This window comes from Aquarana catesbeiana, linkage group LG06 (genome assembly GCF_042186555.1).
Source record: "Aquarana catesbeiana isolate 2022-GZ linkage group LG06, ASM4218655v1, whole genome shotgun sequence".
Lineage (NCBI taxonomy): Eukaryota > Metazoa > Chordata > Amphibia > Anura > Ranidae > Aquarana > Aquarana catesbeiana.
In genome coordinates this window covers 72,139,628-73,250,700 of record NC_133329.1, presented here as the reverse complement: position 1 = coordinate 73,250,700, position 1,111,073 = coordinate 72,139,628, and the positions used below count along the sequence as shown (strand labels likewise).

The following is a 1,111,073-nucleotide window of genomic DNA, read 5'->3' as shown; positions in this document are numbered from 1 at the left end:
TCATTCTGGTTCTCATTGATCTAGAGGTCCGTCCGATGTACAGAAGGCCACATGGACAAAGGAGACCATAAACCACATATGCGGTGCCGCAGTTGATAAATTGTTTGATCTTGTGGATCTTGCTATCAACTCCTACTACATCTTTCTTTCTGTGACACATGTGGATGCAATTTCCGCAATTTCCCACATCTATAACTGCCTTTTTGGTCAAAAATTGTTCTCCAAGGGCTATTAAGTCCTCTATTTTTGATCTTTTTCACCCTGCTTGGGGCAATTAGGCTCCTCAGATCTTTGGGCCTCCTGAAAACCAGATTAGGGTGTGAAGGAAGGCTTGTCTTTAGAATTGGATCCGATTCTAGAATCCTCCAATTCTTTTTTTAAAGGGGATCTCCCCCAAAATGCGTCAGTCCATTGCCTCATCCACCTGATGTCCGGTCCCGGTTTGATGTTTGCTACTGCTCACCTGCAGCTATTGTTCATGCCTGACTTTTAAGCTTGTTTGTGAGTATCCATTTGCTGTTTTAACTTTCTTAAATAAATGCTATCAGTGGTAATGCACTAGGTCGGTGCGCCCTCCTTTCTTTCCTTTTTTTATAGTCCATGAATACCCATTATTCTGAGGAAGGCGGCAATACCACTGAAGCATTTGGTCCTACCACACATTAAAGAACTAGCTACCTGAGCGCAGGAGAGATTTTCTAGTTTTGTTATGGGTATTGTCAGTTTTTCCATATCATGTTGATACTGTTTAAATATATATGAATTGTCTTAGTTTTTAATAGGAGCTGTGTTATTTTTCAGGTTCTCAGTAAAATAAGTGCACTGTCAGTAATTGTTTCATGGTTTCTCAGTAAAAAATGCTGTGGAGGTTGGTAACACTTTGTTGTGACTGTCTATCTGATGGGTATCTCTTACCACAACTTCCTGGATTCCCTGCATGCTTTGCAGCTTCTCCTCCATTTTTAATGTCTACATGTCCCATGGTACCTTGCTGTCTGCAAGCAGTGATCCCTGCACTGACTCCGCCTCCTAAATCTCCTCCCCCCAGTACCTCTGTAGATCAGAAGGTGGGCTCTGTGAAATGTGTGACACAGCATTGCCTACTCACAGGTCATATTGAATATGTTTAAATAAATAAGTGTTTCACCAGACCTGCAGAAACACCACTCAGCGCCAGGCAACCAAACAGACCCAAAGTGAAGACACATAAAGCATTGGAATATTTAAAATACTAATAAACATTCAAAAATGCATAAACATATGCATAAACATAAATAAACATTAATAAATAAATAAACTAAAAAATTAGTCATTAGTCATGAACAAAATGAGATTCCACTCCACTTTGTCTGTTTAAGCGGAGAAAACAATCTAGTGAAAGCAGCTGTCTCAAACCAACTAAAACAATATTAGACCTGTGTTATAAAGTGATCCTATTAGGACTAAATTATCACACTAGACAGCGCTAAGGTTGAGCAATTGAAACATGTGGCCAACAGCACATAGAAAAGAAACTCATATAACACAAAAGTTCCTTAAAAAAGAGTCCCTTATAGAGGGTAGTGATGTAAAGTTCAGGGTGTAGTTTAGATAATTGACAGGTGATCATGAAAACAGCCCTCCACATGCACCTTCCACCGATCACTGCGAACTCCACCCGGTGACAAAGACACTCTCCCCCTAGGGGGTTAAACTCACCAGAAATGGGGAGCAATCAAGCATTCAGAGTCAGCGCTCTTTAACAGCAATTTGTTGTCAGCATCACTATATGCAGGGTCACAGATTTTCAGGGCTCATAATGAATCAAAAAAACAGAGAGAAAATGCACATAGCGTAATCCTGTTTATTGACTCAGAATCCCTTCCACAGAAGGCAGACAGAAAACCCCCCCTTCAATAAAATACGTACATCAAATAAAATCAAGTGAGCAATCAATCGAACAGGCAGAAATTGTGTGTCAACTTCACCAAAGGATGTCAGCGCCGCTTACACAGGAGAAGGTGGATACTTCCTGGTTGTGCGGATGACTCAGGTGGAGCGCACACGTCACTTCCTACGTCGCGTAAGCCACGCCCTGACGCGTTTCGTCATATCCTTGACTTCGACAGAGGGCGTGGCTACACGACGAGATGGCCAGCTTAAATATCCCTCTGCAGCCCGCCCAGCCAATCACTGCAAAACTCGGGTGCCGGCGGGTGCACGTCGCCGGCCCCAGCCTCACTGACGGCTTATCAAAGACAGTGCGGAGGGACATAAGGGCGCTACACATATCTACATATCAAACAAACACATACAGTAAATCTGATCATAGACTACATATAAGACGACTTGTACTAAATACATTTGTCATCAGCATATGCATCCTATCATTTATGAAAAGACATTCACCAACAGCGAGTGTTAGTCTAAAAACGCAAAATAAAATGTCAGTGATGCATTTTACAGTCATCTTTGGTAAATCTAATAAATGTACAACATATAAGTGCAAGTAGAGACCCTACAAGGGTTATATTCTAAAAAAACGTTCCTGCACTAATAAGCACATGTACATAATAGAAACAATGTCTTATTATATATATATATATATATATATATATATATATATATATATATGCAAAGGGAACATCACATTAGAGTTCTCTCAGGGTGATTAACAGGCTATATAGCTATTACTAGTTTTTATAAATAAACTAAAAGCAGAAAATGATCAAAGAAAAAACAAAAATGATCAAAGAAAAAAGAAAAAAAAAGAAAAAACAATTGAATATGTGTCACAGAATTCAAGAATGTCAATGTGTGGCTGATCTTTAGAAAGTTGAAAACGTCCATATACACAATCCTATACCCACAGTTCATCCAGAGAAAGGCAAAAAACCCCAATAAAGCATGATCCAATTAGCTCCAGTGGGGGAAAAAATCATTCCTGATCCCCCAACAGGCAATCAGATATTCTCTTCAGGGGGATTCAGACTAATAGGTGTAGGCTAGAAATAATTTAAATAAAATGTGGAAATGATTATATGATTTCACATTTTGAGTATAGATATGATTTATAACAGTTGCAGGCTGCTGTTGTCAATGTGCCTCTCTGCATGGTGACAGTTGAGCTGGCAGGCTTGTATTGTAAACAAACTCATGTGATCTGTGTGATTGGCTATCATGATGATCACATTAGGAACCAATCAGAGTGGCTTCTGATTGTTTGTGTAAAATTAGCAGTGACAGTGCAGTCTCTAAACTAGTGCAAGCTCCAAGTTACAAAATGAAAGGTAGATGAAAGTTCCCTCATTGGAGATTGTAGGGGGGATTAGGTAAAGTGAGTCTAGCTTTAAAGCTCTTGCCAACCAGCCGCCGTCACCATAATGTCGCAGTCACGATAAAAATTGCAGATCGCCACCATTACTAGTAAAAAAAATAATAATAATAAAAATGCCATAAATCTATCCCCTATTTTGTAGATGCTATAACTTTTCTGCAAACCAATATAAATCAATATACCAATCGATTGCTTTTTGCAATTTTTATTACCAAAATTATGTAGAAGAATACATATCGGCTTAAACTGAGGAAAAAATTAGCTTTTTTTAAAAAAAATTGGGGCTATTACAGCAAAAAAGGACAAAATATTGTGTTTTTTCAAAATTGTTGCTCTTTTTTTGTTTATAGCGCAAAAAATAAAAACCACAGAGATGATCAAATACCACAAAAAGAAAGCTCTATTTGTGGGGAAAAAAAGGGCGTCAATTTTGCTTGGGTACAGCGTGGCACGACTGCACAATTGTCAGTTAAAGTGACGCAGTGCTGTATCGCAAAAAATGGCCTGGTCATTGAGCAGCCAATTCTTCCGGGGCTGAAGTGGTTAAAGTGTTGCTAAACCCACAACAGTAAAATCAGTCTGTATATGCAGCAAATCATGCTTGTTATACTCACTGTGGAACATAAGCAGTTAAGCCTCCGCATTGTGTAAAAAGGCTGTTTGATCCTGTCTTCTCTGACCCTCCCCTTTTTCCACTGTCCCCTGATAATTTCCTGATAACACAGAGCCTATGGAGTCAGACTGCACATGCTCAGTTTGGTGTGTATTGCTAGAGAGGCTTTTTTTTTTTTCTTGGGAGAGTGCATGTGATCAGCACAGGGCCAATCAGCACTGTCCAGACAGAAAGTCAGGGGTCCTGCAGCCTCATAGGACAGCTCAGTACAGTATGAAAACTCCTCCTACAAGCTTTACCAGACACTGATAGAAGTCACAAGACTGCTATATACTGCTGATGAGAAAAGGTATTTAGCAGTTTATATTTACTAAAATCATTGCATTTCCATGTTCTGTGTACTGTAGGAGACCAGATATAGTGACTGCAGGCTCCTTGGTTTAGTAACACTTTAAGTGAAGTGAAACAAAAATAGAAAAACACATTACTTACAGACAGTAGGATTGGCCCTTGTTCTTCTGGCTCCTACATTACCTGAGATCCTTATCCTCCGGCCCCTCTTCCCCTGCCCCATAATCTTCTGACGCAGAGGGGTTATTAGATCTGCCAGACCTGTAAGACACACTCAGCAAAAATGCCAACTATGTCCACTCTTTTCTACCTACCTCCACCACCATGGAAGCTGTACTATAGCTTCCTTTCACTGAACTGTCCCATTGCCTGCAATGGCAAAGAACAGCAGTTCCCGAATACTAAATGTACACTAACTGATATGTCAGATATCCCTAATGATTTTGCCATAGCAAGGTCAATGACTGAATAATCCTAAAGTTTCTCATATGATTGCATAATTATTCACTAACACAATCCCGGTTCATTTCTATTTAGTAAATTCTGGATCTGATCATTCTTGGTACCTTTATCCAGCACAGACATCTCTCTGCTCTCCCAGTCCTCCATGGAGTCGTGTTTCCAGGACACCCTCACCACAGAGTCTGGAAGACTGAAGAAGCTCCCAGGAAGTTTATATTCACTGTTAATTGTGTATGTTCTGTCATCGTTTTGAGATATTTTGCCAGGATCTGAAGTCTCCTTGTCATTCCATTTGATCTGGATATTTCTAGGGTAAAATTTTTCTATATCCAGGGAGCACAAAACCTCTTCAGAATCAGTCAAAGACAGTTTTATAGGACCGGACACTGTGGGCTTTGCTGAAAGAAAAAGAGCAAGAAATGATCACAATCACAGTGCAGTATAACCACTTTTCTAATTGTCTTCCTAAAACTTGATACATATGGGCAGTGTGACAGCAGGCAGGTAAAATCACCTGGTTGCATCCAGGATGGAAAATATGTATGCCCTAGATTCAGGCTTTATGCCGACTTATACCACTAGGGGGAGTGCTGGGAGTCCTGCAGGAGAAGAGTTAATGAGCCCAGCTGAAGTAAGTGGGCTCATTAAGACCTATACAAAAAACCCCAGAATGCTTCGGGAGATGCTCCATCCTGGAACCAGTTCTGTGTGTTTAGACTGGGGAGTGTGGCATCTGTCCTGTGTGGTGAGTTAACGCCTGTGTGGCAAACTTCTAAAAGAGAGATAGGGACTGGGGCAGCACAAGGCTGCACCCAATTGTTAGATAGGGAATCTACGTGTGTAGTAAGCGGTCAAGCTGACCAGGATTTCTTTTCATGTTTCTTTTTGTTTTGCTGTTATTTTTCAATGCATATAGTCTAAATAAACCGCAGCCTTGTTTTTGTTTCACCTACAACGCTGTCTGCTGTGCCTGATTTTGTGTGGTGAACCCATCCAGGGGGTCACACACACCCGCTGCCGAGCTAACCCCCTCACAGTTGGTGGAGAAGCATGGGCAATTTTTTTTTAAGGCCAGCATGGAGGAGATACTGAGACAGCTGGCTCTAGCAAATGCAAATCAGCAGCAGACAAATGAGGGTTTGCAGAAGAGTCTTGCAGCTCAACAACAGAGCTCAGCAGCAAGCTCACCAGCAGAGTCTGGAAGCTCAGCAGAAAGCTCACCTGCAGAGTCTGGAAGCTCAGCAACAAGTCCAGCAGCAATCTGAGGCCCGCTTCATAGACCTGTTACAAAAGCAAGAGCAGAGACTCCAACAACAAATGGAGACATTAATGCAGCAACGTCCGCAGACCAGTGAGGCAAGTGGTTCCACTAATACTGCATCCTTTGGTGTGAGCCGTTTACTGACAAAAATGACTGGAGAGGATGATCCGTAGGTGTTTTTGACCACATTTGAAAGGACTGCTGAAAGGGAAAAGTGGCCTAAGGAGCAGTGGGCTGGACTTGTGGCCCCTCTGTTAACGGGGGGAATCGCAGAAAGCCTATTATGACCTAGAGCCGGACCAAGCAAAAGACTATGTGGTGCTAAAAACGGAAATATTGGCACGGCTGGGTGTCACCCTGGCCATCCGGGCTCAGCGTGTACATAACTGGACTTTCCGGCTTGGAAATCCCCCCAGGTCTCAAATGTATGATCTCATTCACCTGAGCAGGAAGTGGCTGCAGCCAGAGACTTTGACCGCACCAAACATTGTGGAACGTGTTGTTATGGATCGTTTCCTGAGAGCTCTTCCCACTGCCATCCAAAAGTGGGTAAGCCATGGAGACCCAGAAACTGCAGATATGCTTGTGGATCTGGTTGAGAGGTACTTGGCTATAGAGAACCTGACTACCTCTTCCAGGGACTCACGGACTTTCAACCCTAAGACCAGACCATCCCCAGTGGCGGGTAAGCTGACTCCAAGGGGTGAGGGTGGAGAGAGTGAGAGGGTGGAGGTTCAACCTAATGTCTGGCGGGAACAGCCCCGGAAGCCCAGGCCGCAAAAGGCAGCGAAAAAGATTATTTGCTACCGCTGCCGGCAAGAGGGACATATTGCAGCCAATTGCCCAGTTGTGGATGAACCTATGCATTGTGACTTTATAAGGGACAGACGTCAGTCACTGTTTGCGACAGTTGCATGCACTGCCATTCGGGGACCCGAGAAACATTTATGTAAAATGTGTATTAATGGTAAAAATGTTGATGTGTTGCTGTATTCAGGTAGCCTGGTGACATTGATAAAAGCTGAATTAGTTACTACAGAGGTCTCTGGGAATAACAAGGTGGCTGTTATTTGTTTGCATGGGGACACCCGAGAGTATCCTTTAACTTCAGAGGTTTTTGAGACCCACAAAGGTAACCTCTCTCATCAGGTGGGGTTAGTGTCTCACTTACCACATGATGCCATTGTGGGAAGGGATTTTCCAAAGTTCTGGGAACTCTGGGATCGTCCTGAGCCCCCCACTGGTGCCCCTATAGACCAGGAAGATGATGACCAGAGTTCCTCTGAGAGTCGTGAGGACTCTCCAGAATTTCCCTTGTCGGTATTGGCGGGGGAAACTCGAGAAACTGGGGAGGAGCCAACATCCTCAGATGAAAACATGCCGTCTGTGGAGTTTTCGGATCTCGAGGTTCACAGGGAAAATTTTGCCACAGAACAGTTAAAAGACCCCACCCTAATAAAGGCACGGGAAAATGTGGTGATAGATGGCGAGTTAGTGAACCCAGAAAAGACTTGCACTTACCCGTACTTCACTGTGGAAAGGGACCTGCTGTATCGAGTGGCTCAAAGGGCAGAAGAAACCAATGAGCAACTTGTGGTGCCCAAATCTTACAGGAAGTTGGTGTTAGAATTGGCCCATGGGCACATTCTTGGAGGTCATCTGGGGACGGAGAAAACCAGAGAGAGAGTATTGCATAGATTGTATTGGCCTGGGGTCATGAAGGAAACAGAAAAGTATTGTTCCTCCTGCCCTGTGTGTCAGAAGTCGGCACCTATGCCACATTTCCGTAACCCGCTGGTACCTCTTCCTATCATTGAGGTCCCCTTTGAGAGGATCGCAACGGATTTGGTAGGTCCGATAATGAAGTCTGCTAGGGGGCATCAGTACATTTTGGTTATATTGGACTATGCCACCCGTTATCCGGAAGCGATTCCTCTTTGAAATACCTCGGCCAAAACCATAGCCAAAGAGCTATCTCTTGTTTTTAGCCGCGTGGGTATTTGTAAGGAACTGCTTACAGACCAGGGTACACCTTTTATGTCCCGGGTTATGAAAGAACTATGCAAGTTGTTCAAAGTGACAAAATTACGTACGTCTATGTATCACCCCCAAACAGATGGGTTGGTTGAAAGATTCAACAAAACCCTAAAACAAATGTTAAAGAAGGTGGTATATAGAGATGGAAAGAATTGGGACTGTCTAATACCCTATTTGATGTATGCCATTAGGGAGGTACCCCAATCCTCTACAGGTTTCTCACCCTTCGAGAAACTCTATGGGAGACACCCAAGAGGACTGCTGGATATCGCCAAGGAAACTTGGGAAAATGAGAGTTCTCCCCACAGGAGTGTGATTGAGCATGTCACCCTGATGCAAGATAGACTTGCACAGGTAATGCCAATCGTAAAGAAACATTTGGCCGGTCATCCGGTCCCCGCTGCACCGGCGGAGATTTGAACCGCCTATGGCCGGCTTTACTCAACCTGCTTCAAGCTGTTTTTGCATTACCATTGACTTGTATGGGGGAGAAGCAGGTCTGATACCAACAAAAGCCAAGCGACACAAGCCCTTAGCTACCCATAGTCCACCTTCATATACAGAACAGTTACACATTTCTGGCTGTTTTGAGGCACCTTCTATAGTAAGAGGTCCTGTGCTCTTCTCCACTGGTTCCTTCAAATATGGATGCTCCACCCTGCAGATAAACTCTTCTCCCTCATCTGTGATGGATGGCTTAAATTTTATACATGCTTTGTATGTGAATGTGTTATCCTTCTGCTTCTCTGGTGTGAGTTCTGAGATATTGTACCCATCATTCTGGGACAGAGGGAATTTTTGTTCACTGTTCTTCTTCTTCTTTAGCCATTTCACACTCAGGACTTTGGGAAATACATTGGACACCTCACACTTCAGTGTTGCTGTATTTCCATAGAAAAGATTGGGAACTGGAATATCACATACCTCTGGCTTCCAGGGAAACTCTGTGTGCAACAGAAAAAAATATATATGTGATTATCAATATCATTACCAGACAAACAAATTGTGGAACCAGCAGGTAAAATTGATCAGTGAATTGCTAGCACTGTAATATTGCTTCTCTCATTTCTAACTCTGTGTATATTTTAGTGGCAATCATGTGACCTTGGTTTTTAAACCTATGATAAGCATTACAAGGAACCTGGAGACAGCGTGTTTTGTTTTTTTATTATTAAAAGTTTTCAAATGTAGAAAAAGATTTACATTGTAAAAGCTCATCATATATTTAAAAAAGAAAATGTAATTATTTTGTAACAGTTTGTACATCACTTTAAAGGAGTTTGATGGTTACGGCATACACCTTAATTTTATAACATCAGCATTGGAATAATACAGACATATTAGATTACTTGAAAAATCTCCTCCTTTCATTTTGTGACAGGGTTGCCAATCCTCATTAAATTTATGGACAGTTTGTAAAAAATGTTTACAACTGTCTGTAAATATCAAGGGCTGATAATCTGTCATACTGGGTTGACTTTTTAAATATAAACCAGGCAAATGACTTGTTATGGGTATTGTCAGTTTTTCCATACCATGTTGATACTGTTTACATATATATGAATTGTCTTAGTTTTTAATAGGAGCTGTGTTATTTTTCAGGTTGTCAGTAAAATAAGTGCACTGTCAGAAATTGTTTCATGTTTTCTCAGTAAAAGATGCCGTTGAGGTTGGTAACACTTTGTTGTGACTGTCTATCTGATGGGTATCTCTTACCACAACTTCCTGGATTTCCTGCATGCTTTGCAGCTTCTCCATTTTTAATGTCTACATGTCCCATGGTACCTTGCTGTCGGCAAGCAGTGATCCCTGTACTGACTCCGCCTCCTGAAACTCCTCCCCCCAGTACCTCTGTAGATCAGAAGGCGGGCTCTGTGAAATGTGTGACACAGTATTGCCTACTCACAGGTATTGAATATGTGTCACAGAATTCAAGAAAGTCAATGTGTGGCTGATCTCTACAAAGTTGAAAACGTCCATATACACAATCCTATACCCACAGTTCATCCAGAGAAAGGCAAAAAACCCCAATAAAGCATGGTCCAATTTGCTCCAGTGGGGAAAAAAATCATTCCTGATCCCCCAACAGGCAATCAGATATTCTCTTCAGACTAATAGGTGTAGGCTAGAAATAATTAAAATAAAATGTGGAAATGATTATATGATTTCGCATTTTGAGTATAGATACGATTTATAACAGTTGCAGGCTGCTGCTGTCAATGTGCCTCTCTGCATGGTGACAGTTGAGCTGGCAGGTTTGTATTGTAAACAAACTCATGTGATCTGTGTGACTGGCTATCATGATGATCACATTAGGAACCAATCAGAGTCTTTCCTGATTGTTTGTGTAAAATTAGCAGTAACAGTGACAGTGCAGTCTCTAAACTAGTGCAGGCTCCAAGTTACAAAATGAAAGGTAGATGAAAGTTCCCTCAGTATTGGGGATTGTAGGGGGGGATTAGGTAAATGAGTCTAGCTTTAAAGCACTTGCCAACCAGCCGCCGTCATTATACTGCGGCCGATGTGTCCGCCATAATGTCCCAGTCACGATAAAAATCGCAGATCGCCCCCATTACTAGTAAAAAAATAATAATTTTTTGCACAAACCAATAAATATACCAATCAATTGCTTTTTGCAATTTTTATTACCAAAATTATGTAGAAGAATACATATCGGCCTAAACTGAGGAAAAAATTTGCTTTTTTAAAAAAAATTGGGGCTATTTAATACAGCAAAAAGTACAAAATATTGTGTTTTTTCAAAATTGTTGCTCTTTTTTTGTTTATAGCGCAAAAAATAAAAACCACAGAGATGATCAAATACCACGAAAAGAAAGCTCTATTTGTGGGAAAAAAGGACCTCAATTTTGCTTGGGTACAGCGTGGCACGGCTGCACAATTCTCAGTTAAAGCGACGCAGTGCTGTATCGCAAAAAATGGCCTGGTCATTGAGCAGCCAATTCTTGCGGGGCTGAAGTGGTTAAAGTGTTACTAAACCCACAACAGTAAAATCAGTCTGTTTATGCAGCAAATCATGTTTGTTATATTCACTTTGGAACATAAGCAGTTAAGCCTCTGCATTGTGTAAAAAGGCTGTTTGATCCTGTCTTCTCTGATCCTCCCCTTTTTCCACTGTCCCCTGATAATTTCCTGATAACACAGAGCCTATGGAGTCAGACTGCACATGCTCAGTTTGGTGTGTATTGCTAGAGAGGCTTTTTTTTTCTTGGGAGAGTGCATGTGATCAGCACAGGGCCAATCAGCACTGTCCAGACAGAAGGTCAGGGGTCCTGCAGCCTCATAGGATAGCTCAGTACAGTATGAAAACTCCTCCCTCAAGCTTTACCAGACACTGATAGAAGTCACAAGACTGCTATATACTGATGATGAGAAAAGGTCTTTAGCAGTTTATATTTACTAAAATAATTGCATTTCCATATTCTGTGTACTGTAGGTTACCAGATATAGTGAATGCAGGGTCCGGGGTTTAGTAACACTTTAAGTGTAGTGAAACAAAAATAGAAAAACACATTACTTACAGACAGTAGGATTGGCCCTTGTTCTTCTGGCTCCTACATTACCTGAGATCCTTATCCTCCGGCCCCTCTACCCCTGCCCCATAATCTTCTGACACAGAGGGGTTAATAGAGCTGACAGACCTGTAAGACACACTCAGCAAAAGTGCCAACTATGTCCACTCTTTTCTACCTACCTCCACCACCATGGAAGCTGTACTATAGCTTCCTTTCACTGAACTGTCCCATTGCCTGCAATGGCAAAGAACAGCAGTTCCCGAATACTTAACGTACACTAACCAATATTCCAGATATCCCTAAAGGTTTTGCCATAGCAAGGTCAATGACTGAATAATCCTAAAGCTTCTCATATGATTGCATAATTATTCACTAACACAATCCCGGTTCATTTCTATTTAGTAAATTCTGGATCTGATCATTCTTGGTACCTTTATCCAGCACAGACATCTCTCTGCTCTCCCAGTCCTCCATGGAGTCGTGTTTCCAGGACACCCTCACCACAGGGTCTGGAAGACTGAAGAAGCTCCCAGGAAGTTTATGTTCACTGTTAATTGTGTGTGTTCTGTCATCATTTTGAGATATTTTGCCAGGATCTGAAGTCTCCTTGTCATTCCATTTGATCTGGATATTACTAGGGTAAAATTTTTCTATATCCAGGGAGCACAAAACATCTTCAGAATCCGTCAAAGACAGTTTTATAGGACCGGACACTGTGGGCTTTGCTGAAAGAAAAAGAGCAAGAAATGATTCCAATCACAGTGCAATATAATCACTTTTCCAATTGTCTTCCTAAAACTTGATACATACGGGCAGATACCACTATACTTTGTTTTTTGATGTAGGGTCATCAAGCTTCAGTACTGTGTGGACTAAAAAAAAACAGACCTCCCTTGACTTTACAGTATACTAATTGTTAGAAATAGTTATGTGCTCTGTTTGGGTCGTCCCCTTTAAAATCTGTCATTGACCTACGTCCATACAATAAAAGTGCTCTTAAATTATATAAAAATCCATTTTATGTAGCTAAATGAAAACAGGCTTGAAAAAAATAAAAGCTTTACAATGTATGTCTTGCTCCCGCTACCTAAGATTTTAGGACAAAAAAACTTTTTTATATTGAGTAATGATAGAGTACAAAATCTGTGTGCCATTGGGGAGAATTCCCATCACTTCTGATCACATAGCTAAAACAGGAAGTAAGAGGAAAGCCCTCTAAACAAAATAAATCCCTGGATGTCACCAGAACTAGTGTCTCCAATGGAATTTTTTTTTTTTTTATTCCTATTCTGATGGCAACCCAACACTTGGGGCAACCCAACACTTATGATTTTCCTTCACATTCACTCTTGGTCATATGCTAAACAGGACAAATAAAAAGACTGAATCTCAATAACGGGGACACAGACCACAATTTAAAACTAATAGGGGTTCTAACTTCTCTCCAATCTATCCAAAACAAAAAAAAGTTTTGCCTTTAGCTTTATGATTACTTTAACTCAGAAAACTCCCTTCTATTGCTCTCAACCTCCTCCATATCTAACAACTCCGTTTTTTGGGCTCCTGTGATCTGACTTCCTGTTAGATGGTGGCTATGTTCATTCTCCATGATCCCACTGTATTTAGGAATGTAGCCACACTCTCTTGCTCACTCCCAAGATGGACTGTGGACTATGTCTTAACAAAATGTTTTACTTTGGAGGAACCATTGAAATAACTTTCTAGTCACAGGGAACCCTTGCTAATAATTACTTTATCCAGGGCCACTGCAATAACTTTTGTCTAGACAGGCAAAGGTGCATTTTTCTACCCCCAACCGTATGCCTGCCAAACACGTAATGTGATGGGGCATAGCGTGAAGGACGCCACAGCAGCATTGAAAATTTAAATTGGGCTGAGCTGCCACTAAATGGCAGTGTGTAATGAAGCGGTGGGGTTATACATTTGCCAGAGAACCCATGTGAGTCCTTATTTATTTATTTATTTATTTATTATTTTTTACAATTGTTTTTTACAATTTTGTAATTATTTTTTATTGTTTTTCACAATGCTGTTGGGGGGGGGGGCTTTGGTGAAATATCAGGGGTCTAAATATACCCCTGATGGCTCACTTTTGAGACCGAGAAAGGGACTGAGGACACAGATTCCACTATCCCTTTCTTTCAAGCCTCAGCTGCACTGGGCAGTGAATGATCAGAAAGCTCTGTACAGAGGCTCTTGTTCGTTCACAAACTGAAGAGTAAACAGTTTATTAAGCTTCATTAATGAATGAACGCAATAAAAGCTGCAGCTGGTCAGTGAGAAGAATGCTCCTTACATTGGTGGTCAGTGGTAGGAACTAGGGGTGCAACGGATCAAAAAACTCACGGATCGGATCGATCCTCGGATCAGAGTCACGGATCGGATCAGCAAAAAAAACAAAAAAAAAAGACAAATCTTGTTACACCCACAGGAGTTTTAGATTTAAAAGCTATTTTCCACACAAAACGGAGCTTATATGCATAAATACAGTATTTGTAGATCGGACAGACTGTTTAGATGTTAAATTTTAAAAGCAGCAGCAAACCTGCTGACCTTACATGGTTGCTAATGTGACAGAACACCTCTGATTTTCACATTTAACATTAAATGTGAAAATCAGAGGTGTTCTGTCACATTAGCAAATACTGTATATATGCATCTAAGCTCCATTTTGTGTGGAAAATAGCTTTAAACTCTAAAACTCTGGTGGGTGTAACAAGATGTCCGCTTGCCCCCTTCTAACTCTATAATTACAGTACTGTGCAAGGGAGTGTGGGGTGTAGCAAGATGGCGGCGATGAAACGTCACTTCCTGACGATACAGCGGCCGCCCCTGGGTGTACCAAGATGGCCGCCGCTCCGGAGCTAGGCCGAAGCCGCGGCCTTTCCTATGGCCGAGGCCGCCGAGCGCTTCACGGATCGCGGGGGTGGCGATCCGCGGAGGTTGGCCCGAACGGATCATGGATCAGTGACGATCCGTTGCACCCCTAGTAGGAACGGTCCTTACGTTGGTCAGTGGGAAGAATTCCCACTAAGGGTTCTTTCACATGGACGTGTCCGTGTACGGAGCCCGTTCTGCTCAGCGGGGGGTCACTCCGTCGATCCTCACTGAGCAGGCAGATGACAGGTCGGTCTCTGCACTCTGTGTATGGGGCATTAGCCCAACACATAGTTTGCTCATGCATGTGGCCGTATGTGTGGGACATGGGATTGGGGCCTGCCTGGTGATGTGATGTGTCACATTGTTTGTGAATCTGTTGGTGCATGATATCGTTGTTGTTGCTGTGCCTGTGGACTGGTTTGGCTGCAGGGGCTTTTTTGGATTGGCTCCTTTGGGTGCATGCGTGTACTTGTGTGCTGTGCACGGGTGCCCCCTACGCATCCCTATATGTGGGTGTGTGTGTATATGTGTACACAGGTGGTTTCCATGGTGCTGTGCCAAGGTCCCCCTTTGGACTGCCCGCCTACATGGGAGGGGCACCAGAGTCTGTCTGATTTGTGCCTCCTTGATGAGCACATATATTTAAGTAGCTGTAAGAGATGAACACTGTTAGGCTCTGAAGAAGAAGGTGTAACCTTCGAAATGTGTCAGACAGCAGCGGTTTGTATATCCTCTTCGTAGGATCTGGAGACTGCTACCAGTGGACAGATTGTCACAAGTCAAAGACTATCTTAAGCGTGATTTTCATCTATCTTTGTGAGTAGTTTTATTACCTGTTCTTTTAAATAAACTTGTTAAAAGATAATGCACAAGGCCGGTGCGCCCTCTCTTTTCTGTTTTAGTGTTTCACAATAAACCTAGACAATTGGTCAGCTATAACAGATTGATTGATGACCTGTATATGATATGGAAGGGAGACATGTCTAGCCTCCAGATTTTCATGAACAGGTTAGGTCAGAATAACAAAAATATTGTGTTGACTTGGAAGTACGATCCACTCAGCATGGTATTTTTTGATTTAGAAATATATGTACAAGGGGGAAGACTATGCACTAAAAATGATTGTAAACCCACAGATAGAAATGGGTACATAGCCCTCAATGCTGCCCTCTGACACAGTAACACACTATGGCAATACCGCCCTCTGACACAGTGACATGCTATGACATTGCTGCCCTCTGACACAGTGACACACTATGACAATACTGCCCTCTGACACAGTGAAATGCTATGACAATACCGCTCTTTGACACAGTGACACGCTATGACAATACCACCCTTTGACACAGTAACACGCTGTGACAATACCGCCCTCTGACACAGTGACATGCTATGACAATACCGCTCTTTGACACAGTGACGCGCTATGACAATACCGCCCTCTGACACAGTGACACGCTATGACAATACCGCCCTCTGACACAGTGACACGCTATGACAATACCGACCTCGGACACAGTGACACAGTATGATAAAAACCAGCTCCCCTTACATGTAAGGTGACATACCACATAAAGTGCACACGACAGGAGCGGGGGTGGGAATCTCTTCTTTACCAGACCTTCAGCCTGTCAGCAAAACTCCTGGGACAGTGGGCCCTTTATATAATGAACCCACTGTTTCCAGAGCGTTCCATCCACTCTCACTGGCCCATTCCTACCTGCCCCAGGTGAGCAAGAAGGGCCAACCGTCCCCTGATTACCTGAATAATCTGACCATCCTAATCAGCTAACACCTGGATTACCTGAATAATCTGACCATCCTAATCAGCTAACACCTGGGGGGAGGGCAGAGGCAACCCCATTCAGGTACGCCCAAATAATTGTGCCCTCCTATTACATGGGATTGCACTCTGCACCCTTTCCCCCCCATCTCCAAACACACTTACCAAATAATGGACACGACACTCAAATATTGGCATAAATTGGCCGCAGCACCTTTATTGGTTTACAAATAAATTCATCACTTTTCATAACCATATCACAATTCTAACTCAAATCAAATTATCATTCTCAAAATTGATTAGCTTTGATGACAAATTATATTTGCTCAACTTTATAATAACCAGTCCCCACAAAGTTTGCCCATTAATGGAGAAAGCACCGACCTACCCCAAACCCGTGGCCATTTCAATCATGCCCTGCAAACCCCAGTTAAAAATGTCCAAGCCCACCTCGGAGAGGTGCACCAAATCCTCCCGATACAGGCCCAAAAAACCACCCTTCAAATCGCTATGTCGGAACGATAACCCCTATAAGAGGCATAAATTTCTACACAGAGTGATTCACCCTCTTCCTAATTTTCTTGAAATTCTTTAACTATGGATGTGATAACCATAATAATCTGGGAATGATGTCAGAAAAAACATTAGTCGTGTTTGGAGATGACATACTCAAATGGTGCAGTTAATGCTTGATCCTGTCTATCAAATCTAAAGTCTTCGTGTGACCCACATCATTCCCGCCCAGGTGAATAATCATCACCGAAGGCCACAGTAAATACAATTCAGAAATATAATAAATTAAATTTGACCAACGCAAACCTCTTACTCCTTTCCACAGAATGGTGCAAGTTTCGGGGTTGATATTTAAACTAGCAGTATAGCAACGATGAGACGCCCCTTTATGCGCCCATAAAATATAAGAATGTCCGATTATCCAAACACATTTTTTCTGACCTAAAATTCAAAGCAAAAGTTTAGGGCGACATAAATACTATAATGCTTAGACTCCCATCTTACCAATCTCCTAATCAAGGCCTCATCGAGCCCAAGCCTGACCGCTTCCGTTGCTGCCCCAATACGAAAGGAATGGGGCGTGAAACTGAATTCCTGCAAACCTAAACTCTGAATACATTTCCTGAATACTGCAACAAATTAAAATCTGGTCACTGGGGAACCATCGGCATGAATGAAGTATTGACCTGATCTATCAAGCTTACAGGCGAAGAATTGATGAATTATCCTAACTGGACAAATAGCTGGATCCGAACACGAAAAAAGCGTAATCCAAACACCCTTGCCCAACTGGTCAGTTTTGGATTTGGCAATAAGTATTTTTACCAATGAATCCCCAACCACCATTTGATGTGAAAACAAGCCTGAACATCCTTTCTCTTTACTGGGTACCATCTCCGATAGCTGTAAAGCCCCAAAAAATGCTATTACATACAAAGCTCTAAACAGCAGAGCTTCATAGGTTGAATACCAGACTAATGACACCTCTGAGGTCAGGTTTTTTAACATCTCAAAAGTAATGTGCCTACGGTCATCAGGAACCATGTGCAAATGTCTATACCCCTTAATGGCCTGCCATACCAGAAAAAAACTACTGCATGCTGGAAATTGCATTATTTTAAAGAAAAAATAAATATCCGCCAATATTTTAGATATCTGGCTGTGTGATATAGCTTCCTCAAACAAACTACATACAAACACTAAAATAGTTCTCTCTAAAGGTACCGTATAACAAAAACCCACTGTATCGTTGAAAAATTTCCATCTCCTCCCCGGAGATATGTGAACCGGCTCCATAGGGAGACAGTCACATTCTCCTACTATGCAAATTAGATGTGGGGAAACGCACATCTAATTCGCATAGGTGTGAACCCGGCTAAATCTTCTGACTGACATAATGCGACACACAAAAGCCAGGACCCCCAACAACGACTGAAGCTCTTTTAGTAGGACTTTACGTTTCCTAACTAATGGCCTGCCGTACCAGAAAAAAACGACTGCATGCTGGAAATTGCATTATTTTAAAGAAAAAATAAATATCCGCCAATATTTTAGATATCTGGCTGTGTGATCTAGCTTCCTCAAACAAACTACATACAAACACTAAAATAGTTCTCTCTAAAGGTACCGTATAACAAAAACTCACTGTATCGTTGAAAAATTTCCATCTCCTCCATGCAGCCAAATATTCAGCCCATGTCTTTGGGGTGACAGAATTCCGAACAGCGATACTAAGGGGGCTCAAATCAAAGGCCACAGATGGTTCGGACAAGGAAAGCCAGCTGGATCTGCCCCTGGAAGTAAGGTTCGGAAACAGACCATCTGGAACCGAGACAGAGCTTCTGCAATAACATTATGGGACCCAGGTACATAACTCGCTTTAACCCAAATGTTTAAACGCAAACATAAAGACACAAAATAACGCAGGAGTTTTATAACCGGCAAGGGTTTTGAGGATAGGCAGTTAACTGCAAAAACTACCCCTTTATTGTCAGATTGAATGACAATGCGTTTATTAATGAAAAACTCCACCCAGATTTCTATTGCCACAATGACTGGAAAGAGTTCCAGAAGCACAGCTTTATTGAGTATCCAGGAGGGCGGCCACCTGCCACAGCACCAATGGCTGCGCCAAACTGATTCAAATCCTCTGGAACCCACCGCATCCGTAAACAATTTGAAATCAGCTGCATTTATAAATTCCTCCTGAAAGAAAGACCTCCCATTATATGTATTCAAAAACCGTGACCAAATCAGCAAATCCGTTTTAAGGTCATTATTCAACCATATATGAGAAAAAGGGGACTTTAAACACTAAGCCCGGGTTCACACTATACCGGGCTGTGGATCGCACAGGAGCGCTGTGCGTCCCTGTTCCCCGTTTCAGGGACGAATCAGGGCCGATTCTATGCCTGAATTCGGCCCTGAAATGGAGCCAAAGACGCACAGCGTTTTTGTCCAGTGCGCTCCGTAGCCGCCCCGGAGATATGTGAACTGGCTCCATAGGGAGACAGTCACATTCTCCTACTATGCAAATTAGATGTGGGGAAACGCACATCTAATTCGCATAGGTGTGAACCCGGCTAAATCTTCTGACTGACATAATGCGACACACAAAAGCCAGGACCCCCAACAACGACTGAAGCTCTTTTAGTAGGACTTTACGTTTCCTAACTAGAAAATATATCAAGTTTTTTGCCTTCTCTATCTTTTCTGCGGGCAAACTAAAAAATGACAACTTTGTGTCTATACGAATTCCTAAAAATTGCAATGAAGTGGAAGGAAAAATAGTCTTTTCCTCCGCCATGGGAACTCCAAAATGGCTCATAAGGAGCGAAAAAAGTTTCAAGGAGTAAAAACAAACTTCTAAATCTCCCTATTATCAAGCAATCATCTAAATAGTGGACGATATTGTCAAAAACTGACTCAAAACTGACCACCCAGTGCAAGAATTTCGAGAAGTTTTTGAAATAAGAGCATGATAGGGAACACCCCATTGGCAAACACATATCATAAAATATTTTTTGAAAAAAAAAGCCAAAGGAACTATACGAACTGGGGGAAACTGGAAGCAATCTAAATGCAGACTTAATATCAGCCTTTGCCATTAGGGCATGAACAAAAGGAACACTCGTGCCTATATTTACACGATGGCCAAAGGACCTGATTTTGACTATCGCCTCCTCAAACGAGGAATAAGAAACCGAAGCAAAAGAATTATCAATCTCATCGTTAAGGGAGGACCCTTTCGGGTATGACAGATGATGGATGATTCTAAACAAATTCGGTTCCTTTTTAGGGACAACCCCTAAAGGCGAGATACGCATGTTTTTGAAAGGGGGAAAAAGGTCCCGCTATGCGACCCTCTGCGATTTCTTTCTGCACTTTTTCCCTAACTACTTCTGGGAATTCAGCAGCTGACTTCAAGTTGTCCACCAACGTGCAACCTATTCCTGAAAACGTAGGCAGTAAAAACCCGTATGTAAACCCCTCAATTAAGAACTGCGCCATCCCACGATATGGGTAACGTTCCAACCATGGGACCATGTTTGCTAGCCTCACTGGTGTGAACGCTTTTGGCTTGAAAATAATCCCGCTGTTACCCTGACTGACTGGTCCTTTTGAAGCATTTCAAAACTGAGTGAGGGCCCGAAAAAAAGGAACACTCGTGCCTATATTTACACGATGCACCCCACTTGCACTGGTTTTCATTAAATGCATAGCATACACCTTTCCCGTATGGGGAAACATTACTAACGGAATGCTGCTGTTTAGAAAAGGGGGGCTTCTGGGGCACAATCAAGTTCAGCCAGAGGCCTACGTCTTTCATGCCCCATTTTAGATTGGGATAAATGGACATTTTTTGCCTAAAAGACTCATCATATTGATACCAACTATTCCCCCCAAAACTCCTGTAAGCGTCCAACACATTCTCCAAATGCTGGAACAACCCACTACATTTCTTCTGATGTTTTTCCCCTAAGATGCTAGAAAAAATACAGTATGCCTGTAACCATTAATTAAATGACCTTGTAATGGGCCTGCGCCTATCCTCATCCCCTTCCTCTTCGGCTTTTCTATCCGTTTTTGTTAGAAATTCCTTAGACCCCTTTCATACTGGGGCGGTTTGCAGGCGCTATTGCGCTAAAAATAGTGCCTGCAAACCCACCCGAAACAGCCGCTGCTGTGTCTCCAGTGTGAAAGCCCGGAGGCTTTCACACTGGAGCGGTGCGCTAGCAGGACGGGGAAAAAGTCCTGCTAGCAGCATCTTCGGAGCGATTTATACACCGCTCCTTCACTGTTCCTGCTCATTGAAATCAATGGGGCAGCGCGGCTATAATGCCAGCAAAGCGCCTCTGCAGAGGCGCTTTGCGGAGGTTTTTAACCCTTTCTCGGCTGCTAGCGGCTGAATACCGCAGCTAAAAAAACGACAGTAAAGCACCGCTAATAATAGCAGCGCTTTACTGCCGTCGCACCTCCCGCCCCCGTGTGAAAGGGGCCTTAGAGGAAGGTAAAAGGGACAGCAAATCCAAAAATTCACCTTTCCATATTTTCCCTTTCATAGATGCGGAAAGATGGAAGCCCAGGGGGGATAACTCACAGGGCAACGCCTCCTTAAAACAGTTTTCCGGCACCGCAGGGTTAACCACTACATGTGAAAGAGATTCAGCAACATGACCAGAATTCTGTACATTCAAAAAAGAATTAACTAGAGAAGGTATATTCAGTGAACCAGTTGACATTACTGAGGGACCCCCAGATGTCAGAGGGTTAACTGCCACAGCTGCGGGAGACCATACTGAAGTAGGAGCAGCAACATTCCCATTAGTTGACACATAAATTTTAGCTATATTAGACAATGATGATAACAATGTGTTACGCATATGATACTCACCAGGAACTCCAGCAGGTCCATCACAATCTTCGAGCGCCTGGCGCCTCCCCGTTCGGCTCCTCGGAAGGGCCAGATCACCTTCGGCTGCTGGGGGCAGGACCTGGTGTACTGAAAGAGAGTCACTCACCCCGGCCCTGCCTCTGTCACTACCGATGGGAGATGGAGAAAATGCCCACCTCCTTCTCTTGTCCCCGCGGCCTTATCTTCACCCAGCGCCACTTGCTCCTTGTCCCACAGTGGCAACCGCGCCATGTACTACGGCGCTGACTGCGCCAATCTCTCCCGCACCGACCACTCCATGCTCCACGGCTCCGATCCTTCCATGCTCCTGGACCCACAGTGATCCCCCTGCTGAAGCCACTGCCGCTCTCCTCTGTTGCCTGGCCAGCCATGGTATAGACACAGACATGCCGACCTCCTCTGTGAGAGCAACCTGCTGTACTTCTCCTGTTGTTTCTTCCAGACAAAGCCTCAGCCATTCATCTCCACCGCTGGCTGCCGCCTTCTCCAAAAGCTGCCTGACAAGTGTCTCCATGTCCTGAGGTAGGTGATGAATCTCTTCTTTACCAGACCTTCAGCATTTCAGCAAAACTCCTGGGACAGTGGTCCCTTTATATGAGCCCCACTGCTTCCAGAGAGTTCCATCCACTCTCATTGGCCCATTCCTACCTTCCCCAGGTGAGCTGGAAGGGCCAAATGTCCCCTGATTACCTGAAAAATCTGACCATCCTAATCAGCTAACACCTGGAGGGAAGGCAGAGGCAACCCCATGCAGGTGCACCCAAATAATTGTGCCCTCCTATTACATTAGCTTGGTTTGTGATTCTCCTGAGCTCCATCTGATCCTTATGTCCGGAGGGTATAATCTCTTCACAGTCAGCAAACATTTCACCTCTCCTGAATCACTGAGGGAGAATCTCACTGGCTCTATCTCCTGCAGAGCCACTAGACATAAATACAAGAAAGATTACCAGTTTCCAGTATCACACAGACAACTGCAGTGTGTAATACAATTGGGCTGATTTGCGAGGCGCAATGCATATTTCCATATTTACTAAATGTTTGCGCTGGTAATAGAGCGCAAATCCCCCATTTACTATAGCGATCTCGGCGCACGGGAGAATAAAATCTGTGTGCCACTATGGACATGGCGCGCGGCATCTTTAATTCAATATTAACAGAAGATGGAGGTGCCAATATTATGGGTGTAGTGGTTTAATATATCGGGTAGATAGTATTACCGTGGGTATGATAATGAATTAGTAAGTACTCTTCCGCAGCAACCCAATTCTTCCAGAGAGATGCACTTTATTGACTTCCAACACAGAACAAAGTCCAAAGTCCACAGATGACAAAAAATCCGACAGAGGAAATATAATTCAGAACCCCATGTTCCTAGGTCTGTGTGTTCACACACAGACAAGCCTCACTTAGAACTAGAAACCAGCTTGAATGTCCTCTATGAAATACTAGTCCACTAGGAGGGAGTTTCTGCTAGGTCAACCCAAAATACTCTTTGATCTTATTGTTACCCCCTCAAGTCTAATTACCATCAATAAATACTTCTTCTATGGTCCTTTAAACAATGTACCCTTAGATATGTGTAATTAGATTAGATTAACAGATACCACCTGAACACCCTTTGAAATGTTCAAATAGACTTGCATAAGATTAACACATCAAAGGGTCTTCAGCTGTCCCATTGCTATGTTAAAATTCAGTTGGACAAATCAACCAGTCAATTGAATTCTGGCCTGGTGAATATTGACTGTATGTGTATATACATATAATAATGTCCCACATAAATCGGTGAACATATTACAACAATGGGGTGATGTGAGGAAGTATAGTAACAACTGCCCAAGTCTCAAACATGCCCAAAATAGAATGAGAAAGTAACTTTTTCAAAGAAAGCCTGCTGTGCCTGCAAATACGTTTAGAACTGCGCAAGAACAATGTAAGCACTGCGCATGCACAATCGGCTCTTGCGCTCGGTCAAATGAGTTTGTTCGCTGTGCAGCCAAAATCTTAGTAAATGTCAAGCAACGTAAATGCAATTGCATGGGTTGAACAGGCGCACCTCTAAACTTGTGCACCTCTAAACTTGACAATTTTTTTTCAATGCTGGCTCACTTTTATGTATTTTTTTAAGTATATTTGCAAACAGGTCATGTTAGCATGTTACGTTGCCAACATGTGACATGCACCTTTGTTAATATTAGGTAAAAAGACTCTCGCTCCTCTAGCTCCTCCTAAAAGGGAATTTAACCTTCCCCCTCTAATGCATATGATTTCCTTGGGCTAGCTTTTGCTTTTAAAGGGGAACTCCACACTCCATTCTCCAATGCTCTTGGGTTCCCCCCTCTAATCTCTTGGATTTCCATGGGCTAACTTTTGCTTTTAAAGGGGAACTCCACACTCCATTCTCCAATGCTCTTGTCTCCCCCCTCTAACCCCTTGGATTTCCATGGGCTAACTTTTGTTTTTATAGGGGAACTCCACAATCCATTCCATTCTCCAAAGGCTGGGAGCTGCCTTCACCAATACAAACCACATCCTTTTTCAGAGCATATAACAGGGCCAGCTAGGAAAGGGGCAAGAAGAGCGATCGCCCAACCCCCTCTCGAACCATACAAGGCCACATCCACTCAACATAGCTGGCTGCCTTTGGGGCATGTTGGGCTCAGCCCAATACCAACCACAAAGCACCTTGTACCCACTAGTTTAAAGGGGCTTTCCACATTCTGTAAAGCCCCCTGTCTGCAGCCCCCCACAGACCCAGCCTAGGGTTGTGTGTAAGAGGCTCTTGTCCCCCTGAATATGGGAACAAGGTGGTTGACTTTTGGTGTTCCCGAGGCCCTCCTGCCACCAAGCATACACCCCCTTTCATGGGCTGGCTTGTTGTGTGTTTTGCTAGGGGTGTGTTAGTGTTTGGGAGGGGCATATTATTTTTTTTATTTTGGGGTGGGATTTTTCACGTGGAGGTTCTCTTTTTAAGCTTTAACAGACCCAAATGACCTTGTATGTATGGGGGGGCTGATTTTTGTCCCTTAGGGTGGGACCTGGGCTCCCATACCCATTTTAAGGCTAATAACTAGAAGATAAGCCAGCCAAGTGGGGACTAGAAAATTTAACAAGTCAGTTCCCATAGACTGCAATGGTATTTGTTGTCTAACTTTTACCCATATTAGGCTGTTTGTTTGCCCCCCTGGACTGGGGGATGTTTGTCCCATCCATAATTTTGTAGCATGCGGGATGATGTGCTTAATTTTGGATAGGGGGGTGGCTTATTTTGTGCTAGCTGCATTTGGGTTGGTCTGGGCATGCTCAGGGACTTTGCTTTTTTTTCTTCTTTTTTGTGTGAACAGCACTTGGATGTTTCTGGGCATGCTCAGAGAGTGTGTTTTTTTGTTTAATAATTTAAGGACGTCCTTAACAGGTGTACCCACTTTGAAGTTCTGTCTCTACACATTTTGTGTGAAGAAGAGGCAAGATTGGTGTGTGTCAAGAGAGTACATTTGGGTGTCCTTATAGAATTTGTAACGCATGTATTTTCTATTTGTATTTTGTTTATTATGTCTTTGCAAAACAGATGTGTTTTAGAGCAAGTTTTTTTACTTTGTTTTAATGTATTTTTTTTGGGGGGGGGGGATATTTTACCCAGAAATATTTTTGATGTTGTCAATGTGTCGGTTGTAGGTTGTTTCACTTTGATTTAATTGTCTGTGCTGCATTCTTTCAAAATCTTCCTCAAGATGTGTCAAATTAATGTTAAAATCCTTAATAGATGTCCGTTTGTGGGCGCACTCCTGTTAATTTCCTTTGCAAAATGTTCAGACCAGATCTCAAATTAACATACATGTGTTTTTTGCTTTCCTTGCTCTTTTCAAAGTCCTGTTTTGTTGACCAATAACTTTGTTTTATGTGTTTTGTTAATTTTCATGCAACAGATTTCCCAGCTGCAGCTTAACTAGGCTGATTGGCATGGCAAAACAAATAAAGGTGTGATTTGTCTAAAAGTTACTTTCCTGGTGCCTTCATGGTAGCATATGCATGGATTGTGCGTATGCTGCCATGGATAAGGAAAATTACAGAGAGGTAAGTATTCAATTTTCCATTTTAGCACAGTGGTTCTCAGCCTCAGTCCTCAAGTACCCCCAACAGGACATGTTTTGGGAATTTATCTTAGCTAAAATAGGTGTCCAAAATACAAAGCCATTGACTGTGATTTAAAGCACCTGGGCAAGATGAAGGAAAACCTGCAAACATGGCCTAACAAAATAAGTGCAGCGCAAAAAGAAAACTAAAAGAGAGAAATAAAGAGTCCAATCATTATATAGATCCAATCAAAAGTTCATAAATTCCAATGGGAAATAAGCCTCTTCTGGGTACACCCACATTAATCCCTATCCAAGCGATATGGTACATCAATGAATAAGATTGTGCTTACCAGATCCAGTTGACCCCTTAATTACAGGGGGTCATAGGAGGCATGAATGAACCAGTGGCACACTGCTGGGCTAGCGGTCATCTGCAGATCAAGTGGATTCCTTAATTACTGGAGGTCCCATCAGGTCTAGATGTAACACTGACACACTGCTGGGCTAGCTGTCATCTGCTAGATGCACTCATCCGATGCACAGAGGGATCCGTGAGACCCAGGGAGATCCGTATTGAAGTGGCAAGATAATCGGCAATGATCCCCAGATAAAAATATAAATACCGTATTTATCGGCGTATAACACGCACTTTTTTCCCCTTAAAATTAGGGGAAAATCGTGGGTGCATGTTATACGCTGATCCCCGCTAATTGTGAGCTATCGGCGGCGATCGCCACCGACATTCACATAGCGAGTATTTTTAAATATGGCGCCGCGGAGTTCGGAGGGACTCGGCGGAGCTGAACGAGTGCCGCCGAAATCACAGAGCCGAGATACACATAGTCGAGTGTATTCTCTCTTTCCGCGCCGCTCACAGTCACGCCCAGTCCCGCCATTGGACCTGTGTTATGTCCATCATAGGGCGGGACTGTGAGCGGCGCCGGAAAGAGCCGAATACACTCGACTATGTGTATCTTGGCGGCGTTCGTTCAGTTCCGGCGCCGACTCCCTCCGAATTCCGCGGCGCCATATTTAAAACATGTGTATGTGTATGTCGGCGGCGGCGGTAGCCATGGACACTGGGGGCAAGGCTGCACTGGGGCAAAGTTGCACTGACAAGGCTGCACTGGGGCAAAGCTGCACTAACAAGGCTGCACACTGACAAGGCTGCACTGACAAGGCTGCACTGGGGCAAAGCTGCACTGACAAGGCTGCACTGGGGCAAAGCTGCACTGACAAGGCTGCACTGGGGAAAAGCTGCACTGACAAGGCTGCACTGGGGCAAAGCTGCACTGACAAGGCTGCACTGACAAGGCTGCACTGGGGCAAAGCTGCACTGACAAGGCTGCAATGGAAACTGGGTCAAGGCTGCACTGACACTGAAAAGGCTGCAATGACACTAACAAGGCTGCAGATGAACACTGATGAGGCTGCATTGATGGGCATTTTAATGTAAGTTTCTTTTCCTTAAACTTCCCTCCTAAAAGTATTTTTCCCTAAAATTCTCTCCTAAACTTGGGGTGCATGTTATACGCCGGCGCGTGTTATACGCCGATAAATACGGTATATAAAAAAAAATCTAAGAGCGATCCATATGTAAAATGGTTTCCAACTTTAATTCAAAGTGAGTAATATAAGGAAAGGACGCTCAAATAGCGCCAAAACATGTAAAAGATGAAGCGGCTGTAATAACAGTAAGACAGACTGTTCGCGTCAGAACAGCTGTCATCCAAAGGTGTCTACGGGTGACGTCGGTCATGTAGCTCCGCCCCCGTACGCGCCCCGTTACGTCACTGAGGACTTCGTCAGCGAGGGTGGAGTACACCCGTCACCCGTGGACCTAAATATACCCGCTGTCTATCAAATTGGGAGTGTCAAGTGCATCGGAACCGGAAGTCCCCGCCTGGAAATCCTCTCCTGAGCTCAATGGGGACATCATCCCAATCCAAAGCTGAAGGTTTAAAAATAAATAAATAAATAAAAGCATAGTAACTAATCCACACAACAAATCAATCATGAGATATAAATGCCAAAAATTGATCATTGATTGCAAAAGGATTTATAGAGATATCATGTAGCTAAAAAAATATATATTCAAATATATTAAAATATGTTATGATACATTAAACACCCGCGGCCATCTCTAGCTGTTAGTAAAGCATTTAAAAGTACTTCAATTGTTTGAGAAACACTCGCATAAAAATATAAACTTATCAACTCATAGAATAGGTATCTTAAAAAACAAAAAAGCAGAGGTAAAAAAGGAGCAACAGTAAAAGATACAATAATATATATTAAACACAGAGTGCATTAGATCATTTGTTAGAAATAAAACAATTAAGATCGAACTCAACATTTAGTCCTCACGCTTGGGTCAGTATATTGACTACTTCCTGAAACCTCTGGTCACTACTACCACTGCTTTCTTGAAAGATACGAAGCACATTATTAATATTGTGGAAAATTTACCTTTTAATGAAAACAGTATATTGGTAACAGCCGATGTTGGCTCACTTTATACTATTATTGGACACTCCGATGCCATTTGCTCTGTCCAATGGGCTCTTGATAAATCTAATTTACCCCCTCAACTCAGTGCATTTATTGTGAAAGCATTGGAGTTTTGCTTAGCCAGGAATTACTTCTGGTATGGAGGTAAATTCTTCTTGCAAATTCTCTGTGTAGCCATGGGCGCTTGGTTTGCGCCGAGCATCGCCAACTTATTCATGACACACTGGGAAGAGGATTTTGTCTTTGGTAGCAGACCACCTCAGTTGGTCTGCTACCAAAGATATATAGATGATCTGTTCGTGATCTGGGAGGGAGACCTAATTAGTCTCCAGTTATTTATGTCCAGACTTAATGGCAACACCAAAAATATCCGCTTGTCTTGGAATTCTGATGCTATGAGCATAGCTTTCCTAGGCTTGGAGATTTTTAAGCATGAAGGCGCATTCGAACACGCAATTATTGCAAGCCCACTGATAGGAATGGCTATATTCCTCTGGATAGTTGCCATCATAACACATGGCTGATGAACATTCCCAGGGGGCAGTTTATACGCCTACGTCGTTTCTTGGATAGTGACTAAACACACAAGCTAACATTATGGCAGAGAAATTTGTACAAAAGGGCTATATGAAAACTCATATTATGGACGAACTATTGAAAGTGGGTTCTCTGGATAGATCCACTCTAGTGGCAGAATCTAATAGGATAAAAAATGTGACCCAGGATGGTTCCCAATTCAGGATAATTCTGGATTACAATATTCAATATAAAAAAATAGAAAAGATTATTTTAAAACATTGGGATATTTTAAAAAAAGACAATGTTTTAGGACCCACGCTCCCAGTGCGTCCGAGATTTATCTATAGACTCCCACGTACCTTGCGTGACTTATTAGCTCCGGGTGTAGTTGATCCCCCTGTTATTAAAGAAAACCGTATTTTTAATTTCATGTCGGGCTTTTACGCATGCGGAAAATGCCCAGCATGCAGGCAATGTAAATCCAATAATAAGAGGAAGAAAGTTTTCACTGCTAGTGCTACTGGCAAAAATTATCAAATAAAAAACCTAATCACATGTGACACTGTAGGCGTGGTTTACATGCTACAGTGCATATGTGGTCTCCAGTACGTGGGACGGACCTCAAGACCACTGGGGGTCCGTATCTCAGAGCATGTAAATAACATTAAACGAGGTCTTAAGTCTCACTCGGTGTCCAAACACTTCAGAACATATCATAATAAAGACCCAAAACAACTGCTATTCTGGGGTATAGAAAAGGTCACAAAACATTGGAGGGGGGGTAATTTTATAAGACAACTTAGCCAGAGAGAATCTTTCTGGATACATGAAACCAGAGTGTCAGTCCCGAGATATATATACTACCCAAGCGTGAGGACTAAATGTTGAGTTCGATCTTAATTGTTTTATTTCTAACAAATGATCTAATGCACTCTGTATTTAATATATATTTATATATTATTGTATCTTTTACTGTTGCTCCTTTTTTACCTCTGCTTTTTTGTTTTTTAAGATACCTATTCTATGAGTTGATAAGTTTATATTTTTATGCAAGTGTTTCTCAAACAATTGAAGTACTTTTAAATGCTTTACTAACAGCTAGAGATGGCCGCGGGTGTTTAATGTATCATAACATATTTTAATATATTTGAATATATATTTTTTTAGCTACATGATATCTCTTTAAATCCTTTTGCAATCAATGGCATTTTTTGGCATTTATATCTCATGATTGATTTGTTGTGTGGATTAGTTACTATGCTTTTATTTATTTATTTATTTTTTAAACCTTCAGCTTTGGATTGGGATGATGTCCCCATTGAGCTCAGGAGAGGATTTCCTATCGGGGACTTCCGGTTCTGACGCTCTTGACACTCCCAATTTGATAGACAGCGGGTATATTTAGGTCCATGGGTGACGGGCGTACTCCACCCTCGCTGACAAAGTCCTCAGTGACGTAATGCCGTGTACGGGGGCGGAGCTACATGACCGACGTCACCCGCAGTCATCTCTTGCTGACAGCTGTTCGGACACAAACAGTCTGTCTTACTATTATTACAGCCGCTTCATCTTTTACATGTTTTGGCGCTATTTGAGCGTCCTTTCCTTATATTACTCACTTTGAATTAAAGTTGGAAACCATTTTACATATGGATCGCTCTTAGATGTTTTTTTTATATATTTATATTTTTATCTGGGGATCATTGCCGATTATCTTGCCACTTCAATACGGATCTCCCTGGGTCTCACGGATCCCTCTGTGCATCGGATGAGTGCATCTAGCAGATGACAGCTAGCCCAGCAGTGTGTCAGTGTTACATATAGACCTGATGGGACCTCCGGTACAGTGGCGTAACTAGAATCTTCAGGGCCCCGGTGCAAGAAACCATGAAGGGCCCCCACCAGTGGCGTTGCTAGGTCTACAAAAGATCTCGGGCTAGAGCCCATAGCAGCTAAGTAAGGAAAGTCATACCCTTTGGCGGGCATACACATATATATAATATATATGTGTATGTATGTGTATGTGTATATATACATACACATACATAATATATATCTCGTTACATATCTGAATGCAGATCCCCCACTTACATCAGGGTCCCCAGGGATCCACCACCTACATCAGGGTCCCCAGAGAGCCCCCCCTTACATCAGGGTCCTTAGAGAGCCTCCCCCTATATTAGGGTCCCCAGAGAGTCTCCCTCCTTACATAAGGGTCCCCAGGGATCCCCCCCTTACATCAGGGTCCCCAGGGATCCCCCCCTTACATCAGGGTACCCAGAGAGCCCCACTTACATCAGAGTTCCCAGGGAGCCCCTCCTTACATCAGGGTCCCCAGAGAGCCCCCCCTTACATCAGGGTCCCCAGAGAGCCTCCCCTTACATCAGGGTCCCCAGAGAGCCTCCCCCTATATTATGGTCCCCATAGATTCTCCCCTTACATCAGGGTTCCCAGAGAACCCTCCTTACATCAGGGTCCCCAGGGAGCCCTCCTTACATCAGGGTCCCCAGAGAGCCCCCCCCCCCCTACATTAGGGTCCCTAGAGAGCCTCCCCTTACATCAGGATCCCAAGAGAGCCTCCCTACTTATATTAGGGTCCTCAGAGCCCCTTCATTACATCAGGGTCCCCAGAGAGCTCCCCTTAACATCAAGGTCCCCAGAGAGCCCCTCCTTTCATCAGGGTCCCCAGAGAGCCCCTCCTTACATCAGGGTCCCCAGAGAGCCCCTCCTTACATCAGGGTCCCCTGAGAGCTCCCCTTAACATCAAGGTCCCCAGAGAGCCCCTCCTTACATCAGGGTCCCCAGAGAGCCTCCCCCTACATAAGGGTCCCTAGAAAGCTTACCCTTGCATAAGGGTCCCCAGAGAGCCTCCCCCTACATTAGGGTCCCCAGAGATCCTCACCTTACATCAGCGTCCCCAGAGAGCCTCCCCTTACATCAGGGTCCCCAGAGAACCCCCCTTACATCAGTGTCCCCCGGGAGCCCTCCTTACATCACGGTTGCCAGAGAGCCCCCCCTACATTAGGGTCCCTAGGGAGCCTCCCCTTACATCAGGATCCCCAGAGAGTCTCCCCTTACATCAGGGTCCTTAGAGAGCCTCCCCCTATATTAGGGTCCCCAGAGAGCCTCCCTCCTTACATCAGGGTCCCCAGGGATCCCCCCTTACATCAGGGTTCCCAGAGAGCCCCACTTACATCAGGGTTCCCAGAGAGCCCCACTTACATCAGGGTTCCCAGAGAGCCCCACTTACATCAGGGTTCCCAGAGAGCCCCCCTACATCAAGGTCCCCAGAGAGTCCCCTCCTTACGTCAGGGTCCCCAGAGACCCCTTTCCTTACATCAGGGTCCCCAGAGACGTAAGCTAGCAAGTGGGTGTGGTGCTGCGCTAATCCTGGTAACTAAACAAATGCATGAGTGCAACCATGCTACAATGTTGACGAGTCAGAGGCTAGTCGCCTAACGTGAATGTGGGGTGTGAATAATCATCAAACACCATTGTAAGAGAATAAAATATAAATATACTCCGCCCAGTGTAAAACGTGAATAAATTGGGACTATGAAAATTGCAATAATAGCATCAACATAAGCAGTTAAAAGGCATGCAGTGTCGGACTAAACATATAGTGCATATGTAGGCAAGTGGGCGACTAAAACATTAATAGCACAATATACAACTTCCAGAAAAATAAAAATAAAACAAAAAAGTGCAATGTTACACTGTACGTCCGGAGAGATTACAATGCCTGTGGAAATGCAAAAAAGTGTCCAGTGCAAACAATATGTACTCAAAAATTGTCTAAAGCCATAAATACAGTCCAAAGAAAGGTGGCTTGTGTAACAGCAAAATCTGCAATGATTCATCAATCCTCAAAGTGCCAAACAGTGAGATGCAAGCAGCAAACTTGATTCTAAAATCAGTCACTTTGAAAAGGTGAAAAGTGTGAAGTGTAAAGACCAGTCCTCTTCATGCAGCAATCCTACACTGGTGGATAATGGCCCCTTACCTCATTGTACTGAGGTTACAGCATAATTCAGTCACCGCTTATGGCAGCTCCTAGATTGTACACGCTGCCCCGCCCAGACACGCCCATAAGACTCCCCTAGTCATTGTTGTATTGGTTGTTGTATAAATTTATTTTTCCTTTGTTGACATTCACATCATGTGTTGTCAAAACTACTTTAATACAAACCATCTGTGTCTTGAGTCAGTTAAACAATCTACACGACCCATACATAGGTAATAATCCTAATTCATACTGACAAATCATACACAACATACAGTTACCGTATTTATTGGCGTATAACACGCACTTTTTTCCCCTTAAAATCAGGGGAAAATCGTGGATGCGTGTTACGATCCCCACTAATTGTGATCTATCAGAGCGATCGCCGCCGACATTCACATAGCATGTAGTTTTAAATATGGCGCCGCGGAGTTCGGAGGGACTCGGCGGAGCTGAACGAGCGCCGCCGAGATCACAGTGACTGGGCGCAGCCGAGTTGTTTTCTTCCCTCTTCTCTTCTTCCGACATGACGCTCTCTCCAGCTGGAATGCTCTCTGAGCATTCCAGCTGGAGAGGCCCCTTATGAGGTCCCAGTCCCAGCATGCCCCGGGACGGTGACCTCATAAGGGGGTGGGGTCACCGCCTATATAAGTAATTACGGAGCGCTCACACAGCATTCCAGCGGGAGAGAGTGTTGTGTCAACATGAAGAAAAGAGGGAAGAAGACAACGTACAAGACCGGGCCACTGCTAGCAAAAGAGCGGCAGAAGATAGCGGAGGAGGTGGCAGAAGATCCAGACACCGGGAGAAAAGGCCAGAGAGAGCTGAGAAGAACCGGATACCGGAAGAAGACCCCCAAAGTCGGAAGAAGACCCCGGAGCTGCCTAATAAATTACTTTAAAAACCTGTGTATTGAAACTTTTTTTCCCTAGATGAATGGGTAGGGGTACCCCATACTCATTCACATAGCGTGGGGGGCCGGGATCTGGGGGTCCCCTTATTAAAGGGGTCTCTCGATTTCCGATAAGCCCCTCGCCCGCAGACCCCGACAACCAACGGCCAGGTTTGTCGGGAAGAGGTCCTTGTCCTCATCAACATGGGGATAAGGTACTTTGGGGGGGGCGCAGGGCCCCCCTCCCCCAAAGCACCCACCCCCCATGTTGAGGGCATGCGGCCTGGTACGGTTTAGGGGGGGGGGCGCTCGCTCGTCCCCACCCCCTTTCCTGACCGGCCGGGCTGCGTGCTCGGTTAAGGGTCTGGTATGGATTTTGGGGGACCCCCACGCCGTTTTTTTGGAGTAGGGGTTCCCCTTAAAATCCATACCAGATCTAAGGGCCTGGTATGTCCCTGGAGGGGAACCCATGCCGGTTTTTTATTTAAAATTTGGCATGGAGTTCCCCCTCAAGATTCATACCAAACACAGTGCCTGGCATTGGCGGGGATCCATATTGGATCCCCGTACCAGTGTGAACCCAGCTTGCAAGGTGTCAATCTCGCCGATAAAAGCGGCGAGATTGACACAATATCAGACAACAATACAGAAGTTGACCAAAGGGTGGTGGTAAAGAGCTGAAAAACCATGTGATTTGGTGAAAGTTGGCTGGAAAAGTCCTGCCGTCTGTATGCAATACAAACTTATGGCCAACGCCCTTTGTACAAAAATCCAAGGGAAAGTTTGTACAAAGTCCTATCGTGTGTATAGGGCTTTAGGGTCGCCATAGATGTTAGAAGCTGGCCATACAATCAACTTTAGATTTTCCAAAATGATATTATAAGAGAACCTACCTAATCTAGACAATTATTTGTATCCAGTCAGACAGGCCATTGCACTACATAGTTGTGGGTAGATCTAAATCAGATGTGTGTGGGGAGCTTCAAGGGGTTATAAACCCTCAGGATTTTTCACCTTGATGAATTAAGGTGAAAAACCTTTGTGCTGCAGCACCCTCCCAGAGCCCCCCTTTTTCTTGCCTGAGCCGATCATTCCAGCGACGGGGACGGGCACAGCAGCTCCAACCGCTGACTCAGATCCTCATTGGATAGATTGATAGCAGCAGGAGCCATTGGCTCCTGCTGCTGTCAATCAAATACAATGACACAGGAGCCGGGGGCGGGGCCGAGTCCTGCTGTCTGTGTCAATGGACGCAGCAGCAGGACTTGGGAGAGCACCTGCACAAGTGTCCAGTTGGAAAGTGGCTCTCCGTAGGGGCACTCGAGAAGAGGAGGAGGCAGGAGCGCCACAGGGGGACCCCAGAAAAGGAGGATCAGTGCCACTCTGTGCAAAACCCTTGCACAGAGGAGGCAAGTATGTTTGTTATTTTAAAAAAACAAACCTTGACAATCACTTTAAGAGGGGATTTGCCTTCACTTTGGAGGGATTTCCTGTCACTTCCAGTTGAATCTCTGGAAGAGTAAGTCAAGGAAAATCTTCCTAATGGAACAGCAAAAAAACCTTTCCCCACCCAGAACTAAAAAGGAAAAGGTTTGGTTTTAAATATTCTTAGAATTAGAATTCCAGGTGTGGCAATTTGGAGCAATGTTGGTATGTTTGTGCCAGACCTGAGGGATCCCCGTGGAAGCTGGAAATCATTGTGGTAGACACTGTTACTACTACAGCTGCATTTTGCACATAGGAGGTCGCTTGCTCAGCACTGACATCATTCAAGAATAATTTTCTAAAAGAAAGTAAAGCGTTTCCCTGATTGGACAAGGTGGAGAGGTGGGGAGGTGATGTCACAAACTCCACCTTTTCCAATCGGAGAACACTTTACATCCATTGAGAAAATGCAAAGTGTTTTCTGAATGGCTCACATGCCAAGCTAATGACTTCCTGTGTTCAGTAAGCAGAAGCGCAGCCGCCATGAGACCCGAAAACTAATGGAGATCAGTGTGGAAGCAGAGCCTACTACAGAGATTTCCAGCTTTCATGGGGACCCCACAGCTATGGTATAGTATACTGTACATACTTACCTTGGTCCAAGCTGAACCAATGGATCTATGGAAAAATTGCCATATATCAATTTCAGCTTTAAGTCCAAATGTATTGTATGTGTAATCAAACATATATTGTGACAGTTCTGGACAATTCCCAGGATTCAGGTAGCCAATTCACTTAAAAGATTACAGCTGCAGGCTAAGAGTCAATTCTGTTGTCACTGGAAATGCTTTCCGAATTCTGTGTGAATTTTTCTCTTCCACCATTATAATATTCTAAGAGCTGTTGGTTGTCAGTGTAGAGAACTTACCTATAATTTGTAGGGGTCCTATTCTTCTCTGTATGTCCTTCACAAGACTTGGATGCTGCACTCTGCAGATGAACTCTGACCTCTGATCTTCTGGCAGTGTTGGGGTGAAGAGCAGACTGGCTGTACAGCTGTATGTGTTATCTGACTGTCTCTGGTGTTCACTGATTTCACTCTGGTATTTATTGTTATCAACAGCAAGATATCTGTCTGTCCCCATCTCCTTCTTATACCATTCCGCAGTCAGATCCTCAGGGAAATATCCAGAGATTTTCACTTGTATTTTGGACTCAGTGTTGAGTTTGAGGTCAGATGAATTTATCTCTTCAATGTGTGGATGACAAGGAAGATCTAAGGAGTAATCCAAAATAATCAATCCAAACAAGGAAGATATTATAATTTATACAAGCACATGTTATAATGTATTTTACAAAGGATGTATTATGAAAATGTATATTGTTCTTTAAGGATTCTGAACTTTTTCACACTCAGCAGAGTACTTAGAAAGATTATTTAGATATCAGTTGGTCCTTCTGGTAATCGCTCAGAATGGTGGAAGTAGTAATGCTGGTGATACCACTATAAACTCAAAATCCTTAAAGCGGAACTTCACCCATAACAAATTGATAAAAAATAATTCTCTTTAGCAAGGAACATACATTCCAGAACAAAAACCACTTCCGCCGTCTTCCGCGGCTTTCTCGGGCTCTCCCGTCTCCCCGGATCGGCATTGATCGTCTCTTGGCTATGGTAACCCAGTAGCGATGACCTGACATCCCTTCTGGTTTACCTTGATGTCAATGACGCAATTTAAATATTTTATTATTTGAAAACACTGATCCTGGTGTTCTGAATGCTTTTAAGGGCAGAGGAGGGATTTGGTGTCTTATAGACACCAGATCTCTCCATAAAGAGTACCTGTCATTGTCTATTACTGTCACAAGGATGTTTAGAATCCCTTGTGACAGCAATAAAAGTGATCAAGAAAAAAAATAAAAGCAACAGTGTAAAAATAAAAAATAAATTGTAATTTAAATAAAATGTAAACTCCCCCCGTCCCCCCATGCTCATGCACAAAGGTCCTGCATACACGCAAACATCAACTGCCCCACACATGTGAGATATCACAGCGAAGGTCAGATGATGAGCAGTAATTCTAGCACCAGACCTCCTCTGTAAATCTAAAGTGGTAACCTGTAAAGGCTTTTAAAGCGTCACCTATGGATATTAAAATTTGCGGTGTTAGTTATCATTGCAATGACATGCGCAATTTTAAAGCATGACATGTGTGTTACCTATTTACTCAGGGTAACATTGTCTTTTATAGTTTAGAAAAAAATTGGGTTATGTGCTTTTTTGCATGAAAATTCAAAATTTTTTATTTTTTCAAAAAATATTGCATTTGACAAACCACTGCGCAAATACCGGGCGATATATAAAATTGCAAAACCCACCAATGTATTCTCTAGGGTCTGTGCTTTAAAAAAATACATATAATGTTTCAGGGTTCTAAATCATATTCTAGCAAAAAATACTGATTGTTACATGTAAACAAAAAGAGTCAGAAAAGAACTGGTGTGGAAGTGGATAATTATGCCACCACAATGAGTGTGCGCTGTAAATTGTCTCCAGCATTGTTCCTGTTTCTTGTTGCTGGAGGTTGGCATGTTGCTGAAGCCCAGAGCCCCTGAGCAGCAGTAAATTTTTAGGCTGTCAGCAGATCGGCCTCTACATTTTTGACAGTGCCAAAAAATAGAGAGCATCTGAGCATGTCTAGAGAAGGGTAAGACAGTGTATTACTGAATTTTAAGAAAGTATAGGCACTTATTTTTAATGTTTTTTGTAGCTATAGAAGGGGCCAGCCTGAAGTGATCTAACAGGACTTAATTTTCTAAAGTAAAGTTCCACTTTAGTTTTGCTGGATCCTTAGTCCTCCAAATACACACAAATACACTAAGTACTTGTAACTAAACACCCCCACTTGTAATGTGTGTTGGATTAGCCCAGTCTGTTACACACATTGGACAGAGCCAGAATCACTGACGAGCCCCCACAACCTTGTGATTTGGGGACTTTGATGGACATCTTGATAGGGTGTGTAGGAGAGATCATGTCCTAACATACTGTATTCAGAGATACAAACAGATGATGTGTGTTGACATATTGAAGTCTTCCGAAATTGATAAAGATGACATCTCCCATGTTTAACCTCTAGACATCCGCGCTATAGCCGAATGACGGCCACAGCGCGGACCTACATTCCCGGGAGGCCGTCATATGACGGCCTCCCCTGTGCACGCTCCCTGCGCGCGCCCTACAGGGCGCGCGCCGGGCGCGTTGTGATCACCAAGTCACTGAGACTCGGCTGATCACCGATCTGTGTAAGGGGCCGGTCCCGGCCCCTTACCATGTGATCAGCTGTCAGCCAATGACAGCTGATCACATGATGTAAACAAAAGATCGGTAATCGTTTTTTTTTTTTTTTTTACTCACGCTGACAGCGTGAGTAGAAAAAAAAGCCGATCACCGGATCGGATGTGAGGAACATCGGTCCCCAAGTGGAAGAGGCACATCTGCCCCATCAGTGCCCACTAAAACCTAACAGTGCCCACAGTGCCACCTATCAATGCTCACAAGTACCACCTATCAATGCCCACCTGTAGTGCCAATCAGTGCCACCTGCCAGTGCTGCCCATCACTGCCGCCTATCAGTGCCCATCACTGCCGCCTATCAGTGCCCATCACTGCCGCCTCATCAGCGTACATCAATGAAGGAGAAAAATTACCCGTTAAAAATTTTTTATAACAAAATATAAAAAAATAAAAATTTTTTTTTAAAAAAATTCAGTTTTTTACATTTTTTGTAATAAAAAGTAAAAACCGCAGAGGTGATCAAATACCACCAAAAGAAAGCTCTATTTGTGGGGAAAAAAATGATAAAAATTTCATTTGGGTACAGTGTTGTATGACCGCGCAATTGTCATTCAAAGTGCGTCAGCGCTGAAAGCTGAAAATTGGTCTGGATAGGAGGGGGGTTTAAGTGCCCAGTAAGCAAGTGGTTAACATCTTTTATACCATTCTGCTAATGGGAAATTTTTTACCAGTCAAAAAAGTGAGAAAAAGACTCAGGACTCTGCTTTACCAAGCATATCCCAGCTACCGCCTGTCTCATCTATGGAAGGAACTTGTGTTGCTAAAATAGGAATAAAGATGGACAGCAGTGCAGAGAATACACGATCGGTGCACTTTTTCATCTTTTTATTATCTAAAACAGTGGCTGATGTAAAGAGTGTTATACCACATATATCATTTTTCCTGTATACAACCCCTGGAGGGTGCTAATGAGAGGCCACTGAAGGCTGTGAGGGCCAATGAGAGCCTAAATCCTATACTCCATTCCCAGTAGGACACTGGGAGTTATTTACAAAAGGCAAATCCACTTTGCACTACAAGTGTACTTGGAAGTGCAGTCGCTGTAGATCTGAGGGGGACATGCAAGGAAAATAAAGAACAGCATTTTTGCTTGTACATGATTGGATGATAAAATCAGCAGAGCTTCCCCTCATTTCAGATCTTCCCCTCAGATCTACAGCGACTGCACCTCCAAGTGCACTTGTAGTACAAAGTGGATTTGCCTTTTGTAAATAACCCCCTATCTCCTTGGAGTATGTACAGCGGGTAAATAAGTATTGAACACGTCACAATTTTTCTAGGTAAATATATTGGCAAAGGTGATATTGACATGAAATTGTCCCCACATGTCGGTAACAACCCATGCGATCCATACATACAAAAAAAACAAAACAAATAAGTTCAGAAATGAAGTTATGTGTAATAAAATGGAATGACAGGGAAAAGTATTGAACACACTGACTGAAATTTATTTAATACTTGGTACAAAATCCTTTGTTGGTAATGACAGCTTCAAGATGCCTCCTGTATGGAGAAACTAGTCCCATGCGTTGCTCAGGTGTGATTTTGGTCCATTCTTCCACACAAACCGTCTTCAGATCTTGAAGGTTCTGTGGGCCTCTTCTATGAACTCTGATCTTTAGTTCTTTCCATAGATTTTCTATTGGATTCAGTGGCGGAATTATAGGGGTCGCAACAGTCGCAAGTGCGACTGGGCCCTGTAGTTCTTCCGCCATTTTAGGGGGCCCAGCGGCCGCCCGCCGCATGAGGAGCCCACCTGACTGTCCGGACGTGTGTGTCTCACTGTCGGGTTCATGCCATGGGGAGGGGGGCTTTCACCCGCTATGAATGAGGAGAGAGAGAGAAGCGCTAAGAGACTGTGTGGGCTCTGCCCCTGCCTATCCAGAAACAGAGGGACTGTAAGGGAGGCGGGGCGGACACTGAAGCAGACCAATTCAGTGAAGGCGGGGGAGGAGCTCTCCCCTATGCGACTGCGCAGTGTGGAGTACCTACGGTGATGGTGTACGGCGTGTGACCTGAGGCAAGCAAGGCACGCCGTGAAGGATCATTTCTGAGGAGGGGGAATCGATCGATTGATTGGCGGTAGGTCACTATTTTGCACTGCAATCGATCGATCCCAACCTCCACCACCTCTGCGGCTCTGCCTCTTACTGATCCCATCCCCCCCCACCACTGATCTCATCCCTATCCCCCCATCACCTCTACAACAGAGGTGATGGGGGGTGAGGGGATAGGGATGAGATCAGTGGTGGTGGTGGGGGGATGGGATCAGTAAGAGGTCCCCCTCCAGTACCACCCCCCTCCAGGCTGCACTGGTGGACACGGGCAGGCTGCATTGGTGACACCGGGGACACTGGCTGCACTGGGGACACCAGATGTTTTACTTTGTTGTACAGTGGAAAAAAATATAGTATCAAAATCATGCTTTTCGTGGGGGGGGGGGGGGGGCCTTCATGATTTCTTGCACCGGGGCCCTGAGGTTTGTAGTTACGCCTCTGATTGGAGTCAAGTCAGGTGATTGGCTGGCCCGCTCTAGCAGCTTTATTTTCTTTCTTTAAAACCAATTGAGATTTTCCTTGGCTTTGTGTTTGGGATCATTGTCTTGCTGAAATGTCCACCCTCGTTTCATCTTCATCATCCTGGTAGATGACAGCAGATTTTTCTTACATTTTTCCATTCATCCTTCCTTCAATGATATGAAGTTTTCCAGTACTGTATGCTGAAAAACAGCCCCACACCTTGATGTTCCCTCCTCCAAACCTCACTGTTGGTATGGGGGGTGTTTTTGGGGTGATGTGCCATTTGACCTCCAACCATGGTGTGTATTATGGCGTCCAAACAGTTCAATTTTGGTCTCATCTGACCAGACTATATTCTCCCCGTATTTCACAGGATTGTCTAAATGTTGTGCAGCAAACTTTAAATGAGCTTCAACATGCTTTCTCTTCAGCAATGGAGTCTTGTGTGGTGAGTGTGCATACAGGACATGGTGGTTGAGTGCATTACTTATTGTTTTGTTTCCCTTTTTGCACCTCCCTTTCTTCATGTGTTCAATTCCTTTTCCCTGTATCATTCCATTTTATTACACATAACTTCATTTCTGAATGTATATGTTATGGTGTCTTTGTATGTATGGATTGCATGGGTTGTTACCGACATGTGGGGACAATTTCATGTCAATAGCACCTTTGGAATAATATTTACCTAGAAAAATGGTGATGTGTTCAATACTTATTTTACCCGCTGTATGCATTCACCAAGTTTGTGTGGATTTCTCAGGGAAATTCCTTTTTTTTCCCCACAGCCTTAAAAAATAAAAAGATTTACTGGCTTCTATCCAAAATGACCTGACTGTGTGGCTCTGACAGGGATATTAGAATATAAACGCCATTATTAAAAGGATTGTTGTGAACGCTTTTTATACTCTACAACTTGTCCATATTATATAAAGATGGAGAGTTAATAAATCTTTACATAACAATCAAGTAAACGATTGAAAATAGACACAGTTGCTGAGAAATAGTTTTCTTCCTCAGTACCTGTAAAACTGGAGCTTGAAAAAGTGCTCACACGTCTTTTATTACAGTCAGGGCCGTACCTGCAGGGGTCACAATTGCAACCCAGCCCCATGCTGCAGGGGGCCGCCCCCCCTCCCCCGTACACCTAGATAGGAGAAGCGGCGGCATATAGCAGAATCGATCTCTTCATTTTCCTCCTGCAGCCACTAAATGCCTGAGGGAGGGAGAGAAGGAGAAGCGGGCATTCATCGGCTGTAGGAGGAAAATGGAGAGTGATTTCTTCATATGCAGCCACCCCTGCCGCTTCTCCTATCCAGCTTCCTTCTGCTGCTCCCCTTGTGCTCTTTCCCGGCCCCCCGCAGCTAAGTCAGAATGGAGAGCAGGGAAGGGGCTGGTATATGTCTCATTTACCGGCCCCTTCATTTCCTGAACGGAGAGTCAGTGATCTTTACCGATCACAAACTCTGTCCATTCATAAACTGTGTTACTATGCTTCAGTTTGTGAATGAACAGGAGGCTCTGTACAGATGTATTCCTGTTCATCCATTCGGTGCAGCTGAAGCTGCAGAGAAGGAAATTAAGGGCCGTGTCCTCAGTCTCCTTTCTCTGTCTCAAAGGTAGAACATCAGAGTTCTATTTAGACCCATGACACCTCACCAAAGCCCCCCAATGGGGCTCCTAAAAAAATGATAAAAAAAAGAAAAAAATAATATTGTAAAAAAATAAAAATGGTAAAAAAAAAAACTACTGACACCTAGCATTCTGTCACCGGGCCCCGACTCGGGGTCAGGTGGGGGCCTTCATGGTTTCTTACACCGGGGCCCTGAAGGTTATAGTTACGCCACTGATTACAGTCAACCATTACATACATTTATTTCCTTATTGCTGTATACTTTAAAGTGGTTGTAAACCCTTACAGACCACTTTTTGCTACAGGAAAGCCTATCATAAGACTTACCTGTAGCTACTAGGGTTGCCACCTTTTCTTCAAGTCAAACCCGAACACTTCAGCATTGCACAGCAATTCTTTTTCATAGTGTGTATAGATGATCTATGCATAGATGTTGCTATTAAATAACATTTCTAATCATATGAAGTTAATCACAAGAGTCCCCCTTTACATCAGAGTCCACAGAGTTCCCCCTTTACATCAGAGTCCACAGAGTTTCCCTTTACATCATAGTCCACAGAGTTTCCCTTTACATCATAGTGCACAGAGTTTCCCTTTACATCATAGTGCACAGAGTTTCCCTTTACATCATAGTGCACAGAGTTTCCCTTTACATCATAGTCCACAGAGTTCCCTCTTTACATCATAGTCCACAGAGTTTCCCTTTACATCATAGTCCACAGAGTTTCCCTTTACATCATAGTCCACAGAGTTCTACCTTTACATCATAGTCCACAGAGTTCTACCTTTACATCATAGTCCACAGAGTTTCCCTCTTTACATCATAGTCCACAGAGTTTCCCTTTACATCATAGTCCACAGAGTTTCCCTTTACATCATAGTCCACAGAGTTCCCTCTTTACATCATAGTCTACAGAGTTCTCTCTTTACATCATAGTCCACAGAGTTCCCCCTTTACCTCATAGTCCGCAGAGTTCCCCCTTTACCTCATAGTCCACAGAGTTCTCTCTTTACATCATAGTCCACAGAGTTCCCCCTTTACATCATAGTCCACAGAGTTCCCCCTTTACATCATAGTCCACAGAGTTCCCCCTTTACATCATAGTCCACAGAGTTCCCCCTTTACATCATAGTCCACAGAGTTCCCCCTTTACATCATAGTCCACAGAGTTCCCCCTTTACATCATAGTCCACAGAGTTCCCCCTTTACATCATAGTCCACAGAGTTCCCCCTTTACATCATAGTCCACAGAGTTCCCCCTTTACATCATAGTCCACAGAGTTCCCCCTTTACATCATAGTCCACAGAGTTCCCCCTTTACATCATAGTCCACAGAGTTCCCCCTTTACATCTAAGCTTGCAGAGTTCCCTTTCACTGTAAGGGGGGACTCTGCAGATTCTGATGTAAGGGAGAACTCTGGAGACTCTAACATAAGGGATGCTCTGGTGTACAAAGATGACTCTGGTGTAAGGGGGAGCTCTGATGTAATGAGTGCTCTGAGAACCCTGATCTACCTTAGCGTACTCACTTAGAGGCAGGGGAGACTTAGTCCAGTATGAATAAAGTGTCCGGGTCTCAGACTGTCTGAAACCCGGACGCATGATTCCAAACCCGAACTGTCCGGGTGAATCCCGAACAGGTGGCAACCCTAGTAGCTACCTAGGATATCTCCTAAACCTGCGCGGTTTAGGAGATATCCTCTGTATTTGCATGTGCTGACGTCACTGCACTGAAGGAAACTGAAGCAATGGCACGTACGTGCCGTTTGCTTCAGTAAGTGTGCCGTCACCGGCAGCTCCCGCGCGCATGTGCGGAAGTGACGCCAATCACAGTGCCGGAGCACGAAACCCGGAAGTAACTCCCGGGAGTGATGTCGCCAGCCAGGGTTGTGTATGGGCAACGCAGCGAGGGGTTCAATTTCAGGTGAGTATTACATAATGAGCTAGTATGCATAGCATACTAGCTCATTATGCCTTTGTCTTGCAGGTATTATTTTTTTGGGGTTTTTTTTCAAAGTGGGTTTACAACCACTTTAAATACCAGTACATTTTGGATCTAAGTTGAACATGTTTAATATATTTAGCCTGTTAGACCCCTTTCCCACCGAGCCGCCCATAGCGTCGGCGGTAAAACGCTGCTATTTTTAGCAGCGTTTTACCGTCGGATTTACCCCCGTTAGCGGCTGAGAAAGGGTTAAAACCGCCCGCAATGTGCCACAATAGCGGTGTTTTGCCGGCGGTATCCCAGGGCTGCCCCAATGATTTCAATGGGGAGCAGCGGTGGAGGAGCGGTAAACACACCGCTCCTTCACCGCTCCAAAGAAGCTACTGGCAGGACTTCTGGACACTGGAGACAATGGAGCAGTTGTTTGAGGGCGGATTGCAGGCGCTATTTTTAATGCTATAGCGCCTGCAAAACACCCTCGGTGTGAAAGGAGTCTTAAGTTCAGTGATCAATATGTTGATCTGGTAGAAGACATCCCTTCTCTTTCTTTTTAATAGTCTTTGTGTGGACACTTGTGCTGAGAGGTGTATCCATCACTCAGCTACACTATATTGTCAAAAGTATTGGGACACCTGCCTTTACACTCACATGAACTTTAATGGCATCCCAGTCTTAGTCCGTAGGGTTCAATATTGAGTTGGCCCACCCTTTGCAGCTATAACAGCCTTAACTCTTCTGGGAAGGCTGTCCACAAGGTTTAGGAGTGTGTCTATGGGAATGTTTGACTATTCTTCCAGAAGTGCATTTGTAAGGTCAGGCAGTGATGTTGGACGAGAAAGCCTGGCTCGCAGTCTCCACTCTAATTCATCCCAAAGGTGTTCTATCAGGTTGAGGTCAGGACTCTGTGCAGGCCAGTCAAGTTCCTCCACCCTAAACTCGCTCATCCATGTCTTTATGGACCTTGCTTTGTGCACTGGTGCACAGTCATGTTGGAACAGGAAGGGGCCATCCCCAAACTGTTCCCATGTTGGGAGCATGAAATTGTACAAAATGTCTTGGTATGCTGACGCCTTAAGAGTTCCCATCACTGGAACTAAGAGGCCAAACCCAACCCCTGAAAAACAATCCCGCACCATCATCCCCCCCTCCACCAAATGGTTTGGATCACTGCACAAAGCAAGGTCTACAAAGACATGGATGAGCGAGTTTGGGGTCCACACCGCATCTCCGATCCTGGTAAAGAGCCTCTGACATAGGCTCTTTACCATGTGATCAGCTGTGTCCAATCACAGCTGATCACAGTGTAAACAGGGAGATCGCAATATGCATCAGGAGCTTACCGATCCCTGCTGGCTACGGTGCTCAGAGCGCACGCCCAGCTCGGAAAGTAGTTTATACAGGGCCGTATATATGAGGCCGCTCAGCATTAAGGCCCACCTGCCGAGAGGTCACATATATGCGTACTGTCAGCGCCAAGGGGATAACATTTTTATTTCATCTGATAATAATGTTTTCCTAAAAATATGCCAATTTTGCAAACTTGGGTACATTCAGGTGTAATATTGTTTGTTTTTGTTTAACTTCTGAAGCCTTTACCTATTTTATCCAAATAATAGCTATTTTATCCAAAGAATAATTATTATGATCTTTTAGTTATAAATGTAAACAATATATTAAAAACAATCATTTAATCAATCTGAATTATAATTATTTTTCCAGCGCACATGCAGATATTTGTTCCATCACAGCCGATCATCTTGGCAGAGTTAAAATCGATTGAGAGCTTACTAAATCACTTGAATGTGGAGGATCTTTGCTTTGCAATGTTTATTTAATTCAATCACCTTACTTGCATGAATAACTGATAATTATTTGTATGATTATATTGATACATATGGGGCCACCTTTTGATACTGGGATTAAAAAAAAAAAACACAATTTAATCCCTAGACCAGGAAGGGGAACTGTCCTTTCTGATGCATACAAGTGTTTGGGTGGGTTTACAACCTTCTGAATTAGACCCCTTTTACATGGACAGAGCCCGTTATGCTCCTTGGGAGGCTGGGAGTAAACAGACTCCGCTGTCCGTTTACACCTGTCTGCAGTGGTGTATTTAGGTTTTGTGCTGCCCTAGGCCTGACTAAACGCATGCACCCCCCCTAAATTAAATAAGACCCACCCCATCCTGCCGAGGCCACACCCCTTCCTGTTTAAGACCCACCCTATCATCTGTAAACAACACCCCTTCCTCTTTAGGCTTATTTGGCACCTTTCAGGGGGGAACGGGTACCTGTTTCTGACAGGTACCCTTCCCCACTTCTGGGAGACTGCGCTGTCCCCTCTGAAGTTTGCCCCCCCTCCTCCTTCCTGCACTGGGCCATTCAGAAAGTGCAACGCGCTTCGCACATGTGCAGTAGGGAACCAGTCGGTTTCCCTTACCATGAATGATAGTGGCAAAACCCGAGAGCCAATCCGAAAATCGGCTGAGGTGTCAACATCGCTGGATCCCTGGACAGGTAAGTGTCCTAATATTAAAAGTCAGCAGCTACAGTATTTTTAACTGCTGAGTTTTAATGCTATCATGGGGGGGGTCTCACTGTGCCCATCAATTGCAGCCTCACTGTGCCCTATCAAACGCAGTCACTGTGCCCATCAAATGCAGCCACTGTGCCCTCAAACGCAGCCACTGTGCTCATCAAATGCTGCCACTGTGCCCTCAAATGCAGCCACTGTGCCCATCAAACGCTGCCACTGTGCTATCAAACGCAGTCACTGTGCCCATCAAATGCAGCCACTGTGCCCATCAAACGCAGCCACTGTGCCCTCAAACGCAGCCACTGTGCCCATCAAATGCTGCCACTGTGCTATCAAACGCAGCCACTGTGCCCATCAATTGCAGCCACTGTGCTCATCAAATGCAGCCACTGTGCCATCAAACGCAGCCATTGTGCCATCAAACGTAGCCATTGTGCCCATCTTTTGCAGCCACTGTGCCCCATCAAACGCTGCCACTGTGCCCATCAAACGCTGCCACTGTGCCATCAAACGCAGCCACTGTGCCCCATCAAACGCTGCCACTGTGCCCATCAAATGCAGCCACTGTGCCCATCAAATGCAGCCACTGTGCCCATCAAATGCAGCCACTGTGCCATCAAATGCAGCCACTGTGCCATCAAATGCAGCCACTGTGCTATCAAACGCAGCCACTGTGCCATCAAATGCAGCCACTGTGCCCTTTAAATGCTGCCAGTGCCCATAACACTGATATACTTTATTCAATCATTGTACCTGCTGTCCTGGGGGTTTCCCTCGTGCTCCTCTCTCTCCTCCTGACGTCACAGCTAGATCCTGCCCCAGGGCCGAGGAGAAGATTCACTGCAGGAAAGCAGTGCAGGGGAGGGTAGGCGGAGCTTAAGACTCCACCTGTCACCTGCTGCTTATGGGGGCGCGAGTGACACATCCGCCCCCCCGCATGAGAGAAACCCCCCCCACCCGTCTTGTCGATTCCCGGCTCCCGCTGCCGCCTCCCGCACACTTGCAGCCCACGGCGGCCAGCTTTCTGTAGCGGCGCCGTGGTGTATGGGCGTGCTTGTCAGAGAGTAGGGGGGCATGAGGTACACACCTCCACCCTCTGACAAGCACGCCCATACACAGTGGCGCCGCTACAGAAAGCCGGCCGCCGTGGGCTGCAAGTGTGCGGGAGGCGGCAGCGGGAGCCGGGAATCGGCAAGACAGGTGGGGGGCTTTCTTTCATGCGGGGGGCGGCCCTTTTTGCCGCCCCCCGCAAAGTGCCACCCCTAGGCCTAGGCCTTGTCAGGCTAGGCCAAAACAAAGCCCTGCCTGTCTGTCCTCACATCCAATCCGCCTAGACAGAGGAGTACAGATCACCTTCCATTTCTTTTTAGCGGACCAGAAGGTAGGCAGGTGTAAACGCTGATCCAAAAGGGTGAATGGGCAGTCTCATACGGTCCCCCTGAAAAACTGACAGGCGGTCCTGATTGGACTCTTTGTGTTAAACTGACCTACTTTATCTCAATATTGAAAAGCAGATACATTTTAAAACATGTACATGACTGCTACCGTGTTTCCCCGAAAGTAAGACAGTGTCTTACTTTCTTTTTATCCCTAAAAGCCCCACTATGTCTTACTTTCGGGGTATGTCTTATATTGGGAAAAACATTTTTTTTTATTCTTTATTGCAATATGTGTTTTTTTTGTTTTTTTTTTAATCAGCCCTGTTGGGGGGCTTTGGTGAGATATCAGGGGTCTTAACAGACCTCTGATATCTCCCCCTTGAGACAGAGAAAGAGACAGAGGATAGAGATTCCCCAGTCCCTTTCTCTGCAGCGTCAGCTGCACTGAGAATGAAAGGAGAGAAGACAGCGGCTTCTCTCCATTCATAAACTGACACATTGTAATCACAGAAGATTACAATGTTTCAGTTATGTGAATGGACAGAGTCAGCTGACTCTGTCTATTCACAAAGGAAGGAGGGGGAGGAAAGCGGAACGGAGGGGGAGAACGGAGGGGGACAGAGAAGGAGGGGGGAACGGAGGGGACAGCGGGGAGGCACAGAGGAGGAAAGCGGAACGGAGGGGGAGAACGGAGGGGGACAGAGACCCGCACCCCCAGCGGCCCGCACCCCCAGCCCCACTCTTTGTACCGCACGTCACTGGAGGCAAATCCCCCCGTGTTTCCCCGAAAGTAAGACATATGTCTTACTTTCGGGGTACGGCTTATATTAGCTGACCCCTCTGAAACTCCCGATACGTCTTACAATCGGGGGTGTCTTACTATCGGGGAAACACGGTATTAGCACCCTGTTGTCTATACACAGCTTTGTAAATGTTCTCCTTTTCTATGTTGAGCTTATCTGGTTATATGAAATGTCCATTTTATAAATCTCAAGTGTCAGTCTATAGTTTTATGTAGGAAATTTATAAAAATACATGTGATGTTTTCTTGTTGGAAAAGCTACCAGGCTGAGTGTTTCATTTTACAGGGCGAAAGTTGTTTTTACTGTGATTTTCCAGCAAGTTTTACCGTGTTTTTTTGCCACGATTTTGTACAGGTCAAATGGTCACCAATGTAAAAAAAAAAAGAAAAACGCCTCTAATCTGCCTAAAAAGAAGCTCCAGAACTTGTTTGAGCTTCAGGCGTTTTGGAGTGGAGATGTGAACCATCTCCATAGATAATACTGGTAATTGATTTTTTTCCCCTCCAGCGTTTGATAGCTTCAGGCTTCAAGCTACAAGACGCTCTGGTGTGAATGGAGCCCCAGTGAGTGGATCCCTATTCATTTTTTCCTATAGAGCAGTGATGGCGAACCTTGGCACCCCAGATGTTTTGGAACTACATTTCCCAGAAGCATGAGCATCATAGGAAATGTAGGAAATGTAGTTCCAAAACATCTGGGATGCCAAGGTTCGCCATCATGGCTATAGAGCATGGACAAATCGAATGTATTGTGAGTGCATCAGTGTCCTTGCTGGGTACATATTATAGTCCTGACACTTGGTGATGTGCTTGGAAGGGTAGATATCTTTCTGCATATTGGGTACATGTCTGCCTATGGTCAATGTAAGAACTGATGTTAAAACCTCTCAATCATCAATCAGATTAAATACACCGAATATGGTTGGCAATTATGGGGAAATACAGTGGGGACAGAAAGTATTCAGAACCCCTTAAATTTTTCACTCATTGTTATAATGCAGCCATTTGCTAAAATCATTTAAGTTCATTTTTTTCCTCATTAATGTACACACAGCGCCCCATATTGACAGAAAAACACAGAATTGTTGACATTTTTGCAGATTTATTAAAAAAGAAAAACTGAAATATCACATGGTCCTAAGTATTCAGACCCTTTGCTCAGTATTTAGTAGAGGCACCCTTTTGATCTAATACACCCATGAGTCCTTTTGGGGAAGATGCAACAAGTTTTTCACACCTGGATTTGTGGATCCTCTGCCATTCCTCCTTGCAGATCCTCTCCAGTTCTGTCAGGTTGGATGGTAAACGTTGGTGGACAGCCATTTTTATGTCTCTCCAGAGATGGTCAATTGGGTTTAAGTCAGGGCTCTGGCTGGGCCAGTCAAGAACAGTCACGGAGTTGTTGTGAAGCCACTCCATTATTTTAGCTGTGTGCTTAGGGTCATTGCCTTGTTGGAAGGTAAACCTTCGGCCCAGTCTGAGGTCCTGAGCACTCTGGAGAAGGTTTTCGTCCAGGATATCCCTGCACTTGGCCGCATTCATCTTTCCCTCGATTGCAACCAGTCTTCCTGTCCCTGCAGCTGAAAAGCACACCCACAGCATGATGCTGCCACCACCATGCTTCACTGTTGGGACTGTATTGGACAGGTGATGAGCAGTGCCTGGTTTTCTCCACACATACCGCTTAGAATTAAGCCAAAAAGTTCTATCTTGGTCTCATCAGACCAGAGAATCTTATTTCTCACCATTTTGGAGTCCTTCAGGTGTTTTTTAGCAAACTCCATGCAGGCTTTCATGTGTCTTGCACTAAGGAGAGGTTTCCGTCGGGCCACTCTGCCATAAAGCCCCAACTGGTGGAGGGCTGCAGTGATGGTTGACTTTCTATAATTTTCTCCCATCTCCCGACTGCATCTCTGGAGCTCAGCCACAGTGATCTTTGGGTTCTTCTTTACCTCTCTCACCAAGGTTCTTCTCCCCCGATAGCTCAGTTTGGTCGGACGGCCAGCTCTAGGAAGGGTTCTGGTCGTCCCAAACGTCTTCCATTTAGGGATTATGGCGGCCACTGTGCTCTTAGGAACCTTAAGTGCAGCAGAAATTTTTTTGTAACCTTGGCCAGATCTTTGCCTTGCCACAATTCTGTCTCTGAGCTCTTCAGGCAGTTCCTTTGACCTCATGATTCTCATTTGCTCTGACATGCACTGTGAGCTGTAAAGTCTTATATAGACAGGTGTGTGGCTTTCCTAATCAAGTCCAATCAGTATAATCAAACATAGCTGGACTCAAATGAAGGTGTAGAACCATCTCAAGGATGATCAGAAGAAATGGACAGCACCTGAGTTAAATATATGAGTGTCACAGCAAAGGGTCTGAATACTTAGGACCATGTGATATTTCAGTTTTTCTTTCTTAATAAATCTGCAAAAATGTCAACAATTCTGTGTTTTTCTGTCAATATGGGGTGCTGTGTGTACATTAATGAGGAAAAAAAATTAACTTAAAGCGGGATTCCGGACAGCTAAAAAATTTTTTAAAGTCAGCAGCTACAAACACTGTAGCTGCTGACTTTAAATAAGTACACTTACCTGTCCTGGATGCCCGCGATGTCAGCCGCCCGAGGCCGAACCGTCCCTCGGCTCTTGGGTCCCGGCACCGCCATCCTAGGTAAGGGAAACAGGCAGTGGAGCCTTACGGCTTCACTGCCAGTTTCCTACTGCGCACACGTGAGCGGCGCAACGATCTGTGAATGGCCCCGTGGTGTTCTGGGAACACACACAGTTCCCAGAAGACAACGGGGCCGCTCACCGAGGAGAAGAACACGCCGCGGAATAGGAAGAGGCAGATTAGGAAGACTGCCTAGCAACAAGGGTTTAGGTAAGTATAAAAAAAAATTTTTTCCAAATGTTTCTTTTTAATTTTTTTAGGAATTTTGGTGGCATTTTTTTTCCAGGGTGGCCCTCCGCTTTAAATGATTTTAGCAAATGGCTGCAATACAACAAAGAGTGAAAAATTTAAGGGGGTCTGAATACTTTCCGTCCCCACTGTAATTCCTGTTTTTACAGTGTATTTATAACCAAAATATTTTATCAATGCATTTCTTTATTTTCTGATAATGTAGGGAAGGGTTAACATCTCTGCCAGTTTATTTTTTGCAAACTGTATCCCATTGGGGAGATTCCCCTTCACTTTATCTTTTGGAAATGCAACAAAAAGTGAGAGGTAAACTCTCCAAAGAGTCATCACTGGAACTGGTATTCCTGTGCAAAATGTCCCCTCACTTCTTTTTCCAGTGACAACTAAAAAATATTTATTTTGCATCACTTTCTATCTCAGTAATAATGTTCACCAGGACAAAGAGAAGATGAGTCTCCCCAATAGGGCCCAGACTGCAGTACAATTGTGACACAGGTGGGTTCTAATCCTTCCTTACGCTATCTAAAAAAAAAAAGGGCTAAACTAATTGTAATAACAATTGTATATATCAAGTCCTACTATAAGTGTGTATCTTCTCAAAACAAAATGCTGTATTGGTTTTGGAAATACAGAAAAGCTGCTCAAGTATAAATATGAATGATTGTGTTTTGTTGTGTATATCCTGCATTGTCATAGCTGTATAGATTGTAGTACCTGTTATACGCAGATCTCGGTGCTCCTTTAATGAGTTGTGTGTCCAGGTCACCCTCACCGAGGACTTCAGAGACTTCCAAGGAATGACACACTCACTTATAGCATCAAATAGTTTCTCATCATCGGTCTGAATAATTTTCTTGGTTGAAGATAAAATTGGATTGTTGAGTTCTACATTACTCCATATTATACTAATGTTTTGAGGATAAAACTTCCTTAAAATGAGAGAACACAGCACTCGGTCTGATTCAGAAGGAGTCACTTTTATATCTGTCTCCTGGGGGGGCACTGGGAGGGAAAAAGTAAAATAGGTAAATAATTCTGTTGCCAACACATGTTCTGTCAGATAGAAATTTCCTGTACAGTATGTGAGATATCACCGGACTCAAAATATGTGCCATAAACATGAGCAGTACTGTACTGAGACTCTGCTAGTAGTGTCATTTTCAGCATTTAACCCCTGGGACACCCATATATACTGTATATGTTTCCCCATGTTGAGCTGTGCAAGTTTATTACAGATTTGAATGGGGATCATTCTTTCCTTGTCACACTCCCACTGCAATTGCCAATCATCTGACTAAGTGGTTAGCACTTCTGCCTAGCAGAACTAGAGCTGTCAGTTCAAATCCCAACCACAGCACTGCCTGCCTGGAGTTTGCATGTTCTCCCTGTGCCTGCGTGGATTTCCTTCCACACTCCAAAGACATGCTGGTAGGTTAATAGGCTCCAGTCTCTAGTATGTGTATTTATGAATGTGAGTTAGGGGTGTTAGATTGTAAGCTCCTTGGGGGCAGGGACTGATGTGAATGTAATGTACAATATGTATGTAAATTGACAGGGCTATATAAGTACCTGTAATTAATAATACATTTACATATTTTTTAGCTCAGCAAGAAGAGACACTCAGCACATTTCTATGTTGCTTCATTTCTACGATATCACCCTAAGGGCTAAATAAATTCATCTGGGTGGCACAGTGGTGTAGTGGGTAGCACTTTTGCCTAGCAGTAAGAAGGATCGCTGGTTCAAGTCCCAACCACGACACTACCTGCCTGGAGTTTGCATGTTCTCCCTGTGTCTGTGTGGGTTTCCTCCCACACTCCAAAGACATGCTGGTAGGTTAATTGGATCCTGTCTTGTCCCTAGTATGTGTGAATGTGTGTTAGGGTCCTTAGATTGTAAGCTCCTTGAGGGTAGGGACTGATGTGAATGTACAATGTATATGTAAAGCGCTGCGTAAATTGATGGCGCTATATAAGTACCTGAAATAAAATTTAAAAAATATATAGTTTTTGGAATCCAAGTAGGTATCTTACAATTCCTAACTGGGTGACATTTAGTTTGTACAGCACAACATATATACAATTGTCTTTTATTCTGAATGTTTGTGATCACTTTGTTTCATAATTTTGAAAGTGCTCCCTCCTAACAGAATGACAACTAAGGATGAGCTCAGGCGTGTTCGCAATCTGCACGTGCAGAGCCCACCAGGAAGTCGGCAATGCCCAGCGCTAATCACAGGCAGTGAGACATTTCACAATCTCTGCAGCCGCAGATCGGGAAAATGTCTCACTGCCTGTGATTAGCGCTGTGCAGTGCCGACTTCCTGGTGGGCTCCGCACGTGCGGGTTGCGAACACGCCTGAGCTCATCCTTAGTGACATCTAGACATGTGCAATTCTTTTAGTTCCGAATCAGTTTTTTAACGAATTTAGACTAATTCGTTAATTCGGAATTATCCAAATTTCCGATTTTCCAAAATTTTCTGAATGTTTGGAAATTCGAAAACATGGAAATTCTGAAATTCGAAAATTCGAAATTCGAAATACGGAAATTCGAAAATTCGAAATTTCAGAAATCTGGAAATTCGAAGATTCAAAAATTCTAAATTTTGGAAATTTGGAAATCCAAAAATAAGAATGAAAATCCGAAAATTCAAAAGAACAGAAATCGGAAAATAGGAACGAAAATCCAAAAACCCAAAAAATCGAAAATCTGAAATAATAACTACCGTATTTATCGGCGTATAACACGCACTTTTTTCCTCTGAAAATCAAACACCTATAATTTAACAGCTAGTTATTATTAGTTAGTTATTTAGAATTTTTGGATTTTTGGATTTTCGTTCTTTCGGATTTTCGTATTTTCAAATTTTAGAATTTCCGAAAAAAACAAAAAACGAATGAAACGAATACAAAAACAAACAAATTTTTCGGTAGTTCACATGTCTAGTAACAACACAGGAAAACAATTGGCCAACAGGGCTTTGTCAACCTGTAACTGGATGTATCAATAAGGGTAGGATCAATGGAAAAAGCTGCAGCATAAAGTGAATTTAAACTCTGATTTAAAAATAAAATGCAGACAAGTAGAGTTTATATGACAGAAGAGAGCCTAGTGGTCCTTTGTGTCATAAATGCTTCTCAGCCTGTCAGCGGTAATGTACTCTGAGTTGCAAACAACACAGTTTTGTGCCCTGATGAAGTGATTGCAGTGTACATACATAGAAGTGATGTTATCGAGGCCTGGATATTCAAGCAATCGAACAGATCGAACCTGAAAGGAAGACTGGGTGAAGATGGAAGTTTGACAGGTAAGTTTGGGCTTTGTTTGATGGGTTGGTTTGCCATAATGTGCTAATATGTGACGCATACTAGCACATTAATGGCATAAACCTCCTGGGGGCTCTTTTTAAAATATATATATTTATATAGCAGAGGTTCTTTCTGCTTTTGAAAAAATGAAATTGTTTTTGAAATTCCTGAGTGATTGGGTTTACATTTACTTTTATCAGCGAGGCCTTGTAAGAAGCCAACAAAGTTTGAGCCCCCGTTCACACCTATGCAAATGAGATGCGGCTTACACAGCATCCAATTCGCAGGTCATTTTAAAATACATTCATTTGAATGCATCTGGTTCACATATGTGCGTTGCATTTGCACTGCGCATTGCACAAAAAACGTGTGCGTTTTCTGGGCATTGCGGTGCAAATTACAAGCCCATTATCTTCTATGGGAACGCATCTGATTCGCAGATGCATTCCGTTCTGAACATGAATTCTCTCCTTCTCCTCACTATACCTCCCCCCCTCTCCCTGCTCACTGATCCGCAGCTAAAATGCAGAGGAACCTCTGAACAATTGATTTTTACCTTCCCAGTGAAACCCGAGCTTCAATTCGCAACACACATGTGTGAACCCGGGCTTAATGAATGTATGGACAGCAATAAGAATTCTTGTCAGGTATCTGATCAGTGATCAGCAACATAAAGAAATGCTGCTTGTTGCTTTACTTCAGCCTGCTCTTGTCTCTCCAATGGAAGACATTGGTATTGCTCTCAGTGAGAACTAGATGTCCTGTGTATTACTTTACTTTTGAACAAATGCTGTGCATTTGCACAACTTAGAAACAAGTTTTTTAGGTAGGAGATTTCAGTGCTTAAAAAAATGTATGGAGTCCAGTTCTCTAGTGTATTTGCCTCTCGGGAATATGCATTTAGAAAATCATACATTTTTTCATCATACATTTTTATCACACTCTCTTCTATAAATGCATTGTGTTTTTTACATATCAGAACTTTGCTGTAATTTTGTGTTCTTTTGAATATTAATATCTATAAGAAACTCACCGTTTACCCTGGCAGGTCCTGTGCTTCGTTCTATTGGGTGTTCCAGGCTGGAATGTTCCACTCTGCAGATAAATTCCAGATCCTCCTTGTCTGATATCGGTGTGAAGGATAAGGAAGGAGAGCACTGATAGGAGTTATCAGCCATCCTCTCATGTCTTATATCAGTTATATGGTAATTGTGTCTCTTCTGTGTACAGTCAGTCACAGCATCTCCCTTCTTCTCTAACCAAGTCACTCTTAGATTTTTTGAGAAATAACCAGAGATTGTACATCTAACTGTGACCTCCTGGTGTAACTGCAGAATGAATGGAGTTATTCCTTGAATTTTTGGCCGCCATGGGAAATCTATAGAATATTGAGTTGAACTTGTCAGTATCAAGAATATAAACAGAGTTTACTTTATACAAAATACAACATTGTGTTTGGACACTTTCAAAATGAAAATACAGTATATATATATATATATATATAAAGAGAGAGAGAGAATACAGTTACAATACAATTCAATACAAGAGGGGCAAGGGTCCCAGATTGTGATTATATCATTAGCAGTAATCAGCATGGATTCATGAAGAATCGTTCTTGCCAAACCAATCTACTAACCTTCTATGAGGAGGTGAGCTGCCATCTAGATAAAGGAAGGCCCGTAGACGTAGTGTATCTGGATTTTGCAAAAACATTTGCTACAGTTCCCCATAAAGGTTTACTGTACAAAATAAGGTCCGTTGGCATGGACCATAGGGTGAGTACATGGATTGAAAACTGGCTACAAGGGCGAGTTCAGAGGGTGGTGATAAATGGGGAGTACTCGGAATGGTCTGGGGTGGAATGTGGGGTCCCCCAGGGTTCTGTCCTGGGACCAATTCTATTTAATTTATTTATAAACGACTTGGAGGATGGGATAAACAGCTCAATCTCTGTATTTGCAGACGATACTAAGCTAATCAGGGCAATAGCTTCTCCGCAGGATGTGGAAACTTTGGAAGAAGATCTGAACAAATGAATGGGGTGGGCGACTACATGGCAAATGAGGTTTAATGTAGAATAATGTAAAATAATGCATTTGGGTGGCAAAAATATGAACGCAATCTACTCACTAGGGGGAGATCCTCTGGGGAATCTAGGATGGAAAAGGACCTGGGGGTCCTAGTAGATGATAGGCTCAGCAATGGCATGCGATGCCAAGCTGCTGCAAGCAAAGCAAACAGAATATTGGCATGCAATAAAAAGGGGATCAACTCCAGAGATAAAACAATAATTCTCCCACTCTACAAGAATCCGGTCCGGCCGCACTTGGTGTAAGCTGTCCAGTTTTGGAAACCAGTCCTCAGGAAGCATGTACTGGAAATGGAGAGAGTCCAAATAAGGGTAACAAAACTGATAAACGGACTGGCGGACTTTAGTTATGAGGAAAGGTTGCGAGCACTGAACTTATTCTCTCTGGAGAAGAGACGCTTGAGAGGGGATATGATTTCAATGGACAAATACTGTACTGGTGACCCCACAGTAGGGATAAAACTTTTCCGTGAAAGGGAATTTAATAAGACACGCGGTCATTCACTAAAATTAAAAGAAAAGAGGTTTAACCTTAAACTGCGTAGAGGGTTTTTTTACTGTAAGAGCTGTTAGGATGTAGAAATCTCTTCCACAGGCAGTGGTTTCAGCGGGGACCATTGATAATTTCAAAAAACTATTAGATAAGCACCTGAATGACCACAACATACAGGGATATACAATGTAATACTGACATAAAATCACACACATAGGTTGGACTTGATGGACTTGTGTCTTTTTTCAACCTCGCCAACTATGTAACTATGTAATCCCATATGTGTTGGAATTACAATGGGAAACAAAACTAGCAACTGCTCCAAGGGGGCCATCCCAAATAATGAGCACGCCATCAATATAGCGCCCATAATATACTAGATGCCTAGCAAAGGGGTTCTTGGACCAGATGTTTTGTTTCTCCCAGAACCCTATAAAACAGATTGGCATAGCACGGTGCAAAGTGAGCACCCATAGCTGTGCCAGATATTTGTATAAAGAATGATCCATTGAACTGAAAATAGTTCTTCTCCAGGGCAAAACGGGTGCAAGAACAAATACGCTTTTTGGGGATGTCTCTACCAGCTTTGCACATCTAGAGAGTGACATTTTTTGCCCATTCTTCTTTGTAAAATAGCTCAAAGTCTGTCAGATTGGATGGAGAGCAACTGTGAACAGCAATTTTCAAGTCTGGCCACAGATTTAGGTCTGGACTTTGACTGGGTCATTCTAACACATGAATATGCTTTGATCTAAACCATTCCATTGTAGCTCTCGCTGTATGTTTAGGATCATCGTCCCGCTGGAAGGTGAACCTCCGCCCTAGTCTTAAGTATTTTGCAGACTCCAACAGGTTTTCTTCTAAGATTGCCCTGTATTTGGCTCCATCCATCTTCCCATCAACTCTGACCAGCTTTCCTGTCCCTGCTGAAGGAAAGTATCCCCACAACATGATGCTGCCACCACCATGTTTCACGGTGGGGATGGTGTGTTCAGGGTGATGTGCAGTGTTAGTTTTTTGGCCACACATAGCGTTTTGCTTTTAGGTCAAAAAGTAAAATTTTGGTCTCATCTGACCAGAACACCTTCTTCCACGTTTGTTGTGTCACCCACATGGCTTCTCGCAAACAGCAAACAGGACTTCTTATGGCTTTCTCTCAACAATGGTTTTCTTCTTGCCACTCTTCCATAAAGGCCAGATTTGTGGAGTGCAGGACTAATAGTTGTCCTGTCGAATGATTCTTTGATTCTTCCACCTGAGCTGTGGATCTCTGCGGCTCCTCCAGAGTTACCATGGACCTCTTTGCTGCTTCTCTGATTAGAGCTCTCCTTGCCCGGCCTGTCATTTTAGGTGGACGGCCATGTCTTGGTAGGTTTGCAGTTGTGCCATACTCTTTCCATTTTCGGATGATGGATTGAACAGTGCTCCATGAGATGTTCAAAGCTTGGGATATTTATTTATAACCTAACCCTGCTTTAAACTTCTCCACAACTTTATCCCTGGCCTGTCTGGTGTGTTCCTTGGCCTTCATGATGCTGTTTATTCATTAAGGTTCTCTAACAAACCTCTGAGGGCTTCACAGAACAGCTGTATTTATACTGAGATTAAATTACACACAGGTGGACTCTATTTACTAATTAGGTGACTTCTAAAGGCAATTGGTTCCACTAGATTTTAGAAAAAGCTTGTGAGTAAATCCGCGCAATGGATATAAGTACAAAAAATTAGAAATAATTTGAAGAATGAACTGCTGCCCCTACAGAAATACTATCACCTAAGTGAAGTATACTGAAGTTGGTGAAAAGAGGATGTAGGTGTGGCGCTGTTCTAATTAAGCAATATACAATTTCCCCTATTTGTGGTGTTCTGCTATCTTTGTACCCTTTTCAGTGTGCCAGAGCATATATTACAGGTATAAGAAAAAAACCATACCAAGGGGATATTTAAAAAAGCATTTCTTATAGTGAAATTCAATATTAAGACTAATGGCAATTATAATGTAGAGGTAATAAAAATCCTAGGGGTTATAGGGCTGGTTTAGTTTTCCTTAGTGACATATGTAAAAGAGTGATGAAATGGTGAAATATGTTGAAGTGCTATATCCTCTGCATGGAGCCAGCACATCCATGTTACACAAAAAGGAGATAGGGTGTGCTGATAATGTGTCACAAATAGGTGTATAAGGAGTGAAGTGAATGATTGGTAAATATATATATATATATATATATATATATATATATATATATAAAAATGTGTGTTACATCAAAATGTGTAATCAAAAATGTCACTCTAGTGGTAAAGAGTGAATTGAATTCATTTAGAAAAAATAAAAAAAATGGAAAAAAATGGAAAAAAGTGCCCAAAAATAGGCTATTAAATAAGTGTGTGTTGCACTCTCTGCCAATATGTAAAATATTTGCCCTCCTAAGCTTCATATAGTGATGATGAACAGAAAAATTACCAGAGTATTATTCAATTCTTATTTTGCAATATTTTATAACATAAATACAGTGACTTGTGCTTAAAAAGTGTCCAGTGCTTGCTGAAAATTGATTGCTAAAAAATGAAATCTTAAAGAATTCTTCATTAGGTGACAGCCAGTGATTTGTGCTCCTTTTCCGTGCTCCTATGGTGAATGCACTCACCGAATGGCCTCACTCCCCCAGGGGTACTGCGCGTTCACAGTATCTGCCACTGTGTAGCAATTCCTGGAGCCCCTGGACCGTGTTTATGGTGTTTGGCGATGTTATTATTTGTTTTCCATGTATAAAAGAGAAGGGATGCCCATAATGTGAATCTGTATTAAAATATATTTATTTTTTAAGAATAAGAAAAGTACTCACATTTGGTATAGGAAAAATAAGCATGTAAACAATGAAAAGAAAATGGATACAGTCAAAGTCCTATTCTCGGCAGACCGGAAGTGGCGCAAAGACGTTCGTAACCCCGCCCTATGCGTTTTGTCATACAGACGTCAACTGGAGCATCCATCTTGCTACACTTCCTGTCTTAATATAGTATGCAGTGTGTGCAATGCGCTTGCGCTAAATTAATAGCGCCGCCAGTTTTGGTAGGATAATGGGGACTGTAGCCTGCATTGTTTCCAATTGGCCAAAGTATATGATGTTTTTCAAAAATTTTATTTGTGCATAAACAATAGTGTTTATATGAGACACCAACCGGATTGGGAGAAGGGATTCTTTTGTTGCTAGAACTCCTATAATTCTAGTTTTGTGTGTGGTCCAAGAACCTGTAATTAATCATAGGCTTGTATATCTTAGTCCCGATCCATGTTACTGTAATTTATTAGATAGAGGTCACCACATACTATACACGCTGTATTGTTGGCATAGTTACAAAAATTAATCTAACAGAAAATACTCTCTAATATGATAAACACACCTATAAATTAATATTAAAATAGACATAGGAATAAGTATGTGGAATAAAATAAGCAATTTGAATGCAAAATATTAAAATAAAAATTGGAATTAAAACTTTAAAATAAATAAAATAAAATAAATTGAATAAATTATGAATGAAAATAAAATGAATTGCAACATAAAATGTATCAAATAAGACTAGTAGATGAAATATGTTGGTGGGACTATTATGAAATGGGCGTATTTTATGGGGATGTACTGAAAAGGAAAATAGAAACAAATATAAAATAAAAAGAAAAAGGAATTAATCTGTAGGTCCTATTTGGCCTGTAAATCCAAGAAAATATTTGGATTACTTTTAAGATCTGGTTAGGCATATATCAGATCTTATGTATGTGAGGGTCGAATGTAATATATTCTAAAACCCCTTTGTCTAAGTTAGAGGTTAAAAATAGAACGTCGGTCTGTGCCAACGCAAAGAGAAAAGAAAAAGGAGAAATGGTCTAACCTCATATCTTAGTCCATATACATAAGTTAGAGATGTTACTAATTTTACTCATTTTAAAGTGCCTCAAGATTTGTAGACAAATTATTTTCATTTAGAAAAAACCATGACGGGATTATTATGGGAAATAAAAGGAAAAAATGCAGCGCTGGAAAAATATCACAAACAATGTGTGTGATATAACAGTGAAACAACACCGTGCAGAAAGTGACTGATAACTACTAAAATGAATTAATAAAAATCTAATAAAATTCAATTAACCGTGCAAATGAAAAATAATATTTAAATAACAAATTTGGTGAAAACAGTTTATAAAGTCCAAAAAAAAGAGGAAATCCAAAGCAAGACCCTGGGTCCGTATTTCACCACTGGTGCTGCCCGTCACCTGATAGTAAGGTAATGGAGGCTTACCGGAAAGCCTGCGACCGCCCTTATTCAGCGGGGTCAAAACAGGCTTAGTAGAGCGAATGAAGCCACAGGAAACGCTGCTGGAGTCACACTAACATCCTTGATGAGTAGCCGATCAGCAGAAACAGGAGACACCTTAGATGATGTATTCCCAGGAGGGATTATTATGGGGATTTCTTTGTTTTGACCTATGTGTGGAATATGGTCTCAATGCATATATTAGATCCACTGGATTTCAGTTAGGGGTATCAGAGTAAAGGGGGCTGAATACAAATGCACGCCACACTTTTCAGATATTTATTTGTAAAAAAATGTGAAAACCATTTATCATTTTTCTTCCACTTCACAATTATGTGCCACTTTATGTTGGTCTATCACATAAAATCCCACTAAAATACATTTACGTTTTTGGTTTTATCATGACAAAATGTAGAAAATGTCAAGGGGTGTGAATACTTTTTCAAGGCACTGTATATATACAGTATACTGTATATATGTGTATGTATTTCTTTCCTCACCTGGATCTTGTAGAGACATCTCTCTGTATTCTGGACTCCCCATGGATGGATGGTTCCATGTCACTCTGACTCTGAATTGTGGGTTCTCACAAAGATTTCCAGTGATTGTACACTGACTGGTGACAGTAAATGTGCCATCTGGATTCTCACTGATTGCCTCCATTGATTGCTTCTTCTCTTGGGTTGGTCCATAGATCCAAGTGACATTTATACCTTTCGGGTAAAAGCTGGAAAGGCTAAAAGATGCCACTATATCGCCTGAGTCATTAATGGGTAGTTGTATGGACTGCTGGATTTCAGGCTTAGCTGTAAAGAGAACATTTTAATTATACATAAACAACCACACCCCCTGTGAAAACAATAATATGAAAAAAGTGTATAGCTGCCAAAGCGTCAGAAATTGAACAAATACAGCAAATCAAAACTAGCACTCGCACTTCATTAAAAAAATGTAAATGACAGCCAATAAAAGTGCTAAAAAACATAGTGTGTTCTTAAATAGCCATGTACTTTAGTAACATAAATATGTGCTACACTCCACTGTGTCCAAAGCAAACTCTCTGCACTCACCAGATTGATTTGACCTCTTGTGAAAACAAGAAAGTCAAATTGTGCCTGCTGATGTAATAATACACCACTAGACCAGGGATGGAATCCAGGAACATCGCACCACCAAAGGGATTACCCAGGAATATTGTTTCCAATGTTGCTCCAACCGATCCCTCTTTCCCACTGTTTGATCTTCTCAGAGTAAAAATAGAAGAATAAAGTCGGCGCTCTTTCAATTAAATTTAAAAAGCCGCGTGCAATAAGTGTAGATATATGGCACACCAATAACCAAATTATAACAAAAACGCAGTGCTAAAAAAATAATAGTATCCACAAAAATGTGGCCATAAACTGATGTTTGTTTGGCAAAACAAAAATAAACAGTTCATATTGTTATGGGTGTAAAACATATAAAAGTGCTCCACTTCAGCCTTCACCCAATGCTTGGAAACACCCGTAGTGCCAATCCTTCACCTATGGTAAAAATACACACTCACCAGAGGGATATGCTGTCTATTAATATAACAGAAATAAGCGCTTTGTGTAAATGGCATCCGGCATCACCACTCTTGCTCCACAGATGGCAGGACGAGACTGCTCTATTCCATTCCACCGGGCATAGTACCAGAGTTATCAGTATGAAGTCACCAACCAAAAACAATATTTTTGCTCACAGTGTAGTATTTTAATATACATTAAAGACATCCAGTATAAAACAACCAGTATAAAAACAAATGTCGCTTTCAAACTTACATAAGGGGCCACCAAACCTACAGAGAATGGTGGCACTACCTCTAGCCCTTTACAGTTTAGCTCTACGTACATTTCATGCAAATGCATTTCATCAGGAGCTGTCTGTTTTTTTGTCTATAGCAGCCATTATTACTATGATTATTACTATGTTTTTGGTTGGTGACTCCATACTGATATCTCTGGTACTATCCCCAGTGGAATAGAATAGAGCAGTCTGGTCCTGTCATCTGTAGAGCGAGAGAGGTGATGCTGGTTGCTGTAATGGAACGTCCCACACTCCACTTGAGTGCTTCTGTCATATACCGCTTTCTCCAGTCTGAACATAAATATCAGATATTACAGCCATATATTGCAACCAAGAACCAGGCGAGACTAGCTCAGTTACAAACCTGGAACACACTTTATTTGAAACTCATACACATACTTTTATATCCCATAGGAGGACACCCCTCCTGATCATATAACCAGTAACCAGAAACATAATTACAACAACCGACATATACTATAAGCATTATAGTATATGTCGGTTGTTGTAATTGTTGTTGCATTATTAATTAGCCACCTGGATGACTCATAGGTCTCCACCTGGATGACTCAGAGGTCTCATTACAGTCAGACTTGCCGACTTCAAGCTCAGAAGGTACAATAAACATTATAATAAATATAAACACAGAACAGCTTCATACAATAGCAGGAGATCCCAGAAGCAGACTGTCCGGCTCCTGCATTGAACAGAGGCCAATGTGACCAGCTCTTTCAATTAACATGTATAGTTCAGAATGAGGAATAGTCTTTATATATTTCCTGGGAGATATTGTGGATAAATGTTACTGTCCCATCTGAAGTAGTCCAAACCACATTCTCAGTGTTCATTAAGTGGTGGTCCATCATTAGAGAATTATCTGCTTTCTCCCTGGGCCATAGTCAATGAGTAAGAGGTTTGCTCCTAGTCCTCTCCAGAAGCCCCTATCTTGGTTAGGTCTGTCACAGATGTCATTTACACAAAGCGCTTATTAATGTTCTAGTAATAGACAGCATATCCCTCTGGTGAGTGTGTATTTTTACCATAGATGAAGGATTGACACTACAGGTTTTTCCAAGCGTTGGGTGAAGGCTGAAGTGGAGTACTTTTATGTTTTACACCCATAACAATATGAACTGTTTATTTTTGTTGTTTTGAAACTTCATTCTATGTTCACATTTTTGTGGACACTATTGTTATTTTAGCGCTGCATTTTTGTTATAATTTAATCCTCTCAGAGCCACTGAACTCTCATAGCAGGAAAATTACAAGGAGAACCTGCCCATAGTGTAAAAAAGTTGTATTTGAATAAAAAGTCACTAAAATTGCACGTACACCATAAACATGAGGTCCAACATTGGCTGTGTAACAACGGGAAGTGCCACTGGTTCCACAGTGTGCGTTTCCAACAAAAGCAGAATTGACAGTCCCACCCTGTGTGTTTACACGTTTATTCATAGATGTGCCACATCCTCAGTAGCAGGAAGTCACATCCATCACCTTCCAACAGCCAACAACTAAACAATGGAACCACCCACTGTACCCAAATCATTGTTGGCCATCTTAACACCAATGGAGCATTATTAATATGCCAATAACCATATATAAAAACCACTATATTTCCAAAAACTCATTAATATTTGTCAGCTAAAAAATGGAATGGTGCTTAAGCATATATAAGTCAAAGTATATACATACTGTACTTTAATATCGCAGTGATAAGATATATGTATCTTGTAGAATAATAGAAATATAGCAAAAAATATATAAAATAAATCACCAATGCTCCATTGTTGTCTAAAAACTATAATACATAATCTATATAATTGTGATTTATTTTATATCCCCCTAAAAAAACATACCACATAAAACCAGTAGAACACAAATTAATAATTAGATAAAAAGCAACTCAAATCAATATTAATGTTTATCCGCTTGCCGACCAGCTGCAGTTATTACACTGCGGCAAGGTGGCACCATCCTGCAAATCGCCGTAGGTGTATATCGGCTCAGGAACTCGCTTCTGTGGGCCAGCGGGGGAAGCCAATCAGCGGGTCCGCTGAACTCGATGTCTGCCGGCCACACTCAATCCTTCCCCGCAGTGACAGAACGAGGATCTGCCTGTGTAAACAAGGTAGATCTCCGTTCTGACAGGGGAGATCACACAGATCCTGTCTTTCTGCTAAGCAGGAAGATGGATCTGTGTTTCCCCAGTCACACAGTCCCCCTGACAGTTAGAAAACACCTGCAGGGAACACATTTAACCTTTTGATTTCCCCTGATGTTAACCCCTTCCCTGCCAGTGTCATTAGTACAATAACAATGCATATTTTTAGCACTGATCACTGTAATAATGTCACTGGTTCCCAAAAGTGTCAAAAATGTCAGGTGTCCGATCTGTCTGCCGCAATGCTGCAGTCCTGCTAAAAATCACTGATCGCCGCCAATACTAGTAAAAAAAATAAAATAAAATAAATAATAATAACATAAATCTATCCCCTATATTGTAGATGTGATAACTTTTGCACAAACCAATCAATATACGCTTATTGCGATTTTTTTTTTTACCACAAATATGTAGCAAAATAAATATCGGCCTAAACTGAAGAATAAATTTAGTTTTTTTTACCTTTTTTTTTTTAGAAATGTTTTATAGCAGAAAGTAAAAAATTGTGTTTTTCTTTGAAATTTGTCAATCTTTTTTGTTCATAGCGCAAAAAACAAAAACCACAGAGGTGATCAAATACACCAAAAGAAAGCTCTAATTGTGGGTAAAAGGGACGTCAATTTTTGTTTAAGTACAGCATCGCATGGCACACAATTGTCAGTTAAAGCAACGCAGTGCCATATTGCAAAAAAATGACCTGGTCAGGAAGTGGGTAAATCCTTCCGAGGCTGAAGTGGGTAAACCATCAGGATTTAAAGTGCATGGCTCATATATCCATCAGGTTTTGTTTTCAGGCACAGTCTTTATCATATCAGTCCCTCTCCAGTGCCTTTCTCATATCAGTAGGACTATAAAAAATATCAGCATCAGCTTTCGCTGGCAAAATGGATGGCAAATGGATGTGGACTTGAAAAATAACATGTTTCTCTCAGACATTTTGTTGCTTCAACATTTCAGCCAGACATGGTCCTGTGGTCCACAACAACCAAGCTGGAATAAGTTGTGGACCTGATATTACCATGGAAAGATGGTGTTGAAGAGCTTACAAGGAAAAAAAGGCCAAGCTGCTCAGAATGTCAGGAAGTACAAGATTTTCCCTGTATAAGTGGGATGCAGCATCTACAATCAATATTCATTTGAAGAAAAAAAGGCAGCAATTGAATTTGGATTAAAAAGTAGAGAACTGAGTGTGTTGTACCTGGGACACCAGTTATCATGTTTGAGCCCTCTGGAGGTGTAGTGAGTTCATCACTGAAACAACAAAGAGGAGGGCCCACTTGATGTCTCCAATGATGAACCTACCCTCCCCCTTTTTTTACCACTCCAATCCCAACATTAAGAGTACCAACTTACAGTAGGGATCGAAACATCAAACCCTATTAGTTCTATCAATGTGGCATCAGCTTCTCCTAAGGAAAGAGCTGGAACTGCAAAATGTGTGGAGAAGCTCTCCACCAGCCACACTGCCTTATTTTTGTTTTGTCAGGGCTGGGCTCTCAGCCCTTCCTTCTCTGTGTTCAGGTTGCTCAGCTGTTGGTTAATTGCCAGTACTCATTGTTCCACAGTGGCTCACCTGTTGATCATCTTCTGCTTGTAGGCCAAGCCCACAGCCATCCCCATCTGGCTATTCAACCACTTGCCAACCGTGGGACATCCTAGGACATCCTGGGTTTGTGGGGGTATATCTGAATGATGCCTGCAGCTAGAGGCATCATTCAGATATTGCCGTTTTCAGCCGGCGATTACCTACACCATAAGAACGATCATAGTGGTGGGTCAGCCCCCCCTCCCGCCGCCCTCCGGTGCTTCTACGGACTCACTGCTGAGATCGGTGAGTCTGAGAATGGATTCGCCGGCCCGGATGTCCACCATAGAGATTTCCGGCAGACCAGATGGTCACCGGAGTCTCTATGATCGTCGGAGGCCTCTGCATTAACCACTTGACCACTGGGCACTTAAACCTCCCTAATAACCAGACCAATTTTCAGCTTTTGGTGCTCTCACATTTGAATGACAATTACTCAGTCATGCAACACTGTATCTATATGAAATATTTGTCCTTTTTTTCACACAAATAGAGCTTTCTTTTGGTGGTATTTAATCACCGCTGGGTTCTTTTATTTTTTGCGATATAAAAGAAAAAAAACGAATAATCTGTAAAAAAATGCATTTTTCTTCGTTTCTGTTATAAAATTTAGCAAATTAGTAATTTTTCTTCATATATTTTGCCAAAATTTATACTGCTACATATCTTTGGTAAAAATAACCCAAATCAGTGTATATTATTTGGTCTTTGTGAAAGTTATAGAGTCCAAAAGCTATGGTGCCAATATCTGAAAATTGATCACACCTGAAGTACTGACGGCCTATCTCATTTCTTGAGACCCTAACATGCCAGAAAAGTACAAATACCCCCCAAATGACCCCTTTTTGGAAAGAAGACATTCCAAGGTATTTAGAAATATGCATGGTGAGCTTTTTGAAGTTGTCATTTTTTCCCACAATTCTTTGCAAAATCAAGTATTTTTTTTTACTTTTTTTTTCCACAAAATTGTCATATTAGCAGGTTATTTCTCACACACTGCATATGCATACCACAAATTACACCCCAAAACACATTCTGCTATTACTCCCGAGTACGGTGATACCACATGTGTGAGACTTTTACACAGCGTGGCCACATACAGAGGTCCAACATGCAGGGGAGCACCTTCAGGCGTTCTGGAGCACCCAGGCCAATTCTGACATTTCTCTCCTACATGTAAAAATCATTTATTAGCTATAAAATTAAATAGAACCCCAAAACATTATATATGTTTTTTAGCAAAGACCCTAGAGAATACAATGACGGTCATTGCAACTTTTTATCTCGCACGGTATTTGCGCAGCAATTTTTTGATTTTGTGCTTTAAAAAAAAAAAAAACAGTAAAGTTAGCCCAATGTTTTTGCATAACATGAAAGATGAAGTTATGCCGAGTAAATAGATACCCAACATGTCACCTTTCAAAATTGCACGCGCTTGTGGAATGGCGTCAAACTTTGCTACTCAAAAATCCCCATAGGTGACGCTTTAAAATTTTTTACTGGTTACATGTTTTGAGTTACAGAGGAGGTCTAGGGCCAAAATTATTGCTCTCGCTCTACCGATCACACCGATACCTCACATGTGTAGTTTGAACACCATTTTCATATGTGGGCGGGACTTACGTATGCGCTCGCTTCTGCATGCGAGCACACAGGGACAGGGGCCCTTTAAAAACTTTTTTTTTTATTGTTCATTTTACTTTATTTATTTTAGTTTGATGCTTTTTTCAAAAAAAAATTTTTTTTTACCTCTTTTATTCCTATTACAAGGAATGTAAACATCCCTTGTAATAGGAATATGGCATGACAGGTCCTCTTTACAGTGAGATATGGGGTAAATAAGACCCCACATCTCACCTCTAGGCTGGGAAGCCTGAAATAAAAAAAAATTTAAAAAAAGATCCTGGCTTCAATCGTAGCGGTGAGTCGGTAAAAGCACCGGAGGGCGGCGGGAGGGGGGGATGTCCCCTCTCGCCTCCCGTAAGAATGATCAAGCAGTGGAACAGCCGCTATGATTGTTCTTTATGGTGTAGGGAATCGCCGGCTAAAAAAGCTGATATCTGAATGATGCCTGTAGCTTCACCCATCATTCAGATATCCCCGCACAAAGTCAAGAGCATCGTATGACAGCTGGCGGGCGGGAAGTGGTTAAAACGCATTTTTTTTTTTAACACAAAGTTGTCCATTTATACAATATTTCTAACACATAGCATGTACATACCAAAAATGACACCACAAAATAGATTCTCCTACTCCTCCTGAGTACGGCGATACTACATGTGTAAGACTTCCACAGCCTGGCCACATACAGAGGCCGAGTACGCCCGAGTATGGTTGAGCATGGCAGAGTATGGCTGAGCATGACAGAGTATGGCTGAGCATGGCAGAGTATGGCTGGGTATCACCGAGTATTGCAGAGTATGGCTGGGTATGGCAGGGCATGGCTGGGTATGGCAGAGTATTGCGGGGTATTTCAGAGTATGGCGGGGTATCGCAGAGTATAGCTGAGCATGGCAGGGTATCGCCGAGTATGACTGGGTATGGCTGGGTATCACAGAGTATGACTGGGTATGGCTGGGTATTGCGGGGTATTGCGGGGTACTGCAGGGTATTGCGGGGTATTGCAGAGTATTGCAGAGTATTGCAGAGTATTGTGGGGTATTGCAGAGTATTGCGAGTTATTGCAGAGTATTGTGGAGTATTGCAGAGTATTGCGGGTTATTGCAGAGTATTGTGGGGTATTGCGGGGTATTGCAGGGGCATTGCGGGGTATTGCGGGGTATTGCAGAGTATTGCGGGGCATTGCAGAGTATTGCAGGGCATTGCAGAGCATTAGGGATGGCTGAGCATGGATGGATGGCTGGATGTCACTGGTTAGCGCTGTGGGCACTACAGATGCAGCCCACAGCGCTACTGCCATCCATCCATCCCCCTCTCCTCTCACAGTGTACCGATCGGTACACAGGAGAGGAGGAGAGGAACCGGCGTCATCAGATGACGCCAGTTTGTTTACATGTGATCGCTCCGTCATTTGACGGAGCGATCACATGGTAAACAGCCGCGATCAGCGGCCATTTACCAGGATCCGTGATGCGCCGGCTCCTCTGGACCCGGCGGTCACGGATGTGTTCGGGTGCGCGCCCCAGGGGGCGTGCGAGAGGGGAACTCTGGGAAGACGTCATATGATGACGTGATCCCAGAGTTAAGCAACCGCCCTGCTGCCGTCATTCGGCTATGGGCCAGTTGTAAAGTGGTTAAAAAAACGGTGCCGCCTCGGCTGGGGAGCCGTAATCGTTTTTTTGTTTTTTTTATTTTAGGCTTCCCAGCCTAGAGGTGAGATGTGGGGTCTTATTGACCCCATATCTCACTGTAAAGAGGTCCGATCATGCCATATTCCTATTATAAGGGATGTTTACTTTCCTTGTAATAGGAATAAAAGTGATCAATTTTTTTTTTTTTAAAGTGTCAAAAAAATTTTTTTAAGTAAAATTAACAATAAAAAAAAAAAATGTTTTAAACTGCCCCTGTCCCCGTGTGCTCACACGCAGAAGCGAACGCATACATAAGTCCCCCCCACATATGAAAACGGTGTTGAAACTACACATGTAAGGTGGTGCCGCCAACGTTTGAGCGAGAGCAATAATTCTAGCCCTAGACCTCATCTCAACTCAAAACATGTAACCAGTAAAAAATTTTAAAGCATCGCCTATGGGGATTTTTAAGTACTGAAGTTTGGTGCCATTCCACGAGCATGTGCAATTTTGAAGCATGACATGTTAGGTTTCTATTTACTCGGCATAACTTCATCTTTCACATTATGCAAAAAAATTGGGCTAACTTTACTGGTTTTTTTTTTTTTTTTAAAGCATTAAACAGTTTTTTTCCAAAAAATACACGTTTGAAAAATTGCTGCGCAAATACTGTGCGAGATAAAAATGTGCAATGACCGCCATTGTATTCTCTAGGGTCTCTGCTAAAAAAACATATATAATGTTTGGGGGTTCTGTGGAATTTTCTAGCAAAAAAATTATGATTTTTACATGTAGGAGAGAAATGTCAGAATCGGCCGGGTTGGTAAGTGGTTAAACTGCCTGGTTCATTTCTTCAATGCCTTCACCTTGCCAGGAGAAAAAGAAACAAAAGAATGTAAAAAAAAGCTAGTTCAAGACTTGATCTAGGTCTAAGAGCCGGTTCACACTAGAAGCGGCACGACTTGCAGGTCGCCTCACCGAGGCGACCTGCACACGACTGCCAGGGCGACTTGCAAGACGACTTCTGTATAGAAGTCTATGCAAGTCGCCCCCAAAGTAGTACAGGAACCTTTCTTCTAAGTCGAAGCGACTTGCGCCGCTCCGATTAGAACGGTTCCATTGTACAGAACGGGAGGCGACTTGTCAGGCGGCTAGGTCGCCTGACAAGTCGCCCCCTGTGTGAACCGGCTCTTAAGGTGAGTATATTTTGGAAAGGGTTTTTTAAATTAGTATCAGTCAGTTAGTGTCAGTGTGTTTTAGGTAGGATAAAAAAAAAGCAAAATGCACACCCTTGCATTTTGGTTACCATTTACCACCAAAGAAAAGCTTAATTTGCCCTGAAAAAAACAAGGTATTATCTGCCTGGATACACAAAGTAGTTGCATTTGGCATTGTGCATACCACAAGCAGCTGGGTTTTAGAGGTTCACGCTTTAATTACTTCATGTTTTTTTTTATGGGAATTAATTTTTTTCAGTTATACAAGTGTTTATTTACATTGGAGATATCAAATTAACCAGCTCCAAAAGGTTTCACCCCCTTCATGACCAGGCCATTTTTTGCTATTTAGCACTTTGCAACTTTAACTGGCAATTGCGTGGGTATGCAACACTGTACACAAACAAAATTTATATATTTTTTTTCACACAAATAGAGCTTTCCTTTTGGTGGTATTTGATCACCTCTGTATTTTTCATTTTTGTGATATGAACAAAAAAAAGACCAAAAATTTTGGGGAAAAAAATATATTTTATACTTTCTGCTATAAAACATATACAATAAAAAAAAAAAATCTAATTTCTTTATAAATTATTGTCAAAATGTATTCTGCTGCATGTCTTTGTCATTTTTACACTACTAATGGTGATGATCAGTGACTTATAATGGGACTGCAATAGTGCGGTGGACAATCTGACGCTAACTGATGCTGGGGGAGGAACTGACTAACTGCCACTGACATCACCAGTGACACTAATACAGTAATCAGTGCAATAATACACTGCCACTGTACTAATGACACTGGCTGGGAAGGGGTTAACATCCAGTGCGATCAAAGGGTTAAATGTTTGCCTAACAATGAGTAATGTGAGTAATATGTGCTGCTTTTTCTAAATATCTCTTCATTTCTTATTCCTGCTTTGCAGGGATAAAGCCCCATACACACTATCAGATTTTCTGCTGATTTTTGTCTTCAGATTTACCAAAACCATATAGTGTAAGGGCCTGCCTGATTGCATACAAATTGAAACTCTTAAGGTTTGACCTCATATTATATGGTTTTGGTAAGGAAAAAATCAGCAGAAAATCTGATAGTGTGTATGGGGCTTAAGAAACAGAGATTGTTACCTCTGTACAGAGCCGTGTGTTAATTGTGAGTCAATCAGCGGGTCCAGGCCTTGAATCATCGGCTGGAATCTGCTGACAGTGTCTTTGGGGGCAGGGCCGGTACAAGGCAGGGGCAGGGCCGGTACAAGGCAGGGGCGGGCGGGGCCACTGCCCTAGGCGGAGTGTGGGAGGGGGCACCAAAACACTGGAGCATCATGCTTTGTCTCAGCCTCTGTGAAGCTAATTCTGTTTAAAAGCAAAGCCGAGAATGTGCCCATACCCGCTGCAGGCTTCCCCAGAAAGGCCAGAGACACTCTCCTGGGCACAGATCCCTGACAGGCTGGATCGGACAGTGGGAGCTCCAGTACAGGTGGGCGGAGCAGGCAGACAGCACTACACTGAAGCCCTGATCAATGCTTTCAGCAGACATCAGAGCTTTCCTCTCTCCTCCAGCCAACTGAAGATAAGAAGTGACAGACTGATTTTCTCCTCCTGTAAATACAGACCTGTTCTGCTATCCACACTGTGCAATGCTGTAGTGTAAACCTTTACTGACCCTTGCAGTGCAGGTTTACTAAAGTGAAAGTAAGATGTTTATAAATAGGTTAGAAATATATTGGGACTTTTCAGGCTTTACATAGATGTATTGCACACACACACTGTATCTTTATGAAAACCATGCATTTTAATAAAACCTAGTGTGTATGTGGAATACATCTGTGTAGCACCTGATAAGTCCCAGTATATTTCTAACATATGGAAAGAGTTTACCACAAACAGCAGGTGATGTAATGCAGCCCAAAGTAAAAAAGTCCACCCTTGCAGTGCTGGGAGAAAACTTGTACTTGCTCCAGCCAGCTGCAGTGCTCTCCTCCCCCCACCCAGACCTCAGCATTATTATATATCACCCAGGAACATTAACCCTGTATGGTATGATGAGGCTGGAGTGTGATCACAGCCACTCACAATTCACCCAGGAGCTCCACATTATGTGTACTAAGCATTAATGAGCATTTAACCCATGCACAACCTCCGAGCCCGATGGCGGAACACCAGGGCCGGGTAGCAAGTGGGTGGCTGCATATAAAGGAACTGATTTCTCCATTTCCCCCCCCCCGCTTCTCCTCCTCTCCCTCCCACAGGTATTCAGTGGCTGCAGGAGGAAAATGGAGAGATAGGGTCCTCTATGTCGGTGTTTCGCAATCTTTTTGCAGTCAGGGCACCCTTGAAGTATAGGTGAATGGGGCTACACTGCAACCACCCCACAACTGTGTGCATTGCATGCAGTTGCAGCATAGTGATGATGCATTTAAGGGGTTAAAACAGGCAGTCAGGAGGCAACATATTGCCTATTTACCGGCTTTCAAATGCCTCTGAAAAGCGATCTGAGCATGGATCGCTTTTCAGAGGAACAGCATTTTTTGCTGGTACTATGAACAAGCAAGGAAAAAAAAATCAGTTCTGATTGCACACATATAGGGGGTCAGGATTAAACGTGCATACATACATGTAAACACACATATATAAATGCACACACATATACACATACATACAGATAGCCTTTTAAAAATCGGCAGTACTTTACCTTACCTCTTCCTGCCGGGTACTGCACTGTAGGGGGAGACAAAGAGCACAGCACACACTGTGCTTTCACTTTTATAATCAGTGTGATGAGCTCCCTGCACAGTGCCGATTACAGTTCGGCTGAGGATCGGTGAGCTCAGTCTCAGCTGCCCTTGCCGCTCCTCCTATCGAGGTATACAGGGGGCCCTCAAGGGCCCTCTGCAGCATAGGGCCCAGTCGCCATGGTTTCCTCAGCGACCCCTATACTTCCGCCACTGACATTTAATGCTTCCTAATCATATCTTACCACAGGGTCACCACGCCACCCCCTCCCTAATGGTAGTTAAAGCACTCTGCTTAGTCTGTAATTGTGGAGCTGTATATACAGTATCTCACAAAAGTGAGTACACCCCTCACATTTATGTAAACATTTTATTATATCTTTTCATGTGACAACACTGAAGAAATGATACTTTGCTACAATGTAAAGTAGTGAGTGTACAGCTTGTATAACAGTGTAAATTTGCTGTCCTCTCAAAATAACTCAACACACAGCCATTAATGTTTAAACTGCTGGCAATAAAAGTGAGTACACCCCTAAGTGAAAATGTCATGCGATTTGTTAGCGTTACAAGGTCTCAGGTGTGAATGGGAAGCAGGTGTTTTAAATTTGGTGTTATCGCTCTCACTCTCTTATACTGGTCACTGGAAGTTCAACATGGCACCTCATGGCAAAGAACTCTCTGAGGATCTGAAAATAAAGAATTGTTGCTCTACATAAAGATGGCCTAGGCTATAAGAAGATTGCTAAGACCCTGAAACTGAGCTGCAGCACAGTAGCCAAGATTATACAGCGGTTTAACAGGACAGGTTCCACTCTTAACAGGCCTCGCCATGATCGACCAAAGAAGTTGAGTGCACGTGCTCAGCGTCATATCCAGAGGTCGCCTTTGGGAAATAGACGTATGATTGCTGCCAGCATTGCTGCAGAGGTTGAAGGGGTGGGGGGCAGGCTGTCAGTGCTCAGACCATACGCTGCACACTGCATCAAATTGGTCTGCATGGCTGTCGTCCCAGAAGGAAGCCTCTTCTAAAGATGATGCACAGGAAAGCAGTTTGCAGAAGACAAGCAGACTAAGGACATGGATTACTAGAACCTTGTCCTGTGGTCTGATGAGACCAAGATAAACTTATTTGGTTCAGATGGTGTCAAGCGTGTGTGGCGGCAACCAGGTGAGAAGTACGAAGACAAGTGTGTCTTGCCTACAGTCAGGCATGGTGGTGGGAGTGTGATGGTCTGGGGCTGCATGAGTGCTGTCGGCACTGGGAAGCTACAGTTCATTGAGGGAACCATGAATGCCAACATGTACTGTGACATACTGAAGCAGAGCATGATCCCCTCCCTTCAGAGCCTGGGCCACAGGGCAGTATTCCAACATGATAACAACCCCAAACACACCTCCAAGACAAGGGTAAAGGTGAAGGACTGGCCGAGCATGTCTCCAGACCTGAACCCTTTTGAGCATCTGTGACAGACCTAGCCAGGACAGAGGCTTTTAGCATCTGTGGGGCATCCTCAAATGGAAGGTGGAGGAGCACAAGGTCTCTAACATCCACCAGCTCCGTGATGTCATCGTGGAGGAGTGGAAGAGGACTCCAGTGGCAACCTGTAAAGCTCTGGCTAACTCCGTACCCAAGAGGGTTAAGGCAGTGCTGGAAATAATGGTGGCTTCACAAAATATTGACACTTTGGGCCCAATTTGGACATTTTCACTTAAGGGTGTACTCACTTTTGTTGCCAGTGTTTTAGACATTAATGGCTGTGTGTTGAGTTATTTTGAGGGGACAGCAAGTTTACACTGTTATACAAGCTGTACACTCACTACTTTACATTCTAGCAAAGAGTTGTTTTTTTCAGTGTTGTCACATGAAAGGATATAACACAATATTTACAAAAATGTGAGGGGTGTACTCACTTTTGTGAGATACTGTATGGTATTAAGTGTATTTTTTGCTTTGATTGCTTTTTGTTTTTTCTCTCTGGCAGTGGTTTCCTCCACAGTTTTTTTTATGTAATTTGAATATTCAATAAAAATAGAATTTATTAAAAAAAAATAAAATAAAAAATAAAATAAAAGAAATACCCTGGTGTGGTTTTGGTGAAGATATTTTGAGAATGGTGGGTTGTCAATAGGGCTGTATTAGTAGTTTTAGAGTGTGAAAATGAAATAGTTATATTTTCAAAATTGATGGTCACCATATTTTTCACCAACCCCATGTACCTGAACCCAGCAGACTAAAATGTTACTTTAACCACTTCAATACAGGGCACTTATATCCCCTTCCGACCCAGACTAATTTTCAGCTTTTAGCGCTCTCACACTTTGACAATAACTCAGTCATGCAACACTCTACCAATATGAAATCCTTTTTTTCACACAAATAGAGCTTTCTTTTGGTGGTATTTAATCACTAGAAGGTTTTTTATTTTTTGTGCTATAAATAAAAAAAGACCGAAAATTTGGTGAAAATGCCCTTTCCTTTGTTTCTGTCATAAAATTTTGCACATTAGTAATTTTTTCTTCATACATTTTGGCCAAAATGTATACTGCTTCATATCTTTGGTAAAAATAACCCAAATTAGTATATATTTGGTATTTGTGAAAGTTATAGAGTCTACAAGCTGTGGTGCCAATCACTAAAAATTGATCACACCTGATCACACTTGATGTACTGAATCTCATTTCTTGAGACCCTAACAAGCCAGGAAAGTACAAATACCCCCCAAATGACCCCTTTTTGGAAAGTAGACATTCCAAAGTATTTAGTAAGAGGCATGGTGAGTTTTTTGAAGTTGTAATTTTTTCCCACAATTCTTTTCAAAATGAAGGGTTTTTTATTTTACAAAATTTTCATATTAACAGGTTATTTCTCTCACAAAGCATATGCATACAACAAATTACACCCCAACATACATTCTGCTACTCCTCCTGACTATGGCGATACTAATTGTGTGAGACTTTTTCACAGCCAGGCCAAATACAGAGGCCCAACATGCAGGGAGCACCATCAGGTGTTCTAGGGATATAATTTACACATCTAATGTCATGACGACCTATCACATTTTTGAAGGCCCTGGAGCACCAGGACAATGGAATTGCCACACAAAATGGGGTCATTTTGCAATTCCATTGGCGGCAGCGCTGGTACTGGGAATTGGATCCTGGTTGCTGGAAGCTGCCTGGTTTCCAGAGCGCCATGCCCTTTTAGGTGGGACCCATTCTTCATCCGAATTGGCATTGGAATCTGATGAGAACTCCCCACTGCTCTCATCACTCATGGAGAGGATCTGGAATGCCTCCTCACTGTTATATACTCTTTTGGACATGACGCTGATGGCTGTGTGATGGGTGGCAGGTGACAGTCACTGATGGGCTGTGCGATGGGTGGTAGGTGACTGCGGTGTGACGGGCGATGGTCATTGATGGGTGATGGGTGATAGTCACGGATGGGTGACAGGCCACGGTCAGTGACGGGTGATGGTCACTGACGGGTGATAGTTACTGACAGGTGACGAGTGATGGTAACTAACGGTTAATAGTCACTGACAGGTGATGGGTGATGGTCACCGATAGGTGACGGTCACTGTTGGATGACGGGTGACAGGCCACGGTCACTGATGGGTGACGGACGACAGGCCACAGTCACTGATGGGTGACGGGTGCATTGCTGACGGTCACTGATTGCAGTCTCTTATGTGACAGGTGCACTTTATGGGGTGACTTTGGTGACTGTTGGGTGGCCATTGGCTGTTTACCAGTGTCGGTGATGAGCTGTGTTCCCAGGAACATGCCGCTACCGACATGCACGCACTGCATGGGCATGATCGTTCACATGCGCCATGTGTGATGGGGCAGTACCATCAGTTATCGCCCGTGACCTGATTGTGCACAATCCCTATTTGAATGAGACAACGTCATATGACATCGTCCCAGAACGAGAGCTGCACAGCCGTCTGTCATTTGACGGTGGGCGGGCGGGCGGCAACTGGTTAAATGTTAGTTATTACAATCCCTATATCTTTTACCTCGCCATTTAAAAACATCATAAATAGCTACATATCTCTTTGGCGTTTTTTCTGTCTCCGAATTCAGGTAAGGCCCCTTTCACACTACAGCGACTTCAAAGTCGTTAGTATTGCCGCGATTTTACCGCAATTTTGCGGCTGCCATTTCTGGGAATGCTTGTGTAAACTTGAGGTCTATGGACCTCAACTCGCATCAAAGTCAGACCAAAGTAGTGCAGGGACTACTTTGAAGTCAGACCGACTTGAAGTCGCACAGATATGAATGGCACTCATTGGAAATCATGGGGTATGACTTGTCATGCGACTTTGCAGTCCCAATTCACAGGACAAGTTGCACAAGTGTGAAAGGGGCCTAAGATACAAAGATCTGTTCCTGTTATTAGGTGAAACACTTGTTCTCTTTTAATAAGTTCCATATTTTATATTCTTATTATTACCCATTAGTAGCTTTCTTAGATGCCACATTTTATTTCACATTTCCTATGTGTTTTACCAGTAAACATGACTTTATTATTGTGGAAAATGTATTAAAGGGCTTCTTGTGATGAGTGGAAAACATATAACAATGATACATTTTTAGAATTAACAGTGTTTAGATGTGGAATACATTTATTATTTATACTCACCCAGCACATGTAAAGGTCCAGTTGTCTTCTCTATCGGTTCCTCCAGACTGGGATGGCTCACTTTACAGATGACCTCTGACCCCTGATCCTCTGGTGATGGGATGACCTCTAGAAGTTCTGTACATGTGAATGTTTTATCTGGATGCTGAGATTTGTTGTTGGTAATTTTGTATTTCTCACTGTTAACTATATGAACGAGTTCTTCCTCTCCTTTTTCTTTCTTAAACCAATTCACAGTCAGCTTATCGGGGTAAAAGTGTGAGATTGTACATTGCAGTTGTGTCTGTTTGTTGACAAACAGTTCTGATATTGTCTTCATCTCCACTTCTGGCCTTGATAGAAAATCTGGAAAAGATGATATCAAAGATTTTTTTGTGTGCAGTTAAAGTGTATGCAGAAATGTATGTAGAACTAGCACGACTCTAGCCCAATCATTTTTTTGTTTTTAATACATCAGGAAATAATTAGATACTTTGTCAGGTTTTATTACTGGCTGCAACTTCATTCAGGGGCTCTGTCCTCACATTTTAACCCTGTGACTCCAAGGCAAGAAATGAGATGAAAGGATGTCACTATGACATCACAGACAGCAATAAAAACCTCACAGAAATTCTACAAGGATTTGCTGCTGCCTGTTTCCACACCAGAGAGATTTCACTATTAATCGCTGTCCCTAAATAATCCTCTGGACAAGAAGTGAAAAGAAATCCCTCTAATTCAGACACTTCATCAATACAGGTAGTATCTGTCTTGGTAAAGAGTTGAAATATTATTGTAACTTCGGCCATTTGATCACGTTTCTCAGGGATCCTCTCTCCTGAACGATGGTGCGCTTTTAATATTTCTTTTACTGTTCTCCTTATAGTTGTATCACATATGCTTATACATACTATAGGTTGTAGGGGTGCAATGGATCGTCATTGATTCGTGACTTGAACGGGTCAACCTGTACGGATCGGCACACCACGCGATCCGCGGAGCGCTCCACTGCCTCGGCCATAGGAAAGGCCGCGGCTTCGGCCTAGCTCCGGAGCGGCGGCCATCTTGGTACACCCGGCGGCGGCCGCTGTCTCATCAGGAAGTGACATTTCGTCACCGCCATCTTGCTACACCCCACACTCCAGCACAGTAATGATAGAGTGAGAAGGGGGCAAGCGGACATCTTGGTACAGCCACCGGAGTTTTAGATTTCGCAGTTATTTTCAACACAAAATGTTTCACATCTAAACAGTCCGTCGGATTTACAAATACTGTATTTAAGCATATAAGCTCCGTTTTGTGTTGAAAATAACTATGAAATCTAAAACTCCGGTGGGTGTAACAAGATTTGTCTTTTTTTTTTTTTTTTTGCTGATCTGAAAAATTATCCGATCCATGACTCTGATCCGAGGAACAATCCGATCTGTGAGTTTTTTGATCCGTTGCACCCCTAATAGGTTGTATATGTTGCTGTATGATTAGACGGTTAGGTGAAGTGAGTTTAGTCTGCTGGCTTCCATCATCCAATCCTGTGCAAGCAAAAATACTGTTTTTTTTAAATTTTCCTTGCACATGATTGGGTATTCTTTCCAAATGAAGCTTTACCTCATTTACTAAGCTCTGGAGCAACTGCACTTGCAGAATGCAACTGCCTTTTGCAAAGTGCACAGTCTATTTTCCTTTAGTAAATCAACCCCATACAGTTTGGTGAAGGATAGTGAAATGAAGTGGTACTAGGGCACATTTACTAAAATGTAAATTGTGAAGTTAGTGTTACTAAACCCACAGCAGTAAAATCAGTCGGTATATGCAGTAAAGCATGTTTGTTATACTCACTGTGGTTACCTAGGGGGTTAATCCTCTCTACATTGTGTTAAAAAGGCTGTTTAATCCTGTCTTCTCTGATCCTCCCCTTCTTCCACTGTCCCCAAATCATCTCCTGATAGAACAGAGCCTTGGGGGCAACCTGCACATGCTCAGTTTGGTGTGTATTGTTAGAGAGTTTTGTTATATCTTGAAAGAGTGCATGTGATCAGCACAGGGCCAATCAGAACTGTCCAGACAGAGGGTCAGGGGTCAATCAGTCTCACAGGACAGTCAGAGGAGAATGAAAACTCCTCCTACAAGCTTTAACCAGACACTGATAGAAATCACAAGACTGCTCTAACTGCCGATGAGAAAATGTATTTAGCAGTTTATATTTACTAAAATAATTGCATTACCATGTTCTGTGTACTGTGGGAGACAGGCTACACCTACACCTCACTAAGATAAAAACTGTGTCATCTCCAAGCTCTCAGGCAGTGCCTATCCACAAGTTTGCATCCACCTATCCCTCCCTCTGGTAGCCCCATCGCACCGCTCTCTCCTCTCCTTCCAAATTTAGCAACAATAAAATCACAGCTGCCATCTATCAATTCACAAACATTTCCCAGCTATCCTCCTCTCCCTCCTGATCTAACCAGAATCATATCTCTGCTTCCCACCTTTGTCCTGCTGATCTTCCATTATTGTTATAACATCTGCATTTCTTTTCTTCTCTCTCTGTTCCTCTGCCTAAGAACAACGGCCCTAAACAGTTTGCACTACCTATTCTTGTTCCTCCAAGTACTGTGCAGAAACATGAAATTATGTTTTGTCAAGTTTACTAAAGGGGGAAGAGAGCTGAAGCAAATCTGTACATACTACAATCACTGAATCAAGAATTAAAAAAAAAAAAAAAAAGACCTTTTCCACAAGTTATTTGAAATGACCACACATAAATTAAAGTGTTACTAAACCTAGGACCCTGCATTCACTATATCTGGTCTCCAGGGCCGGACTTACTATTGGGCTTGACTGGGCTCAAGCCCAATAGGGGGCCCCGCCGGCCCTGCCCATTTCGAAAGCCGCCGAGGGCGGCCGAAAGCCGCCGAGATACACTGGACATCCGGCTCTGTATCTCGGCGGCAATGACACTGGAGCAAGGCTACACTGACAAGTCTGCAAATGACACTGACAAGGCTGTATATGGACACTGATAAGGCTGCATTGATGGGCATTTAAGTGTAAGTTTTTTTCCTTAAAATTCCCTCCTAAACTTGGGGTGCGTGTTATACGCCGATAAATACGGTAATTATCATTTTATCCATTTTTATTGCTTTTATTGTGGACCTAGGACAAATACCAGTACAGTATCCCCCACTTATACGCTTATATTTTATCTACTTTTGTGAGTAGCCATTTGGCTGTTTTGTCTTGTCCAATTAAACAGAAGTTCTTTAATACTGCACTGAGTCTGGCGCACCTTGTCCTTTTCTATTTCTGTTTTATAGAGCTGTGCATATGTATAGAAGGTAGGGCCCGAAAGTGACTCAAGCCCAGAGGCCCCCCCCACCCTAAGTCCTGCCCTGGGTGTAGAGGATAATTGTTAGGTAGAAGGCATGAGCTGGTCTCATATGTAAGTGTCCAAAATTATAGTTTAAATTAACAACTGGATCAAAGTGACTGACTCACCAAATGTGTCTGCTTTGTGAATGCAATAAAACATTTCCCAGGAACCTATTTTCCACACTGCTCCTCTCTGCTTAATATTCTGTACTCTATACCAGTTCATGCTACACATGGTGTACTACAATCAAATTTCTACACCGCTCCAATCTGCTGTACAGCTTTTGCTTCACACCACTCTGGTCTCCGCATAGTGGTGTACATTCTATATACCACAGAACTCCCCACTTTGGAGCTCGGCGAAGCTGGCCCCCCTACAATCAGCACAAATAAAAACTCAAGTGTGTTTCTTTAGTGCTATGTTTGTGCTGTTTTGTGCCGTAAAAAAATTACATTTGTGCTGCTTTTATTTTTAAGATATTAGCAATTGTTTTTTTCAGACTATGACATCACCTAGCCCACCTACAAAAGCCACATGACACAAAACCAGGCTGGTTGGTTAGTGCCGTGTTTGTGCTGTTTACATTTCCATTCTATCTTTTATTGTTTTTGCATTATTCATGATTTATTAAAGGTCACCAAAAGTCACTCAGCACCCTACAACAGCCAAAAGACACAAAACTGGACTTGTTGGTTAGTGCTACGTTTGTGCTGGTTTGTGCTGCTAAATTTTTTATTTGTGCTGTTATAGTTTTTATGTTATATATTTTTTATATTTTTTATTAATCCACACCCACTCTGTTTCTTTAGTGCTACGTTTGTGCTGTTTTGTGCCATAAACATTTACATTTTTGCTGCTTTTTTTTTTTAGGATATTAGCAATTGTTTTTTCCAGACTATGACATCACCTAGCCCCCCTACAAGAGCCAAAAGATATGAAACTGGTCTCATTGGTTAGTGCTACATTTGTGCTGTTTACATTTCTGTTCTATCTTTTATTGTTTTTGCATTATTATTATTAAAGGTCACCAAAGGTCATTCAGCCCCCCTACAACATCCAAAAGACACTAAATTGGTCTCGTTGGTTAGTGCTACGTTTGTGCTGCTAAAATTTTCATTTTGCTGTTATGGTTTTTAAGTTATAACAGTTTTTTTTTTATCAATCCCCACCCACTTTGCCCCCTACAATCAGCACAAATAAAAACTCAAGTGTGTTTCTTTAGTGCTACGTTTCTGCTGTTTTGTGCCGTAAAAATTTAAATTTGTGCTGCTTTTATTTTTACAATATTAGCAATTGTTTTTTTCCAGACTATAACATTATCCAGCCCCCCTACAACAGCCAAAGGACACGAAACTGAGCTGGTTGGTTAGTGCCGCTTTTGTGCTGGTTTGTGCCATTTAAATCTCCATTCTATCTTTTATCGTTTTAGTTTCGTGTAAGGGTGCAACGGATCGTCCATGATCCGTGATCCGTACGGATCAACCTCCGCGGATCGGGACACCCTTGATCCGCGGAGCGCTCTGTGGCCTCGGCCATAGGAAAGGCTGCGGCTTCGGCCTAGCTCCGGACCGGCGGCCAAGTTGGTACACCCGGCGGCCAGAGCGATCACTTGTAACAAACCGGCGTCATGTCATGACGCCGGTTTCTCTCTTCCCCCTGCCAAAACTCTGCAATGCCCTGCCAATACTCTGCAGTGCCCTGCCAATACTCTGCAATGCCCTGCCAAAACTCTGCAATGCCCTGACAATACTCTGCAATGCCCTGACAATACTCTGCAATGCCCTGCCAATACTCTGCAATGCCCTGCCAAAACTCTGCAATGCCCTGCCAATACTCTGCAATGCCCTGACAATACTCTGCAATACTCTGCAATGCCCTCACAATACTCTGCAATGCCCTGCCAATACTCTGCAATGCCCTGCCAATACCCTGCAATGCCCTGACAATACTCTGCAATGCCCTGCCAATACTCTGCAATGCCCTGCCAATACTCTGCAATGCCCTGCCAAAACTCTGCAATGCCCTGCCAAAACTCTGCAATGCTCTGCCAAAACTCTGCAATGCCCTGACAATACTCTGCAATACTCTGCAATGCCCTCACAATACTCTGCAATGCCCTGCCAATACTCTGCAATGCCCTGCCAATACCCTGCAATGCCCTGACAATACTCTGCAATGCTCTGACAATACTCTGCAATGCCCTGACAATACTCTGCAATGCCCTGCCAAAACTCTGCAATGCCCTGACAATACTATGCAATGCCCTGACAATACTCTGCAATGCCCTGACAATACTCTGCAATGCCCTGACAATACTCTGCAATGCCCTCACAATACTCTGCAATGCCCTCACAATACTGTGCAATGCCCTCACAATACTCTGCAATGCCCTGACATTACTCTGCAATGCCCTGACAATACTCTGCAATACTCTGCCATACCCTGCCAATACCCTGCCAATACTCTGCCAATACCCTGCCAATATACCCGCCAATACCCTGCAATACCCTGCTAATATATTATTACAATGGGGGAGATTGTGGATATTTCAGTGGGGGAGATTTTTTTTTTGTTGATCCGAAAATGATCCGAACCGTGACTCCTGATCCGAGGAACGATCCGAACCGTGAGTTTTTTGATCCGTTGCACCCCTAGTTTCGTGTCCTTTGGCTGTTGTAGGGGGGCTGGGTAATGTCATAGTCTGGATAAAACAACTGCTAATATCGTAAAAATAAAAGCAACCCAAATGTAAATTTTTACGGCACAAAACAGCACAAAATAGCACAAATGTAGCACTAAAGAAACACACTTGAGTTTTTATTTGTGCTGATTGTAGGGAGCAAAGTGGGTGGGGTTTGATAATAAAAAAAAACTGTTATAACTTAAAAACCATAACAGAACAAATAAAAATTTTAGCAGCACAAACGTAGCACTAACCAATAAGACCAGTTTTGTGTCTTTTGGCTATTGTAGGGGGGCTGGGTGATGTCATAGTCTGGAAAAAACTATTGCTAATATCAGCTCAGCATAGCTGGCCCCCTACAATCAGCATAAATAAAAACTCTAAATGTGATTCTTTAGTGCTACGTTTGTGCTGCTTTGTGCCGTAAAAATATACATTCTTGCTGCTTTTATTTTTAAGATATTAGCAATTGTTTTTTCCAGACTATGACATCACCTAGTCCCCCTACAACAGCCAAATGACACAAAACCAGGCTGGTTGGTTAGTGCCGCGTTTGTGCTGGTTTGTGTCGTTTAAATTTCTGTTCTATCTTTTATCGTTTTTGCATTATTAATGATTTATTAAATGTCACCAAAGGTCACTAAGCCCCCCTACAACAGCCAAAGGACAAGACATGAAAATGATAAAAGATAGTACAGAGATCTAAACGGCACAAACCAGCACAAACATGGCACTAACCAACCAGCTCAGTTTCGCGTCCTTTGGCTGTTGTAGGAGGGCTGGGCGATGTCATAGTCTGGAAAAAACAATTGCTAATATACGTAGCACTAAAGAAGCACACTTTAGTTTTTATTTGTGCTGATTGTAGGGGGGCAAAGTGGGTGGTAATTGATAAAAAAAAAACTATTATAACTCAAAAACCATAACAGCACAAATACAAATTTTAGCAGCACAAACGTAGCACTAACCAATAAGTCCAGTTTCGTGTTTTTTGGCTGTTGTAGGGGGGCTGAGTGACCTTTGGTGACCTTTAATAAATCATGAATAACGCAAAAACGATAAAAAGATAGAACAGAAATTTAAACAGCACAAACGTAGCACTAACCAACAAGTAAGGTTTTGTGTCTTTTGGGTGTTGTATAGAGGCTGAGTAACTTCATTAATAAAGCAAAAACGATAACAGATAGAACGGAACAGCACAAACACGGCACTAACCAACCAGCCCAGTTTCGTTTCCTTTGGCTGTTGTAGGGGGGCTAGGTGATGTCATAGTCTGGAAAAAACAATTGCTAATATCTTAAAAAAAAGCAGCACAAATGTAAATTTTTACGGCACAAAACGGCACAAACGTAGCACTAAAGAAACACACTTGAGTTTTTATTTGTGCTGATTGTAAGGGGGCCAGCTTCGCTAAGCTACACTTTGGTATATTCTGTGTTCCACACCACACTGCTCTTCACACCGTGATATACATTTTATACTCTACACCAACCTACACTGTTCTGTGTGGTAAGATCTATAACTTGCACTGTTGTATTTTTACTTTTTTGTTCTGTACATTTTGTATTTTACACTGTCCAGGGGACATGTATCAATGCAAAAAAAAGGTTTAAAAATGGCTGTTTTTTCAGGAGCAGTGATTTTAATAATGCTTAAAGTGAAACAATAAAAATGGGGGTCCTCTTAGTCTGCCTGTAAATTAGCGCATCTTTCCCATGTTCATAACAGTCCCGCAGCTAAATAAAATTTCTAAAGGAAAAAATTTAATGTAAAATTGCTTGCGGCTGTAATGTACATAAAATACATACATAAAAAATCATTGAAAAATCATTTTAAAAAAATTGGCGTGGTGGTCCCCCTAAAATCAATACCAGGTCCTTCAGGTCTGGTATGGATATTAAGAGGAACCCTGTGCTAAAAAAAAAAGGTGTGGAGGTCCCCCCAAAAATCCATACCAGGCCCTTATCTGAGCACGCAACTTGGCAGGCTGCAGGAAAAAGGGGGGGCGAGAGAGTGCCCCCCTTAACAATACCAGGTCACATGTGCTCAACATGGGGAGGGTGCTTTTGGGTCCCCCCAAGCACCTTTTCCCCATGTTGATGGGGACAAGGGCCTCATCCCCAGAACCCTTGCCCGGTGGTTGTGGGGGTCTGCGGGCGGGGGGCTTATTGGAATCTGGAAGCCCCCTTTAACAAGGATGCCCCCAGATCCCGGCCCTACCATGTGAATGGGTATGGGGTACATTGCACCCCTATCATTCACCAAAAAAGTGTCAAAAAAATAAAAATGACAGGACATAGTTTTGGACAGCTTTGGACAATCAAGGGCCCTGCCCTTGACTACATAACAGCTGTCAAAGCAAAAAGACGGCAGTCGCGGAGACGCCTCCCATAGAGGCGAAGTTTTTCCGTTATTTGTTTTTTTTTTTTCAGGACCGTCGGCGCCATGATTAAAGTTGGATGGACATCGCGGGACACTTTTTTTTTTTTTTATAAAGGACTTGTCCAAAAGTGTCTCCTGTCATTTTTACTTTTTTTGACACTTTTTTGGTGAATGAGTAGGGGTACATTCACATAGAGGAAGGGGTCGTAATCTGGGGGCCCCCTTGTTAAAGGAGGCTTGCAGATTCCGATAAGCCCCCTGCCCACAGACCCCCACAACCACCGGGCAAGGGTTGTAGGGATGAGGCCCTTCTCCCCATCAACATGGGGACAAGGTGCTTTGGGGAGGACCCCAAAGCACCCCCTTCCCATGTTGAGGGCATGTGACCTGATAGGGTTTCTGTGGCCTGCCAGGTTGCGTGCTCGGATAAGGGTCTGGTATGGATTTTGGGGGGCCCCACGTGATTTTTTTCTAATCTTGGCACGGGGTTCCCCTTAAAATCCATACCAGACCTAAAGGGCCTGGTATGGATTTTGGGGGGACCCCCACACCATTTTTTTTAACATTTTGGCACAGGGTTCCCCTTAACCTTAAATCTCTATCTCTATCTCTTACACTGCCTGAACGCCACTTACTAAGCTGCCTAATCTATCTTCATTCATTACACTATATACGGCCGCCATGTAAGCAGCAGCCTTTTATAGTGTGGGGCGTGGACTTAGCCCCATTGGGGCTAATTATGGCTCTCTCAGCAGAGCATGCTATGATTGGCCAAAGCATGCAGGTCAGGTGCATGCTTTGGCCAATCCTAAGATACCAATGCACTGCAATCTCACAGTGCATTATGGGGCGTTCCGTGGCACTCAAATTTGCTGCGAACGCCCCATAATGTTCTAAATTCGGCGAACACCTGATGTTCGAGTGAAATTATGTTCAATTCGAACATCGAGCTCATCCCTAATCAGTAGTATATAGCATTCTTATGACTTCTATCAGTGTTTGGTTAAAGCTTGTAGGATGAGTTTTCATTCTCCTATGATTGTTCTATGAGGCTGCATGACCCCTGACCCTCTGTCTGGACAGTGCTGATAGGCCCTGTGCTGATAACTTGCACTCTCCAAAAAAAACAAAAAAAAACTCTCTAGCAATACACACCAAACTGAGCATGTGCAGAATGCCTCCTGGGGCTCTGTACTATCAGCAGATGGATTGGGGACAACAAGAATCCCCAGAAGAGGTAGTGAGTCAGTCAACCATACAGGAAGTGCGTGTCTTGGGATAACAAAAATGATTTAAAAAATGGGCAGACTTGATGTATTTATCATTCTTCTATTTTCTATGTTAAAGTAGCTTCACCTAGAAACTGCGTGAAGTGAAGTGCCGACTGTTATGATCATTTTTCTCATCTTTTAAATTGTAAGCTCTAATGAGCAGAGCCCTCTTGTATTAAACTGTACTGTAACTGTACCATCTCCCTTCATTTTTTTAAGTGCTGTGAAAACTGTTGGCACTATATAAATCCTGTATAATAATAATCTGAGGTTTGTCTGGCAGTTGTTGGGTTACCTGAAATTATTTGAATTAAGGTCTGAGTAATTGTATCTGTAACTGCTATCATTACATTCTGTTGCTGGACATACAGCACACTTCATACAACTTCATAAAAGAGACTTAATGAAGCTTTACATGCTAGACCACTTGTTTTTTATGCATAAATTAAAAAACAACATTGTTTTTCCTGTAAATTAAAAAAATTACAAATTCCATGCCTTAGTGAATGTTGTTACCTCTATTATCTTTATCACCACTTTTCCATTCTCTATGTGACGGGTGTTTCAGTTTTTTGTGTATCACTGAAGCTCGCACAATATAAGGCTCATCCTCCCGGATCTCCCCTCTGAGGCTTTCAGAAGTGCTGGTGGCATTGAAGGTTCCATCTTGGTTCCGATGCATTAGAATGGTAGAGGCTATGGGACGGGGCTCTGTGCTTGATGGTGGTTGGATCACCTCCCAGGATACATTAATAGCTTCTGGGTAAAAATGATGAACATCTAAGCTGAAAATACCGCCTGGGGAGCGAGTGATATCCCTCACCTTTGGAAAGCCTGTAAGACCAAACAGAACATTCTAAATATATTTCACAGACACAGAGAAAGTGTTCATTTACAGTTATGTGATAGAAACACCAATATTTTAAGAAACTAAACTTTTAGTAAAGCACATTTGGTAATAAAGAATCAGTAACACATGCTAAAATCAAGATGTCCATATACATGATAGTAATCTGTCAGAATAGGTTTAGATGTAGTTGGATGAAATAAATGTCTCCCAAATTTGGATATCAGGAAGGAATGATAATATGATGTCCAAAAATGTTTGTGCAACTCACTCAGTTATTCAGTCAGATTTGGTTGAAAATAAAACCATTGTGGATTTTGATCAAATATATTTCAACCCCTTCCGGACCACTGCACATATACTGCGGCAGGGTGGCCTAGTTGCACGAAACGTTTCATGCATGAGATACTGTGGGCGCGCACCGGGAGAGCGTGCGTGCGGGTCCTTCGGACTCAATGTCACTCCACAGAGAGGCAGAACGGGGATCTGCCTATGTAAACAAGGCGGATCCCCATTCTGACAGGGGAAAAAATTGAGATTGGCTGTTCCTAGTAATCAGGAACAGCAATCTCTGTGTTGTCCCAGTGAGCCCATCCCCCACACAGTTAGAACACACACTGAGGGAACACAGTTACCCCCTTTGCTCGCCCCCTAGTGTTAACCCCTTCCCTGCCCATGTCATTTATACAGTAATCAGTGCATTTTTTTAGAACTGATCACTGTATTGGTGTCACTGGCTCAATGTCGCAATCCCGCTAAAAAAACGCAGATTGCCGCCTATACCTGTAAAAACAATAAAAAAAAAAAAAAGTCCCTAAATCTATCCCCTATTTTGTAGACACGATAACTTTTGCACAAACCAATCAATATACGGTTATTGGAATACATATTGGCCTAAACTGATGAATACATTTGTTTTTTTTATAATTTTTTTTGGGGGGGATATGTATTACAACAAAAAGTAAAACATTTTGTTTGTTTTTTAAAAATTGTCGCTTTTTTTGCTTATTGCGCAAAAAATAAAAACCGCATGGGGTGATCAAATACCACAAAAGAAAGCTCTATTTGTGGGGAAAAAAAGGACATCAGTTTTGTTTGTGTACAACATCGCACGACCGCGCAATTGTCAGTAAAAATGACACAGTGCCATATCACAAAAAAATGGCCTGGTCATTAAGGGGGTAAATCCTTCCAGGGCTGAAGGGGTTAATATTTTTTGAAAGTGTATACATTTATAAACTAGTTTTGTCGGGTATTATTGTATATACTGTATGTAGCTACCTTGTCCTAAGCAGGGGTCACTTTTTAACCACTTCAGCCCCGGAAGATTTGCCTGCTTAATTACCGGGCCATTTTTTGCGTTACGGCACTGCGCCGATTTACCTGACAATTGTGCGGTTGTGCAACGCTGTACTGAAGCAAAATTGATGTTGCCTTTTTTACCCACAAATAGAGCTTTCTTTTGGTGGTATTTGATCACCTCTGCATTTTTATTTTTTGCGCTGTAAACAAAAAAAGCGACAATTTTGAAAAAAATAACAATATTTTGTACTTTTTGCTATACTAAATATCCCCAAGGCGCGCATCAGCTATCCCCGCTTAAAGGGCCGATGTACAGCTACAACGGCTCATGGGAACATGATGACCTGCCGCAGTATAATGACGGCGGCTGGTCGGCAAACGGCTAAAGTGATTGAAAAGGTTCCTTTATTTTTTTTTTAAATAACAAACAATGGTTTTGCACAGAGCAGCCCTGGTCCCCTTTCTTCTCAGTTCTCCTGCTGGCACTCCAGGCCCCCCCCCCCTGCTGAGTGCCCCCAGAACAAGCTGCTTGCTCTGAGGGAACTCATGCATGCTCGCTCCCAAGCCACCTCTCTATCTATGCGAGACACAGAACGTGGCTCAACCCTGCTCCCTCCTTACTGACTGTGATTGACAGCAGCGAGAGCCATTCGCTGGTGTGTCTCAGCCAATGAGGAGCTAGAGACCTGGAAGAGCTTCTGCTCTCAAGCACAACGTGGATCAAGATCGGATTTTAAGTGAGTATAAGGGGGGAACTGCACACTGAAGGTTTTTACCTTCATGCATAAAATTGCATGAAGGTAAAAAACCTTCAGGCTATAAAACCACTTTAAGTTCCACTGGGCTGTAATCAGTCTGATCTGGGTTATATGTTCTGCTTTCTGCTGATATACTTCTAAGGTTTGGTAATTGTTTGCTCCTATCTACTGCTGGTGAGTGTCTCTGGCAGTAGTCTGAGGATGTCCAATAACCAGACACATGAATATTTTATCTCCCTGGAAAATCACTGAGAGGTAGAAATATTTGGGGGAACCTTTTGAAAGCTCTCTTTCCTCCCAGGTTCTGCCTGAGGGGTTGTGTGCCACTTTGTTTCTTACCCCCCTGAGGGGTTGTGTGCCACTTTGTTTCTTACCCTCCAGGCCTTCTGCCTGAGGAGGATGTGTTGGGCTAAGGAGAGGCCTGGAGCCTAAAGTGCCTCAGTGGAGATTGCATCCAGGTGAAGTGGAGCAGAAATATGGCTGCCTGCTAGGAGCATCAAACATATGTGTTTAGGTTGAGCAGTCCTGCTGATGTGTGATTTTACAGCCCCCCTAGGATGATATATGCTCTGACAGGGCGAGGCTATGCTGATCAGAAAACCACATACAGATAAATCACAACATCTTCCTGCTGCCTTTTCATTCCACATTTTATGATGTAATTTTTTATAATTTTTGTTTACAATTTCATTTTTTAAAAATATTTTTGCCATTTTTTTTGGTTTTCCCAAGTTTAATGGAAATGATGATACAAACAATTAAACACCCCCACCCCCCATGGCGTTTTGAAGTTCATCCCCACAGTGGGCTGGGTCACCTACAGGTTGGACAGGCCGCCAAAGTCCAGCAACTTCAGCATTTCCTTGGTGTCAGGATCAACCTCAATGATCTCTCGATCCAGGGCAGATACCTCAGGAATATAGTTATCCCTTCTCCTGCAGTTTGATGGAGATGCTTCTGACAGGGCCTCTCTGGATGCGCTTCATGAGATGTGTGACACACCCAGCAATCTTGTTGCGCAGCTTTTTGCTGGGGATGATGGCGTTCTCTTCGCACACATGCTTGTTGGTGTGGAAGTCATTGCCCAGCCGGGTGTAGTATTTTTCAATGATGACCAGAGCAGCCTTTTTCACGGTCTTAATCTGACGCATTCCTGTTTTACTACTTTTACTTTCCATGATTACACCAAGGGCGCAGTTTTACTGAACCAATACATTCTGCACAATGCGCTTATCAGTGTGTGAAAGCCTCAGGTGTTTGAAAGCTACAAATAAACCCTAAACACGGGAAATGCTTTTGCATGCTACTATTCCTGCAGTATCAATGACTGGGACACAAACAGTACCACAATCACTTTCGATGCAGGTTACATTTTTTTTTCAATCAACCATGTTGGGGGGGGGGGGGCTTTGGTGAGATATCTCGGGTCTAAACAGACCCCTGACATCTCCCCTTTGAGACAGAGAAAGAGGCTGAGGACATTGATTCCCCAGTCCATTTCTCAGCATTGAAGATGAATGGAGAGGAGACAGCGGCTCCTCTCCATTCATAAACTGAGAAGAGTAAACACACAGGTTATTCTGCTCAGGTTTCACAGGACACAGGAGCGATCTCGCTCACTGTGTCCAGTTCAGAAAAGGCAGGGGCCGGTAAATGACTGGTCCCTTCCTCCGCTCGCCATCCTGACAGATCCCCAAGGCTGGCGGGAGGGAAGCCGGCTGTGGGGGATGAGGGGGGGCAGAGGAGGAGGACAGGGAGCCAGAAAGGAAGGGTGGGTTGAAGGACACGGAGGGGAGCCGTAGAAGAACGGGGGAGAAGGACACGGAGGGGGTCTGGAGGAGGAGGATACAGGAAACAGTCGGGGGTGATCAGTGCAGCAGGAGGGACAGCTGTGATCACCGATCTCCCTGTATAGCTTTTTAGCCAACAGCCGCTGGAGGGAGAGAAGGAAAAGCAGATGTCAGCTATACAGGGAGATCGGTGTTCAGAGCTGTCCCTCCTGCTGCTCCGATCATCCCCAGCTGTGAACCAGGGGACAATCCAGGATCAGCCCCACAGCCGGGATATAGGGCAGCACTTGCGGTGTCTGGGAGCCGCCCCCAAAATGTGGGAGGCTCCCGCACCTCACAGGAGACTTGGGATGTCTGCACATATTTTCCAAAGCATAGTCATAGATAGAACAGCTTATTTGACATTGCTAAGGTGCCAGATAAGGCTGGGAGTGGCCATCTTAGGTCTCTTGTTCCTGGGACGCGTGGCCTGCCAGCAGAACTCTGTGGGTGTGTGTGTCCCACAGGGTTGCAGCCTACCTTGTGAAGGAGCGGAGCAGCAGCAAGGATCCTGCTATTGATCACAGTGTGCTGAATCAGCAGAAGTGATCGTTCCGGAGACCCGTGTAGGAGATAACCGAGGACTCCTGGTCGTTAGTAAACGGAGCGGCGTGACAGTGTGGTTGTGGCTCCATATGGACTGAGAACTGCTGAAACGGAGACATCCATCTGTCCGGGCCTGGTGTGGTGAGAGGGTTAACGCCCAAAAGTTCATTCAACACTACACACATTTATAGCTGTTACGGAGTGTTGCTGGGACTAAATTGTTCCCACGGAACAATTTAGTTGGGAAGCATTACATTTATACAGACTTCAATATCCAGGGACTGATACTAGATGTCTGTCTTCTTCAAATAAGAACACTCAATCAATTTGCTTGATTATAATTACCTTTGTGTATCACCTTGCACTGTGCAACACTCCAGAAGAACTCTCTGTGGATTACAAATACTGATTTATAGCTAGCGAAGATTGAAGACGTCAGGACTATCTCTCCTACTGCAGGGCCCTGAATCTATTCATAAGGGGATAGTGACTTTACTGTTTAAAGCAGGGGGAGCTCCCTGATATCTATATTGTGATATATTCGCATTCCCGTGCCTTTGCGCTTGCTACAGTGTGCTGGAGGTGGAAAGGTGTCCAGAGCTAATATGATTTCCGTTTGAACACTGGTCCCACCTGGAGACGCACCAATCAGGGGATTTTTCAGGAAGGTTCTGTGTGTGTGGATAAATCTATGTATATCTGTGTTGTGTACAAAGACTGTTGTAAATATTTACTGCCCTGTCACACTACGTTGGTGTGATAGTGTAGTCACTGTAATAACTTTTATATGTACACTTCATTTAAGTAAACAAAGAAATTATTTTGGTTATTACAGAAGTTTGTGTGCAGTGTTGTTTTTCTCCTGCAGGTGGAGTCACAATCACCCAGGTAGAGGTATAGATATATAAGTGTCAGATATATGTATATATTGTGAACTATAATTGGTATTAGTGTTATTACAACACTGCACTACAGTTGTGTGGGGATTGAACAAGTTAAGAGGGGTGAAGAGATTAGAGAACAGGCCGATAATAAATCAGCAGCTCCACCGTGAGTTATTACTACATACACATTAGAGGAATTGCCTTTAAATTAGTGATGAGAGAGGCGGGTGGGGTTTTCTTTTGTGGCTTTGTACCACATAGTTACAGCCGTACCTGGATTAATGCAGATATTTTAGTGCTCAGGCTGAATGGCTTTATGTGGCCAATGATCTATGCCCAATGGTCCATGTGTATATCTTGACCTCCATCTTCTGAGTGCTGATCCTAAAGCTGGTCATACACTGTTAGAATTTTGGTCCATTCAGGGGAATTGGTCAAAAATTCCAACAGTGGGTGGCCCTGTCAATTACTTAATCAACTTTTGTTTAAGAAGCCAGGCCAAAATTTGTCAGCCAATTAGCTGCTCTGTTTGGGTATTCTAACAGCTGGTGCTAGTGACTGTCAGAGTACAATAGCCTGGAAGAGGGATTCATCTGCCCATGCTGTTTATGTGGATGGAGCTATCTGATATCTTTTATTTTGCCAACAGGCCGAAGGAAAAAAATGTATTAGTGTTTGGTCAGGTTTAGCTAACTGTTATGCCCCATACACACGGTCGGACTTTGTTCGGACATTCCGACAACAAAATCCTAGGATTTTTTCCGACGGATGTTGGCTCAAACTTGTCTTGCATACACACGGTCACGCAAAGTTGTCGGAAAATCCGATCGTTCTGAACGTGATGATGTAAAACACGTACGTCGGGACTATAAACGGGGAAGTGGCCAATAGCTTTCATCTCTTTATTTATTCTGAGCATGCGTGGCACTTTGTCCGTCGGATTTGTGTACACACGATCGGAATTTCCGACAACGGATTTTGTTGTCGGAAAATTTTATATCCTGCTCTCAAACTTTGTGTGCCGGAAAATCCGATGGAAAATGTGTGATGGAGCCCATACACGGTCGGAATTTCCGACAACAAGGTCCTATCACACATTTTCTGTCGGAAAATCCGACCGTGTGTACGGGGCATTAATGTGTATTGGGTAGGATAAAAAAATGTGCAATACTGTTTCTCGGCCCTACTACGGGTACAAATAACATACAAATATATGGTATCTCTGCAATCGCCAGGAGCAGGAGAATTTATTTTGGGTTTTCTTTGGTGGTAAGTTATGGTAATAGCAAGAAATATACAGCTATTTTTTTTTTTTTTAAAGTTGAGTTGTTTTTTAAAACTATTTTTGGCCCTTACCATTTACCAACAAATGAAAGCCCAATTTGTCCTGAAAAAAACAACAAGGTACAGTAAAACCTCGGACTGCGAGTAACGCGGTTTACGAGCATTTCGCAATGCAAGCTATTTTTTTTTTTTTTTTAAATCCTGACTCGAATTGCGATCGTTGTCTCGCAAGACGAGCAGGATTCAAGCCTCTGGGGTGTGCAGTACTGCATATGGCCAGAGGTGCGGGGGGATCGGTGATCCTTGGAGACTCTCAGAGACCACTCAGAAACACTCCATTCCCGAGCGTCTCAGAGTGGTCTCCGAGTGTCTCCAGCGCCCCCCCCTTCCGCGGTGACACTGGAACAAATATATGAGTTTCCATTGATTCCTATAAGGAAACTCGCTTTGATATAGGAGTGCTTTGGATTACAAACATGCTTCTGGAACAAATAATTCCTGTGATCCAAGATACCACTGTATAATTTACCTGGACTGTATAATTTTCCAGGAATTAGAATCTGTTTTACCCTCCATCATGAAGGGGTTAACCGCTTGCCGACCAGCCACCGCAGTTCTACTGTGGCAGAATAGCACGGCTGGGTGAAACTACGTTACCTTACGTCACTTCGCCTTTTGGCCACTAGGGGCGCCCGCAGCATGTGCCTGGAGCCGATGCGAGTGCCCGGCCGGTGCGATGACCACCGGGCTCCCGCGATCGCTCGTGACAGAGCGAGAACTGGGACACACAGATCCCGGTTCTTTCAGGAGAGTAGAGTCAGATTACTGATTTCTCTCTTCTCCTAGACAGTCCCATCCCCCTACAGTTAGAACACACCTAGGGAACACAGTTAACCACTTGATCGCCCCCTAGTGTTAACCCCTTCCCTGCCAGTGACATTTTTACAGTAATCAGTGCATTTTTATAGCACTGATCGCTGTACAATTGTCAATGGTCCCAAAAATGTGTCAAAGGTGTCCGATTTGTCTGCCGCAATATCGCAGTCCCGATAAAAAAACCCAGATCGCCGCCATTACTAGTAAAAAAAAAATAATAATAAAAATGCCATAAATCTATCCTCTATTTTGTAGACACTATAAATTTTGCGCAAACCAATCAATATACACTTATTGTGATTTTTTTTTACCAAAAATATGCAGAAGAATACATATCGGCCTAAACTGAGGAAAAAAATGTTTTTTTTATCAAAAATGTGGGATATTTGTTATAGCAAGTAAAAAATATTGGGGGTTATTTACGAAAGGAAAATCCATTGTGCACTACAAGTGCAAACTACAAGTGCAAAGTGCACTTGAAATTGCACTGAAAGTGCACTTGGAAGTGCATCCGCTGTAGATCCGAGGGGGACATGCAAGGAAAATAAAAAACAGCATTTTAGCTTGCACATGATTGGATGATAAAATCAGCAGAGCTTCCACTCATATCAGATCTACCCCTCAGATCTACAGTAACTGCACTTCCACGTGCACTTTGCACTAGTAGTTTGCACTTGTAGTGCAAAGTGGATTTGCCTTTAGTAAATAACCCCCCTCGTGTTTTCTTCAAATTTGTCGCTCTTCTTTTGTTTATAGTGCAAAAAATAAAAAACGCAGAGGCGATCAAATACCACCAAAAGAAAGTTCCATTTGTGGGAAAAAAAGGATGTCAATTTTGTTTGGATACCATGTTGCACGACCGCGCAATTGTCAATTAAAGTGTCGCAGTGCCGTATCTCAAAAAATGGCCTGGTCATTGAGCAGCCAAGTCTTCCGGGGCTGAAGTGGTTAAAGTATTGAAATATTGCCAGATACTTACTCTTTTTCTTTTTTTTCATGCATAACACATAGAAGGTGACAGTTCCTAGTATTGAGATCAGCACTGCAGCGACAATTGGAACAAAGGTTTTATATTTTGCTGTCAGATCTAAAAAGTAGAAGAAAACATAAACACAACTGTTTATATCTAACATAGTTGGGCGTCCATCACTCTATGCTTAAAGTTATACTAAATGATTTCCCTATGCTTTAAAAATATTCCATGCACATCCAATACTTAATGGCCCTGTCATCTATTTTTCATGAATTTATAACATCCTTTATGCGCTCATTAACTGTCACACGGTGGAGCAGGCAGATGGCGGGAAGCTTTGGCGCGAGTGGAGCCTTTTTTTTTCTTTTTTTCGGCTTGGTGGCGGGTGTTGTGATTGAGGATGGATCTACACTAGGGGCCATTGTTTTTTATTTTTAAAAGAGGAATTGTCAAAAACTGTGTCTTTTTTGTGTGTTTTTTATTGTGTGTTTTTTTATTCCTAGATATTAGTGTAGTTCTATTCCCTGTGTTGTTTGTTTTTCTTACCGGACACGCACTGCGCATGCGCAAGCCGTGCACTGTGAATGGCTGGGCAATCTTCTGGGACCTGTGACGTGTCCCAGAAAATTGCAGGGGGGGGGGGGGGGAGAGGTGAACTTCCTTCCGCAGCTGGATGCCTCTAAAAAGAGGGTATCCGCCCCCCCCAAAAATGACATGCCAAATGTGGCATGTCAGGGTTCACCTACACTTAAAGAGGAAGTTCCATTTTTGGGTGGAACTCCGCTTTAAGGCCCGTACACACGATACGAAAATTGGAAGTAAAACGAACAATCTGCTGTTTTTCGGAATGTTAGTACAGAGCTTTCGACAGCTGATTCTGATTTTTTCGTACAACAAAAGCTGAATGTGCAGACTATAACATTTTTGTTGGATGTGAACACATCTGATTTTCGTTTCATTAGTACGGTTTTCAACCGAAAAAGATCGTAAGAGCAAGACTGCACATGCTCAGTAACGAAAGAATACATACAAAACTATTCATACAAAACACATTGGGGGTTATTTACTAAAGGCAAATCCACTTTGCACTTGGAAGTAAGGTCGCTGTAGATCCGAGGGGGACATGCAAGGGAAATAAAAAACTGCATTTTAGCTTGCACATGATTGGAAGATAAAATCAGCAGAGCTTCCCCTCATTTCATAGCTTCCCCTCACATCTACAGCAATCTACAGCGACTGCACTTACAAGTGCACTTTCAGTGCACTTGTAGTGCAAAGTGGATTTGCCTTTAGTAAATCAACCCGATTACGTCACTTCTGAAGTTGTATTCTGTCGTACAAGAATTTTCGTATGGTGAGTAACCTCTTCACTTTCGACATGAGACCAGCATGCCACAAAAAACGGACGTTCGGTCATCCGAAAATCTGATCGCGTGTACGACGCTTAAGAGTTGCCAATATAACCAGTCAGCTTCCATCTATTGCTAGTCTAATACAGGGAAGGACATGAAAGCTGAGGGCTATAAGGCAGTTATATTTTACATTTACTTTAGGTTTTACTAATCAGCCCCTCTGCGGACAGTCATGCCTCCCATCTCAAAGAAACTGATTTCTTTTTATCTGATCCTCTGCTCTTGTAGGCCCCTCCATTGTGCTAGACTGATCCTTGTAGCCTCTTCACCCCCATGCTCCAGTAGTTGGATGGCTCTGAAACCATCAAGACTGATGCAGAGACCATAGCCTTGGATGGCAAGGAACAATTCTCTTCTAGACATAGGGGAGAGCCGTTTACAGGGTGAGCGGAGGATCAGGTAAGTAAAACTACTTTTACCTTCCCCTAAACTAGCTAAACCACCATTTAACCTTTGCAATGCAGGGGCAGCCCCACTGCACAGAAATCATTTTTCTTTTCCTGGCGTTGGGCTTTAAAGGGGGAGGGCATAAAGGAAATTATAAATAATCCATCATCATATTGCGTGTTTATCAGTTACCAGCCTGTTACAGATCTAGCTGGGACAGAGGCTTTTGGAGGGGACTGAATGCCAGCCTCTTGCCAACCGATTATGGGCCCTGGCATTTGGGGGAATGGTGCTCTTTGTGAGCTGTATGACTGGGGACCCTTGAGGTGGCATTACTTTAGATTCAGGTCCATGTCCCCCAAGACACACAGACTCTGGGGACCCTGGATAAGCCATTGTGATTGGAGTCACTAATAGGGGCACAAGGTGAATGGGAACCCCACTATGATCTGTGCTAGTCAGACTCAATGCTGTATATATGTATATATAATGTGTGCTGTCTCATTATGTTGTGTACTATTAGCTGTGCTAGTCTGGGGTGGGGCTGTATTCCAATGTTCTATTGTGTCTGATATTCTGGAATGTTTATCTCTATAGAGGGAGGGGGGATTCCTCCAGCAGCCCCCTGCTGATAAGACTGTGTACTGATAAGAAGTTTGAACACACCTGACCTGTGTGTCTATTGTCATTGGACAGTTTAACCCGCCCTCTTTTCCAAGGGTGGGGGGAAAAAGTTATCTGTTGTGTCCATATGTGAAAATAAAGGAATTAATTCCTGTTTGATCTCAAGACAGAGCTTTGTCTCGTATTTGGGGGGAGAGTTATTCGTATGGGTTTCTTGTTCGGCTGATCGGAGTGTTCGGTAGCTGCCTTGGTGTTCGGGAAGGGAATGTCCTTAACTACTTTAACCCCTTTCGTACTCGGGGTGTAGTTACAACTGGTGGCAAGCAGCGGCATGATTCCCACAGCCCAGAAGGACAGCTACAAGAAGACGTCCAAACCTCCACCTGGATCCAAGATCGGCATAGCAGACTTCAGTCACCCCAGTGGAGATATGGATCTGGCATCAGGGTTCTGTCCTCAGTCCTTTCAGCAATCCCCAGGACTGTGTCTGCGGATGAATACCTGGAGTTCAGGCAGAAGATTCGGGTAAGAAACTGGATTAGAACCCTCCGGGTTGCTGGAATGCAACAGGGAAAGTGCTTTCCAACCCCAGAGCAGCAGGCCAGTGAACAACGGGAGTTACGAATGCAATTCCTGGGAAAATGGCCCCAGGAGCAATGGGTGACTGAGTTGCACAGGCTGGTCCAGCAGGAAATAGAGCTGGACAATTGGTATTGGGCTCTGCAATGGCACGCAGAGCAGGGATATTTAGGGAAGAGAACAGAATGCTCTCCGGAGGGATATGACTTTGGTGGCCCTGGATTGCTGTGGGAGAGCATTTCAGATTGTTTTGTGTTTGGCGATGAAGGGGAACCTACCCTTGAAGACCTGCGAGAATACAGAGAGGCTATGCTCGGTCTTACAGGGGTCTCAGAGCTTAAAACCTGACCTAGACTATTTGCTAAGGAAGGAACAGCATCTGGAAAGGGCATACAGAAAACTGCTAGAATGCGTTCAGCAGCATGCCAGAGAATCGGCAGTGGAAACTCCGTAGATTGCCGTCTCCAAAGCTGAAGCGCTGACAAATGGACAGAGGGTCCAAGACCTCTGTCCCACACCTGCGGCAGTTCCGGAGGCCCAGGGGGAGAAGGAGATGGTCACTCCCCAACAAGGATTCATGCACCTGGAAGACAGTGACAGAGAAATGTCATCCCAGCAGCCAGATGAGGGAACGGAAAAGGAAGCAGCTGGCTCACCTCCCCAATGGCAGCTACACTATTTGGGAGTGGAGGAAGCCAGCCTCCTGCCACAACAGTTAACCAGAGTGGAGGATGTGGAGTCCCCAGCAGAAGTGCTGGCAACAGGGCAGAGTGCTACCAACCTCTGCTCAGCACTGGCAACTGTGGAGTTACAATAGAGTCCTCCAGCTGAAGTGCTGGCCACCGGACAGAGGGTCCAAGACCTCTGCCCCCCACCTGCAGTAGTTCTAGGGGCCCATGGTGAGAAGGTGACGGTCACTCCCCAACAGTTAGCCGGAGTGGATGATGTAGGGTCCTCAGCTGAAGTGCTAACAGGGCAGAATGCTACTGGCCCCTACACACAACTGCAGCTTGAGCTGATATCGGGGGATGGAACTGCGGTCTCCACTCACAGCAAACCAGCAGAAGGGCTGGTAACAGGGCAGAGTGCTGCTGGCCTCTGCCCTCAACTAACAGAGGATGAATGTCCTGTAAAGGTGGATGGGACTTCAGTCCCCATCTGTATACTACAGGGATGCTGGGCAGTCGGCCCAGATCCCCAACAGCATGACGGGGTGAGCCCAGTCACCCTGTCTTCTCTCCAGCGGCTGAAAAGACTCCAGGGAGAAGGGCCAGTCCAGGCCTCTCCCCAGCGGCGGGCGTGTTCTCTGAGAGAGGCAGAGGTTGGCTGGGTAAGTAATGCTATGTTTGGGACAATTTATTTGGGGTACTGTGTGGATACCAGCATTGGGGGAATGGAACTATGGACTAACTTCGGAGTCAACCCGTCTGGGGTCTCCTCCTGTGTTAGTCTCCTGCCGAAAGGGGAGAAATGTGACAGACCTAGCCGGGACAGAGGCTTTTGGAGGGAACTGAATGCCAGCCTCTTGCCAACCAATTATGGGCCCTGGCATTTGGGGGAATGATGCTTTTTGTGAGCTGTATGCCTGGGGACCCTTGAGGTGGCATTACTTTAGATTAGGGTCCATGTCCCCCAAGACACACAGACTCTGGGGACCCTGGATGTGCCATTGTGATGGGAGTCACTAATAGGGGCACAAGGTGAATGAGAACCCCACTATGATCTGTGCTAGTCAGACTCAATGCTGTATATATGTATATATAATGTGTGCTGTCTCATTATGTTGTGTACTATTTGCTGTGCTAGTTTGGGGTGGGGCTGTATTCCAATGTTCTATTGTGTCTGATATTCTGAGATGTTTATCTCTATGGAAGGAGGGGGATTCCTCCAGCAGCCCCCTACTGATAAGACTGTGTACTGATGAGAAATTTGAACACACCTGACCTGTGTGTCTATTGTCATTGGACAGTTTACCCGCCCTCTTATCCAAGGGTGGGGGGAAAGAGTCTCTGAGTTATTTTATCTGTTATGTCCATGTGTGAAAAAAAAAAAAGAGTTGATTCCTGGTTGACCCTCAAGACACAGCTTTGTCTCGTATTTGGGGGGAGAGTTATTCGTATGGGTTTCTTGTTCGGCTGATCGGAGTGTTCGGTAGCTGCCTTGGTGTTCGGGAAGGGAATGTCCTAAACCACTTTAACCCCTTTCGTACTTGAGGTGTCGTTACAGAGCCCTTTGGAATTTAAAGTAATGTTCACCTATATTGCTGGCCAAGTCACTTGCTAAGGTTTAAAAACAGCACATGCAGCTACATAACACCAGATGTAGTGCTATTGCCTGTTCCCAAACATGGTACCACAACAATAATGTTTACAACACGTAATTTGACAGTTTTTTTTACCTCTGCATTTCACATATAAATATGCTCACAATCATTACACAGTTTCTTTATTTTTATTTATCTATTTATGTATAGTATGTATTGTAGCTTCTTTTGCAGTATTCTCTTTAGAAAGTGAGTCACTCACCTGTGACTTGTACCTGCAGCCTCTCCACATGTGGGATGGTGAGGGTTGCATGTTCCACCACACATCTCAGCTCCATGTCCCTGTTCTGTTGTGTCGGGATAAAGTGATAGTCAGATTCCACAGCAGAGCTACTGATTCTTCGGGTCTTGGTATTCTTCACCAGGGTGTCATTCAAGAACCAATTCACAACAATGGATTCAGGGTAAAACCCAGAAACACTGCACACCAACATCTGCTCCACATTTAAAAAAAATGCTTGGGAAGTAATGTGAATGGATGGGATAGCTGTGAGAAAAGTGACATACAGTATATGCTATTACAATGTTTGTTTTGTATAGGTTAATTCTGAGGTTTAAACGTTTTTAGTAGGAGTGAGCATAGAGATAAGATACAGAATCTGAACAGTTAAATGCACTATCACTGTACTTAAAGCGGAGTTCCACCCAAAAATGGAACTTACGCTTTTCAAGTTCCTCACCCCCTCCGGTGTCACATTTGGCACCTTTCAGGGGCAGGGGGGAGCAGATATCTGTCTAATACAGGTATTTGCTCCCACTTCCGACAATGGATCGCAGCAGATTCCATGGCGATCTACGCCATGTCTGGCCCCACCTCCGCACCCCCCGCTGTCTTCTGGGAGACACACAGGTCCCAGAAGACAGCAGGAACCAGTAAGGACCAGGGCCATCTTTAATATTGATTGGACCCTTGGCAAAAAATGTCTTGCCCCCCCCCCTCCATGCAGTTTCGCTGTCCACCTGCTCTGAGACATACAATAAATAGCAGCTAGACTCAAAATTAGTTTACAGAATCAGATCAGGCAGCGATTGTGATTGGTTGCCAGAGGTTAGAGAGTATCATTGCCTCTCACTGGCTGGTTGCTAGAGGTTACAGCACACATTATGGCTCACTGATTAGTTACTAGAGGTTACAGCACATGATTTCTGCTTGTTGATTGGTTGCTAGAGATTACTGGACATCAATACTGCTCACGGATTGGTTGCTAGAGGTTATAGCACATCATCTCCTCACTGCCTGCACACCATGGACTGGGGAGGTGAGGGGACCCATCAATAGACAGAAAACTCCTAGGGGTCCTAGGACTCCTGGGATCAGTGGCAGTACTGGGGGGAGGGGAGGGTGTGATCAATGGCAATGCTGATTTTTTTTACGACTACCAATATAAAGAGGGATTTCAACACTGGCCACCAATGTAATAGGGGTTTACACTGACCACTAATGTAATAGGGGTTTACACTGACCACTAATGTAATAGGGTTTACACTGACCACTAATGTAATAAAAGCATTCACAGTAACCACCAATGTAAGGAGGGATTTACACTGACCACCAATGTAAGGGGAACATTTACACTGGCCGCTAGTGTGAATAAAAGGATTCTACACCAAGCACCAATGTAATGAGAACATTTACACTGACCACCAATGTAACTGAGGCATTTAGCCTGCGTTCACATTTGTGTATGTCAGGAATGCATGCAAAATCGCTTTCCTGACACCACAGACACATGCTGCCCTTTAGCATATACACAGCAGTGCCATTAATTGTTAATGACACCCTTGTGCATCTGCTGACATGTGCCTTGGCACCGGGTGATTTTGAAAAAGGGTTTGGGACTTTCTTCCGCATTTGTAGCGCATAGAGCAGCCCATTGAAAGTAATGGGCTGCCCTACACTTGACCTACATCTTTATTCACCCTGTCAGTACACCTTTGCATCCTAAAACCCTTGCTAACCTCTGCCCCCCAAACCTCCCCTATCCTCTCCACTAGGGATGAGCCGAACACCCCCCTGTTCGGTTCGCACCAGAACATGCGAACAGGAAAAAAGTTCGCTCGAACACGCGAACACCGTTAAAGTCTATGGGACACGAACATGAATAATCAAAAGTGCTAATTTTAAAGGCTTATATGCAAGTTATTGTCATAAAAAGTGTTTGGGGACCTGGGTCCTGCCCCAGGGGACATGGATCAATGCAAAAAAAAGTTTTAAAAACGGCCGTTTTTTCAGGAGCAGTGATTTTAATAATGCTTAAAGTCAAACAATAAAAGTGTAATATCCCTTTAAATTTCGTACCTGGGGGGTGTCTATAGTATGCCTGTAAAGGGGCGCATGTTTCCGGTGTTTAGAACAGTCTGACAGCAAAATGATATTTCGAAGGAAAAAAAGCCATTTAAAACTACCCGCGGCTATTGCATTGCCGACAATACACATAGAAGTTCATTGATAAAAACGGCATGGGAATTCCCCACAGGGAAACCCCGAACCAAAATTAAAAAAAAAAAAAATGACGTGGGGGGGTCCCCCTAAATTCCATACAAGGCCCTTCAGGTCTGGTATGGATATTAAGGGGAACCCCGGCCAAAATTTAAAAAAAAATGACGTGGGGTTCCCCCTAAATTCCATACCAGACCCTTCAGGTCTGGTATGGATTTTAAGGGGAACCCCGCGCCAAAAAAAAAAAAAAAAACGGCGTGGGGTTCCCCCAAAAATCCATACCAGACCCTTATCCAAGCACGCAACCTGGCAGGCCGCAGGAAAAGAGGGGGGGACGAGAGTGCGGCCCCCCCCCCCCCTCCTGAACCGTACCAAGCCGCATGCCCTCAACATTGGGAGGGTGCTTTGGGGTAGCCCCCCAAAACACCTTGTCCCCATGTTGATGAGGACAAGGGCCTCATCCCCACAACCGTGGCCGGTGGTTGTGGGGGTCTGCGGGCGGGAGGCTTATCGGAATCTGGAAGCCCCCTTTAACAAGGGGACCCCCAGATCCCGCCCCCCCCCCTGTGTGAAATGGTAAGGGGGTACTTACCCCTACCATTTCACTAAAAAAGTGTCAAAATAGTTAAAAATGACAAGAGACAGTTTTTGACAATTCCTTTATTTAAATGCTTCTTCTATCTTCCTTCATCTTCTTCTTCTTCTGGTTCTTCTGGCTCTTCTGGTTCTTCCTCCGGCGTTCTCGTCCAGCATCTCCTCCGCGGCGTCTTCTATCTTCTTCTCCTCGGGCCGCTCCGCACCCATGGCATGAGGGGAGGCTCCCGCTCTTCTCTTCATCTTCTTCTTCATCCTCTTCTCTTCTTCATCTTCTTCATCTTCTTCTTCTTCCTTCTTCATTTCTTCTCCGGGCCGCTCCGCAGCCATGCTGGCATGGAGGGAGGCTCCCGCTGTGTGACGGCGTCTCCTCGTCTGACGGTTCTTAAATAACGGGGGGCGGGGCCACCCGGTGACCCCGCCCCCCTCTGATGCACGGTGACTTGACGTGACTTCCCTGTGACGTCACGGGGAATGCCACAGGGAAGTCCCGTCAAGTCACCGTGCGTCAGAGGGGGGCGGGGTCACCGGGTTGCCCCGCCCCCCGTTATTTAAGAACCGTCAGACGCGGAGCGTCGTCACACAGCAGGAGCCTCCCTCCATGCCAGCATGGCTGCGGAGCGGCCCGGAGAAGAAATGAAGAAGGAAGAAGAGATGAAGAAGAAGAAGATGAAGAAGAGAAGAGGATGAAGAAGAAGATGAAGAGAAGAGCGGGAGCCTCCCCTCATGCCATGGGTGCGGAGCGGCCCGAGGAGAAGAAGATAGAAGACGCCGCGGAGGAGATGCTGGACGAGAACGCCGGAGGAAGAACCAGAAGAGCCAGAAGAACCAGAAGAAGAAGAAGATGAAGGAAGATAGAAGAAGCATTTAAATAAAGGAATTGTCAAAAGCTGTCTCTTGTCATTTTTAACTATTTTGACACTTTTTTAGTGAAATGGTAGGGGTAAGTACCCCCTTACCATTTCACACAGGGGGGGGGCCGGGATCTGGGGGTCCCCTTGTTAAAGGGGGCTTCCAGATTCCGATAAGCCCCCCGCCCGCAGACCCCCACAACCACCGGCCACGGTTGTGGGGATGAGGCCCTTGTCCTCATCAACATGGGGACAAGGTGTTTTGGGGGGCTACCCCAAAGCACCCTCCCAATGTTGAGGGCATGTGGCCTGGTACGGTTCAGGAGGGGGGGGGCCGCACTCTCGTCCCCCCCTCTTTTCCTGCGGCCTGCCAGGTTGCGTGCTCGGATAAGGGTCTGGTATGGATTTTTGGGGGAACCCCACGCCGTTTTTTTTTTTTTTTTTGGCGTGGGGTTCCCCTTAAAATCCATACCAGACCTGAAGGGTCTGGTATGGAATTTATGGGGAACCCCACGTCATTTTTTTTTTACATTTTGGCCGGGGTTCCCCTTAATATCCATACCAGACCTGAAGGGCCTGGTATGGAATTTAGGGGGACCCCCCCACGTCATTTTTTTTTTTTTAATTTTGGTTCAGGGTTTCCCTGTGGGGAATTCCCATGTCGTTTTTATCAATGAACTTTTATGTGTATTGTCGGACCGGCAATTCATTAATAGCCGCGGGTAGTTTTAAATGAGTTTTTTCCTTCAAAATGTCATTTTGCTGTCAGACTGTTCTAAACACGGGAAACATGCGCCCCTTTACAGGCATACTATAGACACCCCCCAGGTACGAAATTTAAAGGGATATTACACTTTTATTGTTTGACTTTAAGCATTATTAAAATCACTGCTCCTGAAAAAACGTCCGTTTTTAAAACTTTTTTTTGCATTGATACATGTCCCCTGGGGCAGGACCCGGGTCCCCAAACACTTTTTATGACAATAACTTGCATATAAGCCTTTAAAATTAGCACTTTTGATTTCTCCCATAGACTTTTAAAGGGTGTTCCGCGGCATTCGAATTTGCCGCGAACACCCCAAATTGTTCGGTGTTCGGCGAACTTGCGGACAGCCAATGTTCGAGTCGAACATGAGTTCGACTCGAACTCGAAGCTCATCCCTACTCTCCACTCTAATCCTCCTCCCCTTTAACTCTACCTGCCCCCTCTGCTCATTTTTGCACCCACCTTTCTTACCTCCATACATCCCCTCCTTGCTCACTTGTGCACCCCAAACTAATTCCTTCTCTGCCTACCTCTGCACACTCCCCACTTTTTTTCGGGGGTGGGTTGGGGGTGGTGTTAGTTTTTTTTTTTTTCAATATCTTTTATTATTATTAAGTACAAAAAAGTTCCAATACAGTTTAATAACATACATTTCATCCCCCGAAAAACTTTCTTCTCTACAACTAGATACAAATTTCCTCAAAGCTTTTAAAACGCCTCCCCCCATCCCGGTACTATCCTCTCCCTTCCCCTCTCCTGCTCTGGAGCCAACATTTAATGTCACTTACATCTATCTTGGTACCAGCTCCTAAACCAATCAGGCTCCTACCATCTCTGCAAACTTCAAAGTAAGCTTAAATAAGTGCTAATCCTTCCATTTTCTCTCAAATCCCACCCAACCCTCCTCTCCACTAAATCTCAGGTATTCCAAATTATAAATATCATCTACTCTATTACTCCAGTTCCTCAGCGTGGGGCTATCTGGATCTTGCCAATGTCTGGGAATTAAACTTTTGGCTGCGTTCAGGAGTGAGGGGACCAGGGTTTTCAGATATTGGTTAACTAATGTTTTCGTCCGGTGGAATAAACACTCCCACGGATCACCAGCCATCACTGATTGTCAACCATTACATGATTTAAGACACCCCCTCATGCCATAGGATAGAGCTGAGGCATTGATCAGTTAGTATATACAGAGTAATGATAATGTTACCTCCATACACCAGCTGGAAGTCTTCCTGGAGAGGTGTAGTAAGAGACTCATGTTGGACTTTACAGGAGAAGATCCGTTCTCTGTCCTCCTTAGTGGGTGTTATTGTTACTGAGCTCCTCACACTGTATGTCCCATCCGGGTCTCTCAGAGGTTTCTCCATGATAACTTTATCCAGTATCTTTCCATCCCGGAGCCATTTAATGTCGATGTCCACTGGATAGAACCCAGAAATGACACTACGGAGGACATTCTCTCTGTTTTTAACAACTAATTTTTCTGTAATGGAGATCTGTGGAGGAGCTGAAAAATATATTATACATCATGTCCTACTAGCATCATAAACATAATTTAGCCAATTGTCGACCGCGCTATAGCCAAATCACCGCTATAACGCAGTCGTCTAGTTCTGGGACAACTTCTCGTGATCGCGCCCGCCACTGGGCACAGAGGCTATCTCCAAAACATGTCTGAATAAGACAGATTTACTGGAGTCAGGCTGCACATGCTCAGTTTGGTGTGTGTATTGCTAGAGAGTTATTTTTTTCTTGGGAGAGTGCATGTGATCAGCACAGGGCCAATCAGCACTGTCCAGACAGAGGGTCATGGGTCCTACATCCTGATAGGTCAGCCAGTGCAGTATGAAAACTTGCAAGCTTTAACCAGGCACCGATAGAAGTCACAAGACTGCTATATATTGCTGATGAGAAAAGGTATTTAGCAGTTTATATTTACTAAAATAATTGTATTTCCATGTTCTGTGTATGGTGGGAGACCAGATATAGTGAATGCAGGGTCCTGGGTTTAGTAACACTATAAATACCCCCAGAAGAAAGATCTATTTGTGCAAAAAAATGATAAAAATTTAGCTTAGGTACAGTGTTGCATGACCGTGCAATTGTTATTCAAAGTGCGACAGCGTTGAAAGTTGAAAATTGGCCTGGGCAGGAAGGGGGTAAAAGTGCCCAGTAGGCAAGTGGTTAACTGATGGCTGAGTAGGAGCTCTTCCATCCTGGGTGAATATCATTTGACATTCTCCCAATCGCCCGGCTCATGCGCAGCCATGCTGCAGGACGATCTGTCATCTGCTGTGTTCAGATCAGGGCTAGGACAAGGTGGTGGTGAGGGTGGTGGGCAGGACATGGTGGTGGTGAGGGCGGTGGGCAGGACAAGGTGGTGGTGAGGTTGGTGGGCAGGACAAGGTGGTGGTGGGGGTGGTCGGCAGGACAAGCAGCTGCCCCAGACGCAGTGCTGTTATGTGGGGGAAGGGCGTGTGGCAAGAAGTACTATCCTCACCTTACAGACTTTCCAGATGAGTGGACGGTATCCAGTGGACTGTAGCTTCATGTCTACTCTGACAGTTACTGCTGTCAAGCCCCAGCCACCCACAGCCAACATGAAAAGCACACCACGTATGTACAAATGCCTCCCAGCTGTTTGAAGGCCAACAATTGCCATCCATGCCAACCATAGGCAGCCAGATTGGGGGGTGAAGAGCGGGCACAGGGCTGTCCTATGTTCTATGTTGTATATTAGCAAGAAGCAGGGGGGCACTGTTCCTGGACAAACCCATCCTGGTACTGCAGTAGGGGATGTGTAAAGTAACAAAAGTGCATAATGAGTAAAATAAAAATGTCTAAAAAGTAAAAACAATGTTATGCCAGTGTGCAGGGCCAGGACAAGGGGGGCAGAGGGGCAGCTGCCATGTGCACTACTGTGAGAGGAGGGTGCAGTCTGCTGGGTATTGCTGTGACCAGTGCAGAATATGCTGCCAGATGTATCACATTAGCACACCTCCCAACTTTTCCAGATGGGAAGGAGGGACACCTATTAGCAAAGGTATGTAGGCATAGGACACGCCCCCTGGAGAACTATACTGTACAAAAAATGGTCAGTTAAACCCACAAGTGTTTTTTGTTTTTGTTTTGTTTTTTACCACTACTTTTCCTTTATATTGGCTTTTGGAATTTACAAATGCAGCAATTTAGAAATTGGATAAAAAGTTTAGTATTGAGAAACACTTTTTGAAAGATAAAAAGTGCATTTTATATACAGCTATATAGAACAGACCAAAATGAGGGACAAATGAGGAGGAAAGAGGGACAGAGGGACATTGCTCCAAATCAGGGACTGTTTGGAGCAATGCATTAGACAGAGAGTGGCTTTGATCCTGCATGTAGGTCAGATCGTAGCACTACATCCGTCACCCGCCCCCTGTCTGCACTGTACTAATCCCCCAGCAACACGTGAGGTTGGGATCATGGAAGGCCATCAGTTATAAATGCTTTCTTACATACAGCATTCCCGCTCCTCTGCTTGCTTGCACAGTGGCTTCTCTCTCCCCACTCATTTCATTTCTTTCACTGATACCTTCTCTTTCATAGTGCCCCCCGATGTCTGTGTGACATCACCAGCTCCACCCCCTAGACCCCATACACACTATTAGATTTTCTACAGATTTGTTTTTTATAGATTTACCAAAACCATGTAGTCTAAGGGCTGCCTGATTGCAAACAAATTGAAACTCTTAATGTTTGACCTCATATTATATGGTTTTGGTAAATCTGAAGACAAAAATCTGCAGAAAATCTAATTATGTGTATGGGGTCTTAGCCTTGTTTTTTTTCTCTCCATGCCCTGAATGATCTGTCACTGTAGCCCATTCCTTCTCTGTGTAGTGACTGCTTCCCCTGTGCCCTTTCTCTCAGGTCCCCTCCTCTCTAGTCCCACCACTACATTTCTTACCTGCAATGAGTAGTGCTCTCTCCTCTCCTTTTGCTGCTGCTGGCACTAAATACTTAGCTGTTTCTACACAGGTAATACACTTTCAGGATTAGTATAATTGTTATAGCTTTGGAGACAACTATTCTACAGCTTCTATTCTATTGCTGCGTACACACGGTCAGATTTTCCGACGGAAAATGTTCGACGGGAGCTCGTGTAGGCTCCATCGGACAATTTCCGTCGGAATTTCCGACAAACAAAATTTGAGATCTGGATCTCAAATTTTCTGACAACAAAATCCGTTGTTGTAAATTCCAATCGTGTGTACACAATTCTGACGCACAAAGTTCCACGCATGCTCGGAATCAAGCAGAAGAGCCGCACTGGCTATTAAACTTCATTTTTCTTGGCACGTCGTACGTGTTGTACGTCACCGTGTTCTTGGCGATTGGAATTTCCGACAAGATTTGTGTGACCGTGTGTATGCAAGACAAGTTTGCACTGCAACCATTACATATGTTTTGGTGTACTGCATATTCTTCTACTAGCTCTGCCCCCTGCTCTGCTTGGGAAGGGGGTGGGGGTGTCACAGTTTGACATCTTCGCCCTGGGTACTGAATGACCTTGTCCCGGCGTTGTCAGTGTGCTGCACCTTGGCATTTTTCTTTTGTGCTTGCCATTGAAATAAAAAAATGGTGAAATGAACCACAATTCATGGCTGGGGATCTGCAGTGGAGTTTTATAACATTTGCGCCCAAACAGGCTCCGTGCTCACATAGTATTTACTCCTATAAACCATGTTTCTGGGTGAACCATGAACTAGTGAAACTCCAAGAATTGATAAATGATTAACTTTTCTGGGCTATAAATACCAAGCATGTGTTAAATATGTTGAACTTTGTACCTTGTATGTCCAATCTGATCTCCTTCTCCTCCCTCTTTGGGGTGTACAGTATGGAGCACTTATAGATCCCTCCATCCATTATAGCGATGTTTGATATAGACAGATCAGCGATTCCATCCTCTGCCCGGCCTGTATATGACACACGAGGATCTGTTGCTATCACTTTCGCATTCTGAACACTTAATATTTCTTTTGCCTGAAAGTACCAGGTTATGGCAAGAAATGACTGATTGATAGGAGGGTTATTGATTGTGAATGAGCAGGGAATGTTCACATCTTCCCCCATCATAGCTCGATGGGATGAAGGAGCAGTCAGCTGCAGAGCGTGACCTGTGGAATAATAAACATTGGAATTATGTTAATAGCTTTTTGCACTCAAATGGCAGAGAAAAGTCATGAGTGATTCCAGAATGAGGGAATGACATCTGATAAATCCTTATTGAATCACACAGCTACTGTGTCTAACATTGAAGTGATTGTAAGGGTTCTTTTTTTTTTTAAAATAACAAACATATCATACTTATCTCCACTGTGCAGCTCGTTTTGCACAGAGTAGCCCCGAACCTCGTCTTCTGGGGTCCCCAGGCGGCTCTCGCGGCTTCTCCTCGCATCAGATAACCCCCTAGGAGAAGCGCTTCCCCGAGAGGGTTACGAGGGGGCACGCACCCGAGTCCAGCATTTGCGTACATAGACACGAATGCCGGATTCAGCCCCGCTCCCCGGCGCTTGCGTCATTGGATTTGATTGACAGCAGCGGGAGCCAGTGGCTGTGCTGCTATCAATCTATCCAATCAAGAGCTGGAACCTCGTGGAGAGCGGGAGAGCACGTCTCCGCCAACAGGAATATGGGGCTCAGGTAAGTAAAAGGGGGGGGGGGGGCTGGTCACTGCCAGGTGTTTTTTCACCTTAATGCATAGGATGTATAGTGCCCACCCCATTCAGCTGGGTGCTAAAAGTTTATATTAAGTATGATAAGTAAATTTGGCCTAGGCTTGCAATTTTTCCTTAGGCCTGTTTGTTTATTTTTTTGGGTGTGAGTGTTAGAATAGAGGGGGGTGTGGCCACCTACACTCTGGCTCAAGGAAATCCCCTTCCCTTCCAGTGGTAATATTCTGGAGAGGGGGGAGGGATTTGGGTCCTGAGTGGCAGGCAGCACCTATAGAGGGCTCTGGTCCAATCATTAATTTGTATTGGAAGGAGCATATAAACTGGGGTCACATGCTTCTGGGACAGGAGAGGAGTGAGGAACAGGAGAACCATGTAGGGTGCAGGAGGAGGAGGCTTGAAGGCCTGGGTGGTTCAGAGGCCCCAGTGCTGGATAGCAGGAGAAGTTCATGTGCAGGGGGAGGCTTGAAGGACTGGGTGGTTCAGAGACCCCAGCGCCGGATAGCAGAAGCAGAAGTCATCATGTAACCAGGAAAGAAATCGGGTGCCCCATCCGGGGGTTCCCTGGTTCACCACGAGGAGGAAGTTGATGAAAAGCGGTCGCAGTAACCTAGGATCAACCTTCTGTGAGTAACATAGACTGTTGATAGGAGTGAGCAAAGGGAGTGCAACCCAGTAGTTCTAGTCCGAAGACTCGCTAGAATTCCAAGGACCTAGTGAGGGACACTAACTCAGAACCGACAACTCAGAACTCTTGGAATCCCAACAAAGGGATTCCAAGAGTCAGGATGTAGGCGGTGATGGCCTAGGACTTTGGAATCATGCACCCACAGCATTATTCAGAGTAATGCTGGTCAGGTTCAAATATGGGGAGTATATAAGAACAAAGACCGGAACCAGGAATCTTTGTATGGGCATCTCATATCCTCTGCTAATTCTGTTTTATTATTCTGAGTGCAAGAATAAAGTTGGAGTTCTTTATAAACTACAGAGACTGTTTGGTGTTTGATGTTGCATGGGAAGAAAGAACGGGGTACACTGACAAAAAAGGTAATGAACAACTTTACAGCTCCCAAGGGAGTAGTGCGCTACAGATGCATTAAGGTGAAAAAACACGAGAGTTTACAACCCCTTTAAAGTTCATATAAACCCTAATTGTGTGACGTTAGATGTACTGTGTATAACAAACCATTGCAATGTTTTTGGGGTTTTTTCATCCTTTTTGTATCTCCATGCTGTTGATCTCCTCCAGGCTCTTTCAGCCACTTCCTGTCTACACCCACTGCAGGGTCGGATACACATCAATGCTCAGCACCGGCTTCCTGATAGTGATAGCAGCAAACCAAGCCTGGACAATGTGTCAGCACGGTCACTTAAAGTTTCATTCTGAAGTCCACATGACAGGGTGACAAGGAGCACACTTAGGAGATAATTGTCACCCCATAATAGAAAGTGCCTGAGCAACCTATATGGCAGGATCAAATTTAGTGACACTAAACCATATTCTTATTTTCCAAAAATAATCCACACACATCCGCTACTTAATGCCCTGTAAACTATATAAAAAAATTGTTTCTTACTGTGTGTAGCGCTGGTAGATTTATGATCTACCATCTGATAGGTAAATTTAGTAACTTGTTCGTTAGGAAAGTTAGATTTGCCTCTGTTCCAGCTTGGCTGACGTTGTGTGTGTTTCCACTGAGCCGGTGGGTGTCGCTGTTACCACTGGCTAGTGTTGGAAAGGCAACGTGCCAAAGCGTATGGATGCTCCTCTGTCCCGGAGACGACTCGGTGGAGGTGGTCCTCCGTGTTGCATTCTGGGAGAAGGTATTTACGGGACATACGCCATATTTTGGGGTTCGTTTACAGCCACCTGCTGGGCCTCCTGGCCGACAGGTATGCGTTAGAGTGCTACCTCGTGGTCCTCCGTTCCGGAGGCCAGCGTCGCATGGGTGGGCCCAGAAGCTTGTCTGGGTCCTGCCACAGCAGCCAAGGAATGGTCCTGAGCTGTCTGTCCAGAGGGAAGAGGCTGGACAACCGAGGAGATCCCAGGGGAGGACCCGTCATGGAAGGATCATACAGAGTGCTGGTCTGGAGAGGGGCCTGGTGACTCGGTTGGAGGACGTATCCTAAGATAACTTTACAGCATAGTGTTGCCGGGTTTGGCTTAAAGGTTCAAGCACTGTGTCTGACATCCACCGCAAAACCAATACATCCTGTGGCAGAGGATTGTACGGGTTCATCCCGGTCAAGTCTGTGGCGGAGACTTTTGTTCGTGCTACGTACTGGCTGCTGGGCAGGTGAGAGAGGCCTATCCAGGCGAGCAAAGATTGTGTCCCACGAGGGGAGCGCATTCTACTGTAACATTCAACTCTAAAGCATATTTGTCAAGAATCCTACAGAAAGGGTATTTGAGCTTTCCCTGCAGTTTCCCTTCTGCCTCTTTCCTGCTACTTCCTTCGTTGATTGTTCAATAAAGCATTGAAAACGTACTCAAGTGTTGGTGCTTACATCGTCCGGAGGTAAACTCAACGGAACCCTAGACCCGGTGAAACAGAGGGAAGGAGAGTGAAGGTAACAAGCCCGCTTAAACCAGCAGCTCCACCGAGAGTTAGTGCTACATGTGTTTTTCTGTTTTCCTTGTAATGTCCTCTATGAGCTCCCAAACCTCTCCTTTTCACTCCCAGGTCATGTACACTGCTCTATGCACACCACACATCTCATAGTCCATCTCAAGAGTGAGCAAGAGAGGTGGTTACATTCCTATATACAGTGGAACCATGGAGAAGGAATGTAGTCGCCCCCTAACAGGAAGTCAGATCACATCAGCAAAAAAGGAATTTGAAGCTATGGAGAAGGATGAAAGCAAAAGAAGGGACATTTTTGAGTTAAAGTGGATGTAAAACCCATTCTGAGCTAGGCACATATATCTGTAGTGTTTACTTATCTCTCTCCAAAGTTCTGAGTCCCATGTGTTACTCCATTGTTCTGTTATCAGAATGATAACTTCTGACAAGTTCTCCAACTAAGGAGATAAAAGCAGCTGAAAATTTGTGTCAGGGAACTTAGAGACAGATAAGCAGAGAGCTTGTCTATTCAGAATACAGCTCTGCAAGTTTCTTCGGTCCTCTGTCTATGTGGGGGGTGTGTTCCTTTCCTTCAATCATCTCTCACACAGTGTATGCTCAGTCTTCCCTCCCACTGCTGAAACAGGAAGAATGTTTTCTGATACTATGTGCACTTTCTAAAGAATATAGAAAGCTGAAGACAGCAGATATATAGTACACCACCCCTCACATTTTTGTAAATATTTTCTTCTATCTTTTCATGTGACAACACTGGAGAAATGACACTTTGCTACAATGTAAAGTAGTGAGTGTACAGCTTGTATAACAGTGTAAATTTTCTGTCCCCTCAAAATAACTCAACACACAGCCATTAATGTCTAAACCGCTGGCAACAAAAGTGAGTACACCCCTGAGTAAAAATGTCCAAATTGGGCCCAAAGTGTCAATATTTTGTGTGGCCACCATTATTTTCCAGCACTGCCTTAACCCTCTTGGGCATGGAGTTCACCAGAGCTTCACAGGTTGCCACTGGAGTTCTCTTCCACTCCTCCATGACGACATCACAGAGCTGGTGGATGTTAGAGACCTTGCCCTCCTCCACCTTCCGTTTGAGGATGCCCCACAGATGCTCAATAGGGTTTAGGTCTGGAGACATGCTTGGCCAGTTCATCACCTTCACCCTCAGCTTCTTTATCAAGGCAGTGGTCACCTTGAAGGTGTGTTTGGGATCATTATCATATTGGAATACTGCCCTGCTGCCCAGTCTCCAAAGGGAGGGGATCATGCTCTGCTTCAGTATGTCACAGTACATGTTGGCATTCATGGTTCCCTCAATGAACTATAGCTCCCCATCACATACTGGCACATTATGAAATACTTACCTTAGAATGGAGCCCTCCCAGCAGTGCCCAGTCAGAGATATTTACTGTTACATTATTTTATGAGAAATGTTATGTGATTATATGTGTAGCAATAACTCTCGGTGGAGCTGCGGGTTTAAAGCGGGTTGTTACTGTCACCTTCGCTACCTTTATTTCACCAGAACCGGGTCTAGGGTCCCGTTGAGTTTACCATCATACAATGTAGGCACCGGACACTAGAGTATCTTTTTCCAATTCTTTAATAAACTTGAGTTGCAGGAAGTAGCAGGAAAGAGGTAGAAGGAAAGTTGCAGGGAAGCTCAAATACCTTTTCTTAACGTTCTTAATGTAACTGTAGGTATTGAAAGCTTGTAGCTGATTAAACTCTCTCTGTAGAATTAAATCTTTGCCCGCCTGCATAGGTTTCTCTCACCAACCTAGCAGCCAGCATGCAGCACGAACAAAAGTCTCTGCCACAGACTCGATTGGAACAAAACCTGTACGATCCTCTGCCACAAGATGTAATGGTTTACGGTGAATAGCAAACACAGCACTAGAACCTTTAAGCCAACCCGGCAGTACTATGCGGTAGGATTACTTTCGGATACGTCCTCCAACTAAGTCACCGACCCCTCTCCAGACCAGCACTCTGCATGATCCTTCCATGACGGGTTCTCCCCTGGGATCTCCTCGGTTGTCCAGCTTCTTCACACAGGATAGACAGCCCAGGACCATTCCTCTGCCGCTGTGGTAGGCCCCAGACAGGCTTCTGGGCCCACCCACATTCCACAGCGACGTGGGCCTCCCGATCGGAGGACCACAAGGTAGTACTCTTAGTGCATACCTGTCAGCCAGGAGGGCCAGCAGGTAGGCGGAAAATTACCTCAAAACATGGCGTCTGTCCCATAAATACCCTCTCCCAGGATGCAACTCGGAGGACCACCTCCACCGAGTTATCCCCGGGACAGAGGAGCACTCATACATACACTTCGACGTGTTGCCTTTCAAACACTGGCCCATAGTAACAACGACACCCACAGGCACAGTGAGAAGTTACATGCAACTCAGCCGAGCTGGAACAGAGACAAATCTGACAATTTATGAACAGATAACCCACTAAATTTACCTATCGGCAGTAGATTAGAAATCTACCAGCGCTACACATGCTATTTGTTTCCTGGTATCCTATATATTGACAGCTTCGTGTGTGATCAGCTCTGTTGCAGGTTAGGAAGGAAACTGAACCTCCTGTGTCCTCTAACTACTACAATCTATCACTAAAACAAAACTCTCACAGTCTTCTTACTGTCCCCCCCCCCCCCCCCCCCCCCCGGCTGCATAACTGTCAGAATATTTTTAATATAATTACCTGTTTGTTGCAGACAAAGAAGGAGTAGAAATCGGACAAGCAGCATGTTTACAGGTGAATCCTCTGAACATAATTACTTTCACTTTCCAAGTCCACTAAGTCCATTCCTTTTTTTTTTTTTTTTTGTCCCGTTTTTCAACTTGTCTTCTGAGAATATGCAAGAACATAATATATGTGCAACTGTTTATGAAATCTATATTTTAAGTTAAATACACTCAATTTAATTTCGGTAACACAACCACAATGTAATCCTCAAATCTGTACAAAATAAAAAATGAGGTTGTGTTCAGTAAATATACCAAATGTGTTAAGCCTCAAAGCTGCATGCTTCCACTAAAAGAGAGCAAATAATGATGGTACCAGAAATTATCAGCTCGATTTGTTTTTCTAATTCAGGTGTTCGCAAATAATTGTTTATATAGACCCATCCCATTCACACTTGTGCGACTTGACATGCTACTTTGGACATCAGAGTCGCATGACAAGTCGTTCCCCATGTTTTCCAACGATAATCATTCATATACTGTATGCGCAACTTAAAGTCGTAGTGATTTCAAAGTAGTTCATGCACTACTTTGGTCCGACTTTCATGCAACTTGAGGACCACGGACTTCAATGTCACCCCTCAAAAGTGCATAAAAGTGGTTACCTGAGGAAGGATGGGGGGGGGGTCCAAAATGCACCTTTGCCTGTGTAGTCAAAAATCCTTGCACCGGCCCTAGTTATGGACCTTAGATTGTAAGCTCCTTAAGGGCAGGGACTGATGTGAATGTACTACAGTGCCTTGCAAAAGTATTCACCCCCTTGGCTTTTTACCTATTTTGTTACATTACAGCCTTTAGTTCAATGTTTTTTTTAACTGATTTATATGTGATGAATCAGAACACAATAGTCTACATTGGTGAAGTAAAATTAGAAAAATATATACATAAAACTATTTTTCAGGAATAAAAAACTGATAATTGGCATGTGCGTATGTATTCACCCCCTTTGTTATGAAGCCCATAAAAAGCTCTGGTGCAACCAATTACCTTCAGAAGTCACATAATTAGTGAAATGATGTCCACCCGTGTGCAATCTAAGTGTCACATGATCTGTCATTACAAATCTTTTTGAAAGGCCCCAGAGGCTGCAACACCTAAGCAAGAGGCACCACTAACCAAACACTGCCATGAAGATCAAGAAACTCTCCAAACAAGTAAGGCACAATGTTGTTGAGAAATACAAGTCAGGGATAGGTTAATAAAAAAATATCCACATCTTTGATGATCCCTAGGATCACCATCAAATCTATCATAACCAAATGGAAAAAACATCAAGAGACGGCCGCACACCAAAACTCACGGACTGGGCAAGGAGGGCATTAATCAGAGAGGCAGCACAGAGACCTAAGGTAACCCTGGAGGGGCTGCAAAGTTGCACAGCAGAGACTGGAGTATCTGTACATAGGACGATAATAAGCCGTACGCTCCATAGAGTTGGGCTTTATGGCAGAGTGGCCAGAAGAAAGACATTACTTACTTACAGCAAAAAACAAAATGGCACGTTTTGAGTTTGCGAAAAGGCATGTGGGAGACTCCCAAAATGCATGGAGGAAGGTGCTCTGGTCTGATGAGACTAAAATTTAACCTTTTGGTCATCAAAGAAAACGCCATGTCTGGCGCAAACTCAACACATCACATCACTCAAAGAACACCATCCCCACAGTGAAACATGGTGGTGGTAGCATCATGCTGTGGGGATGTTTTTCAGCACTCGGGACTGGGAAACTGGTCAGAGTGGAGGGAAAGATGGATGATGCTAAATACAGGGATATTCTTGAGCAAAACCTGTGCCACTCTGTGTGTGATTTGAGGCTATGACGGAGGTTCCCCAAACACACTGCTAAAGCAACACTTGAGTGGTTTAAAGGGAAACATGTAAATGTGTTGGAATTGCCTAGTCAAAGCCCAGACCTCAATCCAATAGAAAATCTGTCAGACTTAAAGATTGCTGTTCACAAGCGCAAACCATCCAACTTGATGGAGCTAGAGATTTTTGCAAGGAGGAATGGGCAAAAATCAAAGTGGTAAGATGTGGCAAGCTCATAGAGACTTATCCAAAGCGACTATGAGCTGTGATAGCCGCAAAAGGTGGCTCTACAAAGTATTGACTTTAGGGGGGGAATAGTTATGCACATTGACTTTTTCTGTTATTGTGTCCTATTTGTTGTTTGCTTCACAATAAAAAAAAAAAACATCTTCAAAGTTGTGGGCATGTTCTGTAAATTAAAGTGGTGTTCCGGCCGAAATTATACTTTTTAAATAAAAATACCCCTATAATACACAAGCTTAACGTATTCTAGTAAAGTTAGTCTGTAAACTAAGTTCTGTTTTGTTAGTCTATATCAGTAGTTTGTTATTTTATAAACTTACAGCAGGCCGTGACCATCTTAAGTGTGGGCATCTGAAGCCAGACTGTATTTCTTCCTGGATCTCATCCTTGCAGATCTTGCACATGCTCAGTGCAGCACAAGCAGTGTAATAGGTTTCAGGTCAGGTTTCCATAGCAACGGCAGTTTCAGAGGAAGTTGCCGCCCCTTCCCAGAAGGCATTGCAAACAGGAAATGATGCGATATACAGTAGGTGCTGAGAAAAAAAATAAAAAAATATACAATTTGTTTACAGTGCGCAGTTTAGTGAGGGATGCTGAAGAGTTGTAAAAGTGGGTGGAACTCCACTTTAAATGATGCAAATCCTCAAACAATCCATGTTAATTCCAGGTTTTGAGGCAACAAAACACGAAAAATACCAAGGGGTGAATACTTTTGCAAGGGATTGTATATATGTGTGTAAAGCGCTGCATAAAGTGACAGTGCTATATAAGTACCTGTAATAATAATAAATAGCTGATGGTGTCACAGCTGTTATCAAAGTGTCACTGCTGCATTCCCTGTAAACAGAACCAAGAATGTCTAATTATTTATGGTCTTTGCACCTGTGCTACATGTGTTTTTTTTTTCTTTGGAAACATATGTTCTTCAATATTCTTCTGCCCAATATTCTTCTGGAGTGTCATTTGGGATGTACGGGACAGGGGTCTAACTCAGGCACTGCATGTTTGCCACTAGATATTTCAGTGGTACCTTAGGGGCCACAAAATGCTTTTGGGGTAAGCAGCATCATGAATAATGTGATGGTTCAGGGAACTTTGCTCTGCACAGCACATTAGGCATCATACCACAGAGTGAATGTATTTATTGTGTGATTGGAACTGTATTGTAATGTAGTGTATTGCTGTGTCGCAGTACAGGGTGGAATGTACCCCGATAAAGTATTTTGTTTCTTATATGTTTTACATAAAATTTGTGCTGGTGACCCCTGCATCTGAAAGTGAGGGAAAATACCAAATTTTAAGTTCTCACCGGGAAATTTTCTATTGCAGAATGCTCAAAATATTGTTTTTTTTTTTTTTTTTTTTTTTACAATGACTGCCGTCAAATAATCCACCTGTAATGACATACAGTATGTCCCACATTGTGCAGGCAGCTGAATCCTGTAGAAATCTTCCATGCAGGATGCCCGGTCCTCTGCCTGGTGATGAACGCTCAGTGCTGAGAGAGTTATTGGTGTCAGGTCTTCTGTGAGCTGCAGTGAAAACGTTCCTAAGGTTACTCCTCCTCCCCTCTCATCTATTGAATAAACAAACTCACATCATGGAGCGCCTATGTAAATGTGTTTCAAACAATAAATGCATGAATGTAGCCAAGGTGGAAAAAAAACACGTCTTTATGTAATTTATTTCAATAAAAAGTCAAACATTAAAAAGGTTATGCCCCAATGCAAATTGTACTTGCATACCCAGGTGAGGAAGGGCAGATGGTAAAAGATTCACATCCCAGTCACAACGGGGAGCTCAAGGTGTAAGTGCCTATACAATACATGGAACGTGGACTGGCAGTGATTTTTTGGTTCTCGCAGCTCCCTCTCTGCGTTCCAGTGGTGGTTACTCATCGACGGTGACACCTTCCGGCCCGCGGCTGTGACACATTCTAATTTCCGGATCCTCTGTGGTTCAGTGGCAGTGATCTGCCAGAGTAGACGGTGACACCTTGCGACCCAAGACAATGGTACATCTGAATTCCCCTGTGTCCCTGAGCAGCCTTCATTCACCTCCCAGTGGCCACCGGAGGTATTGTGTAGGCATTAGAAATTGGCTTGGGCATGTTCGAAACCCCACATGCCCAATCCCGCCAGGAAGCCAATATTTCCCGGTCCGCAGCTGCACAGTTCATGAAGCCGTGTGCAGGGTCGGCTTCCTGGCGGGATCGGGCACATAACATTTCGAACACACCAGGCCTATCTCTAGTAGGCACTTACACCAGCCTTGTGCTCCCTGTTGGGACTGGGATGTGAGTCTTCCACCATCCTCCCTTCTTCACCTGAGCATGCAAGTACAATTTGCATTGGGGCATAGCCTTTTTAATGTTTGACTTTTTATTTAAATAAATGCTAGACTTTTTTTCCACTTTGGCTCCATTCACGCATTTATTGTTTGAACCACATTACATAGGCACTCCATGATGTGAGTTTGATGTTTATATCTCATCTGGTCCTTGAGCTTGTGAGCAGCTTTTTTTGTGTAGACTATTCTTTTAAGATGATCCTTTCCCTTTGCGCCACTTTCAATATTCTTAATCTTTTCCAAACTGATGGTCCACAAGAATAGCCTGCCCTCACTTGTGCTACCACCACTGCGCTCCTGGATAAGTGCAAAGCGATTCCTACAGCTGCCACTTAAATAAAACAAATATGTAAACAGTATCTAAACCTCTATTCAAAAGGAAAAAAATAGTGGAATAAATAGTGGCGCTCAAAATAAAATACCATAAACGTGAAAAAAATTAATACTAATAAAATAATAAAGCAATGTTTCTTAATGAAGAGAAAGCAGCGAATAAAAAAATAGTGTGATAAATGTTGATATCACCCTGTGACCAGTGCAAAAACAAGTTGTATATGAATAACAAACTATAACAAATAACACAATCACTAAACATGTTATCAAACTGATATCACCCTGTGACAAGTGCAAACTCTTAAAGTCTCTATTGAACATATGGTGTATAAAAAAAGTCTATGAACACTGTAAAAAAAATCCAATGAGTGATGTGTTTCCAGGTATTCAATGTGCAATTCTTCTAATCATCCACCACACCTCTGTGCCAGTGATTCCACTCCCCTCAAAGACACGCACTCACCAGCTGCATTAGACTCACACTCTCGTGTTTGACCAAACTCGCCTCAACCCGCACATACAGGGGTTAAAAAAGATCTCCAAACCCCAGTCATGTGCATCAAGAAACTCTCCACATGTAAATGACAAAAGCGCTCCAATAGTGTGATATCGTTCAAACAATTTATTAAAAAGTTCAATAATCCATCACCATTGTACTCACATATGTCAAATTCAAAGCAAGCAAAAAATAATCACAGTGTCTTTGAGGGGAGTGGAATCACTGGCACAGAGGTGTGGTGGATGATTAGAAGAATTGCACATTGAATACTTGGAAACACATCACTCATTGGATTTTTTTATCCCCTTCCCGCCGAGCGTACGCAGATGTGCGTACTCGGCTTTCAGGGGTTATACCGGGATGATGACCGCAGCTGTAGGCATCATCCCGGTACCGTTGTTTAGAGCCGGCGATCGGCTATCCGAGTATAACAACCGATGCGGCTAAAAGCCGCTCGGCTGTTATACCGGAGGAGCGGGAAGGGTCGTCCCCCCCTCCCGCCGCCTCCCGCGGCTCTTACCGTGCCTCCCGTTCGATCGGGACCAATCGGCTGCCTCCGGCGGCTGGCCTTCCAGCCTCCTAGTAGTAAACACGGAAGCGACGTCATGACGTCACTTCCCGTTTACTCGGCTGCCAATGGCGCCAGTTTAAAAAAAATACACAGTCCGATAATCTCATCATGTGTATGGGGCAATAGTTTGTTATTCATATACAACTTGTTTTTGCACAGGTCAACATTTATCACACCATTATTTTATTTGCTGCTTTCTCTTCATTGAGAAACATTGCTTTATTATTTTATTATCAGTAATTTTTTTCACATTTATGGTATTTTATTTTGAGCGCCACTATTTATTCCACTATTTTTTCCATTTGAATAGAGGTTTAGATACTGTTCACATATTCTTAATCTTTTGACAAACGTCTGTGCATAGGTTGCAGTGCATGGAACACGATTTCTGATTTGGGGAGAGAATCTTGTCATTCATCCAACCCCTCCCCCGAGAGATCATGTCAGATGCAATGTAAACTATGCACATTTTCCTCAATGAATAAGGGTAAAGGAGGATTCAGGTCCCCATAGATCAGTGGTTCTCAACCTAGCTAGTGCCGTGACCCCTTGATAAAATTTCCCAAGTTGTGGGGACCCCAGCGTTTGCTGGCACAGTAGTGACAATTGATGGGCACAGTGGCAACAATTAAAGGGCACAGTGGCTGCGTTTGATGGCACAGTGGCAACCATTGATGGACACAGTGGCTGCGTTTGGCACAGTGGCAACAATTAAAGGGCAGAGTGGCTGCGTTTGCTGGCACAGTGGCGGCGTTTGCTGGCACAGTGGCGACAATTGATGGGCACAGAGGCTGTACAGTGGCGACGTTTGCTGGCACAGTGGCGACAATTGATGGGCACAGTGGCGACAATTGATGGGCACAGTGGCGAAAATTGATGGGCACAGTGGCGACAATTGATTTGCACAGTGGCTGCAAAGTGGCGACAATTGATGGGCACAGTGGCTGCGTTTGGCACAGTGGCAGCAATTAAAGGGCACAGTGGCTGCGTTTGATGGCACAGTGGCGACAATTGATGGGCACAGTGGCTGCGTTTGATGGCACAGTGGCGGCTTTTTAATGGGGTTTTTCTTCAGATTTTTTTCAGTTTGTTTGCGCCCCACCACTGATTTAGATATAAACGTCCCAGTTGGTTCCTCAAAAGTGGTTATTCCGTGCCAGTGCTAGATACAAAGTATATAGCACCCAAACATGTATCTAGCACTGGCACGGAATAACCACTTTTGAGGAACCAACTGGGACGTTTATATAGTAATGATATGTATTGTTCCATAATAAAAAAAATGTTGTCATGTCAGCATTTACTTTTAAAAAATCTATGTCTTGATTGCCCTGGTGACACACAGTGCAAAATGCTTTTATAATTACTGTGTCTGACTTACCAAAAATCACAGGTGTTCTTCAGCTTCTGCAAGTGACGTTTCGTCGCCGCCCTCTTTGTGCACTCGTCCACAGCAAGCGGACTTCGGTGGGTGTAAAAAGATGTCCACTTGCCGACTTCTAAGTGTAGCCTTACGAGAGTACCAAGATGGCGGCGACGGAAAGTCACTTCCGTGCGGTCACTCCTCTCCAGGAAGTGACATCTCGCTGGCCGAGATGGACAGACTCCGGCAGTAACTTCCGGTCCGTCTCGGCCAGCATTCACGTCCCCCTGGCGAATCGGCAATCGACCCCCCCAGGGGGTTGCGACCCCCACGTGGAGAACCGCTGCCATAGGACCTTTTGCACTGCAGCTCACAGACAACCTAAAGACAGGGCTTTTTTTCTCAGACAGTAGGTGCAGGAACTCCCCCTTTCTGAATCACCCCTTTTCTCCGCCCCTACCCACCTCCCAGTACCGTCCCTTTTAGACAATATAGAACCAAGTATCATTTTAAGGTGCTAAGTAATTTGTATGGAATTTGGTAATGATATCAAGAAAAGCAGTAAAATAGATCCCCTGTAACCAGCAACAATAGATCCCCCTAACAACAATGGACCAACCACAACAAAATTTCCCCGCCAGCAACAATAGCCTCCCAGCAGCATCAACAGATCTCCGCACAGCCAGCATTAATAGTCTGTCTGGCTGCCATCAACAATAGACCCCTCCCCCAACAGTAGATCTCTTTCAGCAACAACTACTCCCCAGCTACAACTGACCCCCCCAGCAACAATAGACCTCCCCAGCAACAATAGACCCCCCTTGCAAAAATAGATCCCCAGCAGTGAGCATTAATACCCTGCAGCACACCCCAGCACCCCTTGCCATTACATACAGTCAGTCTAAGAGATGCCGGAACTGCGTTCCCCGCGTTCCCCTGCTGAAAAAAGAGCCCTGCCTGAAGGTATAACTCCCATAGAAGAAGTTTGGCAGCAGGAAGAGGACCCTTTACAGAAGATTTCCTCAGGATCCAGCTGCCTACATGATGTGGGACATACTTCATTATAAGTAAAGTCTATGACTGCAGCCATAGGAGAAAAAAAATATTTTTGACTAAACGTCAGCTTTAATTGTCCAGAGAAATCAAAAACAACCCAACAGGCAATTTTGCGCTTGCTCACCAATAATTAAGCTGCTAACACTACATAAGAATAATGCCCAATAGATCAAAATTATAAACAAAATGTGTAGCGCTGAAGGAAAAATTGAGGCACTTACAAAATGGCAAGATATAAAATCAGTGCCCTGTATACAGTATGACAAAAATATAACATTAAAATCATACAGGTAAACATATATAATGTATTATAGAAAAGTCCGTGAATGGAAGACTAAATGGGTCACCAATGTTGAGTAATATATGCACCACCTTCACCGACTAAAGGCCACAAAGTCTCTATGTAGACAACAGATGACCGATATGTTGCAATTCAAACATATCCCGGATATATAATGTATGGATGAGTCAATTCCAGTGCATCACACCACAGTGTCTTTACACCCGTGCACGTCACTCAGATAGTATAGTTGAAGGCTTACCAGAGGGTTTGAACCCTAAACAGTATACACTGTGAGGGTCAAACCAACTTTGATTGCTCACTGGCAATAATGGGAAGACATTCACATCATGAAGAGATCACAGGGGTTCCGTGAGGCTGTATCTTCTCCAGAAATGATCAAACATCGTCCCATGTGTGGCTCATAAAGGATATAGAAAGAGCCACATAGTGTGATACCGTAAAAGTAATGATTTATTAAAAAGAAGGATTTACACTTACATGATAAGGACGGATAAAAAGCGCTTATGCATAAAAAGGCAGCAGTGGAGTCCTCCCTTTGGACTCCACTGCTGCCTTTTTATGCATAAGCGCTTTTTATCCGTCCTTATCATGTAAGTGTAAATCCTTCTTTTTAATAAATCATTACTTTTACGGTATCACACTATGTGGCTCTTTCTATATCCTTTATGAGCCACACATGGGACGATGTTTGATCATTTCTGGAGAAGATACAGCCTCACGGAACCCCTGTGATCTCTTCATGATGTGAATGTCTTCCCATTATTGCCAGTGAGCAATCAAAGTTGGTTTGACCCTCACAGTGTATACTGTTTAGGGTTCAAACCCTCTGGTAAGCCTTCAACTATACTATCTGAGTGACGTGCACGGGTGTAAAGACACTGTGGTGTGATGCACTGGAATTGACTCATCCATACATTATATATCCGGGATATGTTTGAATTGCAACATATCGGTCATCTGTTGTCTACATAGAGACTTTGTGGCCTTTAGTCGGTGAAGGTGGTGCATATATTACTCAACATTGGTGACCCATTTAGTCTTCCATTCACGGACTTTTCTATAATACATTATATATGTTTACCTGTATGATTTTAATGTTATATTTTTGTCATACTGTATACAGGGCACTGATTTTATATCTTGCCATTTTGTAAGTGCCTCAATTTTTCCTTCAGCGCTACACATTTTGTTTATAATTTTAATTGTCCAGAGAAACATGACATTTTAAAAAAAAAGGGCAGGAGAAAGTTTAGTTTTCCATTTTTATTTTATTTTTTTTGTTTAATGACTTTTGAAAATTAGTTTTTGTTGTTTTGGTCATACGTGCTTTAGCAAAATAACTTTAAGTGCACAATTACCATATACAGTACCTCACAAAAGTGAGTACACCCCTCACATTTTTGTAAATATTTTATTATATCTTTTCATGTGACAACACTGAAGAAATGACACTTTGCTACAATGTAAAGTAGTGAGTGTACATCTTGTATAACAGTGTAAATTTCCCTCAAAATAACTCAACACACAGCCATTAATGTCTAAACCGCTGGCAACAACAGTGAGTACACCCCTAAGTGAAAATGTCCAAATTGGGCCAAATTGGCCATTTTTCCTCCCCGGTGTCATGTGACTCGTTAGCGTTACAAGGTCTCAGGTGTGAATGGGGAGCAGGTGTGTTAAATTTGGTGTTAACGCTCTCACTCTCTCATACTGGTCACTGGAAGTTCAAGATTGCACCTCATGGCAAAGAACTCTCTGAGGATCTGAAAAAAAGAATTGTTGCTCTACATAAAGATGGTCTAGGCCAGTGGTCTTCAAACTACGGCCTTCCATTTGTTCAGGAACTACAATTCCCATCATGCCTAGTCATGTCTGTGAATGTCAGAGTTTTACAATGCCTCATGGGAAGTGTAGTTCTGCAACAGCTGGAGGGCCGTAGTTTGAGGATCCCTGGTCTAGGCTATAAGAAGATTGCCAAGACCCTGAAACTGAGCTGCAGCACAGTGGACAAGACCATACAGCTGTTTAACAGGACAGATTCCACTCAGAACAGACCTCGTCATGGTCGACCAAAGAAGTTGAGTGCACGTGCTCAGCGTCATATCCAGAGGTTGTTTTTTTTGGGAAATAGACATATGAGTGCTGCCAGCATTGCTGCAGAGGTTGAAGGGGTGGGGGGTCAGCCTGTCAGTGCTCAGACCACACTTGCTCTATTTCACCAACCCTAAGCAGTGATAACACACAAAAGTGATACATCATCATCAGTGACCAACCTCTGTGAATATTGTGCTATCATATGGCTCAGTCTGAAGTTTCAGTCAGATAAAGGGAGCCACAGACAGCCACTGCTGTGCTGTCTCTTTAGCTAACCCTTAGTGCTCTGGGAATCTTTTGTCATGCATTAAATGTTTATTTGTAAAACAAAGTTTTATACATAGTACAAAGAGATATAAAATAACAGTTCAAAAATGTATAAACTTCAAGGAAAATCAACTACAATCTGTATAAATACAAATACAATAGCTCCAGCTGAAATTTACATACACTATTATTGGGTGTGTTCAGTGTGACCGATAAATGTGTAGTGTGCCGCTCAGGCTCAATGGATGGGGAGTGAACAAACTGATTTATCCACAACAGCTTTAGAGAGTGCCGGCAGGGGATGGAGCTCATCCTAGCTTCTGCAATAAGCGCAAAGGGAAAGAGATAGCCCCTGGAAGCCGCACATTTGAGGTATTCTTCAAAGGTAAATGGAGTGTCGCCCTCAGTCTGGACTCCGACCAGGCCACGCCCCCAGGCCTGTGTTCAGGCCAAGGTTACTGCAGTGTCTTTGGCTAGCCCATAGAGCTTTACAGGCTTTTTGTAATGTAGTAAATGTTTATTTGTATAACAAATAATGTATACATATGATAAACAAAGTTATAAGACAGTTTAAAAATCTATAAAATTAAAAAACTCCATTTCTGTCATGAGAAAAATGAAAAGAAAATAGAAGTAGCTAAAATGTATTGCATAAAGAGTAACTCCACTTTTATTGAGAAAAAACATTCCCCTCTTGGTGATGTATGTACATTGCAAGGATTTTAACAAACGTTGTTGCAGATTCCTACCTTTGGTTGTTCTGAAGAAATAGTTGTTTGTCTGTGTCCATGTGCTAAGTGAATCTGTATTGGAGTGATTTTATAATTATCAACCAGCTGCTGCACCTGCAGGCCTCTAATGAGGAAAGTGGTAGTGTCTGTATCCCTTTAGATGTGATTTGTCTTTGGGGATATCTCACCAAAATTAATTTTTTTTGCAGGGGATGCCCAAAATCCGATTTGAATCTTAGTGCAGACTTCTGGGAAAATTTGTGAGCCACTCGCACAGGCAGGAAATTACATTTCTAGGGGGGCGTTCTGTATACCATCTGTGTACAGAATGCCTCGAGGTAGTCATTGCATTTTACAGACAATTACAGCACCACTGATTGAAAAGGAAAGGTGATTTTAAATAACATTCAATTACAATATGACTTGTGTCGCAATTGTATACGCTAACAGATCCCCCTCATCGCGACATGTATTTTTTACAGCGGGGACTCTCTGCTGTCAGAATACCCTGATCAGCAGTGGAGCGGATTGGCTGCAGCCACTGATCAAAGGTTTTTTTCTAGTGGGTCAGTTCAACAGAAGCCAATCTAATGATCAGCTTCTGTGGAACAGAAAGGGCCACACAGATCAAAATTAGTCTTAACCCTGCTGAACCGGCCAAATTTTGATCAATGTGTATCCAGCTTTAGTTTAAAGTCCCCTGTTTAAATAACAATGGCCAAGGAGGGGATAGTAAATTAAAGTAGAACTATAGGCAAAACTTTATTTTTAATTTTGGATAGAGCAAGGGAGATTTTTTGTCGCCATCTGTGTCCCATTGTGGAGATTTCCCTTCACTTCCTGTCCCATAGTCAAACAGGAAGTGAGAGGAAATCTCTGCAAATTAGGGGAATTCCTTGGGAACCCCCAGGTCACCAGAACTGTGTCCCCATTGGAAGATTGCCCCTCTATTACTTTTCTGGGGACAACCCAAAATTTGGAATTTTCTTTTGCTTTCACTTTCAATGATAAAGGACAAATAGAGAGGGTGAATCTCCCTATTGGGGGCACAGACAACAATAAATACTGACAGGGGTTCTAATCTCTCTCTATTCCGTCCAAAATGAAAAAAAAGTTTTGCCTTTAGTTAAACTTTAAGAAAGTAACACCATGTTTTAATTACTAAAATACAAGGCATTGTTCATTGTGAAAATAGCAAGGTTTTCTTCCCATTTCTGTAACAGTTAACACAGTCTAGACATGTGCAATTAGAATTTCCGGACATTCATACATTCGTACGAATCGTAAATACGAATTTTTATGCATACGAATTCTGTACGAAATACGAAATTTAATTTTAGAATTTCGGATCCAGATTCATAACGAACATTCGTAATTGTTAAGAAAAGTTAACGAACCTAAAAGTTAAAACCCCAGAAAGTCAGCACAGGGATGGTGGGAACCCCTCATAATGGACACAGCAGGTGTACAGACCTGAGAACTCAGCACAGGGATGGTGGGAACCCTATGGGAATTTCTATGCTTACGAATTTTATACGAAATTTCGTTAACGAATTTCGGATCCAAATTCCATTACAACAGAAACGTGACTGGTGTTTTGTTCACCGATCAGAGGAAGTCAGCACAAGGCTGGTGGGAGCTCCTCATAATGATAAATTCATCATAACGAACTTTCGTTATTTTGCGAAAAGTTTACGAATGTAAAGAAAATTCGTATTTCGTACGAATCCGAATTGAATTTCGGACACAATTTATGAAATACGAATTAATTTTCGTACGAAGCGAATTGGAACGGAACTAATTTATTGACGGCGCACATGTCTAACACAGTCCTGAACTAAACGCTGCTTACCAAGTTTATAGAACTATTTACATTAAAACCCTCTGATTCAAAGACATTTGTAGTATAATATCCCTACCACAATCAGAACATATATATATATATATATATATATACTCCATGCAGATACTATTCTTGGTGGTATTTGAAACCAGGATCCTGTAGCTATGATACTAACACAACTGTGCTATGAAATTAAACAATAATTCCTATTCACTTGTATTGGTTCTGTTCTCTCCTCTATATACTGCTCCAGACTAGGATGCTGCACTCTGCACATGAACTCTGACCCCTGGTCTTCTTGCCATGAGGGGGTGAACAGCAGACTGGCTGTACAGCTGTATGTGTTATCTGATTGTCTCCGGAGTTCACTGGTTTCAGTCCTGTATTTATTGTCATTCTTCACAGAAACATCCCCAGCTGTCCCCTCATTCTTCTTATACCAGCTCACAGTCAGATTATCAGGGAAATATGCAGAGATTTTGCACTCTATTTTATATTCGGAATCATCGGTGGAGCAAGATAAATGTGTGCGTGGATACCATGGAAGATCTGCAAAACATTCAGAATTCATCAGTAAGACTGATCTTCATTAAACAACACATGATATTGCACATCCTAAACATAGTAGTAGTAGGGTACCGTACTATGTCGGCCATTGATTTATAAGGAAACTGTGAAGTTTAACCAGTTCCTGCCCGGTCGTCATTTTGCTATGTCATTCGTCGTTCTGGGTACCTGTGATTGGTCACAGTTTTCACATGGTACAGGGCCAATCACAGCTAATGACAACAAAATACACTGAATAAAGCAGTCATAATGTGTAAAATAATAAAAATAAAAAAATCCTGATCACTTCCCCAGACTAGTACAGTGTTACTATGGTAACACTGTATTGCTCTTGTCACAGCGTGTAAAAAAAAAAAATCAGTAAAAAAAAGGTAATAAAATAGAAAATAAAAAAGAAATACAAAAAATGATTACTTATTTTCTTTTACATACTGTCACCAGTCAGTTTCCCTGATCACCACCACACCGGTTACATAAGAACTTTGTACTGCACTGGTGACGGTATTTAAAATAAAATAAAAAACGGTTCGGAATTTTTAATATTTTTATTTCTGACCCAGCTTGCCTAGACTACGCTTTGCCTGATTCTACTGTAGTACCTTCATCTGCAGCGGTGAACTACAAGGTCCAGCAAACATCTACCTTCATCTGCAGCAGTGAACTACAAGTCCCAGCTGACCTGCTCTGCTTAGATCTGCTCATGGTATGTGCTCTTGTTCTTTGAACTCTTTGCATAATCAGCACAAATGAACTGTTACCTGTTATCTGCTCCTAGCCTGACATTATGCCATACATAAAAAGGGAAACCTATCATGGATCCTGAGCAGGCTCAGTTGTTTGCACAGGAACTTTGCTGTTTATCCCATCAAGTTCAGGAAATGGCCACAGAGCTCACCAAGGTGCAATCTCCTTCTATTACCACTGGTACAAAAACTCCATGCGAACCAAAAATTCCTTTGCCTGACCGGTTTTCTGGTGACCGTAAAGGGTTTTGCAACTTTAAAAACAGCTGCAAATTATATTTCAAGTTAAGGCCATCCTCGTCTGGCCCTGAAACTCAGAGGGTTCAAATCATTATCTCTCTACTACAGGGTGACCCCCAGGCTTGGGCCTTTAACCTGGAACCAAACCATCCAGCCCTGCTAACAGTAGATGCCTTCTTTGAAGCCCTCGGGTTGCTACATGATGATCCAGATTGTGCTGCTACTGCAGAATCAACCTTGCGCAACTTAAAGCAAAAAACTACCACAGCTGAAATGTATTGCTCAGAGTTTCGCAGGTGGGCCCTGGAATCTGCTCTGGTCAACTTTTCCTACCCAGCCTCACTGGAGGAGGCTATGTGTCTAGCCATTAGAATTGACCGCCGCCAGCGAGAGAGGAGGCGAGAACAAACTATGGCTGTGGTCATATGCTCTGTTCGTGCCCTACCCGTCCGGGAAACTCCAGGACCTAGGTGATTGCGGGGAGGTCACCTTAGGTCTGCTTTCATCTCCCCAGGGGGACAATCGTATACTTTTACCTGCTGTCCAGAGGCGGACTGACCATTCGGGCATTTGGACGCCGACTGAGGGCCCGCGGCCAGTAGGGGACCCGCGGCCAGTAGGGGCCCGTGAGAAGCTCCTGAGAGATGCTCGTCGGATCTAGGGGTATGCTGCTGGCAGTGCTGCGGCGGATCTATTCTGCCGCTGTGGAGGGGGGCCCAAGACACAGCATCTCCCCCCTGCACCTCTGGCTTTCAGTTTGAATGCAATGGGGGGAGTGGGAGGCGGCCATCTGCAGCTCTATGGTGCTCGCAGCATCTCCCTGGGGCTTGTATTTCTCCTCCAGAGTGTATACAGTGGAGAGAGGAGGGGCCTCTGACCCGGGCAGCTACAAGTTTCACTCTTCAGTATACAAGTGACTTGCTCTGCTTGTACACTGTTGCCGACTGCTCCCGGGTCAGAGGCCCCTCCCCTCTGCACTGTACAGAATCAGAAAGAGAATTACAAGCCCCAGTGAGATCCACAGGCACCACAGAGCTGCCGATCGCCACCTCCCACCTCCCCCTGTGCTGGGGGTTGGAGGTGCACAGACAGCCAGGTACAGGGGAACCTCTGGGGGGGGTTAAGTCTGGGGACCCTGATGTAAGGGGGGGAGGCTCTCTGAGGACCCTGATGTAAGGGGGGGAGGCTCTCTGGGGACCCTGATGTATGGGAGGCTCTCTGGGGACCCTGATGTATGGGGGGGGGCTCTCTGGGGACCCTGATGTATGGGGGGGCTCTCTGGGGACCCTGATGTATGGGAGGCTCTCTGGGGACCCTGATGTATGGGGGGGGGCTCTCTGGGGACCCTGATGTATGGGGGGGCTCTCTGGGGACCCTGATGTATGGGGGGGCTCTCTGGGGACCCTGATGTATGGGGGGGCTCTCTGGGGACCCTGATGTATGGGGGGCTCTCTGGGGACCCTGATGTATGGGGGGCTCTCTGGGGACCCTGATGTATGGGGGGGCTCTCTGGGGACCCTGATGTATGGGGGGGCTCTCTGGGGACCCTGATGTATGGGGGGCTCTCTGGGACCCTGATGTATAGGGGGGCTCTCTGGGGACCCTGATGTAAGAGGAGGTTCTCTGGGGACCCTGATGTATGGGGGAGGCTCTCTGGGGACCCTGATGTATGGGGGGCTCTCTGGGGACCCTGATGTATGGGGAGCTCTCTGGGGACCCTGATGTAGAGGGGGAGGCTCTCTGGGGACCCTGATGTATGGGGAGGAGGCTCTCTGGGGACCTTGATGTATGGGGGGCTCTCTGGGGACCCTGATGTATGGAGGGCTCTCTGGGGAACCTGATGTATAGGGGGAGGCTCTCTGGGGACCCTGATGTATGGGGAGGCTCTCTGGGGACCCTGATGTATGGGGGAGGCTCTTTGGGGACCTTGATGTATGGGGGGGGCTCTCTGGGGACCCTGATGTATGGGGGTGCTCTCTAAGGTTCCCTGTTGTATGGGGAGGGCTCTCTGGGGACCCTGATGTATGGGGGGCTCTCTGGGGAACCTGATCTATGGTGGGGCTCTCTGGGGACCCTGATGTATGGGGGGGCTCTCTGGGGACCCTGATGTATGGGGGGGCTCTCTGGGGACCCTGATGTATGGGGGGGCTCTCTGGGGACCCTGATGTATGGGGGGGCTCTCTGGGACCTTGATGTATGGGGAGGCTCTCTGGGACCCTGATGTAAGAGGAGGTTCTCTGGGGACCCTGATGTATGGGGGAGGCTCTCTGGGGACCCTGATGTATGGGGGGAGGCTCTCTGGGGACCCTGATGTATGGGGGGAGGCTCTCTGGGGACCCTGATGTATGGGGGTCTCTCTGGGGACCCTGATGTATGGGGGGAGGCTCTCTGGGGACCCTGATGTATGGGGAGGCTCTCTGGGGACCCTGATGTATGAGGGGGAAGGCTCTCTGGGGACTCTGATGTATGGGGGGGCTCTCTGGGGACCCTGATGTATGGGGGGCTCTCTGGGGAACCTGATCTATGGTGGGGCTCTCTGGGGAACCTGATCTATGGTGGGGCTCTCTGGGGACCCTGATGTATGGGGGGCTCTCTGGGGACCCTGATGTATGGGGGGCTCTCTGGGGACCCTGATGTATGGGGGGGCTCTCTGGGACCCTGATGTAAGAGGAGGTTCTCTGGGGACCCTGATGTATGGGGGAGGCTCTCTGGGGACCCTGATGTATGGGCGGCTCTCTGGGGACCCTGATGTATGGGGGCTCTCTGGGGACCCTGATGTATGGAGGGCTCTCTGGGGACCCTGATGTATGGGGGGCTCTCTGGGACCCTGATGTATGGGGGGGCTCTCTGGGAACCCAGATCTATGGTGGGGCTCTCTGGGACCCTGATGTATGGGGGGTTCTCTGGGGACCCTGATGTATGGGGGGGCTCTCTGGGATCCTGATGTATGGGGAGGTTCTCTGGGGACCCTAATGTAAGGAGGGGCTCTCTGGGTACCCTGATGTAAGGAGGGGGCTCTCTGGGGACCCTGATGTAAGGAGGGGGCTCTCTGGGGAACCTGATGTGAGGGGGGCTCTCTGGGGACCCTGATGTAAGGGGGGGCTCCCTGGGGACCCTGATGTAAGGAGGGGATTCTCTGGGGACCCTGATGTAAGAGGAGGTTCTCTGGGGACCCTGATGTAAGAGGAGGCTCTCTAGGGACCCTGATGTAAGTGGGGGAGGCTCTCTGGGGACTTTTTTACATCGGCAGACCACCGTTCTGCCTCTGTTGAAAATGATCGTCGGGGGCCGGCGGACATCGGGTCCGCCTGACCCGCTGATTAGCTCTCGGTGTGTCTAATCACAACGGCATTGGGTCAAACAGCACGCAGACCTGCAAGTGCAGATTTAAAGTGGGGGTTCACCCACACCGGCAAAAAAAAAAAATATTAACTACCTGGCATCCGCGCTATAGCCGAATGACGGCTACAGCGCGGACCTACATTCCCGGGAGGCCGTCATATGACGGCCTCCCCTGTGCACGCTCCCTGCGCGCGCCCTGCAGGGCGCGCGCCGGGCACATTGTGATCACCGCATCACTGAGACTCGGCTGATCACCGATCTGTGTAAGGGGCCGGTCCCGGCCCCTTACCATGTGATCAGCTGTCAGCCAATGACAGCTGATCACATGATGTAAATAAAAGATCGGTAATCTTTTTTTTTTTTACTCACGCTGACAGCGCGAGTAGAAAAAAAAGCCGATCACCGGATCGGATGTGAGGGACATCGGTCCCCAAGTGGAAGAGGCACATCTGCCTCATCAGTGCCCAATAAAAGTGCCACCTAATAGTGCCCACAGTGCCACCTAATAGTGCCCACAGTGCCACCTAACAGTGCCCACAGTGTCACCTAACAGTGCCCACAAGTGCCACCTAACAGTGCCCACAAGTGCCACCTATCAATGCCCACCTGTAGTGCCAATCAGTGCCACCTGGCAGTGCTGCCCATCACTGCCACCCATCAGTGCCCATCACTGCCACCCATCAGTGCCCATCACTGCCGCCTATCAGTGCCCATCACTGCCGCCTCATCAGCGTACATCAATGAAGGAGAAAAATTACCCGTTTAAAATTTTTTATAACAAAATATAAAAAAATAAACTTTTTTTTAAAAAAAAATTCAGATTTTTACATTTTTTTAATAAAAAGTAAAAACCGCAGAGGTGATCAAATACCACCAAAAGAAAGCTCTATTTGTGGTGAAAAAATGATAAAAACTTCATTTGGGTACAGTGTTGTATGACCGCGCAATTGTCATTCAAAGTGCGTCAGCGCCGAAAGCTGAAAATTGGCCTGGATAGGAGGGGGGTTTAAGTGCCCTGTAAGCAAGTGGTTAAAAGCCAGCAGCTACAAATACTGCAGCTGCTGACTTTTAATACATGGCCACTTACCTGTCCCAGGGTCCAGCGATGTCGGCAGGGGACGCCGAGAACCCGCTCGGTTCTCGGCAGCTGCCGCCGCCATCCTAGGTGAGGGAATCAGGAAGTGAAGCGTTGCGGCTTCACTTCCCAGTTCCCTACTGCACATGCGCAAGTCACGCTGCGCGTCCCAAGTGGTCCCCGCTCTCTCCTGGGAGCTGTGTGATCCCAGCAGACAGCGCGGTGGAGACGGGAAGAGGCATAGACTCCCATGGGAGTCTATGCCGGAAGTGGGTGCAAATACCTGTCTTAGACAGGTATCTGCACCCCCTTCCCCCCTGAAAGGTGTCAAATGTGACACCGGAGGGGGGGAGGGTTCAGAAAAGCGGAAGTTCCATTTTTGGGTGGAACTCCGCTTTAAGTACCTGTACTTGATTCTGCTCACAGGAGACGCAGCCCCGCAGTAAATGTATTTTGAACATACAGTTGAGAAATTCTGTGACCAATGCATTTAATGTAGCAGTGCAATATATACATGGGGCTTTGTGAGGGTGAGGCTTGTGTGTGGGTGGGTGGGGACAAAGGGGGCCCCATGATCCCATATTGCCGGGGGGCCCCATGAGTTGTCAGTCCGCCCCTGCCGCTGTCATTCACTTTGGGACAGGGGCTCATGAAGAATGCCGCTGAGAATTTTATTGATAAGACTCTGATTACCTCTTTGTCCCTGGAAACTCATGCCCTAGATTGCCAAGTCCGCCTGATTTCCGTAGATAATCGGCCTATCTCTCAAGATCTAGTGCTCTAATCCACTAACCCTTTCCAGTTACAATTGGGGGCCTTGCATTGGGAGAAGATTTCATGTCTTGTCATTGACTCTCCATCCACTCCTTTGATCCTAGGCCTTCCTTGGCTTCAGAAGCACAATACCATAATTGACTGGCGAACAGGAAATATTCTGGCTTGGTCCAATCAGTGTAAAAAAAAACTGCATCCAGTAAGTCCTTTGCATCCAGGACTTTCGGGATGTGTTTTCTAAAGAGATTGCTGATGCTTTACTTCCTCATCGCATGATTGTCCCATTGACCTCTTGCCTGACACTATACCTCCTCAAGGGAGAGTCTTTCCACTGTCTGAGCCAGAGAATCTTGCTTTGCAAGAATACATCCAGGAATACCTAGCTAAAGGTTTCATCTGCCCCACTTCTCCCGCAGGAGCAGGATGCTTCTTTGTCCCGAAGAAGGATGGGGGACTAAGGCTTTGTGTTGATTACAGATGTCTAAATAAAATAACTCTTCCCAATCGGTATCCTCTTCCTCTCATCACAGAGTTGTTCTCCCAAATCCAGGGAGCAAAAATCTTCTCCAAACTAGACTAGGCCTTTAATCTAGTGCGCATCCGTGCAGGAGATGAATGGAAGACAGCCTTTAACACCAAGGATGGCCTTTACGAATGTCTTGTCATGGCTTTCGGTCTCAGGAATGCACCAGCTGTCTTTCAGAACTTTATGAATGACATTTTCCGTGACCTGTTGGGTCGCTTCATGCTTGTATACTTAGATGATATTTTGATATACTCTCCCAATCTTGAAACACATCAGAGGCACGTCCGCTCAGTATTGGCCCGATTGAAGGCTCATTCCCTTTTTGTTAAGCCCGAAAAATGCTTATTCCATGTCAAACAAGTACCTTTCCTGGGCTACCTAATCTCTGACACAGGCCTAACCATAGATCCAGCCAAGATTCAAGCCATTTTAGACTGGGCACCACCTTCTGACCTGAAAGCAATTCAGTGCTTCCTAGGCTTTGCAAATTTCTATCGGAAATGTATTAAGAACTTTGCCACCATTGCACATCCCATCACCTCTCTCACCAGAAAGACTCAGACTAAGTTTAAATGGACTACTGAAGCCCAGGCAGCCTTCACTCAGTTGAAGAAAGCCTTTACCTCTGCACCAATTCTATGCCATCCTGTTCCTGAGCTGCCTTTTATTGTGGAGGTAGATGCATCTGAAGTAGGGGTGGGGGCGCTTCTGTCACAAAAAGATCCTGTAAATGCTGCTATCCACCCATGTGCCTTCCTGTCCCGTAAATATTCCCCAGCAGAGCACAATTATGATATAGGCAACAGAGAACTTTTAGCCAAAAAGTTAGGTTTGGAGGAATGGAATCGTTGGCTGGAGGGAGCTCGCTATCCATTCATAGTTCTAACTGACCACAAAAACCTTGAATACATCCGTTCTGCTAAATGACTGAACTCACGTCAAGCCAGGTGGTCATTGTTCTTCTCCAGATTTGACTTCACAATTTCTTATTTACCAGGGCCAAAAAACATTAAGGCTGACGCCTTGTCTCGCAGCTTTTTATCAGAGTCTCCTCCTCCGTTTCCTCCACAACCCTTTATCTCTGAGGATAGGATTTTGGCTTTCACCCAGACTGACATCTCTGAGGCCTTGTTACCTGCACAGGCTGAAGCCCCTCCCTCCACTCCCTCTGGTATGCTTTTTGTTCCCCTGGCTCTTCGTTTGCAGGTATTTCAGCAGGTACATGCATCAAAACCTGCAGCACATCCGGGGTTTATACAAACTTTTGAGATTATCTCTCGCAACCTCTGGTGGCCATCGATTAGGCAGGATGTGTTAGCCTTTGTCCAGGCCTGTCCAGGCCTGTGAAGTTTGTGCCAAAAGCAAGAGCAGTACCTCTAAGCCCCCTGGTCTCCTACGTCCTCTACCAATACCTACCTGTCCCTGGACCCATTTTTCTATGGACTTTATCACTGACTTGCCTCAGTCCCAGGGATTTTCCACGATCTGGGTGGTGGTAGACAGGATTAGTAAGATGGCCCACTTTGTTCCGCTTCCGAAACTTCCATCTGCTAAAGAACTGGCATCTTTATTCATTAAACATGTTTTCAGGCTCCATGGGGCACCAATTACCATTGTATCAGACCGTGGCTCTCAGTTTATAGCCCAGCTTTGGAAGGCCCTTTGCTCTCAGCTGGGGATTAAGTTATCGTATTCTTCAGAATATCATCCTGAGACAAATGGCCAAACAGAAAGGACTAATCAGACTCTAGAGAAGATGGTACGTTGTCTGATGGCCAATGATGAGGTGGAGTGGGTCAACATCCTTCCATGGGCAGAGTTTGCCTTTAATAATTGTACTAGCACATCTACAGGGACCTCTCCTTTCTTCTGTGTTTATTGCATCCTCGTGTGTGCTCCTTTGATCTTCCACCTTCTGATATTTCAGATGCCAACACCGCGATTGAAAATTTCTCCAAAATCTGGTCTGATGTTAATCGTGCTATTTCTCGCTCTGTGCAGGCTTTTAAGAAAATGGCTGACAAGAGGCGCTCAAAGGCACCAGGATATAAAGTTGGTGACAAAGTGTGGCTATCATCTAGGAATCTGTCCCTGCATGTTCCATCTAAAAAACTTGGCCCATAATTCATTGGGCCCTATGAAATTTTGGAGATTGTTAATCCTGTGTCCTATAGATTAAAACTTGGCCCATCCATGCGCATTCCAAATGTCTTTCATGTTTCATTGTTGAAACCTGTTCATTCCAGCCTCCTAGTAAATGAACCAGAACCTGTGGATGTGTTGGACAGTCAGAAATATGAAGTGGCATTTATTATTGATTCCAGACGAGTACGTAATTCCTTACAATATCTCGTTCATTGGAAAGGTTTCGGCCCAGAGGATCGATCTTGGGTTCCAGCTTGTGATCTTCATGCTGACCAACTTAAGAAGAAGTTCCATCTTCGTTATCCAAGTAAGCCTGGGGGTGCAGGAGCAAACCCTCGAGAAAGGGGGGGTACTGTCAGTACTAAGATCCCTTTAGGACCCAGCACAACTCACCTGACACAGCCTTTGCCTGGGAAACAACAGTGATTGGCCAGCTCACCTTTAAATCACCTGTACCACCTGTACCTGGACTCTGATCTACCTGTGTATGACCCAGCTTGCCTAGACTACATTTTGCCTGATTCTACTGCAATACCTTCATCTGCATCGGTGAACTACAAGCACCAGCTAACATCCACCTTCATCTGTAGCGGTGAACTACAAGCACTAGCTAACATCTATCCTCATCTTCAGCGGTTAATTACAAGGTCCAGCAAACATCTACCTTCATCTGCAGTGGTGAACTACAAGTCCCAGCTGACGTGCTCTGCTTAGACCTGCTGATGGTATGTGCTCTTGTTCTTTGAACTCTTTGCATAATCAACACACCTGAACTGTTACCTGTTATCTGCTCCTAGCCTGACACTCCTGTACTATGTCTGGGGGCTCTTTCTAAACAGACTAACAGAGGCCCTCTCTGTGTCCATTAGAGAGACCCCCCTCCAGGTCCAATTAGAGTACTCTGCTTCTCTTCCTGTATTTTGTTTATTGTTAAGAGATCATGGGAGGATCCCAGGGTAAAGATGACTCCTTAGGGGATCATCTCTGTGTTTGAGTGGTTGCCATAGAAACTTGTAAAGGGGGAGGAGTTGGTAAGGTGACCATGCCCTTGTAGGGGCGCCAGAAATACTTCTGCACCCAGGTGCATGTAACCCTAGGATCGGCCCTGACTGATGCAGAGAATTGAGGACCCCATGGACTATTGGGTGTCCAGGCTGGACCAATGGCTGGTGCTTGCACAGTATGCATTAGTGCATCTGTCTTGCCATGCAACAAGTGCTAAAAGGGCCCATCTGGAGGTGCTAAAAAAATATATATATTCTTAACCGCCTCCAGGTCTGGAGGTCTGGCCCTTACATTATCCAAGCTCTTTGCTCTGCAACCCCTCCAATATTATCTAGTCCAGGCCTGGGTTGCCCTGGTGTGGGCAACCCAGTCACCTTTTTTTTTTTGTTTTTACTTGTAAGTTTTTGTTTATGTTTATTCATTTTAAGTATTTCTTAATATTTTGGTATTGATGCTGTAGTCCGGCAGCATACAGCAGAGGCTAGGCATGTCTGCAATTCCTCCACTTTGACAAAGTAATGTTCCTCTTCACAGAGGCACTCAACTGTCATATTTTTCACTATTTATTTATTTCATTATAGTCAAAGTACTGGAGACATAACTGTAGGGGAAGACCTATGGCCATAGGCTAGGCACTCTTCCACAATGCAGGGGAAATGGTAGGCAGCAGAAAAAAATTAAGTGCAAGACAAACGAGCCTAAAGGGTGAGGTAGAGGTTGTCTCTGGCTGAAATGCATTGACATTCCTTGGTTGTTACTTGTTATCTTGTCACCCAGGCTATGACTGCAGGGCATCCACCATAGTGCTGGCTTTCTCTATTGGATTAATCTTTGTGGTTGAGGTGTCAGCTGTCTTGCCAAAGCACCGTTGTCTTAGCCGCAATATGACTTTAGGAGGTAGTAGCATCTGTCTATATTTCTCTAGAGGTAGAGCTGCTGCCATATGTAGGTAATAGTTTCAGAGCTTGGCACCGTTGATGTCTCTTCTCCCTCCTCTACCTCCTTATTTTGAGTAATTAGGGCTACAGTTGGGGGTTGTAGTGCACCTGAGATGAGGGTGTGCAGTGTTTTGAGTGCTTGGTGCGTTTGTTTACATTTTCTTAGACTTATGGAATGTGGTTCTGCAAAAAAAATCAGCTCTTGAATGGACTGCAGCAACGACAAGCTAATAGGTAGCTAAGATGTTGACAATTGAAAAGTTAGCCATTAATCAGTTGTGTACAGAAATCAGTACTTAAAGGGGTTGTAAAGGTAAAAATGTTTTCACCTTAATGCATTCTATGCATTAAGGTGAAAAAACTACTGACAATACCGCCGCCCCCAGCCCCCCCGTTTTACTTACCTGACCCCTCGAAAGTCGGCTGCTCGTTCCCGACATCCATTCCGCTGCTCAGCCTGGCCGCTGATTGGCTACAGTGGTTGGATTAGAAGCAGCGCAGCCATTGGCTCGCGCTGCTGTCAATCACATCCAATGACGCAGCGCGCTGGGGGGCTGGACCGAGTGATACAGTGAGCGGCTATAGCCGCTGGCTGTATCACGGGAGCGCGCCCGCAATAACTAACCACCATGCGAGGGAGCTCGCATTTAGGTGGTTAGTTATTGCGGGGAGGAGCTGAAACAGCCGCCGAGGGACCCCAGAAAAGCAGGTTCGGGGCCACTCTGTGCAGAACGAGCTGCACAGTGAAGGTAAGTATAACATGTTTGTTATTTTTAAAACATAAAAAAATTACCTTTACAACCCTTTTAATGAGATTTTTTGGTGTACAGATCTGTGTACACAGGCAGGGCACATAAAAAAAATGGATCCCAGCACTGCAATCTAAATAACTCCAGCATAGCTTGTTAAAATAGATGTAAACCCAGCCACTAAAATCTTATATAATCTTTAACATATTTAAATATATTTTTATTTTAATCTCCAGCTTTTTTGAAAACAAATAGCTGGTCATAATGATATAAAAATGTTATAAAAATGGCCACAATTCCGCTTTAATAAAGCAATCGTATGGCTTGACAGTGGACATTTGTGATACAGAACATTCCTGTCCCAATGCTGGTATCTTTCAGTGCAGGAAGGGTTGTTCTCCAGCACATAGGGACATAACCACGATAGAGTTAAAGCAGACGTTCAGTCATTTTTTTCAACTTTCCATCTAGTAAATCTTCTGCTCGTTTTAACTTTGGATAGTAAAACATTTTTTTTTCTGCCAGTAAATACCTTATACAGCCCACTTCCTGTTTCTTGTCTGGTCATTAGTCTAGGCTTATGACATCATGCACAGCTCTCTCTCACTCTCACTTTTGTGAGTTTGTAAGGAAGAGAGGACAAATCATAAAGTCTTAAGAGGACAAATCAGAGCTGCAGAGCTGGAGGTGTGCCTCTGTGTGTCTGTGAACCAACCTTCATGGTATACTGTTATGCATCTTAAATCAATAAAGATCGAATCTAATATACCCCTCAGTATATCCCTCAGCATTAAGGATTAGACCCATGTAAAATTATTGATTTAGGAGCGAAAATATTAACTCACTCACTTTTTTATCTTTCTTGATTTAAGATGCATGACAGTATACCATGAAGGTTGGTTATTTGTTATGTCTTTCTGATGTTAATACTGTATATTTGATTCATAAGCTTTCTTGTAGATCATTTTCTGACCCAATATACTCCTGAAGAAGGGGGTTACCCCGAAACATGTAGAGTGTGCAACTGGAAGAATAAATCTCCGTGTGTAACAGCGCAGAATCATTATTATATACATCTAAGTTCTTCCAATTTGGGTCAGACAAGTGGATGCTCCATGATTAGCAGCATCCAATGAATATTATCTACTATTGAAGGCTTTTTATGATGTGTATATTTGCGTATAATAAATTTATATATTTTTGTAAATTGACCGTTGTAAGTTCATATCGTACCACGAGAGTCCACCATGCCTCCACAACTGTCCAAATTTCTATCTAGTAATAGGACGAAGGTACATTAACTTTTTCATAACAAGTAGCGTTTCCATAGGATTCCAGCAAGGGTTATGCCCCGTACACACGGTCGGATTTTCCGATGGAAAATGTCCGATCGGAGCATGTTATCGGAAATTCCGGCCGTGTGTGGGCTCCATTGGACATTTTCCATCGGATTTTTCGACACACAAAGTTTGAGAGCAGGATATAAAATTTTCCGACAACAAAATCCGTTGTCGGAAATTCCGATCGTGTGTACACAAATCCGACGGACAAAGTGCCACGCATGCTCAGAATAAATAAAGAGATGAAAGCTATTGGCCACTGCCCCGTTTATAGTCCCGACGTACGTGTTTTACGTCACCGCGTTCAGAATGATCAGATTTTCCAACAACTTTGTGTGACCGTGTGTATGCAAGACAAGTTTCAGCCAATATCCGTCGGAAAAAATCCTAGGATTTTGTTGTCGGAATGTCCGAACAAAGTCCGACCGTGTGTACGGGGCATTAGTGTAAGGAGTTTGTCAGGTAGGTCTGCAGTGTTGATGCTGAGAGAGTTACAGCCAAAAATCTGCCTAAGCTCCTGGTTGTGAAAGCTATGTATAAATTTGGGGTGTACCCATCCAACATTCATTGAAAAAAAGGATTTGTTTTAGGTAAATAGGTAAGTATAAATATTGCTACTGTATAATGTAGCTTGCATTATGATAGTAATATAAATGATAGTACCTGTTATACGCAGGTCTTGGAATCCAGGCTGTGTTAGTGACTCATGTTCCCAGGTCACTCTCACCAAGGACTTGAAATGTATCCAGGGAACGGTACACTCACTTATGGCATCAAATGTTTTCTCATCGTCGGTCTGAATAATTTTCTTGCTTGATGGTAAAGTGTTAGTGTTTTGTTCCACATGGGTCCAGTTAATGGAAATAGCTTGGGGGTAAAACTTTATTAAACTCAGAGAACAGAGCACTTGGTCTGAATCATAGATGGTGAACTTCACCTCATTTTTCTGCGGGGCCACTGCAAGTACATGGAAAAAGTTTAATATAGTAAATAATTATTTTAATAAATAGCGTCCTCACTATTGCTTAGCTGCTGTCATCTAGTTTTTATGAACTGACAAAGCGCTTGCTAATGTGACAAAGACTGATGTCAGATGGATAACATTACCTCCACATCTGGCATAATATATAATGCTTCTCGAGGAGTATAGGTTTAAAGTGATTGTAAAGTCTCATTTTTTTTCCCTTAAAAAATAACAAACATGTTATACTTACCTGCTCTGTGTAATGGTTTTGCACAGAGCAGCCCCGATCCTCCTCTTTTTGAGTCCCTCTTCGGTGCTCCTGGCTCTTCTCTCCTGTCAAGTGCCCCCACAGCAAGCAGCTTGCTATGGGGGCACCCGAGCTGAGCTGCAGCTCCGTGTGTCCATTCAGACCTGGAGCCGTTGTTCAGCCCCGCCCTCTCTCTCCAATCAGAATGGAGAGTCCCGGATGACCAAGGCACCCGTGTACATCTGTGTGCAGCAGCCCCCCAAATAATTACCAAACCCCCCTCTTGACCCAACAATGTGCATGACAGCCTCGGCTCTCCAGGGACTCATCGGCTGAGGCAATGGCTCCCCCTGCTGTATCACAGCCAGTGAGTCAATGAGGAGGGGGACGTGGCTCTGTGTGTGAATGGACAAGCAGAGCCTCAGCTTGGAAGCGAGCCTGCTTGAGTGCTGCTTGCTCTGGGGGCACTCAATAGGAGGTCCCGCTTGGCTAGGAGTGCCGGTGAGGGGCCCGAGAAGGGGAGGATCCAGGCATAACATGTTTGTTATCTTAAAAAAAAAAACAAGACTTTCACTATCACTTTAAGAGTTAGTTAAAGTGTAAGTTCATCTTTCGGAAGATTTTCCATATATCCAATGAATTATACATACCAGTGCCCCTCCTGTTGAAAATGGTGCATGTCCTCCCATTACAGAGGCAGCAAAAGTGCTGACCCCATCATTCTCTCTTTCCTGCCCTTGTTCAGAACAGTCTGAACATCACAATAATACACCCCCTAGTGGCTGCTCCAGGTTATTTAGAATGTGCATGTGTGCAGTGCACTGTTCCAGCTGAGTTCAGTGGCAGCTGCTCTGGACCATGCGCAGTGCATGGTCTTCTCTAGCTGACCCCAGCTGGAGTAGGAGACCGTGAAACAGTGACAAGTGTCAGTATTCTAATTGTCTGTAGCGGAATCTTTAAAAGCTTTTACAGATCATCAGTTTAGAGTTAATCAAGAATAATGGCCCCTAGAATCTTTACACATTTTGTTTTGTTTCTTTTTTTCAACTTAAAGAATTCCATGCATGGCATTTTTTCAGTCACATTAGTCCCACTTGGGCCAATGTAATTATACATATACCATACCTGTGGGACCCCTTTAGGAAATGAAAACTCTAGTAGGCACCATTACTCCAGGGATCTCCACTGTGAGTGAGGCCTAAAATTCCAAATCATTTGTAGCCCAGTCACTGAGCAATTGAAGAATTTGGTGTTAACCATCTTCAGTTATATGGTACACTTGTATCTCTGAAAGTATTGTAGCGATGGCCCGGCAGGGTTGCTACGTATTACAGCATCCACACATTTCACCCTGCTGCCAGACATCCATTAGACACACTTCTCAGTCAATGAACAGTCTCTTACTTGTTTTTGATGTTTTTTTTTTTAGGGGATTGAACTTGGTTGGGGAAAAGGGACATGAGATGTCCATAGGATAAATTGTACTTTGTAGAATAAAAGTAACTGCGTCACTCTTCTCAGCAGAACAAGATGGCTGACCCTAAACTTGACAGACTTTTACCGCAGAACACTTCCTCCAGCACACTACTTCACTGTCCAATTTTAGTACTCTTGTCACACCATCAGCACATGACTAGGCCTCACTCTGAATAAGTTCTAGTGTTTTACTTAATAGCCCTTTGTAGGCCCAGGTCTGCAGTACCCCTTTATGGTTACAACTGATTCACCTGAGAAGAATAAATGTAGATGGACTACTGATCCCAGCAAGTCCAACTTGCAAATCCTGCCTGCCCTCCTGGCTGCAGCAACTTGACAAAAAACTCCCACAGTCTCTCCCTTTGGCTCTACATCCAGCTCCCCATGTCTCTTCCAGAACTTTCCACTGTGTTTCCACTCACTGACACCTGCCCTGGATCCCTCCTACGTGCTGACCAACTGTCTCATCCAGCTCCTGTTCCAGGACACCTCTCCATGACCGTGTATGGAGAGGCTCCCTCCCAGCTCCCCGCCTGAGGTACACCCCCCTCCTCAGAAAGGGGGTTCCCTCAGACACAACAGTCTAATGCCCCATACACACGGTCGGACATTGATCGGACATTCCGAAAACAAAATCCTAGGATTTTTTCAGACGGATGTTGGCTCAAACTTGTCTTTCATACACACAGTCACACAAAGTTGTCGGAAAATCCGATCATTCTGAACGTGGTGACGTAAAACACGTACGTCGGGATTATAAATGGGGCAGTAGCCAATAGCTTTCATCTCTTTATTTATTCTGAGCATGCGTGGCACTTTGTCCGTCGGATTTGTGTACACACGATCGGAAATTCCGACAACGGATTTTGTAGTCGGAAAATTTTATAGCCTGCTCTCAAACTTTGTGTGTCAGAAAATCTGATGGAAAATGTGTGATGGAGCCCACACACGGTTGGAATTTCCGACAACAAGGTCCTATCAAATCCGACCGTGTGTACGAGGCATAACACTCCATCATCCAGTTCACCCAGCCGAAACCCCCCCCCAGCAGGTATATGTAGGAGGCCTGCCCCCTGCCAATCCTAGTTGGGGATTGGTCGGAGCTTCTCACATGTACCCCATGTCACTCCAGCTTTCTGCCCTGCCCCTTTTCCAGAACCTTCTCCCTGGAAACAGAGGAGGCGCCCAAGAGCTGAAGTACATGTCAGTCACCTACTGCTACACTAAACAACTCCTCTGCCCCCATATCAAAACAAACAGGCCTAGCTCACAGCATAGGCCTGCCTGAATTTACCTCACTTACTGATGATCATAGCATTGATTAAAACATTGAAGCTAGCTACAGCAGCAACTCTGCATCAATCCCCAAAAATAATAAGCAGGGAACTGTTTACTGTTTACAAATTACTGTTACTATCTTGCTAGGGTGACATCAGCCTAAGGCTACAAACTTCAGATAGATTTAATAACTTGTTTCCCATAATCCTATTCACAGAACATTATCACATTTACATCAATATGCTGCAAATAGGGATACTGCAGTTAAATCTCTTGTAGCAAAGAGATTTAGAAAATCTGTGTCTACAATTTTTGTTTGCATCAAACGTTTTTTGCACTGTTCAAATCCACAAGAATGCAAAACCCACTTGAAGTAGGTCAAATGCAGGTGGGAAGAAGGTCAGCTGTGTCCAACCGTAGTATGTCATTAACACAAGCTCAAAGCCCATTGACACAGGCCTTTGACCTCCTCACACCCATGCTATAGCCGAAAGTTGGCTACAGCATGGGCCTAAATTGCCGGGACAGCGTCCATGTATGTCCTCCCATGAATGAGCTGCCTGTGCGCCCCCTGCAGGGCACACGCGGCACACTCTGTGATCAGCGAGTCAATGAGACTCGGCAGATCATAGATTGGAGTAAGGGGCCTGATCCCAGCTCCTTACCACGTGATCAGCTGTCAGCCATGTTACCTACCAGTGCCTATCAGTGCCCATCAGTGCCACCTATCAGTGCTGTTCTGTGTTGCCTATCTATGCCCATCAGTGCCACCCATCAGTGCAGCCCTGTTAGTGCAGCCTCATCAGCACACATCAATAAAGGAGAAAAATTACCAGTCTAAAAAATGTTATAACAAACTATGAAACAGTTTATTTTTATTTATTTTTTAATTTTTGGTCTTTTTTCATTTTTTTTTGGCAAAAAGTAAAAAACCCAGCAGTGATTAAATACCACCAAAATAAAACTCTATTTGTGTGAAAAAAAATTATAAAAATGTAATTTGGGTACAGTGTTGCATGACCGCGCAATTGCTGAAAGCTGAAAATTGGCCTGGGCAGGAAGGGGAATTAAATGCCCAGTGATTAATCAAACATGTAGCCCTAGTGTAAAGCAGAACTAAACTGAGCACCACAAACTGAGAACGCTATTTATTCCATTTTTACTATTGAAACTCATCCACCCATGTCTCCCTACTTTATTTTATTGAGAAACCACTTTAAAAAAAAACACCCCCTAGCATTTTTAGCCAGAGCCCTCTTGAGTAAGGACAAATGATTTATGTACCATTTACTTTCTGGAATCCATAGGCCCTTAGCTCAGGCATGGAGGAAAGAGGGTGTGCTTAGTTGAGAAGCCCCACCTCCCCTCCTCCAGATGAAAGAAAAATAATGTCCATGAAGACTTGAAGGGATGTATATGACATAATTTTGGCCTAGGCCAGAAACCAGGAAGCAACTGAAGAAATGTAAAAAAAAAGTTTTTAAAACAAATAATTATAATACACCATCCTTCCTATATTTTTAATAATGCTTGCAGAATAAGGATTAGTAATAGTTAATGTTGATTGCAAGAGTTTAGTTCCACTTTGAAGGGGAAAATAAAATTGTGTAGAATTCAGGAGCCAAGAATGCACATTCTACATATGAGTTTGATTGTGTCGGCAGCCAAGGAAATTATGCACTAAGGCTACATTCACAATAGTCCACATGGTAAAATGCAACGTTTTACCGCGTGGGCTAGAGGAGCACCGGCTTTGGCAGGGAGCATTTCAGCAAATCACACTGCTTGTTTTTTTTTTTTCTTTTTACTTTTTTGAAACATTACATAGTGACACTTCATTTATGTCTCTGCACAGCAGTGCTGTGCATTGTGCTGCTGTGTGGTGACATGCTGTGCCATCCATTGTGGTGCAGAAAAATGTAGACATGTAATGCACCGCACATCACACCAGCATTGCAGTGTGAACAAGGCACATCGAAAATCATTATTTTTAAGTACCCTAGTGGTGACCCGAAGTTATCCAGTGCACAAAAACACAGGTCACCACATGTAGTGTGAACTGGTCCTTATGGACAAGAAAAGGGATTATTCTCAAGTATCAGAGTAGATGCGGAGAGAGGCACTAGAAGGTGAAGCGTGCTTTTTTCTGTCTCTTCTGCCAACAGTAGACTCTGCCATCACTCTGATAAAAAAAAGGGAAAAAGCATGTGCTTTCTGTTATTTGAATGTTGTACAGATCTAAGCTGTCGGCTTTCCGGTTTACCTTACCTGGGATCACCGCTGTAGCAGTGAAGAGGTACATCAGGAGGGAGCGACTTCACAAGTATAATTTTACTTATGCTTTTAACTTATGTTTTTATTGTAAGTGTACATCTATGAGGGTTTATTAAATAAACATACCTTTTGGAAAATTGGATTACTCTATGTGCACCCTTATTTTCTTGTTTGTCACGAGCAATATACAGATGGAAAGATGCAGTGATTGCTGATTTTAGCCACCTGACATCCACACACCTTCCCACTAATATTGGATGAAGATTCACAGAGACTTGCTGATAACAACATACCCAGAGATATACAATAAATCCAGTAATATCTGGTAAGTAAATTTCTTTTGGGGGATTGTCATTCAAGCATCTCGATGATGGTTAATCGTCTGGAGTAATTAATTATAATTTATCCTGAACATTTCTCTTTTGGAACGGATTTTCCTTCATCTTTCTCACATTTTGGCTGCCTATTTTGTCAAAAGTGGACTGTGTATCAAGTTTGAAAGACTTTCAGAATATATAAGCGCTATTAGTGTTTAAATATTTATTTTGAACACAATTCTGTTACATTGTTTTTGATTATAGTAGCAGCTTGCTTGATATTGTATCTTCACCATGAGCGCTGAGGGAGAGATATCTATAGTTGTTTGATTATTTCTCAATTTTTCTCAAGTGAACTAATTGTGCATTTGCTTGAAATCCAAGTACAAAATGTATGACTTCTGGCAGCATCCACCTCTTCTTTATTTCACTGGTCAACACGTCTAGGAAGTTATACATATAATGATGGTGTTGTACTCAGGTCTTTTTTTCTCAAACAACAGGTGCTGGAACTCAAGCACGACCCCCCCAAAACCCCTCCCCCTACACACACTATCCAAATCAGATCAAATAGTGGGTGCAGAGCTGTCACTTGTAAACACAGAAACCGGACTACTGTGTTTACAAGTGATTGTGGTGAGCAGGCCCCCAGTTAGAATATCAAAATTTATGAATGGATTGGGTCTCTGAGACTAATGGACTTGGATACATTTATATTTGTGTTTGGATATGGAAAAGTGAAATGATATAAGATCTGTATATACTTGTGAAAGTATATATTTTGTTTGAAGCTTTGAAGTTTCAAAGTTTTAGTTAAAAGATCATAATTTCTTTATATTACAATATTTCTTTATTAGGATTAATATTAAGAATGTTGCATTTTAAATGAATAATCTATATACTGAGATATATGTATTATTTTCTTTAGAAGATAGGAAACTTTTATTGTATATGTTTAAAGCTTTACACATAGCACTCTTAGCCCACACCTCGGGAATGTTAATGACTTAGTAACCCCCACCTTTTTAGTGAGGTGGGAGGGAAACTGTTCATTGAAAGCCCGCGTTTTCCTGTGGAACTATAAGACAAAAACAAACTTCTAAGCCAGCCTTTATGGGAAATGGTGGGGGCTGGATTTTGGGAGTAGAAAGCTTGTAACAGAGTGCTGAGACAAACACCGGCAGACTCTGCAGCAGACATTCACTCCAGCAGACACGAGAGACATTGAAGGAGGATAACAAACTGAAGTGGCAACGAGGGTCAATTTATATGGCCATAGTTATGTGTGTAGTAAGACTGATTTAGAATTTCAGCTAAGAATCATATTTCTTGTATTTCATCCTGAAACTACTTATGACAGGTTGTGGTTTCTCTTTTTGTGCAAGAGCATACTGCAGAGAAACAAAAGTTTTACATAAGGTTTAAAAATATATATATGTTTTGCAGAACTTGTCTGGGTTAACATGCATAGTTGATTTTTAAAAGGTTAGAATTTTTTGTATAACGGAAGTGTACAGCCTGTTCGCTTGTGATGCAATATGCTGAAAATTATATGTACACTGTATTAGCTGTATTGGACACTCTTGACATGTAGACACTAGTCGGGTCAGGAGTGTCCACTCTTTATGGCCAAAAAGATGGAATAAGTCTCCCATACCAGAGTTCTTTGTCCAACGTCATTTACCGATATTCTGCTACTTCAAAACCTGAACGGATTTTCTTGGAACTTTCCTCATCAATATGAATTATTGATAATATCATTATTATTACAGTAATAACTCGATTTATTACACCCCCCCCCCAAGGGTCTGAGCCAGAGGTGGTGGAACTGAGTTCCACCAAATTAACCCTGAAAAAAAGCCCTGGTTGTACTTATAAAACTCACTTGAAGCAGGTCAGAAGAAGGTCAGCTGTGTCCAACTATGTCATGGACACAAGCTCAAAGCCCATTATGTGTTATTATTTACTGTGAAAGAACTTACCGTTCACCCTGGGTCTTGTACTTCGTTCTATTGGGTGTTCCAGGCTGGGATGTTCCACTCTGCAGACAAACTCCAGATCCTCAGTAACTGAGGTCAATGTGAAGGATAGGGAAGGGGAGCACCAATAGGAGTTATTAGCCATTCTTTCATGTTTTATATCAGTTATTTCGTACGTGTCAGTTACAGCTTCTCCCCTCTTCTCCAACCAAGTCACTCCTAGATTTTCCGAGAAATACCCAGAGATTTTACACATTACTGTGGTCTCCTGATTTTCTTTCAGAATCAGTGCAGAAGTTTCTTCAATTTTTGGATGCCATGGAAAGTCTAAAGTGTATAAATTTGATATTGTCAACATTAGAAACTCATACATACCATACAATGTCTATATTAAAATCAAAAGTCATGAGTGGTTAAGCTGTGTTCCCAGTATGCCTTTCAAGACATTATTTTTAGGCTTGTCATATACGAATCAGCTTTTTTTTGATCAGTCAGTTTGAGAGAAGTTGATCATTAGGTGGACTTCTCTGGAATGGGAACAGCCATAGATGGATTGAAAGTCCCTGCTGAACAGACCGAATTTTCCATCAATCTATGGCCAGTCTTGACCGGTGTACATCTTTCAATAGAACCAGACTTGAATAGGCTTATATATGAATATATATGAATGATTTATATCTCCTCTTTATCATTAAATAAACCTGATCCTTTGTTAGAGTGTCAGGGGTAACCTGAAATCGGTCAGTTGCTCCCTGTGAACTAGCCAACCTCACAAACTGAACAACAGTGCTCAAAAGACACCCCCTGCTTCAGCAATGGCAGCATTCATATTTCTTGAAGGGTTTATTTTAAAGGGAATGTGGAGGCTGCCAATACTGATATTTCTGCAAAATGCTTGTAGTCTGGCTGTTGCGCCTTCAATACTCCATGTACCAAAGGGACAGGTTTGGTAGAAAAGGGAGAGGGGTGTGCATGTATGTTGAGTGATATGCTGGTAAACATGAGGGGATTACTAACGGGGCAATGGAAGGGGTTGAATCATTGCTGGAACTTCAAAGGGAATAAACAAATGGGAAATTGATAGTGGGGTATGATACAGACCCCCTTCCCTTAAGTATGAAGAGGAGACCGATTTCCTTTCACAGTTAGAAATAGCAGCATGGCAGGGCAATGTTATCAAGTTGGGGGACTTTAATTATCTAGCTATTGACTGGGAAAATGGAACTGCTCACTCTTCCAAGGCTTGGCACTTCTTAAATGTCTTTCAGGAAATTTAATGTTTCAGATGGTGGATACCCCAACTAGAAACAAGACTCTGCTTGACCTACTAATCGCAAACAACCCAGAGCTGATAGGGGATGCAGAAGTAAGGGATAACTTGTGAAAGTGATCACAGGGCTGTTATCGCTGTAAAGCACAGGAAAAGCAGACACAAAGGTAGGAGAAATACAAACTATTCTGTTTTAGGACCCATAAGAAGACTTGTGTTCTCTCAATACAGTTGGACGAGAAGTGGTTTAACCTTAAACTGCATAAAAGGGTTTTTTACTGTTAAAATGGTAAGGATGTGGAACTCCCTTCCACAATTGGTGGTTTCAGCAGGAAGTGGCACTAATTTAAAAAAACAAAAACGCTTAGATGGGAATCTTATTAGACACAATATACAGGGATATGGGAAGTGGTGGAGACAAATACATACACACACATATTGAACTGGATGGACTGGTGTCTTTAATCAACCTTTTTAACTATCTATTTATGTAATACCTTAAATCACTGACCTGCAACAGATATACAGATCAGAAATTCTTATTTTATTGGCTTTGGATCAATAAATCAAGGAGCATTAAAGCGAGACACAGCTAAACTGTGGTCCTCATTTTTTACATATCTGACACTCCTCTTCTATCTACATAAGGGCTTTTCAAACTATGGCCTATGGGTTAAATTCTGGCCACTTCAATATTTTATTAAGCCCTTTGATGTAAGAGATAACTCTGATGGAGACCGTGATGTAAAAATGGACTCTCACGGGGAGACCTTATGTAAGGGGGGACTTTCATAGGGATGTTGATGCAAGGGGGCTCTGATGGAAGGGGGGACCCTGATGGGCCCAAGTTTATTTGGAAGTTCTTTGCCTGACCAGACCATTTTTTGCTATTTACCACTGAAAATAAATTCACCATGCAAATAAATGAAAATGTATATCATTATTTTTTTCCCACAGAAAATTGAGCTTTCTTTTGGTGGTATATGATCACAGCTGGGTTTTTATTTTTTTTGCGATAACTAAAAAAGGCTACACATTTTGAAAAAAATGATATTTTCTACTTTCTGTTATAAAACATATCCTATTAAAAACAAAACAAAAAAAAAATTTTTTTTCATAAGTTTAGGCCAAAATGTATAATGCTACATCATGTCTTTGGTAAAAAAAAAAAAAAATTCCCAATAAGTGTATTTTAATTGGCTTGTTAAAAAGTTATAGTGTCCACAAACTATGGTTATATATATATATATATATATATATATATATATATATATATATATACACACACACACACGCACACACACACACACACACAGTATTGTGTGTGTGTAGTATTGATCAATCCTGTTGTATTGACGGCCTATCTCATTTCTTGAGGCCCATAAAATGCTAAGACAGTACAAATAGCCCCCAAATGACCCTTTTGTGGAAAGTAGATAGTCTGTGGCATTTAGTAAGGGGTATGGTGAATTTTTGAAGTTCCAATTTTTTGTCACAATGTTTTTGAAGATGAAGAAATTAAATAATTTGGGTTTTTTTTTAATATACCGTCACCAGTTCAGTACATCGTCATCATATGACTGGTGTGGCTGTGATCAGGGACACTAATTGGTGACGCTGGGCTCCATTCACAAAAGCAGATCGTATGCGGTATTTAGGTGTTTGTATTTACCGCATAAAAGCAAAACTGCTTGGTAAATATCACAAAAAATGGATGTAAAGTCAATTCACAAAAGGCATTAAATAAATGTGGTAAATATGTAGTGGTCCCAGCATGCGATAGTTAAGGAACCGGCAACATCCTTAACAACCTTAAGGAGTGGGTGAGTCCTGTGTCCTTAACAACCAATGAGTCGTCAGCTGGGTACCCCACTTACAGTTGAATGTAAAGAAAAGAAAGCTTCTTAAAATTGCTGAAAAAACAATGGAGGGGTCCCCCCAATCCAAATCTGAACATGCTGGGTTGCTGTCACAAGAGGGCGTTCATTTAGCAGCAGGTTGGCGGCCATCATTTATCATGATTGATGCTGGATCTACACCTGGGGGACATTTTTTTTTCTCTTTTTCATAAAAGACTTGTCAAAAACTGCTTCCTTTGTTTATTTACACTACACTTTTTTTGGGTGAATGGGTATGGGCAACTAGTTAAATGAAGACGTTTTTCTGTTGTTTTTCTGTTATTCTAAACCATATCATGCAAAACTTCATGTAAAACATATTAATTTGTTTCAATTTGATCTGTTCATTTACACTTCATTGAATATTTGTAAATACGATGATGTGGCCCCCATACTGAAATGTTTGGAGGCACCTGATCTACATAATAAAGTCAAACTCAGGCAGTAAACACATTGGATAAAGCTAGCGCAAGCTAGTTGCAGTATACATTAATGATATTCGGGGGCCTCGTAAAAAAAAAAAGCCATGGACCCCTGTGTGGCCTGGCACAATCGATTTCTCTCATTCAGGTTGTCTGTAACTAGAATGTGAAAAGCAATAATATACCTTTCCCTACCTGGATCTTGTACAGATATCTCTCTGTATTCCGAACTCTCCAAGGATGGATGGTCCCATTTCACTCTTATTCTGCAGTGTGGGTTCTTAAAGAGATTTCCAGGAATTATACACTGACTGGCGACAGAAAATGTGCCATCTGGATTCTCACTGATTGCCTCCTCTGATGGATTGATTTCCTGGGTTTGTTCACATGTCCAAATCATCTCTAAATCTTTTGGGTAAAAGCTGAGAAGGCTGAAAGATGCCTCCATATCTCCTGAGTCATTAATGAGGAGTTGTATGGGCTGCTGGATTTTGGGCTTTACTGCAAGAGATAATATTAATACAAACAACTAATAAAATATGTGGGGGGGGGGGAGTGTATAAAATAAAAATTTTCAGACAAGGCTGTTCATTTTGTTTGTGAAATAGGAAATAAAAAGGGGAAGAAACTGCGCTTAAGTGAAGTGTACAAATAAACAAACAAAAATATTGAGTGAACTAAGAAAGCGAAAGTGAAAGTGAACTCCTCTATGCAACAAAAACACAGTGAAAATAAAATTGGAAAATAAATGGAATTGCGCTGAAAAAGGACTAATGAACATATGTGTGATCACCAATCCACAATGTATCCCTATAAATATGCAGTACAAATAAGCAGAGTGAAAACAGGTGATACCAAAGTGATAATTCACCAAATGTATAATACTTAATGTGAAATGATAACATTAATAGACATAAGTCCATGTGTATAAAAAAATGAATGGATTATCTGTGATGTTAGCAGCCTTTATTCATCCATTCCCCATGACTTAGGTTTGCAAGCGGTTTCTTTTTTTTCTTAACAGGTCTGGTCGTTTCTCTTTGGTTATGCAGGAATTTATAATTATGTCTCTACAGTACCTACTCACTCACAATTTTTTTATGTTTGACGGGGACTATTACCTCCAAAAATGCGGAGCCTCCATGGGAGCCAAGTTCTCCCCATCCCTAGCCAATTTATATATGGGATGGTGGGAAAGGCACTGCATTTTTGGAGCTGGTAGTCCCTGCCGCATAGACACAGTTTATTATTGTCGGTACATTGATGATTTATTGTTTATAGTCTCAGATCCAGGTATCAACTTGGAACAATGACTGGACTACATGAATGACAATCAGTTAAATTTGAGTTTCACAGGGAAACTAGAAACAAAATCAATAGAGTTCTTAGACGTCCTATTAACTGGTGAAGGCAACCGCATTGTTTCAAACCTATACAGGAAACCTAGTGCAGGTAACACCCTTCTAAGGGTGGACTCTAGCCACCCAAAACACACCATAAACAGCATACCGGTGGGACAGTTTTTGAGACTTAAAAGAATATGCAGTAAAGGGGTTATTCTAAGTCCATTATAGAAAGGGGCCTATCTATAGCTCAAAAGACCCCCCGCACTAATTTACTTATAGACAGATCTCCTACAACTCGAAAATCTGGCAATGCTGTGTCCATCCCTACTTTTTCCACGCCCTTTAGCTTGGAGTTTCATAAAATTAAGAAAATTGTCACCAAACACCTTCCTATCTTAACTCATGATCCTATCTACTCAAAAATTCTGGATAAAAGGGGTCCATACTGTTTCTAAAAAAGCCCCATCTTTAGCCAGTATATTATCACCTAGTCTCTTTACAAGTAGAATAAACAACAGAAATTGGCTATCCTTTCAGGGCACCTTCAAGTGTTTTAGCAGAGCCTGCTCGTACTGTCCATTTATCAAAGAAGGTGATGTGGTTTCCTCTATGTCCACAGGTAAATCCCATAAGATTCAAGATTTTATAAACTGCAATACACGATATGTTGAATATGTTATTACATGTACCACTTGATCGGTTCAGTATGTAGGCAGAACAATACAGAGACTAAAAGACCACCTCTATGATCATCTTTACGACATACAAAAAGATCATGCTACAAGTGTCGCTAAACAGGCGAACACAGTTCATCATAAAACACCTCCAGTTTAGTGATTCAGGGCATCGATAAAGTGGTAAAACCTCCTAGGGGTGGAGATAAATTTAATCTTCTGTGTAAGAGAGAAGTCCGATGGATCTTCTTTCTAAATACAAGGTGCCCTTCAGGACTCAACTTCGAATGGGATGTTTCCCATTTTTATCAAAAATAGATGCTTCCTTTAGTGTAGACCACGTTTATGACTATTCTGGTTTCCTTTTGATCTTTATGTATTACTACTTTCTATTTAGTTTTTATTATTCCTACTGCACAACCGTTATTTAAATATCTCCTAATACCCTTAACGAGTTTTCTTTTCCAGCGATCGAATGTTTATTATAATATGACCCCTTCAAGTCGATCTTTATTATGTGGTTTGCAGTAGGCTGAGACACAGTCACATAGGATTTTTATTGTGTGATGTTCTATGCAGACACCACCAATATATAGACACCATCCTTCCATTATAGTGTCACTTTTTCAAATATTGTGCAGTCTATATCATTTGAGCGATTTAAGTACGTACTTTTTTCTTTTTTTTTTTTTCTTTTTTTTCTTTCTTTGACACTATTCAGAGACATGCGTTTGCAACATCAGGAGCGAGACTTCGGTGTTTTATCCGATCTCTCATCCTATGTTCATTGCATAGCACACTGGTGTTTTTCTCTATAGCATAATTAGTGAGACTACGGAAGACTCAATCATCTTTTACCTTCTTTTGCTGTAGAGTTGCCTAGCCCAAAAGCTTTGCCTTTTTTTTTTATCCAGAAAAATATTTTATTGAGAAAAACATGTAAAAACATACACATACCGACTTCACATTTACATTTTGGAATGCTTATATCTGTCAGACATTCTACATTTGTGTGTCTTACTGGCTGCATTATTAAACTAGCCTGTACCCAGGCCCCACCCGCTCCACTGAATATCATTTTATTCAACATATATATCTGCATAACAAAAACCATTTGTCCATCCCCATCCTAAACAAAAGGAGTAATTGAATCACATACGGTATTATGTCTTTGTAAGATAGCCATAGGTATCCAAAACTTAGGCTCTCATGTCCCAAATCCCAACAGTCTGCCCACGACCAAATCCACCGGGGCAAGCCCCGGAACATTCAGCCATGGTCCCCAGAGTTTCTCGAACTTCTGTGGACAACCTCTGTGTTGGTATATCACCTTGTCTTTTCTTAACATTTCTCCCACAGCGTTAACCCATTCTTTAAGAGCAGGGGGCTCTTCAGAAATCCAGTGTTTCATAATTAGTTTCCTTGCCAGGAATATAGCTTTGGTGATTGCCACTTTAGTACATTCCTCCCATCCCAATTCATCTATCACATTGAGCAGGCAGTGCTTGGGATTCGTAGGCAAAATGACCTGAAATACCCTATTGACAGTGTCCACCACCCCTTTCCAATACGGGTGAAGCTTTGGGCACCTCCATAGTAGGTGGATCAGGTCCCCATGTTCTCTTTTGCATCTAGTGCATAAAGGGGTGGGTCTAAGGCCCATAGCATATAACCTATGAGGGGTATAATACACTCTTAATATGATGTACAGTTGTGTCAGCCTGTGTCCAACATTCAGAGAGCATGTGGGCACGGCCTGTAGCACCTCTTCCCACTGATCCCCATCTAACGGGCCGACATCTCTCTCCCACTTAGCAAGCATTCCCAAAGGATGTTTATTTAAAAGGCTCTGCAGTAACATACTATAACACTGTGAAATAAACCCTTTGGTATTATTGGCTCCTGCAATCACATTAAACACAGGTGTGTGTGTGAAGAAACCCAATCCGCAGATTTACTCTGTGCCTCTACTGCGTGTTTTAATTGCAAGTAATAGAACCTCATAAACTGTGGTAGAGCAAATAACCTCTGTAAGGTCTCAAATGGGTGTAATTTCCCATTTTGGAAAATCTGCCTAATATACAACACCCCATATTTTCTCCATATCGCCCCATTCTGCATCTTAGCTAATTCTGGGTATGTGTCATTAAACCATATTGGGCTGTAGTCTGTGAAGCCTGTTACCCCCTGCATATATTTAGTTTTAGACCATATTTTTTGTATTAAGTCATAGGTCGGGTACTTCTTGTTGGATTTCCCAAAGTTCATGGCCTCTAAGGCCGTCGGGACCGAGTCTTTTTTAACTGTATGGAGCATTACCATTTCTGAGGAGCTACTTGTGGGTCTCTCTTTTTCTGCGCCAGTGTACATTGTACCTATCAAATGCTGCAGCTGCGCAGCTATGTAATAGAGCCAGGGATTAGGGAGGGCTAGCCCTCCCTCGTCCTTAGGGTGTTGGAGGTGCTCGAGTTTAATCCTTGGAGAGCGCCCTCTCCAAATTAGTAGTCTGAACAAGGAGTTAATAATCCGGAAAGTTTTAAGGGTTATTACCATGGGTGTATTATGAAGTACATAAAGCAGTTGGGGCATAAGAATAATTTTTTTTTTTTTAACAATCTTTATTTATCAAAACATTTTTACCACAAATTAAAAAAAAAAAAAAAAAAAGGAAAGTTGTACACATCCAAAACATACAATACTTCTGTACTTCTTTATCAAGCAATAGTTCAAATTTCATTAACCTTTTAGTTATTTATTTAATTGATGCCAGGATGTGTGACCCCTGTTCCAACCGCCCCCCCTCCCCCCCACGCCCTCTCTTACTACACATTCATCCATTCATACTGCCAGACAACAACAACAAAAAAAAAAAAAAAAAAAAAAAAAAAAAAAAAACCCCTTCCCTCTTATAATTTTCTACCAGACTCTATATAATAGTCTTCAATAGCCCAGAGGAGGCTCTGAACTCTTCCCATTTAGCCCATGTGGTGAGTAATTGTACCTTCACCCCTTCCTCTATCACCATTCTTTCTTCCAGGGCACGCATGTCCGCCATCTCACACTCCCATTCCGCTACAGAAGGCGCACATGTGCTTTTCCATTTTCTTGCTATGATGGTTCGTGCTGCTGTCAAAAAATATTTCAATATACCTTTTCTTATTTTCTTAACCGATCCTGGGATCATAGATAATACCGCTACTTGTATTTCTGGATACATATCGATCCCGGTCATGGCTCTATATATTTCAAATATTTTCTGCCAGAATGGTTGGATTTCTGAGCAATAGTACCAGATATGTGACATTGTGCCCTGTGCTTTATGGCATCTCCAACAGATATCCTCGCTGTCAGGGTTCATTTTATATAAGTCCACAGGGCACCTATACCATCTGGCTAATATTTTATAATTTCTTTCCTGATGTTTGGCAGATATCGAGAGTTTATGGGTTACTATGATTGCCTTTTCCCATGATTTCCTGGGGAATTCAGTTCCTATCTCTATTTCCCATTTCTTAATATAGGGTAGGTCCTGTCCTTTATTTTCAGAATTCAGATATTTATAGATTTTAGAGAGGACGTGGGTGGGTCTATGTTCTTGTAAAAAGATTTTTTCTATAGTTGTCAAGGGCCTATCTATTACCGATTCTTTTATTAGAGATGTGATATACCGTTGTAACATCCCATACTGCATCCATTTTGTTTTATGCTCTACTCCCAGCCTTTCCATTGGGAGGAGCCTGTTGTCTTCCATCGTTTCCACCAACCTTGTGTCTTCACATCTCCTCCATTTAAGAAATGTTTCAGACTCCAGTGCCAGTGGAAATTCTCGATTACTAAATAGTGGAGTCATAGGTCCCCTATTAGTAAATCCAATCCCTTTCTTAATCATAATATCCCATACTTTTAATGTTGATACCACTAAGGAGGGCAGTTCACTATCCGGCGGTCTTTGCTCTCTTTTTATCCAGGGTAGTGATTTTAATTTTAAGGCTGTGATCTTCTCTTCAAGCTTCACCCATTGTTTGATATCTCTATTGTGGAACCAATCCACTATTCTTGTTGTCATTATTGCTCTCAGGTACATATCTATATCTGGAAGGGCAAGGCCCCCGTTTTTCTTGGTTTTATTCAAGACCGATCTATTGATTCTGGGGGTCTTGCCTCCCCAGATGAAATTTCCTATTAACTTATGCAATTTTTTCAGGGTATTTGTTACGGGAAAAATGGGTATTGCTTGTAGGGTATATAATATTTTGGGTAGTATATCCATCTTTACAATATTTATTCTACCCATCCAGGAAAACATACCTTTTTCATATTGTTGTAGCGATCTCATAGTTTTCTGTACCAACGGGGCGTAGTTGTACTCCTGTAGATTATTGAGGTCAGTGGGGATGTATATACCTAAATATTTAATTGCCTTCGCCTGCCATTTAAAAGAGAAATCCTTTTTAAGGAGTTCCACCATAGCGTTTGGCAAATTAACGTTTAGGGCTTCAGATTTGTTGTAGTTTACCTTGAAATTACTTAGTGCGCCGAATCGTTTAAATTCAGATATCAGGTTTGGTATTGAAATCAGAGGGTTTGTGATGTAAAGCAAGATATCATCTGCAAATACTGACATCTTGTATTCTATACCTCCCACCTCAATACCCTGTATATCCTTGTTTTCTCGAACTGCTATCAACAGGTGTTCCATCACTAATATATATAACAATGGGGATAACGGGCATCCTTGTCGGGTTCCATTTGTTATAGGTACTACCTCCGATAAATCTCCGTTTGCACGGATCCTGGCTGTTGGATTCTGATATAGGGCCATTATTCTATCTATAAGTACAGGGCCCAACCCCCACTGAACCAAGGTCTCTCTAAGGAAGTTCCATCCCACCCTGTCGAAAGCTTTCTCCGCATCAATTGTCAGTAGACAGGATGGGATGGAACCTCTCTGTGCATATTCTACTAGTGTAAGTGTTTTTAAGGTGTTATCTCTAGCCTCTCTACCTTTTATGAAACCCACCTGGTCTAGGTGTATATGTGCCGGTATTATGGAGGCGAGTCTATTAGCGATAATTTTAGAGTATAATCTAAGATCAATGTTTGTAAGGGAAATTGGTCTATAGTTTCCGCATAGGGTATGGTCCTTCTCTGGTTTGGGTATGAGTGAAATGTACGCTTGGAGGCTCTGTGAGACAAAAGGCTCTAATGTAGAAACAGCATTAAAGGTCCATTTTAAAATGGGGGTAAGTTCTTCTTTAAATATTCTATAGAATCTTGGGGTGAAGCCATCTGGGCCTGGGCTTTTCCCAGGTACCAATGCGTCGATTACGTCTTGTATCTCGATCTCAGAGAAATCCTGCTCTAATTGTACAGTTTCTGTCGGTGCTAGAACAGGGAGTGCAGTTTCTCTTATATATTGATAAATATTTTGTTGAAGTCCCTCCGTGTCTTTTTTTGTGTCATCTTTAGGTATGTTGTATAATTTCGTGTAGAAGGTCTGAAACTCCTTTAGTATCTCTTTTGGCTCATATTTCATGTCTCCTTTTTCTGACTTGATTTTAACAATAGGTGATATATTGCCCCTATGTTTCAACGCTCTTGCCAGAAGTTTACCTGGTTTATTACCTAGTTGATAATATAAGGAACGGTTACTATCTCTTATACGTAACGTTTGTTCATTTGTTAAAGTTTTTGATTCCGTTTTCTTTTCTGTTAATTCCATTAGTATTTCGCGTGTTGGGTTTTGTTTGTGTTGGGTTTCTATTTTGGGTATTTCTTTTAGTAGTTGGTTCATTTTATTACTTTTCAGTTTTTTCAGTCTGGCCCCATGTTTTATGAGATACCCACGAATTACGCATTTTAATGTTTCCCACTGAATCGGAAGAGATGTGGAATCGTTAATATGGTCGTGTACAAAGTCTGATATTACTTTCCTGATTTCTGAGACACAATTCTCATCGTATAACAGATTATCATTAAGCTTCCAATTACCCCTATTACTTTTGCTCTTAAGTGGGTCAAGTACCAAAAATACTGGTGCATGATCTGACCATAACGCACTGCCTATATCAGTCGATGTAGTTATCTCCATCCCCATCTGGTTTATCAAAAAGAAATCCAATCTATGATAAGTCCCATGAACTTTCGAATGAAACGTAAAATCTTTTTCCGTTGGATGAAAAACTCTCCAAATATCAGCTAATTGGTATTTTGCCATTGTTTCTAGAAAGAGTTTTTTCTCTCTACCTGACTGTACTACTGAAGGAGCTGTAGTATCTTTCTCTCTGTCTAGTACAAAGTTAAAGTCTCCCCCAATTATTGTTACACCCTCTGCCTTCTCCATAAGCTTTTTCAACATTTGTGTTCCTATTTTATGTTGGTTTTGATTAGGTAGGTATAAATTTATGAAAGTGTATTTTTTACCAAATATAATAAGTTTAAGTAATATTGCTCTTCCATCCCCATTGCGCCATTCTTCCAGCACTTGGTGTGGTATTGTCTTATGAATTGCGATAGAGACACCTTTTGATTTTGAGTACCCAAAGGAGTCATGATACCAGGTAGTGTAAAATCTGTTTTGTAGGTTAGGGACATGGTCCGTACGGAAATGCGTTTCCTGGAAGAATATCACCCCCACTTTCTGTTTATGGAGAGAATATAGAACTTGAGACCTTTTTGTTGCTGAATTAAAACCTCTTACATTATATGAACAGATTTTCATAATTCAGAACCGATGAGGGGAAAAAAGAGAAAAAGAAAAGAAAAAAAAAAAAAAAAACCCCAAATACAACACACACCCCCCACACTCACACTTAACCCCAAACTACCCCAAAACTATTTGACTTATAACAAGTCTATCTTACTAACTAAAGTAAGTACCCTATGAAGGGATAAGAAGACGCCGACGTCCAAGATCTACCACTCGATCGGTGGCGCACGCTGCTTTTTTAAATTTTAATATCTTTTCCTTTTATTGCATGCTATCACTCCCCTCTCCCTACTACCTACAACCTCATCCTAATCTAGCAGGGAGGAAGGAAGGAGGCAGAAAATACAGGGGGGGGATGAGGATGATCTCCCCATGTATAGAGCTCTTAAAACTTATATAAATCATAATTTTATCTAAAACTCTCCCCTCTGTCCCCCCTCTGCGGGGGGGGGAGATACAGAAGCAAAACCCGAAGGGGAAGACAGAGGAGGAGGAAAAGAACAGGGATGATCTTAATTACTTTCCCTTCCGCTGCTATTTGGTTCATATTTCCCCATCCTACTTAATATCATATCTAACGTTTTAGTGCTATTATATATTACATAATGTGTTATATAGTGTTAGCCATCTCAAATCGTACATGCATCCTGTGAATACCTAGTAAGTGCAAAAAAAAAAAAAAAAAAAAAAAAAAAAAATTTTTTTGTGAAACATCATTTTACAACATTGTGAACACCTATGTTATCAGTGTTCCATCCCCCCTCTTCAGCGCTCCCGCCCCACCCGTGTCCCACCAGCCTGGTCAAAAAAAAAAAAAAAAAAAAATTATACCCTTTCCACCAAATACCCCACCCTCCTTTTGTTATATAATTTCCCCAGTCTTCAAGGTGTCGTATCTAAAAAAGAATAATACAAGTTATATACTAACGTACCGTGTTATACAGTGCTATTTAAACCTCACAATAACCTACCAAAAACCTACAAATACCCTTTTGTGCAAAAAAAAAAAAAAAAAAAATATGTATTCTTCCCTTCCTTCCTATTTCTTCCCCTATCAAAAAGAAAAATTAGACCCTTTCCACCATATACCCCTCCCCACTTTTAGTTCATTATTACACCAATTATGTGCTAACGTGTCGTGTTGTACAGTGCTAATAGCCCTCGCATTACCCCACAAACCATCTGTGAGTGCCCAGAAAAAAGAGAGAAAAAAAAAAAAATCTTTAGCCTTTTTCCCCCTTTTATTTTCCCATTTTTAATCCCCTTAATGCCCATTCCCACCCTCCCTCCTTCTCCCCTATCCCCCCCCTCATCCTCCCCCCCGTCTTTAATTGTATCTACTTCTTAATCGCTAATTGTTCAGCATTCTTTTCCTCCAGTCCCCCCCCCCACCCCCAAACTGTTCTTCAAGCTTTTCCGGGTAACTTCATATAAGAAACAGGCCAGTCCGGCAGTTCTGTATCTGACAATTTAAGGATTGTAAGAAACTGTGGTAGATCTTCCAAATCGCTGAATGTAGCCGTCGATTCCTCTCTTTGAGCCTGTAGCTGAAATGGAAATTTCCATCTATATTGCAGATTATTCTTTCTGAGTTGCTCCACTAGAGGTTTTAGGGCCCTCCTCCGGTCTAATGTGTATTTCGATAGGTCTTGGAAGAGTAGTAATGGATCTCCCTCATACTGGATATTTTTATTTTGACGAGCTGCTAGCATAATTCGATCTTTTATATGTGCATAATGCATCTTACAGATGACGTCTCGCGGTTTGCTAGGATCTAATCTCCTTCTTCCTGTTGCTCTATGTGCCCGATCGATTATCAGATCTTTTATGTCCGTATCCTGTGCTATTTCCTGAAAGATTTTCTGTAGTGTTATTATAAGATCTTTGGGATTTACTTCTTCCTTTAAACCTCTGATTCTTATATTGGATCTTCTGCTTCTATTTTCTTGTTCGTCTAGGCTATTTATTAGTTGGTTTATTTGATTTCCCTGTTTCTGTATCCTTTCCTTTACCTTTATTAGTTCTTGTTCTGTTTTGACTACTCTGTTGTCTAATTTGACCGTTTTTTCCTGTATATCTTTTGTAGATGTCTTGAGTTCTTGGATTTCTGTTTTATATGTTTCCTCCAATCTGTGTACGTATTGGTCCATATCTTCTCTGGTTGGGAGAGATTGGATATATGTTCTCATATCCCATTTTTCTGTATCCTCTTCCGTTTGTTCATTCGAAGCACCTGTTGTATTCATTGGTGAGCTGTTTCTGGGATGGACCATTAGTTCTTCCCCAGACGATCTGGATGTTGTCGATATCTCCGCGAGATTTAAAATTTCCTGTGATGTATGTGAGATTTGAGCCGTCCGGGGTGGTTGCATTTGTAATTGTTGAAAAATCTCTTTTATGTCTGCTGTCTGAGTAGATTGAGCCCCTGTAGGGTTTTTATTTTTACTTTCAGTTTTATCTTTCTTATTTTTTTGGGGCTGAGGTGTTTTATTTCCTTTCTTGGGTGCCATCTTTTTATTAGAACTTCTGTCTCCACTTTTTCCTTATCTCTTCCCGTTCTGCCTCTTTCCCTTTCTCCTCTCTTCTTCTTACCACTTTCGATCTTTCCCTTATTTTTTAAAGGTGATTGGAAGGGAGAGTGTGCAGAGATGAATGGGTGGCAGAAAATGCAAGACTAAGTGGCGGAGTGTACAGGGATGGCAGAGTATATAGGGATGGATGGATAACAGAGAATGCCAGGATGGATGGCTGAGTAGGAGGAATGGCGGAGTATATAGGGATGGATGAGCAACAGAAAATGCGGGGATGGATGGTAATGTATGTCGGTATAGCAAGGGGTGAAAAGATGGCAAGAAACACCCTATTTATCCAGGTGTTTTACTTTGAATCTTTGTTATATACCTTACCCTCAAACCGTTAATTAGCGTTGGGGAGGTAGTAAATATTTTTTATAAATTATTTCTTCCACACAGTACTAAGTTTGTCCAATTCACATATACTCTATTGTCCCATAAATGTTTTATGCATAAACAGAGTCCTTTTAGCTTCTCAATAAGACACATCCAAAAAAGAAAAATATGATGATATTTTGTCTTAGTTTTTTACAGTCTTACATAGTCTATGAAGGATGTATTATAGCTTTACATGTCTTCCATGGACATACCTGGTGCAGAGGTTATTGATTTCCTTCGATACCTGGTGTGTCGTCTGTGTTGCTGAGATTTCCACTGTGTGGACTGTGGAGCCTGAGCGCCAGGAAATCAGCTGATGTGTCTCCTCTCTGCTGTTTGTAATCTGAGAACCTCCACCGGAGTATGCGTCCTCCCAGCGAGCCGCCTCTGCTGCCTGTGTATTCAGACAGACAGAGACTCCCGCACGGCTTTGCGCTGTCTCCTGGTTCCGTCCTCGGTTACCGTTCCCAGCACCACCAGGTACCGATCCTTCCTTTGTCTCCCGGATCTTTATGTCTCACCCTCACCCTCCAGGTAAGTTATGGGGCGCTGATGGCTCAGTCTCTCACCATAGGTATCATGTAGCCAGGACATGTAAGCGTGTGTGGCAGTCAGCCTCCCTCTTCAGCAGCGTCTATAGCGTCTGCAGCGTGTCTGCCCCTCGATCTCCCTAGGCAGCCATCTTGGGCGTCAGCTCCTCCCTCCTACACTCGATCGTCCCATAAGAATCATTTTAATCAAATTCACCCTGCCTGCGACCGACAGACAGAGTGAATTCCATGTTCTGATCCTCTCTCTGAATCTCTGCAGCAGAGGGGATATATTTAGTCTACCATACTCTCTTATCCTAGGCGTCACCTGAATACCTAGATATTTGAACGAGGTGGCCAGGGGTACTACACTATTGTCAGGGGGAGTGCTCCCTTCATCGATAAGCATCAAAGAGGATTTGGTCCAGTTAATCTGGAGTCCTGAGTATCGTCCAAATTCCAATATGGTTGACATAGCTGCATTGAGAGATCTGTCCACATCACCAAGCAAAATCATGGTGTCGTCGGCATATAGCATCAATTTTTCTTGCCTGTCGCCATATCGAAATCCGACAACTTCAGGATTGGCTCTTATTTTAATAGCTAGGGGTTCTATAGCTAGTGCGAACAGCAGGAGTGACAAGGTGCACCCCTGCCTCGTGCCTCTCCCCAAATTGAATGTGTGCGACATAGCCCCCGATGCCCTGATGGCAGCCTGTGGACTGTGATACAGCAGACGTACCCATGAGATGAAAACATCCCCAAAACCGAAGCGTCCAAGCACCCCCCACAAGTAGTCCCACTCCACGCTATCGAAGGCCTTCATAGCGTCCAGTGAGAGCAAAGCCCTTTGTCCAAGATTATCCGCCGCAGATTGCATATTCAAATAAAGCCGTCTTAAGTTTACTGCCGTAGACTTATTAGGCATAAACCCCGCCTGATCAGGGTGTATAATGGCCGTAATGGCTCCATTCAGCCTCATCGCTAGTACCTTAGCTAGAAGTTTAATATCGCTTTGCAAAAGGAATATAGGCCTATAAGAACCCGGATCTGTTGGATCCTTTCCTGGCTTCAGTATAAGAACTATATTAGCTGTGGTCATAGAGGGGGGTAAACGTCTATTCTCTCTGGAAGCATTGAAAACCATTAGTAGCTTTGGCAAAATGATGTCAGCGTATTGCTTATAAACCTCTATGGGGATCCCATCCGCCCCAGGGGCCTTGCAGTTAGGGAAAGCTTCCAATGCGTCCTGTAGCTCATCCAGAGTGAGAGGAGCATCCAGATCCTCCTTCTGACTCCTCGTGAGTTGTGGAAAGTCAATGTCACCCAAATAGTCTGCCAGTTCCTCCGAGGTATATTGCCCCGTCGGAAGATACAGATTTTCGTAAAATTTGGCCAGTTCCATTAGTTTAAGGTCAGTGGAGCTCACCACCCTTCCTTCCGGTGTTTTAATGGCTCCTATTACAGGGGAGCGTTGCTGGGAGTTAGCTATCCCAGCCAAAAGACGCCCCGTACTTTCTCCTTCCTCATAGAATGCCAGCCTGGAGAAGAACAGCTTTTTCTCCGCTGTGGAGGACAACAACCGCTCATACGCAGCTTGAGCTGACTGCCATGCCTCCCTAGCCGAGTCTGTCGGTGTGCGTATATAAGCCTCCTCCAGGGACCCAACCTGTCTCTCAAGTTCCTCCTTATGTTCTGAGGAATTCTTTTTCACTCTTCCTATCTCCGAAATAAGTAAACCTCTCAAATATGCTTTAAAGGCATCCCATTGTTCCATCGGTGACTGTAGAAACTCCCGATCATTAAGGAACTCTCCCATGCTCCGCTCCATCTCATTCTGGGGTAAAAATAATTTTAGCCAGAAGGCATTAAATTTCCATGGCGTTCTAGGTATCCCTGTTTTCGGGGATATAATCATGGTAATCACTAAGTGTGAGTGGTCTGAAACACTACGTGGCTTATATATCACTTCCGAGACGGATGGGAGCATGGCCAGGTTACCCACAGCTAAATCAATTCTAGACAATGTCCCATGAGTCTTGGAGAAACATGAAAATTGCTTCTCATCCGGGTGTCTATGTCTCCATATGTCTATCCAACCAACCTCATTAAGCAGTCTAAGCAATGGGGAGTCCTTCAGCGTGGCAGGGACCCCAGAATTAGGGTGCCTGTCCGCGGAAGGACTCAGCCAGCAATTAAAGTCCCCCACAATCAGCAACGGCAGATCTGGTCTACCTTCAAGATAAGTCAGCAGTAACCTTAGCACCGCCACCGTAAACGGCGGGGGCACATATACACATGCCAGTATACAGTTTAGCATCCCAATCCTACAATGCAAAAAAACATATCTACCCTCATTATCTATGCATGTATCAAATTCTTGGTAATCTATAGAGCCATGTATCATTACACTCACACCCCTTGAATATGAGGTGTGAGTGGAGTGATATGCTTTCCCCACCCAAGCATATTTAAGACAACATTTAGTTTCAGGTGTTAGATGTGTCTCCTGCAAACACAAAATCATAGGGTGATATTTTTTCAGACATGAGGAAATCATCATTCTCTTAAGAGGGGACCCTAAGCCCCTGACGTTCCATGTAATTATTGGCAATTCAGCCATTTGGCAAATCTTTGCATGATCTTAAGGAGTAAGGCAGTTCGGGAGTCATGGCCACCCAATTCCTGATCTCAGCTATTGCTGACGGGCAAAACAATATTAGAGGATCCTCTCCCCATGTATGGGTTTTGTTCCAGGGCCATGCTTTCCGTTTCCGGTCCGAAAGAACAGCCCTTAATCGCATGTCTGCGGGATCAGTAACCAGTATTGGTAATATGCAGCATTTCCAGTATAGAAATCTTCGGTAGTGTATACTTTGGTATAAGCAAAAAGCGTATAAAAAAGAGAACAAAAAGAAAAAACAAAACCAGGCTGTCAACAGGACACGCCCATACAGTTGAAATTGAAACCATAGCCAACATGGCTTGCTCGCTTTATCTCTCACGTAGAAAGAACACATTTTCTCTTGCCTACTTCACAAGATAGCTCACTGTTCGTGTAACTATATCAAAGTTCCCAGCAGCATAAAGCAAAAACATTCTCCAAGGTAGAAACGGGTATGATTATAATACCAAACTGCAGGATTTCACAGAGAATATTAGCCCTGAAGGGGAAATAAATAAGCTATTGGTAAATTCACTGTAAAGCTATATGTTTGGATACCAGAAGACTTGCGCTGTTATGTGTGTCATACAGGTCTGTCCTCATCTTCTCTGTCTCGTTGTCTTAAGGCCTGTTCATTGCGGTCAAGCCACATAGCTGCATCTTGGGCTGATTCAAAGAAGTGGGCCTGTCTGTCTGCGGTAACTCTCAGCTTAGCCGGGTACAGCATGGCATATGGAAGCTGCAGAGCCCGTAGGCGTCTCTTCACATCTGAGAACTTGGCTCTACGTTTTTGTACCTCCGCAGAGAAGTCGGGGTAAAACGACACTCTGACCCCATTCACCTGAACATTAGCTTTTTCTCTGGCATTCCTCAGCACCGCTTCTCTGACTCTGTAGTGCATAAGCCGGGCAAGAAGGGGCTTGGGGGGGGCTCCCGGTTGTAGCGGGCGGCCTGGAGTTCGGTGCGCCCTCTCTACCGTGAAGAACGGGGAAAAGGCATCTCTGCCGAATACCTCGATCAGCCAGGCCTCTATGAATGTGGTGGCATCCTTACCCTCCGTTTTCTCCGGCAGGCCTACGATGCGTATATTGTTGCGTCTTAAGCGATTTTCCATGTCGTCAGCTCTGTTGTTGGTATCTTTAGCAAGTTGATAGGCCGCATGTGCCTCACGAGCCACTGGCGGGAGTTTGTCTTCCAAATCACTTACTCTGCTTTCCACAGCAGTCGTACGTTCTCTGATTTTCTGTAAATCTTGTCTTAGCAAGGATACATCCTCTCTCAGCCCTCCAAATTGCTCTTTAAGAGTATTCACGGAAGCCGTGCAGACATGCACAGCTTTAAGTATGTCAGCTAGAGTTGGCTGCTCAGTCTCTTCACTGTCTGTATCTGTGTATAGAGGAGGGGGCCGCTCTGCTGCATCATCCACCTCTCCCTGCATGTCAGCATAGACCAGGGGTCTCAAACTGGCGGCCCTCCAGCTGTTGCAAAACTACAAGTCCCATCATGCCTCTGCCTATGAGAGTCATGCTTGTAACTGTCATTCTTGCAATGCCTCATGGGACTTGTAGTTTCACAACAGCTGGAGGGCCACCAGTTTGAGACCCCTGGCATAGACTGTGTCCTGCTCTCTCCTCTCATGTGCTTCTGCCTGGGACACTGTTGCAGACCCCCCTGCTTCTTGCGCTCGGTGCCCCCCCATCTTTTGGGTATAGTACATCATATCTCTCTGGTATTCCTTACCCTGTAGCTTCTGCGCCTTCTTGCTAGCCGCTTCTTTGTGTCTTTCATTTCCCCTCGGTGTGCGCTGTGCCAGGGCCGCGGCGGCGCCATCTTGGATTTCGGAGGTCATGTTTTCCTCCTTTTTCTTGGCTTTCCCTCTTGTACACAGGGCCGGTGGATGGTCCAGGAGGGTGAGCGGGTCGGTAGCCAGTTGGATCGCCGTTTTTTAGCACCGGATCGCTGCTGGGAAAGGATCGATTCGGTGTGCTGAAGTGGAGCTGTGAGAAACACTTCCTCTCACATGCCGATCTTGGCCACGCCCCCCAAGCTTTGCCTTTTTTAACAATTTTTTACTACATTCGTTTTACCGTAGGTTTTTAAACGGCACATATTTTACATGTACTTTGCTACACTTTATGAGTATGAGATGACATTTTTAAGGTTCATCTACTGCCGTTTGACTTATTCTACGCTAGCCCCCAAAGAACTCTGCCTTTAACTATTATCTGTTCACACAAACTTCATCTTAATTTTATAATGGGATACGTTTGTGTGTTTTGTTAATTTAATTTTTTAGGTAGTTTCAGCACTGCTTGTATTGTTTCACAGTAGGCTAAAGTATAGCCGTTTTGTGCTGTGACCTCTTTCATCGCAGGCACACATTTGTTAGTCATTTGAAAATTGTGTTTTAATTCAAACTTATGATCCAGCTAATAACGGCTGCAAAACAAACAGTGGCCAAGGCATGGAAATCTCCTACATTGGTACTAGCAGAAACAATTCACAGAATGAATAATACAATGTCCCATGCTAAGATGGTAGCCATCGATCAAAATCAAATTCCAAAATTTGAAAAACTTTGGCATCCTTGGATAAAACAACAGTTCCTGTCAAACTTCAATGACTCTGTCCTGTTGCCATGGTAACAGATTAAATGACTTACAGAGACACCCATTCTAAGGCTTCAAAGAGAACTAAAAAGAATAATAAACTGACGAGCGGGACAACCTTGTGGACCATACCTCTACCTTTCAACCCTTTTTCTTCTTTCTCTTTCCTTTTCTCCACCTTACGATTAAAGCTCATTATCAGAATTTATTTGACCTATATACACTCTACTTGTAAACAATATGTATAGTAGGTATAAATCATTTAAATACATACAAAAGTAACTAAGGAAATTATATATATGTTTAATTTAGGTTTACGTGAACCCAATGTTTAATATTTGAAATTTCATGATATTTACCTATATAAACCCTACTGTAAAACAATGAGCTTACTTTATAGATCCTTGTAAACTTACTTTATGTATCTTTATAACATTGTATACTCAATAAACTTCTTTTGACAAGGAAAATTGTGTTTTATACTCATAAATATTTTTATATAGTCCGGGTTTCTCTGTAGCACCAGAAGTGAGATTACTATGCCACATATTTTCTCAGTCATCCTTTGTTCACACTTTTTGTAGTGTGGAACGTGACTAACGTCCGCTACAGTGATGGCTACACTGCTAACAGTTCAGTATATCTTAATAGCACGGGACGTATCCTAAAGGTTTTTCCTGTCGTTATGATTAACAATGTAGCTCACCGAGATTGTTTTCCTTCCCTTTTCATACCAGCCGTATCAGCAACAAGTTCTAACTCTCTACTTGTTTTCTCATTCAGTCTTTGTTTTCTTGTTTTTGTCATGTCCAGTGCGATATACATATTCACATGTAGGTAGGATCTAATACTTTGCTTTGATACTTTGTCTATGGTTCAGTAGAATTTTAATTCATTATTTCAATACTCACTAAGCCTTGGGGCTATAGGACCGGCTTTTTGTGCATCATTTATGGACTTTAGCGTTTAATCAAATCTAGTCTCATACATTTCTTATTCTTATTTTGTTTTTTGACAAATGAGGAAGAAGTTTCCTTTTATGGTATTTCTCTATAGTCTATTATAAACAATGATGTACTTTGACAATTAGAATTATAGACAGGAGTGGCCTCGTTTCACTATTAATATATATTTTTTCTTCATTTATGTATGCATTTTTGATGTACTCTTTGTCTCGTTTCAGACATTGGATTCATCATCATTTGCCTATGTAGGCGTTCCGCTTCAAGTCTATTTTTCTTCCTATTGTCTTTCTCGATGTATTCCTACCATGGATCCACTTATTTGGTTATTTTCAGCTATATGTTATATTGAATGTAATTTAAATTGATATATTTGAAACAGCTGCATACAAATATGTACCACATGGTTCTTTTGTACTTTTTGAGCTGTCTCCAATGTTTTGGAGACAATTCAAAGGATCTCATGGTTACGAATTAAATTTTAATCATACAACATGTGTGTTCATTTGATAATCAATTGTTGTTTAATGAGTATGGGTGTCAACATCCTGTTTCTCCCTTCCTCTTTTTCCTTTATATGCACCTTTGTTTGTTTGATCAAACTTAGCTATGAGTAAGCATCTCTGAATTTGAAACGCGTTAGCTATTTTATACCTGGTTTGTCCACCTTTTGTTTTTTTTGCCTTTTTGGATTTTAACTTTTTTCAAATAAAGATGTTTTTGCATGGAGTGCGGCAGTCCAGGATTTTTTTTGTTCTCGCACTTATGAAGCACAGCCAGCACCCAGTTTTGTGCGGTAGGACGGGAGTTCACACAAGGGACTACAGAGGCTTTTGAAGCGGCTTTTACTTTCAATCACCTGTATTCACTCTGCTTATTTGTACTGCATATTTATAGGGATACATTGTGGATTGGTGATCATACATATGTTCATTTTGTCCAGATACATTGAGGCTTCATTATTCAGTGAGTCTAAAAAATAACAAGGATTACCTCATAGCAGCCAATGCTATGCCGATTGGAATATAAGACTTTGGGTTATGTGATAAATGCTGTACAAACAGTTTTATCTCACTGCTCTGCATAACATTATTACATTTGTCAAATACTGCATATGTTTATGTTATGGAGAATATACTTGACTTTTAATTAGGGGTGCAACGGATCAAAAATCTCACGGATCGGATCGATCCTCGGATCAGAGTCACGGATCGGATCATTTTCGGATCAGCAAAAAAAAACAAAACACACAAATCTTGTTACACCCACCGGAGTTTTAGATTTAAAAACTATTTTCAACACAAAACCGAGCTTATATGCATAAATACAGTATTTGTGCATATAAGCTCAGTTTTGTGTTGAAAATGGCTTTTAAATCTAAAACTCCGGTGGGTGTAACAAGATGTCCGCTTGCCCCCTTCTCACTCTATCATTATTGTACTGTGCAGGAGTGTGGGGTGTAGCAAGATGGCGGCGACGAAACGTCACTTTCTGTCGAGACAGCGGCCGCTTCCGGGTGTACTAAGATGGCCGCCGGCTCCGGAGCTAGGCCGAAGCCGCGGCCTTTCCTATGGCTGAGGCCGAAAAGTGCTCCACGGATCGCGGGTGTGCCGATCCGTGGAGGGTGATCCGTACGGATCACGGATCGGCAATGATCCGTTGCACCCCTACTTTTAATACACACCAAGAAGAATGATGGGAGCATTTCTTTTATAATGAATAATATCAATAAAGGATACCAGGGCACTGCTAGCTGTACTCACCCAGCACCTGTAAGGGTTGCGTTGTCCTCTCTATCAGTTCCTTAACACTGGAATGGTCCACTTTACAGATTATCTCTGACCCCTGATCCTCTAGTGATGGGGTGAACTCTAGAATTGCTGTATGGGTGAATGTTTTCTCTGGCTGGAGTTCAGATTTACTGTTGAGAATCTTGTATCTGTCATCATTGTTTATAGAATGTAATTTCTCCTTCCCATTTATTTTCATAAACCAGTCCACAGTCAGCTTATCAGGGTAAAATTTTGACACTGTACATCGCAGTTGTATCTTTTGATTGGCAAACAATTTTGGTATTTGTATCATCTCTACTTCTGGCCGAGCAAGAAAATCTGGAAGAGGATAGAGGAGGAATTGTTATCATAGTTTAAAGTTAATGTGATACTAAAGTCTTGTTTTTTTTGTTAAAAATAACAAACATGTTATGCTTACCTCCTCTGTGCAGTTTGTTTTGCACAGAGCAGCCTGGATCCTCCTCTTCTCGGGTCCCTCTTCGGTGCTCCTGGCCCCTCCCTCCTGTCGAGTGCCCCCACAGCAAGCAACTTGCTATGGGGGAAGCCAAGCCGAGCCACAGCTCCCTGTGTCCATTCAGACATGGAGCCACGGACCGGCCCTGCCCCCTTTCTCTCCTCATTGGCTGACTGACTTTGATTGACAGCAGCAGGAGCCAATGGCGCCGGGCTGCTGTCTCAGGCAGTGAGGAGGAGAGTCCCAGGCAGCCGAACACTTCTACAACATCGCTGGATCTAGATGGAGCTCAGGTAAGTATTTGGCTGGGTTCACACTACCTGTGGCTGCGGCTGGCAGTAGGGGGTCCAGTGCGTCTCTGTTCACCGTTTCAGGTACGAATCAGGTCTGAATTTATGCCTGAATTTGCACTTGAAACTGAGCCAAAGACGCGCAGGACCTTTTTCCAGTGCACTCAGCGGCTGCCTCGGAGCTGTGTGAACCGGCTCCATTGAGAGCCAGTCACAGTCTCCTGTCATGCAAATTGTATGCAGGAAAACCCCATCAAATTCGCATCAGTGTGAACCCAGCCTGAGGGAGGCTGCTGCAGACAAAAGGTTTTTTATCTTAATGCATAGAATGCATTAAAGTGGATGTAAACCCCATTCATGACATTTGAGCTGGGCACATATATCTGCAGTATTTTGTTATCTCTTTTCAAAGAGATAAGTCCTGTAGCTCTCTCCTGAACTGTTCCTCTGTTATCTGCCTGATAACTCCTGACAAATTCTGGGACACATCAGATAAAAGCAGCCTGAAATTTCTGTCTGGGGAGGTTGCTATAAATAGATTAGCAGGAAGCTGGCCCTCTTACAAAGCACCTCTGAGAGTCTCTTCCTATGAGGAGAGGGGGTGTGTGCCTTTCCTCCAATCAGCTGTTTAGTTTTGGCTGTATGCCCAGACATCACACTCTGTTAAACAGGAAGAGAAAATTTCCTAACATGATCTGGACTTTCTAAACAGTATATAAAGCTGAAGACAGCAGATATACATGTAAAACTTATGTAGGGAGATTTGGTTCATCTCTGTGTATCATCAGCTGTTCATTTCACTGGGTATATGTGAGGGTTTACATCCACTTTAAGATATAAAAAAAACTCTGCCTTTACAACCTCTTTAAGTCAGCGCAAGGCATTGATGTGTAATAAGCTTACAGCCTGCTGCTAACACAGTGACTACACAAATAATTTGTCAATTGCAACAAAAAGTGGATCTTTCAGTAACTTAACAAATCTGCATGAATAAATTCCTATTGTTCACAATATACAGCTACGGCATAGTTTTTCAAACAAGCTTTACATTTTATCATTAAAATCCATCCTAGAGTTCCAGTGCAGCAACTTTGCCTCAGCTGAGATAATGTCATCAGTCTGCTGTAGGCAGGGGGAAGCATTTCTTCAGTTTCCTTCCCTACGGTGCTTAAAGGGGTTGTAATCCCTAGTTTTTTGTTTTTTTTAAATAACAAACATGTCACACTTACCTCCACTGTGCAGTTCGTTTTGCACAGAGTGGCCCTGATCCACCTTATCTGGGGCCCCACGGCGGCGCTTTCAGCTCCTCCCCGCATCGGGAAACCACCTAGGAGAAGCGCTCTCCTTGGGGGTTACCGTGCGGGCACGCTCCCGAGTCCGGCTTTTGCGTCCATAGACACAGAATGCCTGACTCAGTCTTGCCCCCAGGCGCCCGCGTCATTGGATTTGATTGACAGCAGCGGGAGCCAATGCCTGCGCTGCTATCAATTTATCCAATCAAGAGCCGAGACAACGGGCAGAGAGGTAGAACGCGTCTCTGCCATGGGAACGAATGGGTTCAGGTGAGTAAAACGGGGGGGGGGGGCTGGTCAGTATCAGAAGTTTTTTTCACCTTAATGCATAGGATGCATTAAGGTGAAAAAACACAAGGGTTTGCAACCCCTTTAAAGAAAATATAAATAAATGTATGTGGCACTAACAAACATAATTAAATCAAGATAAATAAATCTTCAATAGTATAAACGAAATGTGCAATTCCAGTCACCAAGCGGTGATAATCAAGGCAATAAAGAAGCCTAAAAGTGCAAATTAAAGCAAAAAATACACACAATAATAACTTCAAAGTGCAAACAATAAAATAAATTGCTGTTAAGTATCCTAATAATAAAAACTGAAGGTGAATCAATAATTCACAATAATGATAAGATGCAATATCAAACAGAATGAATAAATAGAATATCTTCAGAGTAATTCATATGTGAAAAAAGTGCATAGTGCAAAAAACAATCAATGTGTAAAGAGAGCAATAAATGTCCACTTCATACACTCCCCATCCGCAGTGATGCAATAACCAATGAAAAAATGTGAAAACAAATCTTCCAAACAGTTCATATGTGAAGAAACTGCAGAGTGCAAAAAACAATCGATGTGCAAAAAAGAACAATTGATGTCCACTTCATCCAATCCCCATCCGTGGTGCGCCACCTGTTCCCTAGCCTCTCACCTTTAGCAGCGGCCCCTACGGGCCAAGTAGGACTCAGATCAACCAGAGATGATGACTTTCCACGAGACGATTGACCTTCTAGTATTCAGCAAACACCTTCGATCTCCGGGCTCAGCAGTGAGGACTCTATCGCCGATGAAAGAGCTGGGGGTGTAATCTCCGATCGGAAAGTGGAAAGTCATCATCTCTGGTTGATCTGAGTGTGTTATCTCTCATCCGGTATCTCAGTCTAGGAAGTAGATGGTGACCCTGGATAAAGTCTGAAAAAAAAATACCATTGCCAGGGGGAGTACTGTGAACTCTATGGGAGTTATATATATTTGGGAGTATTACATTTACACAATACTTGAAGCATGCATGAAACGGAATGCTAGGAATTATTTATTTTTTTTAAACTTACATTGGTCCAGCTTGGTTTAATTTAATTCTTCATCTCAGGAAATTGCTTGCTTGGCACCACCGCCATTCAGAGAATGTATTTTTTTTAAATGAATACAAGGTGTTCTCATCCATTCAGACAATGCCTGACTGTACAGTATATATCAGAAACTACTATAGTGAATTTCTGCATTCCCAGCGGCGTTCAATGTACGAGGTTCCAACAATTATAAAGCTGGACCAATATAAGTTTAAAAAAAATGATTCCTGGATGCACTTTAATTATATAGTCAGAAAACATTCAAAGGAAACAAACTCATTCACCCAATGGATTTTCTTTGACAATTGAAATCATACACAGTAGAAATTATATTTTTTTAATTATTAGTCTACCCATGTTACATTTTAGGGATAATGTTTCATATCAGAATTTTTGCTGTACCTTTGTTGTCTTTATCATCACTTTTCCATTCTCTGTGTTTCGGGTATTTCAGTTTGTTGTGTTCCACTGAAGCTCGCACAATATAAGGCTCATCCTCCCGAATCACCACTCTGAGACTTTCACAAGTGCTGGAGGCATTGAAGGTTCCATCTTGGTTCTGTTGCATCAGAATGGTAGAGTCTATGGGACGGGGCTGTGTACTTGATGGTGGCTGGATCACCTCCCAGGATATTGTAATAGTATCTGGATAGAAATGATCCACATCTAAGCTGAAAATGGCCCCTGGGGATCGAGTTATACTTCTTACCTTTGGAAGGCCTGTAACACCAAACAGATCATTTTAGAAACTTTATGCAGGAATCGGATACAGAACTATTATCTGATCAATGCTAAATATCAGTACAGCTGGCTGTTGACTTTTGAGAGCAGTCTATTGTGCACACATGATTGATACTATGTAAATATGTAATCCCCTTTTAGGCTGCTTTCACACTGAAAGCGCCTAGGCATCGGTGGTAAAACGCCGATATTTTTAGCGGCACTTTACCATAGTTTTTGCAGTGCTTTTCGGTCGCTAGTGGGGCGCCCCCTGCTAGCAGGCGAAAAAGTGTTAAAAGCCAGCGGTTTGGCGGCGCTGCCCAATGATTTCAATGGGCAGGGGTGCTTTAGGTGCGGTGAGTTCACCGCTCCTAATGCACTCCAAAGAAGCTGCTGGCAGGACTTTTTCTGATGCCCTGCCAGCGCACCGCTCCAGTGTGAAAGGGGTCTTAGGGTAAGCTTTCAGCAAACCATTCAAACAAGGAAACTGCGCTTAGGACACGTCTGTGGGGTCAGAAGCCAAAGGTTGCTGCCTCCCTCACACAAAGTCCCTAAAAGGATACTTTGCAAAGCATAATAAATTAAAAAGAATGGGTGTGACGGCACTACCTCTAAGTTTTAAACTGGGACAGCCTGAAGTTAAGCGACTCAGTAAATGTGGTTTGTGAAATGTTACACGTAAAGAGAAAAGTTTCCCCTTATATTAAGGATGTCACTTCAGCAGATAAATGTGTGCAGCTGGATTTATGCTGCAGGTATATGACAAACGCTCAAGTGTCGCACAAAAATGATGTGGTCCTACAGCATCTGGTAGTGAGGCCAGAGGCTGTATTCCCTAGAGTGCATTTATTAGACCATATACCATGTGCTATATTCCTGTATTGGATCCGTGACCATATCAAGCGTTAGAGAACACCCGGAAGTAGTGTGTTGCAAATATAAATACCATACAGCGCATGCAGGTTAAATCACCTTAATCAAATACCATAAGTAAGGCCTGAAGCTTGCATATATATACACAGCTAGAAATAATAGCACAACTAGAAATAATAGCACAGAAATTACAGCAGTTATATCTCGGGCATATTATAACAGTCCCATATGTTGACAGTATATTAAATAAATCCCCAATGGTGACTATGGTGCTGCAACAATTTGCCTGGTGACTCTCGTGCTCCCCCTCTTGGTGGCCTACTCACCAGCTCCCAGAACCCCAACAGGGGTATTATGCCCGTGATATATTATGCTGGGTTGTTTCCCTTGTTGCTTCCTCTGGTGGATGCCTGTGATGTAAACAGCTCCCCACGTCTCACATCAGGGTAATGCGATTATGCTGGAAAACGGGTCGCTTGCCCTATATTTTATGTTGGATGTTTCCTGGGCTTCTTACTCTGTAGGGATGTTGCTTCCCCTCATAAATTGACAAAAAAGAGCTTCCATGGTGTGATAAGTTTTAAATAAAGTTTCAAACTTTAAGTGCCCATAAATCAGGGACTTAGCACGTGGACAGAAGTAGGTTCAAATAAGCAAACAGAAAAAAGTAGTTTTTTATACCAAAAAGTAAAATAAAAAATAAGACTAAAAGTAAAAATTAAAAAGTCCAGGCACCAGATGTAAACTCTGTCCAGATGGACAGCATAAGTTGCCAGACGTTAAATCAGGGTAAAAATGTCTCTCCTAGAAAGCATAAGCAGTGAGGTGGGGGGTAAATTGTTCCCCAGCCGCTGATAGCGTCCTCCTCTCTCGTATGCCTTGGAGCTGACTAGCAGAGCGTGATGCCGTTGTGCGCGCTTCGTCACATGACGTCCTCAGCAACGGTGTCACACTCCCCTATCTGTTAGATTTTATAAGGAGAGAGCGTTCATACTCAGCCCACCCCACTGATTACAGTGCTTTAGATATCATGTGTTTTTTATGGGGCTGGATGTGTATACAGCAAAGTGATCTCCCACTTTACACTACATGAATTTTGTATCTTTAATTTGTTTGTCCGTGTTACTAACATATAAGGATCATGAACGCGCTCTCCATCAAGTCATAGAGGAATACATTGACAGCAATTTACATAGACCAGGCTCCCCCTGCTGGTTCTAAATAGAACTCCACTAATATTACTCCAATATACCATTGATGTAGGGAGGATAATTATACAATGTATCACGTAGGATTGTGTTACTTGCTATACAATAAACATAGGAATACAGTTATACCTATTTCTATTGCCTAATTATCACTAGTTAATTAGGCGCAGCTTAAATGTTCTGTCTAAGAATAAAACTATGTAGACCATATAGGATAATATATTGAGTCAGGAAATGTACCCATTCCTGGATTGAGAAGTGTGATGATGTGCATAAACTTGCATCTATAGGTGCTATAAAAAAGAAAATTTTTTATGCTGTTTAATTATATTAATTTTTTCAAAAGGTAAGGAAGAAAGAGTGAGCTTGTAAAATATTGGTGTGCCCCATGCGGTAGTGAATAGATCCACCTATAGGTGGATAATCATCATACAGATAGTAAGAAACATTGTTATGATGGCACTCCCATATCCATGTCGGGGCTAATTATAAATCCTACACGGTAGGAGCTGAATGCGTACAAAGTAATATAGTTTAACCTTACGTGAAAAAATGCTATGTGCCCAATTACATACTAGACCATTCCTACTATGTTAATACATAGGTAACCCTACTAAAATATGAATCTGTGTCATTGTGGATGTGCTCCAGTGTAACAAAAAGTGTGCTAGGTACTAAGTACCAGTGCCAGTATTACCTATGTGGGCGTCCTAGTTATAAGACTTATGAGAGGTTGTAAGATTTTTTAGGGTTTGTGTATAGGGATGCAATGGCTTAAAGAGGGAATCATACATATACGAGAGGAGACCCTATCTCTGGGAAAGCCGAGCTCATCCATGAGTGCCCTCTCTGGGGAAAATTAATTGTGTCCCCAAGTGGTACAAATTGTGCGAATAAACCAGAATTACAAGGAGGGAGATTAATTAAGTGTGACATGACTCAGTTATAAAGCAGTTGAGGTCTATATCTAGGTTGAGGCCCCTAGGCGCTAGGGACCTCAACCTGTATATCCAGGGAGTGCCATCATAACAATGTTTCTTACTATCTGTATGATGATTATCCACCTATAGGTGGATCTATTCACTACCGCATGGGGCACACCAATATTTTACAAGCTCTCTCTTTCTTCCTTACCTTTTGAAAAAATTAATATAATTAAACAGCATAAAAAATTTTCTTTTTTATAGCACCTATAGATGCAAGTTTATGCACATCATCACACTTCTCAATCCAGGAATGGGTACATTTCCTGACTCAATATATTATCCTATATGGTCTACATAGTTTTATTCTTAGACAGAACATTTAAGCTGCGCCTAATTAACTAGTGATAATTAGGCAATAGAAATAGGTATAACTGTATTCCTATGTTTATTGTATAGCAAGTAACACAATCCTACGTGATACATTGTATAATTATCCTCCCTACATCAATGGTATATTGGAGTAATATTAGTGGAGTTCTATTTAGAACCAGCAGGGGGAGCCTGGTCTATGTAAATTGCTGTCAATGTATTCCTCTATGACTTGATGGAGAGCGCGTTCATGATCCTTATATGTTAGTAACACGGACAAACAAATTAAAGATACAAAATTCATGTAGTGTAAAGTGGGAGATCACTTTGCTGTATACACATCCAGCCCCATAAAAAACACATGATATCTAAAGCACTGTAATCAGTGGGGTGGGCTGAGTATGAACGCTCTCTCCTTATAAAATCTAACAGATAGGGGAGTGTGACACCGTTGCTGAGGACGTCATGTGACGAAGCGCGCACAACGGCATCACGCTCTGCTAGTCAGCTCCAAGGCATACGAGAGAGGAGGACGCTATCAGCGGCTGGGGAACAATTTACCCCCCACCTCACTGCTTATGCTTTCTAGGAGAGACATTTTTACCCTGATTTAACGTCTGGCAACTTATGCTGTCCATCTGGACAGAGTTTACATCTGGTGCCTGGACTTTTTAATTTTTACTTTTAGTCTTATTTTTTATTTTACTTTTTGGTATAAAAAACTACTTTTTTCAGTTTGCTTATTTGAACCTACTTCTGTCCACGTGCTAAGTCCCTGATTTATGGGCACTTAAGTTTTAAATAAAGTTTCAAACTTTATCACACCATGGAAGCTCTTTTTTGTCAATTTATGAAGGGAAGCAACATCCCTACAGAGTAAGAAGCCCAGGAAACATCCAACATAAAATATAGCGGCAAGCGACCCGTTTTCCAGCATAATCGCATTACCCTGATGTGAGACGTGGGGAACTGATTACATCACAAGCATCCACCAGAGGAAGCAACAAGGGAAACAACCCAGCATAATATATCACGGGCATAATACCCCTGTCGGGGTTCTGGGAGCTGGTGAGTAGGCCACCAAGAGGGGGAGCACGAGAGTCACCAGGCAAATTGTTGCAGCACCATAGTCACCATTGGGGATTTATTTAATATACTGTCAACATATGGGACTGTTATAATATGCCCGAGATATAACTGCTGTAATTTCTGTGCTATTATTTCTAGTTGTGCTATTATTTCTAGCTGTGTATATATATGCAAGCTTCAGGCCTTACTTATGGTATTTGATTAAGGTGATTTAACCTGCATGCGCTGTATGGTATTTATATTTGCAACACACTACTTCCGGGTGTTCTCTAACGCTTGATATGGTCACGGATCCAATACAGGAATATAGCACATGGTATATGGTCTAATAAATGCACTCTAGGGAATACAGCCTCTGGCCTCACTACCAGATGCTGTAGGACCACATCATTTTTGTGCGACACTTGAGCGTTTGTCATATACCTGCAGCATAAATCCAGCTGCACACATTCATCTGCTGAAGTGACATCCTTAATATAAGGGGAAACTTTTCTCTTTACGTGTAACATTTCACAAACCACGTTTACTAAGTCGCTTAACTTCAGGCTGTCCCAGTTTAAAACTTATGCCCTGTACACACGGTCGGACTTTTCATCTACAAAAGTCCGACAGCCTGTCCGACAGACTTCCGGCGGACTTTCGGCGGACTTTGGGCGGACTTGCGGCAGACTTTCTAACGAACAGACTTGCCTACACACGACCACACAAAAGTCCGACGGATTCGTACGTGATGACGTACACCGGACTAAAATAAGGAAGTTGATAGCCAGTAGCCAATAGCTGCCCTAGTGTGGGTTTTTGTCCGTAGGACTAGCATACAGACGAGCGGACTTCGGGGTCCGTCGTAGTTACGACGTAAAGATTTGAAGCATGTTTCAAATCTAAAGTACGTCGGATTTGAGGCTAAAAAAGTCCGTTGAAAGTCCGGAGAAGCCCACACACGATCGGATTACCAGCCAGCTTTAGTCCGTCAGCGTCCGTTGGACTTTTCTAGCTGAAAAGTCCGACCGTGTGTACGCGGCATTAGAGGTAGCGCCGTCACACCCATTCTTTTTAATTTATTTCAGCAAACCAATCTACTGAAAGGTTATTTCACTGATACTGATATTTAATTTTAGTAGTATATAATGGAGACTAATGCCGCGTACACACGAGCAGACTTTACGGCAGACTTTGCCCGGCGGATAATTCGATTGTGTGTGGGCTCCAGCGGACTCTGTTTTCTCAAAAGTTGGACGGACTTAGATTTGAAACATGTTTTAAATCAATCCGTCGAAATCGAGTCCGGTTGAAAAGTCCTCTCGTCTGTATGCTAGTTCGACGGACAAAAAGCCACGCTAGGGCAGCTATTGGTTACTGGCTATGAACTTCCTTGTTTTAGTCCGGTCGTACGTCATCACATACGAATTCGACGGACTTTGGTGGATTGTGTGTAGGCAAGTCCGTTCATTCAGAAAGTCCGTCGTAAAGTCTGTCGAAAAGTCCACCGAGCAAAGTCTGCCGTAAAGTCTGCTCGTGTGTATGCGGCATTAGGCCGCCTTCACACAGCTGTTTAGATGCACACGTTAAGCATAAATAGGTCAAAATTTTAACACTGTTTTCAATTAATTTTTTTTTATATAAAAATGATTGAACAAGAAACATAAGTAATTGATGTCTGATAATAAAACTAGTAAGAATGACTGTAGAAAAGTGGTACAATTAAAAATTTACATTTTTGTATTGACTCCTCTCGAGACAAATATACCTCCTAACATGTCACTGTGCCTAGACACTTGTGTTACTGTAACCTTATTGTTACATACCTACTAAGGTGACCAGATATTTAAAATTTAATCTGGGGACATTATTTTTTTATTGGTAAATGGCACAGGACTGCATAATGCACAGAGCCCTGGGCACAGGACTACATAATACACAGTGCTGGGTTCAGGACTACATAATACACAGAGCGCTGGGCAGAGGACTACATAATACACAGAGCCCTGGGCACAGGACTGCATAATACACAGCGCTGGGCACAGGACTACATAATATAAAGAGTGCTGGGCACAGGACTGCATAATACAAAGAGCTGGGTTCAGGGCCACATAATACTCAGAGCACTGGGCACAGGAATACATAATACACCGAGTGCTGGGCACATGACTACATAATACACAGAGCACTGGGCACAGGACTACATGATACACAGAGCGCTGGGCACAGAACTGCATAACACACAGAATGCTGGGCACAGGACTACATAATATACAGGAGGGTGGTAGGCATAGAGTGCAGGGTTCTGAGGTTTGCTATGCACAGAGGACACTTCTGCCCCCACATCCATAGCTCACCTCCACACTCTTCTCTCACAGGTTATCTCTGCAGCCACTTCTTAGCTCTTCCCCCACAACAGCTAAACTCTCCATCTCTCTATGCAGCTGCATCAGCTCTGACCACTGCTCCCCCACTGCCCTCACCTGTGTACAAACAGACCCCCCCATCTGCTCACCTCCCGGTCTCAGCCCTCCACACAATCAATTTTAGCCTCTGCCTCTCTTCTACTGAACAGCAGCAGGAGCGGCAGTGAGATCGTCCAGCAGGGGGTGTTGACATTCGAGCCACCAGGCTGTTTCTCAACTAGCATGGAATGCCCTGTCTATGTTAATCCAGCCCTGAATCCGGGGACATAAACAGGGACAGACTGGGTCTGGGGACAGTGTCCTCAGTCTGGGCACCATCCCTGAAAACCGGGAACGTCTGGTCACCCTAATATTTTTAAATCCGTAAGACTGTTTTGATGTTGGTTTTTCAAAGCAGGGGCGAGCCTGCTGATCTCACAGGTTTACTAATATGACAGAACACCGCTGCTTTGAAAAATCAACATCAAAACAGTCTTACGGATTTAAAAATACTGAATTTCATTATATAAGCTGAGTTTACTGCTAAAAATAAGTGTGAAATGCCAGACTCCGGTGGGTGTAAGAAGATGTCCACTTGCCGCCTTTTCACTGCATCCTTACTGTGGAGAAATGCGAGGTGCAGCAAGATGGCCGTGACGGAACGTCACTTCCTTTACAAAATCTGACAGGTCGCCTAATCTGACGAAACACCTGCAAGCAGTGATTTCAGTACTGACCCCGCCTCCTCTCAGCACCTCTGTAGTTCAGAAGGCAGGCTCTGTGAAATGTGTGACACAGCAGTGCTTATTCACAGGCCATAGTGAATATGTGTCACAGAATTCAAGGAAGAAAATGTGTGGGGCTCTTGACAAAGTAAGTTTACAAGCTCCATTTAGATTAATAGGAGTAGGCTGGAAATATTTGAAATATAATGTGGAAATTAATATCTGATGTTACATTTTGACCATGGATACACTCTAATAAGTTGTAGACAAGAAATATACTGCATTGCAATAGTAAATACGTCTGGCCATATAAAATGAAATATTTTCATATTGGACATATATATCTTCCATAGAACAAATAGCTTTAAGGACATAATACAAGTCTTATGTGAGACATAAAAATATTCCACATACTTACGTTTTCTTCTTTGTTTAATCATTAGGGTGGCAATAGTTACCGCTCCTAATAATAAGACCAAAACTACAGTAAAAGATACCACTTGTTTTTTATATTGTGCCCTCAGATCTGAAGAAAAGAAAACAACATAATGTTTATTTGTGCTGTGGTGCATTTTAGTACATTTTTACCAACATAAAATGTATATAATGCTTGTTTGTGGGGCTCATTCTGAGTTCTGATACAGGTGTAAAACTAGTCACTGTGGGAAGAGTCTTGTTTATTCATCCTCCATGTATGCATGTGAAGTAGCACAAATTGATGTGTTTTTTCAGTGTGTGCCTTCCCTGTGTTTATTTTAACCCCTTTACTGTCACCGACATATGCCATATGTCAGTGGTTTAAGGGGGGTTTACACACACAGCTGTAGGCTGTCATATTGAAGTGATCCAGTGGCTGTGCAGCTGCCAGATCGCTTACACATCCGCGGGACTCCTGGGCCCTCCCCTGCACCCACCCCTGCCATGTTTCCTGGACTCATGGTGGATGCCGGCATGGTGGATGCCGCCAGGTAGAGGGGAGGGAGATTAGTGAACATCTATTCTGAGTAATATAGTAATATAGTAATAATAATAGTAATATCTATTCTGATCTCCCCTTCCTGTTAATGATCAGGAAGCAATGTGTAAAACATCACTTACGGGTCCTGGTCTCACTTGCCCAAACAGTATAACCAATAAAGAAACGAATGAAGTGCGAACTGCACTCCATTAGTTTCACTGGAGGCCAGGTGAGACATCAGGAATATTTGAGACCCCAGATGTCTCTAAAGAGAACATGTCACAAAAAAATGCATCACTTTTCTTTTGATGAAAAAAATCAAGTTTAGTAAAAGAAAAAGAAAAAAGTGTAACATTTTAGGTTACGCGCAAACACTAAAAATGCCTCCCAAAAAATTCTTGTCCCCCCCCATACAAACAAAATTGCAAGCATCATCTCTTGTATCATGTCTGCAGTCGCCGATCATCTCTTGTATCATGTCCGCAGTCTCTGACCATCTCATGTATCATGTCTGCAGTCTCTGATCAACTCTTGTATAATGTCTACAGTCTCTGATCATCTCTTGTATCATGTCTGCAGTCTCTGATCAACTCTTGTATTAAGTCTGCAGTCTCTGATCATCTCTTGTATCTTGTTTACAGTCCCTAATCATCTCTTGTATCATGTCTGCAGTCTCTGATCAACTCTTGTATTAAGTCTGCAGTCTCTGACCAACTCTTGTATTATGTCTGCAGTCTCTGACCATCTCATGTATCGTGTCTGCAGTCTCTGATCATCTCTTGTATCATGTCTGCAGTCTCCCATCAGCTCTTGCGTCATGCCTAGAGTCTTGACTAAATAAGGAATAGTCTCTGACACTGAATACTCACTGAATTTTATTTGCGGCTTTGTTCATTTAGGGGACCACACTTGAGGCCCCCCATATAAAAAAAAAATTGCCCACCACTGCTGTAAGGTGTAATAAATAGAACATAAATATGTTTGAAATGTTCCTGAAATGGACTTGTTATTGTGGATGACTTCATTCCTTCACTTTTTCTGTTAATGGGAAGGTCACTCACCTGTGACTTGTACCCGCAGCCTCTCCACATGTGGGATGGTGAGGGTTCCATGTTCCACCACACATCTCAGCTCCATGCCCCTGTTCTGTTGTGTCGGGGTGAAGGGGTAGACGGATTCCACAGCTGAGCTATTGATCCTCTGGGTCTTGACATTCTTCACCAGGGTGTCATTCAAGTACCAGTTTACCATGATGAATTCTGGGTAAAACTCAGAAACACTGCACACCAAGTTCTGCTCCACATTCAACTTAAATGCTTGAAAAGTAATTTTAATGGATGGGATATCTGCAATATAATTGGCATATATGTTATCTCAATGCTTTTTTTTTCAGAGACAGATTTTTTGATGGCTTGTAGGTTTAAAGAGGGACGGGGATAAAGTAAAGCGACAAAAACAGAATAGTCTATAAAGTGTTCCAGATAACCAGTCACTTGTCTTTCAGAATTTAAATTATGAGTATTTACATTGCAACCTAAGATCCAGGCCTAGACCCTGGCTGCTGTGTTTTGGCCAAGGCCACTAGATGCCAGACTACATTTAAAATGACATTTTGCTCTTTCTCCTTTACAGTAGTTTTTAGGTTTTTGGCTTAAAGTGGTTTGAAAGCCTAAAAGGTGTTTTACCTTAATCCATTGTCTGCATTAAAAGGAAAAGCTCCTTCCCACTGAACACCTGAGCCTGATCTAGGGTTTCCACCTTTTCCTTCAAGCCAAACCCAAACACTTTAGTGGCACAGGGCACATTTTTTTTTCTTGGTAGCATACACTATAGGATTACAAAAGACCTGGGACACCGAGAGTGGTAATGCAGCGTGAACAAACTGCTCTTGCTGACATCATCACCCCAACTCCCCCCCCCCCATTGATGCCGAACCTGCCTCCAGACAAAGGCCCACAGCCCCCAGGCGGCAACAGATTTTTGTGTAACTATCTCAGTTACTTGAGGAGCCACAGGCAGACTGAAACCCAGACACGTGATTCCAAACCCAGACTGTTCAGGTGAATCCTGGACAGGTGACAACCCTAGTCTGATCTTGATCCAGCACTGTACCTGTCTGCAGCAGCTCTTCTTTCCTCTCCCCCTTCCCACAAGAGACTCATTAGCAGCGGGAACCATTGGCTCCTGCTGCTGTCAGTCAAATCCTGTGAGGAGGGAGCAGGGGACAGGGGTGAGCTATGCCATGTGTGTCCATAGATGCACACAGCCTGGCTCAGGATCAAGCCTGCATGTCTGCCCCCATTGCAAGTGGTTTGCTATGGGGGCAGACAGAGAAGAGGAGGAGTGGATAGCACCAGCAGGGAACCCCAGAAGAGGAGGTTTGGGGTTGCTGTGTGCAAAACTATGTACGGAGCAGATAAATGTATCATGTTTGTTATTAGCAAAAAAATGTAACAACTTTAAAGCTGAACAACATGAAGATATAAAATGCACAATTTACTACAGTTCTGTATTCATAAATGCATCATTATGTGTTTTTTTAATGGTAAATAGTATAAGTACCCAAATTCGACCTAGTATCAACCTCTTGCAGTCCTTTATATAACAGCACTCAAACTAGGAAAGGAAGAAGCAGCACTGGAAGCCACTCATCTATGGTGAAGTGTTTATATGCTTACAAGGAACACAGTGAGCCCCCATATATGTATTTCATCTGTGTACTGATCTGCTTGCCTGGGGTTCAGGTTTAAGGCAGTGCATAATACTGGTGTGCCTGATCGGCCTAACATGTATAATGGGATAAGAAGGGATGTTAGAGCTAAGGCTGGTCATACATATTACTTTTGTTTGTACAATTTTCCTCTAGATTTACCAAAACGATATAATATGAGGTCAAACCTAAACACTTTCAGTTTTGTATGCAATCAGGCTGACCCTTGCACTACATAGTTGAAGGTAAATTTAAAGGAAATTTAATAAGAAACCTGTATAATGTATGGCCAGCTTAAATTAGAACATATCCTCCATACAATTAGTTGGGGTACTGTTGAATATACTAATGAAATTACATAAATTAGGCAAACTTTGTTTGTCTTTTGGTCTTTAAGAAGTGCATAGTACATAATGTGATCAGGTAGGCAGGCTCTGAGCCACTTACCCAAAGCCACATATGGCTTCCTAATCTACAATTAGAGATCCCAGCTACAGGTGATACTCGAAAAATTAGAATATCCAAACCAAGTACAGATGCATGCTTATACTTTTCAGTGGTCCGATATTGTTTTATGTACAATCCTTGTTTTATTGATTGCATGTAATATTTTAATTTTCTGAGATTGTGGATTTGGGGTTTTCATGAGCTGTAAGCCATAATCATCACAATTATGACAAATCACGGCTTAAACTATCTTACTTTGCATGTAATGAGTCTATCCCATGTATTGGTTTCACCTTTTAAAGCGGGAGTCCCGTGAAAAATTTTTTTTTTTAGATGTCAGCAGCTGCAAATACTGCAGCTGCTGACTTTTAAAATAAGGACACTCACCTGTCCCGGGGTCCAGCGATATCGGCACCCGAGACCGAACCGTCCCTCGATCCTCGGGTGCTGCCGCCGCCATTCTCAGTGAGGGAATCAGGAAGTGAAGCGTTGCGGCTTCACTTCCCGATTCCCTACTGCGCATGCGCGAGTCGCGCTGCGCTTTCTCAATGGTCCCCGCTATCTCCTGGGACCTGTGTCTTTCCCAGGAGACAGCGGGGGAGTGCGGGAGGGGGCGTGACTCCCGCGGGAGTCTATTCCCAGAAGTGGGTGCAGATACCTGTCTTAGACAGGTATCTGCACCCCCCTGAAAGGTGCCAACTGTGACACCGGAGGGGGGGAGGAATCCGATGAGCGGAAGTTCCACTTTTGGGTGGAACTCCGCTTTAAGTTGCATTAGTGAAATAAATTAACTTTTCCACGATATTCTAATTTTTCGAGTATCACCTGTACAGTCAGTATAATGCCATAATTCTTCATTGTCAGTGTTTTATCTATATATCCCTCAGTTTGCTGAGGGAAACATATTAGACATTAATGGATGAATCAAACATGTCAATTATTGCAAATGTCCCACTTAGTGAATTAAAGTGCTCGTGCATAAATGAATAATCAGTGCTCCAATACTCGGTTTTCAGTCAGAGGTGCCCCACATGGATGTACACTCACCTCTAAACGTTGACCACCTATCGCTAGAGTGGTCACTTGTGCTTTGTGGGGAGTAAAGACCCCTGGATGGCTTATTCCAAGGTCAGCTGTACTTAGAATGATCCTCCATGGATGGGAAGAAAAATGACAGAAGGGGGGGACCCATAGTGTAAAGCCGTATTTATTAAAAAAATTCCAAAATAAATATAAATGATGCACTCACATGTTTTGGTGCCTGTGCCTGGCACCTGGTGTGATCAGCATGTATTTTTAGTGAAGGGTGATCTGGCCAGTCCCCTTTGGATGCAAGTTCAATTGCGATGAGGCTCAGTCCCCTGTGCTCGTTTTTCTGGCAGATCTGGGATCGTGTTGACGCGATCAAGCCTCGGCGCATGTCAGCCAATAGGGAAGGCCGTTATCAGGAACCCCTTGGTCCACCATCTTTAGTGTGGGCTTAGACACCCATTTGGGCATTAGCCTAATTCTGTGATACTTAATATTTTGCTAATTGATCCACACATGCTGTGCACTTCTGGGCGCATACAATATAGACTTATACAATATATAATTCAAGGGAAATTAATCAAAAATAAAAGGTAAATACAAACATACCATTGTAATAATTTAATATTTTAAATGTCACCATCTAGTGGTGTACCAATGGTAATTACAAGTTAGATTAGTTTTACAAGTTTAAAACACAAGACTCCGTCAAACTAGAAAACTACATGAAGAATTAAAAATACATAATTAAAAATAAGCAACTTGGACCTTCTGGCACCCCTGTTGGCCCAGCTATATAATAAATGCCTGAAGGATGGCAAACTGCCCGACTCAATGTATCTTGCATATCTGACTCTAATACACAAACCCTCTAAAGACCCAACCTCCTGCGCCTCGTACCGGCCAATTGCATTGTTAAATAACGACTTTAAAATTTTGGCTAAACTACTTGCTCTACGACTATATCCCCTACTGCCTTCAGTCGTTGATTCGGACCAAACTGGCTTTATGCCCCGTAGATCCACTGATGTCAACCTCAGAAGGTTATACACCAACATACATGCCCAACATCACAACACGGGTACGAGAACTATAGCCTCACTTGACATAGAAAAGGCTTTTGACACCGTAGAGTGGCCTTTTCTTTGGGAAACATTACGTAGAATGGGGTTCCCCTTGTTGTTTATTCAATGGCTCCAGATATTGTATAAATGCCCCACTTCATCGGTAAGATTGGGGGGTGGACTATCGGCCCCTTTTGGGCTCACCAGGGGGACCCGGCAGGGCTGTCCTCTCTCTCCGGCTTTATTTGCCTTAGCTATTGAACCAGTGGCGGAGGCGCTCCGTACGTCCCCGCATATTCTCCGTAGTGGCTTGCTGGAGGAGAGGCTGGCCCTGTACACGGATGACATGCTACTGTTCCTTAATGATGCTGGCCCGTCCTTACAGGGTGTTCTGAATGTGTTAGACACCTTTGCAGGAGTCACCGGACTGAAGGTCAACTGGTTCAAATCCATACTTTTTCCGATAGACCAGGCGGCCAAGACTACTTCCTCCCCAGACTGTTCACTAAAATGGGTGGAAACTTTTAAGTACCTGGGGGTCCATATATCCACACAAGCAGCAGACTTCATCTCACTTAACCATACCCCTATACTCGTAGACACTAAGGCAAAACTTAAAACATGGAGTAATTTACCTTTATCAGTTTGGGGACGAGTGAATCTCCTCAAAATGAAAATTATCCCCAAATTCACGTATTTGTTCCGCCACTCCCCTCAGTGGATACCTAAATCGTTTTTTAATACAATGAATCAATTGTTCTCATCCTCCATCTGGGGCTCCTCGCCGCCCAGGTATCGGCTGTCGACTTTGATGCGGCCGACAACACAGGGTGGTATGGCATTTCCTGATTGTTACAAATATTTTCTAGCCACCCAACTGGTGACAGTGGCCTGGTGGCTGCACCCTGACAAAACTAATTCTTCCACAGCCCTGGAGGCCACGATAGTGGGCTCTTTCGAAGCCTTGCAATTCCTGATATTTAGAGGCCCTCGAGCCCCATATCATTTGACACCCTCTATGCGTACCACCCTGCGGGCTTGGCGGGCGGGTCTAGATATAGAAAAATACAAATCAACCGAGATCTCTCCTAACACCCCGATCTGGCTGAACCCTACTTTGCCACACATTTACAAACTTCCGGACCCCTTTGCATGGACTAAGTATGGTATAAAAATAATTTCTCACATAGTGTCACAAATGTCATTATCTCCCTTTTCACACCTTTCGTCCATGCATAACATACCTCATCATTACCAATTTCGCTATCTCCAATTGTCACATGCTTTTGCTGCGCAGTTTCCACGCGCCTCCTGCATCGTTGTCCAGTCAGGACTAGAGAAGACACTTAGAACTAAGTGTGCAGAGAAACCTACCTCACAGCTTTATGAGCATTTGGTCTATGTGTCTCTCCCACCTCTAGATAAGCTCTGGTCTCGCTGGCAGCTTGATATACCCTCGCTGGACAATGATGATTGGGATGATGTTTGGGATCTCCCCTTCCGCTCCTTAGTTTCTATGCGGGATCGGCTGATCCAATTTAAAATAGTGCATAGAGCGTACTTTACTCCACATAGACTCCATCAAATGAACCCTACATGTCCATCGGAGTGTTGGAGATGTGGAATCTCCCCAGGAGATTTCTCTCATATTTTTTGGCACTGCCCTAAAATCCAGCGATATTGGAGTGAGGTACTTGACACGGTAAATAGAGTCGCATCGACTACATTGCCACATGCCATGGAAATCTGTCTATTGGGGTTAATTGAAACACTTGTACCAACAGTGGCAAAACGTACACTGGTTGGGTTATTGCTATTTTATGCCCGGAAAAACATTGCCATGCGGTGGAAAAAGCCCACCCCCCCTTCATTGACACAATGGAAAAGTCTGGTTAATAATACCCTTCCTTTATATAAAGACACATACTTCAACAGAGGATGCCCGATGAAGTACGATAGAGTCTGGCGTACATGGTTGGAAGATGTGGAAACAGCTGTTTGAGACTTCAAATAATATGATGGGGGGGAACAGTGAGAATTTATTGGTTACGATTGGAGAGAGGACTTGACGTCTTAAGTGACCTCTAAATAAACACAAGAAGAAGCGAGCCATAGGTTAACTCATCATAAGATAAATAACACAAATTATAATATCTTGTCTTGCGATGTGTAGGAGATTCTGTATAAGCACCACAGATTTTCCTTTCTCTTTTAGTCGTTAAGTTGTATTTGTATTGTTTATCTTGAAAAAGCAATAAAAAGAATTTAAAAAAAAAAATAAGCAACTTGAGATAAGGAAATATATTGATATTTTAAATTAATTAACCTGGTTGGCTATATGTATTTTATTCTAATTGGGAGAAAATTAGATATATGGTATTTAATGTACAGTGATGTTTGAATAGATTAATGTTTCTAATTTTAACAATATTCTCTATTGATTTAGTAATTTGTGATGAAACAGTTTAACTCCTGAGGTGTCAGCATTTGGAGTTCAAATATCCATCTAGTTTTGGTTTGGGATATTTTCTTGATCATATTAGAACCCCTCCAGTTCCCTTTACACTATCAATAGCGTAAAAGGTCATCTCAGCTGGGTTTTTTATGTTTTAATCTTAAATGATTAGAAACACTATGTTTTGGGAACCCTTTTCATATATTCGTTATATGCTCACTAATTTGTTTGGTCAGGGTTCTGAACATTCTGCCATATTGGTACCCGCAAGTACATTCCATGACATATGTGACATTCCTTGTTCCACATGTGATGAAATTTCTAATGGGGTATTGTTTAACCACTTAAGCCCTGGACCATTTGGCTGCCCAAAGACCAGAGCACTTTTTGCGATTCGGCACTGTGTCGCTTTAACTGACAATTGTGCGGTCGTGCGACGTGGCTCTCAAACAAAATTGACGTCCTTTTTTTCCCACAAATAGAGCTTTCTTTTGGTGGTATTTGATCACCTCTGCGATTTTTATTTTTTGCGCTATAAACAAAATAAGAGCGACAATTTTGAAAAAAAAACGCATTATTTTTTACTTTTTGCTATAATAAATATCCCCCAAAAATATATCAAAAAACCTTTTTTTTCCTCAGTTTAGGCTGATACGTATTCGTCTACATATTTTTGGTAAAAAAATCGCAATAAGCGATTATTGATTGGTTTGCGCAAAAGTTATAGCGTTTAGAAAATAGGGGATAGTTTTATGGCATTTTTATTAATAATTTTTTTTTTACTAGTTTTGGCGGCGAGCAGCGATTTTTATCATGGCTACGACATTATGACGGACATGTCGGACATTTTTGACACATTTTTTGGACCAGTGTCATTTATACAGCAATCAGTGCTATAAAAATGCATTGATTCCTGTGTAAATGACACTGGCAGTGAAGGGGTTAACTACTAGGGGGTGGGGAGGGGTTAAGTCAGTACTAGGGAGTGTTTTCTAACTGTAGAGGGTTGGGCTCTGTCTGTCAGTACACTGATCTCTGCTCCCGATGACGACAGGGAGCAGAGATCAAGTGACACTGTCACTAGCCAGAACGGGGAGATGCTGTTTACATCAGCACCTCCCTGTTCCTGCTCTCCGTGAGACGATCGCGGGTATCCCCGCGGCGATCGAATCCGCGGGCCCCGCGACCCGACTCACGGAGCTCCCGGCCGGTGCACGCACGCGCCGCCGGCGGCGCGCATGCAATGACACGGCGGGAAATTCAAATAGACGTATATATACACCCATTTGCCCAGACGTGCCATTCTGCCGACGTACATAGTCGTGCGCCGGTCGGGAAGTGGTTAAATGTCTGGTAAGAGATGAATGTGGTTCTTTTCCTGGGTGCTGGTTTAGTACTTCTACAGGGACTACATCTGCCACAACGATAAAAGCCTTTAAAGTTGAACATAGTGATTTCTTGCTTTGGAGGGTCAGGAATAATATGAACCACTTTGGTTCTTAGTCCTGGTGCCCTGCTATAGATAAAGAAGGGGTTATTGGGCAAGAGATCCCGCAAAGTGGGATCCCTTTTTAGAACTGGCCAATGTTTCCTAATGCTTTTTTCTTAATACTTGTATTGTTTGTCACAACCTGTAATAAATGACGTATCATAAGATTTTTGTTCTCTGACTTTATCTTCCAAGAGTTTTTCCCTGTCCATTTCTCCTACCGTTTTTCTTACCATTTGTAAGTTATCATGGGAGTATCCTTTGTCTGTAAATCTTTTGATCAATACATCAGTTTGTTCCATGTAATCATTGATACGAGAACAATTCCTTTTTATGCACATAAACTGACCCTTTGGAATTACCATCTTCCATTTTAGATGGTGACAGCTTCTGACAGGGATGTACCCATTCCTGTCAGTGCTTTTGAAGTGAGTTTTGGCATCAAGTTTGTCTCCATCTTTGAAGATGTTCAGGTCCAAGAAGTCAATTTGTTGTCTATGCGCATTAACTGTGAATTTGATACCATATTCATTATTGTTGATATGGTCAATGAAGTTGTTAAGAGTGCTTTCTGTCCCTTGCCAGATTATTAAATAATCATCTATGTACCTTCGATATAATCAAAGGTGCGGCCATGTTTTTCCATGTGTTGCTTCACTCTCCCATTTGTTGAGGAAGATATTGCCAACACTGGGGGCATATTTAGCCCCCATAGACACTCCTTTTTTTGGTTATAGTGCTGCTCTCCATACCAAAAGAAGTTGTTAGTCATGGCCAGCTTTAGACTTCTTAGTATGAACTGTTTTTGCTTCAATTTTAAGTTGGTGTGTTTATTTAATGCCCATGTGACTGCATTCATGGCATCAGTTTGTCATATGTTGCTGTACAGTGACTCCATGTTTACTGTCACCAACATACTTTGTAGACATGTAATTGAATGTGGCTCATCCCAGGTAATTTTTATGGTTCAATAAGTTTTTATTGGTGTTTTTGCAAGAATATAAAGAATATAAACATCAAGAAAAAAAAAAAAAAAAAGGCAGAATAAAGGAGTGTAAACAGTGTCAGTTACCTGACATATAGTCTCCTAATACACAATTGTATCTTTTAAATATTAAAATAGTGCAAACACTTACAGGTATCTGGGTTATTATAGGTGAAGTAGTACTTTAAACCTGTGCAACCGGTGTATGTTAACATATAAGTTTTAACTTCTCTATGCTGGGATGCCCCTTTGGGAGCCTGCTGCACCCCTAGGCATAGGTAGTCTCAAATAAGCAACGTGTACATAGGTTACATCAATATGGTCATTATCAAAGATTTGTATCTCTATTTCCATGGGAGATCCTATTTTTATATTGCATCTAAAACTATTATATCGGAGATCTAGAAAAAGGGGAAAGGTAGGAAAAACAGAGTAGGAAAAGGGAGGATAGGTATAGAATAGAAAAAAGAGTTAGTAAGGGGAGGGGGGTGGGGGGGTAAGGAGACAGCGAGCTTCGGTCTATATATATATATAGGGTCTTTATTATAAATAAATAGTGTAATGGGTATGGGTTGTTTAGTCCTTATGAGGGGTTGTTTGCCGAGAGTCTTTGTTTGAGTTTGTCTGAGGTAGAGTAACTCCTCCAGATACTCCAGACAAAAGAGAATTTGGCGTACTTGTCTAAGGCTTGGGCCTGCATTTCCTCCATTAGCATGTAATTGTTTACTTCTCTGACCCATTCTATTAGGGAGGGGGGGGGGTAGTGGTTTTCCAGTGTCTGGGTATGAGTTGTCTACCCCAGGTAATTTTTAGAACACAAAAAGGGGGAATGGGAAATGGGATTATAGCGGTGCCTAAGCAATGGAAACTAACAAAGGTATTAAGAATTTTTTTTTATATAATTTTATTACAAAGATATTTCTGACAAACAATACATTCATGGGTGCAAAAAAACAATTATGAACATTTAATACTGGCCAAGATGTCACAGATCGTAAAGGAATTACAGGTCAATAGTCCCTACATGTTTTGCCAAACATTGGCTTCTTCAGGGCAAATAATAGTGACCAGTATTGTAAAATTGGTTCCCGGCGCCACCAAGAGACTGAGCCAACACCAGGACTGCCCCAAGGCCGCAATCCAGCCCTGCTACAACATGGCTGCAGGGGGTAGACAGGGACAATTTTGTTATAAAAACTGTGTTAGGGTACAGGGGCACCAAAAATCACCAGAAGGAGACAAAGCTAACAAATGTTGATAGGGATAATGCCCTTTCTGTCCTAAATACACAATCATGTGCCCAGATATTTCACCAGGCTAAAGGAATAAACCAGGTTTAACAGATCTCAATGAAAAACTAGGACAGAATTGTATTTCCGGTCAGGACAGACAAGTCGATCACACGGTAAAGTGGAGGTGCCCCTGGAGTCCAGTGGACATGTTCGTTTAGTTCCAAATTCGTTTTTTAACTAATTTAGACAAATTTGTTAATTCAGAAATACCTGAATTTCCGAATTTTTCCAAATATTTGGAAATTCGGAAATGTGAAAATGTGGAAATCCAAAAAATAAGAATGAAAATCCGAAAATTCAAAAGAACGAAAATCCGATAAGAATAAAAAGATCAGAAAATTCATAAACTTTAAAATCTGAAATAATAACTAACTAATAATAACTTAACTAGTACTAACTATTAAATTATAGGTATTGGAATTTCCTTTTAAATTTGGCTGTTAGTGAACGTAACGAATACGAATTTATCCGAAGTTATGAATTATTCAAAATAACGAATTCCATATCTAAATGAATGCAACATAAAGGAATTAATAATAATAAATAACAACAATAATAATATTATTATCATTAATTATTATTTAGTTGTGTTCTATTTGTTTAGATACGGCATTCTTTATTTCAGATAATTCGTATTCGTTATGTTCACTAACAGCCAAATTTAAAAGCAAATTCCAAAACCTATAATTTAATAGTTATTATTAGCTAGTTAGTTATTATTTAAAATTTTTGGATTTTTGGATTTTCGTTCTAATTTATGGATTTTCCTTTCTTATTTTAGGATTTTCGAATTTTTGGATTTTCAAATTTCCGAATTCCTGAACTTCCAAATTTTAGAATTTCCGAATTGTCGAATTTTAGAATTCCAAATTTTCGAATTTACGAGTTTTCGAATTTACAAATTCCGAATTTACAAATTCCGAATTTTCGAATTTACAAATTCCGAATTTTCGAATTCAGGAATTTTTCGAATTTACGAAAAAAACAAAAAACGAATGAAACGAAAACTAACAAAGTTTTCGGCAGTGCACATGTCTACTACTTTGTTCATTCACTTCAACACACTCCATACTATTTAGAATGTCCTTTTTTTTTTGTTTTCTTTTTTTTTTTTTTCCACATCAGCGAACACCATTAGAGGGCAAAATCAGCTTAACGTTCATTAACTGTCGCCTTCTCAAATTCACATCATTGTGGTATATGTTTTTCCTCTTTTCCTTTACAGCTTGAAACTTTATTAAATTAACTTACTAATAGCCCTATTTACTTAATCTCATACACACAAATTTTAAAAAACTGGGAGCAGCAACACAAAGGGGCCTTCTCTCTTGCTAAATAAAATAGCTGAGATAGTAATGCAATAGGGGAACAGCATGCCATCCCATAAAAAACAAAAAAGAAAAAGAAACTAGTGGGCTCTCCGCGCCCACCTCCTAAGGTCAAAACCAGTGTTGTACATACCAATAAAAGATCATGGTTGCACTCTTCCCTCCCTCCCCCATTCACCCCCCCCCCCTTTCCCAAGTGCCACCTAAGTTGAATACATACCCAAAACCAAAATTTACAGACTTTCTACTAATACCTAAAATTAACTTAACAAACCAACCACCCTGAGGCACCCGCTACAGTCAGGAGTTCCAATTTCCTACCAGCCTGGCTATGTTGAAACTATAGCCTGCTCTCTAAACTCTCCATTAATACGGCCCACCTTTTCCACCCACGGCCTCCACATCCTATCAAATTCCTGGAGATTGCCTCTCTTAATATATTCCAATCTTTCCCCGCACAGGATTTTACTCAGTGTGGCTATCCAGTATTTCACGGTCGGGGGGTCCTTTGATTGCCATCTTAAGGCTATCATTTTCCTGGCCTGAAACAGGCCTCTCGAGATGGCCACTGTGGTACTCCTCCTCTCCCCCTTCATCCACCTATACCCCAAGATACATACCCTAGCCTCCCTCATCACTAATGAGCCAAAAATATCTCCCAGGCTATTAGTCACCCCCTCCCAGTGTTGAAACAACTTGGGGCACCTCCACAACATGTGGATGAGATCACCTGTCCCCCGGCATCTGGGACAACTATCATTGGGCCTTCTGCCAAACTTAAAGAGACGTTTAGGTGTATAATAGGCTCTGTTTAGCAGCATCAAATGCGAGATCATCTGTGGGGGGGGACACTGAGACCAATGGTCCCAGCTCCAGAATCCTCTTCCATTGTTCCTGGGTCAGTACTCCTACATCCCCTTCCCATTTAGCTCTTACGCCCTGGAGTAGGGATGAGCCGAACACCCCCCTGTTCAGTTCGCACCAGAACATGCGAACAGGAAAAAAGTTTTATCAATGAACTTCTATGTGTATTGTCAGACCAGCAATGCAATAGCCGCGAGTAGTTTTAAATGGCTTTTTTCCTTCAAAATGTCATTTTGCTGTCAGACTGTTCTAAACACAGGAAACATGCGCCCCTTTACAGGCATACTATAGACACCGCCAGGTACGAAATTTAAAGGGATGTTACACTTTTATTGTTTAACTTTAAGCATTATTAAAATCACTGTTCCTGAAAAAACGGCCGTTTTTAAAACTTTTTTTGCATTGATCCATGTCCCCTGGGGCAGGACCCAGGTCCCCAAACACTTTTTATGACAATAACTTGCATATAAGCCTTTAAAATTAGCACTTTTGATTTCTCCCATAGACTTTTAAAGGGTGTTCTGCGGCATTCGAATTTGCCGCGAACACCCCAAATTGTTCGCTGTTCGGCGAACTTGCAAACAGCCGATGTTCGAGTCGAACATGAGTTCGACTCAAACTCGAAGCTCATCCCTACCCTGGAGTAGCCCCCCACTGTTATCTGAGTTACTTAGTTGTCCGTAGATCTTAGATATTAACCCCCTAGTGGGGACTACTTGGAGTACATTTTTAAAAATAGGGGCATTTCTTTCCATCTTAATGGCTGATCCTTAAATTGAGCTTTGAGGGCATGTTCTATCTGACGATACAAAAAGAGGGAGCTTTGTGGTATCTTAAATTCCCTTACCAACTCTGGGAATTTCTTTAAAGTGTTGCCTGTATAAAGATGTCTTAACCTTATAATACCAGAATTCTCCCACCCTCTAACTTTTCCAATTTTAAGAATTTCCTGAAGGTTGCGATTATTCCAAATAGGGGTATAATCTGATAGTCCCTCATACCTCATCAAATTCTTAACTGTTTTCCAAAGCCTAACTGCCAGTTTGATTGTTGGAGATTCATGGAGAAACCTATCTGCCTCCAGGGCTTCAATTAACGTATTATGTGGGGCGCTTGTTAAAAGGAGCCTACCATTTGGGGTGCCACCTTCCGGGATCCCACATCCCATTAACTGCTGCAATTGGGTTGCAAGAAAATAACGCTCTGGGTGTGGGAGGGCAAAGCCCCCCTCCCGAGTGGGAAGCTGAAGTACTCGTAACCGTATCCTGGCTTGTCTCCCTTTCCATATTAGTTCCCTAAAAAGGACCTCAATTCTTTTAAACCAACTCTTGCAAATCCACACTGGGGAATTATGCAGGACATACAACAGTTGTGGCATCCAAATCATTTTTATTAAGCTACATCTTCCTGCAACTGACAAGGGGAGGTGTCTCCATATACCTATCTTTTGTTTAAATTTTGTCAAAAGTGGAGCAAGGTTTTTACTAATATATTGGTTAGATCCTTCCTCAAGACGATTCCCAAGTACGTCATTGCTTCCACAGTTGCCACCTGGGGCATTCCAGGCTCACTTATGGGGTCTATCGGTAAAAGCTCTGACTTTTCCCAGTTTATTTCCAGACCAGAAAAACTACCAAATTCCTCTACAATTCTTATTGCTCCCCGCACTGAGTTTCTTGTATCCCCCCAAAAAATCAAGATGTCATCCGAATAGAGCGCAATACTTTCTTCGCTCATCCTTCTCTGGAAGCCAGTTATCTCATTTATTTAGAATGTCGTTACTATCCTTAAGATAGGATGGACTGTTAGCTTTGTTCATTCACTCCAACACATTCCATACTATTTAGAATGTCCTTATTATCCTTAAGATAGGATGGACTGTTAGCTGAAAGAGGTTGGAGATAAATATCTAGATATTCCCCTAATATGGAGAACAGGGATTTAATGCCACTCAACTGTACTATGTACAACCCCAATTCCAAAAAAGTTGGGACGATGTGTAAAATCTGCATAAAAACAGAATGTAATGATTTGCAAATCTCATAAACCCTTCATTTATTCACAATATGAAATAAAAAACATATCATATGTTTAAACTGAGAGAATGTGCCTTTTAAGAAAGATATAATGTAATTTCTAAATTGATGACAGCAACACGTCTCAAAAATGTTGGGATAGGGCAATGTTTACCATGGTGTAGCATCCCCTCTTCTTTTACCAACACTCTGTAGATGTCTGAGAACTGAGGAGGCCATTTCCGGAGCTTTGGGAGATACATTTTGTCCCATTCTTGCCTGAAATAGGATTCTAGCTGTTCAACAGTCATAGGTCTTGTCTGTCGTATTTTTTTATTCCAAGATGTCCTATATATAATTAGTTGGTGAAAGGTCTGGACTGCAGACAGGCCAATTAAGCACCCAAACTCTTCTACTACAAAGCCATGCTGTTGTCATAGATGCAGTATGCGGGTTAGCATTGTCCTATGGAAATATGCATGGCCTTTTCTGAAAAAGATGTTGCCTGGATGAAAGCATACTCTGCTCTACAACCTGGATATTTCTTTCAGCATTGATGCTGCCTTTGCTGATGTGCAGGATGTCAATTATATAGGCACTAATGCAAACCAATACCATCAGAGATGGAGGCTTTTGAACTGAACGTTGATAACAAGCCAGAAGGTCCATCTCCTCTTTAGTCCAGAGACTGAATTTCTGAAATTGTTCAACAATTTTTAGATGCATTTTTTCACAGATTGGTGGACCTCTGCCCATCATTACTTCTGAGACACTCTGACTCTGTGACATCCTCCTTTATACCCAATAATGTTACTGACCTGTTGCCAATTAACCCAATTAGTTGCAAAATTTATTTCCAGCTCTTCCTTGTAATACTGCTTAATTTGCCAGCTTTTTGTTGCCCTGCCTCAACTCTTTTGAGACGTGTTGCTACCATCAGTTTCAAAATTACCTTATTTTTATCTGGAAATGGTTCATTTTCTCAGTGTAAGCATTTGATATGTTTTCTATTTGCTGCTATGAAAAAAATACAGGTTTATGACGTTTGCAAATAATTGCATTCGGTCTATGCAGATTTTACAAAGCATTCTAACTTTTTTGGAATTGAGGTTGTAGTTTGATAATACTGAAAAAACAGAGCAATCATAATGTTACCTCCATACACCAGCTGGAAGTCTTCCTGGAGAGGTGCAATAAGAGACTCATGTTGGACTCTACAGGAGAAGGTCCGCTCTCTGTCCTCCTCAGATGGTGTTAAGGTCACTGAGCTGTTCACACTGTACGTCCCATCCAGGTCTCTCTGAGGGTTTCCCACCACAATGTTATTCAGTATTTCTCCATCCCGAAGCCATTTAATGTCAATGTCCACCGGGTAGTATCCAGAGATGACACTGATCAGGGAACCTTCTTTATTTTTGACAACTAATTTGTCCTTAACGTTGATCTGGGGTTGAGCTGTAACATGCAAGTATCATAAACTGTATAAGACATAGTCAACTAAAATTTCACAGTTATCTGTTAACTTAATTTTTCACACATGTAATGCATGCACACATATTGTAATTGTAACAGTATACTTAATTAGTATTGGCTACTGTAGCCAAAGAGTACCCATTTAATAAATGGCTAGAGTTTAGAATTGGATATGAATATTGTTATTATTGTAGTATGACAAAACATACTGCCTTTCCTTCAGTAATAAAATATAATATCTATCTTAAATTATGTTATTTGCATTAAGATAACCATAACCTGTGGTAGGGTCAGTGTGGCACAGCATGTGGCTGGTGTTTGTCACTGGTAATCCGGCTTTCAGGTATAGTGGTGTGCTAAACTATGGGAATTACAGTCTGTGTAAATGTAAATACATTCAAGTTGCATCAAAACAAAAGGTGTGCAAAATCATACGGTTCATTTTCTTTAGAAAGCAGCCACAACCTGATTAGAAAAGCTTGTGCCCTGCCAGCATGCTTTAAAGAAGGACAGTTACCTTGTTACTTTACTGTGAAAGCAGTGGTCTTTTTGCAGGGGTCAACATGCCCCCGGGTGAGCCAGAGCTAGAGCTCTCCAATCAACAAAGCTCTTTCTCCGTGTTCACTGGAAAGTGATAGCTGTGACTAAGCATGCTGGCACGTGACAGGCTTTTCTTCTCAGGCTGTGACTGTTTTCTAAACAAAACAAACTGTAATACATTGCACACTTTTTGTGTGTCCTGAGACCTTTCACCCGAATGGTAGAGAGGAGAAGCAATCCTATTGACCACTGAGGAGGAGGAGGGAAGAGATGCAACAGAAGCCGCTGCCCAGGGGAAGTACTGCCCGTGACCTAGATGGGGTAAGTGCGGGGCTGGTGACCGACCGGGGGTGGGGGGGTGTGCCTGTGACCCGACAGACCGGGGGTGGGGATGGCAGCAGCGGATAGTATTGTTTGCCCCAACCCCCCTCCCCGAAACAAAATATACCACCAGTCGCCACTGTTCAGGGGTGTTTCCAAACTTTTGACTCTCCTGGGCGCATTGGAAAAATAAGAATTGTCTTGGGCTGCACCTAAAATGCACTAACAATAAGGATAGCTGATAAGCAAAAAAATCAGGCAGATCAAAAGTTAACAATCACAGATATAGGTAATGTACTTGAGTTATAAAACTTAATTTTTTTGTAATAACTTTTATTATAAAAGTAACAAAGGGAAACATAAAACTAGTGTGATATTTAACACTGTTTTTGATAAACTAACTCATCAATATCTGGTTTGATGGATGTGGTAACAATCCTCAATGAATTCTCAAGGTGCTCATCAGATAATTAGCTTTCTTCTAATTTTGCCCTTCGTCTATATCCTCCTTGGAAATAGTTGCTCACAAATATAGGGGCTGCCGAAAACTGATGACATGAATAAGGCGTGATTGTGAAGAGTGGGAGATTTTTCTTTGGGAAGATAAAACGTATAAAATTTAAGTAAAGAGACACTGTCAAATATTTCTTTGGCCGCATGTGTTCACTAAGTGTAAACACATTTACAAAAAAAATCCAAAAAATCAAAATTTTTAGGTAAGTATGATTTTGTGTTGGGCCGCATCCATATCTGTCTTGGGCTGCGGGTTGGATAAGCCTGAGATAGATGGTGATGATGATCATGATGATGATAGAGGATGAGCAAATTAGCCTCTCTATATAAAAATAACAAATCTATATTTTTAGTAACCAATTATATGAAATTCAAAGTTAGATATGAAGAACATAAGCATTTCCGTATGTTAATACTCACACATATATTTCATGCGTATTGTTTTGAGATTTAGGTAAATATTGGGACTAGGCTTCTAATTGCATTATAATTAAGAGAAGAGCATCTGAAATGTTTTTGTCAGTGAATATATCCTGCTATATTAACATTATACTCCTGCTACTTAGTTAATCTTTAAATTAACTTCAGGTTTCATCTGTCAATAAGTAACAAGTTATTCTGCACTAAACACACAGAGTTGGGGCATGGCCTGAAGCGGCATGGTGTAGGTTGCTTGGCTGAGAGCTTCGCCGGCCGTTAATCCTTTTTTTTTTTTCTCTTAAATAATCTTTATTAACAATTCTTAATTTACATACACCATATTAAAACATCTGCAAGTTCATGTAGACATACTCCACTAGTAAGGAGGCCAAGTATCCCTCCTCCGCTCCTCCCCGCACCCGTTACATCTACATGTCCCATCCAACAGGAAAGCTTCATACGGTACACTAAGGCGACAGGGAGCTATTTTCCCCCCAACCCTCCCTCCCTTCCCTTACTCTCCACCCACCCTAAGCCAGATGCTTCCTTTTATTCCTGACACCCTACGCTTATTAACCACGGGTTCCACATCTTTTCAAACTTTTTAAGATTCCCTCTTCTAATATATAGGGCTCTCTCCTTCCATATTACATCATTTATTGTTTTAACCCACTCATCAACTGCAGGGGGAAGGACTGTTTGCCATCTCTGCATAATAAGCTTCCGAGCCTGGTAGAGGCATCTCAAAACGGCTATTTTAGCCGCTGCCTCCTCCTGGCTCCATGCCCTATATCCAAGAATGCAGAATCTGACATCTGTCTCCAGGGAAATCCCCCACTTGCCCTCGATAGAGCCCACAACCCCCAGCCAGTAACGTACTAGTTTGGGGCACCTCCATACCATGTGTATCAAGTCGCCCTCCTCCCCACACCTGGGGCATTTGGCATCAGATCTTACACCAAAACGGAATAGTTTTTTTGGGGTGTAGTATGCTCTATGTAGCAACATTAAGTGGGAGAGTCTCTGTGCAGGTGAAACTGAAACCTCCTGTCCTACCTCCAGTATTTCCCTCCATTGTATATCTGTTAACTTTCCCACATCCTTCTCCCACCCCTCCCTGCAGCCCAGATGCTCTGATCTGACAATAGCTTCCTTGCACAGTTGCGCATATATTCCAGAAATAAAGCCCTTCATCTTCCCAGGTTTAATCACCCTCTGAAGCAGTGCAGCATCTGTCCAGGCTGGGGGACTTACCCTGAATTGTACCTCCAATGCCGCTCTCATTTGCAAATACCTGAAGAATGTTTGTCTTGGAATGCTATATTCCTTTTGGAGGTCCTCAAAAGTTTTCAATACCCTCCCTCTGTACAGCTGGGATAGTCTATTTATACCCCACCTCGCCCATTCCTTAAATTCCCCCATAGCCACTATCTCCTGTAGGTTCCTGTTATGCCAGAGGGGGGCGTATTCTGTAAACCCAACATATCCCATTAAGGTCTTTGTTGCCTTCCAGACTTTTGTTATTAACTTAGTTGTGGGGCCTCTACCAGATAGTGAGTCTGCCTCCAATGCTTCCACTACGGTTTTATGGGGTGCCTCCAGAGTTAACAAACCTCTGTCAGCACTTTCACCCCCTACATGCTGCAACTGTGCTGCCAGAAAATAGCACCTCGGATGCGGGAGGGCTATCCCTCCTTCTTTAACTGGTAACTGTAAGTTCTGAAGGCTGATCCTGGCCTTCCCCCTCCTCCACAACAGCTCCCTAAAAAGTGGGTCGATCTTTTTGAACCACTTTTTGTTCACCCACACCGGTGAATTGTGTAACAGATACAGCAGTTGAGGCAACCAAACCATCTTAATTAGGTTGCCCCTTTCTGCTACAGATAGGGGCAGCCGGCTCCAGATATCTATTTTACACCTAAATTTACCCAGTAGTGGATCTAGGTTGTCTACAATATACTGATTGGGATCTTTTGACATATTTATGCCCAAATAACGAATCATTGAAACTACTTTTAAGTGTGGAATTCCTGACAAGACCGGACCACTAAGGTTATCTAATGGCAGTAGTGCAGACTTCCTCCAATTCACCACCAGTCCTTACACCTTGCCAAACCTTTCCATTATGTCCATTACCTGCCTAAGAGAGCCTCCCGTGTCTCCGAGAAACAGTAGGACATCGTCGGCATACAGGGCAATCTTCTCCTCTCCTATTCTTCTTACGAAACCTTCAATCTTTGAGCTAGACCTAATATGAATTGCTAGTGGCTCCATAGCGAGGGCAAACAGCAGGGGGGACAGGGGGCATCCCTGTCTCGTCCCCCTCTCTAAGCATATTTTCCCTGAAAATTCTTTATTAACCCTAACCTTCGCACTTGGGCCCCTATACAGTATTTTTATCCACTTTCTAATGACAGGACCCAAGCCAAACTCCTCCAGCACCCGCCAGAGATAGGGCCATTCCAAGCTGTCAAAGGCCTTAGTTATGTCCAGGGACACTACTGCTCTTGATCCCATGTTCTCTGTCGGGGTCTGGAGATTCATATATGCCCTCCTGATGTTCATACTCGTGGTCCTATGGGAAATAAATCCCGTTTGATCCACGTGGATGAGTTTATGCACAATTTTGTTAAGTCTGGCAGCCAATACCCTTGCCAGGATCTTGGCGTCTGTACACAACAGAGATATAGGCCTGTATGCCGACGGTTCCAGTGGGTCACCCCCTTCTTTATGAAGCAAGATAATATTTGTTTCGGTCATAGAGACAGGCAAACACCCTCCCTGCAGAGCCCAGTTCAGTGTTTTCAGCAACTCTGGCAGGAGGATCTTCCCGTAGTGCTTGTAGGTCTCCACCGGGAGACCATCCTGCCCCGGAGATTTTTGATTTGCCATTCCATTTACAGCTTGTTGTAATTCAACTAGTGTAATTGGCGCATCTATACCCTCTCTATCCTCTTCAGTAACTATGGGGACCTGTATATCCTTAAAAAATTTTCCCATGTCCTCCTCCCCAACGATCCCCTGCGACCTATACAGATTTTCATAATACCTCTCAAATGTGTCTTTGATTTCTAGACTCTGAGAGGATATCTAACCATTTGGAGTCCTGATTGCCGGGATCGTCGAGGAGGAGGAGTTGGTTTTTACCAAGTAGGCCAACATACGTCCCACACTTTCTCCTTCCCCAAAGGTCCGTTGTTTCTGGAAAAGTTGCTTATTTTCACCCCTCTTCAGGACTGCTGTTCTATAGGCCTCCTGTTTTTCCTCCCACAGTTTCTGCTTCTCTGGTGTAGGGCCTTCTATAAATTGCTTCTCTGCCAACTCCAGTTCCCTCCTAATTCCCTCCTCCCACTCCCTTGCCCTCCTCTTAACTCCTGCCACCCCCTGGATCAAAATACCCCTAAGGAATGCCTTCAATGTGTCCCATTGTACACCTGCTGTCGTTGAGCCTTCATTAAATTTTAGAAACTCTTCTAACTTTGTTATTATCCTCTCTGGCTCCCCCATTAATTCCAACCAATATGGGCTTAGCTTCCAAAACCCTCAGGGTCATATCAATTCTGGAGAAGGTGGAGTGGGAGGAAGAGAAGCAAGAGTATTGCCTTGCTCCAGGATTCCGGACCCTCCACATATCCAACAGGCCTTCCTCCTCCAGGAAATTACCCAACCGGCCCCCTGCTACACTGTTTACTTGGACTCTCGGTGGAAATCTGTCCAACTCTCTATTCAACACCTCATTGAAATCCCCTAATACTATCACCAGGGTATCTGTTTTATCCAACATAAACTCCATTAGACTATACAGCAAAATACTACCAAATCTGGGACCGTTGGTTGGAATCGGTATCAACAGTACCAGACCACGGAGCTGACTGATCCCTACTATCAGTATTAGGTAAGGGCCCCCACTGCTACACGCATGTCCCCCTCTAGTACATGTCAATGCATGTTGGTGAGCACTGTACGCCTGTATTAGCCATGGCAGAGCACCTTATACACCCACCTGTGAACCAATGAGGTACGTCGTAATGTATACAGCATGAACGTCTATATTTTGTTGTAAAAATGAATTCTACTTACCACAAAGCTTATGCTTTATTTCAAAACTATCTGTACATTTTGTCATATTTCTGTTATCCCTGTTTACCAGAAATAAAAGTTTGTTGGATTTAAAAAAACAAAAACACAGAGTTGGGTAAATAGACTAACATGCTTACCTTGTAGTTCTAGTCTTATCTCTTTCTCCTCCCTCTTTGGGGTGTACAGTATGGAGCATTTATAGATCCCTCCATCCATTATAGTTATATTTGATATGGACAAATCGGCGATTCCATCTTCTACCCGACCTGAATAAGACAGACGAGGATCTCTCGCTTTCACAATTGCATTCTGAACACTTATTATTTTCTTTCCCTGAAAGTACCAGGTTATGGCAAGAAATGTCTGATTGATAGGAGGGTTATTGACTGTGAATGAGCAGGGAATGTTCACATCTTCCCCCATCATTACCCGATGAGCTATTGGAGCAATCAGCTGCAGAGCATGACCTGTAGACAGAGAACAGCATATGATAAAACACAGGGGAGAGCAAGATGTAACTTATATATAGTTGCATGTTTGTATACTGTTTATAGCATGCAAAAAAATGGCACAGTAAGCTTTACTTCTGATACTAATTTCGTTATGAACAGACTTGTTCCAAAAATATGTTGATATGATGGGTACCTGTCAGTAGAAATTCAGCGGACTCTTATGCCGCGTACACACGGTCGGACTTTTCCTCTACAAAAGTCCAACGGACGCTGACGGACTAAAGCTGGCTGGTAATCCGATCGTGTGTGGGCTTCTCCGGACTTTCAACGTACTTTTTTAGCCTCAAATCCGACGTACTTTAGATTTGAAACATGCTTCAAATCTTTACGTCGTAACTACGACGGACCCCGAAATCCGCTCGTCTGTGTGCTAGTCCGACGGACAAAAACCCACGCTAGGGCAGCTATTGGCTACTGGCTATGAACTTCCTTATTTTAGTCTGGTGTACGTCATCACGTACGAATCCGTCGGACTTTTGTGTGGTCGTGTGTAGGCAAGTCCGTTCGTTAGAAAGTCTGCCACAAGTCCGCCGCAAGTCTGCCGAAAGTCCGCCGGAAGTATGTCGGACAGGCTGTCGGACTTTTGTAGCTGAAAAGTCCGACTGTGTGTACGCGGCATTAGTCCTACAAGGCTTTTATAATTGGCCAAGTGCAGAAGGGGAAAGACGCCATTTGGATGATAAGCCCCCCCAGTTGGTCAAAAAGGCAGTGGACAGGGTCACCATGTAAGAAACTAATAGCTCCGCGCTTAGGTAATATAGGAACTGCAGCCCCCCCAGCACAGAATCACACCAATGTGAGATTCTAAATAGAGTAGAGTCCCAAAAAAGGGGTGATTGGCGCTGTTCCACTAAAATTCGTTTGATGTGCAAAAACTAAAGTGGTATATCGAGCAAACTGTGAAAAAACTAAACATAAATATATATATATAGGATTGATAAAATCACAATCATGTGGGAATTCCTGAAGTGTATGTGACAGATGCCCACATACATATAAAGTGCAATGTGTGTTATCTCCTTGTTAAACAAGAGGTGATCAAAAAACAAAAACCTTAAAAGTGGGTATAAAAAAGTGATTGAATTCCAAAAAATCTCTCAGAAAATTCTAAAAAGACATAAATCTATGCATAGAAACACAAATAGTGCATGAATAGCTGAACAATGATAAAAATAAAAAATAAAAATAAACATGAAAACCCTATAATCATAAACGCACATAAAATCTTAAGTCCACAGAATGTCCCAAAAAAAGGAAAAAAGAAAAAAAGAAAAGGAAAAAATCTGGAAAACGTTCTTCCTAAAGTGCAAATGGTGAGTCTCTTCACACATCTAGCAGTGCTCTAAGTGGTGTGAACTCTTTCAGCCTTCCAAAGGCCCCCCAATGTGCCCTCACTCACCGGAAGCAATCACCCCTGCAGGGGTATCAAGCCTGTCAGCCGTATCAGCAATGGTGAAAGTTCCTCATTCGAATCTCCGCTCCCGGTATCCGGACTGGTTCCAGTCACTCCCCGCAGACACATCCATATGAAACAAAAATGAGCCCCATCGCGTGAATCCGTAAAAATTATATATACTTTATTAAAAATGTTGATAAAACAAGCAAAACAATGCTCCGCTGCCTGGTTGGCAGTCAAACCGAGTGGGTAAAAGCAGCGCGGTGCGGCGTGCGTTCCACCGCTCGCTCCACACCCGGAAGTAAAGCAGAAGGACAAGACGTATGCGTATCACGTGGCCATGCCTTACGCGTTTCGTCATCCAGACGTCATCTGAGGCGCGGGTTATCAATCCTATATATATATATTTATGTTTAGTTTTTTCACAGTTTGCTCGATATACCACTTTAGTTTTTGCACATCAAACGAATTTTAGTGGAACAGGGTCACCATGTCCTTCAGTAATATTTGTGCAGATCCCACTGGTGGAAGGTATCAGTCCAAAAATGTAAGAAGTTGAGGATATGTATAGGGTCCCAGTAATTGTAACATTGCTTGAATACGTTGGAAAGGCTCTTCCCAAACAACAACGTTGCTGAAACAGGTTGGGTGACGAGGGACTGTATGGACACAGTCATAGCTCCATCCTGTTACAGCTTTAGAAAGCTTTGGGGTCAGCTCACTAAAACATGTTCATACACAAGATGCAAAATCATATTTTCACATGGAATAGTTATTTGGCTATCGTGATCCTTTATTTATGTCCTTATGTCTTGGTGCTTAGTGGGGAGAGATGAGGTGTTCTGGTGTTTAGTGGAGAGATGGGGTCATGGTGCTTAGTGGGGAGAGATGAGGGGTCCTGGTGCTTAGTGGGGAGAGATGGGGGTCTTGGGGCTTAGTGGGGAGAGATGGGGGTCTTGGGGCTTAGTGGGGAGAGATGAGGGGTCTTGGTGCTTAGTGGGGAGAGATGAGGGGTCTTGGTGCTTAGTGGGGGGAAATGGGCAGTCCTGGTGCTTAGTGGGGAGAGATGGGGGTCTTGGTGCTTAGTGGGGAGAGATGGGGTCTTGGTACTTAGTGGGGAGAGATGGGGGGTCCTGGTGCTTAGTGGGGAGAGATGGGGTCTTGGTGCTTAGTGGGGAGAGATGGGGGTCTTGGGGCTTAGTGGGGAGAGAAGAGGGATTTTGGTGCTTAGTGGGCGGAGATGGGCAGTCCTGGTGCTTAGTGGCGATAGATGGGGGGTCTTGGTGCTTAGTGGGGGGAGATAGGTGGTCCCGGTGCTTAGTATGGAGAGATGGGGGTATTAATGCTTATTGGGGGCAGATTGGGAGGCACTGCCAGACAGTGGGGGAGGGGACACTGGTGCTCTTTACCTGGGTGCTCGATCCATCTGGAATCCTGTGTAGAAGAATACTCCCCTCTCTCACTTTTCTTCTGGTCTGATTTCTCTCATCTGAAGGGATGCCAGTGCAATGATAGCTCAGACGATCTCACAAAAGCAAAAGAAGACTTCCTCTGCTCACTTCTCTGCCAATCCCTGACTGATGACTCACCTATTGCAGAGCCCAGCAGAGGAAGCCAGTGGTGGAAGTCTTCCTTTGCTGCTTCTTTTTCTTTACTTGTCTGAGCAGTTACTGCACAGGCATCCCCAGCACACCTCAAGGCCTGCCGGCTCAGCCACAGGACAGACCAGTAATACAACTGTCAGTTCTCCTGTCACCAGCAGTGCCTCCTGCCCCCCTTCCTTCAATGCGGCACTTGGGGCCCTCTGAATGAAAAGATGTGCCCCCATCGCTACACCGATCATCCCCAAACATATCATCCAGGCGTGCAGGGTGGGTCAGGGCACAATGGACAGGAGGCCCTTGGGGGCCGTGTGCAATGAGCACCCTGCACACATGGATGATATGCCACTGACTGGTAGTGAGATATTCAAAAACCCGTTGGTGAATGGAATTACAGATGCACACAGTGTAGTGTGTTTAACCCCTTCCTGCTCAGCCTATTGTAATATGATGGCAGGGGAAGGAGCCCTATTATCCTGGGAGGACATCATATGACGTCCTCCCATGATCGTGCCTCACGGGCGCCCCACTGGCCGCGCTTCAGTGCCATCTGTCACTCGCTGTGTCTACTGGACACAACCAATATTAGATTACTGTACCCACGTGCTGCCAGTACTATGTGGTCACTGTGGCCAATCCCAGCAGATCACATGACAGTTGTACACAATGAATGGCTGTGTTTCAAGCCATTCATTTGTACTATTGTAATGAGCTCTGTGATTGGTCAGAGTGAACACTTGGATCACAGCCCATCTGCGCCATGTGATTAGCTGTGGCCAATCACAGCTAATCACAATAGTAAACAAAGTATAATGAATAGTTTTCATTCACAAAAAATTGTAAGCAATCATAGTATGTAAAAAATCTATATAAATACTATGGTAACACTGTATTGCTTCAGTCACTGTATGTAAAAAAAAAAAGAAGGAATACAAATGTACTAAAAAGTTTTTTTTTTGTTTTTTTTAATAGATTTTTTTTTTACTTACTGTCACCAGTCAGTATCCCTGATCACCGCCTAAAGATTATTTATTTGCAAAATATTATAACAGAAACAAAGAAAAATGCGTTTTTCTTTTTCAAAATGTTTGGTCTTTTTTTCGTTTATTTATCAATAAATAAAAAACCCAGTGGTGATTAACCACTTCAGCCCCGGAAGGTTTTACCCCCTTCCTGACCAGAGCACTTTTTACAATTCGGCACTGCGTCGCTTTAACTGCTAATTGCGCGGTCATGCAATGCTGTACCCAAACGAAATTTGCGTCCTTTTCTTCCCACAAATAGAGCTTTCTTTTGATGGTATTTGATCACCTCTGCCGTTTTTATTTTTTGCGCTATACACGGAAAAAGACCGAAAATTTTGAAAAAAAATGATATTTTCTACTTTTTGTTCTAAAAAAAATCCAATAAACTCAATTTTAGTCATACATTTAGGCCAAAATGTATTCGGCCACATGTCTTTGGTAAAAAAAATGTCAATAAGTGTATATTTATTGGTTTGCGCAAAAGTTATAGCGTCTACAAACTAGGGTACATTTTCTGGAATTTACACAGCCTTTAATTTATGACTGCCTATGTCGTTTCTTGAGGTGCTAAAATGGCAGGGCAGTACAAAACCCCCACAAATGACCCCATTTTGGAAAGTAGACACCCCAAGGAAATTGCTGAGAGGCATGTTGAGCCCATTGAATATTCATTTTTTTTGTCCCAAGTGATTGAATAATGACCAAAAAAAAAAAAAAAATTACAAAAAGTTGTCACTAAATGATATATTGCTCACACAGGCCATGGGCATATGTGGAATTGCACCCCAAAATACATTTAGCTGCTTCTCCTGAGTATGGGGATACCACATGTGTGGGACTTTTTGGGAGCCTAGCCGCGTACGGGGCCCCGAAAACCAATCACTGCCTTCAGGATTTCTAAGGGCGTACATTTTTGATTTTACTCCTCACTACCTATCACAGTTTTGAAGGCCATAAAATGCCCAGATGACATAAAACCCCCCCAAATGACCCCATTTTGGAAAGTAGACACCCCAAGCTATTTGCTTTGAGGCATGTTGAGTCCATGGAATGTTTTATATTTTGACACAAGTTGCGGGAAAGTGACACATTTTTTTTTTTTTTTTTTTTTTTGCACAAAGTTGTCACTAAATGATATATTGCTCACACAGGCCATGGGCATATGTGGAATTGCACCCCAAAATACATTTAGCTGCTTCTCCTGAGTACGGGGATACCACATGTGTGGGACTTTTTAGGAGCCTAGCCGCGTACAGGACCCCGAAAACCAATCACCGCCTTCAGGATTTCTAAGGGCGTACATTTTTGATTTTACTCCTCACTGCCTATCACAGTTTCGGAGGCCATGGAATGCCCAGGTGGCACAAACCCCCCCCAAATGACCCCATTTTGGAAAGTAGACACCCCAAGCTATTTTCTGAGAGGCATGGTGAGTATTTTGCAGCTCTCATTTGTTTTTGAAAATAAAGAAAGACGAGAAAAAAAAATTTTTTTTTCTTTTTTCAATTTTCAAAACTTTGTGACAAAAAGTGATGTCTGCAAAATACTCACTATACCTCTCAGCAAATAGCTTGGGGTGTCTACTTTCCAAAATGGGGTCATTTGGGTTTTTTTTTTGCCACCTGGGCATTCCATGGCCTCCGAAACTGTGATAGGCGGTGAAGAGTGAAATCAAAAATTTACGGCCTTAGAAAGCCTGAAGGCGGTGCTTGGTTTTCGGGGTCCCGTACGCGGCTAGGCTCCCAAAAAGTCTCACACATGTGGTATCCCCGTACTCAGGAGAAGCAACAGAATGTATTTTGGGGTGTAATTTCACATATTCTCATGGCATGTTTGAGCAATATATCATTTAGTGACAACTTTGCGCAAAAAAAAATAAAAAAAATAAAAAATTGTCTCTTTCCCGCAACTTGTGTCACAATATAAATTATTCCATGGACTCAACATGACTCTCAGCAAATAGCTTGGGGTGTCTACTTTCCAAAATGGGGTCATTTGGGGGGGTTTTGAACTGTCCTGGCATTTTATGCACAACATTTAGAAGCTTATGTCACACATCACCCACTCTTCTAACCACTTGAAGACAAAGCCCTTTCTGACACTTATTGTTTACATAAAAAAATAATTTTTTTTGCAAGAAAATTACTTTGAACCCCCAAACATTATATATTTTTTTTAAAGCAAATGCCCTACAGATTAAAATGGTGGGTGTTTCATTTTTTTTTTTCACACAGTATTTGCGCAGCGATTTTTCAAACGCATTTTTTGGGGAAAAAACACACTTTTTTACATTTTAATGCACTAAAACACACTATATTGCCCAAATGTTTGATGAAATAAAAAAGATGATCTTAGGCCGAGTACATGGATACCAAACATGACATGCTTTAAAATTGCGCACAAACGTGCAGTGGCGACAAACTAAATACATTTTTAAAAGCCTTTAAAAGCCTTTACAGGTTACCACTTTAGATTTACAGAGGAGGTCTACTGCTAAACTTACTGCCCTCGATCTGACCTTCGCGGCGATACCTCACATGCATGGTGCAATTGCTGTTTACATTTGACGCCAGACCGACGCTTGCGTTCGCCTTAGCGCGAGAGCAGGGGGGACAGGGGTGCTTTTTTTTTTTTTTTTTTTTTTTTTTCTTTATTATTATTATTTTTTTATCTTATTTTTAAACTGTTCCTTTCATTTTTTTTTTTAAATCATTTTTATTGTTATCTCAGGGAATGTAAATATCCCCTATCATAGCAATAGGTAGTGACAGGCACTCTTTTTTGCAAAAATTGGGGTCTATTAGACCCTAGATTTCTCCTCTGCCCTCAAAGCATCTGACCACACCAAGATCGGTGTGATAAAATGCTTTCCCAATTTCCCAATGGCGCTGTTTACATCCGGCGAAATCTAAGTCATAAAATGCTCGTAGCTTCCGGTTTCTTAGGCCATAGAGATGTTTGGAGCCACTCTGGTCTCTGATCAGCTCTATGGTCAGCTGGCTGAATCACCGGCTGCATTCTCAGGTTCCCTGTTGAGACAGGAGAGCCAGAGAAAAACACGGAAGACGTTGGGGGGGGGGGCATTCCCTCCCACTGCTTGTAAAAGCAGTCTAGAGGCTAATTAGCCGCTAGGATTGCTTTTACATGAAAGCTGACCGCTGGCTGAAAAGAATGATACCAAGATGATACCTAAACCTGCAGGCATCATTCTGGTATAACCACTCAAAGTCGTGAATGGCGTACCTGAAGACAAAAAAATGGTTAACAATAAAGCACAGTAAACGGTAAGGTATAAAAAATTGCATACCTGAAAAGCAAACATGATAAAACATAATAACAATAAAACATTGCAGAATAGAATACAGTAAAAAAGAGCAGAACAATAGAGAGAGAGAATAGAGAGAGAGAAAGAACAATAAAACAACAACTATTTTTTTTTATTTTATATTTTTGTATGTTTTTTTTTTTTTTTTTTTTACACTTTTTTTTGTAACTAACTTTTATAACTGTAACCGGTTCCAGGTTCGGGTCTCTCAAAATGCGATGGCATCTTGGGAGACCCTGTGAAAGTGTGCCTAGTATGTGCAATGCTGTACCCTACGCTAATAGTCAACTAGTGCATGGTAGCGTTCAAAACATTCACCAATGCAAAGACCAGCATTGTTAGGACAGGAGGGACAATAATAGTGGGTGTCACGCCTATATCCGCGCTTGCTGCAGACACAACATCTTTTTTGGGGGGGTTTGTTGGGTAGGGGTACTCGGGAGGACATAAAAATGCCTCTCATGCAGCCGACTGCATTTGGTTGGGGATGTGAATGGGGGAAGTACGGGTGCTGCAGAAGTGGTGGGTTCCCAATTAGGATTGGCGAATGCAGCAGGAAGGGCATTATGGGCACGACGGGTCTGTGTTTGTCTTTTTGGTGGCAGCGGGACACTACTTGTGCTTGCCACCTCACCAGCTTGAACTGCACTTATGGGACTCGCCACGTCACCAAGTGTTACTGCAGTGCTGGTTTGACTACGACCGGGGTGTACTAGGCCGCTGGCGCTTGCCAGTTCCCCAAAACGCTACCAAAAAAACTGTTAGCGATCGCAGGGATCAGGCCTGACTCTGCGAACGCTGCAGTTATGCGTTTAGTGTTTTGTAAGTGACAGTGATCGATCGATACTGCACTTGGGTGGGCTGGGCGGAGGGGCAAAACGCAGGTGCTAGCAGGTATCTGGGATGATCCCGCTAACACTGCGTTTTTGGGAACCCTAAACTGCTGGGGACGCTAGTATAGATCTGATCGGATCAGATATTGATCCGTTCAGATACTATACCACTAAGAGAGGCGTATGCTGCGTGCGTGGGTGTTAGCGGTACTGGCGCTAATCTGACGCTGCCTGGGGCTGGTGCTTGCCAGTTCACCAAAACGCTACCAAAAAAACTGTTAGCGATCGCAGGGATCAGGCCTGACTCTGCGAACGCTGCAGTTATGCGTTTAGTGTTTTGTAAGTGACAGTGATCGATCGATACTGCACTTGGGTGGGCTGGGCCGGGCGGACGGGAAAAACGCAGGTGCTAGCAGGTATCTGTGCTGATCCCGCTAACACTGCGTTTTTGGGAACCCTAAACTGCTGGGGACGCTAGTATAGATCTGATCGGATCAGATATTGATCCATACAGATACTATACCACTAAGGGAGGCGTATGCTGCGTGCGTGGGTGTTAGCGGTACTGGCGCTAATTTGACGCTGCCTGGGGCGACGCATATCACCGCCGGGCGATCAGGGGGCTAAACCTTTATTCGGTAATAAACGGCGGGTGCCCTGACACTATAAAAAATAAACAAACTAACCAGCGTCACCCGTAACGGTTATACGGTGATCAGTGGTGAAAGGGTTAACTAGGGGGCAATCAAGGGGTTAAAACATTTATTAGATAGTATATGGGGGTCCCCAACGCTATAAAACACTGACGGCGAACCTAAATATTTACCTCACTAACTAGCGTCACCAGCGACACTAATACAGCGATCAGAAAAATGATCGCTTAGCAACACTGGTGACGGGGGGTGATCAAGGGGTTAAAACTTTATTAGGGGGGTTAGGGGGGTATCCTAGACCTAAAGGGGGCCTAACACTCACTACCCTAACACACTAACTGTCACAAACTGACACTATGCAGTAATCAGAAAAAAAAAAAAAAAAAACCTGCTTTGTGTCAGTTTGTGACAGGGGGGGGGTGATCGGGGGGGATGGGGGGCGATCGGGGGGGGGATCGGGGTGTAATATGTGCCTGGCATGTTCTACTGTGTGTGTTTGTGTTGTGCACTCACAGTTCAGTCTTCTCTCCTCGGCCCGGAACGGAAAATACCGAGCCGAGGAGAGATGACATCATTTCCTCTGCCTCTGTGTACAATACAGAGGCAGGGAAATGATCCCATTGGCTGGGAGCGATCGCGAGGGGGAGGCCACGAATGGATGGCCTCCCCCTCACCACCGATCGCCGGGGGACATTTGCCGACCGCCGCAGGCACCGGGGGGGTCCGATCGGACCCCCCACCCGCGGGCAGGCAGGGACGTACAGGTAAGCCCTTTTGCCTGCCCGTGCCGCTCTGTCGACGTACATCGTCGTGCAGCGGTCGGCAAGTGGTTAAATACCATCGAAAGGAAGCTCTCTTTGTGAGAAAGAAAAATTATAAAGATTTTATATGAGTACAGTGTTGCATGTCTGCGCAATTGTCATTCAAAGTGTGACAGCGCTGAAAGCTATAAATTGGCCTGGACAGGAAGGGGGTGAAATTGCTCAGTATTGAAGGGATTAAAGATGGGTCAAAGTCATCAAGTTTGATGAAAATCAAATAGCTTTATCACACCAAAATTTGTAAATATTAACAGCGGCTCCTCTCAAAGGTATTCTTTACTGGCAATCTCAATCAGTGCGATTGGAAGCACTGTTTTATGTAAGCAGATTTTGTTTTTAACTTTTTAATACATCTGTTACAGTTTTACACTATGCTATTTATTTTTTACTAGTAATGCCATCGATCAGCGACTTATAGCTGGACTGCAATATTGCGGTGGACAAATCGGATACCTAACTGATACTTTTGAAACTATAGGACCAGTGACACTACTACAGTAATCATGCACTGTCACTGTACTAATGACACTGGCTGGGAAGGAGTTAACATCAGGGGCAATCAAAGGGTTAAATGTGTGCCTAGCACGTGTTTTCTTATTGTGGGGGAGGTGCTTTTTTTAGGGGAAGGCATGGATCAGTGTTGCTGCTTTACAGGAACACAAGATCAATGCCTTTCTTACTGACAGAACGGCAAACTGCCTTGTTTACGAAGGCCGACTGCTATTCTGCCTGTGTACAAAAAGATCAGCGGGTGCCAGCAGACATCGGGTCCGCAGGAATCGGCGCGCACTCACACCCCATAGCCGGAAGTGCAGGATCACGTATATATACAGTACATGATCCTGCACAGTGCGGCCGCCCTGTAGCAGTAAATGTAATATGGGGCAGTTGGCAAGTGGATAAAATCCATCCAGGATTCTATCCTCAGCCCATTTGTCACATTGGTCATGTTTCTCCAAGTGAGTTTTGGGTACGTTGGAGTGGAAAACAGAGAGAAGCAGAGAAAGCATATGGCAGAGCTGTTCACAGAGAGAAGGAAATTAGTTATATTTGGTTCTAATAATAAAGGTTCCAGACACTAAGTGGTCTATGTATAAAACATCTTATGTGCAGATGTGACAAATGTTCGCCCCGTCAGGGTGAGAATTACCATGCTTCCTCTATTACGTGTGATTCCTATATCGTCAGTACCATAAAATGAGCACAATATGTTTTTTTTTCCAGATTGAGGTATTTCTAGGGAAAAATGCATTATGGCCACTAGGTGGTGCTGTCGATATAGGAATCACATATAAAGTATGTCTGTTTTCACCCCTGATTGAATCTGTTCAACTAAAGCTTTATCCATTGCCCCCTAGGGGTGTACTCACAAGTATACTTGTCCCCAAAGTCCAGTTTGTTTGACCACTGTGATTACTCCATACTGTTCAGAGCACTGTGCCCTGGCTAGCTTGATATAGATAGGTGGCCTGCAGCAAGCTTCAAGCATGGTCCACGTCTCTATGATCACTAACTCTGCCCGAGCATAGAACTCAAACACTGAGGGCCAGTTATCACCACATGCAGTCCAGTGTGGTTTTTTTTTCTGCATTAGAAATGCATGGATAGTAGGTTATATGGTTTCCAGTGGCATAATTCACACCAGTGTGGTCAGTTCCCAGGCATTCCAGTTCCAGAAAAATAAAGTAGAACATGCTGCATTTTTCCTGCACTGGACTGTACTGGAATGCCGTAAAACGCATATAAAACACAATGGTACACATCAAATACAGGAACAAACAAGAAAAAAAAAGCATCTGGAGTGCATCTGGAAACGCATTGAAAATGCACCGAAATGTGTTAAAAACTTGCATGCAGAAATGCATCCGGAACGGATCTAGGGTGCATTTTAGTGGTTTAAACCAGCCCTGAAGCAGATTAGATCCAATTGAGCTCACCCAGGTAGTAAGGGTGCAGATGGTGTCATCATGCTTGAGCCGTGCACAGTTGGAACATAGAAGGTGCGCTCAGGCCCAGCTTAATGTGAGTGCAGGAAGAGTGAGGTAGGAAGGGACAATCCTGTTCAGGCACATTACAAGGCAAGTGCCAAGTGTGAGAGCACCCTTAGGGCTCATGCATACTGCAGCTAAAAAAAAAGCTGCTTTTACAGGCATTTAAGCTTTTTTCAGCTTGAAGAAGCTTATACTTTTTTGTGCTGTTTTGCAGGTTTTTATTGAGCTCCTTTGAGCTTTTTTTGAGCATAAGGTTTTTGTTTTTTTACAAACCCTCCCCTCGGATCATTTTTCCTATAATCTTTTGTGTGTGTTATACTTTTTTGAGCCTTTTCATGCCTTTTTAAGACTTTTTCACGTGTTTTTGGGCACTTAGGCGTCTTTTTTTTCTTGCAAGCTCCTCTCAAAAATGCGTGCTTTGTGGGTTTTTTCCCTGCCTAGACCAAATTTTTAAAATGAAATCCGGGGACATATTTTTTTTTTTTTGGCACAGGACTGCATAATGCACAGAGCACTGGGTACAGGACTGCTTAGTACACAAAGTGCTGGGCACAGGACTGCATAATACACAGAATGCTGGGCAGAGGACAGCATAAAACACACAGCGCTGGGCACAGGACTACATAGTACAGAGAGCGCTGGGCACAGGACTACATAATACACAGAGCACTGGGCACAAGACTACATAATACACAGAGCACTGGGCACAAGACTACATAATACACAGAGCACTGGGCACAAGACTACATAATACACAGAGCTCTGGGCACAAAACTACATAATACACTGTGTGCAGGGCACAGGACTGCATAATACACAGAGCACTGTGCACAGGACTGCATAATACACAGAGCACTGGGCACAGGACTACTACATATTACACAGAGCACTGGGCACAAGACTGCATAATACACAGAGCACTGTGCATAGGACTGCATAATACACAGAGAGCTGGGCCCAGGACTACATAATACAGCCCTCAAATTTTCCACTCGCCTACTTGCATTTTGCGAGTGGAAAACTGTTTCTGGCGAGGAGCTGGGCTCAGCGCAGGGGGAAGGGCATACCGCCGGGCGCTGTTCTTCCCATGGATCGACCTGGGGGAAGAGAGCATAGAGGAAGAGGAGAGCCGCAGGATCACAGAGCGATAGCCTGCTGTTACAGTTTACATTACGATTGCCTCCGCTCGTGATTACACACAGCCTCGCCTCCTGACCCCGCGCCTGTGATAGACAGAACGCCAGTCCAATTCTGGGACATGTTCTGTCTATCACAGGTGCGGGGTCAGGAGGCGGGGCTGTGTGTAACACGAGCGGAGGCAATCGTAATGTAAACTGTAACAGCAGGCTATCGCTTTGTGATCCTGCGGCTCTCTTCCTCCCCGTGATGATCCTAAGGTAACCTGAGGCTGCAATATTAGCACAGTGAGCTGAGGTTGCAATGGCGGGCACAGTGAGCTGAGGCTGCAATGCTGGGCACAGTGAGCTGAGGCTGCAATGGTGGGCACAGTGAGCTGAGGCTGCAATGGCGGCACAGGTGAGCTGAGGCTGCAATGGCGGGCACAGTGACCTGAGGCTGCAATGGCGAGCACAGTGAGCTGAGGCTGCAATGGCGGGCACAGTGAGCTGAGGCTGCAATGGGGGCACAGTGAGCTGAGGCTGCAGGGGCAGGCATAGTAAGCAGAGGCTGCAATTTTGGCACAATGCGCTGAGGTTGCAATGGGGGCACAGTGAGCTGAGGCTGCAATATTGGCACAGTGAACTGAGGCTGCAATATTGGCACAGTGAACTGAGGCTGCAATATTGGCACAGTGAGCTGAGGCTGCAATGGTGGCACATGTAAGCTGAGCCTGCAATAGTGGGCACAGTGAGCTGAGGCTGCAATAGTGGGCACAGTGAGCTGAGGCTGCAATGGTGTGCACAGTGAGCTGAGGCTGCAATGGCGGGCACAGTGAGCTGAGGCTGCAATGGCGGGCACAGTGAGCTGAGGCTGCAATGGCGAGCACAGTGAACTGAGGCTGCAATGGTGGGCACAGTAAGCTGAGGCTGCAATGGTGGGCACAGGTGATATGAGGCAAGGCTGCAATGGTGGGCACAGGTGAGCTGAGGCTGCAATATTGGCACAGTGAACTGAGGCTGCAATATTGGCACAGTGAGCTGAGGCTGCAATGGTGGCACAGGTGAGCTGAGGCTGCAATGGTGGCACAGGTGAGCTGAGGCTGCAATGGTGGCACAGGTGAGCTGAGGATGCAATGGTGGGCACAGTGAGCTGAGGCTGCAATGGTGAGCACAGTGAGCTGAGGCTGCAATGGCGGCACAGGTGAGCTGAGGCTGCAATGGCGGGCACAGTGACCTGAGGCTGCAATGGCGGGCACAGTGAGCTGAGGCTGCAATGGCGGGCACAGTGAGCTGAGGCTCCAATGGTGGGCACAGGTGAGATGAAGCGAGGCTGCAATGTTGGGCACAGGTGAGCTGAGGCTGCAATGGTGGGCACAGGTGAGCTGAAGCTGCAAAGGTGGGCACAGGAGAGATGAGGCGAGGCTGCAGTGGTGGGCACAGGTGAGCTGAGGCTGCATTGGTGGGCACAGGTGATCTGAGGCTGCAATGGTGGGCACAGGTGAGCTGAGGCTGCAATGGTTTGCAGAGGTGAGCTGAGGCTGCAATGGGGGACACAGGTGAGCTGAGGCTGCAATGGTGGGCACTGATGAGGCTGCAATGGTAGGCACAGGTGAGCTGAGGCTGCAATAGTGGGCACAGGTGAGCTAAGGATGCAATGGTGGGCACAGGTGAGCTGAGGCTGCAATGGTGGGAACTGATGAGGCTGCAATGGTGGGCACATGTGAGCTGAGGTTGCAATGGTGGGCACTGGTGAGGCTGCACTGATAAAGTTGTTGTTAATATTTGTGCTGCCCTAACAGGGCATAGAATTGTATATATTGTTTTCCTAACCATTTTCTATGGACGTTTATGTTTAGTTTACATGCTGCCATCTAGTGACCTTTTGTGGTAATGCACTTATCTCTCAAGTTTATTTTTCCCTTATTTTATGACACACTTCCTTTGAATGTAATGCTCCACCCTTCTTCCTGTTATTGTATTCCTGTGTCATCTATGCAGTTAACAAGCCACATGTAGCAGGGCACATGCATTCTCCATTGTAAGCTACAGACAATATCATCTTTTGACTGCATAAATACTACAATCTATTCATCTGTTTGTATCCTGTCATCTACTGTAACCCGATGTTCACAATAAAAAGCATCTTGTGGATGGAATCAGTATTTGGTGAGTTCAAACTATCTGATGAGGATTGTCCTCAGTGATTATATCTTATACGGGCCAGGCATAGAGGTCTCCTAAGGGATAAATCGCTTCACAACTATTGGAGTCAGAATAATAATTTATTTTTGTAACTTACTTCTGCATAGAACATTTAAGTGTCATTTCACGAGATAATTTATGAGGGCGTGTTTAGGGGCAGTGCATGGTAAGGATTGGGTGGGGCAACTGGTGGCGAGTAACCCTTAAGGCCTGGCTAGTAGCTCAGGACTTGAAATTTTGAGCCCTGACATAATACACAGAGCGCTGGGTACAGGATTACATAATACACAGAGTGCAGGGCACAGTACTGCATAATACACAGAGCGCTGATTACAGGACTACATAATACAGAGAGCGCTGGGCACAGGACTGCATAATACACAGAGCGCTGAGCACAGGACTGCATAATACACAGAGCGCTGGGCACAGGACTACATGATACACAAAGTGCAGGGCACAGGACTGCATAATACACAGAGAGCTGGGCACAGGACTACATAATACACAGAGCGCTGGGCACAGGACTGCATAATACTCAGAGCGCTGGGCACAGGACTACATAATACACAGAGCGCTGGGCACAGGACTCCATAATACACAGAGCGCTGGGCACAGGACTACATAATACACAGAGCGCTGGGCACAGGACTGCATAATACACAGAGCGCTGGGCCCAGGTCTACATAATACAGCCCTCAAATTTTCCACCCGCCTACTCGCATTTTGCGAGTGGAAAATTGTTTCTGGCGAAGAGCTGGGCTGCCTGGGAGCGGGGGGAGTACCGCTGGCATGCGGGGTTGAATGGGCGCTGTTCTTTCCATCAATCGACCTGGGGGAAGATAGCAAAGAGGAAGAGGAGAGCCGCAGGATCACAGAGCGATAGCCCGCTGTTACAGTTTACATTACAATTTGCCTCCGCTCGTGATTACACACAGCCCCGCCTCCTGACCCCACGCCTGTGATAGACAGAATGCCAGTCCAATTCTGGGACATGTTCTGTCTATCACAGGTGCGGGGTCAGGAGGCGGGGCTGTGTGTAATACGAGCGGAGGCAATCGTAATGTAAACTGACTGACGTAATGTAAACAGGACTTGAAATTTTGAGCCCTGACATAATACACAGAGCGCTGGGTACAAGACTGCATAATACACAGAGTGCTGGCCACACTACTGCATAATACACAGAGCACTGTGCACAGGACTATATAAAACACAGAGCGCTGGGCACAAGACTGCATAATACACAGAGCATTGGGCACAGGACTACATAACATACAGAGCGCTGGTTACAGGACTGCATAATACACAGAGTGCTGGGTACAGGACTGCATAATACACAGAGGGCTGGGCACAAGACTGCATAATACACAGAGCATTGGGCACAGGATTGCATAATACACAGAGCGCTGGACACAGGACTGCATAAAATACAGAGCGCTGGTTACAGGACTACATAATACACAGAACGCTGGTTACAGGACTACATAATACACAGAGAGCTGGGCACAGGACTGCATAATACACTGAGTGCTGGTTACAGGACTACATAATACACAGAGTGCTGGACACAGGACTGCATAATACACAGAGCGCTGGTTACAGGACTACATAATACACAGAGAGCTGGGTACAGGACTACATAATACACAGAGCGCTGGGCACAGGACTGCATAATACACAGCGCTGGGCACAGGACTACATAATACACAGAGTGCTGGGCACAGAACTGCATAACACACAGAGTGCAGGGCACAGGACTGCATAATACACAGAGTGCAGGGCACAGGACTGCATAATACACAGCGCTGGGCACAGGACTACATAATACACAGAGTGCTGGGCACAGAACTGCATAACACACAGAGTGCAGGGCACAGGACTGCATAATACACAGAGTGCAGGGCACAGGACTGCATAATACACAGAGCGCTGGGCACAGGACTACATAATACACAGAGTGCTGGGCACAGAACTGCATAACACACAGAGTGCTGGGCATAGGACTACATAATATACAGGAGGGTGGTAGGCATAGAGTGCAGGGTTCTGAGGTTTGCTATGCACAGAGGACACTTTTGCACCCACATCCATAGCTCACCTCTGCACCCTTCTCTCACAGGTTATCTCTGCAGCCACCTCTTAGCCCTTCCCCCACAATAGCTACTGTAAACTCTTCATCTCTCAATGCAGCTGCATCAGCTCTGACCCCTGCTCCTCCACTGCCCTCACCTGTGTACAAACAGACCCCTGTTCCTTCGGATATGGCGACCCGTCAGAATTGGTAATGGAAGCGACGTTCCGTCGCCGCCGTCTTGCTACACCCCGCACTCCTCCATAGTAATAATACACTGAGAAGGGGCAAGCGAACATCTTGTTACACTCACTGGAGTTTTGCATTCCATAGTTATTTTTAACAGGAAATGGAGCATATATGCTTAAATACAGTATTTGAAAATCCGACGGACTGTTTAACAAGATGTCCGCTTGCCCCCTTCTCGGTGTATCATTACTGTAGAGGAGTGCGGGGTGTAGCAAAATGGCAGCGACGGAACGTCACTTCCGTTACCAATTCTGACAGGTCGCCTAATCTGATGGAACACCTCCACCCCCATCTGCTCACCTCCCGGTCTCAGCCCTCCACACAGTACATTTTTGGCTCTGCCTCTCCTCTACTGAACAGCAGCAAGAGTGGCAGTGAGATCGTCCAGCAGGGGGCATCGGCATCCGAGCAGCCTGTTTCTCAGCTAGCATGGGATGCCCTTTCTATGTTAATCTGGCCCTGAATCCGGGGACATAACTAGGGACAGACTGGGTTCGGGGACAGTGTCCTTAGTCCGGGGACTGTCCCAGAAAACCTGGGATGCCTGGTCACCCTAGCCTAGAGCATATGTCTGGAAACTCCTGAAAAAGCATGGACACATTGGCTAACATGGAGAGGAGTTTCTAGGCAGAAAAAATGAGAGCTCAAAAAAAGCTCAAAAGCCTGTAGGAGCCATTTCTTTGAGATGCAGTATGCATGAACCCTTAAAGTAGGACTATAGGCCAATCTTTTTTTTTTTTTTTTATTTGGAATAGAGTAGGGGGGAAGTAGCAGATTTAAAGCAGAATATTGGTAAAATGACGTTGTTGGACACAGGACTCTAGTATGGGAGATTTATTCCACCTTTTTGGCCAAAAAAGTGGACACGCTTGACCCGACTCGTGTCTATATAGAGTGTCCAAAATTCAGCTCATACAGTGTACATATAATTTCAGCATATTGCATCACAAGCGAACAGGCGGTACACTTCCGTTATACAAAAAATTCTAAATCAGTCTTACTACACACATAACTATGGCCATATAAACGGACCCTTGTTGCCACTTCATTGGAGGGTTATATTGTAAGCCCTGTAAGATTGTTTTTTTCATCATCAATGTCCCATTGTGGAGATTTACCTTCACTTCCTGTCCCATAGCCAAACGGGAAGTAAGAGGAAATACCTACAAATTACCTACCTACCTACAAATTAAGGGAATTCCTTGGGGACCCCCAGGTCACCAGAACTAATGTCCCTATTGAAAGATTTCCCCTCTAATACTTTTCTGGGGACAAGCCAAAATTTTGGATTTCCTTTTTACTTTCACTTTCGATGATAATAGTAAAGAGGACAAATAGAGAGGGAGGATCTCCCTAACGGGGGCACAGACAGCAATAAAAACTGATTCTAATCCCTCCCCACTCTGAACAAAACAAAAAACAAAGATTTGCCTTTAGTTATACTTTAACCTGTGTGAATCCTTCCCTTCTATCAGCACTATAAAGAGACATGTTTTTAGGGGAAATTGAGAATCAGTTGATAGTTTAGCAGCCAAAAATAAATAATTCCCCTTTTAGGATTAATAAAATGTTCTGAATCTGAAAAAGCTTGTTCCACACACAGTAAGGGCATGGAGCCAAAAGAATAACAGCCACCTCCAGTTTAAAATGTAAAATTGTCCCTATGAGGTCCTCCGCTAGAAATGAATATTCTTCAATGACCTTATCATACAAATAAAATGCAACAAAACTGTCCTCCAGAAGCGCCCCTGTCTCCGGGTGATTAGTATAATGCCGCGTACACACGGTCGGACTTTTCAGCTACAAAAGTCCGACAGCCTGTCCGACATACTTCCGGCGGACTTTCGGCAGACTTGCGGCGGACTTGTGGCAGACTTTCTAACGAACGGACTTGCCTACACACGACCACACAAAAGTCCGACGGATTCGTACGTGATGACGTACACCAGACTAAAATAAGGAAGTTCATAGCCAGTAGCCAATAGCTGCCCTAGCGTGGGTTTTTGTCCGTCGGACTAGCACACAGACGAGCGGATTTCGGGGTCCGTCGTAGTTACGACGTAAAGATTTGAAGCATGTTTCAAATCTAAAGTACGTCGGATTTGAGGCTAAAAAAGTACGTTGAAAGTCCGGAGAAGCCCACACACGATCGGATTACCAGCCAGCTTTAGTCCGTCAGCGTCCGTTGGACTTTTGTAGAGGAAAAGTCCGACCGTGTGTACGCGGCATTAGTCTGGAATGCAGTTAAGTTTGCAAATAAAGATTACAGCCATTCTTGGCTTTGTTCTAAATAAGAGACTTCACCTGGAATAAAGTTACAGAGTCACCTCCTTTGTCACCTCCAGCTCTAGGTATTCTACATTGTTAGCTTTTCTAGGTCATATGACAGAGGAAAAGCCACGAGTTCTTCAAGGAAATGGGTCTGACTTATTTCAAATGATAACTGATACTTGAAGTTTTTAGCAGGACTTTTCCTGCTTTTTTATTTGAATTGTATGGTGTATAAGTATACATTTGAAAATGTTAAACATTGATTTGAAATATCTGTACTCACTCTAGGGAATTCAAAAAAGAGCATCATAGACATGACAGGACTGTTGCATCATTTCAACTTGCTCCAAAATGAAATCGGTCTTATTTAGCACCTCTTTCCTTTTTTATTAGGCTGGGTTCACACTATTGCGAATTGGATGTGGGATCCTCGCATCCAATTCGAAACAGCAGGAGAATGTGACCATCTCTCTATGGAGCCAGTTCACACATCTCCGATACGGCTCTGGTGTGAATTTGCACATAAGCCCTGTGTGTCTTTTGGTCCGTTTCAGGTCCGAATTCAGCCCAAAATTCAGGCTGAAATCAGACCTGAAACGGTGAATAGAGACGCACCGGACCCCTGCTGGGAGCCTTAAAATGGAGTTCCACCCATCTAAAAGGCAGCAGCTACAAAAAGTGTAGCTGCTGACTTTTAATAACCGGACACTCACCTGTCCCACGGTTCAGCGATGCGGGCGCACAAAGCCCCTCCTCTCTGCAGAGCCAGCATTCTAACTGTGGGCACCCGGCTGGCGCACACTGCCAATGGGCGAGCCGCGCTGCGCGCTGTGAATGGCCGGGCAATCTCCTGGGACCTGTGATGTGTCCCAGAAGATTGCAGGGAGGGGGGTGAGGTGATCTTCCTTCTGGCGCCGCGACGCCAGGGGCGGAAGTGGGAGCTGGGTGCCTGTTAAAACAGAGTACCCCCCCCCCAAAAAAAAAAATTACATGCCAAATGTGGCATGTCAGGGGGTCACCAGCACTTAGTATGGCAGAACGGGGAGATACCTACGTAAACAAGACATTTCACTGTTCTGCTTAGTGACAGGACAGTGATCTACTGCTCTCTGTGATCAGGAGCAGTGATCAGTGTCATGTCACATGTAGCCCATCCCCCCCCCACAGTTAGAATCCTCCCTAGGACACACTTAACCCCTTCTTTGCCCCCTAGTGCTTAACCCCTTCCCTGCCAGTGTCATTTACAGAGTGATCAGTGCATTTGTATAGCACTGATCATTGTATAAATGACAATGGTCCCAAAATAGCATCAAAAGTGTCCAATGTCACAGTCACGATAAAAATCACAGATCGCCACCATTACTAATAAAAAAATGCCATAATTCTATCCCCTATTTTGTAGACACTAAAACTTTTGCGCAAACCAATCAATATACGCTTATTGCAATTTTTTCCTACCAAAAACACTGTAGCTGCTGACTTTTAATAAGCACACTTACCTGTCCAGGGTGCCCACGATGTCGGCCGCCCGAGGCCGATTCGTCCATCGGATCGGGTCCCGGCGCTGCCATTCGAACTAAGGGAAACAGGCAGTGGGGCCTTACGGCTTCACTGCCTGTTTGTTAATGCGTGTGCACGAGTCGCGTGGCGCTTTGTGAATGGCCGGCTGTGTTCTGGGACACACACAGTTCCCAAAACACAGTGCGCCCCATTCCCCAGAAGACAACACGAGGAGGAGAAGAATGAAGATCACCGCGGAGTAGAAAGTAGCAAATTAGGACGATCTGCCTAGCAACAGCCATTTCTGGTAAGTAAAGAAAAAAAATGTTTTTTTCAATTTTTAGGAGCATTTTTATGTAATTTTTTTTTTTTAGGTGGACCTCCGCTTTAAGTCATATGCACTTTGGCAGAAGCAGTGGAAACCCCTCTTGTTAACAATAAGGGTTGATGCACATAGACGTCTGCAAGCATTTTTTAAGCCTAGTGAAAATTGAGTGTAATATATCAGTCAGCAAATAAAGCCTCATCATGAACACAGGCAGAAAAAAAAAACTCCACTTTTTTGTGCCTCCGAATGCAGTTTAATTTTGGCATGCACATTGTGGCATTTAGATTTGTATTTTAGAGCACCTTTCGATAGGAGTATTTTATTACATCCATGTGCATGAAACCTTAACAATCACAATATATTTTATAAATCAGCAAAATTGTATCACCTATCCACATACTATGTAGCATTCTGTGTTGTCAAGAAGCAGTATTTATTTATTTAGCAGTATTTATGTCACATATTATTGTTGTGTTATATCAGCAGCATTTCCCCTTCATAACCATTCTGAATAGGAGGGGAGCCTCCCACCTAAGCTGCTTTCCCACTCCTACAGAAAATGGCTGCAACTGATTTTATATTTAAAGGGAACAGAGAACGGGTGACTAATTCTTGGCTTGTAATGAAAAGTACAATGCAAAGCATTAGGAAATAAAATACAATAATAAAAAAATAGTAGAATAATAGTATAACTTTTCACTTTAAGAAAGCATTGTGTGCAGTCAGTTCAGCTGCAGAGCAGGGACAATAGACAGAGCCCTCCATCCATCCATCCATTACTACTAACAGTGTGCCGAAAAAGTGGGATTTCCACAAACTCCTTCCTGCTTAGCCCCCTAATTGTTCCCCGAGGACTCTACAAGTTATAAATAAAAGGAAGGCTGTGGGACTCTAAATGAGGTCTATGACCAAAGAGTCTTGGTTACCTTCATCCCTGATTCTGATAAGAAAATAAATGAAAGATTGGGACTTTAAATGAGGCATGCACTTTGAAAATAAATAACTATTCGTAACAAGTTTAGCCCCCTAATTGTTCCCCGAGGACTCTACAAGTCAGGAAAAATATTTTTGAAAACGTACCTGTTTTTTGCAAGTATAGAAGCAGCAGAAAACAAGTGAGAAACATGTTTCCTCTTCAAGATAGTAATCCGATCAAAACGACTTTCACTTTCACATATGGAACTATAATGGCGCTCTCCTTCACAAGAATAGCTTGGGGGCAAAACAAGTCTTTTGTGTGCTGCAAGGCATTTTCTCAGCTACTATGACCTGTGTGTGAACAGTTAACCACTTCAGCCCCGGAAGGATTTACCCCCTTCCTGACCAGAGCACTTTTTACAATTTGGCACTGCGTTGCTTTAACTGCTAATTGCGCGGTCATGCAATGCTGTACCCAAACGAAATTTGCGTCCTTTTCTTCCCACAAATAGAGCTTTCTTTTGATGGTATTTGATCACCTCTGCCGTTTTTATTTTTTGCGCTATACACGGAAAAAGAGCGAAAATTTTGAAAAAAAAATGATATTTTCTACTTTTTGTTCTAAAAAAAATCCAATAAACTCAATTTTAGTCATACATTTAGGCCAAAATGTATTCGGCCACATGTCTTTGGTAAAAAAAATGTCAATAAGTGTATATTTATTGGTTTGCGCAAAAGTTATAGCGCCTACAAACTAGGGTACATTTGCTGGAATTTACACAGCCTTTAATTTATGACTGCCTATGTCGTTTCTTGAGGTGCTAAAATGTCAGGGCAGTACAAAACCCCCACAAATGACCCCATTTTGGAAAGTTTACACCCCAAGGAAATTGCTGAGAGGCATGTTGAGCCCATTGAATATTCATTTTTTTTGTCCCAAGTGATTGAATAATGACAAAAAAAAAAAAAAATTACAAAAAGTTGTCACTAAATGATATATTGCTCACACAGGCCATGGGCATATGTGGAATTGCACCCCAAAATACATTTAGCTGCTTCTCCTGAGTATGGGGATACCACATGTGTGGGACTTTTTGGGAGCCTAGCCGCGTACGGGGCCCCGAAAACCAATCACCGCCTTCAGGATTTCTAAGGGTGTAAATTTTTGATTTCACTCTTCACTGCCTATCACAGTTTCGGAGGCCATGGAATGCCCAGGTGGCACAAAACCCCCCCAAATGACCCCATTTTGGAAAGTAGACACCCCAAGCTATTTGTTGAGAGGCATGGTAAGTATTTTGCAGCTCTCATTTGTTTTTGAAAATAAAGAAATACAAGAAAAAAATTTTTTTTTTCAATTTTCAAAACTTTGTGACGAAAAGTGAGGTCTGCAAAATACTCACTATACCTCTCAGCAAATAGCTTGGGGTGTCTACTTTCCAAAATGGGGTCATTTGGTGTTTTTTTTGCCACCTGGGCATTCCATGGCCTCCAAAACTGTGAAGAGTGAAATCAAAAATTTACGGCCTTAGAAAGCCTGAAGGCGGTGCCTGGTTTTCGGGGTCCCGTACGCGGCTAGGCTCCCAAAAAGTCTCACACATGTGGTATCCCCGTACTCAGGAGAAGCAACAGAATGTATTTTGGGGTGTAATTTCACATATTCCCATGGCATGTTTGAGCAATATATCATTTAGTGACAACTTTGTGCAAAAAAAAAAAAAATTGTCTCTTTCCCGCAACTTGTGTCGCAATATAAAATATTCCATGGACTCGACATGCCTCTCAGCAAATAGGTTGGGGTGTCTACTTTCCAAAATGGGGTCATTTGGGGGGGTTGGAACTGTCCTGGCATTTTATGCACAACATTTAGAAGCTTATGTCACACATCACCCACTCTTCTAACCACTTGAAGACAAAGCCCTTTCTGACACTTTCTGATTACATGAAAAAATTATTTTTTTTGCAAGAAAATTACTTTGAACCCCCAAACATTATATATTTTTTTAAAGCAAATGCCCTACAGATTAAAATGATGGGTGTTTCATTTTTTTTTCACACAGTATTTGCGCAGCGATTTTTCAAATGCATTTTTTGGGGAAAAAACACACTTTTTTAAATTTTAATGCACTAAAACACACTATATTGCCCAAATGTTTGATGAAATAAAAAAGATGCTCTTAGGCCGAGTACATGGATACCAAACATGACATGCTTTAAAATTGCGGACAAACGTGCAGTGGCGACAAACTAAATACATTTTTAAAAGCCTTTAAAAGCCTTTACAGGTTACCACTTTAGATTTACAGGTCTACTGCTATAATTACTGCCCTCGATCTGACCTTCGTGGTGATACCTCACATGCATGGTGCAATTGCTGTTTACATTTGACGCCAGACCGATGCTTGCGTTCGCCTTAGCGCGAGAGCAGGGGGGACAGGGGTGCTTTTTTTTTTTTTTTTTTTCTTTATTTTTTTTTGCTTTTTTATCTTATTTTTAAACTGTTCCTTTCATTTTTTTTTTAAATCATTTTTATTGTTATCTCAGGGAATGTAAATATCCCCTATCATAGCAATAGGTAGTGACAGGTACTCTTTTTTGAAAAAATTGGGGTCTATTAGACCCTAGATTTCTCCTCTGCCCTCAAAGCATCTGACCACACCAAGATCGGTGTGATAAAATGCTTTCCCAATTTCCCAATGGCGCTGTTTACATCCGGCGAAATCTAAGTCATAAAATGCTCGTAGCTTCTGGTTTCTTAGGCCATAGAGATGTTTGGAGCCACTCTGGTCTCTGATCAGCTCTATGGTCGGCTGGCTGAATCACCGGCTGCATTCTCAGGTTCCCTGTTGAGACAGGAGAGCCAGAGAAAAACACTGAAGACGGTGGGGCGGGGGGCATTCCCTCCCACTGCTTGTAAAAGCAGTCTAGAGGCTAATTAGCCGCTAGAATTGCTTTTACATTAAAGCCGACCGCTGGCTGAAAAGAATGATACCAAGATGATACCTAAACCTACAGGCATCATTCTGGTATAACCATTCAAAGTCGTGAATTGCGTACCTGAAGACAAAAAAATGGTTAACAATAAAGCACAGTAAACGGTAAAGTATAAAAAATTGCATACCTGAAAAGCAAACATGATAAAACATAATAACAATAAAACATTGCAGAATAGAATACAGTAAAAAAGAGCAGAACAATAGAGAGAGAATAGAGAGAGAGAGAACAATAAAACGACAACTATTTTTTTAAAATTTATATATATATATATTTTTTTTCCCCTTTTTTTTCTAACTAACTTTTATAACTGTAACCGGTTCCAGGTTCGGGTCTCTCAAAATGCGATGGCATCTTGGGAGACCCTGTGAAAGTGTGCCTAGTCTGTGGAATGCTGTACCCTACGCTAATACTCAACTAGTGAATGGTAGCGTTCAAAACATTCACCAATGCAAAAACCAGGATTGTCAGGACAGGAGGGACAATAATAGCAGGTGTCACGCCTATATCCTCGCTTGCTGCAGACACGACATTTTTTTGGGGGGGTTCGTTGGGTAGGGGTACTCGGGAGGACATAAAGAAAATGCCTCTCATGCAGCCGACTGCATTTGGTTGGGGATGTGAATGGGGGAAGTACGGGCGCTGCAGAAGTGGTGGGTTCCCAATTAGGATTGGCGAATGCAGCAGGAAGGGCACTATGGGCACGACGGGCCTGTGTTTGTCTTCTTCTTGGTGGCAGCGGGACACTACTTGTGCTTGCCACCTCACCAGCTTGAACTGCACTTATGGGACTCGCCACGTCACCAAGTGTTACTGCAGTGCTGGTTTGACTACGACCGGGGTGTACTAGGCCGCTGGCGCTTGCCAGTTCACCAAAACGCTACCAAAAAAAAGTGTTAGCGATCGCAGGGATCAGGCCTGACTCTGCGAACGCTGCAGTTATGCGTTTAGTGTTTTGTAAGTGACAGTGATCGATCGATACTGCACTTGGGTGGGCTGGGCTGAGCCGGGCGGAGGGGCAAAACGCAGGTGCTAACAGGTATCTGGGCTGATCCCGCTAACACTGCGTTTTTGGGAACCCTAAACTGCTGGGGACGCTAGTATAGATCTGATCGGATCAGATATTGATGCGATCAGATACTATACCACTAAGGGAGGCGTATGCTGCGTGCGTGGGTGTTAGCGGTACTGGCGCTAATCTGACGCTGCCTGGGGTGACGCATATCACCGCCGGGCGATCAGGGGGCTAAACCTTTATTCGGTAATAAACGGCGGGTGCCCTGACACTATAAAAAAATAAACGAACTAACCAGCGTCAACCGTAACGGTTATACGGTGATCAGTGGTGAAAGGGTTAACTAGGGGCAATCAAGGGGTTAAAACATTTATTAGATAGTATATGGGGGTCCCTGACGCTATAAAACGCTGATGGCGAACCTAAATATTTACGTCCCTAACTATCGTCACCAGCGACACTAACACAGCGGTCAGAAAAATGATCGCTTAGTGACACTGGTGACGGGGGGTGATCAAGGGGTTAAAACTTTATTGGGGGGTTAGGGGGGTACCCTAGACCTAAAGGGGGCTAACACTAACTGCCCTACCACTTCTAACTGTCACAAACTGACACCATGCAGTAATCAGAAAAAAAAATAAAAAATACTGCTTGGTGTCAGTTTGACAGGGAGGGGTGATTGGGGGGTGATCAGGGGGCGATCGGGGGGGGGGGGGTCGGGGGTGTAAAGTATGCCTGGCATGTTCTACTGTGTGTGTGTGTTGTGCACTCACATGTCTTCTCTCCTTGGCGCCGAAACGGAAACTGCCGAGCCGAGGAGAGATGACATCACATCCTCTGCCTGTGTGAAACTACACACAGGCAGGGGAGGATTCCCATTGGCTGGGAGCGATCGCGAGGGGGGGGCCACGATCGGATGGCCTCCCCCTCGCCTCTCAACGCTCCTAGACAAATGCCGACCGCCGCTGGCACCGGGGGGGGGGGTCCGATCGGACCCCCCGCCCGCGAGAGGCAGATCACGTACGGGTACGTGATTCTGCCTGCCCGTGCCATTCTGCCGACGTATATCGGCGTTAGGCGGTCGGCAAGTGGTTAAGCAAGGATTTGTCTGTCAGAGAAGTTTATGGTGAAATATTTGGTCTTGCGTTTAGAATGGGGAAATAAAAGGGGGGAGCCATCTTTGGCCCCCCTTTCCTCATGGGATTGTGGCATCAGCATTTAGTAATCAATTTGAAGGGTTCTCAGGTATTTCTAAAGCTGATTGGCTATTTAGGGTCAGGTGATTCAAGGGGTTATAGAAGGTTAATAGATTGGTTAGAGATTGGTCAGTTAGGGTCAGGTGTCATAGAAGATTCTGGAAGGCTAGCAACTTAATTAGGGATTGGTCAGGTGTTTTAGAAGGTTCTAGAAGGTCAAGAGGTCAGTCAGAATTGGCTAGTAAAGGTCATGTGACCTTTTAGAATATTCCAGAAGGCCTTTTTCTGGCCTATTTAAGGAAGCTGTTCAGTCAGGAATTTTGCCAGTCACCAGAGAAAATACAGCGCAAAGAGCTCCCCGCCCTAAACCCCCCCCACCCCCCCTGCGGCGGCCGATTTATGTGGTGGCTCCCTTTGGTGAACAATCAAAGGGGAGATTTAAGAAAAGGTTTGATGATAAATGCTGAGTCAGCTCGAGTCTCAGTGGCTGGGTTGAGTATGGTTTATCGATAAATAAAATTTTGGTTGCGAATATGATTTATGAAAATAGAATTCGATTTTATAATAAATTAATTTGTTATAAACCAATAAATCAGGCCGTGGCCAATTTTATCCAATGAATGATAGAATAAAATAATTTATTATACATATATTTGTGTGTTGTTTATTTATCGATCTATGCATGTTTGTTGGTTTGCATGATGCCTGCAATCCCATTGTACAGTTGCTCAGTCAGTGGAGATTTTGAGATTATATTATACTGTTGCTTGACCACCCTTACCCATTCTGGTAAGGATTGACTTGTAATCCCAAATTTTTCTATACGCTCATGTTGTAAAGCGCTGCGCAAACTGTTAGCGCTATATAAGTCCTGTATAATAATAATAACAAGCTACCACTGTAATTCAACTATAGTTCACCATATCTGGATGAGTTTAGAACATCTGGACCAGCCTTTCTCAACATTTTTACCTCAAAGAAACCCCTAAAATTAAGTTTACATCTTAGGGGAAACCCAAGTCATCTAGAGTTAGTGGAAAAAATGCTTCCCCTTTCACTGGTGGTCATTGGAAAGAATGCTCCTTACAGTGGTGGACAGTCAGTGGGAAGAATGCTCCTTAAATTGATGGTCAGTGATAAGAATGCTTCTTCCATTGGTGGTCAGTGGAAAGAATGCTCTTTATAATGGTGGTCAGTGGGAAGAATGCCTCCTGCTTTGTTGGTCAGTGAGAAGAATGCTCCTTACATTGGTGGTCATTGGGAAGAATATCTCTAACATTGGTGGTCAGTGGGAAGAATGCTCCTTACATTGGTGGTCAGTAGGAAGAATGCTCCTTACAATGGTGGTCAGTGGGAAGAATGCCTCCTGCTTTGTTGGTCAGTGGGAAGAATGTTCCTTACATTGGTGATCAGTGGGAAGAATGCTTCTTCCATTGGTGGTCAGTAGGAAGAATGCTTCTTCCATTGGTGGTCAGTGGGAAGAATGCCCCTTACATTGGTGGTCAGTGAGAAGAATGCTCCTTACAATGGTGGTCAGTGGGAAGAATACCTCTAACATTGATGGTCAGTGGGAAGAATGCTTCTTCCATTGGTGGTCAGTGGGAAGAATGCTCCTTACAATGGTAATCAGTGGGGAGAATGCCTCCTGATTTGTTGGTCATTGGGAAAAATGTCTCTAACATTGGTGGCCATTGGGAAAAATTCCTGTTACATTGGTGGTCATTTGGGAAGAATGCCCCATACATTTTTGGTCATTGGGACACGTGGCACCCTTTTTATGGAGGTCAGAGAGCCACCTTTTCATGTAGCTGAAAAGATCACTGCTATCATGCCACTGGCTCTGCCCTGGAACTATACAGACACCATCAGATGGGAATTCAAATAGCCACAGCTCAAGAAACCTCTAGCAACCTCTGGAGGAACACTGGTTGAAAATAGCTGATCTATACATTGATCAATATATAATAGGTCTTCTGTAGCACTCTTGGATGGGTGTTCTGTACTTAAAATGTATTATTTGATTGATTTTTATTATGTTTCTAATCCATGTGCGGCTGGGATAATTTAACCATTGTTTTAACCCTTTCACGCCTAAGCCTATTTCTGACATTTGTTGCTTACAAGTTAAAATCCATATTTTTTGCTAGAAAATTACTTAGATCCCCAAACACGAGCTATGGGTGGAAGTGACGTTTTGACATCGCTTCCGTCCTGCAATGATACGGAAATGGGTGGCGGCCATCACTCGTCTCCATACCAAGCCAGGGAAAGGACCGGATTGCCTCCGCCGCTACCGACGGCTCTGGTAAGTGGCACAGGGCACTGGAGCGCGACGGGAGGGGGGTCCCTCTCCCGCCACCGGTTAAAGTGATCTCACGGCAAATCCACTGCAGAGACCATATTTATCTGAAAGCGGACCGCCCGCTGAAGAAGAGGCTACCGGGATTATAGTAGCTAGCTGCTACCATAACAACGATATCCCTCTTCAAAGTACCGGCGTATAATGACGGCGGGCGGTCTGAAAGTGGTTAAAAAACACTGGCGCACTTTGTTTGGATAAGGTGTTAAACAAAACTCTACCAGGAAAAAAACACCTTTATATACCATAAAGCTCACAATTTGGGTGATAAAGTAGTGAAGAAAGTACTTGACCCTCCTAAAAAGCCAAAATCTTTTTGGGATAAGGTTGTTTTTTAGACATGTGCACTGCCAAATTTTTTTTTCATTCATTTTTTTTGCTCTATTTCTAAATACAAACATTTGAAAATTTGGAATTCGAAAATCCGAATTTTCGAATTCCGAATTTTCGAGTTTTTGGATTTTCGAATTTTCGAATTTCTGATTTTAGAATTTCGAATTTTAGAATTTCCAATTTTAGAATTTCCAATTTTAGAATTTCCACTTTTCAAATTTCCAATTTTTGAATTTTGGAATTTCCGACTTTCAATTTTCGGATTTTTGAATTTTCGAATTTCTGATTTTTGAATATCAATATTTCAAATTTCGGATTTTCGAATTTCTGATTTCTGATTTTTCGTCTTTCCGAATTTCTGATTTTCGAATTTCTAATTTTCGAATTTCCAATTTCCAAATTTTCGGAACTTCATACTTTCAAATTTTAGAACTTTTGAATTTCCGATTTTTCAATTTTCAAATTTTCAGTTTTTCGAATTTCCGATTTATGAATTTTCGATTTTCGAATTTCCGAACTTCAGATTTTCGGATTTCGAATTTTTGATTTTCTGATTTTTGAATTTCTGATTTTCTAATTTTCAGTAAGTTTTGAAATAACTAACTAAAAATAATAAATTATAGGTATTGGAATTTCCTTTCAAATTTAGCTGTTAGTGAATGTAACGAATACAAATTTATCTGTAGTTACGAATTATCCGAAATGCCGCAGCTAAACAAATGTAATAATAATAATAATAAAAAGTCTTTATTATTATTTATTATTATTAGATCGTTACGTTCCATTCATTTAGATACGGCATTAGTTTTTTTGGATAATTTGTAACTTTGGATAAATTCGCATTTGTTACGTTCACTACGGACCGGGGTGCTTTTAAAAAAAAAATTCTTATTTATTTTTATTTTTTTACATTGTCCCTTTAAAAAAAAATTTGTAAACATCCCTTGTGACAGTAATAGGTGGTGACAGGTACTCTTTATGGAGGGATCGGGGGTGTAGAAGACCCAAAATTACCTCCTTTGCACTTAAAAGTATTCAGATCGCCAAAAAAGGTGATTCAAAATTACTGTCATTTTTTAAAAATTGGCAGCCGAGTAAACCGGCTGTGACGTCGCTTCCGGGATTTTACATTGGAGACCCGATTGGAGCCCAATACGGTTTCGTACGGGTCTCAGCCTAGCCCGCGGATGTGCTAGCTAGTGGCTTGGGTCTCCCGCTCCTTTAGGATAACAGCTGAGCAGCTTTTAGTGCAATCGGTTGTTATCACTTTAGATCCAACCGCCCGCTCTAACAAACGGTACCGGGGTAATGCCTGCAGCTGCGTGTATCACCCTGGTATAACCCCTTCAAGCCATGAGCGCAAATTTGCTGATTTCTGATTTTCGAATTTTCCAATTTTTGGACTTTGGAATTTTGAAATTTTGGAATTTCGAATATTGGAATGTCCGATTTTGGAATTTCCAATTTTGAAATTTCCGATTTTCGAATTTCTGATTTTCGAAGGTGTAAAGCCTGCCGGCAAATTAGTAACCCTATCAGGGGACTTGATAGATTCACATCTACGGCCAATAGTAGAGATTTTGACATTAGACCCCTTTCGCACCAAGGAGTTTTTCTGGCGCTTTTGAGCTAAAAACAGCGCCTGTAAAGTGCCTGAAAAACGGCTCCCCCGCAGTCTCAGTGTGAAAGCCCGAGTGCTTTCACACTGAGACGATGCGCTGGCAGGACGTTAAAAACATTAAAAAAACTCCTGCAAGCAGCATCTTTGGAGCATTGAAGGAGCGGTGTGTATACCTCCACCGCTCCTGCCAATTGAAATGAATGGGCAGTGTTGCAGTGGCGCTTTGCGGGTGAGTTTAACCCTTTTTCGGCTGCTAGCGGGGGTTAAAAGCACCCAGCTAGCGGCCGAATACCTCCGCAAAAGCAACGGTAAAGCGTCGCTAAAAATAGCGGCATTTTGTCGGCGACACCGCCGACACCTGTGTGTGAAAGCGGCCTTAGAGAATTTATCACCTGTAATACAGACCATGTTGTCTGTGTCCTGTTGTGCCCATGTCGTTTAATGTATGTCGGTCGGACCAAAAGAATTTTGAGAATACGCATTGCAGAACATATAAACAATCTATAAAACAAGGGAGAGAGAGAAGTGGGACTTTAAATGCACACAGCAGTCTCAAAACTTACTTTTCCTATTTTATTACCAAACCCGGGATGGAAGCACACAGCAGTAGTCACTACAGTACCTGAATGCATGTACAGGCTGTTGATATCAGTGGTACTATATTTAATCCCCCCCCATTGATGAATTGGTTGGTATGTCCTGCTTGGTCTGCCTCCGTGAGCCCTTGACTGTGGTTAGGGTTTCGCTGATCTGTCCGTTATTGCTCGCCTCCGCTAGCGGCGGTGTGCCTTGTGGGTCTCCTCCCCTTCCCTGCCTTTGGGTGATGCCGAGGGGTTGGATTCATGGTCCCTCTCTACCTACGTCTCCTCTAGGTGCCGGGCATGAGGCGTCCTCGTGGCGCAGCGTTGCTGGCGGTGTGTCATTACCTAGCGGACACACTGGGGAGATGGATCGGTGCTAATCGCCGGGCGGCTGAGCCGCCCAGGTAAAAGCGCTTCACTCTCAGGTGTTTGCTGGCTTGACGCCGGGGGGTGGGACCGTGTTGGTGCACCTATATAGGCATCTTCACAGGTTGGGTTACACACACTACTTCCTTTCTCTCGCTGGATCACACTCACGTTTATGGATCATGTTCACTCATCGTTCACATCAGGTATTATATCTCTTCTCATCCTTTTCTTTTCCTCCTGCTCTTTTCTTTTTCTTTTTTTTTGTTGTGTCTCCTCTTGGTTTTTGTTTCTCCGTTAGTTCAATCACTTCACTATCTCCCTCTCACCTTTCTATTTCATGCTTGTCACCAAGCCACCGCATTACACACCCTTCTCACACATAACATGTACTTCACATTAATATGTTTCACATAGGTTCCCCACATGGGCGTTCGCATCCCTTATTCACACCTTTGCTGCTACCCAATCTGGATGTGCCTGTGGTGGTTGTCATCATTCCCGAAGGTCACCCTGGTGCCCGGCGGCGTTGCTTTGCAGCTCCTTTGCGATCCTTGATGCTGTTCTACTGGTTCACGGATGCAGACGTGAGTTGGACGCACAACCTCAAACTTTATAATTGCTATATAACTAAATTATTCTTATATATTTCCTCCAAGTCCCTTCCATTTTTATTTTTTATTTTTTTCATTCATTTTTTCATTCTTATATTTTTTAGAATATTCCATGATGTATGCTCCTGATGAGTGGTTGTAAGACTGCGAAACGCGTAGAGACTTTAATTATTACCATTTCATCTCAATCATGGAAAATCAAGATTTATTTGATCCTATCTATAACCATAATTATATATTACGGCAAACATTTTTTATCAATATGTTTTATCTATTTACCAAGGTCACTTAGGCCACTTTGGGCCTAACTACAGCATGAAATGTATACATATGCATTTATTATCATTTGTGCTTCAAATGTTTGTTTATTGGAGTATTATTTATTATGTAATCTGTGTGCAATTAATCCATGGTTTATTGTGTAGAGGCTTGATGCCCATAGCATTTTTAGAGGTTTTATGCCCAAAATGTTTTTTACTTACCATGGATTATACCAAATATACTAAGTTTTTTTAGTCACTTGACTTACTCCTTTACTACTGTGTGTTTCATTTAAAGTCCCACATCTCTCTCTCCCTTGTTTTAATTATTAATAGGGATGGAGGCGGGCATCCCTTTGGTGCTTGCCTCATTTAAAATCCCAAAACTTACTTTTCCTATTTTATATAAAAAACAATATAATTATTGGATTCAAGTATCATAGTGTGTCATTACATTTCAAACAATATCATAACCAGGACCCATCAGGGTTAAAATTTGGGGGAGTAGATAGAACTTTCCCAGTATAGAGGGGTGTGAATAGAGTAAGATTTATCAAAAAGGGAAATCAAATGGATATTTCTAATGAATACTTTATCTCCAAATGGGATGAATGTAGATTTAGATATTAATTGCTTTATAAGTGATTACTAATACTATGGGTCTGAATACAAAATTGGTTTCCATTTATCTATAACTAACAAAAATTAATCGTTATTTGATTTCATCGTATTTACTGTTCACATATCATTATTTGGAATGTCACAATAACATCGTTATTAATTCAATCTCTGACTTTTTATTGAATTTAAATATTAATCTTTTGGTAATTACTGTTTAAAGACATTTTTCGCCTGAAAATGTATAATCTATTTTTTTAATTTTTTATTTTTTATTATAGGATTTAAATTTTTTACTCTTATGATATGAATTATTTAATAATTTTTTGTGTATATATACGGACCTAATGAATTTATAACACAATTGTGGTCCCCCTATTCTATCAACTGCCCAACCCATTAGTAATCTAATATTAATTATAATTGTTGTATGGAATAACTTGATCCAATTTAGGCTAATAAATACTGCCTTAATGAATATTACCTTTACTCCATTGATTTTTTAGCTTTGTGTTAGTTTAATTTGGGGTGAGTACTTGCCAGGATTATATTGCTGTCTGGGACTCCATTAAGGAGATTTTAAGGTGTAGAGGAGTAGCTAGGACAGGAAGAACAAGGACAGTTTTAAAAAGCACACAGAGGTTCAAACTCACCCCCACTCTACTTAATAAAAGTGTATAGTTGGTTCTCTCCTCATACTCATTGCAAAGATTTCACATCACTTCCTCTCCCCTTGCAAGGGTGGAGAGAGCAAGGTCAAGTGATGAGAAAGGGGGGCACTAGAGTTGTAGGGAAGGGGCTCAGGATAGGTGGGGGTGGCAGAATGTCTTTAAGTTTTTCCCTATACGGAAAACGAACAATTTCAGGAGTTAGCAATGTGCAGACAGCCTTACAGAAGTCTTGCACACACTGGCACACTGAGGATTTACTGACACCAAAAAGATGACCTATACTTCTGTATTCACTGTTGGTAGCTAGCTTCCACAGTGCAATGGCAACTCTTTTCCTCACAGGCAACCTGGCTCTGAAGTTGGTGCTTTGCTTCTCCATCGCTGGACGTAGCTTTGCACAAAGGTATGAGAAGGTTTCCTCAGACATTCTGAAATTGTGCACCCACTGTGTGTGTGTGAATCCCGGGATGGTCACACCCCACCACTCATTGGCCGGGGGAGAGCATCTAAAAAAAAAAAACACAGATGGTAACATAACACAAAATCCAACATATTCATACAACATATATAATATTAGATTTTTCCTTATTCTTTATTATGAAGTGTGTGTGTGTGTCAGGTAGGTGGGTCAGTGTGTGTGTCAGGTAGGTGGGTCAGTGTGTGTGTCAGGTAGGTGGGTCAGTGTGTGTGTGTGTGTCAGGTAGGTGGGTTAGTGTGTGTGTGTCAGGTAGGTGGGTCAGTGTGTGTGTGTCAGGTAGGTGGGTCAGTGAGTGTGTGTGTCAGGTAGGTGGGTTAGTGTGTGTGCGTCAGGTATGTGGGTTAGTGTGTGTGTGTGTGTCAGGTAGGTGGGTCAGTGTGTGTGTGTGTCAGGTAGGTGGGTTAGTGTGTGTGTGTGTCAGGTAGATGGGTCAGTGTGTGTGCCAGGTAGGTTTGTTAGTGTGTGTGTGTGTGCCAGGTAGGTGGGTTAGTGTGTGTGTCAGGTAGGTGGGTCAGTGTGTGTGTGTCAGGTAGGTGGGTCAGTGTGTGTGTGTGTCAGGTAGGTGGGTCAGTGTGTGTGTGCCAGGTAGGTGGGTTAGTGTGTGTGTCAGGTAGGTGGGTCAGTGTGTGTGTGTCAGGTAGGTGGGTTAGTGTGTGTATGTCAGGTAGGTGGGTCAGTGTGTGTGTGTGTCAGGTAGGTGGTTCAGTGTGTGTGTCAGGTAGGTGGGTCAGTGTGTATGTGTGTCAGGTAGGTGGGTTAGTGTGTGTGTCAGGTAGGTGGGTTAGTGTGTGTGTGTCAGGTAGGTGGGTTAGTGTGTGTGTGTGTGCCAGGTAGGTGGGTTAGTGTGTGTGTCAGGTAGGTGGGTTAGTGTGTGTCTCAGGTAGATGGGTCAGTGTGTGTGTGTGTCAGGTAGGTGGGTTAGTGTGTGTCAGGTAGGTGGGTTTGTGTGTGTGTGTCAGGTAGGTGGGTTAGTGTGTGTCTCAGGTAGGTGGGTCAGTTGCTTACCCTATAGCGCTGCCGTCTTTGTCTTTGCCACACAAAGGTGTACTTCTACTCCTGGCTAAATATCCAAGCTAGAAGTTTTCTTTTCTCTTCTGCTGTGTTTCTAATTGCCGCTCACAACCTTCTCTCATACAGTGCATCATGTATTACGCAAAGAACTACAGCTACAAAGAACCAAAAGGCAAATAGAGAAAAGATGAGCTGCTGGATGACCTCCATTGTTGTTGTTGTTTGTAGCGTCACATTTCTTGTCGCACTAGTGTGACGTCACGCTAGGCATTTTTTCGAAACCCCGTATGGCCCCTGGCGGTCCGACTTGCAGTGGAAGCGATCACCTGAATAGGCCGGACCATTCTAGGCCTTCCAAACTGTACCGACCCGAACCGATCCGCTCAGTGGAAACGAGGCATTAGTTTTCCGCCACACATAGGGGGAGATTTACTAAAACTGGTGCACTCAGAATCTGGGGCAGATGTGCATGGTAACCAATCAGCTTCTAATTTCAGCTTGTTCAATTAAGCTTTGACAATAAAACCTGGAAGCTGATTGGTTACTATGCACAGCTGCACCAGATTCTGTGTGCACCAGTTTTAATAAATCTCCCCCATAGCGTTTTGCTTTTAGGCCAAAAAGTTCAATTTTGGTCTCATCTAACCAGAGCTCCTTCTTCCACATGTTTGCTGTGTCCCCCACATGGCTTCTCGCAAACTGCAAATGGGACTTCTTATGGCTTTCTTTCAACATTGGCTTTCTTCTTGCCACTCTTCCATAAGGCCCCTTTCACACAGACGGATAGAATGGTGCTTTTAGCTGCGGATTTTCTAATTTTCGAATGCAGCTAAAAGCACACAATGCTTTCCTATGGCCCCATTCACACACTGCGTTTAGCTGCAAATTAGATACATGTGGTTCTGTGCGGATAGAAAAAATAGAATTGACTGCGTCCAGGAGCGATTTAGCGCAGCTATCCGCACATAACCGCAGGTAATCGCAGTGCACTGTGTCAGCTGCGGATAACAGCGCCGAGCTGCTCATCGGGAAAGGAAAAGTGATTTTTCCTTTCCCAATGAGCGACAAGCATGGGGATCCCCAGCAATGCCCGACACTGTTTGGTATGAATCTTGAGGGGGAACTCCACGCCAAATTTTAAATACAAAACCGGGTTCCCCCTTCAAGAGCATACCAGGCCCTTAGGTCTGGTATGGATGTCAAGGGGAACCCCTACGCCAATAAAAACGGCGTGGGGTCCCCCCAAAATCCATACCAGACCCTTACCTGAGCACGCAGCCTGGACGGTCAGGAAAGGGGGTGGGGATGGGCGAGCGGCCCACCTCCTGAGCCATAGCAGGCCGCATGCCCTCAACATGGGGGATGGGTGCTTTGGGGGAGGGGGCGCTCTATGGCCCCCCCACCCCAAAGCACCTTGTCCCAATGTCGATGAGGACAAGGGCCCCTTCCCGACAACCCTGGCTGTTGGTTGTCGGGGTCTGCGGGCGGGGGGCTTATCGGAATCCGGGATCCCCTTTAATAAGGAATCCCCCAGATCCCGGCCCCCCACCCTATGTGAATGAGTATGGGGTACATGGTACCCCTACCCATTCACCTGGGGGAAGAAGTGTCAATAAAAAAAAACACTACACAGGTTTTTAACCACTAGCCTACCGCCCACCGTCATATGACGGCCGGACGGTAAGCCTATTGTTCTGAGTGGGCGTCATATGACGTCCTCGCCCTCCCGAGCCACTAGGGGGCGCGCGCGCGCCGCCGGCGGCGTGCGCGCGCGCCCGCTGCGTCACTCGGGACCCGGTGCGCGTGCCCGGCGGCCGCAATGTCCGCCGGGCACCCGCGATTGCCGGGTAACAGAGCAGGAGCGTGGATCTGTGAATGTAAACACAGATCCACGTCCTGTCAGAGAGGAGAGGAGACCGATGGCGTGTCCCTTGTACATAGGGACAGCGATCGGTCACCTCCCCCAGTCAGTCCCCTCCCCCCACAGTTAGAATCACCTCCTTAGGTCATACATTAACCCCTCGAGCGCCCCCTAGTGTTAACCCCTTCCCTGCCAGTCACATTTACACAGTAATCAATGCAATTTTATAGCATTGATCGCTGTATAAATGTGAATGGTCCCAAAAATGTGTCAAAAGTGTCCGATGTGTCCGCCGCAATATCGTAGTCACAATAAAAATTGCAGATCGCCGCCATTACTAGTAAAAAATAAATAAATAATAAAAATGCTATAAATCTATCCCGTATTTTGTAGACGCTATAACTTTTGCGCAAACCAATCAATAAACGCTTATCGCAATTTTTTTTTACCAAAAATATGTAGAAGAATACGTATCGGCCTAAACTGAGGAAAAAATTTGTTAAAAAAAAAAAAAAAAAAATGGATATTTATTATAGCAAAAAGTAAAAAATATTGTGTTTTTTCAAAATTGTCCCTCTTCTTTTGTTTATAGCGCAATAAATAAAAACCGCAGAGGTGATCAAATACCACCAAAAGAAAGCTCTATTTGTGGGGAAAAAAATGCAAAAAATTTAATTAAGGTGCAGTGTAACATGACCGCGCAATTGTCATTCAAAGTGCGACAGCGCTGAAAACTGAAAAATGGCTTGGACAGGAAGGGGGTGTAAGTGCCCTGTATTGAGGTGGTTAAAGAAATTTATTAGACCGCTCCGGGGGCCCTCTTCCGACTTCGGGGATCTTCTTACGGCTTCGGGGGTCTCTCCGGTTCTTCTCCGCGCGGAGGTTATCTACCAGGCTCCTCCGCTATCTTCTGCTCTTTTGCTAGTGGAGGAGCCCGGTCTGCTGCCTTCTGCCCTCTTCTCTTCTTCTGATGTTGACACGACGCTCTCTCCGGCTGGAATGCTCTCTAGGTGCTCCACTCTGACTTATAAAGGTGGTGACGCCGCCCCCTTATGCCGTCACTGTCACTGGGCATGCTGGGACTGTGACGTTTTAGGGGGCGTGGTCACCGGGTGATGTTGACCACACTCCCTAAAACGTCACAGTCCCAGCATGGCCAGCGACTGTGATGGCATAAGGGGGCGGGGTCACCGCCTATATAAGTCAGAGCAGAGCGCTCAGAGAGCATTCCAGCCGGAGAGAGCGTTTTGTCAACATCGGAAGAAGAGAAGAGGGAAGAAGGCAGAAGACCCGGAGAAGAACCGGAGAGACCCCCGAAGTCGGAAGAAGATCCCCGAAGTCGGAAGAGGACCCCCAGAGCTGTCTAATAAATTACTTTAAAAACCTGTGTAGTGTTTTTTTTTTTTATTGACACTTCTTCCCCCAGGTGAATGGGTAGGGGTACCATGTACCTCATACTCATTCACATAGGGTGGGGGGCCGGGATCTGGGGGCTTCCCGGATCCTGATAAGCCCCCCGCCCGCAGATCCCAACAACCAATGGCCAGGATTGTCAGGAAGAGGCCCTTGTCCTCATCGACATGGGGACAAGGTGCTTTGGGGTGGGGGGCCGTAGGGTCCCCCCTCCCCCAAAGCACCCACCCCCCATGTTGAGGGCATGCGGCCTGGTACAGCTCAGGAGGGGGGAGCGCTGGCCCGTCCCCACCCCCTTTCCTGACTGACCAGGCTGCGTGCTCGGATAAGGGTCTGGTATGGATTTTGGGGGGGACGCCACGCCGTTTTTTCGGCGTAGGGGGTTCCCCTTAACATCCATACCGGACCTAAGGGCCTGGTATGCCCTTGAAGGGGGAACCCACGCCGGTTTTGTATTTAAAATTTGGCGTGGAGTTCCCCCTCAAGATTCATACTAAACAGTGCGAGTCGGTACCCTGTCGGGTTGCCATGGAAATCGCAAACCGCAGCTAACCGCAACCGCAGCTAATCGCACTGTGCAAATGCAGCTGATCGCAGTGCCTGGAGTCTTGAATTTCACAGGAAAAAAAACATGCTTTTAACTGCGGCAGAATAGCCGTCCGTGTGAAAGGCACCTAAAGGTCAGATTTGTGGAGTGCACGACTAATAGTTGTCCTGTGGACAGATTCTCCCACCTGAGCTGTGGATCTCTGCAGCTCCTCCAGAGTTACCATGGGCCTCTTGGCTGCTTCTCTGATTAATGCTCTCCTTGCCCGGCCTGTCAGTTTAGGTGGACGGCCATGTCTTGGTCGGTTTGCAGTTGTGCCATACTCTTTCCATTTTCTGATGATGGATTGAACAGTGCTCCGTGAGATGTTCAAAGCTTGGGATATTTTTTTATAACCTAATCCTGCTTTAAACTTCTCCACAACTTTATCTCTGAGCTGTCTGGTGTGTTCCTTGGCCTTTATGATGCTGTTTGTTCACTAAGGTTTGCCAACAAACCTCTAAGGGTTTCACAGAACAGCTGTATTTATACTGAGATTAAATTACAGACAGGTAGACTCTATTTACTAATTAGGTGACTTCTGAAGGCAATTGGTTCCACTAGATTTTAGTTAGGGGTATCAGAGTAAAGGGGGCTGAATACAAATGCACATCACACTTTTCAGAAATATATTTGTAAAAATTTTGAACACCATTTATCATTTTTCTTCCACTTCACAATTATGTGTCACTTTGTGTTGGTCTATCACATAAAATCCCAATAAAATACATTTACATTTTTGGTTGTAACATGGCAAAATGTGGGAAATTTCAAGGGGTATGAATACTTTTTTAAGGCCACTGTAGTTACATAGTTACGTAGGTCTAACTTGGAACAATGTATAAAAAATCAATACCTGGAAATAATGTTTACATTATATGAGAGATGCCCCAGTCTTTCTAAATCTGGAAGATAATAAGGGAACAGGTTTCCTGTGAAAGGTAGGAAAGAAGCATGGATTAAATGGTGCCCTAGCTGATCACATAGATAGTGATAGTATTTTAGTAAAAAGGAGAATTGGTTATTATTTGGTCAAATATTTGACCATCTAGACCAGTTAGGCTCCATTCACACTTGTGTGACATAAAAATCATGTGATTTCCATTGTGACTTTACCGTGCGACTTGATGCGACTTGATGTGACTTTGGATAAGTGTGACTTTGACGATTCTGATTGTTTTGTTTGTGCTCTACAAAGTCACTAGACATGTGCAGAATGGAAAAATGTGTTTTGTTTGGTTTCTTTATTTTCTAACACATTCTAATGACTTTTGAGGGGCCTGGTATGCATTGGGACCCCATGCTGTTTTTTACATTTATTTTTAATTGCCGGCATTCTTTTTTTTACATTTAGCTGTCAGTGGGGAAGTCATCGGTTTTAATGTGACTTTTAAGGGTTTACATTGAAGTGTGTTGTCCTCAAGTCGCATGAAAGTCAGACCAAAGTAGTTCAGGAACTACTTTACAGTCGCTGCGACTTTACGTCACCCAAATATGAATGGAACTCATTGGAAAACATGAGGTGCGACTTGTCATGTGACTTTGAGGTTCAAAGTCGCATGACATGTCGCACGACTGTGAATGGGGTCTTAGGTAAACAATCTAATGTCCTGGGCACACAGGTGTTTTGTGTAATATCTTTAGGGTTCCATTCAAATTAAAGGAAAATGGATGACAGACAAGACTTTGTTGAAAATGCAATAAGGAAAAAAAAAACTTAGCGCACACAGCCTCTCTAGACAGCCAACTAGATGTACACAGGCCCGAGTCTTATATTCAGCAAACTAGAAATAAGAATGTTTCAAAGATTACTTGCGAAGGTTCAAATTGATCAAAGTCATGGCATAGCTAGTAGTAGTCAGTCACCTGCAATTGTATATGATCTGTAAAGTTGAAGATATTTTTGCAGTTTATCCAAGCAGCTTCTTCGGTCGAAAAATGAGTGTCAGGAACATATCCCAGCATTTATATCCACATGAATAACCCAGGATTACATTTTATTATTATAACTTAATTTAATACAAAAAAAATGACACTTGCAACTGAAAGAGGCAATCCTTATAACAAAGACAGACTGTATAACTTGAAAGTTGATATGTAGTGAGAAGACTGAGACTTGATGTTCTGTAGACCAGCCTTTTTCAACCAAGGTGCCCAGGCAACCTGGGGTGCCTTGAGTTTATAAGGGGTGCCTTGGCAAAAATGCCTAAAAATTTATCAAAAATTGTATACAAACCAGCAAGTGAATGAAGCCTGCCTTTTACTTACAGTTGCAAAATCTCCCCCCCCCCCCTTTGTAGGAGATATAGAAGGTACTGTACCTTGCATGTGACCAGCATCCCCTGAGGAAGCCTGATATATGGGAGAAACATGTTGGGAAGCCCATCTTGCGTTGCTGTGTTACTGTTATTGAAATGAATTGTACTTGCCATTTCTGTATCCACCCTTTTCCCCTTTTTAAATGTATGAATTCCTATTTTGCTTCTCAAAATAAATACATTTTTTATATATTATATTTGACATTCTTTTAACTAGTGACATCCTCAGTTAGTAAGGAGGATATCTGTTGCCTCCACAGCATCCCTGTTTGACCTTCCCGTGCCCCTCTGCCTCAGCACTGGGGTGACATTATCTGATTGATGGAGAGAAATTGAGGGAGAAGAGAAACACTGAAACACTAGTCAGTACCAGTGTGCAAAAGTGTATTTGCTTTGGAAGAATAAATCACCTCTAATGTTGGGTGTCCTACGTCTGGATGTTGCTGCATTGTGTAAAGCTATTAGTATAGTTGTTTACATTTTAGACTTCCCATAATCTTAAATGGTGCCTAGAGATCGTCTATAATTTTAAATGGTGCCTCAACTCAAAAAAAATTTGAAAAACACTGCTGTAGACAATCCTGCCCGCAAGACATTCGTTTTTTTTTAGATCCAGTAATTTTTATTGAAAAGATTTTTTTTATCCCATAATACACCTGGGAAATTTCAAAACACACTACATACATATTATCCAGATACAACCTTAGTACACATCACATTTAATAAACCATAAATGCCACTAAAAAAAAAAAAAAAAAAAAAAGGACATTAGTTTGATGACATCACCATCTAGTGGCTTTAGCAAAGAATTCACAACTAGTCACATACAGTATGCTCATGTACTCCAATTGCATGGAAATTACATTTTTTGCTGGCATGAACATATTCTTTGGAATTATTTCTGTTTCAAATATTTTACAGGAGTTTTTCTTTTTTGATTAAATCTTTATTTACACGTTTCCAAGTTAAAACATTATAGACATTTCCCAACATAGAGCTTCAGAATAGTCAGTTAGACAGTGCTTCCAAAGACATACAGACTAAAAAAAGCCACCATAAACAAACATGGGAAATGATACAAGATGTATACTTCTAGTGGTAGAAACAACTATGTTACTGCTTATCGGAGGAGCCCAAATGCAGGCCTCCTCGTAATCTCCCTGAGGAGAGGAAGCACTGAACTAAAAGGCAGAGGATAGGAAATGGAGTGTATGAAGTAAAAACACCAAAAAGAACATATATATTCTCTAGTCAAACGGTCACATGATAACAACTAGAAGGTTAGGTCTTAGCTATAAGGACTCACTTAACTGTGTTAGTTGTTTATTCAAGTCAGGGAAGATGAAGTCTATCCACAAGGCCCAAATTATTAAAATTTAGTTGTAATTATCAGCGCATTAATATCTCATCTCTTCTTCCTTCTTTATTTCTTGCACCTTCAGTAGCCAATCTTTATCCGTAGGAACTCCCGAAGACTTCCAGTAGATCAAATGAGGCACTTGCCCACATTATAGAGGTGAGATATCAACAATTTTCATGAAATAGCATAGGAAGAAAGTTATAAGCTAACTGATGTTGAGTAATACTGGTAATCAGGTTACGGACTTCCCCTCCCAGAAGGGTCTGATGAGGGGACATTCCCACCAGAGATGTAGGAATTTTCCTTTGTACCCACAACCTCCCCAACATTGCACAGAGATTGATGTCACTTAGAAGTTTTCCAGCAGGGGAGTGCATCAGCATGTGAGGAACTACCTAGTGCAGTGGAAGTCCGTTCAGACAGCGCTATCTGACCAGTGGTTTGTGCTGTTCATTAGGCAAACTCCCAGCGAAAGTGACGAGAAGTGTCGTGTCAGACCTAGCTTCTATGCATTTCACGTTCCTGCACTCCCCTGCTGGAAAAATTGTAAGTGACATTTTTAACAATAAACAAACAATACTACACTATATCTGCCTTCCCTGGCTCTTTTTGGTTTCTTGCTTTGCAGATGTGGGTGATTGAAGCGGAGGATAGATACTAAGGATTTGATCTGGCTGTTCCCGGGCTCATTCAACCTAGTTCACCACACAAGTGAACGATCGTTTGGGAGGAGATCGTTGAATGGTTTCCAGGGATTGAGGAGCTACTTCATGCTTTATGGTCACTTGCTGGGCAGAGCCATCTGGTGAGCGCATTTTGTTGTCACTTTGGGGGAAAAGTCACAAATTTTATCTGGAACACGGATTTTATTTTTCACATGGTGTTTGGAGCAGAATCATCCAAAAAGATTTCTGGAGCTGTTTTGAACTTTTTATGACATATTTGTTTTGAGCAATTATAAACTATATTTATGGTTGGAGCCCTATGTCCGGTATGTACATGGATACCACTTACAGTAAAGATAGGACTTACCATCGGAAATAGACCTGAAAGTGTGGACTTACCATATGAAATGGACCTGAAAGTGTGCCTTGGTCTAATGGCCGGTATGCCAAAAATAAGGGGGCATACCCTGGTTTAAGAAATGATTATTCTGTAAGAGAAATGAATGAAATGAATAGTTTGAGAAATGCTGTGAAATGGGGATGGGAGGGTGGGTATCGCGCACAGGAAACCGACAAGCACCACAGGTGAGCGGGCTGCTTAAGTACCCCCCGGGCTCCTCCCATAAATTCAGGCCACCATACTGGCCTTCCTACTTATGGTTGGAGCCCTATGTCCGGTATGTACATGGATACCACTTACAGTAAAGATAGGACTTACCATCGGAAATAGACCTGAAAGTGTGGACTTACCATATGAAATGGACCTGAAAGTGTGCCTTGGTCTAATGGCCGGTATGCCAAAAATAAGGGGGCAAAAACATTCAGGTAGGGTTATGATTTTATTGATTTCCAATTACTTATTGAGCCAATTTGGAGAATGCCTGTGCCATCTCTGTTTGTGGATTGGGGATATACCGGGCGAAGCAGGCTGACTTCCACCTGCCCAGTCTTTTAATGATGTGGTCTGGAACTCCGTGGCGGGATGCCACGGAGGCTGCTCCGATGCGGAAAGAGTGTCCGGAATACTGACTAGGGTTAAGATGAAGATTGCGGAGAAGTATTCTTATGTGTTCCACAAACTGAGAGGCGTTTAAGGGTTTAACTGGGAACGGTAGAAGGGGACTGCTGTCTGGTTGTTCAGGCAGGAGTGACAGGAGCCGGTTGAGTACGGCGACTGGACACCAGCTGTTGTCGGTTTTGTAGAGGTGAATGTTCGCTCCTGAGCCCGTTTGCTGGGTTTTAGAGACCTCGAGGTGCAGGATGAAGTGGTCTTGGTATCTAAGTAAGTGTCGTCTGCATAGTACTCGGTCTGTGGATTTGTTAGAGGTGAATTCTCCAGGGCGCAAGAACCCATAGTACGCTAGATATATCGCTGCTTGTAAGACGATGCTGCGGAGCAGACCGAATGGCGAGGTAGCCAGCATAGTTGACATGTCCCTAAAGATGGGTCCCGTAATGGGCAAGCGCTTAGTGCTGATGACTGGTTGTTGTTTCTGAATTCCCCTTAGAACGGCTCGTATAGCGTGAGATGAGAATAGTGAAGGTTTCGTGGGGTCTTCAAGCGCCATAAAATGTTGAATGCCGGCTAGGTATAGCCGGATGGTGTTGTAGGATAAGGCCAGCTGCGTGTGGCAGTGTGCAGTGAAGGCCAGTACCTGCTTGATACCTGTTGGTTCTTTACGGCAGGACGTGAGGAATTTGTTAAAGGCCTTCCAAGCTGTCTGGTAGGCTTTAAGTGTGTTGTAGGAGAGGGAATAATTTATAAGTTGTGTAGCTCCGTGTAAATGTTGAGCTAGTCCAGGGTCAGTTGTGACCAGACAGGGATAGGGGCCGACATCGGATCGGCATCGGGAACCTGCTTGAAAAAGGAGGAATAATTGAAACGTGACAGTGCGTCAGCTGCTGAGTTGTATCTGCCGGGAATAAATGTACAGTGTATATTGAACTGATGTTGTAAAGACAGTTGTACCAACCTGCGCAGGAAGGACATGACTGCTAGGGACTTGGACCTGCCTTTGTTGATGATGTCTGCCGTGGCCTGGTTGTCGGTGCTAAAGACTACAGTTTGTCCTGTCCAGTGGTGGCCCCAGAGTTGTGCGGCTGCCACTATGGGGTAAAGCTCAAAGAGGGCAGATGTTTGGGAAAAGCCGGGTATGATTAGTATCTGTTGAGGCCATGGTCCTGAAAACCAATGATGGCCAAAAATTGCCGCGAAACCTGTGGAGGCTGCGGCGTCCGTAACCACCTGGGGTGAATGGACCGAAACTATAGGTATAAATAGAGATATGCCATTCCAGGCGGACAAGAATTCCTCCCACATGGATAGGTCCGCTATGGCTGCGGAGTCTAAATTCAAAATCTGATCAGGGTCTTGAGTTTGCGACAGAAATCTGAGTAGGCGTGATACAAATGTGCGGCCTTGTGGAATAATTCGCATAGCGAAGTTGAGCATACCCAGGAGGGACTGCAACTGTTTTTTGGTACAGTCCTTGGTGTGTGTAAACTCGTGAAGGACTGCCCTAATGCGTGTTAGTTTGTCGAGGGGGAGACTGGCTTGCATTGCGCAGGTATCCAAGCTGACCCCGAGAAAAGTGATGCTATTTGCTGGGCCATCGACTTTGTGCTCAGCAATAGGAACATTGAGGTTTCCAAAAATTACCCTAAGTTTGTCGAGATCTCCTGGGGGCTTGCTGGGTGGTTCTATCAGTAGGAAGTCATCTAGGTAATGGATGACTTCATGGCATTGACCCTTGTGTAATAGTATCCAACCGAGGGACTGGGCGAACGTGTCGAAGAGCCACGGGCTACTCTTCGAACCGAAGGTGAGCTTTGTAGCAAAATAATATGTTTCCTTCCACTTGATGCCATGCCAGCACCAAAGGGATGGGTGGATGGGCAGGAGCTTGAAGGCATCCGAGATGTCGGCTTTGGAGAGCCAGGCGCCTGTGCCTGCTTTGATGATCGCCTGTATTGCCATATCCACGGAAGAATATTTCAGGGAAAACTCCTCGGAGGGGATCAGGGAATTGAGACTGGGTATGTGGGAAGAATGAGGCGCAGACAAGTCGTACACCAAACGCAATTTATTTGAAAACTTGCCCTTGACAAGCCCAATAGGGCTGACTCTCCATGTGTTGAAAGGGGGACAACTGAAAGGGCCTATCACGTAACCTCGATCCACCTCGGCCTGTAAGAGCTGATCTATGGCTTGCTCGTCAATGGCTGCCGAACGAAGATTGGCACATTCGTGGGTAGTGTGGGGTAGTGAAATGAGGCCGGTGTGAAAGCCTGCTGTGAAGCCTTGGATAAGGAAGGTGGCCAGGGAAGGGGTGGGATGTGAAGTGAGATACCATCCTAACCATAAGAGGTTGATCCGGCTTAGTCACGCCTTCTTGTGTTGCTTGACTTCACACAAAATCCTGGGGTGTGCTCTATGACATAAGGTGCAGAGGTGAAGTAGACGGCACTGGCTGAAGTTGCAGGACCCCTGATTAAAGTTATTACAGATGGCTGCCCCTCCCACGGTTCGGACTGGGCGTCCGAGTTTGTCCACCTGAGGCGTTGGTTCAGGGATCGGCTGACCCTGTACTGAACCTGAGGTAGAGGGAAACTCGAAAGGCCGTCTGTTTGCCGTATTGGCGCACCAGGTGGCAGTGTGGGTGGAAGACTGGCAAATCGCACACAGAGGTGAGCGTAAGCCGGCAAAGTGGCGGCAGAAGAGCTCTGTATCCATGAGACTCCAATCTGTCGTGATCTGGAACTGTATGAGTCTGGCCGCGGCCTTGGCTGAAAAGGAACGGTGGTAGTCGTAAAAGGCAAAACCTCCGTACTTGTGGCCTAAGTCTACCACAGTATGGAGATACAAGTCCAGCTCTTCCCGCCTGCTAGGGGTGGCTGAGCACAGGACATCTCTGAGCATGCCAAAGGCCAGTGTAAACTCTGAGACTGTTAGCTTGCGGTTTAATCTGGGGTCTTTAGATTTAAGGACCACTGATATGTCGCCCCAGGAGTAGGCTTTATTTTCTGCCAAATCATGCACGGAAATGAGGAGCGAGGCCAGGTTGACGTCCTTGCCGTCCAAGATGTCCTTCCTGATACTGGTTGGGACCAGGTGGGAGGGGTAGACAATGTGGCTTGAGCCTGAGGTACCTGCAGGAAGAGGTGTCAAGCTTTGAGTTGCCGTTGGGTCGGGGACAGCCGTGGCCGGTCGGGCCTCCAGAAGTGCAACCCTGGTTTGGACGTCTGCCACTGAGGTGGATAGAGATGACACCATCGTGTGTAACTGTGAAATGGCCGATGATATCGATTGAAGGGATACCTGTTGGGTACTGGGTCCTGCTGCTGGTGGGGGAAAGAGGAGTTTGAAAAGCTCGCCTTTCCTTGCTGTGGCGGGGAAGGGGACACCTCTGCGTCTGAGCTCTGCCGTCAGTTTAGGGATAGTCCATCCCCTAAGGGATTGCACGCTGCCGCTTTCTGAGACCGGAGAAGGTGACAGAGGGGCCGTGAGGTCTTCGCTGCCGGTCTGAGACATGGTTGCTCTGGTGAGGATTATCTTGAGCTTTTATTTCCTGGTTGACTGTAACCTATTAGGGGTGAGATGAATTTCAAGTTTTTCTTTGATCCGCTGAGTCATACTTACCCGACTTATTCTCCCATTCCCGTTTTTTTTTTTTTTTTACCTGGGGGGATATCGTCCAACCTGGTGCAGGGTGGACCTACTGAACTTTGACTGACCTGAGAAAAACGAAAAGGTGACAATTCGTGAAGGGATTGCTAACTGGTTTTTTGAAGCAACGATTTGTATGACAATGAAATGATTCGAAATGTTTGCCTTGATTATGAATGGACTCCATGACAGAGGTCCGGCCTGGTCGTCATCATTGATTCGACCGAGAACCGGGCTCTGGAGCATGTATTGAAATGAGGCAAGTGAAAACATTGGTGCACCCGGGACGATCTGGTGCTTATTTGATGCATCTGGATTCGAATCGGAGCACCGTATGAAATGAAATGAGAGAAATGATTATTAGACCGAGGCTTGAATTGGTTGTGCCGTGTTTGCGACTGGCAACCATCCGAGCTCTGGTATAGGTATGAAATGCTGTTTGGTACCAGCAAGGCATTCCGTAAAGAATCGGTGCATGTCAGATGCGACTGGTTCCGGAACGGTGATGCGTTGTGGGAGTGAAATGGTAGTAAGCTGCATGGCAGAGACATGGATCCATCCCCCGATGTCTACGATTAGCTATGATCCGGACTTTGAAGCATGTATCAGAAATGAGGCCGAGCCCTGGGGTACGCCACAATGAATCGGTGCATTTCCATGCGACTGGATTCATATGTGAACGTGATACGTGGAAATGAAATGATAACCATGACAGAAGGTACGAATTAGTGATAAACGTAACTCTGGAGCATGTATAGAAATGAGGCCGGTCCTGGGGCACGCCGAGACGAATCGGTGCACTGCCATGCAACTGGATTCATGTCGGAACGTGATAGGTGGAAATGAAATGATAACCATGACAGAAGGTACGAATTACTGATAAACGTAACTCTGGAGCATGTATAGAAATGAGGCCAGTCCTGGGGCACGTCGAGACGAATCGGTGCATTGCCATGCGACTGGATTCATGTCGGAACGTGATAGGTGAAAATGAAATGATAACCATGACAGAGGTATGAATGACTGAAAACGTAACTCTGGAGCATGTATAGAAATGAGGCCAATCCTGGGGCACGCCGAGACGAATCGGTGCATTACCATGCGACTGGATTCATGCCGGAACGTGATACGTGGGAATGAAATGATAACCATGACAGAGGTACTAATGACAGACAATAACGTAACTCTGGAGCATGTATAGAAATGAGGCCAAATAACTGGGGCACACCGGAACGAATCGGTGCATCTTTTTTGATGCGACTGGATTCGAATCGGAGCGCGGTAGGTGACTGAAATGAGAAATGTTTTGAAATGATTTGAAATGTCAGAAATGAGTTCTAGAATGTTTCAGAAATGAGAAATGATTGGTATCGAACTGACTTGATCCGATAACTTGCAAATTGCGACTTGCTATGGCTGTTTACTGATGCATATTTTTAACACCGACATGCTAGAAATGAAGCGACGTCTGCGTCGCGGTGCTGTCGAAATGGTAACATATCGAAAGTACGAGCGATACACATTACAATAGTGAAGTGCGAGTAACGAAATTTGAAAGTACGGTTTAGTGACATGATATGAAACGAAAAATTCGATATACATTGCAGTTTATGAAAAGCGAGTGAAACGAAAAATTTGAGATTACGGTTTAGTGACCTGATATGAAAACGAAAAGTCCGACGGGACCTTACCTGCGACAGCCAAGCCAGCCGCGTGGTACAAACTACGAATGAAAAACGCAGACTTCGAAAGTTTTGAGAACGGTATCGAATACGGAATTTTGCGAGGCAAGAACTTGCGGACGCTGGTATATCGAATAGTCGGCCTAGTGACGTATATCGCGCACAGGAAACCGACAAGCACCACAGGTGAGCGGGCTGCTTAAGTACCCCCCGGGCTCCTCCCATAAATTCAGGCCACCATACTGGCCTTCCTACATATATATATATATATAATCTTTTTGAAACATTTGTGCACATGTATAAAGTGAAGCAATTAACTAACATACCTTTGAACAAGGTTACAAACGTATACATATTATTTGCACAGATCACGCTTTGCACTTTCAGCGATTGTATTGGGAGCGGCCTTTATCACATCATCATTCCTCATTAGTTTTTCACTAATTTCAGGTGCAGCAACCCTTCTCTTTTTAGTTTCACTATTGGTGCCAGTATCCATTTATATATTATTCATTGCACAGAGATTGTTGGGTATTTTCATCAATTTGTCAAATTGCACAATTTATAACAAGACTCTTGGGTCTTAGAATTCACAGAAGAGGTCTGGAGCTAATACAGTAATTGTATCTATACTACTGTCAGGCAGGCAACAACCTAATTTCTTCTCCCACTCTCTAATATAATAAAGGATTCATAATCGTAGTTCATTCTACAATAGTTTATATAGTCTAGAAAGTAAGCATGCAGAATTGTGTCTATCAAGACACCTAACTTTGAATGTGGAGAGAGAATCTGGGGACCGTATACTCTTACTGGAGTTGTTAATAAACTTCTTATTGGAACAAATTTACCTTTGCTTGAATAACTTTTGTTAGAAATGTAATTTCTTTTAAGGATTTGGTTGCATTTCACACAAGACATGGCATTAAGTATTCATTCATTATCCAGCAGATAAATGTAAATCACAAAGTGCAACAAAAAAAAACAAAAAACTCCTAATGTTAGAAGAAATGTGATTTTGGGCTGGAAAGTAACACATTTTGTCTCAACTATCCACATATTCTATTTCTGTTTCTTACCCAACTTCCTTCATTTCCAAAGATGAATTCTTTGCTAGAAATCTGATCCATTCAATCCAAAGCATTACAAATAAACTCACTGATCTTTTAATACCTACAGTATAATCATAACATTTACATTATTATGTATTGTGTGTTATATGTTTACTTTATCATGACTCAGTTGTAGAATTTTAACATTCACTATTTATTTTTGTCATGTAATAATATGTTATATAATAATCATATGTAATAATGCTATTTAAAATTTGGAAAACATTATAAAAGCAAAATGTTTTTATCATCTTGGTAGACTTCCGCTTAAGTTTGAGTTATCAGTTGCAAAGTGCACTCTGAACTGATGGTACTGATTGGAAAGTGTCAGCAGCTTACATATCTGTAGAGCTAAAGCACAGTGGTGAAAATTACCTCCATTGATGTCAGTGCATTTTACTACTACTACTATCCTTTGGTCTGTACCAGAGGCATGCATCGAATGCTTACAGGTAGCTTATTGCTCAGTGTGTGCACTTTGCAAACATAGTTACATAGTTAGTAAGGTTGAATAAAGACACCAGTCCATCCAGTTCAACCTGAGTGAGCACCCACAATTGTCCCCATCCATGCACATTGCATCCCATCAAGATGCCCATCCACTATATTATTATTATTATTTTTTTATATATATATATATATATATATATATATATATATATATATATATATATATATATATATATATATATGTCAGGTACCCATGTAGCGCCATCAATCTACACAGCGCTCCACGCACCCCCACCCACCCCCAAGGGGTCTGCAATCCAAGCTCCCCAACTCACACCCAATACACCAGGGCCAATTTTTGGACAGAAGCCAATAAACCTAACAACATGTCTTTGGAGTGTGGGAGGAAACCCACGCAGGCACAGGGAGAACATGCAAACTCCAGACAGGTAGTGTCGTGGTTGGGATTCAAACCAGCGACCCTATAGCTGCGAGGTGAGAGTGCTAACCACTACACCAGTGTCCTGCTCAAACACATTCTAGAATACTGAGTATTGCCTAAATTGTAAAAAAAAAACATGTCCTTCCTTGTTTTGTCAAACCTACAGCAATGTTTAGTGTCTTAAAATGTAGAACTCCAATGAGAGGTGTGACATCAATCCTGATATCCTCATAGAATGTCAAATGTGGTGTGAAGTCTGTGCTTTAAGATAACTGTAGTCCAGGGTATTATCGCATGGCTGGTACTTTCTCATAGAAGAATTGGAAGGAATAATTAGTATGAAATGTGGTTCTTCTTACACCCCAGTGCCTGGTTCTTGGTCAATTCGCATCTTTTGGATCTGATCTGATTCTTGCTGGTTCATCAGTTGGGGTTCTGTGATGGACACAAAATAGTTGTAGAGAACAATGAAAACAAATGATAAGAGAGCTGCTTAGTGTTAGCTGCATTCAGCAACCATAAGCTCTTTGCAAATAAATGTTGATATTAATGCAGATCTGTGGGTGGGGAGAATGTAAATAAAGGTAATTATTACCCTCCTCTAACTTTCCCCTAAACGACACGTCTTCGTTTGTGATCATTTTATTCTTGTTCCATTATTTTTGGACATACTAGTAGATGTACTGTAAATATAAGTCTTGGTCATCAGCTCCATCTGGGTGCTGTGCCCCAGGGAGGGATAGGTGCAGCACCCAGTCCTTCTTCCTGCAGCCTGCTACAGTCTTTGGCTGCTGCTGGATAGGGCTAAACACTGCACCATGTAGTACCCACATTTAGGACCCTATACATTCAGGGATCAATATGCAGATCTTCTGTGTTCCAGGCCTTTCATCCCTGAACTCAAAGGGCCCTTAATACGGGTACAACTTGGTACAGTGTTCAGCCCTATCCAGCTGCAGCCTGCCAAAGACTTTACCAGCAGGGCTGAACCTGTCCCTCTGGGCACACTAAAATATCAGGGGACATGCACAGCAGCTAGACAGCCCCATTTACAGGGGGGGGGGCCAAAGGAGGATGTATTTATTATTATTATACTTTATTATACATGATTTATGTATGTATTTACCAGAGTATATAATGTTTTAAAATGATTTGTTAAAGCCAAACTTCAGCCAGCAATCCCCCCCCATCTTCTTCTCTGCAAAGTAGGAGGGTCATTTTTAATATATCCACTTTGCTGCCAGAGGATGTTGACCTTACCATTGGCTGACTATTGGGGGGCTCCTGACAAGTCCTGAAGACTCCAGCGGTGTTATATTGGTTTCATGGCAAGGGGCAGTGACAAGTCTGGTCAGCAGCAGGCCCAGGCTACAACACTGGATCACTAGCAGAACAGGTGCTGAGGAGGGTCACGTGACGGGAAGCTCATTTAATCACTTGCCAAAAGGCATATGTATTAAAATACTGGTTGGTGTGTGTGAATGCGCTACTCCCATAATAACCACCACTTGCAATGTTCTCTTCCTATTAATCCGAATGAATCACTTATGCAAAATAAAAAAATATAAAATCATGTGCATAATCTTAAAACTCTAAATCAGACAGAAATATAACCATATATTATCCAGTACATGAAAAAAGTCCTTCAAACGTGCTGCAAAAATCCTTTGATAATTAATTGTGACTGGCGTGCTCCTATGTTTCTTTAGTGATCATATGTGACTGAGTGAAACACCTCCACCATTCAGATTGGCCACTCACCAGATGCTTAATTAAAGATGCGCCTTTGGTTCATTCAAGGGATAACCACTCCACCTAAGTAACACTCCTCACCGGCTAAACTTGGACTCTAATGTTCCTCATTGGAAAGCATAGGGACAAAAAACGATCATAGCGCAATATGCTTGAACTGTTTATTTAAAATTCATAGAGAAAGTATCAACTCACATTTAAAAGTGCCCTCGAGCCGGCACAAAGCTTACCCAGCAGTTATGGACGGGTACTGGGCTGTTTGCATGGTCCGCCTGGTGTTGTTATGCGGCCTCCACGCTCGGCTTGGCCTCCAAATAAACAGTTCAAGCATATTGCGCTATGATCGTTTTTTGTCCCTATGCTTTCCAATGAGGAACATTAGAGTCCAAGTTTAGCCGGTGAGGAGTGTTACTTAGGTGGAGTGGTTATCCCTTGAATGAACCAAAGGCGCATCTTTAATTAAGCATCTGGTGAGTGGCCAATCTGAATGGTGGAGGTGTTTCACTCAGTCACATATGATCACTGAAGAAACATAGGAGCACGCCAGTCACAATTAATTATCAAAGGATTTTTGCAGCACGTTTGAAGGACTTTTTTCATGTACTGGATAATATATGGTTATATTTCTGTCTGATTTAGAGTTTTAAGATTATGCACATGATTTTATATTTTTTTATTTTGCATAAGTGAGTCATTCGGATTAATAGGAAGAGAACATTGCAAGTGGTAGTTATTATGGGAGTAGCGCATTCACACACACCAACCAGTATTTCTAGCCCATCTCAATGAAGTGTTTTTTTGAATGCAGCAACCCTGACACATACGTTTAATACAGTAGTGGTTTTTGCGCCGGTGACACACATACAATAATATGTATTAAAATGTTCCTCTGACAGAAGCCAGTGACCGGCCTTTTTTTCCCTCACGCTAACAGCATGAGGGGAAAAAAAATACAGATTACCGATCTTCTGTTTACATCACGTGATCAGCTGTCATTGGCTGACAGCTGATCAGGTGGTAAGGGGCCGGGATCTATGTCTCGGTGATCAGAGTGGGCCGCGCGTGACACGCAGGCAGCGCATGCACGGGAGGACATCCATGGACGCCCTCCCGACATTTGCAATTAAGGCCCGCGCTGTAGCCATCTTTTTGCTATAGCGCGGGCGGCATGTAGTTAAATTAAAAAAGTAAACATTTGTTAAAATTAAATAAATACAAAAAAAAGGAATTGTAAAGGCACCCTTGTCCCCCTGAACATACAAGCAATTGCAGACATGCATGTAGGTCCGGTGCAGTGATTGCACCACACATGTGATGTATTGCCGTGAACGTCGGAGTGAGAGCAATAATTCTAGGGCATAATTCATGACTTTCTCTGAACTGGTAACATGCAGAGGCTTTTACAGTGTCAACTATGGACAATTTTAGGCACTGTAGTTTCTCACCATTTCATGGAAGTGCACAGATTTTTCTTGGCATGGTTGGGATCTATTTACTCAATGCAACCCCATCTTTTACCTAAAAATTGGGTATTATATTGTGTTTGTGTGCACTAAAATTAATTTAAGTATATTTTTTTCCTGAAACGTGGAATTAGATTAAAACCTGCACAAATATGTTGTGACTTAAAAAATTGCAACAACCATCATTTTCTTCTCCAGGGCCTCTGCTTTCAGAAAATATATAATATTTGGGGGTTCTAAGTATTTTTCTAGCAGAACATGCAGATTTCAGCATGTGTGCAAAAAAAATAAAAACTGCCCTGGTAGGCAAGCAGTGAATCTAATAGTTGTGGGTTATCAGTGTAGAAAACTTACATATAATTTGTAGGGGTCCTATTCTTCTCTCTATGGGCTTCCTCAGACTGGGATGCTGCACTCTGCAGATGAACTCTGACCTCTGATCTTCTGGCAGTGTTGGGGTGAAGAGCAGACTGGCTGTACAGCTGTATGTGTTATCTGACTGTCTCTGGTGTTCACTGATTTTACTCTTGTATTTATTGTTATCAACAGCAAGAAATCTGTCTGTCCCCATCTCCTTCTTATTCCATTTCACAGTCAGATCCTCAGGGAAATATCCAGAGATTTTCACTTGTATTTTGGACTTTGTTTTGAGTTTTATGTTGGACAAATTTATATCTCCAATCTGTGGACGCCAAGGAAGATCTGGAAGGTAATCACAATTATTAGTCCAATAACACAAACATTATAACAGAAACAAAGACATGTAATTATGTACATCTCAAGTAATGTATTCTATCAGAGAAATGATCTGGTTGTCTGGTAGGTGCTTCTCCTATTAACCTCTCAGAACGAGAAATGAAATGCTGCTTATATCTGTAAGAAGGTGGGGGGGGGGGGGGAGGGCTTATCCCAAATCCTTTTTAGGTTAGATAATTTTGTCTCAGATTTCACTGTATGCAAAAGACACACCCCTCCTAAAACTCAATTTGCATCTTGAATATGGCAACTTGCTGACTTGAGTAGATTCACAGGCAGTTTAACTCATGGGGAAGGCTGAGAAGTAAAATCCAGTCTTTGTTTATTGCAGCTGGGCACATACAGTGGAGGTTAATTGAGCTAATTTTGAAGGTCAAAAGCAAATGTTCACTGTTTAAAAAAAAAGAAAAAAGACAAGTGTTTTTGAAATTTTCTGTATTCTATATGGGTGAGGTCTGTACTGCTCTAGACCCATAGTGCTGGGAGTGGTTAGTGTGGGGCTGTACTAAGAGAAGAAGAGGGATACACAGGGACATACAAAAACACTACAAAAATAAATGATAAAGCAGGACAAACACAATGAGTTCATGTATAGTAAATGTCCCAGCCATAATGATATAGGGCTTTATTGATCTAGCCTGTTACACACATTGAACAGAGCCAGAAAACACTAAGGGGATGATTTATCATAACTGAAGAGTACAAAATCTGGTCACACCTTAATTCAACAAGCTGAAGTTAGAAGCTGATTGGCTACCATACAGAGCTGCACCAGATTTTGAACTCTCCAGTTTTAGTAAATCAATCCCTAAGAATCACCTACAAAACCCTGGACTGATGAGCACCTGTAACACTGGGGACCTCCGATGAGCGTCAAGATATGTTATGTAGGGAGTGACGTGTTAACATACTGTGATCTGACATGCTAACAGATGGCAGGTGACGTGTTCCATGTTCTGACACAATGACATGTACCAGCAATGCTGACAGAGTGATGTGTAGTGACAGTGCTGGCTTCTTGATTTATTACTAACATTGTCACTGCTGTGTTTAGACACTGAGAGGAGCTTCTTATAATTTACATCTTTTCCACAATTCCACTAATAGGCAGGTAGTGGGATCTTTGCTGTATATCGCTTCTACTTAGAAGAAGAGAGAGCCTGTATATGGGGGCCAATGGAGGCGGCTTCATTACTCTGGAGGGCCAATGAGAGCCCAAATTCTGAGCCTGGTTCCCATCAGGAACACCATTTGCATGGAGTTTTAAAGTCCATTTCACTCTATGTTGAAAATAATATAGAAGTGCAGCACAATGGTTCAACAGTTATCACTTCTGTCATAAAGCATTGGAGTCCTTGGTTCAGGTCCTGGTCAGGTTTCCTCCCTCACAACAAAGATGTACAAGTGGGTTAATGGGCTCCTGTCTAAAATTTACCTTAATGTGATATTCTACAGAGTGCACCCAAGATGGCTCCCCCAACAGCAGATAAAGTGCTTTGAGTCCCCAAGAAGAATAGTGATGTAGAAGTTTCAATTATTAATACAAAGTTTCTGGTCCAGTTATGAACAGGTATTATATAACTGAACAGGGATAGTAGAAAACCTATTTCAGGTGAACCCAGTCTCCATTATTAGAAAGTTATCAGTAACAATTGATATAATCTGCTGTATTCATGTATTACCTGATCTCCTTAGTACGATCCTCTGAGGATGGCTCACTGATTGATGCTCCCAGATCACATAGAGAGGAAAGCAGAGAGGCCGGGGCAATGTGCACACACTGGTAACATCAAATGTTTCACCATCCGCAGACTTTGCCGGTTTGTCATCAGACTTTAGCTCAGTTTGTTGTTCTGTTTTCCAAGTGATGGTAATATGATAAGGGTAGAATCTCTTCAGAGTCAGAGAACATGTCACCTCTCCTGATTTACTGAGGGAGAATTTCATAGGTTCTATCTCCTGTGGAGCCACTAGACATAAATACAAATCAGATTACACTCAATTTTATTATCAAATACAATACCACAGTGTGTATTTAATTGGTTTTATACCTCTGAAATGAATAATGAACAAAGCATTCTGTCCTTTATCCAAAGAACCTAGTATGATTTCTATCTCCTCTCTCATTCCTTTGCTATATGCATGGGTCACTTCTGACAGTCTATGTCCCCAACAGGCAACCCTAGAGATGGCCTGCCCCGCCCCAGCACACAGCAGGTGATTATCAGCCTCAGCTGTGCATTTTTGAGACTGTGTAGAAGGGTGCGTCCATTTCCCTCCACTCAGGTTTTAGATTACACTCAACTCTGCTTCATGCCCTTTTCACACTAATGCCACTTCAAAGTCGCAAGATTTTGCCGCGATTTTACTGCGATTTGCATCCGCGATTTTGCAGCGATTTCAGGGAGACTTGAGGTCTATGAACCTGAACTCGCATCAAAGTCAGACCAAAGTAGTGCAGGGACTACTTTGAAGTTGGCAGGACTTGAAGTCGTACGAATATGAATGGTAGTCATTGGAAATCATGGGAAACGACTTGTCATGCTACTTTGCAATCCCAAATTGTGGGACGAGTCATACAAGTGTGAAAGGGGCCTTATGCTGTGCAGTGTGCGACATCAGATCCCTGACCTCTGCCTTCTGCAGCTGGGAAAAAGTTGTGTAAGATGAGAGAGAGCTGCAGATAAACAGGTACAACTTATGTAGGCGGATTTGTTTAACCTCTGTTTATCACCTGAGGCCAGTCACTTCACTGGGTATATGTAAGAGTTTACAAACACCAAGAAAACTACTTGCCGACCAGCCGCCATCATAATACGGCAGCAGGTTGGCTCCCCTGTGCAAATCGGCATGGCTGCACACTTTAAGGGGTGAAAGGGGGCATGCTCGAGCCCGCCGCACGACATAGGAGCTGATGCACGTGCCCAGCGGCCGCGATTCTTGCCGGGCACCCGCAATTGCTCCTGGGAGAGACAGAACAAAGATCTGGCAATGTAAACAGACAGATCTCCGTTCTCTCAGGAGAGAGGAGACAGATCTGTTGTTCCTATTGGTTAGGAACAATGATCGGTCTCCTCCTCCAGAAAGGTCCCATCCCCCCACAGTTGGAAACACTCCCTAGGACACACATTTAACCCCTTGATCGCCCCCTAGTGTTAACCCCTTCCCTGCCAATGACATTTATACAGTAATCAGTGGCTATTTTTAGCTCTGATCGCTGTATAAATGTCAATGGTTCCAAAAAAGTGTCAAAAGTGTCCGACTCTGTCCGCTGCAATGTTTCAGTCCCGCTAAAAATCGCAGATCGCTGCCATTACTAGTAAATAAAAAAATTAATAATAAAAATGCCATAAATCTATCCCCTATTTTGTAGACACTATAACTTCTGTGCAAACCAATCAATATACGCTTTTTGCAATTTTTTTTTGGACAAAAATATGTAGAAGAATACATATCGGCCTAAACTGATGAAGACATTTGGTTTTATTTATTTATTTTTTGGATATTTATTATAGCAGAAAGTATTGTGTTTTTTTTTTAAATTGGCGCATTTTTTTGTTTATAGAGCAAAAAATAAAAACCGCTGAGGTGATCAAATACCACCAAAAGAAATCTCTATTTGTGGGGAAAAAAGGACCTCAATTTTATTTGGATTCGGCGTCCCATGACCGCACAATTATCAGGTAAAGCGACGCAGTGCCGAATCACAAACAATGGCCTGGCCAGGAAGTGGGTAAATCCTTCCGGGGCTGAAGTGGTTAAAGTGATATGTAAAGTGCTGTGCAACTGTTGGAGCTATATAAATCCTGTATAGTAATATTAATGTTTAACAAATATATAACAGTTTTTGCCAATTTCCAGGATTCACGTTACCATTTAACCTGAAAAATAACAGCTGCAGCCTTTATTATCAGGATACTTTCTCTTACTGTCACTGGAAATGCTTTTTTGAATTTTATGTGAACGTGTTTATTCCATCAATATGCAGTAACATCCTAATAGTTGTGGGTTGTCAGTGTAAAGAAATTACCTGTAATTTGTAGGGGTCCTATTCTTCTCTCTATGGGCTGCCTCAGACTAGGATGCTGCACTCTGCAGATGAACTCTGACCTCTGATCTTCTGGCAGTGTTGGGGTGAAGAGCAGACTGGCTGTACAGCTGTATGTGTTATCTGACTGTCTCTGGTGTTCACTGATTTCAATCTTATATTTATTGTTATCAACAGCAACAAATCTGTCTGTCCCCATCATCTTCTTATACCATTCCACAGTCAGATCCTCAGGGAAATATCCAGAAATGTTCACTTGTATTTTGGACGGAGTGTTGAGTTTTAGGTCAGATGAATTTAGTTCTCCAATCTGTGGACACCAAGGAAGATCTGGAAGGTAATCAAAATGATTAGTCCAAATAAAATAAATATTATAATAACAGAAACAAAGACATGTAATTATGTACATTTCAAGTAATGTATGCAGTCAGAGATATTATCTGGTTGTCCGGTAGGTGCTTCTCCTAATAACCCCTCAGAATGAGAAATTAAATGCTGCCTATATGTGTAAGAAGGTGGGGGAGGGGGGAGGGGGTATCCCAAACCCTTTTTAGGCTGATTATTTTGCTATGTTTACAATTTCACTATATGCAAAAGACACCCCCCTCCTGAGATATCAGTTTCCATCTAGAATATGGCAACTTGCTGACTTGAGTAGATTCACAGGCAGTTTAACTCATTGGGAAGGCTCAGAAGTGGGATCCAGTGTTAGTTTATTGCAGCTGGGCACATACAGAGGATGTCAATCTGGTCTATTGTGAAGGTCAAAAGACAAATGGTTACCGTTTAACCACTTCAGCCCCGGAAGATTTTACCTCCTTAACCTCCCTGACAGTTTTCCTGAGTGTGGCTCGGGGTTAAATTTCAGCACCATTAGCGGTAACCCCGAGCCACACTCTGGATTACATTGCAGGATCCTGGGGCAGCGTTACTTGCCTTGTCCCCAGGATCCTGCGATGTCCCTCCGCTATGTCTGCGGGCTCCGTTCTCTGCCCGAAGCCTCTCTGTGCCAGGCTCCGTTCCCTGCGAGCGTTGCGACACACGGGGGCGGAGCCTGGCGGCAAATTTTAAAAAGTGTCAAAATCATAACACATACAGCACACTGGAATCTTACAGATTACAGTACTGTATGAAATAATTTCACATCCCTTTTGTGCCCAGTGCTTTGGACCATGCCCTGCATGCAGTTTTATATTATATATACTGTTCTTTCTGCCTGGAAACTGGAGATTGTCCATAGCAACCAAAAAGTCTCCCTTTATGTCAAAAGTGGCTTTAGACCAGCTAGAAAACAGCAATAGTAAATTAGAACACTTGCAGAATTGAGCGATAGTGAATCGTGGGGAAATGTATTTTATTATTATTATATTATTATTTTTTTTAATTATTTATATTTATTTATTATATTATAATTTATGTTTTTGTGTTTCAAATTTCATCATACCCGGGATATCTACTAGACTCTTGTTTGGACAGATTTAAGTGTGTTATTGTTAAGATTTACAGACCTACAATATAAAATGCCAAATTTCCATGCAAAATAATTGTACCGCTTTCAGCACCTAAAATCCGTAATAATCATACCGCCAGGGAGGTTAACGACCAGGGCATTTTTTTGCGATACGGCACTGCGTCGCTTTAACTGACAATTGTGCGGTCGCGCTTCGTTGTACCCAAAGAAAATTGACATCCTTTTTTTTCCACAAATAGAGCTTTCTTTTGGTGGTATTTGATCACCTCTGCGGTTTTTATTTTTTACGCTATAAACAAAAAAATACTGACAATTTTGAAAAAAAAGCAATATTTTTTTACTTTTTGCTATAATAAATATCCCCCAAAAAATATATAAAAAACCGAATTTCTTCCTCAGTTTAGGCTGATATGTTTTCTTCTACATATCTTTGGTAAAAAAAAATGCAATAAGTGTATTTTGATTGGTTTGCACAAAAGTTATAGCATCTACAAAATAGGGGATAGATTTATGGCATTTTTATTGTTAATTTGTTTTTATTAGTAACGGCAGCGATCTGCGATTTTTATTGGGACTGCGACATTGTGGCGGACAGATCGGACACTTTTGACACTATTTTGGCACCATTGACATTTATACAGCGATCAGAGCTAAAAATATCCACTGATTACTGTATAAATGACACTGGCAGGGAGGGGGTTAAACACTAGGGGGCGTTCAAGGAGTTAAGTGTGTTCCCTCAGCGTGTTCTAACTGTGGGGGGATGGGCTACCACTGAGATGACAGAGATCACTGTTCCCGATGAGAGGGAACAGAAGATCTCTGTCATGTCACTAGGCAGAGCAGGGAAATGCCTTGTTTACATAGGCATCTCCCCATTCTGCCTCTCCTTGCCACGATCGCGGGCCACCGGCGGACATCGAGTCCGTGCATGCCCGCTATCCTGCTTTTGCAGGCTGACTTACAGGTACATCAGTTTGCACAGGAGTGCCATTCTGCTGACGTATACCGATCGGCAAGTGGTTAATAAAAAAAAAGACAAGTGTTCTTGAAATATTCTTTATTCTATATAGGTGAGAACGGTGCTACTTTAGACCCATAGTGCTGGGAGTGGCTAATGTATGACTGTACTAAGAGAAACAGAAGGGGGATATATAGAGACATACAAAAACAAAAGAGGACAATCACAGAGGGGTTGTTTTACCTAAACCGAAGAGTGCAAAATCTGGTTCATTTGTGTATGGTAGCCAATCAGCTTCTAATTTCAGCTTGTTCAATTAAGCTTAGACAAAAAAACTGGAAGCTGATTGGTTTCTATGCAGAGCTGCACCAGATTTTATACTCTTCAGTTTTAGTAAATCAACCCTAGTGAGTTCATGTAGGGCTGGGGAAAAAATCGATTTGAATCTTAAATCGAGTTGAGAGGTCAAATCAATTCAACATTTCAACAAATCGATTTTTTTAGATTTTTTTTTTCACCAGGACCGGAGCGGTCCAGAGTTTAGGCGAGGCTGGACGCCGTGGACTAGGCCGAAGCCATGGCCTCACCTAAAAACTCCTGCCCGCAGCTCCTCAGGGCCGGCGCGCTTTTCAAAAAAAAAAACTTCATTCGAATCGTAAATCGAGTTTTTTTTTTTTTAAATCGCAGATTTTTTTTTTTGAGAAAATCGCCCAGCTCTAAGTTCATGTATAGTAAATGTCCCAGCTATAATGATATGGAGCATAATTGGTCTAGCCCAGGGGTGTCCAAACTTTTTTCAAAGAGGGCCAGATTTGATGAAGTGAAGATGCGTGAGGGCCGACCATTTTGCCTGACATTCTTTAAACCATTAAAATTTGGTCTAAATGTGTTCGTTCGAGCACTCATACACGGCCCAACAAGATTTTCTTTGCCTTTGTTGCTGTGTGTGAGTAAAGAGATAAGCTCAGGCATATTACCGTATAAACGTGAGTATAAGTCGAATTTTTCAGCCCTTTTTTTTGGGCTGAAAGTGCCCCCCTCGACTTATACTCGAGTCATCTCTGTCTGTCTGCATGATCAGCGTGTCATGCAGGCAGACGGCGACCGGCGTGTGATAATTGCTTCGGAGGCTATTCCAGCTTTCAAAAGCCACGCCTCCTGCTCGTCTGTGATAGGCTGAACAGCTGTCAGTGTACAGCCTATCACGGACATTCTCTCATCCTCGTCCGTGGTATGAGAATGAGAGAATGTCCGTGATAGGCTGACCGCTGACTGCTGAGTGTTCTGCCTATCACAGACGAGGAGGAGGCGCGGCTTTTGAACAGTGGAATGGCCGCCGAAGAGTATTATCACACGCTGATCGGAGGATGGAGATCGCCACAGGGAGGATGGAGATCGCCACAGGGAGGCTGCACAGGACACAGGTAGGCAACACAGGACACATGCACACAGGACACATGCACACAGGACACATACACATGTACAGGACACAGGACACATGCACAGGACACAGGGACACAGGACACATGTACAGGACACAGGGACACATACACATGTACAGGACACATGTACAGGACACAGGGACACATACACATGTACAGGACACAGGACACATGCACAGGACACAGAGACACAGGACACATGTACAGGACACAGCGACACATACACATGTACAGGACACATGTACAGGACACATACACATGTACAGGACACAGGGACACATACACATGTACAGGACACATGCACAGGACACATACACATGTACAGGACACATGCACAGGATACAGGTAGGCTGCACAGGTCACAGGGAGGCATGAAGGGGACGAGGGGACGGCGTGAAAAAACGACGGACGAGACTGCTAATGATGGGGCCCCAAAGGTGGTGACTTTTTTAGAGGAAGAGGGGGTGATGGATCTGGAGGACCACCACCCCCTACCCCAGAGCAACAGAATAGACAACAAAGACAAGGGAAAGACTCCAAGACACCAGACGACACCACGCACTCGAAGCCAGAGGAAATAGCCCCCGATGGGGATCCTCTAAGTCAGGACATGAAGGTCGTCAACCTTTCATCTTTTCCACTGGAACCCAAACATGTCAGCCTATTACAAAAGGGGATGTCTTTCTCCCCAGCTGAAAACATGGACGAGTTCACAGTGTATAAAGACATAGTCCTCTTTTTAAGAAAAGTCTTTTTTAGGTCACTTTATAAAAATGGTCAAGAACCGAATCAGATTGAGACAGAACCTCTGAATGAGGAGGACCAACTGGCCCTCGACATTTTGAACGCTCTGCTGGAGGAAAATAATGAAATTACAACCACTGAGGGTCCCACAAAACTAATAGCGGATCTGACAATCCGATCCAAGAGGATGCCATCATTAAGCAAGAATAGGTGGCTTTGCATGTTCCTTGATATGGTTCAGAGTGACCTTGGTAAGATCAACTGGACCCGGAAATGTAAAGACAATTTGACAGAAGACGAACGTAAAGCCTTAATGGACCTAAAAAAAGCCAGGAACATCATCTTCAAAAAAAGCGATAAAGGAGGGAATGTTGTCCTGATGGACGACAAATCCTATGAAGCAGAGGCCAAAAGACTATTAAGCAATTTGACTACTTATAAAAAACTAGACCATGACCCGTTCCCTGAGTTAGTTCAAAACCTAAATTTTAAACTACTCATGGCCAGGGAAGCAGGAATCCTGGATAAAAAGGAATATGAGCATCTAAGTGTAAGGGAGTTTAATATACCCACTTTCTATATAATCCCGAAAGTGCACAAATGTCCCAAAAGACCCCCGGGGAGGCCAATTGTCTCCGCCATTCAGGGGCCCCTGGAAAGAATAGGTGTCTACTTGGATTCCCTCCTTAAAGAAATAGTTGTAGGACTCAAATCCTACGTCCAAGACACACGACATGTATTGTCGAAAATAGCTGACTTACATGTTGGGGAGGGACTCTTACTTCTAGGCATTGATGTTGAGTCTCTCTATACCTCGATCCCGCATGATTGCGGGATCGAGGCAGTGAGATGGTTCCTGGAGTCTAGATACCCTGAATTTGGATCTCAAAACGAGTTCCTGATAGAACTGCTGGAGTTTGCCTTGATGAACAACTATTTTCAGTTTGCTACGCACTACTACCAGCAGGTCAGAGGGACTTCAATGGGAGCTGCGTGGGCACCGTCATACGCGTGCCTCCACCTGGGACGATGGGAGGAGGAGGACGTGTATACCTCAGCCATGTATGCAAAACATGTGCATACATGGCTGAGGTATATTGATGATGTATTGGTGGTATGGAGGGGCTCCCGGGAAGAGGCACATGTTTTCATTGAGCACCTAAACTCCAACGGTCGTAACATTCGTTTGACCCATATCATAGATGAAAAACGGATCCCTTTCCTCGATCTCCAGATTACCGTCGATGGGGACAAACTTAGCACCTGCACCTATCGTAAGACCACTGCAGCCAATACCCTGTTGAGGGCCGACAGCCATCATCCTCCATGGCTTAAAAACGGTATCCCGATTGGTCAGTTCCTAAGACTAAAAAGGAACTGTACCAAGAAAAGTGATCTTAGAAGGGAAAATATTGACTTGTACAAGCGTTTTAGGGAACGTGGATACTCACACGGTCAAATTAGAAAAGCTAGAGCAAAAGCAGCAAGTCGAGACAGGAAAAGCCTCCTCTCCCTGGACCCCAAGCCAGAGACCAAAGGTCGGTGTGACACAGGCCCAGTACGGATAATCACCACGTATGGATCCCAATGGGAGACCGTACGAGAAATCTTGGGGAAACACTGGAACATACTGACCAATGGCCCAGGTCTGAAAGAAATTGTGGGTGAATCACCAAACATGGTGGCCAGAAGGGCTAGAAATTTAGGTGACATCTTAATACATTCTGAATTCACCAAGGAGGCAAGCCCAACTTGGTTGTCAGAATATCCCAGAAGTAAGGGGATGTTCCCCTGTAACAGATGTCAAATCTGCCCATTCATAGATAGAACATCTACTTTTTATGATGCCAGAGGGGAGCATATGTATGAGATAAGAGATCTCATCAATTGCTCCACAAGCAAGGTCATCTATATGCTCACGTGTCCTTGCCCAAAAATGTATATTGGGAAAACCAAGAGGGCTTTGAGGACAAGGATAGGTGAGCATCTGAGAGAAATAAAGGGAGAGAAAGAGAGGGACCCCGAAAAAAGCCGTGAAAAACCTTTGGCAAGGCATTTTGCCCTCCACCATCGGGGAAAACCCGATGGATTGAAGGTGAAGGGCATCTATTCACTTAAACTACCCCCAAGAAGGGGTGATTTTAATCGGATCCTTCTACAGAAGGAAAAAAGATGGATCTATCTTTTGGGGTCTCTTGCCCCCCAGGGCCTTAACACTGAGTTGAACCTCCAAGTTTTTCTCGAGAGCTGAAAAAACCTCTCCCTCCCCCCCTTCCCCCCTTCCTTCCCCCACCCCCCCCATGCCCCGCTTGCCCCATCCCTTCCCCCCCCCCCTTCCCTCCCCACTTTCCACCCTCTATCCTTCCCCCCCCCCCCTCCCGTGAATGAGGGTGCATGTTGGTGTAAATCTTTAGGATACAGAATGGCTAAAAAATGATCATTTGAATAATTTAGAGAAGATTTGAATAAGATCTATATGTATTATTAGATAAATGAATCACCAGAATTCAAGTTACATCTGAAGTGCAATATTCCAGCGTGCTCTCATGAGTAAAACAAATGACTTTAGCCCTGTTCAAATTCCCTGGGATGTGGCCTTCTAACGGATGAAACTCAGGTGCCCTGCATGAATCTGTTTGGAAAAGCACAGAAAACTGAAATTCATTTGAATGTCTTTTGACACAGCTGTAATTGTGAGGTTGCAACAGGGGTTAATCCCCTTCAATAAAAGGAATGACTGGCCCCTACCCTCACTACGTCCAGACGAAGCTACGCCCATTGAAGGAAGCGAAACGCGTTGACGTCACAGCTGTCATGTGACGCCGACACACGTAACATCCCCCGTGCACGGGAAGTAATAGGAACAGCCATAAGATCAGCACAGTCTGCGCTCCATACCAACACGCTCAGCATGACCTGAACAGACGAGTGGTACCGGCTTTGTGGACGAAAGGCGGAATCTTTTGGGAGCTGTCTCTACGATCAGAGACATTGGATACACGGAGGTGTGAGTAAGCAGAGAGAGTGAATAAGACACCTAAGCAACCAACAGGAGCGGTAAGACGTCTACACATTATATAGCTTTGGTGCCTGCCCGTGGAACGAGACCTAATAAGGGATGAAATGAAAGCCGGGCAGACCTGTATATCAGTAAGTCTGCCGCTGCAGCAGTTACCATTTATTGACTCACAACAAACAGCTGATCAAGTTGCTCTCACTCACTACAGCCTGAACAGCCCACACCTTTGATTCACAAACATATCAGATACCACGCTGTATGGCTGAGATATCAGTGACTTGTCATAGCCAGTGCATCCCAGAGATTTGATAAAACCCCATCTGCGTGTATATTTTAGGAAGGCACCTTATTGCAGTTAGGGGTTTTGTATATCAAGAAACGGGATATATGCAATTGCAGGACAGTCCATCTATCTTCCCCCGGGGGTTCCCCGCAGGAAATCAGCACAGCACGGTGGAATTTTTCTTTGGCGAATGCCCAATCACACCTAATTTGAAATTTTTCCAAATTGATAATAATTCATACTGCTGTCCTCCTTCTTCTGCGGGTAAACGCTTATTAGTGATGTCCGGACATTTTGCTGTGTGTGTGTGTAAGAGGAGTGTTCAATCCTTGATCCATCCTCACAAGGAGAGTATGGCTGTGTTGTATGTTGACACGTTTATCTGTGCTTGTATGTAATTTTTATCACTCGGGTAACTCATCATAAGTATGAGACCCGTAAAGTCACTGTGCATGGAATTGTATTGTACCTGTAAACACATGATGGTTTATCGTAATCAAGAATAAATTTTGTAAACTTTTAACCAACTGAATTATAATTTCTGCTGCATAGGTAGCTACTTTTAAGTCGTGGTAGTGTTACTAGACTTGTGGTGTAAATACACAGGGAGGCATGCAGCTGCAGATGGGCATTGTTGACCCTCTGCATTTCTCACCCTCGTCTTATACTCGGGTCAATACGTTATTCCCTGTTTTTTGTGGTAATTAGCCTCGACTTATACTCAGATCGACTTATACTCGAGTATATACGGTATTTGGATATACCGTATTTATTGGCGTATAACATGCACCCACCATTGCCATGAATGCAGCACCCACCATTGCCATGAATGCAGCACCCACCATTGCCAGGAATGCAGCACCCACCATTGCCAGGAATGCAGCACTAACCATTGCCAGGAATGCAGACTCACCATTGCCAGGAATGCAGCACTAACCATTGCCAGGAATGCACTCACCATTGCCAGGAATGCAGCACCCACTGTTGCCATGAATGCAGCATCCACCATTGCCATCAGTGAACACTGATTGATGCCCATACATCTGCAGCCTTGGAGGGGACAGGGAGGGGGCGGGACGAGCGCCAAAAGATTACATACAGGATAATCTCCTGTTTATACGGCGGCTTCTTTAATAGAAAGGACTTCCTATTACAGAGGCCCCCCGTAAACAGGAAATTCTCCTCCTGTATGTACGACACTCATCCCGCTTCCTCCCTGTCCCCTCCAAGGCAGCCAGCATATATTTTTTTGTGGCCCTGGCGCTGGGAGATCGTCGGGGGCCACAAAAGATATATATATGTCCAAATAACCAGAGGGGCTGTTCAAAACCGGAACGCGGGCTGCAATGGGCCCACATGCTGGACTTTGGACACGCCTGGTCTAGCCTGTTACACACATTGAACAGAGCCAGAAAACACTAAGGGGATGATTTACTAAAACTGAAGTGTACAAAATCTGGTGTAGCTCTGTATAGATTCCAGGTTTTTTGTCATAGCTTAATTCAACAAGCTGAAGTTAGAAGCTGATTGGCTGCCATACAGAGCTGCACCAGATTTTGAACTCTCCATTTTTAGTAAATCAACCCCTAAGAATCACCTACAAAATCCTGGACTGATGAGCACCTATAACACTGGGGACCTCTGATGAGCGTCAAGATATGTTATGTAAGGAGTGACGTGTTAACATACAGTGATCTGACATGCTAACAGATGGCAGGTGACGTGTTCCATGTTCTGACACAATGACATGTATCAGCAATGCTGACAGAGTGATGTGTTGTGACAGTTCTGGCTTCTGGCTTTATTACTAGCGTTGTCATTGCTGTGTTAAGACACTGAGGAGCTTCGTATAGTTGGCATCTTTTCCACAATTCCGCTAATAGGCAGGTAGTGGGATCTTTGCTGTATATCGCTTCTACTTAGAAGACGAGAGAGCCTGTATATGGGGGCCACTGCAGGCTGCTTCATTACTCTGGAGGGCCAGTGAGAGACTGAATTCTGAGCTGGTTCCCATCAGGAACACTATCTGCATGGAGTTTTAAAGTCCATTTCACTCTAAGTCAGTGGCGGCCCGTCCATAGGGGGTATCACTACAGCCGGGTACTTTGTTCCCTCAGTGTGAAAGAACTTCAGGCAGGCTACAAAAAGATGGTTGCTGTGAGGACTAATCCTCTTGTGTTCAGTGGAGAGGGGAGGCCCCTCCCCTCTCCACTGAATACACAGAGAAAGCCAGGAACTAGCTGCTGCTGAAGGGGACAGAGACAGACTAGGCATGAAGGAGATGTAACAAGAGGAATGTAACATAGGGGACACTGATGTGAGGGGGACTCTGCTGCTGATGGGGACACAGATGTAAGGAGGGACTTCGCTGATGGAGACACAGATGTAAGTTGGGGCTCCGCTGATGAGGACACAGATGTAAGTTGGGGCTCCGCTGATGGGGACACAGATGTAAGGAGGGGCTCCGCTGATGGGGACACAGATGTAAGGAGGGGCGCCACTGATGGGGACACATATGTAAGGAGGACTCCGCTGCTGGGGACACAGATGTGAGGAGGGCTCCGCTGCTGGGGGCACCTTATGTAAGGAGGGGCTCTGCTGGGGGCACCTGATGTAAGGAGGGACTTCGCTGATGGGGACACAGATATAAGGAGGGACTCTGCTGATAGGGACACAGATGTGAGGAGGACTCCGCTGCTGGGGACACAGATGTGAGGAGGGCTCCGCTGCTGGGGGCACCTTATGTAAGGAGGGGCTCTACTGAGGGCACCTGATGTAAGGAGGAACTCTGCTGGGGGCACCTGATGTAAGGACAGACTCCGCTGGGGGCACCTAATGTAAGGACGGACTCCGCTGGGGGCACCTGATGTAAGGACGGACTCTGCTGGGGGCACCTGATGTAAGGAGGGACTCCGCTGGGGGCACCTGATGGCATCTGGTGGCAGGCGACGTGGCAGGTAATATGCTCAGGGCTCCCAATGATTCTACATTATGGTGAGTTGAATGATTTCATTTTATATTACAATGTAATAATAGAAATAATGCGCTTCAATCATCCTGGCACCATAACAACCGTGGTGCCGATGATTGAAGTGCTAACACCAGGTGTTTGGAGTATCTGCTGATTGTTAAACCTTCTGGAATACACATATTTCTATTGTGTAGGATCTGGGCCTGCTGTCCCTCCATCTCTCTCTCCCTCTCTCCCTCTCCCTCCATCCCTCGTTCATCTCCCTCCCTCTCCCTCCATCCCTCGTTCATCTCAGATGCTAACCATACCCCTTAGAGCCACACCCGTTTAAGTCACGCCCACTATTTTGCCCATTTTCGCCAAGTGGGAGGGGTCAAAAAGGAAGGGCGGGGTTCTGCGCCCCCCCCATCCTAAAACTTCACCAGCCGCCACTGCTCTAAGTTGAAAAAAATATGGAAGTGCAGGACAATGGTTCAAAAGTTAGCACTTCTGTCATGAAGCATTGGAGTCCTTGGTTCAGGTCCTGGCCAGGTTTCCTCCCAAACAACAAAGATGTGCAAGTGGGTTAATCACTTCAATACCGGGCACTTTTACCCCCTTCCTGCCCAGGCTAATTTTCAGCTTTTAGTACTGTCACACCTGTCACACTTTGAATGACAATTGCAAGTTGCTCTTAATTTCTGTTGTAAAACTTTGTAAATAAGTAATTTTTCTCCTTCACTGATGTGTGCTGATGAGGCTGCACTGACTGGCATTGATGAGGCGGCACCGATGAGCAGCCGTAATGGGCACTGATAGGCAGCAATGATGGGCACTGATAGGCAGCAATGATGGGCACTGATGGGCAGCACTGATAGGCGGCAATAATGGGCACTGATGGTTTGTTTGATCTCTGTTTATCACCTGAGGCCAGTCACTTCACTTGGTATATGTAAGACTTTACAAACACTAAGGTAACTACTTGCCGGCCAGCCGCCGTCATAATACGGCTCCCCTGCGCAAATCGGCATAGCTGTACAACGGGTGCTTTATGGGGTATAGGGGGCGCGTGAGCCCGCCGCGTGACGTAGAAGCTGATGCACAAGCCTGGCAGCAGACAGATCTCCGTTCTGTCAGGAGAGAGGAGACCGATCTGTTGTTCCTATTGATTAGGAACAACGATCAGTCTCCTCCTCCAGGCAGTCCCATCCCCCCAAAGTTGGAAACACTCCCTAGGACACATATTTAACCCCTTGATCACCCCCTAGTGTTAACCCTCTCCCTGCCAGTGACATTTATACAGTAATCAGTGGCTATTTTTAGCTATGATCGCTGTGTTAATGTCGACGGTCCCAAAAAAGTGTCAAAAGTTTTTTTGGGTGCAACGTCGCACGACCGCGTAATTGTCAGTTAAATCAACGCAGTGCCGTATTGCAAAAAATGGCCTGGCCAGGAAGGGGGTAAATCCTTGCGGGGCTAAAGTGGTTAAAGTGATATGTAAAGTGCTGTGCAACTGTTGGAGCTATATAAATCCTGTATAGTAATAATAATGTTTAACAAATATATAACAGTTTTTGCCAATTTCCAGGATTCACGTTACCATTTCACCTCAAAAATAACAGCTGCAGCCTTTATTATCAGGATACTTTCTCTTACTGTCACTGGAAATGCTTTTTTGAATTTTATGTGAACGTGTCTATTCCATCAATATACAGCAACATCCTAATAGTTGTGGGCTGTCAGTGTAGAGAAATTACCTGTAATTTGTAGGGGTCCTATTCTTCTCTCTATGGGCTGCCTCAGACTTGGATGTAGCACTCTGCACATGAACTCTGACCTCTGATCTTCTGGCAGTGTTGGGGTGAAGAGCAGACTGGCTGTACAGCTGTATGTGTTATCTGACTGTCTCTGGTGTTCAATGATTTCACTCTTGTATTTATTGTTATCAACAGCAAGAAATCTGTCTGTCCCCATCTCCTTCTTATTCCATTCCACAGTCAGATCCTCAGGGAAATATCCAGAAATGTTCACTTGTATTTTGGACGGAGTGTTGAGTTTTAGGTCAGATGAATTTAGTTCTCCAATCTGTGGACACCAAGGAAGATCTGGAAGGTAATCAAAATGATTAGTCCAAATAAAATAAATATTATAATAACAGAAACAAAGACATGTAATTATGTACATTTCAAGTAATGTATGCAGTCAGAGATATTATCTGGTTGTCCGGTAGGTGCTTCTCCTAATAACCCCTCAGAATGAGAAATTAAATGCTGCCTATATGTGTAAGAAGGTGGGGGAGGGGGTATCCCAAACCCTTTTTAGGCTGATTATTTTGCTATGTCTCAAATTTCACTATATGCAAAAGACATCCCCCTCCTGAGACATAGTTTCCATCTAGAATATGGCAACTTGCTAACTTGAGTAGATTCACAGGCAGTTTAACTCATTGGGAAGGCTCAGAAGTGGAATCCAGTGTTAGTTTATTGCAGCTGGGCACATACATAGGATGTCAATCTGGTCTATTGTGAAGGTCAAAAGACAAATGGTTACTGTTTAACCACTTCAGACCCGGAAGATTTTACCTCCGTAGCCTCCCTGGCTGTTTTCCTGAGTGTGGCTCGGGGTTAAATTTCAGTACCATTAGCGGTAACCCCGAGCCACACTCTGGATTGCATTGCAGGATCCTGGTGCAGTGTACTTACCTTGTCCCCTGGATCCTGCGATGTCCCCCTGCTGTGTCTGCGGGCTCTGTGCTCTGCCCGAAGCCTCTGTGTGCCGGACTTTGTTCCCTGCGAGCGTCGCGACGCACGGGGGGGCGGAGCCTGGCGGCAGATTAAAAAAAGTTTAAAAATCATAACACATACAGTACACTGTAATCTTACAGATTACATTACTGTATGAAATCATTTCACATTCCTTTTGTCCCCAGCGCTTTGTCCAATGCCCTGCATGCAGTTCTATATTATATATACAGTTCTTTCTGCCTGGAAACTGGAGATTGTCCATAGGAACCAAAAAGTGTCCCTTTACGTCAAAAGTGGCTTTAGACCAGCTAGAAAACAGCGATAGTAAATTAGAACACTTGCAGAATTTAGCGATAGTGATTTGTGGGGAAATGTATTTTATTATTATTATATTATTATTTTTTTTGATTATTTATATTTATTTATTATATTATAATTTATGATTTTGTGTTTTAAACTTCATCATACCCGGGATATCTACTAGACTCTTGTTTGGACAGATTTAAGTGTGTTATTAAGAATTACAGACCTACAATAAAAAACGCCAAATTTCCATGCAAAATAATTGTACCGCTTTCAGCACCTAAAATCCGACATAATCAGACCGCCAGGGAGGTTAACGACCAGGGAATTTTTTTGCGATACGGCACTGCGTCGCTTTAACTGACAATTGCGCGGTCGTGCTAAAGAAAATTGACGTCCTTTTTTTTCCACAAACAGAGCTTTCTTTTTTTGTTTTCAAACTTTTTATTAGGTACATATTGGTGGTACAAAATTTTTGACATGGGTCCAGTAAATTACAATATATTATAATCATTGGAAAATATGGAATATAGTAATACAAAAGCATAGAAGAATAATAGTTTCTTATATTTAATACATATAGTATACTAATAATCAGGCATTGATTTAAGTGTGGATTTAGTGTTTACTGAGTGGTATTGATTGAAGGTGGGTTTTTTAATGAGGTTTAAAAGGTGGTCAGAGTATATGAACCAGGGGTTCCATTTTTCTCAAGTAAATGAGTGGTGTTGTGTAGGGTGTGAAAATTTTTTTCCATGAGATAAATGTTATTAGATTTTAGTTGAATAATTGGTAGGTCTGAGGATTTCCAGTGAAGAGCTACAAGACAATGAATAGAGAAACAGATTGTATGAACTAGTCTTAGGTTGTGAATAGTTAAACCTGGAATTGGTGTGAATAATAAGCAGTTGGGGAGAGTAAGTTTTATGTTTTTTCTTGATATTCTAGAGGCGAATTTTTCAAGTCAAATTTGTCAAATAGAGCTTTCTTTTGGTGGTATTTGATCACCTCTGCGGTTTTTATTTTTTACGCTATAAACAAAAAAATACCGACAATTTTGAAAAAAAGCAATATTTTTTACTTTTTGCTATAATAAATATACCCCAAAACACATATAAAAAAAAAGAATTTCTTCCTCAGTTTAGGCCGATATGTATTCTTCTACATATTTTTGGTAAAAAAAAATGCAATAAGTGTATATTGATTGGTTTTCACAAAAGTTATAGCGTCTACAAAATAGCAGATAGAGTTATGGCAATTTTATTGTTAATTTGTTTTTATTAGTAACAGTGATCTGCGATTTTTATTGGGACTGCGACATTGTGACGGACAGATCGGACACTTTTGACACTATTTTGGGACCATTGGCATTTATACAGCAATCAGAGCTAAAAATATCCACTGATTGCTGTATAAATGACACTGGCAGGGAGGGGGTTAAACACTAGGGGGTGATCAAGGAGTTAAGTGTGTTCTAACTGTGGGGGGATGGGCTACCACTGACATGACAGAGATCACTGGTCCCGATGAGAGGGAACAGAAGATCTCTGTCTTGTCACTAGGCAGAACAGGGAAATGCCTTCTGCCCCTCCTCGCCTATATGTTTAAGAAGGTGGGGGAGGGGGAGGGGTATCCCAAACCCTTTTTAGGCTGATTATTTTGCTATGTCTCTGTCATGAACAGGTGTGACCAGAACCGTGTGATCTGCGACAGAGGACACCCAAACGTATATACGTGAAAATATAATAATTTATTAAAGAAAGTGAGTAATATAATACAACCAACTCCAATATGACACAGTGCAATAACCAACCACAGACAGAGACCCACAAACAACAACAGACAGATAAGTGCAATAAATGGGAAATACCAGGATCATAAACAATAGCCAGGCCAGGGTCATACACAGAAGATCAGCAGATGGACAGGGGATGTTCCAGAGACATAAACGTAAGCCAGGCCAAGGTCATACACAGGGAGATCGGCAGATGGGGTATGGAACACAGGACAGGGAGAGGATGGATGGGTCAGACTGCAGTCAGGGATGCAAGGTAACAGGTGGGACAGGATATGGACCGGGACAGGGAGACAGGATCAGGTTCAGGTTACAGGATCAGATCGCTAGCAGGTCAGGAGGCAATGAAGAAATCAAGGCAAACATGTGAATGCTTGCCGGGTATTTATAGGCCTGTGATTGGCCTCAAGTGACACCTGATTGTAGGAGGTACTGTCTGCTCCACACTGCCAGGATCCATCCGCTGGTGGACGCCAGTACTGCGGCCCAAAGATGACATAATATTAACAGGGAAAAGCTCTCCTGACAGTTCCAAACTGCCAGGAGACACCTGCTGGTGGACCTCAGTACTGCATGCCAAATAACAGGTATTACCAGCAGATGGAACATTTCCTGACAGTCTCAAATTTCACTATATGCAAAAGACACACCCCTCCCAAGACTCAGTTTCCATCTAGAATATGGCAACTTGCTGACTTGAGTAGATTCACAGGCAGTTTAACTCATTGGGAAGGCTCAGAAGTGGAATCCAGTGTTAGTTTATTGCAGCTGGGCACATACAGAGGATGTCAATCTGGTCTATTGTGAAGGTCAAAAGACAAATGCTTACCGTTTAAAAAAAAAAAAACAAGTGTTTTGAAATTTTCTTTATTCTATATAGGTGAGAACGGTGCTACTTTAGACCCATAGTGCTGGGAGTGGCTAATGTACGGCTGTACTAAGAGAAGAAGAGGGATACACAGGGGCATATAAAAACAGATAATAAAGCAGGACAATCACAATGGGGTCAATTTACGTAAACCGAAGAGTGCAAAATCTGGTGCAGTTGTGCATGGTAACCAATCAGCTTCTAACTTTAGCTTGTTCAATAAGCTTTGACAAAAAAACCTGGAAGCTGATTGGTTTCTATGCAGAGCTACACCAGATTTTGCACTCTCCAGTTTTAGTAAATCAACCCTAGTGAGTTCATGTATAGTAAATGTCCCAGCTATAATGATATGGAGCTTTATTGGTCTAGCCTGTTACACACATTGAACCAGAAAACACTAAGGGGGTTGATTTACTAAAACTGAAGGATACAAAATCTGGTGCAGCTCTGCATAAAAACCAATCAGCTCCCAGGTTTTTTGTCTAAGCTTAATTCAACAAGCTGAAGTTAGAAGCTGATTGGCTACCATACAGAGCTGCACCAGATTTTGAACTCCCCAGTTTTAGTAAATCAACCCCTAATGCCGCGTAGACACGAGCGGGTTTTCCGTCGGAAAAATCTTGGATGGTTTTTCTGACGGAATTCCGCTCAAGCTTGGCTTGCATACACACGGTCACACAAAAAGTTTGCTGAACTTACGACCGTCAAGAACGCGGTGACGTACAACACTACGACTAGCCGAGAAAATGAAGTTCAGTGCTTCTGAGCATGTGTCAAACTGTTTTCGAGCATGCATAGGAATTTTACGTGTCCGAATGTGTACAGACGATCAGAATTTCCAATCTTTTTCCGACCAAAAAATAGAGAACATGCTCTCAATTAGGGATGAGCTTCGAGTTTGAGTCGAACCGTCGCCGAATAGCGAACAATTTGGGGTGTACGCGGCAAATTCGAAAGCCGCGGAACACCCTTTAAAAGTCTATGGGAGAAATCAAAAGTGCTAATTTTAAAGGCTTATATGCATGGTATTGTCATAAAAAGTGTTTGGGGGCCTGGGTCCTGCCCCAGGGGACATGGATTAATGCAAAAAAAGTTTTAAAAATGGCTGTTTTTTTGGGAGCAGTAATTTTAATAATGCTTAAAGTGAAACAATAAAAGTGTATTCCTTTAAATTTCGTAGCTGGGGGGGTGTCTATAGTATGCCTGTAAAGGGGCGCGTGTTTCCCGTGTTTAGAACAGTCTGACAGCAAAATTTCAAAGGAAAAAAAGTCATTTAACCACTTGACCACTGGGCACTTAAACCCCCTTAATAACCAGACCAACTTTCAGCTTTTGGTGCTCTCACATTTTGAATGACAATTACTCAGTCATGCAACACTGTATCTATATGAAATTTTTGTCCTTTTTTCACACAAATAGAGCTTTCTTTTGGTGGTATTTAATCACCCCTGGGTTCTTTATTTTTTGCGCTATAAAAGAAAAAAAGACAGAAAAATCTGTAAAAAAATGCATTTTTCTTCGTTTCTGTTATAACATTTTGAAAATTAGTAATTTTTCTTCATATATTTTGGCCAAAATTTATACCGCTACATATCTTTGGTAAAAATCCCAAATCAGTGTATATTATTTGGTCTTTGTGAAAGTTATAGAGTCCACAAGCTATGGTGCCAATATCTGAAAATTGATCACACCTGAAGTACTGACGGCCTCATTTCTCATTTCTTGAGACCCTAACATGCCAGAAAAGTACAAATACCCCCCAAATGACCCCTTTTTGGAAAGAAGACATTCCAAGGTATTTAGAAAGATGCATGATGAGTTTTTTGAAGTTGTCATTTTTTCCCACAATTCTTTGCAAAATCAAGTTTTTTTTTTTCTTTTTTTTTTTTTTCACAAAATTGTCATATTAGCAGGTTATTTCTCACACACAGCATATGCATACCAAAAATTACACCCCAAAACACATTCTGCTATTACTCCTGAGTACGGTGATACCACATGTGTGAGACTTTTACACAGCGTGGCCACATACAGAGGCCCAACATGCAGGGAGCACCTTCAGGCGTTCTGGAGCACCCAGGCCAATTCTGACATTTCTCTCCTACATGTAAAAATCATCATTTATTTGCTAGAAAATTACATAGAACCCCAAAATATTATATATGTTTTTTTAGCAAAGACCCTAGAGAATACAATAGCGGTCATTGCAACTTTTTATCTCGCACGATATTTGCGCAGCAATTTTTTGAACGCGTTTTTTTTGGAAAAAAACAGTTTTGTGCTTTAAAAAAAACTAAACAGTAAAGTTAGCCTAATGTTTTTACATAATATGAAAGATGAAGTTACTCTGAGTAAATAGATACCTAACATGTCACCTTTCAAAATTGCACACGCTTGTGGAATGGGGCCAAACTTCGCTACTTAAAAATCCCCATAGGCGACGTTTTAAAATTTTTTACTGGTCACAAATTTTGAGTTACAGAGGAGGTCTAGGGCCAAAATTATTGCTCTCGCTCTACCGATCGCAGCGATACCTCACATGTGTGGTTGGAACACCGTTTTCATATGTGGGCGGGACTTACATATGCGTTCGCTTCTGCATGCGAGCACACGGACAGGGGCGCTTTAAAAATTTTTTTTTTTTTTTTTTATTGTTCATTTTACTTTATTTATTTTAGTTTGACACTTTTTTTTTTGATCACTTTTATTCCTATTACAAGGAATGTAAACATAGTAATAGGAATATGGCATGACAGGTCCTCTTTACAGTGAGATATGGGGTCAATAAGACCCCACATCTCATCTCTAGGCTGTGCCTGAAATAAAAAAAAAAAAAAATGATCCTGGCTTCGATCGTAGCGGTAAATCGGTAGAAGCACCGGAGGGCGGCGGGAGGGGGGACGTCCCCTCTCGCCTCCCGTAAGAACGATCAAGCAGTGTAACAGCCGCTATGATCGTTCTTATGGTGTAGGGAATCGCCGGCTGAAAAAGCTGATATCTGAATGATGCCTGTAGCTGCACCCATCATTCAGATATCCCCGCACAAAGTCAAGGACGTCGTATGACAGCAGGCGGGAAGTGGTTAAAACGCTTTTTTTTTTAACACAAAGTTGTCCATTTATACAATATTTCTAACACATAGCATGTACATACCAAGAATGACACCCCGAAATAGATTCTCCTACTCCTCCTGAGTACGGCGATACCACATGTGTGAGACTTCCACAGCCTGGCCACATATAGAGGCAGAGTATGGCTGAGCATTGCAGAGTATGGCTGAGCATGGCTGAGTATGGCTGAGCATTGCCGAGTATGGCTGAGCATGGCCGAGTATGGCTGAGCATGGCTGGGTATTGCAGAGTATCGCCGAGTATGACTGGGTATGGCAGAGTATGGCTGGGTATCACCGAGTATTGCAGAGTATGGCTGGGTATGGCAGAGTATGGCAGAGTATGGCTGGGTATTAGGGGTTATTGCAGAGTATTTCGGGGTATTTCGGGGTATTGCAGGGTATTGCAGAGTATTGTGGGGTATTACAGGGTATGGCAGAGTATTGCGGGGTATTGCAGAGTATTGCGGGGTATTTTGGGGTATTGCAGGGTATGGCAGAGTATTGCAGGGTATTGCAGAGTATTGCAGGGTATGGCAGAGTATTGTGGGGTATTTCGGGGTATTGCAGGGTATGGCAGAGTATTGCGGGGTATTTCGGGGTATTGCAGGGTATGGCAGAGTATTGTGGGGTATTTCGGGGTATTGCAGGGTATGGCAGAGTATTGCGGGGTATTGCAGGGTCTGGCAGAGTATTGCGGGGTATTGCAGGGTATTGCAGAGTATTGTGGGGCATTGCAGAGTATTGTGGGGCATTGCAGAGTATTGCACAGCATTGCAGAGTATTGTGGGGCATTGCAGAGTATTGTGGGGCATTGCAGAGTATTGCACAGCATTGCAGGGTATTGCAGAGTAGTGAGGGATGGCTGAGCATGGATGGTTGGATGTCTCTGTGCAGCGCTGTGGGCACTACAGATGCAGCCCACATCGCTGCTACCATCCATCCCCCTCTCCGCTCACAGTGTAGCGATCGGTACACAGGAGGGGAGGAGAGAAAAAGGCATCATGAGATGACGTTGGTTTGTTTACATGTGATCGCTCTGTCATTTGACGGAGCGATCACATGGTAAACGGCCGCGATTAGCGGCCATTTACCGAGATCCGTGAGGTCACGGATGCTCTCGAGTGCCGCCCTAGGGGGCGTGCGAGAGCGGAATTCTGGGAGGACGTCCCTGGATGCCCTCTCAGAGTTAAGCAACCGCCCTGTAGCCTTCATTTGGCTACGGGCTGGTTGTTAAGTGGTTAAAACTACTCGCGGCTATTAATGAATTGCCGGTCCGACAATACACATAAAAGTTCATTGATAAAAAGGGCATGGGATTTCCCCACAGGGGAACCCCGAACCAAAATTTAAAAAAAAATGGCGTGGGGGTTCCCCTAAATTCCATACCAGGCCCTTCAGGTCTGGTATGGATATTAAGGGGAACCCTGTGCCAAAATTAAAAAAAAAAATGGCGTGGGGGTCCCCCTCAAAATCCATACCAGACCCTTCAGGTCTGGTATGGATTTTAAGGGGAACCCCGTGCCAACATTTTTTTAAAAAATGGTGTGGGGTCCCCCCAAAAATCTATACTAGGTCCTTATCCAAGCACGCAACCTGGCAGGCCGCAGGAAAAGAGGGGGGGACGAGAGAGCGCCCACCCTCCTAAACCGTACCAGGCCACATGCCCTCAACATTGGGAGGGTGCTTTGGGGTCCCCCCAAAGCACCTTGTCCCCATGTTGATGGGGACAAGGGCCTCATTCCCACAACCCTTGCCCGGTGGTTGTGGGGGTCTGCGGGCGGGGGGCTTATCGGAATCTGGAAGCCCCCTTTAACAAGGGGACCCCCAGATCCCGGCCCCCCCCTGTGTGAAATGGTAAGGGGGTACAAAAGTACTCCTACCATTTCACAAAAAACGTGTCAAAAACGTTAAAAATGACAAGAGACAGTTTTTGACAATTTATTATTTATTTAAAGTCTTCCTCTTTCCATCTTCTTTCTTCTATCTTCCTTCGGTTTCTTCCTCCATCTTCTTCTTCCTCTTCTTCTTCTTCCGATCCTCTGCTTCTTGCTCCGGTGTTCTCGTCCGGCATCTTCCTCCGCGGCGTCTTCTTCCCTTCTTCATTCTCGGGCCGCTCTGCATCCATGATGGGAGGCTCCCGCTGTGTGAAGCTTCTCGTCTTCTGACACTTCTTAAATAATGGAGGTGGCCCCGCCCCCCTCTGACGCACGGGGACTTGATGGGGACTTCCCTGTGGCATTCCCCGTGACGTCAGAGGGGGCGGGGTCACCAGTTACGTACCCGGGTTATTTAAGAAGTGTCAGAAGACGAGAAGCGTCACACAGCGGGAGCCTCCCATCATGCATGCGGAGCGGCCCGAGAACGAAAAAAGGAAAGAAGACGCCGCGGAGGAAGATGCCAGACGAGAACACCGAAGTAAGAAGCAGAGGATCGGAGGAAGAAGCAGAGGAAGAAGAAGATGGAGGAAGAAACGGAAGGAAATTAGAAGAAAGAAGATAGAAGAAAGAAGTTGGAAAGACTTTAACCACTTCAGCTCCGGACCATTATGCTGCCTAAGGACCAGAGGTATTTTTCCAATTTGGCACTGCGTCGCTTTAACTGCTAATTGCGCGGTCATGCAATGCTGTACCCAAACGAAATTTGCGTCCTTTTCTTCCCACAAATAGAGCTTTCTTTTGATGGTATTTGATCACCTCTGCGGTTTTTATTTTTTGCGCTATAAACGGAAAAAGACCGAAAATTTTGAAAAAAAATGATATTTTCTACTTTTTGTTATAAAAAAAATCCAATAAACTCAATTTTAGTCATACATTTAGGCCAAAATGTATTCGGTCACATGTCTTTGGTAAAAAAAATGTCAAAAAGCGTATATTTATTGGTTTGCGCAAAAGTTATAGCGTCTACAAACCAGGGTACATTTTCTGGAATTTACACAGCTTTTAGTATATGACTGACTATGTCATTTCTTGAGGTGCTAAAATGGCAGGGCAGTACAAAACCTCCCCAAATGACCCCATTTTGGAAAGTAGACACCCCAAGAAAATTGCTGAGAGGCATGTTGAACCCATTGAATATTTATTTTTTTTGTCCCAAGTGATTGAATAATGACAAAAAAAAAAATATTTACAAAAAGTTGTCACTAAATGATATATTGCTCACACAGGCCATGGACCTATGTGGAATTGCACCCCAGAATACATTCAGCTGCTTCTCCTGAGTACGGTGAGTATATTTCATGGACTCAACATGCCTCTCAGCAAATAGCTTGGGGTGTCTACTTTCCAAAATGGGGTCATTTGGGGGGGGGGGGGGGGGTTTGTGCCATCTGTGCATTTTATGGCCTTCAAAACTGTGAGAGGTAGTAAGGAGTGAAATCAAAAATTTACGCCCTTAGAAATCCTGAAGGCGGTGATTGGTTTCGGGGTCCCGTACGCGGCTAGGCTCCCAAAAAGTCTCACACATGTGGTATCCCCGTACTCAGGAGAAGCAACAGAATGTATTTTGGGGTGTAATTTCACATATTCCCATGGCATGTTTGAGCAATATATCATTTAGTGACAACTTTGTGCAAAAAAAAAAAAAAATTGTCTCTTTCCCGCAACTTGTGTCACAATATAAAATATTCCATGGACACGACATGCCTCTCAGCAAATAGCTTGGGGTGTCTACTTTCCAAAATGGGGTTATTTGGGGGGGTTTTGAACTGTCCTGGCATTTTATGCACAACATTTAGAAGCTTATGTCACACATCACCCACTCTTCTAACCACTTGAAGACAAAGCCCTTTCTGACACTTTTTGTTTACATGAAAATTTTTTTTTTTTTTTTGCAAGACAATTACTTTGAACCCCCAAACATTATATATTTTTTTTAAAGCAAATGCCGTACAGATTAAAATGGTGGGTGTTTCATTTTTTTTTCACACAGTATTTGCGCAGCGATTTTTCAAACGCATTTTTTGGGGAAAAAAACACACTTTTTTAAATTTTAATGCACTAAAACACACTATATTGCCCAAATGTTTGATGAGATAAAAAAGATGATCTTAGGCCGAGTACATGGATACCAAACATGACATGCTTTAAAATTGCGCACAAACGTGCAGTGGCGACAAACTAAATACATTTTTAAAAGCCTTTAAAAGCCTTTACAGGTTACCACTTTAGATTTACAGAGGAGGTCTACTGCTAAACTTACTGCCCTCGATCTGACGTTCGCGGTGACACCTCACATGCATGGTGCAATTGTGGTTTACATTTGACGCCAGACCGACGCTTGCGTTCGCCTTTGCGCGAGAGCAGGGGGGACAGGGGTGCTTTTTTTTTTTTTTTTCTTTATAATTTTTTTTGCTTTTTTATCTTATTTTAAACTGTTCCTTTCATTTTTTTTAAATCATTTTTATTGTTATCTCAGGGAATGTAAATATGATAGCAATAGGTAGTGACAGGTACTCTTTTTTGAAAAAATTGGGGTCTATTAGACCCTAGATCTCTCCTCTGCCCTCAAAGCATCTGACCACACCAAGATGGGTGTGATAAAATGCTTTCCCAATTTCCCAATGGCGCTGTTTACATCAGGCGAAATCTAAGTCATGAAATGCTCGTAGCTTCCGGTTTCTTAGGCCATAGAGATGTTTGGAGCCACTCTGGTCTCTGATCAGCTCTATGGTCAGCTGGCTGAATCACCGGCTGCATTCTCAGGTTCCCTGTTGAGACAGGAGAGCCAGAGAAAAACACGGAAGACGGTGGGGGAGGGGGGGCATACCCTCCCACTGCTTGTAAAAGCAGTCTAGAGGCTAATTAGCTGCTAGGATTGCTTTTACATGAAAGCCGACCGCAGGCTGAAAAGAATGATACCAAGATGATACCTAAACCTGCAGGCATCATTCTGGTATAACCACTCAAAGTTGTGAATGGCGTACCTGAAGACAAAAAAATGGTTAACAATAAAACACAGTAAACGGTAAAGTATAAAAAATTGCATACCTGAAAAGCAAACATGATAAAACATAATAACAATAAAACATTGCAGAATAGAATACAGTAAAAAAGAGCAGAACAATAGAGAGAGAGAATAGAGAGAGAGAGAACAATAAAACGACAACTATTTTTTATTTTATTTTATATATTTATTTTTTTTTTACACTTTTTTTGTAACTAACTTTTATAACTATAACCGGTTCCAGGTTCGGGTCTCTCAAAATGCGATGGCATCTTGGGGGACCCTGTGAAAGTGTGCCTAGTCTGTGCAGTGCTGAACCCTACGCTAATACTCAACTATTGAATGGTAACGTTCAAAACATTCACCAATGCAAAGACCAGGATTGTCAGGACAGGAGGGACAATAATAGCGGGTGTCACGCCTATATCCGCGCTTGCTGCAGACACGACATCTTTTTTGGGGGGGTTCGTTGGGTAGGGGTACTCGGGAGGACATAAAGAAAATGCCTCTCATGCAGCCGACTGCATTTGGTTGGGGATGTGAATGGGGGAAGTACGGGCGCTGCAGAAGCAGTGGGTTCCCAATTAGGATTGGCGAATGCAGCAGGAAGGGCACTATGGGCACGACGGGCCTGTTTGTCTTCTTCTTGGTGGCAGCGGGACACTACTTGTGCTTGCCACCTCACCAGCTTGAACTGCACTTATGGGACTCGCCACGTCACCAAGTGTTACTGCAGTGCTGGTTTGGCTACGACCGGGGTGTACTAGGCCGCTGGCACTTGCCAGTTCACCAAAACGCTACCAAAAAAACTGTTAGCGATCGCAGGGATCAGGCCTGCGAACGCTGCAGTTATGTGTTTAGTGTTTTGTAAGTGACAGTGATCGATCGATAATGCACTTGGGTGGGCTGGGCGGAGGGGCAAAACGCAGGTGCTAGCAGGTATCTGGGCTGATCCCGCTAACACTGTGTTTTTGGGAACCCTAAACTGCTGGGGACACTAGTATAGATCTGATCGGATCAGATATTGATCCGTTCAGATACTATACCACTAAGGGAGGCGTATGCTGCGTGCGTGGGTGTTAGCGGTACTGGCGCTAATCTGACACTGCCTGGGGTGACGCATATCACCGCTGGGCGATCAGGGGGCTAAACTTTTATTCGGTAATAAACGGCGGGTGCCCTGACACTATAAAAAATAAACTAACTAACCAGCGTCACCCGTAACAGTTATACGGTGATCAGTGGTGAAAGGGTTAACTAGGGGGCAATCAAGGGGTTAAAACATTTATTAGGTAGTATATGGGGGTCCCTGTCGCTATAAAACGCTGACGGCGAACCTAAATATTTACGTCCCTAACTAGCGTCACCAGCGACACTAATACAGCGATCAGAAAAATGATCGCTTAGCGACACTGGCGACAGGGGGTGATCAAGGGGTTAAAACTTTATTGGAGGGGTTAGGGGGGTACCCTAGACCTACAGGGGGCTAACCCTAACTGCCCTAACACAGTAACTGTCACAAACTGACACCATGCAGTAATCAGAAAAAAAAACCCAAAAAACCTGCTTGGTGTCACTGTGACAGGGAGGGGGGAGGGGTGATTGGGGGGTGATCGGGGGGGGGGGTCGGGGGTGTTTAGTGTGCCTGGTATGTTCTACTGTGTGTGTGTGTTTTTACTCACATTCCAGTCTTCTCTCCTCGGCGCTGGAACGGAAAATACAGAGCCAAGGAGAGATGGCATCATTTCCTCTGCTGCTGTTTAGCATACAGCAGCAAAGGAAATGATCTGATTGGCCGGCGGCAATCGCGAGGGGGGGCCACGAATGGATGGCCTCCCCCTCACCTCTGATCGCCGGGGGACAAAAGAGGACCGCCTCGGGCACGGGGGGGGGGGGGGGTCCGATCGGACCCCCCACCCGCGGGAGGCAGATCACGTATATCTACGTGATTCTGCCTGCCCGTGCCGCCTTGCCGACGTAAATCGGCGTGAGGTGGTCCTTAAGTGGTTAAATAAAGGAGTTGTCAAAAACTGTCTCTTGTCATTTTTAACATTTTTGACACTTTTTTGTGAAATGGTAGGGGTAATTTTGTACCCCCTTACCATTTCACACAGGGGAAGGGTTGTGGGCATGAGGCCCTTGTCCCCATCAACATGGGGACAAGGTGCTTTGTGGGGGACCCCAAAGCACCCTCTCAATGATGAGGGCATGTGGCCTGGTACGGTTCAGGAGGGGGGGCGCTCTCTCGTCCCCCCCACTTTTCCTGCAGCCTGCCCAGGGCCGGATTAACATAGGGGCTTTTGGAGCTGCAGCTCCAGGCCCCCATTATAATATAGGCCCAAACTCTCTAGATACACAATCACCATTCGGCCCCCGTCCGCTATATAACTTGACATTGTTCAGGCAGCTGCATTATTTAGGCCCACATATATGAGTCTGTCAGCTCAAATGTAATTGCGGCTATACTGTATATTATGCAGAGAGAGATGTTGCAGTGCGGGCTGTACCAGTGCAGTGCGCCGCCGAGGCTGAGCGTGCTCACACACTGTAGGCGGAGCTTGACGTCCCGACCGGCATGACGTCCTGAGGCCTTCCCCAGCATCCCGGGAGGCTTGATTAGGAAAGCACTGAGTGCTGTGTGTGGGCGGTGCTGTGAGCCAGAAGGAAGGAGGATCTGCATTCAGCATCTGCACAATTTCAAGTAAGTCATGGGCGCTGGGCTGGCCCGCTGCTGAAGTCAATGAGAGACTCAGGCAGATGAGTTCTATTTGTGAAATTGTGCAGCAAGAAGTGAAGTGGTTAACTTACTTTTTTTTTTGGGGGGGGGGCTATATCAGTGCAACTTATTACATCAGTGCAGGCAGCCCATTTAGTGCATCTCGTCAGTGCCACCTATCAGTGCAGCTCATCAGTGCCATCCAATCAATGCCAGTGCTGCCATCAGTGCAGGTTATCAGTGCCATCCAATCAATGCCAGCGCCACCTATTAGTACAGCTCATCAGTGCCATCCAATCAATGCCAGCGCCACCTATTAGTACAGCTCATCAGTGCCATCCAATCAATGCCAGTGCCACCTATCAGTGCAGCTCATCAGTGCTACCTATCAGTGCAGCTCATCAGTGCTACCTATCAGTGCCAGTGCTGCCTAACAGTGCGGCTCATCAGTGCCACCTATCAGTGCTGACTATCAGTGCAGCTCATCAGTGCCATCCAATCAATGCCAGTGTCACCTATCAGTGTAGCTCATCAGTGCCACCTATCAGTGCCCATTAGTGCAGCTCATCAGTGCCAGTGCCACCTATCAGGGCTGCCTAACAGTGCAGCTCATCAGCGCCGCCTATCAGTGCAGGCCATCATTGCCGCATAATAGGGCTGCCTCATCAGTGCCACCTTGTCAGTGCCCATAAGTGCTGCCTGTCAGTGCCGCCTATCAGAGCCCATCAGTGCAGCTCATCAGTGCCACCTATCATTGACCATCAGTGCTGACTGTCAGTGCCGCCTATCAGAGCCCATCAGTGCTGCCCATCAGTGTCCATGGGTGCAGTTCATCAGTGCCCATTAGTCCTGCCTATCAGTGCCCATTAGTGAAGTTCATCAGTGCCACCTTATCATTGACCATCAGTGCTGCCTATCAGTGAAGATCATCAGTGCCACCTATCAGTGTCAGTGCCACCCATCAGTGCCCATCAGTGCCGCATAATAGTGCTGCCTCATCAGTGCCACCTTATCAGTGCCCATAAGTGCTGCCTGTCAGTGCCGCCTATCAGAGCCCATCAGTGCTGCTCATCAGTGCCCATTAGTGTAGCTCATCAGTGCCTATTAGTGCAGCTCATCAGTGCCAGCTATCATTGCCCATCAGTGCTGCCTATCAGTGCAGCTCATCAGAGCCCATCAGTTCTGTCTATCATTTCTGCATATCAGTGCAGATCATCAGTGCCACATATCAGTGCAGCCTCATCAGCGCCACCTTATCAGTGCCCATCAGTGCTGCCTCATTGGTGCCCATCAGTGCCTATCAGTGCTGCCTCATCAGTGCTGCCTATCAGTGTAGCATCATCAGTGCACATGAGTTAAGAAGAAAAATTACTTATGGCAAAATATTATAACAAACTAAGAAAAACATTTTTTTTTAAATGTCTTTTTTTCATGTTTAGCAAAAAAAAAAAATCCCAGTGGTGTTTAAATACCACCAAAAAAAAGATCTATTTGTGTAAAAAAATGACAAAAATGTCATATGTGTACAGTGTAGCATGACCCCCCAATTGTCATTCAAAGTGTGACAGCGCTGAAAGCTGAAAATTGGCCTGGGCAGGAAGGGGGTGAAAGTGCCCGTAGGAAAGTGGTTAAAGGATAAGTTCACCTTTGGGAACATGTAACATGTTCCAACTTCCCACTGCAGCATCTCCCCTATCCACTGGAGCTAGTGACAGCAAGAGGAGAATCTTCTCCCTCAACGCGCTGTCACTATTTAAAAAAATACATTGTGGAAATAAATAGTGGAAATAATTGGATATGAGGGAATGTTAATCTATGATGCTGGGAGTTATTATTGCTGCTACTGACACCAATGATGTGGGTTGTTATTGTGTAAACTGCCACTGATGTCATGCTGGGGGTTATTATTGCTGCTACTGATATGAATGCTTTTGGTTGTTATTTTGTAAACTGGCACTGATGTTTTCGGTTATTATTATGGAAATTGCCATTTAGGATGGGGGTTATTATTTCCTAAACTGGCACTGATGCTGGGTGGATAGAATTGCAGAAACTGGCACTAATGCGGTGGGTTATTATTGTGTAGACTGGCACTGATGCTGACGATCCATCATTAATTATAGGTGATGTGTCAAAAAATGTGTTTATGGCAACCATATGAATTGTGCAGTGCTTATACAAATGGTAAAATATGTATTTTTCAGTAACAACCCATGTAATCCATAAATACAAAGAAACCAAAACAAATCGGTTCAGAAATGAAGTTCTGTGTAATAAAATGGAAGGACATGGGGAAGAAGTATTGAATCCGCTAACTGAAATGTATTTAATACTTGGTACAAAATCCTTTGTTGGTAATGACAGCTTCAAGACATCTCCTGTATGGAGAAACTAGTCACATGCGTTGTTCAGATCTTCAAATCTTGTCTTCAATTCTTGTCTTCAAACCTTGAAGGTCCTTGGCTTTGTGTTTGGGATCATTGCCTTGCTGAAATTTCCTCCCTCGTTTCATCTTTATCATCCTGGTAGATGGCAGCAGATTTTTATCAAGAATATCTTGGTACATTTTTCCATTCATCCTTCCTTCAATGATATGAAGTTTGCCAGTAGCGTATGCTGAAAAAAAGCCCCGCCAGCACCATGATGTTCCCACCTCCAAACCTCACTGTTGGGTTTTTTAGGGTGAAGTGACCCCCAAACATGGTGTGTTTTATGGCATCCAAAGAGTTCCATTTTGGTCTCCTCTCACCAGACTATATTCTCCCCGTGTTTCACAGGTTTGTCTAAATGTTGTGGAGCAAATGTTAACCGAGCTTCAACGTGTTTTTTCTTCAGCAATGGAGCGTGCATACAGCCCATGGCGAGGAGTGCATTATTTATTGTTTTCTTTGAAACAATTGTACCTGCTAATTGCAGGTACAATTTTTCATCTTCATTCTATTTATTTCCATAAAAAGGCCCACCGAAATCCTCAGCCCCAGGCCCTGAGCCTGCCAGGTTGCGTGCTCAGATAAGAGTCTGATATGGATTTTTAATTTTGGCGCGGGGTTCCCCTTAAAATCCATACCAGACCTGAAGGGCCTGGTATGGAATTTAGGGTGACCCCCACGCCATTTTTTTTTAAATTTTGGTTCGGGGTTCCCCTGTGGGGAAATCCCATGCCGTTTTTATCAATGAACTTTTATGTGTATTGTCGGACCGGCAATTCATTAATAGCCGCGAGTAGTTTTAAATTACTTTTTTTCCTTTGAAATGTCATTTTGCTGTCAGACTGTTCTAAACACGGAAAACATGCACTCCATCTTACATCAGGGTCCCCAGAACCCCCATTACATCAGGGTCCCTAGAGAGCCTCCCTACTTACATCAGGGCCTCCAGAGCCCTCCTCATTACATCAGGGTCCCCAGAGCCCCCCCATTACATCAGGGTCCCCAGAGATCCCACCCCCTTACATCAGGGTCCTCAGAGAGCCCACCCCCCTTACATCAGGGTCCCTAGAGAGCCTTCCTACTTACACTAGGGTCCCCAGAGCCCCCCCATTACATCAGGGTCCCCAGAGATCCCACCCCCCTTACATCAGGGTAACCAGAGCCCCCATTATATCAAGGTCCCCAGAGAGCCCCAGGGCTCAGGAGTTGGCTACATAAACAATGCAGGGCTCAGCTGTGCCCATCTATGCAGCCTCACCAGTGCCCAGCAATGCAGCCTCACCAGTGCCAAGCAATGCACCCCCCCCCACTGCAGTGCCCTCTGTCCCCTGCACCCCACCACACACACTGTGTAAGTAGAACTCTTACCTTACACAGGTGTACAGCAAGCAGAGCATCTGAGATCAGCATCTCAGAGCTGGATGGGGGCGGGAACAACAGAAGTTAACTTTTCACATTAACAGGCTGGTGACTCCTGCGGTTCCTGCCCACTTCCAGCCCTGTGATACTGGGCGCTCGCCACTGTCCAATGAAGGGGACAGCAGCGAAAATTTCTATGGGCCAGGTGCCTGCATTCAGCGGTGGCGGGCTGGGTGCCAACCCCTGCCCTAGAGACTCGGGGCTATGGGCCCCAGATTCGGGGCTATAGCCTCAATAGCCATCCCCTAGCAACGCCTCTGGTACCAGCAATGCTGACAGAGTGATGTGATGTGACAGTGCTGGCTTCTTGCTGTGTTTAGACACTGAGAGGAGCTTCGTATAATTTACATCTTTTCCACAATTCCGCTAATAGGCAGGTAGTGGGATCTTTGCTGTATATCGCTTCTACTTAGAAGAAGAGAGAGCCTGTATATGGGGGCCAATGGAGGCGGCTTCATTACTCTGGAGGGCCAATGAGAGCCCGAATTCTGAGCCCGGTTCCCATCAGGAATACCATCTGCATGGAGTTTTAAAGTCCATTTCACTCTATGTTGAAAATAATATAGAAGTGCAGCACAATGGTTCAAAAGCTATCACTTCTGTCATGAAGCATTGGAGTCCTTGGTTCAGGTCCTGGTCAGGTTTCCTCCCTCACAACAAAGATGTACAAGTGGGTTAATGGGCTCCTGTCTACAATGTACCTTAATGTGATATTCTACAGAGTGCACCCAAGATGGCTCCCCCAACAGCAGATAAAGTGCTTTGAGTCCCCAAGAAGAATAGTGATGTAGAAGTTTCAATTATTTCTAATACAAACACATTTTCTGGTCCAGTTATCAACAGGTATTATATAACTGAACAGGGATAGTAGAAAACCTATTTCAGGTGAACCCAGTCTCCATTATTAGAAAGTTATCAGTAACAATTGATATAATCTGCTGTATTCATATATTATTACCTGATCTCCTTAGTACGATCCTCTGAGGATGTCTCACTGATTGATGCTCCCAGATCACATAGACAGGAAAGCAGAGAGGTCGGGGCAATGTGCACACACTTGTAACATCAAATGTTTCACCATCCGCAGACTTTGCCGGTTTGTCATCAGACTTTAGCTCAGTTTGTTGTTCTGTTTTCCAAGTGATGGTAATATCATAAGGGTAGAATCTCTTCAGAGTCAGAGAACATGTCACCTCTCCTGATTTACTGAGGGAGAATCTCACAGGTTCTATCTGTGGAGCCACTAGACATAAATACAAATCACATTACACTCAATTTTATTATCAAATACAAAACCACAGTGTGAATTTAAAGTGGTTGTAAACCTCTGAAATTAATAATGAACAAAGTATTTACTTCCTCTATCCTAGTACTGTATGATTTCTATCTTTATTCTCATTCCTTTGCTATATGCATGAGTCACTTCTGACAGTCTATGCCAACACCAGGCAATTCTGGAACATGAACCCCAGCACACAGCAGGTGATTGACAGCCTCAGCTGTGCATGTTGAGACTGTGTAAATTGGGTGTGTCCAGTCCCTCCACTCAGGTCTCAGATTACACTCAACTCTGCTCTATGCTGTGCAGTGTGTGTCATCAGATTCCTGCCTTCTGCAGCTGAGAAATTCTGTGTAAAATGAGAGAGGGCTGCAGATAAACAGATGCAACTTATATAGGTGGATTTGTTTCATCTCTGTGTATCACCTGAGTCTGTTCACCTCAAGGGGTATATTTAACCTCCCTGGCGGTATGATTATTTCAGATTTTAGGTGCTGAAAGCGGTACCATTATTTTGCACAGAAATTTGGCATTTTATATTGTAGGCCTGTAATTCTTAGGAATAGTTCACTTAAATCTGTCCAAACAAGAGTCTAGTAGACATCCCGGGTATGATAAAGTTTGAAAAACAAAATAAAACATTAAAATATAATAAATAACTATAAATAATTATAACAAATAATAATATAATAATAATAAAAATTATATAATAATGTAATCAAATCAAAAACACTGAAATTTGCTCAGTTCCAGAATTTTAGCTTTTATTACTTTTAGTGTTTGATGACGGATCTCCCCACAAATCACTATCGCTCAATTCTGCAAGTGATTCTAATTTATTATCGCTTTTTTCTAGCTGGTCTAAAACCACTTTTGATGTAAAGAGACAGTTTTGGTTGCTATGGACAATCTCCAGTTTCCTGGCAGAAAGAACAGTTTTATATATATAAAACTGCATGCAGGACACTGGGCAGACCACTAGGGACAAAGGGGATGTGTAGTTATTTGATACAGTACTGTAATCTGTAAGATTACAGTATACTGTATCTGTACTGTGTGTTTCACTTTTGAATTTACCGCCGAACTCCGTCCCCGTGCGTCGCAACGCTCGCAGGGAACGGAGCTCGGCACTGTGAATCGAGCGAGACACAGCGGCTCGCCGATCACAGCGGAGAGACATCGCAGGATCCAGGGAACAAGGTAAGTAGACTCTTCCTGGATCCTGCGATAAGATTCCGAGTCTGGCTCGGGGATACCGCTTTTGGTATGAAAAATCCACCCCGAGCCAGACTCGGGAATACCGCCAGGGGGGTTAAGGGTTTGTGAACACTAAGCTAAAGTTATACGTAAAGCATTGTGCAACTGTTGGTGCTATATAAATCCTGTATATCGTGTTTCCCCAAAAACAAGACCGGGTCTTATATTAATTTTGGCAACAAAAGACACAGTAGGGCTTATTTTCGGGGTAAGTCTTATCATGTTATGTGTATTTGCCAGTTCCTGTGCCACCTGTCTTCTCTCCCCCTCTCCCTCCCTGCCTGTCAGCTCAGGAGTTGTTAGCATTTAGCATTGTGAGTTAAAATGCTTATAAAATCCTATAATCCACTCTATTATAGTATTATATAATGTACAATGTGAGTGTTTCTGTAATATAATTGTGGCAAATACCTGCGTTGCAGCGCCGCCTGGCGCTTACATGACCCGCCGGAGCTCATTATACTACAGAAACACACACATTGTACATTATTTAGTACAGTACAATAGACTGGATTATAGGATTTTACAAGTACTTTAACTACTTCCTTACCGCCCCATTGTAATACGACGGCCGCAGGAACCCTTTGTCCCTCCGGGCGGCCGTCATATGACGTCCTCGGCTTCCCGGCATTGTAGAGAGCGCTCGTGCCACTTCACTCGGGACCCAAAGCGCGTGCCCGGCGGCCGCGATGTCCACTGGGCACCCACGATTGCTCATCACAGATCCACATCCAGTCGGATGAGAGGAGATCGATCCGTGTGTTCCCAGTACAGAGAAATACCGATCGGCCTCCTCCGCGTGTGAGTCCCCTCCCCCTACAGTTAGAATCACCTCCCTAGGTAACACATTTAACCCCTTTATTGCCCCCCTAGTGTTAACCCCTTCCTTGCCAGTGACATTTATACAGTAATTAGTGCATTTTTATAGCACTGATCGCTGTATAAACCTTAATGGTCCCAAAATAGTGTCAAAAGTGTCCGATTTGTCCGCCGCAATGTGACACTCTCGATAAAAATCGCAGATCGCTGCCATTACTAGTAAAAAATAAATAAATAATAAAAATGCCATAAATCAATAACCTATTTTGTAGACGCTATAACTTTTGCGCAATCCAATCAATATACGCTTATTGCAATTTTTTTTTACCAAAAATATGTAGAAGAATACATATCAGCCTAAACTAAGGGAAAAAATTATTAAAAAAAAAAAATTGGGATATTTATTATAGCAAAAAGTAATAAATATTGTGTGTTTTTTTCAAGATTGTCGGTCTTTTTTTGTTTATAGCGCAAAAAATAAAAACCGCAGAGGTGGGGAATTTGTGGGGAAAAAATGATCAAAATTGAATTTGGGTATAACGTTGCATGACCGCACAATTCTCATTCAAAGTGTGACAGCGCTGAGGGCTGAAAATTGGCCTGGGCAGGAAGGGGGTGAGAATGCCCTGTATTGAAGTTGTTAAATTAGGGCTTATTTTTGGGGTAGGGCTTATATTGCAGCCCTCCTGGAAAACCACAGTAGTTCTTATTTTCAGGGTAGGTCTTATTTTCGGGGGAAACACGGTAGTAATAGTAATGTATAACAAAATGGTACCCATAAGCCTCAATAAGAAGTGTTGCTCATCCTATTTATACTGAATACAACAAAATTTCTCCCAGGGGCTTTAATGCAGCAAAAACATCAAGTCATTACACAGGGGATATAAATGAGTGTTTTTTAATTAGTCAAATGTAAAAAAAAAATACTGTCTAAAAGAGCTCTAGTATCAGTAACCCCAATTAAAGCGGAGTTTCGCCAAAAAAATAAAAAAATTACAAGTCAGCAGATTACAAACACTGCAGCTGCTGACTTTTAATATTAGGACACATACCTGTCCAGGGCGCCCGTGATGTCCTCACCTGAAGCTGATCTGTCCCTCGGTTCCCGGGTGGAGGCGCCGGCATCTTCAGTAAGGGAATCAGGAAGTGAAGCCTTGTGACTTTACAGCCTGGTTCCCTACTGCGCATGCGCGAGTCGTGCTGCGCGTCCTCACTGGTCCCTGCTGTCTTCTGGGACCTGTGTGTCTCCCAGGACACAGCGGGGGGGGGGCATAGGAGGGGCCGGACATGGCATAGATCCCAGCAGAATCTGCGGGGGCTCGTTCTGACTGCTGCATTCTATATACTGTTTTGTATGTTACTTACTCTTGACCCTTGCACTCATAGACCAAAATTGTCCCTATAATTTCCATGTCTATAATTATTCTAGTCATGCTCACGTTTTGCCCCATTGTTTTGACTTTTTAACTGTGAAGCCAAGCAAATTACTTGTTATGAGTATTGTCAGAGTTTACATGCTGCTTATACTGTTTAACCACTTGCCTACTGTGCACTTTTACCCCCTTTCTGCCCAGGCCAACTTTCAGCTTTCAATTCTGTCACATTTTGAATGACAATTGCGCGGTCATGCAACACTGTACCCATATGACATTTTTATCATTGTTTTCACACAAATATAGTTTTTTTTTAGTAGTATTTAATCACCACTGCATTTTTTATTTTTTGAAAAACAAACGAAAAAAGTCCAGAAATGTAAAAAAAAACAACAACATTTTTTGTTTTAAAATTTTGCAAACAGGTCATTTTTCTCCTTCACTGATGTGCACTGATGCGTGCTGATGAGTCTGCATTGATGGGCACTTACAGGCTGCACTGCTGAGGCAGCACTGATGAGCACTGATAGGTGGCACTGATGAGGCCACACTGGTGTGCACTGATTAGGTGAAACTGATAGGTGACACTGATGAGGAGGCACTAATGGGCACTGATTGACAGCATTGATGGGCAATGATGAGAACTGATTGGCAGCACTGGTGGTGGGCACTAATTGGCAGCACTGGTGGGCACTGTTGGGACTGGACTGATAATCAAGACCCTGATTATCAGTGTAGATGTCCCTTTAACAGAAAGCCGATAACTGGCTTGTGTTTACATCCGTGATCAGCTGTCATTGGACACAGCTGATCATGTGGTAAAGAGCTAGTGTGATTGGTCCTTTTTCCCCCGATCCGTGATCAGCTGGGTCTGAAGGGGGTGCGTGGGCAGTTCATTCCCGATTTGACGCCTACAGATGCCCTCCAACCAAAGTAAGCCTGTGCTGTAGCCGTCTTTTGGCTATAGCATGGGTGGGAAGTGGTTAAATATCAATCCTCTTACTTTAAAATACAGGTTTCTGTCATATTTCAAGTTGTCAGTGTAGCAATGGCCCCGATCCCCAGAGGCCTAGTGGTGACCTCCAGAGTCAGGGAGAGCTGACAGTCTGTGTAGAGTGGGTTACAAGGCATGGTGGGTGCAATCAGATGGAGTCATGGGCGCCAGACACTTTTTAAATGCAAAATAGATTTATTGTCTCTAAGGGTCCTTTCACACTGGGGCGGGCGGCGGCGGTAAAGCGCCGCTATTGTAAGCGGCGCTTTACCGTCGGTATGCGGCCACTAGCGGGGCGGTTTTACCCCCCGCTAGCGGCCGAGAAATGGTTAAAAACCACCGCAAAGCGCCTCTGCAGAGGCGCTTTGCCGGCGGTATAGCCGCGCCGTCCCATTGATTTCAATGGGCAGGAGCGGTGAAGGAGCGGTATACACTCCGCTCCTTCACCGCTCCGAAGATGCTGCTAGCAGGACTTTTTTTAGTGTCCTGCCAGCGCATCGCTCCAGTGTGCAAGCCCTCGGGGCTTTCACACTGGAATGAAAGCAACGGCACTTTCGGGTCGGTTTGTAGGCGCTATTATTAGCGCAATAGCGCCTGCAAACCGCTCCAGTGTGAAAGGACCCTTAACAGAACGGTGGGAGAGAGGGTTAGGGCCAGGACACTCTTAAGTAGATGCAATGATAATTGGCAGACTCTGAGACTTCTAGGGAGACAGCTATACAGTGGAAGGTCTCCAGCTGGATACCACTTCTGTATAGGTAGGACTGCTGTCTCCTATGGCAACATATCTTGTAACAGTCACTAACGGTGGTTGTACTTCAACCAATAACAACACAGAATAGTTCTTCTCTTACACTACAGTCTTCCACTGTAGATTGGCAGGCACTGAGCTCCCAGTGTCTCACTAGACTTTCAGATCCAGTCGCCACTAAATCTCCTGAGCTTTTCCACAACTAACGAACTGTATACTCCTCAAGCGTCACCTCCGCTATCCTGCTGGGTCCCTGGCTTGACACTTGCGGAAGCTTTCCCACTTCTTCACTGTCCCCATCCTGCCTACTCACTGTAGTCTCCAGTAACAAGGTGGATGGTCCCTTCGTGGCGACAACTTTTCCTCTACCTCCGATCATACCTGGTTCCCCGGCCGGCGGAACCTTTATTCTCGGTTGGACTCCAATCCTGCAGTCCCAACCCTATGCTGCTTCTCCTGCTCCTGGATAGGCCTCAGGCAGCCTATCAGCCAGGTGTCCCCGGGATAGGCCTCAGGCTTCCAGCCTAGCAACCCGGGTGACATAACACATTTCCACCCAGACAGCCGTCGAGGTGGCACAAAACACCAATCACCCAAATAAATAGGCTCTCCCAGCAGGCCAAGGGACCAAAGAGACCCCCGCCAATTGGCTGAGACACCCCATCCATTCATGATCTGACCTTGCTAAGCCCTTGTCATTCTAATGTCACCAGCACAGTGCCACCTAGTGACAGAAGAGAAAAGGTGCAGCAATTCCAGAGTTTAGAGAGGAATCAGTGGATCTTCTAATGCCGCGTACACGCGGTCGGACTTTTCGTCTGCAAAAGTCCGACGGACGCCGACAGACCCAAGCCGGCTGACAATCCGATCGTGTGTGGGCTTCCCCGGACTTTCAGCAGACTTTTCTAGCCGCAAATCTGACGGACTTTAGATTTGAAACATGCTTCAAATCTTTACGTCGTAACTACGCCGGACCCAGAAATCCGCTCGTCTGTATGCTAGTCTGACGGACAAAAACCCACGCTAGGGCAGCTATTGGCTACTGGCTATCAACTTCCTTATTTTAGTCCGGTGTACGTCATCACGTACGAATTCGTCAGACTTTTGTGTGACCGTATGTAGGCAAGTCCGTTCATTAGAAAGTCTGCCGCAAGTCCGCCAAAAGTCTGCTGAAAGTCTGTCGGACGGGCTGTCTGACTTTTGTAGCCGAAAAGTCTGACCGTGTGTACACGGCATAACAATTAACCAGGATAACTACTACCTAACTAAGTCAAATTTAAAAGCAACCCTGCCTAAACACCAGGGTGCTACATCAGTACAAATGTGCTTTGTCAGTACAGTAAATGTTTCATGTTTTGACAGTAAAAAAGTTGTGGAGCGTTGGTAACCCTGATTAAGACAGACAGTGTTCAAATCTACTTACAAATCTACTGACATCTGATAATGAAGATCTGCCTGCACAGTAGAGACAGGGTTAATTATAGCAAATACAGCTGTCCAGACCCCTCATAAACAAAGATAATTAGTAGGATTTTACAGTGCTGGAGGGTCCAGAATAGAGCATCAAAAAAAGGTTCACTGCCATTTTTAAATATTTGCTATGCTATGTGAAAACATGTAACCATTATAAAGTAGGTGCTATCCCAATTTGCCTGAAAAATTGAAAATATATTTTAAGTTCAAATTTATGTGGAATCAAACATAGATTGTAAACATTCTGGACTATTCCAAGGATTCAGGTAGCCAGCAATATGTTTAAAAAAAATTACAGCTGCAGGCTAATGCCCTGTACACACGGTCGGACTTTCCGATGGAAAATGTGCGATCGGAGCTTGTTGTCGGAAATTCCGACCGTGTGTGGGCTCCATCGGACAGTTTCCATCGGATTTTCTGACACACAAAGTTTGAGAGCTGGCTATAAAATTTTCCGACAACAGAATCCGTTTGCGTAAATTCCGATCGTGTGTACACAATTCCGACGCACAAAGTGCCACGCATGCTCAGAATCAAGCAGAAGAGCAGCACTGGCTATAGAACTTGATTTTTCTCGGCTCGTTGTATGTGTTGTATGTCACCCCGTTCTTGACGTTCGGAATTTCTGACCAACTTTGTGTGACCGTGTGTATGCAAGACAAGTTTGAGCCAACATCCGTCTGAAAAATTCCGATGGATTTTGTTGTCAGAATGTGCGATCGTGTGTACAGGGCATAAGGATCACTTCTGTTCTGTCACTGGAAATGTTTTCTGAATTCTGTGTGAAGTTTGCTATTCCATAATATAACATCCTAATAGTTGTTGGTTATCAGTGTAGAGAAATTACCTGTAATTTGTAGGGGTCCTATTCTTCTCTCTATGGGCTGCCTCAGATTAGGGTGCTGCACTCTGCAGATGAACTCTGACCTCTGGGCTTCTGGCAGTGTTGGGGTGAAGAGCAGACTGGCTGTACAGCTGTATGTGTTATCTGACTGTCTCTGGTGTTCACTGATTTCACTCTTGTATTTATTGATATCAACAGCAAGAAATTTGTCTGTCCCCATCTCCTTCTTATACCATTCCACAGTCAGATCCTCAGGGAAATATCCAGAGATTTTCACCTGTAATTTGGACTCAGTGTTGAGTTTGAGGTCAGATGAATTTAGTTCTTCAATCTGTGGATGCCAAGGAAGATCTGGAGGGAATCACAATTATTAGTCCATGTGAACCAAATATTATATCAGACACAAGGACTTGTAGTCAAGAACCTTTTGAATAATTTAAATATGAAAATGATCCTATAATGATTTTAAAGTGGTTGTAAAGCCACTATGATATTGTACAATCCCCTTTGTTAAATAAGAACATGTGCCCCACTGCATGTGTTTTATGAAAAATATTCTGATTTCTACCCTATTTTAGAGCGCCTCCCGGCGCTCATGTGACTGCTCACCTCTCTCCTCTCCTGGGCTGACAACTACAGTGGGAGGGGCCGATAACTCCCGCTGACGTCAGCAGGGAGGAGGGGAGGAGAGAGGCGAGCAGTCATGTGAGCGCCGGGAGGCGCTCTAAAATAGGGTAGAAATCAGCATATTTTTTGAAAAACACATGTAGTGGGTCACATGTCCTTATGTAACAGAGGGGATTGTATGATAATATTATAGTTTTTTTAGCAGCAGGATGAGAAGGGGCGGGGTGCAGATCTGCACTGACACAGCTGACAGGCAGGGAAGTGGGGGGGGAGAGGAAGACAGAGGAGAGCTGCGGCTGGAGGAGGCACGTAAACTGACCACAGTGTCAGGGCTCAGCAGCCATGATAAACTATAGTCAGTTTACAGTGGGGAGGGCAGAACCAGGCAGGATCAGCCAGGTATTTTATATGATACAGGAGAACAAATTACATAGCCCAAGTAATGTGCTATATAACATGCTTTAAGGCAGGGGTCTCCAAACTGCGGCCTGGGGGTCTGATGCGGCCCTTTGCTTGCCTTTATCTGGCCATTGGGGCACTAATCCCTCCTCTAATTTGAGACACTATTCTGCCATCTATCTAACACCAACAATGGAGCACCATTTCTCCCACTGACACCAATAATGGATATTATTAGCTAGGATGTACTTTTGTACAAACACCATCTTATTGTGTACTCAATTATTACCTGATGGATTCAGTATAATACTCGGAGGTTCTTTTACTGATTGATGCTCCCAGGTGACATAGACAGGAAAGCAGAGAGAATGGGGCAATGTGAACACACTGGTAACATCAAATGTTTCACCATCTGCAGACTGTACTGGTTGGGAATAATCCATTATCTTGGTTTGTGATTCTCCTGCGCTCCATCTGATCTTTATATCCGGAGGGTAGAATCTCTTCAGAGTCAGCGAACATTTCACCTCTCCTGAATCACTGAGGGAGAATCTCACCGGCTCTATCATCTGCGGAGCCACTAGACATAAATACAAGAAAGATTACCAGTTTCCAGTATCACATAGACAACTGCAGTGTGTAATACAATAGTGTCTAAAGCCTAAACTCTTTATTTTTTTTTAGTTTTGGATAAGCCAGTGAAGGGTTAGAACCTCTGGCATTTGATTCTTTGTAGTTGTCTCTTTCCCTGTTTGTCCTGGTGACCATTGTCTGTGGTACAAGAAGTAATGGAAAACCCAACATTGTATAGTTCTCACTGAAACAGATACAGAGGAAAAATGGCTTCTAATGGAGACACTTGTTCTGGTGACAGCTGTCTAAGGGTCACCATACATGTTACAAGCTGGCCATACAATCTTTGTACAATCAACTTTAGATTTTCCAAAACCATATAATAAGAGGACCTTCCTAATCTAGCCAATTAATTTGTATCCAGTCAGACAGGCCATTGCACTGCATAGTTGTGGGTAGATCTAAATCAGATTGTAATGTGTGTGGGCAGCTTAAAGGGGTTGTAAATCCTCAGGGTTTTTCACCTTGATGCATTCTATGTATTAAGGTGAAAAACCTTTTGTACTGCAGCACCACCTCACCCCCCCCTTTCTCTTACCTGAGCTGATCGTTTCAGCAAAGGGGGCGGGTACAGCAGCTCCAGCCACTGTCTCGGGTCCTCATTGGTAAGATTGATAGCAGCAGGAGCCATCGGCCCCACCCCCGTGTCAAATCCAGTGACACGGGGGTGGGGCCGAGTCCTGCTGTCTGTGTCAAAGAATGCAGCAGCTGGACTCGGGAGCGTGCCAGCACGCGTGCCCCCATGGAAACTGGCTCTCCGAGGGGACACTCAAGCAGAGGAGGACCCAGGAGCACTGCTGGGGGACCCCAGAAAAGGAGGATCGGGGCCACTCTGTGCAAAACCCTAATGCTGTGTACACATGAGCGGAATGTCCTTCAGAAAAAGTCCGATGGGAGTTCCTCATCGTATTTTCCAGCCGTGTGTATGCCCCATCGGACTTTTTCTGTTGAAAATTCTGACGGACTTAGATAGTGAACATGTTCTAAATTTTTACGATGGAACTAATTCCTATCGGGAAAACCGCTCGACTGTATGCTGTTCCGATGGACCAAAAACGACGCATGCTCTGAAGCAAGTATGAGACGGAAGCTATTGGCTACTGGCTATTGAACTTCCTTCTTCTAGTCCCGTCTTACGTGTTGTACTTCACCTCGTTCTGGACGGTCGGACTTTGGTGTGACCGTGTGTATGCAAGACAGCTTGAGCGGAATTCCGTCGGAGTTCCGTCGGAGAAACCTTCGGAGTTTATTCCGACGGCAAAATTGGTCGTGTGTATGCGGCATTACACAGAGGAGATAAGTATGACATGATTTTTAAAAACAAATCTTTACAATCGCTTTAAGAGGGGATTTTCCTTCACTTTGGAGAGATTTCCTGTCACTTCCGGTTGAGTCTCAAGTAAAGGAAAATCTTTCTAATGGAACAGCAAACAAACCAGACAGTGACTTTAACCATTCCTTACACAGAACTAAAAAAGGAAAAGGTTTGGCTTTAAATATTCTTAGAATTAGAACTCCAGTTGTGGCAATTTGGAGCAATGTTGGTATGTTTGTGCCATACCTGAGGGATCCCCGTGGAAGCTGGAAATCACTGTGGTAGACACTGTTACTACAGCTGCATTTTGCACATAGGAGGTCACTTGCTCAGCACTGACATCATTCAGGGATACATTTCTAAAAGAATGTTAAGCATTCCCTGATTGGACAAGGTGGAGAGGTGGGGAGGTGATGTCACAAACTCCACCTTTTGCAATCGGCGAATACTTAACATCCATCGAGAAAATGCAAAGTGTTCTCTGAATGGCTCACATGCCAAGCTAATGACCTCCTGTGTTCAGTAAGGGGCAGGGCAGCCGCCATGAGACCCAAAACTAATGGAGATCAGTGTGGAAGCCGAGCCTACTACAGAGATTTCCAGCTTTCATGGGGACCCCACAGCTATGGTATAGTATATTGTACATACTTACCTTGTTCCAAGCTTGGCCAATGGATCTATGGAAAAATTGCCATATATCAATTTCAGCTTTAAGTCCAAATGTATTGTATGTGTAATCAAACATATATTGTGACAGTTCTGGACAATTCCCAGGATTCAGGTAGCCATTTCACTTAAAAGATTACAGCTGCAGGCTAAGAATCAATTCTGTTGTCACTGGAAATGCTTTCTGAATTCTGTGTGAATTTTTCTCTTCCACCATTATAATATTCTAATGCCCCATACACACGGTCGGACATTGATCGGACATTCCGACAACAAAATCCTAGGATTTTTTCCGACGGATGTTGGCTCAAACTCTTCCTGCATACACACGGTCACACAAAGTTGTCGGAAAATCCGATCATTCTGAACGCAGTGACGTAAAACACGTACGTCGGGACTATAAACGGGGCAGTAGCCAATAGCTTTCATCTCTATTTATTCTGAGCATGCGTGGCACTTTGTCCGTCGGATTTGTGTACACACGATCGGAATTTCCAACAACGGATTTTGTTGTCGGAAAATTTTATATCCTGCTCTCAAACTTTGTGTGTCGGAAAATCCGATGGAAAATGTGTGATGGAGCCTACACACGGTGGGAATTTCCGACAACAAGGTCCTATCACACATTTTCCGTCTGAAAATCCGACCGTGTGTACGGGGCATAAGATCTGTTGGTTGTCAGTGTAGAGAACTTACCTGTAATTTGTAGGGGTCCTATTCTTCTCTGTATGTCCTGCTCCAGACTAGGATGCTGCACTCTGCAGATGAACTCTGACCTCTGATCTTCTGGCAGTGTTGGGGTGAAGAGCAGACTGGCTGTACAGCTGTATGTGTTATCTGACTGTCTCTGGTGTTCACTGATTTCACTCTTGTATTTATTGTTATCAACAGCAAGAAATCTGTGTGTCCCCATTTCCTTCTTATACCATTCCACAGTCAGATCCTCAGGGAAATATCCAGAGATTTTCACTTGTATTTTGGACTCAGTGTTGAGTTTGAGGTCAGATGAATTTAGCTCTTCAATGTGTGGATGCCAAGGAAGATCTAAGGAGAAATCCAAAATAATCAATCCAAACAAGCAATATATTATCATTTATACAAGCACATGTTATAATATATTTTACAAAGGATGTATTATAAAAATATTTATTGTTCTTTAAGGATTCTGAACGTTTTCACACTTAGCAGAGCGCTCAGAGAGATTATTTAGATATCAGTTGGTCCTTCTGGTAATCGCTCAGAATGGTGGAAGTAGTAATGCTGGTGAGTGTATACCGCTATAAACTTTAAATCCTTAAAGCGGAACTTTACCCATAACAAATTGATAAAAGATAATTCTCTTTAGCAAGGAACATACATTCCACAACAAAAATCACTTCCGCCGCCTTCTCGGAATCTCCCGTCGGCTTTGATCGTCTCTTAGCTGTGGTAACCCAGAAGCGATGACCTGACATCCCTTCTGGTTTACCTGGAGGTCAACTTAAATTTTTTTTTAATTTGAAAACACAGATCCTGGTGTTTTGAATGCTTTTAAGGGCAGAGGAGGGATTTGGGGTCTTATAGACCCCAGATCTCTCCATAAAGAGTACCTGTCACATGCCTATTACTGTCACACGGATGTTTAGATTCCTTGTGACAGCAATAAAACTGATACAATAAAAAATTAAAGCAACCGTGTAAAAATAAAAAATAAATTGTAATTTATAAAAAATGTAAACTACCCCCCGTCCCCCTGTGCTCATGCACAAAGGTCCTGCACACACGCAAACATCAACTGCCCCACACATGTGAGGTATCACAGCGAAGGTCAGATGATGAGCAGTAATTCTAGCACCAGATCTCCTCTGTAAATCTAAACTGGTAACCTGTAAAGGCTTTTAAAGCATCACCGATGGATATTAAAATTTACGGTGTTAGTCATCATTGCACTGACAATTTTAAAGCGACATGTTTGCTATCTATTTACTCGGCGTAACATTGTCTTTTATAGTTTAGAAAAAAAATTGGGTTATGTGCTTTTTGCATGAAAATTCAAAAAATATTGCATTTGACAAACCACTGCGCAAATACCGTGCGACATAAAAAATTGCAAAACGCACCAATTTATTCTCTACGGCCTGTGCTTTAAAAAAATACATATAATGTTTCAGGGTTCTAAACCATATTCTAGCAAAAAATACTGATCGTTACATGTAAACAAAAAGAGTCAGAAAAGAACTGGTCTGGAAGTGATAATTATGCCACCAAAATGAGTGTCCGCTGTAAATTGCCTCCAGCATTGTTCCTGTTTCTTGTTGCTGGAGGTTGACATGTTGCTGAAGTCCAGAGCCCCTGAGCAGCAGTAAATTTTTAGGCTGTCAGCAGATAGGCCTCTACATTTTTGACAGTGCCAAAAAATGGAGAGCAACTGAGCATGTCCAGAGCAGGGTAAGACAGTATTACTGGATTTTAAGAAAGTATAGGCATTTATTTTTAATGTTTTACGTAGCTATATCTGCAAAAGGGACCAGCCTGAAGTGATCTAACAGGAATTAATTTTCTAAAGTAAAGTTCCACTTTAGGTTTTCTGGATCCTTAGTCCTCTAAATACGCACAAATACACTAAGTACTTGTAACTAAACACCCCCACTTGTAATGTGTGTTGGATTAGCCCAGTCTGTTACACACATTGGACAGAGCCAGAATCACTGACGAGCCCCCACAACCTTGTGATTTGGGAACTTTGATGGACAGCTTGACAGGGTGTGTAGGAGAGATCATGTCCTAATATACTGTATTCAGAGATACAAACAGATGATGTGTGGTGACATATTGAAGTCTTCCGACATTGACAAAGATGACATCTCTCATGTTTAACCACTTCATTACCGGCGTATAGTCAAATGACGTCCACAGATGGGATCTCCCATCCTGGGTGGACGTCATATGACGGCCTGGGCTTCCCGGCCATCTAGGGGGCACGCTGCGTTGCTCGGGACCCGGTGCGTGTGTCCAGTACAGAGGAACACTGATTGGTCTCCTCCCCTTGTGCGTCCCCACCCCTTACAGTTATAATCACTCCCCTAGGAAACATTTACCCCTCGTCTCCCCCTAGTAGTTAACCCCTTCCCTGCCTGTCACATTTATACAGTAATCAATGCCATTTTATAGCATTGATCGCTGTATAAATGTGAATGGTGCCAAAAATGTGTTGGCCGCTATTACTAGTAAAAAAAATAAATAAATAATTTTCTTTAAAAAATGCCATAAATATATCCCGTATTTTGTAGACGTCATAACTTTTGCGCAAACCAATCAATATACGCTTAGTGCGATTTTTTTAACCAAAAATATGTAGAAGAATACGTATCAGCCGAAACTGAGGAAAAAATTTGTTTGTTTTTTTAAAAAAATTGGGATATTTATTATAGCAAAAAGTAAAAAATATTGTGGTTTTTTTTAAAATTGTCGCTCTTCTTTTGTTTATAGCGCAAAAAATAAAAACCGCAGAGGCGATCAAATACCACCAAAAGAAAGCTCTATTTGTGGGGAAAAAAGGACGTCAATTTTGTTTGGGTACAACGTCGCACGACCGCGCAATTATCAGTTAAAGTGCGACAGCGCTGAAAACTAAAAATTGGTCTGGGAAGGAAAGGCGTGAAAATGCCCTGTATTGAACCGGTTAACATCTTTTCTACCATTCTGCTAATGGGAAAGTTTTTGCCGGTCACAAAAGTGAGAAAAAGACTCAGGACTCTGCTTTGCCAAGCATATCCCAGCTACCGCCTGTCTCATCTATGGAAGGAACTTGTGTTGCTAAAATAGGAATAAAGATGGACAGCAGTGCAGAGAATACACGATTGGTGCACTTTTTCATCTTTTTAATATCTAAAACAGTGGCTGATGTAAAGAGTGTTATACCACATATATCATCTTTCCTGTATACAACCCCTGGAGGGTGCTAATGAGAGGCCTGTAAATGAGATCCACGGAAGGCTACTACAGCTAGAGGGCCAATGAGAGCCCAAATTCTATACTCCATTCCCAGTAGGACACATGTTGGTAAAAGTGCTATTGACATTAAATTTTCACCACATATCGGTAACAACCCATGCAATCTATACATACAAAGAAACCAAAATAAGTTCAGAAATGAAGTTATGTTTAATGAAATGGAATGATGGAAAAGTATTGAACACACTAACTGAAATTTATTTAATACTTGGTACAAAATCCTTTGTTGGTAATGACATCTTCAAGACACCCCCTGTATGGAGAAACTAGTCCCATGCGTTGCTCAGGTGTGATTTTGGCCCATTCTTCCACACAAACCGTCTTCAGATCTTGAAGGTTCTGTGAGCCTCTTCTATGAACTCTGATCTTTAGTTCTTTCCATAGATTTTCTATTGGATTCAAGTCAGGTGATTGGCTGGGCCATTGTAGCAGCTTTATTTTCTCTCTTTAAAACCAATTGAGAGTTTCCTTGGCTTTGTGTTTGGGATCATTGTCTTGCTGAAATGTCCACCCTCGTTTCATCTTCTTCATCCTGGTAGATGGCAGCAGATTTTTATCAAGAAATCTTGGTACATTTTTCCATTTATCCTTCCTTCAATGATATGAAGTTTTCCAGTACCGTGTGCTTAAAAACAGTCCCACACCATGATGTTCCCACCTCCAATCTTCACTGTTGGTATTTTGGGGTGATGTGCCATTTGACCTCCAAACATGGTGTGTATTATGGCATCCAAGAGTTCAATTTTGGCCTCATCTGACCAGACTATATTCTCCCCGTATTTCACAGTCTTGTCTAAATGTTGTGCAGCAAACTTTAAACGAGCTTCAACATGCTTTTTCTTCAGCAATGGAGTCTTGTGTGGTGAGTGTGCATACAGGACATGGTGGTTGAGTGCATTACTTATTGTTTTGTTTCCCTTTTTACACCTCCCTTTCTTCATGTGTTCAATACCTTTTCCCTGTATCATTCCATTTTATTACACATAACTTCATTTCTGAACGTATATGTTATGGTGTCTTTGTATGTATGGATTATATTGGTTGTTACCGACATGTGGGGAAAAATTCATGTTAATAACACCTGTAAAAATATATTTATCTAGAAAAATGGTGATGTGTTCAATACTTATTTTACCCGCTGTATGCATTCACCAAGTTTGGATTTCTCAGGGAAATTCCTTTTTTCCCCACAACCTTAAAAAAGGAAAAAATTTACTGGCTTCTATCCAAAATGACCTGACTGTGTGGCTATGACAGGGATATTAGAATATAAACGCCATTATTAAAAGGATTTTTGTGAATGCTGTTTATACTCTGCAACTTGTCCACATTATATAAAGATAGAGAGTTAATAAATCTTTACATAACAATCAAGTAAACGATTGAAAATAGACACAGTTGCTGAGAAATTGTTTTCTTCTTCAGTACCTGTAAAACTGGAGCTTGAAAAAGTGCTCACACTTGGGTCTTTTATTACAGTCAGGGCCGTACCTGCAGGGGTCACAATTGCAACCCAGCCCCATTCTGCAGGGGGGCGTGCCCCTCCCCCGTACACCCGGATAGGAGAAGCGGCTGCATATAGCAGAATCGATCTTTCCATTTTCCTCCTGCAGCCACTAAATGCCTGTGGGAGGGAGGGAGAGGAGAAGTGGGCATTCATCGGCTGTAGGAGGGAAATGGAGAGCTTGATTCTGCTATATGCAGCCACCCCTGCAGCTTCTCCTATCCAGCTTCCTTCTGCTGCTCCCCTTGTGCTCTTTCCCGGCCCCCCGCAGCTAAGTCAGAATGGAGAGCAGGGAAAGGGCTGCTATATGTGTCATTTACCTTCCTTTCCTGAATGGAGAGTCAGTGATCTGTATCGATCACAAACTCTGTCCATTCATGAACTGTGTTTATATGCTTCAGTTTGTGAATGAACAGGAGGCTCTGTACAGATGTATTCCTGTTCATCCATTCTGTGTAGCTGAAGCTGCAGAGAAGGAAATTATGGGTTGTTTCCTCAGTCTCCTTTCTCTGTCTCAAAATGTGGAACAACAGAGGTCTATTTAGACCCATGGCACCTCACCAAAGCCCCCCAATGGGGCGCCTAAAAAAATGGTAAAAAAAATAAAAAAATAATATTGTAAAAAAAATGGTAAAAAAAAAGAACAAAACTACTGACACCTAGTGTTCTGTCACCGGGCTTATAGAGAAGGGCCCCGGCTGGGGGTCAGGGGGGCCTTCATGGTTTCTTACAGCGGGGCCCTGAAGGTTATAGTTACGCTACTGATTACAGTCAACCATTACATACATTTATTTCCTTATTGGTGTATACTTTAAAGTGGTTGTAAACCCTTACAGACTACTTTTTGCTACAGGTAAGCCTATAATAATACGTACCTATAGCTACCCAGGATATCTCCTAAACCTGCATGGTCTAGGAGATATCCCCTGTATTTGCAGGTGCCGACATCATCGGCACATGCACACTGAATCAAACTGAAGCAATGGCACATACGTGCCATTTTCTTCAGTAAGCATGCGCGGGAGTGACATCATCGTAGCTCCGGCCAATCACAGTACCGGAGCCACGATACCTGGAAGTAACCCCCGGGAGTGATGTTGCCGGCCGGTGCTGTGTATGGGCACCGCAGCAAGGGGTTAAATCTCAGGTGACTATTACATAATGAGCTAGTATGCTATGCATACTAGCTCATTATGCCTTTGTCTTGCAGATGTTAGTTGTTTTGTTTTTTTTTCAAAGTGGGTTTACAACCACTTTAAATACCAGTACATTTTGAACAAGTTGAACATGTTTAATATGTTTAGCCTGTTAAGTTCAGTGATCAATATGCTGATCTGGTAGAAGACATCCCTTCTCTTTCTTTTTAATAGTCTTTGTGTGGACACTTGTGCTGAGAGGTGTATCCATCACTCAGCTACACTATATTGTCAAAAGTATTGGGACACCTGCCGTTACACGCACATGAACTTTAATGCCATCCCAGTCTTAGTCCATAGGGTTCAATATTGCGTTGGCCCACCTTTTGCAGCTATAACATCTTCAACTCTTCTGGGAAGGCTGTCCACAAGGTTTAGGAGTGTGTCTATGGGAATGTTTGACCATTCTTCCAGAAGTGCATTTGTAAGGTCAGGCACTGATGTTGGATGAGAAGGCCTGTCTCGCAGTCTCCACTCTAATTCATCCCAAAGGTGTTCTATTGGGTTGAGGTCGGGACTCTGTGCAGGCCAATCAAGTTCCTCTACACCAAACTTGCTCATCCAAGTCTTTATAGACCTTGCTTTGTGCACTGGTGTGCAGACATGTTGGAACACGAAGGGGCCATCCCCAAACTGTTCCCACAAAGTTGGGAGCATGAAATTGTCTAAAATGTCTTGGTATGCTGATGCCATAAGAGATCCCATCACTGGAACTAGGGGGGCAAAGCCCAACCCCTGAAAAACAACCCCACACCATAATCCCCCCCCCCTCTACCAAATGGTTTGGACCAGTGCACAAAGCAAGGTCCACAAAGACATGGATGAGCGAGTTTGGGGTCCACACCGCATCTCCGATCCTGGTAAAGAGCCTCTGACATAGGCTCTTTACCATGTGATCAGCTGTGTCCAATCACAGCTGATCACAGTGTAAACAGGAAGATCGCAAGTATGCATCAGGAATTTACCGATCCCTGCTGGCTCCTGTGCTCGGAGCGCACACCCAGCTCGGTAAGTAGTTTATACAGGGCCGTATAAATGAGGCCGCTCAGCGTTAAGGCCCACCTGCCGAGAGGTCACATATATGCATACTGTCAGCGCCAAGGGGTTAACATTTTTATTTCATCTGATAATAATGTTTTCCTAAAATAATATGCCAATTTTGCAAACTTGGGTGCATTCAGGTGCGATATTGTTTGTTTTTGTTTAACTTCTGAAGCCTTTACCTATTTTATCCAAATAATAGCTATTTTATCCAAAGAATAATTATTATGATCTTTTAGTTATAAATGTAAATAATTTAATAAAAACAATAATTTAATCAATCTGAATTATAATTAGTTTTCCAGTGCACATGCAGATATTTGTTCCATCACAGCCGATCATCTTGGCAGAGTTAAAATCGATTGAGAGCTTACTAAATCACTTGAATGTGGAGGATCTTCTTTGCCGTGTTTATTCAGTTCAATCAATTTACTTACATGAATAATTGATAATTAGTTGTATGATTATATTGATACATGTGGGGCCACCTTTTGATACTGGGATTAAAAAAAAAAGACAATTTAATCCCTAGACCAGGAAGGGGATTTGTCCTTTCTGATGCATACAAGTGTTTGGGTGGGTTTACAAGCTTCTGAATTAGTCCCCATTCACATGGACACAGCCCGTTATGCTCCTTGGGCGGCTGGGAGTAAACGGACTCCGCTGTCCGTTTACATCTGTCTGTCCTCACATCCAATCCGCCTAGATAGAGGAGTACAGATCACCTTCCATTTCTTTTTATCAGACAGGAGGTAGGCAGGAGTAAACGCTGGTCCAAAAGGGTGAATGGGCAGTCTCATACGGTCCCCCTGAAAAACTGACAGGTGGTCCTGATTGGACTCTTTGTGTTAAACGGGCCTACTTTAACTCAACATTGAAAAGCAGATACATTTTAAAACATGTACATGACTGCTATTAGCACCCTGTTCTCCAGGGGCGTAACTAGAAATAGCAGGGCCCCATAGCAAAATGTTGTATGGGGCCCCCCTGCAAACAGCCCCCTCCCACAGCTGCCCTAGTGCCACATATCGCATGACCTGTGCCACATATCGCGTGACCTGTGCCACATATCGCGTGACCTGTGCCACATATCGCGTGACCTGTGCCCAATGCAGCGTGACCTGTGCCCCATGCAGCGTGACCTGTGCCCAATGCAGCGTGACCTGTGCCCAATGCAGCGTGACCTGTGCCCAATGCAGCGTGACCTGTGCCCAGTGCAGCGTGACCTGTGCCCAATGCAGCGTGACCTGTGCCCAATACAGCCTGGTCTGCCTGTGCCCCATACAGCCTCACCTGTGCAGAGGAAGAGGCAAGCCACCCGGATCAGCAGAGAGCGGGATTGCCCACTGTAATAGCTTTCATTTGAATTTCCCGTCTTCCCGAGGCTCATCGTCACATAGCCCCACCTCTTAGCCTGACGCCTTTGATGACGTTACACGTCCTGCATTGGATTGGCGTTCTGTCGATCAAAGGTGCCGGGCCAAGAGGTGGAGCTATGTGACATGAGCCCCGGGAACACTGGAAGTTCTAATGAAAGCTATTACATGGGGCAATTCAGCTCTCTGCTGATCCGGGTGGCTTGCCTCTTCCTCTGAACAGGTAAGGCTGTATGGGGCACAGGCAGACCAGGCTGTATTGGGCACAGGCAACGCTGTATTGGGCACAGGTCACGCTGCACTGGGCACAGGTCACAGCTTGCCTCTTCCTCTCTCTCCTCTCTCTTCCCCTGGCTGGGAGACTGTGCCGGCGGTGCTCTCATCCTCACTGGGCCCCACTTGGCTGCGGACCCCATAGCGCCCGCATGGGCCGCTATGGTGGTAGTTGCGCCCCTGCTGTTCTCTATACACAGCTTTGTAAATGTTCTCCTTTTCTATGTTGAGCTTATCTGGTTATATGAAATGCCCAATTTCTAAATCTCAAGTGTCAGTCTATAGTTTTATGTAGGAAATTTGTAAAAATACATGTGATGTTTTCCTGTTGGAAAAGCTACCAGGCTGAGTGTTTCATTTTACAGGTCGAAAGTCGTTTTTACTGTGATTTTCCATTTTTATCACGTTTTTGCCAAGATTTTGTACAGATCAAATGGTCACCAATGTAAAAAAAAAAGAAAAACGCCTATAATCTGCCTAAAAAGAAGCTCCAGAACTTGTTTGAGCTTCAGGCGTTCTGGAGTGGAGATGTGAACCATCTCCATAGAGAATAATTGATTTTTTCCCCCTCCAGCATTTTGTAGCTTCAGGCTTCAAGCTACAAAATGCTCAGGTGTGAATGGAGCCCCAGTGAGTGGAACCTCATTCATTCTTTCCTATAGAGCAGTGATGGTGAACCTTGGCACCCCAGATGTTTTGGAACTTGATTTCCCAGGATGCTCAACTACACTGCAGAGTACACGAGCATCATGGGAAATGTAGTTCCAAAACATCTGGGGTGCCAAGGTTCGCCATCACTGCTATAGAGCATGGACAAATGGAATGTATTGTGAGTGCATCAGTGTCATTGCTGGGTACATATTATGGTCCTGACACTTGGTGATGTGTGTAGAAGGTTAGATATCTTTCTGCATGTTGGGTACATGTCTGCCTATGGTCAACGTCAGAACTGATGTTAAAACCTCTCAATCACCAATCAGATTAAATACACCAAAATATGGTTGGTAACTATGGGGAAAAAAATCCTGTTTTTACAATGTATTTATAACCAAAATATTTTAGCATTTATTTTCTGATAATGTAGGGAAGGGTTAAAATACCTGCCAGTTTATTATTTGCAAACTGTGTCCCATTAGGGAGATTTCCCTTCGCTTTATCTTTTGGAAATGCAACAAAAAGTGAGAGGTAAACTCTCCAGAGAGTCGTCACTGGAAATGGTATTCCTGTGCAAAATATCCCCTCACCTCTTTTTCCAGTGACAACTAAAAAATATAATTTTTCATCACTTTCTATCTCAGTAATAATGCTCACCGGGACAAAAATAGAAGGTGAGTCTCCCCAATAGGGCCCAGACAGCAGGACAATTGTGACACAGGTGGGTTCTAATCCTTCCTTATAATATCTAAAAAAAAGGCTAAACGAATTCTAATAAAAATTGTATATATCAGGTCCTGCTATAAGTGTGTATATTCTTAAAAACAAAATGCTATATTGGTTTTTGAAATACAGAAAAGCTGCTCAAGTATAAATATGAATGGTTCTGTTTTGTTGTGTATATCCTGCATTGTCATAGCTGTATAGATTGTAGTACCTGTTATACTCAGATCTCGGTGTCCAGGCTCCATTAATGATTCGTGTGTCCAGGTCACCCGCACCGAGGACTTCAGAGACTTCCAAGGAATGACACACTCACTTATAGCATCAAATATTTTCTCATCATTGGTCTGAATAATTTTCTTGTTTGAAGATAAAATTGGAATGTTGAATTCTACATTACTCCATATTATACCAATGTTTTGAGGATAAAACTTCCTTAAAATGAGAGAACACACAGCACTCGGTCTGATTCAGAAGGGGTCACTTTTATATCTGTCTCCTGGGGGGCCACTGGAGGGCAAAAATAAAATAAGTAAATAATTCTGTTGCCAGCACATGTCCTGTCAGATAGAAATGTCCGGTACAGTATGTGAGATATCACCGGACTCACAATATGTGCCATAAACATGAGCAGTACTGTACAGAGACTCTGCCAGGAGTGTCATTTTCAGCATTTAACCCCTGGGACACCCATATATACTGTATATGTTTCCCCCATGCTGAGCTGTGCAAGTTTATTACAGATTTGAATGGGAATCATTCTTTCCTTGTCACACCCCACTGCAATTGCCAATCATCTGGCAGCACAGTGGCTAAGTGGTTAGCACTTCTGCCTGGCAGAACTAGAGTTGTCAGTTCAAATCCCAACCACAGCACTGCCTGCCTGGAGTCTGCATGTTCTCCCTGTGCCTGCATGGATTTCCTCCCACACTCCAAAGACATGTTGGTGTTCATTTCTATGATATCACCCCAAGGGCTAAATAAATTCATATCGTTTTCAGAATCCAAGCAGGTATCTTAAAATTCCTAACTGGATGACATTTAGTTTGTACAGCACAACATAACATATACAATTGTCTTTTATTCTGAATGTTTGTGATCACTTTGTTTCATCATTTTCTGCATTTCTGTGCTTCTTATCCCCTGCAGCATCTTTGCAGCCACTTCCTCTCTACATGCTCTACAGCAATTGGGTGCATAACATTTCTTAGGGCAGGTTTCCTGATGGTGATAACTGTGGATCGTGCCTTTGAAATGACCACTTCTAGTCTTCATTAGGTGCTCCCTCCTAACAGGGTGACAACTAAGGATAAGCTCAGGTGTGTTCACAACCCGCACGTGCAGAGCCCGCCAGGAAGTCGGCACTGCACATCGCTAATCACAGGCAGTGAGACATTTCCCAATCTCTGCAGCCACAGATCGGGAAAATGTCTCACTGCCTGTGATTAGCGATGTGCAGTGCCGACTTCCTGGCGGGCTCTGCACGTGCGGGTTGCGAACACGCTTGAGCTCATCCTTAGTGACAACTAGACATGTGCAATTCGTTTAGTTCCAAATCAGTTTTTTAACAAATTTAGACAAATTCGTTAATTCAGAAATATCCGAATTTCTAATATTTCTAAATTTTCTGAATATTTGGAAATTTGAAAATGTGGAAATTCTGAAATTTGAAAATTCAAAATACGGAAATTCGAAAATTCGAAATTTCAGAAATCTGGAAATTCAGAAATTCAAAATTTTGGAAATTCGGAAATCCAAAAATAAGAATGAATCCAAAAATTCAAAAGAACAGAAATCAGAAAATAAGAACGAAAATCCAAAAACCCCCCAAAAAAAATCTGAAACAATAACTACCGTATTTATCAGCGTATAACACACTTTTTTCCCATGAAAATCCAATAGCTATAATTTAACAGTTAATTTATTTTAGTAAGTTAGTTATTATTTTGGATTCTTGGGTTTTCGATATTTCGGATTTTCGTATGTTCAAAATCCGAATTTTAAAATTTCCGAAAAACAAAAACAAAAAACGAATAAAACGAAAACAAAAACAAACACATTTTTTGGCAGTGCACATGTCTAGTGACAACACAGGAAAATAAATGGCAAACAGGGCTTTGTCAACCTGTAACTGGAGGTATCTTAATAAGGGTAGGATCGCTGAGAAAAGCTGCAGCATAACGTGAATTTAATCTCTGATTTAAAAATAAAATGCAGACAAGTAGAGTTTATATGACAGAAGAGACCCTAGTGATCTTTTGTGTCATAAATGCTTCTCAGCCTGTCAGTGGTAAAGGAGGTCCCGTAGCATAGGACTGCAGGGGATCAGCGCAGGGACAGCATGACATGTGCGGACTGCACAGTCACACTGTCTCACGCTGTTTCCCCTTTAAGAAAAGGGGGAGTGGAAAGCAGGGCAGGAAGTGCGGTTAGAGTAAGAGGAGGAAGAAGGGGGATGTGACATCAGTGGAGAGCGACGGGGAAAAGATTCCCACCCACCCTCCCTGGTGTGCTTAAAAAAAAAAAAAAAAAGGTGTAGACTATGGAGTCAGCTTGGGCAGTGGTTTGGGTCTGTGAGGAGGAGGAGATTTATGTTATGGTGATTTTACATGGTTGGTACCCATATGTAATATGGGCTTTGTTATGTACCTTCCGGTTACGAGGTGTTAACCAGGAAGGGGTAAAGTTAGGTCACTGGGGAAGGTTGTTTACTGTCTCACAGTCTGGGGGTTTGCGACTGGAGACCAATACGCTTTTAAGAAGTTTTTCGCAGTGACCTGTGGGTGGGTTCCCCTCCAAGACCCTAATAAGTACTGAGAAAGTTTATTATTAAAAAGGTATTTAAAAAGTTATTTAATATGTTATTTATATATTTTTTTATTTTGTTAATAAAAGGCCGTCAAGGCCATTTACTCCAGCACCTTGTCACGTCTTTTGTGGGGAGAATTGGAGGGGTTTGGAGTGTGTTTAAGGTGGGTGGCTAAGAAGACTGGGGGGGTTAAGTCCTTCACAGGTCATGTACTCTGAGTTGCAAACAACACAGTTTTGTGCCCTGATGAAGTGATTGCAGTGTACATACATAGAAGTGATGTTATCGAGGCCTGGATATTCAAGCAATCGAACAGATCGAACCTGAAAGGAAGACTGGGTGAAGATGGAAGTTTGACAGGTAAGTTTGGGCTTTGTTTGATGGGTTGGTTTGCCATAATGTGCTAATAATATGTGATGCATACTAGCACATTATGGCATAAACCTCCTGGGGGCTCTTTTAAAAAATATATATATATATATCAGAGGTTCCTTCTGCTTTAAAAAAATGAAATTGTTTTTGAAATTCCTGAGTAATTCGGTTTACATTTACTTTTATCAGCGAGGCTTTCTAAGAAGCCAACAAAGTTTTAATGTATGTATGGACAGCAGTAGGAATTCTTGTCAGGTATCTGATCAGTGACCAGCAATATAAAGAAATGCAGCTTGTTGCTTTACTTCAGGCTGCTCTTATCTCTCCAATGGAAGACATTGATATTGCTCTCAGTGAGAACTAGATGTCCTGTGTATTACTTTACTTTTAAACAAATGCTGTGCATTTGCACAACTTAGAAACAAGTTTTTTAGGTGGGAGATTTCAATGCTTAAAAAAATATATGGCATCCAGTTCTCTAGTGTATTTGCCGCTCTGGCATATGCATTTAGAAAATCATACATTTAGAAAATCATACATTTTTATCACACTCTCTTCTATAAATGCATTGTGTTTTTTGCATATCAAAACTTTGCTGTAATTTTGTGTTATTTTGAAAATTAATATCTATAAGAAGCTCACCGTTTACCCTTGGAGGTCCTGTACTTCGTTCTATTGGATATTCCAGGCTGGGATGTTCCACTCTGCAGATAAATTCCAGATCCTCCTTGTCTGATATCGGTGTGAAAGATAAGGAAGGGGAGCACTGATAGGAGTTATCAGCCATTCTCTCATGTCTTATATCAGGTATTTGGTAATTGTGTCTGTTCTGTGTACAGTCAGTCACAGCATCTCCCTTCTTCTCTATCCAAGTCACTGTTAGATTGTTTGAGAAATAACCAGAGATTGTACATCTAACTGTGATCTCCTGGTATAAGTGCAGAATGAATGGAGTTATTCCTTGAATTTTTGGCCGCCATGGGAAATCTATAGAATATTGAGTTGATCTTGTCAGTATCAAGAATATACACAGAGGTTACTTTACACAAAATACAACATTTGTGTTTGGACACTTTAAAAATGAAAATATGATAGATAGATGGATAACAGGATAGATAGATAACAGGATAGACAGATAACAGGATAGATAGATAGATAGATAGATAGATAGATAGATAGATAGATAGATAGATAGATAGATAGATAGATAGATAGATAGATAGATAGATAACAGGATAGATAGATAGATAGATAGATAACAGGATAGATAGATAGATAACAGGATAGATAGATAGATAGATAGATAGATAGATAGATAGATAGATAGATAGATAGATAGATAGATAGATAGATAGATAGATAGATAGATAGATAGATAGATAGATGAGAGGGAGAGAGAATACAGTTACAAAACATTCAATACAAGAGGGGCAAGGGTCCCAGATTGTGATTATATCATTAGCAGTAATCAGCATTGATTCATGAAGAATCGTTCTTGCCAAACCCATTAGCCTTCTATGAGGAGGTGAGTTGCCATCTAGATAAAGGAAGGCCCGTAGACGTGGTGTATCTGGATTTTGCAAAAGAATTTGCTACAGTTCTCCATAAACGTTTACTGTACAAAGTAAGGTCCATTGGCATGGACCATAGGGTGAGTACATGGACTGAAAACTGGCTACAGGGGCGAGTTCAGAGGGTGGTGATAAATGGGGAGTACTCAGAATGGTCAGGGGTGGAAATTGGGGCCCCCCACGGTTCTGTGCTGGGACCAATCCTATTTAATTTATTCATAAACGACCTGGAGGATGGGATGAACAGCTCAATCTCTGTATTTACGGATGATACTAAGTTAAGTGGGGCAATAACTTCTCCGCAGAATGTGGAAACTTTGCAAGAAGATCTGAACAAATTAATGGGGTGGGCAACTACATGGCAAATGAGGTTTAATGTAGAATAATGTAAAATCGTGCATTTGGGAGGCAAAAATATGAATGCAATCTACTCACTAGGGGGAGATCCTCGGGAAAATCTAGGATGGAAAAGAACCTGGGGGTCCTAGTGGATGATAGGCTCAGCAATGGCATGCAATGCCAAGCTGCTGCAAGCAAAGCAAACAGAATATTGACATGCATTAAAAAGGGGATCAACTCCAGAGATAAAGCAATAATTCTCCCAATCTACAAGACTCTGGTCCAGCCGCACCTGGAGTATGCTGTCCAGTTTTGGGCACCAGTCCTCAGGAAGGATGTACTGGAACTGGAGTCCAAAGAAGGGCAAAAAAAACTGATAAAGGTACTGGCGGACCTTAGTTATGAGGAAAGGTTGCGAGCACTGAATTTATTCTCTCTGGAGAAGAGATGCTTGAGAGGGGATATGATTTCAATGTACAAATACCGTACTGGTGACCCCACAATAGGGATAAAGCTTTTCCGTGAAAGGGAATTTAATAAGACACGCGGTCATTCATTAAAATTAGAAGAAAAACGGTTTAACCCTTTCATGACTAAGCCTATTTTTGACATTACAAGTTAAAATCCGTATTTTTTGCTAGAAAATTACTTGGAGCCCCCAAACATTATATATAAATTATTAGCAGAGAATCTAGAGAATAAGATGGCGATTGTTGCAATATTTTTTATCACACGGTATTTGTGCAGCGGTGTTTTAAACGCACATTTTTGGGAAAAGGGACACTTCCATGAATTTAAAAAAAAACAAACAGTAAAGTTAGCACAATTTTTTTTGTATAATGTGAAAGATGATGTTACGCCGAGTAAATAGATACCAAACATGTCATGCTTTATAATTGCACGTACTCGTGGGATGGCGACAAACTACGGTACCTAAAAATCTCCATAGACGACATTTTAAATTTTTTTTCCGGTTACCAGGTTAGAGTTACAGAGGAGGTCTAGTGCTATAATTATTGCTCTCGCTCTGACGATCGCGGCAATACCTCACATGTGTGATTTGAACACCATTTACATATGCAGGCGCGACTTCCCTATGCGTTTTCTTTGCTGCGCGAGCTCGCAGGGACGGGGGCGCTTTAAAAAAAATATTTTTTTCTTATTTATTTTAATTATTTTTATTTTTAGAAATTGTGTTTTTTTAAAAAAAAGTTTTTGATCACTTTTATTGCTGTCACAAGGAATGTAAACATCCCTTGTGACAGTAATAGGTGGTGACAGGTACTCTTTATGCAGGGATCGGGGGTCTTTTAGACCCCTGATCCCTCCTTTGCACTTCACAGTATTCAGATCGCCGAAAATGGCGATTCTGAACACTATATTTTTTTTAAAACCGGCGCCATTGGCAGCCGAGTAAATGGGAAGTGACATCATGATGTTGCTTCCACGTTTACAATTAGAAGGCTGGAATGAAGCCGTGCACGGCTTCATTCCAGACTGTTAGCAGCCGCCGGAGGCGGCGGATCATCGATCGGGCCTCCCGGTGGATCGGCGGTGGGAGAGGGGGGTCCCCTCCCGCTCCTCCGGTATAACAGCCGAGCGGCTTTTAGCCACATCGGTTGTTATACATGGATAGCCAATCACCCGCTTTACAACATGGTATTGGGATGATGCCTGCAGCTGCGGGCATCATCCCGGTATAACCCCGGAAAGCAGAGTACGCACATCTGCGTACGCTCGGCGGGAAAAGGTTAACCTTAAACTGCATAGAGGGTTCTTTACTGTAGGAGTGGTTAGGATGTGGAATTCTCTTCCACAGGCAGTGTTTTCAGCAGGGACCATTGATAATTTCAAAAAACTATTAGAAAGGCACCTGAATGACCACACCATACAGGGATATACAATGTAATACTGACATAAAATCACACACATAGGTTGGACTTGATGGACTTGTCTTTTTTCAACCTCGCCTACTATGTAACTATGTAATCCCATATGTGTTGGAATTACAATGGGAAACAAAGCTAGCAACTGCTCCAAGGGTGGCCATCCCAAATAATGAGCACATCGTCAATATAGCGCCCGTAATATACTAGATGCCTAGCAAAGGGGTTCTTGGACCAGATGTTTTGTTTCTCCCAGAACCCTTTAAACAGATTAGCATAGCACGGTGCAAAGTGAGCACCCATAGCTGTGCCAGATATTTGTCTAAGGAATAATCCATTGAACTGAAAATAGTTCCTCCCTAGGGAAAAACGGGTGCAAGAACAAATATTCTTTTTGGGGATGTCGCTACCAGCTTTGCACATCTAGAGAGTGACATTTTTTGCCCATTCTTCTTTGTAAAATAGCTCAAAAAATAGCTTTGTAAAATAGATGGAGAGCATCTGCGAACAGCAATTTTCAAGTCTGGCCACAGATTCGCAATTGGATTTAGGTCTGGACTTTGACTGGGCCATTCTAACACATGAATATGCTTTGATCTAAACCATTCCATTGTAGCTCCGGCTGTATTTTTAGGGTCGTTGTCCTGCTGGAAGGTGAACCTCTAAGATTGCCCTGTATTTGGCTCCATCCATCTTCCCATCAGCTCTGACCAGCTTCCCTGTCCCTGCTGAAGAAAAGCATCCCCACAACATGATGCTGCCAACACCATGTTTCAGAGTGGGGATGGTGTGTTCAGAGTGATGTGCAGTGTTAGTTTTCCGCCACACATAGCGTTTTACTTTTAGGTCAAAAAGTTAAATTTTGGTCTCATCTGACCAGAACACCTTCTTCCACGTTTGCTGTGTCACCCACATGGCTTATCGCAAACAGGATTTCTTATGGCTTTCTCTCAACAATGGCTTTCTTCTTGCCACTCTTCCATAAAGGCCAGATTTGTGGAGTGCAGGACTAATAGTTGTCCTGAGGACAGATTCTTCCACCTGAGCTGTGGATCTCTGCGGCTCCTCTCGGGTTACCATGGGCCTCTTGGCTGCTTCTCTGATGAATGCTCTCCTTGCCCGGCCTATCAGTTTAGGTGGACGGCCATATCTTGGTAGGTTTGCAGTTGTGCCATACTCTCTCCATTTTCCGATGATGGATTAAACAGTGCTCCATGAGATGTTCAAAGCTTGAGATATTTATTTATAACCTAACCCTGCTTTAAACTTCTCCACAACTTTATCACTGGCCTGTCTGGTGTGTTCCTTGGCCTTCATGATTCTGTTTGTTCATTAAGGTTCTCTAACAAACCTCTGAGGGCTTCACAGAATAGCTGTATTTATACTGAGATTAAATTACACACAGGTGGGCTCTATTTACTAATTAGGTGACTTCTGAAGGCAATTGGTTCCACTAAATTTTAGTTAGGGGTTTTAGAGTAAAGGGGGACTGAATACAAATGCACGCCACACTTTTCAGATATTTAATTGAAAAAAAATGTTAAAACCATTTTATCATTTTTCTTCCACTTCACAATTATGTGCCACTTTCTGTTGGTCTATCACATAAAATGCCAATAAAATACATTTACGTTTTTGGTTTTACCATGACAAAATGTAGAAAATGTCAAGGGGTGTGAATACTTTTTCAAGGCACTGTATATATACAGTATACTGTATATATGTGTATGTATTTCTTTCCTCACCTGGATCTTGTAGAGATATCTCTCTGTATTCTGGACTCCCCATGGATGGATGGTCCCATGCCACTCTGAATCTGAATTGTGGGTTCTCACAAAGATTTCCAGGGATTGTACACTGACTGGTGACAGTAAATGTGCCATCTGGATTATCACTGATTGCCTCCATTGATTGCTTTTTCTCTTGGGTTGGTCCATAGATCCAAGTGACATTTATACCTTTCGGGTAAAAGCTGGAAAGGCTGAAAGATGCCACTATATCTCCTGAGTCATTAATGGGTAGTTGTATGGACTGCTGGATTTCGGGCTTAGCTGTGAAGAGAAAAATGTAATTAACTATAAACAACCAAGCCCCCTGTGAAAACAATAATATTAAAAATGTGTATAGCTGCTTTAATAAACACCAAAGTGTCAGAAATTGAACAAATACAATATATCAAAACTAGTACTGTATGGAAAACAAATTACATTTTTTAATAAAAAGTAATTAATTAAAAAAAAAACAAAAAAAACTAGTAACAAATAGGTATCCTTAATGCTCACGCCCTCTGCACGAGGAACACCTCCACCGCGCCAAATGGCACCCCAATAAACTTAAAAAAAAACTGAATAAATACACACTAGTGACAGTGATTAGATAATACTAAAATAGTGAACACAGATATTATAGAGCTGCCCCCTTAGAATCACAATATAAATCAATAAGTAATTTAGTCCTAAATATCGGTTAAAGACCAAAAATGGTAGACCGACATGTAGGATAAATAGAAGGCGCTCAGAGATAATCTAGATATACCTTGCAGTATACAGTGATGGTGGCGACCTCTATTTGGTCAATAAGCTATCTGGGTGTAAATAATAAAGGTATACTTTACAGTGTACAATAGTGGTGATACCCTCTAATAGTGAATCAATCACCTAAGTGTAGCACACCTCCATTATTCAATAAGTTAATAAGTTACCTGGGTGTAAACAATATAGGTACACTTTGCAGTGTACAATAGTGGTGACACCCTCTATTAGTGAATCAATCACCTAAGTGTAGCACACTGAATTGACAGTGAACCACGAAAGTATATAAACCTGTAAACATAAAGTAAAACATTCAAATATATAGTGTGACCATATGAATTAATACACACATATAAATGTGACAGCAACTAAGAAAATGAACACGTGCAAATATTTCAATTCATGCTGCAAAAGTTAGAAACTCCATATACAGTCCATGAATGAAAACAGCCTCCAAACAGGCTGCAAGTGATAAAAAATAGTGACGATATGAATCAAATGTCCCACACAGATGATTCCTCAGTGATAAATGTCAAATGATGAGTAACTTCGTGCTTCTTCCACCTCACCAACGTGCCAGTGAATCACACTCTCCAGACATACACTCACCGAAATATAATGCCAGCATTCTCATGCAAGGCAAAACAAGCTCTCTTTACCACACTCCAGGGTAAATAGTGTATACGAGATTCACAACGATGGTATTCAATGGATCCACATAAAAGAAAATAAATGCTCCAATAGTGTAATTCAGCAACAACAATTTATTAAAATCACTGCAATCCTCACACATAGCACTCACATTGTGTAAAAGTAAAAAAGGCACAGAACGTGTAATCAACAGCAAGCCTCAACTTTGTGGATAAACAATAACCAATGGTCACGGCGGACCCGAGGTGTACAGATGCTGGGTATGCTCTCACCCCTCCCTCGGGATACCTCCATCCCTCCGTGCGCTCGTAATCCTATCCTCCTGTGTGGCCAACAGCATGTACGTCACAGCTCACAGCCACGCCCCCGACATGTTTCATCATGAATAGACTTCTTCATGGGATTCCAGTCGGCTGTGTCTAAAACATGGACCAAATACAAACAACATGCGAAGGTGGTTAAAGGCAAGCATACTGGTAGACCAAGGAAGATATCAAAGCGTCAAGACAGAAAATTTAAAGCAATATGCCTTGAAAACAGAAAATGTACAACAAAACAAATGAGGAACAAATGGGAGGAAACTGGAGTCAACATCTGTGACCGAACTGTAAGAAACCACCTAAAGGAAATGGGATTTACATACAGAAAAGCTAAAAGAAAGCCATCTCTAACACCTAAACACAAAAAAACAAGGTTACAATGGGCTAAGGAAAGGCAATCGTGGACTGTGGATGATTGGATTTCTGTCTTGACGCTTTGATGTCTTCCTTGGTCTACCAGTATGCTTGCCTTTAACCACCTTCCCATGTTGTTTGTATTTGGTCCATGTTTTAGACACAGTCGACTGTGAACAACCAACATCTTATGCAACACTGCGTGATGATTTACCCTCTTTAAGGAGTTTGATAATCCTCTCCTTTTTTTCAATTGACATCTCTGGTGTTGGAGCCATGCTTCATGTCAGTCCACTTGTTGCAACAGCTCTCCAAGGTGTGATCACTCCTTTTTACCTACATACTAACAAGCAGATTTAATCTGATGCAGGTGTTAGTGTTTGTAATGAAAATTTACAGGGCGATTCCATAATTTTTTCCTCAGAATTGAGTGATTCCATAATTTATTCCCTGTGCTTGTTCTATAAATCTAACTGTTACTGGCCACCACAATCATTTTTCTTGATTTCTTTTAGTGTTTCTTAAAGCCAGAAAGTTGCCATTTGAAATGCCTTTAGTTTTTGGCCATGTCTGTGATCTGCTTTTTTTTCTACAACAAACAACTGAAGGAACATCCTCAGGGACTGGTGATTCCATAATTTTTGCCAGGGGTTGTATTACAGCCATATATTGCAACCAAGAACCAGGCGAGACTAGCTCAGTTACAAAACTGGAACACACTTTATTTGAAACTCAGACACTCCTTTTATATCCCATAGAAGGACACCCCTCCTGATCATATAACCGTAACATAATACAATTGACATATACTATAAACATTATAGTATATGTCAGTTGAAAAAATGGATGAAATGATGGGATTATTGCGGTGCCCAAAATTTTTTTGTACAAGAAGTAATTAGTTAAAATTAGGTTGATTTTATTACAAAAATGATTTTTAAAAAATCTAGTAAATGCATTTTATTTACAGTACAGGTACATATAAGAGCATATACATATATGTTATGTTATCGCCTCCCACTTCCTGCCCATTCCATCTATCCCAACGCCACTCTCCATCTGTATGCCCTGCCCCTGGAGGCGTATGTTGGACATATACCGTCCTCCCGTGCCTCCGGAGGATCACAAGGCATCCTGGGTGTTGTAGGCAACCGCAGGAGTTACTGCGCAGGCGCACGGGCCGCTTCTCGTCCGCTCCTGATTGGCTGAAAGGTTTGTCCAATTAGGTGGGGGGCTTTAAATATGTGTAGTAATTGTCCGTGTTTGCGGACATACCGGGACACTCCACTGATTGTACTGAACATCAAGGTATATTTGCTACATGATTCTCTACATGTAGGGACTAGATATCATGGTACTTAGTCACTCTATCATTTTATTTAGGCATTTTGGCTGTATTCTCTCGGTCTATACACCACAGTGGATGTGATATATTACACATTTCAATCACAACTAATGCTCCATTGTGCAGCACCTGATCTCCCTATCAGCAGTTTAGTCTCAGCTGATTCAACAGATAGGATTTTTAGTGAGCCTGCTCTAGATGATCATTCATTTTCTTTTGTTGCTTCCTTTACCTTTGTTGCTGCTGGCAATCATTATATATACTTTCTTTTCTATTTTATTTAGTTTTGTTAAATCCCCAGATTTACCAGCAGCAGTGACTGACTTACCCTCTTCGATCTCTTTAGCGTCCCGGTTCTATCTCATTATTTATATATTTTGCTGTTGGTGAGTTTGAGGACCTCTTTTGTTCCCTATTTTTCCCCCTTACTATTATGAACCGAGGTATAGAGCCGTATTTAATTATATATTTTTACAGTTATCATTCAGGACTCCTCACTAAGCCCCCTGCAGCCACACTAAGGTAGCGGGGAGCTGGCCCCCACTTCGGAGGTTCTTTGTGTGGCCCCTTGTTGGTCCCCTGGGCAGGTATGTGCGATTCACAGTTGACACCACTTTTCATCTTGGCTGGGATCTGTTGATTGGGCACCACTGCGTAGTTTCCATGTACTTCTGTTGGTGGTTCGCATGACATTGCTCTGTTATTTGCATGTACTATACACTTGATTACTAATTTTAATTCTTTTTTGTAGAATTACAACCTACCTTATCCCCTGAAGAAGCCAATGTTTTGGCGAAACTAGTAGGGATTTATTCCATTCCTTCACTGGTTGTAACATATGTATATGCTCTTATATGTACCTGTACTGTAAATTAAATGCATTTACTGGATTTTTTAAAAAATAATTTTTGTAATAAAATCAACCCAATTTTAACTAATTACTTCTCGTACAAAAAATTTTTGGGCACCGCAATAATCCCATCATTTCATCCATTTTTTTCAGCTACTTTTTGGGATGAGATGCCTTATTTAATTAAAGACACACACACCACCAACTCCGAACCTTTTTCTCAGTATATGTCAGTTGTTGTAATTGTTGTTGTATTATTAATTAGCCACCTGGATGACTCAGAGGTCTCATTACAGGTCAGACTTGCCGACTTCAAGCTCAGAAGGTACAATAAACATTAAAATAAGTATAAACACAGAACAACTTCAGACAATAGCAGGAGACCCCAGTAGAAGACTGTTTGCCTTCTGCATTGAACTGAGACCAATGTGACCAGCTCTTTCAATTAACATATATAGTTCAGAATCAAAGTAACGAGGAATAGTCTTTATATATTTCCTGGGAGTTTTTGTGGATAAATATTACTGTCCCATCTGAAGTAGTCCAAACCACATTCTCAGTGTCCATTAAGTGGTGGTCCATCATTAGAGAATGATCTGCTCTTTCCCTGGGCCAAAGGTAATGGGTAAGAGGCTTGCTTCTAGTCCTCTCCAGAAGCCCCTATCTTGGTTAGGTCTGTCACAGATGTCATTTACACAAAGCGCTTATTACTGTTCTAGTAATAGACAGCATATCCCATATGCCTGGTGAGTGTGTATTTTTACCATAGGTGAAGGATTGGCACTACGGGTGTTTCCAAGCGTTGGGTGAAGGCTGAAGTGGATTACTTTTATGTTTTACAACCCTAACAATCTTAACTGTGTTTATTTTTGTTGTTTTGAAACTTCATTTTATGTTCACATTTTTGTGGACACTATTGTTATTTTAGCGCTGCATTTTTGTTATAATTTAATCCTCTCAGAGCCACTGAACTCTCATAGCAGGAATATTACAAGGAGAACCTGCCCATAGTGTAAAAACGTTTTATTTGAATAAAAAGTCACTAAAATTGCACGTACACCATAAACATGAGGTCTAATATTCGCTGTGTAACAACGGGAAGTGCCGCTGGTTCCACAGTGTGCGTTTCCAACAGGAGCAGAATTGACATACCAGAAGTCCCACCCTGTGTGTTTACACCTTTATTCATAGATGTGCAACATCCTCAGTAGCAGGAAGTCACATCCATAACCTTCCAACAGCCAACAACTAAACAATGGAACCACCCACTGTACCCAAATCATTATTGGCCATCTTAACACCAATGGAACATTATTAATATGCCAATAACCATATATAAAAACCACTATATTTCCAAAAAACTCATTAATATTTGCCAGCTAAGAAACGTAATAGTGCTCAAGCATATATAAGTCGAAATATATACCTACTTCACTCTAATATCACTTTTATCCCGGTGATATATGTATCTTGTGGAATAATAGAGATATAGCAAAAAATATATAAAATAATGACCAATGCTCCATTGTTGTCTAAAAACTATAATACATAATCTATATAATTGTGATTATTTTATATCCCCCTAAAAAAACATACCTCATAAAACTGGTAGAACACAAATTGATAATTCGATAAAAAGAAATTCAAATCAATATTAATGTTTAACCGCTTGCCGACCTGCGGCAAGGTGGCACGATCCTGCAAATCGCTGTAGGTGTACATCGGCTCAGGAACTCGCTTCTGTGGGCCAGCGGGGGAGCCAATCAGTGGGTCCGGCAAACTCAATGTCCGCCGGCCACACTCAATCCTTCCCCGCAGTGACAGAACGAGGATCTTCCTGTGTAAACAAGGTAGATCTCTGTTCTGACAGGGGAGATCACACAGATCCTGTCTTTCTGCTAAGCAGGAAGATGGATCTGTTTCTCCAGTCACTCAGTCCCCCATACAGTTAGAAAACACCCGCAGGGAACACATTTACCCTCTTGATTGCTCCTGATGTTAAAGGAGTTGTATACATTTTTTTTTTTTCTTTTTAAATAACAAACATGTCATACCTTCCTCCACTGTGCAGTTCCTTTTGCACAGAGTGGCCCCGATCCTCGTCTTCTGGGATCCCTCGGTGGCTGTCTCGGCTCCTTCCCGCAAGAGCTAACCCCCCTCTGCAAAGCGCTCTCCCAAGGGGGTTAGCTTGCGGGCGCGCTCCCGTGTGATACAGTCGGCGGCCATAGCCGCCAAGTGTATCACTCGGCCCCGGCCCCGGCACACCGCGTCATTGATTTGATTGACAGCAGCGGGAGCCAATGGCTACGCTGCTATCAATCATCCAATGAAGAGCCTACAGGAGCTGGGGTTAAGCAACGTGGGATCGCACCCAACGGAAATTCGGGCTCAGGTAAGTAAAACGGGGGCTCAGGGGGGCCGGGGAGTGCATGGTGTTTTTTCACCTTAATACATAGGATGCAATAAGGTGAAAAAACATGAAGCTTTACAACCCCTTTAACCCCTTCCCTGCCAGCGTCATTAGTACAATAACAATGCATATTTTTTGGCACTGATCACTGTAATAATGTCACTGGTTCCCAAAAAAGTGTCAAAAATGTCAGGTGTCCGATCTATCTGCCGCAATGCCGCAGTCCTGCTAAAAATCACTGATCGCCGCCATTACTAGTTAAAAAAATAAAAATAAATATGACATAAATCAATCCCCTATTTTGTAGACGCAATAACTTTTGCGCAAACCAATCAATATACGCTTATTGCAATTTTTTTTAACCAAAAATATGTAACAGAATACATGTCGGCCCAAATTGATGATTAAATTCGTTTTTTTTTACATTTTTTTTTAGAAATGTTCTATAGCGGAAAGTAAAAAATTGTGTTTTTCTTTGAAAATTGTCAACTTTTTTTGTTTATAGCGCAAAAAATAAAAACCACAGAGGTGATCAAATACACCAAAACAAAGCTCTATTTGTGGGTAAAAGGGACATCAATTCTTGTTTGAGTACAGCATCGCACGACTGCGCAATTGTCAGTTAAAGCGACGCAGTGCCGTATCGCAAAAAAAATGGCCTGGTCAGGAAGTGGGTAAATCCTTCCTGGGTTGAAGTGGTTAAACCATCAGGATTTAAAGTGCATAGCTCATATATCCATCAGGTTTTGTTTTCAGACACAGCCTTTATCATATCAGTCCCTCTCCGGTGCCTTTGTCATATCAGTGGGACTACAAAAAATATCAGCATCAGCTTCCGCTGGCAAAATGCATGGCAAATGGATGTGGACTTGAAAAAAAACGTGTTTCTCTCAGACATTTTGTTGCTTCAACATTGCAGCCAGACATGGTCCTGTAATCCACAACAACCAAGCTGGAATATGTCGTGGACCTGATATTACCATGGAAAGATGGTGTTGAAGAGCTTACAAGGAAAAAAAGGCCAAGCTGCTCAGAATGTCAGGAAGTACAAGGTTTTCCCTGTATAATTGGGATGCAGCATCTACAATCAATATTCTTCTGAAGAAAAAAAAGGCAGCAATTGAATTTGGATTAAAAAGTAGAGAACTGAGTGTGGTGTACCTGGGACACCACTTATCATGTTTGAGCCCTCTGGAGGTGTAGTGAGTTCATCACGGAAACATCAAAGAAGAGGGCCCACTTGATGTCTCCAATGATGAACCTACCCTCCCCCCTTTTTTACCACTCCAATCCCAACTTCAAGAGTACCAACTTACAGTAGGAATCAAAACATCAAGCCCTATTAGTTCTATCAATGTGGCATCAGCCTCTCCTAAAGATCTGGAACTGCAAAATGCGTGGTTGTTTTGTCAGGGCTGGGCTCTCAGTCCTTCCTTCTCTGTGCTCCGGTTGCTCAGCCATTGGTTAATTGCCAGTACTCATCGTTCCACAGTGGCTCACCTGTTGATCATCTCCTGCTCATCGGTCAAGCCCACAGCCAGCCCCTTCTGGCTATTTAAACTGCCTGGTTTATTTCTTCAATGCCTTCACCTTGGTCAACATATCTAGAGACTCTCTGCTGTGTTCCTGTTGAAGACTTACCTGGCTGGCGTCCCTTCTGGTTCCTGATCCTGTCTGTTGCCTTTGACTACGCTGATCATTTTTTTAGTTATACGAGTGTTTATTTACATTGGAGATATCAAATTAACCACGTCAGCTCCAAAAGGTTTCACCCCCTTCATGACCAGGCCATTTTTTGTTATTTAGCACTTGGCAACTTTAACTAGGAATTGCGTGGGTATGCAACACTGTACACAAACAAAATTTATATCATTTTTTTCACACAAATAGAGCTTTCCTTTTGGTGGTATTTGATCACCACTGTGTTTTTCATTTTTGCGATATAAATGAAAAAAGACCAAACATTTTGGGAAAAAAATATATATATTTTATACTTTCTGCTATAAAACATATCCAATAAAAAAAACCTCTAATTTCTTCATAAATTATTGTCAAAATGTATTCTGCTGCATGTCTTTAGTGAAAAAAAATTTCCCAATAAGTGTTTATTGGTTTGCATGGAATTTTTTTTTTACACTGCTAATGGTGATGATTAGGGATGAGCCGAACTCCCCCCTGTTCGGTTCGCACCAGAACATGCGAACACCGTTAAAGTCTATGGGACACGAACATGAATAATCAAAAGTGCTAATTTTAAAGGCTTATATGCAAGTTATTGTCATAAAAAGTGTTTGGGGACCTGGGTCCTGCCCCAGGGGACATGGATCAATGCAAAAAAAAAGTTTTAAAAAGGGCCGTTTTTTCAGGAGCAGTGATTTTAATAATGCTTAAAGTCAAACAATAAAAGTGTAATATCCCTTTTAAATTTCGTAGCTGGGGGGTGTCTATAGTATGCCTGTAAAGGGGCGCATGTTTCCTGTGTTTAGAACAGTCTGACAGCAAAATGACATTTCGAAGGAAAAAAGCCATTTAAAACTACTCGCGGCTATTGCATTGCCGGTGTTCTGACGAGAAGTGTCCTCCTATCAGATAGTGTCCGCCCCGTACTGCGCAGGCGCAGCGCCTGCGCAGTACGGAGGAGAAGGAGATGCCGAAAGTGTCCGAAGTTGATCAGCTGACCACGGCGCTTGGGCACTTATTAGTGATGGCTGTGTAAGAGGGCCCCTCGCGGGCTCGCTTCACTCGCCACACTTCGGGCACGGCCTCACTGCGCGCGGCATCTATTTATTCTTACTCTATGTCCACTTGGATAGTAGCGAATGAACCTGGACACAGGGTAAGAATAAAAGCGCAGGAGCCGTGTGCAGCTGACGATCAGCTGTTGAACTTCGGAGACTTTCGGCTCTCGTTTGTCCTCTGTACTGCGCCTGCGCAGTACAGGGGGGACACTATCGGATGGGGGACAGTATTCGACAAGACACCGGTCCGACAATACACATAGAAGTTCATTGATAGAAACGGCATGGGAATTCCCCACAGGGGAACCCCGAACCAAAATTTAAAAAAAAAATGACGTGGGGGTCCCCCTAAATTTCATATCAGGCCCTTCAGGTCTGGTATGGATATTAAGGGGAACCCCGGCCAAAATGTAAACAAAAAATGACGTTGGGGTCCCCCTAAATTCCATACCAGACCCTTATCCGAGCACGCAACCTGGCAGGCCGCAGGAAAAGAGGGGGGGGGCAAGAGAGCGCCCCCCCTCCTGAACCGTACCAGGCCACATGCCCTCAACATTGGGAGGGTGCTTTGGGGTAGCCCCCCAAAACACCTTGTCCCCATGTTGATGAGGACATGGGCCTCATCCCCACAACCCTGGCCGGTGGTTGTGGGGGTCTGCGGGAGCTTATCGGAATCTGGAAGCCCCCTTTAACAAGGGGACCCCCAGATCCCGCCCCCCCCCCGTGTGAAATGGTAAGGGGGTACTTACCCCTACCATTTCACTAAAAAACTGTCAAAAATGTTAAAAATGACAAGAGACAGTTTTTGACAATTCCTTTATTTTAAATGCTTCTTCTTTCTTCTATCCTTCTTCTTCTTCTTCTTCCTCTGCCTCTTCTGGTTCTTCCTCCGGCGTTCTCGTCCAGCATCTCCTCCGCGGCATCTTCTATCTTCTTCTCCTCGGGCCGCTCCACACCCATGGCATGGGGGGAGGCTCCCGCTCTTCTCTTCATCTTCTTCTCTTCTTCATCTTCTTCTTTTCTTCTCCTCTTCTCTTCTTCTCCTCTTCAATTTCTTCTCCGGCCGCTCCACATCCATGCTGGCATGGAGGGAGGCTCCCGCTGTGTGACGGCGTCTCCTCGTCTGACGGTTCTTAAATAACGGAGGGCGGGGCCACCCAGTGACCCCGCCCCCCTCTGACGCACGGTGACTTGATGGGACTTCCCTGTGATGTCACGGGGAATGCCACAGGGAAGTCCCGTCATGTCCTGTGCATCAGGGGGGGGCGGGGTCACTGGGTGGCCCCGCCCCCCGTTATTTAAGAACTGTCAGACGAGGAGACGCCGTCACACAGTGGGAGCCTCCCTCCATGCCAGCATGGATGCGGAGCGGCCCGGAGAAGAAAATGAAGAAGAGAAGAAGATGAAGAAGAGAAGAAGATGAAGAGAAGAGCGGGAGCCTCCCCCCATGCCATGGGTGCGGAGCGGCCCGAGGAGAAGAAGATAGAAGACGCCACGGAGGAGATGCTGGACGAGAATGCCGGAGGAAGAACCAGAAGAGCCAGAAGAACCAGAAGAAGAAGGAGATGAAGGAAGAAAGAAGAAGCATTTAAATAAAGGAATTGCAAAAAATTGTCTCTTGTCATTTTTAAAATTTTTGACAGTTTTTTAGTGAAATGGTAGGTACCCCCTTACCATTTCACACAGGGGGGGCCGGGATCTGGGGGTCCCCTTGTTAAAGGGGGCTTCCAGATTCCGATAAGCCCCCCGCCCGCAGACCCCCACAACCACCGGCCAGGGTTGTGGGGATGAGGCCCTTGTCCTCATCAACATGGTGACAAGGTGTTTTGGGGGGCTACCCCAAAGCACCCTCCCAATGTTGAGGGCATGTGGCCTGGTACGGTTCAGGAGGGGGGGCGCTCTCTCGTCCCCCCTCTTTTCCTGCAGCCTGCCAGGTTGCGTGCTCGGATATAGGTCTGGTATGGATTTTTGGGGGGACCCCACGCCGTTTTAAAAAAAAATTTTGGCAGGGGTTCCCCTTAATATCCATACCAGACCTGAAGGGCCTGGTATGGAATTTAGGGAGACCCCCACATCATTTTTTTTTAAATTTGGGTTCGGGGTTCCCCTGTGGGGAATTCCCATGCCGTTTTTAATAATGAACTTCTATGTGTATTGTCGGACCGGCAATTCATTAATAGCCGCGAGTAGTTTTAAATGGCTTTTTTCCTTCGAAATGTCATTTTGCTGTCAGACTGTACTAAACACGGAAAACATGCGCCCCTTTACAGGCATACTATAGACACCCCCCAGGTACGAAATTTAAAGGGATATTACACTTTTATTGTTTCACTTTAAGCATTATTAAAATCACTGCTCCTGAAAAAACGCCCGTTTTTAAAACTTTTTTTTGCATTGATCCATGTCCCCTGGGGCAGGACCCAGGTCCCTGAACACTTTTTATGACAATAACTTGCATACAAACCTTTCAAATTAGCACTTTTGATTTATCCCATAGACTTTTAAAGGGTGTTCTGCGGCATTCGAATTTGCCGCGAACACCCCAAATTGTTCGCTGTTTGGCGAACTTGCGAACAGCCAATGTTCGAGTCGAACATGAGTTCGACTCGAACTCGAAGCTCGTTCCTAGTGATGATCAGTGACTTATAATGGGACTGCGATAGTGCGGTGGGCAATCTGACGCTAACTGATGCTGGGGGAGGAACTGACTAACTGCCACTGACATCACCAGTGACACTAATACAGTGATCAGTGCAATAATATACACTGCCACTGTACTAATGACACTGGCTGGGAAGGGGTTAATATCAAGTGCGATCAAAGGGTTAAATGTGTGCCTAATCATGATTAATGTGAGTAATATGTACTGCTTTTTACTAAATATCTCTTAATTTCTTATTCCTGCTTTGCAGGGATAATTAACAGATTGTTACCTCTGTACAGAGCCGTGTGTTAATTGTGAGTCAATCAGCGGGTCCAGGCCTTGAATCATCGGCTGGGATCTGCTGACAGTGACGGTGGGGGGGCCCTAAACCCGGGAAGCAGGTAGTGATGTACAGGTACATCGCTTTGCCTGCACAGGCCATCCGTCCGCAGTACATTGCGGTTGGGTGATCCGCAACTGGTTAAATAACCTGCTGGGTCTCATTTATTTACCCAATTTTCAGCCTCTATCATTGTGGAAGCTTTAATATCTGTCGTTATCCCTCCTGCCCTATGGTGTTGAATGCATTAATGCTTCCTAATCATATCTTACCACAGGGCCACCGCGCCACTCCCCTCCCTAATGGTATTTAAAGCACCCTGCTTAGTCTGTAATTGTGGAGCTGTATATACAGTATCTCACAAAACTGAGTACACCCCTCACATCTATGTAAACATTTTATTATATCTTTTCATGTGACAACACTGAAGAAATGATACTGCTACAATAAAAGTAGTGAGTGTACAGCTTGTATAACAGTGTAAATTTGCTGTCCCCTCAAAATAACTCAACACACAGCCATTAATGTCTAAACCGCTGGCAACAAAAGTGAGTACACCCCTAAGTGAAAATGTCCAAATTGGGCCAAATTAGCCATTTTCCCTCCCCGGTGTCATGTGAATCATTAGTGTTACAAGGTCTCAGGTGTGAATGGGGAGCAGGTGTGTTAAATTTGGTGTTATGGCTCTCACTCTCTCATACTGGTCACTGTAAGTTCAACATGGCACCTCATGGCAAAGAACTCTCAGAGGATCTGAAAAAAAAGAATTATTGCTCTACATAAAGATGACCTAGGCTATAAGAAGATTGCCAAGACCCTGAAACTGAGCTGCAGCATGGTGGCCAAGACTATACAGTGGTTTAACAGGACAGGTTCCACTCAGAACAGGCCTCGCCATGGTCGACCAAAGAAGTTGAGTGCACATGCTCAGCGTCATAACCAGAGGTTGTCTTTGGAAAATAGACATATGAGTGCTGCCAGCATTGCTGCAGAGGTTGAAGGGGTGGGGGGGTCAGCCTGTCAGTGCTCAGACCATATGCTGCACACTGCATCAAATTGGCCTGCATGGCTGTCGTCCCAAAAGGAAGCCTCTTCTAAAGATGAGGCACAAGAAAGCCCGCAAACAGCTTGCTGAAGACAAGCAGGCTAAGGACATGGATTACTTGAATCATGTCCTGTGGTCTGATGAGACCAAGATAAACTTATTTGGTTCAGATGGTGTCAAGCGTGTGTGGTGGCAACCAAGTGAGAAGTACAAAGACAAGTGTGTCTTGCCTACAGTCAAGCATGGTGGTGGAAGTGTCATGGTCTGGGGCTGCATGAGTGCTGCCGGCACTGGGGAGCTACAGTTCATTGAGGGAACCATGAATGCCAACATGTACTGTGACATACTGAAGCAGAGCATGATCCCCTCCTTTCAGAGACTGGGCCACAGGTCAGTATTCCAACATGATAACAACCCCAAACACACCTCCAAGACAACAACTGCTTTGCCAAAGAATCTGAGGGTAAAGGTGATGGACTGGCCAAGCATGTCTCCAGACCTAAACCCTATTGAGCATCTGTGGGGCATTCTCAAACAGAAGGTGGAGGAGCGCAAGGTCTCTAACATCCACCAGCTCGGTGATGTCATCATGGAGGAGTGGAAGAGGACTCCAGTGGCAACCTGTAAAGCTCTGGTTAACTACATGCCCAAGAGGGTTAAGGCAGTGCTGGAAAATAATGGTGGCCACGCAAAATATTGACACTTTGGGCCAAATTTTGACATTTTCACTTAAGGGTGTACTCACTTTTGTTGCCAGCGGTTTAGACATTAATGGCTGTGTGTTGAGTTATTTTGAGGGGACAGCAAATTTACACTGTTATACAAGCTGTACAATCACTACTTTACATTGTAGCAAAGTGTCATTTCTTCAGTGTTATCAAATGAAAAGGTATAATAAAATATTTACAAAAATGTGAGGGGTGTACTCACTTTTGTGAGATACTGTATGGTATTGAGTGTAGTTTTTGCTTTGATTGCTTTTTGTTTTTTTTTTCTCTCTGGCAGTGGTTTCCTCCACAGTTTTTTTTAATGTAATTTGAATATTCAATAAAAATAGAATGTATTAAAAATGAATAAATAAAAAATAACCTGGTGGGGTTTTGTTGAAAATATTTTGAGAATGGTGGGTTGTCAATAGGGCTGTATTAGTAGTTTTAGAGTGTGAAAATGAAATAGTTATATTTTCAAAATTGATGGTTGCCATATTTTTCACCAACCCCATGTACCTGAACCCAGCAGACTAAAATGTTACTTTAACCACTTCAATACTGAGTACTTATACCCCCTTCATACCCAGACCAATTTTCAGCTTCCAGCGCTCTCACAATTTGAATGACAATAACTCAGTCATGCAACACTTTACCCATATGAAATTTGCGTCCATATTTTCACACAAATAGAGCTTTCTTTTGGTGGTATTTAATCACTAGAGGGTTTTTTATTTTTTGTGCTATAAATAAAAAAAGACCGAAAATTGTGTGAAAAATGCCCTTTCCTTTGTTTCTGTCATAAAATTTTGCAAATTAGTAATTTTTCTTCATACATTTTGGCCAAAATGTATACTGCTACATATCTTTGGTAAAAATAACCCAAATTAGTGTATATTTGGTCTTTGTGAAAGTTATAGAGTCTACAAGCTATGGTGCCAATCACTGAAAATTGATCACACCTGATCACACCTGATGTACTGAATGTCTATCTCATTTCTTGAGACCCTAACAAGCCAGGAAAGTACAAATACCCCCCAAATGACCCCTTTTTGGAAAGTAGACAGTCCAAGGTATTTAGTAAGAGGCATGGTGAGTTTTTTGAAGTTATCATTTTTTCCCAAAATTCTTTGCAAAATGAAGGTTTTTTTATTTTATTTTACAAAATTGTCATATTAACAGGTTATTTCTCTCATAAAGCATATGCATACAACAAATTACACCCCAAAATAGATTCTGCTACTCCTCCTGAGTATGGCGATACCAATTATGTGAGACTTTTTCACAGCCAGCCAGGCCATATACAGAGGCCCAACATGCAGGGAGCACCATCAGGTGTTCTAGAGACATAAATTACACATCTAATGTCATGACGACCTATCACATTTTTTAAGGCCCTGGAGCACCAGGACATTGGAATTGCCCACAAAAAGAGGTCATTTTTTCCATTGGCGGCAGCGCTGGTACTGGGAATTGGATCCTGGTTGCTGGCAGGTGCCTGGTTTCCAGAGCACCATGCCCTTTTAGGAGGGACCCATTCTTCATCCGAATTGGCATTGGAATCTGATGAAAACTCCTCGCTGCTCTCATCACTCATGGAGAGGATCTGGAATGCCTCCTCACTGTTGTATACTCTTTTGGACATGACGCTGATGGCTGTGTGATAGGTGACGGTCACTGATGGGCTGTGTGATGGGTGACAGATGGGGGCAGGTGACGGTCACTGATGGGCTCTGCAACGGGTGACAGATGGCTGACAGGTGACAGTCACTGATGGGTGGCAGGTGATGGCAGTGTGACGGGCGATGGTCACTGATGGGTGACAGGCCACGGTTGGTGACGGGTGATGGTCTCTGATGGGTGATGGTTACTGACAGGTGACGAGTGATGGTAACTAGCAGGTAATAGTCACCGATGGGTGATGGTCACTGACAGATGATGGTCACTGATGGGTGAGGGTGACAGGCAACTGACACTGATGGGTGAGGGTGACAGGCCACGGTCACTGATGGGTGACGGGTGATGGGCGACAGGCCACGGTCACTGATGGGTGATGGGTGCACTGCTGACGGTCACTGATTGCAGTCTCTTATGCGACAGGTGCACTTTATGGAGTGACTGGTGACTGTTGGGTGACAGGTGGTGACAATGGGGGGGGGGTGATGTGACAAGTGTTGTGCTTGGTGCAGACACTACAGAACACAGATCTGTAACTCATTGCTCCTGACTCTTCTCTCCTCACACTGGAAACGGTGTGTGAGGAGGGAAGAGCTGGTAACAGTTAGTTGCCGGTCTGTGTTTACATTTAGTGATCGGCTATGAATAAATCACAGCCAATCACATGGTAAAAGCCGCCGGCCAATGGCTATTAACTACTGTCGGTGATGAGCATTGTTCCGGGGAACACGCCACCACCGACATGCATGCGCTGCGCGGGTACGATCGTGCGCATGCGCGTGTGCAATGGGGCAGTACCATTCGTTATCGGCCATTACCTGATCATGCACAATCCCTATTTGAATGAGACAACGTCATATGACGTTATCCCAGAATGAGATCCGCACCTCCCGTCTGTCATCTGACGGTGGTTAACTGGTTAAATGTTAGTTATTATGACCCCTATATATTTTACCTCGCCATTTAAAAACATCATAAATAGCTACATATCTTCTTGGCATTGATTCTGTCTCCGAATTCAAGTAAGGCCCCTTTCACACTACAGCGAGTTCAAAGTCGTGTGATATTGCCGCGATTTTACCACAATTTTGTGGCCGCGATTTCTGGGAATGCCTGTGTAAACTTGAGGTCTATGGACCTCAACTCGCGTCAAAGTTGGACCAAAGTAGTGCAGGGACTACTTTGAAGTCGGACCGACTTGAAGTCGCACATATATGAATGGTACTCATTGGAAATCATGGGGTACGACTTGTCATGTGACTTTGCAGTCCCAATTCACAGGACAAGTTGCACAAGTGTGAAAGGGGCCTAAGATACAAAGATCTGTTCCAGTTATTAGGTGAAACACTTGTTCTCTTTAATAAGTTCCATATTTTATATTCTCATTACCCATTAGTAGCTTTCTTAGATGCCACATTTTATTTCACATTTCCTATGTGTTTCACCAGTATACATGACTTTATTATTGTGGGAAATGTATTAAAGGGCTTCTTGTGATGAGTGGAAAACATATAACAATGACACATTTTTAGAATTAACAGTGTTTAGATGTGGAATACATTTGTTTTATTTATTATTTATACTCACCCAGCACATGTAAAGGTCCAGTTGTCTTCTCTATTGGTTCCTCCAGACTGGGATGGCTCACTTTACAGATGACCTCTGACCCCTGATCCTCTGGTGATGGGATGACCTCTAGAAGTTCTGTAAATGTAAATGTTTTATCCGGATGCTGAGATTTGCTGTTGGTAATTTTGTATTTCTCACTGGTAACTATATGAATGAGTTCTTCCTTTCCTTTTTCTTTCTTAAACCATTTCACAGTCAGCTTATCGGGGTAAAAGTGTGAGATTGTACATTGCAGTTGTGTCTGTTGGTTGATAAACAGTTCTGGTATTGTCTTCATCTCCACTTCTGGCCTTGATAGAAATTCTGGAAAAGATGATATCAAAGATATGATTTTTTTTGTGTGCAGTTAAAGTGTATGCAGAAATGTATGTAGAATTAGCCCAACTCTAGCCCAATCAATTTTTTGTTTTTAATACATTAGGAAATAATTAGATACTTTGTCAGGTTTTATTACTGGCTGCAACTTCATTTAGGAACTCTGTCCTCACATTTTAACCCTGTGACTCCAAGGCAAGAAATGAGATGAAAGGGTGTCACTATGACATCACAGACAGCAATAAAAACCTCCCGGAAATTCTACTAGGGTTTGCTGCTGCCTGTTTCCACACCAGAGAGATTTCACTATTAATCGCTGTCCCTGAATCATCCTCTGGGCAAGAAGTGAAAAGAAATCTCTCTAATTCAGACACTTCATCAATACAGGTAGTATCTGTCTTGGTAAAGAGTTGAAATATTATTGTAACTTCGGCCATTTGATCACGTTTCTCAGAGATCCTCTCTCCTGAACGATGGTGCGCTTTTTATATTTCTTTCAATGTTCTCCTTATAGTTGTATCACATATGCTTATACATACTATATGCTGTATATGTTCCCGTATGATTAGACGATTAGGTGAAGTGAGTTTAGTCTGTTGGCTTCTATCATCCAATCATGTGCAAGCAAAAATACTGTTTTTTTTTTTTTCCTTGCACATGATTGGGTATTCTTTTCAAATGAAGCTTTACCTCATTTACTAAGTTCTGGAGCAACTGCACTTGCAGAATGCAACTGCCTTTTACAAAGTGCACAGTCTATTTGCCTTTAGTAAATCAACCCCATAAAGTTTGGTGAAGGATAGTGAAATGAAGTGGTACCAAGGTACATTTACTAAAAAGTAAATTGTGATGTTAGTGTTACTAAACCCACAGCAGTATATGCAGTAAAGCATGTTTGTTATACTCACTGTGGAACCTAGAGGGTTAATCCTCTACATTGTGTAAAAAAGGCTGTTTGATCCCGTCTTCTCTGATCCTCCCCTACTTCCACTGTCCCCAAACCATCTCCTAATACAACAGAGCCTTGGGGGCAACCTGCACATGCTCAGTTTGGTTTGTATTGCTAGAGAGTTTTGTTTTATCTTGGAAGAGTGCATGTGATCAGCACAGGGCCAATCAGAACTGTCCAGACAGAGGGTCAGGGGTCATCCAGTCTCACGGGACAGTCAGAGGAGAATGAAAACTCTTCCTACAAGCTTTAACCAGACACTGATAGAAGTCACAAGACTGCTCTAACTGCTGATGAGAAAATGTATTTAGCTGTTTATATTTACTAAAATAGTTGCATTTCCATGTGTACTGTGGGAGACCAGATACAGTGAATGCAGGGTCCTGGGTTTAGTAACACTTTAATTTATGTGTGGTCATTTCAAATAACTTGTGGAGAAGGTCTGTTTTTTTATTCTTGATTCAGTGATTGTAGTATGCACAGATTTGCTTCAGCTCTCTTCCCCCTTTAGTAAACTTGACAAAACATAATTTCATGTTTCTGCACAGTACTGGGTAGTACTAGTAATAGGTAGTGCAAACTGTTTAGGGCCATTGTTCTTAGGCAGAGGAACAGAGAGAGAAGAAAAGAAATGCAGATGTTATAACAATAATGGAAGATCAGCAGGAGAAAGGTGGGAAGCAGAGATATGATTTTGGTTAGATCAGGAGGGAGAGGAGGATAGCTGGGAAATGTTTGTGAATTGATAGAAGGCAGCTGTGATTTTATTGTTGCTAATTTTGGAAGGAGAGGAGAGAGCGGTGTGATGGGGCTACCAGAGGGAGGGATAGGTGGATGTAAACTGGTGGATAGGCACTGCCTGAGAGCTTGGAGCTGACACAGTTTTTATCATATGTAGGTGTAGTGGATAACTGTTAGGTAGAAGGCATGAGCTGGTCTCATATGTAAGGCCCCTTTCACACGTGCGGACCGTATGCCCGTATTTCATCCATCCGTTTGCTCGGATAAAATACGGACATACATGCATCCCTATGGGATAGCGGGTGTCAGCGGATGAACATCTGCTGACACCCGATATCATCCGTCCCCGCTATTGTCCGATTCTGCAGACGGAGGAAAATCCTATTTTTCTATCCGTCTGCAGAGCGGATCGGATGAACGCGGACAGACGGTCTGTGTTCATCCGATCCCCCATAGGGGAGAGCGGAGATCTAACAGTGTGCAGGGACCGCCCTGTCATTCGCCGGCTCAGCGGGGATCAACGGAGCGATTCCCGCTGAGCAAGCGGATGTTCGAGGGTCGGATCAACGCGGATCCGCACATGTGAAAGGGGCCTTAGTGTCCAAAAATTTTAGTTTACTTTAACAACTGGATCACCAAATGTGCCTGCTTTGCTTTGTGAATGCAATAAAACATTTCCCAGCAACCTATTTTCCACACTGCTCCTCTCTGCTGTATATTCTGTACTCTATACCAGTTCATGCTTCCCAAAGGGGATTATTTACGAAAGGCAAATCCACTTTGCACTACAAGTGCAAGTGCAAAGTGCACTTGAATTTGCACTTTTTTCAGACTATGACATCACCCAGCCCCCCTACAACAGCCAAATGACACAAAACCAGGCTGGTTAGTGCCGCGTTTGTGCTGGTTTGTGCTGTTGTCTTGGAAGTGCTGTCGCTGCAGATCCAAGGGGGACATGCAAGGAGAATAAAAAACAGCATTTTAGCTTGCACATGATTGGATGGTAAAATCAGCAGAGCTTCCCCTCATTTCAGATCTACCCCTCAGATTTACAGCGACTGCACCTCCAAGTGCACTTTCATTGCAATTTCAAGTGCACTTTGCACTTGTAGTTTGCACTTGTAGTGCAAAGTGGATTTACCTTTCGTAAATAACCCCTAGTGTGTACTATAGTCGAATTTCTACGCCACTCCAATCTGCTGTACAGCTTTTGCTTCACACCACTCTGGTCTCCACATAGTGCTGTACATTCTATATACCACAGCACTCCACACTTTGGAGCTCAGCAAAGCTGGTCCCCCTACAATCAGCACAAATAAAAACTCAAGTGTGTTTCTTTAGTGCTACGTTTGTGCTGTTTTGTGCCATAAAAATTTACATTTGTGCTGCTTTTATTTTTAGGATATTAGCAATTGTTTTTTTCAGACTATGACATTACTCAGCCCCCTACAACAGCCAAATGACACGAAACCGGGCTGGTTGGATAGTGCTACGTTTATGCTGTTTCAATTTCCATTCTATCATTTATTGTTTTTGCGTTAGGCCCCTTTCACACCCCTTTTAAAGTGCTAATAATAGCGTCTGCAAAGCGCCCTGAAAGAGCCGCTCAATGCAATCCAATGTGAATGCCCGAGGGCTTTCACACTGGAGCGGTGCGCTTGCAGGGCTGTCTAAAAAGTCCTGCAAACCGCATCTTTGGAGCGTTGTAGGAGCAGTGTATTTACCGCTCCTAAAAAGCCCCTCCCCATTGAAAACAATGGGAGAGCGACCCAAACCCGCCTGCAAAGCGCCGCTGCAGCGGTGCTTTGAGGGGTGGTTTTAACCCTTTTTTGGCCGCTAGCGGGGGTTAAAAATGCCCAGCTAGTGGCAGAATATTGCCGCTAAAACTACGGTAAAGCACCGCTAAATATAGCGCCGCTTTACCGCCAGTGCCCGCAACGCTTCAGTGTGAAAGTAGCCTTATTCATGATTTATTAAAGGTCACTAATGGTTGCTCAGCTCCCCTACAACAGCCAAAAGACACAAAACTGGTCTCGTTGGTTAGTGCTATGTTTGTGCTGGTTTGTGCTGCTAAATTTTTATTTGTGCTGTTATGGTTTTTATGTTATAACAGTTTTTTTTTTTAATCAATCCCCATCCACTTTGCCCTCCTACAATCAACACAAATAAAAACTCAAGTGTGTTTCTTTAGTGCTATGTTTGTGCTGTTTTGTGCCGTAAAAATTTACATTTTTGCTGCTTTTATTTTTATGATATCAGCAATTGTTTTTTTCCAGACTATGACATCACCCACAAACCCCGGTTTGTGCCGTTATTAATGATTTATTAATGGCTACCAAAGGTGACCCAGCCCCCCTACAACATCCAAAAGACACAAAACTGGTCTCGTTGGTTAGTGCTACGTTTGTGCTGTTTACATTTCCATTCTATCTTTTATCATTTTTGCATTATTCATGATTTATTAAAGGTCACCAAAGGTCATTCAGCCCCTCTACAACATCCAAAAGACACTAAACTGGTCTAGTTGGTTAGTGCTACGTTTGTGCTGCTAAAATTTTCATTTTGCTGTTATGGTTTTTAAGTTATAACAGTTTTTTTAATCAATCCCCTCTCACTTTGGCCCCTACAATCAGCACAAACAAAATCTCAAGTGTGTTTCTTTAGTGCTACGTCTTTGCTGTTTTGTGCTGTAAAAAATTACATTTGTGCTGAATTTATTTTTAAGATATTATCAATGTTTTTTTTCCAGACTATGACATCACCCAGCCCTCCTATAACAGCCAAAGGACACGAAACTGGGCTGGTTGGTTAGTGCTGTGTTTGTGCTGGTTTGTGCCATTTAAATCTCCATTCTATCTTTTATCATTTTTGCTTCGTGTCCTTTGGCTGTTGTAGGGGGGCTGGGTAATGTCATGGATAAAACAATTGCTAATATTGTAAAAATAAAAGCAGCACAAATGTAAATTTTTACGGCACAAAACAGCACAAACGTAGCACTGAAGAAACACACTTGAGTTTTTATTTGTACTGATTGTAGAGGGCAAAGTGGGTGGGGTTTGATAAAAAAAAAAAAAACTTAAAAACCATAACAGAACAAATAAAAATTTTAGCAGCACAAATGTAGCACTAACCAACGAGACCAGTTTTGTGTCTTTTGGGTGTTGTAGGGGGGCTGAGTGACCTTTAATAAATCATCAATAACGCAAAAACCATAAAAGAAAGAACGGAATATAGACAGCACAAACCAGCACAAACGTAGTAGCACTAACAAACCAGCCCAGTTTCATGTCCTTTGGCTGTTGTAGGAGGGCTGGGTGATGTCATAGTCTGGAAAAAACAATTGCTAATATCGTAAAAATAAAAGCAGCACAAATGTACATTTTTACAGCACAAAACAGCACAAACGTAGCACTAAAGTAGCACACTTGAGTTTTTATTTGTGCTGATTGTAGGGAGGCAAAGTGGATGGTAATTGATAACAAAAAAGAAAATGGCGTGGGGTTCCCCCCAAAATCCATACCAGACTTGAAGGGCCTGGTATGGATTTTGGGGGGACCCCACACCATTTTCTTTTTAATTTTGGAACAGGGTTCCCCTTAACCACTTCAATACACTATATTATATATACTACACTCCCTAAATATAGATTCTACGCTGAATATCTAATCTACACTAAATGCAGTGTATATATATATATATATATATATATATATATATATATATATATATATATTAATTACACTATATACAGCCGCTGTGTAAACAGCAGCCTTGTATAGAGTGGGGCATGGACCCCATGAGTCATGATTGGCCAAAGGCACCATGCCTTTGGCCAGTTATGGCTCTCTCAGCAATGCGTGCTGTGATTGGCCAAAGCATGCAGGTCAGGTGCATGCTTTGGCCAGTCATAAGACGTCAATGCACTGCGATCTCGCAGTGCATTATGGGGAATTCTGCGGCGCTCGAATTTGCTGCGAACGCCCCATAATGTTCTAAATTCGGCGATCACCCAATGTTCGAGTGAAATTATGTTCGACTCAAACATCGGGCTCATCCCTAATCAGCAGTATATAGCAGTCTTATGACTTCTATCAGTGTTTGGTTAAAGCTTGTAGGAGGAGTTTTCATTCTCCTATGATTGTCCTATGAGGCTACATGACCCCTGACCCTCTGTCTGGACAGTGCTGGTTGGTCCTGTGCTGATAACTTCCACTCTTCAAAAAAAAAACTCTCTAGCAATACACACCAAACTGTGCAGAATGCCTCCTGGGGCTCTGTACTATCAGCAGATGGATTGGGGACAGTGGAAGAAGGGGAGGATCAGAGAAGACAGGATCAAACAGCCTTTTTACACAATGCAGAGGATTAACCCCTTAGGTTCCACAGTGAGTATAACAAGCATGCTTTACTGCATATACAGACTGATTTTACTGTTGTGGGTTTAGTAACACTTTAATGTTCAAAATTAATGAGTTGCAGAAAGAGTAGTGGAAAGTGTTGCATCAGAATCCCAGCAGAGGTAGTGAGTCAGTCAACCATACAGGAAGTGCGTGTCTTGAGATAACCATAGGTCAAGCCTCAGACAAAAATGAATTTAAAAATGGGCAGACTTGATGTATTTCATCATTCTTCTGTTTCCATGTTAAAGTAGCTTTATCTAGAACCTGCGTGACGTGAAGTGCCGACTGTTATGATCATTTTTGTCATCTTTTAGATTGTAAGCTCTAATGAGCAGAGCCCTCTGATCCCTCTTGTCTTAAACTGTATTGTAACTGCGCCATCTCCCTTCATTTTTTAAAGTTATGTGAAAACTTTTGGCACTATATAAATCCTGTATAATAATAATCTGAGGTTTGTCTGGCAGTTGTTGGGTTACCTGATATTATTTGAATTAAGGTCTGAGTAATTGTATCTGCAACTCCTATCATTACATACTGTTGCTGCACATACAGCACACTTCATACAACTTCATAAAAGAGACTTAATGAAGCTTTACATGCTAGACCACTTGTTTTATACATAAAAAACATAGTTTTTCCTGTAAATTAAAAAAATTACAAATTCCATGCCTTAGTGAATGTTGTTACCTCTATTATCTTTATCATCACTTTTCCATTCTCTATGTGACGGGTATTTCAGTTTTTTGTGTATCACTGAAGCTCGCACAATATAAGGCTCATCCTCCCGGATCTCCCCTCTGAGGCTTTCACAAGTGCTGGTGGCATTGAAGGTTCCATCTTGGTTGCGATGCATTAGAATGGTAGAGGCTATGGGACGGGGCTCTGTGCTTGATGGTGGTTGGATCACCTCCCAGGATATAGTAATTGCTTCTGGGTAAAAATGATGAACATCTAAGCTGAAAATACCGCCTGGGGAGCGAGTGATATCCCTCACCTTTGGAAAGCCTGTAACACCAAACAGAAAATTCTTAATATATTTCACAGACACAGAGAAAGTGTTCATTTACAGTTATGTGATAGAAACACCAATATTTTAAGAAACTAAACTTTTAGTAAAGCACATTTGGTAATAAGGAATCAGTAACACACGCTAAAATCAAGATGTCCAGATGCATGACAGTAATCTTTTAGAAAAGGGTTAAGACGTAGTTGGATGGAACTCACCCCGTGTATGGAGAATAAATGTCTCCCAAATTTGGATATCAGGAAGGAATGATAATATGATGTCCACTAATGTTTGCACAACTGACTCAGTTGACTTTTTTTTCAGTCAGATTTGGTTGAAAATAAAACCATTGTGGATTTTTATCAAATCAATTTTAACCACTTCCGAACCGCCTACTGCACATATACAGCGGCAGGGTGGCCTGGCTGTGCGAACGTACCTGTACATCTTTTCGTGCATGAGATACTGTGGGCGCGCACCGCCGCACGCCAGAGGAGCGTGCGTGCAGGTCTGGAGGACTTGATGTCACTCCACAGAGAGGCAGAACGGGGATCTGCCTATGTAAACAAGGCGGATCCCCATTCTGACAGGGGACAAAATTGAGATTGGCTGTTCCTAGTAATCAGGAACAGCCAATCTCTGTGTTGTCCCAGTGAGCCCATCCCCCACACAGTTATAACACACACTGAGGGAACACAGTTACCCCCTTTGATCGCCCCCTAGTGTTAACCCCTTCCCTGCTAGTGTCATTTATACAGTAATCAGTGCATTTTTTTTAGAACTGATCACTGTATTTGTGTCACTGGCTCAATGTCGCAGTCCCACTAAAAAATGCAGATTGCCGCCATTACCAATAAATACAATTAAAAAAATATAATGTCCCTAAATCTATCCCCTATTTTGTTGACACTATAACTTTTGCGCAAACCAATCAATATACGCCTATTGAGATTTTTTAACAAAAATATGTAGCAGAATACATATTGGCCTAAACTGATGAATACATTTGTTTGGTTTTTTTTTTACATTTTTTGGGGGGAGATATGTATTATAGCAAAAAGTAAAACATTTAGTTTTCTTTTTAAATTGTCGCTCTCTTTTTGTTTATAGCGCATAAAAAAAAAAAAACACAGAGGTAATCAAATACCAACAAAAGAAAGCTATTTGTGGGGGAAAAAAGGACATCAATTTTGTTTGGGTACAACGTCGCACAACTGCGCAATTGTCAGTAAAATTAATGCAGTGCCATATCACAGAAAATGACCTGCTCATTAAGGGGGTAAATCCTTCCAGGGCTGAAGTGGTTATTATGTTTGTATTAAAGTGTATACATTTATAAACTAGTTTTGTCAGGTATTATTGTATATACTGTATGTAGCTACCTTGCCCTAAGCAGGGGTCACTCTTTAACCACTTCAGCCCTGGAAGATTTGCCTGCTTAATGACCAGGCCATTTTTTGCATTACGGCACTGCGTCGCTTTACCTGACAATTTCACGGTCGTACGATGTTGTACCCAAACAAAATTGATGTCCTTTTTTTTTTTCACAAATAGAGGTGGTATTTGATCATCTCAATGTTTTTTTTTGCGCTATAAACAAAAAAAGAACGACAATTTTGAAAAAAAAACTATATTTTGTACTTTTTGCTATACTAAATATCCCCAAGGCGCGCACCTGCTATCCCCGCTTAAAGGGCCGATGTACAGCTACGATGGCTCGCGGGAACGTGCCGACCTGCCGCCTTATAATGACGGCAGCTGGTTGGGAAGCGGCTAAAGTGATTGCAAAGGTTCCTTTATTTTTTTTAAATAACAAACAATGGTTTTGCACAGAGCAGCCCTGGTCCCCTTTCTTCTCAGTTCTCCTGCTGGCACTCCAGGCCCCTCCCTCCCTGCTGAGTGCCCCCAGAACAAGCTGCTCGCTCTGAGGGAACTCACGCATGCTCGCTCCCAAGCCACCTCTCTGTCTATGGGAGACACAGAACGTGGCTCAACTCTGCTCCCTCCTTACTGGCTGTGATTGACAGCAAAGAGAGCCATTCACTGCTGTGTCTCAGCCAATGAGGAGGGAGAGACCAGGGAGATCTTCTGCTCTCAAGCACAACGCTGGATCAAGATCTGATTTCAAGTGAGTATAAGGGGGGGAACTGCACACTGAAGGTTTTTACCTTCATGCATTAAATTGCATGAAGGTAAAAAACCTTCAGGCTATAAAACCACTTTAAGTTCTACTGGTCTGTAATCAGTCTAAGCTGGGTTATATGTTCTGCTTTCTGCTGATATACTTCTAAGGTTTGGTTATTGTTTGCTCCTATTTTCTGCTGGTGAGTGTCTCTGGCAGTAGTCTGAGGATATCCAATAACCAGACACATGAATATTTTATCTCCCTGGAAAATCACTGAGAGGTAGAAATATTTGGGGGAACCTTTTGAAAGCTCTCTTGCCTCCCAGGTTCTGCCCGAGGGGTTGTGTGCCACTTTGTCTCTTACCCCCCAGGCCTGCTGTCTGAGGAGGATATGTTGGGCTGAGGAGAGGCCCGAGCCTGGAGCCTAAAGTGCCTCAGTGGAGATTGCATCCAGGTGAAGTGGAGCAGAAATATGGCTGCCTGCTAGGAGCATCAAACATATGTGTTTAGGTTGAGCAGTCCTGCTGATGTGTGATTTTACAGCCCTCCCTAGGATGATATATGCTCTGACAGGGCGAGGCTATGCTGATCAGAAAACCACATACAGATAAATCACATCTTCCTGCTGCCTTTCATTCCACATTTTATGATTTAATTATTTATAATTTTTGTTTACAATTTCATTTTTTTTTAAAATATAAACAGACATCTCCTCTTTGAGACAGGGAAAGAGGCTGAGGACATTGATTTCCCAGTCCCTTTCTCAGCATTGAAGATGAATAGAGAGGAAACAGCGGCTGAGAAGAGGAAACACACAGGTTACTCTGCTCAGTTTTCACAGGACAGAGGAGAGATCTCGCTCACTGTGTCCAATTCAGAAAAGGCAGGGGCCGGTAAATGACCGGTCCCTTCCTCCGCTCGCCATCCTGATAAATCCCCACATCTGGCAGGAGAGGAGAGGTGAGAAACCTGTGGGGGATGAGAGGGGGCAGAGGAGGAGGACAGGGAGCCGGAAAAGAAGGGGGGAGCTGAAGGACAAGGAGGGAACCGTAGAAGAACGGGGGAGAAGGACACGGAGGGGGGCTGGAGGAGGAGGATACAGGGAACAGTCGGGGGTGATCGGTGCATCAGGAGGGACAGCAGTGATCACCGATCTCCCTGTATAGCTGGAGAGAGAGAAGGAAAAGCGGATGTCAGCTATACAGGGAGATAAGTGGGATGTCTGCACATATTTTCCAAAGCATAGTCATAGATAGAACAGCTTATTTGACATTGCTAAGGTGCCAGATTTATATCCACTCTTGTACACCACCAACTTTAGAAGTAATGCTGTAACTACAGTGCTAATAGACCATGCTCTAGGTCCAGATGCACAGGGACCAAACTTTCTGACTACAAGGCAATTTATGCATGTAGAAATAGCAAGTGTCAAATACGTTTGGATGAAATATGCTTATATATAAGTGTAGCACTGACCCCCGAAGGAGCTGCTGATTTATTTGGGCCTGTACTCTGCTTTATTTCCCCTTTGAATATTCCCCTTTGAATTTGTCTCACTATGAGCACTATCCTATTTCCTGCGCGCTTTATTACTATACTCAATCAAAGACTAACTTGATAAAGTGTAGTACAACAATCAGAGAGCTCCCTCATTTAGTATCACACTACCCCAATATAGTAAAAGGACACAAGGCCTTGTATTTTACTAAACAGTCCTTCTTTTTCTTCTTTTCTTCTGCTAGCAAAAACAAAGTAGATTTGTAATCCAAGGGTTAATGATTCCTGATCAAAGTAGACTGAAATATGAAAGCAATGTTCTGGTGCAGCCGCACTATGACTAACTTTGATACCAGGTACTCAGTACTAAATCCTCTTTACTCTGTGTGTGGGACTATGGGTCCCAGCAACTCTGTCTTGTGTAAACGGATGTATATAAGTGTATCAAGGAACTTTTGGGCAACAGCCCTCTCACCCAACCAGGACAGTGTTGTCAGAAGTAAAATGTGAATATCGCGCTGTCATGAAAACGTGAGTAGCTAGCACAAGTAAGTGATCTAAACCTGTAAATAATATAGTGTAAAGGGAAGTGCAGCGCTAAAAAATGAGTGATAAATGACATTGATTCCTATCATACAATGTAGGTACATAAATCCAGAAGATATATATTAACATAATTAGTAAGTATACATTGTGATCATAACTTTCAAATAATATTGTGTGACACACTATTAAAATGAGTCCGTGAAAAAATCCTTAAAGATATGTCTATATCCGACACCAAGAAGTGTAGAAAGGCAATGTAGTGTTGATAGAAGGTCCACCACTGTTTTTATAAATGGGGGGCTTACCGGAACGATTGGACACAGATGGGTATACACCCACTGTGTCAATCAGGCTTGTAAAAGTGAAGATCCTTGAAGATATTTGAAGGAACTTATCAAGGTGACCAGGATACTTGTAAGGAATGTATATCGCAAGAAGGGCAAATCCAATCAGATATCCAAAGAATATGTGGAAAAAATGTGAGAGCACATAGCGTGATACTGCATAAAAAGCTTTAAAGCCATAGCAACATCTCACGCTCCAAACCTCGCTCCGAGAGCATACGTCCGAACCAATCAACGTAGACCAATAGCGCGGCGCCAGACAAGAAAGTGTCATGACGTCACAGCGCTGTGTTTCAAGCCTCGCTCCGGATGGAGGATGAAACGCGCCAAAGGAGGAAGTAAAAGTATGCCATATAACGTTAGTTATATGTATTGATGCGGAGTGTAGATGAAGCTTACGTACGTAACAAAAAAGAAAAACATCGTCACATAACGAAAGGTGGGCGCACACTACAAATAAACTATATAAAATCAAAAAAATTATTAAAATTAAGTCTCGCCCTTGCATACAGGTATGTAACATGAATTTGTACATTCAAGCTCTATCCTTTATAGCCTGAACGCAGAATGTGTATATTGATATACCATAATAAAAACGATACCTGTAGAAAGGTGTTAATCAACCAATATATTCATAAAGAAGGGAAAAAAATAAACCGATGAGGAGCCATGGTCCCACATAGGGGTCGAGGGTAACAGAAATCAATTGTATAGGTGACTGATACATAACATCTTGACAAAGCATTAGAATTCTATAATAGTACTGAAGGGAAGGACAGAACAAAAGAAGGCATAATAATTTAAGATTGATTGATGAAGGCGTTAATGTCCCACTCGATATTGAGCCCCAATGGCGTATGGGACTGGATTTCATATATCCAGTACGTCTCTAGTTGGGATACGCCACGGGTTAAAGCCCCTCCACGCCAAGGAGGGACGTATCTGTCGATAATAAGGAATTGTGATCCAGAAGGATCTCGATTGTGATGCTGTCTGTAATGTCTGGGGACAGTATGTTTGGTATCTCCCCCTATGATTTTTGCTACATGTTCACCGACCCGGGTCGAAAACGCCCTAGTGGTATGACCCACATAGTGTTTCCCACACGGGCAGGTGATGAGGTACACGACGTACCTTGTTGCACATGTGCAAAACATTTTAATCGGATAAGTTTTGTTGGTTACATTAGACCGAAATTCTAAAGTTTTGTGTCTTCCACTGATGTTATAATGGCACACAGTACACTTCTTGCATGGAAAATATCCAACTAGTTCATGAAAAAAAGGGGGGCGTCTAGGGGGATCGATTATATTTGGAGCAACCTTACTCTGTATTGAAGGGGCCCCTCTGTAAATGACTTTGGGTCTTTCATGCAAAATATTGCACAATACACGGTCACTTCTCAATACCCCCCAATGACGTTCCATGATCGTTCTGATATCTCTATGTTGGGTCGAGAAAGAGGTCATCATGGAATATTTGTAAGTATCATTGGGGGAATGGGAGGTTTTAGGGATCAGTAATGATCTCCTATCTATTTGTGTAACGTATTGTATTTCTGATTCAAGAGGGGCTGGATCATACCCTTTATCCACGAACTTTTGTTTCAAAGACAATGCCTATACTTGGAATGTATCGATGGTAGTGCAATTCCTCCTCAGCCTTAGGAACTGGCTGCGGGGGAACTGATTTAAGCCAGGACCTATGATGGCAACTATCGATAGGTATGAAACTTTTACGATCAGTTGTCTTGAAATGAGTTTTGAAACTGAACTGTCGAGAACTGATCTCTATGTCCAGATCCAAAAAACGCACCTTGGTTGAGCTGTATTCAAGGGTCAAATAAATTCCCCTGTCATTACTATTAAGTACTGAGAAGAATTCTTCGAGAGATTCGGGGGGCCATCCCATAGGAGGAGGATGTCGTCTATATATCTGGCCCAAAAGACCAAGCAGGGTCTGTGCTCAGAATAGACGACATCCTCCTCCCATTTGGCCATAAAAAGATTAGCAAGGCTGGGGGCAAATTTAGCCCCCATTGCTATGCCTTTGTGCTATAAATAAAATTTATTATCAAACCAAAAATAGTTGTGTGTTGTGTAAACTCATCTGTATCCAATCGTTCCGGTAAGCCCCCCTTTATAAAAACAGTGGTGGACCTTCTATCAACACTACATTGCCTTTCTACACTTCTTGGTGTCGGATATATACATATCTTTAAGGATTTTTTCACGGACTCATTTTAATAGTGTGTCACACAATATTATTTGAAAGTTATGATCACAATGTATACTTACTAATTATGTTAATATATATCTTCTGGATTTATGTACCTACATTGTATGATAGGAATCAATGTCATTTATCACTCATTTTTTAGCGCTGCACTTCCCTTTAGTGTTGTCAGAAGATTCCGTTCTGATGCACAGGGTTCTGTCTCCGGCTGCTGCGATGCTCCGCTCCACACACTGAAACACTCCGGAACTCCCAGGAGACTACGACGGGCTCCTCTGGCTCCTTCCCAGTCTTGCCTCACCGTCAGTCCAACTCTCTGGGATGTCACAATACTGCTGCTCGGATCGCTGATCCATGGAGGTAGACCGCTCTGTGCTGAAAACCTCACACAGATCCTCCCAGGCTGGCCATGCGTGTCCAAGAGACCTAAGATGGATGCTCCCAGCCTTTTTATAATCTTCCCACAATGCAGTTCTGTTCCCTGAGGTTGATGGGAATTATGTGCATTGTGGGTAGGTCAAGGTAATGTCCAGATGTAAACAAACAAAACACTTCCATGTCAACTTGAATACAATAAAAGAATTAAAGATGCTGTCCTTTTATATTTTGGCTGCTAGATGGCGCCAGATGATAAGATATAACATAACATTACATTATACATCAAAAATGTGTCCGGCTACACACTCCCCCTGCTTGAACTCTTTGGTCCCCAAAGAGAAGTAAGATTTTGTTTCTGTAACACATTTTTGATTCTATACGGTTACACAAAACCGGCAGGGGAGTTTCCCACCAATTTTGACATGATGGGGAGCTGTCCTGTACACTCACAGCCGATACTCCAATGTCATGTACAGATGTGTCAGTGGGTTGAGACAGGGTTTTGGTTCTCTGAGTCAAAAGCAAGAGTATCAGACCTTTCAGAGTTTATTCTGGCAGTAAAGTTAGTTCCTTCAGAACACTCGCCCAACGTCTCATACGTTAGCCTCTTTGTGGGACGGAAAACTCTTTTGGTCCTTTGTGCTTTTGGCGTTTCAGGCAAGTTGGCTTGTTCCTCAACCCCATCCTTTTCTTGTGTCTCAGCATCAGCACTTAGATCTCCTAAAGTTATTTCTGGTGGAACAACTTGAGACTCTTCTGGATCTTCTCTCAACCCATTTTTGGGTATAAATTCAGGAGCTTCTGGTCTAAGAATTCCACCATCTTCTCCCCCTGCTTGGAATGAAAAGTCCACTTCAGATTCTGATACCTCAGATGGCCACAGCCAATTTATCTCCATCTCCTCTTGCTCTTTTTCAGTAGCAGCGGGTTCAGGCCTAAGTCTGGTCACTGGTCTGTGTACAACAGCAGAGGTGGATGGTATCTCCTCCTGTGTAACAATCTTGACGGCTTCCGTGAGAGGCAGGAGGTGATTACGGTGCCAAGTCTTTATTGGCCCAGAACTTCCTTCTGGCCTAATTTCATATACTGGAAGTCCTGGAAGTTTCTTGCACACAATATATGGTTGTGATTTCCAGCGATCAGCCAGTTTGTGTTTACCTGGGATCCCCAAATTCCTTAACAAGACTCAGTCACCAGGTTGAACCCATACTTTGAGATCAAAGTTCTTTTTGTTTCTGTGCCCTCTGCGATCTGATGTGACTTGAGCCTTATCATAAGCAGTTTTCAGACTCTCCTTCAACCTATCCACATATCCTCTGTGAGAAGTTACTGAGGTATGATCCAGGCTGGTTCCAAAAGACAAGTCCACCGGTAGTCCAGCTTCTCTTCCAAACATTAGCCGGTAGGGGGAATATCCTGCTGCATCACATTTTGTACTGTTATATGCATGCACTAGTGCAGTGATGTGCCTGCTCCAATGTGTTTTTTTCTCAGATGTCAGGGTTCCCAACATATTTAGAAGAGTCCGGTTAAATCTCTCCGGCTGAGGATCACCTTGTGGATGGTATGGACTGGTTCTAGATATCCTAATACCTAAAAGATCCAACAGCTGTTGAATCAGGGTACTTTCGAAGTCTCTCCCTTGATCAAAATGAATTTGTTGTGGTAGACCATAATGGACAAAGAACTTCTCTACCAAAACTTTCGCCACTGTAGAGGCCTGTTGTAGGGAATGCTTGAGCATAACGAGTAAAGTGATAAGTAACTATTAGAATGTTCCCTTTTCCACTTAAGTCAGATTACACACACAGGAAATCTATACAGACCAGCTCCATTGGTCCTTGGCTCTCCAAATGGCCCATTGGGGCAGCTTTCTGAGGCAAGGTCTTCCTCTGTATACATCGAAGACATGAGTGACAATAGCCCTCTACTTCAGTTCTCATATAAGGCCAGTAGAATCTGTCTTTCACCAGCTGAAAAGTCCTTTCTGCTCCCAAATGGCCGTGGTGGTCATGTAGAGCAATAAGTACCTTCTCTCGGTGCTTCTCCGCTAATAACAGTTGCCACTTTTCTTCACCATCTTCAGAGGGGCCCCTTCGGTAGACCACCCCCTGTTTGAGCTGTAGCCGATCCCACTCTTTGTGTAGAACCCGAGTTTAATTTTCAGTACTTTTGAGGAACAAGTCAGGGTGTTTGCTCTGCAAAGCTTTCAGCGCCAGACTACAAAGTGGGTATTGTTGTTGATCCAACCTAAGATCCCTCCTGGACTGCTTTGGTAAACCTTCTTCTGCAATCTGGGTGACATTACAGTAACACTTAGGCACTCCGGCGGCAGACACTCCAACATCTTCCGCTCTAGCCCCACCTTTAGTTTGCTGTTGTGCTCCATCACAGAGAGCCCTCACTCCTTCTTGGGGTGAGCTGAGTCCATTCTTCTTCTTGACCTTGGGAACAGTAAGGTCGTCTTGATAATGCATCAGCATCTCTATTTCCTATTCCTGGTCTATACTTCAAACTGAATGTGAACGCTGAGAGTGCAGCCAACCACCTATGGCCGGTGGCATCCAACTTTGCTGTGGTAAGTAGGTAAGTAAGTGGGTTATTATCTGTCTTAACAATGAACTCTGCACCATACAGGTAGTCCTTAAGTTTATCTACCACAGCCCATTTTAAGGCCAGGAATTCCAACTTGTGAGTGGGATAGTTCCGCTCAGTGGGGACTAGACTCTGCTCACGTAGGCTATGGGCCTTTGTTGTCCATCATGTTTCTGGTAAAGTACTCCACCCAGCACATCTCGGCTGGCATCCACATGCAATTCATAGGACTTAGAAGGGTCTGCATAAGCTAGAACCGGAGCAGTGGTAAGGCTCCATTTCAACTGTCTGAAAGCTTCTTCACACTGTGTAGTCCATTCTTCTTGGATGGACTCCTTCTTCTTTCTGTGGCCTTCCTTTGGCTTCCCCAAACCTTCTGAATCTGAGCCAGTTCTGTCTTGATTCTTCAACAGCTCAGTGAGTGGGTGGGCTATCTTAGCAAACCCTTCCACAAACTGCCTGTAATAAGAACAGAATCCTAGAAAGGATCTAAGTTCAGTCACGTTAGTTGGTCTAGGCCAGGAGGTAAAGGCCTCCAATTTCTGTGGGTCTGTTGCCACTCCTTCAGCAGATACGATGTGACCCAAGTAGTTCACTGAGGGTTGGTAAAAGTGACACTTCTGCAAGGAGAGCTTCAGGCCTTCGTCATGTAATCTCTTCGAGACCTTCTCCAGCCGCTCTTCGTGTTCCTCCAGTGTTCTGCCAAACACTATGACATCGTCTAAATAGACCAACACATCGATCAGGTTCATATCACCCACTGTTTTCTCCATTAGTCGCTGGAAGGTTGCCGGGGCTCCAGACAGACCTTGATGCATTCGATTAAATTCGAAAAATCCTACAGGGGTGATAAAAGCGGTCTTCTCCCTGTCTTCAGGGCACATGGGGATCTGATAGTACCCACTCTTGAGATCTAGCACACTGAACCACTTTGCTCCTGTTAAACTCTGTAGGGCATCCTCTATCCGAGGTGTGGTGTACTGATCTGGGATGGTCCTCCGATTTAGTGTCCGGTAGTCAATGCATAGTCGCAAAGAACCTTTCTTTTTCCTTACGACCACTATGGGAGAGGCATATGGACTCCAGAACTCTTGAATAATCCCCTGTCCTTTTCAGCTCAGCTAGCTGCTCCTGTACGTCTTCCAGATCCCCCAACGGGATCCGCCTTACCCTCTCTCGGAAGGGTTTACCTTCCTCCAAGCGGATTTTGTGTTCTCCACTCTTTGCAAGCCCCACATTTACTCACTTCTTGAGAAAGCAGCCCTCCATCTCAGGGGCTGATTCTTCACTCTCTCCATCCAGGCTGGGGTAAGAGGTGTGTTCTTTGGGTAGAACTCTTCCAGGGGAATGTCTCCATCCTGTTCTACCATGATGCCACACGGTGAGACTGGGGTTGCTGGACTGACTTGCCTCAGCAGTACTCTGGCAGGTACCATTACAGGCAAGGCTGTTGTGTTGCGAATACTGACCGAGAATTGTCCTTTACTTCTCTTCAGCGCTTTAGTTGACAACACCTCAGGGACAACTTCCAGGTCTCTGTCTTCTTTCTGTCTGTCCATTTCAAGAATGACTAACGGACCAGGCTGTCTTCAACTTAACTTTATAGAGGCTTTTAGGCAGACTACCTCACCCGGTTGTACCAGCTTTTCACTCTTGTCTAGGCGCCAGACTTTTCCCACTCCTTCTGGGGGGGCCTTCTGTTCCTGTACAAGATTCTGGTACACCTGTGTTAGCATGGGGTGCACTCCCTTGATTGGGATGTTCTTTTTCCTGGACAAGTGGAGTCAGAAGTCTTCTTACCAAGTCAGTGTTGGTCTCAATAATAAGGGAACTTCTGTCAGCCCCTGGAGGGCGAGGACATACCACTGCCAAAGTGTTGAAAGTTTCAGCCTTCCCTGCCACAAGTGGATCAAAGGTAAGCTTGATGGGTATATATCCATCATGGGAGAAGTTCTGTGTTCCTAAACCCCATATCTCCAGCTCTTCCAGCTTCTTCAAGGGGAGATGTTTGAGATATTTCTCATAAAAGTCTTTGTATAGTAGAGTTACTTGAGCTCCAGTGTCCAGCAGGGCTTTCATGTATATGCCCTCTATCTGAATTGGGACAATCGGGGATAGGTCCCACTAGCTTGGGAGGAAATCCATTTGCTTTAGCACGTTTACCCCGTTGAGTGGCTTGTACCTTCACACCTTGCTTCCCTGGGTTCTTTTTCTTCCGTTTTGGTCTAGCTGTGATTGTAGGGGTATGGGGTGTACAGGTCGGTTTGGAGTTGGCTATTGCAGTAGGGCGCCCAGTTGACTCCCTCACTGGGGCCCTCTGAAGTTTTCCGTCAGCCGTTGGAGTTTTGTATCTGCTTTTAGGCTTTTATGCATACCCACCTGTAATGTCCAACTCCTCCACAATTCAAACAGGATTTGTGCTTTTCCACAACTATGGGGCTTAACAGTTCTTTGGGTGCTTGAACTCCTCCATCCATTGGAGTGACGTGATTGGCGGTCAACAGGGCCATCATCTCCATTAACTGTGCCACCTGTGTCTGAAGAAGTTCGATCTGAGGGTCGCCATTAGTTGCACTAGCCGTCCTAACTCCAACGACTGATTTTGGCCTTTGGATTTTTTCTTTCTTCTTCTCCAGGATGGCTTCTTCTCATCCCGCACAATTCGGATCAGGTCCGGGTACTTCAGGATGCCACCATCTTGACGGGTTCTTAACTGGAGCATTATGGGGTCTAATGGCTGTGCTCCCCTCAAGACTTGCTTGGCTCAGACTTCATCCACAACCTGAGGGTCTAGTCCCTTTTTCAACAAGATCTGGTGTATGATCCTGTCCAAACGCCTTATATACTCCGATAGCTTCTCTCCCTCACTTTGATAAGTGTGCTCCAGCTGGTAGATCAGGTCAGAAACCTTCTACGTCCATCCAAACACATCCTGTAAGATGTCTAAGTAGTCTTGAGCCACGCAATCTCGCTTGCTGAGCTTTAAGTTCCGGATGGCTTCCGAAGCAGGTCCCCTCAAGCTCTGTGCGATCCTCTGTTTCTTGTGCGCCTCTGGCACATCCCATTCATCCAGGGCCTGGGTGGTTTGCTCCAACCATTCTTCAAAGTTGCCTTCCTCTAGAGGTACAGGCTGTCTTCCAGAGAAAATGCTGAGTTTCTGGTATGCATTTCCAAGATATGTGAGATTGCCCTTCTGACATTTTGCCACAAAGTTCCCTAAGGCTGTAAAAAGCTCTGGTATTGTGGTCAAACGTGTCTGGGAGGGAACTTTTGCCTTGACCGATTTCACTTGTGTGGATTTGGTAGGGTTCTCACCTGGCCTCTCTGGGTGCGTCAGACAGAATTTGGTTCTGTCAGACCATTTCACACTGTTACCTTGGACATTTTCAGGAACACCCTTCCTCCATTCCAGTAAGGCATAAGTGCGGGAGGTCCCATGATCTGGCCTCACAGCTATCACCCAGGCCTTCCTCTCTGGGGATAGTACCTGCACCACTTCTTTCACCCGTTTCTCCTCCCATCCTTCCCCAGGGAGTTCAATTGCCATGCTCGCTTCTGAGCGTGCGCCTTCAGCTTCGCACCACTAGACCACAGTAACAGGGTGCATCCCAGTGCCTTCTGGGGCATCTGGGAGGGGTTGATTGCAGAGTCACAGGATCCCGGATGAGCCCCCACGTGTAGCACTGACCCCCGAAGGAGCTGCTGATTTATCTCAATCCCCCTGACACAGCTGTGGTGTATTAGTGTGCAGTCAAAACCAAATCATAAAGGCAAGTTCACAATACTCAATATAATATACCTGTCTGTAGTTACCTTACCCTCCTCTTGGCTGGTGATGAAGAGAAAAACAACACTCACACAGTTGTACTTGAAAATTAACCTTATTTACTGTAAATGTTTTAAAAAACACTACAATGGTTGTACTGTCAGACCAACATAGTCTGACAGTCAACTAAACTTTACATTACACAGATACAACACAGGTATAAGAATGTCTGAAATAATATATGAGTGGTGTAGCAAAGTAAATAGGATAACCGTCAGAGTGAATTTGTCTCACTATGAGCACTATCCTATTTCCTGCGCGCTTTATTACTATACTCAATCAAAGACTAACGTGATAAAGTTTAGTACAACAATCAGAGAGCTCCCTCATTTAGTATCACACTACCCCAATATAGTAAAGGGACACAAGGCCTTGTATTTTACTAAACAGTCCTTCTTTGTTCTTCTTTTCTTCTGCTAGCAAAAACAAAGTAGATTTGTAAACCAAGTGTTAATGACTCCTGATCAAAGTAGACTGAAATATGAAAGCAACGTTCTGGTGCAGCCGCACTATGACTATGACTTTGATACCAGGGACTCAATACTAAATCCTCTTGACTCTGTGTGTGGGACTATGGGTCCCAGCAACTCTGTCTTGTGTAAACGGATGTATATAAGTATATCAAGGAACTTTTGGGCAACAGCCCTCTCACCCAACCAGGACAGTGTTGTCAGAAGACTGCGTTCTGATGCGATGCTCCGCTTCACACACTGAAACACTCCGGAACTCCCAGATGACTACGACGGGCTGCTCTGGCTCCTTCCCAGTCTTGCCTCACCGTCAGTCCAACTCTCTGGGATGTCACAGTACTGCTGCTCAGATCGCTGTTCCGTGGAGGTAGACCGCGCTGTGCTGGAGACCTCACACAGATCCTCCCAGGCTGGCCATGCGTGTCCAAGAGACCTAAGATGGCCGCTCCCAGCCTTTTTATAATCTTCCCACAATGCAGTTCTGTTCCCTGAGGTTGATGGGAGTTAATGTGCATTGTGGGTAGGTCAAGGTAATGTCCAGATATAAACAAACAAAACACTTCCATGTCAACTTGAATACAATAAAAGAATTAAAGATGCTGTCCTTTTATATTTTGGCCGCTAGATGGCGCCAGATGATAAGATATAACATAACATTACTGTCACGGAACGTCCCACACTCTGCTTGAGTGCTTCCGTCAGTATACCGCTTCCTAAGTTCTGGAACACGAGTCCAATGGATCTGGCTATAGGAACCCCCAAGAACTAGACAACACCAGTCTTGGAGTACATCAGGACTAACTCTTTATTTGAGATCTCACACACATTTATACAGCAAGCTGACTCAAAGCTAACCTAATTACCATGAGCTAATTTACTACAAAATTTACCCAGACCAGATGACAGACTTGTGGGCACCGAGCTCCACACAGTAGTATAAACACAATAGCTGGAGCTAATTACAATTAACAATACAAACAACAATCTCCCCCCTCCTCAGCCTATTCATCAACAGTTCGTCTCCTAGCCAGTCCTGGAGGCTAATGTGATCAGCTCACTCAATTAACAGGTTGAGTTCAGAATCAACCAAACCAATAATAGTCTCTACATACATCCTGGGAGATATTGTGGACAAATATTACTGTCCCATTTTAAGTAGTCCAAGATATATTTTCTCACTCACCCTGTGCCAGGATGGCACAGGGTGACTTAGACATAAGATGTATTCTGAGTTCCGCGGGCCCTCCCGTCACATCTCTCCCCTTTCCGCAGAAGACTAACATAGGAGGAGACCCCAGACGGGTTGACTCCGAAGTTAGTAAGTAGCTCCAGTCCTGTAATGCCTGTACCCACACAGTACCCCAAATAAATTGTTCCAAACAAAGCATTACTCACCCAGCCAACCTCTGCCTCTCTCAGAGAACATATCTGCCGCTGGGGAGAGGCCTGGACTGGCCCTTCTCCCTGGAGTCCTTTCTACTGTTGGAGAGAAGACAGGGTGTCTGGGCTCACTCTGTCATGCTGTTGGGGCTCTGAGCCAACTGCCCAGCATCCCTGGGGTATACAGGTGGAGACTGAAGTCCCATCCACCTTCACAGGAAATCCATCCTCTGTTAGTTGAGGGCAGAGTCCAGCAGTCCTCGGCCCTGTTGCCAGCCCTTCTGCTGGAAACCCCACACCATCTGTTCCAGCTAACTGTTGGGGAGGGAGGCCGACTGCCACGCCTCCCTGGAACTCTGTAGTTGTTGCCGGTGCTGGGCAGAGGTTGGTAACACTCTGCCCTGTTGCCAGCACTTCTGATGGGGACTCCACATCCTCCGCTCCAGCTAACCGTTGGGGCAGGAGGCTGGCTTCCTCCACTTCCAAACTGTGTAGCTGCCATTGGGGAGGTGAGCCGGCTGCTTCCTTTTCCATTCCCTCATCTGGTTGCTTGGATGACATGTCTCTGGTACTGTCTCCCAGGTGCACTGATCTTTGCTGGGGAGGGAAGGCCGCTTCCTCCACCCTGACCAACTGTTGGGGAGGGACAACACCCACCTCCTCTCCCTTCTCCCCCTGTATCTGCTGCTGGGAAGTGATTGCCACCTTCTCACCCTGGGCCTCCGAAACTGCCACAGGCGTGGGGCAGAGGTCTTGGACCCTCTGTCCGGTTGCCAGATCTTCAGCTGGAGAAGTTTGTTGTAACTCCACAGATACTGCTGTTGGTGCTGGGCAGAGCACAGTGAAGTTTGGCCCCAATACCAGCTCTTCTGCAGGAGGCTCATCAGGTTGTTCTTCCTCAGCAGAAAAGTCTATTAAATCCCCTATCTCTATAACTGGTGTCTGGGGATAGAGGTTCACCATCTCCTGTCCATGGAACCCAGAAGATGTTATCAGTGCTGGACAGAGGTTAGCAGAGCTCTGCCCTGTTGTCGGCACTTCAGGTTTGGGGACGGCAATCTTCAGATTTTCCACTGCCGATTCTCTGGCATGCTGCTGAACGTGTTCTAGCAGTTTCCTGTATGCCCTTTCCAGATGCTGTTCCTTCCTTAGCAAATGGTCCAGATCAGGTTTGAGCTCTGAGACCCCTGCAAGACCGAGCATAGCCTCTCTATATTCTCGCAGGTCCTCAAGGTCAGGCTCCCCTTCATCGCCAAACATAAAACAATCTGTAAGGCTCTCCCATAGCAATCCAGGGCCTCCAAAGTCATATCCCTCCGGAGAGCATTCTGTTGTCTCCCCTAAATATCCCTCCTCTGAGTGCCATTGCAGAGCCCGATAACGATTGTCCAGCTCTATCCCCTGCTGGACCAGCCTGTCCAACTCAGTCACCCATTGCTCCTGGGGCCGCTCTCCCAGGAATGCCATTCGCAATGCCTGTTGGTCACTGGCCCGTTGCTCTTGGTTTGGAAAGCACTTGCCCTGTTTTATACCAGCGAGCTGGAGGGCTCCAGTCCAGAGCTCCACCCGAATTTGCTGCCTAAGCTCCAGGTATTCATCCTCAGACACAATCCTGGTGTATGTTGAAAGGATGATCCGCAGCAGCCCCGGGAACTCTGATGCCAGGTCCATATCTCCGCTGGGGTGACTGAAGTCTGCTATCCTGATCTTGGATCCAGGTGGAGGTTTAGATTTCCCAGACTGCAGGAAGCTTTCCCGCTGCTTGCCACCAATGTCACGGAACGTCCCACACTCCGCTTGAGTGCTTCCGTCAGTATACCGCTTCCTAAGTTCTGGAACACGAGTCCAATGGATCTGGCTATAGGAACCCCCAAGAACTAGACAACACCAGTCTTGGAGTACATCAGGACTAACTCTGTATTTGAGATCTCACACACATTTATACAGCAAGCTGACTCAAAGCTAACCTGATTACCATGAGCTAATTTACTACAAAATTTACCCAGACCAGATGACAGACTTGTGGGCACCGAGCTCCACACAGTAGTATAAACACAATAGCTGGAGCTAATTACAATTAACAATACAAACAACAATCTCCCCCCTCCTCAGCCTATTCATCAACAGTTCGTCTCCTAGCCAGTCCTGGAGGCTAATGTGATCAGCTCACTCAATTAACAGGTTGAGTTCAGAATCAACCAAACCAATAATAGTCTTTACATACATCCTGGGAGATATTGTGGACAAATATTACTGTCCCATTTTAAGTAGTCCAAGATATATTTTCTCACTCACCCTGTGCCAGGATGGCACAGGGTGACTTAGACATAAGATGTATTCTGAGTTCCACAGGCCCTCCCGTCACAATTACATTATACGTCAAAAATGTGTCCCGCTACATAAGTTTGGAACCTCTATATGCTATAAAAGAAATTACTATTCTTCACATTAGAGGAATTGCCTTTAAATTAGTGATGAGAGAGGCGGGTGGAGTTTTCTTTTGTGGCTTGGTACCACATAGTTACAGCCAGACCTGGATTAATGTAGATATTTTAGTGCTCAGGCTGAATGGCTTTATGTGGCCAATGATCTATGCCCAATGGTCCATGTGTACTTCTTGATCTCCATCTTCTGAGTGCTTATCCTAAAGCTGGTCATACACTGTTAAAATTTTGGTCCATTCAGGGGAATTGGTCAAAAATTCCAACAGTGGGTGGCCCTGTCAATTACTTAATCAACTTTTGTTTAAGAAGCCAGGCCAAAACTTGTCAGCCAATTAGCTGCAGGCTCTGTTTGGGTACTCTAACAGCTAGTGCTAGTGGCTGTCAGAATACAATAGTCTGGAAGGGGGATTCATCTGCCCATGCTGTTTATGTGGATGGAGCTATCTGATATCTTTTATTTTGCCAACAGCCTGAAGGAAAAAAATGTATTAGTGTTTGGCCAGGTTTAGCTAACTGTTAATGTTTGACCAGATTGTATGGCACAATGTGTTTGCGGAAGCAGAGTGAAATTTTTACATACTGGACATACAGTGGAGCAAAAAAGTATTTAGTCAGCCACCAATTGTGCAAGTTCTCCTACTTAAAAAGATGAGAGAGGTCTGTAATTGTCATCATAGGTATACCTCAACTATGAGAGGCAAAATGTGGAAACAAATCCAGACAATCACATTGTCTGATTTTTGAAAGAATTTATTTGCAAATTATGGTGGAAAATAAGTATTTGGTCACCTACAAACAAGCAAGATTTCTGGCTCTCACAGACCCGTATCTTCTTCTTTAAGAGGCTCCTCTGTCCTCCACACATTACCTGTATTAATGGCACCTGTTTGAACTTGTTAGTATAAAAGACACCTGTCCACAACCTCAAACAGTCACACTGCAAACTCCACTATGGTGAAGACAAAAGAGCTGTCGAAGGAAACCAGAAATAAAATTGTAGACCTGCACCAGGCTGGGAAGATTGAATCTGCAATAGGCAAGCAGCCTGGTGTGAAGAAATCAACTGTGGGAGCAATAATTAGAAAACTGAAGACATACAAGACCACTGATAATCTCCCTCGATCTGGGGCTCCACGCAAGATCTCACCCTGTGGGGTCAAAATGATCACAAGAACGGTGAACAAAAATCCCAGAACCACACGGGGGGACCTAGTGAATGACCTGCAGAGAGCTGGGACCAACGTAACAAAGGCTACCATCAGTAACACACTACGCCACCAGGGACTCAGATCCTGCAGTGCCAGACGTGTCCCCCTGCTTAAGCCAGTACATGTCCGGGCCCGTCTGAGGTTTGCTAGAGAACATTTGGATGATCCAGAAGAGGATTGGGAGAATGTCATATGGTCAGATTAAACCAAAGTAGAACTGTTTAGTAAAAACACAACTCGTTGTGTTTGGAGGAGAGAGAATGCTGAATTGCAACCAAAGAACACCATACCTACTGTGAAGCATGGGGGTGGCAACATCATGCTTTGGGGCTGTTTCTCTGCAAAGGGAACAGGACGACTGATCCGTGTACATGAAAGAATGAATGGGGCCATGTATCGTGAGATTTTGAGTGCAAACCTCCTCCCATCAGCAAGGGCATTGAAGATGAAATGTGGCTGGGTCTTTCAGCATGACAATGATCCCAAACACACCGCCCGGGCAATGAAGGAGTGGCTTCGTAAGAAGCATTTCAAGGTCCTTTTGCGCATCGGAATTTGTACAGACGATCGCATTTTCAGCTAGGAACTTTTTCCGACTAAAAAATTGAACACCTGCTCTCGATATTTTGCTGGCGGGAGTTCCACACAGTCCACACAGTCGGGAGCATACACACAGTCGCATTTTCCGACCAAAAGCTATCATCTGTCTTTTGCTGGCCGAATTTCCGATCGCGTGTACGCGGCATTACAGAAGTTGTGTGGGCCTTACTGAAGTGGGTCTTCTTCTACAGATTAATCAGAAATAGAGTGTCTTTATTGATCTTAGTATTATTGATCCACATTTGTGTTCACTGTTTATTATATTCACTTATATGATTTACTTTATATATTATTAACATTTGAGTGCCACTAGCGCTGTTTTCAAGCACTACATACTTACAGAAGTTGGGTGGGACTTACTGAAGTGGGTCTTCCTCCATGGGGCCGCATATATGTGTACTTGTATTTGTGCTGGGAGTGCGCTGCACAGCACACTCCCAGCACAGAGACCGGACTCTCACCGAGAGATTCAGGTCTCTTAGTTATGACTGGGAACTGGGAGGTCCGATTCCCAATCACTGTGATAGCCATTGATTGCCTATTACAGTGAACAGTCATTGTGCAACCCGCTCCTATGTGTGTTGTCCCCTCTGGAGAAAAAGATACATTGTAGTGGAGTTAGAGGAGGAAATTGTAAACAAACAAAAGTGTGTGTAAAAAAAAATTAAATAATAATAATAATACAAAAATCGCTAAATCAGTGTCAGTTTTAGACTTAGGGTCAAGGTCAGAGTCAATGGTTGGGAGTTTGTGTATTTTAGGTAGGATTAAAATAAAGCATATTTTAAATTAGTATTAGTTTTAATGTATATTGGGTAGGATAAAAAAATGTGCAATACTGTTCCTGGGCCCTACTATGGGTACAAATAACATACAAATATATGGTATCTCTGCAATCGCCAGGAGCAGGAATTTATTTTGGGTTTTCTTTGGTGGTAAGTTATGGTAATAGCAAGAAATATACAGCTATTTTTTTTTTAAGTTGAGTTGTTCTTTTAAACTATTTTGGGTGATTACCATTTACCAACAAATGAAAGCCCAATTTGTCCTGAAAAAAAACAAGGTACAGTAAAACCTCGGATTGCGAGTAACGTGGTTTACGAGCGTTTAAATTCTGACTCGATGTGCGATCGTTGTCTCGCAAGATGAGCAGGATTCAGGCCTCTGGGGTGTGCAGTACCGCATGTGGCCAGAAGTGCGGGGGGCGCCGGTGATTCTCGGAGACTCTCAGAGACCATTCAGAAATACTCCATTCCCGAGCGTCTCCAAGCAGCTCCGAGTGTCTCAGAGCGTTTCCGAGTGGTTCTCTCCGAGTGTCTCCAGCCCCCCCACCTTTGGCCACATGCGGTACTGCATACACTAGCAGTGACACTGGAATGAATTATCTGAGTTTCCATTGATTCCTATGGAGAAACTCGCTTTGATATACGAGTGCTTTGGATTACAAACATGCTTCTGGAACAAATAATGCCTGTAATCCAATGTACCACTGTATAATTTACCTGGACTGTATAATTTTTCAGGAATTAGGATCTTTTTTACTCTCCATCATGAAGGGGTTAACCGCTTGCTGACCAGCCACCACAGTTCTACTGCGGCAGAATGGCACGGCTGGGTGAAATGACGTTACCTTATGTCGCTATAGACACGATAACTTTTGCGCAAACCAATCAATATACACTTATTGCAATTTTTTTTACCAAAAATATGTAGAAGAATATATATCGGCCTAAACTGAGAAAAAAAAATTGTTTTTTTGATCAAAAATTGGTGATATTTATTATAGCAAAAAGTAAAAGATATTGGGGGTTATTTACGAAAGACAAATCACTGTAAATCTAAGGGGTAGATCTGAAATGAGGGGAAGCTGTGCTGATTTTATTATCCAATCATGTGCAAGCTAAAATGCTGTTTTTTATTTTCCTTGCATGTCCCCCTCAGATCTACAGCGACTGCACTTCCAAGTGCACTTTCAGTGCAATTTCAAGTGCACTTGTAGTGCAAAGTGGATTTGCCTTTAGTAAATAACCCCCATTGTGTTTTTTTCAAAATTGTCGCTCTTCTTTTGTTTATAGCACAAAAAATTTAAAAACCGCAGAGGCGATCAATTACCACCAAAAGAAAGCTCTATTTGTAGAAAAAAAAGCACACAAGTATTGTTAGGGTACCGTGTCGCACGCCCGCGCAATTGTCAGTTAAAGCAACACAGTGCAGTATCGCAAAAAATGGCCTGGTCATTGAACAGCCAAATCTTCTGGGGCTGAAGTGGTTAAAGTATTGAAACGTTTCCAGATACTTACTCTTTTTCTTTTTTTTCATGCATAACACATAGAAGGTGACAGTTCCTAGTACTGAGATCAGCACTGCAGCGACAATTGGAACAAAGGTTTTATATTTTGCTGTCAGATCTAAAAAGTAGAAGAAAACATAAACACAACTGTTTATATCTAACATAGTTGGGTGTCCATTCTTAAAGTTATACTAAATGATTTCCTTATTCTTTAAAAATAATCCATGCACATCCAATACTTAATGGCCCTGTCATCTATTTTTCATGAATTTGTTTCTTTCTGTGTTCTTCTGCCTCCTTGTAACATCCTTTATGGGCTCATTAACTGTCACACGGTGGAGCAGGCAGACGGCGGGAGCCTTTGGCGCGAGTGGAGCCTTTTTTTTCCTTTTTCGGCTCGGTGGCGGGTGTTGTGACTGAGGATGGATCTACACTAGGGGCCATTGTTTTTTATTTTTAATAGAGGAATTGTCAAAAACTGTGTCTTCTGTTTTTATTTATTTAACTAGGTATTAGTGTAGTTCTATTCCCTGTGTTGTTTGTTTTTCTTATCAGGCACGCACTGCGCATGTGCGAGCTGCGCTGCACGCTGTGAATGGCCGGGCAATCTTCTGGGACCTGTGACGTGTCCCAGAAGGGGGGAGAGGTGAACTTCCTTCCATAGCTGGATGCCTCTAAAAACAGGGTATCCACACCCCCCCCCCCCCAAAAAAATGACATGCCAAATGTGGCATGTCAGGGGGTCACCTACACTTAAAGCGGAAGTTCTATTTTTGGGTGGAACTTTGCTTTAAGGCCCGTACAGACAATATGAAGATCGGAAGCAAAATTTCGGCCAACGAACGATCTGCTGATTTTATATTGTTAGTACGGAGCTTTCGACAGCTGATTCAGATTTTTCGTACAACAAAAGCTGGATGTGCAGACTATAACATTTTTGTCGGATGTGAACACAACGTCTGATTTTCGTTTCATCAGTACGGTTTTCGTAAGAGCAAGACTACGCATCCTCAGAAACATAGGCATCCTTAAGGGGGGGCTATTGAGGCTTGAGCCCCAAATGTGGGGCCAATAGCCCCGAGTGTCTAAGCGCAGTGGCCCCAGCTGCAAGATCTAGAGCGGCGCATTCCGATTCCCGTGCGCGCCGCCATCAGTGTTATATTACATACAGCCTGGCGCTCCCTGATTGGCTGTGCAGGCGGAAGACATAAGTGTCTGTGATCGGCCCGGTGGAGGTGCTGACTGGTCACATGTGGAGGCGGGTAGGGGCTTGACTGTGGGTGATCGCGGCCGCCCGGAGCCCCGCCTCCCTGCCTGGCGCGCGCTGTGTCTACTCCTGACGGAGGCGGGGAGGGGCTGGACTGTGGGTGATCGCGGCCGCCCGGAGCCCCGCCTCCCTGCCTGGCGCACGCTGTGTCTCCTTCTGACTGAGGTCTTTCTGTTATCTGCCCTTCCACTAGTCTGTCAGCGTGCCACTCTCTGTAAGCCCACCCCTCTGTCATCCCGCCCCTTTGTGTAAGCCCACCCCTTTCTGTCACTGCCCCCCTCTCTGTCAGTGCACCCCTCCTCTGTCAGCACCCCCCCTCTGTGTCAGCACCCCCCTCTGTCAGCCCACCCCCCTCTGTAAGCACCCCCCTCACTGTCAGCCCACCCCCCCTCTGTCAGCCCACCCCCCCTCTGTCAGCCCACACCCCCCTCTATCAGCCCCCCCTGTCAGCACCAACCCCCCCTCTGTCAGCACCACCCCCTCTCTGTCAGCACCACCCCCTCTCTGTCAGCATCCCCCTCTCTGTCAGCACCCCCCTCTCTGTCAGCCCACACCCTCTCTCTCAGCATCCCCCCTCTCTCTCAGCATCCCCCCTCTCTCTCAGCATCCCCCCTCTCTCTCAGCACCCCCCCTCCGTCAGCTCACACCCCCTCCGTCAGCATCACCCCCTCTCTGTCATCACCCCCCTCTCTGTCAGCCCACACCCTCTCTCTCAGCGTCCCCCCTCTCTCTCAGCATCCCCCCTCTCTCTCAGCACCCCCCCGTCAGCCCACACCCTCTCTGTCAGCCCACACCCTCTCTGTCAGCACCCCCCCCTCTGTCAGCACCCTCCCTCTCTGTCAGCACCCTCCCTCTGTCAGCACCCCCTCTGTCAGTACCCCCTCTCTGTCAGCAGTGCACCCCCCTCTCTGTCAGCCCACACCCTCTCTATCAGCGCTCCCCTCTCTCTCAGCATCCCCCCTCTCTCAGCACCCCCCCATCAGCCCACACCCTGTCAGCACCCCCCTCTCTGTCAGCCCACGCCCTCTCTATCAGCGTCCCCCCTCTCTCTCAGCACCCCCTCTCTGTCAGCTCACACCCTCCCTGTCAGCCCACACCCTCTCTGTCAGCACCTCCCTCTCTGTCAGCCCACACCCTCTCTCTGAGTCCCCCCTCTCTCTCAGCGTCCCCCCTCTCTCTCAGCACCCCCTCTCTGTCAGCTCACACCCTCCCTGTCAGCCCACACCCTCTCTGTCAGCACCTCCCTCTCTGTCAGCCCACACCCTCTCTCTGAGTCCCCCCTCTCTCTCAGCGTCCCCCCTCTCTCTCAGCGTCCCCCCTCTCTCTCAGCGTCCTCCCTCTCTCTCAGCATCCCCCCTCTCTCTCAGCGTCCCCCCTCTCTCTCAGCATCCCCCCTCTCTCTCAGCACCCCCCCTGTCAGCCCACACCCTCTCTGTCAGCCCACACCCTCTCTGTCAGCACCCCCCCCCCTCTGTCAGCACCCTCCCTCTGTCAGCACCCCCTCTGTCACCACCCCCTCTCTGTCAGCAGTGCACCCCCCTCTGTCAGCCCACCCCCAAAGTCAGCACCCCCTCTCTGTCAGCAGTGCACTCCCCCTCTGTCAACACCCCCCTTTGTCAGCACCCCCCTTTCTGTCAGCACCCCCCCGCCTCTGTGTCAGCCACCCCCTCTCTCTCCTGCCTCCTCCCCCCTTTCACTCACCCCCCTTACCTCCTCTCTCACCTCCCCTTTCTCACCTCCCTTCCCCCACCTCTTCCCCCCCCCCCTCAGGGGGTGGAGGCCCCATGATTCCCAACAGCGGCCCTGTGAGTGAGTGTACCAGTTCAAATGTGTCTTGCCGACAATGGCAGGAAAATGGCACTACAGAAGAGCAGCTTCGCTCAACCCCCAAACTCCGGCTTCCACACTTCCTGACTCTAAATGGCTCTCGGTAAAGCAGTCTAATGGGGGTCTTAAGGGGCAGGGGACACTGATGGGGGGAGGGGTCACTGATCTAATAGAGATCTCTAAGGGGGGTGCTGATGTAAGGGGACTCTGAGCTAATGTAGAGGGGGTGCTGACTGCTGGTGACCCATTAGATCAGCAGTCAGTGCGTGTCAGGTAGGTCAGTGTATGTTAGCCAGGTAGGTCAGTGTGGGTCAGGTAGGTCAGTGTGTGTCAGGTAGGTAACACCCCCCCTCCATACAACCCCACCGCCCGCCACCCCATCATCCCCCCCGGTGCCGGGCTCAAGCCCCTGGTCTTTTTGCCACCTAGCAACGCCCCTGCTCAGAAATGAAAGAATATATACAAAACTATTCAACACATTACATCACTTCTGAAGTTGTATTCTGTCGTACGAGAATTTTCGTATGGTGAGTAACCTCTTCACTTTCCACATGAGACATTCCACAAAAAACAGACGTTCGGTCGTCTGAAAATCTGATCGTGTGTACGATGCTTAGGAGTTGCCAAAATAACCAGTCAGCTTCCATCTATTGCTAGTCTAATACAGGGAAGGAGATGAAAGCTGAGTGCTATAAGGCAGTTGTATTTTACATTTACTTTAGGTTTTACTAATTAGCCCCTCTGCAGACAGTCATGCCTCCCATCTCAAAGAAACTGATTTCTTTTTACCTGATCCTCTGCTCTTGCAGGCCCCTCCATTGTGCTAGACTGATCCTTGTAGCCTCTTCACCCCCATGCTCCAGTAGTTGGATGGCTCTGACACCATCAAGACTGATGCAGAGACCATAGCCTTGGATGGCAAGGAACAATTCTCTTCTAGACATAGGGGGGAGCCGTTTACAGCGTGAGCGGAGGATCAGGTAAGTAAAACTACTTTTACCTTCCCCTAAACTAGCTAAACTACCATTTAACCATTGCAATGCAGGGGCAGCCCCACTGCACGGAAATCATTTCTATTTTCATGGAGTTGGACTTTAAAGGGGGGAGGGCATGAAGGAAATTATAAATAATCCATCATCATATTGCGTGTTTATCAGTTACCAGCCCTTTGTAATATAAAGTAAAGTTCACCTATATTGCTGACCGAGTCACTTGCTAAGGTTTAAAAACAGCACATGCAGCTACATAACACCAGATGTAGTGCTATTGCCTGTTCCCAAACATGGTATACAAAAACACAAGGAAAAAGAAATTCCCCCAAAAGAAGGCAAAAATTCCAAACACAATCTGCCAGAAAAACACTATGTTTATTAAACTACAAAAGCACCACACAATAATTTACAAAAAGATGGGCAATATAGGGAAATTGTCAAATGACCAAATTAAAATTGATAACGTTATCATTAAAAACACCGGAGCCGCGGCCAAACATACCCCATACATACACCAATCACAGCAGCAATTACTACTAGGTTGGCCAATATCGTATAAGGGAAACCCCAAATCAGTCCAAAAAGGAAGGTATGGTTGTATGGGAGTATGGGTGGGTGAATGGATGACAGTAGAAAGTAAGGGGATATTTTGACATCACATAGGAACTAGTGGCAGTCCGGGAACAGATCCCATATTGAGGGTATTGCAGCTGAATTGGTCGGCAGCAGCTACTGAAGATAATTGAAGCTCAGGGTATGCAAACAAAGCAGTGGTGTTTGTGGAAAGCAGTAGGGGGAGCAAGACCGACACAGACTGTATAAACTTATAGGTTGGAGTGATACTTCTCTCACCAAATAGACCGGCAGCTCATGAAGTCGTACGCTCTACCCCAGATGATATGGATGGCAAACCAGACTGCATTTACATTTCCCGTTAGATAGCAGATGTCCCGCTCTGTTGGCGCCTTCAGAAAAGAGATGGTAGCCGGCCGTCAGCTGTTTATCCCGATCATCCATTCAAAAGCACCATGGACTCGCGGCTCCGAGGTGACGTGCTGACGTCACGTGCTGACGCGTTTCACCAGCCAATCACCGCTGGTTTCCTCAGAGCAGGGAGGGGATCCGTGAGCAAAGATTAAATAGGCACATTAATGGAAGGTGTAGTTAAATCAATTGACCACCAGATGTCGCACACGGTTACCACTCATCACAGACATTTCAGCAGAGCAATGTCTCGCAAATGGCTATATATGAAAAGGCTGCAATCTATTGTGCAGAAAACTGCACTTCACACATGCTGCACGGCAGTTAGAGAGGTATTTTGGTGAAGGTGGGAGTAGGCATATATACATACCCAGAAATCAAGCAGAAAAATAATAAAAATAAAAATAGAAATAAACACAAACCACAAGGATTTTACACCATAAAATAAACACTAGAAAGACCCCCCATAGAGAGTTATAGAGCATTGAAATAAATCAAGAGAGATGGAGAAATTGATGAATTTATTTCTCCAAAAAAGGTTGAAGGCTACATTCGATATTTAACCCATTAGGGGCCATCGCCTCCAGATAATATGTCCACATCTTTTCTTTCTGGAGGAGAATGGTATCGAAGTCGCCACGTCTAGTAGGTAAATTTAACCTATAAATCCCTTTTACCATTAGGCCCCGTGGATCACGATTATGGAATTGAGCAAAATGTTGTGATATGGGGCGTTCATCATTTAGTTTTTTAATACCAGTAACGTGTTCGCGAATCCTTACCCTTAGAGCTCTTTTAGTTTTCCCCACATAAATTTTATTGCATGGGCAAACAAGTGTATAAACTACTCGAGTAGTGGAGCAGTTTATAAACTGTTTGATCTTAAAGTCAGCTCCTCCGCGGGGGTTCGGGAACACATTTGTCTGGTGGACATACTTGCAAATATTGCAATGTCCACATTTATACATGCCTGGGGAAATTTTTGAGTCACTTAACCAATTTTTCTGAGTGGTCCGGGTGTATTCAGAATGGACCAAGAGGTCACCAAGATTATTAGATCTTTTAGCTGTCAAGAGGGGTCTTGGGCTCACAAGTTCAGAGATCATGGGGGCAGATTTCAAAATATGCCAATGTTTTTGTAGAACTCCCTGGACCATTTTCCATTGGGACCCATATTTAGTAATGATCCTCGGGAAATTCTGTTCAGTATTTCCATTTTGATCTTTGTTTTCAGTATGAAAGGAATTGGTGGAAGTTGAAAGGAGTTCATCCCGATTTTTAAGGGTAGCCTTTTTCTTAGCTTTCTTAAGTGACCTATGTGAGTACCCTCTTTGTCTAAATCTTTGGTACATCTCAGACGCCTCTTCATGGAACTCCTCCTCCACAGAACAGTTCCGTCTGATCCTTAGGAACTGTCCTGTGGGTATTCCATTAATTAATGGTTTGGGGTGGTGACTTTGAGCAGACAGCAGGGTGTTAGCTGCTGTTTTCTTTCTAAAGGTACTAGTAACAATTTCATTTCCAGACCTCCGTATGGAAAGATCAAGGAAGGGGAGCGTCTCATGATGGTATGAATAGGTCAGGCGTATATTTTGATTATTACTATTGAGTTCAGACATAAAGTCCTCAAGTTGTTTGACTGAACCAGTCCACACCATCAAAACGTCATCAATGTACCTCAGCCACAGGAGGGAGTGGCTGAGGTACAGAGAGGACTGATAGACCATCATCTCCTCCCAGAGTCCCAGGTGGAGGCATGCATATGAGGGAGCCCAAGGTGCCCCCATACTCGTGCCTCTGATCTGCTGGTAGTAGTGACCAAGGAATTGGAAGAAATTGTTACTAAGCATGAATTCAAGAAGTTCCCCAATGAATTCATTTTGGGCACCCTGTTGAGGGTAATGAAGATCCAAGAAGAACATAGTAGCCTCAATACCACAATGATGTGGTATTGACGTATACAGGCTCTCCACATCTATACCCACTAAAAGGGCATCTGGGGGCATAACGAAATGTCGTAATTTAACAAGAACATCTCTGCTGTCACGAACAAAGGAAGGAAGCAGGTTTACCATATGTTTAATCAGAGAATCAATGTATTTGCCGGTTTTTTCTAGGGGACCCTTTATAGCTGAAACAATTGGCCTACCGGGGGGACGAGTGAGGGATTTATGAAGTTTGGGAATTATGTAGAAGGTAGGGATATTCATTTCATCCACCCTAAGAAAGAGGAATTCCTTTTTTGTCAAAAGGCCCGCTTCCATTCCCAGTTTGAGTTTACCATTTAGTGCCTCAACAAGAGCAGGAAAGGGGGAACTTGTGAGTTTTTTATAGGTAGTGGTGTCACCAAGAAGTCTTAGTGACTCATCCTCATACAATTTCTCACTTAAAAGTACCACATTTCCCCCCTTATCGCTCTTCTTAATCACCAAATTTGGTGCGTTTTGCAAATCAGATAAGGCTTTTCTTTCACTATTTGTAAGGTTGTTAGGACCGACCCATTTCCAATTGATTTTCATCAGATCTAATTTAACTTGATCCAGAAAAAGCTGCAACCACTTATGCTTAGACAGCGGGGGCATTTTGGTGGATCTAATTTTTAGATCAGGAGGTCTTCTCAAAAAATGGCATAGATTTTCATCCAGATCACCTTCAAAGTTCTCATCCAACAAGGATACTAGGCATTCAATAGCCTCCTTATCTTCCTCATTAAGGGAGGACTCCGAGGTAAGGGGATCATTATGTCGTTTAGTATGCCATAGTTTGAAAAGGACCTTCCTCAGAAATAGACTAACATCCTTATAAACTTCGAACTCATTCATGGATGACGTTGGGGAGAAAGAGAGGCCCTTTTTAAGTAGATTAATGTGAACCTCAGTGAGTTGGAACTCAGAGAGGTTTACAACATTAAGGTCCATTGGAGCACCGTTAGGGATGTTCAGCGTCTCCTCTGGTTTCTCAATCTCCCACTCGTTCGGCTCTGTGCACTGTCCCTTTCCTTTCCTTTTCCTTCTATTTTTCCTTTGTCTCCTTCGTTGTCTTGCTTTTTGTCTATTTTTCGCTTCGGGATCTCTAGGGGCACCTTCCCCTCTAGTTCTTCTAAAAAAGAGACGGTTTTTTGAGAGGTATCCCTATCAGGCTCACTATCAGATGAGGAGCTATTTCTAGTTTTGGACTGACGTTGTCGCTGTCTGCTGTTTCTGGAAAGTGATCTACTTCTTTTCTGAATTGTGGGGTCAAAAATATCCCCACTTTCCCAGTCAGCTAGGTTCTGTCTAAATTTTTCTTGTTTGCTGTGTTTTAAACTTTTTTGGATCCTTTCAATCTCTTTTTTTATATACTCATTGTTTTTATCGAATTCAGGGTCTAGTTTAAAGGGTTCTAGTGATTTGGCACTTGCATCAAGTTCCACACGTATCTCCTCCAGTTGGGCTTCTTCCTCATCAACTATAAGTTTTAGTAACGATAAACCTCTATTCAGACACTCAGTCTTCCAGGCAGATAAAAATCTCGGGGTATGCAGATGCTCTGCCGGTATAACTCTCTCACGTAAACCCCTGGGGATAATCTGTTTGGAAATGTGGGATTTCAATGAGGAAATATCCCATTTACGATTGAGGAATTTAATTACGAGTTTTTTATGGTGTTTAAAAAGTTTTCTAATTGGTTCTCTCTCTGTTTCACAATTCTCCACACCAACATCAAAAGCAGTATTGATCTCAAAATCAAGATCATGATTGATCATATAAGCCATCTATGCGAGAAATAGGTCAGATGAGAAATACCCTATAAAAAGCCCAGTATAGCTAAATATAAAGTAATTAAATGTGATTACACAAATAACAAGTAATGTGTGGTGGGGGGATCACAAAGGCTAGGAATGGGAAATGAATCCCTGAAGAGGAAGTCCTATGAAAAAAGGAGGGGGGGTTGCCTGGATCAACCACAGATAAAGATACAGAAAATAAATAAATAGTAGGCTCAGATATTCATCCAAAGAATTAGGTGGATGCAGTTTGGATTGCCTTAAAAACGCATACAAAAACACAAGGAAAAAGAAATTCCCCCAAAAGAAGGCAAAAATTCCAAACACAATCTGCCAGAAAAACACTATGTTTATTAAACTACAAAAGCACCACACAATAATTTACAAAAAGATGGGCAATATAGGGAAATTGTCAAATGACCAAATTAAAATCATTAAAAACACCGGAGCCGCGGCCAAACATACCCCATACATACACCAATCACAGCAGCAATTACTACTAGGTTGGCCAATATCGTATAAGGGAAACCCCAAATCAGTCCAAAAAGGAAGGTATGGTTGTATGGGAGTATGGGTGGGTGAATGGATGACAGTAGAAAGTAAGGGGATATTTTGACATCACATAGGAACTAGTGGCAGTCCGGGAACAGATCCCATATTGAGGGTATTGCAGCTGAATTGGTCGGCAGCAGCTACTGAAGATAATTGAAGCTCAGGGTATGCAAACAAAGCAGTGGTGTTTGTGGAAAGCAGTAGGGGGAGCAAGACCGACACAGACTGTATAAACTTATAGGTTGGAGTGATACTTCTCTCACCAAATAGACCGGCAGCTCATGAAGTCGTACGCTCTACCCCAGATGATATGGATGGCAAACCAGACTGCATTTACATTTCCCGTTAGATAGCAGATGTCCCGCTCTGTTGGCGCCTTCAGAAAAGAGATGGTAGCCGGCCGTCAGCTGTTTATCCCGATCATCCATTCAAAAGCACCATGGACTCGCGGCTCCGAGGTGACGTGCTGACGTCACGTGCTGACGCGTTTCACCAGCCAATCACCGCTGGTTTCCTCAGAGCAGGGAGGGGATCCGTGAGCAAAGATTAAATAGGCACATTAATGGAAGGTGTAGTTAAATCAATTGACCACCAGATGTCGCACACGGTTACCACTCATCACAGACATTTCAGCAGAGCAATGTCTCGCAAATGGCTATATATGAAAAGGCTGCAATCTATTGTGCAGAAAACTGCACTTCACACATGCTGCACGGCAGTTAGAGAGGTATTTTGGTGAAGGTGGGAGTAGGCATATATACATACCCAGAAATCAAGCAGAAAAATAATAAAAATAAAAATAGAAATAAACACAAACCACAAGGATTTTACACCATAAAATAAACACTAGAAAGACCCCCCATAGAGAGTTATAGAGCATTGAAATAAATCAAGAGAGATGGAGAAATTGATGAATTTATTTCTCCAAAAAAGGTTGAAGGCTACATTCGATATTTAACCCATTAGGGGCCATCGCCTCCAGATAATATGTCCACATCTTTTCTTTCTGGAGGAGAATGGTATCGAAGTCGCCACGTCTAGTAGGTAAATTTAACCTATAAATCCCTTTTACCATTAGGCCCCGTGGATCACGATTATGGAATTGAGCAAAATGTTGTGATATGGGGCGTTCATCATTTAGTTTTTTAATACCAGTAACGTGTTCGCGAATCCTTACCCTTAGAGCTATAATGTTTACAAAGCATAATTTGACAGTTTTCTTTACCTCTGCATTTCACATATAAATATGCTCACAATCATTACACAGTTTATACATTTGTATTTATCTATTTATGTATAGTATGTATTGAAGCTTTTTTTGCAGTATTCCCTTTAGAAAGTGAGTCACTCACCTGTGACTTGTACCCGCAGCCTCTCCACATGTGGGATGGTGAGGGTTGCATGTTCCACCACACATCTCAGCTCCATGTCCCTGTTCTGTTGTGTCGGGATAAAGTGATAGTCGGATTCCACAGCTGAGCTACTGATTCTTCGGGTCTTGGTATTCTTCACCAGGGTGTCATTCAAGAACCAATTCACAACAATGGATTCCGGGTAAAACCCAGAAACACTGCACACCAACATCTGCTCCACATTCAAAATAAATGCTTGGGAAGTAATGTGAATGGATGGGATAGCTGTGATAAAAGTGACATACAGTATATGCTATTACAATGTTTGTTTTGTATAGGTTAATTCTGATAGAGGATATGAAAAAGGTTTCTGCGCTCACGGACTAAGGTTTGCAGCCTCCCCTTACACACACCCCCAAAGGGGTGAGATAAATTAGTAAAAGGAATTATAGATAGGGGTAAGTGGCGCTACCTGTGTTGGGGTACCTAATTGGATTTATTACTCCGTGCTCATGTGTACAGAGCAGGAAGAACCACTCAGCCAAAAATACATAAATTTATGAGGGTGAGTGTGCACCCAATAGAATTGGTAAACCGTGCTAATGTGTGCAAACCGATAAATTTCTTTTATATAACTAAAGTGTAGCTATCCATCCAAACCAATGTAAATGTAATACATTATATGAGATAAATAAATTAAATAAAAATAAAAATAAAACTCAATAAGCACCCCACCTATTGCATAGAGAGGAGTCTAATCAATAGAAATCCCCCCTGCAAATAGTGTGATACCTGATCACCAATATCATTAATCAATACGTGCAAATAGTGATATATCATATACATCCAATATTCGTGTTAAACCACATTCTCATCCACAATTAAGATTGAACGGGTGGGGGATATAAATCTTAACTCAGTTCATCATGTGTTGCAAAAAATATATAATGGTGATACAAAAATAAAAAATTAAAAAATGAGAAAAAAGTGAGAATCTGAAAAAATATATATATTAAAGTTCCAGCGTAAAAAAAATGTTGTATAAAGTTCCAACATAAACAAAGTTCCTGTGAATAGTGACTTTCGTGAAAACAGCAGTTGATATCCAGTGACTTGCTGTGCTCCCCCTCAAGGATCCCCACTCACCAGCTCCCTACACCCCTGCAGGGGTAATAGGCATGTAGTACCAGGCAATAAATGGCGTCTTAGATTCCAGTAGAGCTGTCCCCGGGTGCTTCCGCTCCAAATATGATGTACCCGTCAGTGGTCCGGGTCGTCCTCATAAGAAAGAAACAGGGCTCCCGTAGTGTGATACGTTAAATTACTTTATTAAAAAGCTAGATACAACAGGCGGGTGGGATGAGCATTTCACATATTAGAGACTCCTCGGGATAACTGATCCACACACCGGAGGGGATCAACTGTTGCTTCGCGGAGTTTTATGAATCTCTTTTTGGTTCCAGGGTAGACTATAGAGGGGAGGATCTGGGGGCATATTTAGACGACATAGATATCCCAACCCTTACAGTAACGTATCGCGACAAGCTTGACGCCCCAATTACGTCCTTGGAGATACTAAGGGCACTTAAATCAATGCAGGCTGGGAAAACTCCGGGACCTGATGGCATCCCTGTAGAGTTTTATAAACAATATGCCACAGAACTAGCTGACAAATTACAGGTCCTCTTCTCTGAGTCATCGCGTCTTGGGAAACTTCCTGACACAATGAGTGAAGCAATCATTGTAGTGATCCCCAAACCAGGGAAAGACCCCACGTTGTGCTCCTCGTACCGCCCTATATCTCTTCTGAACGTGGATGCAAAAATACTGGCAAAAGTATTGGCCAATAGGCTTAACCTGGTAATTACTGCTTTAATCCACAGAGACCAAACTGGCTTCATGCCCGGCAGAGGAACTGATATCAATATTAGACGCCTCCATACTCACATAGACAGGGCGGACGAGGTGACCAATGGGATGGTGGCCTCACTCGACGCGGAGAAGGCTTTTGATTCCGTCGAGAGGGGATACTTATGGGAGTTTCTCTCGCGCTTCGGGTTTGGTGCGGGTTTCACGAAATGGCTCTGCATGCTATACCACGGCCCCTCAGCTAGAGTACGTACCAATGGATGCCTCTCAGGGAAGTTCCAATTGTCTCGAGGCACGCGACAGGGGTGTCCCCTTTCCCCGGGTCTATTTGCTCTGGCAGTGGAGCCCCTGGCTATACTGTTGAGGGCCGACCCAGGGGTAAGGGGTCTTCAGGTGGGACCCATTGAGGAGAAGTTATCACTTTACGCGGACGATGCTCTGCTTTATTTAGCGGATGCGTCGTCCTCTTTGCAGACTGCACTCAATCTGATTGATCGATTCGGCGGGTATTCGGGTATTCGCATTAATTGGGACAAATCGATCCTATTCCCGCTCCACCCCTCGTCCCCAAGGCTACCACACCCACAGCTTAAATGGGTAGATGATTTCAAATATCTGGGGATAAAAATTAGCGGTAAAGTCCAAGATTATATTGACAACAATTTACGTCCACTCATGACACAGCTTACGGCTAAATGCTCTGCTTGGCGTTCCCTTCCATTGACTCCGGTTGGCAGAGTCAACTTGCTCAAAATGATTTACCTTCCCAAATATCTATATTTCTTTCGCAATACACCCATACCCATCCCTGGGACCTTTTTCCGGAGGCTGGAGAGCCTGTTAATACACTTTGTCTGGGCTGGGAGGCCACCCAGGGTGGCCAAGCAGATCTTATATCTCCCTCTCTCGGGAGGGGGACTGGCGCTACCGAATTTCCAAATCTACTACTGGGCCGCAGTTCTGGTCACGATTCGGTGGTGGTTCTCCCAGCCCACGCAAAATCCCGCGGTCACTCTGGAGGCAGCCATTCTTGGTTCCTTTGCTGCCTTGAGTAACCTCCCGTTTCGGGGTCTCAGGGCCAGTTTGTCCATGACGACCCTGATGCGTACCACTGTAAAGGTTTGGCAGGAGGCTAGGAAAATATATGGGAAACCAAATTGCATTTCACCCCACATGCCCCTGTGGGGCTATCCTATGCTACCCCATTTTTATACTTTACCGGACCCCTCTCTTTGGGCAAAAAAGGGAATTCTTACACTAAAGCATATAGTCAAGGATGGCAGGCTTATGACTTTTCAAGCTCTTAGACAATCATTTGCTATTCCTGCCTCCTTCCAGTTTAGATACTGGCAGCTGAAGCACGCCTTTGAGGCTCAGTTCCCTGCCCCCCTCACTCTGGAACCGGACTCTATTGAAAGGCTCTTGACTTCCAACTTGATGGGGAAGCCCCTTTCCACACTATACCTATACCTGACAGTGGAGTATGATGCCAAACTAACTAAAACCTGGGAAAAGTGGAGAGTTGATATTCCCTCGTTGGATGAGGAGGAATGGAAGGAGTGTTTAATATCCTACATTCCTTCCATGATCGCTGCAAAAGATAGGTTCATACAATTCAAGTTCCTACACAGGGCGTACTTTACTCCACAGAGGTTGGCGCGCATTTACCCTCAGAGAGATCCCAATTGTCAGAGATGCAGACAGGAAGTGGGTACTTTCTGGCATATGGTCTGGTCGTGTCCCTGTCTCCGACTCTTTTGGTCAGAGGTGGCATCCACACTGAGCAATGTCATAGGATCAGACTTGCAGGCGGATCCCCAGATACTACTGCTCAGTCACTTGGAGGATGTTGTGGGTGATAGGTATAGCAAATTGTGTCTAACCTTCGCATTGTACTATGCTAGGCGGGAAATTCTATTGTGGTGGAAAATGGTAGAGCCTGCTACCCTGGCCTCGTGGATAAGGTCTGTGAATAGGGTACTCCCTCTGTACAAATTAACGTATGAAAATAGGCAATGCCCGGGGAAGTTTGACAAAATCTGGTCGTCCTGGGTCAACGCCTCCGGAGACCCTGATCCCCCTACCCCATAAGCAGGATGGGAAAAGTAATGGAAGCTATCCTCAAAAATGTATGAAGATTTGAGCTTTGAGAGGTCTGATGAGTGAAACTTCTGATGCTTGCACGCCTGGAATTCCTGATAAATAATGGCTATTGTTTAAGTGTCAATTTTACTGTTTTTCTTTTTTTTTTTTTTTTTATTCTCACTACAATGTCTGTATTGAACTTTTTTATTGTACTGCTGATTTGTTCAATAAAAAAAAAAATTTTCTGTTAAAAAAAAAAAAGCTAGATACAACCAGAAAACTAAATAAAATAAATAAATTAAAAGGTTCGGACTCCTTCTAAAGAAGCCAAACAATCACACTGCGTCTGGGAGATCAAGCCCGGAGGGAGCTCATGGATGCAAGCCCTCAGCTGAGTGGCGTGCGCCTCAGCTGCATTCCACACTCTCTCCGACTACCGCGTGTTACGTAAGTGCGTAGCTCCGACTTACGTGTTTCGTCATCGACGGTATCAAAGGCGCCTTTGATAACGTCGATATCAACTGCTGTTTTCACAAAAGTCACTATTCACAGGAACTTTACAGGAACAGGAACCGTTAGCACGGTTTACCAATTCTATTGGGTGCACACTCACCCTCATAAATTTATGGATTTTTGGCTAAGTGGTTCTTCCTGCTCTGTACACACGAGCACGGAGTAATAAATCCAATTAGGTACCCCAACACAGGTAGCGCCAATTACCCCTATCTATAATTCCTTTTACTAATTCTGATAGAGGTTTAAACGTTTTTTAGTAGGAGTGAGCATAGAGATAATATACAGAATCTGAACAGTTAAATGCAATATCACTGTACTTAAAGCGGAGTTCCACCCAAAAATGGAACTCCCGCTTTTCCAGTTCCTCACCCCCTCCGGTGTCACATTTGGCACCTTTTAGGGGGGAGGGGGGAGCAGATAACTGTCTAATACAGGTATTTGCTCCCACTTAGATAGATCGCCGCAGATTCTGCGGCAATCTACGCCATGTCTGTCCCCTCCTCCGCCCCCCCACTGTCTTCTGGGAGACACACAGGCCCGAGAAGACAGCAGGGACCAGTAAGGATGTGAACTCGACTCGCGCATGCGCAGTAGGGAACCAGGCTGTGAAGCCGCAATGCTTCACTTCTTGATTCCCTTACTGAAGATGCCGGCGCCTCCACCTGGGAGGCGAGGGACAGATCGGCATTTGGGTGAGGACATCACGGGCGCCCTGGACAGGTAAGTGTCCTAATATTAAAAGTCAGCAGTTGCAGTGTTTGTAGCTGCTGACTTTTAATTTTTTTTTTCTTCGGAAGAACTCCGCTTTCAATTTATAGTGCATTTGTGCCCCAACAATGGACTTTAAAGTATTTACATTTAAAAAAAAAGAGCTACAAAACAAGCTGCCACTTACCTCTGTAGTTGCTTGTATTGTGAAGTAATTTATCCTAAATAATCACAATAGAGACTCAACGGCTAACTGGTTCTTAGTAGTGAACTACTTTTGCTGCACTGGATAAATGTCAGTGACCACTAGGGCATACAGATACATAGAAAACAGTCCCGTTCAGACTGCAACAAAGCTGGGAGGTGCGCTGCGGTGAACTGCAGTAAAATGCAAACATAACTTTTTACTGTGGAACACAGAAAGACACCCCGTTACCGCATAGCAGTACAGTGCAAACGCGCATCGCTTCAGCATAAATCTATGTTTGCCCACATGGGGTTGCACATGTGTTCTGTGCAGCCAGTCCTATTCATGTCAATTTGGACGCAGTGGCTGTATGAACACGGTGGCTGCTCCCAATTGGATGGGTGTGTGACCCTGAACACTTCTACATTCCCATGAAGGCAAACACGGTCCTTGCATTAATGTGTGTGCTGTAGTACACCTATGTGAGTTAGGATTAAAGGGAACTAGACTGTGCACTTTGAATGTACAGTTGCACCAGAGCTTAGTAAATGAGGGGAAGCCTGCTGACTTCCATCATCCAATCATGTGCAAGTAAAACATGTTTTATTTTTTTTCGTTTTCCTTGCATGTGATTGGGTATTCTTTGCATAGTGAGGCCTCGCCTCATTTAATAAGCTCTGGAGCAACTGCACTTACAAAGTGCACAGTCTTTTTGCCTTTATTAACAACTTAACGACCAAGTCTCTTTTTGACACTTGTTGCTTACAAGGTAAAATCAGTATTTCTTGCTAGAAAATTTACTTAGAACCCCCAAACATTATATATATATATTTTTTAGCAAAGACTCTGGGGAATAAAATGGCTGCTGTTGCAATATTTTATGTCACACAGTATTTGCGCAGCGGTCTTTCAAACACTATTTTTTTGGAAAAAATACACTTCAACGAATAAAAAAAAAAAAATTAAACAGTAAAGTTAGCCCAATTTTTTGAATATTGTGAAAGGTGATTTTACGCCAAGTAAACCAGATAGCCGACGTCCACTCTAAAAAACAGTACCGGGGTTATTGTCTGCAGCTGCAGGCTTCACCCAGGTACATCCACCTCCTCAAATGACGTACAGGTATGCTGATTTGCGGGAAGTGGTTAAATTCACCCCACTGTGTAAATGGGATGTAAAGGGAAAAGGAGCTGTGATTTCAGTGCATCTGTTGTGGACTTGGAGACAAATTTCTCCACAATGCTTGCAGTGACAGAGGTGAGGTAAAGCTTGTTTTAAAGTGATTTATGTTTGCTTTAAGGCCTTCTAACCATGCGATTGGGACTATTTTTACCTGTACCTCAGCTTACCTAGCATTGTCAAAGCTGGTTGCCTGTAATGCAGGGAGCAGGGGCGCCACCCCCCTCATCGATGCGCCCGCCCCCCTAATCTACATGGGGTTGCCGGCCGCATGGATTCCAATGTTTTTTTTTTTCAGGGGTGGGTTGGGGGTGGTGTTAGTTTGCCAAGCCCCCCCCCCCAAAAAATATTGAGCACCAGCCATCACTGATTGTCAACCATTACATAATTTAAGACACCCCCTCATGCCATAGAACAGGGCTGAGGCGTTGATCAGTTAGTATATACAGAGTAATGATAATGTTACCTCCATACACCAGCTGGAAGTCTTCCTGGAGAGGTGTAGTAAGATACTTGTGTTGGACTCTACAGGAGAAGATCCGCTCTCTGTCCTCCTTAGTGGGTGTTATTGTTACTGAGCTCCTCACACTGTACGTCCCATCTGGGTCTCTCAGAGGTTTCTCCATGATAACTTTATCCAGTATCTTTCCATCCCGGAGCCATTTAATGTCGATGTCCACTGGATAGAACCCAGAAATGACACTACGGAGGACATTCTCTCTGTTTTTAACAACTAATTTTTCTGTAATGGAGATCTGTGGAGGAGCTGCAAAATATATTATACATCATGTCCTAATAGCATCATAAACATAATTTAACCACTTGTCGACCGCAATATAGCCAAATGATCGCTATAACGCAGTTGTCTAGTTCTGGGACAACTTCTCGTGATCGCGCCCGCCACTGGGCACAGGCAGCGCGCTCTGTGATCGTAATGTCCACAGGACACTGTTGATCACATATAGAGGTAAAGAGCCAATCAGCGGCTCTTTACCAACGTGATCAGCTGTGTCCATTCACAGCTGATTATGGAATGTAAACAGATGCGGGTTATCACCACTCCTTTCCTCATGCTGACCGCATTAGGAGAGGAGAGGAGAAGAGAACCGGTAACCGGCTTCTCTAAAAGGGACATCTACACTGATAATCAGGGCACTAATTATCAGTGTCCTGATTATCAGTGCAGCTCCACTAGTGCCCACCATTGCTACCAATCTTTTCCCACCAGTGCTGCAAATTTGTGCCTACCAGTGCTGCCAATCAGTGCTTATCAGTGTCTCCTCATCAGTGCCACCCATCAGTGCTGCCTATCAGTTCCGACTATCAGTGCCCTTCACTGCCACCTATCAGTTGCACCTATCAATGCTGCCTATCAGTGCTGACTATCAGTGGGACCCATCAATGCCGCCTATCAGTGCTGCCTGTCAGTGCCCATCAGTACCACCTATCAGTTCTGCCTATCAGTGCTGCCTATTAGTGCCACCTATTGGTGCCCATCAGTGCAGCCTCATCAGCGCCACCTATCAGTGTCCATCAGTACCGCTTATCTGTGCTGCCTATCAGTGCCGCCTATCAGTGCCCACCAGTGCTGCCTCATCAGTGCCCACCAATGCTGCCTCATCAGTGCCCATCAGTGCAGCCTTTCAGTGCCCATCAGTTCTGCCTATCAGTGCTGCCTGTCAGTGCCACCTATCGGTGCCCATCAGTGCTGCCTATCAGTACAGCCTCATCAGTGCCCATCAGTGCTGCCTATCAGTGCTACCTATTGGTGCCCATCAGTTAAGCCTCATCAGTGCCCACCAGTGCTGCCTCATTAGTGCCCATCAGTACTGTCTTTCAGTGCTCATCAGCGCTCTTAAGTGTAAGAGACAAATTACCGGTTTGTAAACTTTTATAACAAAATATGAAAACTTTTTTTTTGTTTTGGTCTTTTTTCATTTATTTAATAAAAAATAAAAAACCCAGTTATGATTAAAGTGTTACTAAACCCACAACAGTAAAATCAGTCTGTATATGCAGTACAGCATGCTTGTTATAATCACTGTGGAACCTAAGGGATTAATCAACTGCATTGTGAAAAAAGACTGTTTTATTCCTTATGCACAGATCCTCCCCTTTTTCCACCATCTCCAAAACATGTCCGAATAAGACAGTTACTGGAGTCAGGCTGCACACGCTCAGTTTGGTGTGTATTGCTAGTGAGTTATTTTTTTCTTGGGAGAGTGCATGTGATCAACACAGGGCCAATCAGCACTGTCCAGACAGAGAGTCATGGGTCCTACATCCTGATAGGCCAGCCTGTGCAGTATGAAAACTTACAAGCTTTAACCAGGCACTGATAGAAGTCACAAGACTGCTATATATTGCTGATGAGAAAAGGTGTTTAGCAGTTTATATTTACTAAAATAATTGCATTTCCATGTTCTGTGTACGGTGGGAGACCAGATATAGTGAATGCAGGGTGCTGGATTTATTAACAATTACAAAAGTACAGCTGGAGTTTAAGGGTGCAAATAATCAATTAGAAATCGATATTACAAAAATAGATCAATTTTATTAACCACTTGAGCCCCGGACCATTATGCTGCCTAAGGACCAGAGGTCTTTTTCCAATTTGGCACTGCGTCGCTTTAACTGCTAATTGCGCGGTCATGCAATGCTGTACCCAAACGAAATTTGCGTCCTTTTCTTCCCACAAATAGAGCTTTCTTTTGATGGTATTTGATCACCACTGCGGTTTTTATTTTTTGCGCTATAAACGGAAAAAGACCGAAAATGTTGAAAAAAAATGATATTTTCTACTTTTTGTTATAAAAAAAATCCAATAAACTAAATTTTAGTCATACATTTAGGCCAAAATGTATTCGGCCACATGTCTTTGGTAAAAAAAATGTCAATAAGCGTATATTTATTGGTTTGCGCAAAAGTTATAGCGTCTACAAACTAGGGTACATTTTCTGTAATTTACACAGCTTTTAGTTTATGACTGCCTATGTCATTTCTTGAGGTGCTAAAATGGCAGGGCAGTACAAAACCCCCCCAAATGACCCCATTTTGGAAAGTAGACACCCCAAGGAAATTGCTGAGAGGCATGTTGAACCCATTGAATATTTTTTTTTTTGTCCCAAGTGATTGAAAAATGACAAAAAAAAAAAATATATTTACAAAAAGTTGTCACTAAATGATATATTGCTCACACAGGCCATGGGCCTATGTGGAATTGCACCCCAAAATACATTCAGCTGCTTCTCCTGAGTATGGGGATACCACATGTGTGTGACTTTTTGGGAGCCTAGCCGCGTACGGGGCCCCGAAAACCAATCACCGCCTTCAGGATTTCTAAGGGTGTAAATTTTTGATTTCACTCTTCACTGCCTATCACAGTTTCGGAGGCCATGGAATGCCCAGGTGGCACAAAACCCCCCAAAATGACCCCATTTTGGAAAGTAGACACCCCAAGCTATTTGCTGAGAGGCATATTGAGTCCATGGAATATTTTATATTTTGACACAAGTTGCGGGAAAGTGACACTTTTTTTTTTTTTTCATAAAGTTGTCACTAAATGATATATTGCTCACACAGGCCATGGGCATATGTGGAATTGCACCCCAAAATACATTTAGCTGCTTCTCCTGAGTATGGGGATACCACATGTGTGGGACTTTTTGGGAGCCTAGCCGCGTATGGGACCCCGAAAACCAATCACTGCCTTCAGGATTTCTAAGGGTGAAAATTTTTGATTTCACTCTTTACTGCCTATCACAGTTTCGGAGGCCATGGAAAGCCCAGGTGGCACAAAACCCCCCCAAATGACCCCATTTTGGAAAGTAGACACCCCAAGCTATTTGCTGAGAGGCATGGTGAGTATTTTGCAGCTCTCATTTGTTTTTGAAAATGAAGAAAGACAAGAAAAAACATTTTTTTTTTTCTTTTTTCAATTTTCAAAACTTTGTGACAAAAAGTGAGGTCTGCAAAATACTCACTATACCTCTCAGCAAATAGCTTGGGGTGTCTACTTTCCAAAATGGGGTCATTTGGGGGGGTTTTGTGCCACCTGGGCATTCCATGGCCTCCGAAACTGTGATAGGCAGTGAAGAGTGAAATCAAAAATTCACGCCCTTAGAAAGCCTGAAGGCGGTGCTTGGTTTTCGGGGTCCCGTACGCGGCTAGGCTCCCAAAAAGTCTCACACATGTGGTATCCCCGTACTCAGGAGAAGCAGCAGAATGTATTTTGGGGTGTAATTTCACATATTTCCATGGCATGTTTGAGCAATATATCATTTAGTTACAACTTTGTGCAAAAAAAATAAAAAATAAAAAAAAATTTGTCTCTTTCCCGCAACTTGTGTCGCAATATAAAATATTCCATGGACTCGACATGCCTCTCAGCAAATAGCTTGGGGTGTCTACTTTCCAAAATGGGGTCATTTGGGGGGGGTTTTGAACTGTCCTGGCATTTTATGCACAACATTTAGAAGCTTATGTCACACATCACCCACTCTTCTAACCACTTGAAGACAAAGCCCTTTCTGACACTTATTGTTTACATGAAAAAGTTATTTTTTTTTGCAAAAAAATTACTTTGAACCCCCAAACATTATATATTTTTTTAAAGCAAATGCCCTACAGATTAAAATGGTGGGTGTTTCATTTTTTTTTTTCACACAGTAATTGCGCAGCGATTTTTCAAACGCATTTTTTGGGGAAAAAACACACTTTTTTAAATTTTAATGCACTAAAACACACTATATTGCCCAAATGTTTGATGAAATAAAAAAGATGATCTTAGTCCGAGTACATGGATACCAAACATGACATGCTTTAAAATTGCGCACAAACGTGCAGTGGCAACAAAATAAATACATGTTTAAAATCCTTCAAAAGCCTTTACAGGTTACCACTTTAGATTTACAGAGGAGGTCTACTGGAAAAATTACTGCCCTCGATCTGGCCTTCGCGGTGATACCTCACATGCATGGTGCAATTGCTGTTTACGTTTGACGACAGACCGCCGCTTGCGTTCGCCTTAGCGCGAGAGCAGGGGGCGACAGGGGTGCTTTTTTTTTTTTTTTTTTTTCTTTATTATTTTTTTGCTTTTTTAATCTTACTTTTAAACTGTTCCTTTCATATTTTTTTTTTAATCATTTTTATTGTTATCTCGGGGAATGTAAATATCCCCTATGATAGCAATAGGTAGTGACAGGTACTCTTTTTTGAAAAAATTGTGGTCTATTAGACCCTAGATCTCTCCTCTGCCCTCAAAGCATCTGACCACACCAAGATCGGTGTGATAAAATGCTTCCCCAATTTCCCAATGGCGCTATTTACATCCGGCGAAATCTAAGTCATAAAATGCTCGTAGCTTCCGGTTTCTTAGGCCATAGAGATGTTTGGAGCCACTCTGGTCTCTGATCAGCTCTATTGTCAGCTGGCTGAATCACCGGCTGCATTCTCAGGTTCCCTGTTGAGACAGGAGAGCCAGAGAAAAACACGGAAGACGGTGGGGGGGGGGGCATTCCCTCCCACGGCTTGTAAAAGCAGTCTAGAGGCTAATTAGCCGCTAGGATTGCTTTTACATGAAAGCCGACCGCTGGCTGAAAAGAATGATACCAAGATGATACCTAAACCTGCAGGCATCATTCTGGTATAACCACTCAAAGTCGTGAATGGCGTACCTGAAGACAAAAAAATGGTTAACAATGGTTAACAATAAAGCACAGTAAACAGTAAAGTATAAATAATTACATACCTGAAAAACAAACATGATAAAACATAATAACAATAACAATAACAATAACAATAAAACATTGCAGAATAGAATACAGTAAAAAAGAGCAGAACAATAGAGAGAGAGAATAGAGAGAGAGAGAACAATAAAACGACAACTATTTTTTTTTATTTCATATATTTTTTTTTTTTTACACTTTTTTTGTAACTAACTTTTATAACTGTAACCGGTTCCAGGTTCGGGTCTCTCAAAATGTGATGGCATCTTGGGAGACCCTGTGAAAGTGCGCCTAGTCTGTGGAATGCTGTACCCTACGCTAATACTCAACTAGTGAATGGTAGCGTTCAAAACATTCACCAATGCAAAGACCAGGATTGTCAGGACAGGAGGGGCAATAATAGTGGGTGTCACGTCTATATCCGCGCTTGCTGCAGACACTACCTCTTTTTTGGGGGGGTTCGTTGGGTAGGGGTACTCGGGAGGACATAAAAATGCCTCTCATGCAGCCGACTGCATTTGGTTGGGGATGTGAATGGGGGAAGTACGGGCGCTGCAGAAGTGGTGGGCTCCCAATTAGGATTGGCGAATGCAGCAGGAAGGGCACTATGGGCACGACGGGCCTGTGTTTGTCTTTTTGGTGGCAGCGGGACACTACTTGTGCTTGCCACCTCACCAGCTTGAACTGCACTTATGGGACTCGCCACGTCACCAAGTGTTACTGCAGTGCTGGTTTGACTATGACCGGGGTGTACTACGCCGCTGGTTCTTGCCAGTTCCCCAAAACGCTACCAAAAAAACTGTTAGCGATCGCAGGGATCAGGCCTGATTCTGCGAACGCTGCAGTTATGCGTTTAGAGTTTTGTAAGTGACAGTGATCGATCGATACTGCACTTGGGTGGGCTGGGCTGGGCCAGGCGGAGGGGCAAAACGCAGGTGCTAGCAGGTATCTGGGCTGATCCCGCTAACACTGCGTTTTTGGGAACCCTAAACTGCTGGGGACGCTAGTATAGATCAGATCGGATCAGATATTGATGCGATCAGATACTATACCACTAAGGGAGGTGTATGCTGCGTGCGTGGGTGTTAGCGGTACTGGCGCTAACCTGACGCTGCCTGGGGCTGGTGCTTGCCAGTTCCCCAAAATGCTACCAAAAAAACTGTTAGCGATCGCAGGGATCAGGCCTGACTCTGCGAACGCTGCAGTTATGCGTTTAGTGTTTTGTAAGTGACAGTGATCGATCGATACTGCACTTGGGTGGGCTGGGCTCGCCTGGGCGGAGGGGCAAAACGCAGGTGCTAGCAGGTATCTGGGCTGATCCCGCTAACACTGCGTTTTTGGGAACCCTAAACTGCTGGGGACACTAGTATAGATCTGATCGGATCAGATATTGATCCGTTCAGATACTATACCACTAAGGGAGGTGTATGCTGCGTGCGTGGGTGTTAGCGGTACTGGCGCTAACCTGACGCTGCCTGGGGCTGGTGCTTGCCAGTTCCCCAAAATGCTACCAAAAAAACTGTTAGCGATCGCAGGGATCAGGCCTGACTCTGCGAACGCTGCAGTTATGCGTTTAGTGTTTTGTAAGTGACAGTGATCGATCGATACTGCACTTGGGTGGGCTGGGCTCGCCTGGGCGGAGGGGCAAAACGCAGGTGCTAGCAGGTATCTGGGCTGATCCCGCTAACACTGCGTTTTTGGGAACCCTAAACTGCTGGGGACACTAGTATAGATCTGATCGGATCAGATATTGATCCGTTCAGATACTATACCACTAAGGGAGGTGTATGCTGCGTGCGTGGGTGTTAGCGGTACTGGCGCTAACCTGACGCTGCCTGGGGCTGGTGCTGGTGCTGGTGCTTGCCAGTTCACCAAAATGCTACCAAAAAAACTGTTAGCGATCGCAGGGATCAGGCCTGACTCTGCGAACGCTGCAGTTATGCATTTAGTGTTTTGTAAGTGACAGTGATCGATACTGCACTTGGGTGGGCTGGGCGGAGGTGCAAAACGCAGGTGATAGCGGGTATCTGGGCTGATCCCGCTAACACTGCGTTTTTGGGAACCCTAAACTGCTAGGGACGCTAGTATAGATCTGATCGGATCAGATATTGATGCGATCAGATACTATACCACTAAGGGAGGCGTATGCTGCGTGCGTGGGTGTTAGCGGTACTGGCGCTAATCTGACGCTGCCTGGGGCGACGCATATCACCGCCGGGCGATCGGGGGGCTAAACCTTTATTAGTAATAAACGGCGGGTGCCCTGACACTATAAAAAATAAACGAACTAACCAGCGTCAACCGTAACGGTTATACGGTGATCAGTGGTGAAAGGGTTAACTAGGGGGCAATCAAGGGGTTAAAACATTTATTAGGTAGTATATGGGGGTCCCTGACGCTATAAAACGCTGACGGCGAACCTAAATATTTACCTCACTAACTAGCGTCACCAGCGACACTAATACAGCGATCAGAAAAATGATCGCTTAGCGACACTGGTGACAGGGGGTGATCAAGGGGTTAAAACATTATTAGGGGGGGTTAGGGGGGTACCCTAGACCTACAGGGGGGTAACAGTAACTGTCCCAACACTGTAACTGTCACAAACTGACACCATGCAGTAATCAGAAAAAAAACAAAAAACAAAAACCTGCTGGTGTCAGTTTGTGACAGGGGGGGGGTGATTGGGGGGGGATCGGGGGGCGATCGGGGGGGGGATCGGGGTGTTTTGTATGCCTGGCATGTTCTACTGTGTGTGTGTGTGTTGGTGCACTCACATAGATGTCTTCTCTCCTCGGGCCGGAACGGAAAATACCGAGAGATGACATCACTTCCTTTGCTGCTGTTTAGCATACAGCAGCAAAGGAGTGTTCTCATTGGCCGGCGGCGATCGCGAGGGGGGGGCCACGAACGGATGGCCTCCCCCTCGTCTCTGATCGCCGGGGGACAGAACGGGACCGCCTCGGGCGGCGGGGGGGGTCCGATCGGACCCCCCACCCGCGGGAGGCAAATCACGTACCATGTACGTGATTTTGCCTGCCCGTGCCGCCTTGCCGACGTACATCGGCGTGAGGCGGTCCTTAAGTGGTTAAACAAACATATTTGAGATAAACAATATTATATATATAACAAGAGCCTACTGAGCTCAATAGTCACAATACAAAAGAATGGTTGCCTCTACATGTTTCACCACTATCGTGGCTTCTTCTGGAGCTTTTGTAGGACCTTAATACATTATTACCCTTTAAAGGATCATGGTTCCAAGAAATCCTCAGGGCCCATCAAGAGCTCCAATGAAGTGTCTGTGTGCTGGAAGTGAAGGGAGAATAATACTCTGTAGTCACACCCCGTTAATGAAAGATTGACAAATTACTGGACTGATAATAATATCTTCCTAAAAACGCAAGCTTCATATAATAACTGCAAAATTCAGAGAAACTGTGCCATCTAAGCAATTCCTTCTTATGAAGTACCAGTGTTCACTAAAATGGTATTGCTATAATACCTTGTTTTGTTTCTTTTGGATCTCCCTGGGTTTAAAGGTATCATAGCAATACCATTTTAGTGAACACAAAGTGCGACAGCACTGAAAGTTGAAAATTGGCCTGGGCCGGAAGGGGGTAAAAGTGGATAGTACTTATGTGGGGGGAGGGCATGTGGCAAGAAGTACTATCCTCACCTTACAGACGTTCCAGATGAGTGGCTGGTATCCAGTGGACTGTAGCTTCATGTCTGCTCTGACAATTACTGATGTCAAGCCCCAGCCACCCACAGCCAACATGAAAAGCACACCACATATGTACAAATGCCTCCCAGTTGTTTGAAAGCCAACAATTGCCCATCCATGCAAACCATAGGCAGCCAGATTGGGGGGTGAAGAGCGAGCACAGGATGGTCAACTTGTTCTATGTTGTGTATTAGCAAGAAGCAGGGGGGCACTGTTCCTGGACAAACCCATCCTGGTACTGCAGTAGGGGATGTGTAAAGTGACAAAAGTGCATAATGAGTAAAATAAAAATGGCTAAAAAGTAAAAACAATGTTATGCCAGTGTGCAGGGCCAGGACAGGGGGGGGGGGCAGAGGGGCAGCTGCCATGTGCACTACTGTGAGAGAAGGACGCAGTCTGCTGGGTACTGCTGTGACCAGTGCAGAATATGCTGCCAGATGTATCACATTAGACAAAGAGCGGCTCTGGTCCTGCATGTAGGTCAGATCATAGCACTACACCCATCACCCGCCCCCTGTCTGCACTGTACTAATCCCCCAGCAACAGTGCAGAGTGCAATAGGCAAGGCAAGGTATGTGAGGTTGGGATCATGGAAGGCCATCAGTTATAAATGCTTTCCTACACACAGCATTCCCGCTCCTCTGCTTGCTTGCGAAGTGGCTTCTCTCTCCCCACTCATTTCATTTCTTTCACTGCTACCTTCTTTTTCATAGTGCCCCCCGATGTCTGTGTGACATCACCAGCTCCACCCCTTAGACCCCATACACACTATTAGATTTTCTGCAGATTTTTTTTCTATAGATTTACCAAAACCATGTAGTCTAAGGGTTGCCTGATTGCATACAAATTGAAACTCTTATGCCCCCTACACACGGTCGGATTTTCCGATGGAAAATGTCCGATCAGGGCGTGTTGTCGGAAATTCCGACCGTGTGTGGGCTCCATCGGACATTTTCCATCGGATTTTCCGACACACAAAGTTGGAGAGCAGGAGATAAAATTTTCCGACAACAAAATCCGTTGTTGGAAATTCCGATCGTGTGTACACAAAGCCGACGGACAAAGTGCCACGCATGCTCAGAATAAATAAAGAGATGAAAGCTATTGGCCACTGCCCCGTTTATAGTCCCGACGTACGTGTTTTACGTCACCGCGTTCAGAACGATCGGATTTTCCGACAACTTTGTGTGACCGTGTGTATGCAAGACAAGTTTGAGCCAACATCCGTCGGAAAAAATCCTAGGATTTTGTTGTCGGAATGTCCGAACAAAGTCCGACCGTGTGTACGGGGCATTAAGGTTTGACCTCATATTACATGGTTTTAGTAAATCTGAAGACAAAAATCTGCAGAAAATCTGGTAGTGTGTATGGGGCCTTAGCCTTGTTTTTTCTTTTCTCTCCCTGTCATGAATGATCTGTCACTGAAGCCCATTCCTCCTCTGAGTAGTGACTGCTTCCCCTGTGCCCTTTCTCTCAGGTCCTCTCCTCTCTAGTCCCACCACTACATTTCTTAACGGCAATGAGTAGTGCTCTCTCCTCTCCTTTTGCTGCTGCTGGCACTAAATACTTTGCTGTTTCAAGTAATACACTTTCAGGATTAGTATAAATGTTATAGCTTTGGAGACAACTATTCTTTAGCTTCTATTTTAAGACCCCTTTCACACTGGAGCGGTTTGCAGGTGCTATTGCACTAAAAATAGCGCCTGAAAACCGACCCGAAACAGTCGTTTCTGTGTCTCCAGTGTGAAAGCCCAGAGGGCTTTCACACTGGATTGGTGCACTAGCAGGACGGGAAAAAAAATCCTCCTAGCAGCATCTTCGGAGTGGTGAAGGAGCGGTGTATACACCACTCCTTCACTGCTCCTGCCTATTGAAATCAATGGGGCAGCGCGGCTATACCGCCGGTGAAGTGCCTCTGCAGGGGCGCTTTGCGGTGGTTTTTAACCCTTTCTCGGCTGCTAGCGGGGGGTTAAACAGCCCCACTAGCGGCCGAATACCGCGGCTAATAATAGCGGCGCTTTACCACCGATGCATCTCCCGCCCCAGTGTGAAAGGGGCCTAAGAAATTCTGTGATGGACTACCTGGCTGGGTGTCTCCCCAAAGAAGCTGCTTTCCAAGCCCAGGAACGTGAGGCCAGTGAATATAGCTGTAGCTGACCCAAAGAACAAGGCAACACCAGTTTTTGGAGCAAACCAGAAAAAGAACTGCTTTGTTAGAGAAACACACTAAATTTATACAGAAAACCATCAGATAAGATCTAATCACATTATTACAGATAATGGCCACCTCAGACAGTAGAGCTAATCACATTATTACAGATAATGGCCACCTCAAGAAGTCCGGCGCCCCCATAGTAATACATTATACAGTGGAACCTTGAAAAATGGTGACGACTACCTACTCGTGCATGTGGAAAATTAAATTGATTAATTGGGGAGCAGCACATTATAATAATAATAATGAAAAAGCAAAAAGGTAATTAACTAGTTAATTACAAACCACGCTCCTTTTAAAGTGCAAGTGCAAAATCACTCTATTGTGAAAACAATCGTAAAATCAATCAATCCATGGACTCTTTCCCGGAGAGATTGGAGCCCACTCAGCCTCCCACTGCTCCTCTTTGTTCTACCCTGGGTGTTGGTGACCAGGGGCATAAGCCTGGTCCCCCCACCCAAGGTACAACCTATAGAAGAGGGGGCACCGCTCCCAGGGGTACCAGCCACTCCAGCTACCCAACATATCCCCCGCCCCCAACTCTAGTTCTAGTTATTATGATAATGGTTACTATGGAGGCCATGACATCCCCATGTACAATAGGTTCTAGCCACTTTACCAAGAAGATGACCCACAGAGAGGGGGCTCTCCATATAGGGGTTTTCGCAGGAGAGGACATGGAGATCCACCACTCCAGGGGGGCTGGAGTCAGAACAGAGGTTACTCCGGTCAGAGGGGGAACTGGAGAGGGCGGGGGAGGGGCGGACCACCCAACCCATCCTGACACAATCCACCACCAGAGACCCGGTATGGGGATCAGATGAATTCCCATTGGCAACAATGAGAACCACCTGTATGGCCCACCTAGGACCCCCAAAGAAACAATGCAGAGGAACAAGGGGAGGAAGGAAGAATAAAAATAAAGAGAGAGTAGTCGGCCAAGGTATTTTCAACTTAAGTAATGAGTCCTTTACTCTCAATGAACTCAAAGTGCTTGAGCTAGGTCTCAAATACGCCCAGGATAAAGGACTAAATAAATTTGAGGTGTTCATTGATACCGAGAAATTTGTACGTAAACTTAAAATTAAAAAACATTTTGCAGAGAAACGAGTTCTCAATACCCAACCTATGGAATCAGAATACCAGCATAGCAGATTGAGGAATCAGTCTGTTTTTAACCCCAAAAAGTCATCCAACCATTTCCTCGAGACGTTCAAAAGTATGGTTGAAAAAGACATTAGACTCATCAAAACTAAAAGAGGGAAAAAGAAGGGTAATATACAAAAAGGGATAGAGGTTCCACTGTACATAGGAAGCCAAAAGTCAATTAGTGACTAGCTCCTTCTAGATAACTTGAAAACAAAGTTCCCCAGAAACTGATAAAGACATGCACACTGACACTTAAACCCTTACAGACCACTTTTGACTACAGGTAAGCCTATAAAAAGGCTATCCTGTAGGTACCTTGGATAGCTCCTAAACCTGTACGGTATAGGAGACATCCACTGTATCAGCATGTGTCGATGTCATCGGCACACGCGCACTGAAGAAATGGACTGAGCGTGCTGTTTTTTCAGCTGATGTGCAGCTACTGATGGCTCCCGCGCGCATGCGCGGAAGTGACGTCATTACGGCTTCGGCCAGTCACAGCGCTGGAGCCCCGGATATTCGTAAATAACTGCGGGAGACATGTCGCTGGCAGAGCAGTGTGTCGGGACCACTGCGGGGGCTTCGATCTAAGGCAGGGGTCTCAAACTGGCGGCCCTTTAGCTGTTGCCAAACTACAAGTCCCATGAGGCATTGCAAGGCTGACAGTTACAAGCATGACTCCCACAGGCATGATGGGACTTCAGTTAGTTTTGCAACACCTGGAGGGCCGCCAGTTTGAGACCACTGATCTAAGGTAAGTATTTCATAATGAGCTAATGTGCTATGCATACTAGCTCAATATGCCTTTGTCTTGCAGGTTTTAGTTTTTTTTTCGTGGGCTTACAACCATGTTAATCCTAGTAGACATGGGCCAAATGCCGTGCAGCGTCAGCCGATTCAATAGAAACTGTCTGACATTTGGCCTGTGTGTACGACAGCTGGTCCGCCAGAAGGTGGTTTCTGTTGAAGGGGCATGACAGAAAAAGGTCTACAGATCGGCAGAGGCACCCTCCTGTCAGAACACAATAGCACAGCAGTGGAGATTTCTGTACTAACATTGCATAGTTAGTACAGCGGCTCCTCCTGAGCTCTCAGGTTTTTTTCATTCAGCCCTGGGTTGAACAAAAAACGAGTAGTGTGTACCAGACTTTAGTCGAGGTTCACACTGTAGCAGGTCCATGTGGGCACGTTTGGAAAATTTTTGTTCAATATGTAGCCAGTGTATTCGGACAGTGGAGGAGCTAGAATACAATAGCACAGTGAAAGGATTCCTCCATCCACCTCAGTTGTGTGGATGGGGGTATCCACTTCAGCCTCTGCATGATCAAAAACAAATCAATCCATGTCCATAGTTGCCAACAGTCCCGATTTTCCCAGGACAATCCCGATTTTGGGACCCTCGTCCCGATTTAATTTTGTACTGAGTGTCTTCCCGAATTTTTGGGTTTGTCCCGAGAAAATCGTGAGTGTTTTTCTCAAAAAAACGGCAACGGCTCCACAAAAATGGCCGCCGTTGCCTCCACGAGTCAGTCAATTAGTTGTTTCCCCTTGTGTTCAGTGCAGGGGAGAGTGGCAGCCAATCGGCTTCTCTCTTCAGTGTACAAATAGAAGATTCTATTGTACACCGAAGTCTATTGGCTACAGGGATTGGCGACCCATCCCCCCTCTCCACTGAACACAAGGTGTGTCTCGTCATCTGGGATAGACGAGAAGAGAGGGGGGGGGGCGCTGGGGAGCAGCTGCTCGTGAGTGTGAGAACTTATTACAGACATGCTTCCTGCGCTACTCTGCATACTGGCTAGTTGGTGATGTGCCCTATAATGTGCCCCCTGAGGTGCCCCATGCCCTAATGTGCCCTGTGCCCTAATGTGCCATGTGCCCTGATGTGCTATGTGCCCTATTGTGCCATGTGCTATGTGCCCTGATGAGCCTCATAATGTGCCATGTGCCATAATATGCCCTGATGTGCTATGTGCCCTGACATGCCCCATGCCCTGATGTGCTATGTGCCCCATAATGTGCCCTGATGTGCCCCATAATGTGCCATGTGCCCTGACGTGCCCCGGGCCCTGACGTGCCCCGTGCCCTGACGTGCCATGTGCCCTGATGTGCTATGTGCCCTGACGTACCCCGTGCCCTGATGTGCTATATGCCCTGATGTGCCCCGTGCCCTGATGTGCCATGTGCCCTGATGTGCCCCATAATGTGCCATGTGCCCTGATGTGCCATAATGTGCCCTGATGTGCCCTGTGCCCTGATGTGCCATGTGCCCTGATCTGCCCCATAATGTGCCATGTGCCCTGATTTTTCCATAATGTGCCCTGATGTGCCCCGTGCCCTGATGTGCCATGTGCCCTGATGTGCTCCGTGCCCTGATGTGCCATGTGCCCTGATGTGCCCCATAATGTGCCATGTGCCCTGATGTGCCCCGTGCCCTGATGTCCTATGTGCCCTGATGTGCCCCAGAATGTGCCATGTGCCCTGTTGTGCCCCGTGCCCTGATGTGCCATGTGCCCTGATGTGCCCCATAATGTGCCATGTGACCTGATTTTTCCATAATGTGCCCTGATGTGCCCAGTGCCCTGATGTGCTATGTGCCCTGATGTGCCCTGTGCCCTGATGTGCCATGTGCCCTGATGTGCCCTGTGCTCTGATGTGCCCTTATGTGCCCTGATGTACCCTATAATGTGCCATGTGCCCTGACGTGCCCTTATGTGCCCTGATGTGCCCCATAATGTGCCATGTGCCCTGATGTGCCCCGTGACCTGATGTGCCCCGTGCCCTGATGTGCCCCGTGCCCTGATGTGCCCCAAAATGTGCCATGTGCCCTGATGTGCCCCATGCCCTGATGTGCTATATGCCCTGATGTGCTATGTGCCCCGCGCCCTGATGTGGTATATGCCCTGATGTGCTGTGCCCCGATCTCCTATGCCCTGATGTGCCCCGTGACCTGATGTGCCTTGTGGCCCGGGCCCCATGCCCTGATGTGCCCCGTGCCCTGATGTGCCCCGATGTCCTGTGCCTCAATGTTGTGTGCCCTGATGTCCTTTCCCCTGATGTCGTGTGCCCTGATGTCCTGTGCCCTGATGTCCTGTGCCCTGATGTGCTGTACCCTGATGTGCTGTTCCCTGATGTGCTGTGTCCTGATGTGCTGTGCCCTGTACGCTGATGTGCTGGGCTCTGTACCCTCTTGTGTTGTGCCCTGATGTGCCCTATACGCTGATGTGCTGGGCTCTGTACCCTGATGTGCTGTGCCCTGTACCCTGATGTGGCCTGGTGTGCTGTACCCTGATGGGCCATGTGCCCTGATGTGCCCCATAATGTGCCATGTGACCTGATTTTTCCATAATGTGCCCTGATGTGCCCAGTGCCCTGATGTGCTATGTGCCCTGATGTGCCCTGTGCCCTGATGTGCCCTGTGCCCTGATGTGCCATGTGCCCTGATGTGCCCTGTGCCCTGATGTGCCCTTATGTGCCCTGATGTGCCCCATAATGTGCCATGTGTCCTGATGTGCCCTTATGTGCCCTGATGTGCCCCATAATGTGCCATGTGCCCTGATGTGCCCCGTGACCTGATGTGCCCCTGCCCTGATGTGCCCCGTGCCCTGATGTGCCCCGATGTCCTGTGCCTCAATGTTGTGTGCCCTGATGTCCTGTGCCCTGATGTCCTGTGCCCTGATGTGCTGTGCCCTGATGTGCTGTGCCCTGATGTGCTGTTCCCTGATGTGCTGTGTCCTGATGTGCTGTGCCCTGTACGCTGATGTGCTGGGCTCTGTACCCTCTTGTGTTGTGCCCTGATGTTCCCTATACGCTGATGTGCTGGGCTCTGTACCCTGATGTGCTGTGCCCTGTACCCTGATGTGGCCTGGTGTGCTGTACCCTGATGTGCCATGTGCCCTGATCTGCCCCATAATGTGCCATGTGCCCTGATTTTTCCATAATGTGCCCTGATGTGCCCCGTGCCCTGATGTGCCATGTGCCCTGATGTGCTCCGTGCCCTGATGTGCCATGTGCCCTGATGTGCCCCATAATGTGCCATGTGCCCTGATGTACCCCATGCCCTGATGTCCTATGTGCCCTGATGTGCCCCAGAATGTGCCATGTGCCCTGTTGTGCCCCGTGCCCTGATGTGCCATGTGCCCTGATGTGCCCCATAATGTGCCATGTGACCTGATTTTTCCATAATGTGCCCTGATGTGCCCAGTGCCCTGATGTGCTATGTGCCCTGATGTGCCCTGTGCCCTGATGTGCCCTTATGTGCCCTGATGTGCCCCATAATGTGCCATGTGCCCTGATGTGCCCTTATGTGCCCTGATGTGCCCCATAATGTGCCCCGTGACCTGATGTGCCCCTGCCCTGATGTGCCCCGTGCCCTGATGTGCCCCATAATGTGCCATGTGCCCTGATGTGCCCCATGCCCTGATGTGCTATATGCCCTGATGTGCTATGTGCCCCGTGCCCTGATGTGCTATATGCCCTGATGTGCTGTGCCCCGATCTCCTATCCCCTGATGTGCCCCGTGACCTGATGTGCCTTGTGGCCCGGGCCCCATGCCCTGATGTGCCCCGTGCCCTGATGTGCCCCGATGTCCTGTGCCTCAATGTTGTGTGCCCTGATGTCCTGTGCCCTGATGTCCTGTGCCCTGATGTCCTGTGCCCTGATGTGCTGTGCCCTGATGTGCTGTACCCTGATGTGCTGTTCCCTGATGTGCTGTGTCCTGATGTGCTGTGCCCTGTACGCTGATGTGCTGGGCTCTGTACCCTCTTGTGTTGTGCCCTGATGTGCCCTATACGCTGATGTGCTGGGCTCTGTACCCTGATGTGCTGTGCCCTGTACCCTGATGTGGCCTGGTGTGCTGTACCCTGAGATGCTGTGCACTGATGTGCCTTGTATCCTGATGTGCCTTGTGCCCTGATGTGGCCTGATGTACCGTACCCTGATGTGTTGTGCCCTGGGCCGGTCTGGATGAAGTCAAGGGCCACATTTTTGTCCCAGTCCAGCCCTGGCCCCTCCCCCCTATCACCACCATACCTGCCCCCCCTCCCCCATGTCATCACCATACCTGTTCCCCCCATGTCGCCACTATACCTGTACCCCCTCCCCCATATCACCATCATGCCTCCACCCACCTCCCCCCATGCCTGCACCCCCTCCGGCCTAGTCACCACCATGCCTGCAACCCCCAGGTCACCATCATGCCTGCACCCCCAAATCACCACCCTGTCTCCACTATTCCCCAAGTCAGCCTGTAGCACCCCAAGTCACCATGCCTCCACCCACACACCTCTCTCCCCTTGTCACCACACTTGAGGAGATGTAGCTAGACTGTAGCCAACACTCCATCAGCAGCCAACACTCCGCTTACGTCTTACCTGACGTAAGAGGTACTGTACTGGGAATGCCTGATGGAAGGAGGCACTCTGCTGGGGGCACCTGATGTAAGGACAGACTGCTGGGGGAACCTGATGGCATCTGGTGGCAGGCGATGTAGCAGGTGACACGCTCAGTGGTCCCACTGATTCTGCATTATGGTGAGTTGAATGATTTCATTTTATATTACAATGTAATAATAGAAATAATGCGCTTCAATCATCCTGACAACACCATAACAACCATGGTGCCGGGATGATTGAAGTGCCAACACCAGGTGTTTGGAGTATCTTTATCTGCCAATGGTTAAACTCTGAAATACACATTGCTATTGTGGTGTAGGATCTGGGTCTGCCGACCCTCCATCCCTCTGCATCCCTCATTCATCTCAGACTCTAACCACACCCCATTTTAGCCACGCCCATGTAAGCCACGCCCACCATTTCACGTAAACCATGCCCATTTTTGTGCGCAGCGCGCTTCGCATGCCCAGCCCCCTAATTATAGGCTGACTCCACTTACAGCCAAAAAAGTGTCCCCAAATTTTTTTTACAATGTTGGCAACTAGGGATGAGCTTCGAGTTCGAGTCGAACACATGTTCGACTCGAACATTGGCTGTTCGCAAGTTCGCCGAACAGCACACAATTTGGGGTGTCCGTGGCAAATTCGAATGCAGCGGAACACCCTTTAAAAGTCTATGGGAGAAATCAAAAGTGCTAATTTTAAAGGATTATATGTAAGTTATTGTCATAAAAAGTGTTTGGGGACCTGGGTCCTGCCACAGGGGACATGGATCAATGCAAAAAAAGTTTTAAAAACGGCTGTTTTTTCAGGAGCAGTGATTTTAATAATGCTTAAAGTCAAACAATAAAAGTGTAATATCCCTATAAATTTCATAGCTGGGGGGTGTCTATAGTATGCCTGTAAAGGGGCGCATGTTTCCCATGTTTAGAACAGTCTGACAGCAAAATGACATTTCAAAGGAAAAAAGACATTTAAAACTACTTGCGGCTATTGCATTGCCGGTCCGACAATACACATAGAAGTTCATTGATAAAAACGGCATGGGAATTCCCCACAGGGGAACCCCGAACCAAAATTTAAAAAAAAATGACGTGGGGGTCCCCCTAAATTTTATACCAGACCCTTCAGGTCTGGTATAGATTTTAAGGGGTACCCCGCGCCAAAAAAAAAAAAAACGGCATGGGGTCCCCCCAAAAATCCACACCAGACCCTTATCCGAGCATGCAACCTGACAGGCCGCAGGAAAAGAGGGGGGACAAGAGAGCGCCCCCCCTCCTGAACCATACCAGGCCACATGCCCTCAACAAATGAAGAAGATGAAGAAGAAGATGAAGAAGAGAAGAAGATGAAGAGAAGAGCGGGAGCCTCCCCCCATGCCATGGGTGCGGAGCGGCCCGAGGAGAAGAAGATAGAAGACGCCGCAGAGGAGATGCTGGACGAGAACGCCGGAGGAAGAACCAGAAGAGCCAGAAGAACCAGAAGAAGAAGAAGAAGATGAAGGAAGATAGAAGAAAGAAGAAGCATTTAAATAAAGGAATTGTCAAAAACTGTCTCTTGTCATTTTTAACATTTTTGACAGTTTTTTAGTGAAATGGTAGGGGGTACTTTTGTACCCCCTACCATTTCATACAGGTGGGCGGGATCTGGGGGTCCCCTTGTTAAAGGGGGCTTCCAGATTCTGATAAGCCCCCCGCCCGCAGACCCCCACAACCACCGGCCAGGGTTGTGGGGATGAGGCCCTTGTCCTCATCAACATGGGGACAAGGTGTTTTGGGGGGCTACCCCAAAGCACCCTCCCAATGTTGAGGGCATGTGGCCTGGTACAGTTCAGGAGGGGGGGCGCTCTCTCGTCCCCCCTCTTTTCCTGCGGCCTGCCAGGTTGCGTGCTCGGATAAGGGTCTGGTATGGATTTTTAGGGGGACCCCACGCCGTTTTTTTTTGGCGCGGGGTTCCCTTTAAAATCCATACCAGACCTGAAGGGTCTGGTATGGAATTTAGGGGGACCCCCACGTCTTTTTTTTTTATTTTGGCCGGGGTTCCCCTTAATATCCATACCAGACCTGAAGGGCCTGGTATGGAATTTAGGGGGACCCCCACGTCATTTTTTTAAAAATTTTGGTTCGGGGTTCCCCTGTGGGGAATTCCCATGCTGTTTTTATCAATGAACTTCTATGTGTATTGTCGGACCGGCAATGCAATAGCCGCAAGTAGTTTTAAATGGCCTTTTTCCTTGAAATGTCATTTTGCTGTCAGACTGTTCTAAACACTGGAAACATGCGCCCCTTTACAGGCATACTATAGACACCCCCCAGCTACGAAATTTAAAGGGATATTACACTTTTATTGTTTGACTTTAAGCATTATTAAAATCACTGCTCCTGAAAAAACGGCCGTTTTTAAAACTTTTTTTTGCATTGATCCATGTCCCCTGGGGCAGGACCCAGGTCCACAAACACTTTTTATGACAATAACTTGCATATAAGCCTTTAAAATTAGCACTTTTGATTATTCATGTTCGTGTCCCATAGACTTTAATGGTGTTCGCGTGTTCAAACAAACTTTTTTTCCTGTTCTGGTGCGAACCGAACAGGGGGGTGTTCGGCTCATCCCTATTGGCAACTATGCATGTCTGACCAGTCTTAAGCCACACACTAATGCCCCATACACACAGTCGGATTTTCCGACGGAAAAAGTTCGATGTTCGGAAATTTCGACCGTGTGTAGGATCCATTGGACATTTTTCATCGGAATTTCCGTCACACAAAATTTGAGATCTGGATCTCAAATTTTCGAACAACAAAATCCGTTGTCGTAAATTCCGATTGTGTGTACAAAATTCCGACGCACAAATTCCACGCATGCTCGGAATCAAGCAGAAGAGCCGCACTGGCTATTGAACTTCATTTTTCTCGGCTCGTCGTATGAGTTGTATGTCACTGCGTTCTTGACGTTAGGAATTTCCGACAAGATTTGTGTGACCGTGTGTATGCAAGACAAGTTTGAGCCAATATCTGAAGGAAAAAAATCCATGGATTTTGTTGTCGGAATGTCCGATCGTGTGTACGGGGCATAATAGTTTTCTTTAAAAAACTGACAGCTCCGGTCAGAGCCGCTGTTCTAACAGTCTGATGTTAGTACCATGTTCTCCTCAGCTGAGCTTCTGTGGGACCGGCTGACATACACGCGGGCCAAATGTTGGCTGTTGTTTACTGAGCTGGCCGATGTCGCCCAACATTTGTCCCATGTGTACTAGGCATTAGTGTCCATTTGCTGTTGACAAATGTTTTCCCTGCCAAATCTACATCTTTATTATCATCTATGCAGATTTGTTTGCTCAGGAGCTTTGTTTTTGAGTTTATTAACGAATTCAGCCCCGGAAGGATTTACCCCCTTCCTGACCAGAGCACTTTTTACAATTTGGCACTGTGTCGTTTTAACTGCTCATTACGCGGTCATGCAATGCTGTAACCAAACGAAATTTGCGTCCTTTTGTCCCCACAAATAGAGCTTTCTTTTGATTGTATTTGATCACCTCTGTGTTTTTTATTTTTTGCGCTATAAATGGAAAAAGACCGAATTTAAAAAAAAAAAAACAATATTTTCTACTTTTTGTTATAAAAAAATCCAATAAGCTCAATTTTAGTCATACATTTAGTCCAAAATGTATTCAGCCACATGTCTTTGGTAAAAAAATGTCAATAAGCGTATATTTATTGGTTTGCGCAAAAGTTATAGCGCCTACAAACTAGGGTACATTTTCTGGAATTTACACAACTTTTAGTTTATGACTGCCTATCTCATTTCTTGAGGTGCTAAAATGGCAGGGCAGTACAAAACCCCCCCAAATGACCCCATTTTTGAAAGTAGACACCCCAAACAGGCGTGGGGGTGTGGCACGTTCCCTGCCGCGGCTGCGGTCTACCTCTCACACCACCCTAACCCCAGAGACTGCCGCTCCTATCTACCCAGGACCACATGCTCAACCAGGACCCATGCGGAGCTCTTGGCTTCCCCATCCCCCCTGCCTGGTCCCCCTCAGAGTCCAGCACCACCATTACAGTTGGGAAATCAAAGAGAGTGGTTTGATCCTTGGGCTTCCCCTTCGCAGGCCCCGGCCCACCATCAACCTCTGCCCAGGATACCCTCCATCCTTACAGCAGACAAATTGATTTCCCGGCGGGAACAATTGCACTCATTACCTACCAAAGCTGACTTTAAGCTGCTGATAGCTGAGGTTAAAGAAGCCTGCCGGGGTGAAATTAAAGCTCTGCAAGCGAATTTCCACCAATTGGCCACTCAGGTGGACGACCTGGATGAGGACCTGCAGGCCACTAAGCTCACGGTCCATCGAGTCCAATCCCAAAACAGACCTACGATCGTTATATGCTCCGTGACATGCAACGCCACCTGGAAGACTTGGACAAAGGCAAACCCCGCAACAATATTAGGGTTCAGGGTCTCCCTGAGTCTTCTGACCTAGAAAACCTGCGATAGGTCCTCCAAACAACCTTCAATAACTTGCTGGGAGTGCCGGCCTTCACGCACATTGAAATGGACAGAGCCCACAGAGCCTTGAAGCCTAAGGATCAAGCATCCAAACCTAGAGACGTAATCTGTAGAGTGCACTCATTTGCTTTAAAAGAGGACATCATGAGCAAAGCCTGGCTGATCAAACCTATCCTCGTAGATGGCGTCCCGATCCAGCTCTTTCCCGACCTATCTTGGATTACTTTACAGAAGCGTAGGCTACTTCAACCACTCCTTCACTCTCTGCAGGACAACACCATTGCTTACCGCTGGGATTTCCCCTTCAGCCTGATGGCCACACATGCCGGGAAGACACACCGAGTACCTGAGGACATTTGTTTCTTCTGTGAGACTCTGAACGTCCCCACTCCAGACCTCCCAGGCTGGGATATCATCCCCCCTCCTCCTCCTCCCCCATAGACTGGCTGGCAAAGGGTCCCTGTGAAAAGGAGAGGACATCCCCCTGATGCCCCCCGCAAGAGCCCTAAACAACGCCCAGCCAGAAAACTGTCATGGCTACTTTCACTTCTTTTTTGACCTATTTTACTGGTGACGGCCCAGTCCTGGAGGGACATTTTGTCTTTGCACGGTTCACCAAAGTTGGAGTTTGTATTTGCGCTGACTGCCCCTTTTTTTTTTTTGGCTCTCCTTCCATGGTTGTCGCCCCGCCTCTGTGGGAGGCAACCTCCATCCCTCCTGGCTGCCCTGTCCTCTGGCGCTTGGGCTGTCTCGTCGGGATGATGACTCTCCTGATGATAGGCCTGGCAGCGGACGACCCTGTGACTGTGATTCACAGCTCACGTGTTTCTGCCCACTTGTTCATGTTATTCCTTGAAGTGACTAGTATTGTCCCCTTGCTTTTGTTTAAACTTTAACCGCTTCATTTTTTAGCAGGTCCCAGATTATAAGTACCAGTTGGACTTCGGTATCTGACACTACCCCCCCTAATTGATTAGTGATTTAAAAGTTCCTTCCTAATCATCACTTACCCCCCTCACCCCTGTTGGATGATGGGGGTAACCTGGAACTCTCGGCCTAATGTTGGATGTTTATGGTTTGTTATGCGAATTGTGAATTCTGTTTGTTTTGTTAACATATCTTTGTTTTTTCTCTCCTTCTCCCCTTTATGGCTCTTCTCTCCTGGGCTCCTGTGTTTATCCACATGTGAGGGTCGCCATCCCTGGTCTCAAGTCTGGTCTCCCTGGATCACAGGGTTCGATAAGTATATAACACCCCTACACACGCTTTCCCACTATCTCCTGCCCATACCTCAATCACAACATGGTACAGGTTTACTCACATAATTTAACTTAACTCAAATTTTAGACGGCAATTGGCACTGAGGAGCTTCAGAGACTCTGGAGCGGAGGTTATCTTTGTACAGGAAACACACTTTAATAAGACAGGCACCCTGGCGTTTTCATCACGGTTCTTTCCTACAGGATTCCTAGCCTCTAGTACCAAAAGAAAGCAGGGGTGGCCATTCTGATAAAGAAGGGATCTCCATTCACGGCCATTTCCTCCTACTCTGACCCCCACGGCTGGTGTTTGATCCTTAGTGGCAGATGGCAACAATCTGACATAACTTTCTGCAACATCTATGCACCAAATGTGACTAAGGTGTATAACCGCCTATTCAGAACCGCACATTCCTTTTTAGTCGTGGGAGGAGACTTCAACCTCCCGTTCTCCCCTACTCTGGATAGAACATCCCTTAACAAAAAAAATCCCCCCCCTCCGCGCCTCTCCAGGCAATCCCAACAGTTCCGACAGGTCACCCACAAGTTTGCTCTGTTTGGCGCGTGGAGCACCCAAGGCAACATCAATACTCCCATCACTCCCACCCATATCGCACACACAGGCGGATAGATTACTTTTTCGTTAATGCCCCTTCCCTGCGGGCAATCGCTGGCGTGGGAATCCTGCCTATATCGTGGTCGGACGATGCTCTGATCCTCTTGAAAATTAAATTGGATCCTTCCAAGGTCAGACGCTGCCACTGGTGACTTAATGACTTTCTCCTGAAGGATCTCGCACATAGGTCGGAGTTGGAAAACACCCTAAAAATGTACTTTGTAGAGAACAATATTCTGGAAATCTCTGCAGGAACCCTCTGGGAGGCACACAAAACGGTCATACGTGGCCAATGTATAGCGGTCTCTACAGCCTGGCAGAAAAATACCAAGCTGTTAAGATAACAGACGGCACAGCGACTAGGGAACTTAGAATCCAGACTTACGACTTCGTCCTCACTCGGTCTCCTGAGAGAAATTATACGTCTACGGGCACTCCTCAAAAGCATAGACATAGGCAAGGTTGAAAAAGCCCTTTAGATGCTCCGTCAGTTATATATATAAAGGTAACAAAGCCCACACCTTATTAGCACATAAACTCCGGGAACATACTCATATATTGGCTCCCCAAGCCCTGTGGGACCCAACTGGGACCCTCCACTCCCACCCCGACTGTATTGCCCAATTACTCTGAGACTATTACTTAGACCTTTACAATAATCCCTCTATACCACACTTACCGACGCAAGCAACTTACACTGACCGCGTACGAACCTACCTCACATCCAGTGGGGTGGCCACTTTACCAGCGGAGGCCCTACACTCCCTTAATGCTCTGATCACTGCTGAGGAGATCTCAGAGACTTTGAAGCTTCTCCCAAATAATAAGGCCCCAGGCCCTGATGGCCTCCTGTATGAATACTATAAAACTTTCTTACCCACCCTGCTCCCACATATGATCCGTTTATTTAATGGATTCATGGGCAAAGATGGAATCCGACGAGACATGCAGACCTCACACCTCACGTTCATACCCAAACCTGATAAAGACCACACACTGTGCGGGAATTACAGACCCATAGCTTTATTAAATTCGGACCTGAAAATTTTTACGAAATTATTATCCTTCCGAGTGAATGAGATCCTCCCCTCCCTGATCCATAAGGATCAGGTGGGCTTTGTCCCAGGGCGCCAAGCGAGGAACAACACCAGAAGAGTCATCAACTTAATTGAAATCATTAATAGACAAAAAGATGAGGCGCTGTTGCTCAGCTTAGATGCTGAGAAAAAACCCACCTCCATGTATCTAGGGTCATGGCCCTTAAGAGCGAAAATTGCATATGCTATTCATTCCACATACTCCAAATATGCCAGGGGCACATCCATTCTCATAGCTAAATCAGCACCCATCAGTATTAAACATATCAAAACCAAATCTAATGGTTGCTTTGTAATTGTCGTGCTTGAACTCCTGGGTAAGCCATATACACTAGTATATATGCTCCGCCACCCTTTACTAAACTGTTCTTTGAATGGGTGATGAGCTCCATATTGGCAATAGCGGAGGGCCCTTTATTGATAGCGGGTGATTATAATATTATTGATAGGTTCTGCTGCTCTACACTGCCCCCCACACTCTTGGCTTCTTTTCTGACTCAATTTGATTTAGTGGTGGCCTGGAGATGGAAGCATGCGGATAGGAGAGAGTATTTGTGTCAGTCGGAATCACATGGTACTTTGTCTCGTATTGATCTCTGTCTAGTCTCTTCAGATTTTCTCACTATGGTGACTGAGGTTAAATATCTCCCTAGGGTGGTATCTGATCATTCTCTGCTGGTGGACCTCATCCTGAACTCCCCCTCTTCCTATAGGGTATGGAGACTGTGTCCTTTGTGGCTAGCTGATCAGGCTGTTGTGGACCAAAGTGCAGCCAAAATGAAATCCTACTGGATAACTAACAGGCAGAGCTCCTCCGTCCCAGTGGTCTGGGATGCTTTTAAGGCCACCACACGTGGCTCTTTTGCAGCAGCAATTGGGCAGGCCTGCAAGGCATCTCAGTCCAGACTGGTGGATGCGCAAGGGGGTCTCAGGGAGGTGGAAGCTGCATATTCTGCGGCCCCCACCCCTGAGACACATACTGCCTGGAAGCACAGGGCCAGAGAACCAGACTTGGTACTTTTGGAGCGCACCCAGAAGAAGTTGCTGTATCAGAATCAGCGACTCTGAGTTTAGTTACAAAAACAGTCGCTTACTGGCTTATCTCTATCAGCCATGTAACATCCCAAGAATTAGGAACTCAGAGGGAGTAGTGGTAGAACAAAAAAAAAAAGAGATAATGGACGCATTTGTCACATTTTATTCCTCATTATACGTTACCAGAGCTCATTACGCGATTGTGGAATTGGATGACTACCTATCTGATATCTCGCTGCCAAGACTTCAGGATCATCTGGCTTTACTTCTTGATGCTCCTCTAATGGCTGAGGAAATTGGGGAAGCCATACAGTCCTTTGCCAGAAATAAAACACCAGGGTTGTATGGATTCCCCATCGAGTGGTATATGCACTTCAGAGATCTACTAGTACCTCACCTACTGAGGGTATATAATTTTGCTATGAAAACGGGACAGTTACCACCCTCTATGTCAGAGGAGCTGATTGTTCTCATTCCCAAACCCCATAAGGATCACCTACTCTGCGAATCGTATAGACTGTTCTCGCTCATTAATTCAGATGTCAAGATTCTGGCCAAGGTGCTCGCCCAGCGAATGAACACAGTCATTACTGCTATTATTGGTGCGGACCAGACTGGGTTTATCCCTGGGCGATCAACCTCCATCAATTTGCGCAGGCTTTTTACTAACCTGCAAGTCACTCATGATAATGTGGGATCTTGGGTTGTTTTGGCCTTAGACGCACACAAGGCATTTGACTCGGTTGAATGGCCATACCTGCTGGAAGTTTTAGCAAAGTTTGGTTTCGGCAACACTTTTATCAGATGGGTGCAACTACTCTATCTGAGGTCCACCGCTAGACTAAGAGTGAACGCATCCGTGTCTGATCCCTTTCTGATTAAGAGAGGCACTAGACAGGGATGTCCCCTATAGCCGCTGCTGTTTGCATTGGCGATAGGACCTCTGGCGGCGCTGATAAGATCCAGTGGGGAGGTTGTGGGACTGACGATTGGGGTTCTGGAGGAAAAGGTATCTCTGTACGCGGATGACATGTTAATTTACTTGTCGGATCCTCAATCGTCTCTCCCAGCCCTGCTGGAAATTATCCGGAGGTTTGGTCATTGGGTTCCAGGTCAACTGGGACAAATCCCTTCTATTTATGATAGACCAAGCAACATAGATAGTGCTACCTCCCTCTTGTTCCCTACAAATAGTCATCTCCTTCCGATATTTGAGGTTATGATACAACAACCAATCTCCTCCTATATCAAAATTAACTTAGATCCTCTTATCGGAAGACTGAGAACCACATTTAAAGACATGGACCAATCTCCCTCTGACATTACTAGGTAGGTTAAAAACATTTTTAAAATGATCTTTTTACCATGATTTTTGTATATCACCGGTATGTCACTAAGGTCAAATTTAAGGAAATAGATTCAATCATTACCACTTTCACTTGGAAGGGAGGAGCAGTTAGGATTGCTAAAAACACCCCACAGTTGCCAGTAGTGGAGGGCGGGCTGGTTTTATCTTGCCTTCAAACCTATTATATCGCTTCGCAGTTGGCCCATGCGCACTGTTGGTTTTATCCTGAAGCCAACAATGCGGCCACTGCCCTGGAGGCAGCTATACTTACCTCCTATGAGTCCCTTCAAAACCTGATTAGTCGTATGTCCATTAGAAGGAGAGAGGGTGCAACTATACTAGCAATGACCCTACAAATTTTTAGGCTCCCTAAAATGCTGTCATCCAATGAAAGCAATATATACTCACCAAATACCCCTCTATGGGGGAATCCGAATTTACAAGAATTCTCCCGCAGAACTGATGGGGGATTCTGGTCTAAACAAGGGGTGAAAACAATCATGCATCTATTTTCGGATAACATGTTCCGCCCTTATGAGGAATTTCGTCGGGAATATAATCTGCCCTCGTACGGCCTACTTCCTATACTTGCAGATACGTCACACTGCGGCAACGCAGTTTGGCCTTTGTAACATAGTTGTTCAACTCTCTCCGCTAGAACGATTACTAACTGACTCTTCTCACACCAAACTAGTTTCATCATATTATAGGTCCCTCTTACATTCTACAACTCATAGGCTCAGCAGTACGGCCAATAAATGGAGTGCTGACATCCCTGAATTGACGAAGGACATCTGGCAGGAAGTCTTCCCTTCCAGGTTCCCTCTGTCATTTCTTCCAGTGACAAGGTGATACAGACAAAATTGCTATATAGATCCTACTTTACACCATGTTTACTGTACAAATTAAATAGATTACCCTCTGCATTGTGCTCTCAATGTGGCACGGCTGATGGCACATTCTTTCTTCTGATGTGAGAGTGCACTCTGATTAGGAAGTGCTGGTTGGAGGTCACGGCCTTCATCAGCTCCTTAACTCAGATACCCAATGTAGCACTAACTCACAGGGGAGCTGCTGATTTGTTGCGGGCTGTTTCTGTTACCTTTTTTACCTGTGATTTCACCAACACCGGGTCTAGGGTCCCGTTGAGCTTACTATCAGACAATGTAGGCACCAGTCACTTGAATACTTTTCCAATGCTATAATGGGATATAGCTGGAAGAAGTAGCAGGAAAGAGGTAGAAGAAGAGTTGCAGGGAAGTTCAAATACCTTTTCTTGGTGTAGCACTGAATAATTGGAATCTTAGGGATGAATATACTTTCCTTTCAGAGTTAAATGTTTGCCACCAACCTAGCAGCCGGTACGCAGCACGAACAAAAAGTCTCTGCCACAGACTTGAGTGAACTAAAACCCATACAATCCTCTGCCACAGGATGTAGTGGTTTTCGATGAACAGCAAACACAGTACCAGAACCTTTAGGCCGACCCGGCAGTACTTGTGTGGTAGGGTAGTTTAGGATACGTCCTCCAATCGGGTCACCAGGCCCTTCTTAAGACCAGCCTTGTATGGTCCATTCCAAGATGGGTCCTCCTCTGGATCTTCCCGATTGTCCGGCTTCTTCCTGCAGGACAGACAGCACAGGAACATCCCAACGATAGCAGGCCCCAGACAGGCTTCTGGGTCTACCCGCTCGGCTGCCGCAACGCAACCCACCAGGCCGGAGGGCCACGAGATAAAGCACACTAACACACGCCTCTAGGCCAGGTGGGCCACGAGGTAAAAGCTCTTAGAAAAATGGCATCTGTTCCATAAATACCCTCTCCCAGAATGCAACTCGGAGGACCACCTCCACCGAGTTATCTCTGGGACAGAAGAGCACTCATACACTTCAGCATGTTGTCTTTCCAACACCGACCCATGATTACAACGACACCCACAGGCACAGTGTGAAACTATACGCAACACAGCCAAACTGGAACAGAGGCTAAATCTGACAATAAACTGAATCTGAACTACAGTATGTACAAAACATTTAACCCACTAAATTTACCTATAAGCGGTAGATTGAAAAATCTACCAGCGCTACATACTCCCCCCGCTACAATAGACGTTGTCCTCAATGTCTGTCAAAATATAACTCTCAAGCCTGAGAGTAGGTATTTGAACTTAGAACTTGGATGAGAAAGAAGACAAGACAGTATAGAAATGTCACAGTTTTAACATTTAGACAACGACATATTCACATCCGCAAAATAAATCACATTAGACATGTCACAAAACCCCACTATCTATCTAGCTGAAAAGCCTAACAGCTTGATAGGAGATCTAGTTGTTCCTGAAAGAAACAAGGTTAGACACAAACAAAATATTTACAGTAGCATCACTAACAATTCAGGAGCAAAGTCTCATTGCACAAAAGAATGACACTTTCTTCCCACATATTTTCCTCTAATAAACTGAAGTAACTTGAAAAGTCCATCTCTATCTCGGGGCATATTATATATTTTTTTTCAGTAAAAGAAACTTTGGTTTTTACAGAAGTCTTTGGATATAAAAGCGCTGAGGTGAACAAAATCTCTTGACCACGGAGATCTCTAAACACTAACACTATCTAGCTATATACCCCAAAGTTCTCTTTTCTTTTTAAAAGAACAGAAGACAACAGTTCCTTTGCATAATCACCAATAAAACCGGGGATCTGGTAATGTCAGTTTCAGAGTACTGTCAGAGCACTCATACACTTCAGCATGTTGCCTTTCCAACACCGACCCATGGTGACAACGACACCCACAGGCACAGTGTGAAACTACACGCAACACAGCCAAACTGAAACAGAGGCTAAATCTGACAATAAACTGAATCTGAACTATGTACAAAATAGATGACCCACTAAATTTACCTATAAGCGGTAGATTGAAAAATCTACCAGCGCTACACCAATATCTGTAATCCTCTACGGTGTTTACTGGGATATATTGATGATGAAGGTATATGTAAAAATGTACAAACCTTTCTGTGCATAGTATTGTTCTATCCTAAGAAATCGATAACCATCCATTGTAAGTCTCAATCCTCGCCCACTATAGCCTTTTGGCTCACTACCATTAATCATGCTATTAATCATGCTATACCGTTATATACAGTAAGTTGACGTATGAAGCCAGAGGATGCCCAAAAAAATTCCTAAAGATTTGGGGTTCTTGGGTCAGCTCCGAAATTACCATACCACCTGCTCTTTGAAAGATTAAATGAAGCCCCTGATCATTGATTGGTTCCAATTAAGCAAAATAGACATTTGACCTTTAGGTTGCTACGTATCCACTAAATGTATACCAGTTTACTATATTTTGTAATAGTTTGAGCGATGTTCGCTCCATATACAGGTTTGTTTTCTTTGTTGTTTGTTGTGTATTAAAAAATAAATAAAATTTACTTTAAAAAAAAAAATAGATGCTGAGAAAGCCTTTGATAGGCTTAGCTGGCCTTTTATGTTTTCCACCCACCTGGGGCTGTTACTTAGTGCGATTAGGCACTTATACGCAACTCCATCTGCCTCCATCAAAACACCCTTTGTGGCATCTACTTCCTTTTCAATCTCAAATGGAACTAGGCAAGGATGTCTGCTCTCCCAGTTGCTTTTCGCTCTGTGTATCGAACCCCTGGTGGCCCAGATCTGATGGGACCCCAACATCAGTGGTGTAATGGTTAGAGGTCGCAAATTTAAAATCTCATTGTTTGCAGATGACGTTCTTCTGACCCTAACCGCCCGCATATCACCCTCCCCAACCTTCATAAACTCCTTGAGTAATACGGGTCCCTGTCAGGATAGAAGGTTAACCCAGCTAAATCAGAAGCCCTCCCACTCAACCTTCCCCCCGCAGAAGTGCACCGCCTATCGGAAAACTTTTCATACACGTGGAATTCCCACTCCATCAAATATCTGGATGTATACCTCACTCCTCGATACGAATCTCTATACGATGCAAACTTCAGACCCCTGTTTGCGTCTATACGATCCCTATTGACCAAATGGAGACGTTACCCAATGTCTTAGTTTGGATGCATTGTCTCGGTCAAGATGAAAATACAGTAGGTGACCGCGATATTATGTCAATCTCACCACTGTTATCGGCGAGATTTGACACCTGCGAGCTCCGTTGCGGGAGCCAGCGCCGAGCTGGTTCGCTCATTGGGAAAGGAAAACTGTTTTTTTTTCCTTTCGCGATGAGTGACAGGCAGTGCTGACATCTGTCTGGTATGAATCATGAGAGGGAACGCCGCGCCAAATTTTAAATAAAAAACCGGCATGGGTCCCCCCCCAGGGGCATACCAGGCCCTTAGGTCATCAACATGAGGACAAGGTGCTTTGGGGTGGGGGGTCACAGGGCGCCCCCCTTCCCCAAAGTGCCCACCCCCCTATGTTGAGGGCATGCAGCCTGGTACGGTTCAGGAGGGAAGGGGCGCTTGCTCGTCCCCACTCTCTTTCCTGACCGGCTGGGCTGCGTGCTCGGATAAGGGTCTGGTATGGATTTTGGGGGGGACCCCCACGCCAGTTTTTCGGCGTAGGGGGTTCCCCTTAAAATCCATACCGGATCTAAGGGCCTGGTATGCCCCTGGGGGGGAACTAATGCCAATTTTTTATTTAAAATTTGGCGCGGCGTTCCCCCTCATGATTCATCGCGAATGATCCATCGTGAAAGGAAAAAACAGTTTTCCTTTCCCGATGAGCAAGCCAGTGCGACATGCACAGTACCCTGTCGCTGAGAACCAGCGCGATGGGATCGCGCTGGAAACACAATCTCGCGGTCAGGTACTGCATTACCTAAACTCTTGTGCCACTTTATGACCCTCTCGGTGCCAATCCCATCTGCCCAGCTTAGGAAACTCCAGAATGACCTCCTAAATTTTACGTGGAATTATAAACAGCACCGAATAGCCCGCTCCATAATGTGTGCCTCCCAAAAGGATGGGGGTTTGGCCTTCCCACACCTCCAGCATTACTATTATGCAGCCCAACTGAGGGCTATAGCTTCCTGGGTTACCCTCCCAGCCTATAATCGCTGGATTCAAATAGACCAAATATGGCTAGCCCCCATCTACCCGAACAATTTATTGTGGAATACTAATGCCGATGTCCCCTCCACCGCCCTACTACATACCATGAGCCACCCATGCACTACGTTTGGAGACAGCTAAATCGCAACACACCCCTACAATCTGAGGCCTCCTTGGTAACAGCTTTCCTTTCCACCTCTAAACTACCCGACAGCTTAACCTCCCAGATGATTTCACCCTGGTTGCAGAGGAATCTCTTTCAATATGGACATCTGGTGAACCCAGTTTCTAGGATTTTGTTGCCCTTCGACAAACTCAGAACTAAACACGAACTCCCCCGCAGCGCCTTTTTTGGTGACCTCCAAATAAGGCACTACACACTTACCATCACCCCAACCCTCCAATTCTCTAAGCCATACCTATTTGAATGCTTAATCTTATCAGCCCTACACAGAGTTGTAGGGCTGACTTTAGACATATATAAGCTTTTAAACTCCTATGATATGGTCTCTCGGGGGAAACATAGCTATATGCGTAGATGGGAGGAACACCTTGGAGTGAAGCTAACCCTTGAACAATAGGCCATCATATGGTCTTGGGCGGCCAAGAGTTCTATGTGTACTCTTTACAAAGAGAACACATACAAGGTACTCTTACATTGGTACCTAACTCCGTCACGCCTGCATGCTATATATTCATTGGCCTCGGAACGCTGCTGGAGGTGTCTCCAGGACCGGGGCACACCACTCCATATTTACTGGAGCTGCCCATCCCTCCAGCCCTATTGGCATTCGGTCCGGGGGCTGCTCCAGCAGCTGTTCGATGTAAATATCCCTCTCAGTTTTTTTTACTGGGCCCCCCCCCAAACTTTCCACACTAGCCAAAAAGTTGGCCAGACAAATTTTAACAGCAGCTAGATGTATAGTAGCCCTCTACTGAAAACAACGAAACCCTCCGTCTCTACCCGATCTTTATTCCAGAATTAAGGATGTGGAGGTCTTGGAGTCCATGACGGCTATGCTGGCGGACCGGGTGGACCGACATACAGCAACATGGAAACCATGGCATCAAAGAATATACCCCCCATGATCCCATGAGAACCCCCCTCCGTTCTGTACAATACGATTGCTCAAAGCCCAGGAGAGACGCGCCCTTCAGATTGGGACTTTCTTATACTTCTTCTTTCCTCTCTCCCTTTCCTCTCACCCTCCCTTTTTCTTCTCTCTCTTCCTATTTCTATTATTCTTCCCTTCCTCCTCTTCTCTTTCTTCTCTGGAATAGCGGGCCACGCAAATATAAATCACAGATTCTACTGATGGTCTGTTTGTTAGAGCAGCCTGCATTGTAATTACGGTACTTCAGCGCTACCTCTCCTTGTTACATAGTACTGTTTCTTGTTGACCCATGTCTGTGGACTGTGTGTTAATTCTGTCATACGTGGACCTCCAAGCCCATTCCAGAGCTGTTTGTGACTACTATTTGCCTTTTATTACTTTATTCTCCTTTGTTTATGTTTTAAACCACTCTATTGCATGTGTTGAAACCTAATAAAAATTGTCAATTATATAAAAAAAAAAGATAAAAAACCTTCTGACTTTACAACTCCTTTAACTGGGATGTTGTCTGGGTTTGTATTGTAATAAAATGCTGGTGAGGCAAATTTCTAGTTCTACAGCACCATTTATAATCAGCACTTCAGAAATCACCCTTGGGCAGCCAGTGTGTCCATTAATTGTGACCCAAGCCAGCATGGACCAATCCAAGTGTCTGTATTCCTTGTGATCGTGATGACCAATCACACTAATCACAAATATAAACAGTAATACTGATGCACGCTGCAACCATTACATATGTTTTGGTGTTCTGCATATCAGTGGCAGCTAGTGAAGTTTTAAGATGGGGGGCGCCAGACCCCGCCCTTCCTTTTTGACCCCTCCCAGTTCTCATAAGCCCCACACCTTATAGAATCCTCCCGCTCCGTCCCCTGTATTCCACTTGCTTTCACCCATAATGTCAGGAGTATACAGCTCAGCATCACAGGACAGAGTATATGACTCAGCCTTACAGATCAGGGTGTACAATAAAGGTATACAGATCAGGGTATACAGATAAAGGTATACAGATCAGGGTATACAGATAAAGGTATACAGATCAGGGTATAGAGATAAAAGGTATAGAGATCAGGGTGTACAGATCAGGGTGTACAGATCAGGGTATACAGATCAGGGTATACAGAGCAGGGTGTACAGATCAGGGTGTACAGATCAGGGTGTACAGATCAGGGTGTACAGATCAGGGTATACAGATCAGGGTGTACAGATAAAGGTATACATATCAGGGTATACAGATAAAGGTATACAGATCAGGGTGTACAGATAAAGGTATACAGATAAGGGTATACAGATACAGGTATACAGATAAAAGGTATACAGATCAGGGTATACAGATCAGGGTATACAGATAAAGGTATACAGATCAGGGTATACAGATAAAGGTATACAGATAAAGGTATACAGACCAGGGCATACAGATAAAGGTATACAGATCAGGGTATACAGATAAAGGTATACAAATAAGGGTGTACAGATAAGGGTGTACAGATAAAGGTATACAGATCAGTGTATACAGATAAAGGGTATACAGATCAGGGTATACAGATAAAGGTATACAGATCAGGGTATACAGATAAGGGTGTACAGATAAGGGTATACAGATAAAGGTATACAGATAAAGGTATACAGATCAGGGTATACAGAACAGGGTGTACAGATAAAGATATACAGATCAGGGTATACTACAGATCAGGGAATACAGATCAGGGTACTGCAACCCCCCCCCCACGGCTCTGCACACCCCCCTCCCAGCTCTGACAGCCCCCCTCTGCTCGCGGCCCTGACAGCCCCCCCGCTCGCGGCTCTGACAGCCCCCCGCTCGTGGCTCTGACAGCCCCTCCGCTCTCGGCTATGATATACCCCCCGCTCGCAGCTCTGACAGCACCCCCATCAGGTGGTCCGATACTTACCGCCAGTCCTGAGTCCACCAGAGCAGCCGTGGTGGCGGGGGTGTCCATCCTCGTGTCTCCTCTGTGCCACCTCTTCCTAAGTGCCAGGCATCCAATAGGATGCCCCGGCGCTTTGGCCAGTCGGGAAACAGGTCTGACGACCTGCCTCCCTGATTGGCGGGGGGGGAGCGTTAGTGGGAAAATAGCGAAAATGAATTTGCTATCGTCACACAATTGGGTGGGATCAGGGCGCACTCTCTGCGCCCCGAGTCCACCCTATTTTGAAGCCTATTAGAGCCTCTGGCTCTAATCAGATGCACCCCCCCGCCCCGCCATAGGAATCCATGCGTCCGGCGTCCTGAAAGGGGCCGGGCGCAAGGACGGGGGGTGGTGCCCGTGCGCCCACAATGCACGGGCCGCTCCTGCTGCATATGCTTCTAGCTCTGCCCCCTGCTCTGCTTGGGAAGGGGGTGGGGGTGTCACAGTTTGGCATCTTCGCCCTGGGCACTGAATGACCTTGTCCCGGCACTGTCAGTGTGCTGCACCTTGGCATTTTTCTTTTGTGCTTGCCATTGAAAAATTTGAAAAAGAAAAGTGAAAAATCACACTTGGTCACTGTGGTTCCTCCCACCGGCTCATGTATTACTAAAGAATATATGAGCTAATGAAATTAACCACAATTCATGGCTGGGGATCTGCAGCAGAGTTTTAAAACATTGGTGCCCATGCTCACATAGCATTTACTGCTATGAACTGTTGAAACTCCAAGTATTGATAAATAATTAACTTTTATGGGCTATAAATACCAAGCATGTGTTAAATATGTTGAACTCTGTACCTTGTATGTCCAATATGATCTCCTTCTCCTCCCTCTTTGGGGTGTACAGTATGGAGCACTTATAGATCCCTCTGTCCATTATAGTGATATTTGATATAGACAGATCAGCGATTCCATCCTCTGCCCGACCTGTATACGACACACGAGGATCTCTTGCTATGACTTTCGTGTTCTGAACACTTAATATTTCTTTTCCCTGAAAGTACCAGGTTATGGCAGGAAATGACTGATTGAAAATCGGTTTACTGATTATGAATGAGCAGGAAATGTTCACATCTTCCCCCATCTTAGCTCGATGGGATGAAGGAGCAGTCAGCTGCAGAGCGTGACCTGTGGAATAATAAACATTGGAATTATGTTAATAGCTTTTTGCACTCAAATAGCAGAGAAAAGTCATGAGTGATTCCAGAATGAGGGAATGACATCTGATAAATCCTTATTGAATTACACAACTACTGTGTCTAACATTAACCACCTCAATACAGTGCACTTACACCCCCTTCCTGCCCAGACCAATTTTCAGCTTCCAGCACTCTCACAGTTTGAATGACAAATACTCAGTCATGCAACACTGTACCCATATGAAACTTGCGCCCTTTTTTTCACACAAATAGAGCTTTCTTTTGGTGGTATTTAATCACTAGTGGGTTTTTATTTTTTGAGCTATAAATAAAAAAGACTGTACATTTTGTGAAAAAATGCCTTTTTCTTTGTTTCTGTCATAGAATTTTGCTAATTAGTAATTTTTCTTCATACATTTTGGCCAAAATTTATACTGCTACATATCTTTGGTAAAAATAACCCAAATTAGTGTATATTATTTGGTCTTTGTGAAAGTTATAGAGTCTACAAACTATGGTGCCAATCTCTGAAAATTGATCACATCTGATCAGGCCTTCAGTACATCAGGTGAATCTCATTTCTTGAGACACTAACAAGTCAGGAAAGTATAAATACCCCCAACATGACCCCTTTTTAGAAAGTAGACATTCCAAGGTATTAAGTAAGTAGCATGGCGAGTTTTTTTAAGTTGTAATTTTTTCCCACAATTTTTTTTTAAAAATTAAGATTTTATTTATTTATTTATGTTTATTTTTACAATATTGTCATATTATCAGGTTATTTCTCACACACAGCATATGCATACAACAAATTACACCCCAAAATACATTCCGCTACTCTTCCTGAGTATGGTGATACCACATGTGTGAGACTTTTACACAGCCTGGCCACATACAAAGGCCCAACATTGAAGTAGCACCTTAAGGCGTTCTACGAGCATAAATGACACATCTCATTTCTCAAACACCTATTACACTTTTGAAGGCCCTGGAGCATCAGGACAATGGAATTGCCTACAAAATGACCCTATTTTGGAAAGAAAACACCCCAACTTATAATCTATGAGGCATAATGAGTCTTTTGAACGGTTCATTTTTTCCAGAAGTTTTTGGAAAATGTGAAAAAAAAATGAAAACGCATTTTTTTTTTACGCAAAGTTGTCAATTTATAAGATATTTCTAACACATAGCATGTATATAGCAAAAATTACACCCCAAAATACATTCTGCTACTCTTCCCGAGTATGGCGATACCACATGTGTTAGACTTTTACACAGCCTGGCCACATACAGAGGTCCAACATTGAAGTAGTACCTTCAGGTGTTCTAGGAGCATAAATTACACATCTCATTTCATTCCTACCTATCACACTTTTGAAGGTCCTGGGACAGTGGAATTACCCACAAAATGACCCCATTTTGGAAAGCAAACACCCATACATATATTCTATGAGGCATGAGCTGCAAATAGGTACTCGGGTACTCTGATGGGCTGCAGATAGGTACTCAGGGAATCTGATGGGCTGGAGACAGGTACTCGGGTAACTTGATGAGCTGCAGACAGGTACTCGGGTACTCTGATGGGCTGGTGACAGGTACTCGGTTACTCTGATGGGCTGGTGACCGGTACTCGGGTACTCTGATGGGCTGGTGACAGGTACTCGGGTACTCTGATGGCCTGGTGACAGGTACTCGGGTACTCTGATGGCCTGGTGACAGGTACTCGGGTACTCTGTTGGCCTGGTGACAGGTACTCGGGTACTCTGATGGGCTACAGATAGGTACTTCGGGTACTCTGATGGGCTGGTGACTGGTATTCGGGTACTCTGAAGGGCGGTGACAGGTACTCGGTACTCATATGGACTGTGACAGGTACTCAGGTACTCATATGGGCTGTGACAGGTACTCAGGTACTCATATGGACTGTGACAGGTACTTGGGTACTCAAATAGACTGTGACAGGTGCTGGGGTACTCTGATGGACTGTGACAGGTACTCGGGTACTCTGATGGACTGTGACAGGTACTCGGGTACTCTGATGGACTGTGACAGGTACTCGGGTACTCTGATGGACTGTGACAGGTACTCGGGTACTCCGGCCAATGGCTGTTTACCAGCATCGGTGACCAGCAGTGTTCCCGGAAACATGCCGCCACCGATGTGAACGCGCAGCGCACCCGCACAGTGTGGCGAAACCATCTGTGATCGGCCGTGACTTCATCACCGCTGATCACGTGGTAAACAGCCATGACCAATGGCTGTTCACCCCCCTCGGTGGCAAGCGGTGTCTCCGTGACACGCCGCCACCAAAGTAACAGGGATGCACGCGCACGATTGCGTGCATTCCCTGTTTAAATGGAGGGCTGTCATATGACGTCCTCTCAGAACGAGAGCCACGCTGCCTGGCCATTATATGACGGACGGCGGGAGGCAAGCAGTTAAAGTTCATATAAACTCTAATTGTATAACATTAGATGTACTGTGTATAACAAACAATTGCAATTTTTTTTTTGTTTTGTTTTTTCATCCTTTTTATATCTCCATGCTGTTGATCTCCTCTAGGCTCTTTCAGCCACTTCCTGTCTACACCTACTGCAGGGTCGGATACACATCAATGCTCAGCACCGGCTTCCTGATAGTGATAGCAGCAAACCAAGCCTGGACAATGTGTCAGCATGGTCACTTAAAGTTTCATTCTGAAGTCCACATGACAGGGTGACAAGGAGCACACTTAGGAGATAGTTGTCACCCCATAATAGAAAGTGCCTGAGCAACCTATATGGCAGGATCAGGATTTAGTGACACTAAACCATATACTTATTTTCCAAAAAAATCCATACACATCCACTACCTAATGCTCTGTAAACTATATAAAAAAATTGTTTCTTACTGTGTTTTTCTGCCCCCTTGTACTATCCTCTATGAGCTCCCAAACCTCTCCTTTTCCCTCCCAGGTCATGTACACTGCTCTATGCACACCACTATGGGAACAACCCCCGGTTCGGTTCGCACCAGAACCTGCGAACGGACTGAAAATTTGCACGAACGTTAGAACCCCATTGACGTCTATGGGACTTGAACGTTCAAAATCAAAAGTGCTCATTTTAAAGGCTAATTTGCATGGTATTGTCCGAAAAAGGGTCTGGGGACCCGGGTCCTACCCCAGGGGACATGTATCAATGCAAAAAAAACTTTTAAAAACTGCAGTTTTTTCGGAAGCAGTGATTTTAATGATGCTTAAAGTAAAAAAAAAAAAAGTGAAATATTCCTTTAAATATCGTACCTGGGGGTGTCTATAGTATGCCTGTAAAGTGGTGCCTGTTTCCCGTGTTTAGAACAGTCCCTGCACAAAATGTCATTTTTAAAGGAAAAAATCTCATTTAAAACTGCTTGCGGGTTTCATGTAATGTCCGGTCCTGGCAATATGGATGAAAATCAGTGAGACAAACGGCATGGGTATCCCCCAGTCCATTACCAGGCCCTTTGGGTCTTGTATGGATATTAAGGGGAACCCCGCACCCAAATTAAAATAAGGAAAGGTGTGGGGCCACCAGGCCCTATATACTCTGAACAGCAGTATACAGGTGGTGCAAACAAGACAGGGACTGTAGGTTTGTTGTTAAGTAGAATCTGTTTGTAATTTTGAACGGGTACATTTTTAACGTGTTTAGCTCCAGCCAAAAAATCTTTTTTAAGCTTTTTGGAAAACATAGGGAAGGGTTATCACCCCTGTGACATTTGTTTTGCTGTCTGTCCTCCTCTTCAGAAGATTTCACCTCACTTTTTGTCCCAATGACAAATGTTTTTTGAAAATTTGTGTTTTTTTGTGGAACAAGGATTGGAAAGCATCAGTGGAAAGGAGAAATGTTTTTCCCATATTAACTCTTACAGGAGAGAATTTCCCTTCCTAGGGGTAGATTTTATCTCACTTCCTGTTGTCTCCTTCCGTTTGCAAGTAGGAGTCATTTGTAAGTTAGATGTTTGAAAGTAGGGGCCTGCCCTATATACTCAGCAGAAATTTGGGCCTCAGGTGTTGTTGTGGCCACAACACTGTAACCCCTCACAGGGCCCTGCTGTGAAATATTAGATCAAGAATTGTAATTACATGTCCCTGTTGAACAGGGGCAGAAAAATTGGGCCTTTGGTGGGGGTGGTGCTGGTGCCACAACACTGTAAGTCCTCACTCGCTCTTGGTGGGTGCAGAAATGGGCCCTGCTGTGAAATATTAGATCAAGAATTGTAATTAGGTATACAAAAAGGAGAAATGGCGCTAGAGCATACAATCATGCATGTAAAGAGTCCAAAGTGAATATAAAAAAATTTTTTTGTCCAGGGTGTGATGATCTATAGAAATTATATAAACTATACACATACATATATATGTGTATATATATAAAAATAAATGTAAACAGTCACTGAAATTAAAAGTCTGATAAAAAAACACCAGCGGCAGCTCACTTGAGAGTAGAAGCAGGCAACTCTGAAACAACAATGTGAAAAACAGCAAGAAGCGCCAATCTAAGTGCAGTATTATGTAACTTTAATAAAATGATGAACGGACAAACAGCCAAATGGCTACTCACAAAATTAAAATGGTTTAAGGCAAGGATAGGTGGTGAGTCCAGGGACGTCCTCCTAAGATGTGGGCAAAGTGCCTGATGCAGGTTCTCCTGGAAGCGCGTGTCCACATGAAGATGTAGAAGTGGTCACCGGGGTCACCGCTGGGCGTTGGACTACAAACGATGGAAGTGTCCGCAAAAAACAGCCGGCATCTGAGGGGACATGAAGAGCCAGAGCCGTCGCGGTGGACGGAAACCGGAAGACCTGTGTGGAACGCAGAGCACTGGTCCAGAAACCAACGAAAGCGGATGTGACGTATGGACGTGTCGGATGACGCGTTTCAATGCTTCCGCATTTTCTTCAGATCCGATTGGCCAAAAACAACAAGTGTCCTTATATGGGAGCTGGGAAATCAGTAACTAGGCAACAGCTAAAAACAAAAAAAGGTTGTACTGAATAGAGCAATGGGATGAGAAGATTAACTCAAAAAACACCAAAAAAATGTGAAAATAAGATATAAAAGGTAGAAAATAGTGGAAAAAAAGGGAGGAAAAAGGACAAAATAAGAATGAAAATAAAAATAGAAAAAAAAAATTAAAAATAAATAAAAATAAAAATAAAAATAATAATAAAAATGAAAATAAAAATAAAATAGAAATAAAAATAAAAATAAAAATGAAAATGAAAATAAAAATAAAAATAGAAATAAAAATGCAAATAAAAATAAAAATTAAAAATAAAAATAAAAATAGAAAATAGAAGTAAAAAAAAAAAAAATAAAAATAAAAATAAAAATAAAAATAAATATAGATATAGATGAAGATAAAAATAAAAATAAAGATAAAAGAAAAATAAAAGAAAAATAATAATAAAAAAATTATTAGTGTAGAATAATTAGAGAAAACCAGAAATATAATGCAAAGTATATCACAATTATAAGAAAAATATGTATATGTCAAAAAACGTAAAAAAACGTAAAAAAATTATAAAAAAAGTTATAGAAAATAAGGAGAATTATATAAAGTGCATACATATGAGAACACCTAGACGAAACATCTATATACAAATGGAAGAATATAATAATCTTTAACATAAGAAATTGTAAAAACCAGAACTAAAATGTGTGTATAAAAGTATACGCCCCCAAGTATACACACACATAATAGAAATATAATTGTTAATAAATACAAGACGGAGTGAGAGAAAAAAAAAAAAAAAAAAAAAATAATACCCAAAGCTGACTAAAACCAAGTGTGGCTATAGGTTGGGAGAGTATAGCCTAGATTGAGAGGGAAAGATAATATGTATAAAATTACAGTAAGGAAGGGAATAAATGGTGATGATAATAAGAAAAAAAAAAAAAGGACTAACATAAGTCCTAAAACTAGGTCATACGGAACTAGATGACTGTATTGATCTCTATGTCTTCGTTGAGACCATTGGGTGCCAGACTGTTTAAAGTAAAAATCCAGAAAGTTTCTTGCCTGCAAAGGCGCTGGAATCTTTCTGCAGGGGTGAATATGTCTGGTATAGATTCGATGACCCACACATTTAGATCTGCAATGTTTTGTTGGTGGTGAGTAGTAAAATGACGAGCGGTACTGTATAGGGGGTTGTTAGCCTGTACCGCTCTTCTGTGTTCCCCAAACCTGGCCCGTAGGGTCCTGATGGTTCTGCCTACATACAACAGCCCGCATGGACAGGAAATACAATATATAACATAAGTGGTGGAACAATTGAAAAATGATTTTAAGATGTATTGGTTACCATTGGTATAGAAAGATTTCTGCCCATGTGTGACATGGGAGCAAGTAAGACATAATGCTTTCTTGCATCGGTACATGCCTAACAATGGAATGAGAGTAAGTTGTTTAGAAATGGATGATGTTTTCTGAACTGGGATTTTGCTGGGAGCAATCTTAGTCTTGACATTGGGGGCCCTCCGGTAAGCAAACTGAGGAACAATGGTTAAGGAAGGTGCTAGGTGAGGATCTTGAGCTAGAATCGACCAATGTTTTTTTATGATCCGTTCCATTCTTTTATGGCTGGAGTGGAACTGAGTGATGAATCTGGTGGTGGGTTCTGTTTTCTTAGTCTTAGGATTAGGTAAAGTGTCAGTCAGATAAAAGGAGGCTGCTTCGTTGATGGTGCTAAGGGGATAACCTTTATCTGTGAACTTTTTGGAAAGAGTAGTACATTGAGAACTGTAATCTTCCAGTCTGGTGCAATTTCTCCTGAGCCGATTCCATCGGCTCAGGAGAAATTGCACCAGACTGGAAGATTACAGTTCTCAATGTACAGTTCTCAATGTACTACTCTTTCCAAAAAGTTCACAGATAAAGGTTATCCCCTTAGCACCATCAACGAAGCAGCCTCCTTTTATCTGACTGACACTTTACCTAATCCTAAGACTAAGAAAACAGAACCCACCACCAGATTCATCACTCAGTTCCACTCCAGCCATAAAAGAATGGAACGGATCATAAAAAAACATTGGTCGATTCTAACTCAAGATCCTCACCTAGCACCTTCCTTAACCATTGTTCCTCAGTTTGCTTACCGGAGGGCCCCCAATGTCAAGACTAAGATTGCTCCCAGCAAAATCCCAGTTCAGAAAACATCATCCATTTCTAAACAACTTACTCTCATTCCATTGTTAGGCATGTACCGATGCAAGAAAGCATTATGTCTTACTTGCTCCCATGTCACACATGGGCAGAAATCTTTCTATACCAATGGTAACCAATACATCTTAAAATCATTTTTCAATTGTTCCACCACTTATGTTATATATTGTATTTCCTGTCCATGCGGGCTGTTGTATGTAGGCAGAACCATCAGGACCCTACGGGCCAGGTTTGGGGAACACAGAAGAGCGGTACAGGCTAACAACCCCCTATACAGTACCGCTCGTCATTTTACTACTCACCACCAACAAAACATTGCAGATCTAAATGTGTGGGTCATCGAATCTATACCAGACATATTCACCCCTGCAGAAAGATTCCAGCGCCTTTGCAGGCAAGAAACTTTCTGGATTTTTACTTTAAACAGTCTGGCACCCAATGGTCTCAACGAAGACATAGAGATCAATACAGTCATCTAGTTCCGTATGACCTAGTTTTAGGACTTATGTTAGTCCTTTTTTTTTTTTTCTTATTATCATCACCATTTATTCCCTTCCTTACTGTAATTTTATACATATTATCTTTCCCTCTCAATCTAGGCTATACTCTCCCAACCTATAGCCACACTTGGTTTTAGTCAGCTTTGGGTATTATTTTTTTTTTTTTTTTTTTCTCTCACTCCGTCTTGTATTTATTAACAATTATATTTCTATTATGTGTGTGTATACTTGGGGGCGTATACTTTTATACACACATTTTAGTTCTGGTTTTTACAATTTCTTATGTTAAAGATTATTATATTCTTCCATTTGTATATAGATGTTTCGTCTAGGTGTTCTCATATGTATGCACTTTATATAATTCTCCTTATTTTCTATAACTTTTTTTATAATTTTTTTACGTTTTTTTACGTTTTTTGACATATACATATTTTTCTTATAATTGTGATATACTTTGCATTATATTTCTGGTTTTCTCTAATTATTCTACACTAATAATTTTTTTATTATTATTTTTCTTTTATTTTTCTTTTATCTTTATTTTTATTTTTATCTTCATCTATATCTATATTTATTTTTATTTTTATTTTTATTTTTATTTTTTTTTTTTTTACTTCTATTTTCTATTTTTATTTTTATTTTTAATTTTTATTTTTATTTTTATTTGCATTTTTATTTCTATTTTTATTTTTATTTTCATTTTCATTTTTATTTTTATTTTTATTTTTATTTCTATTTTATTTTTATTTTCATTTTTATTATTATTTTTATTTTTATTTTTATTTATTTTTATTTTTATTTTTATTTTTATTTTTATTTTCATTCTTATTTTGTCCTTTTTCCTCCCTTTTTTTCCACTATTTTCTACCTTTTATATCTTATTTTCACATTTTTTTGGTGTTTTTTGAGTTAATCTTCTCATCCCATTGCTCTATTCAGTACAACCTGTTTTTGTTTTTAGCTGTTGCCTAGTTACTGATTTCCCAGCTCCCATATAAGGACACTTGTTGTTTTTGGCCAATCGGATCTGAAGAAAATGCGGAAGCATTGAAACGCGTCATCCGACACGTCCATACGTCACATCCGCTTTCGTTGGTTTCTGGACCAGTGCTCTGCGTTCCACACAGGTCTTCCGGTTTCCGTCCACCGCGACGGCTCTGGCTCTTCATGTCCCCTCAGATGCCGGCTGTTTTTTGCGGACACTTCCATCGTTTGTAGTCCAACGCCCAGCGGTGACCCCGGTGACCACTTCTACATCTTCATGTGGACACGCGCTTCCAGGAGAACCTGCATCAGGCACTTTGCCCACATCTTAGGAGGACGTCCCTGGACTCACCACCTATCCTTGCCTTAAACCATTTTAATTTTGTGAGTAGCCATTTGGCTGTTTGTCCGTTCATCATTTTATTAAAGTTACATAATACTGCACTTAGATTGGCGCTTCTTGCTGTTTTTCACAAGAATTGTAATTACATGCCCCTGTTGAACAGGGGTTGAAAAATTAGGCCTTAGGCACTGGTGCTGGTGCCACAACACTGCAACCCCTCACAGACACTCTAGTTGGAACGCAGGAACGAGCCCTGCTGCAAAGTATTGCATCAAAAATTGTAATTACACGCCCCTGTTAAACAGGGGCAGAAAAATTGGGCCTTAGGCACTGGTGCTGGTGCCACAACACTGCAACACCTTCTCCACCGCTCCTTCTATGACTGACCGAAGCCTCAGCAACACGTTGTCCAGAAACAGGAGTTTGTAACCTCCCAGTCTCTGGGAACGCGTTGCACAGACCTTTCTGCAAGGCCTCCCGAAGATGTTTCATCCTCTGCTCCCTCTGCGATGGCAAGATAAGGTCCGCAACCTTACCCTTGTAACGTGGATCAAGGAGGGTTGCCAGCCAGTATTGGTCCTTCTCCTTGATACCACGAATACGAGGATCCTTACGCAGGCTTTGCAGGATCAGGGAGGCCATGCAGCGTAGGTTTGCTGAGGCATTCGGTCCGGAGTCCTCTGGGTCACTAAGGACGACATGGTCCGCAGCCACCTCCTCCCAGCCACGTACAAGTCCATGTGTTTCTTGGGACTGATCCCTTAAAGACTGCTGCTGATGCTGAGTGCCAGGCTCCACCTCCATAATGACACAATCTTCCTCCTCCTCCTCCTCCTCCTCTTCCTGTGCGATCGGCGGGCACGCAGGAACACTGTCTGGATAAAGGGGGCCTTGAGAGCTAAGGAAGTTCTCCTCTTCCTGCCTCTGTTCTGCCTCAAGTGCCCTGTCCATTATTCCACGCAGTGTGTGCTCCAACAGGTGGACAAGGGGGGCAGTGTCACTGATGCATGCACTGTCACTGCTCACTATCCTTGTGGCCTCCTCAAATGGTGACAGGACAGTGCATGCATCCCTGATCATGGCCCACTGGCGTGGGGAAAAAAAAACAAGCTCCCCTGACCCTGTCCTGGTGCCATAGTCGCACAGGTACTCATTGATTGCCCTCTGCTGCGTGTGCAGCCACTGCAGCATGGCCAACGTTGAGTTCCACCTGGTGGGCATGTCACAGATTGGGCGGTTCTTGGGCAGGTTAAACTCCTTTTGGAGGTCCGTCAGCTGAGCACTGGCATTATATGACCGGCGGAAATGCACACAGACTTTCCTGGCCTGCCTCAGGACATCCTGTAAGCCCGAGTACCTGCCCAAGAACCGCTGCACCACCAAGTTAAGGACGTGAGCGAAATAGGGCACATGGGTCTTTTTTCCCTGTCGGAGGGTAGAGAGGAGGTTGGTGCCATTGTCGCAAACCACCATTCCTGCCTTAAGTTGGTGTGGCGTCAACCACCTTTGAACCTGCCCCTGCAGAGCTGACAGAACCTCTGCCCCAGTGTGACTCCTGTCCCCCAAGCACACCAGCTCAAGCACCGCATGGCATCTTTTGGCCTGCGTACTTGCATAGCTCCTTGAACGGCTACGGAGCACCGCTGGTTCCGAGGACAAAGCACAGGAAGTGGCCATGGAGGAAGAAGGAGAGGAGGGGGTGGAGGAGAGAGGTGTGTCACAATCATTAGCATTTTGGAGGCGTGGTGGCGGAACAACCTCCAACACTACTGCACCTTGTCCTGCATCCTTCCCAGCTGCCAGCAGAGTCACCCAATGCACCGTGAAAGGTAACGTCCCTGTCCATGCCTGCTGGACCATGAGTCAGTGGTAATATGCACCTTACCACTGACCGCCCTGTCCAGCGAGGCATGGACATTGCCTTCCACGTGTCGGTAGAGAGCCGGAATCGCCTTCCGTGAGAAAAAGTGGCGTTTGGGTACCTGCCACTGAGGAACCGCACATTCCACAAACTCACGGAAGGGGGCAGAGTCTACCAACTGAAAAGGCAGCAGTTGAAGTGCTAGCAATTTTGCCAAGCTAGCATTCAACCGCTGCGCATGTGGATGGCTGGGAGCAAACTTCTTTCGGCGGTGCAGCAGCTGGGGCAGGGAAATTTGCCTGGTACAATCTGACGTTGGTGTACCAAAAGCAGATTGGCCACAAGTACTTGGCTGTGACACACCTAATTCTACACCTTCATTCCTCTCAGTGCAGGTCTCAGAGAGGACTGAAGGTATAGTGGGGTTGGAGATCTCAGTTGATGAGGAGCAAGGAGAGGTGCTCTTTGTTCTTTGGTGTGGGTCTTTTAGATACGCTTGACAACGAACTGCATGGCAGGTCAACATATGTCTTGTCAAGCATGTGGTACCCAAGCGGGAGATGTTTTGGCCACGCGAGATACGCTTGAGACATATGTTGCAAATAGCAGCGGTGCGATCTGATGCACTCGACTCAAAAAAGGCCCACACCAAAGAACTTTTTGAATAACGCGCAGAGACTGCAGCGCCCTGCACATGTGGAGCTTTGGGGTGTGATGCAGTTAATGTGCTGCCCTTAGGCTGGCCCCTGGAGGGCATCCTGCCTCGTTGGTGATGTGCCGCCTCCTCCTCCTCTTCCTCTCGCCTATCAGGCACCCACGTTGAGTCAGTGACCTCATCATCCCCTCCCTCCTCATCACTGTAGCAAACCTGGCAGTATGCTGCAGCAGGGGGAGCATGACTGCCAGATTGCTGCCCTTCTTGGGCACCCCCTCTGTCTGTGCTCATGTTACTGCCTTCATCGAGCTCAGTATCATCATCAGAGCCTTCCAAACGCTGGGCATCCTCCTGGAGCATGTACCCAACACAGTGGTCAAACAGTTGGAGGGACTCCTCAGGAGGACATGGTGGGGCTAGGGAAGGAGTCACTGATGACATTGAGCCGAGGGAAGAGGCCGCTGCTTTGCCAGACAAAGTACCCTGGGCATGGGTGAGATAGGATGAGGAGGATGAGGACGGCTTTGTCATCCACTCGACCAAGTCTTCCGTATGTTGCGGCTCAACACGGCCAGCTGCTGAAAAAAAGGCCAAGCGTGTCCCATGGCCACGTGCTGATGAGGATGCACCGTCCCCACGACCAGCACTAGACACAGAGCCTGCTTGCCCTCTCTTATTGGCTTGTGACTGTCTGCCTCTCCTTCTTGGCCTTCCAGACATACTAATGGCCTGTAGCTGCACTAAGCTGGGATATATATATATATATATATATATATATATATATATATATATATATATGTACTGATACTGCAGCTAGCAAAATCAACTGCCTGCCTGTAGTATGAGAACACCACCAACCTTCTACAGGTAGCTTTAGCTGAACACTGTGCAGAGCTCGCAAAAAACTAACTTGTAGCTTTTTTAGCTGCCTGCGGTAGTGATAGGATCAGGAAAACACCACCAACTTTCTACAGGTAGCTTTAGGTGAACACTGTGCAGAGCTCGCAAAAAAATAACTTGTAGCTTTAGATGAACACTGTGAGGTGGACGCACCACACTAACTTGTAGTTTTAGCTGAACACTGTGAGCAGGACGCACAGCACTAACTTGTAGTTTTAGCTGAACACTGTGAGCAGGACGCACCCCACTAACTTGTAGGTTTAGCTGAACACTGTGAGCAGGACGCACTGCACTAACTTGTAGTTTTAGCTGAACACTGTGAGCAGGATGCACTGCACTAACTTGTAGCTTTAGATGAACACTGTGCAGAGGTCTCACTACACTAACTTGTAGGTTTAGCTGAACACTGTGAGCAGGACGCACCGCACTAACTTGTAGTTTTAGCTGAACACTGTGAGCAGGACGCACCGCACTAACTTGTAGGTTTAGCTGAACATTGTGAGGTGGACGCACCACACTAACTTGTAGTTTTAGCTGAACACTGTGAGCAGGACGCACCCCACTAACTTGTAGGTTTAGCTGAACACTGTGAGGTGGACGCACCACACTAACTTGTAGGTTTAGCTGAACACTGTGAGCAGGACGCACCCCACTAACTTGTAGGTTTAGCTGAACACTGTGAGCAGGACGCACCCCACTAACTTGTAGGTTTAGCTGAACACTGTGAACAGGACGCACCACACTAACTTGTAGTTTTAGCTGAACACTGTGAGCAGGATGCACAGCACTAACTTGTAGGTTTAGCTGAACACTGTGAGCATGACGCACTGCACTAACTGTAAATAGTCTAGCTGCCTGACTGTGGTACAAATAGGATCAAAAGAACACCAGCAATTTTCTTCAGGTAGCTGTATATACTGTAACAAGACAAGCCTGCCTGTCAGTAAGAAGATAACAGGAACGGATCTAGCTGAACACTGTGAGCAGGACGCACTGCACTAACTGTAAATAGTCTAGCTGCCTGACTGTGGTACTAATAGGTTCAAAAGAACACCAGTCATTTTCTTCAGGTAGCTGTAAATACTGTAACAAGACAAGCCTGCCTGTCAGTAGGAAGATAACAGGAACGGATCTAGCTAAACTGAATACAGTGTATATATATATATATATATGCAACACCTGGGATGCATATATATACACAATACACTGTAAGTGCAGCTAACTGACTGACTGTTCTGCCTAATCTATCTAACTCAAATCAAATGACACTGTCTCTCTATCTCTTTCAATGCCGGAACACACACTACACAGGGCCGCCGTGTAGGCGGCCTTATATAGTGTGGGGCGTGTACTAAATCCCCTGAGCCATAATTGGCCAAAGCCTCCTTGGCTTTGGCCAATTACGGCTCTCTGTTCAGACGGTGCTGTGATTGACCAAGCATGCGGGTCATAGTGCATGCTTGGCCAATCATCAGCCAGCAATGCACTGCGATGCTGCAGTGAATTATGGGCCGTGACGCGCCACACGAATTTGGCACGAACAGCCCATATCGTTCGCAATTCAGCGAACGGGCGAACAGACGATGTTCGAGTCGAACATGGGTTGGACTCGAACACGAAGCTCATCTCTACACACCACACATCCCATAGTCCATCTCAAGAGTGAGCAATAGAGGTGGTTACATTCCTATATACAGTGGAACCATGGAGAAGGAATGTAGTCTCCCTCTAACAGGAAGTCAGATCACAGCAGCAAAAAAGGAATTTGGAGATATGGAGAAGGATGAGAGCAAAAGAAGGGACATTTTTGAGTTAAAGTGGATGTAAACCCCATTCATGAAAACTGACCTAGGCACATATATCTGTAGTGTTTACTTATCTCTCTCCAAATTTCTGAGTCCCATGCGTTTCTGCTACTCCATTCTTCTGTTATCAGCATGATAACTTCTGACAAGTTCTCCAACACAGGAGATAAAAGCAGCTGAAAATTTGTGTCAGGAAACTTAGAGACAGATAAGCAGAGAGCTTGTCTAATCAGGATACAGCTCTGCAAGTTTCTTCGTTCCTCTGCCTATGTGCAGGGGGGGGTGCCTTTCCTCCAATCAGCTCTCACACAGTGTATGCTCAGACTTCCCTCCCACTGCTCAAACAGGAAGAACATTTTCTGACACTATGTGCACTTTTTAAAGAATATAGAAAGCTGAAGACAGCAGATATACAGTATCTCACAAAAGTGAGTACACCCCTCACATTTTTGTAAATATTTTATTATATCTTTTCATGTGACAAAACTGAAGAAATGATACTTTGCTACAGTGTAAAGTAGTGAGTGAACAGCTTGTATAACAGTGTAAATTTGCTGTCCTTTCAAAATAACTCAACACACAGCCAATAATGTCTAAACCGCAGGCAACAAAAGTGAGTACACCCCTAAGTGAAAATGTCCAAATTGGGCTCAAAGTGTCAATATTTTGTGTGGCCACCATTATTTTCCAACAATGCCTCAACCCTCTTGGGCATGGAGTTCACCAGAACTTCACAGGTTACCACTAGAGTCCTCTTTCACTCCTCCTTGTCGACATCACAGAGCTGGTGGATGTTAGAGACCTTGCGCTCCTCCACCTTCCATTTGAGGATGCCTCACAGATGCTAAATAAGGTTTAGGTTCGGAGACATGCTTGGCCAGTTCATCACCTTCACCCTCAGCTTCTTTAGCAAGGCAGTGATGGTCTTGGAGGTGAGTTTGGGGTCCTTATCCTGTTGGAATACTGCCCTGAAGCCCAGTCTCCGAAGGGGGGGATCATGCTCTGCTTCAGTATGTCACAGTACATGTTGGCATTCATGGTTCCCTCAATGAACTGTAGCTCCCCATTCTTCCTACTGATCACCAATGTAAGGAGCATTCTTCCCACTGATCTTCAGCGTAAGGGGACTGCCTCTCCTTAAACACCAATATGACGTGACTTATGTACCACAATTTCTATATAAAATAATTTTTAGCAAGGGTTCCCTGAGACCTAAATATTTTTGCAAGGGTTGTGTGATAAAAAGAATGAGTAAGGTTTAGGGGTGGATTTACTAAAACTGGAGAGTGCACAAACTGGTGCAGCTCTGCATAGAAACTAGGGCTGCAACGGTACTGGTATCAGTGCTGATACTGAGCAATTTTTTGAGTACTCGTGCAAATACTCCGATACCTAATGATACTTTTTATGTGTGATTGAGCCCATACAAAATGAATGGTCTCAAATTGCACTGCAAAGAATTGAATGCTATTTTAACAAGAATGCGGTGCAATTCCTGTCTGAATCACATGCAGCTTCCCCACCACTCCTGTGTGAACCAGGGCTTGTCATAGTGACTTCAGCCTGGGTTCACACAGCAGCGGTGCAGGAAACTGCATGTGATTCAGACAGGAATCACACCGCATTCCTGTTCAAATTGTATGTAATTCTTTGCAGTGTGATTTGAGACCATTCATTAATTTTGTATGGACTCAAATCGCACTACAAAGGTATCGGTACTCGGTATCAGCAAATACTTGACCAAAAAGTATCGGTTCTCGAACTTGACAACAAAAAAGGTATCCGTGCATCCCTAATAGAAACCAATGGGCGTCCAGGTTTTACTGCCAAAGCTAAATTGAACAAGTTGAAGTTAGAAGCTGATTGGTTTCATTGCAGAGGTGCACCAGATTTTGCACTCTCCAGTTTTAGTAAATCAACCCCTTAGTCTTGCTAAAAAACTGTATACAACCAAAGATATTGATTTGATTTGACATTTTTGAAACCAAAATTATTCAATATGTTAAAGTGGTGCATTGCATACTGGCACATTATGAAATACTTACCTTAGAATGAAGCCCTCCCAGCAGTGCCCAGTCACCAATGAGAGGGCTGACATGTTCCCCTGGCTTTTCTTCCGGGTTCGTGGGCTCCAGCGATGTGATTGGCTGGTATGCCAGGCGTTCAAAGCGCAGTCACCAATGATGTCAGAGGCTGCATGCAGGTTTAAATCTCCTAAACTGTGCACGTTTAGGAGATATTCATTTTACCTACAGGTAAGCCTTATTATATGCTTATCTGTAGGTAAAAATAACAAAGCAGGGTTTACAACCGCTTTAACATGCTGAAAATTTCAGTTTTAGAGCTTCAAAACATCCCTGATATTACCGCACTACTTTCTTTTTACAGAGACTCATGTTTATTGTTACATTATTTTATGAGAAATGTTATGTGATTACATGTTATTTATTTCCTGATGTCCTATATGTGAACAGCTTCCTTTGTTATCAGCACTGTTGCAGGTTAGGAAGGAAACTGAACCTCCTGTGTCCTCTAACTACTACAATCTATCACTAAAACAAAACCCCCACAGTCTTCTTACTGTCCCCCCGACTGCATAACTGTCAGAATATTTTTAGTATAATTACCTGTTTGTTGCAGACAAAGAAGGAGTAGAAATCGGACAAGCAGCATGTTTGCAGGTGAATCATCTGAACAAAAATACTTTCACTTTACAAGTCCACTAAGTCCATTCCTTTTTTTTTTTTTTTGGTCCCGTTTTTCAACCTATTTGTCTGAGAATATGCAAGAACATAATATATGTGCAACTGTTTATCAAATCTATATTTTCAGTTAAATACACTCAATTTAATTTCGGTAACACAACCACAATGTAATCCTCAAATCTGTACAAAATAAAAGATGAGGTTGTGTTCAGTAAACATACCAAATGTGTTAAACCTCAAAGCTGCATGCTTCCACTAAAAGAGGGCAAATAATGATGGTACCAAAAATTTTCAGCTCGATTTGTTTTTCTAATTCAGGCGTTCGCAAATAATTGTTTATATAGACCCATCCCATTCACACTTGTGCAACTTGTAATGCGACTTTGGACATCAAAATCGCATGACAAGTCATTTCCCATGTTTTCCAATGATAATCCTTCATATAGTGTATGCATAACTTAGTCGTAGCGATTTCAAAGTAGTTCATGCACTACTTTGGTCCGACTTTCATGCAACTTGAGGACCATGGACTTCAATGTCTCCCCTCAAAAGTGCATGAAAGTGGTTGTGGGAGGAAGGATGGGGGGGGGGGTGGCTCCAAAATGCACCTTCGCCTGTGTATGTAGTCAAAAATCCTTGCACTGGCCCTGGTTATGGACCTTAGATTGTAAGCGCCTTAAGGGCAGGGACTGATGTGAATATACTATATATGTGTGTAAAGTGTGGCATAAAGGGACAGTGTTATATAAGTACCTGTAATAATAATAAATAGCTGATTGTGCCACAGGTGTTATCAAAGTAAGTGTCACTGCTGCATTCCCTGTAAACAGCACCAAGAATATTTAATTATTTATGGTCTTTGTACCTGTGCTACATGTGTTTTTTCTTCTCTGGAAACATATGTTCTTCAATATTCTCCTACCCACCATCCCGACAACATTTATAGTGGTCCTTTGCTGCCAGGAGGAGCAGGAGAGCCCAGGAATCATAGAGGAGGTGGGCGGCAAGGGGTTTTATCATAAATTACATCATCTGGGGACAAGCTGGAAAAGACAACATCATCTATGATGAAGCGCGTAGGATATGGCCTATGGCGGTGACTTCATCATGATACTTGCTTCATATTGGTCGGTTGGACTTGTGCTCAGAGAGAAGCCTGTAGGAACGCCATTGATGCTGTATGGATGCTCGTTGAGCCTTTATACTTCACCATCCTGTGAGTGCAATACTTACCTTTTTATTAAAGTTATTTTACTTTACTACACTATGAGAGTGCTCTTTCGGTTTTACTTCTGTGTATTATTGGAATCACATGGACACAGTATGGTCGGAGGGAGACCTTAATCCCCCATGTGTGTTTTGACCACCTATAATCCAGTGGTCAATCCTATCTGTGGTCAATAAACTGTTTGGTTTGGGGAGCACAATACCTCCACTGCTGTTTTTGGTTCAGCATCACAGTTCCTGCACCCGTATGCCATTTATCACAGATCACAGAGGACAATACTTTATTGATGCCTGCTGAACTATTTTGGTGGACCTTTTGGCACATTGTATGCTTTATCGCTTGTTTTCACTGTTATACAGTTTTATTGAGGAATTTAGTTTCCTCTCTTAATGCTATTAATTTTGCTATTTATTATTTGTTCACTGATTTTACCGCTGCATTACATTTATAGCCTTCGATTCTGTGCTGGGACCAATCCTGTTTAATTTGTTCATAAACGACCTGGAGGATGGGATAAACAGTTACATCTCTGTATTTGCGGACGATACTAAGCTAAGCAGGGCAAAACTTCTCCGCAGGATGTGGAAACCTCGCAAAAAGATCTGAACAAATTAATGGGGTGGGCAACTACATGCCAAATGAGGTTCAATGTAGAAGAATGTAAAATACTGCATTTAGGTGGCAAAAATATGAATGCAATCTATACACTGGGGGGAGAACCTCTGGGAGAATCTAGGATGGAAAAGGACCTGGGGGTCCTAGTAGATGATAGGCTCAGCAATGGCATGCAATGCCAAGCTGCTGCTAACAAAGCAAACAGAATATTGGCATGCATTAAAAAGGGATTAAATCCAGAGATAAAACGATAATTCTCCCGCTCTACAAGACTCTGGTCCAGCCGAACCTAGAATATGCTGTCCAGTTCTGGGCACCAGTCCTCAGGAAGGATGTACTGGAAATGGAGCGAGTACAAAGAAGGGCAACAAAGCTAATAAAGGGTCTCGAGGATCTTAGATATGAGCAAAGGTTGCGAGCACTGAGCTTATTCTCTTTGGAGAAGAGACACATTTGAGAAGGGATATGATTTCAATATACAAATACCATACTGGTGATCCCACAATAGGGATAAAATGTTTTCGCGGAAGGGAGTTTAACAAGACTCGTGGCCACTCTTAAAATTAGAAGAAAAGAGGTTTAACCTTAACCACTGCCCAGCCTATACCAAAATGATGGCCGGGAAGTAGTTCAGTTATCCTGACTGGGCGTCATCTGATGTCCAGCAGGATGACAGCCCCCGCACGCCCGTGGGGGCGCACATCGCTGATGCTCACACTGGACCACCAGGGAAGCCCCCAACATGTGGATGGCCAGGTACGTACCCCATGGCCATCCACATATACAAAAATATGCCAAATATATGCCAATCAGTGCCCACAAATGGGCACTGACTGGCAACATTATGCAGCAGATCAGACAAGTGATGCCCAGTGTCATCAGTGCCACCCATCAGTGTCCATCAGTGCCACCTCTCAGTGCCCATCCATGCCCATCAGTGCCCACCTATCAGTGACCATCAGTCCCCATCCGTGCCACCCATAAGTACCCACCAGTGCCACCCATAAGTACCCATCAGTGCCGCCTATGAGTGCCCATCAGTGCCGCCTATGAGTGCCCATCAGTGCTGCATACCAGTGCCACCTATCAGTGCCCATCAGTGCTGCCTATCAGTCCATCCTCATTGATGCCACCTCATCGGTGCCCATCGGTGTCGCCTTATCAGTGCCCGTCAGTGCAGCCATATCAGTGGCCCTCATTGAAGGAGAAAACTTACTTATTTACAATTTTTTTAACAGAAACAAAGAAAAACTTTATTTTTTCAAAATTTTTAGTCTTTTTTTATTTGTTGCGCAAAAAATAAATATCCCAGAGGTGATAAAATACCACCAAAAGGAAGCGCTATTTGTGGGAACAAAATGATAAAAAATTTGTTTGGGTACAGTGTAGCATGACCGCGCAATTGTCATTCAAATTGCAACAGCTCTGAAAGCTGAAAATTGGCTTGGGCAGGAAGGTGTATAAGTGCCTGGTATTGAAGTGGTTAAACTACATAGAGGGTTCTTTACTGTAAGAGCGGCAAGGATGTGGAATTCCCTTCCACAGGCGGTGGTCTCAGCGGGGGGCATCGATAGTTTCAAGAAACTATTGGATAAGCACTTGAACGACCGCAACATACAGGGGTATACAATGTAATACTGACATATAATCACACACAGAGGTTGGACTTGATGGTCTTTTTTGGACCTCACCTACTATGAAACTATGTAATAAAGCTGTGGGCCTGTGAAATCTTTCCCCTCCCTTATCCCTCTTCCCTATCCGCCATCACACCCGTTGCTTATTGCATTGTTTTTGAAATGTTGCATGATTTGTTTTAGTTGCAGTGTCATTTAGGATGTACGGGACAGGGGTCTAACTCAGGCACTGGATGTTTGACATAGTGCCACTAGATATTTCAGTGGTACCTTAGGGGCCACAAAATGCTTTTGGGGTAAGCAGCATCATGCATGATGTGATGGTTCAGGGAACTTTGCTCTGCACAGCACATTAGGCATCATACCACAGAGTGAATGTATTTATTGTGTGATTGGAACTGTATTGTAATGTAGTGTATTGCTGTGTCGCAGTACAGGGTGGAATGTACCCCGATAAAGTATTTTGTTTCTTATATGTTTTACATAAAATTAGTGCTGGTGACCCCTGCATCTGAAAGTGAGGGAAAATACCAAAATTTAAGTTCTCACCAGAACAATAGACGAAAATTTTCCAATGCAGAATGCCCAAAATATTTTTTTTTTTACAATGACTGCAGTCAAATAATCCACCTGTAATGACGTACAGTATGTCCCACATTGTGCAGGCAGCTGAATCCTGTAGAAATCTTATATGCAGGATGCCCGGACCTCTGCCTGGTGATGGACGTTCAGCGCTGAGGGAGTTATTGGTGTCGGGTCTTCTGTGAGCTGCAGTGAAAAGGTTCCTAAGGTTACTCCTCCTCCCCTCTCATCTATTGAATAAACAAACTCACATCATGGAGCACCTATGTAAATGTGTTTCAAACAATAAATGCATGAATGTAGCCAAGGTGGAAAAAAAAACATCTTTATTTAATTTATTTAAATAAAAAGTCAAATATTAAAAAGGTTATGCCCCAATACAAATTGTACTTGCATACCCAGGTGAGGAAGGGCAGATGGTAAAACACTCACATCCCAGTCCCAACGGGGAGCTCAAGGCTGGTGTAAGTGCCTATACAATACATGGATTGTGGACTGGAAGTCACATCTGGTTCTCGCAGCTCCCTCTCTGCGTTCCAGCGGTGGTTACTCATCGACGGTGACACATTTCCCGGCCTGCGGATGCGACACATTCTAGTTTCCGGATCCTCTGTGGTTCAGTGGCAGTGATCCGCCAGAGTAGATGGTGACACCTTGCGACCCAAGACAACGGTACACCTGAATTCCCCTGTGGCCCTGAGCGGCCTTCATTCACCTCCCGGTGGCCGCCGGAGGTTTTGTGTAGGCAATAGGAATGGGCTCGGACATGTTCAAAATCCCACATGCCCAATCCCGCCAGGAAGCCAACACTGCACACGACTAATCACAGGCAGTGAGACATTTCCCAGTCCGCAGCTGCACAGTTCGTGCAGGCCGCGTGCAGTGTCAGCTTCCTGGCGGGATCGGCTCGTAACATTTCGAACACACCAGGCCCATCTGTGGTAGTCACTTACACCAGCCTTGTGCTCCCTGTTTGGACTGGGATGTGATTCTTCCACCACCCTCCCTTCCTCACCTGAGCATGCAAGTACAATTTGCATTGGGGCATAGCCTTTTTAATGTTTGACTTTTTATTTAAATAAATGCTAGACTTTTTTCCACTTTGGCTACATTCATGCATTTATTGTTTGAAACACATTACATAGGCACTCCATGATGTGAGTTTGTTGCTTATATCTCATCTGGTCCTTGAGCTTGTGAGCAGCCTTTTTTTTGTGCAGACTTTTGTGATGATCCTTTCCCTTTGCACCCACTTCAATGTTCTTAATCTTTTGAGAAAAGCCTGTCCATAGTTTGCAGTGCATGAAACACGATTTCTGGTTTGGAGAGAGAATCTTGTCATTCAGCCAACCCCTCCCCCGAGAGATCATGTCAGATGCAGTGTAAACTATGCACATTTTACTCAATGGATAAGGGTAAAGGAGGATTCAGGTCCCCATAGGACCTTTTTCACTGCAGCTCACGAACAACCTGAAGGTATAACTCCCTTAGAAGAAGTTTGGCAGCAAGAAGAGGACCCGTTACAGAAGATTTCCTCAGGATCCAGCTGCCTACATGATGTGGGACATACTTCATAATAAGTAAAGTCTATGACTGCAGCTTTATTTGGCCGACATTTTAAAAACAAGGGCAGGAGAAAGTGTAGTTTTCCATTTTATTTTATTTTTTTGTTTAATGACTTTTGAAAATTAGTTTTGGTTGTTTTGGGCATACGTGCTTTAGCAAAATAACTTTAAGTGCACAATTACCATATACAGTATCTCACAAAAGTGAGTACACCCCTCACATTTTTGTAAATATTTTATTCTATCTTTTCATGTGACAACGATGAAGAAATGACACTTTGCTACAATGTAAAGTAGTGAGTGTACAGGTTGTATAATAGTGTAAATTTGCTGTCCTCTCAAAATAACTCAACACAGCCATTAATGTCTAAACCACTGGCAACAAAAGTGAGTACACACCTAAGTGAAAATTTCCAAATTGGGCCCAATTAGCCATTTTCCCTCCCCGGTGTCATGTGACTTGTTAGCCTTACAAGGTCTCAGGTGTAAATGGGGAACAGGTGTGTTAAATTTGGTGTTATCGCTCTCACTCTTCCATACTGGTAACTGGAAGTTCAACATGGCACGTCATGGCAAAGAACTCTCTGAGGATCTGAAAAAAAGAATTGTTGCTCTACATAAAGATGGCCTAGGCTTGGGGTAGGCAAGCGGCATTCAAAGCCTCTTTAGCTGGCACTCGACTCCCTCCCCATCAGCAGAGCAGTGCAGGGAAGTGTCAGTGAGACACTAATGCATCCCAATTTCACAATTCCCCATGCTGCACTGAGGGGGGGAGGCACTGCACCCCCACACATTGTAAAACATTGATTGGTTCTCTAGCTTTGCTGTGGCTGCGATCGTCAGCTTTTGTGATGGGGAAGAGATTGGGTGCAGTTCTGCTGGGGGGGGGGGCGGTACCTATTTCCAGGAGGAGGGGGCCTGTCATTGACCACTGCTAAAGCCAATCACAGTCCTGCTTGCCCTGTCCACCATCTGGAGGAAGAGGACTTGCTTGATTGCCACTACCAATCTCAGAAAGAAGAGATTTCACTGACTGAGAAAACCACAAACAGGTGTCAGTTTGTGGAATTACTGTTGAGCTTCTGGGAATTTTGTTGACAATATTCCTGAACCTTTGCGTCACTTACTACTGAACCCCTGCACTCTTTGTCCCTTTAAGCCACAGCCAGTATTCAGTGCAATGAAAACCACATCCAACTTTTGCACTTTTTCTCAGCTGCGGGGGCCCAACTTACGATCCTGCACACAGGCAGGCCCCTTGCTTTCACAAAATGCCCCTGACCTGAGCTCATCATTGTGCATCCATTCCAAATACTTGTATGTGAAATCACATACAAGCATGTGGGCTCAATGCGAGAGGTGGATCAGCAGGATGAGTGTGCCAGGACAGGTAGATGTGCCTCATCTCTTCTTCCTTTCACCACTCTGCATATCACGCATATCATAGATGAGAAGAGAGTTCAGTGGTGGGACAGAAAAGCAGGGGGTACAGTGATGGGGCAGATGAGCAGGGGGTTACAGTGGTGGGACAGATGAGCGGGGGGGGGGGGGTTTAGTGTTGAGCCAGGTTAGAAGGGGGTTACAATGGTAGGAAAGATGAGCAGGGGGTGGTTCAGTGTTGGGGCAGATGAGAAAGGTGTTCAGTGGTGGGACAGAAGAGCAGGGGGGTAAAGGGGTAGGGCAGATCTCAAAGGAGGTGCATTGGTGGAACAGATGAACAGGGGGTTACAGTGGTTGGGCAAAAGAGCAGGGGATACAGAGGTGGGGCAGATGTACAGGGGGTACAGTTGCGGGGCAGAGGAGAAAGGAGGTACAGTACATTGGTGGGATAGATGAGCAGGGGGTTACAGCGGTGGGACAGATCAGCAGGGGGTTACAGCGGTGCGGCAGAGGAGCAAGGGGGTACAGAGGTGGGGCAGATGTGCAGAGAGGTGCAGAGGAGAAAGGAGATACATCGGTGGAACACATGAGCAGGGGGTTACAGTGGTGGGGCAGAAGAGCCGGTGGAACAGAGGTGGGACAGATGTGCAGGAGGTACAATGGTGGGGCAGCTGAGAAAGGGGGGTGGAACAGTGGTGGGGCAGATGAGCAGATAAGTTCAGTGTTAGGACAGATGAGAAGATGGTTCAGAGGTGAGACAAAAGAGCATGGGGGTACAGCGGTGGAGCAGATGTGCAGGGCGGCACAGTGGTGGGGCAGATGAGAAAGGGGGAACATTGGTGGGGCAGATGAGCAGGGGGGTTACGGTGGTGGGACAGAATAGCATGATGGTACAGTGGTGGGGCAGATGTTTAGGGGGTTACAGTGGTGGGACAGAAGAGCAGGGTGGTACAGTGGTGGGGCAAATGTACAGGGGGTTACAGTGGTGGGACAGATGAGCAGGGGGGTACAGTGGTGAGGCAGATGTTCAGGGTAGTACAGTGGTGAGGCAGATGTGCAGGGGGTTACAGAAGTGGGGCAGCTATCCAGGGAATTACAGTGGTAGGGCAGATGAGCAGGGGGTTACAGTGGTAGGGCAGATGAGCAGGGGGTACAGTGGTGGGGCAGATGATCAGGGGGGTACAGTGGTGGGGCAAATGTGCAGGGCGTTAATGGTGGGGCAGATGAGTAGGGAGGTACAGTGGTGGGGCAGATGTGCAGGGGGTACCATGGTGGGACAGATGAGCAGGGAGGTACAGTGGTGGGACAGATTTGCAGGGGAGACAGTGATCTGAGGTGTGAAGGTGCATGAACTGGGGCTGATCTGATGTGTGGAGTTGCAGGAATTGGGGCTCATCTAAGGCATGAGAGTGCAGGATGTTAATTTGTCACTACTACTCAAGTAGTTTACAGCATTTACATTATAAAAAATCCTTTTCGTAATTGAGAGTGTAAAGTTGACATTTTTTTGTTATAAAATCGGACGCTCAATTTCTTTGAAAAAATTTTTCGGCACACTGTGCTCAAAAGGTTGCCTACCCCTGACCTAGGCTATAAGAAGGCTATAAGAAGATTTGCCAAGACCCTGAAACTGAGCTGCAGCACGGTGGACAAGACCATAGAGCGGTTTAAGTAACAGGAAAGGTTCTACTCAGAACAAGCCTAGCCATGGTCGATCAAAGAAGTTGAGTGCATGTGCTCAGTGTCATATCAAGAGGTTGTCTTTAGGAAATAGACGTATGATTGCTGCCAGCATTGCTGCAGAGGTTGAATGGGTGGGAGGTCAGCCTGTCAGTGCTCAGACAATATGCCACACACTTGCTCTATTTCTCCAACCCTAAGCAGTGATAACACACAAAAGTGGTACATCATCATCAGTGACCCACCTCTGTGAATATGGCTCAGTCTGAACTTCCAGTCAGATAAAGGGAGCCACAGACAGCCATTGCTGTGCTATCTCTTTAGCTAACACTTATTGCTCTGGGAATCTTTTGTCATGCATTAAATGTTTATTTGTAAAACAAAGTTTTAAACATAGTACAAATGGATAAAAAATAACAGGTACAAAGGGTATAAACTTCAAGGAAAATCAACTACAATCTGTACAAATACAATTGACCACTATAGTTTTCTTAAACTCACTTTGTAAAGTGTAGAAGGCAATTGAGTTTTATATTTTTAAAAAATTAGGTGTTGTCCATTTTTCCTAATTATGGACAAGGCTAAAAAGTTTTAAAATGTTTCCCTTCTGTTTCTTTGGTAAATATGAAATATTGCATATTAATTTTATGTATACTACTTTTTGAAACAGAAGGTGCAGCATTACGCTCTATTTCATATGTTTATTTCTATCTGTTTGTTACTTTGTTGACAACAAAGTTCTGTTTATAGAGCAAACTAGCTCCAGCTGAAATTTACATACACATGTCAATGAATTACAGGAGGGACTCCTCTATTATTGGGTGTGTTCAGTGTGACCGATAAATGTGTAGTGTGCCGCTCAGGCTCAATGGATGGGGAGTGAACAAACTGATTCATCCGCAACAGCTTTAGAGAGTGCCGGCAGGGGATAGAGCTCATCCTAGCTCCTGCAATAAGCTCAAAGGGAAAGGGATAGCCCCTGGAAGCCGCACATTTGAGGTATCCTTCAAAGGTAAATGGAGTGGCAAACTCAGTCTGGACTCTGACCAGGCCACGCCCCCAGGCCTGTGTTCAGGCCAAGGTTACTGCAGTGTCTTTGGCTTGCCCATAGAGCTTTACAGGCTTTTTGTAATGTAGTAAATGTTTATTTGTATAACAAATAATGTATACATATGATAAACAAAGTTATGCGATAGTTTAAAAATCTTTAAAATTAAAAAACGTACAATTTCTGTCGTGAGAATAATGACAAGAAAATAATAAGTAGCTAAAATGTATTGCTTAACCGCTTGCTGACCGCTGCACACAGATGTAGGTTGGCAGAATGGCACAGGCAGGCAAGTGGGCGTACCTGTACGACCCTTTAAATTTGCTGCCTATCGGGCACGTGCCCGCCACATGCCGCGGGAGCGTGCCCGCGGGTCCCGGGACCTCGATGTTCGCGTTTACGGTGTGGAGAGGTAGAACGGGGAGATGCCTATGTAAGCAAGGCATTTCCCCGTTCTGCCTTGTGACATGACAGAGATGCACTGCTCCCTGTAATCAGGAGCAGTGATCGCTGTCATATCAGTGGAAGCCCATTCCCCCCCCACAGTTAGAACACCTCCCTAGGACACACTTAACCCCTTGATCGCCCCCCTAGTGTTTAACCCCTTCCCTGCCAGTGTCATTTACACAGTAATCAGTGAATTTTTATAGCACTGACCACTATATAAATGTAATGGTCCCAAAATAGTGTCAAAAGTGTCCGATGTGTCCGCCATAATGTCGCAGTCACGATAAAAATCGCAGATCACCGCCATTACTAATAAAAAAATAATTAATAATAAAATGCTATAAATCTATCCCCTATTATATCATCCTTAGTTTAGGCTGATATATATATATTCTTCTACATATTTTTGGTAAATAAAATCGCAATAAGCGTGTATTGATTGGTTTGCACAAAAGTTATAGCGTCTACAAAATAGGGGATACATTTATGGCATTTTTATTATTTAATTTTTTTACTAGTAATGGCGGCGATCTGCGGTTTTTATCGAGACTGTGACATTGCGGCAGACAGATTGGACACTTTTAGGGACCACTGACATTTATACAGCGATCAGAGCTAAAAATAGCCACTGATTACTATATAAATGTCACTGTCAGGGAAGGGGTTAACACTAGGGGCGATCAAGGGGTTAAATGTGTTCCCTCACCGTGTTCTAACTGTAGGGAGATGGGACTGCCTGGGGGAGGAGACAGATCGGTGTTCCTATATACGAGGAACACACGATCTGTCTCCTCTCCCCTGCCAGAACGTGGATTCTCATTCTAGCTCTGTCAGGAGCGGTCGTGCGTGCCCGGCGGACATTGTGGCTGCCGGGCACGTGCATCGGCTTCTCAGTGCCGTGGCGCATGCCCCCTATACCACTTGAAGAGGAAGTAAACCCGGATAGGTTTTACTTCCTCTTTTGCTCCCCGCAAGGCCTGTAAATTAAAAGCATAATGGGCTAGTATGCATCGCATACTAGCCCATTATATGGCACTTACCTGCAAACGAAGCCCGCGCTGTCCCCAGTGCAGGCCGTGTCCATCTTCACCCCTATTCCTTCCGGGGCTGCGGACTCCGGCTCTGTGACTGGCCGGACCTGTGTGACGTCACTCCCATGCATGCGCACAGGAGCCGTCAGTCACGGCACACGCTGGGAGAAGAAACGGCACAGTGGTCCGTTTCTTCACAGTGCATGCGCCGATGACAACATCAGTGCACTACAAGTAAAATATCTCCTAAACGGCGAACGTTTAGGAGATATTTCCACTACCTATAGGTAAGCCTTATTCTAAGCTTACCTATAGGTAAATGTCACAGAAAAGGGTTTACAACCACTTTAAAGCGGCCGCCGTACAGCTACAGTGATTCACACAGGATAGCCATTCTGCGAGCGGTCGGCAAGTGGTTAAACTGCGACATTTCATTATATCTCACAGCAATAAAGAAGGCAAATATGCCTTCTTCAGTTCTGTGTATACAAAAGAAAACAGTGGCGCTGACTGTAAGATTCAAATTTTTACGGTAAAAATATAAATATTCGAGAATTCTTATTGATGAGGAAGGTTCCAAGAAAGTCCATTCAGTTCTCGTGTAAAAACTCAGAAATTGATTTAATAATAAAAATAGCAAAATATCACAAGAACAATATCAAAGTATAGAATGTCATTAATGATGTATTATATTCTTAAGATGAAGATTGAATCAGATGTGTGTGTGTATGTAGATGTGAAGCTGTATTCAATGTCTCATGGAGAGTGTCTGCAGCTGTCCTCGTGGAGTGCGTGTGAGAGTCCCAAAAAACTCTCTGTTACTAGCTTTTTACTCCTAAATTCAGCCCCCACCTTCTCCTATAAAGGCTGGCTTAAAGGTTCTGAACCACTTCCCGCCCGGCCTATAGCAGATTGACGGCCGGGCGGTGGTTCAGTTATCCTGACTGGGCGTCATATGACGTCCAGCAGGATAACTAGCTGCCGCGTGCCCGCGGGGGCGCGCATCGCGGTGATCGGTGGAGCGGTGTGTCAGTCTGACACACCGCTCCACCGATCTTGGTAAAGAGCCTCCGGCGGAGGCTCTTTATTACATGAACAGCCGTGTCCAATCACGGCTGATTACGATGTCAATAGGAAGAGCCGTTGATCGGCTTTTCCTCACTCGTGTCTGACAGACGCGAGTAGAGGAGAGCCGATCGGTGGCTCTCCTGACAGGGGGGCCCCCCCTCGGATGCCCACACTACACCACCAGGGAAGCCACCAGGACCTGATGGGGGGCACTGATGGGTGGCACTGATGGGCAGCACTGATGGGCACTTATGGGCACTGGTAGGTGACACTGATGGGCACTGATAGGTGGCACTGATGTGCAGCACTGTTGTTGTGGCACTGATGTGGGCGCTGATCCGTGTCCAATCACGGCTGATCACGATGTCAATAGGAAGAGCCGTTGATCTGCTTTTCCTCACTCGCGTCTGACAGACGCGAGTAGAGGGGAACTGATCGGTGGCTCTCCTGATGGGGGGGTCTGCGCTGATTGTTTATCAGCGCAGCCCCCCCTCGGATGCCCGCACTACACCACCAGGGAAGCCGCCAGGACCACCAGGGAGCCGGGCAACATGTGGATGGCCAGGTATGTACCCCATGGCCATCCACATGTGCCCAATGTGCCCAATCTGTGCCAATCAGTGCCCACAAAAGGGCACTGACTGGCACCATTTTAAATCAGTGATGCCCAGAAATGCTACCCATGAATGTGATCAGTGCCACCAATCGGTGTCAACAGTGCCACCCATCAATGTCCATCTGGGCCACCTATCAGTGCCTATTCGTGCCCACCTATCAGTGCCCATCAGTGCCACCCATAAGTACCCATCAGTGCCACCCATAAGTGCCCATCAGTGCCGCCTATGAGTGCCCATCAGTGCCGCCTATGAGTGACCATCAGTGCCGCATACCAGTGCCACCTATCAGTGCCCATCAGTGCCGCCTATCAGTGTCCATTAGTGCCACCTATCAGTGCCCATCATCAGTGCCTGTCAGTGCCACCGCATTAGTGCCACCTCATTGGTGCCACCTCATCGGTGCCCATGAGTGCCACCTTATCAGTGCCCGTCAGTGCAGCCATATTAGTGCCCATCATTGAAGAATAAAACATACTTATTTACAAAAAATGTTAACAGAAACAAAGAAAAACTTGTTTTTTTGGTCTTTTTTTATTTGTTGCGCAAAAAATAAAAACGCAGAAGTGATCAAATACCACTAAAAGAAAGCTCTATTTGTGGGAACAAAATGATAAAAAATTTGTTTGGGTACAGTGTTGTATGACCGCGCAATTGTCATTCAAATTGCGACAGCGCTGAAAGATGAAAATTGGCTTGGGCAGGAAGGTGCCTAAGTGCCTGGTATTGAAGTGGTTAATTGACTTGTAGTCCTACAGAAAATCACGGGCTTTCCTGAAACATATCTTTCCTCCTACCTCTCTCGCAAGGGTGGGGGTCAACATTCCTGAGGTGTGGGCCAAGAGGAGAGCTATATGTAAAGTTTTAAACATATACAATATAAAAGTTTCCTTTAACTTCTAAATCAAATACTACATATATCAGTAAGTATATTATATTCATTTAAAACGCAATGTTTTTATTAATATCCTAATCAAGAAATATTGTAATATATCTTATCTTTTAACTAACACATTGAACTTTTACATCTTAAAGTATGTGAATCCTTCCTTCTCATCTGTGATGGGGGAGGTGAGAGCTCAGCTTACTCTTAACCACTTGTTTACTGGGCACTTAAACCCCCTCCTGCCCAGACCAATTTTCAGCTTTCAGCGCTGTCGCATTTTGAATGACAATTGTGCGGTCATACAGCACTGTACCCTAATGAAATTTGTATCATTTTTTTTCCACAAATAGAGCTTTCTTTTGGTGGTATTTAATCGCAGCTGTGATTTTTATTTTTTGCTAAACAAACAAAAAAAGATGGAAAATTTTGAAAAAAAAAAAATCATGTTTCATAGTTTGTTATAAAATTTTGCAAACAGGTAATTTTTCTCCTTCATTGATATGCGCTGATGAGGCAGCACTGGTGGGCACTGATAGGCTGCACTGATGGGCACGGATAGGCACAGTTAAGGTGGCACTGATAGGCACAGTTAAGGCGGCACTGATAGGCACAGTTAAGGCGGCACTGATAGGCACAGTTAAGGCAGCACTGATGGGGACAGATAAGGCGGTACTGATGGGCACAGATAAGGCGGCACTGATGGCCACTGATGGGTGCTGATGGGTGGCACGGATTGGTGGCACAGATGGGTGGCACAGATGGGTGGCACTGATAGAGGTACCACTGATGGGGCACTGATGGGCGGCACTGATGGGGGGCACTGATGGGTGGCACTGATGGGCAGTCCTGATGGGCACTTATGGGCACTGGTAGGTGACATTGATGGGCACTGATAGGTGGCACTGATGTGCAGCACTGTTGTGGCACTGATGTGGGCGCTGATGGGTGACACTGTGGGCACTGATGGGTGGCACTGTGGGCACTGATGGGTCGCACTGTGGGCACTGATGGATGACACAGTGGGCACTGATGGGTGATGCTGGTGGGCACTGGTAGGCAGCACTGCTGCCTATTGCTGTGTCACTAGCAGGGGGCACAGATGATCACCGTGATCGGGACTGATGTCCCTCTCACGGCCACCGGTGATCGGCTTTTTTTCCCCTCCTCATGCTGTCAGCGCGAGGAGAAAAAATAGCCGATTACCGGCTCTGTTTACATCACATGATCAGCTGTCATTGGCTGACAGCTGATCATGTGGTAAGGGGTCGGGACCGATCCCTTACTCTGATCTGTGATCAGGCGAGTCTCATAGACTCGCTGATCACCGAGCGCGCCGCCCGCACCCTGCAGGGGGCGCGCAGGCTGCTCTAGCACGGGACGACGTCAATAGACTTCGTCCCGGCAATGTAGGTCCGCGCTGTTGCCGTCATTTGGCAATAGCGCAGATCTGAAGAGGTTAATTACTAGCACTTGTTGACTCCATAGAACTGCTTATGAGTTTATAACAATGTATATACTTTCACAAGTATAAAAATCTTATAAACGTTCACTTTTTCCATACACAGAAGAGATATAAATATATATATTTATATATACAATTCAATTATTATGCGCCATTCCCTATCTTCTAATTTTTATTTTCATTTTTTTTTTCAAATATATATTTTATTAATTTTCTCCAAGAATTTGGGCAAAGCCCAGAAATACAAACAATAAAAAAAAAAAAAAAAGGGGGGGGGGAAGAAGGTTGCAGCCTCCCGATAATATAGCATAATGATACATCAAACATCTTACAGACATAACAATAAGAAAACTTTGTCCCATGGTGTTATTAATGATACAAATATATCTTCCTTTATTGTTACCTCCTATCCTTTTTAATCACTGTGGGTATAGATAATGATCATCAACTAAATTATTCCACGTTATATCAATATTTAATAAGCCTATTAATGTGTATCAATCAAGAGGCTGCAACCTAAGTATAGTACTACAAAATAAAATAATAAAAACAGATAGAAGAAAAGAATGAAGAAAGAGAGGTAAGGAAAGTTAGGGAGGGAGCTGGGAGGGGAAAGGGGAGGTCATCAGGATGTCATAGAGATCAATTAGGGTCTTTAGTTTTGTGTGCCACCCATTACATATATTGGGTCTATTAATTAATTTGGGTTTCCAAATAGGACCCTACCTTCCTCTGAGCATTTGAACATATTCCACAGTGCCCATGTCTTTTGGTAAGTTGCTTGTCTATTTTGTGATGTCAGAACTAGGTCTTCCAGTTTATTTATGTCTTCTACTTTCCGCAACCACATTGATATTGTAGGGGGAGCTTGTTGTTTCCATAATGTGGGTATGCAGGATTTCGCTGCATTCGTTAGGTGTCTTGGTATAGCTTTTTTGTAGGCTTTTAGTGGGATAGAGGATACATGTAGTAAGAAAAATGCTGGGTCATTCGGAATCTGAAATTCAGTGAACTTCTGCGAAATGGAGCGGACAGCAGTCCAGAAATTTGTCAAGTGAGGACAGAACTGAAACACATGTAGAATCGTTCCCACCTCTCTCTGTCTCCTGTATTTTAGTGCAGATGGAGGATTTAAGGGAAAGAACTATCACAAAAAAATATTTTCACCCCTATTAATTTCTTTCTATTTTATGAAATAATCAATCCCCTTAATTTCATAATTCATAAATGTAACATTGTTGTACAATACTTTGAAGTATGGATATCTCTTCAGAAATATATGTTTCATACTTTCCCTCCAAATTGTGTTTAGCATAAATCATTAATCCATACAACATTTCAAATAATCTTTGTCAAAATTTGAACTTAAAATATGTTTCTTAACTTCAATTCATTCATATATGTGAGATGAATTTTAAAAGTAATTACACATTACAATGTAAAAGTTAGTCCTAACTTGTCTATATGACTGTAGAAAAGTTTACTGTTATCTTAACATGTTTCTTATAACTAGAATGACTATTGTAAGGATGTTTAACCCTTTCAACTCTGAAAATACACTATATGCGATTGTAAAAATTGATGTGTAAAAAATATCTCATCTTGATATAATAAACATATCACGTCACAAAAAAGTATATATATATATATATATATATATATATATATATATATATATATATAAAAACTGCAATATATCTGATGGATAAAAATCAAAAGTCAATTGTTTTTAGAAGTTTCTCTCTTAACCACTTGACCACTGGGCACTTAAACCCCCTTAATAACCAGACCAATTTTCAGCTTTTGGTGCTCTCACATTTTGAATGACGATTACTCAGTCATGCAACATTGTTCCTATATGAAATTTTTGTCTTTTTTTTCATACAAATGGAGCTTTCTTTTGGTGGTATTTAATCACAGCTGGGTTTTTTATTTTTTGCGCTATAAAAGAAAAAAGACCGAAAATTCGGTAAAAAAAAATAATTTTTCTTTGTTTTGTTTATAAAATTTAGCAAATTAGTAATTTTTCTTCATAAATTTTGGCTAAAATTTATACTGCTACATATCTTTGGTAAAAATATAAGTACAAATTGGTTTATATTATTTGGTCTTTGTGAAAGTTATCGAGTCCAAAAGCTATGGTGCCAATATCTGAAAATTGATCACACCTGAATTACTGGCGGCCTAATCTTATTTCTTGAGACCCTAACATGCCAGAAAAGTACAAATACCCCCCAAATGACCCCTTTTTGGAAAAAGGACATTCCAAGGTATTTAGAAAGATGCATGATGAGTTTTTTGAAGTTGTCATTTTTTCCCACAATTCTTTGCAAAATCAAGATTGTTTTTTTCACAAAATTGTCATATTAGCAGGTTATTTCTCACACACCGCATATGCATACCACAAATTACACCCCAAAACACATTCTGCTATTACATCCGAGTACGGCGATACCACATGTGTTAGACTTTTACACAGCGTTGCCACATACAGAGACCCAACATGCAGGAAACACCTTCAGGTGTTCTGGAGCACGCAGGCCAATTCTGACATTTCTCTCCTACATGTAAAAATCATCATTTATTTGCTAGAAAATTACATAGAACCCCAAAACATTATATATGGTTTTTTAGCAAAGACCCTAGAGAATACAATGGCGGTCGCTGCAACTTTTTATCTCACACGGTATTTGCGCAGCAATTTTTCAAACTAATTTTTTTGGAAAAAAGAAAACAGTTTTGTGCTTTAAAAAAAACAAAACAGTAAAGTTAGCCCAATGTTTTTGCATAATGTGAAAGATGAAGTTATGCCGAGTAAATAGATACCTAACATGTCACCCTTCAAACTTGCAAACGCTCGTGGAATGGCGCCAAACTTTGCTACTTAAAAATTCCCATAGGCGACGCTTTAAAAATTTTTACTGGTTACATGTTTTGAGTTACAGAGGAGGTCTAGGGCCAAAATGATTGCTCTCGCTCTACCGATCGCAGCAATATGTGTGGCAGGATTAACGTATGCGTTCGCTTCTGCATGCGAGCACACAGGGACAGGGTTTAAAAAAAATTTTTTTTGTTCATTTTACTTTATTTATTTTAGTTTGACACTTTTTTTCCAAAAAAATTATTTTTTGATCACTTTTATGTAAAGATCCCTTGTAATAGGAATATGGCATGACAGGTGCTCTTTACAGTGAGATATGGGGTCAATAAGACCCCACATCTCCCCTCTAGGCTGGGAAGCCTGAAGTAAATAAAAAAAAACGATTCTGGCTTTGATCGTAGCGGTGAGTCGGTAGAAGCACTGGAGGGTGGTGGGAGGGGGGTGTAAGAACGATCAAACAGTGGAACAGCTGCTATGATCATTCTCATGGTGTAGGGAATCGGCGGCTGAAAAAGCTGATATCTGAATGATGCCTGTAGCTGCAGGCATCATTCAGATATCCAAGCACAAATTCAAGAACGTCGTACAACGGCATTTTTTTTTTTTAACAAAAAGTTGCCCATTTATTCAATATTTCTAACACATAGCATGTATACATACCAAAAATGACACCCCAAAATAGATTTTCCTACTCCTCCTGAGTACGGCGATACCACATGTGGGAGACTTCCACAGCCTGGCCACATACAGAGGCTGAGTACAACCGAGTATGGCTGAGCATGGCAGAGTATGGCCGAGCATGGCTGGGTATGGCAGAGTATGGCTGGGTGTGGTGGGGTATTGCAGGGTATTGCAGAGTATTGCAGGGTTTTGCTGGGTATTGCGGGGTATTGCAGGGTATTGCAGAGTATTGCAGAATATTGCTCGGTATTGCGGAGTATTGTGGATTATTGCACGGTATTGCAGGGTATTGCGGAGTATTGCAGAGTATTGAAGGGTATTGCAGGGTATTGCAGGGTATTGCTGAGTTTTGCAGGGTGTTGCAGAGTATTGCTGGGTATTGCAGAGTATTGCGAGGTATTGCAGAGTATTGTGGGGTATTGCAGAGTATTTCTGGGTATTGCAGGGTATTGCAGAGTATTGCAGGGTATTGCAGAGTATTGCGGGGTATTGCAGAGTATTGCAGGGTATTGCAGAGTATTGCAGAGTATTGCTGGGTATTGCAGGGTATTGCAGGGTATTGCTGGGTTTTGCAGGGTATTGCAGAGTATTGCTGGGTATTGCAGAGTATTGCGGGGTATTGAAGAGTATTGCGGGGTATTGCAGAGTATTGCGGGGTATTGCAGAGTATTGCTGGGTATTGCGGGGTATTGCAGAGTATTGCAGGGTATTGCAGAGTATTGCTGGGTATTGCTGGGTATTGCAGAGTATTGTGGGGTATTGCAGAGTATTGCGGGGTATTGCAGAGTATTGCAGAGTATTGCAGGGTATTGCAGAGTATTGTGGGGTATTGCAGAGTATTGCAGGATATTGCAGAGTATTGCTGGGTATTGCAGGGTATTGCTGGGTTTTGCAGGGTATTGCAGAGTATTGCTGGGTATTGCAGAGTATTGCGGGGTATTGCTGAGTATTGCGGGGTATTGCAGAGTATTGCAGGGTATTGCAGAGTATTGCTGGGTATTGCGGGGTATTGCAGAGTATTGCAGGGTATTGCAGAGTATTGCAGGGTATTGCAGAGTATTGCTGGGTATTGCTGGGTATTGCAGAGTATTGTGGGTTATTGCAGAGTATTGCGGGGTATTGCAGAGTATTGCAGAGTATTGCAGGGTATTGCAGAGTATTGCGGGGTATTGCAGAGTATTGCAGGGTATTGCAGGGTATTGCACAGTATTGCAGAGTATTGCACATGGTATTGCACAGGGTATTGCAGAGTATTGTACAGAGTATTGCAGGCTATTGCAGAGTATTGCACAGAGTATCGCAGGCTATTGCAGAGTATTGCACAGAGTATTGCAGGCTATTGCAGAGTATTGCACAGGGAATTGCAGAGTATTGCATATGGAATTGCAGAGTATTGCACAGGGAATTGTAGAGTTTTGCAGGATATTGCTGAGCATGAAGGGATGGCTGAGCATGGATGGATGGATCCATGGATGTGATTGCACATGTCACAGAGCAGCGCTGTGGGCACTACACATCAAGCCCACAGCGCTGCTGCCATTCGATCTCTCCCCCTCTGTACCGATCGGTACAGAGAGAGGAGGGAGGAACCGGCGTCATGACATGACGCCGGTTTGTTTACATGTGATCGCTCCGTCATTTGATGGAGCAATCACATGGTAAAGGACTGCGTTCAGCGGCCGTTTACCATGATGCCCTGGGTCCTCTGTACCTGGGGGTCACAGATGTTCTCGGGTGCTCGCCCCAGGGGGCGCTCGAGAGCGGAATTCTGGGAGAACGTCACTGTACGCCCTCCCTGAGTAAAAAAACAGCCCTGTAGCCGTCATTCGGCTATGGGCCGGTTGTTAAGTGGATAATAGAGATCTTGAGTTCTTTTTTCTTCTTATGCCCCGTACACACGGTCGGACTTTGTTCGGACATTCCGACAACAAAATCCTAGGATTTTTTCCGACGGATGTTGGCTCAAACTTGTTTTGCCTACACACGGTCGCACAAAGTTGTCGGAATTTCCGATCGCCAAGAACGCGGTGACGTCAAGCACGTACGACGAGACTAGAAAAGGCCAGTTCAGAACCAAGCGAGGCACCCTTTGGGCTCCTTTTGCTAATCTCGTGTTAGTAAAAGTTTGGTGAGAGACGATTCGCGCCTTTTCAGACTCGTGGCTTTCAGATCGTTTTCTGCCGTTCAGTTTGTGCTTGTGGGTTTGTATCTGCTCTTCAGTGCGTGCAGTCAGTTCGTATTGGAGTTTTCTGTGCGATCTTGTCCGCTCGTTGCTGTTTTTCAGGTCACTCTTCACAGGCCTTGCTGTTCTTCAGTGCGTTCTGTTACTTCGTTCTGAGCAGCCGACCGTTTTCTAGCCATGTTTCGTATGCGTACTCCTCGTAGAGTTCGTGCTGTGCGGGGGCTTGGTGTTGGGGTCCTGACCTTGACACAAGTCCAGTCCATGAACAGGGTGGGGAGGAGTTCATGGACCAAGAATTGGTTGCTTCAGCGTGACCAGTTCTGTCATATGCCTTTGCTCCGTGAGATCCGTGAGAATAATCCTGATGATTTCAGGAACTTTCTCAGGATGACAGACCCCGTGTTTCACCGTTTGTTGGCTTTGCTGACCCCCTATATCAGCAGGCAGGATACCTGCATGAGGCAAGCCATCACTCCGGAGCAGAGGTTAGTCGCTACCTTGCGGTATTTGGCCACAGGGAGAAGCCTGCAGGACCTCAAGTTCTCGACAGGCATCTCCCCCCAGGCTCTGGGGATCATTATCCCAGAGACCTGTTCTGCCATCATACAGGTCCTACAGAAGGAGTATATGAAGATAAGATTTTTATCCTTTTATATCACATTTTATTGTATTGAATGTTTGATAATATATTGTATTTCTTTCCTCATTCCCTAATTACCATGATTGTAATATGCTGTGAATGTCCCCTTTGTCCTCATGCATGCTGAATTTTTATGTAATTATTATTTTAGGTCCTTCATACATATTTGCCCTTCAATAACCTCCCCAGCATGGTGTCTCCTGCCCTATATTCACCTCATGTAATCACTTAACAATGTATTTTATCAGCTCCATAGTAGTGCTTTACCCCAAACACCCCCTAAAATGTTTGGAAATGTTATTTTTGATTTAAATTCAGGCAGAGGGCCAGAGGCTTTTTTTTGTGGTGTCCCCAAATTTTTTGTAACCCTCCCTCCCCCAACTGCAAAGTCAGCTGATCCCAATTCTCTATCCTCAATCATCTATCTGCTGACTTTGCCAAACCCATACACACTATACCCATCTCTTTAGTGCTCAGATTTATGGATGAATTCCCCAAAGCATGTAGTGCAAGGGCCTGCCTGTATACTTTCCAATGGTACTGTTTAAAGTTCTTGTATCCTATTATGATCTTGATAGGTAATAGCAGAATGTCCAAATGTGCTCAAATGTGTACAGTGTGTATTTATATCTTTGTATTATGACACTTCTTACCTGTCCAGTGGGCTGCCAATAGTGTAACTAAGGAGGGGCTGTTCCAAGTAATACCCTGTATTTAGGCATTCATCTCTCAATGAAGTGAAGAGGGTTACCTGTCCAAGAGTTCCCCCCCCTATAATGTTAGAAATGGCCCATGAGAGGGGGGGGGGGAATATGATAGGTGTACCTTATACTTTGTTGTTGTTAAATTCCCCTTAATAAATGCTATCTGGAGGTTGACCCATAATGTTTGTGTCTAATCTGCTTGCCAGGTTTCTGTGAAAAAATAGTAATGTTTATTGTTTTTTCCTCAACAGTTTCCTTCCACGCCACAGGAATGGCAGACTGTGGCCTCCCACTTTGCCCAGCGGTGGGACTTTCCTAACTGCGGAGGGGCAATTGATGGGAAACACGTCCACATCGTCCCACCACCCAACTCGGGGTCATACTATTATAATTACAAGGGGTTTAATAGTATAGTGATGTTGGCGGTGGTGTCGGCTAATTACGACTTCTTGTATGTGGACGTGGGGAAGAATGGCCGGATGTCCGATGGTGGAGTGATCGCCCAGACGGAGTTCTACAGGCGTCTCCAGAATGGCAGCTTGGACTTGCCACCTCCAGAGGACAATGTTGAAGGTCTCCCATTTGTGTTCGTTGCTGATGAAGCATTTGCGCTGGGGGACCCCCTGATGTGGCCATTCCCGATGAGGACCCTCACCTCGGAACAGAGGGTTTTTAATTACCGGCTGGCCAGAGCCCGAAGAGTGGTGGAGAACACATTTGGAATCCTGGCCAGCCGGTTCCGATTATTTATGACACCCATCCATATGGCGGAGTATAAACTGAACCATATAATACTTGCCTGCTGTGTTCTCCATAATTTTCTACGAAAACATTCAGCCAACTATGCTGGCTCAGTTGGGCCTGAGGCCGGAATCCCAAATACATCAACAATGACGGCACTTGAAAGCGGCCGTCCTGGCTTGCCCTCCCTGAATGCCCGTGATGTCCGGTTACGATACCTGGAGTTCTTTGCGGGTAGGGGGGCTATCAATATGCCAGACAATATGTGACACCTTTTTCAAATAAAAAACAACCAAAAGAAATTCTTGGTGGACATTTACTGCTTGTGTTTGTTTTAGCTGACCCTGACAGAAAAGTGTTGAGTGCAGAAAATGTCGTGATTGGGTAACCTTATAAAAAACAGTGTTGGCTGGTACTTCCTAAATGCAAAAACACATTTCACTACAAGTGCACTTGCAACTGCACTGAACCTGCACTTGTAGTGCAAAGAGGATTTGCCCTTAGGAAATAACCCCCATTTGTGCATAAAACAACAATTACATCACCCCAAAAGTGTTGTAGTGTTGAGACAATAATCCACACATTCTTGAGTAAGGCACTTTTTTATACCTGCACAATCACATGCGCATTTACCAAAGGTTTTTAAAACAAACCAACATGTTTGTTGTATAACAATGTTTGCAGTAGCATTATGAAAAATAAAAATATCCATTTCAGATAAAACAGGCCTGTGTAAAACCAACAAGAAAGCCAAAAAACTTGAACTTACAAAGTTCACATTAGGTAAAACCTGAAGGCTATATCAGACATCAGTATTTAGGAACTGGGTTTGATATAGCGTTCAGATGGGGGGAAATCACCCCTGGAAAAGCCAAATTTGGAAGATGCACACCAATTTACAAATGTCCACATGTGCTATCTGCCATCATGGGGGATCAAGGGACGTGTTTGGGGGGAGCAAGCCCTTCCTCAACGCTACTTTATAATTGAGGAAGGGGTTGCCCCCCCAAAACGCGTCCATTGATCTCCCGTGATGGCAGATAGCACATGTTGGCACACTGTGCGCATCCTCCAAATTTGGCTTTTCTAAACATTGAAAAAAGTTTGGTATGATAAAACAGGTGATTTTGTGGGGTTTAAATTCGCCCCAAAACATCAATGATGTTATTATTTTTTTTAATAACATCACTGATTTGTTGCTGGATGTTTTGCAATTGGAGATTACACCCCATGATCTCCCCAATCAGTATCTGGGCACTTTCAGATGTAAAGCGTTCTGGATCACGATCACCTAAAAAGAGATAAAGAACAAAAAAAAGGTCTCAAAAATCTGCCACCATCCATCTCGTTTACCTGAGCCTGTGGTCGCAGACACTCACCTGTTGTGGTGCCAATCTCCACCACGTCTTCTTCTTCCTCCTGCTCAGCTTCTTGTGTTGGTATTTCCCCTTCTTCCAGAGAGGGGGGGTCTCTGGTCTCCTGGGATGAGGGGTGTCCTCCGAGTCTTTTCTCCCCTATGTAAAACAAAAATGGTATACTTAGCACACAGATATTTGATGGCAGAACTATAGAAATAGGAAACATTGCTTGGAAGTGGGGTACAATTGTCTATTTTAGCCGAGTTCCAAGATGTATTTTTTTTATTGCCCTTTGTCAAGCTGCAATACTTTACCTGTTTGGTACAAGCTTCACAGATGGAGACCCCCCCATAGTATACACTAGAGCACCTGTGTGGCTCCCTAATAAAAATGGTGTTCTTGTGTCCCACACTAGTGCTCCAGTGTCCAGATGTGAAAACAGCTGCTCAGTGTCCTCTCCTTACACACAATCTAGTTTGCATTTCATTCTAGTAACAAACCCATCTACACAAACAAATATTTGGCATCCAAGTAGGCCCCCAAAAATGTGTGAAAATGCATATGGCCTAAACAATGGTGTTCTAGAGGCCGAAAGAAAAATGTTTGATACGAACGAATAATGTGCCCATGAACATTAAAGTTGACCTTTTGAAACGTTACAACTAATAAAAGCATATGGAGCATAACGAACGTAATAAAGCCCGAAAGAATAGGAACACAGCACAACTACTTACTTTTTTGCAGCACTCTCCGGATCTTTCGGTACTGCTCTGGCTCTCTCAACTTCAGGTCCGACCACCGCTTCCTGAGCTGATCTTTAGACCTTCGTACCCCGAAATTCTCTAGACTCCTGACCACTTTCGCCATGATCTTGGCCTTTCGGATGTTTGGGTTAGGGTAAGGCCCATATTTTCCGTCATAGTCGGACTTCTTCATGATGTCGACCATCTCCAACATCTCCCCAAACGACATATTTGTGGCCTTAAAACGTCTCCTTCTGGATCGGGACGTGCCTGGATCCGGGCTTTCCTCCTCCTCCTCCTCTTTGCTACAATTAGCCCACACCTGCTGTATGTCCGCCATCATGCTCTTCCCCCACTGCGCCGAACGAAAAGGGGCGGGGAATACACTAGAAAGAACGTCAGGGGCGGGCGGAGTTACACGCATGCGCAGTGTATATAAAGTGTAACACGCGTGCGTATTACGTTTGATTTGTGAGCGGAGGAAGGAGCATTGAACGCGGCGATCGTAAGAACGAAGGTAAGAGACAAACTTGGGCCTATACTGCTTCTATAGATTGAGGCCTATATTGTAACAAGATTAGGAGAGTTTGGTGTGACATTAGGCTTTGTCTTGTGTTGTGTCTTGCAGTGAACATGGATATGGTACTGAAAGATCAGGACTTCATTTCAGTCTTCATAGAGATGCTAAGGGAGCTGCCCTGTCTGTGGGAGATTAAACACCCCCATTTCAAGAACCAAGCAAAGAGGAAGGCAGCACTGGAGCAATTGTGTGAAATTGTGAAGCAGGTGATCCCCACGGCAGACATCACTTTTTTAAAGATTTTCATTGGTGGCCTGAGGAGCACATATCTGAGGGAGCGCAATAAAGTCCTGGATTCACAGAGATCCGGAGCAGCAGGTGACATCTATGTCCCCAGGAAGTTGTATTACGACAGGCTGCACTTTCTGGCAGGCCAGACTGAACCCAGGCCATCCCTCTCAAGTCTTCCTTCCACGCTTCCTTCCCCCCTGACTGAGGCTTCTGATGCCCAACCTGGGCCTTCCAGGCCGCATGTGGAGGAGCCCAGATTGAGCCAGGTATAGCATTCCTCTAAATATTTCTGCTTGTCCAATCAATGATGTTAACTAGATGTTAGTTGGGAGTACTAATTTAGGATTGTGATTGATGATGCAAAAACTAAAACCATGTCCCTTTTTCATACACAGGGAAGTCTCAGCCAGGAGGTGGCCGGGCCGAGCCGGCTGGCTGATATCAAGGTCCCTCCACCACACCTGAAAACAGAAAGTGGCAGTAGGAGGAGTTTTTGTAGGGCTACAGAGGTCCTGGGAGCACCACACACCAGGCAGGAGAACATTGCTGCATTCATTGCCTATAAAATGCAGAGGATGGAGGAGGGCCAAAAAGCCATGTGTGAGGCCCTCATATCAGAGGCTCTGGCGAAAGGTGTGAGGGGCCAAATTACACCTCACACACAGCTTTGGGATGGTCCTCCTCCTCCTCCTGCAGGTCCTACTCCTCCTCCAGGTCCTACTCCTCCTCCTGCCACATCTCCAACTGCACAGCCACAGCCCGGAAGGAAGTGTGAAAGGAAGACCAGAGAGTGATTGTCCTGGATCCAGTCTGGTCGGCCAAAAGATGCAGCCTCTTGTGGTACCACAGCCTGGGGACACTGATGTCATCTGCTGCTATCCGAGTCTCTGTGAATCCCGGACCAGACTGCCCTCCCTTACATATGGACTCCTTAGGCCACCAATTTAGAGGTTTAAGAATTGATGTCTGCAGTGGGGGTCCCAGGCTTCACTAATTTCTCCTGTTGATCCAGTGTTGCCTTCCTCTTTGTTTGGTTCTGATCCCTTAAAAAAGGATTTTTGTTTTGAATTATACTCTCCTATGTGTTTTCCTTCAAAAATGACAGTTTGTTTGTGAGGATTCAGGTACATTTCTAATATACAATGTGAAATGAACAAGGGACACCAACACCAAACAATCTCCTGGAGATTAAATAATAAAAGATATCAATGGTGTTGGGGTAACTTGACACACAAAACACACACAAAAATATTCTGGAGTAAAAATAAAAATAACATTGAACAAAGATCAGCCTTGGAAAAAATCCAAACATTAAAGCAAAAAAAAGGCTTAAAAACAAAAAAAAAAAAACATAAAAAATATAAAACTGTCAGATGTGACAACTAATAACAATATATTGAGGGAATCCCACTAAAAAAACACAAATAAAACTTTGTGAGAAGTGTGTGTGAATATGAGCAGCAAAACTACTTAATTCTTGTCACATTATAAAGAAGAAGAGAGTGCGCTGTATTAAACAATTTTTTACATTGCAGCGTGACGAAAGTGCTGTATCCATTGCGAACGCTAAGTTTACCAGAACGAGCTGTCCCGTGTCGGAATTTCTTCTGAGCATGCGTGGCACTTTGTGCGTCGGAACAGGCCACACACGGTCGGAATTGACGCGATCGGATTTTGTTGTCGGAAAATTTTATCTCCTGCTGTCCAACTTTGTGTGTCGGAAAATCCGATGGAAAATGTCCGATGGCGCCCACACACGGTCGGAATTTCCGACAACACACTCCGATCGGACAATGTCCATCGGAAAATCCGACCATGTGTACGGGGCATTAGTCTTCTTCCTGCACTCTGTAAAGTTGGAAAAACGTTATTGAACATTAGAAGACAACAATAATTATAACGAATGAATCTCTTGTGTCAAATCTTCTCCCAGAACTGATGATATTAATCTTCAAGGTTTTGTTTTCATCTGGAAGGTCTAGAAATATTAAATTTCTCTTCTTTTGGTGACTTACTAGCCAAATCCTGAAATAGAATGCAGTATCATTACATTGAATTTAATTAATGCAAAATATACCTTAATTTACTACAATTTACTTAATTCATTTTACATACCACAATTCTAATATTTTATTATGACATGAAAGATATATTTTAGTAATAACAATTCTAATTACCTTACTTTGCTCTATTTTTCCTAGACCTATACTCCTTAATATATTATTCTGTGTATTTAAACTATAATAGGATGCAATTTCCCTTTTTTGTCATGATTCAAAACCTCGTTTTCACAAAGAAAGAAAGGTTTCAAATCAACCCCAGAAGACTGAAGCAAACTGTATCCATTCACTTCTCCTCTTTAAGATTTAGAGTAATGCGTGCTGTACTGTCTTTTTTTGGCATCTTTCAATTCAGCGTTTTCTGTAGAATTTTTGCTGAATAGCATGACCATTCTTTGGGTAACACATAGAAAGACCTGTTGAACAACTCTTAATAATATTAACACATACTGGCTCAAAGCCTCTCTCAGCACTTATTTTAAAAATACCATTTACAGGTTTTCTGAAAACATTTATACAAACATCATTTTGTGAATATAGCTGGAAATGTTCGGTTACCAAATCAACCTGTATAGATTTAAATTGTAAAGTTTTAAAAAATTGGCAATATTTGTCATATAATTCTCCTGAATTAATTCTCTTTAAAAGAATTTTTACAGACAGACCGATCAGGTGTCTGTAATATGATCCTACTAGACCTCACAATCTTTTCTGTTACTTTGAATGCAAAATAAACACTTAAAAATTGCTTTATATGAGTGTCAAAAGTCTTTTAAATATTTGTCAAACCTCTAGAGAAAAAAACTATTATTTTCTGATCACCTTCTTTTAATTAAGACAAAGTTACTGAAATTGAATTCTCAGATACATCAATATGCAAAACAACAGGCATTGACACACCAATTTTGATTGTATTCAATGAAGGAGCTTTCTGCAAATCCCTTTTCAACACTTCAAAGGCATCTTCTGGGTCAAACACAACATCTTTTTGTCTCAATAAATCAAATAATGGTTTAACTTTATCTTCATATTTCTGTAAAAACTTTACAAAAATGTACTTTACTCAAAAATGTATATAATGCCTTGTAAGATGTTGGAATTGGAATAGCAGAAATGTGTCTAACTTTTTCCTGTGATAACTGTCTCTGTCCATGACTAATTTGCATATGAAGAAATGTAACTTGATCTTTCATCAACTGAACTGACTCTGTGTTCAGTTTCAGCCCTGCTGTTTGTAACGGAGTAAATAACTCAGACAAAATAGTGACATGTTCCTCTATACTTTGTGTAGACAGCAAAAACTTGTCCACGTGCTGGAAAATACATTTCGGTCTAGAGAATTTTCATAATACCTTCTCCAAGCACTCGTGCACTAAACCGTTACTAATATACAATCCTGGAATTATTCTCGTGAATGCATACGTTTCTTTATTAAAGCTGAAGGCAAGTTTATAATGACAGCTTTTAGTTAATGATACTGAAAAATGACTATTGGCAATTTCCAATACTGAAAATATTTTAGCCTTGGCATCCAGGTGTGACTTTAACCTTAAATTAAGATTAATAGGTTTGTTATTTGTAATGCATTTATTCAGTGATCTTTTTTTTTTCTTTTTTAAATTCTTTATTTATTTATTTTAAACATGGTTCCTTGGCATACCACAAAATATGTCAATTCCTCAGACATACGCATCCTAGTCAAAATGTTCCATATGTTAAAAGACATTTCATGACTTGAAACAATTTCATTAACATAATAACAACTACTTCATCTCAATCTATAAAGGATATAAGAAACCAAAGGGCCTCATGGAGCCCCCTGCACATACTAACCATAGTATATATATCTGGTCTTTAAAATATTTGAGCATATATCATAATTTCAACAGACTAAATTGCAAACTCAATGAATCTTATGTTCTTTATACTTATAACAGCCGAAATTGCTACATAATAAAGAAAACAAAAGAAAAAACAAAAAAGAGAAAGATAAAGAGGAAAAAAGAAGAGGAGGAGAAAAAAAAAAAAAAAAAAAGGGGGCGGGAAGAGAATAAGGTAAGTTGGACGGGGTCTCAATATCAAGTTTTTTATCGTAGTTACTTAATTCCCTGATGTCACAGACTCTGCTACCTCCTGTAGGTCCGCATTTCTTCCCATGAAATATCTCCATGGCCTCCATTTGTTCCGTATTAATTCCTCTGTATTATGAAGGGTGGCGGTCAATTCCTCCATTCGGAGTATACACTGAACTTTAGAATACCACAGGATCCTCGTTGGCGGCTGAGATTGCCGCCAAAGTACGGGAATGCATGCCCTTGCTGCATTAAGAAGCTGTATTGTCAAGGTCTTTTTATATTTCCAAATGGGTCTCTCTGTCACATGTAAAAGGCACGCAGCCGGATTGTCTTTCAGATCCACAGTTGTCAAGGTTCTAATTGTAGTTGTTACCTCCTCCCAGAATGGCCTCAGTAACGGACAGGTCCAGAAAATATGCATAATCATGCCAATATCTGCGTTGCACCTCCAGCACCTATCCGAAGTGGCTCCATCCATCTTGTGAAGTATATAGGGGACTCTATACCATCGGGACACAATTTTGTATCCAATTTCTTGGTATTGATTTGCAATAGAGGACTTATGTGCCAAAGTCAACAATTTATCTACTTGCTGTGGTGAAAACTGAATCCCTAAATCCCTTTCCCATTGAGAAACAAATGACGAGACTGGCTCTTCAGTCTGGTTAGTCAGGTAACTATATATCGTAGACAGAGTATGTCGTATGGGTTCCCCCATTTTACATAGCAATTCAAAGGGGGTAGGGTCTCTAGAGACATATGATGCCTTCTGAAGGGACTGTAATGCCGCGTACACACGAGCGGACTTTACGGCGGACTTTGCCCGGCGGACTGGATTTCGTCGGACAATTCGATGTGTGTGGGCTCCAGCAGACTTTGTTTTCTCAAAAGTTGGACGGAATTAGATTTGAAACTTGTTTAAAATTTATCCGTTGAAATCGAGTCCGGTCGAAAAGTCCGCCGTCTGTATGCTAGTTCGACGGACAAAAAGCCACGCTAGGGCAGCTATTGGCTACTGGCTATGAACTTCCTTGTTTTAGTCCGGTCGTACGTCATCACGTACGAATTCGACGGACTTTGGTGGATTGTGTGTAGGCAAGTCCGTTCGTTCACAAAGTCCGTCGGAAAGTACGTTGAAAAGTCCGCCGGGCAAAGTCCGCCGTAAAGTCCGCTCGTGTGTACGCGGCATTAGAAGTGTTGAAGTTGATAAGAGCTGAAACTAATGGTGGATCTATGAGACTAGAAATGGTCGCTAGTGAGGGGAGCTCCCCATTAGGCCAGACATCTATTAGGAGGTATCTCCCTGATAGTGTTAGTTGTCTAATCTTTCTACTTGTGAGACCCGGTATGAAATCCAGATTACCTATCACCGGTGTCATGGGAAAGGGTAGCGGCGCAAGGCCCGTTCTGCGAAACATTAATCTAGCCACCCTAAGGGTGGCACTTACCAAGGGATGGTTCCCTTTGTCTTCTGAAAGAGAGCAGGTGAGCCATGGGGAGGTCAACAGCGGAATAGAAACATCCTCAATCTCCATCCTCACCCATTGTGTGAATTCTTTATTACAGTGCCAGTCTACTATCTTCGAAAGGTGTACTGCTCTGTAATATTGGAGGAGATCGGGTAGGCCAATGCCCCCCTTCTCTTTGGGTCTAGACAACGTTTGCATTTTGGTCCTCGGTGACTTATGTGACCAAATAAACTCTCTAATTACTCTCTAATTAAAAATTCAATGGGGAAATGTATTATTTGAAGATTGCCCTTTGTAAGTAAAACTTTAAGGCTGGATTCACACCTAATATTTATGTGGCTCCCAGCAGGGGTCCTGTGCATCTCCATTCACCATTTTAGGTCCAATTTCAGCCCAAATTTGTGGCTGTATAGGGCCTGAAACGGAGCAAAAGACGCACAGGGCTCCTGTGCAAATTCGCACCGGAGCCTCAGCGGAGATGTGTGAACTGGCTCCATAGAGACCTGGTCAAAATCTCCTTTTGCGAATTTGCAATGGTGTGAACCCAGCCTTAATTCAAACTAAGCAAACATTATACAGTATATTCCCATATAATCTAGCGATTATCCTGTATGTTTATTATGAATTTGAATTATAATTTTCAAACTAAAACTAAAGGGGAAAATAAAACACAATTTTATTTTCTGTATTCATCTCAAAATAGAACTAAAGGATATATATATAATTCACAGCTTGAGCCTGCTGTACCAAAAGATTCTTATATTATCTGCTCGGCTACAAGCTATACAGTTACCCAGGTCTGGCATTTTTGCGTTACAAGCTTAAATCTAGTGTAAGTCAGTGTCATTTCATACATAGTGTGCATAAAAAAAAAAACCTGCAGGTGTTTCAAAGCGTAAGGTACCGTATTTTTCAGCGTATAACTTGCACCCCAAGTTTAGGAGGGCATTTTAAGGAAAAAAATTTTAGGAGGGAAGTTTAAGGAAAAAAACATTTAAATGCCCATCAATGAAGCCTTATCAGTATCCATCTGCAGCCTTGTCCATCATTGCAACATGATCAGTGCCATTTGCAGCCTTGCCCAGTGCCATTTGCAGCCTTGCACAGTGCCATTTGCAGCCTTGATAAGTGCCATTTGCAGCCTTGCCCATTGTCATATGCAGCTTTGCCCAGTGCCGTTTGCAGCCTTGACAAGTGCTGTTTGCAGCATGTAGTTGCTTAAATTTGCCGCCGCCGAGATAGACAGAGCCTGTGTACTAGGCTCCTCTCGCAGTCCCACCCAGCTCCTATGATGGACATAACACAGGTCCAATGGCGGGACTGGGCGGGACTGCAAGTGGAGCCGAGCCGAGTACACAGTACACTTGGCTTGGTCTTTTTCGGCAACGCTCACTCCTCATCCTCTCAGAGACAGCAGGGAGCTGGGACGGCGTGACTGTGAGCGGAGCCGAGCACTCGGCTCGGTCTTTTTCGGCGGTGCTCGTTTTTTTCCGGCGGCACTCGCTCTTTTTCGGCAGTCCTCGCTCTTTTTCAGCTCACAGATAGTGGGGATCGGCGTATAACACGCACCCACGATTTTCCCCTGATTTTAAGGGGAAAAAGTGTGTGTTATACACTGATAAATGTAGGCTTTGGAAAAAGTTTCTTATGGCTAGGGAGAACAGATGATTACAAAAACAAATAGTTTTCTTTTTGTTTTGGAGTAAAGATGGTTCACACTGGCAGCAGTCTCTAGCGTCCCTCTGAAACCTGCAGTGGATTTCAAAGTTGGAGTAAACTCCCACCTCTGACTTTTACCTACAGGTAAGCCTATAATAAGGCCTGTAAATATCTCCTAAATGTCTATCGCTTGGGAGATATTTACTGTAGATGCAACCGGTAACGTCACAGGCGCTCTGAATGAACAGCCATCCGGATCGTTCCTTCAGAGCCCTGTGCCGGATGGCAGGTCCCGAGTGCATGCGTGGGAGTGACGTCATCGCGGCTCCGACCACTTACACAGCCACAGAGTCCGTGAACCCGGAAGGTAGACCGAGTGAAGATAAAAGCGCCTTTATCGGTGACAGCGCGCCGCTGGAAGGCTTCGTTTTCAGGTAAGTTTCACATAATGTGCTAGTATGTGATGCACATTATGACATTACCTTTCAGGTTAAAAAAAAAACAAAAAAAACAGCAGTGAGTACATCTAAAGGTTCCTCTAGTAGCTGTTTACAGCACTCTGGCACTGCTCAGTGTGAAAAGTCCCATACAGCCCCTCCCCCTTCCCTCCCAGTAGTGACGTAACATGTGATTTCACACCCACACGCCACAAAGCCTTAGATACAGAAGAGAATTTTCAGTCATGTGACCTTGTCTAAAAGACTTAAAAAAAGGCATTTCTTGGAGATTTATAATATTTGGAAGAGTGGAAACTGCTAAACAATGCTCTGTTGTCACATTGGTGTGTTTCGGGGGGGGGGGGGCGTTTACACATATACAAAAATACTTTAATTACATTCTGAAGATTATTCAGTTTTGAAAACTGATAAAATAGTAACAAAACATGGCAAGTGTCACAATGCTTTTTAGAAACCGTTCTCTTATCGGCTATATTGGACAGTTCCACTGAGGACATTGAAATCATTCTCGGTGTCCTCACAGATGGTCAGATTTGGTGGGATGCAGACAGCTTGATAAATCCATGCTTCATATCTAGATGTTGGTATTGTAGAATATGATACCATGGCTTCTCCTCGCCCTGAAAACAAATGGTAGCAAAAAATATTGTTTCCCCCATTCAGGACATGTAACCATAACCTGCTGTGCTGCTTCCGGTTGATTTTGTTTTTAGAGATCTGTGAAGGAAGGAACATGATGTAAAAATTAAGAAAAACAATCTGCTTAATCCCAAAAAGATGTCATTGTAGAGACGGATGTGATTAACACTTTTGTTTTTTCTTCTTTTTAATCCACAGGTTTGCACAGTTCTTCTTCATATAAATAAGTTTTCTTATGTGACCAATACAATTATATTCCCCATCTAGGCCACTCCCCCCCATATTTTGTGCAGGCAGTGTGGCCTTCATTCTGGGGGCGACGTGTGTAAAATGGCTGGGTCCAAGATGCATGCAATGCGGATGTCAATCCAGGGTCCAGGGTGTGCAGTGTGGTTATCAGTCCAGGGTGTGTAGTGTGGGTGTCAGCCCTGGGTGTGTAGTGTGGGTGTCAGGTCATGGTGTGCAGTGTGGGTGTCAGGTCAAGATGTGTAGTGTGGGTGTCAGGTCAGGGAGTGCAGTGTGGGTGTCAGGCCAGGGTGTGTAGTGTGAGTGTCAGGTCAGGGTGTGTAGTGTGGGTGTCAGGTCAGGGTGTGCAGTGTGGGTGTCAGCCCTGGGTGTGTAGTGTGAGTGTCAGGTCATGGTGTGCAGTGTGGGTGTCAGGTCAGGGTGTGCAGTGTAAGTGTCAGGTCAGGGTGCACTGTATAGTGTGAGTGTCAGGTCATGGTTTGCAGTGTGGGCAGGGCAGCCATCAGAAATTTTGGGGCCCCTTACACAGCTTTAGGTCTGGGCCCCCCTGGACCTGACCACAAACATTCCTCAAGGCCCGCCCAGTGGCTGTCCAACTGAATCCAATCACTGGCTATTCCACCAAGTTCTTCAGTGCACCCACTTTTATTTTAATACTCTTACAACCAAATATATCCTCCATCCCATGTCCTCTTCCTCCTCCACTCACATATCCTCCATCCCATGTCCTCTTCCTCCTCCACTCACATATCCTCCATCCCATGTCCTCCTCCATCCCATGTGCTCCTCTTCCTCTTTCAGTCTCTTCTCCCCCATCCCATGTCCTCTTCCTTCTCCAGTCCCATCTCCTCCATCCCATGTCCTCTTCCTTCTCCAGTCCCATCTCCTCCATCCCATGTCCTCTTCCTTCTCCAGTCCCATCTCCTCCATCCCATGTCCTCTTCCTTCTCCAGTCCCAGGTCCTCTTCCCCCTTCACTCCTATATCCTCCATCCCTTGTCCTCCTCCTTTTCCATCCCATGTGCTCCTCTTCTTCTTCCAGCCCCTTCTCCCCCATCCCATGTCCTTCTCCTTTTCCATCCCATGTGCTTCTTTTCCAGTCCTATCTCCTTAAGTCCCATCTCCTCCATTCCACATCATCCTCCTTTTGCAGTCCCATATTTGCCATCGCATGTCCTCCTCTTCCTCCATTCTAGGTCCTCCTCCTCCATCCCATGTCATCCTTCTCCAGTCTCATCTCCCCTCTATGTCGGTCCTCTCTTGCAGTGTCCTCCCTCTGTAGTCCTTTTATGCCATCATTACAGCCCAGATCCAGTGTAATTCCTCCAGTATGTAGAGGAGAGGAGTGTGGATGGTATGACAGTGGCAGAATGGGGAAGGATTTATTTTAATGGCAGTCTGCGGGGTCACCAGGGAGTGATGTTGGGAAGATAAGGGTCCGAGTGATGTCCGACGTCCGTTAGCTGGATATATGAAGTGGGGGTGATGCAAGCTGGTGGGAGTAGGGGGCTGAGATGTGGTCAGATAGTGATGTTTATCATTTAAAAAAAAACTATTGTGCTCATCTACCAATATATACAACAATACATAATACAAAATTGGTATGTAAAGAAAATATCCTCCTGTTATAAGATGTAAATATATATCTATATAATCCAACCCCTAGCACTCTATGTATGTCCAGATAATGTGAAATGTATTTATGACATGTAACCCTGTGTTATCCAAGCTCTGAGTCTGCACCATCAGAAGTGTAAACTCACCACATAAACACAGAGTTACATGAATGGTTATAAATGACCTTCACTTTATCTGTACAGAGTGATTGGGGGATGTTTATATAGATAGGGCTGTGTGCCAGTTTGGTAGTTATCTGTCACACTTGGCTGTCTCTTCATTCTCCTTGTCTTCTTATCACTGATCACAATACCTACAAGACAAATCCTACAGAAACTTTTACAGCTTTTCTTCCAAGGGGACAGTAAAAAAATGATCTCACCTCCTCCCTGTAGTGTGAGCGGACATCCCGACCAGCATTAGCTACAGTGAGCTCTGCCCCCCTCAGCACACCGCACTGGTGATAGGAGGAGGGGGAGAGTTGACTCACTCAAAGTGCAGGAGATGGAGGGTGAGAAGAGCTTTGGAGGTTCTACATACAAACACCGCCGGTGTTCTGCCGAGAAAGTTCCGCTCGGCGGATAAGGACCCCCCTCTACTGCGCAGGCGCTGCGCCTATGCAGTAGGATCTGGCGGAAATAGCCGAAGGTGAATAGCTGAAAATCAGCTGTACACGGCGCCTGTAAGAGGGCCCCTCGCGGGCTCGCTTCGCTCGCCATGCTTCGGGCATGGCCTCGTTTCATTTGGCTCTTTTTGATTCCCCCTCTAGGTCCACTCGGATGGTGGGGAAGGAACCTGGACCTAGGGCGCAGGCGCCGTGTACAGCTGATTGAAGTGTTTGAGCTTCGGCTATCTCCGGCGGTTGACAGTAGTTCGTACTGCGCAGGCACTGTGCCTGCGCAGTACAGGGGGGTTCCTTATCCGCCGAGGGAACTTTCTCGGCAAGACACCGACACAGTGTATGTATTTAGAAGCTTCTGTCCCCACAGTGGCAAGTGTACCCCCCATCCACTTACCCTGGGCCCTCAGTCTGCCCCTGGTCAGAATGAAGGAGGTATCACAGAGAGCTTCATTGCCGCGCCGGTCCACAGAGGATATGCGGGAAAGTACCAAAAGCAGCAGTTCCCACTCGTGTGGTTATCAGGCCAGGGTGTGTAGTGTGGGTGTCAGGTCAGGGTGTGTAGTGTGAGTGTCAGGTCAGGGTGTGTAGTCTGGGTGTCAGGTCAGAGGGGTAGTGTGAGTGTCAGGTCAGGGTGTGTAGTGTGGTTATCAGGCCAGGGTGTGTAGTGTGGGTGTCAGGTCAGGGTGTGTAGTGTGGGTGTCAGGTCAGGGTGTGTAGTGTGAGTGTCGGGTCAGGGTGTGTAGTGTGGGTGTCAGGTCAGGGTGTGTAGTGTGAGTGTCAGGTCAGGGTGTGTAGTGTGAGTGTCAGGTCAGGGTGTGTAGTGTGGGTGTCAGGTCAGGGTGTGTAGTGTGGGTGTCAGGTCAGGGTGTATAGTGTGGGTGTCAGGTCAGGGTGTGTAGTGTGGTTATCAGGTCAGGGTGTGTAGTCTGGGTGTCAGGTCAGGGTGTGTAGTGTGAGTGTAAGGTCAGGGTGTGTAGTGTGGTTATCAGGACAGGGTGTGTAGTGTGGGTGTCAGGTCAGGGTGTGTAGTGTGAGTGTTAGGTCAGGGTGTGTAGTGTGGGTGTCAGGTCAGGGTGTGCAGTGTAAGTGTCAGGTCAGGGTGTGCAGTGTGGGTGTCAGGCCAGAGTGTGTAGTGTGAGTGTCAGGTCAGGGTGTGTAGTGTGGGTGTCAGGTCAGGGAGTGCAGTGTGGGTGTCAGGTCAGGGTGTGCAGTGTGAGTGTCAGGTCAGGGAGTGCAGTGTGAGTGTCAGGTCAGGGTGTGTAGTGTGGGTGTCAGGTCAGGGAGTGCAGTGTGGGTGTCAGGTCAGGGTGTGTAGTCTGGGTGTCAGGTCAGGGTGTGTAGTGTGAGTGTCAGGTCAGGGTGTGTAGTGTGGGTGTCAGGTCAGGGTGTGCAGTGTGAGTGTCAGGTCAGGGAGTGCAGTGTGGGTGTCAGGCCAGGGTGTGTAGTGTGTCAGGTCAGGGTGTGTAGTGTGGGTGTCAGGTCAGGGAGTGCAGTGTGGGTGTCAGGTCAAGATGTGTAGTGTGGGTGTCAGGTCAGGGAGTGCAGTGTGGGTGTCAGGCCAGGGTGTGTAGTGTGAGTGTCAGGTCAGGGTGTGTAGTGTGGGTGTCAGGTCAGGGTGTGTAGTGTGGGTGTCAGGTCAGGGTGTATAGTGTGGGTGTCAGGTCAGGGTGTGTAGTGTGGTTATCAGGTCAGGGTGTGTAGTCTGGGTGTCAGGTCAGGGTGTGTAGTGTGAGTGTCAGGTCAGGGTGTGTAGTGTGGTTATCAGGCCAGGGTGTGTAGTGTGGGTGTCAGGTCAGGGTGTGTAGTGTGAGTGTCAGGTCAGGGTGTGCAGTTTGAGTGTCAGGTCAGGGTGTGTAGTGTGGGTGTCAGGTCAGGGTGTGCAGTGTGGGTGTCAGGTCAGGGCGTGCAGTGTGGGTGTCAGGTCAAGATGTGTAGTGTGGGTGTCAGGTCAGGGAGTGCAGTGTGAGTGTCAGGTCAGGGTGTGTAGTGTGGGTGTCAGGTCAGGGAGTGCAGTGTTGGTGTCAGGTCAGGGTGTGTAGTTCTGTACACATTCTGTACACATTCTCTGGACAGAACACCTCCAGGTAGCCATATTGCATTGCATTTTTCAGAAAATTGGAGCGGCTGCAGATTGAAAAGGAAAGGTCATTTTTAATAACATTCAATTACAATATGACTTGGGTCACAATTGTATACGCTATATTATTTTTTCTGTATTTGCTATTTTTTTTCCCCGTGATTTCGGCCGGACACCCGCGATTGCTGGTAACACAGCCAAGGATGTGGATCTGTGAGTATAAACACACAGATCCACGTCTTGTCAGAGGAATGGAGACCGATCCGTATGTTCCCAGTACAGGGGAACATCGATCGGTCTCCTCCCCTTGTGAGTCCCCTCCCCCTAAAGTTAGAATCACTCCCTAGGATACACATTTAACCCCTTGATGGCCCCCTAGTGTTAACCCCTTCCCTGCCAGTCACATTTATACAGTAATCAGTGCATTTTTATAGCACTGATCGCTGTATAAATGTGAATGATCCCAAAATAGTGTCAAAAGTGTCCGATCTGTCCGCCACAATGTCGCAGTCGCAATAAAAATCGCAGATCGCCGTCATTACTAGTATAAAAAAACATTTATTATTTTTTTAAAAATGGGATATTTATTATAACAAAAAATATTGTGTTTTTTTCAAACTTGTCACTCTTCTTTTGTTTATAGCGCAAAAAATAAAAAACGCAGAGGTGATGAAATACCACCAAAAGAAAGCTCTATTTGTGGGGGGAAAAAAATCATAAAAATTTCAATTGGGTATAGTGTTGCATGACTTCGCAATTGTCATTCAAAGTGCGACAGCGCTGAAAACTAAAAATTAGCCTGGGCAGGAAGGGCCCTGTATTTAAGTGGTTAATGTCTTTAGAGCACCTCTGGCATGTAAGGATGTATTTAGTCTTGTAGCATTTGGAAAATAATATTTCTTGCTCTGTTGGGATGTTTCCAAACGCTAGATGTTGGTCTCACCATTTTACTAAGACCAGGAAAAGAAAAAACAGTTTACTAAAGGGAAACATTATACTGTGATGATAGAGAACAATAATGGGAATCATTTAAAGGTTAAAAAGATAAACGAGAGGCGCATACCCGGAGCCTCCTAAGATGGCCACACAGCCACGGAGCTCCGCACCGTTCCGGTCCCCTGAATCCCGCTGTTGCCGACAGAGCCTCCGGACCGGACCCGCTCCACCGCGGATCGCTCGGGGACATCCCCGGGCATTCACTGATGACCGGGTGCCCTGCTAGGAGAGAACTCATGAAGCAGATGGAGGAGTCATTGCATCAGCCAGGCCGATCGGCATTCGGAGCCAGAGGAGTCCATAGCGGACCAGGATGAGGGGCCAGCTCCCAGTCCAGTACAGGGGAGGAACACAGTGAGTGCACCCTACTTGCCCCCTATTTCTCCGGCATCCTCGGAATCCCTGATAGGCAGATCAATGTGAGAATTCCACCTCACCCCCCTGAAAGACATGCTGAGCACCCCCACTAACTCCATCACTGAGAGATATGCACATCCCCAATTCCCCACAGATCTTCCCGCTTTGATGGAGGCTTTTTCCACAATTCTAGCCAGAGGCCTCGCTCAGACAGCAACACAAATTACCACCACCATACAGGCTGACCTCCAACACTTAGGCATGAGGATTGAACACATTGAACAGAAAACACACCAGTCAGCAGCCAGAATCAACCAAAATACAGCCAGGATCCAGGACATTCAGGATCAATTTGAAGTGGCCCTCTTTAAAATAGACGATCTCGAAAATAGATTGCGCCCATATAATTTCAGAATCCGAGGCCTCCTGGAATCGGTAAAGGAAGTGCAACCGGTGGTCCATACCCTACTCAAGAAACTTATCCCAGATATCCCAGACCACAAGCTGGAGTTAGACGGAGCACACAGAGCACTTCAGCCGGTGAGGGAACAATGGCCTCCCCAGGGATGTTATAGTGAAGCCCCATTATTACTCAGTCAAAGAAGAGGTAATGAGAGCTGCACGATCTAACAAAAAGCTTACCATAAGGGAACATCAAATACAGATATTTGCTGACTTTTCCCCCCTCACGGGCCAGAAATGGCGGTCGCTGAAACGGCTTCTGTTGATTCTAACACAAAAAGAAATCACATACAGATGGGCCTTCCCCTGTCGCCTGAATTTGTCCTACCAGAACAAGCCCTATAGATTTTCCTCCTTCGCTGAAGGTGAGCGGCTGCTGATCCAACTAGGCCTTATCTCCCAGGGGATGCCACCCCAGACCACAGGGAAAGGATCCTCTTCAATCAAGAGACCTTCCTCACCTAGCCCACTGACGCCTGTCTGGCAGAAACAACAACCCAAGAGGTCCAAGGACTCACATCCCCCTTAACAGTCCTATCGATGATGTCTGAGGTTCTCCCTTGCACAGCTCCTACAGGAACTGTACTGTTGACTTCTAATGGATTCCCCCTGAGCCTTCGAGCATGTTTAACTGGGACCCCACCGGGGGCCCCGGTATACCTCCTCAAATGTTTATTTCTATTTTTTTTTCTTTTTTCACAACCTACTCATTATATAGCCCTGTTGGACGTTTTTTCTGGTAATTTTTTTCTATCTAATCTGTGCCTCGTGGGGTTCCCTGGGAGTCATGACACGGGCAAAGTTAACTATGTGTACAGTGTAATATTTACAGTGTTGTTTTATCTCCTATCGGGCTCACACCTGCGGTTTGACAGGTGGTGGGGGAGTGGTGTGGGAGGGGGGGCCATTGGGGATCCCCGAGGTGTGGGGTTTCCCGGTGGCCCCGCCGGCACCTTAGCAAAGGGCATTACAAAAGATTATATCCCTCCCTCTCCTCCGCCTCTTTTGCAGGGTTTATTGTTACTGTACAGAGGGTCTATGCTCCTTTTGGGGCTAAATTTTAGAAGCATTATATCTTTTTAGGGTGGGCAGACCGGAACGGCTGCCGTACGCGTCATACTGTTTTTGAGAGGAACCTACAATCCTGTCAGAAACAATCTGAATTTTCCAGGGAGTTGGAATTGCTCCCCTCCCTGGCCTCATTAATGTCAGCACTAAAACCTCTTTCTCACCTATTCCATAATCCCAGCTTCCAGCCAGGAATGAATATTCAGGCCTTTAGATGGTGGTTGAACAAGGGGTTATTCAAAATAGGCCACTTCTTCACCTCATCGGGCCCCATTACCCTGGGGACTTGCCTCAGCAAGCTTGAGATGCCAGATACTGAGAGATTTCGCCTCTCCCAGATCAGGTACTTCCTCCACACCCTATGGACAGACAAATCGGCACCCCCCAACCCTACCATTTATGAACAGTGGTGCTCTAGCCTCAGGGATCAGAGGGGTGGTATATCACTCATATATGCCTCACTTTCTCAGAACAAGAATTTGCCCACCTATGCTCAAGCTTGGGAGTCTGACCTGGACCTTCACCTGGATCCGGAGGAATGGTTTTGCTCCTTTAGACGCTCCTATAAAGATATACTGAACACAGGCTTAATTGAAGCAAATGTTAAACTGATCACTAGGTGGTACTATGTCCCCACAAGACTAGCAAAGATATACCAGGATGCTTCACCCCTTTGTTTCAGAGGTTGCGGTCACAGTAAAAAAGGGAGGACAGACCATATTGGCACATAAAGAATGAGGAAGGACATCTGGTTACAAAGGATGGGGAGATGGCAAAGGTATTGAATTTATTCTTCTCCTCAGTCTTCACGAGTGAATCGGGGGGCTTCAGTAACCAAAACTGCAGTGTTTATCCTCATGACACAACACAGGAAGCACCTACATGGTTAACAGAGGACAGAATTAAAATTAGACTTGAGAAACTTAACATTAATAAATCACCGGGACCAGATGGCTTGCATCTGAGGGTACTTAGGGAACTCAGTCAGGTGATTGCCAGACCGTTGTTCCTAATTTTAACAGACAGTCTATTGACTGGAATGGTACCAGCTGATTGGAGAAAAGCCAATGTAGCACCAATATTTAAAAAGGGCCCAAAAAACATTACTGGGAATTACAGACCAGTTAGGCTAACATCAATAGTATGTAAACTCTTGGAGGGTATGATAAGGGACTATATACAAGATTTTAGTAATAAGAATGATATCATTAGCAGTAATCAGCATGGATTCATGAAGAATCGTTCTTGCCAAACCAATCTATTAACCTTCTATGAGGAGGTGAGTTGCCATCTAGATAAAGGAAGGCCCGTAGACGTGGTGTATCTGGATTTTGCAAAAGCATTTGACACAGTTCCCCATAAACGTTTACTGTACAAAATAAGGTGCGTTGGCATGGGCCATAGGGTGAGTACATGGATTGAAAACTTGCTACAAGGGCGTGTTCAGAGGGTGGTGATAAATGGGGAGTACTCAGAATGGTCAGGGGTGGGTAGTGGGGTTCCCCAGGGTTCTGTGCTGGGACCCATCCTATTTAATTTGTTCATAAACGACCTGGAGGATGGGATAAACAGTTCAATCTCTGTATTTGCAGTCGATACTAAGCTAAGCAGGGCAATAACTTCTCCGCAGGATGTGGAAATCTTGCAAAAAGACCTGAACAAATTAATGGGGTGGGCGACTACATGGCAAATGAGGTTCAATGTAGAAAAATGTAAAATAATGCATTTGGGTGGCAAAAATATGAATGCAATCTATACACTGGGGGGGAGACCCTCTGGGGGAATCTAGGATGGAAAAGGACCTGGGGGTCCTAGTAGATGATAGGCTCAGCAATGGCATGCAATGCCAAGCTGCTGCTAATAAAGCAAACAGAATATTGGCATGCATTAAAAGGGGGATCAACTCCAGAGATAAAACGATAATTCTCCCGCTCTACAAGACTTTGGTCCGGCCGCACCTGGAGTATGCTGTCCAGTTCTGGGCACCAGTCCTCAGGAGGGATGTACTGGAAATGGAGCGAGTACAAAGAAGGGCAACAAAGCTAATAAAGGGTCTGGAAGATCTTAGTTATGAGGAAAGGTTGCGAGCACTGAACTTATTCTCTCTGGAAAAGAGACGCTTGAGAGGGGATATGATTTCAATTTACAAATACTGTACTGGTGACCCCACAATAGGGATAAAACTTTTTCGCAGAAGAGAGTTTAATAAGACTCGTGGCCACTCATTACAATTAGAAGAAAAGAGGTTTAACCTTAAACTACGTAGAGGGTTCTTTACTGTAAGAGCGGCAAGGATGTGGAATTCCCTTCCACAGGCGGTGGTCTCAGCGGGGAGCATTGATAGCTTCAAGAAACTATTAGATAATCACCTGAATGACCGCAACATACAGGGATATGTAATGTAATACTGACACATAATCACACACATAGGTTGGACTTGATGGACTTGTGTCTTTTTTCAACCTCACCTACTATGTAACTATGTAACTTGAGCACTATTCATCATATATGGTAGACATGTCCACGCATCCGCAGCTTCTGGAATCACTTATATGCTCTAGTGAGGAGAGTCACTGGGACAGCAATCTCCCAGGACCCTAAGGTTGCACTACTGAATCACAGAATCACTGGTGCTCACAAACATAGGCAAGCTTTTACCTTCTTCATGTTTCTGGGTGCCAAAATATAGCTGGCAAGGGCCTGGAAGAAACCCAGGGTCTCTAGCCAAGCGACAAAACGCAAAATCTCCTGGATAATGACCCAGGAACATATGACAGCAACTCTCTTGGATAGGACCCAAAAGTTTGTGGCCATTTGGGAACCCTGGGCTAGGTACACCAAGGTCACACTTTATCCAGGTCATATCTTACCCTGAACAGCTACTCCACTAGAGGTGACCCCCCTACCTACTTCCCCCCCTCCCCTCCCACCCTTCTTTGCTTTTTCTTTTCTTCTCTTCATTCTACATTCTACCAAGCTGGTTCATTATGGGAAGGGACTTTTAAGGCAATTACCCTTTTTACATGCTCAACACAAACATATACTATGCCAGTGATTAAAGGTGCTCCCGGAGAACTGGGTGACCTCTTTATGGGGAAGGGCTACCTCGTTAGTGGTCTGAGCTTGGGGTTTTGTCCCATTTCTATATTGGTATGGGAGGGGGGTAATGAGATGTCCAACTGGTCCAGTTGGAGCCAAGCGGGTTACAGAGTGATCCCAAGGGGGTAGCCCGCGCGGCCACCTGGTACCGATATATTATGTGAAGGTCCCTGTTGATCCCTACAGCAGCAAACCCCTGAGACCCTTGGCTGAGTCCTTGACCTACTTACGTTCCCTTCTTACACTACTTTAGTGAGGTTGAGCTCAATATTTGTATAGAGTAACTCCGGAAGCACTTATACTTAAAGGTATTAAAAAGTTCATTCTTTACCTTTTTATATAAAGTTTTTGATTATTGACGCACTGCATATGCCTTTGTTCTTTCTGATAGGGTCATGTTGGCCCCAGTTACGAGATAGCGATTGTACTATTATCATTTGTTCTGTTATTGTAAAATTCTCAATACAGGGGGTCCCCGACTTATGAACATCCGAGTTGCGAACAACTCCTACTTACGAACGGGGCCCGAATGACGTTACTGCCGGCCGAATGTTCCTCTCCTTGCTTGACTGAGCCGTTCCTCCATTCCTGGCCTGGCTGCGGGCCCCCCTCGTCATGCTGCCTGCCCATCCACAGGCCTGGTCCGGTGGCCTGCCAGGCCGCTAAAACTGCCCGTCGTGGCCGCGGCCTAGTAAAGCCTCCAGGATCCCTGGTCTTTCCTGCGCCGCTGCCCCGCGGAGGGGCCTGCCCGGACTCGGATCACAGACACTGCTGCTGTCACCATCCATCCATCTCCCTGCTGTGCCATCACACATCAGCTCCCCTCTCTCTGGTGTCTCCTGTCCCTGCTGCCATGTAAACAGTGAGAGGGGAGAGCTGTGCTGTGCTGTGGAAATCTAGCACAGTGCTGGGACTCCTGTTTTGGAGGTGACAGGGTCAACAAAGAGAACCTGTCACCTCCAATTGCTATCACACAGGGAATTGTTTTCTCCTGTGTGATAGCAATAAAGTTTAAATGAAAAAAAAATTGATAAAAATAAAAAAAAAAGAAATACAGTAATAATTAAATTAATAAAAATAAAAAAGAAGTAATTAAAAAAGTAAAGAATAAGAAAAATAATATTAAAAATAAGAAAATTATACAAAAATAAATAAAAGACTAGATTTGCACTGAAAAAAAGGTACTGTTCCGACTTACAAACAAATTCGACTTAAGAACAAACCTACAGTCCCTATCTTGTTCGTAACCCGGGGACCCCCTGTAAACATATTGAAAGAGAAAAAAAAAAAAAAAAGATAAACAAATTTGTCAGACAAATTCACCTTCTTACCTGTCAATTAAGGCCTGAGAGGACAGAAAAACATTTTTTTTCCCCCAATGCTTCTGTTTTTTTTCCAGGCCATCTCTAGTCGGATTCCAGTATTTTATTGAAATACACGGAGTTTTCTTTTTCCATGCTTTTTACTTCCATTTGCACTAATAAACATTTATTTTTACAGTAGTTGATTAGACATTAAGTTACTAATATAAACATTGTTGTCTGTACTTTTTCTTTTCTATTTTTTTGGGTTGATGTATTGTCTTGAGATGTGTTGCCTTGGTTTTTCACCCGTCCATTCATGATAGATTGCAAGCTATGTGAAAAAAAAATTGAAATTCTTGACATCCATTTAAGGATCAATGGAGACCTGACATCTGCAATTGCGTTGCTGTAACACTTGCTAAATTGGATGGGCTACCTTAACTCAGCACAGGTTAAAGTGCAGTCTAACGCTTGATATATGCGTGTTTTAATGTTGACAAGTATGAAAATTTAAAGATTTGATTCCTATTAGAGTACACCCATCACAGGTGTGCAAGTGAATTGCAGCTGGTATTTGCATTCAGATGGGCATGCAGTCAGATCTCCATCTAACATCGGTCTGTACTTGTGGTGACTGGTTGCTTTGTCATGAACATTACATTAACGGAGGGAAATGGGTGTACTGCTACATGCCATAGGGGTAGGGGTACCATGTACTCCATACCTATCCACATAGGGTGGGGGGGCGGGATCTGGGGGCCCCCTTATTAAAGGGGGCTCCTGGATTCCAATAAGCCCCCCGCCCGCAGACCCCAACAACCAACAGCCGGGGTTGTCGGGAAGAGGCCCTTGTCCTCATCAACATGGGGACAAGGTGCAGGGTGACCCCTCCCCCAAAGCACCCACCACCCCATGTTGAGGGCATGCGTCTGGTACGGTTCAGGAGGGGGGGTTTGCTCGTCCCCACCCCCCTTTCCTGACCGGCAGGGCTGTGTGCTCGGATCGGGGTCTGGTATGGATTTTGGGGGGACCTCACACGTTTTTTTCGGCGTAGGGTGTTCCCCTTAAAATCCATATCAGACCTAAGGGCCAGGTATGCCCCGTCATGGGGCTCGCAAGGTGCCAATCTCGCCGATAAAAGCTGCGAGATTGACTTCCTTTTCTAGTCCCGTCGTACCCGACTTACGTTCAAAATGAACGGACTTGTCCGTGTGTGGGCAAGTCCGTTCATTCGGAAAGTCCGCCATAACACCATCGAAAGTCCGTCGGGAAGACCGGCGGACCTAGTCTGCCGGAAAGTCCGGTCGTGTGTAGGCAAGTCCATCCGTTCAGAAAGTCTGGTTGTGTGTACGTGGCATAACAGGTTTTCTTCTAAGATTGCCCTGTATTTGGCTCCATCCATCTTCCCATCAACTCTGACCAGCTTCCCTGTCCCTGCTGAAGCAAAGCATGCCCACAATATGATGCTGCCACCACCATGTTTCACAGTGGGGATGGTGTGTTCAGAGTTCAGTGCAGTGTTATGTCTCATTTCCACTGAGTGGATCGGTTCGGTTTGGTTCGGTACGGTACTCTATTTTAAGTGTTAACATTATGAAAGCGGCCCATACAACCGAACCATACCGCACCATTCAGGGTCCTGCTTCAGATGTGGGGCCATAGAAAATGGTACGGTACGGTTAGGGCGGAGCTACTGGCGTCACACGATACATTCCTCTGATTGGCAGACAGAAAAACGTCAATGCTGACGTCAAAGGAAAGCACCAAACACCACGTCGCTGTTCAGTCCAGATAAAGGAGAAGGATGCCTGCAATCAACAGCAGGGTCTGGTCATCTCAGGAACTATCTACTTTCCTAACTATAATTGGTGATAGCGTTATTCTGGGTGAGCTTGATGGATCAGTAAGAAATGAAAAGGTGTATAAAGATATTTCTCAGCGGATGGCAGCCGAGGGATTTGAACAGATGTCGGATCAGTGTAGGGCAAAGCTTAAGAAGCTTAAAGGCCAATATAAAAAAATGAAGGACGACAACAGCCGTAGTGGAAACATTCGGAGTACTTGGAGGTGGTACGACACCATGGACGCCATTTACGGTCATAAGCCGGCAAACCAAGGCAGGGAGGGAGGTCTGGACTCTGCAACTGCAATTCTCGAATCTATGATAGACCCCTTTGGTAAGTGTTTTTTTTTATACTTGACATAGGATTTCGCTCTGCTAACAATTTAAAAATATATATATAACTATATGTGCATTTTCAGAAACAGTTGATAGACTCTCCAATGATGCGTCAAACTTTTCCAACGATGGACCTTCAACGTCTTTCAGCAGCACCAATACTATTTCATCAAGCCAACCACAGAGTACACCCAATGCACCCCGGCACACTGGTAAGACATGATGATAATAGTGAAAGTTGTAATTGTGCATTTTCGGAAAATAAATCAGCAGTGGGACAGAAGAGCAGTGGTGCAGATGTGCAGGGGGTACAGTGGTGGAAGAGATGAGAAGGGGGTTCAGCAGTGGGACTGAAGAGCAGTGGTGCAGATGTGCAGGGAGTACAGTGGTGGAAGAGATGAGAAGGGGTTTCAGCAGTGGCACAGAAGAGCAGTGGGGCAGATGTGCAGGGGGTACAGTGGTGGAGGAGATGAGAAGGGGTTTCAGCAGTGGGACGGAATAGCAGTGGTGCAGATGTGCAGGGGGTTCAGTTGTGGAAGAGATGAGAAGGGAGTTCAGCAGTGGGGCAGATGTGCAGGAGGTACAGTGGTGGAGGAGATGAGAAGGGGGTTCAGCAGTGGGACAGAAGAGCAGTGGTGCTGATGTGCAGGGGGTACAGTGGTGGAAGAGATGAGAAGGGGGTTCAGCAGTGGGGCAGATGTACAGGGGGGCAGATGTAAAAGGAGATGTGTTGGTGGGGCAGATGAGCAGGGGGGACAGAGGTGGGGCAGGAGATCAGGGGGAACAGAGGTGGGGAAGGAGAGCAGGGGGGTACAGTTTGGTGGGGCAGATGAGAAAGGGGGTTACAGTGGTGGGACTGATGCTACCAAAAACACTATTCTGGTCTTTTGTATATTACAGATGAAAGGAGACGGTTGCAGCTGGATCTGCGCACAGTCATGGAGGATATGCGGGCAGCAGAGGAAAGGCAGCTGGAAAGGATTGAGAAGCTTTCTGAGAGGCAGTTTCAGGCACTGCGTCAGGATGCACAGGAAGCTATGCGCCAGGAGGCAGAAATCGCCCGGCAGCAGATGGAGCAGTTGGCTACTTTCAATCAGGCCTTCCTTGGTGTCCTGGGTCAGCTTGTTCAAGTGCTTGAAGCCAGTCGTGATCCCAGTCACCACCCAGACAGTAGTGCCTTTTTGTAAAAAACAGGTTCTTTGTTAATATATTTTCCAAATTTTTACTTTCAAGAATATATAGAAAGTTTCATTTTTTGTGGAATAAAAAACATGAGAGACTTTTTTGAGTATGTTTGATTTAATGTAATACTTTATTAAATATATAGTAATACTTTAGTAAAAACTTTAAAAATTCATGGTAAGAAATTAAACGTTGAGGTGCCGCAATCAGAGCCTGACGTATTTCACTGCACTCTTCTTCCATATCCTGTGCTGCTATTAATACGGTAGTACTGGCTCTTCTGAAGATGTATTCCAATCCTGGTGGAAGTCTTCTCCATGACTTTCACAAAGATTGTGAAGAGCACAGCAAGTAAACACCATGGATTTAGCAAGTTTATAGTTACTGTCATTCCTCTTTATAAGACACCGCCATCTACCCTTAAGTCTTCCGAAAGCATTTTCCACTACGACCCGGATGTTTTCTTGTTGTAGGTTTGTTATTCTGGTGTCAGGCAGCCATTGTCAGGAAATGGTTTTAGGAGCCAATTTTGTAAAGGGTAGGCAGAGTCCTCGAGCACATAATAGCCAACATTCACCCCACAAATGTTCTTAGTGCAAACAGGGCACAGGCCTCCCTGGCCAACCCAATCCCAAAATGTGGACAATCGTAGAACCCGAGCATCATGCAAACTCCCAGGCTTTCCTACATTCACATTCCAGAACAGTCCTTTTCCATCCACTACTCCCTGGAGGATGATGGAATGCCAGCCTTTTCTGTTAAAGTAGTCAGTGTGGTATTCCTGTGGTGCTATTATTGGTATGTGTGAGCCATCAATAGCACCAACACACTGTGGAAGGCCCCACCTGTTCTCAAAGTAGTCAGCCATGTCTTTAAGCTTTTCCCTATTTGGAAAATGAACAATTTCAGGAGTTAGCAATGTGCAGACAGCCTTACAGAAGTCCGGCACACACTGGCACACTGATGATTTACTGACACCAAAAAGATGACCTATTCTTCTGTATTCACTGTTGGTAGCCAGCTTCCACAGTGCAATGGCAACTCTTTTCCTCACAGGCAAACTGGCTCTGAAGTTGGTGTTTTGCTTCTCCATTGCTGGCCATAGCTTTGTACAAAGGTATGAGAAGGTTTCCTCAGACAATCTGAAATTGTGCACCCACTGTGTGTGTGTGAATCCCGGGATGGTCACATCCCACCACTCATTGGCGCGGGGGAGAGCCCAAATGACTGGTCGGTGGCGCTGCTTTGACAAAAGGAGAAGCATCTAAAAAAAAAAAAAAAACACAGATGGTAACATAAAACACAAAATACAACATATTCAAACAACATATATAATATTAGATTTTTCCTTATTCTTTATTATTAAGTGGGTGTGTGTGCGTGTGTCAGGTAGGTGGGTCAGTGTGTGTGTCAGGTAGGTGGGTCAGTGTGTGTGTGTCTATGTGTCAGGTAGGTGGGTCAGTGTGTGTGTGTGTCAGGTAGGTGTGTGTGTGTCAGGTAGGTGGGTTAGTGTGTGTGTGTCAGGTAGGTGGGTTAGTGTGTGTGTGCCAGGTAGGTGGGTCAGTGTGTGTGTGTCAGGTAGGTGGGTCAGTGTGTGTGTCAGGTAGGTGGGTCAGTGTGTGTGTGTCAGGTAGGTGGGTCAATGTCTGTGTCAGGTAGGTGGGTCAGTGTGTGTGTGTGTCAGGTAGGTGGGTCAATGTGTGTGTGTGTGTCAGGTAGGTGGGTCAGTGTGTGTGTCAGGTAGGTGGGTCAGTCTGTGTGTGTGTGTGTGTCAGGTAGGTGGGTCAATGTGTGTGTGTGTGTCAGGTTGATGGTTCAATGTGTGTGTGTGTGTGTCAGGTAGGTGGGTTAGTGTGTACGTCAGGTAGGTGGGTCAGTGTGTTTGTGTGTGTGTGTCAGGTAGGTCGGTCAGTGTGTGTGTGTGTGTGTGTCAGGTAGGTGGGTTAGTGTATGTGTGTCAGGTAGGTGGGTTAGTGTGTGTGTCAGGTAGGTGGGTTAGTGTGTGTGTGTCAGGTAGGTGGGTCAGTGTGTGTGTCAGGTAGGTGAGTTAATGTGTGTGTCAGGTAGTTGGGTTAGTGTGTGTGTGTCAGCTAGGTGGGTTAGTGTGTGTGTGTGTCAGGTAGGTGGGTCAGTGTGTGTGTGTCAGGTAGGTGGGTCAGTGAGTGTGTGTGTGTGTCAGGTAGGTGGGTCAGTGTGCGTGCGCCAGGTAGGTGAATTAGTGTGTGTTTCAGGTAGGTTGGTCAGTGTGTGTGTCAGGTAGGTGGGTCAGTGTGTGTGTGTGTCAGGTAGGTGGGTCAGTGTGTGTGTTAGGTAGGTGGGTCAGTGTGTGTGTGTGTGCCAGGTAGGTGGGTCAGTGTGTGTGTCAGTAAGGTGGGTTAGTGTGTGTGTGTGTGTGTGTGTCAGGTAGGTGGGTTAGTGTGTGTGTTAGGTAGGTGGGTCAGTGTGCGTGTGTGTCAGGTAGATGGGTTAGTGTGCGTGTGTGTCAGGTAGGTGGGTTAGTGTGTGTGTGTGTGTCAGGTAGGTGGGTCAGTGTGTGTGTCAGGTAGGTGGGTCAGTGTGTGTGTGTGTCAGGTAGGTGGGTTAGTTTGTGTGTGTATTAGGTAGGTGGGTTAGTGTGTGTGTCAGGTAGGTGGGTTAGTGTGTGTCTCAGGTAGGCGGGTCAGTTGCCTACCCTAAAGCGCTGCCATCTTTGCCGCACAAAGGTATACTTCTACTCCCGGCTAAATATCCAAGCTAGAAGTTTTCTTTTCTCTTCTGCTGTGTTTCTCATTGCCGCTCCCAACCTTCTCTCATACAGTGCGTCATGTATTACGCAAAGAACTACAACTACAAAGAACCAAAAGGCAAATAGAGAAAAGATGAGCTGCTGTATGACCTCCATTGTTGTTGTTGTTTGTAGCGTCACATTTCTTGTCGCACTAGTGTGACGTCACGCTAGGCATTTTTTCTAAACCCCGTATGGCCCCTGGCGGTCCGACTTGCAGTGGAAGCGCTCACCTGAATAGGCCGGACCATTCTAGGCCTTCCAAACTGTACCGACCCGAACCGTTCCGCTCAGTGGAAATGAGGCATTCGTTTTCCGCTACACATAGGGGGAGATTTACTAAAACTGGTGCACTCAGAATCTGGGGCAGCTGTGCATAGTAACCAATCAGCTTCTAATTTCAGCTTGTTCAATTAAGCTTTGACAATAAAACCTGGAAGCTGATTGGTTACTATGCACAGCTGCACCAGATTCTGCATGCACCAGTTTTAGTAAATCTCCCCCATAGCGTTTTGCTTTTAGGCCAAAAAGTTCAATTTTGGTCTCATCTGACCAGAGCTCCTTCTTCCACATGTTTGCTGTGTCCCCCACATGACTTCTTGCAAACTGCAAACGGGACTTCTTATGGCTTTCTTTCAACATTGGCTTTCTTCTTGCCACTCTTCCATAAGGCCCCTTTCACACAGACGGATAGAATGGTGCTTTTAGCTGCGGATTTTCAAATTTTCGAATGCAGCTAAAAGCACACAATGCTTTCCTATGGCCCCATTCACACACTACGCTTAGCTGCAAATTAGATACGTGTGGTTCTGTGCGGATAGAAAAAATAGAATTGACTGCGTCCAGGAGCAATTTAGCGCAGCTATCCGCACATAACCACAGGTAATCGCAGTGCACTGTGTCAGCTGCGGATACCAGCGCCGAGCTGCTCATCGGGAAAGGAAAAGTGATTTTTCCTTTCCCAATGAGCGACAAGCACGGGGATCCGACTCGGATCCCCGTCAATGCCCGGCACTGTTTGGTATGAATCTTGAGGGGGAACTCCACGCCAAATTTTAAATGCAAAACCGGAGTGGGTTCCCCCTTCAAGAGCATACCAGGCCCTTAGGTCTGGTATGGATGTTAAGGGGAACCCCCTACGCCGGAAAAACGGTGTGGGGCCCCCCAAAATCCATACCAGACCCTTACCTGAGCACGCAGCCCGGTCGGTCAGGAAAGGGGGTGGGGATGGGCGAGCGGCCCCCCTCCTGAGCCGTACCAGGCCGCATGCCCTCAACATGGGGGATGGGTGCTTTGGGGGAGGGGGCGCCCTATGGCCCCTCACCCCAAAGCACCTTGTCCCCATGTCGATGAGGACAAGGGCCCCTTCCCGACAACCCTGGCCGTTGGTTGTCGGGGTCTGCAGGCGGGGGGCTTATCGGAATCCGGGAGCCCCTTTAATAAGGGATCCCCCAGATCCCAGCCCCCCACCCTATGTGAATGAGTATGGGGTACATGGTACCCCTACCCATTCACCTGGGGGAAGAAGTGTCAATAAAAAAAAAAACACTACACAGGTTTTTAAAAAAATTTATTAGACCGCTCCGGGGGTCCTCTTCCGACTTCGGGGATCTTCTGCCGACTTCGGGGATCTCCCCGGTTCTTCTCCGCGCGGAGGTTATCTGCCGGGCTCCTCCGCTATCTTTTGCTCTTTTGCTAGCGGAGGAGCCCAGTCTGCTGCCTTCTGCCCTCTTCTCTTCTTCCGATGTTGACACGACGCTCTCTCCGGCTGGAATGCTCTCTGGGCGCTCCGCTCTGACTTATATAGGCGGTGACCCCGCCCCCTTATGCCGTCACTGTCGCTGGGCATGCTGGGACTGTGACGTTTTAGGGGGCGTGGTCACCGGGTGATGTTGACCACACTCCCTAAAACGTCACAGTCCCAGCATGCCCAACGACTGTGACGGCATAAGGGGGCGGGGTCACCGCCTATATAAGTCAGAGCGGAGCGCTCAGAGAGCATTCCAGCCGGAGAGAGCGTCGTGTCAACATCGGAAGAAGAGAAGAGGGAATAAGGCAGCAGACCGGGCTCCTCCGCTAGCAAAAGAGCGGCAAAAGAGCAGAAGATAGCGGAGGAGCCTGGCAGAAGACCCAGAGAAGAACCGGAGAGACCCCCAAAGTCAGAAGAAGATCCCCGAAGTCGGAAGAGGACCCCCGGAGCTGTCTAATAAATTACTTTAAAAACCTGTGTAGTGTTTTTTTTTTATTGACACTTCTTCCCCCAGGTGAATGGGTAGGGGTACCATGTACCTCATACTCATTCACATAGGGTGGGGGGCTGGGATCTGGGGGCTCCCTTATTAAAGGGGGCTCCCGGATTCCGATAAGCCCCCCGCCCGCAGACCCTGACAACCAACGGCCAGGGTTGTCGGGAAGAGACCCTTGTCCTCATCGAGATGGGGACAAGGTGCTTTGGGGGTGGGGGGGCCATAGGACCCCCCCTCCCCCAAAGCACCCACCCCCCCATGTTGAGGGCATGCAGCCTGGTACAGCTCAGGAGAGGGGCGCTCGCCCGTCCCCACCCCCTTTCCTGACTGACCAGGCTGCGTGCTCGGATAAGGGTCTGGTATGGATTTTGGGGGGGACCCCACGCCGTTTTTTCGGCGTAGGGGGTTCCCCTTAACATCCATACCAGACCTAAGGGCCTGGTATGCCCTTGAAGGGGGAACCCACGCCGGTTTTGTATTTAAAATTTGGCGTGGAGTTCCCCCTCAAAATTCATACCAAACAGTGCGAGTCGGTACCCTGTCGGGTTGCCATGGAAGTGGCAAACCGCAGATAACCGCAACCGCAGCTAATCGCACTGTGCAAATGCAGCTGATCGCAGTGCCTGGAGTCTTGAATTTCACAGGAAAAAAAACATGCTTTTAACTGCGGCAGAATAGCCGTCCGTGTGAAAGGCACCTAAAGGTCAGATTTGTGGAGTGCACAACTAATAGTTGTTCTGTGGACAGATTCTCCCACCTGAGCTGTGGATCTCTGCAGCTCCTCCAGAGTTACCATGGGCCTCTTTGCTGCTTCTCTGATTAATGCTCTCCTTGCCTGGCCTGTCAGTTTAGGTGGATGGCCATGTCTTGGTAGGTTTGCAGTTGTGCCATACTCTTTCCATTTTCGGATGATGGATTGAGCAGTGCTCCGTGAGATGTTCAAAGCTTGGGATATTTTTTTATAACCTAACCCTGCTTTAAACTTTTCCACAACTTTATCTCTGAGCTGTCTGGTGTGTTCCTTGGCCTTTATGATGCTGTTTGTTCACTAAGGTTTGCCAACAAACCTCTAAGGTCTTCACAGAACAGCTGTATTTATACTGAGATTAAATTACACACAGGTGGACTCTATTTACTAATTAGGTGACTTCTGAAGGCAATTGGTTCCACTATATTTTAGTTAGGGGTATCAGAGTAAAGGGGGCTGAATACAAATGCACATCACACTTTTCAGAAATATATTTGTAAAGATTTTGAAAAGCATTTATAATTTTCCTTCCACTTCACAATTATGTGCCACTTTGTGTTGGTCTATCACATAAAATCCCAATAAAATACATTTACATTTTTGGTTGTAACATGGCAAAATGTGGGAAATTTCAAGGGGTATGAATACTTTTTTAAGGCCACTGTAGTTACATAGTTACGTAGGTCTAACTTGGAACAATGTATAAAAAATCAATACCTGGAAATAATGTTTACATTATATGAGAGATGCCCCAGTCCTTCTAAATCTGAAAGATAATAAGGGAACAGGTTTCCTGTGAAAGGTAGGAAAGAAGCATGGATTAAATGGTGCCCTAGCTGATCACATAGATAGTGATAGTATTTTAGTAAAAAGGAGAATTGGTTATTATTTGGTCCAATATTTGACCATCTAGACCAGTTAGGCTCCATTCACACTTGTGTGACATAAAAATCATGTGATTTCCATTGTGACTTTACCGTGCGACTTGATGCGACTTGATGTGACCTTGGATAAGTGTGACTTTGACGATTCTGATTGTTTTCTTTGTGCTCTACAAAGTTGTGCAGAATGGAAAAATGTGTTTTGTTTGGTTTCTTTATTTTCTAACACATTCTAATAAAATGACTTTTAAGGGGCCTAGTATGCATTGGGACCCCATGCTGTTTTTTATTTTCTAACACATTCTAATAAAATGACTTTTAAGGGGCCTAGTATGCATTGGGACCCCATGCTGTTTTTTACATTTATTTTTAATTGCCGGCATTCTTTTTTTTACATTTAGCTGTCAGTGGGGAAGTCATCAGTTTTAATGTGACTTTTAAGGGTTTACATTGAAGTGTGTTGCCCTCAAGTCGCATGAAAGTCAGACCAAAGTAGTTCAGGAATTACTTTACAGTCGCTGCGACTTTACGTCACCCTAATATGAATGGTACTCATTGGAAAACATGAGGTGCGACTTGTCATGTGACTTTGAGGTTCAAAGTCGCATGACATGTCGCACAAGTGTGAATGGGGTCTTAGGTAAACAATCTAATGTCCTGGGCACACAGGTGTTTTGTGTAATATCTTTAGGGTTCCATTCAAATTAAAGGAAAAAAGGATGACAGACAGACTCTGTTGGAGATGCAATAAGGAGAAAAAAAAAACTTAGCGCACACAGCCTCTCTAGACAGCTAACTAGATGTACACAGGCCCGAGTCTTATATTCAGCAAACAAGAAATATGAATGTTTCAAAGATTACTTGCGAAGGTTCAAATTGATCAAAGTCATGGCATAGCTGGTAGTTGTCAGTCACCTGCAATTGTATATGATCTGTAAAGTTGAAGATATTTCTGCAGTTTATCCAAGCAGCTTCTTCGGTCGACTAATGAGTGTCAGGAACATAGCCCAGCATTTCTATCCACATGAATAACCCAGGATTACATTTTATTATTATAACTTCATTTAATAAAAAAAAAAATGACACTTGCAACTGAAAGAGGCAATCCTTATAACAAAGACAGACTGTATTACATGAAAGTTGCTATGTAGTGAGAAGACTGAGACTTGATGTTCTGTAGACCAGCCTTTTTCAACCAAGGTGCCCAGGCAAGCTGGGGTGCCTTGAGTTTATCAGGGGTGCCTTCGCAAAAATGCCTAAAAATGTATCAAAAATTGTATACAAACCAGCAGGTGAATGAAGCCTGCCTTTTACTTACACAAGCCATGAGTTTTCATTGTGCACCATTATGACTTTCTAGACACTGGCATCCTATTAACTAGAGAGATGTTTATGAACACGATTGCCCCAATTATTGTCTAGCACCACATCCCAGAATCAAATAGTGGTAGGCAGGAAAATTGGGATTTTGAAGGTGCAAATGAGAAAGATATCAAATATAATATATAAAAAAATTATTTTATTTTGAGAAGCAAAATAAGAATTCATACATTTAAAAAGGGGAAAGGGTGGATACAGAAATGGCAAGTACAATTCATTTCAATAACAGTAACACAGCAATGCAAGATGGAACTCCCAACATGTTTCGCCCATATATCAGGCTTCCTCAGGGGATGCTGGTCACATGCAAGGTACAGTGCCTTCTATACCTCCTACAGAGGGGGGGATTTTGCAACTGCCGGGATGACTAGATGTTTCTGCTGCATCAAAGAACACATGCACTGAAGATTACCATAGATGGTAAAAAAAGACTAAAAAGGCAGATTCAGCAACTAGCTTGATGCCAGGGGCCACACACCACCAGATATTTGGGTCACTTAATAGAGGTATCTGAGTAGAGGAAAATCTTGTGCATAGGTTCCTCGAATCCCGCAGCCAAGTCATCTAAGCGGTTGCAAAATCCCCCCCCCCTTTGTAGGAGATATAGAAGGCACTGTACATTGCATGAAGACCAGCATCCCCTGAGGAAGCCCGATATATGGGAGAAACATGTTGGGAAGCCCATCTTGCATTGCTGTGTTACTGTTATTGAAATGAATTGTACTTGCCATTTCTGTATCCACCCCTTTTCCCCTTTTTAAATGTATGAATTCTTATTTTGCTTCTCAAAATAAATGAATTTTTTTATATATTATATTTGACATCCTATTAACTAGTGACATCCTCAGTTAGTAAGGAGGATATCTGTTGCCTCCACAGCATCCCTGTTTGACCTTCCTATGCCCCTCTGCCACAGCACCGGGGTGACATTATCTGATTGATGGAGAGAAATTGAGGGAAAAGAGAAACACTGAAACACTAGTCAGTACCAGTGTGCAAAAGTGTATTTGCTTTGGAAGAATAAATCACCTCTAATGTTGGGTGTCCTACGTCTGGATGTTGCTGCATTGTGTAAAGCTATTAGAATAGTTGTTTTACATTTTAGAATGGGGTGCCTCGAGACTGCCCATAATCTTAAATGGTGCCTAGAAATTGTCTATAATTTTAAAGGGTGCCTCAACTCAAAAAAAAGTTGAGAAAAACTACTGTAGACATTCCTGCCCGCAAGACATTCATTTTTTTTAAATCCAGTAATTTTTATTGAATTTTTTTTTTTTTTTATCCCATAATACACCTGGGAAATTTGAAAACACACTACATACATATTATCCAGATACAACCTTAGTACACATCACATTTAATAAACCATAAATGCCCCTAAAAAAAAAAAAAAAAATTAGTTGGATGGCATCGCCATCTAATGGCTTTAGCAAAGAATTCACAACTAGTGAGTTAATGTTCCGCCTATCACATACAGTATGCTCATGTACTCCTATTGCATGGAAATTTAATTTTTTGCCGGCATGAACACATTCTTAGGAACCATTTTATTTATTTACACGTTTTCAAGTTAAAACATTATAGACATTTCCCAACATAGAGCTTCAGAATAGTCAGTTAGACACTGCTTCCAAAGACATACAGACTAAAAAAAGGGGCTGCCACCATAAACAAACATGGGAAATGATGCAGGATGTATACTTCTAGTGGTAGAAACAACAACTTATCGGAGGAGCCCAAATGCAGGCCTCCTCGTAATCTCCCTGAGGAGAGGAAGCGCTGAACATAAAGGCAGAGGATAGGAAATGGAGTGTATGAAGTAAAAACACCAAAAAATAACATATATATTCTCTAGTCAAACAGTCACATGATAACCACTATGGGGTTAGGTCTTAGCTATAAGGACTTAGTCATTGTGTTAGTTATTTATTCAAGTCAGGGAAGATTAAGTCTATTCACAAGGCCCAAATTATTAAAATTTTGTTGTAATTATCAGCGCATTGATATCTCCTCTCTTCTTCATTCTTTATTTCTTACACCTTCAGTAGCCAATCTTTATCCGTAGGAACTCCCAAAGACTTCCAGTAGATCAAATGAGGCACTTGCCCACATTATAGAGGTGAGATATCAACAATTTTCATGAAATAGCATAGGAAGAAAGTCATAAGCTAACTGATGTTGAGTAATACTGGTAATCAGGTTACAGACTTCCCCCCCAGAAGGGTTTGATGAGGGGACATTCACACCAGAGATGTAGGAATTTTCCTTTCTACCCACAACCTCCCCAGCATGGCACAGAGATTGATGTCACTTCCAATTTTTCCAGCAGGGGAGAGCATCAGCATGTGAGGAACTACCTAGTGCGGTGGAAGTCTATTCAGACAGCGCTATCTGACCAGCGGTGTGTGCTATTCATTAGGCAAACCCCCGGCGAAAGTGACGTGAAGTGCGTGTCAGACCTAGCATCTATGCATTTCACGTTCCAGCACTCCCCTGCTGGAAAAATTGTAAGTGACATTTTTAACAATAAACAAACAATACTACACTATATCTGCCTTCCCTGGCTCTTTTTGGTTTCTTGCTTTGCAGATGTGGGTGATTGAAGCGGTGGATAGATACTAAGGATTTGATCTGGCTGTTCCCGGGCTCATTCGACCTAGTTCACCACACAAGTGAACGATCGTTTGGGAGGAGATTGTTGAATGGTTTCCAGGGATTGAGGAGCTACTTCATGCTTTATGGTCACTTGCTGGTCAGAGCCATCTGGTGAGTGCATTTTGTTGTCACTTTGGGTGAAAAATCACACATTTTATCTGGAACACGGATTTTATTTTTCACATGGTGTTTGGAGCAGAATCATCGGAAAAGATTTCTGGAGCTTGTTTGAACTTTTTATGACATATTTGTTTTGAGCAATTATAAACTATATATATATCTTTTTGAAACATTTGCGCATATGTATAAAGTGAAACAATTCGCTAATATACGTTTAAACAAGGTACAAACATATACATATTATTTGCATAGATCACTCTTTGCACTTTCAGCGATTGTATTGGGAGCGCCCTTTATCACATCATCATTCCTCATTAGTTTTTCACTAATTTCAGGTGCAGCAGCCCTTCTCTTTTTAGTTTCACTATTGGCGCCAGTATCCATTTATATATTATTCATTGCACAGAGATTGTTGGGTATTTTCATCAATTTGTCAAATTGCACAATTTATAAGAAGTCTCTTGGGTCTTAAGCTGGCCATACACCATACAATTTTCCTGTTCAATTTTCTTTAGATTTACCTTCAACTATGTAGTACAAGGGCCTGCCTGATTGCATCCAAATTGAAAGTGTTTAGGTTTGACCTCCTATTATATGGTTTTGGTAAATCTAAAGGAAAGTTGAACAGGAAAATTGAATAGTGTATGGCCAGCCTTAGAATTCACAGAAGAGGTATGGAGCTAATACAGTAATTGTATCTATACTACTGTCAGGCAGGCAACAACCTAATTTCTTCTCCCACTCTCTAATATAGTAAAGGATTCATAATCGTAGTTCATTCTACAATAGTTTATATAGTCCGGAAAGTAAGCATGCAGAATTGTGTCTATCAAGACACCTAACTTTGAATGTGGAGAGAGAATCTGGGGACCGTATTCTCTTACTGGAGTTGTTAATAAATTTCTTACTGGAACACATTTCCCTTTGCTTGAATAGCTTTTGTTAGAAATGTAATTTCTTTTAAGGATTTGGTTGCATTTCACACAGACATGGCATTAAGTATTCATTCATTATCCAGCAGATAAATGTAAATCACAAAGTGCAAAAAAAAAAAAAAACCCCTCCTAATGTTAGAAGAAATGTGGTTTTGGGCTGGAAAGTAACACATTTTGTCTCAACTATCCACATATTCTATTTCTGTTTCTTACCCAACTTCCCTCATTTCCAAAGATGAATTCTTTGCTAGAAATCTGATTGATTCAATCCAAAGCATTACAAATAAACTCACTGATCTTTTAATACCTACAGTATAATCATAACATTTACAATTATTATGTATTGTGTTATATGTTTACTTTATCATGACTCAGTTGTAGAATTTTAACATTCACTATTTATTTTTGTCATGTAATAATATGTTATATAATAATCATATGTAATAATGCTATATAAAATTTGGAAAACATAACAAAAGCAAAATGTTTTTATCATCTTGGTAGACTTCATCTTAAGCTTGAGTTATCAGTTGCAAAGTGCACTCTGAACTGATGGTACTGATTGGAACGTGCCAGCAGCTTACATATCTGTAGAGCTAAACCACAGTGGTGCAAATTACCTCCATTGATATCAGTGCATTTTACTACTACTACTATCCTTTGGTCTGTACCAGAGGTGTGCATTGAATGCTTACAGGTAGCTTATTGCTCAGTGTGTGCACTTTGCAAACATAGTTACATAGTTAGTAAGGTTGAATAAAGACATCAGTTCATCCAGTTCAACCTGAGTGAGCACCCACAATTGTCCCCATCCATGCACATTGCATCCCATCAAGATGCCCATCCACTATATTATTATTATTATTATTCTTTTTTATATATATGTCAGGTACCCATGTAGCGCCATCAATCTACACAGCGCTCCACGCACACCCACCCCCAAGGGGTCTGCAATTCAAGCTCCCCAACTCACACCCAATACACCAGGGCCAATTTTTGGACAGAAGCCAATAAACCTAACAGCATGTCTTTGGAGTGCGGGAGGAAACCCACGCAGGCACAGGGAGAACATGCAAACTCCAGGCAGGTAGTGTCGTGGTTGGGATTCGAACCAGCAACCCTATAGCTGTAAGGTGAGAGTGCTAACCACTACACCACTGTGCTGCCCAAACACATTCTAGAATACTGAGTATTGCCTAAATAGTAAAAAAAAAAAACATGTCCATCCTTGTTTTGTCAAACCTACGGCAATGTTTAGTGTCTTAAAATGTAGAACTCCAATGAGAGGTGTGACATCAATCCTGATATCCTCATAGACTGTTAAATGTGGTGCGAGGTCTGTGCTTTAAGATAACTGTAGTCCAGGGTATTATCTCATGGCTGGTACTTTCTCATAGAAGAATTGGAAGGAATAATTAGCATGAAATGTGGTTCTTCTTACACCCCAGTGCCAGTGCCTAGAGAACAATGAAAACAAATGATAAGAGAGCTGCTTAGTGTTAGCTGGATTCAGCAACCATAAGCTCTTTGCAAATAAATGTTGATATTAATGCAGATCTGTGGGTGGGGAGAATGTAAATAAAGATAATTATTACCCTCCTCTAACTTTCCCCTAAACAACACGTCTTCGTTTGTGATCATTTTATTCTTGTTCCGTTATTTTTGGACATACTAGTAGATGTACTGTAAATATAAGTCTTGGTCATCGGTGCCATCTGGGTGCTGTGCCCCAGGGAGGGATAGGTGCAGCACCCAGTCCTTCTTCCTGCAGCCTGCTACAGTCTTTGGCTGCTGCTGGATAAGGCTAAACATTGTACCATGTAGTTCCCACATTTAGGACACTATACATTCAGGAATGACCACGCAGATCTTCTGTGTTCCAGGCCTTTCATCCCTGAACTCATAGGGCCCTTAATGCGGGTACAACTTGGTACAGTGTTCAGCCCTATCCAGCTGCAGCCTGCCAAAGACTTTACCAGCAGGGCTGAACCTGTCCCTCTGGGCACACTAAAATATCAGGGGACATGCACAGCAGCTAGACAGCCTCATTTACAGGGGGCCAAAGGAGGATGTATTTATTATTATTATACTTTTTTTTTTAGATAACAAAGCACAAATACATATGTTACAGTTCACATCTCAAGCATATAATCTTGTCATATAACACAAGCACAAATAACCCTGCTAGAGGTATAGTCAAACAGTTCTCACATCATCCAACACCATTTCAACCTAGAAAATGCAGGTACTATTGCTTTGCAGCCTGGATCTTCCCCTGCCCTCCCCACATTCAGAGTCACCTGCGATGGGTGCCTCACAATTTACACCCTCCCACCCTGTGCCTCACTCACTTCCCTGTCCTTTACCTCAACATCCAGTCCATTACTAGATCGACCGGAGAAAGGCCGGGGGTATCCAAGGAGCTTAGAGTCTGTCAAACTTTCTGGCTCTACCTCTATGCTGAAAGACATACTTCTCCATCCTAATGGTTTCCCCTATTTGAGCAATCCACTCCTTCAGCCCTGGAGGCTCAGCCGACTTCCAGTGTCGGAGGATCAGATTGCGAGCTTGGAACAGGACCCTGGCCGCGGCCTTTCTAGCATTATCCTCCATGGAAATATTATTATTATACTTTATTATACATGATTTATATATATATTTACCAGAGTATATAATGTTTTAAAATAATTTCTTAAAGCCAAACTTAAGCCAGCAACCCCCCCCCCCAAATCTTCTCTATTTTGGGGCTGCAAAGTGGGAGGGTCATTTTTATCCACTTTACTGTCAGGGGATGTGGACCTTACCATTGGCTGACTATTGGGGGGCTCCTGACAAGTCCTGAAGACTCCGGCGGTGTTATATTGGTTTTGTGGCAAGGGGCAGTGACAAGTCTGGTCAGCAGCAGGCCCAGGCTACAACACTGGATCACTAGCAGAACAGGTGCTGAGGAGGGTCACGTGACAGGAAGCTCATTTAATCACTTGCCAAAAGGCATATGTATTAAAATGTCCCTCTGACAGAAGCCGGTAACTGGCCTTTTTTTTCTCTCACGCTGACAGCCTGAGGGGAAAAAAGTACAGATTACCGATCTTCTGTTTACATCACGTGTCATTGGCTGACAGCTGATCAGGTGGTAAGGGGCCGGGATCTATGTCTCATAGACTCGGTGATCACAGAGCGGGCCGCGTGTGATCACCGACAGGCAGCGCATGCACGGGAGGACATCCATGGACGCCCACCTGGCATTTGCAATTAAGGCCCGCGCTGTAGTCATCTTTTGGCTATAGCGCAGGGGGCATGTAGTTAAATTAAAAAAGTAAACATTTGTTGAAACCAAATAAATACCAAAAAAAAGGAATTGTAAAGGCACCCTTGTCCCCCTGCACATACAAGCATTTGCAGACATGCATGTAGGTCCGGTGCAGTGATTGCACCACACATGTGATGTATTTCCGTTAACGTCAGAGTGAGAGCAATAATTCTAGGGCATAATTCATGACTTTCTCTAAACTGGTAACATGCAGAGGCTTTTACAGTGTCAACTATGGACAATTTTAGGAACTGTAGTTTCTCACCATTTCACGGAAGTGCACAGTTTTTTCTTGGCATGGTTGGGATCTATTTACTCAATGCAACCCCATCTTTTACCTAAAAATTGGGTATTATATTGTGTTTGTGGGCACTAAAATTAATCTAAGTATATTTTGTTTCCTGAAACGTTGAATTAGATTAAAACCTGCGCAAATATGTTGTGACATAAAAAATTGCAACAACCATCATTTTCTTCTCCAGGGCCTCTGCTTTCAGAAAATATATAATGTTTGGGCGTTCTAAGTATTTTTCTAGCAGAAAATGCAGATTTCAGCATGTGTGCAAAAAAAATAAAAACTGCCCTGGTAGGCAAGCAGTGAACCTAATAGTTGTGGGTTATCAGTGTGGAGAACTTACCCATAATTTGTAGGGGTCCTATTCTTCTCTGTATGTCCTGCTCCAGACTGGGGTGTAGCACTCTGCAGATGAACTCTGACCTCTGATCTTCTTGCCATGAGGGGGTGAAGAGCAGACTGGCTGTACAGCTGTATGTGTTATCTGACTGTCTCTGGTGTCCACTGATTTCACTCTTGTATTTATTGTTATCAACAGCAACAAATGTGTCTGTCCTCATCTTCTTCTTATACCATTCCACAGTCAGATCCTCAGGGAAATATCCAGAGATTTTCACTTGTATTTTGAACTTTGTTTGGAGTTTTATGTTGGACAAATTTATATCTCCAATCTGTGGACGCCAAGGAAGATCTGGAAGGTAATCACAATTATTAGTCCAATAACACAAACATTATAACAGAAACAAAGACATGTTATTATGTACATCTCAAGTAATGTATACTATCAGAGAAATTATCTGATTGTCCGGTAGGTGCTTCTCCTATTAACCTCTCAGAATGAGAAATTAAATGCTGCTTATATCTGTAAGAAGGTGGGTGAGGGGGGGGGGGGGGGGGGGCTTATCCCAATCCCTTTTTAGGTTAGATAATTTTGCTATGTCTCAGATTTCACTATATGCAAAAGACACACCCTTCCTGAAACTCAATTTGCATCTTGAATATGGCAACTTGCTGACTTGAATAGATTCACAGGCAGTTTAACTCATGGGGAAAGCTCAGAAGTAAAATCCAGTCTTTGTTTATTGCAGCTGGGCACATACAGATGATGTTAATTGAGCTAATTTTGAAGGTCAAAAGCAAATGTTCACCGTTTAAAAAAAAAAAGACGTGTTCTTAAAATTTTCTTTATTCTATATGGGTGAGAACTGTACTACTCTAGACCAGAGGTGGCTCTAGGCTCTGAGAGGCCTTAGGCAAAACTTAGACATGATGCCCCACTCACTCCCATAATGGGAAAAATACTAAAAATGAACTGGGGTATGGGTAAGGCAATCATTGGGGGTTCAGGAGTGGGGCTAACAATTTAGGTGTGCTGTAACCTGTAGTTTTCAGATCTACAGCTCACAGAACATTGCCATGATCAGCGAGCTGTGATATAAAAACATTTTAAAAAATAGCATTAAAAGGGTTGTAAACCCTTGTTTAAAAAGAAAAAAAATTAACAAACATATACTTACCTCCACTGTGCAGTTAATTTTGAACAGAGTGGCCCCAAACATCCTCTTCTGGGGTCCCGCAACGGCGCTCGCAGCTCCTCCCTGCATCGGGAAACCACCTAGGAGAAGCGCTCTCCCTGGGGGTTACCTTGCGGGGGCGCTCCCGTGTCCAGCATTTGCATCCATAGACACAGAATGCCGGACTCAGCCCCATCATTAGATTTGATTTGATTGACAGCAGTGGGAGCCAATGGCTGCGCTGCTATCAGTCTAACCAGTCAAGAGCCGAGAACCCTGGCCAGAGAAGTAGAGCGCGTCTCCGGCGTGGAGACGAACGGGCTCAGGTGAGTAAAATGGGGGGGCTGCTGAGTGACAGAATTTTTTTCATTCTAATGAATAGAATGCATTAAGGTGAAAAAACATGAGGGTTTACAACCCCTTTAAATAATAGAAACAAATCTTGGAACTTACCTATTTTATGTAAAACTTGTGCTGTTTTTTTCCACAGATGCTCAGTTCTGGGTTTTACTTGAGATAAGCTGTGTACAGGGGACAGCAGGGCAGAGCACAGGAGGTCAGGAGACAATAGGGGGGGGGGCAGCAGGGCACATTATAGGGCACAATAGGGCACAATACACAGGGAACAGCAGGGCACATAATTGGGCACACAGCAGAACGTGGGGCATACACTAGAACATTGGGCACATCATGGGGCACACAGCAGAAAATGGGGCACATCATGGGGCGTGTCTCTTTTCCGTGTCTCCTGCTGTCCCTATCTGCTTTCGGGCAGATGGGGACACCTACACATCGGCACCATGCTCAGGCTCCGGAGGCGTGGCGTCTGCGACTTTGCGGACGTCAGCGCAGCTGGACGCACTATATCATCTGATGGTTGGGGGATGTGTCCGCATTTGCGTACCTCCCTATGACAGTGGGCGCCTCCTGTGCTCACATGTCAGCCATCCACACATGGTGTTGGGGGCGGAGCCTCCTGGGCTCTTCCGGGGTTAAAGCGGGAGTCCCGCGGAAAATTTTTTTTTAGATGTCAGCAGCTGCAAATACTGCAGCTGCTGACTTTTAAAATAAGATCACTCACCTGTCCCGGGGTCCAGCGATGTCGGCACCCGAGACCGCACCGTCCCTCGATCCTCGGGTGCTGCCGCATTGCCTCATTGCGGCTTCACTTCCCGATTCCCTACTGCGCATGCGCGAGTCGCGTTGCGCTTTCTCAATGGTCCCCGCTATCTCCTGGGACCTGTGTCTTTCCCAGGAGACAGCGGGGGAGTGCGGGAGGGGGCGTGACTCCCATGGGAGTCTATTCCCAGAAGTGGGTGCAGATACCTGTCTTAGACAGGTCCCCCTCCCCCCTGAAAGGTACCAACTGTGACACCAGAGGTGGGGAGGAATCCGATGAGCGGAAGTTTCACTTTTGGGTGGAACTCCGCTTTAAATTGGAGGTCAGGCATGGCTTGCATTTCAATTTCACTCTTCATTGAGGACACACAGCTGTGGAGGTTGCCTGCTGTGTCTCAGTATTCAAGATATTCACCACACTCAGGTATTTACCATTTTCACCTTTTTATACTTGTTACATTTAGACATACGTGCATACCTCATACATAGCTTTATTAATTTATTTATTCATTTTTATTTATTTTTTATTTATTTATTTTTTGAGCACTTATTTTTATTTATTTTTGATTTTTGATGTCACACATCTCACTACACTATCAAAATCCACCTCTCTTTCCTCTCCGTCTTTTTCATCTTGTCACTTGTTAGTATCCCTCTGCTATCCTATGTTTTCCACCATCTCCATGTCCTTACCATCCTTGGCCTAGGCCTTTTACTTATATATACATATCTGTATGCCAATACTCATTGATTTTACTTTACTACTTTAGATGCCTGACAAACATACTCATGTTTATAGCCTATACTCTTTATGGACTAACGAGGTTTCTAGGGATACCTCACTACCCCACTATTACACAATCACAGTCCACCTCTTCCACTTCTTTTTCTTTTCTATCTTTTCACCTGTTAGTATCCCTCTGTTATCCTATGTTTCTTACCATCTCCATGTTCCCTATCATCTTTGGGTCCAGGCCTCTCATTTCATGCATATATATCTGTAGCGGGTACTTATTTGCTTAATAATATTATGTTAGGTTATATCTTATCATCTGGCGCCATCTAGCGGCCAAAATATGCTGGATCTTTGTTTTATTTCTATTATGATTATTCAAGTTGACCTGGAAGTTTTTGTTTGTTTATATCTGGACATTAACTTAACCCACCCACAATGCTCAGTGACTCCCATGAACCTCAGGGAAGAGAACTGCATTGTGGGAAGATTATAAAAGGGCTGGGAGTGGCCATTTTAGTTCTCTTGGACACGCATGGCCAGCCTGGGAGGATCTGTGTGAGGTCTCCAGCACAACACGGCCTACCTCCACGGAACAGCGATCCGAGCAGCGGCATTGTGACATCACACAGAGTTGAACTGACGACAGGTCAAGACTGGGAAGGAGCCAGAGGAGCTTGTTGTAGTCATCTGGGAGTTCTGGAACGTCTTGAGGACAGGAGCGGAGCATCGCAGCATTGCCGGCCGGCCGGAGGAAGAACCTTGCACACCAGAGCGGAGTCTCCTGACAACAGTGTCCTGTTTGGGTGAGAGGGCTGAGGCCCACAAGTTTCTTGACGCACTTTCATACATCAGTTTACACAAGACAGAGTTGTTGGGACCTGTAGTCACACAAGCAAAGTCAAGAGGATTCAACACTAAGACCCCTTTCACACTGGGGCAGTTTGCAGGCGTTATTGCGCTAAAAATAGCGCCTGCAAACCGACCCAAAACAGCCGTTGCTGTTTGTTCAGTGTGAAAGCCCTCGGGTGCGCTGACAGGAGAAGAAAAAATCTCCTGCCAGCCGCATCTTTGGAGCGGTGTATCCACCGCTCCTAAACTGCTCCTGCCCATTGAAATCAATGGGACAGCGCGGCTATACCGCGGCAATACCGCGGCTATAGCAGCGCTATACGAGCAGTTTTAACCCTTTTACGGCCGCCAGCGGGGAGTTAAAACTGCACCGCTAGTGGCCGAATACCGCAGTAAAGCAGCGCTATAAATAGCGCTGTTTTACCGCCGACGTCCCCTACCGCCCCAGTGTGAAAGCAGCCTTAGTCACTGCATCAAAGTTAGTTATAGCTCTGCTGCATCAGGACTTTGCTTTATATATCAGGTTACTTTATTAAGGAATCATTAACCCTTGGATTACAAAATTACCTTGTTGCTAGCAGAAGAAAAGAAGATAAAGAAGGACTGTTAAGTAACACATAAGGCCTTGGGTTATTTTACTATATCAGGGTGGTGTGATATTATATGTGGTAGCTCCCTAGTGTTGTATTATACTTGATCAAGTTAGCTGTTTGATTTAGTACAGCTTTAAGTGCGCAGGAAATATGACAGTGCTTAGAGTGAGATACAATCACTCTGACGGTATCCTATTTACTTTGTTATACCTCTCATATATTACTTCAGACATTATACACCTGTATTGTACCTTTGTAAAGTTTAGTTGTCTGTCAGACTATGTTGGTCTGACAGTACAACCATTGTAGTTTAACCCTTCTAATATAACTACAGTAAATACGGTTATTATTCAAGTACCACTGTGTGATTGCTGTTTTCCTTTTCCTTGTCAAAAGAAGTTTGAGTATACAATATTATAAAGATACATAAAGTAAGTTTACAAGGATCTATAAAGTAAGCTCATTGTTTTACAGTAGGGTTTATATAGGTAAATATCATGAAATTTCAAATATTAAACATTGGGTTCACGTAAACCTAAATTAAAGATATATATCATTTCCTTAGTTACTTTTGTAGGTATTTAAATGATTTATACCTACTATACATATTGTTTACAGGTAGAGTGTATATAGGTCAAATAAATTCTGATAATGAGCTTTAATCGTAAGGTGGAGAAAAGGAAAGAGAAAGAAGAAAAAGGGTAGAAAGGAAGAGGTATGGTCCACAAGGTTGTCCCGCTCGTCAGTTTATTATTCTTTTTAGTTCTCTTTGAAGCCTTAGATTGGGTGTCTCTGTAAGTCATTTAATCTGTTACCATGGCAACAGGACAGAGTCATTGAAATTTGACAGGAACTGTTGTTTTATTCAAGGATGCCAAAGTTTTTCAAATTTTGGAATTTGATTTTGATCGATGGCTACCATCTTAGCATGGGACATTGTATTATTCATTCTGTGAATTGTTTCTGCTAGTACCAATGTAGGAGATTTCCATGCCTTGGCCACTGTTTGTTTTGCAGCCATTATTAGTTGGATCATAAGTTTGAATTGAGAGAGTGTTAACCATTCCGGTTTTAGATTAAGTAATGTTATATATGGATCTGGTTGTATTTTTTTTTAAATATTTTAGATGCAATCACGAAGACTTCTTTCCAGAAGGTTTGGATTACTGGGCACGTCCACCATATGTGTAAATGTGTGCCTATTTCTGGGCATCCTCGAAAACAAAGAGCTGAGGTATTAGGTGAATATTTTGCCACTCTAGCGGGTACAAGGTACCAGCGAGTTAGGACTTTATAATTTGTCTCCAGTGCTAAGATGTTGGGTGAAGATGACTTAGATGTGAGCCATATGTTAGACCAGTCCGTGTCTTCTAAAGTTCGTCCCAGGTCCTCCTCCCACCTCTGAACGTAAGAGGGTCTATTAAGATTTACTACTCCATATAATTGAAGTGATGAAATTGTACCTTTAACAAATGGATCTTTTGTACAGATTGATTCAAAAATGGATAATTGGGATAATGGTGTATCCCCCTTTAGGAATGGTATATATAAATTTTTGATTTGGAGATATCTAAATATCTCAGAGTTTGGTAGATCATATTTTTCTCTAAGCGATGGGAATGAAAGGAATGATTTAGATGCTATGAAGTCATTTAGTGTCTGAATGCCTGATGTTGTCCAAGCTTTAAAAGAATTTGGGTAGATCCATGCCGGATAAAAGGCCGGATTTCTGATAAAAGAAAGGAGAGGATTGTGTGGAGATTGTAACTGATATTTGGTTTTTAGTTTATCCCAGAGAGATAAGAAGTGTTTAGTTATGGGATTATGAATTTTAAAGCGGTCTTTAGGATCAAGCCATAACAAGTTTGATATTAATAGAGGGTCATTTTCTGAAGCCTCTATAAATACCCATAATGGGATTTCCTGTTTTGCATGGTATTTGGACAGACTGGCCAAATGTGCTGCTCTGTAGTAGTTAGTAAAATTAGGGTATCCCAGGCCTCCTTTATTTTTGGGAAGATGTAGTGTGTGTATAGGTATACGTGGTTTAGAAGAGCCCCATATAAACGAAGTTGCTCTTTTTTGTACTATTCTCAAAAAATAGGAAGGAATTGGAATAGGGAGGACTCTGAATAGATAAAGCAATTTGGGTAGAATAGTCATTTTGATTGCATTAATCTTCCCTATCCAGGATAAAGGAAGTTGCGACCATTGTTTTATTAGATTTGTGATCTGTCTTAATACAGGAGGATAATTGGTTGAGAATAAGTCAGAATGAGATGCTGTTAAATGAATTCCAAGATATGGGATTGATTTTTCTGCCCATGTGAAAGGGAGTGCAGCCCTAGCCGGGATCAATTCCATGTTTGTGAGCGAAATATTAAGCACTAGGCATTTCTTAGGATTAATCATAAGGCCGGATAGGGCTGCAAATCCATCAAGAGCTGGTATTAAGTTAGGACCAGAGACCTGTGGTGATGATAGAAAAAGTAATATATCGTCTGCAAATATACATAATTTGTGTGTAATACCTCCTACTTCAATGCCAGTTATAGTTTGGTTTGTTCTGATGTATTGAATGGGTTCAAGTATAAGGGCAAATAATAAGGGAGATAATGGGCAACCCTGTCGGGTACCTCTTTCGATAATAAAGGCATCAGATTTGTATCCAGCATATTTTATATAGGCTTTGGGTTTATTATATAATGCTTTGATCCATGTTAAAAAGTGGGGTCCAAAACCCCATTTTTGTAATGAATATTGCATATATTGCCAGGATACTGTGTCAAATGCCCTCTTAATATCGAGAGATAGAAAACATAAAGGGATTTTCCGTTTTTTAGCAATATGTGCCAATAACACTGCCCTGCGTATATTATCGCCTGCCTGTCTATTTGGCATGAAGCCTACTTGATCTCTATGTATTAATTTTCCTATAATGCTATTGAGGCGTTTTGCTATTATTTTTGCTAATAATTTAATATCAAGGTTTAACAGAGAGGCCGATAATTCACACAGGAAGTATCATCAGAAAGGGGTTTTGGGATCATACAAACAATTGCCATTAGTGTTTCTTGCCGAAAAGAATGTCCTTCTAGAAGTTTGTTAAAAGTTTCAGTGAGAATGGGAGAGAGTATTTCTGAGAATGTTTTATAGTATAAAGCCGAGTAGCCATCTGGGCCTGGTCTTTTGTTAAGTTTTAGGTCTTTTATGGCTTTAGCAACTTCATCTATAGTTATAGGCTCATCCAAACTGCTTTTTTGATTCTGAGACAACTCAGGTAAGGTTATTTTTGAGAAGAAGGATTCAGCCTCTGTAGGATTAAATTCATTGTTTGTCTTGTATAAAGTTGCGAGATGTGAGTGAAATTTATGGACTATTTTAACTGGATTACAAGAATAAACATTTTTTGATAATTTCAAACGTATTGGTTTGAAAGATTTGTTAGTTGAATTTAATGCCCGAGCCAAATATGTACCTGGTTTGTTTGTATTCATGTAGAAATTGTGTTTGGAGCGTTTGAGGGATTTATCAACTGACTCAGTGAGAAATAGATCGTATTCCAATCTAGATTTTTCCAGATGAGATTTTGTACTCTGAGATGGATTATCTTGGAATGATATGTAGGCTGCATTAAAATTGAGTTCTAGTTTTTTTGCTAGATTTTTGCGTTCCCGTTTAAATAGTGCCATTTGTCTTTGTATTGTACCACGCAAGACAGGCTTATGAGCTTCCCACAGTGTTATTGGGGAAATGTCTGTTGTATTATTAATTGATATGTATTCCTTTAAAGCTTGTTCAATGGCCATCTGATGTAGTGGGTGTTTGAGCATTATGTCCGGTAAGTACCACGTTGGGTCATGCGCTTTTGGTATGGCTGAGGCTATAGTAGTGTATACTGCATTATGGTCAGACCACAGAATTGGAATTATATCTGATGCAATAATTTCTGGTATCATTCCTATTGTTAGAAAAATATGATCTATTCTGGTGAAGGTTTGATGAGGGTGCGAGAAATAAGTGACTTTCTTTTTCATTGGGTTACTTTCTCTCCACGAATCTACCAGATTGTATTTGGAAAGAAGTTGAGAAAAAGGTAATCTAGAGGTTATTTTGGATGGTGTAAAAGGTGAGTTATCTAGAAATAGGAAGAGGACCTGGTTCGAATCCCCGCACATTATCACTGTTCATATTTTGTGTGTATTAATCACTTGTAATATATGTGAGAGGAATGGTGTAGGTTGTTTGTTAGGAGCGTAGTAGGAAATCACCGTGATTGCTGTATCCATTATATAACCCATGAGTATCAGGTATCTACCTTCTGGGTCTTTAATTTCTGATAAGGTGAATGGTGTGGATCGGTGAAATGCAATTAGAGTTCCCCTTTGTTTGGTACAGGCAGAAGCCGTGAAAATTTGTTGATAAAAAGGAGAAATATATTTTGGAGTAGAATCTTTGGTGAAGTGTGTTTCTAGGAGGCATACTATGTGAGCCTTCTTGTTATGGAAAGTACGGAAGGCTTTGGTCCTTTTTTGAGGGACATTTATTCCCTGAACATTCAGGGAAAGTATATTCAGTGGTGCCATGGCAACAGATCAAATAGTTTTGACTTACTTTTTGTTATGCAGAGCTGACTGCGCAGATCAACCTATGTGGACTGAAGAGATGAAAAGATAGAAAAGAAACCAGTGAATTCTGGAGTAAAGAGTAAACAAAAAACATATGAGATTAGATGATACATTGTATAAATTATTTTTTGCAAGTAATCACAATTTACCCGTGAAAGAGAATAAATATCTCTCTCAGGGGAATAAGTGCCTTCGTCACACTCTCACATAATATGGTTGGGAGAATGAGGAGGGCTAATGGGGGTACACGGATCTTCCGCTTACAGGAGAGAAGTGCTATGTCAAAAGACATCAAAATGATGATTCATTAATTGGAGTGCAGAATATGGTTTTTGTTGAAATTATTTATTCCAGGGTGGTTGTATATGGTTAGTCTTGCCCTAGGCTAAATAATTCAGTTAGAAAGGTACTGTTAATAACTTTGGTATTGATGAAGATAGTTTGAATTATTTTGGGATTTTAACCCTTTTAGAGTAAACAATTACATATTTTATTCATATGTAACTGTTTAGATATGTTACCTCATAAAATTGAGGTTGTACTGCTTCAGATTAGAATAAACAAAAACATAGTTTTAGGAACTAGTTAGGTAATAATATATTTGTTTTAAGAAAAGAAAGAAAAAGCTTCCATTACTTCTGGATTATTGAACATATTTGTCCTAAAAAGTAATACATCTATTGTTATTACCTGATAATATATAACTGAACAAGAGTTTCCTTATTTCACTTATATATATTCTAAGGCTATATGAATCAGAAGTAATAAGAAATATAACTGGAATGTAACATGATCCCACACAGTGTGTGACTATCAGAATGCAGTTACATTCAGTTATAAATACAGGTTTTTTATAGAGAACCATCTCTTAGTATAATAAATGAAGAGATATCAGGAATTAGGATGTCAGTCCATTGAATCTTCTTGGTCCATGGATGATGTGGCATAACGGCCTCTTTTGTGAGAATGATGATTCCCATTTTGTTCTGAAATTTTCTGGGTGCTGCCTGAAGATGAAGATGACGCCATTCTTCTGCGTGTGGGAGAGTTGCTGCTTGTGGGTTCTGTCAGATTTAATTTTAAAAGGGTTTGTTGTAGTTCATCTGCTGATCTGCTTCTGCAAATTGTACCTTGGTAGTTAAATCTGACTGAAAAGGGGAAGCCCCATTGATACATAATGTTGTGGCGTTGCAGTTCCATTAGTTGGGGTTTCATGGATCGTCTTTTAGTAATAGTAAGTTGGGATAGGTCAGCAAAAATTTGATAATTGTGTCCTTGAAAATTAAGTTCCTTTTTTTCTCTTGCAGCAATTAGTATTTGTTCTTTCATTCTGTAATAATGAAATTTTGTGATTATATCACGTGGGGGTCCATCTTTCTTTTTGGCTGTGAGGGCTCTGTGTACTCTGTCCAGTTCTAAACGTTCAATAGGGATATCTGGCTTTAGTTCTTGTAATAGAGCAGTAATAGTAGATTGCAGGTCTGTCACAGTTTCAGGTATTCCCCTTATGCGCAAGTTTGAACGTCTGGCTCTATTTTCGTAATCTTCGAGCTTAGTTTGAAGTATTAAATTCTCTTCTTTTAATTGTTCCAATTCTGTTATATTTTCTTGGTTTGTAATTTCAATTTCATCCATTTTTATTTCTAAGGCTGCGGTGCGGTTTCCCAGCTCTCTTATTTCTTTGGTTAGGCTTTTTGTTATTTGGTCTGAGGTTTGTTTTAAAGTAGGGTGACCAGACATCCCCGGTTTCTGGGGACAGTCCCCAGATTGAGGACACTGTCCCCGGACCAAGTCTGTCCCCAGTTTTGTCCCCTGATTGAATTTGAACAGGGGCTGGGGCAATTTCAAAGACAGCCCTTGCAGAATAAAAAGAAATTATCCATTATCTGTGCCCCTTTCTGATGATCATGTGCTGGTCAGAGCGGAGGGACTATTTCTTCAGTTTTGGGCGCATGCCAATTTAGCTCCACTCGCATGTTCTTCTGCCTTGGCTCAAGTCCCAACCAGCCGCCTGCCTGCTTATCTCCTTGCCTTCCCTGGTGGAGTGATCTTCCTCCCCACCCAGTAGTTGCCTGGGCCCGAAGAGTAAAGCCCCATACACACTATCAGATTTTCTGCTGATTTTTGTCTTCAGATTTGCCAAAACCATGTAGTGCATCGGCCTGCCTGATTGCATACAAATTGAAACTCCTAAGGTTTGACCTCATATTATATGGTTTTGGTAAATCTGAAGGAAAAAATCAACAGAAAATCTGATAGTGTGTACGGGGCTTTAGACTTGACAGGCTGTAAGGCGGGCGGCGGAGACGGGCAAAGAATCATAGATTGCTGCCATTACTAGTAAAAAAAAAAATATGTCCCCGGATTTCATTTTAAAAATCTGGTCACCTTATTTTAAAGCCTTATGAAGCATCTTTTCAAATTGTAATAATATTACTGGGGATGCTGAGGAGGCTTGTGGAGAAGTTTGTGAGAGGATTTGTTCTGTATCTGACTCAAATGGAGAGTCTTGCTGTGACATTTTCTGTCTGTGAGAGCGCCCTGATGCTGTATCTTGTGAGGTGACTGGAGCTGCTTTAGTTGCAGTGAGTGCCTGTGAGCTCTTTGTGAGGTGATTTTTATTTCTGCCACGGTTTCCTCCCAGTACCATATTTCCTGCCCAAACTTTCACAGTTTGTTCCCTGGGGCAAAAAGTTTCGAATGGATACCTTTTGAGCCTGCAGGCTCCGCTTTGTCCTTCTCTTCTCTCCTCAGCGGTGCGGAGCTCTAACAATGCATGTCTGCTCCGCTAGACTCCGCCCATGCACTCGTCACTGTTTTCCTTTTCATCACCAGGCAAGAGGAGGGTAAGGTAACTACAGACAGGTATATTATATTAAGTATTGTGAACCTGCCTTATGATTTCTGTTTGTTTGACTGCACACTATTACACCACAGCTGTGTCAGGGGGACTGAGATATTCAAAGGGGAAACAAAGCAGAGTACAGGACCAAATAAATCAGCAGCTCCTTCGGGGGTTTGTGCTACACATCTTTATGCTAAAACTTATTGATTCTACTTTACTGCTTTAGATTCTACTTTACTACTTTAGATGCCTGACAAACATACTTATGTTTACAGCCTGCACTCTTTATGCACTAACGAGGTCTCTAGGGTTACATCACTACACCTATGCCATGCCTGCTCGCCATTTGGCCCCTGGTGGGGTCCCATCTGACTTCGCCCCCTCAGCTCCCTGGTGAGGCACCTGCTGCCGCTATCTTGGAGCCGCACACCTGTAGCCATGGTCAAGCTCAGTGCCCCCTCCTACCCTGTGCCTTTATAACTAATACTGTGCCATTTTGCCAACTATATACTTTTTTTATCTTGGGTACAATGTTACACACATCCACCCCTGAAGAGCGAGCTGGATCTCGCAAAACTAGTCGGGTAATATGATACCCGTGTACTATGACTGCTATTACATCCATGTACCAACATTTCTTGTTTATATATCTTTTTTTTTTGGCAATTGTTGGTGTTATCTATACATGTAAACAATTTTACTTGAATAAACCATATACTGTATTTACTACTGTTATGTTTACTGGCGGAAACGGTACCCACTTAATTTAAAGTCCCAGGGCGAATCCTTCGTTTTACATGATGGGGCGTGCAGCACAACATTGGGCACATCATGGGGCACACAGCAGAACATTGGGCACATCCTGGGGCACACAGCAGAACATTGGGCACATCATGGGGCACATCATGGGACACACGGCAGAACATCGGGCACATCATGGGGCACACAGCAGAACATTGGGCACATCATGGGGCACACAGCAGAACATGGGGCACACAGCAGAACACTGGGCACATTATGAGGCACACATTAGAACATGGGGCACATCATGGGGCACACAGCAGAACCTTGAGAACATCATGGGGCACACAGCAGAACATGGGGCACATCATGGGTCTCACAGCAGGGCATAGGACACATCACAGGGCACACAGCAAAACATGAGGTACATCATGGGGCTCACAACAGAACATGGGGCACTTTAAGGGGCTCACGGCTGGGCATGGGGCATAACATGGGGTACACAGCAAGGCTTATCACAAGGCACACAGCAGGGCATGGGGCGCACAGCAGGGTACAGGGCACACAACAGGGTACAGATTACAGCAGGGTACATGGTACATCAGGGTACATTGTACAGGGCACCGTAGGGTGCATGGTACAGGGCACAGCAGGGTACAGGGCACATAAGGATACAGGGTATGGGGCACAGGACACGGGCACAGGGTACGGGGCACAGCAGGGTATGGGCACAGCAGGGCGCAGGGTATAGGGCACATCAGGGTATGGGGCACAGCAGGGCACATCGGGGTTCAGGCACAGGGTGCAGCGCATGGGCACAGGGTACGGGGCACAGCAGGGCACAGGGTATGGGACACATCAGGGAATGGGGCACAGCAGGGCACATCAGGGTTCGGGCGCAGGGTATGGGCACACCCGGGTGCAGGGTATTGGTCACAACAGGGTATGGGTCACAGCAGGGCACATCAGGCTACGGGCACAGGGTATGTGGCACTGGGCACAGCAGAGCACATCAGGGTACTGGGCACAGGGTATGGGGCACATCAGGGTACTGGAGATGGCAGGGTACAGGGCACATCAGGGTACTGGGCATGGCAGGGCACATCAGGGTACTGGGCACAGGGTATGGTGCAAATCAGAGTACTGGGCACAGCAGGGCACACTTTCCTTTCAGTTTCCTTTAAATTCAGAGTAGCGCAAAGCGGCTGTAATAAGTCCTTACGGTCCTCTCTCATGTCGCGCTGCACCCCGGTGGCCCCTCCCCTCCTCTCCTCTCGTTGTATGCTTGTGACATCACCTGGGATGGAGGAGGGGAGGGGTTGCCGGGGAGCAGCGCGACATGAGAGAGAAGAGTAAGTACTTATTACAGCCGCTTCTTGCGCTACTCTGCATGTCGGCCGATACTCGATCTACCTATCAGCTGTCTGTGATTGACGGGTAGGTTGCCGCAGAGCTGGTGACTTTGCAGCATAACAGATTGGCAAACCACCACTGTTAAACACTGCAATAGGCAAATTAGGCGGCCGCGAGGCCCCTGTGAGGCGAGGCCTTAGGCGACCGCCTAATTTGCCTAAATTTAGAGCCGCCTCTGCTCTAGACCCATAGTGCTGGGAGTGGTTAGTGTGGGGCTGTACTAAGAGAAGAGGGATACACAGGGACATACAAAAACACTACAAAAATAAATGATAAAGCAGGACAAACACAGTGAGTTCATGTATAGTAAATGTCCCAGCTATAATGATATGGAGCTTTATTGGTCTATCCTCTTACACACATTGAACAGAGCCAGAAAACACTAAGGGGGTGATTTATCAAAACTGAAGCGTACAAAATCTAGTGTAGCTCTGCATAGAAACCAATCAGCTTCCAGTTTTTTTGTCACACCTTAATTCAACAAGCTGAAGTTAGAAGCTGATTGGCTACCATGCAGAGGTGCACCAGATTATGAACTCTCCAGTTTTAGTAAATCAACCCCTAAGAATCCCCTACAAAATCCTGGACTGATGAGCACTTATAACACTATTACACCTCTGATGAGTGTCAAGATATGTTATGTAGGGAGTGACATGTTAACATACTGTGATCTGACATGCTAACAGATGGCACAGGTGACATGTTCCATGTTCTGACACAATGACATGTACCAGCAATGCTGACAGAGTGATGTGATGTGACAGTGCTGGCTTCTTGCTGCGTTTAGACACTGAGAGAAACTTCGTATAATTTACATCTTTTCCACAATTCCGCTAATAGGCAGGTAGTGGGATCTTTGCTGTATATCGCTTCTACTTAGAAGAAGAGAGAGCCTGTATATGGGGGCCAATGGAGGCGGCTTCATTACTCTGGAGGGCCAATGAGAGCCCAAATTCTGAGCCTGGTTCCCATCAGGAACACCATCTGCATGGAGTTTTAAAGTCCATTTCACTCTATGTTGAAAATAATATAGAAGTGCAGCACAATGGTTCAAAAGTTATCACTTCTGTCATGAAGCATCGGAGTCCTTGGTTCAGGTCCTGGCCAGGTTTCCTCCCTCACAACAAAGATGTACAAGTGGGTTAATGGACTCCTGTCTAAAATTTACCTTAATGTGATATTCTACAGAGTGCACCCAAGATGGCTCCCCCAACAGCAGATAAAGGGCTTTGAGTCCCCAAGAAGAATAGTGATGTAGAAGTTTCAATTATTTCTAATACAAACACATTTTCTGGTCCAGTTATCAACTGCTATTATATAAACAAACAGGGATAGTAGAAAACCTATTTCAGGTGAACCCAGTCTCCATTATTAGAAAGTTATCAGTAACAATTGATAAAATCTGCTGTATTCATGTATTACCTGATCTCCTTAGTACGATCCTCTGAGGATGTCCCGCTGATTGATGCACCCAGGTGACATAGACAGGAAAGCGGAGAGGATGGGGCAATGTGCACACACTAATAACATCAAATGTTTCACCATCCGCAGACATTGCCAGTTTGCCATCAGACTTTAGCTCAGTTTGTTGTTCTGTGTTCCAAGTGATGGTAATATTATAAGGGTAGAATCTCTTCAGAGTCAGCGAACATCTCACCTCTCCCGATTCACTGAGGGAGAATCTCACAGGTTCGATCTCCTGTGGAGCCACTAGACATAAATACGAATCACATTACACTGTCAATTTTTGTTATCAAATACAGTACCACAGTGTGTATTGAAAGTGGTTGTAAACCTCTGAAATTAATAATGAACAAAGTATTTACTTCCTCTATCCAAAGCACCTAGTACAGGCATAGCCCACTTTTAACCACTTGACAACTGGGCACTTAAACCCCCCTCGTGACCAGACCAATTTTCAGCTTTCAGCGCTCTCACACTTTGAATGACAATTACTCAGTCATGTAATACTGTACCCAAATGAATTTTTTGTCCTTTTTTTCATACAAATAGAGCTTTCTTTTGGTGGTATTTGATCACCTCTGGGTTTTTTATTTTTTGCGCTATAAATGAAAAAAGACCGCAAATTTTGAAAAAAAAACGCATTTTTCTTAGTTTCTGTGATAAAATTTTGCAAATTAGTAATTTTGCTTCATAAATTTTGGCCACAATTTATACTGCTACATATCTTTGGTAAAAATAACCAAAATTAGTGGATATTATTTGGTCTTTGTGAAAGTTAGAGAGTCTACAAGTTGTGGTGCAAATCATAAAAAATTGATCACATCTGATGCACTGACGGCCTATCTCATTTCTTGCGACCCGAACAAGCCAGCAAAGTACAAATACCCCCCAAATGACCCCTTTTTTGAAAGTAGACAATCCAAGGTATTTAGTAAGATGCATGGTGAGGTTTTTGATGTTGTCATTTTTTCCCACAATTCTTTGCAAAATGAAATTTTTTTTTTTTTTTCCCCCACAAAATTGTCATTGTAATAGATTATTTCTCTCACATGCCATGTATATACCACAAATGATGCCCCAAAATACATTCTGCTACTCCTCCTGAGTATTACGATACCACATGTGTGGGACTTTTTCGCAGCCTAGCTACATAGAGAGGACCAACATGCAGGGAGCGCCATCACGTGTTCTAGGAGCATAAATTACACATCTAATTTGTTGACTACCTATTACACTTTTGAAGGCCCTGGAGAACCAGGACAATGACATGTGACACTGACGTGGCACTGATGACAAATGGCACTGATATGTGGCACTGATGACAGATGGCACTGATACGTGGCACTGACACTGATGTGGCACTGATGACAGATGGCACTAATACATGGCACTGATGACAGATGGCACTAATGACAGATGGCACTAATACGTGGCACTGATGACAGATGCCACTAATACGTGGCACTGACAGATGGCACTAATACGTGGCACTGATGACACGTGACACTGATGACAGATGGCACTAATATGTGGCACTGATGACATGTGGCGCTGATGACAAATGGCACTGATATGTGGCACTGATGACACGTAGCACTGATGAAAGATGGCACTAATACATGGCACTGATGACAGATGGCACTAAAAGTGGCCCTGATGACAGATGGCACTAATATGTGGCACTGATGACACTGATGACAGATGGCACTGATACGTGGCACTGATGACACTGATGACAGGTGGCACTGATACGTGGCACTGATGACACGTGACACTGATGACAGATGGCACGTGACACTGACAGGTGGCACTGATGACAGATGGCACTGATGACAGATGGCACTATGTGGCACTGATGACAGATGGCACTGATGACAGATGGCACTATGTGGCACTGATGACAGATGGCACTTATATGTGACAGTGGGGACAGATGGCACTGGGGACAGATGGCAGGGCAGATGGCAGGGACAGATGGCAGGGCAGATGGCAGGGACAGATGGCAGGGGCAGGTGGCAGGGGCAGATGGCAGGGGCAGATGGCAGGGCAGATGGCAGGGGCAGATAGCAGGGCAGATGGCAGGGGCAGATGGCAGGGGCAGATAGCAGGGGCAGATAGCAGGGCAGATGGCAGGGCAGATGGCAGGGGCAGATGGCAGGGCAGATGGCAGGGGCAGATAGCAGGGCAGATGGCAGGGCAGATGGCAGGGGCACTGACAGGTGGCACTGATGACAGATGGCACTGATGACAGATGGCACTATGTGGCACTGATGACAGATGGCACTGATGACAGATGGCACTATGTGGCACTGATGACAGATGGCACTTATATGTGGCAGTGGGGACAGATGGCACTGGGGACAGATGGCAGGGCAGATGGCAGGGACAGATGGCAGGGCAGATGGCAGGGACAGATGGCAGGGGCAGATGGCAGGGGCAGATGGCAGGGCAGATGGCAGGGGCAGATAGCAGGGCAGATAGCAGGGCAGATGGCAGGGGCAGATGGCAGGGGCAGATGGCAGGGGCAGATAGCAGGGGCAGATGGCAGGGGCAGATGGCAGGGCAGATGGCAGGGCAGATGGCAGGGGCAGATAGCAGGGCAGATAGCAGGGCAGATAGCAGGGCAGATGGCAGGGGCAGATGGCAGGGGCAGATGGCAGGGGCAGATAGCAGGGCAGATGGCAGGGACCGTTAACAGCGGGACACCTTTTTTTTTTTTTTTCTTTTACACTTACCGCCACAGCGGTTCCGCTCTCCCTCCTCACACGCTGTCTCTGTGTGAGGAGGGAGAGCCGGCGATGAGAGATGATCTCATATGTTTACATATGAGATCCTCTCTCATTGGCACCGCCAATCGCACTGTAAACGGCCGCTGTCATTGGCCGTTTACGGTGGTCTGTGACTGGCTGTGTCCGAGGGACACGGCCAGCACAAAACTTCTGCGATGCGCGCTCGCGGGAGCGCGCAATGCGGAGGTAAACAGGAGGTCATCCAGGGACGCCCTCCCGGCAATTGAAGTCCGCGCTGTAGCCGTCTTTCGGCTATAGCGCGGACGCCTAGTGGTTAAGTACACAATGGGGTTTATTTACTAAAGCTGGAAAGTGCAAAATCGGGCTAAATTCTGCATAGAAACCAATGAGCTTCCAGGTTTTTGTACCAAAGCTTAATTGAACAAGCTGGGGTTATAAGCTCATTGGTTTCTATGCAGAATTTAGCCTGATTTTGCACTTTCCAGCTTTAGTAAATAAACCCCATTGTGCACTTAAAAGTGGGGTATGCCTGTATGATTTATATCTTTATTCTCATTCCTTTGTTATATGCATGAGTCACAACTGACAGTTTATTCCAACACCAGGCAATTCTGGAAGATGACCCCCAGCACACAGCAGGTGATTGACAGCCTCAGCTGTGCATGTTTGAGACTGTATAGATTAGGTGTGTCTATTCCCTCCACTCAGGTCTCAGATTACTCCACTCTGATCTATGCTGTGCAATGTGTGACATCACATTATCTGCCTTCTGCAGCTGAGAAATTCTGTGTAAAATGAGAGAGGGCTGCTTATATAGGAGCATTTGTTTCATCTCTGTTTATCACCTGAGGCTATTCATATTTAAGGGTTTGTGAACACTAAGCTAAAGTTATATGTAAAGCATTGCGCAACTGTTGGCGCTATATAAATCCTGTATATCGTGTTTCCCCAAAAACAAGACCGGGTCTTATATTCATTTTGGCAACAAAAGACACAGTAGGGCTTATTTTCGGGTTAAGTCGTATTATGTAATGTGTATTTGCCAGTTCCTGTGCCCACATGTCTTCTCTCCCCCTCTCCCTCCCTGCCTGTCAGCTCAAGAGTTGTAAGCATTTAGCATTGTGAGTTAAAATGCTTGTAAAAGCCCATAATCCACTTTATTATAGTATTATATAATGTACAACGTGAGTGTTTTTGTAATATAATTGTGGCAAATACCAGCGTTGCAGCGCCGCCTGGCGCTTACGTGACCCTACAGAAACACACACATTGTACATTATTTAGTACTGTACAATAGACTGGATTATAGGATTTTACAAGTACTTTTACTAATTCCCTGCCGCCCCATTGTAATACGGCGGCCACAGGAACCCTTTGTCCCTCCTGGCGGCCGTCACATGACGTCCTCGACTTCCCGGCTTTGTAGAGAGCGCACGCGGCGCATCACTCGGGACCCAAAGCACGTGCCTGGCAGCCGCGATGTCCGCCGGGCACCCGCGATTGCTCATCACAGAGCAGGGACGTGGATCTGTGTGTGTAAACACACAGATCCACATCCAGTCGGGTGAGAGGAGACCGATCCGTGTGTTCCCAGTACAGAGGAACACCGATCGGTCTCCTCCCCGTGTGAGTCCCCTCCCCCTACAGTTAGAATCACTCCCTAGGTAACACATTTAACCCCTTGATCGCCCCCCTAGTGTTAACCCCTTCCTTGCCATTGACATTTATACAGTACTGTAATCAGTGCATTTTTTTTAGCACTGATCGCTGTATAAATGCCAATGGTCCCAAAATAGTGTCAAAAGTGTCCGCCGCAATGTGGCACTCATGATAAAAATCGCAGATCACCGCCATTACTAGTAAAAAATAAATAAATATTAAAAATGCCATAAATCAATAACCTATTTTGTAGATGCTATAACTTTTGCGCAATCCAATCAATATACTCTTATTGCAATTTTTTTACTAAAAATATGTAGAAGAATACATATCAGCCTAAACTAAGGAAAAAAAATAGTTTAAAAAAAATTGGGATATTTATTATAGCAAAAAGTAATAAATATTGTGTTTTTTTCAAAATTGACGGTCTTTTTTTGTTTATAGCGCAAAAAATAAAAACCGCAGAGGTGATCAAATGCCACCAAAAGAAAGCTCTATTTGTGGGGAAAAAAATTATCAAAATTTAATTTGAGTACGACGTTGCATGACCGCACAATTCTCATTCAAATTGTGACAGCGCTTGAGAGCTGAAAATTGGCCTGGGCAGGAAGGGGGTGAGAATGCCCTGTATTGAAGTGGTTAAACTAGGTCTTTTTTATAGGGTAGGTCTTATTTTCGGGGAAACACGGTAGTAATAGTAATGTATAACAAAATGGTGCCCATAAGCCTCAATAGGAAGTGTTGTTCACCCTATTTATACTGAATACAACAAAATTTCTCCCAGGGGCTTTAATGCAGCAAAAACATCAAGTCATTACACAGGGGATATAAATGAGTGTTTTTTATTAGTCAAATGTAAAAAAAAAGTGCTGTATAAAAGAGCTCTAGTATCAGTAACCCCAATTAAAGCGGAGTTCCGCCGAAAAAACAAAAAAATAAAAGTCAGCAGAGTACAAATATTGCAACTGCTGACTTTTAATATTAGGACACTTACCTGTCCAGGGTGCCGCGATGTCCTCATCCGATCTGTCCCTCGGCTCCCAGGTGGAGGCACCGGCATCTTCAATAAGAGAATAAGGAAGTGAAGCCTTGCGGCTTTACAGCCTGGTTCCCTACTGCGCATGCGCGAGTCGCGCTGCGCGTCCTTACTGGTCCCTGCTGTCTTCTGGGACCTGTGTGGCTCCCAGAAGACAAGCGGGGGCGGAGGAGGGGCGGGACATGGCATAGATCCCAGCAGAATCTGCGGGGGCTAGTTCTGACTGCTGCATTCTATATACCGTTTTATATGTTACTTACTCTTGACCCTTGCACTCATTGACCAAAATTGTCCCTATAATTTCCATGTCTATAATTATTCTAGTCATGCTCACGTTTTGCCCCATTGTTTTGACTTTTTAACTGTGAAGCCAAGCAGATTACTTGTTATGAGTATTGTCAGAGTTTACATGCTGCTTATACTGGTTAACCACTTGCCTACTGTGCACTTTTACCCTCTTTCTGCCCAGGCCAATTTTCAGCTTTCAATTCTGTCACATTTTGAATGACAATTGCGCGGTCATGCAACACTTTACCCATATGAAATTTTTATCCTTGTTTTCACACAAATACAGCTTTCTTTTAGTAGTATTTAATCACCACTGCATTTTTTATTTTTTGCTAAACAAACAAAAAAAGTCCAGAAATGTAGAAAAAAACAACATTTTTTGTTTTTAAATTTTGCAAACAGGTCATTTTTCTCCTTCACTGATGTGCACTGATGTGTGCTGATGAGGCTACATTGATGGGCACTTACAGGCTGCACTGCTGAGGCGGCATTGATGAGCACTGATTAGGTGGCACTGATGGGCGTTGATAGGTGACACTGATGAGGAGGCATTAATGGGCACTGGTTGGCAGCATTGATGGGCAATGATGATTGGCAGCACTGGTGGTGGGCACTGATTGGCAGCAGTGGTGGGGGCTGGACTGATAATCAAGACACTGATAATCAGTGCCCTGATTATCAGTGTAGATGTCCCTTTAACAGAAAGCTGATAACTGGCTTGTGTTTACATCCATGATCAGCTGTCATTGGACACAGCTGATCACGTGGTAAAGAGCCAGTATGATTGTCCCTTTCACCCGATCTGTGATCAGCTGAGTCTGAAGGGGCTGCGCGGGCAGTGCATTCACGATATGACGCCCATTGACGCCCTCCAGGCAAAGTAAGCCTGCGCTGTAGCTTTCTTTTGGCTATAGCATGGGTGGGAAGTGGTTGAATATCAATCTTCTTACTTTACACACACAAAAAATCCAGTGCTCAATGGGTTGAAGACCATCCGCAGCAGATGAAAAACTTGTGGTTAATAATGAGAAAGTTTATTCAAAAACGCAGCTAGTAAAACAGTCCTGTTCACTCACAATAATCAAACAAAAAAAGAGCTTACATAGTCACCTGAAGTCCACTAAGCAACCAGGAGCTTATGCTGAGGCCTGACGTCACTGGCACCCGTGGGACGGAGCCCTGCTCCATCGTTTTGCTGTACGCGGCTGGTGTGTTTCACCCCTCTACACGCTGATCTTCATCTGCATGTGGTGAGCAGGTCCCCTGGGATCACACCCTGACCCAGCAGGGACACAGTTGGCTGTCTCACCTTCCATTGTGCTCATCCCTCCCTCTCCCCTCTCTCCCGTTATCCAGGAGAACGGCTCTGGTTGGAACTTAGCATAAGCTCCTGGTTGCTTAGTGGACTTCAGGTGACTATGTAAGCTCTTTTTTGTTTGATTATTGTGAGTGAACAGGACTGTTTTACTAGCTGCGTTTTTGAATAAACTTTCTCATTATTCAACACAAGTTTTTCATCTGCTGCGGACTGTCTTCAACCCATTGAGCGCTGTATTTTTTGTGTGTGTACTGCTTATCCGTTTCTATCAGTTATGGTGTTTCTTCAGCTGCGCTGGGTACAAATCCCCCTCTATTGATTTTTATTACCCTACTTTTTGATTGCCTTCCAGGTGTCTACTATTTAGCGCTGGTGTCATTTTGTTTTTATTGTGAATCCTCTTACTTTAAAATACAGGTTTCTGTCATATTTCAAGTTGTAGCAATGACACCGACCCCTATAGGCCTAGTGGTGACCTCCAGAGTTAGGGAGCGCTGACAGTCTGTGTAGAGTGGGTTACAAGGCATGGTGGGTGCAATCAGATGGAGTCATGGGCGCCAGACACTTTTTGAATGCAAAAGAGATTTATTGTCTCTTAACAGAATGGTGGGAGAGAGAGTTAGGGCCAGGACACCCGTAGCCTCCCTGGCGATATGATTATGTCAGATTTTTGCATCTCAAAGCGGTAAATTATTTTGCATAGAAATTTGGCGTTTTATATTGTAGGCCTGAAATTCTTAGGAATAACTCACTTAAATCTGTCCAAACCAGAGTCTAGTAGACATCCCAGGTATGATAAAGTTTGAAAAATGAAATCATAAATTATAATATAATAAATAACTATAAATAATTATACCAAATAATAATATATTATAATAATAAAAATTATTCAATAATGTAATCAAATCAAAAACACTGAATTTGCTCAGTTGCAGAATTGTCGCTGTCATTACTTTTCAGTGTTTGATGACGGATCTCCCCACAAATCACTATCGCTCAATTCTGCGAGTGATTCTAATTTATTATCGCTGTTTTCTAGCTGGTCTAAAACCACTTTTGATGTAAATGGACGGTTTTGGTTGCTATGGACAATCTCCAGTTTCCAGGCAGAAAGAACAGTATATATATACTATAAAACTGCATGCAGGGCACTGGACAGACCACTAGGGACAAAAGGGATGTGAAATAATTTCATACAGTAATGTAATCTGTAAGAATACAGTATACTGTATTTATAGTGTGTGATGAATCGAGCGGAAGACGAGCCGCTCACACTGCGGGGAGACATGGCAGGATCCAGGGGACAAGGTAAGTTAGCTCTTCCTGGATCTTGCAATGCAATCCCGAGTCTGGCTCGGGGTTACTGCTTTTGGTTCTGAAATTCCACCCCGAGCCAGACTCGGGAATACCGCCAGGGAGGTTAAATCTGTCCAAACAAGAGTCTAGTAGATATCCCGGGTATAATGAAGTTTGAAACACAAAATAATAAGTTATAATATAATAAATAAATATAAATAATATAATAATAATAAAATTAATTTCGCCATGATTCACTATCGCTCAATTCTGCAAGTGTTCTAGTGTTTACTATCTCTGTTTTCTAGCTGGTCTAAAGCCACTTTTTCATAAAAGACAAATTACCGCGCTTAACACAAAGAAACATAAAACACAAGAAAAAAAGCTGCAGTTTTAAATTGTGAGGCATGCACAAATAAGCAAATAGTAAATAATTGAACATGAACTGCGCAAAAAACAAGTGAAATAATATATAAAAAATATCCCTGAAGAACAAATATATGTAACAAAGTAATCTAATTGATTGTGAGGTAAAAAAAATAAAAAAAAAGTCACAGCAGTGAGTTAAAGTCCGAAAGAAAACCAAATAATATCCAATAAGGGTGCAATAGAGCTTATCAACTCATCAGATGACACCATGTGAGGAATCCACCACCAGAAAGATTGCACGCTTACCAGAGGCAAGCTATAAATTAGCTTGTAAAAGAATCAGGTGTCCGTTCAATGAAAACGTCCTAATCCGACTTAACCACAAGGAGAAAGGCAAACAGGATGGCTCCGTCCAGTAGGTAAATGAACAATCAGCAGGGAGGACCCAAAAAGATGAAAAAACGGCTCTCCATAGTGTAAATCAGTCAATAATCTAATTTATTCGAATAAAGGTTACACTTACGAATTAAAAACAAGGAAACAAAGGTTAAATACAGCAGCCGACTGGCCTACAGACACCCGTTCAGGACGAGGTACTCAGCGATGACGTCAGCGCGTCAACATCTGATGTACGTTTTGTCTTAGAAAGACATCGTCTAGGGAACAGGCGACGCACTGACTCATCGCTATAAGTAGACACAAAGAACCACGCCTCGTTGTGAAACATAAGTGCCAGCACCAAGTCTCCTAGTCGAAAACAGGAAGTACTCGGAACGTGATGAATGAACTAATAAACTAACAGAGTTAAAGGATAAAAGATAAAAATCCATGAATTAAAAGAAAAGAAAACTATTATGAGAGCCCATATAAAACATTATTAACATGGGACTAATCAGAATGGTATATCTAAAGGATTCCCAATCTAAGTGTGAACACACACCAAACCAAGTTTAGCGCTGTCCCCACTATACCTAATCTAACAGTAAACAGTCTGTATGTATATTCCTCGCTTAAGGTGCTGCAGCTCTCCCAAAAGTCCACTGGGTGGTAGACATGATTCTGAAAATATATAAAGACAAGAGAGAGCGCACACCAGCACAGATGCACAGTGATGCAGCTGACTCCCCTCGTAAGCTTCATGAAATTGCTAGGATAACATGTTTCGGAGGCGTGGCCTCCTTCTTCAGGTAACTCCCTCATCTCCTCTAGTGATAATATATGTTCAAACCCCCCGCCCCTCCTATCTATGAACCAATGGCATCATAACAGACTAGGAGAATGGAGTACACAGCAAGAGGTATCTACAAGACGGGGGGGGTTATATAGCAACAGCATCCTAAAATGATGTTTAGTACAAATAAAGATATTAGCACTATCTTTAATGTAAATCTAAATAAAAAGAATTCTTGTCATATGTCATTAAAACTTATTTAAAAAGTACTTATGTGAACAGTACTATAAAATATACTATAAAATATACACTATATATTAGTTAATATCATCAACAGAAAATCACGCTGCAAGGGCATAATCATACATATCAAAATACATAAATAAATTATATACAATATATACATAATACAACATCATATCGATAAAGATGCAAGACGTCATGGCATATCCAGTGTAGAAATTAATTGTACCTGGGTATTGCAACATATAAATTGTTTAATGTAGAAGGTACGGCCATCTTTACAACTAAATGACTTCTGGCCATTAGAGATAGATTTACACGCTTTGCATTTAATGCCTTTACATCTATAACATCCAGTAATGTTAAAGAATTGAGGGATGTTTTGCATTTTCAAGCTTTGTTTGTCTTTAAGGCGACTGAGGGCAATTAAACTTTTCACATTTTTCGCACATCGGAATACTACCCGAGGATTATTGGGGAGGATTTTTCCAAGTGTATTGTCCTGCCCCAAAATTGGCCAGTGCTTTTGGACAGCTCTTTTTATAGCCCAGTGCTGATCGTTGAATGTTGTAATGAAAACAATGTCATGTTTTTTCTTTTGCAGATGTAGTCATAATCTTGTTCTGGATGCCTTCTCTATATTGGTCTCTCGGCTTTTGAATGTGATGATCTGCATATCCTTTTTCCGAAAACTTTTTTGACAATATGTCTAAAAATTATATATATATGCAGGGAGTGGCGCTGTGCATGAGGGGATAGTTGGCATATATATTTGTCTATTGATTATAAATCATATTATGGAAAAAGGCACAAAGATGTGAAGAAATATGTATCCCACATGGGGGTCGGTAAATGTCGAGAAGAAAATGTAAATGCAGATAGACGTTCAATATAGCCTGGATTCCATAGCCCAATAACCGCTATTAAACTCTGATGGTATTATATGATGTGCAAATAAGTGCCAAAGTGTCAAGTGCGATACCAGTATGGTGTTCCAGCCCCTGCCGGAATAAACTCCAAGTGATACAAAAAAGAAAGGAAAAGGGGGTAACCTTAACCCTCTAAAATGCAGTGTAAAAATAAATTAGTATGTAAACGAAATTAATCTAAAGGTAGTGATATTAAATAATAAATATAGGATTAAATTAATCTAAAACTATATATAACTTGAATAGTGACATAAATAATAAATATAGATTTAGAGTAGTGGTTCAAAAAAATTAATTAATAATAGCAGGATTCAATAGCAACATGAGATCACATATAAAAATGCAGAAAAAGGAAGAAAAAATCCAGCAAATCGTAAAAAAGTTTGTGTAATATCTTCCACCCGACAACTTCCAGATTCTCTAAAGGTACAATCCCCCTGTTGTGTTTCCACTCACCGGAACCTTATACCCCTGCAGGGGTATAAGCATAAGATGTTTCCACTCCAGCCGATCAGATCCGGATGTCGATCGAATCTCGTCTCTGATTTCCTAGTCCCGATCCTAGTTCCTATCAGCCTCTCCAGAGCAGGGGGAGGAGGGGATGGATAGTCCCCTAGTATGGTCCTATCTCCAGCCGGACATCCGCTCCAAGGAATTTATATGTAATAAAAAAGTTTTGTCCACATAGCGTAACTCTTTTTTAAAAAGTTTATTGGGTGATAAAATTGCAATCCAATAGAATGGAGTTACTTCAAGAAAAGTTGAAACAAGGATTGAGGAGCATACAAGCTCACTGGCTCCCCTTGCTGTCCCGGGACGCAGCGTTGTACACGTCTAGCGCTTGCGTTCCACCGGTCAGCTAGCAGGAACCACAGCGGCAGGAAGTGACGTTTGTGCGTACCAAGATAGTCCCGCCTTATGCGTTTCGTCACACGGACGTCATCGGAGGCGCTGCCATCTTGGTCCTCTCAACGCCTTATATCTGGGTGCAGTACGTACCATGGCCAATTGTACATCAGATGTCGTTTGACGGACAGGATGTGAAGCCAATTGAAAAAACCGCTTGAATTACGGAGATGAGAATAAAACCTTATTTTTTTTTTTTTTTTTTCAACCTTATTTAGTGAAGGGAAACAGTGTATCAGCAAGTAGCATCTCCTTGAGCGCCATCTAGTGAAATCATTGTATATATATAATTGAATGGCGGCCATGGGGAAAAAATTATTTTGCAAACCAGATATTAGCCGGTAAAACTATATTACGTCACTTTTAAATAAAACAGAGGTATAGTAAATTCTCATTTCCTCAAAAATTAAGATTTGAGAAGGAAATAATTTTTACATATAATTTAAACAATAAATTGAAGGATAAATAAAAATAAAAATAAAAAATAAAAAATAATAAAAATAAATTTAATAATAAAAATTATATAATTACATAGATAGTTAGAAATGTGCTAGTATGACTAGAAGTGTGATTAAACCCTATTCAGTAAAAAATTTTTTTGTATATAAAACATAGGAAAATAAGTTTTAAAATGTGCAATTGGCAGGATTGAAAGTGGATTAGGACCTTTTGCACAAAAAGTAATTACTATTTTATCCGTACTTGTTATACATCCCAAACGTGAGCATTGTGTGTTCGAGGTGAGTATGAACTAAAAAGGGCTATTCAGCCCATGAGTAAGAAACAAAAACCCCCTTACATACAGTTAATCTATGTGTCTTATTATCAAGACATAGAGAGGATTGGTAGTGTAGTGGACTCGACGCTGAGTCGGGAGCGCATTAAAAACTTAATTCAAATTTAAATAGAAAACCTAATACCAGTGATTTATAAAATAAGGTGGAGAAGTCTTAAACATTATGTATATATTAAAATAGTGATTTTCAGAGTGGGATAAACCAATTATAAGAAATAGTGGAATATGGGCACCTGTCTAAAAATTGGATAAAAAACAATTCAAATCGATGTCCACATTCAATCCTCTGGGGACCAGACTACCCAAACGGTATATCCATTTAGTTTCGTTCTGAGAAACTTTTATTCTTTTATTGCCTCCTCTCCAATGGTCTTTAATCAGATCTATACCGTAGAAAATTAATCCAGTGGGGTTCCTATTATGGACTTCATCAAAGTGCCTAGACAGATTATGTTTTGGGAAGCCTTTTCGGATATTGTTAATATGCTCTCTAATCCTAACGCGGAGGGGCCTAGTGGTTCTTCCCACATACTGTAGCCGACAGGGACATTCGATCACGTATGTGACGTGGGTACTTTCACAACTGATCAATTCCCTGATTTGATACTCCTTTCCTCCTCTTGACTTGAAGGATAGTTTTCTCTTTGGTTGTTTTTTACTCACTCGGCAAGGTAGACACCTCTGGCACCTATAGAAGCCTTTCATTTCGGGGAACAATTTAACCGTTTTGGGTGGGTCAATCACATTATGCACTAACTGATTTCTCAGATTAGGGGCTTTTCTGTAAATAAATCTTGGTTTTTTCGGAAGTATCTTTACCAAGATTCTATCGGATTTTAAAATAGGCCAATATTTTCTAAAAATGTGTTCGACCGAACGATATTGATTGTTAAAACCAGTGATAAAAGCTATGTCCATCTTGCTATGGTGATCAGTTTTCTCCTTTTTTCTTAGTAGAAGCTCACGGTCTAGGCCCCCTATTGCTAGTTTTTGCTTCATTAAAGGCTCTTTCTGGTAACCTTTATCGATAAACTTTTTAATTAGGGTATCAGCTTGTGAGTAATAGTCATCTATCCTGTGGCAGTTTCTTCGCAGCCTCATCAGTTGGCCTTTCGGGATATTCTGTTTCCATTTCGGATGGTGGCAGCTTGATGTTGGAATGTACCCGTTGCGATCTGTAGTTTTAAAAAAAGTTCTTGTATGTAGTTCGTTGCTTTCTTTAAAAATCTGTACGTCCAAGTAATCTATCTCTTGAGGATCGCATTTCCCACTAAAAGAGATGCCGTATTTATTTTGGTTCATTGCTCTTAGAAAATCGTGGAATGAGTCTGCCGTGCCCCTCCATACTATGATCACGTCGTCAATATAGCGACGGTAAAATTCAATCTCCGGGCGTAGGTTCTTGTATATGTTCTCTTCTTCCCACATGTCCATGAACAAATTCGCCACGCTCGGGGCATATCTAGCTCCCATGGCGACGCCCTTTGTTTGAACATAGTAATCCTTCTGATACCAAAAATAATTACTTTCCATCGCTAATTTTAAGGCTTCCAAAATAAAGTTAATCTGTTCCTGTTTAAGACTGGCATCATTATGAAATGCTTTCTCTACTCCCTTTAGGCCATGTTTCTATATAATACTAGTATATAAGGAGTTCACATCTATAGTAGCTAGGAGGCAGTCTTCAACCCCAGTTACATTCTTTAATTCGTTGATCAATTGCGTACTGTCCTTTAGGTACGACTTCCCTTTAGTTACCATTGGTTTCAAGAAACAATCAATGTATTCCCCTAATCTGGAGAACAAGGAGTTAATCCCACTTATAATCGGTCTTCCCGGGGGTTTCTCCAACCGCTTATGTACTTTTGGTAGATGGTATATGACTGGTGTCTTTGTGGACTCGCTGATCAAATATTTGGCCTCTTTCTTGTTCAAAATTCCTCTATCTTTCCCTTTCTTAACGAGAGCTTTCAATTTTTTACTGTAAATTTGTTTGGGGTTTCCTTTGAGTTTCTTATAGGTGTTTTCCACACTAAGGAGGTTCTTCATTTCTTCCTCGTAGTCTTTTTTCTTCAAAATAACCAGCCCGCCCCCTTTGTCTGCGGGGCGTATGACTACTTCTTTTCTTTTTCCGATTTCTTTAATTGCTCTCCATACATTCCTCCCTTTGGAGTTCTTTATTTCAAGTTTCGCCAAGTCGCTTTCCACCATCTTCTTAAAAGCGTTCATACACTGATCACCCGGAACCTTTGGGTTGAAGATCGAATTGTTCCTAAGATTGGTGTGTACAAAACTGGGTATTTCCTCTGCAGGTTTTTTATCCTTATTTAGAGTATAATGTTTTTTTATTCTTAGTTTACGCATAAATTTCTGCAGATCGATAAAGACTTCGAACTTATCAACATTCTTATCTGGTGCAAATTTTAATCCTAAATCTAAAACTTTCAATTCCTCATCAGTAAAAACGACATCGCTCAAGTTAAAAATTCCTTCTCCTAATATTCTCTTCTTCTTTTTACTCTTCTTTCCTCCTCGCTTCCCTCTTGTCTGTAGCCTCTTTCTGTGTCTCTTAGATCTTGATCTGATTCTCTGCCAGGGTTCCTGTTCAATCCATTCCTTATCTCCTGTGGGTATCCATAGTTGCCTGAATTCCTTTGTTGTGGGCGTGCGTAAGTGCCTGTATCCCTTTGTCCTCTGTATGTGGGTCTCTGTTGTTCACAGGGGGGGCCCACCTGGAAGATGGAAGGCACGACCCCCATACAGGAGGCAGGGTTGGAGAGACCAAACAGAGAACAACAGAGATTTCCAGAGGTATGGGGGCCCACCCACATACAGAGGACAAAGGGATACAGGCACTTACGCACGCCCACAACAAAGGAATTCAGGCAACTATGGATACCCACAGGAGATAAGGAATGGATTGAACAGGAACCCTGGCAGAGAATCAGATCAAGATCTAAGAGACACAGAAAGAGGCTACAGACAAGAGGGAAGCGAGGAGGAAAGAAGAGTAAAAAGAAGAAGAGAATATTAGGAGAAGGAATTTTTAACTTGAGCGATGTCGTTTTTACTGATGAGGAATTGAAAGTTTTAGATTTAGGATTAAAATTTGCACCAGATAAGAATGTTGATAAGTTCGAAGTCTTTATCGATCTGCAGAAATTTATGCGTAAACTAAGAATAAAAAAACATTATACTCTAAATAAGGATAAAAAACCTGCAGAGGAAATACCCAGTTTTGTACACACCAATCTTAGGAACAATTCGATCTTCAACCCAAAGGTTCCGGGTGATCAGTGTATGAACGCTTTTAAGAAGATGGTGGAAAGCGACTTGGCGAAACTTGAAATAAAGAACTCCAAAGGGAGGAATGTATGGAGAGCAATTAAAGAAATCGGAAAAAGAAAAGAAGTAGTCATACGCCCCGCAGACAAAGGGGGCGGGCTGGTTATTTTGAAGAAAAAAGACTACGAGGAAGAAATGAAGAACCTCCTTAGTGTGGAAAACACCTATAAGAAACTCAAAGGAAACCCCAAACAAATTTACAGTAAAAAATTGAAAGCTCTCGTTAAGAAAGGGAAAGATAGAGGAATTTTGAACAAGAAAGAGGCCAAATATTTGATCAGCGAGTCCACAAAGACACCAGTCATATACCATCTACCAAAAGTACATAAGCGGTTGGAGAAACCCCCGGGAAGACCGATTATAAGTGGGATTAACTCCTTGTTCTCCAGATTAGGGGAATACATTGATTGTTTCTTGAAACCAATGGTAACTAAAGGGAAGTCGTACCTAAAGGACAGTACGCAATTGATCAACGAATTAAAGAATGTAACTGGGGTTGAAGACTGCCTCCTAGCTACTATAGATGTGAACTCCTTATATACTAGTATTATACAGAAACATGGCCTAAAGGGAGTAGAGAAAGCATTTCATAATGATGCCAGTCTTAAACAGGAACAGATTAACTTTATTTTGGAAGCCTTAAAATTAGCGATGGAAAGTAATTATTTTTGGTATCAGAAGGATTACTATGTTCAAACAAAGGGCGTCGCCATGGGAGCTAGATATGCCCCGAGCGTGGCGAATTTGTTCATGGACATGTGGGAAGAAGAGAACATATACAAGAACCTACGCCCGGAGATTGAATTTTACCGTCGCTATATTGACGACGTGATCATAGTATGGAGGGGCACGGCAGACTCATTCCACGATTTTCTAAGAGCAATGAACCAAAATAAATACGGCATCTCTTTTAGTGGGAAATGCGATCCTCAAGAGATAGATTACTTGGACGTACAGATTTTTAAAGAAAGCAACGAACTACATACAAGAACTTTTTTTAAAACTACAGATCGCAACGGGTACATTCCAACATCAAGCTGCCACCATCCGAAATGGAAACAGAATATCCCGAAAGGCCAACTGATGAGGCTGCGAAGAAACTGCCACAGGATAGATGACTATTACGCACAAGCTGATACCCTAATTAAAAAGTTTATCGATAAAGGTTACCAGAAAGAGCCTTTAATGAAGCAAAAACTAGCAATAGGGGGCCTAGACCGTGAGCTTCTACTAAGAAAAAAGGAGAAAACTGATCACCATAGCAAGATGGACATAGCTTTTATCACTGGTTTTAACAATCAATATCGTTCGGTCGAACACATTTTTAGAAAATATTGGCCTATTTTAAAATCCGATAGAATCTTGGTAAAGATACTTCCGAAAAAACCAAGATTTATTTACAGAAAAGCCCCTAATCTGAGAAATCAGTTAGTGCATAATGTGATTGACCCACCCAAAACGGTTAAATTGTTCCCCGAAATGAAAGGCTTCTATAGGTGCCAGAGGTGTCTACCTTGCCGAGTGAGTAAAAAACAACCAAAGAGAAAACTATCCTTCAAGTCAAGAGGAGGAAAGGAGTATCAAATCAGGGAATTGATCAGTTGTGAAAGTACCCACGTCACATACGTGATCGAATGTCCCTGTCGGCTACAGTATGTGGGAAGAACCACTAGGCCCCTCCGCGTTAGGATTAGAGAGCATATTAACAATATCCGAAAAGGCTTCCCAAAACATAATCTGTCTAGGCACTTTGATGAAGTCCATAATAGGAACCCCACTGGATTAATTTTCTACGGTATAGATCTGATTAAAGACCATTGGAGAGGAGGCAATAAAAGAATAAAAGTTTCTCAGAACGAAACTAAATGGATATACCGTTTGGGTAGTCTGGTCCCCAGAGGATTGAATGTGGACATCGATTTGAATTGTTTTTTATCCAATTTTTAGACAGGTGCCCATATTCCACTATTTCTTATAATTGGTTTATCCCACTCTGAAAATCACTATTTTAATATACAGTATACATAATGTTTAAGACTTCTCCACCTTATTTTATAAATCACTGGTATTAGGTTTTCTATTTAAATTTGAATTAAGTTTTTAATGCGCTCCCGACTCAGCGTCGAGTCCACTACACTACCAATCCTCTCTATGTCTTGATAATAAGACACATAGATTAACTGTATGTAAGGGGGTTTTTGTTTCTTACTCATGGGCTGAATAGCCCTTTTTAGTTCATACTCACCTCGAACACACAATGCTCACGTTTGGGATGTATAACAAGTACGGATAAAATAGTAATTACTTTTTGTGCAAAAGGTCCTAATCCACTTTCAATCCTGCTAATTGCACATTTTAAAACTTATTTTCCTATGTTTTATATACAAAAAAATTTTTTACTGAATAGGGTTTAATCACACTTCTAGTCATACTAGCACATTTCTAACTATCTATGTAATTATATAATTTTTATTATTAAATTTATTTTTATTATTTTTTATTTTTTATTTTTATTTTTATTTTTATTTATCCTTCAATTTATTGTTTAAATTATATGTAAAAATTATTTCCTTCTCAAATCTTAATTTTTGAGGAAATGAGAATTTACTATACCTCTGTTTTATTTAAAAGTGACGTAATATAGTTTTACCGGCTAATATCTGGTTTGCAAAATAATTTTTTCCCCATGGCCGCCATTCAATTATATATATACAATGATTTCACTAGATGGCGCTCAAGGAGATGCTACTTGCTGATACACTGTTTCCCTTCACTAAATAAGGTTGAAAAAAAAAAAAAAAAAAAAAAAGGTTTTATTCTCATCTCCGTAATTCAAGCGGTTTTTTCAATTGGCTTCACATCCTGTCCGTCAAACGACATCTGATGTACAATTGGCCATGGTACGTACTGCACCCAGATATAAGGCGTTGAGAGGACCAAGATGGCAGCGCCTCCGATGACGTCCGTGTGACGAAACGCGTAAGGCGGGACTATCTTGGTACGCACAAACGTCACTTCCTGCCGCTGTGGTTCCTGCTAGCTGACCGGTGGAACGCAAGCGCTAGACGTGTACAACGCTGCGTCCCGGGACAGCAAGGGGAGCCAGTGAGCTTGTATGCTCCTCAATCCTTGTTTCAACTTTTCTTGAAGTAACTCCATTCTATTGGATTGCAATTTTATCACCCAATAAACTTTTTAAAAAAGAGTTACCTTATGTGGACAAAACTTTTTTATTACATATAAATTCCTTGGCGCGGATGTCCGGCTGGAGATAGGACCATACTAGGGGACTATCCATCCCCTCCTCCCCCTGCTCTGGAGAGGCTGATAGGAACTAGGATCGGGACTAGGAAATCAGAGACGAGATTCGATCGACATCCGGATCTGATCGGCTGGAGTGGAAACATCTTATGCTTATACCCCTGCAGGGGTATAAGGTTCCGGTGAGTGGAAACACAACAGGGGGATTGTACCTTTAGAGAATCTGGAAGTTGTCGGGTGGAAGATATTACACAAACTTTTTTACGATTTGCTGGATTTTTTCTTCCTTTTTCTGCATTTTTATATGTGATCTCATGTTGTTATTGAATCCTGCTATTATTAATTAATTTTTTTGAACCACTACTCTAAATCTATATTTATTATTTATGTCACTATTCAAGTTATATATAGTTTTAGATTAATTTAATCCTATATTTATTATTTAATATCACTACCTTTAGATTAATTTCGTTTACATACTAATTTATTTTTACACTGCATTTTAGAGGGTTAAGGTTACCCCCCTTTTCATTTCTTTTTTGTATCACTTGGAGTTTATTCCGGCAGGGGCTGGAACACCATACTGGTATCGCACTTGACACTTTGGCACTTATTTGCACATCATATAATACCATCAGAGTTTAATAGCGGTTATTGGGCTATGGAATCCAGGCTATATTGAACGTCTATCTGCATTTACATTTTCTTCTCGACATTTACCGACCCCCATGTGGGATACATATTTCTTCACATCTTTGTGCCTTTTTCCATAATATGATTTATAATCAATAGACAAATATATATGCCAACTATCCCCTCATGCACAGCGCCACTCCCTGCATATATATATAATTTTTAGACCTATTTTTGAGGGCACACTTTGGTGCCCTCTGCCTACACAGGGGGGCTGCAGTTGCAAGTATAACCTGTAGCGCGGATCTACTGTCCATAATATTATTTTTTGACAATATGGTTGCCTGCTCATCATAATCTTTGGAGCTACTACAATTCCTGCGTAGCCTACAGAACTGACTGTAGGGTATGTTATCTTTCCATTTAGGGTGGTGGCAACTCCCCTGATGCAAATAGGAGTTGCCAGCAGTTTCTTTGAAGTGGGTTTTGGATGTGATGTTGCCATTTCCATCACTACCCAGTTCAAGGTCCAAGAATACCAGGGAATGAGCATCTACTACATGGGTAAATTGGATACCAAACATATTGTTATTACAATATGAGACAAATTTGTCAATATCAGGTGGTCCATCCCAAATAATCAGTATATCATCGATATACCTCCCATAGTATACCAGATGTTTGGCAAATGGGTTGTGCTGCCAAATACAGGATTTTTCCCAATACCCCATGAACAGATTTGCATAACATGGTGCAAAATGTGAACCCATAGCCGTGCCAGCTATCTGTCTATAAAATTTGCCCTGCAAAGAGAAATAATTCCTCTCCAAGGCAAACAGTGCAACGGCAGATGAGTTTGGATTGATTGGGGTTCATGTAATCTGCTTTGGATAGGAAGGGAGGAGGTGGAATCCTTATGGGTAGAGCTCCAAAGGGATGAAGCTAAGGGGAAAATAATATGGGAGTATGCTATAGGTCCCCTAACCTGAGGGAGAAAGTGGAGACAGATCTCCTATCACAATTTGGATTAGCAGCAAGGATGGGAAGTGTTATCATAATGGGGATTTTAATTATCCAGACATACATAAACTGGGCGGAGGGAAACGCGCACTCATTTAAAGCTCGCCAGTTCCTTAATGTCTTGCAGAACAATTTTATGGGTCAGATGGTAGACGCACCAACTAGAAATAAAACATTACTGGATCTACTGATTACCAACAATACAGACCTGATCACGGATGTGGAAATACGGGGCAATTTAGGTAACAGCGATCACAGGTCAATTAGTTTCAGTATAAAACACACAAATAGGAAGCGTAAAGGGAATACAAAGACACTGAATTTCAAAAGAGCCAACTTCCCTAAACTACAAACCTTGCTAAAAGGCATTAATTGGGATAAAATATTAGGAACAAAGAATATGGAGGAGAGATGGGTTTGCTTTAAGTGTATATTAAATAAGGGCATTAGCCAATGTATCCCATTGGGTAATACATTTAAAAGGGCGAACAAAAGTCCTGGATGGCTTAACTCCAATGTAAAAATGCATGTAAAAGCAAAGGAGAAGGCATTCTAAAAATACAAGGTTGAGGGATCATCCTCGGCATTCAGACTTTATAAAGAATGCAACAAGAAATGTAAGGGTGCAATTAGGACGGCTAAGATAGAACATGAAAGACACATAGTGGAGGAGAGCAAAAAAAATCCCAAGAAATTCTTTAAGTAGGTTAACAGTAAAAAAGGGAGGACTGACCATATTGGCCCCATAAAGAATGAGGAAGGACATCTGGTTACAAAGCATGGGGAGATGGCGAAGGTATTGAATTTATTCTTCTCCTCAGTCTTCACGAGTGAATCGGGGGGCTTCAGTAACCAAAACTGCAGTGTTTATCCTCATGACACAACACAGGAAGCACCATCCATGGTTAACAGAGGACAGAATTAAAATTAGACCTGAGAAACTTAACATTAATAAATCACCGGGACCTGATGGCTTGCATCCAAGGGTACTTAGGGAACTCAGTCAAGTGATTGCCAGACCGTTGTTCCTAATTTTTACAGACAGTCAACTGACTGGAATGGTACCAGCTGATTGGAAAAAAGCCAATGTAGCACCAATATTTAAAAAGGGCCCAAAATACATCCCTGGGAATTACAGACCAGTTAGCCTAACATCAATAGTATGTAAACTCTTGGAGGGGATGATAAGGGACTATATACAAGATTTTAGTAATGAGAACGGTATCATTAGCAGTAATCAGCATGGATTCATGAAGAATCGTTCTTGCCAAACCAATCTACTAACCGTCTATGAGGAGGTGAGTTGCCATATAGATAAAGGAAGGCCCGTAAACGTGCTGTATCTGGATTTTGCAAAAGCATTTGACACAGTTCCCCATAAACGTTTACTGTACAAAATAAGGTCCGTTGGCATGGACCATAGGGTGAGTACATGGATTGAAAACTAGCTACAAGGGCGAGTTCAGAGGGTGGTGATAAATGGGGAGTACTCGGAATGGTCAGGGGTGGGTAGTGGGGTTCCCCAGGGTTCTGTGCTGGGACCAATCCTATTTAATTTGTTCATAAACGACCTGGAGGATGGGATAAACAGTTCAATCTCTGTATTTGCAGACAATACTAAGCTAAGCAGGGCAATAACTTCTCCGCAGGATGTGAAAACCTTGCAAAAAGATCTGAACAAATTAATGGGGTGGGCAACTACATTGCAGATGAGGTTCAATGTAGAAAAATGTAAAATAATGCATTTGGGTGGCAAAAATATGAATGTAATCTATACACTGGCGGGAGAACCTCTGGGGGAACCTAGGATGGAAAAGGAACTGGGGGTCCTAGTAGATGATAGGCTCAGCAATGGCATGCAATACCAATCTGCTGCTAACAAAGCAAACAGAATATTGGCATGCATTAAAAAGGGATCAACTCCAGAGATAAAACGATAATTCTCCCACTCTACAAGACTCTGGTCCGGCCGCACCTATAGTATGCTGTCCAGTTCTGGGCACCAGTCCTCAAGAAGGATGTACTGGAAATGGAGCGAGCTACAAAGAAGGGCAACAAAGCTAATAAAGGGTCTGGAGGATCTTAGTTATGAGGAAAGGTTGCGTGCACTGAACTTATTCTCTCTGGAGAAGAGACGCTTGAGAGGGGATATGATTTCAATTTACAAATACCGTACTGGTGACCCTACAATAGAAATAAAACTTTTTCGCAGAAGAGAGTTTAACAAGACTCGTGGCCACTCATTAAAATTAGAAAAAAAGAGGTTTGACCTTAAACTACGTAGAGGGTTCTTTACTGTAAGAGCGGCAAGGATGTGGAATTCCCTTCCACAGGCGGTGGTCTCAGCGGGGAGCATCGATAGTTTCAAGAAACTATTAGATAAACACCTAAATCAACGCAATATACAGGGATATACAATGTAATACTGACACATAATCACACATAGGTTGGACTTGATGGACTTGTGTCTTTTTTCAACCTCGCCTACTATATGGGAGTTATGGCTATTTTGATTAGACTTCCTGGAGTCCTTTCCCTGAGAACTGTTACTGTATTTTCCTTGCCTCTGTGCAGAATGGGCCGGGGTTTTGTGTTTTAAATGAATTTTCTTTGTTTCTTTCTGGGGACCCCCCCCTATGGGCTGGTCCGTGCAAATGCTTTGGGCGGTGTGTGTTACAAGGAAGCAGGCGGTCTGTGCTTACTGAAATACTTTACCACGCTGCTAGTTGCTGTGAGCTAACTGATCCCTACAGACCAGGAGAGGAGGCTATTATGGAGCTGTTTATGCCATTTAACGCTGGATGTTTGTGAGTGCAACCCTCGTTTTTTATACACACTCTACACCTTCTTTTTCAATGTAGAAGGTGTAGGGTGTGCTCTCTCAGTGGATGTACACACAGAAGAACCCACAGATTTGTTTCTACCAGTACTTTGGTAGAATTTGAGATTAAACCGTTCATTACGTGCTCCACTGAATGGGTTGTATACCTTCTCCAATACCCATGTGGGCTACAGTATGTTGGCAGGACCAAGCGCTTCCTCTCTGTCAGGTTGAACGAGCATGTGATTAATATTTTGACTGGTTTTCCCAAACATCCAGTCTCTAGGCACTATCTCGAGGTTCATAATCGAGATCCTGCCAAGACGATTTTTTTAGGGATTGATAAGTACACCCCCCACTGGAGGGGTGGATCTCTAATACGCGGGATATCAAGATTGGAGATGGCATGGATAAATAAACTAAAATGTTACACCCCTTTTGGGCTCAATGTCAAGGTTGACCTCAATGCTTTTATAGATAATTCGTAAATATTTCTGTCCTATTTGTGTACTTGGTGTGAACCCTTTGTGGCTATACCTATATATATATATATATTTTACTTCCTTTATATAGGCCTTTTCCCCTCCTGCAATACTTTAAATTATTGTATTTCTGGCCAATATTGTTTTTTGTTTTTTTTAAATTTGACCATTGTTGGCCACCTTTAAATTAGTCTGAAGACTGAGGTTCTATTAGCTTTATTTCTAAAGATATTTTTTTGAATGTCGGTCACTGTGGCAACCATTAAGAATATCACTCTTAGCATACCCCATTAGTGTTTGCTTTATATATACATTCCCATCAATTCTAATATATATACATATGTAATTTCATTATATATATTTGTGTTTTTTTCTGTTTTTCCTTTTTTATTAATAGCGTTGGGTAATTATTCCCTATCTTTCCACTATGGTTGCCATGATATATGGATTGAGATTCCATCTGGTTATATATTTAATTTTGTTTCCATTTCTAAGTCCTATTTTAATTTTCCACTGGATGGCACAGTGTGATATTTATCCTTCTGGCTGCCTTCTCATGAGCGCCACACTTAGATTGGATATCCTTTAGAGATACCATTCTGATTAGTCCCATGTTATTCATGTTGTATATGGGCTCTCATAATAGTTTTCTTTTCTTTTAATTCATAGATTTTTATCTTTTATCCTTTATCTCTGTTAGTTTATTAGTTCATTCATCATGTTCCGAGTACTTCCTGTTTCCGACTAGGAGACTTGGTGTTGCCACTCATGTTTCACAACGAGGCTTGGTTCTTTGTGTCTACTTATAGCGATGAGTCAGTGCGTCGCCTGTTCCCTAGACGATGTCTTTCTAAGACGAAACGTACGTCGGATGGTGGAGGCGCTGACGTCATCGCTGAGTACCTCGTCCTGAAAGGTTGTCTGCAGGCCGGCCGGCTGCTGTATTTTTTTTTAACAGAAAATTACCGGCTGCTGTATTTTACTTTTGTTTCCTTGTTTTTAATTCTGTGTTTTACGTAAGTGTAACCTTTATTCGAATAAATTATATTATTGACTGATTTACACTATGGAGAGCCGTTTTTTCATCGTTTTGGGTCCTCCCTGCTGATTGTTCATTTACCTACTGGACGGAGCCATCCTGTTTGCCTTTCTCCTTGTGGCGAAGTCGGATTAGGATGTTTTCATTGAATGGACACCTGATTCTTTTACAAGCTGATTTATAGCTTGCCTCTGGTAAGCGTGCAATCTTTCTGTGGTGGATTCCTCGAATGGTGTCATCTGATGAGTTGATAAGCTCTATTGCACCCTTATTGGATATTATTTGGTTTTCTTTCGGACTTTAACTCACTGCTGGGACTTTTTTTGATTTTTTTAACTCACAATCAGATTACTTCGTTACATATATTTGTTCTTCAGGGATATTTTTTATATATTATTTCACTTGTTTGTAGCGCAGTTCATGTTCACTTATTTACTAAAGCCACTTTTGATGTAAAGGGAGGGTTTTGGTTGCTATGGACAATCTCCAGTTTCCAGGCAGAAAGAACAGTATATATATAAAACTGCATGCAGGGCATTGGACAAAGCACTGGGGACAAAAGGGATGTGTAATAATTTCATACAGTAATGTAATCTGTAAGATTACACTGTACTGTATGTATTATGATTTTTCACTTTTTTGAATTTGCCACCGGGCTCCGCCCCTGCGCATCATGACGCTCGCAGGGAACAGAGCCCGGCACAGAGAGGCTTCGGGCGGTGGACAGAACCCACGGACACAGCGGGGGGACATCGCAGGATCCTGGGGACAAGGTAAGTATACCGCACCAGGATCCTGCAATGTAATCCCAAGTGTGGCTCGGGGTTACCGCTAATGGTGCTGAAATTTAACCCCGAGCCACACTCGGGAAAACAGCCAGGGAGGTTAAGTAGATGCAATGATAATTGGCAGACTCCGAGACTTCTAGGTAGACAGCTATACAGTGGAAGGCCTCCAGCTGGATACCACTTCTGTATAGGTAGGACTGCTGTCTCCTATGGCAACATATCTTGTAACAGTCACTAACGGTGGTTGTACTACACAGAACAACACAGAATAGTTCTTCTCTTACACTTAAGTCTTCCACTGTAGATTGGCACGCACGGAGCTCCCAGTGTCTCACTAGACTTTCAGATCCAATCACCACTAAATCTCCTGAGCTCTTCCACAGCTAACGAGCTGTATACTCCTCAAGCGTCAACCCCGCTATCCTGCTGGGTCCCTGGCTTGGCACTTGCGGAAGCTTTCCAACTTCTTCACTGTCCCCGACTGGTGAGAAGACTTCTCTGGCACTGGCTCTTGCTTACTCACTGTAGTCTCCAGTAACAAGGTGTATGGTCCCTTCATGGTGACAACTTTCCCTCTACCTCCGATCATACCTGGTTCCCCGGCCGGCAGAACCTTTATTCTCGGTTGAACTCCAATCCTGCAGTGCACACCCTATGCTGCTTCTCCTGCTCCTGGATAGGCCTCAGGCAGCCTAGCAGCCAGGTGTCCCCGGGATAAGCCTCAGGCTTCCAGCCTAGCAACCCAGGTGACATAACACATGTCCACGCAGACAGCCGTCGAGGTGGCACAGAACACCAATCACCCAAATAAATAGGCTCTCCCAGCAGGCCAAGGGACCAAAGAGACCCCCGCCAATTGGCTGAGACACCCCATCCATTCATGATCTGACCTTGCTAAGCCCTTGTCATTCTAATGTCACCAGCACAGTGCCACCTAGTGACAGAAGAGAAAAGGTGCAGCAATTCCAGAGTTTAGAGAAGAATCAGTGGATCTTCTAACAATTAACCAGGACAACTACTACCTAACTAAACTAAATTTAAAAGCAACCCTGCCTAAACACCAGGGTGCTACATCAGTAAAAATGTGCTTTGTCAGTATAGTAAATGTTTCATGTTTTGAAAGTAAAAAAGTTGTAGAGTGTTGGTAACCCTGATTAGGACAGACAGTTTTCAAATCTACTTACAAATCTACTTGCATCTGATAATGAAGATCTGCCTGCACAGTAAAGACAGGGCTAATTATAGCAAACACAGCTGTCCAGACCCATCATAAACAAAGATACTGTATTTATCAGGGTAACACGCACTTTTTCCCCCTTAAAATCAGGGGAAAATCGTGGGTGCATGTTGTGCGCCGATCCCCGATATACACATAGCCGAGTGTACTCGGCTAGGCTCAGCTCCACTCACAGTCCCGCCCAGTCCTGCCATTGCACCTGTGTTATGTCCATCATAGGGTGGACTGGGCAGGACTGCGAGAGGAGCCGAGATACACATAGCTGAGTGTACTTGGCTAGGCTCGGCTCCGCTCACAGTCATGCCCAGTCCCGCCATTGGACCTGTGTTATGTCCATCATAGGGCGGGACTGGGAGGGACTGCGAGAGGAGCCGAGAGGAGCCAAGATACACAGGACATCCAGGTCTGTGTATCTCGGTGGCACCATATTTAAACTGGGGCGAGGCTGCAATGACAAGGCTGCAAATGACACTGACAAGGCTGCAATGACACTGGGGCAAGGCTGCAAAGACAAGGCTGCAAATGACACTGACCAGGCTGCAATGACACTGAACAAGGCTGCAGATGGACACTGATAAGGCTGCATTGATGGGCATTTAAATGTAAGTTTTTTTCCGTAAACTTCCCTCCTAAAACTTTTTTTCCTTAAAATTCCCTCCTAAACTTGGGGTGCGTGTTATACGCCGATAAATACGGTAATTAGTAGGATTTTACAGTGCTAGAGGGTCCAGAATAGAGCATCAAAAAAAGGTTCACTGCCATTTTTAAATATTTGCTATGCTATGTGAAAACATGTAACCATAATAAAGTAGGTGCTATCCCAATTTGCCTCAAAAATTTAAAATATGCTTTAAGTTCAAATTTATGTGGAATCAAACATAGATTGTAAACGTTCTGGACTATTCCAAGGATTCAGGTAGCCAGTAATATAAAAAATTCCAGCTGCAGGCTAAGGATCATTTTTGTTGTCACTGGAAATGTTTTCTGAATTCTGTGTGAAGTTTGTTATTCCATAATATAACATCCTAATAGTTGTGGGCTGTCAGTGTAGAGAACTTACCTGTAATTTGTAGGGGTCCTATTCTTCTCTCTATATACTGCTCCATACAGGGATGCTGCACTCTGCAGATGAACTCTGACCTCTGGTCTTCTGGCAGTGTTGGGGTGAAGAGCAGACTGGCTGTACAGCTGTATGTGTTATCTGACTGTCTCTGGTGTCCACTGATTACAGTCCTGTATTTATTGTTATCAACAGCAACAAATCTGTATGCCCCCATCTCCTTCTTATACCATTCCAGTGTCAGAGCCTCAGGGAAATATCCAGAGATTTTCACCTGTAATTTGGACTCAGTGTTGAGTTTGAGGTCAGATGAATTTAGCTCTTCAATGTGTGGATGCCAAGGAAGATCTAAGGAGTAATCCAAAATAATTAATCCAAACAAGGAAGATATTATAATTTATACAAGCACATGTTATAATGTATTTTACAAAGGATGTATAATTAAAAAGTGTATATTTTTTTTAAGAATTCTGAATTTTTTCACACTCAGCAGAGCACTAATGCTCCGTACCCACAGTCGGACTTGCCAACGGGCTAAGCTCTGTTGGCATTTCCGACGGAAAGATTTAGAACATGTTCTATATCTAAGTCTGTCGGAAATGCAGGCAGAAAAAGTCCGATAGGGCATACACACAGACGGAATGTCCGTCCAAAAGCTCCCTTTGGACTTTTTCTGTCTGAAAGTCCGGCCGTGTGTACGCGGCATTAGGGAGATTATTTAGATATCAGTTGGTCCTTCTGGGAATCGCTCAGAATGGTGGAAGTAGTAATGCTGGTGAGTGCATACCGCTATAAACTCTGAGCCCGGGTTCACACCTATGCGAATTTGATGTGCGTTTACGCACATCTAATTTGCATAGCAGGAGAATGCGACTGGCTCCCTATGGAGCTGGTTCACATATCTCCTGGGCGTCTTTGGCTCCGTTTCAGGGCCAAATTCAGGCATAGAATCGGCCCTGATTCGTCCCTGAAACAGGGAACAGGGACGCACAGCGCTCCTGTGCGATCCGCAGCCCGTTGTAGTGTGAATCCAGGCTGAATCCTTAAAGCGGAACTTTACCCATAACAAATTGATAAAAAATAATTCTCTTTAGCAAGGAACATACATTCCAGAACAATAACCACTTCAGCGGCTTTCCTTGGGCTCTCCCTTCTCACTGGATCGGCTTTGATCGTCTCTTAGCTATGGTAACCCAGAAGAGATGACTTGACATCACTTCTGGTTTACCAGGATGTCAACGACGCCATTTAAAAAAAATAAATTAGAAAACAACCGATCCTGGTGTTTTGAATGCTTTTAAGGGCAGAGGAGGGATTTGGGGTCTTATAGCCTATTACTGTCACAAGGATGTTTAGATTCCTTGCAACAACAATAAAAGTAATTAAAAATTTAAAGCAACAGTGTATTTTTTTTAAATTAATAATAATAAAAAAAAATTAAAGTGCCCCCGTCCCCCCATGCTCATGCGCAAAGGTCCTGCATGCATGCAAACAGGGACTGTCTCACACATGTGAGGTATCACTACGAAGGTCAGATCATGGGCAGTGATTCTACCACCAGACCTCTTCTGTACATCTAAAGTGGTAACCTGTAAAGGCTTTTAAAGCATTGCCTATGAATAGTAAAATTGACATTGTTTGTCGTCGTTGCACAGGCATGTCATTTTAAAGCGTGACATGTTTGCTATCTATTTACTCGGCATAACATCGTCTTTTATAGTTTACAAATAATTGGGTTATATATTGTGCTTTTTTGCATGAAAAATATTGCATTTGAAAAACTGCTGTGCAAATACTATGTGACATAAAAAAAATTGCAAAACCCACCCATTAGATCTCTAGGGCCTCTGCTTTAAAAAAATATATAATGTTTCAGGGGTCTAAATAATTTTCTAGCGAAATATACTGATTGTTACATGTAAACAAAGAGTGCCGAAAAAAGACTGGTCTGGAAGTGGATAATTATGCTACCAAAATTAGTGTTTGCCTCCAGCATTGCTCCTGTTTCTTCTTGCTGGAGGCTGCAATTTTACTAAAGCCCAGAGCCCCTGAGCAGCAGTACATTTTTAGGCTGTCAGCAGATCGGCCTCTACATTTTTGACACAGTGCCAAAAGAAAAAAAAATGAGCAACTGAGCATGTGCAGAGCAGGGTGTGACAGCGTATTATTGGATTTTAAAAAAGTGTAGACATTTTTAATGTTTTACATTGCTATACCTGTAAAAGAGGCCAGCCTAAAGTAAAGTGATCTAGAAGGACTATGTTTTCTGACTAAAGTTCCACTTTAGTTTTGCTTGTTTCTTAGTCCTCCACATACACTCAAATACACTAAGTGCTTGTAATTAAACATCCCCACTTGTATTGTGTTTTAGATTGGTCTACTCTGTTACACACATTGGACAGAGCCAGAATCACTGATGAGCACTCACAGGGGTTCATTTACTAAAACTGAAGAGTGCAAAAATCTGTTGCAACTCTGCATACAAAACAATCACACCCTTTCACACCGGAGGCGTTTTTAATGCACTTTAGCTCTAAAAATAGCACCTGTAAAGTGCCTGAAAAAAGTCTCATCTGCAATCCCAGTGTGAAAGCCCGAGTGCTTTCACACTGGGGCGCTGCGCTGGTAGGACGTCAAAAAAAGTCCTGCAAGCAGCTTCTTTGAGGCGCTTTAGGAGCGGTGTATACACTGCTCCTAAAGCGCCCCTGCCCATTGAAATCAAAGTGCCTCACCAGCGGTGCTTTGCAGGCACTTTTAACCCTTTATTTGGCCGCTAGCAGGGGTTAAAAGCGCCACGCTAGCGCCTGGAAAACACTGGTAAAGCGCTTCTAGTTTTAGCGGTGCTTTACCAGCGTTTTTCAGGCGCTGGCAGTGTGAAAGGGCTCTTAATCACTTCAGCCCCGGAAGGATTTACCCCCTTCCTGACCAGAGCACTTTTTACAATTTGGCACTGCATCGCTTTAACTGCTAATTGCGCGGTCATGCAATGCTGTACCCAAACGAAATTTGCGTCCTTTTCTTTCCACACATAGAGCTTTCTTTTGATGGTATTTGATCACCTCTGCCGTTTTTATTTTTTTCGCTATACACAGAAAAAGACTGAAAATTTTGAAAAAAAATGATATTTTCTACTTTTTGTTCTAAAAAAAATCCAATAAACTCAATTTTAGTCATACATTTAGGCCAAAATGTATTCGGCCACATGTCTTTGGTAAAAAAAATGTCAATAAGTATATATTTATTGGTTTGCGCAAAAGTTATAGCGCCTACAAACTAGGGTACATTTTCTGGAATTTACACAGCCTTTAATTTACGACTGCCTATGTCGTTTCTTGAGGTGCTAAAATGGCAGGGCAGTACAAAACCCCCACAAATGACCCCATTTTGGAAAGTAGACACCCCAAGGAAATTGCTGAGAGGCATGTTGAGCCCATTGAATATTCATTTTTTTTGTCCCAAGTGATTGAATAATGACAAAAAAAAAAAAATAATTACAAAAAGTTGTCACTAAATGATATATTGCTCACACAGGCCATGGGCATATGTGGAATTGCACCCCAAAATGCATTTAGCTGCTTCTCCTCAGTATTGGGATACCACATGTGTGGAACTTTTTGGGAGCCTAGCCGCGTACGGGGCCCCGAAAACCAATCACTGCCTTCAGGATTTCTAAGGGCATACATTTTTTATTTTACCTCTCACTACGTATCACAGTTTTGAAGGCCATAAAATGCCCAGATGGCACAAACTCCCCCCAAATGACCCCATTTTGGAAAGTAGACACCCCAAGCTATTTGCTGAGAGGCATGGTGAGTATTTTGCAGCTCTCATTTGTTTTTGAAAATGAAGAAAGTAAAAAAAAAATTTTTTTTTTCTTTTTTTAATTTTCAAAACTTTGTGACAAAAAGTGAGGTCTGCAAAATACTCACTATACAGCTCAGCAAATAGCTTGGGGTGTCTACTTTCCAAAATGGGGTCATTTGGGGGGGTTTTGTGCCACCTGGGCATTCCATGGCCTCCGAAACTGTGATAGGCAGTGAAGAGTGAAATCAAAAATTTACGCCCTTAGAAAGCCTGAAGGCGGTGCTTGGTTTTCAGGGTACCGTGCGCGGCTAGGCTCCCAAAAAGTCCCACACATGTGGTATCCCCGTACTCAGGAGAAGCAACAGAATGTATTTTGGGGTGTAATTTCACATATTCATTCATCAATCATTAAGTGACAACTTTGTGCAAAAAAAAAAAAAAAATTTGTCTCTTTCCCACAACTTGTATCACAATATAAAATATTCCATGGACTCGACATGCCTCTCAGCAAATAGCTTGAGGTGTCTACTTTCCAAAATGGGGTCATTTGGGGGGTTTTGAACTGTCCTGGCATTTTATGCACAACATTTAGAAGCTTATGTCACACATCACACACTCTTCTAACCACTTGAAGACAAAACCCTTTCTGACACTTTTTGATTACATGAAAAAATTATTTTTTTTTGCAAGAAAATTACTTTGAACCCCCAAACATTATATATTTTTTTAAAGCAAATGCCCTACAGATTAAAATGGTGGGTGTATCCTTTTTTTTTCACACAGTATTTGCGCAGCGATTTTTCAAACACATTTTTTGGGGAAAAAACACACTTTTTTAAATTTTAATGCACTAAAACACACTATATTGCCCAAATGTTTGATGAAATAAAAAAGATGATCTTAGGCCGAGTACATGGATACCAAACATGACATGCTTTAAAATTGCGCACAAACGTGCAGTGGCAACAAAATAAATACATTTTTAAAAGCCTTTAAAGGTTACCACTTTAGATTTACAAAGGAGGTCTACTGCTAAAATTACTGCCCTCGATCTGACCTTCGCGGTGATACCTCACATGCATGGTGCAATTGCTGTTTACATTTGACGCCAGACCGACGATTGCGTTCGCCTTAGCGCGAGAGCAGGGGGGGACAGGGGTGCTTTTTTTTTTTTTTTTCTTCTTTATTATTTTTTTGCTTTTTTATCTTATTTTTAAACTGTTCCTTTCATTTTTTCTTTTTTAAATCATTTTTATTGTTATCTCAGGGAATGTAAATATCCCCTATGATAGCAATAAGTAGTGACAGGTACTCTTTTTTGAAAAAATTGGGGTCTATTAGACCCTAGATTTCTCCTCTGCCCTCAAAGCATCTGACCACACCAAGATTGGTGTGATAAAATGCTTCCCCAATTTCCCAATGGCGCTATTTACATCCGGCGAAATCTAAGTCATAAAATGCTCGTAGCTTCCGGTTTCTTAGGCCATAGAGATGTTTGGAGCCACTCTGGTCTCTGATCAGCTCTATGGTCAGCTGGCTGAATCACCGGTTGAATTCCCAGGTTCCCTGTTGAGACAGGAGAGCCAGAGAAAAACACTGAAGACGGTGGGGGGGGGGGGCATTCTCTCTCACTGCTTGTAAAAGCAGTCTAGAGGCTAATTAGCCACTAGGATTGCTTTTACGTGAAAGCCGACCGCTGGCTGAAAAGAATGATACCAAGATGATACCTAAACCAGCAGGCATCATTCTGGTATAAAAAATTATAAACAAGCCTTGCGAGCCACATACGGGTCAATGCCTTATAAAAAATAAAACATAAAATCAATCCTAAGCAAACATCAGCAGCAAACACTTAATCACGTTTCATAATTGTGTGAGTGGCATATAAAGAAAAATGTGTCTGCGCTAGATGAAAGATAATACCATATAAATAATAACAGTGAGTGCTAAGTGCCAAAATAAACAAATACATAAACAAATGTGCTTAAACTGACCAATGATAGATCAGAGATAACTGTTAGTGCATTTATCCAAAGTGCAAAGTGCTGTATCAAACACACAATATAAGTGTCCAATCAGGAGTGAAATAATAACATTCCTCATGAAAGTCTTTATGGTTCGAACAGTGTAAATCCAAAGATATATAAAGTGCCCAAAATTAGTGTCCATAATCAGTGAAGTTCATCCATCTTGTTCTTCCAAAAGTGCAACACCATAAAACATGCCTTAGTGTCCTTCAGTGACCCCCACAAGCATATGCGCTCACCTTCCAGCGTGCGACACAGTATTTAAACTCTGTCAAACACGCTTTGGAGACACTCCTGTGCTCTAATGGAATCAGCTGTGTAGACCTCCAATGCTCCAATGCTCCAATGCTCCAATGCTCCCAATTATGATGTTATATGCAAGATAAAAGAAACTCCATAGCGCAATATTGCATGATAATAAAGGATATGTAGGATTTTATATGTTTAAAGGAAATGTATATATTGTAAGTTAAAGGATTCTTTAAATGATAGCTTTTTTCACATAGTTCATAGCCCCACCCTTAGGAATGTTGGAAGGAGTAATTCAAATTTTGCGGTCTTTTCTATGGGACTATAACGAACCTTTTTTAAGCCAGCCTTTATGGAAAAAGGTGGGAGTTAATTGTAGGAGTACAGACAGGCTGTGGGGAGAGGGTCAGATTCTTTGCAGCTCTCCATCAAGACACACAAACACACACAGATCTCAAGATATACACACAGACATATCTGATTTAAACTTTATTTTAAGAATAATCTATTTTTGTATTCTACATTTTGACATTTTGTTTTTGTAACATTTTGCTAATTGATCATTAAATCAATTTTGGAGGTTTTACACGAGAACTTAACGGATTTTTCTTGGAACTTTTCTCATCAATATGAATTATTGAAATATAGTTATTAATACAGAAATAACTCGATTTCTACAGTGGCGAGCTCAGCAAAAACAGTGATTATTCAGACAAGCTTTCAGGAGAAATCGAAAAAGTTCATTTTCGGCATCATTGAATTGAACTTGGAAGGAAAAGAAAGATCAGAATCGGTGAGACGTTTGTGCACGTACAAGAAAAATCTGTTTCTTGACGTAATTTCCCGCCAAGAGAGGGAACGCGTGTTACATGAAGGAAGCCGTCTTACATTGGTAAGTTATGGATTTAATTCATGAATTATCCAGTGAGAGTGATTTAGAATTTAAAAATTTGTCAAAGTTTGTTAAAGATGATGAATTATGGTATTACATGTTCAATGAATGCTTACAGGCTAATAAGAAAATACAAAAGTCAAAATTTACATTTAAGAAATTCAGCAAACAGGTTAGGAATTTGATTAAGTTAATTAAAATTTATGATACAATGATATCAGGAGTTTTTGAAAGCAATGTAGTTGGTACAAAAGAGGAAACAAAGGACAATAGTTTATGTACTAATTGTCAGATTTTGACTGAAAGGATAGATGATTTGCAGAGTGCAATTCAAATAAAGGATATTCAGTTGTCTGAGTTACAGAATAATGTAAAGTTTAAAGCAGAGTCAAGCAAGAGTTTAGAGATTAATGTTAATGCAGACTCTATGAATGTTACTGCAGATTCTATGCAGGAGCCTTTTGTACAAGATATGCGGTTTTTCAAGGTTGATGACCAGGAACATGAAGTTTTGCTTAAAACAAAAATACTGAATAAAGCTGCTGAATGCAGACGCCGTTTAGATATATTACAAAATGGCGTTCAGAGTGCCACGTGTAAGGCCACACCCAGAGATGGTGAGATACACGTCACAGGCAGAACTAAAGTTTCAGAGCAGACAGGAAATACTTCCCTACATACTACACAAAGGAAAACTTTGAAAGTAGAAAATACAGAACATATTTCTGAGCAATATATTCTTTCTTCATTAAACAATAGTTTGACTGATTTGCCTTATGCTTCAGAAGTCAAACAGATCAGTACATTGACTGTTAATGACAGTTCAATCAATTTGAAAAACAATGATGAAAATGAGAGGGATGGATTACTTCCATCACCATCAGGATTTAGGAAAAAAGGTTCTGAGTCATCTCCAACATTAAAATATGTGACTTCACTTTTATTAGATGAAAGTGGAAGGCCATGGTTACATGGTTTATTAAATGGCAAGGATACTAAATGGTTAATAGATTTAGGATCTAAACTCAGTTTAACTAAAAACAAATTACATGTGAATATTGATTCTCCAAAATGTAATTTAATTGGTTTCAATGGAAAAGGAAATACAGTTGCAGATAAAGTTTCTGGTGTGAATTTCGAGATTCCGGGAGTTTTAAAAACTAAAATAGACATCTGGTGTTGCCAAAATACAGAGAATATTTTAGGCATGGATGTGATTAGTAAATTAGATTGGATTATTGATTTAAGTAATTCTACTATATGTAAAGATTCATCTAGGCCCAAATCTAGGTTAATAGATTCTTCCATGTACAATAATGTTGGAAGTATTTGTACAGCAGTCGCTGACATTTCTTCAGATCTTAATTGGCCACACACAGGAACCAATCTCGAATTGGAACAATCGGTAAGAGCACATGAAAGTCTTTGGAGTCAGAACAAAATGGATACAGGTTTGTTTAAAGATATTGAGATAGAAATTGAGGGACGAGACCCTGAACCCCAAATTCAAAATAAGTTGCCACAAGAATCAATAGGTCCAGTTTCTGACGTTGTACAATCATTTTTACAACAAGGAATATTAAAGAAGGCACAATCAGTGGTAAATAATTGTATTTGGCCTATCAAGAATGCTGATGATTCGTATTCTTTATCAGTTGATTTAAGATCACTGAATAAATGCATTACAAATAACAAACCTATTGTTCCTAATTTAACTTTAATGTCACAAATGGATGCCAAGGCCAAAGTATTTTCAGTACTGGAAATTTCCAATAGTCATTTTTCAGTACCAGTAACAAACAGCTGTCATTATAAACTTGCCTTCAGTTTCAATAAAGAAACTTATGTCTTCACTAGAATAATTCCAGAAATGGAAATCAGTGATGGAATAGTGCACGAGTGCTTGGAGAAAGTTTTATCAAAATTTTCTAGACCAAAATGTATTTTCCAACACGTGGACAAAATTTTGTTGTCTACCCAAAATACAGAGGAACATGTCACTCTGTTGACAGAGTTATTTACTCTGTTACAAACAGCAGGATTGAAATTGAACACAGAGTCAGTTCAGTTAATGAAAGATAAAGTTAATTTTCTTCATATGCAAATTAGTCATGGACAGAGAAAGTTATCACAGGAAAAAGTTAGAAACATTTCTGCTATTCCAGTTCCAACATCTTACAAGGCATTATATCAATTTTTGAGTGAGGTAAATTCTTGCAAAGAGTTTTTACAGGAATATGATGATAAAGTTAAACCATTATTTGATTTCCTGAAACAAAAAGATGTTGTATTTGATCAATGGTCTCAAACCCATACAGATGTTTTTGAAATGTTGAAAAAATATTTGCAGAATGCTGTTTCATTGCATACAATCGAAATTGGAATGTCTATGCCTGTTTTATTGTCTACTAAGGTATCTGAGAATTCCATCTCAGTAATTTTATTTCAGGTAAAAGATGGTGAACCGAAAATAATAGGTTTTTTCTCCAGAGGTTTGACAAATATGGAAAAGACTTTTGATACAAATATGAAGCAATTGTTAAGTGTTTATTTTACAGTCAAAGTAACAGAAAAGATTGTGAGATCTAGGATGATCATATTACGGACACCTGATCTGTCATTAAAAATTCTTTTTAAGAGAATTCATTCAGGAGAATTATATGACAAATATTGCCCATTTTTTAAAACTTTAAAATCTAAACCCATAGAGGTAGATGTGGTAACAGAACATTCTCAGCTAAATTTATTCAGAAAGCCTATAAATGGGATTGTTAGAACAAGTGCTGAGAAATGCTTTGAGACAGGATTTGTTAATAATATTAAGAATTGTTCAACAGGTCTTTCTAGGTGTTACCCAAAGAATGGTTATACTATTCAGCAAAAATTCTACAGAAAATGCTGAATTGAAAATGTTAGAAGTACAGTACAGCACGCATTACTCTGAAATATTATAGAGGAGAAGTGAATGGATAAACAATTCGCTTTTGTCTTCTGGGGTAATTTAAAATCTTTTATTTGGTTTATGAAAACAAGATTTTATATTATGACTAAAAAAAGAGAAATTGCGTCCTGTCGTTTAAATACACAGAATAATAAATTAGAGTATAGGTAATTTTAAGAAAAATAGAGCAAAGTAAGGTAATTAGAAATGTTATTATTAAAATATGGTTTGTATGTCATAATAAAATATTAGAATTTTGGTATGTAAAATGAATAAGTAAATGAAGGTATATTTTGCATGTATTTAAATTCTCAATAATGATACTGCATTCTTTTTTAGGATCTGACTTGTAAGTCACCAAAAGAAAGAAATTTAATATTTCTAGACCTTCCAGATGGGAACAAAATCTTGAAGTTTAAGAATATCAGTTCTGGGAGAAGAATTGACAGAAGAGATTCATTTGTTATAATTATTGTTGTCATTTTAATGTTCATTAAAGTTTTTCCAACTTTACAGAGTGCAGGAAGAAGAAGAAGAAGAAAAAATCTCGAGAACCTCTGATAAGAGAGGACATTTTAAAAACAATGGACTTTTTAGTTTTTTTGACTACTGATGAAATCATTTATCCATCAGATATATTGCAGTTTTTATATATCATTTTTATGTGACAGGACATGTTTATTATATCAAGATGAGATATTTTTTTTACACATCATTTTTACACTCATATATAGTGTATTTTCAGAGTTGAAAGGGTTAAACATCCCTACAATAGAGTCATTCTAGTTAGAGGGAACATCTGGTGTTAATTAAGACAGAGTACATTTTTCTTAAAGGTACATAAACAAGATAGGATTAACTTTACATTGTAATATGTATTTAGTTTTGAAATCATCTCACTTATATGAACAAATTGAAGTTAAGAACATATTTGATGTTTTAATTTTGACAAGGTTATTAGAAAGGTTTTATGGATTATAGATTTATGTTAAACACAATTTGGAGGGAAAATATGAAACAAATTTCTGAAGTGATATCTATATTTCAAAGTATTGTACAACAATGTTACATTTATGAATCATGAAATTAAGGGGATTGATTTATTTGGTAAAAGAAAAAGAAAATAATAAGGGTGAAAATATTTTTTATGGTATATGAAGATGAAGGGTTAGGAATTCACTTTTCCTTATATAGAATCAAATTTGAAAATATATATTTAAATCAATTATCTTAAAATCTTTGAGAATGAATGAATACGAATGTGATGCGTTTGAGGTATAAATGGATTTAGAGTTAGATTCAGACTTATATAGATTTAAAATGATTAAGATTAATTTAAATCAATCATTTTGAGAGGGAAATGTTAGAATATCAGAATTTATGAATGGTTGAGTTCTTGTGATAATTGAATTATATATATAAATATATATATCTTCTATGTATGGAAAAGATGAAGTTATATAGGTTTTTATACTCATATAAGTTTATGCTGGTATAGGCTTTGTATGCATTGCTTGGGAGAGATTCATCTCACATATGGATACAATTTAGTGTAGACCATTTCACCTCCCCCATCGTAAGAAGATTAGATTACAGTCTTTCCAAAGACACAAAGTTTCAGTATGTTAAGAATATAAGCTGTTTCTTTACATTACTATATTTCTTGATTAGGGTATTAATAAGAACACTGCATTTTACATATATGTATACTGATATGTAGGATTTTATATGTTTAAAGGAAATGTATATATTGTAAGTTAAATGATTCTTTAAATGATAGCTTTTTTCACATAGTTCATAGCCCCACCCTTAGGAATGTTGGAAGGAGTAATTCAAATTTTGCGGTCTTTTCTATGGGACTATAACGAACCTTTTTTAAGCCAGCCTCTATGGAAAAAGGTGGGAGTTAATTGTAGGAGTACAGACAGGCTGTGGGGAGAGGGTCAGATTCTTTGCAGCTCTCCATCAAGACACACACACACACAGATCTCAAGATATACACACAGACATATCTGATTTAAACTTTATTTTAAGAATAATCTATTTTTGTATTCTACATTTTGACATTGTTTTTGTAACATTTTGATAATTGATCATTAAATCAATTTTGGAGGTTTTACACGAGAACTTAACGGATTTTTCTTGGAACTTTTCTCATCAATATGAATTATTGAAATATAGTTATTAATACAGAAATAACTCGATTTCTACAGCGCCGGATCGGAAAATACCGAGCCGAGGAGAGATGACATTTCCTCTGCCTCTGTGTACAATACAGAGGCAGGAAAATGATCCCATTGGCTGGGAGCGATCACCACCGATCGCCGGGGGAGATTTGCCGACCGCTGCAGGCACCGGGGGGGGGTCCGATCGGAGGCAGGCAAGGACGTACCACCCGCAGGCAGGCAAGGACGTACCTGTAAGCCCTTTTGCCTGCCCGTGCCGCTCTGAGGACGTATATGTTCGTGCGGCGGTCGGCAACCGGTTAAATGAACAAGCTGAAGTTAGAAGCTGATTGGCTACCATGCACAACTGCACCAGGTTTTGCCCTTTCCAGTTTTAGCCCTGGTTCACATTGATGCTACTTTCAAATCGCGCCACTTCACTTGAAGTATCGCGATTTCAAAGTAGCAAGGTCAGCGCGATTTCAGGTTCTATTTGATAGAAATCTGTGTGGCTTCATACACAGATGTCTATTGAAGTTGCACCTGAAAACAACAAAAGTAGTGCAGGAACTACTTTTGCAAATCGGTGTGGTGCTAAAATTGGACCGATTCCACCGATTGGAACAGTGCCATTGCCGCCAATAGGCTGCGACTTGTCATGTGATTTGATTTATTCATGTTAAGCCCAGGTTCACACTGGGCTGCGGCTGTGAAACCTTGCGAGTTCAGCTGAACTCACACGATTTTACTCCCGCCTGCCAGTCCCAGATTTCTTCACAGATGTCAATGATGCGGCCTTGCACTGATTAGGACGGTGCCATTGCCGGCAAATGCCGCCATTTTGACATGCAATTTGACATGTCAAAACGCACCAGTGTGAACCTGGGCTTAGACACAAAGTGAGCACATTGTTTTTTAGGTTCATGCACTAATTCGATTTTCAACATTGTGCACTAATTGCTCACAGCGCTGCCACTGTATAAATATACACCACTGATTACAGTCAACCATTACATACATTTATTTCCTTATTGGTGTACACTTTTAAATACTAGTTTTGAATCTAAGTTGAACATGTTGAAGATGTTTAGCCTGTTCAGTTTTGCCCTGGTTCACACTGGTGCAATTTCACAAATCGCATGTCAAATTGGCGGCATTTTCCGGCAATGGCACCGTCCTAATCGGTGCGATGCCGCATCTGCCACGCCGCATCTGCAGCTCTTCAAAAAGTAGTTTCTGTACTACTTTTTGCAATTTCGGCCCATGATTTACATTGACATCTGTGCAGAAACTGCACAGATGTCTCTGTAATCGCGGCCGAAATCGGGACTGACAAGTGGGAGTGAAATCGTGCGAGTTCACTACCGCAGCCCAGTGTGAACCTAGGCTTAGTGATCAATATGCTCATGAGGAGATTACATTATTCTACAGTTATAGAAAGAAAAGCCAAATACACAAAAGAAACGTGTTCTCCCTCTAAGCCTCTGTGGCTCGTGGAATGTCAGTGCTACAGCTAGGGCTCCTGTCTGCCCACAGTCTTGTAAATGATAGAAAAAGCCAGCACATGGCTAAAGATTCATAATCCAAGTTTATTAATAAAAGATGAACATATCTGACATAACAGGCTTAAACATGTTTAACAGTTAAACCTTATTCATTGTTGTTGAAAATGATATATAAGCAAGTAAAAGGGATTCACAAGCATCTTCTGTGTATTAAAATTTACTCTTGTACAAGTGCCCTCTTATGCTGTACTCATTTATTACCTGATGACCTCAGTATAATACTTTGAGCTTCTTGTACTGACTGATGCTCCCAGGTCACATAGACAGGAAAGCAGAGAGGCCGGGGAAATGTGGACACACTTTTAACATCAAATGTTTCACCACCCACAGACTGTACTGGTTGGCCCTCAGACATTATCTCAGCTTGTGATTCTCCTGTGCTCCATATTAGGGATGAGCTTCGAGTTTGAGTTGAACATCGGCTGTTCGATCGTTCGACAAATATCGAATATAATGCAGTTTGCGGCAAATTTGAGCGGCGTGTCACAGCCCATAATGCACTGCATCATCGCAGTGGTTTGCTGGCTGATGATTGGCCAATCATTCACTATGACCCGCATGCTTTGGCCAGTCACAGCGCCGTAAGCAAACAGAGCCATAATTGGCCAATTAGTTCATTCAGAGAGGGAGTGTCATTTAATTTCATTTAGATAGACTGAGCAGACAATTGATTCAGTTAGCTCCAGTATATATATATATATATATATATATATATATATATATATATATATATACTGTATCCAGTTTAGCTAGATCTCACTGCAGACCATTCCTGTTCTGTTCCTAATATACTACAGGCAGGCAGTTCATTCAGTTAGCTGCAGTATATTCAGTACTGTATCCTGTGCAGCTGGATCTCGCTGCAGACCATTCCTGTTCTGTTCCTAATATACTACAGGCAGGCAGTTCATTCAGTTAGCTGCAGTATATTCAGTACAGTATCCTGTGCAGCTAGATCTCGCTGCAGACCATTCCTGTTGGAGTTTGCATGTTCTCCCTGTGCCTGTGTGGGTTTCCTCCGGGTACTCCGGTTTCCTCCCACACTCCAAAGACATGCTGGTAGGTTAATTGGATCCTGTCTAAATTGTCCCTAGTATGTATGAATGTGAGTTAGGGACCTTAGATTGTAAGCTCCTTGAGGGTAGGGACTGATGTGAATGTACAATGTATATGTAAAAGCGCTGCGTAAATTGACGGCGCTATATAAGTACCTGAAATAAATAAAATAAAAATAAATAATATACTACAGGCAGGCAGTTCATTCAGTTAGCTACAGTATATTCAGTATACTGCATCCTGTGCAGCCAGATCTCGCTGCAGACTGTTCTTGTTGTTCTGTTCAAAATATACTACAGGCAGGCAATTCATTCAGTTAGCTGCAGTATATTCAGTACTGTATCCTGTGCAGCTAGATCTCACTGCAGACTGTTCCTGTTGTTCTGTTCCTAATATACTACAGCCAGGCAGTTCATGCAGTTAGCAGTATATTCAGTACTATATCCTGTGCAGCTGGATCTCGCTGCAGACCGTTCCAGTTGTTCTGTTCCTAATATACTACAGGCAGGCAGTTCATTCAGTTAGCTGCAGTATATTCAGTATAATGTATCCAGTTTAGCTAGATCTCGCTGCAGACCATTCCTGTTGCTCTGTTCCTAATATACTACAGGCAGGCAGTTCATTCAGTTAGCTGCAGTATATTCAGTACTATATCCTGTGCAGCTACATCTCGCTGCAGACTGTTCCTGTTGTTCTGTTCCTAATATACTACAGGCAGGCAGTTCATTCAGTTAGCTGCAGTATATTCAGTTTACTGTATCCAGTTTAGCTAGATCTCGCTGCAGACCGTTCCTGTTGTTGTTTTCCAAATTTACTACAGGCAGGCAGTTCATTCAGTTAGCTGCAGTATATTCAGTATACTGTATCCTGTGCAGCTAGATCTCTCTGCAGACCATTCCTGTTCTGTTCCTAATATACTACAGGCAGGCAGTTCATTCAGTTAGCTGCAGTATATTCAGTACTGTATCCTGTGCAGCTAGATCTCGCTGCAGACTGTTCCTGTTGTTCTGTTCCTAATATACTACAGGCAGGCAGTTCATTCAGTTAGCTGCAGTATATTCAGTATACTGTATCCAGTTTAGCTAGATCTCGCTGCAGACCGTTCCTGTTGTTCTGTTCCTAATATACTACAGGCAGGCAGTTCATTCAGTTAGCTGCAATATATTCAGTACTGTATCCTGTGCAGCTAGATCTCGCTGCAGACCATTCCTGTTCTGTTCCTAATATACTACAGGCAGGCAGTTCATTCAGTTAGCTGCAGTATATTCAGTACTGTATCCTGTGCAGCTAGATCTCGCTGCAGACCGTTCCTGTTGTTCTGTTTCTAATATACTACAGGCAGGCAGTTCATTCAGTTAGCTGCAGTATATTCAGTACTGTATCCTGTGCAGCTAGATCTCGCTGCAGAGCGTTCCTGTTCTGTTCCTAATATACTGCAGGCAGGCAGTTCATTCAGTTAGCTTCAGTATATTCAGTACTGTATCCTGTGCAGCTAGATCTCGCTGCAGACCGTTCCTGTTGTTCTGTTCCTACCCTGTTTCCCCGAAAATAAGACCTAGCGTGATGGTCGGTGATGGCTGCAATATAAGCCCTACCCCCCAAATAAGCCCTAGTTAAAGTCCTTGTAGGTCTTATTTTCAGGGTAGGGCTTATTTTCGGGGAAACAGGGTAGGGCTTATTTGGGGGGTAGGGCTTATATTACAGCCATCACTGACAATCACGCTAGGTCTTATTTTCAGGGAAACAGGGTAATATACTACAGGCAGGCAGTTCATTCAGTTAGCTGCAGTATATTCAGTATACTGTATCCAGTTTAGCTAGATCTCACTGCAGACTGTTCCTGTTGTTCTCTTCCTAATAAACTACAGGCAGGCAGTTTAATCAGTTAGCTGCAGTATATTCAGTACTGTATCCTGTGCAGCTAGATCTCGCTGCAGACCATTCCTGTTGTTCTGTTTCTAATATACTACAGGCAGGCAGTTCATTCAGTATATATATATATATATATATAAATATATATATATATATATATATATATATCCCAGCTTTGTGCAGACACATCTCACTGCAGGCCATTCCTTGTGTACCTATTCAAATACATTACAAATACATCAAATATGGTATGTCTGGAAGGCCAACAAGGAGAGGCAGACGCTCACAGGCCACTAAAAGAGGGCAAGCAGGCTCTGTGTCTACAGCCAACATTGCTGGTCGTGGACACGGTGCATCCTCAGCATGTGGCTGTGGGGCATGCTTGTCCTTTTTTTCAGCAGCTGGCTGTGTTGAGCCACAACATGCAAAAGAGTTGGTAGAGTGGATGACCAAGCCGCCCTCATCCTCCTCATCCTCTGTCACCCAGGCTCAGAGTACTTTGGCTGCCAATGCAGCTGCTAAAGCAGCCTCTTCCATCGGCTCAATGTCATCAGTCACTCCTTCCCTAGCCTCACCATCATGCCCTGAGGAGTTCCCCGAACTATTTGACCACAGTGTTGGGTACATGCTGCAGGAGGATGCTCAGCATTTTGAAGGCTCCGATCATGGTACCCAGATTGAGGAAGGCAGTAACGTGAGCCCAGAGAGAGGGGGTGCCCAAGAAGGACAACAAACTGGCAGTCATGTTCCCCCAGCTGCAGCATACTGCCAGGTTTGCTCCAGTGATGAGGAGGGAGGGGATGATGAGGTCACTGACTCTACATGGGTGCCTGATAGGAGGGAAGAGGAGGAGGCACATCTCCAACGAAGCAGGATGCCCTCCAGGGGCCAGCTTAAGGGCAGCCAACCAACTGCATCACACCGCAGAGCTCTGCATGTGCAGGGCCCTGCTGACTCCTAGCGTTTTTGCTAAAGTTTTTTGGTGTGGACCTTTTTTGAGACGTGTGCAGCAGATCACACCGTTGCTGTTTGATATGTCTGAAGCGTATCATGGCCAAAACAGCAGACGCTTGAGCACCACATGCTTGACCAGACATATGTCGAACTCCCATGCAGTCCGTTGGCAAGCGTACCTAAAAGACCCACACCAAAGAACAAGGCTGACCTCTCCTTGCTCCTCATCAGCTGGGATCTCCAACCCCACTATACCTTCAGTTCTCTCAGAAACCTGCACTGAGAGGAATGAAGGTGTAGAATTAGGTGTGCCAAGTACTTGCGGGCAATCTGCTATCGCTACACCAACGTCCAATTGTAGCAGGCAGATTTCCCTACCCCAGTTGCTAAACTGGCAAAAGAAATTCGGTCCCAGCCATCCAAATGCCCAGCGGCTGAATGCTAGCTTGGCTAAATTGCTAGCACTCCAACTGCTGCCTTTTCAGCTGGTAGACTCTGCCCCCTTTTGTGAATTTGTGGAATGTGCGGTACCTCAGTGGCAGGTTCCCAAACGCCACTTTTTTCACAGAAGTCAAAATCGGGCTCTCTACCGGCATGTGGAAGGCAATGTCTTGGTCTCACTGGACAGGGCGGTCAGCGGTAAGGTGCATATTACCGCTGACTCATGGTCCAGCAGGCATGGACAGGGACGTTACCTATCTTTCACGGCGCACTGGGTGACCCTGCTGGCAGCTGGGAAGGATGCAGGACAGGGTGCAGTATTTTTTAGCTTGTTCCACCACCACGCCTCCAAAATGCTACTAGTGGTGATTCTGACACACCTCTCTCCTCCACCCCTCCTCTTCTTCTTCCTCAATGGCCTCTTCCTCTATAGATTTGTCCTTCAAACCAGCGGTGCTCCGTAGGCATTCAAGGGGCTACGCAAGTACTCAGGCAAAAAGATGCCAGGCAGTGCTTGAGCTGGTGTGCTTAGGGGACAGGAGCCACACTGGGGCAGAGATTCTGTCAGCTCTGAAGGGGCAGGCTCAGAGGTGGTTGACACCACGCCAGCTTCAGTTAGGAATGCTGGTTTGCGACAATCGCACCAACCTCCTCTCCGCCCTCCGACAGGGACACTTCACCCATGTTCCCTGTTTGGCTCACGTCCTTAATTTGGTGGTGCAGCAGTTCTTGTGCAGGTACCCGGGCATACAGGATCTCCTCAGGCAGGCCAGGAAAGTATGTGTGCATTTCCGCCGGTCATATAATGCCAGTGCTCGGCTGGCTGACCTCCAAAAGGAATACAACCTGCCCAAGAACCGCCTAATCTGAGACATGCCCACCAGATGGAACTCAACGTTGGCCATGGTGCAGCGGCTGCACACACAGCACAGGGCCATCAACGAGTACCTGTGCGACTATGGCACCAGGACAGGGTCAGGGGAGCTTGACTTTTTTTCGCCACGCCAGTGGCTCATGATCAAGGATGCATGCACTGTCCTGTCACCATTTGAGGAGGCCACGAGGATGGTGAGCAGTGACAGTGCATGCATCAGTGATACTGTCCCTCTTGTCTACCTGTTGTTGCACACGCTGTGTGGAATAATGGACAGGGCACTTGAGGCAGAACAGAGGGAGAAAGAGGAGGACTTCCTTACCTCTCAAGGCCCCCTTTATCCAGACAATGTTCCTGCGGACCTGCCGATCACACAGGAAGAGGAGGAGGAGGATTGTGTCAGCATGGAGGTGGAGCCTAGCACTTGGCATCAGCAGGAGTCTTCAAGGGATCGTTTACAGTCCCCAGAAACCCATGGACTTGTGCGTGGCTGGGAGGAGGTGGCTGCGGATCAAGTCATCCTTTGTGACCCAGAGGACTCCGGACCGAATGCCTCAGCAAACCTACATTGCATGGCCTCCCTGATCCTGCAAAGCCTGCAAAAGGACCCTCGGATTTGTGGTATCAAGGAGAGGGATCAGTACTGGCTGGCAACCCTCCTTGATCCACGTTACAAGGGTAAGGTTGCAGAACTTATCCAGCCGTCGCAGAGGGAGCAGAGGATGAAACATTTTCGGGAGGCCTTGCAAAAAAAGGTTTGTGCAAGGTGTTTCCAGAGCCTGGGAGGTTACAAATTCCTGGTCCTGGACAACGTGTTGCAGAGGCTTTGGTCAGTCACAGAAGGAGCGGTGGAGAAGGTGGCCGTCTGACAGATGCGTTCAGATAATTTTTTAGTCCGCAGCCCCAAGGTATGATCGGTTACAGCAGCCGTCGCCAGCGTCTGATTTACATGGTGCAGGAATACCTAGGGGCAAGATCAGACTTGGAGACCTTTCCAACTGAAAATCCTCTGGGTTACTGGGTCTTGAGGATGGATCACTGGCCAGAGCTTGCACAGTATGCAATTGAGCTACTGGCCTGTCCTGCATCCAGCGTTCTTTCGGAACGCACATTCAGTGCTGCTGGAGGCTTTGTAACCCATCACAGAGTGCGCCTGTCCACCGACTCAGTTGATCAGCTCACCTTCATAAAAATGAATCAGTCTTGGATCACCAGCTACCAAGTACTTGATGCTGATGTAACCGACTAATTTTTTTTATGAATGTGAGATCCCTTGAAGACTGCATATGCAGATGCTGAGTGACTATCCTGTTATGCTGAATGACTATCCTATTCCTCCTCAATGTTCATGTTGACAGCTTGTAAGAAAATTTTTGGTTCTGGGCACCACCACCAGTGGCTAAGGCCCAATGTTTCTGCCCCTGTTTAACAGGGGCGTGTAATTACAATTTATGCAGTAATCATTTGCAGCAGGGCTTGTTCCTGCACTCAACTAGAGTATCTGTGATGGGGGTGGAATGTTGTGGCACCAGTGCCTAAAGCCCAATTTTTCTGCCCCTGTTCAACTGGAGTGTGTAATTACAACTTTTGCTGTAATATTTTGCAGCAGGGCTTGTTCCTGCGCTCAACTAGAGTATCTGTGAGGGCTTACAGTGTTGTGGCAACACCACCACACCACCACCAAAGGCCCAATTTTTCTGACCCTGTTCAACAGGGGCATGTAATTACAATTCTAGATATAATATTTCACGATAGGGCCCGTCCCAGCACCCACCAAGAGTAACTGTGAGGGCTTACAGTGTTCTGGTACCACCTAAGGCCCAAACTTCTGCAGAGTATATAGGGCAGGCCCCTACTTTCAAACATCTGACTTACAAACGACTCCTACTTACAAACGGAGGGAGACAACAAGTGAGAGGAAATCTACCCATAGGAAGGGAAATTCTCTCCTGTAAGAGTTATGCCCTGTACACACGGTCGGACATTGATCGCACATTCCGACAACAAAATCCATCGTTTTTTTTCTGACGGATGTTGGCTTAAACTTGTCTTGCATACACACAGTCGCACAAAGTTGTCGGAATTTCCGAACGTCAAGAATGCGGTGACTCAACACGTACAACGGGACTATAAAAGGGCAGTTCAATACCGAGCACGGCACACTTTGGGCTCCTTTTGCTAATCTCCTGTTAGTAAAAGTTTGGTGAGAGACGATTCGCGCTTTTTCAGACTCATGGTTTTCAGTTCGTTTTTCTGCTGTTCAGTTTGTACTTGTGGGTTTGTATCTGGTCTTCAGTGCGTGTAGTGAGTTCCCATTGGTTTATTATTATCCGCTCATTGCTGATTTTCAGGTCGCTCTTCACAGGCCTTGCTGTTCTTCAGTGCGTTCTGCTACTTCGTTCTGACCAGCGTAGAGTTTATGCTGTGCAGGGGCTTGGTTTTGGGGTTCCTTTGACACAAGTCCAAGTCCAGACACAAGTCCAGTCCATGAACAGGGTGGGAAGGATTTCATTGGTTGCTCCAGCGTGACCAATTCTGTCACATGCCTTTGCTCCGTGAGATCTGTGAAAATAATCCTGAGGATTTCAGGAACTTTCTCAGGATGACGGACCCCGTTTTTCACCGTTTGTTGGCTTTGCTGACCCCTTATATTAGCATGCAGGATACCTGCATGAGGCAAGCCATCACTGCGGAGCAGAGGCTAGTCGCCACCTTGCGGTACTTGGCGACGGGGAGAAGCCTGCAGGACCTCAAGTTCTCAACATGCATCTCCCCCCAGGCTCTGGGGATCATTATTCCAGAGGCCTGTTCTGCCATCATTCAGGTCCTGCAGAATGACTATTTTAACCGCTTCAATACCCGGCCATAGTCAAATGACGTCCACAGATGGGATCTCCCATCCTGGGTGGACGTCATATGATGGCCTCGGCTTTCCGCCACTACTGCGGGCCCCCGGGGGCCCGCAGAGCAGCGATCGGGGTACCGTTGTGTCCCTCAGGACACAGCCGTTCCCCGATGGGGGTATTGAAGCGGCGGCGCCGGCGGGCGGCAGGCGGCGGAGCGTCGGTAACGGCGGATGCAGAGCAGCATTGGTAAGCGTGTATTGTGCAGGTTCCGGCGGAAGAGCAGTGATCAGGGCGGTGATCGGGGCTGAGGCTTTTCCCCTGGATACAGCTCAGCCCCGATCACTGTAGCCAATGACATGGTTCTGCATCACATGACCGGCTGTGTCCAATTGGCGAGGAAAACTGGCTACAAGGGCGTGTTCAGAGGGTGGTGATAAATGGGGAGTACTCAGAATGGTCAGGGGTGGGTAGTGGGGTTCCCCAGGGTTCTGTGCTGGGACCAATCCTATTTAATTTGTTTATAAACGATCTGGAGGATGGGATAAACAGTTCAATCTCTGTATTTGCAGACGATACTAAGCTAAGCAGGGCAATAACTTCCTCGCAGGATGTGGAAACCTTGCAAAAAGACCTGAACAAATTAATGGGGTGGGTGACTACATGGCAAATGAGGTTCAATGTAGAAAAATGTAAAATAATGCATTTGGGTGGCAAAAATATGAATGCAATCTATACACTGGGGGGAGAACCTCTGGGGGAATCTAGGATGGAAAAGGACCTGGGGGTCCTGGTAGATGATAGGCTCAGCAATGACATGCAATGCCAAGCTGCTACTAATATGGCAAACAGAATCATGGCATGTATTAAAAGGGGGATCAACTCCAGAGATAAAACGATAATTCTCCCGCTCTACAAGACTCTGGTCCGGCCGCACCTGGAGTATGCTGTCCAGTTCTGGGCACCAGTCCTCCGGAAGGATGTACTGGAAATGGAGCGAGTACAAAGAAGGGCAACAAAGCTAATAAAGGGTCTGGAGGATCTTAGTTATGAGGAAAGGTTGCGAGCGTTGAACTTATTCTCTCTGGAGAAGAGACGCTTGAGAGGGGATATGATTTCAATTTACAAATACTGTACTGGTGACCCCACAATAGGGATAAAACTTTTTCGCAGAAGAGAGTTTAATAAGACTCGGGGCCACTCATTACAATTAGAAGAAAAGAGGTTTAACCTTAAACTACGTAGAGGGTTCTTTACTGTAAGAGCGGTAAGGATGTGGAATTCCCTTCCACAGGCGGTGGTCTCAGCGGGGAGCATTGATAGCTTCAAGAAACTATTAGATAATCACCTGAATGACCGCAACATACAGGGATATGTAAGGTAATACTGACACATAATCACACACATAGGTTGGACTTGATGGACGTGTGTCTTTTTTCAACCTCACCTACTATGTAACTATGTAAACTATGTAACTATGTATGGCTTGAAGCTTAACAAGCTTTGTGAAAGTGCCACCGGTTATGTGTACGCATTCCGCGTGTACGAAGGGAAAGATTCCCAGCTCCAGCCCCCTGAGTGTCCCTCGTACATGGGAATAAGTGGGAAAATTGTTTGGGAGTTGGCATTCCCACTCCTCCAAAAGGGGTACCATATTTATATGGATAATTATTATACGAGTTTGCCCCTTCTCCGCCACCTATATCTCAAACAAACTTTGGCCTGTGGTACAACTAGAAAAAACCGAAAGGGCTTCCCACAGTGTCTTGTCACCACAAACATTCCAAAGGGGGAATCGACAAGATTGAGGAACGAAGAAGTGTTGGCTGTGAAGTGGAGGGATAGAAAAGACGTGTACATCATGTCCACCATCCACGATGACACCTCGGTGGAACTTCACAGAAGACGCGGTACCGTTCGCAAGCCTACCTGTATCACTGAGTACAATAAATACATGGGGGGGTGGATTTAAACGATCAGTTGTTGCAGCCCTATCTTTCAACAAGAAAATCCTTATTCTGGTACAAAAAAGTCGCAATTTACTTTTTTCATTTGGCCCTTTTAAATTCTTTCATAATCTACCAAAAATCCACAGAAACACCCACCACCTTCATAAAGTTTATTGAAGACATTGTCACTGCCCTGATTTATCAGCAAGTATCCCCCCCAGAAAGCATTGGCTCCGATTCTGTCAGCAGACTACATGAGCACCATTTCCCAGACCATATTCCACCAACTGGATCCGGAAGACGACGCCAAAAAAAATGTCGGGTGTGCACCAAAAGAGGAATTAGGAAAGATACCAGCTTCCATTGTACCGACTGTCCCTCCCAACCTGGCCTTTGCATCGGAGAATGCTTCAGGCGATATCACACTCTGGAAAATTATTAGTCCATATTTCTAATACTGCCATTTCCCCGTTTTTAATTTCTGTCCTGAATATTTCCCTTTCTCAACCAACCATATTATTGCCTTCCATGTGAACCGACCCTGGCCTGTTTCTTGACTATGCCTCTGCCTACCGTCTGCATTGTTTTTCCGGCATGTTTTTGCCTTTCACGTGGACTGACCCTGGACTGTATCGACTATGCCTCTGCCTACCGTCTATTTCTGTCTTTTACCTGCACTGACCTTGGCCTGTTGACCATGTTTTTGCCTGCCCCTTGGATTGATCTTTCACCCTGCTACACAGGGGTCTCACATATGTGAGGGGCTCCAGAATAGTGTTCGGAGTTCAGAAAACTAGTTTTTGGTTTTCTGTGTTCCCATAACAGGGTCTGGTTGCCCGGAGGCAGCGATTTGGGTGGGAGAAGCCTCTACCCCTGTCCCCATTCTTTCCTGACCGATGCCCTAAGCTTGATGGTACTGTCTGCTCCCTGGACAAATACTCTGGCTGTGCTGACCATACCTCTGCCTGCTGCATGTACTAACTATGGACAGTATTCTGCCTGCTGCATGGACGATCCTTTGATCCTTTGATCCTTTTGCTGCTGCTGACCACATCCCTGCCTGTTATCTGGACTAATGCTTTGGCTGTGCTGACATCTCTACCTGTACTGACTATTCCTGCCTGCTGCCTGTTTTGCTGTCGCTGTCCACGTTCCTGCCTGCTGCCTGGACCGATGCTCTTCTCTGTGGACCACTGCACTACTAAAACTGCAGGTAATCTTTTCTTTACCCTTTACTCAGCAGAATGTATTTTGGTTTGTAATTGGTATGTACAGTACATGCTATGTGTTAGAAATATGAAGGGCCTTCAACAATGTCATAGGTTGGCAGGAATTTGTGTGTAATGTATGCTCCTAGAACAACTGACAGTGCTACTTGGATGTTGGGCCTCTGTATGTAAAAGTCTCACACATGTGGTATCACCATACTCAGGAGGAGTAGCAGAATGTATTTTGGGGTGTCATTTTTGCTATGTACATGCTATGTGTTGGAAATATCTTATGAATGGACAACTTTGTGTAAAAAAAATTGCTTTTTTATTTTTTTTCCACAGTTTCCAAAAACTTCGGGAAAAAAAATGAACCATTCAAAAGACTAATTATGCCTCATAGATTATACGTTGGGGTGTTAGCTTTCCAAAATGGGGTCATTTTGTGAGTGTTTCCGTTGTCCTGGTGCTCCAGGGCCTTCAAATTTGTGATAGGTTGTCATCATATGAGATGTGCAATTTATGCTCGTAAAACGCCTGACGGTGCTAGTTGGATGTCAGACCTCTGTATGTGGCCAGGCTGTGTAAAAGTCTCACACATGTGGTATCACTATACTCAGGAGGAGTAGCAGAATGTATTTTGGGGTGTCATTGCAAGTATGCATGTGCTGTGTGAGAGAAATAACTTGTTATTATGACAATTTTGTGCAAAAAAAAAAAAAATTTCCAAGAATTGTGGGAAAAAATTACAACTTCAAAAAGCTCACCATGCCTCTTGCTAAATACCTTGGAATGTCTGCTTTCCAAAAAGGGGTAATTTGGGGGGTATTTGTACTTTCCTGGCTTGTTAGGGCCTTAAGAAATGAGATAGGCCTTCAGTACATCAGGTGTGATCAGATGTGATCATTTTTCAATGATTTGCACCATAGCTTGTAGACTCTAACTTTCACAGAGACCAAATAATATACACCAATTTGGGTTATTTTTACTAAAGATATGTAGCAGTATACATTTTGGCCCAAATTTATAAAGAAAAATTACTTATTTGCAAAATTTTACAATAGAAACTAAAAAAAAAAGTTTTTTTTTTTTCAAAATTTTTTTTCGCTTATATTGCAAAAAATAAAAAAAACAGCAGTGATTAAATACCACCAAAAGAAAGCTATGTTTGTGAGAAAAAAATGATAAAAATTTGACTTGGGTACAGTGTAGCATGACTGAGTAATTGTCATTCAAAGTGTGAGAGCGCTGAAAGCTAAAATTTGGTCTGGGAAGGAAGGGTGTATAAAAGCCCTGTATTGAAGTAGTTAAAGTGGAGGTCCACCCTAAAAAAAAAATATTGCATAAAAAAATTCCTAAAAAAAAAATGGAGGAAAATTTTTTTTCTTCGACTCACCTGAAATGGCTGTTGCTAGGCAGTTTTCCTAATCTGCCTCTTCCTACGTCGCGGTGATCTTCAGTCTTCTTCTCCCAGCGTTGTCTTCTGGGGATTGGGGTGCGGTGTGTTATGGGAACAACACACCGCACCCCAACACAACACATCGCGTCCCATTCACAAAGCGTTGCGCGACTCGCGCGAATGCGCAGTAGGAAACAGGCAGTTAAGCCGTAAGGTTCCACTGCCTGTTTCCTATAGTTAGGATGGCGGTGCCGGGACCCGAAAGCCAAGGGATGGGTCGGCCTTGGGCGGCCGACATCGCGGGCACCCAGGACAAGTAAGTATGCTTATTTAAAGTCAGCAGCTACAGTGTTTGTAGCTGCTGACTTTTACATTTTTTTCCCCGACCGGAACCCCGCTTTAAGGTAAGATTTATCCTTTAACATCACATTTTATTGTATTTAATGTTTGATAATATATTGTATTTCTTTCATCATTCCCTAATTACCATGATTGTAATATGCTGTGAATGTCCCCTTTGTCCTCATGCATGCTGGAATGTTTTAACGCTTTTTTTTTGTCCTTCATACATATTTGCCTTCACTTACCTCCCCAGCATGCTCTCCTGGGCCTATATCTACCTCACCTAGTCACATAACAATGTATTTTGTCAGCTCCATTGTAGTGATTTACCCTAAACACCCCCTAAAATGTGTAAAAATGTTATTTGTGTCCTTAAATTCAGGCAGAGGCTTTTTTTTTGGGTCCCAAACTCCTTTGGAACCCCCCCTCCTCCCAACCGCTAAGTCAACCCATAACAATCCTCTATCTGCTGACTTTGCCAAACCCATACACACTACATACCTACCTCTTTTGTGGTCAGATTTATGGATGAATTCCCCAAAGCACGTAGTGAAAGGGCCTGCCTGAATACTTTAAAATGGTACTGTTAAAAGTTTTTGGATCCTATTATTATCTTGATAGGCAATTGCAGAATGTTAAAATTGTGCTCCAATTTGTACAGTGTGTATTTATATTTTTGGATTAAGACACTTCTTACCTGTCTAGTGGGCTGCCAATAGTGTAAGTAAGGAGGGGCTGGCCAAAGTAATACACATTATTTAGGCATTCATCTCTCAATGAAGTGGAGAGGGTTACCTGTCCAAAACATCTCCCCCCCCTAAAATTTTTACAATGGGCCATCAGAGGGGGTGATGAATCTGATAGGTGGACCTTATACTTTTGTCTTTAAATACTCCCTAAAATAAATTTAAACTGATGTTGGCCAAGAATGTGTGTGTCTAATCTGCTTTCAATGTTTATGTGCAAAATAACTAATTTTGTTATTCTTGTTTGACTCCACAGTTTCCTTCCACGCCACAGGAATGGCAGACTGTGGCCTCCCACTTTGCCCAGCGGTGGGACTTTCCCAACTGTGGAGGGGCAATTGATGGGAAACACGTCCACATAGTCCCAGCCCCCAAATCGGGGTCATACTATTACAACTACAAGGTGTTCAATAGTATTGTGATGTTGGCGGTGGTGTCGCCTACTTACGAGTTCCTGTATGTGGACGTGGGGAAGAATGGCCAGATGTCGGATTGTGGAGTCATCGCCCAGACCGAGTTCTACAGGCTTCTCCAGAATGGCAGCTTGGGCTTGCCACCTTCAGAAGACAATGCGGAAGGATTCCCATTCGTCTTCATTGCAGATGAAGCGTTTGTGCTGGGGGACCATCTTATGTGGCCATTCCCTATGAGGACCCTCACCCCGGGCCAGAGTTTTTTTTTTAATTACCGGCTGGCCAGAGCCAGAAGAGTAGTGGAGAATACGTTTGGAATAATGGTCAGCCGGTTCCGCCTATTTCTTACACCAATACACCTGGCGGAATATGAACTCAATCACATCATCCTGTGTTGCTGTGTTCTTCACAATTTTTTAAGGAGAAATTCTTTCAACTATGTTGCCTCAGTTGGGCCTGAGGCCGGAATTCATATTAATGAACCAACCCTGACGGCGCTTAAACTGGCCGTCCTGGCTTGCCCCCCCATTGTGCCCGCGAGGTCCGTATAAGATGCATGGAATACTTTGCGGGTAGGTGGGCCATCGATATGCCAGACAATCTCTGAGACATTTTTAAAATAAAAATATATTTGAAACTGAACTAATATTTTCTTTGATTTACTGCTTGGCTTTCTTTTAGCTGTCTCCTCAGTTATCTTTTATTAAAGTGGAGTTCCACACAAAATTGGAACTTCCACTCATCAGATTCCTCCCCCCCTCCGGGGACACAGTTGGCACCTTTCAGGGGGGAGGGGGGTACAGATACCTGTATATTACAGGTATCTGTACCCACTTCTGGCATAGATAGCCGCAGAATCTGTGGTTATTTACGCCACTTCCTGCTCCCACCCCGCTGCCTGCTGGGAAACACACGGGTCCCAGAGGCAGCAGGGACCATCCGTATTGCGCTGCGCGACTCGCGCATGCGCAGTAGGGAACTGGGAAGTGAAGCCGCACGGCTTCACTTCCTGATTCCCTTACCGAAGATGGAGGCGGCAGCACCCGAGGATGGAGAGACGCTTCGGCCTCGGGTGCCGACATCGCGGGCGCCCTGGACAGGTAAGTGTCCATTTTTAAAAGTCAGCAGCTGCAGTATTTGTAGCTGCTGACTTTTAAAAAAAAAAATTTCGGCGGCGCTCCGCTTTAATGTTCTAATTTTTTGGCCTTTTTCTTCAACAGTGCAAACGAAATTTCATTGACACATGAGGTGACAATCTCTTCTTCGGCTAACTATTATTATTATGTTGTGGGTCTGCTACACACATGCCTTGTTTTTGTTGTTAATGTATGTAATGCATTACTGACAAAAATATTAATATTTTTCACCACCATGACCGAAATTTGGGGAGTCATAAAAATGGCGTGATTGTGTAAAATTAGAAAGCACTGTTGGGTGTTATTTACTAAAGGAAAATACACTTTGCACCACAAGTGCACTTGAGACTGCGCTTGTAGTACAAAGTGGAGTTGTTTTTAGTAAATAACCCACATTGTCACTGAAAACAACAACTTTACTACAAAAAATGCTTTTGAGCATTGAAAGAAGAAGCCACACATTGTTGATTATCAATCTTTTTAATCAAAGCACAATCACATGTGCATTTCTAAAAGGTTTTTTGAACAAACCAACATGTATAACATTTTTAAAGGTCACATTAAGTAGAAACTGCCTTTTATTAAGGTAAAACAGGCATGTTTAAACCCATAAAACAATACACAACTCGGGAACTTACAAAGTTCAACTTTTATAAAGTGAAGGCAATATCATACATGAGTATGAACAAACTGTGTTTTATATTGCATTCAGCAGATGGGGTGATGTCACCCCTGTAAAAGCCAAATTTTGAAGATGCACACAAATTGCCTAATGTCAACATGTGCTAGCTGCCATCATGGAGGATCAATAGATGTGTTTTGTGGGTGCAACCCCTTCCTCTCAGCTACTTTATTATTGAGGAAGGGGTTGCATCCACAAAACGCGTACATTGATCGCCCGTTATGGCAGATAGCACATGTTGACACACTGTGTGCATCTTCTAAATTTGGCTTTTAACATACGTAAAAAAATTTTGTTACAAAAAAAGAGAAGAAATTTAGGGATTTCTGGGTGTTCTTCATTTTGTTTTGAACATCATTGATGTTTTGTTTTATGTTTTCTAAATCTCTATTACACCCCATTATCTCCCTGATGAGAATCTGGGCACTTTCACTGGTGAAATGACATTCCTCTTCCACAACATCACGATCACCTACAAAAAAACAAAAAAAAACATGTATTATAAATATGCAGGCATCCATCTCTTACCTGAAGGTGTGGTCGCAGACACTCACCTGTTGTGGTGACAATTTCTACAATGTCTCCCTCCTCCTCCTCTGGTTGGGTTTGGGGGATTTCCCCTTCTTTCTGAGGTAGGGGGTCCCTGGTCTCCTCTGATGAGTGGTGTCCTCCGAGTCTTTTCTCCCCTATGTGAACAAAAATAGGTATTCTTAGCACACAGATATTTGATGGCAGAAATAGGAATATGAAACATTGCTTGGAAGTGGGGTACAATTGTCTGTTTTGGCAGAGTTACAAGCTGAAGACTTTTTTTGGTCCATTGTAAAGCTTGAATACTTACCTGTTTTGTGTAAGCTTCACAGATGTAGACACCCCTATAGTATACACTGGAGCACCTGTGTGGGCACCCTAATAAAAAGAGTGTTCTTTTGTCCCACACTAGTGCTTCAGCGTCCAGATGTGTAAACTGCTGCTGAGTGTCCTCTCCTTACACAGAATGTAGTTAGCATTTCATTCTAGTTACAAACCCATCTAGACAACAAACTTTTATTAATAGAAGTAGGCCCAAAAAAATGTATTGAACTGCATTTGGCCAAAACATTGTATTTTAGTGGCCGAACGAACAATGTTTCCTATGAACGATTAATGTGCCCATGATAATGAAAGTTGCCATTTTAAAATGTACAACATTAAAGAAAAGCACACGGAGCAGCACGAACGTCATAAAAAGAAAGAATAGGAACACAGGACAACTACTTACTTTTTTGCAGCACTCTCCTGATCCTTCTATACTGATCGTGCTCCCTTAATTTGAGGTCCGACCACCGTTTCTTGAGTTGATCCTTGGATCGCCATACCCCAAAATTCCTGTGCAGACTCTTCACAACTTTAGCCATGATCTTGGCCTTTCGGACATTTGGGTTTGGGTAAGGTCCATGCTTCCCGTCATAATTGGCCCTCTTCAATATGTCCACCATCTCCACCATTTCTACAAAGGCCATATTTGAGGCCTTAAATCTCCTCCGGGATTGTGACGTTTCTGGCTCCGGACTTTCCTCCTCCTCCTCGTTGCTGCTATTATCATGCACCTGTTGTCTCTCTGCCATGTACTCTCCCACGGCGCCGAAAGAGAAGTGGTGGGAAATAGACCAGAAAGAACGTCAGGGGCGGGCGAAGTTTCACACATGCGCAGTGTATATAAAGCATAACATGCATGCGTCGTACGTACGATCTGTGAGTGAAGGAAGGAGTATCGGAAGCGCCGATCGTGATAATGAAGGTAAAAGTTTAACTTGGGCCTATACTGCTTATAGATTGAGGCCTATGTTGGGGCAAGATTAGGAGAGTTTAGCCTGACATTAGGGTTTGTCTTGTGTTGTGTCTTGCAGAGAAAATGGATGGCTTCAATGATCACAACTTCCTCCCCCTGTTCATAGACAAGTACAGGGAGCTGCCCGCATTATAATCAAACAAAAAGGGCAGGCAGCGCTGGAGAAACTGCTGGGGTTGGTGAAGCTACTGGTCCCCACGGCAACCATCCCCTAATTAAAAGCCAAAATTGGTGGCCTGAGGAGCACTTATCTTAGGGAGGGTCCAGGATTCCCAGAGATCAGGAGCTGCAGCAGATGACGTTTATGTCCCCAGGCTGTGGTACTATGAGAGACTGCAATTTCTGTCAGACCAAACTGAAGTCAGGGAATCCCTCTCAACCCTACCTTCCACTTTTCCTTCCACCCTGTCTTCCACCCCATCTGATGTCCAACCTGGGACTTCCAGCCAGGAAGAAGTGGAGGAGCCCAGCTTGAGTCAGGTATAGCATTGTTCTACAGATTTCTTGGCAAAACATAAATGATGCTTACTAGATGTTATTATTGATCACTAATTGCTGATTTAATAAAGGCATTTACATATCAATAGACAGTAGTGGTCAAAAATAATTGGGACAAAAAAATGCTGGGCTCAGAATGATAGTCTTTTATATTTATTAACATTCAATTTGCAACAGTCATGAGATGAAAATTGTGTGCGATTGATGAACCAAACAAAAACTAAAACTATGTCCCTTTTTCATACACAGGAAGACCTCAGCCAGGAGGAGGCTGTGGAATGTGGCACACAGGAGGAGGTGGGGGTTAGTGGCAGCCATGAGGTGGCCGGGGTAAGTGGCAGCCAGGAGGTGGCAGGGCCCAGTAGGAGCCTCACACAATCACAGGTTCCTCCCCTGCTCCTTCCAAACAAAAGACCCAGGAAGGGGAGTAACATTGAGGAGTCAGCACTCAGGCTGATTCAGAAGGCTTCTGCATCTCTCAGAGCCACCCCCACTCGTGAAGAGGCATTTGCCTCCATGGCTGCCACCAAACTGCAGGACATGCAGGAGGGCCAATGCCTCATGTGTGAGGAAAGCATTTATATAACATTAAATAAGAGGTTGAGGGGCAAAATCACACCCAATACCCACCTGAGTGAGTTGGACCATCCTCCTCCTCCTCCTGCCACAACTCCAACACCACAGACACAGCCTGGAAGGAAGAGTGGAAGGAAGACAAGAAAGTGATGACCTGGGTTCAGTCTGGTCTGACAAAAGATGCAGGCTCTTGTATGACCACAGCCTGGGGACATTTATGTCATCTGCTGCTGTTCATGATCTCTTGGACTTCTGGGCCAGATTGTACTCCCTTAGATAAAGACTCCTCAGGCCACCAATTTTGCCTGAAAATAGTTGATGTCTGCCCTGGGGTACAAAGGCTTCGCCAATTTCTGCTGTTTCTCCAGCGTTGCCTCCCTCTTTATTTGGTTAGGACCCCTTAATACAGTTTTTTTTTGGAACTAATGCTTGCCTATGTGTGTTTTCTTTCAAAAAGGACAGTTTATTTGTGAGTAGGCTGGTACATTACCAAAATACAAAGTAAAATTAACCACTTGACGACCGCCTCACGCTGATTTACGTCAGCAGAATGGCACGGGCAGGCAAAATCACGTACCTGGTACGTGATTGCCTTCCCGCGGGCGGGGGGTCTGATCGGACCCCCCCGGTGCCTGAGACGGTCGCCGTTGGTCTGGGAGCGTTCCGTGATGAGGGGGAGGCCATCCGACCATGGCCCCCCTCCTCGCGATGTGATGTCATCTCTCCTCGGCTCGGCAGTTTCCGTTCCGGCGCCGAGGAGAGAAGACTTCACTGTGAGTTCACAACACACACACACATACAGTAGAACATGCAAGGCACACAATACACCCCCTTTACCCCCCGATCCCCCCTGATCACCCCCCAATCACCCCTCCCCCCTCCCTGTCACACTGACACCAAGCAGTATTTTGTTTTGTTTTTTTGTTTTTTTTCTAAATTACTGCATGGTGTCAGTTTGTGACAGTTACTGTGGTGGGACAGTTACTGTTAGCCCCCTGTAGGTCTAGGGTACTCCCCTAACCCCCCCTAATAAAGTTTTAACCCCTTGATCACCCCCTGTCGCCAGTGTCGCTAAGCGATCATTTTTCTGACTGGTGACGATAGTTAGGGAGGTAAATATTTAGGTTCGCCGTCAGCGTTTTATAGCGACAGGGAACCCCATATACTACCTAATAAATGTTTTAACCCCTTGATTGCCCCCTAGTTAACCCTTTCACCACTGATCACCGTATAACTGTTACGGGTGACGCTGGTTAGTTCGTTTATTTTTTATAGTGTCAGGGCACTTGCCGTTTATTACCTAATAAAAGTTTAGCCCCCTGATCGCCCGACGGTGATATGCGTCACCCCAGGCAGTGTCAGATTAGCGCCAGTACCGCTAACACCCACGCACGCAGCATACGCCTCCCTTAGTGGTATAGTATCTGAATGGATCAATATCTGATCCGATCAGATCTATACTAGCATCCCCAGCAGTTTAGGGTTCCCAAAAACGCAGTGTTATCTGGGCTGATCCCGCTACCTGCTAGCACCTGCGTTTTGCCCCTCCGCCCGGCCAAGCCCACCCAAGTGCAGTATCGATCGATCACTGTCACTTACAAAACACTAAATGCATAACTGCAGCGTTCGCAGAGTCAGGCCTGATCCCTGCAATCGCTAACAGTTTTTTTGGTAGCATTTTGGTGAACTGGCAAGCACCAGCCCCAGGCAGCGTCAGGTTAGCGCCAGTACCGCTAACACCCATGCACGCACTGTACTCCTCCCTTAGTGGTATAGTATCTGAACGGATCAATATCTGATCTGATCAGATCTATACTAGCGTCCCCAGTAGTTTAGGGTTCCAAAATATGCAGTGTTAGCGGGATCAGCCCAGATACCTGCTAGCACTTGCGTTTTGCCCCTCCGCCCGGCCCAGCCCACCCAAGTGCAGTATCGATCGATCACTGACACAAAACACTAAACGCATAACTGCAGCGTTCGCATAATCAGGCCTGATCCCTGCGATCGCTAACAGTTTTTTTGGTAGCGTTTTGGTGAACTGGCAAGCGCCAGTGGCCTAGTACACCCCGGTCGTAGTCAAACCAGCACTGCAGTAACACGTGGTGACGTGGCGAGTCCCATAAGTGCATTTCAAGCTGGTGAGGTGGCAAGCACAAGTAGTGTCCCACTGCCGCCAAGAAGAAGACAAACAGGCCCGTCGTGCCCATAGTGCCCTTGCTGCTGCATTCGCCAATCCTAATTGGGAACCCACCACTTTTGCAGCGCCCGTACTTCCCCCATTCACATCCCCAACCAAATGCAGTCGGCTGCATGAGAGGCATTTTCTTTATGTCCTCCCGAGTACCCCTACCCAACGAAACCCCCCAAAAAAGATGTTGTGTCTGCAGCAAGTGCAGATATAGGCGTGACACCCGCTATTATTGTCCCTCCTGTCCTGACAATCCTGGTCTTTGCATTGGTGAATGTTTTGAACGCTACCATACACTAGTTGAGTATTAGCGTAGGGTACAGCATTCCACAGACTAGGCACACTTTCACAGGGTCTCCCAAGATGCCATCGCATTTGAGAGACCCGAACCTGGAACCGGTTACCGTTATAAAAGTTACAGTAACAAAAACAGTGTAAAAAAAAAAAAAAAAAAACACAAAAAAAAAAATATAAAATAAAAAAAAATAGTTGTCGTTTTATTGTTCTCTCTCTCTCTATTCTCTCTCTATTGTTCTGCTCTTTTTTACTGTATTCTATTCTGCAATGTTTTATTGTTATTATGTTTTATCATGTTTGCTTTTCAGGTATGCAATTTTTTATACTTTACCGTTTACTGTGTTTTATTGTTAACCATTTTTTTGTCTTCAGGTACGCCATTCACGACTTTGAGTGGTTATACCAGAATGATGTCTCCAGGTTTAGGTATCTTGGTATCATTCTTTTCAGCCAGCGGTCGGCTTTCATGTAAAAGCAATCCTAGCGGCTAATTAGCCTCTAGACTGCTTTTACAAGCAGTGGGAGGGAATGCCCCCCCCACCGTCTTCCGTGTTTTTCTCTGGCTCTCCTGTCTCAACAGGGAACCTGAGAATGCAGCCGGTGATTCAGCCAGCTGACCATAGAGCTGATCAGAGACCAGAGTGGCTCCAAACATCTCTATGGCCTAAGAAACCGGAAGCTACGAGCATTCTATGACTTAGATTTCGCCGGATGTAAACAGCGCCATTGGGAAATTGGGAAAGCATTTTATCACATCGATCTCGATGTGGTCAGATGCTTTGAGGGCAGAGGAGAGATCTAGGGTCCAATAGACCCCAATTTTTTCAAAAAAAAGGAGTACCTGTCACTACCTATTGCTATCATAGGGGATATTTACATTCCCTGAGATAACAATAAAAAGGATTTAAAAAAAAATGAAAGGTACAGTTTAAAAATAAGAAAAAAAAAAAAGCACCCCTGTCCCCCCCTGCTCTTGCGCTAAGGCGAACGCAAGCGTGAGTCTGGCGTCAAATGTAAACAGCAATTGCACCATGCATGTGAGGTATCACCGTGAAGGTCAGATCGAGGGCAGTAAGTTTAGCAGTAGACCTCCTCTGTAAATCTAAAGTGGTAACCTGTAAAGGCTTTTAAAGGCTTTTAAAAATGTATTTATTTTGTTGCCACTGCACGTTTGTGCGCAATTTTAAAGCATGCCATGTTTGGTATCCATGTACTTGGCCTAAGATCATCTTTTTTATTTCATCAAACATTTGGGCAATATAGTGTGTTTTAGTGCATTAAAATTTAAAAAAGTGTGTTTTTTCCCCAAAAAATGCGTTTGAAAAATCGCTGCGCAATTACTGTGTGAAAAAAAAAAATGAAACACCCACCATTTTAATCTGTAGGGCATTTGCTTTAAAAAAATATATAATGTTTGGGGGTTCAAAGTAATTTTCTTGCAAAAAAAAATAATTTTTTCATGTAAACAAAAAGTGCCAGAAGGGGCTTGGTCTTCAAGTGGTTAGAAGAGTGGGTGATGTTTGACATAAGCTTCTAAATGTTGTGCATAAAATGCCAGGACAGTTCAAAACCCCCCCAAATGACCCCATTTTGGAAAGTAGACACCCCAAGCTATTTGCTGAGAGGTATAGCGAGTATTTTGCAGACCTCACTTTTTGTCACAAAGTTTTGAAAATTGAAAAAAAAAAAAGTTTTTTCTTGTCTTTCTTCATTTTCAAAAACAAATGAGAGCTGCAAAATACTCACCATGCCTCTCAGCAAATAGCTTGGGGTGTCTACTTTCCAAAATGGGGTAATTTGGGGGGGGGGGGGGTTTGTATTGCCCTGCCATTTTAGCACCTCAAGAAATGAAATAGGCAGTCATAAACTAAAAGTCTTTTTCCGTTTATAGCGCAAAAGATAAAAACGGCAGAGGTGATCAAATACCATCAAAAGAAAGCTCTATTTGTGGGAAGAAAAGGACGCAAATTTCGTTTGGGTACAGCATTGCATGACCGCGCAATTAGCAGTTACAGCGACGCAGTGCCAAATTGGAAAAAGTCCTCTGGTCCTTAAGCAGCATAATGCTCCGGTCCTTAAGTGGTTAACAAGGGACACCAACACCAAGCAATCTCCTTGAGATTAAAAAAAAGACAAGATAATAATGGTATTGTGGTAACTTGACGCACAAAACACACCCAAAACTATTCTGGAGATCACCAAAAAACAAAAAAAATAAAAAAAACAGGAGATCTGTATTTAAAAAAAAATACAACAAATACCAAAAAATAAATTTAAAAAAATAAAGAAATTTTCGGTAGATGTGACAAATCAAAATATTATATTCATGAAATCACGAGAAATAAGAAAGAAGTTTGTGAGAACTCTGTGTGAATATGAGCAGCAAAACAACTTCATTCTTCTACCGGTCGCTAGGGTGCCCACGTGTCCCGGATTGCCCGGGATTGTCCCTTAATGCGTATTTTTGTCCCGTGTCCCGGGCACCTTCATTCCGGGACTATACAGTGTCCCGGAATGAAAAAAAGAACACACCGCCAGTCCGCCACCCTAATAAATAATTTGCCGAACTCTGGTTGCTAGGGCCGCCCCGCCTCGTGTCTAGCAACCAGTGATGTCGGCTGAAACGTGCGTACCTTACGGCTGAGCAGCGCGTCTTACTCCACCCACCTCCTCTCCTTCTTTGACTCCGCCTCTGGCCGCAGCAGAGAGAGAGAGAGAAAGAGAGCAGCCACACTAGAGCGTCTTCATTTTGTATCTCCTCCTGAGTCTCCTGACAGGATCCAGCCTGTCACTGTGCCCAGTGCCATTACCGACCCCCGGAGCCGCCGTCGACTACTCCCGCAGCCGCTGCCTGCAGCAGCACATTGCCAGCAGCCAGCTGAGTGGCCCAACTTCTCCAGTTCTCCTTCTAAACCTCCTCCGGCCCACGAGGACCACCTGCGATGTGACCCGACTCCGAGCCGACAGCAAAACTTCCAGGTTTGTGTTTGTTCTGTTGTGGCAGCAAATATCATGACCAGACCAGCTCTAAAATGTGATACAGCAACTTGCTGGCAAAATGCAAATATGACCTGTTTCTCTGAGTCTTTACACCCTTCATTCTTTAGTCACTATTAAATTATTAAAATCTGCAGACGCTCCACTATTGTAATTACATCTGCTACATCCTCTACAATACATCAAAAAATAACTGCACTTTTTTTTTGCTCAGTTTCATATAGGATTATACAAAATCACATATTTTTTGAAAAAAAAAACCGCAATAAGCGTATATTGATTGGTTTGCACAAAAGCTATAGCGTATACAAAATAGGGGATAGATTTATAGCCTTTTTTTTTTTTCCAAAAATTGGCAAAAAAAAGTATCAAAAACCAAAAAATACTTTTTTGGGGCGGGCGCGCGCGGGGGGGGGGGGGGTGTCCCTGAATGGTAGTTTGGAAATGTGGTCACCCTACCGGTAGCATTATAAAGAAGAAGAGAGTGTGAACTGCATTAAACAATTTAAAACATTGCAGCGTGACGAAAGTGCTATATCTATTACGTACGATAATTTTACCAGACCAAGCAGTTCCGTCTCGGAATTTATTCTGAGCATGCGTGGCACTTTGTGTGTCGGAATTGGCCACATGGTCGGAATTTACGCGAACTGATTTAGTTTTTTTTGAATTTTTGCTGAAATTTTATAGCCTGCTCTCAAACTTTGTGTGTCAGAAATTCCGATGGAAAAAGTCCGATGGAGCCCACACACGGTCGGAATTTCCGACAACAAGCTCCGATTGCACTCAAAAAGGTGTCTCTTCCACTGATGCTTTATCACCAATCATTGTTTCCCTAAAAACCCCAAATGTTCTAAATCCAATTGTCATTGGGACAGAAAGTGAGGTGAAATCTTCTGAATAGGGGCACAGACAGCAAAACAAATGCTACAGGGGTGATGACCCTTCCCTATGTTTTCCAAAAAGATTAAAAATAGATTTTTTGGCTGGAGCTACACTTACAAAATGTATCTGTTTCAAATTACAAACAGATTCAACTTAAGAACAATTCTACAGTCCCTGTCTTTCTTGGGACCGCCTGTATACTGCTGTTCAGAGTATATAGGGACTGGGGGCCCCACGCCTTTTCTTTTTTTAATTTGGGTGCGGGGTTCCCCTTAATATCCATACAAAACCCAAAGGGCCTGGTAATGGGCTGGGGGGTACCCATGCCGTTTTTCTTAATAATTTTCATCTATATTGCCGGGACCCAACATTACATTACGGCCGCAAGCAGTTTTAAATGACTTTTAATCCTTTAGAAATGTCATTTTGTGCAGGTACTGTTCTAAACACGGGAAACACGCGCCGCTTTACAGGCATACTATAGACACCTCCCAGGTACGATATTTAAAGGAATATTTCACTTTTATTTTTTTCACTTTAAGCATCATTAACCACTTGCCGACTGCCTCACGCAGATATACTGCGACAGAATGGCACGGGCAGGCAGAATCACGTACCTGTACGTGATCTGCCTCCCGCGGGCGGGGGGTCCGTCCGGACCCCCCCCCCGGTGCCCGAGGCGGTCGGCTTGTGTCTGGGAGCGATGAGAGGCGAGGGGGAGACCATCCATTCGTGGCCCCCCCTCGCGATCGCTCCCAGCCAGGGAGCTTCTTCCTCTGCTGCTGTATGCTAAACAGCAGCAAAGGAAATGATGTCATCTCTCCTCGGCTCGGTATTTTCCGTTCTGGCGCCGAGGAGAGAAGACTTCACTGTGAGTGCACAACACACACACACACAGTAGAACATGCCAGGCACACAATACACCCCCGACCCCCCCCCCCCGATTACCCCCCCCGTCACACTGACACCAAGCAGTTTTTTCTTTCTGATTACTGCATTGGTGTCAGTTTGTGACAGTTAGTGTGGTAGGGCAGTTAGTGTTAGCCCCCTTTAGGTCTAGGGTACCCCCCTAACCCCCCCTAATAAAGTTTTAACCCCTTGATCACCCTCCGTCGCCAGTGTCACTAAGCGATCATTTTTCTGATAGCTGTATTAGTGTCGCTGGTGACGCTAGTTAGGGAGGTAAATATTTAGGTTCGCCGTCAGCATTTTATAGCGTCAGGGACCCCCATATACTATCTAATAAATGTTTTAACCCCTTGATTGCCCCCTAGTTAACCCTTTCACCACTGATCACCGTATAACCGTTACGGGTGACGCTGGTTAGTTCGTTTATTTTTTATAGTGTCAGGGCACCTGCCGTTTATTACCTAATAAAGGTTTAGCCCCCTGATCGTCCGACAGTGATATGCGTCGCCCCAGGCAGCGTCAGATTAGCGCCACTACCGCTAACACCCACGCACGCAGCATACGCCTCCCTTAGTGGTATAGTATCTGAACGGATCGATATCTGACCGATCAGATCTATACTAGCGTCCCCAGCAGTTTAGGGTTCCCAAAAACACAGTGTTAGCGGGATCAGCCCAGATACCTGCTAGCACCTGCGTTTTGCCTCTCCGCCCGGCCCAGCCCACCCAAGTGCAGTATCGATCGATCACTGTCACTTACAAAACACTAAACGCATAACTGCAGCGTTCGCAGAGTCAGGCCTGATCCCTGCGATCGCTAACAGTTTTTTTGGTATCGTTTTGGTGAACTGGCAAGCACCAGCTCCAGGCAGCGTCAGGTTAGCGCCAGTACCGCTAACACCCACGCACGCAGCATACACCTCCCTTAGTGGTATAGTATCTGAACGGATCAATATCTGATCCGATCAGATCTATACTAGCGTTCCCAGCAGTTTAGGGTTCCCAAAAACGCAGTGTTAGCGGGATCAGCCCAGATACCTGCTAGCACCTGCGTTTTGCCCCTCCGCCCAGCCCAGCCCACCCAAGTGCAGTATCGATCACTGTCACTTACAAAACACTAAACGCATAACTGCAGCATTCGCAGAGTCAGGCCTGATCCCTGCGATCGCTAACAGTTTTTTTTTGGTAGCGTTTTGGTGAAGTGGCAAGAACCAGCGGCCTAGTACACCCCGGTCGTAGTCAAACCAGCACTGCAGTAACACTTGGTGACGTGGCGAGTCTCATAAATGCAGTTCAAGCTGGTGAGGTGGCAAGCACAAGTAGTGTCCCACTGCCACCAAGAAGACGAACACAGGCCCGTTGTGCCCATAGTGCCCTTCCTGCTGCATTCGCCAATCCTAATTGGGAACCCACCACTTCTGCAGCACCCGTACTTCCCCCATTCACATCCCCAACCAAATGCAGTGGGGTGCATGAGAGGCATTTTCTTTATGTCCTCCCGAGTACCCCCTACCCAATGAACTCCCCCAAATAAGATGTTGTGTCTGCAGGAAGCACGGATATAGGCGTGACACCCGCTATTATTGTCCCTTCTGTCCTGACAATCCTGGTTACATAGTTACATAGTTACATAGTAGGTGAGGTTGAAAAAAGACACAAGTCCATCAAGTCCAACCTATGTGTGATTATGTGTCAGTATTACATTATATATCTATATGGACTAAGTTGCTCAGCCCTTTAGATCTCCTGTTATATATGGACTTGTGTGTTTGCGCTTACAGTTACCAATACTCTGTTTACATTATATATCCCTGTATGTTGCGGTCATTCAGGTGATTATCTAATAGTTTCTTGAAGCTATCAATGCTCCCTGCTGAGACCACCGCCTGTGGAAGGGAATTCCACATCCTTGCCGCTCTTACAGTAAAGAACCCTCTATGTAGTTTAAGGTTAAACCTCTTTTCTTCTAATTGTAATGAGTGCCCACGAGTCTTATTAAACTCTTCTGCGAAAAAGTTTTATCCCTATTGTGGGGTCACCAGTACAGTATTTGTAAATTGAAATCATATCCCCTCTCAAGCGTCTCTTCTCCAGAGAGAATAAGTTTGCAACCTTTCCTCATAACTAAGATCCTCCAGACCCTTTATTAGCTTTGTTGCCCTTCTTTGTACTCGCTCCATTTTCAATACATCCTTCCTGAGGACTGGTGCCCATAACTGGACAGCAAACTCCAGGTGCGGCCGAACCAGAGCCTTGTAGAGTGGGAGAATTATCATTTTATCTCTTGCGTTGATCCCCCTTTTAATGCATGCCAATATTCTGTTTGCTTTGTTAGCAGCATCTTGGCATTGCATGCCATTGCTGAGCCTATCATCTACTAGGACCCCCAGGTCCTTTTCCATCCTAGATTCCCCCAGAGGTTCTCCCCCAGTGTATAGATTGCATTCATATTTTTGTCACCCAAATGCATTATTTTAAATTTTTCTACATTGAACCTCATTTGCCATGTAGTCGCCCACCCCATTAATTTGTTCAGGTCTGTTTGCAAGGTTTCCACATCCTGCGGAGAAGTTATTGCCCTACTTAGCTTAGTATCGTCTGCAAATACAGAGATTGAACTGTTTATCCCATCCTCCAGGTCGTTTATGAACAAATTAAATAGGATTGGTCCCAGCACAGAACCCTGGGGAACCCCACTACCCACCCCTGACCATTCTGAGTACTCCCCATTTATCACCACCCTCTGAACTCGCCCTTGTAGCCAGTTTTCAATCCATGTACTCACCCTATGGTCCATGCCAACGGACCTTATTTTGTACAGTAAACGTTTATGGGGAACTGTGTCAAATGCTTTTGTAAAATCCAGATACACCACATCTACGGGCCTTCCTTTATCTAGATGGCAACTCACCTCCTCATAGAAGGTTAATAGATTGGTTTGGCAAGAACGATTCTTCATGAATCCATGCTGATTACTGCTAATGATATCGTTCTTATTACTAAAATCTTGTATATAGTCCCTTATTATCCCCTCCAAGAGTTTACATACTATTGATGTTAGGCTAACTGGTCTGTAATTCCCAGGGATGTATTTTGGGCCCTTTTTAAATATTGGTGCTACATTGGCTTTTCTCCAATCAGCTGGTACCATTCCAGTCAATAGACTGTAAAAATTAGGAACAACGGTCTGGCAATCACTTGACTGAGTTCCCTAAGTACCCTCGGATGCAAGCCATCTGGTCCCGGTGATTTATTAATGTTAAGTTTCTCAGGTCTAATTTTAATTCTGTCCTCTGTTAACCATGGAGGTGCTTCCTGTGTTGTGTCATGAGGGTCTTTGCATTGGTGAATGTTTTGAACGCTACAATACAATAATTGAGTATTAGCGTAGGGTACAGCATTGCACAGACTAGGCACACTTTCACAGGGTCTCCCAAGATGCCATCGCATTTTGAGAGACCCGAACCTGGAACCGGTTACAGTTATAAAAGTTACAGTTACAAAAAAAAGTGTAAAAAAAACAAAAAAAAACAAAAAAATATATAAAATAAAAAAAATAGTTGTTGTTTCATCGTTCTCTCTCTCTCTATTCTCTCTCTATTGTTCTGCTCTTTTTTACTGTATTCTATTCTGCAATGTTTTATTGTTATTAAGTTTTATTATGTTTGCTTTTCAGGTATGCAATTTTTTTATACTTTACCGTTTACTGTGTTATATTGTTAACCATTTTTTTGTCTTCAGGTACGCAATTTACGACTTTGAGTGGTTATACCAGAATGATGCCTGCAGGTTTAGGTATCATCTTGGTATCATTCTTTTCAGCCAGTGGTCGGCTTTCCTGTAAAAGCAATCCTAGCGGCTAATTAGCCTCTAGACTGCTTTAACAAGCAGTGGGAGGAAATGCCCCCCCGTCTTCTGTGTTTTTCTCTGGCTCTCCAGAGCTCGCCAGCTGACCATAGAGCTGATCAGAGACCAGAGTGGCTCCAAACATCTCTATGGCCTAAGAAACCGGAAGCTACGAGCATTTCATGACTTAGATTTCACCGGATATAAACAGCACCATTGGGAAATTGGGAAAGCATTTTATCACACCGATTTTGGTGTGGTCAGATGCTTTGAGGTCAGAGGAGAGATCTAGGGTCTAATAGACCCCAATTTTTTCAAAAAAAGGAGTACCTGTCACTACCTATTGCTATCATAGGGGGTATTTACATTCCCTGAGATAACAATAAAAATGATTTAAAAAAAAAAAATGAAAAGGAACAGTTTAAAAATAAGATAAAAAAGCAAAAAAATAATAAAGGAAAAAAAAAAAAGCACCCCCGTTCCCCCCTGCTCTCGCGCTAAGGCGAACGCAAGCGTCGATCTGGCATCAAATGTAAACAGCAATTGCACCATGCCTGTGAGGTATCACCGCGAAGGTCAGATCGAGGGCAGTAATTTTAGCAGTAGACCTCTGTAAATCTAAAGTGATAATCTGTAAAGGCTTTTAAAGGCTTTTAGAAAATGTATTTATTTTGTTGCCACTGCACGTTTGTGCGCAATTTTAAAGCATGTCATGTTTGGTATCCATGTACTCGGCCTAAGATCATCTTTTTTATTTCATCAAACATTTGGGCAATATAGTGTGTTTTAGTGCATTAAAAATTTAAAAAGTGTGCTTTTTTTCCCAAAAAATACGTTTGAAAAATCGCTGCGCAAATACTGTGTGAAAAAAAAAAATGAAACACCCACCATTTTAATCTGTAGGGCATTTACTTTAAAAAATATATAATGTTTGGGGGTTCAAAGTAATTTTCTTGCAAAAAAAAAAAAACTTTTTCATGTAAACAAAAAGTGTCAGAAAGGGCTTTGTCTTCAAGTGGTTAGAAGAGTGGGTGGTGTGTGACATAAGCTTCTAAATGTTGTGCATAAAATGCCAGGACAGTTCAAACCCCCCCCCCCCCAAATGACCCCATTTTGGAAAGTAGACACCCCAAGCTATTTGTTGAGAGGCATGTCGAGTCCATGGAATATTTTATATTGTGACACAAGTTGCGGGAAAAAGCCAAATTTTTTTTTTTTTGCACAAAGTTGTCACTAAATGATATATTGCTCAAACATGCCATGGGAATATGTGAAATTACACCCCAAAATACATTCTGTTGCTTCTCCTGAGTAAGGGGATACCACATGTGTGAGACTTTTTGGGAGCCTAGCCGTGCACGGGACCCCGAAAACCAAGCACCGCCTTCAGACTTTCTAAGGGCGTAAACTTTTGATTTCACTCTTCACTGCCTATCACAGTTTCAGAGGCCATGAAATACCCAGGTGGCACAACCCCCCCCCCCCCAAATGACCCTATTTTGGAAGGTAGACACCCCAAGCTATTTGCTGAGTGGTATAGTGAGTATTTTGCAGACCTCACTTTTTGTCACAAAGTTTTGAAAAAAAAAATTTTTTTTCTTGTCTTTCTTCATTTTCAAAAACAAATGAGAGCTGCAAAATACTCACCATGCCTCTCAGCAAATAGCTTGGGGTGTCTACTTTCCAAAATGGGGTCATTTGGGGGGGGGGTTGTGCCACCTGGGCATTCCATGGCCTCCGAAACTGTGATAGGTAGTGAGGAGTGAAATCAAAAATTTACGCCCTTAGAAAGCCTGCAGGCGGTGATTAGTTTTCGGGGCCACGTACGCAGCTAGGCTCCCAAAAAGTCCAACAAATGTAGTATCCCCATACTCAGGAGAAGCAGCTGAATGTATTTTGGGGTGCAATTCCACATATGCACATGGCCTGTGTGAGCAATATATCATTTATTGACAACTTTTTGTATTTTTTTTTTTGTCATTATTCAATCACTTGGGACAAAAAAAATTAATATTCAATGGGCTCAACATGCCTCTTAGCAATTTCCTTGGGGTATCTACTTTCCAAAATGGGGTCATTTGGGGGGGGGGTTGTACTGCCCTGCCTTTTGAGCACCTCAAGAAATGACATGGGCAGTCATAAACTAAAAGCTGTGTAAATTCCAGAAAATGTATCCCCTAGTTTGTAGACGCTATAACTTTTGCGCAAACCAATAAATATACGCTTATTGACATTTTTTTTTTACCAAAGACATGTGGCTGAATACATTTTGTATGACTAAAATTGAGATTATTGGATTTTTTTATAACAAAAAGTAGAAAATTTCAATTTTTTTCAAAATTTTCAGTCTTTTTCCGTTTATAGCACAAAAAATAAAAACCGCAGAGGTGATCAAATAACATCAAAAGAAAGCTCTATTTGTATGAAGAAAAGGACGTAAATTTCGTTTGGATACAGCATTGCATGACCGCGCAATTAGCAGTTAAAGCGACGCAGTGCCAAATTGTAAAAATTGGTCAGGAAGGGGGTAAATCCTTCCGGGGCTGAAGTGGTTAAAATCACTGCTCCCGAAAAAACTGCAGCTTTTAAAACTTTTTTTTGCATTGATACATGTCCCCTGGGGCAGGACCCGGGTCCCCAAACCCTTTTTAGGACAATAACTTGCATATTAGCCTTTAAAATTCGCACTTTTGATTTCTCATGATCGAGTCCCATAGACTTTAACGGTGTTCGAAAGTTCACGCAAACTTTCGGTCCGTTGGTGTGTTCTGGATGCGAACCAAACCGGGGGGGTGTTTGGCTCATCCCTTATCCATATGATCCTAACACCCCAAGGGTAGAATCTCTTCAGAGTCAAGTAACATCTCACCTCTCCTGAATCACTGAGGGAGAATCTTACAGGTTCTATCTCCTGTGGAGCCACTAGACATAAATACAAGAAAGATTACTCTGTTAGCATCAAAATCATAAAGAAAGAAACTTGACCTTATACTGTATTGGAAAGCATCACCAGTTAGTTGCAGTGGTCAAGTGAACATGTCTACTCCAGCAATATAACATCCTAATAGTTATGGGGTGTCAGAGTACTCACCCAGGATTTGTAAGGGTCCGATTCTTCCCTGTATGTTCTGCTGTGTACTGGGATGCTTTACTATACAGATGAACTCTGACCTTCGATCTTCTGGCAGTGTTGGGGTGAACAGCAGACTGGCTGTACAGCTGTATGTATTATTTAGCTGTCTCTGGTGTTCACTAATTGTAGCCTTGTATTTATGGACATTATCCAGAGCAATGACACCTGTCCCCTCATTCTTCTTATACCACCTCAGTCAGATTGTGTCAGAGAGGTTACCTGGTTGGGTGTCGGTGCGCGCCTGGGCGTGTTGGTGCGCGCGTTCCTGTGTGTGCTGGAGCGCGTGCTTCTGGGGGCACTGGTGTTTCTGATCCGGCTGGCCATGGTGTGCGTGGTGGTGCCCGGGCGCGCGCGTTAGCACACGTCCGCCTATGGGCATTGGTATGCGTGTGCCTGTTGGTGCTGGTGTGCGCGCCGGTGTCCAGGGGCACGGGTGTCTGTGCGTATCGGCACGCGCACGTGCACAGCGTTTGGTGCCAATCAGCCTATTTAGGCTTGTTGCAATCTCTGATCAGTGCTGCCTGATCAACAGCTCTTGTGCCAAGTTCCGTGATCCCCTCTGTGTTCCTGTGTTCCTGAAGTTCTGATCTGTTACGACCCGGCTTGCCTATTGGACCTCCTTGACTGCTGCCTGAACCTGACCCCGGCTTGTTTGACCCCGGTTTTGCTTGCTCCTTTTGTACTTCTGCTGCCAGCCCGTTGCCAACCTCTGCCTGTGTGGGACCAGCCTAAAAAGCTCCTGCTCAGCATCTGTTCCTAGTGTTCCTGAGTTCCACCTGCTGCTTGGAAAATTACCTCTCTTCCGGATCCTTACACCAGGCCCTCATACCACTCCGCACTCGTGGGCTTCCTGTCTGCTCTATCAGGGGCCCCGAGTCGGATACGTAAGGGAGCCTACCCTCTGCCCAAGCAGACTCACCGGTCTGGTAAGTGGGAGACCTGACAGTATCAGGCAACCATGACCAAGTCCGGGCAGGGGGCTTCCCCCATGGATGAACTCTGTAGGCAACTAGCGGGCCTCACCCAGGCAGTCAAAAGCCTATAAGAAGGCTATACCAGATTAGAGGGACAGGTCCAGGCTCTCTCAGCATCTCCTCAAGGAGCAGCGTCTGCCGGCCCTCCCGCAGCACCCTCTGTAGTAATGCTCCCCCCGGAGCCCAGGGTACCCACACCTGAAAAGTTCTCTGGAGAATGTTGCAAATACCGGGCATTCCGCAACGCATGTGAGCTCTATTTTGCCTTACAACCCCGTACGTTTTCCCTGGAGGCCACAAAGGTGGGGTTCATCATATCACTACTGACCGGCGAGCCTCAAACTTGGGCTCACCGTCTACTGGAGCAAAAATCCAGATCCCTGGATTCCTTGGATGACCTCTTCCTAGCGATGTCTCAGCTATACGAGGACCCCCAACTAACGGCTACTGCTGAAGCCGCCTTGCACTCCCTGCAGCAAGGTCGCAGAGCGGCCGAAGACTACGCCGTAGAGTTCAGACGTTGGCTTCATTGACTGGACCTTGTTGATAACCATGGTATTCCTCTCCAACCCAAGGCCCAGAGACTTGCAGTATTCTTAGCAGACGGTTCCACCCTCAGCTCCGGTCCAGTTACCCAGGAGACCGTTCCTTTACTGGCCACTATAGGCCCGGAACATCAGGAACTCTTACGCTTGGATGTCATCTCCTCTCCTCTCTTCCCAATCATCCTAGGAATGCCTTGGCTGCAAGCTTACAATCCTAGCATCGACTGGTCCACAGGAAAAATTCAATTTCTCTCCAATTACTGCAAAGAACACTGTCTACATGGCACACCCATAACACCATCTCAGTGTCTTTGCTTAGACTCTGACACCAAGCTTTACCAATCCCTTCCCAAGCCTTACTGGGATTTTCTAGATGTGTTCAGCAAGAAGGGGGCAGAGACACTCCCTGTACACAGGCCCTACGACTGCCCAATAGAACTCTTACCAGGAACTGAAGTTCCCTTCGGAAGGATTTTTCCTTTAACTGAGCAGGAGCTGGGCACCCTGAAGACCTATATTGATGAGAACCTAAAGAAGGAATTAATTCGCCCCTCCACATCTCCAGCAGGTGCAGGCATCTTCTTCGTTGAGAAGAAGGATCATTCCCTACGTCCCTGTATCGACTACCAGGAATTAAATAAAATTACCATAAAAAACTGATATCCACTACCCTTAGTACCTGAGCTGTTTCAAAGATTAGGGACCTCTACAGTTTTCACCAAGTTGGATCTCCGCGGAGCCTACAATTTGATTCGCATAAGAGGGGGACGAGTGGAAGAGGGCTTTTCGTACTCGGGCACTTCGAGTACCTCGTCATGCCCTTTGGCCTGTGTAACTCGCCAGCCACCTTCCAACACTTCGTTAATGATGTCTTCCGCGACTTTCTGGACCTGTACGTCATAGTCTATCTGGACGATATTCTGTTTTTTTCCGCCTCCCTGATCGACCACCGCAGACATGTATGAAATGTACTTACCCGACTCAGGCAACATGGGCTCTATGCCAAACTCGAAAAGTGCGAGTTTGAGCTCCAATCTATTCAGTTTCTGGGCCTGGTCATCTCTCCCGAGGGTATCAAGATGGACCCTCAAAAAGTATCCGCTATCTTGGATTGGCCTGCACCTGTAGATAAGAAAGGAGTACAGCGCTTTATTGGCTTTGCCAATTTCTAAAGGAAGTTCAGCAAAGGATTTTCTTCGATAATTACTACCATCACTGAACTCATCAGACAAGGGACCCGGTTTTGCTGGACTCCCAAGTCGCAGCTGGCCTTCGAAAAACTCAAGGCTTTGTTTACCTCAGCCACCATTCTTAAGCATCCCAATCCAGCCCTACCTTTCGTATTGGAAGTTGACGCATCCAAAATTGCGGTATGAGCTGTGCTCTCGCAAAGGCAAGGCGCCAAAGCCCTCCTGTACCCTGTGGGGTTTTTCTCACGTAAACTCTCATCTTCAGAAAGGAATTATGACGTGGGAGATCGGGAACTTCTGGCCATTAAAGGAGCTTTAGAAGAATGGCGTTATCTCCTGGAGGGTGTTGCTCACCCCATTTTGGGCTACACAGACCACAAAAATTTAGAATACCTGAGAACGGCTAAGAGACTAAAACCTCGGCAGGCCAGATGGGCACTTTTTTTTCCTGATTCCAATTCCACATTACCTACAGACCTGGATCCAAGCATGTCAAGTCTGACGCGCTCTCTCGCATGTTCCATGACTCAGAAAAAGCCCTACCTCCAGACACCATCCTCCCTTCTGGGAATTTCCTGCTGCTTCAGGAAGACCTTGTCTCTCAAATTAGACGGGCCTCTATGGGGATGACACCACCTGTTGAAGCTTGTGCCAAAGACGGGCTGTTTTGGTATGCAAACAAAATTGTGGTGCCTGAGGAACTAAAAGTACGGGTGTTAGAACTTTGCCATGACCATAGGTTGGCCGGACACTTTGGCTCACGAAAAACAATTAACTTAGTACAACGTACCTTCTGGTGGCCTCATCTTGTTAAAGATTGCAAGTAGTATATTGATTCTTGTAATACCTGTGCCAGAAGCAAGAATAGCCGGGCGAGGGCGTGGGGTCTATTAAAACCTATACCGGTCCCAGAGAGGCCATGGACCATGATTTCAATAGACTTTATCGTTGAACTCCCCCCATCAGAAGGTTTTTCTTCCATCTTTGTTGTGGTAGATAGGCTGTCTAAGATGGCCCATTTCCTTCCCATGAAAGGTACCCCCTCGGCTATGGAAATAGCTACTATCGTCAAAGAAATGATCAGAATACACGGAGTGCCAACGAACATAGTTTCTGTCCGAGGTGTCCAGTTCACCTCCAGATTCTGGAAAGCCCTCTGTGGCTCCTTGGAAATCGAATTAGCATTCTCCTCGGCCTATCATCCCCAGTCAAATGGGCAAACTGAAAGGACGAATCAGACTTTGGAGCAATATCTCCGCTGTTTTTCTGCATTTTCCCAGGACGATTGCGGAGTTCTCTTACAACAACTCCTTGCACTCAGCTACCAATCAAACACCATTCTACGCCAATTATGGCTTCCACCGTCCTTTTTGCCTGGGTCAATACCCGAGTGCTCCGTTCCTGCAGTATCCGAAACCTTGGATTTTTTTTCAACAAACAATAAACTACTACAGGATACCATGACCAAAGCTCAGGAATACTACAAGAGGATGTTTGACAGGAAGAGGTATGGAGAGCTTGTTTTGGAACCTTGCAACCCAGTATGGTTATCCACCGCTAACCTGAAATTGGCTTGTCTGTCCAGAAAACTAGGCCCTAAGTTCCTGGGTCCTTTCTTGGTAAGGAGGAAAATTAACAACGTGGCCTATGAACTTGACCTGCCTAACTCTCTGAAGATACATCCAGTCTTCCACGTGTCTCTTTTGAAACCGGTTACTCTCAATTCCTTTGTTGGCCGTAGTATCGGTCCACCCAAGCCTATCCTAGTCAACGACGAAGAGGAGTTTGAAGGAGTTTGGAGGCAATTTTAGATGGCAGAAGAAGGCGCAACCAAACCCAATACCTCATAAAGTGGAAGGGCTATGGGCCTGAAGACAACTCGTGGGAGCCAGAAAGCAACTTGCACGCCAGAGAGCTCTTGCAGTCATTCAAAGATTCACATGCCTCCAAGTTGGCCCAGCTGGGCATCCGGAGTCTGTCAGAGAGGTTACCTGGTTGGGCATCGGTGCGCACCAGGGCGCATTGGTGCACGCGTTCCTGTGTGTGCTGGGGCGCGTGCTTCTGGGGGCACTGGCATGTCTCATCCGGCTGGCCATGGTGTGCGCGGTGGTGCCCGGGCGCGCGCGTACGCCTATGGGCATTGGTATGCGTGTGCCTGTTGGTGCTGGTGTGCGCGCCGGTGTCTGGGGGCGCGCTCGGACACGTGCGGATGCGCGGGCAACTGTGCGTATCGGCACGTGCGTGGCGTTTGGCGCCAATCAGCCTATTTAGGTTTGCTGCAATCTCTGATCAGTGCTGCCTGATCAACAGCTCTTGTGCCAAGTTCCGTGATCCCCTCTGTTTTCCTGTGTTCCTGAAGTTCTGATCTGTTACGACCCGGCTTGCCTATTGGACCTCCTTGACTGCTGCCTGAACCTGTCCCCGGCTTGTTTGAACCCGCTTTTGCTTGCTCCTTTTGTACTTCTGCTGCCAGCCCGTTGCCAACCTCTGCCTGTGTGTGACCAGCCTAAACAGCTCCTGCTCAGCATCTGTTCCTAGTGTTCCTGAGTTCAATCTGCTGCTTGGAAGACTACCTCTCTTCCGGATCCTTACACCAGGCCCTCATACCACTCCGCACTCGTGGGCTTCCTGTCTGCTTTATCAGGTGCCCCGAGTCGGATACGTAAGGGAGCCTACCCTCTGCCCAAGCGGACTCACCGGTCTGGTAAGTGGGAGACCTGACAGATTGTCAGGGAAATAACCAGAGATTTTACAGTGTAGTTTATGTTCAGTGTTGATAACTAAACTGTGCTCTATGACTTCCATCACAGGCTTCCATGGATAATCTGAAAAAGTAAGATTATTTATTTATTAGTTTTATAAGTACTATCATGTTTTGTTCCAGTTTATCCAAGTCTCCAAGTCTGCCTGTCATTTAACAAACCTGAAAATGCAGGAGTAAAGTGTCTCATTTTAAATTAATATTGTTTCCTGCGCACCACAGGAGTTTCTATTTTCTATATTTTGTAACAGTACAGAGAAACTGACCATATTTAACCACTTCAGCCCCGGAAGGTTTCACCCCCTTAATGACCAGGCCTTTTTTTTGTGGTATGGCACTGTGTTACTTTAACTGACAATTGTGCGGTCGTGTGACACTGTACCCAAATAAAATGTATGTCCTTTTTTTTCCACAAATAGAGCGTGTGACGGGAGTCACTTTGGGTGGGGGGGCTTGTGGAACCCAGCTTACCTTGGAGAGTACTGGAATCTCCTTGTCCTGCTCCCCCAGCCCCTCCTATGTGTAAGTCATCCTGTGTCTATTAGGGGCACAGGGTGACCGAGAACCCTAGTCTGATCTGCACTAATAAGACTCATTGTACAACCACACTGGAATAGTGTAGATATATATATATATTTATTGTATATTGTCTCATATACTGTTGTAGACTCTACTAGATCATTTGAGGTGTGGCTGTATCTCATTGTGCTATTGTGTCTGTCTGCCTTGGGAGAAAAGTATTATGGGATGTATATGTGTATTTGTATTTGCTGTGAGGAGGGAGGGGGGAATTCCTCCAACAGCTCTCCCTGCTGATAGGATAGTCTACTGATGAAAAGTTTGAATACACCTGTGTGTCTGTTATTGAATGTAGTCTACCCTGCCCTGTGTCATTATGCAAAAAAGGGGGGATTGTCCCCTGAGCTGTATATCTCTGTCTGCCTTTGTTCAAATAAACAGTTCATATTCCAGCTTTGCAGCCAAACGAGTCCTGCCTAGTTCTATGTTGTAATATGCAGCTAATATCTAATATCTATATTCAGACTGGAGGAAGCGGTATATGACGGAAGCACTCAAGCGGAGTGTGGGACAATTTGTGACAGAGCTTTCTTTTGGTGGTATTTGATCACCTTTGCGGTTTTAGACTTTTGCACTATAAACAAAAGAAGAACGACCATTTTGAAAAAAAAATAAAATACAATATTTTTTACTTTCTGCTATAAAACATATCCAGTAAAAAAAAAAATCAAATTTCTTCATCAATTTAGCCCAATATGTATTCCAGTACATATTTTTGGTAAAAAAATCCCAATAAACATATATTAATAAGACTGGTGCACACTGAAATATTTCATTTCGGAATTTCGGTTTCGTCCGAAAAATAAATTTATTTAGTTACAAATTAATTCGTTAAAAATCGTTTTTAATTAATTTGTTTTATAAAATAATGCATTCGTACGAAAACCTGAATTAATTAAGGTGGAATCTGTCAATTGAAGGCTAATGCCACGTACACACGGTCAGACTTTGTTCGGACATTCCAACAACAAAATCCTAGGATTTTTTCCGACGGATGTTGGCTCAAACTTGTCTTGCATACACACGGTCACACAAAGTTGTCGGAAAATCCGATCGTTCTAAACGCGGTGACGTAAAACACGTACGTCGGACTATAAACGGGGCAGTGGCCAATAGCTTTCATCTCTTTATTTATTCTGAGCATGCGTGGCACTTTGTCCGTCGGATTTGTGTACACACGATCGGAATTTCCGACAACGGATTTTGTTGTCGGAAAATTTTATATCCTGCTCTCAAACTTTGTGTGTCGGAAAATCCAATGGAAAATGTCCGATGGAGCCCACACACGGTCCGAATTTACGACAACACGCTCCGATCGGACATTTTCCATCGGAAAATCCAACCGTGTGTACAGGACATTATGGTGTCTGTCGGATGTTCTAAGAAGATTCGACGAAGCAGCTAAACTGTACGACGCGATCGTACATTTCTACTCGAATGCTCCGCCCGCAAGCTATAATAGAATTCTAATGTTGTATGACTAGTAATAATTATAATTACCATATTTATCGGTGTATAACATGCGCCGGCATATAACATGCACCCCAAGTTTAGGAGGGAATTATAAGGAAAAAAATGTTTTAAGAAAAAAAACAAACATTTAAATGGCCATCAATGCAGCCTTGCACAGCGTCCATCTGCATGCTTGTCCAGTGTCATTTGCAGCCTTGCAGTCATTTGCAGCCTTGCAGCCTTGGTGTCATTTGCAGCCTTATCAGTGTCCATTTGCAGCCTTGCAGCTTTGTCAGTGCCGATCTGCAGCTTTGTCTGTGTCCATGTGGAGCCTTGCCCAGGCTGCAGTTAAACTGCAGTGACTTGTCAGTGTCACTGCAGTTTGAAAATGGCGCCGCCGGCGCCGAAATACACAGAGCCGGTCCCCGGCTCTTCTCGGTCACTTTTGGCCACTCTCGGCTCCATTCGTAGTCCCGCCAGGGATGGGCGTGACTGAGTGGGGCCGAGCGCCGCCCATATACAGATAGCCGAGTGTACTCGGCTAGATTCGGCTAGCTCCACTCACAGTCACGCCCAGTCCCTGTGTCCATCATAGGGCGTGACTGTGAGCGGAGCTAGCCGAACCTAGCCGAGTACACTCGGCTATCCGTATATGGGCGGCGCTCGAGTGGAGCCAAAAGTGGCCGAGAAGAGCCGAGGACCGGCTCAGTGTATTTCGGCGCCGGCGGCGCCATTTTCAAATCGGCGGTCGGCGATCGCTCCGCTCACAGTCAGCAGGGGATCAGCGTATAACACGCACCCGCAATTTTCCCGATTTTAAGGGGAAAAAAGTGCGTGTTATATGCCAATAAATACGGTATTAATTATTTTTACTAGTCAAACAACATTAGAATTCTTCTATAGCCCATGGGGGGAGCATTTGACTGTAAATGTCCGCTCGCGGCGATCATATGTTTTTAGCTGCTTTGTCGAATCTTCATGTCTCTATAATGTCAAATCTTTTCTCTCTATATCAAATATTCTTGGAACTAATAGAGGTAGGTTAGGCACATTCAACCGTAGGTTCAATAGACACAGATCGCTATTGTCACCGTCATGCCGAATCTTCTATCTATATCGAACTGCTGTCACAACAATATGAAAATATAATGGATACATAAAATAAAGCATTTTTTTATTTCGAATTTTGGATTCTGTGCGTTTGTTATCATTTTGTTAATATGAACACAAGAATCTAGAAATTCAGACGAAAATGCATTCGGAGGATAACGAATGCATATGTCTAATATTGATTGGTTTGCCTAAAGGTTATAGCATCTACAAAATAGGGAATATATTTATGGCATTTTTATTTTATTATTTTTACTTGTAATGGCGGTAATCAGTGATTTTTAGCGGCATTGCGGAAGATAGATCGGACTCCTAGCTGACACTTTTGACACTTTTTTGGGGCCCAGTGACACCAATACAGTGATCAGTGCTAAAAAAAATACATTGACACTATTAATGACGCTGGCAGGGAAGGAGTTAACATCAGGGGCGATCAAAGGGTTTAGTGTATTCCCTAATTGTGCTTTCTTACTGTGGGGGGGGGGGGCTCACTGCATGGACACTGTGATCTGTGTTCCTGATTAGCAGAAACGCTAGAGCACAGTGCCCATGCCTAACAGCACAACGGTCTGCTTGTTTACATCAACAGACCGCCATTCTGTCTCTGTGGGGAGGGATTGCGGGTGGCTGCCGGGCACGCTGATTGGCTCCCCCTTTGGCTATTGACTAAAACACGTACAGGCCGCAGTATATGTACGGCAGGTGGTCAGGAATAGGTTAATGCAGAACTTTAGAAAATAGAAGAACAGTTGATTAAAAATATAAAGAAAAAGAAGCTGTTTTTACTACAACATTACAAAAACTGCCTTCAATCCATTTGCAGTGCTGTGTCTCCAGCTCTGCGTGCATGCCCCAGTAAGGTTACTGACATAACCCAGGACAACTGAAGACTGACCCTTGCAGATGAGATCCAGCGTAGCTGTTTATCATTGTGTTATCCAGGCTTGTCTGACCCCCTGTAATTAGGGGTCCACCTTTTCCGGTAAGCGCACTCTTATGATTAAGCACATGACATCTGATACGTGATGGAAAAGGGATCTGTCTACCCGTGACAAGAGGATTTGAATACATGTTTTATTATATGGACTTTAATATTTGTTATATTTTCTTTGCGCTGCACTTGCACTTATTTATTGGTATTGAGGTTGGTGAATCCTTTAGTGTTCAGCTTGCATCTGATATTACGTATAGTTTGCGCTGATTGTCCTTTGTTTATTATCATTCTGTACTTGCTGTGTTTTTAGAGCAATAAAAGATGGGGGAATGTGCATGTACTGCAGAAATGGCATACAAAGAGTTAACCTTATGCAAGGTCTTGAATCAAGGGTGTGCTGCAGATTTACAGAATACATAGAAGATACCGTATTTATCGGCGTATAACACGTGCCGGCGTATAACACGCACCCCAAGTTTAGGAGAGAATTTTAAGGAAAAAAACTTTTAGGAGGGAAAAAAAAAAAAACTTACATTTAAATGCCCATCAATGCAGCCTCATCAGTGTTCATCTGCAGCCTTGTTAGTGTCATTGCAGCCTTTTCAGTGTCAGTGCAGTCTTGTCAGTGCAGCTTTGCCCCAGTGCAGCCTTGTCAGTGCAGCTTTGCCCCAGTGCAGCCTTGTCAGTGCAGCTTTGCCCCAGTGCAGCTTTACCCCAGTGCAGCCTTGCCCCAGTGCAGCTTTGCCCCAGTGCAGTCTTGTCAGTGCAGCTTTGCCCCAGTGGTCAGTGCAGCCTTGCCCCCAGTGTCCATGCTTGATCGCCACCGACATACACAGTACAGATCGCCCCCGACAGTAGTTTGTGTTTTAAATATGGCGCCACGGAGTTCGGAGGGACTCGGCGCCGGCGGAACTGAACGAACGCCGCCGAGATACACATAGTCGAGTATTCGGCTCTTTCCGGCGCCTCTCACAGTCCCGCCCAGTCCCGCCCTATGATGGACATAACACAGGTCCAATGGCGGGACTGGGCGTGACTGTGAGCGGCGCCGGAAAGAGCCGAATACACTCGACTATGTGTATCTCGGCTCTGTGATTTCGGCGGCGCTCGTTAAGCTCCGCCGAGTCCCTCTGAACTCCGCGGCGCCATATTTAAAACTACTCGCTATGTGAATGTCGGTGGCGATCGCCGCCGATAGCTCACAATTAGCGGGTATCGGCGTATAACACGCACCCACGGTTTTCCCCTGATTTTAAGGGGAAAAAAGTGCGTGTTATACGCCGATAAATACGGTAAATAAAATGCAAATGTGTGGTATCTGGGCAGTTATAGAATTTTGAGCGCTTGCCTACATCTTGCCTTACATGGTTGTTTTTATGAGTAAAAGAGTATTATGTCTTTTTTTTTTTGAAAATCTGTTTATTGAGTATAAAACACAAAACACAGACAAACTAACAACAAACCATCGACCTGCCACAGCAGTATATCAAGGCCCGCGCAGGGGTCTGTTCCAGTAGGCATAGTGTAATGCAACACTCAAAACTTTTGAACAGCTGTGGCAAGGAAAAACCGTATTGCTTCAGTGGCTCTTGCTCAGGGATAGTAACAGGAGACAAACTTCAAGAAAAATAAAATAAAATGAAACAGGAAAAGGATTTTGACTTACAATCGATACATGACATCTAAATTGAACCATGGCCCCCCTCAATGGACCAATGTACCGGGAGACCCATCAGTCAGTTGTGGCAGTGGAGGGTTCAGCCAGCCATTTGCCCAACACTCTATCATATTTCTTTGGACAGACCCTATTTTGGTAGGTTTCTTTATAATGAGATAATACTCTATTAACATGCGATTTCCACATAAGAATTGAACATTGTTATGAGTCACTAGATGGTTAAATGGGTGTATGGTGGTATCAGTGGTGAGATCAGAGATTAATTTGATACTGCATTTGGCCCATATTTTGGGATCAGGTAGTACATAAAAATGAGGTAGGGTGGGATTGTTCCACAGGGGAGCATTCGGGGAAACTGCATTACATGGATATTTCTCAAGACCCAGTCCTGCTTTCCAGGCTCGTAGGGTCGTGAGCATGGAGGGGGTTAAATTGTATGGGGCTTTGGGTTCTTGGATGGGTAGATGCGACAGGGCCTCCACCGAGCGGACTACCACAGCCTCCAGGACCGCAGCGGGGTTGGACGAGTCCGGAAGCCACCAAACAGCTGTGACCAACTGAGCTGCCAAAAAATATTTCTGGCATACCGGAAACGCCAGCCCCCCCTGCGACACCGGGCGCATCAGGGTTGCTAGTTTAAATCTAGGGGGATTGGGGCCCCACAGGAAGGAGGAGAATAGTCTATTTAGTTCCGTAAAAAAAAAAGGAGCAGGGCAGGGAATCCATTGTGGTGAGTTGCGAAACAGGTACGTAAATTTAGGTATTATTTTCATTCTTATAAAATTTATGCGCCCTAATAGGGATAGGGGGAGATTTTCCCATGCCTTCAACCTGGCCTTAACTCCGTGAACCACTAGGTCCAAATTTAGTGGGATAAACCTGGCTGCATTTCTCGAGACCCGTATCCCCAAGTATACAAATTTTGTCTACCCATTGTAGTTGCAAATCTGGTGGGGCCAGCCGCTTGGCATCTGGATCAATGGCAAGCATCTGGGACTTGGACAAGTTCACGCGTAGTCCCGTTACTCTTGAGAACTCAGTCAGAACTTGTAATGCTCCAGGCAGGGAGGAGTCTGCATTGTTCAGGAAGAGCAAGAGGTCGTCCACATACAGGGCCATCCTCTCCTCCAGCCATGCCAGCCAAAGTCCATTAATATGTGGTGAGACGCGGAGAGCCTGCGCCACTGGCTCAATGGCTATAGCGAACAATGCTGGGGAGAGGGGACAGCCCTGCCTGGTGCCCCTAGTGGGAAGGAGGAGGATACACTGCCATCTAATAGTATGGCCACCTGTGGTGACCTATACAGGGTTTTCAGCCACTGGATGAAAACCAGATTATGACAGTCTTTAACCTGGCTACTGTACATAAATGGCCAGGTGGGTGATCGCATGACTACGGTGTCCACCTGACACAGTGGATCAAGGATCTGAGTAACGAGCGGCGGTGCTCCATTAGACCATTGATGCGGTGAAGTTGACCTGTCTCCTTAGCAGAAAAACACCCCCAAAGCATATTGTTTCCACCTATATAGGGGATCAAATACTTATTTTACTCATTAACCACTTCAGCCCGGACCATTTGGCTGGCCAAAGACCAGAGCACTTTTTGCAATTCGGCACTGCGTCGCTTTAACTGACAATTGCGCGGTCGTGCGACGTGGCTCCCAAACAAAATTGACTTTTTTTCCCCACAAATAGAACTTTCTTTTGGTGGTATTTGATCACCTCTGCGGTTTTTATTTTTTGCGCTATAAACAAAAAAATAGCAACAATTTTGAAAAGAACGCATTATTTTTTACTTTTTGCTATAATAAATATCCCCAAAAAATATATAAAAAAACCTATTTTTTTTCTCCTCAGTTTAGGCCGATATGTATTCTTCTACATATTTTTGGTAAAAAAAACGCAATAAGCGTTTATTGATTGGTTTGCGCAAAAGTTATAGCATCTACAAAATAGGGGATAGTTTTATGGCATTTTTATTAATATCAGTGATTTTTATCGTGACTGCGACATTACGGCGGACACATCAGACACTTTTGGCGTTATTTTGGAACCATTCACATTTATACAGAGATCAGTGTGATTAAAAATGCATTGATTACTGTGTAAATGTGACTGGCAGTGAAGGGGTTAACACTAGGTGGCGCTGTAGGGGTTAAGCGTGTCCTAGGGAGTGATTCTAACTGTGGGGGGGAGGGGCTATGTGTGACATGACACTGATCACCGCTCCTCATTACAGGGAGCTGTGATCAGTGTCCTGTCACTAGGCAGAATGGAGAAATGCTGATGTAAACAAGCATTTCCCCATTCTTCCTCTCCGTGAGACGATCGCGGGTATCCCCACGGACATCGAGTCCGCAGGACCCGGGATCACAATCACGGAGCTCGCGGCGGGCACGCACACGATGGCGCGGTGGCAAATTTAAAGGGACGTACCTGTACGCCCATTTGCCTGTCCGTGCCATTGTGTCGACGTAAATGTACAGGTCGGCGGTCGACAAGCAGTTAAAATGCAAATCAATTCATAACTTTTTTGAAATGCGTTTTTCTGGATATTTTTGTTATTCTGTCTCTCATTGTTAAAATGAACATATAGTAATACCTCGGATTGCGAGTAACACGGTTAACGAGCATTTGCAACACAAGCTATTATTTAAAAAAATTTCTGGCTCGGTTTGCGATGTTGTCTCGCAAAACGAGCAGGATTCAAGCCTCTGCGGTGTAGTACCGAATTTGGTCAGAGGTGCGGGGGCGCCAGTGACACTGGGAAATACTCAGAAACACTCCATTCCCGAGTGTTTCGGAGGCTCTACGAGTGCATCCGAGCGGTCTCTGAGTATTTCCGAGTCTCTCTGGCGCCCCCCCACCTTTGGCCACATGCGGTACTGCATACAATAGAAGTCAATGTGGAACGAATTATCTTAGTTTCTATTGACTTCTATGGGGAAACTCGCTTTGATATGCGAGTGCTTTGGATTACAACCATTCTCCTGGAACGGATTATGCTCGTAATCCAAGGTTCTACTGTACCATTAAAATTATAGACTGATCATTTCTTTGTCAATGGACAAACATACAACATACAGTACATGCACACATACAGTGGATATAAAAAGTTTACACACCCCTGTTAAAATGTCAGGTTTCTGTGATGTAAAATGAGACAAAGATAAATAATCTCAGAACTTATTCCACCTTTATTGTGACCTATAAACTGTCCAACTCAATTAAAAAACAAACTGAATTTTTTTACGGGGAGAAGTAAAAATGAAAAACTAAAATAATGTGGTTGCATAAGTGTGCACACCCTCTTATAACTGGGGATGTAGCTGTGTTCAGAAATAAGCAATCACATTCAAACTCATGTTAAATAAGAGTCAGTACACACCTGCCATCATTTAGAGTGCCTCTGATTAACCCCAAACAAAGTTCAACTGTTCTAGTGAGTCTTTCCTGGCTTTTTCTTAGTTGCATCCTACAGCAAAAGCCATGGTCCGCAGAGTGCTTCCAAAGCATCAGAGGGATCTCATTGTTAAAAGCTATCAGTCAGGAGAAGGGTACAAAGGACTTCTCAATGCTACCAATGGCCCAAAGACTATGGAGCTGACAGATGAGATTTGTGCTTTGTACCCTGGCTCTGTGCCTGTATTACTGCATATGAGACTATTTCTCCCCAGTGTAGAACCATGTTACACCTGCATTGGGATTTACCAGAGCCCCCAGCCCAGTACTTCCTTTTAGTTCTTTCCTGTGGAGCATCAGCCGTTACTAAGGGGGTTAACATCTATCATCCCCACAGCTCCCACCTTCCACTGCCCCTTTCAGTGTGTGCTTGGAAGTATGCATGTGAGCCCGGGTCATTTGTTTTTTAAGTATGTGACAACTTTGTCATACTGGTATTTTTATCTGAGGGCCCTTTCACACAGGGGCGGGCGGCGGCGGTAAAGCGCCGCTATTGTAAGCAGCGCTTTACCGTCAGTATGCGGCCGCTAGCGGGGCGGTTTTACCCCCCGCTAGCAGCCGAGAAAGGGTTAAAAACCACCGCAAAGCGCCTCTGCAGAGGCGCTTTGCCGGCGGTATAGCCGCGCCGTCCCATTGATTTCAATGGGCAGGAGCGGTGAAGGAGCGGTATACACTCCACTCCTTCACCACTCCGAAGATGCTGCTGGCAGGACTTTTTTTCCTGTCCTGCCAGTGCATCGCTCCAGTGTGAAAGCCCTCGGGGCTTTTACACTGGAATGAAAGCAGTGGCACTTTCGGGTCGGTTTGCAGGCGCTATTATTAGCGCAATAGCGCCTGCAAGCCGCCCCAGTGTGAAAGGACCCTGAGTGTGGTGAAGGTACGGTGACTTTTTTCATATTTTGTGAATAATAAACTTGAATTTTTCTAAGAGCTACCACAGTTTGTTGCTTTTTGGAGCCCCTTTAATGGGCACTTCTCTGTGCTTTCATCCCCTCTCTCTTTTCATTAACCATAGGTTCCTTGAACACCATCTACCAGCTTTGGTGAGTCGGTTGCTATAATTATATATTATCCTGAGTGTACCACTGTTTTTTATCGTTTGTTTACAAACGAATTTGCAAGACATTAGATATACAATTGAACACATTGAAGACAGTCATCATCAAGTGGAGAAAATATGGCACAACAGTGACATTACCAAGAACTGGACGTCCCTCCAAAATTTATGAAAAGATAAGAAGAAAACTGGTCAGGGAGACTGCAAAGAGGCCTACAGCAACATTAAAGGAGCTGCAGGAATATCTGGCAAGTACTGGCTGTGTGGTACATGTGACAACAATCTCCCGTATTCTTCATATGTCTGGGCTATGGGGTAGAGTGGCAAGACGGAAGCCTTTTCTTAAGAAAAACATCCAAGCCCAGCTACATTTTGCAAAAACACATCTGAAGTCTCCCAAACGCATGTGGGAAAATGTGTTATGGTCTGATGAAACTAAGGTTGAACTTTTTGGCCATAATTCCAAAAGATATGTTTGGCGCAAAAACAACACTGCACATCACCAAAAGAACGCCATACCCACTGTGAAGCATGGTGGTGGAAGCATCATGCTTTGGGGCTGAACATGAATAGGAACATCATCTTTCAGCATGACAATGACCCAAAGCATACATCCAAATCAATAAAGGGGAATGGCTTCACCAGAGGAAGATTAAAGTTTTGGAATGGCCCAGCCAGAGCCCAGATCTGAATCCGATCTGTGTGGTGATCTGAAGAGGGCTGTGCACAGGAGATGCCCTCACAATCTGACAGATTTGTAGTGTTTTTGCAAAGAAGAGTGGGCAAATATTGCCACGTCAAGATGTGCCATGCTGATAGACTCATACCCAAAAAGACTGAGTGCTGTAAAAAAATCAAATGGTGCTTCAACAAAATTAGTTTAAGAGTGTGCACACTTATGCAACCATGCTATTTTATTTTTTTATTTTACTTCCCTCCACCTAAAAGATTTAAGTTCCTTGTTCAATTGAGTTGTACAGTTTATGGGTCACATTAAAGGTGGAAAAAGTTCTGAAATGATTTATCTTTGTCTCATTTTTTTACATCACAGAAACCTGACATTTTAACCGGGGTGTGTAGACTTTTTATATCTACTGTATATACCGGTATATACATTGGATATGAAAAGGCTAGGAACTACTGACCCACAATGCCCAGCTCACCTACCCACAATGCCAAGTCACAGAACAGCCTGCCGGGTAAGCAGATAAAAAGGGACAGGTGTGGCATGTTTCCGGCCTCTTGGGACGCCATTCAACACCTGCCTGCAGTGATGTCTGTGAGTGTGACCTAGAGACTGCGGCCTGTAAGGCGCGGAGCGGAATCGATCTGCCTCTGAGGAGTTCCAGAGCACAGCCAGCTGCATCCGAGTGCAGAGAGACCTGAGGACCCAAGACATCTGGAGTTTTCCTGTATTCCGTCCATCAGCCAACTGACGGAGCGGTGCGGTGTGATGACGCCAGCCCTCTGATCAGACGGAGATCGCAAGAAAGGAATTCGGAAGGAGCCCTGCAGTATCTGAGCCTGTTGTGGTGAACGGGCACTTGCCCAGACCAATAGAACACACTGTTTGCTGGTGAGACTTGTAGTCCCACGGAGGTGGTTCTGCTTATTCATAGGCTGTGCACAGCGGAACTCTGGGGTTTATTACAACCCATGCTGTAGGGGTGGTACTGTATTACCATTACAGTTCACAAGGAAGAGTTAACGGCTTTCCGACCGCCTCACGCAGATATACTGCAGCAGAAGGGCACGTACAGGCAATACAAAAGTTATCCCTGCACTACTTTAGGTCTCACCAGGTGTAAAGCTGATCTTGCTCTCCAGAGATGAGAGGTTCCAGGTGCTGGCTCATGCTAGTAGAGACTATATGCAAACGAGAAGATCTGGACAGCCGCACTCCAGGAAGTAATAATCCAAGTTTCTTTATTTTAAAATCAGGAACAAATCAGATACAGGACATCATAGACAGAGTGTACAGATCATAGGCTAACGCGTTTCACACTTGTCCAAGTGCTTACTCACTATGAGTAAGCACTTGGACAAGTGTGAAATGCGTTAGCCTATGATCTGTACACTCTGTCTATGATGTCCTGTATCTGATGTGTTCCTGATTTTAAAATAAAGAAACTTGAATTATTACTTCCTGGAGTGCGGCTGTCCAGATCTTCTCGTTTGCATATGGCACGTACAGGCAGTTTAACGTACCTGTACATTGCCCTTTGAGATGAGGCGGCTTGCGGGCGCTCCATGACTGTGATCGAGGGTCCCGCAGACCCGATGTCCGCGGGGATACCCGCGACTGTCTCACAGTGAGGAAGAACAGGGAGATGCTAATGTAAACAAGCATCTCCCTGTTCTGCCTAGTGGCACTGTCACTGATCTCTGCTCCCTGTGATCAGAAGTGGCGATCAGTGTAGTGTCACACACAGCCCCTCCCCCCACAGTTAGAAACACTCCCTAGGACACACTTAACCCCTACAGCGCCACCCAGAGGTTAAACCTTTCACTGCCAGTGACATTTTTACAGTAATCAATGCAATTTTTTAAATCAAACCATACTCACTAATGTGCAATAAAGTGCTAAAGAAATGGTATCTGAAATATATAGGAAATAAATAAACAATAAATAACAGTGATATTAATAACACCAGATAACGTGCTAAATAACTCAGTAGCTCAAGAAGCTCATTCAAATTAATAAATGTCCTCAAGTGAGTCCGCAGCAGTCCACAGTGAATAAATAGCAAGAATTGATATATAAAATGTATTGGAAAAATTAATGTATGGTGTAAAAAAATATATATAAAAAATATATATCAGAAATGGTATAAAAAGTTCAACTGGATATGTGTAAATATATATATATATATATATATATATATATATATATATATATATATACCGTATTTATCGGCGTATAACACGCACTTTTTTCCCCTTAAAATCAGGGGAAAGTCGCAGGTGCGTGTTATACGCCGATACCATGCGATCCCGAGCTGTCACAATCTTAAAATCGCCGACCGCGATTTGAAAATGGCGCCGCCGGCACCGAAATACACCGAGCCGATCCTCGGCTCTTTCCGGCGGCTCTCGTTTACTTTCGGCTCCACTCGTAGTCCCGAGCGGAGCTATCCGAACCTACTCGGCTAGGTTCGGATAGCTCCGCTCGGGACTACGAGTGGAGCCGAAAATGAACGAGAGCCGCCGGAAAGAGCCGAGGACCGGCTTGGTGTATTTCGGCGCCGGCGGTGCCATTTTCAAATCGCGGTCGGCGATTTTAAAGCTCAGGACAGGGGATCGAAGCGAAGGCTGCACTGGGGAAGGCTGCACTGGGGAAGGCTGCACTGGGAAAGGCTGCACTGGGGAAGGCTGCACTGGGGAAGGCTGCACTGGGGAAGGCTGCACTGGGAAAGGCTGCACTGGGAAAGGCTGCACTGGGAATGGCTGCACTGGGAAAGGCTGCACTGGGAATGGCTGCATTGGGAATGGCTGCACTGGGAATGGCTGCACTGGGAAAGGCTGCACTGGGAAAGGCTGCACTGACAAGGCTGCACTAACAAGGCTGCACTGGGGAAGGCTGCACTGACATGGCCGCACTGACATGGCTGTACTGACATGGCTGCACTAACAAGGCTGCACTGGGGAAGGCTGCACTGACATGGCTGCACTGAGAAGGCTGCAATGATGGGCATTTAAATGTAAGTTTTTTTCCTTCAACTTCCCTCCTAAAAGTTTTTTTTCCTTAAAATTCCCTCCTAAATTGGGGTGCGTGTTATACGCCGGTGCGTGTTATACGCCGATATATATATACATATATATACAATGCTCCACTAGCTAACTGTGTCCCACTTCTGTAACAGGGGGCTTACGTGGTACGCAATACGTCATTTCCTTTTTCTCCGATCTTCCGGTTTCTGGTCAGGCTGGCTGTGGTACGCACGACGCCACCACGCTGTTGTTATGGAAGTCGGACACAGTTAGCTAGCGGAGCATTGGAGATCCTTTGTTTTGAACTTATTCGCAATAAACTTTTTATTTACGGACTCACGCTATGAGGCTCATCTTTCCTATATTTATGTGAATGCCTGCCACTGGGGAACATTAGAAGGACTTCCGTGGTAAAGGGGAAGATTACGGCGCCCGTCCGAAGGACTATCTACCACAAGGGGACACCGCTGCTGGATCCCAGCTTACACACCTGTTACCCCTGCAGGGGTTAGGCGCTCTGGTGAGTGCGGGCACGAGTGGGGGTTATAGATGAAGGCGGGGAGCACTGAAGAATCATCACACTATTATTCTTGAGCTTATGTACTGAAATTCTTCACAGACTATATATACATTTTTCTCAGCATTTTAGCTATATATATATATATATATATATATACACACATATCCAGTTGAACTTTTTATTCAAATCAAAGGGCTAGCTGAAGAATAAATCAAGGTAAAGTACTTTTGTCACCCTCAGCAAGGCATCAGGGTGTCACTACACTCTCTGAACTGCAATCTAGGGGGAGCCCTAGAGTATAGGATTCAATATTATACTGCATATTCCTATTTATGTGAATGTAATATGTTTGGGTTTGGTGTGTGCATTGAGGCTGCAGTGGGAAGGTGCTTAATTAAAGTGTTCTGTGATAGTGAGCATTTGTCTCACTGTACATCTGTCTGCATATACCCTCCATGTGATCATTGAATTCTCAGTTCATGTTCACGTTGACTGTTTTCTATTGTCATTCTTTATATCTGAGTTACCACAGTGTTTATTGTGCTAAACACCCTCTTAGTAAACTTCCTAAGTGGTTAATTTACAACTTGTGTGAGAATCTATTACTACAGCTGGTCAAGTGATGAGTTCCAAGTTGACGGTAAATATACTGTACAGTGTGTCATTACTGTGTTTCTCTTTACCACTGGGTCTTACACTGGTATTGCCATACAGGTGTGCCATAGGGGTTGAGACTGTTCTTGGGTTTGATAGGCAGGGTGCAGAATACAACATATATCAGCAGCTCCTACGGGGTAGTGCTTCACGTGGGGGCTCATCCAGGATTCGCTGCCACTCTGTAATCAACCCCTCCACCATAGACAACACCCCTATAAGCACCAGAATGGACCCTGCTGCTCTGAAAGTCCAAGATGAGGGTCCAACAAGCTCCAGCCAAGAAAAGGGAGCTGAAGAAGTAGCCCCCTCCTCAGGACCTCTGGCCATGATGGGGCCAGAGTTCTTTACAGCCATGGGAGACTTTGTATCCAAATGCCAGAAGGGCAATTCAGTCTGTGTTGGGGCTGACTATCGGAAGCTACGATTCTTCTCAGGGAGAGTTACCATTCCGTTTGGAGAGGATGATTTTGACACTTGGTTTGATCAAGCTGTCCAGGTAGTTGAAGAATGGGAGGTAGCCAATACAGTGAAAGGACAGAGATTGATTGAAAGCCTGCGAGCTCCAGCTTCTGATGTGATTCGGAACCTGAAAAGAGACAAGCCCAGCTGTTCCACCTCTGAGTGTCTAAAAGCACTTCGAGAGAACTATGGGGGAACAGAAGACTGCACAGAGTTACTCTATCTTTTTTCTCACACCTATCAGAAGGAGGATGAGAAGCCAGACTGTCAAACGACTAGATCAGATTTTACACCTAATCATAATGAAGGGTGGAATGGAAGGCAAAGTAGCAACCAAGAACTTAGTATCTCAGATGATCAGAGGAGCACAGCCACTGGATCCCATTGTGCTACAGTTTCGGGCCCTAGGCTCGAGTAACCTCCACACTTACTCTAAATTAATAAAAACCATCAGAGAAGAGTAGGCATGCATTACAGATAAGGTACCAAGGCCTGAGCTTACCAAGGGACACAAACATGGTGCCTCAGCTTGCATCATACAGCCGGGACCTGAAATAGTGACCAGCCCAGAGGAAGAGATTTGAAAACCCCATTGACACTTTGGTACAAGCCATAGCTCAACTGGCACAACAGCAGACTGTTTTGCAAAAAACCTTCTGCGGGATTCAGCAGAAAGTTTACGAAGTGATGAAAGCCCAAGCTGATATGCAAAAGTCACTCTCAGAAGTGAAACACGTCGTGCCCACCTTTACGGCTGGAAGAAATGTAACCTCTCTCCCAGCTCCGAAATGTTATCAATGTAGGGAGGTAGGACATTTTATCATGCAGTGCCCAAATGGGGAAAACCTGGCAGATATTGCAGTGGAAGTTGCTAAAGCATTGAAGAAGATATCTGCCAAGAAGCCAGCGGAAAACTCCAGGGGCCCCTGGTAAAGGAGCCAACCGGGCGCCCGTCTACAGTGGCTCACCCCAAAAATGACAATGCAACCAGATAGCAGCGGAAGTTAAAATCCTTACAGAGGGCTTCCTTTGTAGCCTCTGAGCGACCAAAAAATCCACCCCCTTTGCCACCTACAGTCCGGCGTCAGGAAGTCAGTGCACACCAGACTCCCCGAGCCCAACGGAAACCTAAATCGAATCAGGCTTCTCATAATAAAGGAGTACGGATACAAGCCATCAAACAGGCCCAGCCTGCCACAAATTCCCTCCCAAACTAGTGGGACCATCTCCAGTTGTCTCCATCCAGGTAGAGGGAATCTATACCAAGGCCCTCTTGGATACTGAAGCTCAAGTGACTCTTCTTTACAGGGACTTCTACGACAAGCACCTCAAACACTTGCCACTACAGAAGTTAGAAGAGCTGGAGATATGGGGCCTCAGGACTCAGAACTTCCCCTATGATGGCTATCTACCAATCAAGCTGGCCTTTGACCCCTCCATAGCTGGGAAGGCAGAGACCTTTGATGCATTGGCGGTGGTGTGTCCTCATCCCCTAGGTGCTAGTAAAAGTTCCCTCATCATATAGACTAATACTGATCTCGTGAGAAGGCTGCTAGCACCTCTTATTCAAGAACAGAACACTTCAACCCCCAGTGTGCACCCTATGTTGAGACAAACCTATCAGCGCCTGGTGCAGGAAGAGAAGGCCCCACCTGAAAGAGTGGGAAAGATCTGGTGGTTGGACCGGAATGAGAAGGTGTTACAGCCCGGTGAGGTAGCTTGTTTGAGAGCATCCATAAAACTGAATTGGAAGCAACCAGGCCCTTTCATTATCCTGGAAGTGGACGGGCAGAAAGAAGACAGGGGGTTAGAGATAATTCCAGAAGTGATCTCCACCAGGGCATTACAGAGAAGTCACAGGAAAATCTCAGTCAGTGTTTGCAAAACAACAGCCTCACCTGTGAAGGTGCCAGCTTGGATGTTGTTGGGGCAAGTAAACCCAGCCACCCCGGTCTCACCGTGTGATTTGGGAGGAGGAGGGAAAGATGAAATCCATGTGGAAGAGTTCTATCCAAAGAACACTCCTCTCACACCTGCCTGGATGGAAAGGGCCAAGACTCAGCTCTTAAGATGGCGAGTTGCATTCCCGAAGAGTGAGTTTGATGTTGGGCGCGCGAAAAGTGCCCAACACTGGATCCGTCTGGAGGAGGACAAGCCTTTCCGAGAAAGAGTCAGATGGATTCCTTTAGGGGACTTGGAAGAACAGCTGGCCGAATTGAAGAGAACAGGAGTTGTCCAAGAGTCTCAGAGTCCATATGCTTCCCCAACAGTGGTGGTGAGGAAGAAGAACGGTTTGTTGAGGTTGTGTATCAATTACAGGGCATTAAACCGAAGGACCATTCCTGATCAATATGCCACCCCCAGGATAGAAGATGCCCTACAGAGCCGGTCAGGGTTGAAGTGGTTCAGTGTGCTGGATCTGAAGAGTGGATACTATCAAATCCCCATGCACCCTGAAGATAGGGAGAAGACTGCTTTTATTACCCCAGTGGGATTTTTCGAATTCGACCGCATGCCTCAAGGCCTGTCTGGAAGCCCAGCCACCTTCCAGAGATTGATGAAAAAGACTGTGGGTAATATGAGCCTGATTGAAGTATTGGTATACCTAGATGACATCATCGTGTTTGGCAAGACTTTGGAGGAGCAAGAAGAGAGCCTAGAGAAGATCCTTAAGAGGCTCCATGATGAAGGCCTGAAGCTCTCCATGGAAAAGTGCCAGTTCTACCAACCTTCGGTCAACTACCTGGGCCATATCGTGTTTGCCGAAGGAGTGGCTACAGACCCTCAGAAGCTGGAAGCTGTCACCTCGTGGCCAAGACCCACTAATGTGACCGAGCTTAGGTCATTTCTGGGATTCTACTCGTACTACTAGGGATTTGCTAAAATAGCTCGTCCCCTCATGGAGCTATTGATGAATGAGGAAGATGATGACCCAGATTCAGTCAAGCCTGTAAAACCAGCAGGAGGGCCCAGGAAGCCCAGAGTCCATCCAAGAACAGTGGACTGCCCAGTGTGAAGAGGCTTTCAGGCAGTTGAAGTGGAGCCTTACAACTGCTCCAGTTCAGCATGTAGATGCCAGCCGAGATGGGTTGGGTGGAGTGCTGTACCAGGAACATGAAGGGCACTTAAGGCCTGTCCCTTATGTGAGTCGGAGTTTGGCACCTGCTGAGAGGAACTATCCCACCCACAAGTTTGAGTTCCTGGCCTTGAAGTGGGCAGTAGTGGACAAACTGAGGGACTACCTATATGGTGCAGAATTCATAATTAAGACAGACAACAAAGCTCTCACATACCTACTTACTACTGCAAAGCTGGATGCCACGGGCCATAGATGGTTGGCCGCCCTATCAGGCTTTACCTTCAGTTTGAAATACCATCCGGGGTCAGGAACAAGGATGCAGATGCTTTGTCGAGAAGACCCCACTGTTCCTGAGACTCCCCAGAGGAGTGGACCCAACTCACCCCTGAAGGAGTGAGAGCTCTTTGTGACGGGGCAGAGCAACAAGCAAGAGGTGGAGCCAGGGCTGAGGAAATTGGAGTGTCAGCTGCTGGATTGCCCAAATGCTATTGCAATATTACCCAAGTCGGGGATGAAGGTCTGCCAAGGCTTTCAAAAAAGGATCTGCGAGGGATCAGTTGGAAGACCCCCTCTGTAGTTTGCCATTGAAGGCACTGGACAGCCAACGTCCTTACTTGCTTCTTACTGACTCACTAAAAGAAGGCCGTTTACTACACCGAGAGTGGAATCGGTTGCAGTTACAACAAGGGGTGACATACCGAAGGGGCCCCTCTGAAGACCCTGAAGAGAAATGGCAGTTGTTTTTACCAGAGAAACATAGAGAGAAGGCGTTTCCCACAAAGGATCAACAGGCATCCATAGTGGCCAAAATCCTAGTAGAGAAATTCTTTGTCCATTATGGCCTGCCTCAGCGCATCCACTCAGACCAAGGGAGAGACTTTGAGAACAGCCTCATTAAGAGATGTTAGATTTGTTGGGCATCAAGAAATCTAGAACTACTCCCTACCATCCTCAAGGAGACCCTCAACCGGAAAGATTCAACAGAAACCTCTTGAATATGCTGGGAACCCTAACTTCAGAACAAAAGCAACACTGGAGCAAGCATATAGTGGCTATTGTACACGCGTACAACAGCACTGCAAATGATGCCACAGAATACTCTCCCTATCGCTTGATGTTTGGGCGAGAGGCCCGGCTACCAGTAGACCTAGCCTTCGGCACATCCCCGGACCATACCTCAGCAACTTCTCACAGAGGGTATGTGGACCGACTGTGGAGAAGCCTGAAGACTGCCTATGAAAAGGCTCAAGCTGCTTCAGATGCTCAAGGGTAGAGGAATAAAAGAAGTTTCGACCTCAGGGTGCGAGTGCAGGACTTACAACCAGGCAATAGAGTACTGCTGAGGAATCTAGGTTTACTCGGGAAACACAAATTGGCTGATCGTTGGAAGTCACAGCCCTATATCATATGCAAGCAACTCCCAGTGTACCAGATTCGGCCAGAAGGAAGTACCGGGCCACTAAAGACTTGGCACTGTAATCACCTTTTGCCTCTATCAGAAGCAGTGCAGGTAACGCCCCAGCAAGATTCATCATCTACATCCACCATTCCTGAAAGACCTCGACCAGTGACTAGGTCCCAGTATAAGCCTCTTGCTGTAGATGATGAAGACAGCGAAGATGAGGAGATGGGAATAGACTTTGTGGTTGTCTCACACACCAGAGATTATTACAACTCCTCTCCCTCATCCCACAGTGACGGATAGTGGGACTCTTCAGCCAGAGGCCCCTGAATTTGTGCCGCAAGATAGATATTCTGAAGATCCAGAAGGCCCTCCACACTCCTTGCAAGGAACAGACTCTGAGGATTATTTCCTCTCTATTGAAGCTGAAATACAAGATACTGAAATACAGGGGGCTGAAGTAGACGAACACCTATACAGGACACTTCCGTGTCAGTAGCAAGTGGACCAAACAGTCTCCCTCCTTGTGACAATTGGTGGGAGGCTCCTCTGTCAGTTCTGTGTCATGGTATGAACCGTTTGAGTTTAAACTCTGCTTATGATAATGCAACTTGTTTGTTATCATGTGTACATTAACCAATTTTTTTCCACGTGTATACAACAGCATGTAACAGGTCACAAATTCTAACTATCTTTGGGGACCAAAGACTTCAAGTGAGGGGAGTATGTAATGCGGGGGTTTACCAAAGTCATCTTACTGAATAATGTGTTGTTCCTTAAGTAAGGGAATGGCTCCCTCTAGTGGCCGCTTCAACTTTTCTCTATTTTAGCAGCAAACAATTATGCATTCTGGGATTAGTAGTTTAATGAGGAAATTACTCATGTTTTAACTCAGTCTGGGAACTACTGACCCACAATGCCAAGTTCATCTACCCACAATGTCAAGTCTCAGAACAGCCTGCTGGGCAAGCAGATAAAAGGGACAGGCGTGGCATGTTTCCGGCCTCTTGGGACACCATTCAACACCTGCAGTGAGGTCTGTTAGTGTGACCGAGAGACTGCGGCCTGTAAGACGCGGAGTGGAATAGATCGGCCTCTGAGGAGTTCCAGAGCACAGCCAGCTGCATCCGAGTGCAGAGGGACCTGAGGACCCAAGACATCTGGAATTTTCCTGTATTTCGGCAATCAGCCAACTGACGGAGTGGTGCAGCGTGATGACGCCAGCCCTTGGATCAGACGGAGATCACAAAAAAGGAATTCAGAAGGAACCCTACAGTATCTGAGCCTGAGGTGAGCGGGCACTTGCCCAGACCAATAGAATACACTGTTTGCTCGTGAGACTTGTAGTCCCACGGAGGTGTTTCTGCTTATTCATAGGCTGTGCACAGCGGAACTCTGGGGTTTATTATAACCCATGCTGTAGAGGAGGTACTGCATTACCATTAAAGTTCATAAGGAAGATTTAAAGGAGTGTTGTTTGTTCATCACCAACAAAGGAATAGTTCTCATTACACTCATCGTTCTACAGTCTGTTTCTTTATGTTACAAAGGAAATAAATGCAGCGCCAAACGAAGGAAATTTAAACATAAGTGTTATACAGTATCTAGATGCACACATATGGTATGTGTATGGGAGAAAAAATCCAGAGACAGAGATTTCCAAAACATCCACATAGATTGTGTACCTAAAGACTATCTGCATAAGTGAGTCCATATATCCGAACTAATATGTGTATGTTAATAGTCCACGGATTAGTGTGTGTAATCACATATATAGAAGTCCATAGGGGAATATGGAATAGTCATACACCTAAAGTAAGGGGTAGTGATCAAATGTTGATAGTAGATCCACCACCGTGTTGAAAATGTGGGGGGGCTTACCAGAGACAATGGACACAGATGGGTATACACTCACTGTGTCGATAGAGCTGATATAGTTGTAGATCTCTGCGGATGGGATAGGAGTAGTAGAGATGCTTGAAGGGATTGTACACGGCAAAGGCAAGTCACTCGAATATCACCAGCGTGTAAGGAGAAAACATGAAAGTACATAGCGTAGATGGTCTTGAGGCAAATGCTAGTACAAGTAATTGCATATATACAAGTTCATGGGTAGACCAATTAGGATGGAAGATGAAAACACCCAGAAGTGTAGATAACAAATATTTAGGTGGTAATAGTAGGTCCACCACTGGAGGTAAAAGTGGGGGGCTTACCAGAACACGTGGACGCAGGTGGGTATACACCCACTGTGCCTATTAGGGCTTGTATATCTGTGGATCCCTGGAGACAGGACGAGGGTAGCCAAGGTACTTGTAAGCAGTATATATGGTAACGGCTCATCCAAAAATTACACTCCCTTCCCTTCCCTTGTCCAATGGTCCAGTACTATACCTGCTTTTAGAGTGTAATTTGTGGATGAGCCGTTACCATATATACTGCTTACAAGTACCTTGGCTACCCTCGTCCTGTCAGGGATCCACAGATATACAAGCCCTAATAGGCACAGTGGGTGTATACCCACCTGCGTCCACGTGTTCTGGTAAGCCCCCCACTTTTACCTCCGGTGGTGGACCTACTATTACCACCTAAATATTTATTATCTACACTTCTGGGTGTTTTCATCTTCCATCCTAATTGGTCTACCCATGAACTTGTATATATGCAATTACTTGTACTAGCATTTGCCTCAAGAACATCTACGCAGTATTACGCTATGTACTTTCATGTTTTCTCCTTACACGCTGGTGATATTCGAGTGACTTGCCTTTGCCGTGTACAATCCCTTCAAGCATCTCTACTACTCCTATCCCATCCGCAGAGATCTACAACTATATCAGCTCTATCGACACAGTGAGTGTATACCCATCTGTGTCCATTGTCTCTGGTAAGCCCCCCCACATTTTCAACACGGTGGTGGATCTACTATCAACATTTGATCACTACCCCTTACTTTAGGTGTATGACTATTCCATATTCCCCTATGGACTTCTATATGTGTGATTACACACGCTAATCCGTGGACTATTAACATACACATATTAGTTCGGATATATGGACTCACTTATGCAGATAATCTTTAGGTACACAATCTATGTGAAAGTTTTGGAAATCTCTGTCTCTGGATTTTTTCTCCCATACACATACCATATGTGTGCATCTAGATACTGTATAACACTTATTTATGTTTAAATTTCCTTCGTTTAGCGCTGCATTTATTTCCTTTGTTTTATATCACAAGTCAGATCACTTGTTAATGCTAGCTGCTTGTTTTTTGTTGTTTGACAGCGCAGTATTTATATGTACACTGTTTACTGTTTCTTTATGTTCCCTCATTCTGGATTACAAATAACTGCAGTTTAAATCAAAGGGCTAGCTGAAGAATAAAAGATAAAAGTACTTTTGTCACCCTCAGCAAGGCATCAGGGTGTCACTACACTCTCTGAACATTGAATTGCAACCTAGGGGGAGCCCTAGTGTATAGGATTCAATATTATACTGCATAATCCCATTTATGTGAATGTAATGTTTGGGTTTGGTGTGTGCATTGAGGCTGCATTGGGAAGGTGCTTAATATAAGTGTTCTATGATATTGAGCATTTGTCCCACTGTACATACCCTCCATGTGATCATTGAATTCTCAGTTCATGTACACATTGGCTGTTTTCTATTGTCATTCTTTTTATCTGAACATATATAAGCAGCTGCTACGGGTTATATATATATCCATTGTGTATATATACAGTATCTCACAAAAGTGAGTACACCCCTCACATTTTTGTAAATATTTTATTATATCTTTTCATGTGACAACACTGAAGAAATTATACTTTGATACAATGCAAAGTAGTGAGTGTACAGCTTGCCAATTTGCTGTCCCCTCAAAATCACTCAACACTCAACACGCAGCCATCAGGGCCAGATTAAGAGCAACATGGGCCTGGTGCTAAGGATTTTGGTGGGCCTTTTTATGAAAATAAATAAAATGAAAACGCAAACAATTTTTTGTTGAATTAAATTAAAGAGAGAGAGGGGTGTAAGAGAGTGGTTGAGAGAGAGAGAGGGGGGGGGGGGGGTGATAGCGAGATAGGGGGCTGAAAAAGAGGGGATGAGAGGGAGGGGAAAAGAGAGAGAAAGGCGTTGAATGAGAGAGATGGGGACGAGAGAGAGGGGTTGAGAAAAAGGTTAATAGAGAGAGGGTGAAAGAGAGAGAGGGTGGTAGGAAAGAGGGGGTTGAAGGGGGCGAGAGAGAGAGTGGGGGATGAAGGGGGTGAGAGAGAGAACAGGGTGAAAGAGAAGGGATGAGAGAGAGAGGGGGGGTGAAAGAGAGAGAGAGAGAGAGAGAGAGGGGGTGAGTCTGTGGGGGGCACAGCATAGTACATTACACGGGGGGAGGGGAATAGCACAGTACATTACATGGTTGGTACTACACATTACATGGTGGATACATGGATACAGCACATTTAATGGTGGGCGAAGCACAGCACATTACATGGCGGGCACAGCACATTACACTGTTGGCACTGCCCAATACAGCACATTACAAGGTAGGCACAGTACATTATATGGTGGGCACAGCACATGACATGGTTGGTACTGCACAACACAGCACATTGCATGGTGGGCACAACACAGCACATGCACACGGTGGGCACAGGACTTTATATGGTGGGCACAGCACATGACATGGCGGGCACAGCTGAGCACATTACATGGTGGGCACTGCACATTACAAGTGGGCACTGCACAGCACATTATATGGTGGGCACAGCATATTATATGGTGGGTACTGCACATGGCATGGTGGGCACTGCACAGCACATGACAAGGTGGGCACTGCATGACACCACATGATATGGTGGGCACTGCATGACACAGCACAGCACATTACATTGTGAGCACAGCACATTAATTGGTGGACACAGCACATGACATGGAGGGCCCTGCATAGCGCATTCCATTGTGGGTACTGCACGGCACATGCCATGGTGGACAATGTACAGCACATTACATGCTGGGTACAGCACATTACATGGTAAGCACAACACAGCACGACAGGGTGGGCACTGCACAGTCATTTACACGGTGGGCACTGCACATGACACAGTTGGCACTGCATGGCACAGCACATTACATGGTGGGTACAGTGCATTACATGGTGGGCACTGTATGGCACAGCACATGACATGGTGGGCACAGCGCATTACATGGTGGGCACTGAATGGCACAACACATTACATGGTGGGCACTGCATGGCATAGCACATTTCATGGTGGGCAATGCCACTGCACATTACATGTTAGGAACTGCACATGACATTGTGGGCACTGCTGAACAGCCCAGCACATTGCACAGTGGGCACAACACACTACATGCTGGGCACAACACATGGCAGGGTGGGCACAGCACATGACATGGTGGGAACTGCACATGACATGGTGGGCACTGCATGGCACATCACATTATATGGTGGGCACTGTACATTACTTGGTGGGATCACTGCATGGCACAGCACATTACATGGTGGGCACTGCACATTACATGGTGGGCACTGCAATGTACAGCACATGACATGGTGGGCACTGCATTGTACAGCACATGACATGGTGGGCACTGCAATGTACAGCACATGACATGGTGGGCACTGCAATGTACAGCACATGACATGGTGGGCACTGCACATTACATAGTGAGCACTGCAATGCACAGCAAATTACATACTGGGCACAGCACATTACATGGGGGGCACTGCAATGCACAGCACATGACATAGTGGGCACAGCACATTACATGGGGGGCACTGCAATGCACAGCACATGACATAGTTGGCACAGCACATTACATGGGGGGCACTGCAATGCACAGCACATGACATAGTGGGCACAGCACATTACATGGGGGGCACTGTAATGCACAGCACATGACATAGTGGGCACAGCACATTACACGGGGGGGCACTGCAATGCACAGCACATGACATAGTTGGCACAGCACATTACATGGGGGGCACTGTAATGCAAAGCACATGACATGGTGGGCACAGCACATTACATGGGGCACTGCAATGCACATGACATGACATGGTGGGCACAGCACATTACATGGGGGCACTGCAATGCACATGACATGACATGGTGGGCACAGCACATTACATGGGGGCACTGCAATGCTCATGACATGGTGGGCACAGCACATTACATGGGGGCACTGCAATGCACATGACATGGTGGGCACAGCACATTACATGGGGGCACTGCAATGCACATGACATGACATGGTGGGCACAGCACATTACATGGGGGCACTGCAATGCACTAGACATGGTGGGCACAGCACATTACATGGGGGCACTGCAATGCACATGACATGGTGGGCACAGCACATTACATGGGGGCACTGCAATGCACATGACATGACATGGTGGGCACAGCACATTACATGGGGGCACTGCAATGCACATGACATGGTGGGCACTGGGCACATTACATGGGGGGAAGCAGCAGTCTTTCCCCTAGCATAATAAAACACCTCCCTAACAAATGTACTAACCTTATCTCCACAAAAGCATGTAAGATGTCCTTCCTCCCGGGTTCCTGCTGGTTAGAACATCAGCGCCCCTCCCCCAGACAGCTCCCAGACACTGAGGATCTGTGTGAGTGTAACAGACCCTGTGATAGGAGTCAGGCATCGACAGAGACAGGACTTGGCTGCACTAACACTTGTCTCCTCCATGTGTGCACAGAGGGCTCCTCTTCCTTCAGGAAGGCACACAGATATTCATAAGCCACTGCCATGGGCCTATATTGAGGGAGGGGCCTGGAGCTGCAGCTCCACCAGCCCCTATGTTAATCCGGCCCTGGCAGCCATTAATGTCTAAACCGCTGGCAACAAAAGTTAGTACACCCCTAAGTGAAAATGTCCAAATTGGGCCCAATTAGCAATTTTTCCTCCCTGGTGTCAAGTGTCTTGTTAGTGTTAGAAGGTCTCAGGTGTGAATGGGGAGCTGGTGTGTTAACCTTGGTGTTATCGCTCTCACTCTCTCATACTGGTCACTTGAAGTTCAACATGGCACCTCATGGCAAAGAACTCTCTGAGGATCTGAAAAAAAAAAATTGTTGCTCTACATAAAGATGGCCTAGGCTATAAGAAGATTGCCAAGACCCTGAAACTGAGCTGCAGAACGGTATATATTAAGCCTCTTTCACACACGCAGTTAGATCGGGTTCGCCAGTCCATTTTTTTCAGGCGCACCTGATTAGACCCTCCATTCACCTCTGTGGCGCGTCGAATGTAAACCGATATGTCTGCATGTAAACACCTGTCTGCATTCAATGCGAGTAGACCCACTAAAAACAAAGGGATGGGTGGATCAGATCGGATGGCAGCCGGGTGTAAACGGATAGGCGGTCCGTTTACATATGACTGTTCATAGAGGAGAGCAGGCTGTGTCTAATCACAACCACGCCACTCAGTGTCCCTGATCACTGCCACACCAGTCATATTGTCCCTGATCACCACCACACCTGTCAAAGTGTCCCTGATCACCCCCACACCACTTACAATTTCCCTGATCATTGCCACACCAGTCATATTGTCCCTAATCACCACCACACCAGTTACAGTGCCCCTGATCATCGCCACACCAGTCATATTGCCCCTGATTACTGCCACACCAGTTAAGTTGTCCCCGATTACTTCCAAACCAGTTGCAATGTCACTACACCAGTGTAAGCCAGCAATGGTGTCCCTGATTGTCGCCACACAAGTCCCAGTGTCTCCTGACCAGTATAGGTCAGAAGCAGTGTTCCTGATTGCTGCCACACTAGTCCCCAGTGTCCCCAGACCAGTGCAGCCAGCAACAATGTTCCTGACCACTTCCACACCAGTGGAGTGTTGTCTCTGCCTGCCATCTGTTATGACCCTGGCCTGTTTATTGACCACATTTCTGCCTGTTGCCTGGACTGATCCTTTGCCTGTTTGCTGACCATGTCTTTGCTTGCTGCCTGAACTGACCCATCTCCATGTCTGACTATGTTCCTGTGAGACACCAGTCCCAGCTATCCCTATGGACTGCTATAGGTGATGCTACACTAAACTAAATTCCCTGACCACTCATATAGAGGCAACCATTACAGTACCATTTTTTATACAATTGGTTGAAGTGAAATAGTCACACATGTGGTATCGCCATACTCAGGAGTAGCTAAATATGTTTTGGGGTGTCATTTTAAGTATGCCCATGCTGTGTGTGAGAAATATCTAATTAAATTGATAACATTGTGTAAAAAATGAATTTTTATTTTCTTTCTGCATTTTCCAAAAACTTGTGTAAAAAAAAAAAGACTTTAAAAGACTCACTATGCCTCCTAAAAATACCTTGGGTTGTTTGCTTTATAAAATGTGGTCATTTTGTGGGTGTTTCTGCTGTCAAAAATGTGATAGGTAGTCAGGAAATTAGATGTGTAATTTATCCCCCTAGAACGCCCGAAGGTGCTAACTTGGATTTTTGGCCCATCTATGTGGCAAGCTGTGAAAAAAAGTCTCACACATGTGGTATCCCCATTCTTGGGAGCAATAGCAGAATGTGTTTTGGGGTGTAATTCTAAGTACAGTTGTGCTCAAAAGTTTGCATACCCCAGAAATTGTGAAATGTTGTCATTTATATTGAAAATATTACTAATCATGCCAAAAAACTGCCTTTTATTCACGGAGAGTGATCACATGAAGCCATTTATTATCACATAGTTTTTGGCTCCTTTTAAAATCATAATGATAACAGAAATCACCCAAATGGCCCTGATGAAAAGTTTACATACCCTGGAATGTTTGGCATTGGTACAGACACAGAAGGTGGCATACACAGGTTAAAATGGATTTTAAAGGTTAATTTCCCACATTTTTGGCTTTTTAAATCGCAATTAGTGTCTGTGTATAAATAGTCAATGAGTTTGTTAGCTCTTGATACCAAGCCAAAGTCAGGTAGATCAAGAAAGATTTTAGCCACAACTGCCACAGGAATTGTTCAGGATACAAAGAAAAACCCACTGGTAACCTCAGGAGAAATACAGGCTGCTCTGGAAAAAGATGGTGTGGTTGTTTTTAAGGAGCACAATACGATGGTACTTGAACAAAAAAGAGCAGCATGGTCAAGTTGCCAGAAAGATGTCTTTACTGCACAATTTCCAAGAAAAAGCCTGGTTACAATATGCCCAACAACACCTTGACATGCCTCCTTCTGTCAGCTCAACCATGCAGCTCTTTTTTGTTCAAGTATCATTGAATTGTGCTCCTTAAAAACAACCACACTGTCTTTTTGGATAGCAGCCTGTATTTCTCCTGAGGATACCTGTGGGGTTTTCTTTGTATCCTGGCCAATTCTTCCACCAGTTGTGGCTGTAATCTTTCTTGGTCTACCTGACCTTGGCTTGGTTTTAAAAGAGCCCCCCGAATTTTCCACTTCTTAAAAAGGGATTAAACAGTACTGACTGGCATATTCAAGGCTTTGGGTATTTTTTATATCCTTTCCCATCTTTATAAAGTTCCATTACTTTGTTACGCAGGTCTTTTGACTGTTCTTTTCTACCTCCTAATTACTTAGCATCTAGCCTGCTTAGTGCATCCATGTGAGAGCTAACAAACTCCTTCACTATTTATACACAGACACTAACTGCGATTTTAAAAAGCCACAAATGTGAGAAATTAACCTTTAATTGGCATTTTAACCTGTGTGTGCCACCTTCTGTGTCTGTGCCAAGGCCAAACATTCCAGGGTATGTAAACTTTTTATCAGGGCCATTTGCATGATTTCTGTTATCATTATGATTTAAAAAGGATCCAAAAAACTATGTGATAATAAACGGGTTGAGGTGATTGCTATCCTTAAAGTGATTGTAATGCTTTGATCATAAAAAAAAATAACAAACATATCATATTTACCTCCACTGTGCAGTTCGTTTTGCACAGAGTGGCCCCGAACACCATCTTCTGGGGTCCCTTGGCGGCTCTCGCGGCTACTCCCTGCATCAGATAACCCCCTAGGAGAATCGCTCTCCGGGGGGGTTACCTTGCGGGTGCGCTCCCGAGTCCATCATTCGGCGTCTATAGCTGCCGAATGTATGACCCTGCCCTCCAACGCCCGCGTCATTGGATTTGATTGACAGCAGCGGGAGCCAATCAAGACCTGGGACCCTAAGGGGAGAGGGACGGCGTGTGCCCGCCGAGGGAAATTCGGGGCTCAGGTAAGTAAAAGGGGGGGGGCTGGGGGGCCGATGACTGCCAGGTGTTTTTTCACCTTAATGCATAGGATACATTAAGGTGAAAAAACACGAGGGTTTATAAACCCTTTAAATAAAAGACAGTTTTTTGGCATGATCAGTTACATTTTCAATATTAATGCGAAAATTTTACAATTTCTGCAGGGGTATGCAAAGTTTTGAGCCCAACTGAATGCCTATGCTGTGTGTATGAGAAATAGCTTATTAAATTGACAACTTTGTGAAAAAAGTTGTGCGCAGTCAAGTTGGAAGAGGAAGGGGCCATCCTCCAATTGTTCCCACAAAGTTGAGAGCATGAAATTGTCCAAAATGTCTTGATATGCTGACGCCTTAAAAGTTCCCTTCACTGGAACTAAGGGGCCAAGCCAAACCCCTGAAAAACAACCCCACACCATAATCATCCCTCCACCAAATGATTTGGACCAGTGCACAAAGCAAGGTCCATAAAGACATGGATGAGCGAGTTTGGGATGGAGGAGAAATCACTCCAAAGCATTTACAATCACTTTAACTTCCACTATTGAAAAAAAAAAACAAAAAGGGAGAGGTAGTCTCTCCAAATTCCCTCTCTGGTATTCAGGTGGAACATTTCCCCTCACCTCTTTTTCCAGTGACAACTCAAATATTTTGATTTTGCATCACTTTCTATCTCAGTAATAGGGATGAGCCGAACACCCCCCTGTTCGGTTCGCACCAGAACATGCGAACAGGAAAAAAGTTCGTTCGAACACGCGAACACCGTTAAAGTCTATGGGACACGAACATGAATAATCAAAAGTGCTAATTTTAAAGGCTTATATGCAAGTTATTGTCATAAAAAGTGTTTGGGGACCCGGGTCCTGCCCCAGGGGACATGGATCAATGCAAAAAAAAGTTTTAAAAACGGCTGTTTTTTCAGGAGCAGTGATTTTAATAATGCTTAAAGTCAAACAATAAAAGTGTAATAGCCCTTTAAATTTCATAGCTGGGGGGTGTCTATAGTATGCCTGTAAAGGGGCGCATGTTTCCCGTGTTTAGAACAGTCTGACAGCAAAATGACATTTCAAAGAAAAAAAGTCATTTAAAACTACTCGCGGCTATTGCGTTGCTGGTCCGATAATACACATGAAAGTTCAGTGATAAAAATGGCATGGGAATTCCCCCTAGGGGAACCCCGAACCAAAATTAAAAAAGAAAAATGACGCAGGGGTCCCCCTAAATTCCATACCAGACCCTTCAGGCCTGGTATGGATTTTAAGGGGAACCCCGCGCCAAAATTTTTAAAAAAAAATGGCGTGAGGTCCCCCCAAAAATCCATACCAGACCCTTATCCGAGCACGCAACCTGGCAGGCCGCAGGAAAAGAGGGGGGGACGAGAGAGCGCCCCCCTCCTGAACTGTACCAGGCAACATGCCCTCAGCATTGGGAGGGTGCTTTGGGGTAGCCCCCCAAAACACCTTGTTCCCATGTTGATGAGGACAAGGGCCTCATCCCCACAACCCTGGCCAGTGGTTGTGGGGGTCTGCGGGGGGGGCTTATCGGAATCTGGAAGCCCCCTTTAACAAGGGGACCCCCAGATCCCGCCCCCCCCCCCTGAGTGAAATGGTAAGGGGGTACTACCCCTACCATTTCACTAAAAAACTGTCAAAAATTTTAAAAATGAGACAGTTTTTGACAATTCCTTTATTTAAATGCTTCTTCTTTCTTCTATCTTCCTTCATCTTCTTCTTCTTCTTCTGGTTCTTCCTCCGGTGTTCTCGTCCAGCATCTCCTCCGCGGTGTCTTCTATCTTCTCCTCAGGCCGCTCTGCACCCATGGCATGGGGGGAAGCTCCCGCTCTTCTCTTCTTCTTCATCTTCTTCTTCATCATCTTCTTCATCTTCTTCTCTGCTGGCATGGTGGGAGGCTCCCGCTGTGTGACGCGTCTCCTCTTCTGAGGGTTCTTAAATAACGGGGGTGGGGCCACCCGGTGACCCCGCCCCCCTCTGACGCACGGGACATGACGGGACTTCCCTGTGGTATTCCCCGTGACATCACAGGGAAGTCCCGTCAAGTCACCGTGCGTGAGTAATAATGCTCACCAGGACAAATAGAGAGGGTGAATCTCCACAATAGGGCCCAGACTGCAGTAAACATGTGACAGAGGTGGGTACTAATCCTTCTTTACTCTATCCAAAAAACACCCCATAAATTTTTAAAAACAATTTTATATATGAGGCTTTACTATAACAGCGTATCTGCTAAAAAGAAAATGCTACGTTGTTTTTTTTAAATACTGAATAAAACTGTTCAAGTATAAATGATTCTGTTTTTTTGTGTATATTTTGCATTGTCATAGCTGTATAGATTGTAGTACCTGTTATACGCAGATCTCGGTATCCAGGCTCCTTTAGTGAGTCGTGTGTCCAGGTCACCCACACCGAGCACTTCAGAGACTTCCAGGGCATGACACACTCACTTATAGCATCAAATATTTTCTCATCATCGGTCTGAATAATTTTCTTGGTTGAAGGTAAAATTGGATTGTTGAGTTCTGCATTGCTCCATTTAATGTTAATGTTTTGAGGATAAAACTTCCTTAAACTGAGAGAACACAGCACTCTGTCTGATCCATAAGGGGTCACTTTTATATCTGTCTTCTGGGGGGCCACTGGGAGGGAATAAGAGAAGTAAAAAAAGTAAATCATTCTGTTGCTTAGCACATGTCCTGTCAGATAGAAATTTCCTGTATGAGATATCACTGGGCTCAAAATACGTGCCAAGAACATGAGCAGTACTGTACTGAGACTCTGCCAGTCGTTTTTTTTTTCTGCATTTAACCCCCGGCACATCCATATACAGTGCCTTGCAAAAGTATTCACCCCCCTTGGCGTTTTACATATTTTGTTACATTACAGCATTTAGTTCAATGTTTTTTTTTTAATCTGAATTATATGTGATGAATCAGAACACAATAGTCTAAGTTGGTGAAGTAAAATATATAAAACTATATATCAGAAATAAAAAAATGATAATTGTCATGTGCGTATGTATTCACCCCCTTTGTTATGAAGCCCATAAAAAGCTCTGGTGCAACCAATTACCTTAAGAAATCACATAATTAGTGAAATAATGTCCACCTGTGTGAAATCTAAGTGTCACATGATCTGTCATTACATATACACACCTTTTTGAAAGGCCCCAGTGGCTGCAACACCTAAGCAAGAGGCACCACTAACCAAACACTGCCAAGAAGACCAAGGAACTCTCCAAACAAGTAAGAGACAATGGTGTTGAGAAGTAAAAGTCAGGGTTAGGTTATAAAAAATTATCCAAATCTTTGGTGATCCCTAGGAGCACCATCAAATCTATCATAACCAAATGGAAAGAACATGTCACAACAGCAAACCTGCCAAGAGACGTCCGCACACCAAAACTCACGGACCGGGCAAGAAGGGCATTAATCATAGAGGCAGCACAGAGACCTAAGGTAACCCTGGAGGAGCTGCAGAGTTCCACAGCAGAGACTGGAGTATCTGTACATAAGAAAGCCAAGAGACGGTATGTGCCCCAAGGGGGGTATTATGGGCAGTACAACACCATGAAATAATTATATGGTGCAAGAATAGAATACAGTAGTATTGTTTAAAGAGATCACAAAGTTTTTATTGTTTACAAAATATGCAAAATATCTACAAACATAGAATCAATATAAGATCAAAGAGATGGAGGAGACAATCAATTGTGATCTAACTGCTATAGTGTTGTAATTAGGGATGAGCCGAACACCCCCCTGTTCGGTTCGCACCAGAACATGCAAACAGGAAAAAAGTTTGTTCGAACACGCGAACACCGTTAAAGTCTATGGGACATGAACATGAATAATAAAAAGTGCTAATTTTAAAGGCTAATATGCAAGTTATTGTCATAAAAAAAGTGTTTGGGGACCTGGGTCCTGCCCCAGGGGACATGGATCAATGCAAAAAAAAGTTTTAAAAACGGCCGTTTTTTCAGGAGTAGTGATTTTAATAATGATTAAAGTCAAACAATAAAAGTGTAATATCCCTTTAAATTTCGTACCTGGGGGTGTCTATAGTATGCCTGTAAAGGGGCGCATGTTTCCTGTGTTTAGAACAGTCTGACAGCAAAATGACATTTTGAAGGAAAAAAACTCATTTAAAACTACCCGCGGCTATTGCATTGCCGACAAAACACATAGAAGTTCATTGATAAAAACGGCATGGGAATTCCCCAAAGGGGAACCCCGAACCAAAATTAAAAAAAAAAAAAAAAAGACGTGGGGACCCTTCAGGTCTGATATGGATATTAAGGGGAACCCCGCGGCAAAAAAAAAAAACGGCGTGGGGTCCCCCCAAAAATCCATACCAGACCCTTATCCGAGCACGCAACCTGGCAGGCCACAGGAAAAGAGGGGGGGGGGGCGAGAGTGCGCCCCCCCTCCTGAACCGTACCAGGCCACATGCCCTCAACATTGGGAGGGTGCTTTGGGGTAGCCCCCCAAAACACCTTGTCCCCATGTTGATGAGGACAAGGGCCTCATCCCCACAACCCTGGCCGGTGGTTGTGGGGGTCTGCGGGCGGGGGGCTTATCGGAATCTGGAAGCCCCCTTTAACAAGGGGACCCCCAGATCCCGGCCCCCCCCCCCATGTGAAATGGTAAGGGGGTACTTACCCCTACCATTTCACTAAAAAACTGTCAAAAATGTTAAAAATGACAAGAGACAGTTTTTGACAATTCCTTTATTTAAATGCTACTTCTTTCTTCTATCTTCCTTCATCTTCTGGTTCTTCTGGCTCTTCTGGTTCTTCCTCCGGCGTTCTCGTCCAGCATCTCCTCTGCGGCGTCTTCTATCTTCTCCTCGGGCTGCTCCGCACCCATGGCATGGGGGGGAGGCTCCCGCTCTTCTCTTTTCTTCTCTTCTCCTCTTCCTCTCTTCTTCATTTTCTTCTCCGGCCCGCTCCGCACCCATGCTGGCATGGAGGGAGGCTCCTGCTGTGTGACGGCGCTCCTCGTCTGACAGTTCTTAAATAACGGGCCCCCCTCTGACGCACGGTGACTTGACGGGACTTCCCTGTGACGTCACGGGGAATGCCACAGGGAAGTCCTGTCATGTCCCGTGCGTCAGAGGGGGGCGGGGTCACCGGGTGGCCCCGTCCACCGTTATTTAAGAACTGTCAGACGAGGAGCGCCGTCACACAGCGGGAGTCTCCCTCCATGCCAGCATGGGTGCGGAGCAGCCCGGAGAAGAAAATGAAGAAGATAAGAAGAGAAGAAAAGAAGAAGAGAAGAGCGGGAGCCTCCCCCCATGCCATGGGTGCGGAGCGGCCCGAGGAGAAGAAGATAGAAGATGCCGTGGAGGAGATGCTGGACGAGAATGCCGGAAAAAGAACCAGAAGAACCAGAAGATGAAGGAAGATAGAAGAAAGAAGAAGCATTTAAATAAAGAAATTGTCAAAAACTGTCTCTTGTCATTTTTAACATTTTTGACAGTTTTTTAGTGCAATGGTAGGGGTAAGTACCCCCTTACCATTTCACACAGGGGGGGCGGGATCTGGGGGTCCCCTTGTTAAAGGGGGCTTCCAGATTCCGATAAGCCCCCCGCCCGCAGACCCCCACAACCACCGGCCAGTGTTGTGGGGATGAGGCCCTTGTCCTCATCAACATGGGGACAAGGTGTTTTGGGGGGCTACCCCAAAGCACCCTCCCAATGTTGAGGGCATGTGGCCTGGTACGGTTCAGGGGGAGGGCCGCACTCTCATCCCCCCCTCTTTTCCTGTGGCCTGCCAGGTTGCGTGCTCGGATAAGGGTCTGGTATGGATTTTTGGGGGGACCCCACGCCGGTTTTTTTTTTTTGGCGCGGGGTTCCCCTTAAAATCCATACCAGACATGAAGGGTCTGGTATGGAATTTAGGGGGAACCCCACGTCATTTTTTTTTTAAATTTTGGTTCGGGGTTCCCCTTTGGGGAATTCCCATGCCGTTTTTATCAATGAACTTCTATGTGTATTGTCGGCAATGCAATAGCCGCAAGTAGTTTTAAATGAGTTTTTTCCTTCAAAATGTCATTTTGCTGTCAGACTGTTCTAAACACGGGAAACATGCGCCCCTTTACAGGCATACTATAGACACCCCCCAGGTACGAAATTTAAAGGGATATTACACTTTTATTCTTTGACTTTAAGCATTATTAAAATCCCTGCTCCTGAAAAAACGGACGTTTTTAAAACTTTTTTTTGCATTGATCCATGTCCCCTGGGGCAGGACCCAGGTCCCCAAACACTTTTTATGACAATAACTTGCATATTAGCCTTTAAAATTAGCACTTTTGATTTGTCTCATAGACTTTTAAAGGGTGTTCCGTGGCATTCGAATTTGCCGCGAACACCGCAAATTGTTCGCTGTTCAGCGAACTTGCGAACAGCCAATGTTCGAGTCGAACATGAGTTCGACTCGAACTCGAAGCTCGTCCCTAGTTGTAATAGATCATCCTAGTAGACCCAAGGGTCAGCTCACTGGAGTGAAAATAAAACAGCACAGGACACTCTACATGTTTCGGAATAACATAGAAAGACTCAGTTCTTTCTATAGTGTATGTTTCCTTCCTCAGGAGTTTCAAAGAAGCAGTTCTGATGTGTTTCTAAAAAGGGAAAAATATATATAAATGTGTATGAGTAAGTGTATGGCACCAACATATATATATATATATATATTATATATATATATATATATATATATACACACATACATACATATACACACACACACACACAAAACATTTGTCTCTTCATTGTAAACATTGTACATAGACGTATTGAGAGATGGGCTCCCACAGCCTTGGGTCCAAGGGGTTAATTAGGTTTTCTAGTCACTGATGCAAGCAGTATTTGTTATTGGAAAAGTAAGGAGAGAGATTTTGGGTACTATGCAGAGTTTGGCTTTGGCGTTGACCCCAAAAAAGGGACGGCAGGCCAGGGCTCACAAGAGCTACCACTGGTGGATGGACTTGGCATGTATCTAAAAAATCAATAAAAAAAAAACCTAATCAGGGACACTGAGCTTTCAAGATTCCTTCTTCTTATCTTAGGAGTCCAAATTTTTCCTTCTTTTGACAATTCTTTTGACAATATAAGTGTCACATTTAAAACTGCTTGGGAACAGAACCTCAAACTGTGCTCTGTGGGAATGATAAAATTGTTAATGGAGGAATATCAAAGACGCATGATGGAGATAGATACAAACATAGATCAGATATACTCTAAAATCAAAACCCTAGAGGCCCATCCCTCCTTCCCAAACCTTAATGATAAATTATAAACACATATTGAACTCTTCAACAAAAATATTCTCTTGAAAAAAGAGAACAAACTTCTTAGAGACAAACAAGCATTTGAGGAAGGAAAGGCTTACAAATGGGCCCAACAGTCAGGGAGCAGAAGTCTTAAACGAAACCCAAGACATTATCTCAAACATTCAGACGCATCTGACTCTTCCTCTATATCAAAGATTTCTCACTCCTCACATAGACAACCTGGACGCAATAGAAAACACAAAAGACGCCAGGAGGATGACCACCCCTTAGGCAATGACACACAAAAAAACATTTCCCAAATCCCAGTCTGGGACCCCTCGTGTTGGTGACCAAAGTCCCATGTCAACTTCGTCACTATCTGTCAATGACTCTAGCATACCACCATCAGTGGAAGCCTCTTTACTGATACCTCCGGGTAAAATTCCATCAATATTTTTCCCAAAAAAACAGGGAAACCCCCAAGCACCACCAAATCCTTGACTACTACAGCTGCACCACCTTCTTTAGATGTGGTGAATTTGTCCTCACATATCCTTACCCCGGAAGAAACCTCAGTGCTTTCAAAAGGCCTTACCTTTTGCCCGAACAACAAATTAGACAAATTTACAGTCATAAAGGACCTACATTTTTATACCCGTAAGTTGCTATTAAAAAGCATATTTGACAAACACAAACATGACTATGAAGGTTGCCGCACCTTTAGTGAGCGACAAGTTCTCGATAATCTTAATTCCTTATTACAAGAAAGTGACACCCCAGACCTAATAGACACTCTAGACCTGGAAGCTCTTTTGGAAGAGGATGGGGACAAACCCATCAAAATCAAAAAATCTTCCCTCAAAAAGGCCTCTTCCATGTACCCAGCTCCCAGCTCAAACCATGGGGTAGCTACCTTTTTGAAAATGACGTCTCAGGAGATAAAATCGCTCAAATCTACGTCTCTTCACACCCCTAATCTGACAAAAAATGAAAAAATAGCCTCACATAATCTTTCTAACAATTACAATGTCACCATTAAACCAAGTGATAAAGGGGGAAACATTGTCCTAATGGACAATGATCACTATAAAAAAATGTGTTTCAAAATTCTTAGAAACCGGGATTGGTACCGTCCAGTAGGCACTGACATCGTGGGGGCATTTAACAAGAAATTTTATCTATTTGTAGATGAGGCTTTCCAAAATAATATCTCCAAACAAACTTGGGAATTCATTCGAACTCCCCACCCCCGCATACCAACAATTACATATAAATGTGAATGATCCTCCAGGGAGACAAATCCTCTCTGGGAATGGATCAATCACGGAAAACATATCTAGACTCATAGATGAACATATTAGACCTTTTGTTTTGGCCATTCCCTCATACGTCCGTGACACGATCCATCTCTTACAAATCTTGCAGGATGTCCAAATCCTGAGTCACTGTACCCTTGTAACTATCGATGTAGAGGCCCTCTACAGTTCTATTCCCCACTGTAGAGGGCTAGCCTGCATTCGGAAGGTCTTATCACAAACCAGTCACCATGAGGCTTCATTTAATGAGTTTATACTTTGTTCTTTAGACTTTATACTCAATCATAATATCTTTTCCTTTGATGGAAGACTTTTCCTCCAGGTACAGGGCGTAGCCAGGGGCACTTGTTGTGCCCCTGGCTACGCCAATCTGTACCTGGGGGAATGGGAAAAGACCATTTTTGGCGATGAGGGTCTCTCTATGTACCTGTGCCACGTCATCATGTGGCACAGGTACATAGACGACATCTTCATCGTCTGGGATGGCACACAATCTCTCTTGAATGAGTGTCTAGAAGCACTAAATAAAAACCTGTTTAACCTCAAATTCACCATGAAATCTGATAAGACTACCATCACGTTTTTGGATATTGAAATTTCAATCAATGAATCCAATGTACTATCTTCCAAACTATTTAGGAAACCCACCGCTGGAAATACGGTACTGCACTCGTCCAGCTTTCACCCCAAACCTTTAATTAATTCAATTACCTATGGGGAATATTTGAGAATAAAACTTAATTGTTCGAACCAGTCAGATTTTAAACATGAGGCCAATAAACTCAAAAATCGATTACTACAGCGCAGTAATAGTCACAAGTGTCTCAAAAGAACTTTCAAATGTGCCAATCTAAAAGAGAGACATCAACTATTAATTCCCAAACAAAAATCCACCACTGATGTCAGTGCCAGAATAATCACTACCTACACAAACGATCACAATAAAGTCAGACAGATATGCCAAAAATACTGGCACTTACTGACTTCCGATCCAACCATAGGCCTCCGAGACCTCCAATTACATACAGACATGCCACCTCTGTGGGAGACTTATTAGTTCAAAGTGAATATAGGGGACAGGAGAGAGGTGACCCATGTACTACAGTGGGCACGTTCCAATGTGGATCTTGTGCCTACTGTAAGTACATGGACACACGGAAAAATATATACTTACCAAATGGCAAACATTTTGTGCCTAAACATTTCTCAAACTGCCAAACAACAGGAGTAGTATATTTATTACTATGCAATTGCAACTGCTTTTATGTGGGGAAAACCCTACCGAAACCATGGCAACGCATCTATCGTCACCTTAGGGCTATGCAGTCAGCTGACCCTGACCTCCCCTTGGGCAGACACGTAGCTCAGGTAGATGGTGGCATTTGTCCCAAAATTTCTGTACTAGTATTGGATCGTTTGCATCCAAGTTCCCGTGGGGGTGCTTTTAATAAGATCCTCCTACAACAGGAACTCCGCTGGATATCTAGACTTAACGCGACAATGCCACCAGGCCTGAATGAAGCCTTCAACTTGAAACCATTTCTTCCGGGTTTCTCTACAGGAGGAGAATTATAAAGAAGTCTTCTGCATTGCATGCCATCTGTTCTTTTTCTTCCCCTCCTTCTTTCCTTCCTTTTTTCCTTTCCCTTCTTCCTCCTTTTTGTCTCCCTGTTTTTGGTTTTTGTCATGTATTTTTTGTCCAATTATCTTATTATATCGGCTGATACACAGACCAGGATGGAGATTTGATCATTGGAGGAGTGTTCACTGTGAGGTCAAAAGAAGAAGATCAATATTTACCTGAAGAAAAGATATACAGAACCATCTGCTGCTTACGGGTACCTTACGTCAAGGTTGTGGGGAGACCCAATTCCCTGTGCTGTTTTTGACTGCCGTAATAGCAGTCACCTGGATCTGGTAAGCGCATTTGATATTCCACCCTGGGTGTGAAGAGATATAGAAGACTTCCAACTGCATCTTTATCTTCTTTTTTGGCACTTTTCTCTTCAATCACGGACTTTTTATTTACCGTATATACTCGAGTATAAGTCGTTCCGAGTATAAGTCGAGGCCCTAATTTACCACAAAAAAAATGGGAAAGACTTATTGACCCGAGTATAAGACGAGGGTGAGAAATGCACAGCTACTGTAAGTGGAAAAGAGGGTCAACAATGCCCATTTGCAGCCTCACTGTGCCCATTTGCAGCCATAGGTCCCCCGAACTTCAAACTCGGTAGTTAAGGGTTCCTAGATGCCCCCTAGCTGCAGCCAAAATTTGGGGTCTCTGAACCCAAAGGGTCCCGAAATGACATTGCTGCAGATAGACACAGTTGACCGAATTTGGGGCCCCGTATCTCGGGGCCACTTAGTGCTAAGAACCCCAAATTTGGTGTGCAAACCCAGTGGAACTAGCATAATAAAATTTCCAAAGCTGGGGTTTCTAGCACCAAGTGGCGCCAAGATACAGGGCCCCAAAAATCAGTTCAGAAAATGTCAAGCACTTTTCTGCAGCAGAGAATGACATTTTCCGAACCAGTTTTGGGGCCCCGTATCTCAGGGCCACTTGGTGTTAGGAACCCCAGCTTTGGATATGCTATGGCACCAGTTCCACTGGGATTACACAACAAATTTGGGGTTCCTAGCACCAAGTGGCCCTGAGATATGGGGCCCCAAATTCGGTTCAGAAAATGTCAAGCACTTTTCTGCAGCAGAGAATGACATTTTCCAAACCGATTTTGGGGCCCCGTATCTCTGGGTCACTTAGTACTAGGACCTTCAGCTTTCGATATGTTGTGGTACCAGGTCCACTGGGTTTGCATACCAAAGTTGGGGTTTCTAGCACCAAGTGGCCCTGAGATACGGGGCCCCAAAGTCGGTTCGGAAAATGAAATTTTTTGCTACAGAAAAGTGCTTGACTCGAGTATAAGTCGAGGGGGGCACTTTCAGCACAAAAAAATGTGCTGAAAAATTCGACTTACACTCGAGTATATACGGTAGTTTGTGGACCTTATTTTTTGGGGGTGACTTCACCTTTTACATATTATTTTTTCACATTTGGTATTTATTTATCTGGATATTAGTGTTCACTCCTATGTTCATTTATTTAATATTGTAGAGATATTTATTTTGTATATCATCTTTCATTTTTTAGCGCCGCATCCTTTTTATATAATTTTTATCTTATTATATCATTTAATAGCTTTGATTTGGGTCTATATTCGATGTTTATCCTTGATATAACAAAAATGCTCCTAGATAAAGCGGATATCCAATACTCTATCATACTGTTGAACATAAATATGCTTACCTTGATTTTTATCAAATTCATTTGTCTCTCTCTAATGTACATCTGTATTGTAATATCTATAGGAATCATATATGTCTGATTGCTTTTTCCTTTTTAGGGATCATCATCTGTACCCCCACTGTAAAGATGAGACTCCCACATCCGGACAGCCCAGGATATACTGATCAGGCTTCTGTAATTGATAACCTTTTCCTCAATTCATTTTATTCTATTACGTCTGAATACAAGCTTCTTTTGTTATAACTTTTTTATATTTGGGTCTAAAACTATGTGGCTTCTGATGTTGTCCTCGCCAGAATGGGTCGTCGGTGTTCCCCGACACGGAAAGGCCTCCGATTCCCTATCCTGGGGACGGAGGCATTCCTCTAGCAGCGCTGCTGTACATGCGCCCGACGAGCTGTCCCGCGCCTGCGCAATGGGTGAATTTCTATCTCCACTCAGCCAGGCTGCTTCCTTTCTGTGTCAGCGGCCTCCATAGATGTGTGACGTCACCGCGCCTGATGACGCAAGCAAAAAGTGACAGTTACAGGGGTTGGGGAAAACCATATAACACCGCTGGGGCGATTAAATGGTCTGCTGCATCAGATTGCATTATATATATATATATATATATATCCTTTATGCCCATAGCTCCACCAGAATTCTGAATCTCACTTTACAAAAACTGACAATCCCGCCTGAGACTATCTATGCGATGTAAGATCACTGCAGTTCCTGAGTCTGTACATCTGCTGTGTCCATTAGGGGTTTCCACCATTCCTTCGCTGAGTTACTGAGTATGCACACCTGTTGTGCCCATTATGAGGGGCTCCTACCATACCTCTGCTGAGTTTCTTGGCCTAAACATCGGCTGTACCCATTTTGAGGGGTTCCCACCATCACAGTGCTGAGTTCCTGGTTGTACACACTTGCCCTTTTTTTTTTTTTTTTTTCAAACACACAGCTGATTGTCTTCAACATCTCAACATCTCCCTGACTGCTTCCAAGTCAAGCCTATTATTCTCACCTGAGCTTGTTCCATCCCCTGTGCTACTAATCTGATTGGCTGTGCAGATCACACACCTTGTAATACATAGGGTATATAATACCAACTTAACACACACACTCCTCTGCTGCATAGCTGAGAGGAGCCTGCTTTCCCTGCAGTGTGTGTCATTACAGCTAACCACCAAAGGTCAGTTATTGAACTCAAATCTCTCTTCCTTTTTTAATATCCATGCCTTATTTTGACATTTGTTTCTTTGCAAGATGGCACATGCTTTTAAACCAAAACCCTTCTCCTTCTCTTTCTATCATAAGATAAGAAGAAGGAATCTTGAAAGCTCAGTGTCCCTGATTAGGTATTTTCTTTTATTGATTTTTTAGATGCATGCCAAGTCCATCCACCAGTGGTGGCCCTCGTGAGCTTTGTTGGAAGTTAACAGTCTCTTAAATTCTCAGATGAAATTTTTTTTTTTTTATGTTATATGTTGGTGCCATACACTTACTCATACACATTTATATATATTTTTCCCTTTTTAGAAACACCTCAAAACTGCTTCTTTGAAACGTCTGAGCAAGAAAACATACACTATAGAAAGAACTGAGTCTTTCTATGTTATTCCGAAACATGTAGAGTGTCCTGTGCTGTTTTATTTTCACTCCAGTGAGCTGACCCTTGGGTCTACTGGGATGATCTATTACAACACTATAGCAGTTAGATCACAATTGATTGTTGTCTCCTCCATCTCTTTGATCTTATATTGATTCTATGTTTGTAGATATTTTGCATATTTTGTAAACAATAAAAACTTTGTGATAATCTATTTAAACAATACTACTGTATGCTATTCTTGCACCATATAATTATTTCCTGGTGTTGTACTGCCCATAATATCCCCCTTGGGGCACATACCCTCTTTTGGCTTTCTTCCTTATATATGGGATGTGGCAGAGACCCCCGGAAAAACTCAAACACTTGTTCCTCCCTATTATCTTTATTTCGGAGTATCTGTACATAGGACGACTATAAGCCGTACGCTCCAAAGAGTTGGGCTTTATGGCAGAGTGGCCAGAAAAAATCCATTTCTTTCAGCAAAAAACAAAATGGCACGTTTTAGAGGAATTGGTCTGCAGCAGAGTGCATGTAGGGGACGCCCCTATGGATTTTAAAGGCAGAGAAAGAGTAAATAAAGTATTAACCATAAAAGGCACCAACAGTGCCAACTTTATTAGCATACAAAAATGGATTAAAAATGTCCAGAGGGACAAGACAAACATGTACAATCAATAATTGGTATCTGTAAAAATGACAAAGACAAGTAGAGCATATAAAAATGATGTCACCCAGTGCCAGCAACCCCAAACCATCCACCTGCATAAGGTAGGTCTGGTGGGGGGTAGGTGGCTAATGCATATTTCCCAACATGTTTCGGAGAGGACCGCAGTCACACCGGTATATTCCTTCTTCAGGGGAATTGTTTAACATACAGATGGGTGGAAAAAAATTATTTCTTGTCTCTAGAACATAGATATAAACATCAATGAGTAACATAGCAAAAAACAGAACCATATAGATGGTTTATGTTATAGCCATTTTTATATCACAAGAATCATCAAAAAATATATATCATAGTACTTACATAATGAAGCTCATGTCATGAGAAAAAGAAAAAGCGAAGGAAAATGTCAACGTGCTGGTTGTAGGGGTCCACAAGTGACAGAAGGGGCACCAGTGATAACACGCAGAGCCGCAGGAGCACCTTCACAAGGTACGCCTGATCCACCCTGTAGCGAACAATGTCAGCGTTAGGGGGAAAAAAATTGCACATAAAGAAAAGGCCAAAGGGGGCTTGTAATTTAAAAGCAAATTCCATGTATGTGTACAAGCCAGCCCTTTAGGGTGTCAGTTTCAAGGGAGGCATATGTTTCATACCTGAATTAAGGTGGTAGATCAGGGACATTAGCTGCTGACAGTTTGAAGTCTATCAAATAGAGATGTTGGAACAAGAGTGTCTGCTGCTGACAAACCGGTGTCTGCCACTGTGTTGGCACCTGACATCCGGATGTGAGCCAGAGCAGTAACATATATATATATATATATATATATATATATATATATATATATTGTACATCATTGGAGACAATTGCTGAACGCGGTACAGCTGTGTGTAAACACAGCTGAGAAGATTAGAATCGAGGGTGTGTAAAGGATGACCAATCAGAGGCAAATCTAGGGGCCGTCACGGCCGCCGTGTAGTCACGCCTGGCGGACGGAGACATGCCTCAAGGGGCGTATCTCAGGCACAGGGGAGCGCGGCCACGTCAGACTGGCGCGATTGCGTCACGCGTCGACGTGCCACCGGCGGGAAGGCTTCACCGTCGTCATGGAGACGGCGGCGAAGGCGTGTAAGCGCTCCACCCCCCACAGCCAATCCAAGGACGGGAAGGCGAAACCGTCACCGTCCTCGGCTGCGGCAGGGGCAGCCCACCCGCCAGGGGTGACAGTACACATGCAGCACCGCGGGGACCACACGCGCCCAAGCATATCACCCAGTGGAAGGGTATGAGAGGAACAACCAGCCTGTTGAACAAAAGGAAAGGGCAGTCAGTGTGTCATGGGAAACAAAACATGAATGATGGAATTGACACTGTTAACCAAAACTAAGAAATAAAATATGTAGTAAAGCAATAAATCTTAAATCATGAATAAACGTGCCAAGTCTCTGATTTCTTTTCCTTATTGCAGCAGCGCTATGTGTCTGATGTCATAAAACACATTAAATAAGACAAATATTGGAGAAGTAAGGAAAGTTCAAAATAAAGCTGTAGTCTGTGGGTATGCAGAAATCCTTCCACCAAGAGTGATCACCGCGTGAGGGGGTCACCCCCCGTGAGATTGCACTCACCACAATTCCAGTAACCACAAGCCTTTCAGTAGTTATCTTTAAAAACTCTCCATCTCCTTAGTTCAACCACCAGATGGTGCAAAACACTCTCGGTTAGTATAACATAGGGAGAAAATAAAATACCATATAGCGTAATATTGCTTAAGGATTTATTAATATGCAAGAAAAAACTCCCCCCTTCATAAAATATGCGTACCAGATGTGCTATACATTAGAGAATTTGAAAAAAGTGCACTGTGCCTGCATTTGTCCCCCGGGAGGTGTTCCGGAATGCGCGCTGTGTACAGCTAGTTGTTCGCTTCCTAGTTACCTTCCGGTGCGTGGAGCGCACACGTCACTTCCGGTAGATTACGTCCCTGACGCGTTTCGTCACTTCCGGACGTCGTCTGAGGGCGTAATCTACCATTCATTAAGCCGGTTTATATACCAGTGACAGGTTAAGCAGCGAATGAGAGAGGACGATCAGCCGGCCACTCCCACTTAATGATAAGTGCTCCCAGAGCTGTCAGCAAAGGAAGACAAAGACTCCATTGCCTATAATGTACTTAATCTGCTTTAAACCCGATACTGCCGACTTTACAAGGAAAATGTGACTCGTATGTCTTATTCAAGAATCATTCTTATAGACATTTTACCTTTACATCAATACACCCATATCATATATAAATTATTCTATGCATTTTCTACGCATTGATAAGATAAAATAAAATAGACATATGTATATTTATGTTGATGGGATATAAGCAGCCTCCCATGTATTAACCTGTTCTGTTTCAATCTACTGTCACCCACCTAGGGTGAGAGCCCTCAACATAAACATGAATAACATGAGTAATTGAACAAGGTGTAAATTTAAATATTAAATTAAATATCTAAATAATTTAATTAATTAATCAGACCTCTGAATAAAATAAACTATACATGGAGGATGCGATACAATGGCATTATGCACATTTGATAAATTAAAAATAAGAATTAAAAATTACACCAACTAATGTGCGACCAAAAAATGAATAATATGATCTAATATTAGTAAAAATTCTAAAGTATATAAAAAATAAAGAAAGGGGAATAATAGATGTCCAAAGATATAAAAAAATGGAAATTAATAAATTAATAATTAAAATTAAATTAATTAATAATGTGATATTATTAAAAGTATATCGAACAGGGACTGTGTGAATATAAAATCTGAAGATAAAATTGTATGTTATGTGTCACTAATAAAACAATTTATATCCAGCTCTATATTGAGGCCTCTGGGGGAAAGAACATCCATAGAATAGATCCGAGTTTCGTGTTTAGATAATTCTCGGATACGATTAATGCCTCTCCAATGGGTTTGGAGGTGTTCCGCACCCCAGAATTCCAACCCCTTGGGGTCTGTTATGCTTCAACCTGAAATATAGGGACACATTATGGTCTTTGTAACCGATTTTAATATTATTAATGTGCTCTGCAATCCTAATCCGTAACAATCTTTTAGTACGGCCTATATAAATCAGGCCACAGGGACACCTTAGAGCGTAGACCACATAGGTACTATTGCACGTGATAAATTGTTTTATGTCAAAAGAACGATTGTTTACTGGAGATATGAAGTTGTCAATGCCCCTCAGGGGTCTAGCGACTTCTCTGCATGCTTTGCACTTTCTGCACGCAAAGAAACCGTTTCGATCCCAAAACGTCTGTGGTCGTTTGGGGGGGATCTATGACTTTAACTACTTTATCTCCGAAATTCGTAGACTTTCTATAAATAAACAGGTACAGATGGAAGAACATTCGTCAGTTTTTTATCCATTAGAAGAATGTGCCAATGCTCTCTGAAGATATCCTCAACTTCTTTATACTGAGAATGGAATTGAGAAATGAACCCCCATTCATTATTCCGTTCATTTACTTAGAGGGCGCTTCCTGGCATGGTTCTTGTAGGCATTCTGCTCTAGGTAGAGCTGCCACTTCTACCACTTTCTGTAGCATCTCCGGTTTGTATCCTTTAGCTTTGAATCTTTCCGTAAGTATTTTTGGATTGTAGAAAAAATTCGGTTTCTTCAGAACAATTTCTTTTCACCCTCTTGATCTGTCCTTTTGGAATATTTTTGAGCCATAGGGGGTGGTGGCCACTAGTGATAGGTAAATAAATATTCCTATCCGTTTTTTTAAAAAACACCTTGGTCTCCAATTTGTCATTCCTTCTATATATAGTGACATCCAAAAAAATGATTGTTTCATTGTGCCAGTTGGAGGTCAAATATTATTATCATTACAGTTTAAAACTTGTAAAAACTGATCCAGTGACTCTGGTGATCCGGCCCAAATAAAAAACAAGTCATCAATAAAACGTTTGTAAAAAATTAGTTCCGGGCGTTTTTCTTTGAAAATAGTCTTGTCTTCCCACTCTGCCATGAAGAGATTTGCGATGCTCGGCGCAAATTTAGCGCCCATCGCTACACCTCTCTGTTGTGTATAAAAAGTGTTATCAAATCATCTCTTTGACAGAGGGCCCAATTAAGCGCCAATAGAGCATCGTCATGCTGTATAATAGAATACAACGACACTACATCTGCTGTAACCAAAAGAACTTGTGGTTTGCCCGTTAAATCCACAGTCTGCAAAAAATTCAAGAAATTTTTTGTGTCTCTCAGATATGAGCGAGTGCTCATAACGCTCTTTTGTAGAAAGCAATCCAAATACTGGCCCATTCTTGCAGAAACTGACTCTATACTGTTTACTATAGGTCTTGCAGAAGCATTGTTGGGGTCTTTATGAATCTTGGGCAGAGTGTATAATGTAGGTATGCGGTTGCTTGAAGGTACCAGATACCGCCTCTCTTTATCACTCAGGACACCACTTCTTGATCCCATCTACACCAGAGTTTTCAATTGATCCCTATAGGATTGGGTTGGATCTTTCTCCAGGGGTTTGTATGTCACTTGATCAGACAACATCTCTATGATCTGACCATGATACATCTCCTTTGGGAGTATCACCACTCCTCCTCCCTTATCAGCTGGCCTTATAATGATTTCTTTTCTTTTTTCTAACATGGAGATCCCTTCGCTGATATGTCTCATGTTTATTTCTTTCTTTGGTTTAAGATGGTCCAAATCTCGTAAAATCAATCCTTTGAAGACTTCCACTTGATGGTTTGGATTATTCAGAAGATTAAACAAATTTGTTTTTCAAGCCGCTATTGATCGCTTCGTTGGGCTTTCGTGCCATAGCGGTGCTAGGAGGATTGCAACCTAAAAAGTATTTTTTGATGTTCAATTGTCTGATGTATTTGTGAACATCAATAAAAACGTCAAACTTATTAATGGGATTTTTCAAGCCACATTTAAGACCAAGGTTTAAAATATTAGTTTCCTTATGTGTTAATTTTACTTTAGACAAATTAAAAATACCTCCTACTCGCACCCCCTTCTTTTTTTGGATTCTAGATCCTGCCCTGCAGCCCCTGTGTTGTTTTTGTCTATGGCTGTTTGCTGGGGGTGATTTTTTTGTGATTGCTGTTCCTTCCAATAGGGTGTTTTTAGGTAATTCCAGGATTGTGGCCCTCTGTGCTGGGCCAGAGGTTGAGGACCCCTGTACTGGGATGGGGGCTGTGGACCCCTGTACTGATTTGGGGTCTGAGGGTGCGATGGAGGCCTCCCTCTGCGTGGAGGAAATCCACGTCCCCTCTGCTGGAATCCCCTCCCCCTCCCTAAAGGACGAGGTTGGGGTTGACCATTATGATACTCTGAGTTTGTCTGGTATCCTTGTAATGGCTGAAATCTATTATGTACCGGTACATCAAACAACCCAGGTGGATGATAATCCTTTTGATTATTTTCCTTTTGTTTACCGTATTTCCTCAAACCTCTTCCTTTCCCTCTCCCTCTTTGTATGGGAGTGGAAGATTTAGGAGTGAAAGATTTTGGGGAATACGTGATTTCTTCTATATGATCATTTTCATATACATATTAATAGGCGTAGGGTTGGGAATATGATTTGGTACTTGTGTGGGGTCCTGTGATCCCTGAGTAGGTACTCTAGTCCCCTCTTTATTGCTGGGAACCTGCTGCCAGGAGTACATGTAATTGGTTTTAAAATCTTCTAGATCCCTGTGATATTTTTTTATTTTATTTTTGTATTTCTTTATCTACTTTCTCTAATCTCTTTTGGACTCTATTATTAAAATCAATAATTAGCTGACTATCTTTGATGGGCTCTAATTGTTGCTGTAGGTCAGTGATTTTTAACTCAATATTTGCCATTTTACGTTTCTTCCTTTGGAGTACTAGTTCTTGTAATTTAAAACCGACCCCATTGAAGAAATCTAACCACTCCTGAGCTGAGCCTTGATCATATAGGCCGTACTAAAAGATTGTTACGGATTAGGATTGCAGAGCACATTAATAATAATAATAAAATCGGTTACAAAGACCATAATGTGTCCCTACATTTCAGGTTGAAGCATAACAGAGACCCCAAGGGGTTGGAATTCTGGGGTGTGGAACACCTCCAAACCCATTGGAGAGGCATTAATCGTATCCGAGAATTATCTAAACACGAAACTCGGTGGATCTATTCCGTGGATGTTCTTTCCCCCAGAGGCCTCAATATAGAGCTGGATATAAATTGTTTTATTAGTGACACATAACATATACAATTTTATCTTCAGATTTTTATATTCACACAGTCCCTGTTCGATATACTTTTTTTTTTTAATTTCCATTTTTTTATATCTTTGGACATCTATTATTATTCCCTTTTCTTTATTTTTTATATACTTTTTAGAATTTTTACTATTAGATCATATTATTCGTTTTTTGGTCGCACATTAGTTGGTGTAATTTTTAATTCTTATTTTTAATTTATCAAATGTGCATAATGCCATTGTATCGCATCCTCCATGCATAGTTTATTTTATTCAGAGGTCTGATTAATTTATTAAATTATTTAGATATTTAATTTAATTTAATATTTAAATTTACACCTTGTTCAATTACTCATGTTATTCATGTTTATGTTGAGGGCTCTCACCCTAGGTGGGTGACAGTAGATTGAAACAGAACAGGTTAATACATGGGAGGATGCTTATATCCCATCAACATAAATATACATATATCTGTTTTATTTTATCTTATCAATGCGTAGAAAATGCATAGAATAATTTATATATGATATGGGTGTATTGATGTAAAGGTAAAATGTCTATAAGAATGATTCTTGAATAAGACATATGAGTCACATTTTCCTTGTAAAGTCGGCAGTATCGGGTTTAAAGCAGATTAAGCGGCTTAATGAATGGTAGATTACGCCCTCAGACGACGTCCGGAAGTGACGAAACGCGTCAGGGATGTAATCTACCGGAAGTGACGTGTGCGCTCCACGCACCGGAAGGTAACTAGGAAGCGAACATCTAGCTGTACACAGCGCGCATTCCGGAACACCTCCCGGTGGACGAAAATACAGGCACAGTGCACTTTTTTCAAATGCTCTAATGTATAGCACATCTGGCACGCATATTTTATGAAGGGGGGAGTTTTTTTTTGCATATTAATAAAAATTCTTAAGCAATATTACGCTATATGGTATTTTATTTTCTCTCTATGTTATACTAACCGATAGTGTTTTGCGCCATCTGGTGGTTGAACTAAGGAGATGGAGAGTTTTTAAAGATAACTACTGAAAGGCTTGTGGTTACTGGAATTGTGGTGAGTGCAATCTCACAGGGGGGTCACCCCCTCACGCGGTGATCACTCTTGGTGGAAGGATTTCTGCATACCCACAGACTGCAGCTTTATTTTGAACTTTCCTTACTTCTCTAATATTTGTCTTATTTAATGTGTTTTATGACATCGGACACATAGCGCTGCTGCAATAAGAAAAAGAAAGCAGAGACTTGGCATGTTTATTCATGATTTAAGATTTATTGCTTTACTACGTTTATTTTTTAAAGTAGCTGCTTTAGTCTACTACGGCAGATTACGGAGCAGTTTTGAGGCGCAGAGTAATGTGAGGTAGAGGCGGTATATTTTCCACAAATTTCTTGCATATAAGAAATAAAATAGAATACACAATGTGAAGTATATACATGAATAAAAATATAGCATGCTAAAATACAATATGGGGGGAGGGAACAGAGAGGGCAGAACAACATGAGGTATGCATGAAAAATAAACAAGTATATAGTATGTGGAGAGGGGGGAGGAAGGGGGAAAGGGAAAGCAAAGCGGACCAAGGAGAACCAAACTCCATAGCAGTACAGGGCAAGGAGACAGTAGTAATGCATCATTAAGCTAGAATCAACAACCAGGAGGGTTACACCAACGCTATATGTAGTTGTATATAATTGAGAAGTAGGATAGAATAAAAAATTAAATATAAATAAATGTAAAAAATAAAAATAAAGAAGATATGAAATAAAGAAGGGGATCAAAACCGAGTCGGTGGCCTACATGTTAAGTTCACATACCAGTGACGAAAAACCTGGGAGAAAGGGTCTAAAGTTAAAAGCCTCATTCAATCCTGGTGGATAGGTGGCTTGTGAACTGTGAATCCACCTGAGCTCGCATTGAAGGAGGCTCTTGTTAGAGTCTCCACCTCGCGAGCTGAAGTGGATGTGGTCCAATCCCAGGAAATGAACTTTAGGGATTGAGGTGGGGTGTGCTTGGGCCATGTGTCGGCCGATGGTTACATCGGGGTCACGTTTGGAAATAGTAGAGATATGCTGGGGGTTGATGGTCTTTCCAATATAATAGCTTCCACACTCGCATGTGAGCAAGTAAACTACCCCTGGGGTCTTACAGTTAATAAAGTGTCTTGGATGAAATATCTGTCCATTGGGTAGGTGGATGTCCCTACGCCTGTCCATATACTGGCAGTAGGGACATCCACCACACGAAAAAGTGCCCAGGGTTTTACAGGTGTCACCCCTATGTGGCCGGTACTCACTTTGAACTAATCGGTCACCAACAGACGGAGCCCTCCTATAAGTTACGGCTGGTGTGTCTGGGACAAAGGGAGATAGAGATGGGTCAGTTTTTAATAAGTGCCAATATCTATTCAGAATTGGCTTTAATTTTCGATGTTGCGTGGTGTATGTGGTAATGATTCTGGTGGTATTATCGGTGAGAGACTGTGTTGGTGTATCCAATAGGTCATGTCATGACGAAGCTAGTGTTCTTTTATAGGCCTTTTTGAGGGAAGATCGAGAGTAGCCTCTTTCGAGTAATCTCGTTCTTAATTTATCAGCCTCCACTTTAAATGTAGAGTCATCAGAGCAGTTTCTGCGTGTCCTGAGGTACTGTGTGTAAGGTATAGAAGACAACAGGGGTTTAGGATGGAAACTGGTTGCGTGTAGCAAAGAGTTTCCCGCTGTGGGCTTCCAGTACAATTGACTTGAAAGACTACCGTCAGGTGGTCTTTTAACTAGCATGTCCAAAAAAGTGATCTCAGTATCACTGTATACCATAGTGAAAGCTAAATTAAATTCATTACAGTTGATTGCAGCCAGGAATTCGTGCAGAAGTATGTCTGGGCCTTCCCATATAAGAAAGACGTCATCTATATACCTGCGCCACATGGTGATGTGGCACATGTACATAGACAACGAATCATTGGTGATCAGGGAGTGCTCCCACTCCCCCAGGTACAGATTGGCGTACGATGGGGCACAGCAGGTCCCCATCGCAACACCCTGTACCTGGAGGTAGTGGGAGCCATCAAAACAAAACACATTGTGAGACAAGATAAATTCAAGAGCGTTCAAAATGAACTCATCGTATTCTGGTTTGGAGTCACTGAATTGAAAGTGCGCAACGCACCATGGCGAGGCCTAAGTTGTGTGGTATGCTACAATATAGAGACTCCACGTCGATACTGACTAGGAGGGTACCCTCCGAGATATGTATATCCCGTAGGGCTTGTAGAAAATGTATGGTGTCGCGTATGTACGATGTTTGGCATTCAAACGAGAGGTTTCAAATGGTTATCGACCACCCTACTGAGATTTTCCGTGAGATTGCCACGTCCGGAAATGATTGGCCTGCCTGGTGGTTTGTCTAACTTCTTATGCAGTTTTGGCAATGCATAGAAGGTGGCTTCTTTCGGGTGGTCGGTTCTGACAAATTCCCAAGTGTCTTTGGTTATAACATTGTGGTAGTATGCTGTATCCACGAGATTGTAAAACTCGTGTGAATTTATCTAGGGAGGACCGTCCAATAGGGCGGTACCACTCCCTATTTTTAAGTAGATCTTGACACATTTCTATGTATTGAGTGTTGTCCCTGACCACGACATTGCCACCCTTGTCAGATGGTTTGATGACAATGCCATGGTCATGGGCCAGAGTGTCAAGCGCCTTGCGCTCATGATTCAGGTTGCTCTTGGGCTTGTGGAAGAGTTTCATAATATTAATTTCAGCTGTAACGAGCTTTAGAAAGTCAGAGGTGTTTTGATTGATACTTGGAGATGGATAGAGTGTGGATTTCTTTTTTATTTTTCTTAGTAAGTCAGAAGCTGATGCTGTACTGGGCAAAGTGGAAACGCCCTCAGTTGTAGATGAAATAGCCGCATATTCAACAGATTCGGAGGATTGATCAGAATCTATCGGCGAGAGGGGTCCTCGGAGTCAGAACACTCCGTAGGGTCATTTTCATCAAGTATTGCAATTAGATTAGCCAACGCAAGGTTCTCCTGGTCAGAGTGCTGAGAACCAGGATCGACTTTTTTATTAAACATACTTTTAAGTAAAATTTTGCGGATGAAGAGGTGGATGTCCTTGATGGCGTCAACTTTGTCCAGGCCACGGTCAGGGCAAAAGGTGAGACCACGCCCAAGGACGTTCAGCTCTGAATGAGTGAGGGATGTATAGATAAATCCACAGGCTATTTCTTTCCCACAGTCCTCCTCCCAACAAAGAAGCCGGGGAAGACAAAAATCCCAAAAACGAGGAACAGGATCACGTGATGATTCCTCTCACATTGAAGCCTCCCTATCCAGGACAGGTAACACCGATCAATCTCGATCTGCCACAAGCAGTGACAGATCTGACACATCGGCTTCACTTAGTAGTTCTAGATCCTCGATACACCTACCTACCACCTCAATAACCACACGTTCACAATCGGTACCTCCGTGTACTGTGACGGATCCTATCCCACACTCCACTGAGTGCCTCCATCAATAACACCGCTTCCTCCAGTATGACCATCAGAGAGATATAATATTATAGCTGCATTAAATACAAGTCTAGTCGATAATAGCTTGTTGAATCTTGACTCCTTTACTGGGCAGAATACAGCCTTTTTATACACATTTAACACAAGGGGTTAGATAATGAGGTAGGGGTGACTCATGGACACTCCCCCCCTCCCCTCTAGTAAAAACTTAAAAGACAATAATATAATTAACATGTTAATTAACACAACACTTAAGGCAGACCTGGTGACCAGACAGTTCGTCTCTGCAGGTTAATGTGATCAGCTCTTTCAAGAATCATGTATTGTTCAGAACAAACAACTAAGAATAGTCTTTGGGCAAGTCCAAAAAAATAAAAGATTAATATAGAAATACCAAACAGGGTCAATGTGGACAGAAAAAGGTCCTTGCAGCCAGTGTCCGCGACAGTGCCCCCTCCCTGTCCCATAGTCCGGCAGACCCAACTAGATCCACCACGGGTCAGCTTGGGGCTGTCCGGGCGAGTTTTATAGTTCAGTTTGCCGGGAAAGTCCATCAGCGTTCCCATTCTGCTTTCCTGGACGATACTGTATGGTAAAATTGTAGGGCTGCAGTGCCAAGCTCCATCGTAACAAATGTCCATTATCCCCGGAGACCCGATTAAGCCAGATTAATGGATTGTGGTCAGTGAGCACCGTAAAAGATCGTCCGTAGAGATAAGGTTGGAATTTCTTGAGAGCCCACACCAGCGCCAAACACTCCTTCTCCACGGCTGCATAACCGACTTCCCTGGGTAGCAGCTTCCGGCTGATGTAGGCCACTGGGTGCTCACCGCCATCAGGTCCTACTTGGCTCAGTACTGCCCCCAGCCCAAATGTAGAGGCATCTGTGTGGACACAAAAACGTTTGGTTGGGTCAGGGGCAGCTAGAACAGGAGCTGAAGTTAGTGCATTCTTTAATCGTTGGAAGGCAGCTTAACACTCAGGGGACCATAGTACCTGTCGGGGAAGGTGCTTCTTAGTCAGGTCTGTCAGGGGCTTAGCGATGGAACTATATTGCGGTACAAATTTCCTATAGTACCCAGTTGTGACGAGGAACGCCAGGACCTGGGTTTTAGTACGGGGGGGGTCGGCCACTTGGCAACTGCCTCAATCTTAGCAGGCTCAGGTCGTTGTTGTCCACTGCCTACTCGATGTCCAAGGTACTGTACCTCGGACATCCCTATGCTGCATTTCTCTGGCTTAAGGGTTAGTCCTGCAGCCTTGATGCGGTCTAACACGACACCCAGGTGAACCAGATGGTCCTCCCAGGTATCACTGTAGATCGCAATGTCGTCCAGATATGCACAAGCATAGTCCTGGAGGCCATCAAGGAGTTGGTCTACCATCCTCTGGAAAGTAGCCGGTGCATTCTTCATCCCAAATGGCATTACTTTAGACTGGTATAAGCCAAATAGGGTAATGAACGCCGATTTCGGAATAGATTCCGCATCCAGAGGAATTTGCCAGTATCCTTTGCATAGGTCAAGGGTTGTCAGGAATTTTCCCAGAGCAATGCGATCTAACAGATCATCGACCCGGGGCATAGGGTAAGAATCAGTGGTGGTGCACTCATTTAATCTGCGGTAGTCCACAGAAGCGAGTTGTGCCATCCCGCTTCGGTACAAGGACCACCGGGGAAGCCCAGGGGCTGCTGGATGGCTCAATGACTCCCAATTCAAGCATCTCCTTAATCTTATGACGCATCCCCTCTCTCACTGCGTCATGTATCTGGTAAGCCGCCTGTCTTAGCGGCAGTTGTCCCGGGGTCTCTACACGGTGCACTGCCATAGTAGTGTACCCGGGGACTGTGGAGAACATTTCCCTTCTCTGACTAAGGACCTGTCTAGCTTGTTCTCTCTGCGTCGGCCCTAGCTGGTCGTCAAGCTTTATCATCTCTATCCCTGCAGTAATTCTATTTAGCTCTGGGAGCACCAGCAAGGGAAGATTCTCAGAATCTTCCACAGCTGGAGCAGATATAGCGGCTACCTCTCCTGATCTTTCCCAGTATGCTTTCAACTAGGGATGAGCTTCGAGTTCGAGTCGAACTCATGTTCTACTCGAACATTGGCTGTTCGCAAGTTCGCCGAACAGCGAACAATTTGGGGTGTTCGCGGCAAATTCGAATGCCGCAGGACACCCTTTAAAAGTCTATGGGAGAAATCAAAAGTGCTAATTTTAAAGGCTTATATGCAAGTTATTGTCATAAAAAGTGTTTGGGGACCAGGGTCCTGCCCCAGGGGACATGGATCAATGCAAAAAAAAGTTTTAAAAACGGACGTTTTTTCAGGAGCAATGATTTTATTAATGCTTAAAGTCAAACAATAAAAGTGTAATATCCCTTTAAATTTCGTACCTGGGGGGTGTCTATAGTATGCCTGTAAAGGGGCGCATGTTTCCTGTGTTTAGAACAGTCTGACAGCAAAATGACATTTGGAAGGAAAAAACTCATTTAAAACTACCCGCGGCTATTGCATTGCCGACAATACACATAGAAGTTCATTGATAAAAACGGCATGGGAATTCCGAGGAGGAGGAGGAGGAGGAGGAGGAGGAGGAGGAGGAGGAGGAGGAGGAGGAGGAGGAGGAGGAGGAGGAGGAGGAGGAGGAGGAGGAGGAGGAGGAGGAGGAGGAGGAGGAGGAGGATAGCCGCCCGCAGACCCCCACAACCACCCGCCAGGGTTGTGGGGATGAGGCCCTTGTCTTCATCAACATGGGGACAAGGTGTTTTGGGGGGCTACCCCAAAGCACCCTCCCAATATTGAGGGCATGTGGCCTGGTATGGTTCAGGAGGGGGGGGCCGCACTCTCGTCCCCCCCTCTTTTCCTGCGGCCTGCCAGGTTGCGTGCTCGGATAAGGGTCTGGTATGGATTTTTGGGGGGACCCCACGCCTTTTTTTTTTTGGCGCGGGGTTCCCCTTAAAATTCAGGTCTGGTATGGAATTTAGGGGGAACCCCACGTCAAATTTTTTTAAAAATTTTGGCTGGGGTTCCCCTTAATATCCATACCAGACCTGAAGGACCTGAAGGGCCTTGTATGGAATTTAGGGGGACTCCCACATCTTTTTTTTTTTAATTTTGGTTCGGGGTTGCCCTGTGGGGAATTCCCATGCCGTTTTTATCAATGAACTTCTATGTGTATTGTCGGCAATGCAATAGCCGCGGTAGTTTTAAATGTGTTTTTTCCTTCCAAATGTCATTTTGCTGTCAGACTGTTCTAAACACAGGAAACATGCGCCCCTTTACAGGCATACTATAGACACCCCCCAGGTACGAAATTTAAAGGGATATTTCACTTTTATTGTTTGACTTTAAGCATTAATAAAATCATTGCTCCTGAAAAAACGTCCGTTTTTAAAACTTTTTTTTGCATTGATCCATGTCCCCTGGGGCAGGACCCTGGTCCCCAAACACTTTTTATGACGATAACTTGCATATAAGCCTTTAAAATTAGCACTTTTGATTATTCATGTTCGTGTCCCATAGACTTTAACGGCGTTCGCTTGTTCGAACGAATTTTTTTCCTGTTCGCATGTTCTGGTGCGAACCGAACAGGGGGGTGTTCGGCTCATCCCTACTTTCAACATGTTCACATGAAAGGTCCGTCGGACTCTTTCATCCGAACATTTAGCCACTAGGTAGGTTGTGTCACAGAGCTTTGCCACAATGCGGTAAGGTCCCTGCCAAGTGGCCTGTAACTTGTCCTGCTTGGTTGGCCTGAGGGCAAGAAGCTTCTGCCCAACCTCCAGAGTGCGGTTCCGAGCAGTACGATCGTACCATCGTTTCTGCCGCCTTTGGGCAGCCCGAAGGTTCTCCTGGACAGTGTCTGTGAGCTCCTTCAGTCTGTCCCTAAACTCAAGAACGTATGCTACGATAGTGGACCCTTGGGGATCAATTCCCCCTTCCCAGTGGGCTCTGACTAGATCTAGGGGCCCCCTCACCCGCCTCCCATACAGTAACTCAAATGGGGAGAACCCGGTAGATTCCTGCAGCACCTCCCGATAAGCGAAGAGAAGGTGTGGCAGATATCTCTCCCAATCCCTGTGAGCAGCTGTTTTAGTGTTCCATTGAACCTCTCACACAGTCCGTTGGTCTGGGGGTGACAGGGAGAGCATTGTAGGGGCTTTATCCCACAGAGCCTCCATAACTGCTGAGTGAGCTCAGCAGTGAAATGGGTCCCCTGGTCAGAGATTATTTCCCGAGGGAAACCCACCCTGGCAAAGATCCGGAGCAAAGCATCAGCCACAGTTTCTGCATGGATATTTGCCAGGGGAATGGCCTCCGAGTACCGGGTGGCATAATCCACCACAGTAAGGATATATCTCTTCCCAGAAGGACTAGGTCTGGGCAATGGTCCAACCAGGTCTACGGCAACCCGGCTAAAGGGTTCATCAATGATCGGTAAAGGGTGTAGGGGAGCTTTCAGCGGGCCCCCATGCTTACCCACCCGCTGGCATGTGTCACAGGTCCGGCAATACTGCCAGTCCAGCAAACAAAAACGTCGCTAAACGTAGTCAATTTGTCCTCACGTTCTCTCACTCATTCAGAGCTGAACGTCCTTGGGCGTGGTCTCACCTTTTGCCCTGACTGTGGCCTGGACAAATTCAACGCCATCAAGGACATCCACCTCTTCATCCGCAAAATTTTACTTTAAAAGTATGTTTAAATAAAAAAGTCGATCCTGGTTCTCAGCACTCTGACCAGGAGAACCTTGCGTTGGCTAATCTAATTGCACTACTTGATGAAAATGACCCTACGGAGTGTTGTGACTCCGAGGACCCCTCTCGCCGAATAGATTCTGATCAATCCTCCGAATCTGTTGAATATGCAGCTATTTCATCTACAACTGAGGGTGTTTCCACTTTGCCCAGTACAGCATCAGCTTCTGACCCACTAAGAAAAATAAAAAAGAAATCCACACTCTATCCATCTCCAAGTATCAATCAAAACACCTCTACCTTTCTAAAGCTCGTTACAGCTGACATTAATAATATGAAACACTTCCACAAGCCCAAGAGCAACCTGAATCATGATGAGCGCAAGGCGCTTGACACTCTGGCCCATGACCATGGCATTGTCATCAAACCATCTGACAAGGGTGACAATGTCGTGGTCATGGACAACACTCAATACATAGAAATGTGTCAAGATCTACTCAAAAATAGGGAGTGGTACCGCCCTATTGGACGGTCCTCCCTAGATAAATTCACACACGAGTTTTACAATCTCGTGGATACAGCATACCACCACAATGTTATAACCAAAGACACTTGGGAATTTGTCAGAACCGACCACCCGAAAAAAGCCACCTTCTATGCATTGCCAAAACTGCATAAGAAACTAGACAAACCACCAGGCAGGCCAATCATTTCCGGACGTGGCAATCTCACGGAAAATCTCAGTAGGGTGGTCGATAACTATTTGAAACCTCTCGTTGAATGCCAAACATCGTACATACGCGACACCATACATTTTCTACAAGCCCTACGGGATATACATATCTCGGAGGGCACCCTCCTAGTCAGTATCGACGTGGAGTCCCTATATTGTAGCATACCACACAACTTAGGCCTCGCCATGGTGCGTCGCGCACTTTCTCAATTCAGTGACTCCAAACCAGAATACGATGAGTTCATTTTGAACGCTCTTGAATTTATCTTGTCTCACAATGTGTTTTGTTTTGATGGCTCCCACTACCTCCAGGTACAGGGTGTTGCGATGGGGACCTGCTGTGCCCCATCGTACGCCAATCTGTACCTGGGGGAGTGGGAGCACTCCCTGATCACCAATGATTCGTTGTCTATGTACATGTGCCACATCACCATGTGGCGCAGGTATATAGATGACGTCTTTCTTATATGGGAAGGCCCAGACATACTTCTGCACGAATTCCTGGCTGCAATCAACTGTAATGAATTTAATTTAGCTTTCACTATGGTATACAGTGATACTGAGATCACTTTTTTGGACGTGCTAGTTAAAAGACGGTAGTCTTTTAAGTCAATTTTACCGGAAGCCCACAGCGGGAAACTCTTTGCTACACGCAACCAGTTTCCATCCTAAACCCCTGTTGTCTTCTATACCTTACACACAGTACCTCAGGACACGCAGAAACTGCTCTGATGACTCTACATTTAAAGTGGAGGCTGATAAATTAAGAACGAGATTACTCGAAAGAGGCTACTCTCGATCTTCCCTCAAAAAGGCCTATAAAAGAACACTAGCTTCGTCACGACATGACCCATTGGATACACCAACACAGTCTCTCACTGATAATACCACCAGAATCATTACCACATACACCACGCAAAATCGAAAATTGAAGCAAATTCTGAATAGATATTGGCACTTATTAAAAACTGACCCATTTCTATCTCCCTTTGTCCCAGACACACCAGCCGTAACTTATAGGAGGGCTCCGTCTGTTGGTGACCGATTAGTTCAAAGTGAGTACCGGCCACATAGGGGTGACACCTGTAAAACCCTGGGCACTTTTTCGTGTGGTGGATGTCCCTACTGCCAGTATATGGACAGGCGTAGGGACATCCACCTACCCAATGGACAGATATTTCATCCAAGACACTTTATTAATTGTAAGACCCCAGGGGTAGTTTACTTGCTCACATGTGAGTGTGGAAGCTATTATGTTGGAAAGACCATCAACCCCCTCTGGAAGAGGATATACCAGCATATCTCTACCATTTCCAAACGTGACCCCGATGTAACCATCGGCCGACACATGGCCCAAGCACACCCCACCTCAATCCCTAAAGTTCATTTCCTGGGATTGGACCGCATCCACTTCAGCTCGCGAGGTGGTGACTCTAACAAGAGCCTCCTTCAATGCGAGCTCAGGTGGATTCACAGTTTACGAGCCACCTATCCACCAGGATTGAATGAGGCTTTTAACTTTAGACCCTTTCTCCCAGGTTTTTCGTCAGGGGTATGTGAACTTAACATGTAGGCCACCGACTCGGTTTTCATCCCCTTCTTTATTTCATATCTTCTTTATTTTTATTTTTTACATTTATTATTTAATTTTTTAATCTATCCTACTTCTCAATTATATACAACTACATATAGCGTTGGTGTAACCCTCCTGGTTGTTGATTCTAGCTTAATGATGCATTACTACTGTCTCCTTGCCCTGTACTGCTATGGAGTTTGGTTCTCCTTTGTCCGCTTTGCTTTCCCTTTCCCCTTCCTCCCCCCTCTCCCCATACTGTATACTTGTTTATTTTTCATGCATACTTCATGTTGTTCTGCTCTCTCTGTTCCCTCCCCCCCATATTGTATTTTTGCATGCTATATTTTTTATCATGTATATACTTCACATTGTGTATTCTATTTTATTTCTTAGTTTTGGTTAACAGTGTCAATTCCATCATTCATGTTTTGTTTCCCATGACACACTGACTGCCCTTTCCTTTTGTTCAACAGGCTGGTTGTTCCCCTCATACCCTTCCACTGGGTGATATGCTTGGGCACGTGTGGTCCCCGCGGTGCTGCATGTGTACTGACACCCGGCGAGTGGGCTCCCCCTGCCGCAGCCGAGGACGGTGACAGTTTCGCCTTCCCGTCCTTGGATTGGCTGTGGGGGGTGGAGCGCTTACATGCCTTTGCCGCCATCTCCATGACGACGGTGAAGCCTTCCCGCCGGTGGCACATCGACGCGTGACGCAATTGCGCCAGTCTCTGACGTGGCCGCGCGCCCCTGTGCCTGAGATACGCCCCTTGAGGCATGTCTCTGCCCGCCAGGCGTGACTACGCGGCGGCCGTGACGGCCCCTAGGTTTGCCTCTGATTGGCCATCCTTTACACACCCTCGATTCTAATCTTCTCAGCTGTGTTTACACACAGCTGTACCGCGTTCGGCAATTGTCTCCAATGATGTACTCCACTATATATATATATATATATATATATATATATATATATATATATATATATATATATATATATATATATATATATATATATATATATATATATATATATGTGTGTTACTGCTCTGGCTCACATCCGGATGTCAGGTGCCAACACAGTGGCAGACACCGGTTTGTCAGCAGCAGACACTCTTGTTCCAACATCTCTATTTGCTAGACTTCAAACTGTCAGCAGCTAATGTCCCTGATCTACCTCCCTTAATTCAGGTATGAAACATATGCCTCCCTTGAAACTGACACCTTAAAGGGCTGGCTTGTACACATACATGGAATTTGTTTTTAAATTACAAGCCCCCTTTGGCCTTTTCTTTATGTGCAATTTTTTTCCCCCTAACGCTGACATTGTTCGCTACAGGGTGGATCAGGCGTACCTTGTGAAGGTGCCCCTGCGGCTCTGCGTGTTATCACTGGCGCCCCTTCTGTCACTTGTGGACCCCTACAACCAGCACGTTGACATTTTCCTTCGCTTTTTCTTTTTCTCATGACATGAGCTTCATTATGTAAGTACTATGATATATATTTTTTGATGATTCTTGTGATATAAAAATGGCTATAACATAAACCATCTATATGGTTCTGTTTTTTGCTATGTTACTCATTGATGTTTATATCTATGTTCTAGAGACAAGAAATAATTTTTTTCCACCCATCTGTATGTTAAACAATTCCCCTGAAGAAGGAATATACCGGTGTGACTACGGTCCTCTCCGAAACATGTTGGGAAATATGCATTAGCCACCTACCCCCCACCAGACCTACCTTGTGCAGGTGGATGGTTTGGGGTTGCTGGCACCGGGTGACATCATTTTTATATGCTCTACTTGTCTTTGTCATTTATACAGATACCAATTATTGATTGTACATGTTTGTCTTGTCCCTCTGGACATTTTTAATCCATTTTTGTATGCTAATAAAGTTGGCACTGTTGGTGCCTTTTATGGTTAATACTTTCTTTACTCTTTCTCTGCCTTTAAAATCCATAGGGGCGTCCCCTACATGCACTCTGCTGCAGACCAATTCCTCTAAATATTATTCAGGATGATGGCAGTATCTATTGCACACCAGTATGGTTTCCCTTAACTCTATTCTTTAAATGGCACGTTTTGAGTTTGCGAAAAGGCATGTGAGAGACTCCCAAAATGTATAGAGGAAGGTGCTCTGGTCTGATGAGACTAAAATTGAACTTTTTGGTCATCAAAGAAAACACTATGTCTGGTGCAAACCCAACACATCACATCACCCAAAGAACACCATCCCCACAGTGAAACATGGTGGTGGCAGCATCATGCTGTGGGGATGTTTTTCAGCAGTCCGGACTGGGAAACTGGTCGGAGTTGAGGGAAAGATGGATGGTGCTAAATACAGGGATATTCTTGAGCAAAACCTGTACCACTCTGTGTGTGATTTGAGGCGCGGATGGAGGTTCACCTTCCAGCAGGACAATGACCCCAAACACACTGCTAAGGCAACACTTGAGTGTTTTAAGGGGAAACATGTAAATGTGTTGGAAAGGCCTGGTCAAAGCCCAGACCTCAATACAATAGTAAATCTGTGGTCAGACTTAAAGATTGCTGTTCACAAGCGCAAACCATGCAACTTGAAGGAGCTGGAGCAGTTTTACAAGGAGGAATGGGCAAAAATACCAGTGGTAAGATGTGGCAAGCTCATAGAGACTTATCCAAAGCGACTTGGAGCTGTGATAGCCACAAAAGGTGGCTCTACAAAGTATTGACTTTAGGGGAGTGAATAGTTATGCACATTGACTTTTTCTGTTATTTTGTCCTATTTGTTATTTGCTTCACAATAAAAAAAAAAAATCTTCAAAATTGTGGGCATGTTCTGTAAATTAAATAATGCAAATCCTCAAACAATCCGTTAATTCCAGGTTGTGAGGCAACAAAACACAAAAATGCCAAGGGGGGTGAATAATTTTGCAAGGCACTGTATATGTTTCCCCCATGTTGAGCTGCACAAGATTATTACAGATTTGTGTGGGGATCATTCTTTCCTTGTAACACTCCCAGAAACATTGCAATTGACATTAGTTTGGCAGCACAGTGGCTAAGTGGTTAGCACTTCCACCTGGCAGTACTAAGGTCTTCAGTTCAAATCCCAACCAGGACCCTGCCTGGAGTTTGTATGTTCTCCATGTGCCTATGTGGATTTCTTCCCACAATAGACATGCTGGTAGGTTTATTGGCGCTAGTATGTGCATAGCTCCCAACTTTTTGAGATGCGAACAAGGGACACCTATTAGCAAAAGTATGTAGACATAGGACACACCCTCTGCCATGCTCCCTTAAAAGGAGAATTATAAAAAAAAAAAGGTTAGTTAAATATGTGTTTCTGAACTCCAGTCCTCCAAGGCGCACCAACAGGTCCAGGATAGCCAACCTCCCGCAGCATTTTTTACTGACAAAACATAGAAAATTTACTGGCGTAGCACTTTTACTGGCAGCCTGAGAAATTACAAAACTCCTATTGAAAACAGTAAATATTTGAACAGTATAAACATGATATGGAAACACTGACAATACCTATAACAAAGTAATTTGCTTGATTTACATGTAAAAAGTCAACACAACATGAAATTATCAGCCCCTGATATTTACTGGCAGTTGTAAAAAAATCACTGATTTTTACAAACTGTCAGTAAATTTACTGGTGGATGGCAACCCTGAAAAGGTCATGTTTTCAGGATTTCCCTCAGATGAAGTGGCTGTGGTAATTACTAAGGCAGTGAAACTGATCAAATCACCTGTGCAAAATAATGGAAGGCCTGAAAACATGACCTGTTGGGGACACATTGAGGACTGGAGTTGAGAAACACTGAGTTAAACCAACAAGTGCTTTTTTACCACTACTATTCCTTTATATTGGCTTTTGACATTTACAAATTCAGCAATTTAGAAATTGGATGAAAGGTTTAGCGCTGGGAAACACTTTTTAAAAGCTAAAAAGTACATTTTATATACAACTATATAGATCAGACCAAAATGAGGGACAAATGAGGAGGACAGAGGGACTTTGCTCCAAATCAGGGACAGTTGGGAGCTATGAGCATGTGATTATGAATGTGAGTTAGGGACCATAGATTGTAAGCTCCTTGAGGGCAGGAACTGATGTAAATCTACAATATATATGTAAAGTGTTGTGTAAATTGATGGGGCTATTTTAGCTCAGCAAGAAGAGACACTCATCAGTTTTCTATGTTGCTTCATTTCTATGATATCACCCTAAGGGCTAAATAAATTCATATAGTTTTCAGAATCCAAGTAGGTATCTTAAATTTCCTAACTAGATAACATTTCGTTTGTACAGCACAACATATCATATACAATTGTCTCTTATGCAGAATATTTGTGATCACTTTGATTCATCATTTTCTGCATTTCAGTGCTTCTGATCCCCAGCAACCTCTTTGCAGCCATTTACTGTCTACATGCATTACAGCAATTGGCTGCATGACTTTTCTTGGGGCAGGTTTCCTGATGGTGATAACTGTGGACCATGCCTTTGCAAAGTGACAACACAGGAAAGCAATTGGCAAACAGGACAAGGTGTTGTCAACCTGTAATTGGAGGTATCCTAACAAGGGTCTCCATAGTAGGATCACTGGGAAAAGCTGCAGAATAAAGTGAAGTTAAACTGATTTAAAAAATGCAGACAGGTAGAGTTTCTATGACAGAAGAGACCCTAGTGGTCATTTGTGTTATAAATGCATCTCCCTGCCTGTCAGCAGTAATGTACTCTGAGCGGCGAATGTGCAGCTGAAAGTACATTTACAGCACGGTTTTGTGCCATGATGAAGTGATTTGTAGTGCGCATGCACAGAAGAGATGTTTTGTAAGGCCTGGCTATTCTAGCAGCTGAACAGAGTGAACCTGGAGGAAAGACTGTGAGAAAGATGGAAGCTTGACAGGTAAATTTGCCATAATGTACTATATGATCCATACTAGCACATTATAGCATAAACCTCCTGGGGGGGGGGGTTATTTAAAAAAAAAATATGGTGAAGGTTACTTCTGCTTAAAAAATAAACATAATAGCTTTTAAAATTACTGAATGATATGTATGGACAGCAGTAGGAATTTTTGTCAGCTATCTGATCACTGACAAGCAGCGTAGAGAATTTCTGCTTATTGCTTTACTTCAGGCTGCTGTTGCCTCTCCAATGGAAGACATTGATATTGCTCTCAGTGAGAACTAGACCCCCTGTGTATTACTTTACTTTTGAACAAATGCTGTGAGTTTGCACAACTTAGAAACAGGAGGCAGTTTTTTAGGTAGGAGATTTCAATGCTAAAAAAATGTATGGCGTTTAGTTCTCCAGTGTATTTGCCTCTCTGGCATATGCATGTAGAAAATTATACATTTTTTCATCATACATTTTTATCACACTATTTATAATTGTATTGTGTTTGCTATTTTAAAAATAATATCTGTAAGAAACTCACCATTTATCATAGGTGGTCCTGTGCTTCGTTCTATTGGATATTCCAGGCTGGGATGTTCCACTCTGCAGATAAATTCCAAATCCTCCTTGTCTGATATCGGTGAGAAGGATAAGGAAGGGGAGCACTGATAGGAGTTATCAGCCATTCTAACATGTCTTATATCAGGTATATGGTAATTGTGTCTCTTCTGTGTACAGTCAGTCACAGCATCTCCCTTCTTCTCTATCCAAGTCACTCTTAGATTGTTTGAGAAATAACCAGAGATTGTACATCTAACTGTGATCTTCTGGTGTAACTGCAGAATGAATGGAGTTATTCCTTGAATTTTTGGTCGCCATGGGAAATCTATAGAATATGGAGATGAAATTGTCAGTATAAGAATATACACAGAGGTTACTGTACACAAAATAACATATTGTGTTTGGACACTTTTAAAATGAAAAAAATATATACATAGAGAGAGAGAGACACACACAATACAATTACAACACAATTCAATACAAGAGGGACAACGGTCCCAGCCTGTGAGATATATATATATAAATATAATATTTTTTTTTTATGGGTGGAGCCCTATGTCTGATATGGACATAGATAACATTGTAGTTAACATAAAACTTACCATCGGAAATAGACCTGGAAGTGTGGACTTACCATATGAAATGGACCTGAAAGTGTGCCTTGGTCTGCTGGTCGGTATGCCAGAATAAGGGGGCATACCCTAGTTAAAGAAATGATTATTCTGTAGAGAGAAATGAATGAAATGAATGAATGAAATGAATGCCTTGAAATGGGGATGGGAGGGTGGGTATCGCGCACAGGAAACCGACAAGCACCACAGGTGAGCGGGCTGCTTAAATACCCCCCGGGCTCCTCCCAATAAATTCAGGCCACCATACTGGCCTTCCTACTTATGGGTGGAGCCCTATGTCCGATATGGACATAGATAACATTGTAGTTAACATAAAACTTACCATCGGAAATAGACCTGGAAGTGTGGACTTATTATATGAAATGGACCTGAAAGTGTGCCTTGGTCTGCTGGTCGGTATGCCAGAATAAGGGGGCAAAAACATTCAGGTAGGGGTGTGGTTTTATTAGTTTTGGCTTATATTTATTTGAGCAAGTTTGGTGAATGCTTGTGCCATATCCACCTAAGGAGTGGGGACGTACCGGACGAGGTAGGCAGAGTTTCACCTGCTGAGTCTCTTGATGACGTGGTCTGGGACCCATGCCGAATGCTGCCAGGGCTGCCCCAATACTAAAGAGTGACTGGAGTGCTGACTGGGTTCGAGGTGTAGGCAGCGTAGAAGAACCCCCAGGTGTTTGATGAACTGGCAGGCACTCGAGGGTTGCCCGGAAAGGTAATAGGGGACTAGAGGTTGAGTGTTCCGGTAGGAGTGACAGTAGACGGTCGAGTATGGTTACTGGCCACCGGACGTTGTTTACTTTATGGAGATGGATGACTATCCTGGAGCTTGATTGCTGGGTTTTGGACACTGCAGGGTGGAGGATGAAATGGTTTTGGCAGCGAGCCAACTACACAGAACTTGGCCTGCGGGATTGCTGCGGGTGAACTCGCTGGGCCGCCAGAACCCGTGGTAGGCCGAGTAAATGGCTGCTTGTATGACACAACTGGGGAGAAGGCCCAACAGGGAACTGGTTAATATAGTAGACATGTCCCAGAAGATGGCAGCCTGGAACGAACGTGCAGTGGACATTAAACTGGTGTTGCCAAGCTAATTACACCAGCCTGCGCAAGAAGGACATAACAGAGCGATGCGGACCTGGCTTCATTAAGAGGCTCGCCTCGGACCGGATGTCGGTGGCAAAGCCACGACCTGTCCTGTCCAGATAAGACCCTAGAGTTAAGCGGTTGCCATGACTGGGTGTAACTTGAAGAGGGAGGAAGTCCGGGTAAACCTGGGGTTTAGGAGTGTCTCTGGGGGCCATGTACTTGTAAACCTATGATGGCCAAAAATTGCCGCGATGCCTGTGGTGGCTGTGGCATCTGTCGCTACCTGGGGTGACAAGGGCGACGTAGGTGATAGGACTCTAGAGTATAAGGTATAACCACTGATACACCGATCCACGTAGTACGGGACCTTCCGACATTGATAGGTCCGCATTCTTAGGAAAGACTGCAGCTACTTGTTAGTACACACCCGTGTATGGGTGAAGTCTTGGGGAACTAACCTGATATGGGTCAGTTTGTCAAGGGGGAGGCTGGCCTGCGTGGTGTTCGTTAATTCGGAGGAGGTTATTGTAAACCTCGGTTCCGGTTTATTGAGTTTTTTTTTTTAGAGACTACAAGCTGAAGGACATAATGGTATTACCAGCGAGTCAAGTTGTGTCTACGTAGTACCTGGCTGCCTGTGCCAGTAAAAGTGAATTGTTAGGCCGTAGAAACCACAGAGGGCCAGATAGATGGCTGCTTGACTAGACTGGGGAATGTCTAAGGTTTTGACATGTCCCTGAAGATGGCAGTTGTGATGGGCAACGTTTGCCGTAAGCTGTGGTCTGATGCTTCTGGACGCCACATAGAAAGGATTCTACTGTATGAGCCGTAGACACGGATGACTCTCTGGAGTCCTGTGAGGGCGAGAAATGCTGGATGTTGGCTAGGTATAGCCTGATGATGTTTATGAGGAGCCAGCTGTGTGTGGCAATACGATACCTGGTGCGGGGTGGAACCTGAACTCAACTGACCTAAGCGAGAAATGACACAGAAATTGATGAGTGGCTCGTATGAAATGCCACTGGAGACAAGTGGCCGATTAAGTGCCACTGAAGATTGATGTGTGACTGATTGTGTGCCACTGGACATGTGTACTGACTGCAAGAAGTCATGCTAAGATGCGAACCCTGCAATGATTGCAAGAGTTGTGTTTAATACGTGTTTGCAACAATTGCCAGGGAGTTTGTGTCAATGGAGATGTGTTTGCCGTGACTGCAAGAAGTCCGTATTACTGCATGTGCTTGCACGGGCTGCAAGGAGTTATACTTGGATGCGTGTTTGCAACGATTGTAAAGTTGTGTTTGGATGCGTGCTTGCCATGATTGCAAGAAGTTATGCTTGGGTGTGTCCCTGCAACATTTGCGAGAAGTTGTGACTGGATGCCTGCTTGCAATGATTGCAAGAAGTTATGCTAATATGCGTGTCTTGTAATGATTGTAAGATTAGTGCTTGAATGTGTGCTTGCAACGATTGCAAGGGAGTTCCTGTCGGTGGAGATGTGTTTGTAGTGACTGTGAAAAGTTCGTATTGCTGCATGTTCTTGCCAGACTGCAAGCGTTAAGCTTGGATGTGTGCTTGCAATGGCTGCGAGAAATTATAATTGGATGCGTACTTGCGACGATTGCAAGAAGTTATGCGTGAATGCATGCCTGCAACGTTTGCAAGAAGTTTTGTGATTGGATGCGTGTTTGAAATGATTGCAAGAAATTGTGCTTGGATGTGTGCTTGCAACGATTGCAAGACGTACTGTTTGGATGCGTACTAGGAACGATTGCAAGAAGTCATGATGGGATGTGTGCTTGCAACAATTGCAAGAAGTTATGTTTCGATGTGTGCTTGCAATGAAATGCAAGAAGTTGTGTTTGGATGCGTATTTGCGATGATTGCAAGAAGTTATACTTGGATGTGCTGTGACTATGAGGGGATATAGTCGCGAGGCGAAGGTTTCAACGAATGAAATCGGGACCATGACTTAGCTTCGAAGGAAGACGGGGTGTGGCCCCCCTTTTTTTTTTTTTTTTTTTTTTTGACTGACCTAGAGGAAATGACAGATGAGAACAGGTGGAGTGTTTGACTACCTGGTTTGAAAGGTAATTGTAACATGTTTAAGCGACAGGTGCATGGCATTAAATAAATGAGTGAACTGTTTGTGCCGTGGCAAAGGCACGAATCGGTGTGCCATGAGTGCGCAAATGAGGCTGCGCCAACTGGGGCTTGCCAAGATGAATGGATGTCTGACAGATGCCCTGAATTTGAATCTGGGCGCGGCATGCGACAGCGAAATAAATGAAACGTTTGCCTTAGAGTGAAATGAATGAAAAATGTTTCGCCATGACAGAGGCACGAATCAGTCGTGCCGCAGCTGCGACTGACTGCGGCCCGGACTCTGGAGCATGTACTGAAATGAGGCAAAGAAACGCTGGTGCATGCCGGATTAATTTGGTACATCACGGATGCGACTGAATTTGAATTGGAGTGTGGTATGTAACCGTGAAATGTTTGTCCTGGCAAAGGCACGAATTGGTTATGCCACAACTGATAGCTAACCAAGTTCTGATGCAGGTGTTGGCTGGGGCCGAAAGGTTTACTTTATACTACTTATCTATATGTGTATATATGTGTGTGTGTGTGTGTGTGTGTGTGTGTATATATAAAATTTTTTTTTTTTCCGACTGCTCCAAATGACTAGTCAGACTGTGGAGTACGAATTAAATGAGGCCAAGACAACTGGGGCACGCCGGGATGAATCGGTGCATCTCGGATGCTACTGGATTCGAATCGGGGCGCGGTACGTGACAGTGAAATGATGAAATGAATGAAATGATTTGTCATGGTAGAGGCACGTGCCATGACGAAGGCACGAGTCGATCATGTCGCGACTGCAACTGACAACGACCGGACTCCGGAGCATGTACTGAAATGTGGCCGAAAAATACCTGGGACACGCCGGGACGAATCGTTGCATCATGGAAGTGACTAGATTCGAATCGGAGCGTGATTCGTGACAGTTGAAATGATTCCCATGACAGAGGCACGAATCGGTGAGCCGCAAACTACGACTGACAACGAACCGGACTCTGGAGCATGTCCAGAAATGAGGCCGGGCCCTGGGGCACGCCGTAACGAATCGGTGCATCGAAGATGCGACTGGATTCGAACCGGAGCGCGGTAAGTGCAGGTGTAACATTTTGTTGCCATGACAGAGGCGCGAATCGATCATGCCGCTATAGCGACTGACTGCGAATCGGACTCTGGAGCATGTACTGAACTGTGGCCAATACCTGGGACACGCCGAGACGAATCGGTGCATTTCCATGCGACTGAATTCGTAAGGAGCGTGATACGTGGCATGATAACCATGACAGAGGTACGAATCGATGAGTCGAAAGCGACTAAAATGATGTGACTCTGGAGCATGTACTGAAATGAGGCCGTAACTACTGGGGCACACCGGAGCGAATCGGTGCATCTTTAGGTGCGACTGGATTCGAATCGGAGCGCGGTATGTGACAGAAATGAGAAATGATTTGAAAATGGTTTGAAATGTTAGAAATGTGTTTAGAAACGTTCAGAAATGAGAAACGATTGGTATCGAACTGACGTGATTCGATAAGATTTGCGAATCGCTATGGCTGTCTACTGACACATGTTTAACAATTTAGACGTGCCTGAAACGAAGCGACGCCTGCGTTGCGATAGTTTCTCAGAAAACGCGAAATGGTAACATGACAACAGTGCGAGTGATACACATGCGGTTACGTTCGTGAAATTTTGTGAGTGATTCGTAATTCTTATACCACGGTTTAGTGACATGACATAAAGTACGTAAAAACAAAAATCCGAGGGGACCCTACCCGCGACAGCCCAGCCAGACGCGTGGTACGAACGAATCGGTAAACACGAACTTCCAAACTCTCGTGCACGGAGATCACGAAATGCGGGAACTTGTGAGCCAAGTATTTGCGAACGCTGAAATCGGAATAGTCGGCCTAGTGACGTATATCGCGCACAGGAAACCGACAAGCACCACAGGTGAGCGGGCTGCTTAAATACCCCCCCCGGGCTCCTCCCATAAATTCAGGCCACCATACTGGCCTTCCTACATATATATATATATATATATATATATATATATATATATTACACACACAGTATATACTGTATATATGTGTATGTATTTCTTTCCTTACCTGGATCTTGTAGAGATATCTCTTTGTATTCTGGACTCCCCAAGGATGGATGGTCCCATATCACTCTGACTCTGAATTGTGGGTTCTCACAAAGATTTCCAGGGATTGTACACTGACTGGTGACAGTAAATGTGCCATCTGGATTCTCACTGATTGCCTCAGTTGATTTCTTATTCTCTTGGGTTGGTCCATAGATCCAAGTGACATTTATTCCTTTTGGGTAAAAGCTGGAAAGTCTGAAAGATGCCACCATATCTCCTGAGTCATTAATGGGTAGTTGTATGGACTGCTGGATTTCAGGCTTAGCTGTACAAAGAGAAAAATGTAATTAACTATAAACACCCGCGCCCCCTGTGAAAATAATAATATGAAAAACATACAGCTGCTGTAATATATGGAAGAGCCCTGGGGCCATCATAAAAAAAAAATACAGAATTATGAGTTTGCAAAAAAAAATTTTTTTTTACAGAATTCTGAGTTTGAAAGTCAGAATTCTGAGTTTGAAAGTCAGAATTCTGAGTTTGAAAGTCAGAATTCTGAGTTTGAAAGTCAGAATTCTGAGTTTGAAAGTCAGAATTCTGAGTTTGAAAGTCAGAATTCTGAGTTTCAATCCCAGGGCTCTTCCATAGTAATAAACACCAAAGTGTCAGAAATTAAACAAATACAGTATACAAAAAAAGCCTTTGCACTTAATTAAAAAAATGTGAATGACAGAAAGCCAATAAAAGTCCTAAAAAACGTAGTGTGTACTTAAATACTGATGTACTTCAGTAACATAAACATGTGCTACACTTCACCGTCTCCAAAGCAAACTCTCCGCACTCACCCGATTGATTTGACCTCTTGTGAAAACAAGAAAGTCAAAAATGTGCCTGCTGATGTAGTAATACACCACTAGACCAGCGATGGAAGCCAGGAACACCGCACCACCAAAGTAATTACCCATTAATACTGTTTCCAATGTTGCTCCAGCAGATCCCTCTTTACCTCAGTTTGATCCTCTCAGAGTAAAAATAGTAAAATAAAGTCGGCGCTCTTTGAGTGAAATTTAGACAGCCGCGTGCAAAAAGTGTAAATATGCAGTACACCAATAACCAAATTATAACAAAAATCCACCGCTAAAATAATAACAATGTCCACAAAAATGTGACCATAAAATGAAGTTTGTCAAAACAACAAAAATAAACAGTTCATATTGTTATAGGTGTAAAACATACAGTATAAAAGTACTGCACTTCAGCCTTCACCCAACGCTGGTTTTTGGTTGGTGACTCCATGCTGATAACTCTGGTACTATCCCCTAGTGGAGTGGAGTAGAGCAGTCCGGTCCTGACATCTGTGAAGCGTGAGTGGTGATGCTGGATGCCATTTACACAAAGTGCTTATTGCTGTTCTAGTAATAGACAGCATATCCCTCTGGTGAGTGTATATTTTTACCATTGGTGAAGGATTGGCACTACGGGAGTTTCCAAGCGTTGGGTGAAGGCTGAAGTGGAGCACTTTTATGTTTTACATCCATAACAATATGAACTGTTTATTTTTGTTGCTTTGAACAACTTCAGTTTATAGTCACATTTTTGTGGACACTTATTTTAGTGCTGCATTTTTGTTTAAATTTGATCCTCTCAGAGCCACTGAACTCTCAGAAATATTAAAAGGAGAAGCCGCCCACAGTGTAAAATAGTTTTATTTGAATTAAAAGTCACTAAAATTGCACGTACACTATAAACATGAGGTCTAGCATTCGCTGTGTAAAGCTTGGTTCACATTGCAGCGATGCGGGAACCCTGTGAATCCACTGCGGGTTCCCGAATCGCATGCCTCCCAGCGGCGGTTCACACTTCCCTATGCAAACTGCTGGGAGTGTCAATTAAAAGTTAATGACACCCCCAAATCAGTTTGCATATCGCAGATTCAAATTCGGACAGGAATCACATTGCATGGGAGAGCCGCCCTGTGTTGATTGTCAGCCAATCAGCAGGTCCTGGCCTTGAATCATCGGCCGGGATCTGTTGACAGATTCCTGCTGTGTACAATCACAGTGGCTGTTGTGGGGGGGCCCTAAACCCGGGAAGCAGGTTGTGACATACCGGTATGTCGCTTTGCCTGCACGGGCCATCCGTCCGCAGTACATTGCAGGCAAATGGTCTGCAACTGGTTAAATAACTTGCTGGGTCTCATTTATTTACACAATTTTCAGCCTCTATCGCAGTGATTCTCAACCCTGTCCTCAAGTACCCCCAACACACCATGTTTGCAGTTTTTCCTTTATCTTGCACAGGTGCTTTAAATCAGAGTCAATGGCTTGGTATTTTGGATGGCTCTTTTATCTAAGAAAAATTCCCAAAACATGGCCTGTTGGGGATACTTGAGGACAGGGTTGAGAACCACTGATCTATCGTTGTGGAAGCTTGAAGATCTGTCGTTATCCCTCCTGGTCCTATGGTGTTGAATGCATTAATGCTTCCTAATCACATCTTTCAACAGGGCCAAATTACCCTGCTTAATCTGTAATTTTGGAGCTGTATATATGTTATTGAGTGTAATTTTTGCTGTGATTGCTTTTTGTTTTTTCTCTCTGTCATTGGTTTCCTCCACTGTTTTTTGATGTAGTTTGAATATTCAATAAAATCTAATTTATAAAAAATAAAAAAATATAAAAAATGGGGTTTGGTTGAAAATATTTTGAGAATTGTGGGTTGTCAATAGGGCAGTATTAATAGTTTTAGAGTGTGAAATAGTTATATTTTCAAAATTGATGGTCATCATATTTTTCACCAACCCCATGTACTAAACCCAGCAAACTAAAATTTTACTTTAAATGTTAGTTATTAAAATCCCTAAATCTTTTACCTCGCCATTTAAAAATATCATAAATAGTTACATATCTTCTTGGCCTTTTTTCTGTCTCCCAATTCAAGTAACATACAAAGATCTGTTCCTGTTATTAAGTGACACTTATTGTCTTAATAGGTTCCATCATTTATATTCTCATTACCCATTAGTAGCGTTCTTAGATGCCACATTTTATTTCACATTTCCCTACGTGTTTCACCAGTTTAACTTTATTATTGTGGAAACTGTATTAAATGGTTTCTTGTGATGAGTGGAAAACATAACAATGACACATTTTTAGAATTTAACAGTGTTTAGATGTGAAATACATTTGTTTTATTTATTTATTATTTATATTATACATTTATTATTTATACTCACCCAGCACTTCTATGGGTCCAGTTGTTTTCTCTATCGGCTCCTCCAGACTGGGATGGCTCACTTTACAGATGACCTCTGACCCCTGATCCTCTGGTGATGGGATGACCTCTAGAAGTTCTGTACATGTGAATGTTTTATCTGGATGCTGAGATTTGCTGTTGGTAATTTTGTATTTCTCACTGTTAACTATATGAATGAATTCTTCCTTTCCTCTTTCTTTCTTAAACCATTTCACAGTCAGCTTATCGGGGTAAAAGTGTGAGATTGTACATTGCAGTTGTGTCTGTTGGTTGACAAACAGTTTTGGTATTGTCTTCATCTCCACTTCTGGCCGTGATAGAAAATCTGGAAAAGATGATATCAAGGATATTCTTTTTTTGTGCAGTTAAAGTGTATGCAGAAATGTATGTAGAACTAGCCCAATCAAATCCCTTGTTTTTAATACATTAGGAAATAATTCAATACTTTTGTCAGGTTTTATTGCTGGTTCTGCTGCGACTCTACTCCGGAGGTCTGTCCTCACATTTTATACCTGTGACTCCAAGGAAAGAAATGAGATAAAAGGGTGTTACTATGACATCACAGACAGCAATAAAAACCTCACAGAGAGTCTACAAATATTTGCTGCTGCCTGTTCCCATACCAGAGAGATTTCCCTATTGATCGCTGTCCCTGAGCCATCCTCTGGACTGAAAGTGAAAAATCTCTCTAATTCAGTAGTATCTGTCTATTGGTAAACAGTTGAAATATTATTGTATTTTCTGCCATTTGATCACGTTTCTCAGAGATCCTCTCTCCTGAACGATGGTGCACTTTTTCTATTTCTTGCACTATTCTCCTTATAGTTGTATCACATACACGTATACATTCTAGAGGCTGAATATGTTCCTGTATGATTGGAAGTTTAGGTGAATATGTTATTGCAATTCACCTCACTAGTAAATCAGTGCATCAGGGTGTGATTTACTGAAGCATGACACATAGGGGCTGATTTACTAAAGACAAATAGACTGTGCACTTTGTTAAGTCCAGAATTTAATAAATGAGCAGAAGTTCTGCTGGCTCCCATCATCTAATCAAGTGCAAGCAGAAATGCTGTTTTTTTTTCTTACACGTGATTGGGTGAATCTTTATGTAATTTACTAAGCTCTGGAGCAACTGCACTTTTTAAAGTGCACAGTCTATTTACCTTTAGTAAACCAACCCTATAAAGTATGGTGAAGGATAGTAAAATTAAGCGGTACTAGGGAACATTTACTAAAATGTTAATTGTGAAGTTAATTTAAAACCAGGTGTGGTCATTTCAATTACCTTGTGGAAATAGTCTGAGGGCCAGACTTTGGACATGCCTGACCTAGAACCTACGTGAAGAGCTGACTGTTATGATCATTTTTGTAATCTTTTAGATTGTAAACTCTAATGAGCAGAGACCTCTGATCCCTCCTGTATTGAAACTGTATTGTCTCCCTTGGCACTATATAAATCCTGTAAAAATAATGAACTGAGGTTTGGCGGGCAGTTGTTGGGTTCCCTGAAATGATTTGGATTAAGGTCTGAGTAATTGTATCTGTAAGTACTATCATTACATACTGTTGCTGCACATACAGCACACTTAGAGACTTCATAAAACCTACTTTACATGCTAGACCACTTGTTTTACACATAAAAAAAATGTTAAAAATTACAAATTCCATGTCTTAGTGAATGCTGTTACTACTAGAATATTCCCCATACCTCTATTATCTTTATCATCACTTTTCCATTCTCTATGTGATGGGTATTTTAGTTTGTCGTGTATCACTGAAGCTCGCACAATATAAGGCTCATCCTCCCGGATCTCCCCTCTGAGGCTTTCACAAGTGCTGGTGGCATTGAAGGTTCCATCTTGGTTCCGATGCATTAGAATGGTAGAGTCTATGGGACGGGGCTCTGTGCTTGATGGTGGTTGGATCACCTCCCAGGATACTATAATAGCTTCTGGGTAAAAATGATGAACATCTAAGCTGAAAATACCGCCTGGGGAGCGAGTGATATCCCTCACCTTTGGAAAGCCTGTAACACCAAACAGAAAATTCTAAATATATTTCACAGAGAAAGTGTTCATTTACAGTTATGTGATAGAAACACCAATATTTTACAAAACTAAACTTTTAGTAAAGCACATTTGGTAATAAAGAATCAGTAACACATGCTAAAATCAAGATGTCCATATACATGACAGTAATCTGTCAGAATAGGTTTAGATGTAGTTGGATGGAACTCACCCCGTGTATGGAGAATAAATGTCTCCCAAATTTGGATATCAGGAAGGAATGATAATATGATGTCCACTAATGTTTGCACAACTCACTCAGTTGAATTTTATTCAGTCAGATTTGGTTGAAAATAAAACCATTGTGGATTTTGATCAAATGTATCTTAACCACTTCCAGACCGCCTACTGCACATATACCTATACGTCGTTTCGTGCATAAGATACTGTGGTGCATGCGCCGCTGCACGCCGGGGGAGTGCGGTCCGGAAGACCCGATGTCGATCCACAGAGAGGCAGAACGGGGATCTGCCTGAGTAAACAAGGCGGATCCCCATTCTGACAGGGGACAAAATTGAGATTGGCTGTTCCTAGTAATCAGGAACAGACAATCTCTGTGTTGTCCCAGTGAGCCCATCCCCCACACAGTTAGAACACACACTGAGGGAACACAGTTAACCCTTTGATCGCCCCCTAGTATTAACCCCTTCCATGCCAGTGTAATTTATACAGTAATCAGTGCATTTTTTTAGAACTGATATTGGTGTCACTGGCGCAATGTCGCAGTCCCACTAAAAAAAACACAGATTGCCGTCAATTACCAGTAAAAACAATAAAAAAATAAATAAAAGTCCACAAATCTATCCCCTATTTTGTAGACACTATAACTTTTGCACAAACCAATCAATATACACTTATTGGGATTTTTTTACCAAAAATATGTAGAAGAATACATATTGGCCTAAACTGATTAATACATTTGTTTCGTTTACATTTTTGGGGGGGGATATGTATTATAGCAAAAAGTAAAACAATTTTTTTTTTTTTAAATTGTCGCTCCTTTTTTGTTTATTGCGCAAAAAATAAAATCTGCAGAGGTGATCAAATACCACCAAAAGAAAGCTCTATTTGTGGGAAAAAATGGACGTCAATTTTGTTTGTGTACTGCAATTGCCAGTAAAATTGACGCAGTGCCGTATCGCAAAAAATGGCCTGGTCATTAACCTCCCTGGCGGTATGATTATTTCGGATTTTAGGTGCTGAAAGCGGTACCATTATTTTGCATGGAAATTTGGCGTTTTATATTGTAGGTCTGTAAATATTAACAATAATACACTTAAATCTGTCCAAACCAGAGTCTAGTAGATATCCCGGGTATGATAAAGTTTGAAACACAAAAACATAAATTATAATATAATAAATAAAAATAAATAATAAAAAAAAATTAAAAAAAATAGTAATAAAATAAATTTCCCCACAATTCACTATCGCTCAATTCTGCAAGTGTTCTAATTTACTATCGCTGTTTTCTAGCTGGTCTAAAGCCACTTTTGACGTAAAGGGACACTTTTTGGTTGCTATGGACAATCTCCAGTTTCCAGGCAGAAGGAACAGTTTTATATATATAAAACTGCATGCAGGGCACTGGGCAGACCACTAGGGACAAAGGGGATGTGTCATTATTTGATACAGTACTGTAATCTGTAAGATTACAGTATACTGTATCTGTACTGTGTGTTTCACTTTTTGAATTTGCCGCCGAACTCCGTCCCCGTGCGTCGCAACGCTCGCAGGGAACGGAGCTCGGCACTGTGAATCGAGCGAGACACAGCGGCTCGCCGATCACAGCGGGGAGACATCGCAGGATCCAGGGGACAAGGTAAGTATACTCTTCCTGGATCCTGCAATGCAAGCCCGAGTCTGGCTCGGGGATACCGCTTTTGGTATGAAAAATCCACCCCGAGCCAGACTCGGGAATACCGCCAGGGGGGTTAAGGGGGTAAATCCTTCCGGGGCTGAAGTGGTTTATATGTTTTGAAAGTGTATACATTTATAAACTAGTATTGTCAGGTATTGTATATACTGTATGTAGCTACCTTGCCCTAAGCAGGGATCACTCTTTAACCACTTCAGCCCCGGAAGATTTGCCTGCTTAATGACCAGGCCATTTTTTGCATTACAGCACTTTGTCGCTTTTCCTGACAATTGCGCGGTCGTACGATGCTGTACCCAAACAAAATGTACATCCTTTTTTTCCCACAAATAGAGATTTCTTTTGGTGGTATTTGATCACCTCTGCGGTTTGTTTGTTTTTTGCGCTATAAACAAAAAATGAATGACAATTTTGAAAAAAACAAAACAATATTTTGTACTTTTTGCTATACTAAATATCCCCTAGGCGCGCACCAGCTATACCCGCTTAAAGGGCCGATGTACAGCTATGACAGCTCGCAAGAACGTGCCGACCTTCTGCAGTATATTGACGGCGGCTAGTCGGCAAGCAGTTAAAGTGATTGAAAAGGTTCCTTTTTTTTTTTAAATAACAAACAATGGTTTTGCACGGAGCAGCTCTGATCCCCTTTCTTCTCAGTTCTCCTTTTGGCACTCCAGGCCCCTCGCTGCTGAGTGACCCCAGAGCAAGCTGCTTGCTCTGAGGGAACTCATGCAAGCTCGCTCCCAAGAATGTGGCTCAACCCTGCTCCCTCCTTACTGGCTGTGATTGACAGAAGAGGAGGACAGGGAGCCGGAAAAGAAGGGGGGGTTGAAGGACACGGAGGGGAGCTGTAGAAGAACGGGGAGAAGGACATGGAGGGGGGGTGGAGGAGGAGGATACAGGGAACAGTCAGGGGTGATCAGTGCAGCAGGAGGGACAGCTGTGATCACTGATCTCCCTGTATAGCTTTTTAGCCGACAGCCGCAGAAGGGAGAGAAGGAGAAGCAGATGTCAGCTATACAGGGAGATCGGTGTTCAGAGCTGTCCCTCCTGCTGCACCGATCATCCCCAGCTGTGACAATACAGGATCAGCCCCGCAACCGGGATATTGGGCAGCACTTGCGGGTGTCCAGGAGCCCCACCTCGCAGGAGACTTGGGATGTCTGCACATATTTTCCAAAGCATAGTCATAGATAGAACAGCTTGGTTGACATTGCTAAGGTGCCAGATATATGTCCACTCTTGTACACCACCAACTTTAGAAGTATTGCTGTAATTACAGTGCTAATAGACCATGCTCTAGGTCCAGATGCACAGGGACCCAACACTGTCTCACTACAAGGCAATTTATGCAGGTATAAATGGCAAGTGTCAAATACGTTTGGATGAAATATGCTTATATATAAGTTTGGAACCTCTATATGCTATAAAAAGAAAATTACTATTCTACACATTAGAGGAATTGCCTTTAAATTAGTGATGAGAGAGGCGAGTGGGGTTTTCTTTTGTGGCTTTGTACCACATAGTTACAGCCGTACCTGGATTAATGCAGAGAGGTTTAAAACTTTTACATTTATTGGAAATCAGTGATAAGTTGCATGAGGGTAATCATGAGTCAGTCATTTAAAGTCCCAACCCCCAGTTCTCCTGTTTGTTTCAGTTAGATAGGGATGGAGGCAATTAACCTTACCCTGTCACCGCCTCATTCAAAGTACCAACAATTTCTTTTTCTTCTGGATTAATGCAGATATTTTAGTGCTCAGGCTGAATGGCTTTTTTTTTTTTTATCCAAAAAGAAGTTTTTATTGAAAAACAAGTACATACAGTCCAAAAATCTTCAGGTAAGTTATACAAAATAAATGGGAACAATTCCAGAAATAGATTTGAGTATCTACATTAATATAGTCCCCACTACCAAACAATTAAATTACTATGTCTATTTTCCCTCTGTCCTCAGCAGGCAGGGCTTTCAAGCACTATTCAAATCTAATGCAGGGTACAAAATGCATTCAACCACTATTAAGACGCAATAGCCTATCCATGACCAGGTCCTCCGGGGCAAGCCCAGGAGTACCAAGCCATGGCTCCCAAAGTTTTTCAAATTTACTTGAACATCCCCTGTGTTGATATATGATTTTTTCCATTCTCAGTGTATTGCCTAGTGCGGTAACCCATTCCTTGACTGAAGGGGGCGTTTCAGACTTCCAGTGCACCATGATTAACTTACAGGCCATGAAAAGGGCCCTAGTGAGAGCTTCTCTGACATGAGGGTCCCATTCCAGTTCATCTAGCACATTCAAAATGCAGTGTCTAGGGTCCAATGGAATCGAGACCCCAAACACTGCGCCTAGTGTGTCCACCACCCCCCTCCAGACCGTATGTAATCTGGGGCACCTCCATAACATATATATTAAATCTCCGTGATCTGTTTTACATCTAGTACAAGTTGGTGTGGAAAGCAGTCCCATATTATGTAACCTATGAGGTGTATAATACGTTCTCAGGAGTGTATATAGCTGCGTTAGCCTTTGCGTTACGTTCAGTGAGCATACTGAAACTGACTGAAGAGCCTCCTCCCATTGATCCTCATCTAAGGGTCCAACATCCAGCTCCCATTTTCCTTTCACTATCAAGGGGTGTTTTATAAGGTATGTGTGGAGTAAAGTGCTAGAGCTCTGGGAAATGAAGCCTTTATAGGTCTCAGCACCTTTAAGTAGAGCGATAAGAGGGGTCGAGTCAGTATGCCATTCAGAGGTTTTTGATTGGGTTGTAAATGCATGCCTAAGTTGCATATAATAAAAAAGCATGGAAGCCGGCAGTCTATACAGGTCCCTCAAAGTGTCAAAAGATCGTAATTTTCCTTCGCTTATAATTTGCGTTAAGTAAAAAATACCAAACCTCTTCCACCTCTCCGCATGTTGTAGTTTAGCCAGCTCTGGATAGGATTCATTTCCCCAAATAGGACTATACTCATTAATGCCTATCGCCTCCTGTATATACTTAGTTTTATTCCATAAGTGGGGAAAAGTTTATGAGGCTTTCCGAAAGCTGAGGCCTCTAGGGTGGTTGGAACAGACTTACCACCTATCGTGTGTAGCATTATATATTCTGAAGCACTAGGGGTTCTGACTGTAAGGTCCCCCTCCATGGCCATGGTACCTATCAAATGTTGCATTTGCGATGCCAAGTAGTAAAGCCATGGATTCGGTAATGCAAGACCACCTTCATCTTTAGGGCGTTGTAGATTTTCTAGTTTTATCCTAGGTGGACGATTCTTCCATATCAGTTCACGAAAAATGGCATTCACTATCCTGAATATCTTTAGTGGAATCACTATCGGTGAATTGTGCAGTAATATAACAATTGAGGCATTAGAATCATTTTAATTAGATTCACCTTGCCTGCAACTGACATACACAGAGCATTCCGGGTCTTGACTCGAAACTAAATCGTACCAACAGTGGGGAGATATTTAACTGACTATATTCCCTGATCTTAGGAGAAACCTGTATCCCCAAGTATTTAAAGGAAGCGGTTATAGATATATCCCCCACCTTCTCTTCATTTAGTAGTTGTACATCATCTATCGGCATTAGGGCTGATTTGGTCCAGTTTATTTTAAGGCCTGAAAATTCCCCAAAACGAACCACTGTATCCATTGTGTTTCTTAGTGATTGATCCGTATCTCCCAAAAGAATCATGGTATCATCGGCATAGAGCATCACCTTCTCCTGTCTATCTCCATAGCAAAAGCCGGTGATATCCTTGTGATCTCTAATCCGTATTGCTAGTGGTTCTATTGCCAGGGCAAACAGCAGGGGGGACAAGGGGCACCCCTGCCGTGTACCCCGGCCCAGAGCAAAGGGTAGCGACATTCTACCCGCTTCTCTAATTATCGCCTGAGGGCAGTGATATAACAAACGCACCCAAGAAATGTATATTTCACCAAAGCCGAATCGCCTCATTACCTCCCATAAATATGGCCATTCCACACTGTCAAAGGCTTTCATTGCGTCTAGTGACAGCAGAGCCCTCTTACCTTTGTTATCCAGCAGGGACTGCATGTTAAGATATAATCTTCTAAGGTTTATTGTCGTGGATTTGTTGGGCATAAACCCTGCCTGATCGGGGTGTATAATTGAGGCAATAGCTTTATTTAACCTGAGAGCCCAAACTTTTGCTAGTATTTTTATATCGGACTGTAGTAGGGATATCGGTCTGTACGAGGCCGGGTCCACTGGGTCCTTGCCTGGTTTTAGAATTAACACAATGTGGGCCTTAGACATGGAGGGCGGTAGGGTATTGTGCTCCCTGGCGGTATTAAAGCCATTTAATAGCTTGGGAAGTAGTATCTCAGAGCAGGTTTTATAAATTTCCATGGGGATGCCGTCCCCCCCTGGGGCTTTACAGTTAGGGAATTCTGCCCCCGCCGTCTGCAACTCATCCAGAGTTAAAGGGGCGTCTAATTCTTTTCTCTGGGAGACTGAGAGATGCGGAAAAACAATTCTATCCAGGTAGCTGGACAGCTCCCCAGGGCTGCTCCTCGAAGAGGAACAGTATAGTGTTTCATAAAATTCTGCCAGCGTTTGGAGTATCTGATCTGGGGAGTGTACCAGCCGCCCCTCAGCCTTCCTTATGGAAACAATTATTGGGGATCTCTGTTCAGAATTAGCTATTCTAGCCAAAAGGCGGCCTGTCCTTTCACCCTCCTCAAAAAAGGCAGTTTTAGAGAAAAACTTCTTTTTGTCCGCCGAGGAGGCCAGCAGGTGCTCGTACGCTGATTGAGCCGACTGCCATGCCTCCCTAGCGGAGTCAGTAGGGTCCTGAACATATTTTGCCTCCAGAAAGTAAGCATGTGATTCCAATGTTTCCCGTAGTGCTTCAGAATGTTTTTTAATCTTGGTAACCTCATTACTAAGTATTTTCTTAAGATGGGTTTTAAAGACCTCCCATTCTGTAAGGACAGACAATGAGCCCGGTTGACAGGAGAAGAACTTTTTGATATTGCCTTCTAAGTCCTCATGGGAGATAAATAGCTGTAGCCAAAAGGCATTCAATTTCCACGGTACCCTTGGGAGTGCGGATTGGTGGGACACAATAAGATTTATCACCATATAGGAGTGATCAGATACACACCGAGGTTTGTAAGAAATGTCTAAAACCGAGGAGAGCATTGCCGGATTTCCCACTGCCAAATCTATTCTAGATAATGAGCCGTGTGCTTTTGAGAAACAGGAGAACTGTTTAGAAGTGGGGTTTCGGTGTCTCCATATATCCAACCAACCCACCTCCTGCAACAATCTAGCCAGAGGAGTTGTCCTGTGGGGAGCTGGAGAGCTCGGGCCCGGGTGTTTATCCAAGGCCGGAGCCAGCCAACTATTGAAGTCTCCCACTAGTAGCAGCGGGAGGTCCGGCTTCCCCTCCAGAAATTCCAGAAGGAGCCGGAGTACCCGAACATCAAACGGGGGAGGTATATAAACACAGGACAATACACATTTCAGAATACCAATGCGACAATGCAAAAATACAAATCTACCCTCCTGGTCTATTATTGATTCAAATTCCTGATAGTCCAGGGAGCTGTGTATCACTACACTCACCCCCCGAGAAAAGGAGGTGTGAGTGGAGTGGTACGACCACCCAATCCATCTATATTTCATACAACTTTTAGAATCAGACGTTAAATGCGTTTCCTGCAGGCATATAACCGCAGGATAAAACTTTTTCAGACATGAGAAAATCATAGTGCGTTTTAGGGGGGAGTTCATGCCCCTAACATTCCAGGAGATCACCGGAGAGCCCGCCATTTCAAAAACAAAGTTAGCTGCGGGAGTGGCCCATGAAGCGGCTTCCTTGTATAGAAACCACTGGGATCCTGGTTGAAGGATTGGCAGTAGCCTTCAGTGGCATCAGGGTTCCATGTGATCGATGAAAAGAAGAATCCTGGACTGCAGAATGGGTTATGTTGTAAATAATAACAGGGCACAACGGTGCCAATGAACAACAGTGCAACTGCACTTGGGTATTTCCATGTACGGTTTGACGCTCTCACTTCAGTGAGAGACCATGCAAAAATAAAAAGTATGGTCAACCTGACAGACCTTGCCAACAGGGCAGGTCCATAGGGCCTAATGCGGCCTAAAAGCAGGCCATCTAAGAAATCACACATCTCAAGTTGAGTGAGGGGGGTTTCACAGTTCAGTTCCTTTCACTTAAGAGATATAGGAGATTCCCCGGCAATTAGGTAACTTGGAGAGAGTCAGGTATATTGGCGGGTTATGACAAAGGGTAAAGAAACAAAATTAGAGTTATGATAGCGACGTTGCAGTAAAAAAAACAATAGGGAGGAGGGAGTATGGCATCCAGGTATACAGACAAACCTCTTTTTATCCAGTACAATGTCCTGGTCAGTCACCTTCCGCATCCGCGCTGTGACGGCGTAGCGCCTGTTCGTTGTGATCAAACCCGGCAGCCTCCTCTCTGGCAGAGTCAAAGAACTGTGCATGACCTTCCGCTGTCACTCGCAACTTCGCTGGGTAGAGCATAGCGTATGGCAGTTGCAAGGCTCCGAGGCGCCTCTTTACCTCGCTGAACTTAGCTCTGTTTCTCTGCACCTCGGCCGAGAAGTCTGGATAGAACGACACTCTTACTCCATTAAACTTTACATTGGCCTGCTCTCTCGCGCAGAGTAGCACTGCCTCTCTGTCATGATAGTGTAGCAGCTTGGCCAGCATCGATCTGGGGGGAGCACCTTGTGGAGGAGGCCGCCCCGGCACTCTATGGGCCCTCTCCACTGTAAAAAATGGGAAAAAAGCTTCACGGCCAAATATCTCTACCAGCCAGTTCTCCACAAACAATGTGGGATCCTTGCCCTCAGATTTCTCAGGGAGGCCAACAATATGGACATTGTTTCTGCGCAAACGGTTTTCCGTGTCCTCTGCTCTGTTGTATGTGTCTTGGGCCATGCGGTATGCTGCCTTCGCTTCTCGCGCCAGCAGGGGTAATTGCTCCTCTATATCACAAACTCTGCTCTCAACTGCAGTTGCTCTTTCTCTAACCTTTTGAAGGTCTTGTCTAAGGAGAGATACCTCTTCTCTCAGGCCCCCAAACTGCTCCTTCATATCAGTGACTGTAGCCGTGCACATATGGACAGCCTTTAGAATATCAGCCAATGTGGGTTGCTCCAGGTTCTCTAATATTTCATCCGAGGGTGGGGGGGAGGGAGGATGAGTAATGTCTTCTTGAAACTGCACAGGAGTACTGTCTGTATCATGGCCCCATTCAGCCTGTGTAAAAAGATCTGCAACCTCCCCATTGCTTGCCGTCCCCCCCACTTCCTCCGGGCCATGTAATTTCTGTGTTTAATATGACATGTCCCTGTATTGCTCCTTACCCGGTGCTTTCAGCTGTTTTTTGCTGGTATTGTCCCTGGGCTTGTCTGTCCTTCATGGCGTGCGCTGTGCTTTGGCTGCTGCAGAGGCGGCGCCATCTTGGGAATCCTGTCCCGCCATCTCCAACGGGCCTTGGCGGGTCTTCCCTCAGGTGCAGAGGGCCGGTGGTGGGTCCGGATGGTGGGGATCTCGGAAGCCAGCTGGGGGGCCGAAAAAAGCAGGATCAGGGATGCCGGGAAAGGATCAGACTACGGATCAGGCAGGAGCTGTGAGAAGTGCGTCCTCTCACATGCCGATCTTGGCCACGCCCCCAGGCTGAATGGCTTTATGTGGACAATGATCTATGCCCAATGGTCCATGTGTATATCTTGACCTCCAACTTCTGAGTGCTGATCCTAAAGCTGGTCATACACTGTTAGAATTTTGGTCCATTCAGGGGAACTGGTCAAAAATTCCAACAGTGGGTGGCCATGTCAATTACTTAATCAACTTTTGTTTAACCACTTGCCGACCAGCCACCGCAGTTGTACTGAGGCAGAATGGCACGGCTGGGCGAAACGACGTTATGTAACGTTCCTTCGTCGCTTCATCCTGTGGCCACTAGGGGCACCCCCCTGCTTGCCCACGGAGCCGATGCGAGTGCCTGGCGGTCCTGCGATCGCTCGTAGCACACGGAGAACCGGGATCTGTGTGTGTAAACAAACAGTTTCCAGTTCTTTGAGGGGAGAAGAGACAGATCGTCTGTTCATACAGAGCATGAACAGGCATATGTAATCTCCCCTACATAGTCCCCTCCCCCCTTCAGTTAGAACACAGAGAGGGAACACAATTAACCCCCTGATCTCCCCCTAGTGTTAACCCCTTCCCTGCCAGTGAGATTTTTACAGTAATCAGTGCATTCGTATAGCACTGATTGCTGTATAAATGCCAATGGTCCCAAAAATGTGTCAAAATTGTCCGATGTGTCCGCCATAATGTCGCAGTCCTGATAAAAATCGCAGATCGCCACCATTACTAGTAAAAAAAAAAAAATAATAATAAAAATGCCATAAAACTATCCCCTATTTTGTAGACGCTATAACTTTTGCGCAAACCAATCAATATACGCTTATTGCGATTTTTTTACCAAAAATATGTAGAAGAATAAATATCGGCCTAAACTGAGGGAAAAAAATTGTTTTTTATATATTTTTGGGGGATATTTATTATAGCAAAAAGTTAAAAAAAAAATGTTTTTTTTTTTCAAAATTGTCGCTCTTTTTTTGTTTATAGCGCAAAAAATAAAAACTGCAGAGGTGATCAAATACCACCAAAAGAAAGCTTTATTGGGGAGAAAAAAAGGACGTCAATTTTGTTTGGGTGCAACGTCGCACGACCGTGCAATTGTCAGTTAACCTCCCTGGCGGTATGATTATTTCAGATTTTAGGTGCTGAAAGCGGTACAATTATTTTGCACAGAAATTTTGGCGTTTTTATATTGTAGGCCTGTAAATCTTAGGAATAATTTACTTAAATCTGTCCAAACAAGAGTCTAGTAGACATCCCGGGTATGATAAAGTTTGAAAAACGAAATAAAAAATTATAATATAATAAATAATTATAAATAATTATAACAAATAATAATATAATAATAATAAAAATTATTCAATAATGTAATCAAATCAAAAACACTTAAATTTGCTCAGTTGCAGAATTGTCGCTTTCGTTACTTTTAGTGTTTGGTGACGGCTTTCCCCACAAATCACTATCGCCAAATTCTGCAAGTGATTCTAATTTATTAAAGCGGAATTCCACCCAAAAGTGGAACTTCCGCTCATCGGATTCCTCCCCCCCTCCGGTGCCACAATTGGCACCTTTCAGGCGGGAGGGGGGTGCAGATACCTGTCTAATACAGGTATCTGCACCCACTTCCGGGAATAGACTCCCGCAGGAGTTACGCCCCCTCCCGCACTCCCCCGCTGTCTCCTGGGAAACACACAGGTCCCAGGAGATAGCGGGGACCATTGAGAACACGCAGCGCGACTCACGCATGCGCAGTAGGGAACCGGGAAGTGAAGCCGCAATGCTTCACTTCTTGATTCCCTCACAGAGAATGGCGGCGGCAGCACCCGAGGATCGAGGGACAGTTCGGTCTCGGGTGCCCCCGGGACAGGTGAGTGTCCATATTTTAAAAGTCAGCAGCTGCAGTATTTGTAGCTGCTGACTTTTAAAAAAAAAATTTTTGCGGGACTCCCGCTTTAATGCTGTTTTCTACCTGGTCTAAAGCCACTTTTGATGTAAAGGGACAGTTTTGGTTGCTATGGAAAATCTCCAGTTTCCAGGCAGAAAGAACAGTTTTTATAATATAAAACTGCATGCAGGACACTGGACAAACCCCTAGGGACAAAGGGGATGTGTAATCATTTGATACAGTACTGTAATCTGTAAGATTACAGTATACTGCATCTATACTGTGTGTTTCACTTTTTGAATTTGCCGCCGAACTCCGTCCCCATGCTTCGCAACGCTCGCAGGGAACGGAGCTCGGCACTGTGAATCTAGCGAGACACGGCAAATCGCAAATCACAGCGGGGAGACATCGCAGGATCCAGGGGACAAGGTAAGTAAACTCTTCCTGGATCCTGCGACTTTTGGTATTGAAAATCCACCCCGAGCCAGACTCGGGAATACCGCCAGAGGGGGTTAAAGGGACGCAGTGCCGAAAAAAAAACCTCTGGTCAGGAAGGGGGTAAAATCTTTTGGGGCTGAAGCTGTTAGGAAGCCAGGCCAAGACTTGTCAGCCAATTAGCTCTGTTTGGGTACTCTAACAGCTAGTGCTAGTGGCTGTCAGAATGTTCATCTGCCCATGCTGTTTATGTGGATGGAGCTATCTGATATCTTTTATTTTGCCAACAGGCTGAAGGAAAAAAATGTATTAGTGTTTGCGCAGCTTTAGCTAACTGTTAATGTTTGACCAGATTGTATGGCACGATGGGGTTGATTTACTAAAGGCAAATCCACTTTGCACTACAAGTGCACTTGGAAGTGCAGTCGCTGTAGATCTGAGGGGGACATGCTTGTACATGATTGGATGATAAAATCAGCAGATCTTCCCCTCATTTCAGATCTTCCCATCAGATCAACAGCGACTGCACTTCCAAGTGCACTTGTAGTGCAAAGTGGATTTGCCTTTAGTAAATCAACCCAGATGTGTTTGCGGAAGCAGAGTGAAATTTTTACACACTGGACATAACTTTGTTATAACCGACAGACAACACGTGCATCTTCTTTAACCCCTTTCACCAACTGTACACTTACAGAAGTTGTGTGGGCCTTACTGAAGTGGGTCTTCTTCTACAGATTAACCAGAAATAGAGTGTCTTTATTGATCTTAGTATTATCGATCCACATTTGTGTTCACTGTTTTATTATAGTCACTTATATGATTTACTTTATATATATATATTTCACATTTGAGTGCCACTAGCGCTGTTTTCAAGCACTACATACTTACAGAAGTTGGGTGGGACTTACTGAAGTGGGTCTTCCTCCATGGGGCCGCATATATGTGTACTTGTATATGTGCTGAGAGTGCGCTGCACAGCACACTCCCAGCACAGAGACCGGACTCTCACCGAGAGATTCGGGTCTCTTAGTTATGACTGGGAGCTGGGAGGTCCGGTTCCCAATCACTGTGATAGCCATTGATTGCCCATTACAGTGATCAGTCATTGTGCAACTCGCTCCTATGTGTTGTCCCCTCTGGAGAAAAAGATACATTGTAGCAGAGTTAGAGGAGAAAAATGTAAACAAACAAAAATGTGTGGAAAAAATAAATAAATAAATAAATAATAATACAAAAATCGCTAAATCAGGGTTTGATGTAGGTCAGTGTCAGTTTTAGACTTAGGGTCAAGGTCAGAGTCAATGGTTGGGAGTTGTCACAGAGTGTTTCCAGCGCCCCCCCCCACCTCTGGCCACATGCGGTACTGCATACACTAGCATTGACACTGGAACAAATTATCTGAGTTTCCATTGATTCCTATGGGGAAACTCGCTTTAATATACGAGTGCTTTGGATTACAAACATGCTTCTGGAACAAATAATGCCTGTAATCCAAGGTACCACTGTATAATTTACCTGGATTGTATACATTTTCAGGAATTAGGATCTGTTTTACCCTCCATCATGAAGGGGTTAACCGCTTGCCGAGAAGCCACCGGCAGAATGGCACGGCTGGGTGAAACGACGTTACCTTACATCGCTTTTTGCCACCACGGGCACCCACAGTTAACCCCTTGATCGCCCCCTAGTGTTTACCCCTTCCCTGCCAGTGACATTTATACAGTAATCAGTGCATTTTTATAGCACTCATCGCTGTATAATTGCCAATGGTCCCAGAAATGTGTCAAAAGTGTCAAATTTGTCCACCGCAATATCGCACTCCCGATAAAAAATGCAGATCACCACCATTACTAGTAAAAAAAAAAATGCCATAAATCTATCCCCTATTTTGTAGACTTTATAACTTTTGTGCAAACCAATCAATATACGCTTATTGTGATTTTTTTTTTTTTTTACCAAAAATATGTAGAAGAATACATATCGGCCTAAACTGAGGAAAACATTTTTTCATTTGATCAAAAATGTGGGATATTTTATATAGCAAAAAGTAAAAGATATTGGGGGTTATTTACAAAAGGAGAATCCACTTTGCACTACAAGTGCAAATTACAAGTGCAAAGTGCATTTGAAATTGCACTGAAAGTGCACTAGGAAGTGCAGTCACTGTAGATCCGAGGAGGACATGCAAGGAAAATAAAAAACAGCATTTTAGCTTGCACATGATTGGATGATAAAATCAGCAGAGCTTCCCCTCAATTCAGATCTACCCCTTAGATCTACAGTGACTGCACTTCCACGTGCACTTTGCACTTGTAGTTTGCACTTGTAGTGCAAAGTGGATTTGCCTTTAGTAAATAACCCCCCTTGAGGCGTGACCGGATGTTGAGGTGAGGGAGAGAGACACAGCCGGACCCAGTCCTACTCTATCCCCGCTCCTATGCTGTGTGCCTCGCAGTAAAGCAGAGAGGGAGAAGCTGCTAGCCTGTCCTTGTGGTGCCTGCCAGTCTCTCTGAGAGACGGATGCCGCGCAAGGAGGGAAGGAGAATCACAGGACCGCCAGCTGCCAGAGGAATCTTGCACTCGGAGCTCCCCCGGGAGGACTGTCAGTGACGCGCCGCCTGTGTGAGAGAGAGGGGAGCGCGTCCACCAGAGATCAAGCGGGAGTTGCGGGGGTAGCCGTGTGCGGAGCCGACCCGACTCACACTGTGACAAGACTTGGACCGGAGGGGTGAGTGACTCGCAGCGGCGAGTGTTGAGATGTGTGGGAGGACTGTTGCAACCTTGTGAGACGGTCTGGGTGGCAGCAGGAGCCCCTGTGTGGGCGCAGGACACTTGGAATTGCACAGCCATTGGAGGAGAGAGGCTGCAGTGGTCCTTGCTGAGGGATATATATATTTGTGGGTGCACACAGTGCATAACGGGTTCGCTATGACCAGAAAAAAGGGGCTGGAGGAGACATCAGCACAGGAGGGTGCAGGGGCCCTAGCACAGCGTAACCCCAAAGAAAAGGGAAGTCAAGTAGCTGCCAAACTGGAGCGATTTGCTCACACACCAAACCAGCATGCAAGCACGACACCTAAAAAGAGCAACCATATAGGGGGGACTCAGCATCAAACCAGCCAGCTGGGAAGGAGAAGTCTTGCCCCTACGGGGGGTGCAGTAGCAAACGCCCCATTGGAGTTGGGGGTGAACGGTATGGTGGAGGGGGGTTTTGGCTTGGCCACAGAGGTGGGGGATGGCGGAGTGGCATCAATGGCTGAGAAGGAACCATCACTGAGAGACATCTTTCTAGCAGTAAATAGTTGTAAGGTATCTATTTCTGCCCTGTCAGCACAAATGGAAAGTTTTAAAAGTGATTTATTGTCAGTAAAAAGTGATGTGCAAGTAGTGTGCACTCGGACAGCAGCTTTGGAAGACAGGATCAGTCAAATGGAGGATGATGTCTCCCCTTTAAGACAGGAAGTCTCACTTATGAAAAAACAACTTAATGAATGCATGCAAAAAATGGACAGTATGGAAAACAGACTACGTAGAGAGAATTTGAGGGTGTTGGGCCTCCCAGAAGGCTGTGAAGGCAATAATCCTGTTAAATTTATGGAAGATTGGTTAAAGGAGAGATTCGGGAGGGAGTCACTCTCAGAATTTTTTTCCATTGAGCGTGCGCATAGAGTGGCCTCTAGGTCATGGGCTCCAGGGGGTCACCCAAGACCACTGATTTTTAAGCTATTATGCTTCAGGGATAAAACCACCATCCTTCGGAAGGCAAGGGAGATGAAGAACATTCAATATAGAGGTGCAAGGGTCTCAATATATCCGGACTTCTCTCCTGAGCTTCAAAGGCAGAGAGCCAAATTTTTGGAATGCAAGCGCAAGCTGCAGCAGTTAAAAATTAACTATGCTTTATTATATCCAGCACGCTTGCGCATCGCGGCACTGGGGGAAACTCAATTTTTTAATACTCCCACCGAAGTCACAACTTGGTTAGAAAAAAACAAAGGAAGAATACAGCGAGAAGAGGAAATATAGAAAAGGCAGGAGATCGGGAAATCAAGAGAGGAGGGGGGAGGGAGGGGGGAACACGCAAAATTTGTTGGTTTATAAGCACAATGGAAATAATGGGGATAGTTCCCCTCTTACTGGGTCCGGGGGGGGTAGGTTTGTTTTTCTCACCTTGAAAAAATGTGTCCGGTCACTATAGAAGCCTCAGGGGTAGGCCCAAAATTGGGCAATAGGGGTAAAAATAGTGGGGGGGTAGGGGGAGGGGGGAGGTGGGGTGGGGGGAGGAAGGGGAGGAATACGTGTATGAGTGTGTGTGGGAGGGGGGGGGGTTGACTTTGGAGTAAGGGGAAATTCATTTTATAAATATTATAGAAGTCACATAAAGAGGTGGTTTAACTTTGCTAAGGGACACAAAGAGATAGGACCCACAGATGTATGGTAGTGGTGGTTTAGATAGCACTTGGAAATTAAAAAAAAAGTTTACTATATGTTCCTGGAACATTCGGGGGGTTAAAGATAATCTGAAAAGGCAGACGATCCTCTCTATGGTAGATAAGGGGAAGGTTCAGATACTATGTCTGCAGGAGACGCTCCTGGATAAGGAATCAATTAAGATAATGGATCATAAAAAATTTCAGATGCAATTTCATTCCACTCACACTCCGTATTCAAGGGGTGTGAGTGTTTTGATAAAATCAGGGATAGCTTTCTCCTGCAGCCATAGTAAGGTGGACACAGAAGGCCGGTATATTTTTCTCTATTGTACAATTGAGAACAGGAAATGCGTATTAGCTAACATCTATATTCCTCCCCCTTTTGGGAGGGAGGTTTTGGATGACCTAACTGAATTTATGGCGAACCTCCCAGGGGTTCCGGTAGTGGCGGTCGGGGACTTCAACATGACCATGAATAATGAGGTAGACAGGTTCCCTTTAAAAAATCTGGGTAGGGGAAAACCTAAGAGTCCGCTTCTACAGTATTGTGAGGAAGTAGGATTGGTGGACATCTGGAGAGAGAGGCACCCTGGGGTGAGACAATATTCCTGCCATTCCAGGACACATACCACCCTGTCCAGGATAGACCTGGTTTTGGGTAATGAGGAATCGCTGGGCATGGTGGGAGAAATAGTCTACGAGCCAAGGGGGATTTCGGACCACTCACCAGTGATAGTTGATTTAAAGGGTGAGAGAGGCATTAATAGGGGTGACTGGAAAGTAAACCCCTTTTGGCTCGAGATTATTGAGGACGCGGGCACTGTGATGGAGAGGCTGGTGGAATTTGTAGATTTGAATATAGGTACAGCTCCATTAGGGATAGTTTGGGATGCCCTGAAAGCTTTCCTCCGGGGGATCCTAATTCAAAAAATATCCCACACTAAGAAAAAATCACAGATAGAAGAACTAAAAGTCAAAGAGAGTGTTATAAGAGCGGAAGAACGGTACGTTGAGGACCCAACCCCATCCAGATATAAGACGTGGGTAGAGAGACAAAATGAGTACAGTAGAATAGTCCTGGAAAAGACAGAGAGGAAAAGGTTATTTCAAAAACGAACGTTTGCCTGTGAGGGGGAGTGTGTCGGGAGGACCCTAGCCCTGATCATAAAGGCCAATGGCCCTCCGAATTCCATACCAGCGATAGAAGGAAGAGAGGGAATAATAAAAAATACTAACCCAGAAATATTAGAAGAGTTTAGGGAGTACTTTAAAAATTTATATAGCTCGGCTCAGGAAGATGTGGCGGGGGAAATGACAGCTTTCTTTGATCAGATTAAGTTAACCCCGCTCACGAGAGAGGATAGGGAAATGTTGGATGCCCCTCTGACACTTGGGGAATTACAAAGGGCTGTGGCAGACATGGCGAACCAGAAGGCCCCTGGTCCCGATGGTTTACCCGTAGAAATTTTCAAAAAGTATGGGGAGCTTTTGCTCCCCATGCTTTTGGAAGTACTAAACGGCACTGGGAAGGATGGTAATTTGCCAGTCTCAATGACAGAAGCCATTATAATAGTATTGCTGAAGGAGGGGAAAAACCCGTTAGAGATGGCATCATATAGACCGATATCACTGTTATGTTTGGACGTGAAGATTCTGGCAAAGGCCCTGGCAACAAGGCTAAAGAAAATAATTTCTAGAGTAATTCATATAGATCAAACCGGGTTTATCCCGGACAGAGCTGCAAGTACGAACATAAGACGAGTATATTTAAATATGCAGATCCCCACGGCGAATAGCGGTAAGAGGGCACTCCTTTCGTTAGATGCCACCAAGGCATTTGACTGCCTGGAGTGGCATTATATCTGGAAGGTGTTGGCGGAATTCCAGTTTGGCCCTAGCTTTGTTCATTGGCTAAGCCTCTTATATGACAGGCCAAGAGCAAAGGTTAGAGTCAATGGAGAATGCTCAGAATGGTTCCAATTAAGAAGGGGCACCAGGCAGGGGTGCCCTTTGTCGCCCCTCCTGTTTGCTCTGGCAATAGAGCCACTGGCTGTGGCTATAAGGGCATCTCAGGGGGTTCAGGGGTTTAAAAGGAGGGGAGAGGAGAAAATAGCAATGTACGCAGATGACATTCTGTTATTCCTAGGGGATACGCAGGAGTCATTAAGGACGGCCATGGGGATGGTCGAAGACTTTGGCCATTTCTCCGGGTTAAAAATTAATTGGGAAAAGTCAGCAATATTACCTATAGACCCCCTGACGGAGCCCCTTCCGGATCAAACCACACAAATTAAGGTAGTCAATCAGATGAAATACCTGGGGATTAATATCTCAAGGGATCCGGAACAATATATTGCAGAAAATCTAGTCCCATTAATGAAAAAACTTAAACAGAAATGTCGGGTGTGGGGACGGTTGCCCCTGTCGGTCGCCGGGCGCTGTAACCTGATAAAAATGGTTTGGATGCCGCAAATTTTATATATTTTGCATAATTCACCTGTTTGGATTGCTAAACGATGGTTCAATAAAATGGACAGCTTATTCAGAGAGCTGATTTGGAAAGGCGGTGCAGCAAGGATCGGCCTGCAGACGCTCCGGCGAACGACAGAGAAGGGAGGACTGGGAGTGCCGAATCCGGGATGTTACTTTTTGGCATCACAGGTCCAGCATATGGGAGGGTGTAATAGGCCCGGGAAAGAGGTAACAGGGAATAAAGTACTCCTAGGCGATACTAACCACGACACCATAGTAGAAGCGTTGGAGGCGGACTCCTTTATCACCAGATGTCCCACTACCCAGTTGATGGTCAAGAGCTGGACCAAGGTCAAAAAAATAATGGGCTATGTAGATTTCTCGGAGTTCTCCCCATTGTGGGATAATAGCAATCTTAATGAAGTGAAAATAATGGGGAAGATTGAAGAGTGGGATCGGCAGGGCATCCATTATCTCTCACAGCTTTATAAAGCCGGGAGATTAAAAACATTCCAGGAACTAGCGATTGAATTCGCGATCCCTAACTGTTCATTCTACAGATACTTGCAGGTTAGGCACGCTCTAGACGCACAATTTAACGGTAAGGAGCCACTATGGAGCGACATGATCTCTGTGAGAAAACTGGTCGATTCAGATTCCACGAAAGGTCTGATATCTGATATGTACAGCAGTTTAAGAATCTCGATACAGGGGGATAGAGCGGAGGACAAAAATAGGAAGAAATGGGAGGATGAGATTGGGAAAATGTCGGACAGTCAATGGGAGTATGTATTGTCATCAGGGCCCAGGGTTTCCCTCTCTCCATCACAGGTAGTGTCGCATTTATATCTGATATATAGGGCGTATTTTACACCATTAAAGCTGTTTAGGATGGGGAGGAGGGAAGACTCGGGGTGCCAGAGGTGCGGAGGAGAGAGGGGAGATCTATTACACATGTTCTGGCGTTGCCCAAAACTGTATAGATACTGGAAAAGTATTGTGGACAGGATAAATTGTATTTTTAAGACATCACTAAGTATGGGTGCCAAGATCTGCCTACTAGGTCTAATGGAGGAGCAACAGCCCGCGAGAGATACACAGACTGCAATAGTCAGGTGCCTGTTTCAAGGGAAAAAGCTTATAGCCAAGAATTGGCAGAGAAAAGAACCCCCGACGTTCGAAGAATGGGTGAAAGAAGTGAAGGAGGAAGTTAGTAGAGAGAAACTTATATATAAGAAAAGAAGTAATCACAAAAAATTTGAGAAAATATGGAAGGATTGGGTGATGTGGGAGAAGCACGGGGTGAATGGGGAGGGAGAATGAGGTTTAAGGGGGTCGGGGGGATGGGGGGGGGGGGTGTGATGGCAGGGGGAGGGGGAGAAAAAGGGAGTAAAAGAAAGGGGAAAAATTTTGTATGTCCCTCAGGTAGAGGAGGGTATTTTATTGATGTTCATGCTCCTTGCCTTTTCTTTTTGTGGACTGCTGTATAAATACGGTAAAAGTTGAGGACCATGCAAATACTGGTTATGTCAGTCCCCAGAATGTGATCCTATCTGCTTTTTTTTTAATGTGAATCGTTGTTTTTCAATAAAGAGGATTTAAAGTAAAATAACCCCCCTTGTGTTTTTTTCGAAATTGTCGCTATTCTTTTGTTTATAGCGCAAAAAATAAAAACCTGCAGAGGTGATCAAATACCACCAAAAGAAATCTCTATTTGTGGGAAAAAAAGGGCGACAATTTTGTTTTGGGTATCGCATCATATGCCCGCGCAATTGTCAGTTAAAGCGACGCAGTGCCGTGTCGCAAAAAATGGCCTGGTCATTGAGCAGCCAAATCTTCCGGGGCTGAAGTGGTTAAAGTATTGAAATATTTCCAGATACTTACTCTTTTTCTTTTTTTTCATGCATAACACATAGAAGGTGAAAGTTCCTAGTATTGAGATCAGCACTGCAGCGACAATTGGAACAAAGGTTTTATATTTTGCTGTCAGATCTAAAAAGTAGAAGAAAACATAAACACAACTGTTTATATCTAACATAGTTGGGCATCCATCACTTAATGCTTAAGTTATACTAAATGATTTCCTTATTCTTTAAACATAATCCATGCACATCCAATACTTAATGGCCCTGTCATCTATTTTTCATGAATTTGTTTCTTCCTGTGTTTTTCTGCCTCCTTGTAACATCCTTTATGCGCTCATTAACTGTCACACGGTGGAGCAGGCAGACGGCGGGAGCCTTTGGCGCGAGTGGAGCATTTTTTTTTCTATTTTTCGGCTCGGTGGCGGGTGTTGTGATTGAGGAGATGGATCTACACTAGGGGCCATTGTTTTTTATTTTTAATAGAGGAATTGTCAAAAACTGTGTCTTCTGTTTTTATTTCTTTACCTAGGTATTAGTGTAGTTCTATTCCCTGTGTTGTTTGTTTTTCTTACCGGGCACACACTGCGCATGCGCGAGCCGCGCTGCACGCTGTGAATGGCCGGGTAATCTTCTGGGACCTGTGACGTGTCCCAGAAGATTGCAGGGAGGGAGGGGGGAGAGGCGAACTTCCTTCCAGAGCTGCATGCTTCTAAAAAGAGGGTATCCGCCCCCCAAATAAATGACATGCCAAATGTGGCATGTCAGGGTTCACCTAAACTTAAAGAGGAAGTTCCATTTTTGGGTGGAGCTCCGCTTTAAGGCCCGTACACACAATACGAAAATCGGAAGTAAAACGAACGATCTGCTGATTTTCGGATTGTTAGTACGGAGCTTTCGACAGCTGATTCTGATTTTTCCGTACAACAAAAGCTGGATGTGCAGACTATAACATTTTTGTCGGATGTGAACACAACGTCTGATTTTCGTTTCATTAGTACGGTTTTGGACCGAAAAAGATCGTAAGATCAAAACTACGCATGTTCAGAATCGAAAGAATACATACAAAACTATTCATACAAAACACATTGAAGGTTATTTACTAAAGGCAAATCCACTTTGCACTACAAGTGCACTTGGAAGTGCAGTCGCTGTAGATCCGAGGGGGACATGCAAGGGAAATTAAAAAAATGCATTTTAGCTTGCACATGATTGTATGATGAAATCAGCAGAGCTTCACCTAATTTTTTAGCTTCCCCTCACATCTACAGCAATCTACAGCGACTTTCAGTGCACTTGTAGAGCAAAGTGGATTTGCCTTTAGTAAATCAACCCCATTACGTCACTTCTGAAGTTGTATTCTGTCGTACGAGAATTTTCGTATGGTGAGTAACCTCTTCACTTTCGACATGAGACTAGCATGCCACAAAAAACGGACGTTCGGTCATCTGAAAATCTGACCGTGTGTACGACGCTTAAGAGTTGCCAATATAACCAGTCAGTTTCCATCTATAGCTAGTCTAATACAGGGAAGGACATGAAAGCTGAGTGCTATAAGGCAGTTATATTTTACATTTACTTTAGGTTTTACTAATCAGCCCCTCTGCGGACAGTCATGCCTCCCATCTCAAAGAAACTGATTTCTTTTTATCTGATCCTCTGCTCTTGCAGGCTCCTCCATGGTGCTAGACTGATCCTTGTAGCCTCTTCACCCCCATGCTCCAGTAGTTGGAGCTCTGACACCAAGACTGATGCAGAGACCATAGCCTTGGATGGCAAGGAACAATTCTCTTCTAGACATAGGGGAGAGCCGTTTACAGGGTGAGCGGAGGATCAGGTAAGTAAAACTACTTTTACCTTCCCCTAAACTAGCTAAACTACCATTTAACCTTTGCAATGCAGGGGCAGCCCCACTGCACAGAAATCATTTTTATTTTCCTGGAGTTGGGCTTTAAAGGGGGGAGGGCATGAAGGAAATTAAAAAATAATCCATCATCATATTGCGTGTTTATCAGTTACCAGCCCTTTGGAATTTAAAGTAAGGTTCACCTATATTGCTGGCCGAGTCACTTGCTAAGGTTTAAAAACAGCACATGCAGCTACATAACACCAGATGTAGTGCTATTGCCTGTTCCCAAACATGGTACCACAGCAATAATGTTTACACAGCGTAATTTGACAGTTTTTTACCTCAGCATTTCACATATAAATATGCTTACAATCATTACACAGTTTCTATATTCTATATTTTTATTTATCTATTTATGTATAGTATGTATTGTAGCTTTTTTTGCAGTATTCCCTTTAGAAAGTGAATCACTCACCTGTGACTTGTACCCGCAGCCTCTCCACATGTGGGATGGTGAGGGTTGCATGTTCCACCACACATCTCAGCTCCATGTCCCTGTTCTGTTGTGTTGGGATAAAGTAATAGTCAGATTCCACAGCCGAGCTACTGATTCTTCGGGTCTTGGTATTCTTCACCAGGGTGTCATTCAAGAACCAATTCACAACAATGGATTCCGGGTAAAACCCATAAACACTGCACACCAACATCTGCTCCACATTCAAAATAAATGCTTGGGAAGTAATGTGAATGGATGGGATAGCTGTGAGAAAAGTGACATACAGTATTTGCTATTACAATGTTTGTTTTGTATAGGTCAATTCTGATAGAGCTTTAAACGTTTTTAGTAGGAGTGAGCATAGAGATAAGATACAGAATATGAACAGTCAAATGCACTATCACTGTACTTAAAGCAGAGTTCCACCCAAAAATGGAACTTCGGATTTTCAAGTTCCTCTGCACCATCCGGTGTCACATTTGGCACCTTTCAGGGGAAGGGGGGAGCAGATATCTGTCTAATACAGGTATTTGCTCCCACCTCCGGCAATAAATCGCAGTAGATTCCATGGCGATCTACGCCATATCCGGCCCCTCCTCCGTCCCCTCCCCCGCTGTCTTCTGGGAGACACACAGGTCTCAGAACACAGCAGGGACCAGTAAGAACCAGGGCCATCTTTAAAATTGAGTGGACCCTGGGCAAAAAATTTCTCCCCCCCCATGCAGTTTCACTGTCCACCTGCTCTCAGACATACAATAAATAGCAGCTAGACTCAAAATCAGTTTACTGAATCAGATCAGGCAGCGATTGTGATTAGTTGCCAGAGGTTACAGAGTATCATTACCGCTCACTGACTGGTTGCTAGAGGTTACAGCACACATTACGGCTCACTGATTGGTTGCTAGAGGTTAGAGCACATCATTTCCTCACTGCCTGCACACCATGGACTGGGGAGGTGAGGGGACCCAGCACATGATTTCTGCTTGTTGATTGGTTGCTAGAGATTACTGTACATCAATACTGCTCACGGATTGGTTGCTAGAGGTTACTGCACATCATTACTGCTTACTGATTGGTTGCTAGAGGTTAGAGCACATAATTTCCTCACTGCCTGCACACCATGGACTGGGGAGGTGAGGGGACCCATCAATAGACAGAAAACTCCTAGGGATCCTAGGACTCCTGGGATCAGTGGTAGTGCTGGGGGGAGGGGAGGGTGTGATCAATGGCAATGCTAATTTTTTTTTTACCGACTACCAATATAAAGAGGAGTTTCAACACTGGCCACCAATGTAATAGGGCTTTACACTGACCATTAATGTAATAGGGGTTTACACTGACCACTAATGTAATAGAAGCATTCACAGTAACCACCAATGTAAGGAGGGATTTACACTGACCACCAGTGTAAGGGGAACATTCACACTGGCCACTAGTGTGAATGAAAGGATTCTACACCAAGCACCAATGTAATGAGAACATTTACACTGACCACCAATGTAACTGAGGCATTTAGCTTGCATTTACATTTGTGTGTGTCGGGAACGCACGCAAAATCGCTTTCCTGACACCACAGACATGTGCTGCCCTTTAGTAGATACACAGCAGTGCCATTTATTGTTAATGACACCCTCATGCTTCTGCTGACATGTGCCTTGGCACCGGGTGATTTTGAAAAAGGGTTTGGGACTTTCTTCCGCATTTGTAGCGCATAAAGCAGCCCATTGAAAGGAATGGGCTGCCCTACACTTGACCTACATCTTTATTCACCCTGTCAGCACACCTTTGCATCCTAAAACCCCTGCTAACCTCTGCACCCCAAACCTCCCCTATCCTCTCCACTCTAATCCTCCTCCCCTTTAACTCTACCTGCCCCCTCTGCTCATTTTTGCACCCACCTTTCTTACCTCCATACATCCCCTCCTTGCTCACTTGTGCACCCCAAACTAATTCCTTCTCTGCCTACCTCTGCACACTCCCCACTTTTTTTCGGGGGTTGGTTGGGGGTGGTGTTAGTTTGCCAAGCCCCCCTCTCCCCCAAAATATTGATCACCTGCCATCACTGATTGTCAACCATTACATGATTTAAGACACCCCCTCATGCCATAGGACAGAGCTGAGGCATTGATCAGTTAGTATATACAGAGTAATGATAATGTTACCTCCATAAACCAGCTGGAAGTCTTCCTGGAGAGGTGTAGTAAGAGACTCGTGTTGGACTTTACAGGAGAAGATCCGCTCTCTGTCCTCCTTTGTGGGTGTTATTGTTACTGAGCTCCTCACACTGTACGTCCCATCCGGGTCTCTCAGAGGTTTCTCCATGATAACTTTATCCAGTATCTTTCCATCCCGGAGCCATTTAATGTCGATGTCCACTGGATAGAACCCAGAAATGACACTACGGAGGACATTCTCTGTGTTTTTAACAACTAATTTTTCTGTAATGGAGATCTGTGGAGGAGCTGAAAAATATATTATACATCATGTTTTACTAGCATCATAAACATAATTTAACCACTTGTCGACCGCGATATAGCCAAATGATCACTATAACGCAGTAGTCTAGTTCTGGGACAACCTCTCGTGATCGCGCCCGCCACTGGGCACAAAAACATGTCTAAATAAGACAGAATTACTGGAGTCAGGCTGCACATGCTCAGTTTGGTGTGTCTATTGCTAGAGAGTTATTTTTTTCTTGGGAGAGTGCATGTGATCAGCACAGGGCCAATCAGCACTGTCCAGACAGAGGGTCATGGGTCCTACATCCTGATAGGTCAGCCAGTGGAGTATGAAAACTTACAAGCTTTACAAGCTTTAACCAGGCACTGATAGAAGTCACAAGATATATATTGCTCATGAGAAAAGGTATTTAGCAGTTTATATTTACTGAAATAATTGCATTTCCATGTTCTGTGTGTGGTGGGAGACCAGATATAGTGAATGCAGGGTCCTGGGTTTAGTAACACTATAAATACCCCCAAAAGAAAGCTCTATTTGTGCAAAAAAATGATAAAAATTTAGTTTAGGTACAGTGTTGCATGACCGTGCAATTGTTATTCGAAGTGCGACAGGGCTGAACGTTGAAAATTGGCCTGGGCAGGAAGGGGGTAAAAGTGCCCAGTAGGCAAGTGGTTAACTGATGGCTGAGTAGGAGATCTCCCATCCTGGGTGAATATCATTTGACATCCTCCCAATTGCCCAGCTCATGCGCAGCCATGCTGCAGGATGATCTGTCATCTGCTGTGTTCAGATCAGGGCTAGGACAAGGAGGTGGTGAGGGCGGTGGGCAGGACAAGGTGGTGGTGAGGGCGGTGGGCAGGACAAGGTGGTGGTGGGGGTGGTGGGCAGGACATGGTGGTGGTGAGGGCGGTGGGCAGGACAAGGTGGTGGTGGTGGCGGTGGGCAGGACAAGGTGGTGGTGGGGCGGTGGGCAGGACAAGCAGCTGCCCCAGATGCAGTGCTGTTATGTGGGGGGAGGGCATGTGGCAAGAAGTACTATCCTCACCTTACAGACGTTCCAGATGAGTGACCGGTATCCAGTGGACTGTAGCTTCATGTCTGCTCTGACAATTACTGCTGTCAAGCCCCAGCCACCCACAGCCAACATGAAAAGCACACCACATATGTGCAAATGCCTCCCAGCTGTTTGAAGGCCAACAATTGCCCATCCATGCAAACCATAGGCAGCCAGATTGGGGGGTGAAGAGCGGGCACAGGGCTGTCCTATGTTCTATGTTGTGTATTAGCAAGAAGCAGGGGGGCACTGTTCCTGGACAAACCCATCCTGGTACTGCAGTAGGGGATGTGTAAAGTAACAAAAGTGCATAATGAGTAAAATAAAAATGGCTAAAAGGTAAAAACAATGTTATGCCAGTGTGCAGGGCCAGGACAGGGGGGGGGGGCAGAGGGGCAGCTGCCATGTGCACTACTGTGAGAGGAGGGCGCAGTCTGCTGGGTACTGCTGTGACCAGTGCAGAATATGCTGCCAGATGTATCACATTAGCATATTTCCCAACTTTTTCAGATGAGAAGGAGGGACACCTATTAGCAAAGGTATGTAGGCATAGGACACGCCCCCTGGTGAACTATACTGTACAAAAAATTATCAGTTAAACCTACAAGTGTTTTTTGTTTTTGTTTTGTTTTTTACCACTACTTTTCCTTTATATTGGCTTTTGGAATTCACAAATGCAGCAATTGGATGAAAGATTTAATACTGAGAAACACTTTTTGAAAGATAAAAAGTGCATTTTATATACAACTATTTAGATCAGACCAAAATGAGGGACAAATGAGGAGGGATAGAGGGACATTGCTCCAAATCAGGGACAGTCTCTCAAAATCAGGGACAGTTGGGAGCTGTGCATTAGACAGAGCGGCTTTGATCCTGCATGTAGGTCAGATCGTAGCACTGCACCCGTCACTCGCCCCCTGTCTGGACTGTACTAATCCCCCAGCAACATGTGAGGTTGGGATCATGAAAAGCCATCAGTTATAAATGCTTTCCTACACACAGCATTCCCTCTCCTCTGCTTGCTTGCACAGTGGCTTCTCTCTCCGCACTCATTTCATTTCTTTCACTGCTACCTTCTCTTTCATAGTGCCCCCCGATGTCTGTGTGACATCACCAGCTTCACTCCTTAGACCCCATACACACTATTAGATTTTCTGCAGATTTTTTTTCTATAGATTTACCAAAACCATGTAGTGTAAGGGCTGCCTGATTGCATACAAATTGAAACTCTTAACCACTTCAGCCCCGGAAGGATTTACCCCCTTCCTGACCAGAGCGTTATTTGCGATTCGGCACTGTGTCGCTTTAACTGACAATTGTGCGGTCATGCGACGTGGCTCCCAAACAAAATTGACGTCCTTTTTTTCCCACTAATAGAGCTTTCTTTTGGTGGTATTTGATCGCCTCTGCGATTTTTATTTTTTGCGCTATAAACAAAATAAGAGCAACAATTTTGAAAAAAACGCATTATTTTTTACATTTTGCTATAATAAATATCCCCCAAAAAAACGTTATAGTGTTTACTAAATAAGGGATAGTTTTATGGCATTTTTATTAATAATTTTTTTTTTTACTAGTAATGGCGGTGATCAGCGATTTTTATTGTGACTGCGACGTTATGGCGGACATGTCGGACATTTTTGACACATTTTTGGGACCATTGTCATTTATACAGCGATCAGTGCGATTAAAAATGCACTGATTACTGTGTAAATGACACTGGCAGTGAAGGGGTTAACCACTAGGGGGCGGGGAGGGGTTAAGTGTGTCCTAGGGAGTGATTACTAACTGTAGGGGGATGGGCTGTGTGTGTGACGTCACTGATCTCTGCTCCGATGACAGGGAGCAGAGATCGAGTGACACTTGTCACTAGGCAGAACGGGGAGATGCTGTTTACAACGGCATCTCCTTGTTCATCCGCTCCGTGAGGCGATCGCGGGTCTCCCCGCGGCGATCGAGTCCGCGGGACCCGCGACCCGACTCACGGAACTCACGGCCAGCGCGCGTGCGCGCCGCCGGCGGCGCGCACGCACGGGCACGGCGGGAAATTCAAATGGACGTACAGGTACGCCCATTTGCCCAGCCGTGCCGCTCTGCCGACGTACATCGGCGTGCGCCGGTCGGCAAGCGGTTAGGGTTTGACCTCATATTACATGGTTTTGGTAAAGCTGAAGACAAAAATCTGCAGAAAATCTAATTATGTGTATGGGGTTTTAGCCTTGTTTTTTTTTTCTCTCCCTACCCTGAATGATCTGTCACTGTAGCCCATTCCTCCTCTGTGTAGTGACTGCTTCCCCTGTGCCCTTTCTCTCAGGTCCCCTCCTCTCTAGTCCCACCACTACATTTCTAAATCACAATGAGTAGTGCTCTCTCCTCTCCTTTTGCTGCTGCTGGCACTAAATACTTAGCTGTTTCTACACAGGTGATACACTTTCAGGATTAGTATAATTGTTATAGCTTTGGAGACAACTATTCTACAGCTTCTATTCTATTGCCCTGTACACGGATTTTCCGAGGGGAAATGTTCGACGAGAGCTTGTTGTCGGAAATTTCGACCGTGTGTAGACTCCATCGGACAATTTCCCTCGGAATTTCCAACAAACAAAATTTGAGATCTGGATCTCAAATTTTCCAACAACAAAATCCGTTGTCGTAAATTCCGATCGTGTGTACACAATTCTGACTTCAAAGTCCCACGCATGCTCGGAATCAAGCAGAACAGCCGCACTGGCTATTGAACTTCATTTTTCTCGGATCGTTGTACGTGTTGTACGTCACCGCGTTCTTGGCGATTGGAATTACCGACAAGATTTGTGTGACCGTGTGTATGCAAGACAAGTTTGAGCCAACATCCGTCGGAAAAAAAACATGGATTTTGTTTTCGGAATGTCCGATCGTGTGTACGCGGCATAAGAAATTCTGTGATGACTCCCAGCCTGGATATCTCCCAAAAAAAGGTGCTTCCCCAGCCCAGGAATGTGAGGCCAGTGAATATAGATGTAGCTGACCCAAAGAACCAGGCAACACCAGTTTTTTTGAGCAAACCAGAAGAAGAACGGCTTTGTTAGAGAAACACACTGAATTTATACAGAAATTTATACAATCAGATAAGAGTTAATCACATTATTACAGATAATGGCCACCTCAGGCAGTCCGGCGCCCCCATAGTAATACATTATACAGTGGAACCTCGGATTACGAGCATAATCCGTTCCAGGAGAATGCTTGTAATCCAAAGCACTCGCATATCAAAGCGAGTTTCCCCATAGAAGTCAATGGAAACAAAGATAATTTGTTCCGCATTGACTTCTATTGCATGCAATACCGCATGTGACCAGAGGTGGGGAGGGGCACTGGAGAGCCTCGGAAATACTCTGGGACAGCTCGGATGAACTCGGAAACCCTGAGAAAGGCTTGGAGACACTCGGAAACTGAGTATTTCTAAGTATCTCTGAGTAATTCCAAGTATTTCCGAATGGCTCCGAACCATTCTGAGTGTCAACGGCGCCCCTGCACCTCTGCAGTGAGGTAGAAAGAAATCCTGGATAGCCGCACTCTGGGATAAGGACATCTTTATTTCAATAAAATCCAACAATACAGTCAATTGCAGAGACGTACAGGGTGGTAGACTGCTAACGCGTTTCACATCATTTGGATGCTTATTCGTAGCTCCTGCACCTCTGGCCAAATGCGGAACTGCACACCACATTAGCTTGCATTCTGCTCGTTTTGTGAGACAACACTCACAAACCGACTCAGGATTTAAAAAAAAAAATTGCTCATCTTTCAAAGCGCTCGTTAACCGCGTTACTCATTAACCAAGGTTCCACTGTACATAGGAAGCCAAAAGTCAATTAGTGACTAGCTAGATAACTAGATAACTTTGAAGCAAAGTTCCCCAGAAACTGATAAAGACATGCACACTGACACCTAAACCCTTACAGACCACTTTTGACTACAGGTAAGCCTATAAGGGTAAGCAAAAAACAAACACAAACACAATCGCGTGCGTTCCAGGACGGGAATACTTCCTGAAAATGATGGCGGATTTTTTTCCCACTTCAGAAACCAATAAGCAGAGGGCTAAATCAGCTCGATGTTCATTGACTGGTTGCCTTCTCCGGTTTACATCATAGTGGATAATGCGTTACCTCTAATTCCTTTTATATCGTCCCTCTGAATACTTTAATGTACCAATTTAGCAGCAAGTCCTCCCTTGTTCCCAACTTCTAAGCTCAATCTGTAGTGGCCCTAAAGCCCAGTGACTGATGGATCCTTATCATTTTCTGGGTCTGATTAGAGGAGGAAGGGACTCGTATAAGGAAGTAAAAATGTAGAAAAGGTAAAGGAAAAGCAGGAAAGGGATATATAATAAAAGACTTATGGGCTCCCCATGCCCGTTCTTTGCTGAACTGCCCAGAGTTACACAAAAGTTTACTTATTCCCAAATCAACCCCCCCCCACCCCCCCTAAAAATTTAACCTGAAAACCATCAAGATTATTTATTTAATCAAAATAAGAAAAAACAATAAAAAAGAGAAATAGGACACAAAAAAAAAAAAAAAAAAAAAAGGAAAAGAAAATATGCGTACCAAAATCACTTCGCTATAGCGCTCCTTGATCTCGAGGATCTCAGTTACCTATATAGTTACACAAAGCCCCTCTCTTGGACTAATCCTACGCCTTGCCTACTAGGGACCACCTACTTTCTCTAGCCATGGCTTCCACATGCTTTCAAATTCCTGAAGGTTGCCTCTCTTTATATACTCCACCCTTTCCCTACTCAGAGTATCATTAATAGTAGAGATCCAGTCTTTCACCGAGGGGGGATCTTTTGATTGTCATCTTAGTGTTATCATCTTCCTAGCCTGGAACAAGGCCCGCGTGATGGCCAGTGTGGTGCTCAGTCTCTCCCCCAGAACTCTTCTATGCCCCAGGTTACAGGTTATGGCCTCTTTTACTACTGTAGTGCCAAAGATACTTCCCAGGTTTCCGGTCACTTCTTCCCAGTATCTAAATAGCTTGGGACACCTCCACAGCATGTGGATGAGGTCTCCCGACCTCTGACATCTGGGACAGTTGTCATTAGGCCTTCCCCCAAATTTAAAAAGTCTCTTAGGTGTATAGTAGGATCTATTCAACAAAAGTAGATGAGAGAGCCGCTGTGAAGGGGACACCGAGACATGTACACTCAGTTCCAAGGTTTTCGCCCATTGTTCCTGGGTCATTCCCCCTATATCATCTTCCCATTTGGCTTTTAGTCCGTGGAGTATCCCCCCGCTGTTGTCTGATTTACTTAATTGATCATAAATTCTTGAGATTAGACCTCTAGTAGGGTTTACCTGCATTATGCACTGAAGTAGAGGCATTTCTTCCCAGCGCGGAGTCTGAGCTTTGAATTGTGCTTTAAGAGCGTGTTCTAGCTGGAGATATAGGAAGAAAGAGCTCTGAGGTAGCTTGAATTCCCCTACTAATTCCGGGAAACTCTTTAGCTTGGTGTCGTTATAAAGCTGGCTTAGCCTTCTGATGCCAAGATTCACCCATTCCCCAAAAGTACCTATTTTAAGAACTTCCTGTAAATTACGGTTATTCCAAATAGGAGAATAAACTGTTGGATCATCATATCCCATCATTTTTTTGACAGTATTCCAGAGTTTAATTAGCAGCTTGATAGTTGGATAATTGTCATGGAACATATCCGCCTCTAGAGCTTCAACTAGGGTGTTATGTGGAGTACTTAGCAATAGCAGTTTGCCATTGGGGGTGCCGCCTTTCGTTATCCCACATCCTAGCAGCTGCTGTAGCTGAGTTGCTAAGAAGTAGCGCTCGGGGTGTGGGAGGGCAAAGCCCCCTCCCGTGTGGGTAGCTGAAGCACTCGAAGTCGAATCCTGGCTTGCTTCCCCTTCCGAATCAACTCCCTAAAGAGGCTATCAATTCTTTTGAACCACTTCTTGCCTATCCAGACTGGCGAGTTGTGCAGGATGTATAGCAATTGTGGCATCCAAACCATTTTTATTAAGCTACATCTTCCTGCGGCGGACAGGGGCAGGCGCCTCCAGATTCCTATTTTTTGTTTCAGCTTTGTTAAAAGAGGGGCGAGGTTTGTGCTGATATACCGGGTTGGATCCTTCGTCAGAACTATTCCCAGGTATTTCAAGGCGTCCACCATTACCATCTGGGGTATATCGCATGCTGTTAACTCGCTGATGGGGTCTATCGGCATAAACTCGGACTTCTCCTAGTTTATCTCTAAACCAGAGAAGCTGCCGAAATCCTTCACTATCCTCATCGCACTCAGTAGTGAATTTTTCGAGTCCCCCAGGAATAACAAAATGTCATCCGCATATAGCGCGATTTTTTCTTCGCCCGATTTTCGCAGAAAACCAGTTATCGCTCTGCTTTCCCTTATGGAGATGGCCAGGGGTTCCATCGCCAATGCGAACAGCAAGGGAGAGAGAGGACACCCCTGCCTAGTCCCCCTTTCCAGCTCAAACCAATCTGAAAATTCGTTGTTAATTTTTAGTCTTGCCTTAGGGCGGGTATATAACATTCTAATCCACCTTATAAAAAACGTGCCAAATCCGAATTTCTCCAACACGCGCCATATATAGCCCCACTCCACGCTATCAAAAGCCTTAGATACATCGAGGGTCATTAACGCTCTCGAGCCTACATTTTCCGATGGTAACTGTAAATTAAAAAACGCTCTTCTAATGTTCAGGCTCGTAGATCTATTGGCTGTAAAGCCCGCCTTGTCCTCGTGTATCAATTTATGAATAATTCCGTTCAGTCTTACTGCTAGCACCTTGGCAAGAATTTTTACGTCAGTACAAAGTAGAGAGATTGGTCTATAGGCGGCTACCTCCAGTGGGTCTTTCCCTTCCTTCTGTAATACAGTAATTGTTGCTTCTAACATTGAAGCAGGCAACTGGCCCCCCTCAAGTGACCCCTCCAAGGTTTTTAGTAGTTCAGGGATCAGCACTTCACCATACTGCTTATATGTCGCGCTTGGAAGGCCATCGGGCCCGGGTGACTTAAGACTTGCCATGCCCGCTACTGCTTGTTGCAGTTCTGCTACCGTTATTGGGGAATCTAATATGGCGCTTTCTTCCTGTGATATAGTAGGAATCGTTAGCCCCTCCAAAAAGTCCTTCCTAATCGCCTTCTTGCCCTTTTTCTGCGAAGAGTAGAGTTTTTTATAATATCCCCTGAAGGCTTGTACAATTTCTGGGGTACTTGAGGTTATATCTCCACTCTGTAATCTAACAGGCGAGGACCGTGGATGGAGCTGCATTTGATTTTACAAGCATAGCCAATGTTCTTCCTACTCTTTCCCCCTCCACCATAAATTCCTGTCTCTGAAGAAGGCGCCTACTCTCTGCTTTCTGCATGACCACTAATTTATACTTTTGTTGTTTCTCTTGCCAGGTGCTTTCCAGCTCCGGGGTTGGATTTCTGATAAAGTTATTTTCGGCCTTAAGAGCATCCCTCAGAGTCCCCTCTTCCTCACTCCTAGCCTCTTTATTAAATTTAGCCATCTGCTGTATTAGAACCCCTCTAAGAAATGCCTTGAGGGTGTCCCATAGCACAGGGGGAGCCGCCGAGCCCTGATTGAACTCCACAAATTCCCTTAAAGTGGGGAGAATCCCATCCGATTTTTTAATTACTTCGAACCAGTGTGGGCTCACGCTCCAACTCTTCCTAGGCTTAGACTCTCCTACATTTAGTGTAGCCACCATAAGGGAATGGTCTGAGATACCTCTTGGCCAGTATGCAATTTTTCCTAGCAGTTGGAGTGCCCTGGCATTTCCCAGGACTAGGTCTATCCTTGAGAGCGTGGAGTGTGACATAGAGCAGCAGGTGTATTGCAACGCGCCTGGATTTCGCACCCTCCATAAATCTACTAACCCTACTTCTTCCAGAAATAAACTTAAACGGGTCTTCCCTGATTCCTCTGGGAGTTGTCGTATCGGGAATGTATCCAATTTTCTATCTAGGACCTCATTAAAGTCCCCGACAACTACTATCGGGCATTCCTTTTTATCCAACAGAAATTTATGCAATTTAAACAGTATGTCCAAATTAAAGGGGGGAGGGATGTATATGTTTGCCACCACAAACATGACACCGTCAATAGAGCAGAATAAAAAAATATATCTACCCAGATCGTCTATACTGGTCTGTCTGCAGGAAAATTTTACCCCAGCTTTCACAAAGATACTCACCCCCCTACTAAAAGAGGAGTGAAATGCATGAAATTGATATTGAAATTTTTTCATCTGTAGCTGCTGGCTGGTATCCCTAGTTAAGTGGGTTTCCTGCAGACAGACCAGGTCTACCCCAGAACTCTCCAGCACAGAAAACACTGCCAGCCTTTTAAGAGAAGAACCCAGGCCCCTAATATACCAGGATCCTATTTTCAAGGGCCCGACTAACATCTAGATTCTAAAGAGCCTGCCTTGTCACAACAAGTATTACCCTATATGTGGAGTATCTTACGATGGACTTCTGCGCTACTACAGTGATGGATAAATAATCTGTGTCTTGCTGCAAAATCAATAAGTGAACACCACTTCACTCCCTATAGTTCTAAAAGATGCTACAACAATAAATTGTGTCTATGATATCAGTTATTAGTCTTTGCGCAGAATCATAGACACAATTTATTGTTGTAGCATCTTTTAGAATTACCCTATATGTCCCTATTGTTTTTATAAAGTGAAATTTATGCGCCTCTTTACTCAAAAAGGAGAAAAAAAACAAAAAACAAAAAGGAAGGACATAAAGAGAAAGGAAGATTTCTCCCAGCAACTGCTGTATTAATTCCAAATATGTGCATATTGTGGATTCTAAAATACACGCTTAATTTAGTCAAGTCTACCCTGCTTTATTAAAATATACTACAAAAAGTGCCTGCATGTGTAACAATAATCTGTAAGTGGAGGCCTGGAGGCCTCCAGTGTGGTTTCTAATGATGTAGGTGTTCGTAACAAGTGATTTTCCCACCCTATTTCCCTTCCCTCCCAAATTCCCTCCCCTTCCCTTCCCACCCCACCTAATCTCCCCTACCCTCCCACCCCATCCCCCACCCCCCACCCACATCCCTACCCACCTCTCTAGGTGTATCCCCTGGGGATTTACCATGACCGTTACCTCTTACACTAACACCGCCCTTTTACACCAGTTCTTCCACTCACAACCCCACACCGCCCTACACCCAAACAACTGTGTGCACCCATCCCCTCCCGTCCTTCATAACAAAAACCGTTAACGGGTGCCGGAAAAGGGTAACATCTTTAAGAGGCACCCCCCTCCGGAGCAGAAAAGAATAAGGTGGAACAAAGGACAAAGACGGATCTTTAGTTTGATGGTGCAGCGGCCCACGTGTACGGGATCGGTGAGTCCTGTGTAGGTCTACATTTCCCTGACATGACCATATGTTCATATGGTGAGGTGTCCCCCTGTTTGCTAAGTTTACATAGTATATGTTATTTTTATACGTCATGCACGCTGTATGCCATGATTTACCACTATTATTATTACTAATATTATATGCTGCTGTGCGTCCATCATGGGCAGCCCTGTATCTGCTAGATAACCATTTGATATTTATTCATTTCTAGCTAGTTAGTTATTTATCTTATTATTATTTTTTGCTGATATTGCTGAGGGGCGTGAGAGGGAGGGGCATTTTGGGGGGGTAGGGCCCCATGTGCCCTCCCTGTTTTTCTGATGGTGCTCTTTAGGCACGCTATATATACAGGGACTGCTGAAGGAGTGATCACTGCTGAGCTCTGATGAAGAAGGGACGCTCCCTTCTTGTGTGTTCTTGTGTGTTCCTCCATGACCCTTGGAAGGTTTCGCTCATCATAGAACCGTATGCTGCTAGTTGGTGCAGTTTTTACATTGCGCCCTACTCGACTATTGTTTGTGAGTAATTTCTTTTTATTACTTCAATAAATATTTTTACAAAAGATAATGCACATGGCTGGTGCGTCCTCTTTCTCTTTTGTTCCCCATCAGAATACAATAGCACAGCGGGAGTAACTTCTCCATTGGCCTCATATGTTTAGATAGGGGAATCGGGGGATTTTTTTTTTGTGTTCATTCAACCTGCTGACTGAAAAAAAAAAAAAAGATTATTGTATAACCAACTTAAAGGTGAAGTCCAGCCTGAGCTCGTTCGGCTGGGCTTCTCCTATGGGTCACAGGAGTGCTGCACACAAAAGGCTTTTTATCTTAATGCATAGACTGCATTAAGATAAAAAACCATCTGACTTTACAACTCCTTTAACTGGGATGTTGTCTGGATTTGTATTGTAAGAAAATGGTGGTGAGGCAAATTTCTAGTTCTAGAGCACCATTTATAATCAGCACTTCAGAAATCACCCTTGGGCAGCCAGTGTGCCCATTAATTGTTGTGATCCAAGCCAGCATGGAACAATCCAAGTGTCCGTATTCCTTGTGAATGCAGTATTCCTTCCAATCACACTAATCACAAATATAAACAGTAATACTGATGCACAATGCAACCATTACATATGTTTTGGTGTACTGCATATGCTTCTACTAGCTCTGCCCCCTGCTCTGCCTGGGAAGGAGGTGGGGGTGTCACAGTTTGGCATCTTCGCCCTGGGCACTGAATGACCTTGTCCCGGCACTGTCAGTGTGCGGCACCTTGGCATTTTTCTTTTGTGCTTGCCATTGAAATAAAAAAAAAAAGTGAAAAATCACACTTGCACACTGTGATTCCTCCCACCGGCTCCTATATTACTAAAGAATATATTAGTTGGTGAAATGAACCACAATTCATGGCTGGGGATCTGCAGCGGAGTTTTATAACATTTGCGCCCAAACAGGCTCCGTGCTCATATAGTATTTACTCCTGTAAATCATGTTTCTGGGTTAATCATGAACTAGTGAAACTCCAAGTATTGATAAATAATTAACTTTTCTGGGCTATAAATACCAAGCGGGTGTTACCGTATATACTCGAGTATAAGTCAAATTTTTCAGCACATTTTTTTGTGCTGAAAGTGCCCCCCTCGACTTATACTTGAGTCAAGCACTTTTCTGCAGCAAAAAAATTAATTTTCCAAACCGATTTTGGGGCCCCGTATCTCAGGGCCACTTGGTGCTAGGAACCCCACATTTGGTGTGCAAACCCAGTGGAACTGGTACCACAACATATCCAAACATGAAGTTCCTAGCACTAAGTGACCCCGAGATACAGGGCCCCAAAATCGGTTCGGAAAATGTCATTCTCTGCTGCAGAAAAGTGCTTGACATTTTCTGAACCGAAATTGGGGCCCCGTATCTCAGGGCCACTTGGTGATAGGAACCCCAAATTTGGTGTGCAAACCCAGTGAAACTGGTACCATAACATAACAAAGATGGGGTTCCTAGCATCAAGTAGCCCTGAGATACGGGGCCCCAAAACCGGTTCGGAAAATGTCATTCTCTGCTGCAGAAAAGTGCTTGACATTTTCTGAACTGATTTTTGGGGCCCTGTATTTCTGGGCCACTTGGTGCTAGAAACCCCAGCTTTGGAAATATTATGGTGCTCGTTCCACTGGGTTTGCACACCAAATTTAGGGTTCTTAGCACTAAGTGACCCCGAGATACGGGGCCCCAGATTTGGTCAACTGTGTCCATCTGCAGCAATGTCATTTCGGGACCCTTTGGGTTCAGAGACCCCAAATTTTGGCTGCAGCTAGGGGGCATCTAGGAACCCTTAACTACCGAGTTTGAAGTTTAGGGGACCTATGGCTGCAAATGGGCACAGTGAGGCATGCAAATGGGCACAGTGATGCTGCAAATGGGCATTGTTGACCCTCTTTTCCACTTACAGTAGCTGTGCATTTCTCACCCTCGTCTTATACTCGGGTCAATAAGTTTTTCCCATTTTTTTTTTGTGGTAAATTAGGGCCTCGACTTATACTCGGAACGACTTATACTCGAGTATATACGGTAAATATGTTGAACTCTGTACCTTGTATGTCCAATCTGATCTCCTTCTCCTCCCTCTTTGGGGTGTACAGTATGGAGCATTTATAGATCCCTCCGTCCATTATAGTGATGTTTGATATAGACAGATCAGCGATTCCATCCTCTGCCCGGCCTGTATACGACACACGAGGATCTCTTGCTATCACTTTCGAGTTCTGAACACTTAATATTTCTTTTCCCTGAAAGTACCAGGTTATGGCAAGAAATGACTGATCGATAGGAGGGTTATTGATTGTGAATGAGCAGGAAATGTTCACATCTTCCCCCATCTTAGCTCGATGGGATGAAGGAGCAGTCAGCTGCAGAGCGTGACCTGTGGAATAATAAACATTGGAATTGTGTTAATAGCTTTTTGCACTCAAATGGCAGAGAAAAGTCATGAGTGATTCCAGAAAGAGGGAATGACATCTGATAAATCCTTATTGAATCACACAGCTACTGTGTCTAACATTAAAGTGATTGTAAGGGTGTTTTTTTTTTTAAATAACAAACATGTCATACTTACCTCCACTGTGCAGCTCGTTTTGCACAGAGTAGCCCCGAACCTCGTCTTCTGGGGTCCCCCGGCGGCTCTCGCGGCTCCTCCTCGCATCGTATAACCCCCTAGGAGAAACGCTTTACCGAGAGGGGTTACCTTGAGGGCACGTTCCCGAGTCCAGCATTTGCGTCCATAGACACGAATGCAGGACTTGGCCTCGCCCCCCCCGGTGCTTGTGTCATTGGATTTGATTGACAGCAGGGGGAGCCAACGGCTGTGCTGCTATTAATCTATCCAATCAAGAGCTGGGACCTCGTGGAAATAGGGAGAGTGCGTCTCCGCCAACAGAAATACGGGGCTCAGGTAAGTAAAATGGGGGGGGCTGTGGGGCCGGTCACTGCCATAGGATGCATTAAGGTGAAAAAACACGAGGGTTTACAACCTCTTTAAAGTTCATATAAACCCTAATTGTATGACGTTAGATGTACTGTGTATAACAAACTATTGCAATGTTTTGTTTTTTTTCCATCCTTTTTGTATCTCCATGCTGTTGATCTCCTCCAGGCTCTTTCAGACACTTCCAGTCTACACCTACTGCAGGGCCGGATACACATCAATGCTCAGGATCGGCTTCCTGATAGTGATAGCAGCAAACCAAGCCTGGACAATGTGTCAGCACGGTCACTTAAAGTTTCATTCTGAAGTCCACATGACAGGGTGACAAGGAGCACACTTAGGAGATAGTTGTCACCCCATAATAGAAAGTGCCTGAGCAACCTATATGGCAGGATCAGGATTTATTCACACTAAACCATATTATTATATTCCAAAAATAATCCATACACATCCACTACCTAATGCCCTGTAAACTATATAAAAAAATGAGCTCCCAAACCTCTCCTTTTCCCTCCCAGGTCATGTACACTGCTCTTTGCACACCACACATCCCATAGTCCATCTCAAGAGTGAGCAAGAGAGGTGGTTACATTTCTATATACAGTGGAACCACGGAGAAGGAATGTAGTCGCCCCCTAACAGGAAATCAGATCACAGCAGCAAAAAAGGAATTGGGAGATATGGAGAAGGATGAGAGCAAAAGAAGGGACATTTTTGAGTTAAAGTGGATATAAACCCCATTCGTGAAATCTAACCTAGGGACATATATCTGTAGTGTTTACTTATCTCTCTCCAAAGTTCTGAGTCCCCTGTGTTTCTGCTACTCCATTCTTCTGTTATCAGAATGATAACTTCTGACAAGTTCTCCAACACAGGAGATAAAAGCAGCTGAAAATTTGTGTCAGGAAACTTAGAGACAGATAAGCAGAGAGCTTGTCTATTCAGAATACAGCTCTGCAAGTTTCTTCGTCCCTCTGCCTATGTGCAGGGGGGGGGGTGCCTTTCCACCAATCAGCTCTCACACAGTGTATGCTCAGACTTCCCTCCCACTGCTGAAACAGGAAGAACATTTTCTAACACTATGTGCACTTTCTAAAAACTTTCTAAAGAATATAGAAAGCTGAAGGCAGCAGATATACAGTATCTCACAAAAGTGAGTACACCCCTCACATTTTTGTAAATATTTTATTATATCTTTTTATGTGACAACACTGAAGAAATTACGCTTTGCTACAATGTAAAGTAGTGAGTGAACAGCTTGTATAACAGTTTAAATTCCCCTCAAAATAACTCAACACACAGCCATTAATGTCTAAACCGCTGGCAACAAAAGTGAGTACACCCCTAAGTGATAATGTCCAAATTGAGCTCAAAGTGTCGATATTTTGTGTGGCCACCATTATTTTCCAGCACTACCTTAACCCTCTTGGTAATGGATTTCTCCATAACTTCACAGGTTACTACTGGAGTCCTCTTCCACTCCTCCATGTTGACATCACAGGGCTGGTGGATGTTAGAGACCTTGCGCTCCTCCACCTTCCATTTGAGGATGCCCCACAGATGCTCAATAGGGTTTAGGTCTGGAGACATGCTTGGCCAGTCCATCACCTTTATCCTCAGCTTCTTTAGCAAGGCAGTGGTTGTCTTGGAGGTGAGTTGGGGGTCGTTATCATGTTGGAATACTGCCCTGCGGCCCAGTCTCCGAAGGCATAAGGGAACTGCCTCTCCTTCAACACCAATATGATGTGACTTATGTACCACAATTTCTATATAAAATAATTTTTAGCAAGGGTTCCCTGAGACCTAAATATTTTTGCAAGGGTTCTGTGATAAAAAGATTGAGTAAGCTTTAGGGGTTGATTTACTAAAACTGGAGAGTGCACAATCTGGTGCAGATCTGCATAGAAACTAGGACTGCATCAATACTGAGGACTTTTTTGAGTATTCGTGCAAATACTCCAATACCTAATGATACTTTTGCTGTGCGATGTGAGCCCATATAAAAAGAATGGTCTCAAATTGCACTGCAAAGAATTGAATGCTATTTTAACACAAATGTGGTGCAATTCCTGTCTGAATGGCATGCAGCTTTCCCCACCACTCCTGTGTGAACCAAGGCTTGTCATAGTGACTTCAGCCTGGGTTCTCACAGGAGCGGTGCAGGAAACCGCATGTGATTCAGACAGGAATCGCACAGCATTCCTGTTCAAATTGTATGTGATTCTTTGTAGTGTGATTTGAGACCATATATTCATTTTGTATGGACTCAAATCGCACTGCAAAGGTGTCGGTACTCGGTATTGGCAAATACTTGACCAAAGAGTATCAGTTCTTGTACTTGCCAACAAAAAAACAATGACCGTGCATCCCTAATAGAAACCAATGGTTGTTCAGGTTTTATTGCCAAAGCTTAATTGAACAAGTTGAAGTTAGAAGCTGATTGGTTTCATTGCAGAGGTGCACCAGATTTTGCACTCTCCAGTTTTAGTAAATCAACCCCTTAAGGCCCATACACATAATCGGACTTTTTGACAACAAACATGCAACTTAACTGTTTTAAGGCAACATCCGACCGTGTGTACGCTCCATCTGACAAACTTTTTAGGTTTTCATCGGACAAATGTTGGCTGTGCGAACAGACAAACTTGGCGGCAACAAAAGTCCGACGTCGGCTAGTCCGATCATGTGTACACAAAACCATCGGACTTTAGTCCAAAGTACAAACACGCATGCTCAGAACCAATGCAAAAGATCAGACAACAATACAGAAGTTGACCAAAGGGTGGCACCGGAGAATTGAACTTCCTCTTTTGAAGTGTCGTCAGTACGTTGAAATGTCACTACGTTCGTGTTTGTTGCCTAAAAAGTCCTGCCGTGTGTATGCATGCGAAGTTCACGGCCAACGCCCTTTGTACAGAAATCCATGGAAAAGATTGTTTGAAGTCTGATCGTGTGTACGAGGCTTTAGTCTTGCTAAAAAACTGTATACACTCAAAGATATTGATTTGATTTGACATTTTTAAAACCAAGATTATTCAAAATGTTAAAGTGGTTGTAAACCGCTGGAAAAAAAAAACAAAATCTGCAAGACAATGCCATAATGTGCTAGTATGCATCACATGCTGGCACATTATGAAATACTTACCTTTGACTAAAGCCCTCCCAGCAGTGCCTGGTCACCACTGAGAGGGCTGACATGTTCCCCTGGCCTTTCTCCTGGGTTCGTGAACTCCAGCGATGTGATTGGCCGGTATGCCAGACCTTCAGAGCACATGCACTGATGACGTCAGAGGCTGCATGCAGGGTTAAAATCTCCTAAACGGTGCACGTTTAGGAGATATTTATTTTACCTACAGGTAAAGGCCTTATTATATGCTTATCTGTAGGTAAAAATAACAAAGCGAGGTTTACAACAACATGGTGAAAATTTCAGTTTTACAGCTTCAATCCATCCCTGATATTACCGCACTACTTTCTTTTTACAGAGATATATTTATTGTTATATTATTTTATGAGAAATGTTATGTGATTACATGCTATTTGTTTCCTGATGTCCTATATATGGACAGCTTCCTGTGTGATCAGCTCTGTTGCAGGTTAGGAAGGAAACTGAACCACCTGTGTCCTCTAACTACTACAATATATCACTAAAACAAAACTCCCACAGTCTTCTTAGGCTCGGTTCACACTAGGACGACTTGTCAGGTGACCTAGTCGCCTGACAAGTCGCCTCCCGTTCTGTACAATGGAACCGTTCTAAGGGGAGCGACGCAAGTCGCTCCGACTTAGAAAAAGGTTCCTATACTACTTTGGGGGCGACTTGCATAGACTTCTATACAGAAGTCGGCTTGCAAGTCGCCCAGGCAGTCGTGTGCAGGTCGCCTCGGTAAGGCGACCTGCAAGTCGTGCCGCTTCTAGTGTGAACCGGCTCTTACTGTTCCCCCCGACTGCATAACTGTCAGAATATTTTTAGTATAATTACCTGTTTGTTGCAGACAAAGAAGGAGTAGAAATCGGACAAGCAGCATGTTTACAGGTGAATCATCTGAAAAAAAATACTTTCACTTTCAATTTAAGTCCATTCCTTTTTTTTTTTTTTTTGTCCCGTTTTTCAACCTATTTGTCTGAGAATATGCAAGAACATAATATATGTGCAACTGTTTATCAAATCTATATTTTCAGTTAAATACACTGAATTTAATTTCAGTAACACAACCACAATGTAATCCTCAAATCTGTACAAAATAAAAAATTAGGTTGTGTTCAGTAAACATACCAATTGTGTTAAGCCTCAAAGCTGCATGCTTCCACTAAAAGAGGGCAAATAATGATGGTACCAAAAATTATCAACTCGATTTGTTTTTCTAACTCAGGCGTTCACAAACAATTGTTTATATAGACCCATCGCATTCACACTTGTGCAACTTTTCATGCGACTTTGGACAGAGTCGCATGACAAGTCGTTCCCCATGTTTTCCAATGATAATCATTCATATACTGTATGCGCAACTTAAAGTCGTAGCGATTTCAAAGTAGTTCATGCACTTCTTTGGTCTGACTTTCATGCAACTTGAGGACCATGGACTTCAATGTTTCCCCTCAAAAGTGCATAAAAGTGGTTGCGGGAGAAAGGATGGGGGGCTCCAAAATGCACCTTTGCCTGTGTAGTCAAAAATCCTTGTACCGGCCCTGGTTATGGACCTTAGATTGTAAGCTCCTTAAGGGCAGAGACTGATGTGAATGTACTACAGTGCCTTGCAAAAGTATTCACCCCCCCCCCCCCCCTTAGCTTTTTACCTATTTTGTTACATTACAGCCTTTAGTTCAATGTTTTTTAATCTGAATTATATGTGATGGATCAGAACACAATAGTCTAAGTTGGTGAAGTAAAATTAGAAAAATATATACATAAAACTATTTTTCAGAAATAAAAAACTGATAATTGGCATGTATGTATTCACCCCCTTTGTTATGAAGCCCATAAAAAGCTCTGGTGCAACCAATTACCTTCAGAAGTCACATAATTAGTGAAATGATGTCCACCTGTGTGCAATCTAAGTGTCACATGATCTGTCATTACATATACACACCTTTTTTGAAAGGCCCCAGAGGCTGCAACACCTAAGCAAGAGGTGCCACTAACCAAACACTGCCATGAAGACCAAGAAACTCTCCAAACAAGTAAAGGACAATGTTGTTGAGAAGTACAAGTCAGGGATAGGTTATAAAAAAAATATCCAAATCTTTGATGATCCCTAGGAGCACCATCAAATCTATCATAACCAAATGGAAAGAACATCAAGAGACGGCCGCACACCAATACTCAAAACCGGGCAAGGAGGGCATTAATCAGAGAGGCAGCCCAGAGACCCAAGGTAACCCTGGAGGAGCTGCAGAGTTCCACCGCAGAGACTGGAGTATCTGTACATAGGATGACAATAAGCCGTACGCTCCATAGTGTTGGGCTTTATAGCAGAGAGGCCAGAAGAAAGCCATTACTTTCAGCAAAAAACAAAATGGCACATTTTGAGTTTGCGAAAAGGCATGTGGGAGACTTCCAAAATACATGGAGGAAGGTGCTCTGGTCTGATGAGACTAAAGTTGAACTTTTTGGTCATCAAAGAAAACGCTATGTCTGGTGCAAACCCAACATATCACATCACCCAAAGAACACCATCCCCACAGTGAAACATGGTGGTGGTAGCATCATGTTGTGGGGATGTTTTTCAGCAGTCGGGACTGGGAAACTGGTCAGGGTTGAGAGAAAGATGGATGGTGCTAAATACAGGGATATTCTTGAGCAAAACCTGTACCACTCTGTGTGTGATTCGAGGCTAGGAGGAGGTTCACCTTCCAGCAGGACAATGACCCCAAACACACTGCTAAAGCAACACTTGAGTGGTTTAAGGAGAAACAAGTAAATGTGTTAGAATGGCCTAGTCAAAGCCCAGACCTCAATCCAATAGAAAATCTGTGGTCAGACTTAAAGATTGCTGTTCACAAGCGCAAACCATCCAACTTGAAGGAGCTGGAGCAGTTTTGCAAGGTGGAATGGGCAAAAATCCCAGTGGTAAGATGTGGCAAGCTCATAGAGACTTATCCAAAGCGACTTGGAGCTGTGATAGCTGCAAAAGGTGGCTCTACAAAGTATTGACTTTTTTGGGGGGGTGAATAGTTATGCACATTGACTTTTTCTGTTATTTTGTCCTATTTGTTGTTTGCTTCACAATAAAAAAAACAACAACTTCAAAGATGTGGGCATGTTCTGTAAATTAAATGATGCAAATCCTCAAACAATCCATGTTAATTCCAGGTTGTGAGGCAACAAAAAATAAATGGTATATGCCACCAACCCGCGCAGATAAAAATGTGAAATTTACATAGGAGCAGCAGGTTGTATGAAAAGTAGAATTAAAAATAATTAACAAGTTAATTAGAAACCGCGCTCTCTATAAAGTGCAAGTGCAAAAAATTGTAATAGGGCGTACACACGGTTGGACTTTGTTCGGACATTCCGACAACAAAATCCTAGGATTTTTTCCTACGGATGTTGGCTCAAACTTGTCTTGCATACACACGGTCACACAAAGTTGTCGGAAAATCCGATCGTTTTAAACGTGGTGACGTAAAACATGTACGTCGGGACTATAAACGGGGCAGTGGCCAATAGCTTTCATCTCTTTATTTATTCTGAGCATGCGTGGCACTTTGTCCGTCGGATTTGTGTACACACGATCGGAATTTCCGACAACGGATTTTGTTGTCGGAAAATTTTATCTCCTGCTCTCCAACTTTGTGTGTCGGAAAATCCGACCGTGTGTACAGGGCATTAGTCTCATAACGCAAAAAACTAGTGAAAAATGCTGAAAATAACTAAAACCATATATAACTAACAAAGTCCAGTCATGAAAACAATCACATAAGTGTTTAGTGTTCAAAATCAAGTGATCAAAATATCATAAAAATGAAAACATCATAAAAAATGGTGTTCAAAATTTAAATGACTCCTGAATAAGATCTTCCTAATGTTCGGCGATCATCAAAGGGATTAATCTTCCACCACCATCACCGGCCACACAGTCTACTCACCAGAATGTAGTGACTCCCATTACAGGATGGTAATCATGATGGTAATGAACTGCTGATGGTAATCATAAGCAAAATACTCCAACCATATGAGTGCTCTCAAATGAACTCTTAAGCCATCAAATGGCTGGTGTCATAACTGATCACACGTGCAATGACAACTGCTGTCAAATAAGAGTCTCATGCTGTGTACACACGGGTGGACTTTTCGACCGGACTGGTCCGACGGAACGAATCCGTTGGACAATCCAATCATCTGTGGGATTCATCGGACCTCCAGTGGACTTTTTCTGTTGAAAATCAGACGGACTTTAGATTTAGAACATGTTTCAAATCTTTCCGACGGACTCGAGTCCGGTCGAAAAATCCATTCGTCTGTATGCTAGTCTGATGGACAAAAAAGGACGCAAGGGCAGGGCCGGACTGGGAATAACATCCAGCCCTGGAAAAAATTTCATACCAGCCCCACAGCATTATTATACCACCGCAACAGCATTATTAAACCAGTGCAACAGCATAACGTCATTGATTTCTTGTTCATGAAAGGGAAAACCATAAAATGCACATTTGAAGAGTGTATTATATATGGATAAGACAGATATGAAATCACATAGGGCTTTATATATATATATATATATATATATATATATATATATATATATATATATATATATATATATATATATATATGTATATATATGTATATATATATATATATATATATATATATATATATATATATATATATATATATAAAAGCAAATTCCAGTTAAAAGTGGTAAGTGATCAATCATCAAGGGGGACCCCAGGAACTCAGAACATGGGAGGGGGGGAACCACCTTCCGCAGAAAGAATACACTAAGGTAAGGGGGGGTGGGTTACTGATATAAGGCTGTGCTTTATATCGGTGCCCCCTCACATTATCGTATTCACTCCCCCCTTACATCAGTGACCCCCCCTTCAGACTGGCCTAGCGGCACTGTCACTGACCTCCTCTCAGGTGCACCGTGTAGGGCTCAGTCAGTCGGCTTCAGCTCGGTGGCTCTGGTTTTATCCTATAGTCTCCTCTCCAGAGTCCACACTTGTCTGACTTCTCCCATGATCCCCATCCCGGCGGTGCTCCCACTCTTGACTCCTCTGCAGACTCCCTCAGAGATTGCATACATGATACAGGAGATGGTCAGAGACTACAGACATGATACAGGAGCTCAATGCAGCCTCACTAGTGCCCATCAAATGCAGCCTCACCAGTGTCCATCAAATGCAGCCTCATCAGTACCAATCAAATGCAGCCTCACTGTGCCCATCAATGCAGCCTCACTGTGCCCATCAATGCAGCCTCACTGTGCTCATCAAATGCAGCCTCACTGCTCATCAAATGCAGCTTTACTCTGCCCGTGAATACAATCTCACTGTGCCCATCAATGCAGCCTCACTGTGCCCATCAATGCAGCCTCACTATACTCATCAAATGCAGCCTCACTGCTCATCAAATGCAGCTTTACTCTGCCCGTAATTGCAGTCTCACTGTGCCCATCAATGCAGCCTCACTGTGCCCATCAATGCCGCCTCACTGTGCCCATCAATGCAGCCTCACTGCGCTCATCAAATGCAGCTTTACTCTGCCCGTGAATGCAGTCTCACTGTGCCCATGAATGCGGCCTCACTGTGCCCACCATTGCAGCCTCACTGTGCCCATCATTGCAGCCTCACTGTGCCCATCATTGCAGTCTCACTGTGCCCATTAATGCAGCCTCACTGTGCCCATCAATGCAGCCTCACTGTGCCCATCAAATGCAGCTTTACTGTGCCGTGAATGCAGTCTCACTGTGCCTGTGAATGCAGTCTCACTGTGCCCAGGAGTGCAGCTTCACTGTGCCCATCATTGCAGCCCCTCCTGTGCCCCATGGCCCAGTCAGCAGTCCCTGTCTGTGGGAAGGTGTGTTGTTGATGCTCGGTATGGTACCTTGCATGCCAGCAGGATATCCATGATGGCAAGCAGCAGGCAGGGTCTGTTCTCGTTTTGGATGGGGACAGTGCTCCTTCCAGAGGATCTGTTTGCTGTGAGATGGAGTGGTCCCTGGCCACCTGCACCTTCAGCCTACCTCATTTTCCGGCCCCAGTCAGCCTGTCCTCTGGTCCTCGGGAAGTGGAGAGCACTGGGTGGGAGCTGGAAAGAAGGGGGAGCAGAGCGTACTGGCAGGGTTGGAGAGCACATGGGAGGGGGCAAAGAGCAGGGGGGAGTGGAGATCACAGGGATGGGGAGCGGAGAGCGCTGGGAGGGGGGAACTTGAGAGCACTGGGGGTCCAAAAAGAACAGAGGTGGAGAGCACTGTGGGGGCTAAGAGTGTGGGGTGGCGAAGAGCACTGGGGGAGGGGCAGAAAAACAGGGGTGGAGAGCACTGGGGGGTACAAAGAGCAGGGGGGAGTGGAGAGCAATGGGGGGAGCTTGAAAGGACCAGTGGGGGCCAGAAAGAACAGGGGTGGAAAGCACGGGGGACTGGAGAGCACTGGCGGGGGTTGGAGAGCACATGGGTGGGGGCAAAATGCAGGGGGGAGTGGAGAGTACAGGGGTGGGGAGCGGAGAGTGCTGGGGGGGAAGCTTGAGAGTACTGGAGGGGAAGCCAAAAAAAACAGGGGTGGAGAGCACGAGGGGCAAAGAGCACGGGGGGGGGCTGGAGAGCGATGGGTGGAGCTTGAGAGCACCGGGAGGGGACCGAAAGAACAGGGGTGCAGAGAATGGGGGGCTGGAGAGCTCTGTGGGGGAAGAGAGCATTGGGGGGGGGGAGAAAGAACGTGGGTGGAGAGCACTGGGGGGTACAAAGAGCAGGGGGGAGTGGAGAGCAATGAGAGGGGATTGAAAGCACCAGTGGGGGCCAGAAAGAACAGGGGTGGAAAGCACAGGGGACTGGGGAGCACTGGCAGGGGTTGGAGAGCACATGGGTGGGGGCAAAATGCAGGGGGGAGTGGAGAGTACAGGGGTGGGGAGCGGAGAGTGCTGGGGGGGAAGCTTGAGAGCACTGGAGGGGGAGCCAAAAAAAACAGGGGTGGAGAGCACAGGGGGCAAAGAGCACGGGGGGGGCTGAAAAGCGATGGGTGGAGCTTGAGAGGACCGGGGGGACCGAAAGAACAGGAGTGCGGAAAATGGGGGGCTGGAGAGCACTGTGGGGGGTGGAGAGCACTGGGGTGGGGGCTGGAGAGTGATGGGGAGAGCTGGAGAGCACCTGGGGGGGGAGAAAGAACATGGGTGGAGAGCACTGGGGGAGTGAAGAGCACTGGGATGGTGGCTGGAGTAGGATGGGGAGAGCTGGAGAGCAGGGGGGGGCAGAAAAAACAGGGGTGGAGAGAACTGTGGGGGGGGGGGCTGAAGAGCATGGGGGGGGCGCCAGGGAGCACAAGGAGAACTGGGGGGGGCCAGTAAAAAAAGTTGGATAGGAGGATCGGCGGGGGGCCGCATATAGAGGAAATGAGCTTTCTATATTCCTCTATGCAGCCGCTGAATACTTGATTCTCCTCCTCTCCCTCCTGCAAGTATTCAGCGGCTGCATGGAGGAATATAGAAAGCTAATTTCCTCTATATGCGCCCCCCCCCCGCCGATCCTCCTATCCAGGCACACAGGGCGGACTGTACGGGCAGGCATCTACTCATGTGGATCACGGAGCTGGCTGGGTCTGTGTTCGGCGGCCGCACTGTAACATGGTCCCGCCCCCCTAGACCGGCTCGTGTGATAGGCGGAACACTGATTCTATCTACTATCACACAAGCCGGTCTAGGGGGGCGGGACCGTGTTACAGTGCCGCCGCCGAACACAGACCCAGCCAGCTCCGTGACACACAGAAGCAGGAGAGAGGGGAGCACTGCAGCTGCAACTCAAAGCGGCCTCACGGCAGGCAGCCTACTGGGAAATCTCCCGGTATCCCGGTAGGCCAGTTCGGCCCTGCGCAAGGGCAGCTATTGGCTACTGGCTATGAACTTCTCTATTCTAGTCCGGTCGTACGTCATCACGTTCAAACGACCGGACTTTCGAACGGACTTTCCAACGGACTTTAGTCCGTTCGTGAGTGGGTAAGTCCGGTCGTTCGCAAGTCCGTCGTAACTCCGTCGAAAGTCCGTTGGAAAGACCATCGGACGTTTGATGCTCAAAAGTCCACCCGTGTGTACACGGCATAAGAGGGCAGCCTTTGGATACAGCAGGGTTTTATCACTATCACTCTCCCATTAAGGAGATTTTCCCTCACTATGTGTTCTGGTGACCATTTTCACTAAGCAAAAGATGAGGAAAAAATCTATTTTTTACAGTTTTCGTGTCAATAGAAGTAGAAGAGATAGCTTCCAGTTTCAGGGACCACCTACAAACAATTTTGACTGTTTCACAGCATTTAGAGGGGCTGTTGGTAGTAGATTTTTCCTGTTTAAAGTTCTGGAATTCAAAGTTGATTAAAAGTGGTTACAATTGCTTTCAAATTGCTGTTTGTATTACCATCAGTACTAATATTACTATAGAGAGAATCCTGCTATAAGGAAAACTGTAGCTGACAGTAAAAGTAGTATTTTAGCAAGGGGTTTAGCCATCACATCTGAGGACTGTAATCTGCATCATATTGCTTTAATGTCCTTGGGTTTAGTTAACCATTAAGTGTCCAGCCAGCATATCCCTATGAGAGAGGGACCAAGAACGTTTAGAAGGATGTATAGGAGCCCAGAGACAGGGTTCTAAGAAGATACATTCAGATATACTGTGCTCCCTTCACACTACATCCTAATGTCCATGCACTGGTGCAATAAATCTAATCCCCCCTCCACCAAATGATTTGAGGAACTTGACTGGCCTGCACAAAGTCATGACCTCAACCCGATAGAACACCTTTGGGATGAATTAGAGCAAAGACTGCGAGTCAGGCATTCTCATCCAACATCAGTGCCTGACCTCACAAATGCTCTTCTGGAAAAATGGTCAAACATTCCCATAGACACACTAAACCTTGTGGACAGCCTTCCCAGAAGAGTTTAAGCTGTTATAGCTGCAGGGTGGGCCAACTCAATATTGAATCCAACGGACTAAGACTGGGATGCCATTAACCACTTCAGCACCGGAAGATTTGGCTGCTCAATGGCCAGGCCATTTTTTGCGATAAGGCACTGCATCGCTTTAACTGACAATTGTGCGATCGTGCAACGTGGTACCCAAACAAAATTGACATCCTGTTTTGTCCCACAAAAAGACAGACAATCTTGAAAAAAACACAGTATTTTGTACTTTTTGCTATAATATATATCCCTAATTTTTTTTAAAAAAAGCACATTTTTTCCTCAGTTTGGACCAATATGTATACTTCTACATATTTTTGGTAATAAAAATCGCAATAAGCATATATTGATTGGTTTACGCAAAAGTTATAGCGTCTACAAAATAGGGCATAGTTTTATGGCATTTTTATTTTTTATTTTTTTTCTAATAATGGCGGCGATCTGCAATTTTTAACGGGACTGCGACATTATGGTGGACAGATCGGACACTTTTGACATATTTTTGGGACTATTGGCATTTATATAGCGACCAGTGCTATAAAAATGCACTAATTACTATGTAAATGTCACTGGCAGGGAAGGGGTTAATGGTAGGGAGCGATCAAAGGGTTAACTGTGTGTCCTAGGGTGTGATTCTAACTGTGGGGGGATGGGACTGCCTGGGCGAGGAGAGCGATTCGTTGTTCATACTTAGTATGAACAACAAATCACTCTCCTCTTCCCTGACAGCACGGAGATCTGTCTGTTTACATCGACAGATCTCCGTTCTGTATCTGTATGGAGCGATCGTGGGTGCCTGGCGGTCATCGCGACCACCGGGCACACACATCGGCTCCAGCATTGTGCCTCGGGCGCGCGCCTCCGGTGGCATGCGGGCGCACCGATGTACAGCTACGTCGGGGAGCCAACCTGCCGCAGTTTAAAGTTCATGTGCGTGTAAAGGCAGGCGTCCCAATACATATTCTATTATATCTTTTCCATGTGGTGAGATACTGTGTATATATATATATATATATATATATATATATATATATATATATATATATATATATATATACACATACACACACAGACGCGCATTTGTGTGTTTGAGCTTCGGGGTGCACACCCTAATGCAATAGGCTGCATACGCCTATGGTTGAGACCCTTGAGTACACACACATTTTCCCTTAACCGATGGTGTGTTCCTTGTGCAGAGGAACTAGTAAAAAAAAAATAATAATAAAAATGCTATAAATCTATCCCCTATTTTGTAGACGCTATAACTTTTGCGCAAACCAATCAATATACGCTTATTGCAATTTTTGTTTTACCAAAAATATGTAGAAGAATACATATTGGCCTAAACCGAGGAAAAAATTTGTTTAAAAAAAAAAAATTGGATATTTATTATAGCAAAAAGTAAAAAATATTGTGTTTTTTTTTCAAACTTGTCACTCTTCTTTTATTTATAGCTCAAAAAATAAAAAACGCAGAGGTGATCAAATACCACCAAAAGAAAGCTCTATTTGATTTCAATTTCATTTGGGTACAGTGTTGCATGACCGCGCAATTGTCACTCAAAGTGTGACAGTGCTGAAAGCTGAAAAATGGCTTGGGCAGGAAGGGGGTGAAAATGCACTGTATTGAGGTGGTCAAAGAGACCATAACCCAGATATTGGTGTCACACACTGTAGCACTCCACCAGGACCCATCCTTGGTGTCCTGTACAAACTTCTTAAACTAAAAGTATAGAGACCAGTTTATTTAAGTTCTTCTAAGTTTATACATTATCCCTATAGAAATAATAGAATTATAAACATTGTTATATATTAGTTTGCTTTACTAATAATACTAACAGTTAAAGAAATCTTCAGTGCTATGGTGTCACAAATAATGATTATTAACAGTGCACTGAACTTTAAAAATTAAAAGGCCAAGTAGGAATTGTTCGTGGGACATTAAACATCGTTTGTTTGACCTAATACATCGTTTTGGGAGATGCAGGTTAACTACGTTTGTTCAGACATATTTGGATTAAAATAAGTTCATTAGATTGTTGTCTAGATGTGTTTGAAACTATATTGAAATGTCAACTTTAGTTAGTGTCAGGAGAGGACACTTAGCAGCTGTTTACGCATCTGGACGCAGGAGCACTAAAGTGGAAGACCATAACACCCTTGTTATGGTGTACCACGCAGGTGCTCCAGTGGATACTAGGGGTCTCTCCATGTGTGAAACTTGCACAAAACAGGTAAGTATTCCAGCTTTTGAAAGGGAACAAATCATGTATTCAGCTTGTAACTCTGCCAAAACAGACAATTGGAAGACACTTCCAAGCAATGTTTCATATTACTATTTCTAGCCTAACATATCTGTCTGCTAAGTAAACCTTTTTTGGATTCACATAGGGGAGAAAAGAAGAGGGACATCTAAGGTGTCTGGGGACACCAGTAACCCCGCACCTACTGAAGAAAGGCAACTCACCACACACTCTGAAGATGTTGATGCTGATGTGCAGGAAGTACTGGATGAAGTTGTAGAAATGGTGTCAACCACAGGTCAGTGTCTGAAACCACAGCTTCAGTTAATAGATGGATGCCTGCATATTTTTAATACATGGTGTGTTATTTTATTTTTAGGTGATGTGGATGCTGCGGAAGAAGAAACTCGCTTCAGCAATGCACGTGCACAAATCCTGATCAGCGAGATCATGGTTTTCAATCGTGATTTGGAACAAATGAAAAAAAAATCCATGATGTTCAAAAAACACTTACCAACATCATAGATATTTTAGGGAAGATCTAAAAAATTTTTTTTTTATAGTTGTCGTTATGTTGTGAGTGTTTGTACAGTTTTTTTGTATTACATTTGTGTTTCAGGGGTACAACCCCTTCCTCTCACCTACTTTAGTTTGGAGGAAGGGGTTGCACCCCCAAAACGCGTACATTGATATCTTGTGGTGGGAGATGTTGACACACTGTGTGTTTTGGGGCTTGAGTAAATAACCTGTTTGTACCTACACACAGTTTCGGAAAGGGATCAGAAGGGGCATTTAACAGTTATGCCTCTACATGTACGTGGCTTCAAATGTGGGCTTTTAGAGGGGTGAGATCACCCCATCTGAGGAAGGTTACATCAACATAGTTTTGACATACTAATGTCTCATATGGCCTTCACTTTAGCAAAGTCGAACTTTGTAAGTTCCTGAGTTGGGGGTGTGTATGTTATGTTTTTAAACATGCCTGTTTAGCCCCAAAAAAACAAATGAATGTCAAACATACAGTGGGGCAAAAAAGTATTTAGTCAGCCACCAATTGTGCAAGTTCTCCCACTTAAAAAGATGAGAGAGGCCTGTAATTGTCATCATAGGTATACCTCAACTATGAGAGACAAAATGTGGAAACAAATTCAGACAATCACATGTCTGATTTTTGGAAAAATTTATTTGCAAATTATGGTGGAAAATCAGTATTTGGTCAATATCAAAAGTTCATCTCAATACTTTGTTATATATCCTTTGTTGGCAATGACAGAGGTCAAACGTTTTCTGTAAGTCTTCACAAGGTTGTCACACTGTTGCTGGTATGTTGGCCCATTCCTCCATGCAGATCTCCTCTAGAGCAGTGATGTTTTGGGGCTGTCGCTAGGCAACACGGACTTTCAACTCCCTCCAAAGTTTTTCTATGGGGTTGAGATCTGGAGACTGGCTAGGCCACTCCAGGACCTTAAAATGCTTCCTACGAAGCCATCCCTTCATTGCCCGGGCGGTTTGTTTGGGATCATTGTCATGCAGAAAGACCCAGCCACGTTTCATCTTCAATGCCCTTGCTGATGGGAGGAGGTTTTCACTCAAAATCTCACGATACATGGCCCCATTCATTCTTTCATGTACAGGGATCAGTCGTCCTGTTCACTTTGCAGAGAAACAGCCCCAAAGCATGATGTTGCCACCCCCATGCTTTACAGTAGGTATGGTGTTCTTTGGTTGCAACTCAGCATTCTCTCTCCTCCAAACACGGCGAGTTGTGTTTCTACCAAACAGTATTACTTTGGTTTCATCTGACCATATGACATTCTCCCAATCCTCTTCTGGATCATCCAAATGCTCTCTAGCAAACCTCAGATGGGCCCGGACATGTACTGGCTTAAGTAGGGGGACACGTCTGGCACTGCAGGATCTGAGTCCCTGGTGGCGTAGTGTGTTACTGATGGTAGCCTTTGTTACGTTGGTCCCAGCTCTCTGCAGGTCATTCACTAGGTCCCCCCATGTGGTTCTGGGATTTTTGCTCACCGTTCTTGTGATCATTTTGACCCCTCGGGGTCAGATCTTGCGTGGAGCCCCAGATCGAGGGAGATTATCAGTGGTCTTGTATGTCTTCCATTTTCTAATTATTGCTCCCACAGTTGATTTCTTCACACCAAGCTGCTTTCCTATTGCAGATTCAGTCTTCCCAGCCTGGTGCAGGTCTACAATTTTGTTTCTGGTGTCCTTCGACAGCTCTTTGCTCTTCACCATAGTGGAGTTTGGAGTGTGACTGTTTGAGGTTGTGGACAGGTGTCTTTTATACTGATACGTTCAAACAGGTGCCATTAAAACAGGTAATGAGTGGAGGACAGAGGAGCCTCTTAAAGAAGAAGATACAGGTCTGTGAGATCCAGAAATCCTGCTTGTTTGTAGGTGACCAAATACTTATTTTCCACCATAATTTGTAAATAAATTCTTTAAAAAATCAGACAATGTGATTGTCTGGATTTGTTTGCACATTTTGTCTCTCATAGTTGAGGTATACCTATGATGACAATTACATGCCTCTCATCTTTTTAGGTGGGAGAACTTGCACAATTGGTGGCTGACTAAATACTTTTTTGCCCCACTGTACATGTTATACACCAAGATGTTGGTTTGTTCAAAAACCGTTCAGAATGCACATGTGAATGTGCTTGGAGTAAAATGTTTTATTTTTATACTAAACAATGTGTGGCTTCTTATTTCAATGCTCAATACCAGTGTATTTGTTAAGTTGGTGTAGTTACAGTGACAATGTGCTGTAAAATGTGCCAAACTCAGGCAATTGTAGGGACTCCAAGCACATAATTCAAGGAGTTGAAAAGGATGAATGTTTTTATCATTAATGCATTACATACATTAACAAAAATAACATTATGTGTGTATAGCAGACCCCCAGCACAACATAATAGTTAGCTGAAGAAGAGATTGTCACCTCACGTATCCAATAAGTTATGTTTTCACTATTGAAGAAAATGGCCAAAATTAAAAGGCCATTTGAGAACATAGGAGACAGATAAGAAACACAAACAGTAATTCAAATGAAATAAGAGTTTAGTTTTTAAAAAAAGTTTTATTATTGGACATCTGACACATTTTTCTGTAAAGCAGTTGCCCCTCTACCCACAAAGTACTCAACATATTTTTGTCTGACTTTGCGGGCGCTTTGGGCGGGTAAGCCAGCACGGCCACTTTCGAGAGCTGTCATCACTGCTGTTTCTGATGAAAAGTCGGCCTCGGTCGAAACTGATGCCAGATAGCTGGCTGCATTCTTCCTTAAAAGTTGTGTAGAATGCAGGAGCACAACCCCACGTGGCTCAGTTTATATTCGGCTAGGTTCATGGTCATTAGGAAGAGACCGAACCGGCTTGCCATTATGCCAAAGGCATTCGCCACCACTCTTCTGGCACGAGACAGCCGGAAATTGAAAACCCTCTGCTCTGGGGTCATGCTCCTCATGGGGAACGGCCTCATGAGATGTTCCCCCAGAGCAAAGGCCTCATCTGCTATGACTACAAAGTTGAGGCCCTCCACATTCTCCTCAGGAGGTGGCAACCGCATCATGCCATTTTGTAGGCGCTGGTAGAACTCTGTCTGGGCTATCACTCCTCTGTCAGAGTTTCTGTTGTTCATCCCAACGTCCAGGTATATAAACTCGTAATTGGCTGACACCACTGCCAACATGACAATACTACAAAAGCCCTTGTAGTTTTAGTAATAAGACACAGAGTTGGTCTTTTCAGGCAGTATTTATACGCAAATCTGTGACATTTTTTTGTAATCATTTGTATTTAATGGCCGCTGTACTATTCATATGGCCACTGCCCCTCCTTTTATGATTATATATTGTCACCATCACTAATTGCATACATCGATTTTATATTCATATTATATTACATATTTACAGGGACCTGCACCTCTCCTTTTTGCTGTTCTTTGTGGACTCCCTTTTTTTTTTTTTGCCATGTCAGCGAGAAAGTTTACCACGGGAATACATTTTTCAAATAAATGGTATTCAAAAGTTTTTCCCTCTTATCATCACATCATAGTGGCTTTACTTCTATTTCATTGCTTGAATCATCTTATTCCAAAAAAAAAAAAAAGGGAATACCACAACAGTATTAGTCTATCTACTTTCTGTTACTTCCTTCCTCGCCGACTCCCCTCCCCGAGACCAAACCTCATCCCTCCCCTGTCTTTCCCTCTGTCCTCCCATTTTTTCGTCCTGACTGCCCCGACCTCAATTTGCATCGATATCTTAACCTGTGGCGAGATCCCCACTCTCCTTTACTCTAAGTTGTCCACATCTCAACTGCTCTTGGAGATTTTTTGAATTTTTCCCATTCTCCCCACTTTATCTCGTAGGCCTCCATTTTTGTCCCTTCACTAAACCTCAAGTACTCCAGATCCTGTATCTCGTTTATTTTATTAAACCATTCCCTCATAGTTGGTCTTTCTTTCCTTTTCCAATTCTTAGGTATTAGGCTTTTAGCCGCGTCTATAAGATGAGGCAGAAGTGTTCTAAGATATGTTTTAGTGGGCATATCGCTTAGATGGAATAGAAATATCCCAGGATCTTTTGGCAAGTCAAACTTTGTGATCTCCTTAATATATCTTCCCACCTCGTCCCAGAAGATTCCTATTTCTGGGCACAGCCACCAAATATGGGCCATCGTCCCTATTTCAGCACAGAGTTTGTGTACCCGGTCCGGGGTCAGATACATTCTTGTCAGGCACTTGAAGTTTAGTTCTAACATATTACTATTGACCGAAGTGGCAGAGACTCTCTTCAATATCAAAGAAACTTCTAGCTCTGATAGTGTTTTTTTCTAGCTCCTTTTCCCATTTCCCTATAAAGGCCGGAATATCCGGTATTCCCAATTCGACTAATATTTTATAGATCCGGGAAAAACCACCTTTCTCGTCCGTATCTATACATATTTTCTCTAGGGGAAGTAGGTTTCTCATTGATCTGATTGGTTGAGGTAGGGATTCTATGAAATGTTTTAATTGATTGTAGCGCCATGGGTTTATGATTATCTTGTCTCTCCTATTCTTAAGCTCATGAAATGGGCATATTCTACCCTGGCATATTACATCTTTCAGTTGTATATTTTCTTCCAGTAGCCATTTACCAAACCACTCCTCTTTCCCTGGTGGAAAGTAATCCACGTCTTTAAGTGACATTAAAAGTGAATTGTACTCCCAGCGTTCCCTTTTATGTAACGTGTCCCATATCTTTAGTGCATGTTTTGTGATTTCGTGAGTTTCAGTGCTATAAATTCTCAATTTAGGTGGGCTCCATACAATTTTATACAATTTTGTGTCGCTAATTTTATTTTCAATTGCTACCCAGTGTTTTTCTTTATTTTTAACCCAGTCTACTACTCTCGCTAGTGCAATGGCTTCATAATATTTCCGTATGTCCGGTGCACCCCATCCCCCTTTATTTTTAGTGATTGTTAATTGGGTGAATTTTAAACGAGGCGTTTTCCCTTTCCATATAAATCTTAATAACATTGAGTGTAATCTTTTAAGGTATGTAGGTGGCAACGTAATTGGAAGCATTTGCATTTTATACGTTATTTTTGGTAATAAAACCATTTTAAAGATGTTTATTCTTCCCGCCCAGGACAGTTGTCCCTGTTGTATTCTATTTAGTTTTGACTTTACTTCGTTCAGGAGCGACATGAAATTTGCTTGGTATATCATTTCCATAGATGTTGTAATTTTAACTCCTAGATAGTTCAGAGCTTTTTTACCCCACACGAAGGGGAAGTGTTTTTGATATGTATGATCCCTCGCCTTATTGGGGTTTATGTCTAGTACTTCTGATTTAGTTGGGTTTATTTTAAAGTTAGATAATTTCCCATACTCTATTAGAGTGGTCATGATGTTCGGAAGGGAGATTCTTGGGCGTGTTATATAAAGCAGAATGTTGCCTGCAAAGGCAGCGAGTTTGTATTCAACGCCACCTATCGTTACTCCTCTGATATCGATATTCTGTCTAATCCTTACGAGTAGGGGTTCCAATGACAGCAGAAAGAGCATAGGGGAGACTGGACACCCCTGTCTAGTTCCATTATACATATTGAAGGGCTCAGATAGGATCCCATTTATCTTTACTCTAGCTGAGGGCCTTGAGTACAGAGCCCTTATCCATTTACATATCTTCACCCCATAACCGACTTCTTCGAGTGTCCCCATCATGAAGTCCCAGTCTACTCTGTCAAACGCTTTTTCAGCGTCTATTGACAGAAGTAGTCCTGGGACTCCACTCTTTTTAATTTCCTTGGTTATCAAGACTGTTTTGATACTATTATCCCATCCCTGCCTGCCTGGTATAAACCCAACTTGATCCGGATGGATGATCCTTTTTATTGTTTGCTTCACCCTATCCGCAATCACTCTTGCAAATAGCTTTGTATCGTCATTTAATAGGGATATGGGCCTAAAGCTAGAACATAACGTGGCATCTTTACCTTCTTTATAGATAATCGCTATGTTGGCCACCAATGCATCTCTACTCATTTCCCCTTTCTCTCCTATCTCGTTCATATAGGAGCACAGTTTTGGTGCTAAGTAATCTTGATATTTTTTGTAATACAGTGCTGTCAGGCTATCTGGCCCCGGGCTCTTACCTACTTGTGTCTCCCTGATAGCTTTCCTCACTTCAGCCTCCATAATGGGGGCCTCTAGGGAGATTCGCTCCCCTTCGGTTATTTTTGCCATTCCAACTTCTTTTAGGTAATTTTTGATTTTCTCTTGTTTTTGTTCCTTCTCTTTACTCGTATCGTTTTTATTTATAGAGTAAAATTCCCCGTAGAATTCTTGAAATGTCTTTGCTATGTCCGAATCTTTATAGCTAATTTCATCTGTCCTGGTCCTTATCTTGTCGACATTTTTGTTGCTTTTCTTTTTACCTAATGCCCTTGCCAGGAGTCTACCAGGTCTGTTACTACCTATGTATCTTTCTTTTTTAACTAAATTATACTTCTTTTGATTTTCTAGTTCAATTAGTTGTCTCATGTCCTCCCTAGATCTATATAGTTTTTCCATGATCTCTGCCTCCCCTGATTTCTTATGCTGTTGCTCTAATTTTATAATTTCCTCTTGTAGCACACGAAGGTTCTCTGCCTGCCTTCTCTTTTTCTCTACGCCCGCCTTGATTATAATCCCTCTGATATACGCTTTGTGGGCCTCCCAGACCATTGCTTCTGATGTCTCCTTTGAGGTGTTTGTTTTGAAATAAAATTCTAATTCTTCTTTTATAAGCTTATCAATTTTCCTATCATGAAGGAGTTCTTCGTTTAGTCTCCAATTATTACGTAGGGGGTTGTGTGTGTTTTGTTTTATTCGTAGTGTCACGGGGGCGTGGTCAGAAAATGTCATGGGTCCTATGTTTATGCTTTCTACCTCTTCTAAATGCCCATGGTCTACAAGAAAAAGATCAAGCCTAGAGTACGTCGCATGCACGGGGGAGTAGTAGGTATAGTCTCTTTCATTCTGATGTTGCATCCTCCATACGTCCACCAGTTGACATTGACTTGAGTTTATTCATCCATATACCTCCAGTCCCCCGGGCACGCGACGTACTATCTTTCCCTGGCTCAAGGTACAGATAATATCTCCTGCTACAATAGCCCTCCCCCTCTTGAAGCCTTCAAACTTTGATAGAACAGCCAATAAGTATTTTCCTGGGTTGGTATTTGGGCAATATAAATTAGCTAATGTACATTCCATCCCATTCAGTTTGCCTTTCAAGAACAAAAAATGACCCTCAGGGTCAGTTAATCTTTCCTCTATTTGAAAACGAACTTCTTTTGCAAAACCAATCACTACCCCTTTTGCACCCCTTATCGGGGAGTCACCGTAGATCCAGAATGGGTAATCCTTAGAGATTATTTTCTGGTTCCTTCCCAGATATAGATGCGTCTCCTGAAGGAAGACCACCTCTGCTTTAAGGGATCTCAATTCGCCCATTATGTTCGCACATTTTATGGGCGAATTTGAGGCCCCTCACATTATACGTAACTAGCTTTAGTCCATTTATTCTGACTTTCTGAACCAGACAGTAAGAGACAATGAGGTTTGTATCGGTCTCGCCCCTCCCTTGCTCCCTGGCGAGGTCTGGGTATATCTGTAGACTGGTCTCTCCATATTTTACTTTATTGATTGTTCTTCAGGCTCGCCTTGATCATCTCCTTATCTTGGTAGTTGTGGAATCTCACGATCACATCCCGTGGAGCTTCCTTGCCTATCTCAGCTGGTTTCCTAATTCTGTGCACTCTGTCCAATTTGAATTTCTTGTTGTTTTCAGTTGGATCGATGAGGCCTCCAAAAATTTGATCGACCTTTTCCTGTAGGTTCTCTCTTTCACCCTGTGCCTCTGGGAGGCCTCTAATCCTTAGGTTTTTTCTCCTACTTCTGTTTTCCTGATCTTCCAATCTATACCTCAGGTTCCTTTGTTCACGTTGCATCTCCTCCATCTGTCCTTTAAGGTTCCTTATCTCTATCCCTTGCCTTTCTACCATTGTTTCAGCCTCTTCTAATCTTCTTAGAATGTGACCCATATCACCCTGTATTGTTTCTATTTCGCCTTTAATAGATGTTTCCAGTCTAGCAAACATTTCCGCTATCTCATTCTTTGTTGGTAGTATTCTTTCCTGTTGACGTTCCATTGAGACTTCTTCTATTATCACAGGGTTTATAATATGAGATTCTGCTTCCGCCAGCTGTCTTCTTGTGCTAATTTTGGGTGGGCATTCAGGGGTTTTACTTTTGGAGCCAGATGCCTTTCTCGGGCTTACGTTAGTGTTTTCATGAACCATATATTTCCTTATAGTATCTGGACTGGCACTTGTTCTGGTAGGGTTTGCTGTAGGGTTTGCTGTGGCCCCCTTCCCCGTCTTTCCCTTCATTCTCTCTTGTCTTTTTGTCTTCCCCCTCTTTAGCTAGTCCTGTTCTGATTTATCTCCCAGGAATGATGCATGTATTATATATGATGAACATATAACGTGGATCCTCTACGCCGGGGGGTTCTCCCGCCAGAGTATCAATATCCGGGGTATTTAACTCTTTGCCAATTGCACTATTGGGCTTGGCTGGGCCCGTTATTACATATTTGGTGAATCCTTGGGGAATCCTTAAGACGTTGTATGGGGTGATCCCACGGAAGAGATCCCCCGCCGGGTCCGCACCAATGCGCCTCCCGTGCCTCCAACCTCCAGCCACCACCCCGGCTGGCTCCGGAACCTGACTGCCACCCCTGCCCACCCCCGCCCCAATCCAACCAGGAACCGCAAGAAACTCAACCCATCCACTCCTGCATCTTCATATACCTTAGCGTTTGTGTCCAGTTTCCGTTGGGCCTGAAGTTTTAGACGGACTATAAGCCCATTACACTATATACAGTTCCTATTTAATTTATACATGTGGTACCATGGAGCTTTTTAATTTCTTAGTTTCTTAGGTTAAACCAATGGAGGCGTCCAGCGAGAGAGGAAGGGATAGAGCCGCTATTATTGTAGTCTCCAGTGAGTTATAGGCAATTATAGACCAATGAGAACATTTAAACATTTGAAATGTAATCTTATATACCATAATCTTTTAGTCCCATCATATGATTGACCTGCTCATGACCAACCCCCACTCTATCCACGGAAGTCTTGATTCTTATGACTACCCTTTATCTTGCAGTTCCAAGTTTCTGCTCAGGGAACTTTAATAAATTGGTTTGAGTGGGTAGGGAGGTCAGCTGCCTTTGTACAGGGGTTGCCTGTGCTTTATATGCTAAATGTATAGAGTCCCACTAGTAACATCTAGTATAGAGCACTTACTCCTCCAGCCGCACTCGTTCTAATGTTTTTTTTCACTTATCTGTACATCAGTGATCTGATCCTTTCTAGGTGTCTCCGTGCGTTGAGAAGGCTGGCAGCGGCGTGATTGGATCACTACCTCCGCATCTCCTTCTCTGGCTGATAGTCGCCGCTCTTTCCAGCTGCTTCAATGGGGTGGAGGGGAACGTCATGCACTCCAGTGCTCAGCTTGCCTTGCTGTCTTCCGAGGAGCGCTCTCCTCGTTCTCTTCCACAAGCTCCGCACTTAATCCACGAGGGCTCAAGGGGTGCGGGAGAGGGGGGGCGGCGACGCCGGACCGGAAGCGTAGAGGACCAGATCCCGCGGGGCGACCTAGAGGTCGGCGGTGTTCGTCAGGGCTGCTACCGCCGCTGCATCGCAGCTACACTTGCGGGAGAGAGAGAGACCCGGCATCCCAGGATCAGCGCTGGGATAAGCTAGATGCCCACATCCGGCTCCTCCTCCTCCCAAAAACTGTCTTTGTGGACTCCCTGGCCTGGCATGTCCGACGTGTCCCTGGTGTGATGCTAAGCTCTATTAGATACACTGGAGAAGCTTCACATAATTCCTAATCTATAGCCCCCCGGTATATGGGCCCGCACACTGCTTTACTTCCTCAAAGGCATTTCTGACTGATATTATGGAGATTGGAACTCGGAGTGTCATTCGTAAAGCCATCAAACTACCATCTGTCTAGGATACGGTTACTGTTTTTTGAACTAGTAAGTCCTCTTATTATGGCTGATTTCCCCTTCTGTCATACCTCAAGCTCCTATCCCCACTATTTATATTCTATTTCATGTATTTTTGAAAAATGATTACTATGTTCTATCTATGTATTTTTTTTTTTAGATCATACAATATATCCTTACATGAATTCCCTGAAGAAGGAATTGTACTATATATAATCCGAAACCTGTTGGGTTTCTTGAATATCATGTTTGTTCATGTTCTCTTACCCCAGAGTCCCCTCCAACATGATATAGGAAATTAACTGTATGAGTTGTTCATTATTGTCTTTTAACTATATATTTCATGTAATTTTTTGAATAAAGCTATATATATTTTTTTACTACTCTTGCTACCCGTGTTACATTAAAGTGGATGTAAACCCAATGTCATCCTTTCTAAACTACTGCAATAGGGGTTATCTATAAGGATATACATGCCTCCTGCATGTATCTTTACCTGTCAAATGTCTCCCCTCTGTCTGTTATTAGACCCGAAAAACTGCATGTTCTGTGGGTGGGTCTGTTGTCTGGAGCTCGGTGGGTGGAGTCGTGATGTCAGTAGACTCCCCGCCCACCTCTATACTCCCCTTGTCAATATGCATTTTCTCCTGTGTATTTCTAACACTAAACTTCTACTATGATCTCTAACATCCAGTGAAAAAACAGGAAAGTAACCACATGACTTCAGCATGCCAAATCATGCTGAGGTGTGGAACAGCCAACCCTTGCAGAGCTGCTGAAGAAAGGAGTGGGGGAGGGAATTAAAAAATACTGCATGTCTCTTAGGCTAGTGCACGAGATATGTAACTCACCTGTCACTCACAGCAAGGGGGAGTATTTGACAAAGTTTTTCTCAGTTTGTCAAGATTTATCTCACTGAACAATAAAAGAGGATTGCTCAGAAATGGATTAACTGTGTGTGGTAAGACTGGGCTCAGATGATAGGAAATCTTATACTCTGCAGTATGATATATATATAAAAAAAAAAACATTTTTTCTTTACATATTACTTTAACTCATATATAAAATACTACCCCCTCAATACAATCCCCGAAGCAATCTTCTTCTACTTCTTCTATAAGACCCAGAGTTAGGTGGTGGGACAATCCTCACATGCTTCCCATCAATAGCACCACCACAATTGGGAAAATCCCACTGGTGGTGAAAGTGTTAAGCCACAGTCTGCCATTCCTGTGGGTTTGAAGGAAACTGTGGAGTCAAACAAGAAAAAAATAATTAGTACTTTTGCAAGCAGATTAGACACAAACATTCTTGGTCAACATGAGTATAACATTTATTGAAATTAGTATTTAAAGACAAAAGTATAAGGTCAACTTATCAAATTCCTCACCCCCTCTGGTGGCCCATTGGAAAAAATGTATAGTGGGGGGGATGGGTAGATGTTTTTGACAGTTATCTCTCTCCACTTCATTGTGAGCTGAATGCGTAAATAATGTGTGTTACTTTGGCCAGCCCCTCCTTACTTACACTATTGGCAGCCCACTGGACAGGTAAGAAGTGTCATAATACAAAAATATGGATACACACTGTGGAAATTGAAGCACATTTTTACATTCTTTTATTACCTATCAAGATAATAGGAGACCAAAACTTTCAACAGTACCATTTGAAAGTATTCAGGCAGACTCTTGCACTACATGCTTTGGTGAATTCATCCATAAATATGACCACAAAAGAGGTATAGTGTGTATGGGTTTGGCAAAGTCAGCAGATAGAGTATTGGTATCAGTAGTGGGACAAGGTCAACTAGTGCCCAGGGCGAAAATGCCAAACTGCGCCCCCCCCCCCCCCCGCCATGGAGTTGGGAGGAGTTAGAGAAGTATATGCAGCGCTAAAATGTATGTACTGATTACAGCAGGCTGCTCCCATGATTACAACTTACCAAATCTCCCAATGACCCCCTAATTGCAAAAGCAGATATATGGAGGTATACATTCTAATGCATATCGGGTCTGACATACTTCCTCTTATGCATGTCTTCACCTATCAGAGTATACACATATCCTTATTCTTAGAGAGTAGTAGTACTCATATCAGACCTGATATGCATTAGAACGTGTAGCTAGTCCTGGGTACAGATTATAGTAAATGTTGGATATAAGGAGAAATCTTGATAAATTGTTTTGTATATGGAGGTATACACATGCCAGGCTGTGATGCTTTGTATCATAGTATGGCAAAAATTCCCTGAAGTGTTTGGTGGGCAGTACTACCTGCAGAATATGACCTAATCGGCCACCAGGAAACCATTTGCAATTTGTGTACTTACAGCACAGTGGTGAAGACTTTTAGAGGTTCAGGCTGGGTTCTCACTGGTGTGATGTGGGAAACCCTGCAATTCCTGTGCAGGTTTCTGCATTGCACCTAAATTGCTAGCAGTTCACACTGACAACTGCGAACTGCTGTGGGTGTCAATGTGAAATTAAGGACACCCCCAGATTGGTTTGCATATCGCAATGTGTACTGTGAAATGGTACAGGAATCGGATGGCATAGGTGTGAACACCATGCCATCCGATTCCAGTGCGGACCCAAAAAATGTGATGCAAATTCAGCCATACAGACTGTCATGTGATCTGCACATCAATGCGGTGTAAATCACATGTGATGTCTATCATCGCAATAGTGTGAACGCAGCCTAAAACAGGTAGAGAAGAGGCAACATAATATCTCCTAAGCACCTGCAATAAGGCATATTACACTTTACTTATAGCAGCCCTACCTACCCCTTAGCAGAGTCCTGTGAATTTGTGTGTTTGGAAAAAGGGGGACTAGGTCTGATTAGTGAACTATAAGCCCCTTTACTGCCAACCCCTTCCTGAGAATGCTAGGTAGTGGGTGTTATGCTGACCCACTATCTTTAATACATTCTGACCTAAAACGTATGTCAAAGTCTGCCAAAATTCACATGCCCCAAGCTGTATACCTCCACTGAATCAGAACAATGCAGTCAGCATGCCAACTAAGCAACTAGCATTTTCAGATAAAAAACAGCAATGCCAACCTCCCTGTTTCATATTAGGTTTCCTTTAACCTGGCTATTGTTAATTTAATTAGTAATAAAAGAGCAATATTTGTTGAGATGAGGAAGCTCTTCAGGAATAGTGTATTTCCTTATCTCTGAGTAATACATACCTGTCAGACCCCCCTCCATGCTTCCCAACCCCCCCTCCCCCCTCTTTCCACAATACATGCTATCAGTCTTTTTGAAGCAAGCTCTCCTCTTCTGCAATACCAAAACCCACATAATATTTAGCTGTAGGACGTTGAAGCTTCTTCCTCCCTCCTTTCAATAACAACAATAGAGGACAGTGGCTCAGCTCAGGTCCTTTGTGCTGCTATCAACTTCTAGGAATGCTGCCATTCGGGTTCTCTGCAGCTTTGTCCCTTCATAGGACAAACATATGCTGACTGTAGAGGTTAGCAGGAGCCTGAAAAGCAGGGAGGGGAGGGGGGGTGGGGGCAATGATCATTGCACACGCATAAGTTTTGTTTTTTCCTCTTGTCATTAGAAAATAGTTGCATTTCTCTGCTCTGTGGAAACAAACTGAAGGGCGCTTTACCCTCACTCCCCAGCACTCTATACACAGAAGGAGGTTTTCTCCGTGGCTGATCTCTCTTCTGCCCACAGGTTGCTACTGGAGGGAAGAGAGAGCAGTCTACTCCCTTTAGCAGCTATCAAGATTCCTGCTCTGCCTGGTAGTAATGACACTACCGTCACTTCTGTAAGTGAGGCAACTTCAGAACAGTGTGGCTACAGTGTGCCCCTCCCCCTTCATGTAATACTCCGCACAGGGCACCCGCCCCTTCTGCCCACCCCTTGTACCGGCCCTGATTGGGATTGGTTGACTTAGCTGTTGGGGAGGGGGTAGGGTTCCAAAAAAATAGCCTCTTGCACTCTACCTGAATTTAAGGACAACAATAACATTTTTACACATTTTAAGGGGTGTTTAGGGTAAGCACAAAAATGTAGCTGGCAAAGTACATTGTTAAGTTACTAGGCTAGGTGTGTATGGGCTCAGGATAGCATGCTGGGGAGGTTAGTGAAGGCAAATATGCATGAAGGACAAAAAAGGAGCATTAAAAGCTTACAGCATGCATGAGGACAAAGAGGACATTCATAGCATATTACAATAATGGTAATTATGGAATGAAGAAATGAATACAATACATTAGCAAACATTAAATATATAGAATGTGATGTTAAAGGCTAAAACTTACCTGAATATAGTACTTCTGCAGGACTTGAATGATGGCAGAACAGGTCTCTGGAATAATGATTCCCAGAGCCTGGGGGGAGATCCCAGTCGTGAACTTGAGGTCCTGGAGACTTCTCCCCGTCGCTGAGTACCACAAGGTGGCGACGAGCCTTTGCTCGGGAGTGATGGCTTGCCGCATGCATGTGTCCTGCTTAATAATATAAGGGGACAGCAAAGCCAATAGATGGTGAAAGCAGGGGTCTGTCATCCGGAGATAATTCCTAAAAAATCATCAGGATTATTCTCCTGGAGCTCCCGCAGCAAAGGCATATGAGAGAATTGGTCACGATTAAGCAACCAATTCTTGGTCCAAGAACTCCTCCTCCCCCTGTTCCTAGACTGGACATGGGTCAAAGCAATAACACCAAGCCCAACGATAACATGATCTCTCCGACGAGAACGCCACATGGCTAGTATATGAACAGCTGTTCAGAACGAACCAACAGAACGCACTGAAAATCATAAAGGACCTGACAAGCACGACCTGAGCATTTTTTGCGATTCGGCACTGCGTCGATTTAACTGACAATTGAGCGGTCGTACGATGTGGCTCCCAAACAAAATTGATGTCCTTTTTTACCCACAAATAGAACTTTCTTTTGGTGGTATTTGATCACCTCTGCGGTTTTTATTTTTTGCGCTATAAACAAAAAAAGAGCGACAATTTTGAAAAAAAACCCACAATATTTTGTACTTTTTGCTATAATAAATGTCTCCCAAAAATATATAAAAAAACATTTTTTTCCCCTCAGTTTAGGTCTATATGTATTCTTCTACATATTTTTGGTAAAAAAAATCGCAATAACGTTTATTGATTGGTTTGCGCAAAAGTTATAGCATCTACATAATAGGGGATAGTTTTATGGCATTTTTATTAATAATTCTTTTTTTTACTAGTAATGGCGGCGATCAGCAGTTTTTATCGTGACTATGACATTATGGCGGACAGATCGGACACTTTTGGCGCTATTTTGGGACCATTCACATTTATACAGCGATCGGTGCAATTAAAAATGCATTGATTACTGTGTAAATGTGACTGGCAGTGAAGGGGTTAACCACTAGGGGGCGCTGTAGGGGTTAAGTGTGTCCTAGGGAGTGATTCTAACTGTGGGGGGAGGGGTTATGTATGACTATGTGTGTGGCTATGTGTGACACGACACTAATCACCGCTCCACTAGCCAGAACGGGGAAATGCTTGTTTACATCAGCATTTCCCCGTTCTTCCCCTCCGTGAGACGATCGCGGGTATCCTCGCAGACATCGAGTCCACGGGACCCGTGATCACACTCATGGAGGTCCCGGCAGGCGCGCGCTTGCAACCCGCTTCTTAAAGGGCAACGTACAGGTACGGCAATCTGCCTGTACGTGCCCTTCTGCCGACGTATATCGGCATGAGCCGGTCAGCAAGCGGTTAAAAAAATCTGTGTTAACTATTTTGAGCCTTGAAAAATGGTGCAATTTATCGTGTGTTGATGTAATGTGTGATACAATTGGCTGTTGCGCTTTTTTTTGCCATTCATTGTTAAAGACACCTCATGAGTTTTCTGCGTAAAACAATGCCCTTTAACTACACAGTTCAAAAATGTGTGATGATCAACTCTCGAAAAGCCGCATGACCTACATTGAAATGTGACATGTGTGTCACCGGCACAAAAAATCTATAAATATATAAAAAATGTGTCTTTAAATAGCGGATCTGCTGCAGTCATACATTCCCCACCAATACAGCCACAATGGAGATATGTGAACCGACTCCATAGAGAGCCAGTCACAATCTCCCGTCATGTGAATTGGATGCGGGAAAAAAACCAACATCCAATTCGCACAAGTGTGAACCAAGCCTTAGTGTCTAATCACAGGCTGGGGGAGGGACAAGACCTGTAAATGTAACTAAAGTGTTACTAAACCCAGGAGCCTGCATTCACTATATCTGGTCTCCCACAGTACAAAGAACATGGAAATGCAATTATTTTAGTTTAATATAAAATGATAAATACCTTTTCTCATCAGCAGTATATAACAGTCTTATGACTTCTATCAGTGTCTGATTAAAGCTTGTAGGAGGAGTTTTCATTCTACTCTGACTGTCCTATGAGGCTGCATGACCCCTGACCCTCTGTATGGACAGTGCTGATTGGCCCTGTGCTGATCACATGCACCCTCCCAAGAAAAAAAAAAAACTCCAAACAGGTATACAAAAGATTTATAGATGACATACTGATTGTCTGGAAAGGCAGCCAGGATGACCTAAACAAAGTTGTAAAACATATAGGCGCAAATGAATATGGCATCAGGTTTACTGTAAATGTACATCAAACAACTACTAATTTTCTAGACCTGGAGATTTTTAAAAATGGGGGGCAGTTGAATACTAGAACGCACTTTAGGACACGGAGCGTAACGGTTACATCCCTTTCAGTAGCTGCCATCATCCCCAGTGGAAAAGGACTATACCCAAAGGCCAGTTCATCAGAATTAGGTGTAATTGTGACCTGATGGGAGACTCTCACACAAACAAGCGTCCTAATCGACTTAAGCAAGATTCTACCATCCAAACCCAAGTTCATCTACAGAAGGGCGAAGAGAAGTAGAGACGGGATTGTGAAAAATGTACCTGACCCACCTAGAAAACTGGTAACCTTTTTTGACCATAAGGGTTTTTATAAGTGTGGCAAATGTAAACCCTGCAGAACTACTAACAAAGGAACAAGAAAAACATTGGAATTCCAATCTAATACAACAATGTTAAAACATAACATTGAAAAATGTATCACGTGCTGTAGTACCCATGTAGCCTATTTATTGGAATGTAGCTGTGGGCTACAGTACGTGGGGAGAACAACGAGAAAACTCTCCATTAGGATAGGGGAACAAATTTAAAAATATAAGGAAGGGGTTCAGACACCATAGTGTCTCAAAGGATTTTAGGAACACACATAATAGAGACCCCACGACACCTGAAATTTTATGCTATAGACAAGGTAGACCAAAATTGGAGGAATTCAAATGTACGCAGGGAGATATCACGTAGTGAAACTTATTGGATTTTTAAATTGAATGCGATGAAACCTAATGGGTTGAATGTAGAATTGGATATCAATTGTTTTATAGAAGATTATTAGATTAAGAATTAATTTTTCTATTTTATTTTTGTTTTTATTTATTTTTATTTTATTTTTATCCCATCTCTCCATAAAGAGGACCTGTCATGATAGATTACTATTACAAGGGGTGTTTGCATTCCTTGTAATAGGAATAAAAGTGATATAAAAAAAATGTAAAAGAAAGTGTAAAAAAAAAAAGAAAAAAGTAAAATAAAAAAATTTAAACCGCCCCTGTCCCGGTAGCTCGCACTCAGAAGCGAACACACAGGTAAGTCCCGCTCACATATGTAAACGGCGTTCAAACTACACATATGAGGTATCGCAGTGTGCAACAGTGAGGTATCACTCATGTTAGAGCGCGAGCAACAATTCTAGCACTGGACCTCCTCTGTAACTCTAAACTAGTAACCTGTAAAAATTTTAAAACATCATATGGAGATTTTTAAGTACTGAAGTTTGATGCCATTCCATGAGTGTGCGCAATTTTAAAGCGTGACATGTTGTCTATTTACTTGACGTAACATCATCTTTCACATTATAGAAAAAAATTGGGCTAACTTTACTGTTTTGATATTTTTGAATTCATTAAACAGTTTTTTTTTAAAAACGCGTTTGAAAAATTATTGCGCAAATACCGTGCAAGACAAAAAGTTGCAACGACCGCCATTTTATTCCCTAGGGTGTCTGCTAAAAAAACATATATAATGTTTGGGGGTTCTGAGTAATTTTCTAGTAAAAAAAATATGATTTTTACATGTAGGAGAGGAATGCCAGAATAGGCCCGGTATGGAAGTGGTTAAATCACTCTTTTTTTCTGCTTGAACACAGCAATGTAAACATTTTGTTTTGTTTATCACAAAGAGCATTTTGTGACCTTTTAAAAATGTATAGTTATTATTAAATTTATATCACTCAAAAATGCAAGAATTGCATGTGATAATGAAACCCTACACGACTTGAAATAACTCAATGATCATGGCAAGCTTGTAAAAAAGAATTTACAGGGGGAAGTCTGTAGCAGGATTATAGAAGACTTTAGGTTAGAACTGGATTCCAACAAGAAAGCAAAAATGTTAGAACATACAGTTAAAGTATAACTAAAGGCAAAAGTTTTGGATAAAGTGGAGAGGCATTAGAACACCTATTAGGATTTTATTGTGGTCTGTGCCCCTGTTTGGGGAGATGCACACTCTCTATTTGTCCTGTTTACTATTATCATTAAAAGTAAAAGAAAATCCCAAATCTTGGGTTGTCCCCAGAAAAGTAATAGAAGGGAAATCTTCTAATGAGGACACTAGTTCTGGTGACCTGGGAGTCCCCAATGAATTCCCTTGATTTTCTGGGGTTTCTTCTCACTTCCTCTTTGGGGTGAGACAGGAAGTGAGGGGAAATCACCACAATAGGATGCAGGTGACAAAAAAAAATCTGACAGGGGTTATAACTCTCCCTTACTCTATTCAAAGTGAAGAAAAAAAAAAGTTCTGCCTATAGTTCTACTTTAATAATTTCCATATGCTATTTGTTTCCTCTCAAGCCTTTTCTTTACATTCATTTTCAGTATATCTTATCCTTCAAAAGTGTTTAAAGTGGAAATTCAGGCATGTAACCTGCCACCTGTCCTCCCGCACCCCCAAAAAACCCAGTGGTGTTCTATTTAAACCTCTACATATCTTTTTTTGTAGTCTTCTAATTGGTCTGGTGACATCACAGAAGGTTCCTCTTCTTCTTCTTCCAGCAGCGGTGGGGAGCAGGCATTCTTTCAGGACTAAGCAGCTTTTGCATAATGTTGTGTGAGTACTGCTTAGTCCAGGGTGCCCAACCTTTTGAAGAGAAGGGGCCACTTTAGCGACTTGGCAGCCACAATGAGCAGAGCGGGCAGATGACAGGTCTGTGTCCACACTGCATATGCAGAGCAGACAGGGACACAGCCCGCTCTACTCTATGGGCCCTCCGATCCACCCAGACAGAAGGGGACGGATTCCCTTCTGTTTTTTAAGTGGATCGGATTGGAGATAGGCAGATGTAAACTGGCACAATTCCTTTTTTCATCTGCTGCTCTATACAGGTGAATGAAGGGTCTGATTGGGTCCACCTAAAAAACAGACAGGTGGACACGATCGGAACGATCGTGTCAAAGGGGCCTAAGGCTGCTTTCACACGGATACACTGCGGTTTACCTGCACCTTAACTGACCTCAGTCTTCACTTCTTCCTCAGGATTCCCACAGGTATTGCTGGCTGCTGCTTTCCCCCAGGTGGGTATGGCTGGTGGCTGCTGCTGGCTGTCCTTCAGGGTGGGTACGGCTGGTGGGTCCTGCTGGCTGGTACTGCTTTCTGGTACTGGTGGGTACTGCTTTGTGGTACTGGTGGTTACTGCTGGCTGGTACTGGTGGGTAATGCTGGCTGGTACTGGTGGGTACTGCTGGCTGTTACTGGTGCATACTGCTGGCAAGTACTGCTGGGTGGTACTGGGAAGTACTGCTGACGAATATTGGTGGGTACTGCTGGGTGGTACTGGGAAGTACTGCTGACGAATATTGGTGGGTACTGCTGGCAAGTACTGATGGGTACTGCTGGCTGGTACTGGTGGGGACTGCTGGCTGGTACTGGTGGATACTGCTGGGTGGTACTGGTGGGTGCTGCTGGCTGCTACTGGCGGGTGCTGCTGGCTGCTACTGATGGGTACTGCTGGCTGCTACTTCTGGTTACTGGTGGGTACTACTGGCTGGTACTGCTGGCTGGTACTTCTGGGTATTGGTGGGTACAGCTGGCTGGTACTTCTGGGTACTGGTGGGTACTGCTGGCTGGTAATTCTGACTGGTACTGATGGGTACATTTTGGTTCTGCTGGGTGGTGCTTCTGGGTACTGCTGTCTGGTACTTCTGGGCACTGGTGGGTACTGGTGGCTGGTACTGGTGGCTGGTACTGCTGGGTACTGCTGGCTGGTACTTCTGGGTACTGCCGGGTACTGCTGGGTGGTACTTCTGGGTACTGGTAGGTTCTTTTTTGGTACTGCTGGCTGGTACTTCTGGGTACTGGTGGGTACTTTTTGGTACTGCTGGGTGGTGTTCCTGGGTACTGCTGGCTGGTACTTCTGGGTACTGTTGCCCGGATGCGTCTGGGTACTGCTGGCTGGTACTTCTGGGTACTGCCGGGTACTACTGGGTGGTGCCTCCTCCTCTCTCCTATAAGGCACCCATGTAGAGTCAGTGACCTCATCATGCCCTCCCTCCTCGTCACTGGAGCAAACCTGGCAGTATGCTGCAGCTGGGGGAACATGACTGCCAGTTTGCTATCCTACTTGGGCACCCCCTCTCTCTTGGCTCACGTAACTGCCTTCCTCAAGCTGGGTACCATCATCCGAGCCCTCAAAATGCTGCACATCCTCCTGCAGCATGTACCCAACACTGTGGTCAAACAGTTTGGGGGACTCCTCAGGAAATGGTGGGACTAGAGAAGGAGTGACTGATGCCATTGAGCCGAGGGAAGAGGCCGCTTTGGCAGCTGCTTTGGCAGACAAAGTACCCTGAGCCTGGGTGAGAGGGGAGGATGAGGACGGCTTGGTCATCCACTCTACTAACTCTTCTGCATGTTGCAGGTCAATGCGGCTAGCTGCCGAAAAAAAAGGACAAGTGTGCCCCACAGCCACATGCTGATGAGGATGCACTGTGTCCACGACCAGCACTGTTGCCTCTAGACACAGAGCCTGCTTGCCCTCTTTTATTGGCATGTGTGTGTCTGCCTCTCCTTGTTGGCCTTTCAGACATACTATCTTTGATGTATTGGAATTGGTACACAAGGAATTGTTTGCAGTCAGCTTTAGCTGCACACTGTGCCCACTATACAGTACACTGACTCAATAAACTGCAGCTTAGCTCAATCAACTGCCTGCATTATTAGGAATAGAAGTGGAATAGTCTGCAGTCAGCGTTACCTGCACACTGAGCCCAGTATATAGTACACTGACTTAATAAACTGCAGCTTAACTCAATCAACTGCCAGCCTTTATTATTAGGAAGAGAACAGGGATGGTCTGCAGTCAGCTTTACGTGCACACTGAGTCCAGTATATAGTACACTGACGTAATAAACTGCAGCTTAGCTCAATCAACTGCCAGCCTATATTATTAGGAAAAGAACAGGAATGGTCTGCAGTCAGCTTTACGTGCACACTGAGCCCAGTATACAGTGTACTGACTTAATAAACTGCAGCTGACTTAATAAACTGCAGCTTAGCTCAATCAACTGCCAGCCTATATTATTAGGAAGAGAACAGGGATGGTCTTCAGTCAGCTTTACGTGCACACTGAGCCCAGTGTATAATACACTGACTTAATAAACTGCAGCTTAGCTCAATCAACTGCCACCCTATAGTATTAGGAAGAGAACAGGGATGGTCTACAGTCAGCTTTACGTGCACACTGAGCCCAGTGTATAATACACTGACTTAATAAACTGCAGCTTAGCTGAATCAACTGCCAGCCTATATTATTAGGAAGAGAACAGGGATGGTTTGCAGTCAGCTTTACGTGCACACTGAGCCCAGTATACAGTACACTGACTTAATAAACTGCAGCGAGAATAACAGGAACACTCTGAAGTGAGATCTAGCTAAACTGAATACAGTGTATATATATATATATATATATATATTACACACAACTCCTGGGATGCATATATACTAAATACACTGACTGCAGCTACCTGAATCGCCTGCCTGCTCTATCTAACTGAAATGACATCAAATAACACTCTGACTCTCTCTCTATCTCTCTCACACACTGCAACACACTACACAAGGCTGACACGCAGGCGGCCTTATATAGTATGGGGCGTGTACCTACTCCCCTGAGCCATGATTGGCCAAAGGCACCCTTCCTTTGGCCAATTATGGCTCTCTGTGACCGTGCTGTGATTGGCCAAAGCATGCGGGTCATAGTGCATGCTTGGCCAATCATCAGCCAGCAATGCACTGCGAAGCCGCAGTGAATTATGGGCCGTGACGCGTCACTCGAATTTGGCGCGCACGGCCCATAATGTTTGAAATTCGGCGAACGGCCGAACAGCCAAGGTTCTAGTCGAACATGAGTTTGACTCAAACACGAAGCTCATCCCTAGTAGAGAGAATCAGGAAATCATCTAAACCTGAACAATGGCATTATGTTCCATCTGAAATTAACCCTGCAGATCATGCCACCAGGCCAGTGTCTGCAAGTGTCTTTCTAAACTCTTCTTGGTTAACAGGTCCTGAATTCTTGCTGGATAATCCAGAAGAAACCACAGCTGATGTCTTCAGTCTTCTAGAACCTAGACAGCCAAGGACAAATCTAGAATCCAGAGATTCGTCCTGGGCTGTCAGTGCTTTGAACATTTCTCCAAGTGGAGATGGCTTGTACGCACCATTGCAAGGTTAGTTCATATTGCAGATTGCTTCCACACAAAGCCCACAGATGCTCACTGTCAAGGTTGGCACATGTGCCAAAAGCTTCTTTCTGCAAAAGACATTGCTGAAGGTGAACTGATCATAATACGCAGTGTACAACAGAGTGTCTTTGGCTCAGAAATCAAATGTATCTGTGAGAAGAGGGACATTGCAAAAAACTGTCCAATTGCCAGCCTTAATCCATTCATTGACAGTGATGGTATGTTAAGGGTTGGTGGAAGTTTAAACAAGGCTGAGTTGAGTGAGCAAGAATAGAATCCTCTCATTATACCTGCTTGCCATCACATCACCACTTTGCTCATACGGCACTACCATGAAGGGGTTAAGCACCAAGGTAGACACTTCACAGAGGGTGCCATAAGAGCTGCAGGCCTTTGGATTATAGGAGCAAAAAGACAGATCACAGCTAAGAGGGAAACACCAGCAACAGCAAATGTCAGATTTGCCAGCTGACAGGTTAAGTACTGACCCAGCTTTCACTCATTTTGTTTTGGATGTCTTTGGGCCATGGATGGTAACAGCCGCAGAACTCGAGGTGGCCAAGCAAATAGCAAACGATGGGCAGTGCTATTCACTTGCATGAGTGTGCGTGCAGTACACATTGAAGTATTAGAATCTATGGATGCCTCAAGTTTCATCAATGCTCGAAGATGATTAGTGTACCGCAGCAAAGTGACATTTCTAAGGGAAAACATTTCATTTAAAATTGCTTGCAGCTTTAATGAATTGCTGGTCCCTGGCAATATAGAGTTAAAATCAAAGAAAAAAACGGCGTAGGTTCCCCCCACCAGTCCATATCAGGTCCTTTGAGTCTGGTATGGATATTAAGAGGAACTCCACGCCAATTTTTTTTTAAAAATGGCATAGGGGTCCCCCCCAAAATCCATACCAGACCCTTCAGGTGAATGGATTTCGGGTACATTGTACCCCTACACATTCACCAAAAAAAGCAGTAAAATGTGACAAAAGACAGTAGCCGGTTTTTAACAATGCCTTTATTAAAAATGTCTTCTTTCCCCGCTTCTTCCTCTGGTCTTCCTTCGGTCTTCTCCAGCTTCTTCTACCCCTGCTTCTTCCTCCGCTTCTTCCTCCAGTCTTCTCCATCTTCCTCCGGCTTCTTCTTTCCCCGGTCCGTCCTCCGGTCTTTCTCCTCCTCTGCTCCCGCTGAACATTCAAAAAACAAGCCTCCTCCTCCAATGCTGCGATGGGGCAGATGACGTGACTCTGAGACCCCGCCCCTTGTGACTTTACCGCATGGGACACGATGGGTCAGTGATGTCACAAGGAGTGGGGTCTCCTGATGATGTAATTTGGCGGCCACGCCCCATAGTTATATATGATATGTGTGCTATGGAAGCAGACAGATTGGCTGGCCGCAGTGTCAGAAGAGGTTAAAGACCGGAGGATGAAGCGGGGAAGAAGAAACCGGAGGAAGATGGAGAAGACCGGAGGAAGAAGCGGAGGAAGATGGAGGATGAAGCGGGGGAAGAAGAAGCTGGAGGAAGATGGAGAAAACCAAAGGAGGACCGGAGGAAGGAGCGGGGAAAGAAGAAGTAATTTTTAATAATGGAATTGACAAAAACCGGCTATTGTCTTTTGTCACATTTCACTGGTTTTTTTGGTGAATGTGTAGGGGGTACAATGTACCGATACCCATTCACATGGGGGGCGGGATCTGGGGGCCCTCTTGTTAAAGGGGGCTTCTAGATTCCGATAATCTTCCAGATTCCGATAAGCCCCCCGTCCACAGACACCCACAACCACCGGGCAAGGGTTGTGGGGATGAGGCCCTTTTCCCCAGCAACATGGGGACTAGGTGCTTTGGGGGCTACTCCAAAGCACCCTCCCCATGTTGAGGGCATGTGGCCTGGTACGGTTCAGGAGGGGGGGCGCTCTCTTGCCCCCCTCTTTTTCTGTGGCCTGCCAGGTTGCGCGTTTGGATAAGGGTCTGGTATGGATTTTGGGGAGCCCCACGCCTTTTTTTTCAAATTTTGGAACAGGGTTCCCCTTAATATCCAAATATCCATACCAGACCTGAAGGGCCTGATATGGATTTTGGGGGGACCCCCACGCAATTTATTTTATTTTGATGAAAGCCAAACGGCCTGGTAATGGACTGAGGGGGGAACCCCACGCCATTTTTGTAACATTTTGGTGTGAGGGTCTCCTCCAAATCCATACTAGACCCAAAGGGCCTGGTATAGACCTGGGGGGACCCCATGCAGTTTTTATGCAATTTTTTTTTACTTTCAGTGGGGAAGCCGCTGACAGCTGGAGATTCATTGGTTGTTAAGGATGTGACAGCTGGCTTCCCGGCCCCCCGGTTAGCAACCAACAGTTGCGTTTCTGGTGTGGTTCCATTGAAATCTATTACCCGCAAATCGCGTGAAAAAGTCTCCGACCATTTCCAAAAACGCACTGGCCGCAAAACGAATACATGTGAACTAGTACCATAGAAAACCATGTTAAATGGCCTATAGAGTGTTTCTGAAAACTGTAAAACGCACTAAAAAATGCATTGGTGTGAACCTAGGGTCAGGGCCAATTCACACTGGAGCAATGCGGGAACCCTGCGAATCCAGTGTGGATTCCCGCATCACATACAACTCGCAGGCAGTTCACACTGCCATATGCAAACTGCTAAGAGTGTCAGTAGAAAGCTAATGAAACCCCCAAATCAGTTCGCATATCGCAGAGCGAACTGCAAATTCAGACAACACCCATGCGATCCGATTCTGCGGACCAAAAAAAAGGGTCCTGTGCGAGTTTGGTTCAAATGTGATGCAAATTCAATCATACAATCTGTATGGCTTAGTTTGCATCACACAGACATCACATGTGATTTGCAGTGCAGGGCAAATCACATCCGATGTCGGACAGCACAGCAGTGTGAACTGGCCCTAAGGCCCCTTTCACACTTGTGTGACTTGTCCTGCAACTCCTGCGTCCATAGACCTCAAGATTACACTGGCATTGCTTCAAATCACATCAAATTTGTGGCAAAAAGCGATGCAAAATCACAGGACTTTCAGGTCGCACATGTGTGAAAGGGTCCTTATGGACCTCAAGTTGTATGAAAAGTCGGTCAAGTGTGAAAGGAACCTTTGAATTAGGCCCCATTTGCACTTGTGTGACCAATGCCTGTGTAATCTTGCTGTATATCCGCTTGCCGCCCGCCGACCGTCATTTGACGGGCAAGCGGCACGGCTCTTGTTCTGGGCGGGCATCATATGATGTCCGTCCATTTAAACAAGGAATGCGCGCAAACGTGTGCATGCATTGAAGTAGACTAATAATGTATAGAACCAGGCAGGACTGCAGGTTTTCTTTATTTGACTCGTACAAGGAGACAAGTTACAACAAAAGGACAGATATTTTCCCATTGGTTCTGACCTCTATGACCCATGCAATAGGGCAGCATACATAGAGTTCAGCCTTATGAGCTACTATCTGACTATCTGTCTGTCTAACAATTGTAAAACTTGCATTTATATACCTTTTACAAGCCTTAGACCCCTTTCACACTGCCGATGCCCAAGCGTCAGTGGTAAAGAGGCGCTATTTCTAGCGCCCCTTTACAGTCGTTTAGCGGCACTATTTGGCCACTAGCGGGCCGGTTTTTCCCCCGCCGGATCGTCGTTTTGCCGGTGGTATCGCAGCGCTGCCCCACTGATTTCAATGGGGAGCAGCGGGGGAGAAGCGGTGAGTTCACCGCTCCTTCACCGCTCCAAAGAAGCTGCTGGCAGGACTTTTTCTGACGCCCTGCCAGCGCACCGCTCCGGTGTGAAAGCCCTGATAGCCGGTTCACACTAGGACGACTTGTCAGGTGACTTAGCCGCCTGACAAGTAGCGTCCCGTTCTGTACAATGGAACCGTTCTAATCGGAGCGATGCAAGTTGCTCCGACTTAGAAAAAGGTTCCTGTACTACTTTGGGGGCGACTTGAGACGACTTGCATAGACTTCTATATAGAAGTCGTTTTGCAAGTCGCCGCTGCAGTCGTGTTCAAGTCGTCTGAGGCAGTCGCGCTGGAAGTCGTGCTGCCTCAGTGTGAACCGACTCTCAGGCTTTCACACTGGAATGAATGTAGCAGCTGTTTTAGGGCGGTTTGCAGGCACTATTTTTAATGCTATAGCGCCTGCAAAACGTTCCAGTGTGAAAGGGTCTTATCTTAGCCATCTCCCCTAGATATGATTGGTTGTTAAGATCTACCTCAATGTACCTAACCATAAATCTGACACCTGTTCTACAACCAGACAAAATTATTCTTTCCCAGAATTCCTATATGTTCATTAAAGTGATTTATAACTGTTTTTGTCCAATTAAAAAAACCTGTGCAGAGACAGTATGGCACCCAGCTGTGTTAAATCAAACCCTCCTCCTCCTGATAAGATTTAACCAAATTCAAGGATAACAGATTTACGACTTTGGGAGAATTAACTTTCAATAACCCCACCTTATCTGTTATATGTCTCACTATGAAATCCTATATGTATGTATTTTAACAGTTTTAATGAGGGCACAAGCAGACCTTTGTTTGACCCTGTCAAACTTAATGTACTGTACATAACTTTCCCATATTCCACATAATTATTTCTAAACCACCTGTAAAAGACGGTCTTAACTTATCAGGCTGTCAAAGTTTTTCTTTTCTAATTAGCGCTTACTTAAAAACTAAAAATGAACTATCCTAATGAACTTTCACCCAGTAAGCTATCTTATATAAAATATGAGAAAGAAGCAGAGAGGTCATCTAAAGTTCAACATTTAAAAATGAAGACTTTCTATATCTATGGAATAACATAGTATACATTAATAAAGATTAATAACTATTGCTTACTTATTGAATAATAATATTGATAAGACCACAACTATATAATAATAAGATGAATAAGATGTCACCAGCCATCAAAGTACCTGTCACAGTCCATATGAGTACCTGTCACAGTCCATCTAAGTACCCAAGTACCTGTCACAGTCCATCTGAGTACTCGAGTACCTGTCACAGTCCATCTGAGTACCCGAGTACCTGAGTACCTGTCACAGTCCATCTGAGTATCCGAGTACATGTCACAGTTCATCTGAGTACCTGTCACAGTTCATCTGAGTACCTGAGAACCTGTCACAGTCCATCTGAGTACCTGTCACAGTCCATATGAGTACCAGAGTACCTGTCACAGTCTATATGAGTACCTGTCATAGTCCATATGAGTAGCCGAGTACCTGAGTACCTGTCACAGTCCATATGAGTACCTGTCACAGCTCATATGAGTACCGAGTACCTGTCACCGCCCTTCAGAGTACCTGAATACCAGTCATCAGCCCATCAGAGTACCCGAGCACCTATCTGTAGCCCATCAGATTACCCGAGTACCTGTCACCAGGCCATCAGAGTACCCAAGTACCTGTCACCAGGCCATCAGAGTATCCAAGTACCTGTCACCAAGCCATCAGAGTACCCAAGTACCTGTCACCAGGCCATTAGAGTACCCGAGTACCTGTCACCAGCCCATCAGAGTACCCGAGTACCTGTCACCAGCCCATCAGAGTAACCGAGTACCTGTCACCAGCCCATCAGAGTACCCAAGTACCTGTCTGCAGCTCATCAAGTTACCCAAGTACCTGTCTCCAGCCCATCAGAGTACCTATCAGCAGCTCATCCGAGTACCTATTTGCAGCTCATGCCTCATAGAATATACGTTGGGGTGTTTTCTTTCCAAAATGGGGTCATTTTGTGGGTAATTCCATTGTCCTGGAGCTCAAGGACCTTCAAAAGTGTGATAGGTACAAATGAAATGAGATGTGTAATTTATGCTCCTAAAAACGCCTGAAGGTACTACTTCAATGTTAGGCCTCTGTATGTGGCCAGGCTGTGTAAAAGTCTCACACATGTGGTATCGCCATACTTGGGAAGAGTAGCAGAATGCATTTTGGGGTGTAATTTTTGCTATGTACATGCTATGTGTTAGAATTATTTATTTATTTATTTTTTATACATACACAAACACTCATAATATACACACATCAATTTTTTTTTCTTTCAAACACTCATCATATTTTTTCACTTTTTTACTTTTTTCACATATTTTTCTCATTTTCATACATTTTCTTTTAGAACACTATACTTTTAATCATCCCCACACATGTGGAATGTGCTGTAGCAATCGGGCATGCTATGTGGAGGATTTCTTGGCTGGGGTGGGGTTCCTTGCCTCAGCTCCGGAACAGACAACCATTTGGGGTCCATCCTCCTCGATGCTAGCCAAGCACAGTGCTACAGCTGACCTGTGAGTACAGATCTCTTTCTCCCCATGAGGTCTTTTCTCCCTTTAATGGGGTAGAACATATTTACTAATATTACATATTTATATTTACAGTTTACTTCTGTACCCAATTCCTGATGAATGGCATATAGCCATGAAATGCGTCGAGTTTCCATGGGGTGCTCAGACAAGTCCGGCTCATTACTTATTCATTGGCCCATATATACCTTTATTACATCGAAGATCCATTGAGTACTATGCAATTATCAATGTGTATGTGTACCTCTCTTATAGCAGCTCTTTTGCATATGATGTACTAATGCCTGCTAATATGAAACACCTTGTATTATATTTATTAACATTTACTATCTTTTATGTGCTGCCTAGCTAATATATATGTATCTATTATGTTTATGCAATTGTGCATGTATACATATAAAAAAACTTTTTTACTATTGTTACAAATAAAAAATGATTACTATATACTCTACCTCCACAAGTCAATTGCCTCATTTACAGTCCCACATTCCCCTTTTTCATGCTATGTGTTAGAAATATCTTATAAATTGACAACTTTGTGTAAAAAAAATGCGTTTTCATTCTTCTTCCACATTTTCCAAAAACTTCGGGAAAAAAATGAACCGTTCAAAAGACTCATTATTCCTCATAGATTATATGTTGGGGTGTTTGTTTTCCAAGGGTCATTTTGTGGGCAATTCCATTGTCCAGGTGCTCCAAGGCCTTCACAAGTGTAATAGGTGGTTGAGAAATGAGTGTCATTTATGCTCGTAGAACGCCTGAAGGTGCTACTTCAATGTTGGGCCTTTGTATGTGGCCAGGCTGTGTAAAAGTCTCACACATGTGATATCGTCATACTTGGGAAGAGTAGCAGAATGTATTTTGGGGTATAATTTGTTGTATGCATATGCTGTGTGTGAGAAATAACCTGATAATATGACAATTTTGTAAAAAAAAACAACATAATTTTCCAAAGAATTGTGGGAAAAAATTAAAACTTAAAAATACTCACCATGCTACTTACTTAATACCTTGGAATGTCTACTTTCTAAAAAGGGGTCATTTGAGGGGTATTTGTATTTTCCTGACTTGTTAGTGTCTCAAGAAATGAGATACACCTGATGTACTGAAGGCCTAATCAGATGTGATCAATTTTCAGTGATTGGCACCATAGTTTGTAGACTCTATAACTTTCACAAAGACCAAATAATATACACTAATTTGGGTTATTTTTACCAAAGCTATGTGAAAAAGGAAATTTTTTCACAACATTTACAGTCTTTTTTCATTTATAGCACAAAAAATAAAAAACCCACTAGTGATTAAATACCACCGAAAGAAAGCTCTATTTGTGAACAAAAGGACGCAATATCATATGGGTACAGTGTTGCTTGACTGAGTAATTGTCATTCAAAGTGTGAGAGCGCTGAAAGATGAAAATTGGTCTGGGCAGGAAGGGGGTGTAAGTGCATTGTATTGAGGTGGATATGGACCTCAAGTCGCATTAAAGTCAAACCAAAGTAGTGCAGGGGCGAATTTGACCCACTTGCAAGTGAGAATAGTGCCTAATTCAAAGGTATTATCCATTAATCTCATTCACACTGCTGCAACCTGAAAGTCACACTATTTTGCTGCCACTTGGCCCCAACTTCTGGGAATGCCTGTGTAATATTGCGCCCTATGTACCTCAAATCACACCAAAGTAGTACAGGGACTACTTTGAAGTTGTTGCAACTTGAAGTAGCACAGATATGAATGATTATCATTGAGAATCCTAGGGTACAACTTGTCATGCAACTCGGAGGTCCAAATTTACTGGAAAAATCGCCCAACTGTGAAACAAGTCATATATGTTTTAATAAAAAGGAGCTCTCCTTTATATTTGCATAGTCCTTACTGATTTACATCAGCAGAACAAATGCAGGAAGTGATGTGTGCACATGGGCCAGAAACAAATGTGTGGTGAAGCCAAACAAATCAATGAACCCCACCCACACCAAATCTAACTACCACATTGAGTAAGCACAAGTACCCAGCCAATCAGCAGCACCTCCTCTTTGCTAAAAAGGGACCTCGCCATGTCCACCTAGATGGAGCTCCTGACCTGCACAGGCAGGGCCGGACTTACCATAGGGCTTGACTGGGCTCAAGCCCATGGGCCCCGCGGGCCCCAGCCGAGTGTACTCGGCTAGTTCCGCTCACAGTCATGCCTAATCCCGCCCTATGATGGACATAACACAGGGACTGGGCATGACTGTGAGCAGAGCTAGCCGAGTACACTCTGCTAGCTCCGGCGTTGCTCCGCTCACAGTCACACCCAGTCCTGCCATTGGACCTGTGTTATGTCCATCATAGGGCGGGACTGCGAGAGGAGCCGAGAAAAGCCAACAGGAGCTGAGATACACAGGACTGGCTCTGTGTATCTTGGCGACGCCCTATTTAAACTGCAGTGACACTGACTGTTAGGGAAATAATTCACCGTCTCAGACCGTCCTCGGGCATCAAGGTAATATTTATTGCATATGCAAGAGAAATGAATAGCATTACATCTTCATGCTGTCATCGTCATTTCTAAGGAAAATACTGTGGTACATGTCTTTTTTTATAAGCCCTGGACACCCCCCTTTCCTGTCTTAAAACATGCCCAGTCTCATGTATTTTCAACTTTATTCTGGACACAACAGGAAAGGTGGAAGTTTGAGATAAACAAAATAGTTACCACCGCTCTAGGTGACCGGGTTCAAACTACCCGTCCTCCGCTGTGTGGATGATTGTGAGAGCCCCAGGTGCCGGCAATTGCTGTTCCAAAGGTATGTATGTGGTGGAAAAATCTGGACAGCCGCACTCCGGATTGGAAAAGTGAAAAATAAAATCCTCTTTATTGAAAAAGTAATAACATGATTAAAATCCGTACATGGCTTTGTTGGGATAATGCAGCATAACCGCTAACGCGTTTCACGCTCCCATAGAGCGCTTACTCATAGCTGGTTTGTACGAAGGTGATCACCACTTATATACACATAATTTGTCTACCACATGACTACATATTGATTATCTGATTCTAAACAGCTGATCATTAGTCTGTGTGGGATCTTTTTGGCATAAATGTGATTGGATGTGCGTCCTATAGTGGAATCACTAATGAAGACATGAATGCATAAATGAAATGTTTTCATATTGACAAATGTCAACATATATAAATGATAAAAAATTCCTTTCAAGGTTTTCGAAAAAACATATTTGTTGTTCTCCAAAACCACAAGAATGAGATGGGTGCTGGAATTCGACGTTCAAACGTATAAAATTTCATACGGATAGGCGCGAGAATGGGCAAACTGTGTGAGCTGGTGGCTACGGTATAATGTAAATGGTGTGTAGAGTGAAAATGGTAAAAAGATGTGCATCCAACACCACTGTCGGTGTCTACAATAAAAAACTAAGTTAATGTGTATGGTGCATAAATGTATACAAAAAATTAAGCGACATAGAGATAAAAATAAAAATAAAAATAATAATAAAAAGCAAATCTATATATATATATATATGTGTATATATATACACGATGATTTCAAGTATTCAAAAAATGTGATGACGTATGTAAATAGGAAGCTGGATAGAAAACTAGCGTCCTGTCGCAATGATGCGATCAATAGTTTCCTGATTTGCAGGAATTTATATGTGAATAAGTGCTTTTACTTCAATACCTACATATGTGAATGTTAAACTTTACAGCACATGAAGGATTGCAAAACTTATCACTCACTATCAACCCCGCCACTCCAGTTTCACAAAAGCGCTCATTCAAAAACTTTGCATCACTCCGTATGGGATGCATTCATCCCAATCAAGCAACAACATTAACGTTGCTGAACGTCTTTCTTTGAAGCAATCACATCTCTCGATGAATTGTCTTCAAGTGTATGGGCAGAACTATATGAGGTAGATAAAAATGGGGCAAAATGTAGTGTTTGCGCATCTGTCGCTATAGTATAATATTGGCAGTGACCATATGACAGGTTCATCCAATATATGTGTTTATATCATAGATAAGTGACAATCTCACTAAACCGATTACTTTATGAAATAAACAACCAATCTACCTCTTTGAAGACCACAGCTCTTAGATCAATTCAAAACACATGGGAACTTTGCAAGGAAGGTAATGAACCATGTATATATGTGGTAAAAAACATTTGTGCAAAGTTAGTGTTATGGTCTACCTACAGCTACCATCAAACAATAATGTCTAATTAGAAACGAGGTTCAAATGACAGTGAATGCAAAAGATATAGTAAATTATTTCTTTTTTAATGAAAGCGTATATGCATATCACTAGTCATTTGCTCGTATGAATGGGAGGATGTATGGTCCAATAAAATGCATCAATTGATGGGAATATGTGTGAGGGAGGAACTGATATATTGATATATGTCCCTATATGTTTTTTTTCTCCATCATCCACCAAAAAGAATATGGATGTATGATCAAGGAAGGAGTGGGGAGGAAAGGGTTACAGATGTGTTACTCTGGGATTATGACTTCAATGTTGTTTTATTCATAGAAATGTGAAACGTCCCACTCAAAGTTTAACCCCCGTGGGATCCTAGTGTCCAACGAGAATATCCAAACGACTTCTCGTTTGCACAGTAACTGGAATCTGTCTCCTCCTCTCACCGGTATGATAATTTTTTCTATGCCCTGAATAGTTAGACTGGAAGTGTCTTTGTGGTGTGTGTAAACCCAGTGCTTTGATACATTAGTTAAGATCTCCTTCTCAATGTTGTACAGGTGATCATGAAGCCTGTCTCTGAGACGCCGTGTTGTGCGTCCAACAACTTGTACCTGGCAACTGGTGCATGTGATAACATATACCACAAATTTGGTGTTACAATTAATAAACACGGGGATCGAGAATTCTTTTTGATTGCTGCATGATTTTATGAGTTGATCCGTTTTGATGTACTTGCAGTAATTACAAGTTTTTACTCCACACTTGAAATTGCCTGTGAAGTTGAGCCAATTAGATTTTGTTCGGTTGGTTGAGAACAAACTGGGAGACAATGAACGTCCCAATGTAGGTGCTCTGCGGGATACAACCTTGATCCCTTTAGAGAGGATGTTGTTATATATAGGGTCATTATATAAAACAGGAAGGTGTTTCATAATAATTTTCTTGATTGTATTAAATTCAGAGCTATATGGGGTAGAAAAAAACGGGATTGTAGGGGACATGTCCCTTCTCTGTTGAATGTTTCTAGCTGTTTTTTTCTTTACAAGTGAAGATCTTGGGATGGATCTTACTGTGTTGAGTGCTTTTTGTACTGATGCTTCTTTATAGCCTCGAACTTTAAACCTGTTTGCCATACTTTTGGCTTCAGCCTGAAAAGTTTCAGGAGAGCTACATAGGCGTTTTAACCTTAAGAACTGGCTATATGGAATACTTCTGATGGTATGTTTAGGGTGTGCAGAATCAGCTCTAAGTAGAGTGTTGCCACTGAGAGGTTTTCTGTACAGACTGGACTGAATCGCCTCACCGGACCCCGCCAGTTGCACATCAAGAAATTCTATGGATCTGGATTGCAGATTTCCCGTGAATTTTAAATTTAATGAATTGTCATTGAAATATGCCAGCCAGGTATCTAGATCAGCTTCTCTATCTGATGTAATAAATAACAGGTCGTCTATAAAGCGACAGAAAAAGACCGTATCTTTACGGCGGGGACTATTTGGTCCAAAGATGCGGGACCTCTCCCACCAGCCCATATAAATATTGGCCAGTGAGGGGGAAAATTTGGCTCCCGTAGAGGCCCCGCATTTCTGGAGAAAATAGTCCCCGTCAAACATGAAAAAATTGTGTGTTAAAAGATACTCCAGGGCTTGTACAATAAACTCTTGTAAAATCAAAGAGAGTTTGCCTGTTTTTCTAAGAAAATAAGTGACTGCCTGGATCCCCAGATGATGTGGGATACTAGAGTACAAACTAGATACATCACAGCTGATCCATCTATAATTGTCTTTCCATTTAATGTCTTGCAGTTTGTTCAATAAATCGTTCGTGTCTTTTATGTAACCAGGGAGACTGGTGGCTATTGGTTGTAGATGAGAGTCTACCCACTCTCCCAAGCGTTCATTTAAAGAGCCTATCCCCGCCACTATAGGTCGACCTGTAAGGGGATTTAACCCCTTGTGGATCTTTGGTAGGCGATGGAATATTGGTGTTATGGGGTCAATCCTATTTTTGCTCATCTACACTATGTGGAGCTTGTTTATTTTTTCTCCACATACTTACTGAGAGATTCAACCAGCCTTCACTCCAGCCTTTGTACGTGACGCATTGTTCCCTCTGATCCGCACCTTGGCCATCCTTTGGGAGGACCCACCTGGCGACCCCGGGAGATCCGCGCAGAGTTTGACCCAGAAGGTTCGCAGAGCTGTGATGTCCGTTCACTGGCCCTGAGAGGCAACCCGCTCGAGTGACTCCCTGTCGCTGACAAGGGAGTCCATCATATCTGGTAAGAGTTTCTTACACACCACCTTTACCAAGTCGCATGTTGTTGAGAGATACAACTTGGGGATGATTTGTTGATTCACCTGCGTTTTAACTTCTGTCTCCCTGCATCCACGCATGGTTTTCAGTGGGACATTCCATGTCATTTGTTTCCCACTCACCGACAGGATTTTATTCACCTATATTGAGAGACTTACAAGTTTTTTTCACTGTTATGTTTATTATTTGTGGACATTTGTTTTTGTTTTTTTTTCTTGATTGAAGACTTGATTTTTTTGTTTTCTTGATTGAAGACTTTTGGCACCATTTATGCGCTACTTTTTATTTCATTTTCACATATTTTAGTCAAAAGACTGACTAAAACTAAATTGAAATTTGAGTTCAAAATTAACACTGGTCTGTAGTGCATGTTCATACCTCAATACCATAAATAATAAAATATTAGATTTTTCACTCCAGCAGTTTGGAAATTGTAGAGAAAGGTTAACTAATGCATTACAATTAAATTACACCCATTCGATTTTAGACGACTAAAATTAGTTTTAGTCGACTAAAACGTAGGACATTTTAGTTGACTAAAATGTACTGGAGATTTAGTTGACTAAATACGACTAAAACAATTGCAGAAGACTAAAATGAGACAGGACTAAAATGTCATTTTAGTTTTAGACTAAGACAAACTGAATCGAAATTTGCTGCCAAAATTTACACTGCATATAAAACCCACCACCAGCCCACAAATCCACACACATACATACATTGGTGACCGTGTTCTGCTGGAAGCTGAATTTCTGTGTACATGATTAAGCAATGAGATCAAAGAGTAGAAGGTCACTACATGCTCCCAAACCATGTTTGTATGGTAAGACAGGAACAATACACACACAACATTGACAGCATGACCACATAAACCCACTTTTGATTGAAAAAATGCACAATAATTCCAGCAAACAGGCCTAGTTGTTTGTCAATAGGCGCACACACAATATCATTCCTTCTCCACCACAAATCACAACAAAAAACCTGACCTTCTCAGGCCAAACAGCCCCCACTACTGCAGCCCTTTATATAAGAGAGGTTGTATTGTTAGCACACTGACACACCCAATAGAAGTACACGCCCACCAGTATCTTTCAATCTGTCTCTTCATGTATGTCTAAAGTGATTGCACCTGATGAGCAGGAACACATAATACTATTCGCAACTGTGTAAGTCCTTGGCTCTGTGCATCAAATCTCCAACTACAGGCCAAAGATCAAAGTCCATTTGCATCAACATACAAAGCAACAGTTTTCTAAGCATATGTACCTGTGCAGTGTAAACCCTACAATTTTAAATGTCCAAGTCCGTGGGCATGATTAGTGCTAACAAACATTATCATCAGTCCCTGGCTGTAATGAGCTTCCAATATAAAGTCCAAAATTAACTTTCTTACATTAGAGACTATTTTAACAGGAGACAAATAAAATACCAGAATGTCTTTGGATTGTGGTGAGAAACCCACACAGAGAGAACATATAAACTTCAACACAAGGATTAGGATGTTGGGGAATTGAACCAGCAACCTTAGTACTGTTAGACAGAACTGCTACCCACTTAGCCACCAGGCAGCCTCACACATGTTCTCTGCATCTCTGTGGTGTGAACCAGCCCTAAGTCCATAGCCATGCTCAGTGTCACAAGCAATATACAATATATTGGCCTAAGTATTGGGACATCTGCCTTTAAACACACATGAACTGTAATGGCATCCCAGTCTTAACGTAGGGTTCAATATTCATTTGGCCCACCCTTTGCAGCTATAACAGCTTCAACTCTTCTGGGAAGGCTGTCCACAAGGTATAGGAGTGTGTCTATGGGAATGTTTGACTATTCTTTCAAGTGCATTTGTGAGGTCAGGCACTGATGTTGGATGAGAAGGCCTGGTTTACAGTCTCCGCTCTAATTCATCCCCAAGGTGTTCTGTTGTGTTGAGGTCTGAACTCTGTCCAGGCCAGTCAAGTTCCTCCACCCCAAACTCACTCATCCATGTCTTTATGAACCTTGATTTGTGCACTGGTCCAAATCATTTGGTGAAGGAGGGATTATGGTGTGGGGTTGTTTTTCATGGGTTAGGCTTGGCCTTCCTAGTTCCAGTGAAGGGAAGGGCGTCAGAATACCAAGACTTTTTGGACAATTTCATGCTCCCAACTTTGTGGGAACAGTTTGGGGATGGCCCCTTCCCTGTTCCAACATGACTGCACAAAGCAAGGTCCATAAAGACATGGATGAGCAAGTTTGGGGTGGAGGAACTTGACTGGACAGAGTCCTGACATCAACCTGATAGAACACCTTTCGGCTGAATTAGAGCACAGACTGCGAGCCAGACCTTCTCATCCAACATCAGTGCCTGACCTCACAAATGCACTTCTGGAAGAATGGTCAAACATTCCCATAGACACACTAAACCTTATGGACAACCTTCCTAGAAGCTGTTCTAGCTGCAAAGGTTGGGCCAAATCAATTTTTAACTCAATAGACTAAGACTGGGCTGCCATTAAAGTTCATGTGTGTGCAAAGGTAGGCGTCCCAATACTTTTGACTAGATAGTGTATCTGGCAAGATTTACAATGGTGGTGGAACCCACCTACACATAAATACTACATTTAGACATAGTTATAGGACCTGGAAGATGAGACAACTTCTCTACATGAAGCAGCATGGTTGGGATTTGAACCAAGACGGTCTGGGATGCTAAGCAGAAGTTCTAACCTCTAAAGCACGGAGCTGCCACATGTGAGAGCCTCCTACACATAAATACTGCATTTCTTTGGACATACATGTGATGGAATTACATTACTCAAGAGTTATTCTTCTTGATTTATTCTGTGATATTTGGTGGTTCTTTGTGGGTGAGTGTACACTAGTGATATTACCCTCAAATTTTTAGGAAATACATTTTGATTTCTGATGTTGGTACACCGATCACATTTTTTGGGCTCAAATTATGAATATTTGGAAATAATAAAAAGCACAAAAAATTGTGATTCATTTTAACCACTTCAATACCCGGCTATTGTAATATGACGTCCACAGATGGGATCTCCCATCCTGGGTGGACGTCATATGACGGCCTCGGGTTCCCGGCCGCCTAGGGCCGCGTTGCTCGGGACCCAGTGCGTGTGCCCGGCGGCCACGATGTCCGCCGGGCACCCGCGATTGCCCGTTAACCGGGCCGGACCGTGGATCTGTGTGTGTAAACACACAGATCCACAGCCTGTCAGGTGAGAGGAGAGAGATCTGTGTTTCCAGAATGGAGGAACACTGATCGGTCTCCTCCCCTTGTATGTCCACCCCCCCTACAGTTAGAATCATTCCCTAGGCAACATAATTAACCCCTCCCCGCCCCCTAGTGGTTAACCCTTTCACTGCCTGTCACATTTACACAGTAAGCAATGCAATTTTATAGCATTGATCGCTGTATAAATGTGAATGGTCCCAAAAATGTGTCAAAAGTGTCCGATGTGTCCGCCATAATGTCGCAGTCGCGAAAAAAAATCGCAATCGCCGCTATTACTAGTAAAAAAAATAAATAAATATTTTTTTTTTTTAAATGCCATAAATCTATCCCGTATTTTGTAGACGCTATAACTTTTGCGCAAACCAATCAATATACGCTTATTGCGATTTTTTTTACCAAAAATATGTAGAAGAATACGTATCGGCCGAAACTGAGGAAAAAATTAGTTTTTTTAAAAAAAAATTGGGATATTTATTATAGCAAAAAGTAAAAAATATTGTGTTTTTTTTAAAATTGTCGCTCTTCTTTTGTTTATAGCGCAAAAAATAAAAAAACGCAGAGGTGATCAAATAACACCAAAAGAAAGCTCTATTTGTGGGGAAAAAAGGACGTCAATTTTTTGGGGGTACATCGTCGCACGACCGCGCAATTGTCGTTTAAAGTGCGACAGCGCTGAAAACTAAAAATTGGCCTGGGAAGGAAGGGGGTGAAAATGCCCGGTATTGAACCGGTTAAATTTGCATCAGCAATGGTATTGTTTGTGGTATTGTTTGTGGATTATGAAGACACCTGTGTGAGTTTGGAGTAAAGAATATTGTGAGATGGAGAGTAACAAGTGAAAGTGACAGAGAAAAATATATTTTACCAAAACATCAAAACATTCCACATTCTAGCATTCTTAAAAACAAAATATTTGAAGTAGAAGCAACAATGTTGTAAAGGAAAATTTATTTCAGAGAAAGATACATTTCATCTCAACATTAAAAGGATTTATTTGTAAAGTTCCATTTGTTCCATTAGAATCAATGGCTAAAACTTGCATTGGACTATAATAGCACAGATTTCCACTTCTCTGCTTCTTTGGTGCTCTTTAACACAGCGCTCATTTTCATATTTACTATAGCGCCCTGTAAGAAAGACACTGGAGCTAAAATGAGAGCTATTTTCAGGTCTGAGCATGCTCAGTTGTGTTGGCACCTAGTTGTACAAAAACGGGGAATTTATCTCTTCTCAGACTTTTAAAGATATTTCAGTGTAGAAATCACTTTTTCACACAGTTTAAAAGCAGATTATCTTTTAACCACTTCCACAGAAGATTTTACCCCCTTCCTGACCAGAGCACTTTTTGCGATTCGGCACTGCGTCGCTTTAACTGACAATTGCGCGGTTGTGCGACGTTGCACCCAAACAAAATTGATGTCCTTTTTTCCCCACAAATAGAGCTTTCTTTTGGTGCTATTTGATCACCTCTGTGGTTTTTATGTTTTGCGCTATAAACAAAAAAATTTTGAAAAAAAAAAACACAATTTTTTTTTACTTTTTGCTATAAAAAATATCCCCCAAAAATATATAAAAAAACTATTTTTTTCCTCAGTTTAGGCTGATATGTATTCTTCTTAGGGCTGGGAAAAAAATCGATTTAAATCTTGAATCGAGTTGAGAGGTCAAATCGATTCAAAATTTAAGCAAATCAATTTTAAAAATTTTTTTTTTCACCGCGCCGGTCCCGAGGCGCTGCGGGCATGAGTTTTTAGGCGAGGCCGTGGCTTCGGCCTAGTCCGTGAGGCCGGACGCAGCGGACTAGGCCGAAGCCGCGGCCTCGCCTAAAAGCTCATGCCCGCAGCGCCTCAGGACCGGCGCGCTTTCCAAAAAAAAAAAAAAACTCGATTCGAATCGTGAATCGATTTTTTTTTTTTAAGAGAATCGAAGATTTTTTTTTTAAGAAAATCTCCCAGCCCTAATTCTTCTACATATTTTTGGTAAAAAAAAAAAAAAATCACAATAAGCGTATATTGATTGGTTTGCGCAAAAGTTATAGCGTCTACAAAATAGGGGATAGTTTTATGGCATTTTTATTATTCATTTTTTTTTTTTTTTAGTAATGGCGGCGATCTGCGATTTTTTTCAGGACTGCGACATTATGGCGGACACGTCGGAACAATTTTGACACATTTTTGGGACCATTGACATTTTTACAGCGATCAGTGCTATAAAAATGCATTGATTACTGTAAAAATGTCACTGGCAGTGAAGGGGTTAACCACTAGGGGTTGATCAAGGGATTAATGTGTTCCCTAGTGTGTGTTCTAACTGAAGGGGGGAGGGGACTGTGTAGGGGAGATGACAGATCGCTGTTCATACTCTGTATGAACAGACGATCTGTCTGTTCTCCCCTCAGAGAACCAGAAACTGTGTGTTTACACACACAGATTCCAGTTCTCCGTGTGCCCCGTCGGCTCCGTGAGCGAGCAGGTCAAAGTGGCCAAATCTGGAAGCGGCATAACATGACGGTGATTTGCGCAGCTGAGCCATGCTGCTGCAGTACAACTGCGGCAGCTGGTCGGCAAGTGGTTAAATAATATACCGCATATTTCAGTATTATTTAGGCAATTATATCATGTTCTAAACAATATTTCCATGTGCAATTCTCCAGGTTTTAGCAGAGTAAGGGTTTGGGTGCTATTTGATTTCAGGGAACTATAGTAAATTCGATTTTGGGAGTATTTTCTCACCAGCGCTATAGTGAATACCATTTTAGCGCTAATTACCGCGATTAGCGCTAATTCACGGTAATTTGCGATCATTAGCGCCGCGACACTATAGTAAATGATCCCCAATGTGTATCTGATTAATAAAGTGCACAATAAAATAAACCATCAAAAATGTCCATAATAATCATATGTGAACAAATCTTCTTGTGTATACTCCAACACCATGAAAATAAAGTGCGCACATGCTTCAGTAAACTTGCTAAAAGTGCTTCACCCGAAGTGATAACAAAATGCGCTCACCAGATCGCCTCGGCCACAAAGTGACCTCAAAGCATGACTAATGGGAAGGACTCCTCAATCCAATGCTGTAGCTCCTTTATGCATCCCATTCCAATCAAGCAATCATATATGGAAGAAGCTGGATCCCAATTCACTTTGCAGGTTTACAAATGTAGGTGTCTTCACCTTATAACATCTCTCCACTGCATATATCAACTTGCATCATGTAGGTCTGTGAAATAGCTCCCCAACAAGGAGCCACAGAAGGCAGGATATGGTGTAATACAGCTTTATGTTTTATTGCTTAAAAAAGAGCATTTACATAGTCCAACATGAAATCACAAACAATCCGCACAGGGGGAAGCAGAAACCGGTCCGACGCCGTTATAAACCTCGCAATGTGCGTAGTACATCTCTGTGCAAGCAATAGTACAGGGCTCCTATAATTGTAAGCGTCAGGCCTCACCAAAGGTTTATTGTGCATTTTATTAATCAGATACACATTGTATATTATCAATTTGAGATTTGATTTTTGTATTGTTTCCTTTGCGCCCTTTATATATTTTTTTTATATGGACTATATTGACCATATCTGAAAAAAAGGCAAAAAAACAACAAAAATCCTGTTTCATATACTTCAGAGGGATTCAGAGCTATGTTCTGGGTTTCCAAACCTCCTGCTGGGTTCATCAGTTGTCCAGGGAGGTTTTCAATTTTTTATACCAGCGCCCATCTACCACTTGTATTGGTCCTGTACTTCTTTCTATGTATTGCTCCATACTGGGATGCTGCACTCTGCAGATGAACTCTGACCCTTGGTCTTCTTCCAATGAGGGAATGAACAGCAGACTAACTGTACAGCTGTATGTATTATCTGACTGTCTCTGGTGTTCACTGATAGCAGCCTTGTATTTATTGTTATCAACAAGTTCAGTTGTCCCCTCATTCTTCTTATACCAGCTCACAGTCAGCTCTTCGGGGAAATATCCAGAGATTTTATATTGTATTTTGGATTCCTTGTTCAGAGTGAAGTCAAATGATTCTAGTTGTTCAATGTGTGGATGCCAGTGAAGATCTGTAGAACATTTAGAACTTCAATGAGACTAATCACCTTTTATAACAGACACAGATACACATAATATTGTACATTTTATTCATACCATGAACCTAAAGTGTTTGTTACCCCAGCATTTCCTGTGCCTGATATGTGCCTGCTGTACCATGTACTTGTATGAGGAAGTATCTGGTTCACTTCGTATTGCTTCCTTTGTGTGAAATCCCTGGTGTTCCTGCCAGTCTTTGCTTTCCTATTAAAAACTGACCACACTAAGCAGGAAAGCACAACATGGCCAGTTCTTTAGCTGTGTTGGGAACTTAGTGGGCTCTCCTCCAATGATCAGATTTGCCTTGACACGCACAGCCATTCACTGGGAAGATTAGTGTGCTGCTGTTTCTCTGCCCCCCCCCCCCCCCCAGGTCTTATGCACCTGAGAACAGAGGGAATGTGATCACTTATAAAAAAGGTAAAAAAAAGGTATTTATGATGTTTTTTTTATATCTATACACAAATTTTAGCCAGTTGTTTTTATTTTGAACTGGATTGGTTGTGTTACAAGGTGAGAATTTACAAACACCTTAATGACATTATGCTTTTTTAATGCATACACCTACGAGTCAGTCTCAAAAAGTCAATATTGCCTGAAGTTTGGGATTCCTGCAAAGGAAGGCAGGGGAAATTATAGGGAGGGCTGACTTGTTTCCCTGCTGAAAGTTTGCTGTATGAAGGTAATCAGCAGCCCACCTGTATGCAGAGAAAAATGTTGTGATGATCCAAGAGTGTGTGAATGTAAAAAGTTTAAGGCCTCATACACACGGACGTTTTAACAGTGGATTTTTTTAGCTTTTTTTGCTGCTTAAGAACGCCACTCCATGTTATTCAATGGGCTCATACACACCATGGCGTTTTTGAGCTGTAACAGGCACTGTCGTTTTTAAGTTCCAAAAAAACCAAGGACCAGTGCATTCTGAGGCTCCAGCGTTAGAGATGTTTTGACGCCGACGCAGAAAAAAGCTCAAAAACGTGCATTAGCGCTATACCAACGTTTTTTTGCGCCAGCGTTTTTAAGCTGTAAAAATGTTTATGTAGGTAATTTGGGAGTGGAAAATAGCAGAGGGATGTTTTTTTAAAATAACGCACCTTAGCGTTAACGCTTAAAAATGACGTTAAACGCGCATTGACGCCAAATCAAAACGCTAATAAAATTGCGTTTTTAACGATGCTTTTTTTCCAGGTGTTGTTACTAGCTTTACAGCCCATTTTTTAAAACGTCTGTGTGTATGAGGCCTCAGGCCTCATGCACACGGACGTTTTTACAGCCGCTTTTTTGAGCTTTTTTTGCAGCTTAAAAAGGCCTGTCTATGTTAGTCTATGGCTTCATGCCCACCTAGGCGTTTTTGAGCTGCAAATGGCATAGGCGTTTGTCACGGACCTGGCCGGGACGGAGGCTGTTGGAGAGGACTGTATGCAGGCCTGTTGCCCACCGATTATGGGCCCTAGCATTTGGGGGAATGGTGCTCTCTGTGAGCTGTATGCCTGGGGACCCTGGGGTTGATGTTACTATGGATTCAGCTCCATGTCCCCCCAAAACACACAGACTCTGGAACCCTTTATATGCCATATTAGAATGGTGACTGATTTATACCATTGGGACTCGTACTGTTAAATGCTAATGTCATCAACTCTGCTATAATGTGTTTAGTGTGGCTCTAAGAGTCTTTTCACACATTGTTGTTTATGTTAATTGAGAGAGCTGATCACATTAGCCACCAGCCCTGGCTAATAGACGAATGGTCTAGGCTGAGGAGGGGGGAGATTGTTGTTTGTATTGTTAATTGTATTAATGTGTGAAGCTCGGTGCCCACAAGACTGTCATCTGGTCTGGGTACATTTTGTAGTAAATTAGGTCATGTTAATTAGGTTAGCTTTGAGTCATCCCTGACATAAAAAGGTCTGTGAGATCTCAAAATAAAGGCAGTTCTGATGTACTCCAAGACTGGTGTTGTCTAGTTCTTGGGGTTTCTATAGCCAGATCCATTGGACTCGTGTTCCAGAACTTAGGAAGCGGTATACAGACGGAAGCACTCAAGCGGAGTGTGGGGCGTTCCGTGACAGCGTTTTTAACCACTTCAGCCCCGGAAGGATTTACCCCCTTCCTGACCAGAGCACTTTTTACAATTCAGCACTGCGTCGCTTTAACTGCTAATTGCGCAGTCATGCAATGCTGTACCCAAACGAAATTTGCGTCCTTTTCTTCCCACAAATAGAGCTTTCTTTTTATGGTATTTGATCACCTCTGCTGTTTTTATTTTTTGCGCTATAAACGGAAAAAGACTGAAAATTTTGAAAAAAAATGATATTTTCTACTTTTTGTTATAAAAAAAATCCAATAAACTAAATTTTAGTCATACATTTAGGCCAAAATGTATTCGGCCACATGTCTTTGGTAAAAAAAATGTCAATAAGCGTATATTTATTGGTTTGCGCAAAAGTTATAGCGTCTACAAACTAGGGTACATTTTCTGGAATTTACACAGCTTTTAGTTTCTGACTGCCTATGTCATTTCTTGAGGTGCTAAAATGGCAGGGCAGTACAACCCCCCCCCCCAAATGACCCCATTTTGGAAAGTAGACACCCCAAGGAAATTGCTGAGAGGCATGTTGAGCCCATTGAATATTTATTTTTTTTGTCCCAAGTGATTGAATAATGACAAAAAAAAGAAAAAAAAAAAAAATTACAAAAAGTTGTCACTAAATGATATATTGCTCACACAGGCCATGGGCATATGTGGAATTGCACCCCAAAATACATTCAGCTGCTTCTCCTGAGTACGGGGATACCACATGTGTGGCACTTTTTGGGAGCCTAGCCGCGTACGGGGCCCCGAAAACCCAGCACCACCTTCAGGATTTCTAAGGGCATACATTTTTGATTTTACTCCTCACTACCTATCACAGTTTTGAAGGCCATAAAATGCCAAGATGGCACAAACACCCCCCAAATGACCCCATTTTGGAAAGTAGACACCCCAAGCTATTTGCTGAGAGGCATGGTGAGTATTTTGCAGCTCTCATTTGTTTTTGAAAATGAAGAAAGACCAGAAAAAAAATTTTTTTTTTTCTTTTTTCAATTTTCAAAACTTTGTGACAAAAAGTGAGGTCTGCAAAATACTCACTATACCTCTCAGCAAATAGCTTGGGGTGTCTACTTTCCAAAATGGGGTAATTTGGGGGGGGGGTTTGTGCCACCTGGGCATTCCATGGCCTCCGAAACTGTGATAGGTAGTGAGGAGTGAAATCAAAAATTTACGGCCTTAGAAAGCCTGAAGGCGGTGCTTGGTTTTCGGGGTCCCGTGCGCGGCTAGGCTCCCAAAAAGTCCCACACATGTGGTATCCCCGTACTCAGGAGAAGCAACAGAATTTATTTTGGGGTGTAATTTCACATATCCCCAGGGCATGTTTGAGCAATATAACATTTAGTGACAACTTTGTGCAAAAAAAAAAAAAAAAAAAAAAAATTTGTCTCTTTCCCGCAACTTGTGTCACAATATAAAATATTCCATAGACTCGACATGCCTCTCAGCAAATAGCTTGGGGTGTCTACTTTCCAAAATGGGGTCATTTGGGGGGGGTTTGAACTGTCCTGGCATTTTATGCACAACATTTAGAAGCTTATGTCACACATCACCCACTCTTCTAACCACTTGAAGACAAAGCCCTTTCTGACACTTTTTGATTACATGAAAAAATTATTTTTTTTTGCAAGAAAATTACTTTGAACCCCCAAACATTATATATTATTTTAAAGCAAATGCCCTACAGATTAAAATGGTGGGTGTTTCATTTTTTTTTTTTCACACAGTATTTGCGCAGCGATTTTCAAACGCATTTTTTGGGAAAAAAACACACTTTTTTAAATTTTAATGCACTAAAACACACTATATTGCCCAAATGTTTGATGAAATAAAAAAGATGATCTTAGGCCGAGTACATGGATACCAAACATGACATGCTTTAAAATTGCGCACAAACGTGCAGTGGCAACAAAATTAATACATTTTTAATAGCCTTTAAAAGCCTTTACAGGTTACCACTTTAGATTTACAGAGGAGGTCTACTGGAAAAATTACTGCACTCGATCTGACCTTCGCGGTGATACCTCACATGCATGGTGCAATTGTTGTTTACGTTTGACGCCAGACCGCCGCTTGCGTTCGCCTTAGCGCGAGAGCAGGGGGGACAGGGGTGCTTTTTATTTATTTATTTTTTTTCTTTATTTTTTTTTGCTTTTTTATCTTATTTTTAAACTGTTCCTTTCATTTTTTTTTTTTAAATCATTTTTATTGTTATCTCAGGGAATGTAAATATCCCCTATGATAGCAATAGGTAGTGACAGGTACTCTTTTTTGAAAAAATTGGGGTCTATTAGACCCTAGATCTCTCCTCTGCCCTCAAAGCATCTGACCACACCAAGATCGGTGTGATAAAATGCTTCCCCAATTTCCCAATGGCGCTATTTACATCCGGCGAAATCTAAGTCATAAAATGCTCGTAGCTTCCGGTTTCTTAGGCCATAGAGATGTTTGGAGCCACTCTGGTCTCTGATCAGCTCTATGGTCAGCTGGCTGAATCACCGGCTGCATTCTCAGGTTCCCTGTTGAGACAGGAGAGCCAGAGAAAAACACGGAAGACGGTGGGGGGGCATTCCCTCCCACTGCTTGTAAAAGCAGTCTAGAGGCTAATTAGCCGCTAGGATTGCTTTTACATGAAAGCCAACCGCTGGCTGAAAAGAATGATACCAAGATGATACCTAAACCTGCAGGCATCATTCTGGTATAACCACTCAAAGTCGTGAATGGCGTACCTGAAGACAAAAAAATGGTTAACAATAAAGCACAGTAAACGGTAAAGTATAAAAAATTGCATACCTGAAAAGCAAACATGATAAAACATAATAACAATAAAACATTGCAGAATAGAATACAGTAAAAAAGAGCAGAACAATAGAGAGAGAATAGAGAGAGAGAGAACAATAAAACGACAACTATTTTTTTTTATTTTTGTTTGTGTTTTTTTTTTTTTTACACTTTTTTTTTGTAACTGTAACTTTTATAACTGTAACCGGTTCCAGGTTCGAGTCTCTCAAAATGCGATGGCATCTTGGGAGACCCTGTGAAAGTGTGCCTAGTCTGTGCAATGCTGTACCCTACGCTAATACTCAACTAGTGTATGGTAGCGTTCAAAACATTCACCAATGCAAAGACCAGGATTGTCAGGACAGGAGGGACAATAATAGCGGGCGTCACGTCTATATCCGCGCTTGCTGCAGACACAACATCTTTTTGGGGGGGTTCGTTGGGTAGGGGTACTCGGGAGGATATATAAATGCCTCTCATGCACCTGACTGCATTTGGTTGGGGATGTGAATGGGGGAAGTACGGGCGCTGCAGAAGCGGTGGGTTCCCAATTAGGATTGGCGAATGCAGCAGGAAGGGCACTATGGGCACGACGGGCCTGTGTTTGTCTTTTTGGTGGCAGCGGGACACTACTTGTGCTTGCCACCTCACCAGCTTGAACTGCACTTATGGGACTCGCCACATCACCACGTGTTACTGCAGTGCTGGTTTGACTACGACCGGGGTGTACTACGCCGCTGGTGCTTGCCAGTTCACCAAAACGCTACAAAAAAAAGTGTCAGTGATCGATCGATACTGCACTTGGGTGGGCTGGACTGGGCTGGGCCGGGCGGAGGGGCAAAACGCAGGTGCTAGCAGGTATCTGGGCTGATCCCGCTAACACTGCGTTTTTGGGAACCCTAAACTGCTGGGGACGCTAGTATAGATCTGATCGGATCAGATATTGATGCGTTCAGATACTATACCACTAAGGGAGGTGTACGGTGCGTGTACGGTGCGTGCGTGGGTGTTCGCGGTACTGGCGCTAATCTGACGCTGCCTAGGGCGACGCATATCACCGCCGGGCGATCAGGGGGCTAAACCTTTATTCGGTAATAAACAGCGGGTGCCCTGACACTATAAAAAATAAACGAACTAACCAGCGTCACCCGTAACGGTTATACGGTGATCAGTGGTGAAAGGGTTAACTAGGGGCCATCAAGGGGTTAAAACATTTATTAGATAGTATATGGGGGTCCATGTCGCTATAAAACACTGACGGCGAACCTAAATATTTACGTCCCTAACTAGCGTCACCAGCGACACTAATACAGCGATCAGAAAAATGATCGCTTAGCAACACTGGCGACAGGGGGTGATCAAGGGGTTAAAACTTTATTAGGGGGGTAAGGGGGGTACCCTAGACCTACAGGGGGCTAAACCTTTATTCGGTAATAAACGGCGGGTGCCCTGACACTATAAAAATAAACGAACTAACCAGCGTCACCCGTAACACTTATACGGTGATCAGTGGTGAAAGGGTTAACTAGGGGGCAATCAAGGGGTTAAAACATTTATTAGGTAGTATATGGGGGTCCCTGTCGCTATAAAACACTGACGGCGAACCTAAATATTTACGTCCCTAACTACCGTCACCAGCGACACTAATACAGCGATCAGAAAAATGATCGCTTAGCGACACTGGTGAGGGGGGGTGATCAAGGGGTTAAAACTTTATTAGGGGGGGTAAGGGGGGTACCCTAGACCTACAGGGGGGTAATACTAACTGTCCCACCACTGCTAACTGTCACAAACTGACACTATGCAGTAATCAGGAAAAAAAAAAAAAAAAAAATAAAAACCTGCTTGGTGTCAGTTTGTGACAGGGGGGGGGGGTGATTGGGGGGGGATCGGGGGGCGATCGGGGGGGGATCGGGGGTGTAATGTATGCCTGGCATGTTCTACTGTGTTGTGTGTGAGTGTTGGTGCACTTACATGTCATCTCTCCTCGGCGCTGGAACGGAAACTGCCAGACCGAGGAGAGATGACATCACATCCTCTGCCTCTGTGTACTATACAGAGGCAGGGGATGTTTCTCATTGGCTGGGAGCGATCGCGAGGGGGGGGCCACGATCGGATGGCCTCCCCCTCGTCTGTCATCGCTCCCAACCAAATGCCGACCGCAGCTGGCACCGGGGGGGGGGTCCGATCGGACCCTCCACCCGCGGGAAGGCAATCACGTACTAGGTACGTGATTTTGCCTGCCCGTGCCGCTCTGCTCACGTATATATGCGTGAGGCGGTCGGCAAGTGGTTAAGCTGTAAAAAAAACCCAGGACCAGTGGGTTCTGAGAGATGTTTTTCAGCTGTAAAAATGCTCTAACGCTGATAAACGCTCAAAAACGTCACTCACCAACGTTTTTTAACGTTTTTGATCCATTGAGAAAAAAAAAAAAAAAGCTAAAAAAAATGCTAACGCGGAAAAACACTAAAAAACGCTAATAAACGCTAAAAAACGCTATTGCAAAAACGTTGAAAAAAGCTGAAAAAAGTAAAAAAAAATCACTGCAAAGATACTGGCGTTTTCATAACGTTATTTTAACATCCTGTGTACATGAGGGCTAATACTTAGGCCTCATGCACACAGGATGTTAAAATAACGTTATGAAAACGCCAGTATCTTTGCAGTGATTTTTTAAAACTTTTTTCAGTTTTTTTCAACTTTTTTGCAATAGCGTTTTTTAGCGTTTATTAGCCTTTTTTAGTGTTTTTCCGCGTTAGCATTTTTTTAGCTTTTTTTTTTTTTTTTCTCAATGGATCAAAAACGTTAAAAAACGTTAGTGAGTGACAATTTTGAGCATTTTTGAGCGTTAGAGCGTTTTTACAGCTGAAAAACGTCTCTCAGAACCCACTGGTCCTGGGGTTTTTTTAATGCCATTTGCAGCTCAAAAACGCCCAGGTGGTCATGAAGCCATAGACTAACATAGACAGGCCTTTTTAAGCTGCAAAAAACGTTTAGAAAAGCGCTTGTAAAAACGTCCGTGTGAATAAGGCCTTATTAAAGTGTTACTAAACCCAGGACCCTGAATTCTCTATATCTGGTCACAAAACATGGAAATGCAAGTATTTTAGTAAACCTAAACTGCTAAATACCTTTTCTCATCAGCAGGATATAGCAATCTTGTGACTTGTATCGGTGTCTGCCTAAGCTTGTAGGAGGAGTTTTCATTCTCCCCTGCCTCTTGTCTGGACAGTGCTGATTGGCCCTGTGCTGATCACCTGCACTCTCCCAAGAAAAAAAAACTCTCTAACAATACATACCAAACTGAGCATGTGCAGCCTGACTCCTAATGCTCTGTCCTATCAAAAGATGGATTAGAGTCAGTTAAAGAAGGGGAGGTTTAGAGGGGACAGGATCACACAGCCTTTATACACAAATGCAGAGGATTAACCCCTTAGGTTCCACAGCGAGTATAGCAAGCATGCTTTACTGCATATACAGACTGTTTTTAGTGTTGGGGGTTTAGTAACACTTTAAATAATTGTGACACCAGACTTTTTTTCTCCATACTTTGAGTGTCCCCCAAGAGATGAACAGGACACAAGGTTTTTGGCATTTTTTTTTACATCATGGTCCCAAGTTCTAATGTGCTGAGAAAGAATAGAGTTATATTGAGCACAGAGCGATTAAAGTGTTTGTAAACCTAAAAAAAAATACTGGTTCTGTCTCTTTAAAGCAAGATAATATGGTCTTTAGTAATGCAATGTTATTTACTCCTTCCTGTGTTGAATGATACCTGGTTGATCCTGCCTGTGCCTCTCTTCCTGATAGTAAACTGACCACGCTAATCTTGGCTGCCAATAAATGACAGCGTGCTCAGTTTACATCTTTTGTCATGCCGCTGACTGTACATACATGTGCAAAAGCGCAGCATGTCTGTAAGTTCTGTGGTCTGTAGAAAGCCACACTTCTGTCCTGCCTCTAGCTGCTGCTCCTCACCCATCTGTTCTGCCTATAGTCACTCCTCCCCACCAATCCTTTTTGTCTCCAGGCGCTCCTCCCCACCAATCCTTTTGGTCTCCAGCTGCTCCTCCCCACCAATCCTTTTGGTCCAGCCACTCCTCCCCGCCAATCCTTCTTGCCTACAGCGGCTCCTCCTCACCAATCCTTCTTACCTACAGCCGCTCCTCCCCTCCAATCCTTCTTGCCTACAGCCGCTCCTCCCCGCCAATCCTTCTTGCCTACAGCTGCTCCTCCCCGCCAATCCTTCTTGCCTACAGCCGCTCCTCCCCGCCAATCCTTCTTGCCTACAGCGGCTCCTCCTCACCAATCCTTCTTACTTACAGCCGCTTCTCCCCGCCAGTCCTTCTTGCCTACAGCCGCTCCTCCCCTCCAATCCTTCTTGCCTACAGCTGCTCCTCCCCGCCAATCCTTCTTGCCTACAGCGGCTCCTCCTCACCAATCCTTCTTACCTACAGCCGCTCCTCCCCTCCAATCCTTCTTGCCTACAGCCACTCCTCCCCGCCTATCCTTCTTGCCTACAGCGGCTCCTCCTCACCAATCCTTCTTACCTACAGCCGCTTCTCCCCGCCAATCCTTCTTGCCTACAGCCGCTCCTCCCCTCCAATCCTTCTTGCCTACAGCTGCTCCTCCCCGCCAATCCTTCTTGCCTACAGCGGCTCCTCCTCACCAATCCTTCTTACCTACAGCCGCTCCTCCCCTCCAATCCTTCTTGCCTACAGCCACTCCTCCCCGCCTATCCTTCTTGCCTACAGCGGCTCCTCCTCACCAATCCTTCTTACCTACAGCCGCTTCTCCCCGCCAATCCTTCTTGCCTACAGCCGCTCCTCCCCTCCAATCCTTCTTGCCTACAGCTGCTCCTCCCCACCAATCCTTCTTGCCTACAGCGGCTCCTCCTCACCAATCCTTCTTACCTACAGCCGCTCCTCCCCTCCAATCCTTCTTGCCTACAGCCACTCCTCCCCGCCAATCCTTCTTGCCTACAGCGGCTCCTCCTCACCAATCCTTCTTACCTACAGCCGCTCCTCCCCTCCAATCCTTCTTGCCTACAGCCGCTCCTCCCCGCCAATCCTTCTTGCCTACAGCGGCTCCTCCTCACCAATCCTTCTTACCTACAGCCGCTCCTCCCCTCCAATCCTTCTTGCCTACAGCTGCTCCTCCCCGCCAATCCTTCTTGCCTACAGCCGCTCCTCCCCACCAATCCTTCTTGCCTACAGCGGCTCCTCCTCACCAATCCTTCTTACCTACAGCCACTCCTCCCTGCCAATCCTCCTTTTCTACACCCGCTCCTCCCTGCCAATCGTTCTTGCCTCCATTCTTACCCCCACCACTTCTTGGAATAGAATGGCGGCAACATAATTTCTGGCAATAACGTAATGCACCTACAGTATAAGTGCTCGCTAGGGGAATTCAATTTCATTTATATATAGAAAACTGAAAATAAAGTTTAAAAAGTTATTTCCCTGTACTGCAGCCCCCCCATCCTCCTTCTTCCCTGACAACTTCTATGAACAGAATTGGTCTCTAGTTGTGTACTGACTATGCTTACAGTTCTATTGCAGACTTTTTGCTACAGGTAGGCCTATACTAAGGCTTACCTGTAGCTACCCTGGATTTCTCCTAAACCTGAATGGTTTAGTAGATATCCCCCTGTATTTGCATGTGCCGACGTCATCAGCACATGCGCACTGAAGCAAACTGAAACAATGGCACCTCAGATAAGTAATTCATAATGAGCTAGTATGCTATGCATACTAGCTCATTATGCCTTTGTCTTACAGGTTTTTATTTCCTGGGTTTACAACCTGTAACGAGCCCCTGCTCGCTCGATTCCACTCTCCCGACACTCCTCTGCGGCTATTGAATCAGATTGCAGATCGCAACGCCTGATGGTTCGGTCATCCGATGCTCCGTGATTCGAACTACAGCTATGTGCCATTTGAATCCAGTTGTGATAGCTCAGAACAATCACCAGGCAGGCTGTATGTAAGTTCAAACAGGAATCTCACTTTTATTGGATGCACACAACACACTTTTATACACAGCAGTTTGAACACCCCGCCCCCAACAACCACTTTCCTATTGGTCAATTGTAAAGTACCCTCTAGTCTTCAATTAGGTCCTCTTGGCCATGCAAATGAGGACTTGAAACAGGGTCAGCAGGGATTGGATAGCTTGAATAGGAGGACTGATATGTTGAATGACACAGAGAAGCCCCAGGGGGCAATTAAAGTACATAAACAAATGGTCAAACACAGAACAATGCATTCCTTCCAGACCACAGAGCCGTCTGGAGGGGGTTCGACTTAAGACAGGGCGGAAGACCTTCCACTGTGTAATAGAATCAAAGGAGAAATACTTCAGTATTCCAAGGTTCATGACAATCCAGTATTCCAAGGTTCATGACAATACTCCCCCCTGAGAAACAGTCCAACAGCCACAGTGGGACCCCGAACGGGTCAACTCGAGGATGTTGGAAAAGTAGTCTTAAGGTTCCAGGTCCGTCTGCTGGGATAACCCATTCGCATTCCCGTTTTGAGGCCCTGGCTGATATTGTATGATGAAATTGTACGGTTGCAAAGCCAGGCTCCACCTTAGTAATCGGCCCTTCTCTCCCGCAACCCGGTTAAGCCATATCAATGGATTGTGGGCTGTCATGACGGTAAAAGAGCATCCATACACATAGGGCTGCAATTTCTTTAAAGCCCACACTAAGGCCAAACACTCTTTTTCCACGGCGGAATATCCAACTTCACGGGGTAACAACTTGCGGCTGAGATATGCCACTGGGTGCTCTTTCCTGTCCTCGCCAACTTGACTCAGTATGGCCCCCAGTCCGAACATGGAGGCGTCTGTAAGAATGACAAAGCGTTTGTTAGGATCGGGTGCCGCCAGTATGGGAGCTTGCGTTAGGGCGGTTTTTAACTGATGAAACGCTGTCTCGCACTCCGGGGACCACAGGACCTGTCTAGGGAGAGTCTTTTTGGTCAAGTCCGTCAGGGGTTTGGCTATATCACTATAGTGGGGTACAAACTTCCTGTAGTACCCTGCTGTCCCTAAAAATGCAAGTACCTGGGTCTTAGTTCTGGGAACCGGCCAGTTTAGCCTCGATTTTTGCAGGTTCTGGACTCTGCTTCCACATCCCACTCTATGTCCCAGATATTGCACCTCAGACATCCTGATATTACATTTGTCTGGCTTCAGGGTCAGGTCGGATCCTATCTAGCACTATTCCCAGGTGTCTAAGATGTTCCTCCCATGTCTGGCTATAGATTGCGATGTCGTCAAGATATGCGCATGCAAAATCTTGCAGACCATCAAGGAGTTCATCTATCATCCGCTGGAAGGTAGCCGGAGCATTCTTCATCCCGAATGGCATTACCCAAAACTGGTAAAGGCCGAACGGGGTGATGAAGGCCGACTTTGGAATTGCTTCCGCTTCCAAGGGAATCTGCCAGTAGCCCTTACACAAGTCAATAGTTGTCAGATAATGTCCCTGAGCTATTTTGTCCAGCAATTCGTCTCCTCTGGGCATAGGGTAGGCATCTGTCACAGTATAGTCATTCAGTCGCCTATAGTCCACACAAAATCGGGTCGTGCCATCCCGTTTTGGGACTAATACTACAGGGGAAGCCCAGGGGCTTGCTGATGGTTCGATCACCCCTAACTCGAGCATCTCCCTAATCTCCGCTCTCATCCCTTCTTGCACTCCTCCAGGAATTCTATAGGCTTGTTGTCTCAGGGGCTTCTGCCCGGGGGTCTCTACCTTGTGCACAGCTATGTGAGTGTACCCGGGGAGTGCTGAGAACATCTCCTGCCGGTCCTGGAGTAATTCTCTGGCCTGTTCTCATTCTTGGGATCCTAATCTATCTCCTAGCCGTACATCTTCCACACCCACAGAACAGTTACTGATTTCAGGAAGCTCCAGCATCAGTAGATATTCAGAGTCCCCGGTGGCAGGAGCGCATATGGCGGCTACTGCCTCAGCCCTCTCATGATAGGCCTTCATCAAATTAATGTGGAATGTCCTCTTAATTGTTGTGTCTGCACAGCTGGCAACCACGTAGGTGGTATCGCACAGCTATTTTACCGCCTGATAGGGGCCCTGCCAGGAGGCCTGTAATTTATTTTGCTACAGGGGTTTTAGTACCAGGACTTTCTGTCCGATATAAAAGGTGCGATTTCGCGCAGACCGATCATACCAAACCTTCTGCTGACTCTGGGCCAATTGAATATTAACTGGGTACCCTGATTGGACAATATCTCCTGGGGAAATCCTACCCTAGTGAATACCCGCAGTATGGCATCTGCTACTGTATCAGCCTGGATATTGGATAAGGGAATGGCCTCCAGGTAGCAGGTGGCGTAATCCACCACCGTGAGAATATACTTCTTTCCAGTAGCACTGGGGCGGGCCAGTGGGCCTATAATATCTACCGCTATGCGGCTAAAGGGTTCTCTAATGATCAGCAGGGGTTTCAGCGTGGCTTTTGGGTGATCCCCCATCTTCCCTACTTTCTGACAAGTCTCACAGGTCCAGCAGTATTCTCGTACCTCAGCATGTAACCTGCGCCAGAAGAAAGCAGACAACCGACTCCGGGTCTTAGCTACCCCTAAATGTCCAGCCAAGGGGATGTCGTGAGCCAGCCGCAATAGCTCCCGTCTGTACAACTAGCTGTTTGTGGGGACCCTGACACTTCCCAGTGCCCATTCCCTCCATGTAATGATATAGAAACCCCCCCTCCCACTCTATTCTGTCTTCCCCCAACCCCCCTGGATCCTTGCCCTCCCTGTCCCGATAACCAGCTAAAGTTGAGTCACTCTGAGTCTCTTGCCTAATGTCGGAGGGAGAATCCCAGGTCACAGGGTTGTCAAGTCAGAGTAACGTAGGAGCATTTGGTCTAACCTGGGTCCCCATAGGAGTGGAGTTGCCTTGAAATTGGCTCTGACATCGGGTGGTCATGACCATGGTGGCCTCTGGGGCATATGAGGAAGTTAAATGCCCCAAATCGTTCCCCAAAAGTACTTCCGCGGGTAACTCATGTAGTAATCCCACTCGCACTTGTCACTCCCCTGAGCCCCAATCCAAGAGGACTTGGGCGATTGATAAATGTAGCACCTTGCCCACTGCTACCCTGACTGCAACAGTCTGGCCGGTCCGGGCCGACTGGTGAATAATGTGAGGCTGGATGAGGGTAATCGTTGCCCCGGAATCACGTAGTCCCTGGGCCGGCTGCCCATTAACCCATACTGCCTGACGATGGTGCTGCCGATTATCTCCAGCAGCAGCTTGGACGGGATCAGCCTCGAAAAGTTTGCCGCACTCTTCCTGAACATCTTGATGGTTGGGCTCATTCTGGAAGCAATGAGCCGCTGGTCTGGATAGATGAGCAGTCTCTCGGTACCTTGTGGATCCAGTAGGGCAATATCGCTGCAGATGACCGGTTTGGTTACAGGTATAGCACTTAGGTCCGGTAGGAGGGTTGGGTCGGGCTGGGGGTCTAGAGGCAGACCACTGAGGTACTGAAGTTGGGTTAGAGGCTGGTAAACTGGGCCGAGATAGTGGATTGCGCTCGCTTTCACCTGACCTTCGAGAGTCGAGATATTCATCGGCCAAAGTAGCCGCTTGCTGTACAGTCTTTGGTCGCTTATCTCGCACCCAATCCCATACTACCAGAGGGGTGTGGTTAAAGAACTGTTCTAAGAGTACTAGCTGGGTGATGTCCTCTATGGTATGAGCGTGGCTTCCCTGGAACCAGCCCTTAAGGTTCCGCTGCAAACGATGTGCCCACTCCATGTATGTTATGTTAGTTTGTTTCCGGGATTCTCTAAACTCAATCCGTCTGGCTTTGGGTGTATTGGCAAATCGGGCTAGTAGAGCTTCTTTTACCCGGTCATAATCTTTAGCGTCCTCGTCCTCCAGGGCCCGATACGCATTGGCCGCTCTGCCAGTTAAATTACTTGCCAGTAAGGCAACCTAATCTTGGGGCAGTACTTCATGTATCTGGCATAGTCTCTCAAAGTCCTGCAGGAACGCTTCAATTTCCTCCTCTCCTTCCTTAAATAGTTTGAACGCCCGAAAAGGCAACTTACGGAAAGGCGCTGTATCTTTAGGTGTTGTCTCCGATTGCCGTATTTCTGCCATTTTCCACTCATGTTGCCGCTCTAGTTCTCTCTCTTGTCGCTCATCCTGCAGCTGGATGTCTCTAATGGCATACTGTATGGCGGTCTATGATAGGTTTGCACCATATAATCTCAAACTCGTTGCTGAAACAAGTCTTCAACTGACCGGGGTCCGGCATCACCATCCCTCTGATCCATCTTGGCTAGCTCACTGATCAGGGTGGCCTTGTTCTTTGTTCCACCAGTCCCTCCACAGATCTCAAGTAAGTCTTTCAGTGTGGCTCTCCTGCAGGCTGCATAGCTGGTCATTCACTGTGGTGGTTTGGAGTGTCCCAGTAACTGGAGAGCAAATCCCACTGCTGCCAACAAATGTAACGAGCCCCTGCTCGCTCGATTCCACTCTCCCGACACTCTTCTGCGGCTATTGAATCTGATTGCAGATCGCAACGTCTGATGGTTCGGTCTTCTGATGCTCCATGATTCGAATTACAGCTATGTGCCGTTCGAATCCAGTTGTGATAGCTCAGAACAAACACCAGGCAGGCTGTATGTAAGTTCAAACAGGAATCTCACTTTTTTTTTTTATTCTTTACTTATATTTTATAAGTACAAAAACGAAAGCCATACATTATTTAAAAGTATGTTTACAAAACATTGTCATAGAAAAATACAAAAATCCCCTTCTATAGTTATTACCCGCCCACCTCCCAATCCCTCCCACCCCTCCCCCTTCCTGCAGGTAGTTACAGTTGAGCTAGCAAACCTTTGTATGTCCTCCCATACTTTCCCGAGACCCGAACTCGTAGGTTTAACTTGTAATCTCCGCTAGGTAACTCCATGTACTCTTGAAGCTACGCCACCCTGCCCATTTATCCATTCCATCGACCCCCTCATCTGACTGGACTCCCGAATAATCCATGTATTCTATATTGTAAATTTCGTTTATATAAAGGAGCCAGTCTCGGGGGTTTGGACTCTCCGGCAGCAACCATTTCCTTGATATCTGTTTTTTAGCTGCATCTAATAGTATGGGGACGATGGATGATTGTTAATGCTTAATAGGCTTCTCAGATCCATGGAATAAACATATCCATGGATCTTCTACTAAAGATTCCTTAGTTATTTCCTTAATTAATTGTATAATTTCACTTTTATTGGATGCACACAAAACACTTTTTTACACAGCAGTTTGAACACCCCGCCCCCAACAACCACTTTCCTATTGGTCAGAAGACCCCCCACTGTTTAATAGAATCAAAGGAGAAATACTTCAGTATTCCAAGCTTCATGACAATACTCCCCCCTGAAAAACTTTTTGGAGGTCTAGGATGGTTCCAATATGATGAAAAATTTAGGCAGAAGTTATCTATATACCCATCATTGAAGTGGTGTGTAACGAGCCCCTACTCGTTCGGTTCCACTCTCCCAACACTCCTCTGCGGCTATAGAATCAGATTGCAGATCGCAACATCTGATGGTTCGGTCATCCGATGCTCCGGGATTCGAACTACAGCTATGTGCCATTCGAATCCATTTGTGATAGCTCAGAACAAACACCAGGCAGGCTGTATGTAAGTTCAAACAGGAATCTCACTTTTATTGGATGCGCACAACACACTTTTATACACAGCAGTTTGAACACCCCGCCCCCAACAACCACTTTCCTATTGGTCAATTGTAAAGTACCCTCTAGTCTTCAATTAGGTCCTCTTGGCCATGCAAATGAGGACTTGAAACAGGGTCAGCAGGGATTAGTCCGATAGCTTGAATAGGAGGACTGATATGTGTAATGACACAGAGAAGCCCCAGGGGTAATTAAAGTACATAAACAAATGGTCAAACACAGAACAATGCATTCCTTCCAGACCACAGAGCCGTCTGGAGGGGGTTAGCCTTAAGACAGGGCAGAAGACCCACCACTGTTTAATAGTATCAAAGGAGAAATACTTCAGTATTCCAAGGTTCATGACAATCCAGTATTCCAAGGTTCATGACACAACCATTTTAATTTAAGCATACTTTAAAGGGTTAGTTTAGCTTTACAGAAAAACTGTAAAGGTGACCTTACACTGGACCCCCTTCCCATCCCCCTGGTCCTTACCGCTAGCAATCCTTAACTTCTGATATTATATTAATATTAAAATTATATTAATAATATTATATATTATTTTAGTATTGTTATCTGTCCCTGTCTGACTCAGTGACAACCAAACTCCCGATTCCTTGTGCAGGTATCACAAGAACAATAATAGAGGGGAAAGTGTCCCAAATGACGTCACAGACAAATATGAAAACCTTGCATAAGTATTACCTCTTTCCCATCACAAATAAGAAAAAAATAACTTAGATACAGTGTAAGGCTCCATTCACACCTGAGTGATTTGAATTTGAGGGCGGAATCGCCACGATTCTGCCCGTGATTCCAGAGACACGACAAAACGCGGGATGCATTTGCGATGCCATTATTTTTTAATGGCACCCCAGTTGCGGTATGATTTTGCTCCAATTGTCAATCGATAAAATGCGCTACAATCGCGGCGAAAATCACAAAGCCAAAGGCTCCTGGCTCTGTGCCAAGATTTGGTTCATGAGCTTCTTTGGAGTGGAGGAAGGCCCTGTCATGGTTATGCAGTAACCTTTCTATGTCAGCTTACCTCATCTCATGTGTTCAGACTAAGAGGCCAGTCACTCTCACCTGGCAGTTTTTATAACCTCTCCTCTAAGCATGGCTCCACCCCAGACCCTATCAGGGAACCCTAAATTAACCTGTGCACTGCAAGCTAGCAGTGCTGATCAACCATTGTGTATTCATTGTGTTTGGCTTCCTGTTTCCTGCTTGCTGTGTGCTCTGACACAGTGACACATTATGACAATACCACACTATGACAATACCACCCTCTGATACAGTGACACGCTATGACAATACCGCCCTCTGACACAGTGACACACTATGACAATACCACACTATGACAATACCACCCTCTGATACAGTGACACGCTATGACAATACCACCCTCTGACACAGTGATACACTATGACAATACCAACCTCTGACACAGTGACACACTATGACAATACCACCCTCTGATACAGTAACACGCTATGACAATACCGCCCTCTGACACAGTGACAGGCTATGACAATACTGCCCTCTGACACAGTGACATGCTATGACAATACTGCCCTCTGACACAGTGACACACTATGACAATACCGCCCTCTGACACAGTGACATGCTATGACAATACCGCCTGTCACGGAACGTCCCACACTCTGCTTGAGTGCTTCCGTCAGTATACCACTTCCTTGTAGTCTGGATACAGATATCAGATATTTCAAACACTTCCAAGCACAAAACAAGGCGACACTTGCTTCACTGCTAACATGGACTACTTTATTTAGAATCAAAATTACAAGACTTTATATGCCGTTGGAACCTCCTCTAACAATACAACTGTAACCTAATTAACATGAGCTAGTTTACTAAATCATTTACCCAGACTAGGTGACTATTCAATACACATTACCATAAACATAAACACAGGGTTAATTAGAACAAACAACAATGTGTGGAATACCCTTAGAACCTGTGGTAAGTCAGACTAAACTCATTTACATTAAACACATTATAGCAGAGAACAAGACAGGTAGTTGGAGTTGATGACACCAGCATCTCCTCACAGTATGTGTCCCAACAGTATGAATCAGTCTTATCAGCAGGGGGCTGCTGGAGGAATCCCCCCTCCCTCTACAGGGACACACATCCCAAATGACCACAGCAAAGAGTCCACAACAGAATCAAACAACATACAATATATACATATATACACGACTGAGTCCGATTAGTACAGTTCAGACTGGATTTCTAATTCACCTCACAAAGAGTATTGTTCCCTTGAAAATCCAGGGCCCATAATCAAAAGGCAAGAGGCTTGCATTCAGTCCTCTCCAACAGCCTCTGTCCCGGCTAGGTCTGTCACACCGCCCTCTGACACAGTGACACACTATGACAATACCGCCCTCTGACACAGTGACACACTATTAAAATACTGCCCTCTGACACAGTGACACGCTATGACAATACCGCCCTCTGACACAGTGACACACTATGACAATACCGCCCTCTGACACAGTGACACACTATGACAATACCGCCCTCTGACACAGTGACACGCTATGACAATACCGCCCTCTGACACAGTGACACGCTATGACAATACCGCCCTCTGACACAGTGACATACTATGACAATACCGCCCTCTGACACAGTGACATACTATGACAATACCTCCCTCTGACACAGTGACACGCTATGACAATACCGCCCTCAGACACATTGAAACACTATGACAATACCGCCCTCTGACACACTATGACAATATCGCCCTCTGACACAGTGACACACTATGACAATACCACCCTCTGACACAGTGACACGCTATGACAATACCGCTCTCTGACACAGTGACACGCAATGACAATACCGCCCTCTGATACAGACACAAGCTGTGCTAATGATGTGTTTGCTCATGTGAAGAGCTTTGTAATTTTAAGATTTTTCCCATAATTCTGCTACTAATTCTGGCCAATTAGCAGCCTAGTAGCTGAATGAAAAAAGAACAGATCCCTTCATGCACACAGATGAGGTGAATAGAGGAATATCCCCTGCTGGGATATTGTATTCTGACAGTGGGACCTACCAATGTCAGAATGGACTAGGAAGGCTTAAAGCTTTGAGCCTGACAAGCATGGGAATGCGGTCGCCCCTCCCTTTATAAACATAGGATAGATTTAAATAATAAGATAATGTTAGGTAGTTATGCTCAAGTTAGGTATTAGGGACAGGGCCCTTTTAAGAGGTTTTCAAATTAGATATGGGGGCGGGATTAAGGTGAACGGGCTGATTGGGTAATTCCCAGATAGTCACGTGACCCCTGTGGAATGTTCTGGAAAAGGGGCTTATTATAAATGGGACCCTTCTCACAGGTATTCCCACCAGTACCACCTAGTCAGTGTAGGTGCAACAAGCTCCTGGGAAGGTATGTATACCTGGGATAATGAAATCCCTCATGAGGCAATTGTTGGAAAGAGCTGGTGAAAACAGCGGAGAGGACTGGCTTAGAAGATGTCTTGACTTGACTGAAGAAACTAATGAGCAGAGGGGGGATGAAGAACAGCATGGACAGCGAGCAATGGAAGTGCCCTCCATTGCCCAGGGTAACAGAGACAGAACAGCGGTAAGCAGCCTGCAACACCGCCGGACACTTCAGCGCGGCCCTTTGCCTCAGATACCTGTGACACAGTTAGGAAGAGAGAGCAGCGCAGCAAGTAGAGACTGCTTCTAATATGCAGAGGTGTGTCAGCCTGAGGGAGAAGAAGAACAGGAGGGTTTAGTCCCCAACGCCGCCTAGTAATAGTAGTAGGTGGGTGGGAGGAGTGTCAGCCATGAAGAGGACAGAGCCAGTGTCTGAGGTAGGAGGTTTCGAAAGTCAAGCCCTGACTAGTTCATCATTATTACACAGTGCAGCGTCAGGCAGTGCGAGTGTCCCAGACATACCACTGACGACCACTGGAGACAACAGAATGCAGCTTAATATTGCTTCAGCTATTCCTAATGTCCAATCCAGTCCAATACACCTGGTGGTGTAGGTGAGGTAGCACACACATTGTTTAACATTATGAAATCCATTAATAGATTAGCTGACAGTATTAATACACCAGTGAATGATGGAAGTAATTATGGAAATGTTTGGTCCACTGACAGTAGAAATTCTGTCAGTGTCAGCAATATGTGTAATAGCAATATTACTCAGCCAAATAATGTTGAGCATCTAAATTTGTTACCAGCTGAGATTGATGCGACAAACACATTAGTCCCAGAAGTATGTTTTAAATAGACATTGCCTTGCGAGATCTCGCCGTTAGGATATCATCTTTCTCCTCAGACAAAGAAAAAATTTGGAAAGGTTAATTTGTGGATATTCTGTCATTTCTTTCATCTGCAAAAGAGTTCATCAACAGAACTGACAGAAAATCGGATGATAAATCTGAGGATGAAAGGAGAAGGCCCGTGTCGAGGTCTTTTAATAATTGGATGCAGTCATTTGCTATATACACCAGTGTATTGGGCGAAAAACATCCAGAATATTGCAGTGGGCTTTTTCAGCATATGGAACACGTGCTAGAAGCTTATAAAAGTTTTGGAGGTCTAGGATGGTTCCAATATAATGAAACATTTAGGCAGAAGTTATCTATATACCCATCATTGAAGTGGTGTGTAACGAGCCCCTGCTCGCTCGGTTCCACTCTCCCGACACTCCTCTGTGGCTATAGAGTCAGATTGCAGATCGCAACATCTGATGGTTCATTCATCCGATGCTCCGGGATTCGAACTACAGCTATGTGCCATTCGAATCCAGTTTTAATAGCTCAGAACAAACACCAGGCAGGCTGTATGTAAGTTCAAACAGGAATATCACTTTTATTGGATGCACACAACACACTTTTTTACACAGCAGTTTGAACACCCCACCCCCAACAACCACTTTTCTATTGGTCAATTGAAAAGTACACTTTAGTCCTCAATTAGGTCCTCTTGGCCATGCAAATGAGGACTTGAAACAGGGTCAGTAGGGATTGGTTCGATAGCTTGAATAGGAGGACTGATATGTGTAATGACACAGAGAAGCCCCAGGGGGTAATCAAAGTACATAAACAAACAGTCAAACACAGAATAATGCATTCCTTCCAGACCGTGGAGCTGTCTGGAGGGGGTTAGCCTTAAAACAGGGCAGAAGACCCCCCACTGTATAATAGAATCAAAGGAGAAATACTTCAGTATTCCAAGCTTCATGACAAAACTCCCCCCTGGAAAACAGTTCAACAGCCACAGTGGGACCCTGAACGGGTCAACTCGAGGATTTTGGAAAAGTAGTCTTAAGGTTCCAACAGGATGAATCGGTCACACTGTAATATGGCAAATACAATTTCCCAGAGGCTGTGTCTCTTAGGGGGATATGGACCTGAATCCAAAGTAACACCACCTCAAGGGTCCTCAGGCATACAGCTCACAAAGAGCACCATTCCCCCAAATGCCAGGGCCCATGAGGCTAGCATTCAGTCCCCTCCAAAAGCCTCTGTCCTGGCTAGGTCTGTCACATTTCTCCCTTTTCGGCAGATGACTAACACAAGAGGAGACCCCAGACGGATTTACTCCAAAGTTAGTCCATAGTTCCAGTCCCCTAATGCCTGTACCCACACAGTACCCCAAACAAATTGTTCCAAACAGAGCATTACTTACCCAGCCAAACTCTGCCTCTCTCAGAGAACATGCCCGCCACTGGGGACAGGCCTGGACTGGCCCTTCTCCCTGGAGTCCTTTCAGCCACTGGAGAGAAGACAGGGTGACTGGGCTTACTCCGTCATGCTGTTGGGGATCTGGGCCAACTGCCCAGCATCCCTGGGGTATACAAGTTGGGACTGAAGTCCCATCCACTTTTAGTAGGTGAAAATCCCCCCGTGCTTGCAAAGCATGGCTGACATCCTCCTGTCTCAGTGTCGCACCATTTTCTGGGGTTGTGTCGGGGGAGACCGAAGTCCCATCCACTACCACAGGAACTCCCTCTTCTGTTAGTTGAGGGCAGAGGCCAGCAGCACTCTGCCTTCTTGCCAGCACTTCTGCTGGGGACTCCACATCCTGCACTCTGGCTAACCATTGGGGCAGGAGGCTGGCTTCCTCCACTCCCAAACTGTGTAACTGCCATTGGGGAGGTGAGCCGGCTCCTTCCTTTTCCATTCCCTCATCTGGCTGTTGGGACGATATGTCTGTGGTACTGTCTCCCAGGTGCACGGATCTTTGCTGGGGAGGAAAGACCACTTCCTCCACCCTGGCCAACTGTTGGGGAGGGACGACGAACACCTCCTCTCTCTTCTCACCCTGTATCCTCTGATCTGCTGCTGGGAAGTGACCACCTCCTTCTCACCCTGAGCCTCCGGAACCGCCACAGATGTGGGGCAGAGGTCTTAGAAATCTCTGTCCGCTGGCCAGCGCTTCAGCTGGGGAAGTTCCTTGTGACTCCACAGATACTGCTGTTGGTGCTGGCAAGAGCACAGTGAAGTTTGGCCCTAATAACAGCTCTTTTTTGGAGGCTCACCAGGTTGTTCTTCCTCAGCAGAAAAGTCTATCAAATCCCCTGTCTCTGCAACTGGTGTCTGGGGAAAAAAAGGTTCGCCATCTCCTGTCCGTGGAACCCAGAAGATGCTATCAGTGCTAGGCAGAGGTTAGCAGAGCTCTGCCCTGTTGTCAGCCCTTCAGCTTTGGGGATAGCGGTCTCCATATTTTCCACTGCCGATTCTCTGGCATTCTGCTGGACAGGCACATTCCTCCATCCAAGATCATCCAATACACAAACAGGTTCATTAAGGTCAGTCAGCAATTGCTCCATCCGCTATAAGACCTCCGCATCCATAGCTGCCGGGGCAGGTTGGCAAAGCACTCTGCCACATTGTCGACTCTTCAGCCAGGATTTCAGATTTGTCAACTGGTATTTCCTGATAGTCCCAGGCAAAGGGAGCCCCACCCTGCTGCTGAGCAGAGTCTAGCAGCTGACTGTAGGCAATCTCCAGCTCCCAGTCCTGAATGGCCAGAGACGCCAAATCTTCCTGTGCCCATTGCACTTCCGAGACATTCAGTCTTCGCTCTCTGTGCTCCATTACTTCCTCCAAACGCCACTCCCGATAACTCCCAAAGTCAGGGTCCCTGGACAGCCTCCAGTACAACAATCCCAGGCCATCGTAGTCAAAGCTTTCCATGGGGCTGTCATCCGCTGTCCACGGCACACTTGGGCTACATGCCACTGGAGGGCTCTGTAGCTCTCGTCCAACGCATTTCTGCCCAGATCAGCCTGCCTAATTCAGCTGTCTACTCCTGGTTCGGTTGTTCCCCCAATAACAGCATTCATACTTCATACTGCGACCAGTACCTTACATGAATGGAGGGGAGAACTTTTCCCTGGTGTCTCTAGTCACGGGCTAGTGCTTCCTTCTAGAGTTCGCAGCGGATAGAATCAAACCATTCCAGCAGGACCTGCTCTGATACTGGTCCTCTGTGCTGTATCTGCATCTCTCGCAACCTCCTTCTGAATTCCTCTTCCATGGTGGCTGGTATCTGTATCTCTCCTCTCCTGCTATCTGGACCTTGGATCCAGGTGATGGTTTGGAAGTGTTCACGGCAAGGAAACATGATCCCACCAGTCCCTCCCCGGCTCACAGGTAAATCTTTCAGCATGGCTCTCCTGCAGGCTGCATAGCTGGTCATTCACTGTGGTGGTTTGGAGTGTACCAGTAACTGGAGAGCAAATCCCCGCCGCTGCCAACCACTGTAACGAGCCCCTGCTCACTCGGTTCCACTCTCCCGACACTCCTCTGCGGCTATAGAATCAGATTGCAGATCGCAACATCTGATGGTTCGGTCATCCGATGCTCCGGGATTCGAACTACAGCTACAACTACATGTGCCATTTGAATCCAGTTGTGATAGCTCAGAACAATCACCAGGCAGGCTGTAAGTAAGTTCAAACAGGAATCTCACTTTTATTGGATGCACACAACACACTTTTATACACAGCAGTTTGAACACCCCGCCCCCAACAACCACTTTCCTATTGGTCCATTGAAAAGTACAATTTAGTCCTCAATTAGGTCCTCTTGGCCATGCAAATGAGGACTTGAAACAGGGTCAGCAGGGATTAGTCCGATAGCTTGAATAGGAGGACTGATATGTGTAATGACACAGAGAAGCCCCAGGGGGTAATTAAAGTACATAAACAAACAGTCAAACACAGAACAATGCATTCCTTCCAGACCATGGAGCCGTCTGGAGGGGTTAGCCTTAAAACAGGGCAGAAGACCCCCCCACTGTATAATCGAATCAAAGGAGAAATACTTCAGTATTCCAAGCTTCATGACATGGTATAATAAAGATGTAGGGTTATGGCTTAACCTGATGGCACCACAGAAAACAGGTTATAACAGGCAGTCTATGACACAAGCTACAGTGTCCCCATATAAAAGGGGGTACAGCTTCCCTTATAATGAGAACCAATGTAAATGGGGGGGGGGGTCTTGCAAATACAAACATGAGTGTTCACAATGTTCAGGATCCCACCGTTTACTCAGGTATTTCAAAGGGAATGCAAATTTTCAAAGCTCACAGAGAGATAATTACGCAAAAAGCTTATACTCCAGTGAAGCATGCAACAATGGTTGGAAATATATCCAGACCAGGAGACAGTCAAATTCCTAACTGAATGTTTCTCAATAGGTTTTCCTTTGCCAGTATATCAAGGAGAAGGATATGAACTGGTTGAAAATTTAAAGTCAGTTTCTAGTTATGCACATATAGTTAAAGAAAAATTAAATAAAAAATTAAGGAAGGTAGGATATCTGGTCCTTTTTCTTTCCCGCCTTTTACGCATTTTAGGGTTTCTCCGTTAGGCATCATACCCAAGAAGGAGCCAAATTCATTTTGTTTAATACACCATCTGTCATTCCCTAAAGGTGGCTCTTTAAATGATGAAATAGATGCTGAAATGTCATCAGTATCCTATTGCACATTTGAAGATGCTATTCAGCACATTAGGAAATTTGGCAGAGGTGCGCTGCTAGCAAAAGCAGATATAAAGGCTGCTTTCAGGCTGCTACCTATTAACCCGGCTGCCTTCAATCCCTTAGGCATGTATTTTGAAGGCAGCTATTACTTTGATAAGTGCCTCCCTATGGGATGTGCAATATTATGTGCATATTTTGAAAAATTTTCAACCTTTTTACAATGGGTGGTTAAATTTGAGTCTGGTTATCAAGGTATACTTCATTATCTTGATGACTTATTGTTTATTGGCCCAGCTAGGTCCCCTATTTGTTATTTCATGCTACAGCTGTTTAGTGCTGTTGCCCTGCATTTTTGTATCCCTTTAGATAGTGAAAAAACTGTATTGCCAGCCACGGTAATTTAATTTTTTAGGTATCAAGATAGACACGGAAAAGCTTGAATTTCAGTTACCAGAATCAAAAATCATTCAAATTAAATCCTCTATTGCTGTATTGGTTAGGAGAAAAGAAATGTTATTAAAAGATCTCCAATTGTTATTAGGCCTTTTGGCGTTTGCGACCAGGATCATGCCGGTTGGCAGGATCTTCTTGCGGCGCTTATATTTAGCCATGTCAGGTATAAAATCACCATTCTCTCACATAAGATTAACAGCTGATCTCAAGGAGGATCTGTTAGTTTGGCAAAATTTTTTTGACATAAATAATGGTCGATCATTTTTTCAGGATCAGTTTGTGTAATCCTCTGACCCTGAATTATATACTGATTCTGCAGGTTCTTGTGGTTTCTCGGCTATTTGGAAGACACACTGGTGTTGTAGTAAGTGGTCAGATAGGTGGGAGGCCAATAAAGTCACCAAGAGTATAGTAGTTTTGGAACTATTCCCGTTAGTGGTAGCGCTAGAAATATGGGGTTAGCAATTTGCCAATAAAAGAATCCTGATTAATTTAGATAATAAAGGAGTTATATATGCAGTGAATTGTTTGTCAGCCAGATCGATTCGGGTGATCAAATTGCTAAGATACCTTGTTTTTCTATGTCTTAAATTTATAATTTGGCTTAAAGCCAAACATGTGCCAGGGAAGGGGAATCAAATTGCGGACGCATTGTCTCGATTTCAGGTATACAGATTTTGTCAACTCATGCCAAATGCGGACAAGAAAGGTTACCAGTGTCCGGAACATCTGTGGAGCCTGATTTAGAGGTTCTTACAAACGCAATAAGACATTCTGTGGCGGAAAGTACATGGGTTGAATATTCAGCCGCATGGCACAGGTGGTTCAACTTTGCTAGGGAACTTGAGATACAATTTGATTCTCCTTCTGAAACAGATATTCAGATGTTCCTTTGTAGTTTAATGGAATTAGAACTATCTCACAGTCACATTGTAAAAATCTTGGCAGGGATATCCTTCTTCAAGTTAAAAAAACTTACCACCATGTACAGCATTTTTTTCTATTAGGCAGGCCCTTAAAGGATATAAGAAGAGTCATTCCTCTCCAGATGATAGGAGAGCTATTTCAATTCAGTTATTAAAAAAGTTGTTAGTGTGTTCATCGAATTTTGAGGCCGTGCTATTTAATGCTGCGTTTGTTCTGGCTTTCTTTGCCAAAAAACAGAAAGGGAATGTCGGGATTGATGAAGCAGCATGTGATTGTCTATGAAGCTGGGATAAGATTGTTCATCCCAGTCTCTAAGACAGATAGGTCAGGAAAAGGTAGTTGGGTATCTCTAAGCAAATGTGGGGATGGGGAGATATGTTGTGGCAGGTTATCTAGATATTAGGCCATTAAGGGAGGGAAATTTTTTGATCCATGCGGATGGGTCCCCTATGACTAAATATCAGTTTAATTTCATATTGAAGGCATGCATGAAAAAGTTGAATTGAAATCATTTTAAGTTTACATGTCATTCTTTCAGGATCAGGGCAGCTACAGAGGCTGCTAGGATAGGATTGGATGAGTCAATTATCAAAAAGTTGGGTAGATGGGAGTTTCAACGTTTCCAGATTTATGTCAGACCTGATCTTTTTCTTTAATTCCAGGCAAGAGAAGATACGGTATGTTTGGATCCTGGGAAATTCTTTTGTTTACTGGGCCAATAAAAGAGCCAAGAAGCGTTGCTATTCGTCTAATTCGTCTATGGATCAGGAAAATTTTCAAATATTATGGAAAGGAATTAGAGGTCTACAATGGTCTAATTTGTTTTTCTATCTTTCCAGATTGATTGAGTTATGGCCAGCTCCTGGTGTGTTAATTGTCCACCTAGGGGGAGGAAACGATGTCTGCAAAACAAGAACTCTGGATCTCATGTTTATGATGAGACGGGATTAAGGTTAGCATTCCTGAATACCAGAATTATATTTTCAGAATTAGTTCCTCGTCTAATTTGGCTTCAGGAAGCCCATTTAGGAATTTGTAGAAGATTAGGAAACATTTGAATAAACATATGGAGAAATTTATGCCATCCCTTGGAGGCTTTTCATATAGACATACAGAGTTAGAGGGTGGTTTCAACGGTTTATATAGATCAGATGGTGTTCATCTGTCAGAAATAGGATTATACATCTTTAATGTAGGATTGCAGAATTGCATTGAATTGGCCGTGGTTGTGGGGTAGGCCGGGTTTAAAATTTCAAACCCGGCATGTGGGGACTTTGGTTTGAAAATATTTGGTATGCTCGAGTCCTTTAAGACTGAGCTGTTTTAAGTTTATTGTTGAATTTGATGGATTTTATGAATTAATAAAATTATCAAGGGTATTATTATTATTATTTATTGATCTGAATACACCAATAAACGTGCCGCGGCCAATCTTTGCCAAAAAAGTTGTTTGTGTTTATTTAAATAGGTATTATAAGTTTGCTATTCGGGGAGGGTAGGTGCGTCCTGCATTTCCATGCATTGATCAGTGACTACACTTGTTTGGCTGTAGCTGCTGATTATTGGAAAGTTTTCCCACGGGTCCCTTCAATGGAAGTCAATTATATAATATGACTATATCACTTGTGTATTATTAACTAGGATGTACTTTTCTACAAACACCATCTTATGCTGTACTCAATTATTACCTGATGAATTCAGTATAATACTCGGAGGTTCTTTTACTGATTGATGCTCCCAGGTGACATAGACAGGAAAGCAGAGAGGTCGGGGCAATGTGCACACACTGATAACATCAAATGTTTCACCATCCGCAGACTGTGCTGGTTGGGAATAATCCATTAGCTTGGTTTGTGATTCTCCTGCGCTCCATCTGATCTTTATGTCCGGAGGGTAGAATCTCTTCAGAGTCAGCGAACATTTCACCTCTCCTGAATCACTGAGGAAGAATCTCACCGGCTCTATCATCTGCGGAGCCACTAGACATAAATACAAGAAAGATTACCAGTTTCCAGTATCACATAGACAAATGCATTGTGTAATACAATAGTGTCTGAAGCCCAAACTCATTTATTTATTTTTTCTTTTAGTTTTGGATAAGCCAGTGAAGGGTTAGAACCTCTGGCATTTGATTCTTTGTAGTTGTCTTCTTTCCCTATTTGATCTGGTGACCATTGTCTATGGTACAGGAAGTAATGGGAAACCCAACATTGTATAGTTCTTACTGAAACAGATACAGAGGTAAAGTCTTCTAATGGAGACACTTGTTCTGGTGACAGCTGTCTAAGGGTCGCCATACATGTTACAAGCTGGCCATACAATCTTTGTACAATCAACTTTAGATTTTCCAAAACAATATAATAAGAGAACCTACTTAATCTAGCCAATTAATTTTTATCCAGTTAGACAGGCCATTGCACTACATAGTTGTGGGAAGATCTAAATCAGATGTGTGTGGGGAGCTTAAAGGGGTTTTAAACCCTCCGGATTTTTCACCTTGATGCATTAAGATGAAAAACCTTTTGTGCTGCAGCACCCTCACAGAGTCCCCCTTTTTCTTGCCTGAACCGATGGTTCCAATGATGGGGATGGGCACAGCAGCTCCAACCGCTGACTCGGATCCTCATTGGCTCCCGCTGCTCTCAATCAAATACAATGACACGGGAGCAGGGGAAGGGGCTGAGTCCTGCTGTCTGTGTCAATGGACACAGCAGCAGGACTTGGGAGCGCGTCCGCACGTGTACCCCCATGGAAAGCGGCTCTCCATGGGGGCACTCGAGAAGAGGAGGAGGCAGGAGCACCATGGGGGGACCCCAGAAAATGAGGATCGGGGCCACTCTGTGCAAAACCCTTGCACAGATGAGGTAAGTATGACATGTTTGTTATTTAAAAAAAATAAATAAATAAAACCTTTACAATCACTTTAACCACTTAAGCCCCGGACCATTTGGCTGGCCAAAGACCAGAGCACGTTTTGCGATTCGGCACTGCGTCATTTTAACTGACAATTGCGCGGTCGTATGACTCGGCTCCCAAACAAAATCAATGTCTTTTTTTCCCCACAAAAAGAGATTTCTTTTGGTGGTATTTGATCACCTTTGCGGTTTTTATTTTTTGCGCTATAAACAAAAAAAGAGCATCAATTTTGAAAAAAACACAATATTTTTTACTTTTTGCTATAATAAATATCCCCCAAAAATATATAAAAAAAACATATTTTTTCCTCAGTTTAGGCCGATATGTATTCTTCTACATATTTTTGGTTAAAAAAAAAATCGCAATAAGCGTATATTGATTGGTTTGCGCAAAAGTTATAGCGTCTACAAAATAGGGGATAGTTTTATGGCATTTTTTATTAATAATTTTTTTTTACTAGTAATGGGGGCGATCATTTTTATCCTGACTGCGAGATTATGGCGGACACGTCGGACAATTTTGACACATTTTTGGGACCATTGGCATTAATACAGCGATCAGTGCGATTAAAAATGCATTGATTACTGTAAAAATGTCACTGGCAGTAAAGGGGTTAACACTAGGGGACAGTGAAGGGGTTAAGTGTGTCCTAGTGTGTGTTCTAACTGAAGGGAGATGGGACTGTGCAGGGATGATAAAAGATTGCTGTTCATACTCTGTATGAACAGACGATCTGTCATTTCTCCCCTCAGAGAATCGGAAATTGTGTGTTTACACACACAGATCCCAGTTCTCCGTGTGCCCCGAGCGATCGCAGGAGCCCGGCGGTGATTGAGACCACCAGGCACCTACATCAGCTCGGGGCGAGTGCCTCTGGCGGCGCACATGGGCCTTCTAGTGGCCACAGGGTGAAGAGACGTTACATAATGTAATTTCGCCCAGCTGTGCCATTCTGCCGCAGTACAACTGCGGCGGCTGGTCGGCATGTGGTTAAGAGGGGATTTTTCCATCACTTTGAAGGGATTTCCTGTCACTTCCAGTTGAGTCTCTTCCTAATGGAACAGCAAAAAAACCCTTTCCACACCCAGAACTAAAAAGGAAAAGGTTTGGCTTTAAATATTCTTATGCCCTGTATATACGATCGGACTTTGATCGGACATTCCGACAACAAAATCCACACTGTCGCACAAAGTTGTCGGAAAATCCGATCGGTCTGAACGCGGTGACGTAAAACACGTACGTCAGGACTATAAACAGGGCAGTAGCCAATATCTTTCTTCTCTTAATTTATTCTGAGCATGCGTGGCACTTTGTGCGGCGGTATTGTGTACACACGATCGGAATTTAACCAATCGGATTTTGTTGTCGGAAAATTTTATATCCTGCTCTCAAACTTTGTGTGTTGGAAATTCGGACGGAAAAAGTCAGATGGAGCCCACACACGATCGGAATTTCCAATCCGATCGCACTTTTTCCGTCGCAAAATCTGACCGTGTGTACAGGGCATGAGAATTAGAATTCCAGGTGTGGCAATTTGGAGCAATGTTGGTATGTTTGTGCCATATCTGAGGGATCACTGTGGTAGACACTGTTACTACTACAGCTGTATTGTCACTTGCTCAGCACTGTCCTCATTCAAGCATACTGTACATTTCTAAAATAATGCAAAGCGTTCCCTGATTGGACAAGGTGGAGAGATGGGGAGGTGATGTCACAAACTCCACCTTTTCCAATCAGAGAAGACTTTACATCCATTGAGAAAATGCAAAGTGTTCTCTGAATGGCTCACATGCCAAGCTAATGACCTCCTGTGTTCAGTAAGCAGCAGGGAAGCCGCCACGAGACCCAAAACTAATGGAGATCAGTGTGGAAGCAGAGCCTACTACAGAGATTTCCAGCTTTCATGGGGACCCCACAGATATGGTATAGTATACTGTACATACTTACCTTGGTCCAAGCTGGAACAATGGATCTATGTAAAAATTGCCATATATCAATTTCAGCTTTAGGTCCAAGTGTATTGTATGTGTAATCAAGCATATATTGTCACAGTTCTGGACAATTCCCAGGATTCAGGTAGCCAATTCACTTAAAAGATTGCAGCTGAAGGCTAAGAATCAATTTTGTTGTCACTGGAAATGCTTTCTGAATTCTGTGTGAATTTTTCTCTTCCACCATTATAATATTCTAAGAGCTGTTGGTTGTCAGTTTGGAGAACTTACCTGTAATTTGTAGGGGTCCTATTCTTCTCTCTATATACTGCTCCAGACTTGGATGCTGCACTCTGCAGATGAACTCTGACCCCTGATCTTCTGGCAGTGTTGGGGTGAAGAGCAGACTGGCTGTACAGCTGTATGTGTTATCTGATTGTCTCTGGTGTTCACTGAGTACTGTCTTGTATTTATTGTTATCAACAGCAACAAATCTGTCTGTCCCCATCATCTTCTTATACCATTCCACAGTCAGATCCTCAGGGAAATATCCAGAGATTTTCACTTGTATTTTGGACTCAGTGTTGAGTTTGAGGTCAGATGAATTTAGCTCTTCAATGTGTGGATGCCAAGGAAGATCTAAGGAGTAATCCAAATTAATTAATCCAAACAAGGAAGATATTATAATTTATACAAGCACATGTTATAATGTATTTTACAAAGGCTGTATTATGAAAATTTATATTGTTCTTTAAGGATTATGAATTTTTTCACACTCAGCAGAGCGCTCAGAGAGATTATTTAGATATCAGTTGGTCCTTCTGGTAATCGCTCAGAATGGTGGAAGTAGTAATGCTGGTGAGTGCATTCCGCTATGAATTTTAAATCCCTAAAGCGGAACTTTACCCATAACAAATTGATAAAAAATAATTCTCTTTAGCAAGGAACATACATTCCAGAACAAAAACCATTTCCGCCGCCTTACGTTGCTTTCCTTGGGCTCTCCCGTCTCCCCGGATCGGCTTTGATCGTCTCTTGGCTATGGTAACCCAGAAGCGATGACCTGACATCCCTTATGGATTACCTGGATGTTAACAGCGCCATTTAAATTTTTTTTCATTTGAAAACACTGATCCTGGTGTTTTGAATGCTTTTAAGGGCAGAGGAGGGATTTGGGGTCTTATAGACACCAGATCTCTCCATAAAGAGTACCTGTCATTGCCTATTACTGTCACAAGGATGTTTAGATTCCTTGTGACAGCAATAAAACTGGTAAAATAAAAAATAAAAGCAACAGTCTAAAAATAAAATATAAATTGTAATTTAAAAAAAAATGTAAACTCCCCCCGTCCCCCCGTACTCATGCACAAAGGTCCTGCACACACACAAACATCAACTGCCCCACACATGTGAGGTATCACAGCGAAGGTCAGATGATGAGCAGTAATTCTAGCACCAGATCTCCTCTGTAAATCTAAAATGGTAACCTGTAAAGGCTTTTAAAGCATCACCAATGGATATTAAAATTTACGGTGTTAGTCATCATTGCACTGAAATGCGCAATTTTAAAGCGTGACATGTTTGCTCTATTTACTCGGTGTAACATTGTTTTTTATAGTTTAGAAAAAAAATTGGGTTATGTGCTTTTTTGCATTAAAATTCAAAAAAATATTGCATTTGACAAACCGCTGCGCAAATACCGTGTGACATAGAAAATTGCAAAACCCACCAATTTATTCTCTAGGGCCTGTGCTTTAAAAAAATACATATAATGTTTCAGGGTTCTAAATTATATTCTAGCAAAAAATACTGATTGTTACATGTAAACAAAAAGTGTCAGAAAAGGACTGGTCTGAAAGTGGATAATTATGCCACCAAAATGAGTGTGCGCTGTAAATTGCCTCCAGCATTGTTCCTGTTTCTTGTTGCTGGAGGTTGACATGTTGCTGAAGCCCAGAGCCCCTGAGCAGCAGTAAATTTTTAGTCTGTCAGCAGATCGGCCTCTACAGTGCCAAAAAATAGAAAGCAACTGAGCATGTCCAGAGGAGGGTAAGACAGTGTATTACTGGATTTTAAGAAAGTATAGTCATTTATTTTTAATGTTTTACATAGCTATATCTGCAAAAGGGGCCAGCCTGAAGTGATCTAACAGGACTTAATTTTCTAAATTAAAGTTCCACTTTAGTTTTGCTGGATCCTTAGTCCTCCAAATACACACAAATACACTAAGTGCTCGTAACTAAACATCCCCACTTGTAATGTGTGTTGGATTAGCCCAGTTTGTTACACACATTGGACAGAGCCAGAATCACTGACGAGCCCCCACAACCTTGTGATGTGGGAACTTTGATGGACAGCTTGACAGGGTGTGTAGGAGAGATCATGTCCTAATATACTGTATTCAGAGATACAAACAGATGATGTGTGGTGACATAGTGAAGTCTTCTGACATTGACAAAGATGACATCTCCCATGTTTAACATCTTTTCTACCATTCTGCTAATGGGAAAGTTTTTACCAGTCACAAAAGTGAGAAAAAGACTCAGGACTTTTCTTTGCCAAGCATATCCCAGCTACCGCCTGTCTCATCTATGGAAGGAACTTGTGTTGCTAAAATAGCAATAAAGATGGACAGCAGTGCAGAGAATACACAATTGGTGCACTTTTTCATCTTTTTAATATCTAAAACAGTGGCTGATGTAACGAGTGTTATACCACATATATCATCTTTCCTGTATACAACCCCTGGAGGGTGCTAATGAGAAGCCTGTAAATGGGATCCACGGAAGGCTGCTACATCTATGGGGGCCAATGAGAGCCCAAATTCTATACTCCATTCCCAGTAGGACACGATCTCCTTGGAGTATGTACAGCGGGTAAATAAGTACTGAGCACGTCACCATTTTTCTATGTAAATATATTAGTAAAGGTCATATTGACATAAAATTTTCACCACATGTCGGTAACAACCCATTCAATCCATACATACAAAGAAACAAAAAAAAAAATAGTTCAGAAATGAAGTTATGTGTAATAAAATGGAATGACAGGGAAAAGTATTGAACACACTAACTAAAATGTATTGAATACTTAGTAAGAAAATCCTTTGTTGGTAATGACAGCTTCAAGATGCCTCCTGTATGGAGAAACTAGTCACATGCGTTGCTCAGGTGTGATTTTGGTCCATTCTTCCACACAAACCGTCTTCAGATCTTGAAGGTTCTGTGGGCCTCTTCTATGAACTCTGATCTTTAGTTCTTTCCATAGATTTTCTATTGGATTCAAGTCAGGTGATTGGCTGGGCCGTTCTAGGAGCTTTATTTTCTTTCTTTAAAACCAATTGAGTTTCCTTGGCTTTGTGTTTGGGATCATTGTCTTGCTGAAATGTCCTCCCTCATTTCATCTTCATCATCCTGGTAGATGGCAGCAGATTTTTATCAAGAATATCTTGGTACATTTTTCCATTCATCCTTCCTTCAATGATATGAAGTTTCCCAGTACTGTATGCTGAAAAACAGTCCCACACCATGATGTTCTCACCTCCAAACTTCACTGTTGGTATGGAGGTGTTTTTGGGGTGACGTGCCATTTGACCTCTAAACATGGTGTGTATTATGGCATCCAATTTTGGTCTCATCTGACCAGATTATATTCTCCCCGTATTTCACAGTCTTGTCTAAATGTTGTGCAGCAAACTTCAAATGAACTTCAACATGCTTTTTCTTCAGCAATGGAGTCTTGTGTGGTGAGTGTGCATACAGGACATGGTGGTTGAGTGCATTACTTATTGTTTTGTTTCCCTTTTTACACCTCCCTTTCTTCATGTGTTCAATACCTTTTCCCTGTATCATTCCATTTTATTACACATAACTTCATTTCTGAACATATATGTTATGGTGTCTTTGTATGTATGAATTGCATGGGTTGTTACCGACATGTGGGGAACATTTCATGTTAATAACACCTGTAGAAATATATTTACCTAGAAAAATGGTGATGTGTTCAATACTTATTTTACCTGTTGTATGCATTCACCAAGTTTGTGTGGATTTCTCAGGGACATTCCTTTTTTTTCCCACACAGCCTTAAAAAAAGGAAAAGATTTTCTGGCTTCTATCCAAAATGACCTGACTGTGTATGGCTATGACAGGGATATTAGAATATAAACGCCATTATTAAAAGGATTGTTGTGAACGCTGTTTATATTCTTTACAAGTAAAACAGGCGCAGTGCAACAGTACCTCTATAGAGTATACCTTGATAGTCCAGGGGGGTCAGAAACTATATATAATGATTATATATATAGAGAGACTGGTCTGTCAGGGCTGCCACCAATGGGACCAGAAGCAAGGTCCAAACAGGCTGAGAAGAAACAAGGAAAATGGGGCGCCTCCGAGTATGTATCAATAAACATTTATTATAAAAAATAATATCCACTCACATGGAAGATAGCATATCTGCATTCAGGCATGTCTCTGGATGAGAGGAGAGGAGAGGGACTGCAAGATTCAGCATGTCCACAAACGGCTGGCGAATCCACATAAGATGATGTGAGGTGGTGGGGCACAGCGGTTCTTCTCCTTGGCACACAGAACTGAGATGTGATGGCATGTAGAAGCATCAAGGCATGTGTGGGTTCAAGTGGAGGGGGAAGGAGGACGCCGGGTGCTGTCACAAGCAGTGCCGTGATGACTCCTCTTCTCTCATCCAGAGACATGCCTGAATGCAGATATGCTATCTTCCATGTGAGTGGATATTATTTTTTATAATAAATGTTTATTGATACATACTCAGAGGTGCCCCATTTTCCTTGTTTATATTCTGCAACTTGTCCACATTATATAAAGATAGAGAGTTATTAAATCTTTACATAACAATCAAGTAAACTATTGAAAATAGAAATATAGAAATATAAATTGTTTTCTTTTTCAGTACCTGTAAAACTGGAGCTTGAAAAAGTGCTCACACTTTTATTATAGTCAGGGTCTGCAGGGGTCACAACTGCAACCCAGCCCCATTCTGCAGGGGGCCTCCCCCCCTCCCCCATACACCTGGATAGGAGAAGCGGCGGGGCGGCTGCATATAGCAGAATCGATCTCTCCATTTTCCTCCTGCAGCCACTAAATGCCTGAGGGAGGGAGAGGAGGAGAATCGGCATTCATCGGCTGTAGGAGGAAAATGGAGAGCTCAATTCTGCTATATGCAGCCACCCCTGCCGCTTCTCCTATCCAGCTTCCTTCTGCTGCTCCCCTTGTGCTCTTTCCCGGCCCCCCCGCAGCTAAGTCAGAATGGAGAGCAGGGAAGGGGCTGCTATATGTGTCATTTACCTTCCTTTCCTGAATGGAGAGTCAGTGATCTGTACCGATCACAAACTCTGTCCATTCATAACTGAGGCATAGTAAACTGTGTTTACTATTCTTCAGTTTGTGAATGAACAGGAGGCTCTGTACAGATGTATTCCTGTTCATCCATTCGGTGCAGCTGAAGCTGCAGAGAAGGGAATTAAGGGCTGTGTCCTCAGTCTTCTTTCTCTGTCTCAAAGGTGGAACATCAGAGGTCTATTTAGACCTATGACACCTCACCAAAGCCCCCCAATGGGGCTCCTAAAAAATGGTAAAAAAAGAATAATATATTATTGTAAAAAAAAAAAAAATGGTAAAAAAAAACAAAAAAAAAAACACTACTGACAACTAGTGTTCCGTCACCGGGCCCTGACTGGGGGTCAGGTTGGGGCCTTCATGGTTTCTTACACCGGGGCCCTGAAGGTTATAGTTACGCCACTGATTACAGTCAACCATTACATACATTTATTTCCTTATTGGTGTAAACTTTAATGTGGTTGTAAACCCTTACAGACCACTTTTTGCTACAGGTAAGCCTATAATAAGACTTACCTGTAGCTACCCAGGATATCTCCTAAACCTGCACAGTTTAGGAGATATCCCCTGTATTTGCATGTGCCAACGTCATCTGCACATGCGCACTGAAGGAAGCTGAAGCAATGGCACGTACGTGCCGTTTGTTTCAATAAGTGTGCTGTTACCGGCAGCTCCCGCACGCATGCTTGGGCGTGATGTCATCACAGCTCCGGCCAATCACAGTGCCGGAGCGCAAAACCCAGAAGTAACTCCCAGGAGTGATGTCGCCGGCCGGTGTTGTGTATGGGCAACGCAGCGAGGGGTTCAATCTCAGGTGAGTATTACATAATTAGCTAGTATGCTATGAATACTAGCTCATTATGCCTTTGTCTTGCAGGTGTTAGTTTTTTTGGGGTTTTTTCAAAGTGGGTTTACAACCACTTTAAATACCAGTACATTTTTTACATTTTTTTGAACATGTTTAATCTGTTTAGCCTGTTTTATCAGCGTTTTACCGTCGGATTTGCTGTGCATTTTGGCCGCTTGCGGGGCACTTTTACCCCCCTGCTAGCAGCTGAGAAAGGGTTAAAACCGCCCGCAATGCGCCACAATAGCGGTGTTTTGCTGGCGGTATCCCATCACTGCCCCATTGATTTCAATGGGGAGCAGCGGTGGAGGAGCGGTAAACACACCGCTCCTTCACCGCTCCAAAGAAGCTGCTGGCAGGATTTTTCCTGACGTCCTGCCAGCGCAACGCTCCAGTGTGAAAGCCCTCGGGCTTTCACACTGGAGACAATGGAGCAGCTGTTTGAGGGCGGATTGCAGGCGCTATTTTTAACGCTATAGTGCCTGCAAAACGCCCTCGGTGTGAAAGGGGTCTTAAGTTCAGTGATCAATATGTTGATCTGGTAGAAGACATCCCTTCTCTTTCTTTTTAACAGTCTTTGTGTGGACACTTGTGCTAAGAGGTGTATCCATCACTCAGCTACACTATATTGTCAAAAGTATTGGGACGCCTGCCTTTACACACCCATGAACTTTAATGGCATCCATAGGGTTCAATATTGAGTTGGCCCACCCTTTGCAGCTATAACAGCTTCAACTCTTCTGGGAAGGCGGTACACAAGGTTTAGGAGTGTGTCTATGGGAATGTTTGACCATTCTTCCAGAAGTGCATTTGTAAGGTCAGGCACTGATGTTGGATGAGAAGGCCTGGCTTGCAGTCTCCACTCTAATTCCTCCCAAAGGTCTTCTATCGGGTTGAGGTCAGGACTCTGTGCAGGCCAGTCAAGTTCCTCCACCCCAAACTCGCTCATCCATGTCTTTATGGACCTTGCTTTGTGCACTGGTGCGCAGTCATGTTGGAACAGGAAGGGGCCATCCCCAAACTGTTCCCACAAAGTTGGGAGCATGAAATTGTCCAAAATGTCTTGGTATGCTGACGCCTTAAGAGTTCCCATCACTGGAACTAAGGGGCCGAGCCCAACCCCTGAAAAACAACCCCACACCATAATCCCCCCTCCACCAAATGGTTTTGACCAGTGCACAAAGCAAGGTCCACAAAGACATGGATGAGCGAGTTTGGGGTCCACACCGCATCTCCGATCCTGGTAAAGAGCCTCTGACATAGGCTCTTTACCATGTGATCAGCCGTGTCCAATCACAGCTGATCATAGTGTAAACAGGAAGATCGCAAGTATGCATCAGGAGCTTACCGATCCCTGCTGGCTACTGTGCTCGGAGCGCATGCTCAGCTTGGTAAGTAGTTTACACAGGGCCGTATATATGAGGTCGCTCAGCATTAAGGCCCACCTGCCGAGAGGTCACATATATGCGCACTGTCAGCGCCAATGGGATAACATTTTTATTTTTTCTGCACCTGCAGATATTTTTCCATCACAGCCGATCATCTCGGCAGAGTTAAAATCGATTGAGAGCTTACTTAATCACTTGAATGTGGGGGATCTTTGCTTTGCAGTGTTTATTCAGTTCAATCATTTTACTTGCATGAATAATTGATACATATTTGTATGATTATATTGATACATTTGGGGCCACCTTTTGATCCTGGGATTAAAAAAAAAGACAATTTAATCCCTAGACCAGGAAGGGGAACTGTCCTTCCTGATGCATACAAGTGTTTGGGTTGGTTTACAACCTTCTGAATTAGACCCCTTTCACATGGACAGAGCCCGTTATGTTCCTTGGGCGGCTGGGAGTAAACAGACTCCGCTGTCCGTTTACACCTGTTTGTGCTCACATCCAATCCGCCTAGACAGAGGAGTACAGATCACCTTCCATTTCTTTTTAGTGGACCGGAGGTAGGCAGATCCAAAAGGGTAAATGGGCAGTCTCATACGGTCCCCCTGAAAGACTGACAGGCTGTCCTCATTGGACTCTTTAGGGCTGATTTACGAAGCATTTGCGCCATGACTTGCGGTGCACGCCGATGCGCAAATTACATTTTCGTATTTACAAAGCATTTGCGCCAGTAACACAGCGCAGTCCCCCATTTATTATTCTCTTCCCGGCGCACGGGAAGAGGTGATCTGTACGCCACTATAGACCTGGTGCACGGCATCTTTAACTTCAAATTTAAACAAGCTGGAAGTGCAAATAATATGGGGATGATGTGGGAAAGTGTAGTACTAACTGGCCAAGTCACAAATATGGCCAAAATAGAATGGGAAAGTGACTTTTTCTGAACAAGCCGTCAGCGCCAGCAAATACATTTAAACTGCAGGAGGTGAATTTATACACTGCGCATGCTCAAACGGCATTTGCGCTTGTTCAAATACTTTAGTTCAGTGCGCCGGCAAAATATTAGTAAATGTCAGGCAACGTAAAAGCATTTGCATAGGTTGAACGGGCGCACCTCTAGACTTTTTTTTTTTATCGCTGGTTCACTTCATGCGGCTTTAATGAAATGTCGGCCTGGCAATACACATAAGAGTTCATTGATGAAAACAGCATTGAGAAAACAAACAAAATTCAGGAAAAAAAGCGTGGGGTTCCCCCGAAATTCAATACCAGGCCCTTCAGGTCTGGTATGGATATTAAGGGGGACCCCACGCCAAAAAAAAAAAAAAAAAAATGGGGTGGGGTCCCCTGAAAAATCCATACCAGGCCCTTCAGGTCTGGTATGGATTTTAAGGGGAACCCCGCGCCAACATTTAAAAAAAAATGGCGTGGGGTCCCCCTAAAAATCCATACCAGACCCTTATCCGAGCACGCAACCTGACAGGCCCCAGGAAAAGAGGGGGGGACGAGAGAGCGGCCCCTCTCCTGAACTGTACCAGGCCACATGCCCTCAACATTGGGAGGGTGCTTTGGGGTCCCCCGCAAAACACCTTGTCCCCATGTTGATGAGGACAAGGGCCTCATCCCCACAACCCTTGGCCGGTGGTTGTGGGGGTCTGCGGGCAGGGGGGGCTTATCGGAATCTGGAAGCCCCCTTTAACAAGGGGACCCCCAGATCCCGGCCCTCCCCCCTGTGTGAAATGGTAAGGGGGTACAAAAGTACCCCTACCATTTCACAAAAAAAACTGTCAAAAATGTTAAAAATGACAAGAGACAGTTTTTGACAATTCCTTTATTCTTCTTTATTCTTCTATCTTCTATCTTCTTTCTTCTTTCTTCTATCTTCCTTCGGTTTATTCCTTCATCTTCTTCTTCTTCTGGTTCTTTTTGTTCTTCCTCCGGTTTTTCTTGTCCAGCATCTTCCTCTGCGGCGGCGTCTTCTTCCCTTCTTCTCCTCGGGCCGCTCCACATCCATGATCGCATGGAGGGAGGCTCCCGCTGTGTGACGCTTCTCTCTTCATCTTTTTCTCTTCATCTTCTTGTCTTCATCTTCTTTTCGGGCCGCTCCGCATCCATGATGGCATGAAGGGAGGCTTCCGCTGTGTGACGCTTCTCCTCTTCTGACGGTTCTTAAATAATGGGGGGGCAGGGCCACCCGGTGACCCCGCCCCCCTCTGACGCACAGGGACTTGACGGGGACTTCCCTGTGGCATTTCCCGTGACGTCAGAGGGGGGCGGGGTCAACCGTTATGTAACCCCGCCCCTTCTGACGTCACAAGGAATGCCACAGGGAAGTCCCCGTCAAGTCCCCGTGCGTCAGAGGGGGCGGGGTCACCAGGTGGATCCTCCCCCCGTTATTTAAGAACCGTCAGAAGAGGAGAAGCGTCACACATAGCGGGAGCCTCCCTCCATGCCATCATGGATGCGGAGCGGCCCGGAGAAGAAGGAAAGAAGACGCCGATGCTGTGGAGGAAGATGCCAGACGAGAACACCAGAGGAAGAACCAGAAGAAGAAGAAGGAGGAAGAAACCAAAGGAAGATAGAAGATAGAAGAAAGAAGAAGCATTTAAATAAAGGAATTGTCAAAAACGGTCTCTTGTCATTTTTTTTACATTTTTGACAGTTTTTTGTGAAATGGTAGGGGTACAAGGGGGAGGGTCAGGATCTTGGGGTCCCCTTGTTAAAGGGGGCTTCCAGATTCCGATAAGCCCCCCGCCCGCAGACCCCCACAACCACCGGCCAAGGGTTGTGGGAATGAGGCCCTTGTCCCCATCAACATGGGGACAAGGTGTTTTGGGGGGCTACCCCAAAGCACCCTCCCAATGTTGAGGGCATGTGGCCTGGTACGGTTCAGGAGGAGGGGGTGCTCTCTCGTCCCCCCCTCTTTTCCTGCGGCCTGCCAGGTTGCGTGCTTGGATAAGGGTCTGGTATGGATTTTGGGGGGGACCCCACGCCATTTTTTTTTAAATGTTGACGCAGGGTTCCCCTTAAAATCCATACCAGACCTGGAGGGTCTGGTAAAGATTTTGAGGGGGACCCTACGCCATTTTTTTTTTTTTAATTTTGGCCGGGGTTCCCCTTAATATACATACCAGACCTGAAGGGCCTGGTATGCAATTTAGGGGGACCCCCCCACGTCATTTTTTTTTTAAATTTTGGTTCGGGGTTCCCCTGTGGGGAATTCTCATGCCGTTTTTATCAATGAACTTTTATGTGTATTGTCGGACCGGTAATTCATTAATAGCCGCAAGTAGTTTTAAATGACTTTTTTCCTTTGAAATGTCATTTTGCTGTCAGACTGTTCTAAACACAGGAAACATGCGCCCCTTTACAGGCATACTATAGACACCCCCAGGTACGAAATTTAAAGGAATATTACACTTTTATTGTTTTACTTTAAGCATTATTAAAATCACTGCTCCCGAAAAAACGTCCGTTTTTAAAACTTTTCTTTTCATCGATCCATGTCCCCTGGGGGAGGACCCAGGTCCCCAAACACTTTTTATGACAATAAGTTGCATATAAGCCTTTAAAATTAGCACTTTTGTTTATTCATGTTCCCATAGACTTTAACAGTGTTCACGTGTTCGAACAAATTTTTTGCCTGTTCGCAAGTTCTGGAGCGAACCGAGCAGGGGGGTGTTCGGCTCATCCCTAATTGCCGGACCGACATTTCATTATAGTCGCGAGTAGTTTTAAATAACTTTTATTCCTTAAAGTGGGGTTCCACCCAAAAAAAACAAAAATACCTCAAAAATTCTAAAAAAAATAAAAAAAAAACAACATTTGGATATCTTTTTTTTCCACTTACCTCTAAATGCCTGTTGCTAGATGGTCCCTCGTAGTCTGCCTCTTCCTTTGCCTGGGCTGGTGACATCACTTCCCCCTCGGCACAGTAAGGGCTCCGCTCTGCTCCCTCCCTCCTGTCAATCATCTGGGACCCATTACAGGTCCCAGGTGATTGAGCGGCCAATCACGGCGCGCGACACCGCTCGCGCATGCGCAGTGGGTGCCAGGCTGTGAAGCCACAGCCCGGCGCTCACAGTTGAAATGCCGGCGCCGACGAGCAGAGGGGGAGGGCGAGCGGGGCTTCGATCCCCCGCATCGCTGGACCCAGGGACAGGTAAGTGTCCAATTAAAAGTCAGCAGCTGCAGTATTTGTAGCTGCTGACTTTTAATTTTTTTTTTTTTTTGACGGCCCCCCTGGGTGGAACTCCTCTTTAAGGGCCAGTTCGTACCACATGCAGTCCAGTGCGTTTTTTTTCTGCATCAAAAATGCACGGAAAGTAGGTTATATGATTTTCAATGGCATAGTTCACACCAGTGCTTGCAGTTCCAGTGCGTTTCCAGTTCCCAAAAAAAAAGTAGAACATGCTGCATTTTTTATGCACTGGACTGTACTGGAACGCTGTAAAATGCACCAAAAACGCACTGCAACACACTTGTCCTTATTTAAGGTTAGGAAAAAAGATGGGGGGAAAAAGCACTGGACTGCATCAAAAATGCACCAAAAACGCACTGGAACTCATCAAAAACGTGCATGCAGAAAAGCACCTGGAACGCATCCGGACTGCGTTTCTATGGTGTGATCTTGCCCTTAGGGCCCTTAGGGCCAGTTCACACTATAGAAACGCAGTCTAGACGCCTTCCAGGTGCTTTTCTGCATGCACGTTTTTGATGCGTTCCAGTGCGTTTTTGGTGCGTTTTTGATGCAGTCCAGTGTTTTTTTCCCCCCTTTTTTTTCTTAACTTTAAATAAGGACAAGTGCGTTCCAGTGCATTTTTGATGCGTTTTACAGCTTTCCAGTACAGTCTAGTGCAGAAAAAATGCAGCATGTTCTAGTTTTTTTCTGGAACACACTGGAACGGCAAGCACTGGTGTGAACTATGCCATTGCACACCATATAACCAAATTTCCATGCATTTTTGATGCATAAAATATGCAGTGGACTGCATTGGTGTGAACTGGCCCTTAAGCAATTTGGCATATTTAAAGGCATTTCTCCTTGTTTCGTTTTTGGGGTTGTCCAATTGCTGACTGATATATGTCCCTTAGGGTGGGACCTGGGCCCCATACCCATTTTATGGCCAATAACTAGAAGATAAGCCAGCCAAGTGGGGACTAGTAAAATTGCCAAGTCAGTTCCCTTAGACTGCAATGGTATTTGTTGTATAACTTTTGCACAATAGGCTCTTTAGTTGCCCCCCTGGACTGGGGGGTGTTTTGTCCCATCTGTCATTTTGGTGCATGCTGGATGATGTGCTTAATTTTGGACAGGGGGGTGGCTTATTTTGTGCTAGCTGCTTCTGGGTTGTTCTGGGCATGCTCAGGGAGTTTTTTTGGTGGTGCTTTTGTGTGTGAACAGCACTTGGATGTTTCTGGGCATGCTCTGAGTGTGTTTTTTGGGTTAGTAATTTAAGGACATCCTTAAAGTGGAGGTTCACACAAAAATTGAACCTCCGCTTTTCTGAACCCTCCCCCCCTCCGGTGTCACATTTGGCACCTTTCAGGGGGGAGGGGGTGCAGATACCTGTCTAAGACAGGTATCTGCACCCACTTCCGGCATAGACTCCCACGGGAGTCTACGCCCCCTCCCGTCCCCACCGCGCTGTCTGCTGGGACACACACGGGTCCCAGAGACAGCGGGGACCAGTTAGGGAACCGGGAAGTGAAGCCGCAGTGCTTCACTTCCTAAATCCCAAACAGAGAATGTCACCGGCAGCACCCGAGGAATGAGGGACGATTCGGTCTCAGGTGCCGACATCATTGGACCCTGGGACAGGTGAGTGTCCTTATTTTAAAAGTCAGCAGCTGCAGTATTTGTAGCTGCTGACTTTTAAAAAAAAATTTCCTGGTGCCTCCATGGCAGCAAACCTGTGATAAGCTCCGCCCCGGAGTCCTCCCCTCAGGATAGTTAATACATTATAAAAGTAACAATCATACCCCCCAATAGCATTCTCCTTTTTTTTTGGATAGTGTCAGTACGTGCCTTGCCTCTGCCTTGTGCAGCTTCCGTCTGGGTTCAGGCCTCTCCCAGATGCAGTCCCCTGTCTTGGGTTGCTAACAGCACGGATAAGTGGGGAGCCCCTTCTGAAGGTCTTTTGGGGCAGCGGCAGCTTCCTAACCAGGAGCAACAGTTCTGCTTGTAGGCTTAGCTGGTTTTCTGCAGGTGGCAGGTAGGGGCTCTTCTTCTGAGCCTTCTTTTCTTTATATTTCTCTTATAATGTTTGTTTCATTTATCCAGCGTGTTTTCTCCTCTGTCCATGCTTCCCCTAAGGCGGCAAGCACCGGTGTTCTGCCATATAGTGTCCTCCTATCGGATAGTGTCCGCTCCGTACTGCGCAGGCGCAGCGCTTGCGCAGTATGGAGCAGAAGGAGATGCCGAAAATGTCCGAAGTTGATCAGCTGACCATCAGCTGTACACGGCGCTTCTGCACTTCTTAGCGATGGCAGTGTAAGAGGGCCCCTCGCGGGCTCGCTTCGCTCGCCACGCTTCGGGCACGGCCTCGCTGCGCTCGGCAACTATATATTCTCACTCTATGTCCACTTGGATAGTAGGGAATGATCCTGGACATAGGGTGAGAATAAAAGCGCAGGCGCCGTGTACAGCTGATGATCAGCTGTTAAACTTCGGAGACTTTCGGCGTCTCGTTTGTCCTCCGTACTGCGCCTGCGCAGTACAGGGAGGACACTATATGATAGGGGACTGTATTTGACAAGACACCGGAGCGCGAAGCGCCCAGGGGGGGCAGTGTTCTGACCTCAAGCGGTGTCTGATTGGCTGAGCGGGTCACGTGACCGCTCGGCTCAGGTGCTAAGGGATGAAGCCATTGGCGCCATATTGTTTATGGGCAAAACTCCTGGCTCCCTCTCTATTGCTAGGGGGCGGAATTAGGGAGGGGGAATAAGCAAACTCGCCTCCCCCTTCCCTTATTTAGGTATTCAGGGTGTAGATAGCAGCAGGCTCTGAAGGGAGCAGGTCCTGCCTGCTCTCTTGTGGGCAGCAGAATAATCTTAATTGTAAGTAGTTTTTTGTGTGCGGCTTAAAAGAAGAGTCCTTCTATTGCTAATTATTAAACTTTTTTGCTGGTTTTAAAGTATTTTTATGGTTCGCCTGCTGGGGTCCTTTTGTGTATATATATATATATATATATATATGTGTGTGTGTGTATATAGTTAAAAAAAAAAAAGAAGCAGGAAATAAAAAATATATAATAAATAAATAAATAGTAATATATGTATAAATTATTCCGCAGGTGGGCAGAAGGGTGGGGGTAAGATTTTTAATTTCCCCTTTTATGTATTTTATTTGGTTGCTTTCTTTAACTCTAGTATCCTATCCTGCTGTGTTTTCTGCCCTTGCCTGCCCCATGAGTCAGCCGCCGTCAGACCAAGACCCTCACTTTCTTAGGTAAGAGCACGTACCTAATTAAAAAAAATAAATAAAAACCTTTTTATTTTTTTAACAAAAGAGTGCCTTTATGCTGTTACTCTCGTTTCAGCCCTATACGACAAAGCATGTCTAATCAGACTTCTGTTAGGTTGGAAATCCGCGCTTAGGAGAATTGTAAGGGCTGCAGCCTCCCCCTAATTAATTCCCACTGGGAGTTAATTTACCATAAATGACAAAGAAATTGGGGAAATTGGCGCTGCCCTGTTTAAATGATGTTTACTGGATAAGCAGAGTCTACCACATCCGCAAGATAAGTTAATTACCATAAATTATAATTTATACAATGATTAGGTTGAAAATGCAAATCCTCTGTAGTGTGTAAAGGTAAGTCCCGTGTGAACAACACGTGAATTATTAAGTGAACATTTCCCTACATGCATAAAAAATTGGGTGACAGTGTAACACCCCCTAAGTGGGGCTAATATCAGCAATAGTGAAAAATAATAAAAAATAATAAATAAATATATGAATTGAATTACAATTACATGAAAAATATAAAAAATGTAAATCCTCTGTGATGTATAAAGGGTAGGTCCCGTGTGGGCGACACGTGAGATATTAAGTGGTCAATTACCAGAATACCAAAAAATACTACAGTGAAGAAATTTTTGGTGACAGTGTAACACCCCCTAAGTGGGGCTAATAACATCAGTAGTGAAAAATAAAAATAAATGAAGACGTAATAAACCTTACCAGCAAGTAAAGTGTTAACGTGCACAAATTCTAATACAGTGATCCAGGACTTCCTGGGACCCTATGTTTATCATGTATCAGACCCCAAAGGGATACAAATGACTGGCGCCTCAGATGACGTCTTGATGACGAAACGTGTAAGGCGTGGCCACGTGATACGCATACGTCTTGTCCTGTGTAGTTGACTTCCGGGTTGAGTAGCGGGCGGTGGAACGCACGCTACACCACACTGCATTCCCCACATCTTTGACTCTGTATCAGCCAGCGGAGCACTGTTCGCTCCCCTTTTTTTTAGTCCATTTATAATAAAGCTGAGTTTTTTCGGATTCACGCGATGGGGCTTATTTTTGTTTTGTAACATATGGATGTTCATGCCGGGGAGTGACTGGAGGTGATCGGGATACCAGAAAAGGAGAGTAGAACGGAGGACTGTCACCACGGACCACTGCTGCGGGATACAGTTTACAGGCTTGATACCCCTGCAGGGGTGAATTCTTCCGGTGAGTGAGGGCACAAAAGGGGGGTCCTTTGGAAGGCTGGGAGCACTTATCTCATCAGGAATATTGCTATGTGATTGAAGAGACACGTTACTGCACTTTAAGAAGAATGGTCTATGGATTTTCTCTTTTGGGGACACTTGTTTTTATGGACTGATTATTCACTTTTTGTTTTAAACACTATTGTATGCACATATGAACATATACTTTTTATTAATATGTTTTAGCACAATGGATGCACACATCAGCACAGGATTTTACCACTAAGGATTTTTCAAGTATTTTTGGTATTTTTACAATTATTTTTCTTACATTTATTTATTCACCGTGTTTTGGGATGACTTAATCTGGATCACTCCAATTTTAGAGTTGTAATATAAGCGATAATACACACTGCACTTTATAGATTGTGGGCATTTTTTACACATACACAAAAAAAATTTTTACCCACACGTTTGGAATTTTTATCATTCCTTTATACAAAATATTTTTTATTTTGTAGTTTACACTTATATATGTTTGTGCACATCAGAGTGGACCTAGTTGAACAGCGCCAATCACCCCAATTTGGTACTCTATATATGGTTCATATGATAAGCAAAAATTACAAGCAGATGTATATATGGTTTAGATGGTAGTTAAAAAACCTCTTTATGGCTGCATAGCATAATGCATATAGTCTCTGTGAGGAAACAGGCAGTTTCAATATTTAAATGGAAAAAAACAGTTCTATAGGAGCCACATCTATATATTATTATAGATGTTGTAAGATGACAGATGGTGACTTTCGTGCTCATTAACGCTGGTGATTCCAGGTGCTCCCCCCCGTGCTCCCCCACTCACCAGACACAGTCACCCCTACAGGGGTACTAGGCAAAGGAGTGGGTATCTTGGGATGGCTGTCACTGTAATTTTGCTTCGTTCCTCTGTGGGGTACGTCCATTGATTCAGCTCAGGGTTTCACCTGGTGCTCCAGGACTGGGCTCCTCCACAATTCTCCACCTCCGGTCTGCTTTATCCTCCGTAATGAAGAAATAATAAACAGGGGGCTTTCGTGGTGAAGTAGGTCCAGTTTATTGGAATTGCATATTACATATGGTTTTTATAAAATTAATACCCCATACAGGCGCGGCTGCGAGCAAGGATGAGACCAGGAAAAAGAGTCTGGGCGTGCGTCTCACCTTGCGTTCCAGCCCTAACTTCCGGGTATGACGTGTGAGCGTGACTCCGCCTTACGCGTTTCATCATAGGACTTTTTTTGTCACAGCCGTCTTTGAAAATGTCCTATGACGAAACGCGTAAGGCGGAGTCACGCTCACACGTCATACCCGGAAGTTAAGGCTGGAACGCAAGGTGAGACGCACGCCCGGACTCTGGCCATCTCAGTGGACACTCCCATCCAGGTTCTGGGCACAGCCGATCAACTAGTTCCCGCCACCATTCCAATGGAAGGTCAGCCTCTAAAAGACATCGGTCATCCAGCCCACCTAGATGGGAAAGCACCAAAAAATGCCAGGCATGTGGAGCAATCCCGTTGGCAGATAAACTGATCTGCAAAGATTGTTTGCGGGGTTATGTTGATCAAGAAAAAGGGGAGGTTCAGCAGGTGACAGATTTGATAAGAAGAGTGGTTAAAGACTCTTTAGCCGAGTTAATACACTCGTCTCCCTCACAACAGGGCACACCTAGTGTCCAAGACCAGCTGTCAGAAGCAACTCCTCCTGGCACATCAACCGCGGACCCTGCAGGGGTCACCGCAGGGCCACTTCTCCCGGCAACAGGGGATAGAGGTGATTCAGAGGACTCTACAGATGAGTCGGAACCCTCAGGCTTTAATTTCTCTTTAGTGCAACTGTTTGTCTCTGCAGTTAAGCAGGCTATCGGCTGGGAAGAGGTGGAGGAACCACCTAAAAAGGCTAAGTCATTTTTTCCTTTTTTAAAGAAGAAGCTTACCTTTTTTCCCTTTTTATGGAGGAGTTAAAGGATCTGATAGAGGGGGAATGGAAGAAGACCGACAAACGCTTCTCCTTAATCCGGCTTCAAAAGTTATACCCTTTGACAGAGTCAGATTCTGCCCTCTTGGACACTCCTCCGGTGGTCGATGCTGCAGTGGTACGTCTAGCAAAAAATATCACCCTACCTATGGAGGACTCAGCCTCTTTTAAAGACCCTTCGGATAGGCGTATAGACGTAGACTTAAAAAAGGCCTACCAGTTGGCCGGAGGAGCCTGCAGACCGGCGGTAGCATTGGCTTCAGTCTCTAATGCTATCAGGGTCTGGACTGAGAATATTGAGACAGCCATTCGTGAGGATGTACCAAAAGATGACATCATTAAAGCGTTGGAGGAACTCAAATTATCGGCAGACTTCGCAGGGGAAGCAGCCATTGATTCGGTGAGGTACTCAGCCAGATCGATGTTGCACACAATTATGGCCAAGAGAGCACTGTGGCTAAAGCCATGGGCAGCCGCCGCAGCATCGAAACAAAACTGGTGCCATATCCCCTTTGACGGGAAGGCTCTCTTTGGGGATAAATTGGAGAAGGCGATCTCTAGAGTGACTGGGGGAAAATCTGGATTGCTCCCCCAAGACAGGAGAGTGAGACTCTCTCGAGTTGTGTCTTCTAAGTTTCAATCCTCCAGGAACAAGAACTTTTCTCACTTTCGGCAAAATAGAGATAACAAAAAAATTTGGAGAAGTACTCAGGCCACTTTTCTAAAATCAAACAAACAGAGGAGTCTCGCCAATCCCCAGGAGGGGACAAAATCTTTTTGACAGGAGGCCACTCCAACTCCCTCCAGTAGGGGCCAGGTTGAAAAGGTTTGCAGAAGTCCGGTCCAGCCGGTGCAAAGATCCTTGGGTGGTATCTACAGTCCATTTTGGTCATTTCTGGACATTCCTAGATCATCCCCCACAAGACTTGTTCATCCTAACAAAACAACCAACTTCAAAAAGCGGAGGCTCTGCAGAAGTACCTTCACCTGCTCCTAGTTCAACAAGCAGTTATTCCTGTCCATCCGAGAGATTCACAGGATTCTATTCTCCTCTCTTTCTTATTCCCAAAAAAAAGTGGAGAGTGGAGACCAGTAGTGGATCTGAAAAGATTAAACCGTTTTATTCAGTTGGACTCTTTCAAGATGGAATCCTTACACACGATCATCCAGATGGTCCAACAGGGAGACTGGATGATCTCGGTAGACTTACAAGATGCTTATTTCCATGTCCCCATTCTCCCTGCCTTCCAGAAATTCTTAAGGGTGGCAGTGGGTGCCACACATCTCCAGTACCAGTGCCTCCCTTTCAGGCTGTGCATATCCCCAAGGATATTCTCGAAGGTGTTAATTGCAGTCCTGGCACCTCTCAGGGAAAAAGGGCTGCGAGTTTTTCACTTTCTGGACGACATCCTACTGCTAGCGGACAGTCCATGCCAACTGTTGGAGCACATGGAAATTCTCCTGTCAACCCTAAGGGAATTTGGATGGTTGGTGAATACAGAGAAGAGTCTCCTGACCCCAACTCAGGTAATGATTTACCTCGGCGCTCTTTTCAATACCTTAACCGGAACAGTGTGCCTCCCCCACCAGAAAGTGAGAGCGATTGTCCAGAAGATGTGCCATGTAAGAACTCTCTCTCACCTGTCAGCCTCAGGTTGTTTAAGTCTAATCGGGACCATGTCATCCTGTATCCCGATGCTACCCTGGGCTCATTGGCATTTGAGGACTTTTCAAATGGGCTTTCTACTGCAATGGAGGAGGAAATCACTGTATCAACGCATTGCGATCTTGGCTTCCATGAGGAGGAGTCTCCTCTGGTGGTCGAAAGAGGAGGTAATCTTAAATCCTCACCCCAGCAGAAGCCTTGGAAGGCGAAACGCGTCGGGTTTCTATGACTACACCCCACCACTACCCACTGTGCTGTTTTTATATATTTTTATGTCATCTTTGGATGTTAATTTGACTTTGAGCCGAGTTTTTACTGCCCCTATTTGTAAAAAAAAATTTTTTGGAGCACATTCCTTAAATAAAGTGCTTTTACGCTTTCTACAAATCAAGGATTTACACTATGTGGAGTTTTTTTCTCTTCTTTGCTTATTTACACATATGACGGGCCCTTGAGGAAACGGTCATCTGGCGACCGAAATCGCATCCTGGAGACCCTGGATCCCAATTTGGCTCATCATTTGAGGACCGCTGACAAGATGTTTCACGAGTCCTCTTACAGATCTTCACCCCACACCGCTTGACGGTACAAGCTCGTTTGACTCACCGCCACGGCCTGTGAGTCCACCTGATCTGGTAAGGGCATCCTTTTGCTTTTTCTTTCTCCGGGTTGAAATCACCCATATGAGCCAGGATTCAGCTTGTTTTTTAAGGACCCTTTCTGAACAACCTATAAACACCTTATAGGAAGACGGCTTACGCCCAGTCGGTTGTGGGACTAAATAAGAGTACCTCATCTACCCATTAAGAGACTTGTAGTTTCCATATATGTTTATTCCCCTTAGGGATTTGGATATCCTTTTTCGTAATTTTTCTCCTAATGAACAGTAGTCTTGTTGAACAGCATACTCAGTATATCGAGATACCTTGCATCAATATTTGCCTGTTTCGTTTTTGTTTTTTTTGGAAATATGGTTTTATATGCATGATTGTTTCTTAATCAACTTATAGGTTGTCACTGATTATTCCACTTTTCTACACTTCTTAGTATTCACTGTTATTTATTCCTTTTGGATACTTCACTAAATAATTATTTCTCACTTTACAAGTTTACACTGTAAGTTTTACCACTCCCCCATAGAGACCACCGCTACCTGATTAGTAACAGGTGTCTCACTATTCATTAGCGCCACACTTTTTATTTTTATTTTAATCTTAAATCCTCGTCTTCTTCATTGTCCCTCCTGGACCATTCTTACCACCAATGCAAGCTCGATGGGTTGGGGAGCACACTGCGATCACCTTGCGGTTCAAGGGAGGTGGGACGTTCCCACGAAAGGGGTAGTCTCCAATGTTTTGGAATTACGGGCGATCTATCTGGCCCTAGTGAGTCTGGGAGAACATCTGCACCAGAAGCAAGTATGTCTGGACAACAGAGCGGCAGTGTCATATATACAACATCAGGGGGGAACCCACAGCATCACTTTACTGAGAGAAGTGGAGCCCATTATGTTTTGGGGGCGGAGAGAAATTTGCTAGATCTGAAAGCGGTTTACCTGCCAGGCCATCTGAATCAAGAAGTGGATCATCTGTCTCGCTGTTTTCAAGACAGCAATGAATGGTCTCTTCACCCTTCGGTGTTCAATTGAATCAGGAGTCTCCAGAATCCTCCAGAAATCAACCTTTTTGCCTCTCCAAAGAATGCCAAATTGCCAAGATTTCTCTCCTGCTGGCCTCATCCACGATCAGAAGCAGTAGATGCCCTCTCGAGCCCATGGCATTGCAAGACGGCGTATGCGTTCCCTCCCAGGCCCTTGATTTCCAAGTTCCTACTCAGATTGACGAAGGAACCAGTCAAAGTGGTGGCTATTCCTCCTTACTGGCCGAGGAGGCCATGGTTTCCCTGGGCAATGAGCCTCAGCATGGGTCCCCCAATCAAAATTCTGGTGTTTCCTCAGCTTCTCTCCCAAGGGAGATTTGTGCATCCAGCTCCTCACAAGCTGAACCAACATGTTTGGATGTTGAAAGGGAGAAATTCCATTCTTTAGGGTGTTCTGCAAATGTGATTTTGACACTTTTAAAAGCCAGAAATTATGTGTATTCGAAAATATGGAAAAAGTTCAAGTTGTTTGTAACAGACAAATGTGTGGATCCTACAGTACCTTCCAACACACTAATTTTGGAATTTTTGCAAGCTGGCTTGGACCTTGGGCTCAGTTGCAGTTCACTTAAAGTCCAGTTGGCAGCGATTTTGGCAGCTACCCAGAAAAGATGGGCAGAAGACGCACTCATCATTCAGTTTTTCAAAGCAGTCGAAAAAATTCATCCTCCAGTAAAACATTCCTTTCGTGCTTGGGATCTGCCCTTTGTACTGGACTGTCTAACGGTTCAGCCTTGCGTTCCAATAGAATCCGCGTCCTTATGGAACCTGACGCTCAAAACAGTCTTTCTAATTGCAGTGACGTCAGGGAAAAGAGCCTCGGAATTACAAGCTTTGGGGGCAGAAGAGGAGCACATTGCCTTCTTTCCAGATAGGGTGGAACTGCGGACAGTTCGGGGATTTGTCCCAAAAGTCTCTTGTCGGGCCACTCTCTCGGAAGTCTGGGCACTGCCGACCTTTACGGATCCACTTTCGGGTTCGCTGCAAGAATTGGATATTTCCAAGGTGTTAAGATGCTACCTGCAAGCCACAAGTCCCTTTAGAGCATCAAACAGGCTATTCATACTTCCTTGGGGCAGGCGGCCACATGGGCATCCCCAAACATGTTAATCCGACATTACAGAATTGATCCAGGAGCACTCACTTCAGTGGAGTTTGGGAGAAGGGCAATTGAGTCAGCTATCGCATTACCTTAATAAAATTTTCTTTATGAGCATTACCCACCCTGTTGTTAGCTATTTATTGTATCACAGGTATGCTGCCATGGAGGCACCAGGAAAACGGAAAATTGTTTCAAACTTACCGTAATTTTCCTTTCCTGGTGCCTATCCATGGCAGCATACATGCCCTCCCTTGGTATTCGATATAATAGGAGAATGCTATTGGGGGGTATGATTGTCAATTTTATAATGTATTAACTATCCTGAGGGGAGGACTCCGGGGCGGAGCTTATCACAGGTATGCTGCCATGGATAGGCACCAGGAAAGGAAAATTACGGTAAGTATGAAACAATTTTCAGTTTTTTCGCGGGACTCCCTCTTTAACAGGTGTACCCACTTTGAAGTTCAGCCTCTACATTGGGTGAACTTGCATTTTGTGTGTTTAATGGACTGTCCATGTGTTTGCAATTGCCTCATTAGCATACAAACCTATGTTATATAAAGCTTGCAGATAGCAATCTTTACTTTGCCCTGAAAAGAGCCAAGATTGTGTGTGGGGCCGGCAAGAGAGTACATTTGGGTGTCCTTATTGAGTTTCTAACACATGTATTTTCTATTTGTATTTTGTGTGTTATGTTGTTGCAAAATAGATGTGTTTTTATGCAATTTGTTACTTTGGTTTGCTGTTTTTTTTTTTTTTTGGGTGGTGGTTATTTTACCATGAAATCTTTTTTATGTTGGCAATTTTTGTTGTTTTTACGTTGTTCACTTTGATTTAACTGTCTGCACTGCCTTATTTTTAAAATTCTTTCTCAAGATGTTGTGCCTAATGTTGTTTTAATCGTTAATAGATGTCCATTTGTGGGTGCACTCCTTTTAACTTAATTTACACTGCGAAAGGGTCAAACCTCAAACCTATTCTGTTAGTGTCTCAAATTAACATACATGTGTGTATTTTGCTTTCCTTGCTTCTTTTCCAAGTCCTGTTTTTTTTTTTTTTTTTTTGGACCAATAAAATTGTTTCAAACTCTTTGTTTTATGTGTGTTCTTTTTATGCAACGGATTTCCCAGCTGCAGCTTAACTAGGCTGATTGGCATGTCTTAGACAAATCCCTTTTTCTTTTTTTTTTCTTTTTTAGTTTTAAGTTACTTTCCTGGTGCCTTCATGGTAGCACATGCATGGATTGTGCGTATGCTGCCATGGATAGTGACCAGGAAAGTAACATTTCAGAGTGGTAAGTATTTAATTTTCTTTTTGAGCAGTGGTTTTCAGCCTCAGTCCTCAAGTACCCACCTGACAAGACATGTTTAGGAAATTTTATCTTATCTAAAATAGCTGTCCAAAATACAAAACCATTGACTTTGATTTAAAGCACCTGTGCAAGATGAAGGAAAACCTGCAAACATGGCCTGTTGGGGGATACTTGAGGACAGGGTTGAGAAGCACTGATTTGGAGCACTGAACTAAAATCAAGCTGAAGACAATCCTATTCTAATTGTGGTCATTTGAGGGAAATCAAGATTTTAATTTTTTTTTTTTTTTTAAAGGTCGGGCTTTGTGTCCCTTTTCTTAAAATTGGCTTCACTTCCTGTCACATAGCCAAACAGGAAGTGAGAGTAAAACCCTAATATTTTTCCTTGGGGACACACAGGTCAATCTAACTAGTGCCCCCATTATGCAATATGCACTCTAGCACTTTGTTGTGTACACCCCAAATTATTAGGTATTTTGGGGTTTGTTAAAGGCAAATCCTTTCTGCAATACAAGTGTAGTTGATGAAAATCAGAGGGGTAGCATTAGTGATTTTATCATCCAATCATGTAGAGGCAAAGATGCTGTTTTTTTCTTTTCCTTGCATGTCCCCCTCGCATCTCCAGCAACTGAACTTCTAAGTGCACTTGTAGTGCAAAGTGGATTTCCCTTTTAGTAAATAAACCCCAAGATACATAATAATTTGGGATGTACATGGCAAAATGCTAGAGTGCAATTTCCCGAATGGGGAAACTATTTAGATTGACCTGTGTGTCCCCAAGGACATACATTGGTAGGGTTTTACCCTCACTTCCTGTTTGGCTATGTGACAGGAAGTGAATAATTTTGAATGCGAAATTGGCAAAATTTGGGAGGTGTCTTCCCCCTATCAGGGGGGTAGACATCCCCCAAAACTTATAATCCCTCTGCAGTCTATCCCCAAGCAAAAATAAGAAAGGATTTTAATGAGTTTAACTTTGCAAAGACACATTCCTAAGTTCAATTGTGATGCATGTGAATGGCCCATTTAGACCTTTAATAGAAAGTCATCAGTTGCCTTTGACTCTAAACATTATCTGGGAGGCTGTCATAGGACGTAGTCACTGAGACTCGGGTGATCACAGATCGAAGTAAGGGCCGATCTGTTTATTTTTTCTCCTCACGCTGACAACATGAGGATAAAAATAAAAGCTGATCACCGGCTTAGGTGGAAGGGACATTGGTCCCGAAGAGGCAATTCTTGCCTCATCTGTGCCCACCAGTACCCCCTTCCAGTGCCACCTATCAATGCCCACCAGTGGTCCCAAGCAGTGCTGCCTGTCAGTGTAACCAATCAGTGCCGCCTCATTAGCGTACATCAATGAAGGAGAAAAATTACCTGTTTGCAAAATTTAATATCAAAACATCCAAAAATATACAAAATTATTTAAAAAATCTGTCTTTTCTTTTGAACAAAAGAAAAAAACCACACAGGTGATCAAATACCACCCAAAGAATGCTCTATTTGTGAGAACTTAAAAAAAACAAAAAACATTTGGCTAAGTATGACCGTGCAATTGTCATTCAAAATTGATCAGCGCTGAAGATTGGTCAGGACAGCAGGGGGATTTAAGTGCCCAGTAAGCAAGTGGTTAATTTCCATGCCAACTATGGATTTCTGTAATAAAGATGTGTGCCCGCTCTGTATACGGCATGTGCGTAAGCAAGTCGCACACATATGAACGGTACTCATTGTAAATCATGGGGTACAACTTGTGATGCAACTTTTCAGTCCCAAGTGGCCTTAGGCTCTCTTTCCACTACTGCGAGTTGTTGTGCGACTTGACACATGTGAAGTCACAGGACAATTCAAAACACATGTATTTCAATGTTCCCCCGTTCTAATTGGTGCAACTCCAAAAAAAGTTCTTGCACTACTTTGTTCCAACTTCAGTGCGACTTTTTCTCAGATGTTTTGAATTAGTCGCGTGGCATTAAGGCTCGTTTTCCACTATTGAAAGCCCAAAGTTGCATGTTTTTTGCCACGAGTTTCCCGCAACTTTTTGCCAAAACTTGAAGCAATGCCTGTGTATTTTTGAGGTCTATGGACCTCAAGTCGCATCAAAATGGGACAAAGTAGTGCAGGGACTACTTTGAAGTTGCTGCGACTTGAAGTCGCAGACATCTGAACGGTACTCATTGTAAATCATGGGGTAGAACTTGTGATGCAACTTTTCAGTCCCAAGTGGCATGACAAGTTGCAATAGTGGAAAACAAGCCGAAAAAGCACATTGGAAATCACGCAACTTTGGTGTTGAAATAGTGGAAATAGAGCATTAGGCTAAAGCAGTAATAGGAAGATGCACTGTAAGAATTACTTCTAATTGTAGAAAATCAAACAGGCTCTTGCACTGAATCTAATTTATGGAAGATCTAACCGATTGGCCAATGTATGGTGACCTTTAAAGATATGAAAACTTGAATTTCTGGTGTTTAAGCCTCATACACATGATGGGACTTTGTACCCCGTGTACAGAGCCCGCTCTGCTCAGCGGGGGATCGCTCCGCCGATCCCCGCTGGGCAGGCAGATGACAGGTCTGTCTCTGCACACTGTACAGGCACAGACCTGTCAGAGTGCTGCTCTCCTCTATGGGGGATCTGTTGATGACAGACCGTAGAGTCCGTCGTCACCCGATTTGATCCGCAGATGGATGGAAAAATTGGTTTTTCCTCCGTTACACTTTTTAGGATTGGAGTGGGTCGGATGTCAGCGGACATGTCACCACTGACATCCGATCCTTCCTAGAGGTCTATGGAGTGTCCGTTCAGGTCCAAGGCGGACCTGAAAGGTCCATCCGTGTGAGGGGGGCCTTAGGCCCCTTTCACACTGGGGCGGTGCGGGCGGCAGCAGTAAAACGGCGCTATTTTTTGAGCTGCTTTACCGGCGGTATTTGGCCGTTAGCGGTTTTAACCCCCACTAGCGACCGGAAAGGGGTTAAATCCGCATGCAAGACACCACTGCAGTGGCGTTTTGCCGGCGGTATAGCCGCGCTGTCCTATTGATTTTAATGGGCAGGGGCGGTTTATACAACGCTCCAAAGATGCTGCTAGCAGGACTTTTTTTAGGCAACTTTCACACTGGGGCGTTTTTAGGCACTACGGCACTAAAAATAGCGCCTGAAAAACACCTTAAAGAAGGGGCTCCTTCACTCCAGTGAGGGCTTTCACACTGGAGTGGTGCGCTGGCAGGGCATCACAAAAAGTCCTGCCAGCAGCTTCTTTGGAGTGGTGAACTCACTGCTCCTCCCCATTAAAATCAATGGGGCAGCGCTGTGATACCGCCGGCAAAATGCCGATCCAGTGGCGTTTTGCGGGCGGATTTATTAAAGGGGGCTCCCGGATTCCGATAAGCCCCCCACCCGCAGACCCCAACAACCAACGGCCAGGGTTGTCGGGAAGAGGCCCTTGTCCGACAAGGTGCTTTGGGGTGGGGGGCCCTCAGCGCGCCCCCCTTCCCGAAGCACCCATCCCCCATGTTGAGGGCATGCGGCCTGGTACGGTTCAGGAGGGGGGGCGCTCGCTCGTCCCCACCCCCTTTCCTGACTGGCCGGGCTGCGTGCTTGGATCGGGGTCTGGTATGGACTTTGGGGGGACCCCACGCTGTTTTTTCGGCGTAGGGGTTCCCCTTGAAATCCATACCAAACCGAAGGGCCTGGTATGCCCCTGGGGGGAACCCACGCCGGTTTTCCTCGCGCTGCTTTAATAGGAAGAGTATTTTTCCTATTGCAGCGAGCGTGAGATGTACCTCGCCGAGAACCAGCGCGATCCTATAGGTACTCCTGTGTCTGCGCTGGTTCACACGCTGGATTAAGGATTTATCCAGCGCACCAATTAAGGTCTGAACCAGCGCAGTGCATTCATCTTAGTAAATGACCCCCTTGGTGATGTGTGTAGAAGGGTAGATATCTTTCTGCATGTCGGGGACATGTCTGCCTATGGTCAACGTAAGAACTGATGTTAAAACCTCTCAGTCACCAATCATATTAAATACACCGAATATGGTTGGTAACTACGGGGAAATAATTCCTGTTTTTACAGTGTATTTATAACCAAAATATTTTATCAATGCATTTATTTATTTTCTGATAATGTAGGAAACCGTTAACATCTCTGCCAGTTTATTTTTTGCAAACTGCATCCCATTGGGGAGATTTCCCTTCACTTTATCTTTTGGAAATGCAACAAAAAGTGAGAGGTAAACTTTCCAAAGAGCCATCACTGGAAATGGTATTCCTGTGCAAAATGTCCCCTCACTTCTTTTTCCAGTGACAACTAAAAAATATTGATTCTTCATCACTTTCTATCTCAGTAATAATTGTCACCAGGACAAAAAGAGAAGGTGAGTCTCCCCAATAGGGCCCAGACAACAGTACAATTGTGACACAGGTGGGTTCTAATCCTTCCTTATGCTATCTAAAAAAAAAAAAAAAAAAAAAAAAAAGCTAAACTATAAGTGTATCTTCTCAAAACAAAATGCTGCATTAGTTTTTGAAAACCAGAAAAGCTGCTCAAGTGTAAATATGAATGATTCTGTGTTGTTGTGTATATCCACAGAAAAGAAGGAGGGCGCACCAACCTAGTGCATTACCACTGATAAACTCTAATGCAGCATAAAAACAGCAAAAATTATACTCACAAACGAGCTTAAAAAAACAGCTTTAAAAGGGCGCAAAGGCGCTGTTCTGTGGATCGACACACCAGGACCTGTTGCCGAGAGGGTCAGACTGGTGCAAATGGCCAATGGCTAACGCGTTTCGGGGGAGCACCCCTTTCTTCAGAGCCTAGACGGGCAATGGTTGGTCTCTCGAAATTCCCCCTCTATAAGTGTATATATGTATGCATATATCTATCACACCCAATTGGTGGCAACGCCCCCTCCCACAAATAATAAACACCACCCACCCATTCAGGTTAACCCTAGACCCATCCCTCTGAGTACGATCCGAATTTGTAGCTAGATAGTGGAAAATAAGCATCCCTCTATATTATCTGCTAAATGCACCGCGCCCCCCCCCCTTCCCCCCCTGGGGTGGTCGTCCAGAGTGGCTGCGCCCTGTACTATGTGGTCTACGCTGAGAGTGATATTGATCTGTTGGCTCGGTGCATTTAGCAGATAATATAGAGGGATGCTTATTTTCCACTATCTGGCTACAAATGGAGATCGTACTCAGAGGGATGGGTCTAGGGAGGGTTAACCTGAATGGGTGGGTGGTGTTTATTATTTGTGGGAGGGGGAGTTGCCACCAATTGGGTGTGATAGATATATGCATACATATATACACTTATAGAGGGGGAATTTCGAGAGACCAACCATTGCCTGTCTAGGCTCTGAAGAAAGGGGTGCTCCCCCGAAACGCGTTAGCCATTGGCCATTTGCACCAGTCTGACCCTCTCGGCAACAGGTCCTGGTGTGTCGATCCACAGAACAGCACCTTTGCGCCCTTTTAAAGCTGGTTTTTTAAGCTCGTTTGTGAGTATAATTTTTGCTGTTTTTATGCTGCATTAAAGTTTATTAGTGGTAATGCACTAGGTTGGTGCGCCCTCCTTCTTTTCTGTTTTTTTCTAGCTTGAATACCCATTGTTCAAACGAGGGCTGCAAGACGCTAGGCATTACCTTTTTAGGTGGCTGCTCCACATGTCTAGTTCATGGACACCTGAGCGCAGGAGAGATATCTATTGTGTTTGTTGTGTATATCCTGCATTGTCATAGCTGTATAGGTTGTAGTACCTGTTATATGCAGATCTCGGTGTCCAGGCTCCTTTAATGAGTCGTGTGTCCAGGTCACCCTCACCGAGGACTTCAGAGACTTCCAAGGAATGACACACTCACTTATAGCATCAAATAGTTTCTCATCATCGGTCTGAATAATTTTCTTGGTTGAAGATAAAATTGGATTGTTGAATTCTACATTACTCCATATTATACCAATGTTTTGAGGATAAAACTTCCTTAAAGTTAGAGAACACAGCACTCGGTCTGATTCAGAAGGGGTCACTTTTATATCTGTCTCCTGGGGGGTCACTGGGAGGGAAAGGGAAAATAAGTAAATAATTCTGTTGCCAGCACATGTACGTCAGATAGAAATTTCCTGTACAGTATGTGAGATATCACCGGACTCAAAATATGTGCCATAAACATGGGAAGTACTGTACAGAGACTCTGCCAGTAGTGTCATTTTCAGCATTTAACCCCTGGGACACCCATATATACTGTATATGTTTCCCCCATGCTGAGCTGTGCAAGTTTATTACAGATTTGAATGGGGATCATTCTTTCCTTGTCACACTCCCACTGCAATTGCCAATCATCTGGCAGCACTGTGGCTAAGTGGTTAGGACTTCTACCTAGCAGAAATAGAGCTGTCAGTTCAAATCCCAACCCCAGCACTGCCTGCCTGGAGTTTGCATGTTCTCCCTGTGCCTGTGTGGATTTCCTCCCATGTTTTAAAGACATGCTGGTAGGTTAATTGGCTCCAGTCTCTAGTATGTGTATTTATGAATGTGAGTTAGGGGCCTTAGATTGTAAGCTCCTTGAGGGCAGAGACTGATGTGAATGTAATGTACAATATGTATGTAAAATGCTGTGTAAATTGATGGGGCTATATAAGTACCTGTAATTAATAATACATATACATATATTTTTTTAGCTCAGCAAGAAGAGACACTCAGCACATTTCTATGTTGCTTCATTTCTATGATATCACCCTAAGGGCTAAATAAATTCATATAGTTTTCAGAATCCAGGCAGGTATCTTAAAATTCCTAACTAGATAACATTTAGTTTGTACAGCACAACATATCATATACAATTGTCTTTTATTCTGAATGTTTGGATCACTTTGTTTTATCATTTTCTGCATTTAAGTGCTTCTTATCCCCTGCAGCATCTTTGCAGCCACTTCCTCTCTACATGCACTACAGCAATTGGGTGCATAACATTTCTTAGGGCAGGTTTCCTGATGGTGATAATTGTGGATCATGCTTTTGAAACGACCACTTGTAGTCTCCATTAGGTGCTCCCTCCTAACAGGGTGACAACTAAGGATGAGCTCAGGTATGTTCGCAACCCGCACATGCAGAGCCCCCCAGGAAGTCGGCAATGCCCAGCGCTAATCACTGGCAGTGAGACATTTCCCAATCTCTGCAACCGCGGATCTGTAAAATGTCTCACTGCCTGTGATTAGCGCTGTGCAGTGCCAACTTCCTGGCGGGCTCTGCATGTGCGGGTTGCGAACACGCCTGAGCTCAGCCTTAGTGACAACTAGACATGTGCAATTCGTTTAGTTCCGAATCAGTTTTTTAACAAATTTAGACAAATTCGTTAATTTGGAAATATCCGAATTTCCGATTTTTCTAAATTTTCTGAATATTTAGAAATTTGAAAATGTGGAAATTATGAAATTTGAAAATTCGAAATACGGAAATTCAAAAATTCGGAAATCTGGAAATTCGGAAATTCGAAATTTTGGAAATTCGGAAATCCAAAAATAGGAATGAAAATTCTAAAGAACAGAAATCAAAAAATAAGAGGAAAATCCACAAACCCAAAAAATCAAAAATCTGAAATAATAACTACCGTATTTATTGACGTATAACAGGCACTTTTTTCCCCTGAAAATCCAATACCTATAATTTAACGGTTAGTTATTATTTTGAATTTTCGGATTTTCGTATTTTCAAATTCAGTATTTACGAATTTTAGAATTTCTGAAAAAAAAACAAATAAACAAATGAAACGAAAACAAAAACAAACAATTTTTTCGGCAGTGCACATGTCTAGTGACAACACAGGAAAACAATTGGCAAAGAGGGCTTTGTCAACCTGTAACTGGAGGTATCTTAATAAGGGTAGGATCACTGCGAAAAGCTACAGTATAACGTGAATTTAAACTCTGATTTAAAAATAAAATGCAGACAAGTAGAGTTTATATGACAGAAGAGACCCTAGTGGTCCTTTGTGTCATAAATGCTTCTCAGCCTGTCAGCGGTAATGTACTCTGAGTTGCGAACAACACAGTTTTGTGCCCTGATGAAGTGATTGCAGTGTACATACATAGAAGTGACCTTATCGAGGCCTGGATATTCAAGCAGCCGAACAGAGTGAACCTGGAAGGAAGACTGGGTGAAGATGGAAGTTTGACAGGTAAGTTTGGGCTTTGTTTGATAGGTTGGTTTGCCATAATGTGCTAATATGTGATGCATACTAGCACATTATGGCATAAACCTCCTGGGGGCTCTTTATAGCCTATATAGCAGAGGTCCCTTCTGTTTAAAAAAAAAAATGAAATTGTTTTTGAAATTCCTGAGTGATTGGGTTTACATTTGCTTTTATCAGCGAGGCCTTGTAAGAAGCCAACAAAGTTTTAATGTATGTATGGACAGCAGTAGGAATTTTTGTCAGGTATCTGATCAGTGACCAGCAACATAAAGAAATGCTGCTTGTTGCTTTACTTCAGGCTGCTCTTGTCTCTCCAATGGAAGACATTGATATTGCTCTGTGAGAACTAGATGTCCTGTGTATTACTTTACTTTTGAACAAATGCTGTGCATTTGCACAACTTAGAAACAAGTTTTTTAGGTAGGAGATTTCAATGCTTAAAAAAATGTATGGTGTCCAGTTCTCTAGTGTATTTGCCTCTCTGCCATATGCATTTAGAAAATCATACATTTTTTCATCATACATTTTTATCACACTCTCTTCTATAAATGCATTGTGTTTTTTGCATATCACAACTTTGTTGTAATTTTGTGTTATTTTGAAAATTAATATATCTATAAGAAACTCACCGTTTACCCTGGAAGGTCCTGTGCTTCGTTCTATTGGGTGTTCCAGGCTGGGATGTTCCACTCTGCAGAGAAATTCCAGATCCTCCTTGTCTGATATGGGTGTGAAGGATAAGGAAGGGGAGCACTGATAGGAGTTATCAGCCATTCTCTCATGTCTTATATCAGGTATATGGTAATTGTGTCTCTTCTGTGTACAGTCAGTTATAGCATCTCCCTTCTTCTCTATCCAAGTCACTGCTAGATTGTTTGAGAAATAACCAGAGATTGTACATCTAACTGTGATCTCCTGGTGTAACCGCAGAATGAATGGAGTTATTCCTTTAATTTTTGGCCGCCATGGGAAATCTATAGAATATTGAGTTGAACTTGTCAGTATCAAGAATATAAACAGGTTACTTTATACAAAATACAACATTGTGTTTGGACACTTTCAAAATTAAAATACAGTATATATATATATATATATATATATATATATATACAGTGGGGACGGAAAGTATTCAGACCCCCTTAAATTTATCACTCTTTGTTATATTGCAGCCATTTGCTAAAATCATTTAAGTTAATTTTTTTCCTCATTAATGTACACACATTAATTGACAGTATTGACAGAAAAACACAGAATTGTTGACATTTTTGCAGATTTATTAAAAAAAGAAAAACTGAAATATCACATGGTCCTAAATATTCAGGCCCTTTGCTGTGACACTCATATATTTAACTCAGGTGCTGTCCATTTCTTCTGATCATCCTTGAGATGGGTCTACACCTTCATTTGAGTCCAGCTGTGTTTAATTATACTGATTGGACTTGATTAGGAAAGCCACACACCTGCCTATATAAGACCTTACAGCTCACAGTGCATGTCAGAGAAAATGAGAATCATGAGGTCAAAGGAACTGCCTGAAGAGCTCAGAGACAGAATTGTGGCAAGGCACAGATCTGGCCAAGGTTACAAAAAAATTTCTGCTGCACTTAAGTTTCCTAAGAGCACAGTGGCCTCCATAATCCTTAAAAGGAAGACGTTTGGGACGACCAGAACCCTTCCTAGAGCTGGCTGTCCGGCCAAACAGAGCTATCGGGGGAGAAGAGCCTTGGTGAGAGAGGTAAAGAAGAACCCAAAGATCACCGTGGCTGAGCTCCAGAGATGCAGTCAGGAGATGGGAGAAAGTTGTAGAAAGTCAGCCATCACTGCAGCCCTAAACCAGTCGGGGCTTTATGGCAGAGTGGCCCGACGGAAGCCTCTCCTCAGTACAAGACACCTGAAAGCCCATATGGAGTTTGCTAAAAAAAACCTAAAGGACTCCAAGATGGTGAGAAATAAGATTCTTTGGTCTGATGAGACCAAGATAGAACTTTTTGGAATTAATTCTAAGCGGTATGTGTAGAGAAAACCAGGCACTGCTCATCACCTGTCCAATACAGTCCCAACAGTGAAGCATGGTGGTGGCAGCATCATGCTGTGGGGGTGTTTTTCAGCTGCATGGACAGGACGATTGGTTGCAATCGAGGGAAAGATGAATGTGGCCAAGTACAGGGATATCCTGGACGAAAACCTTCTCCAGAGTGCTCAGGACCTCAGACTGGGCCGAAGGTTTACCTTCCAACTAGACAATGACCCTAAGCACACAGCTAAAATAACGAAGGAGTGGCTTCACAACAACTCCGTTACTGTTCTTGAATGGCCCAGCCAGAACCCTGACTTAAACCCAATTGAGCATCTCTGGAGAGACCTAAAAATGGCTGTCCACCAACGTTTACCATCCAACCTGACAGAACTGGAGAGGATCTGCAAGGAGGAATGGCAGAGGATCCCCAAATCCAGGTGTGAAAAACTTGTTGCATCTTTCCCAAAAAGACTCATGGCTGTATTAGATCAAAAGGGTGCTTCTACTAAATACTGAGCAAAGCAGCCCAGGACAGGAGCTTCTGAGTTTGGCTGCATGCATCCAAGTAGCCTTAGCTGTAATTAAGACACCTGAGTTCCAGTACCTGAGTTCCAGCATCTGCACTTAGCCGTGACCGTGAGAAACTCCGTTGGTTGTCCCCAAAGTGTAAGTTCCAGTACCTGAGTTCCAGCATCTGCACTTTGTTGTGACCGTGAGAAGCTCTGTTGGTTGTCCCCATCTGGTGAGTAGGCTGTGTGACTGGTGATGGTGACTGAATACTGTTATTCGATGCTCTGCTGAACCCAAGGAAGATTTGGCCAGAAGCTCAATTCACTCATAAGTTCTGTTTTCCATTTTTGATTCATTATATTTTTTGAACACATTGATATCTGGAAACCATTTGCGGACTTTTCCTTTATAATTTTATATTTTTTAATTTCTTACCTTGTACATTTTGATCATTTTCACTATTCAGTAATTTATTTATGAATTTTTCACTAGTTGTAGTTTAGTTGGTAGACATTATCACTGACATTTTTTCACCATTTTAATAATTTTTGTTTTCACAATATTCTGTTTTCACAATAGAGTGATTTTGCACTGAGCAAAGGGTCTGAATACTTAGGACCATGTGATATTTGAGTTTTTCTTTGAGAGAGAGAGAGAGAGAGAGAGAGAGAGAGAGAGAGAGATCCCAGATTGTGATTATATCATTAGCAGTAATCAGCATGGATTCATGAAGAATCGTTCTTGCCAAACCAATCTATTAACTTTCTATGAGGAGGTGAGCTGCCATCTAGATAAAGGAAGGCCCGTAGACGTGGTGTATCTGGATTTTGCAAAAGCATTTGCTACAGTTCCCCATAAACGTTTATTGTACAAAGTAAGGTCCATTGGCATGGACCATAGGGTGAGTACATGGATTGAAAACTGGCTACAGGAGGGCAGGAGGCGGAGCCTAGCGGAGCAGACATACATTGTTAGAGCTCTACACCGCTGAGGAGAGAAGAGAAGGACAAAGCGGAGCCTGCAGGCTCAAAAGGTATCCATTTGAACCTTTTTGCCCCAGGGAACAAACTGTGAAAGTTTGGGCAGGAAATATGGTACTGGGAGGAAACCGTGGCAGAAATAAAAATCACCTCACAAAGAGCTCACAGGCACTCACTGCAGCTGAAGCAGCTCCAGTCACCTCACAAGATACAGCATCAGGGCGCTCTCACAGACAGAAAATGTCACAGCAAGACTCTCCATTTGAGTCAGATACAGAACAAATCCTCTCACAAACTTCTCCACAAGCCTCCTCAGTATCCCCAGTAATATTATTACAATTTGAAAAGATGCTTCATAAGGCTTTAAAACAAACCTCAGACCAAATAACAAAAAGCCTAACCAAAGAAATAAGAGAGCTGGGAAACCGCACCGCAGCCTTAGAAATAAAAATGGATGAAATTGAAATTACAACCCAAGAAAATATAACAGAATTGGAACAATTAAAAAAAGAGAATTTAATACTTCAAACTAAGCTCGAAGATTACGAAAATAGAGCCAGACGTTCAAACTTGCGCATAAGGGGAATACCTGAAACTAAGCTCGAAGATTACGAAAATAGAGCCAGACGTTCAAACTTGCGCATAAGGGGAATACCTGAAACTGTGACAGACCTGCAATCTACTATTACTGCTCTATTACAAGAACTAAAGCCAGATATCCCTATTGAACGTTTAGAACTGAACAGAGTACACAGAGCCCTCACAGCCAAAAAGAAAGATGGACCCCCACGTGATGTAATCACAAAATTTCATTATTACAGAACGAAAGAACAAATACTAATTGCTGCAAGAGAAAAAAAGGAACTTAATTTTCAAGGACACAATTATCAAATTTTTGCTGACCTATCCCAACTTACTATTACTAAAAGACGATCCATGAAACCCCAACTAATGGAACTGCAACGCCACAACATTATGTATCAATGGGGCTTCCCCTTTTCAGTCAGATTTAACTACCAAGGTACAATTTACAGAAGCAGATCAGCAGACGAACTACAACAAACCCTTTTAAAATTAAATCTGACAGAACCCACAAGCAGCAACACTCCCACACGCAGAAGAATGGTATCATCTTCACCTTCAGGCAGCACCCAGAAAATTTCAGAACAAAATGGGAATCATCATTCTCACAAAAGAGGCCGTTATGCCACATCATCCATGGACCAAGAAGATTCAATGGACTGACATCCTATTTCCTGATATCTCTTCATTTATTATACTAAGAGATGGTTCTCTATAAAAAATCTATATTTATAACTGAATGTAACTGCATTCTGATAGTCACACACTGTGTGGGATCATGTTACATTCCAGTTATATTTCTTATTACTTCTGATTCATATAGCCTTAGAATATATAAGTGAAACAAGGAAATTCTTGTTCAGTTATATATTTTCAGGTAATAACAATAGATTTATTACTTTTTAGGACAAATATGTTCAATAATCCAGAAGTAATTGAAGCTTTTTCTTTCTTTTCTTAAAACAAATATATTATTACCTAACTAGTTCCTAGAATTATGTTTTTGTTTATTCTTATCTGAAGCAATACAACCTCAATTTTATGAGTTAACATATCTAAACAGTTACATATGAATAAAATGTGTAATTGTTTACTCTAAAAGGGTTAAAATCCCAAAATAATTCAAACTATCTTCATCAATACCAAAGTTATTAACAGTACCTTTCTAACTGAATTATTTAGCCTGGGGCAAGACTACAACCTCCCTGGAATAAATAATTTCAACAAAAACTATATTCTGCACTCCAATTAATGAAACATCATTTTGATGTCTTTTGACATAGCAGTTCTCTCCTGTAAGCGGAAGATCCGTGTACCCCCATTAGCCCTCCTCATTCTCCCAACCATATTATGTGGGAGTGTGACGAAGGCACTTATTCCCCTGAGAGAGATATTTATTCTCTTTCACGGGTAAATTGTGATTACTTGCAAAAAATAATTTATACAATGTATCATCTAATCTCATATGTTTTTTGTTTACTCTTTACTCCAGAATTCACTGGTTTCTTTTCTATCTATTCATCTCTTCAGTCCACACAGGTTGATCTGCGCAGTCAGCTCTGCATAACAAAAAGTAAGTCAAAACTATTTGATCTATTGCCATGGCACCACTGAATATACTTTCCCTGAATGTTCAGGGAATAAATGTCCCTCAAAAAAGGACCAAAGCCTTCCGTACTTTCCATAACAAGAAGGCTCACATAGTATGCCTCCAAGAAACACACTTCACCAAAGATTCTACTCCAAAATATATTTCTCCTTTTTATCAACAAATTTATACGGCTTCTGCCTGTACCAAGCAAAGGGGAACTCTAATTCCATTTCACCGATCCACACCATTCACCTTATCATTAGAAATTAAAGACCCAGAAGGTAGATACCTGATACTCATGGGTTATATAATGGATACAGCAATCACAGTGATTTCCTACTACGCTCCTAACAAACAACCTACACCATTCCTCTCACATATATTACAAGTGATTAATACACACAAAATCGGAACAGTGATAATGTGTGGGGATTCGAACCAGGTCCTCCTCCCATTTCTAGATAAATCAGCTTTTACACCATCCAAAATAACCTCTAGATTACCTTTTTCTCAACTTCTTTCCAAATACAATCTGGTAGATTCATGGAGAGAAAGTAACCCAATGAAAAAGAAATTCACTTATTTCTCGCACCCTCATCAAACCTTCACCAGAATAGATCATATTTTTCTAACAAAAAGAATGATACCAGATATTATTGCATCAAATATAATTCCGATTCCGTGGTCTGACCATAATGCAGTATACACTACTATAGCCTCAGCCATACCAAAAGCGCATGACCCAACGTGGTACTTACCAGACATAATGCTCAAACACCCACTACATCAGATGGCCATTGAACAAGCTTTAAAGGAATACATATCAATTAATAATACAACAGACATCTCCCCAATAACACTGTGGGAAGCTCATAAGCCTGTCTTGCGTGGTACAATACAAAGACAAATGGCACTATTTAAACGGGAACGCAAAAATCTAGCAAAAAAACTAGAACTCAATTTTAATGCAGCCTACATATCATTTCAAGATAATCCATCTCAGAGTACAAAATCTCATCTGGAAAAATCTAGATTGGAATACGATCTATTTCTCACTGAGTCAGTTGATAAATCCCTCAAACGCTCCAAACACAATTTCTACATGAATACAAACAAACCAGGTACATATTTGGCTCGAGCATTAAATTCAACTAACAAATCTTTCAAACCAATACGTTTGAAATTATCAAAAAATGTTTACACTTGTAATCCAGTTAAAATAGTCCATAAATTTCACTCACATCTCGCAACTTTATACAAGACAAACAATGAATTTAATCCTACAGAGGCTGAATCCTTCTTCTCAAAAATAACCTTACCTGAGTTATCTCAGAATCAAAAAAGCAGTTTGGATGAGCCTTTAACTATAGATGAAGTTGCTAACGCCATAAAAGGCCTAAAACTTAACAAAAGACCAGGCCCAGACGGCTACTCGGCTTTATACTATAAAACATTCTCAGAAATACTCTCTCCCATTCTCACTGAAACTTTTAACAAACTTCTAGATGGACATTCTTTTCGGCAAGAAACACTAATGGCAATTGTTTGTATGATCCCAAAACCCCTTTCTGATGATACTTCCTGTGTGAATTATCGGCCTATCTCTCTGTTAAACCTCGATATTAAATTATTAGCAAAAATAATAGCAAAACGCCTCAATAGCATTATAGGAAAATTAATACATAGAGATCAAGTAGGCTTCATGCCAAATAGACAGGCAGGCGATAATATACGCAGGGCAGTGTTATTGGCACATATTGCTAAAAAACGGAAAATCCCTTTATATTTTCTATCTCTCGATATTAAGAGGGCATTTGACACAGTATCCTGGCAATATATGCAATATTCATTACAAAAATGGGGTTTTGGACCCCACTTTTTAACATGGATCAAAGCATTATATAATAAACCCAAAGCCTATATAAAATATGCTGGATACAAATCTGAAGCCTTTAATATCGAAAGAGGTACCCGACAGGGTTGCCCTTTATCTCCCTTATTATTTGCCCTTATACTCGAACCCATGGCCCAATACATCAGAACAAACCAAACTATAACTGGCATTGAAGTAGGAGGTATTACACACAAATTATGTATATTTGTGTCACGAAGATCCTGCCAGTAACCGGCGTCCCAGGCGCACGGGAACCCGGCCACGGGTCCCATTGCGCATGCGCGCGCGTTCACGGGTGCGGTCACGCACGGGCACGCGCACTCCCGCTGGTGTCCGGCGGGCTATTTAAACCTGCCTGTCACACTCCATCCCTGCTGTCTGCTCTACAGCGTTCTGTGAGTGTTACCTGATCTGATCTGTGTTTCCTGTTATCTGACCCGGCTTCCTGTTTGACGATCCTGCTATCTGCCTGCACCAGACTCTCTTGGCTTGCCTGACCATCCCTCTGCATTACCCCTGGTACCTCTGCTGTCCGAACGTTACTGACCACCGGCTTGTTGACCCTCCGCTGTGTTTCATCAGCTTCCAGTCTGCTATTACCTGCTGTTGTTCCTGGTTCCAGTCCAGCTTCCAGTCTGCTATTACCTGCTGTTGTTCCTGGCTCCAGTCCAGCGTTCCAGGCTACCTTCTGCTGTGTTCCAGCCCAGCGTTCCAGGCTACCTTCTGCTGTGTTCCAGTCCAGCGTTCCAGGCTACCTTCTGCTGTGTTCCAGCCCAGCGTTCCAGGCTACCTTCTGCTGTGTTCCAGCCCAGCGTTCCAGGCTACCTTCTGCTGTGTTCCAGTCCAGTGTTCCAGGCTATCTTCTGCTGTTGTTCCAGTCCAGCTTCCAGTCTGCTATTATCTGCTGTTGTTCCTGGTTCCAGTCCTGCATTCCAGTCTCTGTCCTCAGTCTACTCCTCAGGCTACTGAACTCCAGAGGGTGCCACCACTACTGGACCTTCAGCAACTGTTGATCCTGCCAGGCACCCATACCACTCTTCACTCCTGGCCCTCTGTCTCCATTCCAGGGGAACGGGAGTGGGAGCTGTAAGGGAGGTCTTTTCCTGCACTTCAGGCTCACAACCTACCAGGTACGTGACAGTAGCAGACAGCCATGTCTGAGCCTGAGCAGGGAACGTCTCCCATGGAGGAACTCTGTGCACACCTAGCAGGATTGACTGAAGCAGTCAAAAATCTGCAGCAAGGATACACCAGACTGGAGGAACGAGTGTTAACCCTGTCTAACCCCATTGGGGCTCAGGGAGCTTCCTCTGCTCCTGCTCCTTCAGTTGGGCCTTCCTCAACGGTGGTGATGCTCCCTCCGGAACCTAAGGTTCCCACACCTGAGCGTTTCTTTGGAGACCGCCATAAGTTCAGAGCCTTCCGCAATTCCTGCGAACTATTTTTTGCTCTTCAGCCACGTACCTTTTCCCTGGAGGCTACAAAGGTGGGCTACGTGATTTCTCTGCTCTCTGGTGACCCCCAAACCTGGGCCCATTGCCTCTTAGAGCAAAAGGACATATCTCTGACCAACCTCTCCACTTTCTTTGACGCACTAGGCCAGTTATATGATGACGCCCAGCTATCTGTAACTGCAGAAGCGGCTCTACACACCCTTCAACAAGGTCGCAGAGCAGCAGAGGATTATGTGACTGAATTCAGGAAGTGGAGTGCGGATACTAACTGGAACGATGCGGCTCTCCGTTATCAATTTCGGTTGGGACTTTCTGATCCTCTGAAGGATGAACTGGCCAGGGTGGGTACACCACAGACTTTAAATGCTTTAATCGATCTAGCTATCCAGATCGATCGACGCCTACGAGAGCGCAGGTCGGAGAGAGCTATGGGGTCTTCTCGTCCAACTTGGGTTACCCCTAAGGTTCCACATCAGCCATCATCAACACCACCTACCTCCACGCTTAACTTACCTGAGCCAATGCAACTGGGTGCCTTGCGACCTTCACTCACCCCAGAGGAACGACAACGTCGTCGTGCAAATAACTTGTGCCTGTATTGTGGGGAGCCCAGGCACTACGTCAGGAACTGTCCTCTCAAACTCCGTAAGTGTTTATCCCTATCTACTGACTATGTGACATCTCTGGTTAAAAAATACCACTCACCTTGCTCTTCCTCTTCTGCTACAGCTTCCAGGGAAGGATCTACAAATCACTGCCATTATTGATTCAGGAGCTTGCAGCTGTTTCATGGACTCTCATTTTGCCATCCAACACCAAATACCCTTGTCACCTAAAGCCCATAGACTTTCTATCCATCTAGCTGATGGGACCGCTATCAAATCTGGACCTGTCACCCAAGAGACTATGCCAATACCCGTTTTCGTTTCCAACGGGCATCAGGAACAGCTGCGCCTAGACATTATCGCTTCACCCCTGTTCCCCATAATACTTGGCATGCCATGGTTACAGGCCCATAATCCGGACATAAATTGGATCACGGGTGAGGTGACCTTTCCCTCTCCTTACTGCCAACAGTTTTGCAGAACCCAGAACATCCAGGAGAACTCTACTCTGTTATGCCTAGATACAGATCCTAGCCTGCTTCAATCCATTCCTTCCGCCTATCATGATTTCCTGGACGTATTTAGTAAACAGAGGGCAGAGGTGTTACCCCCTCACCGGGCCTATGACTGTCCCATTGAGTTACTTCCTGGTGCTGAAATTCCTTTTGGAAGAATATTTCCCCTGACTGAGGTGGAGCAAGGGGCATTGAAGGAATACATTGATGAAAACCTCAAAAGAGGCTTCATTCGTCTATCCACGTCCCCCGCAGGTGCAGGCATCTTCTTCGTGCAGAAAAAAGATAAAACCCTCAGGCCGTGTGTGGATTACCGCGAACTAAACAAGATTACTGTGAAGAATCGGTACCCTCTCCCCTTAGTACCAGAGTTGTTTCAGAGACTGGGGACGGCTACCATATTCACCAAACTTGATCTCCGTGGGGCCTACAATTTAGTTCGTATCAGGGATGGAGACGAATGGAAGACCGCTTTTCGTACCCGTTATGGGCATTTTGAGTACCTCGTGATGCCTTTCGGCCTGTGTAATGCCCCTGCCACATTTCAATACTTTATTAATGATGTGTTACGTGACTTTCTAGACCTGTTTGTCATCGTCTATTTAGATGACATATTGATTTTCTCTTGTTCCCTTGAATCCCATCGCAGGCACTTCAGAAGTGTATTGGGCCGACTTCGACAACACGGTCTATATGCAAAGGCTGAAAAATGTGAATTCGAACAGGAAAGTATTCCATTTTTAGGGTTGGTCATCTCCAGTAAGGGCATTAAAATGGACCCCCAGAAGGTCACGGGTGTTCTAGATTGGCCAGTCCCGACTGATAAGAAAGGAATCCAGCGATTCGTTGGATTCGCTAATTTTTACCGCAAATTTATTAAGGGGTTCTCAGCTATCATTGCACCCATCACACAGCTTACCAAACAGGGTACACGCTTCCATTGGTCGGCCGAGGCTCAAAGGGCTTTTGAGACTCTCAAGGGCCTTTTTACCTCCGCCTCTGTACTGAAGCATCCAGATTCCTCTCTGCCATTTATTCTAGAAGTGGATGCATCTGAAATTGCTGTAGGAGCAGTATTATCCCAAAGACAAGGAACCAAAGCCCTGCTGCATCCTGTGGCTTTCTTTTCTCGTAAATTATCCACGGCAGAGAGAAATTATGATGTAGGTGACAGAGAGTTGTTGGCAATCAAATCAGCATTGGAGGAGTGGCGCTATCTGTTGGAGGGTGCCGCTCATCCAGTTCTAATCTTTACAGATCATAAGAACCTGGAGTATTTGAGGTCTGCAAAGAGGTTGAAACCACGTCAGGCCAGGTGGGCTCTCTTTTTCTCCAGGTTCTCCTTCCATGTCACTTACCGTCCTGGCTCCAAGAATACCAAACCTGACGCCCTATCTAGGATGTTCCACAAACCTCAAGAGATTTCCCCTCCAGACACCATTTTGTCTCCAGGGAACTTTCTTCTACTTCAGGGAAACCTGCTTTCCCAGATTAAACAGGCCTCCGCAGAAATAGAATCTTCCATTAAGACAGAACTCCAGGTTAAGGATGGGTTATTGTGGCATGAGATAGGATCTTTATACCTGAAACACTACGAGTTCCAGTACTAGAGCTCTGTCACGATCATGCGCTGGCTGGGCATTTTGGTGTGGCTAAGACCACTGATTTGGTTCAGCGCACCTTCTGGTGGCCTCAGCTGCGCAAAGATTGTAAGGAGTTTGTAGAGTCCTGTACCACCTGCCTTAGGAACAAAGGGCACAAAACAAAGGCATGGGGTCTACTAAAACCCTTGCCTGTCCCAGATAGACCCTGGAAAATGCTCTCAATAGATTTTATTGTAGAACTACCCCCGGCCGGGGGCTTCACTTCAATCTTTGTCATAGTGGACCGGTTGTCGAAGATGGCGCACTTTGTTCCAATGAAGGGTACTCCTTCAGCTACAGAAACAGCACAAGCATTCATTAAAGAGGTCGTCAGGCTCCATGGGGTACCAGTTAACATCGTTTCAGATCGGGGGGTACAATTTACCTCTAGATTCTGGAGGGCTTTGTGTAAAACCTTGGACATTGAACTCTAATTTTCCTCGGCTTATCACCCCCAGACTAATGGGCAAACAGAAAGAACAAACCAGACCCTTGAACAATATTTGCGCTGTTTTTCTTCCTTTGCCCAAGATAATTGGATTGCTGTTTTACCATTGGCCGAATTCGCCTATAACAATTCCATTCATTCTGCTATCAAGCAAACTCCGTTTTTTGCGAATTATGGTTTCCACCCCTCATTTTTACCAAACTCTCTCCAGAATGCACAGTACTCGCAGTCCAGGAGAAATTGGATTTTTTTACCTCTAACAACCAAGTTTTACAGGACACCATGACCAGAACCCAGGAGTAAAACAAAGCAACCTTCGATAAAAAGAGGCGAGGTGAGCTCTTACTTGCACCTGGGGATCAGGTATGGTTGTCCACCATAAACCTCAGGTTGGCCTGCCCTTCCAAGAAATTGGGTCCCCAATTTCTTGGACCATTCCCTGTTAAACGGAGAATTAATGAAGTTGCATATGAACTTGAACTCCCGGATTCACTAAAGGTACATCCAGTTTTTCACGTGTCCTTGCTTAAACCATCTATTACTAACCCATTTCCAGGTCGAAGTACGGATCCTCCTGATCCAATCCTGGTAGATGGGGAAGAGGAATTCGAGGTGGAGGCTATCATGGACCACAGGAAAAGAGGTAACCAAAACCAATTCTTAATAAAGTGGAAGGGGTCTGGCCCAGAGGAGAATTCTTGGGAACCAGAGGATAATATTCATGCTGAAGACCTGTTACAAGCCTTTAAAACAGCTCATCCAGAGAAATTTTTTCAAAGGGGCATCCGGAGGCTGCCCCTTGGGGGGGGGGCAATGTCACGAAGATCCTGCCAGTAACCGGCGTCAGGGGCGCACGGGAACCCGGCCACGGGTCCCATTGCGCATGCGCGCGCGTTCACGGGTGCGGTCACGCACGGGCACGCGCACTCCCGCTGGTGTCCGGCGGGCTATTTAAACCTGCCTGTCACACTCCATCCCTGCTGTCTGCTCTACAGTGTTCTGTGAGTGTTACCTGATCTGATCTGTGTTTCCTGTTATCTGACCCGGCTTCCTGTTTGACGATCCTGCTATCTGCTGCACCAGACTCTCTTGGCTTGCCTGACCATCCCTCTGCATTACCCCTGGTACCTCTGCTGTCCGAACGTTACTGACCACCGGCTTGTTGACCCTCCGCTGTGTTTCATCAGCTTCCAGTCTGCTATTACCTGCTGTTGTTCCTGGTTCCAGTCCAGCTTCCAGTCTGCTATTACCTGCTGTTGTTCCTGGCTCCAGTCCAGCATTCCAGGCTACCTTCTGCTGTGTTCCAGCCCAGCGTTCCAGGCTACCTTCTGCTGTGTTCCAGTCCAGCGTTCCAGGCTACCTTCTGCTGTGTTCCAGCCCAGCGTTCCAGGCTACCTTCTGCTGTGTTCCAGCCCAGCGTTCCAGGCTACCTTCTGCTGTGTTCCAGTCCAGTGTTCCAGGCTATCTTCTGCTGTTGTTCCAGTCCAGCTTCCAGTCTGCTATTATCTGCTGTTGTTCCTGGTTCCAGTCCTGCATTCCAGTCTCTGTCCTCAGTCTACTCCTCAGGCTACTGACTCCAGAGGGTGCCACCACTACTGGACCTTCAGCAACTGTTGATCCTGCCAGGCACACATACCACTCTTCACTCCTGGCCCTCTGTCTCCATTCCAGGGGAACGGGAGTGGGAGCTGTAAGGGAGGTCTTTTCCTGCACTTCAGGCTCACAACCTACCAGGTACGTGACAATTTGCAGACGATATATTAATTTTTCTATCATCACCACAGGTCTCTGGTCCTAACTTAATACCAGCTCTTGATGGATTTGCAGCCCTATCCGGCCTTATGATTAATCCTAAGAAATGCCTAGTGCTTAATATTTCACTCACAAACATGGAATTGATCCCGGCTAGGGCTGCACTGCCATTCACATGGGCAGAAAAATCAATCCCATATCTTGGAATTCATTTAACAGCAACTCATTCTGACTTATTCTCAACCAATTATCCTCCTGTATTAAGACAGATCACAAATCTAATAAAACAATGGTCGCAACTTCCTTTATCCTGGATAGGGAAGATTAATGCAATCAAAATGACTATTCTACCCAAATTGCTTTATCTATTCAGAGTCCTCCCTATTCCAATTCCTTCCTATTTTTTGAGAACAGTACAAAAAAGAGCAACTTCGTTTATATGGGGCTCTTCTAAACCACGTATACCTATACACACACTACATCTTCCCAAAAATAAAGGAGGCCTGGGATACCCTAATTTTACTAACTACTACAGAGCAGCACATTTGGACAGTCTGTCCAAATACCATGCAAAACAGGAAATCCCATTATGGGTATTTATAGAGGCTTCAGAAAATGACCCTCTATTAATATCAAATTTATTATGGCTTGATCCTAAAGACCGCTTTAAATTTCATAATCCCATAATTAAACACTTCTTATCTCTCTGGGATAAACTAAAAACCAAATATCAGTTACAATCTCCACACAATCCTCTCCTTTCTTTTATCAGAAATCCGGCCTTTTATCCGGCATGGATCTACCCAAATTCTTTTAAAGCTTGGACAACATCAGGCATTCAGACACTAAATGACTTCATAGCATCTAAATCATTCCTTTCATTCCCATCGCTTAGAGAAAAATATGATCTTCCAAGCTCTGAGATATTTAGATATCTCCAAATCAAAAATTTCTATACACCATTCCTAAAGGGGGATACACCATTATCCCAATTATCCATTTTTGAATCAATCTGTACAAAAGATCCATTTGCTAAAGGTACAATTTCATCACTTTATAATCAATTATATGGAGTAGCAAATCTTAATAGACCCTCTTACGTTCAGAGGTGGGAGGAGGACCTGGGACGAACTTTAGAAGACACGGACTGGTCTAACATATGGCTCACATCTAAGTCATCTTCACCCAACATCTTAGCACTGGAGACAAATTATAAAGTCCTAACTCGCTGGTACCTTGTACCCGCTAGAGTGGCAAAATATTCACCTAATACCTCAGCTCTTTGTTTTCGAGGATGCCCAGAAATAGGCACATATTTACACATATGGTGGACGTGCCCAGTAATCCAAACCTTCTGGAAGGAAGTCTTCGTGATTGCATCTAAAATATTTAAAAAAATAATACAACCAGATCCATATTTAACTTTACTTAATCTAAAACCGGAATGGTTAACACTCTCTCAATTCAAACTTATGATCCAACTAATAACGGCTGCAAAACAAACAGTGGCCAAGGCATGGAAATCTCCTACATTGGTACTAGCAGAAACAATTCACAGAATGAATAATACAATGTCCCATGCTAAGATGGTAGCCATCGATCAAAATCAAATTCCAAAGTTTGAAAAACTTTGGCATCCTTGGATAAAACAACAGTTCCTGTCAAACTTCAATGACTCTGTCCTGTTGCCATGGTAACAGATTAAATGACTTACAGAGACACCCATTCTAAGGCTTCAAAGAGAACTAAAAAGAATAATAAACTGACAAGCGGGACAACCTTGTGGACTATACCTCTACCTTTCAACCCTTTTTCTTCTTTCTCTTTCCTTTTCTCCACCTTACGATTAAAGCTCATTATCAGAATTTATTTGACCTATATACACTCTACTTGTAAACAATATGTATAGTAGGTATAAATCATTTAAATACCTAAAAAAGTAACTAAGGAAATGATATATATCTTTAATTTAGGTTTACGTGAACCCAATGTTTAATATTTGAAATTTCATGATATTTACCTATATAAACCCTACTGTAAAACAATGAGCTTACTTTATAGATCCTTGTAAACTTACTTTATGTATCTTTATAACATTGTATACTCAATAAACTTCTTTTGACAAGGAAAACTGGCTACAGAAGGTGGTGATAAATGGGGCGTACTCTGAATGGTCCGGGGTGGAAAGTGGGGTCCCCCAGGGTTCTGTCCTGGGACCAATCCTATTTAATTTATTCATAAACGACCTGGAGGATGGGATAAACAGCTAAATCTCTGTATTTGCGAACGATACTAAGTTAAGCAGGGCAATAGCTTCTCCGCAGGATGTGGAAACTTTGCAAGAAGATCTGAACAAATTAATGGGGTGGGCAATTACATGGCAAATAAGATTTAATGTAGAATAATGTTAAATCATGCATTTGGGTGGGAAAAATATGAATGCAATCTACTCACTAGGCGGAGATCCTCTGGGGGATTCTAGGATGGAAAAGGACCTGGGGGTCCTAGTAGATGACAGGCTCAGCAATGGCATGCAATGCCAAGCTGCTGCAAGCAAAGCAAACAAAATATTGGCATGCATTAAAAAGGGAATTTAAGCGGGATTCCGGACAGCTAAAAAAATGTTTTGAAGTCAGTAGCTATAAACACTGTAGCTGCTGACTTTAAATAAGTAGACTTACCTGTCCTGGGTGCTCGTGATGTTGGCCGCCCGAGGCCGACCCGTCCGTCGGCTCTCGGGTCCCGGCACCGCCATCCTAGGTAAGGGAAACAGGCAGTGGAGCCTTGTGGCTTCACTGCCAGTTTCCTACTGCGCACGCGCCAGCGGCGCGGCGATCTGTGAATGGCCCCATGGTTTTCTGGGAACACACACAGTTCCCAGAAGGCAACGGGGCTGCTCAGCTAGGAGAAGAACACATCGCAGAATAGGAAGTGGCAGATTACCTGAATGTTTTTAAACTTACCTGAACTGCAACAGGTAAGTTTAAAAACATTTTTTTTTCAAATGTATTTTTTTTTAATTTTTTTAGGATTTTTGGTGAAATTTTTTTTTTCAGGGTGGCCCTCCACTCCAGAGATAAAACATTAATTCTCCCACTCTACAAGACTCTGGTCCGGCCACACCTGGAGTATGCTGTCCAGTTTTGGGCACCAGTCCTCTGGAAGGATGTGTTGGAACTGGAGAGAGTCCAAAGAAGGGCAACAAAACTGATAAAGGGACTGGCGGACCTTAGTTATGAGGAAAGATTATGAGCACTGAACTTATTCTCTCTGGAGAAGAGACGCTTGAGAGGGGATATGATTTCAATGTACAAATACCGTACTGGTGACCCCACAATAGGGATAAAGCTATTCCGTGAAAGGGAATTTAATAAGACACGCGGTCATTCACTAAAATTAGAAGAAAAGCGGTATAACCTTAAACTGCGTAGAGGCTTCTTAACTGTAAGAGCGGTTAGGATGTGGAACTCTCTTCCACAGACAGTGGTTCAGCGGGGACCATTGATAATTTAAAAAAACTGATATATAGGCCCCTGAATGACCACAACATACAGGGATATACAATGTAATACTGACATAAAATCACACACATAGGTTGGACTTGATGGACTTGTGTCTTTTTTCAACCTCGCCTACTATGTAACTATGTAATCCCATATGTGTTGGAATTACAATGGGAAACAAAACTAGCAACTGCTCCAAGGGGGCAATCCCAAATAATGAGCACGTCGTCAATATAGCGCCCATAATATACTAGATGCCTAACAAAGGGGTTCTTGGACCAGATGTTTTGTTTCTCCCAGAACCCTATAAACAGATTGGCATAGCACGGTGCAAAGTGAGCACCCATAGCTGTGCCAGATATTTGTCTGAAGGATGATCCATTGAACTGAAAATAGTTCCTCTCTAGGGAAAAACAGGTGCAAGAATAAATAGTCTTTTTGGGGATGTCTCTACCAGCTTTGCACAGCTAGAGAGTGACATTTTTGCCCATTCTTCTTTGTAAAATAACTCAAAGTCTGTCAGATTGGATCTTCTTCCATGTTTGCTGTGTCACCCACATGGCTTCTCGCAAACAGCAAACAGGACTTCTTATGGCTTTCTCTCAACAATGGCTTTCTTCTTGCCACTCTTCCATAAAGGCCAGATTTGTGGAGTGCAGGACTAATAGTTGTCCTGTGAACAGATTCTCCCACCTGAGCTGTGGATCTCTGCAGCTCCTCTAGAGTTACCATGGGCCTCTTGGCTGCTTCTCTGATTAAAGCTCTCCTTGCCCGGCCTCTCAGTTTAGGTGGACGGCCATGTCTTGGTAGGTTTGCAGTTGTGCCATACTCTTTCCATTTTCGGATGATAGATTGAACAGTGCTCCATGAGATGTTCAAAGCTTGGGATATTTGTTTATAACCTAACCCTGCTTTAAACTTCTCCACAACTTTATCCCTGGCCTGTCTGGTGTGTTCCTTGGCCTTCATAATGCTGTTTGTTCATGAAGGTTCTCTAACAAACCTATAAGGGCTTCACAGAACACCTGTATTTATACTGAGATTAAATTACACACAGGTGGACTCTATTTACTAATTAGGTGAATTCTGAAGGCAATTTGTTCCACTAGATTTTAGTTAGGGGTATCAGAGTAAAGGGGGCTGAATAAAAATGCACGCCACACTTTTCACATATTTATTTGTAAAAAAATGTGAAAACCATTTATCATTTTTCTTCCACTTCACAATTATGTGCCACTTTATGTTGTTCTATCACACAAAATCCCAATAAAATACATTTACGTTTTTGGTTTTACCATGACAAAATGTAGAAAATGTCAAGGGGTATGAATACTTTTTCAAGGCACTGTATATATACAGTATACTGTATATATGTGTATGTATTTCTTTCCTCACCTGGATCTTGTAGAGATATCTCTCTGTATTCTGGACTCCTCATGGATGGATGGTCCCATGTCACTCTGACTCTGAATTGTGGGTTCTCACAAAGATTTCCAGGGATTGTACACTGAGTGGTGACAGTAAATGTGCCATCTGGATTATCACTGATTGCCTCCATTGATTGCTTCTTCTCTTGGGTTGGTCCATATAGCCAAGTGACATTTATACCTTTTGGGAAAAAGCTGGAAAGGCTGAAAGATGCCACTATATCACCTGAGTCATTAATGGGTAGTTGTATGGACTGCTGGATTTCGGGCTTAGCTGTAAAGAGAAAAATTTAATTAACTATAAACAACCACACCCCATGTGAAAACAATAATATGAAAAACGTGTATAGCTGCTGTAATAAACACCAAAGTGTCAGAAATTGGACAAATACAATATATCAAAACTAGCACTCGCACTTAATTTAAAAAATGTAAATGACAGCCAATAAAAGTCCTAAAAAACATAGTGTGTTTTAAAATACCGATGTACTTTAGTAACACAAATATGTGCTACACTCCACCGTGTCCAAAGCAAACTCTCTGCACTCACCAGATTGATTTGACCTCTTGTGAAAACAAGAAAGTCAAAATGTGCCTGCTGATGTAATAATACCATTCCATTGTAGCTCTCGCTGCATTTTTAGGGTTGTCGTCCTGCTGGAAGGTGAACCCTGCCCCAGTTTTAAGTCTTTTGCAGACTCCAACAGGTTTTCTTCTAAGATTGCCCTGTATTTGGCTCCATCCATCTTCCCGTCAACTCTGACCAGCTTCCCTGTACCTGCTGAATAAATGCATTCCCACAACATGATGCTGCCACCACCATGTTTCACAGTGGGGATGTACAGGGTGATGTGCAGTGTTAGTTTTCCGCCACACATAGCGTTTTGCTTTTAGGTCAAAAAGTTAAATTTTGGTCTCATCTGACCAGAACACCTTCTTCCACATGTTTGCTGTGTCCCCCACATGGCTTCTCGCAAACAGCAAACAGGACTTCTTATGGCTTTCTCTCAACAATGACTTTCTTCTTGCCACTCTTCCATAAAGGCCGCTGGAAGTGCCGCTGGTTCCACAGTGTGCGTTTCCAACAAAAGCAGAATTGACAGTCCCACCCTGTGTGTTTACACGTTTATTCATAGATGTGCAACATCCTCAGCAGCAGGAAGTCACATCCATCACCTTCCAACAGCCAACAACTAAACAATGGAACCACCCACTGTACCCAAATCATTATTGGCCAATGGCCATCTTAACACCAATGGAGCATTATTAATATGCCAATAACCATATATAAAAACCACTATATTTTCAAAAACTCATTAATATTTGCCAGCTAAGAAACGTAATGGTGCTTAAGCATGTATAAGTCAAAGTAAATACCTACTGTACTCTAATATCGCTTTTATCCCGGTGATAAAATATATGTATCTTGTGGAATAATAGAAATATAGCAAAAAATATAAAAAATATATAAAATAATGACCAATGCTCCATTGTTGTCTAAAAACTAGAATACATATTCTATATAATTGTGTTTATTTTATATCCCCCTAAAAAATTACCTCATAAAACTGGTAGAACACAAATTAATAATTAGATAAAAAGCAATTCAAATCAATATTAATGTTTAACCGCTTGCCGACCAGCCGCAGTTATTACACTGCGGCAAGGTGGCGCGATCCTGCAAATCGCCGTAGGTGCACATCGGCTCAGGAACTCGCTTCTGTGGGCCAGCAAGGGAGCCAATCAGCAGGTTCGGCGAACTCGATGTCTGCCGGCCACACTCAATCCTTCCCCGCAGTGACAGAACGAGGATCTGCCTGTGTAAACAAGGTAGATCTCTGTTCTGACAGGGGAGATCACACAGATCCTGTCTTTCTGCTAAGCAGGAAGATGGATCTGTGTTTGCCCAGTCACTCAGTCCCCCATACAGTTAGAAAACACCCGCAGGGATCACATTTAACCTCTTGATTGCCCCTGATGATAACCCCTTCCCTGCCAGTGTCATTAGTACAATACCAGTGCATATTTTTAGCACTGATCACTGTAATAATGTCACTGGTTCCCAAAAAAGTGTCAAAAATGTCAGGTGTCCAATCTGTCTGCCGCAATGCTGCAGTCATGCTAAAAATCACTGATCGCCGCCATTACTAGTAAAAAAAAATAATAATAAATATGACATAAATCTATCCCCTATTTTGAAGACGCGAACCTATCAATATACGCTTATTGCGATTTTTTTACCAAAAATATGTAGCAGAATACATATTGGCCTAAACTGATGAATAAATTTTGTTTTTTTTTTAATTTTTTTTAGAAATGTTTTATAGCAGAAAGTAAAAAATGGTGTTTTTCTTTGAAATTTGTCAATCTTTTTTTGTTTATAGCGCAAAAAATAAAAACCACAGAGGTGATCAACTACACCAAAAGAAAGCTCTATTTGTGGGTAAAAGGGACATCAATTTTTTATTGAATACAGCATCGCACGACCTGGCAATTTTCAGTTAAAGTGACGCAGTGCCGTATCGCAAAAAAATGGCCTGGTCAGGAAGTGGGTAAATCCTTCCGGGGCTGAAGTGGTTAAACCATCACTATTTAAAGTGCATAGCTCATATATCCATCAGGTTTTGTTTTCAGACACAGCCTTTATCATTTCAGTCCCTCTTCAGTGCCTTTGTCATATCAGTGGGACTAGAAAAAATATCAGCATCAGCTTCCGCTGGCAAAATGGATGGCAAATGGATGTGGACTTGAAAAAAAACGTGTTTCTCTCAGACATTTTGTTCCTTCAACATTGAAGCCAGACATGGTCCTGTGGTCCACAACAACAAAGCTGGAATATGTCGTGGACCTGATATTACCGTGGAAAGATGGTGTTGAAGAGCTTACAAGGAAAAAAAGGCCAAGCTGCTCAGAATGTCAGGAAGTACAAGATTTTCCCTGTATAAGTGGAATGCAGCATCTACAATCCTAATTCTTCTGAAGAAAAAAAAGGCAGCAATTGAATTTGGATTAAAAAGTAAAGAACTGAGTGTGGTGTACCTGGGACACCAGTTATCATGTTTGAGCCGTCTGGAGGTGTAGTGAGTTCATCACTGAAACATTAAAGAGGAGGGCCCACTTGATGTCTCCAATGATGAACCTACCTTCCCCCCTTTTTTACCACTCCAATCCCAACATCAAGAGTACCAACTTACAGTAGGAATCGAAACATCAAGCCCTATTAGTTCTATCAATGTGGCATCAGCCTCTCCTAAAGAAAGATCTGGAACTGCAAAATGCGTGGAGAAGCTCTCCACCAGCCACACTGCCTTATTTTTGTTTTGTCAGGGCTGGTCTCTCAGTCCTTCCTTCTCTGTGCTCAGGTTGCTCAGCTGCTGGTTAAATGCCAATACTCATCGTTCCACAGTGGCTCACCTGTTGATCATCTCCTGCTCGTCGGTCAAGCCCACAGCCAGCCCCTTCTGGCTATTTAAACTGCCTGGTTCATTTCTTCAATGCCTTTGCCTTGGTCAAAATATCTAGAGACTCTCTGCTGTGTTCCTGTTGAAGGCTTGCCTGGCTGACATCCCTTCTGGTTCCTGATCCTGTCTGCTGCCTTTGACTACGTTGATCTCAGGCTTCCTGATTTCCTGGCTTGTACTGACTACCCGATTTGGCTACCGAACCCTGGCTATGCTTTGACTACATTTACCAGTTGTACCATTTTTACCATTTTATTAAAAGCTGTGATTTTTACTGCATTTTCTGTCTCTGTCTGTTTCATGGTTCCTGACATGTTTATAGGTACTTGAGTAGGTATCAGCTTATTTCCCATAACAGTTTATCAATTAGATCTAGAGCTATGTAGGGAATACATACATGACATAAACACGCTTTGCTAATATGAGTGCTCTGTCCCTATTATTTTTTTTGGTGATACCTATATTTGCTCATTTTTTTTACCCTCTCCCAGAAGCTGTGGCTTATTTGTAGATGGGTGTTTGGTACTACATATGGTTTGGTTTTAAATGTTTTTTTAATCAATGTATGGGATATGTGCTCCTAGGGATATATCTTTTTGTGATTGAATAAAGTATACTTATTATTGTACAGTTTAACCCCTCTCCGCCACCTGTACACATATGTGGCCTCACTGAAGTGGGTTGTCTTCCGTGAGGCTGCATATATGTATACCTGTGTTTGTGCTGGGAGCACGCTGCTCTTACCGAGAGCTTTAAGTCTTGTACTAATGATGGGGAACCAGGACTCCCGGTTCCTCAATCACCTGATCACTGTGATAGCCTCCTATTGATTAGTACAGTGATCAGTCACTGTGCAGCCTGCCTATGTGCTTTTTTTCTCCTCTGAATGGAGAGAACAATGCATTGTATCTTCCTCTCCTTGCCAGGAGAGAAAGACAAACAAAAGAATGTAAAAAAAAAAAAGCTAGTTCAAGACTTGATCTAGGTCTAAAGGTCGGTATATTTTGGAAAGGGTTTTTAAATTAGTATCAGTCAGTGTCAGTGTGGCCCTACAATGAGTACACACAACAAATAATATACACATATGTGATATTGCTGCAATCATCAGGAGCATTTATTTGGGGTTGTTCTTTGTTAGTAAGTTATGGTATCAGCAAGAAGTATACAGCTAAATTTATTTATTTATTTTTTGTAATATTTTGCGTCGGTTTTCCTTTGACAATAAAAAAATAAAAATCAGGAGATATCTATTACCATTTACCACCAAAGGAAAGCTTAATTTGCCCTGAAAAAAACAAGGTATAAGCTGCCTGGATACACAAAGTAGTTGCAATGAGATTCAGTTTTACTAACGCATGTCAAAGTAGCAAAAATTGTGTTCAGGCATTAAACATTTGTTTTACCCTCCATCTCCATAATGATGCATATCTATGTTTTGGGGAAAGGTGCAATTAATAAAGTCTTCATGTTTTTTTTTTTTCTAAGTGTTGTAGAAAATATTTCAAAATTTCTGACACATTTGGCATACCACAAGCAGCTGGGTTTTAGAGGTTCACATTTTGATTACTTCATTTTTTTTTTTTTTTATGGGAATTTATTTTTTTCGGTTATACAAGTGTTTATTTACAGTGGAGATATCAAATTAACCATGTCAGCTCCAAAAGGTTTCACCCCCTTCATGACCAGGCCATATTTTGCTATTTAGCCCTTTGCAACTTTAACTGGCAATTGTGTGGGTATGCAACAATGTACACAAACAAAATATATATAATTTTTTTCACACAAATAGAGCTTTCCTTTTGGTGATCTTTGATCGCCACTGTGTTTTTCATTTTTGCGATATAAACGAAAAAAGACCAAACATTTTGGGAAAAAAAATATATATATTTTATACTTTCTGCTATAAAACATATCCAATAAAAAAAATCTAATTTCTTCATAAATTATTGTCAAAATGTATTCTGCTGCATGTCTTTGGTGAAAAAAAATTCTCAATTAGTGTTTATTGGTTTGCATGGAATTTTTTTTTTACACTACTAATAGTGATGATCAGCAACTTATAATGGAACTGTGATAGTGCGGTGGGCAATCTGATGCTAAGTGATGCTGGGGGAGGAACTGACTAGCTGCCGCTGACTTCACCAGTGACACTAATACAGTAATCAATGCAATAATATACACTGAAAAGAAGGAGTAATCCAATCACCAGCTATAGTGCATGTATAGAAGAGCACACGGCACCACGTGATAAGGTTATCTGCTTACCAGATGACTGCAAGAGATTTCTGGTTCCCCTCATAGATTAAAAAGCAGCAATATCCAGATAGTATTCTCCCTCAATCAGCTTCTCCAAGAACTCACACCAGAAGCAAGGCTTTCAATATCGTGATCAACAGACGCTGATCACACACTCCTGCTGCCTCTCTGCTGATGTCAGTTATACTTTCACAAGAATTGTTTTTCTGATATGAAAGATTTATAAAGTGTGCCACATCCCAAGTAAATTGAAATAAAGAGGAAGCCCTGGGGGTCGGATTTTTAAGGCACTATCAACACACACTAGTGCTTTAGTGTTAGAATTCAGTTTTAGGCAAATTTATTCAGGCCTGTGGTTCCTGCCAGCACCACAGGAACCACAGCACTAGTGTGTGTTGATAGTGCAGTTTTTTTTTTACAGTTTTTGATGGGAGTTGGTGGCAGAGGAGGGCAGTATGATGGGAGGGGTGGCAGTGGAGGGCAGTATGATGGGAGGGGGTGCCAGTGGAGGGCAGTATGATGGGAGGGGTGGCAGTGGAGGGCAGTATGATGGGGTGGAGGGCAGTATGATGGGAGGGGTGGCAGTGGAAGGCAGTATGATGGGAGGGGAGGCAGTGGAAGGCAGTATGATGGGAGGGGAGGCAGTGGAGGGCAGTGTGATGAGGTGGAGGGCAGTATGATATGAGGAGGCAGTAGTGGAGGGCAGTATGATGGGAGGGGGGTTAGTGGAGGACAGTATGATGGGAGGGATGGCAGTGGAGGGCAGTATGAAGGAAGGGGTGGTAGTGGAGGGCAGTATGATGGGAGGGGTGGTAGTGGAGGGCAGTATAATGGGAGGGATGGTAGTGGAGGGCAGTATAATGGGAGGGGGTTAGTGGAGGGCAGTATGATGGGAGGGGTGGTAGTGGAGGGCAGTATGATGGGAGGGAGAGCAGCATGATGGGAGGGGTGGTAGTGGAGGGCAGTATGATGGGAGAGGTGGTAGTGGAGGGCAGTATAATGGGAGCGGTGGTAGTGGAGGGCAGTATGATGGGAGGGGTGGTAGTGAAGGGCAGTATAATGGGAGGGGGTTAGTGGAGGGCAGTATAATAGGAGGGGTGGCAGAGGAGGGCAGTATAATGGGAGGGGGCAGTGGAGGGCAGTATTAATGGGAGGGGGCAGTATGATGGGAGGGGGTGGTAGTGGAGGGCAGTACAATGGAGGGGTTAGTGAAGGGCAGTATAATGGGAGGGGGTTAGTGGAGGGCAGTATAATAGGAGGGGTGGCAGAGGAGGGCAGTATAATGGGAGGGGGCAGTGGAGGGCAGTATTAATGGGAGGGGGCAGTATGATGGGAGGGGTGGCAGTGGAGGGCAGTATAATGGGAGGGGGCAGTATGATGGGAGGGAGTGGTAGTGAAGGGCAGTATAATGGGGGGGTTAGTGGAGGGCAGTATAATAGGAGTGGTGGCAGTGGAGGGCAGTATAATAGGAAGGGGTGGCAGTGGAGGGCAGTATAATGGGAGGGGGCAGTATGATGGGAGGGAGTGGTAGTGAAGGGCAGTATAATGGGGTGGTAGTGGAGGGCAGTATAATAGGAGGGCTGGTAGTGGAGGGCAGTATAATAGGAGGGGTGGCAGTGGAGAGCAGTATAATAAGAGGGGTGGCAGTGGAGAGCAGTATAATAAGAGGGGTGGCAGTGGAGGGCAGTATAATAGGAGGGGTGGCAGTGGAGGGCAGTATAATGGGAGTTGGTAGTATGATGGGAGGGGTGGCAGTGGAGGGCAATATAATGGGGGGGGGTTAGTGGAGGGCAGTATAATAGGAGGGGTGGCAGTGGAGGGCAGTATAATGGGGGGGTTAGTGGAGGGCAGTATAATAGGAGAAGTGGCAGTGGAGGGCAGTATAATGGGAGGGGAGGCAGTGGAGGGCAGTATTATGGGGGGGTTAGTGGAGGTCAGTATAATAGGAGGGTGGCAGTGCAGGGCGGTGTAATAGAAGGGGTGGAAGTGGAGGGCAGTATAATGGGAGGGGGCAGTATGATGGGAGGGGCGGCAGTGAAGGGCAGTATAATGGGGGGTTAGGGAAGGGCAGTATAATTGGAGGGGGGGCAGTATGATGGGAGGGGTTGGCAGTGGAGGGCAGTATAATGGGGGGTTTTTGGAGGGAAGTATAATAGGAGGGGTGGCAGTGGAGGGCAGTATAATAGGAGGGGGGGCAGTATGATGGGATTGGGGCAATATGATGGGAGGGGTGGTAGTGGAGGACAGTGTAATGGGGGGTTAGTGGATGGCAGTTTAATAGGAGGGGTGGCAGTGGAGGTCAGTATAATAGGAGGGGGGGGCAGTATGACGGGATTGGGGCAGTATTATGGGAGGGATTGGCAGTGGAGGACAGTGTAATGGGGGGGTTATTGGAGGGAAGTATAATAGGAGGGGTGGCAGTGGAGGGCAGTATAATAGGAGGGGGGGCAGTATGATGGGATTGGGGCAATATGATGGGAGGGGAGGTAGTGGAGGACAGTGTAATGGGGGGGTTAGTGGATGGCAGTTTAATAGGAGGGGTGGCAGTGGAGGTCAGTATAATAGGAGGGGTGGGGCAGTATGATGGGAGGGGTGGCAGTGGAAGGCAGTATGATGAGGTGGAGGGCAGTATGATATGAGGAGGCAGTAGTGGAGGGCAGTATGATGGGAGGGGGGTTAGTGGAGGGCAGTATGAAGGAAGGAGTGGTAGTGGAGGGCAGTATGATGGGAGGGGTGGTAGTGGAGGGCAGTATAATGGGAGGGATGGTAGTGGAGGGCAGTATAATGGGAGGGGGTTAGTGGAGGGCAGTATGATGGGAGGGGTGGTAGTGGAGGGCAGTATGATGGAAGGGAGAGCAGCATGATGGGAGGGGTGGTAGTGGAGGGCAGTATAATGGGAGCCGTGGTAGTGGAGGGCAGTATGATGGGAAGGGTGGTAGTGAAGGGCAGTATAATGGGAGGGGGTTAGTAGAGGGCAGTATAATAGGAGGGGTGGCAGAGGAGGGCAGTATAATGGGAGGGGGCAGTGGAGGGCAGTATTAATGGGAGGGGGCAGTATGATGGGAGAGGGTGGTAGTGGAGGGCAGTACAATGGGGGGTTAGTGGAGGGCAGTATAATAGGAGGGGTGGCAGTGGAGGGCAGTATAATGGGAGGGGGCAGTATGATGGGAGGGAGTGGTAGTGAAGGGCAGTATAATGGGGTGGTAGTGGAAGGCAGTATAATAGGAGGGCTGGTAGTGGAGGGCAGTATAATAGGAGGGGTGGCAGTGGAGAGCAGTATAATAAGAGGGGTGGCAGTGGAGAGCAGTATAATAAGAGGGGTGGCAGTGGAGGGCAGTATAATAGGAGGGGTGGCAGTGGAGGGCAGTATAATGGGAGTTGGCAGTATGATGGGAGGGGGTGGCAGTGGAGGGCAATATAATGGGGGGGTTAGTGGAGGGCGGTATAATAGGAGGGGTGGCAGTGGAGGGCAGTATAATGGGGGGGTTAGTGGAGGGCAGTATAATAGGAGAAGTGGCAGTGGAGGGCAGTATAATGGGAGGGGAGGCAGTGGAGGGCAGTAATATGGGGGGGTTAGTGGAGGTCAGTATAATAGAAGGGGTGGCAATGGAGGGCGGTGTAATAGAAGGGGTGGAAGTGGAGGGCAGTATAATGGGAGGGGGCAGTATGATGGTAGGGGGTGGCAGTGGAGGGCAGTATAATGAGGGGGTTAGTGGAGGGCAGTATGATGGGGGGGTTAGTGGAGGGCAGTATAGTAGGAGGAGTGGCAGTGGAGGGCAGTATAATTGGAAGGGGGCAGTATGATGGGAGGGGTTGGCAGTGGAGGGCAGTATAATGGGGGGTTAGTGGAGGGCAGTATAATAGGAGTGGTGGCAGTGGAGGGCAGTATAATGGGAAGGGGTGGCAGTGGAGGGCAGTATAATTGGAGGGGGCAGTATGATGGGAGGTGTGGCAATGGAGGGCAGTATAATGGGGGGGGTTACTGGAGGGCAGTATGATAGGAGGGTGGCAGTGGAGGGCAGTATAATAGGAGGGGTGGCAGTGGAGAGCAGTATAATGGGAGGGGGCAGTATGATGGGAGGGGCGGCAGTGAAGGGCAGTATAATGGGGGGGTTGGTGGAGGGCAGTATGATGGGGGGTTAGCGAAGGGCAGTATAATTGGAGGGGGGGCAGTATGATGGGAGGGGTTGGCAGTGGAGGGCAGTATAATGGGGGGGTTATTGGAGGGAAGTATAATAGGAGGGGTGGCAGTGGAGGGCAGTATAATAGGAGGGGGGGGCAGTATGATGGGATTGGGGCAATATGATGGGAGGGGTGGTAGTGGAGGACAGTGTAATGGGGGGGTTAGTGGATGGCAGTTTAATAGGAGGGGTGGCAGTGGAGGTCAGTATAATAGGAGGGGGGGGCAGTATGACGGGATTGGGGCAGTATTATGGGAGGGGTTGGCAGTGGAGGACAGTGTAATGGAAGGGTTAGTGGATGGCAGTTTAATAGGAGTGTCGAGTGTCAGGTCACCAGACCCCTGGTTGGAATCCCACTTTTTAGTTCTGAATGGCCGTTCAATACTAGGACTGTTAACTCTTTATCTGGACACTGGAATAATTATAGATCCTACTACCTCAGTACTGCCCTATTACCATCATCTGATTAAAATTTCCAGAAAATCATCAAATACACATTCTGTGTGGGGGACTGTCGGCAGCCTCAATTTATATTGCCTTAATGATTTGGGTCTTTATACAACGGCACTACTAAATTTGGGATTTAGGAAGTAGGACGGCACCAGCACTTTTTCCCTCAATTCTCTCTATTCTCCAATTGTCTCAGCCCTTCCCTGACCTCCTCCAAATTTGAACCTTAGCCCCACCTAGCATCATTAGTTTTTTGTATGGCCCCATTATGTCCAATTGGCTAAGAGTCAAGAAGGACTGAGACAATTGCTCGGATTAGGCTAGCAGGATTATTGTTATATGTAAGTCTTGTTTGTTTGCCTATGTCCACAAGATTTGTAGCTACTGGCCATAATTTTTGCAATACTATTAATAATGTGCACCTTATGTTTTATAATTAAATAAACTGTAATGCTTTTTATAGATTCATTGTATCCCTGATGATTCTGTTGCATTAAGTAACCCCTTTCAGGGCCCGTCTCTAAACGGGCTGGTTTACCATACCCTTTTCCCCCTCCTTTCCCTTTTTGGTGTCTATACATGTATATGGTTACAGCAACAGTACCTTAATTGGTACAGGGTAAAGTATCGGTCATTTTTATACATGACCAGATACAGGTGAAAACTCGCGCTTTCCCATTCCCCCCAACCCTTCCCCCACACCCCTTTGTGACATAATAGGAGGGGTGGCAGTGGAGGGCAGTATAATAGGAGGGGGGGCAGTATGATGGGGTTGGGGCAGTATGATGGGAGGGGTTGGCAGTGGAGGACAGTATAATGGGGGGTTATTGGAGGGCAGTATAATAGGAGGTGTGGCAGTGGAGGGCAGTATAATAGGAGGGGGGGCAGTATGATGGGATTGGGGCAGTATGATAGGAGGGGTGGTAGTGGAGGACAGTGTAATGGGGGGGTTAGTGGATGGCAGTATAATAGGAGGGGTGGCAGTAGAGGGCAGTATGATGGGATTGTGGCAGTATGATGGGAGGGGTGGTAGTGGAGGGCAATATAATGGGGTGGTAGTGGAGGGCAGTATAATGGGGGGTAGTGGAGGGCAGTATGGGGGGACTGTACAGCATGACTGGAGGGGGGCAGTGTATGGAGAGTGACCATGAGCATAATCAGAGTCAGGGCAGTGCAGGGAGCATTTCTCCTACCTTTCTTCCAGCGCAGGAACAGCCTTCAGGGAAGACCCGGAGTCAGGGGCGGAGCTTAGGCGCAAGGAGGGTTCCTCCTCCGGCTCGCACTGAATGCTGGGGCTCCACTCTCCTCCTCGTTGTGAGGTCACTGGTTGTTAGACACCAGGCAGGCCATGCCTAGCAACCAGTTGTTTTGGCAGTGAGCCAGGCAGCGTCTGGGGGTGAAATGAAGTGGCCTTGGCCAGAACTGGTACAACGGGCAGTGAGGGACAGCGGCAGTGCACCGGCAATTATTAGGGGGCATCAGAATGGCCAATGGGGCAATTCCGGGACATTGTATTGTTCCGGAATGAAGGTGCCTGGGACGCGGGACAGACCTCCCACAGCGGGACTTTCACAGGCAATCCGGGACGGTTGGGAGGTATGTAGTACTATGAACAAGCAAGAAAAAAAATCAGTTCTGATTGCACACATATAGGGGGTCAGCATTAAACATGCATACATACATGTAAACACACACATATATATATATATATATATATATATATAAATGCACACACATATAAACATATGCACACACACGCACACACACACGTACATACAGATAGCCTTTTAAAAATCGGCAGTGCTTTACCTTACCTCTTCCTGCTGGATACTGCACTGTAGTATACTTACCAAGTGTCCCGAATTTCCCGGGACATTAACGGGATTTGGACCTTTTTCACGATTTTAGCATTTCCCAGTAAATGTCCCGGGAAATTCTTTTTTTCCCATTGTCTCCGCTGGCTGCCATTTTCCCAAAGAACAAGAGGCGGAGCTGGTGTAACGTCGATGAGTGCCTCCCGTCAGACAATGCCTCCTACGTTACGTCACTCCAGCTGATTTCCCAATCAGCTGGCGTGACGTCAGACTGCACATGCGCAGTTCGTCGGATGCATTTTCCAACGGGAGGCAAGCCACGGGGAGCGCGCTGGAGGAACAGAAAAGAAAGTGTCAGCGTGTAGGAGCGAGGCTCAGGAAAAGCGAGCGAAGCAATAGAAAAGTCATACATGAATAAGGCAGAGACAAGAGAGCAAAAGAGGAGATAATTAGAGCAGATAAAATAGATGAAAAAATTACAAGAAAACAGCAATAGAAAGGAGAGAACTGGAAAAAGGCAGAAATGGCAGAAACAAAGGGGAAAAAGGAAAAAAAATGAAAAAAAGGGCTGGGGACATCTGATGTAAGGGGGGGCTCCGCTGGGGACACCTGATGTAAGGGGGCACCGCTGGGGACACCTGATGTAAGGGGGGGCACCGCTGGGGACACCTGATGTAAGGGGGGGCTCCGCTGGGGACACCTGATGTAAGGGGGGGCTCCGCTGGGGACACCTGATGTAAGGGGGGCTCCGCTGGGGACATCTGATGTAAGGGGGGCTCCGCTGGGGGCACCTGATGCAAGGACGGACTCTGCTGGGACACCTGATGCAAGGATGGACGGCAGGTTAAATGCTCAGGGATCCCACTGATTCGGCATTATGGTGAGTTGAATGATTTCATTTTATATTACAATGTAATAATAGAAATAATGCACTTCAATCATTCCTGACACCATAACAACCATGGTACCGGGATGATTGAAGTGCTAACACCAGGTGTTTGGAGTATCTTTATCTGCTGATTGTTAAACTTTCTAGAATACAGGCATACCCCACTTTTAAGTACACAATGGGGTTTATTTACTAAGGCTGGAAAGTGCAAAATCAGGCTCACTTCTGCATAAAAACCAATGAGCTTCCAGGTTTTATTACCAAAGCTTAACCACTTGACGACCGCCTCACGCCGATGTACGTCGGCAAAGTGGCACGGACAGGCAAAATCACGTACAGGGTACGTGATTTGCCTTCCGCGGGTGGGGGGGTCCGATCGGACCCCCCCCCGGTGCCCGAGGCGGTCGTCTTTTGTCCAGCGGCGATCGGTGATGAGGGGGAGACCATCCGTTCGTGGCCCCCCCCTCGCGATCGCCGCCGGCCAATCGAATCATTCCTTTGCTGCTGCATGCTAAACAGCAGCAAAGGAAATGATGTCATCTCTCCTCGGCTCGGTAATTTCCGTTCCGGCCCGAGGAGAGAAGACATCAATGTGAGTGCACCAACACACACACACACAGTAGAACATGCCAGGCACACAAAACACCCCGATCCCCCCCCCGATCGCCCCCCGATCCCCCCCCAATCACCCCCCCCCCCCCCCCCCCCCCCCCGTCACAAACTGACACCAGCAGTTTTTTTTTTTTTTTTTTTTTTTTTTTCTGATTACTGCATAGTGTCAGTTTGTGACAGTTACAGTGTTGGGACAGTGAGTATTACCCCCCTTTAGGTCTAGGGTACCCCCCTAACCCCCCCTAATAAAGTTTTAACCCCTTGATCACCCCCTGTCACCTGTGTCACTAAGCGATCATTTTTCTGATCGCTGTATTAGTGTCGCTGGTGACGCTAGTTAGTGAGGTAAATATTTAGGTTCGCCGTCAGCGTTTTATAGCGTCAGGGACCCCCATATACTACCTAATAAATGTTTTAACCCCTTGATTGCCCCCTAGTTAACCCTTTCACCACTGATCACCGTATAACCGTTACGGTTGACGCTGGTTAGTTCGTTTATTTTTTATAGTGTCAGGGCACCCGCCGTTTATTACCGAATAAAGGTTTAGCCCCCCGATCGCCCGGCGGTGATATGCGTCGCCCCAGGCAGCGCCAGTACCGCTAACACCCACGCACGCAGCATGCGCCTCCCTTAGTGGTATAGTATCTGATCGGATCAATATCTGATCCGATCAGATCTATACTAGCGTCCCCAGCAGTTTAGGGTTCCCAAAAACGCAGTGTTAGCGGGATCAGCCCAGATACCTGCTAGCACCTGCGTTTTGTGCCTCCGCCCAGCCCACCCAAGTGCAGTATCGATCGATCATTGTCACTTACAAAACACTAAACACATAACTGCAGCGTTCGCAGAGTCAGGCCTGATCCCTGCGATCGCTAACAGTTTTTTGGTAGCATTTTGGTGAACTGGCAAGCACCAGCCCCAGGCGTCAGGTTAGCGCCAGTACCACTAACACCCACGCACGCAGCATACACCTCCCTTAGTGGTATAGTATCTGAACGGATCAATATCTGATCCGATCAGATCTATACTAGCGTCCCCAGCAGTTTAGGGTTCCCAAAAACGCAGTGTTAGCGGAATCAGCCCAGATACCTGCTAGCACCTGCGTTTTGCCCCTCCGCCCGGCCCGGCCCAGCCCACCCAAGTGCAGTATCGATCGATCACTGACACTTACAAAACACTAAACGCATAACTGCAGCGTTCGCAGAGTCAGGCCTGATCCCTGCGATCGCTAACAGTTTTTTTTGTAGCGTTTTGGTGAACTGGCAAGCACCAGCCCCAGGCAGCGTCAGATTAGCGCCAGTACCGCTAACACCCACGCACGCACCGTACACCTCCCTTAGTGGTATAGTATCTGAACTGATCAATATCTGATCCGATCAGATCTATACTAGCGTCCCCAGCAGTTTAGGGTTCCCAAAAACGCAGTGTTAGTGGGATCAGCCCAGATACCTGCTAGCACCTGCGTTTTGCTTCTCCGCCCGGCCCGGCCCAGCCCACCCAAGTGCAGTATCGATCGATCACTGTCACTTACAAAACACTAAACGCATAACTGCAGCGTTCGCAGAGTCAGGCCTGATCCCTGCGATCGCTAACAGTTTTTTGGTAGCGTTTTGGTGAACTGGCAAGCGCCAGCGGCCTAGTACACCCCGGTCGTAGTCAAACCAGCACTGCAGTAACATGTGGTGACGTGGCGAGTCCCATAAGTGCAGTTGAAGCTGGTGAGGTGGCAAGCACAAGTAGTGTCCCGCTGCCACCAAAAAGACAAACACAGGCCCGTCGTGCCCATAGTGCCCTTCCTGCTGCATTCGCCAATCCTAATTGGGAACCCACCGCTTCTGCAGCGCCCGTACTTCCCCCATTCACATCCCCAACCAAATGCAGTCGGCTGCATGAGAGGCATTTTTATGTCCTCCCGAGTACCCCTACCCAGCGAACCCCCCAAAAAAGATGTTGTGTCTGCAGCAAGCGCGGATATAGGCGTGACACCCGCTATTATTGTCCCTCCTGTCCTGACAATCCTGGTCTTTGCATTGGTGAATGTTTTGAACGCTACCATTCACTAGTTGAGTATTAGCGTAGGGTACAGCATTGCACAGACTAGGCACACTTTCACAGGGTCTCCCAAGATGCCATCGCATTTTGAGAGACCCGAACCTGGAACCGGTTACCGTTATAAAAGTTAGTTACAAAAAAAGTGTAAAAAAAAAAAAAAATATGAAATAAAAAAAAATAGTTGTTGTTTTATTGTTCTCTCTCTCTCTATTCTCTCTCTCTATTGTTCTGCTCTTTTTTACTGTATTCTATTCTGCAATGTTTTATTGTTATTGTTATTGTTATTATGTTTTATCATGTTTGTTTTTCAGGTGTGTAATTATTTACACTTTACTGTGCTTTATTGTTAACCATTGTTAACCATTTTTTTGTCTTCAGGTACGCCATTCACGACTTTGAGTGGTTATACCAGAATGATGCCTGCAGGTTTAGGTATCATCTTGGTATCATTCTTTTCAGCCAGCGGTCGGCTTTCATGTAAAAGCAATCCTAGCGGCTAATTAGCCTCTAGACTGCTTTTACAAGCCGTGGGAGGGAATGCCCCCCCCCCCCACCGTCTTCCGTGTTTTTCTCTGGCTCTCCTGTCTCAACAGGGAACCTGAGAATGCAGCCGGTGATTCAGCCAGCTGACCATAGAGCTGATCAGAGACCAGAGTGGCTCCAAACATCTCTATGGCCTAAGAAAGCGGAAGCTACGAGTATTTCATGACTTAGATTTCGCCGGATGTAAATAGCGCCATTGGGAAATTGGGGAAGCATTTTATCACACCGATCTTGGTGTGGTCAGATGCTTTGAGGGCAGAGGAGAGATCTAGGGTCTAATAGACCACAATTTTTTCAAAAAAGAGTACCTGTCACTACCTATTGCTATCATAGGGGATATTTACATTCCCCGAGATAACAATAAAAATGATTAAAAAAAAAAATATGAAAGGAACAGTTTAAAAGTAAGATTAAAAAAGCAAAAAAATAATAAAGAAAAAAAAAAAAAAAAACACCCCTGTCGCCCCCTGCTCTCGCGCTAAGGCGAACGCAAGCGGCGGTCTGTCGTCAAACGTAAACAGCAATTGCACCATGCATGTGAGGTATCACCGCGAAGGCCAGATCGAGTGCAGTAATTTTTCCAGTAGACCTCCTCTGTAAATCTAAAGTGGTAACCTGTAAAGGCTTTTGAAGGCTTTTAAACATGTATTTATTTTGTTGCCACTGCACGTTTGTGCGCAATTTTAAAGCATGTCATGTTTGGTATCCATGTACTCGGCCTAAGATCATCTTTTTTATTTCATCAAACATTTGGGCAATATAGCGTGTTTTAGTGCATTAAAATTAAAAAAAGTGTGTTTTTTCCCCAAAAAATGCGTTTGAAAAATCGCTGCGCAATTACTGTGTGAAAAAAAAAAATGAAACACCCACCATTTTAATCTGTAGGGCATTTGCTTTAAAAAAATATATAATGTTTGGGGGTTCAAAGTAATTTTTTTGCAAAAAAACAAAACTTTTTCATGTAAACAATAAGTGTCAGAAAGGGCTTTGTCTTCAAGTGGTTAGAAGAGTGGGTGATGTGTGACATAAGCTTCTAAATGTTGTGCATAAAATGCCAGGACAGTTCAAAACCCCCCCAAATGACCCCATTTTGGAAAGTAGACACCCCAAGCTATTTGCTGAGAGGCATGTCGAGTCCATGGAATATTTTATATTGCGACACAAGTTGCGGGAAAGAGACAAATTTATTTTTTTTTTTTGCACAAAGTTGTCACTAAATGATATATTGCTCAAACATGCCATGGAAATATGTGAAATTACACCCCAAAATACATTCTGCTGCTTCTCCTGAGTACGGGGATACCACATGTGTGAGACTTTTTGGGAGCCTAGCCGCGTACGGGACCCCGAAAACCAAGCACCGCCTTCAGGCTTTCTAAGGGCGTGAATTTTTGATTTCGCTCTTCACTGCCTATCACAGTTTCGGAGGCCATGGAATGCCCAGGTGGCACAAAACCCCCCCAAATGACCCCATTTTGGAAAGTAGACACCCCAAGCTATTTGCTGAGAGGTATAGTGAGTATTTTGCAGACCTCACTTTTTGTCACAAAGTTTTGAAAATTGAAAAAAGAAAAAAAAAAATGTTTTTTCTTGTCTTTCTTCATTTTCAAAAACAAATGAGAGCTGCAAAATACTCACCATGCCTTTCAGCAAATAGCTTGGGGTGTCTACTTTCCAAAATGGGGTCATTTGGGGGGGTTTTGTGCCACCTGGGCATTCCATGGCCTCCGAAACTGTGATAGGCAGTAAAGAGTGAAATCAAAAATTTTCACCCTTAGAAATCCTGAAGGCAGTGATTGGTTTTCGGGGTCCAGTACGCGGCTAGGCTCCCAAAAAGTCCCACACATGTGGTATCCCCATACTCAGGAGAAGCAGCTAAATGTATTTTGGGGTGCAATTCCACATATGCCCATGGCCTGTGTGAGCAATATATCATTTAGTGACAACTTTATGAAAAAAAAAAAAAAAGTGTCACTTTCCCGCAACTTGTGTCAAAATATAAAATATTCCATGGACTCAATATGCCTCTCAGCAAATAGCTTGGGGTGTCTACTTTCCAAAATGGGGTCATTTTGGGGGGTTTTGTGCCACCTGGGCATTCCATGGCCTCCGAAACTGTGATAGGCAGTGAAGAGTGAAAGCAAAAATTTACACCCTTAGAAATCCTGAAGGCGGTGATTGGTTTTCGGGGCCCCGTACGCGGCTAGGCTCCCAAAAAGTCCCACACATGTGGTATCCCCATACTCAGGAGAAGCAGCTAAATGTATTTTGGGGTGCAATTCCACATAGGCCCATGGCCTGTGTGAGCAATATATCATTTAGTGACGACTTTTTGTAAATATTTTTTTTTTTGTCATTTTTCAATCACTTGGGACAAAAAAAATAAATATTCAATGGGTTCAACATGCCTCTCAGCAATTTCCTTGGGGTGTCTACTTTCCAAAATGGGGTCATTTGGGGGGGTTTTGTACTGCCCTGCCATTTTAGCACCTCAAGAAATGACATAGGCAGTCATAAACTAAAAGCTGTGTAAATTCCAGAAAATGTACCCTAGTTTGTAGACGCTATAACTTTTGCGCAAACCAATAAATATACGCTTATTGACATTTTTTTTACCAAAGACATGTGGCCGAATACATTTTGGCCTAAATGTATGACTAAAATTTAGTTTATTGGATTTTTTTTTATAACAAAAAGTAGAAAATATCATTTTTTTTCAAAATTTTCGGTCTTTTTCCGTTTATAGCGCAAAAAATAAAAACCGCAGAGGTGATCAAATACCATCAAAAGAAAGCTCTATTTGTGGGAAGAAAAGGACGCAAATTTCGTTTGGGTACAGCATTGCATGACCGCGCAATTAGCAGTTAAAGCGACGCAGTGCCAAATTGGAAAAAGACCTCTGGTCCTTAGGCAGCATAATGGTCCGGGGCTCAAGTGGTTAATTGAACAAGCTGGGGTTAGAAGCTCATTGGTTTCTATGCAGCAGTGAGCCTGATTTTGCACTTTCCAGCTTTAGTAAATAAACCCCATTGTGTACTTAAAAGTGGGGTATGCCTGTACACATATTACCATTGTTGTGTAGGATCTGGGGCTGCTGTCCCTCCATCCCTCTCCCCCCCTTTCCCTCTCTATACCTCATTCATCTCAGACTCTAACCACACCCCCTTTGAGCCATGCCCATTTAAGACATACCCACTTTTCATGTAAACCATGCCCATTTTTACTTTCCCCCTGTGCCATGCCTACAAATGCATGCCCCGCCCCTAATTATAACAAGACTCCGCCTACAGCCAAAAAAGTGTCCCTAAATTTTTTTTTACAATGTTGGCAACTATGCTGTAGGGGGAGACAAAGAGCACAGCACACACTGTTCTTTCACTTTTGTAATCAGTGTGATGAGCTCCCTGCACAGTGCCGATTACAGTTCGGCTGAGGATTGGGGAGCTCAGTCTCAGCTGCCCTTGCCGCTCCTCCTATGGAGGTATACAGGGGGCCCCCAAGGGCCCCCTGCAGCATGGGGCCCAGTCACCATGGCTTCCTCAGCGACCCCTATACTTCCGCCACTGGCATTAATGCTTCCTAATCATATCTTACCACAGTGCCACCGCGCCACCCCCCTCCATAATGGCAGTTAAAGCACCCTGCTTGGTCTGTAATTGTGGAGCTGTATATGCAGTATCTCACAAAACTGAGTACACCCCTCACATTTATATAAACATTTTATTATATCTTTTCATGTGACAACACTGAAGAAATGATACTTTGCTACAATGTAAAGTAGTGAGTGTACAGCTTGTATAACAGTGTAAATTTGCTGTCCCCTCAAAATAACTCAACACACAGCCATTAATGTCTAAACTGCTGGCAACAAAAGTGAGTACACCCCTAAGTGAAAATGTCCAAATTGGGCCCAATAAGCCATTTTCCCTCCAAGTCATGTGACTTGTTAGTGTTACAAGGTCTCAGGTGTGAATGGGAAGCAGGTGTGTTAAATTTGGTGTTATCACTCTCACTTTCTCATACTGGTCACTGGAAGTTCAACATGGCACCTCATGGCAAAGAACTCTCTGAGGATCTGAAAAAAAGAATTGTTGCTCTACATAAAGATGGTCTAGGCTATAAGAAGATTGCCAAGACCCTGAAACTGAGCTGCAGCACAGTGGCCAAGACTATACAGCGGTTTAACAGGACACGTTCCACTCTTAACAGGCCTCACCATGGTCAACCAAAGAAGTTGAGTGCATGTGCTCAGCGTCATATCCAGAGGTTGTCTTTGGGAAATAGACGTATGAGTGCTGCCAGCATTGCTGCAGAGGTTGAAGGGGAGGGGGTCAGCCTGTCAGTGCTCAGTCCATACACCCAACACTGCATCAAATTGGTCTGCATGGCTGTCATCCCAGAAGGAAGCCTCTTCTAAAGATGAGGCACAAGAAAGCCAGCAAACAGCTTGCTGAAGACAAGCAGACTAAGGACATGGATTACTAGAACCTTGTCCTGTGGTCAGATGAGACCAAGATAAACTTATTTGGTTCAGATGATGTCAAGCGTGTGTGGTGGCAACCAGGTGAGAAGACAAGTGTGTCTTGCCTACAATCAAGCATGGTGGTAGGAGTGTCATGGTCTTGGGCTGCATGAGTGGGGAGCTACAGTTCATTGAGGGAACCATGAATGCCAATATGTACTGTGATATGAAAAGTAAAAATAAAAATAAAAAACTAAATGACCAAGGCACACCAAACAGAGTAAACAAAAAAGTTTATTAAGCTATGCAAAGCTGAACACAGAAAAAATAGTACACAACCACCCCTAAAAGACAAATATGGTGGGAATACTGGTAGGGGATCCCACCAATCTATCTGTACCCTCCCGGTAAATGGTATATAATCCCTCCTAGAAAAACGAGGAAGCCTGCAAGTGGGGGAGGTTCCTCCCTACCCCAATAGATAGCACACCCCTATAGCACCTATGAAACCCCCTACTACCTGAAATGGCAGGCTGAACCATACAGTTCCTGAAGGCCAGGGTTACTCACGGATGGTAGATAAATATGGATGTCCCTCAAAGATAGACGACCTGGATGCAGATCTGTATGGTATGTATATCCAGACGATGTTCCAATACAGTATGTCCATATTTAAACCCAAAGCATTGGTGCCTCTTCACCTGGGCTGCTTGGCTGATCAGCAGGGCTGTGTTCCATTCCTTAGCACCTGCTGCTGGTCTGATCCATGGTAATTAGTATGAAAAAAAAAGGGATATATTGGTATCCAAGTAAATGAGTCAGGTAGTGGTTCAGTACCCTGATTCCATATGTCAGTGTAGGCTGCTGGGGGGGGGGGGGGTGCATGGCGGCGGTGCTCACCCAGCATAGAACAGCTTACATGTTTTGTTCCCTTACTTCCCGGAACTTCTTCAGAGCTTTTTCTTTTGACTGACTGGCTGACTGACTGCAGATACCATGGCTAGTCATTGAGCTGTTTGTGTCTGGGAACAGCGTGAATATCTAGTGCATTTGCATTATCACGCTGCCCCTTCAGGAACTGTATGGTTCAGCCTGCCATTTCAGGTAGTAGGAGGTTTCATAGGTGCTATAGGGGTGTGCTATCTATTGGGGTAGGGAGGAACCTCCCCCACTTGCAGGCTTTCTCGCTTTTCTAGGAGGGATTATATACTATTTACAGGGAGGGTACAGATAGATTGGTGGGATCCCCTACTGCTATTCCCACCATATCTGTCTTTTAGGGGTGGTTGTGTACTATTTTTTCTGTGTTCACCTTTGCATAGCTTAATAAACTTTTTTGTAGTTTACTCTGTTTGGTGTGCCTTGGTCATTTAGTTTTTTATTTTTATTTTTCCTTTTCATATATAGTTTTTTGATCACTCCCCCTTTAATATATGTGGTGAGTACTACTATATTCCTATCCTGACGGGATTCCCATTCTTTCATATTTTTTGGATGTACTGTGATATACTGAAGCAGAGCATGATCCCCTCACTTCGGAGACTGGGCCGCAGGGCAGTATTCCAACATGATAACAACCCCAAACATACCTCCAAGACAAGGGTAAAGGTGAAGGACTGGCCGAGCATTTCTCCATACCTTTTGAGCATCTGTGGGGCATCCTCAAACGGAAGGTGGAGAAGCGCAAGGTCTCTAACATCCACCAGCTCGGTGATGTCATCATGGAGGAGTGGAAGAGGACTCCAGTGGCAACCTGTGAAGCTCTGGTTAACTCCATGCCCAAGAGGGTTAAGGCAGTGCTGGAAAATAATGGTGGCCACACAAAATAATGACACTTTGGGCCCAATTTGGACATTTTCACTTAGGGGTGTACTCACTTTTGTTGCCAGCGGTTTAGACATTAATGGCTGTTTGTTGAGTTTTTTTGAGGGGACAGCAAATTTACACTGTTATACTTTACATTGTATCAAAGTGTCATTAACTCAGTGTTGTCACATGAAAAGATATAATAAAATATTTACAAAAATGTGAGGGGTGTACTCAGTTTTGTGAGATACTGTATGGTATTAAGTGTAATTTTTGCTTTGATTGCTTTTTGTTTTTTCTCTCTGGTTTCCTCCACAGTTTTTTTATGTAATTTGAATATTCAATAAAAATAGAATTTATTAAAAAAAAGAAATAAATAACAAATACCCTGGTGTGGTTTTTTTGAAAATATTTTGAGAATGGTGGGTTGTCAATAGGGCTGTATTAGTAGTTTTATGCCCCGTACACACGGTCGGACTTTGTTTGGACATTCCGACAACAAAATCCTAGGATTTTTCCGACGGATGTTGGCTCAAACTTGTCTTGCATACACACGGTCACACAAAGTTGTCGGAAAATCCGATCATTCTGAACGCGGTGACGTAAAACACGTACGTCGGGACTATAAACGGGGCAGTGGCCAATAGCTTTCATCTCTTTATTTATTCTGAGCATGCGTGGCACTTTGTGCGTCGGATTTGTGTACACACGATCGGAATTTCCGACAACGGATTTTGTTGTTGGAAAATTTTATATCCTGCTCTCAAACTTTGTGTGTCGGAAAATCCGATGGAAAATGTGTGATGGAGCCTACACACGGTCGGAATTTCCGACCACAAGGTCCTATCACACATTTTCCGTCGGAAAATCCGACTGTGTTTACAGGGCATAAGAGTGATGAAAAAAATGAAATAGTTATATTTTTAAAATTGATGTTCGCCATATTTTTCACCAACCCCATGTACCTGAACCCAGCAGACTAAAATGTTACTTTAACCACTTCAATACAGGGCACTTATACCCCCTTCCTGTCCAGACCAATTTTCAGCTTTCAGCACTCTCACACTTTGAATGACAAAAACTCAGTCATACAACACTGTACTCATATGAAATTTGCGTCTTTTTTTTTTCACACAAATAGAGCTTTCTTTTAGTGGTATTTAATCACTAGAAGTTTTTTTTATTTTTTTTGTGCTAAAAATAAAAAAAAACTGAAAATTTTGTGAAAAATGCCCTTTTCTTTGTTTCTGTCACAAATTAGTAATTTTTCTTCATACATTTTGACCAAAATGTATACTGCTACATATCTTTGGTAAAAATAACCCAAATTAGTGTATATTTGGTCTTTGTGAAAGTTATATAGTCTACAAGCTATGGTGCCAATCACTGAAAATTGATCACACCTGATCACACCTGATGTACTGAATGCTTATCTCATTTCTTGAGACCCTAATGGCTCGTACACACGATCCGAATATCGTACGACCGATCATACGACCGTTCTCGCTTAATAGTCGCAAGTAGAAATTGAATAGCTAAAGTCACGAAAATTCTCGTACGACAGACAACAAAATCGGAAGTGATGTCATGTGTTGTAATGTACCGTATATACTCGAGTATAAGTTGAATTTTTCAGCCCTTTTTTTGGGCTGAAAGTGCCCCCCTCGACTTATACTCGAGTCACCGCCATCTGTCTGCATGATCAGCGTGTCATGCAGGCAGACGGCGGCCGGCGTGTGATAATTCCTTCGGAGGCTATTCCAGCTTTCAAAAGCCGTGCCTCCTGCTCGTCTGTGATAGGCTAAACAGCTGTCAGTGTACAGCCTATCACGGACATTCTCTTATCCTCGTCCGTGGTATGAGAATGAGAGAATGTCCGTGATAGGCTGACCGCTGACTGCTGAGTGTTCTGCCTATCACAGAACAGGAGGAGGCGCAGCTTTTGAACAGTGGAATGGTCGCCGAAGAGTATTATCACACGCTGATTGGAGGATGGAGATCGCCACAGGGAAGCTGCACAGGACACAGGTAGGCTGCACAGGGACACAGGACACATGCACACAGGACACATGCACACATGTACAGGACACAGGACACAGGACACATGCACAGGACACAGGGACACAGGACACATGTACAGGACACATGTACAGGACACATGTACAGGACACAGGACATATGTACAGGACACAGGGACACATACACATGTACAGGACACATGTACAGGACATAGAGACACATACACATGTACAGGACACATGTACAGGACACATGCACAGGACACATACACAGGACACATGCACAGGACACATACACATGTACAGGACACATGTACAGGACACATGTACAGGACACATGCACAGGACACATACACAGGACACATGCACAGGACACATGCACAGGACACATACACATGTACAGGACACATGTACAGGACACATGCACATGTACAGGACACATGCACAGGATACAGGTAGACTGCACAGGACACAGGGAGGCATGCAGCTGCAGATGGGCATTGTTGACCCTCTGCATTTCTCACCCCTGTCTTATACTCGGGTCAATACGTTTTTCCCAGTTTTTTGTGGTAAATTAGGGGCCTCGACTTAAACTCGGATCGACTTATACTCTAGTATATACGGTATTTGTATTGTATTTTCGGACGACAACTATACTGACTAAATGAAAATCGTACGATCTGGAATCGTACGAGGAAAATTTTCGGGTATGTCCGATCGAATAATATCGGATGAACGGTTGTGATCGGCTGTCGAAAGTAGTGTACACACAATCCGAATATCGTACGATCATTCCTCGGACGACCGTTTTCATACGATATTTGGATCGTGTGTACGGGCCATTACGAGCCAGCAAAGTATAAATACCCCCCAAATGACCCCTTTTTGTAAAGTAGACATTCCAAGGTATTTAGTAAGGGTCATGGTGAGTTTTTTGAAGTTGTAATTTTTTCCCACAATTCTTTTCAAAATGAAGGGTTTTTCTTTATTTTACAAAATTGTCATATTAACAGGTTCTTTCTCTCACCAAGCATAACAAATTACACCCCAAAATACATTCTGCTACTCCTCCTGAGTATGGTGATACCAATTGTGTGAGACTTTTTCACAGCCAGGCCATATACAGAAGCCCAACATGCAGGGAGCACCATCAGGTGTTCTAGGGACATAAATTACACATCTAATGTCATGACGACCTATCACATTTTTGAAGGCCCTGGAGCACCAGGACAATGCACGGGCACGATCGTGCACATGCGCCATGTGCAATGGGGCAGTACCATCCGTTATCGGCCGTGACCTGATCGTGCACAATCCCTATTTGAATGTGACAACGTCATATGACGTCATCCCAGAATGAGAGCTGCACCGCCCCTCCATCATTTGACGGTGGGCGGGCGGCAACTGGTTAAATGTTAGTTATTACAATCCCTATATCTTTTACCTCGCCATTTAAAAACATCATAAATACCTACATATCTCTTTGGCGTTTTTTCTGTCTCCGAATTCAAGTAAGGCCCCTTTCACACTACAGCGACTTCAAAGTCGCGTGATATTGCCGCAATTTTACCGCAGTTTTGCATCTGTGATTTCTGGGAATGCATGTGTAAACTTGAGGTCTATGGACCTCAACTCGCATCAAAGTCAGACCAATGTAGTGCAGGGACTACTTTGAAGTCGGACCAACTTGAAGTCGCACAGATATGAATGGTACTCATTGGAAATCATGGGGTACGACTTGTCATGTGACTTTACAGTTCCAATTCACAGGACAAGCTGCACAATTGTGAAAGGGGCCTAAGATACAAAGATCTGTTCCTGTTATTAGGTGAAACACTTGTTCTCTTTTAATAAGTTCCATATTTTATATTCTCATTACCCTTTAGTAGCTTTCTTAGATGCCACATTTTATTTCACATTTCCTATGTGTTTCACCAGTCTACATGACTTTATTATTGTGGAAAATGTATTAAAGGGCTTCTTGTGATGAGTGGAAAACATAGAACAATGACACATTTTTAGAATTAACAGTGTTTAGATGTGGAATACATGTATTATTTATAATCACCTAGCACATGTAAAGGTCCAGTTGTCTTCTCTATCGGTTCCTCCAGACTGGGATGGCTCACTTTACAGATGACCTCTGACCCCTGATCCTCTGGTGATGGGATGACCTCTAGAAGTTCTGTACATATAAATGTTTTATCCGGATGCTGAGATTTGCTGTTGGTAATTTTGTATTTCTCACTGTTAACTATATGAATGAGTTCTTCCTTTCCTTTTTCTTTCTTAAACCATTTCACAGTCAGCTTATCGGGGTAAAAGTGTGAGATTGTACATTGCAGTTGTGTCTGTTTGTTGACAAACAGTTCTGATATTGTCTTCATCTCCACTTCTGGCCTTGATAGAAAATCTGGAAAAGATGATATCAAAGATATGATTTTTTTGTGTGCAGTTAAAGTGTATGCAGAAATGTATGTAGAACTAGCCCAACTCTAGCCCAATCAATTTTTTGTTTTTAATACATTAGGAAATAATTAGATGCTCGTCAGGTTTTATTATATTTATTCAGGAGCTCTGTCCTCACATTTTAACCCTGTGACTCCAAGGCAAGAAATTAGATGAAAGGATGTCACTATGACATCACAGACAGCAATAAAAACCTCTCAGAAATTCTACAAGGATTTGCTGCTGCCTGTTTCCACACCAGAGAGATTTCACTATTAATCGCTGTCCCTGAATCATCCTCTGGACGAGAAGTGAAAAGAAATCTCTCTAATTCAGACACTTCATGAAGACAGGTAGTATCTGTCTTGGTAAACATTATTATATATTATTGTAACTTCGGCCATTTGATCACGTTTCTCAGGGATCCTCTCTCCTGAACGATGGTGAGCTTTTTATATTTCTTTCACTGTTCTCCTTATAGTTGTATCACATATGCTCATACATACTATATGCTGTATATGTTCCTGTATGATTAGACGGTAATGCCCAGTACACACGGTCGGATTTTCCGACGGAAAATGTGTGATAGGACCTTGTTGTCGGAAATTCCGACCGTGTGTAGGCTCCATCACACATTTTCCATCGGATTTTCCGGCACACAAAGTTTGAGAGCAGGCTATAAAATTTTCCAACAACAAAATCCGTTGTCGGAATTTCCGATGGTGTGTACACAAATCCGACGGACAAAGTGCCACGCATGCTCAGAATAAATAAAGAGATGAAAGCTATTGGCTACTGCCCTGTTTATAGTCCCAACGTACGTGTTTTACGTCACCGCGTTCAGAACGATCGGATTTTCTGACAACTTTGTGTGACCGTGTGTATGCAAGACAAGTTTGAGCCAACATCCGTAGGAAAAAATCCTAGGATTTTGTTGTCGGAATGTCTGAACAAAGTCCGACCGTGTGTACGGGGCATTAGGTGAAGTGAGTTTAGTCTGTTGGCTTCCATCATCCAATCCTTTGCAAGCAAAAATACTGTTTTTTTTTAAATTTTCCTTGCACGTGATTGGGTATTCTTTCCAAATGAAGCTTTACCTCATTTACTAAGCTCTGGAGCAACTGCACTTGCAGAATGCAACTGCCTTTTACCAGTGTTAATTTTGGCAGCAAATTTTGATTTAGTTTTAGTCTTAGGACTAAATGGCATTTTAGTTTTAGTCCAATCTTAGTCATCGTATTTTAGTCGACTAAAATCTCCAGTACATTTTAGTCTAGTATAATGATTTTAGTCAACTAAAATTGAATGTGCACAGTACACAGCCCCCCCACCCTCTGCACAATACAAAGCCCCCCACAATACACAGCACAGCCTCCACCCTCTGCACAATACAAAGCCCCCCACAATACACAGCACAGCCCCCACCCTCTTCACAATACAAAGCCCCCCACAATACACAGCACAGCCCCCACCCTCTGCACAATACAAAGCTCCCCACAATACACAGCACAGCCCCCACCCTCTGCACAATACAAAGCCCCCCACAATACACAGCACAGCCCCCACCATCTGCACAATACAAAGCCCACCACAATACACAGCACAGCCCCCACCCTCTTCACAATACAAAGCCCCCCACAATACACAGCACAGCCCCCACCCTCTTCACAATACAAAGCCCCCCACAATACACAGCACAGCCCCCACCCTCTGCACAATACAAAGCTCCCCACAATACACAGCACAGCCCCCACCCTCTGCACAATACAAAGCCCCCCACAATACACAGCACAGCCCCCACCATCTGCACAATACAAAGCCCACCACAATACACAGCACAGCCCCCACCCTCTTCACAATACAAAGCCCCCCACAATACACAGCACAGCCCCCACCCTCTTCACAATACAAAGCCCCCCACAATACACAGCACAGCCCCCACCCTCTGCACAATACAAAGCTCCCCACAATACACAGCACAGCCCCCACCCTCTTCACAATACAAAGCCCCCCACAATACACAGCACAGCCCCCACCCTCTTCACAATACAAAGCCCCCCACAATACACAGCACAGCCCCCACCCTCTGCACAATACAAAGCCCCCCACAATACACAGCACAGCCCCCACCATCTGCACAATACAAAGCCCCCCCCTGCACTCCCAGGAGGCCCCCAGTCTCCTGGGACAGCACTGCCAGCTTACTCTAAAGTTAAGAATAAATCACTGCCAGCCCTTTCTCATACACAGCTCCTCCTGTGTGACTCTCATTGTAAATCAAAGTCTCTATATTTACCTCATAGCTTTGTTCTTGCATGGACCCGGTCACATGACTGCTCTCCTCTGAAGATTCATGGATGGTCATGTGACCGCTCTCCTCCTCCAATCTAAAGTAAGGTGACCAGATTTTTAAAATGAAATCCGGGGACATTTTTTTTATTTTTTACTAGTAATCTTTGGCGACTCTTTGGCCGTCTCCGCCGCCCGCCTCACAGCCTGTCAAGTCTAAAGCCCCATACACACTATCAGATTTTCTGCTGAGTTTTTCCTTCAGATTTACCAAAACCATATAATATGAGGTCAAACCTTAGGAGTTTCAATTTGTATGCAATCAGGCAGGCCCTTACACTACATGGTTTTGGTAAATCTGAAGACAAAAATCAGCAGAAAATCTGATAGTGTGTATGGGGCTTTACTCTTCGGGCCCCGTCTACTACTGGGTGGAGAGCAGAGGAAGATCACTCCACCAGGGAAGGCAAGGAGATAAGCAGGCAGGCGGCTGGCCGGGACTTGAGCCAAGGCAGAAGAACATGCGAGTGGAGCTGAATGGGCATGCGCCCGAAACTGAATAAATAGTCCCTCCGCTCCGACCTGCACATGATCATCAGAAAGGGGCACAGATAATGGAAGAAAACAAACCCCCATAATCTAGTAGGAGTGGCAGAGGAGGGGGGGGTGCAATTCAGATTTTTTCTTTTTATTCTGCATGGGCTGTCTTTGAACTTGCCCCAGCCCCTGTTCAAATCCAATCCGGGGACAAAACTGGGGACAGACTTGGTCCGGGGACAGTGTCCTCAATCCGGGGACTGTCCCCAGAAACCGGGGATGTCTGGTCACCCTAATCTAAAGCAACACTCGGTGGAGGAGAGCGGCCAACAAGAACAAAGCTATTGAGGTTAGAAGCTTCAGCTTACAATGAGTGACACAGGAGGTGGAGCAGTATAGGAGAAGGGGCTGGCAATGATCTTTTCCTAAAGATAGACTTTGCTGGCAGTGCTATCCAAGGGCTAGGAGCAGCGGGGCGGCTGGCTTGACCACCCCTCAATGTGTGGCACCCGGGGGCGGACCACCCAATCCCTGCCCCCTATTGGTAAAAAACAAATATCGGCGTATACACTGTGTTACACGCCGATAAATACAGTAAATTCATGAGGGTAAACGTCCCTCCTTGCCATTAACATATGAATGAAAACAGATTATATTTTCGTCATAGTCTTCTTCAGTTGATGAAAATGTGTTTTGTTTTCGTCACTGTAAAAAAGCCTCTGACGAAAATTATGACAAAAACATTTACGTTGATGAAATTAACACTGCCTTTTACAAAGTGCACAGTTTATTTGCCTTTAGTAAATCAACCCCATACAGTTTGGTGAAGGATAGTGAAATGAAGTGGTACTAGGGCACATTTACTAAAATGTAAATTGTGAAGTTAGTGTTACTAAATCCACAGCAGTAAAATCAGTCTGTATATGCAGTAAAGCATGTTTTTTATACTCACGGTGGAACCTAAGGGGTTAATCCTCTGCATTGTGTAAAAAAAAAAGGCTGTTTGATCCTGTCTTCTCTGATCCTCCCCTACTTCCACTGTCCTCAAACCATCTCCTAATAGAATAGAGCCTTGAGGGCAACCTGCACATGCTCAGTTTGGTTTGTATTGCTAGAGAGTTTTGTTATATCTTGGAAAAGTGCATGTGATCAGCACAGGGCCAATCAGAACTGTCCAAACAGAGGGTCAGGGGTCATTCAATCTCACAGGACAGTCAGAGGAGAATGAAAACTCCTCCTACAAGCTTTAACCAGACACTGATAGAAGTCACAAGACTGCTATATACTGCTGATGAGAAAAGGTATTTAACCATTTATATTTAATGAAATAATTGCATTTTCATGTTCTGTATACTGTGGGAGACCAGATATAGTGAATGCAGGCTCCTGGGTTTAGTAACACTTTAATTTATGTGTGGTCATTTCAAATAGCTTGTGGAGAAGGTCTGTTTTTTTAATTCTTGATTCAGTGTTTGTAGTATGCACAGATTTGCTTCAGCTCTCTTCCCCTTTTAGTAAACTTGACAAATATAATTTCAAGTTTCTGCACAGTATTGGAAGGAGGGAAAATAGGTAGTGCAAACTGTATAGGGCCATTGTTCTTAGGCAGAGGAACAGAGAGAGAAGAAAAGAAATGCAGATGTTATAACAATAATGGAAGATCAGCAGGACAAAGGTGGGAAGCAGAGATATGATTTTGGTTAGATCAGGAGGGAGAGGAGGATAGCTGGGAAATGTCTTTGTGAATTGATAGACGGCAGCTGTGATTTTATTGTTGCTAAATTTGGAAGGAGAGGAGAGAGGGGTGTGAAGGGGCTACCAGAAGGAGGGATAGGTGGATGCAAACTGGTGGATAGGAACTGCCTGAGAGCTTGGAGCTGACACAGTTTTTATCTTAGTGAGGTTTAGGTGTAGTGGATAATTGTTAGGTAGAAGGCATGAGCTGGTCTCATATGTACATTTGTGCTGTTGTGTGCTGTAAAAATTTAAATTTTTGCTGCTTTTATTTTTACGATATTAGCAATTGTTTTTTCCAGACTATGACATCACCCAGCCCCCCTACAACAGCCAAAAGACACGAAACCGGGCTGGTTGGTTAGTGCTGTGTTTGTGCTGGATTGTGCTGTTTAAATCTCTGTTCTATCTTTTATCGTTTTTGCGTTATTAATGATTTATTAATGGCCACCAAAGGTCACTCAGCCCCCCTACAACATCCAAAAGACACTAAACTGGTCTCATTGGTTAGTGCTACGTTTGTGCTGCTAAAATGTTAATTTTGTTTTTAGGGTTTTTAAGTTATAACAGCGTTTTTTATCAATCCCCACCCACTTTGCCCCCTACAATCAGCACAAATAAAAACTCAAGTGTGTTTCTTTAGTGCGGTAATGTTGTTGTAATGTTGTTTAGTGCTGTAATGTACAGGCATACCCAGGGCTTTTTTTCAGGGGGAACTTGGTGGAACTTAGTTCCACCACCTCTGGCTCATACCCTTTGGGGGGCTGCTCACCACAATCACTTGTAAACACAGAAGTCTGGTTTCTGTGTTTACAAGTGACAGCTCTGCACTCTGTGTGTAACCCCTATGAACTCTGCACTCTGTATGTAATGCAATCCTGATATTTAATGCCCCTTTAAGACCCTCCTACTGTTTGTGAAATATGACCACACCCACAATTTGATGTGATTTGGAGGGTGTGTGTGGGTGGAGGGGTTTTGGGGGGTCGTGGTTGAGTTCCAGCACCTATTGTTTGAGAAAAAAAGCCCTGGGCATACCCCACTTTTAAGTACACGATGGGGTTTGGGTATTGCCGGGTCCCAGCAATACAAATAAAAGATCATTGAAAAATCATTTAAAAAAAATCAATAGCAGGCCCTTCAGGTCTGGTATGGATATTAAGGGGAACCCCATGGCAAAATTAAAAAAAAATGGTGTGGGGGTCCCCCCAAAATCCATACCAGGTTCTTATCCGAGCACGCAACCTGGCAGGCCGCAAGAAAAAGGGGGGACAAGAGAGTGCCCCCCCTTAACCGTACCAGGCCACACGCCCTCAACATGGATTTTGGGGGGACACCCACGCCATTTTTTTTCTAATTTTGGCACAGGGTTCCCCTTAACCACTTCAATACACTCTATTATATATACTACACTGCCTGAATATAGATTCTACACTGAATATCAAATCTATACTAAATGCAGAGTATATATAAAGCTAATATATATAGCTAATAAAGGGTCTGGAGGATCTTAGTTATGGGGAAAGGTTGCGAGCGCTGAACTTATTCTCTCTGGAGAAGAGACGCTTGAGAGGGGATATGATTTCAATTTACAATCACTGTACTGGTGACCCCACAATAGGGATAAAACTTTTTCGCAGAAGAGAGTTTAATAAGACTCGGGGCCACTCATTACAATTAGAAGAAAAGAGGTTTAACCTTAAACTACGTAGAGGGTTCTTTACTGTAAGAGCGGTAAGGATGTGGAATTCCCTTCCACAGGCGGTGGTCTCAGCGGGGAGCATTGATAGCTTCAAGAAACTTTTAGATAAGCACCTGAACGACCACAACATACAGGGATATGTAAGGTAATACTGACACATAATCACACACATAGGTTGGACTTGATGGACTTGTGTCTTTTTTCAACCTCACCTACTATGTAACTATGTAACTATATATATATATATATATATATATATATATATATATATATATATATATATATATATATATATATATACACACACACACTAGGCTGTATTTATATATATATATATATATATATGCCTTATATAGTGTGGGGCGTGGACTTAGCCCCATGAGCCATGATTGGCCAAAGGCACCCTGCCTCTGGCCAATTATGGCTCTCTCAGCAGAGCGCGCTGTGATTGGCCAACGCAAGCAGGTCAGGTGCATGCTTTGGCTAATCATAAGACGCCAATGCACTGCAATGTCCCCCATAATGTTTTAAATTCGGTGAACACCCGATGTTCGAGTGAAATTACGTTTGTCTCAAACATCGGGCTCATCCCTAATCAGCAATATATAGCAGTCTTATGACTTCTATCAGTGTTTAGAAATATATAGTTATTCCCGCGCTAACAGGTATAAAGTACACTGGACTCAACTAGGAGAAGCTGCCTGCACCGAATCAAGTACAAACCAAACCTTGTAGGTAAATAATATTATAACTAGGTGGTGCCGCGCTAATCCTGGATACACTCGCTAGAATGACTTAAGGTGGCGTGACATACATAAAAGGTGTATAATTAAACATAAAATAACAATGTAGGAGTGATGGCATCGGCTGTGTAACACTCTCCACTCCTATGACAATAACTCTGAGTGGTGAAAGAATAATCTTATGTGGTGACATAATCAATAAATATATCTCATCATGTCCATAAACCAATATCAATACTGTAAAACGTGTCACTAAAAAAATTATAGATCAATACATATCTCTCATCGTGTCCATAGACAAATCATCAATAGTATAAAAAGCGTCAAATAATAATTAAGTGCATAATATAATCTAAGGTGACTCAGGGTATATAGCAAGCAAATAACACATAAAGTGACATTGTGCAGCAGTGCAAAAAGACAAAAAATTGTGGAATATCCAAGAATTGTCAAGTACTATGGCATAAAATCTTTTTGATATAATGTGACTATAACATTCTGACATGCACCAAATGTGATAGTACAAAAGTGTTCCAGCAAAAAAGTCCTTCTTTTTAAAAACGTGGCAATAGCGTCCTGGCATGCAACAGTCGCAGTGCAGTGCGTAAGATAGATCACACAGTGCACATCTTCGTGTTTAAACACTCATGTAAGAAGTGGCCCCTTACCTTAGGGTAATAGGGCAAACGCATATGACCAAAGATCTTTTAAGGGGATCCTCCTATAGGTGTAGAATGCTATCCTCACGGTCCTAGTCTCAGGGGGTGATTCCCTCCGTGGTATAGGGGGATATAAAAGACACGGGGAGTCCCATTAGCGTAATAACGTTTTAAAGAGCAACTTTATTGAATAGGACAAGGGTACTCACATAGACAGCATAAAAACATTCCTATCTCCGATGGGCGGCGAGCTTGTATACCTCTCACAGCATGTAGAGCCTGTCCCGTCCCTACGCGTGATGTCACACCGCACATGACTTCATCAGGGGGTGCGTACAGGCTAAAAACATGTCTTTAAATACTCTTATACTGGGCGCCAATGAGCGGCCATTTTCTTATTATTATCATTATGGTGGCCATTTTCCTGAGGATTATACGGTGCGGCCATGTTTGGGATGTAATGTGCGCACGCCAGTCCTAGGTGACAGCTGATCAAGGCAGCCAATTAGACAGAGCGAACACTACCTCATCTCCCTCACTGTCAGCAGGGAAGGGCAAGATGTCTAATGCTCAATAAATCCCCGTACGAGACAGTCTAATAGGCGAGTGAGATAATGAGGGAGTGAAAGATATGGGAAGAGCGAGGCCTGGAACGTTCCAGGCCTCGCTTTGGAGTACTTCATCACCGCGGCCGGCTCAAGCGGTGTTCAGCATAGCCCCACGCACAGCAGGAAGCAGCGATGTCTGTGATGGATCTGATGGACTCCCCTCCTCTTGGATTTTAACTACACTACATGCTATACTTTATCCTACTAAATGTGAGTTTCTTGCACAGTGTTTTTAATAAATCTGGCTTACATACTGCACTTAGAGGCGCCTCCTCCCCTTGTGTTTTTTCTGCAATTTTCAAGTGTAATCTCAAGGTCCAGGAAGTTAATTTTATTCTTGCTGATATCCCAGGTTAGTTCAATATTTCTGTCATTAATATTCAATTTTTTCAGAAACTCAGTTAGCTCACTTACTTCACCGTCCCATAGTATAGAAATGTCATCGATATACCTTTTGTATATCACTAATTCCCTCGGATGATCATTGAAGACATTTTCCTCCTCCCATTTTGCCATGAAGAGGCCAGCTATGCTCGGGGCAAATCTTGCTCCCATGGCAACTCCCGTTTGTTGATGGTAGTAAGTCTTGTTGTACCAAAAGTAGTTGTTCTTGAGACTAAATTCAAGGCATTTTATCAAAAACTTTCTCTGCATATATGGGAGCTTAGTATATTTCCTTAAGCCCCATTTTGCGGCCTCACAAGCTCGATGGTGGGGGATCACCGTATATAGGGATGATACATCCGCAGTGGCCAAAACCCATTGTCTATCTCCTCCTGGAAAGTTTTCCATAATTTGCAACATCTGTTTAGTGTCTCTCAGGTACGCTTCTGTCTTTTGAACCGCTGGCTGTAAAAAAGTATCAATGTATTGTCCCATCCTAGAGGTCAATGAGTCTATGCCGTTTACTATCGGCCTCGGTGGTGGATCCGATCTATTTTTATGAATTTTCGGTAATAGATATATGATTGGTGTGTGACAGCAGTCAGGTATAAGAAATCTTGCTTCTTTTTTGTTCAGTACCGATTTTTTTACACCCAAGTGCACAATCTGTTCAATTGCCTTCCGGCAGCTGAATACGGGGTTCTTCAATAGCTTAGTATACGTCTTAGTATCATCCAGCATCTGAGTCATTGATTTATGATATTGTTCTTTCGAAAGGATCACGATCCCACCCCCCTTATCTGCTGGCCGGATAACAATATCTCGCCTTTTTGTCAACTTCTGGATACCATTTTTAATAAACTTGGGTTCCTCTCTCTTTTTTAACTTCAGGTCTTTAATTTCTTCTAAAACGATTTTTTTAAAAACATCGATATGTTTACTATCTTTGATTGGGGGATTAAAAATAGATTTGTTCCTTAGTGAACTATGTAAAATGTCATCTTTTGTGGACACTGCCAGTTTAGGTATCGGGGGATTTCCTGCTAGGTATTTCTGAATATTCAATTTACGCACAAATTTTTGAATACCAATATAGGTTTCAAATTTGTTTAGATTTTTTGTGGGTGCATATTTCAACCCTTTATCTAATACGCCAACCTCTTTGTGTGTCAGATCCTGGCCACTGAGGTTGAAGATACCCTCTCCTTTTACTCTCTCTTTCTTTTGTTGTCTCTTTCCGGCCCTTCGACCTCTCTTCTTCTAGACTTTTTCTTGACGCTCGTATCTCAAAAGGTTTATCTCAAAAGGCTATAATCGCCAATTTATTAAGACCAAGATTACCGAAATCTCAAGGATCGATCGGAAAGAACTGATTAAAGAAAAGGATATACAAAAAAACCCAGTAGAAGGAATACCGCTGGTTCTAGACTTTAATGTGCAACAAAAAAAAATTGAAAGGATAATTAAACGCCATTGGCATATCCTGTTGGCAGACAGACAGCTATATGAGATTCTCTCGAGGAATCCAAAGTTCGTATACAAAAGGGCACCTACAATTCGGGATATAGTAGTTAAAAATGTTGTGGATCCACCGAAGAAACCTTTCTCATTTTTTACTGGTAATGGATTTTTTCAGTGTAAAAGATGTTTTGCGTATTTAAGGACTAAACGCCCAAATGAAAAGGTATTCGACGTTACATCTATGAGAACGGGAGATACTTATAAGGTGAAGAATTTTATTTGTTGCAACACCGAAGGGGCTGTATACGCTCTTGAATGTAGTTGCGGCCTCCAGTATGTCGGTCGCACCAAAAGACCTCTGAGAGTGCGCATCAAAGAACATGTCAAAAATATTCTTAATGGCTATGAAAAACACAGCGTATCCAAACACTTCTTGACTTGCCATAATAAGGATCCCACCCATCTGAAGTTTTGGGGTATAACACCGTATATCAAACATTGGTGGGGGGGGGGGGGCACAAGGTGAGGACTCTAAGTAAACTAGAATCCAAATGGAATTTTATCTTGGATACTTTCTCGCCCCGTGGCCTTAATATTGAATTTGACCTTAATTGTTTCCTTAGTGATTTTTAAAACCACCTTTTATTATCTATATTTAAATTTTAATCTGTCAGTTTGGCTATATCTGGATTTGACGATAGTGTTGTTCTAAATAAATTAACTCCTCGCCTATGCTATATCCTGAGTAGCTCAATCCTTTATTGGATTTTAGAGTCCAATAAGTAGTATGATTTTAGTCTTACTGGTTTACTGTTTTATGTATTTTATTATTTACCAATCATGATGTTTATGATGTTTCATATAGTATTTTATTATTTATGATGTTTATGACATTCTATTTACGCTCGATTCATATAGATATATTATGTATGACTTATCTGTACTGTTTACTTATAGCAGCATGACCGCCTTTCCCTTCTGTATTTTTTATTCTAATTTCGGCTTTATATATGGTATATCGGGATGCATGTCCATATATTTTCTAAGTCCCCCTTTAATTTTATCTGTACTGATTGGAGTTCTTATCTCTGGGTAGTCTGCATATCTTTGGAGCACAGTCCCAGTATATTTCTTTTTCGTTTTTCCCTTGAAATTATTAGATATGTTACTCTTCCCATATCTTTCACTCCCTCATTATCTCACTCGCCTATTTAGACTCGTACGGGGATGGATTGAGCATTAGACATCTTGCCCTTCCCTGCTGACAGTGAGGGAGATGAGGTAGTGTTCGCTCTGTCTAATTGGCTGCCTTGAACAGCTGTCACCTAGGACTGGCGTGCGCACATTACATCCCAAACATGGCCGCGCCGTATGATCCTCAGGAAAATGGCCGCCGTAATGATAATCATAGGACTTCGAGAAAATGGCCGCTCATTGGCGCCCAGTATAAGAGTATTTAAAGACATGTTTTTAGCCTGTACGCATCCCCTGATGAAGTCACGTGCAGTGTGACGTCACGCGTAGGGACCGGACAGGCTCTACATGCTGTGAGAGGTATACGAGCTCGCCGCTCGTCAGAGATAGGAATGTTTTTATGCTGTCTATGTGAGTACTCTTGTCTTATTCAATAAAGTTGCTGGTTAAAACATTATTACGCTATTGGGACTCCCCGTGTCTTTTATATCCCCCTATACCACGGAGGGAATCACCCCCTGAGACTAGGACCGTGAGGATAGCATTCTACACCTATAGGAGGATCCCCTTAAAAGATCTTTGGTCAAATGCGTTTGCCCTATTACCCTAAGGTAAGGGGCCACTTCTTACATGAGTGTTTAAACACGAAGATGTGCACTGTGTGATCTATCTTACGCACTGCACTGCGACTGTTGCATGCCAGGACGCTATTGCCACGTTTTTAAAAAGAAGGACTTTTTTGCTGGAACACTTTTGTACTGTCACATTTGGTGCATGTCAGAATGTTATAGTCACATTATATCAAAAAGATTTTATGCCATAGTACTTGACAATTCTTGGATATTCCACAATTTTTTGTCTTTTTGCACTGCTGCACAATGTCACTTTATGTGTTATTTGCTTGCTATATACCCTGAGTCACCTTAGATTATATTATGCACTTTATTATTATTTGACGCTTTTTAGTGACACGTTTTACAGTATTGATATTGGTTTATCAGTGTTTAATTAAAGCTTGTAGGATGAGTTATTATTCTCCTATGATTGTCCTATGAGGCTGCATGACCCCTGACCCCCTGTCTGGACAGTGCTGATTGGCCCTGTGCTGATAACTTGCACTCTCCAAAAAAAAAAAACTCTAGCAATACATACCCAACTGAGCATGTGCAGAATGCCTCCTGGGACTCTGTACTATCAGCAGATGGATTGGGGACAGTGGGAGAAGGGGAGGATCAGAGAAGACAGGATCAAACAGACTTTTTACACAATGCAGAGGATTAACCCCTTAGGTTCCGCAGTGAGTATAACAAGCATGCTTTACTGCATATACACACTGATTTTACTGCTGTGGGTTTAGTAACACTTTAATGTTTGAAATTACTGAGTTGCAGAAAGAGTAGTGGAAAGCGTTGCATCAGAATCCCCAGCAGAGGTAGTGAGTCAGTTAACCATACAGGAAGTGAGTGTCTTGGGATAACCATAGGTCAAGCCTCAGACAAAAGCAGTAGCGGCTGGTGCTCAAAATTTTTGGGGGGGCGCAAACAAACTGAAAAATTAAAAAAAAAAAAAACATCAATTGCAGCCTCACTGTACCATCAATCGCAGCCACTGTGCCATCAAACGCAGCCACTATGCCCATCAATTGCCACCACTATGCCATCAAACGCAGCCACTTTGCCCATCAATGGCAGTCACTGTGCCCAAACGCAGCCACTGTGCCCATCAAACGCAGCCACTGTGCCCTATCAAATGCTCCCACTTTGCCATCAAATGCTGCCACTGTTACATCAAATGCTGCCACTGTGCCCCATCAAATACTGCTACTGTGCCCATCTTATGCAGCCACTGTGCCCATCATATGCAGTCTCACTGTGCCCCATCAAATGCAGCCCCACTGTGCCCCATCATATGCAGCCTCACTGTGCCCCATCATATGCAGCCTCATTGTGCCCCATCAAATGCAGCCTCACTGTGCCCCATCATATGCAGCCTCACTGTGCCTCATCATATGCACTAGTTAGAAAGAAAAAGAAGGGGACCAACCCTATAGATACCTGCCTTTTGATAAATCACAAAGTCATTATTTTTTCACCCAGAGCCTCTCCTCAGAATTTGAGGCCGTATCCGTAACCTAAAACAAGCATATTAATAAGGAAAAGAACCAGGGAGAAGCACAAGGGAGTGATCTCCCTTGGTCCAAGAAAGTGGTTACTATGGATATGGTGGGCAATAAGGGAGAGAATGGTGTATATAAAAATATATAAAAGTTTATTAGAAAAATCTAAAAAATACAAAGGCTATACCATTGACAATAAGTCACATGTATGGAGCTGATCCACCTGACACAAAAAATGGGCCTGTCCAGTACAATCAGCACATGACACGCCCATCAACCAATCATCATAATCACCATCAACTCATCATATGCAGCCTCCCTGTGCCCCATCAGGGCAGCACAGTGGTGTAGTGGTTAGCACTTTCACCTAGCAGCAATAGGTTCAAATCCCGACCACGACACCATCTGCCTAGAGTTTGCATGTTCTCCCTGTGCCTGCGTGGGTTTCCTCTGGGTACTCCGCTTTCCTCCCACACTCCAAAAGACATGCTGGTAGGTTAATTAGATCCTCTTGAAAAAAATTGGGCAAATATGTTTATGTTGTATGTGTATGTGTTTGTAAGCGTGTCGGGACCCCATGGGGCAAAGGAGCGCACTATAACGCAGATGGACACCGGCGGCAAAAAGCACCCTGAGGCGATTCAGTTTGCATAGGTAGCGCTATACAAGTCACTCATTCATTCAGTCATTCAAATGCAGCCTCACTGTGCCCCATCATATGCAGCCTCACTGTGCCCCGTCAGCCTCACTGTGCCCCATCATATGCAGCCTCACTGTGCCCCATCATATGCAGCCTCACTGTGCCATATCAAATGCAGCCTCATTTGATATGGCACATACCAAATGAGGCTGCGTTCTACGGAGCTGCCGACGTCACTTCCAAACAGGGAAACCGGAAGTAACCTCTTAACTTGAACAACAAAGCTCCCGCCCGTAGTAATACTACGGGCAGAAGCTGTTTGGCGCTTGGATTGCGCCGCAAAGCAGGTCAAAAGCCTGCAAATGAAGCACCTCGTCTTGAATCTTGTGATTGCATTGACGTGGCGCTACCTATAGTGCACTGGCGCCTGAACACAATGCACTCAAAGAACATTTTTTCAAATTTTTTTTGTGACTGCTATGGACGGACCGCCACTGGACAAAAATTATTTAAAAAATGGGCAGTCTTCATGTATGCCATCATTCTTCAATGTTTCTATGTTAAAGTAGCTTCACCTAGAACCTGCGTGAAGTGAAGTGCCGACTGTTATGATCATTTTTGTCATCTTTTAGATTGTAAGCTCTAATGAGCAGAGCCCTCTTGTATTAAACTGTACTGTAACTGTACCATCTCCCTTCATTTTTTAAAGTGCTGTGAAAACTGTTGGCACTATATAAATCCTGTATAATAATAATCTGAGGTTTGTCTGGCAGTTGTTGGGTTACCTGAAATTATTTGAATTAAAGGGGTTGTAAAGGTACATTTTTTATTTGCTAACTAGCTTCCTTTAAGCTAATGCAGTGCTAGTTTACTTACCTGTTCTTTCGATTTCTCTTCTAAATGTCACTAATCCTTGTTTGAAATCCTCATTTCCTGTTATGCCCCGTACACATGATCGGACATTGATCGGACATTCCGATATCAAAATCCTAGGATTTTTTCCGACGGATGTTGGCTCAAACTTGTCTTGCATACACACGGTCACACAAATGTTGTCGGAAAATCCGATCATTCTGAACGCGGTGACGTAAAACACGTACGTCGGGACTATAAACGGGGCAGTAGCCAATAGCTTTCATCTCTTTATTTATTCTGAGCATGCGTGGCACTTTGTCCATCGGATTTGTGTACACACGATCAGAATTTCCGACAACGGATTTTGTTGTCGGAAAATTTTATATCCTGCTCTCAAACTTTGTGTGTCAGAAAATCCGATGGAAAATGTGTGATGGAGCCCACCCACGGTTGGAATTTCCGACAACAAGGTCCTATCACACATTTTCTGTCGGAAAATCCGACTGTGTGTACAGGGCATTAGTCTTCATGGAGCTTGTCACCGTCAGTCGAGCCATTTTGCCTGGTGGTGACTGATCATGCTCGCCCCCTTCCTAGGACTACAGTCCTGCGTGGAGACGCTCTCTACGTATCACAGAGACACGGGGGTTGGGGGATAGTGGGCATGTCTATGACACCGCAGTGCCGCCTCCTGTGCCTTATTTTTAATCTGCACTAATCTTCACTGCCCCGCCTTGACTCCGCCCCCTTGCTGCCTTCAGACTTGGATTCCTAATCATTAGCTTGTCTAGAGTTTCTTAGAAAAGAAAACAGCAGCAACTTCAAACTTGGGCATTTGTTCTCGTTAGATGAAAAGAAAAAAAGGGCACTGCGCATACGTGATGCCGATAAGCATAATGGGAAATGTAGTTCCATGGTTGCCGTGACGTCGCTTTAATGCACGCGAACCGCAAACCCAGAAGTACAGGAAAGAATCACTGGAGGATAGCAGGAGGAAGATTATTACATACAAATTTAACAGGTGATAAAATATTTTGGGAGGAAATCATCAACTTATTAGAAATAGTATGTAACAGAGAGTGGTAATAGGTTAAAACATTTTTAACTTTACAACCCCTTTAAGGTCTGAGTAATTGTATCTGTAACTGCTATCATTACATACTGTTGCTGCACATACAGCACACTTCATACAACTTCATAAAAGAGACTTAATGAAGTCTCTTTACAAGCTGAACCACTTGTTTTATACATAAAAAAACATAGTTTTTCCTGTAAATTAAAAAAATTACAAATTCCATGCCAGTGAATGTTGCTATTAGAATATTCCCCATACCTCTATAATCTTTATCATCATTTTTCCATTCTCTATGTGATGGGTATTTCAGTTTTTTGTGTATCACTGAAGCTCGCACAATATAAGGCTCATCCTCCCGGATCTCCCCTCTGAGGCTTTCAGAGGTGCTGGTGGCATTGAAGGTTCCATCTTGGTTGCGATGCATTAGAATGGTAGAGTCTATGGGACGGGGCTCTGTGCTTGATGGTGGTTGGATCACCTCCCAGGATATTGTAATAGCTTCTGGGTAAAAATGATGAACATCTAAGCTGAAAATACCGCCTGGGGAGCGAGTGATATCCCTCACCTTTGGTAAGCCTGTAACACCAAACAGAACATTCTAAATATATTTCACAGAGAAAGTGTTCATTTACAGTTCTGTGATAGAAACACCAATATTTTAAGAAACTAAACTTTTAGTAAAGCACATTTTGTAATAAAGAATCAGTAACACATGCTAAAATCAAGATGTCCAGATACATGACAATAATCTTTCAGAATAGGTTTAGATGTAGTTGGAAGGAACTCACCCCGTGTATGGAGAATAAATGTCTCCCAAATTTGGATATCAGGAAGGAATGATAATATGATGTCCACTAGTGTTTGCGCAACTGACTCAGTTGACTTTTATTCAGATTTGATTGAAAATAAAACCATTGTGGATTTTGATCAAATGTATTTTAACCATTTCCGGACCGCCTACTGCAGATATACTGCGGCAGGGTGGCCTGGCTGTGCGAAACGTTTCATGCATGAGATACTGCGGGTCCGGCGGACTCAATGTCACTCCACAGAGAGGCAGAACAGAGATCTGCCTATGTAAACAAGGCTGATCCCCATTCTGACAGGGGATAAAATCGAGATTGGCTGTTCCTAGTAATCAGGAACAGCGATCTCTGTGTTGTCCCAGTGAGCCCATCCCCCACACAGTTAGGACACACACTGAGGGAACACAGTTACCCCCTTTGATCGCCCCCTAGTGTTAACCCCTTCCCTGCCAGTGTCATTTATACAGTAATCAGTGCATTTTTTAGAACTGATCACTGTATTGGTGTCACTGGCTCAATGTCGCAGTCCCGCTAAAAAAACGCAGATCGCTGCCATTGCCAGTAAAAACAATTAAAAAAATATAAAGTCCCTAAATCTATCCCCTATTTTGTAGACACGATAACTTTTGCACAAACCAATCAATATACGGTTATTGGAATTTTTTTACCAAAAATATGTAGCAGAATACATATTGGCCTAAACTGATGAATACATTTGTTTGTTTTTTTTTTACTTTTTTTGGGGGGATATGTATTATAGCAAAAAGTAAAACATTTTGTTTGTTTTTTAAAAATTGTCACTATTTTTTTGCTTATTGCGCTAAAAATAAAAACCGCAGAGGTGATCAAATACCACCAAAAGAAAGCTCTATTTGTGGGGAAAAAAAAGACATCAGTTTTGTTTGGGTACAACATCGCATGACCGCGCAATTGTCAGTAAAATTAACACAGTGCCATATCACAAAAAATGGCCTGGTCATTAAGGGGGTAAATCCTTCCAGGGCTGAAGTGGTTAATATGTTTTGAAAGTGTATAAATTTATAAACTAGTATTGTCAGGTATTATTGTTTATACTGTATGTAGCTACCTTGCCCTAAGCAGGGGTCACTCTTTAACCACTTCAGGCCCGGAAGATTTGCCTGCTTAATCACTGAGCCATTTCTTGCTTTACGGCACTGCGTCGCTTTACCTGACAATTGAGTGGTTGTGCGATGTTGTACCCAAGCAAAATTGACGTCCTTTTTTACACACAAATAGTGCTTTCTTTTGGTGGTATTTGATCACCTCTGCTTTTTTTATTTTTTGCGCTGTAAACAAAAAAAGAGCGACAATTTTGAAAAAAATAACAATATTTTGTACTTTTTGCTATGCTAAATATCCCCAAGGCGCGTACCTGCTATCACCGCTTAAAGGGCCGATGTACAGCTACGACGGCTTGCGGGAACATGCCAACCTCCTGCCTTATAATGACGGCGGCTGGTCGGGAAGCGGTTAAAGTGATTGAAAAGGTTCCTTTATTTTTTTTTTTAATAACAAAGAATGGTTTTGCACAGAGCAGCCCTGGTCCCCTTTCTTCTCAGTTCTCCTGCTGGCACTCCAGGCCCCTCCCCCCCGCTGAGTGCCCCCAGAACAAGCTGCTCGCTCTGAGGGAACTCATGCATTCTCGCTCCCAAGCCGCCTCTCTATCTATGCGAGACACAGAACATGGCTCAACCCTGCTCCCTCCTTACTGGCTGTGATTGACAGCAGTGAGAGCCATTCACTGGTGTGTCTCAGCCAATGAGGAGGGAGAGACCAGGGAGATCTTCTGCTCTCAAGCAAAACGCTGGATCAAGATCGGATTTCAAGTGAGTATAAGGGGGGAACTGCACACTGAAGGTTTTTACCTTCATGCAAGGTAAAAAACCTTCAGGCTATAGAACCACTTTAAGTTCTACTGGGCTGTAATCTGTCTAAACTGGGTTAAATGTTCTGCTTTCTGCTGATTTACTTCTAAGGTATGGTTATTGTTTGCTCCCATCTACTGCTGGTGAGTGTCTCCGGCAGTAGTGTGAGGATGTCCAATAACCAGACACATGAATATTTTATCTCCCTGGAAAATCACTGAGAGGTAGAAATATTTGGGGGAACCTTCTGAAAGCTCTCTTGCCTCCCAGGTTCTGCCTGAGGGGTTGTGTGCCACTTTGTTTCTTACCCCCCTGAGGGGTTGTGTGCCACTTTGTTTCTTACCCCCCTGAGGGGTTGTGTACCACTTTGTTTCTTACCCCCCCAGGCCTGCTGTCTGAGGAGGAAGGAGAGACCCGAGCCTGGAGCCTAAAGTGCCTCAGTGGAGATTGTATCCAGGTGAAGTGGAGAAGAAATATGGCTGCCTGCTAGGAGCAGGGCAGGGAGCCGGAAAAGAAGGTGGGGGGTTGAAGGACACGGAGGGGTGCCGTAGAAGAACGGGGGAGAAGGACACGGAGGGGGGCTGGAGGAGGAGGATACAGGGAACAGTCGGGGGTGATCGGTGCAGCAGGAGGGACAGCTGTGATCACCGATCTCCCTGTATAGCTTTTTAGCCAACAGCCGCAGGAGGGAGAGAAGGAAAAGCAGATGTCAGCTATACGTGAAGATCGGTGTTCAGAGCTGTCCCTCCTGCTGCACCGATCATCCCCAGCTGTGAACCAGAGGACAATCCAGGATCAGCCCCGCAGCGGGGATATTGGGCAGCACTTGCGGGTGTCCGGGAGCCGCCCCCAAAATGTGGGAGGCTCCCGCACCTCGCGGGAGACTTGGGATGTCTGCACATATTTTCCAAAGCATAGTCATAGATAGAACAGAAATATAAATGGTATTGTCCTTCGCGCTTGTAGTGAGAAAAAAGGTGAATGTGGTGACAATCACAAAATTAATAGAATAAATAACATAGTATTATAAAACTCCCGATGTGTAGTACTTATGATGATATCTTAAAGATTGCAGCAAAATCAGCAAGTGATCACATTACACTCCAAAAATAAATAAAAGTGAAAAGATTTTGCGCATAAAATCTATCATAAAAAACTAAATAAATCACATAAAATTATCACATAGATATTGTGTATAAATGTGCAAAAACAAAATCATAAAAGCCAAAAAATATTGGAATAAAGTTCAGCAATCAGAAAAACATATTTTTTCATCCCCAATGTTGGATATGGAATTGTGCAAAAATGCAAACCAAAAAATAATGTGCAAAAATGTAAAAAAACAAAATAGACAATACTTCACCTCAAAAAAAGTCCAAGTGATTAACTATAGCAATATAAAAGTTCATAAAAGGTGAATATTAACCGTTGGGTTTATGTGAATAGAGAGAAACAAATATATGGTGGTAATATTGGTGTTCTTCTTCATATACAGACTGTTGGCCCAAACAGGCTATTTAAACTCTCACCTTAAACAAAGAGATTTCAGGCATCCATGTGTAGCTTTAAAATGATGTTGTACGTTACAGCATGCAGGTATGGTGATGGGTGAATTCTCCTCTCAATCTGACAGGCACCTATTAAAAAAGAAGGGATTTTTCCACCTAGGCTGCGCCGGCCTGGTGGGAGGAGGGGGAGGAGAGAGGAGGCCTCTAATGGTGTAGTATTTTAAGTATAGTATTTATTGGACCAGTTGAAGTCACGAGCGGTGACGTAACGCGTAGGGCGTGGCAGAGAGCAGACTTTACCGGAAGTCATGTAAGGAGGCGCCTCGGACGCCGCTCCTGCATTGGACAAAGCATTGGGGACAAAAGGGATGTGAAATGATTTCATACAGTACTGTAATCTGTAAGTGTACTGTATGTGTTATGATTCTTACATTTTTTTTAATTTGCCGTCAGACTCTGCCCCCGTGCGTCGCGACGCTCGCAGGGAACAGAGCCTGGCACAGAGAGGCTTCGGGAGGAGGACAGAGCCCACGGACACAGCGGGGGGGGGGGACATTGCAGGATCCTGGGGACAAGGTAAGTATACCGCACCCGAAGCAGAGTGAAATTTTTACATACTGGACATAACTTTGTTATAACCGACAGACAACATGTGCATCTTCTTTCACAAACTGTACACTTATGCCGCGTACACATGAGCGGATTTTCCATTGGAAAAAACTTGGATGGTTTTTCAGACCGAACTCCGCTCAAGCTTGCCTTGCATACACAAGTTCACACAAAAGTTCTCTGAACTTTCGACCATGAAGAATGCGGTGACGTACAACACTACGACGAGTCGAGAAAATGAAGTTCAATGCTTCTGAGCATGCGTTGGAATTTTGCACGTCGGAGTTTGTACAGACGATCGCATTTTTGGATAGGAACTTTTTCCGACTGAAAAATTGAGAACCTGCTCTCAACTTTTTGCTGGCGGGAGTTCCGCCAGCAAAAGTCCAATAGAGCATACACACGGTCGCATTTTCCGACCAAAAGCTCTAATCGGTCTTTTGCTGGCCGAATTTCAGATTGCGTGTACGCGGCATTACAGAAGTTGGGTGGGCCTTACTGAAGTGGGTCTTCTTCTACAGATTAACCAGAAATAGAGTGTCTTTATTGATCTTAGTATTACCGATCCACTGTTTTATTATATTCACTTATATGATTTACTTTATATATTATTCACATTTGAGTGCCACTAGTGCTGTTTTCAAGCACTACATACTTTTTTTTTAACAACAAGGTTGGTCTTTATTTAAGAAAAGATGGTACACAATACGAAAAAACATTGCGAAACAATAGAGTGGGTACATAGTCAATTGCATAATCTTTATATATAAGGAGCAAATGAATAGCATATAATTAGAATAATTGGTTCATGATGGCAATGAGAGGGGAGGGATTGGGGGGGGGGGGAGTGATAGGGGGGGGTCAGCCACCACAGTATATAATACAGCACTCAAAAGACAGAGATGTGCCAGGTCGCAATGAGTGAGACCTCACCCAGGATCAGTCCAAGGCTGCCACACTCTTGTGTACTTCTGGGGGCATCCTCTACTTATATACGTCAGTTTGTACAAAGGTAAGACAGCATTGACTGAGTTCTCCCATGTCCTCACTGTGGAAGCCCTGTGAGAATTGCATTTTAATAAGATCTCTTTTTTTGCATAAAAGAGCAACAGCGAAACAAGCAACTTAGTATATCTAGGCCTCTGGTCATCGGCATGTATTCCCAACATAGGCGTGCGCAAGGGGTGTGCCAGGGGTGCCTGGGCACACCCTAATCCTGGGGTTGGCAACCTGTCAATGGTGGGCAGGTGACAGGTATACCACAACCCTTCCTTGCCGACCCTCAGAACCTGGACAGGAGAGGTGGCATGGGTGGAATTTAGTGGAACCAATCTGTATTTTCCTCCTGCAGCAGCTGAAAGTAGGCTTCTCCTCTCCCTTTTGTCAACATTCAGCTGCCACAGGAGGAAAATATAGGGGATTGGTACTAATATATGCCACCCCTCATTTCCCTGTTCCTCTTCCTTCTGTTGCCCGGGTCTCCCATGTGCTCCCTTGCTCCCCCTTCCTCCCATTGTTTCAGGATGGAGAGCGGGGAAGAGGCCGGTAAATATGTCAAACGCATATGTGTTGGAGCTTTGGGGTGCACACCCTAATGCAATAGGCTGCGCACACCTATGATGCCCAACAAAGCTAATTCAGGTGTCAGGGGTATTTCTAGTTGTAAACGGGCGTTGATGCCTTCCATAATGGCAGACCAATATAGGGAAAGTCTGGGGCAGGCCCAAAACATATGAATGTAGGAGCGCAGACAATTCGGGGACCTCTATGGGTATATTCTATGCAGTCTCTGAGGCGTAACGTATATTCTGTGTAAGATTTTTGCTTGTATTAATTTATCTCTAGAGGATATCACCAGTCTAGAAATTTCCTCAAAACACTCCTCCCATGCTTCCCTATCCAGGGCAGGAATCTCAGCCCCCCACCTGGTCCAAAGTACAAGCACTACATACTTACAGAAGTTGGGTGGGACTTACTGAAGTGGGTCTTCTTCCATGGGGCCCCATATATGTGTACTTGTATTTGTGCTGAGTATGCGCCACTCCCAGTACAGAGACCGGACTCTCACCGAGAGATTCATGTCTCTTAGTTACGACTGGGAACTGGGAGGTCCGGTTCCCAATCACTGTGATAGCCATTGATTAGCTATTACAGTGATCAGTCATTGTGCAACCCGCTCCTATGTGTGTTGTCCCCTCTAGAGAAAAAGATACATTGTAGCGGAGTTAGAGGAGAAAAATGTAAACAAACAAAAAATGTGTGTAAAAAAATAAAATAAAAATAATAATAATACAAAAATCGCTAAATCAGTGTCAGTTTTAAAATTAGGGTCAAGGTCAGAGTCAATGGTTGGGAAATTGTGTATTTTAGGTAGGATTCAAATAAAGCATATTTTAAATTAGTATTAGTGTTAATGTGTATTAAGTAGGATAAAAAAATGTGCAATACTGTTTCTGGGCCCTACTATGGGTACAAATAACATACAAATATATGGTATCTCTGCAATCTCCAGGAGCAGGAGAATTTATTTTGGGTTCTCTTTGGTGGTAAGTTATGGTAATAGCAAGAAATATACAGCTATTTTTTTTTTTTTTTTTAAGTTGAGTTGTTGTTTTGTTAAACTATTTTGGGCCATTACCATTTACCAACAAATGAAAGCCCAATTTGTCCTGAAAAAACAAAACAAAAACAAGATACAGTAAAACCTCGGATTGCAAGTAACACGGTTTACGAGCGTTTCGCAACATGAGCTGTTTTTTTTTTTTAAATCCTGACTCGATTTTGTCTCGCAAGACGAGCAGGATTCAAGCCTCTGGGGTGTGCAGTACCGCATGTGGCCAGAAGTGCGGGGGGCGCCGGTGATGCTTGGAGACTCTCAGAGACCACTCGGAAACACTCCATTCCTGAGCATCTCCGAGCGTCTCTGAGTGTCTCCGAGCGTTTCCGCGTGTCTCCAGCACCCCCCCAAGTCGGGCCACATGCGGTACTGCATACACTAGCAGTGACACTGGAAGGAATTATCTGAGTTTCCATTGATTCCTATGGGGAAACTCGCTTTGATATAGGAGTGCTTTGGATTACAAACATGCTTCTGGAACAAATAATGCCTGTAATCCAAGGTACCACTGTATAATTTACCTGGACTGTATAATTTTTCAGGAATTAGGATCTGTTTTACCCGCCATCATGAAGGGGTTAACTGATTGCCGACCAGCCACCGCAGTTCTACTGCAGAATGGCACAGCTGGGTGAAATGACGTTACCTTACGTCACTATAACTTTTTCGCAAACCAATCAATATACGCTTATTGCGATTTTTTTAACCAAAAATATGTAGAAGAATACATATCAGCCTAAGCTGAGGAAAAACTGTGTTTTTTTGATCAAAAATTGGGGATATTTATTAAAGCAAAAAGTAAAAAGTATTGGGGGTTATTTATAAAAGGCAAATCTACTTTGCACTACAAGTGCAAAGTGTACTGGAAAATGGAACTGAAAGTGCACTTGGAAGTGCAGTCGCTGTAAATCTAAGGGGACGCTCTGCTGATTTTATTATCCAATCATGTTCAAGCTAAAATGCTGTTTTTTATTTTTCCTTGCATGTCCCCCTCGGATCTACAGTAACTGCACTTCCAAGTGCACTTTCAGTGCAATTTCAAGTGCACTTTGCACTTGTAGTTTGCACTTGTAGTGCAAAGTGGATTTGCCTTTAGTAAATCACCCCCATTGTGTTTTTTTCAAAATTGACGCTCTTCTTTTGTTTAAAACACAAAAAATTAAAAAACGCAGAGGCGATCAATTACCACCAAAAGAAAGTTCTATTTGTGGGAAAAAAGGGACACAAGTTTTGTTTGGGTGCAGCGTCGCACAACCGCGCAATTGTCAGTTAAAGCAACGCAGTGCCGTATCGCAAAAAATGGCCTGGTCATTGAGCAGCCAAATCTTCCGGGGCTGAAGTGGTTAAAGTATTGAAATATTGCCAGATACTTACTCTTTTTCTTTTTTTTCATGCATAACACATAGAAGGTGACAGTTCCTAGTACTGAGATCAGCACTGCAGCGACAATTGGAACAAAGGTTTTATATTTTGCTGTCAGATCTAAAAAGTAGAAGAAAACATAAACACAACTGTTTATATCTAACATAGTTTGGAGTCCATCACTTAATGCTTAAAGTTATACTAAATGATTTCCATATTCTTTAAAAATATTCCATGCACATCCAATACTTAATGGCCCTGTCATCTATTTTTCATGAATTTATAACATCCTTTATGCGCTCATTAACTGTCACACGGTGGAGCCTTTGGCGCAAGTGGAGCCTTTTTTTTTCTTTTTTTTTGCTCGGTGGCGGGTGTTGTGATTGAGGAGATGGATCTACACTAGGGGCCATTGTTTTTTATTTTTAATAGAGGAATTGTCAAAAACTGTGTCTTGTGTTTTTATTTCTTTAACTAGATGTTAGTGTAGTTCTGTTCCCTGTGTTGTTTGTTTTTTCTTACCGGGCATGCACTGCGCATGCGTGAGCCGCAATGCCTCTAAAAAGAGGGTATCCCCCTCCCCCCCCCAAATAAATGACATGCCAAATGTGGCATGTCAGGGGGTCACCTACACTTAAAGTGGAAGTTTCATTTTTGGTTGGAACTCCGCTTTAAGGCCTGTACACACAATACGAAAATCGGAAGTAAAATTTCGTCTAACAAACGATCTGCTGATTTTCGGATTGTTAGTACGGAGCTTTCGACAGCTGATTCTGATTTTTCGTATGACAAAAGCTGGATGTGCAGACTATAACATTTTTGTCGGATGTGAACACAACGTCTGATTTTCGTCTCATTAGTACGGTTTTCGTCCGAAAAAAAATCATAAGATCAAGACCACACATGCTCAGAAACGAAAGAATACATACAAAACTATTCAACACATTATATCACTTCTGAAGTTGTATTCTGTAGTACGAGAATTTTCGTATGGTGAGTAACCTCTTCACTTTTGACATGAGACCAGCATGCCACAAAAAACAAACGTTCGGTCGTCCGAAAATCTGATCGTGTGTATGACGCTTAAGAGTTGCCATAATAACCAGTCAGCTTCCATCTATAGCTAGTCTAATACAGGGAAGGACATGAAAGCTGAGTGCTATAAAGCAGTTGTATTTTACATTTACTTTAGGTTTTACTAATCAGCCCCTCTGCAGACAGTCATGCCTCCCATCTCAAAGAGACTGATTTCTTTTTACCTGATCCTCTGCTCTTACAGGCTCCTCCATGGTGCTAGACTGATCCGTGTAGCCTCTTCACCCCCATGCTCCAGTAGTTGGATGGCTCTGACACCATCAAGACTGATGCAGAGACCATAGCCTTGGATGGCAAGGAACAGTTCTCTTCTAGACATAGGGGAGAGACGTTTACAAGGTGAGCGGAGGATCAGGTAAGTAAAACTACTTTTACCTTCCCCTAAACTAGCTAAACTACCATTTAACCTTTGCAATGCAGGGGAATCCCCACTGCATGGAAAGAATTTTTTTTTCCTGGAGTTGGGCTTTAAAGGGGAGGGCATGAAGGAAATTATAAACAATCCATCATCATATTGAGTTTTTATCAGTTACCAGTCCTTTGGTATTTAAAGGATCACTAAACATAATTTTTAAAAAAAAATAACATACTTAACTCCACTGTGCAGTTCATTTTGCACAGAGTGGCCCCGAACCTGCTCTTCTGGGGTCCCTCGGGGGCTGTCTCGGCTCCCCCCGCAAGGACTCAATACTTTCATGCGAGCTCCCTCGCATGGTGTTGAGTGCTTGCGGGCGCGCTCCCGTGATACAGCCACTCACTATAAGTAAAACGGGGGGGGGGGGGACTGGGGGGCCGGTATTGTCAGATGTTTTTTCACCTTAATGCATAGAATGCATTAAGGTGAAAAAAACTTACCTTTACAACCCCTTTAAAGTAAGGTTCACCTATATTGCTGGCCGAGTCACTTGCTAAGGTTTAAAAACAGCACATGCAGCTACACAACACCAGATGTAGTGCTATTGCCTGTTCACAAACATGGTACCACAGCAGAGGCGTAACTAGAACCTTCAGGGCCCCGGTGCAAGAAACCATGATGGGCCCCCCTTCCATCCGAGCCCCGAGCCCCTGTGTGCTCCGCAGGAAATGTGAACTTGTTAGCTTCACACTTGACTGCCCGCGAAGCACACAGGAGAGAGGAGGGGAGAGAAGGTGGAGCAGATAAGCTGTGTGTCCTCTGTCATCCTGTGTGAGAGAGGACGGACGAAGAGGGAAATAGAACTGTCAATGCTGGTATCTCTGTGCTGCTGTTCCATGAGAGACACGCTCTCTGCTCAGAGCCCTGGAAATAGCAACCTCCCTGGGGACTAGGGATGGGCAGAACGGACCCCTGTTCGGTTCGGACCAGAACTTCTGAACACCGCGAACGATCTGGCCCAAACACCAAACCCCATTAAAGTCAATGGGACCTGAACGTCAAATATCAAAAGTGCCCATTTTGAAGGCTTACATGCAAGTAATTAAGCATACAATGGTTATAGGGGTCCGGGTCCTGCCCTGGGGGACATGGATCAATAAAAAAAAAGTTTGTGAAAAACGTAATTTTTAAATGAGCAGTGTTTTTTTGATTTTTAAAGTAAAAGCCTAATAATGAAAAATTCCTACCAATATAGTGCCAGGGGGGTCCCCTTAGTCTACCTGTAAAGTGGCAGATCTGTACCATGTCTAGAATCTGCTGCAGCAATAATTGAATTTATAAAGCCAAAAAAAATAGGATTTTTTAAAACAGCTTACCTGTAAAATCCTTTTCTTTCGATGGACATCACGAGACACAGAGCCACAGTAATTACTGATGGGTTATATAGGTATCACTGGTGATTGGACACTGGCACACCCTAACCAGGAAGTTCAACCCCCTATATAATCCCTCCCCTTGCAGGGATAACTCAGTTTTGTAGCCAAGCAATATGGTGTATTAGAAGAGGGGCGGGACCTCTGTGTCCCGTGATGTACATCAAAAGAAAAGGATTTTACAGGTAAGCTGTTTTAAAAAATCCTATTTTCTTTCCGAAACATCACGGGACACAGAGCCACAGTAATTACTGATGGGATGTCCCAGAGCAATGCTATCTGAGGAGGGGGGACCACAACCAAGTAGGGTGCAATCAGACCTGAGGACCCTGTACCGCTGCCTGCAGCACGCTACGCCCAAAGGCGATATCCTCATGCCTTCTCACATCCACCTGCTAGAATCTGGTGAATGTATGAACTGAAGACCAGGTTGCGGCCTTGCAGATCTGAGCCATCGAGGCCCGGTGATGCACTGCCCAAGAAGCACCAATAGCCCTTGTGGAATGTGCCCTGATCTGAAACGGAGAAATCTTCTGTTTCAAACCATAAGCTTGAATGATCAATTGTCAAATCCATTTAGAATGGTAGCTTTTGATGCTGCCTGTCCTCTACTGGGACCCTCTGGCAGCACAAACAAAACATCCGTTTTGCGAATCTGAGCAGTCGCTTCCAGATAGGCCTTAACTGCTCTTACTACATCCAAAGAATGTAGTGATATTTCTTCCAGAGAACAGGGATCTGGACAAAAGGAAGGCAGAACAATGTCTTGGTTTAGATGAAAATCTGAAACCACCTTCGGTAACCACTCTATCCTTGTGTACAATCAAATAAGGCTCTTTACAGGAAAGAGCTGCTAATCCCGATACTCTTCTAGCAGAAGAGATGGCTACCAGAAAAATTAACTTCCTTGTCAGCAAGACCAAATGAATCTGACCTATTGGTTCAAAAGGCTGTTTCTGTAACACAGAGAGAACCAAGTTCAAGTCCCAGGGGTTTAGGGGCGCTTTAACCGGAGGATCAAGGCGCGTCACCCCCTGCATAAAGTTTCGGACCAAAGAATGCGAAGCAAGTGGCCGTTGAAAAAAATACTGATAAGGCCGAGACCTGGCCCTTGATGGTACTCAAGGCCAGCTTCATCTCTAACCCCAATTGTAGAAGTCATGAATTCTACCGATCACATACTTTCTGGGATGCCAATCCCTGGATTCACACCAGGATATATAAGCTCTCCAGACTCTATGATAAATCATTCTGGAAGCTGGCTTCCTTGCATTGATCAAGGTAGATATCACAGGACCTGAAAGCCCACGACTCTTCAGAACGTGGGTTTCAATAGCCAAACCATCAAATTTAGCGTTTGTAAAGCAGGATGGAACACTGGACCTTGAGATAACAGGTCTGGTCGTACTGGTAGTGTCCATGGGGAACCCACTATCATCCTTACTATTTCCGCATACCACGTCCTTCTGGGCCAAGCGGGAGCCACCAGAAGAACTGACTTCCTTTCCTGCCTGATCCTGCGAAGGAGTCGTGGCAGTAGCAGAATAGGCGGGAATGCATAAATCAGTGAGAACCAATGCCAAGGAATCATCAACGCATCCGTACCGCATGCAAGAGGATCCTTTGTTCTTGCCACAAATCTGTCTATCTTTTTGTTGAATCGGGATGCAAAGAGATCTACATCTGGAACCCCCCATCTTTGGCATATGGCCCAAAAGATGTTGGGATGCAGAGACCATTCCCCTGGAAGTAACGGCTGGCGACTTAGATAGTCCGCCTGCCAGTTCTCTATCCCTGGAATGAAAACTGCCGATATGCATGGCACATGCATCTCTGCCTAGACTAAGATCTGGTTCACCTCCTTTTGAGCAGCTCGGCTCCGGGTGCCTCCCTGATGATTGACATAAGCCACTGCTGTGGCATTGTCAGACTGGATCCTGACCGGGCAACCCTGTAGCCTGATATTCCAGGCTTTTAGGGCTAGGTATACCGCCCGGATCTCCAGAATGTTGATGGGTAAGGTCCTCTCGGTCTTGGACCATAGCCCCTGGATCGCAGACTGTTCTAGAACTGCTCCCCAACCTGACAGACTGGCATCTGTTGTTACCACCATCCAGGTGACCGGTAGAAAGGATTTCTCCTTCTGCAGGTTTTCGGGTATGAGCCACCAATTAAGGCTCTGACGCACCGCATGCGACAGGTGCATCGGAAAGTCTAATACCTGAACCTTCTTGTTCCAGGCCGACAGAATACTGTGTTGCAGCATTCTTGAATGAAACTGCGCATAGGGAACTGCTTCGAATGAAGACACCCTCTTCCCTAGTAGTCTCATACAAAGACAGACAGAAGGACCCTTCTTGGTCCTGACTGCCAGAATCAGCTCTCTTAAAGCAGTGATCTTTGCCTGAGGTAGAAATATTTTCTCCTGGCCTGTATCTATGATCAGACCTAAATACTCCAGGCTTCTTACTGGTTTTAGGAAAGATTTTTCTAGGTTGAGGATCCAACCCAGGTGTTCCAGATAGCTGACTGTGGTCCTCAAATTTCCGCTCAAGGAGGCTACCGACCGGTCTATCAGGAGCAGGTCGTCTAGGTATGCTATGACAGCTATACCCTGACCCCTAATCTGGCCAGAGGGGGAGCCAAGAGTCTTGTGAACACTTGAGGTGCAGTGGCTATCCCAAAAGACAGAGCTACAAACTGGAAATGGCGCCCTCCTATCTCAAAGCGCGGAAACTTCTGATGGGCAGGAAAAATGGGCACATGCAGATATGCATCTCTGATGTCTATTGATGCCAGAAATTCTCCTCCCTGCAGTGTGGAGACTACTGTCCGAATTGATTCCATGCGGAAGGATTGAATCCTTAGGAATCGGTTCAGATCTCTTAAATCCAGAATGGGCCTGACATCCACATTTGGTTTTTGGACCGTAAAAAGGTTGGAATAGAAGCCCAATCCTTGATCTTTCGTGGGAACTACCACAATGACCTCCTGCGATAAAAGTCACTCTAACGCTAGAAGGAGCGACTGCTTCTTCTCTGGATCTCTGGGGACACTTGACCTGAGGAAACGGGGAGAAGGGAACTTCTGAAACTCCAGCTTGTACCCTAAGGTTACCGTGGAGATTACCCGTCTGTCCTGGAAAGCCTCCTGCCAGAGCCCTGAGAACTGTCGCAGTCTTCCACCCACTCGAGTGAGCGGGGGCGCCCCCTCATGCAGAGTCCTTAGTGTTTTGCCTAGTAGGCTTCTTCCCCCAGGACTTCTTTTGTCCCTGGGGTTGACTCTTGTCTCTGGACCCAGATGGAGGAGGCCGTTGAGACTGCCTGGCGGCTGAAGCCCCCCAATGCTGGGGAAAGAGTCCGTTTGAAAGAGGGACGCTTACTCTTCTTCTTAACAGGTAACAGAGTGCTTTTCCCACAAGAGATTCTCTTGATATAGTTATCCAAGTCTTCTCCAAACAACCTTTCACCACGAAATGGAAACCCAGCCAGGAGCTTCTTACATGGTGCTTCGGCTGACCAATTCTTCAACCATAGGATTCTACTTATATGCACCAACCCCAGTGAAAGACGGGTGGTTTGCATGATAGAATCTCTAATGGCGTCAACAACAAAGCATAAGGCCGCTGGAAGGTTAGCCAACCCCTGGGCCTGCTGTTCAGGTAAAACTGTGATGACCTGTTTAACATGGTCTCTTAAGTATTGACAGACTCCAATCGCTGCTACTGCAGGTTGAGCCATTGAACCTGCTAAGGAGAAAACATCCTTCAATAGGGATTCCATCTTTTTATCTACAGCATCCCTGAGCATCTGAGCATTGTCTACAGGACAAGTCAGACTATTATTTTACTATTATTTTTCCAAAGTATTTTATTTTATTGGTGATTATGAAGTCTTAACTGCAATCATTAATCATCAAACATTGAACAACGAAAATGAAAAAGTTGCAAGATATAGAAATACAGAATGTCCCGGCTAACATTGATAATCACTTCCATGCTAGGTCAATTGTGAAAGGGGTATTAACCCAACTTATATCTTTAATTGGGCATTAATTGTCCTATAAATGGTGTTCTATAGAAAATGTATTCTTCTTGCAATGAAAGTATCAATATACCGGTCTTGTAGAGTGAGACTCAAGTATGACCTCTGTCGTAAGTGTATTATACTTATCACTGGGTCTGTGTGGGCCTGGTCAGTGATCGTTCAGAGTAACTTCGTGATTGTCTGAAGTTTGTTTTATGGGTTGGGTATCTAATAAGTATGTGAAGTGGGAAGACTGTGTGCTTACATGGGTGTCTAAATAGAGGGCATAGAAAATGGGGGAGAAGCGCAAGGGAAGGGAGGTGGGAGGCTGGGGGCGCATGGAAGGGGGAGGAAGGGAGAAAGCATTAGGGAGGGAGGGGGAGGGGGTGGGGGGTCTCTGACTTCCCCTGGTAAGTGGTATTTGGCAACTGGGTTTTGAGGGAGTTTTTTAGGGTAACTTGGGGGGGTAATCTCCCATTGAAGGACGGAGGAAATGATGGTGGGGAGTTTGGGTTGAAAACAGATATGTCATCAAAGTTACCTATGCTTCATGTGGGTGGAGTTAGCGTGTCCTTGTATTCAGGTAAAGTTTGATAGTGAATCCAACAGGCCCACTTGCGACTGAATTTTGTTGGCGTGTCACGTGAGATATGTATAAGCTGTTACATTTCTGCTACTCTGTTTATTCTAGCAAACCATTCTTTGATAGTGGGTATATGAGTTGAATTCCAATGTACGGGTATACATTGCTTAGCTGCGTTAATCATATGCATCATTAGCGACTTATGATAGGTGGCGTGTGGTAAAGATGAGAGGTGTAGAAGAAATTGGGCAGGGGTGAACTCAAGTTTGTAAGTGGTAACTTGCGTGATTATGCGCTGGACCTCTGACCAAAAGGCTCGCAGTGGGGTGCAGGACCACCAGATGTGAAGAAGGGTACCCTTTTCTTGATGGCACCTCCAGCACGTTTCAGGGATAACAGCTTTAAATTTATTGAACAGAACTGGGGTATGGTACCATCTAGCCTGAATTTTGAACCCATTTTCCTGGGTGGTGACATTGGTTGAACCCTTGTGTATGTTTAGAAATATTTGTTCCCATCTTTCTTCCGTTAGTTGGATGGATAAGTCAGCCTCCCATTTTCTGCAGGACTGACTTTCATTTGCTTTAAGATCAGCAAAGATTAGGTTATGTATGTAGGAGATAAGATGAGATTGGGGTGTTGTCTTGATACACAGTGATTCAAAAGGTGTGAGCGGTCTGGAGCATTGACCACTTTTGTCTAGGATTTTGAGGTAATGGGCTATTATTATGTATGCCCATGGAGAGATAGGTGCCTTTTCTAAGCGGGCGGCAATTTGACCAGCTGTGAGTAATTTGCCGTTGTGGTAAAATTGGTGGGCTCTGATTTGTTCCTGTGGCCAGTTGTCTGAGAGGTATTGGTGGTACATTCCTGGAGGGAAATTGGGGTTTAACTTTATCGGGGTCAATGGACTGGGGGTGGAGGAAATGGAGGTCTTATTACATGTTTGGTGAAAGCATTGTATGGTGGGGCCAATCGTCGGGTGTGAGCGAGTTTCTGGTGGGAGTTGGTTTGGGGAAATCCAAGGGAGTGAGCTCAGGGTTAATTTAGTGAAGGAGGCTTCTAAAGAGACCCAGTCTTTCTGTTGGGTATGGACATTCCCGTCCACTATCCTGGCAAGGTGAGTGGCTGTGTGATAGTGGAGGAAGTTCGGAAGGCCTATGCCTCCAGATTTTTCGGGCGAGTAAGTTGGTTGTGACCAATTCTATGTCTGTGTTTTCCCCATAGGAAGTTGGAACATATCTGTCTGTATGTTTTGAAGAAAGAGGGGGGGATCTGTATCGGGATTGTCTGTAAGAGGTAAAGGATTCTTGGCAGAGCGTTCATCTTCAGTATGGCCGCTCTACCAAACCATGAGAAAGTCGGTTTGTTCCAAGTTTTGAGGTCCGAGGTTAGTTTATTTAGGAGTGGAAGGAAATTTTTGGTGTATAAATCTGAGATTTTGGAGGGGATTTGAGTTCCTAGGTATGTGATCGAAAGTTAGTTAAGTTAGAAATGGTCTGGAAGTGCTTAAATTCGGATAATAGTATTGGTAGAGTAGTTAATGGTTGTGTGAGGAACAACAATATATCGTCTGCGTATGCAGCGTATTTGTATTCTTTATCTGGAGATCTGATTCCTTTGATGTCTGGGTTAAGTGTGAGTTTGCGAAGGAAGGGTTCAAGGGTAAGTATAAAGAGAATGGGTAATAGGGGGCATCCCTGTCTTGTTCCGTTGCGGATAGGGAAGGCGTCGGACAGAGTGCCATTGACCTTCACCTTAGCTGAGGGGTTGCCGTACAACGATAGGATCAGTCCGATCACATGAGGACCAAGCCCTAAGGCTCGTAAAACTGCCGACATGTAGTCCCTGGACACTCTGTCAAACGCCTTCTCCACATCTAATGACAGGTAGAAGCCGCTTTGTTTAGTTTGGGATATCAGATGGTGTAAGTTAATTGCTTTGATGGTGTTGTCCCTGGCTTCGCGTCCAGGGACAAAGCCTACTTGATCTTGGGACACTATGGAAGGTAGGAGGGGTAATAGTCTGTTGGCTAATATCTTGGAGAATAACTATGTCGACATTTAGTAATGATATTGGTCAGTAACTTCCTGTTTGAGAGGGGTCTTTGCCCTCCTTGGGAATGACCACAATGTGGGCCTCCAACATTCCCTTTGAGAGTGGGTTTGAGGGGGAGAGCGAATTAAGGGTTTTAAGAAAGGGGGTCTGGAGCGTGTTTGAAAATGTCTTATAATATACCGCTGGAAGACCGTCTGGACCTGGGCTCTTTCCGGGTTTAAGCTGTTTAATTGCCTGTTCCCATTCTGTGGGAGAAATCGGTGAGTCTAGGGATGCTACTGTCTCCTGGGATATTTTCCCTGGGGCATATTGTTCCAGAAACGAGTCAATGTTTAGAGTTCTCTGGGATGCTGAGGTCGAATCAGGATCTGAAGTGCGTAGGTCGTAGAGGGAGGAATAATTTTTTCAAATTCCTTTGCTATGTCACCATTGTGTGTGAGGGGTTTTCCCTTAGCTGAGTGTAGCTGATGGATCGTGTTATTGGCTTTTTCTTACGTAGTGCCCGTGCGAGTAGTTGGCCACTTTTGTTTCCAAACTCGTAAAAGAGTTTGTGAGAAAGAATGAATTTTTTCTTAAGATTGTGGTGCAGTTCTTCCTTGATAAGTGTGCGTGTCTCAGTAAGTTTGGAGTGAGTTTGTTGAGCTAGAGTGTGTTTGTGTAGGGTTTCAAGTTTCTTCAGTTTAGCAAATAAATTGGATAGGGTAGCTTTCTTCGCTTTCTTGACTGTTGCTGCTAAGGATATCAATTTGCCTCGTATGACACATTTATGGGCCTCCCATTGCGTCAGGGAGGACGTGTCTAGGGTGTCATTTTCAATGAAGTAGTCCATTAAGCAGGACCGGATCTCTTGTACGTTTCATGCATCTGTTAAAAGTGTCGGGTCTAATTTCCAAATATACGTTCGATGGAGCGTATCTGGAAAAGTAAGTGTCATGGAAATGGGATGATGGTCCGAAATTGTCATAAGGTCTATGGTTGCCGCTGTCAAAGTCAGGAGGTCTTGCTGTGAGAGGAATAGGTAGTCAATTCGAGAGTATTTGTTTGGGGGGGGCAGAATAAAAGGTATAGTCTTTGTTTTTTGGGTGGCGGGTACGCCATGCATCATGGAGCGACAGTTCTTGGAGGCAAACCCTGATTTGTTTTAGGGCCCTGTATGGTAAGTGAGATTTGCCTGCGGAGGTGTCTATTACAGGGTCTAAAGGGACATTGAAGTCACCCCCCAGGACTAGGAGGCCTTCCTGAAAGGCTGCCAGCTTCCCTATCACTGTTCGAAGAAAGGGGTGTTTGAACCTCTTCTACCCATAGTGCAAAGCAACAAGGTGGAGGTATCAAAAAAATGAGCACTGACTGCTGAGCAATGTAGTCTGGCTAAAAGCCTTGCCACCCAATGCTCAGTCTGGTGTTACTTTAGTAAATACTGCCTAGGAGAATGCCTGTGTCCCACCTTACATGCGACCGTCAGCTCTGTGTCCCTCCAGAAAGGCTTAGTGCACCTGTAATTAGTGCCTTTAATAGCCTGCAGCCGGTCCTGTGGGTGTCTGAGCACACTGTGCTGACGCCCCCCCTTAACCGCATGGTAATGATAGGCCTGCCTGTGTAATGGCGGCGGCGGCCGCGACGGCGGTGAAAATGCGGTGTCTAGCCGCTTTACAGATCATCTGCAGCCCCCCCCAGTCTGGGGGGAGATATCCATGAGGAGAGCCCCCCATCCCATCTTACCTGGAGCCGGCAGGAGGAGCTTGTACAGCGTTGAACACTTGAGACAGACATCAGCATGAAAAGATATGTGCTCTTGGCAGCCCCCGGTGGTCACAATAGGCATAGCATGCATTTACCTTAAAGGAGAAACCTACTAGAATTAAAAAATTCTGTGGAATCTCCTCTTACCTTATCCAGCCGCAGGGTTTTGTTGTACAGACCCAATCTTCACCTCTCACGGTGGGCTCCGTTTGAAAAAACCGTCAGAGACTGGGGTCCCCTACGAATAGGGGGATCCACAGTTCTGGCCCTGTAAAGCACCCAGCCAGAAATAAGGAGGTTTAAAGCCAGCTCTCTAAAAAGAGAAGCATTACAGGTAAAACCTCATTTCTTCGGACACGAGGCCCGGGTACCATCCAATTCGGCCATGAAAAGACACTTTGAATGGATCCGGTTCGCCTGGTTTGCCCCAGTATAGGATATCAGGATATTCCCTTTGGAGCTCAGCACAGGACATCTTTACACGTCCATCACCTAAGACACTGGCGTAAAAACTGAGGTATCACTGCAAGGGGAGGGATTATATAGGGGTTGAACTTCCTGGTTAGGGTGTGCCAGTGTCCAATCACCAGTGATACCTATATAACCCATCAGTAATTACTGTGGCTCTGTGTCCCATGATGTTCGAGAAAGAAATGTAATTTTTCCTGCAAGCTGCCTTAATTTTGCTCAGCAACAGCTGGGGAGCCAATATGTATGATGAGGCCACAATGTAGTGCACGGGGAACAAGATTAGAGATTTTTTGGATACATTCTGGTGTCACTTTGACTTTGGATAGAAATAACAGGTGCAGAAAAATTACTCTTTGGGTGTCGGTGGCGCCTTCCCACCGTAACCCTATAGAGATAATCTTGATGAAAGCAAGAATTTGCCTTGCTGTAAAAAATTTCAATAATATGCACCTGTCAAACAGGTGCATAAAAATTACTCTTTGGGTTTTCGCCTTACCACCATAACCCTGTGTAGGTGCCCTTGCAGGCAAAGAAATTTGCAGTGATATGCACCTGTCAGAAAAATTGGTCCTGGGGTGTTAATTGTGCCCATGAAACCTATACCAAAAACATTCTTCCAGGTTAAATGATTGAACACCCTCAAAGCTAAGCAGCCTGCTGGCCCCCTTACAGTTCCAAGGGAATGTCTGCCTCTCCTTGTTGTTCTCCCAGACATTATTGGGAGGGAGGGGGCGGTGCTTATAAGCAAATGTAAAGGAGAAGTTGAAATCTGTAGGTAGATGCACTTTAATCAATGTAAAGAGGTGTTTGTTGCTCTTTAATTTGAGTACTCACACTACACAGACACACTCCACGGATACAATATAATATACTGCAATATAATGTGCCAAACGTACAGTGATGCACAGAACTATATGGCGTTAAACTGGCAGTAACACACACAGAACTATATGGCATTAAACTGGCAGTAACGAACGCAAAACTATATGGCGTTAAACTGGCAGTAACGCACGCAATACGATATGGCGTTAAACTGGCAGTAAGGCACGCAATACGATATGGCGTTAAACTGGCAGTAACGCATGCAAAACTATATGGCGTTAAACTGGCAGTAACGCACGCAATATGATATGGCGTTAAACTGGCAGTAACGCATGCAATATTATATGGCGTTAAACTGGCAGTAACGCACGCAATATGATATGGCGTTAAACTTGCAATAACACACACAAAACTATATGGCGTTAAACTGGCAGTAACGCAATCAAATAGACTGTGTTCAACCGTCACTACACTGAAGCTATCTGAACTGTCCCTACTCTAGCTATATACTAATGTCAAGATTACTGACACGGTCTCACTACACTACACTGAAACTATACCAAAAACATTCTTCCAGGTTAAATGATTGAACACCCTTAAAGCTAAGCAGCTTGCTGGCCCCCTTACAGTGCCAAGGGAATGTCTGCCTCTCCTTGTTGTTCTCCCAGACATTATTGGGAGGGAGGGGGCGGTGCTTATAAGCAAATGTAAAGGAGAAGTTGAAATCTGTAGGTAGATGCACTTTAATCAATGTAAAGAGGTGTTTGTTGCCCTTTAATTTGAGTACTTACACTACACAGACACACTCCACGGATACAATATAATATACTGCAATATAATGCGCCAAACTTACAGTGATGCACAGAACTATATGGCGTTAAACTGGCAGTAACGCACACAGAACTATATGGCGTTAAACTGGCAGTAACGCACGCAAAACTATATGGCGTTAAACTGGCAGTAATGCACGCAATACGATATGGTGTTAAACTGGCAGTAACGCACGCAATACGATATGGCGTTAAACTGGCAGTAACGCATGCAAAACTATATGGCGTTAAACTGGCAGTAACGCACGCAATATGATATGGCGTTAAACTGGCAGTAACGCACGCAATATGATATGGCGTTAAACTGGCAGTAACGCACGCAATATGATATGGCGTTAAACTGGTAGTAACGCACGCAATATGATATAGCGTTAAACTTGCAGTAACACACGCAAAACTATATGGCGTTAAACTGGCAGTAACGCAATCAAATAGACGGTGTTCAACCGTCACTACACTGAAGTTATCTGAACTGTCCCTACTCTAGCTATATACTAATGTCAAGATTACTGACACGGTCTCACTACACTACACTGAAACTATCTGAGCTGTCCCTACTCTAGCTGCACACTATGAAAAGCTGACTGATGGTCCTCCTTACTACACTCACACTATCCCTAGACTGACACTAAACTAATATTGTCTACTGACAATTGAAGCAAAATAGCACAGTACAGCATACTAACTAACTGATAGCACTGAACAGAGCCCTGTTCTATCTCTCTGCACACCAAAATCACACTGAAAATGGCTGCCAATGAAAGAATACTTTTATACTGTGGGGCGGGAATGAGCCATGATTGGATAAAGTCATGAAGACAGTGTCCAATCATGACTCTGACTGTGCTCTGTGCCCTGCTTGGCTGAAGCTTTCACTGCTTCAGCCAATCAGGGCTTGCAATGCATTGTGGTCAGTTCAGGGGTCCGAACAAATGGTCGAACGACCCATTTGTTCGGATGTTCGCCAAACGTCCGAACAACGAAAGTTCGGCCCAAACTTATGCTCGGGCCGAACCGTTCGCCCATCCCTACTGGGGATCCCCCACAGTGATGGAATGCCAGGGCCCCGTCGCAAGTGTGACTGTTGCGACCCTGGTAATTCCACCACTGTACCACAGCAATAATGTTTACAAAGCATAATTTGACAGGTTTTTTTACCTCTGCATTTCACATATAAATATGCTTACAATCATTACAGTTTCTATATTTGTATTTATCTATTTATGTATAGTATGTATTGTAGCTTTTTTTTTTTGCAGTATTCCCTTTAGAAAGTGAGTCACTCACCTGTGACTTGTACCCGCAGCCTCTCCACATGTGGGATGGTGAGGGTTGCATGTTCCACCACACATCTCAGCTCCATGTTCCTGTTCTGTTGTGTCGGGATAAAGTAATAGTCAGATTCCACAGCTGAGCTACTGATTCTTCGGGTCTTGGTATTCTTCACCAGGGTGTCATTCAAGAACCAATTCACAACAATGGATTCAGGGTAAAACCCAGAAACACTGCACACCAACATCTGCTCCACATTCAAAATAAATGCTTGGGAAGTAATGTGAATGGATGGGATAGCTGTGATAAAAGTGACATACAGTATATGCTATTACAATGTTTGTTTTGTATAGGTTAATTCTGATAGAGGTTTAAATATTTTTAGTAGGAGTGAGCATAGAGATAAGATACAGAATCTGAACAGTTAAATGCACCATCACTGTACTTAAAGCAGAGTTCCACCCCAAAATGGAACTTCCACTTTTCCAGTTCCTCCCCCTCCTCCGGTGTCACATTTGGCACCTTTCAGGGGGGGGGGGCAGATATCTGTCTAATACAGGTGTTTGCTCCCACTTCCAGTGATAGATCGCCGCAGATTCCGCTGTGATCTACGCCATGTCCGGCCCCTCCTCCATCCCCCCACTGTCTACTGGGAGACACACAGATCCCAGGAGACAGCAGGGACCAGTAAGGACGTGCAGTGCGACTCGTGCATGAGCAGTAGGGAACCAGGCTGTGAAGCCGCAATGCTTCACTTCTTGATTCCCTTACCGAAGCAGCGCCTCCACCCAGGAGCTGAGGGACAGATCAGCTTCGGGTGAGGACATTGCAGGCACCCTGGACAGGTAAGTGTCCTAATATTAAAAGTAAGCAGTTGCAGTGTTTTTAGCTGCTGACTTTTAACTTTTTTTTCGGTGGAACTCCGCTTTCAATTTATAGTGCATTTGTGCCCCAACAATGGACTTTAAAGTATTTACATATAAAAAAAGAAGAGCTACAAAACAAGCTGCCACTGACCTCTGTAGTTGCTTGTATTGTGAAGTAATTTATCCTATATAATCACAATAGAGACTCAAAGGTTAACTCGTGCTTAGTGCGGTGAACTACTTTTGCTGCACTGGATAAATGTCAGTCACCACTAGGGCATACAGATACATAGAAAACAGTCCCATTCACACTGCAACAAATCTGGGAGGTGCACTGCCATGAACTGCAGTAAAATGCAAACATAACATTTTGTGGAACACAGAAAGACCCCCGTTACCGCATAGCAGTACAGTGCAAACAAGCATCGCACCACCCTCTCACTGCAGATCGCTGTAAGGCCTTGATCTCACAGGCCTACTTCAGCGTACATACATGTTTGCCCACATGGGGTTGCACATGTGTTCTGTGCAGCCAGTCCTATTCATGTCAATTTGGACGCAGTGTCTGTATGAACACAGTGGCTGCTCCCAATTTGATGGGTGTGTGGCCCTGAACACTTGTACATTTCCATGAAGGCAAACACGGTCCTTGCATTAGCGTGTGCACTGTAGTACGCCTATGTGAATTAAAGGATTAAAGGAAACTATACTGTGCACTTTGAATGTACAGTTGCTCCAGAGCTTAGTAAATGAGGGGAAGTCTGCTGACTTCCATCATCCAATCATGTGCAAGTAAAACATGTTTTTTTTTTTTTTGTTTTCCTTGCATGTGATTGGGTATTCTTTGCATAGTGAAGCCTCACCTCATTTAATAAGCTCTGGAGCAACTGCACTTACAAAGTGCACAGTCTTTTTGCCTTTATTAACAACTTAAGGACCAAGTCTATTTTTGACACGTGTTGCTTACAAGGTAAAATCAGTATTTTTTGCCAGAAAATTACTTAGGACCCCCAAACATTATATATGTTTAATTTTTTTTAGCAAAGACTATGGAGAATAAAATGGTGGCCGCTGCAATATTTTATGTTACACAGTACGCAGCGGTCTTTCAAACACAATATTTTTGGAAAAAATACACTTCACTGAATAAAAAAAAAATAAACAGTAAAGTTAGCCCAATTTTTTGTATATTGTGAAAGATGATGTTACGCCAAGTAAACCAGATAGCCGACTGCCCACTCTAAAAAAACAGTGCTGGGGTTATTGCCTGCAGCTGCAGGCGTCACCCAGGTACATCCACTTCCTTAAATGATGTACAGGTACGTCGGTTTGCGGGAAGTGGTTAAATTCACCCCACTGTGTAAATGGGATGTAAAGGGAAAAGGAGCTGTGATTTCAGTGCATCTGTTGTGAACTTGGAGACAAATTTCTCCACAATGCTTGCAGCGACAGAGGTGAGGTAAGCCTTGTTTTAAAGTGATTTATGTTTGCTTTAAGGCCCTCTAACCATGCGAGTGGGACTATTTTTACCTGTACCTCAGCTTACCTAGCATTGTCAACAGTGGCGGCCTTTTATGCAGGGCGCAGGGGCACCGCCCCCCTCATCCATGCACCCAGGACCCTAATCTACATGCGGGGTTGCCGGCCGCATGGATTCCAATGTTTTTTTTTTTCAGGGGTGGGTTGGGGGTGGTGTTAGTTTGCCAAGCCCCCCCCCCCAAAATATTGAGCACCTGCCATCACTGATTGTCAACCATTACATGATTTAAGACACCCCCACATGCCATAGGACAGAGCTGAGGCGTTGATCAGTTAGTATACACAGAGTAATGATAATGTTACCTCCATACACCAGCTGGAAGTCTTCCTGGAGAGGTGTAGTAAGAGACTTGTGTTGGACTCTACAAGAGAAGATCCGCTCTCTGTCCTCCTTAGTGGGTGTTATTGTTACTGAGCTCCTCACATTGTACGTCCCATCCGGGTCTCTCAGAGGTTTCTCCACGATAACTTTATCCAGTATCTTTCCATCCCGGAGCCATTTAATGTCGATGTCCACTGGATAGAACCCAGAAATGACACTACGGAGGACATTCTCTCTGTTTTTAACAACTACATTTTCTGTAATGGAGATCTGTGGAGGAGCTGAAAAATATATTATACATCATGTCCTACTAGCATCATAAACATAATTTAACCACTTGTCGACCGCGATATAGCCAAATGATCGCTATAAAGCAGTCGTCTAGTTCTGGGACAACTTCTCATGATTGCGCCCGCCACTGGGCACAGGCAGCATGCTCTGTGATCGTAGTGTTTACAGGACACTGCTGATCACATATAGAGGTAAAGAGCCAATCAGCGACTCTTTACCAACGAGATCAGCTGTATCCAATCACAACTGATTATGGAAGGTAAACAGATGCGGGTTATCAGCACTCCTTTCCTCATGCTGACCGCATGAGGAGAGGAGAAGAGAACCAGTGACCAGCTTCTCTAAAAAGGACATCTACATTGATAATCAGGGCGCTAATTATCAGTGTCCTGATTATCAGTGCAGCTCCACTAGTGCCTACCAGTGCTACCAATCTTTGCCCACCAGTGCTGCAAATCTGTGCCTACCAGTGCTGCCAATCAGTGCTTCCTCATCAGTGCCATCTATCAGTGCTGCCTATCAATTCCGACTATCAGTGCCCATCACTGCCACCTATCAGTTGCACCTATCAATGCTGCCTATCAGTGCTGACTATTGGTGCTGCCTATGAGTGCCCATCAGTACCACCTATCAGTTCTGCCTATGAGTGCTGCCTATTAGTGCCACCTATTGGTGCCCATCAGTGCAGCCTCATCAGTGCCACCTATCAGTGCCCATCAGTACCGCTTATCAGTGCTGCCTATCAGTGCCGCCTATTAGTGCCCATCAATGCTATCTATTGGTGCTCACCAGTGCTGCCTCATCAGTGCCCACCAGTGCTGCCTCATCAGTGCCCATCAGTGCAGCCTGTCAGTACAGCCTTTCAGTGCCCATCAGTGCAGCCTTTCAGTGCCCATCAGTTCCGCCTATCAGTGCTGCCTATCAGTGCCACATATCGGTGCCCATCAGTGCTGCCTATCAGTACAGCCTCATCAGTGCCCATCAGTGCTGCCTATCGGTGCTACCTATTGGTGCCCATCAGTTAAGCCTCATCAGTGCCCACCAGTGCTGCCTCATCAGTGCCCATCAGTGCAGCCTATCAGTGCCCATCAGTGCCATCTTTCAGTTCTCATCAGCGCTCATAAGTGTAAGAGAAAAATTACCGGTTTATAAACTTTTATAACAAAATATGAAAACTTTTTTTTTATGTTTTGGTCTTTTTTCATTTATTTAATAAAAAATAAAAAACCCAGTTGTAATTAAAGTGTTACTAAACCCACAACAGTAAAAACAGTCTGTATATGCAGTACAGCATGCTTGTTATACTCACTGTGGAATCTAAGGGGTTAATCCTCTGCATTGTGTAAAAAAGGCTGTTTGATTCTGTATGCACAGATCCTCCCCTTTTTCCACCATCTCCAAAACATGTCCGAATAAGATAGAGTTACTGGAGTCAGGCTGCCCATGCTCAGTTTGGTGTGTATTGCTAAAGTTATTTTTTTCTTGGGAGAGTGCATGTGATCAACACAGGGCCAATCAGCCCTGTCCAGACAGAGGGTCATGGGTCCTACATCCCGATAGGCCAGCCAGTGCAGTATGAAAACTTACAAGCTTTAACCAGGCACTGATAGAAGTCAAAAGATTGCTATATATTGCTGGTGAGAAAAGGTATTTAGCAGTTTATATTTACTAAAATAATTGAAAGAAAGAGGAAAAAACCTGTCTCCATGTGTTCATCTCTAAAAAAATTTTTTTTTTTTAGAGATGAACACATGGAGACAGGTTTTTTCCTCTTTCTTTTTGGGGATTGCTGCATTCCTAATTACACTGGAGACTCACCTGCTTTATTGCCGCATTGGAGAGCTGTTTGTCGGAAACCACAGAGGACAACCAGAGGGGCTGTGCTATGTCCATCCAGATTGTATGGAACCTATGCTCATATGACCTCCTGTAATTTAAGAGGTCCATCCTATCCGGTAAGCATACTACATGTGTGTGAGTGGAGAGAACTGCTGTTTCATTCAGAAGGAGTGGCTTTAACACAAGAGATTTCTCTTTTTACATATGGACTTTATTCATTTTTTTATCATCTGCGCTGCACTGAATTTTGTTTTTTAATTACAAAAGTACAGCTGGAGTTTAAGGGTGCAAATAATCAATTAGAAATCGATATTACAAAAATAGATACATTTTATTAAACAAACATATTTGAGATAAACAATATTATATATATAACAAGAGCATACTGAGCTCAATAGTCACAATACAAAAGAATGGTTGCCTCTACATGTTTCACCACTATCGTGGCTTCTTCTGGAGCTTTTGTCTGACCTTAATACATTATCATCCTTTAAAGGATCATGGTTCCAAGAAATCCTCAGGGCCCATCAAGAGCTCCAATGAAGTGTCTGTGTGCTGGAAGTGAGGGGGGAATAATACCCTGTAGTCACACCCCGTTAATGAAAGATTGATGAATTACTGGACTGATAATAATATCTTCCTAAAAACGCAAGCTTCATATACTAACTGCAAAATTTAGAAAAATTGTGCCATCTAAGCAATTCCTTCTTATGAAGTACCAGTGTTCACTAAAATGGTATTGCTATGACACCTTGTTTTGTTTTGGATCTCCCTGGGCTTAAAGGTATCATAGAAATACCATTTTAGTGAACACAAAGTGCGACAGCGCTGAAAGTTTAAAATACGCCTGGGCAGGAAGGAGGTAAAAGTGCCCAGTACTTATGTGGGGGGAGGGCGTGTGGCAAGAAGTACTATCCTCACCTTACAGACGTTCCAGATGAGTGGCCGGTATCCAGTGGACTGTAGCTTCATGTCTGCTCTGACAATTACTGCTGTCAAGCCCCAGCCACCCACAGCCAACATGAAAAGCACACCACATATGTACAAATGCCTCCCATCTGTTTGAAAGCCAACAATTGCCCATCCATGCAAATCATAGGCAGACAGATTGGGGGGTGAAGATCAGGCTCAGGGCTGTCGACTTGTTCTATGTTGTGTATTAGCAAGAAGCAGGGGGGCACTGTTCCTGGACAAACCCATCCTGGTACTGCAGTAGGGGATGTGTAAAGTAACACAAGTGCATAATGAGTAAAATAAAAATGGCTAAAAAGTAAAAACAATGTTATGCCAGTGTGCAGGACCAGGACAGGGGGGGGAGGGGCAGAGGGGCAGCTGCCATGTGCACTACTGTGAGAGGAGGGCGCAGTCTGCTGGGTACTGCTGTGACCAGTGCAGAATATGCTGCCAGATGTATCACATTAGACAGAGAGTGGCTTTGGTCCTGCATGTAGGTCAGATCGTAGCACTACACCCGTCACTCGCCCCCTGTCTGCACTGTACTAATCCCTCAGCAACGGTGCAGAGTGCAATAAGCAAGGCAATGTATGTGAGGTTGGGATCATGGAAGGCCATCAGTTATAAATGATTTCCTACATACAGCATTCCCGCTCCTCTGCTTGCTTGCACAGTGGCTTCTCTCTCCCCACTCATTTCATTTCTTTCATTGCTACCTTCTCTTTCATAGTGCCCCCCGATGTCTATGTGACATCACCAGCTCCACCCCTTAGACCCCATACACACTATTAGATTTTCTGCAGATTTTTTTCTATAGGTTTACCAAAACCATGTAGTGTAAGGGCTGCCTGATTGCATACAAAATGAAACTCTTATGCCTTGTACACACGATCGGACATTGATCCGACATTCCGACAACAAAATCCATCGGATTTTTTACGACGGATGTTGGCTCAAACTTGTCTTGCATACACACGGTGTTGTCGGAAAATTTTATATCCTGCTCTCAAACTTTGTGTGTGAATATAGCTGTAGCTGACCCAAAGAACCAGGCAACACCAGTTTATGGAGCAAACCAGAAGAAGAACTGCTTTGTTAGAGAAACACACTGAATTTATACAAAAAAACCATCAGATAAGAGCTAAGCATATTATTACAGATAATGGCCACCTCAGACAGTAGAGCTAATCACATTATTACAGATAATGGCCACCTCAGGCAGTCCTGCGCCCCCATATTAATACATTACACAGTGAAACCTTGGATTACGAGCATAATCCGTTCCAGGAGAATCCGTTCCAGGAGATTCCTAGCCTCTAGTACCAAAAAGAAAGCAGGGGTGGCCATTCTGATAAAGAAGGGATCTCCATTCACACCCACTTCCTCCTACTCTGACCCCCACGGCTGGTTTTTGATCCTTAGTGGCAGATGGCAACAATCTGACATAACTTTCTGCAACATCTATGCACCAAATGTGAACCAGATGCCCTTTGTGACTAAGGTGTATAACCGCCTATTTACGTAGAACCACACATTCCTTTTTAGTCGTGGGTGGCACCGATCAGTAATAAACATATCAAACTTGATCCTAATGGTTGCTTTGTAATTATCGTGCTTGAACTCCTGGGTAAGCCATACACAGTGACTAGTATATATGCTCCGCCACCCTTCACTAAACTTTTCTTTGAACGGGTGATGAGCTCCATATTGGCAATAGCGGAGGGCCCTTTATTGATAGCGGGTGATTATAATATGTTACTTGATAACTCTATTGATAGGTTCTGCTGCTCTACACTGCCCCCCACACCCTTGGGTTCTTTTCTGACTCAATTTGATTTAGTGAAGGCCTGGAGGTGGAAGCATGCGGATAGGAGAGAGTATTCGTGTCAGTCAGAATCACACGGTACTTTGTCTCGTATTGATCTCTGTCTAGTCTCATCAGATTTGCTCACTATGGTGAAATATCTCCCTAGGACAGTATCTGATCATTCTCCTTTGCTGGTGGACCTCGCCCTAGACTCCCCCTCCTCCTATCGGGTATGGAGACTGAGTCCTTTGTGGCTAGGTGATCAAGCTGTTGTGGACCAAAGTGCGGCCGAAATGAAATCCTACTGGATAACTAACAGGCAGAGCGCCCCTGTCCCGGTGGTCTGGGATGCTTTTAAGGCCACCACACGCGGCTCTTTTGCTGCAGAAATTGGGCAGGCCCGCAAGGCATCTCAGTCCAGACTGGTGGATGCGGAAGGGGGTCTAAGGGAGGCGGAAGCTGCATATTCTGCAGCTCCCACCCCTGAGACACACGCTGCCTGGAAGTACAGGGCCAGAGAACTAGAATTGGTACTTTTGGAGCGCACCCAGAAGAAGTTGCTGTATCAGAATCAGAGACTCTTTGATTTCGGTGACAAAAACAGTCGCTTTAATCGCTTATCTGGCTTATCTCTCCAGACCCAACTATCAGCCATGTAACATCCCAAGAATTAGGAACTCAGAGGGAGTAGTGGTAGAACAAAACAAAGAGATAATGGACGGATTTGTCACATTTTATTTCTCATTATAAGCTACCAGAGCTCATTACATGATTGTGGAATTGGATGACTATCTATCTGATATCTCGCTGCCAAGACTTCAGGATCATCAGGCTTTACTTCTTGATGCTCCTCTAACGGCTGAGGAAATTGGGGAAGCCATACAATCCTTTGCCAGAAATAAAACGCCAGGGTTGGATGGATTCCCCATTGAGCGGTATATGCACTTCAGAGATCTACTAATACCTCACCTACTGAGGGTATATAATTTTGCTATAAAAACGGGACAGTTACCGCCCTCCATTTCAGAGGCGCTGATTGTCCTCATTCCCAAACCCCAAAGGATCACCTACTCTGCGAATTGTATAGACCGATCTCGCTCATCAATTCAGAGGTGCCAAGGTGCTCGCCCGACGACTGAACACAGTCATTACTGCTATTATTGGTGCGGACCAGACAGGGTTCATCCCTGGGCAATCAACCTCCATCAATTATCACAAGCTTTTTACTAACCTGCAAGTCACTTATGATAATGTGGGATCTCGGGCCATTTTGGCATTAGACGCACACAAGGCATTTGACTCGGTCGAATGGCCATACCTGCTGGAAGTTTTAGCAAAGTTTGGTTTTGGCAACACTTTTATCAGATGGGTGCAACTACTCTATCTGAAGCCCACCGCTAGACTAAGAGTGAACGCATCCCTGTCTGATCCCTTTCTGATAAAGAGAGGCACTATACAGGGATGTCCCCTATCGCCGCTGCTGTTTGCATTGGCGTTAGAACCTCTGGCGGCGCTGATAAGATCCAGTGGGGAGGTTGTGGGATTGACGATTGGGGGTCTGGAGGAAAAGGTGTCTCTGTACGCTGATGACATGTTAATTTACTTGTCGGATCCTCAATCGTCTCTCCCAGCCCTGCTGGAAATTATCCAGAGGTTTGGTCATTTCTCTGGGTTCCAGGTTAAGTGGGACAAATCCCTTGTATTTATGATAGACCAAGCGACATCGATAGTGCTCCCTCTTGTCCCCTACAAATAGTCAGCTCCTTCCGATATTTGGAGGTTATGATATAACAACCAATCTCCTCCTATATCAAAATTAACCTAGATCCTCTTAGAACCACATTAAAGACGTGGACCAATCTCCCTCTGACATTACTAGGTAGGATAAACATTTTTAAAATGATCTTTTTACCACGATTTTTGTATATCCACCGAGTAATTCATCGGTATATGTCACTAAGGTCAAATTTAAGGAAATAGATTCATTATTACCACTTTCATTCGGAAGGGGGGAGCAGTTAGGATTGTAAAAACACCCTACAGTTGCCAGTAGTGGAGGGCGGGCTGGCTATACCCTGCCTTCAAACCTATTATATCGCCTCGCAGTTGGCCCATGCGCACTGGTGGTTTTATCCTGAAGCCAACAATGCGGCCACTGTCCTGGAGGCAGCTATACTTACCTCCTATGAGTCCCTTCAAAACCTGATTCATCGTATGTCCATTAGAGGGAGAGAGGGTGCAACTATACTAGCAATGACCCTATGGATTTTTAGGCTCACTAAAATGCTGTCATCCAATGAACGCAATATATACTCACCAAATACCCCACTATGGGGGAATCCAAATTTACAAGAATTCTCCCGCAGAACTGATGGGGGATTCTGGTCTAAACAAGGGTTGAAAACAATTATGCATCTATTTTCGGATAACTTGTTCCGCCCTTTTGAGGAATTTTGTTGGGAATATAATCTGCCTCGTACGGCCTACTTCCTATATATGCAGATACGTCACACTGTGGCAACGCAGTTTGGCCTTCGTAACATAGTTACGATTACTGACTGACTCTTCTCACACCAAACTAGTTTCATCATATTATAGGTCGCTCTTACATTCTACAAATCATAGGCTCAGCAATAAATGGAGTGCTGACATCCCTGAATTGACGGAGGACATCTGGCAGGAAGTTCTTTCCCTCCGGGTTCCCTCTGTCATTTCTTCCTGTGACAAGGTGATACAGACGAAATTGCTATACAGATCCTACTTTACACCATGTTTACTGTATAAATTAAATAGATTACCCTCTGCATTGTGCTCTCGATGCGGCACGGCTGATGGCACATTCTTTCATCTGATGTGGGAGTGCACTCCAATTAGGAAGTTCTGGTCGGAGGTCACGGCCTTCATCAGCTCCTTAACTCAGATACCCAATATCTGTAATCCTCTACAGTGTTTACTGGGATATATTGACGATGAAGGTATATCTAAAAATGTACAAAGCTTTCTGCGCATAGTATTGTTCAATGCTAATAAATCGATAACCATCCATTGGAAGTCTCAATCCTCGCCCACTATAGCCTTTTGGCTTACTACCATTAATCATGCTATACCGTTATATAAGTTGACGTATGAAGCCAGAGGATGCCCAGTAAAATTCCTAAAGATTTGGGGTTCTTGGGTCAGCTCCAAAAGTACCATACCACCTGCTCCTTAAAAGATTAAATGAAGCCCCTGACCATTGATTGGTTCCAATTAAGCAAAATAGACATTTGACCTTTAGGTTGCTACGTATCCACTAAATGTATACTAGTTTACCATATTTTGTAATGGTTCAAGCCAGGGGCGGATCCAGACCCTAGTCTCGGGAGGGGCACTGCCAGAGAATACGTTTTTTTGGGGTAAATTTATCAGGGAAATGGCTGGTGTTAGTGCTTCAATCATCACGGCACCATGGTTATGGTGTCAGGATGATTGAAGCGCATTATTACTATTATTACATTGTTATAAAAAATGAAATGGTTCAACTCACCATAATGCAATATCAGTGGGACCCCTGAGCGTGTCACTTGCCACTGTCACTTGCCACGTCGCCTGTCACCAGATGCAGATTGTCACTTGCCACATCACCTGTCACCAGATTCAGATTGTCACTTGCCACGTCACCTGTCACCAGATGCAGATTGTCACTTGCCACGTCCCATGCCACACGTTGCAGATTGTCACTTGCCACGTCCCATGCCACACATTGCAGATTGTCACTTGCCACGTCCCATGCCACACATTGCAGATTGTCACTTGCCACACATTGTGGATTGTCACTTGCCACGTCCCATGCCACAGGTTGCGGATTGTCACTTGCCTGCTATAATTGTCTCTTGCTGTGTCCCAGAGTCAGGCAGCAGATTACCAGTCAAGCAGCAGAGATATGATGTAATCTCTCTGCTCCTGCGGCTGCCTGCTCACTGCACAGTGAGGGCGGGACTGCAGGGATGCAGGGCGGATGCCGGGCGGTGAGAGATGATGTCATCTTTCTGCTCCCACGCCTGCCGGCTCCCTCATTGGCCAGCAGCTTGCTCACACACTGTCACCGAGCCGCACAGCTGCTCACCAACCGAGCTGCCCTGACCCGCCCGCTGTCTCTCACCAACGGAGCCGCCCGCCCACTCACTCACCCGCATTCTCGGCAATTGCCCCATTCCCCCCCCTGGATCCGCCCCTGGTTCGCTCCATTTACAAGTTTGTTTTCTTTGTTGTGTATTGAAAATAAATAAAATTTACTTAAAAATAAAAATAGATGCTGAGAAAGCCTTTGATAGGCTTAGCTGGCCATTTATGTTTTCCACCCTCGAATATCTGGGCTTCCGGGGGCCATTTCTTAGGGCGATTAGGCACTTATACGCAACTCCATCTGCCTCCATCTAAACATCCTTTGCGGCATCTACTTCCTTTTCCATTTCAAATGGAACTAGGCAAGGATGTCTGCTCTCCCCGTTGCTTTTCGCCCTGTGTATCGAACCCCTGGTGGCCCAGATCCGACGGGACCCCAACATCAGTGGTGTGATGGTTAGAGGTCGCAAATTTAAAATCTCATTGTTTGCGGATGACATTCTTCTGACCCTAACACGCCCGCATATCACCCTCCCCAACCTTCATAAACTCCTTTAAAAAATACGGGTCCCTGTCAGGATACAAGGTTAACCCAGCTAAATCAGAAGCCCTCCCACCCAACCTTCCCCCTGCACAAGTGCACCGCCTATCGGAAAACTTTTCCTATTGACCAAATGGAGACATTACCCAATGTCTTGGTTTGGACGCATTGCTTCAGTCAAGATGAACATATTACCTAAACTCTTGTACCACTTTATGACCCTCCCGGTGCCCATCCCGTGTGCCCAGCTTAGGAAACTCCAGAATGACCTCCTAAATTTTACGTGGAATCATAAACAGCACCGAATTCCCACACCTCTAGCATTACTATTATGGGGCCCAACTGAGGGCTATATCTTCCTGGGTTACCCTTCCGGCCTATAATCGCTGGACTCAAATAGACAAAATATGGCTAGCCCCCATCCACCCGAACAATTTATTGTAGAATACTAATGCCGATGTCCCCTCCACCGCCCTACTACATACCATGAACCTCCTACGAACTGTTTGGAGACAACTAAATCGCAACACACCCCTACAATCTGAGGCCTCCTTGGTAACAGCTTTCCTTTACAACCCTAAAATACCCGTAAGCTTAGCCTCGCAGATGATTTCACCCTGGTTGCAAAGGAATCTCTTTCAATATGGACATCTGGTGAACCCAGATTCTAGGATTTTGTTGCCCTTCGACGAACTCAGAACTAAACACGAACTCCCCCGCAGCGCCTTTTTTGGTTACCTCCAAATTAGGCACTACGCACTTACCATCACCCCAACCCTCAAATTCTCTAAGCCATCCCCATTTGAATGCTTAATCTTATCAGGCCCTACACAGAAAGGGCTGACTTCAGACATACAGTGGGGATGGAAAGTATTCAGACCCCCTTAAATTTTTCACTCTTTGTTATATTGCAGCCATTTGCTAAAATCATTTAAGTTCATTTTTTTTCCTCATTAATGTACACACAGCACCCCATATTGACAGAAAAAACACAGAATTGTTGACATTTTTGCAGATTTATTAAAATAGAAAAACTGAAATATCGCATGGTCCTAAGTATTCACACCCTTTGCTGTGAAACTCATATATTTAACTCAGGTGTTGTCCATTTCTTCTGATCATCCTTGAGATGGTTCTACACCTTCATTTGAGTCCAGCTGTGTTTGATTACACTGTTGGTACTTGATTAAGGAAAGCCACACACCTGTCTATATAAGACCTTACAGCTCACAGTGCATGTCAGAGCAAATGAGAATCATGAGGTCAAAGGAACTACCTGAAGAGCTCAGAGACAGAATTGTGGCAAGGCACAGATCTGGCCAAGGTTACAAAAACATTTCTGCTGCTTAAGGTTCCACACACAGTGGCCTCCATAATCCTTAAATGGAAGACGTTTGGGACGACCAGAACCCTTCCTAGTGCTGGCTGTCCGGCCAATCTGAGCTATCGGGGGAGAAGAGCCTTGGTGAGAGAGGTAAAGGAGAACCCAAAGATTACTGTGGCTGAGCTCCAGAGATGCAGTCGGGAGATGGGAGAAAGTTGTAGAAAGTCAACCATCACTGCAGCCCTCCACCAGTCGGGGCTTTATGGCAGAGTGGCCAGACGGAAGCCTCTCCCCAGTACAAGACACATGAAAGCCTGCATGGAGTTTGCTAAAAAAACACCCAAAGGACTCCAAGATGGTGAGAAATAAGATTCTCTGGTCTGATGAGACTAAGATAGAACTTTTTGGCCTTAATTCTAAGCGGTATGTGTGGAGAAAACCAGGCACTGCTCATCACCTGTCCAATACAGTCCCAACAGTGAAGCATGGTGGTGGCAGCATCATGCTGTGGGGGTGTTTTTCAGCTGCAGGGACAGGACGACTGGTTGCAATCGAGGGAAAGATGAATGCGGCCAAGTACAGAGATATCCTGGACGAAAACCTTCTCCAGAGTGCTCAGGACCTCAGACTGGGCCGAAGGTTTACCTTCCAACAAGATAATGACCCTAAGCACACAGCTAAAATAATGGAGTGGCTTCACAACAACTCCGTGACTGTTCTTGAATGGCCCAGCCAGAGCCCTGACTTAAACCCAATTGAGCATCCCTGGAGAGACCTAAAAATGGCTGTCCATCAACGTTTACCATCCAATCTGACAGAATTGGAGAGGATCTGCAAGGAGGAATGGCAGAGGATCCCCAAATCCAGGTGTGGAAAACTTGTTGCATCTTTCCCAAAAAGACTCATGGCTGTATTAGATCAAAAGGGTGCTTCTACTAAATACTGAGCAAAGGGTCTGAATACTTAGGACCATGTGATATTTCAGTTTTTCTTTTTTAATAAATCTGAAAAAATGTCAACAATTCTGTGTTTTTCTGTCAATATGGGGTGCTGTGTGTACATTAATGAGGAAAAAAAATGAACTTAAATGATTTTAGCAAATGGCTGCAATATAACAAAGAGTGAAAAATTTAAGGGGGTCTGAATACTTTCTGTCCCCACTGTATATAAGCTTTTAAACTCCTATGATATGGTCTCTCGGGGGAAACATAGCTATATGCGTAGATGGGAGGAACACCTTGGAGAGGAGCTAACCCTTAAACAATGGGCCATCATATGGTCTTGGGCGGCCAAGAGTTCTATGTGTACTCTTTACAAAGAGAACACATACAGGGTACTCTTCCATTGGTACCTAACTCCGTCATGCCTGCATGCTATATATCCATCGGCCTCGGATCGCTGCTGGAGGTGTCTCCAGGACCGGGGCACACCACTCCATATTTACTGGAGCTGCCCATCCCTCTAGCCCTATTGGCATTCAGTCCGGGGGCTGCTCCAGTGGCTGTTCGAGGTAAATATCCCTCTCTTCCCGAAGTTTTTTTTACTGGGCCTCCCCCTAATCTTTCCACACTAGCCAAAAAGTTGGCCACACAAATTTTAACAGCAGCTAGATGTCTAGTAGCCCTCTACTGGAAACAACAAAACCCTCTGTCTCTACCTGATCTTTATTCCAGAATTAAGGATGTGGAGGTCATGGAGTCCATGACAGCTAGGCTGGCGGACCGGGTGGACTTACATACAGCAGCCTGGGAACCATGGCATCCAAGAATAGGCCCCCCATGATCTCATGAGAACCCCCCCCCCCGTCCGTTCTGTACAATACGATTGCTCAAAGCCCAGTGAAGACGTGCCCTTCAGATTGGGACTTTCTTATACTTCTTCTTTCCTCTCCCCCTTTCCTCTCACCCTCCCCTTTTCTTCTCTCTCTTCCTCTTTCTATTATTCTTCCCTTCCTCCTCTTCTTTTTTTTCTCTGGAATAGCGGGCCACGCAAATATAAATCATGGACCCTACTGATGGTCTGTTTTTTAGAGCAGCCTGCATTACTTCAGCGCTACTTCTCCCTGTTCCATAGTGCTGTTCCTTGTTGACCTATGTCTGTGGACTGTGTGTTAATTCTGTCATACGTGGACCTCCAAGCCCATTCCAGAGCTGTTTGTGACTACTATTTCCCTTTTATTACTTTATTCTCCTTTGTTTATGTTTTAAACCACTGTATTGCATATGTTAAAACCTAATAAAAATTGTCAATTATAAAAAAAAAAAAAAGATAAAAAAACATTCTGACTTTACAACTCCTTTAACTGGGATGTTGTATGCGTTTGTATTGTAAAAAAATGCTGGTGAGGCGAATTTCTAGTTCTAGAGCACCATTTATAATCAGCACTTCAGAAATCACCCTTGGGCAGCCAGTGTGCCCATTAATTGTTGTGATCCGAGCCAGCATGGAACAATCCAAGTGTCTGTATTCCTTCACACTAATCACAAATACAAACAGTAAGGCCCCTTTCACACTAGGGCGGTTTGCAGGCGTTATTGCGCTAAAATTACCGCCTGCAAACCGCCCTTAAACAGCCTCCACTGTTTGTTCAGTGTGAAAGCCCGAGGGCTTTCAAACTGAAGCGGTGCGCTGGCAGGACGGTAAAAAAGGTCCTGCTAGCCGCATCTTTGGAGCGGTGAAGGAGCGGTGTGTTCACCGCTCCTAAACCGCTCCTGCCCATTGAAATCAATGGGACAGCGCGGCTATACCGTGGCAACACTTGGGCACTGTGGTTCCTCCCACCGGCTCCTATAGAATATATGAGCTAGTGAAATTAACCACAATTCATGGCTGGGGATCTGCAGCAGATTTTTAAAACATTGGTGCCCAAACAGTGGCTCCATGCTCACATAGCATTTACTGCTATGAACTATTGAAACGCCAAGTATTGATAAATAATTAACTTTTCTGGGCTATAAATACCAAGTATGTGTTAAATATGTTGAACTCTGTACCTTGTATGTCCAATATGATCTCCTTCTCCTCCCTCTTTGGGGTGTACAGTATGGAGCACTTATAGATCCCTCTGTCCATTATAGTGATGTTTGCTATAGACAGATCAGCGATTCCATCCTCTGCCCGGCCTGTATACGACACACGAGGATCTGTTGCTATCACTTTCGCGTTCTGAACACTTAATATTTCTTTTCCCTGAAAGTACCAGGTTATGGCAGGAAATAACTGATTGATAATCGGTTTACTGATTATGAATGAGCAGGAAATGTTCACATCTTCCCCCATCATAGCTCGATGGGATGAAGGAGCAGTCAGCTGCAGAGCGTGACCTGTGGAATAATAAACATTATAATTATGTTAATAGCTTTTTGCGCTCAAATAGCAGAGAAAAGTCATGAGTGATTCCAGAATGAGAGAATGACATCTAAATAATCCTTATTGAAGCACAAACTACTGTGTCTAACATTAACCACCTCAATACAGTGCACTTACACCCCCTTCCGACCAATTTTCAGCTTTCAGCGCTCTCAGAGTTTGAATGACAATTACTCAGTCATGCAACTCTGTACCCATATGAAACTTGCGTTCTTTTTTTTCACACAAATAGAGCTTTCTTTTGGTGGTATTTAATCACTAGTGGGTTTTTTATTTTTTGTGCTATAAATAAAAAAAGACCGTAAATTTTGTGAAAAAAATGCCTTTTTCTTTGTTTCTGTCATAAAATTTTGCTAATTAGTAGTTTTTCTTCATAAATTTTGACCAAAATTTATACTGCTACTTTGGTAAAAATAACCCGAATTAGTGTATATTATTTGGTCTTTGTGAAAGTCATAGAGTCTATAAACTATGGTGCCAATCTCTGAAAATTGATCACATTTGATCAGGCCTTCAGTACATCAGGTGAATCTCATTTTTTAAGACACTAACAAGTCAGGAAAGTACAAATACCCCCCAAATGACCCCTTTTTAGAAAGTAGACATTTCAAGGTATTAATTTAGTAGCATGGTGAGTTTTCTTAAGTTGTCATTTTTTCCAACAATTCTTTGCAAAATTAAGATTTATTTATTTATTTATTTTTACAAAATTTTCATATTATCAGGTTATTTCTCACACACAGCATATGCATACAACAAATTACACCCCAAAATACATTATGCTACTCTTCCCGAGTATGGCGATACCACATGTGTGAGACTTTTACACAGCCTGGCCACATACAGAGGTCCAAAATTGAAGTAGTACCTTCAGGTGTTCTAGGAGCATAAATTACACATCTCATTTCATTCCTACCTATCACACTTTTGAAGGTCCTGGAGCACCAGGACAGTGGAATTACCCACAAAATGACCCCATTTTTGAGAGCAAACACCCCAACATATATTCTATGAGGCATGGGCTGCAAATAGGTACTCAGGTACTCTGATGGGCTGCAGATAGGTACTCAGATACTCTTATGGGCTGGGGACAGGTACTCGGATACTCTGATGGCCTTGTGACAGGAACTCGGGTACTCTGATGGGCTGGGGACATGTACTCAGGTACTCTGATGGCCTGGTGACAGGAACTCGGGTACTCTAATGGCCTGGTGACAGGAACTCGGGTACTCTGATGGCCTGGTGACAGGTACTCGGGTACTCTGATGGCCTGGTGACAGGTACTCGGGTACTCTGATGGGCTACAGATAAGTACTCGGGTACTCTGATGGGCTGGTGACTGGTATTCAGGTACACTAAAGGGCAGTGACAGGTACTCGATACTCTTTTGGACTGTGACAGGTACTCGGGTACTCATATGGACTGTGACAAGTACTCATATGGACTGTGACAGGTACTCAGGTACCCAGGTACTCAGATGAACTGTGACAGGTACTCGGGTACTCAGATGGACTGTGACAGGTACTCGGGCACTCAGATGGACTGTGACAGGTACTCGGGTATTTCTGATGGACTGTGACAGGTACTCGGGTACTCTGATGGACTGTGACAGGTACTCGGGTACTCTGATGGACTGTGACAGGTACTCGGGTACTCTGATGGACTGTGACAGGTACTCATATGGACTGACAGGTACTCATATGGACTGGCAGGTACTCATATGGACTGGCAGGTACTCAGATGAACTGTGACAGGTACTATGATGGGTAATGACAGGTACTCTTTATTGGCGGGTGCAATCAGTGTGATTGGTGTACACTGTAAGTGGTAACGAGATGTTACTGCAATCTTCTCCTCACGATCGGTGTGTGAGGAGGAGAAACCGGTAACATATCGTTACCGCGGTTTGTTGACATTTAGTGAACGGCTGTGAAAGGATCACAGCCGATCACGTGGTAAACAGCCGCCGGCCAATGGCTGTTTACCAGCGTCGGTGATGAGCAGTGTTCCCGGGAAGACGCCGTCACCGACGTGCACGTGCAGCGCGCCCGTGATCACGTGCATGCGCTGTGCACAGTGGGGCAGAACCATCTGTGATCGGTTGTGACTTCATCACGGCCGATCACGTGGTAAACAGCCGTCATATGTCGCCCTCCTAGAACGAGAGCCGTGCAGCCTGGCCGTCATATGACGGACGGCGGGCGGCAAGCGGTCAAAGTTCATATAAACCCTAATTGTATGACATTAGATGTACTTTTTTTTTTTTTTCACAATCACAATCAAAGGGTTTTATTGAGATATAAGAAAACATACAGTTGACAATAATATGCAGACTTTGTGAACATAAATTGGTGTCATTAAATGTCAGTTTACAAGATACTGTATTCTTAATAAACATTAAAAGATTTTTAGTGGGTTATGGATAATTATATTCTTGAAGTATAAGACATGGAGTATAATAAAAATATTTGGGTAAGATATTAGAGGTGATGAAGAAGTAAAGAAAAGAGAGTGGACGAGGGAGGGAGGAGGGGGGGGGGGAAGGTAGGTAGAGGAAGACCTTATAAAATATTATGCATAACGTTTACCTTATCATGCATATTTACATGGACGAACAGATTAATGGCTATCTGGTACATACAGTATTCTTAAGATAAGCTTGAGGAACAAATTTAGGTTATTCCTGATATATCATCTGGTAAGTGATTGGTACTCGGCTGAGAAAGTGAACAGTAACCATGGTTGCCAGGTTTTATGGAAATTATTGCTGTTTTCTTTCTTCATGGCTGCTATTTCCTCCATTTTATTTATGTATTGTGTTCTGTCCAACCAATCCCCGATCTTCGGTACTTGTGTGGATTTCCAATATAGAGTAATAAGTGTTTTAGCTGCTAGTAACAGGTGTCTGGTAAGTGATTTCTTGTACTTACTCAGGGTAAGGGAGTTAAGGTTAATCAGACATGCAGCAACGTTGAGATCTATTTTTGTTTCTGTGATATGTTTAATCCATTTTTTAATTTCTTCCCAAAAGGCGAGGATTGGGGGACATTCCCTCCACATGTGTAGGAACGTACCTAAGTGGCTGTTACATCGCCAGCAAGTTTCTGTGGCTGTAGCGAAGCATCTCCTGGCCTTCTGTGGTGTGATATACCATTGGGTGAGAATTTTATAGGAGACTTCCTGGTATTTAGAGCTTAAGGAACATTTGTGCGTCAGTATACTTGCCTTTTCCCATTGTTTTTCCATGATTTTAATTCTCAAGTCTCGTTCCCAGTTCTCTTTGTGTTTGCAATTGTCTGGGAAAGACGTTTCAATCAACCATGAATATGCAAGAGAAGTGGTATGTGTTACTTGAGACCTTTGGAAACAAACATTTTCCAGGTGCGTCTTAGGTAGGCAGTAATTTGTTTTATGTTTGCTATTCACCAGGAAGTCTTTCAATTGTATGTAGAACCATAGGCCAGGGAATGCTTCACCCCACTCTGATTGTAAAGTTTAGAGTGGTTTAACCTTCGAGTCAGTTATACAGTGGGTGGCGAGTAGAATTGGAATTTTTTTGTGGTATAAACCTGGAGTAAAATTAGGATTGTTGGTGATTGGTATCAGAGGGCCTAGTATTGAGGCTAGTTTGTGTGTGGTGGCTATTTTATGCCAAATGTTGAGTGTATTTGCTATTAGAGGGTGAGTCAATTTTTTGTCTGTTTTGGAATGTAGGGTCCATGGGAGGAAAGTTAATTGTGGGGGGGCCAGAGTTTGTTCTAGACGGACCCAGTCTTTAATTTCCCCATGGCAGTGCCAATCTATTATTCTGGTGATATGGGAGACTTGGTGGTATTTTTTGAAGTCTGGTAGACCTATACCCACTCTGTTTTTCGGTATTTATTTTACCCAGTTTATTCTGGGTTTTTTACCTGCCCACTGGAAGCGTCTCTGGGTTTTAAGGAGTTTGCTAATGAAAATGTCTGGTAGTTTGATGGGGAGTGCGTTAATGAGGTAGAGTAGCCTGGGAAGGACTGTCATCTTCAGAATCGAGGCTCTACCAAACCACGAGAATGATTTTGATGTCCATCTGTTAAGATCTTTTGTTATGGTAGTTAGGAGAGGTTTATAGTTGACAGAGTAAAGGGAGTCTATATTGCGAGTTAAGTTTATCCCTAAATATTTGAGTGTTGATTGTTCCCACTTATAGGAGTAGTTCTCCTTTAACAATTTCAGATGATCTGGGGGGAGATTAAGATTGAGAGCTTCAGATTTTGATTGATTTATTTTAAAATTGGAAATGAATCAGAAAATCTCAAACAGTTTTTTAAGGTTGGGAATAAAAGTGTGGGGTTGTGTAATAAAAAAGAGGTCGTCTGCGTAAGCAACAGTTTTGTATTCTCTCTTCCCTGCTATGAAACCCTGGATGTCATTGTTCAAGTTGATCGATCTTATTAATGGTTCTAAAGAGATAATAAAGAGGATTGGGGAAAGGGGACAGCCTTGCCGTGTGCCATTAGAAGTGTTGTTGATTTTAATTTTGGCTTGTGGGTTCTGATAGAGTGCCGAGATCCAAGAAAGCATGTTTACATCCAGACCTATATGTGAGCATGTGGCTAACATGTAGTCCCAGGACACTCTATCAAAGGCCTCAGTTGATAACAGAAGACCTTTCGTTTTGGAGTTTTGGGCATAATGAATAAGGTTCAGAGCTTTTGTGATATTATCTCTGGTCTCACGACCTGGCATAAAGCCTACTTGTTCTGGTCCTATGATTTTAGACAAAATGGGTTTTAATCTGTTGGCTAAGATTTTTGCTAGTAGTTTTAGATCAACATTCAGTAGTGAAATGGGCCTGTAGTTCACACAATCTGTATGGTCTTTATCGGGTTTAGGGACTACTGCTATATGTGCCATGAGAAGTGAGTTGGAGTTGTTTTTTATTGTTTTTTTTATTTTTTGCTAAGTAGTTGAAGGCAGATAGGAGAGGTTTAGATAACAGGTGAGTATAAGTTTTGTAATACTGAGAAGTGAAGCCATCCGGGCCTGGGCTTTTTCCTGATTTTAAATTTTTGATTGTGTCTAGTATTTCAGTCAGATTAATGGGTTCTTCTAGTTTTTTTGAGTCTTCCTATGTAAGAGATGGGATTTTACTGTTTCTTAGGAATTTTTGAATCGTTTCTTGTTTCGAGTGCGTTAAGTGGGGAGGTTTGTGTTGCTCTGGTAGGTTTTACAATCTAGAATAGAATGTGTGAAAGAGCTTAGCTATGTCTGTGGATTTATATTTGGGAATACCTTCTTTGTCTTTTATGGAATGTATATGGCCTGTTAATGTTGCGTCTCTAAGGGCTTTGGCCATTAGCTTCCCGCTTTTATCTCCTTGCTCATAGAAGATACCCTTTTTAAAGAAAAGGTCTTTCTTAATTTTTAAATCTAGAATTGACTTCAGGGAATTTCTGCATTTTGTTAATTCTTCTAATTTGATCGAGAGGGACTGTTTATGTTGTAGTTCTAGTTTAGAAATTTGGTGTGATAGCCTGTGGATTTCTTCTTCTCTTTCTCTTTTCCTCCTTGATCCCCATTTTATAAGCTCTCCTCGGACAACACTCTTATGTGCTTCCCAGTTATTTAATGGGTTCGTGTCAGTGTCAATGTTGTCTTTAAAATAGTTAATGATAGTATTATGTATTTCATCTTTTATGTTTTGATCCAACAGGAGAGAGGCATTAAGTCTCCAGTTGAAGGTGGATTGTTTGGTTGTGTTAAATTGTAGTGTGATAGCTGTGGGAGCGTGGTCAGAGAGGGAAATGATACCTATCTCAGCTGCGATTAAATTAGTTAAGTCTCTTTGGGAAACAAAAATCAGATCTATTCTTGAATACCTCTTGTGTGGTGGGGAGAAAAAGGAAAGTCTTTTTCTGTTGGGTGTGTGGATCTCCATGTATCTACCAGTGATAGAGATTGTAAGAGTGTTTTTATTCGTTTGAGGTTTTTGTAGGCAATCGAGGTCTGTCCCATGGAGGTGTCTTTAAGTGGGGAAAGTGGGATATTGAAATCACCTCCCAGGATGATACAACCTTCTGCAAACCATTTAAGTTCATCAATGATCTTACGGCAGAAAGGGACGTGTGCTGTGTTTGGGAAATAGACATTGGCAAAAGTGACGGGGGAGCCCTCCTATGTACCTTTTAGAAAGATATAGTGACCTTCCGTATCTATAAGTTGTTGCTTTAACTCAAAGGGAGCTTCTTTATTGGTTAAAATGGATACACCTTTTGTTTTGGCCTGGGGATTGGTGGCATGGTATGCCGTCGTGAAAATGTTATCTGTGAGTCTGGGGATATGTTTGCTTTTGAAGTGGGTTTCTTGAAGGAATACAATTGATGGCTTGACTTTTTTTAGTTCTCTTAGTAATTTTGACCTTTTTTCGGGTATGTTTAGGCCATTAACATTATGTGAGATCGAGTAAGGATACGTTATGTCTTTTAACGTTGTCAGAGTAGATGTACTATGTATAACAAACGATTGCAATGTTTTTTTTTGTTTTGTTTTTAGGAGATAATTGTCACCCCATAATAGAAAAGAGCAACCTATATGACAGGATCAGGATTTAGTGACACTAAACCATATTATTATTTTCCAAAAATAATCCATACACATCCACTACCTAATGCCCTGTAAACTATATAAAAAAATTGTTTCTTACTGTGTTTTTCTGCCTCCTTGTAATGTCCTCTATGAGCTCCCAAACCTCTCCTTTTCCCTCCCAGGTCATGTATACTGCTCTATGCACACCACACATCCCATAGTCCATCTCAAGAGTGAGCAAGAGAGGTGGTTACATTCCTATATACAATGGAACCACGGAGAAGGAATGTAGTCGCCCCCTAACAGGAAGTCAGATAACAGCAGCAAAAAAGGAATTTGGAGATATGGAGAAGGATGAGAGCAAAAGAAGGGACATTTTTGAATTAAAGTGGATGTAAACCCCATACGTGAAATCTGACCCAGGCACATATATCTGTGGTGTTTACTTATCTCTCTCCAAAGTTCTGAGTCCCATGTGTTTCTGCTACTCCATTCTTCTGTTATCAGCATGATAACTTCTGACAAGTTCTCCTACTAAGGAGATAAAAGCAGCTGAAAATTTGTGTCAGGAAACTTAGAGACAGATAAGCAGAGAGCTTGTCTATTCAGAATACAGCTCTGCAAGTTTCTTCGGTCCTCTGTCTATGTGCAGGGGGGTGCCTTTCCTCCAATCAGCTCTCACACAATGTATGCTCAGAGTTCCCTCCCACTGCTGAAACAGGAAGAACATTTTCTAACACTATGTGCACTTTGTAAAGAATATAGAAAGCTGAAGACAGCAGATATACAGTATCTCACAAAAGTGAGTACACCCCACACATTTTTGTAAATATTTTATTATATCTTTTCATGTGACAACACTAAAGAAATTACACTTTGCTACAATATAAATTAGTGAGTGTACAGCTTGGATAACAGTGTACATTTGCTGTCCCCCTCAAAATAACTCAACACACAGCCATTAATGTCTAAACCACAGGCAGCAAAAGTGAGTACACCCCTAAGTGAAAATGTCCAATTTGGGCCCAAAGTGTCAATATTTTGTGTGGCCACCATTATTTTCCAGCACTGCCTTAACCCTCTTGGGCATGGAGTTTACCAGAACTTCACAGGTTACCATTGGAGTCCTCTTCCACTCCTCCATGTTGACATCACAGAGCTGGTGGATGTTAGAGACCTTGCGCTCCTCCACCTTCCATTTCAGGATGCCCCACAGATGCTCAATAGGGTTTAGGTCTGGAGACATGCTTGGCCAGTTCATCACCTTCACCCTCAGCTTCTTTAGCAAGGCAGTGGTCGTCTTGGAGGTAATTTTGGGGTCGTTATTATGTTGGAATACTGCCCTGTGACCCAGTCTCCAAAGGGAGGGGATCATGCTCTGCTTCAGTATGTCACAGTACATGTTGGCATTCATGGTTCCCTCAAAGAACTGTAGCTCCCCATTCTTCTCACTGATCACCAATGTACGGAGCATTCTTCCCACTGATCTTCGGCGTAAGGGGACTGCCTCTCCTTAATCCTTAACCACTAGCTGCCCGCCCACTGTCATATGACGGTGGGACGAGGCAGCTGTTGTTCTGGGCGGACATCATATGATGTGATCGCCCTCCCAAGCCACTAGGTGGGCGCGTGCCGGTGGCCGCGATGTCCGCCGGGCACCTGCGATTGCTGGGTAACAGGGCAGGACCGTGGATCTGTGTATGTAAACACACAGATCCACGTCCTGTTAGAGGAGAGGAGACCGACGGTGTGTCCCTTGTACATAGGGACACTGATCAGTCACCTCCCCCAGTCAGTCTCCTCCCCCCACAGTTAGAATCACTCCCCTAGGACACACATTAACCCCTCGATCACCCCCTAGTGTTAACCCTTTCCCTGCCAGTCACATTTACACAGTAATCAATGCATTTTTATAGCACGGATCGCTGTATAAATGTGAATGGACCCAAAAATGTGTCAAAAGTGTCCGATATGTCTGCTGCAATATCGCAGTCACAATAAAAATCGCAGATCGCTGCCATTACTAGTAAAAAAAAAAAAAATAAATAAAAATGCTATAAATCTATCCCCATTTTGTAGACGCTATAACTTTTGCGCAAACCAATCAATATACGCTTATTGAGATTTTTTTTTACCAAAAATATGTAGAAATATACATATCGGCCTAAACTGAGGAAAAAGTTTGTTTAAAAAAAAAAAATTGGATATTTATTATAGCAAAAAGTAAAAAATATTGTGTTTTTTTCAAACTTGTCCCTCTTCTTTTGTTTATAGCGCAATAAATAAAAAATGCAGAGGTGATCAAATACCACCAAAAGAAAGCTCTATTTGTGGGGAAAAAATTATAAAAATTTCATTAGGGTGCTGTATTGCATGACCGCGCAATTGTCATTCAAAGTGCGACAGCGCTGAAAGCTGAAAAATGGCTTGGGCAGGAAGGGGGTGAAAGTGCCCTGTATTGAGGTGGTTAAACACCAATATGACGTGACTTATGTACCACAATTTCTATATAAAATAATTTTTAGCAAGGGTTCCCTGAGACCTAAATATTTTTGCAAGGGTTCTGTGATAAAAAGATTGAGTAAGGTTTAGAGGTTGATTTACTAAAACTAGAGAGTGCACAATCTGGTGCAGCTCTGCATAGAAACTAGGGCTGCACCGATACTGGTATCGGTGCTGATACTGAGCATTTTTTTGAGTACTCGTGTAAATACTCCAATACCTAATGATACTTTTGCGTTGCTATTTGAGCCCATACAAAATGAATGGTCTCAAATTGCACTGCAAAGAATTGAATGCTATTTTAACAAGAATGTGGTGCAATTCCTGTCTGAATCGCATGCAGCTTTCCCCACCACTCCTGTGTGAACCAGGGCTTGTCATAGTGACTTCAGCCTGGGTTCACACAGGAGCGGTGTAGGAAACCGCATGTGATTCAGACAGGAATCACACAGCATTCCTGTTCAAATTGTATGTGATTATTTGCAGTGTGATTTGAGACCATTCATTCATTTTGTATGGACTCAAATTGCACTGCAAAGGTATCGGTACTCAATATCGGCAAATACTTGACCAAAGAGTATCGGTTCTCGAACTTGACAACAAAAAATGGTATCCGTGCATCCCTAATAGAAACCAATGGGCGTCCAGGTTTTATTGCCAAAGCTAAATTGAACAAGTTGAAGTTAGAAGCTGATTGGTTTCATTGCAGAGGTGCACCAGATTTTTCACTCTCCAGTTTTAGTAAATCAACCCCTTAGTCTTGGTAAAAAACTGTATACAACCAAAGATATTGATTTGATTTGACATTTTTAAAACCAAGATTATTCAAAATGTTAAAGTGGTGCATTGCATACTGGCACATTATGAAATACTTACCTTAGAATGAAGCCCTCCCAGCAGTGCCCGGTCACCACTGAGAGGGCTGACATGTTCCCTTGGCCTTTCTTCCGGGTTCGTGGGCTCCAGCGATGTGATTGGCCGGTATGCCAGGCGTTCAAAGCGCATGCGCCGATGATGTCAGAGGCTGCATGCAGGGTTAAATCTCCTAAACAGTGCATGTATTCATTTTACCTATAGGTAAGCCTTATTATATGCTTATCTCTAGGTAAAAATAACAATGCGGAGTTTACAACCGCTATAACATGCTGAAATTTTCAGTTTTACAGCTTCAATCCATCCCTGATATTACCGCACTACTTTCTTTTTACAGAGACTCATATTTATTGTTATATTATTTTATGATAAATGTTATGTGGTTACATGCTATTTGTTTCCTGATGTCCTATATATGGACAGCTTCCTGTGTGATCAGCTCTGTTGCAGGTTAGGAAGGAAACTGAACCTCCTGTGTCCTCTAACTACTACAATCTATCACTAAAACAAAACCCCCACAGTCTTCTTACTGTTCCCCCCGACTGCATAACTGTCAGAATATTTTTAGTATAATTACCTGTTTGTTGCAGACAAAGAAGGAGTAGAAATCGCAGCATGTCTACAGGTGAATCAGCTGAACAAAAATACTTTCACTTTCCATTTAAGTCTACTAAGTCCATTCCTTTTTTTTTTCCCCGTTTTTCAACCTTATTGTCTGAGAATATGCAAGAACATAATATACAGGTGAAAGCCAGTAAATTAGAATATTTTGAAAAACTTGATTTATTTCAGTAATTGCATTCAAAAGGTGTAACTTGTACATTATATTTATTCATTGCACACAGACTGATGCATTCAAATGTTTATTTCATTTAATTTTGATGATTTGAAGTGGCAACAAATGAAAATCCAAAATTCCGTGTGTCACAAAATTAGAATATTGTGTAAGGGTTAAATTTTGAAGACACCTGGTGCCACAAACTAATCAGCTGATTAACTCAAAACACCTGCAAAGGGCTTTAAATGGTCTCTCAGTCCAGTTCTGAAGCCTACACAAACATGGGGAAGACTTCAGATTTGACAGCTGTCCAAAAGGCGACCATCGACACATTGCACAAGGAGGGAAAGGCACAAAAGGTTATTGCTGAAGAGGCTGGCTGTTCTCTGAGCTCTGTGTCCAAACACATTAATAGAGAGGCAAAGGAAAGGAAAAACTGTGGTCAGAAAAAGTGTACAAGCGATAGGGATCAATGCGCCCTAGTCAAGATTGTGAAAAAAAACCCCTTCAAAAATGTGGGGGAGATTCACAAGGAGTGGACAGCTGCTGGAGTCAGTGCTTCAAGATCCACCACCAAGAGACGCTTGAAAGACATGGGTTTCAACTGCCGCATACCTCGTGTCAAGCCACTGTTGACCAAGAAACAGCGCGAAGAGCGTCTCACCTGGGCTAAGGAAAAAAAGAGCTGGACTGCTGCTGAGTGGTCCAAAGTCATGTTTTCTGACGAAAGCAAATTTTGCATTTCCTTTGGAAATCGAGGTCCCAGAGTCTGGAGGAAGACAGGAGAGGCACAGGATCCACGTTGCCTGAAGTCTAGTGTAAAGTTTCCACCATCAGTGATGGTTTGGGGTGCCATGTCATCTGCTGGTGTCGGTCCACTCTGTTTCCTGAGATCCAGGGTCAACGCAGCCGTCTACCAGCAAGTTTTAGAGCACTTCATGCTTCCTGCTGCTGACCTGCTCTATGGAGATGGAGATTTCAGGTTCCAACAGGACTTGGCGCCTGCACACAGCGCAAAATCTACCCGTGCCTGGTTTACGGACCATGGTATTTCTGTTCTAAATTGGCCAGCCAACTCCCCTGACCTTAGCCCCATAGAAAATCTGTGGGGTATTGTGAAAAGGAAGATGCAGAATGCCAGACCCAACAACGCAGAAGAGTTGAAGGCCACTATCAGAGCAACCTGGGCTCTCATAACACCTGAGCAGTGCCAGAAACTCATCGACTCCATGCCACGCCGCATTAATGCAGTAATTGAGGCAAAAGGAGCTCCAACCAAGTATTGAGTATTGTACATGCTCATATTTTTCATTTTCATACTTTTCAGTTGGCCAACATTTCTAAAAAATCCCTTTTTTGTATTAGCCTTAAAGGGGTTGTAAAGGTAAAAATTTTTTCACCTTAATGCATTCTATGCATTAAGGTGAAAAAACTTCTGACAGAACCGCCGCCCCCAGGCCCCCCGTTTTACTTACCTGACGCCTCGAAAGTCAGCTTCGCGTTCCCGACATCTGTTCCTCCGCTCACCCTGGCCGCTGATTGGCTGCAGTGGATGGATTGAAAGCAGCGCAGCCATTGGCTCGCGCTGCTGTCAATCACATCCGATGACGCGACGCGCCGGGGGGCGGGGCCGAGTGATACAGCGAGCGGCTATAGCCGCCGGCTGTATCACGGGAGCGCGCCCGCAAGCACTCACCACCGTGCGAGGGAGCTCGCATGAAGGTGGTAAATGCTTGCGGGGAGGAGCTGAAACAGCCGCCGAGGGACCCCAGAAGACCAGGTTCGGGGCCACTCTGTGCAGAACGAGCTGCACAGTGAAGGTAAGTATAACATGTTTGTTATTTTAAAAAAAAAAAAAAAACACCTTTACAACCGCTTTAAGTAATATTCTAATTTTGTGACACACGGAATTTTGGATTTTCATTTGTTGCCACTTCAAATCATCAAAATTAAATGAAATAAACATTTGAATGCATCAGTCTGTGTGCAATGAATAAATATAATGTACAAGTTACACCTTTTCAATGCAATTACTGAAATAAATCAAGTTTTTCACAATATTCGAATTTACTGGCTTTTACCTGTATGTGCAACTGTTATCAAATCTATACACTCGATTTCATTTTGGTAACACAACCACAATGTAATCCTCAAATCTGTACAAAATAAAAGATGAGGTTGTGTTTAGTAAACATACCAAATTTGTTAACCTCCCTGGCGGTATGATTATTTCTGATTTTAGGTGCTGAAAGCGGTACCATTATTTTGCACAGAAATTTGGCGTTTTATATTGTAGGCCTGTAATTCTTAGGAATAACTCACTTAAATCTGTCCAAACAAGAGTCTAGTAGACATCCCGGGTATGATAAAGTTTGAAAAACGAAATAAAAAATTATAATATAATAAATAACTATAAATAATTATAACAAATAATAATATAATAATAATAAAAATTATATAATAATGTAATCAAATCAAAAACACTGAAATTTGCTCAGTTGCAGAATTGTAGCTTTTGTTGCTTTTAGTGTTTGATGACGGATCTCCCCACAAATCACTATCGCTCAATTCTGCAAGTGATTATAATTTATTATCGCTTTTTTTCTAGCTGGTCTAAAGCCACTTTTGATGTAAAGAGACAGTTTTGGTTGCTATGGACAATCTCCAGTTTCCTGGCAGAAAGAACAGTTTTATATACCGGTATATAAAACTGCATGCAGGACACTGGGCAGACCACTAGGGACAAAGGGGATGTGTAGTTATTTGATACAGTACTGTAATCTGTAAGATTACAGTATGCTGTATCTGTACTGTGTGTTTCACTTTTGAATTTACCGCCGAACTCCGTCCCCGTGCGTCGCAACACTCGCAGGGAACGGAGCTCGGCACTGTGAATCGAGCGAGACACGGCGGCTCGCCGATCACAGCGGAGAGACATCGCAGGAACCAGGGGACAAGGTAAGTAAACTCTTCCTGGATCCTGCGATCCGATCCCGAGTCTGGCTCGGGGATACCGCTTTTGGTATGAAAAATCCACCCCGAGCCAGACTCGGGAATACCGCCAGGGAGGTTAAGGCTCAAAGCTGCATGCTTCCACTAAAAGAGGGCAAATAATGGTACCAAAAATTATCAGCTCGATTTGTTTTTCTAACTCAGGCGTTCGCAAATAATTGTTTATATAGACCCATCCCATTCACACTTGTGCGACTTTTCATGCGACTTTGGACATCAGAGTCACATGACTAGTCGTTCCCCATGTTTTCCAAAGATAATCCTTCATATACTGTATGCGCAACTTAAAGTCGTAGCGATTTCAAAGTAGTTCATGCATTACTTTTTTCCGACTTTCATGCAACTTGAGGACCATAGACTTCAATGTCACCCCTCAAAAGTGCATAAAAGTGGTTGCCGGAGGAAGGATGGGGGGGGGGGTCCAAAATGCACCAGCCCTGGTTATGGACCTTAGATTGTAAGCTCCTTAAGGGCAGGGACTCATGTGAATGTACTACAGTGCCTTGCAAAAGTATTCACCCCCCCTTGGCTTTTTACCTATTTTGTTACATTACAGCCTTTAGTTCAATGTTTTTTTAACCACTTACAGTTGTATATGTGCAGTGGCCGGGTGGGAGCTCCCTCCTTCTGACTGGACGTTCCCGAACGTCCTTCAGAAGGAGCGGGATCACGCGGGCGCGCTCCCGCGCAGCCGCGCAATCCCGATGCGTGCGTGTCACTCGGACACACCGCATCTCAGAGCGGCAGGAGGGCAATGTGATTTGCCCTCCTGATCCGCACGATGGCTGTGTGTAATCACAGCCATCGTATAGTAAACAAGGGGGAGGGGGTGGCAGATGACAGGAGATCGCGCCGCCACGTGCCCGCGCAGCGGCGCGATCCTGATCTGCCTGTGTCCCCCAGAGACAGCACAATACAGGAGGGCCCTGTGATTGGCCCTCCTGATCACATGACGACTGTGTCCAATCACAGTCGTCATGTAATGTAAATAGAGAGTCTCTCATCTCTTCCTCTCCTCACACAGAGCCTGTCAGTGAGGAGAGGAAGAGAGATCTGTGCTGCAGTTAGGAGATCAGTGAGTAATAAAGCTGTTTGTCTGCTGTTTACCCACTGATCACCCAGCTAGTGTCCCCAAAACACAGTGTCCCCAAACAGTGAAAACACCTGTCAGTGAACATCTGCCCGTCAACAACTGGCACATCTGTCCGCCAACAGCGGGCACATCTGTTCGCCAACAGCCGGCACATCAGCCCGTCGTCATCAGGCACATCTGCCCTCCTGCCATCAGGCACATCTGCCCTCCTGCCATCAGGCACATCTGCCCGCCAGTCATCAGGCACATCTGCCCGCCAGTCATCAGGCACATCTGCCCGCCAGTCATCAGGCACATCTGCCCGCCAGTCATCAAGCACATCTGCCCGCCAGTCATCAGGCACATCTGCCCGCCAGTCATCAGGCACATCTGCCGCCCGCCATCAGGCACATCTGACACCGTCAACAGCTAACACATCAGCCCGTCATCAGCTGACACATCAGCCACCCACCATCATCAGGCACATCTGCCTGCCCGCCATCAGGCACATCTGCCAGCCGCCATCTGCCCACGATCAGGCACATCTGCCCGCCAACATCAGGCACATCTAGCCACCCACCATCTGGCACAGCCGCCCACCATCTGGCACATCTGCCGCCTGCCATCTGACACATCTGCCCGCCAACATGACAAAAAGGTCTTACAGCGCAGAGGAGGCTCTCCAAATACTCCAGAGTATGTCGGACGAGAGTAGCGGGGAATTCTCTCCGTCAGACTCGGATAGTGACTATGAGCCAGTGGAAAGCAGTGGCTCCGAGTTGGAAACAGAGGAAGATACAATCCTAACAAGGAGAATCAGGAGAAATGAGCAGGAGGAGGCATTCACCAGCAGCGCAGCACTCCAGGGCATCCACCAGCAGGCATCCACCAGCAGCGCAGCACTCCAGGATGATATGCAGGCATCCACCAGCAGCCCAGCACTCCAGGATGATATGCAGGCATCCACCAGTAGCGCAGCACTCCAGGGCATCCACCAGCAGGCATCCACCAGCAGCGCAGCACTTCGGGATAGGCGGGCATCCACCAGCACTTCTGCAACCTTCCTAGAAGATAGGCCAGATGCTAGCAACGGATCCCATCAACGAGGCAGTGCCCATACTAGCCTCCCAGATGTTCTACTGTATCCAACATGGCTGCCCGATACATCAGTAGAACCTGTAATACCCCTTTTCACAGCCCAGCCAGGCCCTCAGATGCAGACGGAAAATGTAACCCCACTTTATTATTTTCATTTATTTTTTACCAATGATCTCCTAACCTACATTGTGGAGCAATGTAATCTATACGCCAGCCAACACATAGCCAACAATCCCAGTTCCTCATATGCCCGTCCTTTTGTTTGGAAACCCCTCACCGTAGAAGAATTTAAAATTTTCCTTGGCCTAACCCTCAACATGGGGCTGACAAAAAAAAATGAACTCCATTCCTACTGGTCTACCCAACCTATCCACCACATGCCGATCTATTCGTCATTTATGCCCAGAACCCGTTATGAGATGATCATGAGATTTTCACACTTCAATAACAATGCCCAATGCCTCCCTCGAAATCATCCCAGTTACGATAAGTTATTCAAAATTCGGCCCCTAATCAATTTTTTTTGCGCCAGCTTCAAGGAGATGTTTACCCCTGATAGAAACATATGTGTGGATGAATCCCTGGTGCACTTCACCGGAAGACTGGGAATAAAACAATACCTCCCCAGTAAAAGAGCCAGACGTGGGGTAAAATTTTATAAGGTGTGTGACAGGGCCACGGGTTACACATATCATTTTATGATTTATGAGGGAAAAGACAGACAGCTAAACCCCCCTGGATGCCCTACCTACATGGGAACAAGTGGCAAAATTGTCTGGCAGCTGATCCAACCATTACTTGGGAAAGGTTACCACCTTTACGTAGACAATTTCTACACTAGTCTCCCACTTTTCCGCCATTTGTACCTGAAGAACACTGTGGCCTGTGGGACAGCACGGACCAACTGCAAAGGCTTCCCACAAAGATTGGTCGCCAAGAAATTGAAGCAGGGTGAAATGGCCAGTATGCGAACTGAAGAAGTACTAGCGGGGAAGTGGAGAGATAAAAAAAGAGATGTCTACATCCTTTCAACAATACATGACGACACCTTGGTGGAACTTCAGAGAAGAGGAGGCCCCATACAGAAGCCAAAATGTCTGCATGAGTACAACCTATACATGGGGGGGTGGATATGAACGACCAGATGATGCAGCCCTACTTGGCCACCAGGAGATCACTATTTTGGTACAAGAAAGTCGCCATTTATTTGATGCAACTTGCCCTATTTAATTCCTATATCATTTTTTCTAAGTGCACCCAAAGTTCCCTACCCTATCTAAAATTCCAAGAAGAAGTTTTCACAGCCCTTCTCTATCCCCAAGGCCAAGCCCCTCAACTAATTCGCTCCGATGCGTTAGCCAGACTCCATGAAAGGCACTTTCCCGAAATCCTCCCTCTTACCCAAACAGGTCGCAAACCCCCAAAAAAATGTCGTGTATGTGCAAGTAGAGGAATTCGCCGTGACACCCGATACTACTGTCCCCAATGTCCCTCCGAGCCAGGGCTCTGTATTGGAACATGCTATCGGAGCTATCATACTTCACTACACTATTAGTACAGTGAAGGTGATTTTTTTCCACTATCTGCCATTTCTGTGAATGACCCAGACTGTTAACGACTATGCCTCTGCCAAACATCTTTCTGCCTTCAACGTGAATTGACCCGGACTGTTAAATGACCATGATTTTTGCCTGCCTCCTGAACTGATCATTTGCCCTGCCACTGTACAGCACAGGGGTCTCACATATGTGAGGGGCTCCAGAAAAGGTTTTCCGAGTGGAGAAAACATTTTTCTCCGGGTTTTTAGTTTTCTCGGATTAGGGTCTGGAGACTCGAAGGCTTCGTAGAGATTTGGGTGGGAAGAAGCCTCTACCCCTGTCCTCAGGTCTTACCTGACCAAGGCCCAATGTACAAAGTGCTGCCTGCTGCCACTTGAACTGGCCATGCCTTTTGCCTGCCACATGACCTTGCCATGCATTTGCCTGCCACATGACCTTGCCATGCCTTTGCCTACCACCTGGACTGGCCATGCCTATGCCTGTTACCTGAACTGCCTGCTAAACCTTGGACTGTACTGAACCATGTTCATACTTTTCCATATCTGTCTGCTGCCTGGACAATTCCTGGACATTTCCTTTGGCTGTCTGGACAAATGCTTTGGCTGCTCTGGAACGGTATTCCTGCCTGCTAAAACCACAGGTGAGCTTTTTTTTTTTACCTTTTGCTCAGCAGAATGTATTTTGGGGTGTAATTCTTGGTGTGTACATGCTATGTGTTAGAAGCCTGGAGGTGCTACTTGTATGTTGGGCCTCTGTATGTGGCCAGGTAGTGGAAAAGTCTCACACATGGGGTATCGCCATACTCAGGACGAGTAGCAGAATGTATTTTGGGGTGTCATTTTGGCTATGTACATGCTATGTGTAAGAAAGATCTTCTAAATTGACAACTTTGTGAGAAAAAAAATAGGTTTTCATTTTCTTTTCACATTTTCCAAAAACTTGTGGAAAGAAATGACATGTTCAAAAGACTCATTATGCCTCATAGAATATACATTGGGTTGTTTTCTTTCCAAAATGGGGTCATTTTGTGGGTAATTCCATTGTCCTGGTGCTCCAGGGCCTTCATAAATGTGATAGGTACTCAGGAAATTAAATGTGTAATTTATGCCTTTAGAACGCCTGATGGTGCTATATGGATGTTGGGCCTCTGTATGTGGCCAGGCTGTGGAAAAGTCTCACACATGGGGTATCGCCATACTCAGGATGAGTAGCAGAATGTATTTTGGGGTGTCATTTTGGCTATGTGCATGCTATGTGTTAGAAAGATCTTCTAAATTGACAATTGTGAGAAAAAAATAGGTTTTCATTTTCTTTCCACATTTTCCAAAAACTTGTGGAAAGAAATGACATGTTCAAAAGACTCAGTATGCCTCATAGAATATACATTGGGTTGTTTTCTTTCCAAAATGGGGTCATTTTGTGGGTAATTCCATTGTCCTGGTGCTCCAGGGCCTTCAAAAATGTGATTGGTACTCAGAAAATGAAATGTGTAATTTATGCCTTTAGAACGCCTGATGGTGCTATATGGATGTTGGGCCTCTGTATGTGGCCAGGCTGTGGAAAAGTCTCACACATGGGGTATCGCCATACTCAGGACGAATAGCAGAATGTATTTTGGGGTGTCATTTTGGCTATGTACATGCTATGTGTAAGAAAGATCTTCTAAATTGACAACTTTGTGAGAAAAAAAATAGGTTTTCATTTTCTTTTCACATTTTCCAAAAACTTGTGGAAAGAAATGACATGTTCAAAAGACTCATTATGCCTCATAGAATATACATTGGGTTGTTTTTTTTCCAAAATGGGGTCATTTTGTGGGTAATTCCATTGTCCTGGTGCTCCAGGGCCTTCATAAATGTGATAGGTACTCAGGAAATTAAATGTGTAATTTATGCCTTTAGAACGCCTGATGGTGCTATATGGATGTTGGGCCTCTGTATGTGGCCAGGCTGTGGAAAAGTCTCACACATGGGGTATCGCCATACTCAGGATGAGTAGCAGAATGTATTTTGGGGTGTCATTTTGGCTATGTGCATGCTATGTGTTAGAAAGATCTTCTAAATTGACAATTGTGAGAAAAAAATAGGTTTTCATTTTCTTTCCACATTTTCCAAAAACTTGTGGAAAGAAATGACATGTTCAAAAGACTCAGTATGCCTCATAGAATATACATTGGGTTGTTTTCTTTCCAAAATGGGGTCATTTTGTGGGTAATTCCATTGTCCTGGTGCTCCAGGGCCTTCAAAAATGTGATAGGTACTCAGAAAATGAAATGTGTAATTTATGCCTTTAGAACGCCTGATGGTGCTATATGGATGTTGGGCCTCTGTATGTGGCCAGGCTGTGGAAAAGTCTCACACATGGGGTATCGCCATACTCAGGACGAATAGCAGAATGTATTTTGGGGTGTAATTGCAATTATGCCTGCACCGCGTGTGAGAAATAACTTGTAAATATGACAATTTAGTGAAGAAAAAAAAAAAATCTATATTTCTTAATTTTCCAAAGCATTGTGGGGAAAAAATTTTAACTTCAAAAAATTCACTATGCCTCTTACTAAATACCTCTGACTGTCTTCTTTCCAAAAAGGGGTCTTTTGGGGGGTTATTGTACTGTCCTGACATTTTAGGGCCTCAAGAAATGAGATCAGTGCATTAGGCCATCAGTGCATTAGGATTGATACATTTTCAATAATGCGTAGCATGGCTTGTAGACTCTATAACTTTCACACAAACCAATGATCATACAATTATCAGGATTTTTTTTACCAAAGACATGTGGTAGAATACATTTTTGCCTAAATTTTCGACAAAATTACATTTTTTTGGTTTCTTTTAAAAGAGAAAGTAGAAAATTTTGTTTTTTTTTCAAAATATTCGCTCTTTTTTCGCTTATATCACAAAAAATAAAAAATGAAGTGGTGAATAAATACCACCAAAAGAAAGCTCTATTTGTGTGAACAAAATGATAAAAATTTCATTTGGGTACAGTGTAGCATGACTGAGTAATTTTCATTCAAAGTGAGAGAGCGCTGAAAGCTGAAAATTGGTCTGGGAAGGAAGGGGGTGAAAGTGCCCAGTATTGAGGTGGTTAATCTAGATTATATGTGATGGATCAGAACACAATAGTCTAAGTTGGTGAAGTAAAATTAGAAAAATATATACATAAAACTATTTTTCAGAAATAAAAAACTGACAATTGGCATGTGCGTATTCACCCCCTTTGTTATGAAGCCCATAAAAAGCTCTGGTGCAACCAATTACCTTCAGAAGTCCCATAATTAGTGAAATGATGTCCACCTGTGTGCAATCTAAGTGTCACATGATCTGTCATTACATATACACACCTTTTTGAAAGGCCCCAGAGACTGCAACACCTAAGCAAGAGGTGCCACTAACCAAACACTGCCATGAAGACCAAGGAACTCTCCAAACAAGTAAGGGACAATGTTGTTGAGAAGTACAAGTCAGGGATAGGTTAGAAAAAAATATCCAAATCTTTGATCATCCCTAGGAGCACCATCAAATCTATCATAACCAAATGGAAAGAACATCAAGAGACGGCCACACACCAAAACTCACTGACCGGGCAAGGAGGACATTAATCAGAGAGGCAGCACAGAGACCTAAGGTAACCCTGGAGGAGCTGCAGAGTTCCACAGCAGAGACTGGAGTATCTGTACATAGGACGACAATAAGCCATACGCTCCATAGAGTTGGGCTTTATGGCAGAGTGGTCAGAAGAAAGCAGGTACTTTCAGCAAAAAACAAAATGGCACGTTTTGAGTTTGCGAAAAGGCATGTGGGAGACTCCCACAATGTATGGAGGAAGGTACGCTGGTTTGATGAGACTAGAATTGAACTTTTTCTACGCTATTGCCGCGTACACACGTTCTGACATTCTGACAACAAAATCCTGGGATTTATTTCCGACGGATGTTGGCTCAAGCTTGTCTTGACAGGAATGGTGGCTGGTTCACTTCCTGTTAAGATTCTACCCAGAATTCCTTGCTTGCTGACAACTTCCTTAATTACACATACAATATACAATTAAACAGAACTGCAGCAATACCAAAAAGGAACACTAGATGGAGCCTGCACACCACATATGATTGTCTTAAGTAAATTACACATTTTGCATATAAATTTAACAACACAGGTACAAATAAGGTACAAATAATCAGCAAGACATCTGGTGGACAGAGCGCTCCCCGCCTGACATCAAGTGATGTCACTAACAGAGTCTTCCGTAGAAAGCAACAGAATAAGTTCGGTCACTGGTCTCAAGAATACTTTAGCCTCATTCTGTTCAAAGATCTTAACCTCGACCTTATGGACACGATTATCTTTGCTTGTTAGTACTTTGGTGATCAGACCTAAAGGCCACATATTTCTTAGTGTCTGGCAATCTTTCATGAGCACAACATCACCAGGTTTAAGATTAGGCTTTTCAGTGTGCCACTTTCTCCTTACTTGTAGAGTAGATATATATTGTTCCCTCCACCGGTTCCAGAAGGTATTGGCAAGGGTTTGTCTCCATTGACGTTTGTAAAGGTCCTTCTCACAAAACTAACTAGTAAAATGGCAGGTGTGAGGACCACTGGATGTTCAGAGTCACTTGAAATGGATGTCAAAGGTCTGGCGTTAATGTTAGCTGTAACTTCTGCCATAAATGTCACTAAACATTCGTGAGTAAGCCTTGCAGTTCCTACTTGTAGGAAGATAGAGTCAAGAATTCTGCGGGCTATGCCTATCATCCTCTCCCAAACACCTCCGATGTGAGAAGAGTGAGGTGGGTTGAAGATCCACGTGCATCTTGTTCACTCAAGTATCTTTCTACACTGAGAATATCCAAGTTAGAAGGAATTTGAAGTTCTTTTACTGCTCCTACAAAGTTAGACCCTCTGTCAGAGCGAATGAGTTTCACTGGGCCTCTGATCGCAATTAGTTCAGCTAGCTCTGTGGCTAATACTGCAGCACAAAGTTACAGCCTGGGTATGGTGTGTTCAGGAAGTGGTGCAAGTTTTGCTTTACAAACCCTATGTGGCATTGTCCTTTAGTCTCTATGGCTGTTTATGGTAGACATGATCTCAGTTTATTAGAATAAGCCAGGTGAAACTACAAAATAACAGAAATAGACTTCAATAAGTACAATATCACATACAATACAGCATAAATTGTAGAAACAACAATATACAGTACAAGATGAGATAATAAAAACTTACTTTTTAAGTTCTCTAAGGGGTGATGACGATAGATTGAGAAAGACATGTCTTGCTTCCTGCAATGTGTTGAAAAGAATGGTGGCTGGTTCACTTCCGGTTAAGATTCTACCCAGAATTCCCTGCTTGCTGACAACTTCCTTAATTACACATACAATAAACAATTAAACAGAACTGCAGCAATACCAAAACGGAACGCTAGATGAAGCCTGCACACCACACATGATTGTCTTATGGTAAGTAAATTACACATTTTGCATGTAAATTTAACAACACAGGTACAAATAAGGTACAAATAATCAACAAGACATCTGTTGGACAGAACATAGGGTGGTGAATAGTTATGCACATTGACTTTTTCTGTTATTTTGTCCTATTTGTTGTTTGCTTCACAATAAAAAAAAAAAAAAACATCTTCAAAGTTGTGGGCATGTTCTGTAAATTAAGTGATGCAAATCCTCAAACAATCCATGTTAATTCCAGGTTGTGAGGCAACAAACACAAAAAATGCCAAGGGGGGTGAATAAGAAGAAGGAGACTGTATATACAGTATGTGTGTAAAGCGCTGCATAAAGTGACAGTGTTATATAAGTACCTGTAATAAAAATAAATAGCGGATGGTGCCACAGCTGTTATCAAATTAAGTGTCACTGTTGCATTCCCTGTACACAGCATCAAGTATATCTAATTATTTATGGTCTTTGCACCTGTGCTACATGTGTTTTTTTTTTCTCTGGAAACATAATTTCTACAATATTCTTCTACCCACCATCCCGACAACATTTATTGTGGTCCTTTGCTGCCAGGAGGAGCGGGAGAGCCCAGGAATCATAGAGGAGGTGGGCAGGAAGGGGTTTCATCATAGATGACATCGTCTGGGGACAAGCTGGAAAAGACGACAACGCATAGGATATGGCCTATGACGGTGACTTCATCATGCTACTTGCTTCTGTTTGGCCGGTTGGACTTGTACTCAGAGAGAAGCCTGTAGGAACGCCGTAGATGCTGTATGGATGCTTGTTGAGCCTTTATGCTTCACCATGCTGTGAGTGCAATACTTTGTTATTAAAGTTATTTTACTTTACTACACTATGAGAGTGCTCTTTCGGTTTTACTTCTGTGTATTATTGGAATCACATGGACACAGTATGGTCGGAGGTAGACCTTAATCCCCCACGTGTGTTTTCACCACCTATAATCCAGTGGTCAACCCTATCTGGTAAGCCGTTTTAATAAACTGGTTTGGGGAGCACAATACCTCCACTGGAGTGGTTCAGCATCACAGTTCCTGCACCCGTATGACATTTATCACGGATCACAGAGGACAACACTTTATTGATGCCTGTTGAACTATTTTGGTGGACTTATTGGCACATTGTAGGCTTTATCGCTTGTTTTCACTGTTATACGGTTTTATTGAGGAATTCAGTTTCCTCTCTTAATGCTATTATTTTTGCTATTTATTATTTGTTCACTGATTTTACCGCTGCACTACATTTATAGCCTTCAATAAAGATGTGGGCCTGTGAACTCTCCCCTCCCGTATCCCTCTTCCCTATCAGCCATCACACTCGTTGCTTATTGCATTGTTTTTGAAATGTTGCATGATTTGTTTTAGTTGCAGTGTCATTTAGGATGTATGGGACAGGTGTCCGTACTGGAGATTATAGGGAGCACCCATAGTGACAAAACAACATTTGAGCAGAAAAGTAAAAAGAATAATAAGAACAGAGAAAAAAAAAAAAACAAAACAAAAAGGGAGAAAAAAAAGGGGAGAGATCAGAAAAGAGAGGGTTTGTCAGCGACTCGCTAATGGACAGACAAGTATTGAATCCATGGATGCCACATTTTGTCAGATTTTTGGTGTTTATGTGGAGAATACAGGTAAGTTTGCTTTTAACTATGATCAAATTAAGCTAGCTAGCAGTATCACTGACTGCTTCCAGTATTTGGCAATAGTAATTCTTGCTGTCAAAAACATGTATGAAATCAGTTTCGCTGACTTTTTGGGGATTTCATCAGGTCATTCCTGGGAAAAGGGAGGGGTCCAGGAAATCTGCAGATATTTACTCCCATCACCGAATAGACAAAATTAAACATCTGAATCTAAAATCTGGATACTATATAACAATGCTACCAAATGTAGTGCATAGTTCCCAGTTGTCTACAGCACCAGAAACAAAGTGGGTGATGCCGTAGGATGCATCTTTGTGAACTACGTGGGAACCAAGTACCATCTTACAAGCATTTTAGAATTGGACTCTATCAATATAGTATTGATGGATAAAGTTGCAAGAAAAAGTATGTGAACCGCTTTGGAATGATATGGATTTCTGCACAAACTGGTCATAAAATGTGATCTGATCTTTATCTAAGTCACACCAATAGACAATCACAGTTTGCTTAAACTAATAACACACAAAGAATTAAATGTTACTATGTTGTTATTGAACACACCATGTAAACATTCACAGTGCAGGTGGAAAAAGTATGTGAACCCCTAGACTAATAAGATCTCCAAGAGCTAATTGGAGTGAGGTGTCAGCCAACTGAAGTCCAATCAATGAGATGAGATTGGAGGTGTTTTTTTACAGCTGCCCTGCCCTATAAAAAACACACACCGGTTCTGGGTTTTCTTTTCACAAGAAGAATTGCCTGATGTGAATGATGCCTCGCACAAAAGAGCTCTCAGAAGACCTATGATTAAGAACTGTTGACTTGCATAAAGCTGGAAAGGGTTATAAAAGTATCTCCAAAAGCCTTGCTGTTCATCAGTCCACAGTAAGACAAATTGTCTATAAATGGAGAAAGTTCAGCACTCCTGCTACTCTCCCTAGGAGTGGGCGTCCTGTAAAGATGACTGCAAGAGCACAGCGCAGACTGCTCAGTGAGGTGAAGAAGAATCCTAGAGTGTCAGCTAAAGACTTACAAAAGTCTCTGGCATATGCTAACATCCCTGTTAGCGAATCTACGATACGTAAAACACTAAACAAGAATGGATTTTATAGAAGGATACCACAGAGGAAGCCACTGCTGTCCAAAAAAAAAAATGTTGCACGTTTACAGTTTGCACAAGAGTACCTGGATGTTCCACAGCAGTACTGGCAAAATATTCTGTGAACAGATGAAACCAGAGTTGAGTTGTTTGGAAGAAACACACAACACTATGTGTGGAGAAAAAGAGGCACAGCACACCAACATCAAAAGTTTAAGCAGACTGTGATTGTCTATTGTTGTGACTTAGATGAAGATCAGATCACATTTTATGACCAATTTGTGCAGAAATCCATATCATTCCAAAAGGGTTCACATACTTTTTATTGCAACTGTATTTTAAACAAAGCATACACAATGGGGGTGATTTACTAAGAACAATGCGTTGCGTCAGTTCATACCTTAATTGGTGCGCTGGAAAAGTCATTAACCGAACGTGTGGACCGGGGCACTTTGAAGTGCAAAATGATAATAAATATGTAAACTGCAACTGGTGCTAGGGTAACTGCGGTTTTCTTATTGATAATAGCGCACGCCCAATACAGTTGGTTAATTTCATCTCATTGGATGGATCTTGTTAGGCAATTAGTAGGTGTTCTCAGTTAATTAACCCTTTTGATGCTAATCTCATTTCTATTACTTCTAATATATCTTTGAAATGTGTTTTTTCTATTTTTTCCCCAAATCTTTCAATACATTACAAAGAACAGAGAAGTGTTTCTAAACCCAATAAATTAATATTTTCAGATCTTGATCTTTAACCACTTGCCTACCAGGCACTTACACCCTTTTCCTGCCCAGGCCATTTTTCTGCTTTGAGCGCTGTTGCACTTTGAATGACAGTTGCGTGGTCATGCTACACTATACCCAAACAAACTTTTTTATCATTTTCTTCACACAAATATAGCTTTCTTTTGATGGTATTTAATCACTGCTGTTTTTTTTTTTTATCTTTTACAAAAAAATAACTAAAAACTTTAAAAAAAAATTTTTTTACTTAGTTTCTGTCAGGAAATTTTGTAACTAAGTAATTTTTCTGCTTCACTGATGTGCGCAGATGAGGCGGCACTAATGGGCACTGATAGGCTGAACTGGTGGGCATTGGTGAGGTGGCACTTATGGGCACTGATTAGGTGGCACTGATGAGGGGGCACTAATTTGCCGCACTTATGGGCACTAATAGCTGGCACTGATATGTGTCACTGATGAGCACTGATAGGCGGCACTCATGGGCACTAATAGGCGGCACTGGTGGGCACTGGTGGGTGGCACGGATAGGTGGTACTGATGGGCATTGATGGGTGGCACTGATGGGCGACAGTGATGGGCATTGATCGACAGCAGTGATGGGCATTGATGAGCAGCACTGATAGGCGGCACTGATAGCCAGCACTGACTGGCATCACTAATGGGCACTGATTGGTGGCACTTGTGGGCAGTGGTGGGCACTGATTGCTGTCACTGGTGGGCACTGGTTGCTGGCACTGGTAGGCAATGGTGGACACTGTTGGTGCTAAATTGTAATCAGGGCACTGATGATCAGTGCCCTGATTACATGTGTAGATGTCCCCCTGCGTGGAGATTATGCTGATCGGCTCTCCAAAGTCTCTCTGTCAGTGTGAGGCGAGGAGCGCCGATTACCAGCATCTCCGTGTTTACATGTGACCGGCTGTGATTGGACACAGCCGATCACATGGTTAAAGAGCCACGGACGCGGCTCTTTACAGAGATCGGGGTCGCGCCGTGTCCTAGCAACACGGCGCGGCTCCGATCGCCACGCTGCATGCCCCTACCGGCGCGTGAGAGCGGCTGTTCTGGGACGCCGTCATATGACGGTGTCCCAGAACGAGAGCTGCACCACTCCGCCGCTATTTGACGGTGGGCGGGCGACAACTAAGTAAAAGGTGACCATACACTGCAATCAGTTAGATCTTAAAAAAAAATTATTTAGTGCAGGAGCCTGTTTGAACTCTTATAATTTGAATTAATTGTTCAAGTGCATCTTCCTATTGCCTATTTTGCCGAAATATCGAGTTGTACAGAGATTGGCCAATCAGATTGCATAGTGCATGACCATCTTAAGTACCAAATTTGGAATGTAGATGTGCCATGACCCACTTTATTTTCCTAACGATATTTCTTGACATGCTAGAGTGATCAGGAATCTTCAAACTACGGCTCTCCAGCTGTTGTGGAACTACACATCCCATGAGGCATTGTAAAACTCTGACATTCACAGACATGACTAGGCATGATGGGAATTGTAGTTCCTGAACAACTGGAGGGCTGTAGTTTGAAGATCCCTGTGCTAGACCATTACTATGCCTCCAGAATTGGGAGTGTGACATCTACCCAACTTCTCTCTGCTGGTGGACACAAGAACCTACACTTTTAGATATATATTTGGGCAGTACAGTGGTTTAGTGGGTAGCACTTTCACCTAGCAGCAAAAAGGGTTGCTGGTTCAAATCCTGCCCGTGACACCGTCTGCCTGGAGTTTGCATGTTCTCCCTGTGCCTGCGTGGGTATTCTCCAGGTACTCTCGTTTCCTGCCACACTCTAAAAACATGTTGGTAGTGTAAGATTGGAGTATCAGACTCAAACGGTAGGTGCGTTGTCAGTGAGTACTCCAGTACAAAACTGTATTTTTAAAGGGCCTGGTAGCCCACTTTTATTTAAAAACACAGAAAAGTTCACAAAGACATCAGTAGCCCTCGCAGGGGGTTCCACCATTACTGTATCTTGCACACTCAATACTTTAGCCTCCTGGCGTACATTCTTGTCATATGGCTGATTCCGGCCTTTAGCCTAGGCCTTAGGTCTGCTCCTCAGACCCAAAAGAGTTTCCTAGAGTGAAGCTCTCTCCTAGCTTACTCCTGCTGCTTACTACTTGCTGTTCTGTCACCAAGTACATCTGCCTCCTGCAGACATGCATACTCTGGCTGCCTCCTGCAGCCTCTGAATCCTCTCAGAGGAATGGAAGTCCACCTGACTCCCATGCATAGACTTCCTGTCTGTTGGGTGGAACCCTGAGCCATAGCCAGGTCACAATTAAATAGCCCAGCACACAGCTGTGCAATCAGCGTGCCTTTCTCTCCAAAATCTGGCGTAAACCAGCAATCTTCCAGGTAGCACAGGGTCCTACTGCCACATATCCTCCCCCCTTGTTTCGAACCGGAGGGAGGAACACATAAACCCGTCACTAAGAATGGGACACCTCTGTGCCAGCCATTAGCTGCGTAGGCCCATTTCTTTTTCCGGGTATGTTTCCACCAGCACTTCACCTTGGCACCTCTGTGCCAACTATCAGCAGCAGGAGTCCTAATCTGCCCAACCTTTTCTCTAAAGGGGCACTCCACCCACATCTTTTTCTGGGTGTGCTTCCACCAGCACTTCTTCCTGAACCGTGGGCTCCTACTAATCTCTCTATACCCTCCACCTTCTGGCCACGGGATCCTCCTTTTTCCTCCCACAGACCTACTCTCCTGGGACTGTTGGGGACCCACTTCCATGAAATATGTCAGGGACTGACCCCTCTCACTACCTGATGCAACACTAACCAACAACATCCATTTATCAGGTTCACTAACCCCTGTGTGGTTACCCTTGGCAACCAAATCATCTGAGATCAACACCACATACTTCTGTTTAACCTCAATAGCAATGTTCCACAAGGGGTTATTCAACTCAGTATTATCATCAAGACCTCTTGTCACCTTGTTTGCTAGGACAGTGTCTAGGGAGGGACCATCTACAGGCAAGCAGTTACTCCCTATGGGACATTCCCGCAGTTTCACATCGCTCCCTGTTGTCCAACACTCCAATAGCAACTGTCCTACCAACGCACATTTTTCGCCACATTTTTCCACATCAATCTCTTTAACCATTTCTGTGTCCATTGGTACCTCAACCAATACCTCTGAGCTGTCCGATAGTGCTCTACAGTGCTTCTCATACACTTTTTTATTACAGTTACCAACACTGTCATTTTCTGTCAAAGTGTCTCCGGGTACCTCAAACTGCACCTCCCTGCGAGTGATGGATTGAATTCCCACTACTGCCGCGTCTTTTCCGGGCCCTTCCTTTACATGAGGTCTAGCGGGTGAGACAGCACACGCGCCATGTACCAACCACTGCTCAGCTGCACCTCGGACCGCACCAGCAGGAATGCACCTCATCACACCAGCATACGGAGAGACTTCCACTATGTCTATCATTTTTGATTCCTCTAGCAGTTCCCCTGAACGCCTTCCGCACATAACTGTCGCTGGAAGCACTCTCGCAGAGAACTGCGAGACCACTTTCCGCAAAAGTAACCAACATTGCAGTAACCAATTTTTATCAACATTGCTTAACATCGCCTGTACCACGTGTCTCCACTGATTGGTACTACGCAGTACCAGGTCGCCCATCTGCGGTGGATACATGCAGGTATACAGCGGAAAGATTTTCACCAATTCCAACAACATCTCAGTTATTTCTAGACATGCCACATCTAAACACAGAACTCTAGGGACTTTTCCCTTACTAACAACGTGGAGGGGCTCATTTGCTAAGGCTTGAGAGGCCGAGACACTCAAAGAGACCTCCACCTCAGAGGCCACTGACAAAACTTGCGGCTCCCCATGAGCACCGCTAAATGCATGTGTCACACTCATCGTCTCATTTTCAGCAACACTGAGCCGTTCCAAGTCCCTATCCATTATCCCATCATCCTGACACTCAACATTACTCATCTCTTTTGCTGTGGACAAAACTTCTGCTATATATGCGCCCTTTTCCGATCCTTCCGCCTGGAGGGGGTTAAGTTCTGCAACAGCCAACGCACCTGTGTCTACTGGCTTTGCAGCCTCTCCATTTGTCACAGCAGCAATAGTGTCCAGCTTACTATTACCTTCAGAAATTTCTTTCCACCACGCTATCACCTTAATGGCGAGACTATCCCAGTCTATCCTGTCTGTGCTCCAGTCATCAGCACTCTGTAGTACTACTCCCTCTGCCCATGGAGACACAGGTGGACAGAGTGGTTTAGCAGCAGACAATCTGCACCAGTCACTGTCAACCACATCAGATTGTGATAATACATACTCCCTCATTTGAGCTATTTCCCCATTGTTTTCCACCTGAGCAGTATCAGAGCTGTCCTGGACCCCCGTCGGCTCCAACACTGGGAGTCCTCCTGAGATTTCCTGGGACAACTCTGCTGCACTACCTGTGGTTACCATGGGAGACACCAAACCATCAACATTGTCAGTAATACACTTTTCAACATCATCATTATCCACCTTTCTGCCTTGTATAAGCTGCGTTATCACATTAGCAGTTTGAGATTGTAGGATATTTAGTACATTGCTTTTCACCTCATGTGAAACACACTTGTCAGTCGGTGCGGCGACACAGTTGTCCTGGGAAACTCTGAGCTCAGACACCATGAGCTCCTGGGCGGTCTCCAGGGACACCTCTGCTACACCTGCCATGGTTGCTAGGGGCAACAGCACACATTTCTCAGTGGTCACCCCTTACATTTCTGGATGCAGTATCACATTTTTAATCGCATTAGCAAGCAACATATCTTCATTTTTACCACTTGTCTTCCTGCTAAACAATACACTGCCTGAAGACAAGTCCTTACCAGTCCTCAAGCTTTCTGCAGGTTCAGCTTCAAACTGGGCTTTGTTACTACACAGGGTATTCACTTGCAAGTCTCTGAAAGCAATTTTTCTCACTGGACTTATTCCCACTTCACAGGGAATAGTCCCATAACCAGTCTATCTCACATTTGTAACTGCAACAGTCTTACCATAAGGCTGGGTTCACACTGCTGCGGTGGCAGACATCGTATGTGATTCGCAGCGCACTGCTGTTCACATCACATGCGATGTCTGTGCTGTGCGATATCAGCCATACAGATAGTATGGCTGATATCGCACCGCATTCGGTCCAAACTCGCACAGGACCCTTTTTTTTGTTCGGACCAGAATCGGATCGCATGGGTGTTCACACCTATGCGATCCGAAAATGTCCGAATTGTCAGTTCGCAGTGCGATATGCGAGCTGAACTGGGGGTGTCATTAACATTGTATGACACTCCCCAGCAGTTCGCATATGGCAGTGTGAACTGCCGTGCGAGTTGGTGCGATGCGGGAACCCGCAGTAAATTCGCTGCGTTCCCGCACTGCAGCAGTGTGAACCCAGCCTTACATTTGGAAGGTGTTGAAAGCTTCAATTGAGGGCGTTGTCCCTTCTTTGCTGTGCTCTCACAAGCTAATGCCCCCATATGGACACAGGGCAACATTGCATCCTTCTTGGATTTTCCAACATCCCCTGCAGGCCAAACAGGTTTTCTGTTGCCAGGGGTAACAGCAGACTTACACACATGGTCATACCCCTTGCAGGATGCTGGATACTGTGCTCTCTTCTCTGGGCTGACCACTTCACACAAGCAGCCATAACTTGAAACCATTGATTTCTTGTGCTCTCCATCATCCCGTGCAGGCTGAACAAAATTTCCTTCACGGTTGCCAGGGGTGACAACAGACTCTTCATTTAGAATTCGAGCCACATCTCTGCTGTAGCTCCTCTTTTCTGCAAACAGACTTTCTCAGGTTGCCATGGGAGACCACTTTCTCCCTGTTGATCTTTTCCAGCGCTCTCTAGATTGGATTGCTCCTAGGAAATTGTCGTAGTCATCTCGGTTATGATACATCCCGCGGTACACCTCTTGGTACTCCTCCATCAAAAAAAGGTTGCACCAACTCAACCCAGCGACTTTTAGGCCATCCTCTGTAGGAAGCAATCATCGCAAAATCATCCAAAAAGTCTATAACATGTTCAGAAGGCAGCATAGGCCGTATGAAGTTAGCTGTATGGATTTCTGCTTTGTTGCCATGGACAACCGCACCCATCTGCTCACTCTTTGCACTAAAGGACGGCTTGCTTTCCTTTTTCCTTTGCTCCAGTGCGGCCAAATGCATCTTGCACCAGTCTGGGGCTTGTTCTGTTGGTAACAACCCCTCCAGCCACAAGGTTCTGTCTCTCATCTCAGCAAACATTGCTTCCTTTTTGCGCTTTGACCGCCCTATCTCTGCAGTCAGGCACACAACGCTTTTTAACACAGTTCCTTTTAACACAGGAAAATTTTGCGTACCGTCTCTTTAAGATTTGCAAACAGCACACTTTCACATGCAGACTCCACTGGTTCACATGAGCTGCTCCTCACAGCATTGCTGCAAAACACAGTTTCTTGCTACTCACTGTTTTTGGTATGCGAGGATCTGGAACTCTTCCAAATCTGCCCGCATTCTCCACCATATGTAAGATTGGGGTATCAGACTCAAACGGTAGGTGCGTTGTCAGTGAGTACTCCAGTACAAAACTGTATTTTTAAAGGGCCTGGTAGCCCACTTTTATTTAAAAACACAGAAAAGTTCACAAAGACATCAGTAGCCCTCGCAGGGGGTTCCACCATTACTGTATCTTGCACACTCAATACTTTAGCCTCCTGGCGTACATTCTTGCCATATGGCTGATTCCGGCCTTTAGCCTAGGCCTTAGGTCTGCTCCTCAGACCCAAAAGAGTTTCCTAGAGTGAAGCTCTCTCCTAGCTTACTCCTGCTGCTTACTACTTGCTGTTCTGTCACCAAGTACATCTGCCTCCTGCAGACATGCATGCTCTGGCTGCCTCCTGCAGCCTCTGAATCCTCTCAGAGGAATGGAAGTCCACCTGACTCCCATGCATAGACTTCCTGTCTGTTGGGTGGAACCCTGAGCCATAGCCAGGTCACAATTAAATAGCCCAGCACACAGCTGTGCAATCAGCGTGCCTTTCTCTCCAAAATCTGGCGTAAACCAGCAATCTTTCAGGCAGCACAGGGTCCTACTGCCACAGTAGGTAAATCAGATTCTGTCTAAATTGGCCCTAATATGTATGAAAGTGTGTTAGGGACCCACACAAACACCACCCCATGTTAAAAAATTCTTAATTTGCAAATAAGGATCATCTCTTCCTCAGAAGAAGATGAAGTGGGCATGGTGGTGGGAGGAAATTAGCAGCACTACAAGCAACTTCCTGGAGGGGTGTGATGTCATTCCTGTGTGCTGTTCACCGCTTTCGGGAACCAGATATGCCCCACGGGTACTTACATCCGCGCACACAGCAGTTGCACATCTCACATACACAGAGGTCGCGCATCTAGATACTGGAACCCAATTTTTAGGGAAATTAATAGTAAAGCAGATGCAGATTTCCAGGACTGGACTATCAAATGTTTCTAGTGAAAGGCAACTGGTGTTTTCTATTAAACAAGGTCTAAATGGACCATTGACATGCATCACAGTTGAACTTAGGAATGTGTCTTTGCAAAGTTCAACTAAATGAAATCCTTTCTTATTTTTGCTTGGGGATAGAGTGCAGAGGGATTAGAAGTCTTGTCAATTTTTGGGGATGTCTGCACACCCACACCTCACAAATGTTGTCACTTTCTCCTTCAAATTTATTCACTTCTTGTCACATAGCCAAACAGGAAGTGAGGGTAAAACCCTACCAATGTCTTTCCTTGGGGACACAGGTCAATCTAACTAGTGTCCCCATTAGGTAAATTTCACTCTAGCATTTTGCTGTGTACACCCCAAATTATTAGACATCTTTGCATCTTTGGACTTTGGCCTTTATTTACTAAAGGCAAATCCACTTTGCACTACAAGTGCACTTGGAAGTGCAGTTGCTGGGGATACAAGGGGGACATGCAAAGAAAAAAAAAAAGCATCTTTGCTTCTACACGATTGGATGATAAAATCACCAGTGCTTTCCAGTGAGTACACTTGTATTTTCAGAGTAGATTTGCCTTTAATAAACACCAAAATACCTAATAATTTGGGGTGTACACAACAAAGTGCTAGAGTGCAATTTGCCTAATGGGGACACTAATTAGATTAACCTGTGTGTCCCCAATGAAAAACATTGGTAGGGTTTTCCCCTTACTTCCTGTTTGGCTATGTGACAGGAAGTGAAGGCAATTTTCAGAAAAGGGACACAAAGCCCAACATAAAAAAGACAAGCAGGGGTTCTAACACTCACTTGGTTTCCCTCAAATGCCCACAATTAGAACAGGATTGTCTTGAGCTAAATTTTAGCTCAGTGCTCCTCAACCCTGTCCTCAAGTACCCCCAACAGGCCATGTTTGCAGGTTTTCCTTCATCTTGCACAGGTGCTTTAAATCACAGTCAATGGCTTGGTATTTTGGACAGCTATTTTAGCTAAGATAAATTCCCAAAACATGTCCTGTCGGGGGTACTTGAGGACTGAGGCTGAGAACCACTGCGCTAAAAATAGAAAATGGAATACTTACCGCTCCCTAATTTTCCTTTCCTGGTGACTATCCATGGCAGAATATGCACAATCCATGCATATGCTACCATGAAGGCACCAGGAAAGTAGATTGTAGACAAATGACACCTTTTTTTGTTTTGCAATGCCAATCAGCCTAGTTAGGCTGCAGCTGGGAAATCTGTTGCATGAAAATTAACAAAACACATAAAACATAAAAATTTGCTACAAATTTTATTGGTCAACAAAACATAACTTGGAAAAGACCAAGGAAAGCAAAAAACACATGCATGTTAAATTGAGACACTAACAGAATATGGTTTTGAGGTCTGACCATTTTGCAGAGGAAATTAACAGGAGTGCGCCCACAAACAGACATCTATTAAGGATTTAAACATTAATTAGTCACAACATCTTGAGGAAGATTTTGCAGAATAACGCAGCACAGACAATTAAATCAAAGTGAAACAAATTGACAACATCATAAATGCTTGACATTTACTAAGATTTTGGCCGCGCAGTGAACAAACGCATTTGAACGAGCTCAAGAGCCACATGCGCAGTGCTTTAATTGATCTCATGCAGTTCTAAACGTACTTGCAGGCACAGCAGGCTTTCTCTGAAAAAGTTACTTTCTCATTCTATTTTGGGCATATTTGTTACTTGGGCAGTTGTTACTAAACTTCCTCACATCACCCCATAATATTGACACCTCCATCTTCTGTTAATATTGAATTGAAGATGCCGTGCGCCATGTCCATAGTAGCGCACTAATTGCATTCTCCTGTGCGCCGAGATCGCTGTAGTAAATGGGGGTTTCACACTCTGTTCCCGGTGCACCGTTTCGTAAATATGAAAATGTGCGTTGCGCCTCGCCGTTCGCCTCTACTGACATAAATCAGCCCCAATGTCTTGCCATTCATTGAGGTCAAAAGTCAGATTTAGTTCCCTTTCCCACTGGATCATATAGGGAAGTTTAACATTCAGATCAGTGAGGGAAGTGTATAATGCAGATGTCATCTAAACAAGAAACCCCCACCTTGACATGACACCTCAAAAGTCATGAGCGTAAGGGGTCCTTCCAGCAAGCTAAGTTTGGATCTAACAAAAGACATTATTTTGTTGTACCAAAATGTTTCAGTAAGTGGCATCTGCAGCTTTTCCCTAAAACATTGTAAAGAGTACTGTTTGTCATCATCAAGATAGTCTCCAATCCGTAAAGGCCTTTTTTGAGCCACTTAGTGTAGATCCATACAGTATTTTAATCAAAATGTATTATTTTAATTTCTCTTAATTTTGTTTTTTGTTACTTTTTTTTTACCCAATTGATGCTTTATTATTCATATTCTCACATTTGTCTGAGGTTCATGTACATACAGTATATTGATTATTTATTCAATGTTACCTGACATTAATTTTTATACATCCCTTGCTATTGGGTTTTTGGTTTCCACTATGACCATGAGGAGGGGATATCGTATTGATTTGGATACATCTATGTGTTTTCTATCCCCGGTGAAGTAGTGTTTTTGGATGCCCGAAACGTGTTGACTTGTCACCACTTTTTGGACTGTCCCCCAGATTTTTATTGGAATAAGGTTGTATCTGGACCTCTTAGCAATGATATTGCATTTCAATTTCCATTTTTGTTACATAAATCAAAACCCATCAGGGGTTCCAATCATAAAGCTTTGGTGTGGCTTCCACATTAAGCCGAGTATAGCATTTTGGGCTATAGTGTCTGGTCTAGAAAGCTTATTAGAAGCAAAGTTCTCTTCTTCTTGTATAAGATGATGGGCAGTGTAGAATACTGTATTCCTCATAGCACAGTGCTAGTACTTATTAATAAGTTATTGTCATGTTTAACTTCTAAAATGTCTTCATCCTTTCGATTCTATGAGAGAGAAACAGTGGGAGAACAATAAAAAAAAATATTAACAGCCAGCTATAGAATCAACCAGAAGCTCTTTTGAAATGTCTATTTTGAAGTTTCAGATCTGTGGATGGGTAGAAATTAGCACAACTGACACCCTTTGTTTACTGATTCAGAGAGCTTCACGCAGCAAAGTTCCTCTATAATTAAATTACATCTTTTTCTTTAGATACATTCCTTAATATAGAAGTAGGTCCACAGTTTTTTGGCTATACTTCTCCTGTGGGTCACAGGAGTGCAGTTAGAGCTGCATAGTTGCCAATATGTTAAAAAAAATTCTAGGGATACCTATTTTTATTGTGTGTCCAGCAAACCATTGTAGGCGGAGTATGTACTTTAATTATGGGTGGGGCATTCATTTAAATTAGGTATGATTTTACAAGAAGCATATCAATTACTGTATCTAATGTCATACTTTTTTTGCAGCATGCAATGTCAGGTTAGGGCAGAATGCAATGTTAAGTTAGGCAGAATACAGTGTCAGGTTGAGGCCAAATGCAGTGTCAGACTTGGGCAGAATGCAATGTCTGGTTGGGTAAGAATGCAGTGTCAGATTAGAGCAGTATGCCGTGTCAGGTTTGTAGCAGTATGCAGTGTCAGGCTGGGGCATGGACACACAAAGAACCAGTGATCTCCACCCCAATGGCCATTCATGAACACACAGGGGACCAGTGATCACCACCTTATTCCCCATCCATGCATGCATAGGGGACCAGTGATCCTCACCCTAATCCAAATCAATGGACTGACAAGGGACCAGTGATCTCCACCCTAATCCAAATCCTTGGACACACAGGGGACCAATGATCTCCACCCTAATTCAAATCATTGGACACACAGGGGGATAGTGATCTCCCCCCTATTCCTCATCCAGGGACTAACAGGGGACCAGTAATCTTTATCCTAATCCAAATCAATGGACATACAGGGAGCCTGTGATCTCTACCCTAATCCCCACCCATGAACACAGGGGACCAGTAATCTCCACCCTAATCCCCATCTTTGGGCACACAGGGGACCAGTGATCTCCACCCTAATCCCCATCCATGGACACACAGGGGACCAGTAAACAGTACTTGTCCCTTAAGCCCCTGCTATTTTTAAACATAATGTAGTGACTTTAGTAAATAACAAGCACTACGTCTGACAGCAGAGACTGACTAAATCTAGTCATGTGTCCACTCTACCCCTTTGTTTACGTCTACTCATCTCTAGTGGTGACAGGTTCCTACCTACCTGCCGTATAGACAAATGATGGCGGGCGGGATGCTGTGTTGTTCTGCGGTACTGTGAATTTCTCCTAAACTTGCACAGTTTAGGGGATATTCACTATATCCGCATGTGCCGACGTCATCGGCACTTGCTCACTGAAGAAACGGCGCGAGCGATGCATACTAGCTCGTTATGCCTTTGTCTTGCAGGTTTTTTGTTTTTTTTTTGGAGTTTACAACCACTTTTATATAATTACTAGTCTTGCTGCTTTTCTATGAAGGTGCTTGCAAATGACCAGAATGAGTTTTTTTTTCAGTTTTAATAAGTTCCTACAATCTATTGAAAGATGCAGGTGAAGAAAGCACGGGCATTAATGTTGACTACTTACCTATTAATTTCAGACATCCTGATTTTTTCTCTATGGGCTGCTCCAGATTGGGATGCTGAACTCTGCACTTGAACTCCGACCCCTGGTCTTCTTTCAACGTTGGGGTAAACTGTAATATTGCTGTACAGCTGTATGTGTTATCTGACTGTCTCTGGTGTTTGATGCCTGGGACAGAAAACTTCTTATTCTCAGTAACAGGAACAAAGTCATTCATCCCTGCCTTTTTGTAATACCACCTTGCAGTGAGATTATCTGGAAAATATCCAGACATTTTACACTGTATTTTGGATTTAGTGTTGAGCTTAATATCGGAGGAATCTAGTTCTTCAATGTGTGGTTGCCATGGAAGATCTGAAAATAATAAGAAATTACTGAACCATTTGAGTTACTATTAGGAAACGTATCTTATAATACTTCTTTTGGTAGGTGTTAATAATTTATTGTATCAAACACTTGAAGACAAGTTTCTATGCATCCTCATTTGAATTCCCTATATTTTAATTGTACAGTATACATGACTTGTATTCAGGGGCCATGTGTTATATAGAGTCTACGTTTAGTTGATTGGATACTGACATAAAAATACTTGCTAGGATCACTTCATATAACCTTGCCCACTCCATGAGACCCCAGTTTTCTAGGATCCTTTTTTAAGGAAATTCTCCTCTGGAAAAGTATTTTTCATTTTAAAAAAATGCAATTTATTTCTTCTGACTCTTCTGCCAAGATCTGACTGCTTATAGTCCTGGGCTATCTAGCAGTTTTGGGATTGGTACTCCCCCCCCCATGTTACCTCAGGGACTCACTGTGTGGGGCCTGTAATATTTGCTATGGGCACTGTATCCTGCATGATGCACTCACCTTGGCATAGTGCATAGTGCAATGTGTGTAGTTATGTAGGTTGCTATACAGGGCCATTTCCATAGTTCCCAGACTCTGAAGACTCCTTTGAGGCATGCTCACTGTGACCCAGTGACATGCACATGGTGAGTCAGGGTTACCTTGTTTTAATCTGTTTTTTTTATGCAGGAGTAACTGTATCACACCTCCAGACTGATGCATTCCTACTTACATTTTTCACAGAAAATGCATACAGTACGTATGTTGCTGCTCTCCAGCTGTCATCTATCTTAGAGACATAGCCACAGGAACCCAATCAGTTCTTAGGTTACAGTAACTCCTGTATCCAGACACACAAACCTCCATCCATTCTAAATTACATTTTGTGCGTACCCCACAGGAGTCCCCCTCACTAACCAAATGGCGGATAAAGGGAGCTGGGACAAAAGGGCCTAATAAAATTCTGCATTCTGTAAACAGCCTACAGGAAACTCAAAGGGTGAAAACTATTCCCTTGTCCCAAAGAAATGACCCTTTATGACACTGCTCCCTTCCTCAGACTCTAGCTGCCACTCAGCAGTCTGTCTGACAAAAGCTGATTTCTCTGCCACTGTGTCTGAGTTGTTTGCAAAACTTTTGACACTTCTAGAATTTTTAGTTTCCAGAAGCCAGAAGTGCTAAATGCACTCTATTGCCTCTGATGCTGTTTAGGAACTAGAGGCAGAACCTCCTTTATGTGAGAAAATTATGGAGTAAAGTATCGAGGACCCTGATTTTGTAGTGGTGACTGCAGAGGATTTACCTTCCACTGCATTTTATGAGGTACAGGCTATGGCTTTGTGCCAAATGCTAATTACAGTGGACAGATTTATTGACGTAATGCGCAATAGTTTTTGCCTAACAGCACCTGATTCACCACAGCCTAAACAAACCCCTATGGGCAAGAGGCTGTTTAAGCAGACATTTTTCCGAACATGCAAAGATTGTTTGTGCACTTCATGAGGACAGGCCCAATCATAAGAGGGTATTCACTCTTCCTAAGATTTTTGTTAAGATTCATCCCATGGAAAAGGAATTTAAGAAAAAAATGGGCTGTTCCTGTATTGGATCTTACCATTTCAGTTCTCAATGAACACCTTAGAGTTCGCATCCTAAGTACAGCAAGCCTGCTCAAAATCCCTTCTCACAATAAAGGAGCACCCCACTTCTTGGAAAAGGGGGGACATCTATTAATGTTTTCACCAGAATAGATTCAAGATGTCCCAGACCTCTTGATCCAATCTATCATTTTAAAAGGGTAGAAAAAAGAATTTCCATTTCTGCCCCTCCTTGTTTACTACCTTTCAATTTGCAAGAGAAATTCCAGATGGAATAAAAGATCTGTCATTGTTTCTCTTAGACAAGAGAATTTCTGGCATCAGTAGACATACAAGATGCCCAGCTACACATCCCCATCCTCCCCTCACATCAACACTTTCTGTGTTTTGCTGTGGAAGACCAATGCTTTCAAACTGTAGCACTACTATTTGGGCTCTCCTCTGCACCCCATAACAAAAGTGTTTGCCCTGCTTCTGGCTCTATTGAGGACCCAGGGCATTCATGCCTCCTGTTACTTGGATGATCTTGTTGAAGGACTCCTTATTTACAATCTTGTTTGCCAATGCCCAAAGGACAATTCTTTTTTTTTTACTTTTGGCTCGATAGTCAACTTTTCAAAGTCTGCCCTCCGGCCTCTCACACTGTCTTGAGTACTTAGGTCTAATCTTAGACACAATCTAAGCCAGCATCTTCATTCCTTGGGAGAAAGTTGTTTCCCTAAGATCCCACGTGTGAACCCTCAAGTCAAAACAACACCCCTCAGTTGGCTTCTTCATGAGGTTTATGGACCTAATGGTATAGCCCTTTGAGGCATTCCCCTTTGCCCAGTTTCACTTCAGACCGCTTTAATCCAATATACTAATGCCACGAAACAAACAAATACAATCCCTGGATGGTCCAACGCTTCTGTCCATTTAGATAAAGCTCTTCCTGGCATAGTGGATCTCAAATCCTACCCTGAAATTGGAAAAATTGTTCCTTTTCCTTGCCCTGGAAGATGACAAAGGATGTCAGCCTTACTGGCTGGGTGGAGTTCACAACTCCCTGACTATCCAGGAGTCGTGGTCCCCAGAGGAGACAAGGCTCCCTATCAGTATTCTGGAACCAAGAGCCATCAGATTACCACTGAAACACTAGTCCTCCCTTCTGCAAGGTCAACCAGTCAGGGTACAGTCAAACAATGCCACAGCAGGAGCCGACATAAATGATTAGAGGGGCACCAAAAGTCATATTGCTCTAAAAGAAACAAGCCTGCTACTCTCCTGGGCAGAAATGTACATTCCTGCTCTCTCAGTCTTTTACTTCCCTGGACTTCCTAAGCTTCACCCCAATATGAATCAAAATCTCTCTCAATGGTGGGGAAAACCAGATGTTAACATCCTGGCCTCCAGGTTCAACAACAGTCTGAACAAATTCATAGCTGGGATCCTCTAACCTTCACAGTAGGTACTCTGTTGACTTCTTGGACTCAATTCAAGCTGGTTTATGCCTTCCATCTGATGAAGATCCTCCAAGGACTGCTTAGCAAGATAGAGGAGTGATTGGTCCCTGTAATTCTCATTGCACCAAATTGGCCCAGAGGGATGTAGTACACAGTCCCATGTTCTGTACTGTACTCCAAGATAAGGATTTTACAGGATTTACAGGATTTTTATGTCAAAATTACTTTCTTTTTTTACTGCTTGCAGACTGAATGAAAAAAACCTATCTGTATATGGCCAGCTTTAGTATGTTGCAGCTAGTAATGAAAGGGTTACCTGAAGTGGTCTGAGACTGTGTTCAAGTAACCCATAAAAGGCATCAGGTTTTGTATTCTATTAATAAAAAAATGACCATATCAAGTAGGCCTGAATGGCAAAACATACCAGCAAAGCACCTTCTAAAGTGAATGAGACTGTTAAAGCTTAGCTAAGTTATGGATATTTTGTTGTACAACAGCTGTTGTCAGCAAATTACCTGCAACATGATAGGCCTAATTTCTCAAAGCATCTGAAAGAAAAAGTTTCTTAGGGTTTTCAGAAGGTGGCAGTAATTTAGTCAAAGGTGCCCAACCTTCTTACATCTTTTGAGACCCCAACCTACAGTACACGTTGCCCACCCACATGCATAAAGAAAGATACTATATTAGAGAAATCTGTATGGTAAAGAGCTGTGCTCAAGCGTCAGTGGTTCCATGAAGGGAACCACACAAATGTGGTCTTAATAGAAAACATGCTAAATGTAAATTAGATACTACTAGATGTTACATGTACAGTATGACATATAAACTAATGTATCAAAACAAATGTGACATATAAATAACTGAAAATACATAACAAATATGTGAAAAGAAAGATCCACACAAGTGGGCATTAAAGTGCAATGTGCATATAGAGGTGGTATTAGTCCCAAATTATACAGTGAAAACAGTCCTGTGTTGGATAACAGATATATATATTAATCCTCAAAGTGTGGAGAAATCCTGTGATAGTAGACAATTCCATGTAGGACCGTAAGTAGATCACCAGATAAGTGATATCCACCACCAAGAAACATTAATGCCCTTACCAGAAAGTGTGGACTCAGAAACTTTACGGTGCTAAGTCAAACAGGCTGATAGGGAGATAAATCTCCACAAGAGTAATCCATTGAGGGGCTCTAGGGGTTTCACACTGCCAGGCTGTAGCTGAGATTCCACTTTCTCAGTAAGATAGCAAAATGTATTTAGGAAGTACAGAACACTTACACTCCATCAGTAGGTTTAGCTCTCAAACAATAAAATCCATTGATCTATCTGACATGTGGTTCGCAATGGCCTGGCTGGGACTTGAGTCGACTTTACCACACAGATTTCTCTAACACAATATTTTGTCTATTGTAGTGTTTGCAGTTTTTCAATTGTGACCACTAAGCGTGGCAATTTCCACTATATAAACATACTATAGCACACACACATACATCTACAGTTTTCATTACATAGATTATGTGATAATCTGGTCTATTCTAAGGCTGGGATAACTATGATAGCTGGGATAATTAGACCAAAACTGTTGCCTGTATTGTACACTACTTTGTACTGTTGTGGATTGGTCACTAGAATTGTCTAAAGGGTGGGAAATACATTGCACTGTGACTTTAAAGATGGCAGTACCTGTTATACACAATATTTGATATTCAGGCTGTGTTAGTGACTCATGTTTCCAGGTAACACGTATCGAAGACTTGAAGGATTTCCAGGGAACAATACACTCACTTATAGCATCAAATATTTCTTCGTCATTGGTCTGAATTATTTTTTTGGTTGAGCTTAAAGTTGTATTACTTTGTTCTTTATGGCTCCATGTAATATTAATGTTTTTTGGAAAAAAACTCAATAAACTCAGAGAACATTGTACTTGGTCTGATCCAACAATTGTGAATTTCACATCCTTCTGTTTTGGGGCCACTGGAAAGACAGTTAATAAATATGTTAAGAAATATATAGATATGTTTCAAAGATAGCGCTGACAGTCATATATACACAATATACAGGTATAATATTAATAACAACATATAGGCATTTGGTGTAATCATTGTTTGAGGATGGCATTAGCCAGTAAGGTAAGAATTTAAAACCCCATTATCCAGCCTAAGACAGGCACCTTTCTGGGTCATAGTTGCATGGGTCTCTACCTGCTCCTGAAGTGCACACAAAGTGGAGATATCAATAAAGCAGCTACAACACTTATCTTAAGGTATTGCTTATTTAAAATGCCCTGCGCGTAATCCAGAAAAGCCTTACAATATTTTTCCTACTAGTTCTGATATGGAACTTGGCTGCAACAGATTTAAAAAGAATTGTCTCCAGTTTGCAGATAAGCAAATTGACAATAATTAAAGTGTCTGTAAACCTAAAAAAAAAACAGAGATCCTGTTCCCTTAAAGCAGATTAAACAGCACAGTGTCTGTGCTGTCTAATTTGCCCCTCTCTAAACTGTAAAAAACCTGGCTGATCCTGCCACTTCCTGTATCCCCTTCTGTGAGCTGACCACGATAATCATGGCTGCTGAGCCCTGACCACAATGGTCAGTTTACGTCCCTGTCAGCTCAGTGTCTGTGTCTCTGTCTCCATGCCCCCCCTCATTTAGTAGAAATGACAGTGATTTAAAGGGGCTGGCAGTGATTTAAAGGTTTGGGGTAACAACAACTTTGAGAGTAATTCTGAGCCAACATACAGAGAGACATCAGTACTCAGGCTGGAGCATGTATGACCCAAGACAGCAACTGATGACTCATCTGCCCTATTCAGCTACACTGAGGTTAAAGTGTATACCCTAATGTTGGCCACAAAGTGTAACAATAGGGTTTTTTAGAAATATGTTTTATCAATGACAAAACAACTGTTCATTTTAATTCCATTGCATTGTAAAGTTATAATTATCAAAAAAATAAAAGTGTAGCGCTCTAATCCATACCCATGTGTATCACAATACATAAGTGCATATATAAGGTGAAATGCTGACAAAACATATATGACCATAAATATGGAAAATACTGTGTTAATCACAAGAGAAATTAAAAAATAATAAATGTATTTTGTTATCAAGTGTACCAGTGACTAGTACTGAGAAACCCGTGACGGTTCCATGAACCAAACACCTCGAACATAAAAAATAAAATAGAATCAAAACTCATAAAGCATAACAGTCCATAATGAACATGTGCAAAATTGTGAAAAAATTTTGAAAAAACGTCACCAAAGGTCTATGGGGGTAGTATATGATCGGTGATGGAAAAAAATCTCCCAAGTTCACAAATGGATGGTTTCACCAAATCTGACAAATGGGTAGACAGTAGGAGAACCACAAGTGTGCAAAGATTTTACATCAGTGCCGGGGCCATCACCAGGAATTGAAGAGGCTTACTGGATCTTAATGACCTGAAGTGGCATATGCCAAACAAGTCAGAAAGGCTTAAATGACCAACGATTCTGAGGAGTGCGGCTTATCAGATGTCATCAGCATATGGTGGAGAAAGGAGTAACAGCACGGCTTCCACACCCATGGACAATCCAGCATAAGCCAAACGTATAATTCAAATGTCATGCAAGGAGCAAGAAAAACTCACATAGCGTGATAACGTTTAAAACACCAATTTATTAAAATAATTAGAAAACAAACTCACATGTTGAAGATCGAAAATGGCTTAGATATCATATAGCGGCAATCGTGAGGGGTCCACCCGACATGTTTCAGCTAAGGAGCCGTCATCTGGGATATGGACCACCCTCACCCCACCGCTCTATAAACAAAAGATGACCCCCACTGGGAGTGTTCTCATACCGGAAGTGAAAAAATGAAAGTCACTTCCGGTTCTAAGGGTCATAAGGTAACTGATTACTGTCTATTATAAACAGGAATTTCGAAGCAGGGATCATTGTACCACATGCCTCAAGAGTTAAAACTGTAAATTAAAAATTTCCAAAGAACTAAAAGTGTTCTAAACCTAATAGACTGCGCACCGGCTGTATTCCTCTACCCGGAAATGTTCCGAGCACAAGCCAAGCCTTATTCTGGATAGCTAGGCAGCGCTTCCTGTATGGGCACAACAACGCCGTCGTGCTCCGCCCATATAGTCCAGCATCATCTCCGGAGAGTGTCATGACGTCACTCCGCACTGCATGTGCGGCGTCAGTGCACCCCAGACTGCTTCCCAAGCCTCACTATCGAGTCGACCCGCCCCGCCAGGGGGCCACGTACCTATCAATAATGAGAAACTGGGTCCCCGCAGGATTACGATCGTGAACTTCCCTGTAGTGCCTACGGACAGTGTGTTTAGTACTACCTGCTTTAATGAGATTGATATGTTCCGAAACTCGTGTAGTGAAGGATCTGATGGTCCGGCCGACATATTGCTTGCCACAAGGGCAAGTCAGGAGGTAAACTATTCCTGTAGTGACACAAGTACAAAATTGTTTAATCTTATATGTACGGCCGGTTACAGTGGAAGAAAATCTATGACTGGCCTTTCTGCCGCAGGTGTTAAACTTGCAGACCAAGCACTTTTTGCAGGGATAGAATCCAACCCAATCGTGAAAAAAGGATGGTTTCTCTGGTTGATTGATGACATTAGGTGCCAACTTATTCCAAAGGGATGGAACACCTTTAAAAACCACCTTAGGGGTCTTGGGCAACAAAGGTCCCAGGATTTTATCCGTTTTCAAAACATTCCAGTGGCTTTCAAAGATTTTCTTAACTTGCTTGTGCTGCGTGGAAAAAGACGTCAGAAAAGACCATTTAAATTCATAATTTGATTGTCGAGGTCTATCCTCTAATAGTATCTGACGGTCAATTACACAGGCATTCTCAATCTCTTTATCTAGATCTAAAGAGTTATAGCCCTTCTCCAGGAACCTATCTTTCAAGGTTGTGGCCTGAACCCTAAAAGTGTCGAGGTAAGTACAGTTCCTACGCAGTCGTAAAAACTGACTTTTAGGAACGGATCTGATCCAGGAACTGTGATGGAAACTATCAGTCGATATGTACCCGTTCCTGTCAGTAGATTTAAAATAGGTACTGAATGTGAATGTATGTTCCCTTCTTTCAATAACAAGATCTAGCAGGGAGAGTGTTTCACCGCTCAGGTGGATCCAGACCCAGGTGTAAAGTTAATGTGAAGCCTTCAGCTATAAGTAAGCACTCAGTTTCGAGTGTGAAACGCGTCAGCTGATCCTGTACATCCTGCATGATTGTCTTGTACTTTTGATGGTCCTATCTCTACAATAAAGACAAGTTTTCTACTTTATCCAGTGTGCGGCATCCAGATCTTTCTACCAAATACCTTGCTCAATAACAAGATCTAGAAAGTGGATTGAAGTGGTACTAGCTTCAAAAGATAAGGCAATGCCCCTATCATTGTTATTCAAGTTTGCAAAAAAATCAACCAAACTATCATGGCTACCTGTCCAAAGGAGGAGGATGTCGTCTATGTACCGGGCCCACAACAGAAGGTGTGGGTTCTCCATGGCATAGATGACATCCTCCTCCCATTTGGCCATGAACAGGTTGGCCAGGCTGGGAGCAAATTTTGCTCCCATAGCCACCCCTTTATGTTGACGATAGAATCTACCATCGAACCAGAAATAATTGTGTTACGTTGCAAACTCAATTAGATCAACGATAAAGTCTATCTGGGGTGAAGCAAGGGAGGTATCCCTGTTTAGAAAACACTGTACCGCATCCACACCTTTACGGTGTGGAATGCAGGTACAAAGGGACGCAATGTCCGCAGTGGCCATGATGAGATCACCAGGATAGGAAACATTCGATAACAGTTTAATCACATCCTTGGTATCTTTTAAGTGGGACGGCATCTTAACCACTTGCCGCCCGCCCTATTACAGAATGACGGCGGCAAAGTGGTTTGATATTCCTGATCGGACGTCATATGACGTGATCAGGAATATCTAGCCGCTGCGCGCCCCCGGGGGCGCGCATCAGGGCGATCGTTGTTGCGGGGTGTCAGTCTGACAAGGTAAAAGTAAAGAGTCTCCGGCGGAGACTTTTTACCACATGATCAGCCGTGTCCAATCACGGCTGATCACGATGTAAATAGGAAGAGCCGGTGATCGGCTTTTCCTCACTCGCGTCTGACAGACGCGAGTAGAGGAGAGCCGATCGGCTGCTCTCCTGTCTGTGCTGATTGTTTATCAGCACAACCCCCCTCGGATCCTACCCAGGACCACCAGGGATGCCGCCCAGGACCACCAGGGAAGCGATCCACACTGGACCACCAGGTATGCCCCTAGATCACCAGGGAAATGTCACTGTGTGCCCAGGCAGCTGCCAATCTGTGCCCAGGCAGCTGCCAGTCAGTGCCCACTGCAATGCCTACCACTGCCAGTGTCACCAGGGATGCCCATCTTTGCCTCATTTTAGTGCTGCGTATAAGTGCCCATCAGTGCCACGTATCAGTGCCCAGCAGTGCCGCCTATCAGTGCCCATCAGTGCCGCCTATCAGTGCCACCCTATCAGTGCCCAGTAGTGCCGCCTTTCATTGCCCATCAGTGTCGCCCATCAGTGCCCATCAGTGCCAACCAGTGCCACCCAGTGCCACCCATCAGTGCCGCCTATTAATGCCCATCAGTGCTGCATATGAGTGCCACCCCTCAGTGCCGCCTACCAGTGCCCATCAGTGCCGCATTTTAGTGCCCATCGTCAGTGCCCGTCAGTGCCCGCTCATTGGTGCCACCTCATCGGTGCCGCTGTATCAGTGCCTGTCAGTGCCTGTCAGTGCCATCTTATCAGTGTCCATCAGTGAAAGAGAAAACTTACTTATTTACAATTTTTTTTAACAGAAACAAAAGCAAAACTTTTATTTTTTTCAAAATTTTCGGTCTTTTTTTATTTGTTTAGCAAAAAATAAAAACCGCAGAGGTGATCAAATACAACCAAAAGAAAGCTCTATTTGTGGGAACAAAATGATAAAAATTTAGTTTGGGCACAGTGTAGCATGACCGCGCTATTGTCATTCAAACTGCGACAGCGCTGAAAGCTGAAAATTGGTCTGGGCAGGAAGGTGTCTAAGTGCCCTGTATTGAAGTGGTTAAGTACCGATGGCTGTAGAAAAAAATCTATGTATTTCCCAATTTTCGAGGTAACCGAATCGATACCACTAATTATGGGTCAACCTGGGGGATGGAGAGGGTCCTTATGGACCTTGGGCAGGTAATATATAACTGGGATACGTGGGGCGAGGGGGACTAGAAACGATCTCTCCTTCTTATTTAAAATACAAGAATCAAAACCTTTAGCTACTAGATTCTTCAATTCCTTTTTGTACTCAAGTGTGGGATTTTTTTTGTAATTCTATATAATTCTCACAATCTCCCAAAATGCGATACATTTCATCCATGTAATCAGATTTATTCTGATTGTGTGTGGGCCTGGTACATAGACAACATCCTCCTCCTTTGGACAGGTAGCCATGATAGTTTGGTTGATTTTTTTGCAACCTTGAATAACAATGATAGGGGCATTGCCTTATCTTTTGAAGCTAGTACCACTTCAATCCACTTTCTAGATCTTGTTATTGAAAGAAGGGAACATACATTCACATTCAGTACCTATTTTAAATCTACTGACAGGAACGGGTACATATCGACTGATAGTTGCCATCACAGTTCCTGGATCAGATCCGTTCCTAAAAGTCAGTTTTTACGACTGCGTAGGAACTGTACTGACCTCGACACTTTTAGGGTTCAGGCCATAACCTTGAAAGATAGGTTCCTGGAGAAGGGCTATAACTCTTTAGATCTAGATAAAGAGATTGAGAATGCCTGTGTAATTGACCGTCAGATACTATTAGAGGATAGACCTCGACAATCAAATGACGAATTTAAATGGTCTTTTCTGATGTCTTTTTCCATGCAGCACAAGCAAGTTAAGAAAATCTTTGAAAGCCACTGGGATGTTTTGAAAACGTATAAAATCCTGGGACCTTTGTTGCCCAAGACCCCTAAGGTGGTTTTTAAAGGTGTTCCATCCCTTCGGAATAAGTTGGCACCTAATGTCATCAATCAGAGAAACCATCCTTTTTTCACGATTGGGTTGGATTCTATCCCTGCAAAAAGTGCTTGGTCTGCAAGTTTAACACCTGCGGCAGAAAGGCCAGTCGTAGTTTTTCTTCCACTGTAACCGGCCGTACATATAAGATTAAACAATTTTGTACTTGTGCCACTACAGGAATAGTTTACCTCCTGACTTGCCCTTGTGGCAAGCAATATGTCGGCCGGACCATCAGATCCTTCACTACACGAGTTTCGGAACATATCAATCTCATTAAAGCAGGTATTACTAAACACACTGTCCCTAGGCACTACAGGGAAGTTCACGATCGTAATCCTGCGGGGACCCAGTTTCTCCTTATTGATAGGTACGTGGCCCCCTGGCGGGGCGGGTCGACTCTTAGGGGTGTCTCCCGTTTAGAGACATATTGGATATATGAGTTGGGGTCCCATTTTCCGCAGGGTATTAACGTGGAGTGGGACATCAAGTCTTTTATCAATCAAGCTTAAGCATAATTATGATCTCTTCTTTGCAATTTAACTATTTTAAATTACTGCTACATTTTTACCATCTAAGTTGAATATTGGCCAATTTCATATATGTTATGCAGTTTGGGGTGTTTATTGGTCATTTCAATATGTGTAATGCATTTTCGGAATTGAATGCAATCGATGCCCCCCATTGGTAGTGTCACTTTAGATTTAGTTCTTACGTCTTTAGATTTGGGCACTAGTAGATGTCAGGGAGATGCCCCGGTATTACCTTTTTTAAGCTAATTTCATTCTGGGCATCACCCTTTTATATCACCATTTTTATAATTTATTTTTTATTTTTAATTTTCAAAATTTTGTCATAAGCGCCCTTTTTTCATATTTAGTTAAAGTCTTTCTCTGCTGACACTCTGGAGGTTGTGGCCGGCCTCAGATTGAGGCTTGGTTTTATCCTGTGGAGCGCAGCGGCGCTTCATTCTCCTTATGGGAGGGGAAGTGCTGCCATTATGATAGTGAGGCTTGGGAAGCAGTCTGGTGTGCACTGACGCCGCACATGTAGTGCGGACTGACGTCATGACGCTCTCCAGAGATGATGCTGGACTATATGGGTGGAGCGCGACGGCGTTGTTGTGCCCATACAGGAAGCTCTGCCTAGCTATCTAGAGTGAGGCTTGGCTTGTGCTCGGAACGTTTCCGGGTAGACGGTCAGAGCCAGTGCGCAGTCTATTAGGTTTAGAACACTTTTAGTTCTTTGGTAATTTTTAATTTACAGTTTTAACTCTTGAGGCATGTGGTACAATGATCCCTACTTCGAAATTCCTGTTTATAATAGACAGTAATCAGTTACCTTATGACCCTTAGAACCGGACGTGACTTTCATTTTTTCACTTCCGGTATGAGAACACTCTCAGTGGGGGTCATCTTTTGTTTATAGAGCAGTGAGGGGAGGGTGGTCCATACCCCAGATGACGGCTCCTTAGCTGAAACATGTTGGGTGGACCCCTCACGATTGCCACTATATGATATCTAAGCTATTTTCGATCTTCAACATGTGAGTTTGTTTTCTAATTATTTTAATAAATTGGTGTTTTAAACGTTATCACGCTATGTGAGTTTTTCTTGCTCCTCGCATGGCATTTGAATTATACAAAAGAGGCGTTTCACCAGGCCTACAGAAACCCCACTCAGCGCCAGGTAGCGATGCTAGTCGCAGAGCTGCTAACAAGCATGCAAGTAAAATTTCATAAATGAATAATAATAAATAGCACCCACTTTGTAGAAAGGGGGGAATATAACCTAAACACAGAGAGCAGCTGTTTAAACACAAAAGATCACATACAGATATAATGTTTCAAAAAATCTAAAAATAGACTATAATGACACACTAAAACAGCGCTAATGTTGGACTATCATCCAATAGACACGTGGCCAACTACACATGCATAAGGAAATCCATTATAGGAACATCCTTAAAGAAAAAGTCCCTTGAAGAAATAAGTGATGCAGAGTTCAGGGTGTACTTCAACCAGGTCATCAGTTGATAATAAAAAGAATTCTTAACGTGCACCTTCCACCGATCACTCAGGATTCCACCCAGTGTAGACACACTCCCCCTAGGGGGTTAAACTCACCAGAGTTGGAAAATAATAAAACATTCAGAATGATCCAAATCAGCAAACTGGAGTTGACATCACTCATAAGGGATCAGGGATGTTCAGGGCTCATAATGCATCAAAAACAAGAAGAGAAGCATAATAGCGTAATCCTGTTTATTGATTAAACCCCTTCCACCACATAAAAAACTCCCCTTCAATATATACACGTACATCAAATCATAAAATCAATAGGCAATCATAGAAGCAGGTAGTAGGAGCGTGTTTTACTTCACCATGAACCGTCAGCGCCGCCAGATAGGAACCGCGATTCACTTCCTAGTTGTGCAGTAGGCTCAGGTGGAGCGCACACGTCACTTCCTACGTCGCGTAAGCCACGCCCTGACGCGTTTCGTCATACCCTGACTTCGACAGAGGGCGTGGCTACGCGACTGTCTCTTAAGCTTAAATACCCCCATCCACCCCATCCAGCCAATCACAGTACGACATAGAGAGCGGCGGGTGCACGTCGCCAGTCACTGTCAATACTTACGGCTGCTTACAGGAGGGGGAGAGGGTCAAAAAAGTTCTGCACAGTTTGTTCAATCATTAAAAATATTAAAAACGAGCTTCAAAAATACCACAACAGGATTTACATACCCACGCTCGCACGGACACTTCTATAGGCATGCAAATCTCTAAAACACATCAGTATACAGCCATAAACACTGTCTGTAAGACTAGCTGTAAGCTGAATTCAAGCCTATCACGTTTGACCATTAAGCTAGCTTACCTAGATAAATCAATATTGAGCACAAACATCGATGCTCTACATTTTTTATAAATATATATAATAAATCACATAAAAATATTTATAGTTACAAAATGCGAATAAACAAGGTTAAAAAATAAGGAGTACCACAGAACAATAAGAAAAAGACACTTACGGTCATTAAATTCTCACTGCTCAAAAAAGTCACCTTAGTAGATTCAAGGCTTATAGCTAGATACTAATCTAGGTGACTATCAAATGGGAGACATAATTGGAAGAGACCGAACTCCAAAAAAGGGGAGCAAAACAAAGTAAAAAACACTGAAAATAAAAATACAGATAGAAATACAGGTAACAATACTCAGCATATTCATAAAAATCTAAACAGAGCAAAAAATATATAAAATACCAAAATATACCAATACAGGTCAGTTGCATAGCTAGAGTCGCATGGCAGGAGAGAAGGTCCCAGAGTCTCCAAGGAGACACCAGGAATAATCATAAATCAAAAAAGCCCCTATCACAGATATTGATAATCGCTTGTAAGGCGGTTAATATCAAGATCCATTAAAATCAGTACTCAACATAATAATAGCAACCGAAACTTTATACCAGAGTAACACACAACGTAAAGACAGGCCAAACTCAAAGCCAAAATCACATAATAGGACAGAAGTCGCATGACAAAACAAAAATACCCCAAAATCCTAATAGCATACCTAGGAGTGATCCAATGAGAAAGACGTTGATCGTAGACATCAATAGTCACTTATAAAGCAATTGATATCAAGATCAACGTTTAACCCCCTTGGTGATAGTGTGTCTACCAAGAAGATCCATTGGGTCTCTCTCTTAGAGAGGTCTCGGACCAAATTAGACCCTCTCCATTTAGGTTTCAAATGATCCACACCCCAAAATTTAAGGCCCGATGGATCTTGGTTATGCTTTAATTTAAAATGGAGTGATAGATTATGATCTTTAAAACCATTTTTAATATTAGCTATATGTTCTGCTATTCTAACCCTCAGCAGCCTTTTAGTCCGTCCTATATAGATCAGACCACAGGGACATTGTATAGCATACACCACGAAGGCTGTATTACATGTGATGAATTCATTTATAGTGAATTCCTTACCATTTGTAGTGGACATAAAGCTTTCTAACGCCCTCAATGGTCTGTCCACTTCCCTGCATGCACGGCATCTCCTACAACTAAAAAATCCTTTTTTATCCCAAAAGGTAGGAGGCCTAGAGGGAGGATCAAGTATTTTATGTACTATCTTGTCCGCAAAACTGTTGGACCTCCTGTATACGAACTTAGGCCTAGAGGGCAAAACTGGACCTAACGTCTTGTCCATACATAACACGTGCCAATGGGCATTAAAAATATCTTCCACCTCCCTGTACTGAGCGTGAAAGCCCGAAATAAAGCTCCATTCATGATTATCAGTATTTTGGGTTCTTGGCCGATCTTCTAAGCAGGCATCCCTGGATCGCATAGCTAATTCTTGGATAGTGGAGTCGAGTGATCCCTCCACATATCCCTTTTCCATAAATTTTTTCTTAATAACCTGGGCCTGAATCAAAAAATCAGCATCCTCTGTACAGTTCCTTTTCACTCTCGTGAATTGCCCCTTAGGTATATTCTTTAACCATTTAGGGTGATGTCCACTTATCATTGGTAGGTAGCTGTTAGAGTCTGTGGGCTTGAAGTAAACTTTAGTCCCCAATCTATTGCCTTGCCTAAAAATGGTGACATCTAAAAAATGTATGTTACTCTGACTAAAATCGCTGGTAAGTCTAATGTTGTTACTGTTAGAGTTGAGCTCATTTAAAAATTCCTGTAAACTTGTGCTGGACCCTTCCCAAATAAAAAACAGGTCATCAATATACCTCTTGTATAGCAAAAGCTGGGTACGGGCGGCAGAAAATATCGTTTTGTCCTCCCATTCCCCCATAAACAAATTTGCTATACTTGGGGCAAATTTTGCCCCCATGGCAACACCTCTACGTTGGGAAAAAAAACACCCATCAAACCAAAAAAAGTTATGGCTTGAACAAAAGTCAAGCGCATTTCTGATGAAAACTTTTTGGTTGTGTGGCAGGTCATCACGCTGACAGAGAGCCCAATTAAGGGCTAAGAGGGCGTCATCATGTTGTATGATTGAATAGAGTGACGCCACATCCGCCGTTACCAAATATAACTCTTGCTTGCCTGTTAGATCTACCTGCTGAAGGATCTGTAGGAGACTTTTAGTGTCCCTCAGATACGCCTTCGTGCGTACCACACTTTCCTGAAGAAAGTGGTCAAGGTATTGGCCCATCCGAGACGTGATGGACCCAATCCCATTAACTATCGGCCTCCCTGGAGGTTTATTAAGATCCTTGTGTATCTTGGGCAGGGTGTATATTATAGGGATTCTGCTATCACTCGGCACCAGATATCTTCTTTCTTTGTTAGACAGAACCCCAGTTGAATAACCCATTTCTACCAAATTCCTCAAATCCTTTTCATATTGGGCAGTAGGGTCCTTTGTTAATTTGGCATATGTTACATCATCGTTTAACATTTCAGTGAGCTGATTCACATAAAAGTCCTTATTCAAAATAACTACCCCCCCCCCTTTATCAGCCGGCCTGATCACTATTTCCTTCCTTTTCTCCAATGAAGCAATCCCATCGATAATATGTTGGGGATTAACATTCTTTTTAGGCATAAGCTGTTCTAGATCACGCACCACCAACCCTTTAAACACCTCCATGTGTTGGCTGGCGCTATTAAGGGGGTTAAACAGGGACTTATTTCTAAGTCCACTATCAATAGGTCCTGAGTTATTCATAACAACTGGCCGAGGGCCCTTATTTAAAAAATATTTTTTAATATTGACTTTCCTCATGTACCTATGTACGTCAATAAAAACATCAAACTTATTGATGGGTCTATTTAGACCACATTTCAACCCTAGATTTAAAATGTTGGTTTCTTTATGAGATAAAGTCACCTTACTTAAATTAAAAATGCCTCCTAGTAGGGGTAATACAGGTTATGGTAAAAAGAATGATGGGAGGAATGGGCTTAACCAACCTTACTATCATACACCTTCCAATAACCAGTATCAGGTTCCCGTTAATAATAGATTTGACCCGCTGAGAGGGAATGGTGATAGAACTGGATATCAATCTCCCCGTCCTTTTTTAGGGAGGGGGAGAAACTGGCAGAAACGAGGCCGGGGGGACTCGCATCAGAGGGGGAGGCCTCCGGGTCGGGGACGGCCAAGACAAGACCACCGCAACTTTCAGTGGAGGGAATATCCGCGAAGAGAGGAGGTTCACCCTCATTACCCCAACCAGTGGGGAGACGAACAAGGGGGTGCAGAGCAGGAAGAAGGGCCCAGAAAAAGAAGGAGAGGGCAGGATTAGGAGGCATTTTTAATTTAAGTAAGGTGACTTTATCTCATAAAGAAACCAACATTTTAAATCTAGGGTTGAAATGTGGTCTAAATAGACCCATCAATAAGTTTGATGTTTTTATTGACGTACATAGGTACATGAGGAAAGTCAATATTAAAAAATATTTTTTAAATAAGGGCCCTCGGCCAGTTGTTATGAATAACTCAGGACCTATTGATAGTGGACTTAGAAATAAGTCCCTGTTTAACCCCCTTAATAGCGCCAGCCAACACATGGAGGTGTTTAAAGGGTTGGTGGTGCGTGATCTAGAACAGCTTATGCCTAAAAAGAATGTTAATCCCCAACATATTATCGATGGGATTGCTTCATTGGAGAAAAGGAAGGAAATAGTGATCAGGCCGGCTGATAAAGGGGGGGGGGGGGGTAGTTATTTTGAATAAGGACTTTTATGTGAATCAGCTCACTGAAATGTTAAACGATGATGTAACATATGCCAAATTAACAAAGGACCCTACTGCCCAATATGAAAAGGATTTGAGGAATTTGGTAGAAATGGGTTATTCAACTGGGGTTCTGTCTAACAAAGAAAGAAGATATCTGGTGCCGAGTGATAGCAGAATCCCTATAATATACACCCTGCCCAAGATACACAAGGATCTTAATAAACCTCCAGGGAGGCCGATAGTTAATGGGATTGGGTCCATCACGTCTCGGATGGGCCAATACCTTGACCACTTTCTTCAGGAAAGTGTGGTACGCACGAAGGCGTATCTGAGGGACACTAAAAGTCTCCTACAGATCCTTCAGCAGGTAGATCTAACAGGCAAGCAAGAGTTATATTTGGTAACGGCGGATGTGGCGTCACTCTATTCAATCATACAACATGATGACGCCCTCTTAGCCCTTAATTGGGCTCTCTGTCAGCGTGATGACCTGCCACACAACCAAAAAGTTTTCATCAGAAATGCGCTTGACTTTTGTTTAAGCCATAACTTTTTTTGGTTTGATGGGTGTTTTTTTTCCCAACGTAGAGGTGTTGCCATGGGGGCAAAATTTGCCCCAAGTATAGCAAATTTGTTTATGGGGGAATGGGAGGACAAAACGATATTTTCTGCCGCCCGTACCCAGCTTTTGCTATACAAGAGGTATATTGATGACCTGTTTTTTATTTGGGAAGGGTCCAGCACAAGTTTACAGGAATTTTTAAATGAGCTCAACTCTAACAGTAACAACATTAGACTTACCAGCGATTTTAGTCAGAGTAACATACATTTTTTAGATGTCACCATTTTTAGGCAAGGCAATAGATTGGGGACTAAAGTTTACTTCAAGCCCACAGACTCTAACAGCTACCTACCAATGATAAGTGGACATCACCCTAAATGGTTAAAGAATATACCTAAGGGGCAATTCACGAGAGTGAAAAGGAACTGTACAGAGGATGCTGATTTTTTGATTCAGGCCCAGGTTATTAAGAAAAAATTTATGGAAAAGGGATATGTGGAGGGATCACTCGACTCCACTATCCAAGAATTAGCTATGCGATCCAGGGATGCCTGCTTAGAAGATCGGCCAAGAACCCAAAATACTGATAATCATGAATGGAGCTTTATTTCGGGCTTTCACGCTCAGTACAGGGAGGTGGAAGATATTTTTAATGCCCATTGGCACGTGTTATGTATGGACAAGACGTTAGGTCCAGTTTTGCCCTCTAGGCCTAAGTTCGTATACAGGAGGTCCAACAGTTTTGCGGACAAGATAGTACATAAAATACTTGATCCTCCCTCTAGGCCTCCTACCTTTTGGGATAAAAAAGGATTTTTTAGTTGTAGGAGATGCCGTGCATGCAGGGAAGTGGACAGACCATTGAGGGCGTTAGAAAGCTTTATGTCCACTACAAATGGTAAGGAATTCACTATAAATGAATTCATCACATGTAATACAGCCTTCGTGGTGTATGCTATACAATGTCCCTGTGGTCTGATCTATATAGGACGGACTAAAAGGCTGCTGAGGGTTAGAATAGCAGAACATATAGCTAATATTAAAAATGGTTTTAAAGATCATAATCTATCACTCCATTTTAAATTAAAGCATAACCAAGATCCATCGGGCCTTAAATTTTGGGGTGTGGATCATTTGAAACCTAAATGGAGAGGGTCTAATTTGGTCCGAGACCTCTCTAAGAGAGAGACCCAATGGATCTTCTTGGTAGACACACTATCACCAAGGGGGTTAAACGTTGATCTTGATATCAATTGCTTTATAAGTGACTATTGATGTCTACGATCAACGTCTTTCTCATTGGATCACTCCTAGGTATGCTATTAGGATTTTGGGGTATTTTTGTTTTGTCATGCGACTTCTGTCCTATTATGTGATTTTGGCTTTGAGTTTGGCCTGTCTTTACGTTGTGTGTTACTCTGGTATAAAGTTTCGGTTGCTATTATTATGTTGAGTACTGATTTTAATGGATCTTGATATTAACCGCCTTACAAGCGATTATCAATATCTGTGATAGGGGCTTTTTTGATTTATGATTATTCCTGGTGTCTCCTTGGAGACTCTGGGACCTTCTCTCCTGCCATGCGACTCTAGCTATGCAACTGACCTGTATTGGTATATTTTGGTATTTTATATATTTTTTGCTCTGTTTAGATTTTTATGAATATGCTGAGTATTGTTACCTGTATTTCTATCTGTATTTTTATTTTCAGTGTTTTTTACTTTGTTTTGCTCCCCTTTTTTGGAGTTCGGTCTCTTCCAATTATGTCTCCCATTTGATAGTCACCTAGATTAGTATCTAGCTATAAGCCTTGAATCTACTAAGGTGACTTTTTTGAGCAGTGAGAATTTAATGACCGTAAGTGTCTTTTTCTTATTGTTCTGTGGTACTCCTTATTTTTTAACCTTATTTATTCGCATTTTGTAACTATAAATATTTTTATGTGATTTATTATATATATTTATAAAAAATGTAGAGCATCGATGTTTGTGCTCAATATTGATTTATCTAGGTAAGCTAGCTTAATGGTCAAACGTGATAGGCTTGAATTCAGCTTACAGCTAGTCTTACAGACAGTGTTTATGGCTGTATACTGATGTGTTTTAGAGATTTGCATGCCTATAGAAGTGTCCGTGCGAGCGTGGGTATGTAAATCCTGTTGTGGTATTTTTGAAGCTCGTTTTTAATATTTTTAATGATTGAACAAACTGTGCAGAACTTTTTTGACCCTCTCCCCCTCCTGTAAGCAGCCGTAAGTATTGACAGTGACTGGCGACGTGCACCCGCCGCTCTCTATGTCGTACTGTGATTGGCTGGATGGGGTGGATGGGGGTATTTAAGCTTAAGAGACAGTCGCGTAGCCACGCCCTCTGTCGAAGTCAGGGTATGACGAAACGCGTCAGGGCGTGGCTTACGCGACGTAGGAAGTGACGTGTGCGCTCCACCTGAGCCTACTGCACAACTAGGAAGTGAATCGCGGTTCCTATCTGGCGGCGCTGACGGTTCATGGTGAAGTAAAACACGCTCCTACTACCTGCTTCTATGATTGCCTATTGATTTTATGATTTGATGTACGTGTATATATTGAAGGGGAGTTTTTTATGTGGTGGAAGGGGTTTAATCAATAAACAGGATTACGCTATTATGCTTCTCTTCTTGTTTTTGATGCATTATGAGCCCTGAACATCCCTGATCCCTTATGAGTGATGTCAACTCCAGTTTGCTGATTTGGATCATTCTGAATGTTTTATTATTTTCCAACTCTGGTGAGTTTAACCCCCTAGGGGGAGTGTGTCTACACTGGGTGGAATCCTGAGTGATCGGTGGAAGGTGCACGTTAAGAATTCTTTTTATTATCAACTGATGACCTGGTTGAAGTACACCCTGAACTCTGCATCACTTATTTCTTCAAGGGACTTTTTCTTTAAGGATGTTCCTATAATGGATTTCCTTATGCATGTGTAGTTGGCCACGTGTCTATTGGATGATAGTCCAACATTAGCGCCATTTGAATTATACGTTTGGCTTATGCTGGATTGTCCATGGGTGAGGAAGCCGTGCTGTTACTCCTTTCTCCACCATATGCTGATGACATCTGATAAGACGCACTCCTCTGAATCGTTGGTCATTTAAGCCTTTCTGACTTGTTTGGCGTATGCCACTTCAGGTCATTAAGATCCGGTAAGCCTTTTCAATTCCTGGTGATGGCCCCGGCACTGATGTAAAATCTTTGCACACTTGTGGTTCTCCTACTGTCTACCCATTTGCCAGATTTGGTGAAACCATCCATTTGTGAACTTGGGAGATTTTTTTCCATCACTGATCATATACTACCCCCATAGACCTTTTTTCACAATTTTTTCACAACTTTGCACATGTTCAATATGGACTGTTATGCTTTATGAGTTTTGATTTTATTTTATTTTTTATGTTCGAGGTGTTTGGTTCATGGAACCGTCACGGGTTTCTCAGTACTAGTCACTGGTACACTTGTTAACAAAGTACATTTATTATTTTTTAATTTCTCTTGTGATTAACACAGTATTTTCCATATTTATGGTCATATATGTTTTGTCAGCATTTCACCTTATATATGCACTTATGTATTGTGATACACATGGGTATGGATTATAGAGCTACACTTTTATTTTTTTGATGCCTTGAGTCTATAGGTGTGTTAGCTGCTATTCTACCTTCCTTTGGCTTAGCGCAGTGCTGTACTTATTTCCCATTAAAGTTATAATTAGGAATTATTAAAATCATATTTAATTCAGGCACACATGTACCAAAAGTCATCGTAAACCGGACGACTTTTGGTGTTTGTGTACTCTTCTCTGTTTAGCAGAAGTTGGTCTAATGTATGACTTCTGTCGAACAGTAATGTTGGAAAACCAGTGCCAATGGCTGCAATTGCTGATCAGTGTACTCTGGTAGGGGGAAGTGGAGTCTCCCTGTAAGAATACAAAAATACAAAAGCACAGCGAGAGAGATCCCCACATCAACATCACTTCTGGTTGAGCGAAAAAAACCTGCGTGTATCCAGCTTTAGGCATACAAAGACCCGTTTAACTATCTATATTACATAAGAATAAGACCAGTTTTCCTTTTCGGAAAGATCTTTGTGTTACGTTTTTATGACAGTGAGATTAGTTGCTAGACCTAACTTGAGACACTGTTTTGTAGGTGTAGCACCCTGGAGTTTAGGCAGGGATGCTCCTCACAAATTTACTTGTCAGGAGTATTTACCCTGGCCGGGCACTTGGTGGCACTAGATATGAGAAGGACAATCCAAGGTCAGGTTATGGGTATATGGGATATCGCAGCCAATGGGCAGGGGTTTTCTTGAATCCCTTGGCCTGCTGGGAGAGCTTATATATTTGGGTGGAGCCAGGGGATCTGTGTAATGTGCCACCTAGATGGCTATCTGGGTGGGTGTGTGTCATGTGCCCTGGGATGCTAGGCCAGAGATTGGGCCTATCCTGGGGGTGTCTGGCTGATAGGCTGTGTGAGGGCCTATTCAGAAGCAAGAGAGCAATGCAGGGTTGGGATTGCAGCTTGCAGTCCAACCAGAAGTGACAGTTCTGACAGTCGGAGAACCTGTCATGGTCTGAGGTAAAAGGGAAGCTGTCGCCACTAAGGGACCAACCACCTTATTACCAGGGACCACACTGAGTAATTGAAGCAAGTACCAGAGCAGGTGATCAAGTCAGGGACCCAGCCAGCGGAGGTGATGCTTGTAGAGCAGCCTTGCGGAAAAGATCAGCCGGGTCTTTTGACACTTCCCGCCAGCACTGTGAGGGTTAATACAGACTCCAAAATGGACTCTATTACAGTTTTGGCGCGTTGCAGCAAGAAGAAGGTGGAGAACATTTGCACCAATCTGTTAGCAGGGGGAGGAGCCCCCGCTCTGCAGAGGAGGATAAGGAAGTGTTGCCACGTGCGTCTGATTTTGGGTTAGTGAAGGAAATGGCGCGGTTTGTGAGTGAGATGGCGGATTGGAGAAAGTACGCTTCCAGTGGCTGTTTTAGCTTCGATGGTGGGAAACCAGTTCTAACTGACACCGGAGTGAGGTATGCAACAAAGGGGTAAGATTGCCCTATATACCGCTGGAGGCTATGAGGCTCTAGGACTGATTTGTGAACGATGTTCTGGCCTGACCACACAGTTAAGGCCTTGGATCGTCTGTGGAAGTTGTGGGGTTGTTTGAAGTTATCGCTCCAACCAAACCTCCTCGGATACTACAGGTTGATTGGGACAAGAATGTCACTATCCCAGCTGAGAGTGATATCCAGGTCCCACTGGCCATCATGATGCTAACCTTGCATCAGTGACCACCTCAGGACCCAGCGCCCCAGTCGCTCCTAGAAGCCGAGGTCAGGCCCAGATGCTCGTCTGAGCTACCCGAGAGGAAAATACCGGGGTCGGGTAAGCAAGTGAGAAGTGAGAGTGGTGTGCCCGTGGGGGAGGTGATGCCTGTGGCCGTTAAAGGGAATGAGAAAGTTGTGCCGGTCAAAGCGAGTGCCAAGCGCAACTATATCCCCGGCTGAAGAGTGCTCTACTATGACTGATTCAGACATTCCATCTGACGGTCTATCTGAACTCTTTTCCGATGCATTGTCTTGCACCAGGAAGTGGAGTGATAGCGATGAGGAACAAATGAGTGATGGGCAAGAGAGTGAAGTTCCCCCGGCTGTTGCTACTAATGTGGAGTTCAAGCTGTCTGCCAATGCAGCCCCGCTGATTAGCATCTCTAGATCTTTTGAAGAAGATTGTTTAACTCATTGAGTTCCCAAAGTCTGCCCTATCATGCCCATGCCTAGCATCAACATTGATCCCAATCCGGATGTGGTCGCTGGGTGCCCAGTTCAGCGTGCACCAGACAGGGATCCTAAAACCCTGCCTAGGGTGTCTAAAATACAGCCAATCATCATAAAGAAAGTAGCGGCAGGATACGGGTACTTGTATCCATATATACCAGCTCATCTGGAAGACAAGATCTTTGACAAAGAGGTCCAGTGTGATATTGAGACATCGACACAATTCTAATCTTTTTGGCTCTATACACCACCACAATGGATTTGAAATGAAACAAACAAGTAGTGCTTTAACTGCTGACTTTTAGCTTTAATTTGAGGGTATTTACATCCAAATCAGATAAACGGTGTAGGAATTACAACAGTTTGTATATTGGCCTCCCACTTTTTAAGGGACCAAAGGTAATGGGACAATTGGCTGCTCAGCTGTTCCATGGCCAGGTGTGTGTTATTCCCTCATTATCCCATTTAAAAGGAGCAGATAAAAGGCCCAGAGTTAATTTCAAGTGTGCTATTTGCATTTGGAATCTGTTGCTATCAACTCTCAATATGAGATCCAAAGAGCTGTCACTATCAGTGAAGCAAGCCATCATTAGGCTGAAAAAACAAAACAAACCCATCAGAAAGATAGCAAAAACATTAGGTGTGTCCAAATCAACTGTTTGGAACATCCTTAAAAAGAAAGAACGCACCTGTGAGCTCAGTAACACCAAAAGACCCGGAAGACCACGGAAAACAACTGTGGTGGATGACAAAAGAATTCTTTCCCTGGTGAAGAAAACACCCTTCACAACAGTTGGCCAGATCAAAAACACTCTCCAGGAGGTAGGTGTATGTGTGTTAAAGTCAACAATCAAGAGAAGACTTCACCAGAGTGAATACAGAGGGTTCACCACAAGATGTAAACCATTGGTGAGCCTCAAAAACAGGAAGGCCAGATTAGAGTTTGCCAAACAACATCTAAAAAAAGCCTTCACAGTTCTGGAACACAGGTGGGAGGTGCTTCGTGTTCGGAGTATGCAAGCATACTGATGAAGAGCATAGCCTGATGAAGGAGCACGCATACTCCGAACGCGAAGCACCGCCCGCCTCACCCTCGAAGTGAAGACGCAGGTAAGCACGGCTCTCCACGGAGGATCCATGACCGACATCCTGGCCGCCCGGAGGCTCTGAAGACCCTCGGCACCACCGGAACAGCTACAATGACCCAGGTCACAGGACTCACATTCCAGGAACCATCCCACTGGCCCGTGACACCAACATCCCGAGAGAGCATGCGGATGAAACTACTTTACATGCTGGTTTTTAGCAACTCAAATGTGAGTGTTTGTATCTATTGTAATAAATATTTTTAACATACATGCTGCACTCAGAGGGCGCCGTCCTTCTTTCTTTTTTATTGATACAGAAGGATGTCAGCTATCTTTGGTCTTAAAAGTTCTCATTAGACTGGAGGAGGCCGGAGACCTTGCTACATAGGATTAACAGAATAAATCCCATGCTCTGAGAAATTTGTTTAGGCATTTTTTATTTGCATGCATATTTTGTTAAAATACTATTATTTGATTAACCATTATTTTATTTTTTTGTGCAATGTACAGTATATAGTTGGGTGACCATGGGTTCATCAACTTCATAGGTATACGGCTTACAGACAAGAACAAGAAAATTTGGGGTATAATGAGGCCACTTTCATTAAAATGTTCAAAAAGCAGCATTTAGGGGCAAGTAGAATATTTCAACAGAAACTAGTAAAAACAGGACATCTCCAGGTCATATGCTTGGATTCAGTCTGTGGGTGCTGATACCTTATTCTATACTAGCCACTCTAACTTTCTCACCTAGTTGCATTGGAGTGCGAAAGTTTTGAAGAATAATGTAAAGTTGGAGAAGTTTGTTGTACATAGCCCAAGGAAAAAACTATGTATGAGGCACAGATTTAATTCTCATTTGACAGACATTAGAAGTTGCAATGTCTTTCTCCAAAAAATCTTAATTCTACCAAAAGGTGTTACACCTAACTTTGTTTAGATAAAATATGAGTACAGTTTTAAAGTAGGACCTCAAGGACCTTGAGATATACAGTAAGTATTCTTATCGCATATTTATTAGAAATCCATGCAGCTGCTTTGCCCTTGTGCAGTACTGAAACTAGCCAGCTCCAGAGAGACCCAGGTAAACAAATCTGAGGGTGCAGCAGGTCTGCCAAAATGCAAGATTCTAATGTTAATGCTAATCTGTATTTTTAATCACAATGGGCTCCATTCACAGAACCAGATTGCATGCGGTATTTAGATGTTTTCCCAAATCACTACTGCTTTATGCGGTGTTTATCACATAAAGCAAAAATGCTTGATAAATACCACATAAAACAGGAGTGAAAGTAAATTCACAAAAAAAAAAAAAAAATGCATGTGGTAAATAGGTAGTGATCCCCGGCATGCGTTATTTATGGAACGACAGCCGCCGGTGATCTGTCAGATTAGGTGTCCATCAGAGTTGGTAACAGGAGTGATGTTTCGTCACCACCATCTTGCTACACCCCGCACTCCTACACAGTAAGGATACAGTGAGAAGGCGGCAACCGGACATCTTGTTACACCCACTGCCGTCTTGCATTTTACACTTATTTTTACAGTTAAAATGTGTAGTGTAAAAAAGTTATTAGACAGTTTTTGACAAGTCCTTTATTAAAAAAAAAAAAAATGGCCCCCCAGGGTGTAGATCCATCATCAATCATGATGCCCACCGCTGATCCGAAAATAAATAAAATTAGGTCCGCTCTTGCCGAAGGCTTCCACAATCTGACAGCTCCGCTGTCTGACAGTTCTTAAATAGCTAATGGGCCGGGGCCACCTGGTGACATCACCGGGTGACTCCGCCCCTTGTAATGCCAGGGGCATGCTAGGTCAATGACCCCATGCCGTTTTTGTCTTAACTTTTCTTGTTGGAATTTTTTTTTTTATATTCAGCTGTCAGCAAGGAACCCCACTGACAACTGATGACTCATCGGTTCTTAAGGACGCGGCGGCCGCCCACTCCTTACTAACCAGCTAGTGACAGCCTGTGGTAAGGAGGCCAGTTACCACTGGTGATAAATTAACGCAGGCTTGCTCTTCTATACCACATGACTTCATAAAATAACTCATGCAGTATTTTAGTAGTGTTTTTTAACCACTTGAAGTCCGGGCCATAGCCGAATGACGGCCACAGCGCGGACCTCAATTTATGGGAGGCCATCATGGGACGTCCTTCCCTGTGCACGTGCACCGCACCCTGACAAAAAGCCAATCACCGGCTTATGTTAAAGGGACATCGGTCCCGAAGAGGAAGGAGGCACATATGCCTCATCTGTGCCTGCCAGTGCCACCTGCCATTGCCACTGGCCAGTGCCCGAAGTGCCCAGCAGTGCCACCTATCAATGCCCACAAGTGCCACCTATCAATGCCCACAAGTGCCACCTATCAATGCCCACCAGTGGTGCCAATCAGTGCCACCTAGCAGTGCTGCCATCAGTGTAAGCAATCAGTGCCCATCACTGCCACCCATCAGTGCCCATCACTGCCACCTATCGGTGCCCATCAGTCCCACCTCAGCAGCGTACATCAATGAAGGAGAAAAATTACCTGTTTGCAAAATTTTATAACAAAATATTTAAAAAAAATATAATTTTTTTTTTAAATTCAGTCTTTTTCAATTTTTTTAATAAAAACTAAAAACCGCAGAGGTGATCAAATACCACCAAAAGAGAGCTCTATTTGTGGGAAAAAAAGATAAAAATTTCATTTAAGTACAGTGTTGTATGACCGCGTAATTGTCATTCAAAGTGCGACAGCGCTAAAAGCTGAAAATTGGTCTGGACAGGAGGGGGGGTTTAAGTGCCCAGTAAGCAAGTGGTTAATGAAAGCCAAAAAACTTTTTGAAAAATGCTATGCAGTATCTTACCACTTACTTGAATGAGGTAAGATACCGCTTTGTGAATGGAGCCCAGTGTGTACTGGGAAAGGTAAAGGGGTTTTGTACAATTTTGTAAAATAATTTCAGTTCTACTTTAACAACCAGCTACAGCAGTCTCTGCTGGGATAAGGTCATTTTGCACCAGAGACAAAAACATTAACGTGCACCATGCCTCCTTTCACCAGAATTGATGCAGATCATGTTGTATGTCTGCATGTATAGTCTCCGTCCGCCAGCACTTGGATTGTCACCATTAGGTCAATAGAATACTAAACAGGAAGAGGGGGTGTTGTCGTGTGATTAAGGCATAACATGCATTGTAAAACAGCAAGGATTTTAACATGACAATAAATAAATTTGTCCTTCATTTGGGAACTAATCTAGCTTTTAACTCATCAAAAGTGAAAATTTTATCTACTATTTGTAAACATGTTTCTGGTTCAAGGCAAAGAGACTGTATATACAAATGTTCATTTTTTGAAATATGGCGCAAGAAAATTGAACAAACAGTAAAACTCACCGTTTACCCTGGCAGGTCCTGTGCTTCGTTCTATTGGGTGTTCCAGGCTGGGATGTTCCACTCTGCAGATAAATTCCAGATCCTCCTTGTCTGATATCGGTGTGAAGGATAAGGAAGGGGAGCACTGATAGGAGTTATCAGCCATTCTCTCATGTCTTATATCAGGTATATGGTAATTGTGTCTGTTCTGTGTACAGTCCGTCACAGCATCTCCCTTCTTCTCTATCCAAGTCACTCTTAGATTTTTCGAGAAGTAACCAGAGATTGTACATCTAACTGTGGTCTTCTGGTTTAACTGCAGAATGAGTGGAGTTATTCCTATAATTTTTGGCCACCATGGGAAATCTATACAATATGGAGATGAAATTGTTAGTATCAAGCACATACACAGAGGTTAGGTTATACACATACTGTATGAGTGTATTTGAGTAGTGTAGTTGTGTCTGTGTTGAATATAATTTGTTTTACGCATAGTAAAGTGTATGACAAAATAAATAAAAACAAAAAAACAAAAACATATGCAGTACATATGTGCAATACGTGCTATACAGGCCTGGTGCAAGGATTTTTGACACCAGGCCTGCGGCTCCATGACACGATCGCCGAGAGACCGGCGGACATAGAGTCCGCGGGTCCCGCTGGCACGGACACGCTGTACGCAGCGAGCACGCAAGTGCCCGCTAGCCCCACCATTTAAAGGGGTACGCCCATTTGCCCACCACTGCCATTATGCCGACGTATATCGGCGTGCAGCGGTCGGCAAGTGGTTAAGAGCTATGGGCGGAAGCGGCGTTTTGACGTCGCTTCCGCCCTGCAATGGGTTGGGGGCCATCTTCCCATCACTCATCTCCATACCACTTAGGAGACAGGATGCGATCGCCTCCACCGCTGCCGGCGACTCCGGTAAGTGGCGGAGGGCAGCGGAGCACGGCTCAGTTTAGACCGATATGTATTCTTCTACATATTTTTGGTAACAAAAATTTGCAATAAGCGTATATTGATTGGTTTGCATGTTTGCGCAAAAGTTATAGCGTCTACAAAATAGGGAATGGATTTATGGAATTTTTATTATCATTTTTTTTTTTACTAGTAATAGTGGCAATCTGCAATTTTTATCGGGACTGCGATATTGCGGCGGACAAATTGGACACTTTTGACACATTTTTGGGACCATAGACAATTATACAGCAATGTATAAATGTCACTAGCAGTGAAGGGGTTAACACTAGGGGGCAATCAAGGTGTTAACTGTGTTCCCTGTGTGTGTTCTAACTGTGGAGGGGTGGAACTGACTAGGAGAGGAGAGAGATCGGTGTTTATACTTAGTATGAACACACGATCTCTCTCCACTCCCCTGAGAGAACCGGGATTTGTGTGTTTACACACACAGATCCCGGTTCTCGCTCTGTCAGGAGAGATTGTGGGTGCCCAGCAGCTATCGCACCTGCCGGCATGGCTGGACTTTCCATTGGGCTTGACGGGGCTCAATAGGGGGGCCCGCCGGCCCCGCCCGTTCTGAAAGCCGCCGAGAGCCGCCTCTGTATGGTTTGAAACAGGAAAATCTGGATGCCGTACACCGGATAAAGTTGAAAAAATCTTCTTTATTGTATAACTTGGATCATCAAAAAATACAGGACAATCAGGCAGATAGTACAGACACAGCTGATGCGTTTCACACTCAAATTTGAGCGCTTACTCGGCGGCGCCATTTTTAAACTGAAAGGCTGTAATGACAAGGCAGCAATGACACTGGATCAAGACTACACTGACAAGTCTGCAAATGACACTGGGGCAAGGCTACACTGACACTGACAAGGCTGCAACGACACTGACAAGGCTGCAATGACACTGACAAGGCTGCAATGACACTGACAAGGCTGCAATGACACTGACAAGGCTGCAATGACACTGACAAGGCTGCAGATGGACACTGATAAGGCTGCATTGATGGGCATTTAACTGTAAGTTTTTTTCCTTAAACTTCCCTCCTAAAAGTTTTTTTCCTTAAAATTCCCTCCTAAACTTGGGGTGCGTGTTATACGCAGGCGTGTGTTATACGCTGATAAATATGGTAATTATCATTTTTTCCATTTTTATTGCTTTTATTAATTGTGGACCCAGGACAAATACCAGTACAGTATCCCCCACTTATACGCTTATATATGATCTACTTTTGTGAGTAGCCATTTGGCTGTTTTGTCTTGTCCAATTAAACAGAAATTCTTTAATACTGCACTGAGTCTGGCGCACCTTGTCCTTTTCTATTTCTGTTTTATAGAGCTGTGCATATGTATAGAAGGTAGGGCCTGAAAGTGATTCTAGCCCAGGGGCCCCCACCACCCTAAGTCCTGCCCTGCCTGTCAGGCATTCGCATCGGCTCCGAGCACCTCCTACAGAGTCTTAAAGGGCTGACGTACAGCTACGACAGGGGAGCTGTCGTAGCGGTTAAAGTGGTTGTAAAGTCAGAAGGCTTTTTTATCTTAATGCATTCTATCTATTAAGATAAAAAACCTTCTGTGTGCAGCACCTCCCCCCAGCCCCCCTAATACTTACCTGAGCCTATCTTGATCCAGCAATGTTGCAGGAGTATCTCGGCTTCCCAGGACTCTCCTTCCTCATTGGCTGAGACGGCAGCGCAGCGTCATTGGCTCCAGCTGCTGTCAATCAAAGTTAGTGAGCCAATGAGGAGAGGGAGGGTGGGTGGACCACAGCTGTCGGAATGAACACAGAGCAGCAGCTCGCCTCAGGTGCCCCCATAGCAAGCTGCTTGCTGTTGGGGCACTCAGCAGGGGGGAGGGGCCAGGACCAATAGGGAGGGACACGAGAAGAGGAGGATCGGAGCTTCTCTGTGCAAAACCATTACACAGAGCAGGTAATTATAACATGTTTGTTATTTTTCAAGAAAAAGAGCCTTTGCATCACTTTAATATTGTTTTAGTGGAAAGCTTTTTGTTTCCTTTGTGTCCACCTCTCCCTAACTTTTCTGGTTATTTGCACTCAACAACAAAATGTTGTTGTGACTGTTTACACACTGGAATTACACATTGACCACTGCATGTAGAGCTCAGTCAACATATACCAGTCCTCCAGTAAAAAATGCCTAAAACAGGAATGTCTGTGTTGCTCATAACAGTCTTGCATTCTGATAGTTCAGCGCACCACCGAGAACATTTCAGTCCCTTATAACCCGTACACACGATCGGACTTTCCACCAACAAAACCGGGGATTTTTGTTCGAAGGTTGTTGGCTCAAACTTGTCTTGCATACACACAGTCACACAAATGTTGGCCAACAATTACGCATGTGATAACGCGGTGACGTACAAGACGTACGACGAGCAGAGAAAAAGGAGGTTCAATAGCCAGTGCGGCTCCTTCTGCTTGATTCCGAGCATGCGTGAACTTTTGTGCGACGGACTTGTGTACACACGATCAGACTTTCCGACAACAAAGTTTTTTCTGACAACAGAGTTTCAAACATTTGTTGGCGGAAAGTCCGACAGCAAATGTTGAATGGAGCATACACATGGTCGGACTTTCCGACGACAAGCTCACATCCAACATTTCCCGTCAGAAAGTCCGACCGTGTGTACGCGGTATTAGATTAAGAAGAATCAGCACGTTTGTGATAATTTTCTTTCCTCACCTGAATCTTGTACAGATAATTCTCTGTAGTCCTCACTCTCCATGGATGGATGGTCCCATGTCACTCTGACTCTGAATTGTGGGTTCTCAAAGAGATTTGCAGGGATTGTACACTGACTGGTGACAGAATATGTACCATCTGGATTCTCACTGATTGCGTCTGATGCCTGCTTCTCCTGAGTTTGTCCATATGTCCAAATCATCCTTAAATCTTTTGGGTAAAATCTGAGAAGGCTGAAAGATGTCACCATATCTCCTGAGTCATTAATGAGGAGTTGTATGGGCTGCTGGACATCAGGCCTGGCTGTAAAAGAGAAACACAAAATAAGCAAATAATACAATATATGCTAGATGTTCTCAAAACAAAGAAATGCTTTTCATACAAACCTGTCCATTTTTGTTTCTACAAGCCATACTGCCTTTTTAGTGGCTAGACTCTTCAAATGGACATGGTGGGGGAGATTTAATAACACTGGTGCACACAGAATCAGCTTTTACATTTTATTGTCAAACAGAGGCGTAACTAGAACCTTCAGGGCCCTGGTGCAAGAAAGAATGAAGGGCCCTCCTGACCTCTGGTACTGGGGCCCTTCCCACCAATCCCAGGGCCCTTTAATCCCATTGCGGGGCCCTTTACTACGGTCCTGCAAATTGACTCTTTTACATGACCTACAGCAGGCCCCCTTCCTGCAGTCTTAGGTAAGGTTGCCACCTTTTTCCATTTTTTTTTGTAGTATACGATATGCATATATTTTGTGATTAAATAACATTTCTAATCAAATGGATTTAATGAAAAGTGTCCCCTATAGCAAAGGGTAGAAATAGCATAGCTCCCAACTGTCCCTGATTTGGAGGGACTGTCCCTGATTTGAAGCAATGTCCCTCTGTCCCTCTTTCTTCCTCATCTGTGCCTCATTTTGGTCTGATCTATATAGTTGTGTATAAAAAAGTACTTTTTATCTTTCAAAAAGTGTTTCCCAGTGCTAAACCTTTCATCCAATTTCTAAATTGCTGCCTTTCTACATTTTAAAAGCCAATACTGTTCTGCCTGTGTGCCAAGGACTTTAACCCCTGCAGTATCAATCTCTGCTCTGCCCGTGTGCCAAGGACTTTAACCCCTGCTGTGCCATACACTGCCCTGTGGACTATCAACCCTTTGCTGTCCCATACTGCTGTCCTGAGGCACACTTTTCATTGCTGTGCCTTCTGCTTGCCCTGTGACTACCTCCCCTTTGCTGTCCCATATTGTAGTCCTGAGGATCAGTCTTCATGGCTGTGTCTATTGTTTGTTCTGTGGACTAGTTTTTCTACTGTCTGTACTCCGAGGCTCCCCAATAAACGCCCGTGGTCCGGTTTTGTGTTATCTGCCCCATGTGCTCTCTCTCTCTCTCTGCACTCCTATCTCGCACATCCACCTTATCCACAGAGTTCCCCTTTACATCTGAACTTGCAGAGTTTCCCTTTTCATCTGAATCCACAGAGTTCCCCTTTACATCTGAATCCACAGAGTTCACCTTTACATCTGAATCCACAGAGTTCACCTTTACATCTGAATCCACGGAATTCCCCTTTTCATCTGAATCCACGGAGTTCCCCTTTTCATCTGAATCCACAGAGTTCCCCTTTTCATCTGAATCCACAGAGTTGCCCTTTTCATTTGAATCCACAGAGTTCCCCTTTTCCTCTGAATCCACGGAGTTCCCCTTTTCATCTGAATCCACAGAGTTCACCTTTACATCTGAATCCACAGAGTTCACCTTTACATCTGAATCCACGGAGTTCCCCTTTTCATCTGAATCCATGGAATTCCCCTTTTCATCTGAATCCATGGAATTCCCCTTTTCATCTGAATCCACGGAGTTCCCCTTTTCATCTGAATCCACAGAGTTGCCCTTTTCATCTGAATCCACGGAATTCCCCTTTTCCTCTGAATCCACGGAGTTCCCTTTTTCATCTGAATCCACAGAGTTCCCCTTTTCATCTGAATCCACGGAGTTCCCCTTTTCATCTGAATCCACGGAGTTCCCCTTTTCATCTGAATCCACGGAGTTCCCCTTTTTATCTGAATCCACAGAGTTGCCCTTTTCATCTGAATCCACAGAGTTCCCCTTTTCATCTGAACTGGCAGAGTTCCCCTTTTCATCTGAATCGGCAGACTTCCCCTTTACATCTGAATCCGCAGAGTTCCCCTTTACATCTGAATCAGCAGAGTTCCCCTTACATAGTTACATAGTTGGTAAGGTTGAATAAAGACACCAGTCCATCCATTTCATCCTGTGTAAGTGTGCGTATTCATAATCATTTCCCATATCCCTGTTTTCGCTAAGATATCCATCCAAGAGTTTATTAAAATTATCAATTCTTATTGCTGACACCACAAATTGTGTAAGTGAATTCCACATCCTTACTGTGCTAACAGTGACAAACCCCCTTAATCTGCACTTGCAGTGTTCCCCTTAATTTGATCTCACAGAGTTCCCCTTTACATATGGAGACTGAAGTCTACTCTGCAGACTATGATGTAAGGAAAAACTCTAAAGACTCTGATGTAAGGAGGGGACTTTGATGCAAGGGGGAACACTGCAGATTCTGTTGTAAAAGGTAACTCTGATATAAGGGTGTCTCTGGTAACCGGAGCGCCCACTTACATCATAGTTCCCAGCATTCCCTTTTAATCTGGGTTTCCATAGCCCCCCCTTACATCAGAGTTCCCCTTTAGATATGGAGACTGAAGTCTACTCTGCAGACTATGATGTAAGGAAGAACTCTGGGGATTCTGATGTAAGGAAAAACTCTAAAGACTCTGATGTAAGGAGGGGACTTTGATGCAAGGGGGAACACTGCAGATTCTGTTGTAAAAGGTAACTCTGATATAAGGGTGTCTCTGGTAACCGGAGCCCCCACTTACATCATAGTTCCCAGCATTCCCTTTTAATCAGGGTTTCCATAGCCCCGCTTACATCAGAGTTCCCCTTTACACCAAATTTCACAGCATTCTCCCTTACATCAGAGCCTCCCCCTTAATCAGAGTTCCCAGAGCCCCGCTTAAATCAGAGTCTTTATAATTTCACTGTAAGTGGGATCTCTGTGGACTGTAATGTAAAAGGGAACTCTGAGGTAAGGGGTGCTCTGGGAACCCTGATTTAAGGAGGGGCTCTGATGTAAGGGGGAACTCTGTGGACTCTGGTGTAAAAGAGCACTCTGATGCAAGGGGGGCTCTGCTCACCAAAGCACCCACTTACATCAGAGTCCACTGAGCACCCCTTACATCTGAGTCTCCCTAAATTACTGTAGAGACAGGAGAAAGAAGGGAGGGGAGGGGACACTTCAGTCACCATGGAAGGTGAGCTCACTCATCCCCAGAAAGGAAGTTCAGCCAGTCTGCACCCTGCATAGTTCCTCCACCATGTACAGTAGTTGCCGGCTGCTGGGCTTTTCCGCCCACTCATTACCTTTCCCTGTACATTGCTACTAGGGATTGGAATTTGGAGGATAGGGGCGGGAGGAGAAGGAGCAGGTCAAGCGGGGGGGGGGGGGGGCAGCTTTCAGTGCTGGGTCTGGGCAGTGTGAGAGAGAATGTAGACACTCTCTGCTTATAACTGCAACCAGCAACCCCACCATGGAGCCATAGTCCAGGCTCTTGGGAGCCCGCCCACAGTGGCGGAACTCCAGAGCCTTGGCACAAGCGCAAACCTTCCGCAAACCTTCCAACACTGTTGTCTAAGCTTAGAGCGGATTTCCACCCAAAAATGGAAACTTCAGCTTTAAGTGAGGGTGACCACCCTGACATCTGACATGCCACATTTGGCATGTCATTTTTTTTTTGGGGGGGGGGGGAAGCAGATACCCTCTTCTTAGAGGCATCCAGCTCCTACATCCTCACGGGGCTCCGCGGCACCGGAAGGAAGTCCACCTCTCCCCCCCTCCTTCCCTGCAATCTTCTGGGATGCATCACAGGTCCCAGAAGATAGCCTTGGCCAATCACAGCGCGCAGCGCGGCTCAAGCATGCGCAGTGCATGCCCGGATGTGAAGCCACAGCCTGGCGCCCACAGTAGTCGCAGGGAGGAGGGGGAGAGGAGCGGGGGTTCGCACTGATGGGCACTGATAAGCTGCACTGGTGAGACCACACAGATAAGCTGCGCTGGTGAGCCCTCACTGCTAGGCACTGATAAACTGCACTGATAAGCACTGATAAGCTGCGCTGGTGAGCCCACACTGCTGGGCACTGATAAACTGCACTGATGAGCACTGATAAGCTGCACTGTTGAGCACTGGTGAGACCGCACTGATGGGCACTGATAAGCTGCACTGGTGAGACAGCACTGATAAGCTGCTCTGATGGGCACTGATAAGCTGCAGCGATGAGTCTGCACTGATGATCACTGATAAGGCTGCACTGATAGGCATAGATAAGCTGTACTGGTGAGCACTGGTGAGACCACACTGATGGACACTGATAAGCTGCACTGGTGAGACCGCACTAATAAGCTGCACTGATGGGAACTGATAAGCTGCACTGATGGGCACTGATAAGCTGCACTGATGAGGCTATACTGATAAGCTTCACTGATGGGCACTGATAAGCTGCACTGATAAGGCTGTACTGATAAGCTTCACTGATGGGCACTGATAAGCTGCACTGGTGGGCACTAATGAGACCACACTGATGGGCACTGATAAGCTGCACTGAGGCAGCACTGATAAGCGGCACTGATGAGACCACACTGAGGTGCAGCTAGGGATGTGCTCATATACAGCATACAGGCACTGATTACTATTAGAAAGATCTCAAAGCTGTCTGTGTTGTGCTCAGCAGTGTGGCTGCAGAATGAGGGGTGTGATTTCGGTTGAAGTGGGCTTGTTTACATTTATTGTAGGCCTAGTGTACCTCCCACATTCAGTGCAATATGCAAAGCATGAAGGGAAATGTCATTTAATGACAGTGTAAAGAGATAGGACAGGATATGATGCAATCACTGTTCTAACACCTCCTCTCTAGCAGAATACATGATGCATTTTTTGAACTACAGAGCTGACTTCCTGAAAATTCATTTCAACATTTCTCATGATCGGTAAGGAATTTCACAAATGTAATAAATGTTTAGTGTTTTGTGTGGGGGGTGTACTAATGGGGGATATTTTTGCAGATCCCAGAGTTCTGCTTTAAATTTGTAAGGGACAGGTTGAATTTAACCACTGTCCAGGGCAATTTTTTAATTTTTCACACAAATATTAAAGCCATCTTTTTTTTCTAAAAAAATTACTTAGAACCGCCAAACAAGTTAATTTTTTTCTGAAAACAGAAACTGTAAAGAACACAATTTTTTACGTCACACATTATGCGTGCAGTTCCACATATGCGCAGGGGGGTTGGGGTACTTTTAACATTTTATATTTATTTTCATTAAAAAAATAATGTTTTACACTCACCTTTATTGCTATCACAAGTGGGCTAACAAGCCCCTTATGTGATAGCATTTTTAGCAGGTGACAGGTTCTCTTTAGACATCAGAGTTCTGTTATACCCCAATATCTCCCTCCCCTCCAAAGCAGCTAACTAAGCATACATCATGCTTGATTATGAACCATATATCCCCTGCTTAGCTGCTTCCCTGGCTGTAACATCCAGGAAATGACAGCTCTGAAACTGGAAGTGAAATCATTGCTTTCAGCTTCATTAGTCATAAAAGAGAAGGAGGAATGCATTCTCCTCTATCTCCTCTGTGTGAAGCTGTCCTGTCTGTTTACCATGGTCCCGGGCTTAATGGAGGAACAGGAAAGCCTGGGAAAAATCCTTAAAGTGGGAGTAAACTCCCATGCATGACTTTTACCCAGGGCTTTTTTTCTGCGGAAATGTGGGGGGAACACACCTCCAGCACCTCCAGCACTAAGTGTTTGAACTGGCAAGGGATGCTAGGGTGTGCTGGAGGGTCTATTGATACTGGGGGACTATTGTTGCTGGTAGGGTCTTTTGTTGCTGGGTTGAGTTTACTGTTGCTGGGGGTATATTGTTGTGTGGGTTCTATTGTTATTGGGGGATCTATTGTTGCTGGTTGCAGGGGATCCATTTTACTGCCTTTCTTGTTATCCTTAACAAATTCGATACCTTAACACCACAAAATGATACTTGGTTCTGTATTCTCTAAAAGAGGCAGTATTGGGCAGTAAGTAGGAGGTGGAACCAAGGGACAGTGCTCAGGGGTGGATAGGGGGCGGAGACAAAGCGGTGAGTACCTGCACCTTTTCACTGAGAAAAAAATCCCTGCCTTTACCTATAGGTACAGTAAATATCTCTTAAACATTCACAGTTTCAGAGGTATTTACTTTTTGATGCAGCCGGTGACATCAGCAGCGCATGTGCTCTGAAGGAACGGCGTACCGTGCCATTCCTTCAGAGTACGGTGCCGTGAACAGTGGTTCCCGCACGCATTTGCGTGGGACTGACGTCCTCGCAGCTCTGGCCACTCACACAGTCAGAGTCTGCAAACCTGGAAGGAAGACTGCTTGAAGATGGAAGCCCCTTCAGTGGTGACCGCACGCCGCTGCAGGGCTTTGTTCTAAGGTAAGTTTCACATAATGCAATAAATTATGGCATTGCCTTTTTAGGATTAAAAAAAAAAAAACATTGGTTTACTACCGCTTTAAGACAAAATATTTAGTACCTGCACATTAACCCTGCTTTCTTCCAAAGCACCCTGGGATTCCCCAAAACAGGGCACTTTGTTTTGTACAGACCAACCAAGCTGCTGTATTTGTGGACTCTTGCCTCTTCTGATAGATTGGTCAGTGAGACCGCTGATCACAGGGATAGACAAATAGTAAGGCAAAGGAGGTGGCCGATGTTGTTTGCTAACACAGTCAACAGATAGTTAGGTTTCAGTAAAGGATTACCTTGAATACCCAGATGGAGGAAATAAAATACAGGCAGTCCCCGAGTTACGAACACGTTAAGGACTGTAGGTTTGTTGGTAAGTGAAATTTGTTCGTAAGTCGGAACCCTGCTTGTAAGTGTAACTTCTGCCTGTGCAGGGATGTGGGATGTTCCAGCGTCCGCCTGTGCAGGGATGTGGGATGTTCCGGCTTCCGCCTGTGCAGGGACGTGGGATGTTCCGGCTTCCGCCTGTGCAGGGATGTGGGATGTTCCGGCGTCCGCCTGTGCAGGGATGTGGTATGTTCCGGCGTCCGCCTGTGCAGGGATGTGGTATGTTCCGGCGTCCACCTGTGCAGGGATGTGGGATGTTCCGGCTTCCGCCTGTGCAGGGATGTGGGATGTTCCGGCGTCCGCCTGTGCAGGGATGTGGGATGTTCCGGCGTCCGCCTGTGCAGGGATGTGGGATGTTCCGGCTTCCGCCTGTGCAGGGATGTGGGATGTTCCGGCTTCCGCTTGTGCAGGGATGTGGGATGTTCCGGTGTCCGCCTGTGCCGGGATGTGGGATGTTCCGGCGTCCGCCTGTGCCGGGATGTGGGATGTTCCGGCTTCCGCCTGTGCAGGGATATGGGATGTTCCGGCGCCCGCCTGTGCAGGGATGTGGGATGTTCCGGTGTCCGCCTGTGCCGGGATGTGGGATGTTCCGGCGTCCGCCTGTGCAGAGATGTGGGATGTTCCGGCCTCTGCCTGTGCAGGGATGTGGGATGTTCCGGCGTCCGCCTGTGCAGGCATGTGGCATGTTCCGGTGTCCGCCTGTGCCGGGATGTGGGATGTTCCGGCGTCCGCCTGTGCAGAGATGTGGGATGTTCCGGCCTCCGCCTGTGCAAGGATGTGGGATGTTCCGGTGTCCGCCTGTGCAGGCATGTGGGATGTTCCGGCTTCCGCCTGTGCAGGGACGTGGGATGTTCTGGACGCTTCTGGGGCTCTTCTGGCCATGCAGTACATGAAGTACTGCAGTGTGGAATGTGGCAAGATAGCTGCTCGGAGGTATCCAGGACCAGCATGGAGCACAAGCAGCCGGCATTGAGGCCGTTCGTAAGTAGGAGTCGTTCGTAAGTCGGGCGTTCGTAAGTCGGGGACTGCCTGTACATTATTTAACAAGAATAATCTACACAATCCTTCAGCAGCTAATCCATAAAATACTAAGATACAGCTAAATGTACTCACCCAGCACATGTAAGGGTCCAGTTGTCCTCTCTATCGGTTCCGCCAGACTGGGATGGCTCACTCTGCAGATGACCTCTGACCCATGATCCTCTATTGATGGGGTGAACTCCAGAAGAGCTGTGTAGGTAAATGTTTTATCTGTCTGGAGCTGAGATCTGCTATTGGGAACTTTGTATTTGTCATTGTTAACTATATAATTTAATTCATCCTTTCCATTTTCTTTATTAAACCAATCCACAGTCAGCTTATCAGGATAAAAGTGTGACATTCTACATCGCAGCTGTGTTTGTTTGTCGAAAAACAATTTTGGCATTTGTATCATCTCCACATCCGGCCGTGCAAGAAAACCTAAAAAGAAGAAAAAAATAGAACCCAGCAGAGGAGTTATCACATACAGTTCAAAAGTATTAGTTCAGAAAAGTTATGTTGTGTAATAGTGCACTGCAGTACAAGTGATTGCTAACTAGGTGACTACACAAATCATTTGGCTGCTCCTTTAGGGGAGATAACAGCATCACATTTGTAAATAGCTCAAATATTAACAAAACCCCTCCTAGGTCAAGGTAGTGTTGACACCTTTTCTCCAGGTCAAACCCGAACACTTTAGCGATGCACAGGATTTTTTTCCTGTAGTATACACTATACCAGGGATATGCAATTAGCGGACCTCCAGCTGTTGTAGAACTACAAGTCCCATGAGGCATAGCAAGACTCTGACAGCCACAAGCATGACAGCCAGAGGCAGAGCATGATGGGACTTGTAGTGTTGCAACAGCTGGAGGTCCACTGATTGCATATCCCTGCACTATAGGATTGTAAAAGATCTGGGACACCTTTGGGTGCCCCAAGGAGAGTAGTAATGTGTCGCATACAGCGCGCCACCAGCGAAGAGTGGGCGTGGCCAAATTGTGTTAACAGTGGAAGGGGCATTGTTAAAGAAAACAAAAGCGTTCTTGTGTCCTTAAAATAATCTTACTTTGCTGTGCCACAAGTGTCCCACAGGCATGTATAAACCTCAGCACAATCATAAAAAAAAATAAAACTCTTCCATTACATATGATTTCGTGTACTTTGAAAATAATCAGAGAGCTAACATTTTATCTGAGCCGACCTTCGTTAAAATAGTCAGGCACTGCTTAGCAACCAGCTACTAATAAGACAATGAACACTTTGGCGAGAAGTATGTAATGTTCAGTATAGTGTATATAGTGCAATGTGGCATAGTATATAGCACAGCACAATGTACAGATGTGAATACTGTATGATGCAGCACAATGTGTGGATGTAAATACTGTATGATGTAGCACAATGTACAGACGTAAATAATGTATGATGCAGCACAATGTACAGATTTAAATACTGTATGATGCAGCACAATGTACAGACGTAAATAATGTATGATGCAGCACAATGTGTGGATGTAAATACTGTATGATCCAGCACAATGTACAGATTTAAATACTGTATGATGCAGCACAATGTGCGGATGTAAATATTGTGCATTACAGTACAATGCTTAGGTATGATGTAAAAAATCAGGTGTACAAAAATCCGCCCACTCATACACCCAAAAACGCTGCGCTGATGGAAAAAAAGTTGAATCTGAGCTGCTGCTTAAATAATAACAAGCATAAATTAAAAATTGATTCACCATAAACTCGCCCCAAGTGAACTCAAAATAGCAGCGCTAAAACAATCCCTAATCATAAAGTGTCATAAAGTGAAAAGTGATAAAAAATTCAATCAACTAAATGATATAATCATATATCATTTGCATGTCGCATAATTATTTTTGGTGGAATGGTCATTTTTTCTCTCAGCAGGTTGGCGTGGCTATGGGAGCTAGATACGCTCCCAGCCTCGCCAACCTGTTTATGGCTGAGTGGGAAGACAGATACATTTTCAGTAAACGACTGCCTCAACTCAGATTTTATCGAAGGTTCATAGACGACCTCCTATTGATGTGGGAGGGGTCTAGGAAATCTTTGGACGAATTTTTGAGTTACCTTAACACTAGGGGAATAACATCAAATTGGAGGCACAAGTAAGTGACATGAGTGTCAACTTCCTCGATGTAACTATTGAGAAAAGAGGTGACTCTCTAGGTACTTATGTATTTTTCAAACCGACTGATCGAAACCATCCGAAGCGGTCATCACCCGGCTTGGATAAAGAATATTCCAAAGGGCCAAATGCTAAGAATCCGTCGGAATTGTTCAGAACAGGAAAAATACTATACACAGGCCAATATATTAAAGGAGAGATTCATGCAAAAGGGATACTCTGAAGGATCCCTAGATAGTGTTATAGAACAGGTGGCCAATATCCCAAGGGAAGAGCGCTTAAAAAGCCACGGAAAAGAATTACGCACCTCCAATGAACACCAGTGGGGATTTGTTTCGAATTTTCATTACCAATACAAAGAAATTGAAGATATTTTTAAGAAATATTGGTATATTCTTTGTAGAGACCGCCATTTGGGGGAAGTTCTGCCTGAACACCCTAAGTTCATCTATAGAAGGGCCCCCAGTTTTGGAGATAGGGTGGTGAGAAAGATCCTTGATCCCCCTGGGCGCCCATCTATAAAGATAGATTTAAATGGATTCTACCCATGTAGGAAGTGTATATGCTGCAGAACAGCTAGAATTATTAATAGAGGAATGAAGAGTATCACTAACTACGAAAATGAAACCTTTGAAATAAGGGAGTTCATTACATGCAACTCATCGTATGTGGTGTATTTAATGTGGTGCCCCTGCGGTCTGTTTTATGTTGGGCGCACCAAACGACTTCTTAGGGTGCGGATATCTGAACACATGTCTAACATTAGAAATGGATTCAAATACCACAGTGTGTCCCTCCATTTTAAAGAGAAACATGATCAAGACCCTAGTCTTCTCCAATTTTGTGGGATTGATATAGTTTACCCTACCTGGAGAGGTTCAAATCGGGTGAGGGACTTATCCCAACGTGAGACCTGATGGATATTCCTGCTCAAGAGTCTTTTTCCGAGGGGTCTCAATATAGAACTGGACCTTAACTGCTTCATCAATGATTATTAATTTTATTTTTTTTTAATTTTTTTATGGTGCAGTGTGGGTTCATGTAAATATTTTGAGATAAAGATACGGTTAGATATAACCCTTTTAGGGGAAATATCCATTTGGCTTAAGGGAAGTTAGAAATTATATGCTGGGTTAACGTCATATATCTGTTCGATGATAGATTAATAGTAATGGATTTTTTATTATACATTTACTGTTTGTTTTTATGTTTCATAAAAGGAACTTTTTTAGATCTAACCATTCGCTCAAGGGAGTAATCACCCTGATTTTTTAATTTTAGTTTTAATTTATATACGGGAGAATTAGCCTGTTTTTTATTAAAATATGGAGGATAAAACCTAATTATAATAGCACTAATGTTGGCAACAATATTAGGAGGAACATTATAAGACGAAATGTTTTGATATTTGTAGTAATGCGATATTCAGAAGTATATGTTGTGTTCTGCTGAATTGTAACAGTGTTAAATGGTGCGAGCGGGGACACAGGGAATGCGCAGGCGCAGTAATGCGATCTCTGCTCGGATCAGACATTGGGAGCGCGCAGGCGCAGTTATGTAACTTCCGCTCGGATCGGAAGCTAAGGGTATAAAAGAATGATTGTCGTGCCATGTAGCCAATCCCATGATTAAGTCTTTATGACGAAACATGTCGGGGCGTGGCTACACGGCAATCGAACGCTAGTGACGTAGGACGCTGTGACAGGGAGCGCCATACGAGGAAGTGCGGAAGTTGGTCCTATCTACACCAGGGATCGGGTGAGACGGGTATTTTGAGAGCGCAGTACCTGGGTCCGCCACACACTGGTTTACTGATTTGAGTTGATGCTGTGACAGTTTGCTGTGCTGTGCTATTTTTGAGCTTGCAGTGATTTTTAAAGATGTGAGTTCAATGGTTGAGGAGTTTGTTAATTTTAAAATAAATATCAATATGTTATTGCACTATTGGATTATTTTCTTTTTTTCATGCGGAGAGGGCTCTTTGGCATCACACTCTGGATATGTAAAGGTGTACCATTGGAGATCATATATTTCCCCTTATTGTGTGGGACAAAGGCTTGGTGGCCCTGACACGAGAGTGTGGGCAAAAGGAGCCGGTGAGTTTATTTACCTAAGGGGAGTGGATTCACAGTCACAGAGGTGCGGTGGAAGATTCAATTAAGTGGAAGATCTGCACTGTATTACGTCACGGAATTTTTTTGGATTATTCATTTTTGGATTGTTTGTGGACACATATTTATTTATTTATTATTTTTTATAAATTTTTATATTTTTGTGGATTGATTCACATCGATTCACACAGCTTATTATTTATTGTTTATATATCATATTTTGTGTGCACAGTTATGTTATTCACTTTATTGGTTTGCGCACCATTTTTTGTGAATTTTTGATCATATCACTTTATGCACATTAATGGGGAGGAGTGATGTTATGATTATATCATTTGGTTGATTGAATTTTTTATCACTTTTCACTTTATGACACTTTATGATTAGGGATTGTTTTAGCGCTGCTATTTTGAGTTCACTTGGGGCGAGTTTATGGTGAATCAATGCTTAGGTATGACTACTATGTGAAGCGACACGCTGTGCTGTCCGAATTCACACAGATGCGATGCAATGCATGGTAAGCGTGTTTGCTCTGCATGGAGTGGCTGACTGCAAAAACACACTGGTAATACCACACATAGCTGTCATATCACTTGTGAACTCCTATGGAGAACTTGCAAAAAAAGGCAGAAGATGAGTAAACTTCATAGAATAATCCATGCAGAGATCTGGGCTATGACCTAATTCGGCCCCTATATGACAGGTCACAGCTCAGACTATACCAAGCACAAGTCAGGGGAAGTGTGGGCAGAGGAGACCTGGACAGAGACAGCAGAGGACAGCCCAGAGACAACCCCCTCTCCCCAGCAGGACACATGTCTGTACCGCTGCCCCAGGGGACATGTATCAATGCAAAAAAAAGTTTTAAAAACTGCAGTTTTTTCGGGAGCAGTGATTTTCATTTATGCTTAATGTTACAATAAAAATGAAATATTCATGGGGGTCCCCCAAAATACATACCAGGCCCTTCAGGTCTGGTATGGAAAGTAAGGGGAACCCTGTGCCAAATTAAAAAAAAATGGCATAGGGGTCCCCCCAAAATCCATACCAGACCCTGGAACGCAAACTGGCAGGCCACAGGAAAAGAGGGGGGGACGAGAGAGAGCCTCCCCCCCTGAACCGTACCAGGCCAAATGCCCTCAACATGGAAAAGGTGTTTTGGAGTAGCCACCAAAAGCATCTTGTCTCCATGTTGATGGGGACAAGGGCCTCATCACCACAACCCTTGCCCGGTGGTTGTGGGGGTCTGCGGGTGGGGGGCTTATCAGAATCTGGAAGCCCCCTTTAACAAGGGGACCTCCAGATCCCGGCCCCTCCACTATGTGAATTGGTAACCGGTACATTGTACCCCTACCATTTCACAAAAAAAGTGTCAAAAATAGTAAAAAAGACAGGAGACACTTTGGGACAAGTCCTTTATTAAAAAATAAAAAAATAAAAATGTCCCATGATGTGCACCTCTGCCTCCATGGGAGGCTCCCGCAGAGTGACGCTTCTTCTCGGTGACAGCTGTTATATAGCTGAGGGTGGGGCCACTCAGTGACATAAACGGGTGACCCTGCCTTCCTCTGACGTCACGTGGTGTCACAGGGGGGCGGGGTTACGGGGGCGCTGATTGGCACCATTATACTGCAGTGATGCCCAGCAATGCCACCCTTAGGGGCATAAGTGCCACCAATCAGTGTCATCAGTGCCACCCATCAGTGTCCTTCGGTGCCACCTGTCAGTGCCCATCTGTTCCCATCAGTGCCCACCTATCAGTGCCCATCCGTGCCACCCATAAGTACCCATAAGCGCCACCCATAAGTACCCATCAATGCCACCTATGAGTGTCCATCAGTGCCGCCTATGAGTGCCCATCGGTGCCACCTATGAGTGCCCATCAGTGCCGCATACCAGTGCCACCTATCAGTGCTGCCTATCAGTGCCCATCATCAGTGCCCATCAGTGCCACCTCATTAGTGCCACCTCATCAGTGCCCATCAGTGCCGCCATATCAGTGCTCGTCAGTGCAGCCATATCAGTGCCCGTCATTGAAGAAGAAAACGTACTTATTTACAACATTTTTTAACAGAAACAAAGAAAAACTTGTTTTTTTTCAACATTTTCAGTCTTTTTTTATTGTTGCACAAGCAATAAAAACCGCAGAGGTGATCAAATACCACCAAAAAAAGCTATATTTGTGGGAACAAAATGATAAAAAATTGTTTGGGTACAGTGTAGCATGACCGCGCAATTGTCATTCAAATTGCGACAGCGCTGAAAGCTGAAAATTGGCCTGGGCGGGAAGGTGTCTAAGTGCCCTGTATTGAAGTGGTTAAAAAAGCTGAACACAAACAAGGTTGGGCTCAGCTGAAAGCAGCTAGGCCCCAGGATCAGTTGCTAGTTTTGTTGTAAAGATTCATATCACAACATAACCTTTCTTGTATACAGTTTGCAATAAGAATTTTTTTTCTTTGAATCATTGTCCATGACATATTTTAGAGTTTTGTCAATGCAGAATAATTCCCATACCTTTACTATCTTTCTCATCATTTCTCCATTCTCTTTGTTTCGGGTGTTTCATTTTGTTATGTTCCACCACGGCTCGCACACTATAAGGCTCATCCTCCCGGATCACCCCTCTGAGGCTTTCACAAGTGCTGGTGGCATTGAAGGTTCCATCTTGGTTCTGTTGCCTTAGAATGGTAGAGTCTATGGGTCGGGGCTCTGTGCTTGATGGTGGTTGGATCACCTTCCAGGATACATTAATAGCTTCTGGGAAGAAATGATCTACATCTAAACTAAAAATACCACCAGGGGAGCGGGTGATATCCCTCACCTTTGGAAATCCTGTAACACCAAAGAGGTGAATAAAAGACATACAAATAAAAAAACTACAATCTCAGAATTGAATCAACTGGTAATACATTGAACAGCAAAGATTTTAGTGGAAGAAAATGGAGGGGTAAATAACAAAGAATATCACAGACATAAACATATCTAGTATCTGAAGTTTCAAGATACAATTGTACACTGGCCAGCAATCTGGTAAATTAGATTCGGACAAAATCTGTAAATACTGTTTTATGTATTGCCAGATATGAAAAAATAGATAGTGTCAAATCTAAGCAGTGCACAGTTTTCATTAGGGATCATCCTGCAAAAAAATAGCACCATGGGATACTGTCACCGAGTGGTCCCTGGTTTAACCCCACTGGAGGCAGCTGATGAGCCTACATGATACCAGACAAAATAAAAAAATCAATAAAAGGCATAGCTATAGCGCTACTAGCGGACAGCTGTAGGAACACAGTAAAATTTAGATTTGGGTATCAGGAAATAAGCCAAGCTGTTACTGAGCAGATTAGGATCAGATAACAGACAGTTTAAAATATCAGAAAATACAATTGCAGGACAGGAATCTTTGATTAGCCACAGTCTCAGTACACTTAGAAAAAATTGTATTTGCCACTTGATAGCACAATAAACACATTGAAACATTTCCAACACTGCCAAACCAATCAAGCCCTACAGGGGGAAACACTAATACCAAAAGTGCCAGACCAAGAATAAAACTACTTGGCAGTAGGGTGACACCAAGATTGGGTGGTTTAGTGAGTCATTGATGGTGAGCAAGAGGTAGACATCCATTGGCAGCAAGTTACATGTATGAGGCTTAAATATCTTTTAATATTGCATATAAAATGGCCATGATGGTAAACCTGATCCCACGATCACCGTATCTGTCAATGCATGACGTAATTTTACAAAACATTTTCATTATTCCATGCACAAACCATACTGTTGGCTATGATTCTGAATAATCCAGACTTGCTACTGACAAATGGGGATGGTGCTGCGCTAATCCTACAATAAATTATACTATCTAGGTGTACTGGGTATCAACTCTTGTCTTTACTGAGGTATAGGATGGTGATCTAAACCACCATGGGGAATATAGCACTATGTGGACGTGCAGGCAGTATGTGCATAATAGAAAAAAATATTAATAAATAAAGGGTGGAGCCCCCCAAAAAAACTATACATATGTATCTCTCAGCTTAAATAATATCAGGCTAGTCCAATTGTCTCTCTTTTCATCTGGCTAATGTGCTAAACTGCAAATGAGTATCGGTGTGCCAAGATAGATGCTGTTTGTGGTTCTGTAAGATAAAGATAATTGCCAATATCTCAATCCTTTTCAGGCCACCTTCCCAGATGCCTGATAATTGTATAATAATTTATGTCTACACATGTACATACAGTATGTGCATGCTCACTGCAGGCTGCTTCAGGTGTTTCCAGGATTCATGGTCCTAACTTACTGACTAGTATATAGCCAGTTGAATCAAGAAGGCTAGCATATATGTGAGGAAATCACCATGATACATGTTATCCTCATTGTTTTAGAATATTTCAGATTGAAGACAATAGCAAATATATTGCATAGATAGCTGGGCTCTAATTATATATCATGCTGAAGTATTACACCCTTTTTTAAAACTCTACACCATGACTTATGTGCCACGAATGAACTATTGGAGGCAACGTGGTGCCTGATTTAAATGTAGATCTATTTTGTAACTCTATAGGCCAAAAAATCAAGAGAAAGGTGTTACGGGTTTATATTTCTTGAGCTATAAATGGCCTGCTGATTCCTGTTATCATCCCCTACATTGTGTTTTTTTTTTTTGCAGAATTTAGCCACAAATGCCTGGAGGTACCCAGAAAAAAAAGTTAAACGTTATCTTAATTTGTAAAATGTTGAGTAGTAATGCCCCTTCTCTGTCCCATGAGTATCTAAAAAAGTAAATAAAACCCTGACAGAAAATTGGAGATAGACCACCATAAGGTGACAGTATAGAGTTAAATAATTCCGCCAATGGAACCTCTCTCTATTAGGCCTCATGCACACAAGACGCTGTTAAACTCGCGTTCAAAGGCAGTTGGACACTTTTTTCAACTGCCCCTGAACCCATTCAATGTTATCCTATGTGTCCATGTACACAGTCTCATTTTTTGGTGTTTTTAGGCAGTTGTGTTTAACCTTGTTTTTCCAGAAGCAAAAAAATGGGTTCAGACGTTAAAGTTTTCCACGGTTCAGATGCCAAACGCGGCTAAATGCATCTAAACGCCGGCACCGCGTTTAGCCGCGTTTGCGTTTATAAGTGTTTTTACAAACCGACTTTGGGGCCCCATATCTCGGGGCCACTGAGGGCTAGGAACCCCACATTTGGTGTGCTTACACATGTGGACTAACACTATAACATATCTAAATTTGGGGTTCCTAGCACCAAGTGGCCCCAAAGTCAGGTCGGAAAATGTCATTCTCTGCTGCAGAAGTGCTTGACATTTTGCGACCCGACTTTGGGGCCCCATATCTCGGGGCCACTTGGTGCTAGGAACCAATTTTGAGGTTCCTAGCACCAAGTGACCCTGAGATACGGGGCCCCAAAGTTGGGTCGCAAAATGTCATTTTCTGCTCTGCAGACGCTTCTAGGCGCAAACGCAAAACGCGGCTAAACGCTGCTAAACGCGGCATGCAAACACGGCAAAATGGGCATTTCTAAATGCCAGTTTCAGCTTTTAAAAACATGTGTTCAGCAGAGTTTGCACCAGCGTCTCGTGTGCATGAGGCCTTAAAGATGAAATCCAGGTAAGCTCAAAAGTTATCCTTGTTGGTAGGTTCCCTCTGCAATGCAAGCGTAAAATGATTATTTTGGTTTAGGGGGAAAATACATAGCAGTTTTACTTATTCTATCTCTCATTCCCCTGGCAGCTGGTGAAGTCCTCTTTAATCCAGGAATGCTGCTCCTGCATTGTATGTGATGACATCAGAGTGCTTGTGACCAAGGTAGCTCCAAAAATAAACAGTTTTTGGAGACTGGTTGTGCCTCTGGGAGGAAGTCAACGAGATTGAGAAATAGGTTTAGTGAACCTGTTTTTTATGTTATCCCCAGTCAAAAACAAGCATTTTAAACTTGAAGTGTAGAGGAGCCCCACTGCAAGGGTAACTTAATTTTTCCAGTCTTAGTTCAGTCTTAAGTAATGAAATATTTACGGTACTTACTTTTTTTTTTCCTTTTACTGTGTAGCACACCAATAGTTAACAATCCCAAAATCGTCACCAGAAGCGGAGAAGCAAATATGACAAATTTTTTGTATTGGGCCTTCAGATCTAAAAGTAAATACAGATCGGTTATGCTCAGTAGTGAGACAGAAAGGAAGATAGGGCAAGAACTCAACTCTGCAAGCATTACTTCTATGAGAGAGTTACCAGGTTTGGTATTTTTTAGGGCACTCAGGAAGATGTTTAAAGGTAAAGGTATATGCAGACATTTCTGGTAGCCCATTTTTTAATTTCTTATTCTTAATTGTTTTTTTTTTTATTTAAAATTCTCAGGCTCTTATTTAAAGTGGTGTTCCACCCAAAAAAAAAAAAAAAAATACATGAATGTGCCTAAATAAAAAAATAAAAAAAAATTTGGAAATTTTTTTTTTACTCACCTCTAAATGCCTGTTGCTAGGGGGTCCCTCGTAGTCTGCCTCTTTCAGTGCCTGGGCTGGTGACATCACTTCCCCTCGGTGCAGGAAGGGCTCAGCTCTGCTCCCTCCCTCTTGTCAATCATCTGGGACCCATTACCGGTCCCAGATGACTGAGCGGCCAATCACGGCGCTAGGCGCCGCTCGCGCATGCGCAGTGGGTGCCCGGCTGTGAAGCCACAGCCCGGCGCCCACAGTTGCAATGCTGGCGCCGCCGAACTGAGGGGGAGACGAGCGGGGCTTTGATCCCCCGCATCGCTGGACCCTGGGACAGGTAAGTGTCCAATTAAAAGTCAGCAGCTGCAGTATTTGTAGCTGATGACTTTTAATTTTTTTTTTTTTTTTAAATGGGAACTCCTCTTTAATGTGTTTAAGCTTGGTAAGTCTGGTATGTTAATTTGAATGACAGTCATGTCCTAAACCTCTGCCTACGTATTTATTAGCAGAGATCTCTTAAAAAATGTATTTATATTAAAGTCTAAGTTTAGCTAAAACCAAAAACATTAAAAATCATCACAAAGGACATAACTGTCAGTTAGTATGATGTGTACCCTGCGCTGATTCTTCTTTATTTAGAAGAACTCTGCCTCTGCTCTAACTTTACCCCCACCCCTGCCACCATAATCTTCTGGTGCGGCAGGGGTTAATAAAACGAAAGGGCTATCAGGAGCTCTTATCAAGAGATCTCAGATGCCTGCCCTTTCTTGCTAGATCTGCTATTCATAGAAGGGTGTGTGAATGGAGAGAGCAGAGCTATCAATTATTTGCCCATTCCCTATTCAGAGATCATTTTTCATTCAAAGAAGCAATAGTACGGCTTCTATGAATGGCAGATGTGGCAGGCAAGGGTCAGGCATAGTCTGACTGGCTTGATGAGAACTTCTGACAGCCCTTTAGTTGTAATAAACCCCACCACACTGGAGGACTGTTTTGGCCAGGGTAGGGGGTAAGAGGGAAGAACATTGCTTTTAAAAAAAGACGCACATTATATTAACTGTAAGTTATGTACCTTGTGTTGATTTTTATGCTTTTGATTTTTTGATTTGAGCTAAACTTAGGTTTTAATATTTAATGTATAGTACTGTGTAAAGTTCAAGGCAGGTGTGAATAAATTCTGTAAAGTAAGAATGCTTTCAGAAACATATATTTTAATTGTTTATTTTTATCATTTTATAAAATGAAAAGTGATCGAACAGAAGAAAATGCTTACCAAATCAATATATGGTGTGACTTCCCTTTGGCTTGAAACCAGTATCAATTCATACACTTACACACTTTATACACTTGCACAAAGTAGGATTAGAATCAGGTGTATGATTAATCAGTTATAGCAGGTGCTAATGATCATCAATATCATATGTAGGGTGAAACACAGTCATTAACTGAAACAGAAACTGCTGTGTAAGAGGGGTTAAAACTGGGTGAGGAACAACCAAACTCTACTACTAAGCTGAGGGTGTGGAAGACAGTTTCATGTCACAGGTCATACACCATGGCAAGACTGAGCACAGCAACAAGACACAACAGTGTATATCTAAAGGCTTTAACATTTAACCACTTGCCGGCCGCCGCACGCCGATGTACGTCCCTTTTTTGGGGACGGATATCATTGTTATGGCAGCAGATAGCTGCCATAACCCCCGTATCCCCGTTTTCGGCCGCCGGTCGGCTACAAGATAAAAATGGTCTCTGCGGCAGATTCGCCACAAGATCACTTTTATCGGTGGCGGGAAAGGGACCCCCTCTCCCGCCATGATCCGGTGCCCTCCGCCGCTTACCAGAGCCACCGGCAGTGGCGGAGTCGATAGCGTCCTCTCATTTGCTGTGCATGGAGACGATTGAGGGGAAGATGGCCCCCACCCATCTCCATGACACTGCAGGGCGGAAGCGACGTCATATCGTGGGAGAACACTTCTCCGACGGGGCACTCGAGAAAAGAAGGAGCCAGGAGCGCCACTGAGGGACCCCAGAAGTGGAGGATTGGGGCCACTCTGTGCAAAACCAACTGCACAGAGGAGGTAAGTATGGCATATTTGTTTTAAAAAAAAACAAAAAAACGAACGTTTATGTCACGGACCCCCATACTCAAGATGAGTCTGTCCGCCGTGTACGCTTCCTTTCCGGTACCAGCACGATCCAAGACCCCTTAGCCTACCCAGTCACTAGCCGTAACTCATTCTAAGGTGCCTTCTGATGCTGGGAAGGGAAGCCGGCTGCTTTATCTCCCTTACTTTTATCTGGCTGCTGGGACGACATGTCCCTGGTACTGTCTCCCAGGTGCACGGATCTTTGCTGGGGAGGAAAGACCGCTTCCCCCACCTTGGCTGACTATTCAGGAAGGAGGACAAACACCTCCTTTCCCTTCTCCACTGGATCTTGATCTGCTGCTGGGCAGTGACCGCTACCTTCTCACCCTGGGCCTCTGGAACTGCTGCAGGTGTAGGGCAGATGTCTTGGGCTCTCTGTCCAGTTGTCAGCTCTTCAGCTGGAGAAGTTTCTGGTAACTCTACAGATGTGGCTGGCAGAAAATCCCATGTCCGACTGCCTCTTCTCCCAGGAAGGCTGAATCTGTTGTTTGTGCTGGGCAGAGCTCAGTGATGTTAGGCCCTGATGCCAGCTCTTCTGCTGGAGGCTAATTAGTAGACGTGCAATTTGTTTTGCTTCAAATTCGTTTTGAAAGATTTTCGACAAATTTGTTAATTCGGAAATATCCAAATTAACGAAAACCCATTTAACGAATTTTCCCGAATATTCGTAACTTCGAATATTCGAAAATTTGTAAATTCATACATTTGTAAATTCGTACATTCGCACATTCGTAAATTCGTACATTCGTAAACTCATAAATTCGTGCATTAGTAAATTCTTAAATTCGTACATTAGGAAATTTGTACATCCGGAAATTCGGAAATTAAAAAATTCGGAAATCTGAAATAATAATTAACTAATAATAACTTAACTATTAAATTATAGGTATCAGAAGTTACGAATCATCCGAAATAACGAATGCCGTATCTAAACGAATGGAATGTAATGAATTAATAATAATAAATAACAATAATAATAATAATAATAAAAACATTTTATTATTATTTTTTTATCATTAATTTGTTTAGTTCCATTTGATTAGATGCGGCATTCATTATTTCGGATAATTCGTAACTTCGGATAAATTCGTATTCGTTACGTTCACTAGCAGCCAAATTTGAAAGGAAATTTCAATACCTATAATTTAATAGTTACCGTATATACTCGAGTATAAGCCGACCCGAATATAAGCCGAGGTTCCTAATTTTACCACAAAAAAACGGGAAAACGTATTGACTCGAGTATAAGCCTAGGGTGGGAAATGCAGCAGCTACTGGGTAAACAATGCCCATCTGCAGCCTCGCTGTGCCCATTTGCAGCCTCACTGTGCCCATCTGCAGCCTCACTGTGCCCACCTGTATCATCAGTGCCCAACTGCAGCCTCACTGTGCCCATCTTCAGCCTTATTGTGCCCATCTGCAGCCTCACTGTGCCCATTTGCAGCCTCACGATGCCCATCTGCAGCCTTACTGTGCCCATCTGTAGCCTCACTGTGCCCATTTGCAGCCTCCCTGTGCCCACTTGTACCTTTGATTACAAACAGCGGGTGTCTCCCGCTGTGTCATGCAACTACAGTCTTAACTGTTCGGCGGCCGTCCACTGTAACAAAGCCTCGCCTCCTCCTCGTCCATAATAGACGGAACACTGATTCAGTTTCCAAGCATTGTATTAGTGTTCAATGTTTTGTCTATCACTGATGAGGAGGAGGCGGAGCTTTGTTACAGTGGACGGCGAACAGCTAAGACTGCATAACACAGCGGGAGACCCTCACTCGAGTATAAGCCGAGAGGGGCTTTTTCAGCATAAAAAATGTGCTGAAAAATTTAGCTTATACTCGAGTATATATGGTAGTAAATTTTCAGATTTTCGAATTTCCAAACTTCCAAATTTTCTAATTTATGAATGTATGAATGTACGAATGTACGAATTTTCTAATTTACAAATGTACGAATTTGCGAATTTACAAATTTTTGAATTTACAAATTTACGAATGTACGAATTTACAATTTGCGATCATAATGAATGACCTGAAAAAAACCCCCAAAAAACGAATAAAACTAAAACGAACAAATTTTTGGGCAGTGCACATGTCTACAACAGGTTGTTCTCCCTCAGCAGAGGAGTCTATTAAATCTCCAGTCTCTGGAACTTGTGTCTGGGGATAGAGGTTCACCATCTCCTGTCCGTAGAATGAAGATGTTATTGGTGCTGGGCAGAGGTTAGCAAAGCTCTGCCCTGTTGTCAGCAATTCAGCTTTGGGGACGGGAATCTCTGGAGTTTCCGCTGCTAATTCTAGGACATACAAAAATATATATATGACTGCACTTAGGACAGCGGATAGGTCTGCTGCCTTCCCTAATAGAGCTCCCCTAGGGGGTCTCCAGGCAAACACAAACAATAAATTGGGGTAGATGGCGCTAATTACTGATGGTTAGTATCAAAACGTGGGCAGAAAAGAGAAGGGGGGGCCTAAGTGCTACACCACTGGTAAGTGTGCCACACCTATCCTCGGTGTGTATGATCCCACCTCAAGTAAAATACCAGTGATTCAAATATAGCTGTGTCTATGATCTATCACTGAGTGATATGTTAGCATCCTATGCCATATATATAATCCCAAACTCAATTATAATACCATTACTTCAAAAATCAATATGTCTATGATATATATTAGCATTCTGTGTACCATAAGAGTGTATATCTAAGTGACCTTGCAGAAATTTTCAACCTCTTAATGTGAGTTAAATAAACTAAACGTGATCCATGACAGATATGTCCCAGTGATTTAAAAGAACATATGGAGCACACTCTACACAGTAGGCTTATAGTGATTCCCTAATGGTTCCCTGGTAGTGGTGCCTCCAATTACCAGAGTATAGGACCTGATACCAGTAATAAAAATAAAATCATTAAATTATTAGAAACAGACATAAATATATCACCATGTGTATGTCCAAAGTGCAAGTAGCAAATTAAGTGAAGCCACACAGTGCAGACATGCTATGCGTCCTTAAAGAGTATAAGAAAAAGTTCACATATAGATGTGCAAATCACAGTCCATATAATGTGCATTTAATATTCTTCAAAAATGTGACAAATAGTCAAATGATGACTTGGGTGCTCGCAGTATCCTCTGGTGACTTTGTGCTCCCCCTCAAAGGTCCCCACTCACCAGATCCACTCACCCCAAAGGAGCAATGCGCATATAGATGTAACTGCTGCAATCACTTCACCGCCGTAGTTATTAGGATTCCAAGGATGAACCTCCCGGAGCCTGATCTTTAATTTGTCCCTCATAGGAGAAAAGAAATATAGATTCCCATAGTGTAGTAAAATGATGTAAATTTATTAAAAGCCATTAAACAGGTAAAAAGAAAAGTCCAGCGGCAAAAACTATCAAATAGGCATTCCAAAAGCCATATGCTGCAATGTGTAGTTATATATGGCAGGCTCCTAGATGGCAGTCAGGCCTCTGAACAAACAACAAGCGCTTAGACGTAGGATGGAGACATTAGCGGTGCTCTGCGTTCCATCTGCGTTCCAGCAGTTCGTAAACCAGGAAGTGAGGTAGCGCGCGTGGCGCCGTCATATGCGTTTCGTCATAGATGTCCTCAGCGACGGTACCAGCACGCCACGCACCACGTCATTTTGTGGGAGAGTAACCATGCCTGTCCCACCCCCCAGTGTGGGGACAGCCAATTGTGATTATATACCAAGGCGGAGCATCAAGCCCATAACTCCTAGTGCAGTGTCCGTGATGTTTAATATTTAAATAATAGATAACATGCGGTGAGTTTAATATCTTTGATTGGACGCCATGGCGGACTCTCTATAAGTTTACAGTACACACATTAATACATTAATTGGTGTAAATAGCCAAGTAAATCCCAGAAATTACAGGCTGTTGTGAACAGCAGCCCATACACTGGGTTCCCCCTGGAGGTAAATCTAGTAACTACAAGGCATAGTATACCAGATATTACCTGGTAAACCTCAACACATGGATAAGGGGACACGTAAAGGTTACCATTAAATACTATAGGCCTAGTATAGCAGCATGCCCAGTGCATCTCTAGGGGAGGAAAAAGATAAATAGCTGGTAGGTTAAAAAAATAAAATAACAATTACTAGATACTACACATAGATTAAATAATATAGATGGGATTAATTACATATTATAATATAATATGCTTGGATCCCCCACCATACTACTATAGTGATCGTGAATATGTATGTATACATACACATAGTGTGTGCATATATACATGTGAAATATCAATATGGATATTGATAAACAAAACCCTTACGCAACTAATGTCACACCTAATTACTACAGATATAGCATCCCATATTCAGATGGTGGGCCTAAGGTGTATGGGTAAATCATCATGCTATGGACTGGGGGTGGGAGGTATTAAATCTAGACCAGGGCAATGATAAATATGTAGAGTGTTAGTTGAGGTACCACAGAAACATTACAAACCCTGTCACGTGTAAAGGGAACAATATTGGTGAAATGAGGGACAGGGAAGGTACTCCATCAACATAGACTACTATTCATATCCACATTGTAGCATATATGGTGTACATATTGTCACTCCAGCCAATCCCACAAATCTGAGGTGCCCTACAATACACACCTCATGGATTGGCAATGAAACAATTCAAGTCAATATCTAGAGGATAGCAAGGGACCCCAACCGATATATCCAGGCGGTTTAGTTTTGTGAAACAAGTGTGGTTTTGTTTCCACCCCTCCAGTGGTCCCTGATACAGTCAATCCCATAGAAGATCAGACCCGTAGGGTCACGATTATGCACTGCATCAAAGTGACAGGTGGTGTTTTGCAAACCCCTTCCTTATGTTTTTAATATGTTCCCGTATGCGTACATACAAGGGACGGGTAGTTCTCCCCACGTATTGCAATTGACATGGGCACTCAATGACGTAGGTCACGTGGGTGCTCTGACAAGTTATGAGTTCCCTAATGCGATATTCTTTGTGATCAGTTCTAGACCTAAAAGTTTCCCTTTTCCGAGGTTGTTTTTTACTGACCCTGCATGGTAGGCATCTTTGGCATTTGTAAAAGCCTTTCATATCTGGGAAGATTTTTGTCGATTTGGGTGGGTTGATTACATTATGGACTAGGTAATCTCTGAGAGTAGGGGCTTTTCTATACACAACCTTAGGTTTATTAGGAAGTAAGTTTGCGAGAACACAGTCTTCTTTTAAGATGGGCCAATATTTTGTTAGGATATGCTCAAATTCTTTATATTGAGTGTTAAACCCTGTGACAAACACCATATCTGTTTTATTTTCCCCTTTTTTAGATTTGGTGAACAGATTATTGCGGTCCATGTTTGCTATATTGGTCTTCAATTTGAGCAGTAGGTCTAGCTTGTATCCTTTTTCATAAAATCGCTCAATCAAGATGTCCGCTTGCTCTAAGTAGTCTTCAATTGTGGCACAGTTTCTCCGCAGTCTTATAAACTGACTTTTGGGAATATTCCCTTTCCATTGAGGGTGATGGCAGCTAGTTATTGGGATATACCCATTTCTATCCGTTACCTTAAAAAGGTACCTTAAAGAACCCCCCCAAACACCAAGATACAATGTATCCACTCGAAATAGATTTTCACCTTTAAGGGAGGACAGGCATGCCTATTATGGGAGAAATTACGGAGACCCTATGGACTCACAACATAGAAGGAACTCTAGGCAATTTAGGGATTTTCCCAGGCGAGGACCCCAAGACAGACCACCAGGAAGATGGAAGGCCCAAGCTGCCTACAGGAATCCCGGATGAAGAACAACGAATGGAGGACCCCGAGACAGACCACAAGGAAGATGGAAGGCCTGAGCTGCCTACAGGAATCCCGGATGGAGAAGAACGAATGGAGACAGAGGAGGGCCTCGAGGAGGACAATACAGGATGATGGAAGATCGACAGCCGGAATCCCACCAGCAACACATGGAACAGGGGTATCCCAGGGAAGACCGGGACAGAAGCTATGGAAGAGAGATGGGGTATATACAGAGATTTGAAGAAAGAAGAAACCGACCAGAGGAAACAGAGGAGGGAAGAAGAAAGCGAAGAAGGGAACATTAGGAAAGGGCATATTCAACCTCAGTGATGTTCAATTCACTGAGGACGAAATGCAAATTTTAAATCTAGGACTTAAATTTGCCCCTGAAAAATCTTTAGATAAGTTTGAAACTTATATTGATCTAAAAAAAAATTATGAGGAAGCTCAACCTTAAGAAACATTTCTCAATGAATAAAGATACAAAAATAAGAGAAGAACCATTCTATGTACAAACCAAAAAAAAAATAATTCTACCTTTAATCCCACAACATCAGGGAATCAATGCTTGGGGCTTTTCAGAAAATGGTCGAGGATGACCTGAGGAAACTAGAAAAACAGAGGAGTCACAAAACAAAGAATATCTGGAAAACTATCAAATCCCTGGGTGAAAGAAAAGAAGTGGTAATCCGGCCCGCAGACAAGGGTGGAGGATTGGTGATCTTAAATAAGAGGGACTATGAGGAGGAAATGGAGAAATTACTCCAGGTGGAGAATACTTACAATAAACTCAAAAAGAATCCCAAACGCCTACATGAGAAGAAGTTGAAGGCCTACGTTAAGAAAGGAAAAGACACAGGTATTCTTAATAGTAAAGAAGCTGAATACTTGGTATCCAGTTCCACCAAAACCCCAGTTATTTATTACAAACCAAAAATCCACAAGAGACTATACAAGGCCCCTATACAAGACCTATTATTAGTGGTATTAATTCAGTGTTCTTCAGATTGGGTGAATATCTGGATACATTTCTTAAATCATTGGTCAGTATGGGGAAATCTTATCTACGAGATAGTGCCCAGCTCCTAGAGGAATTACAGCAAATAAACGGGGCCCAGGATTATCTATTAGCCACCATTGACGTGAACTCCCTATACACAAGCATTGTACAAAAAGATGGAATATTGGGTGAAGAAAAAGCCCTTCATGAGCCCACTTCTATGAAACAAGAACAGATTGACTTCATACTTGAAGGTCTACAGCTCGCCATGACATGTAATTATTTCTGGTACAAGCAAGAATATTATGTCCAAACAAAAGGAATTTCTATGGGCGCACGTTATGCCCCGAGTGTAGCTAATCTCCTTATGACCATGTGGGAAGAAGAGTATATCTATGCTAGGAAAATTCACAATTGAAGTTGTACCGCAGGCACAAAGATGATCTTATTATATTCTGGGAAGGCACACCTGAGACCTTTGAAGGTTTCCTGCAGGATTTAAATATCAACAGATATGGTCTTACTTTTACCAGGAAATGGGATAATCACAATATTGAGTACCTTGACCTTGAAATCTTTAAGAGGGGGGATGGCCTGTATACCAAAACCTTTTTTAACCACTTCAATACAGGGCACTTAGACACCTTCCTGCCCAGACCAATTTTCAGCTTTCAGTGCTGTCGCAGTTTGAATGACAATTGCGCGGTCATGCTACACTGTACCCAAACTAAATTTTTATCATTTTGTTCCCACAAATAGAGCTTTCTTTTGGTGGTATATGATCACCTCTGCGTTTTTTTTTTTTTTTGCGAAACAAATAAAAAAAGACTGAAAATTTTGAAAAAAATAAAAGTTTTGCTTTTGTTTCTGTTAAAAATTTTTGTAAATAAGTACGTTTTCTCTTTCACTGATAAGGCAGCACTGACAGGCACTGATAAGGCGGCACCGATAAGGTGTCACCAATGAGCAGGCACTGACGGGCACTGACGATGGGCACTGGTAGGCGGCACTGATGGGTGGCACTGATATGCAGCACTGATGGGTGCACTGATATGCAGCACTGATGGGCATTGATAGGCGGCACTGATGGGCACTCATGGGTTGCACTGGTGGGCACTGATAGGTGACACTGATGGGCACTGAAAGGCTGCAAAGATGGGTTCTTATGGGTGGCACTGCTAGGCACTGATAGGCGGCACTGCTGGGCACTGATAGGCGGCACTGATGGGCACTGATACGTGGCACTGATGGGCACTGATATGTGGCATTGATACGCGGCACTGATAGGCATCCCTGGTGGCACTGGCAGTGGTAGGCATTGGAGTGGGCACTGATTGGCAGCTGCCTGGGCATTGATTGGCAGCTGCCTGGGCACTGATTAGTATTTCCCTGGGGGTCTAGGGGGCATACCTGGTGGTCCAGTGTGGATGGTTTCCCTGGTGGTCCTGGGCGGCTTCCCTGGTTGTCCAGGGCGGCTTCCCTGGTGGTCCAGGGTAGGATCCGAGGGGGGGCGGGTGGTGCACAGCGGCTCAATATCCTGCTGACGTCATATGATGCCCAGTCAGGATATTGAAACCACTTTGCCGCCGTCATTCTGCTATATGGCGGGCGGCAAGTGGTTAAGGTAACGGATAGAAATGGGTATATCCCAAAACTAGCTGCCATCACCCTCAATGGAAAGGGAATATTCCCAAAGGTCAGCTTATAAGACTGCGGAGAATCTGTGCCACAATTGAAGACTACTTAGAGCAGTGTTTCTCAACTCCGGTCCTCAAGGCGCCCCAACAGGTCATGTTTTCAGGCCTTCCATTACTCTGCACAAGTGATTTCATCAGTTTCACTGCCTTAGTAATTACCACAGCTGTTTAATCTGAGGGAAATCCTGAAAACATGACCTGTTGGGGCGCCTTGAGGACTGGAGTTGAGAAACACTGACTTAGAGCAAGCAGACATCTTGATTGAGCGATTTCATGAAAAAGGATACAAGCTAGACCTACTGCTCAAATTGAAGACCAATATAGCAAACAGGTGTATTCAAATTTCTCATCAGCAGACTGTCTTTGGGAGGGACTGCTGGAGAACCCCCCACACAGATAATCCACATAGACATACATCCCATAATACTTTGCTCCCAAGAATCCTAATAACTACGGTGGTGAAGTGATTGCAGTGGTTACATCTATTTGGGGTGAGTGGATCTGGTGAGTGGGGACCTTTGAGGGGGAGCACAAAGTCACCAGAGGATACTGCGAGCACCCAACTCACCATTTGACTATTTGTCACATTTTTGAAGAATAATAAATGCACATTATATGGACTGTGATTTGCACATCTATATGTGAACTTTTTCTTATACTCTTTACGGACGCATAGCATGTCCGCACTGTGCAGCTTCACTTAATTTGCTACTTGCACTTTGGACATACACATGGTGATGTATTTATGTCTGTGTCTAATAATTTAATGATTTTATTTTTATTACTGGTATCAGGTCCTATACTCTGGTAGTTGGAGGCACCACTACCAGGGAACCATTAGGGAATCACTATAAGGCTACTGTGTAGAGTGTGCTCCATATGTTCTTTTAAATCACTGGGACATATCTGTCACGGATCACGTTTAGTTTATTTAACTCACATTAAGAGGTTGAAAATGTCTGCAAGGTCACTTAGATATACACTCTTATGGTACACAGAATGCTAATATATATCATAGACATATTGATTTTTGAAGTAATGGTATTATAATTGAGTTTGGGATTATATATATGGCATAGGATGCTAACATATCACTCAGTGATAGATCATAGACACAGCTATATTTGAATCACTGGTATTTTACTTGAGGTGGGATCATACACACCGGGGATAGGTGTGGCACACTTACCAGTGGTGTAGCACTTAGGCCCCCCTTCTCTTTTCTGCCCACGTTTTGATACTAACCATCAGTAGGTAGCACCATCTACCCCAATTTTGTAATTCTAGGATATGCTGCTGAACGTGTTCTAGCAGTTCCCCGTATGCCCTTTCCAGATACTGTTCCTTCCTTAGCAAATATTCCAGGTCCGGTTTAAGCTCTGAGACCCCTGCAAGACCGAGCATAGCCTCTATATAATCTCGCAGGTCCTCAAGGGTAGGTTAGTCTCCTCTTCACTGATTCTTTATCACCAATCCTTGTTTCACTAAAAACCCCAAATTTTCAAAAAACATTTCTCATTGGGACAGAAAGTGAGGTGAAATCTTCTGAAGAGTTGCACAGACAGCAAAACAAATGTCACAGGGGTGATAACCCTTCCCTATGTTTTCCAAAAAGCTTAAAAATAGATTTTTTGGCTGGAGCTACACTTTAAAAATGTACCAGTTCAAAATTACAAACAGATTCTACTTAACAACAAACCTACAGTCCCTGTCTTGTTTGCACCGCCTGTATACTGCTGTTCAGAGTATATAGGGCCTGGGGGCCCCACGCCTTTCCTTTTTTTAATTTGGGTGCGGGGTTCCCCTTAATATCCATACAAGACCCAAAGGTCTTGGACTGGTAATGGACTGAGGGGAGTACCCATGCCGTTTGTCTCACTGATTTTCATCCATATTGCTGGGACCGGACATTACATTAAATCCACAAGCAGTTTTAAATTACTTTTATTCCTTTACAAATGTAATTTTGTGCAGGGACTGTTCTAAGCACGGGAAACACGCGCCACTTTACAGGCATACTATAGACACTTTTATATTTCACTTTTTTTTCACTTTAAGCATCATTAAAATCACTGCTCCCGAAAAAACGTCTGTATTTAAAACCTTTTTTTGCATTGATACATGTCCCCTGGGGCAGGACCCGGGTCCCCCAACCCTTTTTAGGACAATAAGTTGCATATTAGCATATTAGCCTTTAAAATTAGCACTTTTGATTTTGAACGTTCGAGACCCATAGACTTTAACAAGTTTCTAAAGTTTGCACAAACTTTCAGTCTGTTCGCAGGTTCTGGTGCATCCTTGAGCAGCCTTGAGTGTCTATGTGAGAAGGGGAAGGGGGGATGAAAAAGCCCACGCTGCTGCTAGCAGACAATTCTCCCCTTGTAATTAGATCCACTTGAGGATATGCCTGCTACATTTACATTTTATATTTTATAGAAAATTTATGGAGAGAGCTGAAACTCCGAGTTGCCAAGAGACAGCCAAGAAACTTTAAAGGAGAAGTCCAGCCTGAGCTCGTTTGGGTGGACTTCTCCTATAGGTCACAGGAGTGCAATTCAGAGTCTGAGATGGCCGCTCCCCGCCCCTCCACATCCCCACACACCAGTGAGCATGGAGGAGCAGAGGAGCAGAGCTGCTGACTGACAGGCAGCAGCTCTCCGCTCGAGGATCTGAGAGAACCGAGCCATCGGTTCTCAGTGCAGATATGCCGGAGAACAGATGCAGCATCAGACCAGTGCTGCATCCACCGAGGTAAGTATAAATGGGCAATAAAAAAAACATACTTCTCTTTTAAGGATTTAGAGAAGATCTGTAAAGAAGATTGAACCAAAATCCCTCCTTAGTTGTGTGCAAACCTGGTCACCAACTACAAAAAACATCTTACCTCTGTGCTTGTCAACAAGAGTTTCTCCACCAAGTACTAAGTCATGTTTTCTTTGGGGATCAAATACTTATTTTACTCACGGAACTGTAAATTTAATTTATAGCATTTTTATGTGTTTTTTCTGGATTTTCGGTTGATATTCTGTATCATTTAAAATACACCAATGATAAAAATTATAGACCCTTCATTTCTTTGTAAGTGGGCAAACTTACAAAATCTGCAGGGGGTCAAATAATTATTTTCCCCACCGTATGTAATGTATAGCCTAGTGTACAGTGTACATTTCAAATAAGTGGTGTCCAGGATGGAACACATTTCACTATTTTCTCTGCTCTACAGAGACAGCGAGACTGGTACATTTTGTCTAGAGAGACAAGTTTACAGCCTACAATTTTCTGCGCAGTATGAGTACTTTCACACTGGGGCGGTGAGAGCGTCGGCGGTAAAGCGCTGCTAGTTTTAGCGGGGCATTACCGTCGTTTTAGCAGTGCTTTTCGGCCGCTAGCGGGACGTGTTTAACCCCCGCTAGCGGCCAAAAAGGGGTTAATACCGCCCGTGTAGCGCCGCTGCCGAAGCGCTTTGCAGGCGCTTCGGCAGCTCTGCCTCATTAATTTCAATGGCCGCTGTATACAAAGATGCTGCTTGCAGTACTTTTTCTAGCATCCTACAAGCGCACCGCTCCAGTTTAAAAGAACTCGGGCTCTCACACTGGATTGACAGGAGAGACACTTTACAGGCACTTTTCAGGAGCTATTTTTAGCGCTAAAACGCCTGTAAATCGCCTCAGTGTGAAAGCGGCCTTATGATTATTTTCTGGATGGCTATCGTATCTGCCAACATACAGTTGGGATACCAGACCAAGATGCAGTACCTCAGTTCACTATCAATAGAATAATGACTGAAGGTCTCCAATACTTTCTTCCCTATACCACTTTTCAAAAGTAATCTCAGAAAGTATAAACATTGATGAGATTTTTTTTTAATGACAGAATTCACATTTATTGATCATGTTAGGTTTTCAGAAATATATATTCCAAGAAACATAAGTCTTCTTCTTCCTGAAATCTAATCCATTCCTTAGTTTTCCCCATGTTTGGAGAAAGATTGTTTACTACTCACCACTCAACTCCTACCAACCTCTTTTCTATAGGGCTGCTCATCCCCTCCTGTAATACATCCAACTACAGTGGTGTCATCTCAAAATGTGATAATATTGTTAGTGTGATAGTAAGGGGTTAGTTATGCACAGACGGAGAATTCCTATTAGCCAAACCTTTTGTCAGGAAAGACCAAATGTGCATAGGCACATAAATATGCGTGAACGGCAAATTCCTGTTAGCCACAGCCGCACTCGTGCAAATGCGCATGCGTGCACTTCTGCCACTAGATTGGCGCCAAGTGGGCTTGTTAAACACCTCTGCTATACTAGGACCTTGACTTATGGTCTACAATGTTCTATTACCTGTTCCTGTGCTTGATCTACTGTTGCCATTCTGATATTCATCTGACCACACTTGAACTCTGCCTGAACCGACTCCTGGCTCTTTGACCACGTCCCTGCCTGATCCTTCTGAAAATCTGCTTACCGTTACCAACTCCAGCCTGTACCTGACTATTCCTCCGTCTGCTGCTCTGTACTGACATGCCTGCTAGTTACTGTGTCCAACCCGTGGAGGCCATCCCTACCCCTGCAGCCTGCCAAGTACCTGCTGTCTGCCATCTGCAGAGTGCTTCCTGCCCATGACCTGTCAGCCGTCAAGTGCTTGCTGACTGTCTTCCAGCCTGCGCCTGCTCCCCTGCATCACGATCCAGCCTGCAAGTGCGCACCACAGATTTCTCATCTGCAACCACCATCACCAGAACTGCCAGGCACTCATGCCACTCCAGACTCTTGTACCTCCTATTACCTTATCAGGGGTACAGAGCCGGAGGTGCAAGAGATCATCTTCCTATCTACTTCAGGCTACATCACCAGGTACGTGACACTCACCTCATGTTCCTATACAGTAAGTGTGAAGTTATCTGAACCTAAAGAATGCCCCATATTATGCTTGAATATTTTTCCTGAAAGCATGTAAAAAACCTTTTCAGGAAGGAAGTCTATAAGGGTTCTCATTTTTTAAAGTGATACTAAAGTCTTGTTTTTTTTTTGTTTAAAAATAACAAATATGTTATACTTACCTGCTCTGTGTAATGTTTTTTCACACAGCAGCCCAGATCCTTCTCGTCTAGGGTCTCTTACCGGCGATCCTGGCCCCTCCCTCCTGCCGAGTGCCCCCAGAGCAAGTAGCTTGCTATGGAGGCACCCGAGCCGAGCTGCTGCTCTGTGTGGCCATTCAGACACGGAGCCTTGGCTTGCCCTTGCCCCCTCTCTCTCCTCATTGGTTCACTGTCTTTGATTGACAGCAGCGGGAGCCAATGGCGCCCCACTGCTGCATAGCCAATGAGGAGGGAGAGTCCTGGAAAGCAGACACTATTGTTCCACATCGCTGGATTGAGATGGGGCTCAGGTAAGTATTAGGGGGGCTTAGGGCTGCTACTGCACACAGAAGTTTTTTTTTATTTTAATGCATAGAATGCATTTGTCATGAATCTGCAGTAATACTTCCATGCCCTTTCTGTCTGTTTACCTCTGGTCTGGGTATCAGCCTTAGGGCCTGCACTCTCACACCTGCATGGTTAAGTAATCTTCCCTCAGCATGGCTCAACCCTAGCCTCTAACAGGAACCAATATTTAACTGCGTGCTCCCCAAGCCTGCCTTGCCCAAGCAATATTGTGTGTTTGGCTTCCTGTGTGCTTCTTGCTGTGTGCTCTACTTCTGATTCTGTTTACTGATCTTGGCTTGTTCTTTGACTATCCCTGCCTGCTTGATACCCCGATCTTTGGCGTGTTCTTTGTCTATCCTTGTCTGCTAGTTGCCCCAACCTTTGGCTTATCTCCTGACTATCCCTTGTTGTTCTGGACTGCTGCTTCCTTTCTATCCTCCAGTAGCCTACAGTGAGCGTGAGCTGGGAGACCCTGGGGGCTGCGACCTGGAGCCAGTTGCAGCACAGGCCATCCTCACCACTAGATGCTCTGGTGAACACCTGCTGGCTCTTAGACTCTGCGCCCTGGGAAATCTTACGCTCTAGCTCCCAGTGGGATTCCTGTTGGTGCTCCAGTGGACCTGCTTTCCTGAACCACCCAGAGTTCCATCAACAGGAGTCAGCGGTGGAGTTCACTACCTTAGCGGTGCAGTCCTGACCCCAACGGTGTGCATCTTTCACCTGACCCAGGTGACATGACAGCATTAAGATAAAAAAACCTTCTGACTTTAGAACCACTGGTATAGCTAGTAGTAGAACCACGTGGTATAGCTAGTAGTAGTTAGACGCATTCAACTAAACCTATTCTGTAATTTTTAAGATGTTTCACAGCTTATCCAATCATCTTCCTTATTTCTAATGCCTTGTTAAAAAAAAAATAATTCTGATGGTGCGTTTTGTTTATTTCTGATGGTAAAAGTACTGTAATTGCTTCAGAAAAAGTGAAATGATCATGCACCACAAATGAGTGTGATGTGTAATGGTGCCTAGAGTGGCATGTAGAAAGCTAAGAGAGGTTTACTGTAGTTAAAATAATAAATGAAAAAAAGAAAAGGAACAAGGTGTACTTTTAAGGTGCCAACAAGAACTCACAAATAAAATTTATATATTTTATTGTTACCAAAGTAGATAAAAACATTTGTTCGTAAAAAACAAGGCCAATAAAATGGACCTCCCTCAGATGGGTGAAGAGTCTTGCTCAATCTCAACGTGTTTTATGGGACTACCCCGACTTCTTCAGGTGGTGAGGGGAGCTAAAAAGTAAAACATAATAATTCACAGTACACATTAGATACATACTGTATGGTTGGAAATCATACCAGTTTAATATCGTGATTGTTTTTATGAACAAATGTTTTTATCTACTTTTGTAACAATAAAATATACAGTATCTCACAAAAGTGAGTATATCTATCACATTTTTGTAAATATTTTATTAGATCTTTTCATGTGACAAATTACACTTTGCTACAATGTAAAGTAGTGAGTGTACTGCTTGTATAACCTTGTAAATTTGCTGTCCCCTCAAAATAACTCGACACACAGCCATTAATGTCTAAACCGTGAAAATGCCCAAATTGGGCCCAATTAGCCATTTTCCCTCCCCGGTGTCATCAGGGCCAGATTAAGAGCATCATGGGCCTGGTGCTGAGAATTTCGGTGGGCCTTTTTATGGAAACAAAATGAAAATGCAAACAATTTTTCGCTAAAACGAATTAAATAAACTCTCACCAGTAATACCAGTCGGGCAGCCTCTGAGCAGCAGCAACACCACCAAAACCACCTGCTATGCGGTCTCTCACCAGCAGCAACATAGGGAGACCACATTTCCAAACTGTCATTTAGGGACATCCCCCTTTTCCCAAAAAAAAGATGAGGGTGGAGGATGTAGTCTCGGGGTTGGCAGGGAAATCGGCGGTGGAGGTGATTTGTCAGGCAAATGGCTGGTGTTAGTACTTAAAATCAATCATCCTGACACCATGCTTGATATGGTGTCAGGATGATCAAATTCCATTATTTCAGTTACTACATTGTAATATATAGTGAAATAGTTCAACTCACCATCGTGCAGAATTAGTGGGACCTGAGCTTGTCACTTGCCACCAGATGCAGCTTGTCACTTGCCACCCATAGCCTGCCACCAGATGTAGCGTATCACTTTCCACAGTTGCCTGCCGCTAGGTGCAGCATGTCACTTGCCACCAGCAGCCTGCCACCAGATACAGTGTGCCACTTGCCACCAGATACAGTGTGCCACTTGCTACCCACAGCCTGCCACCAGATACAATGTGCCAATTGCCACCAGCAGCCTGCCACCAGATACAGTGTGCCACTTGCCAACAGCAGCCTTTCACCAGATACAGTGCGCCACTTGCCAACCACAGCCTGTCACCAGATACAGTGTACCACTTGCTACCGACAGCCTGTCACCAGATACAGTGTGCCACTTGCCACCAGCAGCCTGCCACTAGATACAGTGTGCCACTTGCCACCAGATACATTGTGCCACTTGCCACCAGATACAGTGTGCCACTTGCCACCAGCAGCCTGCCACCAGATACAGTGTGTCACTTGCCACCAGCAGCCTGTCACCAGATACATTGTGCCACTTGCCACCAGATACATTGTGCCAATTGCCACCAGATACAGTGTGTCACTTGCCACCAGCAGCCTGCCACCAGATACAGTGTGTCACTTGCCACCAGCAGCCTGCCACCAGATACATTGTGCCACTTGCCACCAGATACAGTGTGCCACTTGCCACCAGCTCCCTGCCACCAGATACAGTGTGCCACTTGCCACCAGCAGCCTTCCATCAGATACAGTGTGCCACTTGCCAACCACAGCCTACCACCAGATACAGTGTGTCACTTACCACCAGCAGCCTTCCACCAGATAGTGTGCCACTTGCCACCAGCAGCCTGCCATCAGATACAGTGTGCCACTTGCCACCAGCAGCCTACCACCAGATACATTGTGCCACTTGCCAGCCACAGCCTACCACCAGATACAGTGTGCCACTTGCCACCGGCAGCCTGCCACCAGATACAGTGTGCCACTTGCCACCAGCAGCCTGCCACCAGATACAGTGTGCCACTTGCCAACCACAGCCTACCACCAGATACAGTGTGTCACTTACCACCAGCAGCCTTCCACCAGATAGTGTGCCACTTGCCACCAGCAGCCTGCCACCAGATACAGTGTGCCACTTGCCAACCACAGCCTACCACCAGATACAGTGTGTCACTTACCACCAGCAGCCTTCCACCAGATAGTGTGCCACTTGCCACCAGCAGCTTGCCACCAGATACAGTGTGCCACTTGCCACCAGCAGCCTGCCACCAGATACAGTGTGCCACTTGCCACCAGATACAGTGTGCTACTTGCCACCAGCAGCCTGCCACCAGATAGTGTGCCACTTGCCAACCACAGCCTACCACCAGATACAGTGTGCCACCAGCAGCCTGCCACCAGATACAGTGTGCCACTTGCCACCAGCAGCCTGCCACCAGATACAGTGTGCCACTTGCCACTAGAAGCCTGCCACCAGATACAGTGTGCCACTTGCCACCAGCAGCCTGCCACCAGATACAGTGTGCCACTTGCCAACCACAGCCTACCACCAGATACAGTGTGCCACTTGCCACCAGCAGCCTGCCACCAGATACAGTGTGCCACTTGCCAACCACAGCCTACCACAGATACAGTGTGTCACTTACCACCAGCAGCCTTCCACCAGATAGTGTGCCACTTGCCACCAGCAGCCTGCCACCAGATACAGTGTGCCACTTGCCAACCACAGCCTACCACCAGATACAGTGTGTCACTTACCACCAGCAGCCTTCCACCAGATAGTGTGCCACTTGCCACCAGCAGCTTGCCACCAGATACAGTGTGCCACTTGCCACCAGCAGCCTGCCACCAGATACAGTGTGCCACTTGCCACCAGATACAGTGTGCTACTTGCCACCAGCAGCCTGCCACCAGATAGTGTGTCACTTGCCAACCACAGCCTACCACCAGATACAGTGTGCCACCAGCAGCCTGCCACCAGATACAGTGTGCCACTTGCCACCAGCAGCCTGCCACCAGATACAGTGTGCCACTTGCCACTAGAAGCCTGCCACCAGATACAGTGTGCCACTTGCCACCAGCAGCCTGCCACCAGATACAGTGTGCCACTTGCCAACCACAGCCTACCACCAGATACAGTGTGCCACTTGCCACCAGCAGCCTGCCACCAGATACAGTGTGCCACTTGCCAACCACAGCCTACCACCAGATACAGTGTGTCACTTACCACCAGCAGCCTTCCACCAGATAGTGTGCCACTTGCCACCAGCAGCCTGCCACCAGATACAGTGTGCCACTTGCCAACCACAGCCTACCACCAGATACAGTGTGTCACTTACCACCAGCAGCCTTCCACCAGATAGTGTGCCACTTGCCACCAGCAGCTTGCCACCAGATACAGTGTGCCACTTGCCACCAGCAGCCTGCCACCAGATACAGTGTGCCACTTGCCACCAGATACAGTGTGCTACTTGCCACCAGCAGCCTGCCACCAGATAGTGTGCCACTTGCCAACCACAGCCTACCACCAGATACAGTGTGCCACCAGCAGCCTGCCACCAGATACAGTGTGCCACTTGCCACCAGCAGCCTGTCACCAGATACAGTGTGCCACTTGCCACCAGCAGCCTGTCACCAGATACAGTGTGCCACTTGCCACCAGCAGTCTGCCACCAGATACAGTGTGCCACTTGCCACTAGAAGCCTGCCACCAGATACAGTGTGCCACTTGCCACCAGCAGCTTGCCACCAGATACAGTGTGCCACTTGCCACCAGCAGCCTGCCACCAGATACAGTGTGCCACTTGCCACCAGCAGCCTGCCACCAGATACAGTGTGCCACTTGCCACCAGATACAGTGTGCCACTTGCCACCAGCAGCCTGCCACCAGATACAGTGTGCCACTTGCCACCAGCAGCCTGCCACCAGATACAGTGTGCCACTTGCCACCAGATACAGTGTGCTACTTGCCACCAGCAGCCTGCCACCAGATAGTGTGCCACTTGCCAACCACAGCCTACCACCAGATACAGTGTGCCACCAGCAGCCTGCCACCAGATACAGTGTGCCACTTGCCACCAGCAGCCTGCCACCAGATACAGTGTGCCACTTGCCAACCACAGCCTACCACCAGATACAGTGTGCCACTTGCCACCAGCAGCCTGCCACCAGATACAGTGTGCCACTTGCCACCAGCAGCCTGTCACCAGATACAGTGTGCCACTTGCCACCAGCAGCCTGTCACCAGATACAGTGTGCCACTTGCCACCAGCAGCCTGCCACCAGATACAGTGTGCCACTTGCCACTAGAAGCCTGCCACCAGATACAGTGTGCCACTTGCCACCAGATACAGTGTGCCACTTGCCACCAGCAGCCTGCCACCAGATACAGTGTGCCACTTGCCACCAGATACAGTGTGCCACTTGCCACCAGCAGCCTGCCACCAGATACAGTGTGCCACTTGCCACCAGCAGCCTGCCACTCCCTCCAGGACTCTTCCAGGATGGGTAGAAGGGACAGGGCCTGCATAGTCAAACAAATCCCTGAAGCCCCCACCCCTCCTCATCTGGGATGGTATGGCTGTGTGTAAAATGAATGCCAGGAGTATTGATCAGACCAAGTTCTATAGAGGGTTGTGTGTACAGCCTTTTGGCTCACACTGTTTTGCTGCAGTTTGGGCGCACTGCTTGTGTATCTGCAGTTTTAGCTTGCAGTCCTATTGATTTTGGTGCGCTTTCAGAAAAAACATGCAACCTAATAGAAATCAATAGGACTGTGGGTAAAACGCAGGAAAACTGCGGATACACCAGCAATGGGCCAAAACACAGCAAAGCAGTGTGAACCCACCTAAAAGCACAAGGAGCCGAGTCTACATATTGACTGCAGTTATAACAGCCATTGCTGAAGATAAAGGTAAAAGAGGGGGAGAGAAAGGAGATAAGAGTCCAGTCACTGAGCTCACACTTGGATGGGAAGCTTATCACTCACATATCTGTTCACCTTCTATCTGCCGGCTGCTCTGTTCATAATTTCCCAGCCCACACGGCTCCTTCACTGCACACAGAGAGAGAGGAGAGAGGGGAGGGGGAAGGCAGAGCCATTTGTGTAGGGGGGGAACTGTGCACTTTGACACTGTAATAAACACAGTGAGCCAACACAGATGCAGCCAGACACCCCTCCATTTACACACAGCTTCTCCTGTCCCAGAGAAGTTTATGGACAGGAGAAATCAGGCTTATACTGCTGACTGGGAGGGCCGATTTTAAGGCAGGGGCCTGGAGCTGCAGTTCCATCAGCCCCTATGTTAATCCGGCCCTGGGTGTCATGGGACTCATTAGTGTTACAAGGTGTGAATGGGGAGCAGGTGTATTAAATTTGGTGTTATCGCTCTCACTCTCTCATACTGGACACTGGAAGTTCAACATGGCACCTCATGGCAAAGAACTCTCTGAGGTCCTGAAAAATAGAATTGTTACTCTACATAAAGGCCTAGGCCTAGGCTATAAGAAGATTGCCAAGACGCTGAAACTGAGCTGCAGCATGGTGGCCAAAATCATACAGCTGTTTAACAGGACAGGTTCCACTCAGAACAGGCCTCGCCATGGTCGACCAAAGAAGTTGAGTGCACGTGCTCAACGTCATATCCAGATGTTGACTCTGAGAAATAGACTTATGATTGCTGCCAGCATTGCTGCAGAGGTTGAAGGGGTGGGGTGTCAGCCTGTCAGTGCTCAGACCATACACCGCACACTTCATCAAATTGGTCTGCATGGCTGTTGTCCCAGAAGGAAGCCTCTTCTAAAGATGATGCAAAAGAAACCCTCAAACAGTTTTCTGAAGACAAGCAGACTAAGGACATGGATTTCTGGAACCATGTCCTGTGGTTTGATGAGACCAAGATAAATGTATTTGGTTCGGATGGTGTCAAGCGTGTGTGGTGGCAACCAGATGAGGAGTACAAAGACAAGTGTGTCTTGCCTACAGTCAAGCATGGTGGTGGGAGTGTCATGGTCTGGGGCTGAATGCGTGCTGCCGGCACTAGGGAGCTACAGTTCATTGAGGGAACCATGAATGCCAACATGTACTGGGACATACTGAAGCAGAGCATGATCCCCGGAGACTGGGCCACAGGGCAGTATTCCAACATGATAACGACCCCAAACACACCTCTAAGATGACCACTGTCTTGCTAAAGAAGCTGAGGGTAAAGGTGATGGACTGGCCAAGCATGTCTCCAGACCTAAACCCTATTGAGCATCTGTGGGGCATCCTCAAATGGAAGGTGGAGGTGCACAAGGTCTCTAACATCCACCAGCTCTGTGATGTCCTCATGGAGGAATAAAAGAGGACTCCAGTGGCAACCTGTGAAGCTCTGGTGAACTCCATTCACAGGAGGATTAAGGCAGTGCTGGAAAATAATGGTGGCCACACAAAATATTGAAACTTTGGGCCCAATTTGGACATTTTCACTTAGGGGTGTACTCACTTTTGTTGCCAGCGGTTTAGACAATAATGGCTGTGTGTTGAGTTATTTTGAGGGGACAGCAAATTTTCACTGTTATAAGCTGTACACTTACTACTTTACATTGTAGCAAAGTTTCATTTCTTCAGTGTTGTCACCAGTGGCGGCTGGTGTTCAAAATTTGGGGGGGGCACAAACAAACGAAAAAATTCTGCAAAAAAAAAAAAAATTGCAGCCTCACTGTGCCATCAAATGCAGCCACTGTGCCCATCAAACGCTGCCACTGTGCCCAAACGCTGACACTGTGCCATCAAATGCTGCCACTGTGCCAATCAAATGCTCCCACTGTTGGTGATAGAGGGGGTGGCTGGAGAGAGGGGGCGGCATCCATGCGCTCTTATGGACGCACCGCCACTGGTTGTCAAATGAAAAGATGTAATAAAATATTTACAAAAATGTGAGGGGTGTACTCACTTTTGTGAGATACCGTATACACTTTATTTGTGAGTTCTTGTTGGCACCTTCAAAAGTCCACCTTGTTCCTTTTCTTCTTTTTGGTAGTAGTATAGGATGCTGGTGCCCTTTGCTGATCCTCTATTTATTCTTACTTTTAAAAAATAAATAAATACATAAATAATCAAAACTCAGCCATTTCTAGGCTTGTAGCACTGAATATATGCTTTATATTAACATTACCATACACCAGCTTGAAGTCTTCCTGGAGAGGTGTAGTAAGAGACTCATGTTGGACTCTACAGGAGAAGATCCGCTCTCTGTCCTCCTTAGTGGGTGTTATTGTTACCGAGCTGTTCACACTGTATGTCCCATCCAAGTTTCTCCTAGGTGTCCCCACTAGAAAGTTGTTCAGTATCTCTCCGTCCCGGAACCATTTAATGTCAAAGTCCACTGGGTAGAATCCAGAGATGGCACTGTGCAAAACAGTCTCTTTATTTGGAGAAACCATCCGATCTGTGATTGTAATCTGTGGAGGGGCTTCAACATATACAACATGTCATACTAGCACCATGAACTGTTTGACATTTATTGTCTACAAAAATCCTTACACTTCCTATTTGTCAAATTTCCTGTCTATTTTAATATGACAATAAATAAAAATGTAATACCACAGAAGTCAACTCCATCGATATTTTCCCACTGGGCCAATCTGCAAGTGGGAAACAGTGAAGGCTGTAATTATTACTTTTTGATACACTAAAGAAGGGTTAGAACTTCTTTCTTTATTTTAATGTTTTTTTGTTCCCCATTAGGCTAATTTCACTTCCTGTCCTTGGGACACAAAAGGAATAAGGGAAAATACCAACTTCTGGTACTTATTTTGTTCACTGTCCCCATTAGGAGATTTCGACTCTTGTTACATATATAAAATTTCAGATTCCCATCACTATTAGTCTGAGTGACAGTTGTCACCAGGATAAATCCAGAGAATTGTTCTACCTAGTGGGGGCACACACATAATAAATATCTGACTGTTCTTAAAGTGGAAGTAAACTCATCGATCAAACATTTTTAAAAAAAACATGCCAGGAATGTAACTGTCACATTGTGCTTTCAACCATACTGTCAAACCATCCAATGGCTGGTGTCATAACTGATCACACGTGCAGTATTATGGTAGTTGATGATTAACCACGTGCCAACTGGGGATGTTTGTCATGATTTTGATGTTAAATACCATTGTTATGGCAGCAGCTAGCTGTCATAACCCCATTATTGTTTTTTCCCTTAGGCGGCCGCGGCTTTTAGATAAAAGTGGTCCCAGCGGTGGATTCTCTGCAAGATCACTTTTATAGGCAGTAGGAGAGTGAGGTGCCCCATCCCCCGACACCCCCCCCCCCCCCCGCCGCTTCATGGTCGTTTTCAAGCTTACCGGAGCCATCAGTAAGCCCAGAAACGATCCGGTGCTGCCGATGGCTGGGCGGAATATCGAGTGAGGGCAAGATGGTCCCCACTCGCCTCTATGCCCTTGGAGGACCGGAGCGACATCTGACATCCCTTCCTGTTCTCGGGCAGGCAGAAAGGTCTTTTTTTAGGCAAAATAATTTTTTTTTTTGCTTTTAAAGATAAATGAGAGATCTGGGGTGTTTTTTGCTCCTGCACAGTGTCTTGAAAGCCCTGATTGGCTGAAGCAATAAAAACTTTGCCTTTGCCCAATCAAGGAACAGAGCACTGTCAGAGCTATGATTGGATGCTGTCATGATGACATATGTAAATGGTTTCAAACAACACATGTGGGGTATCGCCACGATTGTTACATAGTTACATAGTTACATAGTAGGTGAGGTTGAAAAAAGACACAAGTCCATCAAGTCCAACCTATGTGTGATTATGTGTCAGTATTACATTGTATACCCCTGTATGTTGCGGTCATTCAGGTGCTTATCTAATAGTTTCTTGAAGCTATCGATGCTCCCCGCTGAGACCACCGCCTGTGAAAGGGAATTCCACATCCTTGCCGCTCTTACAGTAAAGAACCCTCTACGTAGTTTAAGGTTAAACCTCTTTTCTTCTAATTTTAAAGAGTGGCCAGGAGTCTTGTTAAACTCTCTTCTGCAAAAAAGTTTTATTCCTATTGTGGGGTCACCAGTACGGTATTTGTATATTGAAATCATATCCCCTCTCAGGCATCTCTTCTCCAGAGAGAATAGGTTCAGTGCTCGAAACCTTTCCTCATAAGAGACCCTTTATTAGCTTTGTTGCCCTTCTTTGTACTCGCTCCATTTCCAGTACATCCTTCCTGAGGACTGGTGCCCAGAACTGGACAGCATACTCTAGGTGCGGCCGGACCAGAGTCTTGTAGAGCGGGAGAATTATCGTTTTATCTCTGGAGTTGATCCCTTTTTAATGCATGCCAATATTCTGTTTGCTTTGTTAGCAACAGCTTGGCATTGCATGCCATTGCTGAGCCTATCATCTACTAGGACCCCCAGGTCCTTTTCCATCCTAGATTCCCTCAGAGGTTCTCCCCCCAGTGTATAGATTGCATTCATATTTTTGCCACCCAAATGCATTATTTTACATTTTTCTACATTGAACCTCATTTGCCATGTAGTTGCCCACCCCATTAATTTGTTCAGATCTTTTTGCAAGGTTTCCACAACCTGCGGAGAAGTTATTGCCCTGCTTAGCTTAGTATCTTCTGCAAATACAGAGATTGAACTGTTTATCCCATCCTCCAGGTCTTTTATGAACAAATTAAATAGGATTGGTCCCAGCACAGAACGCTGGGGGACCCCACTACCCACCCCTAACCATTCCGAGTACTCCCCATTTATCACCACCCTCTGAACTCGCCCTTGTAGCCAGTTTTCCATCCATGTACTCACCCTATGGTCCATGCCAACGGACCTTATTTTGTACAGTAAACGTTTATGGGGAACTGTGTCAGATGCTTTTGCAAAATCCAGATACACCACGTCTACGGGCCTTCCTTTATCTAGCTGGTAACTCACCTCCTCATAGAAGGTTAGTAGATTGGTTTGGCAAGAACGATTCTTCATGAATCCATGCTGATTACTGCTAATGATACCGTTCTCATTACTAAAATCTTGTATATAGTCCCTTATCATTCCCTCCAAGAGTTTACATACTATTGATGTTAGGCTAACTGGTCTGTAATTCCCAGGGATGTATTTTGGGCCCTTTTTAAATATTGGTGCTACATTGGCTTTTCTCCAATCAGCTGGTACCATTCCAGTCAGTAGACTGTCTGTAAAAATTAGGAAAAACGGTCTGGCAATCACTTGACTGAGTTCCCTAAGTATCCTCGGATGCAAGCCATCTGGTCCCGATGATTTATTAATGTTAAGTTTCTCAAGTCTTATTTTAATTCTGTCCTCTGTTAACCATGGAGGTGCTTCCTGTGTTGTGTCATGAGGATAAACACTGTATTTTTGGTTACTGAAGCCCCCCGATTCCCTCGTGAAGACTGAGGAGAAGAATAAATTCAATACCTTCGCCATCTCCCCCATCCTTTGTAACCAGATGTCCTTCCTCATTCTTTATGGGGCCAATATGGTCTGGGATGGGATTTTTTTTGCTCTCCTCCGCTATGTGTCTTTCATGTTCTATCTTAGCCGTCCTAATTGCACCCTTACATTTCTTGTTGCGTTCTTTATAAAGTCTGAATGCTGATGATGATCCCTCAACATTGTATTTTTTGAAGGCCTTCTCCTTTGCTTTTATATGCATTTTTACATTGGATTTAAGCCATCCAGGACTTTTGTTTGCTCTTTTAAATTTATTACCCAATGGGATGCATTGGCTAATGCCCTTATTTAATATTTAAAGCAAACCCATCTCTCCTCCGTGTTCTTTGTTCCTAATATTTTATCCCAATTTATGCCTTTTAGCAAGGTTTGTAGTTTAGGGAAGTTGGCTCTTTTGAAATTCAATGTCTTTGTATTCCCTTTATGTTTCCTATTTGTGTGATTTATACTGAAACAAATTGACCTGTGATCGCTGCTAAATTGCCCCGTATTTCCACATCCGTGATCAGGTCTGTATTGTTGGTGATCAGTAGATCCAGTAATGCTTTATTTCTAGTTGGTGTGTCTACCATCTGACCCATAAAATTGTCCTGCAAGACATTAAGGAACTGGCGAGCCTTAAATGAATGCGTGGTTCCCTCCGCCCAGTCTATGTCAGGATATTAAATTCCCCCATTATGATAACACTTCCCATTCTTGCTGCTAATCCAAATTGTGATAGGAGATCTGTCTCCACTTCCTCCCTCAGGTTAGGGGGCCTATAGCATACTTCCAGTATTATTTTCCCCTTAGCTTCATCCCTTTGGAGCTCTACCCATAAGGATTCCACCTCCTCCCTAGCTCCCTTAGTGATATCATCTCTCACATTCACGTGTACATTATTCTTGATATACAGGCATACCCTCCCCCTTTTTTACCCTCTCTATCCTTGCAGTAAAGGGTATACCCTTGAATGTTTGCTAGCCAATCATGAGAGCTGTAGAACCAGGTCTCTGAAATTCCCACAAAATCCAAATCCACCTCGTACAACAATATCTCTAGTTCACTCATCTTGCTCCTGGCATTGGTGAACATGCCACAAAGTTTAGACCGGTCGCATATTGTCCTCGTATTGGGTGTTCCGAGATTGTAACTAGGACTTGCTACTATACTTACCTTGGGTTTTTGTGCTTTGGTCAACCTACCACTAATGCCCCCAATACTGCCCTCTGTAATATGTTCCGTGCTGACTATCTCTACCTCTGGACCCTCCCCCATCACCTAGTTTAAAAACCCCTCTAACTTTTTGGCCATCTTCATTCCCAGCTGATCTGCACCCTCCTCATTTAGGTGCCGTCCGTCCCTTCTATAGTACCGGTTATCGACTGAGAAGTTGGCCCAGTCCTCCAGGAACCCAAACCCCTCCTTACTACACCAGATCTTCAGCCACTTGTTTACTTCCCTAATCTCCCTCTGCCTTTCTGGTGTGGCTCGATGTACCGGTAGTATTCTCGAGAATACTACCTTGGAGGTCCTTTTCCTTAATTTAGCGCCTAAGTCCCTAAAATAGTTTTTTAGGACACTCCATCTGCCTCTGATTTTGTCATTGGTGCCAACGTGCACCATGACAGCTGGGTCTTCCCCAGCCCCTCCCAGTACTCTGTCCACCAGAATCTGTCTTTCCTTTCCCTTCGCTGCCCCCCCCCCCACTCTCACTGGAGGAGTTCTTCCCCCGGCAGCTAGGAGAGTCCCTCAGCTCCAGCAGTGCTGGTCCCTGACTGGTTTCACCAATGTCACTCAATGGAGCATACTTATTGGGATGCTCAAGCCCTGAATCGGCCTCCCTGGCACTTCCCCCTCTACCCTTCCTGACTGTCACCCATCTACTCTTTTGCTAGTGCCTGCACTTCTTTGTCTCCACCCGCCTCTGTGCTGGCCCCTGCCGGCACCTGCCGTGTACGTTCCTGGCTCTCCTTTAGTATGGAGGGACTTCTCAGTGCTGACAGTTGCTTCCCCAAATTCAGAACCTGGGCTTCCTGGGAAACAATGTGCTTACATTTTGCACAGCAGACCACTCGCAGAACTACGTGCACTCGCAGACCACTCACACAACTAGGTGCACTCGCAGACCTATGTGTACTCGCAGACCACTCGCAGAACTACATGCACTTGCAGACCTACGTGCACTCGCAGGACACTCCCAGACCTACGTGCACTCGCAGACCTATGTGCACTCGCAGAACACTCGCTGAAATACGTGCACTTGCAGACCACTCGCAGACCTACGTGTACTCGCAGAACACTCACAGAACTACGTGCACTCGCACACCTACATGCACTCGCAGACCACTCGCAGAAATACTTGCACTTGCAGACCTACGTGCACTCGCAGACCACTCGCAGACCTACGTGCACTCGCAGACCTACGTGCACTCGCAGACCACTCCCAGAACTACATGCACTCGCAGACCTATGTGCACTTGCAGACCACTCCCAGACCTATGTCTACTCGCAGAACACTCACAGACCTACGTGTACTCGCAGAACACTCACAGAACTATGTGCACTCGCAGACCTGCATGCACTCGCAGACCACTCGCAGAAATACTTGCACTTGCAGACCTACGTGCACTCGCAGACCTACGTGCACTCGCAGAACTACGTGCACTCGCAGACCTACGTGCTCTCGCAGACCACTCCCAGAACTACATGCACTCGCAGACCTATGTGCACTTGCAGACCACTCGCAGACCTACGTGCACTCGCAGAACACTCGCAGACCTACGTGCACTTGCAGAACACTCGCAGAACTACGTGCACTTGCAGACCACTCGCAGAACTATGTGCACTGGCAGACCTACGTGCACTCGCAGAACACTCACAGAACTATGTGCACTCGCAGACCTACATGCACTCGCAGACCTACGTGCAGTCGCAGGACACTCGCAGAACTACGTGCACTCGCAGACCTACATGCAGTCGCAGAACACTCGCAGAACTACGTGCACTCGCAGACCACTCGCAGAACTACGTGGTTAGAGTGAGAGAAATAATTCTAGCATAAGACCTCCTCTGTAACTCTAAACAAGTAACCTGTAAAAAATTTTAAAGCGTTGCCTATGGAGATTTTTGAGTACCATAGTTTAACATGCTAGGTATCTTTTTACTCGGTGTAATATCTTTCCGAACTACATGCACTCGCAGACCTATGTGCACTTGCAGACCACTCGCAGAACTACGTGCACTCACAGATCACTCACAGAACTACTTGCACTTGCAGGCCTACGTGCACTCGCAGACCACTCGCAGACCTACGTGCACTCGCAGAACACTCGCAGACCTACGTGCACTTGCAGAACACTCGCAGAACTACGTGCACTTGCAGACCACTCGCAGAACTATGTGCACTCGCAGACCTACGTGCACTCGCAGAACACTCACAGAACTATGTGCACTCGCAGACCTTCATGCACTCGCAGTCCTACGTGCACTCGCAGACCTACGTGCAGTCGCAGGACACTCGCAGAACTACGTGCACTCGCAGACCTACATGCAGTCGCAGAACACTCGCAGAACTACGTGCACTCGCAGACCACTCGCAGAACTAAGTGGTTAGAGTGAGAGAAATAATTCTAGCATAAGACCTCCTCTGTAACTCTAAACAAGTAACCTGTAAAAAATTTTAAAGCGTTGCCTATGGAGATTTTTAAGTACCATAGTTTAACATGCTAGGTATCTTTTTACTCGGTGTAATATCATCTTTCAGCTAACTTTACTGTTTTGCTTTTTTATTTATTAAAGTGTATTTTTCTGAAAAAATTATATTTGAAAGACTGCTGCGCAAATACAGTGTGACATAAATAATAAAACAACTGCCATTTTATTCTCTAGGGTCTCTGCTAAAAAAAATGTATAATGTTTGAGGGTTCTGAGTAGGGATGGGCGAACAGTTCGGCCCGAGCATGAGTTTGGGCCTAACATTGGCTGTTCGCACGTTCGCCGAACAACCAAATTATCAGGATGTTTGACTGGTTGTTTGTTTGGCCTGCCGAACAACCACAATGCACTGTGCCGCCGCATAGTGCATTGAAAGCCCTGATTGGCTGAAGCAATAAAAACTTTGCCCAATCAGGGAACAGAGCACGATCAGAGCCATGATTGGACGCTGTCATGATGACTCTATCCAATCATGACTCATAGCTGTTGGTCCTGCCCCACACTATAAAAATAATCTTTTATATCGGCGTGTAGTGAGATAGAACATGGCTCTGTTCAGTGTTATTACACACTGTGCTATAATGTGCTATTCTGATTCTATTGTCAGTGTAGAATATCAGTTTAGTGTGAATCTAGGGATAGTTTAGTGTGAGTGTAGCGCAAAAATTCAACTTTATATTAGTTTTGAATGTAGCGATAGTTCAGGTAGTGTGAGTGTAGTGCGACCACCATTTATCTTTACTTTAGTGTGAATGTAGGGATAGTTCAGTCAGTGTGAGTGTAGTGACCGTTTAACACAGTATATTTCATTGTGTTACTGCAAGTTTAACGCAGTACCATTCTGTGCATTACTGCATGTATAACGCATTATATTTCAGTGCGTTATACATGCATCCTCCCTCATCTAAGCAGAGACTGATGTATAGTCCACTGCAGTTGCCAGAGTGGCTAAACCTGCCTCCTTGTCCACAGCTATCGCTGCCCCAGCATCAGGCATGGAGGAGTCAGCTGAGATATCATCAGCCACTTGCTCTTTGAAGATGCACAGCCATTACTTGATTCAGATGTTGGTTTTGAGGTTGAGGTTGAAGAAGACAGGAACATAAGCCTACAGGGAGGGGAGAACACTGGTACACAAATTGGCAGTCATGTTCCTCCAGCCGCAGCATGTTGCCAAGTTGTCTCCAGTGGTAATGAGGATGGAGGAGATGATGGTGATGAGGTTCACTGATGCCACTTGGGTGCCAGATAGAGCAGAGGAGGAAAGTGAGAGTGAGGCACAACCCCAAAGAGGCAGCCATCATGGAAGAGTAGAGAGGAGCCACCCTATTCCATCACATTGTGGAGCTGTTATCTCCTGACCCACTTCCCACAGCTCAGCTGTCTGGGCCTTTTTTAGCACATGTGCACTGTTGCAATTGGCAACTTTGTCTCAAGCACATCAAGCGTGGCAAAAACACCAGCCATTTGTGTACCACATGCTTAACAAGGCATTTAACCTCCCACCACTCAGCCCGTTGGCAAGAGCACCTAAAAGCCACACAAAAGGGGTGTAAATCTGTTCCTCCTCCTTACTCACCTCAGTCTGCCCCCGCTATACTTCATGACCTCTTAGCAGCCTCCACTGACAGGGATGATGGTATAGCACAGGGTGTCCCAGGTCCTTGCAGCACATCTGACAGCAGCACACCACCAGCTGTAGACTATAGCCGGCAAATTTCTCTGCCCCATCTGCTACAGCGGAAAAAAAAATTACAGTCACCGTCACCCAGCATCTAATTGCAAGCTTGTCAAAGCTGCTGGCTCTACAACTTCTGCTTTTTCATCTGGTGGATTCTGCCCCTTCTGTGAATTAGAAGAATGTACTGTACCACAATGGCAGGTTCCCAGGCGCTATTTCTTTTCACGTAAGGCCATTCTAGCTCTGTATCATCACATGAAAGATGTTGTGGCATCATTGGGCAAGGCAGTCAGCCGCAAGGTCCATGTTACTGCTGACACGTGGTCCAGCAAACATGGTCAGGGACGATATATTTCATTCACAGCACACTGGGTAACTCTGCTTGCAACTCAGAAGGATGCAGGACAGGGCTTAGTGCTGCAGCTTGATGTGCCCCCACATCTCCATACAGCTAGTGGTGATGATGCGAAATTTGTCAGCTCTGCAATTGAGCTGCTGGCCTGCCCTGCATCCAGCATGCTTTCCGAACAGGCATTCAGTGCTGCTGGAGGTTTATATTGTTCTTTTTTGTTGTTTTTTTGCACGATCGTTCTCTTTTGCATGATTGATTGGAATTTATAAGGACACTGTGTGCAATAAGGAGTACATTGCATATTGCTAGTTTTAAGGCATATAATTATTTATTTTGCATAATATCAGGATATTTACAGCACTTATATATATATATATATATATATATATATATATATATATATATATATATATATAAATCATTTGTGTATATGCACATTGGATATAATTTTGTATATGCACATTTGATTTTTGATTTTTGGTATAGCACTTATTTTGTATCATTTTGTATTTTCACATATTTTGGAAGTGTGGGAAGTGCTGGCAGCTTTTTGGTACTATATAGCAGCTCACAAGGTTTTACCTAAATTATGGTGTGAAGGCTCCACGGACAGGCAAAGAGTAATTTTTCCACACCTGTTTGACAAGTGCATATCATTGCAATTTTTGACAGCAAGGCCAACTATTTCTTTTGTCAAGAGTACCTCTATACGGTGTAAAGGCACCACGGACACCCGGAGACCAATTTTTCTGCACCTGTTACTTCTATCCAAAGTCTGTGGAAAGAGACACCAGAACCAAAAATCTCTAATTGTGTTCCCAGTGCACTACATTGTAGCCTCATCATACAGACTGGCTCCCCGAGCCGTTGCATACAAAATAAAGAAAGCTTGCAGGGAAAATGTCATTTTTTTGGCTTTATAAATGCAATTATTGCTGCAGCAGCTTCTTTACACAGTACAGATGTGCCACTTTACAGGTAGACTAAGGGGACCCCCAGGCACTATATTGAAAGGAATTTTTCATTTGTATGCTTTACTTTAAGCATCAATAAATCACTGCTCATTTAAAAACTATGTTTTTTACAAACTTTACTACAACTTTTTTTTATTGATACATGTCCCCCAGGGAAGTACCCGCATCCCCATAACCATTGTATGCCCAATTACTTGCATATAAGCCTTCAAATTGGGCATTTTTGATTTTTTACGTTCAGGTCCCATAGACTTCAATGGGGTTCATTATTTGGTTCCAAAGTCCTGAGTAATTTTCTAACAAAAAATACAGATGTTTACTTGTAAACAACAATTGTCAAAAAAAGACACAGTCAGCAAGTGGTTAAACAGAGGCCAAGATGGCAGCTTCCTTGGCTGAAAATGATAAGAGAGTTTGCTTCCACTTTAACGTCTGCCATTCTCCAACACTAGAAAAAATAAAGAATAATGTGGTGTAAGTTTAAAAAAAAAATGCCCATCCTGTTCTATTCTATTGTATTCTATTTTATCCTATCCTATCCTTATTGTAAAATAAGAAGACAGGAAATAAAATTGTGCTTTCGTTTCCCCCTTAGTTTCAGTCTGATATGGAGATTGCACATTTACAATAATAGTATAGAAGGTTCAATAGTTCAGGAGGACTGATAAATATCGGTCTTGCATTTCAAATGAAATGCTCACATTAAAATAAAATAGAGAAAGTAAAAATTTGGACTTCTGAAAAATATCCACTGTATTGGAAGGGCATTGTAGTAATGGAGGTGGTGTGCGCCTTAGCATTTGGCTTTCATTTTCCCCTCAGCCCAGAAGCGTACACCTCTTGCCCCTACCTCAGGATTACACACAATTTGTTCATCGCCATTCACCACAAGAAGACAGACCGGTCTCTACTGGCTGCACTGAGAAGGAAGTGTTGTCACCAGCAGAAGAAGAGCTTAGATATTCCAAGTTTGGTTCAGGTTTAGAGTCAGGTGTAAAAACAAAACGTGTAGCGCTATAGAAAAGTTGGGCTATAAGCCCAAATAACATCTAAAACTAAAACATTGAATGACAAGGTAAATAGTGACGTAGAAACTGACACTATAAATTAAACATACTGGTATATAATATATGCAATTAATTGTCCATATAAGTAGCAGTCCTAATAACAGTGCGACTGAGATATCAATAAATGTGCGATGCCAGTCTATATATTGAAATTTATGAGACTCTATGACAAAAATTCCAGTGAGGAAAGACGTGTCACTCCAAAGGTAAAACAATCTGTGACTGTGATCGAACCACCACCATGAGAAGAGGAGGCTTACCAGAAGGTCCCCACTGCTGCCTTTTGATCTAATATAAGCGCTTTTCTATCTACAATCATGTGAGTGGTTTTAACTTTTAATAAATTTAAACTTTTTATATGGAATTACACTATTGGGTCCATTTTTGCTTCTCCCTTTGCCTCTTTACACCTGTGAATGCTGGAGTACCATTACATATGAGAGGCTACTTTCCACGCGTCCTTACTTGTATGTGAGCGGGGGAGTCTTCAGTACAGAGAAACCAACATCTCCTGCATTGCACATTTGTTGATATCTCAGTCGCACTGTTATTAGGACTGCTACTTATATGGACAATTAATTGTTTATATTATATATGTTTCATTTATAGTGTCAATTTCTATGTCACTATTTACCTCGTCATTCAATGTTTTAGTTTTAGATGTTATTTGGGCTTATAGCCCAACTTTTCTATAGCGCTACACATTTTGTTTTTACTTTTGTCTCTGCCATTTATCCAATTTGGTGTGTTAGCTGCTTGATATTAGGGGCAGCGCAAAATTACTTTTTACACTTTTAGAGTCAGGTGTGTATGGAGGTGCAGGGTCAGGGGTTTAGTGGTAGGGGTGTTGGGCTACAGGGAGATGAAATATCAAGATCAGGAGAACCTGGTTCTTCATAGGCCTGAATAAGGTTGGGCTCAGGCGTGTTCGCAACTCCACATGCCCGAGCCCGGCAGGAAGCAAACACAGCACAGTGCTAATCACAGGCAGTGAGACATTTCCCGATCTGTGGCTGCAGAGACTCATAGACTGTGATTAGCGCTGTGCAGTGTCAGCTTCCTGGTGGGCTCAGGCAGGTGGAGTTGCGAGCATGCCTAAACCCAACCTGAGGCCTGAACAGAGCCTATTTATGCTTCTCCACCCTTTCACTATGCTGATCCACCCCTCCTCCACTGTAACTTACACACCTCTGCAATGATTCTACGGGCATTCTTACACAAAGTTTACCTGTGGCCAGTGCATTTTCTACTTCCTACTGCCTGTGTATGTGCATTAGGAGTCCTGTAGACTTCATGGGACAGGAGATTGCTCTGTCTCCTGGCAGCATATAGGTCTATGGACCCGGACCCAGCATTATTGACAGAGCTGCTGATGTCCTTTAACCTCCACCAATCCCCATGCATACCAGTAATCAGCTTCTGGCACAGGAAGCTTCCCATCGCTAATAATTTTCTTTGCCGCTATCTTCAGTAGATGTGACATGTAGGAGCAACAAATAAGTTATTTGTGGTGGGAGACTTCACATTATGGGAGCTGATGCCTATATCTCCAATGATTGCTGCAGGCTAGAGCAAATACTAGGTCTACTCTGGCAGTAGTGTAGAGTCTTTGGGATAAGCCAAAATGAAACCAAAAGCTTGCACTTGTTCAATAGCAGAAGAAAAAGTGATTAACACTGTGTCCCTGCTAGGCATGCATGATAGCATTGTGTAGACCAGCACCATCCAAAACAGCCATAGTCAGTGGAAAGCACATCCAGGGTGGTTCCTGCAGTAGGTGAATCTGAGTTGGAATGAGACATGGCCTTCTAATCTCTGGCCTGATCACCCCACATCACCTCTCTGATCCCCTGGCTTCTGCTGTGACTTACACAAGCACTGCAATCTTCATCCTGACAGCTCATATCACTGACCCCCCTCCTGATCTGATGTGCTGCTGGCCAACCACATCTGGGCATACAGCTAATAACTCCTCAACGAAGCACCACTCAACTCTGCACCTACAACCACCCCCTCAACACCACTGCACACGCACTCCCGTTTTCAGGACCATAACTGAAACCTCCCCACTTTCATGCAGTGCTACAAAAGCAAAACTGACTTACTTAGAACCATGTACTGCATACTAGTACTACTGGGGAAGTGAAGCTTAATCCGTTACTTCCACACTACTAGTATGTGGTACTTGAGTCAGTGAGTGCTTTCTTTTATCAGAGCCCAGGCATTCTGTCTTCTGACAGGTTTTTTCTATGTGATTATAGTTAGGGGAGCAGCTGAAAAGTGTTTTTAGTAAAAATATGCTTGCATGCACATATTGAAGATCTGCAACTTGGTTCTTGACACCTGAAAGTGCAGTTCATATCTATCAATGGGTAACGGTTTTATTTGGATTAAATTTGAAAAGAGTGATTAAGCAGGAATTTTGACTTACCTATTAATTCCTTAGCTTGGAGTACAGCACAGGACGACAGGACTTGTATTCAAAGACCTTGGGTTATATGCGGGCTACATTCAGGTGGTTGGCCACTGGCAAAATACTTGTAAGGCCACCCCCCTATGCATTCTGTGAGCCTCCAGTTTTTTTGCAAACCATAAAGAGTGATTACAAAAGGCAGAGGGAAGGTGCCTGCGTCCTGTACCACATTCCAAGATAAGTAATTTACCAGTATATTCAAATTCCTATTATCTTAAGTACAGGACACAGGGCTCATATTTACAGTACACACTATGGGATGTCCCAAATCAATAAACTAGGGTTAGGGAACCCAGTAAAACACTCTGATGACAGCCTGAAACACCTTGCTGCTGAAGCTCACATTTGCTGAGACCTGAGCATCCCCTGATAGCCCTGAAAATACCCAAGCAATGCAAGGAAATTTCTATGGTGCATTTTGGAGCAAAAGGAAGGAAGAACAATATTCTCCTTTAGGTGGAAGAAGGAGCCCACCTTGAGCAGAAAAGAAAGTCTTGGTCTCAAGACTACCTTGTCCCTGTGTAATACAAGAAAAGACTGCCAGCTCATGCCTAGCAGACAAAATGGCCACCAGGAAGCAACCTTAAATCTGAGATCTCCCAAAGGGATATCTGTAAAAGGGAGAGAACAGAGAATACCAGGTTGAGATCCTAAGGTCGAATTGTTGGATTTGGGGGATTTATGTGAACAACTCTCTTGAAAAGTCTTGGTTAAAGATTCCAAAGTGAGATGTTTCTGGAAGAAAATGAATAAGGTAGAAACCTGACACCTAATGGTACCCAGGGCTAGCTGCTAGTCAAGACCAAATTGATGAAAGGCCAGAATACAAACAGCAGAGTATTCCCAGGGTCTCAACTGTCTGTCCCTGCTCCAGAAGAAATAAGCCGTCCTTGTGGGAAGTATGTATTTATGCTGTGAGTATGATAGGAAATATAGATTCAGAGATACCCCTATGCTTCAGGACCTGGGTTTCAGCAGCCATGCTGTTAAAGCCTTTAACTGAGTAGCATGGTGGAATAGGGGTCTTGCACCAGTAAGTGTGGTCTGTTTGGAAAAGGCCAAGGCTCACCCGCCAAGAGTCTTGAGTATGTCTGTGCACCTAGTTGTTCTGAGCCAATTCTGTGTGATGAGGATCACTAGAATTCCCTCTACTCTATCTTGCGTAGCAGTGGAGGGACAATCTTTATCAGAGGGAGGGCATAGATCAGTCTGAATGGAATTTAAGCAATCACAAAGGTCAGAGGCTCCTTGGGCCTAGCAACAAATCTGTTCGGTTTGGTGTTGAATCTGAAGGCCAGGATGTCCATATCTGGTTTTCCCTACCTTTAACAAATATTCTGGACTATCTGGGTGGGTAAACCATTCCCATGGGTCCAGGTGGTGGTGGCGGCTTAGGAAGTCCACCTGCCAATTGTCCAGGCCAGGAATGTAAAAAGCAGAAAGTGCTGGAATGCAAATTTCTGCCCAGGGGGGATACTCTGCCCCCCCCGCCAACATGATTATTGGTTGCTAGGACTGCCCTGCCTACACCTGACAGCAGCAGTGGCTGGGGGGGGGGGGGACCAGCAGAGGATCTACAGGGCAGCCAGGCAAGGGTTAAAGAGACCAGGCTCCTAAGTGGAGCAGCCACAGCCCACCGAATCTGGACCATGTTCCGCCATTTAATGCTTGCATTACAGCAAGCATATAGCACTAGTGACTCATAAAATATAGGGGTTGAAAATGCCTCTGCAGCTTCCACTACAAGATTTGCGTCCCCATCACTGTTCTCCATTTCTGCCTCAAAGAGGTTTGAAGGCTCGATCTCTGATTCATGAACAGAGTCGGGGAGAGGAAGTGTAGCGTTTTTTTTCCCTTGAAAGCGAAGGTTTATGAGTTCCAAAAGTTTTCTTAAGAATTCAGAAATATACTTTTTACAGATAGACCTATTGAATGCACCTGAGAGGAATCTAGAGTCAGTGGAGTTGAGCAGTATGATACTTAGACATTGCTGTGGAACAGCAGGCTGCTACCCAGAGTGGTCTTCGAAGGTCCTGTGGGCCTTCTGCGAAATGCATGTTAGTTTCAACTTTTTGTCCCTGCTCCCTTGTGATCCACCATTGCTATGTGAGGGATCCCCAGTGGGGAACTCGCAGAACAGGATGCAGTTGGAATGGGGTTTTGCATGCCTGGAATGCAGGAGCTGCGATAACCCATTTGCTGAACATGTTCCTATGACTGTCTCTTGGTAGCAGAAGGCATCAAGAAGTACGGCAAGCATACTTTGTGTGTTTTCAGCAGATATGGCGGGAGACATGTTGTGACTACCTCATCATCCAGACTAAGTATAGATGGAAGGAAAAAAGAAGTCAAATTAAGTAAAAATTACCTATTGTGCTGAAACATTAGAGACAATTACAACAGGGAGTATAACAGTTAAGTGGCTAACTCCCAATTCCTCCACCAATATATCTGAACTACGTACTAAGTGGTGTGGGTTCTCTATTAATAGCCAGGAACTGATCCAAAAATACAGGGAAACCCTGTTTTAACTTATCCACGTTGATGGGCCCAGTTGAAGCCCAGGCTTTGTCCCTCACAGTGGACATACCCCTGAATGGTTCTTTGTGTTCTAGGAACCATAGAAATGGACCATGGCCCTGGAACTGTATAGAACTTTGCATCTAACTAAACACATTGCACTTCATGCCAAGGTGAGCACCGACTCAGGATCCAGGGCCGAAGCAAACATAACAGGTATAGGTATACCACCAAGGAAGATTGATCCAAAAACTGCTAGATAACCCAATACAGTAAAATCTTGATAAGACTGTCAGAAGAAAAAAGAAAATAAAAATGTATCCAAAGGAGAAGAGTTCCATCGCCTAAGGACACTAACAAAAAACTGGAGTCTCACAGAGTGGGTGGGGTTATGTGAGTGTGCATTTGGGAGTGGCCCTAGCAAGTTTTTTTGCCAGTGTCCAATCACCTGAAGGTAGCCTGCATATAATCTGTGGTCTATGAATATGAGCCCTGTGTTTTGTACTATATGATTAAGATATACCGTATTTTTTAGTTCTGTACCTTGTATATACACTCTGATGTCCTTCTGCTTCCTCTGTGAGCTGTATAGTATGGAGCACCTATAGATTCCACCATCCTTTATATTAATGTTTGAAATAGACAGATTAGCAACTCCATCTTCTACCCGGTCTACATATGACATACGAGGATCTGTTGCAAACACTGTTGAATTTTTTACGCTTAATATTTCCTTGTCCTGAAAGTGCCAAAATATGTTTAGAATTTTAGGATCAATGGAGGAGTTTTTGACTGTGAATGTGCAGGGAATGTCCACGTCTGTTCCCATTCTGGCTCGACAGATCAAAGGAGCAATCACCTCAATAGTGCCACCTGTAGGAAATGAACAGATCATAATTATACAAAAGCAGGATGACATCTGTCACACATAGCCTGTGTTCTATTGAGAGTTAGAAAAGGTCAGTTTCTACCCGATACTTCACACATAGGAACAACATTTTGTTAAATGATAGGAATGACCGGAAAAACCGGTGCCTTTAAGCTGATCTCACTATGAACATGAAAGGGAAGGTGTAGCACAAGAAGCCAATCATGTGCATGCACATGTACTAACAAATATCATAGCATGCTGTACTGAGCTTTGTTTTTCTAGCAAGAGCATGTTTTTTTAACTCTAGCAGACAATGCAAATGTTATGGTACCTAGGGAAACAGGGGTTCCAGCACTGACTACTAAATGTGATATTCTGTATACAGGTAGAAATAGCTTTTGAAAAATAACTTTGCATAAAATGTCTATACATTATAGTTTGGGGACCTACTTGTATGTAGGAATGCTATTGTAGGGATGTGTTTCCTGACAGCTTTATTGTGTTTTGATTTACTTTTCTTGGAGAGCATTATACCCAGGGATGATTGTAGTGATATAGTAGTCAGTAGTGGGATGATGATTATTAATTAAATATTTCTTATAATGTCATTTCTGCAGCAACCCAGTTCTTCCAGAGAATGCATTTATTGAGTCCCAACACAGAACAAAAAGTTCACAAGATACTTGCAAAAGATTACAAAATCCAACAGAGTAAATATTACAATGAGTCCAGAGTGGTAACTATATTCAGGTGCGCTACTAATGTCACAAACAAGCGGACTGAGGGAACTCCCTCAGCCTGGATGTGTGTGTGAATTATACCTTTGAGCAATAATAGTAAATAACAAAAAAGTAACAACACAAATGTTGTATATTGCGCCTTCCAGTGAGGTAAAATGTGAATGGTTACAATGTAGCAAAAAAAGTCCACTGAAGGAATAGATAGTTGAAGGAAGGCAAGTTAAAGTCCTGCAACATAAATATATGTATATGCTTCCTGGGTGAATTAATCCTTTCTCTGTGAACCAGACTCTTGTAATAGAATGAGAAAAGTTGGCCGCTTACCAGATCTGTGGGACCCCTATCACGGGGGTCTTATGGGCTCATAAAGTATCCAGGAACTGCTGTTAAGATCCTCTTATTCAGTTATCCATCCACCCGGGATCCTCCACTGGCATCAAGGTAGCGGTGCAAAGAAATCCCATACACTGGAGCAGCTGATCAGATGGAAAAGCTGATCTGATCACACAGGCTCACTCCTTCACAGGCACTGTTAGTTCTATGCAGCTGGACTGACTTCAACAGTAACTCTCGCCATATGTGGATTAAAAAAAAACAGGAGAAACTCCATAGTGTAATAAGTAAAAACTTCTTTAATAAAACAAGAACATGGCCGGCATCAAAAATGTTAGCAGAAGATCAAAAATATGTAAAGTTTAGCGGCACTGCTGCATTCAAGCTAGTCAGCTGCTATGTGGTGACGTCAGGTTTCTTGGCTCCCCCTACGCTGCGTTTCCCAGTCGATGCCTCTTACGGAGAAACGCAGCGTAGGGGGAGCCAAGAAACCTGACGTCACCACATAGCAGCTGACTAGCTTGAATGCAGCAGTGCCACTAAACTTTCCGTATTTTTGATCTTCTGCTAACATTTTTGATGCCGGCCATGTTCTTGTTTTATTAAAGAAGTTTTTACCTATTACACTATGGAGTTTCTCCTGTTTTTTTAATCCACATATGGCGAGAGTTACTGTTGAAGTCAGCCTGGCTGCATAGAACTAACAGCGCCTGTGAAGGAGTGAGCCTGTGTGATCAGATCAGCTTTTCCATCTGATCAGCTGCTCCAGTGTATGGGATTTCTTTACACCGCTACCTTGATGCCAGTGGAGGATCCCAGGCGGATGGATGACTGAATAAGAGGATCTTATCAGCTGTTCCTGGATACTTTATGAGCCCATAAGACCCCCGTGATAGGGGTCCCATGGATCTGGTAAGCGGCCACCTTTTCTCATTCTATCACAAGAGTCTGGTTCACAGAGAAAGGATGGTTGGTCCAAAAGTGTCAATATTGTGTGGCCACCATTATTTTCCAGCACTGCCTTAACCCTCTTGGGCATGGAGTTCACCAGAGCTTCACAGGTTGCCACTGGAGTCCTCTTCCACTCCTCCATGATGACATCACAGAGCTGGTGGATGTTAGAGACCTTGGGCTCCTCCACCTTCCGTTTGAGGATGTCCCACCGATGCTCAATAGACAGGAGGACTGCATAATTGACAGAGCATTGGGCACAGGACTGCATAATACACAGAGCGTTGGGCACAGGACTGCATAATACACAGAGCGCTGGGCACAGGACTACATAATATACAGAGCGCTGGGCACAGGACTATATAATACACAGAGCGCTGGGCGAAGGACTATATAATACACAGAGCGCTGGGCACAAGACTACATAACACACAGAGTGCTGGGCACAAGACTACATATATAATTTAAAGGCTGCGCTGCTAGTGCAAACACATGATCATATTAACTGAAAACACCATGATTATAAATGAACACAAGTGAATAGTTTCATAACAAAAAAATCTGCACATAAATCGCATGCAAAAAAAAATCGCATGCACAACAAAAAAAATGAGTGGAACATTCAGTAAACAAAAACAATTAAATTGAGTCCATTTGGTCATAGATTGAAATGAACAGTAGATCTTGTGGGTGTAGAAAATGGTTGGATAGAGGGAGAAAGACACCCTTCATTCAAGTGATACAAAGATTATCTCCGTGGGGAGCGTGATGTTAAAATAGAGAGAAGATCCTCCACCTCAAGTAAGGTAAGCCCCTTACCAGATCCAAAGATCTCCTGTCACAGAGGTCATGCACACATGTGGCTGTGTCCCCCAGCCACTGGGTCTCTGTCAGTGCGCAGATCAAAAGCCACCTCTCCAGGGAATCAATCCAAACGTGATTTATCCGCTCACAGACCATGGATAAATAGGAAAGAAATACTCCATAGCGTAATACAGTTAAATTCCACTTTAATTAATAAAAGAAAAGCACTTACAATTTGTGCAGTAAAGATCGCTTATAAAAACATGTAGTGCCGGCCGGCTTCAGCTGCTGCCCGTTCCTTCCGGGTTCAGCGTGGTATGGTGGTGACGTCAGCACGCCGCTCCTCCCTACGCTGTTTTGACAAATCTGTCGTCTTCCTGGGGTACGGGCGGCATGCTGACACACCACCTATATGGGAACTCAAAGCAGAGGAACGCCCCCTTCTGTGATCAGGGCGTCCGAGGCCGCTGCCGCCATCTTTGTATAGGGCAAGCGGAAACTGTATGTTGTTAATTCACTGCCATGTATACCGTCACAACCCGGGCAAAAAGGGTTATAACAGAGCGAATGGGATTATACGCTCCATTGTTGCCAACAGCGCATAGACCACAAAAACAATGGATGTCAGAGGGATGCAGTAATTCAAATCGGAAAATACCGCATCTGATATTAAATGCATAATGAGCAAAAAATGAAAACAAAAAATACAAACTATTTATTAAATAAAAAACATCTATTTAAATGAAAAAATCTATTTAAATAAAAAAGGGGGACGGTGTGAGAAACCATCAGAGTGTTAGCATGTAAAAATGCCCAGGTGGCCTGATATTACCATTAATTGGGGCTATCAAGAATGGATATCAATACCATTCGGTATCAAAACACTATGCTATACATCATAATAGGAATCCTGCTAACACTCTATTTTTGGGGATAGATAGGTACAGTGCACACTGGAGGGGTGGATCCTTAGTCAGAGAATTATCTAGATTGGAAATGCATTTAATATCAGATGCGGTATTTTCCGATGGTGGTGACGTCAGCGGCGTGCTGACATCACCACCATACCACGCTGAACCCGGAAGGAACGGGCAGCAGCTGAAGCCGGCCGGCGCTACATGTTTTTATAAGCGATCTTTACTGCACAAATTGTAAGTGCTTTTCTTTTATTAATTAAAGTGGAGTTTAACTGTATTACGCTATGGAGTATTTCTTTCCTATTTATCCATGGTCTGTGAGCGGATAAATCACGTTTGGATTGATTCCCTGGAGAGGTGGCTTTTGATCTGCGCACTGACAGAGACCCAGTGGCTGGGGGACACAGCCACATGTGTGCATGATCTCTGTGACAGGAGATCTTTGGATCTGGTAAGGGGCTTACCTTACTTGAGGTGGAGGATCTTCTCTCTATTTTAACATCACGCTCCCCACGGAGATAATCTTTGTATCACTTGAATGAAGGGTGTCTTTCTCCCTCTATCCAACCATTTTCTACACCCACAAGATCTACAGTTCATTTCACATCCATAGCTCACCTCTGCATCCTTCTCTCACAGGTTATCTCTGCAGCCACCTCTTAGCCCTTCCCCCACAACAGCTACTGTAAACTCTCCATCTCTCAATGCAGCTGCATCAGCTCTGACCCCTGCTCCTCCACTGCCCCCACCTGTGTACAAACAGACCCCTGTTCCATCAGATATGGCGACCCGTCAGAATTGGTAATGGAAGTGACGTTCCATCGCCACCAACTTGCTACACCTCACACTCCTCCATAGTAATGATACACCGAGAAGGCGGCAAGCGGACATCTTGTTACACCCACCAGAGTTTTGCATTCCACAGTTATTTTTTACAGAAAATGGAGCAGGCATTCATTTCGGCCCTAGCACCCTGCCGGTGTGTTTGTTTCACACTAAGCAGATATGTGAGTCTTACAGGGATGACTATCTTATCCTCCCTGTATGTATATTCTTTCTTTTCCAATTTTTGTCCATGAATGGTTGATTTTGATACACTGTTATATTATAGTGATTTTTTATTATTGAGGACAATATTATTGTATATTCTATTCAAGCTTTTAACACGTAAATGATTTGGATACATGATTTGTTATATTTTGTGCCACTATTGCATGTATTGTCTGCTATGTACCTACTCAATCATGGCAAACAAACAAATACTTGTTCATGTTTTCACTTTGACTCCTTCGATTAGCTACAATATACACACCTCATTTAAAGTCCCGACCCTCTTTTTTTATGAACCTGATTAGGGATGGAGATGCATGTTATCATACGTCTCATTCAAAGTCCCAAAAACCTCCTCTATTGCAACATAATACACAGAGCGCTGGGCACATATTTACATAATACACAGAGCGCTGGGCACATATCTACATAATACACAGAGCGCTGGGCACATATTTACATAATACACAGAGCGCTGGGCACATATCTACATAATACACAGAGCGCTGGGCACATATTTACATAATACACAGAGCGCTGGGCACAGAACTGTATACACAGAGCGCTGGGCACATGACTGCATAATACACAGAGCGCTGGGCACATATCTACATAATACACAGAGCGCTGGGCACATATCTACATAATACACAGAGCGCTGGGCACATATTTACATAATACACAGAGCGCTGGGCACAGAACTGTATAACTCACAGAGCGCTGGGCACATGACTGCATAATACACAGAGCGCTGGGCACAGAACTGTATAATACACAGAGCGCTGGGCATAGGCCTACATAATATACAGGAGGGTGGTAGGCATAGAGTGCAGGGTTCTGAGGTTTGCTATGCACAGAGGACACTTTTGCACCTACATCCATAGCTCACCTCTGCATCCTTCTCTCACGGGTTATCTCTGCAGCCATTTCTTAGCCCTTCCCCCACAACAGCTACTGTAAACTCTCCATCTCTCTATGCAGCTGCATCAGCTCTGACCCCTGCTCCTCCACTGCCCTCACCTGTGTAAAAACAGACCCCTGTTCCGTCAGATATGGCGACCCATCAGATTTGGTAACGGAAGTGACGTCCTGTCGCCGCCATCTTGCTACACCCCGCACTCCTCCATAGTATGATACACCGAGAAGGGGGCAAGCGGACATCATGTTACATCCACCGGAGTTTTGCATTCCACAGTTATTTTTAACACCGACGGGTGCGGTAAGCTTGGAGATGTCCGGGGGGGTGGGGGTCAAAATTCGCCCGGCTTAGTGGGAACCGGACATTTTCAATCTGTATGTAGCCCTCTGTGTTCTACAGAAGCTGGTCATTCGAAATCAGAAAAATTTGCCCCTTTAAAAAAGCTTATAAACATAAGCGCGCATAAATGCGGTTTCAGCTGTTACCTGCGGTTACATGAAGTTACAAGCATTTCTGACTGCAATTTTTCTGCTTTAAAAAAAATGCCTGTAACCTTGAAGCTTAATGTACATGGGACGTTTTTACAATCTCTCCTGAACGATTTAACTTGACGTTGACGGTGTAGTAACCGTCGTTTAACCACTTGCCGACCGCTGCACGCCGATATACAGTGGAACCTTGGATTACGAGCATAATCCGTTACAGGAGAATTCTCGTAATCCAAAGCACTCGCATATCAAAGCGAGTTTTCCCATAGAAGTCAATGGAAACGAAAATAATCTTTTCTGCATTGACTTCAATGGCATGCAATACCGTATGTGGCCAGAGGTGGGGGGGCGCCGGAGAGCCTCGGAAACACTCGGGGACAGTTTGGCTGACCTTGGAAACACCCGGGAACGGAGTATTTAACCCCTTCCCTGCCAGTGTCATTTATAGAGTAATCAGTGCATTTTTATAGCACTGATTGCTGTATAAATGACAATGGTCCCAAAATAGCGTAAAAAATGTCCAATGTGTCTGCCATAATATCACAGTCACAATAAAAATCGTGATAAAAATTAATTAAAAAAATCCCATAATTCTATCCCCTATTTTGTGGGCGCTATAACTTTTGAGCAAACCAATCAATATACGCTTATTGCGATTTTTTTTTTTTTTACTAAAAATATGTAGAAGAATACATATCAGCCTAAACTGAGGAAAAAACTTTTTTTTAATATATTTTTGGGGGATATTTATTATAGCAAAAAGTAAAAAATATTGCTTTTTTTCAAAATTGTCGCTCTTTTTTTGTTTATAGCGCAAAAATTAAAAACCGCGGAGGTGATCAAATACCACCTATTTGTGGAAAAAAAAAGATGTCAATTTTGTTTGGGTACAGCATCACACGACCGCGCAATTGTCAGTTAAAGCGACGCAGTGCCGAATCGCAAAAAGTGCTCTGGTCAGGAAGGGGGTAAATTCTTCCGGGGCTGAAGTGGTTAAAATGTCAGTTTTTCCATGATTACATGCCACGTTTAGCAGCGTTTTGCCGCCTTTGTGTTTAGAAGCGTTTAAAAAAAAAAAAATATATATATATATATATATATATATATATATATATATATATATATATATATATATATATATATATATATTCTTTTCCAAATAGCCAAAAATGAAAAACGCCTGTAAACGAAATGCGGCTAAACGTGATTTCACTGCGATTTATCGCGTTTAGACTCATTTAGCCATACTTAGACGCGCTTGACATTTGAAATGCCTGTAAACTCAGCTTCTGAACGCATTTTTTTGCGTTCTAGAAAATGCCTCTAAACTCAACTGCCTAGAAACGACTATAAACGACCCTGTGCACATGGACAGATAAGATAACATAGAGGAGAGTTCAGGGGCAGTTGAAAAAAAACGCCCAACTTTTTGTAGTTGCTGACCTTTAATAAACACAAAACGGAGTGAAGTTATATGCACTTTGGCAGAAGCAGTGGAAACCCCTCTTGTTAACAATAAGGGTTGATGCACATAGACATCTGCAAGCATTTTTTAAGCCTAGTGAAAATCGAGTGTAATATATCAGTCAGCAAATAAAGCCTCATCATGCACACGGGCAGAAAAAAACTCCACTTTTATTTTTGTGCCTCTGAATGCAGTTTAATTTTGGCATGCGCATTGTGGCATTTAGATTTGTATTTTAGAACACCTTTCGCAGCATAAAAAAAAATCCCCCAAGCCTGCATTCAGAGAGAAATTTACTGGCACAATTTACACACACACATTCATAAACACATGCATACATTTATTCCAGTTGCTAAAATAAACAGGAAAACGCCCAGCAAAATGGGTTTCCGCTCATACATTCCTATACACCATACTCCTGTAAACATGCATCAAAACCAACATTTTTCTGCTTGATTTTTCTGGCAGGTACATCCATGTGCATGAAACCTTAACAATCACAATATATTTTATAAATCAGCAAAATTGTATCACCTATCCCTATACTATGTAGCATTGTGTGTTGTCCAGAAGCAGTGTTTATTTATTTAGCACAGTATTTATGTCACATATTATTGTTGTGTTATATCAGCAGCATTTCCCCTTCATAACCATTCTGAATAGGAGGGGAGCCTCCCACCTAAGCTGCTTTCCCACTCCTACAGAAAATGGCTGCAACTGATTTTATATTTAAAGGGAACACAGAACGGGTGACTAATTCTTGGCTTGTATTGAAGAGTACAATGCACAGCATTAGGAAATAAAATACAATAATAAAAAAATAATATAATACAAATATAACTGTTCACTTTAGGAAAGCATTGTGTGCAGTCAGTTCAGCTGCAGAGCAGGGACAATAGACAGAACCCTCCATCCATCCATCCATTACTACTAACGGTGTGCCCAGAAATTGGGATTCCCACAAGCTGCATCCTCCCCCTAATTGTTCCCTGAGGTCTCTACAAGTCAGGAAAAATATTTTTGAAAATGTACCTGTTTTTTGCAAGTATAGAAGCAGCAGAAAACGAATGAGAAACATGTTTCCTCTTCAAGATAGTAATCCGATCAAACCGTCTTTCACTTTCACATATGGAAGTATAATGACGCTCTCCTTCACAAGAATAACTTGGGAGGAAAACAAGTGTTTTGTGTGCTGCAATACACTGACCCTGAATTGTGAAGAAGTTCTAGAGCCCCACGTTACAAGGTATTTTTTTGACATACCACCATTTCTAATATCCTCATTGCAAGACCTTTTCTCAGCTACTATGTACTGTGTGTGAACAGTTAAGCAAGGATTTGTCTGTCGGAGAAGTTTATAGTGGAATATTTGGTCTTTCCTTTAGAATTGTACAGTTGCTCAGTCAGTGGACATTTTGAGATTATATTGTTGCTTAACCACCCTTACATGGTCTGGTAAGGATTCACTTATAATCCAAAATTTTTCTATAAGCTCATGTTGTAAAGAGCTGCGCAAACTGTTAGCGCTATATAAGTCCTGTATAATAATAATAATAAGCTACCACTGTAATTCAACTATAGTTCACCATATCTGGATGAGTTTGGAACATTTGGACCAGCCTTTCTCAACCTTTTTACCTCAAAGGAACCCCTAAAATAAAGTTTACATCTTAGGGGAAACCCAAGTCATCTGGAGTTAGTGGAAAAAATGCTTCCCCTTTCACTGGTGGTCATTGGAAAGAATGCTCCTTACAGTGGTGGACATTCAGTGGGAAGAATGCTCCTTACATTGATGGTCAGTGATAAGAATGCACCTTACATCGGTGATCAGTGGGAAGAATGCTCCTTACATTGATGGTCAGTGGGAAGAATGTTCCTTACAATGGTGAACAGTGGGAAGAATGCTCCTTACATTGATGGTCAGTGGGAAGAATGTTCCTTACATTGGTGGTCAGTGGGAAGAATGCTCCTTACATTGATGGTCAGTGGGAAGAATGCCTCCTGCTTTGTTGGTCATTTGGGAAGAATGCCTCTAACATTGGTGGCCATTGGGAAAAATGCCTCTTACATTAGTGGTCATTTGGGAAGAATGCCCCTTACATTATTGGTCATTGGGACACGTGGCACCCTTATTATGGAGGTCAGAGTGCCACCCTTTCATGTAGCTGAAAATATCACTGCTATAATGCCACTGGCTCTGCCCTGGAACTATACAGACACCATCAGATGGGAATTCAATTAGCCACAGTTGAAAAAACCTCTAGCAACCTCTGGAGGAACACTGGTTGAAAATAGCTGATCTGGACTATACATTGATCAATATACAATAGGTCTTCTGTAGCACTCTTGGATGGGTGTTCTGTACATAAAATGTATTATTTGATTGATTTTTAATATGTTTATAATCCATGTGTGGCTGGGGTAATTTAACCATTGTTTTAACCCTTTCACACCTAAGCCTATTTCTGACATTTGTTGCTGACAAGTTAAAATCCATATTTTTTGCTAAATATATATAATTATTTATATTTAGCAAAGACCCTAGGGAAAAAATGGTGATTGGTGCAATATTTTATGTCACACAGGTATTTGCGCAGCTGTCTTTTAAACGCATTTTTTTGGGTTAAAAGACACTTTCACGAATTAAAAAATAACTAAATAGTAAAGTTAGCCCATTTTTTTTGTATAATGTGAAAGATGATGTTACACTGAGTAAATAGATATGTAACATGTCATGCTTTGAAATTGAGCACACACTCGTGGAATCGCAACAAACTACGATACCTTAAAATCACCATAGGCGACGCTTAAATTTTTTTTCACGATTTCCAGGTTGGAGTTGACATGCCGGCTGGTGGCTCGGGTCTCCCGGTGGAACGGGAGGCTCGGGCAGATCTGCGGAAAATGGTGTGAGGGGGGAGTTCCCTCCCACTCCTTTAGGATAACAGCTGAGCAGCTTTTTGCTCCATCGGTTGTTATTACTAAAGAGCCAACCGCCCGCTCTAAAAAATGATACCGGGGTAATGCTTGCAGCTGCGTACATCACCCAGTATACCCCCTTCAAGCCATGAATGCAAATTTGCGTACGGTGAAGGGGTTATTTACCTATCAGAAGGAATATAGCATATTGCCACAAACAATAACACTTTATTTATTGCACATTCCTAAGATTGAAGTGCTTTTGCCTGCTATATATTCATTTTGTTTTATATAATTTCTTTTGAACAGTGTGCGGAATGGTGCCGACAGGCAAGTTCATCAGGAAGTGGCCAAAATACTCTGGGTATGACCAACTTAAGACATCAAAGAAGTTAAGATCTCAATAACAAATCAGAGGTCAGATGCTGTCTTCAACTTTTTTTTTTTCGAGTTAAAGCGGAGGTCTAGTGCTAGAATTATTGCTCTCGCTCTACTGATCGCGGCGATACCTCACATGTGTGGTTTGAATACCGTTTTCGTATGCGCTCGCTTCGGCACCTTTTACCTTTTTTTTTATTTTTGCACTGTTCTTTTAAAAAAAAAACTTTTTCAATTTTATTCCTATTATAAGGAATGTAAACATCTCTTGTTATAGAAAAAAAGCATAACAGGACTGTCACGGACCTGGCCGGAGCAGAGGCTGTTGGAGAGGACTGTATGCAAGCCTGTTGCCCACCGATTATGGGCCCTAGCATTTGAGGTGAATGAGAAATCCAGTCTGAACTGTATTAATCGGACTCAGTCATGTATATATTGTATGGGGACTCCTTACTGTATATTTGTGTCCCTGAAGAGGGAGGGGGGATTCCTCCAGCAGCCCCCTGCTGATAAGACTGATTCATTCTGTTGGGACACATCCTGTGAGGAGATGCTGGTGTTATCAACATGTGTTTATGTTAATTGAGAGAGCTGATCACATTAGCCACCAGCACTGGCTAATAGACGAATGGTCTACGCTGAGAAAGGGGGAGATTGTTGTTTGTATTGTTAATTGTATTAATGTGTGAAGCTCGGTGCCCACAAGACTGTCATCTGGTCTGGGTACATTTTGTAGTAAATTAGCTCATGTTAATTAGGTTAGCTTTGAGTCATCCCTGCTGTATAAAGGTCTGTGAGATCTCAAAATAAAGGTAGTTCTGATGTACTCCAAGACTGGTGTTGTCTAGTTCTTGGGGTTCCTATAGCCAGATCCATTGGACTCGTGTTCCAGAACTTAGGAAGCGGTATATGACGGAAGCACTCAAGCGGAGTGTGGGGCGTTCCGTGACATTGGTGGCAAGCAGCGGGAAAGCTTCCTGAAGTCTGAAGTCTGGGACATCCAAACCTCCAACTGGATCCAAGATCAGCATAGCAGACTTCAGTCACCCCAGCGGAGATATGGACCTGGCATCAGAATTCCCGGGGCTGCTGCGGATCATCCTTTCAACGTACACCAGGACTGTGTCTGAGGATGAATACCTGGAGCTCAGGCAGCTGATTCGGGTGGAGCTCTGGATTGCAGCCCTCCGTCTCGCTGGTATAAAACAGGGCAAGTGCTTTCCAACCCAAGAGCAACGGGCCAGTGACCAACGGGCATTGCGGATGGCATTCCTGGGAGATCAGCCCCAGGAGCAATGGGTGACTGAGTTGGACAGGTTGGTCCAGCAGGAGATAGAGCTGGACAATCGTTATCGGGCTCTGCAATGGCACGCAGAGGAGGGATATTTAGGGGAGACAACAGAATGCTCTCCGGAGGGATATGACTTTGGCGGCCCTGGATTGCTGTGGGAGAACCTTACAGATCTTTTTATGTTTGGCGATGAGGGGGAACCTGACCTTGAGGACATGAGGGACTATAGAGAGTCTATGCTCGGTCTTGCAGGGGTCTCAGAGCTCAAACCTGATCTGGACCATTTGCTAAGGAAGGAACAGCATCTGGAAAGGGCATACAGGAAACTGCTAGAACAAGTTCAGCAGCATGCCAGAGAATCGGCAGTGGAAAATCCGGAGATTGCCGTCCCCAAACCTGAAGTGCTGACAACAGGGCAGAGCTCTGCTAACCTCTGTCCAGAAATGATAACATCTTCTGGGTTCCATGGACAGGAGATGGTGAACCTCTATTCCCAGACATCAGTTGCAGAGACATGGGATTTGATAGACTTTTCTGCTGAGGAAGAACAACCTGATGAGCCTCCAGCAGAAGAGCTGCTATCATTGCCAAAGTTCACTGTGTTCTGCCCAGCACCAACAGTGGCTTCGGCCTTCCTGAGAGAAGAGGTAGTCGGCCTTTCTCCCACAACACTGACAGGGACATGTGATTTTCTGCCAGCAGCATCTATGGAGTTAAAACAAACTTCTCCAGCTGAAGATCTGGTAACTGAACAGAGGGTCCAAGACCTCTGTCCCACACTTTTACCAATTCCAGAGACTGGGGATTTAATAGACGTTTCTGTAGAGGAGGAACCACCTGGCAAACCCCCAGCAGAAGTGCTGGCAACCAGACAGAGGGTCCAAGACCTCTGCCCCACACCTGCAGCAATTGTGGAGGCCCAAGGTGAGGAGGTGGCAGTCTATCGCGAGCTGCAGATCAGGATCCAAGGAGAGAATGCAGTCATCACCTCACAACTGCAGCTTGATCTGGTGTTGGTTGATGGGGCTTCAGTCCCCACCTGTATACCCCAGGGATGCTGGGCAGTCGGCCCAGATCCCCAACAGCAGGATGGAGTGAGCCCAGTCCCCCTGTCTTCTCTCCAGCGGCAGAAAGGATTCCAGGGAGAAGGGCCAGTCCAGGCCTCTCCCCAGCGGCAGATATGTTCTCTGAGAGAGGCAGAGGATGGCTGGGTGAGTAATACACTGTTTGGAATAATTTGTTTGGGGTACTGTGTGGGTACAGGCAGTAGAGGACTGGAACTATGGACTAACTTCGGAGTCAACCCGTCTGGGGTCTCCTCCTGTGTTAGTCTCCTGCCGAAAGGGGAGAAATGTCACGGACCTGGCCGGAGCAGAGGCTGTTGGAGAGGACTGTATGCAAGCCTGTTGCCCACCGATTATGGGCCCTAGCATTTGAGGTGAATGAGAAATCCAGTCTGAACTGTATTAATCGGACTCAGTCATGTATATATTGTATGGGGACTCCTTACTGTAGATTTGTGTCCCTGAAGAGGGAGGGGGGATTCCTCCAGCAGCCCCCTGCTGATAAGACTGATTCATTCTGTTGGGACACATCCTGTGAGGAGATGCTGGTGTTATCAACATGTGTTTATGTTAATTGAGAGAGCTGATCACATTAGCCACCAGCACTGGCTAATAGACGAATGGTCTAGGCTGAGGAGGGGGGAGATTGTTGTTTGTATTGTTAATTGTATTAATGTGTGAAGCTCGGTGCCCACAAGACTGTCATCTGGTCTGGGTACATTTTGTAGTAAATTAGCTCATGTTAATTAGGTTAGCTTTGAGTCATCCCTGCTGTATAAAGGTCTGTGAGATCTCAAAATAAAGGTAGTTCTGATGTACTCCAAGACTGGTGTTGTCTAGTTCTTGGGGTTCCTATAGCCAGATCCATTGGACTTGTGTTCCAGAACCTAGGAAGCGGTATATGACGGAAGCACTCAAGCGGAGTGTGGGGCGTTCCGTGACAAGGACCTCTTAAATATGGGATCTGGGGTCAAAAAGACCTCAGATCTCATATTTACACAAAAATGCAACAAAAAAATTAAATTAAATTAAATGTCATTAAAAAAAAAAAAAGTCTCTTTAAAAGCTATGGGCGGAAGTGACGTTTTGACGTTGCTTCCGCCCTGCTATGGTATAGAGACGGATGGGGGCCATCTTCCCCTCACTCATCTCCATACCAAGCCAGGGAAAGGACCGGATCGCCTCCGCCGCTACCGACGGCTCCGGTAAGTAGCGGAGGGCAATGGAGCGCAACGGGAGGGGGGGCCCCTCTCCCGCTGCTGATAAAAGTGATCTTGTGGTGAATCTGCTGCAGAGACCATATTTATCTGAAAGCCGACTGCCTGCTGAAGGAGAGGCTACAGGGATTGAAAGTGGTTAAAAAACACTGGCGCACTTTGTTTGGATAAGGTGTTAAACAAAACACTACCAGGAAAAACCCACCTTTATAAACCGTAAATCTCCCAATTTGGGTGATAAAGTAGTGAAGAAAGTACTTGACCCTCCTAAAAAGCCACAATCTTTTTGGGATAAGGCTGATTTTTAGACGTGCACTGCCAATTTTTTTTTTCCGTTTCATAAATTTTTTTTGCTCTATTCGTAAATACAAAAATGTAAAAATTCGGAATTCGAAAATTTGAAAATACAAATTTCCGAATTCTGAATTTTCAGATTTTCAAATTTCTGAATTTCGAGTTTTCGGATTTTCGAATTCCGAATTTTTGATTTTAGTTTTTTCAGAATTTTGAATTTTCGAATTTCCGATTTTAGAATTTTCAGAATTTTGAATTTTCAAATTTAGAATTTTGGAATTTCCGACTTTCGAATTTCTAATTTTCTGATTTTTGAATTTCCGATTTTCAAATTTTCAGAACTTCGAACTTTCAAATTTTTGAATTTCCGATTTTCGAATTTTCAGATTTTCAGTTTTTCGAATCTCCAATTTTCTGATTTTTGAATTTTCGAATTTCAAATTTTTGGATTTCGAATTTTTGAATTTCTGATTTTCGAATTTCTGCTTTTAGAATTTCTGATTTTCTCATTTTCAGTAAGATTTAAAATAATAACTAACTAATAATAATAAATTATAGGTATTGGAATTTCCTTTCAAATGTAGCTGTTAGTGAATGTAACGAATACAAATTTATCTGAAGTTACGAATTATCCGAAATGCCGCATCTAAACAAATAGAATTGAACAAATTAATAATAAATAATAATAATATAAAAAAGTTTTTATTATTATTTATTATTATTAGATCGTTACGTTCCATTCATTTAGATACGTCATTCGTTTTTTCGGATAATGTGTAACTTTGGATAAATTCGTATTTGTTATGTTCACTACGGACCAGGGCGCTTTTAAAAAAAAAATTCTTATTTATTTTTATTTTTTTACATGGTCCCTTTAAAAAAATTAAAAAATCTGATCACTTTTATTGCTGTCACAAGGGATGTAAACATTAATAGTAATAGGTGGTGACAGGTACTCTTTATGGAGGTATCGGGGGTGTGGAAGACACAAAATCACCTCCTTTGCACTTAAAAGTATTCAGATCGCCAAAAATGGTGATTCTAAATTACTGTCATTTTGGAATTTCGAATATTGGTATGTCCGATTTTCGAATTTCCAATTTTCGAATTTCTGATTTCTAAGGTGTAAAGCTTGCCGGCAAATTAGTAACCCTGTCAGGGGACTTGATAGATTCACATCTACGGCCAATAATAGAGATTTTTACATTAGACCCCTTTCGCACCGAGGTGTTTTTCAGGCGCTTTTGAGCTAAAAACAACGCCTGAAAAACGGCTCCCCTGCAGTCTCAGTGTGAAAGCCCGAGTGCTTTCACACTGAGGCGATGAGCTGGCAGGACGTTAAAAAAACTCCTGCAAGCAGCATCTTTGGAGCATTGAAGGAGCGGTGTGTATACCTCCACCGCTCCTGCCAATTGAAATGAATGGGCAGTGTTGCAGTGGCACTTTGCGGGTGGGTTTAACCCATTTTTGGCCGCTAGCGGGGGTTAAAAGCACCCAGCTAGCGGCTGAATACCTCCGCAAAAACGATGATAAAGCGCCGCTAAGAATAGCGGCACTTTGCCGGCGACACCGCCGACACCTGTGTGTCAAAGCGACCTTAGAGAATTTATCACCTGTAATACAGACCATGTTGTCTATGTCCTGTTGTGCCCATGTGGTTTAATGTATGTCGGTCGGACCAAAAGAATTTTGAGGATACGCATTGCAGAACATATAAACAATATATAAAACAAAGGAGAGAGAGAAGTGGGGTTTTAAATGTACACAGCAGTCCTATTTTATTACCAAACCCGGGATGGAAGCACACAGCAGTAGTCACTACAGTACCTGAATGCATGTACAGGCTGTTCATATCAGTGGTACTATATTTAATCCCCCCCCATTGATGATTTGGTTGGTGTGTCCTGCTTGGTCTGCTTCCGTGAGCCCTTGACTGTGGTTAGGGTTTCGCTGATCTGCCCATTATTGCTCGCCTCCGCCAGCGGCGGTGTGCCTTGTGGGTCTCCTCCCCTTCCCTGCCTCCGGGTGATGCCAAGGGGTTGGATTCATGGTCCCTCCTTACCTACGTCTCCTCTAGGCGCTGGGCATGAGGCGCCCTCGTGGCGCAGCGTTGCCGGCAGTGTGTCATTACCTAATGGACACACTGGGGCAATGGATCGACAGTAATCGCCAGACGGCTGAGCCGCCCAGCTTAAAGCGCTCCACTCTCAGGTGTTTGCTGGCTTGACGCCGGGGGTGGGACCGTGTTGGTGCACCTATATAGGCATCTTCACAGGTTGGGTTTTACACACTACTTCCTTTCTCTCGCTGGATCACACTCACGTTTATGGATCACGTTCACTCATCGTTCACATCAGGCATTATATCTTCTCATCCTTTTCTTTTCCTCCTGCTCTTTTCTTTTTCTTTTTTTGTTGTGTCTCCTCTTGGTTTTTGTTTTTCCATTAGTTCAGTCACTTCACTATCTCACTCTCACCTTTCTATTTCATGCTTGTCACCAAGTTACCCCATTACACACCCTTCTCACACATAACATGTACTTCACATTTATATGTTTCACATAGGTTTCCCACATGGACGTTCGCATCCCCTATACACACCACTGCTGCTACCCAATCTGGATGTGCCTGTGGCGGTTGTCATCATTCCCGCAGGTCACCCTGGTGCCCGGCGGCATTGCTTTGCGGCTCCTTTGCGATCCTTGATGCTGTTCTACTGGTTCGCGGATGCAAACATGAGTTGGACGCACATCCTCAAACTATATCATTTCTATATAACTAAATTATTCCTACATATTTCCTCCAATTCCCTTCCATTTTTATTTTTATGTTTTAATTTTTTTCATTCATTTTTTCATTTTTTTCTTTCTTATATTTTTTAGAATATTCCATGATGTATGCTCCTGATGAGTGGTTGTAACACTGCGAAACGCGTAGAGCCTTTAATTATTACCATTTCACCTCAATCATGGAAAATCAAGATTTATTTGATCCTATCTATAACCATAATTATTTATTACGGCAAGCATTTTTTATCAATATTTTTTATCTATTTACCAAGGTCACTTAGGCCACTTTGGGCCTA

General features: G+C 43.7%; 7 protein-coding genes, 1 long non-coding RNA gene and 1 other non-coding gene across 9 annotated transcripts; all 9 read right to left on the bottom strand.

The window, feature by feature from the left end:
• Nucleotides 1–22,466: 22,466 nt before the first annotated feature.
• Nucleotides 22,467–119,927, bottom strand: LOC141147988 (uncharacterized). The gene is made up of 12 exons (XM_073635144.1): nt 119,807–119,927; nt 113,625–113,954; nt 110,000–110,299; nt 104,338–104,622; nt 98,817–98,924; nt 90,028–90,345; nt 79,827–80,171; nt 62,900–63,205; nt 56,537–56,881; nt 52,908–53,195; nt 36,043–36,390; nt 22,467–22,609 (listed from the first exon to the last, which is right to left on the bottom strand). The coding sequence occupies exons 1-12, from the start codon at nt 119,850–119,852 to the stop codon at nt 22,467–22,469; spliced, it is 3,162 nt and encodes a 1,053-aa protein (XP_073491245.1). The 5' UTR covers nt 119,853–119,927.
• On the bottom strand, nt 93,656–93,785 carry LOC141101925 (small nucleolar RNA SNORA71). The gene has a single exon (XR_012235054.1). It is a non-coding gene; the product is annotated as a small nucleolar RNA SNORA71 (small nucleolar RNA).
• Nucleotides 119,928–129,623: 9,696 nt separating the features above from the next.
• Nucleotides 129,624–201,650, bottom strand: LOC141147987 (uncharacterized). The gene is made up of 10 exons (XM_073635143.1): nt 201,560–201,650; nt 201,300–201,458; nt 192,818–193,102; nt 191,217–191,324; nt 182,907–183,224; nt 179,089–179,436; nt 159,075–159,380; nt 155,293–155,616; nt 147,418–147,711; nt 129,624–133,859 (listed from the first exon to the last, which is right to left on the bottom strand). Exons 1-10 carry the CDS (start codon nt 201,648–201,650, stop codon nt 133,495–133,497), a joined length of 2,598 nt encoding a protein of 865 aa, XP_073491244.1. The 3' UTR covers nt 129,624–133,494.
• Nucleotides 201,651–207,224: 5,574 nt separating this feature from the next.
• LOC141147986 (natural cytotoxicity triggering receptor 3 ligand 1-like) lies at nt 207,225–237,855 on the bottom strand. Its single transcript, XM_073635141.1, has 4 exons — nt 237,758–237,855; nt 214,919–215,248; nt 208,590–208,889; nt 207,225–207,304 (listed from the first exon to the last, which is right to left on the bottom strand). Exons 1-4 carry the CDS (start codon nt 237,801–237,803, stop codon nt 207,225–207,227), a joined length of 756 nt encoding a protein of 251 aa, XP_073491242.1. The 5' UTR covers nt 237,804–237,855.
• A 30,506-nt stretch (nt 237,856–268,361) lies between these two features.
• On the bottom strand, nt 268,362–274,208 carry LOC141148600 (uncharacterized). The gene is made up of 3 exons (XR_012245234.1): nt 273,921–274,208; nt 271,837–272,184; nt 268,362–268,702 (listed from the first exon to the last, which is right to left on the bottom strand). It is a non-coding gene; the product is annotated as an uncharacterized lncRNA (long non-coding RNA).
• Nucleotides 274,209–276,169: 1,961 nt separating this feature from the next.
• On the bottom strand, nt 276,170–967,845 carry LOC141147985 (uncharacterized). Its single transcript, XM_073635140.1, has 21 exons — nt 967,200–967,845; nt 965,000–965,221; nt 961,550–961,879; nt 947,678–947,977; nt 944,985–945,269; nt 930,298–930,405; nt 921,756–922,073; nt 905,121–905,465; nt 878,476–878,781; nt 860,216–860,560; nt 857,157–857,450; nt 827,647–827,994; nt 824,197–824,487; nt 567,010–567,357; nt 538,521–538,808; nt 523,004–523,351; nt 317,589–317,879; nt 316,277–316,624; nt 308,442–308,726; nt 288,914–289,261; nt 276,170–276,616 (listed from the first exon to the last, which is right to left on the bottom strand). Exons 1-21 carry the CDS (start codon nt 967,843–967,845, stop codon nt 276,234–276,236), a joined length of 6,777 nt encoding a protein of 2,258 aa, XP_073491241.1. The 3' UTR covers nt 276,170–276,233.
• Nucleotides 332,260–357,184, bottom strand: LOC141147362 (uncharacterized). Its single transcript, XM_073634600.1, has 4 exons — nt 356,850–357,184; nt 339,396–339,701; nt 334,497–334,841; nt 332,260–332,300 (listed from the first exon to the last, which is right to left on the bottom strand). Exons 1-4 carry the CDS (start codon nt 357,166–357,168, stop codon nt 332,260–332,262), a joined length of 1,011 nt encoding a protein of 336 aa, XP_073490701.1. The 5' UTR covers nt 357,169–357,184.
• On the bottom strand, nt 363,967–458,145 carry LOC141147361 (signal-regulatory protein beta-1-like). The gene is made up of 6 exons (XM_073634599.1): nt 457,697–458,145; nt 440,494–440,823; nt 403,991–404,290; nt 396,981–397,265; nt 386,251–386,358; nt 363,967–364,301 (listed from the first exon to the last, which is right to left on the bottom strand). Exons 1-6 carry the CDS (start codon nt 457,740–457,742, stop codon nt 363,967–363,969), a joined length of 1,404 nt encoding a protein of 467 aa, XP_073490700.1. The 5' UTR covers nt 457,743–458,145.
• A 29,298-nt stretch (nt 967,846–997,143) lies between the features above and the next one.
• LOC141148599 (uncharacterized) lies at nt 997,144–1,102,174 on the bottom strand. Its single transcript, XM_073636198.1, has 11 exons — nt 1,101,859–1,102,174; nt 1,092,832–1,093,161; nt 1,076,215–1,076,511; nt 1,051,452–1,051,559; nt 1,047,914–1,048,231; nt 1,041,225–1,041,572; nt 1,033,130–1,033,432; nt 1,029,484–1,029,828; nt 1,005,528–1,005,821; nt 1,000,460–1,000,810; nt 997,144–998,820 (listed from the first exon to the last, which is right to left on the bottom strand). The coding sequence occupies exons 1-11, from the start codon at nt 1,101,902–1,101,904 to the stop codon at nt 998,807–998,809; spliced, it is 2,754 nt and encodes a 917-aa protein (XP_073492299.1). The 5' UTR covers nt 1,101,905–1,102,174; the 3' UTR covers nt 997,144–998,806.
• Between the last annotated feature and the right edge of the window lie 8,899 nt (nt 1,102,175–1,111,073).

Bases quoted from the DNA above. Each gene is read 5' to 3' on its own strand.
- LOC141148599 (XM_073636198.1), bottom strand. From the start codon at position 1,101,904: ATGTTTCTCATTCGTTTTCTGCTGCTTCTATACTTGCAAAAAACAG. The intron at 1,093,162-1,101,858 runs GTACATTTTCAA...CATTTCCTACAG, and splicing joins TCTATACTTGCAAAAAACAG to GTGGCACTATTGAGGTGATT. The intron at 1,051,560-1,076,214 runs GTAATGTTAATA...ATTTACTTTTAG, and splicing joins AGACTTCAAGCTGGTGTATG to ATCTGAAGGCCCAATACAAA.
- LOC141147361 (XM_073634599.1), bottom strand. From the start codon at position 457,742: ATGCTGCTTGTCCGATTTCTACTCCTTCTTTGTCTGCAACAAACAG. The intron at 404,291-440,493 runs GTACAGAGTTCA...TATATTTTGCAG, and splicing joins GATCATATTGGACATACAAG to CTCCTCCACAGATCTCCATT. The intron at 397,266-403,990 runs GTAACATTATCA...CTTTTATCACAG, and splicing joins CTTCCAGCTGGTGTATGGAG to CTATCCCATCCATTCACATT.
- LOC141147987 (XM_073635143.1), bottom strand. From the start codon at position 201,650: ATGCCCCCAGTGTTGGCAATATCTTCCTCAACAAATGGGAGAGTGAAG. The intron at 191,325-192,817 runs GTGAGTGACCTT...TCTTTTCTTCAG, and splicing joins GCTGCGGGTACAAGTCACAG to ATCTGAGGGCACAATATAAA. The intron at 159,381-179,088 runs GTGAGTACAGCT...TATCTCTTGCAG, and splicing joins GCAACCCTTACAGGTGCTGG to TAAAGCCCAAAATCCAGCAG.
- LOC141147986 (XM_073635141.1), bottom strand. From the start codon at position 237,803: ATGTTTCTCACTTGTTTTCTGCTGCTTCTATACTTGCAAAAAACAG. The intron at 208,890-214,918 runs GTAAGCATGTTA...TGCATGTTACAG, and splicing joins GATAAGACTAGAACTACAAG to CTCAACCCCAGATCAACGTT. The intron at 207,305-208,589 runs GTAACATTATGA...AACCTCTTTCAG, and splicing joins CTTCCAGCTGGTGTATGGAG to CTAACAGTCCATCCTATCTT.
- LOC141147988 (XM_073635144.1), bottom strand. From the start codon at position 119,852: ATGCTGCTTGTCCGATTTCTACTCCTTCTTTGTCTGCAACAAACAG. The intron at 104,623-109,999 runs GTAACATTATCA...CTTTTCTCACAG, and splicing joins CTTCCAGCTGGTGTATGGAG to CTATCCCATCCATTCACATT. The intron at 63,206-79,826 runs GTGAGTATAAAT...TTCTCTTTACAG, and splicing joins TGGACCTTTACATGTGCTGG to CTAAGCCTGAAATCCAGCAG.
- LOC141147985 (XM_073635140.1), bottom strand. From the start codon at position 967,845: ATGGAGATCCACACACCCAACAGAAAAAGACTTTCCTTTTTCTCCCCA. The intron at 878,782-905,120 runs GTGATTATAAAT...TTCTCTTTACAG, and splicing joins TGGACCTTTACATGTGCTAG to CTAAGCCCGAAATCCAGCAG. The intron at 276,617-288,913 runs GTAATTTCTCTA...ATTACCTTCCAG, and splicing joins AGGACCCCTACAAATTACAG to ATCTTCCTTGGTGTCCACAG.
- LOC141147362 (XM_073634600.1), bottom strand. From the start codon at position 357,168: ATGAAGACAATACCAGAACTGTTTATCAACCAACAGACACAACTGCAA. The intron at 339,702-356,849 runs GTGAGTATAAAT...TTCTCTTCACAG, and splicing joins TGGACCTTTACATGTGCTGG to CTAAGCCCGAAATCCAGCAG. The intron at 332,301-334,496 runs GTGAGCTTCTTA...CCAAATATTCAG, and splicing joins AGGACCTCCAAGGGTAAACG to AAAATTTAGAAATATTAGAA.